This window comes from Lycorma delicatula, chromosome 1 (assembly GCF_047948215.1).
Source record: "Lycorma delicatula isolate Av1 chromosome 1, ASM4794821v1, whole genome shotgun sequence".
NCBI classification, from domain to species: domain Eukaryota; kingdom Metazoa; phylum Arthropoda; class Insecta; order Hemiptera; family Fulgoridae; genus Lycorma; species Lycorma delicatula.
The window spans coordinates 87,328,846-88,482,278 of NC_134455.1; the positions used below are offsets into that span (position 1 = coordinate 87,328,846).

Sequence of the window (1,153,433 nt, forward strand, 5' to 3'; positions counted from 1 at the left end):
GTAAAATCAAATACAACAGGAATTGACAGCCTGCTGGGCATTCCTATATTTTGAGATGCACAGCAGACCGGATTTAACCAGCTTATTCAAATGTAACAGAAATAGACACGCTTCTGGGTATTTCTATACGTAAATTGTGAGATGCGCCGGCGCCGCAGACAGGATTCAAGGAGCTTTTTCCACCCACATATAAAAAGAATCAGATTAAAACAATACTTTATTTATGCAACAACGTCTAATTGTGGTAGTGATAGAGTTAGTTACAAGTATAGTGGATGTGGAAAGTGAATTTTAGAGGTAAGTGGGTATTATTTGTTATACACTTAACATTCTAAATTCACTCTATGATTTTTTTCAACCGACTTCACTTTTACCTATTTATGTTTAATCGCGATTTTCTGGAACTGTTAAACCGATTTCAATAAAACCTTTTGCTATATACCCTCAACGAATTCTATCATGGGGGGAGATAAGGGATGGCAGGAGGTACTTAGATCTCGAAAACGTCTTGATAGATGGTGATTCCTCCGATCTTAACGCTTTAGAACTGGCTGACGAAATAGGCATTATTTCTTCTCTTTTAACAAAGAAAGAAGGTTCAGTTGACGTTCTTAAATTTATTACTTCCCTTAAAATTGGACCAAATTTGAGCATTGCTCTAAGAATTTTGCTAACGCTTCCCATAACTATTGCTACCGGAGAAAGAACTTTTTTAAATTAAAAATAATAAAAAATTATTTAAGAACCATGTCTACTCAAAATCGTCTTAATGGGTTAGCAGTGTTGGTTATTGAATATGAATTGAGTAATAAATTAGATCTTTTTTTTTTTTTTTTAAGAGGTGAAGGAACCCCATTTACGGGTGCCAAAGCAGTGACAGATTTGCTAAGGTTCCGCAAGTTAGTAAAAAAGGCATATGTATTCCTGCGCACTACCGACTAAACCTCCACCCCTGGCGATCCGCCTCTCCTGGGAATAGCTGGTAAGACATTGCTACAGAAAGGGGGGTAAGCGCCCACACACACATTCAGACAGCAAAGCAAATAGCAAGGCACATACACACATAACTAAAAAATCAGCACAAAACAACACCAAACACACTTAAACCAAACATTCCAACACGTATACACCACACCACCTGCGCACAGACACACGCACACCAACTCTCCCAACACTCATACTTACAATACGCATACTTACATCCCATCAGTTTTAGCTCGGGAGTGGGGAAAGCACCCGGGACCTCAGCCGGTGGAGTCACCGCGGCTTCATTGCATCCAGCCGACCCTCACAAGATCAGGAGGCCCTCTAGACACTCGCCCCCGGCTCTGCCCCCCCGCACCAGGACTCCAGGGCCTCTATTTAACCAGCGGCTTTCTTCGGCAGAAAGTAATTTTGGCAGAACGTAATTTTAGCATATCGAGCAACAGCCGCCCAGTGATTCCCACTGGTTAACATAATTTCCTGGACGTCCCCAGGTTCAAAATTTCCTCTCTGCCAATACCATCCACGTTCTCCTCACGCTCTATCACAAATCTAGAACAGCGAAAAAATACATGTCGTGGGGTCTTCAACCCCAAAAGCAGGGCAGCTATCTGAGTGGTCCAACCCAAACCTATTGAGTTACGCCCTAGATCCACCATGACTCGCCCTCAGCTGAGTAAGATTAAAATCCAGCGAGCAATGGGTTCTCTCAGACCATCTCCCAACATCGCGTATCAACCTGTAGGTCCATCGGCCCTTCGTACAGCAGTCCCATCTCTCCTGCCAGTTCCTTAACATTTCCTCAGTAATTGCTGCTCTCACTTCTCTCTTTTCAACTGAGGTCATAGCCCGGCATTCGTGCATCCTCTTCCTATGCATAATCACGAAGTCAATAGGAAGTAATCCGGAAATGACCTCCACGCCCTCCAATGAGATAGTCCTAGGAGATGAGATAGGAAGTGGTACGCTAAGCACTCTGTCTGGGGTACTCCTCTGTTTATAACACGTTCGAGGACGCCATCATCAATATCACATATGATACATCTGCTTGTAAGACACGAGCAGATGATCCGAACTAAGTATAGTGGAACTCGAAACCTTTCTAGCGCGCGACTGATCGCGACGTGAGAAACTCTGTTAAACGCATTCCTCACACTCAATGCGACCAGAACGCACATCCTCCTTTGCATGTCCGGCAGCCAGCAATGATTAGCTCCGCCAAACCCCGCACATCTGCAACAACATCCAATGTAGATCGGCCTTTAGATCGCCACTGATTTCGGTGGCGTCCACCCGCCCCCACCACCGCACAGGTTAACCGTTGCAGTATCATTCTTTTATTGGCCAATGCATCTATCATAGATAAAGGCCGATAGGAGGACGGCCACGTCAAGTCCCTAGCCGGTTTCGGAATCAAGATCAGGCGCTGCCGCCTCCACCTCAAAGGGGATACTCCCTTCTTCAAACAGGTGTTGTATACACTTAAAATCACCTCTGAGTCAGCTCCAACTGCAGCCTTAACAACCATATTTGGCAGGCGATCTGGGTCCAGTGCCTTCTCCGAGGGCACTCGCAACATCGCTGAATTGAGTTCTTCAAACAACGGCAGTGCCTCTACATCAGGCTGCACATCAGCCAGTTCCCCACCTACGTAGGGAAATAGGTCCTCAATTATGCGCGCAACCTCGGTCGCATCTCGGATAACTGGTTCTGGGTTTCAAGACACTCCTCACTAACAATCTGTAGGGCTTTCCCCAAGGACACGCCTATTTCTTCAACTAAGCGTCTCCAACATTGCCTCTTCGTATCCTTTATCAACCGTGCCAACTCTCTCTTCTTCTCCTTATATAAGGCCAAATATACAGACTTACCCGAATAGAGATAGACCTCGTTGCCGCACGCCTGGCCAGTAAGCATTCCCTTCGCTTATTCGCTATCTCAGCCGTATACCGGAGTATCAACTAGGCTATCAACCTTTATACCGTATTATACATTATACAATATTAACTGGCTATCAACCAGTATACCGGAGGACGACCTCTCCTACTGCATTTTCTAGGGAGCTGTAGATCACACGAACGCACCAAAAAATCGACCAAGCGAGTGGCTTTTGCTTCTGCATTGTGGGCTTCATTCACCATTCGCAAACTCAGATTCACTGCAAAGGCAATCGGGTCCATACCACTGGCGCTCCAGCCCTGTTGAACAATCCTTCCATCTCCACCAGTACCAGGGTCAGTTAAAGCCATGGTCACAACCTGATGGTCACTGACGGTGAACCCTTCGTAGACCCACCAGTCCCGAATTCTCGGAGCCAGAGTTGAGGCGGCAAACGTGACATCAACAATATAACCAGTCTTCCCGCTTCTGAATGTGAAGACTCGCCCTACATTCATATACAACATATCCAGTTCTGCAATGACATCATTAAGCAGCCTGCCCCGTGGATCTGTCCTGACGGATCCCCAGGATGTAGACCAAGCATGGCAGTCACCCCCTAATAACACCGGCCGATGAGCAGAAATATCCCTAACAAGAACGGCCAGGATCTCTCTATAAGCTTCAAAGGGTATTAGGTTTAAGGGTATTAGCTTCGAAAGGTAGTAGGAGTAATAATACACCCTGCCAACCCTCGCCCTCATAATAAATTATATCTGAAAGAAGTTATTCTTGATTTTTTAGAAAAGAAACTTAGAAAGATTTAGACTTTGCATATTATTTTACTAGTTTTGTTTATTGTTTTAAAAGTATACTTAAATTATTTGAAAATAGTAGGTACTAGTTTTAGTTGTCGTTAGCTCGTTAAAAATGTAAATTTTGTTTTTCAATAAAACAATTTTCCGTAAATCTGTATTACGAGTAGTATTATTGCCTTAATTCAATTATATGTGATTTTTCTGGTTAACATGGTTCGTTTCTAATTCTGTTAATTTTTTGACAAATTTTAAAGTTTTTTAGAAATTTGGGGGGTGGCATTTTTTGGGTTGCCTACGGCGGCAAAAACGCTAGGGCCCCAACCACAACCCAGTGAAACCTAATTAAAATTATTTAGCTGCGTTGACAGCGACGAATATGAACATGCACATATGAAGTGTAGAAACCTGAGCAATTTACAGATTCCAATTTGATGTGTACGAGCTCCTTGTAATTTCATCTGCATGCATGACATTCGTTTGAGAGCGTCATGTTCGAACATGCATATGATACGTTTAAACACCTCGTGCTCTCAGCAGTATAAAAGAGGCGTAAGGGATTGCAGAACATCAGTTTAGTTTCGAATGCAAAGTAAACGTCTGGTACCTTTATTTAAGTTTTTAAAAGCGTAGTTTCTTTGAAAATAGTAATAATTGAAGTTTCGGTTTTTTGTGTGTGCGGTCAAACGGTGTAATTGGTTTTTTTTAACTAGATTCTTATGCAAAGTGGATAAATTTGTGAAAAAACGAAGTGAGATATCTACATCTAGTGAATCGATTGGTAAAAAGATAAGATTGTACAATGACAATTATTTAAATTGTGGTTTTACCTCACTGGATGGAAAGCCACAGTACGTTGTTTATTTTCAAGTCCTCTCCGATGAAAGCCTGAAGCCATCAAAATTAATTCGACACTTGGAACTAAACATCCGGATCATAAAAGCAAACTCTTGGAATTTTTCGAAAGAAAATTACATACTTAGAGAAATCAACAAGCTTGTATTTGTAAATCTAACCATACTGATAAAAGTGGACTTGAAGCTTCTTATCTCGTAGCATTAAGAGTAGCTAAGATGTCCAAACCCCATACATTCGCAGAAAGCCTCACATTGCCAGCAGACAAATATATTGATATGGTTTTAACAGGCGTGAAAGAAACAAAAAATTGAAAAACTTTCCGCTTTCCAACGATACAGTATCAAGGCTAATTGATGAAATGGTTGCCTATGTCCGCGATCAGATAATTCAGCAAGTAAGTTCAAGTGAACTTTTCAGTATTCAATTCGATGAATCAACAGATGTGGCAAACATTTCTCAGTTCTTAAATTATGTGAGGTATAAATGCGATAGGAACAGATGAAATAAAGAAAATTTGTTGTTTTGCATATCAATAACTGGCCACGCAACAGCAAAATGTCTTTTTTAATTTTTTAACTTTGTTATACTAAAAAGAATAACATAGATTGGAGAAATGTTTTGCAGTATGTACTGCAGATTGAGCATATATTGCAGTATCTAGTAATAGTGCAAAAGCGGCAACAGGAAATAACAGTGGATTTCTAAAAAAAATTAAAGATCCTTTATACCAAGGGCGGAATGGACATGCTTTTGACACAGACATATTTCTCTTCACAGACATGCTTTTGCCACAAAAAATATACCGGAAAATCTCAAAAAAATTCATTGTAAAGCTGGAAAAATGGTTAATTTTATTAAAAGTGGACTATTACAGAATAAGCTGTTGGCTAAACTATTCGATGAAATGGGCGAAAAGAAAAACTTCTTTTCCATACAGAAATCAGTTGGTTATCGTGGGGGAAAGTTTTAACCCGGTTACTGGAATTGCGAGAGGAATTAATAATATTTTTCCAGAATAAACAAACGCCATTCTCAATTAAAAAAAAAAAAATGAGTATATGTTTCTGTTGGCTTACTTAGCTGATGTATTTTCGCATTTAAATGATTTGAATGTGAATTTATAAGGACGTGATAAAAACATTTTATTAATGACAGATAAAGTTCATGCTTTCATTAAGAAACTTGATATTTGGATTATTCACTTAAAGCCAAAATTTTGATGTGTTTCCACTCACTTCCGATTATATTGAAAAACCTTTGGTTGAAGAAGAGACTATTATTCACCACAATTTGGATAGCATGAAGATGCATTTGCGTGAGCTAAAAATTCACTTGGTGGAGTATATCCCGGAAGATAAAAATGATTTCTTGAAGAAATGGGTTCTGGATTTGTTTAGAGAAAACGTTGTTGCAGCAGCTAAGTTACCAGTTGAGATTCACGATTAACTTATCGAAATGTCTGCCGATAAAACGGTACAACTACAATTCACATCTGAAAATTTAGATACATTTTGGCTTGCTCGTCGAAGTGAATATGGAAATTTAGTCACAGAAGCACTGAAAATATTGTAACAAGACCGGCAAAACAGACTTGAGTAACGGATTCCTACCAATTAAGAAAAATTAGTAGAAAAAATAATAGGGAGAATCCAGAAAGGAGCTAAAAGAAACTTTTTTCGTAAAGCTAAGAGGTCCGTTTAACAATCGTTCTTTGTGGCACTGCCCGGTGACACACCTAAACAGATGTTGTTCCGTGAGAAGAGTTACCGGACCCAGGTTAGGAATGCATGGGAAACTGAAAGGACTCGGTCGATCGTTCTCACGCTCAACTGGGGTCTAGTCCTGCAAGTCAAGAAGATAGGAGTATAAATACTCCAGGGAAGACGAGTTGAAATCAGTTTGCGTGGAGAATGTGTGAGAGAGTGCTACGGTAGAATTCTGCGAGAAAATTCTACGCGAGGAGTTATTGTGTGATTTTGAAGCAAGAGTATCCTGCGAGGATGTCGGTGAATCAGAGAAGGCGTGAATTTCTAGTGCGTACAAGTTCGACGCGATTAAGGTGACCTCACACGTAATTTAGGTAATCTTGGTCGTTGAGGGGGTACCAGATCACTGTATTCCATTAGAGCTCTTTGTAATTCTTCTCTTACTTCTTCCACTGAGTCATTTTGATTTATATTTCTAATTATATTTTGTGGAGACTCCTGACTTGCGTTTGTGGCGCGATCACTTATTGCATTCTCATTATCGCTGGTGTTGTCATCGACAATATGTGGTGTTAGTCTTTTTGGTTCCTGTGCTATTGCTTGATCTTGCTCACTTCTTTGGTCCAATGTTTCTCTGACTTCATTCTTTATTCTCTCTAGAGTATGTGTTCGGATGCGGTTGTTTTACTCAATGACCCGATTTGGTCTGCAATTCGTCGTTCTCTCAGGTTTGAGTATTGCGGGAATTTATCTACGAACTGCCGATATAATGGCATCCTGAACCCGGTCAAGTTGTTTTCCAATCTAGTTACTGTGTAGTAACAGCGCATGATGTGCTCGTTCATTTCGTCTGTCTATTTTAAGCCCTGTTTCGGTTTTCCCGCAGTAGTGGTCACAGACATTGCCTGAGAAGCACTAACAGTGGGCTCAGCATGACGATGTTCGGAGCCGTTTACTTCAAGTGGTGCAGTAGTAGTCTCTCTACGTGACTCGTTACGTGGCTGTCGCGCGGGGGGCTGTCGCGTATAGGATTAACAGGGACCAGCCCGTTAAAATCCTTGTTCATCCATATTATCCGAGGCTTTATTATTGTTCTCCATTTACACGGGCTTACTGTGCATTTTATACCTACTGCCGGGTAGAATGATACCAGCCGATCCTGACATGGATTGCAGACGCTGACCAGACACCGGCTCACTCTGAGACAGATGCTGCCTGGATTTTGTTTCTGTTTTGGTCCACGGGAGATATTTTATTTCCCCCCTACCCGGCATATCTGATGAGCGTTCCCCTATCTGCCAACTGGGGACACGCCCGATGATGAACAGGAGACTCCTCACGGGTTATTATTATTGTTTTGATTGTGATTACTATTGTTATTATTTGTTTATTATTGTCGTTTGTTATTAATATTATTGATTTTTCTTCCTTTATATATGTTCCTAAACTAATAAATTGAAATTGTATAAGCATTTTCAACTGTCAATCTCTCAATATCCTGTCGAGCCGCAAACACGCTACAATATTAATCCCTTAATCCTTATTAATATTAATATTAGTCTCACCTCTGTAAAAAGGGGTTTTCGCCTGTGGTTGCGCTAAAAATTAAATATGGGAATCTTCTTTTATCACTAGAAAACAATTTGCTTTTGAGTGTGTTTATAATATAGATCCACGTATGAAGAAACTTTTAAATCAAAAACAAAAGCAATCATTTCATTAATTTATTTTCTTTACAGGTATACTTATAAATGTAAGTAAAATGTTTGAAATAAATAATTTTTTTCTCATAAAATGATTTCATTATTGTTTACGTGTAAAGCTGTAGGCTAATTTCGCAATTTGCTGTGATCCCACAGCAAAATGAACTCCGGTACATTAAATTCCTTTTCCTTAACTACAGAAGGATCTTCAACAGACCAATAAACACAATTAGATATTTAATTTGAAGCTGCTTTACTAGACTGTATCACTCGGCTGAAGATCTGGTTCACAACGAATAATAGATTGCTTATATAAAATTCCAAAATTTTTATAAAACCTACCAAAATCATCTTTAAAAACTGAAGTTGGTCAAACTAATTCCTTTAGAACCTTCCAAAGAATTGTTCTGTGTATTTCACCTAACGGAAGACTTTCTGGTTAACTATTGGGGCTCATTATTAATGTTTCAGTTATTTATTTTCTATAGCGCTATTAGTTCTAGGCCTACCTCATTGTAAAGCATCTCCAATATCTCTCCACTACTTTCAAATTTTATGTTCGGCTTAAGCACATGGTGACAGGTAGGTGTGAAGGATTAGGAAATCTCGCATGGAGTTCTTCATGGACGGAAGCAGTATCCTTAATATTTTCCACCGATACTGACGCATAGTAAATATTGTTTTGTTTTCTTTACTTAAATGACGTACCCAATACAAGTAAACAATTTAACTGAATAGCAATTATATCAGCTGTTTGCTTCCAATTACAAAACTTTTCTTTTCCTTTTTTCTGTTTAGCTTCCGGAACCACCATAAGGTATTAATTCAGAGGAAGAATGAGGATGAGGATGTATGAATGTAAATGAAGTGTAGTAGTCTTGAACAGTCTCAGGTCGACCATTCCTGAAATATGTGTGATAATTGAAACCTAACCGCCAAAGAACACCGGTATCCACGATCTAGAATTCAAAAACTAATATCTAGTATCCAATTACAAAACTAGAATTTCCTGTCTGTAAAATAATATTCAATAAGAAAAATCTGTAAGCAGAAGAAATTGATTTTTATTTCACGTGTTTTTGAATACTGCATATTAAACACAAACCATAATAAAAAATAAAGATTAATATACGACTGTAAAATAAATTAAATCACAAAACCTTTTCTAGAATATAACATAAAACCAGCTACTAAAGTAAATAATAATTTATTATTTTTAAATCAACTGGAAATAAACGATGCGTGAGAAATTGGTGCAATACGGAATCTCAGTCAAACAAAAATCCTATTAACATTACAGATAAAGAACATCAATAAAAACTAAATTCCTAGCTCCAATATAAATACATACATATTTAATAACCAACTCTGGAAATTACCACAGTTGAAAATATTAACATGTTAAAGACAACTTTACAATAACAGATAACTGATAAAGTGATTATATAATAAAAAAATAACAATAATTACCTAATTTAAGAACAAAAACAAATTTACTAGTACATTAACGAAATTTTAAATAACACACACCCAGAAAATACAACAGTTTTATTCAGTACATTCATACACCCACATATAATCCAGGCTACACCCGTAGTCAGCCAAAGTAATAATATAAACAACCGAATGACTCATCACTTATATTATAAACAATAAAAGCATGTTAGTAAACCAAAGACAATGGAAACAAGCAGGCCAACAGAAGATATTCTTTGAGAAATACAAACGAACTGATCTTAACAGTAAATATAATAATCCGCGTGTAAATTAATTATTTAGAATAATGACACGCGTTAAAGAGTCAATAATCTTGGCTATGTTCTTTTCACCGCACTGATCGTAAATATATTAAAAAATATCACTTTTTAATAATTTTTGATTTATATATATTTTAAAATGAAAAACCAAAAAATGGCATATTCCCGTACTGGTGAGAGTAATGTTTTGAATTTGCATCAGTATTCTCTTGTGTTTACATTTTAAATCGGTCAGTTTAATATTTAACGATGTTAAATTAGACCTCAGAGACGAGGTTAGCAAGCGAAGCGAACGTTATGTAATCGTACGAAGTTTAGTGCACAGAATCGGTAGTTATCTATCTTAACTTACGAATATTTTGATTTACAATTTCCTTGAAATTTGCGACGATTTCAGTTGTTGATAAATCGTAATGAAACGTTAACGTGATTAAATTACAAAAAAGAAGAAATTAAACGAAACTTCGTTCATTTAATTTCTGAACTTAGAGTTTCTGAACTTTGTACGATTTCAGCGAACATAACCTAACGCTCACTAATTTTATCTAATTTAAAAATTACGATATACAGCGACACTTATATTTACAATCAGCGCAGTGAAAACCACAATCAGGCCCCGATCCAGCTTTTTCGCCGCACTTTACATATTATTATTTTGAAACATAATCTTTGACAGCGACTTTTTGTAGGTATTTTTAAAAAGTAAAAACATTATTTATTTAAAAAATAATATCAAAAAATACAATACATATTTAAAATTTCCATTTCAAAAAAGTACAATAGACAATATACAAAATTAAATATATATAATTACATATGAAAGAAAATAAATTGGTTTTAAAAATGTACAATTAATAATAATAAATTTTAATTGAATTGAATATTAAAAATGTTTATCCTCACTTTTTTCTTCAAAATCTGTTATAAGTTCTTTGAAACATAACTCATGTTCGATAGCTGTCATTGCAAATTCACTTAACCTATCTTGAGTCATTGTCGATCTCAAATAATTTTTAATTATTTTTAATTTAGAAAAACGTCTTTCATCACTTGCTACAGATAGTGGCAAAGTTATTAAAATTCTAATATCAATATTTGACCCGAAATTTAATGATGCAATGAATCATTTTTAACATTTCCCCTAGGGACTTTTTTTCTGTTAATGTGCACAGAACTGACAAATATCTAGTAGTGTAGTCTGCTACATTTACATCAGATCCTTTTTCCTTCGGTAAAAATATTTTCCAAGTTCTTGCAATGATTTAAAAGCTCAGTCTCAGACTTCTCTCTTAAATTATATATTATAAAGAAATTCAAAATATTTATTACGGTGATTGATTTTGGAAAATCTTGAGATTTCAACAAGCTTATTGCTATATCGATTACGTACAAAAAAAAAAAAAAAAAATGTTGAATATAATTGAACTGCCTAATTTTTTGTCAAGCGATGTTTATTTGAAGTGTGGAAACTGATTTCGCCATCAATTTCAGACACCAATTTTTTTGCTTCAAACATTATTTGTTCAAAAAAAAATCATCTGAACGTGATTTTTTAAAATGCTCTATAGTATTCTTCAATAACTGAATTTAACTGTCTATACTTTACGTTTTTCTGGCAATAATTATTCGATTCAACCTTTTAAACCAAACTACAACGAACATGAAAATGTAAACTGTTTAATGTGATTCGATAGCCGGAAGCTTCATCTTGTAAAGATGTGTCAATATTTGAATTTTTGTGTATACTTAACAATGTATCGTATATTTCGCCTATATGATTCCTTAACGATTTTATCGCGTCTATTCGACTTTCCAATCTTGTATCGCTAAGAAATTTAAATTTTAAGTCTTTTAAATGTTTCAAGAGGATCGACCAACTTAAAGTTGAAGATGGGAAGCGGACGTATATCTTTTGCACCATTGAAGCTCTCATAATGCGTGCCGCCTCGACGTGCTTCTATTTAACACATTGAAGGGTCGTCTAACTTCTTAAGTACCTGCAGCGTGTTGGAAATGTACGATACGTTCATGTTTTATATATTTTTTTTTTATAAAGGTTATTCTTTCTTTACAACTATTTTTGTCCCCTTCCCAAATCTATTGCTCGGGCAAATGCCCGGTTAGTAATTATTTATTTTAATCAAATAAAAAATTACAAAATTGTAAATAAAATTTGAATTAGGTCATTAAGCGTAAAATAGTACTGTGTAGTAGTTCTGTATTTTGTTAATCAGTATTTTTTCTATTTTGTTTTAAATAAAATTTTTTTTTTCTTTCAAAAACTAGGAATTATTGACGATAGATTTCTAATTTTCAGAATTATTAATATAAAACCACTCACGTTTATCAAAACTGCGTTTCAAGAATAAAGCAATATAACAATATTGCTTTATTCTTGAAATAAAGCAATATTAAAAACTTTTAATATTAGCAATATTAAAAACTTTTATCCTAACTTCATCACCTTTGGAGATGAAATTAGGATAAAAGTTTTTTCTAACGCCTCTAACTCAAAAAATTAAACTGTTCTGGGGGGACAATTTTTTTATGAACTTTCTTCTTTATTTTGACTTGTAGAATGAATTCCAAACGCTTGTTTGTTTTACTTTGGAGCAACCTTGTATATATTGTATAATAACACTGAAAAACACAATTTTTATTTCTTAACATACATATGGAACCAATCTGTGTTTTAATGTTGAAAACAAATCTGAAGTCAGAATTTTTCCATCATCCTACATTTCTGAAAAGTTCCAAAATATGAATTTTGATAATTGTTGATATTATATAATGCGTGATTATACACATACGTTTTTTTATTTTATATGATAACTTTGTATTTATGTTCTCAGTATAGATTTTTAACTCTATTAATCAGTTGTTATCCGTAAAACAATAACTTAAGTTATAACAAACATCACATATCATAATATCATACCTCTCTATTGAAGTGTACAGGAACAAGGTTCAAGTCTGTGCAATTCAAAACAACACAAAATTTGTTGGCTTTGTTAGCCGATTACTTTAAATAGTTTAATCTCTTCGGTCAGTATGACTATTAAGTAATGAATATTGAACTCTCATAATGCATCGTAAATGTCTGGTCGTAAAATCTCTGGTCTCTTTTTACGAGCAGAGATTGCGTTGTATAAAGCCTTTTCAGTACTATTTTTGAGTTGGTGGTCGAATGTGTACCTTCCCCAGTTTCACAATCTTGCTGTCTGAGAACTGTTACAACGGTTTTGCGCCCTTATTGTTAGACGATACATAATCCACGGGGATTCAGAGATTTTGGCGCAGGATTTGTTCGAGCACCCGCCTCATCGCGGCGAAAAGAGTGGCAACGACTCCTGGTTGCAAGTCCCTGTTACGAGCAAAAGAGCCTTTACCCTTAGTCCTGCTCTCGCTCTTTTAGAGCGGGGACCGTAATCTGTGACTGTTTTACAGATGATGATCTTTGATTTCACACATTTGATCCAGTAGCGGCGAAGAGGTGCAAAGAGTTACAGGAGAATACAGAAGGTCTGTCCGTGGCTCGCTGCGTTTAGTCATCACGCTTGTGGGATTGTGCCCAATATCTGTAATAGAAGGAATACAGCGAGAACTTTGTTGGTATACTGTTAGGTCAGGTCATCTCCGACCGTGACAGATGTTAGTGAGGTAGGTAAGAAGCCTATCCGGAGGAGGGGGCCTTATCCTTCAAGGAGCCTTATCCTTCGACCTCCTCGAACACTGGTTCTGACAACGATAGTTTAGAGGTAGGTATAGGTGTGATCACCCGGGAGGGTATGAAACCACTTATCGAAGTGTTTCTGCAAGCCGGGGTCAGGCCTGGCAGCTCTGGTCCTTTGGCCCGTGATGTTTTGGCAGAATTGAATGGCTTGTCTTCCTATTTAGCGAACCCCAAGTGTACTAGCGCTGCTACCAAGAGGAGATTATTGCCCCGACTCGAATTCTTCCGAGCGGCTTTCACAGCACTCGTCGAGGGGTTCGAAAGTCTTGCCTCACGGCCTGTAATTGTAGCTGAGAAACCGGCCCCGCCCCCGATGCAACCACGTAGGTATGCTGAGGTGGTCAGAGGCAGACATCGAACCAGCCAGTCCTCTAAGAGAGAGGTTGCGTTTGTTAATAGGGCGGAGGGCTCGACTGTGTCCAGCAGTCAGCTGAAGAAAGACCTCCAGGTTGCCATTCGGGATGAGCGGAAAGGTAGCGGATGATACGAAGACCAATCAGGCAATTAGAGATTCCACGGCGGTTAAACGATTGAATGTGAAAATAGATCCGAAAAGAACGCGTAAGCCCCGTATTATAGTCTATGATATTGATCGTAATCTGACCAATGAAGATGTCTTGTCCCTCATTAGGGAGCAGAACACTGATTTGGATGAAGCCGCCTTCCGGCGGGACTGCAGATTGGTCTTTAAAACGGGTAGGCGTGATACCCAGAAATATCACGGAGTCTTCGAGGTAAGATCTGGTCTCTTTCAAAAATTTACGTCTGCGGGCAGACTATTTATCGATTTAGGGTCCTGCCGATTAAAAGAGTATGTGAACGTCCAAAGATGTTTCAAGTGCTGCAGATATGGTCACAGGGCTAAATTTTGTAAGTTTTCTTTGGTGTGTGCCCATTGTGGCGAGGAGGGCCACAAGCGTGACGATTGTTCGCATAGGTCCGAGGCTCCGGCCTGTGCTAACTGTAAGAGGTTGCACAAAAATCATGAGCAACCAGTTGTTAGTAAGGAGTGTGGCTATTACGTAAAGGCCGTTACGATGTACTTTAATTCCTTAGGTAGTTAAGTTCGGTCAACTAAATGCCCAGGGTGCTTATGTAGTCCAGGTTGAGTTAGATGAGATTGTAGAAAGACGGAGCCTCGATGTTGTACTTCTGCAGCACCCATGTAATTAGGGGTGATCTGCCAGGCTTTCACAGCTGGAAAATTTTTGTGTAGGGCATTCCTGTATGTCTGCTATTCTTTGCAGGAAGTCGCTTGATAGTATCTTATACGGCAGGGGTCTGAGGTGCTTCATGTTGTGGTCAGACTTACCATTCGCGGACAGAACCTTACAGTTGTTAGTTCATATTTCCAATACCGGGATCCCACTGAGGAACACCTAGCGAGATGGGTTAGGATCTTCGTATTTTGGGCAATGGTCCAATCCTTATTGGTGCCGATGTTAATGCGAAGTCGCGATTTTCGAGACCGACATACAATCTTCTGAGATCACTGAGGCGAAAGTGCGCCAGGTGATCTGTAGCATGGCACTGCACAAGGCCCCTGGATTTGATTGTATCACAGTGGAGCTCCTCGTCCGAGTGCTTCCAGTGGTCCTTAGTCCTCTAACTTGAATATATAATAGGTTCCTCTTCGCCGGCTACTTTCCAGCGTGAAATGAACTGAAAGTGCTCTCTAGTTATTTCAGCCATCGGTCCGTTTCTCTGCGTGATGGCGGCTCGGAGGTTCTTAAGACCTTAACTAAAGGATGACCTTAACTAAAGGATGCCCTCAGGGCAGTGTTCTGAGTCCCCTTCTTTGGATCATAGAATTCGATTCTATGTTGCGTTTAAGGTTGCCATGTGGTTGTCGTGTCATCGCTTATGCTGATAACGTGCTGCTACTGATTGAAGGGGATTTGCGTAACGAGGTAGAAATTCCGAGCTGCTCGTGCTTGTGAGACACTTCGACTGTGGAGTCTCCGACATAAGATGATTTTCAGTCCAGAGAAAACCACAATAATGTTGCTTAAGAGCCGATTGGCTGCTTCCCGACGAATCCGGGTTCGGATGCCTGGTCTCCCCATTCGGTACGTTACGACTCAAAAATACCTGAGTGTTATCCTTGATGGGAATTTTCGGTTCAAGGAACATCCACAGTATGTAGCAAAAAAGGCCACTGATGCTTTTTATGGAATTCGTCGAGTCATTCATCCCGATTGGGGGTTGAATTACCGTACCATGCGTATCCTTTACAAAGGTGTCAGCGAAACTGTTATGCTGTATGCTGCGTCTGTCTGGGCTCACCATATGGCTTTTAGGTATTGCGTGGACATTTTGCTGTGAGCCCAGCGACTCCTCTTGCTGGCTGTTATAGACGGTTACATAACAGTCTCGCGGGAGGAAGTCTGTGCTATAGCCGGAATCAAACCAATAGATATCTTGGCTAATACGTAAGGAACGCTACATTTCCAAGGTAAATAAACTATTGACGTTAGAATGAAAGTAGAAGATTGAAGACCGGGGCCTTGTGTCTTGGCAGGTCAGGTGGGACGAATCCCCCACAGGTCGCTACACGCATGGCATATTTCCTATAGGTTCTAATTTAGGTGTGATTAGATGGGTTTCCCACAATCAGTATATCACACAGTTTCTCTCCGAGAATGGTGCCTTTCGGGCGAGTTTCGCTAGGTTTCGTTTGGTGGACTCGAGTCAATGCCCGGATTGCGGAACTGATGATACAGTAGACCACGTCCTCTACGTCTGTCCCCGATACGAGGTCGAACGTTCACGATCTGTTAGGGAACTTGACAGAATACATTCCTTTCTGGATCTCGGTATCAACTGATGATCCGCGAGGAATGGTCTATAGTGGCTGGTTTTCTTCGCGCCCTTGCGATGTGTAGGTCTGCAGAGGGAGTTTGATCGAGGTACTCGATCATCGTAGGATCCCGGGTGGCTAGGGTTCCGGCTTAGGCATAGGATTGGTTGGAGGTAGGCGCATTGGCATCGTGCCACGGTTATATTGGTATTGCTTGTGATTTGATTTAAGGCTCACGCTGGGGGGAGGGGCTGCGCTGCAGGGGTATGGTAACCCGTGCGACCGGGGACATGGCTTCCCTCCGCCCGTGACGGTCGTGATCGTGACTTGGTAATGCCACGCGAGACACCATGATGGGACCGGGAAGGGAGTGCGGGGTTTGTCCCCGGCTCCTGCGTGGACCGTAATGAGGTTGCGTTACTCTTGTTAGGTGTCCTAAACTGGTCGACTTATTTGGGTGTAGGTCTGAATTTCTATGTTGCGTACAACACAATTTTGATTGGTATGAGTGTAGCACTGATTTAACTTTAAACTCGTTCGTTTTCTGAGGCTTTCACAGTCACGAACGGTGTTTTCAAATAAGTACTAGGCGTGGGGTCCGCGCTTCCGCGATTTCGGTTAGTTAGTTTGAGGGAATCATGTTAAGTTGGATGTAAAGATGTCCGTTTGAGACCTACGTGAAGGCGAAATTTGATATGTTTTTACTGTTGCAAATGTCTGCTGAGGCATTTACATCGGTGGCATCCCGACCGAGGCCTGGCTAATGATTGTGAGATGTAATCAGTTAGAGGGTCTAAAGACGACCTCCGGTAAAGCCCCTCAGGGCTTGGAACGGAAGGGGTGGTTTGGCGACCGGTAACGTCACAAGGTGGGTGTCTTCCCCCTACGGGGTTGGGATGCCTCGTAAATGTGTAAATGATTCAGACAATTTTTGTTACGTATGTGGTGAGTTCACTATAGAATCACTCTAGAAAAACATTACACCTTTAAGTAAATAAGCTATTAAATTGTACTTTGACTGTATAATTGGTGATCAGGATAAGACACGAGCTCTACATCTAATATGAACTTAGTAACTGTACAGTCAACTTAAGAGGATGGCTAAAAGCCACACAAGAGGCCTTGCCATTTGGTGTTCCTATGAACTGAAGTGAACCAAAAGGCCATTTAACCAGTTACTATTTCTATGTATTTAACTAATGTGTCTGGAATTTCTAAGTAGTCTAAACCCGCTGTACATTATCCTTCATTCCCATCCTCTATCTCAACCTGAGCTGTATCTCAAAGTGAATCCATTCCAATTTCCAAGGTTCTTGAAAACATGTTTCGTGAAAACAGTGATGAAGATGCGGTCATTATGGAAGAAGATTACCGTGACTCAGACTTTGAATTACAATCTATTGAGTCAAATCTTATATAATAAGTTGATTTAAATGACGTGGGAAGAGATTAAACTTATCAAAAGATCAGGTTGAACTTTTAGGCTTAAGATTGTAAGATTGGAATTTACCTTAAAAAAATATAAAAGTCTCGAACTATCAAAGCCGACAAAAAGAGTTTTCTCAATACTTTGCTGAAGAAAATTACGTAGTTTACTGTACAAATATTGATGAACTTATGTTACAATTATGGCAAGTTTATTAACCTGAGGAGTGAACTCTTTTCATTGATTCCTTCAAGTAAAGTTTAAAAGCAGTTCCGTTTCACAATAACAATAAATATCCTTCTGTACCGATCTGTTACGGAATTAATATGAAATAAACTTATGATGTTATGAAAATTTTTATCAAAAAAGTAAATTATAAAAAGCATAGCTGGAACTTGTTTTGAGATTTAAAAGTAATAGCTATTTTGTTAGGCATTCTGGTATACAAAATTTAGGGTATACAAAATACCATTGTTTCATTTGTGAATGGTACAGCCGAGCTAGGGATGAGCATTACGTAGTAAAATAATGGGAGAAACGCGAAAATTTCAACTTCTGGTAAACAAATAAAACATTATTTATTAGCCTCTAGTTAAACCAGAAAATTTTTTTTTCCCTTTCATATCAAACTGGGATTAATAAAATATTTTGTAAAAGCTATGAAGAAGGACAGTTAAGAATTCTTGTACATAATGCAGAAATTCCCAGATGTAAGTGAAGCAAAGATTAAACAAGGGACTGCTGTTGGCCCACAGATGCGGAATCGGTCAGAGATAAAATGTTTGTGTGTTGACCGATGTAGAACTCATTGCTTGGACAGCTTTAAAAGACACTTGCAAAAATTTTCTGGATGTCCATAAATCACAAAATTACCAGGATGTTGTAGATAAACTGATAAATTCATACTGAGATGTCAGGAAAAGTTCATTTCCTGCATCAACAGTTGATGTAGAAAATTAAAAAATCCATAACGATATTTCAGTGAGTTAGAAAGGCAAATGAAGTGTTAATATGCGAGCCGATTACTATTAAACTTTAGTTTGAGATATACCTGAGGCTATCTATGAGACTATTCACATACAAAAGGAGAACATCTGCTAAGAAGTTTTAATTTATATATATGGCATTCCGTAACATTAGTTGCATAAACTTTTGTAGACCTTTTAATTGGTAATTTCTATTAAACTGAGGATATAAACTGATATAACACGAACTGATATAACTGAGGATAGAAAGATTTTATTTACAAATTTGTAATCTACGCAAAGCAAATGCAAAGAAAGGTATCGCACTTTGAAACATTGAAAAAGCTATATTTTTTTATATCAGTGTAATTATACACAGAATTCGATGAGCCAATATTCGGTTGTAATTTTGAAGTTAACGAGCCTGGAAAATTCTAAAAGCAGAAATTCTTGAGTTTAATTTTTTAAATATTTTAATCATTTACTGAATTGCGATTAGAATCACACATCGCGCATGTCAACTTAACATCTCTGAGAAAGCTTTTTCATGAATTTAATTAACCTTACCTAGCAAAATGATTTTAATAAGACTATCATTCAGTTTAACGATAAATTTAATTTATTGCATAAATAATTAAAAATTTATTGGAATATTTTGTTTTTTACTCGGTAATTAACTGAACAAAGTAATCAATATCAACTCATATAGAAAATAAAACTATTATTTTATTAATTAATTTAGGCAGGAAGTATAAATTTAATTAAGTTTAAAGTTTTAAAACAAGGAAATACAGAAATAGTTGTTCTGACAATTTTGTAGGGAAAAAACGATTAATTAGGTTAAACTTAAGATTTTTTCGCTATTCTAATAGAAAAGAATATCGACTATTACAACACGCAACAGGACTACAGCTGTATCTCTCCTACTGCATTTGTATATATTTTTTAAGCTTTATTCCTATCTACAATAATAAACTTTTAGAAATTAATTTATTTCAATAACTTTTTTAAAAAATCTAAATTTAATGGAAAATAATTTTTTCGAGTAATCGTTATTTTACAACAAAAAAAATACGTACTGTTTTTAACAAGGTAAGCTAGTGTCTGTAAATGATAATGGTGCCGGAGGATGTCTATTATTTGAATTGTGTACAGTATTTACGATTCGGATTTTTCAAATGAGCGAAGTATTTTCGAAGGTGTTTAAATGAAATTTCAAAATTTAAAGCATAATGTTCCATTACTTGCTTAGAAAATCATGAATATCTTTATTAATTTACTTTATTTGAGAACAGTTATTAAACAGTTAATTTTCTGTCATGTTCAATTTTCTCGAGGGTTGAGCTTTTTTATGCGATCAGAAGTCAACAAGATTGGAAGGGGTATTCAAAATTCAAAACCACCTTAAATTATTATTATTGTTGTTGTTGTTGTTATACTAATATTAAAGTTTGGTTCTGGCCTTTGAAGTATTGCTCTCTCGCTCTCTCTCTATCTCTCTTAATGAAATGTTGGAAGGGTATTGGCTCCGGTCATAGCAGCACATACATACGTCATTCTGTTGTTGGCAGATAGAACTACCACACTCTCGGCGACCGTAGTCGATGACTAGCTATTGTGTGGAAAGCGTCTGTGATGTACTTAACCCTTCCTGCATTTTTACAGTATTTTTCATCAATAATATAAAGCAGTCCTTTATAAAACAGAAATTACACTGTATACATACAACTGTACGTTTTCTACATAGTATTTTTATATACTGTAGAACGTATATAATATTTTTCAGGGATCATTATCCTTCAACTCCTTTTTCAAAAAGTTAGAGAACGTACTATGCTACTCTTAAAATTAATAAGAATACAGTTTCCAATATTACTAAAGAGAAGTCTTTGACTTACAGAAAGGTTTAACCAAATTGTCAACACCGGCAAACAACGACTAAGAGATTCTCCGGTAACTGATTTAGGTACGTTTGCAGCTGATGCCATTCGCCAACATATTTACAACTACTACTAATAGAAAGAATATCCAACAACTAAGAAATTATTAGTTCCTCTTCGGGAGGTTGAGTTATTTTAAGGAAAATACTCGTTTTAACTAAAAGTAATGCATAATATCGCTTTCGAGTACCAAAAAGTTAATAGCCGTCAAATTTTACTTGAAAGAGGAGTAGTTGTCGCTCATCGTGTACTTTTCTGAAGCAAATGAATGCTGTTAATTTTAATGAAATCGTTTGGTTAGACGAAAGTTGGGTTAATGCTAACCACTCAAACCCAAAAGCACGGACTGATGGAACTCTTGACGGTAATATGCCAGTGCCTATTGGTCGAGGTGATTATAAAGATTGATCGAGGGAGGAGAGAGGTTGTGTAGATCTACATGACTGAGGGGTACAAATCCCTGCTGTAATAGTATTTATAGCCTTTTAAAGCTAAATGTACCTGCTGGGATGAATTTAAAAAAAAGTTGTAATACAATATAGACTAAATCATTATATGGACAAACTTATTATCAGTGACAAATTTGTCATTGCAGCCAGAAGGATTTGCTTCCAAAATCCAATATTTTGTCATAATTAAGATGACAAAATATAAGCCCTTCAAATTGAATACTAATTGTATGTGTAAACAAACAATAGATTGCCGCACGTAATGCGGATTTAATTCAATAAATTCTACTTTCTCATTTAGTTGGTCTAATTTCTTTTGAATTAATTTTTTAATATAACTATACCCGATGACATCTAACAGTTGGTTAAAGATATCTAAGTTTTAAATCTCATGGGATAAAAAGCAGATCTGTTCAAAACGAACTGAGTTAGTTGATGTGCAAATAAAATACCTTATAATGAAGTGATTCAGGGAAACGGAAATTTTTTAATTTATGTTGTTAACACTGAGCAAATGTAAACATTGAATAACTTTTACAGAGTTCGGTAGTGAATCGGGCAATTTTAAAAAATAAGAGTAAATTATTAATTTGATTTGGTTTTAACAAGAAAGAACACAACATGAAAGCGTTTACTATTTTTGATTTCAGTTACCGAAAAAAGAAATTTATCGTCCAAAAATGACATCTTGCAGTGACCGCCACACATTACTCTTGCAGAACCTTTAGCGAAATTCTAGGGTTTTTGGAAGTCTAGTGTCGTTAATTTTGCTTGCTAACAAATCCTGACAAATGAAAATTAATCGCTCATCAGTAAATTGTTAACAAGGTCTTGCTTGCCTTTTATTAATTTACTGCAGTAAAGTTTGACAAGAATTTATCCTGTTTCCATAGTTTCGTTCATGTATTACATGAGTTAATTGAATTTAACTCATACGGATTAAATTTGAGATCGTTGTGTAAAATTCGCCATATAATACGATCAGAGAGTCCGAGTAACACATAATGGCAACGTGCTGACCGCCGTGGACTTCGCTCAAATGTTTCTCTCACAGTCGCGATGTTCTCAGGTGTACGTACTGTTTCTACACTACCACCTTTCTTCTTTAGCGTAGAACCAGTGATTTCAAAGTTTCGAACCAAGTCTTGTTGGCAAGAGCTAATGGAACAGCACGATTGCGATCATTTACATAATTTTTTCGACGTTCACGCTGAGAGATTACATAACTGTCAACGTGTTTGTAAAACACTTTCACAATAAAGACACGTGAACTCCACTCCACTCACTACTTCTTTCTTTTTCCTGTTTAGCCTCCGGTAATTATCTTTCAGATAATACTTCAGAGGATGAATGAGGATAATATGTATGAGTGCAAATGAAGTGTAGTTTTGTAGTCTCAGTTCGACCGTTCCTGAGATGTACGGTTAATTGAAATCAAACCACCAAAGAATTCACGATCTAGAACTCAAATCCGTGTAAAAATAGCTGACTTTACTAGGACTTGAACGCTGGAACTCTCGACTTCCAAATCAGCTCGTTTGGGAAGTCGCGTTCACCATTAGACCAACCAGGTGAGTTCCATTCCACTCACTGCTCCATTGTAACTAAACGCTTTTCAATAAGCTACAAAGTGGCTGTAACAGTTTCATCTCTACTCAACTCTATCTTTGAAAAACACTGTTGTTCCCCCGATTCATTACCGCATTCTGTAGAAGCCAGATCACACCATCTTATCATTTAGTTATCATGGATACTTGGAGTGATGCGCGATGTTCTTTTGCCATCAAACCTTTTTTATAAAAAAAATGGCAGTGTGGAGACTGTGCGTAGAGAATTGGGCCGCCAGTTTAATTTAGGAAATCACGATCGTGTACCGTGGTTCATGCAAATAACACATGAATATTTAATTTTTTAAGAAATAGGTTCATCGATGAAAAAGAAATCTTCAGGCGGTGTGCATAGTTCAAGTGCTCGAAGAATACACTGCAATATTCATAATGCGTCATCATTCTACGAACGAACGGTTATAAAGATAAACGAGAAAAATGAACTTGTTAACAAACTTCGGATATCAGACGAAGCCTACTTCTACTTTATTGGATTTGTCAATAAACAAAATTTTCGTTTTTGGACACAAGAGAATTCTGCACAGCTACACCAGCGCCCATTACACAACGACAAGGTTACCGTATGGTGTGCTGCGTCATCGTACAGCATATTAGGCCCTTATTTTTTTGAAACGTTATTCTGTGCTCATTTCAGTCATATCAAATCGATACGATGCCGTGCTGAAAACTTTGTTGCGCAAAACCTTCAGATATTTCCACAAATTATTGACAACGCTTGGTTTCAACAAGATGGATCAACATCACATACAGCACGAATATAGATGGGTGCTGTACGCCAGTTTTTTGGCACCGAGTAATTTTGAGAAATGGTGCCAAAATTCCATGGCCTACCAGATCTCCTGATTTGTCAGTATGCAGTCATCCTAAAAGAAAAGTGTATAGTGGTCGATCCGAACAACAATTGCTGAAATCCTGTTGAAATATTGCATAGAACCAAGCAGAGTTTCACTACGAGACTGCAGGAATGTCTACACAGAGATGGAATTCAGCTGCAAGATGTAATCTTAGAAACATAAATTTTGTATTTGTATTCAAAAATGGTATACCTTTTTCTATTTAATGTTATAAATAAACTTATCTAATATAATTTTTTCATAAGAATATTTAATTTTTAAACTTTCTCGTTTCTCTGAATCACTCTGTATTAAATCTATCATAATGTACACTTTCCTAGAGCACCAACTCCTAGTTTTTACAGTTGTAATATTAAATTAATTCTTTACTCCACCCATCCGTTTGCTTCAGTATTATTGGTTGTAGAAGGCTTGCCGCAACCTTTTAAGATATCAGGAAAGACTTAACTAGTTAAGACAAAAAGTTACATGTTCTGAGTAAAGAAGAGAACAGGTTTTCTTCCTAGTGCCGTAACTACACCTATTTATCAGATTTTTTTAAAAGTATGTATTAAAAGTAAGTTGGTTTCGCTAAGTCATGGGTTTTCAATCCGCAATTCGTCTCGAAGGATTTTTTGGCCTGGGATTAAAAAAAAATTAGTTATAAAAATTTATCTTATTTTATTAAATACTTGTGTATTTGTAAAATAAATGTGAAAAAATAAAAATATTAAACACCGATATCAATTTTTCGCTTCATTCAATTTTAATCATTATTTGCGGAGTTTGTAATAAATAAATTGTAGTAATGAAGGCCACATAACAGAATAATATGTGACAAGAGAACAATAGTAATGTTTTGTATGTAAAAGGACTCTTACTATAAATATAACAATCTAAATTATCGTTACTTAGACTGTTATTCCATCATAATTTAAGAATTTCCAAAGCCAAATGGGAGTATCTCGGTTCTTCTCAAGTAAAGTTTTTTAACAACTTAATTTTAGGTAACTGTTAATTAGTTATTAAATTATTACACAAGAAAGGACTTAAATAAGATCACATAAAAAATTCAGTAACAAGATTTATAAAATCTAGCATATTTTAAAAATAGCGTATATTGAGATACTTCCTTTTGGCTTAGGATGGCAGTATAGGCCTATAGAAAAAAATAAAATAAATTAATTGGTGTATATTCGATAAAAATATGTTTTGTACTGGATTGCGGCTCTCGAGCCAGTAAAGGTTAGAATTGTTGGCCTCAGGGCGAAAAAAGTTCCTACTCTAAGTGATGTAAACTAATAATTTAAATTTTGATATCAAAGACGAATACCAAAATTTCAAATGTGGTTGTTTAACATCGAATAAATCTATTTGTCTTTTACTTGCATCTCAGATGCTAAAATAAATTTGTGCTAAAACAATTTTTTTGAGTTGGTAAAAATACAATTACTGTTTTTTTTATCTGTTTAAAACCTGTCACCTGTACCAGCTAGAAAACATGTTAGATGGTATGTTCATCTGTCTCACTGTAATTAAAAAAATTGTCACTTTATTTAATTATGTAGTACAGGTGTTCAGGAAGTCGCTCTGCAGTATACTTTAAAATTATGGCTGCATTCTCTTCTTTCTGTTTTTAAGTTGATTGCCCTGTGGGTTCGTTGGGTGTTGCTCAGTGATGAACCAAGATGTAAGTTTTTGAGTTGTGATTGAACGTGCTTCGTTTCGTTTCTTTTTTTTTCGTTTATCGTAATCAATAGTTGCGAGAAACGTAACGGTTCTTTCGGTAGAAGTGAAGCACAAATTTTAAGAAAAGTATTCAAGTACTCCTGTTCCTCACTGCAATGCAGTTCGAAGTCTTATCGAAAAATTTTGGGAAAAAGGCTCTGTTGAAGACGCTGATCGAAGTGGAAATCCGCCTAAACTAAACGAATAGAAGCTGTTGGATATTCGGATGCTATGACCGAAAGTTCATCAAAGTCAACGTGTAAGTTAGCACAGCAGCAAGACATCAGACTTGAATATAAATCTATAAGAAAAGAACTAAAATTTTTCCCCTACAAAGTAAACCTACAGATTACGCCAAAAATCTAGATTATTGTCAATGGTTTAAACGTTTTATTGACCATAATTATTTGATATTACGTTTTTTACAGATTAAGAGTGGTTTCATCTGGAACGGAATATTAATTCACAAAATACTCAACTGTGGTCGACAACTGCCCCCATAAATTTCATGAACAATTTTTACACGAAGGGAAATTGGAGTTTGGATCACTGTGAATCTAACGCGCATTGTGGGTCCAATCTTTTTTGAAAATACAGTTAACAGTGATCCTTCTGCTGTTTAACAAACTTCATAAGTCAGTTAAGAAGTAGAAATCAATCACGATTGGTTCAATAAGAAGGCGCCACAGCGCACACAGCTAACAGGTCAATGACTTTTCTACGAAATGTGTTTGGTGAGTGAATCATTTCAAGGGGTTTGTGGCCTGCACGGTCGCCCGATATGAATCCCCCAGATCACTTTCAATGGAGGGCAGAGAAATAAGCAGTGTACTACAACAGATCACTAGAACTAAAATCCGCAATAACGGCATTCGTACGAAATATTCCAGTACATGAGGTAGTTGAAGTATTTGAAAACAAACTGAAACGTGTGCAATGTTGTATTGATGTTAGAGGAGGTCATTTTCATCACCTTTTCGAAAGTATTCCAGTTATTGAAATAACAATTTCTATAAAATAATGAAACAAAAATACAAAGTAATAATTAAGAAAGTTTCGTCATTGCATATCCATAGTACACAGCAACTTTCTGATCGCTCTGTGTAATTAGCTACACATACTTCTGAGCAGTTTCTACAGTAACTAAAAGTAATTCACACGAGGAGATCATGTAACATGAACAAACAAATGCGTTTGGGTTTCAGTAGAAAATATTTTGGCGTTGTAGTATTTGTAAGAATTGTAAAATTTGAAGGATAAGGGTGAGCAGTCGGTTTTAATCGTTTGTCATTTTTTACCAATCTTAAGAAAAAAATATTTAAAAAAATAATCTCAGTTCAAGCAAACGTATTTGAAACTTATAGTGTATTCATAAAATAAATGTGAAAAAATTAAAGTGTATAACACTGGATATCAATTTTTCGCTTTATTTAATTTTATTTATTATTTATTAAATAAACTGCAGTAAAGAACGGGCACATAATTTAATTTAATAAATACTAAATACATTTAATAAAAATGTGTCGTGTAATATATGTACCATATCTGTTATGTGGGTCAACAGAACAGTATATACTATACTGTGTAAATTACGTTAACAAAAATCTAAATTAATTACCTAAACTAAAATTAAACTCTTTAAACATCATGACGAAAAATAACAACAATAAACAATTTGTCCTCAAAATAATATAATTCTTTCTTTCTTCCGAAACATTTCGGAGTTAATTATCGGCTGTTTCTTGTTCTAAATGCTTCACTGAAAGATTTAGTGAAATTTTAGACAGCAAAGATTAGAATTTAAAAGTAACAGAGATGCGTCACTTTATCGTATAACAGTGAATCACAAGTATAATTTTGTCGATTCACCCAAGTGACCCTTCTTAAATTCTAAATTTACCGTATTTATAAAATACGTTCGGTAGACTATTATATTTTGTTAATAAAGGGATGTAAAAGAATAAGACGCCTAATAAAATTACACTCTTTATCATAAATTATCATGAAAAATATTAACAAAATTATTATTTATTTTAATTCAAAAACTATTAAATAAATTAATATGAAAGTAATTAAAACCACTAGATTCTTTAAATCAATTTAAATTAAATTATTAATTCTTTAAAAAAAGCTCGAAATTGGTAAAAAAAATTTCTATTAAAAAACCCAGATATTACACATTAAGTAAATAAATATTGTTTGAATATGAATTTGACATGAAAACAGAAAGAATAATATTTATTCATACTGTCTTTTTTTTTAATTAAAGAAAAAATAAATCTTTATTCTGTTCAGTACCTAATAATACATTACATAAATTACGTCATTATAAGATAAATTATAAATATAAAAACAAATTATGAGATAAAATAGATATTAAAGCCCATAATTAATTGTTTAAATACAAATACATAAAGGTAAATATATTAAATATAAAAAGTTTCTAAAAAATAACACAATTCAGAAGCCGCTATGGAAAATTATTTTGAGCCGATATTTATGTACCCATTGAACAATACGCAGATAATTTTTTTTTTCCAATTAGTATTTAAAAATTCAACTATAAAGTAATATTGCTTCCATAATAGACACTTTTTAATTGTATTTTAAATAAATTGATTCGCCTAGAATGCGGAAATTCACGACTATCTTGGATTGCCTTATGTACGTGAGGAGATCATGCAATTCGGTTTAAGTTACAGACAGCGATTAGTCATGAGAACTTCCTAGCAGTTAATCTCCTAGACAACAGTGAGGATATCCGGCGACTGAAACGCCAACACGTATTGGAATTGGGATCGCTGAGTGATGCTTGAACTAGTTCGATATCAGACACATATGGTAAACATCTTTACCACATATTTTGTTTATCTGATCTATTGTTTAATAATGTTGTGGATTATTTTTTGGTTTGTTCTTTACTAGACTATTGTGATCTCTTGAATCTTTGTGATGCAATTTACTTGTGGTTTCTTTATTGGAATCGATTGTAAATACACGATTTGTGAGACAAAAAATAAATAAATAAATTGGTGGGAAAAATCTTTAAACGCTTTGACAATTTTCTAAAAATGATAACGGTATCATTATAAGGATCTTTCTCGAAATTATTGTTTTAAGTAATAACTAATCAGTTACGTTCTGTTTAGTAAAGGCTGATATTGCCACTTTTTAAGAATACGTTAATATTCCTTTTACAAAGATTACAAAAATTGTTTTATTTACTTTTTGAAGTCAATGAATATATATATACTTTCAGTGAAAGGGTATACAATAAAACAACATAAATAATAAATAATATAATAAATAGCACTCCCGGGTGAAAAGTACTGGAAACAACGGAAATAATGTAAAAAAAAAGAAAGGATATGAAACGAGATCTAAAAAGAATTCGAAAGAAGAAAAAGAATAAAAGTTACACAAATGTCTTCATGTATATTGTATGAATGATTATGAATACACGGAGATTTAAAAAAATAATAATCTTCTAAATATTAACTTATTTAATATTTGTAAAGCTCCCATAAAATTTCAGATTTGAGAATTTCTACATAAGAAAAAATTAAATTTCGTCTTTTCACTTTCCTTCTTAGTAAAACAATAGATGAATCTAGTATATTGTTGATAGATTTCTGTTTATAATTTAGTAAAGGTCTCAATCACATGTTTTTTACTTCCTTGTACGAAGTAAAGAAAGTATGTGATTGCGAAAAATTTCGATTTTTAGATTTCAAAGGAAATATCCATTTGACCATCCCTGAATCCATTTTGACCAGTTTCGCCGTGACGTCTGTATGTATTGTACGTATGTATCTCACGTAACTCAAAAACGGTTAGCCGTAGAAGGTTGAAATTTTGGATTTAGGACTGTTGTAACATCTAGTTGCGCAACTCTCCTTCTGATGGCAATCGACTGAACCAAAAGTGTCCAAAAAAGCCCAAAATCCAAAAACATTTGGATTTTGGACTTTTTCTTAACTGCAGTAATAAACCCTCATTGAGAGCTTTTCAACGATATACCATAAGTAGTACTTATTTTCATTGATTCGAGAGTTATAGCCAAATGAGATTTTAATTAATGAAATATTTTCCGTCTTACAAGGGGAAAGCACATCGGTTCGAATCCGACTTCATATACATAAATTTTTTTTTATCTATTTTTTTTAATTTAAATATATTGATTTATTAATAATTATTAACCTCTGATTGTAAAAAAGGTTTTACAATAAATAATTCAGTAATAACAATAAAATAAAATATATGAAAAAAAATCAGATGTTATTAGCGAACAAATTTTTATACTTTTCATTTTAATTCAAAAATATTTACAGATTAATAAATATTAATAAATCAATATATTTAAATTAAAAAAAAAGTTTAAAAAAAAAAATGTATGAAGTCGGATTTGAACAGAAGTGCGCGTGGTTATACCAGATAACACATACACCAGATAACTACTTGAATGGGAAACAAAATTAATATATAAACTAATATAAAATGCTAATATGACACTACAAAAAAATGTGATGCATGTGGTGTCCACCACAATGCAATTGTGTAACAGTCCACTTTATTAAAGAATTGGAGGACCGTATCTCACTTTCAAATGAAATAAGTTTAAATGAAGTGCAGCAAAAATATGTATATATAATTTAATAAGCGTACAAGGAAGTCATGTGGTATCCACATCAGATTTTTTTTGTTTGCTTATTTATCCATTGTCTAGAAACAATCTGATAATAGTTTTTATTTGATATAACTTTTATTTTAATAACTTTTTTATTTTTATAACGTTTTTATTTTAGTTTTTTTTTTGTCTTCAGTCATTTGACTGGTTTGATGCAGCTCTCCAAGATTCCCTATCTAGTGCTAGTCGTTTCAATTCAGTATACCATCTACATCCTACATCCCTAACAATTTGTTTTACATATTCCAAACTTGGCCTGCCTACACAATATTTTCCTTCTACCTGTCCTTCCAATATTAAAGCGACTATTCCAGGATGCCTTAGTATGTGGCCTATAAGTCTATCTTCTTTTAACTATATTTTTCCAAATGCTTCTTTCTTCATCTATTTGCCGCAATACCTCTTCATTTGTCACTTTATCCACCCATCTGATTTTTAACATTCTCCTGTAGCACCAAATTTCAAAAGGTTCTAATCTTTTCTTCTCAGATACTCCGATTGTCCAAGTTTCACTTCCATATAAAGCGACACTCCAAACATATACTTTCAAAAATCTTTTCCTAACATTTAAATTAATTTTTGACGTAAACAAATTATATTTCTTACTGAAGGCTCGTTTCGCTTGTGCTATTCGGCATTTTATATCGCTCCTGCTTCGTCCATCTTTAGTAATTCTACTTCCTAAATAACAAAATTCTTCTACCTCCATAATCTTTTCTCCTCCCATTTTCACATTCAGTGGTCCATCTTTGTTATTTCTACTACATTTCATTACTTTTGTTTTGTTCTTGTTTATTTTCATGCGATAGTTCTTGCGTAGGACTTCATCTATGCCGTTCATTGTTTCTTCTAAATCCTTTTTACTCTCGGCTAGAATTACTATATCATCAGCAAATCGTAGCATCTTTATCTTTTCACCTTGTACTGTTGCTCCGAATCTAAATTGTTCTTTAACATCATTAACTGCTAGTTCCATGTAAAGATTAAAAAGTAACGGAGATAGGGAACATCCTTGTCGGACTCCCTTTCTTATTACGGCTTCTTTCTTATGTTCTTCAATTGTTACTGTTGCTGTTTGGTTCCTGTACATGTTAGCAATTGTTCTTCTATCTCTGTATTTGAACCCTAATTTTTTTTAAAATGCTGAACATTTTATTCCAGTCTAAGTTATCGAATGCCTTTTCTAGGTCTATAAACGCCAAGTATGTTGGTTTGTTTTTCTTTAATCTTCCTTCTACTATTAATCTGAGGCCTAAAATTGCTTCCCTTGTCCGTATACTTTTCCTGAAACCAAATTGGTCTTCGCCTAACACTTCCTCCACTCTCCTCTCAATTCTTCTGTATAGAATTCTAGTTAAGATTTTTGATGCATGACTAGTTAAACTAATTGTTCTGTATTCTTCACATTTATCTGCCCCTGCTTTCTTTGGTATCATTACTATAACACTTTTTTTGAAGTCTGACGGAAATTCCCCTTTTTCATAAATATTACACACCAGTTTGTATAATCTATCAATCGCTTCCTCACCTGCACTGCGCAGTAATTCTACAGGTATTCCGTCTATTCCAGGAGCCTTTCTGCCATTTAAATCTTTTAATGCTCTCTTAAATTCAGATCTCAGTATTGTTTCTCCCATTTCATCCTCCTCAACTTCCTCTTCTTCCTCTATAACACCATTTTCTAATTCATTTCCTCCGTATAACTCTTCAATATATTCCACCCATCTATCGACTTTACCTTTCGTATTATATATTGGTGTACCATCTTTGTTTAACACATTATTAGATTTTAATTTATGTACCCCATAATTTTCCTTAACTTTCCTGTATGCTCCGTCTATTTTACCAATGTTCATTTCTCTTTCCACTTCTGAACACTTTTCTTTAATCCACTCTTCTTTCGCCAGTTTGCACTTCCTATTTATAGCATTTCTTAATTGCCGATAGTTCCTTTTACTTTCTTCATCATTAGCATTCTTATATTTTCTACGTTCATCCATCAGCTGCAATATATCGTCTGAAACCCAAGGTTTTCTACCAGTTCTCTTTATTCCGCCTAAGTTTGCTTCTGCTGATTTAAGAATTTCCTTTTTAACATTCTCCCATTCTTCTTCCACATTTTCTACCTTATATTTTTTACTCAGACCTCTTGCGATGTCCTCCTCAAAAATCTTCTTTACCTCCTCTTCCTCAAGCTTCTCTAAATTCCACCGATTCATCTGACAACTTTTCTTCAGGTTTTTAAACCCCAATCTACATTTCATTATCACCAAATTATGGTCGCTATCAATGTCTGCTCCAGGGTAAGTTTTGCAGTCAACGAGTTGATTTCTAAATCTTTGCTTAACCATGATATAATCTATCTGATACCTTGCAGTATCGCCTGGCTTTTTCCAAGTGTATATTCTTCTATTATGATTTTTAAATTGGGTGTTGGCAATTACTAAATTATACTTCGTGCAAAACTCTATAAGTCGGTCCCCTCTTTCATTCCTTTTGCCCAGCCCGTATTCACCCACTATATTTCCTTCCTTGCCTTTTCCAATGCTTGCATTCCAATCTCCAACTATTATTAAATTTTCATCTCCTTTTACGTGTTTAATTGCTTCATCAATCTCTTCGTATACACATTCTACCTCATCATCATCATGGGCGCTTGTAGGCATATAGACGTTAACAATCGTTGTCGGTTTAGGTTTTGATTTTATCCTTATTACAATGATTCTATCGCTATGCATTTTGAGCATATATTTTGAGCATTTATTTTAGTAACAATAAATAAAAAACTATTAAAAAAACCTTTTCTTTAAAATGTAGCAAAATTAGAAATTAATTTAGAATTAGGTACTAAATTAAAAACATTTACCAAAAACTATACTGTATTATATCTTAATTCTATTTTTTTATAGTAGTTTTAATGCATATATATGTATGTATGCATATTAAGGTAATGTTATTTTAGATTTATGTTTACTTAAAAAAAATAATAAATAAATAAAATAAAATAAAAATGCTGCCAGCAAGAATAAAAGCAATTCATTGCATCAGGGAAAAACAAGAAGTTTTCATATTGATGAAAATAAAAAAAAGGTTGCAGAAAAAAAGGATTGCATGTTTCTCAGGTACTTTAGTGATTGTAACAGACTACTAATTATACGAACTAAGGTAAATGTAATATATGTGTGGAATGTAAGAAGATTTATTATTATTTTGCATTAACCTTTTTCAATGAATTTTTGCATAAATACGTATAATATCATAATTACATCAGACTACATGTCATTCTATTGTAATACCCGTACTGATTACTAATTAAATAAATATTTGTAATACCAAGAAATTGAAAGACAATTTTAGCAATTGAAAGAATGCACCTGAACTTCAATAATAACAGTCAAGGCTGCAATAATTTCTCAACAAATCAACTTAAAAAACATGCAATATATATAGTAGGCGCCACGTAACGGCGAGCTTGGATGATCAGATATCATAGTTGAAAAACATGATACTAGGCAGAAAAGGATTTCATATATGCAGGCAATTAGGACTTCATTTACCAATAAAGAACGGTGAACGCTTAATTATAATTCATGCCGGAAGTAAAATGGGCTTTATTCCAAACGCAATGTTAACTTGGACAGCCAAATCAGAAAGTGGTGATTATCGTGACAAGAATACTAAAAATTATTTGAAATGGGCTGAAGAAAAATTAGTTCCTAATCTTCCTGTCATCAAGTAGAAACAAGACGTGACTGTTTAGCTACAAAAAACATCATATTCCATTTTCATCTCAAATGCTTAAACTACAGTTGTTTGAACTAATTAAGTTGAACAAAAATAAGAAAAAACGATACCAATTTGACGAATTGTTGGAAAGAAATAGGCTCAATAGGAAAGACTCAAAAGGTAATACTATTATACCCTTCGTAATACTATTCGAAAGAAAATCTACAAATCATTTTCTTACCTTTCTTTAAGAATTGGCCTCATTCTCTAGGCAAAAATCAGACTTATTTGACTTCTTTATTACGAAATCTTACCACTTTTATTTTGCTATAGAATCAGTTAAAAAAAAAAGAGATCTTTTGCATTAAATCGGTTTTTTTGACAACTTATTAAATATATCCATCGAATAGAAATGTAAATTGATAGTGTTTTTTTAATCGACTGGTTTTTATAAGGGCCTTTGGCCCTTAGTAATAAACAAATTAAAATTTTTTAAATAATATAGAAAAAATTATAAAAATAATAATTTATTAAAGATAAATTCTGACGTTCTCCGTGGCGAGTGGTAACGTCTTGGGCCTTTCATCCGGAGGTCCCATATTCGAATCGCGGTCAGGCATGGGATTTTTCAAACGCTACAAAATTCCATTCCCATTGACAAGCTTCAAGCTTATGTATGGAATTAATTCATCAGGCAAAAAGAAATAGGTTGATAAAGTTGTTTAAAAACCTTTCTTACTATTAATTAACCAAATTAATGAAAATTTAATATAATATTTAAATATAATATTTAATTTAATATTCACAGCAAAATAAAAATCCATGCAAAATCCTTATTGAAATAAAGTGGAAAACAAGATTACTCTGAAAACACTAACAGATATTAACAATTAATGAATAATAATTGAGAGAACAGTAATAATAATACTCTGATGTGGACATCAGATGACTTCCTTGTACGCTTATTTAATTACATGTACACTTTTTAAAAAAATGAAAAGTACATAAAATTTTATTTAATTAATAAATTTTGATTTATTTTGTTATTATTGAATTATTGTTTATTGAAAAAATGTTTTTACAATTACAGGTTAGTAATTATTAATAAATCAATATATTTTAATAAAAAAAAAGTTAAAAAAGGAGATGAAGTCGGACTCGAACCGATGTGTCTTCCCCTTGTAAGATCCAAATATTTCATTAATTAAAAGTTTATTTGGCTATAACTCTAGACCCAATGAAAATAAGTACTGCTTATGATAAATCGTTGAAAATCTCTCAATGAGGGCTTATTACTGCAGTTAAGAAAATGTCCAAAATCCTATGTTTTTTTTTGATTTTGGGTTTTTTGGACACTTTTGGTTCAGTCGATTGCAATAAAAAGGAGAGGTGCACAACTAGATGTTATAAAAATCCTAAATCCAAAATTTCAACATCTTACGGCTAATCGTTTTTAGCTATGCGAGATACATACGTACATTCATTCTGTCGCGTGTTCGCGGTTCGATCAGGATATTGAGAGATTGACAATTTACAATGTTTATATAATTGCAGTTTATTGGTTTAAAATGTTCATAATTACAACAAGATAAATCAATATTAATGACAATGGTGATAATAATTATAAGTGACAATAATAAAAAAATTAATATAAATTAGTGCAGACTGATGTCGTAACGTCCGCTGGACTATTTCCCAGAACTCCGCTGAACTCACACAACTCATATCTCGCAGCCTCTCCTCGCAAAACAGCGAGACGTTACGTCTCGCTGGACTTCGAACAACCCCTTCTTAGCTGGTCTTCCCAGGAGTATTTATACTTCTATCTTTTTACCTGCCGAACCGGACCCAACTCGAAGCGTGAGAACGATCGACCTAGGCTTTCGTTCCCGTGAATTCTATGATCAGGTCCGGTAGCTTTTCTCACGGTGCAAACATCTGTTCATTGTGTGTCAGAAGGCAGTGTTACGAAAGACGATTGTTAAGCGGACCTGTTACCTTTACTAAAAAGGGTTTCTTTAGTCCCTTTCTGGAACCGAAATTTTTCGCGATCGCAATACTTCCTTTACTTCGTACAAGGAATTAATAATAATTAGAAAGTTCATTCGGGAAAGTCTTACTAGACTTTTCATTGATAACTGGTTAATAATTTTGTTGTTATTGACGATTAATTCATCACAAAAGTTTGAAGCTTGAGCATGTAAATCAGGAATTAAAATCTTTTAGCGTAAGAAAAATACCATTTCTGTCTGAGGTTGTACCTGAAGCTTCCGAATGATAGGCTGTGAGACTACACTCCTCCACTACAAGATTGGCGGAGTGGCGATAATGTTTAGAAATACCGTTAAAAGTATTCGTTTTTTTAATGTTCGTAAATATTATTTATTTTTCAATTAATACGTTATATTTTAAGTAAAACGTTTGTAAACAGTTTTAGAGCGTATTTTTTCACTTTAAAATGTTTCTAAACCTTAAGGATTTATTCATACGTACTGCATACTACCTATCGTAGATAAGAATGGCTTCCATCACGCACAGCTAGAATTTTAAATCTTAGTATGAATTGCATTGTATTTTTCCCCGGTAGTTATTAAACAGAAAAAGGTACTTTCATCGGTCAGAAAAGCCCTCTTTCAGGTTTTTATTTTTCTTGGAGTTTTAAAATACTCTGATTGTAAGAATACTGAAATCAGGATTACACAATTCTGAATTTACGCATATATTTACTGTCCTCCATTTGGTTTTATATATCAGGAATAGCTGCAGGTATAATCATGGAATTTTATGAATTACAGTTTTTTTTACAGTAAATTATAAGGTATCAATCATTCAAAACTAAAATTACCTAGTATCAATTACAAAAACATTCAATAATACACAAGGATCAGGTAAGCACTGGTCTTTGAAAATCTGTGCTGGCCTTTTTGTAGCTACCAACTTACATGAATATTTTGGTTGCATTAAATTGTTTTCAGTGTAGCAGAACCTATTTATTTATTGTTTTTACCGTCTTTTCGAAAAAAAAGTATGGTATTACTTTCGGTTGCATGATGGGATTGGGAGTGAAAATAAATTTTGTTTATGTTTTGAGGTATGAAGAAAACGAAAATAACATTCATTTAAATTGAAGTTTCCTTATGTATAGTTAAGCCTATGTATAAAATTTTGTGGCTCGAAAATCTCCAAACTACTACATTAATTTCATTGAAGTTCATTAATGTCATTGAAGCTCTAGTGGTATATTTTAAGTTGTCCATGTGAAGATTTGATGAAGATTGGTTGAGTAGTTCTGAATTAACGCTCAATTGAAGATCAAAAAAACTTGATCGGGGAAAATTAGAAGCGTAGTTAGTTATAATGTTGCAAGTTAGAACTTTAACGTTTCTTTATCTGCGGTATCTATTGTTAGCAATCAATATTAAACCAAATTAAAAATAAATATTAAAATCTAATTAAATTAACGAAAAGTCTGTCTTCTTACGCAGAACTGCGCAAGAATATTTAACATTATTTTGCAAATCTATGTAGAAATAAAATTTCATCTGTTTCCTATAATTTTACAATTATATAAAATTCAAAATTTAGAAAATTATGAAATGAGGGTAAAACTATTTTGCCCGTTAAAAAAAATCGACATAAAAGAATTGCTTCACGAGCGGATTGATATGTACATCCACATATACAGACACCTCCTACTTATATCACTCTCGGTGGATCACCCAAGGCAAACTGTAAATCATCTGAAAACCCAAGGCTACTTTTAATACATTTTTTTTTTTTAAAGTTGATCATTTTCAAGAAAACTCTTTTTTAGCAATTTCAAGATTATAAGTTACTTCTTTTATCTACAAATAGCCCTCCAGAAATGTTTTAGGAGAACGGTTTACAATTCAGCCGGTTGGATACTTTCAAATGCCATCTTGGAAGCCTTAAAAGGAAGCTTGAGCTTATCATAAGAGGCATTTTAGTATATGTGAGGGAAGTAATTTTTTTCAGAAAGTATTTGAGTCAAGTGAATTCAGAAATCTTATGATTTCTCAAGAGGAACTTGGAGTACAACTTCGGGTGGATTGTTTTTCTTGTTTCGATCGACTTTTTAACTGTTCACCTTTGTTTTTTAACCCTTCTTCCCCGATAGTTTTATATAACTATTAGCTAAGCCCACAGAGGATCCATGCTACAAAAGATATAGGGACTTTTGTAGATAATGTGAAAGTAGTATCTTTCAGATCCCTTACATCTTTCTGAAGTAATAATTATGGAGCCGGATAGAAGTCTAAGAGCGCGCCTGAATTTTATTAAAAGACTTTAACCAATTCCTTTCTTACTGATCTCTTCAGAAGACATCACATCGCAGCGAAGAGGCTCTTTGACAGAGTTACGAAAGTATAGAAACCGTCTTATCTAAATATCCTTCGCTGATTGGTTGGATATGTCATTTAAAATATTATTTTTTTTTAATAATAATAATGAATAGAAGTAATAATATACAATTTATAATAATTCAAACTTAAGTTAGAATAAAATGATTCAAAAAATGAGAAAAATGAGTTATTAGAAAATTTATGTTGTTAAAAAAATTGAGATAAGTATGCGGATCAACAGTTCTTAGTAGTTATTTCTTAAATATATGGCTAACCAATAACTCAATTGAATACACCTATTTTATAAAAAAACGTCATATGAAATCGTGTTTTGTAGGGATTTATTCTCTTCTTTTTTTTTAATAACATTAAATTTATTTATAACATTTTTAATTGAAAATATAATTATAGTGTTCATACAGGAATATGTAGGAAAAGTACTTTGTTTAATAAAAGTGTCTTATTTGACACGAAACCACTTATAAAAGACATCAATGTGAGGACTATTATATGATTCAATATTTTAAATTGCTTTTTAATATTTAAAAAACTAAACGTGTAGCTGTTTACTATAACAATCTTTGTCCTATAAAAAAAATTATTAGGCCTAAAGAAAAACATTTACACTGTAAATCTAAACGTACAATAAACTATGATCGATTTGTTATATTACCAGTACTTAAGAATTAATTAAAAAACGAAAGGCCTTTGTACTTTCACATTACTGTTGTTTATAAACCCCCTTTTGGCTGTAAGTTACGATGACGTCACAAGGGGTTGGACGGAAGGCTTTCCAACAAACAACACCTGTCGGTCTAACCCTGACGCTCATAACCCCTCGACTACGTCACAAATGAAGGGTCGAATGAAGGCTTCTGTACTTTCACAATATTATCTGTAATACTCCCTACTATGTGACGTCAGAATAATATAGGGTTTCGGATGAATGGCAAACCAGTAATGTGTTTTTCGTACCATTTCTCTAATAAAAAAAAAAAACAAAACAAAAAAAAACAAAGGCATTACAAGTAAAATACTAGAAATAATATCGTATCTCTTTTTTCTAGTAAAATTTTAATATCAAATATAGCCTTTAAAAAATTATTTTAGAATTTATAGAAAAACGTTTTTTGTTTAAAAAAAAAACTGATGCTTTCTTTTAACCCATTTTACTATTGACCAGTAAAGAAAGAAGTGAAATTTCCTCTATAATAGCTCTTGGCATCGAACGAATGTTAATAGAATTAAAATAGACATGACTTTTCATTTATATATTTAAAAAACAGAGCTACTTTTAATATTCTAAATAATGTTCGGGTTGATATCAAAAAATTGTTAAGAAAGTTTTTTGGCTATAATTAATTTCTATATTCAATCTTGGCTAAAATATAATAAAAAACGATTGAAATTATTTTCATTGAAACAACGGTTACAATTTACCGATCCGGACAAAGTTTTAGATACTTTCGACATTGAAAGATACTTGAGTGGCTCAACAAATCGAGAACTTGTGTTCTCTCCCCTAATATTGAATTTTCCAACGGCTGGTGTATTACAAAACTTTATTTTATAGTTATGAAATTTCTCAGTTTCGTTGTACACGTTATATTGTTTTAGGGTCATACTGGATTGCATTAGGAGCTTTATTAATATATATGTATGTAATATATATATATACATTAGAGTAAACTTAGTTTTGAATTTATTTTAATTTGCGAATTTCTAAAAAAAATTGGAAATCCAAATCTATTGCGCCCTATCATGTCTATATACACACACACACACACATATATATGTATAAAATCTTTTGTCCTCTGTACTGGACCCAAATCTTAACTGATTTTAACGAAACTTGGTGTGATGATATAAACCTATTGGGAATAGAGCCCTATTGATTTTCAAGAGAATCGATTTACTGGAAACGGAGTTAGAGTAAAAAACTAGACTGGGTACGTTTTCAAGGCTAACTAAAACCGGAATCCGCCGTTCTGACGCAATTACTGCGACAGAGTTTTTTCCTTTTACTTTTACTTTCCTCGCATCATAGCTCTAGAGGTATGCTGCAAAAAGAAAAGTATAGTAATAAGTCAAAAAAAGGGGTATGGGAATTTTTTCTCGACATTTCATGACTCAGGGACCCCAAAAAAAGAAAAAAAAAAGTGGGACGTAATGTTCATACGTACGTACGTGCATGTGCACGTGTGTTGAATCTTAATAACCTTTGACTGGGTAAACCGATTTTGTTGAAATTTGGCACAGTGACAAGCGTATATAGAACAATCTGCTGATAAACGATTGCGGTCAATATCTTCAAGGGGTGGGGTATGTACTTTCTTTGGGATCAGTTTTCTCAAAATTTTGGGAGCATAATACCACTTTATATTAAGTTTAGTATAAGCATGCATGATTGTCTTACCTTTTAAAAAAAATGTTCCCCAAATTCTCCCGTTCCCCCAAAATTGAAAAAGCTCTTGTTTATTTCTTGTTTTTTAACCGATTTTTTTTCTTCCTAGGCATAGTAGTAGTGTAAGCAAAAGAAAAAAAAACAAATACTTTGGGGGCAATATTGGGGGTGAGGGAGCCGATATAAATTTAAAAATATCGATTTTATGAATCGTTCAAAATATTTTTTAGTTTATTTAAACGTTTAATATTATTTAAAATTTAAATAATAAACTTTTAGTAATATAATATTGTAATACAATTACATCATAGTTCACCCCCACCCCCAAAAAAGAAATCTTACTTAACTTTTTCATGTAATTAATATTTTTCCACTATATAAGAATAAATAATCAATGTAAGGAAAGTATTACAACTTTGTTGTAGCTTTTTTTAATTTGTTGTCAATAGGTATGTATTTTAATTATGTAACTGAAAATTTACTGGTAAATTGTAAATGTTTTTTTTATTACTCTTTCTAAAAAATAGTGCAGAAAAAAGATATATATATATATTTGTAACAAAACACACACACACTCACTCAGTGAGCGTTAAAGTATGACAAACATTAATTAACTTAACAATTAACATAGAAAAATACAATCTAGCAAAAACCGATCTATTTTTCGATATGAAACTAACAAAAACAAAGCATCGAGGTGGAACGATAGCTCAAAACGTTTAAATGAAAAAATGGAAGGGTTATGACACATCATTTTAAAAGGAATTGAAAAAAGTATGATGTAAAATATTTGGAGCTACGACAATCCTTACCAAAATAAGGATTCATTTAATTTTTTTCAGCTAGTTTCAAAAATGGCTTGAATATACCCCAAGTAGTGGTTTCAAAAGGAAAAATAAATTATTTTAAATAATACAATTTTTAAAAACTTTTTAAATTTGTTTAAAATAATCTGTTTTCTGTTTTTTTTTTTTGTGTTTCATTGTTGATCAGTTATTTAAGAAACCAGATAATTTTTAATTTTTTCACAAAGGCCTAAAATTGCTTAATCAAAAACTGATATTTAACCACGTTAATTTTTCTTTAGTTGCTTTGAATAAAATTTTAATAAAGAAATAAAATTGCCTGTTAATATAAAATTTAGTATAAAATAAGACAACCTTTGATCTGTTTATTATTATTTCTATTATTAAGAAGCGAATTATTAAGCTTCAAATTTATTTGAAAAAATATAACAGGTTTAATAAATACATTATTCAACGTAATACATAATTTGTTATTGGTACTGAAATCCACAAAAAAAAAATACTAATAATAATACAAGGTTATAAAATAAAGACAAACAATTTTAGTCGAAAATTTGGCAAAAGTTAGTTTTTAATTATTAAAGATTCAAAAGATGATCGGTTGAATTATTATTTCCAGTAAATAATTAATTTTAAAAGAGATAAAAAAGTTATGATTATTGAAACGTTTTGTAAGCAGGCAAATACGAGTATAATTGAAATTAATAAGTTAATTCCTATATAATTTTTTACAATTATTTCTTTGTGTACGTAGTTATAATCATTTTATATAATTAAAATTTCAATTATATCACTTAGAATAATTGTAATTTCATGATTAAACATTAATTATAATTTTAAATAAACTGTAAATAATTTTATGATCAGCCTTTTTTATATTTACGCGTGCTTCGTTAAACTTAAATTGACACTAGGGGAAAAAATATAAAATAATTGGATATTTTATTTAAGACAGCAGCAGCTAGTCACAGCATGTTTTTTTTTGTTACTAAACAACCTCTAATAAGAGAAAGATGCAGACGGTGTTGAATAAATTATAAGTGAAAGCAGACAGACTAAATTAGGTAGTGAAGCAATATAATTTTAGATAATAAATTGAAATTTTACAATTAAACCATTATTAATAAATAAAATAATTATAACTCTTTACTTAAAAATAATCTTTTATCTACATTAATGATAATTTAACGAATTACCATACGCTAGTAGCTAATTCAAAATCTGGCAACAGTGTTCCTGAACTTTCCCGTAATTTGCATAGAGCATACAATCTTTCTCAGCTGCAAAGTTAAACGATAATATAACACAGTAACAATTTTTAAACATTTTATTTTATTATAACTAAAAGAAAATTAATAAACTAATGGTTAAACCAATATAAGAGGAATTTATTGCAGTTAGAATAAACCAAGTCCTACCATCTTTTATACATTTACATAAAAAGTTAACTAGTTTTTTATCCTATATGAAAAAAAAATTATTGTTTACTTATGTAATAAAAGTTGAAACTATTTTCATTATGGTGACATCTCATTTAGATCCATATTATTATTAAAAAAAAAAATCAAATTGCACGTTGAAGCAACAGAAAATCTATTTAACTGTTACTTTTGTTGTATATAGTTTATTTTGGCTTATATTGTTTACCATGAGGAGTAAACTCCCTTAAATCCCTTAACATTGATATTAAAACATTTAAAATCATTATTAAACGTATATCCTGATTACAGATTATTTTTATAGCTTAATTTTGATTACGGCATAATTTGTCATAGATAAAAAACTGACAACAAAGTCGTTTTTTTCCTGGGAATGGTTATTTATTTTTATGCAAAGTACAGTGGAAAAATAATAGTGTATATGAAAAAAACTTTAAAACATTCAAAAAATCGATATTTTTACTTGTTCCTGCACTCCTTCCCAAAATCATCTCCCAAGAAAATTTTTTTGATTTATCTACGTTTATTATGTTAAATGAAGAAACTAAAAAAAAAACAAAAACAAAAAAATCCAGCGAATAATCTACAACCAATAAAAAGTTACCTGATTTATTTTTTTTGTGGTTGGAGGGAATTATAATGAAATATTGTAATATTGTTTTAAATTTTAATATTGTAAAAGTGTTCAAAAATCCCCAAAATCGATATTGTTAAACTTTGATCGCCTACTCCTACGTATCTCTTCTGGTGTCGTTTGCGATACTACTTTGTCTAGGAAGACATCAAAAAAGATTCAGTTAAAAGATAGGCAATAAATAAAAATATAGCTTTTATCGATTTTATTGGAAAGGGAAATATTTTGGGGCAAACCTTTTTAAAAATGGTAAGATAAGCATGTACGCATGTACATGCTTATCATAAAGCGCTTAACATAAAGTGGAGCTATGTTTGTAAAATTTTGAGAAAATTGAACCCAAAGAAACTATTTACTCCACCCCTTCCAGATATTAATTCCAAACGTTTATTCCAATAAATTGTCTCATATACACGAGTCTCTGTGCCAAATTTAATCAAAATCGGTTTATCCAGTCAAACGTTATTAAGCTTCAAACACGCCAACACACTTATTCGTACATGCGTTCGTAAGAACATTACCTCCCCCTTCTTTTCTCCAGTCCCTCAGTCATGCAACGTCAAGAAAAGAGAAAATTCATACCCCATTTTTTGACAGATTACCATATTTTCCTTCTAACTCTAGTACTTAACCCGTACTTTTCTTTATAGTTCTAGAGCTAAGATGCCAAGAAAGAAAAAATAATGATAAATTATTTCTAGACGATAAAATAAAAATGTAAAAATGACACAACTGTAATGGTTGTAGGCAACCCATTACGTAATGGATGACTAGTCACTCCTAAAAAATATTATACAGCCAATAACTCCCTTGCTAAGCTCGCTGAGAATGAGGTGTAAAGTAGTTTCCTGTGGCCTTCTTTACTGACAAGGGCCGGGGCAGTCAACTTACTACGAATTTATTGATGTCCTTTTGCAAGGTAGTAAGAGTCCTTCCTTTAAATCCAGAATGGCAGCTTCCAGTTTGGCCCCATTTCCGAGTAAGTTACATTTAAAGATATTCAAACGGCTCAAGGAGCTTATTTGTAATACCTACAGTCGCAGCAGGTAAATTCCCAGAGTTTCAGTTTCATAATCGAGATATCTCTCTCGCGTTTCAGCCTTTGTGCCGATTTTTATTTTTATTCATTTTTTTTACATAATCACTAACGCAGATGATTTTTTTATAATACAGTATTTATAATAATAATATCTGTAAGAGTCTAGAAAAAAAAACACGAATTTCATGTTTGATAATTTTAATTTTATTTGAATATAACAATTATTAATCTAAACATCTTTATAAATATGTGATTAGGAGTCACATAGGATAAATTAACAATTAGACAACAAACAAATTTTGTTTTATGAAACTCGCAAAAATTTTAATAAATAAATTTATTACCACTGCGATTCCAAGTATGAACACTTGAACCGTTCGAAAATCTTCAAATGCAGTTTACTTGGAAATGAGGCCAAGTTGGAAGCTACCATTCAGAATTTAAAGGTGGGACACCTCCTCCTACCACGCTGCAAAAGGTCATCAATAAACACTGTTGTAAGTTGACCGCCTGCCCTTGTGAGCCAAATATATTGATACATATCAGCATACGAAGCCCATTGAAAGGCGGTTGGTATACAGTGCTGTAAATGACACTCGATACACCATAAGGACTGGCTGTTTAGTTAACATAATTACTCTTTAGAGGAAAATAATCTGACCAGTGACGCTTGTATTTTAGGAACTTTATACGCGTTACAGTCATAAGTAAAACTACTATAGATAATTTAAAGTAGAAAATCAATTTACGTCTTTCCTTTGTGAAACAATGCGTTGTAAAAACTCAAAAAGGGAAATTACAAAGGTTAACTAGTATATAGGTAATGAGGTTGAGAGGTAAACAGGTGTAGAAGTAAAAAGGCATATTAGAGCGATATATAAGGTATAAGGTATTAAATGGATGTATTACTCCACCTAATCCTCCGATAACAATGAAGATTATTCCGGAAGAGTCGGTCTTAGCTAGAAAAAAAAACTGTGTAAAAAACTGGAAATTATCTACTTAAGTATAGTTAACACATAGCTCCTTGTTACCATGCGTTTCAATATAAAAGGCAGTGCTAAAGTGATATGGAAGTTCCATTCTATAGGGCAGAGAAGATTAATCAATTCAGTTGTAATTTTAAACTGCTATTTATAAGGTTATTTTAATGTCTCCATCAATGAAGAAAAATATTTATAAAAATAATGTTTTATAAATTGTTATTTTTTATTGCACGACTGCCCAAAAAGGAGTGTAATATATTCAAAGTGTATGTATGTATGCTTTTCCATCGTACCAGCTCAACGGCTGAACCGATTTAGAATATTTACGTTACCGGGAGTGTCATAGGCTACATAAATATGGATATATATATATATATATATATATATATATATATAGTAGTGGAGATTTGCCGGTTGAACACAAACTATAATGAATGGAATTAATGAACTGTGTGAACCACTATCACTACGTGAGCTGGGTTTGAACTGAATGATTCGAATCAATCGAATTAATAATAATACAAAAATAACAGAACTTACGTTAAATAAAATAAAGTTTTGTTTAATAATAAAGGGCTTCCCGTGGAGACTGTGTGTGAAGCTTGAGTGGTTAGGTGATGCGAGCACCTAGGTGAGCACCTGGTGAGGCTAGACCAATCATCACCATCAACTGGTAAAAAACGGAGATGCCCCTGGGGCGCTGTTTTTGGAGATGCAATGAGGTGCTCTTATAATATCTCTACAAACATCCGGCTGATTTTCAAAATTCAAACGGAGTATTTGTTAGTAGGTTGAAGGCTAACTTTTGCATGCATCAGGTACACTCTCGATCTAACAGATTACGGTTATTCGAAAATGTTGTTATACCTCCGCAACCAATCTTCCGATTTTCAAAATTCAAATGGGGTATTTGCTAGTACAGTACAAAATCACGATGGAACCAAACCGGAGCAATAATTAACTGATATGAAATAGGACCTTACTGAATAATTCGCATTTCAACGCTTCATTCTGGACGATTAGGAAACCTCGTATCTCATACGTGTGAAGTCGTTGTCTGACATTACATTAAGTAAAATGTATTTCTATTGTTACTGCTGCTTAATTTGATGATAAATCAAACATTACGTCGCTGTAAAAAGGCGTAAATATTTATTTACTCATTTTTACCCATCGATTATTGCTAATTCTTGGTGCAGATAATTCCTACTACCTGATGGCGTTTGTTAGTGGTTAACGGCTATATCAGTTAATATCATTTACAATTATGAAAAATCAAAACTTAAAAAGTTAAATAGATACTTTTTTGCATAGACTAGAAAATAAGCATCAACATACTTGTGTACTTCTAAAGTAGGAAAAACAATTAACAAATTTAACAACTATTGATTGATCTCTATCCCTTGAAAAATACAAAATAGTGTTAAAATTTTAAAAACGTTTGTTTACCATTAGCGTAAAATAAGTGTCAATCTAATAAGTGCCTCACTAATAATTGAATCCAAGGTCCAATTGTATGAAAAGTGATCATGTTGTCTACCACAGGCAACAGCTAGATAATAAATATATATATTAAATTCTGTTACTACATATTTTATGTTTTTTTTTACATTTTAAATTATCGACTTAAACAAATATTTAAAGATCAGATTTGAAAAATAAAATTTTAAGGGAGAATTTAATCTGTCAGCGTTATTATTTCCAGTTAATATAATCTGTTACTATGAACTAGAAATTAAAAACGGACGAATTTATTCGTGTAACACACCCAGAACTGAATACTGTCCAATTTAAACTGGTAATATACAAAGTACCAGTTTTAGTCTTTTAATTCAGTAATGGTTTTGGTTGAACCATTCTTGAGATGCATTAACATCTATGTATGTTATGTGTATATGTTTTTTATAGGTATATATATATATATATACCTCTCTCTCTCTCTCTCTCTCTATATATATATATATATATATATAGAGAGAGAGAGAGAGAGAGAGAGAAATTGTAGCAAACATATTAATTTGTTGCTTTTGCATTCAAGCACCTGAAAAAATCGAAAAATTAATAAATCTGAAGCGTAATTCTTTTTACAACTTCAGTATTTTCTTTAATGTACAATAACGGACGGGAAAATAAAAACATTGCAAGAGTCCTTAATGTCGCAGTAACTTAAATTTATCGTTTATATGAATTAATTGGCCAGTGAATTGGTAGGTTACTGCAAGGTCAAGACCTTAGTTATTTAATTTTAACAACTAATAAAACCGACTGACTTATTTGGCGTTTTTTAGATTATAAATAACCACTAGGAACCTACAGCCAAAATTTGAAATATCTTTCAACAGGTTACATCTCTGTTTATGGGAGAAGAAACCTTCATTAGAATTTTCAAATATTATTAATTACTAATTTAGCAATCTTATAAACATTAATTTTATTCCAGTTTTACAGAGTGTTATAATGTATACTAGAGTTATTATGCACTGAAGTACTGGTATCAGTCAAAATATTATCTATCCTGTATTTTATATTTATTAATAGAGATCTATTTATTTATGTTACTTAGATTAATGTTTTAATGGCCATGGATTTTCTTTTTAGGTTCCACAATCGCATGCGAATACCGTACTTTTCTCGAAAAGTTGATAAAAAGAGATCAGATGGAAAACTTCGGGTAAAGAAGTAATACGTATTTCCCCATACTAGCCTTAGAGCACATCTAGGTAGCTGTTAATTCATGTTGTTTCTCTGAATTTCTTTTCTGATTTTTCCTCTTTAATCCTTTTTGAAAACAGCTTTTTTCCATGTAAGTAGGTTTTTTCTGCAGCCCTACGATATTAAAAAAAAAGTCGACGAAACCGGGAAAGTTATGCAATCTGACCATCTAAGACATTCATTCTCAAAGTGGGCGATAAATCTCCCTTGTGGGGGCTGGAGGCTTTCAGGGAGCAGTAGAATGCCCACAGAAAATTGGGGGCGTTCAGGTGGTCTAGGAAGGCGATGGCTGATTAAAAAAAAAGTCAAAAATTATGTTTCCCTGATATTTTAAACTAAAATTAAATACCTACTACACTAGTACAAAAGATTAAAGGGACACCTATATTTTATGATAAAAAATGATTGTACTTTAACTTTGCAACCAAGAGGTTTAGAGGAACAAATAAAAAAAAAAAAAATTAAAGCTTCAATACTCTATTTTATGACAGTAACAGCACTTTTTAACAATTCTATATACCAATTGAATATGCTGTCACTATTATTGTTATATAAATAAATTTATAATTAATACAATTCACCTTACTAGCACGTTGATATGTTCTCTTGATCTTTCGGCTTACTTGGAAGCCATCAGGAGGTAAAATTAATACATTTAAAGTCAAAAGTTTAAAAACCATAGTTAAAATTTAAAAACAGTCATGATTATCCCGGTCCTATTAGTATACTCAAATATATTGTTATATAACTATATAGACATAACTGTAATTTTTTTGAAAGCAGTTTTAATAAAAATACTTCAAGTTCGATTAAACATGCATTTTAATTGCTCGCATTAAAATGTAAATTTAAACTCAGAAATAGGATATGCCACGTTTAAAAACAATAGTTGCAATTGTTGTTTTTAAGAGCGCATCTTAAAAACAGCAACTGCAATTAGTATTTTTAAAAGGTGGTAATTTAAAAATTTTAGGGGCGCTAGAAAATCTTTGATGCTTAATGTGGGCGATGGGAGAAAAAGATTGAGAAACAATGATCTAAGACTTCGACTTCGGAAAAATATTATTTAGTAGGAAATATTTAATAAGTTTTGATTATTTCGTGGTTTCGCTTCGGCATAATTCCGACTAATTTTATTACGTATTTTTGCTTGTGGAAATCATTACTCGCTGATTTTCTGAGCAAAATTATTCCTTTGTATTAAGTACCCTATCCCTTTTGTTGTTTGCCTCAAAACTTTTACGAAAGTTACAATTTACATATCTCCATTTTAATTAAAGTTTAAATTACTGTACCCTCGTTTTTGTTTGACTTAAAACATTTACAACGGTTATACATTTTACAGACCGTTATTGAGATGTTTTATTAGACTATCCCTCAACTGATTGACTTTAAAACAGAATCGCTCAGATTTGTTAAATATTTGACCTATCTTAGCCATTAAATAAGGAATTTTTTAAGATATATGAAAAACTTTTTTACCTTCAACCTTTTGGTTTGCAGTCTGATGGGAAACAACACAAACGAAAAATATATAAATGTAAGCCTCGTAAGAGATAATGAATTATGTAAAAAAAAGTGTTTTCCTCAAATTAAGATTTGGAGGTACGGGACTCATCGTGACCGTATAAACTGATGACCCGTATTCAGAAGTTATGGTACAAAATTCAATAAAAAACTGTTAATCCAGACTGAAGATATTAAGCAGAACGATAGTTGACGAAAAATAAGCAAAAAAATTTGACATATTATCCCCTACCTCTGAATGAAATCTCTCAAATATGTAACAAAATTTACATACAAACGAATTCATTTATTTAGTACAAGATTGTAACTTTGAGTTCAGAAACTATAAAAACGAGAAAAATGTTATTTTGCCTAATGGGGGTTTGAATAACACCGAACACCATCAGAAAAAATCTGACAACAAAATTGTAATACTTTCCTGGCATTAGTTGTTTATTATTATAGAACGGAAAAAATAATGATAAATGAAAAAAATTACCTAAGATTACTTTTTTGGGGTGAGATTAATTTATGATAAATTTTTATAGCAAAATTATCATTATTTTTTAAATAAACCAAAAAAAGTTTAAAAATTCAAAAATCGGTATTTTTTTCTGCTTCCCCACCTCTAAAATCACCTTCACAAAAAGAAAATGTTTTCGAGTTTTCTATATTTATTACGTTAAATGGAGGTAACTAAAAAAAGAAAAAATCCGCCGAAAAATGTACAACCAAAAGAAAGTTACATAAGATCTCTTTTTTGGTGGTGGGGGTGAATTATGATGAAATTTTATCGTAATATTAATACTGAAAATTTAAATAAACCAAAAAACTTTTTAAAAATTCAAAAAATAATCGATATTTTAAAAATTTGATCTGCTCTTCCACTCCATTATTGCCCCAAAGTATTTATTTATTATTTTTTTGGGGTAATTTGCACAGCTACTATGCCTAGGAAAACAAAAATATTCGGTTAAAAAATATGCAATAAATAAAAAGATAGCTTTTTCGATTTTTTTAGGAATAAGGAGAATTTGGGGAAAAATATTTTTTTTTTAAATCGTAAGGTACGCATGTACTGAGCTTAATATAAAGTTATGGGGTTATGTTAGCAAAGTTTTGAGAAAATTGACCCCAAACAACAATCTATCCCCCTGGAGATATTAACCCTAAACGTTTACCGACAAATTGTCCCATATATACGAATCTCTGTGCCAAATTTCACTAAAATTGGTTATGGTATGAAAAAACCACACCTAATTTCTTTACTGATTACAATACTTACCTTCTTGCAGTAAAGCTATACTGCCAGGATAGTAAAAGATATCTTAAGAGCAATACAGTCAGCTCTTGATAATTCAACATTCCTTAGTCCGACACCTTCAGTAATTCGACAATTTTCGTCTAATTGCTGCGGCAATTCGTGTAATCCCACCTTTTTTTTTACTTCCGACTTTTATACACGCCGTCACAACACAAAACAGAGATACACACCACGGGCGAGTGGTGAATGTGATGTTGTAAGTGAATAGGGCATAGGTTCGTAGAATACTCTAATAAATTACAGTACAGTACTTCTGATAGTCGCCAATAACGTCATTAGCTGCGTCTGCAGTTGAGCGCGTGGCACCGCCGATTAGCAACTTGTTCAGTACCGAGGTCTACAGATGGCATTAAACTTCTTACAGTGTCTTACTACACGTCTCAGTACCACATGATTGTGTGTAGTGTTTAATTGACACATTCGTTTTAACAGTTCTTGTTTTCTTTACCTTAAAGTATCTGAACTTCGTTGTTTTTAGTTTTGAAACCAAAACCATAGTCGAAACCATAAAAACGTAAGCACATCACGCTAAGTTTATTTCAAAAAGCAGAAATTCTTAAAAGAATTGACATAGGCGAAAAAGTTTGTCACGTAGCTTCACTGTACGGAACTGGACGTGCAACGAATTATGACTTGCAAAAAAATCGGGTAAAAATAGAAAGTTTGTAAAAAATAATATCAATGGTAAAATTGGTCGGAAAACATTAAAATCTGGCACGTTCCCGTTAATTGAAGATGCACTTTATGCTTGGTTTATCCAAGAACGTTCCAAACGTACTCCTGTTTCTGGCGAAATTATCAAATAAAAAGGTAAGCTTCTCTATAGAGAAATGATTAAGAAAGAAGATTTCCGCGCAAGTGATGGGTGCTACGTCAGATTCAAGAGCGCTATGGAATCCGTTTACTAATCACCACGGGTGAGAAACTTTTTTGTGATTTTACTGCTATTGAGCCATATAAAAAAAATTATAGATACAGTCCAAGAGTTGGGTATTAGTCCTGACCAAGTTTATAATACCGATGAGAGTCAGTTATTTTGGAGGCTGCTACCAAAACACATTCGTCCATTGTGCTGAAAAGAGCCCTCCAGGTCGCAAAATATCGAAAAAAAGAAATTACTTTAAGCCTTGTTCAAACGCGAGTGGTGCCCGTAAACGTGAAATGTTTGTTATAGGTAAGCCCAAACATCTTAGAACTTTTAAAAACGTAAGACCTCCTTAAAATGCAAAAATCAAAGTTGAGACTGGATGATAAGCCGGCAGGGGAGCGCGCGAACTTATATATGAATCCCTCGTATGCCCTTTCGAATGTCTAGGCTACATCTAGAAAGTCATCACAGTAACCCTCCTCTGGTTGAAGCCAGTGGCCAAACTGATAGTGCCTGATTCCGGCCCGATATCGCGTCAGATGTTTCAAGAAAATACTCTCGAATATCTTCAACAAAACTGAAAGCAGGGAGATCGGCCTGTAGTTTTAAGGGAAAGTGAGTTTTTCCTGGCAGGAAAGCACAAAATTCTTGCAGTCTTCCAACTGTATGGGAAATGGCCCACCCAAATATTAAAAGTAAAGATTACCACTAGTCCTGTAATCACACACTGCAGGACTTTCATAGGGTTCTGTTCTTAATGCCATCCAGCTCAGCAGCTTTGTCCAGAAGTGTGGCCTTAATGTCCGGAAGTGTGGCTGGAAGAGTTCCAGGTAAACTGGTCTTTCAGAGTGTCCACAAAAGCTTCAGCCTTGTCATAGTTCAAGCAGACTAACCCTCTCTGCCTCTTGCTGAGGCGGTAGATTGGCCCCATGGTCATTGAGGCTGACTAGGAGAAATCCTGCCATGAATAGCTCCTTGATAAGGTGTCAGGCAATCCAGATGAACGAACTATGGTCTTTTTCATTCTTGGATTGCGCTGAACTCTGTAGACTATACCACTGATTCTATTCAATACAGTGAAAGATCCTTCCCAATTGGTCTGAAGTTTCAGAAATTTTTTGACTGTCTTTCTTGTGCAATAAAGCCACACTCAATCTCTTTCTTGAAATTCAACTGAATTTGCCTATAGGTGGTAACTTGCATTCATACAGTCACTGGCCAACTTCACATGTTGACAACATGTTCACATGTAATGTTCACAAATTGAAGAATTGCAACATACACATTAGGAATAAAGAAAAAAAATCTGTGCTCATGTCCAAAAAGAGAAATTAGATGTATTTATTATATGTGGCTGAGTTAGATCCATTTGGTCGTATTTTTCACTTAATAGATTATGAAATTAATTCAACATAATCATGATGTTATATAAAAGCAGTTCATTATGGAAATTTCTTAACAAACTTAAACTGCTATTACTGCACTAATATTAAATTATTCTGTATTATGCAATACCATTCTATAGCACAATATACAATACTAAATTATAGCTGATGATATGAAAGTTCACAGTAAATTATGCATATATTTCTACTCTATACTGATATTAATATGAAATTGAAATTAATGAACCAACCAAGTCATGATAATAAAAAAAGTAAATATTTAGTAGCTCATTAATCAGTTTTACTGCACATACATAATTTATGTTGATATATATATATATACATATACATAAAGCACTAGTCAGTTTCCGCAGAACACAGATTTAAATTCTGTACAATTCTGCAAATGGAAGATAATTTTGTTTTGCATTTGACAATAATCAGCTGAAATAATTACTATTCAACAGTAATGCATTTTATTTCTGTGTGTGTATTGAGAATACTATCTATCATTTAAGTATCCAAAACAAGAATGAGTTTTTATAATTCAATATTGGTGGAGAGATTGATATTATTGCCATCCAATAAATAATTCCTCAATGCAAGATTTCCTAACTTTCTACTAGTAACCTGTGAATTTTTTTATCCGCTGAATTAAAATTTGAAAATATTGGAGGTGTGGGAGATGCTCCATGAACAGGTAAGCCTGGGACGAGTTGTTGTGTAGACATTGGTAAAGAGCTCGTAAATGTTAACCACAAAAGTTTCTATTAGAGTGAAAATAATATCCAGAACAGGTTTATGAAATATTTTAAAAGAATTGAAATTTAAGTGTTCTTGCCCAAGATCTTTTTGTATAAAGATATTTTTGAGAGAAAGGTAAAATTTTTTTTAAGGAATCTATGATTTATTGTGAAGCAAACCCTCATTTCTCTAGTATGGCATAATCTGATAAAGCATGAATCAAAATGATGACCTTGTAAACCATCATAATTGTGCTTATTTTTCAAATGAAAATCCTTGTATGGTTTTGAAGATGAACTTAATGTTACATGTTTATGTTCACATCTGTTATAGGATCACAAAAAAAGGAGTATTAAGACTTTATTTATTTCTTTAGTGGAATTGTAACAGCTGATTCACGTCTTGAGATATTATCCTCAGTTATTAAACAACCTTGTGTTTGGCATAGGTTATCACTATGATTGGTAGAAAGAGAAAGGAATCTCCTCACTGTGCTGTGCTATGTTAGAGAATACCCCAATCAAACCTTTTCTGAATGGAAACAATGCAAAAGAAAAATTGAATGGTCTGCACAATGTGATTTGATACCTAACAATTTTTTTGAAATCCAGATGACCTGAACTATCTCAAGCTCTCAAGTTAATTTTGTAAATCATGACATAAATATTGGAAAGTATTATAAGTCAATCATTAAATGCTGTTCTAAATGCACAAACTCTACAAATATTTTTGCTGAAATAAACTGGGAAACAAGAAAGAATTCAAAAACCATTTACAGATAAAATTACTTAAATTTCAATTTTTAAACAATCAGTAGCAGTAGATGCTGAGGAATTAGTATAAAAAATAAATGAAAAAACATAACAAAGAAATAATAATAAATTAATAATACATACAAAATAAATTTTCTACCGTGTATAAAAATGAAACCTAAAAAATATATTGAACGAAAAGGAAGAGATATAATTTTAAACAATTCCAATAAAAAGCATAATGTTAGTTAAAAATAATCTGAACTATTGAAACTTCCATACAGATTGTCCATTATGACCTAATGCACATTCTATATTCAGAGATGGTTAAGGTAAAATTTATCTTAACAAAGAGATAGAGGTAGCAATAATCATAAACCAATCAAAAATAGATTCCAATCATGACAAGAAATTAAGGGAAAGGATAATCATTTAATGTTCTTATGATCAAGAATTTTCAAAAAAAAATGTTTAATGAATTTAAATTTTAAAAGATATTGGTCACCTTTTATTATTTAACAATGAAGTTTTGGCATTATAAAGTAATTTTTTGTATAATTTAATTCTTGCTTATTATAAACATTCTTTAAAACTGTTGTTCTTAATTATATGTACACTTTCCTGGTTATGTTGAGCTATGGCTAACTTTTCTGATTTTTTGGTTTTTTTTTTTAATGGTTTGTTAATATTGTTTATTTAATAATTATTATCATTATTTCTTTATTAGTTCTCCATTTATTTATTTACACGCTAATTTCTCAGTAACTAATGATTTAAGTATTTTTATTCATAAACTGTTTTTAGCCTCTTTCTTCTTTTCCAAGTTATATTACAACTGAATTAGGGAAAAAGAGAGATTTATTAATTTTTACAACTAAGGAAAGATTTGTTGTACTTTAATAACTGGATACCATCAGAAGTAAAATTTTGTTATGAGTAAGAGATAGGAGAAAGATGTTGAATATCAGGAGCAATAAATAATATAGAAGAAAAATCAAACTTTATTTTCACCTTCAATTCATAAGAATTTATCTTTTTTTCTCTATGTATGGGAATACTTTATTTTGAATTTGTTATAAAAATCAGAATGTTTTCAATAATTCAGTTCTACTGTGCTTGATAGAAAAAAATATTGAATAACTGACAAGAGGATGAAGCACAACAGGTTATACATCTTAACAATTTTTTTTAGATTAAAAGTTTATGATGAGTTTACAGTATCTTACATATTTACAACTTCTTTTTAAAATGCATAAAAATGTTTTTATTTTATATGAGGTATTAAGATGTCCCAAAAATGAGCAATAGTCTCTTCATGAATTGAACCATTATATATAATGCACTAATTCACAATAGAAAACAGTACGTTAATGTTTTGGATTATACTATTTGTCCATGTCTTTTCTTGAGGTTATTGTGCATATATATATAGAGCACTTGAGGTTCCACTCAGAGTTGCTTTTACTAAGCATAATGATGTTCACTAGATCACTATAAGTCAATCCCTGAATGAGTCGAGTGAAAGTGTCACATGTAAGGCTGAATAGTAACTGCATTTCAGCCAGCTTGGCATGCTAATAAACAAAATATATTTGGTTTGTTGAAGAAGATATTCTTAGCACAGTGAAAATGGATATGACCTTCTTTTAAAAGAATGGCATGGTAATTCATATTAGATTACCAATAATCTTTATGATTATGGAATTTAACACACACGTGCGCGCGCACAGACCCTTTTTCTCATCATTAATTCTACCAATAAAAATATGGCATTATTAAGGCTCTTTAAGTAAAGTAAGCTAAATTAAAAATTTTAGGGAAATCAAAAATGACTTTCCTATGAGTAGCAAAAGTTGCAACTTGTAAATTAGCACTACTGTTCTTAATGTAATAAGTTATCATTAAAATTTCTTCAATACTTATCTCCAATAGGGTGAAAAAGGATGAAAATTGATTTTTTTAAAAATGTTAACACAACTTGCTTCATTTTTAATACAACAATGAAATTTTTCGGAATATTTATTCCAACAATACCCAAAGTAATATTTCCTCTAAGTTTAGGAATTTCCTTTAAAATCATTTTAAAAGGTGGTTAGAAATAGGATTTGCTAATCTTAGTTTATCTTCTGAACTTGATGCGATAGAATCCTGAAACAGCACAGATGGAAACTTCAACAGACTATGAAATGAGATCTAGGTTTTCCTTTAACAAATCTTAAATACGACATAAAACTCAAAGATGAAACTGGAAGTAGTAGCTTTCATAATTCTCAGATATATTTCACTATCACAAAAGCAAAAATAGAAGCTGGAATCCAGCTTAGGAATTAATTCTTACTATAAACAGGGACTATTTATTTGAAAAGGAGTGATTAAAACCATTCCTTAGATGATAAAAGCCATGCGTTTTTCAAACACGTTGAAATACAAAATTAATCAAAATAGAATCAAACTAATAAATTCTATGAAAACATATTAAAAAAATTTCCTTAAACCATTTTTAAGAGGGTAACAGTGAATAAAGGGTTCCCTTATTTCATACTTACATTCAAAAAAATGATTAAACATTTAACAAAATCATTATGTGAAGGATGAAACTAAAAACAGACACCTTGACTATTCATATACTTTTCATTAAAAGAAAAATTTCAAATCAATTAAATAAACATATTACTTTCAGATTTTTAGGTGTAATTTTTTGGGGTTCAAAAGAGCTAAGACATACAAAAGGGAGAGCTTAAAAATTTAGTATTTCTCCATGCGCAGAATGGTTATCACAGGTAGTATGTATATACATGAATAATACTGGTTTTTTTCTCAACTGTGAATTATTATATTGTTAATACTTCCCTAAGAAGTATTCGTAAGTCACCCCTCTATTATTCGTTATAGTTAGTTCATGGAATAGCACGCATACCATAATTGCACACATGAGTGTGCAACCCTTATACATGAAACTATATATATATGTATATAATCCATATAATTTAATCATCGTGTGTCTTGCTATTAAAATAGATCTATTAGTTTTATTTTAACCAGCTTTTTTTTATTTATGGGTAACAATCTTTAGAAATTCATTCATTAAACTCTCAAATTTTCTTAAAATAATTCACTTTTACTGTAGGAAAAATAGATTACCCCAAAAATTAAATTATGGGTCTGAGGGCAATTTGCTGCTCATAATGAAAGAAAATGTACAAGAAATTTTTAATTCTATTTTGTTCTATAGAGTAAAAGGGAGGTAAAAGGTGTTTATAAATTTATCTTTAGAAAATATAAACTATACTTTCTTAACATTTATAAAATGTTATGATATTATTATATTTTATGATATTATTTTATTTTTGTACAACAAAAACTTATTATCATGCAAAATTTTGATAAAGTTATCTTCTTTTTTTACTTTCATCAAAATATTCACCTCTTCTTTGATTTTATGTAAATATAATTTTACTTATATTGAAGGTTGTAAAATCCTTTTAAATTTTTTTGTTTATACTTTATTCTATGCTGAAATTAACAATCTATTTTAAAAGCATCAAGGTAGTTCAAATTTATTAAACAAAATTACAAAATAATGTGTTTTGACAGTGTGCATTTATAAAATATATTATTAAACCTTTAAGCAACTATATATATAATAAGTAATACTTATATAATATATAATTAATACATATATATGTATTTAATATTATATGAAATAAAAACTACTAAAACACAGTATGGTAAGTTAAACTTACCGTATTAATTTCCAACAATTGATTTTCGCAGTATCCCGCTTCATCAGTTGGTATAGAATTCTATAACTACATTAAAATATATCCTTTTAATAATTTGTCAATTTATTCTAAATTGTTTTCGGTTTTGAAAATTTAAATTGTATTATGAATGTATATGTAAATTTTTCTGTCTTACCAGTACTAGTGTATATATATATATATATTAGTATCAATTATATGCTTCATCAGTTATCAGATATACTCATAAAGTATCTTAAAGATCATACAATATATCTAAAATTATATAAGAAAAATAAATTTCTGATTATCTGGATATATCTATACGTGATTTGTGCAAATAATAAAAATCCAGGTAATTAAATAATCTTAAAATTTTATTTTTTATGTATTAGATAAGGATGAGCATGATTTGAATTATACGGTTTGGAAACTTCAAGAAATGTATGAAGGAGCAGGTATAAATAAAGATTTTAGCAAGTGGCTGGAGAGGATATTGATCTGAAGATGTGAATCTGGGATAAGAATTTAGATCAGGTGTGAATACAGCTAAGTATTTAGAGGTGTTTTTTATTAAACAAAGGAATACAATGATGAAGTTACAAACTGCATAACTAAACAATGGATGATTGTTAGAGCCTTAAATTTTATTTGATGAGATAACAGGATCACTAAAGATAAGAAGAAAGAAATTTATCACACTATGGTTCAGAGTGTGATGTTCAGAGCGAAGAAGAAACATGGGACGTAACAAAGTGATCAAATCAAAATTGTTGTCGATGGAGAAGTATAAGAAGAAATAGAATGGACTTTTGCTGTGGAGGATGTAGAAAAACTTTAGAAGAAGAAACTGAATGTAGAGAAATGGCATCAGGTGTATAAATCCATAAAAGTGAAAATAAGTGTAGTAGAAGGTATTCTTTTTCAATTTTATTCAGTACCGTTCAGTATCTAAAAACAAATCAATTTTTTTGTATTAGTTTGTAAACTATAAGCTATGAAAATTGAATTTCTTAGATGTAATTCATGCAAAATAAATAGAAATATCGTGAGAAATATAATAAGTGCTCTTAAAAATACAGAGACTGTATTCCTATTCTGTGCTAGACAGAAAGGAAGATCAAGACTAGATGATTTAGGCATTTTAGCTAATAACTGGAAGAAGAAAGAATAATATCAAAAAATATTTAATTGGGAGGCAAATGGGAACTATCTGAGAGAAAAATAAAGGAAAATGTGGTTAGATAAAATTAAGAAAAATATAAGTAGGGTTTGTAGTGGTAAAAAAGATTATTGAGGGCTAATAGATAAGTACAATGAGATGACGGCCTGTGATCTACTTCCCGACCCAGGATAACGGATAAGACAAAAATATTTAAAAAAAAGTTCAGTAAAAGAAAGAAAATATGTACTTTAATTACAAAATGATAAAAAATACTTTAATTTTTTAATGCTGAAATTGTTTTTTTTTTTTTTTTGTTAGAGGCATGTGAAACGTCAACATATGCAAAAAACCGACACACACAATTTGACCTGACAACCAATTTTTCCCTTATGTATTATATTGTACAGTTATAATCGAAAATAAAAATTCTCAGAAGAAATTATAAATAGTTTATTTTAATAAAACTTTAAAAAATGGCCATTGAAATTTAATACGAAAAGTACTACTTTTAAAACTTCTATTCGGTAACGACCACTTGATTTAAAGGTGACGTTTATGTGCTGTAAGATCACGAAATATTTTTAAAGATAAAATTTAGGTAAAATAATTCTTACTGCAGTTTAAAACTTGTTAATTAACCCCCGACCGTAGCGAAGCGAAAAAAGTGAAGTTATGTGTTTCACCTTTACGGTGTATGTTCATGATTTTCTCTATTGCAGCAACCGATTTGGTTATTACACAATATTTTTCGTCTTCTTCTCCGAAGATTTTGAGCTAAAAATGTAGTAAACTTTAAAAACGTTTAATTTTATAATTCTTTTTAATTTTTTTCTTCATTTTTTAATATGGGGCTTTTTTTAAATTTTTAATTTTATACTTTTATTAACATAAAAGAAACAAGTGTTCTAAGTAGTCAGAATGGTGGCTTCCAGATCAACTGGTCTCGTGGTCGATTTCCGAGGAACGAATCTGTAATTTTTAAACTATCCTTTATTCATCTCATTTCTATCATTAAAATAAAGTTTAAATTACGTCGTAATAATAAATAAAAATTATTATTTTTTTTTAATTTCGTCATAATTGCTGTATATTTCCCTACTGAGTTGAAGAAGTGAAAACAAGTCATCGTTTCGCAACATAAAGGGATATATTAATTGGTTGATTTATACTAACCGGTGAAAAGTTTGCTGGTTTACGTATCAGTCTTTCTTAAGGTCTTGATACAACTAATTCACCTGAGATAAAAGAGGCTCCAGTTAAAGTGGCTTTGTTTGAGAGTAATGATGTTCACCTTACAGCCAGTTGCTATGGTGAACAGGTATCACTTGTAGAGATAAATCACCTGCATTTTGTTATCTAGCGCATGCAAATTATGTACTAGAAACTTATGTACTATTTATATAAGCAACTTTATTTGTTTCAGTGAAGAAGGCATCTGAAAATCACTATACTCCTTACTTTTCTTAATGATCAGGCATGGGATGATTTTTATTTTTAAATTGGCTATGTCATTTTCAGGGATGATTTATAACTCGTAGAAATCATTTATTTCGTTTTAACTATTTTTTTATATAAATGATAACTTTCTTTATAAATGGCCTCTGTGTTCTCAACCAATATGAGTTTCAAAACAAAAAGTTCTAAAAACGTTATTTCATAACGAATCAAGGATCTTTAATACTTTATAAAAATGAATAAATAAGGTTCAAGTTGGGGATGTTTTATTCATATGTTACAATTGCAGTCACAAAAATACCTAGAAAGCAATCTAATTTTAATAACTATAAATGGAAAAATAACAAATCCACAATGAAAAAATAAATATATATAAAAGTTTTTTTATTAATTATTGTCGAAAATTGATCTGGAATACGTTAAAATCTAATACAACTACAAATAGAGTATAAGTTACATGAAATCTCACAACGATGTGGTTGTTTACAAAAATTATATTTTTCTACCGAGTTGGCAGTATGATTGACAGCTGTCAACTGTCAAATTCTAAAACTAACACTTCGATTGTCATTACAGATAAAAAAAACCAATATAAATCTTCACTAAAACTCATCGTAGGGATAAAAATGTCTATGTAACGTAATATATTTTTTATAAAATTATATATACTAGCGTGTTTTTAAAGTAAGATCAATTCTGAAATAAAAACAAAACTGAAAAATATGAACAAACTTTATTACTGCATAAAAACTAATTTATTTATTACTTATTTACATAGCTGCGTTTAAACTCATACCATTTTTCATAGCGTTTCACTAGCTTCTTTATTCATTATTCAAGGAATTCCGTCACCAGTCACTTAAACCACGCAGTAATGCTATTTTTAAATTCGTCGTTATCGTCAAACCTTTGTGACGCAAGCTGCTGTTTAAGGTGAAGAAAAGTAAAATAATCGAACTATGTTATGGCTATAGAATTGATGATTGAAGATTTTCCAACGAAATTTCTCCAATCAAACTGATTTACCGTGTGTGGCCGGGCATTTTCATGCAAAGCAAAATCCCACGGAATACATCCCATGTCATTTATTTTTAATAGATATTCAAAAAGCTCCCTTTTAACGTTTTGCAATACGTATCGACGATATTCGCAGTAAATTCGATATCAATAAACACTAAATTCAACAAATCAGTTTCCATAAGTTTCTTTACTGAACGTTCTTGTTATTCTTCGATGTAGTAAATGATGGATGCCATCATCGCATTGACTGCTGCTTTGTCTCGACGTTCGAATAAGAAATCCAGGTCTCATACGCGACCTACCGGGTTGGTCTAAAGGTGAACGCGTCTTCGTAAATCAGATGATTTGGAAGTCAAGAGTTCTAGCGTTCAAGTCCTAGTAACGGCAGTTACTTTTATACGGATTTGAATATTAGATCGTGGATAACGATTTCTTCGGTGGTTGGGTTTCAATTAACCACACATCTCAGAAATGGTTGACCTGAGACTGTACAAGACTACACTTCACTTACACTCATACATATCATCCTCATTCATCGTCTGAAGTAATACCTGACGGTAATTCCCGGAGGCTAAACAGGAAAAAGGAAGGAAGGTCTCAAACACGGTAACTATGTGATCAAACAATTCATTATCATATTCTTCGTCGTAACGAACATAAACTTCATAAATCAGGAATCGTGAAACATCAAAGACAACGGTAAAACACCGATTTTCTGGAATATTTTCATTCAAATCATCCGTTATCACCGACAGCTGGCCGTTACATTTTACTTAATGAGCATTCGTTCGCTTTTCTTGAAAATAACGGCACTGCTGTCTTACTTTCCTGTCACACAGAATATCGGCCTGTAAAAGTCACAAATATGCATGTGAATTTCAGCCGCAGAATTGTTTTTTACCATCAGAAATCGACCTATTCCTAGTTTCGTATTTCACACTAGCAGGATCAAGATTGATCAACGATTGCAAATTTTCCCCATTACCAACTATACTAAACGATATATTCACTAGATTTGGGCTTGCATATACTCTTCAGATAAATTACTAAAAAAACCATTTTCGGGTTTTTTAAATTTCGATTTTTTAAGGGGTGTGACAGTGTATGGCGCGGCGGCTCAACCAACACAGCCATTGCCACTGTTACTGTATGTGCGTAGCGACTGGCTGCACCTGCCTCCTGTTACTTGACTAAAAACATAAAATAAAAGTACTTAAGAAATTTAAAATAATAGCGAGAAACGAAATACGGCCATCTCCTAGTGGTGTTAATCGGGTAACGCTAAGAACCGAGAAAAATACATTTTTACTCGTACGAAGGACGGGTAACCAACTGTAACTAATATTTTTAAGATGGAAGTCGACTACTTTGAAATCAACATTCTTCAGATCACTCAAAGTTTCGGGTCCTGTACTACACAGACTGTTGCTCTGAAGAAATTACAATACACTGATAGTTTTTATAAAATTGAACAGGCTTTAATTTTTATTTATCATTATTATTTTCACAAGCATGAGTTTGATGAACACGGGTGTCTAGGGAGCAGAACACCCTGGCTAGACAGGAAGAACGAACGAAGCGAGCCCTGACCTGCTAAATATCCCAGCGATGGGAAGCATAAGCAACCTTAAGCGTGGCCGAAGCCGCTACGAGTATGCTAATATATCCAGAATGTATCAAGAAGTTCTCCCGGAACTTTCATCCTATTTTACTCGTGAAAATAATGGAAAAAGTTCATATAAACATATGTCCTAAAATGCTTTGTTTGCGAGTTACAGCTGCAGAAAGAGTTTGCTCGGATTTCAGCTATCCCGGTGAAATGAGGTCCTACTGAAATTTTTAGGACGTTAATTAAGAACAGAATAAGTGATTTCTTATGCTTCTGACCTGAAAAAGCGAATAAAATAGGTTCCAGAACCGTATTTGGAACAGTTTTAAGAAATCTGGGGTTAAAACCAATAAGCTGGGGTAAAAACCCCAGATTTAAAAGTTTAATTTTAATATTACATCAATTTTCTCAAAATTAAGTTTTCTACATTCAACTAGAAATATTTATTAGTTTATTGGTAAATTAACAAAATTATTTTATTTCAAACGTAAAAAAATGTATTTTCCGACAAACGTTTTCGTGTTTTACCGCGTTTTTCTTAAAACCTAAGTGAAGTAGAGGTATGGACCACTTTTACTCAATTTCTTAGATCAAAAACCATAAGGAAGGATCAAATTTACCCCTTGTATCCTAACAATTTTAGTACAGTTTAATTTCAAAGAGGGAGCAGAAACCAAAGCTAAATGTTTCGCAAGCCAAAATTCGCTAACGCACCGTTTTCCCCTATGTTTATATGAACATAGTTTCTCATTTTTAGCTATAGAATCATCTTGCAAAAGATTGCCGCACAATTTTGAAAATTTAATAATAAGTTTATTACACCAAAAGTATGATATCATAGGATCATGGATCCTATTACAACATATGATAATTAAAAAAAGGTAACGGTCAACAGTTCACTCATTAGTAAAATTATTTAATTTCTTATGTACGAATATATTGGTGTTCTTGCCTGAAATAAGAAATATTCATTGATTACGATGAAAATAAGTCTATTTGGCTCAATAAAGTTAAATAAGGAAACAAATCCTTTAATAACGATTCCTAAGAAAAAAAGCCAAAAAAAAGGATAGGTTATCAGCCAGTATAATAAGACTCTTTTAGGAACATAAATATTCGCTTTTAATTAAAATCAATTAAAAAGTAAAAAAAATTTCAGACATTGCAATAATGTTGGTCGAATACAATTAAAAGGAAAAATATACTTGTGAAAAACTTTAATGGTTAAGAAGCATCGTTAAAAAAAATTTAATTGACGTAGAATTTGAGAAAAAGAATATCAAAGCTCTTCTAGCTAATTGCAAAAATGGGCACTTCAGTTTTATTTTAAATTACACAGTTTTATTTTAAATTACATAGAACAGAATTATTCTGATGGATAAAATTTTTTGAAAATTATTATTTTTACTTTTTGGAATTTAAAAAAAAATATTAATACATATACGTGATATAATTACACATAGGTAATAATAAAATATGGGGACCCTTAAATAGCTTCCAACAGTTAACCATACTTATAAAAATGAAATTTAGCAAATATCACAACACACAGAATCTCCGTTGAGCAGCAACTTGAAAATGTTAAATGGGTAGACACATCATTTTAAAAGTCATTAAAAAAGATTTGACATAAATTTTATACCTTAGGCTTTGACAACTCTAACTAAAATGACTACCATTTAATATTTTGCAGCTAGTTTCAAAAGCAAAACCTAAGTAATAGTTTCATTTCGAAAAATAGAACGGTTAGAGGTAGGACCATTTGTAAAATCTTATTTTTTTTAGTTGCGCAGTTATTTAAGAGGCAGTTTATATTTACTTTAGAGAGTAGCTATGAAAAATATTAAATAGTCGCCATTTTGGTTAGGATTTCCGTATTCCGGAGTGTTTTACGTCAAAAAAACTTTTAACGACTTTTAAATTAATAATTTTTTTCATTTGGTGTCTTGTTAAATAGAAAATCGATAATGAGACGATAATTTTTATTGGAGTAAAGTGGTGGAGTTGTATAAAATGCTGCAATTTTTACAATTAAAATTGTAAAAAAATTTGATAACTTTAAAAAAAAAGTAAAAAAAAAAGCTTAATAAGGAAGCTATCTCAAAAATGTATACTTTTCGAAAAAATCTGGCGAAAAACACTTTGGGTCCTTTTCCCTCCGAAAGGCAATGAAAAAAAACATGATTTATAAGATTTTGTTTTGTCGCTAAAAAGATTTATGTCTTAAACCATGTAAATGATAGTCAGCACTAAGTAAATAAGGGTACTACCGTCATTTTCCCCTTTCCTCATGGCCGTCATATTGGAATTTCTTTTTTTTCCTAGCTAAGTGCATATCAATATTTTAAATGATCTTTATTATAACTTTTCTAAAAGGCTGTAACTTAAGTCTCTTTTTAAAAATTCTACTTGCCTAAAAAGGTTACGAGAGCAGACTTTTTTTGTTGTTACTGTTGTAAATAATTACAACCATCAAACATCTAAGTCAGGTTGAAAAAAGAAAGACGAATCGAAGAAATAAGTAATTATCAATCTATATATATATATATATATATATATATATATATAGAAATAAACTATGATAGCAGAGAAAATTACAAAAATATGACCCTGAAGAAGAAGAAAATCCTCCAAAACCCAGGTTCTTCCTTTCACTTAGTACTAACTGAGAAGCTGTAACCGGAACCGACCACCTATACAACTCTCTTCGCGAAGGGAGTGCATTTCACTCACCAGAAAACTAGGAAGGCGCATTTCTGCTAGCTTGAAAGGCCTTCAGAGGGCTGACTGAGTATTAATCACGCATATATTGCAAACTAAGAAGGTCACGTTTATTGCAACTCTCCCGAAGAATAACAGCAATTTTAACAATCACGACCTAGAACAGAATCAGAAAACAATTTCAAATTCTGTACAAATAAAAATAACCTATCAAAACCAAAACTATACGTTATTAAAATAAAATACCCGCCGTTAAATTATTAAAACCCAGTAGCAAGGAACAAATGTCCAGGCTGCGATGCGTAGGAGATTAAACAACTTCCGACACACTTGGGACTTGTTCTATTCCTTCATGGTTGTAGATTATAAATACTTCCGGGTTAAATTTTTCCTGAGGTATAATCTTATTAATGGCGAACACACACGTTCATACAGAATTTATTAATCGTCTATTTTCATGTTTTTAGTGAACGATAACTCAAAACGTTGAAAAATTAAAAAAAAAAACTAGTAAGAGTATAAAAAAAGGAATGTTTTTTTTAAAACGGTTTTTCATGAATATTTCACTGTAATGCTAATGCGTAATTTATTCTATTTCATTATTAAAACAAACAGTTATTTTCTAATAAAAATTACGCTGTTATAAGTTAATAATTTTATAAACAACGGCCAATTTTGCAGTATAAAATTAATTTCTAAGATTGATTTTTAAAATAAATAAAATAATATCTTAATTATTTGATTTGAACCAAGCCAAAAAATTCTTGCTCCAGAATTCATATATTCTATAATATTTCTATTTATTCTTCTGAAGAGGAAAAAAGTTAAAATTTTAGAAACAATGTGTGCTGATAAAATAAATAAGTACTAACAGTAAAAGTATAAGTTAATTATTAATTTAAACGAAGATCTTATCTGTTCAACGGAATGAACAGAAAACTAGAAGCTGAAACGAAAATGAACGGAAAACTTATTCTCTTAGGCAAATAATGAACAACAAACAAAATAGTATGCTTCCATACAAATTCTACTTAAAATTCTGCTTCTATTTAATGCTTAATTAAACACCAGAAAGTTAAAAACTGTGACATATACTGTTCTATTAAACATTCTTTTTTTTTGTTGTAACAATTACATAAAGGAATCTGAAACAATCAGCAGTTGTTAAATCGGAAAGTATACGGATAATTTTATATACTAATGTTTAAAAAAACGTTATATCGCTCCTTTAAACAATTTATTTTAAATAACCTCACAGAAAGAATTCTGGACAGTCAGATCAGGGAATCCTTTAGAATCGATTCTTCCATCGAAAAAATCCAGTACCATCTCCATAGCAGAACGAGCTGTACGGCAAGTGGCGCTGTTCTGTTCCAACCACCAGTCACGCTCATACACTTGCAGTAAGGCTAAGAACTGTTGGATAATTTCTCGGTAGATGGTAGCATACACAGTTTTTAAAAAAAAAAAAAAGAGTCCTATTATTCGTCGTAAATAGCACACCTTAGTCTATTTTTTTGTGGGTGTAGGGGAGATTAAAAAAAATGTGTGGGTTTTTAGTACCCCAGATCCGATAGTTCTGACTATTAACATACCCACGAAGGTGAAACAACGCTTCATGTATGAAAAACACTTGATCTAATATTTTTCATGTATGAAAAACACTTGATCTAATATGCCAAAGTTGCCTCTAATGAAGTTCTTGAATCACTGGCAATAGTGAACCCTTTTAGCGTAATCAGCATTAATTACCTCATGGAAAACCTGCATTCGATACGGATAACTTTCAGCATCTTCCTCTCTGCATTATGGGCAGAACCTAGTGAAATGTTTTTTCCCGGCTAAGTCTCCGGATAGATTTACGACATCTTGTAACTGCCACTGTACAACCTGCGCCGTTAAAACTGACCCGTTTCGAACACTTTCTGGTCCTGTTTCACGAAATTTTTTTAACTAAGTACTTTTCACTAATGGTTTCTTTTCAAATTTCCCCCTGAACTTTCGTCGACACACAACGTGAGATTTCGTCTCTAAATAAGTTTTCATCGCGAATATACACTTCTTCAACAGTTAACCGCATTTTAAAAAACAATAATGCACGATTACACAACCTTGTTCAAAAGCCAATGCTCGAAGCAGACTGGCAATACTGAAATGTGCAGGCAATAAATAGTCCTCCCTATTCCAACTCCAGTCGTACCACATCTCCCACCACATCTTCCACATTATTTCACCCATCTCACTCCAATATATGCGTTTAAACAAAAATTTACATTTGGTATAAAGTACTTAGTGATGGGGCCTCTTTCAAGTTTAACACTCTGTACTTTGGTTTACTTGCTAACTGAAAAATGTTGTACTCGTATTTGTAATTCTTATTCTTTGTACAACTTTATGACTTAGTCCACGTTTATTTGTTTTTGAAACAGTTTTGGAGTACAAAGATATTGTATAATTTGATGTAATATACCTTTATATACAGTACTTTTCAGCTTCCCCAGACAAACATTTGTTTGTTTGACAAACATTATCATTTAGGTATTTGACTACCTGAATTCTTTAAATATTACTTTTGTATTACTTTATTATTATATATTATTATTATATACTTTATTATTCAATAAAGGATTTTTTTTCTCTTTCACTTTTTTTTAACCAAATTTAACTAAATACAGCAACATTAAATAACATAATAATTATTTACAAAATTTCTATAATAATATCTTGGGTACAATGGTGAACAGCCAAGATATTGATTCTTACTCTGGAAACAACTTGGAAGGAGGCGCTGCCAAACACATCTGCAAAGATGCAAGGCAATTATTAAAAACATGTCACCGTTACAGGCAGACAAAAAAACGTGTCCATGGAGATAAAGAACGGGCTCGCTGAGGTTTCTGCTTTAATAGAAGACTTCGAGGCGGAAAGCAGGATCAAACGTACGGAAGTTATGGTGGATGCTGGCACGAACACTGCAGAGTCGAAGGAAAGTGCAATATCGACCAGCCAGGAACAGTCCAAGACAGTGAAGAAAAAGAAGAAGAAAAGAGACTCTGGTGCAAACAAGGCACCCCTACCATCCACGAGCGTGATTCAACCGAGTCCCCTTGCATCCGTGGACACTAGTAAAATTCATCCGTGGACACTAGTATAAAATAAGAAGGGGAAAAAGAAGGGCCAGAGCTCTGAAGATAAAGAGGTTGCAAAGGAGCATCAAAAATCTTCCAGAGGCAGCAGAAAAAAGAAAAATTTGAAAAAGAAGAAGAATCTTAGAGAAGCAGTCCTCATTAAAAAGACCGAGGGGAAATCGTATGCCGAAACTCTCAGTAAAATTCGGAAGGGGGTGAAACTGCAGGAGACTGAGGCGGAAGTAGCGGAAATAAGAAAAACCAGGGCGGGAGATGTTCTGATTGAACTCGGCAGCGCTACCAGAGACAAAAAGACCTTCAGCGTTGTCCTGAAGGCTGTACTCGGAGAAGAAGCCGCCGTAGTCCCCAATCTGGAACCGAGGGAGACACTGGAGATCTGAGATCTAGACTGCATCACAGGGGAGGAGGATGTGGAAGCAGGACTGAGAAGAGGTGTCGGAGATATAGGAGACTGCCGAGTTAGCGTTACCGGTGCTAATGCCAGGGGGCTTAGCAGTAATAATAGAGATTGGAGAGAAGACTGCTTCCAGACTATCCAAGATAGTCAATCCAAGAAAAGGATTGGCTGGTTGTACTGCCAAATCAGACCCAGGGCACAGGTCCCACGGTGTTTCAGGTGCCATGGGTATGGGCATCTGGCTCGTGGATGTAAGGGGCCTGACAGAAGCCGGCTCTGCCATAAGTGCGGGATAAGGGAGCACAAAGCTAAGGAGTGTTCCTCGGTGCATGCTCTGCCAAGAAAAAAGGGTGATCGCTTCGCAGCTGGCTCACGCACCTGGAACAAGGGAGTGTCAGGTCTTCCGGGCAGCCCTAGAGCAGGCGAAGAGAAGGCTCCGTTAAAATATTGAACATAATACAGGCCAACCTTAATAGGTGTCGGCTAGCTGATGACTGCTGCAGCTAGCCAGAGACAGGGAGGCCGATTTGGTGCTGATCAGCGAGCAGTACCGGGACTGTGACGACTACCAATGGTTCCGACACTCGCTCGGCACTGCCGCGATATGGATTCCGTATCGCAGCAGAGCCCAATTTCGGAGGCAGGACGCAGACGAGGGGTTCGTTTGGATCTGCTGCGGTGAAATGACGATTTTTAGCGGTTACCTCACCCCAAATGATTCGATAGCGGACTTTCGCCGGAAAGTTGACGCGCTGGAGGATGGATGTTATCCTCGCTGCGGCTGGTGAGTTGGTGGTAGCTGGGGACTTCAACTCCAGGGCAGTAGACTGGGGTATGGCACATACCAACTCCAGAGGGAAATACATCCTGGACATGGCGGTCTCCGAGCCTGCAGTACTTGTGGTCGCCGGCGTCATACCCATTGCTACTTTAGCAAGGGAGCGCCAGGTGATCTACAGGAGGCGACGGGCAGGCGAAGACTGGGTGACCTTTGCCAACGAGGAACGCACTCGCACGTTCCTCGCATAGCAAGAGACCTGGGTCCATGAGACCAGAGGACGATGGACCGCAAGGCTTATCCCTCTGGTCAGACAGTGGACGGAGCGACGGCATGGAGAGGTGGAGTACTCCATGACCCAATTTTTAACGTGTCACGGGTACTTCCTCGCTTACTTCCATGTCATGGGGAAAGCGCCGTCCCCCGACTGCCTGTATTGCCCCGGTGTACGGGACGACGCTGAGCACACCTTTTTCAAATGTGCTCGATGGGCGGCTAATCGAGGGACACTAGAGGCGGATCTCGGAGCACTGAGTCCCCACAACGTGGTTGCGATGATGCTCCGTGACCTGAGCAGCTGGGAAAGCGTAGCCCGATTCGTCGGCAACATTCTCAGGGCCAAAAAGGTTGACCTGGATAGTCCTGAAAATTAGGTAGCACCTAATCAGGCTAGTATAGGAGGACCCGACCGGAATTAATGTGTTAAACGGTTCCGGGTCGAGTCCTGGTAGAAAGGGTTTTAGTCGGTAGTCTGCTGATAGTGATTGGATAATACCATCAGCGGGAGCCCGACACTCCGTGCGTAAATGCATTTCCACCTCCCGCCGCAAAAAAAAATATTATTATTATTATGAATGCTATTTCTGTCAGTCATGGATCCGTTGGTGCAAACGTCTTTAAAAAGAATAATGATAATAAATAAGAAAATTGTTAAAAATAAATAAATATTCAGAATTTTAATATTTTAGAAATTTTAAAGAAGAAATACATCTAAAGATTAAGTAGAAGATGGAGACGCACTGTCTTCCTTTATGATCTGGGTGTGGGAGGAAGAAATAAAAAATGTTTATAATTATTTACTTATTTTAAATTAGTTTCAAAATTTTTGAAAAAAATATTTTTCATCGGTTAAGAAAACAAATAAACAAAATACTTAACTTTAATAATAAATTTGATAATTTGTCACTAGGAGAAACAATTAAATATAACCTTTACGCGAATGCCGGGTAGAGGTTTAGTCGGTAGTCCGCAGGAATACATACGAAATTAACATCTTGCGGAACCTATTAACGAGCCCGACACTGCTTCGGCGCCCGTAAATGGGGTTACTCCACCTCTTCAAAAAAAAAAAAATCCTGAGAACATAGTTAGATTTCCTTAAGAAAAATCCTAACTCGTTCTCATAATTTCGTGATGTTTGGACGTATCCATATAAAGTATAAATCTTTCAAGTCCTACTAAAAGATTTCAATATCCTTTTATTCATTTTAATAAAAATAGATTATGGAATTGGCGAAAACATATTTATTTCTATTTACTGAAGTGTAAGTTATCATCATTTTAGCTCAATCAACAGGAATGAACTGTTAATCTAAAGGTCTAAAGTTGGATTCCTGAAGTATTTAAAGTCAATAATTTATTAAATTTTTTTTATAATTTCAATTTTTCAACTTTTTTCTAGGGACTGTTATTATAAACCATCAATCAGATTATTTTTCTGGTTTATCTCGTCTACTTAATTAGACCATCGTTATAAACTACCGTAGTTTTAAATAAAAGTATTGGGCACTTTTTTAAAATAAATAATACTCAAAATCACACTGATAAATATTGGTAATATACATTTTTATACCGATTAACATAGAGACAAATAACAAAGTGAAAGTTTTGAAATACACAGAAAAAAACAACCGGCCAAAAGATATAATAATAGAAAAACATTATACAATGTCGGATATAATAATATGCAAACTCGTATGTTAGTGTAAGTTGTGTGTGTGCTTTGTGAAAATTTTAATTAAAAAGTAAATTACTTTATCGGAAAGCGCAGTATTTGATATTTTCCTCATGAATAGTGTGTTCATTTCACTGTATCCGTTATATACCCTTTCCAGCAAGTATAAAATTGAGAATTTTAAAACCCCATCCCATTTTAAAGACTTTATAAGGAAGTTAACTAGAACACTACCTCTTTTTAACAATTTCAATATGATAGTTCCAATATAGCAGCAGCAACACTCTTCTAAAATTTAGTTTTTTTTTTTATTTAAGAACTTTCTTAGTAAAGTAAATATTTGTTTAAAACAAACTAAATGAAAATCGATCGATCTGTTGAAATATATATGATTACGTACGGTTTAATAATTCGGTATCTAAAATTTTTTATGGATTGTAACTTTTCGTGAAATCAGTAATCTGATTAAACGCGTAATTCTAACATTACTCTACAACGGCCAGTGACATTGTACAACAACATAAATTTATAGGTTAACGTAATTTTTTTATGCACTCATCTAAGAATCCACTCACGTTTATTTTTTTATTTTTATTATTCAGAATAAATATTTTCATGATGTCTTGGTATTTATGTAGGAATGAGACAAATTAAATCGTACTTTTGATTTCAGTCTAATTATGAACATTTCATATAAGTACTGGTGAATCACATTTATTAAAATATAGAAGTTGAACATATCTTAACCTTGACTGAAATCTAATCTTTGTCTTAAAAAAAAAATTTACAGGAGGTTTCCTTCTATATTGATGAAGAGTAACTATTCTTCATCAGTATACAAAAATATATGCCAAAAAGGTTTTGCATATATGCAAAAAATTTATAAGACAGATTGGAATTTTAAGCACGATTTGAAGATACATATTAAAATGTCAAACGAAGGTCCTTAAATAGGGAAGCTGTTTTGTTTTTTTTTTTTGTAAAATGGCAAAACTGACGTAATTGTGGTGAAGCGGCATACATGTGTACGTCTACTGATAATTTGTTAACTTTCGAAATCGTCAATTTGATGTGTTAGCGTTAGAGAATCATAACCAAAGGTTTTTAAAGTATAAAGTTCCTTAAATCCCACATCGCACTGCAGTCAGCTACTTATCAAGACATACGTCATCGGGTGACCAACGCCGATAGAGGAACGAATCTACAACAAAACTAGAGAAAATATCTAATCTCAGTCCACACCTAAAGAGAAATTGTGACCGGATGTCTTTTTCTTTAAAAGTTCTTAAACGAAAGATATTCAACATAGAAAGAAAAAGTAAAAATTATTGAAGCAGTAAAAATCACAACATATTAAGAATCTGAAAATATATAGGCTCCACAATTCAATGTAACTTGAAATAAAAAATAACATCCTGACCCGTGTAGAGGAAGAAATCCGCCTTGTGACGATCCCGGTCGCTACACCAGCCCCTCCATTCCTAGCCGTGATGGATTTTACCGAAGGTCGTCTTTCAGGCCCTCTAAACTTGATAACACAACACCGGTATCTGCGTTGTGTTATCAACGCAGATACCAGTGTACTTTAGTGATTAGGGTTCAACTCAGCTAACATCTCAGGAATGGTCGGCCTGCACAAGACTGCACTTCACTTACATATCATTCATATCTCAGTAGGGCCATGAAAGGGTTGCTTACTGTTCACTAGTTCAATAGATTGCAACGTACACATTAGGAATAATAAAATATGTTTTCTTTGTTTATCTATTTTTGTCCATTGTCGAAAGACGCGCGTAAAAATGAATTTTCTTTTTTATTGAATCGGAGTGTTTTCGGTTTTTTTTAATATTCTGGAATTATTTTTTTCATGGGTTCATCCTTTGTGGTCCTAAAATTTTCTTTAAATTCTTATTCTTTTTTCTAATTTTTCTATTTCTCCTTTACTGTTAGTTTTAAACATTACGAACAGGGTTTATTACTGTTTTATACTGCCTTATTTTTGCGTTTTTGGAAAGGCATTTTTTGTTTGTTAGATCCCTTTGGTTATTCCGTATTTTTTCCAATTTTCTCGATTCTTCCATGGATTGCCATTTTGTTGGTTTTCGTAAACACAGTGAGCTCCATCACAGAGTTCTCCAAACATCCATCTCATCCTAACAGCGAATATCTAATGTGACGATCCCGATCGATACACCAGCCCTTCGATTCCTACCCGTGATTGGCTTTACCGAAGGTCGTCTTTCAGATCCTCTAAACTTGATAACACAACACAGTCATCAGTTTGGCCTTTGTCAGGATGCCACCGATGCAAGTGCCTCAGTAGACATTTCCATCACTGGAAATTAGTTTCATGACTGTATTTACACAATCTGCTATCGCCTTCGTATGGCCTCCCCAACGACCTACAATAACTTACAACCCTCAACTACCAAATTAACCGACTGGCGGAAGTGCGATCCCCGTGCCTTCCTATAACACCGAAGGTTTCACATAAAAACTATAGTCTATATCTAACCTCAATTAGACTATGCACTCAGCATCAGACCCCATCAACCATCCTCCGCAGGGCCAAAAATCTAAGGAAGCCAGCAACTATGTTCCATTCCCTTTCGGTTTTCCGATTAACTTGCAGATCAAAACCACAATAGATCCTCGCAACTTCTCTGGCTACTTTGGTAAGTTCAGCTTCATACATGGAGCAGACAATATAAGATAAGGCGCACATCGTCAATAGCCCTACACTCCGGACACAAGTCTGAATTAATCAAACCGAAATATGACAATAAGAAAAAAACAGTGGAAAAGGAAAAAAAAGATAGTCAATAGTTCTTTTTACTCACAAGTTAGACCATCTTTCTAAAAAAAAAAGTGTGTTGATGAAGGGAAAATCGAAATGCATTTATTCAAGTAAAATTATTTACGTAATTCAATTATTTACAAATTTTACTTCGTCTCCATGACCAACACTTCAAAAGTCCATCATCCTTGTTCTGAGTATAATTTCCACTCTAATAGAAGCATTTCTGATGTTTAAAGAAATGATTCTACAATATGAAGTCTGTTTTCTAAAACGCAACTAATTCTAGTCTCATTTGATCATTAATATCTACTAATCATAGATTATTATGTCCAACTTCTCCAGTGCTTTCCCATTTTATGTTTATTTTATACAAATATTGACTGTTGGTAATAGATAATTAGGAAATTATGAGATCTTGTTATTTATTATTATTCTATAATAATCAGATTATGAGAAACGTTGACGACAATTACGAGTATTTAATACTCGTATAACTTCAAATCGCATGCATAGAAAAAATATAATTATAAGGTTCACATAAGTTATTTAGAAAAAACTATAATGAGATCATCAGAGAGAATAGAGATGACAATCATCGAAACTGATTCATTTTGTTGGAATATTATAAAAAAAATTTCGCATGTATCGAATTAAGAACCATTTTTTTAATCAAGTTGTTGACAAATTAGTTTGCTTATAGGCATGTTTATCTTATATAACACGTTTTAATATTTAAAAGTTTCTGTGTACTGTTTTGTATATATTAATGTAAATCTTTACTTAATTCTGCCCGTTAGTGATTATTTTATATGACAATTGAGGTAGAAATAATTGCTTATTGTCATAAATTACATATTTGTTGTAATTACAAAAGATTACTAACACAATAAGTATTATTATTCTAAAGACATTGAGCTAATTAGAATTGTTATTATTCTATACAAGGAATAAAGGCTTAAATAGATATAACTCCCGTATCTCTTAGAATTTATAAATACCCTAATCTATTCTAGTAAAACATACGTATTTTATTATGACGAAAATAATTTTATTGCGAAAAATGACAATATTTATGTAAAACAATACTTGTGTGTGTGTGTGTGTGTGTATATGTATATATATATATATATATATAGAATGTGTATGTGCGTGTGCGCACACACAAACACGAAGTTAAACAAATCTTCCATATCTATTCTACAGTTTTACATTTTACTCTAAGTTATATTGACTCAAAACTTTACTGATCTGAATACATATTCCACCACCTCTGCATGCTTACAGAACCCACTTCTAAGCTTACTTATACACAGATTTCAGAACGCCTCCTTTTCATTTGCTCAAAATCCGTAGCTCTCGTCTAACTCTTCTCATTATATACAGAAGAAGGATCAACTCCCTGATTGCAACTTCACGCAGATGTTGAAGTGAGATGATCAGCATTTTAATAAGACCCTAGAATATGTCAAAAACTCCCGCAATAGAATTTGTTCACTTTTAAAGAACTACACACGCTACTTTGATTTTACTTTTATTATAAACGATATAGTTTTATTTTTTAATACCTCTTTAAAAGAAAAAAAATTATAATTACTCGTACATATCCGGACTCTGTGACGAGGTGGTAGCATCTCTATATTCCACTAAATCATTATGTTTGGGTGTTAAACGCCCAAACGTTTAAAACTGAAAAACCGTCGGGTAGTTTTTTTAAATTTCTTTTAGTTTTATTTTTTATATAATAAATTTAGATGATAACTGTCGGAGTAAATTTGTCTGTAAAGATCTGTTACAGAACTGAGTGCATATCGAATTGTAGAGTCATTTTCGCTAAATAAATCACATTTTGTTTGAGATAGTTATATTATTTCTGCAAGTAATATTTATAAAAAAACTGGCAATATTTTCCTGACATTGGTTATTTATGCAGTAGAAAAATAATGATACAAGAAAATAAACCAAAACTTTTTTAATATTCAAAAAATCGATATTTTTAAACTTTAATTGGCTCGCCCACACACAATACTGCCACCAAAATATTTTTTTGACGCTATTACTGTGCCTAGGAAGACATAAAAAAATTCTGTTAAAAAATATGCAATGAGTAAAAAGATATCATTTTTGGGGAAGGTTGTTCCTACTAAAGTTCTGTTTTTCAATGTCTTTTAGAATTACAATATTACTTCAATTTAAAATTGAAAGGGAGTTGCAGGCGCCATGAATGTTTGGATGATGAGATGTTACACCGAAAAAAGCTGACAACAAAATTGTAATACTTTTCTAGCATTGGCTATTTATTCTTATTTACTGGAAAAATAATGATACATAAAAAAGTTTAAAAATTCAAAAAATCTATATTTTTTTACTTCCCCCTTCAAAAAACTACATCCAAAGAAAATCTTTTGTCTATGTTTACTATGTTAAATGGAAGAAACTAAAAAATTTCACTGAAAAATGTATTCGTAGAACAAATAAAAAGTTATCTAAGGCTTTTTTGGGGGTGAATGTGAATTATGATAAAATTTTAATGTAATGTTATTATTAAAATTTTAAATAAACAAAAAAGTTTTAAAATATTCCAAAAATGGATATTTTTAAACTTTGATCGGATCCCCCTCCCAACCAGTATTGCCCCCAAAGAATTTTTTTTTGTTCATTACTTGCGTTACTACCATGCTTAAGAAGACAAAAAAAAATCTGATTGAACACCACATGACTTCCTTGTACGCCTATTAAATTACATATACACATTTTTTTAAAATGAAAAGTACATAAAATTTTGTACTTCTGATATTTATAACTTCTGATATTTTTTCATTTTTTATTTTTTTATTATTAAATTATTATTTACCGTAAAATGTTTTTCGCAATCAGAGGTTAATTTTTTTTTTTTTTTTTTTTTTGTTATTTGTGGGCGATAAACGCTTGGGCGTTATCATCGCCTCGAACCTCTCACAAAAGTATCCCCTGAGTGCGATTGGGTCATGTCGCAGAAGATGAGTCTCCTGGAAACACATGACAATCGGATCATGCAGCTGCGCTAGTACTCCAATATCTGCAATGCGGGACCGTACACCTCGAACATTCCACTGAATAATGTTCATAAAATTAAAATAAAGTAAAATATATAAATATAATGACAATAAATAATAATAAACATAATAAATATACTCAGGAAACTATACAGAATTCAGTTGTACGTGATTCTATTTTTCTTTTTTGTGTTCTTTACCCTAGATAACTCTGACGCCTTTGGGTCGGGAGGTTCCTCGACCATATCCTCCAGTATATGAGGTGACGGCGGAGGAGATTTACAAGAACGGGATGTCGCTACTGACATCCCAGAGTGGGCGGCCATGCGGGTCACTTTCGTGGGGACCTTGTTAGTCAGCTTACTGTCGTCTGTGGTAGCCTCTTCCCGTACCGGCAGCACGTTGGGAGCAGGAACTTTTTTATGGACCACACTGTTGGATTCAGTTATTGCGACACAGGACTTTTCATTCACCCTTGTCAGCCCGGAAACAGTGGCTGTCGGCAGCACTTTGGGAGTAGGAACTTTTGTACGGACCACACTGCTGGGTTCAGTTGTTGCAACGCAGGACTTCTCACTCATCCTTGTCAGCCCGGAAATAGTGGCCGTAAGCGAAGCAACCTGATCAGAAAGCTTCTGAACGAGCTTCTTAAGTTCCGTACAGGATCCGCACTGTGGAGTATGAGCAGGTGAAGCAGTCTGTTTTGACGCAGCAGTGGCGAAGGACACATCAGGTTGAACGAGGCTCCGTGAGTTAACCACCTTCCTGTACTCCCTGCGTGCAGCCGGGAAGGATAGTTTCTGTTCAGTACAGATCCTGAGAATCGCCTTCTTTTCCTTAAAAGTTGGGCAATCTCGGGAGCGAGCCGTATGCGAACCATTGCAGTTCGCACATTTTCTCTTTCTTCGCAGGTAGCGTCATTGTGGCCTTCAGTAGCACATCGAGCACAGACCTCTGACCTCGAGCAAGATGTTGTAGTGTGACCGTACCTTTGGCATCTGAAACACCGCCGTGGGTTGGGAATGAACTGGCGTACCCGAACGGAGAGGTAACCCACTTTAATCCTCTCTGGAGGAACAGGAAGACCGAACGTCAGTATAAGGGACGGCGTCGGTTCTTCCGTCCCGTTCTGCCGTTTCATCATACGTCTCATCTCTACAACACCTTGAGTACTAAGTTCGTCAGTTATTTCCCTCAAATTCATTTCTAAAAGGTCACGACAAAAAATCACCCCTCGGCTGGTATTCAGGGTCTTGTGGCATGCCGTACTTACGATTATGCCGCCCATATTGGTCAGACGTAACAAAGATCGACTCTGCTCGTCGTTATACGTCTCTACCAGAATTGTCCCATCACGTAATTTTTTAATGTTCTTCGGAGAACCAATACACCCTGTGATGCATTTACTAATCAGGAAAGGTGAGACCTTTTGAAGGGAGCCACCCTCCTGATTATTCTTAACAACAACAAAGCGGACATTCTTGCACCTAACATTCTTCATTGGCTGTAGCAAAATTATCCTCGTCAGACGAAGCTGACCGAGGCCTTTTCACAAGACTTAAAGTGGTGGTTTTTCCAGATGGACCACCAACCATCATAGAATTGATTGTAGGAACTGAAATTTTGGTTCCACGAGAACCGGCGATTCAATAGACCACTCCAGCAGAGCGCACGCGTACTGGAGCTAGAGCTAAATACAACTGGGTTTGCTCTGGTGCCCAGAGGACATCGTTCGAGACTCACTACGTAGAGCCATTCACCCATCGGCACGATAGTTCCCACCTTGGGTTACGGTTGCAGTTCGTACGATGTCGCAACACCATCAAGTGTAAGTGAGAGAGAAAACTGTGTTGGATGTTGTTGTGTAGCCGATTAAATGTATATGTTGTAATTCATGCAGTGTACCTGGTGTAGCATACGTGTATAGTGAAAAGTATTCTGCAGCCAAGTGTGTAGTGGGAAGAAAAGCTGCAGAGGCTAGGCCCGTGAGGACGCCAACCCCCAAAGTCTTAAAGAATAAGACTCCCCTTCGGGGAGAGGTTAATAATTATCAATAAATCAATATATTTAAATTAAAAAAAAGGAGATAAGTCTGATTCAAACCGATGTGCCTTCCCCTTTTAAGAGCCAGTTATTTCCTTAACTAAAATTTCATTTGGCTATAATTCTGGAACCAATGAAAATAAGTACCACTTATCTATCATACATCGTTGAAAATTTCTCAATGAGGGCTTATTACTGCAGTAAATAAAAATTAAAAAATTCAAATATTTTTGGATTTTGGGCTTTTTTGGACACTTTTGCTTCATTCGATTGCAATCAAATGAGGAGGTGCATAACTAGATGTTACAACAGTCCTAAATCCAAAATTTCAAACATCTACGGCTAATCGTTTTTGAGTTACGCGAGATACGTACGTACTTACCTACAGACATCACGCCGAAACTAGTCAAAACGGATTCAGGGATGGTCAAAATGGATATTTCCGTTGAAATCTATAAACCGACATTTTTCGCGATCACAATACTTCCTTTACTTCGTACAAGGAAGTAAAAATGGTAAGACAAGCATTGTCTTACCATTTTTACTTGACAAGCTATTTATTAACATTACCATAGACAAGCAATTTATTTGTGTTTAAATCATTCTGTAAGGCACTTAAAGTACATCGGGTACTGTGAACTGCGTACTGTAACGACAATACGCAGTTTTTTTGTGAATTTTAGTTTTAATGTGATCGGTTTGCTAATGAATTAATATACCGTTGTTATTTACAATAGAAAAACACGCTGATATGTATTCACTTTGGGTGTGTGTAATGGTAATGCTATAGCTGCTGCAGTAGAATATTGAATTACGTCTTCCGTGTCGCAGGATTCCGGATCCTAAAACTATCAGTGCGACTTTTTGCAATCTTCGGGAAACAGGTTCACTATCTAGTATTTGTACCACGAATACACGTTCAATATCTAAAACAAGTTTTATCTCTATGAAAACAGCAGGTTCAACATCTACATCCAGGATACAGTCCGCTTCGCTTAGAGTTCTACAACTGATGGAAGACAAATCGACAGCTCTACAAGTATGTTTTGTTTATCGACGAGGCAAATTTCACTCGACATGGCGTTAACAACTTATTCAATGAGCATACATGGGCAAAAGTAAATCCTCATGAAACGCGGGGGGCGGCTTTCTTCACAATCAGCTGTTTGGATCGTTCATATTGCCTGGCCGCTTAAATGCTGAGGTCTACTTGCTTTCTTCAAGAATTGCCGCAGCTGCTTGAAGCTATTCCTCTAGCGCTGAGACGCAAAGTATACTTCCAGTTCTATAGCGCACCTCTCCACTTCTCTTGTACCGTTTTCACACAATCCCTGAGAGATGAATCTGTCGTGGAGGTCCAGATTCCTGGACACCAAGGCCGCCTCATAACACCTTAGATTTTTGCGCTGGGAATGATTGTAAAGTATTTTATACAAAACAAAAATACATTCTCGTGAGGAATTAATTGTTCGCATTATGAATTAGGCTGAGTAACTTAAGGACGACCCTGAAGAACTAAAAAGAGTAACAAAAACAGTATAGAAGCGTTCGCATAAATGTGTTGAAAATGGCGGGCTCATTTTTAAACATTTATTATAAACTGGTACGTATAATTCACTTTGGTCTACTGTACTATTTCTAAAAAAAAAATGCGAATTTTTCTAACTTTTTTTTATACCCTTTTGTTCAGAATTAAATTCTCTACAAGTTTTGTTTAAAAGTTTTACGTGTATATTACCCATTCAACAAAGCTATTGTACGTTAAACATAAAAAAACATGTTTATGTTTTTTATGTTAAACATAAAAAACATTCCCCCTATTTATTTCTCAAAAACTACTGCAGATACGATTTTGGGACCTATTTTATTCAATCTTTCAGGTCATAAAAACATAAAAAATTACTAATTCTTCTCCTTAATTAACATCCTAACAATTTCATTACGACCTCATTTCATCGGGCTAGCTGAAATCAGAGCGAAATATTTCACTAGCCGAACCTACATGAACCTTTTTTCATTATTTTTACGAGTAGAATAGGTTATGAAAGTCTCGGGTGAACTTCGTGATGCATACTGTATAATCAATCGAACAAGATGAGGACAATTCTGGTTTTTTTTTCAATTTTTAATTAGTACTAGTGGCCCCATGCTGCTCCGCAGCGTTATAACTACAAACTAATATAATACATTTAAAAAACTCGGCTAAAAACCGAGTTCTCTTTCCTATCCTACCACAGCTAAAATATTAGCTCAAAACCTATTTCCAGTCTGCCCAGACGTTCTACTGGACAGACTGATTCTTTTTTATTCTGTTCGGTATAGCACGAAATGTCATCAAGCATCGACGGAACTTAAAAGTGAATTTCCTGAGTAATAACCTCGAAAGTTCTTCATTTAAGTAATAAATGAGGATTTTTTTTTAAATTCTCAAAGGAGACTCAAGTTTCGGGTCCGATGACGCTTAATATATGAGTCACTCGAACAGAATAAAAAAAGTCAACCCGGCCCGCCCAGGCAGATTGGAAATAGGTTTAGAACCCGTGTTTTTTAATATATAAATTATTCACAGCTTCATCCGCAATAATATTTGTATATAATAAAATATTTTAATTTTATTTTAAATAAATTGATGAGAAGTTTTTTAAATGGTTCAATAGTATATTATAATTGGCAACAAAATCATATGGTCCTTTTTTGTAAGCCGAAGTATTATGGTTCAGTTACACGAAAACAATCCTTTTGTCTGGGTTAATAGAAGTAGATACTGTTATTTTTTTAAGAATTAATAACTATTCTTTTTAGCAAAAATTATATATTTATAAATATAAATATAAGTTAAAATATCAATTTTCTAAATATCAGTCTACATTTCATACTTATGAACACCAAAAAAGGATTTGATAGTAGATTTTTGTATCTTGAAAACTCGTTCTCACATTTTCGAGAAGTCCCAAGAGATGATAATATACTTCAAATGGGAATATACAAAAACATGTTGTATTTTACAAAGTAATTTGAGTCTTCTTCTTGTTAGAGATGAATTTACTTGAAATTGAATAATTTTTTTTTTAGGATTCTCATTTATCAAATCGTACGAATCTTTTTGTTAATGTGAAATATTTAAAAGGAAAGCTTAATTTAGGTGAGCGATATATTTTTTATTAGAGAACGCAAAGTATATATTGCATACGAATATCCAAACAAGGTTTCGTTGTAAATTAATACTAACAATGCTTATCAGTTCTTTCTGAAAAATAAAAACATGCTTTATTTTCATGTTATCTTTACTTTTCAAATAAAACTAAAGGAAATACTCATTTTTAATATTAACCGTGTCCATTATCTCCACTTCTGTCGAGATTTTTTTTTTTTGTAAATGATTATACTTGAACGATAAAACTTATTCAAAGAAATTTATAGAATGTAGTTATTTTAATCAGGCGTAGCAAATTTTTACACAACAGAAATCAATATCTGCTACAAGGGCATGAATTAACAAAGCGAGTTCTACTACAGAAATTAAAATAAAAATTCAAATAAAGAACGTAATGGAAATATCTGTAGTAATTGATTTTAGAACGTTTAACTATAACAAAAATGTGGAGGTACTTCCTTTTTACTATCGCATTTAGTTATATATATAATAAATATACAACGAATTTAATATTTAAAAATTAGTATGTACAAAGAACACCCGCCAGGCGACTGACTCGGAGAATGATGACTAAATCATTTCTTACTAAAAGTTGTACTGGCCATCCCACTTTGAAACGAAAATTCGTTCACACATCGTTTCGCTTAATAGTGTAGAATATTGCTTTAAATTTTAAATGAAAGTTGGAAAAAGGCATTTGGCTGTAACTGTGTTACAAAAAGATAAAATATCAAATGATTAAATTAAAACTAGACCTTGTTTTATTCGTATTTGCAAAAAACAAATTTTTGACAAATACTCTTTCAGGATGCATTTACTGCAAAACGAAAAAGAATAAATAATCAATTTCCGTCTCCTATTTTTTTAAAATGCTTTTCTTTAACTTACAATGGTGTCCTTAGATCTTGCAACCTTAATTAAACTCATTTCCCGTCGTCATAAAACGGTGAAATTTTACACGACGACGTAAGTCGGGTAGCAATACAATATTCGACTGTTAATATCATATATTTTATATATAGAACATTTATATATAAGTTGTAGGAGATAAAAGGGGAACATCTTGAGGAAGGGAGCTGAATCGAAAGATGTAGCTTTCGATTCGGTTGATTTTGACTGTCGATTCAGTATTAGTAGATCAGGTGACTGTTGAAGCGGATTTTAATATAACCAATCTAAATTCAGTTTCTAAAATTTATATACGCTAATCATCTTATTTACTTACAAATAACTGATATAATTTATAATAATGGTAACTAATTCTCCAGGTTATAATATAGAATAAAACTACAGTGGAAAAAAAACCAAAAAAAAGCTTTTTAATCCGAGTTCCTTTTCTTTCTTCAGGGAACATTATTTTATTTTTTACTAACTTACGGGTGATGCACTTTATTGTATTAAATTATTTAAATAGAACAAGAACTTAAGCAAATAAAAGTGAAATTCTGACAGACTAAAAGCAGACACGTTTTCAAAAAAAATTTATATCATCTTTATTAAATGTTTTGTCTGTTTCAATGTTAAATATTCACTGGAATTAATAAATTCATACTTATCCTGTCTCAACGGAGTAACCTTTTTAAGAGAAGCTTATTTTCAGAGTTATTGTCAGAACGAATTCAAGCTATTACGCAATAGATTCGCAAAATACATGTGAATTAACTAAATCACCTTTAATCTAGATCCATACTTTGAGAGATGATATAAAGGAAAAACCTAAATGTCTTTTCGTAGAACGTCAAGCATCACTAAAATCGTGTGGAATGGAATGGAATGCAAAGTTGGCAGGAGTCTATTACTCCCTACTTTATCGCAGAACCTGGACAGAGTCCCTTGCTGCTGGATCATTCTAATCGGGCTTGGTTTTTAAAAAGGTTATTTTTTAATCTCGGATCTAATTTTTCAAGTTTTGTCTATTATTATTTTAGTGAATTTAAGACGGATTTAATTGCATTCCAATCCGTTGTTAAACCAGCGTTATCGAACCCATTTCATGGGCCGACCGCGGAAGGCTAGGCTTATAAAGCCTGTCCTCCCGACGTAATTCCCCTTCAGACCGTCCACTGAAGTCCTTTCGGTGCTAACTCTTAATAGGCTAGCAGGAATACGCCACAACGGGGCACTAGCTATAAGGAGAGATCAATGCGTCCCCTTTTCCGGAGGAGTCGCAATTGCTGGGATATTTTGTCTTACTGTAAGTTTTTTTTTAAATTTAGACCGCGTTTTTGTTTTATGCGCGACTTACCGTGTTTGACGTCTTCAAACTATATAACTCGCGAAAACTTTTCACTCGCGACCCCGGAAACGCGTCTGACGCACTATTCCGTTTATGGCTCATGCGATATGGAGGCCCCTAAGCCTGGTTTGTCGATTTTCGGCTACCGCACCGCACCATCACGGTGGTTCGTCCAGTACGGCGTGAGGCCGCTTCCTTACAACTGTCGGAGTTGGGTCCTCTCGGCAGATGTCCCGAAGATGACTGTGTTCGGACACAGCCGCTCTCCCGAACAGTCTGCGCGCCTGCGCCACCCCCACCTCGGACACGGATTGAAATCTCGCATCAGATCGGAGAGTGGCGTTCCTGACGAACCACGGAGCTCCAAAGATCGTCCGCAACGCGATGTTTTGGACGGCCTCGATCTTCTTTTGAAGCGAGGAGCTCAACACTGCCCCCCATGCCGGGTAAGCATATGTTAGAATCGGCAGTACGTACAGCCGAAAAATGAGGAGCTTAGTTGCCAGTGGGTACGGGCTGGCACTGTTCAGCACTGGGTATAGCGAGGCTCTGGCGGCCTTAGCCCTCCGGGTCGCATAATTTACATGTTCGCCGAAGGTAAGCCGCCTGTCCAACACCACCCCCAGGTACTTAACTGTTTTCTCAAAAGGGATTTTCTCCCCTGAGATTTCCAGCTCTCTGGTCGGTTTACGTGTCTTGCATGTGAACATCACGGCCACCGATTTTTCACCGTTGACCCTGATTCTCCACATGTCGAGCCACGGTTCCACTAAGTCCAGCTGCCTTTGGAGCCTCCGGACCGCGTAATCCACATTTGCGGATTCGTAGAAATATGCCGTGTCGTCTGCGTAAAGGGCCGTTTTGACCCCTTCCGACAGCGGCATATCGTTCACGTACAAAGTGTACAAGAACGGGGAAAGTACTGCTCCTTGGGGAACCCCAGCGGCTATTTCTCTGGTAGAGGAAATCGTTTCCCCTACGCGCACGACAAAATGTCGGTCTAGCAGATATGACCGCATCAGTCTGACATAGCGGTACGGGATCGCCGATCGCGCTAGCTTATAAAGCAGCCCGCTATGCCAAACTTTGTCAAAGGCCTTGGCCACATCCAGAAAAACGGCTGCAGTCACCCGTTTCCTGTTCAGGCCTCCGACAAGGTCGTCTATTATTTTTACCAGTTGGAGGGTGGTTGAGTGACCCTCCCTGAACCCAAATTGCTCGGGCCGCACTTCTCCCTCCATGTATCGCCTCAGTTTTTCGAGAAAAATCCTCTCGAACAACTTAGACAATACCGGTAACAGGGAGATTGGCCTATAATTCCGTGGGAAAAGTAAACTTTTCCCCGGTTTGGGTAAACATACGACTTTGGCCGTTTTCCAACAATTCGGGAAATATCCAACGTACAAAATGGACGTGAATATCACCGAAATTGCTGTAATCACGGAGGCCGGTATGTTCCGGAATGCACGGGCGCTGATCCCGTCGACACCCGGGGCCTTGTCGGGGCTTGTGGCCTTAATGGCTGCGGAAACTTCCTCTTCAGTGACTTGGTCAATCTCTAGAGGGGCGTCCTCCACCTGTGAGAAATAATCTACAAGAAAGGATTCCATCTCGGTTGTGTGCTCGTCGTTCGGGGAGGGAGGGGGGTTTGGAGTGAACTGCTCCTCCAAGGTATCGGCGAATACCTCGGCCCTCTCCGCCTCCGAGTATGCAAGAAAACCTCGCTGCCCCACAACCGGATGGCGAGGCTTCTTCCCTTCTCGCAGTCTCCTGTTCAACCTGAACACCGAGGAGATGTCGTCAGAGACCGAGGCGAGGTATTCGTTCCACGAATCCTCTCAATGGCTTGTCAGCAGTTGTTTTACCCTGTCCATTTGATTATAAAAGGCCCGCTTATCAGCGGGGGACAGGGTGATTCGATATCTCCTCCTCAGTCGTCGTTTCTCCGTTATGGCTTCGGAGATATGAGGAGGGAGGTCGTTTCGAACAACTGCTCGAGTTTTGGCCGATGAGCTGCCTGCCAGGGCCTCGGTCATTGACGACGTGACGCGCCCGACAGTGTCGTCGATTTCCTCCGGGGTGTTCAGGAGCTCAGGATTTACCGGCCTGTACTCCCGCTGGAGGGTCTCGTAGAACCTTTTCCAGTTGACTGACCTTCGGGGTATAGGCGGGGGATCTCGGCCACCCCCTGCCTGACCTAGTTCCAACAGGACAGGGGAATGGTCCGAGCTGAGGTCTTCTATCGTTTCAATCATGAATGGGAGGGTACCCCCCTTCATGACTGCGATATCCAGCACGTCAGGCCTAGATCTGCCTGAGCGATGCACGAACGTGGGCACCTCAGGGCCTACGACGACCAAGCGGCGGGCTCTCGCCCTTTCGTACAGCAATCTGCCATTCGGATTTGTCAGAATGCTGTTCCATGACACGTGTTTGGCATTGAGGTCGCCCATGAGTATCACGGGCCCATCCCAATTTTCCAGCACGGCATCCAGATCTGCGCCGGTTACCGCGTCGTTCGGCTTGCTATAAGCCGAAACCAGCCGATACACCGTGCCCAGATGCTCCACATGCACACACGTTTGCTCCATCACGTTTGTATGAAGAACAACGCGCGTATGCATGTGGCGTCTGTGGACTAAAACCGCAGTTCCACCAGAGGTGCGAGATCCGGGTCGAACTGGCCTATCCGTCCTATATGTAAAATAGTTCCGAAGGGTCAGTTGCTTGTTTGGGTTCAAGCACGTCTCAGACAACAGTATCACGTCTATCAGTAGATCCTCGGCCAGACAGCATAGTTCCTCCGTCCGGCCTACTACTGAGTTGGCGTTCCACTGCAAGAGTCTGAGGGTGGGCCTAACCATACCTTGACAGTACAGCCATGAGGCACTCTATTAAGGACTGAATACAGTCCTTGAGAGATTTTGCCTGGAGCAGGCGTGGCAAAACCATCATGATATCTGGCAGGATATCCTTCACTGTCATCTGCGACAGGAAGTCCATGCCAGTGGTCTCCAACGGGGTAGCCGGTTTCGGATTGCCGCTGGGGGTGCCTTTTGGCGCGGCCGCCCTTTTGGTGGGGCGCGGAGCCACAGGGGCCGCGGTGTTTTTAACAGCCTGCTTGGCCTTCCCAGCCGGAGCAGGCTTTGCCTTTCCCGTCGAGGAAGGCTTGGCCTTCTTCGCCGGGGCCGGCTTTGCCTTTCCCGTCGAGGAAGGCTTGGCCTTCTTCGCCGGGGCCGGCTTTGTCGCCGCCTTTTGTTTTACCACCTTCTTGGTGGTTGCCGCCGGTTTTGGCTTGGCGGGTGTTGGGGAGGTTACCTCCCCTTTTTTCACGACCGCTTTGGCCACGGGTGCCGGCACCTCCGGTTTGGGGACTGTTTTTCCCCCACCGGCAACACGGGCCCAGCTGCGGCCGTCCAAAGTCGCGGGCTTTTTAAGTCCCTTGACTTTGTTTGTCTGCTCCTTATAATAGGGGCAGCCCCTGTAATTGGCCGGATGTGGCCCCTTACAGTTGACGCATGAGGCTGGTTCCTCACGCGGCTTGACGCAGGCAGAAGTGTCGTGGTTTCCACCACACTTTACGCATTGCTGGGCCCTCTGGCAGTAATTGGACGAGTGTCCAAATTTCTGGCATCTGTGGCACTGGGGTGGCCCCCCTCGTGACACAAATGCAGTCACTGCGACCTTGCAGTAAAAAATACTGTCAAGGTCATAAATGGCCCGGGCCAAAGGGGTCCTCTTAAGGGCCACTAGGCAGGTCGGGGTTTCCCGACCGTCCCTTGTGAGGAGCTTCTTAACCGAAACCACCTCATAGCCAAGGGAGGTCAGTTCCTCCCTTACTTCCTCCGGGGCAGCCCCATAGGGGATCCCCCGTATAACCACCTTCAGCTCCCTGTCCTTCGGGAGCTGAAAGGAGTGAAAGGCGATTCCCTTCGAGTGCAGAAAACTCTGCACCGCCCGGTAATCCGCCTCGCTGCCCAGCTGCAGCCTTATCGAGAGCCCGGTGCTTTTAGCCACCAGGCGCCCCCCAATCCTCGACTTTATGTCCCTCGCCAATGCTGGCCACTCTTTCGGGCAGTCCAGCATTATCGGCGGGATTTTCTCCCGCCTGACGGTAGCAGGCTGTGATGGGGCCCCATCATCAGCCTGCGAGTTGGCGGCTGCTGCAGCCTTGCTACAGCCCGCTACGGGCTCCGCCTCCATAGGAGGCGCGGAGTCCCGGCGTTTCTGGCGCTTCCTAGCGCCAGACCCGCTTTCCTCTCCACCGTCGGACAGTTCCGTGGTGGGAGAACGGGGTGGAGGAGGCCTTATTTTTCCTTCCATTGAGGAAAATAAGGAAGAAAAATTTAAAAATTAAACTTAATTTACACTTCTTAATCTACACTTGCTGTAAAATAAAATCACTGACAAGAAAATCAATTAAAAAATAAAATTATTTTAAAAGTAGCACAATAGTCCTATAATAATAGGCTATTTACTTAACGTATTCACAATGACTACAAGAGTTCACTTTACATTATTAGAAATATTGAATAGTATAAAAGTAAAATTAAGAAAAGGATTATCCTTTTCTTAATGTGACTGGCCTGTAGTCCAGGTAGCTGGCCGCCCGGCTGATGTCCTAGCAGACCCTTCTCACATTGTCTGGCGACGCAGGTAGAAGAACTGTTGAACACCTGGCTGGACTGGTTACAACTGACAATTCACAGAGCACAACAAAACACAACCTTTCACTACAAGAGCCAAGGATGGAATCTAAAATCGTGTGAAACCAACATTTATTTATATAAGAACACAAAGTACCAGAAAATTCAAGAAACTAACGGATGTTTCAAAAAGGACGGAATCCTAAGACTAAAAAGGTAGAAGTCACGCACAGGTAAATTTTATTTCTCCCTACATGTCAGTTGGCTCAAGGTTAGCAGCTTGTAACAGTTGAAATGCCCTTCTTATGCACTAGTGCTACACCAATATACATTCTTCTCTTTGTGTTAACTATATTGTTTTCCAAGGACGAACGTGTGTTTATTATTGAGAATTACTGCGCGTATAAATCTTAGGAATGAGTGAAAGACAAGTCGCGGATAAAATTTCCCAATTCTTCAGTTCCTAATAAGTCGACAACATCGCGTTTGATTGATAAATTTCGTGAGAACGTTAGTGTACAAGATTGGAAAAGCACAGATCGCCCATCACTATTAACAACAGAAGTTCTGGAGGATGTGTAAGAATGTTTAACTCGCTCACCCAGAAAATCGCTCAGAAAGTTATCTTCACAGGCTGGGCTTTCACTATCTACATCTTACAAGGCTACTAAAAAATTACAAACGCACGGGTGTCGTTCAAGAAATGAAAGAAGTAGACCAGGGAAAACGTATACATTACGTTTTCCCTGGTCCTTTCGTTTTCTTGTTGATGACAAGTTGGTTTCGTTCTCTTGTTGATGACAACGGTATTGAAATTTTGGAGCGTGTTTATTTCTGCGACAAGACATGGTTTCACTCGGATTTTAGATTTACACAATGTCGGTTCCAACGGGATAACGCAACGCGTCATACTGCTAATGAAACGCTGGATATGATACGGGATGTTTTGGCCATCGTTTGATATCAAAAGGGTTGTGGCTTCCAAGATCCCTAGATGTTATACCGGCAGGCTTTTTCCTTTGAGAGTATTTAAAAAGTTTAGTTTTTAAAAACAATCCTCAAACGCTTGACGAATTGAAGACTAACATTGAAAGTGAGATTTCAAACATTATTGAGCAAACAATACGAAAAGTGGCTACAAAAGTAATGAAACCTGTTCGAACCTACTTCGGGATTATAGGAAATCATTTTGAACACCTATCTACTGTAAAGTTATTAAACGTAATTTGAATATTGTTGTATAAGTATTTTATTAACATTAATATTTTTGTAATAAATTCACGTCGTCCTTTTTGAAATACCCGTTATTAAACAATCGAGAGACTGGTGTCGCGTCAACTAGTAACCATTACAGAGGCTTTCGCAAACAGTATCCAAGCGGGTTGTACCAACTTCGCTAGATATCACATCCTACGACGTTGAATTGAATTTTTTTATTTATTTTCCTAATGTGTACGTTACAATCTGTTCAACTAGTGAACAATCAGCTACTACCCCACGGCCCAATGAGATGAGAATGACATGTATGAAATGTAAATGAGGTATAGTCTTGCACAGACTCAGGCCGACCATTCCTGAAACCTGTGATTAATTGAATTCCAATAACCAAAGTACACCGGTATCCACTGTCTAGTATTCAAATCCGTATAAAAGCAACTAACCTTTACTAGAATTTGAACCTTTGAACCATCGACTTCAAAAATCATCTGTTAAACAACTTATTTTGTGATGAGTTTACCAATAGACCAGTCCGGTGGGTTGAATTGAAAATAGAAGTAAAATTACGAAACTTTTGTAATATTTCACGGCGTTCTTGTGAGGAAGTCACGGCTCCACGGTGCACCGTAGCGCACAGTTTCGCCCACTTATCTAACGACCACAAGACTGTGATTATGACTTCAGAAACGAGAAAAAAAAAATTTTTCCCACAATACCTACTTGGGCAACCACATAATTGGTTTGAATAAGACCAAACATATCGAAATTATCTTACCTACCTAAGATGCATTAAATTATGCGAAAAATTTACCTACCAATCGAGAGAAATTTTTAGTTACGGGATTCATGAGATCCATATCTTTCTGCCCCCTTGAATAATCGGACCGTTCTTTTAAATATTACCAATGTCCCATTTACAGAAATCATCGTGTTTAATTTCATCCAAATTGGTCCATTTACTCTGGAGATATTAAGAAAAAAACGCAAAGACAAAAACATACATAAAAACATTTATGTATGTTTGTGCGATTGTGTATGTTTGGTGTGCAAACACCAAACATACTCCCGGCGTCGAGTAATTAGCCTTTATTTTTGACAAATCTATACACGGTCAAACGTCGGTTTTGGTATCATATTTATTATTAGATACGTATGTCACATCCTTCCGAAATTGCTTAAAGTTAAAATTTTGTTTTTATTTGTTAGATGGGGCCGTAAAACGTCAATATCAGTAAAACTCCGATGTGTAAAATGTGACCTGATTAGCAATCTTTCCTTTACGTAATTTACTGTGTAGCCATATAGTATAACTAAGTAGCTGAAATGAAGTTGAAATAGATATTCTAGGAAGTTTTAAAACTATTTCATTTTCTAGTTGGGCTTAATAAACAATTCCGTTTGTAATGGTGATTAATTTAGACGTAATGAAAAATATACTCGTGTGCGTGTTTGTACGTACATTTTTTATATGTTTGCAGGGGATGTGAATCATCACATAATGAGTAATGCTACACTCTTTCCTGTCAAAAATTGTTAATGAAAGATTGTATAATATTTCATATACATTCTTTTTTTTTGAAAATGTATCAAAATTTAGAATTTATTAACAATTTAATACATCATTTAAGTGTGAATTTTTACTTTAAAAACATCAAGTTCTACAAAAAATTTAATAAACAATTTTCATAAATTATGAGAATCTTAAAAAACTTTTCATCTCTTAAACATAGAAAAATGAAATTTAGAAAATGCTTCTACCCTGGAACAATTAAACTTTGATGTGAGACCGCTAACCCCCAAGCCCCCAGAGCGGAATAACTAAACGTTTTTAAATGGACAGAATTATAAAAGTTTTGAGTTGTACCCCCTCGGGGCCTCTGGACGTTTGGAGTGCAATGGTCATATTTTATGAACACCCGGTATATATATATTTTTTTTAATCCATCCGCCTAGGGGTACGTTAGATCAATTTATTTCCGTGTGTTTTTTATCTTTTACGTTGGATGGTTTAGATTTTCCGGATAATTCAAATATAATATTTCACCATTTTAGTATCAATAAAGTTGAGAAGATATCTAATGTTGAAAAGAACGTCGGAGAGGGGTTTTCTTGAAAATTTTGCTCGTAAGAAATTTTTTTAGCTTATCAAAAAAAACAATGGAAAGAAAGTTGTAATACTTTCCTGGCATTGATTACTTATTCTTTTATAGTGGAAAAATAATGATATATGAATAAAGTTACCTAAAATTTCTTTTTTGTACTGGAGGTAATTTATGGTAAAGTTTTATTAAAAAACGTCATGTTATGTTATAAGTTTTAAAAATTCAAAAAATCCGTTTTTTTATTTTTTCTTCATCTCCGAAATTATCTTCCAAGAAAATTTTTAGATTTTTCTACGTTTACTACTTTAATGGAAGAAATTTAAAAAAAATCCACTGAAAACTGTACAACCAATAAAAAGTTACCAAAGATTTTTTTGCGCGTGGGGTGAATTATGATGAAATTTTATTGTAATATTATTTAAATTTATAAAATTTAAACTTTTAAATAACTTTGAATAATATTAACACCGTAAATAAACTGAATTTGTTTTTAAATCGATATTTTTAATCTTTGATCGGCTTCCCCACTTAGAATACTGCTCCTAAAGAATTTTTTTTGTCATTTGTACTACTACTATGCCTAGAAAGACAAAAAATCAGTTAAAAAATATGTAATAAAAAAGATAACTTTTTCGATTTTTGGAGAAGGGAGAATTTTGGGCAAACGTTTTTTAAAAATGGTAAGACAAACATGCATTCATATACTGAACTTAATATAAAGTGGGGTCTTGTTTGCAAAATTTTGAGAAAATTAACTCCAAAATTTTACCAACAAATTGCTCCATATACACGAGTCTCTATACAAAATTTCATCAAATGAAGAGGTATTGCGGAAAATAGATGAAGAAAGAAGCATTTGGAAAAATATAGTTAAAAGAAGAGACAGACTTATAGGCCACATACTAAGGCATCCTGGAATAGTCGCTTTAATATTGGAAGGACAGGTAGAAGGGAGGAATTGTGTAGGCAGGCCACGTTTGGGGTATGTAAAACAAATTGTTGGGGATGTAGGATGTAGAGGGTATACTGAAATGAAACGACTAGCACTAGATAGGGAATCTTGGAGAGCTGCATCAAACCAGTCAAATGACTGAAGACAAAAAAAAAAAATCAGATGTAAAACAGCAATTACTGAGCAGAATAATCCCATTTTTGAATATAATAAAAGTGTAAAATCAATTAAGCCAAAGTCGGTGTAAAAGTCAGCCAAAAGTCCACTTTCTGATAGTACTATTTATTGTATAAGAATCATGATAAAATTTACACTGACAATTCCAGATAGATACTGACAAAGTTAAACGTGCACTTAAATTCTTATTACAGCATAATGCCTTAAATAAAGATTTCAGATCAAATTATTACTATAATTATTGCCTTTTAAGAAAGATCATGAAAAAAATAACCCTCAAAATGAAGAAGCACAATCATTTAATACTTTAATCTGATCAAATTAAAGCAAAAAATTCTTAGAAATTAATCCAAACGTTTTTATACTGTGAAGTTCATTAATCAAGTCAGTAATAGATTCCTCGATGAGTCAGGCAATAAATTAAGTACTGCCATTGCGTCAGTTTGTTGTGCAGCTTTTTCAACAACTGAAAAAATCAGAATTTTTTTGCTGTCAGTGATTGATTATAGTCACGTTGGAGATCCTTTTTACAGAACACGTGTGTCAGAGAGTGCTGAACCCTAACTTAGAGAAGAAAATACTGTTTACTTAGCTATAACTGAACTTTCAACGATTGCAGTTCAATAATCATTGACTAGATTTAATTGCGATGCATGAAAAAAACAAACTATCGATGGTCACACTGACAAGGATCAACTCTCTGAAGGATTTCCAATCTAAAAACTGCTTAAATTAACTTCTTCAAAATTTACAACTATGGTATTCCAACTGCAAATTTTTTGTTTGCAGCTATTAGTTCAAAAATTGAATCAGACACAACTTATTACTTAAGTTACATTCTAGGGGAACAAAAGCTCATAAAACAAAGGGTAAAGCAATCTCATGTTGTATGTCTTTTAAAAACATCGATGAACTTCATAAAATATTACATTGTAATCTGAGAATAACACACATTTTATTTAAGTTTATTAAATGTATACTTTATAACGCCAATAACAATTCAAGTAGAAGAAAATCAACCCCCCCCCAAAAGAAATTATTTTCCTAATTTATTTATTTTTATTTTCCTTCCGATGTTCAATCTCAATTGAAAATACTGAATTCAACGCCTGCAGTGACTCAACAATTATCAACATTATATCATACTCAAAATGCAATCTCTGTAAATTCACTCCAATCAAATATTCCTTATTACAATAACAACGATGAACGAGCAGTTATTTTATCAACAAGTAATTTGCAATCGATAATTGAGAATATACCTAATATTGATGATTATATTGATACCAACAATCAAAACTAATTAGAATAGAACTGAACTGTTAAAATTTATGATGTTCAAAAGAAAAACTGCACCACCACTTAAGTTTGAACGTGAAAAAAGAATGGAAGAACTTTCATTCTATTTCCTGTATCTGATGAAAAGAATGTTTCAGCAAAGGAAGAGATACTACTCTTACTTTACTTGATTGTACCTACTACCTTAATTGATTATTTTCAGTTCGAACTATGAATAACAATTTCAAATAAATAATTTATCTATGTTTTGAATTATCAGTTGTTGAGCATTTTAGAGCATAAGGAACAGTCTTTGTTTCTTGTCGTATGAAATAAGATGACCACATGCCACAAGGTATGGTTGATAATATACATTTAACTACATAAAATATAAGAGGATCTGCTTCGTATTGAGATGATGCTGCGCAGAATTACATGATACAGTCTTTAGTATAAGTCTACCAAAATGGTCTATTACAATTTCTTGTCAGCCAGATACAATCAAATCCCTATTTATAAGGGATGATTGTCATCATCTTAGTCTTGAGAATGTATCGTTCAATGAACGATTGGAACTGGTACAGAAATATCCAATAGTAAAATCACAAGACATTTCATGCTTCGTGTTGATGCGGTAACAAAATTTTTAAAGAACAAAAATAAATGCTTAAGTGGTAAAATTGTAGACTTTTGGTATAGAACAGATTTTAAATATACAGGAAGTCCTCATTTACACATGATGATATGGTGTGAAAATATCCCAGATTTCCAATTCCTGAAGGACTGGAAATAATTGTTCGAGTAATCCCGTGTTCTATAAATGTTGAAAATGCTGAATTAGTTGAACGAGTACAGTCTCACAAATATTAAACCAATTGTTGCAATAAGAGTAATGAAGCTTGTTATCGTTTTGGCTTCCCGAGATCAACAACTGATGAAACTACTTGTTTAGATCCTGATCTAGCCATGACCAATAGTGGACGTTTTTTGTATATTAAAAAACGTTTTGGTGAAAAAATGATAATTATAATAATCACATTTTAAACGTTTGAATCACAAACATAAACATCCAATCTTACGATTCTGTAGAAGCAGTTAAGCTGTAAAATATGCTAATAAATGTGAACTGAAATATTTACTGTCATAATAACTGGTGAACAGTTCAAAGAGTTAAACCGTCAAAATAACAATGTTTGGAAACAATTATTCACTGTTACAATGACAATATTATCACAAGGTTTGGTCAGTATTCCAAAAGCTGCTTTCTGACTGCCTTTTACCCCTGAAATGTGTTCATGAAAAACACTTTTCGTTTATAGATGTCATCCTGAGCAAAGATTTAGATTGCTGAGATTCAGCGAAGGCAAAACATCAGTTTTAATAACATTTTTGATCGCTGTCAGATGAGAGCTAATGAATTGGAAAAAAATAAGTTTATCTGAATAACTGCCAATATGAAATTATTTCAAATGTATCTTGGCCCGAAGATGATGGTGATATTGAACTGAGAAATCAAAAAGAGTACCTAAATACAAAGATTACATGACAACACATGAATGTGTATAAGAAACAAGTTATTAAAATCTTATAGTTTGTCATGTTTCTTTTCATAACAAAAGCGAATTGTTGTTAGGAAAGAGACTGTGGAAGTCTGTTTTTCCATGGAAGTGCTGAATCAAGACCACGACAACAAAATGTATATATGGAATAATATGTTCACATTGAACAAGTTATTCAACAACCCGTAGGTCAAGTTGAAGCACTAACTAAATGCTGTAAGTGAAAGCGATGGAGATGCAAGACAACCTGTGAATTTACAAACTGAAGATCAAACATATCAGAATGATGATGAAGATTTTAATGATCCTATTGTATTGCCTGATGAAATCTTTCTTGCTGGCATACGTAGCCTAAATATTTAACAAAAAGAGCTTACAAAGGTTATATATTTAAGTGACTTGATAAAGATAAAAGAAAAGAAAATGATTTACCTTTCTTTCATTCATTTCAGATGTGCTGGTAAAGGTACATCATTTCAACGAACTCTTATTAGGAAATATCATGAAATTATCTCCAGTCAAAGGTCAGTGGTGTTTTTAAAAACCTTTTTAGTTAAATGCAGAAATAAATTTATGGGAACAATTTTCATTCAATGAACTTACAATTAATAAACATCAAAGAAATTATGATATCGACTTTGTCGAACCCCTGAACAATCTACATTTTGATGATGAACTAATAACGGCACAATTAGAAAATATGTATGAAAGATGGTGCATTAAAATTTAGTTGATGATTTCATAAATTATGAAGCTATATAAACTTTTTTTTTAACCTACGGGACCACTGTCAGGTATTTCTTCAGAGGATGAGATGAACGATTTGTAGCGTGTGTGAAAATGACATGCCTGACCAGGATTCAAACCCGGCACCTCCGGATGAAAGGCCGAGACGCTACCACTTGCGCCACGGAGGCCGGTGTAAATTATGAAGCCATGGAAATTATTTTGATTATTAAGTTGACGCTTATAATTCAATTCAAGAATAACTGAGTTGATTTCTCAGAAAAATCAAATTTATTCTATAAACGCTGTTATCAAATCATGTAAAGCTACAACAAATAGGAAACAACTATCAAGCAACATCATTCCAGCAGATGTAATTAATTATGGAGGATTCTTGCACTTCATGAAAATAGTGGTAAGATCTAGAGTAATATTAAAACGTAATCTGTTTCTGATGGCTTTTGAATGGCACAGGAGTATAATAAGATTTAAATGGCCTGCTCTTCATCGTGATCAATTAAAGATTGATAAATTACCTGATGCAGTATGTATTCAATTCGATGATAAAACAAGTGGACAAAGATTAAAAGACAATTATGATGATTTAATTTCAATACCACCAGTATGTTCAACATTTCAAGTTAAAAATGGCTTCGGTAATGTCAATGAAAAAAGTTAATTTTAAGCTGAGCTGTTACAATGCACAAACTTCAAAACACCATGATTTCTATAATGAGTACTGTTTATGTTTCTTAACTTCATTCTTTTATTATATGTTCATGTGTTTCAGAATAACTCCATTGTCAAATCTTATTGTATTGGTACTTTTAAATTTCTGTTAGTCTTTGTATAAAGTTTAGTCAACACCCCTCCCTTTATTTGACGTCATGCCCTATCTGACCCTCTCCTTGTTTATTATGTGCAAGGTGGGTACCGAAAGTGCTCATCGACCGACCAATACAAACAGCAAAGAATTTGCAGTGTACGAGCATTTTTGGACCGCTATCGACAAGATGGAGATGATTTGTTTTTTCACATTGTTACGGGCGACGAGATGTTGATAACCTACACCAACGATCTAAACAACAATCAGTGCTGTGACGCCATTCAAAAAAGTTTAAGCAATCTTCGTAATCAAGTCGAAAAATGTTGGCTACAGTTTTTTGGGACGAAAAGGCCGTCATTTTGGTTAATTTCATGGAACGTGGATCAGCAATTACAGCAGACATCTACTGCGAAACGCTCACCAAATTTAGACGTGCGATCCAAAATCGACGACGCGGGAAACTGTCGTCCGGCGTAATCCTTTTTCACGACAACGCGCGTCCTCACACCGCTGTCTTAACCAAGAAGAAAATTCAAGATTTTCCTTGGGAACTTTCTGACCACTCTCAATATAGTCCTGACCTTGCACCTAGCAGCTACTTCCTCTTCTTGCATTTGAAAAAGTAGCTTGGTGGACAACGGTTTGAAAACGACGAGAAACTCGACTGCTATTGTCAACTGGTTCAATTCCCAGGCGGCGAACTTCTATGCAGAGGGGTTAAAGAAACTGGTGCAGCGTTACGAAAAGTGCTTAGAACTGAATGGCGATTATGTGGAAAAGTGAAGTAGATATGTAGTAAGTAAACTAAAACTGTTAAGTAAAAACCTTTTTTCATGAGTTCATTTTTTTTAATGACCATTTTGGTCATTACTTTACTTTATGAACTTTACTTTACTTTACTTTACGGCCCTTACTTTATGAATATGCTTCGTATTATTTATTTGTAATATATAGCAACAAGAGGCTGATACCCAAAACACAGTTAATGTGCATAATAAATTTTGTGACGTGTGAAATATTCCATCGCTAATCGGGACTCGAATCCGGAACCTCCGCATGAAACCCCTACGCCACGAAAATCGGCAAAAAATAGCAGCGAAGATTTGATTTGGATGGTAAAAGAATATAAAATAAGCTCAAAAAATTAAGAAATAATCTCAAAAAAAATTTAGAGATAAATAAAACAATTTCAAAAAACCCTAACGGAAAAAAAAAGATTCTTAATCTTTCTTTTTATTTCAACGTTTTGAAATCAGCAGCAAATGAAAAACAAAAACATAATTAACTAAGTAACAGTTAATTTCACGCCAACATAAAAAATAGCATTTTTTAAATTTATTGAGAAAATAATGTTACTATTTACTAGGTTTTACTTTTAGTTACTAAAAACAAATGGTTTCTTCACTGCGGCCACGCGGTCCCCCCAACCCCTTCTCAGACACACGTGTGTCTGAAGGTTAATAATTACGTGGAGTGAATAATTTCTGTTTACTTCTTTAAGAAAATCGCCGCCCCAAAATCGCGATCGCGAATAGGTATCACCATTGTAAGTTCCCTATTACCTTCCTTTCCTTTCAAGAAAGAAGAAAGAGGGAACGAGCCCAGCAGTCACAAGCCCAGCAGCCACCTGCCCAGCAGTCACCTGCCCAGCAGCCACTGACAGCATAGAAGAACGAAGAAACCTGCACTTTCCCCCGTTCAGCCCTTCGGGGCTTCGGATATTCCAAGGTTAATGGTATGTAACTTCGGTTACTACCAATTCTTGGAAAGTGCAGGCCAAAGAAGAACGAAGAGGTCTTCGGAAGAAGAAGAGGGAGAAGATGAAGATGAAGGAAGACCAGCCACTCGTCTCAACATCACGGACTGGAGTCCGGAACAGAGCCCAGCAGAGATGCGTCCTGAAGGGCAGCCATACCAGAAGCGGATAAAGAGCTTCTACACAACCTCTCCTTTAAAAAAAAAAAAAAAACTTACAGTAAGACAAAATAACCCAGCAATCGCGACTCCTCCGGAAAAGGGGACGCATTGCTCCCTCCTTATAGCTAGTGCCCCGTTGTGGCGTATTCCTGCTAGCCTATTAAGAGTTAGCACCGAAAGGACTTCAGTGGACGGTCTGAAGGGGAATTACGTCGGGAGGACAGGCTTTATAAGCCTAGCCTTCCGCGGTCGGCCCATGAAATGGGTTCGATAACGCTGGTTTAACAACGGATTGGAATGCAATTAAATCCGTCTTAAATTCACTAAAATAATAATAGACAAAACTTGAAAAATTAGATCCGAGATTAAAAAATAACCTTTTTAAAAACCAAGCCCGATTAGAATGATCCAGCAGCAAGGGACTCTGTCCAGGTTCTGCGATAAAGTAGGGAGTAATAGACTCCTGCCAACTTTGCATTCCATTCCTTTCCATAAATGGTTTATTAAACGAAAAGCTATACTGTCTATAAAAACGATTTAAAACTATTTGTCATTATTTTTGCGTTAGCATTGTTTAATATTGAGTTTTTATAACGTATATATGCTTGATGTCATTTTGATACTCAATGTACATCAATGAGAAAATAACCTGGTAAATTTAGCGTAAAACATAATACACGTTTCCGCATTCCAGGAGTTCGGTATCAGTTCGGTTTCGTCATCTCACTACAATCTTTTCTCATCGTCATCAAAATACACGTTTCTCGTCACTGTGTTAGTTGCAAATGACTTTTTATTCATAGCGTTTTTTTTTTTTGTTAAGTCTAAATAGTGAAAAAGAAAGTTTATTTTTAATAAAATAAATATTTTATGAAAAAAATCCCTTTCGGCACGCCGGAAGGCGGAGGTAGATTTCACCGGTGCTAAGTAGGGGGAAAAAACCCATCGGGTTGATCTAGTGGTTAACGCGTCTTCTCAAATCAGCTGATTTGAAAAGTCGAGAGTTACAACGTTCAAGTCCTAGTAAAGCCAGATATTTTTACATGGATTTGAATACTAGATCGTGGATACCGGTGTTCTTTGGTGGTTGGGTTTCAATTAACCACACATCTCAGGAATGGTCGAACTGAGAATGTACAAGACTACACTTCATTTACACTCATACATATCATCCTCATTCATACTCTGAAGTATTATCTAAAACGGTAGTTACCGGAGGCTAAACAGGAAAAAAAAAAAGTAGGGGGAAAACAAAATCCAAACCGGCGGGTTGACCTGTCGTACCGGACGTACTGTCGGCGGACGGGAAGGCCCGTTTGAGTTAAAAGGACAACCTCTTGTGCTGTGCTAAGATTATCCAGCTCGGGAGGTAGGAGAAAAAAAAAATAGGGGATAAAAAAAATTTTCCACCTTAAAGTTAAGAAAAACTTAAAATTTACTCAATACCACAATGGTGCATGTGAAAAAAAGTTTCACATGTTTAGCATATGACAAGCCTCATCTTACAATTCCAGCAACATTTTGGTCATCCCTTGACGTAAGGATTGGTCATATAAAAAATTGTTTTAGACAAAAGTTTTAGGTAATATTTAGAGAACTAACGACCACTTTAAACCGATTTGAAACTGTGCCTGTTAAGGGAGGTATAATTTTTTTTGTTTTCGAAACCCCAGTTTTTCCACCCTCTGGGCCAATGGTTGGTGATATCAAAAAACTTTATTTAGATAGTTTAAGTCCCTTATCCAAAGAATAGTAGGAACTTAAACGAATTCGATATTTTACTTAATAAGAACGTTACAGCGATATTTTTTTCTCGAAAAAACCACCCTATTTCCACCCCCAAGGTCCGATTTTTGCCGTTAACGAACTCTACCGAGATTTTGGGACGAGTTATTTTTAAGGAACAATTTGAAAGCGATTGGCGCAAGATTACGTCAGTTATCGTATCCATAAGAAAGTGAAATATATGTGTGTGTATATTATATATAAACTTTTGAGCTGTCTGTGGCTTTGGGATCTGGGAAATGTGAAGGTATGTTGAAATTTTCTGGAAGTTGAATCATGGTACCCATTACAATAGGTAGCTTTCTTATGAAATCTACCTAACAGAACCAACTAAACAGTAACGCAATTTAACAAATAAATTAATTTTTCTTAAATTTAGTCCTTTTTGAAGCGAAAATTTAACGTTAAATTTAAGGTAATAGTAAGTAATCTTAATTTTGAGTTGAATTTTAAAACTCTCCGATTAAAGAATTTTTTGGTGCATCTTTTTTTTTTATTTTCGGATTATATAATTATACTGTATAACTACACAGTATATCATATAAGGGATATTATGCAAATTAAGTTAAATTTTCCTTGTCAGAGTTTGTAGATCTTGATCATTTCATAACCCCGTGTAATCAAAAAACAATTTTAGTATTAAAAAGTTCATGTACATAAGTATGTTTTTTGCTTACTATCTTCAGACTGGATGAACCGATTTGGATAAAACTGGGTACGATGATTTTAGTGCCACTTATGCTATTTAATTTTGGTGTAACGGGATGGGTGTCACCATGGATTCCGTAACTTTCTGATTCGGCCGAGTAAGTTTCACAACTCTACCGGGTTTTTTAAAGTTTATTTTTTTGACTTCACTTTATGTTTAAAATATATGTACATCTATAAAAACGGCCTTTAAAAATGTATGAGAAAAAGCATTCCAAAAAAACACAAAAAGCAAAAAATATGGGTCTTTATAAAAACATGAAAAGGAATTAAGAAAAACGACGTAGTCACTACTATTGAATGTGAGCAGAAGCTTCCTGTAATATGAGAATTTTTTATATTTACATTAAGCCTATATACCTTACATTTGTAAAAAATGAATTTTTTTTAACATGTTTTAATCTAATTTTTACATTTAGGGTATAAGAATTTAATTTTCCAAACAATTTTGAAGAAGTTTTGCAACAAAATACTTTGAATATTAAAATTATATAAAACTATAATAATTATACAGCCTTCAATTGATGAAGCTGATGCATTTGGTATAAAATAAAGCTAGAACATACATAAAAAGGGACAAAAATACATATGAGTCAAACAGAGAACCTTCTTTTGAAGTTTGTTAAAAACAGCTACCAACCATCTTGTGCTGCAGAAAAAAAAAATTTTAACATAAAAGATTTTTATTACACATTACATACACAAAAGTCATTATTCATCAAATTAGTTGAGTGGTTTAAGTATACAAGTACACTGACAATTAAAATGTTGTTAAAGAATAAGTTCTAAAAAGTATGTTTTTTCTAGTTTACATAAAAAGTCACAGCTGTATTGAGATAAACAGCACTAAAGTTAGTGCTTTCTTAACACAGAAAAAATGTAGGCTTGTCTTTCCTAAAGCCCATTACTGTGATGGATGTGTTACAGCCTAAGATTACTGGTTAATATGATTGATAGGCCTTTCATTAATGTGTTACAAATACTTCAAGTATTACTCTTTAACAGTTCATAGTTCAGTCGGATACTTCCTCTCATAACATAATTCTGAAGATGAGCAAGATTGTTCCTTTAGGGATACTGTACCTATTTTCAAGTAGCTCTTAAATATGTATCAGTAAATCTGTTTTGTTGCATCATATACATAAACTTGTCCATACAAAATCATTGATCAGTAATACATTGGTCATACCTGTATAAAAATACCAAAATCTTATGAAGGATTATTATGGTAGGCAAAATTTATGTCTGCTGCCTTGAGGTGCCCTTGAACTTTAGACTAACCATTGATCCTTTCTTTCCAATGTACAGTTAAATAGATGTAGATCTGACCCTACTCAAGTCCATGCTGATGATGTCAGAACCTGTAGAACCAGTAAATTCTTGATGAATCTGATGGAAAAGTAGATTATGGACCAAGGGATTCTGTTACCTATCTGGTGGCTACACAATAATCCTAATAACTGTAGTGCTTATTAGGAATAACCAGTTCTCTCAATCTCTCCTGAAATAAAATTAAAAAATAAAAACACAAAACAATTTAAGTTCTTTATGGTTTGTATACCAAAATGAAATACTAATTTACATTAATGCTTTCTTAATTTAATTTAAAAATAATGTAAAATAAATAGCGTTACAAAAAAATGATATACAAGCAAGAAATAGAAAATGAAAAGAAAACAGAGCGTGCAACAAAGTAAATAAACCTTAAAGATGAAACGAATTACTTGAATGTAATGAATAATTCATGAAGTTAAAAAAGACTGTTGGAATACATTTTGAGACGCTAAAAACAAAATGTTAACATTACAAAAACTTTATCTGCAAAATAAATAACAAACTCTTGATTAAATGAAATAATAATTTAAAAATTATAATAAAAAAAAATACAGTTTTATAAAGAACTTCTAACTTGTTTAGAACACTTAGGATGTATAGGTATATATATATATATATATATATATATATATATATATGTATATAAATGGCATGGTGAGAAATTCCATCTTTGTATAACAGATAAATATATTTTATTTTAAATAATTTAAAACAAAAAGGTGAGAGAAGATAAAAACAGATTTAATTGTCAAATTGTATAATTTTTTTTTTTTTTATTGATGATCAATTAATTTACATGCAAGCTTAGTTTATCATGGCAATCTGATATCAAATTTGAAGTGTATGAAAAATGCCAAGCCTAACAAGAATTTAAACCTTCTATACAAAAGATGAAGATGCTAACATTCTAAAATGGATTTTTTTTAATGTTAATCTTTTATTTCATTATTATTTTTGATAGAATAAATACATAAAGTTAAAACAGATAAACGTTTTAGTTTCTGATAGAAAAAGATATATAAACTTCTTTCTTTACACTGCTTAATACTTTCTATGGCTATGATGCATATTAGATACAGGCAATACTAGTTAGAATTGCTTAGTAAAGACATTTATTTAGTCCTTGCCCAATCCCTATTGTAAAATGGAGTACAGGTGTCATACAGCTGAATATGACCTGAAATTTGGTGGGTTTGGTAGGTTGATAAGCAGCTATATATTTGACTGCTTAATGAAGAAGTCAAGAAGGAAACCATTTCACTCATAACTTTTTTTAATAAGCCTAACATGATGTGATCATTATTTTTGTGAATTGTTATGCAATTTTCAGAGGTCACTCCTACAACCTATTTGATTATGTAAACATGAACTACCAATTTTGTGGACAGACTGCAAAGCTACAATATTGTTACAGAATGTTCTGGCCTGTTAAGACAACCCCACTATTTGAATTCTTTATCCAAAGCATTAGATATTTTCAATAGAGATATTTGGGTATAATGTGAGTGAAAAATGTCATGTAAAAACTTCATTCATATCCACAAGGGTGCTGAATTCATATCAAAAAGTTATGGTAATAAGTGGTCAAGTGATTGAATTTCTATAGCTGGCACTTATTACTTTCATGAACTTGCACTAATTTGTAGTGCATCCATTTAGGCATACAGACTAAATTTCACTAATTATAGAAGCATTTTATTTTGTGTACCTAGGTGAATTTCAACTTAATTTTACTAAGATTGCTAATTTTGATTATAGGTCCTATCAAATAGTGTCTGGCATATGCTTTGTAGGGATATGCCCAATCCTAAGACAATCATATAAACATTTTACAATGAAGAAGTAACAAATGTGATGTTGATATAGCTATAAAACAGAAAATGATGGAAGTATAGCAGGAAAGATGGAAAAGCAGAAAAAATAGCATTGCTCTTTTTTAAAGGTCTATACATTGCCCCATCCATCCATTTCTCAGAACTTATCAAAATGCTAGATCATTCTATCATGTGTATTAACAGGCCATAGAAATTTCAATCATTGATTAAGATAGATGATATTGCTGATGATACATGTTGGTTACATGGAGAATATTGCTTTTGATTGTGCTTGCAGAAGAAGTCATGCAACTATAAAGAATAACGTTACAGAGAAATATACAAAAATTTCAAATACCAAAAATTGAAGTGGTGGACATGTAGATAAAATAGATGTTTCTCATAGAATTCTTCAGTTTAGATAAAGGAAAATTGGACATAATTATAACTGCTAGAAAGTAATAGATTTATCTCCACATTGCAGCTACCAATTAGAAATAGTAGTGCCCTTTCTGGGTTCATCCTATATTAAACTGCATACATCGTTTTATTTAAATAATACAAGTTGATGTTTCCCTTTGATTATAGAGAATAATAAATTTTTGGCATTTGTTATTAATTACTAATAACATTAGTCAAAGCTGTTTAATACTAAAGCAAATATAGATACTAAAAATTAACCAAAAACTGGACTAAAGAAACTAGATTTTTTTTGATTTCAGTGAATTGCTAGCTTTGAGAAATTATTAAATTCAATACTTAACAATACAATAAATATAGAATACAGGATAATTTTTCTGTCAACACAAAATATAACTTCTTCACTTTTTTTATAGTACATTTACTGCTGATTTGTACTATTGCGATTTGCGAAAAATCTTGGTTTTCAGATTTCAATGGAAATATCCATTTGGTCTAGTTTCAGCATGACGTTTCAGTTTTGACTGAACTGAAAGTGTCCAAAAAAGCCCAAAATCCCACAAAAATTGGATTTTGAACTTTTTCTTAACTGCAGTAATAAGCCGTAATTGAGAGCTTTTCAAAAATATAAGTGGTACTTTTTTTTATTGATTCCACAGTTATAGCCAAATGAAAATTTGAATTAATGAAATATTTGGATATTATAAGGGGGGCATATCAGTTCAAATCAGACTTCATCTCCTTTTTTTTAATTTATATATATTGATTTATTAATAATTATTAACCTCTGATTGTAAACAAATTTTTATGATAAATTATAATTCAATAACAATTAAAAAAAAAAAAAGAAAAAATATCAGTAGTATTAATGAAATAAAATTTTATGTACCTTTCATTATAAAATAAATGTGTATATGTAATTAATAGGCGTGCATGGAAGTTATGTGGTGTCCAAATCAGATTTTTTTTTTTTTTTACATGAATTTGTCAAAATAAAATAATTTACAAATCTGAAGCAATACTTTTTTGTTTTTCTGCAATTTTTTTCATAAAAATTTACATTTCTTAAGTATTTCTAATGGGCTTTTCAGTAAGCAGAAATCACATATCATTATTGCTCCTGACACATAATATCAGGATCAATACTTTAAAACTATTAACATAAAATTACATCCACAATTATAGATTCAATTTTATAAATTGCATTTGCAAGTGTACAACTTAATATTTTACCTATGGAGTGAAAAGAAGAGGAACATTTTTGGACAGGTAGTAACTTGAACTATTTTGATACGCATGTTAATGTGAAGTATTTTCAGAATTTCAATGAGAAAAATGCAAAGGGCACTAGAAAAGATTTGCAATATGACAGAGCAGATTATAGCGACAGAGCAGACAAGCGATTATAAGTTAGTACATGTTTAGATTGGTCCCAACCTGCACTGTAGCCACTCTAGTCACTGTCTCAGTTCAAGTGATTAGTCAGTACAAGCTATGTTAGTGAAGTTGTGGTGGTCAAAAACTGAATACCAGGCAATTTTCTGCAAAACTTTTGCACATAGGTTAAGCATTGATTATATATTACAAGCAATGACTCCTACGCTTAGAGAGGATTGTCCTCATCATACAACAGCATTTAGATAGTACTGAGAGCTTAAAAGAGGAAATATTGGCCTTGAGGTCTCTCCAAGGTCAGGTTGACTGTCTTTGTCTGTGTGTGACTGAGGGAAACATTCCTGCAGTACAAAAAATGCTTGAGACCGAAAGGTGTATGACCTATCACCAAAGAGAAGTGTTCTTGCGAATTAATGCACCAATAGTTCATGTTATTCTGCGAGATCACCATCATTTAGAAAACTTTGTACTGTTTGGGTGCCACATAACTTGACTGACCATCTGATGGAAAGTCAGGTTTCATGGTGCATGAAATGCTGAAAAAGTTTGAAAATGTGAAATATCCCTATGTGAACTGTTAGTGACAGGTGACAAAACTTGGCTGTAATATTATGACATTTTGACCAAGGCTCAGAACAAAATGTGTGTTCAAAGATCAGGAGAGCCCCATGGCTTTTCAAAAATCCAAATCAGTGAAGAAGAGAATGGTGGCTGTATTTTTTAGTGTGAGGAATTTTAGTGATTTATGTTGGAAACTCAGAACACAGTTACAGGGAAGTAGTATACTGCAGAATAAATGTTAAAAATTAAAATCTAGTAATAAAAAAACACACCATACATGGAAAATGACTATGATGTATGCTAAAAGTGAAATAAAATCACAATGGAATATTACGTTGATTATCTAAATTAAAACAAAATTACAATCTGTCGTATGTGAAACTGCATAAATAGCTGAAACATACTACAGAAAACTCAAATATTTGAATATAAATGAATTGCCCTAAGAAATTGTATAACACTATCTCATTTCTTCCTAAGATATTTCGGAAGTTAGCCCCTAGTTTAAACTTTTGATGCAATACTGTATAACAGCTACAATTCACAAGGATGTGGTGTACAGTTAGTTGACAGTCGCAGCAAATACAAATAGGTGCAATGGTCTTTGTCATGAGATATCCATAAGTGAGCCTATAGAGTCCTGTATGTAAATGGTAAATAAGAAACTCTCAATGGTTATGCTTGCATGAGGAGCTCCTCGGTGATACAGTATTCTTAACAGGACAAAGTTTATTGTTGATGGTAGCATTCCACTCACTTTGCCTCTCATCACGGATCACCCTCTTCAGAAAACAGACAAGCTATCAGAAACAACATGATTAATGAAAGGAGGCTGTAAAAAAGGCTGTTTAGCTTCTCTATCAGCATGCCATTGCCTGAAATTCCAGTGGCTGGGATCCAGCAGAAGCTCACAGTTTTATTACGCTGAGTCATTTCAGAGATAACAGACTGTATGTCACAAATGACAGGATGTCTGGAGTACATGTCTCTAATCACCTGAAAGGCACTCATGGAGTCTTAACAGACAAGTACAAGTCAAAATGTTGGGCTAATTACATTTAAGGAATTTTTAACAGCATACCAGCTCTGCAACAAAAACACAGTGACAGTGCTAGGAAGGCCAAACATGTATGTTCTACTGCCAACCACAACCAACAGAATTAACATTTTTATAGCTGTTTGTGTAAATTGTAGCATCAGGATTCACACTATTTAAAACATTTTTCTTGTAATATAACTGGATTTGTGTTATGATATCGACAAAGACTAAAGCAGTAATTAATGAGAGAGAACCCACCGGTTGGTCTAGTGGTAAACGCGTCTTTGCAAATCAGCTGATTTCAAAGTCCAGAGTTCCAACATATTCAAATCCTAGTAAATGCAGTTACCTTTATATGGATTTGTATACTAGAGCGTGGATATCGGTGTTCTTCAGTGATTGGGTTTCAATTTACCACACATCTCAGAAATGGTCGACCTGAGACTTAACCAAGACTACACTTCACTTACACTCATACATATCATTCTCATTCTTCCTCTGAAGTAATACCTGATGATGATTCCCGGAGGCAAAACAGGGAAAAAAATTAATGAAAGAAGGCTGTCAAGGGAGGTAATAACATGGAACAATAGTAAGAACTGAAGGTAATTGTATATTCAGAACTAAGAAAAGGCGCTGAACTCTGATGCCTAGCAAAGCAGTAGATCTCAGCTGTTTCTGGTATTGATTAAGATGCGGGTTAGAGAACACAGCATCAAAGGTTGGATGATTTCATTGTGCTTTAATATGAGCTACATAAGAGCAGATCATTTGGCTTGTTTATTCCAAAGGGATGGCTCACCACTTTCCACCAGTAGATTTACTACAGGGCTTGAATGAAATGCACCTATAGCAAGACGGATGAATGAATGATGGACTTTATCAAGCATCTTAAGCGCGGCAGAGTGAGCAGACAAATAAGCCATGCAGTCATACTCTAATTGGGAACAGACCAGAACTCAATAGAAGCGCAAGATGCATACTTGATCAGCTCCCCAACGAGTATTAGATGTCTAGCATTTTTAAACATCTTACCCTCAGTTCCTTTAAATATGTTACCCACATCAGTAGTTGGTCAAACCACAATCCTAAAAATCTAACCAGTGTGGATGGTTCAACTGGTTAGATGAAAAGAAAATGTTGAAGGCTAACATGTTCCTTCAAATGTGAAAAGCAAATGCATTTGTTTTCTTTGGAGAAAACATGAATCCAGTCTTTTTCACCACAATTCTAAACGGGTTATTGTGTTTTGGAACAGCCTCTCACTATTAAATTATAATAAAAAAATTATAAAATTACATTGCAAAATTTTCCTACTGGCCTTGTACACCTGTAAAGTTTAGCGAGAACCTTCTGGAATAATTTGTACAAACAAAACTGAGAATAAAAAAATTTATTTAGTCTTTTAACATATTTTCCCTGTTTTCTGGGGTTAGGAACATGAGATTTGGAAAAAAATTTATGACTGGATGCCCATCCTAGTTCCAGTTAATAGTGGGAATGTGGTACAGAAATTTGAAGAATACAAAAAATGCTGAGCAGATTCAAAACCTGAATCTCTAGATGAAAGATGAATAATATTCTACCACTCCACCACAGGCAGATAATAAAAAAAAAACATAATAAATAAGCAACAAATGATTACAAAATACTACAGAAACGTATTGCGATCTATATTTATAAAAACAACTAAAAATTTTACTCAATATTATTTTAAACAGTCCAAGTAAAAAGAAGTTAGCTTTAAAAACATTATAAGCACTTTGTTCTGTTGGACTGCTCCCTTAACTAGGCTTAGTTTTGTTGATCAAGACTGTTTTTAAGGTAACTTTCTACTTTTAATTTGGACTGCATAAAATGAATGTGTATTATTTTAGTTTAATAAATACACGAAGAAACTCTCTTTGTGTAGAATTTCATAAACAATGGTTTTATAATTTTTTTTAATGTTACTATCCATTTTTAAATAGTTTCATTTGTTTGAATTTTGTTTTTTCTACTATATTTATATCTGCTTCTTGGTTTTTATTTGTTTATTTTTTGTAAAGAGTTATCCATACAGGTAAACAACTGGTAGCATAACTTTACAAATCACACACTTTTGAAAAATCTAATTTTTTTCCATATATTTAGCTCAAAATTATTAAATCAGAAATACAAATATTATACTCACCGTTAAGATTAAAATCTATCAACAGTGTTAAGACAAGCATGAAACTAACTGATCTAACACCAAGGTCACACTTCTTTTTTTTCTTTGTTCTTCCCCTTATATGCCTCATCATAGCATTAGGTTATTTGTCCATCATCTATACTATGCACTCTATCATGCCATCTTTTGTTACTTCCATCCTTTTTTCTCTACTTCTTTTGGATATTTCACCAATACTATTTCCACTCCATTTGCACTCATCCCAATTTTGTCCTACCTCTGTTCTCATAGGCAACCTACTCTCCTCTCATTTTCCTCATATATTGTAACAATTGCAACTGATTTATTTTTGAGCTAATTGTTTTAACTCCTTCCTAATTTTGACACATTTCTGATTTGGTCTTTTCTAGAATTCCCCATAATTCATCTTTAATTTTTAATTATCACGCATGCGATTCTATTTGTATGCATCTTATTTCGTTTCTAGCTCTCTGCCCCCACAGATGAATGTATGAATTACTATTGAATATGTATAATACCATTGAATGATACTAAGTAATTGTGTATGAGTATTAAATTTAAAAATTAGTATTTTTGTTTTTGTACCAACTTATATTTTGCTGAGTCTGTGCTGCTTAATAAATAATATATCAAGCATGTAGTCTTTATTCTATTATTAATTTTCTAATCAAGTTCTCCCATCCTTATAACTTCTATTTTTTCCATTCAGTTTTGATATCAAGATCATTGAATGTTATCTAAATTAAGAACAATACTATTGAATGATACTGGCAAAGAAGTGCGATGGTTCAAATCCTTCAACTTCATCTGCATCAAATCATGTATGATTTGCATCATCATCATGTAGATATTTCTAAAAAAGAAAAATATTTTCAACTTCATAAGTCAAATATGGCTCCATTATGCTTATTTATGTAACAATTTTTAAAAAGCATTTAATGATAGTAACTATTATACTTAAATTTTAGATAACAAAAGGTTATAGAAAGTTAACTGAATAGTGTTTATACAAGTTGTTAAATCGTTTATTCATTTATTTGAGCTTTTCATGTACAATTAATTACTCACTGATATGCCTGCTATTAAACAACTGTTAAAAAAGCTCGATCATTAAATTTTTATAAAGTTAAAAAAGTTTAAAAATAGTTTTACAGCGCAAAATATATAATTTAATTTCAAAAATATTTAATCTTTGAAAAAATTAAAATATTTGAAAGGAAGATGAACTGAATTTATTTTCTAGTTACAATCACCGATGTTGTTTGTGAAGTAGTTATTTTCTTAGTGGGATTTAGTGATGCGGCAATTTCATATATACTTATAAAGAGGATCAATTTTAAATCCAGACTCCAACCTTTTCAAAATATACATTTAAAAATAAAACTTCACAGTACAAAATTTTCATTACAGATAAAAAATTAATTCTTCCAGCTTTACAAACAATATTTTACAGTTATTATTATTAAATCAATTCAACTTACTGAATAGTAAGAAAATTCTTTACATGAATTTCAATTACAAAAAAAATAATAATGTTGGAATAACTTGTTTTTATGCAATACATTGCAGTAAGCTGTTCATACAAAATGTCTCAATTTTGAGACAGATTTTGGAATGGAATTACAATTGCGTTCAAACATATTGTTGATTTCTAGCATCTGGACTATTTATTATTAAAAGTTTTAATCTGTCATGTATGCTATGCTTTTATTTATCCTCATTTAACAAAACTCAATCTTATTTTGGGTCCTTCTTTGCAAACAAACCTTAAGAGAATTATTTAATTACAGAAACAAGTTCTAACAATCCAAAGAGAATTCAAATTATTCAGTAGTAAAATCTGGTTTGTGTCACAAAAGAATTTTGCTGTTTCTTGTATATTTATTGAAGAAGCTACAATAAAAATTTTGAAAATTAACTGTATGAAACAATTGTATAGTTAAAATACTAAAAATGTAATTTTTGCCTTGCGAAGTATAACTAAAATGTTTAAAAAACTTACTTGTGGGTAAAAAACTTTTTTCTACAGATTCTGCAGTATTAAAATTGGAGCTAATACTAGCTCAACCAAAATTTTATTCTTTGTTGAAATTTGAATACAATTCTAGGGTATTAGAAATTTTTATCACGGGATAAATTTGCTAATGCAGTGGCATATACACTAGGAAAAAGATTGAATTATTAAAATCCCAAAAACAAGTTTGTGTAGTATTTTTATGTAATGTATGGAATTGTTTTGTAGGGTGCATCATGTACTAATTTACAAAGAATTTTTAAAATTTAGAAAATGCTAATGTTAAATATAAAACAGAGTCTTGTAGACAAGTTTTCGTACAGTTAGATTAACTGAAAATTCCAAGTACAATCCATGGTCATATTACAAGATACAAGTATAAAACAACACTTGCACTGATTATTATTTAGAGCTATTTTAAAGACTCTTATAAATTGGACAAAATTAATATATAAACTTCCAAATAAGATAAAAGCTTATAGAGGGATTTAGATTTTTATTGCAAACTCAACTGAAGCAGAACAGTAAACTACAACCCTTACAACCTGATTGTACATCTGGAACATTTCGAGAGAGTAGCACCTGTAAACAGAAGGGTGTAACGTAAGGTAAATGCCTATGACCAAATCCACTTTCAATGACAGAATTTTTGAATGTCAGTTTAAGTTAAATAACAGCTGATGCAGTCTGACAGCATGGTGTTGGCAGAGTGGCTAATGATCACAGTAGTCAATGTTAATTAGTATTTAAATAAAATAGATTTCCAACCTATTTTTTTAATAAGTATATAAAAGATATAATATTCAATATTAAGAATACTTAAAGTATTTTTCAGTTAATGTCTTCAGAATTGTAGTATTTCTGTACCAATTTTATTTCTTTCTTCATTTAGCTGCAGCAATATTATTTTAAACAACTTTTTTTATACACTTATAAATTTTAGATTCTATGATTCTGCTCTGACTGAAATTTATCCATGATATTCTTCCAAACAAATGCCTGTGGGGCAATTTCTTTTATCAGTAGAATAGCTCTCTTGTCAAGTATTTATGCATTTGTTTATTAAAGAAGGTACATTTCATCATTCTAGTACATACAAAATATAATCTTTTTATTCCTCAGTAAATATCAATTATTAAATTTATAATATTTAAGAAACCATTTCATATCATTTTTTAAACTACCTAAAAATTCATTTTTTTGTTATTTCATAAATATATTTTAAACCACAATGAGGAACTTGGCATAAATTTTAAGTGGAAATAATGACAAAAAAATGTCACAACAAAATATCTGTAATGTTTCAGAAAATAGCATTCAAGAAATTTATATGAAAATAAGAATAAGGTGTAGCCAAAACAAGATTGATAGACTAGTTTCCAAAAGTTAAGCCATGTTGGGTACAGTTTCTAGCATGCTATTTTTATTAATTAGACACTAATGACCCAAGTAGTAAATGCCACATTTTAATTCATCTTCCTTCACAAAGAAAAGTAATTACATTACAGTATAACACACATGATTATTTTAATACTTCAGGCACAATTATAATAATAATATTTTAAGAAAAAATAAATCTTTATGTACATCCCTACATCTGTAAGAGCAATTAAATTATAAAAAAACATCTTAATTAAATAAATTGATAAAATATATATAAAACTTAAACTTCAAATGTAATCAATATAGAATTCAACAACAATTACTATAATCAGACCAGAACATTGTGGCTATGCCGAGATGATATTACTTTAAATTCATCATCACACAGGTGCTTTAGTACAGTAATTTTAGAAGTTGTTTACAACATACATTATGCATACAGCTGACAAAATACTAGAACTAACCTTTAACTACAGCTGGCTTGTTGAGAACATATTTCTGACTTACTGTATTCTACTCAAGCAGATGTGTTAAGCACTACCATAACATTCTGGTCTTATTCTAACAGACATTTTTAATGTAAATGTATTTTATTAGCTATTAATAAAAAAGTAAATTCTGCAACCTGAACAGACTTTCTGTTAATATTTTGACTGAAAAAGTAAGTAAGTTGAAAATGATCACACTATACTGAAAACAGTTAACTGTTAAAATATATACTAACTTTAAGGATCGATTAAGTACTGATTCACTCTGTTATTAATTACAGCCAGTAGAATAATAAAAAATTCCATATATTTTCCAGATGTTAAGTGAAAGTGCCAAGATACAACGTCCAACTGTTGCTGGTTGCCATAGTTGATCCAAACACCAAGAAAAAAACAAAGGATCATGATTGGCCTCTAAATTATCATGAAAAAGAAACGTTATTATCTTCATTTTAACAACGTAATCAAGTTATACAATGAGTTTAGGAATAGGAAGGACAAAATCAATTATCTCATTCAGATTCACAAATTACCAGTACTGCAACTACAGCTCATAACATGAGCTGTACGTAATAAGAGACCAATGTGGCCAAAAAGGTGCAACCTCCGACAGTAAGAAAGTTAAATTTCATTGTGGAGATGAGATAGAAGGAAAACCAATGAGCATCTTGGATAAGAAAGTACACTATCCCAATTTACTATGATAGTACACCACAGCCTTTTCTCATGACCCTTTTTCTTCATAATTGTTGGATCTGGAAATGTCAACATGATCCTAATATGTTCTCTAGACTGAGAATGTTGGGATGTAAAGAGCTAGCACATCCTCATTAACTGCTATGACTGCCTTTTGGACTGACTCAAGCAACACCTTTTCCTGACTAGTGGCTGCATAATAATCCTAATGGCTGAAGCTCCTATGAAGTAAAGGTGGCCCTGCTATTGCTCCAAAATAAACTGATGATATATTGCAGAGAAGATAGGGTGCTCTGTTTAAATTAAAATATGAAAACAAAAAAAAAAAATGATTTTAATAACTGATACAGCACAGTGCTCCATATTTATTGTCATGTATAAATTCAAACTCCAAATGAAGCATGGTAAGATTGGAAACAACAAGCTACCAATGAAAATTGCAAAAAATAATTCAGAATTACTATCCACAACTTCAAACACCTGTAATGAGGTTCACCATATAAGAAAGCGTATAATTCCCAAATGAAAGAAAAGTGTACCTGCTCATTCATTATGGTCACTAACAAGCTTGGTATTGCTGATTTTAGTCAGTTATAGTCAAGAAGTAAAGTTCAAAAATTCTCAAAAAAATGATGAGGTTCAACAGAAAGGAATTTCGCACACTTCTCAGAAATTAGAAATATTACAAATGCCTGAATAGGACAAAATGCAGCTACACTAAAAGGGTTTTATGAGGCCATGTCAATTTTGTAATGATTAAATGCAGAATTTTCACAGAACTTATCTGTTCTATGCTTTCCTTGTGCTCAGCTTCTTCATCAAACAGAAACAAAATGAACTGATGCTAAAAAATACAATAATACAATGAAAGGTACTAAAAAAGATCTGTTCATTTACTTTGAATTTAAAGCTTTATTCATTATAAAATTCAAGAAACAATAAGTTGGAATTTGCCAGACAGTAAAGTTAGCGTATTCTATTCACATGTATATTATGAAAGATTTGAACTTTCTCACCAGGTTGATTAAAAGTAAGATTTGGTAATGCTGAAAAATTTCATGGAAAAGTTTAGAAGTAGAAAGCTTGTGGTGATTTCTGTCTTTTCATAATTAATAAATACAGCAAACTCTGAAGCTCTATGTTCAGTAGATTCATGATTAACCAAAAGCAAATCCACATATTCTACACATCTCTGTAGTGGCTGCAAAGAATTAAACCTTTATATAGTGTTTTTAAATATCATAACAAATGCAAACTTAAAAATAAACACCTGAGAATTTTAATGATTCCCTCAATTGATAGAAATGATAAGAAATCACTTGTATATGCAATCTTTAAAGAATTAGAGAACTGGGTAAAACAATTCAAATATGAACAGTTGAAATGAATGAATAAGACAGAAATCTGGTAACACATCTGACATCGATACTCTTCAGATTCTTTCTATGCAACAAGTGAAAGACCTTTACTTGTGTTTTCCTGAGTTATAGACACACTGTATTTACATATAAAATTAAGTGTTTTCAATTAGAATATTTGTAAATCAGAATAGTTGTTTAAAAAAAAGAAAATTGCTAGGGTTGAAGAGTGACAGCTTGAAAAATGGAATAAAAATAAGCAATTTTTTTTCCACAATCATATAAACTCACTGAAAGAAAAATATATAAAAATAAAGACTGTAAAATTATGCATCAAAAGGATATAACATATATTTTAGATTTTTTTATTTAGTCTTTCAATTCTACAGTAAACTATACTTTTTCAAGTTTCATGCCCCTACTTAAAAAGTACATGTAACCAACATTAACATCCATTATACATATATAATTTTCCGCTACAAGATATAACCAGTTGCTTCAATCTTTTTAAAAAATTACACAAGTAATAGAGTATGACTTGCAAAATAATATTAAAAACAAGAATTTTGTATGTGCACATGCTATAATTAATACAAATATTTGCATGATCACAAATATTATGAGTTCATTACAATCTGATTGTTCAAGTACTAGCAACCTGAAATTTAATGGATGTGATGAGACTACTTTTCAATTATTCAATAGGCTTTCATGAAATTACCACATTTTTAACATGTAAAAACTATAATGGAATACTCTGTAAGCAATTTTAAATCATACATCACTTTGTTAAAAAAGTGATGTGCTCTGAAAGGGGCAGGTGGGTTCATTTTCGATAAGAAATTATTAAGAGAGTCTGAATAGCATACAATATTAGTGTCAGAAAATATATCTATTGTTTGAAGATATCCCTAGTTTAGAAGAGACCAAGAAAAACATTATATTATAGATCTTTTTATCAATAATTATCAAGATCTATAAAATAATCTTGATTATTATATATTATAATAATACTATATTATACTATACTATATATTATTATACTATATTATTATTATAGATCTTGTTGTTATGATTAACTTTGTTCTATATAACCTTTGTTATTGTGCTACATGCTACAAATAATTAAAAAAACCTGTTAAGTTATAACAATTCACAAATATCTGCTTCAGTCATATTACTTGAGTGATTAATAGAACCATATTTATTCTTTAATTGGTTCACTTATATTAAAGTGAACCAATTAAAGTAAACATATATTTATATTAAAGTAAACATAAACTAAAAATTTAAGAATAGATTTATTACATATATTCAACAAATTATTATAGAAAATAAATGATTTTAATTTAACCATTGCACGTCAAAACAAGTGAGTTTAATGAACTGCACATATGTATGAAAGTGGATTTACACATATATGACTAGTAATAAGAAAATATTTTTTTTGTTATACAGGTTTATTACAAATGATCTTTTTGACTACAAACTTGAATAACTCATATTTAATAACATTCAAACACATGGAAAGGAAAACTTTAAAATTCTCAATGGTTGGTACAGCTGTTGTATAGTTACTGATTTAATCGCAAGGGTGATAAGAAAGAAAATGGCTGCCAACAAAAACAGGAAGTTTTTTGGAAGGAAGCTTTGGATTTTCACATCTGCCAGCCTATCAGTGTACAACCTAATTCTAGAAGGAAGTTTGATGAAGCTGCATCCAATGGGTCCAGTACCCATAATTGGTATGTGATTTTAAAGCAAAGGGATACATCTGTAAGCAAAAGTCAGTCAGGCATCCACCAGTAAGCGAGTCAAACGTGGAATATGAATACTCCATATTCACTTAATTAAAAATATCAAAATAAAGACTTATTACATATATTCAATAAATTATTATAGAAAATAAATGATTTTATTTTAACAATTTGTAAAATTGCCATCTAATAATTTATTTTGAGAGAAATAACATAAGAAAGTAAAAGTTAAAGTGAATAATTAATTATTAATAATTAGTTTATTAATAAGTGAATATGAACAATTAAATTCATTCTTTTTAACATATCATTTTGACTTTTAATTAAAATTTTTATTATTTGAGATATAATTTTATATATGGAATTTTTAACTTTTTGATTTTAAGGTTTTAGTAAATTCTGTTTTATTGTATTTATCAAGAATTTATTTTGTTAATGGTGTGTATTTATAATATGTAATTTTATGTGAACAATAAAGACTTTCACTGATCACTGAAATTGTAAAATTGGGCAGTTAAATTAAATTAGTAGTTTTAACTAAGCAATTGTATTGACCTTGGACAAGACTGAAAATTATCCTGATCGAACAAGAGCTCCTTAAAGTATTAACCATTTCTCTTGTTAAGAGGGTCACCCTGTGGGTAACAAGGTTAGTTGTCTTTTGTTTGCTGTAGTCTACTAGTTGCCATAGTCATCCCATGTCATTTACTAGTATGTTTTAAAGTATTACAATGAATAAGACAATAATTTAGACACAGTGATCAGTGAACACAGTGATTTTATGTGAACAATAAAAACTGCATCAACTGAAGATGCGAGAAAATCGTGAAAGTGCCTCTTGTGTGTATATATATAATGATATAAGGTAAGTGTCATCCTACCTAATTTAATTTTATTCTGTACTTGGTGAATCAAGTTATATATATATATATATATACATATATATAACACCGAGTGCATATTTATTTAAGTTATTACGAAGGTTAACGAATTTAATATCTATAAAACATATACCTGAGCTAACTGTCTGTTTTATAGCTAATAGGCTGCTTTTTTACATTTCTGTTACTTTAGTTGCATTTTGTTCATTTACAAATTATATTAATTCTTGAAAATTTTATTTTTACCATCTGCATCCTATAATAAAATGTTTTTGCAAAAATACTAACAGGATTGCATCAAATGTAACCCTCAATGATATATTTACAACAAATTAACTCAACTTCACAGTTTTGTATTATAAAAATCTGGTAACAGTAAAAAGGTAATGCATTCATCATTAAATTAATTTTTCATTAGGCTTTCCTCAGTAACAACTTTCTGTATTACCCTTTTTCAGAACAAAAATTCCATGTAAGCAAGTTTTTGATATTAATATATTAATAAAAAGGCAGTTCCACATCCTGTCCTACTAACAGCCCCTAATAAATTTCTCTTTTAACCTCAACTGTAGAATTATCAGTGATTTTGTTCTGCTCAACATTTCAAAATAAATTTGTCACCACAATTCAAAACATACTATCTAGTAGAATCTCACTTTCAGGACACTTGATGACCATCATCATTATCTTTCTTAACCAAGAATGGAAGTGTTAAATCTTTGTAGTGCTTTTCAATTTTCCATCTGACTGAATCAACTGAATGATATTAAGAATTTGATTCCAAATTTATTAAGCTTTGTTTATCAATTATGGTAAATCATAAACACGATTACTTTGATGAAGTTGTTAGCACTGAGATTTTTTCTGGTTAGTAGAAAAAATTCAGTTGATAAATATGCTGGGGTCTTCAGATTATAAACTAATCAGTTTTTATAAAAATTAAGAAATTGTAAAATTGGGCAGTTAAATTAAATTAGTAGTTTTAACTAAGCAATTGTATTGACCCTGGACAAGACAAAAAATTATCCTGATCGAACAAGAGCTCCTTAAAGTATTAACCATTTAATCATTTCTCTTGTTGAGAGGGTCACCATGTGGGTAACAAGGTTAGTTAACTTTTGTTTGCTGTAGTCTACTACTTGCCATAGTCATCCCATGTCATTTACTAGTATGTTTTAAAATATTACAATGAATAAGACAATAATTTTGACATAGTGATCAGACAGTGACATTTTTGAACTTTTTAGAAGTTAATATCAAGTGAAATAAATATGCAATTGATGGCTGTGTAAAGTGTTAATGTGATAAACAAAAGAAATGAACAACAACTTGGACTACATTGATGATGAAAAGATCATCCAACTTATGGACTTAAAACTGTCCATAAGTTTTGGGATCTTAGGTGATTTGTTTGTGTCTGGGATCAATTTGTAAATAATTACCTCAACTTTGGCAGTGATTATGAAGAGAAGTAGGCAAAGATACATATATTAAGTAAAAAAAAAAAAAGAAGTTAAGTTGAACTATAATATTTTTTGTAACCAAAGCTTCACTTAAAAAATATTGAAATTATTTTTTTATATAATAACCTTGATAAATATATATCCCTCACCACATTCTTACATATTTCATCAGATTTATTAGTTCAAGGAAATATTTGAGTACAATAAAATCATCTAACATATTTTATTATTATTTGATTTAATCTTTCTAAATGCAACAATAATAATGTTGAAAATATCAAGTTTTTAAGTAATTATAAAGCTATGTTCATATCCGTGTGATTCCATCTACAATAGTGTGTGGAGTGAAGCAGAAGAGGGATCCAACATTGCACGCATTCTTGGTATTTTTAATGAAAGCTATTCTGATAGTAAATGCTCAGTGCAAGTGGCTCTATAATTAATGGGTGACCTTCAACTCTACATCTTGTCCATCAGTCAGACACTAGAAGTATTTACTTTCTCTACCTACATATTTATACTATTACTCTTCACATATTTTTAACTGTATATATATATTTTAGATGTAATTATTAAATGTTTTAAACAGAAAAAAGTTAACATTGAATATTAATCAATCATTACAAAAATTTCTCAATTTTACATAAAATAGTCGTCTGAAGAATTTACTTTGCAGTTTATTAACTTCTATTAGGTATGTGAACAGTTGTAAGACTTAAACCAGAAGTACTACACAAATAAAATCAACAGGAATGATGCCTTAATACACTTGACCAAGAAAATAAATATTTTAGTAATGCAGTAAAAAAATATAAAAAGCTTGCCTTCCTATGTTTCAAAGAAAAAGTGTTGAAAAAAAATGGTTCCGGTAGTAAAGATTTGTCAACGTAGTTTACATAAGTTAATGAAGTTTATTATTAACAAAGCCTAGTCACTCCAAAGGGGAACAAAGGACCATGAAATCATCCAGCTTCAGAAAATACAAGTGAAGGGAGTAGCCATCTCTCCTTAATAGTTTGTTTTGGACAACTGGGTGAAATTTATAGAAAGCAAATCTTAAGTTCAATTCTTCCAACACTGTAAAATTTATTTCCTTTATACAGAATATCATTTACATGGACTCCTCTTTTCATTTTCTTGTCCTTCTTTTTGCCTTTTTAATCATTAAATATATAGCGCACATATATCAACAACTAAGGTAACATCAGACACATTACACACTCTGAATTGAATCATAGTGCCTAAGTGTGGTTAGTTAAACGCATATTTTTTTACATGCATGAACTTTCTTCTCATCCATTCACAGATTATTGCATCTTTGTTTTGAGATATGTTGTATATTTCTATTTCAATCCTCAACTGCTGGCTTTTTACTGTTTAAGCTAGAGTTTTATTTATTTAACTATTTATTTAGAGTTTTAACTATTTCCTTGCAATTTACAAAAAATAAAAAACCAATATTATAAAAACTCAATAAACAAAATCTGCACAAAAATATTATTAAAAAAATGTAAAAACAGTTAAAACTTTCTTTCACGTTTGGTAAATCACTAAAAAATTAACTGACTGTGAACAATCAGGAAATATTTGAACAAGATAAAGCAGATGTAATTGTTATATTCAGAAAATATTCTAATTACATCAATAATTCCAAACAACAGAATTAGGTAGTATAAGATTACAGTACACTAAAAGTAAAACACAAAATTAACATTAAACTAGATGCAATGTAATTATTTTACCAAAAGTTTTGGTAAAACAAAAATTTAGTAAAAGTTTCATTTTTAAACCATTTCAAAAAAATTCCACATTAGTATTGTATTTGCAGTCCAGTATGATATTAAAGGTTGCAAATAAAACTGGAAATTTTATACAGAATTATAATTATTTTAGAAGTGTTACTAAAAAAAGGTGGGATACAATAATGTCAAACTATATCCTGAGAGACTAGAAATAATATTCTACCTTTGAGACAAAATATACTTTCTTCATTAGAACTATTTTACAGTAAAATATCTTCTTTAACTACACTTTAAAAAGAAAGAAAAAAAAAACACTCTTTGCTTCTATGTTAAAATTCTTCTACTTTATTGATGGTCTTAGTGATAACTTAGTTAGCTCTTCTGTACTCAGATGCAACTATAAAAATTTTACTGTATACATAAAAAGTTAGAGAAGAGAGGGAAATGAACAACATATGTTCTAAATTTTTGCTGAAAATCCTTCCAGTCAAATATTTAATAGTAGAAATCCTATTCTGCCTGCTATGGATGCTTGTTGACAGCCAAAAGCAGCAGCCTACCAACAATGTTGTTGAACCAATGCAAGAAACACAATTTATAAATTCCTTTAACAAAAACAGCAGTTCTAATTTTAATTATTTATAAATTGTCTTAGTTAGTGATGTAAAGTATACTGTAATTAGTTAAAGTTGTGGTAATTTCACATGTGCTTCTTTTGAATAACTAGTAAATTACTTCCACACTTATAATATAGTCTTAGAATTGCATCTCATTAAACAACGAAAAAATACAAATATATTATTATATTTCAAAATCTTCAATTATAAATATTTCTTCCTCAAAAAATGATATTATTAATGAATAAAAAAAGATTAAGTGAATCTTCACTTAAAAATTATTAAGTTCAAACTTCAAAAATATTTAACTACCACGTTTATCACAAGCATTTTACTTTAAATTTATGAATAATCATGTGCATTATACTTTGACAAATACTATTAACAATAACAAAAACAAAATCAAAATTATGTACACAATTTTTTCTCTAACAAACTGAAGATATTTTTTGATTAGTATCAAAGCTCATAGCTTTATAAAATACAGTATACTCTTATATAATTATTTTAATAATAATTTGTAACTATGGGTCTTTTTAAACTGTTAATTTACATTAGCAGTAATACATTATTATTGTTATTAATATTATTATTAAATACCTCAATGTATTTCATACATATTAACTATGTAACAACCATCAACAATTTTATAATAAACCAACTCATTTACAAACTGTATTTATACAAGATGGATATAATTAAAATATAATAACAAATTTAAATATTCAATCAAGAATTAAGAATACACTAAACCGATTTTTTTTAAAAATTAAATTTTGCTAAAGCAAGACAACAGGAGAATATTGAAATCTGGTTACAAAAGTCTATGTAATGTTTAACATACATTTTATAATGTTTATAATCCTAACAATGAAAAAGACAAATCCTTCCATGTATTGTTAACAATTGATATCAAAATAAAGCAAATTAATATGAATTATTTATAACTTATTGAGTAAAATAAAATCCAAAAAAATATTATGGCATATTTCAAATATGGGAAGTATAAACGAGCTAGGGGTAAAACATCTGAAGTTGTGCCACAATAATGCAAAATTTAAAAATTGAGCAGTGTCAATTTGAGATTTTTGTAAAATTGAATTAAACACTAATAGAATGTTTTAAAATACTAGAAGTTTATGGGGAAGGCTGTATCTCTCATTTATGTGTGTTAAGAGTGACAAAAAAGATTCAGTACAGGACATCATAACATAGAAGATGATGAATGTCCCAGTCGACAATCGACTTCAAGAACCAAAGAAAATGAAGAAAAAATTAGCCACATTGTTTGAGAATGCCATCAGCTCAGTGTCCAGATGATAACTGAAGCCACGATTACTGACAAAGACAGTACGTGGAAAATTTTATATGAGGATCTCAACTTGAAAAAAAAGTTTGTGAAGATGGTTCTCACAGTGGAGCAAAATGAACTCCGGAAAGTAATTTTTACTGACATGCTGCAGCAATATGTTACTAACCTCCAACTTTTTTGCAAAACTCATCTCTTGTGAAAAAGCCTGTCTTCCAGTACGATTCAGAAACGAAATGAGACTCAAAGCACTGGAAAAACACTGTATCACCAAAAATGAACAAAGGTTGTCAAGGCAAGTTCAAATTCAAAGTCATGCTCAATGTGTTTTTTGATGTCAAGGACATAATTTTAGAAGAATAGGTTCCAAATGGCACATTAGTGAACCAGCATTGCTATAAGGAAGTTTTGACAAAGCTGAGAGGAAAGTTGGAAAAAAAAAATACTAGAACTGTTAAAAATTGGTTTCTTTTTACAACAGGACAATGGGCCTGCTCACACAACAGTTTTTGACTAAAAAACACATTACTACATGTGAATAACCTCAATATTCACCAGATGTGGCATTATATGACTTTTCTTGAAGAGAAATTTTTGTTTAAAGGAGCATCTTTTGAGTCACTTGGTGAAGAAAAAAGAAAGTGGCAGATACACTAAAACAGTTGATAAAAACTGATCTGCTCCATGCTTTCAATCAGTGAAAAAACTGCATCAATATGTTAACTGTGAACAGATACTAGAGTGAAGGGAAAATCATTAGAATTATTATATATAAATAAAGGTAACTTTTTTACTAAGTCAATATTTGACAGACATACCATATATATACATATATATTACTTCTTATATATTCAAATTATTATTTATACTCATGAAAAAATGAAAAGATCAACATTAGAGGAAGAAAAATTAATCTTACAAGGTTCTTAGATATTATGGTATTTTTAGGAGGAAATAAAAAAGGATATTCAACATATGATTTCAAGTTTAAAAGCCATATCACCACATGATATGAAGATGAATGTGTTAAGAAAACGTAATAATGAAAGTAGAAGACAATAAACTAATCAATATATACCCAAAGAAAGAAAAACTGAATAAATAAAACAGTACAAATACTTGGAAACCAGGTTACAGAAAATAACAAAGTGAAAATTAGATCCACCAATTTCCATGGTGGAGTGGTAGAAAAACACTTTCTACCAGCCTTTTATTTAGAGGTCCCGGGTTCAAATCCCAATTAGGCATGGCATTTTTCATATGCTAAAAATTTCCATAGTTATATTCCTACATAAAATCTTCCTTGTAAGCTTCTGGGGAGAATTAATTCATCAGTCAAAAAGTAAAAATCACAATACCAGTGTAAAATGAAACAGGTTATTATGCAATAAGTAAGATGAAATTGAACTTGAAGAGGCATCTTGTGAAACACTGCGTTAGCAATGTACTTTTATATGGCTAAAAACATTAACAGAAAGAAAAAACACATGCCTCCATGCCCACATAAATGCGGAGGGTATTGGGAAAAAACTTAATTAAGAGTAAACAAGAACGTAATGAGAAAAATTTAAATAGGAAAGCTAAAAACAATACAGCCAGGAGATATCAAAGAAGGGTTGATTAAAACAGTCCTAGATCAAGTAGGTGAAAAGGGAGAAAAAAAATTATGCAGGATCTGAAAGGAAATGAGAACTCTCAGAAAATCACAAGATTGACTGGAATAGAGACAAATGCAGTTAAAGAGATCGTCCTTCAATTATAATGTCAAATTTATTCTTAAAATATGTTGCACTTAAAAAGTTTAGTTAAAATGCTAGTGTTGGTTGAATTTTACTCTTTCCACTCCTGAGAAATATATTTTTTTTCTTTGTTGACAGTAATTAGTATGGGAAATCAGCCAAGAGAGAAGTTAGAATGGATGTGGCTGAGAACCAAAAAATGGAAGAAAGGGATCTTCGGCAGCAATACCACATGATGGAAATAATACCAACAATGATCACAGTTACATACACACACTGTACTCAAAATTACTACCAAAATCTCTACTCAAAAAAGCTCAACCAAAATTTACTCAAAATCTCTACCATTTAATCCGAATAGATATTTTTACTTATTTATTTGAAATACAGGATTTCAAAAATCACTGTTCATAAGAAAAAATCTATTAAAATTTACTCCAATAATTTCATGAGATACCTCATCACTACACACCTTACAACTAACACTACTCTATAAACAGCTGCATACTTATCCATTTCTGTACATTTGCTTCCAATGTAAAAACATGATACAATTTTTAGATGTAATTCTAACTCATTTAATAACAATACTTCGTAATATATGTACAAACAAGTAAATAAATAAAAATTACTATTTAAAATTACATTTTAAGTAAATTTTAAAATCAGAACCACTTTTAAAAGCTCAGCTGATTGAATTATACTTGCATGATTTATTAAAATTTTTTTATTTTACAAACTAATAATTTTTATACAATAAAATACAAACGTAATGTGTAAAATTATAAAGATGATACTATTTAAAAGTTTGGATTTCATACTTAAAATATATCTGTGAATAAAAATCATAAATTAAAAATTTTTGTAACATTATAAGAGCAGCAATTAAATATGTAAACCATTTTTCCAAGAGATACATTTTTATTCTGTAAATATTGCTGACAAATCAATATTATTATCTACCAATCATGAGTAATATACTCATTAGTTATACCATTAAATACAGGCTGAATTCACCTTTATCACTGAGAATTACTTTAAATTATTATCTTATGAAAAATCTCCCCAAACTTATTAAAATAAATAAATAAATATACCATACTGCTTTGAATTTAAGATGAATCTCTTTTTAAAGATTAAAGGGCTAAAATGTCAGGTGTGTTTTAAATTTGAGGTAAGTCTTCAATTGGAGGTCTAATGCCATTTGACATATACGCATAGTCAATAGGTGGAAAGCTTTAGTTTTTGAATCTGTACACCTGTTTAACACTGAATGGAGACCAGACAAGAAATGTGAAAGGACATTTGTCATCATGTATAGAACATACACAAATTTTTAAAAAGATGACTCTTCTCATATAACTTTACATCTCAACCACTTTATCGCTGTTGACATCCTAATTTAGTGATAAGTCATCATACTGGAATTTGTGCATGTGCTCTATGCATGAAGATAAACACTCTTTCACATTTCCTGTCTAACCTCCATTCGATGTTGAACAGGCGCACAGTATAACTGTAGATGTAAAAATCGGTCTGTTTTATTCATAAATGTTCCATTCTACCTATTTGTTGTATTTTTCTAACCTTTTCCATCATGGAAAAGTATTTCACATACTAAGCAGGCTTTAAACACAAGGTTATTTTAAACGCTTAACTGATCAGAAATTGTGCCACCGGTGAACAGTTCTCGGTAAACGAAGCGAATGTGCATCAGTGGCGCAGTATAAAAAAGAAATTATTTGCGTGTAAACAAATGAAGAAATCGTTTTCAGGGCCAAAACATGAAAAGTATCTGGAAATTGATGCTGCTGTTTTGGCTTATTTCAAGGAATTTCACACAAAAGGACTGATGTTAAAGGCCAGGGAAATTGCCGGGAATAATGACCTTCAATTTAAAGCAAGCCGAGGGTGGTGTGAGAAATTCATGCAAAGGCAATGTCTATCATTGCCTCACACAAACTCCATTTGCCAGAAGTTACCATCAGATTATGAGCAAAAAAAATTAAATTGATAAAAAAAAATTAATTAAAAAATTTATTTATTATTTTTTATTTAATTTAAAACTTAAATTAAATTAGTCAACGTTATGTAATCAATCTACAATTAAAGAAACAATACTGTCTGTCAAACTGGTAATGATGATGAAGTTGCTGTGTTCTTTGATATGCCAGCAAATTATACCATACGTGAGAAAGGACAAAAACAAATAATGGTATAAACAACTGGATAGGAGAAAGTAAGAGTAATTGTTATGTTAAAAGCTACTGCTGAATGAAATAAATTATCATCATATGTAATTCTGAACATGATCCTGCATCCTGTGATTGCATAATCTGTGCAATAATGGAATTATTTCAATCATGACTGAGAATGCAGGATCTGTATCTGTATAAGTACTCTCATGAAAAATTAATGTAAGATCTCTTTATTTCAATATTCTGTACTAGATGGTTTTATAATAGAATTATATATATATATATTTTTGGGGTCCAAAAAAATGTACTCTCTGTTTGTAATTAAATAATATCTAAACAAAAAAACTTACACTCACTAATCTAATGTGTAGTGTAATGTAAGGTATTAAATTTGTCATAGTAGACAGAGCTGGCAATTTATGCCATGCATGCATGTGTGGTTGGAGGTGGTACGAGCCAGTCATATTAGCCAGTGCAATAGAAGACAGTTGAGTAGGAACAATGGCTGACGTTCACTTATCATTTGTTGAACACAAGGCTGTACTGAAGTGGTACTGGAAGTATGAACATTCACAAGGTACAATGGCAGTGGCAGAGAGGGTTTGGAACACCAACACCAACATGTAGAACAATTGCTTGCATTCACGATAGATTCGAAGCCAATGGAACTGTTAAAGATGTGCACAAGGAAAGATCTGGCCGACCACAAACCGCTACAAGCGTGCAAAAGTGGGACGAGTCGGTCAAGTGTAAGATACAATCTGAAGAGTGGAAAGTGTACATTGCAAGATTGCTATATATGATAATGAGGACAACCCCGATTGAAGGATGGAGTACTGTGAATGGTTTCAGCACATGATTGGTGAGGATGAGGAATGTGCAGGGAAGTTTGTGTGGACTGATGAGGCGCAATTCAAACTTAACTATACTGTGAACTGCCACAATTGTGTCTACTGGGCTCCTGTGGGCAGGGCAATGAATCTACTGGGGGTTGCTGTGTGATGTGGTTTATCAGCGTGTAGTTTGATTGGTCCCTTCTTCTTTGAGAGTACCATAACTGGTTAGGTGTATCTTGATATAATTCAGACAAGGATTTTGCCTGCCATCCAAAATATGCAACAAAATGCAGCCCTGCCTCACTACCATAGAGAGGTCAGATTGTACCTCAATAAAATTCTACCTGGATGATGGGTGGGTCGAAGAAGTGCTGTTGAGTACCCACATTGGTCTCCTGATTTTACAACTCTGGACTTCTACTTCTGGGGCACCATCAAAAATGATGTATGTCAACAACAACCTGCAGCAATTAATGAGCTATGTGAAAAAAATCGTAGTCATGTGCTGCCATTATGTCAGATACACTAATAGCCATAGTTCAGTGCCATGGGTGTTGTATAAGCTAATGGTGGTCATTTTGAACACATACCATAACCCTCTCTCAGTGCCTAAAATTGTCAAATTTGTCACAAGATATGGATTAGCAAACAGTGCGTACATTTTTTGGACCCCTCTGTATATACAGAGAAATAATATACTCTGTATATTAAAATTAAAATATAAATATTATAATTAAAATTATATATATATATATATAAATACATATATATAATATGAAATATAAATCACCAAAACACAGTAATTACATAAGTTAAACTTATCATATTAATTTTCCAACAATCAATTATATACTTACTGGACAGCAAAATTTGTATATACATTAATAATGTTGTTCAAATTTTTTTAAAACACAAGACAATCTAAAATAATAATTTCTAAGAATTATATAATGTAATTATAAAATTCAATACAAACTGAAGATGTGGGATGCTGCGAAAATCGAATCTTGGAAAATGTAAGTTTAATTTATCTAATTACTGTGTTTTGGTCTCCCTCGAATGTTAAATTTCATTAACACAGTGGTCAATGAATTAATTGATTTTCAAAAAAATTATTATATATAGATAATTTATGTACCAATCTGTTAATTATCTATTGTATTACATCATCAATTATACAGTATGCAGTAATAAAGAATTGCTGTACTTCATTGTAGTTATTTAACTTTAACTACAATTATTATCTACATACTCATATACCATTTAAGAAAAATGCTGAAACAAAATGTTGAAAGCTTTTTCTAGGTTTTTTTTTATATCACAGATTTTTCAACACTTTTTAATTTATTAATTTCAAGTAAACAAATAAATAAAAAATTTATACTCAAAAGCTGACTATTTCTTGCAAGAGAGATTTCATAATGTACTTCTTTAAAAGCATAATTTTTTTTTTAACAATAAAAAAATATTAAAAGTTATCAATTTTTCAGCCACAAATGCAATTATTTATTTAATCTATAATTTATTATTAATAGTTTAAATCTTAGTAAAAATTGAATTAAAACCAAATTTTACTAAGATTGAATGAAGATAATAATAATAATAATTATTATTTACTGATAAACAAATGATTACAGTAGTAACTGACTAACCTCATTACTAGACACCAGTTTTAAAGTATGTTTAATTGAAAGAGCAATGCTGGTTTTCCAATCTTTTAAATATATCTTTTAACAAGTGCGTCGGTGTGTGGACACACAACAGCAGCAGCTTCTTATGCATAGTGTGGGAATCAGCTGGCACATAACGCTTTTTCATGATGCTCGTTTTTTCTTTGTTGATTTCCCCAAGTCAAAGCCTATGTTATGAAGCTTCGCTTCAAAAATAAATAAATAAATCATGTAGTTGATGAATTAATATTCATTACTATGAAAGCATTACAACAATAAATATAGCATTTAAAGGGAAAAATCTAAAGTTAATCATTATCTTATTTTACTTCTGAAACGTATTTCACTTAAGTTTGACACTAGTAAGCTTATGTTTATATATAACTTTACTAAGTGTACTATATTTAACAAAAAGGCTACATTCATTCCTAAAGATCAACCGTAAATTAAGATGTTTGAATTATAAGATTGGCTTAACTTACAAATTGTTATAAGCTTACTGTTCCCAAACAGAACAGAACATTTTAACTATAACTTCTGAATAGTAACTCTTAGGATGACGCAGGTAATGCGAAAACCATTACCCAGTTCTTTACAATATCAAATTAATCAGTATTTTTAACAATGCTGTTCCTACCAATTCTGTACAATCATCAGTCATCAAAATATTACTATATACAATTTTTCAGTCTACTATGTTTCTTAAAATATAAGGTGCTAAAAATTGTTTTTTGGCTGCAATGTTATAATTTTATACTATGCTATTATATGTTATTAATTTTATACTATGTATAATATATTGTGCAGTAATAGTTTATATCACTAATTTTTATATAATTTTAAATACAAGATTTTTATGTTGAAACGTTTTTGGTAATTTTAATTGTTTCTTTGTAATAGTTTTTATAATGAAACAAAATTTGATGAAAAATTCAACATTTTTTGCCTTTTTTGAGAGCCAAATATATATATATGACTGCAAATCAGCTAGCTAACCCAAAAAATTCAGATTCAGCCTAAAGATGATATCTTCTCTCTGTTAATTATAAGAACTGGATGAAAAATGACAATCATTACAAAAATAAACTTTTAAGAAAGAATGGGGAAGATGACAACTAAATAAAATAACAGATTAATATGCTCGTTTCTGTAAAGAAACAAGGAATTATATACACAGTGTCTCCATTTGTAGTGAAAACTATATAAATACATGTTTCCATTTTTTGAAGAAAAAATAAACCTTATATGAAAAAAAGTTCAATGTAATGGAATATCATAGCTTCAATTTATTTATTAAGTAGAATGAAATGAATCACACACTAAGAGATCACTCCATCTCAGAAAAATATGGAACTTAAAAATAAGTTTGGGGTTGAGTATATGAAATAAGACCAGAGTAGTGAATAGTGCAGGTGATTTTTTAGAAGGTTGGACGAGAATTGAAAACAAACCAATCGTTCATAATAACTTTTTTTGAGAAAGTGGCGAATTACTATTAGAGAAATATGTGGAAAATTTGAAATAGATGTTAGGAGTATAGAAACAATAACAAGAGATCATATCAAATTTGGCAAAGTGAGTGATACACAGGTCACTCACTGTCTTTTGGAACCTTTTTGGAACCTCTCTTTCGGAACACAAACGTGATGTTACAAATCTTATGAAATGGAATGAAACAAGTTTTATACTCTACAATAACCAATGATAAAATTCAGATGCACTCTTCATTCCAGATTCAAAATGAATGAGTATGTTTTGGTAACACTCAAGCTCAGCTCAGCTCACCTCACCACAGAAAGCATAAACTACATTTTCAATGGACAAAATAAATAACACTCCACTCCTCAATTTTCTCATAGAGTACACCATTCCTCAATTCTATGCTATGATTTTAAGTTATACAGTAAACCCTGCAATTTGTAAGGGGATAGTTGCCTAATCTTTTGTTTATTTCCTCCAGAACAATGTTTATCTTCATTCTGCTACTTTGACTATGGAAACACTATGAGACTTCTAGTAGAATGTACTACTCTATCATCCATTTAGCCCATATATAATACCTTTGGTCTATCATGACCTACATAAATAATTTTTAGAAAAAAAGAAATTTACCTTGAATAAACATGTAGAAACTGTTAAGGCAAAAAACATGCAACTAAAGGTCTTGATTTACATAGAGATGTAAATCAAGATATTCTTCCTAAGCAATACAACAAATGTATTACAGTGAAAGGCGATTATATTGATAATAATTATCAAAAATTAATAATAATTTGCTAGACAATATTAATTTTTAACTCCTGTTTAAATATGTTAATGATAACTGGCACAGCAGGGAAAGAATAGCGTCATTCAAATATGCAAGTCTGTGTCATGTCTAAAAGAGTAGCGCAAGCAAACACTCTGCTAAAATTTTAACTATAATGAAATACCATTATGATTAAAAAATAAATATTTCAAATTTTCAAAATAAATAATTTTCAAATTTTTTATATTAAATTTTAATAAGAGTTTCTCCTCAAATTTATCTTACAGTATTATCAAGAAATATATTTTCTTAATTAAAAAAAAAAAATATATATATATATATATATATATATATATAATATGTTTTTTTAATCAATATTTATAAATTGATTTAAATCAACATATAATTTAAATAGACATATAATGAAATGTAGTAGAAATAACAAAGATGGACCACTGAATGTGAAAATAGGAGGAGAAAAGATTATGGAGGTAGAAGAATTTTGTTATTTGGGAAGTAGAATTACTAAAGATGGACGAAACAGGAGCGATATAAAATGCCGAATAGCACAAGCGAAACGAGCCTTCAGTAAGAAATATAATTTGTTTACATCAAAAATTAATTTAAAGGTCAGGAAAAGATTTTTGAAAGTATATGTTTGGAGTGTCGCTTTATATGGAAGTGAAACTTGGACAATCGGAGTATATGAGACGAAAAGATTAGAAGCTTTTGAAATGTGGTGCTATAGGAGAATGTTAAAAATCAGATGGGTGGATAAAGTGACAAATGAAGATGTATTGCGACAAATAGATGAAGAAAGAAGCATTTGGAAAAATATAGTTAAAAGAAGAGACAGACTTATAGGCCACATTCTAAGGCATCCTGGAATATTTGCTTTAATATTGGAAGGACAGGTAGAAGGAAAAAATTGTGTAGGCAGGCCACGTTTGGAATATGTAAAACAAATTGTTAGGGATGTAGGATGTAGAGGGTATACTGAAATGAAACGACTAGCACTAGATAGGGAATCTTGGAGAGCTGCATCAAACCAGTCAAATGACTGAAGACAAAAAAAAATAAATAAATAAATTTAAAATTAATTTTTTTAAATTATATATGTTATTTATATATCTTGGTTTATTTTTTCATAGTAATCAGATATTTTAATAAATAATTTCTCATACAAACACAACTAAAATGAATTCCTTTAATTTGGAGTTTCATTAATTTACATAGGAATAATTTAAATTCATTAAGTTTACTATAATTTCTAATGCGATTCAAATGTTGCATAAGTTGTAAGATTTTATATATCTTTATTTAATCTGAGACACAGAAGTAAATGCATCTCTTCATGTTGTACAACAAATGATTTCATGTAGCTATGAAATGTTTACCAAGACATCTTATTAGTGTAAATTAATAACAAATTGCAGCAGAGAAACAGAAATAAATAATAAACAAATATAAAAATATTCTGCTACCTTTACACACATAATAGTGGGTAATACTTCCAGCTAAAATATTTTTTATCAATTTTAACAGCCACTAAAAAAAAATAAAATCTGAGTTACATAACTTTTGATTACCATTTAAAGGTAAAATTAATAACATTATACCCACCTTGTAATGTAAATTTAATTTTCATAATTCTCATCATCATGCATACAGACAATATTAATTTTAATTTTAGATTCAAAAACAAATTTATTCTTAATATATAATTACATTCAACAATTAGTATTAATAATATAATTATTTCATAATTTTTATACTTACATCATATATATATATATTTTATATATTATATAATATTTGGCAGTGAGAAATAAATTAATTTTGGCACACGGCCATTAATCTTCAAAAAATGGGTCAAACATGTATGTTTATAACATTAGTAAACATACCCTCCTAATCTACAACTAAATTTACACTGTAAAGATTTAATAGTCATTATGAACACTAGACCTACAATAATTTTTCACTATAATATATAATCTACTAATTGAATAATTTTCAAATTAAAACAATATTCAGGATAATAAACAGCGAAATATCTGGACAAGAAAACTGGAGAACAGTCCATTATTTATTTAAATAATAATAATATTATTATTATTATTTTCATTTATTATTCACTATAAATTCTATAAAATTTTAAAGCATAGGAAATATTAAACAACAATGAAATTTTAACATCCTTTTTATTTTTTTTAAACTACTATTGAGTGACTTTAAAAATATTATTATTAAAGCCACATTCAATGATAAATAAAATATATTTATTTATTCATTCAAAGCATTAATAAATTATTACCATTTGGTGTTTCAAGACAAAAGCCACTAATTGCAAAGAATTTAAAAAAAAAAAAAACAAAATTGTAAATTATTTTTTTATATTTTGTTTTTGAAGAACAGTAAAATTTCTGTACTAATCATATATGTATAATCTGTACATTAATTATATTATCATTTATATAAAATATCTAATTATTCACAAAAATATTAAATATTGTATACATATATTGTATACACACTTGGGAAAAAAACACTTAAAAGTGTAAGTGAAAAACTGTAAAAAGTAAACATTGTATTTTTTTATCTTGCAATTTTTACATCTAAATAATGCTGAAAAGAAAATAAACTTGTGGTTTTAAATGTATAAAGATTTTTCTTCAAATTATTAATACATTAGTATAATATTTTTTCTGGATATTTACATCTTTTTAACATTACTGTACTTTTTTAATGCTAACAAGACATATTTTCATTTTCTAAAGAAAAGCTTGCTTTAGAATAGCAAATGCATTATGCAATGCATCAGCCATTATGGGATGTTTGGTTGAAATACCGATTGCCATTGTTTATTAGCAAAACAAATATAAACATTCAATTCCAGAAGAGCATTATGAAATCCAGTAACACTTTTAAAATAATTAAAAATTGTATATGGCTTGCTTTCAAAACAATAGAATCTGTTATTCCTAAGACTTTTCAAAGCTAATTATCAACATCTTTTTCAGTAAAGTTTCCAATAGCACTGCTACTAATGATGCCCATCTTAAAATGCTTAGGAAACACTTTACGTAATCAAATAATTTAACAGATATATGTTTTGTTAGTTCATTAAAAATGGCATTATTATAAAATTTAATGTATTGCATAATTTATATTGTTCGACTGTATTTAAAATTTTGGTTTTATATACAATATGTGTAAGATTTAGATTTTTTTAATAAAAATATTATCCACATACAATCTTACGAGAAACATTAAAAATATTTCATAAAAATAAAACATCTATAAAAATGAAATGAGATGAAGAAAATAAAATAAACTTCAAAAAAATGCACTAAAAATTAAAAAGTAATACTTTTTCAATTCCTGTTCAGAATTTGAATTTTTGAAGTTAGTGCTAAATTAAAAACAAATAACTACCTACAATTTGTTAATCTTTCATTTTTGGCTAACTTCCAAAACCAAAACTTAATAATAACTTTTTTTTAGTGGAGTTTTTAAGTTTATTTAATTTTACATACTTTTTTTTAGATTTATTATATTAAACTTAAATATGCCAACAAAGAAATTCCTCTTTTATTCTTTTTTTTAAAGACACTTGTATGAAACACAAAGTTGTATGTATAGTTGTATTTGAGTTGTATGTATAGTTCGTTCAATTAATTTCCTTGAATTCTTTAATTTGAAAATAATTTGGATATTAAATGACATTGTGCTACATTCATTATACTGCCATAATTCAATAGTAAACAATTGTTTATAAAGATATTCTTTATTTTTTTTGTTTAAAAAATTTATGTAGGTAAAATTTAGAGCCTTCTTCTTTTATTGAAACTTGTTTAATAAAATGAACAATTTAAACTGCTCTTACTAAACCACTTCCTACTTCCAAATTTATCAGTAACTCATTTTACTTTATACTGAGTCTGTATGGAAATACTGACACCATTTAGTGGCTACTGACCATATTAATTTTTCTTTTCAGTTTAAATAAACATACATATAACTTTACGTAAGTTAAAAACAAAATAAAAAAAAGTACAGTAGATTCAATTTTATAATTGTACAGTTGAACTGGTCAATACAACCAGTAGAGTGCTGCATGTTACAGATATTTTTAATTGATATAAAAATGAAATTAAAAATAAACAAAATTAGCACCATAGACTATAGATTGTCAGGTTAATACAAAATATTACATTTTTTAAGATTAATTTTTCAAGTAAAATATACTGATTAAAGTGCATATAACTCAATGCACTGCAATCCAAATTATCCGTAATTATTTTTTTAAAAATAGGTAATTGAATATGTAAAATTTCTTTAACAATTGGTAAACTAATGCATGATTAAACATATAAACATGTTTAAACCATTAAACATATAAAGTAGAACTGTTCAGATGCTTATTAGAAAGAATTCTACAACTTCCTTTGAATCTATATCATAAATTTTTTTTCGGAATTGTAGTTTTTTTTGAATTAAATTAAGTTATTTAGAACCAATGAACTTCTCAAAAAAATGTTTTCTTATAGGAATAATACAAAATTTCAATAGATAATGTCCTACCGCTAATACAAATAAAAAGAGGTAGATGAACAAATTTATAGACAACAATAGCAGTAAAGCATATGTTTTACTTTTACAAGAAAGCAATAACAATAACATTATGAGGTGGCATACTGGTTTTTTGGTTATAGCTCTATAACTTGAACAACAGAAACTATTTTAATCTGTATCATATATGAAAACCAATAATAATGAAAGATCATGATCTCATACAGATATAAACTTCAATGATAAAAAAAATATGTATAGTAAATACTCATCTTTTCAATATAAGAGTATACAATTTGAACAATTTATTAGGACAAGGCAAGATTTTGGACAAGTCAATTCCAGCAAATAGTAGAGATATTTGTATAAAAGTGAACATTAACAGCTTGCGTTCATAGGACATATTTTACATGTCCTATAAAAGCAGTTTTTATGACAACAGAATTTTGTGTTAAACAAAGAAGTTAGGAGAAGAGATAACACAAAATGGAATAAAGTGGGAAATATGTGCAACAAAGTATTAAAGTATTAACAGCACTCGATATTAAAATTACACAATAAAGAATACGTACTTGGTACAAATCTGAATTATAAAGTTATCCTACATGTTCAATTTTGGTGGTTTTTGGTAAATTTATAAAAAAAAGAAAAGATTATTATTAACATGTTAAACATTTCTTTTTCAAAGTAAGCAGCTACCTAATTAAGCAATGGTATCAAAAAAGGAAACAGAATGCATGAATTTTAACAGAGTTTACTTTCAGTATAATCTCTAATCACAGTTAGTTAACTTTCCACAATGCCACCATTTGTTAAAATCAAAACTGTAATTACATTCTTGTTGACAGTAATGTTTTAATTCTAAGAAGTTAAAAAAATTTTAATATAATTGACACATATGAAACATTTACGAAAGTGAAGACTCAACCTCACTTTTTCAGGTTATTTAATCTATAAACTGAAAGAGAATCAGGAATGAGTGAAACAATTTTGAACTTTAATAGTGATAAGGATCAACTCTACTTGTAATAAGTTTAAGCGTATAGAACATCAAATTTGTTTTATTTTTCTGCTCAAACTGGCCAACTTGCATTTCATAAATAAATGATTATTTTTAAATTAGGCTTTGAATTCAGGAATGAATAATTCAAACTTAGAGCAATGAGGGAAAAGCAATGAACTTTACAAAAAATTAACAGATTCTCAAGATCTGAAAGAAGTATGGATGTTTTCAGAAAATTAATAAACAGAAAACCAGTAACTAGAGCCTACGAGTAAAACTGGAAAAGTAATGTTAAACACTGACACAAACAAAATTATCTGTTTCAAACTGTTATAAATATATTATTCATTTAAAATAAAGTGGTTAATTTTCTTTTCTATATTTTTAGGTATCTTTTCACAGTAATCATAGTCAAATCATAACAGGGATAATTTAGAGAACAGCGCATTAGTAATACTTAAATATGACATCTTTTCACAGGTAAGTTTACTGGAAAATTTTTTAAAATAAAAACTAATTAGTAGCTGGTATAAAAACATTTTAGAAAAAAGATATAGATTGATTTGAGCCATAATAATTATATGTATATACAAATTTATTTATAATAAATCAATGAATAAATGCAGAAGTAGATTATGATTTTATTATTATTCTTGAAAAATCCTACAAATTTGATTAGTTTTAATCAACATTGTTGAATTAATTAATGATGATGTATATAAAGACTGAATAAGACAGTATTTTTTTACTAGCTATAAAAAATTAGAAAAAAATATTTACTGATAGATACATTTTTGTAAATGTTAAAAATTACAAATATTACATGGATTCAAGTAAAATTATTATTGTTATCAGTAAGATTCTGTTTCATTGTATACTGTTTCAAAGTGGAGCATAATCAGTCTTCTTATTTACAAAATATTACTTACTAATAGTAAGCAGATGCAGTTAATTTATGATACAAATTTTGTATTTTTTTTTTGTATTTTTTATATGTGTTAGGCCTTTTCTCTACATACATACCAATTTATAATGAATAATTATATTATTATTATTCATTTAACACAAAGGACTGTAAAATGTTTTAAATATATATGTATTTTAACATACACTTTAAAAAATGTACATTTTCATAGATTGTTACAATTAAAAATCATCAGTGACCAATTACTAATCAGCTGGTGTACGACCTGATGTTGGTGTAGATGGAGCAGGAGATTTAGGCTTTCTTAGTGTTCTAGTTTCCTGAACAGCTGCTACCAATGTTCGAACAGCTTCTTCATGACCTTCAAAACTATCAGCCTTTTTTAATCCTGCCAAATCAAAAGCACCTCTGAATGACTCAGGGTCTCTACAAAATTTTGAACTGCTTTCCTGTCTTTTCTTTGGTGGAAATGTTTCCCATGAACGTTGTTTTTGCATCAGTCGTGACTTACTTTTACCAGAATTTATAAGTACAACAAGAGTCTTTCGTCTATCCATTAAATCCACAGATGACCGCCTTCTTCTGAAACAAAACACTATTAATATAGCATATACTGTTACATATGATAAATACTGAAATACGTCAAATCAAGTATACTTACTTAAAAAAATAAATAATCTGTTACTATTAAATGGTAAATGGATCAAGATGACTGATAAATTCAGCACAGGAAAAAGAAAACTTTTAATTTTCTGCAGTTTTTTCTAAGTTTACATGGAGTCACTGTTCATTATCCCTTGTCTTAAATCATGCTATTTGTGGGTCACTTCATTTATACAATCCCTCTAACCATCTCCTTTTTGGCTTATAGCTAACTCATCTTATCATCTACTTTTCAGTATAACTTGCATCACAAGTTCATTCAACTGTAGTCTATTTTCAACACATTCACTTTACATCTGCAAGGGCTGTTTGGAAAAGTTCTCGGCCTGACAAAGAGAGCAAGATTTTTAAGAAATTTATTTTTTATTTTTCAACCTTGTAATTCGATACATTTAGACCGACTTAACAACTTTTGATTATTCTCAGTATAAAGCAATTGGTCCAACTAGGCAAAATAAGTGGTTGTCTCAAAGCTGAGATCAAGATTCAAAGCGAATCTTTGTCCAGTGAGCCATTTTCTCAGGTTTAGGAAGAGAAAGTAATCACTGGGAGCCAAATCCAGCAAATATGGCACAAGTGGAAGCATTTTGAAGCATACATAATGAAGTTTTGCAGAAACCCAAGAAATGTGTATAAGTGCATTATTGTGGTGAAAGAGCACTTACTTTTTGGCCAGATGTAGGCATTTATCCTGAATAGGAGCCTTCAATTGGTCCAGTATTGAAATGTAATATTCCCTGGTGCTGGTCCTGCCTTTTTCCAGGTAGTCTATGAGCACTATCACAAGAATCCCAAAAATTGTAGTCATGATTTTTACTACAGATGTAATTGTTTCTGCTTTCTTTGGGCCATTTCATCTGTTCTCACCCACTGTTTGGTCTCTAGCGTTTAATAGTGATTCCATGTTATATCTGCTGTTATAAAATACTGAAGAAACTCAGTGGAAATGCATTTAATTTAGTCTAAACATCTGAAGTGTTCAGTTGAAGTTGTTGAGAAGTGGGTTCAATCTAATTTGGTTTTGACAGCCTATTAACAAACATGGCAACCAGTGAGCATAGTTCTTTAATATATAAATCATCATATAAAATGAATTGGACAAGGTCTATCAATTTGTTTACAATGTTAGCAAACTCGCATATCTTAAGTTGATGATCATTAATTACTGCATTGTGGATTTTAATGATGATTTTGTTGATAACAATTTTTGAAAATTCAAGTGTTCATCAACTTGAGTGGATATATGACCAAATTTAAATTCAGCAGTCTACTTTTTAACTACTAAAATGAAGGGGAACTACTCTTTAAAGTGGGATCTAATGCTTTTTGTAAGTCCAGGGTTAAACAAAGTACTTTATAACAGTTCAAACTTCAATTTTATTATTTTTTTGGAAAATATTAAAATTTGTTTGCTTTACTTGATTGCCATAAACAAGTAAATAAGCACACGCATCAGAAATTTTGCAGCATATCAGCTAATAAACAATCAAATTTGACACATCACATTCAGTCATACTTGTGACATCTTTGTATTAGGCCAAGAAATAGTGCAGAACATTATATTTTTTATAAGCATAACATTCTTTATAAATTTTTTTCTTCAATCTGACAACATATTCGTTTATCAATCAGGACATGAGAAACTGATCTACCTAATAGAATTAAGTTAGGATAGTTTTTGGTAGGAACAAATTTAATTTTCATTGTGGTGCTCCAATTCAACTGGACATAAATCTGGGTTAAAGCGTAAAAAAAAACCTTGTAAAGAAAATAAAAAGTCAATGTAAATTTTTGTGATCTTTGTTTTGTGCTTGTACTACCAATGTGTAAATTTGGATTTTGTTGACTGTAACAATACACTACATTATTTTTATATTAATATGCATTTACCACTAATATGTGTGTAGATCTATGAAACATGCATCAAGAAACATATTAATACATATGCTGTAGCTTATGTGGCAGCAGTTCAGTCTCAAAATGATTCTTGTTATGTTTGATTTTTAGAAAATTTTACAGTACAATTTTTAGAAAATAGTAATCTACTTTAATTGTAATAATCAAATTTGTCTAATGTTTACAGCTATTTTCAAGCTGCAGATCAAAATTAATCAAGAGCTGAAAATGAAACAAAAAAACACACAGTCTAAGAAAATCAATTTGTATAATATATTTTTATTTAGCTAATACACCAATTATTAGTTGGTAATGTGTAATTCTGATGGGAAAAGAAAAAGCTGCCCAACAATTCTTCACTAAGCATACATTCCTCCTCCTCTATGAATCATGAGACCTTGCCGTTGGTGAGGGGGCTTGAGTGCTCAGGGATACAGAGTAGCTGGACCGAAGGTGCAACCATATCGAAGAGGTATCTGTTGAGAGCCAGACTAAGGAATGATTCCTGAAAGAGGGCAGCAGCTCTTTCAGTAGTTGTTAGGGGCGTGAGTCACAATGACTTAAACGGCCGTATCAACATCACTCAGTCCTCTGAGTACTAGGCAGCTGAAAGCAATGGAAAACTACAGCTGCTTTTTTTCCAAGAAAATGTGGCTCTCTGCATTTTCACATAGCAATAATGGAGGCGCCTTCCTTGGTAAAATATTCCGGAGGTAAAATAGTCCCCCGTTCGGATCTCCGGGTGGGGACTACTAAGGAAGGGGTCACCAGAAAATTAAAAAATAACATTCTACGAGTCGGAGCGTGGAATGTTAGAAGCTTAAAAAAGGTTGGTAGGCTAGAAAATTTAAAAAGGGAAATGGATACGGTGAATGTGGATATAGTAGGAATTAGTGAGGTTCGGTGGGAAGAGGAAGGCGACTTTTGGTCAGGTGATTTTAGAGTAATTAATTCAGCGTCAAATAATGGGCAGGCAGGAGTAGGTTTCGTGATGAACAAGAAGATAGGGAGGAGAGTGGAGTATTTCAAAACGCATAGCGATAGAATCATTGTAATAAGGATAAAATCAAAACCTAAACCGACAACGATTGTTAACGTTTATATGCCTACAAGCGCCCATGATGATGATGAGGTAGAGTGTGTATACGAAGAGATTGATGAAGCAATTAAACACGTAAAAGGAGATGAAAATTTAATAATAGTTGGAGATTGGAATGCAAGCATTGGAAAAGGCAAGGAAGGAAATATAGTGGGTGAATACGGGCTGGGCAAAAGGAATGAAAGAGGGGACCGACTTATAGAGTTTTGCACGAAGTATAATTTAGTAATTGCCAACACCCAATTTAAAAATCATAATAGAAGAATATACACTTGGAAAAAGCCAGGCGATACTGCAAGGTATCAGATAGATTATATCATGGTTAAGCAAAGATTTAGAAATCAACTCGTTGACTGCAAAACTTACCCTGGAGCAGACATTGATAGCGACCATAATTTGGTGATAATGAAATGTAGATTGGGGTTTAAAAACCTGAAGAAAAGTTGTCAGATGAATCGGTGGAATTTAGAGAAGCTTGAGGAAGAGGGGGTAAAGAAGATTTTTGAGGAGGACATCGCAAGAGGTCTGAGTAAAAAAGATAAGGTAGAAAATGTAGAAGAAGAATGGGAGAATGTTAAAAAGGAAATTCTTAAATCAGCAGAAGACGGAATAAAGAGAACTGGTAGAAAACCTTGGGTTTCAGACGATATATTGCAGCTGATGGATGAACGTAGAAAATATAGGAATGCTAGTGATGAAGAAAGTAAAAGGAACTATCGGCAATTAAGAAATGCTATAAACAGGAAGTGCAAACTGGCGAAAGAAGAGTGGATTAAAGAAAAGTGTTCAGAAGTGGAAAGAGAAATGAACATTGGTAAAATAGACGGAGCATACAGGAAAGTTAAGGAAAATTTTGGGGTACATAAATTAAAATCTAATAATGTGTTAAACAAAGATGGTACACCAATATATAATACGAAAGGTAAAGTCGATAGATGGGTGGAATATATTGAAGAGTTATACGGAGGAAATGAATTAGAAAATGGTGTTATAGAGGAAGAAGAGGAAGTTGAGGAGGATGAAATGGGAGAAACAATACTGAGATCTGAATTTAAGAGAGCATTAAAAGATTTAAATGGCAGAAAGGCTCCTGGAATAGACGGAATACCTGTAGAATTACTGCGCAGTGCAGGTGAGGAAGCGATTGATAGATTATACAAACTGGTGTGTAATATTTATGAAAAAGGGGAATTTCCATCAGACTTCAAAAAAAGTGTTATAGTTATGATACCAAAGAAAGCAGGGGCAGATAAATGTGAAGAATATAGAACAATTAGTTTAACTAGTCATGCATCAAAAATCTTAACTAGAATTTTATACAGAAGAATTGAGAGGAGAGTGGAAGAAGTGTTAGGAGAAGACCAATTTGGTTTCAGAAAAGTATAGGGACAAGGGAAGCAATTTTAGGCCTCAGATTAATAGTAGAAGGAAGATTAAAGAAAAACAAACCAACATACTTGGCGTTTATAGACCTAGAAAAGGCTTTCGATAACGTAGATTGGAATATAATGTTCAGCGTTTTAAAAAAATTACGGTTCAAATACAGAGATAGAAGAACAATTGCTATCATGTACAGGAACCAAACAGCAACAATAACAATTGAAGAACATAAGAAAGAAGCCCTAATAAGAAAGGGAGTCCGACAAGGATGTTCTCTATCTCCGTTACTTTTTAATCTTTACATGGAACTAGCAGTTAATGATGGAAAAGAACAATTTAGATTCGGAGTAACAGTACAAGGTGAAAAGATAAAGATGCTATGATTTGCTGATGATATAGTAATTCTAGCCGAGAGTAAAAAGGATTTAGAAGAAACTATGAACGGCATAGATGAAGTCCTACGCAAGAACTACCGCATGAAAATAAACAAGAACAAAACAAAAGTAATGAAATGTAGTAGAAATAACAAAGATGGACCACTGAATGTGAAAATAGGAGGAGAAAAGATTATGGAGGTAGAAGAATTTTGTTATTTGGGAAGTAAAATTACTAAAGATGGACGAAGCAGGAGCGATATAAAATGCCGAATAGCACAAGCTAAACGAGCCTTCAGTAAGAAATATAATTTGTTTACATCAAAAATTAATTTAAATGTCAGGAAAAGATTTTTGAAAGTGTATGTTTGGAGTGTCGCTTTATATGGAAGTGAAACTTGGATAATCGGAGTATCTGAGAAGAAAAGATTAGAAGCTTTTGAAATGTGGTGCTATAGGAGAATGTTAAAAATCAGATGGGTGGATAAAGTGACAAATGAAGAGGTATTGCGGCAAATAGATGAAGAAAGAAGCATTTGGAAAAATATAGTTAAAAGAAGAGACAGACTTATAGGCCACATACTAAGGCATCCTGGAATAGTCGCTTTAATATTGGAAGGATAGGTAGAAGGGAAAAATTGTGTAGGCAGGCCACGTTTGGAGTATGTAGAACAAATTGTTGGGGATGTAGGATGTAGAGGGTATACTGAAATGAAACGACTAGCACTAGATAGGGAATCTTGGAGAGCTGCATCAAACCAGTCAAATGACAAGACAAAAAAAAAAACATACATTCCTATTATTATATAGGAGTTTAATAGCAGGTGACGGCATTACTGAGAAAAAATAAATAAATTTCAATCTGAAAATCAAATTTACATACAAGAATACACAATAAATAATTGTTACTAAAATATCTACTTATTACTCCTATCATGGATAATGTAGAAGGAACCTTGGTTCTGGTTCATCTTGATGAACTTGAAAATTCTGAAATTTATGTATCTTCAACAAACAGAAATTAAGAATTCCAAGTTTAATTCTCATTACTCCCTTAAGACTTTACACACCTGGTTACCACATGCAAAAACCTAGCTAGTTATTGGAAAGTTGTAAATAGAAAAAGAAAATAATGTTTTATATAAAATACAATAGGTTTCTACTAGTAATAAGCTCTTAAAATCAACATAACCTAGTTAGTAACTTTTAAATATTTACCAATCATTTATTTATTTGTTATGAAACAACAGGCTGACTTCTTTCATCTTCTTAATCCCATTGACTCCTCCTAGAGCACAGGTCCTCCCCACTGTTCTCCACCTGACCCTGTTGGTGTCTCCTACTTGATCTCCTTCCAGGTTCTTCCTCTCTCCCTCAACTTCTCCATGTTGGCCTACCAACCCTTCTTCTACAAGCAAGAGTCCATTCAAGGGCTTCCTTAGCCACCTCACCAGCCTCCTTCTGAAAAGGGTGACTGACCACTTCCTTCTTTTGATTTGTGTTTCTATGGTTCTTGGGTAAACCAGTGTCACAAATGTTCATTTGTTATGAAGTCAGGCCACCCCATTCCCAATACTCTCCTCAAGTACTTATTGACATATTCTTAAAGCTTTTTTGTTATTGTTATGCTCAGCTTCTAGGATTCACACCCATACAACACACTCTTGACAACTGAGTTGAAAATCCTTATTTTACTCCTGTCAGAAAAGCTCTTGATTGCCATATCTTACTCAACATACTGAATGCTCCAAAGACTCTACTTCTTCTCTTTACATCACCCTTGGTCCTCCACTCCTGTCCACAACAGTCCTTAAGTAAACAAACTCATCCACCTCTTATTGCTTAACTTCTATTGCAACTCTTCCCACATCATTCACTCCCACATACTTTGTCTTCCTCCCATTTATCCTCAATCCCATCTTCCTGGCCTCTTCATTAAGGTTTTCTGCTTTTTTTTATAACTTGTCTTGTTGCTGATATCAAGCACACATCATTTGCAAACTTAAGATCCTCAAGCTATTCAAAAACTCTTCAAATGGTTCCAGTCCAGTTCTTCCCCTTATACTCTCCTTCAGATGTGATCCATGGCAATCAGAAACAGTATGCCTGACAATGAGCATCCCTTCTTCACTCTACGACTGTATTCAAAACTCTCTGACAACCCTTCCCTCATGCAGCACTCTCGCTGCAAAATCCCTGTACAGTACCCTCACCTATCCCATATGTTCTCCGACTATGTCAAGTCATCATCTTTAAGCAATCTGATTAATAAACTTCTTCTCCAGTCATCAGGTATTTCCTCCTCATCCCATATTCTACAGAGCAACTTGTGCATCAACTCAACCGTGTTCAACAAGCTATTCTTGTATTCACAGCTGGTATTCCACCTATCCTTTCTGTATTGTTATTCTTTATTTCCTTTACAACCACTTTAATTTCCTGTATCATTACTTTCCCAATATCCTCTCCTAGCTCAGAATTCAACTACTTCAACTTCCCCTCCATCCCCCTACTGATACCTGCATCTGAACAGGTTGACTGACTCCCAATCAGAATTTCTTGATGTTAAATGTATTTTGTAGCATATGAAAAATTGCCATGCCCGACTAGGAATCAAATATAAAATGTTCTGGATGAAAGGCAGAAATGTTACGTAGGACTTCTTTAAATATTTATTAGATTTACTTTGTAACTATATTGTAGGTTAAAAAAATTAATAAATGCATTAAAAAAATTTGGCCTAAGGTACCATCTCAATTAATTAATAAATATTAGAAAATGATAATTAGAGATTAATTAATGATATTAGAGAAATGTAAAAAGTTAAGTACACAAGTCACAGTAATTACTACTTTAATATTTTTATTTTATTAATGGATCAAAAAAAGAAAAAAAATTCTAGGTCTTTTTTTATTAACTTCTTTTTAAAGAATTTTTTAAAGGAGAAAGTTAGTTTTGTAAAAAAAGTTTAAGGAAATTTTGCTAAAGTTAAGGATTATAGAAAGTTTTTGGTAAATAACTGAAAAACATTTGATGAAAAGAAAACAAATGAAATGGTACATTCAGACCCAGGATATCATGATTTATTTACAAATAAATTTAAGATGATAAAAAAATCAATCTGCATATTTTCACAAAACTAATACACTAAAAAAAAAAAAAGTAAGAGAAATATGTAAAGCTTACCCATTTGGTGTTTCAGAGTAAAAAACAGAATCCTCAGTATCAGAATGAGGATAAACTTGGTGTGAGCGTGTAGGTCTATGTGGTGGAGATGGTGGGGTCGGGTGAACTAATGCCCTGATCATCATGCTGCCACTGCCATCACGATCAACAGCCCCTCCGCTAACTCTAATTCCTTCACCTCCTCCACTTGTTCCACCAACACCACCACCGCCACCAGTACCTCCAGCCCCACTTTCACCACCAAGAGTGCTTGTTGCTTCTGAAATACGTTGATAATTGCATTCATCTTCATCACCACCTACCGTTGCAATGAAACAACATATCTCATACAGTACATTTGTCAGTATTACATAAATAATAAAATATGAGGTTTATGTCAAACATAATGGCGGGTTGGTAACAAAAAGTAATTGACAATAATTAATCGGATTCCATACATGCAGTAGTTTCAACTAAATAAACCTTCTCAGCAGTCTGCTGTTGTTTGCTTTTGTGTTGCATGGAGTAATGATGCTGCAAAAATATATAATATTCCATGTTGTGAGATCTGCAGTTTGATTTCTCAATGCAAAAGCTGGTAAAGTTATCAGAAAATTAGATGAACCAACAGTAATGAGTGAAGGATAGTAAGGTCATGAGTTTACCATAGGCTTTATAAATGTTCATTGTGTGAAAAAACTTATAATTAGATGGTAACCTTGTTGGGCAGGTAAATATAAAATTCCAGAAACCAATCCTTCATGATTAGTGTTCTTGTCAAGAATCTAAATTTCTCTGAATACAGTACAATAATTTTTCTGAAAAACTTTGCTATCATAAACAGTGAGCAAGATTAATCTTAAGAATGTTGACAAATGTATAAAAATTAAATAATGATGACATCTGTATATACAATTTTAGACCTTTATAAGAAAAAGGAGATAAAGTTTCTTTTTATATAATGACTGATGATGAAACCTTGATTTTTTAGATCAATATTTATTCAAACAACCCATGCAGTGGTGTCATTAAAGGCAAAAAAAATTCACCAACTCCAATAAGGAAGAAACATCATGATCCAGACAATATTTTCTGCATCCAAAAAGGCATCTTTCTGCTGGTTTTTACAGAGCTAGCAACAAAAATCGCAGCAGACTTCACTAGAAAACTTTTCTGAGAATGTTTAACACTTTCAAAATAAAGCAGGGTCATTCACAACAAGAAAAAAAATGGTGACACTAGACACTAGAAATTGTCTCATTCATGAAGTAGTTGCACATTGCATCCTCATATTACAGCCATTCATATAAGAGATTTTTTTATTAATAGCTCATATCTTCCATCTAATGAGTTTCATATCTTACATCACTTGATGAAGTGGCTTGATTCTCAATGGTTCAAAAAATGGCGAATTAAAAACAACGGTGCTGAATGACCAAAATACCATAGAACAAATTTTATTGCATGGACTGTAAAAAGGCATGTATCTCAACACAAAGATGCTTAGAAAACAATTCTAACTACATAGAAAAAACGAAGTAGGTAAGTAGATCCATATAAATATAGAATATTGGTACAGTGCTAGTTTCTTATTTTTAATGACCAACTCATTTAATTTTGACATAAGCCTCACATAAGTAAAAAAGATACTTGTAAAACAGTGATTTAAATTTAGTTAACAATGAAAACAAATAAAAGACCTATAAATCTAAATTTTATACATTACACAAGATGTTACTGAAAATTATCTCAAATTTAATGTGACAAATATCAAATTAAAAATTAAAAAAGTAATTTTGAATGTTTCAGTTACTTAAATGCTCAAAAGTCACACTTTCATGTTTTCTAAAGGTTATAGATGGCTTGAATCTAACCTTTCCCTTAGTTATGACAGCCATGCAGGATTAGAGAATATTCCCAACACATGGTCACAAAAATAATACAGGTTCATGTTTATACAACACATGATGTTACGGCAAAGAGACTTACGAGGTCTACTGGTAGTTAATTTTTGTAGCATGCTAATCTACCTCTCAAGGTAACAGAGTATTACGTACAGTTTGGGATCTTTTTGGTAGCTCTTTTAAAATTAAAATAATAACAATGAACAGTCATTTGTAAGTTCCAAGATAAATTTTCCATGTAAAAAAAAGATGATAATAAATTGTATATATAAGCATGCTAAAATATGTTTATTTTATCTTACTGTCTTGGACTATACTGTTATTACATTAACAAAAAGAAGCGTTTTACTTAGAAAACGTAATATTTCCATGGAAAAGGTCTTAGGCCAGAGGAGAAACTATCCTTATGAATAGATTGTCCTTTTTCACCACCCACTACTTTTCTTATTCTTGATCCCTTCTTTCCCAATATTAATTCTGTGGGTACAGGCCTGTCCCTACTAGGTTCTCTATGTGGAGGCTGCCAGGATCGAAAAATCCAGGTCATGGTATGAACTGAATCAGGGACTATTTCCTACCCAATGACTGTTTTAAGATTAACAGCAGAGCTGAAAAGCCAATCAGATAAAGCCTGGCCCCTCTTATCTCCTTCCCATTCGAGGTACACTGTACCTCTTATAGTTCAATAATTTTATTATGGCTATAAAATAGAAATTAAAATTTAAAAGTTGAAAATTAAAATGACTTAAAATATTTATAAGATGGAAACAATAATTAAAATTTATAAACATGAAAAGTAAAAAAAATATGGTATTTATGGTTATTAAAAAATACTGTAAAATACTTCTCGTATATATCAATGAGCATTGAACGATTTATCCTATCACTTTATCAATGCCCCAAATCCTGCATCAAAAAAATTTTCAGGCAGCAGTCACAACCACAATTGTATGCAATGTTCAGAATTGTAATCATCCATAAAATATTAGTTATTTGATTTTTTAGTGGATCTAACTGCGCAAGTTGAAGAGGATATTGAACTAATTCATCAATTCTTTCTGTGTTAATGACTAAGTTGGCTAACTCAGTTTGAGTTATCAGATCTAAATATTTTGATTTCCCAGCCAACCAAAATTACAAGGACTTATAAACAATATTTTTATAAATTTACTAATAAATAATTTTCATTACTCTTGTGTAGATTATGGCCTTTCATATTATAATACTGCAATAGCTTTGTTTATTACTGAAAACGTGCGACAAGAAAATTATTAATTTTGTTTGTTCAAAAGAGGGATCAATAAAGAAAGTTGAGAACTTTCTTTTTTGTAATCAGAAACAAATTGGAAAGTAATATTAAAATTAGCTTTGATGAAAACTTTTTTTAACAATTTTCTTGATGCATTTCTCTCTAGCTTGCCCTTCAGTAAGAAAAAAAGTTTAAATATAAAATTAAAAATGTGTGAATTAATAAAGGAATTGTGAAATCTAGCTATATGCTAAGAAATTTCTGTGAAATGTCTAAATATAATTTTTCTGATAACTTCCAAAATCACTTTAAAAATTACAAAAATGAATTTAAGCTAAATTTGTTTATACCGCTAAAATATTATTATGATAATTTAAATCTAATTCAAACATTCATTCTAAAACCATGTGGGCAATTGAAAGCCCACAAATGGTTTTGTGAATTGTTTCAAATGGTTTTGAAATGTGGGCCATGTGAAAGCGAATTTGAAAATAAAGGACAGACAACTTTGCCAAAAAATACAAAAGGACAACTTTCATTATCTCATCACCCATTTAGGTAGAAGAGGAATTTAATAATTTCTTTTCCACAATAATAATTTCTTTCGACAATAATATTGATCCATTTCAACAATGCTGTTCACCTTGAACAGTTTTGTTGATGAATCAATATTTTTATTTCCTGATACCCAGGAAGTTAACACTTCTATTTTAAATATAAATATAAGTAGTAAATATTCTGTGAATATTGATGAAATTTCTTCTAGTATTTTAAAAGAAGACATAGATGCTACTGTTATCCCTTTTACAAATTTAATTAATGAACGTTTCAGCAATGAAATGTTTCCTAACTGCCTTAAGATTTCTGTTGCTATTCCCCTCCTTAAAAAAAGTTTGGCACTTAATTACAAAATTATAGACCACTTTTGTTATCTGTATTTTCTAAAATATTTGAAAAATTATGAAAAATCAAGTTTAGAATTTCTTGAAAAGCATTCCATATTAACATAAATATCAGCATAGTTTTAATACAAAATTGTCTACTAATATCTATCTCCCAGTTTTTGGAAAATATTTTAAATTCTTTAAATCACAAAAAGATTCCATTTTTAATTTTTTATCAGTCTGAGAAACCAATTTAGTTTCACATTCTTTACTGATGAAAAAGTTTTAATAGCTATGGTATCAGAGAAGCTGCTTACTAATCATTAGTCATACCTCAAATCATAAAGTAGTTGAAATTTCATCTTTTGATAAGAACACACATGTAAAACTTATCACGTCAAGATTTTTGTATTGCTTTTATACTGTTTATCAATAACCTGCCTCAAAATCTTAACCATTCAGTACAATTCTTTTTGCATATGACACAACTGTATCTATACTTGAAGATAATTATTTAAAACAAATTGAAAATTTTATGATAGTTGCTCAAAAGATTATTCACTGGATGGATTGTAACCATCTAACTTTAAATATGCTTAAAACCATCACACTGTGTTTCTCAGGTAGATGTATGTAACAAACATTGTTGATTGCAGAGATAGAATTCCCATTAATAAAATTAGTATTTCTGTTGTCCACGAAGCAAAATTTCTGGGTGTTTTATTAGATGACAAGCTCTTGTGGTGAAAATGAAATTGATTTTATTTGAAAAAAAATCAAACCATATTGTTTTACTCTGAAGCATCTTAATAAAATGCTAAGCTTGTCATCATTAATAACTACTTGCCTACAAATATTTCTGTGTAAATACAATTTCATCTTTTGGAGCTCTCTTAAAAAGTTATAGCAAATTTTTATGACACAAAATCATAAAAGATAAATCAGATAATGATCTGAGCGTTCAGATCACTTATCTGGTGCCCATAAGCATGAATTATGTAGACCTAAATTTAGAATATTAAATATGTTAACTCATCATTGTTATGAATGTACTATCTTTGCTAAAACGCATGGTAACTTATTCTTAAAAAATTCATCTTTATTAAGAACTATTCATGTTTATTACAGAACTATTTTTTTTAACTAAACATAATGCTGCGGCTTTTTAGAAAGGGCCTTACTATGCTTTTGTTACCATATTTAATAAACTACCAAACCAGTGAAAAATCTTCCCACCAATTTATTTAAAATACAATTAAAGGATTTTCTTTTATGGAAACAATATTATTCCATAAAAGAAATGTGGAATAATGGTGATTATTTTTAAATAATACCATCTACAAAAAACACACCATGATTTATCTGCATCCTATTCAATGTGTGCATAAACATGTGCTAAAAATAATTTTCATTAACGCCACCTGAATCATAAATTATTCTTTAGTTTGTAATAATATTAATTGTATTTAGCAATTTTTTGTATTTACTGTAATTACCTTAACATTATTTCATGTGTTTGCAATTAAACAATTAATATGGATTTTAAACACATCCAATTTTTATCTTATAATTTGTTTTTGTATTTATAATTTATCTTATATTGATGTGATCTATATTAAGTACTTTTATGTACCGGTCAGAATAAAGATATATTTATTTACAAGTTTTATCAGGTCTGGCATTGTTGTAATAGAGAAATCAGCAGCATGAAAGCCAAAAGGTCTAAAAGTTTTAACTGCAGCCCGAAACACTGATAGAATTTCATAAAAAGAAGTATAGAAACCACACATTCAACCTCATTTTCTTTTTTGATAACTGAGTGTGTGGTCATGTTTCCGGTGATGAAGGTATGTTTCTACACACGAAAGAGTGGATTTATTGAAAAATGCATAGAGAAACACGGGTTTGAGGTACCTCCCAAAAACGCTACATTACTACATTAAATAACAAAGAAAATGGCAGTTGAATATAAGGCACTGTTTCCAGCCACTGAACTGCCAGAGTACTCATTGGGATTCCCCTCACTTTTACAATGGTCTGATTCTTAGAATTGACATCAGGGCATTCTCCAATCTTTTGTGTGTGTGTGTGTAGAGTGAATGTTAATAACAATACTGTATGATCATTACAACTGTTATATTAGGTGCATTTGTTTGTTAGTTCCTTACCCTGAGGTAGGTACACTGCGCCAAGTATGAAAAGAGTTCCAGCATCAAGAGACCGGAACAAAAATAATCCACACGCTTCATACATCGCTTTAGAGCGACATATGCAGCTATGCACCCATAGTACAGGCGGCACAAACGCAAAGTGACAGCATGTAGTTTTGAATATATTTATTTCTATATAAACGTAGATATATTTGTATATATAAATTGTTACCACATACATGCCTAATTTAATATTGGCAGACGACAATGGTAGCAGCTGAGATGTCAGCGGGAGCACAATATACGTATGCGCTGGTACAGCATCACTCCCGCCACTTCTTCTTCTTCTTCTTCTTTTTCCTGTTTAGCCTCTGGTAACTACCGTTTAGATAATTCTTCAGAGGATGAATGAGGATGATATGTATGAGTGTATGAGTGATGATATGAATGAAGTGTAGTCTTGTACATTCTCAGTTCGACCATTCCTGAGATGTGTGGTTAATTGAAACCCAACCACCAAAGAACACCGGTATCCACGATCTAGTATTCAAATCTATGTAAAAATAACTGGCTTTTTACTAGGACTTGAACGCTGTAACTCTCGACTTCCAAATCAGCTGATTTGGGAAGATGCGTTAACTACTAGACCAACCCGGTGGGTATATCACTCCCGCCACGCAGTTCTCCAACCATACCAACACTGCAGCTCCACTACTCTCAAGCTCCAATAAAACAGCGTTCATGAGAATGAATTTTTAATTTATCATTGACCACCATTTGGAGAAGACCAAGAGGAGAAGACAGAAGAAGTTTCCTTGCCACCTCAACGTGGAACCTCGCGACGAATGCCAACATTCCTGCCGGAGCAGCAGGCCTGGCCAGTAACCATATGTAACCACATGTAACCATACATGTTATTCATTTACAATTTAAATTTAAATTTTCATGTGCAGCTCCTATAAACTTACGACTAGTAAGAAAGTGATGTCTTACACGATTTTCGTTGTCAAACACCACATAAAACATATTTAGTATCTTTATGAAATTTTTCATCATCTTCTATGGTCATAGTTAAGGGTTTTTCAATTAATAATTCCCTTTTAAAAATAGTTTTTACATAAATCATTGAGAAATTTTTCAACCACTTATCATTACCTGTTTCAGCTATGTATAATTTTTTACTACAACATATCTGTTTTCATCTATTATAACATAACAATACCCAAATGGTTTACGAGTGTCTGTTTTTATCGTAAAACTAGTGGTGGGTTTAAGATTCACGAAGTGATTTGGAATGATAAATGATTTGAAATCTACATATATAACATACGTGTAATGTTGAAGAATAAAATATATACAATATATATTACATTGTTTATGTTTCTCTCCCTCACCAATTCATTCTTTCGACATTCTAATTCTCTGAACCTTTCCCTGCTTACAATCTTCAATATGTATTTCGAGTTTTTTTTCGCCACCATTTCACTATGCCAAGATTTAAAACATTACAAACAATAGGGACACTATTCAGATTTTCTACGATTTTTATTCATATCACCCAACAGTCTTGATAAGCCTTTATAACCATTTTTCATGTTTATTAGAGTATAATGAGATCGAATTAGTATAAGATTGGTTAATAATAACCACACCACTTCTTTTATACATATATATAGATTTTTAGACTTAAATGATTCATCATCATTTTCAATATCATAACACAACATATTTACACCAACATCTATATTTTGAGCTTCAAATTTATCAATATCTTTTACATAAACAGGATACTCTCTCTATTCCTTTCATGTTTAAACAATTTTCAAATTTTCTATAGAACGAAGCTCGATAATGATCTCCACTTTGGTTAAAACACACTGTAAGAAACATTTTTGATCGTCATTTTTTATATTTATTACAGCATGTTTCTTAATTAAAGCTTTCGGTAAATGGTAATTATGTACTGTTTCCACCAAAAAGTGGATCGAATTCTGATACAGAAAGATCTAATCTCAATATTTTACTCATAACCTAACCACTACCTATTTGAATAAACCTTTTGAAAGACTCGTTAATTCTATCATAAGCTTTTAAATACTGTTCATTTAATTCCGGTTGATTTTCAAAAACATTAAGGGTGTAGTGAGTGCTATTATGTAAATCGACTTCATAGAAATTACATTCATAATCTACACATTTCTTCATCAGAACAACAACACTATAATATTTAATATTGTTTTCTTCATATTTTTTCACTTGAAATTTTATAGCATTAAATACCTTGTATTTCATACCATTAAAAATTCATAAATATCTATAAAAGTTTTATCACTAACATTCCACGTTTGTTTTAATAAAGATCCATCTAATGTGTGTTTTTTATCTGCAACCACAATACACAACAAATCACATACAGAAATATCTCTTTTTAATTTGCGTTTCAGTTCAAAATACTGTTCAATTACTCTTTGAAAAGCGTCATCAATAGATGATTTATTTTGATCAAAAAGTTTTATTTTTTCCACAATAACGTTTTTAAAAAGTCTTTTACCGGTAAAACAAAAAAAAGATTTATCATATTCACAATTTAATTCAATAGTAAATTTTGTGAGTGTAGTTTTTAATATAAACTTTTAATATTATTTTGTATGTTGTCTAAGAATGTAATTAAATCCTATTTGTTAGATAAATTTTTATAACAGAATACTATATTATAGGGGTCAGATAGGTTAGAATTGTTTGATAATGTAACTCATTCAAATTTCATAGTTTTTTGCTTTCTGATAATATTCATTTTTTGATAAATAATCTTCTATTTATGTTATGTCTAACAAGGTCACTATTAGATAATGTAATTTTTATTTGTAATTTTCAATAATATATATAAAATAGAGAAGATATATACATACATTGTCGCCAAATGATTTCAACGGCACGTAGTGCTTTATCACCTTGCAGTGGCCCTGAGAAGTGCTGTTGTTGATTGACTTCGACGGCTTGTAATTTATAACCTTGTGGTAACCCTTAAAAGAGCCATTCTTGTCTTCGATTGGCTTCGACGGCTTCTTGTAATTTATAACCTTATGGTAGTCCTGAGAAGGGCTGTTGTCATCGAATAGCTTTGACGGCTCATAATTTATAGTCTTGTGGTAGCCCTGACAGAGGGACGAATCTTCTTGGATTTCGCATCCTGTCGCATTAAGGAAACACACCTGGATGCACAGAGGTGCTTAAAGTGTTGTAGGTTTGGCCACAGGGCCAAATTCTGTAAGTATGCTTCAGTCTGTGCACATTGTTGCGAGGAGGGTCACACGCATGAGGACTGTTTGCAGAACAAAGAGGATCCAACTTGCGTTAACTGTAAAAGGTTGCGCAAAAGTCATAGGCACTCAGTGAATAGCAAGGAGTGTGGTTGTTACTTGAGAGCAGTTGAGATGTATTTCAACTCTCGTGATGGTTAGATTTGTTCAACTTAATGCCCAAGGAGCATATGCAGTCAAGTAGAGTGAGTAGAGGTGAGGTTGTTGAGAAACAGAGCCTTATGTTCTCTTTCTACAGCACCTGTTATGTGGTTAAGGGTGAACTGCCAGGTTTTACAGGCTGGAGTAGTTTTATGTTGGTGATAGGAAATCCACCGTGCTGTGCAGGAAGTTCATAGATAGTGTCTTCATACGGCAGGCCTCTGACATGCATCACGTCGTTGTTAAGCTTGCCATGAATGGTTTGGACCTGGTCGTTGTTAGTTCGTACTTTCCCACTGTTCAGAGATCCCACTAAACAGCATTTGGAAAGATGGGATAGAATTGTTAGGCTGGTAGTGGGTCCTATTCTTATAGGAGTTGATGTGAACGCCAAATCGCTTCTTTGGCACAATGGGATCACAGACGATGGTGGTGAATTGATCAAAGGTTCCATTGCGCAGCATCAGTTTGATGTTTTCAATGTAGCCGGCGAGTTGACTACCTTCGCTGGTGCAGTTGGTTTGCAGAGGGCCTTCCATGGTACCAACATTGGTGTTACCATTGGTAAGGATATCCCTGGTAGGATTCTTAATTGGTCAGTAGTTGATGATTGCAAAAACGATCACCGACTAATAGTTTTTGATTGGGTAGGTGGGCTGAGTAATGTCTTTAGGATGGATATTCCTGTTCAGCAGGGGTGCTTCCTGCACAGGCGGATGGATTGACCCAAGTTTTCTAACATTCTTGTGGCCAGGCTGCGAGTTTTTACTCAAAGTCTGGACAAGGTCCCATTGAATGACCTGGTAGAGAATTTCTCTTCTGTGGTGGTAGAAGCTGCTAAACATTCTATCCCAAGAAGTACGGGTGGAGAGAGAGTTGCTGGATGGTGGACTCAGGAATTGACTGCAATGAAGCGGGCTGTGGGCCGACTCAGAAGGGGTGCACAGCATGCGGATGATCCTGATCAGCATGTAGCCTTGATAGCGGATTATCGTTGGAAGAGGCCTGAGTATTTTCACAAGATTAGGTCTTCTAAACGTGATTCTTGGTGCTCTTTTGTACAAGAGCAGGGGTATAAGAACCTGTAGGGTGTTGTCTATCGAGTTCTTCGTCACAAGTGGAAAAAATATATTCTTCTGTCGACACTCTCGACCCAGGATGGTGTTGTTATAGATACCAAGGTTGGTGAGACCTCATATCATCGGCGTGTTCGAAGGGAAGTTGCAGGTTTTCGCTTTGAGATTATGTCTTCAGAAATTACTGAGGTGGAAGTCCGTCAAGTAATTTGCAGCCTAGCTAGGAATAAAGCCCCAGGATATGGTGGTATCAAAGTGGAGCTCCTTGTTCGCATGTTGCCTATCAATGTTGGTCCATTGACTAGGATTTTCAATAGGATGCTTTTTTTTGGGCATTTCCCAGCATGCTGGAAACATGGTGTATTGAAACTGCTCTTCAAAGGTAGTGGAGGATCCCACTGTAAGTTATTCTTATTGTCCTCTGATGCTCTTGCTTGTAGTAGGTAAGGTTTTCGAGAAGGTCTTGTACCTCCGCATTAATAGTAGGTTAACTTCTAACCATATGTTGATGGATGACAAGTATGGTTTCTATCCTGGTAAGAGCACAGAGGACGCGCTTCTTAGGATTTGGCTTCAGCCAGCGAGTGCAAGTATGTACTCTGTGTCTTTTTGGACATATCCGGGGTGTTCAACAACTTGTGGTGGCCCTCAGCCCTGTTTCAACTGCAACAGCATGGTTGTATGCTAAATGAGATTAGAACTCTCTCGAGCTACTTCAGCGACAGAACTGTCGTACTTCATGATGGCAGTTCGGGAATAGAAAAGACCCTGTCTAAAGGTTGTCCACAGGACAGTGTTCTACGTCCACTCGTTTGGGTCGTTGAGTTCGACTCTCTCATGTGATTGCGAATGCTCAGTGGTTGTCACATCGTGGCTTATGCCGATGATGGGCTGCTGCTTGTCGAGGGCAATTCGCGTGCTGAGATAGAGCTCAGAGTGACACAAGCATGTAAGGTGCTAAGGTTGTGGAGTCTTCAGCATAAGATGGTTTTCAGTGCAGAGAAAACCACTATGATGTTTTTGAAGGGCTGCCTAGCCGCAACCCGCCACCCGTGTGTTGTGATGGGCAGCTTTCCAATTAGGTTTGTCACAGTTCAGAAGTATCTGGGTGTCATCCTTAATGAGAGGCTTCTCTTCAAGGAGCACCTCCAATTTGTAGTGAAGAAGGCCATTCTTCAGTGTCCGTAGAGTCATCCATCCCGATTAGGGGTTGAATTACCGTACAATGCGTATTCTTTACAAAGGTGTCTGTGAGGTCATAATGTTGTAATGCTGCGCCCGTCTGGGCTCATCGGTTTACAATTTCAATATTATAGGATCATTCTTTTGAGAGCCCAGTCTTCTATTTTAGCTGTTGTTGGTGGCTACACGGCTGTTTCGTGAGAGGCAGTCACTGTGATTGTCGGCATAAAACCCCTAGATATTTTTGCTACGGAGCATAGCCAGTGGTATATCTCAAAGAAGGGAGGCCTCCTAACATTAGGGCATATGCGGGAAATTGAAGAACAAGGTTTTGACTCTTGGCAAGCTAGGTGGTACGATTCTTCTACTGGTCGATATACGCATGGTATTTTTCCAAATGTTAGGGAGTTGCGTGCTATTAGCTAGGTTTCCCCCAATCGGCATATTACTCAATTTCTTTCGGAACATGGTGATTTTTAGGGATAGTTTGGCTAGGTTCAGGTTGGTTGACTCCAGCTTGTGTCCAGAATGTAGGGTTGATGACACAATGGACCATGTCCTATATGTCTATCCAAGGTACGAAGCTGAGCATACTAGAGTTATTAGGGAACTTGAGACAGTAAACTCCTTTGATCTGCGGATCAACTGGAGGACCTGCAGAGACTGGACAATTGTGGCTGGCTTCCTTAGATTCTTCACCCAACATAGAGCAGCCAAAGGGATTTAGTAGAGTAGGAACCAGGGTGGCTAGCGTCCGCTCGGACAGTTTGATTGACCAAAGGTAGTCGCTTCAGCAGCAAGCCATGGTTAGTTAGATAAGAGGTGTCAATGATTGTTAAAGCTGTCGGCAGAACGGCGACTGCACTGCCGATAGGCATGGGATGCCATGCAGCCGTGAGGAGTAGTGGCATCTCGATGATGGTTTATTGTGGTGAATGTCACACGGGACTCTGCAATGGAGCTGAGTGGGAGTAGGCGATCAATCCGCCTCTCCCTGGTAGACCAATCAGTAGTCCATAATTAACCTACGTCAGGGGTTTATTAAAGCATAAGCTGAGTTTCACTAAGGGAACTAGGACTAAATTTTGTTGTTGCGATCAACATGTTTGGTGTTATGTTGGGCTTATTTTGCCTCAAATTATGAGACATTCATGAAAGTGGCTCATAATAAGTAGAACTAGACATGGGGTTCTCGTTTCTGCGAGCTCGCTTAGCTAGTTCAGAGATTGACAATGTAGGACATTCAAGATGTCCGGACGAGGCCTACAGCAAAGGCAAAAGCTGAGTTATTAAATAACCGATGCAAATGTCTACCGAGGAAATTACATCGGTGGCACCCCACCGATAAGCCTGGCCCAGAGGCCAGGCTTATTGCTATGAGATGTAAAAAGTCAGAGGGCGATAGACGACTACCAAAACTCAACAGGGCAAGGAACGGGAAGGTGGTGTGGCAACTGGAACATCTCTAGGCAGGCGTCTTCCTCTACGGGGTTGGGATGGTAGCCCTGAAAAGGGTGTTTTTTGCGTTAGCTCTGAGAAGAGCTGTTGGGTTCAGAAGCTGGTCTCTGGCGAACAGCTGGTGGGCTGATAAGGCCTGCTGCTCTGGCGGGAATATTAGCATCTGTCACAAGGTCCCACGTTGAGGTGACAAGGGAACTTCTTCTGTCTTCTCCTCTTGGTCTTCTCCAAATGGTGGTCAATGATAAATTAAAAATTCACTATCATGAATGCTGTTTTATTGGAGCTTGAAAGTGGTGGAGCTGCAGTGTCGCTATGGTGGGAGAACTGCGTGGCGGGAGTGATGCTGTACCAGCGCGTACATATATTGTGCTCCCGCTGACATCTTAGCTGCTACCATTGTCGTCTGCCAATATTAAATTAGGCATGTATGTGGTAACAATTTATATATAAAAATATATCTAAATTTATATACATATAGATATATACACCAAACTACATGCTGTCACTTTGCATTTGTGCCGACCGTACTATGGGTGCATAGCTGCATGCATCGCTCTAAAGCGATGTACCGCTGTATTAAAAAACTTATATAAAATATAAACCACCAAAACACAGTAATTAGATAAGTTAAACTTACCATATTAATTTCCAATAAATGATTTTTATGGCATCCCACAACTTCAGTTGGTAATGAATGTTATAATTACATTATATAATTCTTTTAAAAATCCAGAACTGGAATAACTTACCATACTTAATACGGTAAGTTAAACTTATCTAATTACTGTATTATTTTGGTGGTTTATATTTCATATAATAAATATATATATTTATACAACCTTTTTTTGCAAATGAATGACTTTTTTTATAACAAAGAACACGATAAGGTTCCACCCCTTAACACTAAGATCATACCCTTACATGCAAAGTTACAACAATTAATTCTTAACTATTCTGATTCTTATTTCAAAATTCACCAAAATAAGATCGTTACATATAAGCACTTACATTAGGTTAAAGTAATAAAGGAACCAGAAGCAAAGCCTATAGAGAGTACTGAGTTAAACCAGAAATACTATTACACTGCAATAACTTATAATAAACATCATTAATAAATAACTCACTGAACTGTATTTGTATTAAAAAAAGTGAGGAAAAAATACACAATAAAATTTACAAACCTGGGTAATGTAATGAATCTTTACTGCGACTAGCGATTCTGTTTCTCAATTTGAGTTTTTGTTTTAAGTGATTCTCAAGATGTTCACGTATCTGTTTACTTATGGCAGCTGCAGATGCATCACATTGCTGTGCAGTCATCTACAAATAAAGAGCAAAAGTGTAATATTCATCAAAACATTAATAATACAAGAAGATACCTTTTTATTTACTGAAATAATCTATTTTTTAAATAATGAATGATTGTTTATAGAGCACTCATTTTTGGCCTCATCATTGCTTAAGTAAACCAATAAACTTGAGTGCAACATCAGCTGATTAATTTAAATAATTACATATAGTATAAAATTTACAGTACAAAATTATAATTTGTACAATAGAATTTATGTACAAAATAGAGATTTTTGTACATAACATTAAAAACAAATCTTCAACCCATTCAATACTGATAAATATCATAAAATATCCTGCTTTGAAATATACAGAGCACTGGAATGGTCCATACTGCAATTTGAGAAAAAAAGATTTTCATACCTTTTTCAACGGTTAAATCGAGAACATCTGTTCCAACTAAGAAAATATCTCATTAGCAGAAGAAAGTGACATACATTTCCCATGTAATAATTTTCCTACACAGTCTACCAATAGTCAGGAAATTCTTAAACTGTATATATGAAAAAAGGTTACGTGAAGTTTCAATCATATTTGATTCAATTATGGATGATACATCTTATGATGTTAAGACTGCTTTAAAACACAATCAATAATAAAATCTACAAAAAAAATCATGTTTCTTATTTAAAGAAAACAGGCTATGAAAATGTCTACTTACACTATACTAGTAACAAAATCTGAAAAATTCTTTTTCTTAAATATAGCACTTTTAAATGTTGTTTTGGTAAAAATAAAAAATGTATACACAATTTGTAAATGTATACAATGTTCCATTTTACTAGCTTTGATATAATATCATGTACAAATTGAGTATTGTTTCAATTAAAATAAAAGGATATGAATAAAGATATACTAAACACAGCTCTATAGGCTTCATAGATTTGGCTTCTGAAAACGTTAAGAAATTTAAAACTTCAGATATTGCATAATTAGAAGATATTTATAGATCTAGAAGATACTAATCTTATCCTTTAATTAATTTAGCACCAAATCCTTTGAAAGAAATTTAAAGGAATGTTTAATAAAGGCACTTCTATTACTACTACTAGCTTTTTATCTTATCACTGAACAATTGCATATTACAAAATACCTAAATGAGAATGAAACTTTAAAGAAGAAAAAAGGGAGGTATTGCTTTAAGATGCACGATGAACTTGACAAAGAAATAACTAAGAAAAATACGAAGAAGTAGAATGTGGAATTAATTTTAAAAAATCAGCTTGAAAATATTTTTTTTAAAAAAGCTTCTTTTATTTGTTACTGTATCCTACGGTAAATATCTAACTGTCAAATATAAATAAAAAATTTTAAACATGTTAAAAAGTGTTTACTCCCTCTATGAATCATGAGACCTTGCCAATGCTGAGGGGGCTTGAGTGCTCAGTGATACAGAGTAACTGAACCGAAGGTGCTACCATATCGTAGAGATACCAGTTGAGAGCGAGACTAAGGAATGATTCCTGAAAGAGGGCAGCAGCTCTTTCAATAGTTGTTAAGGGCATAGGTCAAGAGGACTTAAACAGGCATATCAGCATCAAACTTTGCACAGCTGAAAGCAACGGAAAACTACAGCTGTTTTTTTTCCCAAGAAAATGTAGCTCTCGGCATCTCTCAGATCTCTGGGTGGGGACTGCTAAGGAAAGGGTCACCAGAAAATTAAAAAATAACATTCTATGAGTCGGAGTGTGGAAAGTTAGAAGTCTAAAAAAAGTTGGTAGTAAAAAAAAAAATGTAGTAGGAATTAGCAGGGTTCGATGGGAAGAGGAAAACGACTTTTGGTCAGGTGATTTTAGAATAATTAACTCAGCTTCAAATAAAGGGCAGGCATGAGTAGGTTCCGTAATGAACAACAAGATAGGGAAGAGAGTAGAGTATTTCAAAATCCATAGTGATAATCAAAACCTAATCTGACAACGATTATTAACATCTATATACCTAAAAATGCCCATGATGATGATGAGGTAGAGTGTGTATACGAAGAAATTGACGTAGTAAACACATAAAAGGGGATGAAAATTTAATAATAGTTGGAGATTGGAACGCAAGCATTGGAAAAAGCAAGGAAGGAAATATTGTGGGTGAATACGGCCTGGACAAAAGGAATGAAAGAAGGGAGGACTTACAGAGTTATCATGAAGTACTATTTAGTTACTGCCAACACCCAGTTTAAAAATCATAATAGAAGAATATACACATGGAAAAAGCCAGGTGATACTGCAAGGTATCACATAGATAATATCATGGTTAAACAAATCTGAATGGCCTTTCTCCCATTCAAATCATTAAAAGATTTTATTGGGAGAAAGGCTCCTGGGATAGACGGATACCTGCAGAAATACTGTGCAGTGTAGGAGAGGAGGCGATAGAGTTTACAAACTAATGTGTAATATTTACAAAAAAGGGGAAGTTCCATCAGACTTCAAAAAGTGTTATTATCATGATACCAATGAAAGCAGGAGCAGATAAATGTGAAGAATACAGAATGGTTAGCTTAACTACTCATGCATCAAAAATCTTAACGAGAATTCTGTACAGAAGTATTGAGAGGAGAGTGGAAGAAGTATTAGAAGACCAATTTGGTTTCAGAAAAAGTATAGGGACAAGGGAAGCAATTCTAGCACTCAAGATTAATAGTAAAAGTAAGATTAAAGAAAAAACCAACATACTTGGTATTTATAGACTTAGAAAAGGCATTTGATAACGTAGAATGGAATAAAATGTTCAGCATTTTAAGAAATTTAGGATTAAAGTATAGAGAAAGAAGAACAATTGCTAACATTTACAGAACCAAACTGCAACAATAATAATTGAAGAACATAAGAAACAAGCCGTAATAAAAAATGGCGTCCGACAAGGATGTTTCCTATCGCTATTACTTTTTAATCTTTACATAGAACTAGCAGTTAATGATGTTAAAGAACAATTTAGATTCGAAGTAATGGTGCAAGATGAAAAGATAAAGATGCTATGATTTGCTGATGATATAGTAATTCTTGCCAAGAGTAAAAAAGATTTACAAGAAACAATGAATGGCATGGATGTAGTCATACGCAAAAACTACCGCATGAAAATAAACAATAACAAAACAAAACTAATGATGTGTAGTAGAAATAATGTAGATGGACTACTGAATATAAAAATAGGAAGGGAAAAGATTACGGAGGTAGAAGAATTTTGTTATTTTAGAAGTAGAATTACTAAAGCTGGACGAAGCAGCAGCAATACAAAATGCCGAATAGCACAGGCGAAACAAGCTTTCACTCAGAAATATAATTTACTTACATCAAAAATTAATTTAAACATAGGAAAAATATTTTTGAAAGTATATGTTTGGAGTGTAGCTTTATATGGAAGTGAAACTTGGACGATCAGAGTACCTGAGAAGAAAAGATTAAAAGCTTTTGAAATATGGTGCTATAGGAGAATGTTAAAAATCAGATGGGTGGATAAAGTGACAAATGAAGAGGTATTGTGTCAAATAGATGAAGAAAGAAGCATTTGGAAAAATATAGTTAAAAGAAGAGAAAGACTTATAGGCCACATACTAAGGCATCCTGGAATAGTCGCTTTAATATTGGAAGGACAGGTAGAAGGAAAAATTGTGCAGGCAGGCAACATTTGGAATATGCAAAACAGATTGTTAGGGATGTAGGATGTAGGGGGTATATTGAAATGAAACGAGTGGCACTAAATATGGTATCTTGGAGAGCTGCATCAAACCAGTCAAATGCCTGAAGACAAAAAAAAATCATTTGCACAGTAATGAGATTGTAACAGAACCTAACCTATCAAAATTGTTTTCAAATGAAGAAACCTAGTTCAATTAATGTTTCTATTTTCTGGAGTGTAGGTATGGTATTAAACAAGGTCTTCATGTATAATGATAAGTTTCATCTTCCCACTATTACCATTACCTGTTATTATAGCCTACCCAAAGAAATGGGTTCTACACCAAAAGTTGCTGATACTTAGATAATTGCTTTTATTACTTGTAAACACATATTAATGAGTAATGTGTTATTACTCAAAAAATTTATCCTATAAAAATAATTTAAAAATCTTTCATGCACATTTAATTACTTCAGCTCAATGATAAAGATAGGACACTTGTTAAGTTCTGTTGTAATGTATTACAGGATTTTATATTTTGAACAGAACCCAATAACACCATATAAGATTTTAAAGTCCTCTTTAATAAAAAAAAAATTATAAAATTTATAATAATAAATAATTCAAAAAAGTAAACAACATACAATGAGTCATTAATACTTGAAATTAGTAAAATACCTGCTGTTGCTGCTGCTGTTGACTGTCATCAGGTCTTCTAGCAGGGGGAGGAGGTGGTATATCAAGTGCCAGTGAAGCAACATCATTACAGACTGAATCACGAGCACCTAAAACTTTTCCACTAATAGTATGATACAGTGAAGGTCGTTTGCTACCAGGACCTCCAGCACTACTGCTTCCACTCATTACTCTATAACTATTACTACTATCAGGTTTCCCTATAAATGTTAAATGGTGCTTGTTAAAATATTAAATGTTTTCTAAATCATGCGCGTGCACACACACACATACACATACACACACACACACACACACACACACACACACACACACACACACACACACATATATATATATATCGTATATATATATATAAAAGTAATCTACAAATTCAGTTTGGGTGAATCCCGACTATTTGCCCTCCAAATTCTGAGACCTGATTCAGGTTCTCCATAAAAAATTACATGGGAAATCTTTTGAGAAATTTTGATTGAAACATCAGGGACCCCTCCAGAGGGGTTGAAGTTTAAAAATAGCATATTTAATGCTGGAAATAGGTATAAGAATAGTAGATGCCTATATATGTTTGAAAAGGTGCTCAAGTTCTATCGATTCATGCAACTTGAGAGCTGAGTGAGTGAGTGAGAGAGAGAGAGAGAAATATGTTCATCTGAATTGGTAGATCACTCTTGCCCCTTCACTTGATTTATAGATGATTTAAAATTGCAATAGCTGTACTTTAAGAAATAATCTGAGATATGAGCAAAAAATTCTGATGGAAATGTTTTTTTTTTTTTTGTATTAATTAGATAAAACAGGTCCCATAGCTAGTAGTTCTTGAGAAGATTGTTGGGCAAAACCAAAAAATTTAAGTTGGGAAAATGTATAAAGAATTTAATTCTGCGAAAATCAGAATAAATAAAGCCAATAAAAGACAAACATAAGTTTCAGAAATTCAACTTTAATTCAAAATAAAATGGACTGAAATATGGCAAAAAATATAAAAATTGTAAATAAACGAAAGTTGTTTTCATAACACTAAAAAATTGTGGATGCAAATTTAATCACTAGGCTCAGAATAAAAAAAAAAAATAAAGAATCTAAAAATATAAAAGATAAATTAAAAATTACATTAATAATGTTTAAACTCAAATTGATATACAACAAAAATACCTATTTATGATTAAAGGTACTAAACACACCCTTTAAAGTAGTTGTTTGATGTGGCAACAATTCTGTTGAATGCAGCATAATGAATTCATGCTTCTCTATCATATTTACAGCACCAGGACTATTCTTAATAGTTACTGCGGCTTCTACGATGCTATTCTTTGATTCTTCTTATTTAACAATACATGCAGAATACAATAACAACTTCATTCAACTTTATATGTGACTCAAGAAGCCCATACCCTCACACCAAATATTAAACAAAGAAGTCTGTTGAAAATGTATTGAAGCAATTTTATGTTTGTTTTACTTTACCCAAGAGTTGGTGTTTTGTATTGATAATTCCATTTCTCATCTAGCAAGAGTCATCAGTAATCAGAATTTGACTAAGGAAATTGGAAGGTTGTTTGCATTTTCTGATTCACCACTGACAGAATTTTGCCTGCTTTTTATGATCTGACAGTAATATGTCTTGTACATGCATTATGTAGACGGATACAATTGTTACTCATGTTTTGTTCACTATATGCTTTGTAAAAACAATTTTGACTATCTTCTTTGCTTGTAGTAGGCATTAAGTATTTCTATTTTGGTATTTGAACTTCTTATTACTTATTATTGACCAGCATCTGCTAGTTCTGGTTGTAGCACATCTGTTTCTCTAAGACATTTCTCCGCAGCTTCAAATGCTTTATAATCTGCTACTCTTTGATTTGGATATTTGGCTATTTGAACCACAACCATATATTATTATTGTTATAATATGTGATTATAATAATACCACATATATTATTCATTAACAAATGGAAGGGTTTGTTATTGGCTATAGTTCTGTAAGCAATACAAAATAAAAAACTTGCTACAGGGCATTTTACCTCGTTTTTCTCGTAAAATTTTACAATAAAATCACTTCACGTATCCACCTTGCTATTTAAAAAAAAATGATTCAATATAGCTTATCTAAGATGGTGGAAAAAAATTTCAAACCCACTGTAAAGTAGTAATTTTCTAACTATATAGATCTGCATTTCTACCTCCTACTATCCCTTAGTTTTAAAATGAAGCCATTTCCAAATTTTTATATCAACCAGTGTAATAGTAGATTAAACAACAAATGTTTAAACTAGAACAGCAACAATTATTCATACACAATATGCAAAACTTAATTGTTCATCAGTTATTACTGTCAAATCTTGAAATAGAAAACTTCTCAGCTAATCCAACTTTTCTTGTTTTATAAGTTGCTTTTTATTTTTATTTATTATTCTATTAAAATTACAATGGTTTTCTGCCTTTTGGTGTAAAACACCTTTTGATGCTGCTTTTTGTTTTGAATTAAAGTTTCATTCTCAACTTGATTTGCTTTTCTGTTGAGTTTCTTTAAATTAATTTTCTCAGAATAAAATTTCCTACAAATTTTCACAGAAATTTATATTTAGTTTTGAATCACTCTAAATTTAATGTTAAAGAACCACACTGTTAATCTTCAATTACACAAGCCTGCAATGAGTGTGTTTTTTATTTTTTGATAATTGATTCTTATGTATTTTTTAGTGCTGAATCTAAAAATAACCTTCATTTTTTCATCACATTAGGATTTTTCACAAATCGCAAATTTAAAAATTTGTAAAAAGTTGAAAAATTATGAAAATGCAAAAATATAAAATTTTTTTTATAATAAATTAATATAATATATTCACTTTTTTGATTTGCACAGAGTGAGCAACATAAAACCAAACACATAACATAACCACTGCAGAATTGGTAGGTTTTATTGAAATGAAATTTTATGAATGATACAGATAAATTAAATAAGAAAAATATAAAATATAATTTAAATGTTGCATTTATTTACCTTAGTGTTACAAAAGATGTTCAAAATGACCACCCTGGGCATCGATGCAATTTCGTGTTCATCTGATCATATTGAGAGTTGTCTGATGCAAAACATTGTTGTTAATTGTTGCATTGAATGTTCATTTTCAGTTCATCAATACTGTGGGGATTAGATGCATAATTGCTCCTTTAAGTAACCCAGATAGAAAAAATCACAAGCAGACAACAATGTTTTTGGTGGGTCTATCTGTCCACCAACAATGTTTACGAGAAGCTAGTTTGTATGTTCCCTTCAGTTGTTGCAGTTGTAACACAGTATGGTTTCAATTTTAATTCATGAAGAATTTTACAGATGTGTATTTAACACCAGGTTGTTGGAATAACTTGTGTAGTGATTTTTTTGGACTGACAGTAATTCTCCTTTCAATATTGGCAATGGTTTGTGTAGGTCTAATGGAAGGTTGCCTATTTTGTTTTGCATTTGAAACCAAACCTGTTGTACGCCACTTTTTATTCAAAGCTTGTATGCTACTCTTTGCTGAGATACAGGCATTCGGAATTTTTTCTGTAAATACTTGATGTGATTCTTCAAACAAACCAGAACAAATATAGCTAACCTCTCCTGGATTAAATAAGGCATTTTACATAAACACAACTGCACTCACAATACTGCACTGCAACAAAATGTATACAACACTGACACATATATTGCACTGACATGTAACCACCTGACAAACGGCAGCAACAATCAGTAGTAACATATACATCAATTAGTCGTGTTAGTTGTGTGATAGCGTTTCATAAATAATGTTAGGTGGTGGTTTCATTATTGGTTCAGTTTTATGTTGCTCACTCTATACTATGCATTCTTATAGCTAAACAGTTGAGTGATCTAAAGAGGGCAGGGGTATGTTCGCTATAGGGTTCATCTCAATGTAACATTCAGCAACAATCTGCCATCATCGAAGTAGTCCATTTTCCTTGATATGTCCTTTCCATTTCTTTCATGTCCTGATGAAATCTCTCACCCATCTTTTCGCTGACAGTACCCAGATTTTCAAGAAAATAGATCACACATGAATTTAGGAAGTGAACCTTCAAGCTCATGGAACAGCCTAAATTTTTGTACTTCTGCAGCATGTTTTCAACAATTGATTTGAAGTTTGGATCCTTCTTATTGCCCAGAAACTTGGTTACTACATCTTTAAAGACTCCCCAGGCTTCTTTTTCTGGAACTTCAATTTGTTTCTCAAAATTATCATCTTTGAGAAGTTTTCTAATGTCAGAATCAGTAAAGACATCCTCTTTTAGTTTGGCGGTTGATAAGACTGGAAATTTGTCACAGATATATTTAAAACATTTCCCTTCTTTTGGTAAGGCTTTGACAAATTGCTTCATCAAGCCTAACTTGATATGCAGAAGTGGAAGGAGAACTTTATTCGAATCTATGCAAGCTTTTCAGAGCACATTTTAGGTTCCAGGTTCTAATGAAGCTCCTTTTGGTCAATTTTTTCCTTATCCAATGATTTTCTCTGTCTCTGCTATCCCATTCACACAAAAAACAAGGAAACTTTGTGTATCCTCCTTGCTGTCCTAGGAGCATCGATATTATTTTGAGATCACCGCACGTAATCCACTTATGATTGTCGTATTTAATTTTATCAAGAATGAATTCCAAATTATGGTAACCCTCTTTTTAAATGGACAGAACATCCAACAGGCATTGATGGATACATATTCCCATTGTGAAGAAAACTTTGAGGCTTCTTTTGGATGAACCTACGAACAGTTTCCAATCGGTACTTTCATACAGAATGCTAAATCGAGTCAAAAGTCCACGTATATCAGTGCTGCTAATAGGTTCTTCTCTTTAAACCTTGAACCAAACAATTCTGAATTTTCTTTGGTTATATGTAAGTCTCAAATCAAATCAATTTTGTTCAGACTGTACAGACAGCTCTAGTGTACAGCTACCTCCAGGTTTGCATTCCTCAATGTTATAGTCATTTAAATCACTTGTGAAACCATCTATTTCTGGTGGAATTGGCACTGGTACATTTGGATCACAAGGAACCTGATGTAAAGTGGATGGCATATTGGATAGACGATTCTTTTTTTACTCTTCAAAATTAAAACTGTGAACACCAATTAAATAAAAGTAACAATCATTGGTATGATTTCATGGCTCTCGCCACACCATTGGAACTCCAAATCTTCTTGTTCACTCTTTGACTACTGTCTAAGTCCTTTAGCACATGTATAGCAAATGTAGTGAGGTGCTCAAGTTTTGTCTTGATCTTCTTCTATTTTAAATCTGAAACAAGTGAGGTACACTAGTCAAATGAAACTTTATATTTTTTTTTGTCTTTCCACCATTAACTCACCAAAAATGTACAAAAAGAATCTGCAGAATTTTTGCAGCCTCTTGAAGCCATTTTGAAAAATGGAAAGTTGTTTTATGGCCTGAAAATATATTTTCCACCGATAAAAACGTGTGTGATTACGGATGAGGGGAAAAATTCAATTTATGCATACTGATAGTAGTTGCACAGTGCATGAGCATTGCGGATAGCTCCCAATAAGCATGTTACACCTTGTTAAGTCTTGTCACAACCTGTTGGCCAAGCTGACGACTCCATGCATTAACTCAGCTATGGAGAGCCAACTTTCCCACTGTCTCGTCATCTTCAATGCAGATCCCCTCTTCAGACCACTCAACTGTTTAGCTGTAAGGATGCATGGTAAAGTTAAAAAAGTGAATTTATTATATCATTTATTGTAAAACAAACGTTTTATTTCTACCTTATATATCACATTTTCGCAATTTTCAACTTTTTACAAATTTTGAAATTTGCAGAAAATCCTGACCTGATGGAAGAAAATGAAGGTTATTTTTGGATTCGGTGGAAAAAAAAATAGGAATCAATTATCAAAAAAAGTAAAAAGAACATCCCACAGTCCAAAATTTTCAGGCTTGGATTATCTGTTGTACCAGACATTAGCCAGTCTTTAGGGGTGGATTTTACCATAATGGACCAGTACAATCATGATTGGCAAAAAAATAACAGGGTTTGTAATTCAAGAATGCAAAGATGAGGGCGATGGCAGTGACAAATATGAAGCTACTAATATTTCTTCAGTCTAAGATGGGCTAAGTGGAAGAAAAATACCAACCAAGTTGTACAAAGTTAACTACTACAGACAACCTCAAATAGCAAATTTTCCTCTAAAATTTTTTGCCAAATCTTAAATGTTTAAGTGTGTATTATTAGATTTATAAAATTAATTTTTATGAAACGTTGAATTTTTTAACATTTAAGTTACTAAGGTAGAATTATTTTGATTAATAAAATGTATATTATTAAAAAAGTACTGAAATGAAATGTATACCATTAAAAAGTATTGAATGCAGTAAATTTAATGAATGAATCCTAAATAAATAAAGTTATCTTAATTAAATCTAGTACCTAAATAAATTAATGCTATTTATTATTGAAATTGTGAAAAATTATCAATTTTTTAAAGAGGGAATCAGAGACCTCACAGTGTAAGATTAATGTAGTCCATTACTGTGCTCAATCATAATTTAATTTCAGGTAAAAAAAACATTTTCAGGCCACGTACAATATTTATCAGTACAACAACTTTGCCTTCATGGTGGTAGGTAAAGTTATATACAAGTATGTATCTGTTATGCTAGAAGAATTTCCATAATGTGGGCCTTGCCATCTTTCTCTCTTCAGATGTTATATTATCAGGAAGCTCAATATAGTTTTTCTATAAAATAATAGTGGAGAGTCTCAGTCATAGTTTTGGAACACAGCATGACAGGGACATGAAATGTTAAGTCAAAATGAAGAGAAACTGTCCAACTGTTGTTTTCAATAAGTAAACAAGTTTTAGTACTAGCACATACATGCTGTGTTACTAGGTCAATAACTAATGAACTCATTAGAAACCATGATTATGATGCAGAGAAAGATTCAATGTGTTTTGTGTCTTGCTAAATTTGACTCTGATACATTTGTAAGAGGTAAATGTCATCATGATGTGTTTCTGAAGAACTAATGTATGAAAATAACATTTGGTGATGAGCCAGAGAATTCACAGAAAATGGAAGTCTACTGAAACAGTTACATTCAAACTATCAGCATCTGATGAGACCACTGAAGCTATCGGAACAAGTTACTTGCATAGCCCGAAAAAAATCAGTGCAGAAGTATTCTGCTTAACTAGTCATAAATTCAGGTGTAGCAAAAACTTTATACAGGAAAAAATTAAAAATTAGAATTCACTACTGACATCCTGAATAGATTACATCATGAGAGGGAGTTTTACACAAGTTTATTTTTAGTGATAAAGCCACATTTCATGTTTCAGGACAAGTAAATTGCAAAATGTTTGAATATGGGATACTAAATTCCTTATGCCATTACGGAACATCAACATGACAGCCCAAAAGTTATTGTGTGGTGCACAATTGGACAAGACAGTTATTGATCCCTTCTTTATTACTCATAAATCTATAATGGGAAACAACTTCTTGAATATGTTAGAAGGGTATTGCTGTGCCCCAAATACAGAGAATACAGTTCTTCAATTAGATCGAGCTACTCCACACTTTGCCGGATCTCCTAAACCAAACATTTCCATAACAATGGATCAGACAAAAAGGGTGGATGATAGTGTGTCTTCTATGATCTCCAAACCTTAAAGATTTTTATTTGTAAGGTTATGCAGACACAAGTTTTCTCTGTTCAAATAAGAAATATGAATTATTTAAAGAATGGATCACTGAAACTGTTTCTCTATCACACTGGTTGTTCCTTGTCATGTATGGCAAGAAGAAGAATTGCAGGACAACTTAAGGAGCACATATAGGAATCCACTAAGTGATAATAAAATTCTTGGAGACTTGGTCTTCATTTTGACATGCTTCTTCTCTTCATGTCTCTGTCATACTTTATTCCAAAACTATACTGTCTGAAACCTTACATTAGTTACAGAAGCACTGTACAAATGAAAATGTATCTTTGAAGTAAAAATTGTGAACTACCATAAATACATCTAGATCACAGCAAGGAATTTAGCAAAGAACAAGGCTTTCAGAGTCACATTCTCTCATCATTATTATTTTAACCAAACTGTACAACTTTATGAAAACTCAATTAAAATTATAAGTACCAAGTCACATTATGATGAATGAAATGAATCATCTACAAATAAGATGTGATTAGCTGCACTAACATTATTTTTCTTGTTTAAGTTGTTACAAAGTTTATAGATACATATTTTTGAATGAGGTAGAATATAAAAGATTAACTGCGAATAGATATACATTATTCCAATCTCAACTGGTCCATTTTCTTCATGAATCCTATCCTTCAGTTCATTTATTAATGCACACTCAAGTTTTTTTAAAATCTCAAAAAGAAATCTTATACAAAAAAAATTTAGTCATTTCACAGGCAATATCTTATTGCCGGCCAGAAGATGATGAGGTTTCTAAAAGGATTTCATCATAAAGCAATAACTGATATTACTGCACTATGATCTGTAGTTCCATCCAGCTAAAAACACGTTACGTTCATCAAATATTATGTCCAGTTCATCCCTGAAAAATGTTAGAACTATATCTGCTATACCATTCTGAAGTCACAGAGACTGCAAGGCCATAGTCATTTTCAACAAAAAAAATGTAGCCTTGTAATTCATTTTGATGATTGAGAACCAGACTGTTATTTTTAACTATTCAACAGGTAATAGAGTTAAATAAGAGGATTTTCTACTCTGTCAAAAAAGTTTTACTTTTATCATTCATGAAACATTTAATGAATCATTACGTAAAACTGGATTTTATTAGCTAACCAAAGATCTTATACACAATTTTCATTTTCATAACATTATATCTTTAACTGGAGCCATGTGACATCTCAACTAAATTTAAAGATAGATTTAATAATCTTTCAATCATCAAATAATTTCAAATCATTTGATAGTCTACATTGTGTATATTCTGTACCATGTTTTCATTTGTTTATGTGAACAGATGGCTAAAGTGTGATCTGTATACAAAATAGTACAACTCTAAATCTAAATTAATCTTCTTTCAATTTACAGTATTAAAAAATGGAAACTAGGACATAAGACTTTACACTATAAGATACCTTATTGTCTTAACTTCATATTTATAGTACCTTTACAATACCAATATTTTTTATATCTACATACTGTTTTCTGTTACTTAAGTAAAAATAAAAAATAAATGTACAATAATCAGGAAGAAAAGTTGGTTTGTTTTTAGATATCATAATATTTGACTGTTAACTATTATTCTTCCTGCATTATGAAAACTTTTAACTAACACATCTCTAAAGGAGGCTAATGTTATATTAGTAGCTTTTTTCTTGATAGTAAAGTCACTCACCAAACAACAGATATTATTTCAATGATTTAAAAAAACGTTGATACTTAATTATAGTTTTAAAAAATAATAATAAAATACTGAATGCTGTGGGATATTAATTTCAAAATTTTAATCCTTATTATTCTTATAAAATAACTGTTCTATTTTACATTTTTTTATAAAATTAAGATTTTTGATGCCACTTACCAGCTGAAATAAATTTTGAACGTCCACTACCATCTGTCTGCAATGCTTCTTTACCACGTCCCTCTGATTTGCTCCTTTCCCTCATCAGAGGACCCCGCATTTCATCTCCAACTGGTGACTTCTTCCTTTCCTCCTTTGTTCGGACCTCACATTCCCAACACAATATTGCCAGAGTCAATTTTATATGCCATTTAATAAACCAACAGAAGCATTAATCATATATCGCTATTTAATACCGAACTAACAAATATGCGAGACATGATAAATACGTCTGTTTAGTTTTGTTAAAATTCATTATAAATTCCACTATGATATTTAATTTTAAGCAAAATAGCGAATTCACATGAAGCGGTAATTATAAGGAGAATATTCTAAAATTCTTTAATCCCAATCTTTATTTATTAAGAATGAATTTTTCAAGATGACATTAGTGTCAGTTACTATCTTAGATAATTTCAAAAAGAAACTGATTATTACAAATATCTCTAAAAACGTAATCTTCTTAAAAATAAAGAATGAATTAAAAATATAAAAATATATTCTGTATATTTGCTTCTTAAAATAAATTTATTCTATGCTTAAAATGCATAAATTTAAATTCAACATTCACAGCAGCACTTGCATACCTGTAGACAGGATGGGTACTGCTCTGTTACATAATTTGCAATTTTATATCTAGGATGTTTCTACTAAAATCTACACTGGTAGAGCCAAGAAGTTTTGCATGCTTTGTTATTACAACACAGTAAGTGTTCAGTAACATTTCTCCATACTACAGTGCAATTTGTTTCTGATTTTTCAATAAATTCTTAATACACTATTTATCTTTTATGAAATTCAGAACTCAACTTCATAATTTTGATCCATGTTTTTAATTTTTAAGACCGCACAGTAGAATGAATGTTTTTATTTTCCAAATTGGAAAATATAGTAATATTAAATTTAATATTAATGCAAACATTAAAAAAAAAATTTCACATTCATTTTTAAATTTTATACTTGGCATCTACTATCTCAGATAGCAGAAAGACATTTCCAGATTATCTGGACCATATACAGTCCAAAGGATTATATTGCATATATATTTGGTTTAATTAGTTCATGAGTTGCCTGTTTTTTTAGAACTAATAAAATGCTTTCCAATTTATTTTTGACATGATTTTACTTTGTTAAGGTTAGAGTGAAAATAATTTTGTAAGGCTGTCTTATACAATCTTAATTCTAAACAAAAATTTCAAAATTTTTCACTTTATAAAATTTATAAGCTCAAGTGTTTTTTATTACAGATTATCACCTGGAGTATAAGTGAGTAAAAATTAAAAAGGAAAAGAGAAAGTCTAGGATCAGAGAAAGTATTACTAAAAACTGAAAACTACAAACTTTGAATTACAAAGAATTACTAATTAATACTACAAACTACAAAGGTTTATTAAAACTGAAAACTACAAAAACTTTGTATTCCACATTTATTTAGTTTTAAGTAGAACATCCAAGTTATTTAACTTTGCTATAGAATACATATACTGTGTATGCTAGGAGCTTACTTGAATGCATGTAATTGCTCTGTTGCTTTATATTCATATTTTATTCCAAGATATGATATATGTTATATTTTAATGAATTTAATTTTTTTTCTTAACTATCTCTGACTAATCAAAACTACTAATACGATGAAGTAGTTGTTAACATTCTAGCTGTAGTCACCTGAGTTTATATACATGATTCCATGCAAAGATCTGGCATTTTTTTATCAATCTTATTTTAATATATGTTAAAAAAAATGGCAAGATTGTAAAATAAAAATAATATGCAGGAATAAACTGAATTTAAATATTAAACAACTGACATTTTATTGTAAATGGTTTTTCTACCATTTGAAGTAGTACTACTATTGGAATACGGGAATAATTAACTAAAATTATGTTAATCTTATAATGAATGTTTATTTTTATTTTTTTTTTTTACTAACAAAACAACTTCTTTCCATTATATAACAAATCTCGGACATCTAAAACAAAACTTAGGTTTCAGGATTTGAATGAGTAAAACAACCAAGTCTGAATTCGAAGGCTGGCCTCTATGGCCGGCGCGAGTGGTAACTTCTCGGTCTTTCATCCAGAGGTTCGAATCCTAGTCAGGCATGGCATTTTTACACACTTTACAAATCATTCATCTTCATCCTCTGAAGAATGCCTAACGGTGGATCCGATGGTTAAAAAAAAAAAGTCTGATTTCAAGGTATTGGATATTTGTAATAAGTTCAGTTATCAGTGGAATTTATAGCTACTGCTTTTACAGCTTCCTCAGCAGAGCAAGTAATATGGTAACAGACCCAAAACTCAGTTTACCTATCTAGGGAAGAAGAGATAAAGTGTAAGGAAACGTGACAGATGAAGGGAGATGAAGATCAAAAACCCACAGAATTGTGAGCATCCCAGAGAGTGAAGTACAAAATTAGATCATCTTCCTCAGCACCCATTCAAAAATGATTACTTAACCAAAAATTTCTTTAATCATTTTGTTTTACACAGATTCACTCTTTTAAAGAGGAATATTACTCACTGGAGATGAACAATAGGCAAGGCTGTTCGTTGGCAGAAAGTGGGAATGATGCCTTCATCACCACTATTAGAAAAACAGTCCCTAGGAAGCATTCATCATCACTGCTCAAGAAGCATTACTGCTTCATAATGGTGAAGATGAAGATAATGTTCTGAGTATGATTTTAAAATACTAAATATTCATTATTATTGTCAATTCTTCAGCCCAAGTCTATATTGGCAAATAACCACATCTACAGCCAGCAGACCTCTAGTGAGGACTTCTTGTTACTGATTCTACATATGTGCATAAAATTATCACATCTATTTTAATAACTACCTTATCGATAAGCTGACTAATAACTCCACGTGTCCTACTTTCACCTCCTGGTGTTGTACGACCTCCATACACACCCATTCCTGTATCACCAGTGCCAGTATATTGCTCTCTTGAGGTTCGAGTTCGTGTACCTTCTCTCACAGGCATTTCACTCTTACCAGCAAGATCTATGAAAAATAACATTTACAATAACTAACAGATGCATAATATAACTAAACATGTTTATATACAAACCCTTATATATATATATATATATATATATATATATATATATATATATATACACTTATTCATGTATCTATTTTGAGTGTAAGAGTGTGTGTTGTGTGTATATGCATGTGTGTTTAGACAATAAGATAAACAAATTTTAAATAAACTAATGAAGCATATACAAGCAGCCACAAAGAAATTGAACTTAAAGAAGCATTTGAAAATACTTACTTGGAGTTATCTTCTTGTTATGACTATAGAGTGGAATTCTTTAGTAACTATAACTCTACCCACATGATGGTATCATTCTTAGTTTTTGGTGGTTTGAATGAGGCTATGTTTGGATTTTATAAAAAATTTTCTTAACAGCAAAGATAAAAAATGTATTTTTTTTTTATTATAGCAGGAGTAGCTTCTGTTAAAATTTCTTTAATGTTACTGAAAGGCTGTGAGGAGAAATCAATCAATGGACCTTTTGGCTCGATCAAATAAAAGTGAAACTTTACAAAATGTAGCCACAGAATATACGAGGGCTATTCAGAAAGTAAGGAACGTTTTGGAATTTTAAAAAATCAAGTACAAGAAAAACTTTTTATTATATACATGTGCAAGAGGGACTAAAATACTTTTCAACATAATGACCATACAAATTCAGGCACTTATAATGGTGAACAAGCTTTGAAATTCCTGCGTCATAGAATTCTGCCGCCTGTGATCTCAACCACTCAGTGACGCACCCATCTTGCACAAAATTTGTGGTAGCCTAGCTTCTGTGAAACAATAAAGTCTGTGAAACTTGTGGGAAACATAGAGAAAGCTCAGTTATTGTGAAACGGCGGTTTTCACGAATCTTTTAGTCAACTTTGGAGACCAGATCGTCAGTCACAATGCTTGGACGTCCACTCTTCTCTTTATCGTGAACGTTTGTTCGGCCATTTTTAAAATGAATGCATCACTTCCTGACAGAACTTTCATTCATTACGTTGTTCCCGTACACTTCACATAGTTCCTGATGAATTTCTATTGGTTTTAAGTTTTTTGCCAACAAAAATCAAATCACAGACCGCACCTCACAACTGGCGGGATTTTCAATTGCAGCACACATTTCAAATTTGTATATAAAAAAACGGGCAGTGTGGAGATGTTCCCGTTGTCACGGCTGGACACTGACTGAGGTGCCGAGCATGAGCACACCAATATATACACGATTGGCGTGCGCCTGGCAGCGTCAGGTGGAAACTTTCCTTACTTTCTGAATAGCCCTCATATTTCCCTATTATCTTGTGATGACTGTCTGATTTCTTCTTCTGATACTTGTCACATTATTAAATCTACCACTTAGGGCATATTAGAATTAATGGATAAGTATGGAAAGAATTAAGAATTCTAAAGATGAGGAAGGCAGGAAACTGTGTAAGGTTTTTGATTAATTAATAGACGATGCTAAACAGCAAATAAAAACTGGTTGAGATTTAGTCAAGTAGATGAAAACATGATTACCAGAAAGGCAGATACAATAATTATGAAAATGAGAAAAGGATAACAGATCATTGTTAGTATGGATAGATAATTATTATTAGGGGGACAAAAAAAAAATTCCAATAAGAGGCAAAATATATATATAGAACGAGTACATAGAAAAGAAAAACTTTTAGATTAGACATTTTGGAGGAGGAATAGAAATTGATGATGACATTAAACGAGGTACTATTTTGAGATCCAAGTTTGACAAAGATCTGAACAGAAGGCAGTATATATCATAACAATCATTGTCTTGTTTAGGAGAAGCAGCACTGAATAGGTCCTAATGATCAGTACGCAGAGTTAATGAGACCAGAGAAATACCCAAAGATTTTTTTATAAAAATTACCATACCAAATAAATCAAAAGAATAAAGTTACCCACATAGAATCTGTAGATCTGCAAAGGCATTTGATTATGTACAGTAAAACAAAACTTTTCACATTTTAAGAAAAATTGGGCTTAAATATAAGAAAAGACTAATAAAATCTGTGTAAGAATCAGGCAGCAGTTTTCTTACACTGTACTCACCATTTCTGAGCCATTTTTCACAGCCCATCTGCCAAACTCTTCTTTTTATCACATTGTCTTCATGCAAACACCTTCTGCTCATAAAATTCTCAACTTCATTTCTCCACAGCAATTTAAGACATTCTCTTACTCTATGCCTGAAAGAAAACTAGTTCCACCCCCTTAATAGAAATCTACCCTATTCCAAAATTTTTGTATTACCATACCACTGAAATTGTCTCCTTTCTATTACATCAGTAACTTGTTCAGTGACATTCATCCTTCTTATTACCAACTCACTCCAAATCCTTTAGACTTAATATTTCATTATAACATAGTTTTTTTTTTTATAAAATAAAGAATAGAATAAATAAATATTTACAAACACATCAATCAACAACTATTAAAATTAGCAAGTTACCTTTAAGATAAGCAGTATTTTCAGCAGTAGGAGAAACCACCTGGCTTCTTATTTCTCCCCCTTGTTTTTGGCTACTCTGTTCCATCCTGTAACTAACAGAGTATAAATAAAAAGTTCAGTTAAGTGTTAAATAATCTAGTATTTTTATTAGTATAATTTATACTGTAAAATCACTAAATGTAAATCATTATTATAATCAGTAACTAATAATAACCAGATAATAACCACAAAAATAAACTGTTGTAAAATAATAGTTTTTTAATTTTTATTTAAATACTAACAATATATTCTGTTAAAAACATGAGACAAATTTTTAAAATAGTCTATTAATTAATATTAGCTAAATATGACTGTACCCTGCTGAAGAAAAATTACAGTATCATCTTTATGCTTTTTGTAAAATTTTCAAAAAACATTTCTTTAATAAAAAATGGTTATCTGAAAAAACTGTTCTATTTACCACAGTGAAACAAAATAAATTATGTTTGTTAATAATAATAATAATAAATTATGAATCATTAATTTTTATTTTAAACCTAAATAATAATTTAAATATTTGACCTTTCTAGCAAAACGTTAAAGGCTATCCATCTAAAAAGATCCATCAAAAGATGAAGGTGATCTATCTTGACCTCTTATGTAAAGGCAAACAAAAATTTACCTAAAGATAAAAGTTGGAACAATTTCAACACATAGTCGAAAATATTTTTTTTTTTTGAGCTAACAAAAACTAACTACAACTACATAGCAATAGTGCAGACAAAATTATGTAATTATAAAATATTATAAACGACAAGAGAAATATTTAAAAAAAAACATCATACAGTTTGAAATAAAATATACAGACATAATTATCAAATATAGTAGCAGAAATTAAAATTAAAGTTGTGTATTATTGTCAAATACAATAGCAGAGTTGTGAATAGAAACCAGAATCTAATTGTTGACAAAACATACAAATGTAACTAATTACACTTGAGTCATAGGCAATATAAATATAGTAAACTATACTGATCTACCATGATGAGTGGATTCCTTTCTCACATCTACCCCTTAATGCTTATACGCTTCTTCTTAAATGCTTATCTTTAATTACTTTTTCCTTATTAATTCTGTTGGTGCTCTAACTGTGCTGAGTACTCCATGCAGAAGATGTCAGAAGTCTGAAGAGCCAGTGCATCCTTGAGTTACTGGTAGGGGAGTTACTGCTTGTGAATTTAAAGATCTCTTTTCCTGTGAAGTGGCTGCATAATAAGCATAATAGCTGAATTGCTTATTAACTTATTGAGTAAAGCCAGATCTCTTAAAAAAAAATACTCCAAAAATGAATAAAAGGAAAACTGAGAAGAAAGGTTTAGTAGTAAAAGGTACAGGAGGACCTCCCTTTAAAGAACTATACAATTCCTTCTAAAATTGTGAATATAAATAAAATTCTGAATTTGTTTTAGTAAACTATAAAACAAACAAACAAATAAAATTCAAAGAAAAGAGGAAATAGACTGAAGGTTTTTGGTTAGAAAGCTCATTTAAAGATCAAGTCATTTCACTACATTTTTTTTTTTAACAAGGTTATTTTTGTAACTTTGCAACTTTGTTTTTGTAACAAAGTAAAAAGCAGTGACAAAGATTTAGTTGAAACAAAATCTGTCAAAATTCTACCCCTTTTTATCTATATACAGTAAAATAGGAATTTATTTTTTTGGCCACAAATTTCTGTTAAAATGAAAAATCAATTTTTGTATCAGGAAAGAAAAAATATATTAAGCATATAAAAAAGAAAATAGCAAACTTCTTTTATTGGGTGTTAGGAAAAGGATTGCAAATTAAATTCTTTAATAAATGGAGGAGAAATATTTATTTCATTTCAGGAAATTTTTCTCATTTAAATATTTTTCCTAAAACATCTGTTACATTAATCTAATGTCATGATTCCTACATGATAAATAAAAAGGATTTTCTTTACTTTTAAGAACTTTACTTACTGTTGTTCTTGTAATGCCGTTATCCGATCAATAAGAGATTGAAGGTTAGCCATGTCTTCTAAGTTATTCTGAGATGACAAGGACTTAACATATGGTTCCAATTGTTGAGCGGCAAGAGCCAATTGTTTTACTTCAGACCTTAAGCTTACAATATCATTAATCTGCAAATAAAAAGATATATGGTTATTTCATTACAACACTGAATATCAAAAGTAAAAATAACTCTTTAAATAAATATTTAATTAATGCATGCATTTTATTGATGAAGTCTACGCTTTATATATTAATTGTTTTTTACACTCATATATAGCAGCAAACGAAGCTGTTTTATTTTAAAATAAGAACAAATTTTTAATCATTTGTCTCTGTTCTCATTTTTTTTTGTCTTCAGTCATTTAACTGGTTTGATGCAGGTCTCCAAGATTCCCTATCTAGTACTAGTAGTTTCATTTCGGTATATCCCCTACATCCTACATCCCTAACAATTTGTTTTACATATTCCAAAAGGGGCCTACCTACACAATTTTTTCCTTCTATCTGTCTCTCCAATATTAAAGCGACTATGCCAGGATGCCTCAATATGTGGCCTATAAGACTGTCTCTTCTTTTAGCTATATTTTTCCAAATGCTTCTTTCTTCATCTATTTACCGCAACACCTCTTCATTTGTCACTTTATCCACCCATCTGATTTTTAACATTCTCCTATAGCAGCACATTTCAAAAGCTTCTAATGTTTTCTTCTCAGATACTCCGATCATCCACGTTTCACTTCCATAAAGCAACACTCCAAACATATACTTTCAAAAATCTTTTCCCGACGTTTAAATTAATTTTTGATGTAAACAAATTATTTTTCTGATTGAAGGCTCATTTCACCTGTGCTGTTCAGCATTTTATATCGTGCTTCGTCAATCTTTGGTAATTCTACTTCCCAAATAACAAAATTCTTCTACCTCCATAATCTTTTCTCCTCCCATTTTCACATTCAGTGGTCAATCTTTGTTATTTCTATTACATTTCATTACTTTAGTTTTGTTCTTGTTTATTTTCATGCGGTAGTTCTTGAGTAGGACTTCATCCATGGCAATCATTGTTTTTTATAAATCCTTTTTACTCTCAGTTAGAATTACTATATCATCAGCAAATCGTATCATCTTTATCTTTTCACCTTGTATTGTTACTCTGAATCTAAATTGTTCTTTATCATCATTAACTGCTAGTTCCATGTAAAGATTATAAAGTAACGGGGATAGGGAACATCCTTGTCAGACTCCCTTTCTTATTACAGCTTCTTTCTTATGTTCCTCAATTATTGCTGTTGCTGTTTGGTTCCTGTAAATGTTAGCATGTTCTTCTATCTCTGTATTTGAACTCTAATTTTTTTAAAATGCTGAAAATGTTATTCCAGTCTATGTTATCGGATGCCTTTTCTAGGTCTATAAATGCCAAGTATGTTGGTTTGTTTTTCTTTAATCTTCCTTCTACTATTAATCTGAGGCCTAAAATTGCTTCCCTTGTCTCTATACTTTTCCTAAAACCAAATTGGTCTTTTCCCAACACTTCTTCCACTCTCCTCTCAATTCTTCTGTATAGAATTCTAGTTAAGATTTTTGATGCATGACTAGTTAAACTAATTGTTCTGCATTCTTCACATTTATCTGCTCCTGCTTTCTTTGGTATCATGACTATAACACTTTTTTTGAAGTCGGGCGGAACTTCCCCTTTTTTGTAAGTATTACATATCAGTTTGTATAATCTATCAATCGCTTCCTCCCCTGCACTGCACAGTAATTCTATTCACAGGTATTCTGTCTATTCCAGGAGACTTTCTGCCATTCAAATCTTTTAAAGCTCTCTTAAATTCAGATCTCAAAATTGTTTCTCCCATTTTATCCTCTTCAACTTCCTCTTCTTCCTCTAAAACACCATTTTTTAATTCATTTCCTCCGTATAACTCTTCAATATATTCCACCCACCTATCGACTTTACCTTTCGTATTATAAATCGGTGTACCATCTTTCTTTAACACATTATTGGATTTTATGTACCCCAAAACTTTCCTATAGCTCCGTCTATTTTACCAATGTTCATTTCTCTTTCCACTTCTGAACACTTTTCTTTAATCCACTCTTCTTTCGCCAGTTTGCACTTCCTGTTTATAGCATTTCTTAATTGCCGATAGTTCCTTTTACTTTCTTCATCACTAGCATTCTTATATTTTCTACCTTATATTTTCTATCAGCAGCAATATATCGTCTGAAACCCAAGGTTTTCTACCAGTTCTCTTTATTCCGCCTAAGTTTGCTTCTGCTGATTTAAGAATTTCCTTTTTAACATTCTCCCATTCTTCTTCTACATTTTCTCTTTTTTACTTATCTTTTTTACTCAGACCTCTTGCAATGTCCTCCTCAAAAATCTTCTTTACCTCCTCTTCCTAGAGCTTCACTAAATTCCACAGATTCATCTGACACCTTTTCTTCAGGTTTTTAAACTCCAACCTACATTTCATTAACGCTAAATTATGGTCGCTATCAATGTCTGCTCCTGGGTAAGTTTTGCAGTCGATGAGTTGATTTCCCAATCTTTGCTTAACCATGATATAATAATCTATCTGATACCTTGCAGTATCGCCTTGCAGTATTGCAGTTTTTCCATGTGTATATTCTTCTATTATGATTTTTAAACTGGTTGTTGGCAATTACTAAATTATACTTCATACAAAACTCTATAAGTCGGTCCCTTCTTTCAACCCTTTTGCCCAGCCTGTATTCACCTACTATATTTCCTTCCTTCCCTTTTCCAATGCTTGCATTCCAGTCTCCAACTATTATTAAATTTTCATCTCCTTTTATGTGTTTAATTGCTTTGTCAATTTCTTCATATACACACTCTACATCATCATCATCATAGGCGATTGTAGGAATACAGACGTTAATAATTGTTGTCAGTTTAGATTTTGATTTTATCCTTATTACAATGATTCTACCACTATGCATTTTGCAATACCCTACTCTCTTCCCTATCTTCTTGTTCATTATGAAACCTACTCCTGCCTGCCCATTATTTGAAGCTGAGTTAATTATTCTAAAATCACCTGACCAAAAGTTATTTTCTTTTTCCCATATAGTGGGAATCATCTGTTCAAATATAGATAAATAAATATAATAAAGCAAAGAGAAATTAACCCACTGTAAAACAACCTCTTGAGTAAAATACTGATAATAATTAATATACAAAATTCTAGCACACATTTAACAAAATAAATATCACTGTAGTCCTATGAACCAAAGATAAGTGCAAAGAATTTACTCCAATACAAATCTAAAAGTAAGAAGAAAAAAATCAGAATTTACAAGATAATATTTAATGAGTGCAAATGTTTAACATAGTTCACACTGGGAGAAATTTATTTAAACATTTTGATAGAACATACAACATAGACCTTACTAAATTAAATAAGTAATATAAAATCAAATTATGCCTATTACCTAATTTTCAATATATATACTGAAATTAATCTTTTTAAGTTTCATATTATCCCTCTGTACTGTTAAATTATAATTAAATTCTATTAAATAAGCCACCGCCTAGTACAGAATACTGAGATAAGTCATTGATTTGCTTGGCATTTCTCCCACCACCATGCCATTCGGTCGCCCTAAAGCATAAGAACGAATGTCTATGCCAGAAACTGCTACAGAGCCTCGAAACAGTTTAGCGACCAGTGTCCTAACTAGCTCCTAGAGCAACCTAAAAGCGTGAGCACAATAAGCATGGTACCATACACCATTCGCTTGCAAGTCCCACCGCCCACTTGTCATATATCACTAAAATGGGTAGGTGCACCCCATCAACAACTAAAACATATGACAATCAATAATTAAATTTATCTCGTCAAAGACAGCAATTCACTGCCACACCTAAGCCGCCGAATGCCAGCAATGCGGTCCTCCATTAAAGTGCTTGGAGCCTTAATCTGGCTGGTAGCCAGCCATATCTCTCAGTTAGCTTCCTTCAGCAGCACAGTAGGAGTCTTTTGCTTTGCTCAGTAGGCAAACTACTGATGTCTGTTAAATAAAGCAACCACATCAAGGAACTCCCACACGGTCTGACAATGTAGCTCTTGTCATAATGAGTCACTGCTTGTCAGTGGTCAATTTTCCCCCTGACCTCTAAATTTTAGGGTGGGCTGAGTTCTGGATCTCCCCCAAGAGCTGGGGAGTCGAACATCATGTGTTCATTCAATTGGACCTTCCCGCAGACACACAGCCCATCAGCTGCCAGGCATAACCAAAACAAATACTGGTTTAAATTTACATGGTTGGAGAGTACTCAGGCTCCTGTTGCCCTTAAAAACCAAGGAGAGGCATACCATCCCCTCAAATCCTGTATAAACTTATACAAGGATCTTCCCTTATTCGTGGTGTGCAATTCTTGCTGCCATGCTTCTATTGAGAGGCTGAAAAGCCTCCTCCGCAGACGGGAGAGATGGGCAACTGCTCAAAATTTAGAACCGGTGCATTGGGATCATTGTTCTGCTCCAGTACAGGCTCGGCTCGAAACCATATCCCAAATACCTAAGCCTCCCTGCCTCTTTGCAATTTCCACATGGCCGCCTTAACTTTCACCACTAAATCAATTGGAAGAGCCTTTCCTAATACAGTAGCAGCCTTTTAAGAGGTTGTTGTAAAAACAACAACCTGCAATTAAGGCTCTGCACTGGGCACACCTTAAATTTTGAATACATGCTCAATTTCTTTCTAACCTATACGCCCAAACAGACACCACCTAAGACATACTTTCGAACACAACTCAGTACACCATGTACAAATGACAGCCTGACAGCCCATAATCCTTTCAAGCAATCCTACAAAGCTTGTACATCACAGAGATGGCGTCCACTGCTACTTGCCTAATGTGGTTGCTAAACAGCAACTTCTCATTAAACAAAACACCTAGGAACTTATGAACTCAAACTTGGCTGATTACACAGCCTTTATACTTAATACGGGGGTTACGACTGTATGATAATTTGTCTGCACCCTTGAGAAGCATAAACTTCATCTTGGACTCAGACATCTTTAAATTTTTGATTGTTCATGCAGCCCTCTACAGTTGACAAAGCGGCCTGCACTCGATCTTCTAGCTGCGGTCGTAAGTTACCATGAACTAACAGGATACAGTCATTGGCGAAAGCCTGGGCCATGACCCCCTTTTGGGAATGTCAATTCCAAAAATCCATCGAATACCAGGTTCCACAGCAAGAAACCAAGAACAGAGCCCTGCGGGCTTCCCCTGGTGACAGACTTTTTCACAACTAGGTGCACATCCTTAAACAGAGCCATGCAATCAGACAAGTAGTCACATACTACGGCCTGCAGGGCTACAGGAACATTGCGGCGTTCCAACTCATAGGGGATAGAACTCCAACACAAGGAAGGAAATGCTGCCTCTATGTCAATAAAAACTGCCAAAACATATTTACAGTCGGCACCTTCCACCTCGGCAAGAGCATTTAAGATGCAATCCTTGATGCCAACCCCTTTCATGAAGCCATACTGGCCTTGATTTAGAAGTGAGTTCATATCAATGTTTTCTCAGAGCCGTTCCAAAACCAGTCTTTCAAGCTACTTGCCGATTACCAGCAAGAAGCTGATGGGTCAATAACTGCTAACCTCACTCGGATCCTTTCCTGATTTTAAGAGCACCCTCACCAAAGCCACCTTCCAACAAGTTGGAAGGTGGCACCCTGGAACAGGAACAGCCTGCCAAGCAGCTCTCTTATAGGCAGCAGATGATAGAAAATATCTGGGTTAAGTTGGACAACCCCTGGTGCCTTTCTCAGTGCCATTCGAGAAACCATTTGGTCTATATCTACGGGTTCCACAGCTCGTACGCCAGGGAATGGTGTCTCACCCGCCCTAACGCCGACTTCTGCTTCACCCTCTGGAGCATCTGGAAACAGAGTATCCAGAAACGCCTGGATAAAATGTGATCAAACACTGGAAAGCACATGCAATGGCTTTGATCGGTAATATGACTTCGTGAGCTGCCAAGGGTTATGCTACAACTCGCACATGGAGTCTTGCCAAAACCTGAGTTTGGCTTCCTTGATGGCAAGAACATACTCATTATGTGCATGCTGGTAGTTCTGCAGACCCTCAGCATGCACGTCATCAACTATAATCCCCGTTAGGGGGTGATGCTGGTATCTTCTCCTAGCGGACCTAATTCTTGCACGCAGCATGCTAAGATCAGAGGACCACCACTTTTTCTTAGGTTTCTGCCTGTGTTTAACAGACAACTCCCCAGAAGCAGTGGTTATGATGGCTCCAGGCACTCCTCGTTCAGCGGACTGGCCACTACCTAAGGGTCCATCCATAAGCCGAGGCCGCCATAGGACCCTATTGCAGGCAGCCTTGATGGCCTGGCCAAATTGTTCAGCTATCAATTCCACCTCCTCCCTGTGCTCCATGCGCCATTACAACCCCTGTAAGGCAGCCGCAAACTCACGCCGCAGCCTGTGTTGATCCAGGCCCCTTAGATTCCTGAATCTGGAGCTCTTGGACTGCCACCGTAAACAATCTCATAGGTTATAAGTCTATGATTACTCACACTGGCCTTGGGCTACACAGTCCAACTATTTGTTGTCTATGTCCATGTGATGTCCCATCACCATGGTGACATCAATGTAACTTTCCCCCAGATCGGAAGAAAAAGTTGGCAGTTGTCCTGGCTTCAATGAACTGTGCGAGACCAGTGCCTCTGGGGCCAGTGAGTGGTGAACCCCAGGCGGAAGACTTGGCATTAGCGTCCAGAGCAACCAGCACTATGATGCCCGAGAGACCATCCAGAATCTACCCCAACTTCGCCATCCATACTCCATCACAAGCTGGAAGTATCCCAACACCAGTACAACATCAAGCGTACCCCTCGTGACTCACATGATGGTGAACTGCTTATCAGAAAACTGAGGCATCCAGAAGACACCCAATGAGATTGAGCCAACCACAATCACAGAGAGCGGCCGTTCCCCATGAGAATGAATAACATCAACCCCATGTAAACCGACCATCCTATCCCGGATTATGGCTATGGCTCCTGGACCAAGAGGACCTCAAGGTCATACTTCTCAAGGATCCTCATGGATTCATTGGTGGCCGCCCGTGAATGGTGCAGGTTTAATGGCCCCAGGTGCAAGCATTCACTAGTTGAGTAGTGACTCGGTCCGATAAGCAGCTAGATTCGGTGTATCCCGTACGGGTGATAATATCAGTGGTTTTTCATAGTTTTCGGTAGTTATTAGTGTTTAGTGATAAAATATAGGTTTAGACGAGTGGATTAAGGCATAAAACGTTCAAATAGGTTAGAAATTACAGTAGATATAAGGTTTTTTAGTTTAAATATGGACCGCATGGCGGTCGTATTAAGTGAACTATTAAACAGTGCCAATTAGTGTAGAATAGTTTGTAGTTGTTAGTGTTTGACAAGACGACCATTTTAAGACATCAACCGTGGAAATCGGTTCGTGGGAAGGCGTGATATTAACGTTTTTCCCTCACCAAGTGTCCACGTGGCGACACTTCGGCGCCAGCCCTTTAAGTTAATTTATACATTAGTAAAGACTCTTTTTTAAGTGATAGATTATCAACCTTGTTTGTTTTGTTGATGATAATAGTAGTTTAAGACAGTTAGATATAGTTTTAATTAAATAATAAGTGTTTTTAGATGGTAACCTAAACGGGATTCTAGCCACGTGCTTTGTGGAGGGAAAAATACTAGCATAGCAGGCGGGATACTGTATAGTGGTATCAGCCGCCATTATTAGGACAAGTTAAAGACAAAGAGGTTGCAGCAGTGTTGCCAACCTACTTAGTGAATCAGTTAAGACTCGTTTAAGTGAACTAGACTAATAATTAGTTTTAGGACCGTAATCTTATTTAATTAGTGTGTTATTTTTGAGTGGTACGAACTCTAGGGCGTAAGTCCTGCATCATTTAGGTTATTTTGTTAATTATTTTATTAACGGGCTACAGTAAGTGTAGTATAGGACTAGTAAGTGGAATCTGTGGGGTTTTCCCGTACTAACCGGTGCTGATGGAGCGAGCAGTCGATATGGAGCAAGAGCTGATGATTGCCGGCGATGCGGGGTGTAGTGCAGCAACGACAGAGGAAGAGAGGGCCTTCCGACGGTCAAGGAAGACGTTGCGCTCACCGCGCCCCCGCTGACTTCCTCCACCGACCAGTCAGAGGAGGAGGCAACGGACGAGACGGTTTTGGGCAAGCTCAGGGCGCGGAAGCGCAGGAAGGAGGTGAGTGAAGACGCGGAAGAGGCCCACCACCCGACCAAGAAGTCGCTTCTGGAAGAAATTCAGGTCCTGCTGCTTCTATGTGAGGCGAGCCCGGAAGTGAGCGACATTTTCAAGGAGACGGCCGGCAGAGTCATGGAAAAGGCGCAAAGGGTTGCGACGACGATGCAGGGAACTCAAGGAACTGCGAACCTGGACAATAAGCATACCCAGACGGCAGGGTCGGATCTCGCCGCGATCCAGGCAGCGCTGAAGAAGGGGGAGGTCCAAGACCTGAAGGAGCTTGCTGAAAAAAGGTGGCCCCAACAGGCCTTCGAGCTGGTCGAGGAGGTGCGGGGCTTACCCAAGGCGGATGACGAGCGTGCATGTGTCTATGTGCTGGACCTTGAGGGCGACAAGAAGTCAAAAATAGCTTGCCGGGTCTGCGACCTGGCACCCGGTATAAAGAGGAAGCTGAACAGTGGCGCTATGCTCCCAGGCACTGTGGTGCGACATGTCGCGGCCACAGACGTTATTGGGGAAAAAGAGGAGATCGACCCGTCGGGAAACCTGTACGTGATACCAGTTAAAGGGTAAGACATAACTGCTGTCGACTGGTTGCTATCTGGTCTGGAAACCGTTTCAACGTACGAGGTACACCCGGTGACTGTTGCGGCGCCAGGGGGTAAACTGGGTAGCATAGTTAAAAACACCCTAGAATTCTGGGCAAGAAAGCATAAAAGGAAGGTTACTATGTTTCACTCAGGGGACCCGACCGAGGAACGGCGTGAGGCAGACCGAGACCGTGGTCCTACGGAAGACGGGCAAGTCCTATGCAGAGCTACTACGCCAAGTGAAGGTAACAGTGGGAGAGGAACTGGCTCCTAACATACTCTCAGTTCGTAAAGGCAGGGGCGAGGATGTCGAGGTACGGGTGCGGGCGGGGACCAACTCTGCCCAATCCCTACGAGAGAAATTGGCACAGAAGGCGCCAGAGGTGAAGATTGGTGGGAAAGGGCAGTTGGACAGAAAAGAGGTTGTCCACATTAGAGACCTTGACGCTGAAGTGACTAAGGAGGAGGTGATGGCGGCGGTACAACGCGCGCTGGAGGGAAAGACGTCTGCTAGGATCACGTCGGTCCGCCAAGCATATGGACAAACGCAGAACGCTACTGTGGTGCTGCCGTTGGAAGAGGCGAAGAGGCTTACGTCCACCGGGAGGCTCCTTGTAGGGTGGCAATCGTGTCGAGCGGAGATACGAAGACCAGATGTTAACTGCTTTCGCTGTTGGGAGACGGGTCATGTTGCGGCACACTGCACGGGTCCCGATAGGAGAGCCTGTTGTTACAATTGCGGGGCGACGGGGCACAAGAGGGCAGAGTGCCGGGAACCCACCAAATGCGTGGGTTGTGGAGTGATTGGGCATAGACTGGGTAGCAGGGACTGTAAACACGTTCGGAAATGAAGTGTTTACAGCTCAACGTAAACAGAGCCGTGGCTGTCCATGACTTGGCATGGGCGGCAGCGCTGGTTGGAGGATACGACCTACTGCTGGTCGTGGAACCCAATCAGCGACTGGTTAACTCAGGCCACTGGTATGTTGACCAGGATGGCGATGCTGCTATACGGAATGTCACCGGCAGGTTTGCAGTCACGAAGGTAGTTAGAGGTAGAGGTTTCGTGGCTGTAGACATCCATCAATTCACGGTGATCAATGGGTACATCTCTCCCAACAGCGGAATGGATCGACATGAAGAATTCATCGGAAACCTGGAGGAATGCATACGAAGGGCTGGGTTCCCGGTACTTTTGACCGGGGACTTCAACTCCGAATGCACTGAACTCGGAGGGTGCCGGTCCACGCGGAGAGGCTACACCCTAGCTACAATGCTTGGGGCCGCGGGACTGGTGGTCATGAACACGCCTAGGGTGCCTACATACGACGCAAGGGGTGATGGATCGGTGTTGGATCTGACAGCGGCCTCAGATAGGGTGGCAAGGAGGATAGTGGGCTGGCAGGTAGTAGAAGATGATTTTGCCAGCGACCACAAGGCCATAATTTTTGAAATACAAGGAGGCGGAAGGGGTCTAGAGGAACAGGACCCTATCTGGAGGCCGTCGGAACAGCAGGCTGCGACGGTAGCGGATAGGACGGCGGCAGAGGTGGCCCGTAGGCGTGTTCACACCCCCGAGGAATTCATGGCCATCCTACAGGGGGAATGTGTGAAACAGCGGCCACAGCCTGAAAGACGCGTAAAGAATGTTTACTTGTGGAACAGGGACATTGCGAGACTGCGTGGTGAAACCAAAACAGCAAGGCGGAGGATGCAGCGCGCACGACGGAGGGACTCTGAGCGCCTACAGGAGGAAACGGAGGTGTTCCACGCGGCACGAAGAAGCCTTTGTAGAGCCATTAAGGCTGCCAAACAAGAGGCGTGGCAACACCTCGTGGAAGACCTGGAGCAAGATCCGTGGGGCAGGGCCTACCAGATCGTCACCAAGAAGTTTGGTAGGCGCCTGACCCCATTGACAAGGGAACAGTCTCTCACAGCGATAACGGAGCTCTTCCACGTCGAAGAGGAGGAATGGGAACCGATAGCTGGTGATCAACAAAGGCGCTTCACTGTAGAAGAACTACAGTGGGCGTCCAAGAAGATGAGCCTGCGGAAGAGCCCGGGCCCAGATAACATCCCTGGGTCCATCGTGAAGGTGTTGGTGGATAGGCACCCGTGGACGGTGTTAGACATGTTCAGTGGGGCATTGTCCACGGGGAGTTTTCCCGGCTGTTGGAAGGAGGCCAGGTTGGTCCTCCTCCCGAAACCGGGAGCCGAAGAAACCAGGAAATACCGGCCGATCTGCCTCATCAACACGATGGGAAAGCTGTATGAGAGACTGATCGCTGAAAGACTGCGGTCGGAGATTGAGGCGGGCGGAGGTCTTTCCCCAGACCAGTACGGCTTCGTTCGGGGAAGATCGACCGTCGATGCCGTCCGACGGGTGCTAGAGTGGGCCAGAGTTCAGTCGGCAGGCACGTGGCGACGAAGGAAAATCCCATTGATCATTCTCCTAGACATCAGGAATGCATTTAACAGCGTGCCATGGGGAGTGATCATGGGAATACTCCGGGAGATAGGGATCAGCGGCTACTTGCTCGCCGTAATAAATGACTATCTGCATGAGAGATCTCTGCGGGTACGCACAGAGGAAGGAGAAGATGACTTCAACATGTTTGGAGGCGTTCCGCAGGGGTCGGTGCTTGGGCCTCTTCTTTGGAACATCGCGTACGACGGCCTTCTGCGGGAAGAACTCCCGGAAGGATGCCAGTCGGTCGCGTACGCAGATGACCTCGCGCTGATGGTGTCGGGACGGACGGAGGAGGAGGTAGAAGATAATGCAAACTTGGCGGTGGCAGTCGTCAGCAGATGGCTGGGGGAGAGAGGACTACGACTGGCACCGCACAAGACGGCAGCTGTCCCGATCACCGGCAGAAGAAGACTGAGAGGAATGTCCTTCATGGTAGACGACGTACGGGTCCACACGTCCGGTTGCGCTAAGTACCTGGGCGTGTGGATTGACAAGAATGGGCTGTCTAACACCCACCTCAGAGAGGTCACTAAGAGGGCCGAGAAGATACAAGACGCTCTACAAAAACTAATGGGCAACAAGAACGGACCACGGGTGAGCAAGCGACGGCTGATCCTTTCAGTGGTTTCCTTCGTCTTGCTGTACGCGGTCCCGGCCTGGAAGGACGCACTTTCGAGAAAGAAGAACGTACGGATGCTAGCCTCCCTTACCAGAAGAGCGGCGATACGCATAACATCGGCGTACCGCACCGTATCTGGATGCGCAGTGGCAGTCATCGCAGGGGTGCCTCCCATCGAGCTGCGGGCCACGCAGCTGGTCTCCACATACGAAGGAACGCCGAAGGCGGAAGCCGGGAGGCAGCTGATGGTCAACTGGCAGGAGATGTGGAGAACGGCTACGGCTGGGGCATGGACCAGGAGACTGATCCCGGACTTGGGACCGTGGGTCAGGCGGAGGCATGGGGAGGTAGATTACTTCCTCACGCAGTTCCTGTCTGGACACGGGGAGTTCGGGGTCTACCTACATCGGTTCAAGAGAAGACGGACACCGAGGTGCTTCTACTGCGGTCAGGATGACACGCCGGAGCACACCTTTTACGAGTGCGAAAGGTGGGCTGTGGTTCATATGCAAGAATGAAGGTCAGTTGGGGTGCTCCGATGATGCATTTGGGACCCTCAGGTGTGAGAGGGGGACGCGGCGGTTTGCCGGCTTCGCGCAATGCGTAGCCGGCAACCTAGTGTAGGGACGGGAAGGGTAGCCTCTAAGTGGAGGGATGTAGTGGTCGTCCAGAAGGGAGGGATGCTGCATCTTGATGAAACTGAGGACCCCGATGGGACGCCAAAGAAAAGGCAAGACAGGGGGGCAGTCGACTGCCACGACACTCCGACATTCCTGCGCATAGCCTAACGGCGGAGGCCGGGGATGTTGGGGGTGTTTAAGAAAGAAAGAAAAAAAAAAAAAAAAGGTGCAAGCATTCAATATGATGATTACCATCCTCGAAAGCTTCTACCAATTCAGGCGTCGCCATACACCATATTATGCACAATCTTCATCAAGTCTATGTCGTGCAAATTGCATTGTTTGCCCCGACCCAGTGTCCAGCATCAAAGCCTTTCACCAAGGCAGAAGGAGCGCACTTTGGATGTATGGTCTTACTAGGACAATTAACTGCCCTGTAAGAGCGCAATAAACACACATCTCCGACTGTGCTCTACAGTGGAGAGAGGTGTGATAAAGTATTGACATTTGAAGCACCGGGGTAACATGTGTATGGTCAACAACCCTGCATGAGGTCCACCCAAGGAACAGCCGACCACCAAGACCTGCTGGATCTTAGGCAAGGTCTCAACCACCTAGTGGCTCTTTGAGGCCTCTTTCCGCCCCAACTGGTGGACCACCCTGGTTCCCTTGAGGAAATCCTCGGCAGCCATATCCAACGCTGAATTTTGGCTGTGTGAGATAAGACATATATTACTTTAATTTTTCATAAGAATACTTTTGTGGGATCTTGCATCATCAGATCCTCAGCCATAATTTAAATAATTCTGTTATTGCAAAATAAAAATACTAAAATAATGAAAATTACATATTAATTTAAATGAGTGCTGCTATCTGTTGCAGTTTTTATAAGACCGTCTCCTATCAAACACTGTCTGATGGTTTATCAAACAGGGTTCCAACAAAATTTTAAGATTTGTTTTTCCTAAATTTTACTAACATTTCCTCACCAATTTAATAAAAATTTCCTGACTCATAATGTTATGCTATCGCCGCTTAATCAGTAAAATATACACATATTTTATTTTTTTGCACCATCCCCATAGCTGCAAAACTCATGCCTTTTATTTATCATTACATTCATTTTTAAACTTTATTTTTCAATTATTTTTTTTACAACATACATTTAAAATTAGGCTATTTTTGTGATAAATTGTTTCAGTAAATTACATTGCAAAGTACAAAAAAAACCACAATAATTAAAAAAATTAACTAAATAAAAATTTACTAAAAATTAACTAAACATAAACTAAGGCAATTTTTTAAAATAATTGGCTTGCTTAAAAATTTTTCATAAAATTTAGCCTACATTAATTTTCAAAATAAACAAAAACCAATATTTAATAATTTGGTTTGCAAAAAAATGCCAAAAAATAAAGATTTCAATTTAATAAAGAATATTTGTATGATCACAACTTAAAGGAATACTAAAATCACTGTGGCTAAAAGTAATACAGATAAGAAAACTAGAACAGAACACCAGCTTATGTTGTACAGAAAACAAACATTAACATTTATTTGAAAAATATTTTGTCATTATTATTCTAATGTATACCAAAAAATGAATAAAGTAATAATAATATGAGAACACATTACATACATATTATTACGTATGTATAAAACACAGGGCAACTTTTCTTCAATATCACTAGGTTCCTAATGGTTTGCTTTTTTCTAAAAATTTAATTTTGGCGGCTATCTGTTCTTCTTCTACCAAGATTGTAGCTCTCAGTGTTTTTCTTTCTCCCTCCAGTTTTTTTTTTTAATTTCTGCTTGCATTTTCCTTTTTAGGGTTCCTTGAGAGAATTTTTTTCTTTTTTCTACAAGAGATTCTTCATATTGTCTTCTAGAGCTTCTAACTGCAGTGAGCATTTTCTTGGTAATGAAAACCTTCTCCTTGCAACCAGCATCTACAATTGCACAAAACCTTTTTGTTGATAAATTACTGTCTCTTCGTGTAAAATCTCCACACGAAGAGATTTGTTAATGAAAAAGCCACCTCTGAAAATGCAATTCTCTGAAATTTTTTGCCATTTTTCCTAAGATTATATTTTCAGACTTTTACTGAATTTTCCTGCCTGTGAGAACCACATCAAATTGAAATGTTTTTTTTTCTGTATTTATTATGTAATATTTTTCTAATATAACAGTTTATGTCATCTTTATTAATTTCTAATATTTCTAGAATTGTGTTAATATCAAAAATAGAATGCTTATTGTTTATTATTTATTGGTCTGTCATATCAATAAACCTGATTTATTATTTTTGTAATATCTATAATGTTCAAGACATCTATTGTTAAAGGATCTATTTGTTTTTCCTATATAAACACGATCACGATCATTCCATTTAATTTTATAAATTCCACACAAATTGTTTATTTTATTATTTTTATTTTTTTAATATTTTATTACGTGGTTATTAGGTCTGTAAGCTGGTTTAAATATTTCTTTACTGTAAGTTTTAGTAATATTTTCAATCATATTATTAGAGTACAAATTCTTGATATAAATTTTTTCACTCTTTTGTCTTATTATATTGGTGGTAAGATAGTTATTTTGTTTTGATAGTTGTTTCTTCAAAAAATATTAATACTACTTTAATATTAATACTTAATATTAATGTTACTTTAATTAATAATATTTATAAAAAGACAACTATCAAATAATATATATATATATATACTTTTTATATAGATGTCACATTGAGCACATGTATAAAAATTGTTAAATTTTAATTTTTAACTTAATTTTAATTAGTTATCTGTATAATTAATTTTTTTTTAATTTTATATCTTGTTTGATTCATAATCTAAATAAAAGTTTTTTTACATTTTGTATAAGCTTTTAAAGTATAATAAAGTAAATTTTAATTTAATTTAAAACATTTTAATAAAATGTAATTAGTTTCAAAAATTTTTAACATAAAAAATAAGTGAATAAATTATATATTACATATTGTGAGTTTATGATGTTTTTTTGAAATATATATATATATATATACACACACACACACACACACACACACACACACACACACACACACATAAATAAAAATAATGCAGCTGATGATGGAATTAAGTTTGCGAAAGCACTTCTGTTTATGTAATGAAATAAGGTAAGTTAGCCTACTTCAATTAACCTGTACTTGGATTGATCTAATAAATATAAATTTACTTTAATAATTAATTAATATAATAAGTAATAATATAAATATATTTAATTAAATGTTCTGCAAACCCTCCAAGTTTGTCTATTTTAGACATTATAAAAACAATAAGTTAGGATTTTTTAATGTTGCCAACCATTTAACAGCTAACATTCCATTACTGATTTAGAAACAAATTTTAAAATAATTGAAATTACAAACAAAAAGACAATAATGATAAAAGTTTTAGAAAAATATTATACAAATAAATATAGACAAAAATTAAGCTTGATTAATCTGCAGACAGAGTTTGATAATGATTTTCCTATTAAAGCTGCTAAAGACGGCAGGATCTTTGTAAATATTAAGTAAAATTATAAAATATTACTACAGTACTGTATGTAGTGGCTGGCCACAGGCATGTATAAGAAATTTAAAAAAAAATTGATGTTAGGAATGTTTAATATTTAATTTTTGATTGCATGTTTTACACTATATATGCAATAATTTTAATTTTTAATGCATAATTATTTTATTGTGTAATTTTAAAGTTTTTAATTTTTTATCAACTGATGATGAGGGAAAATCCTCGAAAGTGCTTTTGATATACAAATGAAGAAGTAATACGAGGGTCAGTTTTTTCAAGGTCTGATCGGTCACAAAATTAAAACCACAGTGAAAATAAAAATTTTTTTATTTGTAACAAGTACTTACATAGTTACGCCATTTCTCTACATAGTTGCCACTCCAATTTAGACATTTGTCGTAGCATGGTACCAACTTTCCAATATCCTCGTCATAGAATGGAACCACCTGTGTTTTCAGCCATGTTTCTACGCTGGTCTGCAGCTCGATGTCTGTGCCAAAATGATGTACTCCTAGCCAGCGTTTCATGTGAGCAAAGCGGTGAAAATCAGATTGAACCAAGTCCGGGCTGTATGGTGGCTGATCAGCACTTCCCAACAAAAACACTGCAGGAGCTTCTTTGTTACAGCTGCAGAATGCGGCCGAGCATTGTCATGGAGAAAGACAATGCCTGATGACAACATTCCTCTCCGCTTATTCTGAATTGCCCTTTGTAGATGTTGAACAGTCACGCAGTAGTATTAGGCTGCAGTGATGGTTGTGCCACGTTTCATAAATTCCACCAAGAGAACTCCATTCCGGTCCCAGAACACAGTAACCATACACTTTCTGTTGGAGGAGGTTTGCTTGAACTTCTTTGGTTTACTGGGAGAATGAGAATGCATCCACTGTTTGGATTGTTCTTTTGTTTCTTCAGTTTTGAAATGGACCCATGTCTCGTCCCCTGTGACAATTTTGTTCAAAAAATGTTCTCCTTCATTGTGGTAGTGCTGGAGAAACGTTAGGGAGGCGTCCATTCTCATTGTTTTGTGAAGGTCAGACAGCATCTTGGGAACCCATCTCGCACACAGTTTGTGGTACTGAAGTCTCTCACTCACAATGGTGTAGAGTTGACCTTGAAATTTCAGGAAACGAATCACTCAATACAGAAATTGTGAACCGACGATTTTCTCGAATTCCCTCATCCACTCGCTCAACGAGATCATCAGTTGACACTTGCTTCCTTCCCTGACTGCCTGCATCATGAACATCTGTACGTCTTGCTTTAAAGTTCCTGTACCATTGTCGCACTTTGCTGTCACTCATTGAAGTTTCACCGTACACATTACTTATTCATCGATGTATTTCAGCTGCATTACACCCCTCAGCCTGAAGAAATCGAATTACCGCACGCACTTCACACTTGGCAGGAGATGCTATTGTTGTAGACATGTTTACGTGCTAGCTGCCTGTTCAAAACTAAACGAAGTGACGCGGCGTATTGAAGGCCATACCAGAGACGCTGCGCAACACATATGCGCAAAGGTTCATCTGATTTTAGCGCGGGTTTTTATTTTGTGACCGATTGGACCTTGAAAAAAATAACCCTCATAATAAAGTAAGAAATATTATTAGATTCTGTACTCTAGTGGATTGCTGAGTTTTACTTTTATATATATATATATATATATTGGGAAATGAACATTATAAATATATATATATTTTGCTTATTTCCCAACTAATTTTAAACCTTTATATGTATGTAATAAAGCCTGTTATATAAATGCCATGTAAGAATTTTAATTTCACTGAGGTAGTGAGAATAAATAAAGATGTAAGAGTATTATTAAAGAAGCAATTAATCTGACAATGATATAGCCAAATCAGTATCTTTTCTACATTTCTAAGGTTTATCATACAATATCACCTACATACTTTATAATACTTACTGTGCAGTTAACATATGTTAATTTTTCATTTTAATATATTTCACTGTTTTAAAGTTAACAGGCAATTTAATATAAAGTTAACCTACAAGAGAAATAATTTTGATATACATATTATATTCCAAAGTATATCATTGCAATATACATTTTTCAGTCACTAGTGGATAAAAAATGTACATAAAAAAATTCTTAATTCCAAAACAGGACTTTCATTGTAGAAAGCTTTTATTTTAACATTTTTTATACATTAATCGAAGCATTAGAATTGTTTATTTTGAAATCCTTTATATGACTCATTATATGTTAAAGGATCTGAATAACACTAGCACTGGTTTATTCTCTGATTACTTGTTATCATCTAACTTTATAAAATCAACTTATTAATTATGTCTACATTTACTTATTTAAGATATTTTAGATTCAAAACTGTAAGACAATCTCTTGGGAGCTGATTCTATAGCTAAAAAATAGGAAAAAAGTTTATACAAACATAGGCCTGAAAACACTTCACTAGCAAGCTACAGCTATCAAAAGATTTTGCCTGGATTCTGGTTCATCCAGGGAAATGAAGACTTCCTGAAATTCTGGGAAGGTAAATTAAATGGCAAATTTAGTTGATTCTTATGGTTTTTTACCTGAAAATATTAAAAAATGGGTTCTAGAACTGTACCTCCACCAGTTTTAAAGATATCTGATGTAAAATACAAAAATTTTGGGTAAAAAATAACACATTTTTGGGTTTAATGTATGAAATCTTTGTTAAACGTAGTAATTAAGTTGTATTTTTTTAAAATCAGAAATATAGAAAATTTAATTCTGAAAAGATTCATGTAAATTACTTAAGAAAAAACTGAATACAGGATATTGAAATTTAACTTTATTAAAAAACAAAACAGACTGAATAGTAAAAACGTTTGAAGTAAAAACAACTAAAAACAGCATGAAGTAACTCATTTTGTAGGTTGGAAGTAACAGCTGATCATTTATTTACTACTTTTTATCAGAATGAATTAATTTGTTTTCATACATTGGCAAAATCAGCTGAAACAGTGTTTGAATAATTTTGACGGTAGTTTTTGTACTTATTAAGATATTTTCATTAACCACACATCTCAGGAATGGTCAAACTGAGACTGTACAAGACTACATTTCACTTACACTCATACATATCATCCTCATTCATCCTCTGAAGTAATACCTGAATGGTAATTCCTGGAGGCTAAACAGGAAAAAGAAAGAAGATATCTGTGAGAGTCTGTATAAAATTCAGAAAAGTTTTTACAAAATTTGGTGAAATTTCCTTTAATACATAATGGGAGACAGTGCAAATATGTATTCATTCGAAGAGTATAGAGACATGATAAAAGTAAACAAGAATGGTTTGGCTGCAGTTCAAGAATATCATGGTACTTATCAACATCGAAGAGCACCTGATCGTAAAACTTTTGAAGCTGTGGACAGATGACTCACAGAAATTGGCAGATTTAAACCAAAATGAGTAGATACTGGTCATCAACTAAGCACAAGAAATCTTTCACTAACTTGCTAACGAAGGGTTTTCAGGCATATGTTTATATGAACTATTTTTCCTATTTTTAGTTGTAGAATCAGCTCCTCAGTGATTACCATATAGTTTTGAATCAACTTGAATAACATTCTTCTTTTCCTACATAATAGGAAAAGAAAAATGTACTCTTCCAATATAGTGGTTTATGGAATATTTTGGTACATATTTACATATGCACAGCCACTTTGTCTATTATCTTAATATCCATTTGGAGCTATTTAAAAAATAGCAATCCAGTTAAATCTGGTGGCATAGTCTACATAAAGATAGTTTATAATTTGCCTTTGAAACTCCAGTGAGAGTAGACACAATATGTTAGCTTCTTAAAAAAAAAGAAAGGATTTTCCATAAACTTCCTTCTTTATGCCTGTTAAAACAACACAAAATTTTACATCAGAAAAGAAACTGGAATGGAGTTAACATTTGCTGTTAGAAAAAAGGATGCCAAAACACATAAGTAAGAGAAAAGTTTTTTTTTACTACACAGACTACAATAGATGATACAGCTCTGAATCATCTTTCTCAAAACCTGCAATTGGCATTCTACTAGTTTCATATAATCAACCAAGACAGTATGCATGTGTTGAAAGGAAGATGATTTCACACCACCTACGATTAGATAGACTTGTGCACATATGCTAGTTGGAATGTCTGACAAAACAACTAACCAAGATTTGCAGTGATGATACAGTAGTTTTAACATGCAAGCATGTTAAGGCAAGCATGCAAGCAAGTATGAAGGAAGAAGAAAATATTACTAAGGAAGATTATTGGCAGCTGACCATTGCACAGAAGATATTGATGATACAGAAAGAAACAACAGAGGTATTATAACAAATTCAAATTCATTTGATAAATGGAAGACCTGTAGATATTTGGTGTGTGTCAGAGGGAATCACATCAAATATTTTTGCTGTAAGAAAAAATGCATCTTTAACATAATGCATAGTATACTGAACAGTATTACTATAAGAAGACTTAATACTCTTCTGATATGAACAGTGCATTAATGTGGGATATGTCTGCATATTTCTGCAAAGTTTAAAGCAAGAGATTATATAATTTTTTTTAAACAGGCACAAAAAATCATTACCTGAGACTGGAAGATATCTTGTTCAACATGTATACGGTATAACTGCTCTTGCCATAGAGTATCAAAAACAGAACGTAAACGATCAAGCTCAACATGATATCGTTGTAATGTATCATCAAGTCTCTCACAATCCCGGGCGATTCCAAGATGTCGCTTGGCTAATGGTGGAGTAGCAGCACGCCTGAGAAGTGCAATATCTCGTTGAAGCTCGCAAAGGCGTTCACGAACATTTGTCAATTGAACACCTAATTCCTGTATAAAAAAAGAACAATTAATCCCATCCTAAATCTTTAATTATTTGTCATATGTACCTAACTTTAATTTCCACATAAAGATTTACCTTCCACACTTCTTCCCATTATTAAATTAACTAACCCTAGTTGCCTACTAAATGACCTATTAATTCTTCTAGTGAACATTTGCCACTGGCTCCTTTTTTCCAAATTGCTGTAAAAATCTCTTCATTTCACACTTTACTACACAATTTAATTATCAACACATTTAAAATTCATTACATTTCTGTCTTTCTTATCATTCAATGTTTTGTTACCAAACTCCATATTAGTTTTAAAAATTTCATTGCTCTGCCAACAAAAAAAATTTTTTATTCCAAGATGTCGCTTGGCTAATGGTGGAGTAGCAGCACGCCTGAGAAGTGCAATATCTCGTTGAAGCTCGCAAAGGCGTTCACGAACATTTGTCAATTGAACACCTAATTCCTGTATAAAAAAAGAACAATTAATCCCATCCTAAATCTTTAATTATTTGTCATATGTACCTAACTTTAATTTCCACATAAAGATTTACCTTCCACACTTCTTCCCATTATTAAATTAACTAACCCTAGTTGCCTACTAAATGACCTATTAATTCTTCTAGTGAACATTTGCCACTGGCTCCTTTTTTCCAAATTGTTGTAAAAATCTCTTCATTTCACACTTTACTACACAATTTAATTATCAACACATTTAAAATTCATTACATTTCTGTCTTTCTTATCATTCAATGTTTTGTTACCAAACTCCATATTAGTTTTAAAAATTTCATTGCTCTGCCAACAAAAAAAATTTTTTATTTCATATGCAGATTTTTTTTTGTAAATATTTACTGACTTGAACTCCAAGATGGCTGGCCATTTAAAAAAATATTAAACATTCAGCACAATGAAAAGTTATTATTTACAAAAATGTTATAATAAAAAAATATCAATTTAACAGACCTTTATCTGGGAATCAAAGCTTCTACAATGATTAGAAAAAGGCCCCTCTCCTTCAAGGGCCTTTGCTTTAAGTGCTGAATGTTGTTTTCGAGATGGAGGTGCAGGATGTAAAGTTGTCGTTGATGTAATAGTTTGACAAGTTTGAGCAGGTGGTTGACCTGTTGCAGGAGGGGGCATAACCTGACTGCTATCAAACATACCTAGAAAAGGAAGAAAAACACAGAATATTATGCATCACATTAAATATAAAAGCCAAATCTCTATAAAATTCTATTTTTTTAGAGAATTGGCCTATGCTGAAGTTTTCTCATTATTATCGGAAATAATAAACAAGGAATATATATACAAGGTATTTAATAATAAGAAAACTCTTTCAAGTATGCAGAAAACCAAATTTTATAATCATATTTTTGTACGGAACAAGGAAAGTACATTCCAAAAACAATAAAAAAAATCTGAACATTGATTATTTTGTTCAGCAGTTCTTTATTATTTTGCTGTTGAAATTTCAGGGATTACTGAAATTTGCAACACTACGCACAGATTAAAAGTGTGCTCATCTTATTCATGTTCTCCAAATTAACAAGTCTCATGCATTCATCATCAAGACTTATGAAGTCCCTGTCTTCTTAGTTCATCTTCATGTTCTCCAAAACTGAACATCCTAAAATGTCGGAACAAATCAACATTATCAGAAGTTACAAGTTAATGGTACAACTACTCACTGCACTATTTATCAATTTAATGTGGTAGAGATGATTACTGAAGTGATTATAAACAGTAATTAGCAACAAGTACTTAACTAAAGCTACATCAAACCTTATGTTGTGAATCACCTTTTAACATGCTCCAAGTTCAGTAAGAATGTGCTTCAAAGCACATAAAAAAAATGCTAAGTTTGTCATAGTTAGCTGATATTTATTTATGCTTACTTATACTCCTATCTTAAATGTAATATCTCTTGGGGCTCCCAAAAAGTCAGAATGAGTTTTAAAGATATAAAAATGGGCAGTCACATCATTCTTTGGTGCCCATAAGTATGAATCATGTATACAGATATTTGTAGAATTAAAAATGTTAATTTCATCTAGAGTTTATATTTATAGATATGAAATTTTTGCTAAAAAGAATAGTCACTTATTCTTAAAAAATAACAATAGCTACCTCTCTCAAACCAGACAACAGAACTGGTTTTGTATAACTCAACATAATTTTTTAGCTTATAATAAAGGGCTTTTATTATGCTTCCATTACCTTATTTAATAAGTTTGTAAACTATTTTTAAAATGTTTCCATCATTTATTTAAGAAACAAATAAGAGATTTCCTTCTACAAAAAAAATTCTTTATTGATGAAGTTTTTAATAACGTTAATTAAAACATTAAAAAAAAATCTTCTGTATCCTATTCAAACAAGTACATAAATATGTGCTCAAATAATCTTCATTAACACTAAAATTGTAAATTATTCTGTAGAATTTTCTATATTTAGTATCTTCATTTATTTGCTTTAACATTATCTCATATTATATTAATATTTTAAATAATTCAAATATGGATTTTAATCACATCTACTTATTACTTTATAATTAATTGTGTATTTTGTGATGTTGCTCTGATCAAGCTCTTCACAGCTTAGATAAGTGTATACCATTTTGCCACCACATCTTTTGTTATTCAGTTCATGCATTATCAGAAAACACAATATCTTATTTTATTGCGATAAGATACAGCACAATAAATTTCCTAATAATATAATAGCCATATGAGATCTGACACCTTTTATTATGAGGTTGGTCCTATAATGTGTGTCATCATGTGTTCTACAAAAACATTTTAACCAGGGTTTACTATATTTTTGTATAGATTAATATTTTTTATATTAGAACAGTAAGAACGTCAGACTAATCAATAAGTATTTTTAAACAATAATACAATCAGCAGTAGTAATATTTATTGCATAGATTTTTCTAATACATAAAAAAATTTAGGCATGTATTGTTTGCAAAAAAAAATAATGTTCTGGAAAAATTCATGAGCAAATGAATTTACACAGAAAACAGATTTTTTTGACAAACAAACTATTATTTATAATTTTGTTTACATTCATTTACTAATAATCAGGAACTCCATCAACTATTCTATTACAGTGTAATAACAATTATTATTTCATTATAAAAAAATTATACCGTCCTTTTTCAGAGGAAGATATGGTAAAGGAACAGCATGAAATTGCACAGCCAAAATCTAAAGAAGAAAAATTATCAACAATAATAATTACAAATAAAATAAAACATATAAATAAAACATTTTTATTTACCTGGTGGAATATTTGTTTCTGGGATTGAGGCACTGAGTTTTCCAATCCAAGGTTCAAGACTGTGAGCAAATTCTGATCTATAATTTGTGCGGATCTGGCTTGATGGTAAGGGCCTGAAACAGCATATTTTTAGTTTTTTATCTGATATTTTACACAGGTTTAAAAATATCTCTAGAATATTAAACATGAAGAAATCAAAAATTTTAAATGATAAAAATTAAGTAAAAGATTATATATCAATATTGTTTAATACATGAAGTTTTTCTGTAAATAAAAGAGTGTAAATGATAACTATTTTGAATAAGCTTACTGATAATTAAGCAAGTTTAAAGAAGTGGCTTAATCAAACCATTTACTGCCATGGACAATTCAATACACAACAAAGATTATTTTCCGTATGTCACAGATATATAGATGTGTTAAAAGTCATTCATACTCAATTTAACACACTACAAACAAAAACTGAACCACCATCAAATTATAACTCTAATATAACTCCAAATTATAACTCTTGTATAACATTTCAAACTGATCAGTATAAAACAGGAAATTTTACCACTGACTATAAACAGTCCTACTTTGATCTAACCTGGTCCACTGGCCCTACTTCTTTTATGTTTAAAACACTTTTAAGAGAGGAATAAATTCTTTATGTATTCAAGTCATAGTAACTGTTTCTCAGCTTCATTATGAAACACACAAAGAATAAAAACAACACTCATATAAAAAAAGTTATTTAATCTGAAAATAATTGTTTTCACTGACCATAATAACATTTTACAGATTTAATTTACTAAGCTTTTTTATCTATTAAAAATAGATAAAAATATAATTGATGAAATAACAAATCTATTAGAATTATGTATTAAATAAAACTATTTTAAATTTAATAATAAATATTATGAACAAGATAAGGGTCTAAGTATGGGATTTCCACTTTCAGCTATTTTAGAAGATATCTTTATGAATAAACTAGAAAACACTGTAATATCCAATACAATTAATAAACATCAAATTATTTTATATAAAAGGTATGTGGATGACATCTTAATATATAACCAACAATTTAACAACAAAGAAAATACAATAATTACAGAAATGAATTCTTTAAATAATAATATTAAATTCACTTTAAACAGAGAAAATAATAACAGTATTGATTACCTGGACATAAAATTTAACAAAAATTTTATCACTACTAAAATCAATAGATATTTATAGAAAGCCAACAAAACAGAATACTATAATACATTCTAAATCTTTTCATCCTTGGAGTCAAAAAAACATCCTTTATAAACAAATTATACAATAATTAATTATTAATAGGTTGGTAACATTTCATGTAATATTAAATATATTTCATAATAGTCGCAAACATCTTACAAAAAATAAATAGTTGATAAGTGAAAGTTTAATTTATACAACATTTTACAGTCTTTTCATAAGCTATTATATGTACGTAAAAATTTTTAATTCTTTTCTGACAAAATATCTATAAAAGAAATAGTCACAGAAACTAATAATTATTTTAGAAAAATTATTTTGAAGAATTAATATGTTAGGAATACTATTAAAAATGTTTAATACATTTAGTATATTTACATTAGTTTATAACTATATATTTCCAACTATATTTCTTCCACTTACTGGAAGACATAGGTTGGTGATGTCAGTCAAATTTTTCATTGTGTATGAATTCATGAACTAAAAAACAATTTCTGTCTTTAACTTAAAAAATTATTAGTGTCACTCGTAATGTTTTTGACCTGACACAGAGGTGGTGCAAGTATGACCAAATGACTATGATATTTGTTAAGAATGATTCCTCAGATTGTGTGTTGTTTTAGATGCATGCTATTAGATGCCTGTCTGCAGCAACCGAGTAAAGCAAAAAAATTTGGACATTCTCGAAAAATAAACCGTAGCTGTTATAAAGTACCTTGCTTTAAAATATTTAACCAGATGGACGTACGAGAGTTTTTTTTTTTCAAGGACAGATTGGTCACAAAATTAAAATCACAATGAAAATAAAAAGTTTTTTATTTGTAACAAGTCCTTACATAGTTACGCTATTTCTCTACATAGTCGCCACTCCGATTTAGACATCTGTCGTAGCGTGGTACCAACTTTCCAATACCCTCGTCATAGAACGGAGCCAGCCGCCAGTGTTTTCAGCCATGTTTCTACGCTGGTCTTCAGCTCGATTTCTGTGCCAAAATGTTGTCTCCTACCCAGCATTTCATGTGAGAAAGAGGTGAAAATTGGAAGGAGCCAAGTCCGGGCTGTATGATGGGTGATCAAACATTTCCCAACGAAAATGCTGCAGGAGCTTCTTTGTTACAGCTGCAGTGTGTGGTCGAGCATTGTCATGGAGAAAGACGATGCCTGATGACAACATTCCTCTCCGCTTATTCTGAATTGCCCTTCGTAGATGTTGAACAGTCACGCAGTATGAGGTTGCAGTGATGGTTGTGCCACGTTCAATGAATTCCACCAAGAGAACTCCATTTCGGTCCCAGAACACAGTAACCATACACTTTCTGTTGGAGAAGGTTCGCTTGAACTCCTTTGGTTTACTGGGAGAATGGGAATGCATCCACTGTTTGGATTGTTCTTTTGTTTCTTCAGTTTCAAAATAGACCCATGTCTTGTCCTGTGTGAAAATTTTGTTCAAAAAATCTTCCCCTTCATTGTGGTAGTGCTGGAGCAACGTTAGGGAGGCGTCCAATTCTCATTGTTTTGTGATGGTCGGACAGCATCTTGGGAACCCATCTTGCACACAGTTTGCGGTACTGAAGTCTCTCACTCACAATGGTGTAGAGAGCTGACCTTGAAATTTCAGGAAACGAATCACTCAATACAGAAATTGTGAACCGACGATTTTCTCGAATTGCCTCATCCACTCGCTCAACGAGATCATCAGTTGACACTTGCTTCCTTCCCTGACCGCCTGCATCATGAACATCTGTACGTCCTGCTTTAAAGTTCCTGCACCATTGTCGCACTTTGCTGTCACTCACTTAAATTTCACTGTACACATTACTTATTCGTCGACGAATTTCAGCCGCATTACACCCCTCAGCCTGAAGAAATCGAATTACTGCACGCACTTCACACTTGGCGGGAGATGCTATTGTTATAGACATGTTTACATGCTAGCTGTGTGTTCAAAACTAAACGAAGTGACGCGGCGTGATTGAAGGCCATACCAGAGACGCTGTGCAACACATATGCGCAAAGGTTCATCTGATTTTAGCGCGGGTTTTTATTTTGTGACCGATTGGACCTTGAAAAAAAATAACCCTCATAATAAAGTAAGAAATATTATTAGATTCTGTACTCTAGTGGATTGCTGAGTTTTACTTTTATACATATATATATATATATATATATATATATTGGGAAATGAACATTATAAATATATATATTTTGCTTATTTCCCAACTAATTTTAAACCTTTATATGTATGTAATAAAGCCTGTTATATAAATGCCATGTAAGAATTTTAATTTCACTGAGGTAGTGAGACGTGGCGTGACTGAAGGCCGTACTAGAGATGCTGCGCAATACATATGCGCAAAGGTTCATCCGATTTTTGCGCGGGTTTTTATTTCGCAACCGATCAGACCTTGAAAAAAAATAACCCTTTTTATTAAAAAAAGTTAAAAAAAGATGGGGATTCTTCATCTTTGTTTTCGAGGATAAAAAAGTGAGCTGCTGAATTTAAACGTAGTTGTACATCCATTCAAGATGATAAATGGTTGAATGTCCAAAAACAACAAAATCATCACAAAAATTTACAATTTCATTTTTTCAAAATTAAATGATCACCAACTGAAGGTACACGAGCTTGCTAACATCCCAAACATCTCAACAGATCTTGGTCACTACATTTCACATAATATTTTGGGTATGCAAAAGCTTTCAATTTTATAGCTGCCACATTTTTAAAAGTCTGGCCAAAAACACATTAAACTGAACACTTCTCAAGAATGTTTAGCCTTATTTAAACACAATTCTGCGCAGTTTCTTCAACATTTTATAACAGTACATAAAACATGGATTCACCATTGAATGCCAGAGACCAAACAGTGGGTAAGAGCAGAGGAAAGTATGCTAAATAAAACAAAAACAATTCCACCAGCAAGAAAAGTCATGACCACAATTTTTTTTTATTCTTAAGGTGTTCATGGACTATCTAGAAAGAGGCATGACCATCACTGAGGAGTATTACCACATCACTAATGGAGCGATTGAAGTGTTCTATTCAAGGTAAATGCCCACATCTGACAAAAAGTAAGTGCTCTTTCTCCAAAATGCACTTACATATATACCTTGAATTGTTTCTGCAAAACTCCATTACATATGCTTCAAAGTGTTTCCACTTGTGCCATATCTGCCGGATTTGGCTCCCAGTGATTACTTCCTCTTCCTAAACCTGAAGAAATGACTCAACTGGATGATGATTCACTTCAAATGGCGAACTTAAAGCTGAGACAACTTACTTTGCAGAGTTGGACAAATCACATTATACTGAAGGTATTAAAAAGTTGGAAAGTCATTGGTCTAAACATCGAATTATAAATATTTATATAAACTTATTATAATATTAAATTAATAACAATATATTACTATATTATACATTTATATATAGTGTTTCATTTTAATCCTCCTCGGCAATTTTCTCGTAAACTAGAAACAATAAAAAAAAAATTATACAAAAATAACTAGGACTAGAGGAGAGCACTTCCTGATGACCTTGGATTTAACCTTGATGTTATTTCAAGGTTAACACAATTTTTTAAATGGAGACATATTTTTGTAACCATCAATGAAAAGAGCAGGAAATTTTAGACTGGAATGGAATGGTTATACATATAACCTTGGAACATTTTTGAAGGACATATCATCAAAGATAGTGTTATATGAATGATAGAGTTATTTGGAGACAGTGTTACAAGGGTCACAAGGTTTTGAAGATAATATAATATTCATATTCCAGGCCATTTATCTCGCAAACTTTAGGAAAGATCATAAAAATGTCTTTGCAGAAGTTGTGTTGATAGGAGGGTGACATCCAATGATGACCTTGAGGTCCCCTTTGGACTTTCCCAAGGTCATCAAGGTTTTTCAAATGGAATTACCTTTTCCGATAGCACCAATGGAAAGAGCGACAAATGTCCAGTCAACATACTTGAATTTAGTCATGTCGTTTTATGAGTATATTATTTTTTTCAGCTTCTTAAATTTCATGGTTTAGAAGTTAATCACATACAGTATCTGATTAACACAATTTGCTGAATTTCAAAGACAGTAACAGGTAGCAATCCTCTAACAACTTAGAAACCAGGGACTGTAAATATCTGCGAAAAGAATCCAGCATCCTTATAACATTATCTCTTATGGTTAGTCATACGACCTTCAAAAAAGTTCCAAGGTCATATGTGTGACCACATACTTCAATGTAAAATTTTTCTCTCTTTTCATTGGTGGGATCAAAAATAGGTCATTCCATTTGAAAAAATTGTGTTAACCTTGAAATAACAGTCATGGTCAAATACAAGGTCACCATGAGGTGTCCTCCTCCAGTCCAAGTAACTTTTGTTAAGCTTTTTTTTTGTATTGTGCCTTATTTACAAGAAAATTGCCTGAGGGAATTAAAATGATACAACATATATAAGTTTATATCCCAAAACGGAATTTTTCAAAATCAGTATAGAATAGTGATGTGGGCTATTGTTTTCTATTGTATGGCACTTCTGAAAATAAAACAATACAGTTACTGTCATGGGAGATGATATCAAAGATATTTTTGTAAGCATAAGCTGATAAAGTATATCCTAACATGATTAGAGGAGAATCTTTTATTAATAACAAAATCAATGACATTATAGAATAGAAAATCAATAAAATATTACTCATACAATCACAAAAACAAATATAACATAAACTCAATAAATATAAATACGAGGACGGTCCAGAAAGTAACTTACATTTGTGCCTAGCATGGAGATGGGTGGGGATAGAGCCACTATCTTGGCGTCAAAACATTTCTACACTCAGTACACATCAAGCTGTCATAGTGTGTGGACTACTGTGATTTTTCTACTTTGTTCATGGTAAATTATTGAAATGTGCACTTCAAAAGAAAATCCCACAATGATGTGATCTATATTCATTGATTAGGGTGTTACTGGCAAAAAACCTCAAACCAACTGAAATTCATTGGCAACTTTGTGAGGTGTATGGAGATGGAATGAGTTAAGGTGGAGTGAGGCAGTAGTACATTCAGTTTAAAAATGGCTACACCAATCTTCATGATGACGACTGCAGTAGTCGGCCTAGCCTGCATGAAAATTGTATCATGGAAGCTTGGTTATCACAAGTTTTGTGCAACATGGGTGCCAAAAATCTAAGGCGACAGATTTCTACAAAAAAGGAATTGAAAAGCTTGAGCATCGTTATGATAAGTGCCTCAATTTAAATGGTGACTATGTAGAAAAATAGTTTAAGATTGTCCCTTTCAAATGTATATAATAAAATTTCTTTTTTTATTTGGTTGGTTTTTTATTTCAAAATGTAAGTTACTTTCTGGACAGCCCTTGCATAAACTCAAACATTCTACATACTTGTACGTACTCATATTGTCAAATTTTCTTTTAATATTTATCACACAAAATACAAATAATCTATACATCAACAATACATACCGCAGTACATAGTCAAGATTCTGCACTATAACTGCTACAAATGAGTCTGTGCAGGACATGATAAAAATATAAATAATAGATAACACATTGCAGAAACATAATTTTCAGGTTACCCATAAATTATTAAAATTAGTATTAAACCTGTGTCACAGATGATATAAAGGAAGAAATGTCCTTTACCATTATGAAAAAAATGCAAATCAAAAGCAATATTAATCCACAGTCAACCTCTGCAAATATAATAAAGGATGACAAAAAGAATTCTTTCCATCTGGCCAAAGAATAAACACAGAATCTATAGTAACAATCTCAAGCAACAGATATAATCAACAAGTAGTAGTCAAACAAAAATAACTACATCCTAAATACTACTAATACATGCACAATGTAAAACTTCAGCAGGCACTTAATAAAAAATAAATAACAAAAAAATTGGTTTACCACACCAGTTTCATTAATTGGATCATAAGCACCATCAAGACTTCAACAATTACAAAAGAAACTAAGTACTTATCATATAATATCTTCTTTTTTAAATTATTTAATTTTAATGTTTAATTGTAAAATAATTTTCATGATACACATAAATAACTGCACCAGTAGCCTTCGTGATTTTCATTCATTTTCTGAGGTAAAAACATAGGGTATGTCGAATTCCATTGGTGAATCAAATTTAGTGTTTATGGCAACACATTAATAACACACCTTTTTTGTGTAAAGAGAGGAGAATTTTGCTTTAAAAAAAGGATTTAATCTATGAATCTAAGAAAAGATAATCGGTACTGGATATGCTTAATCTTTACAATGATTGTATGAGTTTGTGATTACTTTTAACATTATAATTTAAGATTAGATTAGACTAAATGCATTAGTCTAAATGCAGTATATTTAGATAAAAATGTATATATGTATATGAGCGTTGAAGTTTATATCAAATGAAAAAACTTTCAGAGTTACATACTTTCAATGATAAACCACAACATGATTTAGGAAAGAAATTGAGTTCCGAAGTTTCATAAAAAAAAATAAATAAAAAAAAAAATTGTAATAAAAAGTCTGTTCAAAAAGTATCTGACCACAATTCTTTTCTAAAAAAGTATTTAAATGAGAGCAAAAAAATTTCATACAGCACACCATTAGTACCTAAGGCACAAACATGCCCTTTTTTTAACTTTGGAGAGCACAACAGTTGCTGTAGCACAACTATTGAGTGTGTAACAGTGCGCATTTTTATTTTCTTCATAATGATAGAACACACTGAACAATAGTGTGTGTGCCAGATCATTACTTGGTAGGACATCAACAGTCTGAAATCCAAATGTCATTAACAATAAGCAAAGTTAGTTAATGAAAAATCATACACTGACCATCCAATAAATTACAAATGACATTCAGATTAGTAATGTTCTTCACACATGATTTTAACAGATAATTTGGGCATTCATAGAGTGGCTGTGAAATTATGCCAAACTGCATTTGCTTGGAAAAAATAAATTTGTTCTGTTATTCTACAGGATATGGTGGAGTATCCCAACAGAAATTCCAACTTCCTTAAAATGTTAGTGTTATAACTTTTGATAAATTTTGAATATACGAGTAAGACCTAGAAACCAAATGAAGCTTAGTCATTACTGTCACTCCCAAGGACAAAGAAAGAAAGATGAGAAACAGAGTGAAAGTGATGCTGGCTATTTTTTTTTTATATTGGGGAGTTGTACAACAGGAATACAAAGAAAGCCAAACTGTCAGTGAATAGTTCAATCTGGAGGTTCAGTACATGAGATCCAGAGACTTGTGGGAATCATGCAAGCAGTATCCTTGTATCACAATAATTCATTCATTTATCATATCTAATCCATAATCTATTGGTTGAGAACAAAATTCCCTAGGTTTACAAAGTTCCTTATTCATCAAATATGGTTCCTTATAATTTCTGATAGTTGCCAAAGCCAAAGATGCTGCTGAAAGGGTTGTGATTTGGCATTTAGGACATAAATATGACAGCACAGGTGTTAGCAATTCTAAAAGAAGACTACGAAAAATGTTTTCAGCAATTATAGGACCAATGAGTAAAGTGTAGAGTCACAATGGAGTCTACTTTAAAAGAGTCTAGATTTGAAAGCTATTAGGTAAACTACTTTTCTTTCTTATAGATTATGTTTGAACAGTTTTTGTTCATACATTTAACTCATCATATGTTTTTGTTCATTTAATAACTCATTTAAGTATATAAGATATCCTGATGGTGAATCTGTCCTAATAATCTAGACATATGGACGAATAGGATACAGATAGATGAAGTCATATTTTAATAATATTAATATAGAGAAAAATAGTTCTTCATGGATTTGATAATGGATTATTTTTCTATTTTTGTAAGTTATTTTTTTAGAAAAAGTTGGTTATTTTCTTTTGAACTAAATAATTCTCCTGTTTCATGGTACCCTACCAAATATGTTGTGAAACTACTACCTTCAGCAAAAAGGAGACTCATTATTGTCTTTTGTACCACTTCAATACATTTGAAGAGAATTTTATATATGTTCCTATACATTACATCATTTTCCAGAAAAAAACTGACACACTTCCTCTAATTAATTCAATAAACAGAAGCTGAAGATTTCTTCTTGATTAAAAATCTTTCTTCTTCAATAAAAGATTGAGTTTTGACATCAACAATGTCTTCTCTTACTCAATTTAACTAATGCTGCACTGTTGTAAACTAACCTCAAAGATGTAAATAATATTTATAAAATAACTAATTTCATACAAAGCTAGCATTACTTCACTACACAAAAATTTGTTACAGTGAAAGAATGAAATAAATGAGTTGCAACTGATTGTATACAAAAAAAATTAAGTTGTATAAAACACCAAGCATAAACACACAAACATATCCAGATAAGAGGAAAATGATGAAAGAAGATAAATAAATTAAGAGTGGATGGACTACAATGGAATCAATGTATTAACTCATTAGATAACTGTTCAGGGAATAACAAAGTGATATTTAATTAAACCAAGGATTTCTCTAGTCAGTCTGAAAGTATTTCAGTTTCAAGCTATAACAAAAGCCAAAATTCATTAACGAAATATGACCTTATATTAAATATATATTTTAACTTGACATTCTTATAATAAACAATAGTGAGATAAATTAAACACTGGAAGAGATAACATTTCATGTGTGTAATTGTTTTGAAATAGAAAAATTCCAATCCATTAGAAGACTATAACTATTACATTATAAAAGTTTGGACATTAACATTCTTTAAAAAATCTTAATGATCCCTGAGATTATATGTTTGTAGCTAAACTTCTCCAAACTCTCCTTCAATCTAGAATCAAAAAAGAAACTTTATAAGACATTCTAACTTTTTTTTTTGTTTTTAATTGAATCCGATGGAGTGATTGTTAGGTATGACATGTGGTTATCTCCAAGTACCTGAAACAGCTTTCTTAAGTATCAGGACTTGAAGGCAGCTGCATATTCTGTAATGAGTGTACATTTTACATCTATGGACCGCTGTGTAAGGATGCATCATTATTTTTATTATTATTAAGGCTCCAACAACAGAATGTTGGTTAGGGCAGTATCAAGCAACTATTTTATAAAGAAGTAAGACTGACTCAACCATGGCTCAAACTATCAACCTCCTATACAAGAAGGTCAATTACTAATCACTCTGACACATATTTAAAAAATTATTATTACATTTTATCAATTTTGGAAGAAAAAACTAGGTTATTTGCAAACATAATCTTTTGTTCTAAAAAATGTAACAACAATCTATAAATAGATATGATAAATAAAAAATAAATCATGAAAAACAAAACAGAAAAAACGATCCAAATATGTGCTATGTTGACAACTGAATAAACTAAAAACTCATACAAAGTAAATTAGAAAAAAATTTAAATTATACTGTGAGTAGTAAGTCTTTTTTGTACTGAAATGTTCTAATACTCAACATATGATGTTGACCCTTGGTAAAGTATACAAAAAAAAAAATCTGAAGAGAGAAAATACTTGTTCAGAGATCTCAGAGATACTCTGTATATACTAAACTCAGGAAATATATTATTATATACACCATTAATTTCTCAAAGCCAAGACCTGAACACGTTAAAAATAAAAAAGGATAATCAATCTTTCTAGATGGTTAAACAAAGGTAGAAAATAATTTTTTATAATAAATTGATAAGAAAAACATTTATCACAACTGTTTTAGGTTGATCCCTTTTTAAATTTAATTAACTTTTACAGGTAAAACAAGAAATGACAAAAATTATTACATCAATAAACAGGAAAAGTTAACATAAAATAAAATAAAAGAATAAATATATCTTAATATTATTAATTACAAAGAGAATTATTTTTAATTAAAAATTGGGAAAATAAAATACCTCATAGGCTGTGACAGCTGGGACACTGATGACAATCTGTCCATCATAGGATAAGCAAGGTCTAGGAACTGGAACTTGTTAGCGGTGGAAGAGAAGCTCTGGCACAACATTAAGTGCATCTGAAGAATTGGTAGCACAGTACTCAAACTGGCGAGTTGATTACGGAAAAGCCTCTCCTTGCTTTCAAACTGCCTGCAAGTCCACCCATATATAAATATATATATTTACACATTAAAAAGTGAGTTGTTAGTATTAACTTTATGAAAAGTCAAAATCCAACAACATAAGATTTTATTTAATTTGATTTATTTAAATTAAACGAAGAAAATACATTAAGGTAGCAAAAAGTAAAAATATTTGTAACAGTAAAATAATACTAAAAAGTGTGATCAAAAATTACACATAAAAAATAGTAAAGCTAGTTTTTACATCAAAAACAATAATGCCAGTTTTCACACAAAAGAATAGTAATGAATGAATAAAATAGTTCAACTCAAGGAGTCATCACTACATTTGAAGACATGTAACAAATAAGCAAACACTGAATGTAGTAAAACATTTGGGGCAATAAAAACTTAATGACCAAAAGATTAAAATTTTTGGTTTTTAATGCAGCCAATAACATAAAAATATGTTACAAAATGCTTTTACAAAGAAAATCTAAAAACACATTAATTTTTTCACAATTTCTTAAAAAAAAAATGAATTTAAAATATTACACTGGCTTTAATGATTTTCATATACCTTGTTTACAAAGAAAAAGGTTGCTAGTAATAAAAAACATATATTACCTTCTGAGCTACCAAAAGTAAATCTTTCATATTAGCTCAAAAAATAGTTTAATGATTGGAAGGACATCACTGATTACATTTAAGAATAAAAATTAAAAACAAAAACAACTAAATTTATTTTATAAAAAAAAAGTAAAAATGTAATAATGCAAGTGAAACCAAAAACGTTTTAGACCAAAATAAAACATACCATATGAAATGATGAAATACATAAGGAAAAATAGAAAATAAGGTATGGATATTTTAAGACTCCCTGCACAGGTACATGAAAACCACTCAACAAAGCGACAACAAAAGTATAATACCCAAGAATACAATACCCAAAGAACTACACAAATAAATAAACAGAAAAACTATTTCCCATGAAATGTATTAGACATTTAACATTATTAATAGAATGAGAAAAAACCATTATAATACATTTATTAGAGAGTAAAAGATAAGATCAATAAAAATGTAATGTAAAAGTTTGTATAACAAATTTATATATTGTAATTTTAAAAATTAATTAAACCACTTCAAATTAGATAATTACTTAAATGGGGTTTCTTTTGAGTTATAGCATATATGTTGCAGTATTATGTTAAAAAAATGTTTTTTTAATATGTCACAAATGAAATATAAAAACTTACTAATAAATATTGAAGAGATTAATACAAGATTTAAAAACAAATGTTTTAAGACATTAAGAAAAAAGAGAATTTAAAGAGAACTATAATAATATTTCAGTGAAAAAAAACATGCAATATACACAAAACACAGTTAAAAATTTTCAACCTCAACTACGTGAAACTATTAATTTTTAAACTTCAGCTTCATTGCTTCATATCTACAATAGAAGATATTAAAAATAATTATTGTGTTTTGAGAGTTCAGTACTTATATTTAATTAAAAGCAAAATATACTTTTGATTACTTAGTCAATAAAACATTACTAAGGGAAGGTTTTTCTAATGCATAAGAAAAACTGATGAAATAAGTAAAATTAGGCTATCCAACTACACATGCGCACACACATACATGAAGAAAGAAGCCAGATGAGAAGACAATCAATTCTACAGCATTCTCTTATTTTCATATTTAAACTGAAATAGTGACATGAAAGGAACACCTTCAAGCATATAAACAGTTTTACACATCAGACACATCCTCAGAGCCATAAAAATTGTTTAACACAGAGTCTGGAGGTATTAGAGATAATTTATTTGCTCCAAGCAGAATGACAAAGCTTGCATCAGAGTTCTCTTCAAGGTTTCCCAATAGGAAGCAACTGTTATCACTGAACAAGTAGAATTCTTTGTCTTAACCTTTTCAAAAAAAACTGTTTTGGCAAAACTGTGTGCCTCTAATCCATGTACTGTTGTTTTGATTACAAAGCCTAATACACAACAAAACTGCTACAGTATCACATTAAAAAGCCTAATACATAACAAAAATGTTACAATATCACATCACTGTCAAAAGCACATTACTTCCCTACATTTCATCAGAACTTTAGTGCTCTTTAAAAACTGCCTTCAGCACCCAGCATCAGAAAAATTTCCAATAATTAAAAGAATTAAAGTAGAATTTAAAAAATAATTCCTTGAAATTTCAAAATAATATAAGGCCAGGTTCAAAATTATGAACCACTGCTTCTCACTAAGTTTTTAGATTGCTCACATCAAATCATCTGATCACAACAGTCCATTGTCCACTATGTGCAACATCATACACATTCTCATAACCTTTTTATGAATTGCCTGATCTACTTTCATAACATTCCATTACTCAAGGAATTTTTAATTCACAAATCTAGTAATAAATTTCAGTCACTTTCTTAAGTTTTGTATTTAAAAAAAAATTGATAAAAACCATTTCATGGCAGATGGGTTCCCTGATTGACTTCAAATCTAAACATTCAAATCACATCTAAACAAGTCAGTAATACAATCTGCTGTTTTATAATCGTGAAAGTTCGATCAAGCACAAGGGAATTTGCCACATATACATAAAACAATAAGTACAGAGAAATTTACAAATGTTATTTACTTTTCAAATACACTTTGTAATACCAATCGGATACAGTATTTTTAACTTAAGCAGGAAAGTTAAAGAAAATTAGTTTCTTCTCAGTTATCATCTGATATCTCATACTAACAGCATATGATCTCAAATCTTACTCTAGTCTTTTTTCACTCTGTAAATATCACATCCTAATTTCAATCTGCTCTATTCAACAAACAGAAATATTATAATATTTTTGCTTTATATTTATTTGTTCTTTTATCAGTTCTTTTTTAGTATTGTGATTTACTAATTGGTGATAATGCAATCAGACAATTATTCTAAAAAGAAATTTAGTGAAAAAAATATTTCAGAATATATTCATAAAAGTGGTCAGAATAAAAGTTTGAAATTTTTCAAGCTATGCTAAATTTTTCACATAAACAGAATGAAATAAACGGTGATTTTTCATAAATATTATCATAAATTTATTTTTTTTAAAGTTGTTTAATGGACTGCCTCAATTATACTGTAGAAATGTATACATAACTTTTATGTTTAAAACATAATAAACAAACAAACAAGCATATTGAGTTAACTGTATCTTAGCTTTATACTGCACACTGAATTACATCCAAGGAGAAACCATTCAAAAATATTACTGGGTGAATATAATGATTTGTGCATAAATTCTTGCTCTGAAAAAAATAACACTATATTGAAATGCTAACCATGAAAGTAAAAAAATTGTTGGCAATTTAATATGATTTCAGTTAAATGATACCCAAAACAAATAGATCTAAAGTAAAATTTTATATAAAAATTACTTGATGCTTTTTATTTACTAAGGACTCTTACTACACTCTACAGAAGAGTGTAGTATGTTACATTGTTTATATTTTATACCAAATAGTAGTCTACAAAAAAATATTTTTAAAAATATTAAGAAGTTTTCAGTCAAATTTTTTTGGTAGTTAAAAGAACTAAAAACTGGGAACATCTACATAATGGAGTAAATATAAATATATATACTAAAATATATAATATTATATATAGTATTTATATAATATTATATAAATATAATATATAAATACTAAATATAGCACTTGGAATGCAAGATAGTTAGCAAGAACTGAGTGAAAAGGATCAAGGAGTGTTGACACTAAGCAAAAGTGATCTCCTTAGCAGTGGTAGTAATTCAGCCTTTCATCTGGAGGTTCAAGGCATGGCATTTTTCATACACTACAAAAACTTCTTTTTCCATAATCACACATAAAAGTGCATTGGTCCTTTCGGGCCGGATCTTTTACATTGGTCGTCTGAACCGGATATTTTTTATTGTGTGCAGAACTTAGTTTGCGTTTAATATATCGTAATAATATAGTTTGTAATATATCGTATAATATAGTTATGTAATAATATCGATAAGAAGTGCGGTTAATATCCATGTGTAATACAGTAATTACATTTCGACTTGGAATGCAGACATCGACCTTGGTGCTAAGTAAACAGCCATTTCGTCGTGACCTTCAAGTCAGGCTACCTGCTGCCAGTCGCTTATCTTATTTGTTTCAGATAAGTAATAACAAATTGGGAATTATCAGTTCCTTATTTACGTTCCTATCTATGATATAGACTTACATTTATATTCCTTCATTTGATTCCTTTATCATTCACATTATTATTTCTTACTGATTAATTCCATCCATATCGTTTATATTTTTAATAACTATTAATTTCTTATTTTCCTATAAATATTTAATTTACGTTAATAGTTATATCTATAAGAATTATCATTATGTCTATTGAAGTAGAAATTACAACTTTGAAAAAACAACTAGGAGTATGTAAGGCTCAATTAACATGCATAAAAACATTTATCGATAAATGTAATAATGAGACACCAAAAAGTAATATTAAAGTTAGATATGATGCAATGCCATATATTTTAGATAATTTTAATAAAACACAGAGTTTGCTAGAAGTACAGGACAAGAAAAATTACGATACGCATTTAGGAGATAGGTTAGATTTTGAAGACAATTATTATGAAATTAGGGCGCAAATGGAAGAATATTTAAATGAGACATTAGTTTCAGAAACCCAGCACTTCAACTCACATCAATCTTGCATTATTAACGAAAGTAAACCTTCAGTAAAATTACCAACTATCAATTTACCTCGTTTTAACGGTACATACAGCCCGTTAACATTGGTTAACTTTCCAATTAACAGAAAGTTGTTAACAGCCCGTTAACAACTTTCTGTGGTGAATTAATTCATCAAGCAAAATAAAGGTATACAGAAGAGGAGAATTGTGATTATTTTGTAAAACCCAAAACCCTACATCACTGTAAAGAATGTGAATAAGTAAGTTATACAATATTTTTGAAAATTCACACAGATTCAAAAACAGCAAATAGATTTATCTAATAAACATGCTTACTCGTAAACAAAACACTCATTAACTTAAACATGCTCATTATGCTTGAACAAATTTTAATTTACACTGAAATAAAAATTTCACTAATATTAATTAGTAATTAATAACTTTACATTCTATTTTACCAAAAAACATTATTTTCACACTTGTTTCAGGATTGCAATGTATAAAAAGTCATTAAATTACAAGAAAACATAAGGGGAATTTCAAATGATGTTCATACTCCTAAACAGGTTAAATATAAATTTACTATAATCGAAATTTCACAACTGAACAAGAAAAAACATAATACTATATATACACAGTACAACTGCATACTATCAAAACTAATTCTATAGAATCTGAAAAACCACAAGATTTATTAAAGATTTTACCTCTGGTGGAATAAAATAAATGCAATATACCTAGGCATAGATGTAAGATTTTACTAACAGTAATAAATGTGAAAATGCTAACAATCTAACATAATAACAAAAGGCGAGCAACAGTTTGTTAAGAAAAAGAAAAACCCAGAAATACTAACAAGGGATCAATGCACGTTCACTGTTAATTATGAATACTGTCACACAAACGTTTTTGTTGGCATTATATTTAGCTCAATTAACATTCACTTAAAACAATAAGATAACTTTGAAGTAATGGATTTATTAACTTAATGGATTAACTTTGAGGTAATGAAAAGCAGCACTACAAAGCCATTTAAACAAAGATCAATATTTTACTGTCAACAACAAATTATTATTGATGATGTAAGGTTAAGTATTAATGAACTGAGAAAATAAAACCAAAATACTGTTACAAAATGATGGAGACAAAAATATGTGTTTGATATTTATTAAAAATGTACAGTTAAATATACCATCAAACCAGTAAAAAATTAATGGCCACTCAACAAGATAGTACTTTTAATGCTACGTCAGTCTAAACTTAAAAATACATATAAATTAATAATTGTTTTTTGGAAGAATTGCATAAAAAACTCCATCCAATCAAAACAATCAGAATAATTAAATAAATATTTTTTTCTAAAACTATACCTCCTAGTTTATGTGTTGTCTGATTAAAATTATGATGATATATAAGGTTAATTTTTGAAAATATTTAATTTTGAATACCAGTGCATTTTCTTAGTATTTAAATGAATAAATTCACCTAACCAGCAAAATAAAACTAATATCCCCTTGCCTTGTTATTCATTCTGTATTTTTTATTCATTAACACAATCTTGAAAATACCTCCATCAATAACAATTAATTTTAAAAATTATATGTGTTTTGTGAAATTGAAAATTAAAAAAAAAAAATCTAAACAGTCGTACTCTACCTTGTCAAATTCATCCACATAATTGCATAATTATATTTATCAGTGATTTTTTACTGATACCACTCATATATCTGTTTCCATGAATTCATTAACACATATTTACTTTATATACTTTATATATTATATTTGTAAATTACAGGTTGGAGAAAACGTTTCTTCATATTTTAATGCAAAAGTAAAATGAGATTTTTTTTATATTACAAATGAAGTTTATTAAACCATATGTACCATTATGATTGACCATCTTTACAAATTTCTGAAGAAAAATCATAATTCATAATCTTGTCATTGTATAACTTCTATGTTTTTTGGACAAAAAATAGTAATAAATGATTTTCACAGGCCTCTTTTGAAGCCAAATTATACCATTAAGAGTCCTGTAGAGGCTGAAACAAATGGTAGTCTGATGACAGAAGATCAGGACTGTATGGTAGATGCACCACTACTCTCTCAATTTTCAACAGGTCATCAAAGATGTATGGAGTTTGGCGTAGTCTTACTGGAAGACAATAACTTTCCTATTGATTAATTCTGGTTGCTTTATCTCGATTGCTGGGCGCAATCTTTTCAGTTACTGACAGTAGAAGTTAGAATCAATTGTTTGACCAGATATCATGCCATACAACATGGTAGTCCATGGTTATAATCAAACGTTTTTATGAAGACTCCATCATTACAAGGAACTTGTCACCAAGATATCTGATTTAATCTCTAAAATGGAGGAATACAGGAAATTTTTAGAATCTGAAGAGTATACATTACTCTTGGATATTAGATGAATTTAAACAGAACACTAAGCAAGAAATCAATGGTACTGACAAGACAATGCTCCATCAAACAGCCAAGAATATGGAACAACAGCTATATCTTGAGGGGTGAGGATATTTTTGGGACTTTATATAACTTTGTAAATAAAGGAAATCATGAATTTTATATCAATCACCCAGGAGAACAGTAAACTGAAAAAGACTGAATGAGATAGAACAAATAATTTAGTAACATATATTTATATATACATATTTTTTTTTTTTGCTTCATGAATTAATTCACCACAGAAACTTCTATGTGGGAATATGGAAATGGAATTTTGCAGTATATGAAAAATGCCATGCCTTACTGGGATTTGAAACCGGGACCCCAGGTGAAAGGCCGAAATTATTACTTACAGTAAAAAATAAGATTTGTTTATTTTTGTCTCTGTAGTACGTTTATCATATGATGATTACTTTTTGGTCATTTTCAGCCCATACAAAGACCACAATCTGTATAAATGATTTATTCACTTTGACTCTTGCAGAAAGTACATAGTTTTTGGAGTAACTAAAAGTAGCTGAACTACATATGTAAAATGCTAAGTTACCGATGTAATGTAAGATAAACAATAATCTAAAATAAAAAATAAAAATATTATAATAAGAATATGACAAAAAAGTTTTTAGAACAGAATTTGAATATAAGCATTAAAACATGAAATAACATATCACTACTAATACCTAGTGAGAAGGCATGCTCATATTGTAACTTTATAGAACATTTCAGTTACCTGAGTATGTTAGTGTAATAAGTACTAGTCGCATTTATTTTTGTTCCCTATATGTTTGATGGAATGCATAGAATAATGTTACTGCAACAAGTTTTGCAAAAAGCTTGGCGGAATCTAAAGTAAAACAATCTGTAAAATTAGCAAGGCTCAAAGTTAAGAGTGCTATAATCATTTTCAGAAAGGCCAAACTTCAATTGAGTGACTCATACCAGTAGGATGTCAAGAAGCAGAAATCCAAATGTCATTAACAGTTTGCACTGTTTAGTAATGGAAATTTGTGAACCATCTGAGAAATAGCAATACACTGGATTTACTGATGATTGGTTAGACATGACTGTAATGGACCATTTGGGCATAGAGTCCTGCGAAATCTCTGCCAAAGCTGCTTGCCTGAACTAAAAAGATAATTGTTCTGAACTTGCAGAAGACGCTGTCTGATCATAATTTCTTTATGAACATAATAGCTTGTGATGAATCTTGGTGTACAAATTCACCCAACCCAGAAACACACTCGGTTACTGCAGTGGAAGTCATTGTCATCCCCAAGGCTGAAGAAAAGTGAAGGTAATCCTGACTACTTCATGATGAGTTGGGCATCATGAATAAGCACCACAAAGACAAATTGTTGACAAACAGTAATATCTGGATGTTCTGCATTGTCTTCAAAATAAAGTTCAGCATGGAGACGAAGACCTGTGAAATCACACAAGTGGCAATTGCCTCATGATAACACATAATTGTGGCTGAGCTAGGATTTACTGATGAAGCATGAAAATTCTCAGTTTTGACAGGTTCTTTACTGGTTGTCTTTTAAGCTGAAGAAGATGCCACTGAAAGGGTCCCAATTTAATAGCCAGGAAGAGATAATGATGAACACAGCGACATAGCTGGGCCACTACAAAAGATTATGAAAAATGTTTCCAACAATGGAAAAATTACTAAGTTAAGTGTGTAAGTCATAATGGGACTACAAAGTACATTAGGATTGAAAGCTTAATTCCTATCATTGTCTGAGTTTAGATGCATTTTTAACAAACATCATAGCAAACTTGCACCAAGACTAATGAAATACTAAGAATGAAAAATCTTGATATAAGTAGCCGTTTAGTCAGTTTTTATGTATCCATTTTTTTATCTGGTCCTATAATTTGAATCAACATGCTCTGTGATGCACTATGCAGTCTTAGTTCAGTTATTAATATCAAACATCAGTTACTATGTTTGCACAGTACATTTTGATGCAATATGTAATTGCAATAGACATCCATTCAAGCAGTACAGAGGCATTTTTTAAACGTCTTCATTCTGTCAATCACAACAGGTCATAAACTTAACTCTCAGTTTAGAATTATTTATATTTTTATACCCACTCTGCTTGGCAAGCCAATTTTTACTTTCCTTTATAGAAATATGATCTGAAAGGGAAACAATACAAGAACACCAATGCAATGAAGTACCTAGGGATAATATCTAAAAATTAACTCCAGGAATGTTTCCAACAACTTTATAGATGTTAATAAAAGTGTGTAGCTGCAGAAGGAAACTACTTTAAAAGAAATGAACTAAAACTAAATGTACTAAATTCCAGGAATTCTTTGAATCTACCTACTAAAAACAACTGACAATCTACATGCAAGTGATTCATGTAGTATTACTGGTGCTTTCTGAGCTCATTCTAGTAGCAAAAATAATAAAAAAAGTTCATATAAACATGTTCCAGAAATGCTTCATTAGCGACATGCAGCTAGTGAAAAATTTTGTCCTGATTCCTGTGCAAAAAGTGAAATAAAACCATACTGAAATTCTGGGAACCCCAATTAAGAGGTAAACTTGATGGTTTTTTGTGGTTTCTGACCTGAAAAATTGAATAAAACATATTCCAGAACTATATCTCCAGTAGTTTTCGTAATGACTGATGTAGAAAAAAAAAATTTGTTGTCTAAAAAGTTTTTTTTATGTTTGTAGTATAACAATTTTTTTAAATGACTAATAAATGTGTAAAATTTATTATCAAAATTTGTAGAGAATTTAATTCTGAGAAAACTGATGCAAAATAGCCCAATAAAAAACAAAAACAAGTTCAAGTAATTTGATTTTATTACTAATACTGTATGAAAACTTTTAAATGTTAACTACAGAAATAGAAGTTAACATATAACTGATACAAAAAAAATAAAAATTGTAATTGATACATTTAATAAAGCTTATAGTGAACTTTCAAGGATCTGCCCTTCTACTTTAAAACATTTGGGTACAAACTTTCAGATTGCTAGTGTTGCTCTCTGCAATTCTGTAAAACTTTTCTTAATTTGTGCAGCTGCAACTGTAATACAAGCAACCAACTTTTCACGCACATGATTTTTTCCTTGTTAACAATATTTTTCATCCAACTCCACACACAAAAATCTAAAAATATTAGATCAGGTGATCTTAGTAGTCCAAAGTGCGACCAATCCATCCTATGGAAATTGCTCATCTAAGTATGTCGATACAGCATGTGAGAAGTGGGGAGGCGCAACATTGTGCTGAAAGTACATGCAGTATCTGGACGCTAATAGAACATCTTCTAATAGCAGTGGCATTTGTTACTTGAGGAATTCCAATGTTGGAATTTAGATGTCCAGGTAGAATGAATGGTCCAATTAGCTGATTGTAATCCACCACACAATGACGTTAAATCAGTATTGGAAATTACACTCTACCATGTGTGGATTGACTTCTGCCCAAACATGTTCATTGCAAAGTTATTACTGATGCCATCCCAGTACACTGAGCCTTATCAGTAAATAAAATGAACCTGTGCAACTGGTTGTTCATATTCAACCAGTTGCAATATTGCAGATGAAGACAAGGATACTTGGTTGAAGTTTTTGTATTTGTTGATTAGGTAAGGATACAGCTTATTGTTACAAGTTGTCCTCCACACTGTAGACTGGGAAACTCTGATCCACCGGGAAAGACATCATGTACTTAAACCAGACTGTTGTGTAGCCTTGATTCACAATATATATATATATATATATATATATATATATATATATATATACACACGAGGTGATGAAGTCCGGATCTGCATGAAGACGACCCTTCAACTCCGTGCAAATTGACACACGATTTTCCTTCTGTTCATCACTCAAAAGTCTGGGAACAAATTTTGCACTAACTCGTCTCATTTGCAATTCATTACTTAAAATGCTTTGAACGGATCCGTACGAGATGTTAAGGTCTTCCGATAGCTCTCGAATAGTCATTCGCCTGTTTGAACAAACCATTGTTTCCACTTTTTGCACATTTTCAACTGTTTTTGAGGTTACTGGACGTCCCGCACGCTGCTCGTCTTCAACAGACTCATTTCCGTTTTTAAATCGGTCATACCACTTGTACACAGTCTTCAAAGTTACCACATTATCGCCGTACACCGATTCTAACATTTTGTGAGCTTCTTTGGCACTCTTTTGCAACTTAAAACAAAACTTGATGTTAATGCGTTGTTCAAAATTCATGTTGCGCGACAGAAACGATAAACACAACCTCACTCTAGCGGCTCTGGCAGCTGACTGGCAAGCTCGAACATGTTACAACTTGTCTGTTATTGGACAAATTACAGCATATGGATGTAGCGTCGGCAGTTGCCGCTATAAAAATTCATTCACCGTATTTTTTGATCACACCTCGTATATAGATATTGATATATAATAATATAGATATTGATGGTTTCATCAATATCAGCATCATGGTGAGTAATAAAGCTGGGAAGCTACCCGTTTCCTGTAGCAAATGGAATATTCCGCTATTTCTTTTAGCATCTGAAACTCTGCAGTTAGAAAAATTTATTTGATATTCTGCAGCAGCAGCAGTTGCATTACCATCACACACATCTCAAGATAAATACTCTGCTGGCATATTACTCAGTCATAAATAACAAAGGCATTCCTGCAATATGATACCAATTAAAACAAACACACACATACTTAATTAAATTACAGTGTACTGTCAATTCACAGCAGTAATACATGACATGCAATACACTGATGACACAACATAAATTCATTGTTGAATTCTGTTTCTAACTTCATTCTGATTTCTGTTTCTAACTTAAAAATATCATAATTTTCAATTTGACAGTGAATTCGAGAAAGATATACAGACTTTACTGTCTGAATAAAATGGAGTTGTGCCCGGATTGTAGGGTTAAAGATACTGTGGACCATGTCTTTTATGTTTGTCCCTGGTATGACGCTAAATGTACCAGAGCTGTTAGGGAACTCGAGAGGGTGGATTCCTTCTTAGATCTGCGAGTCACCTGGAAGACTTGCAGAGAATGGACTATTGTAGCTGGCTTCCTAAATTTCCTCATCCTGAGTACAACTGAAGGAGTGTAAGTAGAGTAGCACCCCGGGTGGCTAGAGACCGCCTGGACAGTTGATTGGCCGAAGGTAGGCGTTTTGGCATGAGCCATAGTTAGTCAGTAAAGTAATGGTGATTACTGTTGAAATGTTAGCTGTTGGTGGAACGATAACTGCACTGCCCAAGGTATGGGAAACCATGCAGCCATGAGTTGTAGCGTTGTATTGACAAAAGCAGTTTTTGAATGAGCAAGCATCACTATCGGCAGGATGGCGACTACACTGCCGAAAGTAAGGATTCCCATGCAGCCGTGAGGTGTAGCAGCATTTCAACAATGGTAGTAAGTGAAAGCAAATGTCACGCGGGACTCTGCAATGGAGCTGTGTGGAAGTAGGGGGTCTCTCCGCCTCTCCCTTGTAGGCAAGACCAGAGTCCATAAATTAACCGAAGTCTGGGGAATGAACTGAATGTTTGAGTTCACTATGGGAATTGGACTAAATTTCATTGTTGCGGACAACATTTTTGGTGGTATGTTGTTTTTCAATTTGCCTTGAAATCTATGAGACATTTACAAGGAAGTGGCTCACTAAAAGTATAACTAGGCGCAGGGTTCGTGTTTCTGCAAACTCGGTTTGCAGAATGTAGGACATTCAAGATGTCTGGACAAGACCTTAAAGGAAGGCAAAAGCTGAGTTTAAGAATCACCGATGTAAGGTCTAACGAGACATTTACATCGGTGGCATCCCAATGAGGCCTGGCTTATTACTGTGAGATGTAAAAAGTTAGAGGGCAAAAGACAACTCCCATTAAAGCCCATCAGGACTAGGAATAGGGAGGGTGGTGTGGCGACCAGAAGTGTCACAAGGCAAGTGTCTTCCCCCTATGGGGTTGGGATGTCTGAATATCAGTACTGTTTTTTTTTAATTTTATTAGCTTTTTTAATTTTATTTTTATCTTTAATACAATACTACTTTTTGTATCATTCTGCTTTGTATGAAAGCAAATGCTTTGTACATACAATCCCTTATTTTTCATATGATAAGTGTAAGTAATAAAATCAAATTTCTTGAACTAGTATTTGTTTTTTATTGGGCTATTTTACATCCATTTTCTCAGTATTAAATTCTCCACAAATTTTTATTGATAAATGACTAATTAATTGTTTAATGACTAAGTTTTTATACTACAAAAAAAAAACTGTTTTTAAACATCAAATTTTTCTCTTCTACATCAGACAATATGAAAATTGCTTGAGATATGGTTCCCCAGAACTTGTTTTACTCAATCTGTCAAATCAAAAACAATAAGAAACCATCAAGTTTACTCCTAATTGGGATTCCTAGAATTTCAGTATGGTTTTACATTTTACTCTTTGCCCAGGAATCAGGGCGAAATCTTAGTGTTTCCAGACCCACATTTATATGAACAGTTTTCTTTATTTTCACTGGTAGAATGAGCTTAGAAAGTGTCAGTAACACTACATGAATCACCCTGAAGTATGTATGTATGTATATATATATATATATATATATCTGTGTGTATAATATATATAATATTTCACATATTAAAAGATTCTTTTCAAAAATAATAGTCATAGTCATAAAACTTTTAAGAAATTAAAACTAAGTGATGGTGCTGATAGTCTATAATTCCATTTGTCTCTGGTTTATTTGATAAATATTTTTATTAATATCTTTTAACTGTGATGAGAGTGCAACATAATATTGATCATTAGTATCCTTTAAAAGCTATACAACAAGTTTCTTGGTGGGTTATAAAGATACATTTTATAATAGTACAATAAATTAATGGCATTTAAACCACCTCAGTAGATGCTGTTGTATAATGTATAAAGAATCAAATCAAGTGAAATATTGAATAAAAATTCCCCCTCCAATTTTAAGGGTTCTGAGTAAGTACAGAATTACAATTATTCTGTTTAAATGTATCCCTGGTCTTGGGTAACGTAACTGTACCAACCTAATGGTTTCTTAATTTTGGAAATCTCTCATGGTGTAGCAACGTGCAATTTGAAAGGTGTGAAATAAGGTAAAAATGACAATGGTCAAAATCACATTAAATAAAACACTTCCTGTAGATCACCAAAGCTATTTGAGGGTTTGGTACAGTTTCACTGCATTCTGCTGACAGTTATCAGTGACTGATGACTTTAGGTAGAAGCTCAATGCCATTAAGAACTTACTAAATAAAAGATTAAAATCTCCTAAATTAAATCTCATGTTTGAAGTCAGTCATCAATATGTAAAACATTAAAAATTGATATATTTTATTAACTGTTATGGACTTGAAACTTGAAAGGTTTTTTAAGACAGTAAACTCCATCTTTTGTTTAATGAATCTTCCATCTTTAATTAGGCCAAGTAAGAAGGAGGAAAAAATAACTTTAATTTGTTTTATTCAAAAGATATGTTAAACAATGCCAGTTGTTCTGGCAAATTACCAGAACCCGGCTGTTTAACTACTATAAAAATAAATTAATGCTTTGAAGTATTATTTTATTACATATTTCATTTATAATATCAAATGCATAATTGCAAGTTCTGCTGATCATACTAAAATTAAATATTATTTTTATTTATTTATACAGCAACAATAGGTTGACCCACATAACAGCTAGTTGAAGGATAATGAGTTTTGTAAGAAATGAGAAAAATTTCAAGCCTGACCAAAACTGAATCTTATAAACTCTGGTTAAAAAGTAGAGATGCTACCACACTGAAACAGCCAATCACTTTGTGACTGACTGTTTATTGCTTTATAAACTGCTGAAATTTCTGAATTTTTACATTTTATTTTTTCTATATAATTCTATAATGAAAATGCTACCATAATTGAGTATTCATAATCTTCTATCTAGTAGGTTAACTGGTTAGTAACACTACAGAGTGATTTTTTAGTCCTGTTACCCAATTTTAAATATAATTTAAGAAAGGGAAATTTAGATGGAATAAAAAAATGTATTTGTTACTTACAAAAGAGATTTAATAAAAAGCTATTATGTATAAAAAGCTATTAAAGAATATGCTCAAAATGCCCACCCCTTGTGGGTTATACATGCACAGACTTTTCAGCATATTAGCAGAAACCTTTTTAAGAGTTGCATTGGAAATATTCGTGATTAAGTCTGTAATACTGACTTAAAGTTCATCAATAGTGTGAGGATTGTTTTTGAAGGTCTCAGACTTAATATAGCCCCACAAAAAGTAGTCAGGAGATGTGAGGTCTGGGGATTTTGGAGGTCATAAGCCCTTGCTTATTGTTCGATCATCAAAGAACTCTTGCAGAAAATCCATGGTTTCTCGAGACGTGTGGCATGTAGCGCCGTCTTGCTGAAACCAGCAATACCGTTCTTGAGGTTCCAGGAGGGACACAAATTGGCGCACAATATTCCTTTATACTTCACCATTTACTGTCTGTTCAAAGAATATGGGTCCGACTATACGATGACCAGATATCGCACACCACATACCAATTTTTTCAGGATGTAAAGATTTGTCTTGTAAAGCGTTAGGATTTTCAACCGCCCAAATTCGACAGTTTTGACTGTTCACATAACCATCGAGATGGATCCAAGCTTCACCACTAAAGAACACTGTGTTTAAAAATTTGATTCCGTTATCATTTATGAGAAACCTAAACCAACGGCACTATTACAATCGCTTGTTTAAATCTGGCAGCTGAAGCTCTTGGACTAATCGTATGCGATACGGATACAATTTCAATTTTTTAGCAGCTTTCTGAACACTCAAATATGACAAACCAACTTGCGTGGAAAGTTTTCATAAACTTTTCCATGGAGAATTGAGCAATCTTGTTTTCACAATCTCTAAAACGTCATCTGTCAAGCAAGTTGGTCGACCACTAAATTTTCTGTCGCAAACACTACCTGTCTCAAAATCGGTTTGCTAGCCTAGAAATTGAAATATTTTCTGGCGGACGAACACCAACAAATTTAATTTGAAATGATTCTTTTATACTCGCATACGATTTCGTAGAAAAATATTGTTCAAGAATGAAAACTCGTTGTTCTATGGTAAAAGACATTCTGTTCATAACACGACTGGAAACGGCACAAAAGTTTACACAGCTCCAGGAGAATCAACTCACACTGCCGTATCTATACCGGTTAAGTAGCGCTACCAACTTCTTGTCACAAAACAAAATTTCCCTTTCTTAGAAAAAAATTACGAGACATTAACAATTGGGTAACAGGACTAAAAACTCACCCTGTATTAAATTACATAAATTATATACCAGGTGGTCCATTTGGATTGAGCCACATCTACATCCCAAAAACTGCATAATTTAGGAAAAATGTTTCCTATTAAAGCTTTTCAATTTCAAGGGGTAAATATGTTTACAATCTCTATTATCCTTGATAAGGTCAAATTAAGTTTTTTAAATAGGACCTATATTTTTTTATTGCAGAATCGAATTCTTTGCAAAAAAATTAAAATCTCGTTTCACATTTTTTCAAAAATTTATAGTTTTTTAGTTATTCATCTCAAAAAATGCTGTAGGCCTATAAATTGGTGATTTTAGTTTCGTTAAGTCTGGCCCAGCTGGCGAGTTACATCCATCCACAAATTTTTAATTAAAAAAAAATAAATTTGAAATAAAAAACAATCAATGCTAACAATAATGAAGAAGAAGGAGAAAAAGAGATTAAGCATGTAAACACCAGGGAACTTTTTAAAATAGCCTAAAAGTGAAGTTCAAGTTGCAAATGACATTTGTCTAAGTGAAAATATTATCAGTGTCTTCAATTAACTTTTTTATTACTTTATTACTCACCAACTATTAATAAATATTAAATTATTTAGTTTTTATTTACTGGAAATTATAGAACGATTTACAATTACAGAAAAAACTGAGGTAATTTTGCTTCATGGGGGAACGTCACCAAAATTTTAATCAAAACAGTAGCTTTGTATGCTCTACGATTCTCTGGTAGAAATATACTCCAAGTCATTCTTCTGTGTACAGAATTGTAAAACAGTTTAGTGATTCTGGAAGTGCGAGGGGGGCCAAAATTAGGAACAATCAAAATACTGTGACAGCAGAAAACAATGAAACAGTGGTGCCTGCAGTGCTCATTATAGAACCTTATATTAGTTCAAGAAGAATTTCACGTGATTCTGCGATATCAAAAACCAGTGTTCTGAGAATATTAAAACACTGCAATTCCACCTGTACCATATTTCACTAAATTAAGAGTAGTATTTTGTCAATGGGTGCTGGAAAAAGTACAGGTACATCAACATCTTTTTCTATGTTCTATTTTCTGACGAATCAGGGTTTACTTATCATGGAGTAGTAAACAGACAATATTAACCCACCCAGGTTGGTCTAGTGGTGAACGTGTCTTCCCAAATCAACTGATTTGAAGTTGAAGAGTTCCAGCGTTCAAGTCTAGTAAAGTCAGTTACTTTTACACGGATTTGAATACTGGATCATGGATACCGGTGTTCTTTGGTGGTTGGGTTTCAATTAACCACACATCTCAGGAATGGTCGAACTGAGATTGTATAAGACTACTTCATTTACACTCATACATATCATCCTCATTCATCCTATGAAGTATCTGAATGGTTATTACCGGAGGCTAAACAGGAAAAAGAAAGTAAACAGACAATATGCATTATTGGGCAGTGGAAAATCCACAGTGGCTAAGGGAAGTAGAATATCAATGTCCATGGACCATCAATGTTTGGTGGAGAATCCACCGGCTGTACGTTAATCAGACTGCTGCATTTTTTCGATGGAAATTTGAATGTAGAGAATATGCAACTTTCTAGAAAATCAGTTGCCTTTACCACTTGATGAACTACCCTTGGAGAAGAGAAGAATGATGTGGTTTCACCATGATGACTATCCTGCACATTATTCAATTATCACCAGAGTAATTATGAACTGCAAATACAATGATTGTTGGATTGGCCAAGCTGATCCAGTTCACTGGCCTGGTCATTCCTCTTCAATCCCCCGACATTACTCCAGTAGACTTTTTTTATGGGGTTACCTTAAAGAAAGGGTTTACCTAGAAGTACCAACTACCCCGGAAAACATGAAAGAGCATATAACAAATGTCTGTAGAGATATCAGATAAAAAACTCTATTAAATGTTCATAGTTGTTTTTAAAACGTATCGAAAAATGCATAAAAGTAGAAGGGCAACACTTCAAACATTTGTTGCTGTAATTTATGTGGAGTAAGTTTTGGTAATTATTTTAAATAAAGAGCATTAAAAAGAAATGTTAGTATCAGCAATTCATTAAAACAAATATTTTCAGAGTCGACATAACCTAACTGACCAAAGCATGCATCACTTGTAGGCTGTGTACCATACCGGTACATACTACCTGATTAAAAAATACATTAAACTGTAAATGAATTTTATTTAGGTTAACCCTTTAACTGACTGTTTTTTATTTAAAATTTAACATCCGCTGGATGTAACTCAACAGGTGGGCCAGACCTAATGAAACAAAAAGCACCAGTTTATAGACCTACACCATTTTTGAAGATTAATAACTAAAAAACAATCAATTTTAGAAAAAAAATCTGAAATGAAATTTGTATCTTTTTTTGCAAAAAAATTGATTCTGTAATAAAAAATATAGTTCCCATTTAAAAAAATTAAGTTGACCTTGAAGTGACCTTTATTTAACCTTATCAAGGACAACATAGGTTGTGAACATATTTTCCCCTTGAAATAGAAAAGATTTAATAGGAAACATTCTTTCCTAGTTTTTGAAATATAGATGTGTCTCAATTTAAATGGACCACCCGGTATATCAATAAAAAAAAAAACAGGAAAAAAGGCTTCAGTAGCTGAATAAATTTTGATATTAAATATATATATATTTCTTATGTCAATAAATACTAGAATTTTCATGACTTTGCAACCAATACATTTTTAGTTCCAACCAGATTGAGTGCATTTTTAATATTATTGGTAAATTTTATAAAGTATACTTATGAGAAGAGAAACTGACCATATTATCTCCATAAATCTTGAACTAGTACATTTCCTAGTGCTTCCTATGGTTTCATAACAGCTGAAGAGGTTGAATCAATTTTTTTTTGTATATTACATATACATTGGTATATTAAATAAATACTTAATAAATTTTCTTAACCCAACATTACTTAAATTTTGGAAATTAGACACTCCACTCTGCTTAAAAAAAATTATAGGCCAATTTTATCCAGGCTTGAATGTATGCAAGTTACTAGTCCAATGATTCATTCAACCATAACCAACTCTACCATCTGCAGTAATACAAAACCTAGGTAGCAATGGCAAAATTTACCAATACCCTAAACACAGATTCATAGAGAAAAAATATCATATACCTGAAAATTTAATAAGCAAACAAAACATGTAATGAGAAGGTGTACTTCATAAGCATAACAAACTTCTTTTTTTAAAAATAATCATCCTACCTCTGCACTTCCAGGATCATAGAAGCCTGAGTCTTATTTATAGCCTCTTGCATACCCTGACAAAAAGAATGGATTGTCATCTTCTCAGAATCAGTGTTGCGTCTCAACTCATCTAAAAGGTTTCGATAAGATAAGACACCATCACGAACTGAGGTTTGTGCTTCTTGAACATTCTATTGAACAACATTAATATTATTTTTAAGTAAGTATAATTATTATATGTGTTTATAAAGAAGATTGCTGAAAATGAAAACAATAAATGCTTTAGAAATGCAAAAATGAAATAACTTTTTACTAGGAATTACAAAGAAATATACATAGTTCACTCCTTTTTTTAAATAACTGAAGGATAGACAAAAATTTAGCTTCAACTGATTTCATACTCGTGTTCCTTTGCCTTCCAGAATCCTGATACTTTTTAGTTTTATGAAGAATTACATATACATCAATTTTCTAAACTCAATTTTGAGTTTTCTCAACTTTAAAGGCCATATTTTTTACCTAGGACTCTACATCAATTATCCTGATCTGTGGGACTTCAGTCTTACCTTCTATAGATTGATAATCCATTCCCTCTCACAACCTCTCTATTATTCTTAATTACTGCCACTTTTGATAGGCATCATAGAAATCTGGGTCAGCCACCACAACAGCTCTGTCCAAAAAGGCTACAGTGGCTACAAAAATATTGCCTGCAGACAACACGAAGCAAGTTCATACTGTTGATTAACGAATTAAACTTAAATATTTTTATCCCATCATCATTTTTTTGTATCAGTGGATATAGTTATTATTTTTTTTAAGACACAATAGCTGTAAAGAATAGATTTCTCTGTCGGCCTTGATTATTTCTTTTTGTGTATAAAGTCAACACATCTTAAACATTATGGTAATGGCAGGAATACCACTATAAAATTGAGAAGGAGTTTAGGAATTAACTGTGTTTGTGAAGATTAGGAACCAATTTCATGAGGTATCATAGTTTACTTAATTATGTAAATCACTGTAAAGTAATGCCCACTTAAAAAGTCAGCAAACCACTGACAAAAATCTCACCTAATGCAAGAATAATCTTTTTTTTTTAAATCCCTCAGTATGATTTAATTATCATTAAATAATTAACGAGCCTTTTTAATTCTCAATTATGATAGATCATTTGAAATGATTACTTGTTTATTCCTTATTTCAACATTTTCGGTTATACAATTAACTACTTTTTTATTTGAACCCTAAAAATAAGGGCCTCAAACTAGTTACACCACCAGAATTAAATGAAATACTGATTAAATTAAGAGATCGACTCAACTGTCAAAACAGATTTTTATGGCCTGTAAGTGATCAAATATTGTTCCTATAATGGCATGTTTATCCAACTCATTTAAATTAAGTTATAATTTTGTTCAGCATTTCATTTAAATTTTTTAAAGTTTGAAAATAGTACACCAACATCAAGAATTTGTTTTTCTCTGCAAATACTTTATACAATCCTCAATAAATATCAGAAGTACCTAGCTGCTTTCTGTAAGAGAATCAATTCTAAATTTTTTTTTCACATGAACTCACTAACTCGCTATATTATTTTGCAGGCTGTGAAGTTTCTTAGCTTAACACAAGGATTTGAAATTATCACAATTAAAAAATTATGTATTTTTATTTTTAAAAGATAAGTAATTCTTGAAATGATAAGAGAATTAAAAATAAAATCTAACATAAAAATAATTATAAAATTAAAAGAACAGCTGAATTTTTAAATACTGCACAAGAAATTAAGATCAACTGTTTATATTTTTGACGTAATTAAGTTTTTCCCTCTGTTCTATATACATATATACGGGTGGTTGAAAAGTAACTTACATCCTTTAACATTTTTCTATAACTGAGGTAACTGGATGTAGTTTACAGCATTCTTCCTTGTACTGAGAGGCTACTTCAATGAACGTATTTTTCACTCTTTTTGATTTTTGGGTGGGGGGGACAGAAGACACAACTCAAATATTTCAAATCAGACTAATGGTTATTTGATATATATTTTTAAAATGTTTTATGAGATGAGAAAAATGATATAATTAAAACTAAATTCTGATTGCCCAATCCAAAATGGCAGCCACAAATGTGTTTCACATAGCTAGAAGTTTCACTAGGTTGTATGCTCCCCTTTAATTTTTGTTATTTGAGGAATCTCTTTTCGGAAATCTTCTCCAATGAAAGGGGCTACATCATTTTAAAAGTCTTTGCAAAACAAGCAAAACAGTATCAAAAAAATTAAATTCTGACTATTTAAACCAAAATGACAACTACAAATGTCATTTAAAAATGTCAATTAAAAATTGAAAATATTAATTATCAGACTTTTTCAAATACTTCTATAGTTACTTTCAGCCTTGAAGAATTTTATTTAATTTAAGTAAATAACAGTTTGCAATTTAATTACTTTTTTAAGTGTAATTAATTCTATCTTTTATTGTAAAAAAAAGTCTTATTACGCCAAATAAAATTATTTCAGTTAAAATGTTTTACTGCTTCTCACCTCATATTAAATATTCAAACTGCCCTCCCTGTACCACCATGCAGTAAAACAACCACTGCTCAAAAGCTTCTCTCATATTGTGAAGAGTTTCTGGTGAAATCTTCCTACATTCTATCTCCATACATTTCCTTAATTCTTCAAGAGAAGTTGACTGTGAGCTCTAAACGGTTGATTTTAAGTGCCCCCACAAAAAGAAATCAAGGAGATTCAGATCAGATGACCTGGCTGGGTATTTACCACTACTACTACTACTAAATCACCCTATTTTAATGATTTGGTAACCGTTAATTCATTCAATGCATTTTCCACATGCGAGTATAGTGCAAAGGAGCACCATCTAACTGAAAAAACACACCTTCCTCTCATGAATAAATGTTGTCCATTTGGTCCATGAGCTATCTCAGTCAAACTGTTGAGTTGGAAAAATCTGCTCATTCAGCAAAGCATAGTACATATCACCATCAAAGTTACCATTATTGAAAAATGGTGCAAAAAGTGTGTCACCTATTATTCCAGCCCATATATTTAATCACTCTGAGTATTGGTATAACTTTCACAATACCAGTGAGGGTTTTCTTGGGACGAGTATTTACTATTAGCTCCGTTAACAGCCACAGTACAAAAAGTAAATGAGGTTTCATCAGTAAACAATACGTTGAAACAAGAAATAGTTTTTGCTGTTAATCTCTATGTCAAAATTTTAGTGAATTCACCCCTCCAATCAAAATCATCTTCAATAAGCTCTTGTAGTAATTGAATCTTGTATTGACAGAACGTATCTTTTTTTAGTACTTATTGCACTGACCACCTAGATAAATTATTTTGTTCAATCTTTGCCAACTGGTGATTATTAACAGATATTTCCGCTAATTTTTAATTCTTCAATAACTTCATCTGTACAGGATCAGTTAGATAGCCTTTTTATCATCTAAAATGCTACCAGTGTGTTTTAAATTTTTCTATTAAATTTATGAGTGCCATCCTGAAAATTGTATGATTAGGATGCAGTGCATTAAATGCGTTAGCTGTTCCTTTATATGTTTTTATTTCTCCAAATAAAAGTACTATTTCTACTCTTTCTTGAATTTAAAAAAAAAACATTGTTTTACCTAAGTTTTTTTATAGATTATGGTTTTTTTAACTAAGATAAATAACAAAACCAGGTCATCTAAGTCAGTTTTTTTTTTTGTCTTCAGACATTTGACTGGTTTGATGCAGCTCTCCAAGATTTCCTATCTAGTGCTAGTCGTTTCATTTCAGTATACCCTCTACATCCTACATCCCTAACAATGTGTTTTACATATTCCAAACGTGGCCTGCCTACACAATTTTTTTCTTCTACCTGTCCTTCCAATATTAAAGCGACTATTCCAGGATGCCTTAGTATGTGGCCTATAAGTCTGTCTCTTCTTTTAACTATATTTTTCCAAATGCTTCTTTCTTCATCTATTTGCCGCAATACCTCTTCATTTGTCACTTTATCTGATTTTTAACATTCTCCTATAGCACCACATTTCAAAAGCTTCTAATCTTTTCTTCTCAGATATTCCGATTTCCAAGTTTCACTTACATATAAAGCGACACTCCAAACATATACTTTCAAAAATCTTTTCCTGACATTTAAATTAATTTTTGATGTAAACAAATTATATTTCTTACTGAAGACTCGTTTTGCTTGTGCTATTCGGCATTTTATATCGCTCCTGCTTCGTCCATCGTTAGTAATTCTACTTCCCAAATAAAAAAATTCTTCTACCTCCATAATCTTTTCTCCTCCTATTTTCACATTCAGTGGTCCATCTTTGTTATTTCTACAACATTTCATTACTTTTGTTTTGTTCTTGTTTATTTTCATGCGATAGTTCTTGCGTAGGATTTCATCTATGCCATTCATTGTTTCTTCTAAATCCTTTTTACTCTCGGCTAGAATTACTATTTTTTTTTTTTTTTTTGTCTTCAGTCATTTGACTGGTTTGATGCAGCTCTCCAAGATTCCCTATCTAGTGCTAGTCGTTTCATTTCAGTATACCCTCTACATCCTACATTCCCAACAATTTGTTTTACATACTCCAAACGTGGCCTGCCTACACAATTTTTCCCTTCTACCTGTCCTTCCAATATTAAAGCGACTATTCCAGGATGCCTTAGTATGTGGCCTATAAGTCTGCCTCTTCTTTTAACTATATTTTTCCAAATGCTTCTTTCTTCATCTATTTGCCGCAATACCTCTTCATTTGTCACTTTATCCACCCATCTGATTTTTAAAATTCTTCTATAGCACCACATTTTAAAAGCTTCTAATCTTTTCTTCTCATATACTCCGATCGTCCAAGTTTCACTTCCATATAAAGCGACACTCCAAACATACACTTTCAAAAATCTTTTCCTGACATTTAAATTAATTTTTGATGTAAACAAATTATATTTCTGACTGAAGGCTCGTTTCGCTTGTGCTATTCGGCATTTTATATCGCTCCTGCTTCGTCCATCTTTAGTAATTTTACTTCCCAAATAACAAAATTCTTCTACCTCCATAATCTTTTCTCCTCCTATTTTCACATTCAGCGGTCCATCTTTGTTATTTGCACTACATTTCATTACTTTTGTTTTGTTCTTGTTTATTTTCATGCGATAGTTCTTGCGTAGGACTTCATCTATGCCGTTCATTGTTTCTTCTAAATCCTTTTTACTTTCGGCTAGAATTACTATATCATCAGCAAATCGTAGCATCTTTATCTTTTCACCTTGTACTGTTACTCCGAATCTAAATTGTTCTTTAACATCATTAACTGCTAGTTCCATGTAAAGATTAAAAAGTAACGGAGATAGGGAACATCCTTGTCGGACTCCCTTTCTTATTAGGGCTTCTTTCTTATGTTCTTCAATTGTTATTGTTGCTGTTTGGTTCCTGTACATGTTAGCAATTGTTCTTCTATCTCTGTATTTGAACACTAATTTTTTTAAAATGCTGAACATTTTATTCCAGTCTACGTTATCGAAAACCTTTTCTAGGTCTATAAACGCCAAGTATGTTGGTTTGTTTTTCTTTAATCTTCCTTCTACTATTAATCTGAGGCCTAAAATTGCTTCCCTTGTCCCTATATTTTTCCTGAAACCAAATTGGTCTTCTCCTAACACTTCTTCCACTCTCCTCTCAATTCTTCTGTATAAAATTCTAGTTAAGATTTTTGATGCATGACTAGTTAAACTAATTGTTCTGTATTCTTCACATTTATCTGCCCCTGCTTTCTTTGGTATCATAACTATAACACTTTTTTTGAAGTCTGATGGAAATTCCCCATTTTCATAAATATTACACACCAGTTTGTATAATCTATCAATCGCTTCCTCACCTGCACTGCGCAGTAATTCTACAGGTATTCCGTCTATTCCAGGAGCCTTTCTGCCATTTAAATCTTTTAATGCTCTCTTAAATTCAGATCTCAGTATTGTTTCTCCCATTTCATCCTCCTCAACTTCCTCTTCTTCCTCTATAACACCATTTTCTAATTCATTTCCTCCGTATAACTCTTCAATATATTCCACCCATCTATCGACTTTACCTTTCGTATTATATATTGGTGTACAAAATTTTCCTTAACTTTCCTGTATGCTCCGTCTATTTTACCAATGTTCATTTCTCTTTCCACTTCTGAACACTTTTCTTTAATCCACTCTTCTTTCGCCAGTTTGCACTTCCTGTTTATGGCATTTCTTAATTTCCGATAGTTCCTTTTACTTTCTTCATCACTAGCATTCTTATATTTTCTACGTTCATCCATCAGCTGCAATATATCGTCTGAAACCCAAGGTTTTCTACCGGTTCTCTTTATTCCGCCTAAGTTTGCTTCTGCTGATTTAAGAATTTCCTTTTTAACATTCTCCCATTGTTCTTCTACATTTTCTACCTTATCTTTTTTACTCAGACCTCTTGCGATGTCCTCCTCAAAAATCGTCTTTACCTCCTCTTCCTCAAGCTTCTCTAAATTCCACAGATTCATCTGACACCTTTTCTTCACGTTTTTAAACCCCAATCTACATTTCATTATCACCAAATTATGGTCGCTATCAATGTCTGCTCCAGGGTAAGTTTTGCAGTCAACGAGTTGATTTCTAAATCTTTGCTTAACCATGATATAATCTATCTGATACCTTGCAGTATCGCCTGGCTTTTTCCAAGTGTATATTCTTCTATTATGATTTTTAAAATGGGTGTTGGCAATTACTAAATTATACTTCGTGCAAAATTCTATAAGTCGGTCCCCTCTTTCATTCCTTTTGCCCAGCCCGTATTCACCCACTATATTTCCTTCCTTGCCTTTTCCAATCTCCAACTATTATTAAATTTTCATCTCCTTTTACGTGTTTAATTGCTTCATCAATCTCTTCGTATACACACTCTACCTTGTCATCATCATGGGCGCTTGTAGGCATATAGACGTTAACAATCGTTGTCTGTTTAGGTTTTGATTTTAACCTTATTACAAAGTCAGTAAAACCATTTTAATCTAAATTAAGCTTTTTTTAAAATCTTGATTTCTGTATTTTTTTACCTTATTCTATTTTTTTACTTTTGTAGTTTAAACTTTTTAAGTAAGCTTAAAGACACAAGACATAAGAAGTAAGCTTTTAAGACACAACAAGGAAGTTTAGGTTAAGAGATTATAAGGTTTTTGATCATTTTAGAAGTTTTAAAAAAATAGTTATTTCAGCCCTTCCTGTACAAATAGCAAAATGTTTAAACATTGTTAATAAAGAAGGAATGAAAGGCTGGATAAAATCTTAATATACCTATTAGCAAAAATAATAATATTCATAAGGTATTTTTCTAGTTAATTTGTTATAATGTCAAACACCTGAGATGTTTTAGATACCAGTCTTCAGTACAAATTGTAGCGCTTGATGTAAAATAAAATGAAAATGTTTAGAAGCTAATAACCATAACAGTCAATCACACTTACAATTTATTTTATAAATAATAATAGGTTTGATAGTTCCTAACATCATACAAGAAAAAAGTTCTTGAGTTCTGAAATGCCTTTTTTTAAATTTGTCAGACTTTTTATGTTTTTATTTTTAAGAAATTTATATCTCCAGCACATAAGATCAATTTTAATAAAATTTTCCACATACAGAGTGTTAAATCTTACAACACCATCACTCAGTAGTTCATACTAAATGCATAAATTGGTATGAGATAGGTAAAATAATGTGGAAGGTGCTGATACGAGTAGAGCTGGAGTGGGGAGGCTGTTTATTGCCCGCAAATTTGAGGATTGCCAGTCAGTGCCGAGCACTGGCTTTTGAACAAGGTTGTATGTGATCGTGTGTTGTTTGTTAAAATGTGGTAAATTGCTGAGGAACTGGTATTCATGATGCCACTTATTTAGTAACAAACTCTCATGTTTTGTGTCACCGAAAGTTCAGGAAGAAATTTGAAAAGGAAGCATTAGTGAAAAAAGTTATTCAGAATTTAAAAAGGTTCTGTGAGACAGGTTCAATGTTAGACCACAAACATGTCAGACACAGGTCATTTTTAATGATGCAGGTCGTAACAGGGCATTAAAGCAGCAGTGACAAGATCTCCTCATAAATTTTTATGGAGAATAAAATGGGAAAAGAACATTTCACTAGGTTCAGCCCACACTGCAGTGAGGAGAGTGCTGAAATGTTATCCATATTGAATGCACGTTTTTCATGAGCTAACTATGCTGATTATGGTACAAGGGTTCACTACTGTCAATGGTTCAAGAACTTCATTAGAGACAACACTGACATTTTAAATCAAGTGTTTTTCACATATGAAGCATGGTTTCAGCTTGATTGGTATGATAATACTCAGAATTACCGGACCTGAAGTACTGAGAACCTGCAATTTCTTTAAATCCCCCCCCCCCTATATCCACAAAAAATTAGCATATGGTGTGTGGTTCCAAGGCAACAAATAATAGAACCCTTATTTTTTGAAAAAACTGTGGTGCTGCCATCTACCAAGAAATTATCAAACAGTTCATAGTTTTACTGCAAGAGGATGAGCATGAGTGCTGATTGTAACAGGACAGTGCCACTTGTCATTCAGCTCACTCTACTATGGAGACACTACAGGATTTTTTCAGTGGAAGAATCATTTCTAAAGGATTGTGGCCACCAAGATCCCCTGATCTGACAGGTCCAGACTTCTTTCAGTGGGGTTACTTAAAGAAATTGTTTATGGAGCAATCTACACACCCTGCAGGAATTGTAGATAAACATTACCAATGCCATCCAGGAAACAGACAAGGTACAGCTAGCAAGACTTTTAAACATGTTGAAAAGTGCACAGAAGAGGAAGGACATCATTTTTAACACCTTCTGTAAATTATTATGTAAGTGTTTGTAATTATATAAATATTTAAACAATACTCTTTCCAAAATAAATATATATTTTGAAATTTTATGTTCATAAATTTCTAAATGGTCACTTCACAATAGCTTGCAAATACTAGTGCTAAAAATGTTAATTGCTTATTAGATAAAAGTTTAAATATTTCATTTTGAACAAAGAGGTATCTTATTTTTATCAAACTGGACTTCAAGCAGCTAAGATATAATGGAAAATATCAGACTAAGTCTACAGTCAAATTACAAAATAATTTTAACCAGTTTTCATCTCCTCCCCTAAAGCACAATATTAATTAGTTGGATGAATATTTAAATACACCCTATAAAAATGTATTCACAGTAATAACATCTTAGCAATGAGATCAAACTATCCAGCCACTTATAATGTATTATGGGCCAAATACATAGGTTAACCAACATTTGATTACACAGCTCTTTTGAAATAAAGTAACTTAGTTGGAAAGGAAATTCGTTCACCTTTAAATAAAATACAGAACCACAAAAGCATATCAATCAGTCTACAATGCATGAATATAAAGGTAAACAAAACCTGACTTAAAGCAATGTATCTTATCAGGGAGTAGTAGCAAAAGAATTGTTGATTTGTTAATAATCCCATTAAAATTGAGCATCAGAAATTTTTTTTAACCCATTTAATAGACTGAAAGAACTCAGATCTTAAATTCACTTATCATTAACATTTTATGTAATATCTCTTAAAGTTATGGATCGTTGAAAATGCACTACACGACAAAAACCAGAGTAATTTGTATTGTAATTTACTGCAATTCCTATTTTTTTTCAAATAAACTAATTCATTAATATGTAGAAAATAACAAGATTTAATGTGATATAAAAATTCATTTTTTTCATCAAATGATTCATAAGATGTAGCTCTTCAGAGAAAAGCTTTTGCTTTCACAAGTAATAAGAAAGATGAAAATAAGTAGCAAAGTATGCCACTCATAAATATTATTAATAGTGGCATTATTTATTATAATTTATGAACTGGATTATTTCAGAATTGGACTATGTTTCCGTATGTCAGATGTACATCATCAGTTATTAAGATACAAAACATTTAGCCTATTTCTATAACGTTTTACAGTTTGTCTACTCTGGGAAGAAGTTAAAGATATTCTTGCTGGACATTTCCTTCCCTACGTCAACTCTTTTTCAAAACTCCACACTTTAATAACCTGTATCATCATATCCAGTATATAAATGTTTAAAATTATTTTTGTCACAACTAAATATTTAATAAACTTTGTACTAATATAACTACTTTTTTATACTGGTATTATTTATTAATTTTTTGTTTATATCAATTGATAGCTATTTAGGAATTCTTCTGGTTTCTTCATTCAGTTCTGTAACATCGTCTGACTGCCAACAAAAACATCACATGAATTCACATCACCAAATACTATGCATTTTTATTTATCAATAATCCCAGATTTTTAAGTAATAATAACACTTTAAAATTATAAATTAAAAATTTCCTATTAAGTACTTCCCACCATGACTAACACACTTCTTCCATCTTAGTCCTGATGACTTTAAGATTTGGTTAACACACTCAAAATTAAAGAAATTAATAAACACTAACCATGATGGCACGATCAAGTTTCTTGCAGCCCTGAGTGTAGGCAGTATCAATATCTACACAATGAAGTCTTGCTTCTGCTGGTGTGTCACGAAAACAATTAACACATAGCATATTGCGCTGTGAATTAGAAAACATGATATATTGCTCTCCGTGGACTGCACACTGAAACAAAATTAATAAAAAAAAAAAAATATTACAAAATTGTATAATGAAATCAGAGAACTACTTACATAAACTGAGACAGACTTTTCAAAGTCAAATTCCAAATTCTCTGTTAACTCACAACATTTTTCTGTATTAAAACAGTTGCTTAATAGTGCTGTATGCAAAAAAAAGATGTTTTGTAGTCTAATAGTGTAGTAGAATCAAATAAATACAATCATATTCATAAATAAATTAGAAAATTGCTTACTAACAGCAGAATGTAATTATTTTATTAAACTGGTTTTGATCACTTACTTTTGTTATCTTTGTTAAGTACTTTCATGGAAATTTCTGTTTCATCAGAATTTTTTTTATAAAAACCCAATTTAAAATATTTAAATAAATACGTTTTCAGTCATTGAATTATTGAAATGCATACCACTTTATTTGGTGCAATTATTATTCAGTTATAATTATATTCTGTCATAATAATCATTAAATACATAAAATTATTGAAGAAATTGTTTCAGTGACCGAGATAGTAAACATATATCAAGTTATGTTTTAATAAATAGTGTAACAAATTGCATCTTAACAGCAGAGAATAATAACTTTGTTAAAATTATTTACACAATTTTTCATTTATTGTTCATTCTTTTCTTATAATCTGCTTTTTCTTTTTGCACACAGATTTCTACTTCTTCAGAAAGGATTTGTTTTATGAAGAATTAATCAAAAACATATTAAAACTTTATAATTTTAATGGTAGATGCTTGCAATCACATTCATTGAAATAAAATAATTTAATCTGTTATTATAATTTGTTAATTTATAGTGAAACTATTGTTTTGCTAAACTTTTAAATGTATTTTTAAATGTAAACTTTTAATTTTTTAGTAATTTAAATCAATTTTATTTCCTTAAGTTACTTACTGTGTTCAATACTTAAATGTTCAGTAATTATATTTTCTTATTGTTTTTTATGTACATTTCTTCAAGTTTGAGGGATTTAATTTTACTACTAGTGATTTCTAAAATTGATAGCAGTTTACTTGATTTGAACATTTTTTTATTTTCCCTAATGTGATCAATGTAATTAAGATTTTTGTTTTTATTTACTTTTTCAAAACAGTGTTTTTTTTAAACATGTTGCCTATAATAGTTATCAATAAATAATATAAATACGTACAAATCACAGAATTTTGCATTGAATATATTAAAATAAAGTATAAAAATGATAATACTGTATTTAATGAAGAATTTCTTTCAATAAAATACATTTAAAAATTCTTTCAGTCACATTTATGTGCAAATAAATTCAAAAAACAAAAATCTAATTACACTGCTAACATTACAGAAAATAAACACATATTTTCAATGTCTGGAAAAATTAAAAGTTTTGTCATGCTTTTTATATGGCCCAAAACAAGAGTTTCTTCACCTACTAAGAGATTTTTAATAGCAACATCTCAAAAATGTTAGTTTTAATTAAACTATTAATTAACTTATAAAAAGTATAGTCTAAAAAAGCAGTTATGTGTGTAAATGTACTTACTGAAAAAAAGCAGCAAGTGAAAAAAATTGTAAATTAACTTTAACAAAAGTAATAATATTCTTCTTCTGTGCTATTTGTTACACTACTTAGTAAAATTATACAGATATATATTTATTAATTCAGTCATTGAAATAAAATTAATTTCTATAATTGAATGGCTGAAATAATAAACATGTGCGTTCCTACAGTTTAATGTTTTAAATTAGGTTTTCCTAATTTTTATAAAGATATTTAGCAAAGATAGTTTTATAGATTAATAGATTTCACAATTAATAAAAGCAGAAAGTGGTAAAGAAAATAAATTTTAATATTTTTAATTTATCATTTCAATACTGAATATTGATTGATTTACTGACATGTCTCCTATAACTGTTTCCCTCAGGGAAAGAGAGATACCAAGAGAATGATAACTCATGTATGAGTTACCATAATTTCCATATGAGACCTACAGCTGATCAACTGGTCAACTTATGGTTAACTGTCTGACCCTCCAATATCCATTCAATCATTACCACACCCCAGTGATATGAAAAACTGACTATCACTGACTTCAGTTTTGAATCAACAAATTTTTGGTCATAACTTGCAAATACGACATCACATTATCACCATACACTTCCGGCCACATAATAAAACATTTACATAGATGAAATTTAAGTATATGTAGGAGAAAGATATTTGAGAATACAAAAAATGTTTATTTCCCAAGACATTGTTTAACATGGGACCTATACTATTATTTTTAAATAAAGAACTTTTTTTAAATTAATACAAATGGAATTTATGTTCTTGTTTAAAACTTAGGACAAGTTCAACCACCAGTCAACATTATTAGTTGGGATAATAGAAAACACTTAAATTATATAGAAAACTAAAATGCTACATTATATACTAAGATACAGTACAAACCCGTCTATGGACTTCCTTTGAGCATTTTGACATGTGAACTACTTCATGGGTAGAGAACATCTTGGCACGATGGGTGTTCTCCCGGCAATGGGTGCATAATGCTTGACCTGAAATGAATATTTCAAATTACAACTAAGAAAAAAATCTGCAAACAAAAAACATTACACTTCTACAAAAATAAACACGTGTAAAAAAATATACACTTACCAACAGCAAACTTCATGCACTTTGAAATTACAGAAAAATTTATAAAATGAATGGAAGATAGAACAGCATTCTCACACTAACTTAAATTAATGTCATCTTAACTTGAAATTGACCTGTTTAAAGCAGAAACCAACAAGTCCAACAATAAATAATTAACTTTCATCATAAAAACATATTACAATATTCTGAGCATAAATATTAATATAATATTCTATAAATGTTCAGGATGATACATACAGCCTATTCCCAATTATCCGTGATAACAACCAGGAAGAAAGTCATGGATAATCAAAAATCAAAGCAAGATTGCAGTTGATCCAAAAATGATATTTAATAACGTAGTATGTGTTACAATGACCTAATACTGTGCTGTAGTACAGTATTTACATGCACTATTATATTAAGGTAAAAATAGAATAAAATAAAATACAGTACATTACACTACACTATTATGTATAATTTTACAAGTATAATACTTGTATATGTACAAACACCTACATATTACCTGGTATTTATTATGTATGGCAGTGTTTCTCAACCGGTGTGGCACGCCCCCCTGGGGGTCATGATAACACTAAATAGAGGGCGCAAGCATATCAAAAACAAAACATTACTAAAAAAATGTATTAATTTACTGAAAGGAAAGCAAAACAAAATACATTCTGACATAATAAAATACATATTTACACTAATATAACACACTTATAAATAGGATTATATCAGTACTGTACAATATATTTAATAATTAACTTATCAATACTAAATTAAAAACAAATTTAATAATTATTAGTGACTTCCTTGGGCCTGTCTTGCAGGGCAAAGTTTTTCGAAGTAAGGTTTAATATTAGAAATAGACACTCCAGGTTCTTTTTCTATATTTAGAAATATAGAATGAGAAATCTACCTATATAGAAATATATATCCATTTATATATATATATATATATATATATTCTACCTATTTATATAGAAATATATAATGAGATCTATATTTCTGAAAAGTTGTCGTACTAGCAATCTACGTTAGAATCCCGCGCAGTGTGGTCGCATTTTTCATTTCATCCAGATGGACAATCAGTGCTACTCATAGTTACTAGCATTCGGTGCTCAAATCTGATCTAAGGCGATTACATCATATTCTTAGTCCGGATAGACTCCACTCTTTGTTCGGATGAACGTTAGTTTTAATGTTTTATTTTATTTTACATTTTTTATTTTTATATGTAAAGTTATACATTATGTTACAATTCATTTCATTAACTGTCAAGACGACAATTCATTACATCATTATTCAACAAGCAACAAGGCGTTGTCTTCATTCATCACCTATGAATATACAGTCAATACTCTCTCTAAAATCTACCATACGTTTCATGGTCCTCCGGGCCGGATTGAGGGACAGCCACTGTCAAGTCACTGTATTAACGACACGGACTTAGCCGCTCTACTGCATTCATCCATGGGTTTCAAAAAGGTCAAAACAAGTCAACAACACAGTATTTATAATTTACTTATATAAAGCGTTTAAAAAATTAAGGGTGTATGTTAAAAGTGCAATTAAAAAATTAACATTAGTGAAACATTCATGTCTGTATATATTTCAATAGTTAAATATTTCATTGGTTTATAACACAGTTAAGTTTTTGACTATAAGCATAATCTTACATCCGCAGGTATAAAGATCAATCCTCAATTCCATTTTGGACAAGTTTTCCTTTATCAGGCTGTACAAAGCACATGCACGCACACATCTCAGGCAATCTTTCTATTGTTCGTTAACCTGCACACGCAGATGTTAGCAGATATCGTATCACATTTACAACCAATCCAGTTCATTCAACTTTATGCATAAGCTATACTTTAATAATATTATTGTATATGATATTTATCTTTAACCTTATTTTATAATAACTTTATTTCATTCTAATTTAAGATTATTTTGTGTATGATTCCAATAAAAATGGAATTCAAGGATTTAATTAAAAAACGAGGCATTATGAAGAATAGTATAGTCAATTTAAAAACATTCATTGAAAACTTTCATCTTAATTCAGGTGATTATGATCTATTTACCATTAAGTTTGATTAACTGTTAGAATATGAAAAACTATTTTTTGATCTTCACCATGATGCAACAGATAAAGACCTACAGAATAGCAAACATATGATAATATTTTCAACAAACTTAAATTAAAACATAAAAAATTAGAAAATAGTTTCAAAATTTCAGAGGTAACTGATGCAACTAAAGTGATTAACAAACCTAATCCAATTTCTTTAAAACCTACACAAATTGAGCCCTTTCACGATGATGTGAAGGCTTGACATAAATTCTTTGATCTTTTTAATAGTTTAGTTCAAAACTGAGAAGAATTTTCTAATGTCAAAAAATTTTATTACCTTACAAATTTCATAAGAGGCAATGTTCTTGACATAATAAAAAATTTATCAGTAACGTCTGAAAATTATATAACTGCAAACTACTTAAGCTCGTTATGATAACAAAAGGCTAATAGCAGCTAAACATGCTTTAGAAATTATTAATTTAAAACTATTAAAAAAAGAAGATTCTGAAAATTAATCTAAGTTCATTGACCAAGTTAATTCGAACATTAATGCACTGAAAGATCTAAATATAGACTATTTAGATTTTATTGTAATACAGTTAATTACACAAAACTTAAATTTAAATACTTTAAGAGACTGGGAAAAAACATTGGAAAATAATGAATTTCCAAAGTTAGAACAACTCATTTCTTTCTTAGAATGTAAGTGTAAACTACTTGAATCCACAAACATGATTCAAAGTAATCAAAAACCACAGCCGCCTAATGTAGGATTTAGCGGCAAAAAATATGATTATTCAAAACCTAGTTCTAGTAAAAATTTATTCATGTACATAATTCTAATAATTTTATGTGAACATTTAACTAGCAACCATCCATTGTATTGATGTGATAAGTTTTTAAGTTGTAATGTTAACGAAAGAAAAAACATTGTATTTCAAGAAAAATTATGTCTTAATTGTTAAAGTAAACAACATATTATCAAAGATTGCCCAAGCAATCATAAATGTAAAAAGTGCTCATGAAAGCATCATACACTAATTCATTTAGATAAAAAACGCTGCAAGAAGCAGCAAATAAATCTTCCAAGCCGAATCAAACTCCTTCAGCTAATGGTTCATATTGTACTTCAAAATCAGAACCTAACAAGTCTGTTTTACTTGCAACAGCTGTAGTTAATGTAAAAGAAGAAAAAGGTAATTTCACCCAAGCCAGGGTCTTACTTGATTCCGCTTAGATGATTTTATTTTGTATTGAAAGGTTTGCCACCAAACTTGGGCTTCAAACCAAACCTGTTCTCATGCCAATCGCAGGTATTAGTAATGCTGTTACTAAATCTAAGCTGTGTTGATTTAAATATTAATTCTAGGTACGAAAACTTTAATTTTAATTTGAAATGTCATGTACTGCCATCATACAGGTCTGTTAGCTAATGATTTTGTAAATGTAACTGACTGGGAAATTCCTTCTCAACTTTTCCTTGCCGATCCTAATTTTAATATTCCTGGGCAAATCAACATTCTCCTAGGAGCTCAATATTACCTTTCTCTACTTAAGCCTGTTCAATTAACTCATAATTCCAATCATACCATACTTCAAGAAAATCATCTTGGTTTAGAGATAGATCGTTTACCAACCAAGGAGGAATCTTTCTGCGAAAAACATTCAGTTGAAAATACCTTTCGTGATGACAAAGGCAGATTTGTTGTATCTTTTTCCTCGTAAGGAAAATGGTACTTTAGGAGATTCGTTTGCAAATGCCAAACATTGTTACAATTTATTACAGCGTAGATTTAAGAAAAATCCTAAACTCAAGGAAGACTACTTCCATTTCATGAAGGAAATCAAGAATTGGATCACATGCAACCTGTAGATTCATTTCAGTCCAAGGTTCCTTCTGAAACCTTTTATTTACCTCATCACACAGTATTTCGTGAATCTTCCACAACTACAAAAAAAGCAGTATTTGATGGTAGTGCGAAAACTTCAAATGAACAATCACTCAATTCAATTCTTGCTACAGGTCCAGTAGTACAATAAGATTTATTTTCAATTATAATTCGTCTCAGAACTCACAGCTACGTGCTATCAGGAGACATTCCTAAAATGTACAGACAAATTCACATTAATCCTCAAGATTTTTCATTATAAAAAATTCTCTGGTATGATGATATCAACTCATCAGTCATTCCATATAACTTACAAACAGTTACTTATGGTTTAGCACCTTCAAGTTTTTTAGCCACAAGATGTTTGACTGAAATTTCCAATGAAAATGAAGCCTCTTTTCCTCAAGCTTGCCAAGTAATTAAGCAAGATTTTTATGTCAATGATCTGCTCACTGGTTGTGACAACATCGATCAGTTGAAACAATTGTATAATGATATTTCATTATTGCTTAACAAATACGAACTTTCGCTGCATAAATGTCATTCAAATGTGCCTGGTATGTGTGATGATTCTGATTTCTTTATCAAATTGACAAAGAAAAAAATATTAAAACATTTGGATTGTCTTGGGATCCTCAAGGTGATGATTTCATTTATCAAATCAAACTAAAAGATAATAATACTTACACTATAGATAAATATAGATAAAGATAATAATACACTAAATGTTCTGTTTTATCAATTATTTCTTCATTGTTCAATCCTTTGGGTCTACTTGCTCCTGCAATCGTTCCATTTACAGTGTTCATACAAGAGTTATGGTGCGCAAACCTTCAATGGGATGAAGTTTTTCCCAATCCACTAGCTGAAAAATGGAATTCTCTGTATTCTCAGCTCAAATCGTCAAAAAATTTTAAGATTCCTAGATTAGTTAAAATTAGTTTAAGTAAGAGTTATCAATTGCACGAATTTTGTGATGCAAGTAGTAGCGCATATGGTGCTTGTCTTTTCATCACATCTGTTGATAGCAATGAATGCATTGAAACCCACTTATTGTGTTCTAAATCAAGAGTTGCTCCAGTCAAGCAAATTTCTATTCCTAGGTTACACAGCTGAATGCGGCTCTTCTATTATCTTCTTTATTCAATATGGTTAAGTGTATTTTAGGTATAAGATTTGATTCAATCCATTTTTGGTTAAGTAGTACTTTACTGGTTGTCATCGCTTCCTAATCAATGGAAGGTATTTGTTGCAAATAGAATTTGTGAAATTCAAGAGCTAACTAAGGAATGCTTATGGAAGCACATTCCTTCAAGGGATAACCCCACAGACATCCCGTCACGTAGTTGCATGCCAGATGCATTAACCTCGTCGCAACTCTGGTAGAATGGTCAGTTTTTTCTGAAGGAAGAGGATATATAACCATCATTTCTATGATTCTGCTAGATTTGATCAAGGAAGAGAAGTCTAGCAAAACTAATGTATTTTCAGCTGCTCTTCAAACAACAGAAACTTTAGAACTTTCAAAACCATTTTCTTCGTTTGTACGAACATTAAAGATATTTTCATGTTGTCGTCACTTCATTTACAATTTAAAAAATAAAAATAATCGCATATTGTCAGATCTGTCACCAGAAGAAATCTATTCCATGTTGGAAATACCTATCTTCTGTTGGAAATACTTACTCCTGGACATTTTTTAATTTTTGCTCCTTTAACTTCCTTACCTGACCCTGATTTCTCAGGCATTAACGTAAATAAGCTCACTAGGTAACAGCTTACACAAAAATTACTGAGAGATTTTTGGAAGCCAAGGTCTAACAACTACTTACATTCTCTACAACAGAGAAGTAAGTGCAAAATTTCAAATAATAACATTTGTGTTGGCAATGTAGTTATAATTAAAGGAAGTAATCTTCCTCCACTGATGTGGAAATCAGGAATAATTGTTGAAGTGTATCCAGGTAACGATGGACAAGTTAGATTAGTTGATGTGAAAACTAATAACACAATAGTAAAAAGAACTATTAATAAATTAATTGTTCTTCCAAATTTAAATGCTTGCAATAACATAAGTCATCCTGAATGTAATCAATGAGATTTATTTAACATCCTCCTAATGTATCTGTTTATTTCAATTTACTTTGGTTGTAAGCTTTGCCTGTATCAATAATAGATTTGTTGAGTTAACCTTAATTTTTGTACTTTCATAATTTACATAAATATTTTGTGTAATACTGTTTGTTTGCATCTTAAGTTTTATTTCATGTAATGCATCATAGAATTATAATTAAGGTAATTATAATTGGTGGATGGTGTGTTCCATTCCACATTGAGCCGTCCGGTGCTATGATCTAGTGAGTGCTAGCACTCACCGAAAAGTTAAGTCATACTAGCATTCTACGTTAGAATCCCGCGCAGTGTGGTTGCATTTTTCATTTCATCCAGATGGACAATTAGTGTTACTCATAGTTACTAGCATTCGGCACTCAAATCTGATCCAAGGTGGTCACATCATACTCTTAGTCCGGATGGACTCCACTCTTTGTTCAGATGAAAGTTAGCTTTAATGTTTTATTTCATTTTATATTTTTTATTTTTATATGCGAAGTTATATGTTATGTTACAATTCATTTCATTAACTGTCAAGAAGACAATTCATTAAACCGTTATTCAACAAGCAACAAGGCATTTTCTTCATCACCTATGAATATACAGTCAATACTCGGTCTAAACTCTATGTTTAAACATCGCTCAAACACGTTGCAAAAATTTCCCACATGATCACAATAAAATAATCTTGCCTCACAATAAAATAATAATGGTGAATGTATTGCACCCAATGTCTTTACAAAGTGCAAACAAGATTCTTGATTTTAGGGGGTCTCATTTTTATATAATTTAGTAAGGTTACAGTCATCATTAACACAATATTCAGACCAGGACTCATTTCTTTGGAAGCCAGAGCTTCTCTATGGATTATGCAATGTATCCAGACAACTGTGAAGACGTTTGTTAAACAAGTGCTTTAATTTTTGGAATCTTCTAGACATTGAACGAGCACTATCGGTAGATATTCTGATACAATTTTTCCAATCTATGTTTGCACCATTTATAAAATCATTTAAGACAGCAACTAATGCGACTGCTGTTGCTGTTGTGAGTTCTATTGGTTTGCAGAAAAGTAACTATATTTCTGCAAACTTTTCTTACTTTGTTTTTTAAAAAACTAGTTTTTGTCTTTTCTTACATTTCTGTATGTCAGCAGTTCTTCTACTGCTGACATACCATCACAAATCGAACATAGGCAATGGAATGAGCATCTTTATTGCTACCTGTTGCCTCATCAAACTGAATTGAAAACAATTTCACGCAATTTCAGAAAAGCTGATGCTGTACATCTTCAGTTATACCACCAATTCAATGAGCAATGGTATCATTTGATAAAGATATGCACTGCAATTCTTTGGCAACATTAACTCCAAACAGCTTCTGCAATCTCATTTGCAGCTGGCAAAATAAGCTCTTCACCAATGGTAAGAGGCATTTTACAGCTGGCTATTTTATAAGAAACTTTGTAAGAGGGAAGTAAAGCTTTTTCATTCACAAAGTTTTTTTTAAAAATTATGTTAACTTTTCATATGATTTTGAAGAATTCTTGGGGTTTGTTAACATACTCACTATGAAACGTTTCCAAATGTTGTTTAAGTTTATAGGTTTCATGCTGTCTGCTGCCAAAATTTTTGAGCAAATGACACACAGAGCCCTTGCTTCTTCATTTACTTCAGTACTGGTAGTCCCAAAATTTACATATTCCTGAGGATATTCTCTTGATTTTATATTCAGCACCACACTTGTCCGTGCACTTGATGCTACACTATCGTCTAATGCTCACTTATGCCCACTTAGAAATTTATCCATGATTCTGTATAAATCTACTGCCGTGAACATTTAAAACAGTGTGTTAAGACTCAGGTTTCATTTCCTCCTTTTTTATTTGTAAAAATAAAAATTTTCACTTTTTTGTAACTCTTATTAAATGAATTTGCCTAATGCTCTATTGATAGTCAGTCTTGTTCCATCTTTCAAAGACTCAACATGTGTTTATTACAAATGTATAATTAATTAATACAATAATGTTATATATATATGAATTACAAGTTCAAAGATTAAAATAAAAATAATTTATATTATGAATGAAATAAAGACTTTTATTTATTTGAATGAACAAGCGAATAATAAAATATTTAGAATAATTAAAGCTAACATTAAAGCAAGGCGGCATGTTATTAAACATTTTTGGTCCTCCGGGCCAGATGTAGTCTGTAACTTTGAAAAATCATCATTTTTAGTCTTCCAGAATCACAGATATCTGAAATTTTCAAGTAATTACTTAATGTTCAAGTAATTATTACATTATTAATATGGGTCACAACAATTTTATCTACGCCATCATTACTTACGTAATATCTTTTTTAATTTATCATAACATTTAATTCACACTGTCTCATAATTTATTTAATATCATTTGATTCATTTCATATTTAATTTACTTTGTTAATAATCCACATTGTTAAATTAAGTTATTACTAATATTATAGATATGGAACAATTAATTAGACAAAGAGGGTTAGTAAAGGCCGCTATAACTAAGATTGGCACACTTACTCATAATTATGATCCTTCGCAAGGTGATATTCCCACCTTACAAATTAAAATAAGGAATCTTCTTGAATTGCAACACAAATACGCCATTCAATCAGAAATTGAATTGAAATATTTTGATGAGGTTTTAACTTCAGATCGTATACAAGTCAAAGAAGACTTGTGTACCATAGAATCCAAATTGCAACATTTAATAAATAATAGTCAAAAATCATCTAATCAAGAATTTAGTTTAAATACAACATTTAAACAAACACAACTGCAAATCTTTATTTAGAGGTAATGTGTTAGAGTGGCAGCATTATTTTAATATATAATTGCATTTCAAAATTCTGAGCGCATTTTAAGGACAGATTCTATAAGAGAATCTGTAGATACTTTATCCAAATTTATTCATGAAATTAATTTCCTTAAATGTGAATTCGCTTTAAGCAATGCAACTTTCTGTAAACACATATGAATTTATTGTTGTCCAATTTCTAACATCAAAATTGGATAACAATACCTCAAGATTAAGGAAGGAAAAGTCAAATTAATGGTTTCCCACCATTAAAGACTTTATCAAATCTCTTAATGAAAACTTTCACATGACAACTTCTAGAAAATCTTGATGCATTCTCTTCAAACATGCAAGTGAAAACAGAAAACGAAACGAAAGGACTGTGTCATAACAATTCAACCAAAGCTTTTAACAAACGCTTTACCTTGAATCAAAACAGGCAATTTAAAGGAAATAATGCCAGTTTTTATTCAAAATTTAAGTCTAAGCAATGTTTATTTTGTAATTTAAAGTATCGTTTACAACAATGTAAAGAATTTTTAAATTTGGCCATCATCAAGGAACGCAGACTTTTTGAGGAATAATAATTGTTTTATTTGTTTAAATAAAGGCCATTCTAGTAATGGGTGTTAGTCAAAAATTGATTTATGATTTGTACTAAAAAACGTAATTTACTTGTTCACATGGATAAAATTAATCATTCTAATTTAGACATCAATAAACCTATTATACCTAGTTCATTTAATAATCAGTCAAACGAAAATATACTTTTATCAACAGCCACATGTAACACGAATGATATATATGGTAATTACCATTAATGTAGAATCTTCTTAGATTCTAGTAACCAGGCAAATTTTTGCAAATATAAATTTGCCTGAAAATTAGGACTTAATTTCTGGCATAAATAACTCATCACAATCCAAATACAGTGTTACACTTACACTCTCAATATAAGAACTTTTCATTCAAAGTGCAATGTGCTGTTTTATCTGATATATCAGATGGCTTTCCATCAACCACATTTGACATTTCTAATTTTAATCTTCCTCGTAATATATTTCTAGCTGATCCCAAGTCTAACATAAAATAACACTGACATACTGATTGGAGCTCAACTCTATTTAAGTCTTATTTTGCCTGGGAAATTCATTCAAAATTCCAGATATCCTATTAAACAGGAAACTAAATTAGGATATATACTTAGTGGTTACCTTCCTAATAATCTTAAGGGCAACAATCTTAACACATCTTTTCTTGCTCGTAACACTCATAAAAATCTCTCAACTATACTTGAAAATTTCTGGAAAATTGAAGGAATCAATACTGATGCTTCAATTAATGAAACTTCTACATGTAAAAAACATTTTCAATTCAACACTACTCGAAATAATCAAGGCAAATTTGTCGTGTTATTACCAAGGAAAGATAATAACATTCAACTAGGAGATTCTTTTCTTAATGCTAAAAATAGATTCTTATCTTTAGAAAGAAAACTAATCAACAATGCCAACCTTAAAAAGAACTACTCCTCTTTCATTCAGAAATATTTAGAATTAGGTCACATGTCATTACTCAAGTTCAATGATTTGTTAATTAAATTGAATGTGTGCTATTTACCCCACCATCTAGTATTCACGTCTTCCAGTCTAACTACTAAAATTTGAACTGTCTTTGACGGTTCAGCTAAAACCATTAATGGCCTATACCTTAACGATACTTTATTAGTCTGATCTGTAGTCCAACAAAACCTATTTTCTATATTACTTAAAAATGAGAATGATTTTCCACAAGCCTCTAAGACCATTCAAAATGATTTTTATGTTGATGATCTCACATCACGTTCAGATAACTTAAACAATATTATTCAATTCAAAATTGGTATTTCCAAATTATTACAATATGGTTTTCCAATAATAGTATCGTTTCTTCCTCAGAACACAATTCTTCTATTCAAGAATAGAATTTACATACTTTAGGCGTTCTTTGAAATAATTTTTCGGACACGCTACTTTTCCAAATTACACATTCTAATGATTCTAAAAAACACACTAAAAGAAATATTCTGTTCATTATAGGAAGTGTGTTTGATCCTTTTAGGACCCATTGGTCCTATTGTTTTCTCACAAACATATTATTCAATTGTTGTGACAAGTAAATATTAATTGGAACGAAATATTACCAAACACATTACTAACACAATGGCTAAATTTATACAACCAGTTGCATTTGATTGAATCAATTAAAATAAATCGTTCCATCAACCTAACATTGATAGTACAATTAATTCTATTCAAATACATGGCTTCTCTAATGACTTTACAAAAGGCTATGGCTGTTGCATTTACAAACAAATTGTATACACCAACCATACAACTTCTAATTTACTTTGTTCTAAATCAAAATTAGCACCCTCAAAACAAATTACACTACCAAGACTTTAACTTTGTGGTTGTTTACTACTTAGTCATTTGTTATTAAAGGTAGTTACTGCCTTAAACAAACATTTTGGTGAGATATACTTATACAGATTCTACAAAGCATTACATTGGATTCATGGACAACCATCTAATTGGAAATTATTTGCCAGCAATAGAATTTTTGAGATTCAGAGAAGTACTTCAAATGCTAACTGGCATTATGTCAAATCCTCTGATAATCCAGTAGACTTGTTGTCTAGAGGTTCTACACAAAGTAAATTACTTGAAATGTCACTTGTTCAATTAATACATCAATCTTTACGTCAGAAATATTGGATTACAAATGATAAGAGAATTATTTCTTCTATCATTCGTAAATGTATGATATGCTTTTGATATAATGCAAAAAGCCAGGTACAACAGCTTTGTCAGTTACCATCTTCCAGAGATATTCCTTCCTGACCATACTCTACATGCGCAGTAGACTACAGCGGTCCGATTGTGATTCAACATGAGGAGCAGAGGCCTAAGATCTTAAGTAAATCTTATACAACAGCACTTTCATATGTCTACTAAAGCTATTCATTAGAATTAGTTTCTGATCTGACTTCATAGTCGTTTATTGCAGTATTTAAAAGATTTATATCATGTAGGAGTATTTCCACTCAAGTCTTTTCTGATAACGGTTCCAATTTCCATTGCATCAAAAATATACTTCATAATTTGTATTAATTTTTAAATTCAGAAAACCTAAAAACAGGCATTCAAGCATTCACAACTACACAAGGTATAACCTAGTCATTTAATCCACCTTCTACACCCCATTTTGGTGGTTTATGGGAAAGTGCAATCAAAAGCGTTAAATTTCACATGTGACATGTAACTGGACAAAAAATCCTTAATTTTCAGTAATTATATTCAATTTTAACACAAATTGAAGTCTGTCTCAACTCCCGTCCTATCTTCGCTATTTTAACAGATCATAAAGATCCAGAACCTCTATCTCCAGGACACTTTCTCATAGGATGTTCATTCATTTCATTGGCTCAACCCAATTAAAAAAAAAATAAAATTAATCGCTTAGGCCGTTGGCAATTACTCCAAAAATGTATACAATCTATCTGGAGACAAAGGTCTAAGGACTATTTACATTTTTTACAGCAACACAATAAATGGTGTTTTCTACCCCATAATCTGTGTGCTGGAGATTTAGTATTAGTTACCAACAAAATGGTCTACTAGGAAGACCTGTGCCTAAATTATGCCTCTTACCAATCTCAAATGATTGATTTAAATAATATGTTTTATTGATCTAATTATTTTAATACTACTGTTCTTGGAATTTTATTTGATTTATATTCTTATAATATGACTGTTAAGATGCTCATAAATATTGTATTAATATTTGTAATCTAATTTACATATTTATATTAATTTAATTATGATTTCACATCTATATTATACACTATATGATTATGTATTGATTTATATATTAGGTGCAATAGGAAACCAGTAATAATTTATTGATCTTGAGGATTAGGGTTCCCTAAATTTATTTATTATTTAAGATTAATGCGAATGTAATTTCAAATTATTATAGATTAAAATATTCAATTTTATTTATGCAATATGCTGATTATTATTATTATTATTATTCAAAATACTATTAGAGCTTTTCAGTTAATTCATTATACATTTATATGAGTACTATTAATATTTTATACCACAAAAGAATGTAAATACCATTTCAACTAAACATAAATATTAACAATTTAATTATATTATTGTTCATTTATTCACAATTAAACTTGTTTGTTATTCTGTTGAAATGTAACATTACGGATTATATCATATATGTAACTTATTATAACTGCAAAAATCATTTGTTTCATGTTATTGTTTGTAATAATTTCATTTACTATGTTACACTAAAAAAAAACAAATCATGATTTTTGACGGGCAATAATGTTATTAAGACTCAGGTTTCATTTCCTCCTTTTTTATTTGTAAAAAAATTTCACTTTTTTCTTACTCTTATTAAGTGAACTTGTTTAATGCTCTATTGTTAGTCAGTCTTGTTCCATCATTCAGACTCAACGTGTGTTTATTATAAATGTTTAATTTGTAATAATTATATGTATATAAGTATAATTAATTAATATAATAATGTTATATATATATGAATTACAAGTTCAAAGATTATAATAAAAATAAATTATACTACAAACAAAATAAAGACTTTTATTTATTTGACTGAACCAGTGAATAATAAAATATTTAGAATAATTAAACCTACTTGAGGTATTGAATAAAGTAGGCATCATATTATTCGACACCATAAATTGCAATTACCATAAAAATGACAAAATACACATTCTCAATAGATTTGAGTGTTAGAAGGATCAACTTGACTGAGACTGGCTGGAATCAAATGAGGTGCAGCATTTATACATGTTTGCGCAGACATTCCAGAATGTTTGAGATAAATCAGAACTTTTTGAAAAGCCACAAGAATGTCCAATATGGTGGATGTAAGACAGAGACAGAGAGAAATAGAGAGGCATTGATTCTGGTTTTGTCAATACAGCAAATCGGTGCTGCCAAATATCAATAAATTCACTTATTCTCGGTAATTTGTAAGGTTTGTAATTAAGGTCATAGTGTAGCTTTAGCATCAAAATACTCAAAATACATTATTATTGTATACACTCTTTGTTGCATGAGAGGGGGGACATGAAAATTAAGATTGAAAATTGGGTTGCAGATACTGAAAGGTTGAGAAACACTGATGTACAGCATTAACAAACACTTATTAAAATTGCAGTCACCAGAAAGAAAAAATATAAAGGCATTAAAAAAAAATTAATAAATTGTGCATTTTAGTCTATCAGATTTAAAAAAAAAAATAATATGCAATTGATTGTTGTTTTAGTGATTGAAGACACTTTCTTTTAATTAAACTTCATAGTTTGCGTAGAAAAATAATATCACATAATGAACAATTGTCCTATCATATCCACACTGTACTATAGTATAGCATTATCATACTCAAAACAAGCACATATTAGAATAACAAATGAGTGAAGGAGTAAAACCTAATCACAGAATGAAATACTTTAAATGTTTAGCTTCTTTATAAGTTTCTATTTTTTTCACAGGTATCAGAGTTAAAATGTAACATGGTTAAACTGCTCATGGATAATTGGGAGTTGACTGTATGTATATGCAATAAGGTAATAATATAATATGGTTATAATATATTAATAATAATTTAATTATGCTCAAAATAATTCTAAGCATAAATATATACAAGTACTGATATCTGATACATTTTTATAAGACAGTCTTCCTCAAACATTTTCTCATGGTTTATCAAACTGAAATTTTCTTTACATTTATACAGAATTATTCCAAACTGCATGGCAATCTCTCAGGAGATGATGATTCTATAGCCAAAAAAAAAGAATAAAGTTCATGAGAACATAGGTCAGAAAAAACCAATTTTCTCAAAATTAAATTCTCTACAAAAGTTAACTAGAAATTTTTATTTGTTTATTGGTAATTTAACATTTATTTCAAACTTAAAATGTGTATTTTCCAACAAAAGGTTTTTTTGTTTTACCCTGTTTTTCTTAAAACCTAAATGAGATATAGGTCTGGGAGAACTATTATTCAATTTCTTAGATCAAAAATCATAAGGAAGCATCAAATTTACCCTTCTATTGTACCATAAGAATTCTAGTACAGTCTAATTTCACAAACAGAACAGAAAGCAAGGCTAAATGTTTCACAAGCCGAAACTTACTAACAAACTGTTTTCTGACCTATGGTTATATGAACTTTTCTTGTTATTTTTGGCTACAAATCAACTCCCAAGAGATTGCTGAGCAATCTGAAACCACCTTGTATATTTAATTTAAAGATGATATAAAATTAAATATATTACAAAAATATTACATATATAAATTAAATAAAATTTCAATTTGATAAACATCAGAGTGTTTGAGGGAGCAGTCTTATAAAAATTGAAATTTTAAGCAAGCAGCACTCGCTTAAACTAGTACACAATTTTATTATTTTAGTATTTTTATTTTAAAATTTGTTTGCGAGTCACAGTGAAAGGTTTTGCTTGGATTTCAGTTACCCTGATGAAATGAGGTTGTACTGAAATTTTTAGGATGTTAATTAAGGGGAAAAATTAGTAATTTTTTATAGTTTTTGACAAAACTAATTTGAAAAATAAAATAAAATAGGTCCCAGAATTGTATCTACAGTAGTTTTTAATAAATCTGGGGTGAAAACCAACATACTGGGGTAAAAAATCCTGTTTTTTGTTTGTCTTCCAAACCATCAAATGCGAAACTTCGATCCACTTGGAAACACATCCTGGACTGCGCTGAACTGCATTAATAATAATTTCATCAATAACAGGTGTCGTGTTGGACAGATAGTTCATAGCTGGTATGGATACTAGCTAGTGCACCTGTTACCTGAAGATTGTGAAAAGTCGTTCTAATTGTTTTGGGATCTGGAACCCTGCAATTCAGAAAATGTTTTTCATATTCTACTGCAGTAGCTGTAGCATTACCATTACACACACCCAAAATGAATATCATATCAGCATATTCTTCTGTTGTAAACAAGTAAGGCATTAAGGTCAAAAATCATAAGAAATCACCAATTCTGTTCCTTAATTAATGTCCTAAAAATTCCAGTATAACCTCATTTCAAAGAGTTAAATCATGATGCTAAAATCATGAGTGAAATCTTTCACTAGCCTTAATGCAAACAAAGAATTTCAGGACAGATATTTATATCAACTTTTTCCATTATTTTCATGAGTAGAGTAGGTTATGAAAGTCCTGGGAGAACTTTGTAATACACCTGTGTGTGCGCACGTTTACATATATATCATCAATGAATTGTTCAACATTAAACTAGTGGATTTGAATAATGAGATAGAAAGGATTACAGCAAAATAAAATAGGTCTGAAACTTAAATGTGAAGATATGGATAAAAATAATTTAGTTGTATCAAATATTCCTTTAATTAAAACTTAGTTTAAATTTGTCTACTAATATTCATTTATTTTCTAGAAAATCTTTGTAAATTGATTTTAATTATTCTTCCAATTTTAACCAATTATTATAATAGTTAATTGTTATTTTTTGGACTTATTTTGTTTGTACACAGATAAATCAATTTAAAAATGTAAACAAAAAACATTAAAATTTTACGGTTCTTTTTCTGCATAATTTTCAAATGTGTTTCATTTATGTTACATTTAAATAACATTTTTTTTTTTTAATATGAACACATTTTCAGATATTAAATATAGAATTGTACATTAAACAGATATGTAACTTTTTTCTCCTTCCCTTTTCTGGAATCGCTCTTGGAGCACACCTCTGATAGGAGAAATTATACAGCCATCAGATGCCAGTATGCAGAGTCCCTGCGAACTCAGGCACTTCCTTGTCTTCCTGCGTGAAGACAACCCCCACACGATCAGGAGGCCCTCTAAGCACTCAGCTACGAGCCTGTCCGGTCCGGCACCCTCTAGCATTGAATTCCCTGTCGAGCTTCTCCGAGACATGTAATCTGTCATTCACTTTCTTAACACAGTCCTCTACAGCCTTCCATTCAAGGGATCCTCTCATGATAATTTTCTGAGTGTCTTCCAGATTAAACATGACCTCTGTGTCCATAGCTTCCAGCACCTCTTAGTTTTCACTCTCAAATCGTGTTCAACTAAAATAAACATGTAGTGGGGTCTCTTCCTCAGCACACATGGGACAAAGGTCCGAGTGGTCCAAACAGAATCTGTACAAGTAAACTCTATAGCATCCATGGCCCGCCAGGAACTGCATTAAAGAGTAACCAAGTGAGCCATGAGTCCTTCGGTACCAGCTTCTAATATCTCTGACAATGTGGTGTGTCCACTGCCCTTTTGTCCCCCCATCCCACCTACCTGCTTTGCCAGATTCCTAACAACTCCTCTTCAATATCAGCAGAAATTCTCCTCTTATTGGCAGGAGATAGCGGTCCCAATGCCCGGAGTCTCTTCCTTTGCTCAATCAGCAGGTCTTTAGGTAAAAGGCCAGCCAAGACCATGGCCGCCTCCTTAGAAACTGTATGATAAGCACAGATTATCAATATACAACACAGATTATAGTACAATATCATGCTGCATGCAACTCCTGCTAGTGGTAGTTCTCCGCAACTGGATCAGGCCAACACAGTTGGGTAGGAAGCCAGCAACCAACCTCATCATTTTCTCTGCTTTGGCAGCCGTCTTCATCGCATGTGTTTCAAACTGGAACCTCATGTCAACCCAGACTAAGAAGAATGTAATTGCAGTTCTGACTTCGATCAATCTTCCCTCCAAGGTGAGTCTCAGCATTGGGGGTCTTTTGGCGAAAGAAATTGCCAACAACTCTGTTTTATCAGGGGCAAGTGTGAGGCCCACCCTCACCATCTACTCTTTGATGGCTTTTTAAGCATCATATATGTTAATGGTAGCCTTGCAAACTGTGTCAACCTCCACCGCCAAGTGAGGTCATCCGTGTAACCCACCAATGTCATCCCCAGCGGAAGGGGGACACAGAAGACCCCATTATAAGACAACACCCAGAGAGTCAGTCCGAGAACCAACCCCTGCAGTACTCCTTTGTGTAGATTTTGCTCAATTTTTGTTCAATCTTTCCAGGCAGCAAACTAGCCTATGCTCAGCTAGATATGACTTGATCATCTGTCGTAGGTACAGTGGAATTCCGCACTAACAACCTCATTATAATGATGTGCAAAATACAGTTGAATGCATTTCTCACGTCCAGGGTGACAAGCATGCACATCGCCCTTCAGCTCCTCCTTGCAGCTCTCTCTGCAACCTGGCACACAGCGCCCACCGCATTAATGGTAAACCTCGCCTTCCTGAAGCCGTATTGGCTGGCAAAGAGTCCGCTAACCCTCTCCACACCCTCACACATTCTGCAGCACATACTCCAACACTTTCGCTAGAACATCTATCATGGCCAGTAGCCAGTACTAGGAGGGTACCACTGAGTCCCTCCCCGGTTTGAGTACTAACACCAGCCACTGGCATCTCCACCTGTGGGGGAATACCCCCTCTGCAAGGCAAACATTATATACCTCAAGAAATACATCCGGAGCGGCCTAGACCGCCACCCTTATCACCAAATTCAGCAACCCGTTTGGGCTTGACACCTTCCTCAGGAGAATGCATAACATTGCATCCAATAACTCCTCTTGTGTAAAAGGGGATGGAATCTCTCTATCATCTCTGTCGTCAGTCATTACCTTTTATCCACCTGCAAAAAGGCCATTCATTATGCCCCGTACTTCTTGAGCGTCCTGGGATTGAGACCCTGGGATTCATCCTCCTTTTCACCAATCTAGTCTGTGATCTGCCCCAAGGATCTGCATCTACCTCCACAATTAGCTCATTCCATGTTTTCCATTTTGCCTCTTGAATGCATGATGCAAGGTCCTTCTTGTATTGGGCCATACATATATCCCTCAGGACAGAGAAACAAGCATATTCATTTTTTTTCTAGCTGCTAGACGCACCCATCTCTTGTTGGCAATCTCCGACAACCACCGACAGATGGGAAGTTGCTCCTTACTAATATGTCTCCTAGGGAGTCTGCCACAGGCCATCTCTAATGAGGCCACTAGTCTGGTAACCTTCTCTTCTGCTGAGCCAGGGGTGCAAACCACTTAAGTCAAGCTCCTCTACGAAGGCAGCTGGGTCTAGGTCCCTAGTACTCCACCCAAAATATGGGAAGGCCATCCCCACTGTTTCCCTCCTCTGAGATCACAGTGACAATAGACTGGTGGTCACTTCCAGACAGACCTTCCCACACCCTTTACTCACAGACATGCAGGGCCAATTCAGAACTTACAAACGTAAGTTCGACCACAGATCCAGTGTGCCTCTCCTGAAAGTATTGATACCAACCTTGTTCAGGCAAACCAAATGCAAAATAGCAGCTGTATCTGCAAGGATACTTCCCCTGTTGTCTGTTGTCTCTGACCAAAGCAGTCAGTGCCTCCTCAAATCTTTCAACTGTAATATTCGATGACATATAACACGAATATAAGATGCCGCCGACTCTCGCCCGAATGAAGAGATGCACATCACATATGGACACAATATCACTAAGCCACAAAGCCAATCCCCCGTCCCTGGATAGCAGCCATCCAGGTCAAGGGCAGGTGTCATACGGCTCAGAGATGAGCACAATATCCACGCCCATCTCCAATGAGTATCCGCTCAGCAGGTCATATTTACCAGTCTAACATGATTCAGATTAATCTGGATGACCTTCATTTTTGTGTGGCTGTGCAATCGGTCCTCCCATGACTTTCCTCAATTGTCTCTTTTCCAGGTCCTCTACAGCATGAAGAAGCGCCCGTTCCATGCCCCTCGGTTACACAGGTCAAGCACCTTGCTGCCACCTTATAATCTATAGCCTTATGACCCTCAGCTCTGCAACTGAAACAAGAGCCCGACCTGTTTTCCTCTCGGCATCTGGCTGTATCGCCCGCCTCGAAGCACTTGAAACACCACAAGGGCTGCTCCACAGTTTCAACCCTGCATAACACCATGCTGAACTTTATGCGACTTCTGTACTATGTGCCTAGCTAAGGAGGTCGGCAGTCTGCAATCTTCATCTCTCCATAACCAGGTCGCATCATAATTCGTAAATCATAAGGTAGCTCAAGGCCAGCCATCTCCCCAAGCCCCTTTACTACATCCACCGCCTGCATATCACCCTTTAGATCGTATATGCAGAGAGCAACAGTTCTGGTTATTGACTATACGGTGCCATCCTTGATGGCAGCCTGCTTAAACATCCCAGTGTTAACCCAACCTCCTCCTTAACTGTAACCTCCATATGTTGTCCACATTTACATGTGGATAGTATCTCTGTTGTGCCTGCAATGCCAACATCCGATCTCAAAGTTTTAAGTAAGTCCGCATATGACTTAGACTTTAGAATAAGTGTATCCATCCTTTGCATTTGTTCTGCCAGTGGTTCACCCCACCAGACAGGGGGAGTTCTACCACTCAAGACGATGACATAGTAATTACACCCCGCCCTCCTGGTTTCACACTACAGTATTTTTCTTATGTATACTGTAGTCTTCTTTCTGTAGATCAGCTTGAATGTCATCAAGGTTCCCTCCATTGTTCTTACTAACTTTCTGAAATGTGTCAACCAGCATCTGGGTAATCATTCTCACTACTGGAATCTACAAAGACCTTGTGAAAAACATTCCTAATCAGTACCTGTTCTCCCAACTCTTCAACAATAAGTGTTACCTCCATGGCTGCCGACAATACATACCCTACTACTAGTCTCGGAATGCTCATCATACATGCTGCCTGAGAATGCCTCATCACCAAGGTGTCCATCAGTCTTCCCTCAGTAATCTCTTTGAAGTCCATAACTGCTACTATGTTCTTTGGGGTGTCACTCTTACCTGGCATTTTTGTGCATATGTTATGGGTAGGCCTTCCTGGGCCAATTCCTTTTAATAAAGTCAGCCATATCCTCCACCCTGACACTATTGTCCAATCCATCTAGTATCGGACACCCGATATCAGTAGTTGCATCGACCATTTGCTTCTTCTTAGTAGCTCCGGCTGAACCAGTCTCCATAAGTCTTTCACAGTAGCAGTGTACTCCGTATTAATTTCCTTTAGACTTCTTTTAACATTTTTATCCATGTTTTTTCTGAGTTCTTTGGCTAGCTTTTCAAGCCACCAGACCAACATTTCCATGTCAAGAGGTATGTCCTCCTCCTTGGTGGAGGGTTGCCTTACCTTCAGCCATTTGACTCCCTTCCTGCCCTCCACAGTAGCTCTGGGGGGCAAGCCCTCCACCAACGGGTCAGATGTTACAGTGTCGGTGGCAACCGGGATGGGCAGATCCTCCATTGCCTCCTGTCTCAACGTCGTAGGCTCAGGGGCAAATTCCAGTTCTTCTGCCAGCTTCCCTTCCATTATTATGGAGGGGCTGGTGAGATAAACAAAAATAAAATAAATTAAATATCAATAATGTAGCTTGAGTAGTCAAGCTACTAATTAATCAAGCTATCGCTTAAACCGATAATGTCAGTAAATAATATAAAATTATAATTAATACTGAGAAATAATATTCTATTTAATAATATCTCACGAGATAATATAAGATAATATTATTAAGTATTGTCCAATAACTAATAAAAAAGACAATGTTATTGATAGATAACAAAACCTTCAGTCCTCGATGAAAATAGCAAAAATAGCCTCTACTGCCAGAAGCAATAAAGCCAATCTCATAAAAGACAGAATAAAAAGTTAAGTCCGTTAATCGATAATCAAAAAATTTACAAGACACTTCCGTTAAAATTCCACCAATCAATCCCAATCGTCTGTACCAAAAAATTCATCAAAAACAACCAAAAATGATAAAATCGCAGAGCAAACAAAATACAAATCCACACTGTGTGAGTTCATTCACTCAAATCAAACAGATATGTAACTAGGGGCTAGCCAAAACTAAAGGAATACTTCCAGATTTATAGGGCCATGAAGTAGGATTAAGAATTGCTTAACCGCTGATACTCCAATCATCAATATACATAGACATGTCAGCATTCAATATGATAAAAAAAATTGAACTAGAGCAAGAAAAAACAAGGTTCTTCAAACAGCACCCACACCTTCACCAACAACCAGAGACAGCAAAAAGACAGACGTAGTAAGACGACACAAAATATAAGGGCATATTTCACTTACAATATCCAATCCTGTAATCTCCTATCTGCAAGTAAGTGATAGGGGACATCACTCCCACCAAAAGCTCTACCTCAGTTGAAATGAGTACATTTTCATATCATTTTGCTACCGAAAAATAACAACCAATCGATGTTTGACATTCTTTCTTCTCAGTCCACAGATATCATAGCCACTAATGCAACTAAGTAGTAGCATGTTCTTTGAATATAGCTGCTGCATTGCTTGGTCTTTCTGGTGAGTCCCCCTCATAATACATAGACAGCGCTATAGTAGAATCAACAAAAATCAATTCATGAGTTGCAGAAATATAAAACATTTGATTTTTGTCAACCATATTAACAATAGTCAATAATGAGATGGTACAATAATATATGTTAGCTCCCAATAATAATAAGTAACTCAACAGACAATAAATATTTTTCACTTATTTAAGATTTGGACTAATATAGTAGTTAAATGCTTGCCTTAAAAGGTTATCAGATAAGAGGCTAGGATGTAACATTTAATTTTATCTAATGGTTCCTTCATTCGTTCAATTATGCTTCAATCACATTTGTTGTAAAATACTTTACTGCTATTCAACCAAATATCCCAGCCAAGTGAACCACCAATCCAAACACGGGAAGTACCTGCCTGTAGCTTTTTATTAAATAAAACAATGCTCTTTAGATAGATTAAGATATTTAATCCTGAAGACTTTGATAATCATACAATACAATCACTTACAAAAAGTTATGAATACACATATGACTATAACTATAACATTTGTGCATGATCTAACGTGAGACACTAGTCCTACCTGAAAATTAGTATAGCCATTCTCAATAACAAGCATTCCACGCCCATCTTCCTAAGGAAGTGAAGGGTCAAGTTGTTTCCCATTGCCTTGTTTTTACTGAGTTGAATAAACTGATGCGTATCAGCATTCCAAGCCCACTAAAATTTAGGTGTTCAGCCCTATATATGACAATTTCTCTCTTTTCACCAGAGACTGAATGAACATCATTAAAATCAAAAAAGTTTTTTTCTGAGTAGTGCTTCTTTAAAACTTATTAAAAAAATTAATGTTTAGCATCATTTGTTAATTTTATAAATATTTATTAACTCCAGATTTTATACGCTTTATCAATAATTTCGGCTATATTAACTGAATAAACCATATTTTGTGAAGTGAAATGAGAATACATGATATCAAATTTTATTTGATCTTAAAGTCACTTAATTCAAAAACCACATAAAATAAATACTATATCCTTGGATAATAAATAATATGTAAATATTATTGGTGGTGTTGTTAAAAGTCAGGAATTATGAATTAAGTGATGTTATAGACCTACATATATCAGGAAAGAAACAAATCGATTAATGAAACATTCATTCATTTTTATTTAACAACTTAATGGATTCGTTTATTTCATTAATGTTATAAATATATGACCCAAATAGAACTTTGAGTCATCCTTTTTACTAAATTAAGAAAGTAACCAAAGGAATACTCCAATAAATAACAAAAACACTAATAAATAAATCAGTATGAATGATTTCATAGTTTTCAACATTACTTCAGGTAATATTTGGCAATCATTAACTGAAATATATAAATTTTAATTAATCAATTAAATAAGTCTTATATGTTAATTAATAAAATTATAATAAATAAATAAAGGAAAATAAAACAAATAGATTATATTTTTAAAATGAATACAATGACGTATAACTTTACCAAAACGAAAAACACAGCAAAACATGCAAGAAAACCTTGACAAGAATATGCTTGACTCCAATCATTATCTATCTGACCAATCACGCTAAAACACAAAAAAAATAAAATAAATAATAATTAAAATAATATAAAAGTAGCAAAAAAATAAGCTAATAGAAAATAAATACAAATAATAAAGTTTAATAAAAAATAAAATTGGAACAAATTCCTGGTTTTCTTAAGAAATAAGGTATTAAAACACAACATAAACTTTATCTTTTACAAAAGAAATTTATACCATTTATACAAAAAACTTAAAAGATTTTAATGTAGTAGCAAATAATCATTATCACCCAGTTACTAAATAACACAACTACTTCAAAAGTAAATGAAAATAAGATTCAACATTTTCAGTTACAACTATACGTTTTCATCTGCCATTTTTATCATATCTTTATTCACAAAACCAATCAGCTTTAATTGGAATAAATATACCAACAATGATTTAAGTAAATTTGTTAGTTGTAAGAGATACTGGGTAGATATGGAGTTCCACATTAGAAATGGAAATGCATTTAAAAAAATGTAACTTTTTAAAACAGAACAAGAATTGTAACACAAAACTACATTACTTTAATAATCAGAATAAAGGTTAAAATTTTCATAATAAGGCTACTCAATTAATTTATTTGAAGAGCAGTCCATAAATTAATTATTTTTAATTGAACAGTTTTATTCACAAACAAATTGCTATGACAAAAATTTACTTTGTTTTCTTTGCAAAGTCTAGCTGAATACGATACTTACATGGAAAGGGTGCTATATATCATATTAACTGAAAAAAAAGAACTGCAATGAATTTTAAAAGAGAATATTGTGAAAAAATTTAAATAGCTGCCTCAAATGTTATTGTAAATGATTTTGATTTCAACTGTTATAGGTAAATAAAAACTATCTTATAATTATGTTGATATTAACTTACCAGTTAAAGGTAAGTTAAAATATCTAATTTACTAGATAACTTACCAGCTTTATTGCTCATGCAGCAGCATAGCTGTAAAGGGAAAGCATAGTGATCGGCTAAAATTTTGGTTATCAGGGTTTTTGCAAATGTCAATGTTTCAAGACCCATTTAGTCAAAAAAATACAAAACAGTTACGGAAATTTCATCCATGTATACATGTAAATCAATCTGTATTTTAATTAATATTTCAAAACTGGCCAAACATAAATTCTTAGAAAATAACAAAAATTTGTTATATGTGGAACAAGGATGTCATTAAATTTTGGACAAGATTAAAAACTAGGAGTAATTTTTATATTTTCAATTTATGACGTTTTGTATAGCAGTCATAAAAAATTGAGATTATTATAATGAAAGTACTTAGGAATAAGTTTTAATTCAATCAGGCTTAGGGAAGGGACGATATTCAATGTTACCTCTAAACAGTCTTTGTCCCATATTTTGAAAACTTGATCAAAATTTGGTATAACTGTTTAGCTACCTATATATATATATATAGGTATTATTATTATTATAGGTATATATTCAGAAAGTAAGGAACGTTTTGGAATTTTAAAAAACCAAGTACAAGAAAAACTTTTTATTATAGATATGTGAAAGAGGGACTAAAATACTACTTTTCAACATAATCACCATACAAATTCAGGCACTTATCATAGCGGTGGACAAGCTTTGAAATTCCTGTGTCATAGAATTCTGCCGCCTGTGATCTCAACCACTTAGTGACGCACCCATCTTGCACAAAATTTGTGGTAGCCTAGCTTCTGTGAAACAATAAAGTCCGTGAAACTTGTGGGAAACATAGAGAAAGCTCAGTTATTGTGAAACGGCGGTTTTCACGAATCTTTTCGTCAACTTTGGAGACCAGATCGTCAGTCACAATGCTCGGACGTCTACTCTTCTCTTTATCGTGAACGTTTGTTCGGCCATATTTAAACTGAATGCACCACTTCCTGACAGAACTTTCCCTCATTACGTTGTTCCCGTACACTTCACACAGTTCCCGATGAATTTCTATTGGTTTTAAGTTTTTTGCCAACAAAAAACGAATCACAGACCGCACCTCACAACTGGCGGGATTTTCGATTGCAGCACACATTTTAAATTCGTATATAAAAAAAACAGGCAGTGCGGAGATGATCCGGTTGTCACGGCTGGACGCTGACTGAGGTGCCGAGCACGAGCACACCAATATATACCCGATTGGCGTGCGCCTGGCGGCGTCAGGTGGAAACGTTCCTTACTTTCTGAATAGCTCTCGTATATATAAATTTATTTCCCACCTTTGGCCAGATTTCTGATTCTCAGACAAGGGAGCATCATGTATGATTAAGGGCAAAACTTATGTGTGAAAACAGTCATGAATTTGTCAGAGTAAACCATTTTTATTTCATTATTCATTAAGCCATTATTACATTTTTATAGGCCTACCTAAAAATTTAAATCACCCTAAAAAGTAAAAATAATGGCTTTTCAATTCTATAAATTTTTACTTCTTGAAGAGAATTGGATCATCCCTCTTCATGCAATATATTTAAAAAAAAATGGAAATAAGCTTCTGTTGTGTTTCTACATCTCAAGCAAATATTCGATCAGGAAAGACAATCTCTCTGTGTCAACACAGAGAGATTATATGCTAGAGCAGGGGTGGCCAACAAGTCGATCGCGAGGTCAATTGTGGTCGATCACAATGTCTGGGGTGGAATTCTGTGTACTATGGACTTTGAAACGATTGTAAAGGCCAAAATTTTCTAGCAATAGTTTAATGCATTCTGGGAATTTGCCAAGGTCATAAATTCCTAGAATTCTGACAGCCTGACACTATGATCTCGACTCACCCAGCACAATACATTTTAACTTACGTGTTACACTTGTCACCGGACACAACAGTTACGACTCGACTCATCGAAGAACACAGTCAGTTAGCTTGAATATTTGGTAGTGTCTTACGGTAGCTTCTTTACTTTTGTATTAACAGTATTATTATTAATCAATATTATTTATCCTCGGTGACCACATTCAGTTTCAATTTTTCTTCTGTTTAAAATCTAAGTACCTTTTCTTTGTTTTAAATTAAATTGCTTTTCTTACCTATCTATTTACTTGATAAGTGAACATTCTCAGCAACAGATCTCTAAACTGCGGTCATTACACTGAGAGAAAAATAAGGGACAGTATTACAAATATAATAACAATAATTCTATTTAAATTAAGTTATTATTTCTTTCAATGTAATGGAGATAATTGCAGCAGTTCATGAGTTTTTGAATCTTCTAGGAAAATATTTAATTCAATATTTATTCTTTAAATTGTCATATTTCTTTGCATTCTAGTATATCCATGGACATGAGTAGTAAACTGAAAAAAGCGAAAACTTATCACTTCAATGAAGAATGGGAATCGATTACTTTTTTACAATGGTGAATGATAAATGTTGTTTAATATGCCTTACCTCGGTAGCCATAGCTAAAAAGGGTACTCTGGAGAGATATTTTTTAGCTTTACATAACAAGTATCAAACAGATTATCCACCAAATTCTGAACTGAGAAAACAAAGTTAGGGATCTTAAAACTCAATTAACAAATCAACAAAGCGTTTTTTAAAAAGCCAAGGTTGAAGTCACAAGCAGTAACTACTGCATCATTCAAAGTAGCTATCTCTTAGAAAAAAAATTGTAAGCCATTTTCCGACTGAATTTGTAAAGGAAACTTTTTTGGAAATGTCAGATTCACTTTTTAATGATTTTAAGAACAAGAGTGAAATTGTTGCTGCAATTCAAGATCTACAATTGTCTTGAAACACAGAGATGCGACAAATTGAAAGGATGAGTGGGAATGTAAAACAGCAGTTATATAATGATATTAATAGATGTTCTTGTTTTTCCCTTCAGTGTGATGAATAGGCAGATATAAGTGATACAGCACAATTACTTGTTTTCGTTCGTATGGTTTTTAAGGACTTCAGATCTAAAGAAGAATTGTTGGGTATGATTTCTTTGAAGGAAAGGACTAGAGGTGTAGACATATTCAAAGGCTTTAAAAACTTGCTCAATGATTTGAAAGTACCACTTCTTAAATTAGTCTCAATAACAATGGATGGCACAGCTGCCATGATAGGTTGCAGAAATGGCATAATAGCCCTATGTCAAAATGAAGATGAATTCCCAGCCTTTTTGAGCTATCACTGCATAATTCACCAGCAAGTGTTAGCTAGCAAGAGACTAAACACAAAAGAGGTAATGGACATAGCATTTAAAATTGTTAATTCAATTCGAGGAAGTTCCCTCAAACGGCGTCTCTTCCAACTGCAGCTCAATGAAGGCCAACCTGAATTATTACTACATACCGATGTCAGATGGCTAAACAGAGGTAAATTTCTGCAGCGATTTCGTGATTTATTGTCTGAAATTATAGATTTTCTTCACGAACAAGATGGAAACTATGAAAATTTAAATGATGAAACTTGGCTTAGTGACTTAGCATTTCTTACCAATTTTACTTCAATATTAAGTCATTTAAATTTAGAATTACAAGGTAAAAATAAAATAGTAATTGATATGATCAGCTGCATAGATGCATATAAAACAAAATTTATTTTGCTAATAGAAGATCTGCAATAAAATAATCTGAATCATTTTCCAAATATGGCAAATAACCTACAAAAACATAAAAATATTAATTGTAAGATTGATAAATACGTCGCGGAAATCCAAAAAGTAATTGAAGATTTTGAGGTAAGATTCCAAGATTTGAAAAAATTAAAGAAATTGTGGAATTTATATCTTTTCCTTTTAAAAAAGATTTAAATGTCAAACGCATTAGCAAAAAAATTTCAGACATATTTCATATGGATCAAAGGACATTAGAAGATGAAATTATAATTTTACAAACTGACTTAATCTTACAAACCAAAAAATTTGAAGAAGATTTTTGGAAATATGTCAACCGAGAAAAATATCCCAGTATCACCAAATGTAGCGAATATATCTATTCTTGTTTCGGATCTACATACCTATGCGAATTGGCACCTTCATACTTAAAGCTAACAAAGACTAAAAAATGCTCTGTCCTGACCGATTCCCATACTGAAGACTCATTATCATTATTATTATCTTTGTCAGGATATACACCTAATTATGATTCCTTGGTTAGAGACATGCAAACTCAGTCTTCCCATTAATGTTAAGGCAACAAAGTAAATTCTAAATCTGTCTTTATCTGAAGCTACTTAGAATTAATAAATAATGTTAATAATCATTCATGTTCTTTTAATTCCCCTGGATGTGAGTTTTTTTGCCCTTTAAATAATTATTATTGTTGTTTTTTATGTAGATACATAAGCCATATATCTGTATTTTTCAGTACAAGGTGTACTCAGCGAGCTATTAATAGATTAGCAAAAAGTAAGTCATATTATTCTTTCATTATAAATTTTCCTGGCCCAAAAAAACGCAAAAGTGAAATATTGAAATCAAATTATCAGCCATACTGTGCATTTTTATAACAACTTTTTCATATTTACGAACAATTAGTACTACAACTTATACATTGCAGTTGATAAAAAAATTAAATTGCATTTCAAGTCAGTAAAAATCTATTTTGAAAAAGTGTCGGAAAATCAAATTTTTTAAGAATCGCAAGTAATGCTGCTATCAAAAGTTGGGTCTAGAAATTTATTTTCTTCATGAGCCTATATCTCGAAACCTTAATAAGTGATTTAAAAAATAATATATTTTACTTATCTACCCATACCTCGCTGGAATGCACCTTATACTGAAACAGTGTATAAACATAGTATGCATTTCACATCCCTTCTTCCCCCTTAGACTACGCCTATGACAACAAGTCGATCACGACACACTTTTAAGATAAAAAGTCAATTTTATATACAGAAACGTTGGCCACCCCTGTCCTAGAGAGAGACATAACCCACCTTTGCACTTCCACCCATAAGTTTGGATTTCTATTTTTTTTTCTTTGTCAATTGTGTTTAATTACGACTTATATTTAATACAATAAGATGCTTAGTTTGATTTAGATTGTTGTCTGACTTTAATTATTTTTCTTATATTTACCAAACTCCATTGTATAAGTTTTAAACTTGTTAACAGTCAGCAGCAAATTAAGATTTACTGGTTGTTCAGTTGTTTTTAATTTGAGACAGCGTTTAAAAATTGATATTTAAAGAAGGAAAACTGTATTAGTTTTTACTTTTAAGGTAATTTTATTTTTAACTTTATATTATATAAAAAAAAAAAAAAAAAAAAAAAAAAAAAAAAAAAATAGTAAAATAAGATAATAAGTATTTAATTTACAATATGTTGAACTAATAGCCTGGAATAGTATTTATAAACAATATAAATTTTTTATGAAAGTAATGATTTAATATGTTTAAACAAGAATTAAAAACACTTTGTATTAAAAATATATTGTTTTAATTAAAAATGTATCACGAGTTTATCAGGCTACAATTAAAAGTGTAGACAAGAGTACAACAGAAATTTCAGTAAAAGAAAACCTCTCTGAACAACAAAGTTACACACAAACTATGTTGAGTGGTTGAGAATTGTATCTACATATAAATGAACAACACTAATTAATCCATAAATAATATTACTATTGTTGATAAGTAAAATTAAAATAAGTATACACTATTTTAAAAACATACCACAGGTACTACAGAAGAACATAGAAGCTCGATCACGTTTATCACAGTTGGCACAAGGAGGATTCTCTGCATTAGCTATTTCTATCAGCTGTCGCATGAGAAGGTCAGAAGGAGGGACTGTGACTCCATCTTTCAGCAATGTTTGATGACTAAAACAAAAGTAAAATGGTAACAGCAAAATTTATCCCTTATTACTTTCACTCTTACAGCAAAAACAAACTTATTACAGTATGAAATAGAATTTCTATAATTGACAAGTAGTTTAAGACTGAGCCTGATCTAAGAATTTTAAGTGTGTTTATATGCACTGAGATAGATAAAGATGCTTTAGACTGAAACAGTTTTTGTTAACATTTATTAAAATGTTATTTATTAAGATGTTTCATAATTATTTGTGTAATGGTAGCGCTGAGTGAAATAATAATAAATTAAATATATGGCACCACCTCTGTAATGATTGAGAGTAATCTACGATGAGTTGTGTTTATCCTAATGGATAAGTTTTATTTATCTTTTCATTTAATTTTTATCAGATGTTACTTATAAGCCAACCACATTCAGCAGGGATCAAAAATTGAATGACTTTTATAAACTACACTATCTGAATACACAGTAGTGACTGGGCAAAACTATAATATCAATTAATGTGGTTTTGTTAATCAAACAGGTACAAACGTGACTTGATTTGTTAAAAGTTATTGACTTTTTTGTTATGTCATTGAAATAATAATTCTTCACTTTAAATTATTACTTTTTTGAGGATGCATTTTATAAACAAACTAAGGGTAGAGTTAATAAAACACATAACGACCAGTCTTCCTATGAGACTAATATTATCAATGAAAAGACTAACAACACTAACACTATAATACCGGTATAAAATAATACACTAATAAAAATTTCAACCCACACCTCATTGAAAAAAATAGAAATATTTTTTGCTGCTACTGAACATTTTAAACTGTAAAGTGTAAATTTTAACCTTACAATTTACAATATTGTCAAGAGATTAGTTATCTTCAGATAGCTAGATAAATATGTATTAAAAATTTTTTAAAAATATCTTTTTGACATGTTTAATACACACATTTTTGTTTGTTTGTTTAGGGAAAGATTAAAAAAATGGTAAACTATTAATAAATAAATTGATAATGGAATACAAATATATAACATAACATCATACATGATGATGTTGTGCTCACATAAAATCGTAGCATCACACATGCTGATATTGTGCTTTTACTTCCGTTATTTACATACTCTTACACTCAAGTAAAAATGATTTCATAACAAAATCAGTTGATAACAATATTAATTAAATCATCACCAATTAGGTACATAATTTTACCTATTGCCTCATCAGACTGATATTTCACTAGTTAATGGCAATATGAACAACAATTTAAAACTCATAACAGATAACTGTCAACACATATATAGTGTATAAAAATCACAAACAGTTCTATCATCTTCTAGTTTTTGTAATTCTAAAAATGTTTTATAATGTTGATAGATATAAGATATAAATTTTTAACACAAAGGAGTGCTAGCACCAAAGAAAATAATGGTTTTCTTGTTCACAATAATAAAATTCTCCAGTTAGATATCAGCTTTCCACAGGATCTTAAATCCCACACAGAATTTTTACACAAGGAACACTGGAGAGAAACACACACAGAAACTTTTCTGCAGACATAATTAGTAACTCTCACCTTTGGCTAGATTGGCTGTGACTCTCAAGGAGAGGCATAACAATTGAAGTGCCTCGCATATAATTGTAATTCTTTAGAACATAACTTGAAATTTTAATATATTGACTAAATTTCAAAAGTTCTTAATTAGAATGGGTTCTATCCCTACATAAATATTAAATCTATACTGGGTAGGAACTATGTGGTATATGGAACTTCCATACACCACATACCACACAACTTCCTGGAAAAAATCTTTATAAAATCAAAACTGATGCATTTCAAAATATTGCTTGAATAAACAGTACATAAAAAAATTATGTGCAGGTAAAATTGAGAATCTCTTCCTATTTTTGAAGTCTGTTAAAAAAAACAAAGATGTTAATTTATCAATCTTTACTGATCTTCACATTAATTTGGTGATGAAAATATCAAAATCTCAACTTAACAAAATCATTATTCTTGGGATTCTTGTTCAAACTGTCACAAAAAATATTAATTAATTGATCTTTAAAATCATACATTATTTTCAGTTTTATATAAGTTATCTCAACTAAATATTTTTTACATTAATTTTGTTTTTTTTCTGAAATATGCTTGAATAAATGAATCTTCTAAAAAACCAATGAATAAATACAGATAAATTAACTATAAGTATAATTCTTAATGGAAAAAGGGTTTCTAAAAGTGAAGGATAAGCAAACTAGGGATCTTATCTTATAATGAAAAGGAATGGAGACTTCACAGGGGAATTAAGTACCATGCAATGAGTTAATTGAAAATAAATAATTCACACAGTTAAATGAATTTAGTCAACAACCTTGGATCACAAAGAAATCAATTACAAACCAATAGTATATGACTACTTTCTTAATTTTAAAATACTTTCTTACTTAAAATTTGTTTGCATTCTGTACATTATTTATATGTTGTGACAATTATTTTATCAGTTACCACAATATTGTATGGTAATTATTATCTGTTGTATTATATTATGTATGTATTATATTGTGGATACTTCAAAAAGTTATAACAAGTTCTCGGGATGTACATATAGTCAAAAGCATGGAAACCCTTACAAACATTAAAACTGTTCCAAAACGAATAGTGAAAATTTCAGTATAAAATATCGGTCAACTACTTCATCTTTTGATGAGAAATAGAATTTTAATCCCTTCTTGGAAGGTGGTCCAGAGACTGTAACTCAAATATTTTAAATGGAAACACCCTTTGTGAGATAAATCATTTTAAAGGTCTCTTTAAGGAAAGAAAAATGGTATACATAAAACATTGGTGAGACACATACGTGATACCCAGTCAAAGTAAATGTATGGACAGATATTGCTGGTGGATGATTGATAGGGTTTATATTTATTGATAGAAATTTAGATGCAGTGAAACATGAGGCTTTAATTCTGACCATATCATTCCAAACATACAAAACATTGTTGGTCCCAACTTTCTAAACAGGTTTCAACAAAATGGTGCCCTGCCTCATTTTAGTCTTCAGGTACGTGAAATTTTAAATGCATTTAAAATTTAATGCATCCTGGAAAGATGGACTGCCCGAAGGGATCAAATAGAATGACCAGTGAGATGACCCAACTTGTCACTATCTGATTACTTTCTATGGGGCCACTTAAAAAGTATTATTTATCATCATAAGTCCCAAGATATAGATGATTTACAAAATAAAAATTGGGAATTAGCACAAAATATCACTAAGGAATCATTGAATAATGCAGTATCATCCTTTTACAACCAATTGACATACTGTCAAACAACAACAGGACATTTCAAACATTTATTAAAATGAATGTAAATAAATAAGCAAACATTATGCTTAATAAATAATCTTTTTTAAATAGATTTATTCAATAACATCCATTTAATCAAATTTTTTAATTTGTGATATCAAGTTCCTTAAATTATCAATGTTAATTTTTTCAAAATCTAAAATTTATTTTGCTGCCATTTTGGGTACACACATCGTACCAACTTTTAATTTATACCAATTTTCTTGTCTTAAAAAGATCTTTAAAATAATGTATCACCCAAATGGTGTTACCAATTAAAGGCCGCCCCCGCTCCCAAGAAGGGGATGACATTCTATTTCTTATCAAAAGGTAAATTAGCTGACTGATACCTTATCCTGAAAGTTATAGTATTCTATCTGGAATGGTTTTAAAGTTGTTGAGGGGTTTCCATACTTTTGACTTACTGTAACTGGGACTAAAGTTGCATTCATTATTATTATTATTATATCTTCTAAACCTTTGGTGACAGAAGCTTGAACTTCAAAACAAAAGATAATTATAACATTCTATGAAATCCCAATCTAGGTTTATAGTTCAAACTCTTATGCAGTGAAGATAGATAAAAGGGTGGATTTCATAATTCCTTTATATTTTACAATACAATTATGAGAGAAAACAGAGCTGACTCTGAAATTTTAACAACAGATAAAAAAAAATTTGGGCTTTCCATTTAACCAACCCAAAAAGTAACGCAAGATAAGCATGAATCCCTCATTCCCATGGGTATGTCTAAAACTTTGAACAAAAATTAAAAATATAGTAGACACAAGCAAAAAAATTCTACAAAAATCTATTTATTCTTTCAATAGTTCTTATGCTTCCCTTACTCTTCTTGAGCTTCAAATGACAAAGATGTTCAAAAGAGAAAGTTTAAAATGGATTATTTGCCCATGAAATGAATATACTTAACTACAACATACGTATACTTAATGTAATGTAATTCTTTGCAATTATAATGCTGTAACGTCAAAAAAGTTGATGAGAAACAACTAAATAAAATCATCGAATTCAGAATTACAGCAATAACAGTAGTCTGCAACTACAGTTATTATAAGACTGTACTTTTTTTTATCAATGCACATCCATAATTTTTTTTTTAATTATTTGGGCTCTGGTTGGAGAAATCATCTTCCTAACACCAGTTTGCCACAGTTTTGATTATTAAGAAAAACTTTCCACGGGAAAGGGATTTGGTAAACTTATGAATAAATTCAATTTTAATCAGAGGCGGTTCCTCTATTCCTTGAATAAATACTATATGAATCTTGTCAGCCAACACCATGCCTTCATCTGTGATTAAGGCATGAATGATACCCTTTAGTATCTTGTAGGGCAGCTGCATGTCCTTGTTTAGGTTCAGTGGGTGGTAACTCTGTGGGACCATCCAGACTTTGTTTTCTATCTAAGAGTTCCCAAACTAATGTCCAAGTCATTATCAGATACATCCAAGACTGTTATTCCTCCAAAAATCTAATATTAAATTTATTGTAATCTTAATAGTTATACTATAAAGCTTCAAATTCATTCTTTCCTCGACAATAACTTAAAATGAGAAAACTAAATTAAACTATTAAAATGAAAAGTCATTTCAGCATTAAAATTCCTGACAAAAGATTCAGTTCAAACATATGGTAATAAAATAGGGATGCTAGTTAATAACTAGACAAACTTCATAAAGCACTTCATTTATATTGTATAATATAAAATTATTTATGAATTTAAAAAAATTTAATACAAACACACAAAATGATGCAAAAAAAGTAAGTTTTTAAATTTACTGATCTTTTTCATACAAAATATATTAAAAAAATTGAAAAAACCTAAAAAACTTCCTAAGATATAGAAATTTCTTTGAAATATAGAAATTTTTTTTTTGAGCTATAATGTTCTGATAAGGCATAATTTTTTTTTTTAATGGTTCGTTAACTTCTTTGGTACATCATCATTGTATATTTGATTTATGTTGTGTTAGTTAATTTTAACAGATTATTTTTGTCAAATTCTTTTAGCATAAATTTCATACTGTTAAAGTCAAGGCTTATGCATATGGAGTATGGGTAAAATATACATAAGTATTTAATGTTTTTGCACATGTCTTGTTTCTAAACTTGTTTTCTTGTTCTCTAAACCAATTTACTGAAACTGATTCTATTATGTATACTGATTTGTATGTTTTCTTAATATTTGTGGTTGAATGTGGGTCATTCCATCAATTTTTTAATTAATAGGCAGCATTACCAGTTCAGATTGTTTTTCGCATTTTCGCCATAAAAATCTACATTCAGGAGAACATAAAATTCATATTTACAAAATTGCTATTTTTTCAAAATTCTCATCTATAGAGTGTACAAAATTTCAAAAACCTCATTTTGTATAAATTGGGTTTGTTTTGGAAATTTATTAATCTTCTTTTTTTTCTTTTATATAGATAATTGTTATATTTTATATATATTTAAAATTTTATATGTTTCTAAGGAGTTCCAATAAAAAATTTAAACATTCAGACTTATCCTTGTGAAATTATCACTGAGAATTATAGTATTTTCAACTATCTGGTCACCCTTTCAGATTTTGGGTTAAAGAAATGCAAATTCTAAAATAATACAAAATCTGAAATCAAATATCTGTGGAAGGGATGGAAAAGTAATATTTTTTCTGGTAATGCCTCAGGTATAGTTTAAGATACGCAGGTAGAATAAGTTTAGATAGTAAGTTTTAATAGATTTTAAAAATGAACATTTTTAAAACTGAATAATCTATAAATTGAAAATCTGAGAAAATAAAAATTTTGAAAATATTAATTTTATCTCCTTTTATATGTAGTTTACTTATATGTAGCAATATTTGATGCAGTCACACCAATATGATTTGAATATCTATGGGTTTATCAGTATGTGTTTTGTTATGTCAGATGCCCTGTGTTTTGATTGGTTTTAAAACAAACACCAACATCTTCTTTCATAAAAATGACAATAACTTTTTAATTTTGTTGATGTATATATATATATATATATATATAGTGGCAATATATATACACATATTGCCACTATATACTTTCGTCAGTAGATGCATTTTAAATTTCATTCGGTGTTTTTTATGATATATTTTTTAAAAATTAAATTTTCATACCAACACTCATTACTGGACAGAACAGAATGTAGATATAAAGAAATAAAATATAATTTACACATAGTACACAAAATTAACTAACTATAAACATTTTAGCAGTTTTACAAAAGCACTAAGCCTGACAAAAATGGCAAATGATAAAAATTGACAAACACAAAAACGATCAAATGTACCATTCAATCATATAACAAATGTTTTCTAACTACTTGCTCCATTAACAACCATGCCTCCTGTTACATCTTTGATGAATAAGTTCCAAATGAGCAAGATCTTTTAGAAACATATTTTGCGATTATTGATGGTTTTTCTTTTTTTATAAGTTTTAAGCATGTTAGTGAAACATATTCATTGATTTTTATCATGTAAGTGAAAATAACTTTACCTCAGATGGAATCTTTTAATAAATTACAACCTCATTTATCTGATAAGAAAGGATGGAGCTTTCACGACAAGAGATTTGACACCAAATGTGAATGAAAAATAAATCATTCAAAATCAAGTCTTTGCTTTACTGATTTGTTTGAAGAATTTAGTATATGTTCTGTAACATATTGTTAAGAATATGTGAATTCTTAACTAGAACAAACAGTGAACCAACATAAAAGATGAATGCAGTGCCTCAGAATTTTGCAATATTTGTAACTGTAACAATTTTTTTAATCTTCATTAAATGTTTAGGACAGAAAGAAGCACCAGATAAGGAAAAATTAACAGCAATTTTTGAACTCCTTGTTAAATTGCATACATAAGATCACACACAGGATTAAAATAAATTTGTTTTTACACTTAATAATACAAACTACTGTTTAACTTTTTCATTAATTACAAATTTAAAAATAAATACAAAAACGGTATAAAATATATAAAAATAATTTAACTTACCAACAAAGTGGGCAGCTAATCTTGTTGTCAACAGATTTCCCTCTTAGGCAGCGAGTACAGAAAGTGTGATAACATGAAAGAAGGCAAGGGTCAAAAAAATAATCCTTACAAAGAGAACAAATCAGGGGATTTGGTGGTTGGCCTGGCCCTTCTGAAGTGCCTTCAGAAGACAGACCATCACTACACTGAAAGACTCCTCCTTGCATCATTTTCTTACCTACAAAGATTACTCTATCCGGTTTAACTAATTTTTACATCAGCACAGCGTAAAATACAAAACTGCTGCTAAACCGTAGACAGTATCCAACATTCTATTAATTACTTTATAAACTGTGAAATATATGAAATGGGAACCTTCGTTTATTATGATAACTGATGCTGAAATCATCATAAGCTTTAATTGAATTGCCAATATCCAAATCGCGAAAATATACGTATACTAAGCGTACCGAAGATTTAAAATACAATTACCGTTACATCAGCATAACTACAAAATCAAAGTAATAAATTAAAAATAAAAAGTGAACCTCAGAGCGAACTCGTAAGTACTACTTAAAAAAATAAAACTGTTGACCTACATTCGGCCTTTTGATAAACATTAAACATTTATTGACTAGTATCAGCTGACAGTTAAACCTGGACAAAAACAATCCGCAGACAGATAGCACCCGCGTACTAACAGGGAAGCACCACACTGTTTATAAGTAATGTGTCCCATAAAATTATACAATACTAAATTTAGCAATTAAACAAATTACTAGTTTTATGTAATATAAAATATTCATACAATGTTAATTTTTTTTTTACCGAGGTTAAAGCATAAGAACAGCTAATAAAATGTACTTTCTTACATTTATACTATTTTTGTGAAATTCTCAGAAATGTTCAATGAAATTGTTAAAAAGTATTAGATCAGTCATAAAACTAGTATCAGTATAAAAATTGTATAACTGTGAATATTTTTATTTAGATACACATCCTCTTAACTTTAGATTCTTTATGTTTCAAAATGTGAAAATTGAACTGTCTGTTGTTTTATTCAACGTTGGTGATGGAGTTCGGCGATGAAATCAAGAACGTCAAAACTAATTTTTCGCAGTCAGTTGTTCCACTACCTATGGTTATGGTTGTTTGGTTGTTAAAATGATCGTGGTTATAAATTTTTCATAAGTGTTGTTTGGAACCTAGTGTGTAATTTTATAACCGCATTTTATGTTATACGCAGCGTTTCCAGTTTCAATTACATATTTTTATGGTATATCAAATTATACTAGATATGTTTAGTGTTAAATGAAATAATTGTTTGTCATGGTTTATTTTCATGGGTTAGAATATGGAAAGGTCATCAGATTGTTTAATTTTATGTTACAGATTTGAAATTTATGAATATCTGTTACAGTTTTCAGTAAAGTTTTGTGTGTATGTTTTTACACTTATTTTTGGGGTTATGCCATTAGTTCTCCAAGCAACCAATTAAAAAATATTTCTCTTCCTGCTATTGTTTTATAAACTTAGATGCATCGTATTACATATTTATTTTTCTATTTAGTAAATTGCCGTAATTAATCATGGCAATCTGTAATTCATATACTTTTATAATTATCAAACCTAGTGTTAATGATTTAAGTTAATTTTAATGATTTCATGAATGAAAGTAATAGTATATTCTTCATGTCTCTTTATTTTATTGAAAAAAAAATCACCAGTTTTGTTTCTAATGGTATATTTATTAAGAAAAAGTTATAAGGCAAACAATATATTTCATTTTTGTGAATTGGCACTCATACATTGTATGGTTCTTTCAAGCTCCAATTTTTATTTTGTGGAGTATAATATATATATTCCAGCAATAACTTAAATATTGTATTTTACTGTTTAAAATGGCATTTTCTGCTAGAGGTAGGCTGCAGTAAAATTATTTCACCTTATTAATATTTTGCCTTATATTGCCTTTTATTTTGTCTTATTCTTCCTTTCCAAGTAACCTAGAATCTAGATCCATGTTTTAAGAGACATCATTGTGTTGGTTTGTAAATCGTATGTTATTGTTGTTTACTAAATATATTTTGGATTGAACTTGTAGAAAAAGAAGATTTTGAATGATATTTACAAAGACCATTAAAACTCGGATTTTGATGTAAGACATGAAATAACAGCTACTAAATAACCAGTAAAGTGACAGTCCATAAGCCAAAGTGTTATCCTGTAGTTGGCTTTACCCATTATCATTGCAACACTGACACAATGCCATTTCTTTAGGATGTATTTTTAATAGTTAAATTGTACCATGAATTATGGTCAGAAGTACATTGATCTAGCATACAAATCATGTTATGTTTAAGTAATTAAAACTTAATACCATTCTAAATGTAGCAGTGATGTATAATTATGTAATAAAAAATAATACAGTCATTAAATAATTAAAACAGTTAAAAAGTAATAAGTCAATATAGTTGACTTATATGTATATGTATTTCATTAGATCAACCAAAGTACAGAATAAATAAAGTAGGATGACTTACCTTATTCCACTATAGTTGCAGGAGCACTTTTGTGATTTACTCGCATCATCAGCTGCATTACATATTTATATATTCATCTCAAATTACATTACAAACTTCGTAAAATATAATAACTTATCATGCATTTATTTATTTTATTTGGTTAAATTAAAAATTTAAACAAAGTTTTTAAAAATTAATTAATATCTTAAGTAAAGTAATTATGCTTGTTGTTCATTTAACTGAACTTACTGTACTACATATATATGTAGTGTACACACAACACACACACACACACACACACATATATATATATATATATATATATATATATATATATATATATATATATATATATATATATATAGAGATAGATAGATAGATAGATAGTAAAGTAAGTTGAGTTAAGTGGACAACATGCATAATTACTGTACTTAAGATTTTAATTTAATTTTATGCCTTGACAACATATTTTTACATAAATGAAAATTTTTACAATTTAATTTTTAATGTTAACTTTAATCAATTTTTTAATTTTGTTTTAATTTTTAATTTAACTGAATAAAAGTTATTTTATAAAATAAAATAAATAAATGCATGATAAGTTATATTTTATGAAGTTTTTAATTTAATTTGAGATGAATATGTAATGCAGGTGATGATACAAGTTAATTGTGAAAGCGCTCCTGCATGTACAGTGGAATAAGGTAAGTCAGACTACTTTATTTATTCTGTACTTTGGTTGATCTATTAAAATAAAAGAAATATATTTGTATATAGTGCAGAGGAGTATAATTCTTAAAAGAATTGATTTTAAAAAAATAATATATATATATATATATGTTATTTTTCTCTCTTACAAAAAGTTTTACTTTCATAAAATGTATGTTTTTAGTATTTTCTTTAATAAAGTCATGGAAGATTTGTCTTAAATACCGTTTGTCATCCTATAAGAAACTTAATAATACTTATTTATCGTAACAGTAGAATATTTTTTTGAACATTCTTTATTATGTTTTATTTTGAAAAAGCATGATATTAAATTCATTTCTTATTTTAAATTGCCTTTGAATATCATTACTATATTTTTGATGAGTTATTTTTTAATATTTATTGTAAAAAAAAATAGCATTATAAGTTGTTTTGCTGCAGACATTAGTTACAAGATTTCAAATATTTCTAATTCTTTTGCTTCTAGAGAAGTTTATTTAAATTTTTAATTTTAGCTTGTATAATTAAGATATGCAACTGAACACAGATATATTGCAACAAAGCATTTATTACATAAAGATAAAAAATTAACTTATTATAAGATAGTTGTGAGAATTTATATCCTCCAGATAATATCTTTCAATAACATTAAAACTTTTAGAAGTATTTAGGTTGTTAGATAATCTTGTAATTGTAAAAAAACCTAAAACTTGAAGTGTCATTTAGCATTGATTAAATGACCTGTTTAAATAAGTAAATTAATTGATTCTGAACAATTAAATTATACTGGTAAAATTAACTTTCAAAGGGATTTAAAAAAGTTCATTTTCAGAAGACAATAAACTATAATTAAAAGCTTGTAAAGATATTGGTAAAATTTAGTGTGGCATTTGTATACAACTTAAATTTTAAGTTTTATACCATTGATAAAATATGAAAATTATGAATAATGTAAGCTATAGCAGTGATATTTTAGATTTTTTTTATGTACTTTCTTATAAAAAGAAATATAAAACCTGTTTTATGATTTATTAAATCTTTGAAAAGTTATAAAATTAAGCAGAAAATCTGCTTAATTTCTTGAAAACTGAATCAACTTCAATTCTTGGTTTTACAGCAAAATTAAAGCATAGCCAAAAAAAAAAATACTTTTACACTATCAGATTTATTTTACAAAAACTTAACTTAAAAACAGATTTTTTTCAATTTTTCTGTTATTTTATGATAAAATTTCAAAACTATATCCAGTTGCCTCATTTTTTAATAACATTTAAAAATATTAGCATGTCAGTATATTTAAATAGTAAAAAAGTTTGAAAAATTTATGAATTATCAATTTTAGGTGGTGTGAGATTTTCAATTTTTTTTCTTAATTTTTCTTTAATATTATTAACAATTATTTTTAAATGTAATGTTTTATTACTTTTTATTTAGTAAAAATCATGCACAATAAAAATTATATTACTAAAAAATTCAACTATTATGGATGTTAGTAACAAAACAGAATTGTGTTGCCACGTAAGCATTTTCTGTTGTACATATTTTTAAGACTAACCATGTATCAATTTAATTTCTAAAAATAAATAATTATGATAATCTATTTATGTAGAACCAGTGTTTTATAGACATCTTCTAAACTCTATAGAAGGAAGGAGTTTCCGTACTACATGAACATTTAGATAAATGTTCTAAATATCTAAATCAAAGAATTTAAAGATTAAATTTAACAGCTTATTTGTTGATTACAAATTGCTGCCGTTTTATAAACAGTATGACTTATTATGATCTATATCCAAGATTAGGCAACAATACCAAAGTTAGTTGCTCATAAAGAAAGTATGGTAGATATTTTACTCTTTGTTAAATATTTTAGGTAACCATATTGGTGGGAGGGGAAATTTTTGTTACATCATGCTACCAGAAGATTTTCATCTCTGAATATTCCTGATCTGCATATTTATACCAGTAACAAAAAAAAAATTTATTTCCTGTCAACTTAATTACAATTGATCAACCAAGTGATCAAAAATTAACTGATCAACCAAACTTGTAGGTAGGAGTAGGACAGATTGGATTGATTGGTAGTTATTGTAAAACATATATAGCTGTGAGTTTGATTACAGTAATTTTAAACAGAAATCTGTTAAAAAATAGATCATGATAATGATTACAATTTAAACCTCATGCCCTACAAATAATTTTGTGATCTCTTAAAAATATTCATAAATCAGATATCTTATATTTTCACATATAGATTTTGGATAAATTATGGTATCTCTGAATGTTTTAATTTTTTTCTAGTGGTGCTGAAGTTATCCATTCAAGATGTCTTTGAAACCTAAAAGAGTTAATTTTAATGAAACATGGGATGTCCTTCAAGAAACTGTTAAAGGGGTTATTACTCTGGCAAATGTGCCTAGAACAACATGGAATGATCGGTTCAGGTATTATTTTTAACTTTAAAGGTACTTAATGTGACAAATCAAGTATGTTTTCATTAGAAATAGTAGATTATGATCCTTAAAAGTTTATGCTCATAGATTTCTATTTTTATATCTGTTTACTTTATAGTGTGTGAATACTGAAACATTTTTCAGTAGATTTCCTTTTTACATATATATATATTTTATTTAGTTCGTTTTGTGTAGTTTTCCTTTTTCTATTCTCTGCCAATATCTTAGCTTCAGCTTCCTGCTTTCTGAACAATCTGTTTTATATTTTTTCTAATATTTGTTTTCCTTAATTGAACACTTTCTTCTCAAATCAAATTCCTTTATCCCTTAATCCCACCAGTTTTGTCTTTTTTATAAGATTTTGCCAACACTTTTCTTCTCTAATTTATATCAAAACCTCTATCAACCCATCTAATCTCCAATATTCTCTTATAACATTACATCTTAAAAGCATTTCTTCTTTGTTTTTATGGCTTCTCTAACATTCACATTTTACTACCATAAACATATATTAACTATTTAAATCCTAATTATCTACCTTCTTGGTCCATTTCATTACTTTATTTTACTCTTGTTTACTTTCAAACTTAATTTCTCCTCAAGCAATCAAACTGTATCATTCATTACTTTTTATTATTCCTAATTTCATTCAAAATAACAGTGTTACCAGCCAATCTAAGTATTTTTATTTTTTTTTATCTTAGACAGTTAACAGTATTATCAAATGTTCTTGTTATTTCTTTCATCATTGCCTTTATTCCATATAGAAAAGTAAAAATAATAAAAAAATTAAACTGATGTTGACCATTTTTTTAATGCTTTTCTGAAACCAAGTTTGATCTGTTTTAGTAATTGACAAGTATTTATGGCATCATAATTGTAACAATGTGTGGTTAAAAAGAAGTATGTTGTAAATGTGGATTATAATTATTAATACTTAATAGAAAGCACTATTTCAAGTATTTACTTATAAAATCATTCAAGTACCTTTTCTAAGAGTACTCTATTTTAATCTTCGGTAATTTTCAGTAAGGTGTGTGTGTTAATTTTAATTATTAATTGTGGAAGAATTGGGAAAACTATAAAAATTTAGAATTTTGCATTATTAAATAATAATAATTATTTCATTCATAATAAATGAAATAATTATTATAGTATTGAAATAATTATTTATATTCGAATACTCATAACTTTTAAATCTGTTCCTTTTTATCATTTGAATATAGTGCTAATGGAGAGCAGATTAGCATACCTAAGTGGAATTTACTTTTTTAACCAATTTATATTTTTAGAATGTAAAATGTCACTAAATTTTAGTTCATGACATTGACACAATAATTCATGGTAAATAAGTTTTTTATTTATTAATTTTTCTTTTTATTGCTTGATAAGTTAGGTCAGAACCTTAATGAGAAATTAGTTTTTGTGTTTGGCTGACATAATTGTTTTTAAAATGAATAAATTAGAGTTATATACAACAAAAAATTGGCAAAATGCCAAGCCCTTCCAACACATGGCATAAAATTGATGATTATTTTTAAAATTAAAAATAATCTTTTAGAATATATGTAAATAATATTGACATTATTTTGTTCTAATGAATATTTTTAATGGTGTTACGCACATTAAAAATATTGGTGTAGTAAATTATTATATTTTTATAAAGAACAAAACTTGTTTTGTTCTCTTTTCTGATGCATCCAAAGTCAGACAATTACAGTTTCTTTATAAAATAATTTCTTTTATTAATTATAGCTTATTACAAATAAGTGTAGTGCTCAAATGGAGTTAAGGATATTAATTCCAGTAATGAAAATTATATAAGAGTTATATGTTCTGTACATTATATTATTTACAATGTTCCACATCTTGAACCATACTGTTAAAAGCACTATTTTCATGAAGTTTTTGCTGCTGATCAAAACATTTGAGTAGCCTTTATTCAAGTATTTTAATTTTCTATCATTTTTAGTTTAAGAAATCATTTTACTCTGTCTTTTTTTTGTATATGTGTGTGTCCTAATAATGCATGTGTCATGCTCAGTAACTAATTATAAGCAACCCATTTTTAGCATACTGTAAAGAGTTATGAATGAAGTGTGGACTGAAATTTTAGGTACAAGAACATGACTTGATATTTTTTCTTGTAGCATTTATTATTTTCAATTTTGAAGCTAGCATATAATGATGTACTAACTAATATTGTTCAATTTAAGTATTTTTCAAAGTTCTCTGTTGTTCTTATTTGTAACAAGATCAGATCATATTATTTCATTTTGAAATAGCTTTAATAAAATGCTGAGTTTGTCACCATTATGTGTTTGCTGATTTTGTGGTGGAATAGTAGCAACTCTGCCTTATGCTTTGAGATTCTGGTTTTGAGTCTGGTATGTTATGGCATTTTTCACATGCTGCAAAATTCATTATCATCTGCAGATGACATCAGATTTTTATTTAAATAAATGTGTTCATTATTCTTTTTGTATACCTGTTCAATGTGTATTTTAATATCTTTGAGCTTTTTAAATATTGGCTGTTGTGTTCACAATTTGTAAATTCACTTTTTTATCCTTTTTAGCATTTTTATAGTAGTTTTTGCTTTTTTCAGAGCAATTTATTTATATAAAATATTTATAAATACATATATACTTGTATAAATATTAAGGTAATTAATCATTGTTTTTTTTTACTGTACATGTTTATTATAGTTTATGGTCCGTAAATCTTTATTTAAGTTTCACAATTTTCTAGAGCCTTTGATAGTTAAACACTTGGCATTAACTGTCTTGTAAAGTAAAGGAGAGGGTTTCCAATCCAACCTTCATAAATATTTTTTTTATGCTTGTTCAAACTTTAATTATTGTTAATGCTCAGGTTCTTTTTATGTGTTTTTGTGGAGGAAGTACCTCTGTTGCCATACAATGTTTTTTTCTAGATAACTTAGGTGAAAGCTATAAAACATTTTTTTGAAGTAAAAATTTGCATGAAATAAAAAATATTTTTTCTTGGTTTGCACAATGAATGCAAGATATTTTTTGTTTGTCATTATTGCCAAATACTGAATTCTTGAAGCATAATGATTGAAACATTTCTGTAAAAAAATGACAGAACTGTATATAAAAAACATTATAACATAGATTCAGAAAAAGTATTTTGACATCATCTCATATGAATAAAATATTAATCAATATTATTTTGTGAGTGCATTTTATCAACTTGTTCAGATGAATAAAATATATATTTAATTTATTATTTTTATATATAGAAGAATTTTAATATTTTTCTAATCACAAATTTAAAGACTATCATTCTTCTTTATTTTAAAAATTGTTAATCAATTACGTATGTATTTTATTCATCTGATGAAGTAGTGTGCACTATGAAAGTGCTTCTGAAAAGGGAAAAAAATCTTAAAAAGCCAGGAAGTATAATTTTAAATAATTATCCATTTTCTGCTCCTATGACTTTTTGCACCTGACCTCACCTCATCCAAAAGGCTACTCACTACAAAAATACATTTAAAGACATTTTTCATAGCTAAGCGTGTTATGACAATTGACACGCTAGTCACAAATACATACACCTCATAACACATTGGATGTAACAGATATCCTTATATTATATATAGTATTACACGTAAATACATGGTGCACCCCATATAACACAACTATGAAGTTATTTTACAAGTATTACTTCATTTAAAGCACTTACCTTGTCATTTGACAAACTACACAAACATAAATTTATGGCCACCCACTCACGCTTATAGACAGCTTGCTACGTAAAATGCTAAACAGAAACACAACTAGTAACAGAAAATACATAACATTTACATGGATTGACCAGCAGTTATACACAATTACCAACGTATTCAGAAAGGAAGCCTCTGTTCCTCTTTAAAAACAATAAAGAAATTAATACTCGTGATAATGCAGAATATTAACAAAATTCGGCTTCCTAAGCGTAATAAATTAAATTGCAGTGATTACTCCTACATTAAATACTTCATTGGAAAAATTATGCACATTTGGGGTATTCCACTTTAATTGAACAAATGATCAGTGCATCACTGTTTTTGATTTTGATGATATTTGGTAAATCATTTTGATGATTTTAACTACCCAACTTGTAGTGCCCAAAAAATATTTTTTTTATATTTTTAAAAAATGTTTGTCTTGAATAATAGACTATTTTCTAACTTGCCAACAGGTAAAAACACCCATTTTCATCACTTTTTCCATGAGCTGTAGCATTCTATTTTACATTGTACAGAGGGTCAAAAAGGGCTTTTTGGAAAGAGTAAAGATGGATCTTATTGTACTCAAAATTCATTTTGTTACATGACCAAATTTTGGGCCCAAAATAAATAATGAAGGGCGTAGGGTAACAGGCCTGTTTTTACCTTTTAACTCTTAGGTATTAGTAGTATTGATAAAAAAATAATTGGACTGTTACCGAGTGTCCTTCATTAAAAAAATGGCCGCCAAATCATAAGACTTTGAAAATGTCTCATTTTTGGGACCTAAAAACCACAAGTGGCAAAAATCTGAAATTTTTACAGCAGTAAGTAGTATTTTTTATGTACTTTAAAACCATTAAAATTTATTTTGTTACTCAAAGGGGTTGACGAGTAATGAAGCTAAAACTAAAGTAATGAAACCGCTAAAAGCACCGTTCCTTCTAACCATAAACAACTTATCCAAAAATACTGATGTTATGTATTATTTTCAGCTTGTAAAAATTACGACTAAACTCATTAAAATAAATAAATTAATAATTAGTCAATTACAGAATGATAAATAATAATTACAAAATGATAAACAATTCAAATATATTAAGAAGTTGAATTTACTTTTACCTTATTTTACTCTTGCTAATGGAAGTTATGAATAAATCTTACACTTTTGATAACAAACTTAACTAATATAATGTAGTGCTCCTGTCATTCTTTTTATTGAGTAGAACTGATAATTCCTCATTCATCTTTGGTGTAATGTTGTGTCCTCTTCCAGTAGTTGATAGAAAAAACTCTGAAGGTGTGAGAATCTCTAAAATATTTTCCAGTGGAACCCATGTTTGATTATCCCTCAATGATTTCTTGAATGATTTACCAGGTCTCTGCAGATGGAAAAAGTGTATTTGATATTTCTCTTCATTTTCATGTATTTTGACTTCAATGACTTCCCATTGATATGGGATACAATGACCGCCATTGTATACGCAGCAGACATATTTTTTTTTAATTTTGGCTTTGGTAAACCTATAAAGCAATCAGAAACACTAATATCCTTGTTTACTGATACTAACATAAATGTTTCTGATTCAGAGGTCGCCTGGACTTTCAGAATTCATTTCTGACTTGTTGGAACATAACTGTGGAAGGTTTTTCTTCTTGGGACTGTGGTGATTGCCTGATAACGAGAACTGAGGTATTCTTCAGTCTCTTTAACATCTTTATTAGAACAGGAAATAAAAGTTATATTTTTAATATTGTCAGCAGTAGTTGTACATTTCAGAAGGTGTAACAATTTGATTACTAACTGTCCTTTGAAGACTTGCTTTAGTCACAGTCCTTTTTACAGTTCCACCAATACCATCACATGATCATTTTCCATTTTATGAGACAAAAAATTGTCATTCAGCTGTGATTTCAAAATCTTCTTGAAGGTAGCACAAATTTATGAATTTTTTTTTTCTTTTTATACTGGTCTGAGGAGCCATCAGAAAAATAACAAAATTGTTTAACTTGTGGTAACAGTGTTTTTTACTTTATAACTTGCTTTTGGAAGCAGAAGAATGATGTAACATTGTGCTTCAAGTACTCGCTAATCACACAGTAGCTTTGGCTTTGTAATTTTCCTTCTTTTTTTAAATATATGAGAAGTGGATGTACTGTGACAGTTTTTGACCAGTGATATGATTGGACTTCATCCTGTATCACAAAAGGAAAATTTTGACTGAAGTCTCCCATTACAATACATTCACCCTCCAACAAGTTTTACTTTTTAATGTTGAGGAAATTGGCTTGTTTCTTTGCAACAAAATGATGCCTTTTAGATTATTTCAATTTTCAATAAGTTTATCTAAGTGGAATTTGAAATTGAAGAATTTGAGTAGTTAGTTCACAACGGTCAACAGAAACCCACTGAAAATAATTTCAGAATCAAAAACATCCCAGCTCTCTTGATCTGAGCACTTCATTAATACTTGAACATTTATCACACTCTGACAGCATGCATGTTTCCCTTTTCTATACCACATACCATGGTTGAAAGGAGAATTTTATAATCAGATTTCATTTTTAGAGCAGACAACATGAGTTTTACATTTTGGTGGGCGACACACACATAAACAGAGTGAGTACCTGACCCACCAGCCAGAGTACAAAATTTAGCTCTTAAATCAGCAAATTTTGAAAAACCTATTTTTAAATTGTTTTTCTTTGAAGGCTATGTACAATTCTTTTAAGTTACATAAGATAAGCCTTTTTTGAATATTAATTTTCTTTCCATCAGCTTGTCTTATAGACACAATCCTTCTTTACTGGCATCATTCGGCTGTGCTCATCATTCTGGTAAAAATCTTAGTCACATTTAATAACATTTTCATCAGTTACGTGACTGGGTTTCTTTTTGCTGATTTGTTGCAAAATTCCATTTGTTTTTAACTAATTGTTTGGATTGACGGGCTAAATACTGACTAATAGTAAACTCATTTTGAATGCCCCAGCTGCATGGTAATAAACTTAAAATATTAATTTTTCCCTGGGGTCAATGTAACTGTTTTCATTTTATTTTAATGATAATTCTTCATATTCCCTACCTAAATCAGCATAATTTTGTGGTACTAAACTGGTTTCTTCTATAGAAATATTTAAATCAAAGGAATCGTTTAATTTACTAACTGACTCTGCTATTTTTATAACTTTATTTTTTTAAATTGGTTCCTTTGTGCTGCCCGATCATTTTTGAACCTTAATGTGGGAAATTCCAGGTGCTAAACAAGCTTTATTTACTGACTCAACTAAAATACATTGAGGCTCAAATATATCTTGACATTCGGGTTCATTTTCTGTATCATCTTGTGGTTTTTGTATTTTGTTTAAGCATTTTGTACACAGTGCTCTGCCTGGAATCAATTTTAAATTTGGATTGATTGTTGAAAGTGTCAATGATATTTCTCGAACAGATTTCTTAACCGGTTTAGTTTGACAGCTAAATGGGTCAGAGCAACTTTTCCCATTAATATGAAAATCTTTATAAAATATTCGGTATTATGAAAAGTGTAGATATTTTTTGTTTCAGTATATCCACTTCTTAAAGATATCAATGTTATTTGCTGTTCAGTAAACTCTAAAATATCGTACAATACTGAAGATCTGTTGTACATCAATTTGTGACATACTGTTTCAGTGTGAATCCCAACTGAACACTCCATAATCCGTTTTTATAAAATACAAGGGTTCTTACAATAACAATACAGTTAGTATAAATTATAAAACTACCAATTGCACCTCACTTTGTCTTATCCCAGTTTCCCTACAGCTAAAATAAAATTTCTCTAATTAATAAAATAAAAAATAAAAGATATTGCATAAAAGAGAAGTTCACTGCTAATAAAATTATTTTATAGACAATTGTACATTACCTAACCACAATATTATCACTAGCGGCAATATAACATATCGCATTGAAATCAAAATAGTAACTGAGACTTCTACGATGTTTACATTCAGGATTATGTAAACATTTATGTCCATGCATGTCTATTCACTTTCATGTTTAAGCATGAGTTTGTGTGTATGAGTCATACTTTAAGTAACAAACTGACTAGAATATAAGCTATATCATTATAGACATATGAAAATATTTTGTTTACTAGGCCGCCTACATTATTATCTACAAAATTACATGCTGTGAATTTTTTTGATGTATTGTTCATGGTTAGAAGGAACAGTGATTTTAGTGGTTTTGATGGCTTCATTACTCATCAACCCAGTAACAGAATAAATTTTATATGATTTTAAAGTACATAGAAATTAGTTACTGCTGATAGACATTTTCAAAATATTACGATTTGGCAGCCATTTTTTTTTTTTAATGGTGGACACACAGTTTTTTTAACAGTCCAATTTTTTTTTTATAAGTACTACTAGTACCTAAGAGTTAAAAGGTAAAAAAAAAGGCGTTACCCTAAGCCCTTCATTATTTATTTTGGACCTGAAATTTGAAAAAACAATATTTTGTAAACGTAACTTCAATAAACATTACAAGATTTGTTTATGTAACAAAATGAATTTTGAGTACACTAAGATGAAATGCCATCTTTACTCTTTCTAAAAAGTACATTTTGGCCCTCTGTACAATGTAAAGTAAGAATGCTACGGCTTATGGAAAAAGTGACGAAAATGGCTGTTTTTACCTGTTGGCAAGTTAGAAAATAGTCTATTACACAAGAAAAATTTTTTAAAAATATAAACCAAAATCTCAATTATTTTTTTTATGAAAAACCACTTTTAAAAACCTAAGTAAAGGCTCCAGATGCACACTTCATATTTGAAATTAAACTGACATTCTGCAATCCCCTACGCCTCTTTTATACTGCTGACAGTATGCCCTTTTTTAAACGTCACATGCATGTGTGAACATGATTTTCTAACAGCAAATATTATGCGCACAGATCAAATTACAAGGAGCATGTACAAAGCAAGTTGAACCTGAAAATTGCTCATGTTTGTACACTTCATGCATGTATGTTTAATCCCATCACTATCAACTCAATTAAATAGTTTTTACTATTAAAAACTACTATTATACAAAATATTCATTATATATATATTTTTTTACTTTTTGGGGGTCGTGAAGATATAAAGTTTGAGGGTCACTTATGTAAAGAATATTGTCATCAGAAATGATATTGGTAACATATAGCTTTTTAATAGCCCGATTTATTTTTTAGTTTTTACTGTACTACTTGTTTTGTTCTAGTGATGTGTACTCACTGTGTGTTGCTTATCCAGAACCTCTCGCTGATAGATTATATCAGGAAACAAAACAGTTTCTTGATAATCATGTCAGGTCACTCTTAAACTCGGTTCTTGCTACTGGAGATGGAGGTTTACTTAAAAGTTATTATGAAGCTTGGACTCAATACAGTCAGGGAATTAATTATCTTCATAGATTATACCTGTAAGTATTTGTCAATTATATTTCTATGTGTCTAACAATGTCTAACATTTTCACTGCTTTTAATATGACCAAATATGTCATCCTAACTATATATTTTTCTTTCAGTTTTAATATATTTTGTCATTATAAAAATTATGATAAAATTTCTTGATGAAATACAGTTAAATGAAAAGGAGCTGCATTGGAATGTGTTAGTTGCCTGCACAAGCATGATTTTCTTTTTAACCATTTGTACACCACTACATAGATAGTGTACAGGTGCATATTCACCACCTACATCTGTATGTGGTGAAAATTCATATCAATAAATTAGAGATATTTTGTTATAATGAGAGTCAACAATGGCTCAAAAGTTTTTGCTACAAGCTGCCAATTACAATATTTACGTATGCAACTCATCCAATGATATTATGTTGAGAACTGTTATTGCATATTTCCTGAACCTATGAACAGTACTAAGCCTAAGTATTAAAAAAACATGTAAATGTTGGTACATTTAAAAAATGACTGTATTTTGTATGGTTCCAGAAACATGAAAAACTTAGACTTAATTCTAACTTTAATAAGTGCAAAATATTCTAACTGTAACTCTTAATTATATCCTAAATATCTAAGAACAGGTGTAGAAATGATTGAGGTGGTGTCACATGAAATCAAATAATACAGATTTTATATAATTACATTTTTATTATATTTTTTATTTTTGAAACAAAAAATAAAATTACGCATTGTGATTCTAAAGAAAATTTTCTGTTATTTTTCATGTACCGTTGTAAACAAAAATTTTTATAATAAATATCAATCAATAATAAATAAAATATGGTCAACTTAGAAATTAACTGACTGTAAAAGATGGAATGAAAATTCAAATACGAGAGGTTGTTTCTAAAGTAAAGACTGTTTCATTGTAAAAAAATTTATTCAGAAAACTTTATAAATATTCTTTATTTCTCTTAAACTGCATACCTTGTACTTGTCTATATAATCACCATATGAATTAAGACATGTATCGTAGCAATACACCAGCTTTAATATACCCTTGTCATATTCTTCTGCCATCAGTCCATTTAGCCACTGATTAATACCATTTTTAAGTTCATCGTCACCCACGAATTGTTTACCACTCAAAAATTCTTTCAATTTCCCAAACGAATGGTAATCAAAAGGAGCTAAGTACAGACTATATGGCGGGTGATTGTAAATTTCCCATCCAAATGTTCTCAGTAAATCACTTGTCAGACCTGCAACATGTGGACATTGTTATCATGCAGCAGGATGACATCGTTGGTCAGCCACCCACATTGCCGATTTTGAACAGCATGCCGTAATTACATATAGTTCTTCAGTAGGCATCTGCATTTATAGTCATTGTACATGATGTGAAATTAATCAGCAGTTTGCCAAACTGATCCCAAAAGACTGTAGCCATCAGTTTGTGTCCAAATGGCTGGCTGTAGCTTGACCTTTGTTGGTCTGATTCACCTGACGCCATTCACCTGACTGCCATTTTCTCTCTGGCATGTAATAAGAAATCCATGTTTCATCACTGGTAACAATTGAATTAAGGAATTCATTAACTTTTTCTGTTTAGTGTATCAAAAATTACAAAGCAGATCCCATTCTGATTATTTTTTTGTGATGTTCTGTTAGGGCATGCGGCACCCAATGTGCACAGATCTTTTTGAAGCCTAAATGGTCATGAAAAATGCAACCAATACCAATACCAATACCAATACGTTGAAAAATCAACGCATTTCAACAAGTCCTTGATGATTATCAAGGCCCTTCCCAAACTTTCTTCATCATGCACATTAATTCTGTTATTTCTAACCCTTTCACACCATTTTTGGATGTTTCTTTCATTCATTACTTTATAACTGTACACAGCAACCAACTGCCTATGAATTTCAGCCGGCTTAACGTTTTGATGGTTTAAAAAACATATGACTATGTATTCACAGTCAGCAGAAACATCAACTTTCCTATCCATTTTATAATGTAATAACTCACACTTAATCAAAGCTACTACAAAGCGACAACTTACAGACAAAAATGCAGTGGGTACATTACTAGCATGGCCATGAACGACACAGGTTTGCCAACTTTACGGAGAGAAATTTCCCAGCAATCTTTACTTTAGAGATATCCCTTGTATATTATTTATCATGACATGGCCTGCTCTTGGAAGGTTTATAATATTCAAGTTAACAGTGCATAAAATGTCACAGTCAGTAGAAATAGACACAAGTAAGGAAATCAATATTTACACTAATTTCAGCCAAAGTTACAACAAAAAAAGTAGATTTATTTTCTAAATATTAGATAGAAAATAAATCTTACTTTTCCCCTTGATATATTTTCCTAAAATTCATCTATAATATGAAAATTAAAAAAAATTTGCCTCTACAAGACGATCAGAAGGAACCTCTGTTTAAAATTTCAAAAATATTTCTCTGAAAGTTGTGTATAACTATTTGCTGTAATTTGTACTGGTTTGATTTTTTTTTTGTTTTTTTTTAAATGGATATAAATTAAAAGGGATTTTGCCAAAAGGAGAGTGAGTTTATTTTTATTTTTTATTATTTTTTTTGTGAATTCTGAGCAAGTAAAGTATCAAGAGGATCTACTCCATAAATATTCTAAGTTAAGAAATTACAGATCCAAGATAGATTTTAGTCGTATATATTGTTATATCTGATTAAAATAAGTTCTTTCTTCTAATTCAGGAAGACAGGTTGTGTTTGTATTGATTTCCCATAAAAACAGTAAAATAGCCACAAATTGAGATAAATAAAGTCAGTGAAGCAAAACTCTGTGATAATTTTATATGAAAAGCAAATGTATTACAAAAATAAAAATGTATCTTAATAAAATTTTTTCATACCCGAAAACATTTATAAAAAATTATCACAAGGTATAAAGCTGCAAGATTTTGCATTCTTTAAATTTAAGACTATATCCTGTAACAACTACACAATAACTTAAGGAAGCAAACAAGCGTAAGCATTGTAATTACTATAACTGGCTTCTCAATAGAATTGCTAATGATGAGTTAGAACCAGTGCTGTATTTTATGACCAATGAACCTTGGTTTCCTCTTTCTGAGAAAGTTAATTTGCAAACATAACGCTCAGCCAATTGTTTGAAAAACAACTTCACAAAGACAAAATCAGCATTTGGTGCTGTATCTGATAATCATATCATGGGACCAAAATTCTATTATACAGCTGTCAGTATAGAAGTATACCTCACAATTTCAAAGAATTCTACACTCAGCTGACCAATGGTAACCTTGATTACTGCTTCTCTCAACAAGATGGAATACCATGTCACACATCTCATCCTTCATTTGACTGGGTTCACAAGGGTTTTAAAAAAGAATGAAAAGTAACCAAAGATCTGTGCTCTCTTTCACCCAAATTTGTGTACTTGTATGTTTATCTGCGGGGATACTTGAAGGATAACTCTTATGAAAAAAATTTCCACACTTTGGAAGAGACTGAAAGTTTAATACATGAAATATGATGCTGTAAAATTCTCGGTTGTTTATCTTTACTGCTCAGTCAGTGATGGAGTTAACTGGATAAATGAACACCTTTACTTATAATTAGTATTCAAAATTGTAATAAAAACATTGGTAAAAGAATAATTCAGATCGTTTTTTGAGTTTTAAGTGAACATCAGTATATACATATAAGTATCCACAAGAACAGACATATATATACATACATACATATATATATATATATATATATATATATAATGACTGATTTAAAATCATATCAACATTCAATACACAAGGAATTCTTTATATTATTAAACATACAAGGGGATGTAATGTTTAGGATTGGACTTTTAAAATTACAACTTTAACAAAAGTCAGATTGAGCCACCACATGGTGCGCCTGGATATATTTGGAACAAATAGGAAAAATCTGTCTGGTGAACTGAATCTAAACAAACTTCATCTATCAAGTCATACCCCACTATCACCTCACTAGATCGTATATAGAGTTGTAACTCGGGACCTAGTCCCACAACAGGTGACCCCTTGACAATCAACCATGAAAGGTTTTTTAAAAATACTCTACTGGCTGAAACAAGCAACTCTAGAGTTCAGAGAAGGCAGTAGTAGTTTTCTGATACGGAAGGTTACTTAGAGGATAATATGTGATAAGAAGCATTGGAATACTCTTAACATTGCACACATGAACAAAAGCAATACAAAATCCAAAATCAAACCAAAGCAAATCACCTACATTTCCACACACAATGTAAATTCATTCATACAGATGGGTAAACTAAAAATAATAACCAACCTAATGAACCAACACAAGATTCTCATTATGGGACTGCAGGAAATTAGAAACACCAATGCCATGGAATCTAAGGATATAGACTCTACAATGATATACCTAGGAAGAGATTGATGAGTGTCCCAAGTTTGGAACAGGCTTTAGGTCAGCCTCAAAATAATAAACTTCATACAAGAATTCAAGTCATAATCCCCAAGAATCTCAACACTCACCCTAAAAGCATCTAATAAAATCTACACCATAATAAACACCCATGCCCCTACTAATAATAAAAACAAATCTTCAAAAGACCATAAAGAAACAAAAAAGTTCTGGTTTTATGACCAGACCACAAGCCCAAATATCACATTAAGCAACTAATCAAAGACCTCAATGCTCAACTAGGCAGAGAAAAAATATTCCACAACAACATCAGAATATGGCCTGCCAAAAAGAGAACTGATAGAGACTCATCAACTTCTGCAGAAACCACAACCTAATCTCAAAATCCATATAATTCAAGAGGAAATCTCAAAAACTCAAAACCTGGGAACACCCCAACTACACTATAGGAGAATGGCAACTAGATCATACCTTCATGGACAAACATTACCACAAAGAGATCTTCAACATAAAAGTCCTCTGAGGAGTAGACACAGGTCCAGATCATTATATAATCCAAATTAATATTAAATTCATGAAAAAAAAATCATGGATAAACTCAAAGACCTAGTCAACAGCCTTAAACAAATCACAGAAGAATTGGCCCCCAATAAAACCCTCTAAAGAGCATCAGTGGTAGAACAGTGAATGCAACAAAACAGTGCAGGAGATGAGCCATCTAGCATGACTGTTGTATCAATCCCAAAAATCAGAAACACCCTTCCAAAATCTAGTAAAACCAAGAAAAGAAACAACCCGAATCCTAGGAAAATAAAAAGACAACACCATAAAGACACAGTGAATCAATAGAAGAAGAATTCAGCAAAATACAATTGAGAGATTACCACAAAACCTTCAAAAAGCAACTCCAAAAATACAAACCTCCCAATCCTACTAATGAAGGATGAAAGCGATAATCTGGCTCATAACAATAAAGACAACATGGAAATCCTAACTAAATATTTCAACTAACTCTTAAATTACAAAAAATCAACAGAACACCTAAACTTCAACACCAGCACCCCAATAACACCACCGCTGGAAAACAATAAGTCTACAAGCACCTTGTGAGATGAAAAATTTACAAAGCAGCGGGAGAAGGTCAGATCTTTGTAGAGATCTGGAAACATGCAAGAAGACCAACAAAAATCACCCTTCTTCGACAGCTTGTCAACATCTGAATCAAATAAGAACTACCAGAACACTGGATGACAGGCCTCATCCACCCGCTGCTATACAAAAAAAGTGGACAAAACAGATTTTAACAACTACAGGGGAATCTCATTCCTAGACAAAACAGACAAAATTCTTTCAAGAATCATTCTCAACAGGATCAGTTTACACTCAAGAAAGAACTAGGAGGTATATCACAGAGGTTTCAGTCCCTGGAAGTATTGTTCAGACCAGGTCATGAGCCTCAAGGTAATAATGGATTACAACAGAAAAAGAAGCAGATACGTAGCGATGACTTTTATAGACTTCAAGAAAGCATATGATTGCATCCACAGAGAACCCCTACTAAACATTTTCAGATACCACAGACTACATCCCAAATTAATAAACATAATAAGCTGACCCTTACAAACATAAGTTAAAAGTGAAATTCAGAGGCGAACTCTTGGAATCACTTGAGATCAAAACTGTACTGTGCCAGTGCGATGGACTCTCATTGCTACTATTTAACAGTGCTCTGGAAGTGATAATGGGAGAGTGGCCCAAAGAATGCCCCCAAAAAATCAAAGCAAACTGCCTTGGTTTCACCGATAACTTGGCACTGCTAGCAAACATCAACATAGATAAAACATATATATTAGAACTTCAAAACATTGCAAATAAAATTGGTCTCAAAATATAATTTGAAAAGACAGAAATTATGCCCCAAAAACCAACACGATTAAAAGAAGTAAAGAAATCATATAAATTACAAGTCAAAATAATAACCCAGTTTAAATACTAAAGAGAAATAATAACAAACAACCTAAATGAAAAAACCTCAATCCAAACAAGACGAAACGAACTAGCTAAAGCACAAAAATTAACCTGGTACACCTGCAGTAAAAGATGTCTATCCGTAAACGCAAAAAATAAGATAATACAACACAGTTATGAAACTGGTAGCCACATACGAGGTGTGTTCAAAAAGTAACAAGCATTTTGAAATTTCACAGATTGTATTAGTCCAATTCTCGAGGGTTTTACATTTAGATTAGTGCAATCGATTTTAGTTGAAGATTTTGGAACGCAAAACGTAACAAAAAAATTTGTCCTAACTCATTTTTTCTTACTCATGAACAAAAGGAAAACAGACTGCAAGTTGCACAAGACATACTGGAATGTGCTTATAATAATCCTGATAAAGTAGCAACCAGAGATGAAACAGAGGTCTATGGCTGGGGCCCTGAGTCAATGGCACAGTCATCCCATTGGAAAACTCCAAGTTTTTCATGACAAAAGAAAGCCAGGCAATCACAAAGCAATGTGAAATGCTAAAACTCTTTTGATTATCAAGACATTGTATATCATGAGTGTGCTCCTCAAGGACAAACTATTAATAAACAGTACTACATAACTGTTCGTCATTGGCTAAGAGATGTTGTTCGACACAAGAAACCACAGCTTTAGAAAAATAGCAGACAGTTGGGAAATTCGTCTCAGCAGTCCTCTACCTCTTTCATCACAACTTATCCAAAGATTCTTGGTAAAACATGAGATCGAACAACTTAAGCAGGCTCCTTACTCACCTGACATGGCTCCCTGCATTTCTGGCTCTTTCCTAAACTTAAAATTTTACTTAAAGTAAATGCTGCAAGAGGACTTAGAGTGCTCACTGAAAATTGCTTTCAGCATTGGAAATATCGCTGAGATAAGAGTGTTATGTAAGAAGGGAGCCTACTTGGAAGAGGACAAGTCTCTGAACTAGATAGGTTAAGTGTTTTTGTCTTTATAAGCCTAGATAGAATACATTTTCATCATACCTCATATTATGTTTCAATGAAATTAGTAAAAACCCAGAAAAATTATTTATTATAGTAGTGTCAAGTAGCTAGATGAAAGAAAATAAAAAAAATACCATTCGTAGTGAATCTTGTCCAAAACACAAACATTATTATATTAGACTTAGGAAGTATATAATAAACTAAATTTTATCCAATAGGCATTTTAGCTACTAGTGTGGCTTCTTTGCAACTCCTGGATTGCAAACAATTTTTAAGCAAGCGCATAGACAGATTTTTGATGAAGACACCTGTATCAGTTATTAGATGTTACCAATATTGTTTTGCAAATAAAGTTAATGTGACAACTGATGCTGTTTCCTCAGTTTGTATTAAGAGAAGAAGGGGTAAAAAATAATGAAAATTAGAGGGTTGTGGAAGAAGCGGGTTTTCATCCCTTTTCTGTTTTTACCAGGATATAGGGCTGGTCCTGCTAGGTCCATGTCATTCATAAAGTGTCTTCCAAGTTATGCATTATAATACATCATTAGGGGAGTTACATTAACATTGTATACTTAAAATATATAAATAAACTAAACTTATTAACTATTTTTGTAAACTGTAAAACAGTGCTCTTTAAAAACAATATAGAGGCTTTACTTTAGTTGAAACACTTTGAATCTTTATGCATACAGTACTAATGACTAATGAAAAATTTACAAAATAATAAGTATTGTAAATTTTTAACCATTATTCATATTGTGTTTTAAATAGATCTGTTAAATCGTAAATCTGTAAATTTTACCCATCTTACAAAGATTTTATAACTTTACAGATACAGCTCATAAAGATACAGAATATACATACTGTGTTGGCTTCTCTAATAATTAATAAACTGAATGTTATAAGCTGAAAATTTTTTGTAGTTGTTATGGGAAACTCCCAAAATGCTACCAGATTCTTTGTGGATAGCTAGTCAACTTCTCCCTTTGAGTAATCTGGAACTGTTAAGCTCCTTTCTCCAATATGTCTACTATGTAATAACGAGTTTTAAAAATTTTAATAAAAAATTTGTTCTTTCTAAGTATAATCTGCTATTTAATTTATAACTCTTGAGTTTGTAATGAAGTCTGTCTACAAGTTGTAGTTACAAAGCTGTAAAGTTCTTTTTAAAAAGCATAAAACTTATAAAATTTTGAGATTGGGTAAATCCATTTAAAACACTTAACTAATAATGATTATACCAAGCAATTTAGATATAAATTCAGATAGATAGTTATCAGCCAAAGTATGGCTTATAATTACCTTAGAAATCATAGATTTAAAAACTAATTCGTTATTCAAATTCAGCTAAAAAGACTTTTCAAAGAAAGAAAATGTCTGAAAAATTTTAAAGACGATCTACAAACAAAGTTTTTAGCAGGCTAATTTTTATTTTTATATTTCATTAAAATCTGACTGTATAACTTTACAAGTGCAGCTCATAAAGATACAGAATATACATACTGTGTTGGCTTCTCTAATAATTAATAAATTGAATGTTATAAGCTGAAAATTTTTTGTAGTTATTTTTTTAAAGATATATTCCACAAACTTGACTGTACATATAATTTGATAGCATAATATGTATCACAGAAGGAACTAATGTGTCATTTAAAAATACGCTGATTAAGTGCAAAATTATAACTAAATTGCTTGTTTACAAAATACAGTAGCTATTTTTGAACTGTCTAGTTCAGGAAAATTACTGTGCATCAGAGCTCAGGCTTGATTATGATTACTTTTACAAAGTACAAAGGTCAAGATCTCATGCTTGTGTTGACTGAGAACTTGAGCACATATAGCATGTTGGTGACAATTATTAAAAAGATTTTCTGCATATTCTCATTAATTTCAGTTTAAGGATAAATAGGAATTTCATTTTTTTTAGGTATTTAAATCAACAACATATTAGGAAACAAAAACTATCTGAAGCAGACATCATTTATGGAAATGTCGCACCTGATGCACAAGAACAAATGGAAATTGGTGAACTTGGTACGTAAATAAAGAAGTCAAATTAAAATCAGTTCAGTGAGTGTTTTAATTTTTTTGCAGTGTTTAACAAAGTTTTGTGATTTACTGTTTTTTCAGCTTTTTCTCATTTTTTCATATAAATTTTAAAATTATTGACTCTGAAATATTTTTTCTTTGTAGTTTTAGTATAGATTTTTTTTTAATGATAGCACTTTTTTTAATTCTGTTTAGTTTTTTTTAATTGATATTGAAAATACTTCCTGTTAAGTTATGAAAATAGTAGTAATTCTTATAAATTTTCTCTAAATTTATCCTGTATAATTGTTACTTTTATAATGCTAAATATGTTACTGGTTAAGTGAAAATCTATTTCTTTATCAAATATTGGAAAGTGTTCCAATTAAACAGTATAATTTAATTTCACTGTTTTAATTCCACCACAATTGATTAAAGATCATTTTAAGTGTTTTTTATCCAACTTCTAATTTTAATGAAATTGCTGAATATTTCACAGAGCGTAAGTTTTGTGCAGTGTTGCTCAATCTTAAAAAAAAAAACAACAATCATCTGGTATTAAATTTGAAAAATTTTGTAAACTAATGCAGCATTCCATAAAATTAGTAAACAAAAATTATATTAATCCATAAAATAATGTATATGTTCAATTGAAATAAGCATAAAAATCAAAACCAATTAAGTATATTAAGCTCAAACAGTGACTTAGATAAAAAATACAAAACTTGGTTGGACATGAATGCTTTCTTTTTAAATGTGTTTTCAGTATGAAGTATAGAATCTATTGATTTTGTAATCAAAACCCTAGGCATATTTTGGAGTAAAATTAATCCAAAACATTGTTTCTCAACCTTTTTTTTATGGCAGACCAGTAAAGTTATAGAAAAATATACACGGACCGGCAGACCCTCAGCTTAGATTTTTTGGCAAGCAAAAAAAAATAGTACTTATAATCATATTTTTATTTTATTAGTAATTAAATTAACATATACATAATATTAATTACCGTATTTATTCGAGTACCCCTGCACTTTTTTTCTTGGAATTGGAGAGAAAAAATAAGAGTGCGGGGCTTACTTGAAACATAGTCTTTAGCCAGGATAATTTATATAAACGTTTTCTTAGAAGTACCTAAATTCAATCACATAAATATAATTACATTAGGCTTTCTTTTATCAATACCGGATGCCGCTTATACAGAATACATCCTTAATTATTACCATCCTGTTCATATTATCGATAGGAACGAAGTTGCAATATTTTTATAAAACTGATTCATTCTGTATAGGCTGCATCCAGTTCTAATGACGCTACAGTTACAGTATCAGTTACCCATCGTTATCTATTCGCCATAGGCATTGTACTGTTTGTATATGTGGACGATTATGTGCATTTTATCTGTTTAGTTTATCTTGTAAAGTTTAATACGGTGATTTATTTTAATTACAGCATTAAAATGAGTACAAAAGTACAGCATCTACTATTTTTTACAGTAAATGAAAAACTGCATGTTATAGAAGAGGCTGAAAAAATTGGAAATCGGGCGGCAGGAAGAAAATTTGACGTAGATGAAAGCTGCATTTGAGACTTGCATAAGAAGAAACAACTTCTGGTGAAAGGCACTGGTAATAAAAGGGCTTTTCATGACTTAAAACCAAAATACACAGACATAGAAAAAAAATTGTATGACTTTGTTACGGAAAAAAGGAAATGCAGTTATGCTGTCACAACAGAAATGTCAATCATATGCTTGTGAAATCGCTAAATCATTGAATAAAGTTGATTTTAAAGCAAGCCGTGGATGGATAACATGATTTTTTGCACGAAATGATTTGTCAATAAGACGAAAGACAACCATTTCTCAACGACTTCCAAACGCTTATAAACAAAAATTATTACATTTTCACAAATACATAATAAATCTTAGAAAATAAGAGGCTATTTGCCTTCTCAAATAGGAAACGCTGATCAAACCTCCGTATATTTTGAAATGCCATTTGATAAACCGTAAACAAAAAAGGTGAAAAAAGTGTTACGATTTGCACTGGTGATAATGAAAAACAAAGGTGTAGTGTTATGCTTTGCATTACTTCTGATGGATCAAAATTACCTCCGTACATTGATTTTAAAAGAAAAACTCTTCCTACCGGACCGGTAAATGGAGTTATTATCAGAGCACAGGAATCAGGTTGGATGGACGAAACCTTAATTTTAGATTGGATCAGGTGTAAATGGCAAAAGCAATCAGGAGATTTACTTAATAAAAAAAATACCGGTATGCCAATAATGGATAGTTATCGGGGGCATATGACTGATAAAGTGAAAGACATTTTAAAAAAGGGTATGACAGACCAAGTAATAATTCCAGGTGGATTGACATCTCTATTGCAACCACTAGATGTCTCCATTAATAAACTGTTCAAATCTGCATTAAAACAACTGTACAGTAAATGGATGGCTGATGAAAATTTCTTTCTCACACCTACAGGAAGAATTAAACGCCCAGATTTTAACCAGATTTGTGTTTGGATAAAAGATGCTTGGGAAGGTATTTCCACGGAATTAGTAAGGAAAATTTTTAAAAAATGCGGAATATCTAATGAACTTGGTAGTGCAGATGATCACCTTTGGCAGAGTGACGTGGAGACTACCAGTAACTCTTCTACAGACATTGACAGTGACAGTGATTAATTAAAAATAAAATCCCATATTAAAAAGTGTATTGAAATGATCCTTTTCAACATGATACTTTCTTTTCGTTTTATTGGCCTACTGATTCTGAACTAAACTAGTACTTTACGGTAATTAATTATTAATGTAATATTAATATTGTAATTTAAATGAACGAATTAGATGCTTTACTTTCTGAATATTTTCATATTTACATATTTTTTTATCATATCTGTTGCACTTTAAAATACCGGTATATACTCGATTTTAGATTTTCGGTCCGGAAAATCGAGGTGCGGGGCTTATTCGAGGGCAGCGGGTACTCGAATAAGTACGGTAATACCATTTCTATATATAAACAACAAAACAATATATACATGAAAATTAGAAAATAAATAACAAAAAATAAATGTAGGTTGTTTTATTTAAAAGTAGGAACTGAACAACTCATATTCAATTCAAACTAATTGTAAATAATGAAAGTGAGAAATTTGTTGCTCATTTTGCACAATTGTTTCAATGTTGGGTTGTAAATTACTTAAAACTAATTGAAGAGATGAATTTATTGATAAATGATTTCTTGTTTTGGCTTTAATAAGTGTCATAGTTGAGATCCAGCTTCACACAAATTTGTGCTTGCAAAGGGAAGTAGCATTTTCATGGCTTTGTTATGTAAATTTGGATATTCATTTTTTATTGCAATCCAAAATTTAATTAAATTCATAGCTGAAAATTTTTTTTTTAATATTGTCTGAACTCAGTTCCAAGAGACATTCTTATTCTTTGTTATTTAAATCTGTATTATTGCAATTATTTTCAATAAAAGGATTAGTTGTCCATAAATTCATGTGCAATTTTATGTTTGTAAGGAAATATTTTTCAAATCCAACATATAATGACTGACACTAAATGTTGACTTATTAACTACATTCAGATTATCAATTATTAATTCCTTTTGTGTGTAGTAATAAAATTGTAATAAGAATTAATGACATCAGGATTATTTTCTTCAATTTTTTTTAAATGTATCAATTTTGTTAAATTAATTGTAATTGTCATACTTCCCTGCAAACTTAAATTTAAGTTGTTTATGTAAGAAAACATGTCACTTAAATATGCCAGTTTTGTAATCCAGTACATATTGGAAAATCATTTTGATAATGGAGACCGTTTTTCTACCAAAAATATCTTCATTTCCATCCTTATTCATAAAGTCTGGTAAGCACTTTTCCTCGCAAGAGCCATCTTACTTCTGCATGAAGTAAGAGATGTTGTTGTTCTGCTCCAACCTTTTAAACAAAGTATGACAAATCATCAACATTTAAGATCACTTTTCTTTACAAAATAACAATTTTTGTTGATTCCAGGAGAACATTGTTTAATTCAGGTTACATATTCCTGGCTGCTAAGTGCTGGCAATGTATTATGCTTTGTGTTAGTGATATGTCAAGGGAAGCAATTTTTTGAATTTTGTTTGTTACTCCGCCATATTTTCCAGTCATATTTGCTGCTCCTTCAGTACACAGTCCAGTATAATTTTTCCAGTTTAAGGAATGGTTATTAATATATGAATTCAATGGATCAAAAATTTCAGAACTTGTCGTATGAGAATCTAATAATCTTTGCAAAATAATAATTCTTCTTAATTTCTTCAGAAGAAGAGTCAATGTACTGTACTTAGCAGAGCAAAATGGCATTTTTTAGAAATATCACATGATTCATTATCTGGTTGGTAAACATTGGTGATTGTTTAATACTTTTTATTAACTGGTATTCAGTATTTTCAGATAGAGTTTCAATTTGACAACTAATCATATCATTTGAAAGAGGAATTGATCTGATCTGCAGCTGAGAGTCCAAACATTTCATTGCAAACATCAGTTAACACCAGTTTAATTAAATTTTTTCTGGTTGTGAATCGTATTTGTTTTGGCTATATGTCGTGTAACTAAATATAAACATTTTAATTGCAATTTATTTTGAATAAAATGTTCTTTAAATTGTTTCTTTTGAAGATTCTTAATTTTTAGGAATTCTTGTTTTTGTCATTCAAAATATTACAATGGTCTCTGTTCTAGTTCTGGATGTCTTAATTTTAAATGTTGAAATATTTTGGAAAGTTTCTTTGTATCATTATTCTTAACTTCCTTATATATATATATATTTTTTTTTTTTTTTCTTTTTTTTCTTTTTATGCACTTTGGACATACATCATCATCTTAGAATCTGGGCAAAGTATAAAACCATATTTCAAGTACTCATTATTGTAGCGTCTTGTGAAAGCAGATTTATTTTTCTAGTTTTGGTAGACATTCATTTTCTGTTTCACTTGATTTTTCTATATTTCCATTTTCTGAAGTTGAATTTTCAGTGCAGAAAAAATTATGTAAAGTTCCTTGTCTTTTTTTACTCCTGGAAAAAATGTGTTTTTGCAATAATTAAAAATCTGATTGGGACATCACATGACTTCCTTTTACATCTACTAAATTACATATGCACATTTTTTTAAAATGAAAAGTACATAAAATTTTATTTCACTAATAACTTCTGATTTTTTCCATATATTTTTTTTATTATTGAATATTATTTGTTAAATCAGAAGTTAATAATTATTAATAAATCAATTTAAATTTTTAAAAAAAGTTAAAAAACAAGAAAAGGAAATTAAGTCGGATTTGAGCCTTCCCCTTGTAAAACACAAATATTTCATTAAAATTTTATTTGGCTACAACTCTGAAACCAATGAAAATAAGCACCATTTATGATATATTGTTGAAAAGGTCTCAGTAAGGGCTTATTACTGCAGTTAAGAAAGAGTTGAAAATCCAAATGTTTTGGATTTTGGGCTTTTTTGGACACTTTTGGTCAACTCAATTGCAATCGAAAGGGGAGGTGCACAATTAGATGTTACAACAGTTCTAAATTCAAAATTACAACATTCTGTGACTAATCATTTTTGAGTTATGCTAGATACATACGTACAGACATCATGCTGAGACTATTCAAAATGCATTCAGGGATGGTAAAAAAGGATATTTCCGTTGAAATCTGAAAACTGAAATTTTTCGCAATTACAATGCTTCCTTTAGTTCAAACAAGGAAGTAAAAATAAACCACTTCACTATAACACTAGTAGTCAACTGCATGTTTTCAATAAATTGAACGTGCGCATAGCTAAGTCATAAAACAAAGGTACCGCCAAAGCTGCACTCTTTAGTGAGCGTTGTTTTGATTTGATATCTTCTGCTAATATACTTAATGCATTGCAGGATAGTTTATTGTTGCAGATTGTGCGAAGAATACAATGTATTCAAAAAATTAAACATGTATTTGTTAATGTATGTGTACAGCTCATTATTAAATAATTATATAAATTTTATACTAATGTTATATGAATTTTTTTTATTGGCCAATTTGTTCAGGGACTGGTAGCATTATCTCATGGACCACCACTGGTCCTATCTACCGGTGGTTGGAAACACTGATCAAAAATTTATTGTTTACGAATTATAAATCTCTGTTGTTTATGTTAAAATAAGCTACACTGATTAATTTGTTTTCAGATTTACATTACTAATAATTCCTTGTTTTTTTTTTTTCATATGGAGCGGTATAAAAAAGTTTATTGTGATTCTGAATTACTTGTTAAAAATTAATGTTTACAGTATAATAATCAGAAGGTACAAGAATATCATAACTGCTGCCTCACTTCATATTATTCTCTGTCACTCCTATAAGTACTGTTTCTATGACTGAATTAAATTTCTGACAATTATAATTTATTGTAAATTTTTGTAAAAATTACATTAATTGATTCACTATGTTCCTCTGTGATTTCTATAGTGTTTTCTGAAACTTCTGAATCGGTATAGCATCTGTAGTCCAATAAAAAAGGAATTAAATTACAACTGCTTGCTTACCAGTTTGTATTATTATGTCAGGGCTTATAGAGAGAATGCACATGTACTTTAGCAAAAGACTATATACATTTAAAATATTTAAATTAATTGCACTTTTCAGCATGTGTTCTTTGAAATCAACTTCTAAATGACTTTACCAATAACAATCACGTATGTTTATAAAAGCTCCTTTACAACCAGAACAAAAATTTATTGTTTACGAATTATAAATCTCTGTTGTTTATGTTAAAATAAGCTACACTGATTAATTTGTTTTCAGATTTACATTACTAATAATTCCTTGTTTTTTTTTTTTCATATGGAGCGGTATAAAAAAGTTTATTGTGATTCTGAATTACTTGTTAAAAATTAATGTTTACAGTATAATAATCAGAAGGTACAAGAATATCATAACTGCTGCCTCACTTCATATTATTCTCTGTCACTCCTATAAGTACTGTTTCTATGACTGAATTAAATTTCTGACAATTATAATTTATTGTAAATTTTTGTAAAAATTACATTAATTGATTCACTATGTTCCTCTGTGATTTCTATAGTGTTTTCTGAAACTTCTGAATCGGTATAGCATCTGTAGTCCAATAAAAAAGGAATTAAATTACAACTGCTTGCTTACCAGTTTGTATTATTATGTCAGGGCTTATAGAGAGAATGCACATGTACTTTAGCAAAAGACTATATACATTTAAAATATTTAAATTAATTGCACTTTTCAGCATGTGTTCTTTGAAATCAACTTCTAAATGACTTTACCAATAACAATCACGTATGTTTATAAAAGCTCCTTTACAACCAGAACATTCAATTAACATTAACTTTTCATTTAATATACAAGTATATTTTTACTTTATATGTAAATTAGGTGACATAACCATTAATAATTGTAGGCTTCCTGACATAAGTTGCAAGACTTCTGAAAACAACATTCTTCACTGAGCCAGATATAATGGGTGATTCAAAAAGGACTTCACAACTTTAAAATCATAAAAATTCATTAAGATAACTTACAGATTCAGTTGAGGTCTCATTTCATAGAAAAACACGTCAAGTTTGTCACCCAACATTCACTTTTGTTCAATATGGCTTCCATTTGTAATGCAACGTACATCTGCGCTTAAGTCGATTTCATTACCCGACTTGCTATAGCTAGCAAGTCGGGTATTACCTCTGCAACTGTGGCATTAATTTGAAATCTTAGCTCAAAAAGATCAGCAGACAAAGCTGGTGCATAAACCCAATCTTTAATGAAACCCTATAAAAAAAATCTGACAGGTTTAAATCTTGGGGGAGCAAGGTGATCATGTAATTAGAACTTCATGACCAATACACTAACCTGGGAATTGATAATCAAGAAAATCTCAGACTTCTAGACAGTAGTGAGGTGGTGCCCCATCTTGCTGATAGTAATGTCCATCTTGGTCATCATCGTCTAACTGAGGAATTAGACAATTTTCAAGCATGTCCAGATAAATGATACCATTTATGGTTACCTCCTGAAGAAGTAGGCACAAAAATCATTGACCTTAGAGCTATCACAAATGTGCTGTAAAATTTCATGATGGTTTTTTCTATCCCATATTTGGCAGTTATGGGTATTCACCTTGCCACTGATTTGAAATGTTGACTCATTTCTAAAAGTTATGTTGTCTAAAATTGTATCATTGTCTGCAATTCTATCCATCGTTTCCATGCAAAACAGCAGCTGAGCAATTTTTTGTTATCATTTGTAATGTATTGAACGCTGTTGATTTGTGTGGCTTCATGTGCAGTCATTTACATAATATGCGCCAAACAGTAGTTTGTGGAATGCCATTCTCATGTGGCGCATGTCGAGTTGATTTCTTCAGACTATGTACATGGGCATCCTGCTTATTTTGAATGTTTAACAGAATAACCTGTCTCAACAAAGGTTTGGAGCCAAGAGTAGATTATATGCCTATTAGGGTAGGGAGGGGAGGCCCCCTACCGAAGTCTACAAAAATTACGTTTAACTGCAGTTGCTGACTGTAAATCACAGAACGAAAACAAACAGCTAGCACATTCCGCACCAGTAATTGTATCCATTTTTAACATCACTGGTGGCCAAATTCAGTACTAATGAACTATGAGAGTCTGAACTTTATGTGTTTGACCTCAACCGAATCTGTAATTTAACTCAATAAATTTTTATATGATTTTAAAGTGTGAAGTTCTGTTTGGATCACTCAGTACTACATCCATTGAAATATATCATTAATTCAGTCATAAAGAGACACTTTAACTTTACACTATAGGAAATGGCTATAGTGAATATCATTACTTTCAGAGATCTTAACTGGTGTCTTTTGCACCATAGGTGCTTTACATGGATAAGCATCATAAGAAAGACTGGGAAAAATAATATGAGACAATAAATTGGTGTACCTCCTATTGTCACAAAACAGGCACTTGTATATGTTAAATTTAGGTTCACTAAAGGAAACTGCAAACAGTGTGAATAAAAATGAATTACTCTTGTGATAAATGGACTTAAATATTAAGCAATCTGCGAGCATGTATATCCATATAAATCAAATTCATGATTAACAGAACTTAATACAGAAGATAAGTGGGTGTTCAAAATAGGAGTTTCTTATACTATGTTTCTTATTCTTTATTCTATTTACTTTATTACACACATCATTTAGATATTTTTCCAAATGGAATTATTGTTGCTGACTAGCTCACCACTGATTACCAATAACCAGTTTTATTTGTTTGTTTATTATATGAAATACATTATCAGACAAGAATAAACAAGAATTTCATTTGTAATCAGTTTTTATTAACTGTTGATAGTATAGCTTATTTGACTATTCAATTAGGATTTATTCCCATTGAAGACAATTTTATATCTCTTTGTACTCCTTCACAAAAAAATTATGCATTTAGCTTCTTTTGAACATAATCAGTTCTTACATTTTAGTAACTTCATTCTGCTAGAGATGTTTCCTACTCTTTTATTTTTTAGTAGTAATTTATGAATAAACTAATTTTATTAGATGATTGAGCGTTATATGTGTTTAATAAATAAGTTTGTCTTCATAATTTTGTTTTAGCCTTAGTTAGTGTAGTTGGTCATCATCAGATTGAATTTCACAGTTACATTTATCTGTTATATTAGTGAAATCATTTGTATATTATTGTACATTAAAGTTCAGTTTGTAATATGTAAGTTTTTTTAGCTGAAGAAACTAATATTTATTTTGATTTGATGGTGGTATAATTTTAAAAAAATAATAATGTTTTGTTTGGAGATATTGAAAAGTAAAATTTTATCTTAAATAAATATGTAGTTACTTTTTTTGGACATATAATTAGAACCTTGGTCTGGATGACCAATGATGAAAATCCTGTCTGTCATCAACACTTACTTGGCAGACCTTGATTGAATCGTAACATCTACTTTTCATCTAGAATATGAAATTCAAATCCTGGCAGGCATGCTAATTTTATTCAGTCAGGGCTTTTAAACAGCTGAATCCCTTGTTAGTACAGTTACAGATAAGTAGCAGTATAGCATCTTAAAGTTGCAGGGCAAGAGGTGAATTTGGACTCAAGAACATTTGGTGTATGGTAGACAAAACAGAAGCACCAGTAGTAAAATTTAAATGGCAAACTAGGATTCAATTTTTTATGTAGAAACACGAGTGACTCACCTCTGCCCTTATAGTATTATATAAATATAAATTATGTATTTACAGAATAATAAATTAGATGAACTTTTTTATTATAATTGTTAATAGTACAATAGTAAAAGAACGTAGCAAAATTACAAACTAAGCTTCTTAAATCAATAAACTATTATATCAATCTTAGATATCTTTTTAGTTTTAACAATTGCCCATATTGTAATTTTATTAATTTTGGAAAATATATTTTTTTTTATTTATGTAATTTAATTATTTGGGTATTTTTGCCATTATTGACAAATAAATAATTTCTTTTGTATTTGCACATTTTCTTAAAAAAAAAAATTATTCTATTTTCAGGATTAGAAATATGGAAACGTAATATGATAGAACCTTTATGGGATAAACTGGTCAAGTTGTTACTTGATGGAATTCATCAAGATAGATTAGGAAATGCTCAAAACACTTCAAATGAAATCATTAGAGGAGTTATTCAATCACTTGTCAGTGTTCAGGAGTATAAGAAAAAAGGAAGTTTGGAGGTTAGTTGTATATAAAATAGAACAATTTTTTTACTAATTATTGTTTGTTGCTTGCATGAGGAGTATTCAAAGACTAATTAGATAAGACTGAAAAATATTATTTTATTTTAGTATTGCAGTACTACCAGTTTCATAAACTATGCAGTATGTTTTGAAATATCTATGACAATTCCAAGTCCATAAAGTTTAAGATTGATTTAGTTGTTTCCTCAGTGCAAAAGGAGTTATTGTTCTGATTTATCATGTACTCTGTAGCATTTATAGTGACAACATTATGAATGAACAAAACAGAAAGTGATGTCTTTCATTACTTTAAAGTATGAACAAATGTTCATAATCAGCCAGAAATAAAGTACAAACTGTCATCTGTATATTGCTAGTTTAAACAAATTCTGTATTAAATTCTTTTAATAAAGGACATTTTATGTCATTTATTAACTTTATATCTTGGAAGTTGTTTCACACATATATATAAACAAATTCTGTATTAAATTCTTTTAATAAAGGACATTTTATGTCATTTATTAACTTTATATCTTGGAAGTTGTTTCACACATATATATATATATATGTATATAATGAGATATATATATATATCTCATTATATTATACATCTACACATTACATTTTATATGTTTATTCAATACAAATATTTTGCACACATAAAGTTGGGTACACTGAAATAGAGCATAGAGGATATGCTCTACTTATGATTACCTTGATATTTCCTATAATGATATTACTTATTATACTACTTATTATTATTATAATAATACTACGTATTATTATTACCTTGATATTACTCTATATCTACTTATGATGATTACCTTGTTAAAGTAATTATGTTATCATTAAATGACAGTGATCTTATACATTATTAATTATATAAGGTCATTGATTGACCTTATACATATCATCGTCATTCATCCTCTGAAGTAATTAATACCTTACGGTGGTTCTGGAGGCTAAACAAAGAAAGAAAGATATTAAAATTAAAATAAATATAAACAATATAATATAAACATCAGTTTATGTAGAAAACCCATATAAATAATATTACAATACTTTGAAATTCTAATCACCCACGGTCACAAAAAAATTAATACATATATAAACATGATATTTAGAGGTATTCATTATACAAAAAACAAATCCAAAAAAAGAAATAGATGAAATAAAACAAATAGCAAAATTTAATGTTTTGATAAGATTATAGAAAAAAATGTATAAAAAACAAATCAAAAATACAATGATAATTATACAAAAATACAACAGCAGGAAAATAACACAAAGATTAGTAATAATTTTTACCTAAAGTACAATTAAATAAATAAAGTAATTGAAAAAATTACTTACATATTAGATAAAAATAAATATAAAAAAATTATATAAACTAAATAATCACATTATAAAATATTTTTAAAATAACTGAAAGGAATTAAGAGGAATATACAAAATTAAATACAACAAATGTGTAATAATATTTATATCTGTAAAAACAATAGATCATTTAAAAAGGATTTACAGAATATTACACAGCATACAAAAACAAAAAAGAAGTACATCTAATGTAGCTGACCATTTGTTAGAATACAAACATATTATTACTAATTGCAAAAATAATTTACAGATTTTAGAAATTTGTAGTAATGATAAAAAATGAATGTTCTAAAGAAATATTTTACATTTATAAATGTTAAAAATATAAAATGATGAGCAACAAGATTACAGTCAAAGATGATAATTTAATTTAAAACATAATAAAAATACCATCTAACAATTGGCAATAATGATAATAAAACAAAGGAAAATACTACATTTAAAAAATTAAATCATTCCAGTACTGGACAGCAAAATTTACATATACATTCCTAATACAATTCAAAATTTCAAAACAGAAAATTATTTTGAATAAAATTACAAATTATTAAAAGAATATGTTTTAATGTGGTTATAGAATTTAATACCAACTGGAGATGCAGGATACTGCGTAAATTTATTATTCAGAATTAATATTGTAAGTTGTTTAACTAACCGCCAGGTTAGTCTAATGGTTAAACTCATCATTGCAAAATCAGCTGATTTTCTAGGTCGAAAGTTCTAAGGTTTGAGTACTTGTAAAGGCAGTTGCTTTTATATAGATTTGAGTGCTAGACTATGGATACCGGTGTTCTGTAGGGGTTGGGTTTCAATTAACCACATGTCTCAGAAGTGATCGGCCTGAGTGTTCAAGACTACACATTTACATTTACATGCCAGACTGCACAGATGCCATAGCATCTCTGCAGAATACTGTTGGACATCATGTCGCTGTGCTGTTACTCTGTAACTTGGTATGCTAAATAAAGAAATAAATTATTGTGTTTTGGTGGTTTATATTTCATTTAATATTAAATACATAATTATATTATTGCAGCCAATAAAAATTATTGTAGAAATATTATTTATAGAAAAATTATTTTAGTAATAGCTATAGCTAATTATAGCTTTAGTAATAGTTGTAGCTAATTATAACTTTATTTGTTAACAGCTGTATGAAAAATTATTTGAAGAGCCATTCCTAGAAGCAAGTGGTGAACATTATAAACGAGAGGCTGCAAAGTTATTACAAGAATGTGATGTTTCACAGTATATGGAAAGAGTCATGCAGAGACTTGAAGATGAAACATTACGAAGCCATAGATTTCTTCATTGTAGGTAGGCATGAATTATTATATAATGTTTTCCTTATATAATTATTTATTTTCATCATTGAAAGGATGGTGTTAGTGGAAACACGTACAGTAATTAAACATTTTTTTTTCCAATTTAAAAGCATTTATTATCAGTTAATGATTAGTGCATTAACCTAATAAAAGTGTATAGCACCATTCTATATAATTATGAGTCATTTGATTTGATTCTATAAATCATTTTAATAATATTTAAACATACTTCATTTCTGATTGATTACTACCAACATCAACTGTCCATTGACCTAACCTCTCTTTCCTTTCTTTCCTTCTCTCTCTTCCTTCCCTCCTAGCCTTATATACTTTCTTATTCCTCTGCTATCACAGCCATTGTCATGTGTTATGAACCTAAGCCATAACCCAAAGTGGAAACTGTCCCCAAGGTATTGCAGAGGTGAAGTGAATAATGAAATGTCAGAGCAGATTGGAAGAACCTACACCTTTTTGTATATTAACGTCCAGCCTCCCTGTATCACCAGAGAAAATAAAAGTAGGTTACCTGTCAGTTCAAGTACGACCTTTCATCCCAGCCCACAACGATGTTTCCAATGTCAGTGGTATGGCCATACTACTTCCATCTTGCTTGAAAACTAAAATATGAGCTCAGTGTGCTAAAGGTCATTAAGACACTAACTGCCAAGATGATGAAAAATGTGCAAACTGCAGTGGATCACATTCATCTCGCTCCCAAAATTGCTCAACTTAAAGAAGAAAGGGCAATTCTAAAAATTTGTTCTGAGCAGAAGCTATCTTTTCCAACTGCACAAAGAGAATATAAAAAGACATTAACTCTCTTATGCCACCGCTACATTAAGACAAGCCCCTGCAAATACAGGTAATCAGCAATGTGGATCCTGCAACAAGTTAAAAAAGCTTGTTAAGATGTTATCTGATCAAGTTGATTCACTTAGAGCTACTATTTCAGAGCTAACTAAGATGACCAGAAGTTAGTAGTTGCAGCTAATGAGATCAATTAAAGTGGGATCTCTAAAAATTCTTGTCACCAAAGTTTTTGCCTTTCCGGGGGAGGCATAAATACAGTTAGTGGTAAACCACCTAATAACCTCCCTGTTAAGGGAGCCCAGACAATCACCCCCTCTGGGTTGTCATTTGAGGCTTCCTTTTTTCAAAATCTCCCCTCCATCACCTCTTATACTAGAGGATATGGTTTAGGAACTGCCCAACCCAGGGCATCAGAGTTTATTAAAGTTAAAAATTCTAAAAATAAAAACCAGACCACCTTCAATTAATTTTATATGTATTTTCTATATCTATGGTTACCTTTATGAACATTATTCAGTGGAATGTTTGAGCTATTTGGTCCTGCATTGCTCCCACTTTAATAATACAGTTCTAAGAAACGCACCTTCTATAACAAGATGTAGTAACACTCAGGGGCTATTTCTGTGAGATATACATAGACACTAGAAAGAATGATGGAGTTACTATGTTCATGTGGGACAAGGTGTTAGTTGCAAGGATACTATTAGCTACACTCATTCCTGCTGTCACTAAAACTATCTCTGTCCCCTTCTTACTTGTTTCCCAAATTACATATCTGTAATTTGCGTCTTTCACCAAATTCCAAGTTCAGTGCTCTACTTTATCAAATATGCTCATGTAAATTCCATTGCCATCGTTAATAGTAGGAGACTTTAATGCCCATCAGTCTGCTCCTGTTGAGGAAATATGATTAAACAGAGTGAGACAAGACTGTTTACTACCCAATCTTTTCCTTACACTGATTTCTCATTCCCTACTTGGGTTTTCTCTCTCTCTTTCTCTCTCTCCCCTCCCATTAGATTTATATTAAAGCAGCTGGGACTTGTAGTCAGTGCATCCCTTTTGTCATAACTACTGAGTCTAGGTTTCACCTTTGGCTGACAAAAAACATCTACATGAGGATATATCAATCAGATCTACAATTAGTATAGTAGCTGAAATTCCTGTCAGATAAAGCCTGAGATATAGTTATAGTAAGATATAAATTAAGACAGCAATTCTATTAAAATCATCAAGTGATGTTAAATCTACAGTAGCTTCCTTTAACATTTTTGCTGGTATAGTAAAAATTTAGAACAAAATCTTTTAATCAGTATTACTCTGGTTTATATTTTCAGTTACCCTTAATTACTATTTTCTATTAAAGAAAATATTAATATTAATATTTTTATATTAAAGAAAATCAAAATATTGTAATATTTTCTTTAATTCAGAATAATTAAGGTTTTTTTTAATATATTTGGTGTAATGACTAACATTTGATGAAGTCGTTTATGAATATAAAAATATTAATATATATGATTCTAATATATTATTGGTCCTATGTAAGACTATGGATCCCTGTATCCCTTGCACCATCTGACTGAAATACCTCAGAGATATTCCTCTAAATTTCCAAAGTTAAGAATGCCAGCTGCAGTTCACTGCTTGCTATTTGATATTTTTTAGTAGCTAATGCCATAGTAGTCAATGCATTTCTAATAAATAAATAAAAAAGTGTTATTGTATTCAGTAGTGAGTTCTCTAAAATTTTATTCCATCTCTTAATATATTATTGCAAGCAGTTTTACTTCTTAGCAATTGAAAAGCTTCACTGTTTTTTCTATGTTTTAGAACTGTACATTTATTATACTTCAGAACAAATCTAGCAGAATTATCTATGTATCAAAATTATGTGATACAAAACTATCTCCTTTCTTTAAGATATCACAAAATTTCCTCCAGTATACCAGTTATGAGTAATATTAATAACAATGAAGATGTTTCAGGATGTTACTTACAGTGACTCACAGCATCTTAGAGATTTATTAGGTTTAATGAATAACAAACAGATCATTTTTCTTGCTCTAGTGGTTAGTATTGAAAGCATATTACTAAAGTTACTATTCATAAAAGTATAATTATTTCAGTTTTTTTTTTGTTCTGTTTAAATGTTAGTTCTCTTTTAAAGTGAGATAAAATTATCCTTGTAGTTATTTTGTTTTGTGATTAAAATCATGAATTCTTTCCTTTTATTTTTACAGTTCATATAGTAAAGTACGTCAACGATGTGAACTGCATATGGTAGCTGACCACCTTAGTTTTTTACATGGTGAATGTAAAGCTATGGTGAGTCAGGAAAGACGTCGTGATTTGGCCAACATGTATCCTTTGTTACGTTCAATAACTGGTGGTGTTAGTGTACTCATTAATCATGTTATGGAACATGTTAAGCAACAAGGTCTTGAGGCAGTTACTGGACTTCGTGGAGATAATGTAAGGTTGAGCATAATTTTATGATTTATATAATTCTTTCTTATCATAATAATTACCAATAATTATAATTCTTATGAAATTAGTGTAAAACTATTTTAAATATCAAAATGACATCAGACTACATATCGTTATGTAAGAACACTGTAATAATAATAATAATAATAATAAGTAATGATGGCAAAAAATTGAAAAAGTCTTCATATTAACTATTCTGTAGAGATAAACAGTGTATTTTATTTAAAAAAACAAAATCTTCCACTTGAGTTTTCTGGAAAATCTTCCACCCAGAATAGCGTAAGAATATTCTCTAAAAAATAAATTAAAAAACTCTTAAAAATCAGTCAGTTTTGAAAAAAAAATAAGGTTGATAAAATAATACATACTGATTGAAGTCTGTTAAAAATTTTGTTCAGTATTTTACCTTTATTTTTAAAAAAATATCTAGTGACATCAAAAGAAGTGGCTTTGCCTCTTTTCTTACACTATTTAATTTTGATTGAAACGTATCCTTAGCAAATAAGTTACAAAAGATTAGGGATTTTTTTACTAAGATTTCAGAATCCTCCTGTTTAAAATTGTGATTAATTTTATTTATACGAGGTGCGACAATAAAGTAATGAGACTGATTTTTCTTTGCAAGATGTGGCAACCCTGCAGCTTGCGTAGGCACACCATCTTTGACCATGGTTTATAAGCTACTTCTAGTCCAAGGGGCACATTGATGCAACTGCTCAGTCATGAGTTGTGCTGTAATAAGTGAACACATGTTTGTGTCCCTCGTCACAGCTTTTTGGACATCTTGTGTTGTTTGAGAATGGTGTCCCTTGACCGCCATTTTGACTCTTGGAAATAGAAAAATGTTGCACGTAGCGATATCTGGTGAGTAAGGTGGCTGTGGTAGTACTGAAATTTGTTTTGAGGTTAAAAATTGCTGTACTGACAGAGCAGTATGGGATGGCGCATTATCGTGATGCAGAATCCAATTATCAGCAATGTTGGCACGGACACGAAGAACTCATTTACGAAGTCTTTCTAAAATTTATTTGTAGAAATATTGGTTAACTGTTTGCCCAGGAGGCACCCACTCTTTATGAACAATTCCCTTGGAATCGAAGAAGCACACAAGCATGCATTTCACTTTTGACTTTGACATGCGAGCTTTTTTTGGTCTGGATGATCCCATTGAGCACCATTGCGAACTTTGGCGTTTTGTCTCTGGATCGTATTGAAAAAACCAACCTTCATCACCTGTGATAACACGGCTCAACAAATATGGATTGATTTCCGTTTGCTCTAACAGATCAGCTGCCACATTTTTCTCGCTGCACAAATCTTTCTCATACTGATAATCTGATATCTTTCTCATATTGATAAATAATAATTAAAGCCTATTCAATTATAAAAACTATCAGTGTGCTGAAATTTCTTCAGAGCAATAGCTTGGTCAACACGGTAACAGTGACAGTGGCTGTGTTGGTTGAGCTGCCTTGCCATATAACGTCGCACTTATAAGTTACTTTTCTTGATAATCGAAAAATACAGAGACATTTTCTATAGAAAATTTAACTCCAGATACTGTAAGTCGTCTCCAAATTCAATTGAACTAACAGTTTGGGCATAGTAAAGATGAATACGAACAAGGAACTTAATATTATTATATTTACTGCAAGCCATTAAAATAGCTAAAACTGTGAAACATTTCATAACAGGAAGAGTCTATATTCTTTACAGGTATAAAAACTATGTACATGTTAAATTTCAGTTCAAGTTGGAGAATAGTTTTTGCATGAAGAGTAACAGAGTCACAGACATCACTAGATTTATATATATATAATTTTTTGAAATATTCAAATTCATCGTTAATATTTTGACCACTGCATTAATAAAATCTAATATTATATGAGATATGAGTATAAACCACCAAAACACAACTTGTCTGATTGATAAGTTAAACTTAATTAATTAATTTCCAATAACTGGTTTTCATGGTATCCCATATCTTCAGTTGGTTTTAAATACTATATTTATTATATTAAAACATATTCTTTAATGATTTGTCATTTTTTTCCCAAACTATGTTTTCTATTGTGAAATTTTGAATAAAATTTCATAATAGAAAATATTATAATTTGAGAAAAAAATGACAAATTGGAATATGTTTTACTGTAATAAATGTAGAATTTAATATCAACTTAAGATGCAGGATACTGGAAAAACCAGTTATTGGGAATTAATATGGTAAGTTTAACTTATTTAATTACTGTGTTTTGGTGGTTATATATCATATATGGGAATTTTTAGATAATGTGGAGATAGTTAATGCCAACAAAATTTTGTAATATTTTAAAGCAGCAACAATTTCAGTCAGGGTTAATCCTGTTAGTTTGAGGTTTTGTTTGTGTGGTAATTCTTAAACGGACTTATTGTGAGGAAATTTGTGAATTTATTTCAGTTCTATTAGAAACTAAGATATAAGACATATTTTGTAATTTACATTCTCTAATTTTATATTTATTTGTTATCTGAATATGAACATCCTTTTTTTTTCTTTTGTTGACAACATTTTTCATCATTTATGCCTGTGATCTTTTCGTAACATTTTCTTCAACATGAAGTTGAAGAAAATTTTTTTTGCTCTTTGAATTTTTGCTATATAATAAAAAGAGTGAATTGTTACTGAATTTCTATTAGCATTCATTTTTAAATGTTTTGAAGAAGCTTGTTTATAATTAGAGAAGCATAAAGGAAGTTTTCTACATCTGCATTCTAATGTATATGATGTTAAATGTATAGATATTATTTTCTTTTAGAATGAAACTAATTGTTATGATTCACCTGAGTGTGTTAGGCGGTTGGTTAATTCATTCATAATATCGATTTTATGTTTGTGACAATTGAAAATAAATGCTGTTGTAAATGTAAAATATTTATTTTGTTATTTAATACATGATAACTAAACTTTCTTATGACTATAATAATTATTTTTTTCTGAATGTATGTTCATGTACCAATTTGTTTAATCTCTGTTAACTCTAGCTTTGTTGTGTATTCTAGAAATCACTGTTTAGACTCTGGCTTCATTCATGTTATTTAAAATTCAGTATTAATAAGAAGCATTAATTTTCATTTAAAATAGGACTTTTAAAATTTAAAGATCTTCACCTTCAGTCGGATTCACACTTGGCTCCTGATGATTCAGCAGCCCTGTACAGTTCACACAGCTCTCTTCAGATGCACTTGGCTGCTGACAATTAACCGAATGTATTTGATTAATGAATCAAATCAGAAGCTCCGTACACAGTTTATAAGCAGGCTCCGTGCTACATTCAGGCTGTCCTCTTCCAGTCTTCTACCTGTCTACTACAAGTCTTGAAGGACTCAACAAGTCTTCTTCACTCATTACATGATATCACATATATTAATACAATAAATTTTCATAAAGATTCACAAATGAATAATGTTTTTATATATATATATGAATGATATTTACAATTCATAATAAAAATAATTATAATCGCCAGTACATTAAACCCTAATTTATTTAAAGAATCAACACCAATTTCGACATACATTTTTTATTGATCCTCCAACCACATTTAATCTACATTTTTGAAGAATTAATCATTTAATCTACCAGAACTGCATATAAATCTGCAATTTGAAGAAACATCATTCAACTATCTTCATATTCAATAATCTACTGCATAAAGGGGGGACTCACAGCATATAAATCTACACAACATTTACATAACATCTTTGTTAATTTAATTTACATTGTATCTTCATTATTGTAATGTCATTTAATTCATTTAACATTTGATTTACATTATTAATAATTCACATTGTTATTACCATTATCATTATGGATAGGGAACAATTAATTAGTCAAAGAGGAGTAATAAAGGCCACCATAACTAGGATTGCCACATTTACTCTCAATTATGAACCTTCACAAGGTGATACTCCCACCTTACAAATTAAAATAAGAAATCTTATTGAATTGAAGCAAATATGACACTATTCAATCAGAAATTGAATTTAAATTTGTTGATGAGATTTTAAATTCAGATCATATACCAGTGCAACATGTAATAAATAATACTAATCGAAAATAATCTAATCAAAAAGTTAGTACAAATATGTAATTTAACAAACTCAATTACAACCTATAAATATACCCATATTTAAAGATAATATATTAAATATAAATATATATATATATTTATATATATATATTTTAATATATTTATTGATTTAATACATAATAGAGATGATTTAGCTAACATTAAAAAATTACATTCTTTAAAGAATGTAATTAAAGAATGAAGCTCTAGCTATCATTAAAGATCTCCCAATAACTAATGAAAATTATCTTGTTAGTCTAGAATTATTAAAGGTACAGTTTGACAATAAATATATAATTACTTTTCACAATGCTGGATGCATTTTAAGTTCAGATTCTATAAAAAGAGAATCTCCAGATACTTTGTCCAAATTTATTAATGAAATTTCCTCAAATGTGTACTCACTGAAAGCAATGCAAATTCCTGTTAATACATATGAATTTATCCTAGTCCAATTTCTAACATCTACATTGGATTATAACACTTCAAGATTATGGAAGGAAAGGTTGTCAAATAAGAGTTTTCCCACCTTTACAGACTTCATTGATTTTCTTAATTCTAGACGACAACTTTCAGAAAATATCAATTCATCCACCTCAAACACGCAAGTGAATACAGAAACGAAACGAAGGAACAACATCATAAAAATACAACCAGATCTTTAACCAAATGTTATAATTTAAATCCTTAAACAATATAAGGACATGTTAGTTATGCAAAATCCAATTTGTATCAATGTTCATTTTGTAATTCAAATCATTACTTTTATCAATGTAAGGAATTTGTCCGTAGATAATCGTAAAAACCTTTTGGTAAATAATAGTTGTTGTTTTAATTGTTTATGTAAAGGCCATTCTATTAATCAATGTTATTCAAAGAGTATGTAAGATTTGTGGTAAGAAACACAATACACTCATTCATATGGACAAAATTAATCATTCTAAGGTAGATGGCAATAAGCTTGAAAGTATAACCTATTGTTTGTTTAAAAATCAGTCAAATGAAAATATAATTCTATCAACAACTGTATGTAATATTACATACATGGTAATATATGTTCATGTAATATTAGATTCTGATTCACAAGCAAATTTTTGTACATTTAGTTTTGCCTGCAAATTAGGTCTTAAACTTTATAAAAATAATCTACCCATTTCAGGTATAAATAATTTGTTATTTCAATCCAAATATAGTGTTACACTTACATTGCGTTCACGTTATAAAAACTTTTTGTACAAGGTAAAATGTGCTGTTTTACCTGTTATATCTGATTGCCTGCCATCAACCACATTTAACACTTCTAATCTTAATCTTCCTCATATTTTATTTTTTGCAGATCCCAAGTTCAATAAAGCAAATAATATTGACGTACTAATTGGAACTCGTTCTATTTATCTTACTTTTCCTGAAATTCATTCGTAATTTCAGATATTCTATTATATAGGAAACTAAATTAGGATCTATAATTAGTGGTCACCTACCTAATAATATTGAGGGCAACAATAATGTCACATCTTTTCTTATACGTAACACTCATAAAAATCGATGTACTATACTCAAGAATTTCCGAAAAATCAAAGAAGATAATACTGATGCTTCAGATAACGAAACGTCAACATGTGAAAAACATTTTCAAACCAACACTACTAAAACAATCAGGGAAAATTTGCCATGTCATTACTACACAAAGATAATAATATTCAATTTGGTGATCCTTTTGTTAATGCTAAAAGTAGTTTCTTATCTTTAGAAAGAAAACTAATTAACATTGCCAACCTTAACAAGGACTACTCCACTTTCATTCAAGAATATTTAGAATTAGGTCACATGTCGTTACTTAATTCCATTGACTTGTTGATTAACAAATGGAATGTGTGTTATTTACCTCACCATCTAGTATTTAAACCATCAAGTTTAACTACTAAAATCCAAGTTGTTTTTGAAGGTTCAGTGAAAACCTCTAACAGTTTATCCCTCAACAATACTCTTGTAGTTGGACCTGTAGTTCAACAAGATCTAATTTTCATGTTGTTTAGATTCAGAATCCATAAATTACATCATTACATCTGACATAGCTAAAATGTATCTTCAGGTATTAGTTAAACCTAGTGATTCCAGTTTACTACGTATGGTACTGCTTCTGCACCATATTTAGCCACATGGTGTGTAATTCAAATGAAAATGAATTTCCATTTGTATGTACGTCCATTCAAAATGATTTTTATGTTCGGACATACTGGGTTCGGACAACTTTGAAGAAGTTATTCAGTTAAAAATTGATATTTAAAAATTATTACTACAATATGGTTTTCCACTCCATAAATTTTTCCAATAATAGCATCATTTCCACTTCTGAACACAATAATTCCTTTCCTTTAAATCAAAAACAGAACTTACGTGCTTTAGGAGTTCTATGGAGTAATTCCTCAGCTAAGCTACTTTTCCAAACTACTCATGCTAATGATTCTAAAAATCACTAAAAGAAATATTCTGTCTACCATAGCAGGTGTATTTGATCCTTTAAAATAAAACTCATTGGTCCTACTGTTTTTTCTCATAAACATTTTATGCAATCATTGCGGAAACTTAAAATTAATTGGGATGAAACATTATCCAACATGTTACTAACACAATGGCTCAATTTATACAACCAGTTGCATTTGATTGAATCCATTAAAATAAATTGTTCCATCAAACCCAATACTGATAGTAAAATTAATTCTATTCAAATACATGGATTCTCTGATGCCTCCATAAAGGGATATGTTCTTGTTGCATTTACATAAGAACTGTATATACTAATCACATAATTTCTTCTAATTTACTTTGTTCTAAATCAAAATTAGCACCCTTAAAACAAATTACACTTCAAAGACTTGAACTTTGTGGTGGTTTACTACTTAATAATTTATTATTTAAGATAATTAATGCCTTAAACATATAATTAATGGTTCATTAAGAAGACCTATCATAAATTATACCTGTTGCCAATCTCAAATGATTAATTCAAATAATATATTTATTTATTTTTTTTGTAATATTTTTTATTAATTTAAATATTTCATACACTTGTTTTCTTTAACTTCATTTGATTTTATTTTTGTAAAATGTCCATGAACATTTATAAATATTGTTTTAATTACATATTTGTATTAGTTTAATTATGATTATGTAAAAAGCAAAATTACTCAATTGTATTACTTTTTTAACAATATGTTAAATCATGTTCACTTATACAACTAAACTTGTTATTCATTCAAATACTTCATTATAAATTGTACCTTTTATGTAACAACTGTATGATATTTTATGATTAATTATTTCAAATTGTGATGGTTTTTTTCTACAAATATCAAGAAATAACATATACATTTATCTATTTTACTTGTCAATATATGTGTAAATAAGCTGTGATCATATGTTGAATTTTTTCAAAATTTTTTGTTACTGAAGTTTAATCTGATGTAATTTAAACATTTTTTTTAAAGAATTTTCTTTGTTATGAGTTCTAATTATAACATTATAACGTTATTGTTTGTTATGATTATAACATTATGTATAAAATGTTTTTTTCTTAACCAGGATTGAGATGCAAAATGTATGCATATTTGATCTTAAAATTTCTCTGAGAGGATCTGTTTCTTTTCTTAATGAAAGATGATTTTTAGACAGTACTACAAGCATTTCCTATTTTAATTTTGAATCACAAAAAATTAATTTTTTTTTTTATAAATTATAAAGCGATTATGTCAAAAATAAAACTATATGATAGAAGATAACACTAGAAAGTATCAATAAGAAAAAACTAATAAATTATGGTTTGACCATTGCTTAAAATAGAATAAAAAAGAGAACAGAATACAATGTTTTAGAGTTAAAGGGGTAGACATTGGAGAAATGATTGTATATAGTGAAAGAAATTGTACAAAGTAGGCAATAAACATGAAGGGTTAGAATAATTGATGGAAAGGTAGAAAAACATAGAAATCAGCATTCCAGACCCTATTTCTTTTTTTTTCAACTAAATGAAGAAAAATTCCCTTATATGAAGTGTGTGAGAAAAGTAATGAGATTGGTAACACTGCGAGTGATGTGGCAATGCTCTGTCTACCAATCTGTGCTAGACCAGTTTCTTGATCCTTTCCACTTGCTCAGTACAAGTTTCAACTCCGTTCAGCCAACACATTATTTTTGACAGCGCCAGTAGTGAAGTTGTGTGTTATGAAAATGGAGCATCGGAATTTAGAGCAACGTTCTGCAATCAAGTTTTTTGTTAAACTTGGGGAATCCACGACTGTGACCTTTAAAAAGTTGAAACAGGCCTATGGAGAGCATTGTTTATCAAGAGCACAAGTTTTCCACTGGCACAAATCATTTTTGAAAGGCCAAGAACACATTGAAGATCAACCTTGCTGAGGGAGACCTTGAACTTCAAAATCTGACGAAAACGTTGAGCATGTGAGGGTTCTTGTCAGATCAGACCGTCATTTAACAATAAGGATGATGAGTGAACAGTTAAATTTAAACACTTTCACCGTACATCAAATTTTGACTGACAATTTGGACATGCAAAATTTTTGTTTGAAATTGGTGCTGAAAAACCTCACAACGGAACAGAAGGACAATCGAAGAAATGTGTGTTGATCTTTTTGAGAGGATTGACAATGACCAAGAATTCTTCAATCGTGTGATCACAGGTGATTAATCCTGGATATTTGAGTACGATCCTGAAACAAAGCGGCAAAGCGAAGAGTGGCACACTCTGTCATCTCTTTGACCGAAAAAATGTCAAATGAGCAAATCAAAGATCAAAACCATGCTGATTGTTTTTTTGACAGCGGGGTATCATGCATAAAGAATTTGTTCCTCCAGGACAAACTGTCAACCAAGTGTTTTACAAAGGTGTCCTTGAAAGGCTCAGGAAAAGAGTGATTCGCGTGAGACCAGACATTGTAGACAAGAGGAGCTTCATCATGACAATGCACCGTATCACACAGCCATTACCATCAGGGAATTTTTGACTTCAAAACACATTTCTACGGTTCCTCAACCCCCCTATTCACCTGATTTTAATCCTTGTGACTTTTTCCTTTTCCCAAAATTGAAACATATCTTAAAAAAGGACATAATTTTGGAACTCTGGAGAACATTCAAAAGACTGTGACCAACCAGTTAAAAGCCCTACCAGTTGAAGCCTTCCAGCTCTGCTACCAGGAGTGGGAACAATGACTCCGCCGATGTATAGCTGCCCAAGGGAACTACTTTGAAGGGGATAATATTGTTGTTCAAAAAAAATAAAAACTTTGGTAAGTAAAAAGTCAGTCGCATTACTTTTCTCACACATCTCTTATAGTGTTTTCTAATGCCATCCTTCCTGACAAAGTAGTTTACATTTAGGTTTTTCTTTTTGCATTTTTATCTGCATATTTATGACCATTTCTTTTTATATTTGGACGATTGTTTCAATATAATTTATCTACTTACTTTTATCATTATTTTGATGTAGATTAAAGTAGTACTCAATAATCTGACATCATTAATTTATATCATGTTAGCTTGACAGACTTCTAAGGTATGTTGAACTGGAGGTTGATGTGAATGTATGTAAAATTGACTATCCTGATATTTTATCCATATTAAACTTCTTAATTTCAAGTGTGAATTGCCAAAAGTATTTTGTTGACCCATGAAAAAATAAATCACATGGATATATCTGTGTAATGAAATTATTTTTTTAGAAATGAACACCTGAAACTTAGTTTTACAGTTCAGTTTAGTGCTTAGTTCAGCTCAGTCATCCTACACTCATTCTGCTGTAGATTTATCCTTTCTGCTTCTTATATTTCATATAATCAAGTAAAAATTGTTTTTGATAAATGGTAATTCACAAAAAATTGTTAAATATATATTTTTTAATTTGTATATGTTTATGTGTGTTATAGGTCCATACCCAGTTTGTAGAGAGTATGCTGGGAGTTCACAAGAAGTACAAAGAGTTGATCCATGAAGTATTTGCTAGTGACCAGAGTTTTATGGGGGCTCTTGATAAAGCATGTTCCTCAGTAATTAATCATCGGCCTAATCCAAAACAGCCGTGTCGATCTCCGGAACTGGTATGTTAAAATTAAGTTAATTGCTTCTTTTAAATAACATTAACTTATATAAGGGAATTAAAAAATCATCTGCAAATATTAATTCAGTTTATCTACACGAATATAGAAATAGAATTAACTTGTTTTTCCACATAGTCTCCTTCCTTTTCTATGCATTTGGTTCAGCAGTCCACAAGTTTGCATATTCCCTGAAAAAACAGTCTTTGATTGGTCTAGTATCCACCTCTGTATCCATTGCTTCACATACTCCTTTGTTTGTAGAAAATTGACAATTTTGTAAAGCATCTTTGTGCAGTCCAGAGAGATGTCAGAAGTATTGAGATCTAGACTATATGTAGACAGTGTATTCCAGCACCTCAGAATCCAAGTGGGTAATGGTTTCAGTGGTGTGATTGACTTTGTGTGGTAGTGCATTGTCTTTCAACAACAATTTTTTCAACAATATGCCAGCAAATCAATGTATCTTGCACTGTTGATTCGTACACTCCCTGACAGGGAGTCTTACTCTTTAAGAATTGGGCGTTGGTGTCTCCATGGCCCTAGCCTCTGCAGCTTTTTTCTCACTACACATCGAGTTGCTGAATGTTTTACACCATACTCATTCTCCACACCACAAACATTACACAAATAACAACACATTTTCCTACACAGCAACACAACAAAATCTTATACTGTCTCTTCTTACACTTACGATGGTGTTGCAACATCTTACAAAACGCAACTGTAATCCAAGGTGGAAACTATCATGCCAATGAGTGGATGGCTCTATGTAATGATTCTTGAGTGATGTCATCTGGGCATCAAGGTGAACCCAGTTGTAAGAAGCCCTGGTTAGTTCCAGTACGTGCATGCTCAGCTGGAGGGATCTGTTAAATTCCTGGTACTCATGGGAACCATATGGCATTCTCAAATAATAATCTTTTGCTGGTTATTGGTCCACTTGAAAAAACAACAAAAAAATTTCCAGTGATTTTTACTGGCCTTGTTAGCCAAAGATATATTCAGTGATACGGAAACAAGAAACATTACAGATTGTGTCAAACATTCAAGCATAAGGTTTTTTGTAGTTATGCACAACGAGGAAGGTAAAGCCTTGCAAGGTTTCTCCCTCCTTGTGGGTGTATGAAATGGATAAAGAAACTTAAAAGTGATGAATTGAAGTCTGTGTTGAAGAGCAGTGTCAGAAACTTCCAGCCCTAAAATATATTGGGACAGACAGAGTGATAGTGGGGCCCAATAACATCCTAAATTTTAGCAAAGGAGTGATTGTTTGCATCACTTGGCTGATGTTGAGTTACCAGTAATTACAGAATAGTTGTCATCACAGTCAGTCATGTCTGTGCAGAGGATTATGATAAGGGAGAATGTTGTTGATGTACCAACATCATCACTAGTTCTGAACTTTTCTAGTCCAACCATTCATGACCAGATAAAGGTTTGTTTCCTTTTTGTTAGTGTGCGACCATATATACCAAACCCTAGATGCTGCTTCAAATGTCAGGGTTTTGTTCAGACCAAGATCGGTTATAAAAAGGAACAGTTTTGTGTACATTGCAGCAATATGGGACATGATGATAGCAAATATACTGTCCTTTCCATTGGCATGTTGGGAATACAGAAAATCCCTCAGCATGAGAAATCCCATACAACCAAGTATTAGTTTTGTACAGCCTCTCTCAAACAACGTACAAAAAGAGAAGGAATATGCATCATGTAAAGAACTGAAAGATTGGTAGAAGCTTAGTTAGAACAAGTCCCTCACATCTGCTTTTGCTGCATTTAGTACTGGGAAGAAGGAAACTTCTGCAAGAAAGACCAATAGTGGTTTACCAAAAACCAATCCAGTTGGTGCACCACCACATAAAGTTCCTGCTGCTCCGATTACACAGAAAACTACTAAGATCTCCCTGTGAAGGGCTTTATAAAAAATCACCTGGCATGGCATTTCCATCCTCCCAGGTTTCCAAGTCTCCTCCACCATCTCAAGGTTTCTACAAGGATAAAGTGGCAGATTAAATGCCCAAAGAAGCAAAGCACTTAATAAAGATTTTAAAATAAAAATAAAAAAACAGATTGTATTTAACAAGTAATCTGCACATATAGTTTAGAACAAGTTTTTTTATGGTTACAAATATTATTCAATGGAATGTTTGCAGTCTACGTACTTGGCATGAGGATATCAAAATTCTTCTAAAGGAGGAAAATGCTTTAATGCAGTATCTGCAGGAAACTCATCTCTGTCCCCTGGATGAAGTGTCTTTTCATGGGTTTGTCTGACAAGAGATTCGAACATTCAGCTGAGGGTAGAGGAAGAAAAGGTGTGACTGTTTTCTTAAAGGAAGTAATATTGGCCATGCGAATTTTGCCGGATACAAACATCTCTGCAGTTTCAATAAAGATATGTCACGATTTAAAATAAATATCTGCAACTTGTACATTCCCCCAAATTCTGATGTCATTGAGGATGATCTGACTGATCTGTTTTCACAGATTTATTTGCCCTGTCTAATAATCAGTGATTTCAATGCCCATCACCATCTGTGAGGTTCATCATATGTTCTTAGGCACTATGGTTGATTGACTGAGGCAGAACTTAGATCTCTGCTTATTGAACAGTGGGTCGTACATGTTTGTCATCTTCAACAAGTGCATTTTCACGTATCGATCTCTTGTGTTCAGCATCCCTACTAAAATGTTTTTGGATGTGATCACAGACTGGTTGTTACTGGTGATTCAGTCAGTAATAGTGATTTACCTTGAGAGTCAACCCTGTAGATGGGGGGTTGGAAAAGCAGACTGGATTGGGTACAATGATTCTTTTAGTCAATACAAGAGTGGTAGTGTGATCCATCATCTTGACAGGTTTACTCGCCTGATATTCGATAGTCCAAGTGAATATATTCCTCTAATATCTGAGAAGCCAAGGCGGCCTGCTGTTCCACGGTGGGACAAAAACTGCAGAAGGGCACTAAGGGATCATCACAGGGCTTTACATAATTTCAATCTTAGACCTATGACAGAATTGCTTTATTTATGCCTTCTGGAATGCAAGAGCTGTATGCCGTCAAGTATTTCAATGTACTGAATGGAAATCATGGCTGAATTATATAGATGCAGTTACTCAGATAACACCATCATTGGCTGATAGAGAAATGTTTGGGCCAGATGTGATCACAACAATCACTACAGCTGATTGGACTGGAAAACCACGGAATTTTTGTAATGATGCCAATTGATGTTGTAAACACAATTGGCAATACATTTATTCAATACAGTATCACTTACATCATCATACTATCCAGAGTTTATCGGTTATAATTTGCAGGTAGAAAGTGTGCTTTTTGTTTTTAGAGATTCGCAAAATGAATTAAACATTCATTCCTTTTTCTTTTGATGAGTTAAGGTATGCCTTTAATAATTCCCATGACACTACCCCCGGAAATCATAATATCAGGTTCAGTATGTTATCTTACCTGTGGATACTAGATTATTACATCTTTTGTCTATTTACAATAAAATATTCTTTGATCAGGTGTTTCCAAATTCTTGGTCATAAGCATTGGTGATTCCCATACCGAAACCTGGTAAAGATAAGTCATGTCCCTCAAGTTATTGTCCTATATCCTTGTACAACAACGAATGATAAATTATCATCTAGTGTGATACCTTGAGAGAAACGCACTACTTGCCACTGAACAGTGCGGTTTCCACCAAGGTAGATCATCTATCGATCATATAGTTGCCCTGGAATCTGTTATTCAAAATACCTTCCTACTTCACCAAAGCCTGGCTGTTATATTTTTCAATATGCAATAGGCATACTATATGGCTTGGAGGAAAGGAATCCGAAATACACTGTATGATTGGGGTTTAAAAGGGAATTTTCTTGCATTTATCAGGGGTTCATCAATAGTCGGTCCTTTCATATTTGAGTTGGGACGACTTTATCCAAAAGTCATCCCCTATAGTATTCTGTAAACTACAGGGAAGTGTCCTAAGTGTTACCTTATTTGCCGTAACCATAAATAGTGTAACAAACTGCGTATGAAAATCCGCTACGTGTTCGTTATTTTAGATGATTTTACAATTTACGTTGCCTACGTGTTCGTTATTTTAGATGATTTTACAATTTACGTTGCTTATAGAACTTTAGCTACTGCCAAGAGCTTGCTTCAAATTACAATAACCCATTTGGAATCGTGGTGTAAAACAACTGGATTCACCTTTTCCCTGGAGAAAACGAAATGCATTTGCTTTTCCCAGTTGAGGGATACTGTTGATTCTCAACTGTTTTTATATGGTGAACTGGTTGAACCATACACAAAGATTAGATTCAAATCATCTGACTTGACGCAGTGTTCCCCAAACAAAATCTTAAGAGATATCAGGAACAGCCGTGATTTGTTGCCCTGCTAGGGCAGAAAATCATGCTGCTCATCGCCTTTTCTTATCTCTAAATCTACAATTACCTCCAGCTACTCAATATTGTTACCCCCCTTGGTAGCTTTGTTTTGTAAATTATTGTTTATACAGACGGCAAACACATTAACTCTGTTGGTTTTACTTTTGTGGTTGGCAATAGAACGTGCATGTTTGGCTTTCCCAGCATCTCCAGTGTTCTCTCATGGAGCTGTTTGCTGTTAATAAAACCTTAAATATACTTGCCCAACATTCCAACATATACTTGTCTGCTCGGGATTCATGAATGCCATTAGTGAAATGTACTCGAAACATTCTGTTGTTCGTGAGATACAGTCTGTTATTTTTTAAATAACTCAACATATAACTCACAAGTATGAGTTTCTGTTGAGTCCCCAGCCACAGTGGAATTCCAGGCAATGAGTGCACTGATCTTGGAGCAAAAGAGGGTTGTTTTCAGCCTCCTTTCATTGATCATATGATTTCTGAAGATCTTGTCTGTTTTCTGAAGAAGTTAGTTTTTTGATGAATGCATGCTAGTATCAGTAATAAACTTTGTCCAGTTTAGGTCAATGTATCACCGTGGGGCTCTTCAACCAGGAGTAATTGACAAGAAGAAGTTACTATTTGCCATTTGAGAATAGGACACACTAGACTCGCTCACGGACATCTCTTGACTCAGACCGATGCACCTGTTTGTGTTCACTGCGACTCCCAACTGATGGTAGTCCACGTACTTGTGGACTGTGTATGTTACGCGGAATTGCATCAGAAATTTAAATTTGGGGCTAACGTCAGAAATATTTTAGGAAATGATACAACTATGTTATCCAATGTCTTACTATTTCTTAAGGCCTTGCATCTGTTTTCAAATATTTAATTATTATAATGTGTTTTGTCAACTTTATCTGTCTGGCATATGAAAGATAGCCGTTATGCTGTTTAGATTTTTAATATTGTTTTTTATTGTAGTTTTGTTTTGCTTTTTGCATACGGAATAAGCATTTTAAATCAGATAAATTTTTAAGTTAATTTTTATTTGCTTACAGTAGTAGTATTGTGTCAAAGCAATGATAATGACACTTTGTTACACAACTTTTCTCACTGTAATTTGGGTACTGATTTCAAATTTGCTTTTGAAATTGTGTTACCATCTAAAGGTTGTGCGTAAATCATAAATTTGTAAAAAATGTTTATTATAAACTCATTTGATCAGCTTCTGGTTAAATTAAGAATAGTTTTTGTATTTTGACTTTTAAAGAATATGCATACATGCTTAACATAGAAAAAACAAATAAATATATAAACTTTATCATGAGGTGTAGACACATACAAACATGTTTGTATGATGACATCATACAGATATCTGTTGTTGCCAACTATAGAGCTTAAAAAATTATTCAGTCTAGCGTCACTTGTCTAGACGCTGTGTTATGTTTTACCGAGTTATTAGTGTTTTGCTATATTTTCATCAATTCTTTATAATACAAAAGTGATTTTTCTCATTTTTATTTGCTACAACATGGCTTCTGCAAAAGTTTGTGAATATTCAAATCATCCAGATAATTTTTGTTATGTCTGTGGTAAATTTATACCTGAATATCAAAGAAATACTATATCTGAATTGGTAAAAACAGCCAATAAATTTTATTTTGATTGTGCACTCAGGGATCAAGGTAAAACCTGGGTGCCTCATGTCATTTCCATATTATACTCAGTAACTCTTAACTGAATGGTTGAAGGGGAAATGACAAGTCATGCCATTTGTGGTACCGATGATATGGTGTGAACCTAAGGACCATTTCACCAACTGCTACTTTTGTATGACAAATATAATTGGATCTTCATTCAAAAATAGAAAGTTCATAAAATATACAAATGTATCTTCAGCTCTAAAGTCAGTTTTACACAGAGAGGAGTTCATGTACCTGTATCACTATCTAATCTGACATTGCTAGAAGAACAATCTGAGAATGAAGCAGATGATCTGGAGGATGTTGAAGAATTTCTTCCTGTATCTGATTAGAAATCTCATTTAATTCAATACCATGAACATAATGATTTAATTTTTGATTTAAAGTTATCAAAGCAGCAAGCTGAACTTGTGGAATCTAGACTGTAACAGTGAAATCTTTTAACCAAAAAAACAAAAGTTGCTACGTTTAAAATACAAAATAAAACTCTTTCAACTTATTTTACTATGAAAAACTCATTGCGTGTTTGTATTTATGTCAATGGCCTGATGTAAGAGCTTGGAATTCAGCATATTCCTGAAGAATGGCATCTTTTTATTGACTCTTATAAAGTTAGCATGAAAGCAGTTTTATTGCTTAATGGTAACAAACATTCATGTAATCCATTAACTTATGTAGTTGAAATCCTAGTAATGAAGAAAGCAATATAACCAAAGTGAACAAACAAATGCAAACTGTTGCAGTTTGCATGATTTTATTTTATATCACATTATGTATTAAAAATGTTAAATATTACAAATGACCATTTGAATTATATATATATAAATTGAGCAGTCAGTAGGTTAATTAAAGAATTTATTCAGATTATTAGTCTAGGTGGGTAATTCGTAATATGTTTTTAACATATTTGTTTGTGGCCAGTGTACTACTATTATGTTTTAAGTGCATTAAAAGCTTTTAGTAGCAATATGAGACTTAGATGATGGGTGAAATGGGTGTATTAATCAGAAGAATTAATAAGAGATTCAAAATATTTAAATAAAACAGTTTTTAAATTAGACTACAATTTATGTAATTTGTGACTTTTGAAATTATTCTGTTGTATGTAAGTAACCTTATTTCATAATTATAAAATTGTAATTGTTTTATATAAAAGAGGAGTTGTCTACTTTGTGTTCTGTTTTTTGTAGAGATTATTTATGCCACCTAAATACTGAAAATATATTATTATTGTTTTATTTGTTTAATTTTAATTGATTTAAACAAAAGAAAATCAATCCAAGTTGTTCTTGACATTTCTGAATTTTTTTTGGTATTTTAAGTTGAAAATACCAATATCCTCCTTAATTTAATTTTTAATTCAAAATAAACTGGCATTTTCACGATATCACAATTTCTATAACTATATCTAAAATAATGTTTTTTAATATTTATTTAAAAAGTTAGCCTACAATATTTGATAAATATTTTAATTATTCAAAAAGTCTCTATATAATTTTTAGATCAGTTTCTTCTCTGTAAATAAATAAATATTTATTTTAGAAAAATATGACTGATTTCTGTACATTTTGAACTACTCTACATTTTCCGACTAGAAACAATTGTATTTCCAATCAGTTTATTTTATAGTTTTACATTTATTCTTTATGAATTTATAATTTTGGTACGTCTTATGGCATGACAGCAAACTTGTGGAAATTCTGAATATAATTTTTTTTTTTATGGGCATCGACTGCTAAGGTCATTAGCCCTCGTCACATTCTTAAAAAGAGGTTAGTATCACCATCAGGGTCGTCATATGTAAGGGTGTAAAGGGCCCTTACATTTTTATTTAAAAGCACAAAATACACAAAACATTAATCTACAACAATAAACAAACAACACTTATGCGGAGTAAAGGGCCAAAATCTTAAAACTTTGAGCCAATATCACAAAGCACATAAATGGAAAATACAAGTCTCTGCAATACCATTATCTCCTTCTACGTGTCTCGTTTATTTATTTATTTAAACACCCTCAGGGCGACCAGAACCGCCGTTAAGCAGCATATCAGTCGCCTCAGGATGCCATGGCAGTTGACTCCCGCCCTATAAACAGTCCCGTAGGATGTAACCCATCAGGTCCTCCCAGCGTCATAAGAGCAATCTGACCACCTGTTCAGGATGGCCAAAAAGCCCCTCGGTGGGGAGGCTGCCCTTCCCGGTTGGCTTCCTGACCTACTTGGCTACAGGCATGCATTGCGCTTACCCATAGCCTCGCACCACAGTTCACCCTTGAGGTTCCCATGCCATCATTAGACACACCCCAACTTCCTGCTCTTGCATGCAAGCAAGCCAGGGCGGCCTAGGCAAGAGGGCTACCTCCTGTCACTATACGTGCCACACTTCGAGACTCCCTTATATATATAAAACTACCCTTTAGAGTTTGTTTAACACAGCTTTAAAGTTTTCACTTTTACAGACTTTTAATAAGTTCACTGGCGTATAAATAAGCAACTGTTACCTTCATTTCCATTATCCAAATCAGTAGCAATATCATTTCCTAGCTGGAACCCCTTTCTGAGGTCCTCATATATGGTGTACACTCTTCCATTAGATGCTTAATTGTAAGTGTTTTATTACAAACACCGCACTTTGGTCTCTCTTCGCCGGTTAACAAATATGAATTTGTTATTAGTGTGTGACCAATTCTAAGCCTGGTCACAGCCACTTGTTCTCGGTGAGTCAACTTCACGTCGCTTCTCCATTTATATGGAGAAGTTTTGACTGAGTTTAATTTTGTATTTAAACTCCTCCAATCAGTATTTCACTTGTTTCTTATTATGTTAGTTGACATTATGACAGTTTTAGTTTTAGTTGACTTATGACAGTTTTTGACATCTGCTACCCTTACAGGAATTGCATCCAAAACTTCGCAGACTGTTGCCTTTCTGGCAGCTTCGTCTGCGCTTTCATTATCTGCAATACCAGCATGCCCTGGAGTCCATACAAATACGCATTACTGTCCTCGTTGATTTAGAACGTACAAAATGGACAAGATGTTTGCAATTAAGTCATCCTTAATGTTCTTGTACCAAATTGCAACAAGTGCACTTAGAGAATCAGAACATATTAGCACTCTCTCTTCGCAATAGTGTTCTGTGTAACGAAGAGCTTCCTGTATGACAGTAAGTTCTGCCGTATAGTCACTGGCCATATCTGGCAGTTTCCAAAAGTGGGCTTTTCCATTTACATATATGGAGAGCATCCAACACCATGTTCGGTTTTAGAACCGTCAGTATAAATTCTAATATGTTCTTTGTAGCTACTGACGGTTGATAAAAATTCCTGTTGGATGATCACTGCTGGCTTCTTTTTTATTTCTTCCTGAGAGAGATCCAGCCTTGTATTTACTGCTTGAAGAGCCATGGCGGTATTTCTCTCATAGAAATTGCTAATGTCTCTGGAATAGAAATTTCATATTTTCTTGTTAATTCATGGTACCTAATTCCGGCTCTTCTAGAATAGGTAGCACAATGTTCATATAATGCAGCCAAAGGATGGTTGTTAAAAAGTTTGCTATTTGTATGAGCAGGAAAAGCCCATACGTTTGCTGCATATCTTAACAGAAGGATCTCTCTTCTATAATGTAGTGGCATTATTCCAGCTTCAGACATTAGACTAGTCGCCGGACTTGTCTTGACTTGCGGAAAGTGCCTGTTGCATATCTTATTCCGCTATTATGAATTGCGTCTAACTTTCTTAAATGTGACTTCCTAGCGGATGCATATACATACAATACATCCACAGTCTAGTTTTGATTGAACCAATGCCTTATACAGTCTCAATAATATTTCTTTATCGGAGCCCCAATTCATGTTCGATAAACATTTAATAATGTTTAGGGCTTTTTTGCATCTATCACTCAAGTCCTGTATATGTAATGCTCAAGTGAGGGATTTATCCAATACCAGTCCTAAAAATTTCACATTATCCTTATATTGTATTGGATTGTTGCCGATTGTCAAAATAGGACTTTGGTGAGGAATTCTCTTCCTTCAGAAGTGTACACGTTTTTGCTGGTGAAAATTGGAATCCATTATTCCTCGCAACTTCATTTAGGGCGTCAATCACTCGTAATTTGTATTTCACCATAGCTATCTTGTTGCTGGCATACACAATTGCCAAATCATCAACATAGACGCTTTTGCTGATTTCTACTGGAATGGCTAATATCAATTTATTAATGGCGATTGTAAACAAGGTGCCGCTCAACGGCGAACCTTGTGATATGCCATTTTCCAAGCTTCATTCAGATGAATATTCATTGTTGATGCGTACTTGGAAAGTACGGTCATTCATATAGTTGCTGAATAAAACTGGCAGATTGCCAGGAATGCCCCATTCATGAATCTGGAGCATTACTCCATGTCACCAGATCATATCGAAAGCCTTCTGAAGATCAAAGAAGACTCTGACACAATGTTCCCTTGTAATAAAGCTATTGTATATAATGTTCTCTAAGTTGATTATTTAATCAGTGGTAGAATGGTATTGTCGAAAACCTGCTTGATATGGTGATATCAGGTTTTCTTTTTCTAAAAGCCAAACGAGTCGATTATTAATAATTTTTTCAAGTATTTTTCCCATAGCACACGTCAAAGAAATAGGATGGTAGCTATTGGGATCTGTTAAATTTTTCTTTTTCTTTGATACTAGAACAACATGCGCTTTTTTCCACTGCTGTGGGTACAGTCCATCCTGCCATATTTGATTATTTAGTTTTAGTAATCTGCATTTTGCAATAAAATTCAGCTGCCTGATCATGTTATAATGGATTTCATCCAGACCACCTGCTGTATTGCCTGCTTTCTCCAACGCTTTCACAAATTCTTCCATTTTAAAGTGTACATTGTATGAGTAATTATACTCAGTTTTGAAATTTAGTAGACCTCCAAGTTCTGCTTTTTTCGTTCGAAAATCTTCATCGTAGTTAGCCGTTTTGCTGACCTTCTTGAAGTGATTGGATAATAACTCTGCAATTTCGTTCAGAGTTTCCTTAATTTCATCTTCATCTTGAAGGCTAGTTATGGGAGCAAAGTTTTTACACCCACAAATCGCCTTCACTTCCTCTATCTAATGCAGTAGTAGTTCTGTCAATGATCATCATCATTATTTATTTATTATTATTATTTTATTCTTATTATTATTATTTTTGTTAATTGTAGTCAGACCAAGTTCCTGTAGTTACTTAAAGAATAAATAATTGTGAACTAGTTTTTCAAACTAAAGTGTTGTCTCATTTGGTAGTTTTGTTTACACTCTTAATCTGGAAGAATTTATCACTTTCTGGTTATCTAATAAAACATGGAATAATCTATTTCTTATAGCAAATGGAATATGTAAATTAAAAATAGGTTAATGCAACATGTTGTAGTCATAAAAATGAGCAGTTAAGAAGTGTAAAAAGCTTTTGTGAAAGTCCGTGTTACTTAATATTAAAAGATAACCGGATGACTTAGAAAAAGATGATTAAACAGTTGAGAAAGTGCATGAATGAAAGAGTAAGTGAATGACAAAAAGAATGGAGGAACAGATAGAATTTAGAGCTGAGCTGTTTGTAAAAAATAGATCCATCAACTGGCACTGGTGATGACAATGGAAGAAGAAAATAAAGAAACAGTTTTTATTGATGTAATATTATGTTTTATGGATGTGTGTAATTTTTTTATCAGTAATTAAATTAATATGATTTTTCTCCTCATTCAGTTTTTAACTTAGATAACTAAAATCAAATATCTCATGTTTGTATTCATGTTTCCAGTTAGCAAAGTACTGTGACATGCTTTTAAAAAAATCATCCAAAGGGATGTCTGATCATGAGATAGAAGAAAGGTTAGCTGAATCTATTACAATATTCAAGTACATAGATGATAAGGATGTTTTCCAAAAGTTTTACTCAAGGATGTTGGCCAAACGACTAATTCATCAACAAAGTCAGTCAATGGATGCTGAGGAAGCAATGATCAATAGACTGAAGGTAAATAATTTTATATAAAATGATTTAACTGTTCAAATTAAAGTGTAGTGTTTCTTTTAATTTTGTAGTAGTAAAACTTAATTCTAAAAGCAATTTTTGTTTATTCAATTTTTGTTTTGGTGTTTTCTGTATAACATTATTCTATTGACCTCAAGTGTCTAGCAGGTCAAGTAAGAAACACCTCTCAGCAGAGAGCTAAAAAATTCATCAGTGTTTTTAACATGTCAACCTTCCAACTTGTTTATACTAAATCTCAGTATAAGAGTAGTACAGTTGTATTTTAGCCAGTACAAAGGAAATGTGTGTTAATTTTTTTTTTTTTAATTGAACTCTATGAGACTGTAAAACATTCTTTTACAGCTTGCTTACTGTTGGAGGAAAACTAAAAGTTGTTCTTAAAGTTGACGAGATGAGTAACTGTACTGTAGTTTGTAAATATACAAGGTTTGTAAATAAAGTAATGAGACTGGTTCAGAAAAACTTTTCATTTACAATCCAATTATACATGGATTCTAACTCAGAAACCAGAATATCCTTCAGATGGTCAGTTACACTATTTTTTAAGATTTCTACTGCTCCAAAATGGTGTCCTTTGAGATGTGTTTTTTTAAAACGGGAACAGGAAAATGTTGCAGGGACTCAATTCAGGTGAATAAGGTGTTGAGGAACTGCAGGAATGTTTTTCTTTGCCAAAAACTCATTAATTGAGAGTGCAGTGTGACAAGGTGCATTGTCATGATGCAGCATCCAGTTATCTTTGATGACTGGTTTCACACGGGCAACTCTTTTCTGCAGTCTTTCAGGAATTTCTCGGTAAACATGAAACAAATTAGCATAGTTTTGATTTTGAATTTGTTCATTTTTGCTTTTTTGGGACGTGATGAGTTAAGTGTGCCATCCTTGCTCTGGCGTTTTGTTTCTGTGTTGTACTCAAATAGCCAAAATTCATCACCATTAATAACATTTTTTAGAAAATCAGGATCAGTTTCAATTTGCCCTAGAAGATTCCAGCACACTTCCACCCTGTTGTTTTTCTTTTCAACAGTGAGGTTTTTTGGGACCAAATTTGCACAAACTTTTTTCTTGTCCAATTTGTTTGTCAAAATTTGATGGACTGTGGTATGGATCAAATTCAATTATTCTGCAATCATTCTGACAGTTAATCGCCAGACATACCGTATCAAGTCTCTGATTTGCTAAACATGAAATCGTCACTTATTGACGTTAACGGTCTTCCATAGCGTGGTTCGTCCACAACTGATTCCTGACATCTGAAAATCCTTTAAACCACCTAAAAACTTGAGCTCATGACAGAGCTTCATCTCCATACACCCTTTTCAATTTTGGAAACATTTCAGTACCATTCTCGCTGAGTTTAACGCAAAACTTGATTGGACAACATTGCTCATAATTAGTATCACTCATTTTTGTAATGCACACAAAAACTCATTTCGTGAAAAGTCTGTTTACCTCTCGCATGACAACAGTAGACTAAAAATATTAATACCTAATATAAATCAGTTATTTATATAACGATATGTTTACTACTAACTTTACAGTGTTACCACATTGGCTGTCAAAATAACTAGTCTCATTACGTTATTTGCAGACCTTGTATTCCAGACATCTTTATCAGAAACTGGAAAAATGGAAAAAAACAGTTAAAAAATAAAAGCATTTAATGAGCAATGAAGAAGAAGGTCCTTTATTCGCAAAACTAAACACGGAACTCTCCACAGATGAGCTATATCCTACATTCAAAATTGGTGGCAGGCAGGATTTGCCATCTCTATAAAGATGGCACAATTAATGACCGTAAGAATTGCAAAAAATCTGATAATACCAGACAAAAACTCTGAAGTCAAATATGGTTTTGTTACTGCTTGAATAAACATGAATTAGACATCTGTTAGAAAATGTACTTGTGAATGTTAGCAGCTTCTAGATGTTCATGAAGAGAAAATACATAGTATGTCTGAAAAGTTCCTGAACTAAATTAAATAAAAATACAGATTTAAAGATAAATGAATTTATTCAGATCAGCTATATATCACATTATCATATCACTATAGAACCCTTCTCTAGTTACAACGCCAGTAGAGCTTGTCAAACGCTCTGGTGAAATCATTTTGTGGGATTGCCTTTAACTACTTGCTGTGAGCACTTTGGGTGGCCAGAATGTCGTCAAAAAAGTGGCCTCTCATCTTCAACTTCAGTTTCAGGAACAGAAAATAGTCTGCTGGAGTTAAGTCGGAATCCTGCCCAGATCCTGGTACTTGGACCAGATTCGACGAATGCGACACAACATGCATATCATTACTTCCAAATAAAATTTAGATCTCACAGTCTGACCAGTTGCAGATGCACTTTCGCAACATTTTCATCGTGAACAGCTCCCGCTTTGTTCGTCATCATCCAACAACTGTCTGCTGTCTTTAAACCTTTTAAAGTCAAACACAAATTTTTATCGTGCTTCTCTGTTCCATGTTGCAAGCTCGCACAAGGTCACATGAACACAACGTTTGCGGCTGAATATAACTCGAGACTGGAGTAACAAAACATGATGAAATTTTGTACACACACTCGTCAGACATCATACTACATAGTTCCTTGGTTGTCCAGGAGATGGCGCTACTTTTATCGACTATAGAAATTTAGTTCAGAACTTTTCAGATATACTGTGTAGTCATATTTCAGAGACATATCATTAGCATTAGAAAATAAACAAGTATAGTTTAACAAGACAAATAGGAAGTGATGATCAGACACAATTATTTAAAAGCATTAACCAAGTCTAGCATGAATGATGTATTAATGTACACTAATATGGTTCAGAAAAACTGATGTAACCTCATGCTGATAATGCTTGTTAATTTTATAATCTTCATCTTATGATATAATTAAAGTAAAACCTCTTTGTTTGTAAGAGATTGTTGAACGATGCAATTAGTAGATGCTGTAAAAAAAAAGAATGGATGAATAAGCTTATATTAGATTGGACCAAATGTTTATGGGAACAGTACCATGGAGCTTTTTTAAAATTAAAAAGTATGCTGGTACTGACCAGTTCTCATGGACAGCATCAACCAAAATTATAAAGAAGAGTTCAGATAGTAAAACAAGGCAAGTTTGTATTCTAGTAACTGGTAGTGGATGAAAGAATCCAACAGGAAGACCCAAGAATGAAAAAGTTTAATTTTACTTTCCTGCATAAATTAATTCTGGTTATTTGAAACCTTATTCAATATGATTTAGTGTGAAACTACTGTAATTTCAATAATCTTACAAGAGAAAATGTTATACAGGATAGTGTACACCTTTCAGTGTCTGAAAATCATACATGTACTATTCATGTATGACGTGTATCAATTTTCAGTTATGTTTATTATTTCTATTACTCTTAACCTGTAGCAGTTTTCTTTTTCAGGCCTTACACAAGTAAACATTTTATGTGACTGCCCATCTACTTCATAATGTCTTTCTTTGTATAGTGTATTTGTGATACAACTTAAAAATGCAAAATTTTACCTAACTTCATTAAATCATAACAAAACAGGTTGTTTTGTATATTTATAATTGCCAAGCAGACTAAATAAGAAACAATTTTTTTAAAAAAGTATTTTAACTTTTCCCCCAAAATTTGACCCCTAATTGCAGGGTTCATTCTTATGTGGAGGTTTATTGTATGAAAGAAAGTATGTATTTTCCTTTTAAAGACATTCAACAAATGTTCACCACTCATAGATTAAAACTGAAATGATCAGTGTTCATTTATAATAAGTTTTGTTTTTGGCTTATTGCATGACTTTCAAAATGCTAAAAAAAGCCTAAAGGGCGTTTATTTGCTACTATAACGAATCATATTTTTCAACTGTTGTAGAATTTGTGCAATTAACAGAAGACTCCGTGTTTATAAATTCCTGTGCAACATCAAATTTTGCACTAAAATATTATGACCAGTGTTCCTTTTCTGCGATTCCAAGTTAGTCATTAGTCATATAACCTTATTTTATTACACATTCCATTATAGCCAGAAATAATTCTTGGAGAAATCATTCTTTTAATACATCCACATCATTACTGGCATATGCCAATAGTTGGGTTAATCAATTGCAAAAGTAATTTTATATGTTTACTAAAGAAGATTACAGTCCAATTGCTAACCTTTATTTACAACATTGCAGTCATCTGCCTGCTGTTGAGTGTAAGATCCCTAGAATATTACCAAACTAGCACCATCAACTATAATATCAGTAAGCTCATACAACTACCCACATCTCACTGTGGGTTGCCAAACAAGATTAAATGCCATTCACCTTCCAGCTCTTACGTTACAAATAAAAATATGGTGTACATTAGCATGCCTGCTTGAGGAATTTGTGAATCAGTGATCTCTAAATCTTGGCACCCAGTGCCATGCCAATGCAGGCAAACCTGATTCAGGTCATGCTCTTTGTTTCCAGTTACTGAATAATCCTGCCATAGTACCAATGCTTGGCTTTAGTCTACTCATTGTACAATGTATGTGTGTCCATTTTTCCAAGAGTAACCAACCATCAAGTACCTAACCCACCTAAAGACCATCTTCTCTCTTTGTCGTAGAAGTTCACTCTAGTTCAGTTGCAATAAGAGAGACATCATTAAACAGCACATACTAAAACACAGGACAATCCAGGCAGAGCAGAGCTCACCCCCAGTTTAAAACTAATAGTGTAGTTTTTTTTTTTAATACTAATAGTACTTAATATTAGATACAAAAAAAAAATTCTATCCTGAGATCATGTGATCCTTGGATTTAGGTCCTTACACACTAGTATTGTAGGTTGATCTGAATATACATGATAGTAGACATATTTTTATATCTAAAATATGTTATGAAATAATATAATAATATTAGATTTGGTGTATTTTTGTTGTAGCAAGCTTGTGGGTATGAATTTACAAATAAACTTCATAGAATGTTTACTGATATATCAGTATCCACGGATCTCAATAATAAATTTAGTGCTTTCTTGAAAAAAGACAACATAGATCTCGGAATAAATTTTTCAATATATGTGCTTCAGGTGAGTATTAAATCATTTATTTTTGTATTAAATTAATTTTAAGTTGTTTCTATTTTTACTCTTATCTGTTAAATAAATGTAGAAGTATGTTAAAACAAGGAAAATGTAATTATTTATGATAATTAGCTTGTTTAAATTCAGTTCTTTTTTTTTGTTTCCAGGCTGGTGCATGGCCTCTGGGTCAGACAGCATTAACTTCATTTGCTGTACCTCAGGAATTAGAAAAGTCTGTTCTGATGGTAAGTTAATAGATTTTACTGGTTTACACTGTAATATTTGTTTTATTTAACAAATAAAATGATTTCAATTTCATTCATCTGTTTAGATTAATGCTTATAAATTGCATCTTGCTAGAAAGGAAAATTTTATAAATTCAGTTAGTTGCGATAAATTCATTTACTTTGTGTCTTTTGTTCAATTTCCAAACAAAAAAATTAAATTAATGTGTTTGATAGTTACGTTGGCAAAAACCAAAATAATTTATCTGCTTTACCACCTCATAAAAAAATAAATGAATTAAATTTCTTTTTTTTAAGTTGCCAAGAAATTTTCTTTTTATAAAGTTTTTTTTCTGTAAAGTTGTCCTGCAAATTTCCTGTACCACTTTAAAGAAGACATTTCATTTCATAATTCAAATTCTTGTAATAAGTTTTGTATATATTTGTCAAACTAATCTATTATTGAAATTAATTTAATTAACAATAAAAAGTATGTAGAAGTTATAAACCAACAGAAATGATAATCTATTCAAAAATGAATGTTTTTTTAAAATTAAATTATTTAAAATAATAAATAAACAAAGTATTCAAGCTAAATATGTAGCTTACCTATTTTGTTGACATTTATGTTATTTTATTTTTGTTGACATTACTTGGGAATGATTTAATCGCAAATGTACATATCAAGTTAAATGGATGAGTTTTTTCAAGTGAAATGTTTTTTTAATCATCATGATAACATCAGCATAAACATAGGATTTTCAAATAAAAGGTGAAAGGCAGCACTTAAATATATTTACATGAGTTATTAAATAAAATTCTTAAATGTGGATAATATTTAAACTGATAAATTAATTTTCTTATGTTTTATAACATTTCTTGCTCCACTAACATATTGCTGCAAAAAACTTTATGTTAATCATCAAATTATACAAAATAATTATAAAAAAGTATACAGAATTGGTTTCCAAGAATTATATTATTGACTTGTTTGTAAACAATTTTTTTTATACAACTTGTGTCAAAACGTCTAAAAGAAAATATACTTTGTTGAACACATGAATGTCATTAACACTTTGCAGACGTGCTGCGAGCATAGCTTGCTGTGTAAGTTTCACTCATGTGGATGCATGACAAAAATAGCCTGCATTTCAATATCAACAGTATTTAGTTATGTTATAAAGGTTATATTTGCATCCTGGCTATTACATAGTTCTAATACACCATTTTACTAGTACACGTTCATAATAATAGGTGGCGTATGCCAAAAAATACTACTTTTGTTATAGTTGTACTGACTGACATCTTTTATACCTCGGTTACTTACATACTAATTTCGTTTTATGCTTTCTACCGGCACATTATCATTTGCCATGCTGCTTATGTTACTGAAAGCGTCTCACAGTCATCCTTCTGCTCATGAATTATATGAAATTTTACATAATGATTTTGACTCTGAATTCGAAATAAGTGATGATTTTGAACCCATAAGGAACTTGAAGAAGATGATGAAGGTGAGTTTTATATATTTTATTAGTTATATTTACTTGGTTTTACTTTACCGATTTTTTTACTGGTTTTATTTTAGGAGAATTAGCTGTTTCTTTCCAAGTAAAATGCGTAAATTTTTTTTATTCATTTTCTATTTATGGAAATAAAAATAAGGTTTTTCTAAACCTATTTCTTTTATCCTCTAAAAACCTTTTTACAATAAAATAAAATTTTTTAGTGGAAATGTTTATTTTACTACCAGTTATTGAAGCAGTTGGTGTCTTTTTTGTTCCAGAAGACCCTGCTGCTCCAGCACTTGTATCTCCAGAAATTCAGCCTCCACTGCATCCAGTAAATCAACCACAGTTTCAAATTCAGAATATCCAGTGGTCTTAACACCAGTTCAACATCCTCCCAATAGGCTAGTTTTTGAAGGAACTTCTCCTGTCGTGCTTCTCTTGATGAAAATTTAAAGCCAGTGGATTGCTTCTCTGTTTTTCTTTTTATGAGATATAGTAAAGTACATAAAGCATGAAACCAATAGGTATGCAAGCACATCATTGCTAAACTAAAACATACCAATCAACTGAAACCCTACAGCATGTGGTTGAAATGAAGTATTGTCACAGTCAAAGATTTGTACAAACTTTTTCTACCATATTTCATATGTGTGTACTATATAACAGTGACATAAAAAATACTGGATTCAGAAGACCTTCATTCATTCTAGCTTTCCATATAAAATAATGACCAGAGACAGATTCTGTTCAATCTTAGGGATGCTTCATTTGAACAATAATGATAATTATATTCCTAGTGGGGAATCAAATCATGGATCCACTCTTCAAAGTACAGCCTTATGTCAATTTTTTATTAGAATAGTTTAAAAATTCCCTTACACTTAAGGAAAATCTGACGGTTGATGAAGGGATCCTTCCTTTTAGAGGTAGTCTTAGGTTCAGGATACATACGAAAAATAAGCCAGAAAAATGTGGGATAAAATGTATATAGTATTAGTCACATGGCAGTTATGTTTTGGGCTTTCAAACCTATACTAGTTGTGAGGGAAACATAGATAATACTACTATTGACATATTTGACAGACTTCTGCATAATTATGGTGTAAAATTCCACACAGTTTTTATGTATGCATTTGTGGTCCAAAAGAATTCTTGCTGTTGGGATAGTACAGACTAACAGAAAACATATGCCTAAGAATTTGAAAGTAAACAAACTGGCTATAGGAGAAATGAGCTTTAGTCATGCTGATTACCTAGGTCTTCGTCATTGGAAGGACACCCAAACATGGGTGTTCCATGATATATATATATGATATTTTTATACTGTCCGCAAAACATGGCGCTATCTGATCTAAGGTTTTGGTTAGAGCAAGGATGGAAGGGAGTTAAAAGTAAAACCAGATTCAGTGTTGGATTACAACATAAATAAGACAGGTATTGACGGGAATGATCTGCTTGTAAGCTGCTTCCTTTCAAATACAAATCCCTGATATGGTGTAAAAAGCTATTTTACCATCTTTTCATACTGTCAGCTGTAAATGCCTGTTGTATTTATAGAAAACTAAATGAAAATAACATAATTATGCATTTAGAAGAGTTTCTTACACAAATTGGCAAGGGTTTAGTAAATAAAGCTAGGGAAGAGATTCCAATGCCATTAACATCTTCCATTGCAGATCGGCTGACAGGGCACCATTTTCTAAAGAAAATCTCTCTGACAGAAAAAAACAACATCCCTGCAGATCATGTAAAGTGACAACATCTTATTTTCCCAATTGTGACATTGCTTTGTGTGCGCCAGAATGCTTTGAATATTTCTACACAAAAGCAGATTGATTGTAAATGCGTTTTGTTTTTTTTTTCTGTGAACATAATATTTTTTTGTAGTAGAATTAGGTATGTACTTGTATTTCAGTTTTGTGTTGTAAAAATATTTTATAATCATTATGGAATAAAAATTATTTGTAAGTTTCTATTAAGTGCAAGTGTAAAAAAATTTTTTTGTGCCAGAAAGTGTATTTTTCAACTGAATACATATAAATAGCATATCATTTTAAAGATGAAAGTTCAAAAATATTTATATAGTTAGTTGCAATTCAGTCAGATAAATTCTTAAACTTATATGGTTCATAAAAAGAAAAAAAAAAACTAAAAATCACCAGTCTGTAGGCAAATCCCAGATTTTAAAAGATGAGTCGTCAATGTATCTTAGATATCAAGAAAAAATGTAAAATATAACATAATTATAAACTAGCATTATTGCATTATTGATACAATAATAAATAGCGGTTTTCAAATCATCAATACCCAAACAAAATATCTGTTTGTTTTCTCCAACTAGTTTTCCAGCTACTGCTGGGTCTGGATGTGTATGTATAGATCAGCAACTGCAGTCACTGCTACTGACTTACCAGGCCTGACATAGCTGAAGACATATTGTAATGTAAATGTACCAGTAAACACTTAACAAACTCAGGTCAACCATTCTTGAGATGTATGGTTAATTGAAACTCAATCACCAAAGAACACCAGTATCCACAGTCTAGCATTCAAATCCATGTGAAAGTGTACTGGCTTTGCTATCAGTGTAGTAAAGTCTTTTACAATAAAAATTGTCATTATTAATTAATAAATATTTGTAATTATATGTTTAAAAATACCAGGATTTTTAAATGTATCAGGTTTGATCAAAAACTAAGCAAAATTTTTAAATTTCCTGGCCTGTATCAGCCCAATTATCACAATTTTTTTGTTGTGTTAGTACACCTGTTTGTGACATAATATTTACATTGGTAGTCATATTGGATGCTTAGTTTATTGTTGGCTGTCATAAAGGTTACACATGTTTTGTTGTGGTTGGTGATTTTTAACTTGTTGAAAAAATGGAACAAAGAATCTGCTTTAAGTATGGAATAAAGTGCAGCACCACATTGGGAATGTTGAATTTTCTTTTTGTGATTCTTCTATTAATAAAACCAGCATTTACAAATGGTACAAATGTTTCCAAGAAGGTCATGAAGATGATGAACACCTGGAAATCCCAGCACATCAACAACCGAGACATCAAAAAAGTGAATTAAATGATTATGGGCAATTGCTGAATCACTATCAGAGAGGTTTTTGATGATGTTGACATATCACTTGGCTCATGCCAAGCAATTTTTTCAGATGTTTTAGGCATGAAACATGTGGCAGTAAAATTGTTGAATTTCAAATAAAAGCAGTGCCAAAGAACATTGCTCAGCAGTTGCTGAATGAAGTGAACAATGATCCAGAACTGCTCAAATGGCTCATAACTGGTAATGAAACGTGGGTGTATGGGTATTACATCAAAACTAAGGCCCAGTCATTCCAGTGGAAGCTTCCTGAAGAGTCAAGACCAAAAAAAGCCAAGACTAAATGTCATGGTTCTGATCACTGTGTTCTGTGATTTCAATGGCGTAGTATATAATGAGTTTTTGCTACCAGGTCATATGGTCAGTAAGGAGTATTAACTGGAGGTCGTATGTTGTTTGTGTGAAGCTATCCTTCTTTGGATTGCAATTGCATTGGTACTTGTTGATAATGCACTTGCTCACACTTCACAGCTTGTTCATGAATTTTTAGCCAAAAACAACATTGTTATGAAGACAGCCTCCATACTTGCCAGACATGGTCCTGTCCCAAGCTGAAAAGAACCATGAAAGGACAACATTTAAGAGATAGATACAGAAATGCCATTTCAAAAATTGCATTCCAGAGGTGCTTCGAAGCTTGGAAAAAATCACTAGCACAAATTTATTATATCTGAACAAAATCAATATTAATTGATTTAAAACATCTTGTATTCAATTTGTATGATTATACCAAATCTGTATATTTATATTGATGAACAAATTTTGAAGTTTATAAAAAAAAAAAAACTTTTTCCTACTTCAGTTCAAAAACGATTATCTTTAGATAAGACATAACTTATATTTTCTGTTTAGATATAGTGTTTAATTAAACAAATTTCTCAGACCTTAGATCATTTATGATGATATATTTTGAAAATGTTCTTAAAGGTTAAAGAATGCAAATCAAGAATAAGGCCTTTTGTTCCATTCATCTTTATATTTGTATAGAGAACAGTGGTGTCAAGTTTTTACGCTTCAGCATTATGGATAAATAAGGGTACTGCTAACATCCATGAAAAGTAATATACAAGATATCCTAATTCTCCATACTTGATCAGTCAACATATAAAATTTGAAAATACTGGAGGTTGACACTATCAGTTAGAGCCAGAACTAATTGCAATTTAGAAAACAAATTAATGGTGGTGCGTAAAGAACCCTCAAATGTTAACCAAAAAGGCTTCTGTTCGGCTGAAAATAACTAAAACAAATTAAAAATATTCTGAAGGAATTAAAGTTTTAAGTGATATTAAACAAGATCTTGCTTTTCATTAAATATTTTTATTAGCTGGTTTTATTAGTAATTGAGGAAACTTAACTTTTAGAGCACTCTATTTATGCACACACATTTAAGATATATTATTAACCATTACGCGGTTGCATGAGTACTAATCAGTTCCCTGCAGTTTTCTATTAATCTGTGCTATTTTAGTACATACATGTGTAATAAAGAAATATGTGATATGCAAATTATGACAATAATTTGGTGTAAAAGTCAATGGTGTTTTTTGTTTCAGTTTGAAAATTTTTATCATAATCATTTTAGTGGAAGAAAATTAACATGGTTACATCACCTTTGTCAAGGTCAGCATCTAAAAGAATCTTATTCTAAAGTTTTTTTTAATTATTTGGTTGTCTGTTTTTGTAACAAAGTAAATTTCCATAAATCTATATATCTACAGTGTGATATTTAGAATTTCATGAGAGTTAACTAAATATATTTGCCACTGAAAACAGAGATTTGTTCATTATATTTTGGTTCTCCTTGCTTATTTAATGTTGGTATTTTAAGTCTTTCTTACCTAAGGTTTAGTCCATTCTGTAACATATGCCTTATAGTCACTATATAAATGACATTCCTTCGTCACAATTTGTAGTAAATACTGTAAGCATACATTAACTACAAATGAAGTACAGATATATTTATTTTTGGTTCGTCTTAGTATAGAGTGTCCATAAAAGATCTTTACAATTTGAAATATTGCAGTTTACAATAAATATAAATTACAGATGTTACAGGCAGATTTTATTTAAGAGTAATACTCAGAAAGTTTATGGATTACATTTTTTATAATGTGAAAGAGATAAGCTGCTGTGCTTTCCCATAGCCAAAATATAAATCTTGCTTATTTCAGTCAGTAGAATCCATAATGCCCAAGAGAAGACACAGTAAGTTAAATGGTTTATAGAGACAAAAATAAATTCAGTGATATAGCATAAGTTTAAAACAAGTATAACTGATCATTACAGTTTCAGCCTACTGTTTGCTTGTTATGAAAGGTATTAAGGCTTAAGGCTATGAAGTATTGAACAAGTGGCAATTGGTGTGATTTTCTTTCATGAACAAATTGTAACAAGAAACATTTACTTTGATATGTTGGAAAAGTTTGCCTATCCTGAGCTACACATTTACAACTTAACATTATCTTCCAGCAAGAGGAGTGGTTGGTGTCCAGAAAGTTGGTGCTAAGTTCTACAGCCATATCAGGCTGTATGCTGAGTAGTACTTGGCAAGAGTTGGAGTATAGCTAAGATGTAGTCCATGCTATCAGTAAAGTATATCTTACATGCTTGTGAATTTAATACCAAGGAAAAACTTTAAGTTTAATTTATCTTCACTGGAAGAATCATAATTGTAGGTAGTATAATAAATTTTTTATTAAGTCAAAGTTATAAAGATCTTTTCTGGACATCCTGTATTTTTTTATGCAAATTAATGTGTTTAGTATTATTATTTAGTGTAAGTAGTAAAATATTTTAGTTTTAGTATGCTGGTTAGTTCCTTCATTAAAATTAATTCTTCCTTTTACATTTAAAATGAAGAACTATATTACATTTTAATTGCATCTTAAAGCTCATGTTTAGCACATAATAAAAAGCTTGATATAGAAGGAATTCTATGGTAGGGTTATTTCTCATGTTTTATTTTCATAATCCAGATGTCGAAAATCATATGGTTAGACAGATTCAAAATATGTAAGGATGTACCTTTATAAATTATGTAATGTCACATTCAAAATTAATTTAGATAAAAGATAAATTTAGTTATCAGTAGACCATGACATAGTTTTTTTTTAGAAAGGATCTATTATATTTCATATAATTAGATGAAAAATTAAAGGAATAGTACAAATCAGTAATGCCAGGACTACTTGATTTTACCACTGGAGTCATTAATTGATCATCCTTGTTAACTTTCCAAGGAACTTCAAACTTTGAAACAAGAAGATAGTTGAAAAATTTAGAAACTTATAAAAATAAAGTATTATATGAAATATTATTCTGATAAATGGCAGAACAGAAAACATTTCGGTTTATTTCTAAAAAGCATTTTGTGAAAGACAATTGCTACTTGCCAACTAATTCTTTTAGCCCACACTCAAAATGTAATTTTTATAAATGCTCCAAAGAGTGTAACTAAAGTGATACAATAGAATTGGTTTTAAATTACAAAGCTATGGAAATAAGCAACCATGAAAGTTTACCCTCACAGAGTACTGGAGCTCCCAACTTGTCATGTGTGGTAACTGTGATGTTAACTTTTATAAAAATTGTGATGTTTTCCCAAAATCTATCTCACTGAGCTGTTTCATCAATGGAAAACTTAATTTCATGGTTTGAAAATCAGTCGTACAATCATTATAAAACATATCAAATGGAACTTGTATTGTTAACGACATAAATATCTAGACACAATGAAAATATATTAAAGAATAAATAACAAAATATTAATGTTTTCATTGTGGTTAAGTAAAAATTATGTATGTAAATAAAAATAATGTGATACAGTTTATACCACAATAAAACTTGCACTTTGAAACAATTGCAATGGATTTGTTTTAATAAATTTTTATATTTTTTCTTTAATTTGATAATTAGCTACAATGTACTATACATTGGGAAAGTAACTTTAATGAAAAGAATTTAAAAAATTCTTTTCTACTTTATTTACAGCATATCAGTGTATCTTTCCTTACCAAGTTGAAGCATTCACAGTAGGTTTGAAAAGTTCCCAAACTAAATTTCTGTATTCGATGCAAGTAGCGCCATCTCTTAAACAACCAAGGAACTATATATTACGATGTACTATGTATGATGATCTGACAAGTATGTGTACAAAATTTTATCATGTTTCATCACTCCAGTCTCAAGTTATATTCAGCTACATATGTTGTGTTCATATGATCTTGTGTTCATGCAAGCTCGCAATATGAAACGGAGAGGCCCGATAAAATTTTGTGTTTGACTTCAAAAATCTTTCATTGAAACTTATTCTATGATACAGTAAGCATTCGGTGATGAAGCCACATCTTGTACTAGAACATGCACATGGTGGAAGCGGTTTAAAGGCAGTAGAGAGCTGTTGGATGACGATGAACGAAGCAGGAGGCCGCCAGTAGCTGTTCACGAAAAAACGTTGTGAAAGTGCACACACTCCTGCTCGAACAACCTCATCTTACCCTTTGGGCCATAGCAGAAGAGCTAAACATTGGTAAAGACATGGTATGTATAATTCTAACAGAAAAAATAACTGCCAAAAGGTGTGCTCTCATTTCGTTCCACATTTCTTGACTGTAGAACAAAAACAGGTGCGTATTTCTTACGCTCAAAACTTCATTAAAACAGCTGATAGCGACCCAAATTTTTTACCAACAGTTGTAACTGGTGAAAAAAGCTAATGCTTAATGTATGATAGCTGGTGCTTCATGTATGATCCACAAAGTTTCAATCCAATGCTTGGTTGAGTCCTGGAACACAAAGACCAGTGAAAGTAAGGCAGCAAAAATCAAAAGTGAAAACAATGTTGATTGCATTCTTTGACTCAAAGGGGTTGATTCATCGTGAATTTGTCCCAACTGGTCAAACCATGAACTCTAAATTCTATTTGGAAGTAATGAAATGCCTGATGCACTGCATTCATCAAATCTGGCCTGAGTACTGGGATCTGGGCAATTAAACTCTCCTGCATAACAATGCCCCCGCACACATGGCAACAGTTTTCACACGTTATTATGCCCCAAATCAAATCACCATCTTATCCCACCTGCCCTTCTTGGCTTCAACAGACTTATTTTATGTTCCCGAAACTCAAGTTGAAGATGAAAGGCCGTTTTTTCAAGACATTCTGACCATCCAAAGGGCTTGCACCAAGCAGTTGAAGGCAATCCCACAAAGTGATTTCTCCAGAGAATTTGACGGGTTCTACCGGGGTTGCAACGAGTGTATAACTAGAAAAGGGTTCTATGTAGAGGGCTGATGTGAGTAAATTCGTTTATCTTTAAATCTTTATTTTAATTTTATTTAGTTTGGGATCTTTTCAAACATACTGTGTACTATAACACATTGTTTTATAATTGGCTAGAGTGATTAATTCCTCACATTACAATGTCTGTCCTTTATTATAGCTATGATATATATAAACCCTGTTAGTTACCAGAGCATCAATTAGTATTGCTGTCTCTGATTGAAATGGTATTTGCTTTAAAATCAATTCATATGGTGGACAGAGTGAATGTCTCTTACATTCAGTAGGTATTGCAGCATACTATTATGCAATAATATACTCAGCTTGATGTAGAAGTCACTGGAAATCACTTTACTCACCAAGTAAGTTTGGTACGGGATGTTTGTTATTCTTGAGAAATGTAGCGTTATGTTCAGGAGTTCTGGATAGACATAATCTTTTTATAAAATGCACCATATTGTTCTTAGAGTTTCTCCAATTCACTGATGTGAATCCCCACAAAAATTATGTAGGTTTAATTCAAGTGTTATTTACCAAAATGAACACAACATTCAAGCTGGAAAAGGCAATGAGAATGGCTGGTAAGAAGATAAAATGTTATAAAAAGTAGATTTGAAAAAATGTGTAAACGTAGATAATTTTTATTTACATAAAAAATTATGATGTTATTTTAGCTGATCACCACAATACAACCATGTGCAGTCCTTATGAAAATGGAAAATGTGGATATGGAAGTAAATCAATATAATGAAAATTACAATAAATACAACTGATTTATGTTCTGATAAGTTCTTTATTTCCCTAACAGAAAGTATATTTAAAAATACCTTTTTTTATTTATAAAAATTAAATTAAATTGCCTAATCAAACTATTTTATTTTAATTATTTTTGTTAATATTACTTCTAATATTTTATCCAAGTATTAGTATAATGTGGTTTAAATAAATCTCTGTGAAAAATAAAATTATATAATTTGTGAATAGTATTTATAAGATCGAAGATAAAATTAAGTATGTTTAAATCATGCTTAATGTAGTATCGCACTCACTGTGTTACCATTTAAGTGTCTCCCTGCTGAAATAGTTTTTCTTTTCTAGTTTTGATAACTATATAATTTTTGTATTTATATACTATGATATTACTTTTAATATATTACTACCAACAAAATGCATCCCTATATCTGGCATGGTTGATACACTTAGCAAAAAATTTGTTGTTCATGTGTATTATACACTTACCATTCTTGCTTGTCATGTATGTGATCTGTTTCCCCAAAGTTCCTTTTTTTTTTAGAAATATAAACTGTTACATGTGATATAATCATACATAGGCCTGTAATGTTTTTCTCTCCAAGCATGAATTGTGCACAACTCATAAGTTTCCTAATCTTTGGTTTGCATTTTTCTGAATGTTATATTGCAACAACTAAACCATTCAAAAAGCTCGATAGTTAAAGGAATAAATAATAATGACAATTATAGATTTATAGGCATGGAAAGTAGGAATGAACCATATTTCCCACAGAACTACAGGCTTTTCAACAAACTTGTTAACTTTGTATTCTATAGCCATGTGATGTATTCTGTACCAGAATAATTTAAATTTATAATTTAATTTCAGAGTAGATTACTTTACTCATGAGATGACAAATCTGAACAAATATTTATATCGCAAGGTTTTTTTTTTACAAATTACTATTGTGGTAAGAAAGGTTTTTAAAAAGCCAAAAAACAGGGTGGCTGAAATATAATGCATAGTCATACATAACTCCCAGGTGAAATAATTACAGCATAAAATTACATTTTAATTGCTACAAAAATTTAAATCTACTTTTTTACAGTCATCATTTACAACTACATATTTCTCCCATCAGTGAACCAGATTCCTCATTCTGTCAGTGAAAAATGCTGGTGATCTCCTTGTCCTTGTGACCTTACTGCATCCTTTAATTCATCATCTGTGGTGAAATGAATACCTTTAATATCCCTTTACTGCATCCTTAGTTCATCATCCGTGGTGAAATGAATACCCGTAATATCCCTTTTTAATTGCAGAAAGAAGTGAAAATTGCAAGATGCCAAATCTGGTTAATATAGAAGATGTGAAATAAGTTCAGCTTACAACTTTACAAGATCTTGGTGGTTTAATGCAGTGTTTGGTCAAGCATTATCTTGATGCAGAATTATCAGTTCCATTATTATCGAACACCAAACATATCTCCTAATGTGTTTTAACGTCTCTATAAATCACACAAAATTTAGTCAACTTCCCATGTGTCTATTTTATACAAATGTTTGGAATCCTTGAACTCTGTAAAGAGAATTCCTTTTGCAGAATTGTGTTTTGAATTTTTTGATTGTAGCTAACCATAGTGCAAGATTCCATACTCTGTTATTTTTTCTTCTGGATCCTAATGATGTACCCAATTTTCACCTTCTGCCACAATTTTGGAAAGGAAGTCTTGCAGTATTTGTTCTTTTCTGTGAGTTTGTGTGGTACCTACCATGAATAGATTTTACAATAGCCCAGTTGTGAAATAATGTGTTTTCACTTGTTCTTCTGATCAGGATGGTGTTGCGACCTACATTTTGAATCAATTCAGCCACTTCATCTGTTACAGAAACTGGTTGACCACTACGAGGTTCATCCCAGTATTTGCTTTACCAGCTCTTGATGCACAAAGTTTTATGATCCACCTACTCACAGTACTTCGATCAGCACCATAAATAACTTTTAGATGATAATGCATGTCTCCAGTCTACATTTTCCATTGTTAAAAGTTTTTTTTTGGAATGTTAATAGGAGAATAAAACTCAACATGGCAGCTCCTGTTAATTTATACAACATTTTGTTCCCCCATTACATTTTATTGTATAGATTTCAGCCATCCTTCGTAACTAATATTGAATGTTTGAAAATTTTCTATTCTGTTAATAATGATCATGAAACTCTATTTTGATTATGAAGCTTAATTGTAATTTGAAACTAATAGCATATTCAGTTTGGTTTATACTATTCATGTGTGCATTAATTGTTTTATTTATATATATATATATATATATATTTATATATATATATTTATATATATATATATATATATATATATATTTTTATATATATTTTTATTTAAATTTTTTTTTCATTGTCATCAATGTGGGAATCATTTTGTGAAACTTTTCAGGTGAACTGAAATTAGGCTATTTGAAGAAACCTTATATTGTTACAATGCAGACTTTCCAAATGGCTGTGTTGTTGTTATTTGAAAATGCTGATTCATTAACCTGTGCTGAAGTTCAAGAGACATTACAGCTTAATGCCGACCAGTTTAGTAAACATATTTCTAGTCTTGTTGATTGCAAATTGCTCCTTGCTAATTCAGAGGTTTGTATTTAATTTAAGATATTTCTATAGCAATTACAAAAATCCAATTACAAAATGTTATTTTGTCAAATCTCCATTGAAAGATCATTTATCTTTTGTTAGTTGAATCATTGCTTTCATATCAGAAGTTTCCCTTCAGAGGTACTGGATTCAAATCTCAGTCAAGCTTGGTGCTTTCTCACACATTATAAAATATTTCATATTCAGAGGACCAGCTTTAACACTTTGATGTTGTACAGTTTTTCTTATATGTGTTCACTATACCAAAATGTTTGGTTATCCAGTTCAGATAATCTTAACAGTTCATAATTTTTATGAAAAAAAATATATTACAGCAAATAAAATAAATATCCCCACCTGCACAGTTTATGAGAATTGTATTTTGGTATACTGTATTTGCCATGTATACGATTATAATGAGAACATTTTAGATTTGCAGTATACATGTATTATAGTGATACTTTTATATCCATCTCAAATGTACAATGCATGCAATTCATAATTTTCCAAAGAATATATGTACTTTGTAACAGAACTGGAAATATTTAGAAATGATAGTAGTGTTGTAGTGATACTTTTATATCATCTTCAAATGTGCAATGCATATAATTTGTAAGTTTCCAAAGAATACATATACTTTGGAACAAAACTGGTAATATTGGTAACACTTTTATTTTTAAATATATACATTTTATGTTTAAAAAATTTATTTGCCCATCTAAGATTCTTGTATTGTGATTTAATTATAAAACTGAGCCTGTTGCAAAAAGAAAGTGAATATTTTTTAAGTCTAATGGTTTAGAAATTGTTATGTATAAAAAAAATACTTGACTTATTACAAATATTATGGATTAAGATTGATCCAACTAGAATCGGTACACAAAAAATACTGGGGAAATTATTTTGGAATCTTTTACATGCAAACATTTTAATAAAGAATTAGATTTAACTTTTAAACAATTATAAAATCAAGAAAACAATTCATCTGATAGATAAATATAAGCAAAAGGCGTTTTTACAAACTTGTGAAAAATATGTACAAAAAATTAAGAATTAAGTCTCCCATATTATAAGTAATAATTATATAGTGATAACTACATTGCATACTTATTACCTTCTACCATGATTGATGGATTAAGATAGTGGTCCTTTTTTGCAAGGGTTTGTAAGAATAAATAAAACACATTTAAAATCACACAAAAAATGTAATTGAACAAATTCATATAATGTGGAAGCCTGTTCATTACCAGATATTCTCTCAAATCATAGATTTAAATTGAACACAACCGTCCTCATTTCCTACTCTTCATTGATTTTTACACGATATTTAGATTTTATCACAGCAACTGCTAATCAAGTGATCATTAATTATTATTATTTACAGCCTCATCCAGCTGCAATCCAAATTCCTTCCCGTTTAATTTTTCAGTTAATTGATGATTGAGATCCTCTGCTAGAAGCTGTATTCAGCAACCAGTAGGCTGCTGTATAACACAAAACTCATTCTACTGAATAATTCTATATACTACCTTGTAAGATCCTAGCAAACATTGCTTGGCAGTAATGCATCCTTATAAAAACTACCCTTTTGTTGATTAACTTTTTTAGCATTCCTGGAAAAGTAGTGAGAGATTTACCAACTACACTGAGATAATAGTTTCTATTATCTCAGTGTAGTTGGTAAATCTATGATAACAGCATTTCAACTTACTTGGTAGCATGCACTCTAGTACCAAAACTCTTACACACAACATGTTCTGGTCTCTCTCAGCTCAACTTCTGCTGACGTAAATCCAAAGTCCAATTAGCTAATTGTGAAAGTGAAGAAGTCACATAGCAACAAATGGCAAGAGTGTGAAGAAGCTTACAAGTATTCTTCATACCCTTAAACACTTTTTCATAATCGCCTGATTTATTTTATTTGGTGGAAGCATTCATGCACTAAATTATTATTTTTTTTTTTTTTGAGATTGAATCATATAAAAATGTTTATGTAAATAATTTCCTCTTTTTTAGACTTTAATTGGAGATACAGTCCTTTCACTTAATATGGAATATAGTAACAAGCGTACTAGGTTAAGAATATCGACTGCCCTTCAGAAAGAATCACCACAGGAATTAGAACAAACAGTAACTGCTGTTGATGAAGATAGAAAACTTTACCTACAAGCAGCTATAGTTCGTATAATGAAATCTCGTAAAGTGCTGCGGCACAACACTCTTATACAGGAGGTTGGTCAATTTTTTTTTCAAATTTTTGTTAAATCGTACGAAAATTTAAACGTAGTTAGAATTAAACCTCATTGTATTTGAATAGTAGTTTAATGACAACAATTGTTGAAAGTTTGTTTGTTGACTTTGAACTCTCACACAGTACTGCATCACGTGTTACACAGAACCTTTTATAAGTCACTCAGGAACAACAGATATTGATAGTAATTGCCAATCAAATATTGGCAGTTGTTTATGAGAGAGAGTGGAAACAATGGAAACAATTCCCTCAAATATTGGGGAAAAGAACCAGTTAGTATTCATGCACATATGAAAGTGTCATTAACTGTTGAGATTGTGCTCACAACATTTAGTAAAGCTAAATGTAATTATTTTAAATTAATTCAGTTTTTAAAGAGAAAAGCATCATTAATAATGCTTTGAATAACGCCTTCAGCATCATCAAGTCATCCTGTCAGCTGTAACTTAATTTTAAAAAACAAAATAATCTCAGTGAGATTAATCTGGAGAATAGGGTGGATGATTGAGTATATACTCATTATTTTTCACGACAAATGTTCCTGATCTATCTTTCATTTAGTTTTAAAATCATGTCACAGATAAAAAACCAAACTTCCACCACAATCAACTTCAGGAATTTGTTATTATTTATTCAGAAAATTGCACATTAAAGAATTTTTCCTGCTTACTGCACAATACATGAGTAATATTCTTCTTTCCCAGATTATCTGCATTATTGTGGTGAATTGTTAACACCAAAATCACCTGTAGTCACTCCTACAGTAGTCCAACAATCTTCTCTTATTCATTCTCATGCTTTGGCAGTTATTTCCTAGTTGTAAAGTGGTTTGGATATCCAGGCCTAATTCTACTTACAAGAGTTTCCTTATCACTTTTGAACTGTGAATAAATAAACTTGCATCCCAATATATATATTGGGATACACTTATCTCATTAACTGCCCCGTCTCAGATGCATTTTTGATGAGTTTTAAACTGGGTTTATATTCAATGTCTGCTTCATAGCATTAATGTGGCAGCAGAATCTTTTTACCAACTGAATTTGGCAACATCTTGTTAGACATGCTCAGTGTGGGGCATGTAGTGTTTGCCAGATTTCAGATAGAAATAACCCATAAATTGAACATAATTAGTGCGTAAATCTACTACGCCATTCATTCTGTTTACGTACTTTGTTTTTGACATGTTGTTGAGGTTATGATTAGTTAGTTTTATTTGGTTTTGTAACTGTGACTTTGTTCTAAAAAATTGATGAAATATGCATTGTTTTAGAATATGGATCACGATCATTTAACCCTAAGTGAAATTGACAAGTAATTATTTAGTGATTTATTTGTTAGCAATATTTATAATCATTCTCACATTTTGGTGTCCAATTTATTTGATAATGACTCATGAAAACCCTCTGTACATACCAGAAGGGAAAACACAAAGTAGGTCTTTGTTAATTGTAATCATTGTGTAGACCTATATGATGATGATGATGACGACATTTTAGGTCAACCTGGCCTGTCAGCTAGACCTATGCTAGTAAGGCCTAATCCTACAAGGCATATAGATAGGCAAGTATTGAGTGACAGTTCTTCTCAATCAGATGATGATGATGATGATGATGCCAATGAAATCTGAGATTCATTAACGAGGGAGAAACCAATTTTATCCATAGCTTTTTGTACATTGAGATCTAGTCCCAAACATAGTTCTTTTGTAAGTGCATCTGCTATTGATGACTTTAATTTGTTTTTTATGCAAATTCTGTTGAACATGTCTGTCATTAAAACAAATATATATGCCAGTCAAACAATTGCTGACAGAAAAAATATTTCTCCTCATAATCACTTTAATGGCTGGTTTTCTGTCACCTACTCTGAAAATAAGTGCAATAACATTTTTCAGACCAATAAACATTGACCCACCGGGTTGGTCTAGTGGTTAACGCGTCTTCCCAAATCAGCTGATTTGGAAGTCGAGAGTTACAGTGTTCAAGTCCTAGTAAAGCCAGTTATTTTTACACGGATTTGAATACTAGATCGTGGATACCGGTGTTCTTTGGTGGTTGGGTTTCAATTAACCACACATCTCAGGAATGGTCGAACTGAGAATGTACAAGACTACACTTCATTTACACTCATACATATCATCCTCATTCGTCCTCTGAAGAATTATCTAAACGGTAGTTACTGGAGGCTAAACAGGAAAAAGAAAGAAAGACCAATAAACATTGATCTGAAAAAATTTACAATAACATTTTATTGGATAGTGAATAAATTCCAGTCCATGTCATGATTTTGAAAAATGTTTACACACAATAGGTTTCAGGCTACATTAAATTTTTTCGCATGCCGACAATAGCAAGCTTGCAAAACATAATGAAATCGACTGTGATCCTTCACAAAAATGTCAACCCAGTACAGACCACTGAAATGAAATGTTTCAGCATTACTATGTAGGCCACCAACACAACTTTCTGTTGATGAATTATTAATTGGAACCAAGGGCCAAACACAACTAATATAATATCTTCCCAACAAACACCACCACAATTGGGGATTAAAATTCTGGGTTCTGTATGACTCCATTTCCAATTATTGTTTGAGCATGCTGTGTTGAAAGGGGAAAAATTCTCAGGAAATGGATAAAATAAAACAATTTGGGCTTTGCTACTACATTGTAAAGAAACTTCTTTCAGTATGTAACTACCTGAAAAAGGGATATCACATTTTTACCATCAACTTTTTTTACCAGTTTTCCTTTAAGTAAATTGCTGTATCAGAATGAAACATTCCATACTGGCACAATTCATAAAAATAAAAAAGGGTTCCTGATAATGTATAATAGCGCTGTCCAACCTTTTTACAACTAGGGGCGTATCTGATTGATTACAAAGGTTGCGCAGGTGCCAAGATTGATTTCAACTATCCCCACATTACTGCTGCTACTAACAAAATCAATAATTGTAAATTATAATAATGACAGAAACATTTGAAACAAAAATCAGTTATAAAAATCAATTATCAATTACTCACCACATAGTTAATATGAAATTTGACACTGCATGCTCGCTGCAAGTTGAGGAAAATCTGGTGTGTAGCTGGAACAAGCTGCTCTTAACTTGTCATCAAGGTGGAAGTCTGTCAGGTAGGTTTGGTACTTGTTTTTTATTGTGTTTATTGATGGAAATGCAACTTCACAAAGCTACATTGAACCAAAGCATGAATAAATTTTCAGTGCAACACTAAGGAAAATGGGGTATATTTCTCTGTCCACCAGAGTACATTAAACAAGTTATTCTACAAGTTGAATATGAGAATTTTAAAGAAAGGTCTTCTTGAAAATTTAAAATTTCCATTTCTAATTCTTCAGTTTTATACTTTCCAAATATTTCACACACCCTATTTCCAAGTTCGCTAACATCAATGGAAGTGAATGGATTATTGACAAACAATATCACTGATTCAAGTACTGAAAACTGGCTAAATCTATTGTCAAATTCAAACACAAGAGTTTCAAGATGGAGTTTCAAGAGGAAAGATCAGACTCCCATCATTTACTGTTTCTAGAATTGATTTGTGATTTGGAAAGCATGAAAGGGATTTCTGTTTAAATGTGTAATCCATAACTTCACTTCTTTATAAATACATTTATAACACATCATATGTAAAATATTACGATATTTCCCTTGCAGTTCAAGATTTAACTTGTTTAATTTTGAGGTGATATCTGCCAGAAAATGTAAATCTAGTAGCCATGATATATCATCAAGTTCATGATAATATGGTCCAGGAGGTAATTTCAAAAAGTCTCTTATTTCCTGTAGCAGACAGCAGAATCATTCCAGTGTTTTACCCCTACTAAGCCACCTTATATCTATGTGAAGAATTATTTCGCCATACTTAGTATCTGATATATTCAAAATATTTTGAAAAAATTGATGACATGTAGAAGATGATCTCTGATATAGTTCACCACATGAGTTACAACTTTCATGACGTGATCAGACTTAAAACCTTTGCGCATAAAGCTTCCTGGTGAATAATGCAATGATAAGAAATAAATTTTGGAAATGATTCATCCTTAGCACAGAGAGATAGAAAGAAGTCTATTATTCGTACCTGTTATAGCAGCAAGCTTTGAAAGTAGAAAGTTATTATCTTTGACAAGTTTAAGGAATGTATTAAATATGTCTACTCCCCTAGTTTGTCCTTAAAGTGGCAACAGTTCAACAAACTCTTCCATTACTGTGAAATCAAGAAAATTCTAATAAATACACACAACTAGGCAATATCAGAAATGTCAGTACTTTCATGAAACTGGAGTGAAAAATATTCACATAATTGCAAATCCTGATGTGTAATTGAGATTCAAAATTATTAGAAATATGTTCAACTCGCCTAACAACAGTTTGATGAGACAACTGCAGACCTTTAAAGGAAGACATAAGTGCACGTTTATCTTTGTGACCTTTGAGCAGAGATTCAGAGGCCACTGATCATTGTTTCTTTCACTATTTCCCCATCACTAAACAGTTTCTTCCTTTCAGCTAGTAACAGATTTTGTAAGAAGCTTCTGTGAAGTTACTGGTATTCTGAACAGGTTTCGTAAACACGGATTGTTGCAATTGCAATTTAGATTTAAGGTCTTTCACTTTATGTTTTCTAAGTTTAGAATTCACAAGAAATTCGTTATTTAACTGTTTGTGATTAGTCAGAAAATGTCGCTCTACATTACTTCTTTCAGAAACAGACACGCTAGCATTACACAATAAACACACAGATTTTCCCCTACATTCAATAAAATAATATTGGTTTTTCCATTCACTGTTAAAGCTGTAAATCTTTGCCACTTAGCCATGTTAAGACTGCACTACATATTATGTTAAAATAACATCTAATAATTGAAAGAATGTGACTTTAAAAACACTGATAACATGTGGAATGTAAAACATATCACAACACAAGACAACGTAATAAATTCTACCAGCAGAATGTAGGTCTACTTCGCTTCACATCTACAAAGTTATACTGAAGTTAAAATACAAGAATTGGATGGCACTCATAGACTCAGAATTGTTAGAATGTGTCAATTTCATCTCGTTATTGTCTGAAGACTTAATTATGTTAAAAGATAGAAGTTCATTGGTTTTTATAAATAATAGATAATTCACTGGGCACACACACATGTAGGTTGGACAGTGCTGATGTTAAAGGTCAATTAAATGTTGGGCAAAAGGTTTATTGCAAACAAAATAAAATTATAACATAATTATAACAGCCTATAGAGAAAAGTTACAAAAAAGCAAGTCATTCCTGTTTCTACAAATTCTGAAGTAAAAGATAAGGAAAATACAAAAAAGAGACGTGGTCGGGTTATCACAGACGAATAATCAGCTATGGTTTTAGATTACAACAAACAAATATGTAGAATTGACATCTTTAATATGATGTTATCTGCGTATCTGGATGAGCGAAGAACAATTAAATATTGAGAAAAGATGATATTTAATGTATTTTCTAGAATGGTATTAAACTCATGTAATTTATAAAGTGAACAAGATGCTTCATAACCAAAAATTACTGTCCCATTGTAAATTTGTTGTCAGTAATCATTACTTCAATAATATATGAGTGGCTAGACATTGGAGCGGAGTAGGTCGTAGAGCCTGATGGAGCCGAGGACACAGACTACAAAAAAGTGAGAGGAAAAGAGCCAGAACAGTGTGTACAAAATGTAGGAAGGTTGTCATGGCATCTGTTTTCCTATACATAAATGTCGGTAGATAGTAGGTCCAGTGTACAGTGGCTCAGTGCCTTTATAGTGTATAGTACTTGTTTGGTAACTGTAAACAAGTGTTTAAACTACAGGTTATTACTGGAAAGGAGACATGTAACTTATTTTTCTTTTTTTACTGACTTTAAGTTTCAGTTACATGTACTGCAAGATGTTCTGTATTTCGGTTACCATATGAAACTAAAAAAAACGTTATGTAGGTTATGTATTTCTTCACATATTGGTATTAAAATTTTCTTTTCTTGTAGAAACATTACAAAAAATTAAAAAAAATTACATTTGTTTTTTAAAAAGAATTTAAGTTTTTCAGTAGGTTAACTACATATAAATTTGTTATCAGTAATTTAAATGATTTCCTTGTTTATGTTGTGAACATTTTTATACCTTTTTCATAAAAATACCATCAAAAATAAAAAAGTTGTGAATGTTTTTCCACTCCCTTGTGCATATATTTTATGCCTGGCATTTTTGAGCATGTGTTTGAAAGTTGGGTGACATGACATATGTTTTATCACCCCTTGGTACACAAAGGGTTAAAGTAAAAAATGAAAAATAATTATTAGTTATTGTTATTTAAATTAAGTATTTTAATTCTTGTTATATACATAAAATGAAAAATATTTACTTTTTTTACAGGTTTTAAGTCAATCAAAAGCATTTGCACCTGCTATTAGTATGATCAAGAAATGCATAGAATCATTAATAGATAAACAATACATTGAACGAACACCGAACTCCTCAGATGAATATAGTTATGTCGCTTAAAAAATATTTGTTTTTTTAATAATTTTCATTTTAGTTTTATGAGTTCAAACGTGTGTTCATGTTTAAATAATGTTTTATTATTATGTAAACTAAAATAACAGTCGTTATTTATCGGATAGATTTTAAGCTGGTTCTTGTCTTTTCTTTTTTACTAACCAGATGAAAATTGTATAAGTACATTATTAATATTACTATGTTCAAAACTTATTTTAATTAAATGTAAAATAATATATAAAACAATATTATTATTACTAATTTTTATTGCTCATAGTATAAATATAATTATACAAAAATAATATTCATAAACAATAAATAAATTGTAAATTAAATTACACTGATTAAATTAATTTACAATGTCAATTTATAGATTCAACACTTATTTATTATACTTTTTCCATGATTTGTTATACTTTTTACAATTTCTCTAAAACTGGAATGTCATATGCTATTACATCCTTAAAATAGTAAAGCTGGTTGATTCAATTAGCTAAATTAATTTGTTTTATGACTGTAAGTGTATATGTGTGCTTATGCATGCATGAGTGTTTGTGGAAGCTTTTAAAATTATTAAAACTAATATTATTAAAATAGTGCTTTTTAAGTTGTGATGAATTGAATTTTTAGGAAGGAATTATTATTATTATTATAAGTTATATTTTAAATTATTTATTTTGTAAGTATGAATTTATAAATATTTATTAATATTTTCTTTATATGAAGAATATATTTTTTATTTTTATTATGTATTTATTTTTATTAATTCATCATTTAAATTAATGTATTTTAATTAGTTAATTCATGCAATGAAAAATGCTAAAGAAATTTAAAAGTGGTTTTTCACTTTGAATATTAGCAAAGATTTTATTTATATACAAGTTCTATCAAATTTAGAATTAGTCTAACATTTTTTTTAAATATAAATAATATATATATATATATATATTTTTTTTCATTTCAAGTTCTTGAGTTTGTTCATTTTCATGTTTATGTTTGTTTAATAATATTTATTCTGGTTTCTTTAACTCATTGGACCTGACATACATATTAAATTTAGATAGGGCTGGGATTGTGAGATATACTGGCACAATCTTCTGCCTTGTTCTCTCAATACAAGTGTAAAATATCCAGACTCTACCTTATGCAACAAGTCTTATAATTTTAAAAAAGTTTACTGAGTTGGGTATCAAGCAGTTATTTATTTATTTTTTTAATTTTAAAGGTTTTTAATTTGCTATGCTATTTGTTGAATTTATGTCTATGTGATGTACAACTAAATGTTTCTTCATACGTTTTCCAAGGGATGTCCATGATCGATGATTAGTTTTATATATGTCAGTATATCAGTGCCTCCCCAAATTTCATTATATGAAAGGTTATCCAGAAAGTAAGTTTTGATGGGCTATTAAAAAAGAACAAGAACCTCCTCATGTAAAATTCTTTCAGTAAAAAATTGTTTTTTGAAGTACAAACCACTATTTTTCTACGCATTTACCATCATTGTGAGGCCCTTATAATAGTGGGGCAATAGGAACTGTGGATTGAACTTCATAAAATGATTGCCACCTACGATGCAGGTCATGGGTTTATAACTTATTTGACCTCATTTTTGTGGAATTGTTGGCCAAAAAGGAAGGTTTTAAGACATTAGAATAAATGATAATTACTTGGTGAAAGACGTGGGCTGTACAGAGAATGATCAAACTGTTAACTTGCTGAAGGTTGTAAAGAGACATTGTGTTGTGATGACAGCATCTGGGCAAGTGTTGTGAAGGCACCGTTGATTGGGCAGCCTCATGGCAAGACATCAAAAAGCAAAACTCCTTTTTTTTGTCTCAAAACACTTTACAAATAGTCTTATGAGAGGAAAATATCAGCTTGCATTTTTCTTTCTGGGTAATAAAGTGAGTCTCCATTCCATGGATTGATGTTTTCTTTCAGCCTTTACGTGGTGTCCAACATCATGTCTTGTCCCCAATATTCAGCTTGAGAAGTTGTCAACTTGTTCTCCTGAACTAAGTCAAAAATTTCAATGTGCTGGCCAACCTTTCATTTTATGATTTTTGCATATGCTTCTTAAGCACCTAGCATGCACACAATTTCCACTAATCCAATTTCTCAAGCACAATTTCATGTAAAAGTGAACATAACATTTTTGGAAAATAGGCAGGCAGAAATGTGATAAATTGTCTTTTCTCTTTAATCTTGTAATTAACTTTACACTAAATCATCAGTAATCATAGATGGTCACCTACTCTGTTCATCTTTGTACATGTTATTATCTTCCATTATTCAGTCGCACCCATGTCCACATCGTGTAACCCCTAATTGCATCTACTCCATAAACCTCACAAATCTGACTGTGAATTTCAATCACTTTTATGTTTGTTGAATTCAAGAAACAGAAGACAGAAAATTTCACATATGATGGGTGTATTGATTTTATTAAACAATACAAATACACACTAAGAAGCATACATACTAGATAACTGAATAAGAATGGTAACAATCCCTGTTCTTATCATATAAGGCAACTCAGAATGCATAAGTAGAATAGAAATCACTTCAATATCAGTATCTAGAACAAAGCTTATTTTCTGGATAAACCTCATAATAGCCTTCCAATTCTGTTCATATCAGTAAGTAAGCAGAGCAGGCAGAGTATTCCTATAAACAAACAGCAGATTGCCTTAAGCATTGCTATCAGTATGGAGAAATTAAAAAGAAGCATTCGTATAAAATTAAGTTGTCATATGACAAATACGTAATAATAGTACTAATTACTGCAGCAATAGTTATTAATAAAATTTACTTAGAATTAACAAATTTGGGAAATTAAAAATAATTAGCTTAACATTGTAAAATCCAAGTTGTTTTCTTGATATAACATTAATGTTATAGATTTTAATATTTACTGTTTTTTTAATAATTATTAACCAATAATATTTCTCTTTGGACACAATGTCAAAAAAAATAGTAATTTTTTTTTTGTTTTATAGGAAAATTTTCTTTACATCAAATACAATTTTATATCATTGTCTCACATTCTGGTATTCCCTCTTAACAGGAGGTTATATAATTAGACCATATTTTATTGTAATTATATATATCTCTTTAGATTATAGTGAACTGTGAACATAATAATAAAGCAGATAGACGGTACTTAGCCTTTTGTATAAAATGTCAAACTGCATGCATTTTATTGGTTTATAGATTTTAAACTGCAACTACAGATTATGATGCGCTCTTTAGCTAGCTGATTAATCTACCTATATCATCAGTTATAAAAGATATTTCTTATTATAATGTTTATATTCAGATATTTAAAACAGATATTTACTCATATTTGCTTGATTTTGAAGTTTGTCAAATTGGCGATGTGGCTGCCTTTTGTGTTCTATTGATATTCTAATTAATATAGTTCTCAGAAAATAATTCCATTTGACTCTTTAACACTGCTAATCCTGATATTTTTCCAATTGTTATTCTTTTTATATTTTGTGAGAATGTTGTGTGAGAGATGATATTAGCACCTATAAATTACTAGTTCATAGGTATATACTGTACTGGAATTGTAAGTGTCCTCTGTAAGGAATGTGTTGTGCGAGAGAGAGAGAGAGAGAGAGAGAGCGATAGATAGCGGTACTAAAACGTTGAGTAAGTTTTTTCCCAAACTTTTTTTTTTTTTCCCCCTACATCCCTGGGCCGGACATCCAGTTAAGTATACTCGGCCCAGGGACGTGTCTTTGACTCTAAGGCGGTCTTCCCACCCGCCGGTTTTACACCCGGTACGGCAGGTCAACCGCCCCGGTACAGATCTTTTGTTTGCCTGCCTCTAATTCCCACCAAGGGGGGCCAAGCCCGGCTATGCCATTTCCAATCCCCCCCGACAGGAACCGGATCTCAGTCTTTATGCCTTTTCGCCTCTAACCGGCGTGACCAGCACAGGGGGCGCACGCACCCCCAGAACCAGCCCCGCCGGCCAGGTCTAGGTCTTTTCTTTCCCCGCGATTTCTCCCCTGGAGTCCCCGTCCCCTCATTGAAACCCACACACCAAGGCATGCAGGTTCTCAGAGACGGGGCTGTCCACTCTTCCCTATCACCGAATACGCCCACGGTTCCCCCGTCTTGACTCTCCTCTTCTTTGGTTCGAAGAACTGTGCTAGCAAAGTTTTTGAAAACATTCCAATTTTGCTCGTTGACTAGCGCCCACTCAATTATATTGTCAGCATCCAAATTGTTGTCTACAATAAATTGTCTATTTTGTCCCCACCTCCAGCAGTCAAACACCGTCTGATTCACATCGTCCACCTCCTGGCAGTAGTCGCAATAAGGCGTATCTCTTCTGCCAAATCTTTTAAGGTAGTGTCCAAAACACCCATGACCGGACATAAGTTGTATAATATAAAAATTTACTTCACCATGTTGGCGGTCCAACCAAGCATCCAGATTGTGTATGAGCCTTCTGGTCCAGGCCGCCACATTGGCCCCATCACATGCGCCCTTACACTCTTAGTTTCCTACTTCTGACCTGCAGGTCTATCGGCGGAACCGACGCCAAAACACACGATGCCTCATATGACAATGTTCTATAGCCAGCCACCACTCCTAGTAATGCCGTTCGATGCATACTTCTTAGCTTCTCTTTGTTCCTTTGCACTCTAATTGCCTCTGCCCAGACAGGCGCCGCGTACAGCGCTGCAGACACCACTGCAGATGTTATCAGCCTCCTTTTAGATGCCCCCGGTACTGTATGCTCTGTAAATAACCTTCTTATAGCTTTGATATTAGGTACACCTCTTGCACACCTTATCGATGTGCCCACCAAACTTGAGGCTCTTATCTATGGTTACTCCAAGGTATTTAGTGCTGCTGACCTCTGTTATTTCCTCTCCACGGATCGCAACTCGAACGCTATGAAGTCTTCTTCTGCCCGTGAAGAGGATACACCTGCTTTTGGGCGGGGACACCTCCATGTTGTTGCTAGTAAGCCACGCATCTATAAGCTGTAGAGAGCGGTTTGCCTTGTTCTCCACATCATCTAACTCTTTGTATTTCACAAGTATTGCAATATCATCGGCGTAGGTAACCACGTCGACTCCTCCCGGATACGGTAACCGTAGCACTTGATCATAGAAAATGTTCCACAACAGAGGCCCTAAAACAGACCCCTGCAGGACACCTCCAAAGACTTAAAATTTGTCCACTCCCTCCACTGTACGGACCTCCGTCCATCTCTGTGCCAGATAGTTGTCTACCTGATTCAATAAGTAGTCGCTTATGTTCATTTGTCCAAGCGCTGTTATGATGGCCTCCAACAGCACCGACCCGAACGCATTTTTTATGTCCAGTTGGATCATCAGCGGGATCTTTCTGGTCCTCCAGGTTCAACCTTCATGCCTCAGCAGCCCACTTAACCACCTTGTTAATAGCGTCCATGGTCGAACAGCCCTTATGAAACCCGTATTGCCCAGGATGCAGACTTCCGCTTTGATCCAGTTCAGCTTGAATCCGAACCGCAACAAGTCTTTCAGCAGCCTTGCCCATGTTATTTAGAAGACTAATAGGGCGGTACTCGCAGGTACCAGGGTTTGTGCCAGGTTTTGGCAGGAATACTGTTCTAGCCTCTTAACAACATTGGGGAATGTGCGGTGCTGTATTCCGTGACTCAGAACGTCCGTAATCTCCCATGGGACCCTTCTTGCGAGGCCTTTGATGACCGCAGCCGGGATCCCATCTGGGCCCACCAAAACGCAAACTGCCCGCTACTATCTTAACTTCAAAATTAGTTCTTCTAACAAAATTAATTATTTATATTTTATTGAACTACTTACTGAGTGTAACAATAATAATAAGTTTCTCCTTTTTATTACTTTTTGAACAATTAAAGAGGTTTTTATTTTTCTTATTTAAATTAGCATACTTTGCATTTACTAAAAAGAGTATAAATATTTTTACTAATTAAATTTTTGTACTTATGCTTATAAAAGTTCTGTGGCCAGTTCTTCACCACTGTATATATTTTTGCTGTCAGATTCAAAATCTGTTGAAGAATCATTTGCCACACTGATATATGTAATAAAATTATTAATGACATCTGAAACAGGTCCATCTTTAGTTCAGTATTCTTCCTCCAGTTTTGTTACTTTTGAACAGTAACTTTCCCAGTCACTCAAAGTTACTGTTTTGATGTCAATGTTGATTAGTTTCTTTAATTATTTAGATTTAAGTCACTACGATTACTTTCTCTCAGAAAGTGTTTTACTTAGCGCCAAGCCAGTTCAATTGGATTAAGTTAGCATAAATATGGAGGTAGTCTTAACGACTTCATAACCCAAACCAGACATATATGCATTAATTTTGTAAACTTTTTCCTTTGGTTTGTGTAACTTTAACGACTGAATGAGCTGTTTTTTTCTCATTGATAAATCACACTGTACTCCTTTTCCCAGCAACCAGTTTACTATTCCTAATTTAACTTAGTTTTTTGTTGGTAACAGACTGAATGGTACAGGGTGTTATCCATTGCAATGATCAATTGATCAGGAATATTTGATAACAATTTTTTCCCTCAACCTTTTTTCAAAGTTATTATTTGTCCATGATAGTCTTCACTAATTGTTCCAGATTTATATACTAATTTGGCACCAGCAATAAATCCTTCCTCACTTCCTGTATGTAATATTAAAGGATTAGCTGCATTCCAGTAGTCTGCAATTCAAAATACATCATTTTTGAAGTGTGAAATTATCAGTCCACATCCAAGTAAAATATTGTTTCCTGGCTTTTCTCAAGGCTTTCATCTTCACTAAATATATGTAATGGAGGAAAACATTATTTGGTCTTTCCATTAATATTGTTCTTTTACTCTGGCATTTTCTTAATTTAAAATCCCATTCCTTTTATCAGTCTCAATGGTGATTTTTGGCTCCAAGGAAAGCGTATATTTTGTTTCACTACTGGCAGTAACTTTGGATTAATTAGAACAATTTATTTATCTGCATAAAATTCTTGGATTATGTGCAATATTACATTTTTGTCAAAATCATCAATCCTAACTATATTTTTATCCCTACTTTTTTCTGTACCTTTTTTCCCCAGTGTAGATATTTATTTTTGTGAAGTCCCAGATTTTCTTCTTGCTCCTTTTCTTATTTACCACTTATTGTTGAATTTTCACAATAAACCTGTCTGATTTTCAAGTAGTAAGCGACTATTTAGTGGCTTGCAAGGTTAGGCATAAGCGTTTGATTTTATCTCAAAATTGCACTTTTCCATAACATGTTTAATTAATTCCCATCCTTCACTGTGAATTACTTTGTTTGTTTTAGACTTATTTCCCTCTGTTTCAGCCATCTAACAGAACTGTTTGAGCTGATTTGATCTAACAGTAAACTGTTTTTATCATATTTAACAAAATGTAATTTACCCAGCACAAATAACACATTTATTACTTCACGATTAATTCACCGACATGAACAAAAAGAAAGAAATTAAAACCAAAAACAGTAGGAACATTAATAATTTGGGACAAAGGAATAAAAACAGTTTTGCTGACTGAAAAAAAAACTTGAAGAATCCGGTTTATGAACAAACACTGCACTTACTACATTATACAAATAATATTAGTGCTGAATTTTTTCAACTATAGTAGTACTAGTAAGTCTTGCTATTTCAACAAGGTAAGCACTAACTACCTACTGGCATGACAACCATAGTGTTCCATCTCTCACACCACCCCCTGCCAAGGTACACTTACCTTGCCCTCATCAGTAAATCACTAATCTCATTAAACTACAGATGTTACGAAAAAAAAAAAAAGAAAAAAGGTGAGGTTTGCCTCAAACAGTATCTAATTATTACCTACACATTTCATTAAAAGTTTAATTTTACTATCTTCCTTGAGATGTGCCAAGATAATAAAGTAAAATCATTCAGAGTGGCAAATCCATACCAATTCTTCAATTTCTAGTGATTTTTTCGTTTGAAAAAAATTGATTTTAAAAAAGTAATAAAATATACTGTCTCCAAAAAATAAAAACATTCAATGAAACTAAAATTCAAGATATGTAATTTGTATTTATGCATTATGAAATATATATTTTATATATTTTTTAAAGTTAAAGAACAATTTAGATCCAAAGTAACAGTACAAGGTGAAAAGATAAAGATGCTATGATTTACTGATGATATAGTAATTCTAGCTGAAAGTAAAAAGGATTTAGAAGAAACAATGAACAGCATGGATGAAGTCCTACACAAGAACTACTGCATGAAAATAAACAAGAACAAAACGAAAATAATGAAGTGTAGTAGAAATAACGAAGATTAACCACTGAATGTAAAAATAGGAAGAGAAAAGATTATGGAGGTAGAAGAATTTTATTATTTGGGAAGTAGAATTATTAAAGATGGATGAAGCAGGAGCAATATAAAATGCCGATTACCACAGGCGAAACAAGCCTTCAGTCAGAAATATAATGTTTACATCAATTTAAACGTCAGGAAAAGATTTTTGAAAGTATATCTTTGGAGCGTAGCTTTATATGGAAGTGAAACTTTGACGATCAGAGTACCTGAGAAGAAAAGGTTAGAAGCTTTTGAAATGTGGTGCTGTAGAAGAATGTTAAAAATCAGATGGATGGATAAAGTGACAATTGAGGTGTTGCAGCTAGAAGATGAAGAAAGAAGCGTTTGGAAAAATGTAGTTAAAAGAAGAGACAGACTTATAGACCACATATTAAGGCATCCTGGAATAGCCGGTTTAATATTGGAGGAACAGGTAGAAGGAAAAAATTGTGCAGGCAGGAAGCATTTGGAGTATGTAAAAAAATTGTTAGGGATGTAGGATGTAGGGGGTATACCGAAATGAAACAACTAGCACTAGATAGGGAATCTTGGAGAGCTGCATCAAACCAGTCAAATGACTGAAGACAAAAAAAAAATTATTTAGTTTTGAAATATATTTAGAATGATCTTGTGATCATTAATAACATTTTATTTTCTAGAAGCCAGTATGTTTCATACATTTCTGAACATGTACTAAATGAATTACACATGCATATTTAATTCTAGATATATATTATTAGTGCTTTTTAATACAGATACTTTTTAATATTTTTAAATTTACTAATGCTTGATTTCACTCTTTGTATTATATAAAAAAAAGAATTATGCATGTTAAAATGCATTACAAAACTTCAAGTTACATTATTTTGCTCATTGATGGCCTTGAACTGTGGTATCAGATTGCCCATTTATTTATTACAAATGTATGATTTATTTTATATATATATATATATATATACACACACACTATATTTACTTGAATATACTATACTGTTAATTATACTATTTTATAATATACATATACATACTTGCTTAAATTTTATATCTGAATAGCATCATAAAAAAGATGAAAAATTGTATAAAAAATTTTTAGTAAGAAATATTTTAAAAAAAGAATAATGATTGCAATTTTTTAATTTTTGTTTAAGTTGTTTTTCTATATGTTCATTAAAAAAAAAAATTTAATTAAAAAATTCACTGCTTTACAAAAATTCACTCATAACACATTAACATTTGAATTGACGATATCATCATCACTACTGCCATCTGAAAATAAAATGTTTTCATTATTTTATTCTTACTCCCACAGAATCTCCAGTTTCATCTTGCAACATTTTTTAATCCTTGTCTAATGCTATGTGGTATTATCGAGTTCCATGGCTTAATAATCCACATAATAAGCTCACAGAAGGTTTTTTTTTTTTATTCTTTCAGCAGAAGTTAGCTGATGACTGCTGCTTTGCATCCAACAAAAATTATAATTTTTTTATGATAATTTTTAAAAGACTTCTGTTTATGACTAGATCCAAAACCTGTAACTCTGAAGTCATACCACCAGTTATTATAACTAAATCCAAGTTTAATTTTTTTCTTCTGTTTTTACATTTTCTATCAAATGACTCTTGTATGTATCTAATGTTAACATGGATCGCTGTTTTTTAAGACCTAAATTTCTGGTCAAGACTAGAATAAGCCAATTTATGACCAAAGACTCATCCATCCAACCTTTTTCATTTTATTAGGTAGTTTTATTAATAAGTCCCCTGTAACGAACATAGAAATAAACTACAAAATTACTTAAAAGCCTTGTCAAATCCAAATGTAAGTTGGCCCCAGTCAACTCCCCCTCCCACACGAATTTATGGGAGAAAACCTCGACCTCTAATTGGGTAAATATGGTGTGTATATATATTTTTTAATTTATTCAACTAAAGTATATTGGTTCTGATACCTAATGATTTGATTAGCAAGTTATCAAAATATATTTAATATTTCAACAAAAACAAGGTATAAATAATATGATTTTATGTTAGAAAGTTAAAATTTTATAAGGACTTGGTAAATTGTAATGGTACACCTTAAGTTATATGATCTATTAATGTCATACATTCAAAGAATGATTACAGATATTTTATAGGCCTGCAGTATGAAGGAATAAAAAAATTAAATCATAAAGCTGAGAGCTGACTCAAGAATAATACAGTATAATATAACCAAATCAGCCTCCTGAAGGTCAAGACCTTATCAAAACTTTTTTGAGCTTTTAATTAAAGATCAATGCATTACACTTTGACTAATGTTATAGGTATAATGTTATAACTCATTACCTGAGAAAAAAAAAAGGTTAGCTTTAGAAATTGTGCAATATCACTGATTATACTGAAACAGACGTAAAAAAAAAAATTGTTACAAAGCACAACTTTTATACAGATATACTCTACTTCATTGTGAAGGATATTTTTTTCTTAGCAATAAACTCGTGACTTGCTGTAAATGCTTCCCCTTTGGTAGAAGTTGTGAGATGGCTGTAAGAGATTAATTTATTTCAAGAATTTCCTTATTACTCCTGATTATATCAACATTCGTAAATATCACTTGTCCTCATTGTCATTATCATCTGATTTCATTTTCTAAATTTTCCTCATATTCTATTGATCCCCTTTTCTCCTCTCAGCTGTCATTGTCATCTCATTTTTGACAATTCATCAATGAAATGACAAATCATTGTCATTTCATTTTTAATTTTCTTAACTTGGTCATTAAATTCAGACTCATTCTATACATTGGTTACCTACATCCTTTAATTAAAGAATTTTGTATAAGTATTTCTTCTATTTATAGCTGTCAACCACCACCTTGTTAAACCTCCCTGTTCCTTTCGGCAGAATACACATTCCCAGTTATTTTTTCATGTATTCTTTATATTTTCTCTAAAATACTCCAAATTTCTACTTGTCCCTTTTACTTGCAATCTTTCTTTCCTTCTTATGATCCATGTGTAGGTTATAATTAGAAAATATTTATTATACATTATTTTCTTTCACTGCTGTGATGTGTATTTTTCTCATATAAAGTTTCTGACTCTTGATAAAACCATTATCTTTCGGCATTTTCATAATTCCTTTTAATTTTCTTAACCTCTGAAAATATATTATTATTGTAAGCAGGAGATCATGAAAAAGAACTGTTACTGTTCATTTTAAGAAAAGATGGAAAATTTACAAATTACACTTGCAAAAAAGAAAGAAAAATTAAAGATGAAGTGGAGAGTATATTTTAGTATGCTTAATTAAAGAGAAGATGAGAAGGATTACAACCTCTCAAAAGAATACAACTTAATTTTGGAACTTTCTTTGTGAATAGTTGATTTGAGTATAGGGATTTTAAAAGCTAACATTAAAACGGGAAAACTTCACTGCTTTCCCACAAATATTTTGATGACCTTATGTATGTGATATTGTTTGCAGTGAAAAAAAAGAAGATATACAAAGGAAGTTCGAGTTTATAAATATACAAAAAGGAAAGGTAGGTTTGGATAGAACAGAAGAATATCTTGAAACAGGGATGTATACACTTCACCATTGCTCTTCATTATGGTGATGAGCAATATGTGTTGATGGTAGTAGAAATTAGAGGTCTATGCAAATCCAAGCAATTTTTTAAAAGTACGGGAAGTTTGATCTGAAAGCAATGATGTACTGTAGAAAAGGAAAATATCAGACTTACAATAATCCCCCCACTCTTGAGTTTACATTAGAAAAATGGATGAGTTATAAACAGAATGCAGGCCCATAATGTAAAATTTTTAGTTGTGGAAATTTTGTTAAGTCTCTAGATATCCTTTGCTGCTTCCTTGATTTGAGGTTTATAGACAGTTGTTACCATTATTCAGAGCTTAGTATATCTATTAATTATCAGGCCAGGATATGTTGTTAATTAGAATCTAATAACAGAATGTTGATGGGGGGGGGTTTGCTGAAACCGTTATTGTCTTTATTAAAATATATCTAGTTTGATTAGGACTCAACTACCAACACCTGAACAGGAAGACTTAACGTTTAACCACAATCTGCACCATTCTGATGTACTTTACGAAAGTTGTAAGGATGGATGAAATCAGAAATAAAAGGCTTGAATTTTAAGGAGGAATTATTTATTGCATGATTAAATGGAGTATTAGTTATTAAATAATGATAGGGGCAACAGAAAAAGAAAAGAATGTTTGGAGATGGCAGAGACAAGATAGGAAAAGATTTATGTTTCTTGTGGCCCTATTAAAGAGGCTAGAAATGTGTTGGACAATAATGATGTAAGTACTCGTGTCTGTTACTTTGATGACCAATAGATTTTACCTTCTTATTTCAAAGTAATAATACTTTTATTTTACTTTATTTTTTATTCAGTTTTAAGTGTTTCTGTTTTTATATGGAAAATTTTGACTATAGAATATAATGAATGGATAAAAAAGTGACATATTCATATTTTTTTATATAAAAATAAATATTATGCTGAATATATGAACTACTTATTATTCCATTATACATAATATTGTTAATTGCAAAATCAGTTATTTTGGTTAATATTAAGACAAATGTCAGGTTTTCATTGGGAAAAAGTAAAAAATTTATTTCATTTAAAAAAGTTTCATCTTTTATCAGATGTATTTATTTATAGGTAGCTTTTGTTTATAGAATTGTTATTTTGTTTTATTTTTACTGTATTTGTTCGTAATCATCATAATTGTTAGAACAGAAAACAAATCAAGAATAATAGTTAACGCTGCATATTTTTTATTTTACATTAACTGAAAGCACAATTTTATAAATATTGTATATAATTTTACTGTATTAATTTATTTATTAAATAGCAATGTACTGGTTACAACAGTTTTAATGTTTGCTACACCCTTACAGTTTATAAACTTTTAATTTTTATATTATGCAATTCTCTTAAACCTTAAATGATATTGACCAAAGTGGTACTTAAATAAAGATGCTTTAAGGTAAAATGTTGAATTTTGTTTTGGTTAATAACTAAAATGGATCAAAGTAGCATTTGTTTATCTCAATAGTGTTAAATATTCTTTGAAACTTTATTCCTAGATTATGTTTTTATCAGTTACTGCACATTTTACCTAATGTAAAGCATTTAATAATAATTAAATGATCTATCCAAAGAACTGAATAAGTTAAGTATTCAGTACTTTCCTAATTAATGATCACATCAATGAACTTATTTTTCAGTATAATAAGTTTCATTGATCTTACAACAAAAAAAATTATGATATATTATTACCAGAATATTATTGTTAAGTTGGTGTTACAATATTGCCAAATCACTTAAAAAGGTTTCTTCACTTTTAAACTTTCTTACTCATTCAATTTTGCTTATTCTGACAATTTCAGTTGTCTTGATAATTCAAGCAAAAAATGTGAAGATAGAGATGCAGCTGTCTTCATTTAAAAATATCACTGTTCTTAATGTTAAATGTTGTATTGAGAAATAAAACACATTATTTTTCTCCTCTGGTAATATAAATACAACAGTGTAATTGCTTTATTTTCTTGACACTATTTTTTTTTTTTTTTTTTTTTTTTTATGCAGCAATGCACAATGATTTATAAAGTGTGGATTTAGGATTTTGTTGATAGTTATAACTAATTTTTTTTAAATTTAATTTTAGTTCTGTAAATAGATTAATAACTTGTTTATCTTAAGAATTTAAAAATACAATTTTGAATTAGATTACTCAAACAATCATCATAATCTGTTGAAAAAAAAATTATTTTGAAGTAAAAAAAACAATCTAGATTAGTAAGTTTAGTACATGGGATTTTTTTTAATTCTAAAAACATGCTCCTCTTCAGAAAAAAATAAATAATAAAAACAATTTGTACTAAAAAGTAAAAAATAATTTTGTTTTCAAGATAATTACTTTTAAACAATTTTTCTATTTATGCATGACTAAAAAGAAAATATATGAGCACGCTCTCATATACTACAACTTTACCATTAACTTTTCATTAAAGTGTGCCCCACGCTTTTCTTTTTAGTCACGCGTAAATAGAACTTTTTTAAAACTAATTTTCTTGAAAACAAAATTATTTTTTACTTTTTAATAACAAATTGTTTTGGTTTTTTTTAAAGAAAAGCATGTTTTAAAAATTGTTTTAATTCCTTTTTTTTTTGATTGCATAAGTATTTAAACTGACTTGTAAGTTTTTACTTTTTGTTTTAATTCATTAGCCAACAAAAAACATTTATGTACAGTTTTATTCTATATTATAACCTTGATAATTAGTTTCCATTATTAGAAATGATATCAGTTATTTATCAGATGATTAGCATATATCAATTTTAGAAGGTAAATTTACACTAGTTATATTAAAATCTGCTTCAACAGCCACCTGATCTTCTCATACTGAATCGACAGTCAAAATCAGTCAGATCAATAGTCCGGCTGAATCGGACAGTTGGCTGAATCTTATTGATTCAGCTCCAATCCTCAAAATAATCCCTTCTGCTTTCAATAACCTATAAATAAATCTTCTGTATATAAAATATATGAAATTAACAATGGAATATTTTATTTTCACCTGACTTACATTGCTGTGTAAAATTTCACCATTGTATGATGTCGGGAATTGAGTTTAATTAAGGTTGCAAGATTTGAGGATACAGTTGAACCATTGTAAGTTAAAGAAAAGCATTTAAAAAAAGAGATGGGAATTAATTATTCATTCTATTAATCTAATAGAAAATTATAAAAGGTTAACTAATATCAGAAAAAGCATCTGAACAAATGAATTAATATTTGAAAATAGTAAACAACCAAAATTGATCTGATTAGTCATGTATGTTGTCGATGCACTTAAACTTAATCTCTCGAAATATATGCCAGTCTTATATGCATGTACATTGTCCTGAAAGAAAATACTTTTTTAGATCTCTCCTCTTTTTCTTTCAGTGCCTCTTTTTATGAACACAGCAAGTTGAGTTAACTTTTTTCAGGTAAAAATATTATTCAAAAATCTCTGAGTAATTTCTACTAACTAGGGTACTGAATTTCTTCACCCATAAAGAACTTCAGCTCTATCATTACAAGAACTATTGTTTAGTCTCACATTAATTGTGTACCACATTTCTTCAACAGACTTCTCAATTACTAAAACCAAAATATGAAAAATTGACATGCTGATCCTCATTTGTTTCTGCATTCAAACATCAGTCACTTGACTGACAACATTTTCTACAGTACAGTAAGGGAAGAAAATACTAGTAAAAGTTAATAAGTCTGTAAAATAAATGTAATTGTAAAATACAGTGATGTTGGATTGTTAGTAACCATTATAATTCATAAATGAAGTACAAAAAAACTGGTTAGAGAAATTAGAATACTGGTAAAGTTTGAATTTCTCAGTTTTAAATCTGTGACATAACTATTATTTTAATGTATTGGGTGTTTCAATTGCTATGATAAATCAAATCAGTGTTTCCCATAGCCCATTATATAGTACAGTTTGTCAATTTTTTTTTTTTTAGATTATTCAATTTTAATTTTTTAAACCATCATAACTTCATTTCATATTAGCTTAACTTGAATTTCATTTAACACTGAATATCATTTCAACATTTGTTTTTTATATTTCATATTTTAAAACCTCATCGAGCTGTTATAGTGGTTATAACTTGTCATCACAAATCAGTTGTTTATAACAGCTGATTTCAAAGTCAAAGGTTGTGAGGTTTGAATTCTAATAAAAGTTAGTTGCTTTTATATGGATTTGAATACTAGACAACGGATACCAATGTACTTTGGTAGCTGGGGTTTAATTAACCACAAGTCCTAGGAATGGTGATCCTGCATCTGTACCTTATATTTTTTCCTTGTTTTATATGTAAATATATCATCCTCATCTCATTGGGCCATGGTGGGGGGGGGGGAAGCTTATTATTTACTACCTGAATAGGTGGCAACATACACATGAGGAAAATGATATTTTAAAAGAACACTTAGATAGTAGGAAAAAGTGTTATTAGTAATTTTTAAACAAAAAATAAAGCCAGTTTAACTCGCCACACTACCAACTTTCAGAAAGGTAACGTCTCAGTCTTATATCCAGAAGATCGTGAGTTCAAATTGCAATTCTATATGGCATTTTTCATACACTAAAAAATCTCCATTCCATTTTCACATGGATAAGTTTCAAATTTATGTGCTGACTTTATCAACCTAAAAAAGAGAACATCATCACCTGACTTTTTTCTGAATACATCTAACAGATTTGTTAATTTTTACATATGAAAAGTAGTATTGGTACAAAACAATAGACACAACCTTCTGATGCATAATCAAGTAAGTATGTAGTACAAACCTAAAAAAGTGAAGTTTCAAACAGTCTAAAACCACAGATTGTTTGAACTTGTCTTCAAAGGATTAAATTAGGATGGAGCTTGAACATGCATTTATTTCATTTTTATTTAAAGAGGAATAAAAAAAGAATTCTCTAATTCAGTCGACAGATAGCCTCCTGCCAAGTAACACTAAGAATACACTTAGAATATACTACAAATCTTACATGGACCACAACAGAATTGAAAAAGGATCAAGATATTGAAAAAAGGGTGGTTTTGAAAGCATAATTATTTTATTCTCATAATTCTTCTACCTTTGAAGAAACCAAATTACTCCACATAGAGGTAAATTCAGGGTCCATCTATTTTTGCCATAATCCCTAGGAACAAAATGGGAATTTTTTTCTAGCTGGAACAGCATAATTCTGATCAGTGTTTTTGTATTGAGCAATTAATTTAAACTGACAAAAATTTCTTTTCTTCCAAGAAGAGGCAAAAGCTGAACTTTTTTTTTCAAAAATATTCAGATATACTTTTTAAGGATTCACTAACCATTTAATATGTAATGAAAATTTGGAATAGTAAATTATTTATTTTGAAAGAGTATATATATTATCTGTTCTGACTATAGAAGCTATCAGATTTATTAATGAATAAGTATTTGTTTAATTTCATAATACAATGATTTATAGTGTAAGTTTTGTCGGCAAATCGATACAGCTTCAATGTCCCTTATTACTATCCCAACTGCCAAACTCTCTTATTCATGAAATCCTCCTTATTTACAAACTTTCTATTCAAAAAATGCCCAACTTCATTTCTCCACATTATTTATTATGTCCTGTTGCACTCCAGGCTTCGAAGGGACCCAGTTTTACACCACAATGGAAACCTCTTCTTGCCCAAACATCTCATGTGCCCATCCGTCCCTCTCATTAGACATTTGTATCAGTAAAATACAAATCAAATTTTGCCTTCACATAGGCCTCAAATGAACATCTTCACATCCAACCTAACATGATTCCCTCAAACTAATTGACCGAAACTGCAGAAGCACGATTTAACAGCTGATTTCAAAGTCAAAGGTTGTGAGGTTTGAATTCTAATAAAAGTTAGTTGCTTTTATATGGATTTGAATACTAGACAACGGATACCAATGTACTTTGGTAGCTGGGGTTTAATTAACCACAAGTCCTAGGAATGGTGATCCTGCATCTGTACCTTATATTTTTTCCTTGTTTTATATGTAAATATATCATCCTCATCTCATTGGGCCATGGTGGGGGGGGGGGAAGCTTATTATTTACTACCTGAATAGGTGGCAACATACACATGAGGAAAATGATATTTTAAAAGAACACTTAGATAGTAGGAAAAAGTGTTATTAGTAATTTTTAAACAAAAAATAAAGCCAGTTTAACTCGCCACACTACCAACTTTCAGAAAGGTAACGTCTCAGTCTTATATCCAGAAGATCGTGAGTTCAAATTGCAATTCTATATGGCATTTTTCATACACTAAAAAATCTCCATTCCATTTTCACATGGATAAGTTTCAAATTTATGTGCTGACTTTATCAACCTAAAAAAGAGAACATCATCACCTGACTTTTTTCTGAATACATCTAACAGATTTGTTAATTTTTACATATGAAAAGTAGTATTGGTACAAAACAATAGACACAACCTTCTGATGCATAATCAAGTAAGTATGTAGTACAAACCTAAAAAAGTGAAGTTTCAAACAGTCTAAAACCACAGATTGTTTGAACTTGTCTTCAAAGGATTAAATTAGGATGGAGCTTGAACATGCATTTATTTCATTTTTATTTAAAGAGGAATAAAAAAAGAATTCTCTAATTCAGTCGACAGATAGCCTCCTGCCAAGTAACACTAAGAATACACTTAGAATATACTACAAATCTTACATGGACCACAACAGAATTGAAAAAGGATCAAGATATTGAAAAAAGGGTGGTTTTGAAAGCATAATTATTTTATTCTCATAATTCTTCTACCTTTGAAGAAACCAAATTACTCCACATAGAGGTAAATTCAGGGTCCATCTATTTTTGCCATAATCCCTAGGAACAAAATGGGAATTTTTTTCTAGCTGGAACAGCATAATTCTGATCAGTGTTTTTGTATTGAGCAATTAATTTAAACTGACAAAAATTTCTTTTCTTCCAAGAAGAGGCAAAAGCTGAACTTTTTTTTTCAAAAATATTCAGATATACTTTTTAAGGATTCACTAACCATTTAATATGTAATGAAAATTTGGAATAGTAAATTATTTATTTTGAAAGAGTATATATATTATCTGTTCTGACTATAGAAGCTATCAGATTTATTAATGAATAAGTATTTGTTTAATTTCATAATACAATGATTTATAGTGTAAGTTTTGTCGGCAAATCGATACAGCTTCAATGTCCCTTATTACTATCCCAACTGCCAAACTCTCTTATTCATGAAATCCTCCTTATTTACAAACTTTCTATTCAAAAAATGCCCAACTTCATTTCTCCACATTATTTATTATGTCCTGTTGCACTCCAGGCTTCGAAGGGACCCAGTTTTACACCACAATGGAAACCTCTTCTTGCCCAAACATCTCATGTGCCCATCCGTCCCTCTCATTAGACATTTGTATCAGTAAAATACAAATCAAATTTTGCCTTCACATAGGCCTCAAATGAACATCTTCACATCCAACCTAACATGATTCCCTCAAACTAATTGACCGAAACTGCAGAAGCACGAACCCCACGCCTAGTAAAAAAATTTGACAACACCGTTCGTGACTGTGAATGCCTCAGAAAACGAACGAGTTGATGCTACACTCATACCAATCAAAATTATGTCTTACGCAACATAGAAATTCAGACCTACACCCAAATAAGTCAACCAATTTAGGTCACCTAACAAGGGGAACGTAACATCATTCCGGTCTGCGCAGGAACCGGAGACAAACCCCGCACCCCCACCCAGTCCCATCATGGAGTCTCACGTGGCATTACCAAGTCATGATCAGGACTGCCACTGGCGGAACAAAGCCATGCCCCTGGTCGCATAGGCCAAGTGGGAGCCCCAAATCGAATCACAAATATAACCATGGTACGATGCCAATGCGCCTACCTCCAACCAATCCAATGCCTATGCCATAAACCTAGCCACCCAGGATCTTACTACAATCGATTATCTCGATTAAACTGCCTCTGCACACCTACACATTGCAAGAGTGCGAAGAAAACCAGCCACTATAGACCCCTCCTCATGGATCATCAGTTAATGCGGAGATCCAGAAAGAAATGTATTCTCTTAAGTTCCCTAACAGCTCGTGAACGTTCGACCTCATATCGAGAACAGACGTAGAGGACATGGTCTACTGTATCATCAGTCCCACAATCCGGACATTGACTCGAATCTACCAAACGAAACCTAGCCAAACTCGCCTGAAAGGCACCATGCCCAGAGAGAAACTGTGTGATATACCGATTGGAGGAGACCCATCCAATCATACTTAAATCAGATGATATAAGAAGTATACCATGCATGTAGCGACCTGTGTGGGATTCGTCTCACCTGGTCTGACTTTGGCTGTAACACAGTCTGCCTCCTGGCTATAACAGCCAGCCAGAAGAGTCACAACAAAATGTTCGTGCAAAACCTAAAAGCCATGCGGTGAGCCCAGACAGGCGCAACATACAGCATAATAGCTTCACTGACACCTTTGTAAAGGATAAGCATGTTATAGTAATTCAACCCCCAGTCGGGATGAATGACTACAGATTCCATAAAAAGCATCTACGGCCTTTTTGCCACATACTGTAGATGTTCCTTGAACAGAAAATTTTCATCAAAGATAACAACCAGGTATTTTTGAGCCGTAACGTACCAAATGGGGAGACCAGTCATCTGAAATCGGATTCATCAGGAAGCAGCCAATTGACCCTTCTCTGGGCTGAAAATCATCTTATGTTGGAGACTCCAAAGTCGGAGTGTCTCACAAGCATGAGCAGCTCGGAATTCTACCTTGTTATGGGAATCCCCTTCAATCAGTAGCAGCACATCATCAGCATAAACGACAACCACATGACAGCCTTAAACGCAACATGAAATCAAATTCTATGACCCAAAGAAGGGTACTCAGAACACTGCCCTGAGAGCATCCTTTAGTTAAGGTCTTACAAACCTCCACAAGTCTCCAGTCACCACTCCTTACGAGTCTCTGGGGACCACCTATAGGTATTGCTTTTGAGTTTTGTACAAAGTGAAAATGCCAAACCAGACCAGGACTTGATCCCAGAACCTCCTGATGAAAAGCTGAGAAGCTACCACTCATGCTACTGCGGATATTTGAGTATACATAAATGTGTTAAGAGAAGACATTACAATCATGCCTGAAGTTAAAATATATTTGTCCTTATTCCATTCATATTATGAACCAGTGCTAAGTAATACATTGCTTGTGACCAGACGGTAATGAAACTTGCCAATGGAGTATACACTACACCAATCTTAGGTACTAGTTCTGTATGCTCTCATTAAGAATGTTAATATTTCAAATCACACCTTTCTTCAAAATATTTATTCTGTTTTTAATCTATGATATAAATAAATAAATGAAAATCCTGATAGTCAAGCAACTCAGTCGATTGGCTTGAATCTTTTATCTCGCATCACTGTTACAAGTTTTCAGATATTTTTAAAACGTACATGACAGAATAAATTTATAAAAATAAATTCAATTACTTTATTATTGCATTCAAGAAGTTATAAATCCTGTAAATAAAAAGACTGATAAATTGCATTAAGTAAAATTAGATATAATGTTACAATAAATTTATGGAGGTTCATTTTTTTATTATACATTTAATAAATAATTATATAAAAATAAAAGGTTTGGTGATATCAATATAGCAAAAATTTTAATATCCATGCTGTATCATATTTTAAAAATTAAAAATGCAAATAATCAATGGCATACTCACAACAAACTAATCTGTTGGTAGAATTACATAGGTAATATAATCCTTCTATATAATGAAAAAATGACTCCAGTCAACAAGAAAATTCGTAAAAATATAACCTTTACTGCTGAATATGAAAAAAGGTAAAACCATAAACTTCTTCAGCCTTACAATCAAAATCTACAGAAAACGTACCATAATAACATGCACACACACACCTCCTGTTATCAACTCATACAACATAAACTTTCTAAACCATGGCTCACAGACTTCAAAATGACTGCCAGGATGAACTGTAAAATAATGCTGAAGCAAATGTATACAACAAAATATTAGTGATTTAACTACTACATAAATTACAGGGAAACAACAAATTCATTACATTAGCAATCACACTAAAAAGTTTGCCCATTAATTAAAAAGACAAGACTACAATCTTGCATATAGATCCAGAAATAAAATAAAATTCACTCTATCTATAAAAAAACTATTAAATTCTATGTAGCACAAACAATTTGAAATTTACTTCAGTACAAAAAAACATTTCAATCTACTACTGAAAATGCTTTCACAGACCACCATATTTAAACAGTACACCCATCCACAAACATGAAAAATCTTGCACATAAACAACAAAGGATCAAAAGTAGACACACTTGTCCAATTCAATATATCTTAAATCTGTAGTAAAAGCAATTTTCAAAATGCATGAACATGATTTAAATCATACCTCATGAGCAGATGGAAGATCTGTCAAAACTTAATTCAAACAACAATCAGCACTTTTAACAGCAGTTTCTGAAGGTTAACATAGGTAAAATTATAATTAATCTTAAAGAAGTAAAAGCTAGCTAATAAACAAAGTTTTTATAACTCAATATTTTTTTCTTTTGGCTTTAGCTAAAGTGTAATGTATTATTTTTCAATAAAAATGTTTTGTTTCATTTTTTAATGAATTTTAAGAAGCAATAAATAAAACTATAGATTAAGAAGAGAAACTTCTCTCATGTAGAAACTGTAGATTTCTCATGATTTATGATAAAAAGAATTGGAAAGGTAAGTTTTACGTAATACAAATATTAGTATTAGGATTGTTAATGTTATTGTAAATTTAAATAAATTAATTCAATAAATGAATTTAATTTACTTAAATTATTACTGACTGTAGTAATCACTTATGGTGTTTTTGTAGAAATTTCACCAATATAATATTAACAATTAAAGTGAGGAGTTTAAGGAAAGTTCAATGGTTACAATAAATGATCTCAAATAGATTAGATTACCTATAGCTTCTTAACACTAATTACAATTACTGTTGCTACTGGATAGAATAGAGCCTTCTAATCTATAAAGTTAAGTCATATCAAATAGCAGATAATATTTTCAAGCATCATCTAACACTGGACAAGACAAGTACTCAAATAGCAGGATCTGATAAAGAGATGTAAATTAAATTGTGCTAATCCTATCAACAGATAGTCTTACAGGTGAGTGGTTGCAACAGAGATAACAGTTCTGAAAATTCATAAGTAAAAATATTGTTACTTTGGAAGACAAATAGATACATATAATTTTTAACAAATAATGAAATTGAAATATTTACCAAAGGAACAAATATTTACCTAAGCAAAAACAAATTATGTTAATTATTTGAACTAGCTTCTAGGTGGTTTGAAGGTTTGTCTTTGCCAGTAGCCAACTCTTAGATATGGAAAATAGTTCCTGCGCATTAATATGAAAATATTTATTGAAATCCACAGTTTAACTGGCAGGCATGCCAGTCAAAATAAAAATATATCTTTTAACTGAAAATAGAAATGAATTTTTTCAAACATTATAAAACTTTTATAATAACCACCCACACAGGTGGTTACAGTTAGTGTATATTTAGACAGATCCCAAGATGCATTACAACTGCTCTAGTTTTGCTGACTAGATATTTGGATGGATCAGGGAAAATCATGGTTATATCTTGATCAGAATAGTATATCACAGAATACACAATTGATTATGATAAAAATAGATGCGATTCAAATCCATATTAATTATTTAAAATTTATATACATAATTGATGCTAAATATAAACATTAACTACAAAATAATTCACAAGACATTAATGGAAGTTATTTGAGTACATGTTTATATAATTGTACAAGATGCAGAAAACCAGAGGTCTTTTAAAATTTTTTAATTAGTATTTTTTTTTTAAATTTATCAGAGAAATATTGTTTCTGTAAAAGAGAGTGTATTTCTATTGTATTTTAAATGGTTTGGTTTCTCTTGAGCAATATTGTGTTGAGTAATTTGTAAATATTATCCCTGTGTCAATTTGTAATGTGATCAGGTTGTTGATTATTTATTACACTGATAGATAAAAAAAATTTTTTAATGTTTCTCTAAGTGTGATACCATTTCTTGAAATTTTTTTGCGTACATTACAGATCTGTAAATACAATTTTTCTATCATCCTTAGTTTTAAATAAATTATGCTTAAAAAAAAATTAAGGGAAAATATAGCAAAAATCTCTAAAATTTATAATTTTACATGCCATACCAGTGTTAGAATGATTTCACTGATGATTTTCTTTTATAAATATCCTCAGACACATCCCGAATTAATGTCCAACAGTAATCAGCTACTATGTTAGTATTCCATTTCCCTTTGTAGCGGCTTTCTATCACCAAAATGTCTTGGTGGAACATTCACTGTGTTCATCACTTTAAGTCTCCAAGGTTGTCCAGAAAAAAAATCCAGATGAGTGGAGAAAATGTATTTTCAAAGACATATTACATCCCATAGTTCTGTATGAAATAAGAAGTTGATTAACAATATTGTGGTAATTGTCGGATTTTTGTTTGCCGAGAAAAGTTTTCCAAACATCTAAGTGAAGCCCAAGTTGCACTTTCTACATTATTTAACATGAGTTAAATACATCATCTTTGATCAACTAACTCTCTTATTTGAGGACCAACAAATATTTCTTCTTTAATTCTTTCTTCACTTACATTTGGAATGTACAGAAATCCAGAACTATTCTTCTTCATTGCTTTTACAAAATTCTTCATTAGTCCTAGCTTGATATGGAGAAGGGGTAAAAATATTTTTTTGGGTTCAACTAAGGGCTCATGAATAATATTTTTCCCATTTTGAGTTAAGTTGTCTCATTTCTTCCACTCTTTGGTACATAATGTTTATCCCTAGCTGGGCTGTCCCATTCGCATGTACTTAGTATAATCTAACTGCATGCCTAACAAAGTAGTATAACTTTCTCAGGCTTTCCTGATATTTTTGTCTACTGTCTGGAGAAGGCCAGTAAGGTTTCCTTTGGTCAGGATTGTTTGTCTATATCAGAGGTTGGCAGCCTTTTTATCAGTAAGGCCGCGAAATAAACTCAAAAGTTACTGGGACACCACACTTTTATTACACATCAAGTCAATAAAACAAAATTGTTCTTCCCAGTCAACATTAAAATAATAAATTCTTTTTCTTTTACAATTATTCATGATGGGTTATTTATAAAATCCGTTTAACCAGTACGATACGTATTTGATAGTGAAAAGCGTGACTATCTTGCGTGATATGGTTACTAATAATACATATTAATAAAATATATTCAATAATTGTAACACTCAAAATACAGTAACATGCTTCCAAATTTATCAGAAGCATGAATATTCCTACGTGCCAGTAACAAGTGTGTCTGTGTATGACCTTGACTGTTATTTGCTGACACTGAGCTTGCGCAATTGTATTGTCTTATATACAAACACAATGCCAATACGGTTATTGGGCTTAGTAGAAGTGTAATATAGTGAGGGTGTACAAAAATCTCATTGAGAGCACCATGGCACCCACAAGCACTTATTGCTGACTCCTGGTCTATATCATTTATCCTTGACCTCTTCTTTTCCAGTGTTTTAGAATCTTTAGTAAATTCCCATTGCTAGGTAGATCTGCGTTAAGGATACGGGGACCTTTTTAAATTATAGCATGTTTGGTAGTTATATGTTTTAATATGGAGCTCTGCCTATACAGCTGTCCAGGAACTCTCCTACAGATATACAAAAACCCAATCTTTGATTGAGGTTATTTTACTGAAATTCCTAATCCTTCCTTATACATCACAATACAACAACAAAATCAGTAACACTAAGTACATACATACCAGTTCTGCTCCAGATCACTGGGTAGATGTTAATCAAGTCTTGCCTTCACCCATTCCAGCACCAGTCCCCACCTCTGATGTCTTCCGTGAAACACCTCTCCATATTGTCCTTAACAGAATTTCTCTCATTTCACATGTGGTCTGTTTCTTCCATTCTATTTCATCTTTCCTGCTTTAACCTCACTCTACTCTCCCTCGAACATTATTCATATTTATGCAACATAGATATGTCTCATAGACAAATAAATGGTGAACATTAGCATTTTTGGCTTCTGTGAGACTGATCTCTATTCCAGAACAAATGCTTTCGAAAAGTATGCTTCCTTTCCTACCCTACTCATTACTCATTTTTTCATCTCTTCCAGTGTCTACACCAAGGTAAATAATTTTTTCCACCTTCAATGGTTCAGCCTCCTGAAATACTATTTAATAAATTCTTTCCAACCTGATCGACTGTCATTACTTTACTTTTCTGCTTACTTTCAAACAGTTCAATTTAATTTGCTCATCATTCCTGGAATCCTATTGATCTTTATTTTCACTATTCCCTTGAGATCTTAAATTATAAAAAAATCATTGAATTGACCTCCCATGAACATCTGCATTAACATTCCTGGTAAAATTTCCATTATTGAATTAAATAAGATAAAAGACAATATACATTCCCTTGCTCCAATCCCTCTCAGTATCAAACCATTTTATCACACCTAAATTTCTTCCAACCCAATATGTATTAATCCTGTAGTTCTCCAAAATCAAGGCAAAAAACTGATGACTGTCAAGGTTCCTCTACCCACACAGATCCATTTTTTAACTAAATCATATGCTTTCTCAAAGTCAATGAATAATATGATCAATATCCTCCTTACCATATTTTCAGTTGTTTTCAATCAACTGACAAAATAATAATAATAATATTCGAATATATTATTTTAACTGATATTATTACAGTTATGTTTAAGTTCTTTCTACATGCAATGTTATAGTGATGTGATATTTGTTATATTTATGGTGGACCGATATGAAGCCTGAAAAAATTAATTTATTGTCATATATTTAAAAATTTTAATTAATCTAGACAGCTTATAAGTAAAAATCAAACAATAAATGAACAGTATACCACACTATCTATTTGTTGTTTGAAATACGTTGAACTTACCACTTAACCCTTTCAAACTGACAACAGCACTCAACTGTTAGCTTCTTATCGTACTCATACAAGGGTTATTCAATAATTAAGAGACAAATAGCGGTAAAAGTATCTAGTAGAACAAACTGAAGTTATCTGACATTCCAGTTGGCACCCCTGACAGAAAATATCAGCAGTTTAAAAAAGCATTTCTATTATTATAACTTCTTTTATTTACTTCAAAATTAGCTTTGAATGAAATGTGTACTGTGAAAGAAGTAAATAATTAATGTGCTATAAGATTTTTATTTTCTGAAGGTGTAAAAAACTGAAATTCACTCATCAATTTTAAAACAGTATTAACCATTACTAACAGTTAAAAGTGAATTAACTGAGCAAATTTTTGTAAGTGGATTGAACAGTTCATCATGGTAGAAGCCAAGTGGAAGTTTCAAATTATGTTTTTTTTTAATTTCATTATCTTATTTGCAAAGACAGATGCAAAAAAATTTGGGAAATTGCTTAAATTTGTAGTGCAAATACTGTCTATTCCATTATCATAATGGAGATAAGACTGAAATTTGTACAGAAATAAAGATTTTTGACTGTAATATCAATGAATTTTTAAACACAATCTACATATTATCAAATGTTAAACCAACATCCTATACAGAATTGAATTTCAATGTATTATTGTATCTTGTTAATTCTCTTCTTTTTTTGTTATCTACTTTTAATTTTTATCTTGTAATATTATTTTAAAAACAAACCTCTGTTCACTCATTTATATAAGACAGTAAGTAATTCTAGTTAGTTTGTTATAAATTAGTTGTAAGACTATATTATCATGATTGTATATGTTTATGTAGGTGTAAGTGGATTGTTCTCTAGTGTACCAATGAATAAATAAATAAATAAGCTCAATTACCGTAAAATATGCTCAAGGTATGTTCCAAAAAGCTATTTAAAAGTAAGGTCACGAGGTGTTTGCACATCCACCTTACAGTCCCAATGTTGCACCATAATTTTTATTTTAGTTCCCTCAAAGAGTTTTAACATAGCACCAATAAGCAGGTCAAGAATGACCCCGTACCAAGGTGTACAATTCTTTATTATTAGAATAAGGAAGGTTACAGAAGGATGGACTAAGTGCCTAGATGTAGCCAGGGATTATATTGAAGAGTAGTGTGTTTCATTGCCATGAATAATAGTTTTTCTAGTCATTGTCTCCTTAGTTACTGAACAACCCTCATAAGTAATAAGTCTTACAACAAATTTTTAAACATGCTTTAAAACTGCATTAGCGGAATGTTTTTAACAAAATTCATTAAAGAACTTCTAGTAAAGTTTCACATACAAAGTGGCACTTTTTGTAATACAAGCTGGTTAAAAATAATATGACTAATTATTTTACTAAGTCAGATATGGTACTTAAAATGTTAACTCCATCAATCTCGAGGTTTCCAGGTTCAAATTAGAGTCTGGCATTGTATTTTTGCACACAATATAAAAATTTAGGAAATAAATAAAATTATAACAAAATATACATAGATAATCATATATATATTTATTTATATAGCATTAACTAAATTTAATAAAACACTACATAATACAACTTTGGTTATAAGCATTTTTATTATTTTTTTTCCTTTTAAATACATATATCAAAACTGAATTAATAAAAAAATGAATGAAATATCTCTACTCATAATTCAAGGAAAAATTTATGTAAAATGAAAACAAAAAACTTTCAGAAGATGTACCAAAAATTAAATTTTACTGTTACATTTACAATTTTAAATAAAAATTCATTAAAAGCAAACTAAACAATATTATTAAACTTTTTTTTTTTTTTTAATATAAGGAAAGAACGAATTATTTAATTTATACTTTTACATATTAAATAGCTATAATATCAAATATACAAATATATTTCTTCTTTAATAATAACATATTTATAATTAATAATTATAACATTATAACTTATGTTCTAACAGTAATTTTAATAACTAACTTAAAATAAATCAAACATTACAATTTCAATAATAGTTTTGTATTAATGGTTATTAAAATACAATATAATCAATACAAAATATGCACAGTAGCTATACAATAATAATGGTATTGCTGAAGCTGTGCTAAAAAATGATTAAGCAAATGTGTGTATTTGTGTGTAGAATATTAATTGCTATTGTTATTATAGCATTTTAATAATATAAATAAAACAGCTGCAAAGTTTATATATAAATTTTTAAAAAAAGAAAAAAAGCCGAATTTATATAATTATTGTATGTAATAAATTCCATATTAATAGAAAGGGATCGCGAAATGACAAATCAATCGAGATGACATTTGATCAGATTTGTTTTTTTTTATTTCAGAAAAATTTGCAATCTTAGAATATTGGGATTATAAATTACAACCAATGAAATAAACTGTTACAACAAAGTACAAATGACAAAGTTCCATATATCTTATAAAACTGTGTGGTTTTTCTTTTTTTTACTACTTACAAAAATCAATGAAAAAAAATCATAAAAAAATATTAAAGAACTTAAAATAGATGAAAAAGAATAAATAAAATATTAATTGAATTTTTTATAAACAATTGAAGCAATCATGTCAATTTTTGGGTTTTAGTACAGTAAAAAAAATCATTAAAATTAGCATTATCAGTGTTAAATAAATTAGTATTTTAAATATTTTAGACTGAAGGTTATTCATCCAATTTACTTCTGTAAAATTAAACCAAACAGTTCATTTATAGACAACACATAATTTCCCTTTTTTTAACAAAACTCTAAACTAAGTATGTTGTACAATAATGGCATTTATAATGTGGTGGAGAAAATAAAATATGTAATAACCCAAACCAAAAATTAAAAATATTTTTATAAAAATAAATAAATAAAAATGTATGAATTCAAAACTGTTTAAAAAAAAAATAATACTAATTTACACATTAACTTACACAAATGTACATAACTAATCAATCTGTAAACAAATACCTTATCCAAACTATATTTAATTTCTACAACAAGGAATTTAACTGATAATAGTTAAATTTGTTTGATTTTCCAGGAAATATGAATGCTACTGAATACAGATATATGAAAGGAATAATGGAAGTGAAAACGATTAAAAACTACAGTACCTCAGACCTAATAATTAATACAGCATTACGTTTGGACCAAATATCATATATAAAACCAACCAAATGTCATAATGATTAATTAGCACTCATACTATGTTTATATTTAATAAAAAATAAAAAACAAATTCTTAACAATCAGTTTGAAAACAAATTAAAATTACCAGTCTTATAAAATAAATTGATTGTAATTAGGCTTATTTAAAACTGCAGATTCTTTTATGCTTGTATAAATATGACAATAAATAATATACATTTTATAATACAAACAAAAATATAAAGAAAACAAAACTATTTATTAAATATTAATTTAAAGTGTAAAGATACTATTAAAAAAAATTAATTCCAATACTAGCTGCTAAAGATGACAAAAATTACGGTAGCAGCTATAATCATGTTTGTATAATTATAATTACAATAGTATGACGTACACATTTTTTTTTTTAATCTAATCTAAAAAAAAAGAAAATATCCCCAGTCAGTATTATTATATTGTTGTAACTGTAGCACCATCTAAAATTATATAACAAAAATAATCATCAGAAATGCTTGTCTAAAAAATAAACAAAAATGATAATAATAATATGAAAGTGTCAGGCAACCTCCCTTTTAATGATTACACTACTTTACAGAATGATCATTTCATAAGTAGTTAACTAAATGCACTTATACCGAATCTATAAACTAACCACCTCCACTACTAATAAAATATAAGTATTTAAAAATGATAAAATACATTTTTTTAAAGATGTTATTGTAATAGTCAGGTGTTACAATCAGAAAAAAAACTTTGTCAATGAATTATTTAAGGGGAGAAATATTCAAAACTATTTACTTAAGGCACGTAATTCTAAAATACCATTTATTTAGTATATTTTTATACATAAAAAGTTATTTTATTTCTTTAATACATCATTTTTTAAATATTCTAATAATATTAATAGATAAATTAAGTTTGAGCTCTTTAAATTTTTAAAAGGTTAATTCTAAAATGAACAATAAAACATAAAGGTTAATATTATGTATATGAATATGTGTAATACAAGCGGAGTCAGATAATATGATAAAGTTACACTGCATTTTTTTCTATTAAAAAATAGGATGGTCTAAACAAAAATTTTAAAATGAAACAACATATTAAAATTAAGGAATTATTGAATAAGCAATAAATTTTTAAAATCACATTTGTAGACAAAATTATACAATTTAATATTTTTTGAATGTGCATGTGATCAAAATAAATTAAGAGCAAATAAAATTTTATCCAAGGCCAGATAGCTAGTAGAAAATTGTTATGTTATAGTTAAATTATTACAGGTTTAAGAACAAAAGTTCAAAATAGTTTTTTCCTGAAGAATAAAGAAAACATCTTCTCTACGTAAAAACCTCAAGATGTAAGGTGATAACTAGTGGATTAGATATTAAAAATCCTCTCAAATACTCTTGTGAAATTAGATGCTGATATTTGATATATTTGTGATTTGTAATACATGTATATATAAATTATAAAAAAAATTGCATGTCAAACTGTTAATAATTACAAATGGTTATAAACAAACAAAAAGAAAACACAAAAACAATATTACAGCTGTACATAACACTAAATTTGTTTTGTAATTTATTTCCAAACTACTATCATCAATCTTTAACTTCTTAAATGTTGTAAATGGATTGAACCTTTTATCATTAGGCATCAGTAGCTGCTACTAATGTGCATGGCTTCTTTTAATGTTTCCTTGCTTATTGATAAAATGAAGTCAAGTCATTAAAATTATTAAACTTTTGGCAAACTGTACATTATAATTTGAACTTGTTCAGCAGAGTAATACATTTCTAAGTTTACAATAATATAATTGGTTTTCGTTAGCATTTTTTATCAGTAACTAATTCATAAAAACTGTTATCACAAAGATGTTACCAATCTACAAAGTGACAATTCATTGTTTGTAGATAAAAGATTTTGGTGATATATCTACTGAAAATTAAGATAAATATATGTGAGTGTTCATTCCACCTGAAAATGAAGTTAGTTGTAAACTGATATCATCTACATTGATTATTTTTAATCAACATACATACAGCAAAAAAAGAAAGAAACATTACAAATCTGACTCCACAAAAATGTGTAACTTGTGTCTGGGAATAAGGTAAACTTCATTTAATTTTACTTAGAAAGTAAATTTAATTGCCATAAATAATATATATATATATATATATATATATATATATATATTATTATTATATATTGGTAATATTTTAGTGATGGATTGCTGTTAGAATATATATGAACTAGAAAGAGAGATGTAAATTAAACATCATGCAAAGTTAATAAAAACATGACTTCCTAACCAATAAAAAAATTAAAAACTTGATAATTGATACAGCATGTTTTTATCTGCAGTATTATATGAGTGGTGTAACAGAGATACATGTATTCCAAAAGCAACCAACCAATATAAATATATTTCTTAAATATTGTCTCAAATCATTTGCAACCAACATTTAGAATATATGCATTTTAATTGACCTGAAGAAAACTATTTTAGTCAACAAATTTCATAATTGGATCCAAGAAGATGGTCTGAGCCAAGATGAAACAAGTATGATATACCAAAAAAAGAGAATGAAATAATGTTTAATAAATTAAAAAGTACAATTTATTATTATAATTACATCAAAAAAGTTCATTAAACTTTTAAGTAATAACCGTAAATAAAAAAAAAAAATTATTTTTTTAACAATCATGATCCTTAACTAAATTAAATTTTACAACATATTTCTACTGGAGAGCTTTTAATTTCTAATAACAAAATTTAATTTGAAAAAAGAGGATATAATAAAAATAAACAATTTTTAAAAGTTGGTCAAACTAAAAATTATGTTATTGTACTTACATTAAACGTAGGATGGATGATATTTTAATTAATTTTCTGAAATTAAAATTCCTTAAATAAACACACATGCAATGGCATTTAATATCAAAGTAAAATGGAAAAACAATAACTAAGGCAACTAAAAGAAATTATAAGGTTAGTATTTAAAAAATAAAAAAAAAATTATTTATTAATAAATAAGAGAAACTAGAGAAAAAATACTTTTATTTCTAAATCTTTGTTCTGGTTCAAAAACTACCCTGATTCTATTCAACACAGGGTTGGGAATAACAGTTAGGATAACTGGCAGTATTCTTCAGTTGCCAGTATACTAACTGGCAGTTAAAGATAGGGTTTCTTGTTCATACATCAATATGAATGAATCAACTGTACTGAATGACAAATGAAATACTTAAATTGGAATTCAGCAGAACTGCTTGACTGAAAACAGAAGGAGACTTTTAATTTTGATCATTGCTGATGAAACAACTGTACAGAAATTTTTCTGGTAAAAAAAGTAAACACATAATTGAAGGTTAAGCCTTTTAATAAGTCTTTAATAGAAAAAACTGTTTTAATACTAGTTAAATATGCATGTACTATGTAAAATTGTAATTTTTTCTGAAAGTACTCTCCTTAAATATCTTTTTTGTGGATTACTAAAATGTTTGTTCATTGAAAGTTTTCTCCTTTCTGTTTCTTTCTAATATTTTAGGTATACAGTCTAAGAATTGCAAATTATTAACAAGATCTGCACATAAATTTCTGTGCATATTATAGTTCAGAGATTTACAGCTAAACTGTCTGGATTTGGTGGATCTGTATAAATGGATTCAATGTAGTTTAGTCAACTTGGTTGATCAACTAAACAAAATCTTTTAAACCCACTTTAAAAATATAAAATATTCAGCAATAAATCTAGCAGAAGGCAGAAAACTAGAATAATATAACAATACCTCTGTTAATAATGTATATAAAATAATAATATAAACATGTGTAAGGGATGAGTAATGAACACTCTGCACAGATATTCCAACATAAAACTGGTTTATTATTATTAATATTTTAAAAACAAAATATACACAATACATTTTATATTAATAATAATTATACATAGTTTGTGCAAAAATTCAATGAGTCACTGAATTTTGGTAAAGAAGGCATAGATGATAATAAGTAATATACATAATCAGAATATTAACTGCAATATGATACTGTACTAAAAATATTAATAATGATAAAAAATTGACTAACTCAAAAAAAAAACTTAATGTCTTAATAATAAAAAAAATGTTTAATAATAAATTTAATACTATCAAAATAGTAAGAATATCATATAAATTATTACATAACCTCTAATTGTGAAATTATGAACAATGAGCCATTTATTAAAAAATAAAATTAACACACTGAAAAAATTCATTATTTTAATAATTACTATTATTAGATACTCAAAACTATCTACATGAAAGATGTATATTTCATTTTAATATGAACCTATTACAAAATAATGCTGTAAAATTATGTCATATATATTAGAAATAAAATTTAATAATATAAAAGATAAGAATTAGGCTACATGTTTTATGAACATTTTATTAAATTATTGTAAATTAATTTAAACAAGTTAATACCTCTCTAATTTAATCTTTCAATACTTTTAACAAATTTTAAATATTAATTTCATTTTTTTTCATATGAATCAGGCTGAGTAAATTTCATTAAAAAATAATACAATTTCAATATATTTTTTATTTATTTAGATCAATATACATTTACATATATTTTATTACTGGCATGAATAAAGTTAAAGAATCGATTAAGTAATACGATATTTACTGCACCAAATAGGGTGATACAATTAATTCTAAATAAATATGACCTCATTACCTTCTCATTAATAGGTAATTGAGTAATCATTCTAGCAGACGTGTTAAAGTAATGACTAGCTATATCCAAGGGATAACTGGGTTCTATCGATAAACAATAAGGCAGAGACCATGAAAAGCAAGCTGAGGTAACACAATAGTTTGAAATAGTCAAATAACACAATCTTTTGAAATATAATTATACATGACGATATTTAACATTATCTACGACTTTACAAAATGATTAAGTTTATAGAAAAATTTGAGATGAGAGAATTCTGTAATGAGACTTCGTAAAATGAAGAACAAGAATGGTTGCTCATAGATTAAATATACTAAACAGTTATCTAGGATAAGTTAATTTAAGTATATATGACAAAACTGGGAAAAAACAATTTTTTTCCAGAAAAAGACAATGTATTTTATCCTGATTCTGCACATCAATAAAAGAAAGTCTAGTACCTGGTCCGACCAGAACTTGGATAATAAATTAAACAAAACCCCCTAATGAGGAGTTTCTAATTTAACCTGGAACAAAGTATATCATAAAAAAAAAGAAGATAAACCAGATTAGTCAGTAATGTTTGGACATAATATGATGCCTCTATGTATTGGAAAATCACTATACTGCTTTATACTAACCACAAAAAAAAAAAAAATAAATAAATAAATAAAAAAGTTTAAATTAAATTGCCATTCTGGCAGAAATTAAGTACTAATAAAAAAAAAATGCAAGTCCAAAAATTAAATTAGAGAAGTCCTACCTGTAATAATTAAAAATATTTTTATTAATAATAATAATGTGGAGGCAGTTTGTTCTCGAATGAATAATATAGCTTGATACTGATTTGAAGAAATGAGTATTAGTGACTTATTTTTTCTGATGTACTTTATCTTTAAAATAATCTAGCTCGTCTCTTCAATTCATTTCTTCGCCATTGTGGTAAACGATAGAAATCTACTCTAGTACACTGGAATAGTGTTTCAAATTCTGCTTCAGAAAGATGTCTCTGCGAAAAAAAGAAGAAAATTACTAAAATATAAATACATAAACAACTGGTTTAAAATTTATTAAAGAAAACTTTTTTTATTTAACTGTAAAAATATGTAGAATATTATATCCTCTACCGACAAGGCAATCGGATTGATATTTTTAATTTAATGTTTTTTAACATAAAATGAGAATATATTTTGGAAGTGCTATTTTATACATTAAGCATTCTTATTTTGTATACTCTATCTGGTGATTTAATATTTGTCTAAATATACAAACTATGTATGTATGTTTCATTTTAAGAGGCTAATTTCATTATTATTATTATTATTATTAAAATTATAATAAAAAAGTAAATTAACCAAATATCTGATAGTCAACAAAACATAAACGCTTTAAATCCTCATTTTATTTGATATGAGCACTATAAGAATCAGAATAAAAAAGCAGCACTACATCTAATTCCACTTATTTATTTTATCTTGATGACATGTTTGCATTAATTTCTCCAACAAATAAAACAATATCAATTTTGATAACTAATTGATACTCACCAGCATTCCAGTTATATAATTACAATGAAAGTATGGTACAACTAATGTTAATAGGATATATTTAAAAATAGATAAGTAAAGTTCAAATAATTAAAAACTACAAACCTCTAAATTACACCTGTCAACATCAGCAGGTAACCTGTAATTGGTAATTTGCAGAAGATGGTAAGGATAAATTTTAGGAGGTTCATTTGAATGCGGTGCCATCATGTTTGGTAAAGAACGACGAATATGAAGATTAGCAGATGGGGGATATCCTAAGCATCCTGTGTATGTTGAGGAACTGACCAGTTCAGCAGCCTGTAAGAGTAATCATTATTCAAAAATAATCTTAGCATTATAGATATTTCTTGTTATTATATACTGGTTTTTATCTTACATATGTATGGTTTAAAGCTGATTTTGAGATTAAAAAATCATTTAATACATAATTTAAAAACCTACCATTCATTCACAAGTAATGATATTAAAAATCTCCTTAACCTTTGTCAGTTTTTTATTCAATTTTTTATAATTACAAGATTTTCTTTAGCTATTTTTTTGTAATAGAAGTATACTACTCAATAATGTATTAAATGGTTTTACAATAACATTCTCATGGACAAAAACAAAGAATTTACAAACTACAATCAAGTGCAATTACTTGAGGTATGAAAAAAATAAAAATAAAAACATCACCCACTATTTTCTACTGTGTGCTAAATATTGTTTAAAGTTAATCTTTAATTACAGTAAAGGTGCATTAACAAAAAACTACACATTACATAACAGAAAAAAATATCTATCATAATATACAAATAAGATAATTAAAATGTTACTTTAAGATGATATTCTAAAAAAAAGCAAAAAATGAAAGATAAAAACCTAAGAGAGCTTAAAATTTTAACAAAGTTCAATTAAAAAACCATAATTCTATTAAGCTACCTTACACATAAATACCGTAAACCCCAGTAATAATGAAGTGGAACAGACAATGACCCACATTATAAAAGCAATCACTTTATTAAAGATGATTAGATGGCCTTACAGTATTAGGAAATTTATTGCAGTATTAGCAGATTTGTTACAATAATAAACAGTAAATTTAAAAAATAAAATATAAAAAATAATAAATATAAAAAGATAATTCATATTCTTAAATGGCAGACAAGGATTTTAACATTTTGATATCTTGCAAACCATGTTGTTTCAAGTAGCACAATAGTACAACAGGCTACTTGTTTGTTATTCATGATTTTATCTTTAAAAAATTAAAAAAACACTTTTTAGGTTATGAAACAAGAACTTTATTTTAAATGTTTACATGTAAATGAGAAGAATTATAAATTAAATAGAAAACTAAGTATACATTGAATCAGAGCTCTTCAAAATGGGGGTCCTGACCCCAGGGGTGTTGAAAGATGTTTTGAGCATATTCTTAGTTGTAAAGTAATATACATATAGAAAATTTCAAACAATTAAAAAAAATATTGAAATATATAACTAGAGTAAGTATAAGAAACATTTGATAACGGTGTGAAAGCAAACATTTTGCAGCTTCATGCACAGTAATGTTGTATAGCGATACAACCGGTACTATTGAATAGTGATAACCACTACTCTCAGCAGTTCTTGGGCAGCTGTTGTACAGCTCTGCTGTGTTTCATGATTTTTTTCAATATAATTTTCATAAATGCACTTTGAAAAACTTAGTGAATATTTTAAAAGTGATTTTATGATTTGGTATTATTTTTTTGAATTATAATAAACCACTGTAAGTACTAATATAAAAACAAAGGAGTCCAAAACATATTTTTAACATGTTGGGCGTCAATATATGTACACATAATTGTGTATGCACAATTAAATCCTGAAGTGATTCAGAGGTTATGAATTCAACAGTAGCTGGACAACCAAGTGGTAACATGGAAAACATAGATACTAAACATCCTCACATAAAAAAGAGAAAATTCAATGAAACTTATTTACAATATGGATTTACATTTACCTGCACACATACGACCAGATAGATTTATAATGAGTATGCGCCAAGTGAAAGTATGAAACTTACAAAACTAAAAAGACATATTGATACAAAAGATGGTTTCTATGCTAATAGGTCTGTGGAAAAGTTGTTGCAGTCCTCAAAAAAGCAAAAGTTGTCCATGGAAACTCATGTACTTACTAAGCTGAAACAATTACAAGCAACCATCTTATGAAGCTTCTTATCTAACTTAAAAGACCAAAAATTCATTTATAATCAGTGAAGAACTTGCTCCACCAACAGCAATCAGAATGACTGAAATTATTTATTGGCAGAAATATGCAGACAACTTAAGAAAAATTTCCTGTTAGACACTACGATGACTAGAGAAATTTTGGAAATTTGCAGAGACCCACTTGGACAACTAATTGAAAGAATTAATGGAAATTCAAAATTTGCAATCCATTTGGATAAATCAACAAATACTGCAAAATTGGCACAATCACTGGTATATATCAGGTATTACTACAACAACAATGTTCATGAAGATTTATTTGTAGGTTGTTAGATGGGCATATATCAATCAGGTGATGCAATTTTTCAAAGAGTAGATGATTATTTTCAAGAAGCAGGATTAAAATGAGAAGACTGTGTATGAGTTTGTACTGATGATGCAACAATGACAGAAATAAATGCTGGCTTTCATGCTAAAATCAAGACTCGTTAAGACTTATTTTGTTTAAGCAATGGACCTATTACTTTCACATATTGCACGATTCACTGAGAGTTACTTGCATCAAAGGAAATTCAGCAGAATTAAATGCAAAGACAAAATGATGTACAAGATCCAGTGAACAAATGGGCTCAAAGTTCAACCGTCTTTTACTCCACACAGCAGTGCAATGGCACTTAAGTAATACAATATTTATTGTACCAAATAGTGTGATACAATTAATTATAAATATGACAGAACACACCCTTGTGATTAATAGGTAATTGAGTAATCATTCTAGCAGATGTGACTTGCTATCACCAAAATAGAGCAAAGATTCAATTTTTTGTGTCATAGAATGCAAGCAGATCAGTCAGTCCCATTAAAGGCTAATCTTATATTTTAGTTTAAAATTTTTCAGTATTATTTGTTTTTACTTTTATTCTTATGGTAATTTGGTTAAGGGGGTGCAAAAAATTTGAGTGTTAAAAAATGTTTGAAGAGCCCTGTACTAAATAAAAAAGATTATACAATATGTAAAAAAAATTCCCACTTAAGAATATATCTTTTACTTTTTGAAATAATGTGTGTATATATATTTTTTACTTAATACTTTAGTTTTTTTCTAAAATGATATGTTAAATGGAAGCTAATTTCAGGAGTTTTACATACTGTTCATTGTTTTGAACTTCCAATCAGGAAAATTCTAAACTTTTGAATGCTTTCTCAGCTGCCAGAGTTCCTTTATTTTTTTCCATTACTGACGAAAAGAGCAATCAAATGGTCAGTTTCATGGTGTAAATAATTTACAACCACAACTGAACAGTGCACTTATCAAATCAATTTTTAACATAACTTTTTATTATATTGCATAATTTATACAATATATTAACTGTATTATATATTAATAATAGTTATACATTATATGTTTTATAATATAAAAATCATTTGTAAAATATTATATATATAATTTCAAGTGTTTTCCTATCTAATTACAACTCACCATCATTGACTGCTTGTATTTAAGAATCAACGATGCCTAAAAGGTAAGATATACTCTGATAGATGACTTTATTGTAGTAATATAAATCTGAATGTTTCATATATCTTCTTTTTTTTATTGAGGGTATATACCTCTCACCTGCTTTATATCTGAATCTTCTATGTTAGAACACAGATTCAGATATAATAGCACAACATTGGTTTACTGTAAACTATTTCTTGAAAATAAAAAATGTTAACTATTCTAAAACACTTAACTTCATCAACAAAAGCTAATAAATTGAAAAAAATATTACTACAATATTTTGCTTAGAAGAAATCATACACAATAAATATGCAAATATTCCCAAATATGCAAACATAAAAAATAGTAATACTATTCTACAAATAATAATTTAACAAACAATATAAGAACAATTAAGTAAAAAAAAGTACTTTATACTCATATAAAAGAAACATTTATACTTAAATTACGACCTGTTGATGTACAAAACATTAGGGAGTAAACCAAGTTCAAAATAATTAACACTAACATTAAAGCATAATAATTTCACCTATTATAATAACAAAATTAGTCAACAAATCAATAACTCAAGTGGTATCTGTCAACATATAACAAAAACTAAGATTTTATATAAAATGTAAAAAAAATGGTATTAAAATATGATTTATAGTTAAATTAAATATTACTTATTTTTTACATAAATATTTTTATGCAAAATAAAAGATTGGAACAAATGCATTGGCTTAATTAAATATAATACTCATGATTAGGTATATGTTTCAAGTGACAAAATTTGGCTTTAAAAGTTAATTTCATGATAGGTCATAACATTTTTTAAGAACTTAAAATTACAAAGTAATTTTATGAACATCTCGAGAATTTATTTTATTTTTATAGTAATTTATATCTTGAAGGAATTAAATTAGTGGAGGGGGAACTTGTTTAGTTAAGTGTTAAATATTCGTCAACTACAAATAGTGAATATTTACAAATTACTAAGTATGATCTAAATCTTAACCATCTCAGATTCATTAGAACTTTATCACATAAAAATCAATTCATAAGATTATGAAAATAATTCCTATAAATAATTTTTTCCTGCTTGTACGGCTTCATTGGGTTACTTTAGTCAATTTATGTCTGGTCATTTTTTTGAAGAGCAAACTGTTTTGTTCTTTCAAATTTCCCAGTACTTTTTCATCTGTTATGAACTTTCTTTTCTTTCCACATCCATAAATCCCCTTTTCATTCTGTGTTATTTGTCTGTTTTTGGTGTAAATCTTTTTTTCTTGTTCTTTAGTTTCTTGTTGTTTTCCGTTTTATAAATCTCCCAGAGTTATTCCCAGTTCCTCCATATCCTCTCTTATTTCTTTAATTCATCCCATCCTTTTCTTCTGATTCCAAAGTTTCTTTATAATTTTTCTTGTTAATCTGGTTTCCAATGTTCTCATTAGTTTCTCAAATAAAGAGAACCTCTTCTTATGTATAGTTACTGTGATGGGGGTTCTACCTCCCTGTAATCTACTTCATTTGATACTATCTACCATTGTCCTTCTTTTTGATATTTCTTGTTTATACACATTCTTGCTATTCTTCTCTCTGCTTTTAGGATCTTTCAATTCTGTTCTGTAAATAATTTATTTATAATGCAGATTTAAAAACGTAATTTTTATAGTTTTCAAAGAATGTTATCATAGACCATTTTTATTTGGGCTTGAATATACTTTAATATTTCCGAAAACTATATTTCAGTCATTATCAACTTACTTGGAGTTATACCCAACAGACTTGCTGAGTTCTTTCACATCATGACTATTTATAAAAAATATGGCAAGGAATAAATCCACACAAAAATTTCAAGTGTCTTGAAAATAGTGTTTAATGTTTTTTTAAAAGGCTAATAACAGAAATTAATTAACGCATAAGATAGAAACTGGCAAAAACTGTAAAATTATATTTAGAACTTAAGTCTTCGACGACATTAATCTTGAAACTAATCATCGGAATAAAACTTCTAAAGAAAAAATGTCTAATATTTTCTGCAAATTATTCATTGAATCTAATAAAGTTGATGAAAACTTTACATGAACATTTTTTACAGACGGAGTATTATTTGAGGCACATTTTTAAAGAATAGTTCATTTTAAAATAAAAACAAAACTGAAAAATATGGATAAACTTTATTACTTACTACATTTATTACTACTACATACAAACTACATTTATTTACTACTTTTCTACATAACTTCCTTAAACTTCAATACATTTTTCATAGTTTTTCACTAGCTTCTTTATTCATTCTTCGAAACTCCATCATCAGTGACTTAAACCACAGTAACACCATTTTTCAATTTGTTGTCATTATCAAACCTTTAAAATGAAAGCTACTGTTTTAAAGTGAAGTAAAAGAAAGTTATCACTGGGAACTAAGTAAGGGCTATAAGGTGGATGATTAAACATTTTCCAACCATTCAGCCCATGTCACAAATTTACCTGTGAATTTCAGCCACAGAATTGTTTTTGGCTATAAAAAATCAGATTACTCCTTGAATTTCACAAACTGCAGGATCACAAATTTAGCTGACTATTGACTGAAATAACCGAGCTACTAAAGAGCTATTTGTTTACATCATATTTGGAGGTGGCAAATTAAAAATATGCATCATAAATCAAAAAATAAAATCATAAATAAATAATTAAAAATCTTTACAGTGAAAGATCCTAAACTATGATTTAGCAACTTAATACTCTAATCGATGAGAATTTCTAAAAGTGCTTCCTATCAAGTCAAGATTGCAGTAATAAAGAGCTAAATGTCAGAAGGAGACTAATCAATGATCTAAGATGCTAATCCCTAAAAACGGAAAAGTTATTTTTTTCTCTCAGTACTTTTTTATCGCTTAATATTTCTTCTATAAATAAATATATCATTTATAAGGAAAGATAAAAACTGTAGTAGATGGTACTTTACAAAATACACTCTCAGAGAAATGATGTAATAATAACTTCCAAATTTATTTTATTCAAGATAGTAAATGACTACAAAAAATATTAACTGAATATAAAAACAGTAGAGAAGACATATAATTTGGGAAAAGGATTACATGTAAACTTTACTTCAAAAGGAACTTTGACTTAAGCATACAAACCATACAAAGTGACAAAAATGCGTATAGTATTAAAGCTAGAATAACAAAGAGAAAACTTTAAACAAAAAATACAAGGGAAAACTAATCATTTATAACATTTATATCAAATTAAATAATCCACCATGGAAAAAAATGAAAATATTATGCCAGATAACATAAAAAGTACATGAATGTCATAACTAATTAAAATCAGAAATCTAATGAAGATACAAAACATATAGCAAACATGTTATAAAGCTACAAATATTAATTAATATTTTTAATATAATAAATAAATTCATATGTACAGTTAAAATTTTAAGATAAAATTAATTAATAATATACCTATAAGCTTTAGCATCAAATGTAAAAGATCATGCGACACAATAATAATAATTTTTTATACTATTTTTATACATAAACATGCAATTAATTATAATATTATTTAAATAAAATTAATATTTATATTTTTAATTAATAAGAAACATGTTAGGTATTTATACATACCAATGCACGTCGATCAACGTCTGAAATCGAGCCCCCAGAAACTGTGAGGAAAGAGAGACAGAAAGAGGTAAGTCGCAAGCTAAAAGCCATTTTATAGTTTACAGGCAAAGAAGAGCAGATGCAAGGAATTTATTTATAAATAACTTATAATATATAATTAACTGCATACATAATACATATTTTTCTTTTACTTGGCATCTGACTGGAGAAATTATTTGGAATGAGAATTAGTAAATATGAAACATTAATTTTGTATTATCAATAATAAATAAAATAAAAATATCACTTACTGCTTATTCTTTTCAAACATTCATATTAGCACCTTCACGGTGGGTGCCGCTTCATCAGATGAATTAAAAATTCAAATAAAGACGGATGTTTCCCCTTCTTAGCCAAATTGTTTAATCATTCATAACATTAATTTTGCTTATATTATAATATTATACATAAATAATAAGTTTATATTTTCTAAATGTTTCTTATACCACTTTTTTCTATTATACATAACACAACAACCTGTTTAGACTTTACATCTGTAATCATTCTAATAAGCAGTCAATATAATTAGTTACAGTAATTTAATTTAACCCTTTATAAATACTCTTTCCTTTCCTTTTTTGTTTAGCCTCTGGAACCACCGTAAGGTATTAACTTCCGAGGATGAATGAGAATGATATGTATAAAAGTAAATGAAATGTAGTCTTGTGCAGGCTCAGGTTGATCAACCTTCCTGAGATGTGTGGTTAATTAAAATCCAACCACCAAAGAACACTGGTATTCATGATCTAGGATTTTAATCTGTATAAAAGTAAGCTTTTGCTAGGATTTGAACCTTAGAACTGTCAACTTTGAAATCAGCTGATCTGGAATGACGAGTTCACCTCTAGACCAAACTGGTGGGTATGACTACTAGTTTATATTGGTTTTAAATAGCTTGTTCACTATCTGTTGACATTGATCATTTTCCCTACTGTAAAACTAACTGATATTGACTTTTTTTATACGTTTCAAATCCTCAATATCATTCAAAATGTATTTTTTCAAAAATAGATTAAAAGCTCAAATTAAAACAGCTTAGAAAATAGCATCCTACCAGCAAAACAAAATTATTTAGTTAAAAATTAATTTAATGTAATTCTTTTTTTTTTAAATAGCACTTAAGTTATCTCAGCTTTTTGTGAATTAATTTTATAATAAATCATTTAAAACTGCAGCAGTATACACTGAATATCATACTTGTCATTTGAAATAAAATGAATAATATTCTACTCCTATACAATCTGTTGATAGATAATGAAACTAATACTTTAGTACCGTGCTTGAATGTATTTTTATACAACTGAATTAGTTCAAAAGAATTATAGACAGAGTAATACTTCAAAATTAGAAGGAAATTGTTTAACGTTTAATAATCCTAAAATAAATTAAAATTTTTTTAAATTAATTAAAAATTATTATTTTTTTAATTCAATAATAAATTCGAATTTCACCGGTTCATTAATTATATTATCAATACTGGTTTTATTATACATATTTTGCAGGTGTAAAGGGTTTGAATTTATTACTATTAATTTTTAATTATGGCATTATTTTCTAAATTTGAAAATAAGTTTACACATAATTTCCTAATTCATCAGCATATATTTTTGTTTACTGTAGTTGTATACTCTGAAAGTATTTTTCAAAGTTTTATTTATCATTGCTATTCAGTATTTTATTCTTCACTTATTGTTTTACAGATATCTTATAAAGGTATTAGTTTGCTTTTAGCTAATACATTTTATATCTTGTTATAATAAGATCTGTTTTGTAAAATGCTTTTAGTTAATACATTTTATATCTTGTTATAATAAGATCTGTTTTGTAAAAGTAGATATCTGCAAAAATGCTAAACAGAAAAAGAGTATATTGAGATGACTAACTGATTTTTTTTATATCAAAACTGAAATCAGAAAAGAGTAAAATTTTTTGGGGTACTTCCCATATATACATATATATATATATATATTAATGATATGATTTTTCTAGTAAATACTTAAAATATTAATACATTTTCAAAAATGGAAATTTTATTAAATAATCTGGCTAATTTTGAATGCCTTTTTTGCTGCAAGAAAGCATCTAATAGTATTTGAACTTCTTTTTATCAAGACAAATAAGTAGATAAAACTAGGTACACTTTTTTTTGATAATTGGTTTTGATAATTTGTGTGTAAATATATATAAAATTACCATGATAGGTTTATCTAATTTACTAATTCTTCTGAGGATTTGTATGAATACAAATTTATACAAGCAATGATGCACAGCCAACACATAGTTCAATAACAATGAGTAGAGGAAAAACTCAAATATCCTTAATACCCTACAGTATACTTTTGACTGGATACACTTAAGGATATTTGGCAAATTTTGTAATAAAAATCTCATTGGGGAGGAAAAAAATAATAGTTTTGTAGGAGATTATAAATTTTTAGAAGCATTAATATTCGTAATTGAAAAAAATTATTTACAAACAAAAACTTATTATCGTGTAAACAATGTAGAGATGTTTTCCCACACTTAGCACAGGGTAAAATGTAGAAATATGCAATTGCAGTAAGAAATGCAAGGGCAGTTTGATAAGTCAGTGACTTCTCAGAAGGAGACATTTCAATCGCTACTTTCTCTCCATTATTTGTAAGTCTTATCTTAGCTTGCATATAAAGTTTTGAGTCATTGATAATTAGTAGATAATTGACAGCTCTTGAAAGTTGATGTGTCAAGAAAACATGGAAAAACACAAATGCCACATTCTCATAAAATACTACTATTTACAAGGAGAAGCAATAAAGGAAACGGTTTCAAAAGTATTATGGAGAGTCTGCTCCTTTGCATGGAATAGTTCAAAAGTGGCTTACTGAATGTTGCTGTGATCATCCAAGTTATGGCGTTTGGGACATCTAAAAAGGGTGACTATTGAAGAAATGATTAATAAAATCCATGTCGTACAGGAATATTGCTGAACACAGGTATGTGACTATAAACAAACTGAACAAAGGTACAAGATTATAAACATTAAAAATGAACATTTATGGTGAATTTTACGCAAGTGATTGGGTATGTGGAAGCTATTGGCAAGATGGATGCCACGACTGCCGACAACTGATCAAAAGTGGAACCATGTGACAACTTCAAAGCAATGTTTGACCATTTACCAGCACAATCCAAATGAGTTTTGTAACATTATGTTACCGTCGATAAAATGTGGATTCATTACTGGATGCCAGAAACAAAACAGCAGTCAAAAATGTGGACTGGATGAAATGAACCCACTCTGTAAAAGACAAGCTGGTAAGGTCATGGCCAGTTTTTTAGGACTCATGAGGTATAACATTATACGACGTAGGTATGACTGATTATCTACAGAAGGGAAACTAATCATGGGAATATATTATGTCTCATTATTACAGAGATTTGATATGGTACTAAAGAAAAAGCAGCCTCATTTAGCAAGAGAAAAATACTCTTTCACCATGAAAATATGCCAGTTCACTCATATGCGACTTCATTCCCTAATTAGCTAAACTGCGTTACAAATTACTTCCTCCTCTACTTCATTCTCCAACTTTAGCCCCTTCTGACTTTTTTCCAAACCTAAAGAAGTGGCTTGAAGGAAAGAAATCTTCAACAAATGAGCAAGTTATCGCAGAAACGAGTATTTACAGAGTTTGACAAATCATACTTTTGGAAGGCATAAAAAGTAGAAACTCACTGCAATCAATGTATTGAAATAAAAGGGGATTATGTTGAAAAGTAAATTGAATTTTTGTAAAAAGAAAAAATGTTTAAAGTCACTGACTTATCTAACCAACCTCATAGCTTGCCTAAATAAATTTTAGTTCCCAGAAGTATGTGTGGCCCAAAAACCAGTGCACGTTTACCCAAGACAATTACTGATGTTCAATGTAAGTTTTGCTACATGTTTCATATTGGCCCTTTTGGTAAGATTCCAGTTTGTATTCTAATTCTGCAACGAATTCAAAAATTTTACATAACAGGTAATGTGCATAATGCATACATTATTTCAAGGAAAACTGCTCACATGCTTGAGAATTTTGAATGATCATAGGCAATCAGTGGTTTAAAGGCCATATTGTTCAGCAAGATGTCATGCAACATCTTTTTAACCGTATCAGACTGTAGACTGCATCAAATCTTGCATAAATATATAGGGATTCATCTCTATAAGATACAGACATAAAGTCTTTTCTAATGATTTATCTTCTTCAGGTTATCAAGATCATTTTATCATCGATTTATATTCAAGATTTTAAGGGGGATACTGAACAATGATGTGGATACCATCACTGGAATAATGACTTGGATATTATGGTGTGATGTTTCATCATAGGAATCTTAGGGACCTATTTTTTAAAAAAAACTGTAATGCTTCAGTGCTATACTCAAATTCACACAATTTAGCCCCTGTGAGACTGGAACAGAAGGTACAGATACGATTTTATAGTTTCAGCAGGATGGTGCTACATGTTGTACTGCATGGAATTCAATGAAAGTGTTAAGAAACAAATAATATTTGTTCAGAAATAGATAACCAATATATACTGACTTTCTTTTGACAACTTATAAAGAAGAAAAATTATGAAATTTAAATCACAGTATGCTATTAAAAAGGAAAACAGTAGTTTTAAGGAAAACACTTTGTAAATTCTTATATATTTAGTAAATTCTTAGTATATTTAGCAGATGGCATGAAGCTCAGTATTGATGTTGAAAGGGATAGCAGGGTAAAGTGGATAGTTAGATAGTGGGCTTCAGTGTTTGTGCCTTTGTTAGTGATGTAGAGAATGTAAAATAAAACGTGCTAGAGAATGTTTTTTTCATGAACAGTATGGAGTGCAACACAAGTGTCAAGTTTCCCAATGGCTATAATATTTTCTCTAATTTGAATTTTGTAGGTTTAGGATTTCTTCAACATCATGGAAATGCACATTATGTTGGATTCTTAATATGTTTAAAAGAATGTAAGTTTTTGAAGGAACTTAGAAATTAGCTATTATATGAGGCTAATGAAAATGGTACTCTACTTTACTTTACATCAAAACAAATTCTAAAAAAAAAAAATAAATATTTACAGCTGTTATTATAAGTCCGTATGTACAAAAAAAAATTATAACGGATAATTACCATGAGATCATGCAATATTTTGGTATATAAGTGAAAACAGATAACTTCTTCTAGTGAATAAAAAATAAGGTGCATTTTTGGAAAATAATAAATATAACCAAATAAGGTGAATAGAAGAAAAAGTAACATTTTTTACACATGAAATTTATACTCCTTGTGTATAAATAATATATGTTTAGAAACACATTGAACTCTAATAACTTTTTTATAGAAAATTCCAATGAACCTCATATTCCTGTATTTAAATTAAATCATATATTTTCCTAAAACAATTAATTAGAAATTAATTTTAAAGAATATAGAACTAATGTAAATGATTATAAAAATACTAAAAATAATTGCTAACTCTTGATACTTTATAGATGGTACAGCAAAACAATTCAACAAATAAAACAAAACTAAAGATCCTTAATCTGATCTTTATTTAAAAAAAAGGTTTTTTTATTTTTGGAATTTTGCCTTTAAAAAATGATTAAATTATAAAAATCTATTTAAAACTTAAATATATGCACATATAAAATACCAACCTTTCTCCAGTCAGAATCAAGATATAGTAATCAGATAAAAACAAAATAATTTAGTTAATAACAGGAATAATTATACAATTATTTAATATAAAAGCAGTACAGCAATTAAATAAGGAGATGGCTTTTAATATGTAAAAGTCTACTTAAACTAACGACCTGCTTGAATTTAATATTACAAACAAGAGATAAAATAGGAGAAAATATAGTTTGGTTTTTAACTCTGTTTACATGAAAGTATAAGAAATTAGTAGACTTAAACTAAATAAGTTTATGAAAAATGAGTTTTTAATCAGTTAGAAAAATCTGTATATGGATTTAAAAACTGTTTTTCTCTTAAAAGAATCTGAAAGAAAAAAATATTTAAGAAAATAAAATTACAACTGATCAATGTAAAATATTAAAGAATTATTCCACATGTATTTTATAACAAGAAATTATGCAAGAGATGCAAATGAACATTTATTCTTAACATTTAAAAAAATATTTAGAACTATATAAAAAAAAAAAAATACTATGAAGACAAAACTGATATATGATGAACAATTCAGATTATACAATTTATAACAACAAATCCCAATAATACTTTCAAGTCTCTAGGACTTGTTTTAAAAAATAAAATTTACAAAAGTAAAAGGAAGTTATTAAAAGAAAAAAAACTTGGAATAATTTTGATTATGTTTAATGTAATAGTGTAAATAAGTTGAATCTGTTATATCAGTAACATTATTGATAGTAGTATTTACAAGCTACACAAGTTTTCCAGGAAACAATACATAAAAAACCTAATACTAAGATTCTAATGCCACTTTAACACATGTTTTTAACAGTGTTCAAGAAAGGTAAAGGTTCTCACTCAATTCAACCTAAATATTTTATTTATATACATTCATCAAGTCCTGATGTTTTCTACCACACACCAATTTTGGTGATTCTTACTTTACTTTGTAGAGAAAGTTTTCTGACGATTCTATTGGAAGTTTCTTTCAGATAACTTAAATGGAAGAAACAAAAAATTATATTTAAAAAAAATAATTTTAACAAATTTTTTTAATTTATTATCATAATTTATTAGTACTGAACTATTGTAGCATAATGACATATTATCAATGATATCATTATTATAATCAAGGAATTTTCATGTGCAAGTGCAAGTAAAGTGGTATAGTGCCCAAAATGTAAGAAATAGATTTACAAACTATTTGAAAGAGCTCTTTTTATATTTTACATAAATGTAGATTTATAAATTTAGATAAAAAATGATAAATTTTAATAACCTCTCCATTGTAGAGAGCCTTAGTTCACTTATTAATATTTAAATTGTCTTTCTGCATTCCTTTTTATATTTTTTATTGAAATACAGGGTTTTTTTTATTTCTAGAAAAGTTTCTTTTTCATAGCAAAATTTTCCAGCTTACCCAAACTTTAAGTAAAAAATTAAAATCAATCAATTATGCTTTAGCAATTCTGGTATTCATAATAAAATTATATTGCAATTGATTTACTTTCATTTTATACAAATTCACATATTTTTGAACTGCAAGGTAGTTAACAAAGATTTCAACCCATAAACTTCATAATGAATAATAATAAAAATCTGACTGATATTTAAATAGTTTTTCATCACACACAATTTTTCCTTATAATCTTTTAATTGCTGTACTGAGTAGACTTAAAAATTTTTCATATTTATTAATAATCTTACATTAAATTGTGAAACAGGAAACATATAGTAAAATAAAGAAAGTATGGAAAAACTGAATAAGTAAAAAAGAATTATTAAAATATTTTTTATTGATAAATTTAACAAACAACATAATATACAACAATGAGAGAATAATAGATCTATCACATCGTTTTATTTACAACTACGTCCAACTCTTAATATCTGACATAATGGTCTAGAGAAAATCATGAATAAACCAAAAAATATGACATAAAATCAATCTTTAATAACGAGCAGTAACTCGCAGTATATAATTTAGAAAAAGTTTAAAAATGATTCTATTTCAATAAAATAAACAAATTTCTCTACTATTTAATACAGATAACCTGGAGAAATATGTGTTTGTCAAATAAAAATTGTGAAACCTTACAATTATAACATGCCCATGTTATCTCCAAATTAATATTAACATTAAAATGAAAATTTATTAACTGATAACCACATTTTCTAAAACCAATCTTCACTTTCTTTTGTAAAGTATATTCACTACAACCATTTATATTCACCACTGCCACAGAAATTTTTTCTAATAAAAGAATAAACTCAGCCTTTGAAAAGGACATATTTATGTTATAGTCAATTATTAATGCAGAAAATAGTTCAGTAATCTAATACAAAATAAAATGAAATACATCCAAATGAGTAAAACAATGAAAAATTAGATCAGTAAACCACTCTTGATGACAAATGAACTGATCAAATAGTTTGTTTTAATGTAACAATCAACAATATTACTATACAATTTTATTTTGAAATGCATCATCTTAAATTTATATATTGTAACCTAATACAGATAATATACTGTATTATTCTGTAACTATTTTCAAAATTTTTATTTTATCTATTAATGTTTTGAGAGGTATTATCACTATTAATCCAGAATGGGTAATGCACCAATACAGATAATCAAGAGTTGGTTGTAATTAGTATAAATATAATAAAATAGGATGATTACAACAATTTATGATTTTCTGACAAGATTATTACATACACTTGAGTAATTATTATTTCAAACTCCTTCAGAAACAATTAATAAAGAATTATATGTAAAAATAAAATAAAATATGGCAGGAAAAACGCAAGTATAAATTAAAATTAAATATGGGGGCTTAAAATAACAAAAAAATAAAAATAAACAATGCATTAAAATTTATGAAATTAGTTGGTAATGCACTTAATTCAATGATGAATTCATAGTCATAGAATAAATTATATTTAGGTAATTAGTTGAAATAATCAGCTCTTCCTATGATTCTTCATAGACGAAAAATTTCTACTGTTCTTACATTAAAATAAGAATCCAATGTAATTTGAATTACTAAACATTCCCATATTGTTATAATCACAATGTTCCTTAGAAAAATAATGGTATAAACAGATATAAAAAAACAATAAGTTAATTTTAAAAGAATTTGCCATATTTATTCTTTTTGTATTTTGCATCTATTTTTTCTAGTTCTGCAAAAAATTTTGTTTTTATTTAGAGTTAAGTTCAAGATAAAATCATTTCCCAATGATTTTATCTACTTTTTGAACCACTTTGAAAATTTATAAATTAGTTGTTAGTAAGCTAGCCATGAAATTAAAAAAAAAAAAAATACTACAGTTAAAATTTATCAATAAATTAAGAATTCAATTACTCAAAACAATTCAAGTTTGATAAAGTTAATGAAATTTCACTTATATGAGAAACAGATGATGGTTTTTAGCAATAAGTAAATTATACAAATTAAGGAACTGCTAAATAATATCAAGGTAGCAGCACTGCTCAGAATAACTCTATTTCTAATGCATGTATCAAGTTAAACTCTACAAAATATAAGCTACCTCTTATCCATTACCAATCATATGATATTCTTAGTTGCATTTTATTTTTTAAATGATAACACGTTTTAGTAATTCTTGATTCGTTTAAAAAATAGAGTTACAACAAAAAAATTACCATGGTATAGGTAAGGAGCTAATTCCTATAAGTAGATCTCTATAAGTGCATTTAAACTTATGTTATTCAAAGAAGTCTCAATAATCTGGCTACCATGTTAGAAAACTCTTTAATTGTATGCTTCACATAGATAAAATGGCTATTTCACAGATAAGTTATTTTAAGTCGGATTTACTAACTTGATATCAACCTAGCATATCCTTTTTTTATTAAAAATTCAACTTTGACCTACGACAGATTTTTATTTTGTATTTAATATATGGTTAATTCTCTAATAGTTTAATTTAAAAATGTTCAACTTTCTTAACTAGTTACATGTAATTTTTAAAAACATGTAATTTTAATTACATTTAACTAGTTAAATGTAATTTTTTGTTTTTATTAAATCACTTGCATTTCTAAAACCAAGTTCACATAAAATCAATTAAATTTATGTAACGTCTTCCACAAGAATTTTCTTAAAAGTAAAATTTCAAACATTTTAAAATTAGAAGGAAATTAAACTTTATTTGCTCTGCCAATAGGTCTGTGTACGAGGTAAAAAAAAAAAAAATATATATATATATATATGCAAGTTGCTGCAATTTAAAAGGCAAGAAAAGCAAAATCTTAGCACAAGTTTAATAACTTTTACACAGACAAGTATCTATTATTATTTTTTTTTTTGTAATTTAATGCTTAATAATTCAGGCAAGGAATACTTTTTGTTTGTAGAAAAGTAAACCTCTCATAAAATATTTCCCAAGAAAACAACAAAATCATAATTCAAATATTTATAACTGTTCTTTTATTTTTTTTTTTTCATAAGAATTAAAATATGACAAAAACAGCCTTAACCGTTAAATATATGAGTAAAATGTTGATAAAAATTGGCTATCAAAATATAACTTAAATAAAATATGAAAAATATAATATACTATATTTCATTATTGAATATAGTACCATACTACATTTATACATTACAAATAGGTTATTATGCATTAAAAACAATTTACTTACTATCTGATTTTCCACTACTGAAATCTGTGCTATGTGTTTTTTCACCCATTCCACTAAATGAGAAATCTCCCTAAAGAAGAAAAAATATTCAAATTAAAAAAAAAAACAAAACAATTAAATTAAGTTAGATAATGATATATGCTTGAAGATAATGTTTTTTTTTTTTAATTCTGTGTTATTACAAATAACTGTTCTTCGACAATGTTCTATAATATTTATACATAATTCACACTACCATAAATATGGATAATTTAATAAAATCCAGAATTTAATTAAAATGTACTATTCAATCAAGTTTTTAAGACTATTTAATAAACTATAAAATCTATTAATGTTTTGAGAGGCATCATCACCATAAATCCACAAAGGATAATGCTCCAATACTAATAATCAAGAGTAGGTTGTAATTAGTGCAATAAAATAGGATGACTACAATAATTTATGGTTTCAATTTTTTTACTAATAAAATTCTAACTTATAGATATTTCCAATACTAAACAAAGTTTAATTCATTAATTTTTATGGAAAGATACTTGCCAAAAGGCGAAAACACTAATTCTTACATACAGTCAATTACTTTGAACTGTTGTCTTCCAACAATTCAAAAATTTCTACATAAAAATATAGCAAATATTACAGTCCATGAATAAGAAAACACAATGTAAAAAAATGGTTATGTGTAAAAACCATTCATTTCTGATATTTACAAAATTTCTTACAGATAGCAAACACTTAAGAATATTTTTTATTCTTATCTATTCATGATACATGTGAAATAAAAGTCCACTTGCACTTTCTGATGATTTACTTTTTCACTTCTCTATTTTGCATCATGAATTTTAATTTTTCAGTTTAGGGTAAAATCTTGGCTAAGTAGAGGTAGAATATAGGACAAAATACTGAAAATAGTATTTATTTTGTTCTAGAATAACACCTCTGATTCTGAACAAGTACATTGATGGGTCCTGGACAGTAAATCATCCAGAATATTTCCTCTATTTATCCTTTAATTCTTCTTCCTTGAACAAGTGCCATGGGAACTGGCTCAACTGTCACCTGGTTAAAAGCTCTGGTGGCTTTGAACCAGGCATAAGGCAGCTGGCTTCTTTACTGAACCGTTGCAAGGAACCTATGTACCTGTGGAATAGTCAAGGACTATTTTTAGTCTGAGGATCGTACAAATATCCAAGCTAGCAGGTCTACTGACTTCTTTCACTGGATAAAGCCAGGTGCCTTATTCCTCATAATGTAGAATTAAAATAATTTGACTAAAGCACTGTATAAACAGATCAGAGAAATTGCTAACAATTACAATAAATGTTTTGGTTTTCATGAAACAGCTCATTTTCTGCTCTCAGCTTATACAAGTGAAGAAGTAGTCATTTAATAACTAAATTTACTCATATTTAATGGAGAAAAACGATTATATAAAATTCATAAACTCAACACTAAATAATTTTAGGGATAATAAACTTAAGCAAATCAAAACACATATAAAAGTTGATCTAACACTTCAGAGGAAGTAATGAACATGCTAACAATATATAAGCAGGTCGTGCTCATCATGTTTTGAAAATATAACCTGGGATTCATAATGGAGTAGGAGGATGTTGACGATCCTATCACAAACTATTCTACCTTCAACAGTAGCAAAATGCCAAGGTAAAAACAAGACATGAAAGTATAAATTTATGTACAAAATCTGCCATGTAAATAAAGTAAATACTGGACATTGCCCAGCAATTGAAAAAATTCTTTTATTAATACTTCTACAAATGGTTTTTGTAGACATGTGAAAGGTTTCATGAATAGTTGAATAAAGTTTTAAAATGGGCAGCATCAGTCATTCAAACATTACAAAGATATTTTTTACTTATAACCAAATCAATTTCTTATTATGCATTCTGTTACCCTTACTGGACAGCAATGATTTCCCTAGTCCCAGATACTTCACACACTTGCATTTGCAGAATAAAACTGCAAAAAAAAAAATTGTTTACAGCATTATTTTCCCTAAATAAGACACCTTACTTTCTGCCTGCAGTTCATTTCTGTTAAAACTTACTAAATTCAAGGCTGGGGAGCAATATTCATTCTTAAATTCTCAAATCTAACAAAATTTTGCCAATAAAAATGTTAAATTTTTATTTCTTCTGAAAACTTGGGAGCTATCTATCTATTAACAAGGTTAATAATCATAATCTCATTATCAAAAATTACTTAATGAAATCCCTTTATTATAGATTATGTTTACATACGAAGAAAATTAAACATAAATAAAATCATTGCTTAAATCTTGGGAAAATAAATACTAACAAGATAGTGAATATAAGCACAAATCTGTTCTTACTTAGTGAGTACATTTCTTTGAAAAGATATCAACAGAGTAATGAAATATGATTTTTGTAAAGGGTAACTGATGTTAATTACTAATATATTGTAACATTTGTCTCCATTTAAGTAATACTAATTTTTTAATAAGACTGTATGGGTGTAACTCAGCCAATCTGTTCGCCCAACTTTATCTTAGTTTTCTGAAACATTTCAAAAAACCTCATGTACCAGAGACCTTCCATACAAAACATAAAGCTAAAAATTTTTTTAATATAAAAAATGTTAAATCATAAATAAATTAAATAAAACAATATTTTTCAAATTTATCCATAAAGTTATATCAATAAAAGAATTTTATGCAAAATTGTTAAACAGCTTAAAGTACAGTTGCCACCATGTAACGGTGAGCTTGGGTGATCAGCCCGCACATCACTGCTACACTACTGTTCTCTGAATCATTATCTACTGTTCTCTGAAACAGTCATCTACTCATGGGGATTAGTCATCAAATTACTACATGGGGTAGTAAACGTCACCAATCCAAGCTCGCCGTTACTTGGCGGCGACTGTAGACAGTAATGTAGTAGTATATATAAAGTAATACACTGTATAAATATTTTTTAATGTAAATTCATGATACATACAACTGGGTTAAAAAGAAACTAATGGTAATGGTTAGATAAGTAATATTAAATAATTATGTGCTCAGTTGTTAAGCCTATGGACCACATATTACAATATGACAAGCTCAGTAGCATGTCTTTCAAGCCCTATGGCTTGAAAGACATCCTTGTATACAAAAATTATTATTGAAGTTTTTCAACTATTGAATTACAGACCTTAATGAACTGGCCAACAACAATAGAGTTCATACGAAAAGAACTCTACAATACTTAGCTTTAAATGAGTAAAATCATTCTCAAATGAGTCTATCAACTGGATTGATTCTTTTCAATGGCAGAACAAAAAGTTAAGACAAATGTACGAGGCTGTAAAATACTGTTAGCAGGAGGTAGAGTTGGCAAATCATATAGATTTGGAATTTTAAGCTATTTTTAACAAAGGATTCTATATTTTGGAGAAGCAAATTTGGTGCCTAAACTTTAACACAGCTTGACTTAAGGCTATATAGATGGTTTCAGTAGAAGCCTATATTTAAGCAAGTGAGATCAAACATAAGGGAATTCCACAAATGACATTTATTTTGTTTTAAAGTTGTGAAAAAATGAGTAGTTTCAGTAGTTTTAAAATTAATAACAAAATAGTTATCAGTTTAAAGGAAAAAACCAATCAGAAAGTATATTTTAATAAATAATAATTTCAGTTAAAATAAAATAAAACAAAAATGATTCTTAAGGTCATATGAAATATACTGTAAGAAGTCCAACTGTATGAGAAATAGAATGCACTGGAACTGGATACATTTTAGAAAAATGACTCGTTTTTATACTCTCTTTCAAAAAATAACAATAATTTTACAGTTTTATTAAAGGGTTTTTTTCTAGTAAGCAGCACTAATTTAACTTCATTAATGAAGTAGAAGTGAAATTTTATTGATAAATAACTAGTAATAACAAAAAAGCTTGTACAATAAAATCCATTACATATACCTATATAATTCATCAATATTTAAAATAAATATTATCCATATTAAATACTACTGAAATGATAAAATAATTATAGTGTAAATTTTGTTGTTTCTTACCGGTGTGGTAGTACCTGCAGTCGAACTGAATGTATGAGAACGAGGAGCCAGGCCATAGCCAGGCTTGGGAACATGCCTTAAGGCACTCACCACTGTAACCGTAATCACATAAGCACTGTAATCGCAATCAGATTCTACTGAATATTACTGGATATATAAAAATATCACACACGACATGTAACATACTGTTTATAGAACAACATAACTATAAAAAAACATCATAGCCATCCACTGACATCATTACTAACATAATTTTGCTTTACAATTTATATTTTTTGTAATTAATAATTCATCATTTTGCTTTAACATTTTTAAAATCAGAATAAATGTTATAGTTTGTAATTACAAAACTATATATTAACTGAAAGCAAATTTTGTTTTTTTATAAATGATTGCTTAATTCACCATACAAGTTTATAGTTTGTGGATGGTAATACAGAACTGTTTTTTTCTAACGAATGAAAAATGCCATGATGATTGGGATTCAAACCAGGGACTTTCCAGATAAAAAAGGCTGAATCAAACAATTTACTGTGTAAAGCAGAATTAATGTTAAAATAAAGAATTTATGAATTTCCAAAAAAAAAATACAAATCAATATATTAATACAAAGATAACTGAAACAAATAAATATTAAATATATGTTAATGGAAAATTTAAACAAGAAGAGTAATACAGAATATATATTTTCCTTGGCTCCTTAAATTTTACCAGTTTTGTAATTACAAACTATAACATTTATTCTGATTTTAAAAATGTTAAAGCAAAATGATGAATTATTAATTACAAAAAATATAAATTGTAAAGCAAAATTAATAAGGAAAAAAGAATTGGATAAGCTATAACATTTTTATATAACTTGCTGTTCACAATAAAAACTTACTTACCAACAAATATGAAGATATTTAACGTTAGGTGGAGTTAAGAAGTCATAAAATGTACGAAAATATTTTATACATACTCACAAATTCTAGTTGTACAAGCCAGATGATGTGATGAAATATGATTAGTTATAAGCATAGCTCAAAAAAAAAAACAAAAACAAACAACTGCTTTACTCACCGAATCGTAACGTGCTGATGCAGGTAACGTGGAAGACTTCAATCCATAACCAGGACGAGGTGCGTTGTGGTGAGAAGATACCACTGTTAACCCATACAACACACATGCTCATAATAATAACAACTACATAAACACTACAGTTATAATACATCAAATAATGATTATAAAAAAAATTAATTTAAAAAAAAATAGTAATAAAGAATAGACAAAGCTTCACACATTAAACTGCATATTACTAAATTATTATCAATTAATAGTACAGAAAAATTGTTTCAATTGAGGGAAAATTATAACCGAGTTGAAAACTGCAGGAATTAACAAGAATATGTACATATCTGAGTCACACAACTTTATATATTTGATAAATCAGTAAATTTATCCACTAATTAAAAATATTTTACACGTTTTCAAGGTTTTTTTGGTATTTCTACTTCTTATGACTTAGAAAAGCTGAGTAAAGAGAGAAGAGCAAGAGATGACAAGAAACATAGAGGACTGAATAGGGGAAAATTATTCCACATTATTTAATATATTTAATTTATTATTTATTATATTATTAAGTGCTATAGAAGGAAAAGAAATTGATGATCTTACACAAGAGTCTAAACTACTTTCTGAATTTGACACAGAAAAATTTAAGCAAGAATAAAGCAGAAGTAACTGATAACATATCTGAATTATTATGCCATTTGGGCAAATTATGACAAATAAGTTTTAAAAATTGATATAAAGAATTTGAGACTAGGAAAATACTTTCAGATTTCAATAAACATTTCAAGATTTCGATAATACATTAGCAGGAGAAGATAAATAAAGTTACCATGATATAATTTTAACTCTAATAATTCATAAAATAATAGAGAAAAAGGTAGTGTACTAAGTGAAGACCAGTTTTATTTCAAAGGTCGAAGAAAGGTTATACACCAACATGCCATCTGTACACTCTCAAAAAAAGTTTAACAATAAAAAAAATGAAATAAATTGTTTAAAGTTTTAAGAAAGATTGGACTAGAGTAAAAAAAAAAACTTATTTATACTTTCTTCAGGAACTGGGTTGTCATAATATGAAGAAAACAAAAACTGAACTAAGATCTAGCCTTTCCACATTGTTTGAATGATGTGTAAATGGAAGAAACAATAAAGGGCAGAAAAAAATTAAAGAGTGAATTATTAGTCCAGAGGCAAAAATAGAAATAAAAATGTTTATTTAATGAATGGTAGGGTTTTTTAATTGGAAGAGAATTCCAAACAAACAAAAACGTAAACAAGGGTATACTAAGCATGACAGAAAGATTGGACATAGTAAATAAATAATATATCATGAAAAGCAAATTGAAAAAGATCAGGCTTGCTTTAGTGCAAATATAATGGCACTTCCTGTAAATTTAGGAATTGAAAAGAAATTTTACGCAAAGAAAACTTAATGGAAAAAATTAATTATAGGAATTTCTTTACTAAAACATAATCCCCAGATGGTTCTCAGTAAAATCTTTAATTTAATCTACTGAAAAAAAATTTGAATTATCAGTAATCTTTTACACTTCATTATTAAAAACATCAAGGAATAGAGGGGAGACTTCAAATGGAAGGAAAATTCTAATTTTGAATTAAATACTGTATACACAGAAGAAAAGGTTTTATGTAAGAACTTAACATTAATCTGTAAACATTTATAAATATTTCTTTTCCTTTTTTTTTTAAATCCAAACAGACCCCCTAGTCATTTCTATTAACGTTTTTGGAAAACTTCATCGAACATCTTTAATTTTAGTTTCCAGTATTTTCATGGAAAATGATAAAATATGGAATATGTATTTTTTTCTTATTGTAGTTACTTTAAACACAATTTTTCTGTACTATAATGAATTAATGATTAATAATTACACGTAATAACATAAATCTACAACTGTCTGTACTAGTTATTAATGTGAAAACGTTACAAGTATTCATTTTAATTAAATGATAATCACACTAAATATTAATTTTTATAACAAAATGGCAGTTAATAATAATATTATTATGAGGATGATCATAAGAGAATAAAGTGAAAATTTATGGCCTAATCAATATATTCTATCAAAAACAAAGAACATAACGTGCAAACATATAATTCACTGTTCATTAATTTACTTAAATTGGATTACAATACCTCAATAATTAATAATTTGTTCGTAAACTTAAACAGCAAGACAAAAGTTATGGCATTTTCAAATAATTAAAAATGTAAATGACTTGCTTGCACTTCTGAAAACATTTCTTTTGTATTCAACAATCAATAAAATGTAACAAAAAACAATGTTTATCATTTAAATGATATTAAAGAAATGGATATACTAAATCAAATGACATTATTAACCTTAGAAACAAGGACTAAAATATTTCTAGTATTAACAAATCAAAAACTTTAGTTACAAATTATAACAGGATGCAGTACAGGATAGCAAGATGCTTGAGTACAGCCCTCAAACATTTAAAAAAATAATAGAATGTTACTTCCATATTATTACTGTGCTGTCATTAAATCTGAATTATAGTTACTTAAAATAGGGTAAGTAAAATTCATTAAAGCATGTCTAATTTTTTTGAGTTTTTTTGGAACATCCTATCTAAAAATGCATCAGAAGTAAATGTATAATTGCAAATTTTAAAATTCTAATAGCAACAATTAATACTTTCTCTAAAGTTGTATTAAACAACAAAGTAATACAATACAAAAATGCAATGGAGAAATTTTATAAGCGTATAAAAAAGAGAATAATGTAATTAATGCAGAAAATATAAACATTTTATTTAACAAAATACAACAACATTTTTATACTTTCACTGTCAAGATATTAACTTTAAACAATATACCATCAAACCTAAATAACAATAACATCATCAATGAAATATCTTAGTTCAAAAGTGATCTTAGTGGCTCAGATGATAAGCAACCGACTGATAAAACTAAATGGTGTGGTTCAATTTCTGCTATGACTTATCTCATTTCTAATACTTAGGATTTACTTTATTACATACACTGATACAAAATTTTTACATAGGAAACATCATTATAAATGTGCTGCTGATAAGAAAAAATTAAATTTAAATGATTCAATAAAAATATATGGTTACTTCCAGTATGAAAATCAGAAATGAAAAAATATATGTAAAAAAATATAATATATTACAAGATAATAATTAGTCAACAAAATCCAGCTTAGAAACTATGGCAAAACCTGAGTTAATGGAACCTGGATTTAACAGAATCCTCTACAATGGAAAATTTCCCCCTGTGAATTTTCCCAAACATATGATGTTAATTTTCCCTGAAATAATGGAAACCTGGCTGACGCAGAAATGGAAAAAATCTCATGAGTTAACGAAAACGTTTTTTAAGAATCATGTAGAGTACTGTAATTTATGCAAAAAAAATATATACGCCCATTTTTAATGCTATACATAAAGTATACTAAATTTTCCTATGATATAAAATAGAATTCGTATACATACTATATACAATATACTGTACTACACTGTTACAAATTACCCTGCATAAACAAAAATAAAAATCTGTCATGTCAGAGGTGTAACTGATAAATTCGCATTTAACACTACATAAATGTTTACATTTTCAGTAACTCGTTACCAATCATAATAGGTGATGACAGACAGATAGTGTTAAAACCTTGTACAGGCAACGGCATAGTCATCGTTGTTTTGACTACTTACAGTAAACTAGCCTTTATGTCTACTGCCCTGTGAATCATAACTTAACATACTCTCATCATTCCTTATCTCGAGTCAATTTTTATTTAAATTATGTAATGCCACTATACCTAACTTATCCATGTGACGTGTTTGTTTATTATAACAAAGCCTTCTTTATTTGCGCGTGCGCGCGCGTGTGTGTGTGTGTGTGTATGTGTGTCTGTCTGTATGCATTTTTGTTTTCTGTTCATATGCTGAATTTGTCACTTTAATTTTAATTTTTTTTATTTTTATGGATCCATATTATAGTTCAGTATCTAAAATACTGAACTGTACAGTGCAATTGTTAGTTTAGAGTTCTTTCAGATATTGTGTAAAAAGTATGGCATCGAAAAAAAGAGTTGTGTTGGACTTAAATACAAAAAACAAAGTAATCGAAACCAGCGAAAAAGACAAAGTGTTGATTAAATACTTAGTCAAAAAATTTGGCTTAGTTAAGACTCAAATCTATGAAATTTAAAAAAATAAAAACGAGTTAAAAATTGAATGGTTAAAAGGGAGCAATTAAATTAAAAGGCATATGCGAAAAACTGGCAATGAAGAAATTAATAAAATTGTTTGTGATTTGGTAACGTGTGGGCAAAAAATTAGCAATTTCATTGGTAACTGTACAGCATCAAGCAAAGGAAATTGGTAGCACCAATTTCAGCATTTCAAATGGTTGGCTGGAAAGTTTTAAAAAGCGGCATCAAATTGTGTTTAAAGAAGTATGTAATGAGGCTGGAAATGTGTGTGATGAGACAGTAACTGACTGGAAAACAAAACTCACTACTCTGACTGAAAATTACGAACCTAGAAATATTGCAAATGGGGATGAAACCGGATCTTTTTATCATGCACTACCAAGTAAGACTCTTTGTTTGAAAGAAGAACATTGTACAGAAGGGAAGCATTCCAAGAAAAAGTTGATAGTTTTTGTTTGTGGTTTTATAACATGAGAATTGGGAAAACCACTCGTTATTGGAAAGGCTGATAAGCCTTTCTTAAGCCTATTTTAAGTATTTTTAAATACTTAAAATGGTTTTAAGTATTTTAAAACCATTAATAAAGACAATCTTCCTGTAATATGAAGATCCAACAAAAAATCATGGATGACATTGCATACTATGGAGGAGTGGTTGCAAGGGTTTAACACAAGAATGAAGCAGCAAAATAGACATGTTCTTCTCTTTCTAGATAATACCACATGTCAGCCAGATATTGCATTAAGCCGTGTTAAATTAGCTTGGTTCCCACCAAATATAAGAAGCGTTACCCAGCTTATGGACCAGGGTGTAATTAAATGTCTCAAATTACACTACTGTAGATTTTTAATGAAATCTCCCTTAGCAACTACTTAAATGTCATGGTCAACTACTCAACTGACTAAATCTATATCAGTGCTCAACGCTATATAATTTGGCTGTCGGAAGCATTTAAATGTGTATCAGCAGATATGGTTCAACACTGGTTTCAATTGCATACAGCTACAGAAACGTAACTTATGACATTTGATGACTTGCAGGAAGAACTTATGAAAATATAATTGCTGAAGATTTTGTTAACATGGACAACTTATTAAGAGACCAAAGCTAACTTAGAAAATATAGATGAATTTATTGATCACCATTGAGAGAAAACTGACGAAGACAAAAGCAATTCCGATGACAAGGACTGTAACAGTAATGCTACAACAGGAATGAATGATACAAAAACTAGATCATACAGTGCAGCATTATCCAACCTATTAGACCTTCAGCAATTTTCAATTATAGTAAATGATTCGGAGTTGTTTAACATAATTTGTAAAGCCAGAATGTTGACAGAAAACAGAGTAGCTGAAAGTAAAAGTTCAGCATAAAAAAAATATCCAATATCTTTTCTTATAATAAAGAGTAAATTACATAATGAACAGTAATAAAGTACATTTAGGTTAATTTAAATTATGTTTACTTATCAATGTATTAGTTTAAGGTACTGAAATTTGTTATTCCTCAAAATTATCAGTTCCAAAATTTACGATTTTTTAAATTAGTATACAAAATTGTTCAACAATCCAGTACACTGTTCTGTACATGCTAACTAACATAAGATAGAAATTTTGTGCTTACAAATTCACTAAAAAACTACTGTACAATCAATTGCTGAAAATGAAATGGAATTCTGGTAAGTACACTACCATATTTTTTCTTTTTAATTGAATAATCCACTAGTATATTCTGTATTCACTGGAATCCATTAACTACGGAAAATATTTTCGGTCCCATGAAATTCCGTTTACTCAGGTTTTACTGTACTATAATAAATTTTGAGAGATGCTGTACTTAAAGTTATCTGAAAAGAATAATACTACATAATGGAAATTAAAGATCACACACAGTGAATAAATTTTTTTAAGCGTATATTATAATGTTTTTAAACATAAATTCGTATCATCAATGAAAAAAAATAAATTTGAAATAGTGTATGAGCCAACACATCAAAAAATTATAACCTACTTTCATTTTATACTCAACTTAAGATAATCACTGCAAACAGAATTAATTATTACTATTAAATAACTATTAATTACTACTGATGAAAGCCATTTACGAATGCAAAAGATAAAAATTAATTAAAATAACATTATATTTTAAAATAAAAATATAAATAAATAAAAAGAACATATTTATAATGAAGGATAGGTATTTATTACTCAGAACACACTTTGAAGGCAGGCTGATGAAAACAAATGATTATCCATATGGCTTCTTCAGATCTTGAGAAGGAATTTAATAAAGTAACCAAAATTAAATATTAAACCAATTTAAGGAAAACTGAAATGCACAGGAATTTATCTATTTTTTATTTTATAAGGATTACCCAATAACCAATTCAGACTTATTAAACAGCCACTTGACAGGAATAGTAGTATCTTTTGATAAGTTCACAGACTGGCCAAATTGCTAGATTACATCATGAATGTGATGGTTCTACAGGATCCAGAATTCCACACACGGTCTAGATAGGACCTGACTTACACACACAGAACCAAAAAAGAGAAGGAAAAAGAACAGTTGTCAGAAAGGGACAATCTACCATAGCGTAAATAAATGAATCCCCTCATCCACAGCATAGATTAAAGCTCCTCTGGGAAACACAACCTGTCCCTCCCATAATTCTTTGAAAGGTACAAAATTTTTACCAGAATAGCAGCAGCAAATTACTAATCAAGGATTTAACATAGACCAGTTACAATATGTGCTTCAAAGAGACTGTTTTTTCTCAAGAAGTTAAGGAGCAATCTACGAATAGGTATGTGGTTCCCAAAGGAACAAAATTTGCTCATCCTTAGAATGGTGTGAACAGAAGAATCCAACTAAATTATAAAATTTCAGCCTGTATCCTAAGGAGATTTATAGAAAGACTGATAATTTGATGGATCAGAAATGGGTTGCCCTGATTACACAAGAAGATTAATGAAGGCAAGTTGGAGCAGGGATAGAAGAATCTACCATTTTACTTTTTAGCTTTCATGCTATAAAACAATACAAATTAGGATTAAATTATAATTGGATGGTTAAATAGTTAAAGATCTGAAGTGGACACTACATGACCTCCCTTGTACGCCTATTAAATTACATAAACACATTTTGTTCTGCACTTCATTTAAACTTATTTCATTTGGAAATGAGATAAGATCCTCCAATTATTTGATAAAATGGACAGTAACACAATTGCTGAAATATTAGTTTTTATTAACATAGAGTATTTATAGAATTATTAATTCAACAATCTGACATGAAATATTAGGATAGAATAAAAGTCCCTTTATTATTTGTACTATTAGATCAGTATTATTCGAATCTTCATGAGTTGCAGATTAAAAAAAGTTTTAGATTTCTGGTGTGCATATAAATAAAAGTTAATAATAATTAAACTATTCCATTTAGTGAACTCCTGTATATTGGTTACGAATGTTAATTTCGACCTTACGGTGTAAAATATTCTGTTTCTATTACTGGATTATTTGGTGAATAATCAAAAATGATAAAGAAACAAAAATACAGGAAAAAAGATAACATATCTCAAAAAAAAAGAAAATAAATATGAAAGGGAAGAAAAAAATTTAAGAGATGATAATTATGAAGAGGAAGAAAATGTTAAAACCAAAGGCAGAATAAAAAGATTAAAAGAGGATGATGAATATAGAGAGAAAATTTGAAAACTAGAGAACATGTACACTTATTTAAGATCAGAAGAATTATATCAAACCAAAGAGTGAATAAATGATTGACAACAAAAAACAAATAAACGAAAAGATGATCAACTCCAACTTAGGGAGAATATTGTCTGACAATATTAGAGGAGTAAAGAACTAAAAGATAAGAATTTTTTTCAATTTATTAAAGATCGGGCATGTATGCCTCAGTGAATATGTTGTTCTTGTGAGGATCTATTTTTCAGTCACTCTGCAGTTAACTTTAATGTAGATAAAATTAAACACTAATTCCAGAATAATTAAATAAAATGAAACTATAAAATCGAAAAATAATATGATTCTAAATTGCAATTTTCAATTAATATTAACTAATAGATGTTTCACCAAATCTATTACATATACACATATGTAATAATGCCTCTTACATTACATATACACATTTTCAAAAGTACATAAAATTATCATTTTTTTATATTTTTTTATTTTTATTATTATTAAATTATTTATTGTAAAAATGTTTTTACAATCATGGTTTAATAATTAAGTCAACATCAACATATTTAAATTTAAAAAAAAAATTAAATAAAATAAATTTAAAAAAAGTAAAAAAAAAAAGAAGTCTGATTTGAATCGATGTGCCTTCCCTTGTAAGATCCAAATATTTCATTAATTAAAATTTTTTTTTTTTTTTTTTTTTGTCTTCAGTCATTTGACTGGTTTGATGCAGCTCTCCAAGATTCCCTATCTAGTGCTAGTCGTTTCATTTCAGTATACCCTCTACATCCTACATCCCTAACAATTTGTTTTACATATTCCAAACGTGGCCTGCCTACACAATTTTTCCCTTCTACCTGTCCTTCCAAAATTAAAGCGACTATTCCAGGATGCCTTAGTATGTGGCCTATAAGTCTGTCTCTTCTTTTAACTATATTTTTCCAAATGCTTCTTTCTTCATCTATTTGCCGCAATACCTCCTCATTTGTCACTTTAATAAAATTAAAATTTTATTTGGATGTAATTCTGGAAAACCAATGAAAATAAATACCACTTGTGATAAATCGTTGAAAAGCTCTCAATGAGAGCTTATTACTGCAGTTAAGAAAAAGTCCAAAATCCAAATGTTTTGGATTTTGGGTTTTTTGGACACTTTTGTTTCAGTCGATTGCAATCAAAAGGAGAGGTGCACAACTAGATGTTACAACAGTTCTAAATCCAAAATTTCAACATACAACTAATCATTTTTGAGTTATGCAAGGTACATACGCACATACGTACAGATGTCATGCTGAAACTAGTTGAAATGGATTCAGGGATGGTCAAAATGGATATTTCCATTGAAATCTGAAAACCGAAATTTTTCACGATCTCAATACTTCCTTTACTTTGTACAAGGAAGTAAAAATAGGTGAAAGTAATAAAAATGAGACACTGTAAGAGCAATAAAATGTGGGAGTGGAGTAAAAACCCAAGGAAAAAGAATAAGTATATTAAGAATTGCTGAATATCTACTACTCTACAAATGAATCATAACAAACACTGGCTGATATACTAGAAAGGTTTCAGTTAGGAAAATAAACAAGAGGAAATCAAAGATAATGAAATGTTAACAGAAAATGTGTAAACAGATAAGTAAACATAATGACAAAGACTTATTTTATTTAGGTAAAAGAATTACACACGATCCATGATGCATCAAGACATCAACAAACATAAACAAAATACAAGGGACAGAGGAATTTTATACAGAAATCAGACCATATGATTTTACACCAAACATTATTTTTTTACATAAAATATAGAAGTAGAAATTAGAAAGTTTTCTTTTAAATACTTACACAGAATAAGAACAAATTAAAACATTAATCAAGAATACTGATAATATTCATATAATTGGAAAAAACACAAACAGATTTTTAAGATGAACTGAAGAAAAAATTCTTAGAAGAATTAGAATTACAGGCCGTATATATTAAGACATGTAGGATGAGTTAGTTTAGTAACGGTAGGAAATATTGAATGTAAAAGATTATGTAAATGTTCAATGTAAGGGATAAGGTTTAGAATACATAAAGATATAGTTGCCCAGTGAATCTACGAGCTTGTGACATCACATTATATTATTGTTTTCCAAAACATTATTTTTACGCATAATTATTATTTTTATTTCATTTTCTACTAACAAACAATACACTTATGTTTTCATGTGTTCAATTCTTTCCACTTGAACTGATTACGTGTATAAAATGCTTAATCACTTAATCTTGTAAACAATAACAATTCCTTAACCAATGACTAATGCTCAGATTAATATTATGTACAGGCCTACAAAAATTTATACATGCAGTTAGAAATGATGTCTTTCATCATGATTATATTTTGATCTGTCATCTATAGTCCACAATGTATGTATAAAGAAATAAACTTCAGTCCAGTGTGTTCAGTGAAGTTATTCGGAAAGCATTTTTGTGTGGTTATATTATTTTATAATTACTCACTGTTTTTCGCAAATTTTTTGTAATATATTTGTTCGTGTGTTATTAGTGCGGTTTATTATGGCAGAATTTAAATCCATAGTTAATGCAAGAAAGAACTGTTGCTGCTTGTGGGATATCAAGAACACAGGTTCAAAAACTCAGAAAAGAAATAAAGACATGATTCTTCAATCAACATCCCAATCGTGTTCTTTCAGCATGATGAAAAAGTATAAATGACATTCAAAACGATCAAAATCAGTGGACTGAACAGTTTTGATTTAGGTGTACTTAAAAGAACAGTTAATGAATTTCATTTAAAGAATGAATTACCTACTTTAAAAAATAAAGCAAGAAGAACTTCGCCATCTATTGATTTTAAAGGCAGTGAATCAACTTTAGATGTTATTTTGATAGTTAGGTTTCAAATGGTGTAAAACTGAAAATAACAGAAAACTTTTAATTGAGAAACCCGATATCATGTGGAAGAGAACTGAATATTTGCAGGCAATGGTTAAGTACAGACAAAGCAATGCTACAATTGTTTATTTGGATGAAACATACATCATCTTAAGTTTGTATTGTTCGACAAAGTCGTAGTCTGATTGCACTGTTGAGGAACTTCATGTGCCGATTAATAAAGTTGACCGTATAATAGTAATTCATGCTGGAGAAGAAATCGGTTTTATTCCCAATGCACTATTAACTTGGAAAGCCAGTTCAAAAAGTGGTAACTACCATGACAACATGAATACAGACAATTTCATGAAATGGGTGCATGAAAAATTGATTCCAAATCTTCTACCAATGTCAGCAATAGTTGTTGATAAAGCCCCTTATCACAATATAGGTATTGATAAAGTGCCAAATTCTAACTCCAGAAGAAAAGATATGACCGATCGGCTGGAGTAAAAACATCTTCCTTATAGTTAAAAAATACTGAAACCACAGTTATATGAATTAGTAAAGTTACATAAAACTAAAGTACAAATATTTCACTTAGATGAACTTTTGAAATATTTTGAAACTTTTGAAATGGACATCGTGTTCTTAGACTTCCACCGTACCGGCCCGTATTCAATCCGATTGAGATGGTACAGTCAGCCATAAAAAGACATGTGGCGAGTCATAATACAACATTTTCTTTCACAAATGTTGAAAAATTAACTATGGAGAAAATTAATTCCATGTATGAAGATGAATGGAAACCCTATTGTGAAAAAGTAAAAAATATTGAAAAAGAGTATGGAAAGCTGGAAAGTGAAAATGAAAGTTCCAGTGACAATAATTTGTATAGCAACGATGATGAACTTGCTACAAGTCTGAATTAGATGAATGAAAAAAATTCAAGTAAGCTTTTGTTTTTTATTAAAAATGAATAATTTAGTACAAATAAAGGTTATAAAAGAACTAATTACGTATTGTTTATAATTAGTAAATGTAAATATGATAGTTATCACGTACAATATGATAGTAAGTAATACTTCGATTTGATACACAGAGTAGATATTTTCAGGTCAAGTAGTAATACGCAGTTTGCTCATGATGTCACAAGCTCGTACACTTGCTGGGCCTACTATAATAAGATCTAATATGTAATAAATCTAGAGATTAAAGATCAGTGTTTAACAGAAAGAAATAGAGAAATGTATCAAACCGATCAAGTGATAATAATGAAAAATAACAAATGATAACAATGAAAATAAAGTTATTAAAATAAGTTTCTTAAAATAATGTTAATTATGTCAAATAATACAGAAATAACTTCAGATACACAGAAAAGAAGCACGAATAAAAACATAAGGCTGCAAACAATATTATCAGTTATTTAAATCTCAGAAACAAATTACTAATTTTTAATTGCGTAACAATTAAGAATGTTGAAAGATACTCACAACTGATAAACATTCCATACATTTATAAAAAAAAAAAAAAAACAAAAAAACAAACCATGTACTAGACAAATCTGATAACATAAAAATTTAAACATAAGTAAATTTATTAATGTGAAAGCTTTTTATGCAAAAAGTAAAATGATAATTTAAGTGTAAAAAATATTACAATAATGGTTTAGTGTGGAATGCTGTCAAAAATGATGAACAACTATATCACATTTATGTAAGTAAATATAATTTACTAATTAAGTTTAAATGTATAGAGTATAGACGCTACAAAACAATTAGAGGAAACTTCCAAGTAACTATTTCAATATGTTTTATATAATAAATAAACAAATTTGACAAGTAAAAAGACTAAACCAAAATCAATAATTACAAGATCAACCATATTATCAAGAAAGTAATGAATGAATAATTGCTGATAAAACATCATATTTCTTTCTTTAAGATTATTATTTATTAAAACAAATGGGATATATCCCATGATACAAAATAAATGGTCAACATTACACTGTCACATACAATTATTTCATTCATATTTTAATAAACACCTAGATTTAAATTTAATTTGATATAAATTAAAATTATACAAATCAAACCAGTTAATGTTATTATTACAATTTAATGGCAATCGATGAACACTGATAAAAATTCTTTATGAATTATGAATTTTCATGTACGTTTTAATGCTAAAAATGAATCTGAAGTAAGATTGTTTATATTTAACCTTCATTTTTTTTAAATTCCAAAATTTTTAATCAATATTAAGCATTACAAATGAGTAACTAATGTTTTAAGTTTATTACTTGTGACAACAAATATCACAACCTACAGCATCATACCCTTTTGGAAAGCATCCATAAATATGAACATGTGATAAAAATATACAAGTTTGTTTGTTTACATACTTTCCATAGTATTTATTTCTTTTTAGTTTAAAGTGCTAAGAAATGAAGTAAAATTCAATCAGTAATTGTGGGTGTAAGGTAAAATCTTATAATACCTCAGAAGTGTGTATTATTTTACTTTGATATTTTTTTATTTGTCTGATGTTTACATTAAAAAATTACATCTTTAAGTAAAATAGTTTATCGATTATATTTTAGCTGTAGGAAAGATAAGATAACCAAGGTACGACTCACCATATAATATTAACTAACTGAATGGTCTATTTAACACTTTAGCAAAAGGTACATGAAGGGCCTTACACCAATGTGGTGTTAATACAGTTCAGTGTAACCAAAATAATCACACTACAAACTGCTATTTTTGCCTAATCAATTTATTTGATTTTTTTTAAATCTAAGCATACAGCATTTTATCCCTTATTGTCACATGTAATCAGATCTAAACCTCATTTCAAGATCCCGTCAGTAGGAATAATGGAAAAAGACGACAATATTGCAGGCTTTTAGATACAATCTGATGAGCAGTAACAGGTGAACTACATGATTTGATTAGTAATTTAAACTTAATAAGAATTAAGCTATGTGTTAATAAACAAGACAAAAAGTTGAAATTAATATCAAAATTAAAAAAAAACCTAAATTATTTTTTAACTGTCAGAAAAATATTTCTCAGTATTCTGTTCATATAAAATAATTTTGTTTTAAGTAATATTAACAATTAATAAAATCCACCTTACCAGCACATTGAGATAAACTCTAGATTTTTCAGCTTACGTGAAAGCCATCATCAGGAGTTAAAAATATTACATTAAGTCAAAAATTAATAAATTATAGGTTAAAATGTATAAATATTTAGTTTTTGACTTTAATGTAATAATTTTTAACTCCTGATGATGGCTTTCAAGTAAGCCATACGTTCTAGAGCTTATCTCAATGTGCTGATAAAGTGGATTTTATTAATTGTTAATATTATTTAAATTAATTAACATATCAGCAGTGCCATATTTGAACGATAAATTAATTTGGTTTTTATTTGTATGCATACTGATAAACTTACATTACAGTAAGGGCAAGTTCATAAATCTGAAAAGTAGTATTTTTTCACAGATTTGTCAAAATATAGTTTTAATTAAAAGTAGTTCTGCTTCATAATAGTAAAATGTCCCTCTACATAGGTCAGTTGTGATGTTAATAAGAAAGAGACATATGATGTTATGAAAACAGCTACTGAAAAAATAAATTATAAAAAATACAACTGGAATGTCCAAGGTAATCTAAAAGTAATAAATATCATGTCTGTTAGGGATGGAATGTCTGTTAGAATATGTTAAGTAATGTTATTTCATTGTGTGGGACAATCTAGCTCAGGATCAACATTGCACTGAGAAATGATGGAAAATCAAGAAAACTTATTTTTCACAAAAAAAAAACCCACTGCTTATCAGTTCCTAGTTAAACGCAAAAAGGTTTTCTGTCACTTCATATAAAATTGAAAATCATATAAAACCAATTATGAAGGACCATTTGTATACATGGTCATACATAATGCAGAAATTTCTTTCTCTTCTCAATGGTGTCAGTGAAGTTTTACAGAACTCTAATTTATGAAATACGCAAATCTAAATCTCTCTATTTCCAGAAATTACAAAAGAACGGTACAGAAGATTACATACATAATATTCCTATTACAAAGAAAATTGAATAAACAAAAACAGAAATTTTGAAAAAAATAAAATCATAAAAAGATTTCTCAATTATAAAATATGTTAGATCTTGAATACAAAATGCCGTTCATTAACAATGTTAAGTACTAATTTCATCTACAATATTAGAACAATTACAGATAAAACAATATTCAAATTGACAGGATTAGTTAACCTTAAAATTTCTAAGTTTTATTAAGATGATAAACTGAAAATTGGAAATAAAAATTAAGCCCAACAGAAAATTCTGTGAACAATATTACTAAATTATGACAAAACAAATTATAGTTCTCTACAAAATAAATAAGTCAGTTATGTTAAAAAAAAATTCCATAATTACAAACAAAATCCAACTTAAAAAAATACCTAATGAAATTTAAAAATATAAGAAATCCTATTATGTTTGCAGTTTAATTAACTCTGTACACTGATCTGGTTTAATATTTTAGTTGATAAATACAATAGGTCCTAAGTTTAACTCCCAATACAATTATTATTAGTTTGTTTTTTTACCTAATTTTTTTATTTTATTCTATTAAAGTACATATATTATGTGCATCTAGGTTCTTAGAAAATAAATAGAAAGCCTAATTTAAAAATAAATTATAACAAAACATTCATAATAAACTTCCTCTGAAATATATATTTAATTTCTTACTTTTGTAAGTTATTTATGAGAACAGAGACAAAACCTCATAAGATGTAAACAGTCACTCATTTGAAAACAAATTATGAATGAGCCACAAAAGAAAATCTGTGTTTACACTTTACTATTTAAATCTACATTTATTAAATGAAATCAAATTAAATCCATTTCATTTTAAATACTACCAATTAATATTTCTATTTAAATCCCTGCTCCTAAAAACAAAATCACATATCAATTAATAAATTTCTAAAACAAAAACCTACCTTTTACCACAAGGTATTAATCCAATTTTAATAACAACACATTCCATTAAAAAGACTTCATAAATTTTTAAATGTAAAAAAGTTAGATGAATTAATTGCACATGCCCCTAACAAGTAAAGCAATTTTATTCAAATCAAATATATTAAATTATCCACCATGATTAAAAAAAGCAATCGATGACATTCCTCTGAGCTTAACAACTAAGTTCGATAAAAAGTAAGAAATATTAAAATGCACAATATATATATATATATAGTTAAGTATTGTAGCAAATGAATGAAGAATGTTATTAAATAGCAAAATATACCTAACAGGTTCTACCACATTATTTTTGTTTAGTAAATAAATAAAAAAAACCCATGTAAAATTATTATAAAATAATATTCTCTCAATGCCATACTTTAAAAACGCCTACATATTAAAATCCCTCCTTCATTCTTAATTTTTACTGCTTGAGTAGTTATATATTTTCTTGTAAAAAAAATATTAGTAAGAAGACCAACAGTAACATCAAAGATTGAACTTCCACTCAATACCCAAAAGTGATCATAATCACCCAAAGGGGTATTTTAAATGCCCCAGTGTTATTAAAAGTTACTAAACAAAGTGTAAACACCATCAATGAAATTTATTATAATGGAAGATATTGAATAGTAATTCCTTTCTCTTTCAGAATTATATTTATTTTACAGAATAAATTAATCTATCAGCTAGATAAATACATATATTGCAGAACAATTTCATCTCTGATCACGTCGGACTAACTACTAATTATTAATCGTTCAAGCCCATGGTTGGAAAGATTGAACAATTAAAAAAAGAAGTAAAGTTGTAGATGATTCACCATATTCTAGAAAAAATAAAATTACAAAAACAAATTTTTTTTGTAATTTTAATTTTACAGTATTAAACAAGACATTGAAAAGATAAATGAAAAAAAAAAAAACAGTAATAAAAAATTATTAAAATAAAAGAGCTATTATCAATAATGAAGACTGCCTTAAATGATTCTTTTTACATTACTTTTTGAAATTTCAATCCATGTGTTTGCTACATATAATACCTCACATGTTTGCCTAATCACCTTCATCTTCATAGAGTTACCCTGTAGTCTTATTTTGGTGTAATGTAGACAGTATTTATCTAAACCACCAAAAACTTAATAATTTATTATACAATTGAGTTTAAAATATTCTTTCTCATTTACTCTAATATATTCTTACTTTACTTTACCATCATTACTTCAATATATTTTAATAAAAATTTCTAATTGTAAACTCTCTCATCAATAAAAAAAAAAAAAGTTATTCAGTTAAATATTTTGTAATCCACACTTAACTCCTGCACAACACTATTCTCTAAAATGCAAATTACTTTTTTTTAACTTAAAAAATAAACAAGCCTATAACATCAATCGGACAGATCAAACTCAGGTGGAAATATTTACATCCATAACAAGAGCAGTGCTCTGTTTTTCAACAGCAGAGTACGCCTCCCCTGCTTGGACCTGTTCATCCATGTAGCGTCAATATGGTACTAAAGAGTACTCCACAATTTTCAGTGGCTAGCTGACATCGATGATGACACATTACAAGTATTTACCAATAGCTCTCTCTAATCTCCAAGGAAGCAGTTAGAAGAATTATGTGAAACAACTAAATAAACCATAAACTACAGCAATCATGTTTTACTATCAAGTGGCAGCAACCCATCGTCTAAGTCATGCCTCATTTTTCTAGCCAAAAAGCAATAGTTCTTATTAATTCTACAAGTGAATCTACTAGTAAATATGAGGAGTGACTGATATTCCTAACAAATTTATAACACTGAAAGGGGTACCACATGGAAAATGGAAAACTCAGAATCATCTCAAGACAGGATTCATTTGCATCAAAGCCAATCACACTGAATAAAAGAAGATTGAAGAGTTATCATGCATATAAAAAGAAAGAAATAAGTAAGAATTTTTCAGATATCACTTTATTGCAACGCATGCAAAAAGTAACTTATTAATTTTCAACAACTAAGCTGAAAAAATGAAACAAAACAGAAAATCATTATGATCTTTAGGGTAATGATGATACATCATTAGAATCTACAATGCACTTTAAAATAAATCCTGCAACAATCATTTGCTATAATTAAACAATTTAACTACACATATAACATAACCTTAAAATTTCCTCTCCCAACATCTCTATTATCAACATACAACTGAAAGGAAATAAATTCTCTACAGTCAATGTTAACCTGTACAGATTTACATCCATAATTTTAAGTTGTGTCACCTTATCAGTTATCTTAAATTTTTTGCATAATAATAGACTTATCCAAATATATTACCTAAACAAACAATTATGTAAACAACTAACACGTAATTTTTGTTATTCTTTCAATTTTATATTAAAAACACAATTTCCATTTTGACAATGAAAATATAAATTTGTTTCAGACAAAATATATACTGGATAATGTTATATTCAATTTTTTTATGGAAGTTCATTTTAGATTCTAATGGCATACTATTTACTTCTTATAAAACTAAAGCAAGTGACTGCATCATCTCTTTTGATCAATAATTAAAAATTTTGAAAATTTACGGATAAAAAAACAAGTTCATGTTTCTCGCCACTAAATAACAATATCACTTTTCTCTTTTAAACAATCAAAATTATACAACAACTTAACAAATATTACAAACGCTAACAACAAATCAGAAATCATGAGAAAAAACTGATTTAATAATATATATTATATGAAAAAACATGCAAATATCAAATACAACCACATATTTTACAGTGATTGTATAATACCACTAACATTCTAAACATCATTAAACATAATATACAAATCATTGTTCTTCTGTTCATTAAGTATATATGACATTATTATATAAAAAAATTAACTCAAAAACCATCAAATCATTTACATTAATATACACCACATATAACTGAATGTTTTTTTTTACATGCAATACGCCCCCCCCCCCCACACCTGTATAAACAGATTAAAAATTTATGATGCAAATAAATATGGCTGATAAGTAATACACAAGTATGAAGCAAAGTTTTCTTGTTGAAGCAATAGTAATATGCACACAATGAGATAATGTAATCTCTCATTTCAGATGTAATTCCATTCCTGACTCCAGTTATAAAATACAGTAGGTTAAATTGGTATACAGTTAAGATAATACACAAAATTAGATGTAATTAGATATTAACTTTTTATCAGAAATTTTTTGTTTTATTGTATGGTGTAATATATATATATATATATATATATATATATATATATTTTACTATGTTTTAAGTCAAAAACTAGCTGGGTCCGCTAGGCCCTCCAGGTGGGTTGCCCTGATGTATGGCATCTCAGAATGGGATTATTAGGTATCTAAAATTGATTACCTCTTGTGTAAAATTTTTTTTTTTTAATGATGAAAATTGATATAAAGAAATTTAAATTAGAAATTTAACTCTACAAATTAATACTAATGAATTGGGATTTTCCACTAGTGATTAGTACATTCCAGTGCCTACTTTTTGGTTATAGTTCATTATTTTATGAAGAAAAACAATCACATAAATAAAAAAAATATATTAATATATATATTTTGCATATATATTGATATATATATGCAATATATCGATATATAATATAATTAGTATACACCTGACCGTGAGACATGTACTAACGAATCGGGATTTTCCACTAGTGATTGGTACATTCCAGTGCTAAGTTACAGGGAACAGACATACATACAAATGCCCTTTAGTAGGGTAGGATTAATAAAGTAATTGGATTAATTACCTTAAAATAATGAACAGTGATAACATTTTCAAAACTTAGAAATGCAATATCAAATGAAATACATCACTATTTAAAAACTTAGTATAATGAAAAATATCTACAGCAGTGGAAAACCAACAACAAAATAAATAAAAATTAAAGTTATTCGATTATGAAACAGTGAAATAGAATAAATCCATGAATAGGAGAAAAAAGAATAATTATCAGTATAGATAGCTAAATAGATGTCCCCCATGATGAACATAACACAAATGCTAACACCAAAAAACAAACATAAATATTTCTACTGAAAACTTTTAAATTGTTATCATAATAATAAATATAAAATTTCTGTGGGAGAAACTTTGTTAGAAGGAATCATGGACATATAACTTTAACCTAGAAAAACTAGCTTTCTTTCTTCATAAAAAAAAGTATCAAGGAATTACACCAAAAAGGAAGAGAAAATTTATTGAAGTTGAAAATAATGTTTATCCTTTATAGTATCTGTAAACATTAACGAACCAACACATCTCATACAAAGATGTCAATTTCAATAACTCTGTTGGTGTATGACCAAAAATAAGACCCTTACCTCTCATGCAACACACGAGAATAATGTTGAGGTCAAAATTTGGTGTTTTTTGGCTATCATCCCCATATCACAGCCTCAATCAAATTCCCAACAATTTCTAATTTTTCCATCTCTTAATCAGATTTTAACTTTTATATACAAATGATATAAAACATGCTGCCACAAAATACGAGGGTTATTTTTTTTCAAGGTCCGATCGGTCACGAAATTAAAACCATAGTGAAAATAAAAAATTTTTTATTTGTAACAAGTACTTACAGAGTTATGCTATTTCTCTATATAGTCGCCACTCTGATTTAGAGATTTGTCGTAGCATGGTACCAACTTTCTAATTTCCTTATCACAGAACGAAGCCGCCTGTGTTTTCAGCCATGTTTCTACGCTGGTCTGCAGCTCGATGTCTGTGCCAAAATGTTGTCCTCCTAGCCAGCGTTTTATGTGAGCAAAGAGGTGAAAATCAGATGGAGCCAAGTCCGGGCTGTATGGTGGGTGATCAAACACTTCCCAACGAAAACGCTGCAGGAGCTTCTTTGTTACAGCTGCAGTGTGCGACCTTGTGATGGAGAAAGACAATGCCTGATGACAACATTCCTCTCCGCTTATTCTGAATTGCCCTTCGTAGATGTTGTAGTCACATAGTATGAGGCTGCAGTGATGGTCGTGCCACGTTCCATGAATTCCACCAAGAGAACTCCATTCCGGTCCCAGTAGACAGTAGCCATACACTTTCTGTTGGAGAAGGTTCGCTTGAACTTCTTTGGTTTACTGGGAGAATGAGAATGCATCCACTGTTTGGATTGTTCTTTTGTTTCTTCAGTTTCATAATGGACCCATGTCTTGTCCCCTGTGACAATTTTGTTCAAAAAATCTTCTCCTTCATTGTGGTACCGCTGGAGGTAACATTAGGGAGGTGTCCATTCTCATTGTCTTGTGATGGTCGGGCAGCCTCTTGGGAACCCATCTTGCACACAGTTTGCGGTAATTAAGTATCTCACTCACAATGGTGTAGAGAGCTGATCTTGAAATTTCAGGAAACTAATCACTCAATACAGAAATTGTAAACCGATGATTTTCTCGAATTACCTCATCCACTCGCTCAACGAGATCATCGGTTGACACTCGCTTCCTTCCCTGACCGCCTGCATCATGAACATCTGCACGTCCTGCACCATTGTCACACTTTGCTGTCACTCACTGAAATTTCACCGTACACATTACTTATTCGTCTATGAATTTCAGCTGCATTACACCCCTCAGCCTGAAGAAATCGAATTACCGCACGCACTTCACACTTGACGGGAGTTGCTATCGTTGCAGACATGTTTACGTGCTAGCTGCGTGTTCGGAACTAAACGAAGTGACGCGGCGTGATTGAAGGCCATACTAGAGACACTGCGCAACACATATGCACAAAGGTTCATCCGATTTTTGTGCGGGTTTTTATTTCGCGACCGATCGGATCTTGAAAAAAATAACCCTCATAGATCAGAAAAGTAATATAATAACTGGCTGGTCAATAAAAGTTAACCTGTCTTACATCAATAAACATTATATTGAATGATAAACCAAGCATCTATCTGGAAAAACATACAAACAATGCCAATTTCCACTCACTTTATGTACAACTGATTCACTTTTTTTCTATCATACCTTTTATAGATAATTAAACATGTGCATTACATATCAACCTTTACATAAAAAGTGCAAAAGCAAAAAATAAAATCATTATAACAAACATAAACATCTTGACACAAAAAATTCCAGCCAATTACAAGTTACATAATTTTTAATGTATAATACAGTATTAAAAAAAATAAGCAACATAAATAAAGACATTAAATGGCATATGCATAACATTGCACAGTCCTTACCGTGCCTTGAAGACAGATCACAAAGAGGCAACGTAAATCTAAAAGGCTTGCAATATACAGTTAAAATTTTACTTAATATATAAAAATATATATAAAGCACAAACTTTACAAAAATAAATAATATGTAAGTCCTCTTAATTAAAATAAAGATTAAATAAGAAATATGAGACAGTTTAAAAACAGATTTCAATACAACTTTAGTTTTATTACACAAAGTCATGAATTTAACATCTTAAAAAATATCACACAAATAATCCCTTTGCCAGAATAAATACATGCAGGGTAGAATTTTAACATTTAGTAAACTGCCATTTCAATTTATTTGAATACTGGACAAGGCAGTAAACAGTATCCTTTACGATCTGATGACTCAAAAATATTTGATGGAAACCACATCTAAGGATGTAGCACTGTGATGTAAGTAGGCACAATATACTAAAGTCAGAACCAGCCAGAATAGGCTGGTGGTTAAACTCTCATCACAAGATCAGCTGTTTTTGAAGTTGAGAGTTCTAAGATTCAAGTGCTTGTAAAGGCAGCTGCTTTTCATATGGGTTTGAATGCTGTGAGTACTGCAGATACCAGTGTTCTTTGGTAGTTGGATTTCAATTAATCACACATTTCAGGAGTGGTTGACCTAAGTCTGTTCCAGACTACATGTTTATCGGAACATTTACACTATACTGTACTACATTTACAGCTGTCAAGCCTGGTAAGCCAGTAGCAGTGATTCCATTTGCCTATAAACACACACCAGACCCGGCAGCACCAGGAAAACTGGTTGAGGAAAATAAAACAAATACTAAAGTCAAAACCAGTTTCATAGAATCACCAAATAGCACACCAGCTACATAGATCACCAAATTTATACAACACAGGGTTTAGTTAGTAGTATCCTTTTTTTTAATGATTAATCAAAACCTTATAAATATTTTACAACAATCAATGAAGAGGCCACCTTTTAAATTATTTAGATGTACAGGAATGCCTCACATTTTAAACATATTACATGGAAGTTAAGATTTCACAAAAATCTGATGAGATTTATTAAATAATATGGCAAAATAGCCGAATCTTAATCAGCATTATATCAAAGATTTACTAAACACTGGATGAAACCTCTAATAACCAAATTATAAAGACTGAAAAACATTTTAAATGTACTATAAAGACTAATTTTATTCAGAAAAGCCAAGTTTTATACTGTGAACATGCCATTTATCTCATTATCCAATATGTTCAAGATTTTTAAATAATTTTTTTTTAATAAATAATACCCTTTTAAAATTATTTCAATGAAAATTTTTAATCCTTAATTTTTGAAGGCAATATAAAAGTGAAAATATTTTCAATTTTAAAAATAAGCAGTTGAAGAAGAGTAAGTATTAGTTAACTAAAAAAGAAGACTGCAGCTAAAAAACTACAAATAGTTTTCAATAAACAGTTATTTGTTTAATAACAGTACTTTTCAGAACAATACATTCATTTAATTCTATTAATATATTACTGACATAATTATATCTAACAAACATATTTTTTACATACAATTTTTTTAAACTGTCTATTACATATTTCTAGTGAACTCTATACTTAATTATAAAATAGTGCAAGTTTTACAAATAAAGTCCTTATTTTTAATATTACAAGAGTTTTTACTTTATTAAAGGAACTAGACAAAACATTTAATTGAACTGACTAATTAAAAATGTGTGAATTATGAAAAAAACAAACAAATCCATCCCCTAGCAAAAAAAAAACTGACGACAACCCACAGAAGCATCTTATCCATTCAATCTCACAGTACTTTTTACAAGACGTTAACTACATTCAAAATATACCTTATGAATATTTGATACGCATAATTAGCAAATATTTACTTAAGCATAATTATAAACAAAATTAACTTAGACATCAATTATTCTATTTAATTAACATCAATTCCATACTTTATCATTTTTATTTTTATTTACACAGACTTCTAACCTGTTATCCAAAACATACATGTCAAACTACTGCTTATTTTTAATTACTTATTAAATTAACACATACATGTGTGCACACGCACGCATACACACACACACACACATAAATAAAGTAGATTCCATATTTTTCAGTCTTTAAATGCACTCTTGTAGATCAGATCAAAGAAAATGAATTATCAAAATTCCAAGAAATCAAATTTATTGTCAAGAAAAATTACTACTATTAGGAAAAGTGTCAACTAATTACAAAAATTTAAATCATCAAACAAGCTTTTAAAATTTATTAGTAAAATTTATTGAGTAAAATTTATTAGAGAGGTAAAAAGCCAATTACACATGAATAAAATGACATTAAACATTAAAGGAGTTAACCTATGGAAAAAGAGCCCACTTGTTAATATTTCAGCTAATTACTTTTTTTTTAAGTAGTGTAACATTCCTACAGAAGAGAGGGGTCTACTTACGTAGTTCATAGTTAAGTTTGATACTTCTACATTCTACCAATTCCGGGAATGAGCAAGGTATTAATTTAGTAACATTAATCTAAATTTATGATTTTTTATTTTTTGGGAGAAAATCAAAGGTTATAGTAACATACATTTATTAGTAAAAATAAAATGTATGATTAATAATGAGCTGCTTCTACTCAGTTTAAATTATCTGTATCTCTCAGAGATCGAATCTAAAGTAGACAACCATTTTCTACAAGGGTATTCAAAGCTCTGGATGGATTGTTTATTTCACGGTAAGGTCTCATCTTCTTTCTTACATGAAGTATATTCCTTCGTTCCAATTACCTATTTTCACTAATCTTCATCTCCAATTTTCTTTTAAATCTGAGAAGGTGGTGCTGCCTTGGTATGATCTAAAAGGCCATGCTCTTTCTGTGATTCTGTTTCCTGTTTTGTGACTATACAATAAGTTAATGGTAGTGGTGATTTTCAGTGAAACTAAGACCAATGATCATCCTTAATATAAAAATGCAGCATCTCCACTTTAAATCTACTGCAGGAACTTGAACAACAGAAATTTATCATGAAGTTATGTTTTTAAAACAATTAAGGGTAAATTTTAGCAACACAGCATCGTTGGTATTTTATATATAAAATATAAATAATGAAAATACAACTTACCGACAATCATAATGTGTTTAAATTTATTCAAGCGCTTTTGGACCTTCGTCCATCATCAGAAATATGCACTTGGTTAAGTTTAAAAATATTTTATATTTTATATCATAACTGATTGTCACTGTATAAAAACTTCAGTACTAAAATTATAGTAGACAGTTGCTTTAAATCTATGAACACTTTTTTTTAATTTTTAAAACTTAGAATAAAGGCGGGTATAATTTATATGTAACAATAAAATCTAATAGATGTAATACACACACAGGAAGAATTTAACATATAATTATCAATAAATTGCAGAATATATAAAAGTGGAACCAATTTTAAAATGTAGGTGAACATAAAAAAAAAAACACAAAATAACCAGTATGGAAAATAATTTGAAAAGAAAAACCAAAATAGAGAAATAGATTGTCTAGAAAAGTAATACATATAAAATATATATTTAGTTATAAATGTAAACCAATGAACTACCAAATATAATAAAATTATGATGACTTGTATAAACTAGCAAGGTTATAATACAGGTAGAATTTAATTAATAGTTCAGTCTGCCTCTGAACATGGACATCCAGTTTAACTTTTGACCAATTTTTTGTATAGACTTATAATATGAATAACAACAAAATAGGTGAAAGACACTATCTTTGTGGTTAAAAAAATTCATAACTAATACATTATACAGACAAAGGATCAAATAGGCATAATAAGTAATACATTTAATATATACAAAGTGTTCCAAGACATACTCCCTAAACTTCAGGTATTGATTCAGGACCCAAAATGAGCAAAAACATTCATATCTACCTAAGTCCTATTTTGCTTTGTTCTCCTTCTGGATGCCATTTTGTGATTTTCACCAAAAAATTATTTCTCAGGAACAGGTAAAATTACTTTAATTAAATTTGGCAAATCTGACTGGTTTCTTATTCTACAAAATAAAAACTTTTGACGTCACATTCAAAAATTTCAAAATGGTATCCATCTTAATTTTTTAATCTTTAATACCATTGTAATTATTTGTTTGATCAAATTTTTACTTAGTACAAAATTTATTAAGCATTTTATTTTAAACAAAATGACACCTCATTTGTAAAGTACAAAACAAACAATCGAGTTACTGCAGACAATTAATCCAGCATTATGGTTGCACACCATAATTAAGTTGAAAATTTTCTGCCCATTTTTATTTCCTCCACTAAATGTAATAAAAATTACTAAAAATTATCTGCTAAAAAAACAAGTTTTTATTTAGTTTTTGTTTGTTGTATTTACATTAATTTTCTCAGAATTAAATTTTCTACAAGTTTTGTCATCAATACATTAGTTTAGTCATTAGTCATTTAACAAAGCTATTGAACTACAAACCTAAAAACACTTGGTTTTTGACACCAAATTTTGTTTTACATCCGATATCTTAAAAACTACTGGGGTTACAGTTCTGGGACCTGTTTTATCCTATTTCCCAGCTCAAATTACATGAGAAACTACCAAATTTAGTCATTAATTTGGATCCCAAAAATTACAGTAAGGCTTCTTTTTATTAGAAGAGTTGAAATGCGAGCAAAATCATTCGCTAGCCATAACTTGAAAATAAAGCATTTCCAGACCTATGTTTATAGAACTTTTTTCATTATTTTCACCAGTATAATACGTCCTGAAAGTTTCTCTGATTCTTTGTGGGATACCTGTATATTGCTAGTATTTCTAGCAATCCTTATGGATGTAAGATATTTTACAATTGAAATTTTAAATTGTGAGCAACTCAGACAAAGAGAAGGCAATTTTCCTTTCATTCCCCTTCCAAAGTACACTGCCGTAAACACTATAAATGTGTAAACACTTGAAAAATCTGAAAGCACTAAGAGTAGAAATGTTTAATTTATTTTTTTAGAATTAAGATTTATGTAGGAGGCCTCTGCAGGTATTTCAGTAAGAAAGATAAATGATTAGTAAAAAACTTTCAGATCCTTGCCAGATTCAACTCCAAGCTTATTTTTAATCAGCGACACAAAAAGAAGGTGTAACTTTATACCAAAAGAAATGAAAAAAAAATTATAAAAGGAATGTTACACTTAAAGAAAAAAAAGTTTAACTATATTCATGTCAAACATGTTTTATCATTTGATTACATGGTCTCATTTGAGATATTTGGGCAGAATGTTTTAGCCATACCAAAATTTCCTGATTAACGATTTAATATTTATTTCAAAAGACTGGATAAGAAAGTCTACTATATATTTGATCCATTTCTTATTTTTATTGAAACTTAATAATAATTTAATTAACAAAAAAATAATTCAATAACATTATCATTAAAGCAAATCAGAAGTTAAAATTAGGCATAAGACTTGAGAATTTCATAAATATTAATTAACTTAATGCAGGTAGTTATCTTTTTAATAATTTATTTACATTAACAAATTATTGTAATATTACTGATAAGTTTTATTAACACTATCAGTAGTTAACACTATACATTAATTGAAATTAAAATTACAAAAGCAATTAGCTGTTTAGTGAGGAAAGAAATAAGAATGTATCAATAAAATACAATTGTTTCAACATGTAAATGTGAAGAAAATATTTTTTAATGAACTGTGCTGATCATCTGATATAACTTTGCCAAATACACACCAATACGGATACATAAAAACCATACACTAACACTTACACATAAATTATTAGAATTTAAACATTTCTGTGTTGTAAGAAAAAATCTTTTTGAATTAAACAAAACAAAATAAATAAAATAAAAAGGCAAAGAATAAACAGATAATGAAGGAAGAATGAAATAAAATTATAACATTAATGTGTATGGCCGATGAAAGGGATGCTTACCATTGTAGCTTGGAATGGCACCTACTGAACGACCCATAGATGAACGGTAACTGGAACTACGATCAAGTGTCTCATCTTCTTCCCACGGTCGTGGAGCATCCAGGTTCCGCGACGGGGCTAAACATAACCGATTAATGTTATGTTCTGTCACTGTCATGATAGAACACTTGATGCAATATTCATATAAGAATAAATACTCATGCCTGACAACTCATATGAGTAACAGATTGCAAATTAAGACATAATAAGGAACAGATTCTAGCAAGTAAACTGAAAACTACTGATCTGAATTCAGAGAAATAGCCACTACACAACTTCTGCATGCTGACTACCAAGATTTTATTGACTAACATAACTATAAATAATATAAGGCAGATAGTATATGCAACAAGAAGAAAATTACGAGGAACAAAACATTTTTTATGATAAAAAAAAATTAGCAAAACTTTTGTGTTTTTAATATTTCTACTATAATAATAGAACTGAATATACAATCAAAACAGGAAGGTGATGCACTAACTATTAGTTTTTATGATGATATAAATAAAATGTCAGACCCCTTGCTCATCACCAATTGAATGAAAAGCAAGCATGCTGAATCATGCTTGCTTTTTAAGTAACTTTTTAAGTAACACTTAAAAATATAGAAATTATTAAAGACATACTCATAAACAATGTATTATAAAACTGTTTACAATTTAAAAAGACCGTTTAACTGATTCTGAAAAGAAGATTAAAAAAATAAACCATTAAAAATTATTTAGAAATTCTGTTAAGAAAAATGTGATTTTACATTTTAACCATGAATAAATCATCAGGAAGGAATGAAAATGCCCAGTTAATTCCTGAAATGCCACATTTAATGATTACATATTTTAAGTAATGCAGCATTTTCATTTCTAATATACAGAGGTATTTAAATTACATAAAAAAAGATTTTTTTTCTAAGGAACAATGGTTCAAATCTAAAGATGTAAACAAAGCAACACGATTGTGAACATCAGCATTAAAATATTTCTACCGATCAAATTGTGCATTACTGAATAGCATCTACTATCTTAAAAATCAGATTTTCTTAGAGTTATACATACAATGTAAAAGTATTTTCCGTATAATGTACAATCAGAATAATGTTCTGAGGCCACCTAAGAGTGACAGGGTCTTTAACAAAAGAGAATTATGGATCTTTCTAGGCTCAAAAATTTATTTAAAAAAAAAATAAAATATTTAATTTTTAAAAAGGGATTTGATGAAGCTTTGCTGTACTTAAGTTCTTTTTTAGCGACAGGTGCACCACTGTAAAGTTCCTTCTCTCATTCAAAAAAATATTATTGTTTGTTTATATATTTAGTAATTGTACAGTTGCACTGAATAAGGTATTGAATTCAACTATCGATCTTTAAGTTACATCGAGTACATATGTTGGAAACCTGATGTTGAACCATATATAGTGCATTACATCCAATAAAAAAATCAATCTTTGCTGATGGAAATCTTTCAAGAATTCCATCAACAAAAATTGTACTAGTTGTTTAAAAATAAATATTTTACCTAACTTTATTAACTTTATTTGTATGATACTTTATTTTATTTACAGGCATGTCCAAATAATTTAGCAAATACAAATTACAGTATAGGGGTTTCCATCTTTGGAAATGGGAGAATGTTAAAAAGGAAATTCTTAAATCAGCAGAAGCAAACTTGGGCGGAATAAAGAGAACGGGTAGAAAACCTTGGGTTTCAGACGATATATTGCAGCTGATGGATGAACGTAGAAAATATAAGAATGCTAGAGATGAAGAAAGTAAAAGGAACTATCGGCAAATAAGAAATGCTATAAACAGGAAGTGCAAACTGGCGAAAGAAGAGTGGATTAAAGAAACGTGTTCAGAAGTTGAAAGAGAAATGAACATTGGTAAAATAGACTAAGCATACAGAAAAGTTAAGGAAAATTTTGGGGTACATAAATTAAAATCTAATAATGTGTTAAACAAAGATGGTACACCAATATATAATACGAAAGGTAAAGTCGATAGATGGGTGGAATATATTGAAGAGTTATATGGAGGAAATGAATTAGAAAATGGTGTTATACAGGAAGAAGAGGAAGTTGAGGAGGATGAAATGGGAGAAACAATACTGAGATCTGAATTTAAGAGAGCATTAAAAGATTTAAATGGCAGAAAGGCTCCTGGAATAGACGGAATACCTGTAGAATTACTGCGCAGTGCAGGTGAGGAAGCGATTGATAGATTATACAAACGGGTGTGTAATATTTATGAAAAAGGGGAATTTCCGTCAGACTTCAAAAAAGTGATATAGTCATGATGCCAAAGAAAGCAGGGGCAGATAAATGTGAAGAATACAGAACAATTAGTTTAACTAGTCGTGCATCAAAAATCTTAACTAGAATTCTATACAGAAGAATTGAGAGGAGAGTGGAAGAAGTGTTAGGAGAAGACCAATTTGGTTTCAGGAAAAGTATAGGGACAAGGGAAGCAATTTTAGGCCTCAGATTAATAGTAGAAGGAAGATTAAAGAAAAACAAACCAACATACTTGGCGTTTATAGACCTAGAAAAGGCATTCGATAATGTAGACTGGAATAAAATGTTGAGCATTTTAAAAAAATTAGGGTTCAAATACAGAGATAGAAGAACAATTGCTAACATGTACAGGAACCAAACAGCAACAGTAACAATTGAAGAACATAAGAAAGAAGCCGTAATAAGAAAGGGTGTCCGACAAGGATGTTCCCTATCTCCGTTACTTTTTAATCTTTACATGGAACTAGCAGTTAATGATGTTAAAGAACAATTTAGATTCGGAGTAACAGTACAAGGTGAAAAGATAAAGATGCTATGATTTGCTGATGATATAGTAATTCTAGCGAGAGTAAAAAGGATTTAGAAGAAACAATGAACGGCATAGATGAAGTCCTACGCAAGAACTATCGCATGAAAATAAACAAGAACAAAACAAAAGTAATGAAACATAGTAGAAATAACAAAGATGGACCACTGAATGTGAAAATAGGAGGAAAATAGATTATGGAGGTAGAAGAATTTTGTTATTTGGGAAGTAGAATTACTAAAGATGGACGAAGCAGGAGCGATATAAAATGCCGAATAGCATAAGCTAAATGAGCCTTCAGTAAGAAATATAATTTGTTTGCATCAAAAATTAATTTAAATGTCAGGAAAAGATTTTTGAAAGTGTATGTTTGGAGTGTCGCTTTATATGGAAGTGAAACTTGGACAATCGGAGTATCTGAGAAGAAAAGATTAGAAACTTTTGAAATGTGGTGCTACAGGAAAATGTTAAAAATCAGATGGGTGGATAAAGTGACAAATGAAGAGGTATTGCGGCAAATAGATGAAGAAAGAAGCATTTGGAAAAATATAGTTAAAAGAAGAGACAGACTTACAGGCCACATACTAAGGCATCCTGGAATAGTCGCTTTAATATTGGAAGGACAGGTAGAAGGAAAAAACTGTGTAGGCAGGCCACGTTTGGAATATGTAAAACAAATTGTTAGGGATGTAGGATGTAGAGGGTATACTGAAATGAAACGACTAGCACTAGATAGGGAATCTTGGAGAGCTGCATCAAACCAGTCAAATGACTGAAGACAAAAAAAACATCTTTTCTATATAAATAATATAAAAAAATATTTTTAATAATAAAAACTATTAACTAGTTAAATAGAAACATTAAACAAATTCTTCTTTAAGTAGTTTTTCAATTGGAGAAAAAATTACTGTTTAATTTAAAACTATAAAACTAAAGCACTTTTAAAAATATACCTTATTAATTATGATAAAGTAAACAGAAACATGTATCTTAACATAAAAACCAGAAAATATGAATTTTTTAGAATTCTTATTAATTAATACAGTGTTTATTAATTTTTCAACATTGAACCACTAGGTCTTATCCTCACTATGATGAAAACCCCAGAAAATAAAACCAGTAAACTTAATTCTGTCCTTAATTTATCCTGAGGCAGAGTAAAAAGAATTCTAAACAAGGATTTGAACTTTTATCTATATATAAAACTGTAATAGTGCAACAGCCAAGGATAAGAGACAAAACAAATCACATGGCTTTCTCTGAGAATTTTCTTAACTTGTTACGCGACAAATTTTTCTAATAATGAGTAACAAAGTGACTTTTTATTTACCCACTGCAATAAGAGAGTAGAATTGTCATTATTGATCTGATTAATATGCATCCTTCTTGCAGTTTGGTGCAACGTAGAAAATTCTGGGATGATAAGCTCTAACTTCTTTAAAGTGAACAAGCAAACTAACAAAATGACATCTATTTAAGAGATGGAGATATTGAAACTGCATCATCATGGAATAAATCTGAAAGAAATCTGATTCCTGCAAGACAGTGCAACACCACTGGCTTACTGCCATACCAATTCGTGAGGACTATTTTAAATATTGTCAAGCAATTTACATAGGAGATGTTCGATGGCTGGCACATTATTCAGAATGTAACTACTTGCTCTGGGTCTCAAGTGTACATTAAGAAACCAAGAAACAAACTCCAGATCTCAATATAACAGAACAGTTACAGCCATATCAAACAACATAATCCAAGCAGTAACATGAAATCTTCATAACAGATTGGAGCAGGATAGAAAAATGACGGGAGAACATTTGAAAGTGTATAGAGTAAAAAATTTTTGGATGAAGATTTATATTGTTAATACAATACATGAAACAACAAGATTTGTTTCATTTAACCTGACTAAATTATGATTTTGTGGTGCAAAAGTAATTTATTTCTGTTTCTTTTTTTAACTTTTCTTTTTTAACACTTTGTGCTCAACACATCTTTATTAGAATTTAAATAAATAAAATAATTAGAACTTTCAGTTATACTGAAAATGAATTAAACCCCAAAACCAATTTTTCAACTTCAAACAGTCCAACACTAAATAACATAACTTACATAATCTTCATTTACATATACATCTTAGAAACATAACTGTCTAGAAAAAGTTCTGTCATTTTGCCTCCATTCTTTACTTCAACAACAGATACCAGCAATACTAAATAATTATTAAAATACAAACCATTTTTATGTTGTTTATATTTTTACCTTACACCAAAAGTTAATCTACATTTTTAGATTTTCATCAACTGAATGTTAGATGTACAGTTTCAACAAAATTTAACTTACTACATCAATTAATCTAAAGTGGATTCCACTTCATGTTTTAAATTATTACAGTAAGTTTTATTTTATGCACAATGAATAAAATAGTAAATTATGCATAAAAATCATTCTGAATTAATTTCTGCCCTCTAAAAGCAGTCCTGAACTCTCAAATTAATTAACAACATGAAATATTATTAGAACATTATTTTATTGTTATTTTAATTTTTAACATTTTAGTAATACAGGGTGATTCAAAGAAACAGGAAATTTTGAAAGTTGTGTTGGTAGCCGTGGGCGATTGGTACCACTTGATAAGTGGAGCTAGCCTCTCTAACCTAACCTGCCATTTAGTTGTCATGGATCCTTGGAGTGGTGCACAACATGCATTTGCTATCAAAGCGTTTTACAAAAACAATGACAGTGTGGAGGGAGCGTGTAGAGAATTTCGCCGTCATTTTAATCTGGGGTGGCACGACCGTGTTCCATCAGCACATGCAATTAAAACATGGATATCTAATTTTGAGGAAACTGGTTCGGCAATGAAAAAGAAACCTCCAGGCCCCGTGAGAGAACCGTCTATACAGCACAGAATTTTCAAGCTTTACAAGATGCTGTCACACAAAGTCCACATCGGTCAATCCGTCGTCTCTCAGCATCTTTACAATTGAATAGTTCAAGTGTTCAAAGAATGTTAGTAAAGGACTTGCAATACTATCCATACAAGTTGCAGATCATCCAGGAACTGCAACCGAACGATGCAGTTGTGCGAGCACAATTCTGTAATGTAATGCTTCAGAAGATAAATGATAACAAAGAGTTTGTTCACGAACTGTGGATGTCAGACGAAGCGCATATCTACCTCAGTGGATTTGTTAACAAGCAAAATTTCAGATACTGGGCACAAGATATTCCTACGCAGCTACACCAGCGTCCGTTGCACAGCCAGAAAGTGACCGTGTGGTGTGCTATGTCATCTTACGGTGTTATAGGCCCTTATTTTTTTGAGGATGACAATGGTCTTGCGATTACAGTGACGTCGGCTCATTACATAGCCATGCTTGAAACCTTTGTTGTGGAACAACAAAAGAGATTTCCACCAATTCTTAACACAGCCTGGTTTCAACAAGACGGAGCAACGTCACATACTGCATGAATATCGATGGCAGCTGTACACCGATTGTTTGGACTTGTCATTTCACAAAATGGTGACATTAGATGGCCTCCCAGATCACCTGATCTCTCAGCTTGCAATTACTTTTTGTTGGGTCGCCTTAAAAACAAAGCGTTCCACAGTAGACCTGCTACAACAGAAGAACTGAAGGCAAAGATCCGAGAAGCAATTGCGGAAATTCCAGTTGAGATGTTATGTCAAACCATGAACAATTTAACGAAGAGTTAAACCATGAGTGTTTATGTAGAAGAGGTCACCTGCAAGATGTCATCGTTAAAAAATAAACTAAAATGTATGTATCCTAAAATGGCAACATTTGTACAATTACATGAAATAAAATTCATTTTCTATTTTTCATTAACGTTATTTAATTTTTTTTAAATTTCCAATTTCTTTGAATCACCCTGAATTTTAGTTACTATTATTACTAATTTTTTCTTTCATCATGAATTTTTTCATTTCATTTCATTTATAATCTTATTTATTATAGTTATTTTTATCTTATACATTTTTCCATAATTTAGTTTAAATTATTTAATCAATTTCTTTAAAACTACATTACGGGATCTATGTGCAATCCTGTTGGGTGTATTTATTAATGCTAATGAATTTCAAGTAATATATTTTTGTTTAAAAATGGATTAACTATGAAAAAAAAAGAAATCTGCATGTAGAACATAAAAAATGCCTTCCTTAGATAACAGCATAAAGAAAAACAAAAAATAAATGGTCAAAAGTACAAAAGATAAAAAAATGTATTTCTATGAAATACCTAATAATAAAAAATGTAAAGAATGAGATAAATTAGTACAATATATATAAATGAAAAATACAGCAAATTATACAAAATGATAATCTGTCATATATTTCTACAAACTTAATATAGTGCATTTATATACATTGTTTTTTTCTGACATGGAAAGAGGGGAATTATAAAAATATATTACCACAATCCCAAAGAACTTCCTGTGACACCACTGGGATAGATTGTTATGTTGGATATAAATACCAGATTGTCAAACATTTACTTGAATTATGATTTATGAATGTATCAATAGTGGAAATGTCAATAAGGTAAACCCGATTCTAACAGTTGATACACCATCAACAAATAAATATTTTGAGGAAGAAAAGGTTCAATAATCCAAAAAATAGGTTCAGTTATTTTATAATCAGATCTTGAATACGTTTTTTATATACTTTCCTCTACCCTGACACATATGATGATCACACGATAAAGAAACAAACTATTTAACAAAATTAATCCTGTTTTTGTAAGGCTTCCATTAATAAGTTTTCACTTTGATTGACAACAAATTTGTTAAAACATACATGACAGTTGAAAAAGGTCTTTTTTAAAATAGATATAAAAAAGACTCTACAACCAGAGCTAGTTGTTTTACAGACTGCCAAAATTTAATGAATATTTCTTCATGCAACACCAGCAATAGGGATTCTTTTTTAAATGAACAAACTAATTGAAACAAAAACAAACACACAACTTATCACACCATTTTTCTAAAGAAATGACTTTCAAAACAACATTTGACATACAAAGCAATTATTAAATAATAGTAATAAAGTATATTTTCTTAAATTACTAATAATATAAATAAAAAGACACTTCACTAGCCAAAAACACTCACAGTATAGAGAATAGTACAACTATTAAAAAATATCAATGCACAAAGCACAGTTAGGAACATCTGACCTTCCCATCTATTCTATTCAGTAAAAATAATACACAAGCAGTAAAGTTTGAGATATTACCTGATCTTTTATACAAACATAAACAAATCTATAACACAAAAATATATTTACTAGAAGGAGAAATCTTTAATAGAGCATGCAGTTTAAGCAAATGTTTAATTAATTATTTACAATGTATACATAATAAAATAATAAAGATATTCTTTAATTAGAATATCTAAACAACAAATTTTCACCAGAAAAATAAAGAAAATATTTTCATAATAAAAACTACACTTCTTTCACAGAATTTATCTGAAAAAATGTATATCCTAAGTAATTATTACACCATAAAATTTGGATGGTTAGCAAGTAGATAGTTTAAGAGTGGAAGAAGGTAATATCAGTAATAAACAAGTAAACAATGTAACATTTTTGGTACAGTTTATCAATCTACTTATTGACATGAAAAATAAGACTTATTTCACTTTATATCACAATTTTTTTTTTTCAGTGCTCCTAGAATATTATCACTAAAAAGTAATATAATATTTCAGTATCATTGAAAAATTAATTTTTAATAATAGGAGCAGTTAACCACCACACCCACTCTATGAATCATGAGACCTTGCCAATGGGGAGGGAGCTTGAGTGCTCAGCGATACAAAATAGCTGGATCGAAGATGCAACCATATCAGAGTGGTATCTGTTGAGAGACTAAGAATGATTCCTAAAAGAGGGCAGCAGCTCTTTCAGTAGCTATTAAGGGCGAAGGTCAAGATTAACTTAAACAGCCATATCAACATCATTCAAGATTCTGAGTACTGCACAGCTGAAAGTAATGGAAAACTACAGCTATTTTTTTTTCCAAGAAAATCTAGCCCACTGCATTTTCACATAACAAAGATGGAGGCAACTTTCTTGGTAAAATATTCTGAAGGTAAACTAGTCCCTCGTTCGGATCTCCAGGTGTGGACTGCTAAGGAAGGGGTCACCAGAAAATTAGAAAAATAACATTTTACAAGTCGGAGCATATAATGTTAGCCTAAAAAAGGTTGGTAGGTTAGAAGATTTAAAGAGAGAAATGGATAGGTTAAATGTAGACGAAGTAGGAGTTAGCGAGGTTCGGTGGGAAGAGGAAAACTTTTGTTCAGGTGATTTTAGAATAATTAACTCGGCATCAAATAAAGGGCAGGCAGGAGTAGGTTTTGTAATGAGCAAGAAGAGAGTAGAGTATTTCAAAAAGCATAGTAATAGAATTATTGTAATCAAGATAAAATCAAAACCTAAACCGACAATGATTGTTAATGTCTATATGCCAGTAAGTGCCTATGATGATGATGATGATGTAGAGGCTGTACACAATGAAATTGATGAAGCAGTTAAACACATAAAAGGTGACAAAAATTTAGTAATAGTTGTTAATTGGAATACAAAATCAGAAAAGGCAAGGAAGGAAATATTGTGGGTTAATATGGACTGAACAAAAGAAATGAAAGAGGAGATCGACTTATTGAGTTTTGCACAAAGTATAATTTAGTAACAGCCAACACCCAGTTTAAAAATCATAATAGAAGAATATGCACATGGATTTTTCCATGTGGGCGATTCTACAAGGTATCAAATGGATTATATCATGGTTGAGCAAATTTGTAAAAATCAACTCGTCAACTGCAAAGCATATCCAGGAGCAGACATTGATAGCAACCATAATTTAGTAATAATGAAATGTAGACTGGGGTTTAAAACTGGAGAGTGGAAGAAGTGTTAGGAGAAGACCAATTTGGTTTCAGGAAAAGTATAGAGACAAGGGAGTAATTTCAGCATTCACATTAATAGTAGAAGGAAGAATAAAGAAAAACCCAACATACATGGCATTTATAGGCTTAAGAAAGATCATTTGATAACATAGACTGAAATAAAATGCTCAGCATTTTCTAAAATTTAGGGTTCTAGTAAAGAGATAGAAGAACAATTGCTAACATTTAGAGGAACCAAACAGCAACAGTAATAATTGAAGAACATACGAAAGAAGCCGTGATAAAAAAGGGAGTCTGACAAGGATGGACCTATCCCTGTTACTTTTAATAATTTACAAAGAACTAGCAGTTTATGATGCTAAAGAACAATTTATACCCAGAATAACAGTACAAGGTGAAAAGATAAAGATGCTATGATTTGCTGATGATATACTAATTCTAGCTGAGAATAAAAAAGATTTAGAAGAAACAATGAACGGCATGAATGAAATCCTACACAAGAACTATCGCATGAAAATAAATAAAAACAAAACAAAAGTAATGAAACGTAGTAGAAATAATGCAGATGGACCACTAAATATAAAAATAGTACGAGTAAAGATTATAAAGGTAGAAGAATTTTGTTATTTGGGAAGCAGAATTACTAAAGATGTTCGAAGCAGGAGCGATATAAAATTCCAAATAGCACAGGTGAAACGAGCCTTCTGTCAGAAATATAATTTGTTAACATCAAAAATTAATTTAGATATCAGGAAAACATTCTGAAAATTTATGTTTGGAGTGTAGCTTTATATGGAAGTAAAACTTGGACGATTGGGAGAACCTGAGAAGAAAAGATTAGAAGCTTTGAAATGTGGTGCTATAGGAGAATGTTAAAAATCAGATGGATGAAGTGACAAATGAAGAGTTGCAGCAAACTGATAAAGAAAGAAGCACTTAAAAAAATATAGTTAAAAGAAGAAAAACTTATAAGCCACACATTAACGCATCCTGGAATAGTCGCTTTAATATTGGAGGGACAGGTAGAAGAAAAAATTGTGCAGGCAAGCAACATTTGGAATATGTAAAACAAATTGTTAAGAGATCTTAAGATGTAGTGGGTATACTGAAATGAAACAACTGACACTAGATAGGGAATCTCGGAGAGCTGCTTTAAACCAGTCAAACGACTGAAGACTTATTCTAAAATTTAATATTTTAAATTACAGAGTTTAATACACCCATTCATCACCAAGTATTGCACAGTGATGGAAGAGTGAAATACTTTTTCTGCATCTTGATGTTCATGATGCAATAAAAATATTTTTGTTGTCGCCGATTGATTTATGGAAATTATCGGTTTACACAAAAATATAATTTAATGTTAAACCATAACATGAGTATATTACACTTCTTTATCAGTTTTAATATCAAATGATATTAATTGTAAGCCAAAAATAAAATTCTTAGGTTAAGTTTAGACTGGTGGGAACCACTATACTAAATATGATTATGACCTTTGAATTTTATCTTATAGTTCATATCCAATTTTCCTGGGTATTATTTATGGGGCTTTTTCAGGTGCAGTGAAATCATTGTAGTATAAAAAATGACTACAGCACAACAATAAATGTTTATATTATTTACTGTTATATTTACAATGATAATAAATATATTAAATGTATCCATACTAGTATATATAATGTTATAAAATTATAGCAGATTCTTTTTAACATCTTTTAGTAACATTTGTCTGAAAATGATAGATTTCTTATAATACCATTATTTTTAGTAAAACCTTAAATAGTAATCAATTTAAAACATAAATCAGCAAATTATTTATCAAAAATTGATTCGCTTTCATTTGAATTGATTTTTAACAGCCTAGGTCAAATAAAAAAGCATTACTTTAGCATGATAGGTATTACCATTACTTTACAAAATTTCAAAACCGAATTTTATTTTATTTATGTAAAACAGTTAATACAATCTTTTAAATTTTAGTCTGTTTATTGTTATGTATAATATACTTTTCCATAACTTTTTATTGAGTCAATGTAATTTTCACAAAAACTTTGAAAATTGAAAAATAATCTTCCTTAAAAATTATAAATTTCAAAACTGTATTAAAACAATTTTTGCAATTTAAGAAAGAAAAATTTAATGTATCAGTTGTTCTATAAAATATTAAATTTACACATATTTAAAACTTCTCACAAAATTATTTTTAAAAAATATTTAAATTTTCATTTAATGAAAAGTGACATCACATATAAACAATGAACTGTCACTTTATGAGCAGTGGTTGGAGAGTGTCATACCAATCTAGTGCAAAGTCCTTTAAAATTCATTAAAAAAACTAAGTCAGATTGATCTAAAAATAATTATTATAAAAGTAAATATACATAATAAACTTAAAAAAACCCATTTTTAAATGTTATTGATCCCAAGTTTGCATTTCTTGTGATTACAAGATCACAAGAAGCTACTGAAACCAAATATTAAAAATTATTATCCTAGATTTTTTACTATATCAATAATATTAATTTTTTTTATTTTAAACAGTATCACCTACTACAGAGAATATTCACTAATAAATCCAAATAGCATCACTTTAGGTTATTTTAAGATATTTAACTCACCTAGATATACCTTAACTCGCACCCTTTCATTTATAAAATGATTCTGGTCCCTGATATGTACCAGATATAGTACCATCTTATTATTTGGATGTTTACTGTCTTATTTACTACCAATTTTTTTTTTTTAAGTAAGACTGACTGCTAAGGTTTTAATTAGCTAATAAAAAAATTTCAAAAGCATTCAGAGTAATCTATACCCAGCATTCTTAAATTTCAACTACCTACAGAAACCAGTTAATAAAAATTGGCTTTGACATTTTGTTTATTTTACACCCTCTAATTTCCAGGATGGTATTTCCTAAATGTTCTAGGTGTTGCATGACCAACAAATTGTTCAGCTGCAGGTTACTATCTTTCCCAGATCACTGCCATAATATATATATATATATATTTATATATATATATAAATTGTTTTGGGAAGGCTGCACGCAGAGGCAGAAGGATGTTTAAAATGCAAGGAAATTTATAGTAGTATTATAGAGAAATAAAACTTGTTAAAAAAAGAAACAAACTTTCCATTGAGAATGATAACTTACCTCACTCAATAAGAGTGGATTTTTGGATGGAGTACTTATAGTAACTCTTTTTAATTCAATTTAATTATATTTAACAAATTCAATTAATTAAACTGTTCTGCTAAGTCATTTCAAAGCCCCTTTAGCTAAATGCAACATACATAGCAATAGAACTAACAAATAAAAGATCTTTTAATAAAAAAAAGAGAAATATTTTTATTATTCCTAAAAAATTAAAGGCACAGCTAGAAAGAAAAAACATGCACTTCAAGAACAACATAAGAACAGATCGCATTTCTGCAATAAAATGAAAATCAATACAAGATCTAGTTAATGACAGCAAGTAAACACTCATATCATAGTGACTTTTCGGCCAAAATTAATCGAAAGCTATACAAACAAATCAAATGTATTATTTTTGGACAAGAGACAACATGGAAGTCATTTAAATCAAGTTTTTATATACATCATATATTTAAAACAATACAATTATATAAATTAATCTATTTAAATATGTCTCATCTCTAAAAATGTACAATCAAAACAAGATATCAAGTACTTAGGAGAGAGATACATTTAGTATTTCTCTGCTATCAGTGAGTTGAGCCTTGTTTTAGTAATTTCAATTAAAATATATCAAGCCTACCTTTTCTCAACTTTATAGAACTTATGTAAACTATAATTGTATAACGACAGATCAACCAAATTAAACTAATATGAACATTTACAAAACCTCATCACTATGATTATAAAAAAATAAAATAATAAAAAAAGAATAACTAAATACGTTAAAATCAAGTCAAATTAATTATCAACAAAAAGTAAAGCAAAGATATTCGCAAAATACACTATAACACTAAAATAATAGACATAAATCGACACTACCATACACTACTCAAATATAGAATTGTTTCTAAAACTACAGTAAGAAAATTTATTTACATGAAAATTATGAAATACACAATTCCTAAACAAAATTTTACACATAAATTTAAAAAAACAAGTAATTTATTAAATTACCAGTTTTACTGATTTTTGTCATACAAACAAAAATATCAATATACTTAAATCCTAGAACCAATAATTAATGGGGAGAAAAAAAATATATATATATATATTAATGTACCTTAAGCAGCAATATTAAAAATCATATTTTTCTTTAATCTTTGTTTTCCATTTTTAACATTAAAATATACTTTTTAATTTTGACAAAGAATGCATTATTTGAATTAGAAAATCATGCTTATTTTATATACAATTTCTATTGAGTTCTTTCTATTTTATTTTTTTGTAACAAATTATAAAATACAAAAATTATAAATACTAATTCTTTATAAATATTAGAAAACTTTTTCAATTTATTTGCAACTGCTGCCTCATAAAATGCTAAGTTATTTGTTTAATCTTATAACTTTCTTTCTTTATTTTGTTTAGTATAGCAGTCTAAAGGTAAAGTTTTTATAATTGCCTTACTTAATTTAATATTTTTTCTGTCAGTTTGATTTTAAGATATTGACTAAGCACATAAAAATTAAGTTTTTATAGTTGTAATCAGATTTAAAATTTATTATTAAGACTAAGTGAATTAATAATAAATATTTACAAAATAATGATCAATAAATACAGTATTATAATGAAATAAGCATTATTATACATATAATAGTATCATTTCTGAACAAAGTTTTTAACATAAAACGTAATTATTATTTTGGCAATAACTTTTAAAGTATTTAAGGAGCTTGAATAATAGTTTCAAAAGGCTTCATATAACAAATTAATATGATATATATTATATATATTTATGATTCATATTTATGCTATAAAACTATTAGGAATTTTATTTAAGTCCAGGAAAAGATGTTAGCAAGAACAAAATATTAAAAAGATTTGGTAATAAAATTTATTTTAAGTTTAAATTTAAATAGATAATTTTTTGAACTGTTTGATGTATAATTTATAAATATATATATATATATATATAGTTACCTGGAATGACATGTAATAATTTTTAAAAAGTAATAATTATTTCAATTTTACCTGCTACTTGAAAAAATCTAACAACGCCTGGTTCTACAGTTAAACATACTGATATTTCTTTAAAATTATTATTAAATATGACATATTCGTCATTAATCTGAATATTTTTACATAGTAATTTGAAATCATACAAGAATCAAATAACAATTTTTTTTTACTCTTTTAAACGATGTATGCTTTTATAAGAACACACAAATTAATTTTTACGTTTACGTATATAAGAATTCTTAATTTTTTTAAAAATCACAAAAATTTGGGTCTAATATATTTATACAATGACAAAGTACTTCACACATCACTAGAAAAACTCAAATATAAATTAAAATGCAGGTCAATGTAAATGTGATCAGTATGGAAAAAAAGGAATATAATTTTTTTTTAAATAACTTCTTCAATAACTTTATTTAAAAAAATTACAGAATAATTATTAGCTGACTAATACGTAAAGAATTAAATTTAGAAATATATTAAATAAATAATGCAGCTAATGGATTAATATTTTTTTACAATGTAAGATGAGTTTTCTATCATTTAATTCTTAACAAATAGTAAAAAATATTATTGTTTTTTATAAACATATGAATATTCTGCAATTATTTAACTAAAGTTACTCATAAAAGAAATAGCTGCATAAATTATTAACGCTTGAACTAAAATTTATTCAGTGAAGTAACTAAAACTTTGTAATATTTAAACATTGAAACCTGCTTTTTTTTAAAACAATTTTTACAAAAAAAGAACTATACATTTCAATGTATCAGTATTAAATAAAATAGAAAAGAGCTATTACCAATCACCATATCAACAAGCAATAATAACAGATCATCAAGTTTACTTACATGCATTGACAGGGGACTGATAGCGTAATCTATAAGCAGGCTCCTTAGCAGCTGAAGGAGTCCTAGAAGCATTTCTTGGATCTAAATGCTGTTGTTTCCAAGCTCGAATCTTTTCCCTCTCTCGAACATTTTGCAAAAATACCTTGCCTATACCAGAAGCTATTTTGCTAAGCTCTTGTTCCTCTTTCTGCCAAACAAAACATTAATTAATTTTTATATTAAAAAATAATAATACAGGACTATCAATCAGTCTATAAATGAGAAAGCTACTCAGCTTTTTCCACACATAACATCTACTACATGCTACAAAGAACAATTATTTCATCAAAAAGTTTTACATCACTTCTAAGAAGAATAGTTTTAAGAAACTACGACCAAATACTTAAGTTAAAATATTAGTGAAACAGTACCTGTTGGGTAAAGTTAACAAAAAACACACAGCTCGTATTTGCCAAAAGAAATCGGACTTTAATTATGTAGAACAACTGAACTTATGTTAAATCATAACCTTAAATTAAATGAAATTAGGAAATAAACATAACTTAATTTCACATAAGAAATATCAACTGAAATCAGCATATCAGTAATAATAATATTAAAATGAGATTTACAATTATATACTTGGAAAAACAAAACATCAATAAACATAGTATGACTGGAAAACTATTGCATTACTGACAAATGCTGTAATATTGAAAAATTAGCAATGAAAAAATGTCATTAACTTATAAAAATAAATTACAGTAAATCTTAATTATTGGCACTGGCCTTTCCTGATTTATGAACAACAAACTTGGCATTAAATAATTCAAACATGTAATTCTAGTTTAATGTAGAAAAAAGGCCACAATAATATTCTAGTACAAAAAAAGTTAATTACAATAATCAAATTGAAATAAATAAACATATAAATAGAGTTCACTTAGTAGTAAGCTTTCTTGAAAATATAAAATTACAAAGAAGTCCTAAAACATAACTGCACATCAGGAGTAACTTGCTTTAGGTTAATTTTAGAGCAGTATTATGAATACAGTTCATGAGTAGAAAAGGATTAATCTCGGCGATTAACAAGTTACAAGATTAAATTATAGAGTTAATTATCATGACAACAAATTGCAATAATAAAGCACGTAAAATAGGTTGCAGCTGAACAATGACACAACCTTATATAAGTCACCTGTTGTAACTGTACTTAAGTGAGTAAATGGTTTTTTAAACTAAACTTGAAAGGCATAAGGTATGATGAACTGAATGTTCCACAAATTTTAATGATAAAATAACTGTTTAACGTAATAAATAATGAAAATTGAACTTGCCTGTAGCACACAAATATTAGCAAGAGACGAACTCGTGAATGAAGGTAAATGAATACATACAGTATCCTGGGTGTAGCCTGCAGTGGTGTATCAGGAATGCAGGGGTGAGACGTGGTTTAGAGGTTGAGCAGGACGTGGCGTCTCAAATATGTAGCAACGAGTTTGGAGAAATTCTGCATCGATGAAATTGTAATCAGCAGCTCGAGAAGATTCGGCGTCTATAGAATTGGCAGTTTGTAGTGATTGAAACACTTTCCACAGAGATGTAATATAGAATTTGAAGAATAACTTAACGAAGAAACGAGGCAAAACAAAACATGGAGATCGGTGAAATTACGAAACACTGCCGAGTAGAGCTAGAGAATATTTTGACAGAGAAATACCGCAACGTTTATGTGGGTATGAATGCGATGAAAATATTATCACAAAGTTTGAGAGAGAATGGCCATAGGCGACTGTACAGGATGAATGTTGGATCTACTCTGCCGAAAAAATGGTGTGAGTGAAAGGAGGGGGAAACCACACCTAGGCAGACCTAAGAGAGTGTGTGTTGGCAACAAGAGTAGTGTCTTAGTGTTAGTATGAGAACGATTAGAGAAAACGTGTGGAATTCGAGAACGAAGACAACAAAAATAATTTACAAGCAAGCAGACCACTAAAGAATTACGTAAGGCTGATAAAATAAATTCTGAATATGTAAGTTGAAGAAATGACATCAGGGCAGACAAAGAGAAATAGACTTCTAGGAACTATGACAATATTGAAATTGGTTGAGAATAAAAAACACTTAAGATTAATATATACATTAAGACCAAACAGCAGTAAATAATGCGAGATATAAAATATGTTGACACCAATATGATGATGTAATCAGCAAGTCAAACTGGAGACTGAGAGAAATTGATATCGAAAACAAACCCAAACAACCTATTTTAAAATACACGTATGATAAGCCTTACAAAAAATGCGAAATAAATTACCAAGCCTGTAAACTACAAGAATCGACCATAACCTTGAATTCATTGGAATAAAATAACTTTACGCGTTGGCGTAAACAGTTCCCTTGACTGTCTGTGAAAACTTGAAATAAAATTAATTCAGCCTACCTTATCAATATTTTTTTCACATCAAAATACTTTGACCTTTACTATTCATTCAGTATACAAAAAAATTAATTTTGTACAATGACTAATAAAGAGCAGTAATTAAATCATGAATTGGTTATGCAAACGTATTAATAAAATTATTAGATACAAAAAATTCCCAACAATTTAGTTTAGTAGTTTTTCTGATAAAAATATTTTAATTTTCATTTCAATTGTAGATGTTTTATTTGGAACTCAACTATTAAGTGCAATATAAAGCAATTTTATTATTCTTTTACATGACTTTTATGACCTAAGTTACCTTGAATTTTTCTTCTGTTGATTCTTTTTTTTGTGTACCATCAACGGTATCCTCTTCATCTGAATCCGGTACACCTTTGTAAGTGTCAGACCACCTTCGGCGTCTTTCTGTTAAAAAAAAATTTACATTAAAAAATGGAAATGTAAAACGGAATAAGTAATAATGTAAAGCATTACAATCCTCAGTATTTCTCAAAATCAGAAAAATGTTTAACAGTTATGGTCTAATTTTAAAACTATACCTGAGACAGGTGAGATGTTATGTTTATAGCCTTACTTTATGATATGGAAACTCAGTTACCAATAAATATTATATGATAAATTATGATACAAATGCTACTGATAAATGACTTGACATATGGGTATTTTAGTAAATTTTGAATACAGATAAATAAAAAGTTTCTTTAAACAGTACAGCAAAGAACTGTTGAACTATAATGAGCAGTTCAAGTCACGCAATTGTGAATTTGAAACTATAACTCTCAGCACCAGCACAGATATAGAAAAATTATTTTATTATCATGTCATTGGAGTCAATGTCTCTTTTTTAAGTGGCTTGAGTTCCTTTAGTTAGACAGTTGACTGTACTTATTTTGTCTATTGTTTGTTATGTAGACATGTAAAATGACCCTCACATAACAAAAAAAAGTCTTTACTTTAGGACGTTACTTACAAACAAACTCTTACATACAGATGCAAAAAACTATTTCAGAATATCCTTTCCAAGACTTGTTATAAATAAATTAAGTATAAAACATTTCTTAGATAATTTTTGTAAAAATGATGGAACAGGAGAAAAACGTATGCTCTGGTCATCCTTCAGTACAAAGTTAAAAACAGTTAGTATTATTGATTCCATAAAAAAACAACTGCTTCGGAAGATCAACGCATAAACTACCTTCTCGGTGTCAGAATTTCTAACAGTTTAAAGAACATGACGTAACATTTAATCATGACCTTATAAAATCACAAAGTCAGTGTTGTTAAAGAACATTATCAAAATAAACAAAATTAATTGCTGCAAGAACACACAATATTCTTTAAAAGTATGCATACAATATTATATAATGTTTATTTCAGTAACCAAGCAAGGTTCCTCTAAGTGGCTAAATTTACTCAGAGAATAGCTGAATTTGAAACAATGTAAACCCATGCATCCATGTATGTTTCAAGATAAAATAAAAACCTGCAAATAGTAATTCTAATATAGATTTAAATTATCTATTGAAACCCAATGATTTTCTTGATTAAAGGTGATCCTTCATGTTATGAAAAAATTAATATTTGGTGAGCCACTTCACAGAATTGAGTTTTTTAAGCAATAAATAAGCATTTTAATTAAATTTATTGTCTTTTTTTTTTTTTTTTTTTTTTTTTTGCCCTACAGCTTGAAGTCAGGTACTTACAAGATGGTACTCACAGCAACCAGAACCATGATTTTTTTTCAAGAATTTTTTATGAGTTATTTCAAAAGGATACAGTCCCAACAACTCTTGATCACCTTTTTTTTTCTCTAGGAACTTTAATAAAATATGATAATAATAATCATGATCCTCATATCACTTAAGATAAATAAAAAATGATACTAAAAAAAAATTAAGGATATGCATTATTAAAAACGTGAGAGCTTACGCAAAAGGTAAAGGTAACAATTTTTAATATTTATTATAAAGACTCTGCTTTAAAATTAATCTGTTTTAAAATTTAAAAGCAAAATCTTTAAAATTAAATACAATATATAGTATTTAATTTTTCTTAACGATTTATATTTAATTGATCTATATAGGTTTTACATCCTTTGGACCATCTAGTACTTAAATTAAAAGTTTGTTTATCCAAGACATGTTACATCTACAATTGGTTTTACAGGGTAAAATAGAAGACAAAGTAGATGATCAGGTAGATGACATATATTTCAGATGAAAACGTTTAAATAAGCATACAGTAAAATGTTCACAAAACAGAATCTCTTAAAAATGAAACCTCCTCAAAACGAACAGTTTTCCTAAGTCCCAATTTATTTTAATAAAAATTAATTTCTTCAAGATAGAAAGCTCTGTAATATGGAAAAAAGAAACACAGATTTTACTTTAAATTTCAATGTTAAATTTATTTCATAAGACAGAAAGGAAATAAAAAACGGAATAGCCTATAATAAAAGAAAGTGATTAAAAAACAGATTGTACACAAACCAAGATTTGTAAAATAATAAATGACTAATTGTTGTTTAGAACAAGATATGCCATCACATTTATGGCTCCAACTTACAGTACATAAGCCTCTCTTTTTTTCGTCTTTAGCCTCCAGTAACTACCGTTTAGATAAGACTTCAGAGGATGAATGAGGATGATATGTATGAGTGTAAATGAAGTGTAGTCTTGTACATTCTCAGCTCGACCATGCCTGAGATGTGTGGTTAATTGAAACCCAACCACCAAAGAACACTGGTATCCACGATCTAGTATTCAAGTTCGTGTAAAAATAGGACTTGAAAGCTGGCACTCTCGACTTCCAAATCAGCTGATTTGGGAAGACGCGTTCACCACTAGACCAACCCAGTGGGTACAGTACATAAGCCTATGGTCAGCGATAAAGTACGGTAGCAGGCGACATCTTATGTAAATAATAAATGTGCTGTGTTTTGTCAAAAAATTTAATAGTTTCTTAGAATTTTTTTATACACATCAAATGAGAATAATGTTATAGTCAGTGCCGTGAACACCCTGATTGGAAGCAGTAATAGTTTTCATTTTGCTATGAGTGTTTATTGTTCTAGTTTCACATTTTGATTGTTCAATATCCATTTAGAGTTTAAATACAGTACTTGATTATTTTTTAAAATTACAGAAAATTATTTTATAATCAGTGAGTGTGTCAGTTCACGTATGTTTTAGGCTGTGTATTTCTTATTTTTTTAAGGGTAACTTATAAGTGAAATATAACTAACTTGAAAATAAAAATGCATACTTATAGTTATGAAATATCTGTAAATTAAAACAATTCTCACTATCACTCAGGTAAGTAAAAAATTATACAAACAGTATAATACATATTATCTAAAAATAACCTATTTCAGTTTTTAAATTTTCTGTTAATTCACTACCATTTTGAATATCACTATTTAATTCAATATCATTTTGTATTTAGTTTAAATATCACTTTTTTATTATTAAGTTGTATATAATTTTTATATTTAGTGTTAATTAGATGAGGTTAGTGAGCGAAGAAAGCGTTAGGTTACGTTGGTATCATACAAAGTTTAGTACATGGAATTATTAGTTACATTACCTAACCTAACTTTAACCTTGATCTAAACCTAAGTAACCTTTATGTATGAATACAATACATAACCTAGTTAGTTAATTTGATATATATGAATAAATATATACTGCACTAAATGTTTTAAGTGGAAGTGAATTAACGGAAAAGAACCACAATTTAAAAAAAAAACTAGCGAATAATGTAGTCTTTATATAGTAAATAAAGTTTCTGTAATATTCCAAATGTACATTGTTGTCTAACTTGATTTTATATTTGTGTAATTCATTCTGTAGGATCTCACTATAAATTAGCTTGATTTTTAATGAAACTCTGCAACACAGAAACCTCTTCAAAATGGATTTCTGAATCGGTCCCGTTAGATTCAGTTTTGGAGAGGTTTGGGTGATTTTGGTCTACAATTGTTTGACCTCGCAACTAAAATTAATCATAGCTAACATTTATTATATGTAGCACCCAGAAAAAATGTACTAAATGGCCTGATGTGTAAAAAAATCCTGAATAACAAAATTAATAAAATTTATCTTTCTCTTTTACCACATTCATGAGCAATTTTTCTAGGACATCAAATAGTTTATGACCCATACTGTTACATCACTAAAAGACACCTGTACTGCAGTCTGAATTAATGATAGGAAAATAAAAATTAAAAGAAAATCACTTTAGCACCATAATTTTTTGATATACCATGTTCACTATGTGTAACATTTAAAAAAAAAAAAATTATACATATATATTAATGGATTAGTTTAAAGAATAAAACTGGTCTTTTATTTTTATTTTATTACATAAATAAGTTAGAAACACCTAAAGTGACTACATTTACAAACACTAAAATGATTCATAATACATTACCACTTTTACCTGGGTCAGTATAAGGATAAGGTGGTGCCGGAAAATCATCACGTTCTATTTTGGGTTTCTCGCCTGGTTGAGGTGGATGTCCAGCTGGGAAATGTGCCAATTCAATAGGTTCTTCATTATTCATGTGAGGGGATCGTGGTCTAGGAGTTTCACTACGAATACTTTCAACCAGAACACACATTCCTGAACGACTATTACTTCGAAGAGTTGATGATTTACTGCTACCACGCATTGAATGAGCAGCTGTAATAAAATAAGGTAAAAAAGTAATAAAAAATGAATACATTAAAAACAGTATTGATAACAATATTTCTGACTGTAAATTTTATTCACATTATTATTATTATTACTAGATGCTCTTTGCCATAATTTTTATAGGACTAAAATAAATAATACCACAAACTAAAAAATTTGAGCCATTTTTATTTTTGATATGAAAGAAAATTCTGCAGAATTATTTATTATAAATATTGCTTAATAACTTTTTTCTGTATTTCATTAATGGCTCTTACTAGTTAGGTTTGAAAATGCTTCTTTAACCTATCTACCTGCTTTTGACTTAATTTTTTCACTACTGCCATCCTTTATCATGCTTCAAGTTCTTTTTTCTTTCACTAACTTTTCTAGTACTTCATTAATCATCATTATCTTTATCAGCAAGCTTACTTCACAAGATCCACAAGTCGAATGGTTTAAACTTCATTTTATTTTAATATGCAGGTACATTTACTCTTCAGAAATGCTGACATCTAGTAAGCCCAATGATTCAGGAATAGCAATTTGCAGCAACCTCATATAAATAAAAATAAATTGGAGAAATTATAAGAACATCTAGAATTTTAAACTATAGTCAGGTATTCTTTAATTTCGAACATTTTCTGTGTTAATTAACATAACTTTTAACTACTCTGCATAGATCTCATAAGTGGCCGGATACAAGATGTATTTTTAATATGCTTTTTTTTTTTACAGTCACACCTGCTATACAAAGCTCTTCTTTTCTTTTTATTCTTTTACTTTTTATCCAAATATCTCAATTCAAATTCAATAATAATAACAACTTTTTAAGCAAATGTCAATTCAAACAATGTCAGAGAAATATCTGATATTGTACCAACATATGTGAAGCATTAATTTACGCCTGTAACAAGTGCAATAAAAAGTTTAAAAATTTGGCTAAAGAAGAAAATCAAAAAATAATTTTAAAGCAACAATCAATACGACCACCATAATGATGAATAAAATAAATATTTAACTTACATGCTGGTCTATGGAAATGAGGTGATGTCGGTGGTTTGTCGTACGGGTCAATAGGTCGTTTAAGATATCCATGCGTTGGCTCTTCAGTCAAGTAGCTGTAGGTATAAATGCGGCTTATATCTTCTGGATACTGATTAGATTTATATTCACGCAAGATCAAACCTGGACTTCCAGCACGCTGATATGTAGTAAACTGCAACATCGGTAAAATATATATTTTATAAACAATAAGAAAAAGAAATATAAACTAAGTTATAATTAAAAAGCTACTCATAGATTAATCAAAGAGGGCATGTATTTTATATACGAAGCACATTCTGAGTTATTGCTTATATAAGTCACTCAATCATCAATGAAAGTAATGGTAATTTTATTTACTTGTAGTCAAAAAAATGTAAAATAATAATTACAATTATTTATTTATTTTCCTATTCATCTGATCATAGTATGTATAATATATATATATATATTTAATGAAAGAACAAAATGATATCGACAATATAACACATACGAGGTGTGATCAAAATGAATTTTTATAGCGGCAACTGCCGACGCTACATCCATATGCTGTAATTTGTCCAATAGCATGATCAACTGAGACAGGCAGGGACAAGTTGTAACACATTCAAGCTTGCCAGTCAGCTGCCAGAGCCGCTAGAGTGAGGTTGTGTTCATCATGTCTGTCACGCAACATCGATTTTGAACAATGCATTAACATTAAATTTTGTTTTAAGTTGCAAAAGAGTGCCAAAGAAGCTCACAAAATGTTAGAATCGGTGTATGGCAATAATGTGGTAACTTTGAAGACTGTGTACAAGTGGTATGACCGATTTAAAAGCGGAAATGAGTCTGTTGAAGACGAGCAGCGTGCGGGACATCCAGTAACCTCAAAAACAGTTGAAAATGTGCAAAAAGTGGAAACAATGGTTTGTTCAAACAGGCGAATGACTATTCGAGAGCTATCGGAAGACCTTAACATCTCGTACGGATCCGTTCAAAGCATTTTAACTGATGAATTGCAAATGAGACGAGTGAGTGCAAAATTTGTTCCAAGACTTTTGAGTGATGAACAGAAGGAAAATCGTGTGTCAATTTGCACGGAGTTGAAGGGTCGTCTTCATGCAGATCCGGACTTCATGGCCAAAATTGTAACTGGAGATGAAAGTTGGGTCTATGGCTATGACCCTGAGACCAAAATGCAGAGTTCCCAATGGAAAACCAGTTCTTCTCCTCTCCCTAAAAAGGCACGTCAGTCAAAATCCAACATCAAGGTCATGCTCGTTTTTTCGATAGTGAGGGCATAGTGCGATCAGAGTTCGTTCCAAGGGGAACAACTTTAAACTCTGAATTTTATAAGGGTGTACTGCAACGTTTGTGAAATGTCGTACGAAGAAAGCGACCAGAAAAATGGACCAATGGCTTCCTTCTTCACCACGACAACGCGCCGTGTCATACCTTGCTTCTTATTCGCGAGTTTTTGGCCGAAAAAAGTGTTCCTGTCTGTCCACATCCGCCATACTCACCGGATTTAGCACCATACAACTTTTGGCTCTTCCCAAAAATTAAAACTGTGCTTAAAGGAAAACGTTTTGACACCATTGCTGACACTGAGAGGGCCACGACCGAGCAGCTGAAAGCCCTTCTGAAAGACGCCTTCCAGAAATAGATAAGTGCATTACTAGCCAAGGACAATACTTTGAAGGAGATTAAATCAAATTCTATGTAACCTTATTACTTTTTTTAATAAAAAATTATTCACCATATTTTTTGATCATACCTCGTATATTATACATAACTAGAACATTAACATTAACGTAACTAGAAAATTAAAACAAACAAAAATTAAAATAAAAGAAATGATTGAACAGTAAAATGACAAAGAGCAAGGCAAGATTATTTCTTATACTAACTAAACTACGTACAGTATTATTATTATTTCTTACCTAACTAACGATTATTTCTTAACTAACTACGTACAGTTAATCTTGAGTAAAGTGTTGTTATCAAACAAATAGAATAATGCAAGATCTACTCATGTTTAAATATGTATTATGATTTCAAGTGTTGCATCCTTTTTGAAACACCCAACAGCAACAGTAAAATTATTAGACAATATAAACTGTGAACAGTTGACAAAATATGAGCTGGTTCAACCAACTTGTATTTTAGAATGATCTACTTGTTTTACAGGCAACAATAACAAGATAATGTCTGAAAGATACTTAACATAAATAATTTTATGTTGATGTAATCAATCATATTTTTTTTAATTAGTTGTATAAAAATACTAAAAGAAGCAGCACAAATTAGCAACATTCAATAATGTATATGTCGACTCAGCCAATTAGTAATATTATAATGCAAATAAATTTTGTTTCTGGAATCTCTGATGCTTTTATGAGTAATTAATCTACAAGAAAATATTAACTAGTTTATGGGTGTGTGTGTGTGTGTGTGTGTGTGTATGCGCGCGCATGCATACATATATATAATCAGAGAAAAACTTTAAAATAAAACAGTAAACTATGTTTTCACTATTTTAACAAATACTGAAATAATTTAATTTAAATATTATTATTCTTTTTCAATTTAATAAAAGTTATATTTCTGGATTAACTATCAACATACACATTACTTATCATGTAGAATTAGTTATAATTCAAATAAATGAAATTTAATTCTATAATTTCAGTTGAATTTATTTAAAAAGAAAACAAACTTGTTTAACTTACAAAATACCAACATTTGTTTCTGAAACTAATACAAAAATTGCAAAATATAAAACACCACAATCTCAATAAAAAAATATTACAGCAAATAAACAAAAAAATGTTTCCTTTCTTTCATATGGCAAATTTAACCTCAAAATATTCACTGCATTCCTTTAAGTAACTAATTACCTTTTAATTATAATGCATACATACACATACAAAACCAGTTGATTGTTTCTAGCAGATTAATTACTCATAGAAGCACCAGAGACTAGAAACAACATTTATTTGCAGTAGTATAATACTGCTAATTGGCTGAGTCAAAATATACATTACTGAATGTCACTAGTTTCTGCTGCTATCTTTTACTATTTTTGTACTAGTTAAAAAAATGATTGATTAAATCTATGTAAAAATATTATTTACGTTTAGTATCTTTCAGAAACATTATTTTAACCTGCCTGTAAAACTGGCAGGTCATTCTAAAATACAAGTTAGTTGAACCAGCTCACATTTTGTCGACTGTTAATAGTTTATATTGTATACTTATTATCTGTTTTCAATTACCATGTTTCATTTAACATTTATTATTGCTACTATTTTTTCATCCAATACTTTCTTATTATTGGGTGTTATTTTAATTTTCTTTTTTAATTGGAACTACATGTATTTGAACATATTTAATTTAGCTTTAGAGATTCCTTTATAGCACTTTACATACCAAAGATATCCAGTAAATATCCTGAAATAATATGAAATATCCCAAGAATATCTTGAGATATGCAGTATTCCTCATTGTTATCCTACATTCTTCCAGGATATCTGTATAAATCTTCAAATTCCAGAAAAATAGAAAGTCCCCATCAGATATTTTTATTCTCTTTTATACAAAATAGAATAACATGAATACCAAAAGATATACTACAAAGCCTGGGTAACTGTATACCACACTTTTAAAGGGTACTAGATAAACCACTTATTTTTAGGTTCCTACGATATTAAAAATATTAAGTTTTACTAAGTTGTTAAATAAATATATATATTATGATTTAATAAAACAAAATGTTTTTACAGGACACTCTAATCAGATACCAATGATGTCTTTAGGCTATCCAAAGAATTAAAAATGTATCCCAATAATGTTTCATGGGATGTCCTACTTATAAAGTGCAAATGCAACATAGAAATATCAACTAGAATATAAAAATCTACACTTTTATATCCAAGAAATTTTTCATGATGTAAAACCTGACCTGTCAAGAAACATCTCAGAATGTCTTGCTAGTACATCCACTGGCTCTCATGAGGATGTTCTTATGTTGTATAATTAACTCTGTATGTTAAACAATTATTACTATACATTTTTTACTAACAGTCACTTCATTTGAAACCTATAATAATAATACATCACCTATTAAAAAAAAGCCATTGTACACCAATGTAAATGCAATTTCGAATGTTTTACAACTATACAGCTACTTAATTTTACTTGAATAACAAATATATTTACTGTTGCATATTTCTCGTCACTTTTTTTTCTAGATTTGTTCAATTAGATCCTATAAACTGATACCATCAAACTTTGTATGATGTAGTCAAGACTATGAAAAAAATAATTTGTTCCATTTATTTTTAATGAAATGACTGAATTTGTATCAACAATGTAATTGTATAATTCAAAAGCTACCAAATATTAGATATTAATTTTATAACCACCCCACAAGGTTGGTCTAATAGTTAACTCGTCACAAATTAGTTGTTTTAACAGCTAATTTTTTAAATTGAATGTTCTGATGTTCAAATTCTAGTAAAAGTTAGTTACTTTTACACAGATCTGAATAGTAGATGGTGGGTGGTTGGGGTTTAATTAACCTAACACCTCAGGAATGGTTGGCCTAAGTCTGTACAAGATTACACCTCATTTACATGTCAAACATACCATCCTCATATCATTGGACGGAACGATGTCATTTGACACCCTCATATCATTGCTTTTATTGTTCACTTGTTGAACAGAGTGCCATGTACATATTACGAAAATAAAAAATAAATAAAACTGTATCAATTTTAAAAAAAAATAAATAAATTTCAGTTCTTTTGATAAAAAATACACTACAGGCTTAAATGATTTAATAAAAATAATAAGTTGACTATATGAAATAATAATTTACTAAACCACCATTTGTGAACTGAATTTGCTATAACTGGAATTTATTATTTATTATTGATAACAAATTTACTGTCTTGAGGAAAAAATAACTTCTTTATAAGAATAAAGATATAACAAAAAATTATATATATTATTTTCATTTATATAAAAATAATGAACGTAATACTCCAATAATGATAAAACACTTAGGATATTTCTTTTTACTAAAAGATACAAGTTATTTAATCATTAACTTGTTTTATAATATTCCTGATCTAAAATAATAATACTACAACCTGTTTCAAAAGAAGTACAAAAATACAGTTTGATAAGTGATTTCAGTAATAAGGATAAAAGCAATAGTAATTAATAGATGAGAAAGCAGAACAGTAATATAAATAAAATTAAACAAAAGAAAAAATTAAAAAAGCAGTTACATGCATGACAATAGCAAACATGAATAAACTAACCTTCCTGTTTAAGCTATTGTAAGGACTATAAAGTGATCCGTTGAGACTTGGTGTGCGAGAACGAAGTGAAAACTGTCATCACAACAAAACAACAAAATACACATCACATAACCAAAACCAAATTTAAAATCTCATGCCAAACTAAAACAAAAAGTGATGATTAACATCTACAAAAAAAAACAAACCAAAAATAGAATAAAAACAGCTTATTTCATAGATCGTAACATACTTAATATCGCAAATAAAGATAATTTATTCAAAAGTTCTAATGTAATTTTATAAGACTTAAACTAAAGAGGTCTAAATAACATACTGTGAAATCACAGTGAGATTTTTGTGAGATTATAAAAATGGAAAAAACTGCTGTCGCCTAAAATGTTTTGTAAAAAAAACTAACAAATATTTTCAGAATTTAGAAAAGAACATCCCCTATTAGTAAAACAGTTTATTAACACAGCAGTTAAAGCCGAGGAATTAAATTATAGTCAGCATCCTGAAAAAAAACCTTGTCTTTGATGATCAATAAAAAAAAACTGCAACTAAAGTAATGAACGTTATAGACTTAACTATTTTTAGTCTACTCTTAACTATAGATTTAGTCGCTCTTAACTAGTCTATTTGATCACAGAATTTTTCTTTTAATGTGATATTTTTTTTAACATAAATATTTCTTTTAATACAATCCTTGGTAGTTAAGTAGTGAATAATGGGTGAATCTGAAGTTAAATCTAAACCTAATTCTAAAAGTACAAAAATTTAAATTATTTATTACAATGGAGGGAAAGTTATTCTCCTTGAATGGATTTTTTTAAGTTAAAAAAGTTTCATAGATTTTATGTTATTATAGGTACTAATGTAATAAATTAGTTTCCCATGAACTTCAGCTCCATATAAAATGGCTTACACTCAAATAGAGCTTCTGTTTGAAACTTCATATACTTGATCAATTTCTTGTGTAATAATTGAGTTCAAGATTTATTTTTAAAATCTATTATTCTACTATTAATTACTGCTTCATAAATCAATAATAAAGGAACCATTATTAACCTATAAAACACGTAAGTTTCATATTTCCATACTCATACACATCTTATCGTTTCTTCAGCAATTTAAAACTCCAAGGATTATGTAATAAATCTGATAAAATCTCAAACAATTTTTACATTAAAAAAACATAAACATTTTCAGAATTTAAACAAGAACAATTCCCTGCTAGAATATCAGTTTATTAACAATTATTAACTCAGCAGTTAACAAAACAACTAATTTAATTAGCTTAATGAAAAATCCTTGCCTTGATAGCAATTTTTGATGATTTTATAAATAAAAAATTAATTATTTTTCCACTTATGGAAAAATGCAGTTTTAAACTATATTTAAGTGTTTTCCTACTTTTTTTTATGATTTGCAGTTTATTTGAAGAAAATCCATATAAATTATGAAAAGTGATGCATAAAAAATACTCTGTTTTTTCCCCTGAACAGTGATTTCAATATTCAACAACTTCAGAGATTTTACATATATTTAATATCAAATGAAATTTAAAACCCACCAAAACACAGTAAACAGATAAGTTAAACGAACCATATTAATTAATTTCAAGAATTAATTTTCACAGGATCCCACATCTTCAATTGGTATTTTAATTCTATAATTATTTTAAAATAAATTTTTATAATTTTTGAATTTGTTGAAATCATAAATATTTAATAAATTTTGAATTTTATTATGGATGAATACGCAAATTCTGCTGTCCATTACTGGAATGATGTAATACTTTCCTACATATATATATATATATATATATATATATATATATATATATAAATATATATTTCTTAACCATTTTTAAGAATGTAGTTTTCTGTTGTTTAAATATTAAAAAAGAATTTTCTGATTGTCATTTCCAATCTGAGGCATTTGTAATTGTTACTTCATCTCTTAATAATAATAGAATATTGTTTTTAGCAGCAATTAATCACCTTTACATTACTACATGGTAAATGTAGTTTTATAATTTCAATTAAAAAGAGGACAGAAAAAGAACTATGAAAGAAGAATTTCCATTAAAACTTATAGAAATTCTGGTCATCTGTACCATTTGAAGTGTAGAATACAGTATAAACTTCATATTTGTGAGAGAGCTGTTAAGTTGAATATAGTATAAAAACTACTTTTTTTTTAACCTAATGGCTTATAAAATATAACTTTTCAAAGACAAGTTTTTTCTTCTGTAATACATATTATAACAATGTATAAGAATAAACGTTCAACAAAAAGCTTTTTCATTGTTACTGATTTTAAAATTAATAATGATGTTTTTTAAATTAATAGCAAAAGAAATATGTATACAATAATGAAACAAGCTGTAGTGATAAGCAAATTAAAAGAATACAAAATAGCTAAATAAAATAAAACAGCATATTAATTAAAATAAAAAATAAACCACAATTAAACATCAAACACAAAAAACATCATACAATAAGACAAAGTACAACTGAGGAAAAAAGTAATGGATCAAAACACTTAAAATAATTTATTTATTGACATAAATAACTGTAATTTTAAACAAAGTTACTTATTTCAAAAACTATTGTATATTGAAAAAAATTAAATCAATTAAACTGCTTCATCACATTAAAATGAAAATAATTATATCATTGTAAAATAATCACTTAAAAAATTAATTATAAACAAAGAAAGAAAACAATCTTTAACATTAAATTAATGTAATAAAAATTTCTACCTAAGTATTTGAAACTCATCACTATCAACAATCATATTAACAAAATTAATTATCTATATGTAACTTCTGATTACAAACAATTTATATTTCACTTAAATTCATTTATACCTTTAATTTAATTGAATAAACCTATGAACCGTCAATGATGAGAAAGACAATGTATAATTTTTTTAAATACTAGCATAAATTATCAAAGGCTAGGATAAGATTAAAATGGTTTTCATTATTTAAAATAAAGAAGAAAAACCACCCTTTAAATGTGCATGCCTAATAACAACCATGAATAAAATTCATATTAATAAACTTTTCAATTCACAAAAAACGAAAAGTTAAAAGTGTTTACATTTTCTGTTTGAATCTCACTATATTGTCGTATACTTCAATTATATTGCATATATAGAATATTAGTATATACTGTGTTATCTATAGGCAATAATTTTTATCTATGGCAAGAATTTTTTTAAAAGCATTCTTTAATGAAGTAGGATTTCCTTTTTTTTAAAAATACACCTTACTACAAATTTAAAACACTGCAGATAATTCAAATACGAGTATATTGTATTAGAAACAACAATATTTAATCTCATTAAGCTAACAGTACTGGTTTTTACAAGTTCAAACTCCAGCTCTGAGATTAGTTACAAATCTTAATGCTTTTTTAACTGGTTTTAGTTAAGCAAGTACATGCTAGAAAAAGATGATTTAATATTAAATAAGGATTAGAAGAGAAAATTACTACATTTTCATTTTTTTCTTTTCTTTTAATTTTGATCAACTTATAGCTGATATATCAACATACTGGCATACATTTTACTCATCTACTACTCTGTTAGGATTTTTTATGGGCTAAAAACTTGAAAGTGCATATAGTATACGAGGTGCTACCCAAAAGTTCGGGGAATTTTACCATAAAAATAAAATAGCTTACCATAACTTATAATTTCCACTGTCTCCTTCAAAGTAATCCCCTTGGGCATTGATAGTGATCCCAGCGTTTTTCCCATGATTCCATGCATCTCTGGAAGTCTGCAGGTGTAAGTGTTCAAAGCACGTTCTGGGATTCTTCCTGAATCTCCTCAATTGTGTTAAAACGACGGCCTTTCAATTGAAATTTTATTTTCGGAAAGAGAAAAAAGTCGCACAGAGCAAGGTCAGGTGAATAGGGTGGGTGAAAAATCACTACCATCTTTTTGGAAGCCAAGAAATTCCGAACAGCAAGCGATGTGTGCGCAGGCGCATTGTCATGGTGCAGAACCCAACTGTTGTTACCTCACAGATCTGAACATTTGCGCCTAATGCTTTCACTAACTGCTTCAAAACTTAGAACATCCCATTGACAGTTTGACCAAGAGGAACAAATTCCTTATGGATAGTGCCTTTGATGTCTAAAAAACAATCATCATGGACTTCACGATGCTGCGAACTTGGCGTGCTTTTTTTGGCCGCGGTGAACTTGGCGACTTCCACTGCGACGACTGCTGCTTAGTTTCAGGGTCATACCCATACACCCATGTCTCATCACCGGTTATGATGCCAGATGAAGTTTGGGTCATCTCTTGCTGAATTTTTCAATTCACTACAGACAGCTACGCGATTTTGTTTCTGGTCGCTGTTCAACAGTCTCGATACGAATTTTGTAGCAATGCGTCTCATGTTCAAATTGTCCGACAAGATGCATTGCATGGACCCATATGACATTTGTACGATTGCACAAACATCATGGATTGTTTGTCTACGATCTGCAACAATAGCCTCTCGAACTTTTGCGATGTTTTCTGGTGTTGGGCTTGTTGATCATCTTCCTGAATGCTCATCGTCATCGACTGTTGTTCGTCCATCTTTGAATTGTTTGTACCACAAAAATGTTTTACTTTTACTCATAGCATTGTCACCAAATGCTTCCACAAGCATGCGATGGGTTTCTGCACCAGTTTTTTAAGCATGAAGCAAAATTTGATGTAGGTTCTTTGCTCTTTAAAATCTGCCATTTAGAACTTTGCCAAAGCAGTAAAACGCAACGTTACACAACCGCACGAAAGTCAACAATGCAGCCTCTCACCGTCACAGCTGTTGGAACACTGATTCACAAAGAGTACTGTTAGCCACATCAAGCGGCAGCAGGTTGTACCAGCAATGATTCGCGCGCGAAATTCAAATTCCCCAAACTTTTGGGTAGCACCTCGTATGTTTGGTTTACTAGATGACAGCTTTAATTAGATCATTCGAAGACTTAATACCATTTTACACTTTCTTAAAGTAGAAAATTTTTCTACTTTACAATTCTCATTGATGAACATTCACTACCTCTAAATTTTTTTAAGTTTTATAAGAGTAGTTCAGTAAAAGTAACAAAAAAATCTACATGCCATATGCCATACAGCACTTTAATCACATCACTTTCACAAAATGTAAAGTTTGGTAAGCCAGCAATAAACAGTTTTACAAGGGTAAAGCAAATATAAACAGGATTTTTGTTCCTCAGTGTCTACGGTTGGTAAGACTGGGGCCATGCTTGTAGTATGCTTGGGTGGGATCATTAGAAGTAGGTAGAGCTGGTCATTCAACCAATTTGTCAGTAATGCTCACAATGTCAGAGCAACAGATGCATCCCTCAACTGCGCAATGCGTAATTATAAGATTTCTTGCTCGTGAAGGAGTTCAAGCAACATAAATTTTCCAGAAATTGACTGCACAGTTCGGGGACCAAACATTGTCAAGGACTCGTGTGTTTGCCTGGCATAAAGAGTTCCAAGAAAGGACGAGAACAAGTGGAAAATTAGGAACACAATCGCCATCCTCGGACCAGTATTGCAGACAAAACACTTGCGTTGTTCAAGACATTCTTGAAGACAATCGACAGATGAAAGTATCTGAAACTGGAGGACAGGTCAGAATAAGTTACGAAAGCTGTCAAGTGATCATCACAAACGACCTACAATTCCATAAAGTGTGTGCCAGATGGGTTCCTCGGCTTTTGACCACAGATCAGAAATTGAGATGTTTGGAGGTCTGTCAGAGGCTTACAGCAAGGTTTGCAAAAGAAGGTGGATGCATTTTTGAGTTGGATCGTCACCTGCAATGAAACGTGGGTCCACCACTATACTCCCCAATCCAAACAACCCAGTATTGAGTGGCAGAGGAAAGGGGAAGGCAGCCCCAGTGAAACCCAAGACTCAACTATCCCATTTTTTCGACCGGCAAGGGATTTTGCTCATTGACTTTTTGCATGAGCGATGCACAATCAATGTTGCTTACTACTGGGAGCTGTTGAACAAGGTGAAGGCTGGATATCACAGCAAAAAATGAGACCAACCGATTTGAGAGGTCATCCTCCTCCAAGACAAAGCCAGGCCCCATACTGCAGCTCTAATAGTTCCAAAACTAGAAGAAATGCACTGACTAAACTTGATCATCCTCCCTACAACCCAGACTATCACCCTGCGATTTTCATTTGTTTAGGCCGCTTAAAGAAGCTCTTGGAAGGCAATGATTTGAAGATGATGAGAGCGTGGAATGATTCGTGCGCAATTTGCTCCTGAAGCAACCATCTTCATTCTATGATGCTGCAATAAAAAACCTTCCTTCTTACTGGAAAAAATGTATTTCTTATAAAAAATGTAATATATTTGCCATTTATTTTTCAATAAATAATTTTTTTTTAAATAAAATCCCGTTTATATTTGATTTACCCTCATAGTAATATGGCTAACAAAATTACAATAATTAAAACCATTAACTATAATTTTATAAAAAAAAACTATTACCATATAAACACCTTAACAAGTAGTTTTGTTTTTAGCTACAAGTAGATTGTTTGAAGTCCGTGGTTAACACAAAAAAACTAACCCAAAGAAAGCAATGTAATCTCAACTGTTCATATCCCATTCTGATATCACTTCAGCTTGATAAAACTGTTATTTTCAGTCCCATATGTACCATTTAGTTTGATAATCCCACATGATTCAAGGGATGGATGATGGTTTTCCTTAAAAAAGGATGACTCTGTTCTCAGGTGGATCTTTTCTTCAAGTTTTCTATTAATCAGCAGTTGGGCGATAGCTTTCCCTTTGAATTTTTGGCAACCCATTTTTTCTATTACTCTATTATTTTCAGATTACAATCACTAACTTCAATATAAGGTAACTGAAAGAGTGTTTTTGATTTTGTTATCCGAGTAGGGAACCTTTTATACTCCCTATTGGAATCTGTTAAATTTTATTTATTTATTTTTTTTTTAAGACTCCATCTGTGATATTAGTTGTAGGTCTTTCTTTAATGATATTAGTTTTAAGTTTTATTTAATTTTGTTTGTTTAGTTTTTTAACCTAGTTTTAAGTTTTTATGTTAGAGCTTTTATGTTTTTTTTAGTTTTCGTTAAGTCTTTTTGTTATCCAAGAATGGGCCCTTTACACCCACCTCGGACTTTGTTAAATTCTATTTACTTTTTGGTTTTATTTTAGATTTTATCTGTGTTATTAGTTGTAAATTTTATTCATGTTTTACATTAGCTTTAATTTCTTTTTTTTTTATAAAAAAAAAATCCGGCAATAGGCATTTTTTGCCCTCACCTTCAGCCTTTCACAAACAGAGAGATATTTATTAAATTGTGGTGGAAGTGCTGCAATGTATATGAATGACTTGGTACATACAACAATAAGGATTTACTATTTATATAAAAAAGGATAAATGAAACAAATATTATTTACAAAACTATTTGATGAGAAGTTATTACCACAAAGAGGAGTTAGGAATACTAGAGGGGGTTGATAAATGCCTGTAACAAATAGAACAGTACAGTATATACTAATATGAAAAATACTATAAAACTAACCAGTGAATGGTAGTTCCACTCAGCTAAAAATAAGTATATATAGCAATATATAATGTAAAAAAAAAAATAATAATAATAATCTAATGAAATTAGATGGTGACAAAAAAAAACTAGCAATGTCCATAAGTAGTGCATGAGAAAATAATAAGCAATTAAAAAGAAAGTTAAGAACAAACAAAATACATTTGATGGATAAGAAAATCTAACTCTGACAAACAATAATAACCAAAAAAAGAACAGAGCTTTATTATTTTTATCATTATGTTTTAAAGAATAAAAAAATTATTTATATTTATATATACAGAAAAATAAATTCATTATATAATAGAAAAATGTAATGATTATATTCAGTAGAAATTACGTGATAAAAAGGAAAATATTTAATCTTTCAATTGAGTATAAAAGCCTAGATTTACTGAAATCTATAAACAAAGTGAAATAAATGTTATGAAACAATAAATAAAATACACCATTACATATATGTTTCACAAATAAATTTGTTTTTTGTCCTCCATTTGTACAGTATGCGTAAATTAATACAAAGAAAATACTATAACTGGTAAATTAACAGGTTAAATTTTATATAAATATAATCGTATACATAATTTATCCTCAATGATCTACAGAGTAGTTTTTAAATATTTCAGCCATTGGAATTTATCTTTAATAGATCTTCTCACTTTTTAAAATTACCTGAGACTGATAAAAAGTGTGAAACTATCAGTAAATAAGAGCTTAAAATGAGCAAGAAATCTGAGACTACAGACAAAATTCATCTCAGATATGTATCTAATCACAAACAAGTAAATAACATTCTTTCTCGCCAATGTTACTTGATTTTTATATCGGTAGAGTAGCAATACATAAATTTCAGTTAACAATCTAATCTACAGGCTAAAGAAATAAATACAACTACTAATAACATACCAAAGCAAAATCTGCCAATATAAAGAATGCAGTTAAGTTTGGCAATATAAGAAGTGTATGTTAGGTGCATAACCTGATGCCTGAAGTGACCTGATATGATGCATTTAGGAACTGCTGAAAATCACACGCTCGTTTTTAAGAATAATAAGCATCTTATGTCAGGGTTTCTGAGTAATGTAAATAGTGAAGCAGTTTCCAGGCCGCCTTTTTCACAGTCAAATATGCTTAAGCACATCAGCACAGCACATCTAATGAGATGTTGAAATTACTCCAAACAGGGGAACTTTTATTCTGTTTATTAATGGAGTTGACTGTATAACAAATATCATCACTTTCAGAGAAAGAAGCTCCAACTAGAGCCTTTACAACTAGCTCAGCTAAGTTTCAGCTATTTGTTGTATGCCAATATCTACCACATGGCTGTGGTAGATTACCACAGTAGATTACTAAGGTAGCTTACCTCAGTTGCAAACTTGGTAGTTTTGTATACAGCTCCAGTTTGGAAAAGAGCTCTAGCATCAAACAGATGCCAGAAAACATCTGAAAGGCTACAATGTACCTTGCTATCAAGGTAGCATCATCATATAGAACTGTGTTTAGAGAGAGGGCATAATTCCACCATTAGACCTGACAGTATTAGAGAGGGCAAATAGACATGGTGGTATGAGCAAGGAAGGGGCCCCAGATGTAATGTTAGAAAGGTGCCAGGGTAGGTGGTGGAAAGGTGAGAAAAGAAATTGAACGAGGAGGTTGATCCCATGGATAAAGCCTTGGTTAAATAGGAAACGTCCCCAAGATTATCTGGTATCTGCTGTAAGATGACAATGCCTTCAGGATTCCAGTGGTCTTTAAAATATAAGTATAAAATATTATAAATATAAAATATAAATAATGGGGCATATATTTTATGTTGCACTGATACCGAAAGACAACCATGAAGGCTGTATAATACCCCTAAGGTGGGTCTGGTTCCCTTATGTTTTGAGAAGGGGGAGAGGTTTTACTTGGTGCAAAACTGACACTACCACTAATAGAGGTAGTGGTGTCTGTTAGAGATTTCCTCCTTCTCCAATGCAAAAAAAAAGATACAGATCAAACATTATGGAACAGATATCTTCTCCACGTGTACTGCAGGCAAATAAATGAAAACTTATTTCACCCCAGTAGTTGAACTCAGATTTTAATAAAATGGGTCACTTCCAACTACATATAATTGTTACAATTCTGAACTTCTTAACTGAATGAAATGAAATTTTCACAACATTATTTATTCTTACATAAAATTATTCAATGCCATCTCTACACTAACAGTGATAGTGGATATTGTTTTCATTTTTCTTTACAGACAAACTGAAAATAATATGCTAATAATGGAAGAATAATTAACATTTACTTAATTACTACTGTAACTGTTATAAATTACAATTTGTTTTTAATAAAATAATTTCAATTTTTTAATTTTGTTAACACAGGCCTGAAATAAGATAAATAAAATTTCAAACATCCAAAAAAAATATCTAACTAGCAAAAATCAAATAATACAAAATACATCAAAATTAAAAATTGTTCTATATATTTTACTTATTACAGTGGTTTATGAAACAAATCAAAATAAAACTTTAATCATTACACCTACGTGCAAATTAAAAATGACAGAACATTGACAGTGTAAGTATGTATCACTACTAAGTATGCAGTTTAAACTAATGGAGTTACCTGCATCTCACTGACTGCTGAACTACTCATACGGTCAAATTCTCTGCCTTCCTTACCACTCTCACCTTCAGTATCGGTGCAATGACCATTTACAGAACCATTCAGAACAGTACCATTCTCTGTTGGCCCAGGACCACACCGTGGATGCCAAATAGCACCACCTGGTAAAACAATGTAAATATAATAAGTAGTTAATTTTAACAAAATATTGAATATTAAAGTTAATATATACTGCACTCACAAAGCTTAGAAAAAATTAAAAATTATTAATAATATAGATCAACAAAAAAAAAAATAATAATTTGGAACTGAAATAAAAGTAGGTGAATTTGAATGTATTTTTTATGCTGAATCTTAAAACGAAATCAGTTTTTCTTCATCATCCTCAGATTTTTAGTTATGACCCCTTAAAATATTGCGAAACTTCTTAAATAATAAAATACAAAATTAATAACTAAAATTAAAATTCCTACCTTTATTTTGCAGACAATAATATTTATTCAATTCATTTTTTTCCTTGTGTTCGATGAAGCCTTCTCTTTTTATCATCCAGCAGTAGTCACTCATCATATGAGGTGTGTGAGAAAAGTAATGAGACTGACTTTTTACTTACCAAAGTTTTTATTTTTTTCAAACAACAATATTATCCCCTTCAAAGTAGTTCCCTTGGACAGCTATACACCAGCAAAGTTGTTGTTCCTACTCCTGGTAGCAGCACTGGAAGGCTTCAACTGGTAGGGCTTTTAACTGTTCGGTCACAGTCTTTTGAATGTTCTCCAGAGTTCCAAAATGACATCCTTTTAAGACACTTTGAATTTCGGTAGTAGGAAAAAGTCACAAGGAAAAAATCAGGTGAACAGGGAGGTTGAAGAACCTTAGGAATGCGTTTTGAGGTCAGAAATTTCATGTTGGAAATGGTCAAATGACACGAGGCATTGTCATGATGAAGCATCCACTTGTCTGCAATGTCTGGTCTCACGTGAATCACTCTTTTTCTGAGCCTTTCAAGGACACCTTTCTAAAACACTTGGTTGACAGTTTGTCCTGGAGGAACAAATTCTTTATGCATGATACCTCTACTGTCAAAAAAGCAAATCAACATGGTTTGATTTGCTAATTTGACATTTTTTCGGTCGAGATGACGGAGTGTGCCACTCTTAGCTTTGTTTCAGGATTGTACTCAAATATCCAGGCTTCATCACTTGTGATCACACGATTGAAGAATTCTTGGTCATTGTCAATCCTCTCAAGAAGATCAACACACACATTTCTTCGATTGTCCTTCTGTTCCATTGTGAGGTTTTTTGGCACCAATTTTGCACAAACCTTTCGCATGTCCAAATCACCTGTAAAAATTTGATGTACGGTAAAAGTGTTTAAATTTAACTGTTCACTCATCATCCTTATTGTTAAATGACAGTCTGATCTCACAAGAACCGTCACATGCTCAATGTTTTCATCAGATTTTGAAGTTGAAGGTCTCCCTGAGTGAGGTTGATCTTCAACGTGTGCTTGGCCTTCCAAAAATGATTTTTGCCAGCGGAAAACTTGTGCTCTTGATAAGCAATGTTCCCCATAGGCCTGTTTTAACTTTTCAAAGGTCACACTCGCGGATTTTCCCCAGGTTTAACACAAAACTTGATTTCACAACGTTGTCCGATGCTCCATTCCGACGCTCCATTTTCGTAACACAACTTCACTGATGGCGCTGTCAAAAATATTGTGTTGGCTGAACGGAGTTGAAACTCGTACTCAGCATGTGGAAGGAATGAACAAACCGGTCTAGCACATACTGGTAGACACAGCATTTACCAGATCGCTCGCAGTGTTACCAATCTCAGTAGTTTTCTCACACACCTTGTAGATTCAGCCCATCTGCCTTGATAACATTGTTCTATCTACAAGTACACCTTGGTGGAACCTTTTTTCTTGTTTGTCCCTGATGTTACCCAAGTTTAAAGGGAAAAAGTCCAAATGAGAATGTAAAAAATAAATTTTCAATGACATTCTGCAGTCTAAATTTGTACAGTTCACTAAGGGTTCATTTATAAGCTGATCATGATTTTCTGCTTTTTTGTTTCCAAGAAAACCAATTAAAACATCTCTGAATGACTTCCATGCTGCTAATTCTTTAGGATTCAGTTTGCTGTCAAATATATTTTCACAAATTAATTTTCTTATTTGTGGCCCAATGAATATTACATAGTTTAATTTGGCTTCGCTTAATTGTGAAAAAACCTCAGCTAAATATTTAAAGCCATCTCCATCTTTATCTAATGCTTTTACAAAATTCTTCATCAGGCCTAGATTTATGTTTATACAGGTGGTAAAATAATTGATCTGCTTTGACAAGGAAATACTAACACATTTTCCTTTTCTGGGATAAACTGATCTCTTTTTGGCCAGTCTTTAGCGGCGTAGTGTTTATCTATAGCCTGACTATCCCACAAACACAAGAAACTCACATATTTTGTAAAGCCACTCTGGAAACCGAGAAGAAGTGGTATCACTTGCAGGTCAGCAATGATTTGCCATGAGTGTTCATCATACTTAATAGCTTTTAAACATTTTGACGTACTATTATGTTTCTTTCCTTCCTACAGCATAGATTCCTACCGGTATAGAAGAAAACTTATTTGTTACGCAAAAACACTGCCTTTAAGCTTCTTTTTGATGAGTCTATAAATAAATGCCAATCACAAATAACATATTCAACGTCCAGTTCAGACATTAGCCCCCTAACATCATGCCAGGAACAAATTAAACAATCCCTTCTAAAGTATTTCAGTAAATTTTGGTTTCGATTTCTAAAAACTGAAATTTTATTATCCTTGTTTAATAAATTATATTCTTTAAGACAAGAACCTAGGAGTTTGCATGTTGTTTCGACAAATATAGGTCACAAATTAGGTCGCTCAGTTCTGCTTGTGTGATGAGGTGAAGTTCAGTATTTGATTCTTCTGGAACGTAATTAATATCTATTGAAGTTGAGGATTCATCGGTTGAGCCTTCTGGGGACCCACCGGGTTGGTCTAGTAGTGAACGCATCTTCCCAAATCAGCTGATTTGGAATTCGAGAGTTCCAAATTCAAGTCCTAGTAAAGCCAGTTATTTTTACACGGATTTCAATACTAGATCGTGGATACAGGTGTTCTTTGGTGGTTGGGTTTCAATTAACCACAAATCTCAGGAATGGTCGAACTGAGACTGTACAAAACTACACTTCATTTACACTCATACATATCATCCTCTGAAGTATTATCTGAACGGTAGTTACCGGAGACTAAACAGGAAAAAAAAAAGAAAAGAGTCTTCTGGGGAATTAAAAATTTCTTTCCAAGAAGCTGGAGCGATCTAAATCAGTAAATCTACACCATGAAGTACTTACTGGTCTCATAGCTGAACAAACATTTGGGTATGCAATACTGTTTTTATTGTTTGAATTGAAACCAGTAAAAGTTTATTAAGAATTTGTTGACTGTTGCCAAATCACAGGTAAACCAAAAGGTAAATGCTCTTTTTTTCCTTTTAACCACTGGGTAGTTTAATCTAGCATTTGCTGCATATTACATGTGGAACCCAGGATTTATCTTGGTCTCCCAAGGGACGATCAAAATAATGTTTGTAAGCAGTTTTCAGCAGATTCATTACTGGTTTTCATTGACTTTTCATAGTGAATTTTCTGCGAAATGTAACAAAAACATGTGTATGATAAAACCACTACCACAACTAAACAACACTGCAAGTTATACAGAGCTGAACTCGTACTGAAGAAAATTTCATCACGTTGAATTATTCATTACTTGACTCACAGAAATATCTACACATGTCTGGCTTGAGATGAAATTAAACCATTCGACTGTTATGTATTTAATGTAGGTCTACAGCATGCATCACAATATAAATCAGATAAGCAAACACACAGACGTACTAACTTATTTGTATGGTTTGTTCCACGAATGATGGAATATTTAAGGAGTTATAACTTAAGAACATTATGTGAAGGGTTGTTTTGGAATACATATTCAGAATCAGCATACTATATAGAACACGTACTCCTATTCAGTTCCAAATTTTATGTTGACCAGTGTAATCCATTCATTTAACTGACAACACAAGACCTAATTTTCAGATAATGTTTTACAACTAAAACAATTACTAAAGGCTAACATTCTGATACAGAACTTACCATTAATTTTATAACACAACTGTAATCTTTTAAAATCACATACTTCATTTCTGATCACTTTTAATTAAAAGGGATTTTTAGACAACAAATACAAACTGCAGCATTATGATTTACATCAGAACAAGGCATTAACATCTACCCTATGAAAATTAAGATAAATAACTATAATGTTTATGTGCAACCCATTAATGTCACTTTCAAAAATTGATATTCCGAAGAATAACAAACATTCTACACTAGGCTTACTAAGAACAAAGGAGGTGATTTCCTATTGTTTTCTTCACAGATCCAAATATGCTGCTGTACAACAGCAAGTCATTCTGTTGTTCATGTACTCCATTCAAATGATATTCTGGTCTATAAGTGAAACCGACCTCTGTGGCGCGAGTGGTAGCGTCTCGGCCTTTCACCTGGAGGTCCTGGGTTCGAATCCCGGTCAGGCACCGCATTTTTCACACACACTACAAACACTCATCTCATCCTCTGTGGAAAGAATTGCTTGACTATGGACCCGGAGATTAAAAAAAAAAAGTCTATAAGTGACACCTTCACTCTGTTCACTGCAGGGGTGACTGAATAATGAAGCACACAGATTAAGTCCACTGTTGTGAAGCAACAGATTAATGCATCCCTTTTTGTGAGAAAATAATATTATAAACTCTCTATCTCTCTCTCTAACCAGTAAGTAAACATTAATTCAAATGTGATTTAAGTTTATTTTTAAAAAAATCAGTTTCTAATAATAATATTTTCAAATATTAATGTAACATTAGCAAACGAGCTTATACTGTACAACCAACCTTTTTAGTCTAATATTAGCTGAAGATGAAATCAGCCTAAATATCAGAAATATAAAACCAGATGTGTTTTGATATATGAAATTTTAAAAGAAAAAGCAAAACACTTGAAAAATCATATACTAAGAACAAAATAACGGTTTTCTATTATTTAAACTAACTTGTGAATAAAAATTCAATTAATAACAATTTTGCAATAACTTCAAAAAATGTTAATTAAATAAGATTTGAAAACACTATTTTTTACTTATTGGTATTATTTTAACTCATTCTGAGTAGTGGTGATTCAACTTGAATTTCAAGATTTATTTAATGCTTATAACCTATATTTATTTTAGTAATTTTAATATTTTATTACTCTTTTACAGTGTTTTACTTCAATTTTTTTAGATTTACTTTTTTAGTTTTTAAAATAAAGATTACAAAACTGTTATCTATATGAAAAAACATTACCAAGAAACTTTCATGTTAATAAAAATATGAAAAGGGGTACAAAGAAAGTATACAAAATGAAGAAAAAACTATTCTTGAGTATGTGCACACACACACACACACACACACACACACACACACATATATATATATATATATATATATATATATATATAATATGTGCATACAATATTACTTTTTACCTATACTTATGCATGTATATTTGTATAAAAATAGTTAATATGTTTTTTGTTTCAATATTTTACTTCCTTTTTACATTAAATGAACATTAACACAAACTTTCTTAATTTTTCACATGAAAATACATTGAATATCGAAATTAGATTAGGCAGTACATCATATTTCACTATAATAATCCAATAATTAATAATGAAAAAAATATACATGCATCTTCAAAAAGTCAAAATACCTTTTTCTTTAATAATCTACTTTAAGAAGAAATTTACTATGGCACAATTTGAGGTTCCTCCAACAAAAAACAGAAATAATCTCTACAGTAGTGGTGCATTTATTGAAAAGTAAAGCTTAAATAACAAGATGTAGAGAGAAAAAATACAAGTCAAATTTAAAATCTTTTTTATGTAAAAAAAAAAAGAGTTATTACAAAACTCTTTGTTATGTAATGTAATTAAACATTTCTTTAAAGGTGACTGTTTTATGGACTGTGTATTTGCTACACTCACATAAGGTTGCCTCCTATTTTTATATATATATATACACAAAAAAAAAAAAAGTGTAGAAATAAAAATAAATAAAAAGTAAACCAAAATAAAATTAAACTAAAAAGAATTTTAATAATTCCACTCATATTAATAAAATAATAAAAACAATTATTATTTTAATATTTTAAATATCGTGATTTAGACAAACCCAGGTGGAAGTAAAATTGTCTAAAGTGAGTACTAAATTTTAATTAACAGAATTACTTTTATACTGAAGTAGAATTTTTTTAGTGTTTAGTAGTATTGAATTTTATTTATATTTTATTATCTTTACTATATAAATTTACTTAAAAAGGAAATTTTCCGGATGTTAATGTTTGTATGTGTGTGTTTGGTATTTGCCTCTAAATCACCTTATATATCCAGAACGACCAGACTGATTTTGACCAAACTTGATCAGATTACTTCTATATATGGGACATTGATGCCATTAAATTTTTAACTTAAAAAGTCAAGGGGAGTGAGGCTGTATAACAAGGACACCCTTAGTATCTCAAGATTTTGCCTAATTAAGGTCATATTTTTCTTAGGCACACTTATGAACAATTAAAAAACAACAATATCTGCAAAAAAAAGACATTTTTGCAAAATCGCACTCTTACCCCAAAAGATATTGTAAACTATTGACTAAGTGGACATACTGCGTCAATAATATCTCCTGTCACCACAAGCAGCGCTAATGTCACAGTCCTTCCTCTTTTTCCCTTTTCCCTTATCCTCTTGGACTGGGAAATTTGAAATTCCACTGGGTTGCCAAACAAGCCAAATTATTTTTTACACTTTAAATATTAATTATTTTATTTAATTTGGTTAATATTTCACTAGGTTGGTAGCACTGATGTACAGCTGTTGTAGTCGCATGCTATGTTGTGACAGCGCAGGTGAGCAGTAGAATTGAATAAATAAATAATATTTTAAGTGTAAAAAAGTAACTTGGTTTGCCTGGATCTTGAACTTGATCGCTCAGTTGACTTGGTACCTGGTACGTTTAAGCTTCATAGCTATACCAGTCTGCCGACTGTAGAAGCGAAATCTGTTCTATGTAAGTTGTGAAATTATATTAGTTTAGTTAGTGCCAATCATCGCCACTAGTACCGCACACCCATGTGAATTATATACAGTATGCACGCACACTTTAGTTAGAATCACTGAATTAAATAAATGAAAAAATATTATATTTAAATAAACTGATAAATATTTTAAATTAAGTTGTGTGTGTAAGCTGTACATCAGAAACAACCCACAGTTGTAGAACTTTCCCGGAATGTGGATTTTTTTTTTCAAAAAAGTTTTTGAAAAATTTAAAAAACATATTGCTTATATATTAAAATAGTTTATGGAATTGCAAGTTATATCTAACCTTGAAGATACATCTCCTCCCCATCTCCGAATGGATCACCACACTTTGTACAGCGGGCACAAGTAGGATGAAAATGATGGTTATCACCAGCCTAAAAAAAGAAAGAAAAGAACATTTTTAAGTAAACAAAAGAGTATGTAAAATAATCTATATGGTAATATAAGTACACTAGACCACCAATATTTACAATTTTCAAGCCACTTTCTATAAATAAAAAAAAACTTTAAAAAAATGACCCCCTCACAATGCTTAAAAAAAAAAAAATTATAATAATAAAAAAAGATCTATGGTTTGTACACAGAATAGCTTTTACTGTCTATTAATATCTCCTTAAAAACTTACTAAGTTTTTATTACCTCACCTGACATAAAAATTCAGCTTCATTATATGTTACATCCCAATAAAATACTTTTCTTTTAATTTTACAGTTTGGGATTTATGAATTTAAAAATATTTTTAATAATTAAAAAAATATGTTTCCTTATGTTGCCTGACATAAATAAACATTTTATATAACATTTATCCCAATAGTTTCATTAACGATTTTTTTTTTACATAGTTGTCAATAATTTAAAATTGAAACCGATAGCAAAATGAAACTGAAAAAGGATTTTTTATCACCACACAACAGCCTTATTGATTTAAAAAATGAATTGGGTCACAACATTAAAAATATGAATATGAAACTGCAACAGCAGATGTTTCAGTTACACTTACACTTAAGCTAAAGTAATAAATAGTTCAGCTATTTAATATTCCAATACACATCAATTTAAATAGGAATCTACCAGAGATATATGCCATCATTTACCCTAAAACAAAATAGGTACGCCTAGTTTCAATGCCGTAAAAGACTGTGCAACCATGTTTTATACAAAATAAAATCCAGTTACTTTAATTAGAACAATGTATTTAATTTCATATAAAAAAAATATTAACAGTCATGTTTCTGCAGTCAAGTTTCCAACATGGCTGTAAATACTTGATACAAAACCATTCCTCAGAAATCAATCAAATCATTGTAACAGGTGTATACTGTAATTACATTCAGATTATTAACAAATAAACATATAATTCTGTTAACAAAATATAACATTTTTAAACACTTAACACAATGCATGGGAATTAGATAAATATGTTTTAATTCTTTGTAAAATGTCTAATTACAATAGATAAATTAATTATAAACAGCTTCAACTACATATTATATTAATAAAACTTGCCTGTAAAACTTTGCCAGATATGTAGCGGCTGCAGTATGCACATTTTACTCCAAATTGTTTTTGGTAATCTTTTTCACAGTATGGAACTCCATCCCTGAAAAAGAAAAATGTTATAAAATAAAAATAACACATTATACGAGATTTATTTGTTTTTCAAGGTCCGATCGGTCATGAAATTAAAACCACAGTGAAAATAAAAAATTTTTTATTTGTATTTTTTATAGTTACGCTATTTCTCTACATAGTCGCCACTCTGCTTTAGGCATTTGTCATAGCGTGGTACCAACTTTCCAATACCCTCATCATAGAACGGAGCCACCTGTATTTTCAGCCATGTTTGTACACTGGTCTGCAGCTCGATGTCTGTGTCAAAATGTTGTCCTCCTAGCCAGCAATTCATGTGAGCAGAGGTGAAAATCGGATGGAGCCAAGTCTGGGCTGTATGGTGGGTGATCAAACACTTCTCAATGAAAACACTGCAGGAGCTTCTTTGTTACAGCTGCAGTGTGCGGCCGAGCATTGTCATGGAGAAAGACAATGCCTGATGACAACATTCCTCTCCGCTTATTCTGAATTGCCCTTCGTAGACGTTGAAGAGTCACGCAGTATGAGGCTGCAGTGATGGTCGTGCCACGTTCCATGAATTCCACCAAGAGAACTCCATTCCAGTCCCAGAACACAGTAGCAATATACTTTCTGTTGGAGAAGGTTTGCTTGAACTTCTTTGGATTACTGGGAGAATGAGAATGCATGCACTGTTTGGATTGTTCTTTTGTTTCTTCAGTTTCGTAATGGACCCATATCTCGTCCCCTGTGACAATTTTGTTCAAAAAATCTTCTCCTTCATTGTGGTAGCGCTGGAGAAACTTAGGGAGGCGTCCATTCCCATTGTTTTGTGATGGTCAGACAGCATCTTGGGAACCCACCTCGCACACAGTTTGCGGTACTGAAGTCTCTCACTCACAATGGTGTAGAGAGCTGACCTTGAAATTTCAGGAAACGAATCACTCTACAGAAATTGTGAACCGATGATTTTCTCAAATTGCCTCATCCACTCGCTCAACGAGATCATCGGTTGACACTCGCTTCCTTCCCTGACCACCTGCATCATGAACATCTGTACGTCCTGCTTTAAAGTTCCTGCACCATTGTCACACTTTGCTGTCACTCATTGAAGTTTCACTGTACACATTACTTATTCGATGAATTTCAGCTGCATTACGCCCCTCAGCCTGAAGAAACCAAATTATCGCATGCACTTCACACTTGGTGGGAGATGCTATTGTTGTAGACATGTTTACGTGTTAGCTACGTGTTCAGAAATAAACGAAGTGACGCGGCGTGATTGAAGGCCATCCTAGAGACGCTGCGCAACACATATGCGCAAAGGTTCATCCGATTTTTGCACAGGTTTTTATTTCTCGACCGATCGGACCTTGAAAAAAATAACCCTCGTATAAATTAAATTCCAACAGAAGGCAGTATCAGTATAAAAAAACCCTGCTAGATTCAATTCTACTGATGTAAGATGTTCACTCGAACCTGAAGAATTTTTTTTAAATTTAATTTAAATGAAATATAACAAACTTAATTCTACGTAAAATAGGCAGAGGAATCAGATTCATTTAGTCAAATCTACCTGACAGTAATCACCATAACCTAGTTTCCTACAAGTTAATGGTTGAAACTAAATTTTGATTACATAAAGCAAGGTTCTGTTTTAGCTTTACATTTTGGCTCTGTCCATTTATGATACAAGTATGACCATATTCAAATTTGTAATAATTTTGTATAAAAGTTTCTTGCTGTTAAATCACATGTGTATAATAATTTTTCATAGAATTTTCTGCTTCAAAATAGTGGCTGCTATCTTTCATATACAGGGAGCAATGGAGAGGTATACTGAAGGGGGAGTCCCTATTGCCAAGCTACAGCTGATATTATAAACTACACACATACTCGCCTCTCCATTCCTTATACCACACAATTTCAGACTGTCTCTGAGCAGCTAAATATTAGATAGATACCTCACTCTTTCATGTTTTATTCTATTATTATCTCAAGCATTTGGCTCCAACACTGCTCTACTAGTACTACACACTATGCCTTTCTCAGTACACTATTGGTACAGAATCATGTTAGAAAAAAATTACTAATTTATAATTCCCTTTAGCAAATTATTTTAAAAAAAATTAAAATATTTTATATGTGCCTCCTGAATAGGCAGCAGTAATGTTCAGTGTCTCTGAAATTAGTTTTATATTTTCAAAAAAATATATACAAAAATGTTAAAAAATAAGAATATTTTGTGTGCTTCCTCAACAGTCAGCAGCAATAATGCTCTGTGTCTCTGGAAGTAGTTTATGATATTGGTTACGTGTAAAATTATTTTTGACACTAGCCAAACCTTCCACATAGTTAATTACAATGCACAATTCCATATTGTATTTTATTTTAATTTTCATTTTGTTAATTCTTATTTGTTAGAAATCAATTTGATAATGAAAAGCAAGGGAAAAAATTAATGAAAAATGAGGAAGGCCTGACATTCAGAGAAATAGTTACTTAACCATATGTTTTGAATGCATGAATTAATTGATATTCAGTTAACAGATATTCATAAAATAACAAAAAGGTGTTAACTAATAAAAGTACAAATCATTTTGTTACACTTACTATATCAGCATAGTTATGTGGAGAATTATAGCCAGAACATACAAGCACTAAATGTTGATATTCCATATAAAAGTTGGTAAACCAATCTTGAATTAATTTTATAAGTAAATACTTACTTGCCCATGTATTCACCATGAAGCACGGTACTACATGCTTGACACTTAAAGCACCAAATATGCCACTGACGGTCAAGAGCAATTAATGCTTGGCCTTCTTTCAAATCCTGATGACATCCAGCGCATTCTGCAGAATGAATGAAAAAATATAATACACCGAAAATACCAGTTGCAAATTTTCAAATAAAGTCATAAACTGACACACAACAAAGAACTGTTTTAAAAAGCACAAAATTAATTCCATTGACTGACAGACTGTTTATAAAAAATATACTATATCTAAAATATATTCAATTTTATTTTATGCGATTAGTTCATGCAGGGATTTCACAATGCTGGCTTCCAAATCAGCTCATCAAATAAGAACCTGGGATGATTTATTTTAAACATGTTATTTAATGTTCTTTTTCATCTTTTTTCATATAAATATAACCAACTATAAATAGTGTTAAATAACAGATTCTAGACTGTTATCAAATGAATTTTTCCAATAACCTTGCTCTATATTTAATTATTACAACTTCATTAACAAAACTGATTGAATAAATTAAAATATTTTACACCATAAAATTAATTATAAAAACAAGCCCACACGCTTAAAAGTGCTTTTTTATGACATTCTTAATATATATTCAGTTAAAAAGTATTTATAAATTAATGCTGATCATAAATATAAAGTATAATTTCAACTGAAAGACTTTTTATTTATTTTTTAAATTATTCGTTGAGCAAAATGTACTACAAATAATAACATAGAAACTATGTAAAAATAACATCAAAACTTTCTAAAAAGAAACTTTTATTTTTAAACTGAAACAAAAATAACATTAATAAAATTAATGACTTCAGTAGATCATCAGTAATTCAAACTGTTGAAATCTAAAAGAAGAATTTGGCCTGTGGTCTAACATAGTTCTAGCAACATAACCACAATAGCTGTCTGGATCCTCATTAAATTAAGAAAAACATTTATTTTTACAAAAAAATTAAATTTTTTGTAATACATATTGAAGTTACAAACATTACACCCTCTTTCCTATTATCTATCAGTACAAATCTATCATTAAGATCATAATAATCCACAAATTCAGTTTAAAATCAACCACAATAAAATAAGTAATTGGTTCTGATGGCTAGACATTATACTATCTACTTACAACCATTATATATCATGCTCCAAAATCATGATATTACAAGGTAAAAAGAAGTAAATTTTATTAATCCAGTTACATTCAATGTAAAGGAAATTCAAAACTGAAGAAGTAGACTATTAAGAGATATGAGAAATTTCCCTACCCTCTGCATTTTACCTAAAAAAATAATATCAGACAAAACAAAATAGTAAAAATTATAATGTATTCATCAAGTGCTGGCAACAGATCGTGAAAATATGGATTTCAAACAGTCAGTAACTTTTTAAGTACAAAATATTTGAAATTTTTCATGTTTTATTTATATTGTCAATAGAGCGATTTTTCTTAAATCTTGTGATTCCCGGAATTGTATGTTTACAAACATTGTAAATCCCTTCCTTTTCTTCAGCTATTAGTCATTATTATCTGAATTCATAAAGATGTTATTAATACGATAGTTATTTTTTTTAATTACTCCAAGAAGCAAGTAATACTCAATAAAAATATGAGGCGCATTTTTGAAGTAAGATCTGTTTTGAATTTGCTGCCTATTTAACCATTGCAAACAAATGATTCCTGCATAGCTCAGTTAGTTCTATCAAAAGTCAGCTGCTAAAAATAGTTTACACTCTTTGATGTTTATATTCATCCATTTATAATGAGTACTACAATTCATGATCCTGTCAAGTGTGAAGTACAAAGAGTAGTATGATTTTTCATGGTAAAAAAATATTCAGCGGCTGAAATTCACAGTAAATTTATAATGTTTACAAGTCAAATATTATGAGTGATGCTAAAGTAAGACATTGGTGCTGTTCATTTTGAAAAGGGCAAACAAGCATTCATGATGAACATAGTGGCCAGCCATTAGCGATAAATGATTGACTGAAAAAGATGACTAAAAAATTTAAGAAAACCAGTGCTTTACCATGTCACAATTGTCTTTGATGTTTCATGATGTTCAATTTATGAAGTTTTTACTAAAAAATTGTGCTATAAAGTATTCCAGAAAGGAGCCGAAGATGTTAACTGACACACTGAAAATATTTTGTTGCGGTGCATGAATTTTTGCAGCTTTAGGAAAATGAAGTTGAAAAATTGTTTGCTCACATTGTTACTCCAGAGATAAAACTTGAATTTCCTTAATAATTTAAGCTGTCACAAAGCAATAGTCAATTCAATTGCGGCATTTATCATCTCCTAGACTGAAGAAATTCAAACAAGAATGTTCAATAAAGAAACTTATGGCTACTGTTTTTCAGGACAAAAAAAGTACCTTACTTGTTGAATTTAGTAATCATGGAACTACTGTGAATGCAGATGAGTACTGCAAAGCATTAAAAAATTTTTAGAGCTATAAAAAAAAACAAGCAAAGTGGAATGCTATCCTGCAGAATTTTGCTTTTGCATGGTAATGCTTGACCACACATGACAAATCACACAATGAGGCAACCAGAAAAATTTCTGTTGGAAAATCTTCAGTCATTCACCATACAGCCCTGATACAGCACCTAGCAATTATTTTATTTTTCTTCACCTTAACCAATGGCTTGGATCACAAAGATATGACAATAAATTAAAAAATGGCATTACTGTATGGTTTAAGTCATTGACAGCGGAATTTCATGAAAAAAGTGAAGAAACTAGTAAAATGCCATTCAAAAATTGTGTTAAAGTTAAAAGCAAATAAATGTAATATTTATGTGTTAAGTAATACATTTTTCTGAATTTCATAAAAAAACTCAATCAGTCTTTCAGTTATTCTTTTCCTTTAAGAAATATAAAAAAGAAGTGAAAGCTATTGATTTTTATGAGTAGAAACCTTAAATTCACAATTTGCATGAAGAAAAACTGTGACAGAACAAACAAAGAATCAACTGTCTTTGGAGAGTTTTCACTGCATTAGAGAAACTTCACTGACTTGTATGAGCATCAATCTGGAATATACCAGCAAACTGCTTATATGAGCATCAATCTGGAATATACCAGCAAACTATTCTTGGTAAAAAGAGATATTTTACCATTTAATCTAGTTAAAAAATTAATATTTATTATATATTATATTAAATAAATTTTCATTTGATAAAAAATAACTTTTCAGTAAACTATTTAAAAAAAACATTAGTCGTTTGAAACATTTCTTCATAAGGTGACCCAATAAAACCTTTCACACTTTTAAGGCTAATAACACAAAAAATGTTGCAGACAGAAAGTTGTTTACTCAAAAATATAAAACGGTATTAAAAACAGTTTTTAATTACTTTGTTCTCAAAATTACATCAGCTAAATGTTGTCCATTATTACAAATTTTAAAATAACCTCTATAGGCCATCGTCACCCATGTCATGTCTTTTGAAATAGCTGCTACCTTTGCTTGAACAGCTACCTTGAGGTTGTCAAGAGTGTGGGGTTGATGTGTGTAAACCTTAGATTTAAGGTAACCACAAAGAAAAAAATCAATTGGGGTGAGGTCTGGTGAATAGGGCGACCAAGAAACATCACCACGCAACAAGATAAGTTTTTCAGGAAACAGGTCTCTTAGCACTGCCATTGATATCCCGGTGGTGTGCACTGCAGGCCATCTTGTTGGAAAAACACATTCAAGGTTATCCAGTCCAAAGGTATGAAGTTGAATCCTTACGAAGTTCTTAAGCATGGCAATGCAATGGTGGGACGTTAGTGCAACGGTTAAACCCTCCTCTTCAATAAAATTAGGACCAAAAATACAATCTCTAAAAACTACACAAAAAACCAGTCACTATCAGACTACAATTGTCTTTCATCCAAAATTCATGGGTTATGATCAATAGCGGAAATTTTGTTTGTTTACACAACCACTTAAGTGGAAATGTGGTTCATCACTATACAAGTTCATCATCTGATACTTTGCAGGATGTTCTCACAGGACTGTTGACATCTTAAAATATCTTCTGGTTTAAGTTTTTGGACAATTATTAATTTTATAAGAGTGAAAGTGCATGTCTTCTTGTAAAATTCTTCTTCCTCTCCCTAGGAAGCACAGCAGTTGCAGCATGCTTCTTTGGAGAACGTTTTGAGGACTGCAAAACGGACTCACAATCTCAATATTCTCAAGCGTATGAGCACTTTAAGATCGGCCAGATTTTCTTTTTCCAAGACTGTTGAAAAAACATCACTTTGTTCAGAAATTCTCGAAGAATTCTGATCAACGAAAGTCTTCTGATCATCTCGGACTCCTTTAAAGTCGGTCTGACATGAAAGTCAACCCTAAAGGCAACAGGCGTCCTAAAGTGACTGTCTATGATATATCGATGGCTGTCTGGGAAAGAATTAATGGCTCTCATTAGGGAGCAAAATACTCAAATGGATACGGCAGCTACATTCAAATATGAGTGTCAATTATTATTTAAATCAGGTAGGCTGGAAGCGGAGCACTACCATGGGAATTTTGAGATTAGTCCTAAACTTTTCAACAGCTTCACAGTAGGGCAGGTTGTAGACTTCTCTTCGTGTAAGGTCAAGGAATATTTAGATGTCCAGCGCTGTTTTAAGTGCTGCAGGTTTGGTCACAGGGCTAAGTTCTGTGAACATATTGCAGTTTGTGCTGCTCATTGTGGTGATGAAGGACACATGCATGAGGAGTGTCCAAAGAAGACAGAGGGTCCGACTTGTGTTAATTGTAAACGTCTTCAGAAGGATCATAAGCACTCTTTGAATAGTAAAGAATGTGGGTGTTATCAGAGAGCTCTCGATATGTACTATAATTCTATTTTATTAAATGGTTAAATTTGGTCAGTTAAATGCATAGGATGCTTACATTACTAAGGTTGAGTTTAGAAAGATTACATTATGTAGAGGATTGGATGTTGGTTTTTTAGCAGCCTCCATATATTTTGTCCGACGATCTGCCATGTTTTTCTCATTGGAACAGGTTCTATTGTGGTTCTGGAAGCATGTCTACTGTTTTGTGCAGAAGGGAACTTGATTGTGTCTCATTATTCAACACTTCTCGAATAATCGTCATCCCATTGTCCATGTGGATGTTGACTTTCATCTGTATGTTGATAGTTCACATTTCCAGTATAAAGATCCTGCTGATCATCATCTTGAGGTCTGGGATAAAATCCTACGATTCTCTGGCACTGATCCAATCCTTATAGGTGAGAATGTTAAGTCAGTCTTGTGGCATAGCGGTTTCACCAATGTTGATAGTGAATTAATAAGAGGGCTTTTAAGCCCAGCATGATTTACAGGTATATAAGGTACCTGGTGAGTTGCCCACCTACATAGGTACGGTAGATGTGTGTGAACATCGATGTTACCATTGGTAGGTTTATCCCTGCCAATGTTTGTAATTGGAAGGAAGTTGACGATTGCTCGAGTGATCATCGATTGATTATCTATGAGATTGCTGGTGAGTGAGCACTACTGATGTAATGTTCCAGTTCAGCAGGGTTATTTCCTGCGTGCAGACTGGAAGAAATTTATCGATTTACTTTCAATCAGGCTCTGAGTTTTGGATCAAACTCTGGATGTCTTTGATTTGGAAGATCTGGGAGTTGGCTTGTTGGCAGATTTTCCTGATGCCGCCGAGTGTTCAATTCCCTGAAGTTCCAATCGAAAGAGGATTGCATCATGGTGGAATAGGGAGCCTGTTCAGAATGAAGAAGGTTGTTTGTCGTTTGCAAAGAGCTTCTCAATGTGAGGGTGATCCGGAATGATGGGCAGTCCTTGATGCTCCACAAAAGAGAATCTACTGTAAGTGAACTGCAAGTTACTCAAAGTTACTTCATTCATCAGGATGTGCTGCTCTGCGAGGGCAGCCATGAGGTTGGCAAAACACTGTCGAAGGGATGTTCCTAGGGCAGTATGTTGGGTCCTTTATTGTGGGTGATAGAGTTTGATTCTCTCCTACGGCTGAAATTTCCCAGCAGTTGTTGCATTGGTTTATGCTGAGAATGGGTTCCTGCTGGTTGAAAGAAGGTCACGGAGGGAGGTTGAACTCCAAGCCACTTGGGCTTGTAGGATGCTTGAGCTGCGGGTTCATCAACACAAGATGATGTTTAGCCCAGAAAGATCAAGATGATGTTCCTCAAAGGCCATTTGGCAGTGAGTCGGCTAGTCCATGTTTCGGTGGCAAGGCATCAAGTATGTTCAGGTTCAAAAGTTCCTAGGAGTGTTTCCTGATGAGAAACTGCAATTTAAGAAGCACCTTCAATACGTCACAAAGAGATGTAGAGACCTATAGCCTACAATACCTTCTTCAATATTCGATGTGTGGTGTTAACTTAACTTGGGGTCTTAGACCATGAGCATCCTGTATAAAGGCATGTGCGATGCTATTTTGCTATACATGGTGTCTGTTTCGGCAAATAGGCTAAAATATAAACGTTATCAGGACATAATATTGGCTCAATGCCTAATAATAATGTTAATGGTAATGGGTCATTACTGTACTACTTTACAGGAGGCAGTCTTGGTGACTGCTAGTGTGAAACCGATAGGCTTGATCACGTCTGAGAAGCAGCAGTGGTATGCTGCTAAAAAGTTCAGTGAGTTGACTTTGGATAAAATACAAGAAATTCAACATGACAATGCCTTGTGGCAGGCCAGATGGGATGGGTCAGAGACGTTGTATACTGATCTCTTTACAAATCTCTTGGGTGCACCCTAATAAATATGTGATGCAATTTCTTTCTGGCCACGATGCTTTTAGAAACAGACTGCAGAAATTCGACCTGGTATATTCTGGGATGTGTCCTCAGTGTGGACAATTGGATGACACCTACCATGTTCTTTACAAGTGCTCAAAATACAAGTTAATGTGCATGGAGACCATCTGTCAGCTTGATCTTATCGGGTCGGCATTGGAGCTTCGTGTAAGCTCGAGGAGTCAAGCTGAATGGGCAATAGTGGAGAGTTTTATTATGTACTAAGCAAAGAATTGCTGAAGGGATCTAGAGCTTTGCTTGGATTTTTATTATATTTTACTTTTATTGATATTTTGTTTTATTAATTATGTTTTTTTATTGTTTTTCTTCATTGTTTTGTTCCAATGTTATTTCAATGTGTGTATTGTTATTGTTCAATGTAATACTTTTATGTTTTGTGTTGCTTGTTGAACACACTTTTACCTTCTACAGGTATGTAGTTAAGTTCCTTTGTTTAGTTAGGTCCTTTCACACTTACTTATGACTCAGTAAGATGTGTTTTGTTTTGAGTTCATTAAATGGTAGTACACCAACAGGAATGTCACTCACATTCGCATCAGTAGCATCCTGGCTGAGACAGCCTGGAATATGTCAAAAGCTGAGGTTTTGAAGATGACCTCTGGTAAAGCCCGTAAGGGCAATGAATGGAGGGGAGGCAGAGTGTCTTCCCCTATGGGGGTCATGATGATCAGGAATATTTTCATTATTTTGAATAGCAAACCTTAAGCAAAAAGCTCTATGCACTATAATCATAGAACTGCTGGTTTTAAAAACCATTTCGACTACAAACACACAATGAGCTCCTGATCAAACCATGACGACTGAAAATGGCAGGAATGGTAAACAGAAGTGATAACCCCTACTCCTCTCACCCCTCCACTGAGGGAGCACTAAGCTGTTTTATTAGGTTACCTTTTAGTATTTCTAATTTTTTTCCAAATTATCAAGTTGGTGGTTAAATTGTAAGTTTTTTCAACCAAATAATAAAAGAGTATTAATTGCTTGACCAAAATTAAATCTGTATGTTCTGTTATTATGTTATTTTAATAATTTTTGTTAAAAAATTATAAGCATATGCTAATTATATGCTAATAATAATGCATCACCCCATCACTGCTTTTCCTTATCGCCCAGTATTCCTTGAATACTGCAGTTATCTTTGGCATTAAACATCCCTAACAATAGTGTGGTATCTGGGACAATGTACTTAATTTGTAGTACATTCCTTAATCCTCTCCCTGGGAGTGTCTTGTGGCACAGGACCACAATCACTGTTCTAATCATCTGCACAGCTGAAACCAAAAAGCTTCAAAATATGGCCTAAATTATTGGACAAACAAAACTTATAAAAGAAAATTAAAATCAAACTTTGAACAGAAATAAAACAGATAGAGGCACTGAACCTCACTGACCAGGCAGACAGAAAAAAGTTAAAAAAGAAATCAATAAATCCATTTAACATATTATTAAAAAATCAAAATCTTTAAATATAAACGAGCAACAAGGATTCTAATTATTTTGAACTACTGATATTTTACTGTATTTGTGAAATTATACCACTCAGATAAAATACTGTAAAGATAAAAAACAGTACATGGGATTTACTACAATATCACCTTAAGAAAATTTTTAAATTTAATAATAGAATGCTCATTTCACTGAAAAAATTACTTCATAAATATCAAACAAAAAAATATTTTATCAATATCCCATCCTGTGATCAAATAAAAATTGAACCAAGAAAATATTGTATATCCATTAAAAAAAGCTTATGAATACAAACCTGTTCCTATAGCACTGGTTGGGCTAGATTGAGATGATGGTGAATCACGTATTGGTATCTGAATACATTTACCACAAAGAACTTCTTTTCCAGTATACGTTACCCGTTCACCACTAGGAAATGCTTGACTGAAATAATACAGAAAAAAAAATATTACAAAACAGTTTAAAACTTTATAAACTTTTAAGTAAAATAATATTGAAATGAATTACCTCATAAAATAAATCATCTTTTACATTCACAAAATAGAGCTGAAGTGTTTGTATAAGTCAAAAATAGCTGATATATATCGCTACACAAATATATTAATACAACACAGAAGAAACACATAAATTATTGCTTTTGTTTATATAACTATACAATGCTGATTTGTTAAAACGTCTGCATCAATTAAAAAAAAAACTTGAAAAAGAAGATAATTCTGTAACACCTGTGTACAAGAGAACAAAACACTGAATGCATCTGACCACACCACATTTCACCAGACAAACTATGTTGCTCTTACTTTTTTCTTTTTGCATATGTTTTACTATTTAATCATTAATAAAGTATAATTAACAATTTAAACTTAAGAAAATATGCACATTCCATTAATCAGTTTATGTGATCAGAAAGCATGAAATTAAACAACATTATACATCTTAACAGTGCTTATATATATTTCATGCAACATAACACATTTTAATGAACAAAACAGTATACAAATAATCGTGTATTTATTCACCCATTTACCAAAGATTTATCCATATCATTTTTTTTTCTCCACAAAATTGAAAATAATATATGGAAATATTTAATACAAATTTTTAAATATATAAAACATGTCTAACATTCAAATGTTGAAATTCCTGAATAAAGGTGTAGTTGTACCTTGTTCTGTATTAAAGAAAGATCTGAAGCATACTAAAAATATGATCATAAATAACAAATATTAATTATTTCTTTTTTTATTAAGTTATGAATTTCAACTCAAACTGATAAAATAGAAATAAGACAAATTAAACTTATGGTATTTAGCCACATAATATATACTACAACAGTATTGCTAGTATTGCTACTAACACAAGTATGCTTTGAACAATTAAAAAACATTGCATCCATCATTAGGGCTGTAAGTCCAAGCTGTATTGTTTAATAACAAACTATTTAACAAAATCAAACAATTAAGAGGGCATTCTTTAATTACAGAACATTTAAAATTGATGCTAACAACATCTTTCATTTATAACATAAACTGAAGCTAAAATTCACAGTTCAGTACAAAAAACATTTTGAAAAGTTATTATCTTACATCAGTAGATTTCATATTGTAACAGTCTTGTTACAACATGAAACGGATTTCCTCCAATTAAGAAGAAAGAAGTAGAAAATACAATAATGGGAGGAATACAGAAAGGGGCTAAAAGGAACCCTTTTAGTAAAACTAACAGGTCCGTTTAACAATTGTTCTTTGTAAAACTGCCCGGAACAGAAGTTGTTCAATAAAGGACCAGGGTAGGAATCTCAAGGGAAAATGTGAGGGCAGACGATCATTCTCACCCTTCTAGTTGGGTCCGGTTCTGCAGGTAAAGAGGATAGGAGTATAAATACTCCAGGGAAGACCAGCTGACTGGTCAGTGTGCAAGAGTTCTGCGAGAGAATCTAAGCAATAAGTTATGATGGGAGTCTGTGAATGAGTCTAAGCATGATGTTATGATGTGAGTTCTGCAAGGAGAGTCTGAGAGAGAGTTCTAAACAAGGAATTATTATGAAAGTTTGCAGTGACAGTATTCAGTGAAAGGAACGAATTTCTAGTGCATACAAGTTTGACGCGATTAAGGTGACGTCACAAGTAATGTCAGTACATGAAAACATGAAGTGGTTCGCTGAGTTACTGTTAGACTATAACAGAAAGAGATAATGTACTAAATTCCATTCATAAATTGTTAGGGTAGTTTTATTTGTAAACAACAAAGGTATTTGCAGTAAAGAGCTTTATATTTGTCTTATCTATTGCACTATTGTTGTTAATACAAGGCTAGTTATTAAAAGTGTCAAGTTAGCAGGCACACTAATGTCTTTTGTCAACGGGAATAAATTCTGGTTTTCAATATTTAACTACCTGAAAATAAATCCTAACGACTACTTTTAATTCTGATTTATATGTAATTACTGTTTAGAATTATTATTATTGACATTTATTATTATTATTATTATTATGTTGTGATTAATAAAATTATTATTTATTTATTATTGTCGTTTATTATTATTATTATTATATTAATGATTTGTCTTGTTTTACTTATGTTTGTAAACTAATAAATTGTAATTATATAACCATTTTCAATTATCAATCTCTAAATATCCTGATCAATCCGCCAACACGCTACACTAGTGTCAGAAGTGGTATATTGAGAGTGTTATAAAGTTTTAACAGTTTTTGTTTGTTTATGATTTACGTTAGTTTAAGGTTTATTTACCTCCTCTATGAATCATGAGACCTTGCCGTTGGTGAGGGGGCTTGAGTGCTCAGGGATACAGAGTAGCTGGACCGAAGGTGCAACCATATCGGAGAGGTATCTGTTGAGAGCCAGACTAAGGAATGATTCCTGAAAGAGGGCAGCAGCTCTTTCAGTAGTTGTTAGGGGCGTGAGTCAGGACGACTTAAACGGCCGTATCAACATCACTCAGTCCTCTGAGTACTGCGCAGCTGAAAGCAATGGAAAACTACAGCTGCTTTTTTTCCAAGAAAATGTGGCTCTGCATTTTCACATAGCAATAATGGAGGCGCCTTCTTTGGTAAAATATTCCGGAGGTAAAATAGTCCCCCGTTCAGATCTCCAGGTGGGGACTACTAAGGAAGGGGTCACCAGAAAATTAAAAAATAACATTCTACGAGTCGGAGCGTGGAATGTTAGAAGCTTGAAAAAGGTTGGTAGGCTAGAAAATTTAAAAAGGGAAATGGGTAGGACAAATATGGATATAGTAGGAATTAGTGAGGTTCGGTGGGAAGAGGAAGGCGACTTTTGGTCAGGTGATTTTAGAGTAATTAACTCAGCGTCAAATAATGGGCAGGCAGGAGTAGGTTTCGTGATGAACAAGAAGATAGGGAGGAGAGTGGAGTATTTCAAAACGCATAGCGATAGAATCATTGTAATAAGGATAAAATTAAAACCTAAACCGACAACGATTGTTAACGTCTATATGCCTACAAGCGCCCATGATGATGATGAGGTAGAGTGTGTATACGAAGAGATTGATGAAGCAATTAAACACGTAAAAGGAGATGAAAATTTAATAATAGTTGGAGATTGGAATGCAAGCATTGGAAAAGGCAAGGAAGGATATAGTGGGTGAATACGGGCTGGGCAAAAGGAATGAAAGAGGGGACCGACTTATAGAATTTTGCACGAAGTATAATTTAGTAATTGCCAACACCCAATTTAAAAATCATAATAGAAGAATATACACTTGGAAAAAGCCAGGCGATACTGGAAGGTATCAGATAGATTATATCATGGTTAAGCAAAGATTTAGAAATCAACTCGTTGACTGCAAAACTTACCCTGGAGCAGACATTGATAGCGACCATAATTTGGTGATAATGAAATGTAGATTGGGGTTTAAAAACCTGAAGAAAAGGTGTCAGATGAATCGGTGGAATTTAGAGAAGCTTGAGGAAGAGGAGGTAAAGAAGATTTTTGAGGAGGACATCGCAAGAGGTCTGAGTAAAAAAGATAAGGTAGAAAATGTAGAAGAAGAATGGGAGAATGTTAAAAAGGAAATTCTTAAATCAGCAGAAGCAAACTTAGGCGGAATAAAGAGAACCGGTAGAAAACCTTGGGTTTCAGACGATATATTGCAGCTGATGGATGAACGTAGAAAATATAAGAATGCCAGTGATGAAGAAAGTAAAAGGAACTATCGGAAATTAAGAAATGCTATAAACAGGAAGTGCAAACTGGTGAAAGAAGAGTGGATTAAAGAAAAGTGTTCAGAAGTGGAAAGAGAAATGAACATTGGTAAAATAGACGGAGCATACAGTTAAGTTAAGGAAAATTTTGGGGTACATAAATTTAGAAGAAGAGGAAGTTGAGGAGGATGAAATGGGAGAAACAATACTGAGATCTTAATTTAAGAGAGCATTAAAAGATTTAAATGGCAGAAAGGCTCCTGGAATAGACGGAATACCTGTAGAATTACTGCGCAGTGCAGGTGAGGAAGCGATTGATAGATTATACAAACTGATGTGTAATATTTATGAAAATGGGGAATTCCCATCAGACTTCAAAAAAAGTGTTATAGTTATGATACCAAAGAAAGCAGGGGCAGATAAATGTGAAGAATACAGAACAATTAGTTTAACTAGTCATGCATCAAAAATCTTAACTAGAATTTTATACAGAAGAATTGAGAGGAGAGTGGAAGAAGTGTTAGGAGAAGACCAATTTGGTTTCAGGAAAAGTATAGGGACAAGGGAAGCAATTTTAGGCCTCAGATTAATAGTAGAAGGAAGATTAAAGAAAAACAAACCAACATACTTGGCGTTTATAGACCTAGAAAAGGCTTTCGATAACGTAGACTGGAATAAAATGTTCAGCATTTTAAAAAAATTAGGGTTCAAATACAGAGATAGAAGAACAATTGCTAACATGTACAGGAACCAAACAGCAACAATAACAATTGAAGAACATAAGAAAGAAGCCGTAATAAGAAAGGGAGTCCGACAAGGATGTTCCCTATCTCCGTTACTTTTTAATCTTTACATGGAACTAGCAGTTAATGATGTTAAAGAACAATTTAGATTCGGAGTAACAGTAAAAGGTGAAACGATAAAGATGCTACGATTTGCTGATGATATAGTAATTCTAGCCGAGAGTAAAAAGGATTTAGAAGAAACAATGAACGACATAGATGAAGTCCTACGCAAGAACTATCGCATGAAAATAAACAAGAACAAAACAAAAGTAATGAAATGTAGTAGAAATAACAAAGATGGACCGCTGAATGTGAAAATAGGAGGAGAAAAGATTATGGAGGTAGAATAATTTTGTTATTTGGGAAGTAAAATTACTAAAGATGGACGAAGCAGGAGCGATATAAAATGCCTAATAGCACAAGCTAAACGAGCCTTCAGTAAGAAATATAATTTGTTTACATCAAAAATTAATTTAAATGTCAGGAAAAGATTTTTGAAAGTGTATGTTTGGAGTGTCGCTTTATATGGAAGTGAAACTTGGACAATCGGAGTATCTGAGAAGAAAAGATTAGAAGCTTTTGAAATGTGGTGCTATAGGAGAATGTTAAAAATCAGATGGGTGGATAAAGTGACAAATGAAGAGGTATTGCGGCAAATAGATGAAGAAAGAAGCATTTGGAAAAATATAGTTAAAAGAAGAGACAGACTTATAGACCACATGTTAAGGCATCCTGGAATAGTCGCTTAATATTGGAAGGACAGGTAGAAGGGAAAAATTGTGTAGGCAGGCCACGTTTGGAGTATGTAAAACAAATTGTTGGGGATGTAGGATGTAGGGGGTATACCGAAATGAAACAACTAGCACTAGATAGGGAATCTTGGAGAGCTGCATCAAACCAGTCAAATGACTGAAGACAAAAAAAAAAATTATTTAGTTTTGAAATATATTTAGAATGATCTTGTGATCATTAATAACATTTTATTTTCTAGAAGCCAGTATGTTGATGAAGTGATGGGTGGATAAAGTGACAAATGAAGAGGTATTGCGGCAAATAGATGAAGAAAGAAGCATTTGGAAAAATATAGTTAAAAGAAGAGACAGACTTATAGGCCACATATTAAGGCATCCTGGAATAGTCGCTTTAATATTGGAAGGACAGGTAGAAGGGAAAAATTGTGTAGGCAGGACACGTTTGGAGTATGTAAAACAAATTGTTGGGGATGTAGGATGTAGGGGGTATACCGAAATGAAACAACTAGCACTAGATAGGGAATCTTGGAGAGCTGCATCAAACCAGTCAAATGACTGAAGACAAAAAAAAATTATTTAGTTTTGAAATATATTTAGAATGATCTTGTGATCATTAATAACATTTTATTTTCTAGAAGCCAGTATGTTTCATACATTTCTGAACATGTACTAAATGAATTACAAATACATATTTAATTCTAGATATATATTATTATGTAGAGGGTATACTGAAATGAAACGACTAGCACTAGATAGGGAATCTTGGAGAGCTGCATCAAACCAGTCAAATGACTGAAGACAAAAAAAAAAAAAGGTTTATTTATACTAGTCAAAGTTTATTTTTATTTCAACTAGTTGTTGGTGCTGATTGTTACTGTTTAATTTATTCTTGTGCTGTTTATTTTGAAATTTGTTATATTGTTAAATTGCCAAGGGCAGTGGTAGTTAGCACTATAAGTTATTGACAAAGTTTTTCTATTTATTTTTGTTTTGTGCTTGTAAGAGTAGTTTATTAGTGCTAAGATGGATGTTACTAAGGAGGATATTATGGCCTTCTTAACTCAGATGAACGAAAATATGAATAAACTAAAAGAGAAGTGTATATGTCTTGTATTGTGGATAAATTCAGTAATCGTAGTACTGAATTTAGAGATGTAGAAAGTGCTAAATCTGATTTACATGCTTCTAAAATAAACCCTAATAAGTAGGAGGATAGATTAGCTAAAATGAAACTAGTTAATAGTAACTTAGAGACTAATGTAAATAACACTGTAAATATTAGCCATAGAGATATTGCATGAACAATGGAAATAGCTTGTAGCACAGAGGGATCTTGTATTAAAATTCACACGACCAAGGACCAGGCAAAGTGTGTGATGGGACGTCTTACTACAGTGAAATCACCCAAGTTCAATGAGAGTACATCTTGGATTGCCTTCAAGCAGCAGTTTGAGGCGGCATCCACTCATAATGGTTGGACAACACTGATCACCGCACATTAGGGCCAGGATGTAGAAGTGCTTCTGTGCTGTGTCGAAGTCATCACAGTACTAGAGGGTCGCTTTGGACAGCAAGGCTTGGCGGTTAGCTACAGATGTGAACTATAGAGATGAGTCCAGAAAACTAACGAAGAATTCACCATTACCGAACAGCCAGCTCAACAGGATTAGTGAGGCTGCCACCTGGATACATCCAGGAGGCAGCACATAATTCCATCGATAGGCTACAGTACGTCGAGATCAAGAGGTACCTTCTTCTGCGGTGATGAAGTCAGTCAATGATGCCCTTACTCAGGCTCTGCGATTGGAGGCAGCCAAAGAGCTGTCTCGTCATACTGCTAGTCTTTGAAGAATGGGAGTAGGGTGCAACAAGGAGTTCGCAAACAACATCAAGACATTAAGGTGCCAGTTGCTGGAACGACTACAACAGAAGACCAAAGATTGCTTGCTGCAGCATTAAAACACAGGGGTCGACCAATCTGCTGGAACTGCAGCAAACCAGGCCCCTGAAAAGTAGACTGTAAGAAGAAGTCTACTGTTTCTGTTCAATCTTGGACCTACTAAGAATACTGCAGCGGGAGGAGCCGATCAAGAAGTGTAAGCCTGCAGTCTGGGCAGCTCCTAGAAGTCAGAAGAGAAGGTGCCGAAAAGGAGGAAACAAACAGCTCACTGTATAGAACACTGTCAAAAAGATGAAGTTGAAGCAGGTGCAAGGTAAGACCTCCAGGCAAATTCGTTCAGGTTTCAGGAAGTGGTCAGGATGACAAGGGGAACATCTCCAAAATGACAGAACATTTGGGGAGGGATCTTACACCTCATTGAACTCATTCAATGATGTGATCTACACGAATCAGCGCAGTTAAAGAAAGGAGACGATGGTTCATCTGGATCACTTGGCACCAGGTGCATAGAAGTTGGAATTCCTGTTTGCAAATTGTTTATTTTTTTGTACTTTTATAATTACAAAATAGATTTGTAGATTTTCTGTATGGCAGGGTAGGTTTCTTGTACAGAAAAGTCATTAGGCTTATTGTGCAATCATTGAACAAGAAAAAGGTCAATGGATCAATACAAAAGCAGCCCATAACTGTATATCATCAAGGATTCAACTTCCTAACTTTCTCAGTAGAACCTAGTAAGATACTTGCATCTATAACCCCTTTTCTTTCATTTTCTGTTTAGTCTCTGGAACTTCAGAGAATGAATGAGAATATGTATGAATGTAAATGAAGTGTAATCTTGTACAATCTCAGGTCAACCATTCTTAAGTCTGAAGTCAACCATTCCTGAGATGTGTGGTTAATTGAAACCCAACAACCACCAAAACACAGGTATCCACACTCTAGTTTTCAAATCCGTTTAAAATTAACTACCTTTAATAGGATCTGAAGCTTAGAACTCTCGACTAGAAATCAACTGATTTGTGATGACAAGTTCACCAATAGACCAACCCGGTGGGTTTCTATAACCCCAAATGGGGCAGAAATTAACAAATGAAAAAGATGATGGAAGAAAGTACTATTTATTGATGAAGGTACAGACCGCCAGAAGGATGGCTCAAGAGACCCACCACCGATCTATATCAGTCACAGTCCATTGGAAGATCAGGTCAATCTTATCCAGGATAGGTGTTGCACTTACTGATCAACAGATTTGTTTTGACCAGAGATTTAACATAAGCAACAAAAACTTTTTTTCAAAAGAAATTAAAAAGTTAATTCCCTCTTCTTCAATGCCTTATCCTTTATTCCTTCTTCCTTTCATAAGTCCTACAAAGGTGGGTCAGCTATCCTGATTCTATCGCACCATGTAACCAGCAGGACATCTACTTCTTCATTGGAGCTTATTTAGGTAGCAACTCTGTGTAACATGGAATACCTCCAAGGATTCCATTTCCTATCCTGGAGTTCCACAATATTCCAATCTAATGGCTGATGAGGAACCTACTGCATAAAGCCAGCAGCATCAGTGTGTGTTTTTGTGATCTAACACTAAGTACTGTATCTAAAAATAACTAGACTTTCATCTTCTACTCCTAATCTACAAAAAAAGTAACCCACAAACATTTCAAAAGAATTCCATTGCCTGAATTCTGTGATGTCTGGAAATGCCTAGCAGACTGTAAAACAATCAACCAGTCCCTTACTAAAATGAATGAATACACAATAGATTAAAACATTTGTACTTTAATAATTACAAGTAATAACAATTACTTTAATAATTATTGTACGATGGTTAAAATTTAAGGTGAGTTACATAAATTTACTTTATCCTAATTAATAAATATTATTTGATCATATTTTTACTTTCCCAGCTCTATACTCATATAAGGGAAATTATAGTGAAGAGTCAAAATAACCAGTAACTGGGATTTTAGAGTAATGTAAACTTATTACACACAAACAAATATTTGAAATATGACTCCTTAGTCACATTCACAGAAAACACAAACACATAGTCATGAAAAATCTGAAAATGTGTTTATGTTATATTATATATATATATATATATATATATATATATATATATATATATATATGTTACACTGCTTTTTCGCTAAATATCTACCAACTAGATGACCCAATTTTGTTCATACTCTTATTCAGAAGATGTCTATATATGGGACATATTTGTCATGTTAACATATTGTGTACATTTTCCAAAGGAGTGGAAGAAATTTGTGAATTTAAAATTTTTGAATTTTACTTACATGATTTAGAAAAACCTAACATTAAAGTAACACATAAATTTTCAGATAAAAAAGCATGTTTTTCTAAAAAAAAAAATGTAGTTTTTGGAGTCTGATTTTAGTTCTTTTAGAACATCTCAGCTGAAGTAGCAATACACTTAAAATAATCACATAAGAATACTCTTAGTACATGTTAGAGATCTCTTATCATACATGTTTGAACATTTTTTGGTTTCTGAGTACTTAGTTCATAATTTCTAAATATTCTGAGATGAATTTAAGCAAAGTTTTGAAATTGCTTAAATTAAGTTGTACTGGTAAAGTTATACAACTTGTACAACATACATGCATGCTTCAGAATCATTGTAAGGATGTACAACATACATGCATGCTTCAGAATCATTATAAGGATAAAGTCTGCAAAAAAAAATAATTCCGCCCTCCAAGAAATTTATCATAAAATAAGTTAAAATTTTTCATTTTAGTCAAAAACTTGATAAAACTAATAACAACTTTACATACGTAAATCGTACTTTTATTCATTTTTTATTTTGTAATGTATTTGATTTTTGTGTCATAAAAGGTATAGCAACACCACTGCCAACCTTTTTATCATCCAAATAATATTTGCGACTTAATAATGCTTATTTATTAATTGACAGGGCAAGGGACAAGTTAATATGTGTTAATAATGTGATACAGTCATGCAAAAGTATCAATTAAGTTTGTAAATTGGACTGTAATAGCAGGAAATTTCAAGTATATCAAATTACTTTTTGTGTAATTTTTTAAAATTTACATTTTATGTAGATGTTAGTCAAGGAACAATGCACAAGGGGAGATGAATAGAGAGTTTTTTTTTTCTTTGTTAATTAATTTTCTTTTTTGTTATCTTATCTGTGAGCTATTTTAATTACAATGATACCACTTCTATGTGATACTGTTTAATTTAGAAAATTTTTTTTATTAATAAAGAGAATCATAGTTATGCATTTATCTCCAGACTTCTGGTACTGCAGGTGTCACAGGAATCTTATATAAAAAAAAATCAGTAAATATAAGGAAATTAGTTACAAATAAATATTAACATTAAGAAAAATAAACAAATTAAAGAACATTATAATAAATTTCCATCTACATTTATGAAATAAAACCTAAAACCAAACAAACACACATGGTGTATGCATGTATATATATATATATATATATGTGTGTGTGTGTGTGTGTGTGTGTGTGTGTGTGTGTGTGTGTGTGTGTGTGTGTGTGTGTGTGTGGGCGCTCACGTGAAATTTTGTTTATACACATAATTTTATTTGTGTGTATGCAAACAACTTTGCTGGACTGTCATAATTCCAAGTTGAAAATGATTTGTTAATAATGTAGTCAGAGTTTGTATTTACTAACAATAACTGTTTAACAACCCAAATGTATGATGATATCTAGATTACACACAGTTTAATTTCTTTACTAAAAGTTCTTGAAATTTTCTTGTTGTATTTTATTCTATTAACCACCTAGAGTAGTTTTATTTGTACTTTAAAATAATGTTTTAAATAAATAATGTGAATTAAACATTTTACAGTATGATTTTAAAACTTGATGTTCATAAACACCATATCATCCCAGTAAGTAATATAAAAAGAATTCTAAATGAAAAATGTAAGTAAAAAATGCCAGTGGCTGGCATAAAGCTGGCAATAAACTGGTTGTCACTGATCAATGAAATTAAAAAATGTTGGATGTAGTTTTACAGTAAACTGTGGAATTCATTACTGAAAATGATGGTAGCAGTTGGTGCTAGTTAAAATTTGTATAAAAAATAAAAATATACATAAGCAATTACTGCTTTGTTGCTTTGAAAAAATTTAAATTAAAAATGATGTGTTAATGGTGGACACTTTTTCTATTGGATAGAACACAAACAAATACAGACATTTTTCTTCTCTATTATTAATATGTAGAAGACATGAACATATATCATTATAGGAATAGGATTAGTCAACAAATACATAGGTTGTCTATTTAATGGTCAGAACCACATAGATATAAACTATAAATTGAAACATCTGAATCGAACAATATCATACTATATTAAACTTTTGCTATGAAGTTTAACTTTTAATTTCATTTAATGTTTATTAATTTAACATAAAACATTATATATTTCGTTGGTAAATACAATGCTTGAAATTGAAACATTCTAAAAATCTCATCAACTTTCTAAAAATTGCTTAAATTTCCCTTAATTCTAAAAACAAAACCTTAAATTTCTTAAATTCCCACAAATTCTATTATTGGGAGTTTTTTAACATACTGCATATCATCATACCAATAAACTCAGCATAAGAACTTTCATATTTCAGGTTCAGGAAGTAAATATTAATTAAAACAAATTATTATTTCTTCTGTTAACTCACAGCATAAAAATAAATATAAATTATACACTGAAATATATCTAAAATTACTTCAAAAAATAAAACCTTCATCCTTAAATGTTGCGTTTGTAGACCTAGAAAAAGCTTTTGATAGAGTAATATGGGATACATTGATGATAATTTTGAAGAAAGGAATTGAAAAGATAGGAGACTTATGAAACAGTTGTACATGAGCCAGAAAATAAAAGTAAGAATAGGAAGTAAGATAATACAAAAGATAGAAACAGGAAGCGGAATTAGACAAGGATGCTGCATGTCACCTACACTATTTAATATTATCTAGAAGAAATCATCAACACTGGTTTGAGGGGAAAAAAGGGTGGCAATAGGTGTTAGAAAAATAGAATGTATACGATTTGCTGATGACATGGTGGTGCTGGTAGAAAGTGTAACAAAGTTAAATGAAATGCTTAGCGATCTAAATGAGGCTTGTGAAAATCTAGGGATGAAAATTAATAAAAAGAAAACAAAATGTAGTATTAGGTGGCGAGGATGAAAATATTAATGTACAAATTGGGACTGAGGTACTAGAGCAGGTGGTGAAATTTAAGTACTTGGGTAACCTCAAAACAAAAGATCTTAGCAGTACCATAGAAATCAAAAAGAGAATAGCAATGGGTAAAGAGGTATTTAGTAGGAAAAGGAGTTGCTATGTGGGTAAATGAACTTAGATTTTAGGAAGAGATTGACAAGATGTTTTATTTAGAGTATTATGCTTTATGGTGTAGAAACGTAGACTTTAAGAAAGCAACACAAACGAATTTCGGTATTTGAGATGTGGGTAAGGCATAAAAAGGTAAACATCTGACAGGGAAGAGTAATAAATGAGCAAGTGTTGAGAAGAGTAGAAGAGAAGAAAAATAATGTTTAATACCATTTTAGGCAGGAAAAGGAACTGTGTATGACAAATTGCTTACTAATAGATGCAGTCAAAGGATTGGTAAATGGAAAGAAGGAAAGAAGAAAATTTCATTTGATTGATGGGGTTGTGGGAAAATATTCAGAAACAAAAATACTCGCACAGGACAGGAACAAGTGAAGAGCAGCCAAGCCCCATTTGGAGAACACAATGAATGAATGAATGAAATTCATCCTTAAATGTCATTACAGTTACAAACAAGCATAATAAAATTCAACCAGTTAAAATCGGATAAGTACCACGCTTTACAACAGTTCATCATCAATTAAATCCTGCCTACTAATCAGTAGATACATTTTAGAATCCTGGCTACCTTAATGTGCTTATTCAAATAGTTCACCATTGAAATCCTCCTAAGGTCACCTATTTTAAGGCTTATTTTTCCATGTTTTGATTGCATGCTGACCCTCTAAGTAATGAACATGTATAAAACAAATATCTTCTTCTATGATTGATAACAACCCCACACATTATATATTATGTACATATAACTACATTGCACTTATTTAATGAATAAATTATAACTGCCTACATAAGAAAACCTGGACTTCCCAACCAAACACTTAATGACAACTCTTATTTGAAATATCACACTATAAAAATGGTAACCCTAAAAAAATTTGGCATACAGCCATAGTTTCCTCTAATCTTTGCAGGTGCACGGCCACACAATGATTTTAAAGTTATTGGAATAAATTGCACAGAGAAATTTATTGCATCTACAATCCTGTGCATCTACTATCAGCTATTGTAAATATGCAAGGTATACTCAATGACACATTTAGTTGAGACTATAGAGTAGCATACACTGTGACCTTCTTACAGGATTTTATAACTACTATTCACAATAAAAAAATTCTTTCCAGTTGTTAAGTATAAGTAAACATTTGAAGGTATGCTCTTGCTACAAAGCTCTTGCGTTGTACACAAATGATGTCATGACAAAGAATACACAGTTGACTCAAATTAGGTTAACTGAAAAATACTTTACTACACAAACAGATTATCAAAAACGACTACACACACCTTTGCTTGACAAATAACAGTGCTATGAACAACACAGTGCATGCTAAATAAGCAAATGACATTACAAAAAATATTCACAAATAGGTACACGAGAACCCATCTACTAATAAGTACGTGGTGAGCATATCTTGTAATGTATACTTGTCTTGGATATATGAATTGGTTACAAATTAATCATCAACGCATAAAAGTGTAGTGTGGTCGTTACACAAAATTTGTTTTTTTTTCCGTCTCACTGCAAAGGTTTGGTGGAAAACTATAGTACTTATTTTTATTATTCATTTTAAAATTATAACACATTAAATAATTTGGAATAATAATAATATTGATAATTGCTTTTGCTTAAATTTAATTTTGCTTAAACATTGAAAATGTTTAAGGTCAACAAAGAATCAAAAGTAAAAAAGCAAATACTTCCAGTAAAAAAGCTTGCATATCATTTAAAAAGGAATGGCTTTCAGTATTAGTAAAAACTGATGCACCATCTTCAAATAGAAAAGAAACCATAAAACTAAATGAAACTTTTCAATATGATGAAGAAACTGGAATTGTTTTCTATGTACTCTAGGTGTGGAAGCAAAATTTCTCGGAGAATTTAGTATGGGAAAAGGTGAAATTCATGGGAATTACGATTATTTAAAACAGCATGTAATTCAAAAATGACATACAGAATTAGTATATAAATTGAAACATTTGAAAAATGGTGGATTTTAAAAATTCTAATGGAAACTTCTGAAGAACGTCAATTTAAAAACAGAAAAACAAGAATGTAGAAAATCAGATTATCATTTAGTGAAGATTCTAATTGAAAATGTGATATTCACAATAAAAATCAATCTTTCAATTAATTCCGTTCTTGACATACATAAACACAAGGAAAAATTTATTTAACTACCTAAAAACTAGAGATGCAAAAATTACGCACTTAAATTTGTTGAATGCATAAGCTATACATATAATAAACGTATTCAATGATGTGAAAAAAAAATTAAATATTTAATAAAGCTAAAATTAAAATTAAAAATATTAAATATTTTGAACAAATTGTGATTAATTTACATCGGGTAAGCAATATTTGCTCTTAAAGTTGTATTTATTAGAAGAGCTTATTTCCTTGCACAAATATCAACAAAAAAATGATTCAACAACTCCGATGTTCATCGGTATGTAAAAAGTAACCAACTAAAAACTCAATATTTGGGACATGAAATCTTTTGGAGTGACATTGTAAGAAAAATATTATTGGAACATCAAAACTACATGGATACATCAGCTATAATTCGATTTATTAAACGTGTATGATTGTACTTAGACAGCAGATTTCTAAATAAAGAATTAAAAGATTGGCAAGCATTTGATAATGAAATCATTATAAATTCAGGAAATAATTTTGATTTTGAAAAGCAAAATGTAAACAGCTTTCTAAAAAATATTCAGAATTTATGGCAAATAAAAACATTGATGTACTAGAGCAGTCCAGAAAGTAACTGATGTTTGTGCCTAGTGTGGATATGGGCAAGGATAGAGCCGCCATATTGGCATCAAAATGTTTCTACACTCAGTATGCATCAAGGTACCATAGCGTGTGGACTGTGATTTTTCTACTTTGTTCATTGAGAATTATTGAGAGGTGTGCTTCAATAGAAAATCCCACAAGTTGTGAGGTGCGTACAGTGATTAGGTTTTTACTGGTAAAAAACCTCAAACCAATTGAAATTCATTGGCAATTTTGCAAGGTGTACAGAGATGGAATAATGAGTGATGGTAGAGTGAGGCAGTAGTGCATTCAGTTTAAAAATGGCTGCACCAATGTTCACAATGAAGACCACAGTGGTCAGCCTAGCCTTGTGACTGATGAACTGATGATGAAAATTAATAATCAACATTTAGTAATTAATCAATCAACAATAAAATTCATAAAAATTGCCACATTATGATTACAGAATTCTCGCTTCATTTCCCCCAAATTTCACAAAGTTTACTGCATGAAATTGTATCAGGAAAGCTTGGTTATCACAAATTTTGTGCAAGATGGGTGCAAAAATCTATGGCAGCAGATTTCTACAGAGAAGGAATTGAAAAGCTTGTGCATCGTTATGATAAGTGCCTCAATTTAAATGGCGACTATGTAGAAAAATAGTTTAAGATTGTCCCTTTCATATGTATATATTAAATTTTTATTTTATTTGGTTGGTTTTTTAATTCAAAATGTAAGTTACTTTTTCGACAGCCCTCGTAGATAAAATATGAAACGAATATTCAGATTACAATTCAAGAGAAAACTAAACTAGTATTGTTCAAGACTTTTAGCGATATATTAAGCTTAGTCAAAACCAAATATAAATTTTCGAACGTTTCCTTTCTATATAACATTACAAGTTCAATATCCAGCGCAGACTGCGAATGTGAATTTTTGTTATAAATTTCATAAAAACAAATTACCGAAACAGACTTGAAATTGAACACTTGTGTGACCTTATGTTAATTAAATTACATTTAGCCAATAGTCAAGAAGTAAATACAAATGAAGTTTATAAAGAATGAATTTCTTTGAAAGACAGATACAAAAAGTTTAAAAAGTTAAGAATAGTATTAATCTAAAATAGAACAAGCTCCCTAATTGTTTTTGTTTAAATATGTATACGTATCTGAATGTATTGTATAATTGATGTGCGTGCACCCGCCCGAACAAATTTATTTTTGCCACAATTAATTTTTATGCACACAGCTCTGAAAATAATTAAAGGGAATTTTGCATACAACTCTCTTAAAAGTGGATGCAGTACATCAATCAGTAATTGCATTACAGTATAAAAGTTGAAGTAAAAGTACAGTTAAATGTTTATGGATGTTATGGAATTTAAGTTTTTCCAATGGCACAGCATGCTACAGAATAGATTACTTGTTATCTCTCCCATAACAATTCTACAAATTCATACTACACACTAACATATAACGTTAGTGTGTCCTGTTACACATACTAACATATAACCAAAACAGAACAAAAATTATTATAACACCAAGCTCCTGTGCATCAAAAGGTGGATAAACCTATATACATTTTTTTTTAAATCACTGTTCCTATATGTAATGCATAATTATCCCAACTAATGAACAATCTGTAGCTACCAAAATTACACATGTTGATGATAATTTACAATTATAATAAGCTTTCTGATCTGTCAGATGACTAAGATCTGATAATATTTAGACAAATACAAAGCAACCATCAGATAAACTTCACTTAATATTCAAAATAATTGGGCGAGGAATGCAATGAAAAAATAATGTATCCAATATTTAAAATTTAAATAAATTTGAAACACATTTTGGACATGAAACCTTATTCAAAAATAGAACATAAAATTACTGAAACTCTTTCGAACATAAAATTTAAAATAAACCCCTATTTAGTCTAATTAAAAAATACAAATATAAATATTGCATGTTAATAAATACAATCGGTTAAACAAATTATAACAACCTTCATTCATATCAATAAAATGTGATTTTAATAAAAAAAAAGAAGAAAACAAAAGAATATTAGTATTCTTAAGATGAGTACCACATAGTGCAGCACACAACTGTTTACACCAGATACATACATGTAAGGATTTCTTTAAAATAAATTTTGCCATAAGACAGATTCATTTTTACTTCCTTGTACGACATAAAGGAAGTATTATAATTGAAAAAAAATCACAGTTCCTAAATTTCAACAGAAATATCCATTTCCACCATCCCTGAATCCATTTTGACTAGTTCTGGCATGATATATGTAAATATTTATGTATATTTCTCACATAATCCAAAAACGATTAGCCATAGGATGTTGAAATTTTGGATATAGAACTGTTGTAACATCTGGTTGTGCACCTCCCCTTTTGGTTGCAATCGACTGCATCAAAAGTGTCCAAAAAGCAAAATTTTTTGGATTTTTTAATTTTTCTTAACTGCAATAAGCCCTCATTGAGAGCTTTTCAATGATATCATAAGTGGTACTTGTTTTCATTGGCTCCAGAGTTATAGCCAAATGAACTTTTAATTAATGAAATATTTGGAGCTTACAAGGTAAAGGTTTGAATCCGACTTCATCTCCTTTTTTTTGTTTTAATATATTGGCTTATTAATAATTATTAACGTCTGATTGTAAACAAATTTTTACAATAAATAATAATTCAATAATAACAATAAAAAATAAAATGAAAAACTATCAAAAGTTATTAATAAAATACAATTTTATGTACTTTTCATTTAAAAAAAATGTATATATGTAATTTAATAGGCGTACAAGTAAGTCATGTGGTGTCCACATAATTTTTTTATATACAATAAGTTAAATAATAATCACTTTAATGAGTATCTAACAACTCTCAGTATAATATTAATTTTTCATGTGGCCTGTAAATTTAATAATTAATTCATCCAATATAAACTTGTAGAATATAACATGCAAAAAATAATCATCACCTCTCCATAACAAATTTTTAAACTATACTCAATTTCATAATAATGAGGTCAACGTTTTTTAAAATACATTATGGCAACTTAGACTGAATTTAGTTGTAGTGCTCATGTGATTACAATCAAATGGCTATTTAACATGTTAAAGAGAAAAGTATAATAATACTTCTAAACAACAAATAGTATTAATATTTTAATTTTAACAGAAAATTGTTTAAAATAAAATATTTTCATCAGTACAAAGTACAGTAAGAGAATAAAATGTAAGACATACCGACAACGAGCACATGTGAAACACTTTTGGTGATAGGTGTTGCCGAGTGCAGAAACGACTTCACCTTCAACATATTCTCCACAGATAGCACATTTGGTCCCATAACGTGTCTGATAGTCCTTAGTACAATAATAACCTCCATCCTTGCAGAAAAATCCACCCTGAGCGAGCGAATTCTTACACACTACAAAACAAAATAAACAAATTTTTTCTAGATCTAAAAATAAGCAGAATGAGATGAGGACGGTGAAATAAGAATAAAATGTGAACAGCTGAAACCATGTTTAATAGAAATGGTTCTAAGATCACTAAAATTAAACAATACTAACTAGTTTCAGTGTAAATGGCCAGAATTTTTAATGGGTAATAATAATAACAGCTTCTTCCAGTAAAATAAAAAGTTCTAGATTCTATTTTGGGTTTCCAGGGCACATATTTTTTTAACAATCTATTCCACATTTCTTTTCTTGACACAATATTAAAAAAAATTAATATTTATTTTTAGACGTTTTTACTTTTTGAAATTATAAAAGGGCTGGCAGAAAAATGAACAATTTTGGAGCAGACTACACATCTATCTTCCCTCTATTTGAATGAGATGCGCTAAAGCAATGATATTATAACTCAAATTTTTGCACTGAATCAGTGCAATAAATATCACTACGCATTGATGTTAGAGACATTTTTAAATACAGGAGATTCTGAAGTCTGAACCCAGCTTGTTAGTTACAAAATTCAAATGTCAGGAGACGCTAAACTTTACTTAGTTGCAATTTAATTATGTTTAAGGTTAAGAATTTTTGGCAAATAGTTAAATTTGAAAAAATAAATGAATTAAATCTACAGGCCCATGTTCTAGGAATATACTGTTCAAATTGCTGGAAAGTTTGAAGTGCTGCATCTGCCAGAACTCAGGCAAAGACATAGCCCTGCCAGCCAACACAGTACTGCTCAAAGTATTTTGCATGTGTACCTTCATTATCACCCATATAAAAATAATGATAATGCAAGAATTATGCAAATGTAATTCTGAATACTGAAAAGAATGTGCTGAATCAATTCTCAAAATTTTTAATGATAAAAATAATGATTGTCAGTTAAAGCTTTCTTTTATCTTTGTGAGTGTGTTGGTGAAGAGAATTTCTGTTACTGAGAGTACATAACATAGTTGGCTAATGTAACTTAATTTGTGAACATGAAGCAGTATGGTGAAGTATAAACATATATTTTCATGAGCAGAATAGTCAAACTCAAGTTCAATAAACAGAAATGAAGAAAAACTTCCTTGATGAGAGGTAGTTAGAATGCAAGTGAAATTCATTTTGCTAATGTTTACTATCAATAATATGGCCATACTACACAAGCAGCAAAAATGTCAATTAATGTAATGCAAAAACTGTTACTTCAAGAAATATTAACAAATTTTGGTTAACTTAATTACAGATCAGTCATGTTACTATTTTCTTTTGGTCGTCTGAGATAAAAGGTCTACATCAGCAGATCATAAAACTGTAGATCTGACGATGGCTGTTACTAATGAAATAGTGGAAATGCTAGATAACATGATAAGGAACGTAAAAGTAAACTTCAAAATGTTTACAGGAATATGTACAGAATGGTGGTTATCATTTATTAAAAGTAAAAAAAATAATAAAACCTTAGAAAATAAATGAAAATGGCAAATAATTTTCTCCAAATCTATTAATGAAGAGTTTGATTATTATATACGTTTGATTTGTCTTGTTCATTTTAAAGCCAGATGGCTTTACTACCAGTTCTTACCCTTTCATACTAGCAATAGGGTTACAAAACCACATCACATAGCAACTGATGATTTACCATTTATTAAGTAGGCACATATTATTCATGGCAAAAGGTAAAAAAAAATGTTTAATCATAATAATCCCTAACATGTAATTGCCATACTACGGGGAATACCTCAATAAACTTAATAAGGCCATAAATGTCAAATAAAAATATTCTACATGAATAGTATTTTTTTTTAAACCATAATAAAGTAAACATACCTTTACACTTAAAGCAGGCAATGTGAAAGTACTTGTCTTGTACTCTAAGAACTTCTCCTGAACATTTCTTTTTACAGCTCTGGCAATACGTTTTCCCTAAAAAAAGAATTTCATTAAAATTAATACAAATAAATATTTTTGGATTATGATACATAATCACTAAAACATATTTAAAAATACAGAAAAAACTACAAACAACAAATAAGAGAATAATCCAAGCAGTCATCGCCATGTCTTTAAACCAAATATTTGTTCTAATATTCAAATAGAAGGATGTCTAAATCAAAGAATACAGGTAAAAAACATTCATATGACAGGAAATGAATCTACTCATAAGAAAATAAAGACTCCAACAACAAACAACAATGGTTATTTTCAAAAACTTTCTGGTTAATAGCCACAGGATGTTGTAATTAACCAAAAAATAAAATAATAACTCTCATTTTAGAAATAATAATTAAAATTTAATGAATGTTAAGTGATGATGAACACAGACTTAATTTCCTTCAACTTCAAGGTTTTCTATCAAACAAAACATTACATAATAAAACAAGATGATAAAATTACATTAAAAAATTCACACTGAATATAAAATGAATAATATACATAATTAAATACATATATATTTTTTTATAAGTATATAATTACAACAAACCATTTAAATTAAACTTAATAAAATAATGACAGGTACTTAAAATACTGCAATTTCATATTCACAGAGTGGTTTTTTTTTATGCTAAGATAGCATTCCCTAAGGTGCAGAAGAATAAGAATATATGAAGTATACTTTTTTTTTGACAATACACAAGAAAGTATAAAACTAGTAACATATTTTAATATTAATTTAATAATGTAAAGAAGATACATAACTGATGAACAAATGTATGTAAAAAAAAATACTGACAGACCAAAAGTAAATTTAAAATCACATAATGATGGCCAGGAAACAGACTTTTATATGCTAAAAAAATGTAAAAGTTTATTTGTTATGTCTAACCAGGAAAATATTTATTTTTAAGTAACTGGCAATTACAACTGTAGTCTTGCTCTTCAGGCTAGTCTGAAAGGAAATGAATGTTGATAAGTGAATACTTATCACACATTCATTGAGAATTTTTTGGCTGTGCCTAACACTACTATTTTCTTGATTTTAGTAAACCAAGAAAATAGTCACTGTCAATTGTTCTGAAATAAGCTCAAAACTGAGAAAAGGAATGTTCTACATCACAAGTCAATTTAGAATACCATCGGAGTGTTGTATTATTATAATACAATATTAACTGTTATAATTAATTGTTATACAAACAAATAAAAATTTTTTTTAATTTCAGTATTTTCAAGGACGTATAACCAAAAACAATCAACAGATATAAAACACACATTAATTCACAATGCTAAAAGACAACTTCAAATTAAAGCCTAAAAACTCTGCAGAAAAAACGACATAAATGTCGACTGATTTTCTTTGTTAAAAAACATTAAATTGTATAAATGTTTACACATTATACACACAAAGATGTGATTAAAGCTAATAACATTAAGCTACTGCACCACAATAACAAACCTGGAAAGTATGGTTTCTCATGTTTTGATAAATCGCTGGATCTATCACATAATAACCAAGTTATACATAACTCATTACATACTTTCAATTAAAATTCTTTTTCTTCTATAACCAACAAATGGACACTAAAAAATGTAAAGTTTAACATTTTACATGAACAAGTTAAAAAAAACAGTATAATATTAACAAAAATGTTAGTCTATACTTCTGTTATAAAGATTTTGTGGTAACTATTCCTAACTCTATAAGACACAGTAGGAAAACAAAGTTGCTAATTGATAGTTTGATAAAAATGGGAAAAAATTACAAACATCTACTTTATTAGGGAAGTCTAATTTACAGTAATAAACAATGAAAACTATTTCTGACCTGCAATTAATTGTTTAGAGAAAAAATAAATTTTAAAACAAATTTAAGATGAGAGGTAGATTTTTATAAAATTTTGATCTGCATAGTTACACACCTAGAAGCTTTAAGAAAAATCGACTAGTACCAAATAAGGAATTCAAATAATAAAAATAAATTTATAAAAACAATATTCACTTTACAGAGTGAAAGTTTTAATAATACATTTCAGATGTTAAATTAAATAGCAAAATGAACAGATTGAAAACATAACAAAGGAAAATAAAAAGGCAATGGAAATTCTCACTAGGGTGTCAAATGATACTACATTATTCATGAAAGCAACCTACAGGAAAACTATAATCAGAATGCATTTTACACAAATAACTGAATATATCAAATATTTTGAGTTAAAAGATTTGCACAGAACATATTAAAGGGAAAAAACTAAAATTGAGAAATGGGATTCAGCATAAAAAACCAAAAAGTCATTTGGGTAAAGTCTAACAGTTACACACAAGTTAATACAAATACCATCATAAAAAAAAAATATATATATATATGTATGTGTGTATATACGATTTATAAGTCCAATCCTAGAAATTTGTTTAAAGTTTAAATTTAAAGTTACTAAAGTGTAAAATTACAATAAAAAATAAATTATATTAGATCATTAGAAAATAATTAAATTCCTTGATTTTAGTAAACCAAGACAATAGTCACTGTCAATTGTTCTGAAATAAGCTCAAAACTGAGAAAAGGAATGTTCAATATTAAACTTTAGTCTTGCACCTCATGAACAAAGATACGAATGCTATTCAACCAAGGTGCTGGATTTGATAGGAATGAAAGACATTTCCTTGCAGATGCTAAATTTTCAAAATTAAAACTGAACCCTCTTCTAATTACGATTATAATAAACATACATACAAAAAAAATTGTAAATACATTTAGACTAGTATGTATTAAAAAACAAACACATCTGTACACACAGTATATTCTAAAAAGTCTAATTAAAAACATTACTTATAGGTTTTTGATGTTATATTAGAATTATTAAATGACAACAGCAAAAAAAATCTATAAATATACATTTTTATCACCAAGGAAATTAACTCAATTAATAAACAGTCTGGAACACATTTGATAACATTATAATTAATTACAAATAAATTACCATAATCAGAAACAAAAATGTGGCGCCTGAAATTATCTGTCAAATTAATAACCTTGAAAAATAAAAGTTATTAAAATTAATGTCTCTACATTCAGATTCAAACATTCACGAATAGAAATTGGATTTAAATTATTTAATTTACATTCTTTAAAAATATTGATTTGATAATACTCAAACTTCTACGGAATATACATCAGCAATCTTTTTTTTGATAAGTTATAGTAAGTGTGAACAAAAACCCACACACAGTTAGAGGGAGAGAGACTGAGGGAACAAGAGGGAATCTTAAGATTGATTTTTCATTTACTGCAAGACTTTAAATAAACTCTTTTTTTATTATATGTTTAAAGACATGCTTTAGCGGTACTTTTCAACACGAAAAATGAGAAAGGAAGATAAGCTGAAAATCTCATTTCCATAACTAGTACAATTTGATTTCATCAAAATCTGTACATAGTAGCTGAGTTTGATGTTTGTAAAATGATAGTGAATAAATAACCGAGTTTCATCCTAGGTTTGGCACATATCCTGGAATGAATTATTAATTAGAATGGAAAATAATTATGACTGGGAAATAGTGTTATTACTTTTCTCTTTAAACAACATTGTCCCATGGAAGATAGGATAAGATGAATTATATGATAATGAAGAAATATCCAAGCCCTTCCCATACCAGGAAATGAACTGTAAACCAGCTGAAGTTAATCATGACACAAACTGTTTTTTATTTTTATTTTTTTTTTTAAGACAATCCATCATAATTTTATCACTGTTATATACAACAATGAACAAATTATGGTTCGTTATGATACAATTTTAACTGGCAAAACATAAATTTATTTAATGATTATTATTAATTTATCTTAATTAGAAAAGTTTATTTTCATTCACAGCAATAATAAAAGACATGATTTACATGTAAGAATTTTTTTTCACAAACATTATTCTTACTACTAATCAGAGCATAAAAATTTAATGATGATAAGAATAATTCTGCACGCGTCCATACATACACACACAGGACTTTATATAAATATAAAAAAATTTGTAAAGTATTAATTTTAGCAAGAGAAACCTACAATCTTGACATACAATTAACTACTCTTTTGATCTCCAATAGAGGTCTGGCTGAATGGTTTATACTTCAACTGGTAACATCTATATGCCACACAACTTGGGATGAGAGTTATTTTAAAAAACCTAATCCTGTTTTCAAATAGATCTTCAGTATCCGGAGGAAAACATTTGTTTACACTGCAGACCACAAACATGCTACTCCCATCTTAAGTAGATACCCAAATTTCCTGAGGAAAAGCAGATCCACACTAACAAAGTGTGGACATACTTGGACAACGTCTTGAAATTAAGTGGAATTGTTTAACTCATTTTGCAATCAATTTTATGGATAAATCATTCCTTTCCGATTAATTATTTTTCACTGTTTCTCTATGTACATTTTCCCTTGGGGTATTCTCTATTGAGCTAGACAACTATCAACCTAAGGATGTGGAAACCTGGAAAGTTAATGTGTCATTGGTGTTTTTGTGGTTTGACAGAGATGGCGGCTTTTCTACTGGGGAAAACTAACAAATAAACAAAACCATCTATTACAATAAATACAAAGAAACGTACATATCTGAAAAAGCTATCTATGCTGTAAAGATATTTTAATTATTTCTAAAGCTGTTAAATTAATAAATTATTTTTTTATAGAAACATAATGGCTTAATTATATATTACAAATACACACTTATGCAAAGGAAAAGTTAAAAAATTATGTCTGATATAAAAATAAAATCTCAAAAAACAATAACTAAAAAACACAATAACAGAACAATTTTTAAAAAAATCTAATACCAATAGTTGACTTTCACAAGCTCCCACATCACCATCAGTTGGTACATAATTCTACAACTATGTACCAACTGATGATACGGGATCCCACAAAAGTCGACTATTAGTATTGGTTTTTTTTAGGTTTTTCTGTTGTTCTGTTTGTATTTGGTGGTTAAGTTGTTGTTTTTTGAGATTAATTGGCACAGTGGTCAGTATGTTGATGAATTATTTGAATTTTCAGAGTTATTAAAAATAAAATATCTATTTTACCTAGCAAACTTTATTTCATGAACCAAACCTACTTACACAAATCATCTGCTACAGGAGGGTGTGGTTAAATGGTTATAGTTCAGTTACATATTGCCACTTTCTATATTATTCTGGGTATAGTGACTTTTAAGAGCACTCTTCTTAGGGAGTTTAATTTCTAGAGAAAAAGCAATTTTTTCTGCAGGATATATTTAAGTAGAAAACTTTAAAATAATTAATCAATAATGTGCTCCTTTTATCAGGTTAAATCTTCAATATTTTACGAGGAGAATGATCACTGCTACCTGAAAAGCCATGAGCTTTCCTGGGCTGGGATTTTCAGTCCTGTTCCGCAGCTCTTCTGTGGGTAGACCATATTTTCTTAAAACCCATCTCTCTTTCATATCCTCAATCCCTTCTTCACTATTATTATGGGTTCTATGGATAAAAATACTGAAATGATCTATGGCTATTTTTTTTAAAAATGTTTTCCAAGAGTTAATTACACAAACAGTGATTGAGTACTGGTTTAATCTTATCTTCTGTCAGTCTTTAAACCATTCCTCCTTAACAAATCCTTTAATCTTTGTTTCTTTTGTCTAGAATTCTTTCTTCTTTCAACTACTTTAAATAGATATTGCCATAAATTCATATTACCAATCTACTTTACAAAATATTTCACTCAAAAATATCTCTTAATATTCCATTACTTATTTTAACTTTTCTTATTCTTAAAAGCACCAATAAAAACTTATTACAATGATGATAAACTGATTAATATAGAATACATTTTTTTTAAATTTAAGTAAAAACAATCTCAACAGATGAAACTAGAACATAACACAGATGCTATATTCTTGTCCTTTAGGTATTTCCTTGCCCGAAGATATCCTGGATCAGACATTATTGCTGTTGGCCTGGACACTGACCATACTAATAAGCAATATATCAAAGTTACCTACTACAGATTAGTTGTTTTTAATTAACTTCATAAATAAATTTTTATAGTTAATTCATTACGTACCTATTAAGTAGGCATGTAATATACATACAAACCATTTTTTTTTTTTTTTTTTAAGTAACAACCAACTTTCATGAACTTTCCATAAAATGAAACATTTATACAATTAGCAGAAAATTACAGGGGTATCTATTTAAAAATTAAGCAAAAAGTAAACAAATGAAAAAATTTAATTAAAAATGTAAAGGCTTTGTTCACATAAAATTTGATTCTTTTATTGTTTCTTTTGTTCTTTTATTCTTTAAATTTGATTCTATCTAAATGATGTAAATTTTTTTTTTTTAATTGACAAAGATTAATTTAAATTAATTTCATTAATTTATAACTGAAGATTTAAAACCAGTTCTTCTCATAAAAATTTTTTTTAAAAATTACACAAGATGAAAGGTAAGAAAAGTAAAGATATTAAATAGTACGATGTGACCAAAAAGATATCTGTATGGTGCAATATGATTGTACCTTTACAGTTAAATTAATAGGAATGAAATGGGGATTTATGAAATGACTTGTATTCTAGCTATTTATATATCATGCAGTAAATAGATATAAAAGTGCAGCAACACCTTCAGGGTAAGCATGGTTCATAATATCCCTCAGTGTATGCTGTAAATCATTTTCTGAGAGATTTATTTGTCCTTCATACAAAACTGTAATCAAACTAAATCACTTTTCACCACACCACTGCCTAAGAATCTCAAACCAATTTTATCACAATTTTCTGTAATTATGCAATATTTTCTTTCATATAAATAGACACTGCAAAAATGTTAATTTGACATGTTCAAAGGGACAGATACATTTGTCTCTCAAGTGTTCAAACAGCAAATTTATACATAATGCTTACACAATGAACTCTTTGAGTGACAAATGTGCACCTCATAGACATTAAAAAAAAACACACAATAAACTTTTTTATTTCAGTTTTTAACATCTTTATTATATTATTTAACAAAAAAAATAAAATAAAATTTTGATTATTTTCATACAGATTTTAAAAGTTTACATAATTATAATTACACTTTAATGTTATCTGTTCAACTCTAGAGAATAGTAACAGAAAGTTGATACAATTACGATAGGAAAATTATTTAATGGTAAAAACTTAATACACACAAAAAATGTTTCTATCTAAAAGTTCTATCCTATATAGTGCAATAAAATCATTTAACAAAAAAAAAAAATCTCTTTCGACACACTGATGGTACTAAGTAGGGGATAAAAAAGATTTCCACCTTAAAGTTAAGAAAAACTTCAAATTTACTCAATATGACAATGGTTGCATGTGAAAAAAGTTTCACATGTTTAGCATATGACAAGCCCCATCTTCTTACAATTCCAACAATATTTTGGCCATTCCTTGCCATAAGGGTTGGTCATATCAAAAATTGTTTCAGACAATTTTAGGTATTGTTTAGAGGACTAACGACCACTTTAAACTGACTTGAACTGTGCCTATTAAGGGAGGTATAAGTTTTTTTATATTCGAAACCTCATTTTTTCCATTCCCTGGGGCCAATAGTTGGTGACATCAAAAAACTTTACTTAGATAAATTTTGGGCCCTTATCCAAAGAACAGTAGGAACTTAAACGAATTGGATATTTTACTTAGTAGGAAAGTTATAGCGATATTTTGGTTTTTCAAAAAATCCCACCCATTCACAACAAACAACCATGGTACGACTTGACCCATTAACAAATTCGACCAAGATTTTAGGTCGTTATATTTTATATATCAATTTGAAAGTGATTGGCGCAAAATTCAAATGATTGGCAGTTATTATGTCCACAAGAAAGTGAAATATATATATATATAAATGTATATATAAACTTTCAAACTGACGGTGGTTTTGGGGTCTGAGGAATGTGAAATGCTAAGATATGTCAACATTTTCCAGAGTCCAATCACAGTACCCTTTAACATAAGCAGCTTTTCTTATGAAATCTACCTAATACAAATATGCACAGCGCAGTTCATTACAGTAATCATCTAAAACAGTACAAAACAAAATCAAGTAATAAAATAAAATAAAAAATTATGAAGTTACAAGAATTACTTTCAATTATTAAAATAAAAATAAAAAACTCTAAAAATGTGAGAAAATAACAAATAAATACAAATAACTGGCCTACTTACTTTTTTAACAATTTTTCAATATGATTTTGAAAAAACATTCTAAAAGTAATAAAAATAATTGCTCTCTTTTGTATTTGGCTTTGGTCATTTATTCTGTTTCATTCTGTCAGGAACCTGTTTCAGGAACCTTTGTAGTACCTAGTACAACTTTCTGTTTTGAATTTAATTAAAAGTATGGTTTGGACTACTTTTCAGAACTAAAAAAAAAAGCGGATCATTGTATAAACTAACAACTAATGTACTATTTAGAAGCCCGGCTGTACATAAATATTCAATTAACTATGAGAGCACACAACTTATACTACTACAACAGCTTGACAACATTAGTGCATAAGATACAAAAGTATTTCAAAATTTTACTGCCATCATGAGGAATCGGTATAGCCCTTATAGGTCACATTCCGAAATAGACGTTAACGTTAGACAAAATAAATTTTTAAAAATCATGATTTCATGGGAGTCAACCTAATATAATATTTAATATCTTGTATGTTTTAATCATTAAAAATTACATGAAATAGTTATATTAAATGGTAACCAAAACAATAAGTAACAAAATTATATTAATTAAATACTTTACTACTGATGGTTATTTATTAATCTTACAGGATATTAATAAATCATTATTCTTATTTTGTATATATAACACATAAGGTCTATTACATGGTAGGTACATATGTATTGTACGGTTCATACATACAATTCATACATTTTATATATATATATATCTCCAGGTAAATGTCACAAAATCACAACAATCAACAAACTTTATAAAGCATAACTGTTAAAATTCATAACTGACACTAAAACTGCATTAGTATAAATGTCAAAATACTACTGTAATGTTTGACATTCAAAAATAATTTATACACAACAGTAGAAACATTTAACAATTTTATTCACTGAGAACTAAGCCACTGGTATAATAATATTAACTAAAACACAACTTCTAAGAAATATTTGTAATATGATAAAAAAAATCTTATGTGGACACCATATGACTTCCTTGGACACCTATTAAATTACATATACACATTTTTTTAAAATGAAAAATACATAAAATTTTATTTCACTAATAACTTCTGATATTTTTTCATATATATATATATATTTTTTTTTATTGTTATTGAATTATTATTTACTGTAAATTTTGTTTAAAATCAGAAGTTAATAATTATTAATAAATCAATATATTTAAATTAAAAAAAAAAGATAAAAGTCTGATTCGAACTGATGTGGCCTTTTCCTTATAGACCCACCCTAATATTTCATTAATTAAAACTCCATTTGGGTATAAATCTAAAACCAATGAAAATAAGTACTACTTATGATATACATTGAAAAGCTCTTAATGAGGGCTTATGACTGTAGTTAAGAAAAAGACCAAAATCATAAAAAATTTAGGCTTTTTTGGACACTTTTGGTGGTCAATTGAAATCAAAAGGGGAGATGCATAACTAGATGTTACAACAGTCCTAAATCCAAAATTTCAACATCCTATGGCTAATCGTTTTTGAATTATGTGAGATATATACATAAATATTTACAGAAACATGCCAGAACTAGTCAAAATGGATTCAGGGATGGTGGAAATGGATATTTCTGTTGAAATTTAGGAACTGTGATTTTTTTCAATTATAATACTTCCTTTAACGGTTAATCGTTTTTGAGATATGCGAGATACACACGTACATATGTATGTTCAGAAGTCACACCGAAACTAGTTAAAATCGATTCAAGGATGGTAAAAATGGTTATTTCCGTAAAATCTGAAAACACAAATTTTTTATGATCACAATACTTCCTTTACTTTGTACAAGGAAGTAAAAATCACTTGATAAATATTATTGAAAAAAAAATGCTCTACTTCAAGATGAAAAATAAATAATGATTCTTGATAATATTGTTGAATAATTACAAAACAGTGCATTCATAAAGATAACTTCCAAAAAATATTTCCAACAAAAAAAATACATTATCAAAATAAAACTCAAATAATTTTCTTACAACAAAAAATCATGTATTAATCACTTTACAGTTAGTTGTTAATGTATAATAATGAGTAAAATTAAAAATAATAATTATAAATAAAAAAGGAAAAAAATTAATTAATGAAATACTGTACATAACAAACAATTCACAAAAAGAATACAAATCTTAACAGCGCTAATTAAAACACAAAGGCAAGCCTCAGTTATCAGGTAGGATCCTGGAAGAAAAATAGATAGTGAATGGTCCTCAGAAATGGGGGTTAGCTGCAAGCAAGGCTCTCATTGAAAATACTGCTACAGACTGAGTAGCAGTAGAGTACCAAGATATATTTATGGGGTAATCACTCCATATCAAGGTTGTTGTGTTCAAATAGTACAAATAATTTCTTAATGTGTGATATAACAAGGAAATCATGAAAAAAGAACTGCTATATAAAAAAAAAAATTATTTCAAAAAAGTAAGAAATTCCTAAAGGCAGCAAGAGAAAGATTCCAGGCAAATAAAACCTAAGGAAAAACAGGCAAGACAGAGAGAGCCTCATAGAAGAAGTTCCTTTGACTGAATACCCAGATTTTAGGTCTAATAAATCAATATGGATGATTCTTATAAACTATCAATAATGAGAATAGCCAGACCAAGACTTAAATAGGAAATTATTTAAGTCATAATTGACACTATGGAATATTAACTTACTGTGGATGGAAGATAAGATATCGTTGGAGACATATGATAAAGAAAGTCAAAGATAGAATAGAAAGATTATGTTAGTAGGTATGGGGGAATACTGAGAAAAGCGATGATGGAAGTAGCTTCTGCTAACTCTTCATAGCCCATACAGATTACAGAGACCAAAAATTTTTCTCTCTTTTAATCATGGAGAATGGGTGGGTGTACAATATGTAACACTTCTCCTGAAGAAAATAATTCTTCCACTACTTATACTTCCAGCAGCTATAAATATGTCAAACATCAAAAAACTTGCGTTAAAAAAATTAAATAATTTAAAAAAGGAACAAAAACATTAAACAATTACAAGATGCTTCAATTCAGTGGGGGGAGGAGAAAGAGGAATGTTTTATAATTTACTTTATATACAGAAGCAGGTTTATTCAAAGCATAATTTTATTTTCCAATAAACTTTCAAAGAACTGAAATTGTACAAGACAATATACCCACTGATACAACTAAATATCACAGATCGGCCAGATATCACAGATCAGTTTGATAAAGAATTAAAATTGAGTGGAGAAAAACAACTCTTTTCATCACATGTTTACCCGCCGGAACAAAATCCAAAGCAATTTTAATGTTAGAATACAATATCTAAATTTTATTATATATTATTTCTATTTCAAAATGTTTTTGTAACAGAAAGTTTGAGTTTTTTTTTAAGTAATGAAACTTTTAAGATGAGATGATTACGGGATGTACATTTTGAAGAACAGATTATCAATAAAACAAATATATGTCCTGCAAGGAATGACTTTTTTTGTTTTTATTTAAAAGAACATCATTGTTAAGAGTATGTTAGACTACAAGTAGTACACTATACAACTAAAAAAGAGATACAGAACTAGAAAAAAAATTTATTGCACAATAAAAAATATGAAAGTTGTGGTTAACAATAAAATCAAACAATTACATCAATCAACAATGATAATGAGAGTTAACTGATTCTTATAGTATTTTTCATGCTGATTTCAAATACGAAATAAGAATTCTTCTATCAGCTTAGTATTTTTTGTGACTACCATTCTTATTTTCAGGTAGTATCATGCATGAACTCCATAAGCATAGCATTTTGTGAACATAGATACATTCACAAATATTCCCTTTGCCGTGCGGCTGCCAGCCACATAGCCAAGAGCTTCCAATTCCAGTAACACCAGATACATGGAACTTAGATGAAGATGAAAATGTTGAATCTTGCGCTGATATATCAGGTGATGCAGAAAGAGATCCAAATTTAAAAAAAAATAGATATACTGAACCCCATTTAATTAATCAGTCAGAATTAAATGAACTGGTTTGTGATCTAAACTTATTAAAGAATCAAACAGAAATACTAGCATCAAGACTGAAAGGGTGACATTTTTTTGCAACCAAACACTAAATTAAGTGCTTTCCGTGATAGTCAGAATTTGAACATTTCTTCTCTCAGTACGAAAATTAGTATACTGTAATGATGTAGACTCTTTACTGGAAGCTTTGGGGCAAATGCACCATCCTGACAAATGGAACTTTTTATTGACTCATGAAAGCTTAGTTTGAAAGTTGGTCTATTTTACATTGAAAATAAATATACCCATCAATACCATTAGCGTACGCCGTTCACATGAAGGAGATATGAAAATAGGAAACTTGAAATGAACAGGATTCCGTCAGTATGGGAAATATTTACAGCATATATGTGATCTGGAAGTAATAGCACTTATACTTGGACTGCAACTTGGATATATTAAGTTCTGTTGTTTCTTATACGAGTGGTATCTTCCACCAGTACAAATTAAACTAGCTAGGTTTATTCAAAAATTTTGTTAAAGCAATAGATTGTTATGGAACAGGGTATCAGTTTCTTAAAAAATTCCCTAATATAAGCAATGCTAAAATAAAGGAAGGTATCTCTGTTAGACAACAAATAAGAAAACTAACAAGTGACCTAGCATTTGAAGAATGTTTGAATGACTTGGAGGTTGCTGCATGGAAATCATTTCAAAATGTGGTAAACACATATTATTATTATGGTTCCTTGGAAACCATAAGGCCTTCAAAACTACAAATTCTATTCAAAACTTTACAATAGTTTTTAGTTTCAAATTCCTTCAAAACTACAAAGAACTTGGATGTAAACACGTCACTCAAAATCCATTTCTTAAATTCACATTTGAATTTTTTCCCTAACAATTTTGGTGTTATCAGTGATGAACATGGAAAATGCTTTCTCTAGGAGATATCTACAATGGAAACATGATACCAGGGAAAATGGAACCCAAAAATGTTAGCTGATTACTGTTGGAATCTACAGGAATCTATCTACAGCTAATTACAGCAGAAAATCCAAAAGAAATAGATTTTGGATGAGTACAAAATGCATGTAATGTATTGTCATATTATGTTCACCATAATTGTTCATTGTTTTAAAATAAATTTCTATTACAAAACAACTGAGTCCGATAGAAAATATCTAATAACATATATGATATCGGCATAAAAAATACTATAAGAATCAGCCATTCAATCTCATTTAACAAACAAAAAATAAAATTCTGTTGACCAGTGTTATGATTATATTCATTATGTTTGTCATAGTCAGGCCTTGGAAGCAAGTAGTAGCACAGCGGATGAATTTTATAAACCATTAAATAAATTGAAATGCAAATCACAAGCTGTACCATACAATATTTGATAAATGGATGTCAGAAGCAATGTATTTATTTGCATGGATACGACTTAATAAACAATCATCAGTCGGTGAAATATTTTTACTTTTAAATCTCACAATAAAACGAACATTTTATTCTTCTTACTTAATAATAAAATAAAGTAAATAATAATTATAGCAATTTAAAAACAACGCATTCTCCAACACGCACGCCAAATCCGAATAGCCTACGTGAAGTATAAATATAATTTACATAAAAAATTTTTATCAGAAATTTACGCAATAATATTTTTAATATTTTCTTTTCTTTAACACACGCACGGCCAAACGAAACACGGTAAGTTGCAAGCATCGGTGTATAATTCTGATAATCTTATGAAATACAACACATATAAAGGATAATTGAAACCAGATTATTATAAATAAAACCCAACTAGTTTTAACCATTTCAATATATAAAATAGAGGAAAACTATGTAATAAATAAAATTATCCAAATTAATAACAGAAACGACATAAAAAAAAAAACTAAATATATGATGATTTAGTTCTTTAAATTTCGATTTTTTTATCAATCACAGCCAAATTGCGGACCGTCAGGTTAATGATGAGAGTAGTGAGTTTTTTTTTGTTATTTTTGAAATTAAAATTTTACTTTTTTAAGATTTAATTTTAATTTTTTTTAAATTTAAAATATGATAGGCATACAAAAAATTCCAACCGTATGAAAAAAAAAACAGTTTGTGAAGAACATAAATGATAAAATAAAATACGAAAAAGATTATAGAGAAACTGAGTTAAGAAAATATTCGAGTTGTGGGCTAAGGCTGTCTGAAATCAAAATTAAACAGTATTTTTATCTTCAAGTTTTCAAACTAATTTTCATGAAATTTCGCGAAAAAATACTCTGAATACCAAACTGACTTTTATCTATGAAGATATACTTTTACGATACTCATAAACCAGTGGTAAGAATTTATTATGATAAAATATAACATATTTTCCAATTAACTACAATACACGTCACCATGTAACTTTCCTTAAAAATAATGTTCGCATTAAATCCATTTACACCAAAATCGGTGCGGTAGAAAAAAAAACAAGAAAATAAATTGCTAAAAAAAGGTACAGCAATTTAAACAAATAAAAACCCCAACAGTTAATGACATACCGCGTACAGTTACAGACACAAAATTCAAATCACAACCAAAACCGAAAACGGCGCAAAAGAGATATTATGAGGGTAAGTCAATTATCTCCGCCATTTATTTTGTTTATGTTGGTAGTACTGTAGTGTTGCGTAGATGACACATGCGTGGTTTAATTTTTGTTATGTCTGTGCAGGTTTGTTCCATTATCGCTGCCCAGCCATTAACTGTGGCCGCTCCGCTTTCTGTTTGCACCAAAGAAGAGCAACGTTCAGTGATCAGATTTTTGTGGTCGGAAAGTGTATCAGGGGCCGAAATCCATCAAGGACTTTCGGTACAGTACGGAAACAGTGTGTTGCCACAAAGGAGTGTCTACGAATGGACTGAAAAATTCAAAAATGGTCGCGCAAGTGTTACGCACGACGAAGGAGCCGGACGACCGTTTACCCCCACAAATGAGGAAAACATTGTGCGTCCACGTGACATGGTTTTCTTAAGACAGACGAGTAACTATTGAAGTGGCACATCGTCTGCAAATTAGTCACGGTTCTGCCAACGAAATCATCTACAACAGACTTGGGTTTCATAAAGTCTGTGCAAGATGGGTCCCAAAACAACTCACACAGTTGCATAAACAAACGCGCTTGGACATCTGCCAAAAACATTTGGATCGCTATGGTAACCAACGGGACATCTTCTTGGACAGAATCATCACTGGTGACGAAACATGGATCCATCATTACGAGCCGGAGATTAAAGGCAGAGTATGGGATGGAAACATCCAAATTCGCCCTGCAAAAAAAAAAATTCAACACCCAACCCTCCGCAGGAAAACTGATGCTTTCGATTTTTGGGACTCACAAGGCCCAGTACTGGAACATTATGAGGAAAGGGGCACGACAATAAACAGTGCGTGTTACAATGAGATGCTTACTACCAAGCTGAAGCCTGCAATTCGAAGCAAACGCCGAGGACTACTGTCGAAAGGTGTTGTGTTTTGCACAACAATGCCCGTTCACATACTGCTGCCCACACTGCTGAAACGGTCCAGAAACTCAACTTTGAAGTACTGGCTCATCCTCCGTATAGTCCTGATCTTGCCCCTTCTGACTACCACTTGTTTGGTCCACTCAAAGAGACATTAAGGGACCCCGTCGATTTAACACCCCTCGGACGAAACAGTGAAAGAAGCAGTGCATTCCTGGCTCGCAGCTCAACCGAAAACCTTCTTTTATGAGGGCATCAGGAAGCTTGTGCAACGCTGGACCAAGTGCGTTGAAATGCAAGGGGATTACGTTGAAAAATGATGTACATGCAAGTTTCCTATTTGTATTGCAATACAATTTATAACTACATTGCGGATAATAATTGACTTACCCTCATATAAAAAGAATAAGAATCCAATGATAAGCAAACTAAACACAAAACAAATGAAAACGATAACGAGTAAAATCCAATTTTTGTCGATACATTACTGCTCGCTACACATTTTCTTCAAAATATATTTGCGTTCCAGACAAATATATTAAAAAGCCCCCATTAATCTCGATTTGCCTGTCAAGCGATGAAGCCAAGCTAGTTGCCATCATGAAAAGACGACCGAAACAATTTTAATGTTTTCGGTTAAAGAGGTCATTTAAAGAATTGTATCTATTAATAATTAAATCCTTGGAGATGGTAGTAACAAACGGTACGATCTAAGGGTACTAAATTACAGATGAAGCAAAGAAGAATTATATATATATGTTTTCCATAAGCTAATTATTGTATGAATTGTAACTGCAAAAACCAGTGGTTCCCAAACTTTTCCGAATCGCAGCGCCCTTTTTCAATTAAAATTTTTCCAAGGCGCCCTACCCTAAGTAAAATTATGACTACTCGTAATTAAGAGATAAAAATAAATAAAACTCGTGTATCTTCATAATTTTTTTTTACTCTATTAACATTAAATTAATAATTATAAATGTCTTGGTACAATTCATTATGAAGCTTTTACAATATTTCGCGGCGCACCTGTGAAGAGGCTGCGGCGCTGTTTGGGAATCGCTGGTAAAAACCATAAAATCCAAAGAAGTAGACGACTTACTCAGACATTAGTTATATCATCAAGCTATGTTCAAGAATAACATACACGCCGCGTCAAGTATTTTAAGAAAATTGAGGAACGAAAAGTTTTTGTAGTTTTCTTTATCGAGCCAAATATATCGTAGCATACCGGCATGTCAGTCCACCGAAACCTAAGTGACAATCAGCGGGACACTTTTACAACTGAGATTGGATCGCCTGAATGATGAAGATTAATTCTTTAATAGAAAGCAACTTTTGTCATACACTATGACAAGTAATCTTTATTGGGCTGCTCGATGTAGAATGATGTTAAAATGAATGAATATAAAAGACGTGAAAAAAAAAATGTCCATACATGAATTAAATGTGTCCTAAACCGAGAGGAGATTGCATAAACGATTAATTTTACACAACACAAATAAATTAAATACATCAATAACAATTATTAGCAAACAAATGATTATTAATTAATTTCAACTGTTTCTGTTTCATTGCAACTGTTTCTGTTCTGTAGGGATTAGGATATGACTAAACAATTCGAAAATAAGAATAATTTAGTGGAAAAAAAATTAAAATTTTATTATAAATAAAAAAAATATTAACCAATACATCGATATTGCTTTTCAACTCGATAATTTGTATTATGTTGTTTCGGTTTTTAACCACGATTAAAATATTATCAGGGACGCCTGTTTCCTCACTTGACAAAAAGTTTCTTTTTCAATTCACTTTTTACAAAATTAAGTCTTGGAAGATTTCCTTTTGCGATTTTTTCACCTAAATGTTTTCAAACTAAAAAAAAGTGAGCAATGAAGTGATTGCCGCTGGCTTTTTAATCGATGAATTTACCTTACGAATAAGCATCCAAAAACCAACCAAACGCACGCATTCAATCCTTACAATGTATCCCTTAATCACGGATATCAGATATGTAGGGCCCATCATTACCTTTAAAGAAAACAATTCTATCGGACAGGATGTCTTGAAGTAAAAGATTACGTAAGCAAAATATTTAAAAAAAACTTAATCCCTTAACTTTTCTTTTAGGATAGTTTTCTCACTTGAAGAAAAAACATTTTTTTCTTTATAACCGAAAAAATTTCTTAATCAAATGAGACATTACATAATTTTTAAATCTCTTCAGGTGAAAAAGCTTTGTAATTTACTAACTGGAAATACATTTTAAAAATACAGGAGTATAACAAAACACAAATAAAAATTTAAACAATTATTGTAGGAATCTTTTTCGGATTTTAACGAAAAAAAATACCATTCCGGGAAATACACAATTAAAGCCGATACTCAAAAAAACTTCTAGGAGTTCGGCAATCATGAATACAAATTATAAACAATGATAAGCGAAAAAATACTACACTCTAAATAAACCAGTCAATTCAACAAGCAAGCAATAGCGACGTACAAACAAGACGAGGTAGAATTCACCTTGCCGTAAGTATAACTGCACGTGGCAATAACAGGGTAAACAGAATGATGCTAGACATCATAAAGGTTATGTACCAGATAATAAACAAATACTCGACGAAATATTTTTGATATCCCATCGCTATAAATTCTAAACTATTATTTACAAAATAAAAATGCCTTAAGATAAATAATACTATTTTAAATGCTGTAATTTAACTCTTCCTCCAGATTAAAGTTGAAAATTATAATTACCCCCTTACGATCTTATTGCTTTTCTTTCTTATCGACAGAAAAAAACAATTAAAAAAAATTCTATAACAATCTGTTTAACCGGTAGTAAAATTAGCACAAATTAAATTCTGCATTAATATACTGACCTAAAAGTATCATTAAATCTATTTCAAAAAGAAAAAAACTTTTAAAAATGCCCATAAAAAATTATAGCAAATATAGCAAGAAGACACACTTTTCATTTCCGATGCCCTCGATATTTCGCAGTCAAAAAAGCACTAAATTTCAGATTACAGCGCACTTGATACATTCGATTAACCAGAAGACCCCACACCACTGACTTCTGGATAGATACTAACTGGATAGATACCATGTATAGAAATTGGTAAAATTTGAAGCACAAACTAGCGCCACAAAATGAGTGCTAGAACCGGTAGAACTAAATAAAATGAAACGGCGTATGGGCAGCGGTAAGTGTAAGAGTAGGGATAAAACCACTTTTAAACCGTTGCAGTAGAAGTGTTCTGATTTTGTATTTTGAACACTGATCTCTATATAACTAAATTATCTGATGTCTATATAAATTTCTACTTGTGTTACGAAAATGACCGTTATTTTGGTTATCTTTTTTTCCTGTTCAGCCTCCGGGAATCACCGTCAGGTATTACTTTAGAGGATGAATCAGGATATGCATGAGTGTAAGTGAAGTGTAGTCTTGTACAGGCTCAGGTCGACCATTTCTGAGATGTGTGGTTGAATTTTGAAATTTTAGAAACAGGATTATAAATATACAAACACATAAGGAAATCCCATTTTAAGTGAATGGTATTTTCGTACTCCTCAAACCTCAAAACAAAAAAAAAATAATTTTCACCTCCTCCATACTATTATATCATACGACCGAAAATAATACCGTACTTATCTTCGAAAAGTCGGTAAAAAGGTGCAATTAGGATTACTATAATTTCCTTACTGTAAACCCGATGAATTATAAATTCCTTGCAATATACGTATATAATTTACATAACTTTACTTTTAATGAAGGGCAAAGATTTATTATTAAAACTAATAAATTTAAACTGTTTCAACCCTGAAATTTTTTTTTTTTAGATTAAGTGAATAGATTTTAAAACAGTAATCAGTTAACGTAACTTCTATTGGTAAATTGACGGGCTTGTATTACAAATTAAGCCTTTCGTAAAAAAAATTAAAAAATCTCACTAATTTACTTTTAATTCTACTCTAATAACAATTCTACAAAAAAATAATTTTAAGCAAAATCAAGTCCATAAGTTGAAACAATCAGAAAGCGTTTAACGATGATAAAACATTCATAGATTGAAGTTTTTGGGAAGATTGTAATTTAAACTTTCTTCCAAAAATTGTATTACTTTAACTAGTAACATTTCCGATGATAAACTGAAAAAATAACCGCAATTCTTGTGAATATGTTGCTTCAGGTGTCGGTAGATATAGCTCGACTTGAAAATGAGTGAACTGAAATGACGGAGCCTTCAGGATGTAGTGTTAAGAATTTTGAATATTTTAAAATACAGTTAAATATTGTTAAATAAATCCCGGTTTGTAGTGAAAGTTAGTTTTAAAATATATAAATAAATAAAAAGTATTTCATTTTTTAAATCGTTGTTTTACTGGTTCTTCTAAGGTGCCTCCACCGTGTAATATTTTTCGCCGTCCAAAATAAAACTACTACTTTTACTCTTTATCAATTTTCAAAAAACAATTTCCTAGTTATAACTAAGAAATTGTTTTTTGATATAATCCTAACATATTAGGATTATTTAGTTGAAAAATTATTCTATGTATAAGCATACGTACAAAAATAAAAAAAAATTAGAAATAGCACAAATACAAAAATAGATTACAAACGATAATTAAAATCATTACAGGAGTACATTAATCAATATTGTAATAATTATTCTAAATGTTTAATAAAACCGGAAAATTAAGAATGGGTTACAATTACACGTGACAAGTTTGATGTAATACATTATAAGTGGCCATTTACAGATAAGGAATATTTTATTTTAAAACCAATAAAAACAAAACACTTTTGTTATCTAAATTATAACACAATACATGGAAGTCGTAAACGGGAATAAATAGCGTATAATAACACGCAAAATGCATTGAAATATCATTTATATCGAGGCGGAAAAATTAGGTCAATTTCCATTTCAAAAAAATATGTGCAATGAAACAAAAATTTCAGAATTAGGAAATCCTCTCAAAATATTTTTAACAAGTATATTTTCATTTGTTTTCTTGCAGATCAATATTATTACATATTATAACAATATATATTTTACATTATTACATAACCCAGTGATTCCCAAACTGTGCACCGCGGCGTACGATATTTCATGGCGCCCTCTTCATCGGGGCGCCATGAAATATCGTAAAAGCTTCATAACTTATTGAACCAAGACATTTATAATTATTAATTTAATATTAATAAAATAAAAAAATAATGAAGATACAAGAGTTTTATTTATTTTTATCTCTTATTTACGAGTAGTCATACTTTTATTTAAAGTAGGGCGCCATGGAAAAATTTTATTGAAAAAGTGCGCCGCGACTCGGAAAAGTTCGGGAACCAATATTATTGCATAAAGAAAGTTAATTTTTAACAAATTATTCAAAGGCGTTATCCAATCCTCCCTACACACTGAACAGTTTAAATTAAACTACTGATAAGTCTTCCCTTATGCAATGGAGTACGGACATGAAATGTGAATACATTAAAAATGAAAAAATAAAGAAACAGACGAAGAGAAGAAGAGAGTTTTGAGAAAGGTTAAGTAAAATGAGAAACGTAGGGGAAAAATCACACATATGTTAAACAACATCCAACGTAACAATTGTTTACACGATATTGTAATGGTATAGCTTTTTATCGGTAAAGTACCAAATTCAAATCCTGGTCGGATTTCACTTTAGTATTAAATCACATTTATAATAGAAATTTAAGAAAAATTTCTCGGTAGCCGTAACGGAAAAAATCGTTTTCGAATTATGTTTTTATGTTATGTCGACCAGTAGAATGCAATTCTGAAGTGTATCCGTTTCCTAAAGGGACAATGCGCACACAAAAATGAATCTTTGTACATCAGTTCGAATGCGTTCTTACATGATAACTTTGAGTCTCGTACCAAACATTAACAATTACTGTTCCAATTCAACTGCAGAACCGACGTAATTACTGAACACGACTTAAGAACCGTGCAACAAGGTTTAAAGAAATTTGTAGAATACCCTGACTGAACAGAACTCTGTACAGTCTTCATTGAATATCCGTAACCCACTTATAAAAACAAAAATGACTTTTTGGAACTTTAAAAACCCTTCAGAATTCACTTCAGAACAAAAAGAGGGATGGAAAGGTTCATTAAAAATTGAAATTAAATTATTGAAAATTTAAACAAATTGTGACAACTGTTTTTTTTTTACCGACTTTTCTAAGAAAACTACTCTATTACATTAGGTCGCACAGTGGTGGTTAGTAAGGGGTAAACATGATTTTTCTTTAAGTTTTGATGTATGAGGAGAACGAAAATATCATTCACTCTTAAATCTGGTTTTCTTATATATATATATATATATATATATAAAGGAAACTATGTACAAAATTTTGTGGCTTGAAAATCTCCAAACTATCACGTAAATTTCGTTGAAATTAAAATATTCTGTAGTAGGGCATCTGAACTAGTGCATGTGAAAATTTGATAAAAATTGATCGAGTCGTTCTTGGGTTACGCTGAATTTAAGATCGAAAAAATTTGGCTTTCTGTTGACCGCGTAGCGGTGTATTTTTCATACGCGCTTTTGTAGTGTCACGGTAGTGAGCGGGTTGAAACTAAATTTTTTTAGCGCTTTTTTGAAAAATTTTAGTTTAGAATAAGTTGATACGTTTCAAAAGGAAACAAAATAAAATAAGGAAATAAAATAAGGTCTTCTTGCGACGAACTGCGCAAGAATTTTTTAAAATTATTTTTCTCTAATTTAATTGACTAACGGATGATACCCCTTTAAAAATGAAGGAAATAAAAAGAAATTCCACTAATAAAAATTGTACAAGTTCACAGAAAAAAACGTCGGTAATAAAATAAGACTGCTCTTGGTTTTTTATTACTATTATGAAATGAGTTATTAAGCTTCAAACTCAACGGCAGACACAATGCGACTATTTAGGTGTAGTCATAGCAAATAAGAATAATTATTCTTCAAAGCAATACCTGACTCCAAAGTACACTACGGCAATAAAATTTATAATCAGTTCTTAAACGCTGTAATAATCGTGCATCAATAAATGTTATATGTCTTCAAGAAATGTTACTCGTAATGTATACCACGGTAATTACGTTTGAATTATGAACTAAACCAGCTGAAACAGCGTATACAACGTACGAGTAACATCTTTTAACCCCGCCCAATATTATTATAAAAGACGTGCGGATTGCTCAAATCAATTACAAGGAAATAAAAAAATATTTATTCGGAAATAATATATTTGAAGTAAACTTAACTGCTTCATGCTATAATCTAGCATGAAAAAATAACAAATTCAATCCGAATTCAATAAATGCACACAAAAGCATTTTTTTTTTATCAGTGCACTATGCATTGTAATACAACATACGTTGACGTCAGCGATCATGTTACTATTTTTGTCCGTTTTTAACAGAAAGTCGCTTCAGGTATGTGTGACCAATGGTCGGAGACGGCCAGTCATTCTTGTGTCTGGTTAGCTGGCTACAGTCCAAAGCTTTGCATATTGTGCTGGTCTATATATAAAGTTCTGGAATTGTTGCGAAGCGTCAAAATGGAATAGATTAAAAAAAGAATAAAAGGAAATTTTATATATATATAATATAGATAGATAGATAGATTCAGTTATTTCAAAGCAGTGAAATTCAGAAAAATTGATTCATCAATCAACAGACAATTATAGTATGCATCAAGAAAGAAAAACGTTGCCTATCTACAGTTATATCGTGCGATTGACTTGAAACAGAATGAAATTTTAGATCGTATTTAAACTTGTTCCTTTCTTACTTAATTATTGCGAGTTGCAATATAATAGCAGGAAAACTATCGGAATGGAAAAAAAAATTAAGCATAAAAAATACCGCATTTTGTTTGTAACGAAATTTCGATGATCTTACACATCGTAATCAGATTATGCAGACGATTAATGTTTAAAAACATCGAATAACAGTCGCTTCAGAAAATTTTTAATCGGTTTAATAAAGTTTAATTTTTTTGACAATAAAATCAAAATACAATAAGTTTAAATATAAAATAAATCAAAGCCATCGTTGAATAACGAAATTCTGAATCTTTTATTTGCTAAAGTAGAGACGTACGGAAGGTCAGAAAAAATTATTATTTTTTATTGTTATAAGAGAAGCAAAAACTTATATAAACAAACTTTCACAAATACATAAAACCTTTCATTTCTTCCATAAAGTTGTAGACGATGTGACACGAGACAACTACAAAAACTGAATCACAGATAACCTCAATAACAATAACAATAACATCACACACCGGGTATATTAAGTGAGTAGGAGTGATATGATTTCCACTATTTTCTTTTTTTAATTTACAATTTCAAGACGTATTTTAACAATACATTTCCACAGAACGAAAAACACAAGTGACTACCATCGAAAAAAGATAAAGCATGTGGTACAAACATTTCGGTTCGCCGCAATCCAAGAAATACAGAATCAACTCTTTACAAGAAAAAAAAGCTCTCGACAATTTTTTAGGCTGCCGAACATGTGTACGCGACAGAAAGATAGAACAATATGAATTCTAGACGATAGTACACGTTAAAACACCTGAGAAGACCTGCATAGTGTTCTAAAATCCAGACCTGATAATTCTGCATCACAGCAATGCTCGTCCACAGATATCGCGCGTTCCATTGAGGCTCTTGCGAACCCGAATTTGAAAGCAACTGATGTCCGATATCAAATCGCTTGCAACAAGTTTTGTTATACTATCTTACACGACATGGGCTGAGCATTTATTTGGAAGATATTTTAATTCTACAATAAATAACGTGAAATCAATTATCAGCTAACCCCCGTTTAAGGTATTTTTTTACAATGATTTTGTGACTAAAAAAATTTGTTGGAAAAATCTATTTTTGGTTGAGGTATTCGCCAAGCCATACGACAAATATAAAGTTCAGTAGTGATAAGACATTAAAATTTTTACATCTGAGCTGTATTCAATAATTAGGAATCATATTTAATTCATCATTTCGAGTGGCACTTCACGTCCATTTGTCAAAATATGCAATGAAAATAAGTCTATAAATTAAAAATTAAGTCAAATTCACACAATTTTTGTTCTGGTTATTAGTACTAGTTCAAACTTTTAAATATTTCCTTGAAAATAGTTCTCAAATTTATTATTCCAACTTTGTGACCTCCTACACTGCACTTAACCATTTTTTTTCCATAATTCATAAAATAATGTTTCTTAATCGAGTTGTTTTAACAGCAGAGAAGTTTCATGGGAGTAGCAAATTTCTAAAAAGGAAATACATCCACAGAAAAACGTATCAAGGTACTGTTTTTATTAAGCTTTGATATTATTTTTCATAATAAACAAATAATTTTGTTGTTTGTATAATCTTGGCTGGAGAAACCGTTCCTTTCTCTATGCAACATTTCATTACAATTATATCAGCATTCATACAATTTGCACTTAAGAAACAAATAATTTAAAAAAAGGTCATTCTTACATCATAAAATAGACATTTTCGATTTATTCTAGTGTAATTATTTCTTCTAAAACCATATTTGTAAGTAATAATGTTTTTGAATATCGCAATCGATTTTACAGTCTCCTCGAGATAATAGCATTCTGTAATTAAAACTAATGCTTCATATCGCAAAATTAAGTTAAGATAAAATTCAAAGCGTACTTCAAATTTTTTAATGATGAATGTTGGATTAAACATTGTTGAGTAACGGATGTTTAAATCAACAAGTAATGAAATTTAAAAGCCAACTTATAATCAGAAAAAAACATTTTTTTTCATTTGATCGCATATTAAACCGGTTATTCTCTTCTATTACGTTAGACTTTGGGGAAGGGGAGGAATCTGGGTAGTACATGCTACCAGGTCTGACAAAATACCTAATTAATTAATGTAATGTTATGTCATTACTTACAATTTTTTCTTAAAAAAAAAAAAAACTGAAACTAATTTAGGCATTAGAAATAGGCATCCATCCGTAGATTTCTATTTTTGTTAAAACGGGTTCTTAACAATAACAATTTAGTGTAGTCCTTTTTTGTATACCGTTTTAAGAAAAAAGTTTCAATATTCAATGTCATATGCTGATAAATCTTATTTTGTAATAAGAACAGGCTTAACTTAAGCTTTACTTATATTACGGTAAGGTAAGTGAAAAATTAAAAACTTGAAGATCTTAAGGTAAATAAATAAATTCAATGACAAAAAATACATATATATAAAGAAATACGCAAATGTTTTGAGCCTATTTACGCCGCATTCTCTTGCTATATTTGTTTTTAAAAGTTTTTGAAAAAAAAAAAAAATTTTACGAACCTTTACATTTTAATTATTCATATTCAATACGAGTGGATATGTTAAAAAGGTTTCGTAGATATTGGCAAGGATCCAATAATTCGATTTATTATGCCTAAACATTTTAAAAATATTTTAACATTTAACCAAGCGGTTTCTTCTCTCCAATATAGAGAAGAAACGGCTTTCGTTTTATTATTCTACAATTAGTAAACTTTAATATTACATCATCAGCAAACCACAAATCTATGTCACCTTTAACTATTACTGTTCCGTTAAAACCGCATAAAAATTATACCTTTAAAAATATAAACCGATGATAAAAAACTGAACAGTACGTAGGCGTTAAAATAAATTTCAGGATAACACTTCAAAGATAATTATTATTAACATACATTTTAGTCTACAAATAAAATAAATAAATAAAATAGATAAATGAATTTAAAAAACTATCAATGATAATTTAACAGTGATCAAATATAATGAAACCACTGTTTGGTAGGCATTTCATGTACGGCTGAAATAATATAGAATAGTCTCTGTTGACCGGCGCCAGAACTCTGGTGCCGCATTTAGAAAAAAAACAAATATCCTAATGATAAGCGATATTATATCGTATATTACTTATTAGTAAAGTCGTCGTGTTTTAACTTTCCGTAAGCCGATGGAATTTACATTGCTGTGCGAAATAAGTTTACAAAAACTATAGAGTAGGAACGCCAACTATTATACGCGAAACGTTCTACTACTTAATTATTTAGATTTAATAGTTCAACAAATACATAGTAACCTTACAATTTCAGAAAAGAAATATATTCGTAAGTGGAGAACACACGTATATTGAGGTTAGATCTTGAGATTAACCTCTTAGAAGAGATGAAGTCTCGTTAACTTATAGTTCCGGTTAATGGCTTAACTTCATAAACATTTAACTGACGTAAAATTTAATAAATTTTTCTCATATACGGTATACTCATTTACCGGGGTTTTATTGGCATAGGTTCACCAACATTCATGATATCATATATTGTAGATCGATGTACACATATATCGATACTTATAAAATTGAAATTAAATTTAAATAACCTGACTGTTAGATGCCTTAACCAAACACGCTACTAAGACAACCTGATATAATCGAAACTCACACTTGAAAATGGTGTAGCGCACGTAGTAGAGGGAGATAGATTACAGAAATAAATTTTCAGTTTTTTTTTTCTAAACGCCCATCGGATTCGCAATAAGTTACCGAGAACTTGGCGTCGGTGTGATTTAATGGAAAGGTTTCTGCCTATAAATCTATCCGGGGAATCTCGTTTTTTATCTTTTGGAGCAAAAAACATGCTACCTGGAGCTGAAGAGCTATTCAGATAGGGTCACACCTCCTTATCCTTCCTAACAGAATAGAATACTATACGTAATCAGTAAATAAGACGCCGTCCTTCATCCTGCTCACAATGTGTAATTTTCATTATATACTTCTGCTTAAGTAAAGAAAATGCAAAATGATACTATTGACAAAACTGTGCGGGTTAATTTAATTCTTTAAAAAAGTCAAAATAATTCTATACAGTATATTGAAAAGATATAAAAATATACATATATATAAAGTCGAATATTTATTTAACGTACCTATAGATAAAATAGTTATTGAAAAACGAGAACCAGTTCTGTTCATATGTATGAATGAGCGATTATGTGTAATAAAAAAAGGCGCGTGCGCACACGCACCAACACACAGAGCATAAAAGAGCCAGAGTTAATCAATTAAATAAATAACCTTCAGAAATCTGTTCGTCATAAACTTCCTTATAAGGTTTCTAAAATTTACATACAAATAAAATAAATAAAAAATCGACACGATAACCCCGTGTCAGTAAAATCAATTAAAATTTAACTTCGATCGATAAAATTAATTGAAATAACTGAATTTTTTCAATTTAATCAATTGAACTAGTTAAATATAATTTAATATTAGTAATATCTTTTTAATCCATTAAATAATACTGACACTGTGCGTTTAATTCGGTAAAATGGTTTTAATAACATAGCCCTCCCTTAAAAAACCGAATGAATACAGTTATAATTAAACAAATAGCTAATAGCATTTTTTTTTTCTTTGGTAAATAACAATACTTTAATTTACAAATAATTATCAATTTGGAAAATCTACACTACAACAAAACAATAATACTAATAAAATATAAATAAAACCAATAATTCGATTTAATTATAATTTGAAATAAAGATTATATTAATCAGAAAAAACACAGACGAACAAAAATGTTGAACATAAAAGATAGGCATATTTAGTAAAAGGGGATTCTAGTGTAACAAGACCGACCGTGCTACATTCATAAACACACCGACAGACAGAGGTGGTACAGCACGTAAACATCATAAAAATTCCCACTCTTTTAAAACATTCCCCATCGATCTTCTAAACTATTTCTGAAAATAGCAAGCAATCTTCCACTTCCGTAACCTAAATATAAAGTACACAAAACAACGTGCTTCACAGGGGTGAAAAAACTCGATAAATTAACTTATCCATTGATTACTCATAAATTTCGACTATTTGGTACATATATAATTTTTTTTTTTTAAATGTCTGGATCAAATTTAAGAACCATAATTTTATCTTTTGAATACTGTTAGGGGTTTAAAGTATGCGTTGTAAATAGAGAAATAGAGAAATGGGTCTTGTGCATATCTGATTGCAGTATGCAATTGTATATACATTTGTAATATTATGTGTATCTAGTGAACGGCAATATAGAATAAAGATAAATCGATCGCAATCATGATAATGCGTATGGAGAGGCTGGTGCAGCATTCGCTAATAGAAAAAAAATTTCATCCAATTTAATGAGTGATAACGTGAAGACAAGTTACGAGAACATCTGCGCATACGTCCAAATAAAAAGAGAAGGCAAAGGAATGAAGCGATTCGAATTGGAACAATGTTAATTTTTAACTACTCGTTCAGTAATCTAGGAAAACATGCCTTTAGACGTCAACAAAAATTGACCGAGTTCGAACACTTTGAAACATCACACTTTTTTTGGAAAACCTAATAGTATCAACTAACTACAAGGAAATTTTATAAGCTTTAAAAAAGCTTTCTAGATTTTTTGCCGATAAAATCTTTTTTTCGATATTTAAAAAAAATTCCCTTTCTCCTTACCTAAAATTACCTAAAAAGCATCGATCGTGCGGTGAACCGATTAATTCATGAAAGAATAAATAAAATGAACATATATTCCAATTTTTGTCGTTCGACACCTACTTTCCTCAAAAAAGACTTACTTACATTTAAAAACTGTGATTTAAGGAACCAGAAGTTTGGGCAAGAACGGCAGGAAAACGTAGCTCGATAATAAACATAAAATACGAGGATTTCTTCACCGATATTGGAGAACAACATTCTAAGGAGCTTCGTTCGACATCGATGCTGCACAACACTTCCGGTCAGTTTCTCCGAGGATAGAAGGGCGCACTATTATTCACAATAAATGTTAACTTCATAATTGAAACTTGCGGAAGCAAAAACGAAATTCAATACAGTTCCTTCCGAGTCTATAACGGTGTTATAACAACAAGCAAATAGCGGTCGCACATTTTACCGATATTTATAACTATAGTTAAATCTTAGCCGATGACAAATTCATTGCTCTCTTCTACAGACCCGTGATAAATAATTGTATATCTAAATTGAGAACTATTTAATATATGGAAATTGAGAACTATCTAACCATGGAAAAACCGGAAAAGAAGACAAACTCGTTCAGAGGATAACTACAAGGGTCATCTTGACCCGGTATTTTTACTCGCCCCGTAAGCTTATGAGGTTTACCATTACCATAATTTCTTTAAATACCTTAAATATATGCCGGTAAAAAAACTCTTTCTTCTGTAAAAAAATAAAATGCCATTATGAACAAGTTCAAGCTTCCTAAAGGAACACCCAAACCCATTCTTGGAATCGTGTGGCGCGCAGATCCATCTCAAGAACAAACTATCAAGACTCTATTTAAATCTAAAAAGTACATCTAACAATTTAATTATTAAATAAAAAATTTTTTCTTTAAATTTAAAAAAATTTTAACCTTCAATAAGATTTTTCATAGTTATACTGTAAATCTATAATTTTCCAATTAAATCTGATCGATTCAACTGCAGATAAATCAGAAAACATCTATGAAAATAAAGAATACATCAGAGTGGTTTCTCCTAGGAAAGCAAACGGTACGTCCTACGGCATAGAAAATAGTTTTTGTTTACGGATAAAACAAGTCTCCGATCTTATTTAATACGTAAGCTGATTATATGATCAAAAATAACACCCTAGAAGAGGATCAAGAGATTAGTGTTGGATGAAGAAAAGTAGGTCTAAGATTCGTAGATAAGATGATGTTTTTACCGGTTAGAGGACAAAATACACAACAGATTTTAAAATTAAAATACATTACAATAGAATTTAACGTGAAATTGAGTGGTAAAAATCAAAATTAATGAAAGTAGGCGCTAGTAAGCCAGCAAATATCTACACAAAAGAAAGAAGACTGGAACAAACGATATTAAATGTATTTAGGAAGCATATTAAATGAATATTGGCGAAGTGAAAGGGAAATAAAAACCAGAATACCAAAAAAAAAATGAATCGTTAGATAAAAAAGATAGCCAGTTACGCGATGAGACAACCGTTTGACTAAAGAAGGGTCTGATGAAGACCCTTCTTTAAAAATAAAATTTTAAATACGGTACGATTAAGGAATATAGACACAAAATAAATGGTCAAACAAAGAAAGGCTGGAAGAATTTGAGACAAGAAAAAATTAAATGGACAAAGAGGGTGTAAAAAAGAGGTGAAGAGAAAAAGTAAATAAGAATATAAGCTTAAAAACAATGGGCAACAAGAAAGTCAAATAGCCGGTTAATGATATAACATTAGAGAAGAGCCTTTCTTTTCCGGTGGACGGATAATAACAAGTCATAATCGCTCTAAAGTAGAAAACGTCATAATAAAGTACTGAATTATTTAATTCGCCAGTAACATTAAATAGACGATAGCTATACAACCACACAAAACAATTTGCAAGTAAAAAAAGGAAAAGTTAACACAATTTGAAACTCTTACGTAAATATTACGTAGGGTACACATCAAGAGACGTGTTGCTTAAAACAGTACTAAAAGTATCAGCAGAAAGTTCAAAGAGAAGACGAAAATGGAAGAGATCAAGAGTTTAATAGTTTAAGTGGAAATAGAATGCAGTTTAAACTGGTATAAGAGACGTTCCTTACAGTATACGCAGATAACTATATTAATTTTATATAATTTTATTTTATCCGTAACCAGTATTAATTTACAATTCCATAAAAATGATATTATTTAACCGTAACTACAAAAAAATCAATATACAATGTTCATTAAAAATTTAACAAAACAAAATAACGTTTGTTAAAGAGTTAATTACTACAGCTGAATTGTTCATTCTGAGGTAGCTGGTAAGGCGATTTTCATACACACGGTGAAGTACAGGATTATTACAAATGATCTTACAGATTACAAACTTGATAATTCACGTTTAATAAGATACATCAAGGGGCGCATCAATTTAAAGGAAAACTGAAAACTTTTCAGTGGTTGCTACAGCTGTCGTGTAGTTATGTATTTCGTCGATAGGGCGATATGAGAGAAAATGACTGCCAGCGAAGACAGAAAGGCTATTTGTGTGCTGGATTTTCACGTCTGACAGTCTATCAGTGTGCAACGTAATTTTAGAAGGAAGTTTGGTGAAGATGAATCCAGTGGACCCAGTATCCGTAACTGGTATTCTGAATTTAAAGCAAGGGGATGCATATGTAAGAGAAAGTCAACCGGCCGTCCACCAGTAAGCGAGGCAACTGTGGAGCGTGCGAGAGAATTTCGTACAAAGTCCACAGAAATGCACCACCACAGCCAGCAGAAAATTAGACATTCCGCAACCGACTGTGTGGAACATTTTACGCGAACGTTTGCGATTCCATCCTTATGGTCTGCAATTTTTGTAGGCTCTGAAACCGGACAATTCAAAGCAATTGTCTTTCGGCGAGGTCGTATAAATCGAAATGGAAATGGTTTCACGTAATCATTGGTGTTCAGTGCTGAAGCTACCTTTCACCTGTTGGGCAAACTGCGCAAACGTAATGTAACGATCTGGGGTCTGGAAAAAATCCTAGAGGGTATGTGGAATGCAATGTTACAACGTGTACGGCAGGAATTGGAATACAGGCTCGATGTATGTCGCGTGACAGAGAAGTCAGACTGAGCACATGTGATGTGATGTGAATCAAACGTAACAAACTATTTGAGTTTTCCTTTCAGTGATGCTACTTTCATGTATCTGAGTGTTATTAAACGTGAGTTATTCAAATTTTTAATCGGAAAGACCATCTCTAATAAACCTGTATAAACAATAAGTACACCCACGGTGTAACACCGTCGGGAAGAGGGAAAAGCAGCCGGTTCCCCAGTAACACGACCTGAAGGTTAAGAAAGGGTCCTGGAAAATCTGAAAAATGTTGTTCTTTTTTACTTAAAAATTTATTCGTAGAAGGATAATTCAAATTAAACGAAACTGAGAGTAACTTCAGAGAAAGAGCTACTTGTATTCTTTATTTAATCGAATAATAAATCTAGGAAATAGAACGTATAACAGTAACCATAAGAGTATCCTATATGATACTTATAACTCATATATTAACTTAATCTTAGGAATGGTCGACCTGAGATTGTACAAGACTAAACTTCATTTACATTCATACATATCACCCTCATTCATCCTTGGAAGTAATACCTTGCGGTGGTTCCGGAGGCTAACAAAAAAAGAAAGATAACACTTATAAAATATACTGGAATGCATAATTTGGGAAGACATAATATAACACTACACTTGTCCTAATAGGACATAATTAACGCTACTATAGTTAATGAGACTCAAGCCTAATACCGTGCTTTTTAATAACGATAAAAATCGAGTACCGTCTGAAAGCTTAATCAATCAAATCTGAAAGCTCAATCTGAAAGCTTAATTGGAAAATGTCAATAGTAATTAAAAACAACATGTAGGTGAACTGATAGCTGTAAAGAAATAATATCGTAAATAAATGGAATTAAATATTTCGCTCCAAGACGGATGAAATACAATAAATCTCGCCAAAAAAATAAAAAGTGTTTAAGCTATGCTACTTATGAATAGCAATTCACAATTACAGTTATAAGAATTATGCAATAACGTTACTGCTACAATATGTTCTCTCTGCAACAAATATTTAAAAAAATTTTCTCAACAAAACACACACACACACACACACACATATATATATATATATATATTTCAGGGCCAAGAATGATGGATACGTGGGGAGCCTGTTTATTTATTACATATATATCCGCGCAGCGATAACCGCAACGGTGGTAAGCGACGTTATACGATAAGTAAATCACTCTCGAGAATCCCAGTCATTTTCAAACAACCATTCAAGGCACAATGTAAAGGAAAATTAAGTATTAAAAGAGATTTCTACTGTTTTTGACAAATGACGAATAAATTGTTGCAGGGACATTATATCCTAGTTTTACTTCCCAAAGTTCCCCGCAGGAACTGTGAAATAGTACTCTAAGAGAAAGCAATCTAATGATAGACGGAAACATTAGAAGAACAGTTTTACGTGTCCCGTTCTATTTAAAACCAATGCACAGCATACAATATAACTACTGAAATGGGTAAATGTACGAAAAAATACATAAATACGATTTTTTTTTTTCTTTTAACAAGACTGTATAATACTTTTTTAGTAAGTAAGGTCACAGACTTAAGACACTATAACTGTAAAAGGATGTCACGTTTTAAAATAAATTTTCTGAGTGTTAACGTTTAACAGATTCATAACAATGAAAAAATACCGGATAATAAGAGGTAGTTTTCATTTTGAGATAGGCCATCTACAACGTGAACAAGCTTTCAAACAACAATAGAATAAAAATATGAATGCGACTATCTAAACTACGCCTGAAATTCCTGACAAATATATATACTATACAGACCGGTAGGGCGTTGTACATAATAGAACGCAGTACAGAACCGTAGCTAATACAGACGGCTAACAAGGTTAAAATAAAATGCTTTTGGCTATATCGATGGAATCGTGGCTGTCCGTTCAGCTCCGTGAACATCCATCCATAATCTGAGAGTATTACAATATAATAAGTATTGTATAAACCGAATGATGACGGTATACGAATTGTAGCCGACGGCTGAATTTGTTTATTTGCCCTAGTAAAAATCAGACGACGAACCAAACACAACAGAAAAAAAAATTCGTACACGCCATATCGTTAAGTTTTTTTACAACTAAGTTTTATCCGATCAAATATGAGAATTACTACGTATACTTTTACATAATTTGTAATCCAGCATAAAATATTTTTAACTCTAAATAAACTCGAGTTAAAAAACATATAATGCAAGCGAATAAAATTATTACGGTATCAATTCACAAACAACATTTTAGTTTTGAACGTTTACTGTAATAGTCTTGACACATATATCATTTTTACAATTTTAGCCGGTCTGTCAGTAACTCCGTAAATTAACAGCCACCGAACTGATCGAGAGAAATATTCACTTTCTGAAAGCGTGAAACTATTGAAAGTAATTAATTACCATAAGGTTACCAACATTTCAAAATATAAATAAATGAGGCGTCCCATTCTTATTCAAACACAGTTTTCCGTAATTTTCTCGGTACATTGTATTTTAACTAAAAAATCTGTCTTGATTACTGTACAATACCTTAAAGCGTATATAATGTTTAGAAACGTTTGTTAAAAACGTCTCTAAAAAACCTCGGATAGGGGTCTGTTTAACTAACGGAGAAAAAAAAGAGTGTAAAATTTCCCATTGTGTTGTATAGTCAAAAACTTTACAGAGAATTAAGCCCAGGCGATTTAAAATAACACATCAAAAACAATTTCTTCCATGATTTTGGAATAAGGAACCGTTCCCTTTCGGATGAAAAAAATCAAACTCACACTTTAAAATATGGTGTGTGTGTGTGTGTATGTGTATATATATATATGTGTGTGTGTGTGTGTGTATATATATATATATATATATATGTGTGTGTGTGTGTGTGTGTATGTGTGTACATTGTGGCGTGTTCGCGGTTCCACAAGGATACTGAGACTAATAAACGTAAACATTTCTTATGAATACAGTTTATTACTTTAAAAATATATAAAATAAAATCAATAATATATATATATATATATATATAAGATACAAAATAGTAATTCAAATCAAAAACAAAATTGATTTAATGATTAAATTATAACAACAATTTACAATGGCTTTCAAAAGCTTGTGGGCTTTAAACCGTTACTAAAGTTATGCTTGCAATAACTTTAGTTATTGCCGAAATACATAAAATTTACTGAAACCTTATAATGATTAATAAAAACTAATATTGAATTCACAATAAGCTAACATTATAAAAGTCTAAAGTTCGTACAATTCAATAATCTGCAAGTATTATTATTTTTACAGCTTACGATGGAACACATGAATAAATAGAATACTTTCAACTTCCATCCTAGTTTACAAACAACTTCTTTTCAACCACTGTCAAACATGGAATAACCGTGACGCACTCTTCACTCGTTATGAAACAATTACCGTAGTTGCTTTTTTCGCAAGCTGCAGCAGACTCTGACTTGAAAAACTACTCGACTCCGCTGGTCCCCGGCAACATTTATTCCTCCTGGTCTGCAAAATCAGTACCCGACCCGTTCTTTTGATTGTTCAAACGTAATATTTTTTATTGTCCGCGCCTTAACGTTTTTCTGTAAGCTCTTTTTCATGTCCGGAAGTCCTTGGTCGAATAGGAGCTTTTGGAGGTGTCAGTATTACAAAGACAAATTGTTAAAACGGACCCTTTATTCTAAAGAAACAAATCCCTCTTGGTTCCTTCTAGATTTTTCTTTATTCTCTATTTCTTCTTTCTTGAAGAAACCCGTTACACTAATCCCGTTTCAATACATATATATTTTTTGAATTGCCAATCGGTTCCGCTTCTTTCAGTTTCATTAAAAAAAAACGTACTCGTAGTATTCTGAGTACGTTACTTAGTTTACAAAATTATTTTAAATACTCGTTAAAGAAGTTTAACTTACTACTGCTCATATATTTTGTTACGAATCAACAACATAAAAAGCAGCCGTAAGCTAATCCACCCCCTTATAAAATAATCAGTCAAATCTTCAAACCGATTCGACCAAAGAAACTCTAAATGTGTAAACAAAATTAAAAAAAATATATATATATATAAATACAAGAACTTTTAAAGGTCTACACTTGTATTTACATCAAACGTCTTATAAATTTCAAATATCGGCAAACATATTGCCTGCGATTACTTTGTTGGTCGCTTCTCTGGGTAGCTCTGTAAAATATTTAAAAATCCAAAGACTATTTCATCATCAGCGATTCCTCTACTCATGTCTGAGAGCCGGTGACCCGATTTACATCCCGCAGACAATTTCCCGCCATAGTTCACGGGTACTCTGCCGTTCAAATGAATGTTCACAACATTTCTCCAGTCGCTCTTCAATTCGGTTAGCCATCTTCGGCGTGACCTGGTGCCCTCAATTTTTCCCTGTAGCTTCTCAAGATTTTCGCCGATCCTACGAATCAAATGGCCGAAAAAGTGGAGGATGCTCTGGAAGCACATTGCGGACAACCTCTTCTATATACCCAGCTCATTTATAATCGAGTCGTTCGTCCTCTTTTCCGTCCATACGACGCGGAGCATTCTCTGTAGAACCACATTTAGAATGCATCACGTCTTTTCCCGTCTTCCAACTTGAGGCCAAGGTCTCGACACCGTACATAGCTTCTGGGAAGACTAGTACTTGAAGCAGTCTTAGCTTTGTATTCCTTGCGATTGCCCTATCCTTCCAAGTAGTAGTCGACTTCGTAAGCGCCTCTTTCGCCAAGGTAATTCTTAATATTTCGGCCGACGAGCTCCCCGTCTTTATCTACCGTAAATCCTAAATATACGAAACGGTCCGCCTTTTTGAAATCTCACAGCGCATCGCTGTTTGGAAGATCGTTGCAATCGTAACCTTTGTTTCTCCGATGTTTAATTCAGCCCTACTGTCTCGCTTTGTTGCTGAACACGGTCGAGCATCTTCTTCATTTCAACTTCAGAGCCTGCGAACAGGGTCGTATCGTCAGCAAACCTTAAGTCGGTGATACGCCAGCCTCCTATTCGCATACCGCCATGCCAGTTTTCCAGGCATTTACGGATAATATATTCACCGTAAATAATGAATTACGGAGAAACAATACATCGGTGTCGTATTCCTCTCGACGGGTAGAAGGGCTTTTCTGTGTCATTTTCCAGTCTAACCACCGTGCTGTTCCTTACTTATAGGTTCCGAATGAGGATAATAATATGATCTGGAACACCATCTCTCCTTCAATATTCGCCAAAGATCTTTCCACCTGATCGAGTAGAAAGCCTTGGCGTTATCTAGGAAACATATTACAAGATAAGTGTTGAACTCCCTGGCTTCCTCTACCGACTGTCTAATATTTAAAATTTGTTCACCCTTACACTTTTGTCTGATGAATCCATCTTTCTCTGCAGGAATCTCTCTGTTTAGATAGTATCGTAGACGTTCATGGTACATACAACAATATTTTAAACGTACGTGAAATCAGAAAAATAGTTCTGTAATTTTCGCAGCCCTGTGTGCGATCTTTTTTATGCAGGGGTATGAACCCGGTTAACGATGTGTTTACAGATCTGGTGCAGAGTCATAACACCCGATTCATCGGTTGCTTTGATCGTTTCCGCTGTGAGCTACCCGGGCCTGGTGACTTGCTATCTCTCAATTTCTTTATCGCTTTCCGCACTTTCTCCTTGAGAATTTCTGGTTCTTTCTCGGACACCAAATTTACCTCCGTGAGCTCAGCTTGATCGTCTCGAACGATGTAGGTTGCTGCAGTGCTCTTTCCAGCTTCCTCCAATCTCCCGATCATCGGTAAGAAGTTTACATCTGCATCTTCTGTAAACCGAAATTTTGGTTTATAGGTGATCGTAAGTTTCCGTAATTCTTTGAAAATGGGCCGCGTTTCATTATTCCTGTGCAACTCTTCAATTTTATCGCATGTTTCTTGGATGAATGAATTTTTATCACGGCACAATCTTTGGATTTCAGCTGACAGTCTCCGGTAATGTACTGAGGACTGTGCTGCCTTTCACTCTTCTTCGTTCCTTTACAAGTTGGACAGTTTCCTGGGACAATCAGTTTCGTTTGCTTCTAGACTGCTGTACTTCCACGGTTATTTAGCAAAACATTATTTTCTATAACAGACGCCTATTTTTCTCAAAACTTTCCCATTTACTACGGTCTGGAACATGTAAAATCTGCTTCTATTTTACATGATACTATCTTGAAAAAAGGGAAAATTATAAACAGCAAGATATAATATATGATACTCGAGTACGATTGCAGTTTTCAATATTTCAAGTATAAATTACAGAAAAGAAACACAACAGGCCTTCCGTACGGACAGTGAAAATTCATAACATGGCGAGCATAGATTTAATCGCACTCACCGATGCCGAACGAGAATAAAACAACCCCTATTTTCACAAAACAAATGTTTATAAATATTTGTATAAGATGTCTACCTTTGTTATACATAGTAATATGTAGCTGTAATCTTTGTATAAGATATAACAAAAGGTACCGTCCATTCCCGGAAAAATAAAATACAACTGTCAAGAACATCATGCATCCCTTGCCTGACTAACTACGGAAAGCGAGAAAGTTGAAAGTTGTTTCCCGTTGCCTTCTTCACTAATCCTAAAATGTTCCACATCAACACATCAATCACACTGAAATGCAAGTGATATTCAGCGCCACACTTAACACCTTCACTCTGTACAGCTGTATAAATTCGTTAAGAGCAAATTACCTAGACTTGTACCGTTGCACTGCAATAGCTTTACAAACTTCGTAACATATGAAAGACAATTTACTACCTCTTTCTCGAAAAACCAGTCTGGGAAAGACTCGGGACATATAGTGCAGAGATAAAATTGAATGAATGTACCTCTCCCTGTAATATATAATTCATTCGATAGTGTACGACCACTATACACCAATAAACAAATATTAATTTTAATGACTAATAATTTAAAGCAAATAACACTAAAGAGAATAAATATAACATATACCTCGTATTTAACAAGTAAAATAAATAAGCTTAAAAATAATCTGTTAAAGAAAATTAATCTAGAAGCGTAACTAATTAATCCGTAAGCAAGTCTTTTTTTAGTATCCTACATCTGCATAAGCGTTCGTATGATTAAACAAGTCTCTTTTTTTATTCAAGGACATATATCCGACACAAAGATCTTTAACAATAAGTGAAAATAAGCATGACCTGCTACGGTAATTTTGCATAGACAACAATAACAATCAACTATAGATAAAACTATTATAAAATATTATTATTATTATTAATAATAAAACAAAAGCGGACCTAAAAAAAAGTTGAAACATCAAACGTTACCGTGAAATCTGTTTTAGAATCATATCTCATTAAGGCAAATTCATAGATTTTAGATTAGCTATAAAAGAAGCTCATTTCAAAATTTATCTTTTTCTAGTGATTTTTCAAAGAAAAGAACGGCGTTACTTTCAGTCGCATGATTTTAATGGAGGGTGAAAATAATTTTTCTTTACATTTTGAGGTTTGAGAAGTACGAAATATCATTCACTTAAAATCAGGTTTCCGTATATATGTAAGCCTACGTGTAACATTTTGTGGCTCGAAAATCTCCAGAAATACTAAATTAATTTCACTGAAATTTATATATGCCAACTTTAAGAGTATGAAGAGCTCTACAACTTTTGAAACCTCAATTACTATTTTTCTGATGGGTAACAATTCTGTTTGTCTGTCTCTCTCTCTGCCTAAACGTAAAAAACTAAAAGGCGTAAAAGGTCAGTATTTAAAAATACCTCTAGACAATCCAGCTGTAAACTTTTATTAAAATAATTAGTGGAAAACTATTCTGGGCGATTACCAAATACTTAGAACAGTTTATTACAAAGATTACCTTTTTCTATTAAATATTTCGAATCACCTCAAAGTTTCGAGAGCTTCAAAATATAAATGTAGCATTTCAAGATCAACTCGCTTTCGATGAATTTTGAAGATTAGAGATTTTAAGAAATCCAAAGTAACTGATGTAATAAACGTAAAAAAAAATTATTTCGACTGCATCACTGACAAAGAGGTTAAAATTTAGCTCAATGCAAATGCCAAGGAAAGTACAGCAAAACTGTTAATATTTTTATCGGCTACAGTAAAACTTCATTATTCTGTCACCCGTTCAACCGACAGTCTCTCTTAAAACGTTAAAACCAAATAAGTAAATCTTCAGGATGCATACGCCTGCCCGTACTGCTATCTATCTCGCTTAATAATTATGGAAAAAATAGAAGGTTGGTATTTTGTTTAACTTCTGTAATTTAATTTTAATACTGAATTTTTCTTGATAAAGCTCCAGAAACACTAAATAACAATACCTTTTTTTTTACAACTTTTTAATTTAACTCGAGTATATACGTCTGCATGAAAAGCACAAAACAATTTACACATAAACCCTTAAATTAACTGCCAAAAGTTTAGGTAGTAAACTTCTCTCACCGTTTGAAAAAAAATTAAAAAGAAAATTAATTAGAAAAAAAAAGGTTGATATGTTATAAAATACAGAACTTATTTGCTTTTTATGTGTGTTTTCTAATTTCAAATATACTGCAAAACCAAAACTGTTTGTATTTTTTTTTTATTCAGTCTGTTTTTGTTTTACACCAAATTACTAAAGTATTACTACACTATTATGTATTATTTTGGTGCAGATTTATTTTATATATGAAGTAAAATTTTATTATCTACATGAATGAAATATTTTTAAAATAGTTATTCTGTTATCAGTATTTTTAACATCTTTAGCAACCTTGGGTCTGACTCCAGAGGGATAACAGAGATCTACTGTATATAAATTATAATTACAATAACTGTCTACGAGTAGTATAAAAATAATCTCTAATTAATATTTTATGATATTAAGAGTAATATTATAATTTTTAAATAAATACATTAAAATCAGTAAAATATTATACTGTAATACTACAGTAATATAACGAAATTTTAACAAAAAAATATGAAAAGAATAACATGCAATGACAAAACAATTTTTAATTAAAAACATGTGTTATTTACATATTTATAAATTATGTAATGGATAATAACATCAGGTAAAATACTATATACATTAATGGTTCTCAAACGGCATGAATGACTAGAAAACATCGATATCTCGATAAAAAAACTTGGAGAAGATCCATATGATAATACAAGTGATTCAGGAGGATAAGGAAATACTATGAACACTCATTCTAGAGGTTAAAAATAGGAAAAAATTTCATTAAACATAGGTCCGAAAACGCTTCGTTAGCGAGTTATACAGGTTGAAAGATTTCGCCCGAGTTTCAGTTCCACCGGGTAAATTAAGGCTTTCTGAAATTCTGGGAAGGTCAATTAAGGGGCAAATTCAATTGTTTCTCATGGTTTTTGAGCTGGGAAATCGAAAAAATAGTTCCCACAACTGTATCTCTCTTAGTTTCTAAGATATCCCATGTAAAACGCCAAAAATAAGGTCAAAAAACACATTTTTTACGTTTGACGTACAATAACGTTGTTAAATTGGCAATAAATCATAATTTTTTAAACATAAACTGTAGAGAATTTAATTATAAGAAGATTAATGACGACTCTATGACTGAAAAAATACCTAAGCCGAATGAGAAAACTTAATATAATAAAATATAGATTTCTGTAGAAAGAAAATCTGCTATTTTGATTAATTTCAATTTTGTGGTTTTCATAAAAAGTATTTTTTTAAATTTTAATTGCTTGACAGTTATATTGTAAGAAGACTTGATGGGAAAACCTGAATTTTACACCGTATAACATTAGTAAGAAGATCAAACAATTATCCCATGTGTAGTACAAAATCTATAACGGTTGAATAGTCAAAACTACAAATGGGGTACCTACAGTATTCAGATACAAAACAAATTGTCTTAAACGAGTTCTTATTGATTAGAACCGTCTGCTCTTTCCTTAGTAATTTTATACTATTATAAGGATGTTGTTGACAATTCAGAAATGTCGTCATCACTCGAGGAAGATGATCGGCTGTTTTCAACATTTTCAACGCATAACAATAAAGTTTATACTACCAGTTACTTTAAACATTTCGTCACGGTATTTCTATGGTTATTACGCACGTAAATCATTTACAATTGCTTTATCTGAAAGTAATAACTTCATCAAAATGTAACCAATATCTGTGATCAACAAAACGGTGTCTTTCATAGGGCTGTATAATACCCGAGATTCGGCGGGCTCGGCATATCTATATGTACAGTAAGTTGGGCTCGTTCAAGAAGGCGATGGGAAAACAATGCACATTTCACAATTCTCTAATACGTATGGCCCTAGGCGCTCTTATTCTTTGGAAAAGAAATGTGTAATATTAGAATTTCAAGAGCGACTTACTTCTAGTTACTTAAGGTTATGTCATACGTCACCCAACTTTCACACCAAAACATTAATCATAAATGTTTTTGTTTAAAAAAAACACTATGCAAATGTAAAATTAAAGAAATCTACTACTTTATTTGTTTACAAAAAGATATCATTCATTCCACGCTTAAAAATTGTATATTTTTAAACCCTTTTTCACTTTCTAAAATGTCAACTAAGTTTGCTTCGGAGGTGATTAAATAAAAAGAACCGAGTTTTCTAAGTTAACCCACGGTTTTTTTTATGTATATGTAAGTCTTACTTAAAATTTGCTGCTTTTTTGTCTTGTACAGGAAGAAGGCGTATCCAAAGCTTGAGTGAGGGATTCATTTAGAGCATCAAAATAAACAATAAGTTTTTACGCACAATTTCGCTTAAGTTTTCCGCCTATCTGCCATTTTGTTTATTTTTTTTTTTAAATAAATGTTTAATTCTTAGAAACGGAATGAGATATTTTATTTATAATCGGTATACACTTTTCCCCACATCAAAATAAATAATAGATTTGAAAATTATATCTTCGAAAATTTCAAAAAGGCGACCATTAAATTTGTTTAATCACATATAACTCCATGAAGATTAGTTTCATCGAATTATTCTTTATAAAGTTGTATTTTATAACTACAATACCACTTGAAACCAAAAAAATTAAGGAACTGAAACCAGGCACAAAATTTACTAAGAGCATTTTTTTCGCAAGTGTTCTGTGAACCGTTTTAACAATTTTGGCAATCTCGGCCGTATGTTTTTTTTTTTGGTCAAGCGATTTAAAAAAATAATTTGTCATTTTGTTAACAATACAACGTTTAAATTTTTCTAACTTATTTTGCAGCTGTTATATAAAACCTAATCAAAATATCTCAATACATTAATAAGACGTATTTGTTTATTGAGAAAAAATAACAGAAATTGACGAACAGACGAAAAATGACCCGAAATAGTGAATTTGTCCAAAATAATTTTTTTGTTATTTTGATGCTCTGAATCAGTCTCTTAGTTTTGCGAACAACTCCCGGAACACTTGCGTATATCCTATGGATATATTGATACCAAAAATATTTTCACATGAAATTCAAAATAAAGCGTATTCTCACGTTCCAGTGCCTTAACTCATCACACTATGTAGTAGTTTCTTGTTTCTCGGTACTCCTTCCCTTTCTTTTTTTTAAGAACAGGTTTCTTGCTTTTTGTTTTTCGGCGAATTTTTTTTTAAACACGCTCAGCAGATTTGTTTTTGCCAATCCACATTTTAAGCAAAATAAAATAAAATTTGCTTAAAAAATCACTCGTAAAAGTCAAAAAATAAATAAAAAATAAGGTATCTTTTCAATTGGTTTTTAAAAATTCGACGCATTATGGGTAAATATGTTTGTACAAATAGTTTGATTGCTTGTTATTAATTTAGTATCAACTTCGAAAAGTCGAAATTTACGGTACTGAAAAACTATTTACTTAATTTGAATGCGCTTATTAATTAATGTATATTATATGTATTTTATTGCACGTGATAAAGTCTTAATATGTAAATAGCCAGTATGAAATTTCATACTGGTAACCAAAACAGCAAATTCTAAATACAAAAATAACGTACTGCATTTTGAAAAATAAAATTCTTGCATTTCAACTGTTATATTTCATTTATTTATTTATTTTTAATTCGTTAATGAATATCATTATATAGAAAAAATATACATTTTTTGGGCAAATGCCGTTTTTTTATGTCGTGACATCAAAAATGTGATCGATACACGTTTGAGAACCAGTGATAAATAAATATATATAACATAATAATGTATATGTTACATGACCAAATGAATGAAAATGGGAACATAATTAAGCAGTATGTATTTCTATAACAATAATGTATTTATTACCGTATTCATCTGGACCATCCGCTTAACAATATCAATTAACGTATGCATGTACAAACAAAATAAAAATTAAGAGTTAGTAAGTACAGTTGAATATTTAACATATTTAGTATCATAACGACAATATGTAAAGCGCAAAGAGGAGAAAAAAATACAGAAGCGTATAAGCATAATGCCATGCCAAGCTAAAGCCGACGATTTTCAATCTCAATGTCAATGTCAATGTCAAGAACAGCAAATCAGTTACACAATAGAAAATTGAATAATAAAATAACAATAAAATCAATTATTATATCGCTACATTCATTGCACATTCGATATTAAAAAACTTAAAAATACGATATGCAATGTACTTTCAATAACATAGGTGATAAGTAACTACAAAAAGATCTAATACCATTATCACATTCAAAATTGTGAATTTCACTATACGTACGTAGTAAATAACAAATCTTTCAATAATTCATGCACTGAAAATAAAAATAAATTTAAATCAACTAGGTAAAAACAGTGGTTATCTACTTTTTAGGCAAGCACAGGTAATAATTTTATTCGATATTTAGTTTTTAGGCGTGCCGACAAATCAAACCAATATGGTATTTAAACAACTACTCCGTAGTACTTTCCTCCTTTTTTCATCAAGCATTTTAAGATTAAAGTACTCTGAAATAGAATGATTTTTCTGAAGTAATTTAATGATCTTCAGTTTTTTTAAATATGATTTTTTTTCTATTATTCTAAGTGGATATTTAATGTTATAAATGAAGTTTAGGGATGGCAAAAAAAGTTTCAAACCAATAAAAAGAAAAACATAAAAAATAAAAGGGCCGTTAACCACTATCATGAATGAATATATATAAATATTACATAAATAAATATATATATAAATATTACATATATATATATATATATATATATATATATATATTTATATATTTATAGTAAAAAAATCAAGATGCATTCGACGGAGTACCCAAAAATAACGTTATTATTTCTTTTAATCGTGTGTTTATTCTTATATTTTTAAAATTCATTCCCCTTCCTTAGTACTCTCCATTACACCCAATACAATTGTATAAGCATTTCGATTCCTCAAACAATTTTTAAACTATTCACTTGTAATGCCTTTCAAAGTATCGTCCAATTTTTTTCCACCTCTTCTACCGTTCCAAATCACATTCCCTTGAGGCCCTTGAAAATAAAAAAAAAGCAACGAGGTACGAGATGGGGTGAATACGGACGATGGGGCAAGATCATTCCGTTTCTTGTACAAAATCTTTCCGTAAAACTGTTGATTCGTCGATGACCTTCACCGATGAAAAAAAAAATTTTCGACATTTTTGTCAATTTGAACGCTGCAAGACGCCCAGATCGCTGATGAACTTCAATTTTCATTTCTCCTTGTTTGAAGCGTGAAAACCATTCGTAACACGTATTTTGTTCATCGCATTCTTTGTAGACTTTTCTCAAGTGTTTCCGCCGCATTTTTTCCTAAAAGAAAACAAAACTTGAAAGCTTCGTGTTGCTCATGATTCGCGTTTTTGCTGAATTCTAAAGATAATTCTGCGTTAAAAATTTACTGCGCTTCCGAACTTCATCACGGGATGGCGACGACTCGCGTACTGACTTCGAAGTGTTCCGCTTACTCTTCCAGCGGTAAAAGCGCGAACTATGATCTTACCCCTACCATAACACAATTCCCGTTATTTTTGAGTCCCCCCTCTTATATTAATTTGATTGCGATTGCCACACATAAATATATAAACGGTGGTAATAACAATTACATGAAGAATATATACTGTATACATAAAAACCGGTAATACGAAACATTTGGGACTACGGTGATTAATGAGAAATTATCCTACAGAAATAATATAGATATCTAAAGTATAAAATATTATTAAACAGAAAAGGCAATTCAATAAACATTTTGTATTCACAGTATTATAACAAGATAAAATTAATCATTTTTAAAAACCCACGAAGCCGTTTTGAACATATCTACTCCAGCGCCCCCTACCGGCTTATAACTGTAAAACTAATCTCAAAACTTGCTCTGAAGTGATACCTATGTAATGCAAAAAACCGCATTGAAATCGGCCCAGTAGTTCTTTAGGAAAATGGTTACAGATATGCACACAAACACACACAACGCATATACAGTCTCCGTTCCGTCGTGGGTAAAGATCTTCCGATTCCATTAATACGATTTTATTATAAGGAATCAATTTATGAAAAACCGCATTAAAAAATTGATCATGTTTTTTTTTTAAATAAACGGATATTCTTTTTCACTAACTTTTTCAGCTTTCGTAATAGCTGAATTATACACACATCTAGTAACAATTCATTTAGAGATCGGTTTCATAACATTCATAAACATACATTTTCCGAATCTTTCTACAATTTTTTTTTATCGATAAAAATCATTATCGATGTCTTCAAGATCATTACACCCGTCAATTTCAAATCGGAAAGTAAGATTATCACCGTGATCTTAACTGCCCATTTTCAGAAAGATATCGAAATTTGAATCCACGAAATATTTCGATCATTTCGTTCAAAAGTTTTTTCACTGTCGATACTTTCAACTTAGCGACCAAAGAAGTTCACTCTTAATTAAGGAACATTGTTTTTTAGACATTCACCATACTTAAAAATAGCAGTAATTGACAAAAGGACTTTAAAATGAACAGAAATAACACCTAATTGGCAATAATGCCATACAACTGACTCAACAAACTCACCGACGTTGTTATTATTACATACTGCTCAATTTCAATAAATTTTAAACATATTTCTTAAAATGTCGACCGACAGAACACAATGAAGATTTATCTAATTTCCGCTGAATATATAATTAACTAATCTAATTTTTCACGTAAGAAGTATCACGATCAATAGCGAGGTAAAAACACCTCGCACTTTATATGTAGGAACTACTTCATTTAAGTAGAAGAAACTTGCATTTATTTTAATGAAAAGAAAAAAAATCACTAATACTGTAATTGTAAAGATTCCCAGATACCAGCAACTTGTTTAAAGATAACGAGGGGGAAGAAAATAAAAAAATCAAATGTGTAAAAATAATTTTACCAGTTTCATAAAATGAAAAGCTAGTTGATAATATAACGATCGCACAAGAATCTGCATAGATGATGAGGAAATTGTTTTCCTCAAACTTAAGGGGATGTACTAATATAACATCACACGTTTACACAGACTCGATGACATATCCATTTAATTATGACCCGTTCTACCGAGGGTTAAATTATGACATTAAAATTATTTAATTGGCGAAATGAGCTGTGAGCTTTTCAAGTCATGGCATCAACATTTGAACTAGCAGGTAATATAATATAAATAAAACAACAGCTCCCAAGAAGTATGAGTTTCGTAAATTACAAGAAGTAATTTTACAGTTCCTAGTAACTCAAGTAAGCGAGTTCTGTTCTTAAATGAGGATGTAATTAGATATAGTGTTCATTCGAACAGGAAAATGTATCCTTTAATATTAATCACTACAGAAATTCGGTCGATTAGGGTCGTCTTGTTCTCAACTCTGACCTCTCACTATGAAATTAAGTTAATAATGTTAACTAACTTCAGCTTGAAATAACAATAGCCGTATCAAAGTTAACAACAGCCAGTCAATTACTGGAAACTGAACCCAGAACAAACTGGTTTAGTCACTGACAATAAAACCACTACTTAATCGCCTACACAAAATCGGTTGTTAATGCGTTTGAATAGTATTAGTCACGCTGTATCTATTCTTATGAGTAGCAAGATTTTATAACTTGCTTCGTAATCGACGGAAATTTCAATTAATTTCCCATCAATTTTCTCTTAATATAAATTTGAAATATCTATTCAAAAAACTGAAGGAGAATTAAAGAAAAGTGCCGACAATATTTCGAATACTTTTTATTTAACTCTAACCTATGCCTGCTTTAAACATACGCGCGCGCCTAAAAAATATGCTTATTAATCGATTAATATTGTTATAGTCCAGTTTGGGTGTGTATTGACCGATGAATGATTTTCCAGTTATCGAGCATTCTTCAACTACCAGCTACTTCTGTCGAGATAATTTAAAAAATCACCGACATAACCGTTATTTTCGTTTTGAAAAACTGAATATGAAATGTCTAACAACAGCTGTAACACTTTCCTGGCATTAGTTATTTATTCTTACAAAGCGGAAAAATAATATGTGAAAAAAGTTACTTAACACTTTTTTTGGGGTAGATAATTTCGGATGAAGTTTTATTGTAAAATTATCATTGCAGTTTTAAGCAGACCAAAAAAGGTTTAAAAGGCTTAAAAAACCGATATTTTTTATACTCCCCCTCCAAGAAATTTTTCACTTTTCTACGTTTAGTATGTTAAACGGGAGATAAAAAAATTCCATTGAAAAATGTACAACCAATAAAAAACTATTTACGATTTATTTTTTGGTGGTTAGGGTGAATTAAGATGAAATTTTATTGTAATATTATTAAAAGTTTAAATAAACCAAAACAGTTTTCAAAAATTCAAAAATCGATATTCTTAAAATTTATCGGCTCTCTCATTGTCCAACATTGTCGGCTCAAACATTGTCTCTAACGAATTTTTTTGGGTCACTTGTACTATTATTATTCCTAGGAAAACAGAAAAATCCGTTAAAATATATGCAAAAATAGAATACCTTTATCCGATTTTTGGGGAAAAGGGAATTTTGGAATTTTTTTTTAAATGGTAAGATAAGCATGCACGAATGTATTGAGCGTAGTATAATGTCGGGTTATGTTTGCAAAATTTTACAACAAATTGGTCCATGTATAAATCTGTACAAAATTTCTTCAAAATCGGTTTATCCAGTCAAAAGTTATTAAACTTCAAACACATCAACATACGTACATTACCGTGCTTTTTTCTGGTTTTTTTTTTTGGGTGGGGGTGTATCTGGGTCATGAAACGTAGAGATATGCAATAAAAAATCCAAACCCCAATTTTGACCGATTACCATATTTTCCTTCTTGCAGCAGAGTTCTATGCCAGGAAAGTAAAACGTTTAAATAATTATTGAAAGTAATCATATAATACGACTGGACCAGTATTTAAAAATAAAAATCTTTCTAGTACTTCATTAACTGACGGGGAGGGAAAAAATAACTGTGACGTTGTAATATAACAAATAAACAGCGCCGGTGCTTTGTTCAATCGTAAGATAAAGCACCGGCTACTCAGTTTCTTGACAGAGTTAAGGTACATCGCGCAAGCTCGAAATATTTAAACACATTTTTATCAACAAATGTCACTTTATATGCAATGAAATAACGGTCGGTTTCATAATTAATTATAAAAGTTATTTATTTAACTCAGCTTATCAAAACGAATACAGTTTTTTTTTAATATAAAAAATAATCATTCCTAACTGAAAACGGTCAATAAATCAACACTAGCCAAAAAATGATCAAATTCGGCGAGGACAATAGATAAAAGTGTTGTTAAAAGAAATGTTTTATTGTACTACATACGAAAAGAGTAAGATTAAAAAATAGTAGAAAAAACGGTTTCAAGTTTTCCTTAACTTATGAAATTAAATCCCTTAGGTTAACAAAAACAGATCGGGGAAAACTAAACCTAACCGATGTTTTACCGTTATTATGAAACAAGCTATTAAAAGTTTCAATGTCATTAGCAAATATTTCATTCTACTACTACAGTTAATCTCAATTACAACGCAATGAAATTTTTTCTAAATTAAATCCTACAAATTACCTATATACAATCGGTTCTTAAACGTAATGAGTAAGACCAATCGGTTAGTATATTTATACAATTAATATAGTATAGACTTCGATCTCTACAATACGAATAATAAAAGCAAAAACAAATGATTGTTAATAATAAAGAAACAAAAAAAAAGAAATAAATAAAAATACTAATAATAAAGAACAATATATTTCTAAGTGAATAAGTCAAACATAAAACACGTCTAGGTGAAAATTATTACGGCTGAACGAAAGAAAAAAGAAAAATTACAAAACACAATCATCTTATACTCGATAACATAACTCCATAAACAATACTACTGATAATAAAGTAGCATAGATGAAGAGATATCCGTTACTTGTATACAAAGAAAAATACAATCAGGAAAAAACATTTATAAAACCTTAAAAAAGCCTGATGTAATAAATTTTATTTTGTGACATGACTTGTTCCAAAACTTTTTATCTATATTTATTCATAAACAATACATATTTTAAACGTAATTTTACAACTAATAATAAATACTAAAGAAGTCATTTTTCACGGAGCAAGGTTCTTTAAGACCATTTACGAGTGCAGTTTTCAACATAAGCAAGCCGTCTGGAGAAAACATCATAATATATGTTTTTAAACAATCGTACAGGGAGCGACTGATAATTTTCCAGAATAGCAATAATTTTTTTAGAATTTATTTTCGACGAAATGTCTTTTTAGCTCGTTAAACTATTCCAGCAAAACTCAAAGTTACACTCATAAAAATAGGACGCGTCGAAACTTCCAAAATATGCGTATTTTTTATAGATTACTTCACTTTTTGATACTAATCTATTTCCAATAAACAACTTTCTTGTTCTTTGAAAATAGAAAAGAATATGGTGAAAATGAAAGATACTGGTTGCGTAATTCATGCAATTTTGTTTGTGCGATTGCTACATTGTCATGATGATGATGAAAAAGCGCTTTTCCTTTGAGGCAAATATTATCATTTTTGCTTGACTTCAGCGTTCGAGCGATCAATTAACGTAATAATTTTCCTACGTTGGGTTTCCCTTGTTCGATATAATCGATTAACATTATGTGTTGTGCACCTAAAAATAACCTTCTACAGCCGATGAAACGATTTGTTTCTTCTTTGGAGCAGTTTCACAAATACCTACTCATCGTTTCGATAGTTCTTTCATTAATGGCGTTTAGTATATAAATCCGTGTAATAAATCCATGCTCATTGATGGCTATGAATCGACGCAGAAATTCATTCGGATTACTTTTAAACAGCTTCAAACAAACTCTAGATGCGGCCACACCGATTCGTTTCGAATACTATTCAAACGTAGAAAATATTTTACCGGTAGCTTTATTATACACTAAAGGTTTATGCAAGATGTATTAGACGTTCAACTTTGGATGTTCACGACATAAGCAATCTCAAGCACTTTAATTCAACGATCTTTATAACGAGTTAATGGAAATTTTCAATAACTTTTGCTGTTGTTACCTTATTTCGACAGCTATTGTCTGATTCGTCTCTAACTTGTACGAGTAAAGTCACTTTTGAATTTGCCGACCTAAAATAACCGGTTGATTTCGATGGTGGAGAATCGCCTGAAATATATTAACCTCTGTGATATATTGAACCGTTTAACTTTAGAAAAAAGGAAATGTTATCACTGCATTAGTGTTTTTGGTTTTTTCATTAAAAAATAGTTGTTTACTTCTAATGACTGTAATAATAAACAAACTAATCGATGAAATATCATAAAATTTTGACAGGAATCATATAATCATATCGGTACTTGTTTATTATCATATCAATCACTAGTTGATCACGATAATAAATAATCACAGCTGACATCTGTTGCAATTACGGATGATTACTAAATCCCCCTAACTAATGCTAATTGGCCCCTAACTGGCTTATGATTAGCCTTCTAATGCTCAAGGTTCAGAGTTTCAGCGGTTTTTTTTTACAAAACAAAAAAGACAATATTTGCAGTCTGGTGATAACATACAGTAAACGGTTAAACAAATATTGTCATTATTACACTAATGAAAAAGAAAAAAAAATAGTAGAATTTTCTATAATTTGCGATGAGCCCATACAAAACTTTTGCACGTAATTTCAAAGCTAAGCTTCACAAGTCATTGTACAAAGTATAGTGGTTGAATTAGAATCGATTACGCATTAAAAAAATAATACGAATATGTTTAAGATTAACAAGTTAAGTTGACTGAATAATTAATTAAATACAATCAGTAGCAACCAAGCACTGTTCATTACATTTCAACATGTGGAAGCATAAATTTTCATTTAATTCAAAACCAAATTATCAATGAAAAAACCACAAGGTGCGATTAAAATGCGAATCCGTACTTGCTATCCAATTCACACATCCATATTATCTTCCTCTTGAAAATTCCAATACATATTGATGATAATACATCCCTTCACGTTGCTGTTAAGTATGTAGGACTTACGTCAATAATTAATTATAACCCTGTTATACATCATAACTTGCAACGGAAAGAAGATAAATATACTAGTAAGGTTGGACTTTCAACAAACAAGTTGTATATACCTTAACATAATTTTGACAGGAAACAGTAAAGCAAGACAAGGTAATTCGCTATTCCAGATTTAGGGACACAATGATTTTATTAATATTAAGAAACATCCTTACTGATTCAGAACCATACCGTTCGTGTTTAAAGTTTTCTTAATTTTCATCGCGAACTTCATCTGTTAGTTACTTGCAATAAATGAGGAATAACTCAAAATATCCTTTCATATATTTACTAAAAGAAAGTCTAATTCATGTAGAAGTTATAAAAAATTATATCAAGGGGAAAGCTGCCGCAGAGTTATGAGAAATCTTAAAACGCCAACCAAAAGCTAATGTTGAAAAAACACGAAGGATTGCAAAAAGCTCAGAACAAAACCACTACTATAATTACTTACTATAATTATATTTCTAGGAACAAACACGAACAACCGTTATTAAAAATTCACATAGAAGACTGCGTAAGTCAGATTTCTGAATATATTAAAATTAAAAAAGTATAAACTACAAGGTATTTGAAAACATATACTGATCAAAACCTTAAGCGGAGTAGCACATTAATCACATTGTGAAGCGTACTAAGCAGTCGATTTACTTACCTTGCTACATTAAGAGAATGTTTCTACCTCACATAATCACACATAATACATTCGGCAACGTTTCAGTCAATAATTCAGTGTAGTCTTTATTACAAGGTAAGGGGAACTTATTCTTTGGCATGAGTTTCCTTCAGGGGATAAAGGCCGTACTTTTGTACAAAAAGGTCTTAAGAATAAATTATTAAACTCTTGCACTGTTCAAAGCCTTATTTTCACTGCGATTTGCTGTTTTTGATATAAACAACTGCTCTTCTCCGTACTTTCAAATATAATAAAACTTTTCATCTAAGTCACGATTACGGTAAAGGAAAGTGGAACCGGAGTTAATAAAAACAATCTACTTCAACTCTGAAAACATATATAATTTTTAATAAATCTTTTATTTTGACAACACGTAAATCGCATAGTTCGCCTAAGGAATAGATGGATATGCTACTTTACGGATAAAAAAAGGAACTGCACTAGTACTTTCTTGAATAGGTCGACGGAAACCGTGATAAACCTATTTGACAAAATGTTAAATATTAAGCATCCATATCTACACTTATTAAAGAAATTTTGCAAATAATCATAAATATTTTGATATTACGACATAATATATTTGTTTGTTTTCCGATAAGAACGCTTAACAAAATAATGTAGTATTATAATAATGATAAACCTCAAAACAGGATTCTCTTCAAGGTACCTTTCTTTCTTTTTCCTGTTTAGCCTCCGGTAATTACCTTTCAGATAATACTTCAGAGGATGAATGAGGATATGTATGAGTGTAAGTGAAGTGTAGTCTTGTACAGTATCGGTTCGACTCTTCAAGGTAATATGATTTTAATTTACGATTTAATTTTTTATGAAAATAATAAAAATTTGCAGTCAAATTTTTTTTTGAGAAAAAATAAAAAATCGATTTACAGAAACTATTTAAATAAAATATTTCCACTATATTAAATATTACTCGTATATTAATTTTAAATATAAGAAACAAAGAACTTTATGGAATATCTTTCGAATATATGTCATAACAGTATTGTGCTTTGTATTTCATTCAATTATATCGTAACGGTAGTTAAGTTACAACGTAATGTAATTTTAATTATAATGTATTTGCAATGATTTTACTCAGTGATGTAACAAAAATAAATAATTTAAAAGGAATATCCCACTGGCAAAGAGAAATTCTGAATAATTAAGGCCTAATTTTTTAATACATTAACATTGGATACTCATGATTTATTTTGCAGAATTTATATCAGGCATTTAAAATTAAGCATCCATATCTACATTTATTAAAGAAATTTTGCAAATAATCATAGATATTTTGATATTAAAACATAATACGTACTTTTTGTTTCCGATAAGAACGCTTAAGGAAATTATATTGTTATAATAATAATAATAATAATAATAATAATAATAATAATAACCCTTCAAGGAACTCTGATTCTTTAATTTACTCATTCACGTTACTGTAATCTATTGTATTAGCGTGTTAAATTTCATATAATACAAAAAATTTACAATTCACTACGAATAATTGGAATTTTAATTTTCATTAATAAAGAAAAATATTTAGTTATCTCTAGTAAATGCAAAATTAAGGTATTTGAATACGGTGAAAATTGTCCAGAAGCACTGTACATTGGATAATCTTCGACAATGACCCTTTTAAAAGAAATCAAAACGAAAGAGAGAGATTTTTAAACAAAATATTTGGTTTTATAAAAGGGAAAACAGACTTAAACTCTACCCCCATAAAATGTTAACCGGGAATTTTAAGAAATAATACACGAGAGGTGGTGTTTCATAGGCCACATTTTAAGGATAGTTGATAAAATCCTGAAGAAAATCCTACTCTGTTATATAGAAAATAAAACTGAAAGCTTTTTACCGTGATAAAATTAAGAAATATTAAATAAAGCAGGAATACAAATTCCGAAGTTACAAAATCAAGAATTAATCGAGAAAAAAATTTCGAAAACGAGGGTCTTTTGAAATAAAAATCAGATACCACAGAAGAATTCACGGAAAATGGCAATAGAGATAAGAACTGGCAGAAAAGGACCATAAAAAAAAGTGTAAAACGTGGTCCATAGTTTACCACGATCAGGGTAAAAATATAAAATGTTACATTAATTGCTAATTTTAATTTCATTTATTTTTTCTTATTTAGAAAATTTAAATATATTATTTTCACCATTATCCTTCCCGAACAAAGACTTTGCCTTATTACCGGATATTTTTCTATTATATGTAAACAACATAATTTTATTTTGTTATAAGATTATAAATCGCATTATACCTTTATATAACATTGATATGAATGAAATAAGAAACAAAACCATCATTTGGTAAAATTCAAAAGAAACTGAACAATAGATTAAGATAAAGATAAACATAAAGATGGACAGTAAATAAAAATAATATTATTGAATAAGAGTTTATAATGAATAAAAACAAAGATCTCGGGTCATTTATGTGCAAGAATGTATTAACTGTATTATGCTTGACTAGGAGATTGTTAATTATATACAATAAGAAGTAACCGCTGAATTACCCTAACATCTCTTCCTGACCCAACTCTAATCTAAAATTGTAATTTAAAAATGAAACTAATTCTTTTACAATAAAAAAACATCATATTCTCATATGAGCTAAAAAAAATCCATCATTTAAAAGAGCCTAAACTTTCACTCAGCCTAACGACGGTTATTTTATTTAAACTCTAATTAAGTATAAATATCAAAAAGTGAATGGAGACTAAGTGAATGTAAATTCTGAATCCGATTCCGTCAAAATTTATAGGGGAAAAAAATTACATTATAACAGATCACTAACTACATTACTGTTAATTAGTATCGTTAAGTATAACAAAAACCTGTAAATACAATTTGATACGAACGTTAGCAACAAAAAAGGTCGCTGTACAACGGTTAATTTTTTTAAAAACAATATTTATTACGATAACTATTACATCTACTGAGTGAATGTTAATAGGACGGAAGTGAGCGGCTAAGCTCGTGAGTCGAGGGCTGGCAAACCAGGCAGGAAGTAGCGTAATGTGGGCCACAGTGGAGAACCGCCTCCCTGTTCTCTGGCATCGGCTTAATTGCCATTCTGTCATTCAGCATATATTTATTTTAAACTATTTTTATTCATTTCTTTATGCAGGTCACATTCGTTGATAAAGACATAACGGCGTCGCTATTACCGATTTTATTAAACGCTATCTTTATTACATCACCGATAAAAAAAACGATCGGTAATTTAAGTTATGTTTACTCCAATCAGATAATACCGGTATTTTATAAACGACTGAATGAAACCGGGATGAATGATTTAATTGCACGGTAAAATAATTCTAAGAATTTGTGAATGCGAATAAGAAACAAAACAATTGTTCTGGAAAAAATTTAACAGCATCTAGGCACATACTGCAAGGGGATCCATTCTCTAAGCCACCGATTCCCACCCAAACTGTGCACCGCGGCCTCTTACAGGGGTGCCGTGAAATATTGTAAAAGCTTCATAATTAATTGAATACGTTTATAATTATTAATTTAATGATAATACAGTAAAAAAATAATTAAGATTCACGAGTTTTATTTATTTCTATCTCTTACGAATAGTCATACTTTTACTTATTAAGTAGAGCGCCATAGAAAACTTTTAGTTGAAAAAGGGCGCCGCCACTCGGAAAAGTTTGGGAACCACTGCTCTAACAAACTACTCAAAATGACAAACAAAATCTCACAACTAGATTGCGAGACTGATAGTATATATTAACTATTCTTTGTCATAATAAAACGAAAAATTATCCAGTTCTGATCAAAAACAAAACTACATTTTAATAGAAATAACGACTAAATAACTTTTAAACAGAGGAGATTTAGATTAAAAATTTATTGAGCGAAAAATAGGCTCAGCGATTTTTTTCCGGCAAGATTTGGATATTACAACCCGTCTAATCTAATCGATTTTTTTGTTAACGCTAAATAATTAAAACAATGAAGTACGTTGTTTGCAAGGTAAATAAGCCAATATAATTTTTCTCCAGTCTGTAAAATTCCTTCTCTCTTTATACACGTAGTAACAGACACGACCCTCAGTTATACAATTTGGTTAACCCGTGAAAATTAATTCAATTTCTACAACTGATATAAAGGCACTAAGAAAAATATGGAGCTAAACTTAGGTTTAAAGGATCTTAATGTTACCAGAATTTTTACCTCCAAGAAGTACAGTTGAAAAAAGTAAGTTTAATCCGATTTTCTTTTCCGACGGACACAAACAAAAAACTATACTCATGACGATGAGAATCATCATCATCATTCTATCGCCAAAAATGTCCTTTCACTCTAAGACGCCAATGAGCAGGGTATTATTGACTAAAATTTTAATAGTAAGGGAAACTTCCGTATATATTCAAATATTTAATTTTTTCTTTACAAATTCAAATACACAAGTTTTATGGGATATTGTAATTCCAGCCATGCTCCGATTATATTACATAATTTACGTAATGAAGAAATTGCATAATTTCGTAGAAAATAGCTACGTCAATATTTTTAAGTATTTAAACAGCACAAATAGCAGCTAACACCAAAGTAAAATATTACTTCAATTTATACATATATTTTTTGTTAAACTAACATAATACTGGATATAATAGTAGTAATAATAATATAGCAACAAAACGCAAAAGAAAAATAATAACGAACTACGTAAAATACGTAATACTTATTTATAGTTTTACTGTCATAAAAAGAATTATGACAAACATTTAATACTCGAAACCCGTTAAATTGAAAACAGGAAAAAGATACGATAAAAATTAATGAAGAAATGCACGTTAACACTTATAGAACACGTAGCTTATAAAACAAAAATATAAATAAAAAAAATAAGATAAATTTAAATTGCATGCATCTTGCGAAACGTATTGAATATTAGGAATTCATAGTAGGAGAAGAAATAGTAAATAAATTAAGTTCTTCACTGAAAAAAAAAATACAAATAAGTAAATACTATATTTTACTGTTAACAATGATAAAAACAGAAATATCTCGAGCGCTTTCACCTGTAACACCATAAAAAGAAGCAAATTTATAAAATTAAAGCCTAATTTCTAATGTAATGTCATTATTGTAGAACGCATTAATCCATTTTCAACAAAATATTCAACGTATCAAATTCTATTTAATAATATTTATTTCCTGATGATCGTGTGAAATCGAAAACGCTAACACAGATTTTTAAAATTTCTTTTTGGTAAGAGGTTGACTTTTTATTATTAATTTTTATGTTACAATATCTTTATGTTAATTTTACCAAATTATTATCGCTACGTTTGATATCATTGAAGAGTAGACATTCAGGTGTAATGAACAGAAACTACCCTTGCAGTTTGGACAACTACACGCCTCATACTCAACAAAATGATGCAAGTAATTCATTGAATAATAAAATCCAAAGTGCACAAAGATTGACGAAGATAAAATACGTTGGCTCTTCACATCTATCCATTGACACCCAATAAAATGAGATACGAACAGCGATGATAGAAACGTTGCCGGTCGCTTCCCACATTTAGCTCATTTGATTACAATAGTGATGAAACTGGAAAAGTCACCTGCATTTTGGTGGGCTTTGCTTGCTTAAGTGAACAGATATTAAATTAAATTGGTCTCGAAGAAAAAAAAAAGGAAATACTTCCCTTGGATTTTCACAGGATATAATTGGCATTTTTATTATTGAACCAATCTTACAACCATTTACAAAAAATAAAAACCTACTAGACCCAAATCAAATTGTCATACATGTATATAATATAATATACACACTCAAACTTTCCATTTAGACTGCCCAATACGCCCTACTTACTTTTTTCTGTTTAGCCCCCGGGAATCACCGTCAGGTAATTCTTTAAAGGATGAATGAGGATGATATGCATGAGCAATAAATTGTAGTCTTGTACAGTCTCAGGTCGACCGTTCCTGAGATGTGTGGTTAATAAAATCCCAACCACCAAGAACACCGGTATCCACAATCTAGTATTCAAATCTGTATAAAAGTAACTGCCTTTACTAGGACTCGAACGCTGGAACTCTCGACTTCCAAATCAGCTGATTTGCGAAGACGCGTTCACCTCTAGACCAACCCGGTGGATACACCCTACTTACTCACTTAGCAATACCGCACCGATGTCATAAAAATACATATTAAAAAAATATTCTTACAACGAAAAAGCTTTCGCAAAAAAAAATCAAATTAAAATTCCTTCAAGGTTATTATTACTTATAATTTAGCAACGAATTTTTCTCTACTATTTTTATTAATAAAGTAGTTTTCCTAACATAATTTTGTGCAATGAGAATATTTTTTAAAGCATTAGTTTCTAATAAATCCGTTTCATGATCAAGCATCATTCTATCTGTATCGATATCCCGGGTCTTTTAATTACAATACGCCAAATGTTCTTATATGTTCAAGCTTTAATTTTTGTTTTTGGTTTAGTCTACATATTTACCAATGATAAAAATTATACAGATATACAGAGAGAATGTAATATAATGCAATTTTATAGCCAAGCCATAATATGTCAAGTGAGTTTTAATAAAACAAAAAAAACTAATTTCTGAAAAAACATACTGGTATATGTTTGTACCAAAACGCAAACTTATATAAATGATCATATTAGCTAAAATCGGAAACGCACTTAAAAACGCTAAGAGCATTAAAAATAGCTAGAGGATGTCGTCTAGACAGATTACGGTACACGTACAGGCAACAGAAGTACAATTACAGTTAGTTATACCAATTTTGCAACCGTTTATTAACTGTTTATATCATTTACATTGCGTGATTTTAAATTTGTATGCATTAAACGAACACAAACAAAACGAAAAACGGACTTAAAATTTTCTGCATAAAGTAAAATACTTCTTTGTAAACAGTTATTTACTATATACTTACTACTCGTGTGTTCCCTGTAAATAAAAAATCAACAAATGTAAATTTGATATTTTTAAAAAATTTTTAATTTTCAATTAAATTTGATATTTTTATATTTTTAAAATAAAAAAAATTTATTTTTAAAATATTTAAAAACATTTTAATACTTTTTAATATTAATTTTATATTAAAATTTGATATTTTAAATATCAAAATTTGATATTTTATTAACTAATAAATATTTACCAGTTTCAATAAATTCTAAAGTTTTCCCATATTACAGTCAAGGAAAAATAAAAACATGGAAAATAAAAAGTAATGGGAACGGTGAAAATTGACATAGATATTAATTTTTACTAAATTCTTAATTCGGTGAAACTGTTTTTTTTTTTTTTCATGTATATTGATCCTAACCACTTTGCTCGACCTTATGACCGATTGCGACGATCCGTTGTAAGTCTGTCCGCAATGTGATAGATGATATTTAAAAGAAAAATTAGATTGTTTCATAGACTGACGACATTTTTCATTTTATACCGACGTTGTTACTTTTTGGTTAATTTTTACTTTATTAGTTGATTTCTTAAAGGTAATGATATAATAAATGTTAATGTTCTTCAGGTATTCTAGATGCTTTTGAGCAAAAATTCATGAAAATTAGGTGAACGGTTTAAAATTTAGGTAAACCTTATAAATATACCAGCATTCCAGAAAGTCGTAAGTCGTGCTCCGTAACAGTCTCTTTTTATAATTTCTCTGAACTTCTTTTCTTACTTTTATCAAAATGCAAGTTCCTTCATACGTTTCTTGCAAACAGAAATGTATTACGGATAGCATTTTTTGTAAACCTATCCACACTAACAATGAAAAAAAGTACTGTTAAGATTAACCTAAAACGAACTAGAATTAAAAAAAAAATCGTTTTCAGTTCTTTAAATGTCGATTCTTTGATGTGAATGCCAACTGAAGGGTTGGTTGGTAAGTTGAAGTTGGTTTTAATTTGGCGCTGACTTCAAATTCGAAATTTAAACAAGAATTGACTTTTTTTTCTGTAAGTCAATCTCCAACTGAAGTTCCATCTATTCTACTCAAGGATTTATTGTATTATTTTCACTTTTTGTAATCAAATAAGATGAGATAAGATCAAGGAAGAGAATTTTTGGCGATGAGAAGGGGAGGTAAAGGTTTGATCTAAAAAAAAATATACGGGAATTTTTCTACAGCGTATTAATACGGGAGCTGTCTAATAAAAACTGATTAAGATGATACCCATTTTATACTAAGATAAAAAAACCGAAGTTTTATTTATGCAATCCACTGGGAAAAAAATATTCAAATGACAACAAAAATGATTAGTTTTGAAGTTGTAATTATACACCCAACACACACACACACACACACACACACACACACACACACACACACACACACACACACACACACACACTCTCTCTCCTTTTCATTAATTTTTTTTCAACCACCTTTTCAAAACAATAAATGGCGACTTTGTTTTAATAAAACTAAATTAGCTAAGATATAATTTTTTTGTAATTCCCACTATCGCTGTAAAAATCATCGAAACGATCTGAAATTCCATGCTGTCAAGATAAAACCTACACTTTACCGACATCATCTTAACAGGCTTATTTTGTAAAATAGCTTGGAAACTGCAAAGAAGTACGTGTACAAATAAGAAATAAAAACCTGGATTTTAAGGCAATTTTTTTGCAGTGGACGAATTCTTACTATTTAAATAAGTGAATACACACACACACACGCGCGCGCGCGCGAGTATATTTATATATTACCTACTGATTACAGATTAGCACAAATTCTGGAATGTAAATATATTTAATTACAGCATTCCAAGGAACACGTTGCTGTATAAGAACGCCAAACAGATTTGAAGATAGGCCCATTCTTTGGGCCTCTATCTGTCATTCTCCAATACGAAAAATCAAGCGCAAAGTTTCAGAATATATTCTGAAACGCTTAGAAGTAATATCTGAAGGGGTGATTAACATATGCATTCAAGATTGGACAAGAATATCTCTGTCAAATAGAAGATTTAATTCGTTTTGCAGTACAATGCAGTTTCAAATTAAATTAAAAAAAAGCATGGGTTTTCTTTAAAGAAGCCTTAGCCTACTTATAGGCTTTCTGAATAAATACCTATGAAAAATTGCACTAGCGTCATCCGTAAGTGGCAGAAACAGAGACCTACTTTAAACATTATATTAAAGGATGACCCGACATCCTTCTTTAGACCAAGTAACAGCAGCCGAAATGAAGTTTCTAAGAGCAATCAAGGGATGCATATTGAATGAAAGAATAAATAGTTAAGATATAAGAAACGAGCTTTGTATGTTTAGTCTGGAAAATGAAGGCATACAACAGCAACTGGTGCAGTCATCTAGAACGGATGGAATATGAACGTTTGCTCCGCTTAGCCCGTTAAACCCTGAGGCCGCAGGTGTGTAGGTTGCCCGAGGAGAAGATGGTTTTCGAAACAGCCAGATCTACCTAACCCGTGAAATGAAGAAGAAGATATTAAAGGATGACGAATTCGAACCACATATTTTTAGTGTACACTGTTTGAAGGAACACATAACATTCCTTAACATTCATAATACATTCATAAGAATCCTTACACTCGTCCTATTTGTAAATTATATCCTTCAGATGACCACCATCGGTATTGAGCACGATCACACACACACTCGCCATAACTTTACGCAGAGTGTCTATTGTGGCCTTAATTTCTTGTTTATGCCTGTTAGCATGCACTTTGGATTTCAGGAATTCCCAGAGAAAAAATCACATATCGATAAACTGCGCGACTAGGTGGCCAGTAGACATGACCAAACCGAGAAACAAGGCGGTCAGGAAACATCTTCGTAAGATTGACACGGACATTCTTGTTGAGTGTGCGGTTGCATTTTCCTGTTGGAACCATAACCACTGCAAACTGATTCTTACGGCCCATTTGCAGTATTAAGAAAAAATTGCAACGTAGCATCATAAAGATGTAATTGGGGGTGAATGTGACAATGTCGCTTTCGTCAGTCTCAAAAAATAGGGACCAATAATACCCTGAGAAGACATTCCACAACACACAGTTACTTTTAAACTATGAAATAGTCGTTCGTGAAACCGATAAGGACTGCGAGGAACCAAATACCAAAGGTTTGTTTGTTTACATGACCAGATAAATGAAAATAGGCCTCGTCAGACATCAAATAATTGAGAAAATCAAGTTGAGTGTTTATCACCTCTGGAAGTTGCGTACAGAAATTTCTACCTCTACATCTCTGAGCAATAATTCTTGCAACACTTGCATCTTGTATGGAGAGAACTTAATAATCAGATGTAACATTCATCGCACACTTCTGTCCGACATGTAAAGGACTTGCGAATGCCGACGAACTGATCGCAGCGTGCAAACTATATGTGGCCTACCAGCTGGCTTCCTGTTTGAAGCAAATGCTGTTCCTCTAAACTCCCTGACTCACTTCGTAATCGTCTTCCGCGACTTTGATTTGCCTATTCCAGCCGATTTTGAAATGTTCCCGAAACAAAAGTTGCGTTCTTACGACACTAACGGCACACTTGAAAAACGTTTCAATTTCAAACGCGCGACGTTCATTTGACCAGCACTCCATACCGACTGATAAGGTCATGTAATGTGGCGCACAGAAAATGCTTTGAACTGAACAACATAACAGCATACATATCAGCTCTCTGCGAACCCGAGACCAATAGCGCACGGTTTAAAATGAGCCCATGTTTCACCTTGAACTAAAGTATCTAGAATCTAGAGTAAACTTAATTTTTCAAACTGTAAAAGCAATTTGTTATATTCCATATTTCAACCGCTCAATGCAAACTCGTAGATGATTGATCGGGTTGCTCTCCCTTATTCTGGGTAATAAATAGCTTGATCTTAAGAAATTATTGTGAGCACGATGGATGATGGAAGCTTTAATTACAACCAGTTGGTTTATCTACTTCTGAGATTCTCTAACACCTCGTAATATATAAATACGTTCATATGTTTTCGATTATATCACAAAGCCAACGAACTATGAAATATGGAGTCAGGGGCTGAGTTACCTCGTTACTTTATTAGCAACTATCCGTCTAAAGTAGCTGTAAATTCGTGATAATAATTATCCTAATTATTGTAAATAGCAAATAAATTTTCTAAAAAAAAAAATAATAATCCACTAAGATTTTTCTAGGGTTTACCAACAGTTTGATAAAAAAAAAAATACTGAAAAAATAAACATTACGTAAAAGTTTTATATGGAGAAAGTCATGGTGCTTACCACATCATATTATTCAACTGGTTTTATTATTATTACTACTACTACTACTACTTCTCTAAAAAAAATTAAGTTATTACTTTCACATTTGCATTCATTTAAGTTATCATTATAATAATAAATAAAAAATGTATATTTTGCTTTATTTTAATGAAATCTTTCGTTTCGTAATATAAAATCGCATTTTGTGTTTTCTCATAACAAAAAAAATACCTAACAAGTTTGTAGCTTTATAAAAATAATTACTTATATCATTTATTATTATTAAAATGATTAAAACATAGAATACACAGTAGATCATATTTTGTAATCAATTATTGCAGTCTGTTAAGATTTTTTTTTAATTCCACGGCTAACTCTTAAAATATGTGAGAAATCTACAAACGACTTCTAATTAAAACAATCGTTACACTACAACAGAAACAACTAAAGAGTATAGCACAATGTTATTTACCTCCTCACCCCAACGTATTCATAATACTACCTTTATGCAACAGTATAGTATTATTCGTCAAAGTTTAGAAAGCTGTTTACGCGCACAGTTGAGATGGATTGCAGGACCGACGACTAGCATCTTGCTGGCTACGAAATCCTGTCGTGGTACACCCTATCCTCCCACAATTATTTATTAGCAGTGCCAACACTACTTCAGACATTCCGGCTAAAACTACAGCGCATCTATGCATTTACTATTCCTAACCGTTGTCAGATACATTACCCATATAGTAATCAGAAGAAAAGCAGACCAGAGATAACATGCTACGTAACACATACCGATGTTCTACACGTACAATTTTCATCCGTTATTAAAATAACGGTTATTAATTTAAGCAGATAGTAAAAGCAATGTAAGTCAAATAATAACTAATAAATAACTATTTTAAAAATAAAGTGTAAAAATAATGAAAATTTTATAAGAAAAATATATGTATACTAAAATTTACAACTACTTTTCATTAAATTATTTTCTATAACACACCATACATTACTAATAAGTATACACGAAAAGAATTACAAGCAACGAGTAAATAGGAAATTAACCAACAATAAAACATAAAACTAAGGTTTTTCTTTTTAAATGCAAACGTAAGTACAAAAACAATACATTTTTGTGTTTTCGCTTAAAACAACTGAAGCACGCGCACGCACGCATGCATAATTTAAACAATACAAACAATTAACAACATTCAAATTTACATATCCATTAATTATAAATCTGTTTACTTAAATTATATCAATAATGGACGTATTTATGCAATACTTTACTGAAAAAGCAATTCGAGTACGTTCAAAATCAGATGAGACAACTTCTATCGACTTCGGATAACTCACCTGAAAAAGAAATATATAACTATGTTAATATAATGCAGTAATATTATAAAACAACAAAATAATTTAACATTTTAACTAATATTTCTGGCAACGAGTAAATTAAAAATTCAACCCGTAAAAAAAGTACATCGATTTGTATTTGTTTTCAATACATCTGCCATCTTTTCTAAAGGCTGTGACACGAATTAAATACCAGAAGTATACAAGTCACGTATTAGAACAGATTTTTATAAAAATAATAATGTTCAATGAACAATTAATCTCTTTGGTGAACAGAATGAATGTATTACTAATAAGACTAAATATCACTTGAAGGTATTACTTGTAGAAAAATAAAGAATGGGTTTAATTTTTTGAGTCTATTACATCTTAGGTTCAAATCACCTGCAACTGTTAGTTTATGTAATCCCAATATGATATAACTGGCAATAGATAAACCGAAAAACGCTAACTTTAAATACTATTTTGAAAATTATATTAAAATGCATATACGAGGGGAGTTCAAATTTAATTAAAATTTGAATTCTGCGCCAAATAAAAGAAAAAAAAATCGTGATTGGTAAAACACTGTCTGATGGGAGGAAACAAGCAATAACCTGTTCCAATCAATCACCACCCAGCTGTATATACTATTTTTTTACAAGTATGAGTGAAAAAGAAATGCATCGGAACTCGGAACAGCGAATAAAATGTCTTACAAAAGAACTGAAACCATCAGAAAGCTGTGACAGACTCTAAGAGTTTGGTGAGGAAACGTTGGCAAATATGCTCGACTATCAATGGAGTAAATCTTTTGAAGACTGTCGAGAAGAGTAGATAATAAACAGCATTCTCACCTCCGAAAACATCGAACACAGAAGAAACGCCTGACAGGATTAACACACACTTTTTTTAAAATGATCGTAGAATCATAGAACAGTGCGGAATATTGTTTCTACAGTCAATATCAGTGTCGGTAGCACGGATAGCTGTTGTATTAGAATTACTACTTGTAGTAAGACTGGCGTACGGTTGTGTGTGGGCGAGCTCCCCTCCCTGATGAAATGCCTCGCTGGCTATTCCAGAGAGGGTGGCTTGCCAGGGGTGGTGGTTTAGTCGGTAGTGCGCAGGAATACATACCCATTTAACTCCATCTTGCGGATCCTGTTAGCGATTTCGACACTGCTTAGGCGTCCGTAAATGATAAATTTTAACTGTTACTGGTTATACGCCGAACGATAACGGTTACGGAAAATGACTCTGGGTGTACATGCTACATAGAAGTTCCCCAATATTACACTTCTGATGACCCGTAGAAAAACCAATTAATATTATTTGATGCTGTTATTAACAAAACTTTGAAGTACATAAAAATACTTATTTTATTATCAACATAATCAAAATATGTTATAATTTAATAAAGATTGATTATTCTATTTGAATATTCAACTTTTGACTCATTAAAAAAGAATAGATTTCTTGTTATCACTTGAAATACTAACAAATTTACGCACAACGTTTAAAAAATGCGTTAAATTTATCTTTCGGTTGTTTATTTGTTTTAACTACAAACAACCTTACGTAAAGGATGAATAATATATTTCATTCTTACAAGATAAAAGCTTCAGGAAGTCAAAACATCTTAAAAATTATTATCAAAAAAAGACAAAATCCATTACGGCAAAATATTAACGGCTGTAATTCTGGTGTAAGTGTCTGGCTGAACAGTTTATTGTTCAGTGAAATCTTTAAATACACGAGAATTTTCCTTTAAGCCTGAACCTGTTCTCTCCAGTTTCTCACGGTAGAATAAGAGGTTAAAGAACAATTTTTGTAACGGAAAAGATTTTAATCACTAACGTGGTGTGGTGTTTTTATCCACGGTAAACATATATCCGAATGATCTTAAGGCACTTCTTCGGCTTGTTCGTCTTATTTTACGGTCCTCATTGGGTAGATCACACCTTACTGCCTAAATATTTCCCCATCTTTTTTTCACTTGTGTTTGAAGGTTTTGGCTAGACGATTAATGGATTTTTGCTATGTACTTTAGAATCTTTCAATGTACTGCGTCTTTGGTATGCGTATTATTTGGTGTGGCAGCTCAGCATTTGGACCCGTCTGGAATTTTTAAAGAGGTCATACTGAGTTTGAGGTATTTGTAGAATAAGTAATCATATTTTCACAAAAAATTTTGTTCCCCTGAATAAATCGCCTTCATTTTGAAACCAATTCAAAATAGTTTTAAAAAATATTTAAATTTTAAAAGTTCTTTAGTATATGCTTAAACACTTAATTTAAAAAAATGTAAATTATTAATGAAATTATATAACGTTGTAACTGAACTATTGCAAAAAAACCTACGTTAAGCGAAATTTTTATAAACCTTACTTTAAGTAAATTACGAAATAAAAACACTCAAGAAATAAAAGACTTAATACTGCAATTAATCTCTTTTCATTAAACAGTTTGCAAGATGACACTTCAGACAAGCTTTTTTATTTTTTGATGAAAATAGTAGTAACTAGTCCAGAAGGGCTCGCTTCGCTCGCTCTTCCTGTCTGGCGAGGGGACAGAGCCACCTGGAACCCCGCTGTGTTCATTATCCTCAAGGTTGTGAGAATAATAATATAACAAATAAAGCCTGAAAAGCTCTCTTTTCTCCTACGTTTCCCCACATTCTTGACATAGAAGCTGTGATATACCCCTCCTACCACTCCAAAGGGGGCTAAGGCCTCGCTCTACGGCTTAAAACCTTCCCTGGAAAACACGAATGTATCCTGAAAATTTGAAAGCAATCGGTCGGTTGGTTCTAGCGTGACGCTATGACACCCCTTCGTTTATTTCGAAAACTATCAAGTTTGGTGGTAAATGCCAATCGAGTCTTCTAGTCATTTTAGATAGATTTCATAAGAAAGCTACCTATTGTAATGGGTACTATGATTCGACTTCCGGAAAATTTCGACATCGCTAATCCGTTTCGGTCAAATCGGACCGTGGAGGTGAAAATGGGGGCTCTTTCGAAAAAATAAAATATCGCTATAACTTTCCTAGGTAAAATATCGAATTCGTATAAGTGTTTACTATTCTTTGGATAAGGGCCTAAAACTTATCTACGTAAATTTTTTGATATCGACAACCACTGGCCTAGGGGGAGGAAATAATGGGGTTTCGAAGAAAAAATCATACCTCCCTTAATAGGCACTAAATATTTTGTCTGAAACAATTTTTGATATGACCAACACTTACGCAAAGGGATGATCAAAATGTTGCTGGAATTGTAAGAAGATGGGGCTTGCCGTATGCTAAACATGTGTAACTTTTTCACATGCAACCATTGTCGTATTGAGTAAATTTGAAGTTTTTCTTAACTTTAAGGTGGAAATCTATTTTATCCCCTACGTAGCATCGCTGAATACTACCTCCGCCTTCCGGCGTGCCGAAAGGGATTTTTGGTTTTCTATTAGAACATAACATTAGTTTTTCTCGATTTCGTATTAGCTTAGGCACAAACAATGAATTTTTAATATTATCGATTATAATACAGGGTTATCATAAAAGAATGGTGCGGTTTCAGTAATTCATAGCAAGATTGTAGGTAAATTTCTAAAAGTTATATTGGTATCCCTGAAAGCCTCCAACCCAAAAGTTTGTTTATGAGTAGTTGAAACCACAACGTCAGTTCTTGTATTGTTGTTGCGGTGAGTTTAGTGAGTTACTATGTTCTCGGATAAAGACAAAGCAAAGTGTGTTTTATTGATGGCTGAATTAAAATCCGTAATTTTAGTTCAACGTGCGTTTCGACGTGAATTCGGAAGAGATCCAACACAAAAATAACATAACACGTTGGTTCAAACAATTCGAAAAAACCTGATCGGTTAAGAAACAGAAATCAACCGGCAGACCAAGTGTACCGGACGAAACGGTTGAATTAATTAGACAATCGGCAATTAGAAGTCCTGGGAAGTCCATCCCCCATCGAAGCGTCGAATTAGGTATTCTAAAATCATCAGTTCACAAAGTTTTACATAAAAAAACTGAAATTACACGCTTATAAAATCCAGATACTGCAGGAATTGAACCCCGATGATGGTGTAAAACGTTACAATTTCGCTGTTGAATTGTCGGACAGAATAAGTGAAAACGAATCATTTTTAGATGATATAATTTTTACAGACGAAGCTACATTCCATGTGAATGGATGTATTAACAGACACAATTCACGAACATGGGGCTCTGAAAATCCACACGCAATTATTGAGAAACAACGCGATTCGCCTAAAGTTAATGCTCGGTGTGGTGTGATGAAAAATCGTGTAATAGGGCCTTTCTTCTTTACTGAAAAAGCAATTAATGGAGTCGCGTATCTTGACATGTTAACCGATTATTGCTTTCCTCAACTGGATGAACTCGAAAACATTCATTAACTTCATTTCCAACAAGATGGTCCCCCCCGCACTTCAATGCAATAGTCACGGACGCTTTGAACGAAAAATTTGGAGATCGATGGATAGGTCGGCAAGGACCCGTACTTTGGCCTCCAAAGAGTCCAGACCTGACACCTTGCGATTTTTTCTTGTGGGGGTACATCAAAAGCGTTGTTTATTCACAAAAAATTCGCACTTAAACCGCCTAAAAAACAGGATTATGAAGCAATGACAACCATTAACGAAGAAATGTTAACTAATGTTTGGAGAGAAGTTGAGTATCGTTTGGACGTTTGTCGAGCGATAAAGGGCGCACATATTGACATTTTTTAATTATGTAAAAAAATGTTTGAGACGACAAATTTGAAAAATAAAAAACATAAACTGTAAGTAATTCTGTTTTAATTTAAACCGTGTTTAAAACCGCACCATTCTTTTATGATAACTCTGTATTTCAGCATCATTTAAACAATATTATTGAATAGGATATACGAGTATTATGTATTTAAAACATTAATGAAAACAACTGATATTTATATAAATGTATGAATTATAAAGCCATTTTTTTCCGACAAATGTCAGAAAAAATTAGCACACTGGAATTTAATTTGTTGCGTTGTTATATACAGTATATAATATGTTGGCGGTCAACAATATTCCAAGTTGCTCGCAATTTATTTATTTTTTTGTTTACAATTGATTCGAATAACTGCAGCTGTGAATTACAGCACTAGGTTATTAAACTACTAACACAAAATCCTACATCAAACAAGTAATTTGGTATCGTTCCGTAATAAATTAAAATATTTTACAGTAAATATCAACACACACTATAGGAATCAACTTTATCATACAAACCGTCATTAGTATGTGCTAGTAAAAGATATAACACGCCTTTAATATTGTTATCATAATTATAAATTATAATAAAGTAATCGATAAACGAGTTATAACAATGAAGCTACTTATCACAACAATAGATAAAAATTCTTAGTTATCGATTTAATAAAATCTTAGGAACCGACACAGGTTTTTAGTATAAATAAAACAGGATTTTTACCAATACCCCATTTGATAAAGCAAACCAAACATATTTTTTTGCGAACTGATAGAAAAAAAATTAACTTATCCACGTTGTAATGTTTATGAATGTGTGATCTTTGCTATGAAAATAATTATCAATTATTCTTAACAAATTAGCAATTAACATACACCTCAACCAGACAGACAACAAACCGTTTTCGTATAACTAAATACAACACATCGTTTTACAAAAAAGACTCTGTTATAATGCTTGAGTTAACATTTTTAATATTATCAATCTATCTAAAAGATATTCACATTAATTTATTTTATATAAAGATTGAAGGCTTTTCTTTCATAGAAACAATATTACCCTGTCGTTTTAAATACTGTTTTAAATAATACTAATTAAGAAATATTAAATATTCAGCATGTCCATTTATTTAACATGTACGTAAACAACATCATAAGCTCAAATAATTTTCATTAACGCCTTCAGAAAGGTTATTTATTTTGTTTTTTTTATTTATTTAGTATCTAACACATTAAATTTACATACATGAAACATATCATGTGAACTAAATCATTTTTTCTCTTTTATTACTTTATAATTAATTGTGTATTTTGTGACACTGATCGATGATGTTATTTCCACGATTTTTCTTTATCCCTAAATGCTTGAACACTTCCTTTTATTGAACCGTGAAACGCATGTCTATATCTGACGTGATTATAAACGGTGTTGTAATGTACCGAACAAAAAAAAAAATGTTTATTTTCAATCTACTTTTATGCAATATCAACTATAAAGCCATTGAAATCGAAGTCCATAAAAAGGTTTTTAATTTTTAAAGAAAAATTCCAGTAATGAAGTAAAACTATCTTGCTTTAGATAAGTAGCTAACGCTACCAATTATATATTCACACACACATTCAACCTGAACAATCCAAGTGTTCATCCGGGTGCAAAATTCAATTTTTTCTAGGAAAAGAACCGATTAAAAACCTATTTTTTTAAATATTTCGCATGAAAATGGTTTTAAATTTTACCTTTCTTTAATGCTCATTCCCTGTAAAATCTTACATTAAAATTTACCTACAACTTGTAAATAAAAAACAAATAATTTTCCTCGCAAAGATAAAAGGGGCTAAGAACGCTCTCGTTTGAAATATTTTTAAAAAATTCTCCTTCTCCCTGTAAAAATTTTTTTCTTGATTTAATCAAAGAATAGTTATTTTCCGACTCCTGGTTCCCAGCTTTACCCTAAGTAATCCAGGCTTTAATGATGAAACGATAGGATAAGGTATTCCATCTACTGAAGTACTTCAAAGATCTTAAAAAAAAAAAAGGAGCGCACAAAGAACATTATAATTTGGAAGGGATTCTCCTACTTCCCTTTCAATTAAAATCAAGAATATTTTACTTTTTAATTATTTAAATCCGGAAATCACATTATCACAGAACAGCCGACTGGCAATAACGTAACGACAAATGATTTTATCGATGGGCTAAATTTTTTAAATGTTTGATTTCACAAACACAATATTTTTTTCATAAATTTAATAAACCTCGTCAACATTAAATTTTAAATAGTATTTAAAAATAAATATTACAATATAGTTATCTTCTTAAAAAACAAAATACAGCTTTTACAAAGTGTGTATTAAGTATCATTACAGATTTACAGCCATGTAAGGTAGTAAAATAAAACTTGAAAACAATAAATTAAACTATGTATATGTTTTCTATTTTTTCCGACACATATTTTCAAGAAATTTTAAAAATAAAAACTGTTTAGAATAATTAACAACAATAAAAGCTAAAGGGAAATATGTAAATAAAAAAAAACCGTAACTAATTTATAATAGAATACAAAATTAAATGGGAAACTAGTTCGGATTAAATTTAACTGGTGAATAATTAATATATTCAAACAGATTACTCAATTCACTTTCAACTAGTTTTCAGAGTTTAACAAAAAGCTATACCATAATTAAAACAAAAAGTACTATATATTTACAAAATACAATTTTAAGTAGATTTAATGAGATAGCTACCTACTGTAACGGGTACTTCCTAAAAATTTCGACATATCTTCGCGTTTCACATCCGCCAGACCCGTAAACCATCGTCAGTTCAAAAGTTTATATATATAGATTTTTTTATTTTCTTGTGGACACGATAACTCCCGTAATTTTGCGCCAATCACTTTCAAATTGATACATAAAATATAACGACCCAAAATCTCGGTCGAGTTCGTTAATGGAAAAAATCAGACTGTGGGGGTTGGAGGGCTTTATCGAAAAAACAAAATATCACTGTAACTTTCCTAAGTAAAATATCGAACCCGTTTAAAGTTTCTACTATTCTTTGGATAAGAGCCTAAAACTTATCTAAGTAAATTTTTTTTATATCGCCAACCATTGGCCCAAAGGGTAGATAAAATGGGGTTTCGAAGACAAAAAAAAATCATAACTCCCATAATAGACACAGTATCGAATCGGATTAAAATGTTTGTTAGTCCTCTAACATTACCTAAAACTTTTGTCTGAATTAATTTTTGATATGACCAACCCTTACGGCAAGGGATGACCAAGGTTTTGCTGGAATTGTAAGAAGATGGGACTTGTCGTGTGCTAAATATATGGAACTTTTTTCACATGCAACCATTGTCGTATTGAGTAAATTTGAAGTCTTTCTCAACTTTAACGTGGAAATCTTTTATATCCCCTGCTCAGCATCGGTGAACTCTACCTCCGCCTGCCGGCGTGCCGAAAGGGATTTTTTTTAATTTATATTAATTATACATACAAATATATATAGATATGTGTGACATTCATAATAAACACAGAGCAAAAACTACTTACGATAAACTGATGAAAATCTGTATACACGTTCTTCTTAGGATGCAAGTGCACACTAAGAAAGATTTTGTTTGAAATTCGTAAAGTGAAAATGGAGTAACAGAGAAATTTATTTTTCTTTTCTAATTTCTCGATACAAAAACAGACATCAACTGATTATTTTTAGATTGTTGAGATTCCGCGTTTTTCGGTTAAAATAGATTTTAGAATATTTTTCTGAAACCCGATTATTTTTTTAATTTCTCGGTATCAAATGAAATCAACTTGATTATTCGTATCTGTAATCTTCGTGTGAGTATTTAAAAATAAATTTTTGGATTTTTTGAAATTCGATATTGTTGGCTGAAGAAAGGTAAAACAAATTTTGAACAATGATAGCAAATTTTTTCCCGTTTCTCGTTATACTACAAGAGATATTCACCAGATTTTGAGCTTGCAAATACTCTTGATAAATATCTAAAAACAATTTTCTAGTTTTTTTGAAATTAGATTTTTTAAGGGATGCGGCGGTGTAAACGCGGCGGCTCAATCAACACAGCCACTGTTACTGTCTGTGCGACGCTGCTGGCTGCACCTGCCTCCGGTTACTTGACCAAACAAAACATCAAATGAAAAAAAAATTGATCGCGATGGGAAACGCAAGTAACCATATAGAGCGGGGGAAGCCGTGACGTGGTTACTAGTTTTATTTAAATAAATTTGCCTACATAACGTAAGGTAAAAAATAATAAAATCAAAATATACGTTAATATCTGACATGATATAACTGAACTCCGATGGAATTAGTAAAACCATCCGTCTAAACAAAATTTTTGGTTTCTATTAAAAGAACCATGTCATCAGTGAATCTTAATACCTTTTATTTATTTCTCCCTGGATTGTTACAATACTCTCAAAATTTTGCTTCAATTCGATACTTCTTTTCCTATATACGAGGGCTATTCAGAAAGTAAGGAACGTTTGGAATTTTAAAAAAACCAAGTACAAGAAAAAACTTTTTATTATGTACATGTGAAAGAGGGACTAAAACACTACTTTTCAACATAATCACCATACAAATTCAGGCACTTATCATAGCGGTGGACAAGCTTTGAAATTCCTGTGTTATAGAATTCTGCAGCCTGTGATCTCAACCACTCAGTGACGCACCCATCTTGCACAAAATTTGTGGTAGCCTAGCTTCTGTGAAACAATTTCAAACAATAAAGTCCGTGAAACTTATTATTTCACAATAACAAGCTGTTATTGTGAAACGGCGGTTTTCACGAATCTTTTCGTCAACTTTGGAGACCAGATCGTCAGTCACAATGCTCGGATGTCCACTCATCTCTTTATCGTGGACGTTTGTTCGGCCATTTTTAAACTGGATGCACCACTTCCTGACAGAACTTTCACTCATTACGTTGTTCCCGTACACTTCACACAGTTCTCGATGAATTTATATTGGTTTTAAGTTTTTTGCCCACAAAAAACGAATCACAGACCGCACCTAACAACTGGCGGGATTTTCGATTGCAGCACACATTTCAAATTTGTATATTAAAAAAACGGGCAGTGCGGAGATGGTCCCGTTGTCACGGCTGGACGCTGACTGAGGTGCCGAGCACGAGCATACCAATATATACGCGATTGGCGTGCGCCTGGCGGCGTCAGGTGGAAACGTTCCTTACTTTCTGAATAGGTCTCGTACGTTGAAAAAGAAAGAACAGAATAAAAATAACTCTTCTTTCTTTACATTTCAGCTTCAATATCTTAAAAAATTTTATTTTACTGATTTGTATATTACATATTTTATTATCAAATGCTTTCTCAAAAACTACAAACATAACCAGATGCAATTTATTTCATATAAAATAAGAACAAGTATATCTTGTTCTTATATATATCTTATATATTTATATATCATCATTATATTATTAACAAAATTAATATTTAAAAAATGAAGAAAAAATCCATCTGTGATATTAAAAAAAAATTAATATATTTTGTTTGACATAACATTTTTTATAAAAGAACAGCTGTTATATACTCGACTCGGGGCAAAAATGGTTTAAACGTCTTGGTTAACTGCTACGGTCAAAACATATGTGAAGCAAATGTAACAAGACACAAAAACCCCATATAATCACTTGAATTCAATTATTTAAGATAAATATTCGTATAATAATCCTTTATTAGTCTTGGGCTGAAATATAGTTAAAAAACATTGAAATATTGTACGATTTCAGCACCCATCTATGAAAGATTAACAATGTCTGCTAATTATAATTTTGTTAGTATTTATTGGCACTTTTTATAAAAGCTATTTTTTTTCCATATGAATCTCTAATCACAAACACATTATACAGGCAACATTATTGAAAAAAAGGAGCGAGCATTTTTTATATTCTTTAGGCTAAGTATTCTTTTAAAAGCTTAAAATGAAGTTTCACCTGAAATATTTCTTGTAAATTTATATTTTATTTAAAATTAAAAATACTAATAGACAGATAATAACAGAGTAGTCGAATAACATATACTACTACATGTTTAAGTAATATGATCGAATAAAAATATATCAAATAAACATATTACCATTTTTTAAATTTAATTAAAATACGGAAAATTTTCAAGCGTAAGATCGAAGTTAAAAAAACACAGGTTAAATAAGAACAAAACAAAAAACATTAAAGAGAGAAAAACCCAGAACTACAAATCAATAAGCTTCTCCACTTTTCGCTTATAATCATGTTATATTATAAGATTCATCTGCAACGAATATATCTCCTTAAAAGACCTTTCATATCAAGTAATTTCTGTATTGTTTGTTGAAGAGGCTATCCAACATTCGAATTACTATTTAGTCAGCATATCCCATTTAAAAATTTCAAATTAAGTGACCTATCAAACATCATATCCATTTTAATGATAAACTTAATTCTTTAAGGCCGGTGGAAAACCTGGCAACGAGTATGTTGGATCACCTATGTTTGTGAAACTCCCCTTCCATTTCCAGAGTCAAAAGGTACTGATGCTGGTCATCGTTCCAAAACGGTAACAGGAAATCTTTCCTTAAGTTCGTCTGTATTAATTTACGGCACATCCCCTTGAACTGTCAGGTTCGCTAAATTTGAGGTCTTTCAATATAAATTTACGATAGTATATTCTTTTCATCTCTGGAGGTGATACGATGCACGTGACCATATGGGGGATAAGACGTTGACCTCAATTCGTCATAATTCTCATATTTGTGTGGAGCCGACTGCCAAAAAGCTTCTTACGAATGTTGTTTTTAACACGGGTACACAGTACTCAACGGATAAATAAACCAAACCCAAATCACAACACAATCACCACGATTAGCCGGTCAGATTTTTAATAAGGTTTTTCCTGGTTCTGATATTTGTGAGAGAATATCCTATAAGAATAACTCCAAGATTATTTATTTTTTGGCAGGGATCACGTTTTAACTCGGTCTTACTGAATAAAATTGGAACGTTCTAATAAACTCATTTATTATTAAAACGGATATATAATTTCCATTTTTCGTCTAAGGTTTAGACATAGTCTCCAAACTATAAAATATTTATCCAGGATTACAACATCGTTCAAAACCTTTCCAGTAATTTAAAATCTGTGCGTTCTGTAGTTGTTGCTAAATCATCAAAAAAGCAAACATCCTGATAATCGACTGGGGTTAATCGCTAATATTGATAGATGATCCATGATGCTCTCAAGAGAAGGCAAACTGCGTGTAATAGTTCGCAGAAAGTAAACCATTGACTGCCGTAAAAAGAAATTATACATCGGTCCATCGTAAAAATTCTCCGAGTGACAAAAGCATAAGAAAATGGTGCGAACAGTTTTTGGAAACCGAATGCGTTCTGAAAGGACAGTCACGAAGTAGTCCTAAAACAAAAACGTTCGGTTCGCAGTATTAGTCGTCGCCTTATCCTTATACTACGTGAAATTAAACTATTTACAAGCCACAGAGAGTTCATTTTGTATCGACTACGTAAACTTCATTTCTACTGATGAAAACAACCTAAAGCGCAGTTTATGTTCATCGAGTCGTGAATCGCTATAATTGTCGTTTATGGGGCTGAGGAAATCCACACGAATTGGTGGAATTCGCCCGCAAGAGTGCGAAAGACAAGAACGTTGTCCTGATGAATTTTCGCGACAGCCCGTCATAATTTTTTGTTTATCAGCGAACGGTTTATCACGAGTACGCTCGTCAAAGATAAATTACCAATAGAGTATACGAAATAGTTGTTCTTTAACGACTAAGAATGCTATTCGACACAAGAGACCAAAGCTTTGAGAAAATGGCGACTGGATAATTCATCACGACGTTCCAGCCCTTGCATCACAATTTATCCAAGATTCTTGGCAAACCACGGGGTCGAACGACTTCAGCAGGCTCCTTAATCACCAGACATGAGTTACTAAGATTTTTGGCTCTATCTAAAGCTTAAAATCCCGCTTAAAGGGAAGATATTTGAAGAAAGAAATGCGACAAGAGGATTTATGGTACTCACTAAAAATGACTTCGAAAAAATTCTTCCAACTAAGGAAACATCGCTGGGGTCAGCGTTACATCAAAAGGGCCTACTTTGAAAGGGACAAGTCCCTTTATATTGCACTAACTAGTTCAGTATTTTTGTTTTTATGAGCCATGAATACTTGTTCATTGCACCTGGTGTGTACGGATGTATGCATAAACAAATAACAGTTATTACTTACTTTAATTTTATTTATTATAAAGTTCATAATAAAATATATTTTTTTAAATAATTAATCTTTATTAATTAATTGAGTTTCTACTGTAATTATCATTAAAATGTAATTTTTAAAAATTTATTACATTTTTTCTTACTTTGTAATGCACATACACTCGCAATTTAACTCTTAATTACAACAAGGAAAATTTATAAGAGTTTGTAATAAAATATATATTTTAAGATATAAAAACAAGAGGTGCAATATTCTCAACCGTTGTGTGTTTGTGTGTGTGTGCGCGCACACACAAAAATAAGAGGCAATAAAAATATTGGTTGATGTTATCGTTTCTGTAATAAACATGTGAGCATGAAGCACTTTCTAGACTATCGTATAAAGCACACTATTTCCACTTCATATGATTGAATAAACTCGGTTCATCTGTTTCTCCTAACATAAAAGAAGTCCAATGAGAAATTATATGCAATATTTCATTTCATTTAAATTTAGAATAATTTAATTTGTGCATTATTACTAAATAAGAATAAAAAATAATAAATAGTCTAAATAATAAACACCTATAAAATATTTATGTATACAAACTAAACAAATACCAACTCATAAGGGAACTGGCAGCACAATAAAATCCACACAGTTAAACTTCTGTATAATAAAAAGGTAAAGGAACAAAATTATTTAAAATCTTATTAAATTAAATATTATGAACTCTTGATTGAAACTATTTACAAATAAATACTGGTAAATAAAAATAATTCTGCCGAGCAGTATTAATCTGAAGTAATAAATTACGAATTAATTCTTTTATAATTATACGTATGAAGAGCAATTTTACTAACTGAACATAAGCTAAAGGTACATAGCAAGTAAAAAAACTCATCGCAACAGAAATATAGATTTAAACGCGTTTAATTTTAGGTTTTACTACGTACTCCTACTTGTCAACATTAATATTGAGCGTACGGTAATAAAACCAGAGATTCATAAAACAAATTTAAAAAATGATATACTGAATTTAAAGCGCTCAATGAACTCTGTTAAGATGGAAAAAAAATGAAATCTGTTACAGCTAATCAAGAAGTGCATCTAAAGAATAAAACATATTTCAAAACGTTTTTAACCATCTACTACAAACATTTTAAGAGAAGTCTACTTATTTAAATTTAAGCTTAAATATTATAAATTATTCACAAAACAATAATTTAAGTATTACAAATTCGTTTTATTCCGCTTCATCAATACGGTTTAATTTATCTGAAAATCTTAGGTCATGGAAAACTGAAACCATACATTCAGCTTAACGTATACTCTCTCTCTCTCTCTCTCTGTGTGCGCGCGCGCGTGTGTGTATAATATATAAAGATAAAGAGAGAGAGAGCTGTTATAAAAAAAATAACAGCCAAAGTATTATTATTACAAAAAAAAAACCGTATAATTTTGCCCAAGAGAAAGGATTTTTTTAAATGAAAACCTGAGCTAATTTTAAAAACTAAAGGAAAATCTATTTTTTTTATAGCGTATACACTAAACTAGTTACCAAAATTGAATTATTGTTCAATATTATGTAGTTATCATCCTCGTTAAAATATATATCTTCCAAGCGACTAAAATTGCTTTTATCAATAAAAGCTATTAGTTCAAAAAGAAAAAAGGCAGTTGGGAAGAACTAAGCTTACACGGAATTAAGTTCAGAAACATTCGGAATATATGAAAATATTGCGAAGACAGACAGGAATGGAGGAGGCTGAAATGAAATAATAGCAACCAGAATAAATAAGTAAGGGAAGAAATAAGTTTTAACCTTTAAATTGAATAAATTAACTGGAGAAGGTTGATAATATAAATGCCGATAATTTTTGTAACTTAATTGCCACATTCTTTGCATATATTTGTTTATACAAAGGTACGTTCATGACAGACACGGGCTTGAGTAGCAGTCTCATCTGCTTACAGCGTACGTACTTAACCGACCTTATTTATTTGATTTTTTCCACTTTCTAAATTTGTTGGTGTCGTTTGAAAAATGCAAAATAAAAATTTAACGTTTTTCGACTTAAGATTTTCTATTTTATCTTGTACGATCAATATTCAAGAAATAATTTTTCAGTCAGTTCTTGTGAAAGTATCAACTGTCTTCTTCTAACCATCCATTACAGCTTCACGGACGACTTCCTTCGGTACTCGTGATTCGGATAATCTTAAATCTAAATGAGATATCCTTGGCACAATAATCACGTAAAAAAAATGAAATAAACTTAACATATGGTAAATGGAAAAATATTTATCGTAGATTTCGTTACGTATCTGCTCAGGTAGAAAAGAATAACATGTTTAATTCCCGTGCGTTTACTATCGGAATTAAAATTTCTAAATCCTTTATAAAAATGCATCTGCTCTCTTCTATGTTACATAAAATCATACACAATTTCTATAGTTATGCCTGTTATATGAAGTTAAACAGAATGTTGAAACAAGTTGACAATTCTTTCGATCGATCGGTAATAATTATTAATGTGTTCTTAGAGCTCAGTACGACGTATTATCACATAAGTTACGTCACCCTTAAACTCGATAAAACAGAATGTTTAAAATACAATAACGGGAAAAATATTAAAAAAGACGATGGTTTTTTATGTACTTAAGTTGTTAAAATTACGTTTTTTGCCTAACGTGTTAAAAGAATGTTGCTCATGCTAAGAAAAGAGGAACATTATGAAATCATAAAAAAAAAGGGAAATTTCACAATAAAGATGAATTGTAAGCAGCCCTATAACAGTTATTTGGAATGAGATAAAAATATGCTAGTGCAGAGGAAATTTATGCTGAGAGTTGTTAACTGCACGTTCTTATTTTTTTAATAATATATTAAAAAAAACTTAGCTTATTATATGAAATCAGGATTATAATATCTATAAGATTATATACATGTTTTAAATGTACATTATATATATATATATATATATATATATATGTACTGCATGTAAAATATTTTTTTTAATAAAAAAATTTGATCCAGAAATTAAACAGCCAAAAATCTACATGATCTAAAAAAGAATACATTACTAGAATAAACGCCTGTGTCACATATGTTTCATTGAGTTTCATTTATAATAACAGCTGAATCATTGATGAACTCATAGTTACTACGAACAAGCACGGGGAGGTACACTACTTTACGACCTCTGCATCAATCGGCCAACCAATTAGAATTAATTTAATTCAAACCCGAGTACTCCCAACGACCTCATTACAACCATTATAATAAATAAATAAATAAATGTTAATTTAATGTTTTAAAATGCATCGCTTGGGCATAGAACATCGACAATGACAAGAAAAAAAATGAGTTGATTTAATTCAATGTTCCAGCAAAGAGATGCACTGAAAAAAATCACTGGCTATTTAAAAACAAAATATATCACAGTAAAACAAAAATACTTTAAACTATATATAAAAGATTGAAAATTATATATCAGGTTTAATAAAAACATTTACTCCCCATTTTATTAGGCTATACCCACGAAGCCCACCGTGTTGGTTTAGTGGTTAACTCGTCATCGCAAATCAGCTGATTTTTAAGTCGAGAGTTTTAAGGTTCAAATCCTAGTGAAGGAAATTATTTTTATACGGATTTGAATACTACATCGTGGATACCGCTGTTTTTTGTTGGTTGGGTTTAAATTAACCACACTACTCAGCAATGGTCGACCTGAGATTGTACAAGACCACACCTCATTTATATTCATACATATCATCCTTTGAAGTAATATTTTGCGGTAGTTCCGGAGGCTAAACAGAAAAAAGAAAGAAAGAAAGAGGCTTTACCCGCGAAGTACACCCTACAACCACAATCGAAAAAAACTTTTTAGGCAACCACATCGGAAAAACTTTTATTTTACTATATTAAAAGCATTTAATTTTTTTTTTTAATTTCAAGTAAAGTTGATAATAAGAAGGGTATATATTAAAAAAGGGGGGAAATGATAAATAATTGTTAATCATTGTTTTTTTTCCTTTTTCATATTTTACGCTTAACGATTTGTATTAATTAATAATAAAGTTGACAATACAAAAGATAACTAAAGATGTTAAACTAGGAACATAATCAAATATAAAATAGGAAAATGAACCAAAATGAGGAAAGAAGAGACGATTGCATGACTAGAAACTAAAATCTGGGCGTTTTTAAAAGGACTCCTTAATTTACTGGTAAACAAGAAAGACGGAAAGTCCAACAAAGCGTAAGTAAGAAGCCCGAAACAGTTCTACGAAATAGTCGTGAATTCTGGAATAACTATAGTAATACAGGCTTATATATGGGCTCGAATCCAGATCAAGCTTGGAATTTTTTTTTCATATTTTCAAAAATTCATCTATTATAAAGTGACTGTTATTTGTAACTCTGTTGTTGCTGCTTTGAGTATAAATAAATGCGAAAGTAGGAAAGCTGTATCATTAATACTATTTTAACTTCACGATCTCGAAAATGTGAAAGGAAGTATAATTTATAGTACAACTTTTCATTAACAATGTCTTTTTTTTACACGATCGAGATACCAGAACTTTGCTGGAAAGCAAAGATCAATGACACCTTGTCTATAATAGCATTTACCACCACCAATAACACTATACTATCACCTGCTATCATTTAAACAAAATAACATTGTATTAAGATATTATACAATCTTTTTTAAGCATCATTTCCCGGATTCTTTTTATATTAACTATAGATACAAAGTATATGATTGAAAATGTTTCGAATGCAACCTCTAACAATGCCAATTTATTAATAAAAATCAAAACGATTGTAATCTGTTTTAGTCTTTTATTTATTTATTATGTGGTGAATCTAAATAAATTACACGCATATTTCAAGGTAATTATTGTGATACTACCTTCATGGGATTTTTCCCCACCACCAATAGACTTACGAATGAGGTCACTGAGCATGCATATCATTACTTCACATCTTGGATATCATTGACATTTAATTATTTTCAACGAAAGAAAATTTTATAATTTATTATGTACATTATTTAATTTACATGACTTCACAGTTATACACTGGTACTTAACTAAAAAAAAAGAACAAACAGCAATAAATTCGTTAAGAACCGTATATATTTTTGTTAAGAAAAATATATGTAAGAATGCTGAAGTTTTCTTCACTTACAAAGAGCTTCAAAATCTGGCCTTAAAATGACCTTAAATTACATACAGTGTATAGTACACACAACTATTCTTTAAAATGTCTTAATTTTATAACAATGAACTACCTACCAGTAGATAATTTAAAAAAGAAACGTCACTCGAAAGACAACAGAAATACGGTTTGTCTTCCACGTAAAATTCAACATACAACGATTTTAGATGTAAATTGAACTTCGGCATTTCCCAATCGTGATTTCTAAATTCCGCAATTTCATCTTATCAAAACATGAACGATAATAAACTGTTTACCATGAAATCTAGGCCAAATATACGTATAAATATTTATAATGGCAATATAAATATACAAACATATATACATATTTATAAGCACATTTTGATTCATTAGAATAATAACTCTAGCTTGAATGACAGTTTTACATAAAAGTAACAGGCCTATACAATAAATCTGCATAACAACAGCACCAATCTGAAACATTTATAGTAAAATAAATCATTTAACTTACTTCACCGCTACAAATTACCGATGATAATTCAAAGAAAACTATCATCGTACTCAACACGTACTCTACTAACGATTAGAGAAACATACAATGTAAAAAAAACACTAATTTAAAAGTAACTGAACTTCCTCCGAATAAAGAGTCAAAGTATCATTTCATAGAAAACTAACCGACCGGCTTAAGATATATTTCAACACCTTTTCAATAACATACAGTCCCTTAAACTTTTTAAACTCGTAGCGTTAACATATGTTCTGTAACATTAAGAGAGACTATAAGGTTGATTTCACATGTATAACAACGGTAAAACATACTCTTTTTTACGTTTAACCTTCGGAACCACCGTAAGGTATTACTTCAGAGGATGAATGAGGATGGTGTGAATGAAAATGAAGTGTGCTCTTGTACACAGGTCTCAGGTGGTCGACCTTTCCCGAAAAGTGTGGTTAATTGAAACCCAACCACCAAAGGCACGGGTAAATCCCTATAAAACTGGCCTTTACTAGGATTTGAACCTTAGAACTCTCGACTTCGAAATCAGCTGGTTTGTGATGACGCGTTAAGCACTAGACTAGCCCCGTCAGCTACTGTAATACATCGGACGGTCCATCAGTGTAACTACAATCGAAACGCCTTTAAAGAATCGGCCGCTTGGAAGTAATCGCTATTAATCGGTGCAGTAGTGAAATAGTGTAGTATCTTGATTTTTGGAATTCGTTACTTTCGAGATAATCATGTCGTACCGCTTCGAAAATTAAAACACCATAATGTGGAAACACCTTTCCACTATAAAACTAACAATTCATATTGATCCATACATATAAAATCCTCTTATCACACCTAATCTTTATGTAAAAATCGAATAAAGAGAAAATGTAACAAAAAGTAATAATGACCATAACTTATGGATCGGATCAATCCCTTTAGATGTATATTCGAACGCATTAAAAAGCCCGATTTTATCTGATTAATTCCTAAGTTCTACGGATGGAATTTTTTTTCAGCAAAAGAATAGTAAACAGAACCAAAGGTAGGTCCAAAAGCAAAACCCACCGGGTTGGTCTAGTGATTAACGCGTCTTCCGAAATCAGCTGATTTGGAAGTCGAGAGTTACAGCGTTCAAGTCCTAGTAAAGCCAGTTATTTTTACACGGATTTGAATACTAGATCGTGGATACCGGTGTTCTTTGGTGGTTGGGTTTCAATTAACCACACATCTCAGGAATGGTCGAACTGAGAATGTACAAGACTACACTTCATTTACACTCATACATATCATCCTCATTCATCCTCTGAAGAATTATCTAAACGGTAGTTACCGGAGGCTAAACAGGAAAAAGGAAAAAGAAAGAAAGAAAGAAAGGTCCAAAAGCAAACCCGCCCACATAAAATATCACGGAAGCTCTAAGTTTTATAACCGATTCAATGAGCATCTAGCCGAAATAAAGAAAAAAAATGATGTCGATAAACAGACATCGACGAAGGTTTACGGAACAACATAATTTCTTATAAAGAAATGTTACAAGGTTCTCTTCTGGGCCAGCTCTCATCTATCCCACCTAAATCCTTCAGAAGATCAAGGTAATTAATATCGAAGCTGCACATAAATAAACAACTTTGCTGCTGTAAAAAATTATTTTTAACTCCAAATAATTAACAGCTACTTAAAAACAGACAAAACTTTCTTATGGAAAATCGTTACCCCATCCTAATGATTGTGTTGCACGTGGAAATAAACAACCAGAAGTCGAAGAAGAAATAAAAAATAAAACAATCCATATTAGATAAGATAATAAAAGAAATCCCTTATGTAAGGAAATAAATATAAGACGTAATAAAATGCTTCTAAAGATTACGATTATGTAACTTCATTTTAATATGATATACATTAGTATACATAGTAAAAAAAACTACGGAAAAATACTACCCCAAACTGAAACAAGCTGAATAAAAAATCCTACGCTAGGCACAAAAAATGCCATCATACAGATGGTGGAGAGAAGGAAAAGTAATATTTTCTCCTTCTTTATTCCATTAATTTATTTTTTCGTAAAAATCGTTTAATATGTATAAACAAGTCCTTTCAAAATACCGCCTCCTTTGTGTATACTGCATAAACGCTAATTCTAAGAATAACATCAATTAATTATTTATGAATTCGGTTTTCCCAGAGAATAGTGAAATCTTACAGCAGGAAAATCCATGTATAGACAAGTTAATTAAATAAATATTATTATTATAATAAAAAATTACAAATAATAATTCTGATTTGACTTCTGATTGTACGTACTTTTAAACTCTAAAAATGGATTAAAAAGGTAAATAATAAAATAGTAATTAATAAAACGCTGCATTTAGTTTTATAATATTTCAGTGTTAAACATATAGTGTATCTAAATTTCATATTGAAATAGAAAGTAACATAACTTCGGCGAACCAGCTGTATTTATATAACAGAATGTATTACATTTATTTTGATAATAAAACATCAAATAACTAAAAAAAGAACTTAGTAAAGAAATATATATAATATATTTATATGATCGTAACATAAATGCGAACTGTTTCGATATAAAAGCAGCAAACTGTATCCAAATGATCCGATCAAATTTTCTAGATTAAAATCAACCGGAAAAAAGCTTTTTTTTTAATTTAACTTATTAAATTTGTTAACTCTGTTAACAAAATAACGAAAGTAAAAATATTTTAAACACGAAACATCTAAATTCATACAGATACAACACGAATACAAACCAAATGTGAAATAATGATAATATTTCGATAATATTCTATAATTAATACAATCAATAAGAAGAAAAAATGTAACAAACACTACCGAATTATCTCACACTAAAATTTAATTTACCGTTGAGGAGATTTTATGGTTTTAATTAATAAGAAATTACATTGAAATATAACTTCGTTTGTCCGTTGTTTAATTTAAGATTTCTATTTATAAAAAAAACCTACGAAAATAAAAATATTACAAACGTTTAAGACGAAAAACCAATGAAATGCCGATTCGGTAATTCAATCCTAAAAACAAACAATTAAATGAACCCCAATAATAAAAAAACACAAACAAACTTTTAATATCACTAAAAAATTTAAGATAAAAAAAATTTATTTGCACTAACATATTACTATAAAATTAAAAAACATATTATTATAAAGCCCATCATTAGTCAAAATACAACATTCGACCAAAAATTAAAAAATTAAAAATTATTTTCTATCAGTAGGATGCAACAATGGCCGGCCACCGTGGCGCGAGTGGTAGCGTCTCGGCCTTTCATCCGGAAGTCCCGGGTCCGAATCCCGGTCAGACATAGCAACTTACGCACACTACAAATCATTCATCTCATCCTCTGAAGCGATACCTAACGATGGTCCCGTTATAAAATACTATATACCTAACAATTTATAACTATTATACTTAACGGTTATAAAATACTATTAGGGGTAATTATTATAATTATTTAAGAGAACACGGATTAGTGATCTCGAGATCAGAATCGGTGGAAGCATTTTTCTTTTTATACACAGCATGCACCATCATACACCCACCCTTCTTTTTTTCATGTTTAGCCTCCGGGAATCACCGTCAGGTATTACTTCAGAGGATGAATCAGGATATGTATGAGTGTAAGTGAAGTGTAGTCTGGTACAGTCACAGGTCGACCGTTCTTGAGATGTGTGGTTAATTGAAACCCAACCGCCAAAGAACACCGATATCCACGATCTAGTACTCAAATCCGTATACAAGTAACAAACAGCCTTTACTAGGAGTTGAACGTTTGAACTCTCGACTTCGAAATAAGCTTTTTTGCGAAGACGCGTTCACCGCTAGACCAACCCGGTGGGTTAAACAACCCTAAATTACATTTAAACCGTCACACAATTTTTAACACGGGCTAAATACAACTAAAACTCGCCTAACATTGACAAACACAAACTAAATTTAACTTTTTTCTCGCTCTCTTAAAGCGGTAGAAATCGCCAAGAGAACCTAGTATTCCAATATTTTCCCTTCTTATGTTTAGCCCCCGGAACAACCGAAAGGTATTACTTCAGACGAAGAATGAAGATGATATGTATGAATATAAATTAAGTGTAGTCTAGTACAGTCTCAGGTCGACCGTTTCTGAGATGTGTGGTTAATTGAAACCCAACCACCCAAGAACACCAGTATCCACGATCTAGTATTCAAATCCGTATAAATATTAACCGTCTACTAGGATTTCAACCTTGGTACTCACGTCTTCAAAATCGGCTGTTTTGCCATCCAATAGTCTAGTACCTCCTATTTTCACGCAATACTTCTTAGAAAAATTGATTCATTCATAGTGTTCTATTAGGCAAGCCCTGTCACGGCTGCTGCTCTCCCCCCTTGTTCTATGCTTTGCTAATCTCTTTGTTTCCGCATATTTTTCCTTTTCCCTAATCCCATCCGTCATTTCAAATCTCTCCATTTCCTTCTATTCACCAAGCCTTCTATCGCATCCACTAATAAAATAAACACCTCATACAATCTCCTAGCCAAGTCTTTTTCCTATATTCAATCACATTTAGCATTTTCCTGTTCTCTCCGATGCTTCTCAATATTTCTTCATTTGTTACATGGTCTCGCTTTTTGAAATTTATCATTCTGCGCCACACCCGCATCCCAAAAGCATCAAATCATTTTGCGTGTCCTTTTCTCATTGTCCACACGTTTCAGCTTCATAGAACATCAAACTCCAAATAAAACATTTCATTAATCTCTTCCTTAAAAATAACACGGGTGCTCTTGTGTTTCCCTAAGTAAATAATCTCTCAAAATTTAGAAATGCTAGCAAGAAACTTGTGTCGTAAAACGGATTCGCGAAAAAATGTGACTATCTCCTTGATACTTCTAACGCGTTTCAAATTTCTGGAATAACGTTTAAGTCGTTAACGATAAGATTAAGCTTGTGAAAAGAGCAACTTTTCACAAGTTGACTTTTGAGTCTTTGTCAAAAGAGTAGAAGACTTTTATGTACTTTCAAGATCGCCTGTACCCTCCTTCGTTACCACATATCGTCGAACATCCGTCGAACCCTAACCCTACAACTTTTTCAGGGTCTAAGTTTAAGTTTGTCACCAAATCTTCAATGTGTTTAACAATACTCACGGAATTAAGTTCTTCAAACTCTACAAAGCCTAAAAATTCTTCGACCTCATTGGTCTTTTCATTGAAGAAACGTAATTTAATAGGTAGCTGTTCTTTGCCAGAAATATCCACAATTTGTCCCGCAAAATGGTGTAAAAGTAAGCTTTTTTAATCCTTGTGACGATTGGTTCCCTGACTGTATTACCACACAGTTCAATTATTTCTTTTTGGATGATAGGTGATCGATATTATGGGTTTTTCAGTCCATGCCCAAAATGCTCTATCTTAATTGTGAATCGCCAGCTACGGTGCGTAAATGCACAAAACGATAAATACGCCTTGATCCAGATTTTTACCTCTAAGAGGTAAATCTTGAGTGCCGGAAAAAATGACGCAGAAAACAATTAAAGACAGCATTTTTTTTCAATTAATTTTCGTGAAGACTGGTGAAATTGGATGTCTACTGGAATGCCCTCCATGCACGATTTTGCAAATTCCATTGCAGTCTGAAGTCCCTGGGATTGTATATGTGCTTTGCAATAATCGTGCACGTCCTTGTACTAGTGAAAGGTCTGACGGAAAAGAACCCCAACCCCTCTCTTCGTTCTAATTAATGACGGAAACAAGACAAAATATTAACAAAAAGCACCTTTGAGTCGGACTGAGTAAGCTAGCCACGGTGAATATGCGTCCAGCCACTGGTGATTGAATTTCCTCTTGAGGAGCTTAAATTGAAGGTGTTTCTCTATGTTTAACTTTTCAAACAGCAGTCTTCCCTTCTTATTAAGTGCCTGCTTACTTTTTCATATTCTTGTTTTAATTTCTACCGTGCACTGATATTCTACCTCACATGTTCAGATTAAATGATTCAGAAACGATACATTTAAATAAATAATGCATTATTTCCTAAAGGTCTTGTAATCTTATTTTATAATATCCATGTACTGTAGTATACCAACGTGCACCTTACGAGCACTGAAAACGCTTACGGTTAACAAAAATATGATGCACAGAAAAAAGAAAGAAAAATTATAGAAGTATGAATTAATAAGTTACGTTACACGTAACTTAATAATGAAATTACACAGAATATAAACGACTGTAAAAAAAGGTGAATAAATTAAACGTATTTAGATAATAGAACAGGTAAAAAAAAAAAAAACACGTTCGTAAAAAATTCATTAATACGAAAAGTGAAAGCTACTTTTAATGTTGTTGTAAGGTAGGTTTTTATAAGGAAAGACGCTACGGGCATAAAATAAATTATAGGTAGGCTTATAAAAATTTAATTTTAGAATTTAATAAGTAAATTTCATATGTTATATGACTCTACATAATTTATGTTCACAAAACATTTTCAGTCATAAAATAATCTATTAACAGAAATTTAAACAGCATAACTACTAATCCTTGTAAAATACAATACATCTTTAACTAATCGTCTAAAACTTATAGCAATGGATTTAATGACCCAACAAATCAACTATAAATAGCGAGTGTAAAATTTAAAGTTTTGAAATTTCCAAACAGAAAATGTTGTAATTTTACTTTTAAATAATTTCAAGAAAATTTATGACATTAAGATTATTTTTTAAGAACTTTTTATAATAAATCCAGATTTCAATTTTTCCTATTACCATTACCCGTATCAAATATTAAAACAGAGATAATTTAAATGATTTAAAAGAAAATAAGCATTTTTAAAGAAGCAAAGTAGTGATGGATAACGTTTTTGAAACAGAGCACCATTTTTACTTCCTTGTACTAAGTAAAGGAAATATTGTAAACGCGAAAAATTTCGGTTTTCAGATCTCAACGGAAATATCAATTTTGACTACTTTCGGCGTGACGTCTGTACGTACAGATGTATCTCGCATAACTAAAAACGATTAGCTGTAGAATATTGAAATTTTGTATTTAAAACTGTTTTAACATCTAGCTGTGCACCTTCCCTTTTGATTGCAATCGACTGGGGCAAAAATGTGTATATAGAGTCTAAATAAAGCGAGGTTTCAATTTTCAAACATTTGGATTTTGGACAATCTTAGCTGCAGTAATAAGCCCTGGTTGAGAGATTTTCAACGATAAATCATAAGTGGTACTTATTTTCATTGGTTCCGGAGCTACAGCCAAATAAAATTTTATTTAATGAAATATCTGGATCTTATAAGGGGAAGGGGCACATCGGTTCGGATGAAACCATTTCCTTTTTTTACCTTTTTTTTAGTTATTTGAATATATTAATTTGTTAATAATTATTAACCTCCGATTGTAAAAAATGTTAACAATGAATAATAATACGATAACAAAAAAAATATATATATATGAAAAAATATCAGAAGTTATTAGTGAAATTGTATGTGCTTTTCATTTTAATTCAAAAATTTTTACAATCGGAGATGTTGATAATTATTAACAAATCAATATACTTAAATTTAAAAAAGTTTTTTTTAAGTATTTATAAATGAAGTCTGAATCGATGTGTACATGGTTACGGATCTGACACGTTCTCACATAACATATCTACTTGAGCGACGTGAAACAAAATTAATGTATAAATTAATATGAATAGCTAAGAAAATTTTTAGGGCCATTTTTCTCAAGTATAATTGAATATTATGCGTTAGTATTTTGTAATGAACTTAATTTAAATGAAATAAGTTAAAATTAACTACAGTAAAAAATGTGTATTTGTAATTTAACAGACGTACATGGAATCATGAGGTGTCCACATCAGATTTCTTAATTACTAGTAGTAATTCACAAAAAATATAAAAAACGCAATTTCTTTAACATCAATAATCGCGTGACAATCCTGAACGCACGTTCGTACACGAGATAAAAACTGTAAGTAAAAATAAGTATACGTGTATTTGTTCAGATTTGATATGATAAGAAGGTACAGAATTATCGAGAAATAATGTTAATTTTTCAATTTAATATAAATATATTAATCATATTTTTTTTATGTATTAAAAAAGAAGTAAATGTATTGTTAAGTAGTTAACTATACTGCGTCTTTAAGTACATTTAAAATTCGGCTACTACATTAAATGTCTGACATTTCCTTTTATATCTTAATATAAAAAGAACTTTTTATATTCTTTATATTAGTGGATCATCTCGTAGAAAAAAGTAAACTGCGATACCTTTCAGGAATGTTGTTAACACTTAAATTGTAGATTTACTATTTTATGCTTTTCTACATTAATAACAAAGTTATTAAACTATTAACTTAAGTTATTAAGTTGTTAGTATGCAAAATATAATTAACGAAAAAACAAAAGTTTTTCCATCAGGGATGAATCCAAACGGTCCTTTTTAGGGGGGGGGGGGGGTCAACTTCTTCTAAAGGAAAAATAGTTTAATGGCATTTAATCACTGAGGATTCATTGTATTAAGCAAAAAGAATGAAAAAAATTATAAACGCACAATTTTAAACAGTTTAACAAGGTTTAAACAACTTTTGAAGGAAACACTGAGAAATCTTGGTACTGGACTGCGATACCCTCATTTGAAACAATGTTTTGTGATCTACTAGCACCCAAAATATTTTAGGTGATTTTGATTTATATGTACTTTCCCCAACACTTGGTGGAAACGTAGGTTTAAGATGTACTTTATTCGCTAAAGATAGAGAGGGAGGTTGCATGGGAAATTTGGAGGTTAAGATATGAGAGATTTAGCATTCAAAATAGGTTCAAAATTGTAGTATATATAAAATTTCAGATATAGTACAATCAGAAAGGCAACAACAAACATACTACAACGTAAGGAATCCTGTATATAATATACGGAGAAGTTACAACACGCGACAGCTGGTTACCTCAAGAAGCTAACCTAGTGTAAGAGAACGACAAAGGTCGCGTTTCCCGGATGTATGATAAACCCGCTTTCGGAGCTATTGCATCGCAAATTACCAGATGGTTTCGCATTTTCAGCCGGAACCTAACGACGACAAGTGTGTCAAGATTTAAATTACGCGATTCCGGCAGATTTTCAACACCGTACAGAACCACAAGACAGTTTGTAGAAATTAAAATTAGGCAGAATCAAATAACGGCAGTTCCTAAATCGACGGATCGATTGAAATCTAGAATTTGAAGCGATTAGAAGATTACGTCTACTTAAATAAAAATTTTCAAAGGTGTTAATCGCAGTACAGACTAGACCCCCCAACAGAAATGAGGATATGAAAAAAACGGTTAAATCTCGTACCTGCACGTTTCAAAATTTTAGATTATAAGGGAAAAGGAAAGATCGTACTTTTGAGTAGAATGGCTAACGACCGACTAAACGGCAAGACAAAAAACCAAAAAGTAAAAGAGATTCAGGCAAACTACGTCAGAAGTTTGTAAAGCGGATCCAGCCGAATGACTTATTTTCCATTAAAACGACATCGACCGCCCTCCTGGAAGACTATTTGATCTTAATTCGTGAATTACGGTATTATAAAAACCAATAAGTTTCAACAAAATCACGGAATTCTAAAATAAATTCAACACAAAAAAGAGGTTTGATTTCTAGTTCATGCCGGGTAAAGTAAAATATATGATGGATTTTGAAACGAATACGGTCCATGTTGTAACAAAAATAATTTAAAGCCAAACTTAATTTAAGCTTCTCTCGGAAATTAAGTTTTAAAAAACTATAATATAATCGGTCGAGTTGTGATAACAATCTACTAACAGTAAAAAAAAGATTATTCACATTAAATAACTTAAATCCTACAAACGTATTTTTTTTTTTATTGTAATTTTCGTTGAAAATTTATTATTGAATTGTTATTATTAATAATGTAGCATTTAACGCCAAATAATAATTTACGTCAATATTGTCTGCAAGTTACATTTATCTCCAATATTGTTAAAATAGCAATAGAGATTGGCTCTCGTGGAGAAAATTTGAAATTATGAAGAACCAGACCGGTTTTACGCTATCTGCTCCGCGATAATATCTTTTTGCCCGACAATGTTATTGGATTCACAACATATTCTGGCCAGGCGGTGCCGTAAAAAGCTACAAGCACATACAAGGTCTATATGAACAAGTGAATATTACTTAGCTCCCCACACACCGCGTTTCAACAGTATAGTTGTACCAAATATTCAAACTATTACTTCCAGAATAAATGAATCTATTAAATGTCTGAAACTAAAAAATAAAACTAATATATATATATTTTTTGTTTTTCTTTTTTGTACAATCAATACAATTAATGATCATTGATGGGGTAGACTAATGAATATGGCAATATTTGTTTTAAAACTTTCTGTAAACAAAAATAAAAGGATTATCGGCAAAGACAAACAAAAATGAAGAATAATCTCTTTTTATCAATATTTTTCTAAATAATATTTTTAGAAAGCGAGCAACACTAAACACGTTAAGTCAATAAGTCCGTATACTTCCCGTTTTGTTCCGGTTAGATAAGTTCAACTTTACTCGAAAGCAAGGAATCTAATGTTCTTTATAATGTTATATTCTTTATTTGTTATTTGTTCTTTCTTTATTATTCTTTACTTCTTTTATTATCTTTATATTCTTTATAATGTTAATTATAATCTATGCTCTAATAAAGAACATAGATTATATATTATGATAATAAGGAAGATCAAAGTCAATTATTTTATCAAACCCGGTCCGAGAAATCCAAAGAATATGTTAAAGAATATGGGCGACTAAGCACATTAAGCCAGAGAAATAAGATCCATTTTTAAGGACTTCCAACATCACAAGATTCTGTATCAACATCTAAAATCCCATTACGAAATTAGTAAAATTTTAAGCAAGAGAATACATTCGTCTTATGAGAAAATTACATTATATACTATTACGGTTTTCTATTAACAAGGCTATCATCAGCCATCAGTGAACAATTTTAATCGTAGTTTACGGGATTCCTTCACAATCAACGCGTGGATATAACCTACCAAAAGGTATTCTGATCTTAAGAAAAAAGAATCCCTTTCCAAGCTCGTCAAAAAGAGTAATCACACAAATTTCAACTTAGCAAAACTAAATCACCTGCGAAATGATATAGTACAGATACAGATCTACATAAAAACAATCTCTATATTTAAAAGAAAATTTTTCGAAAGCTGATACTGGCCTGCACTTAAGTCGTACATGGAGAAATATTCTTACAAATATAATATTGAAGAAATACTCTTAGGAATTATTCCTGGTATAAACATACAGTCCTACCAATTTTATTCCACTAGTGGTGCATCAATGCAATATTCAAGAAGATAATCAATCTTAAATTACACGTAAAATTATTAATTGAATCATGATACTGGCTCGTTAGAAAGTAATAAGTAAATAAGTGTTAGATATTTACAAATTTATTGCAAACAACTTAGTTATGCTAAAAGATCACAATTTATTATTCGTTTATGTATCGTTCAAAAATTGTGGCAAACGAAACTAGCTGCTAACAACAATAACAGTTTGATTTAGAACAATTTATCAATGCAGTCTAAGCTTTAGCAATGATCAAATCACAATTTGGTTTTTAACTTCTACAGATATTTAAATACGATATGAAAAACGTACTGATACCAAGTAGATGCCAAAATTTAAGAATAAAATGAATTTTTTTTTAAATTCAAAATTAATAATAATAATATCTCTTTATTATCGTTATTCGTCAATTCAAAAGAGTCCACACGGTTGTAAGAGATGGTACATTCTTTAATTCATAACATACCAAGGTTAAAATCAATGAAAATTATAGCCGCGTTGACCTCGTCTCAAATGGAAAGATTTCTTTCGGTCAGGTACGCGAAGGCAATAACAATAATTTGTAATAGGCGCTACAATAAAACAAATCACAAACGTCGCCGACCGATTCTTGACGAATGGAGCTAACGCAGAAATAGCACTGCACGTATCTAACCTACTTATGACTCACAAATGTACACGTACTTCCCCACACATAAAAAAGTTATTTATTTTTAACGTAACCGAATTAATTTCTCTTCTAGTAAAATTAGGTAATGAAATGTTAAAAATGATTTTTAACATTTCATTACCTAATTTTACTGTATTACTTCAGTTATTAAAACAAAGGATAATGAAACTCTATCTGAAATCAATAATTCGTTTTATTCACTCTTTGTAATCAAGTCACGTTAAGCATTACTTGAAAAACATACGTTCTGTTGTCATTAAAAGAGTACAGTTTTGAATACATAAATAGAGAATAAAAATAAACATTACTGAAATAAACACCTAAAATTTCATATATATATATATATATAAAACAAAAAAGTAAAATAAATAATTTTACAGAAAAAAATAAACATATAATTTAAATGAATGAAAAGTTATTTAAATAGCTCTAGAAAACAGATTACTTAAAATGGAAAAAGCATACACTATCACGAAGAATACCTACAACAAGAAAACCCTTTCCTGGAACACCAAACTAAGACACTACCAAACGGTAGTTAAACCAGAAATACTATATGCGGCAGAAACGCTGAAACTACATAAAGTACAGGACGTAGAGACAATAGAGAGAAGAATCTTACGGGAAATATTAGGCCCAAAAAACAACACAGGACTAGATTATAAACCAAGAGCTATATTCCAAAATATAAAAAATAACAGATGTAATCAGGAAAAGAAGACTGCAATTCTATGGACACATATACAGAATGGAGAACACCAGACTAACAAAACAGATCTTCACCCTACTAAACACTCACAAGAACAAGATAACCTGGCTTAAAGAAATAGACAATGACCTAGTAAACGATTCAATAGACTCAGACATTTTAAAAGACAGAGCAACAATCAGAAAAACAATACAGGAATTAGAGTTTCAGGAGAGGAAAAAACTCACTTGTAGAAGAGGGAGAAAATGGACTCAAGAAGACAAAGAACACCACTCTAGAAAAATGAAAGAAGCACGGGCTAAAAAGTTGATTAAGCGTGCCCTCTAAATGGGCTATTCGAAAAGAAAACAAGAATGAATGAAAATTTTATTTTTCTGACTGATGAATAAAAAAGTAGTAAATAAACAGAAACAAAAAAAAAAAGTTTAACAATCTAGACACTAAATTAAGGCTGTCTTCAGAAAAAAAAAATTTGTCAACGAGTAAAGGCGATTCAATCCGATCTAGCGCTCAGTGAGGGCAAAAAGTCATTTATATTAAATTAACGAGGTAACGAGGCAGTTTTTACTACAAAATTTGTCAACGTATGAATAATTCTTTTTGTGTAATTATATTTTTACGCTTACTCCCGTAAATATTGTACGTAAAAAATTATCCAAATCCTTTTTACTGCATACTTTTATAAAAAGAAATCGTCCACAAATTTAAAATTTTCAAAGCAACACTAAAAAGGATCCAAACAAAAGAGTATTACGTAAATTATTATTTGGAATAATACGTAGGACACAACGAAAATTATAATAAACAAGTGATGAAAAGATTCCAGTTAAACTTGTGTTTTTGTACTTCCAGAACCAAAATCATTAATTTAAATAAATGTATATCGTAAAATAACTTTAAATTTCAATTTTTCTTAATTACTTTCTCATTTTATTATAAACTTCTGTACAAAACTCTACAAAAAATGAATAGCTATTGAAATTTTGTTATCAATAAGTTCAGTCGCTTCCATCAAGCAGCTGTTTACACATGGAACTGGTTAGCGCGCAGGCTTTTATATAAGCTGGACTCTGTTTGGAGTCCCGGAAAGGAGCCGACACTTAACTAGCACCTACTGTAGCACTTCATCTATCCTATTCGTTACAATGTACATGTAGCAACAATGCGACGTTGTAACTCTAAAATAAAAATTAACTAATTTTAAGACGAACAACGTAAACACAATTAGAAACCAAGAAAGAAGAAGCAGCAAGTAATTTGTCAATAAGAAACTGTTGATATTTTAATTTAATTTTTTTTTACTAGTTTAATAATACGGTTTAACTTTCAGGAGGTTGAATCCACGGGAAGATCTTCCAGTTTACTCCGGTTAACGTCGAAAATAAACTTATAGTGATAGTATCCAACTAAAATATTTTAAATTTAGTTGAATATTACCGTACATCAATAATTCTTCAGATAGAAGAGAATTTTTTAGGCAATCTTGATCCTGTTCTCAGATGGCTTTTTAGCAATATATTACAACAGCATATATTTGAGCTGGTCAATGTAAATTATCAAACAATGTACGATGCTTTCATTCTGGATAAAACTACTCCAATCTACCGATACATTTTGGTAAGGTGTTCCCAAAACATCTATTTTATTATCTGTTACTTGTAATTACGAACACAGCTCCAAGGGAAAATCAGGACGTATTAATCTCTCCACTTCTTCCGCCATCTTTGTATAGATATTTGACACGAATGTCCACGATACCTCTTGGTACGTCCGTTTGTTCTGTACTTACAGGTTGAAGCTGCGTGTCTAATTCCATTTCTCATACCGTTATCTGTTCCATCCCGATAGAGCATCGAATTCTGGTTTCAAGCGGTACGAATTTTAACTAATATTCGGGAACCTAATTGAGTTATTACGTTACTGATATTTGTTTGGACTGATGGCCAATGGATCTATCCAGTGGAAGATTCAAGTGATCAAGGAGAAGAGTAAGGACTCTTTATCTTGATGCGGTAGCCGTACAAACGCCCAACCTTGTCCTGATGACATCAGATAAACCTGAATCTCCCAACGCGCGCATAAGCAAATACATACACATTCTAAATAAAAAATTCAAATTTAGCCACCAAAATATGACTCACATTTAAGAAAACAAATATAAAAGTAATACACATAACTTCAAATCAATACAAACTAATTTTTATTTTAATCTATCAATGACAAAAAACGATGTAAAACTCAGTTTAATCGAAAAACAATTACCAACAATCAGGATCACCTTCGTTCAAAATGTAGATATATATATAATTTTAACATCAGAAAATAAAAACTCAAAGCGTTATGTAAAATCATAATAAAAAATGCACTTAAAACCGCTACCTCCACAAACTGAGTTCAAAACATATCGATAACGTAACATAATAGCACGCCCTAGAACGAAATTAACTACACTCATCCTCCGGCGAAACCAGTTTTTATCAACTGACCGTAATAGGTTGTAAATAAAAAGAACAATGCGCATAGTTAATAACACTGAAATAGTATCGCTGAAATGAAATCAAAATAAGATGCTTCTTCAAATTTATAAATATAAGTTTCACTCTATGAACATTCACGTTAATCTACTAATTACTTGAACGGACACATTACTTTTACGGTATGTAAAAGTAACAGTATGTATGTTTTTTCAACATTACTTTTACTTATCATTATGTTTGCAGAGTATCGTATGTGTTTTAATATTTATACGTATCCAGCTAACTGTTAATCCGTACGATGAAGCAATTATCATGATTATGACTTCTAGATACTTTGTACTTCTCAAATAGTACCGGTAGAAATTCAGATAGTTTTTTTTAAAACATCCAGTACACGTACGATTTTCATGCGGTTAAAAAAATAATGACAGTAATATAATTGACGGTAAAATGGCTTGTAAAAAATTCTGAAACCACATCCATCTACTAATTTTAATCATTTAAACGACCAGTATTTTCAAAAGTAGATTTTTTCGCCAGTAACAGTTTTTTATTTATTGAACATGGTTTTGTGATAATTAACATACCAGTTGCGCCAAGTCACTACACCTTCCTTCGACAACAAACGTAGAATTAAACAGAGATAGTAAACATAAGAAATTTATTTATCTTGACGCTATAACATGCATTTTAATGTATACTGTACTTATAGTCAATGAAAAAAGGACAATAGGAAACGCACAGTGGTTTATAATTAAAAATACATAATTATTTTATTTAAATCAGAACGGTTTTCAGGTTACTTACGTCCAATAACCTGGCTATTAAGTGCAGTCCCTAGGGTCAAATTTAATGAAGGATGTTCAGTTATTTATAATCCCGATTAGATTAGAAAGTTCCAAGTTATCGTTGTTCTACGACGGTCGGAATTCAAATGATGCCCCTAACTGAAGGTAGCTTTAATCTTAGACGTGACTTCAGACTAGTCTAACGGGATTGGGAACATAGGATTTAAGCGAAAATCTAAATAAACGTTTATGTAGAATTCAAAATAAACAAACGGGATTCCATTATCCAGTAGAATAGGTCCAACTTTACTTAATTAAAAAATAATAATAAATCTACCAAAGGTTTCCCGACTCAAAAATAGAATGATAAAAGTAACCTGCAGTGGGTTAACGGACTTTTTTATTAATGAACCGAAAATAATCTTATTAAAATAAACGTAAAAGAAAGATTAACCAAATAAAATACCACAATATGTGATGTAATTCAGCAACACGCAAAATTATTTTCAGAGGTATAAGGCATAAGGCATAAAAAATTCAACAAAATTATTTTTTGTAAATGCGTGTGTATAAGTGAACATTTTCATGAATACAAACGTATTACGAAATAATTAGAAAGTGCAATAAAATATTTTTTACAGAAAACCCCAGAGATAAAAAAAAATATAAGGACCAAAAACTACAGTTTTACTATCCTTAAATTCAGAAGACGGTTCCAAACAATACAAAAAACAACTTAGAACCTTGTAAATAATAGAAACAGGTAATTAATTAGTAATTCTTTAACATACACGTTCAGAAAAGAATTATAATCATACGACAATTTTTCCAAGGATACATACAATACAAAAAAAAAAAACGCTTAATAAATAAATTTATTTATTTAATTAATTTAAATAAAATTAATTAATTTATTTAATTAATAAATAAATTATCGTATCGTTATGGTACAAAAAAAAACCAAGCAAAACAAGCAGTAAAGTACAACAGTACTCGACTATTAATAAATTCTTTAGTTAATTACAAAATTTTGGATTACGTCATTTCTATTTTTAAAAAGAGCTTTAGATCAATTAACAGAATTAATAATAAAAATTATTATACTAGCAATAATAAAAAGGTTTGTAACTGCTATTCCTCTTCATTAAATTCCTTATCGCAAACAAACAACACATTACTGATTCGTTACTAGTAGTTTTTTTTTCTATTTAAAAAAATATACACATAAGTACTTTACCTTCCCAATCTATGATAATTGACGGATGATATACAGGATAATATACTTGAAATCTAATCATACCAATATTGCACAACGATATTAAAATAAAAAAGATATATATATATACACAATAAAAAATTTAAAAACACAAAGAGGTATTTAAAAGCACGTCAAATAACAACTGAACATCCAGCAACGATATGCGGCAACATGTACGTTCATAGAAGCTTCCTCCCCACTACCAATTTATGGCACATTATATTAACAGATTGTCATTACAGCAATAAACCAACCAAGGTCGAGGTAAGAACACATCGGTTGTTACATATTTTGTCGTAAATTATTTTACGAAGCAAACGTTAATAGGAACATCGGTTTCGCTAAGTAATATTCTACAAAAGAAAGAAAATTGTAATACCTGTCATCATTAGTTTTAAGTGAGCTGGTGCAAATCGACCTTCTCTATATGTGAAACAATTTCTTAAATCCCAAAATTGTTATCTATTTTTTTTTTAAGCAGTTATCTTTACCTTGGCATAAAAAACACCTGGTAACATAATACTTCTATCCAGTGCAATAATTTCAGGTCTAATGTATAAATTACCATCGTTATTGTCAATAATGAATCACCTGTTTACTTTATATACCATAATATAAATCTACAAGTTAATTTATACATTAAACATAATGATGGAAACGACGTTTCAGTACTATTAGGCATTTGAATAAATAAGTCAAACTTATTCTCAACTAATACTGCGGATATTTTAACCACAGTAAACAATAATAAACTTATAATGCATTTACATTTAATTATAATTACAGTAATTTTTTTTATGACTTGATGTTTGGAGCAAGAGATAAATGCTAAGATTTACCGAGATCGAACCCAAAAACCTACGGATGAAAAGACAAAGATCCTACTAATTCTCCCATCACAGATCCCCAATATTTTTAACTCTTAAACTAGATGTTGTTTTGAATATTCCTAAGGTATCCTAAAATATACTCACAAACACCAAAATTGATATTTTGTGGTATTTGAAAGAAATATATAGTTCCTTTTAAATTTATTTCATACCTCATTGATAGAATTAAAGTAATATCCCACTAATAACGTCTAAATTAATAAAAAAAAAGTAATACACGCCGTTAGATAGGTAAGCTGAGTAATCAAAAGTAAGAAAAAAGCAATGTGCTCTTATTTCAAGAAATTAAAAATTCCGTCCTGATTACTTATTAGATAAATTGGGAAAAAAAGAAAGCACCAAAAAAATGTTTATAAATAAAATTAAGTTAAATTTTAACTACAAGACCACTTTGACTGTTAAATCAATCCTCAACAACACCTGAGGAATTATTATACAGGGCGATCAAAAAGAACATCACAACTTTAAAAACATATAAAGGTTTATTGAGATAACTTACAGATTCGTTTGAGGTCTCATTATTATACAGGGCGATCAAAAAGAACATCACAACTTTAAAAACATATAAAGGTTTATTGAGATAACTTACAGATTCGTTTGAGGTCTCATTTCATAGAAAAACAAATAAAGCTTGTCACCCAACATTCACTTGTGTTTGATAAGGTTTCCATTTTGGTAATGCGACATATATACCACCAGACGTCGATTACATTTCAGTCTGTCGCCAGCAAGTCGGGCGTTACCTCTACAGCTGCGGCGCTAATTCGAAGACTTAGCTCAACAAGATCAGCAGGAAAATGCGGTACATAAACCCTACCTTTAATGAAACCTCACAGAAAAAGAATCTAGCAGCAGTCAAATCTGGGGAGCGAGGTGTCCATACAATTAATTGAATCTTCACGACCGATCCACCGACCTGGGAATAAAGTATCAAGAAAATCTCGGATTTCTAGGCGGTAATGAGGCGGTGCCCCGCCTTGCTGATAGTAATGTCGTGCCATCATGGTCTTACTAAAGAATCAGAAAATTTTGAAGCATGTTTAGATAAACGATGCCATATACGATTACCTCCTGGAAGAAGAACGGATTAATCTTTGTTTGCTTAGAGAACAAAAAAACATTGATCGTAGGACTATCACGAATGTGCTGCAGTTTCATGAGCGTTTTCGCTAGCCCATATTCGGCGTTACGGGAGTTCACCTTAAAAATTTATGGTCTTTTGCAATTCTACTCAATATTTCTGAACAAAACTGCAGCCCAGCAACTCTGTCATCTGTAATGTGTTGAACCGTGGTTAGTTTGTAAGGCTTCAACTGCAATCGTTAACGTTATACGCACCAAAAGGACGTTTGTGGAATGCCTGTCTCACGTGAGGCACGTCGAGTTAATTTCTTCCGACTACGTGCAAGGCTTTCTCAGAATTGTTTCACAGAAGCTTCAACGACGCGTGGGCGTCCTGGTGATTTTTGTGTCAATCTGTCTCAACGAAGATTTAGTGCAGAGTAAATTGTATGCCTATTAGGAGGCTCTCTACCAACCCACCGGGTTGGTCTAGTGGTGAACGCATCATCCCAAATAAGCTGATTTGGAAGTCGAGAATTCCAGCGTTCAAGTCCTAGTAAAGCCAGTTATTTTTACACGGACTTGAATACTAGATCGTGGATACCGGTGTTCTTTGGTGGTTGGGTATCAATTAACCACACATTTCAGGAATGGTCGAACTGAGAATGTACAAGACTACACTTAATTTACACTCATATATATACTCATTCATCCTCTGAAGAATTAACGAAACGGTAGTTACCGGAGGCTAAACAGGAAAAAGAAATGAGGCTCTCTACCGTACTCTACAAAAATTACGTTGAACTGCAGTTGCTGACTGCAAATCGTGAAACCAAAACACACAGCAAGCACGTTCCACACCAATAAATGTAACCATTTTTAACAAAGCTGGTGACAGCGCTGACGGACGAATTTGGTACTAAGGAACTGCGTGACCTAACTTGATGTGTTTTGCTGTGAAATGAGACTTCAGCTAAATTTTTTTAGTTATCAAAATAAATTTATATATGTTTTTGAAGTTGTGAAGTCCTTTCTGAATCACCCGGTATATAAAATAATAAATTTCTGTATTTGTTATCGGTTGATTTTTTAGCGTTTTTTTGTTTAAAACATTACTAGTCATTAATAAAGGCCTTTCTTTTAAATTTAAACCAAAAAAAATTAAATATATTTCAAGTCAGCAAGTTGAAGATGTTAAAAAGTTTAAGTTTAATAATTTTCTCTTCAATATGTTTTTAAATAACCATCGAAACTCCATTGAAAGCCATGCTTATCCTGTTTAGGCTCAGTTTAATGAGAAAACTACTTTTGGAGGATTTAGATTTTTGGAGGTTCAGAGCTGAATCCTTACTTGTATCAACTGTAATCTAAAATACATGAGAACTCCACTCACAATCTACATTTGTTTAGGGGTGGTTTAAGAGGAAAAGAAAAGTAACATTTTCAATGAATCTTGGGCGTTACCATCAAAAACTGATTACCGAGCTTTTAATTATACCGGATTCAGAAAATACCAGAATAGATAGTGCAATTTCAGTCGCTTTAAACTATGCATGAAGTATGTACAATATCTTAAGAATCCTTGGAATGGTATATTTCTGTCAAATTTTAATGTTACATCCGAGCTAGAATAAAATACACAATTCTGATGATAAATCAGTTGACAATATCGTTCGCCAACCTCCTTAAGAGTGAATGAAAAAATAGATTCGTTTTTAATGGTATCTTATTACCCAAAGGGAACATCCCTATCATCCCGTCTTAGCTGTCTCATTTTAACAGTTTACGTATTTCCAATCAATGCAATTTTTGTTTACATTTATATATAGAAATACAAACCTCCAATATAAATCCATAAAAAATGGCTTCGTTCTTTCTATTCGGAAATGGAAGAATTATTAATAATTGTAATCAGTAAAACTGTTAACAATTTATTTTCATAATCAGAGTAAAAATGAAGTCACAAACTTAAATAATGATGGCTTTGAACTGTAAAGTTATCGAACAATATTGAAAAGTTATGCGAGTGGGTGAAAACATTTTAAGAACAGCAAAGAAAGATTACGTAAAATAGATATATTAAACCAAACAAACGTATAAAAATATATTGAAACGCGTAGCAAATTCCTTAAAAGATTCAATGGAAAGCAACAATAAAAAAAAATGAATGAAATAATTTTAGATATCTAAGAAAATGTATTAATTTTTACTACTACACTCATCAAAATTGATTAATCATAAATAAAACTGAGAAATCATAAAACAAGATTTCCTCTAAACAGTTCTACAAATATTATTTTTGTACACAGTATTACAAAAGCCTAAGTCATAAAATCAGATTAAATCCCAAAATTGTAATCACGAATATTAATTTTCAGTACTACTCATTAAACTGGCGAAATCTCAATCAACCATGATTAATGGTAAACGTCACGTAAATTACACGACCAAGCAAATCGATTAATTACAGTAAATAGGTTAAGCATTAAAAATAGGAGTTAAAGCATTAAAAACAGTTGAATACTCAATTAATTCAGTAAACATGACGTCAAAGAACAGTAAATAATTTTTTAATTTTTTTTTACCACATCGTCGAAACAGTACCATAAATGAAAAAAAATCGATGAAATAATTTCGTGATTTTTATAATCTTTACAATGCAAAATACAGGAAAACCCCAAATAAAATATTGGTGGAAATTACCACCAAATAATAAAAAAAAAAAAGAAACGCGTTAAAAGAACACCAAATAATAATGATTTTATTTGGTGGGATGTTTTTTTATTAGAAACTTTTTTATACAATCTAAAAAAAAGAAAAACTAGACCGAAAAACAATTAAAATTTCGTACGCGTTATACTAAGGCTAACTTCATAATCATATCGGTTCTGTTCGCATTCATATTATCGCTTATGGAAATCTTATGTCTTCGGTAGCCCGCAGCTGTTAACCGGTACACCAAACCCGAATCCTTGTCTATTCAAACCGGACAACAGAAGGCGGGGGAAAGCTGTCAAATAAGCAAGACGTAGTTTCATAATCCTATTTTATGAAACTGCTCTCGGTTAACAGCTGTCATGTCTTAATATAGATATTTTAATTAGATAAAAACACGATTAATTTCTTCAACATAGCTGTCCAAATTAATCTACAAATGAGAAAAAGGAACTATGCACGCAAAGAATATCCCAGAAAATGATTTATTTCTGTGATATGATATTCAAAAAAGGTTTTTACACCATTATCTGTAGGTTTTATATAACAATTAAGCTAATTAACTAATTATCTCATTATTGTTCGTAAAGTTTAGAATTACGTAATCAATGACGCAATTTATTTTAATGAAATCTGCAGAATGGATACCCTAATTACGCCAAAATTGAAATATAACCGATCCTTTTATTTTAAATAGTAATAAAAAAATATTTAAAAAAGGTACAATTTTGAGATTTACTAGGCGAACATAAAAAAGTAATACTTTGACAAAATTAATAAATTAGCTGTAACCAATCTATAAAAACAATTTTTTTTTATAACGAACAGAAGAGCCCAGAGGCGTTTTTCGTCGATTTTTTTTTCTGATGATGCATTTTAATAAAGCATTATAACCGGGGTAAAGGAATTATATAATAATATTTCAGTAATCAACTTTTTTCACACGAGACTTCCGTCCCATACATGCATTTTTAGGCAAAATACTTCCAACGGAAAAAAGAAACAAGAGTTGAACAATTTTGAGAATGCATTTAAGGGAAAGATTCAAGAATAAAAATAAAAAATCCATTGCATTAATTAGAGAATTATTTTATTTATGCAGTCTAACAAGAAACAATATCGCGGGGGGGGGGGTTTAAAGCTATTTAAACCCAACATTATTGACTCGGTAATAAATCACAAATAAAATGAACAGCAACTCTTCCAGTTTTCCCTAAAAGTGTTAATGTTTAGCATCGTTTATGCGGCACACATCCAACCGATGGAGAGTTCGTCGCGTACTTTAACCAGCATTTCTGAATAATAGGTGCGACAGCTGCTATCAGTAAGTAGCGGAGACACATCACAAGATCCTTTATGAATTCCTAAAGGAAAAAGTTACACTAATAGATCAGGTGATGACCCTCGAAGGCAACCACAAACAAGCTGTCATCGGGTCCGTGCCTACAGATCCAGCAGTCGGTGAAAATGTCATTCAACCGATCCCGTATACTTAAAACAGTTAGGGGACTCACTACCTTTTCAACGAATTCAGATCCATCTTGCCGTTGAAAAAAAAAGCCATATACACAGCATAACCTAATAAGTAACTTCTGTTATGCTTCAGTGAACAAGAAACTTGCGTTCGTCGGGATATCGCATGAAAACATTTAACTTTGGAGAAACTCTTTCGCTTTATAACAGTACGAGGGGATTTTTTCATCCCCAGATGTTGAGATCATGTATATTAACTTTTCGACTAAGATGAAATGTCGACTCGTCACTAAATACTATACATTATTTAACGAATAATTTAATCGATTAATCAAAGTCGTTATCTTCATGCTGCAACACTTCGATTGCGAAGGCGGGAACGCACAGCGTAGAACGCACTAGCTCGGACGATCACGATTAAACTTTCTAAGGTATGCACGTTGAACTATAACTTCAAACATTCACATTTAGCAAACTGCAAAACCACGCCCAAGGCTTTCTGTTCAGAAGTTGCCATCTTCGCTAGAGGCGTTCTGAAGCTGGAAGATAAGGTATCAATCAAGGGGCATGTACGCAACTAAGACTGTCCTTTTTGTTCTTTGATTGTAACCTTAAATCAACATGTACACCTCATTCAAAAGATATTATAAGAAATTAAAACCCCGACATTCTTTTTTGTACACGCGGTGTATATTTCGGAAAAAAATACGAGTAAAAATTTATTATGTAAAGCAAACTTTTTTTTTTTAATAAAAACATTCTTATTTCTAGAATTTTACGGGGCCAATTTAACTAATTTTATGCTGTTCGAAGTACGTTTTTAGTACATATTATAATGGCCGACGAATTGTTTCGTACATATAAAAATAAATATCCGATGTAAATTCAATGCATCTACTTCTTCCCACGTCAATAATATCAGAAGAGGCTCATCCTCCACCCAAGTCGATGCTAACTCGCATTTCAACCATTTCAGTCGTTTTTTTTCATTTGCTTCCGCGACAGAAAAATTATTTTTTTACAGTGATATTAAGAAAGAAACATTTTATTTCAAAACTATCCCGCTGAAAATACTTTAATATTTGTACGTAAAGAAATCTTTCTACGTATATGACTGTTTTACGAACGACTACTAAATAGTAGTGAATGAAATAACACTTTTTAAATTCATTTAAAAAAACCTGAAAATGAAAGAATAAAAGCAAATTAGAAACACACGAAAGCGGATTCACACCGGTTTCCCTGAGACGATCATCATTTTGCAAACGCTTCCGAATTTTCCACTGTAATGAAAGAAATTGCCAATTTACCGTTTGCTGCAGACTGTTATATTATTTTTTTGAAACGGGTTTTATTCCTAATTTCTAATAAATTTGATAATCTCTTTAAAGAAAAAAAATAAAAATAAATAAAATAGTGAAGAGTTCCTCAGAGTCAGTTTTCTAGGACCACTCACTGTTGAATTTGCAAATACAAAATTTATTTTTTTAGAGTGCCATAGCTATTAATTATAGGCGAATTGATCGTGAGACACAAATCACTTCTAAATAATGGTGTAACTAGTCTCAAAAATAATACACCACATGTCAGTTTTACTAAATAAATAGAGATGAAATGGCTAGAATGAAAATGAAAAGAGAAAGAAAGGGAACGGAAAAAATATATTTTCATCGATTTATTTTAATTACAAGTAACTAACCGCGGTTATTAAAAAGTATGGTAAATAAGTGATCTAAAACTTTAAAATGAAACAATAAAATTTGTAAGTTATCTAAAGACTAACATAAAAATACATATTTCTACAACACCGATAGAACAACTCTCAACACGTCTACAACAGTATTTGGCGACTATACCGATATTACAATTAAAAAAAAAAAAACTAATTTTTCACACGTAACATTATAAGAGTTCAAACACTAATATCGATGTATTAATAAATGTAAAATTAATATGCGTAGATTTCTAAATACAAACGACAGTTGAATAACAGAATTAGATATACAATCATGTATCAATGTGAAAGGCACAAACAATTGCAACGATTTCCGTTAAAAAAATTTAAAACCGTGTGAAGGCTAAATTCCATTACTATTGTCCAAATACATCTAAATGAATACAAATCAACCAATATTTAGTTCTCATACTATATCAGTAAACAATGTAACATTAGTTCACATATGAAAATTAGAATGACAAAAAACTTAACAACTTATCCCCCTCATCCAAAGGTTCAATCCCGTAAAAGTATAACGATGAAGTAGGTGGAGGCCACAACACAGAATAATGTACAACTGGGAGTGATTAATTGGTTAGCATCACGCCGGATCACTTTAACAGCAAATAATACTGGTTGAATCAAATCCAACATTAATTTCGCAAAAATGGTTCTTACAATTTTTTTTTAAACCTTATTTGTTGTGAGGTAGGACAAAATGTTTTCAGTAAGTCTTTTTAAGTTCTTAAAAGCGATTTAGAAAAATTATAATAAATTAGCATACATATATTTTATATTAATAAACCTCAATTACAATTCGATACAAGTTAAATTTCAAATAGAGCAATTTTAGTAATATTACTAACCAAAGTACAAGAGCGCCGAAATCAAATCCATTGATTTCAGCAATTACTATTCTCAGTATATTACTATTATCAGTGATTACTATTTTCAGTATACTGAAAACAGTAATCAGATAGTCTCGGATCAAAAAATTTTAATTCTTAACAGTATCCTCCAACACAATCTAACAGAACAATTCGGTCACGTGCCACAGAATTCTGGGAACGGGCGAATTTTTTTTTTAGGAATCCTGAGCGTACTTTGGGGATGGCTTTTTGGTGTTTGGAAGAACAACAGTAAATATTTTGGTCGAGGTCAAATTTTTATCAATATTTGCTGCTTCCAGCCTCGATACAGGTAAAAAATACACCTTCGGGTAGATGGTAGATGAAATGGGTGTTTACTGCTTTAAAGTAACGCGTTTGATTGGATTTTTTGTCATGTTTTCTGGTTCTTCCCGATTCTTCCCTTATGTTTTGCAAGTTGTTTTTATTTAGCTGCGGCTTTACCTGTCAGTGGACATTTTTTCCAAATTAGTGGACTTTTAAAAAAAGGCAAACTTGAATTTAAAGTGCTTAACGATTAAAGCCGAGCTTTTTATATTCCATATATACACATGCTTAAACCTTATATAATAAAATATATACCCGAAAAATATCAATTTTATGAATTCTAGTTACGGATGTACGGCGAGTATGAAATTACGAGGATTTTTTTTCAAGGTCCGATCGGTCGCGAAATAAAAGGTCGGATGAACCTTTGCGCATATGTGCTGCGCAGCGTGTCTAATATGGCCTTCAATCACGCCGCGTCACTTTGTTTAGTTCTGAACACGCAGCTAGCATGTAAACATGTCTACAACAATAGCATATCCCGCCAAGTGTGAAGTGCGTGCGGCAATTCGATTTCTTCCGGCTGAAGGGTGTAATGCAGCTGAAATTCATCGACGAATAAGTAATGTGTACGGTGAAACTTCAATGATGATCTCGTTGCGCGAGTGGATGAGGCAATTCGAGAAAATTGTCGGTTCAAAATTTCTGTATTGAGTCATTCATTTGCTGAAATTTCAAGGTCAGCTCTCTACACCATTGTGAGTGAGAGACTTCACTACCGAAAACTGGGTGCGAGATGGGATCCCAAGAAGATACTGTCCGACCATCACAAAACAATGAGAATGGACGCCTGCCTAACGTTTCTCCGGCGCAACCACAATGAAAGAGAAGATTTTTTGAATAAAATTGTCACAGGGGGCGAGACGTGGGTCCATTTCGAAACTGAAGAAACAAAAGAACAATCCAAACAGTGCATGCATTCTCATTCTCCCAGTAAACCAAAGACGTTCAAGCGAACCTTCTCCAACAGAAAGTGTATGGCTACTGTGTTCTGGGACCGGAATGGAGCTCTCTTGGTGGAATTCATAGAACGTGGCACGACCATCACTGCTTGCTCATAGAACGGCCTCATACTGCTTGACTCTTCAACGTCTACGAAGTACAATTCAGAATAAGCGGAGAGAAATCTTGTCATCAGGCATTGTCTTTCTCCATGACAATGCTCGGCCGCACACTGCAGCTGTAACAAAGAAGCTTTTGCAGCGTTTTCTTTGGGAAGTGTTTGATCACCCATCATACAGCCCGGACTTGGCTCTATCCGATTTTCACCTCTTTGCTCACATGAAACGCTGGCTAGGAGGACAACATTTTGGCACAGACATCGAGCTGGAGACCAGCGTAGAAACATGGCTGAAAACACAGGCGGCTCCGTTCTATGACGAGGGTATTGGAAAGTTGGTACCACGCTACGACAAATGTCTAAATCGGAGTGGCGAGTATGTAGAGAAATAGCATAACTATCTAAGTACTTGTTACAAATAAAAAACTTTTTATTTTCACTGTGGTTTTAATTTCGTGACCAATCGGACCTTGAAAAAATTACCCTCGTACTTGGAAGTTTACAAATGTAAGTAGCGTTAACTTATATTCAGGCAACAAGTATGTAAAGGAGGATAACAAATTAGAAATAGCTCCTAATAAATCATGTTGCCTGGTCCTCTCGGGTAGAAGACCATTAAGAAGTGTGAATCTAAATATCAGAGGACAGAGAATTGATGAAGTAAAAGAAACAAAATACTTGGGGGGTACTTCTGGACAAAAGTTTAAGGTTCAGGAAGCATATCGATATGATTTGTGGGAGAGTTACTCCTGCTGTAAAGGGATTAAGAGGATTATTTCAAAACCACGGCACACCTAAAATGGTTATTCGAAGATTGATAACCGCGGCTATCACTTCGGCGGTACTGTATGCGGCTCCCATATGGGGGGCGGCAACATACAGCGAAATAAAAAGAAGTTGAGAAGTGTCCATAGACTGGCATTGCTGCGTGTAGCTGCTAGTTACTGTACGGTATCGTATTACGCGCTGTGCGTACTGACCGGGGTCCTACCCATAGACCTTCAGATAAAAGCCAGAACCCTCAGACACAGCGGTATGTCGAAAGAAGAGATGGAAGGGATTATAGAACAAGAATGGCAAGAAGAGTGGGCAGGGTCCAGAGTGGGAGAATAGACCAGACTCCTAATCCCTAATATTAAAACCTGGAACAATAGACTCGGAGATGTCAATTTTTACATGACACAATTACTGTCGGGGCACGGCTCTTTCGGTCAGTATCTGTATAGGATCGGGAAGAGAGCCACCCCGCAGTGCATCTATTGTCCAGAGAACGACGATGCCGAACATACGTTGTTCATATGTCCAAGATGGGCCGTTAACAGAGGTCAAATAGTAATTAATGATCTTACACCAGAAAATCTCATAAACTGGTTGGGGTACAACAATGAGAACTGGGAATGGTTCCGCAGGTTCGCCGGGGAGGTCCTGCGGGCCAAAGAGGATGAAGACAGAAGAATGGGAGTATAAACAGTAGGGTAGGGCGGACAGTCACTCCATGGAGGGCCTGTACGCCTTGGTGTGCGGGTACCTGAGAAGGGGGTGAACTCCAGGGGAGTTTGAGTTTGGGTTAAAATAAAAGACCAAGTCCCGGTCGGCGGGGTCGTCCCTGCGGGAGCCTAGGCTCTTTGTGGGGTCGGCGCTGTCGATTAGAGGCCAAAGGCGTAAAGACCGAGTCCCGGTTCCCTGCTGAGGCGCTGGGGGACGGCATAGCCGGACCTTGGCTCTAAAGCGGGGGATTACAGGCAGGCAATGTAAAACAAAAGATCCGAGACCGGGGAGGCCAACCTGCCGTGCCGGACGTATAGCCGGCGGGTGGGGGACGCCTCCTTTGAGAGTAAAAGGACACTCTCCCCGACTGAGTATACTTAATTGGATATCCGGTCGGGGAGAGTAGAAAAGAAAAGAAAAAAAAATCATAAGTTAGCTAGTCAAATATATTAAAATGAAGATGAAATTTAATTAGCTCGAATGCATTTGGTCATAATGAGGATTACGAGGGACGTTCGGAAAGTTTCGGTCTGATAAAAATACAAAATTTTTTAGACTGAAAAAAATTTTCAACATAGTCGAGTTGCAATTCTACACTTTTAACTTTTTAATACCCTCGGTATATGCGATTTTCTAATTCTTTAAAATATTCGATTGTCTCACCTTTCACCACATAATTTGAAATGAATCTTCGTCCAACGAGACATTTCTTCCAAGTTAGGAGTAGGAAGTATTCCGGTACTTGTGGAAAATTTCGAAGCGGACTTTGGCAGCAACAAGCAGACACGTGTGTACAGAAATAGGACCCTTTAATCGGTTCAGTAGTAAAACTTAATATTCCCCGGTATTGGTCGTGCGGTAGCCAAGACTTTTCCTGCAGATCGAACTGTATTCGCTTTTTTTGGCGCAATTTCACCGCTGTTCAGTCTCTGGTATATAATGGAGAGTCTACTACAAGGTGTCCCAAAAGTCCCGCACCACAGGGATATATACAATATATTAAAAACATCTGTTAAATATGGTTTCCGTATAAATCGAAACGTAATTGAAAACCTCTCCCGTGTTCCGCAGAATGTTGATCATCAACTCAGGCGTTACAGATTGGTACACAGTTGTGATGCGCTCTAGAAGATAGTTTTTGTCCCTGATCTTGACTATGTAAACTTGGGATTTTACTTAACCCCACACAACACTATCCATTGGGTTTAAACCTGGAGATCGTGGAGCCCATTCCACTCATCCACTACGACCGAACCACTGGGGGAAGTGTTCATCAAGCCAGTCACAAATTTGTGTATCACAGCTCGCGGGTGCACCGTCCTGCATGACCCATTCTGGTTTTCCACAATCCAGCAAATCCAAATCGGGCAGTCATTAATTTCCTAATACTGCCAAGTAAGTTTTGCTGTTAACTGTTCCGTCTAAAAGTAGGGGCCAGTGATCCGGTCTTTTCACAAACCACACCAAACCGTGACGCGATTAGAGCTCCTTGCTCCTTACTATCGATAAAGATAAACCAGTGAGGGTTACTGTCGACCAATACCGTAATTTATGTCGGTTCACCTAACCATTTACATAAAAGTTGACTTCGTCAGAGAACATAACTTTAGACTTTAGAAAAAAACTCTGGGTCCTCCTCCAACTGGGTCAAAAACAAATTGCACATTTCCATATGGCGATCAGGATCGTCTTCTGACACCTGGTGTAACACTTGTACGGATGATACTAGTTTTTTTGCAAGATCGTCTATGGTCGAGAAACGCCCACTTCCAAGCTTGTTCGGTAAATTGATTTTTTCTGACTTGCAGATACCTTCGCCAAAACCCCTTCCACTACCTCTTCAGAAGTGCTCGGATGTCCAGAGCTTTTAGCATCGGCAAAACTAACTGTAGCCTTGAACGTTTCTAGTAGTTCTGCCAACCGGTGTGTGCGATACTGGCTCTAATTGAGGATGCCTCACATTAAATTCATCTGTAACATGTAAATGAAAGAATCCTTCTCTTCCACAATAATAAGCTTCATTTGTTTCATTCTCTACCCGTCTTCGGTGGTCAACATCTTTCAATCCTGTAACTAGAAAACAGATCAAAATTAATGAAATCTCTACGGTGCGGGATTTTTGGGGCACTTGTATTACAAAACGTCCAAGAAACTCAGCGGAATCGGGTTTAAATTTGTCTTAACACTTTCGAGAAGAGTTAAAGAGTCAAGCGGAGAGTTTTTTCATATCCAAAATATCATGTAACAATATGATGGACACAGTCTATCAGATGTTTGTGATGTCAGCGACCTTCAGTCAGCTATAATTTAATACGGCACTGTGAAGTTTTGCTACGTTTTAGCGATTTTTGAGCGTCACAGACAAACAACTTCATCTTGCGTCTGAAACTTCGCAGCACGCCATCTAAAGAATCATACTTGACAAATATCATAGTCATTTGAACATACTTGCGCCATCTCTGTAAAAACTGTACAAGTAATATTCAGATAAAAAGATAGCAACCTCTCACTTTTCAGATTGACTTCAGTTGGAGTAAAAAAAAATAACTCTTAAAATTAAATTTTTACTCGATACTGACAGTTTAATGAAGTAAGTAACAACGGGTGGGGTGGCCAAATATTATCACGTTATTTAAAATAAAAAAAAATACATCTCACCAAACTTTAAAGAACGGCATCGAATAATATTAGATAAGCTTCCCACATAACAAAATAATAAATATATTGTAAAATACATTCTAATATCAGTCTCTTCCAACTAAGAATCAAAATTTTTGTCTAAAAACCTTTTTATTTTCTAGTTTTAAAATTTCATGATCACTATTATGAACTCTATATTTTCAAACTAAAACTAAAATTTCATATAAAAGGTAACTCTTATACCTCCATGAAAGTAAAATAAAAACCAACAAGTTGGACAAGTTTCTTCTCAAATAACCATATAGGAAGAAAATGTACAATGAATAGTACTTCTATTAAAAATACAATACGTCTGCAACTTCCACTTCAGTTGTAAATATTTTACAAGCATCAAACAAAAGTATAAATAGATAATTAAAAATGTTCATTTACAAATATCATTAAATTTAATATTGAATGTTTACGGAATTGTATTATTAAACTCAAACTTAATATTACATATACTTTTAAAATTTACTGAACTCAGGCATTTATTTACTAATAATATACATTTATTACCAGTTTTAAAGAAAGTTAAAACTGAACACAATAAATTATTTTCAATAAAAGTTTTATTCAAATATAAAAAAAAAATTACATATATAAGGTAAAGAAATTAGAACTCTTCATCTCAATTACTTAGGCACAAAATGTATTCTTTCAATCAATTTCAGTAAAAAATCACGAACTGAATGGGCAAAAAAAGATATCAATAGAATTTATTTGTTTTAATGTATACAATAGCTTGGGCAAAGCACTAAACTGAAGAATAAAGGACACTAATACAAGGTGACTATTTCGCTCAATGCTTGACCGTTATGGAAAAAAGAAAGACCAACTCTCATGTCATAACCACTGAAAACAACACTTGATTCACTCATTACTGAGCGGCAGGATAGACATTCATTCGATAATAACCAAATATGTTCGAAGGATAATGAAAAACAGAAGAAGATTGTGCCTCAGCAACTCTTATTAGGTTAACAATGCCGCAAATATCTAATACATCTCCCAATGCGTAGGACAGAAAAATAAGTGGAATCCCGTACGACTCCATGTAAGCTTCCCAAGCGGCAAAATTATTTTTCAACAGTCGTCATTCATGATCTTCCACTGCGTATACTAATTTAATTTACAACATGACGACGACGTGCAGTACACATCATATTACTTAACGTAATAGAAAATTCCAAGTAAAGAACATCAATACACCATATAATTTAAAATATGTAATTATTACTATATAAACTACATTAAATCTCTCTATTTTATCATTACTCATTAGCATTTACGACACAAAACTGTCAAAAAAAGGAAAAGAATTAGAAAAATAAGAATTAATAGGGTTTTGTGGAAGAGCATTACAAAACGAAAACATAACTGATATTCATCATGAAATAGTTATATACAGAATATTTTTAATTAGTTATACAAAATAACCTTATATAATGAAAAAAGTTGATTACTTACAAATAGTTTGACACATCACTGAATACAATATTATCATGTTTCATTCCCGCCTAACACCATTACCTCCCGGCGTTCTCACTAGGTGGCACGCGTGAATAAGTAATTCCATCAGTAATCGTGGAGTCGTATACCGGTGAAAAGTGTGCTCAGTGTTGTTTATAGTTTCAAGAATCCAAATCGGCTACTGCCATTCGGAGACAATTCATAACTAAATATCGCAAACCACCACCTCAAAGAGGTCTGTTATTGTACGGAACAATCGTTTCATTGAAACAGTTTGTGCATCACGTAGGACGCCAGGTCAGAGTGGGCTTCAGTTTCTGAAGCGGCAATCGAACAAACGCGGTAGACATTCATTCGTGGTCCAGATAAATCAACGGGACGCGCCAGCTTAGAATCGAATACTCCTAGGGTTAGGGTATGGAGGGTAGTGCGCAATCGACTTCATTTAATCCTACAAATAACAACTAATACGAGCTTTGAATGAAGGTGATAAAGAAAAACTAACTAAGTTTTGGGTGAAAATGTTAAACAAAATTGGGACTGAAGATAAATTACCGTATTAAAATTGTGTTCAGTGGCCAAGCAACCTTTCATACCAGCGGTAAAGTGAACCGACATAATGCTCGGATGAGGGGTGAGCGGAGTCCACGTAACACAATCGAACACGTAAGGTACTCGCCTAAGGCAAATGCTTCTTGTGCTGTAAGCTGTCACAAAATTTACGGTCCTTTCTTTTTAACTTAGTCAACTGTAACTGGCATCTAGCACATGATCATGCTTGAACACTGTCTAACGCTACAATCACAACAGAATATGGGCACAGAATTAATTCAAGATAGCAAGATAGCGCGCACCACATTATCATCGTGCAGTTGTCGCGTATCTCAATAGCAAATTGCCGGTCGACTTGGATTGGATGGACGTATTGGGTCAATTTCCTGGCAACCACGATCGCCTAATTTAACCAATGGACTTCTATGCACGGGGTTCCGTTAAAGACAGAGTGTTTGTTCCTCTGCTCCAGGGAATGTTAAGAGCTGCGCCACCGGATAACACACAACAGTTACCACCATAGATCAACACATGCTTCATACGATTTGGCAGGAAATTGATTACAGATGGGAGAACAGCTGCCGTGTTACAAAAGGTGCATATTGAACATTTGTAAATGAAACTTTAAGATAAACTGTATTCAGAGTTCTAACAAACATTTCTGCAAGTTATTTACATTTTGTCATTATTAAAGGTTACTTTTGTATAATTAATTTAGAAATATACAGTATTATAATACAAATTAATTTAATCGTTTAATACATCGCATTCCTTGATTTTACTGAGATATTTAAACAACGATCGCTTAAGTTCGGGAACCATCGATTAGTAACGTCAATAAATATGCACTTCGGCTCTACCACCTCAAACGGTATATCTCTTATTACTATGAACTACATACAGATTTTCACAGTTCTAAAAGACTTTATATTCATTCATCAAGCAATTGATCAGAGATCACACCAAACCGTTATAATTACAGTCTTATAATAATATTCCGGATAATAATAATAAAAAATGTTAAAGATAAATACACGAAATAACAGACAAGGATATGTCCTTAATCTACACAAGAATAAATCCTTGTAATATTATATCGTGCAATTTTTATTATACTTTTGTTCTATTGACGTTCTATAAGTCCTCAACGTATGTAATATAATATTTTACTTTTATAGTTAATAAAAATTAACTATTCATAAATTAACTACTCAATAGAAGAGAATCGGGCAGCTATTTGCATAAAAGCATCGCAGTATAGAAAATATAAAGTACATAAAAGATCACAAATTACATCATCACTTCTAAATAAAGCAGACTTTCGAACAACTCTAAATAAATAGATAAATAAAAAGACAAAAACCTATTTTTTATTTATAAATAAAATTCTAGGAACAATAACTAACACAAATCATTTATTTCCTTTTAATTCAATATTTAATGATATTAAAAAAAAAATCTTCACAAAGAAATAATTATTGATACATTTCTGAATATTAAAGCGTTTATATCATTAAAGTACAAGGTAATGCCTTCTAAACAATATTATTTAATACAGTTTTTTGTGTTGTCTGATTTATGAAGGTACATTGTTACGAATTTTTAGCAAACCAAAAACAGCTTTTTATAATTATAATTAAATTTACTACTGTACTTTATCACTAATTTAATGATTTTTAATTTTTTAAGGGCACTAACTAAATTCTTATAATTATTTTTAAAAAGAAAGGATAGATTAGTTAATTAAAATCGAATGATAAAATTAATTTTCAATTATTATTTTTTTAATTTTCATTCTGTAAAACAAAAACATGTGATCGAATTAAAGAGGACAATAAATTTCAAATAGTAATTACTATTACTAGAGCTATCTCATTTTTCTTTTTTTTTTTAACTGAATGATTAAAAGGTTTACATTAATTTTAATGGAAGTTTTAAATGATGATAGTAATAAGGTGCTCCTGGAGAGATTGGTGAAACTTACGGGGTCGATTCAGGGCATCAAAATAAAAAAAATACTTGTTAAGAAATGCTCTATTTCTTCTCCATGTCATTTTGTGCTTTTTCAACAAGAATGTGTATTTACAGAACGCAAAGAAGAATTTTAATGAAATTTTGCGTACAAAAACCCAACAAATTTTCTAAAAAATAATATCAGGAAATGTTATCTTTAAAAATTCCAAAATAGCGGCTATTTAGATTTTTTAAACATTAATACCTCCACAAATATTACTTTATCGAATTATGCTACATTAGATAAAATATTGAGCCTTAAATTCTGAACATAGTAACAACTCATTTGTTCAAATCGGTCGATAAACCGATGAGGTAATGTTGAAATTATTATGTGACTATGTGACCCAAAAAATTCCCTCGGATCCGTGGAATTCATCCGTAACTGTCATGGTATCACGCAAATTGAATTGTTTGGGTAGTTTTTTCCATGAGCAAACTATTACGGGCGTACTGTACTCGAACATGTTAGAGAATTTTGCATTTCTGCAGATTGAAAATACGGAAGGCCTAATTTTCCAATAGGATGGAGTCCCACCACATCATGCAGAAGTTGTGCGGACTGCATTCAACTACAGGTTCCCAGTAGGCCGGATAGGCAGAGAAACTCCTATCGCTTGGCCACAGCGAAATCCCTAGTTGACGCCGATGAATTTTTTCTTTTGGAGCTATGTAAAAGGAATCTTGTGAATAAGATAAAAATCCTGTCATTTGATTATCTGCGCCAAGAAATAGTAAAATCATTTAAGCCATTCCTAATGACATGCACGCCAGAGCGTCCAATGAGATGGAATATCGGTATGACGTCTGCAAGGTTGTAAACGGTGCTCATACCGAGTTAAATTAAAGGTAAAAAAAAACTTTAGACCTTGAACTTTAATGTAACACATAAATTTGTAATTTTAAATGTAATCGATTAAATTTAATTTAAAACCGCGAAGTTCTTTTTCGGAAACCCGGTATAATTTATACAGCAGTTTAAGGTCGAAATACGTATTATATTTGATAGTAAAGATCAGCATCTACAAACAGTTTCTGAAATCGAGATTCCCTAACAATAGACGATTTACGGTGTGTATTTGGTAACAATCTGTGTGGCATATGATAAAACACAAGATTTAAGTAAGGCTGAGATTATTGTGATGAGCCGATTAAAAATATTGACTCGCATACATAACCTGTATTAACTGCATTAACCTTAAGAAAATATCAATTTTTCAGTTTCATCACTATTACGTACCTTAAGTACGAAAAAATCTTGTACATCGTGCTCAAATTATATCTTTGCCGGTGATTTTAAACCTCTATAAATCCCAACAACAGTAAAAACAAAAATGCATTATTTCATCCCACAATCGCTTTTCCGTTTCCTATATTATTCCACTTCCAATACAGAAATCCGTTTTTTAAAAAAAACTTTCGGGGAACTACATAAAATAACGTTTTTATCAACTGGATGCCACGTAAAACTCGCATAAAAATTTTCTAATGTCTTACAATTAATAATTCTTTTTTTTCAGTATTACTGCCAAATTTTAACGCTGTAAGAAAAATGGTTTATTGATTAATAAGTTCATTAAAGCAACAGCTATTTCTATATCAGGAACGATTGTAAAAATGAAAACATTATTGAATATTTCCCAAATCGATACAAGTCACGTACAATAATAATCGCTTTAAAAAGATTAATCGGGGCCTTGTCTTTTAAACAAGTATTTTAAAAGTTTTTTTTTAAATTCAAGTTCACTCCCGTTTTAATAATAATGCTCTTCATTAACTAGAAAACATAAATTTTTATTAAAATAAAAAAAAGGGGGAATATACCTGTACTTCGATTTAAAAAAAAAACCATTCGTAAATGAAATGAGTTAACTCTTTCTTGAAGAAAGAAGTACTAACAACTGTTGATCCAAAAATACCTAAGGCGAAAGCAATGATAAAATATTATTAGTTATGCGGCATTTAACGTTAAACTGTTTTTAAGCTAGTTTTTACAAGATTTAGAAGTTTTGTTGGGTAAAAAGTAGTCAAAAAAGATTTTTTTTAATTTAAATTTATTTTCTTATTTTTTAATACAAATAATAGTAATTAAAAAGTAAAATAACATAGATTGAAATCACTGGGAAATAAAATAAACCCAACTTCAGCCTTCATCATTAAAAGTGAATTACTGAAGTTAAATTTTCAAGCACAATAAAATCAGAGTAGGATTACTTTTTCAAGCGAGAATGCAAACGAAATGTTTCGACTTTTACTATCTAAAATGTATTTACGTTAAACGTTAAAATTACATTATTTTAAAAAGTTAAGTTAAACGATGATTTTAGAGGACTAGTAGTATGTTTTTTAAACTTATTTTCATTAAATAATTTGTTACATTTTTGGGCGTAAACCAAATCTGAATCGACTTCTGAATTCATAAAAAAGACTGTATATGTTGCTTTTTTACTGCATGTATTTAATACATCAATAGAAGAAGCTATAAAAGAAAAAAATATGGGGACTGTACTAATCCTCATCATACATTACTCAGTTACCAACGGCAATGAAATGAACCAGTTCTCAACTATTTAACCGTTATCATTCCCAATTAAAACATCGATAAAAAAATAAGGGGATAATAATTTTTTAACTTGAAAATGAATTTTCTTTTTTCTATTGAAATATATATTAGAATATGATAAACTATACTATTTTTTTTTAAAACAACGCGTAGCCAGTGGTACAATGTTAAATAAATTTACTCGATAAGCGAAAAAAAATTACTACGTCATTAACCGGAAATGTAAATTATTCCTTACTTTCAAACCGATGAAGCTGATTACTAAGTAAATAGTTTCCTTCAAATTTGTGCCTACGTATTTAAGTATATGCATTACGTAACTGCTAACATCAAACTTCAATTAAACACGAATATTAAACGTGAAAATAAATTACGTAATATATCTTCTAGGAATTTTATTTATTAAACGTATTCGAGCAAAAATTTAATTCATTATTTTAAACATAAATAATGTATAATAAGTTTCATAAAATAACTCCGGAAGTAATTCATAGAAAATTAAAAAAACAAACGGAAGGTCATAACGAACGTATATCAAAACGAAACATCATACATAATATGGCATATTATTTTTTGTGTTTAAATAATCTTCCAAGTTACTTTGAAACTGAGCGATTGCTACGAAAAAGATACAAACCACAAGTAACTTAATTTCGTCTATAACAAATGACTGAGACATATAACTGTCTTATGGAAAAAAATAGTTCAACGACTGATCGACATATTACATTACAGAAACAGCTCAACCGAAGAAACATATAAGGGATAACTGTGACTCCAATTAATTCCTATCAAACAAAATCAGTCCTACCGGATATAGGGGAGAATCACCAGAATATGTGCCTCCCCCCCCCCTCGCACCAAAAGAACGACCAGGACATACGTCGTAAAGCAATAATTTAATGTAACTCTTTCTGATGTGAAACAACCCATAATAAGCACACAGCTCTAACTGAACGAGGAGATATGTCATAAAAAATATGGATTCTGGCAATGTATAAATCGACCCTGCTTAGTTGTTTTCAAAATATATAAAAAAATTTTGCATCGCCTTTGACTTCTCTGAACCAAAAATAGAATAAATTGAAAAATAATTTTTAAAAAACTTTCTAAATCCGAATTCCAGCAATCGTTAGTCGTAATTAAAGAAAAAAATATTACCGACTGGACACAAAAGCAAAAAAAAAACACATATTCATCATAGAAATAATTTGGACTAAGAAAGTGTTTAATAAAAAACAATGAAAAAATGGAAAAACAAGATAAAAAATTATTATGAAAGTATAGTAGAGCTCTCTAAACAATATCTGGCCTCACGTTTTATCGGCTTAAGGAACGGGTGGAACTTGAGATCAACGGAAGTTCTGTATTATATAAAATTTAAGTATTCTCAAGTGAAACTGAAGTCATTTGATAAAAAAAAAAAGAAGCTTAATAAACGGTGGCCAGAATATGAAGTAGGACATAGAAAATGACTTACGCTTAAGAAAATGTTAATACGGTATCAATCTATAATATTGCTTCCGATGTGTTTGAAGCGTAATGCAGCGCGGTCTTATGGTCTTAATTCCCTAACCAGTTTTCGATTAATATATCTAGACGATTTCATTTCACTGCTGAAATGTATAAAAAAAAATAAAATAAAATAAAAAAATGAATTAACAGCTCTGATCTACGAGTTATACAACCAACAGCTGATGATATATTTTATAATTGAAATGTATCTACTTGCAATCTAAGGTATTTACTTTAATACACATTAAAAAGTAAATCGGGTCAAAATAACATTAAATAAAAAATAATAATGTGATATTCGGTAAAACCATTTAAAAAAAGAACTATTTTTAAAATAATCGTTTAAAATTTTAAAAGAATCTGGTTATGGATTTCTCTAATTATAATCAGTTATAAAAATAAGGCTATTGCAATCAGAGCTCTTAAAACAGAAACACTACTTTCAATTTACCTTTATAAAATCCCCTCTCAAATAAAATCCCCTCTTGTATAAAAATTTTTATACAACAAACAACCGCAAAATTCAACAGGCTAAATTTTTATTAATAAAAATTAATTTTTCCAGTAGCTATTTTATTTTTTCCTCTACGTTTAGAACTTCCGCAGAATACAGACCATTATAAACCCGAGTTTATACCCGATTGGTAAACATACTTTTCTAAAATTTTAATTGTATTTTATAGAATATATATATTTCAGACTAAAAATAGATTTTGAGCATGCATTTCACCTGTGGTAGGAAAGGAAAGGGAAAAATAAGGGGATTTAGGGATGAGGCGTATTGTAAATGGAATAGGTTTTTAGCCCGATTTTTTAAATATATAACATTCCTTTGTAATAATAACGCTGCGGAGTAGCAAGGGGCTACTAGTTTAATACGATAATTTTCAGAATAACATATCAAAATCAAGCAGGTAAAATCAAAACTAAAATAATCTTATTTTTAAATTTCAAACGCGGCTTCGCCCTTCTAGCGGAATTTTTTTACGTACTGTAGTTTTCGGCGAGAATGGATTATAGCAAATGAATTATCGAACGACTCATTTTTAAGGAGGAATTACGACCGACTTTTCTTCCGGATGATACACGAAAAATTATGCTCAGTGCTTAAATGATCTGAACAATTGGTGATTATAAATGGTAGAACATTTATTCAATAATTATCATCATTACTACATACATTTACGTTCTGAAGAACGATTACAATGATATAAAATACACTCTTTAAACTACATGAAATTCACATACTATACTTACTATTACAGCTATTTACTACTACTTTGTATACGGTAATTTCAGTCGGTTACATTAAAAAAAAAAAAAACACTACAAATATAATCGTAAAACTGTCTTATCTTTTATTTACTTCTCACAAAGTAGCCTACGTAAAATAAACCGAATTGTAAGAAATAATCTAGTTCCAGCATAGTACAGAAAGCATTCCTTCTCGACGGAAGATAGTTTCTCTTAATATAACAGAGAATGCCGCACATGCATTAAGACAAAGCGGTTCTAGCGGTAACTATCTAAGGAGATAAATATTCAACGACTCAATTACTTATATAGAAAGTACTTCTAAGCTGGACTAAATGACTAAATTTCAGATGACATTTAACATAAATAGTAAACTAAGGTTAACTAGACCAAACAATTTTGTTTAATTTTTGGTATGCTTAAAAAGAAAAAAAATATGTAGAACACATTACATAAAATTCATAAGTATACTGAATTTAAAGTAGAAAAAAGCACAACAATGCTACTAGCTCAGTTAAGCAATAGGCCTACATTTTATGCTGCCTACTGACCTATAAACAAATTTCTGTATAGATTTTAATTACTTCATTTTTTATAAAAGATTTCTCTACAAGTAAAGACAATGTTTCACAATAAGCCTCTTTATTAATCCAGTAAATTTCGTATTATTTGGTTGAATTTAAACTGCAAAAGAATACTGAACTAACGAAAACAACTACTGTTAAATATACGTTTTATTCTTTTTACACGACGACTGCCCAAAAAGGAGAGTAATGTATTTAACATAAGACTACACTCTGGCCCGTTTTTCATAAAGACCAGCCATCATTTTCTTGTGACTAATTCTGAATTTAAGAAAAATAATCTTAAAACGATTTATTTTTTTGCGAATACTTAAATCGTACTTTTTATTTACAAATTCATATTACCCCCGTTTTCTTACTCAGTTTATCGAAACGAAAACATCAAACTTTTATTTTATTTTTTAAAACTATTCCTGGCTAAAACAACTTTCTTACAAAAGAGTTACTGTAACTAAAATCACTCAAATTTGGCGAGAATAACGAAAAGATTACTTAAGTCAAAGGTATAAAAATAGTCATTTTTTTGGTTTTCATATGACGTAAAGACAACTAAAATTATAAAATATTAAAAAAGGGTACTTTTGTTTCGTTTTTTAAAGTTACTTTACAACAAAAAAAGTTTCATAATAAAATTGTTAACTTTCAAAACTCATTGGAAAAATCATAACGCGACTATAATGAGAACGATGTACAAAGTAGAATCACGTAGGCCTACGTGCCCTCGTGAAAATATAGTGGTTAGACTGCTCTCACTCGGACTTTCTCAACGCTTCGTAGAAAACTGCTTTATCTCTTTTTTAAACGTAAGCAATCAAAAGGTATAAATCTAACGACGCAGTAAACTACGGTAAACATAAAAACACAATAAAATAACATAAAAATTAAAAAAGAAAAGGAATTAACGTGCGACTTAGTAATACGAACCAATGTTACTAGACGGGAACAATTTATTCAATAATACAGTATACTATTTATAACTACTGTATGTCATAATTAACTAATTATTAGCTGTCACCTCGGCATACATAATAACGGAAATAACAATTTTTTTTCTTTTTTTTTCACTGACAATTAACATTTTTTTAAAAATCAACTTGTTTCGCTAGATAATTTGCGAACTACAAAAATAGATTTTCTTAATTAATGCGCAATAACTTTTAACAACCTTCAATTCACGAACAAACAATAAAAACGTATAATTAAAACAATTTTCATTAAAAAAATAACTGGTAAAAATATTAAAAAAAGTTAATTTTATATTTAATATAAAATAAAACTTAATTTTATATTTTTACTTTAATAAGTAGGTGGGTAATAAAAAAACACTACCGCCTATTATTTTTACCCTTAAGAAAACAATTATTTAAATTCAAACTCATCCACAAAATATATTAATGACACGACTAAATAGCTGGATTTTGCATTTGTAAATACTTGTTTGGTACGGCAAATGTTTCGTTAAAAGATGAATCATACACCACACCTTAAACTTAATCAAAAAGTAAAATACAGAGCTTAAATGAATTCGATCTAATTGGTCCGAATGATATTTCAAAAGACTGTCTCAAAAACAGTATTATTACAAATTTGAAAACTTACAATAAAAAAGTAAGGTCGTACTAACTCATGGAAAAGGGATTGAAGAAAATAATGGTAAAATACTGGCATGCAATATCGCACTGTACGAAAAAGAACTTAGGCGCTAAACAATTTTATGTGATGAAAAAAGATTGTAAAGGATTGAGATGTGGTCACGAAACAGACTGGAAGAGATTAATTGAACAGAAAGAGTGTGAGGAATAAGTAGGTTTTAAACGAGTAGTTGAAAAAAGAAAAAAAAGATCATAAAAAACAAGAAGACAGGACAACTATAATGTTTGTTACGAAAAGTAAATCTTATCGAATAGTTTTATTTTACCAACTCTATAAAAGAAAATTGAGTCATATTAATCCTTGTTCCTTTTTACGTTATTCTAGACATTTTCAATTTAACTGAAGAAAACCCGGCAGAAATACGAAAAGTAATGTACAAAAATATTTCTCCCTACTCTCACGATAGTGCAATTTTGACGTTCCAAAATATAAAAAAATATGATCGATTAAGTAGATTAGAAAACAGGTTCTATCTGTGTTAATTTTTTTTTAATTTTTCAATTGTCGGTTTCAATATAGAGGCCTTTAAAAATAAATCAATTTGGGTTCTCGGTGAACGTAAGACTTTATCTGAATGAAGTTTTATAGGGTCATAATTTCAATTAACAGTTTTAAAAGATAGAATTTTTGACAAAAACTTCGAGGGCTTTCGGGACGAGAAAAACTTTCTTCAACCGGGGTATTAAATGAAATTAAGTACGTATTATAATAAACATAAACAGTTAAACTTCATGATTAAGCATGCAAAAAGGCAGAAGTGGAGGGAGCTATGCAGTGAACTAGATGCTGACCCCTGGGGACGGGCGTACCAGGTAGTCATGAAGAGACTGGGAAGACGGTTGCCCGTTCTTAATAAGATAGAAGCTACACGACACACGGAAGCGCTTTTCCCGCGGGTTGATACGGGGGTCACGGAGCTAATACCTGGTGAACGCGGCAGGTTCACCCAGGATGAAGTGGCGACTGCGTTTAAAAGACAAAAAAATAAGAAGAGTCCAGGACCCGATGGTGTGCCAGCTGCAGTCATAAAGGGTCTGATGTCCGTCATCCCGTGGGAGATGACAGATATTGCGAGTTATGGGGTCCAGCATTGCTTTTTCCCTGCTTGCTGGAAAGCGTCAAGAACGGTTTTCTTGCCCAAACAACAGTCAGTTCCAGGGGCTCTCGAATATCGCTCTATAGTCTCATTAATAATATGGGAAAAGTCGTGGAGAGGCTCATCGCTAATAGACTAATTGAGGAGCTGGAAAACAACAACCTCCTCCATGAGAATCAGTTTGGCTTTAGGCGGGGGCGGTCAACTATTAACGCCATCAACAAAGTAGTTTCATGGGCTGCTGCGGTGAGGGCTGGGACTTGGAGAACCAGGCGAATCCCGCTAATGATACTCTTGGATATAAGGAACGCTTTCGGTTCGGTACCTTAGCCAGCTATATTGAGGGCACTTCAAAGAAAAAATATAAGCGAGTACATAGTGACGCAAGTAGCCAGCTATCTATCCGAGAGACGAACTGAAATCAATACGGTGGATGGTGTGGTAAGTCATCAGATCTTCGGTGGAGTCCCGCAGGGGTCTGTACTCGGACCCCTACTTTGGAACATCTTCTATGATGAAATTTTCCGACTTCAATTCCCGCCGGGGGTGAATGTCGTAGGATACACGGACGACATCTCGCTACTAGTGGAGCCCGGTACCTTAGATGAAGTGGATGACAAGGGGAATATTACCTTAGAAATAGTGAATGAATGGCTCGTCAACAACAGTTTGGAAGTCTCTCCTTCCAAATGCTATCCTCTTCACTGGTAGGAGGATACTCAGAAGATTAAATCTGCGCCTGAGAGGAGAGGCAATTGTCGAGCTGGAAAGGGCTAAATATCTAGGGGTGTTACTGGATAAACACCTCAAATACTCCAGCCATGTGGCCATCATGATCTGCGACAGAGTGGAAACAACAATCCGTGCCATGCGAGGTCTCTTTGCGGGACAAGGAATTCCACGTGCGTCGAAGAGGCGACTTATCACCTCGGTGATAACGTCGTCTCTGTTGTACGCCGCCCCGGTATGGGCTGATGCGGTTAATATCCAGCGCAACAGAAGAAAACTAACTAGCAGTCATAGGAAGTCGCTTCTGGGGGTGGTTTCGGGGTACCGAACGTTATCGTATGATGCACTGTGCGTGCTTTCTTCGGTGCCTCCGATAGAATTGCAGATTAAAGGACGAAAACTAAGGGCGTCCGGTGTAGCCAAAGGCCAGTTCTATTATACGAGAACAGTGGAAGGTGGCATAGGCGGGTTCAGCAGTGGCCGCATGGACAAGAAGAATTATCCCGGACCTGGATGCTTGGCTAGATCGCTCTCATGGTGAATTAGATTACCACACAACGCAACTCATGTCGGGACGTGGTGCGTTTGAAGAATACCTGCATAGGTTTGTTAGGAGAGAGTCACCAATCTGTTGTTACTGCGATGCGGTTGACGATGCCGAACACACTATTTTTGAGTGCAGACGATGGGAGGAACAACGTATAAATGCAGGACTTATGCATACCCGACCGGAGCAGCTCTCGGAGTGGCTCTTGGCTATGTCCGGGAATAAAACTTGAATAATAATTTTGCAATATTTGCAAGAACAGTTATCAGAATAAAAGAAGATGGGGCAAGACGACTGGGATACTGAGGGGTGTAGTTTATAGTAGGGCTGGGCGGACAGCCCCGTTCCTGAGGGCTCACATGCCCTGGTGTGTGGGTTCCCGTGATGGAGCGGGGACTCCTGGGGTCCGTTAGGTGGGAATGAATGAAAAGACCGAGACCCGGCCGGCGGTGTGGGTTCCCGGATACGCTTTGGCGGCTTCGGCTCCTGCGCCGTCGGTTTGAGGCTGGCAAAAGGAAAGACCGAGACCCGGTCTCCGGCGGAGGGGCTGGGAACGGCATAGCCGGGCCTGGTTCTTACGTTGGAGATTAGAGGCAGGCAATTAAAAGATCCGGAAAGGACACGTCCCTGAGTCGAGTATACTTAATTGGATGTCCGGCTCGGGGATGTAGGGCAAAAAAAAAAAAGGTACGTATTATAATACCTTTACGAAAAACTCAAAGTTTAGTATGAAAAAAGTTCATAACTTGACAGACAGCCTAAACGCAATTTCGTTTTATTTATAAATATAAATATATTTAATAAATCAACCCTAAGTACAGAATAATTGAAATAGGATGGATGACTTACCTCATTTCATTACACGAACAGAAGCGCTTTCGCGAATTTTATTCGCATCATCAGCTGCATACATCCATATATATATCACAAACTTGTAATCCATGATAACATACCACTTATAATTTTATGTTAAAAATGTTTTTAAACCAATTAAATTTTATTAAATATCTATATATTAAATTTAACTTATCACACTTTAAAATCTTATACAAAAATTTTTTAAACTTTTATTTAAATTAAACATTTTTTTTAAAAATTATAATCAAAACGAGATAAAAAACATAAAATATAAAAAATTGTTTAAAATAATAAAGATTAATCAATCAATCAAGTTAAAATTAAAATGTAAAAATATAATTAAAATAAGATAAAAATAAACACTTTTAAAGTAAAACAAGAACAATTCAGAAACAATTCTGTGAATATGAAAATAAACAATACAATTTCATATATACGAAAATTGGCCTTTATACCGGTAAATTCAATAATGGAATCTATTTTGAACCTTTAGTGATGCTACAAGTTGCATGAGAGCAGAACACTAGAATATAAATAGATTAATATACTACCCTAATATAATCATGGTACATAGAGAACACTGTTCAGTAAAAGCTTATTAACCACCAATCCGTAGACTAATAAAATAAGAGAGTATATCTTGTTTAAACATTAAAGGAATGCGGTATATAAATTAAGAAAACCATTAATAATAAAGGCTCATACGGCAAAATAATGATGATATAATAATAATACAATTATTATTAAATCACAGTAAATAGATTAATTAATTATGCATTAAAAACTCTGAAAAAAGGAGGTATATGCTACGTACATAAATAAAATCTATATCTGAAATAAATGATAAAAATCTGACAAAAATAAACAACCGAACAAAAACCGCAGTTATTAGTTTATTATCTATAAAAACTTTATGCAACAATTAAAAAAGAAATGATTAACAAACAATAAACTACAAGTATTTACACTGAGCTTTTTTTTAATAAAGTACTATTACTTTGGAAATACAGAATTAAAATGAAATAAAATAAATTATTAAAAACTTTAACATATTCAGCGTCATCTGTTGCTTTATAGTATTTTTAAACAAAATAAACGACATAAATGAATTTTAATATTTATTAATAAAGTTGTAATTATTTTATTCTATAAATCAAAATAATTACGTCGTAAAAGCTCCTAACGATAGAAAACACTAAATGAAAATGTTTTGGAAATACCTGCATAAAAACTTAGATAATTTTTAAATGCATATATAATGTATAAGCAGATTATCACGAAATTTTCCCGGGGCTTTCATAACCTATTCTACTAGTGAAAATAATGATAAAGTTCATAAAGATATTCCCTAAAATGTTTTGTTTGCGAGTTACGGCTTGTGAAAGATTTCACTAGCATTTCAGCTACTAGGTGAAATAAAGTCGTACTGACATTTTTAGGACTTTAAGGAGGCAGACTTAGAGAGTTCAAAAATCGAATAAAATAGATCCCAGAACCGTATTTGCAGTAGTTTCTGAGAAATCTGGGGGTAAACCAATAAAGTGGAGTAAAACAAAATCCTCGTTTCTTACGTTTGACGTACAATAACATTGATAAATGGGTAATAACCACATAAAACTTTTAAACAAAACGTGTACAGAATTTAATTGTGAACAAAATAGAGATTTTTTTTAATTTCATCTATTTGATAAAGAACAATGTTTATATAACATTTCATACATAATGAGCATCGAAAGATGCACATTTTTAATGCTGACTGAGGGCAGAGAAACTGGCAACATATAAAAGTAAACATTATGAACTCCTCTACGTAACAAACACACCGAAAATAACCTGTAGAATTTGTATATAGGTAACGGTGTAAACATTCCACGTGAAACATAAGAAATCGGGCTTATAAAGCTACGTACAATACCTGAACGGGTCGTTTTTCAAACTGAATAATTGTTATTAATTTACCTGCTCAAGATATGAGCCATATCACTAATCTACATCTTCGCTTGAAAGTTCGGACATTTCTGTAACGTTTTATTCTGAATAAAAATAAAATTCTACTGAGATATTAAATAGGATATAACTTCGATCAAACAGCAACTTTCAATTTAAAAAATTAAGTTCCATTTACAATGTATACGATCAATACTACGTAATGAATAATTGGCGCACGTAGAAATTATAATTTAAGATAAAATTAAAATTAACTGTTCTACGTTTGCCAACTTGAATTTTCATTAAAGATGTCCAACCGTTCTATTAAAATTAACTTTTATTTTCTACATCTAACTCAATTTTTAACATCTAAGTAGTTGACTTATTTCTTAATGGCGTATGATAATCCTGTACAACTGGGATCGGCTAAACTGCGAAGAATTTAGCTACGTCTTTCCACAACCAATAAAATTCCTACGTTATGTGCAATTCTTGCAGGAAGCAAATAATTTTCAAGGAAGGTTTCTCACTATATAAAGAAAAGCATAATTTACGTCCCAGGATATATTTTATCAAGTCAACGGATTTATAAAGTCGTGAATAACGTGCTACAATTAATTATAAATAAAAATGTCCCGATTATCCGAGAGATTGTAAACGAGATGAACGCCTTCCCTGTCCAGAGGATCCTCTAATATTGTTTATCTGCGCCCCCGATTCGTTATTTTATTCACGCTTAAACCCTCTTCCCCATTTTAGTATCTCCCGGTAGAAATCGAACTTTCAGTCCCACATTATGGATCCTGGTGTATCTATCGAGCCACTGAATCCTTGGTGTGATCCGAGGGTTAATGTTGCCTGGGAACTGGTCCGAGATTTCTATTCGGAGACTGTACAGAAAGCCTTACGGCTGAAGTGTCTCAGGTAGTTAAAGAACAGTTTCCCCCAAAACAGTGTTATCTTTCAAGTAAAATATGACATCGTTCGGATTACAAGTTCCAGTAAATAGAACAAGAATTCCCCGCCTGTTATTCTACTACAAGCTGTCAGCAACCTGGATGTTCTTTCGTTTGACATTAAGCGTAAAGTTCTTTTATCTTTATTTGTAGGTAGACCTACAAGAAAATCGGGCAATGTCTTACGCAAAACGGTTAAAGCATATTCTATATCAATATTAAATGTACTTCCATCCGGGGTTAGAATCCAAAATTTATCACTACTAATTATCAATCGTTAACAAAAATTTTCGGGATCCAAATAAAACGCTGACGAAAGTTTGAACAAATACAGATACAGTCCCGGTAGGGTTTAGGAATAAGAGTTAATGCTACGGTTAGATGCAAGGTACGGTAAAAACTAAGTAATCCATTTATACTTACAAATTTTAAATGAAAGAAAACTGTATTATTAGATGTTAATAAAGAGCTTAGCATTATATAATATCAATTGGAGTCAAACAGTTATTTTCAACATATCTCTTCGACGATTTTTCAATTTTACCTCTTACGTACTATATAATTCACGATAAATAAACCAAATGCAAGATATAATTTTAAACAGAGGGACAATTTTTTGCACCAAAGGGCTTCAGTGTGGTGAATCCATTTCAGCCAGTACGGTAAACTTTCCTCAACTGATTCCAGACAGGAGTCGGTGTTGTCAAATGCATATTAATCAGTTTCTTAAAACTAGCTTTCCCAGTTATTCTTTTAACAATTATCTAAAGTACAAGAGACACCGATTAACTTTCCCTAAGAGTAATGATGTTCATTATACAGTCAATAGGATGAATGTAATAACGATATCACTTCGTAGGGTTGAATATCCTCCCATTTCAATAAGCTCGGCAAGATTAATTTAGTTCAGTGAAAAAGGCATCGGGAAACTCTTCACTTCTCATATTCTAATGCAAACCTGGAATTAGTAGTAGTTATTCTTCGAAATAGCTGAGCTGTAATCGAAAGTGAATCGGAGGGGGGGATATCAAGCGCAATCGCCTACAACAAATACACAGTTATAACGCATATAAACCACCGAACTCGGCAGTTGTAATAAAGAATTTTACTACAACTGAAAAAAATATATACTAATTTTACTTTGTAATTTCTTATCGTATATTGTATGGCGATACGTTAAGCATTTTTTAAAGTTATGTCGCCCGTACGCGTATTTACGAAGAAATAGTAACTGCTAAATACAAAAATAATAGTTGCTAGGAAAAGGAAATGTTAAAATCACGGCAGTAAAGGAGGTTTAGGAAAACTGACCTCGTTCTCACTATTTAACAAACAGTAATTAGTCACTCAACATTCAATGACATTCAGACGTTAACGACGATTGAAAAGTTCAATCGTTGACTACTGACTAAGAATACTGATGATATCATATTGCTCACGTAAAAATCGAGAAGATGAAGCCTACCAGATTATTTTTGTTTGTTGACAGATTAAGGATTTGGGGAGAAAACCGCATTTTAATACGATCACGGATGAAGATGATTATTAATCAACAGACATTGAAAATTTGGGATGATTTTATGAATCAAACCTCTGATTGATGAAAGAATTTTGGAAAGACAGAAATTAGAAATGCAGAATCACAAGTCCAACAATAGATGCTTTATAACTGTTAAGACGTCTGGATTAGTTGTAATCCTATTGTTGTCAGTATACCAAATAGAAATCCCTTTGGATTAACGGTTAAAATGTGACTTATTGTTACAACATTATTTAATATTTAAATAAAGAATTTTATACAAAGTATTTATATAATCACATAAATATAAGTGATGTTTGAATGGTATAAACAGTCTATATGAATAAAATGGCATTTAACTAGCGTTGATGGCTGAAAAGAAGGGTAAATACCCTTTCTATAAAATAAAAATCAGATTTTATTTTTACACTAAATTCAACAAATTTCTTTTGATATCGGTCATGTTTAATATTATTACGTTCAGTTCAACGAGTTCAAAATGAAAACAAGTTCGGAAACAATCGATTACACAAAAGCTTTGAAATGAACGGACCTAATAACTAATAACGCGACCAATTAACAACAAAGTAAGATCATTTTCCCCTCTAAAATAAAGAAAGTATAAAGGTTAAACTTTGAAAATGTTTTTAATACTGATTTTTAAATCGTTGCCTGTAACCAAGTAATTCAATCTTAATTACCGATAACAAGATGCGTTATACACAAACTTACGAATCTTCGCTACAAAAAAAAAAGAAAAAAAGAAAGAAGAATGACTGTCCTGACAATTAAGAGTCGCTGAAAAGAAGATAATTTTAAATAATAACCATGTAAATTCCAGCAAAAAAATCACTAAATGTTGAAAATGTTACAGACAGTTTCATTATTTTTTTATCACAAAAACTCTTGAAAAAATATTTTATTTAAGAAACAATATGACTGTGGTAGGTATGAAAGTTAAATAATAATAAATTAAACAAGATTGAATAACACACATATATATATATATATATATATATATATATAAAACTCGATCGTTAAAATCAGATAAATGTCACAGACATCAGACATATCACAGACAGTAGTGATAAAGGTTAACTGCTGAAAAGACGTTAACGTCAGTCTGTCTGACGTCCCTTTGACCTTTAATTTCAAAATAAGATGCACCAAGCAACAAGTCATTCATAGTTTTATTCATTAAACTGCTGTATTACAATCGCCTATTACATTTAATCATGAAATCAAACCTTAAAGAATATGATGTACATTTTTATTCATTACAACTATTAATATTAACATAATTAAAATACTATTAAACAAACAATAATAATTATAAAAATACATTTTTAAAACCTTGCGCCAATACGAATGTTAAGAAGATATATTATAAACATAACCTTAAACACTACAATCGTAATTAAGGGCTGTTTATATGAGAGTAATATCAGTCACATCATAAAAACATTCCCATTAAACAACAAGCTTAACTATTTTTTAGATAAAAAAAAATTAAAGGACATTTAATGTCAGCGCCCTTGGTTACAGCCAGAAAAAAATACATCGGTTAATATCCGACTCGCCGAGTTAAACCGTAAGGTGATATTTAAAACCAACCACACAAATCAGTTACTATAAATCCGGATTAAAGGGCAAGGTTTATTAAATCTTTCAACTTTCAATCTCTTCAATAAAAATATAGCTAATGTTAGAGAAAAATCTATAAAATTTTCAGACTCTGGAATAAAACAATAATAGCCTAATTAAATTTATTTTGTGTTAAAGAACAAACATAAGGCACTCATACAACAGCAAGACGTTCTACTACATTTTTCACAGAGCGATCGCACCCGACTCTATAGTCTACCAGTAATCAAAACAATTAAGTTTCAAATAGATCAAATACAAATAGACACGAGTATATTTCATCAATTAAGTTTATAATGCTTGTAAACTAACTTGTTTGGGATTACGCGATGTTCGTTATAATTACGCGATCGATCCTGTCATACCAACTTGACAATGTTGAGAATTTAAAAATCGGCACCGATTATTTTAAATCATCCAAAATAATGCGTGCAAAAAATTATAAAGTGGAAAGTCAATTCACACACCGGGTGTTAGGTGGACTTGTTTATATGAATTTGACAGGTACCAGCTCATAACCTTACTATGTTTTTTAAACCACCATTTTAATTTTTACTGTTAAGGAATGTTTCTCAATATTATTCAATAATTTCTAATTTAATTATTTATTACCCAATATTTACTGTTAATTTCATAAATAACAACAATTAATACACAATTTTATTTATTCTAATTTCTGAATGTTTACTCTTTATTTATTGTAATAAAATCTTTTTTATTATATACATTAAAAAATAATAATATTTAACAATACAATATGAAAGTTTCAATAATTTTAACTGAATAAAACATAACAAAAAAGGCCAATACAGCGAATGAATTGATTTTGCATACGTAAAGATTTCATTTACTGTAGTAATTTCTGAACTTGTGTATAAATGATTAGCCTATAATGTATGCAACATCTATATTTTTCTGTTTAGCCTCCGGGAATCACCGTCAGGTATTACTTCAGAGGATGATATGTATGAGTGTAAGTGAATTGTAGTCTTGTACAGTCTCAAGTCGACAATTTCTGAGATGTGTGGTTAATTGAAACCAACCACCAAAGAACACCGGTATCCGTGATCTAGTATTCAAGTCCATATACAAGTAACTGTCTTTACAAGGATTTGAACGTTGGAACTCTCAACTTCGAATACCTGATTTGCAAAGACGCGTTCATCAGTAGATCAACCCGGTGGGTTCGTATGCAATATCTGATCGCGGGTCAGTAGTACGGTATGGCATCCCCTCTACTGCTATTAACATCACTCGGCGACTTCTCACACCAGCAGTCAAAGTAGTGTATTCCAAAAGTTACATCAATTAATTTGTAATGACTTACACAGTATCTAATTATATGAAATCACTATTATAGAAAAGAAATATGTTCTGCTAATTTGTTATTACAAATAAAATTATTTTGTTACAGATTTATATGAAGTAATTTATTTCTTGAAAGTATATGTTTTTTTTCAATTATGTTAACTAAGGTTTTTCTATAAATAAACAGTAACACTGATGTAATACAGAAGTATATGAAATGAGTTCTTTATTTACGATAGACTACAATGTAATACCCACCGGGTAGTCGATCTAAGACTGTACAAGACTACATTTCACTTACACTTATACTTATCATCCTCATTCAACTTCTGAAGAAAACTAACGGTGATTCCCGGAGGCTAAACAGAAAAGAAATAGCTATAATGTAATGATTTTCTTTGACGTGGAGTAGTTATTTACGAAATTTTTTTTAAATAGAACGTACGCACCAATAAATATTCTTTTGATCTTTGTAAGCCTACAAAACAAAAAAATAAAAATATTAAATTGGACAAAATAATAATACATTGTGTTAAAGATGCGTGAGTAAAAGTAATATAATAATAATCATTATTAAATTTATTAAAAAAAAAAAAATATGAATACTACAGAGGTATTAAGTTCGAATTATAATAAACATAAAATGAGTTTAATTAATTAAAACGTTAATTCGTACTAAGTTTTACAAAGGTAAAAAATAAAATGATTTCATACAAAATAATTTATATAGTAGCTCAAATAAATAAATAGCAGATGAAATAAATAATGATTAAACGACCAATTTAAATAAATAACAGCAAAAATAAATGAATATGCTAAAATAAACAATAACAAAATAATAATAATAATAATAAATACAAGAAAATATCATTTGGAGGTCTTTGTGCCAGTAGCACAAGTTCCGCATGCCGGGTTACAGAAGTGGTGTTAAGAAGCAAGTAGAGGCAGCTGCTTGTAGGAGGACCCGTCTTTAGATTTTACATAAACTATAATCATGTACATGGAGTAAAAACGACAGTATAACTCTATGGGGTTGTCTTACCGTTAACATTACTATAACGTTACAATATTAATTGCACTATTAGCAAGAGGCTACATAAATACAGCAAATGTTAACAGCCTAAGTACAAATAAAATCATTAATCAAACATCAATTAAAACATCAATTAAGTATAAGGAAGATTAAAGAAAAGCAAACCAACATACTTAGCATTTATAGACTTAGAAAATGCATTTGATACGTAAACTGGAATAAAATGTTCAACATTTTAACAAATTTAGGGTTCAATTATAAAGATAGAAGAACAATTGCTAACTGCAACAGTAATTATCGAAGCGCATAAGAAAGAAGCAGAAATAAAAAAGGGAAGTCCGACATGGATGTTCCCTATCCCTGTTACTTTTTAATCTTTACATAGAATGATGTAAAGAACAATTTAGATCCGGATTAACAGCGCAAGGTGAAAAGATAGAAACTAAGATTTGCTGATGATATAGTAATTCTAGCCAAGAGTAAAAAAGATTTATAAAACCAATGAATGGCATGGACGAAGTCCTACGCAAGAACTACCGCATGAAAATAAACAAAAATAAAACAAAAGTAATGGAATGTAATAGAAATAATACAGAAGGACCACTGAAGATAAAAACAGCAAGAGAAAAGATTACGAAGGTAGAAGAATTTTGTTATTTGGGAAGTAGAATTACTAAAGACGGAACAAGCAGGAGCGGTATAAAATGCCGAATAGCACAAACGAAACGAGCTTTCAGTCAAAAATATAATTTGCTTACATCAAAAATTAATTTAAACGTCAGGAAAACAATTTCGAAACTATATGTCTGGAGCGGAGGTTTACCGGAAGTGAAACTTGGACGATCGGAGTACCTCAAAAGAAAAGATGGGTGGATAAAGTAACCAATTAAGAGGAGTTGCAGAAAATCGATGAAAAAAGAAGCATTTGGAAAAATATAGTTAAAAGATGAGACAGTCTTATAGGCCACATATTAAGGAATCCTGGAATAGTCGCTTTGATATTAGAGTGACAGGTAGATGAGAAAAATTGTGCAGGCAGGCAACGTTTGGAATATGTTAGCGATGCAGGATGTAAGGGATATACCAAATGAAACGACTGGCACTAGGTAGGGAATCTTGGAGAGCTGCATCAAACCAGTAAAATGACTGAAGACAAAAAAAAATTCTAAATAAGTCAAGTGTTTTCGCTAATAAGAAGCAAGCGTCGTTTTTTAACGTGCTGGTACTGCTCTGGATATAGCACAGTATTTTTACCTCGTCTGGGAAAAGTTGTACACTTTATTACATCAGCATACGAACGCTTACTTAATCTGACCTGTCTCAAGAGATCTTGCAATCAATGTTGAGAAATTTGGAAGGTAAAAACAATTTACACACGTACAATTCGTAGATAAGCGTATAATTAATTATTTTTCATTAAAAATCATAGATATGTTAAGTAAATGTTTATCAATTTTGACTAAGATAAGAATTTGGTAAGTAAAATTTTAGATTAAATCTATTACAGCCCTAATGGGCAAACATATTGATTGGGTGTAGAACGATTGAATACAATAATATAAAAATATCTTCAATGGACATAACGGCATCACTACAACTTGCGATAGCCTATGCATGCAAAAAATCCCTTACATATGCGTGCAATGTGTTCGTCAATTATTATCATTTTAACTGAGATAGACATAGGTATGAACGAGTTATCATTACTTTGCACTGATTAATTTACAACTGGCCAGAGTTTTACTATAGAATCCATCTCATAACAAAATAACACGCTAACTAAAACAATCTTACACGTCTTAGCCCGATCCATCGTAGTAATCTTTTTACATAGCTGTGATATTATATGTGTCAACTTACGGAGTAGCGAGACTTCGTTAGAATAGCATTTTATATTAAAAAAGCGTTTTTTTCTTTAAAAAAAATAATGGGGTTAAGTAATTACAAATGACAGTATTATTAATGCTTTAAACATTAAAATATATCAAAAATCACAGCCTTAATAACTAGATATTTCAATGCTCGTTATAACTCTTATATTGGCATTGTACGTATAATAGCAATCTGTTACAAACTAGATATCACAATTAAGAATTAATTTATTTGTACTATGAAGTAGTGATAAACGCTTCCATTTAAACTTTTTGATTCGGTACAGTAATAAGCGAGAGGCAATGTTTTTAGTACAGTCATTACATAATTGTAAATAAGTTCGCACAATTTTACTGGAGACAAACTAATCCATCGTAGGTTGAATAACAGTCTCATTTTTATATAGTGTAATAATGTAGTCCACATTTAAATAATACTGGCCTGTGCCAAGGCATAAAACAGAATATATGATTTTAAAACAAGCATAAATATCCTCAAGGATACTTAAAATAAACTTTAATTTTATATAAATACACCGACATATTATTATTCTGCTCTTCATTCCTCAACAAGATTTCTTGCTTCGTACATACATTAATATTTTAATCTAAAATCACAGCACTTGACAAAATTTCAGCAATCCAAATAATACAAAAATTCACAATCAACAGTATCTGGAAAAAAAATACTGGTGATAAATACATTTTCAACCCACTATATTTTATTACTGTATTACTACGTATAAATATCGTTGATTCAGTGTTATATTTTCAATATTACGGTCTCAGGCATGTTAAACATATAAAGAAATAAGAAAAACGATATGCATAGACTAATAAGCCAAAAAAAAATCACATTACTAACAACAGAATAACAAGAGACCAATTAATCTAGAAATCTGAATGTTTATTAAGACATCCTCTTTTACAAAGAAACAGGTATTCTCTTTCACCGATACAGGTATTCTCAAACGTTACAAGTAAAAAAGAGAAAAAAAATCTGATGTGTCCACCACATGACTCCTTGTACGCATATTAAACTTCTCTTATTTTTAAATGAAAAGTACATAAAATTTTATTTTATTAATAACTTCGAAATTTTTTTCATATATATATATATATATATTTATGAGTATTATTCAATTATTATTCATCGTAAAAATTTTTTGTAATCAGAGGTTAATAATTATTAATAAATTAACATATTTAAATTAAAAAAAAAGGTAAAAAAAGGATATGAAATCTGATTCGAACCGATGTATTTTCCCCTTGATCCAAATATTTCATTAATTAAAAATTTATTTGGTTGTAACTCTGGAACCAATGAAAATAGGTACTATTAATGATATATCATTGAAAAAGTCTCAATGAGGGTTTATCACTGCAGTTAAGAAAAAGTCTAAAATCCAGATTATTTTTGGACTTTAGGCTTTTTTAGACGCTTTTGGTTCAGTCGATTGCAATCAAAAAGGAAGGTGCACAACTAGAAGTTACAACAGTCCTAAATCATCCTAAAATTTCAGAAGTGCATACAGACGTCACGCCGAAACTAGTCAAAATGGATTTTTCCGTTGAAATCTGAAAACCCAAATTTTTCGCGACACCATAGAAAATTATAAAAAATAAAGTATAGTAATTCGATCATTGACTTAAGTATCCAGATTTTGTACTTACCAGCAATTTCCGGTAAACTTAACCTCTAAAATGAAAAAAGATGAGGATATTTGTACATATGTTGGAATCTATTTTGCTTAGTATTTTGAAAGAAGTAAACGAGTAATAGATCACTAAACTTAGCATAGTGGCTAATGTAAACGGGGCATTGATACTATCAAATTTTTATGAAAATTTGAATAAAGGGACAGAGGATAGGATAGTTTCATTACCGTAGGGAAAGATTGTGCAATCACGCTGCTACCTTTTATTACACTATACCTTAAGAAAAGCTGATCCAATTTAATAAAATCGTTACCACTAGAAAGTTTAATTTACCATAAAAAAAAGATAAAATAAGCTGTAGAGCGTTTCAGAAGTATCTAATATTAACAACAACTTAAACAGTTTAAAACTTTTATTTAAAAAAAGAAATTGAAGTCCTAGTTTGAGGTCTTGGCGTAATTTTTTGGAAGAAATAATTTTCCCCTCTTATTTTCATTCTACTAAAATTCTATAGGAACAAAAATTACAACTTGTTGAATTTGCTAAAGCATTTCTCGAAAATGCTTTTATATTAATCTTGGGCTAAGCTCTTTTCTAGAAGAAAAAAGTAGTTTTTCTGCCATTTCCTTGCGAATAGGCATTGTATCAAAAACCTTTCACATAAAAAGATTAAGCAAAATTTGTACATAGATATCAAACACGTCCTTTATGTTTTTAAGTGTACAGTGTACAGAAGTGTGTGTACGCCCGCGCGCACAGAAATTATTTCTATTAATACGGACAATTTAATGGATAAAAGAAGTATTACACATTCATCTAATAAAGTAATAATTAACATCAAGTATGATGAGCTTGTTAAAAAACTTAGAAAAATATCAAAAAATAATTATTTTCAACACAATATTGTTTACTTTTTTATTAAAAAAAATATATAAGAAATATATTTCTAATTAACGGAAAAAAACTCCAATAATAAACCAAGCAAAATATTAAAACAATTTTTTTTAATGTCTAATCAAGAACAGGAAAAAGCTGACCGCAAAAAGGGAACACGTGGTCATTATAAAATCAGATTGAATTCCCACATCCTTAACGAAAAGGAAATAATTATGTTACAAAAAAAAATTCTCTTCAAGACTTCTAGCCCATCAGCTAGAAGTCCTAGCTGATGTTTCCTTCAAAGACCAGTATCTGTCTAGGCACATGGCTTGCGACTTGTATCCTTAATATCCAATCGAAGACTCTCTTCAACAATCTGCAATCATCCATCTCTCCAGAAAAATAAAATACATAAAATTCTCATATAATTACGATTTTATCACTGAATCATCGTGAAAAATTCGTTTCATTTTTTGTATGTTCTTCAGAATTTAGAATATTAAAGAAGCACACCAATCGTTCCATGTAAATATTTTGTTAATTTCCAAGCTTATAATTCATAATTGACAACGATTTACAATAGCGAACAGTTCAATTCGTGGTTTGAATATAAACTTCCCGTTAATGTAATAGCTTGAAATATTCTACACTATTAGAAAGCAATACCCGAGAAAAAAACAAGTAAACAAATTAAAAACTGCGTTTCTACCAGACGCATCGATGATTTTGCTACTTAAAAACAGTGAGTGAGTGGTCTTGAACATTACTTAATTACTTTTATATTAACCTATGTAATTTCTTTCAAACTCAAAGTTTTCTTTAAAAAAACTGAAGTTAAGTACCTCTTTTCGATTCCTACTGAACATTAAGCTCTTATGAAAAAAATTTAATTTGCTTAGAAACTACATTTTCTTAGATTCGTTAAATTAGGGCGTTTTTCAACCACAGTGGGGTTTTACAGGTACAGACCTTTTCTTTTTTCAAGTAACAAGGTATTCCAGACAGAAATGTTTATTAAAGAGAGAAAAAAGTAATTAAAAACAATCCTTCTTGAGACTTAGATAACGACTGGTAATTAAAAGTGGGATTAAATATTTCAATCCAGGATAGGCGATTTACTGAAACTCTCACAAGAAAAAAAAAGTTTAAGTCGGCGTATGGTGTTATGAACAGCGGCCTATTATACAGTCCCCAGTCCAGTCCATACAATCTATGCTATTTTATGAGAATTACAATTTATGATTAATTTAGTTTTTTTTTTTAAACTAAACCTTCTTTATTGAAATAACTATTACGCAGAGAACGCTTGATAACTTGAAAACCACACGCAAAAAATGCCCAAATGGGACGAAGATAAGACAAAAGATTATTTACCCATAATTAGATTAGTAGGGCGTAAATTATATTACATTTATAAGTCAACAGGATAAGATAAATAGATAATTATAAACAGTGGCACTTATAATTTATAATATTTATTATTATAGCATATAAATTGCCATGTTAAGACAAATATGCGTCAAGCAAGGAAAAGTATTATTGACCTTTGTCAGTGAGATCATCGCTAATCTTGAATGAGATGGCAGTCTCGAATGAATACCTAACAATTAAACCTACTTTTCGTCGGTGCGAGACAAAAAAAAATAATTCTGTGACGATGCTGGCGTATCATACTAATAATATAATACTCAAAAATAAAAATGACTTAACTAAAACTTCTTTCCAAACAAGCAAACATTTACGTCAAAACTTTTACAATGTTTTGTATAAACAGAGATCTTGCAGACTAAAACGCTTTATCTAATACCTTTAAATCTTACGTAAGATGAATAAATAAATAAAACGAAATATAATGTTGAATGTATAAAGCAAACTGTTATAACAATCCATAGGAACAATCTATTTAATTTTCTCATAAACTTCATTTGCGATACAACTGACGTCACGTTTATTTCTCTTACACATTTCTTCGATATTTTTAATATAATATATCAATATAAAGTTGCACTCTGGCTCTTCATTTAGAAAAAATAACAACAACCTTACTAGCCGAATCACAACCGCAGATTCGTCTTGCCCAGACACAAATTTGGAAATTCAAAGAAAGTAGTGCAAATTAAATCCTAAAAATAAAACTGAAACTTTAAAAATATCACTACCCGAAGAGGATTTTACCTATATTTGGAACAGAAGCCAGCAAACGCTCTAATCAGACACTGTTGGTGGACTGTAATCTTGAGTCGACTAAAATGATTAGTACAATAAAATAATATACATATATAATGTATTGTGACCACCGGTAAACGGGACTGAGTACCGGATTTCTGCAAATTTAGAAGTTTTTAGAAATTTAGAATTTAGAATCCAGAAAGGGACTAAAAGAAACCCTTTCAGTAAAGGTAACAGGTCCATTTAACAATGGTCATTTGTAATACTGCCTACTGACACACACTGAACACATGTCGTTCCGTAAGATTAGTTACCGGATCAAGGTTTGGAATTTCATAGGAAAATGTGAGGGCGGTCGATCATTTCACGCTTCGAGTTGGGTTCGGTGCGGCAGGTAAATAGGATGGGAGTATAAATACTTCGGGGAAGACTAGTTAAAAATGAATTCCGCGAAATGTCTAAGCGAGTCGTTATGACGTCAGCAAGCGAGAGAATTCTGCAAGGTCAGTGAAGAAGCTAATTTCTAGTGAACTAAGTTCGACGCCATTACGATGACGTAATAAAAGAGGTTACATACAAATTACTTTAAATTCTGTTTTATCATTATCATCAATATCATTATTATTATTATTATTATTATTGTGGTTGGGATTACTATGATTAATATGTGTTTATTAGAATATACAGCTGAGATCCTGTAGCGTACGGTTGTGTCTCCTTTCTCTCCGAGTTACACTGCCGTGTTTGTTGCTTTCCTTTACTTGTTTTGTTTCGTTAGTGTATGTTATTCTAGTTGTGATTCGTTTCTTTTATTTAGTTTAGTTTGCGTTCATATTACGTTCGGGTTAGTTAGCGTTTTTACCTACGGTTACCTCGGGGTGTTTGCCAGTTGCTAAGAGCTGGTTTACATTTATTCAGTTTGTTTACATTCATTTGCTAGGTTTGTTTAATTCCAAATTACTTTTCTTTATTTTTTTGTTGTAGTTGAACTATGACAGAGCCAGATCGGTCCGGGGGCGCGTCCCAACCTGTTGGGAGGGGATTTTGGTGCTTCTTGGGTTATGGTGAGCGAGGTCCCCTCAGAAAGCAACGGGACCGATAGTGCGGCGGAAATGAATATTGCGGAATTTCGGCGTGAGGAGCGACTGATGGAAAGACACAGAAAAACCGAGAAGAAAGACACGTCGGCTCGGCGGCGGGAAAAGGCTGTCGCTTCGCCGGTTTTAGTCGCTGCGGGTTTCGCAGGTGTAGCGGCCTTGAGGAGGACTTCCCGCCTCTTCCAGTACGGTCTGACTATGATATGGAAGTGGGGCAGGGGAATTCCAGACATCTGGAAAACGGAGATTGCGCCTTTCTCCACCCGTTGCAGAGGAAACAAAGAAGTGCAAGGCTAGTGGTAGGGATTCCTTGTACTTCTCAGGAGAGGCCTCTGGGTTGGAGAAATGGGAGTCAGTCCAGGACATCTCCAGTATGGTGGAGGGGGGACGAGGGGGAAGAAAGTACAGGTGGTACAAAGAGTCTTACATTCCGGAAAAGATGTTTTATTAAAAACATTACTTTACACTTTATGGAGTTAAGCTCGCTTGTGCGGCAACCTATGAACACAAAAGTATAAATCAAGATGTGTTCCGAACGTATGGATGCCTCTGTTCGTATGATGAAGATGTTTCAAAATGTTCTTGATGATATAGTCGTAGAGCCTCAGGAGGGACAGTCAACCCAGCCGGATACGGTGGTAGAGGCCACCCAGACATATTTCATAGTCACGGACATGGCTTTGCAGACTCTAGCGCGGGTCTTGACCGGACTGCGACCTGGTCAGGTGCGGAGCTCCTCGAATTATTGATTTGTTGACAAAGACTTTGAGAGACTAGTCCTTCGGGGCTGGCCTGAGGATGTTTACCAATCTTTAGTCCTGGTAGAGGACACCGCTGGGCTAGAAGGTACTGGATTTACATGGATAAACTGGCGGATGGGGTCGACAACCACCAAAATCACACTCCGGTATTTCGTAAAGCACCATGAACTGGGGACTTGAGTCGTTCAGGTAAATTGACGGCGGGCCAAGTCCTTTTTGTACAGTCATCTGCTCGAGACCTGTCCGGGGACGGCGGTGGTTCCAAAATTGACCTTGGTCGTACTGATTACACCCTAATAATTAACTCGGCGGCTGGGGGCTGTGAGGCGGCCTCCGTCGTCTGCCGGTCGGTTCCTCAGGTAATGAAGGATGGGCACAGTCAGTGGTGTGTTTTTCAAGACCATCGGGGGGAGTTGGACAACTTTTGCGCTGCAGAGTTGAATATTTCAGTCGATGAGTCGAGAAAAAACACTTTGTCCACCTTTTAGTGTTGATGCAGAAGGATATCGGCAGGAAACGGCCGGTAGGCCCGACGACAAAGGTAGTCAAAACGGAGGGGAAAATTTAAGCAGACCTCCTCCGCTCAGTGAAAGGAGCTTTGTCGCCTGGTTAGGTCGGGGTCCTCTCCGCACGTAAGGAACTGGGTGAAAACCTCCTCATCCGGGTGCAGGCCGATAGTGATGCTGCTGAACGGATAATCAAGGATATTTCTGCGAAAATCGAAGGCACCACGACGGCTCTGACAGAGAGAGGTAGTAGGACGGTCCACGACCTTATTAAGGATGTGGATGTACTCACAACTCAAGATGAGTTCATTACGGAGTTTCGGAAAATCACGGGTGAGACAGTTTCGATCGAAGTTATGTCTATGCGACCGGCCTACCGTGCGACGCAGGCGGTCACTGTAGCTGTGCCGCCATCCTTGCGGATACATTAATGGCTGATGGACGTATCCGTATTGGCTTGTAGGATTATGAGACGTTCATTTGATGACCTTTGATTTCACTGCTGGACGCCAGGCCACAGGGACAATTCGTGTAACGGGCCAGAACGTAGAGGTCACTGTTTCACCTGTGGTGAGGCCGGTCATCTACGGAAGGGCTGCCAGCGAGAGGCTAGGTGTCCTTCCTGCGGTTGCATGGAAAACCATCCGGGGTAGGGAATGCAAGGCTTCACCTGCGACATGAAGATGCAGCGCCTGCTCAGTGCTGATGGGTGTCTGTGTAGTTCAGCCCCGTCCAGGAAGGGTGGGAGACTCCGGCATCCCACCATCAATGATTGGACGGGGACTCCTTTGCAGCGCCTATGGGGGAAGGAATGTAAGACCGTAGTCCCGGTAGGGAATCCCCTTGAGGGTTCCCCATTAGAGGCAGAGCTTTAAGACCAGAGTCCCGGAGAGGGGCGGGCCCCTTTGGGGTCCTCTCATTAGGGGCGTGGCATGTACTGCAACACCGAGTCCCGGCTACCTGGGCGGGACCTTGTGTTCTGACGAGATAGTCTGTGGCGAAGCACCCCAAGGAGCTGAGTTATACTTAGATCTTGTTCCGGCTACGCGGGGCGGAGTAAATTAAGGTGAACAAAAAAAAATATTTTATTATAGACATTTATTATTATTACTATTATTGTTTTCTGTTGTCATCATTATTATTCTGATTATTATTGTGGTTGCGATTACTATGATCATTATTTGTTTATTATTGCCATTCTAATCATTATTGTGAGTTGTTTATTATTGTCGCTTATTATTGTATTACTGATTTGTCTTGTTTTACTTATGTTTTTAAACCCGTAAATTGTAATTATGTAAACATTTTCAATTATCAATCTCTCAATATCTTGATCGAGCCGTGAACACGCAACCGTATGTTCTGTTATTAAAATTATTTTTTAACTGACGTAAACAGTCTACTCGTAATTTGCAGGTAGTGTTCTTCAGCTCTTTATTTCAAATCTGCTATAACTTTTTTCTAGTTTTTTCCTTTAAAAATATGATATTCTAATTTTAATTAATCGATACACATCTTAAGGTACTATGATTATTTTTTGTCTTAATTTCCCCCTCTTAATTCCTACTTCTATTCTGGACTAAACAGAAGGAAAGTCTGAAAGAAAATTCAGTGGGGAGCTCCATATGGGCGCTGCAATAAAGCTGACAATCATGACTTTGTTCTTCAGTTATTAGTAGATTTAAAATCCATTAGTTAGGAACAATTCAGAAACAGCGGTAGTGGTATCATCTCTCTCGTGATGTGTTTTACCAAAAAGGAAATCGACGAGCTATGGCCAAAATCCGAAAAGCATGCATTTTGACTATTGATACGTGTACTAAATTTAACTGAGAGAACGCCTGGTTATGTAAACACCGTATCCACTCAGCAGAGGAAACAATAAAAGCATAAACATGAAAAAGAATTTTACATTTTATCTTATTTAAAAAGAGGCACGATAAAGAATAGCACCACATGCTTAATTTTTTATTTAAATAGACAAAGATGCTGCCACAAAAGAATTCTGAATTCTTTCTACCTCAATAGCGAATGTTTTTTATCGCCCATAGTTCTTTGTCAACTGTCTGGGTAAATCTACTTTTACTGTAATAAAATAAACAAGGTTCCAATATGATTTATTCAACACCCACGATCCTTATCATTATATTCTTTAACCCATTACATTTCTATCCTTACTTTATTTTCATTTATTATTTTACATACATTTTTAGCCCTATTAAAAAATACTTTATGATAATCTAATAAATTTGGATCTCGCGAAAGTACGGAACACCGAAGAAAAAACAAAAGCAGTAAATTTACAAAATTAATTCTATAAATAGTTGTGATGAGTAAAATCCTTGTTTTGATGGTGAGCGTGATATTTTTTACACATCATTGCAACACTACAAAAAAAATTTTTTTAAATACGAAATTTAAAAACATTTCTAGGGCCGTGAAACTGATCATTTTACGCGTAAAACAGAAGTCTACGCATCCAACCAAATAGCAAGTATCGGAATGCAATCGTGAAATGTACTAAAAGTTATAATGAAAGAAAAAAGTTGAAATGAATTAAGTGGGGAAAAAAAGCAGAGAGAGAAAATGTAGGTGCAAGGTTAGAAATGTTTACACTGACAGGAATACTTGATTAGAGTTAAAGATGAAAATCGTACAAATAAATCTGAGTTGCGAACATACAACGGATATAATAAACTGTTATAAATTTGTATTAGTTCTAAGAAATTTCAATTTGTTAAGGTGTACAAGATTTAACAATAAAAGCTGAAAATACATGAACATCAAAGGTAGACGAGATAGCAGCATATTTCAATATCTGTTATTATGTCGCGAGAACATAATAAATCTTAAACATGTTTAAATTAATGCAGTTTTCAGTAAAACGATGTCAAATTAATAACGACTAATTTAACCCTTAATTTGGCGCCGACTTAAAAAAAAGCACCATTTTTCTTCTATTTTTAGAACGGTTTATTTTGAAGTCGGTTTTATTAATTTTAAGTTGTTTTGTTATAAAAAGTTTTATTTTTATTTAAAATATGGATTAGCTTCCAAAAAATACTGTTCGCAAAAAATTTGCTAGCAAATGTTTCGCAAGAGATGTTTCTTGCAAAGTCAGAAACGAACCGGCTTCTTGACAAAAATATAAAAAACGACTTAAAGGTAATAAAGTATTATCTACAGTTCTTTAGAATTATGGAATGTATAAATTTTTCCTGAAGTTTACAAACTAATTTTCCTTTTTTCTCGAATTTCCACGTTAAAATACACTAAATATTACAACCAAATCCATTTATGAATCGTTGCGTAATAAAAATGAAAAACTATACAATGAACAGAAAATTTTAAATACTCATAAATTAAATCATCTTCGGAAGTAACTTAAATTTTCTGTTTAAAAATCTAGTGAAAAACATTACGCTCTGACTAGGGCTTCGCCCTGACATAGAAAAGAAAATTAAGTGAATCAATAAAGTATGCAAGTAAAGGATTATTTTTTAACGATTATTCAACTTTTTGAAAAAATGTTGAAATACGGATCCGTGGTAAATACACCTCCTCCTAGCCCTTTCTTTACCAACTGTAACCAAAATTAAATGACATCGACGCCCCATATTCAGAAGTCGGCGTATTCATAAAAATCGGTTAATCCAGTATAAGTATTAAGCAAAACAATGGTTGAAAAAAATTAGGTTTATCATCATCCCCCATTCATGAATGAAACTGCTCGAATACAAAACCTAAGTTCCATACTAATGTAATGAAATCATCTAATTAGTATAAGAATGTTACTTGCTACTCCAAAAATGAAAAAAGAACTTTTTTCCCTATCCTTTATTGCATTTTAAATAAGACCGAATATCATAAGAAAGTATCTTAGCCGCCTAACGGGCATTAAATTTTATAAAAATTACCTAGTCTATAAGTAAAATTTTGACATTCGAGATCCATAAATCAAAATCAATCTGCAAAAACAGGAAATGAGTATTCCGAAACGCAATACCTTGCACAATCCTGTACGAAGGTTAAGAGTTACAGTTTCTTTTTAAGCGTTAATATTTTAAGTAATAATATTGTCATTTTTAAATGTAAAAAAAAGCACATTACAGATTGTGAATTTACAATACCATAAAACCTAGTACCTGATTAATAATCCTCCGCGACAACTTCAGTAAATCCTTGACCGATGACAAAAGTTATTTAATCATTTTACATCGTCTGTATTGCTAATGACGGAATCAATATTACTTTAGTATAAACAGCACAAGTAAATAAAATAGAAATTTAACTACAAGCTGAAATAAAAGAATCTAATGGTAAGCCCCAAAAAATAAAAGATTGATTACTTATACATAAAAAAAATTGACGAATAATTTTAACAATAACGCTGAAAAAATTACATGGCATTAATACAAGCGAAATTAAAAAAAATAATATACACTGCCGTGTTTAAGCTTATTACATTGCATTCAAATAATCTGTAAACACTTTTATTTTTGTTAATGTTCCATTATCAAGTTATAATAAACATTTTTTAACTGCAAATTGTAGTTCGTAATTCAATTCAATACGATGTTTATTAATACAATGGGATACATACAATACGATGTAATATTGTGAAAAAAAACTACACGCCATGTTTTTTATGATAATCAAACAATATTGTGGCTCAAGGGCGAATGTAGAATATTATAGTTACGATGTTAATATTATATTATGGTTTACCGTATATTGTAAATTACACGAGCAGACCGAACTGCACTGTGTACTGTGGAAAGTTGTCGAAAGATGGGAGTGGTATATAATACATAACAGCTGCTATTTACTAATACTGACATCACCTACTCGACTCTCCCCCGCCGTCCCATCCTAAATATCCACAACCGGCTGAACCCCGCTCACGTGATGCTAGAATTACGTAATCACAAAACTGATGGTAGGAGGAAAAGACGGATGACTCATACTAACATACCGACAAGTTGCTTTCTTTTTCACAAGTTATACGTGTACAAGACTACGCGGTATAGATATAAAGCAATAACCCGCATTCATACCATCAAATATTGATTCAGATCACCCGTTATTGTAAATCACAATACAGTACTATACATTTTGGTTACAGCACACCTTAATCACAAAAAAAAATTGTTCACCTGTCCGCTATGAAGCCTAATTAACAAAAATGTAAGTAAAAGAATCTCAAAAGTTAGTTTTCATTCAATGAGATTTATGAGTCTCCGTCTAAACAAATACAAATCTTTATTTTTTTTATTTGAAAATCGCTATAATTGGCCGTTTTTCTTTCCCGCAAAAAAGAAAGGAGACAATTCCTCTCCATATCTTCCACACTAATAATTTTCAGGGTCAATTCTGTCCTACAAATTCTTTCTGGCAGCTGAAATCCGTCACGATCCTTCTTTTTTTTAGCTGATATTATTTAGTATTTTCTGGCAACTATGAACCATGTTTAAAATTTTCTTACACGTCCCTTTCCTGTCAGCACTTAAGTCTCGTAGTGGTATTTTCCCTGAATTCTTCTATTTCTGCTCGTTTTTTGTTTTACAGCTTCTTCTTCTTCTAAGTAAATCCTCATTTCCGAGATTATTTTTTATTACTTTCTGATTTCGTAAGTTCTGATTTATGTATTATTTTATGTACATTTATATTTTTAATTATTTATAAAAAATTCGTAGTACAGACTTACATTAAAAAATGTATATTACTACATTTATTTTAAATAAGTCATCAATATTTACTCTAAGAACACAAAAATTATACTGCAGGTAAAACCACAAAAGGAAACGTCTTCAAACATGTAAACCTTTTGTTTTCCAAATATTTGAAGCTTCAAAAATTTAAACCTTACAACACCATCAGGCTAATCACGCCATCAGGTAATCCAGCATTTTCAGCACCAAAAAATGTTTTTGTTTCTATTTTGTTCGTCCTCGAAACCACATAATTCATTGTATTCGAGATGGATAAATATATATAATACAGTATAATTATTATTATTATTTGCAATTGGGCCCTGTTAGATCACTCAAAGTTATTACGATTCAATTTTCTGCATTTCCTTAAGCCTGTCATTTTTTCTCCATGGGTTCTCTTTATTTTTCTGTCCACTTGGTACCTGGTCTCTTCGAGCTTCATTCTCTTACTTTACTTCCCATTTCTCAATTTTCTGTCTTAAATTTCCGACGAATTTCCCTGAGCTTTTTCTTTGAGTGTGCGTTTGTTTGCTAGAATATTTTTTATACAAAGTGGTTTGAATTTTCTACATAAACAAGTCTTTAAATTTTGAGTGATGGTGGTTTGCGTTCCAAAAGCGTTGTAGGCCAACCGTTTTGCCACGGGAAAACATGAGGAGAGAAATAGAATACGGTGCAATGTTTAATTTTCTAAGGCCTAATTTATAAATAAACCTTGAAAATGTTTCCCTTGAGGGTATTCTGCCTTGAAAATCGAATGACATTTTCGGTAAAACAATAACTGTTCAGGGTTTAGAAACGGCAAATCATTTAAATTTCACATAAAAATAATCGTTTTGTAAGGGTTATTTGTTAATCTATGTAACACTCACGTCTTGCGTACATCACTTGGTTTACGTAATTTTCAGGATTCCATTTCAGGAAAATCTGGGATTTTTATATACATTACACTCGTTAAATATTTGCGTATCGCATCTAAGATCGTAATAAATAAAATTAAAAAAATTGACTTCGTGATGACCCAAGACGCTGACAATATGCAACGAGCTCCACACCCGAATTACCAGCATTGCTAAGGAAAAACTCGGCGTATCTGAAGGCAAACTGAATACCAGAAAAGATGCCAGCTGATTTGATGATGTCAAACAAAAGCTCAGAGAGAAGAAATACAGCTTCAAGGAATAGCAAGAAACAAAGCGGATACAGATAAAGAAACTTATAACGTTCCAAAAAAGCGGCTAAACAAGCCGTTGCCATCGCTAAAGACTCGACCAGCACTCTGATCACTCGATAGGAAATGCAGAAACGAATAAGGAAATGTTCAAAATAGCCAAACAAACGCAGGATTTCAATCAAAATAACTATATCAATGATGCTTCAGGAAACTAACATCGGAAGATAAAATTAACAAATGGCAAGAGTATTTCCAACATCTTCTGAATGAGGAGTGGCCGGTACCACTCCCTTACGTACTTGGCCCTTTTGAGGTTATCGTACAATCTGAAGTGAGAATGGCTATCTCTGGTAAGAAAAAGCTACCGGTCCAGATGAAATTCCAGCAGAACTCTGGAAGAAAACGGGAACAGCTGAAGTTATGTGGCGACAAAACTTTTTAATTTCATCCTTACGTCTGGGAAGATGCCAGATATGTGGAGACTCATTAACATGATTCCATTTTATAAGAACAAGAGGAATGAATATTGCTGAATGTGAGAACTATAGAGCCATTAAATTAACCTTACATACCCTGAAGATATGGGAAAGGGTCATTATCAGTAGGCTAAATACTCTCCACTATAACCACAAACCAGTCCGGTTTTACTATCGGGGTGGACACTACGGACGCCACACACTGCGTAAGAATACTGATGGATAAATATAAAATCCTGAAAAAAGGTCTCCACCTTATCTTCACTGACTTGGAAAAGGCTTTCGACCGAATACCACGCAAGTTCATATGGCAAGCACTAAGAACCCAACTGACACCAGAGCAATAAATCAGTATCATACGTAGCATATACAATAACGTAACAACACTATTGGTGACACCAGCGGGTACAAGCGATAGTTTTGAAATCAAGATGGGGGGTCCACCAAGGTTCCGCTCTGAGCCTCTTGCTTTTCAACAATGTCATGAACTACATCATAAAAGATCTTCAAATCCCAGCACCATAGACACTTTTATATGCAAACGATGTGGTTTTAATAGAAAGTCGTTGTCGGAAATCCAAAACAACCTCGACAGATGGCGTAAGGCTATGGAAAACAGTGGCCTACAAGTAAGTCGCAAAGAGACTGGATACATGTACTGCAGTTTCTCTGGTGACAACAGCAACACTCGGGCAGTACCTATTATCGAAGGAACTCCCTTAAAAAGAGGAATTCAAGTACCTTGGATAAGTAGTTAACGTCAGGGCAAACACGGAAGAGATTTAGAAAATAGAATCAAGGCAGCCTGGCTCAAATGAAGGTCGCTCTGTGGGATCCTCTGTGACGCAAAAATACCTATTAGAACTAAAGTCATCATGTATAACCGAACCTTAGACCGGCAATGCTATATGGATCCGAGTGCTGGGGGATAAGGAAATTCGAAGAGGAAAAAATGCTGCGACGGACAGGTTGTGTTACAAGACTACAAAATCCAAAACAAGTACATCTGAGAGACCTTAAAAGTAGCTGAAATAATGGAAAAAATGCGAGAAAGCCGTTTACGCTGGTTTGGACACGTAATGCGTAGAAGTGAATCTCATATGACCCGACAGGTTTTAGCCATAAAGGCAAGAGGGGCAGAGGCCGCCCACCGACTACCTGGACACGAACCATCCATAATGATATGCCGACGATGGGCTTATGCCAGAAATGATACAAAATCGCCAAGAGTGGCGTAAAGGTATCAGGGGGCCTGATCCTAAACAGGCAACTACCACGGGATTGATGAAAAACAACTGATGATTCATCCAGTGTCCTCACTGGAAAAGTTTTTCATTCCAAAAGTAAAAAATCTTCAAAAATTTCGATTTTTTAAGTTTTTATGCACGGTTGTTAGTAATTTTACTTAAAAGTAATTAACAGTATCGTACGGTATTATTATTATTATCGTTATAAAAACCACTACTTATTTGCATTAGTGTATCACGTTGTGTACATGATAAGAACAAACAGTTGGAGTTACTACATTGAATCAAGTACTTTTCAACTGAATTATTTATCGTTAAATTAATGTTTTTCATTTAATTATCGATTATGCTTTTATTTGAATTACTGATTTTGTTTTATCTTCAATAATTGGATAAAAAATGCATATTGTAAAGCGTTATTAAGGTTAAGAGTAAAATAAATAGAAACTGTTTACATTCGTCGATTTTGAAATAAAATAAAAAATAACTAACTTGCTAGGTCTTAGTAGACATGTTCAAATACCAATTTACCGTATACACTCACACTACGCGCTCCATTTTGTCCGGAATGACGGTTGCAAAAATAGCCTGCGCGTCGTACAGAGATTTTAAGTTTCACACTGATGATGTAATCATTAAATTTTCGTGTGTGTATATAAATAATAATAAATACAAAATTGAAATAACTAGTTTGCACTGACTACGAACCTTCGTTCAATGGAATAAAATGATTCAGATGTAACAAAAAAACTTGGTTATGAGGAATTAACCTGTATAACAAAATTAAACTCTACGACGTGACGCCAGAATTATCGGATGCTGACTTTTGCATTTATCTCACACAGGCTATTTTTATTTCATACGAAAGCACTTTTATCAGTCATTTTGTAGTCATTATATGTATGGAGAACTCTGTGAAAGAGCTGTGGTACGGGAGGATGTAGGCACTGCCTCGTTCCCGAAAACGGACCAGAACAGTGAGAGGGAGGGAAGTGGTTGTGAGGAGAAGGGAGGGGGGTATGTTTTCATTAGAGGCTTATTAAATCTGTAAAGCTGTTTCTTGATTTTTTAGTAAATCAAGCGGACTTTGACTAAATTGAATTGTAAGACAAAATTGTCTTTCTTGCGATCAATACTTGTTTTTTTGGTATGAGGAGTATTTTTGGTGTTTATAGACTAAAGTAATGATCAGAAAGCATAGTCTAAGTTTGATATGGGAAACCCTGCCACATCAAACCTTCGGTTTTAGAGGAAGGCGCGAGATCGCGCTTCCGCGAACGGTTAATTTGGTAGTTGAGGGTTGTAAGTTATGTAGTTGGTGGTCGTAGTTGGAAGGCGATAGTTGGTTGTATTAAAATACTGATGGAAATGTCTGCCGACTGCATCTGCATCGGTGGCATCCTGATAGAGGCCAAACTGATGACTGTGATGTATTATCAGATTTAGAGGATGTAAAAGACGATCTCCGGTAAAGCTCATCAGGGGTACGGATGAGGTGGTGTAACAAATCGTCACAAGGCGGATGTCTTCCCCTGCGAGGGACAGGTTGTTCAGAATAGTTCACTGTTGCAGAAAAGTTATGTGTTATTGATTGCTTACGCGAAGGAGGACGGAAGTCGCGTTGCAGGCAAAAAATCTTATATAGCTAGCAGAGTCTGCATTCGTGAGTGCAGTAAGAAAAAAACGAATTTCTAGTAGCCAAAAATAAGAACAAGCGAGCATTTCACCAGAAAAAAAGCAAAATAAGAAGAAAGCTTCGGAAGTCGCCAATGAATTAAATATCGGTAGGGATGAATTTAAAGCTAGTCTTGAGTGGGTACGCAGATTTCTTTGCAGACATTATTTTATATTCGATAAAGGACCAAAATTTGCTTCTGGTACCCGCTAATGGGTACCAGAAGCAAATGGAGGGACAGAGTTTCAATAATATATCATAAATTTACACAAAAGGAACAATTCCCTAGATCAAATGGGGAATGTAGACCGGAAACTGGTGACTTTTGATATGCGATCGAAACCAACAAGTGAAAATAAAGGTGCAAAGAGTGTACATATACGAACTTACCGGTTACGAAAAATAACATTGCTCGATGTTGACAATATTTTCGGGCGGGAAAAAGTAACCCCATGTTAAAAAAATTACCGAAAGACGAAAAGGTTTCCCCCAATATTGACGTACAAGCATCGAAAAGAGATGGATGAATAAATTAGTTCTGGACCGGATTAAGTGCTCTGGGAACGTTGGCCTGGCGCTTCATTACGAAAACCTTACATTCTTGTAACGATCAGTTTTAGAGGGCATACAACCGATGATGTAAAGCGAAGACTGATTGCTGTTAAGTATGATCAAACTATTATTCCTGATAGAATGACATCTATTCTTCAACCTCTAGATCTGCGTAAACCGACCATTAAAAAACAAACTTTGTAAACACTACACAAACTGAATGGCCAACACCACATACGAGATTATATCATCTGGTAATATTAAAGAAACAGTCTTTGATACAAATTTGTGAGTGGAAAAACGGGACGATTTGATTAAAAAATCGTTCAAAAAATATTGTACTTCGAAAGTTGATGGAAGTATTTACGGTTCAATGATTACGAAGATAATTAAATTCTACGGATGACGAAACTCTGACAAGCACTGATGACAGTAATTAAAGTAAATACCTACAATAATTTCTTTTAATTAAATAAAATAAGATATTTAATTAAATATTTACAGTTCTGACTGATTTACTAAGATTATGCAAATAACAAACACTGTTATACCTTCCATCTTCTATGGTAATTTTGCAAATAAATTGTAAAAATTAACAATCTTTTTTTTTCAATTTTCTAAACCTGGGTGCTCATGGTACATGGATGTATGCGGTACTTACTAAACTAATATGAATTCAAAAGACTAAGCTATCGCAAAATTTCCGTGTTCCGACATGAACGACGAAAATGTCATAATAGGACGAAATAAATTTCTTGCGATTGATAAACATAGCTGATTTTATGGGCGACCTGGTTGCCGTGTTACAAGTAGAATAGGGTTAAGCATTGGTAACAGGCTGTAAAAAATAACAGCTGAGAAGCTTTAACTAAGTTCGTGTAAAAAAATTTGGCACGCTGAATTTTGGATTTCTAATAATAATATTATTTATACGCGCCTCCATGGCGCGAGTGGTAGCGATTCGGCCTTTCATCCGGAGGTCCTGGGTTCAAATCACGGTCAGGCATAACATTTTTCGTACGCTACAAATTTCCAATGTCGTAGGGCAAAATGACGAAAGCAGTGGATGCCTATCTCAAAAAAAATCTTATCCTGAAAATCGAAAAATTATATACCATGTTAATTTTAATTAATTTCATGTATATTGGTGAGAGATGCTTTAATAAGTTTTCCCACAAACGATTCGACAGAATTATTTTCAATACTGTATGGGTGTTTTGAGGTTATGTTGTAATAATATACATAAAGCCAACACACGCACACGCACACAGAGCTAGTGAGGGGAAATTTTCATAAATGCATGTTTAATTAAGGAAAACTTCCAAAACACAAACTGAGATCGTTTTTGCTTCCTTGTACGAAGTAAAGGAAGTATTGTAATCGCGAAAAATTTCGGTTTCCAGATTTCAAGAGAAATATCCATTTTGAAAAGTTTTGACGTGACGTTTGTTACGTCACATACATACGTTACGTACATACTTAAGTATATTTACGTATCTCGCATAACTTAAAAACTATTAGCCGTAGGTTGTTGAAATTTTGGATTTAGGACTGTTGTAACATCTAGTTGTGCACCTCCCCTTTTGATTGCAATCGACTGAACCAAAAGTGTTCAAAAAAGCCCAAAATCCAAACAAATTTGGATTTTGGATTTCTTAGGAATAATAAGCCCTCATTGAGAGCTTTTCAACGATATATTAAAAGTGGTACTTATTTTCATTGGTTCCAGTTACAGCCAAATAAAATTTTAATTAACGAAATATTAGGATCTTATAAAAGGCACATCAGTTCGAATCGGAATTCATCTCCTTTTTTTTAACTTTTTTTATAATTTAAATACATATTGATTTATTAATAAATTAACCTCTGACTGTACAAAAATGTTTATGATAAATAATAATAAAATAAAAAAATCAAACGTTATTAATGAAATAAAATTTTAAAAACTTATTTTTAAAAAAATGTGTATATGTAATTTAATAGGCGTACAAGTAATGTGGTGTCCAAATCAGATTCTTTTGTTCCCTTTTTTAAGGCAGCTATACCTTATTTTTTCACAATACATATTTTATATTTCCGCTAGGATTATCATAATTGATTCTGTGTTATTTTCTGCCCTTCCTATTATATCAATCTAACATTAGCAGATGACGCGTTTCGGCGTACCTCCATTCCCAAAAGAGCAGAAAATAACGCTCAAATCAAGCAATACGTTACCCCTTAATCTACCGGATACAAGTGATCTTCACACATAAGAACTAAAAATGAAAAACAAAAAAATTAAATAATCATTAATGTAACAAGTAAGGCTACTAATAAAAAGGTTTCATCAGTTTCTTGACCGAATTGAATTTGCTGTTGCACATCACCACGCAAGCCTATATAATATGCAACTGTCTCTTCAAGACACTTTACCTCTATTCAAGGACTTGCTATAAAACGAACATAATTAGTTTATTACTCTCCGACAAAATAAACTCTGATTAACGTCTCGTGCACTTCAGATGCTTTATATGCATTACAGTCATACGAATGGTAACAGAGAAAAACTAACAATTCGGCCTAGTTTTGAATAAAAAAAATGAACGTACTACTTTTAATTTCCTTTTTAATCCTTTTATCCACGATTTCTTTTTTAGCGATCTAATTAGTTTAGCCAAGGTCGCTTCTGAATTTTACCCGACGGTTTTTCTATATATTCTTTTTTCATAATAAAACTTTCGAGTCAGAACAAGAATAAATGAAATAGTTAACAAAATTAAGATGACAAGGCTGACGCGTCAACTAAAGAAAATTACATCACGTTGAGGAGAGTCGGGGGACTGTCTACTTTACAACCGGCGTAAAAATGAATTGCTACATAAAAAAATATTCACACCCTAGTTTATAATTATCTAATCCTATCCATCACCCTTCGAGGTATCTTTATTTCTCTCTCCTTTTGTTCGAGAAGTGCAAAACTACTCCTCGTCACACTATGCAAAATACTTCTTGAACGAGAAATAATCAAAAAAATTTGAAAAACGGCGTTTTTAGATTTATTTCTTTTATGCATATTATTTATGGTTCTTGTATAACTTTTACTCGGGAATATACAATAAGCTGAACAAATCGGTAATAAAATCTTAGGTAATTGAAGAAGTGCCGTTTAGTTTTAATAACGGCGTTACTTGCGATTCTCGGAAATTATTTTTAAGCAAATAATGCTTAAAAATACAGAAAACCAAGCTAATTATAGAGAGGAACTCATTTTTGTAATCAAATATAAACCGATATATATACTCGTACATCCAGACAACAGCTCAGTGATATCATGAAGAGATACACAGTAGATCAAACGCTTTGAAAATATGAGTCCAGTGATATTGGGTAATTCACTTTAATGCGTACCATGAATGAGACGGCAAAAAAAAAGAAGTGAAATGACATGATTCAATTTAATTACACAAATGGATCGACCCACCATACGTGTCCAAAACTGAATCAGAATCGCGTATTTCGTATCACTTTATTGTAAATGCTGATACGAGTGGAAAGTACGGCGCGAACATTGTAAACTCAATCATTTCAAATAATGATACGAGAAGCGGACGGTAACATCGTTCACAACAATAAGATTATATAAATATAGAAACACTTTTTAAAATAAGGCACGTTACAAACACTCAATACCGGTTTAAAATACTCCACTTATACGAGAACGTTCATTTAAGAAAACATAATTTTATAATTAATACTAATTTATTGTATCTACTTTGTAAAAATATTATTCTATACAGTATAAACCACTACACAACATTAATAATCCACAGAAAGTGGCCAAACTACTCTACATTTGGAAAAGAAACCGTAAATTAACAACGATTAATGCAACAGTTGTTAATGCCAGATAGTATCTTTCGCTAATGATTAACACCGCACGTAGAACAGGTTACATTACAGATATAGTACTTAAGAGATTCCGGAAGATATCTCAAAATGAAGCAATTTTATGGTAATTTATTCATACAACAAAAATGAGCTGAGTATTATTTATCTGATACAAAAAAAAAATTTTTTTTTACCGACATAACTGCGCGATAGTGTGGTAGCACGACGTGATCTTAGTAACATAAATTAATTCAAAATCTTCACAAACAAAACATTTATTTTAAAAAAGGTGTTTAAAACAGTTAAATCAACGAATCTAATTATCGTACATTTTTTTTAAACAGAGCTCTTTTCCAAAGTCATATCAGCTTGCAATCAGAACCGCCTTCATCATCACGTTTCCACCTCTTCGGTGATAATTCATCTTCTAGTCACGACCGGTTCGGGATGTTCGTGAAGCTAATTTTTTTTTTTTATTTCATTTCTACGGCTGAATAATACTGTACACAGCATCGAGTCTAAAGATATCTGGCTTCATAGATGACAACGGTGGGATAGGTTAATGAACCTGTAACATCATACAGCTTAAACACGTAACGGAAGTACTGTGTGTGTGTGTGTGTGTGTATGTGTATATATATATATATATATATATATATATATATATATATATATATACATATATATACATTCTTACGTTGGTAGATTGCAAGTAACAACATACAGCTTGTCATCCACTTGCCATAATATCTTTTATTACACTTAATACAAGATGGAGGAAATAGTTAAAGAATTAGTTAAGGTTCTTAGTTGAATTCCGCTGGTAAACAGTACAACAAACGGTACTTAAAAACTATCATGTTTCTTTACCGAAATTGCTTTGTTAATATCTACTTTTAAAAAAAAAGTTTAAGAGGAAATCCTGTGAAATGCTAATTCCATTCAGCTGAAAACCGAAGTTGGATGAACATTTTTTTTTTCAAATTGCTTCTCTGTTAAGAAACAGGAACACGGTTCGACTTGCAAAGTTACATTTAACGTTGAACGACAGCGTTTTAACAGATATTCGATTAACGGCAATATTACACATTCACAACTACAAGCGCTAGAGGAGGGGTTATAACACACATTTTACAGCTGAAAAATCAAATGAAGAAATGAATACTTATTCCCGCTTGGTCCCAATAGCTATCTATCACTTCTTTATTATTTTATAGAATGACTAAGTATACAAGAAACAAAAGTATAGGAAAAGCTACGTATTAGCCAGGAGTTTCTTATTTGACTTATCAAAACAAGCATACCTCGTTTTATTTTTAAAGACATGCGTTCATAACAGAAATGTTTTTATTAGGAAAACAGTCAACAATTGGAAAACCGTAACTTCAAAACCTCTTAAATTTGGCAAAGACAATGACAAAAAATTATGAATTACATAATTAACAAATGCATATTTTTAGAATGTTTTGCGTATTAAAACCGGATCTAAATTCGAAAAAAAGAAAAGATAACTGTATTTAGTTAACTTTTTTTGAAGACAAATTTCAGTAATGAAATGAAATTGCATCGTAAACAAAAAATATGATTAGGATTTGTTATCAAGAGAATAATTTTTTTTTTTTTATCGACGAGACAAAGCGATTATCATAACACGAGCAATGTTAACCGTGTTATTTTATTATTAAAATACATAATATGACCGCGATATTTTGTAACGCACTAGCGTTAGACCCTGAGAAGTAATATAATTTATATTTAAAATTTTCAGATAATTACGAAATACATAAAAATTTATCTAATGAATAAGCATAAAAGAATAATTTTTACGGAAGTAAATGTTTTAGAGAAGGTGCATATGACTTCTACGCATTATAAAAAAAAAAGAAACGAACAGCTACATTAAAAATTTATAATTTATTTGTTAAGGAATTAAAATAAAATATTTTTCTATTTTTTTTAAACTAAGAACTTGTAGAAAAGAATTCATTGTATTATGATGTTTAGAAATAAATAAAACTATAACGATTTTAAAGGGCTGAAATAACTGCAGAATAAATGTATTAAACCATATTCTTGTACGTACTGCAAGTAGAAAAAAACAAACGTTGACTAACATTACCATAGAGATGTGTCCTAACTAAATTAATAATTTTATCAACGGATTAAGTTATCAAAAAATGACGTACCGTTATTAGACTGTGAATTTCATGCGATGAATAATTTAAATAATTTTAACAAGCATATCACTGAACACAAATATGGATGGAATTAATCAATGAATTCAAGCCGACTGGTAAAAAAAAAAACCCGGAGATCGGGGGATTATGTTCAGGTGAAATTACGACAGTTTAATATATAAATACAGGTAGGTACACGACTGCGAGGGCCGGCATACCTTGGTATGCCGGTAAGGGGGGGGGGAGACTCCAAGTAGAAAGCTCGAATAACATCAGGACCCGACATCTTCAGGGGGGGAAGTTAAGACCATAATCCCGGTAGGAAGTACTCTTCATTTGAGGCGAAGGCGTTTCAAGACCATGGTCCCGGCGGGGAACTTTCTTCTGGGGGTTCCACACTTGAGGCAAGAGGCAAGGCGGAATTAAGACCGAGACTCGGCTTCTGGAATAGGGACTAGGCTTAGTACAGCTAGACCTGATACTCTCATCAGAGGCTTGGGGCATACATAAATAGAAGATCTGACCGGCGGATACCTGTTATGCCGGCTGTAAAGCCGGTAGGGGGAGACCCGCTAGAGTATTGGACACTCCCGTGGGCTGAGTTATACTTAATTGTGGGTTCAGGAGGGAAGAATGAAAAAAAAGGGTATTAAACGTCTGGATCAACCTATTCATCAGTATTTATCAAATATCTGAATCTTACCTTCATGCAGGACTATCGCTATGAGAACTTCTTCAAGTAAAGATTATCGCCGTATGAATTTACACGTGTACGGAATTGTCGAAATTTGAGTACGCAGAGTTGTACCGAGACGCGGTAAGTTTCCATATCGAGAACGAAAGTTATATCGCACTTCAATACCTGATTTCGATTAAATAAACTGACCAACGAATTAAAAGCTTTCTCCTGTGGATTCATGGGAGCCGATGGAAAACTAGAAAATCCGTCATATGGCAACACACAAAAGTGCTACACCCGATCTACTGATATCAAATAAAACTGTTGATCTACTTCTCGATCAAAAAACTTTTTCTGTAATTTATCTGTAACGAAATTTTTTCACATTCAATTAAAACTGTAGATGATTTCCAGACACCAGCACAATGTTTTACCGTAAAAAAGAGAACATAAATTGTGATTAGTTAATGTTATTCTTCCCAACCTTTCTCGTAGCTATGATATAGAAAAAGCAACCGAGTTTTAATAAGTACAAACCAGAATATCTTTCACTGAAAATAGTGATATTCACTAGACAATATTCTCAAAGTGTACAAGACAGACCTGACTGAACAGCTCACTTTTTCTGTTTAGCCTCCGCAATCACCTCAAGGTATTACTTCAAAGGATGAATGAGGATTAAATGTATGAATGTAAATGAAGTGTAGTTTTGTACAGTCTCAGATAGACCATTCCTGAGATGTGTGGTTAATTGAAACCCAACCACAAAAGAATACAGGTATCCACGACCTAGTATTCAAATCCGGATAAAAGTAACTGCCTTTACTAGGATTTGAATCTTAGAATTCTCGACTTCAAAATCAGCTAGCCAATTTTTGATGAGTTCACCACTAGACCAACCCGGTGGGACAAACGTGACTGAATAATCATTTTCATTTAGGCGGACTTTTGTGTAATCATACAGCTCAGTAAGGAAAAGGAGCAGCAAAGCGTTCATTTCATTAAGTAAACCAGGCATTGAATGCTATTTATTTTTGAAAATAAATATATATAATTTTCAGTTTGAAAATATCTCATTTCAGGTCATTTACCAGTTTGATTATAATACGTAACATAGAGATAAACAGAATTTTATGACTTCATGTTAACATTAAAAAAAAAATTGTTAACTTTTAAAAAACATAAGTAAATAAAAAAAAGAAAATATTTTTTTTTTTTTTTTTAAACCATAAGAACGAACCTTAGAGTTTCGATCGTTAAAGTGATAAAAACACAAAAAAAAAACGATTTAAAACGGGATTATGTTTCAAACGTAATATACCGTAGTTGCAACTAATACGGGTTCAACAACCCGACTGGACTGTGCAACTATTGCAGGTTCTTAGAGAAGCAACGAAGACTAGTCGAACTACAGCGTTAGAAGCATTTACGACGTTTGTAACAATATTATTATTATGTAGGCTGAATTTGCATTCTACGTAATTAAAGTTATATTGACCTGACCCGCATTTATAAAAACCTTGTTCCACACCGATCTGATGCACCTTTAAAACTAAAATCAGCTAATAAATTTTAGTACTGAACAATAATCCCACTTCGTTCTGCTCCCGTTCCACATCAGCGAATCAAGGTCTGTTACAACTAAATGTATTTATAACTTTTTATACCGACAAAAAGGATATAAAAAACATGAAAAACCTAAAATTTTCCCGATAGACAGCTAAGTGTATGTTTTTAAATAAACAATGCAATCATTTCTGAAAAACTCAAAGAACTACGCACAAATTGACTGACTGAATAAATAAATCAGTTAAAAGTCATCCGTGTTCCACTACCATTTAAACTAACTGTATTTAGTTTCAACGAAAATCGACAAAAGAAATGCGATATGCCTCAACCAAAATATGACAAATCTCTCTAGCTTTTTTTTTCCTTAAGTTAGTGAATCTCTTCAGTACACTACACTAAGAGAATATCATTTCCAAATTAAATTTTAATTTTCTTGATACGAAAGCTGATAGACCAACTGAACACGTAATTAAATCCAACACGATTTTTATGTAAAATTATATTATAGGTGTACGGGCATTTTACCAAATATTTAAGTTTTATCTAATATCAAAAGAAGCTTCCTCCCCACACCGCATAAATGTTTAATATAATATTGTTTGCATACATTATTTTCTCTTATTCAAATCTTTTAAAAAATTATATTACATAAAAAAAAAATCAGCAAATCTAACCCCTTCATAAATTTAAATTAAAATATTACAGAATATTTCCTATAAAAACTGTACTGTATTTTGTATTTTATGACTTTTACATCGCTTCTAATTTTTTAATACTGTCGTAAAATGTAATCGTAATAGCAAAATGCGAAAAGAATTTTTATGAACTGACGGGTTCCTACGTAAATATTTTACACGAGTAATACAGTGAATTCTTATTAGGCGTAATTCTATCAGCGAGATTTAATTAAAATCGGTTCAATCGTTCTTAAACTATGAACATAAATCTGGTTTAATTAGCTCTACTTTTATAAGAAAAGCCAACAAGATATTATAAAAAAGACGTTCATGAATGTACAAATAAAAAATCATTTCATGAAGATAAACATATTCATTTCAAAATGAATATCGAGGTTTTAAAGCTGTGTAATATTTCTTAAGTTTCACGTACATTGATTAATTATACATGAAATAAGAGACAGCAACTCAGTTTTAGCTGTGCGTTACAGTGTCCATATCGTTTACAGCTAGGATTTACACAAAACAGACTTTTGAAAAAAACCGGTTTTCGAATTTTAACTTTTCCATGAAACCGGTTTCGAACTTTTACAAATAAGAAACAAGACATATTTAGAACTTAAAATAAAAGTTTTTAATTTTTTTTATTTATAATAATTCAAAAACACAAAAAAGGAAAACATAAGGTACATACATATACGAACACAAATAAAATTAAAATAAAAAATTAACAAAACAATAATACCCTTAAAAAATCACAGAAATGTTTTATATTTAGGCAAATTATTATTTTACTTCTTTCTTCGTTTAATAAAATACGACTTCAAAAAGCAAAGAACGTCAATGGGGTTTATTGCTTAGTCGTGTCCTTATTTTGGACACAAAAAATTACCAGAAACAGAAAAACTCGTTCACTTGCTACTGAACTGGGCTTTATTCTCTTTAAACAATTAAATAACAAATCTTAATTTTTTGTTCTTCTATTTGTAGCCTCTAAGACCAAAAACTTCTTTAATCTTTGAGAACTAGAGTACGTCACTTCTTCAGATCCTTGCAGATAGTTATTTATTCCTACTTTCATAGCATTTTTCATCATAGATATATCTTGATTTTCTTCTTCGTCACTTTTTTTAGCATCGCAGTCATGTTCTACAGAATAATCTTTATAATATCTGTCCGGATAACTTAATAATGTCAGTTTCTGTACCTAATGGAAGAAATTTACTAGACGACTTTGTCCAAATGGTCTGTGAATTTTGAAAATAGAAAAAACTACACTAACCCCGTGTCTGTTCTTTCTTTAATTCGCGTCTTTATGGCGGGTAATAAGTTGCAACTAAAATCAGTTTTCAATTTTTTTTAATTCACCAAACAATAATTCAAATATGCCTTCACTTGTTAATAAATTTGCGTTTCTCTGCCTTAGGCTTCGGCTGCTAATCTTATTGGTCCCAAAACTATAAGAAGCTCTACAATTTTGCAATATTCTTCTTCATCTTCATTCCACATGTGAGAAGCGTTAAGGTCATTCAGAGTTAAAACAACACGTTCTTTTAATTGTACAAATCTTTCTAACATGTCCTCTAAACTATTCCATCTCGTTTGACAGTTAAGAATCAGAATTTTAATCCTTTTCGGTATTTCTGTTTCAAATAATTCTGAAGAATACTATTTCTGACGGGATTTTCTAAAATAGTTGCAATTTTTCTTATTTCAGAAATAACTTTTTGGTAAGTATGTAATAATACAGGAATAGGTAATCTCGTATAACCATCCACGTCAACACGAGCTAACTCCTCATAATCATCCTCAGACTCGTTATTTTCATTAGTCCTCACTTATGTAGTATTTACATCTGTTTCAACAGGATTTTTATTTTTATATATGTCAGTAATTGCTAAATGTACGACATGTAAATACGCTGTGTCAATTAGCACAGTTGACTAATTATTGATGATATTTGCTCAAACCATTTCATAACAGCAGCACCATCATTTGTTGATGCAACTACATCAGTTCTTGGATCCAAATGAAAACTTTTTAGTTTCTCGGAAACCAGTTTTAACGTTGACTTAGCATCACAAGAACTTTCTATCGAAGCTAATCCTAAATTAAAATCTTTTTCCAGATGGTGTACGTTAATATTCAAATATCTGCGATTTCTCTTACTAATCCATTCAACTAGAGTTATAGTAAGTTTTTTCCATCATTCTTCATACAATCTAATTCATTTATAGTTTTATTTTTGATAGGCTCGGCTGATAAATTTTGCACATATTTCCCTAGCATGGGAATGAACACATATTGGAATGAAATAAAAAATTATTAAAAGTATAATACCTCAGCAACAAACGCAGTATTTATTTTTCAATTAATCCCTGTTTACATTGATACACTTTTTCCAACGTGTTACAAGTTTTTGCATTCCGTCACTGAAACATTCTTGCGGCTTCTCGGATCCAAATGTCCACAGCTTCCTTCATCTCATCGTCGGTAGTGTAATGATTAACTTTGAGATCTCTATTGAGATGAGGAAAGAACTGGAAGTCGCACGGAACCAAATCCGGCGACTATGACGGATGCGGAATAGGCGCAAACTTCAGCTTGCGGAGAGCCTCTTTAGTGGCGTGCGATGTATGAGGCCGCGCACCGTCATGTTGCAAAATTATGGGCATGGTGGTCTTTCTAACGCGACATACTCGTCGTCTGAGGTGTCTTAACATATCGATGTACCGTTCGGAGTTCACAGTAGTCCATGTTCCAGATACTCATTCACATAAACGTGTTTGACGTCCCAAAACAGTTTCTTCAACGAGGCTTGAGTTTTGAATTTTTGGGGTTTTGGCTGTCTGTATTCTGTCTGTATTCCATGCTTTGCCTTTTTTCTTCCGGGTCATAATGATGTACCCAACTCTCATGTTAGGCCACAATATTGAATAGGAAGTCGTTTCCTTCAGCACGATAGCGCTGTAAATGTTCTTCGCAACATTCGACACGACACTGCTTGTGTTCGTCTGTGAGTTTGCGCGGTACCCATCCTGCACAGATTTTACAGTAACCCAATCGCTCTATCATATAGCCTACTCGTTCTCGTTCTTTAGATATGCTTAACTGAATAGCGATGTGTTGCTGGGTGATTCGCCGGTCAGTTTGAAGCAAATCGTTCCCACCTCCTTTCGATGTTTCTTGTCAGTCACAGAAACTGGTCGTCCGATGCGAAATTCGTCCTCAATTGTCGCTTTATCAGCTTCACATTCGCGAAATTTCAACGCCCACCTATTCACAGTACTTCTGTCAACTGTAAACTATGAAAAATATTCATAGAATCCACATTTTCTGCTGTTAAAAATTCGATCACTGCGCGCTGTTTTAACCGTGTTGACATATTGACCGTACTCGACTCCATTTTAACTGCTACTGAAAACAAATCGGTAAACGGATTTCAACGCATTTTTGCAGGTTTGTAGAGGGAATTTTAGCTATTATGTGCTGCCACGCCTAACTTGATGCTACCTTTTGTATCCGTGTGTCACCCTAGTGTGCAAAATTTATCAGCCGAGCCTCGCAGTTTTATAAAATGAATATATGAGATTCATTTCTCGAGAGTTGTTTTGTGGTAAGGAATAGCTTCGTTCTTGTAATGCTAATAATGGATAATCCATCAAAGGCAGCAAGTCTTGATACAGTTTCTTCTAAATTACTCCTTTTTAAAAAGTTAAAGATGCTGGGTTGTTTTTGTGAACTCGTACCGGCATCATATTTTTTCGAGGACTGTTTTTAAATGATTGTGGGGGCTGCTCGTACATGATCATTTGCAAGTTACATTTTATTACAGTAATTACAAAGCGCTATCTTTTTCAATCTTTTTGAAATAATTCCAAACATCTGAGATTGTGGACTAAAAAAAAAAATATATAAATAAAAGAAGATACTTACAAATCGGTATTTTTAACAGTATAAAAATTACAATATCAGATGAATAAACACTGTAGTCTGTGGCACGAAATAATAAACACGGAAATTGGTTCTGAATTTCATCTAAATAATCTTAACCCACATTTGTTTACGTAGACACCGAAAAAACAGATCATTATATACTCCTGCCGTCAGTTAAAGACTGGGCCCACCGCACGCACCGATCGGACAGTGCACAATGCACATAAATGCCTAGGCAGCATATCACATGTTCTCGTGCAGTCGCACTCCACTCAGGCAACAGTGTTATCAGACCTTTCTGCCGTATATACAACTTGCTGTGTTATTTTTGCTTACATTAAATTCATTATAGCAGATTTATATATAAGTGTTATGTATAAATTTAAAACCGGTTTTCGAATTGCATAATTTTCTTTTAAAGACCGACAAACCCTATTCACAGCTATTACAAGCTCTAAAGCCTACAGATTACGGTTTGTGTTCTAGCTTCGCAAATGAAAAATTATATGCACTGTGACGATGAATACTTTCTTTATAGCGTCGCAATCGGTGACGAATCAACATTTTTCATGTTAATGGAAAAGTAAACATTCATAATCTGCGTATCTAGGGATCAGAAAATCCTCATGAAATATTACAGAGTGAACGAGACTCCCCAGAACTGAATGTCTTTTGTACCGTATCCTGACGCCAAGTTTACGCCGTTATTTTTCGCAGAAGCAAGTGTGTCTGGAATGAACTATCTTGGTATGCTACAGCTATGGCTCATTCATTAACTGCATTACGAAAAGCAAAACTTTATTTGGCGACAAGATGCGTTATGCCTTCTCGCTGGCATAACGCTGTACGTGATCGGTTGAATGATATTCTCCCCGACCACGGCTTGGTTGCCGGGGGATCAGATGACAGGGCTTGTTTGCCGTAGACTCCACTTCGCCCGATCTGACCCCATACGATTTTTTTCTTTGGGAGTGTATAAAGGATCAGGTGTATGTACCACTGTTAACAGCGCTGACCTACCTACTTGAGACACAGGATTGAAGCAGCTGTAGCATCATTTACTCCAGACTTGCTGATTAAAGTATGGGATGAACTCTATTGGCTGGATGTGTGCCGTGTAACGAATGGTGCTCTCATCGAATACTTACAGGAAAAACTGTTTGAGTTGCTCTTTCAAGTATAATTTATCAAATAAGTAAAACTTAATAAAAATATTACGTAACTTTAAAACCCCAATAATCATTTTGAAACACACGGTATTTTGCACCAGTGTGGGCGATGTATTGAAACAAAAAAATGATCAGCCGACACTTTTTTTACAAGCAAAATATCAGTAATAACTGCTATGTAATGTGTTTTTACATTTTATAGTACTTCTTTCTTTCCAGATGAACTGAATCAGTAATTTTAAAAGACTTTCTTTCATATACTAAGGCTATTTCATCCTAGGTGTAACAATGCTGACTTATCGTCCGAATTAAATGTTTCTTATGAACCGGATATCATTAAGCTTCAAACCGATCAGTAAGGTATAGTTAAAAAGTGTAGGCTAATCCTATTTGATATTACAAATCGTTTATTTACGGAATGTTATATTTAATCGGTTTTATAAAAATACTGATTCTTTCACTTAAATATTTATACTTAAAGTGTTTTATTAATAATATATTAAGGAAACGAAATTGTACATCTCTTACGGAATAAGCAGACGGTTGTCAGTTGAAATACACGTCGTTCCTTGACTTTGATGTATAATTTACAATCAAATTAATTGTTTATATTTACATAATAACCAAAACAGAATTAGGCAAAATATTGAACGTGATCCAATATTAGTGAAATTAAAATTTACACGACTACCAAAATATTTTTTTTCTATAATATCTTCTTTTACTTTCCTAGCATCATAGCCCTAGAGTTACGCGTATGCTAGAAGAAGGAAAGTATGGTAATAAGAAAAAATGGGGTGTTGGTTTGTTTTGAATTTCTCGAGTTTCATGACAAAGACACCGCAAAAAAAGAAAAAAAGTCTGGGGTAACTTTAGTACGTACGTATGTTCGTGTGGTGGCGTATTTAGCTTAGTAACTTTTGACTGGATAAACCGATTTTGATGAAATTTGGCACAGATTCGTGTATACGGGACATCTGTTGGAAAATGTTTGGGGGTCAATATCTCAAGGGGGAGGAATAGGTAGTAAAATTGGGTTAATTTTCTAAAATTTTGCAAATATATCACCACTTTATATTAAGCTCAGACAGAACATGCGTACATGCTTATCTTCCATTAAAAAAAAAATTGCCTCAAAATTCCCGCTTTCCCCCAAAAAAAAATCAAAAAGCTATCTTTTTATTTATTTCGTATTTTTAACCACTTTTTGTGTGTCTTCCTAGGCATAGCAGTAGTACAACTGACCCCAAACAAATACTTTGGGGGTAATATTGATTGTGTGAGAGCTAATCAGTTTAAAAATATCGATTTTTTTCAATTTTTGGCTCATTTTCCTACATTTTTTCACTATATTAGAATAAATAAACAATTGTAGGAAAATGTTACAACTTGGTTTTCAGCTTTTTTTAATAAAAAAAAAATTATTTATTATTCATAAGTTCATTGTACGCCTTTAACCATAATTACTATTCTTGTTTAGCGGTTTTTTTTTTCAAGATTAGTAGGTTTATTATTAATCTCCTTTATTTGTATGATTAATATGATTTTCCTAAAATAAGTACGTGCCTCTAGCCGTTTGTGTTTGTTCATCATTAATCGCAAACAATCAAGAACATCATGACACTAAGTAAATGTTTATTTATAAATGATAATCTGATTGACTTAATTATACGATTTGTTTACTAATTTAATTTTTTAATTTAACAAAGATAAAAATTTAAAAAAAATTCATTCACTTATTCCAAAAAAAATTATGAAAATCCACAGGAATTTAAGCCATTTTTGCCAAAACTGACAGTTTATTTTAGTTCAATTTTATGCTAAATTCGAATCCAAATTGTAATAAAAAAAATTTTCAGAATTCTGCGCAAGAAGACCGATTTTTCCTTTCCGACGCCCTAGCGAATTTGCAGACAGAAATAATTGATTTTCAGAGTACAACGCACTAAATACAGTCGATTAACGAGTAGACCCTACACACAAGCAGCAAGATCACAAATTACTAAAAACGTTTATTAGGTATTTACCCCGCTCTCAAAAAATGACTTCAGAAAAGGTGTTAACCGGTATAAAAAAATTATATCACCCCAGTATACAATAATCAGCGGTAATAAATTCTTTTTTAATTTTCAAAATCTTCGTCGAAACGATATTTTTCGAAATAATGGTGATAATATATTAAAAATTTTGGTTATCACTTTATTTTGTTGAGCATCTTAGCTTCAAAAATTAATATTAAAAGATTTAAATTTATAATCAGCTGGTCTGTGGTTAAATGGAATGGCCTAGTGGTTAACTCGTCGTCGGAAATCAGTTGAACAGCTGATTTTCGTAGTCGAGGTTTTGAGGTTCAAATCATAGTAAAAAACAGTAGTTTTTATACGAATTTGAATACTAGACTTTGGATACCGAAATACATTGGTGGTTGAGGTTCAATTCACAACAAGTCTCAGGAATGGTTACCCTGAGTATGTAAAAGATTATACTTCATTTGAATGTTATACTTTCGTTCTCATATCATCGAGCCGTGGGGGTGGGGTTGTGAACAGATTATTACATGGTACACCTTAGGACGAAAAAAATATATAGGCCTATAATCAAACACGTAACTTAGAATTTTATATTTAATAAAACATTTTTTTTTTAAACTAATAACATTAAAATCAATTATGATACATGTTTTTTTGTTTATGTCGATGAAAAAACAGCTGGAGCTGACTGAATATTTTTGGTTAATATACTGTTACACATTCGTACGGCGCATTTATTCTTTCTTCCGGCCATTGAGGTTTACATTTTTTAACTCTCTGAATATTCGTAACCATCTTTTCGTAAAAAAAAAGAGAATTTTTTTCAATAATGAATTGCATAACCCGACCGGCATACTCGGGGAAGTTACATGCAGTCCAATGCCGGATTTTTTTAATAAAATTTTATCGCAATTTGTCTGAAATTAGGGTGAATTTAAAAACAGTGGGACTCAGCAATAGAATTATGCGTAAAGAAAATTACACTGTTATAAAGCGGCAACAATAAGTAATTAGTGTAAATGTAATCCTACATTGATTCAAATAGGGTTTTTAGACAAGTTTATTCAAATTTTAATTCATTTCATTATTACCGCTTAAATTATTTTTACAAAAATTAATATATAATATAAAAAGTAATAGCAAAGAACAAGCTGAAACGAAAAAATTAATTGCAAACGTAGTTTCCAATATTATCAATTTGTATTCTTTTACAAATGCATCTTATACGGCAACAAAATTAAAGAAAATTTTCAAAAGGAGGCGGGATACCAGTAGATATTTTAAGTTACAAGATAAACGTAAGCTTCAATTGAGCAAAGGTAAAGCTCGTTCTGCAGGTTTCATTAAAATCGATTCAGCTGTTCTTGGGTGATGCCCGCAGTAACAAGTACAAATCGACAAAATGAGCTGAAGTTATTTTCAGTTTTATAAGAAACTGTAAGCTATATATAAAAACAATTTCTTAATAATATTTACAAATATAATTTCAACATATAAAAGATCGCTTAAATTTATGATGATATTACATTCTTACAATATATTGAAAATAGGATCCACGACGATTGCAAAATATAGCCCACACGACATTCTTTACTCACCTGAAACAAAAAAAATAAAGATTTACTATTAATGAAAATACAAAACCTAATCGAAAAACCATTTTAAAAAATTACTACGGTTAAAAATTAGTAACCATATCAAATTCTTTAAAATCGCTAATATATCAGTGAAATACAATTATTGAATAAAATTACTTCTTATAATCTACAAAAAATAAAAAATAAATAAAAAAATAACTGGCCTTTCATTTATACAATACCATTAAACAATTTATTGCTATTAACATTTGTAAAATTATTTATAATTTAACTTTTTACAGCTACACAACAGACTTATGACTTTTATAACAGAGAAAGTTTTACAAGCGAAATGATTTACTACGTTATTCTATAATTTCAATCCGATTGTCACTTCAAAAAAAAAGATCCCCCACAAATATTTAAATAAAACCATCAGCGTTGGAAAATTTGATAAGAAGAAAAGAAAGGATAATATATTTTGAAAAATATATCATCGAGCAGCACCCCATTTTTTGGGGTGCTGCAGCCACCGCTGCAAGGAAGTCCCATCACATTCAAAACGGTTTTCTCGTACTTTCCAGCTTATTTTTAATATTTATTTAGATTTTAATAAAACGCAAGTTTTGACATTTAATGATAAATGGATAAATTGAACTTCCAGTTCTTATTAAATAATTTGTTTTTAATCGCTACAAACATGTAGAAAGTTAGATTCCACTTCAAAGGATTCTTCCGCTTCCTTTAAGTTTACCGTTTCTACGGTAAAAAAGTGGCTGCTGAATTTAAACGTGATCGTACATCTCCATTCGAATATGAACGCTTCGGACGCGCAAAACCCGCTACGACACAAAAACTTCAATTCCGTATTGAACGATCGCCGACTAAACGCGAGCTTGCAGACTAAAAATACCTCGATAGACCGTGTCCACTATTATTTTATATGATGTTTTGGATTCGAAAAGGTACTCCGCTCGATGGGTGCCATGTTTGTTAATAATAGACCAAAATCGCATTCGACGGAACACTTCCAAAGTGTTATGACTAATTTAAACGCGATTCCGCTGAGTTTGTTAGATGTCTTATAACATTAGCTAAAACATGGATTCTCCATTCAACGCGAAAGAACAGCAGGTGAAAGTGCGCCAAAAAAGCGAAAACTGTTCTATCTGCAGGAATAATCATGAATACGGTTTTGGGATTCTCATTGTGCAGTGCTCAGACTATCTGAAAAATGGAGGACCATCACCGGGGAGTAATATGCTTTACCACTGGACCGATTGATACGTGCATATCTGGAAAAAAGAAAGTGCTCTTCACCACGATAATACTCTTCCATATACGTATCGGGTTGTTGCTGTAAAACTCCAAGAACTACGCTTCGAAGTGCTTCCACATCCACCATATACGCCGGATTTGGCTTCGAGCGATTTCTTCCTCTTCCCAAACCTAAAGAAATGCTTGCTGGGCAAACATTCATTTTAAATGGTGAGGTCAAATATGAGACAACTGTTTATTTTGCAGAGTTGACAAAACGCATTATACTGAGGGTATGAAAAAGTTGGTATGGTTAATCTAAATGTATCGAAATGCAAGGCGACTATGTTGAAAAATAAAAACATTTCTGAAAAATCTTGCGTTTTTATTAGCAGAACGAGGGCTTTCCGAACGACCCACACATACAATCTTATCAGTCATTTTGAAAACGTTTTTCAAAGTTTTCACTTCACGAATTATTAAATTAGTATTTATTAAATTTATTACAACTTAATATCTACATTAAACTTATTTCTATTTAAAATACTGAAATAAAAAGGTTCATGCACGGAATTTCGATAGTCTCTCTCTCTCTCTCTCTCTCTCTCTATATATATATATATATATATATATATATATATATATATATATATATATATATAAAGTATAATTTTCTCTCTAAAAAAAGCATTTTTACGATAATTACGTAGTATAAGATAGAATAGTAATTGTCTATCACTTAATAGTCCGTAACAAAAAGATTTGAACAAAGAAACAACGGTAAGAGTCATTTAAATAGTCCTGAATACAAAATGCATTAGCTTAATCAATCTGCAATTAGTGAATAATTAAACCCATGCGAGTTAAGTCACAGAAACCAGATGGCATCATCACGAAAAATAAAACAATCGATGACGACACATTCTGCGTGACAATGCATCGCAATGGAATGTATACCACACTACACTTAATGTCAAATATGCTGAAAATAAATTCATATTCTACAAACAGAATTAAAGATATTAATAAAACTTTCTAGTAATTTACATAAGGCTTAAACTTTAACTTTTATCAACCGAGAAATCAACTTTTAAATAAATTCTTTTAAGTTAAACAAGTCGCACTCTGTGCTAAAGTAATATATATTTCAAAGTATTAGTAATTTACGAAAAATATTAATTAAAAAAATAAACAAATAAAAATTTATTCTCTACTTCGTAATAAAGTTACCGGCCTTCGTGGTGCGAGTGGTTGAGTCTCGGCCTTTCATCCGGAGGTCCCGGGTTCGAATCCCGTTCAAGCACGGCATTTTTTCACACGCTGAAAATTGACATTTCATCTCATTCTCTGAAGCAGTACCCTAACGGTGATCCCGGTGGCCTCCGGAAAGAAAATTAACATTTTAAAAATTCAACAGATTGAAACTGTATAAAAAAAAATATATATATTATTATTTTTGGAGGGGCTAAGAATTTATACACTCCTAACCTCTCTGATAAGTTAAGTTTAAAAACTGTCCTCACCCTCATACTAAGCCATTTAAAAAAAAAAGTTTTTCACGGAAAAATTTTATTTTATATGAATTCTAATTTTTAACTTTATTTTTCTTGGCGGATATAATGACACTATAAGGCAGAACCATAATTTAAAAAAACACAATTTCAGATTTTAAAAGCCTGGTTAAAAAAAAGTTTTAATTCCCGTTTTTATTTTACGTTTATTTGTACAGTCATTTCGAGCATATAATATGAATAAATTAGCGAAAATCTAACAATGTAGGTGCGATATATCTGAAACTGTAAAAGTAAGATATATGTTTAAAATCCGCTAATAGGTTAAGAGAGTGTTATAGAATGGTTTTTTACTGCAGAAAACATGTGACGCACGTAAACCATCTCGCGTACAAGAAACAATATTTAATTACCTTCCCCATAAATTTAATTTATTATAGACCTAACTCTATATAATGAAAGTGTGATTTGTATCACTGAATCAGAATTGCACTTTCGTGGACAACAGTACACCGATGTCTAGGCTCACTAAAGAAAACATCGAGAACCCACTTCTCATTCCTTCGTTTTCGCCATTAAACCAGACAAGAAAGCTAAAAAAAATTGTTTAAAATTAGTATTAAAAACCAACAACCAAAATCAATTCTTCAGGTAGAAGTAATTAACCTAAATTGAAGAATTTTTAAACCTTAACTCCCGTTATAGATGAACTAAAGGGAAGAAACTTGAATTCATAAAGTCAATGGCGTACAGGCGAGCCAATTATATTATTACAGCACTGAAAAATAGTTCAGTAAAAGAGTTAGTAAACTAATATATAGAAAACACTGAAATACTTAAATCCTTAGATAAATCTTTTTTTTCTTTTTAGATAAACTATAAATGAATTATAAATATAAATATTTCTACATAAACACGATTACGTACTACTAATGTACATAATAGTAAAAAGTTAGGTTTGAATTAAGTTGGGTAACGAAACGCAAATAAAATAAAATAAATTTCCCACATAACCATTCCCAAGAACAAGTATTATGCCAGGCTTACCACAAATAGTAAATAATGGAAGTTATTTAAAGAATAAGTTATCGTTGCCTTCTTCGGTGAACCGTATGTACTTTTGCTAACCACTTACGAAACCCACAGAAATGAATTAAAAAACAATCATTAAGGAATTGAAGTTATAAGGAATAGCTTAAAATCAAAAAAAGCAACACCGATTAGTGACAGTTGTACCTAATGCGTACATACAACCTAAGGATGACCAGGAAATAGTGTAAATTAAAATCTGATATAGAACTTTTCGTAGAAAAGAAAGGGTTATATAAATTGTCACCTCTCCGAAAAGAAAAAGTATAAATAATATAATAAATAAATAAGTTAAATATAAAAAAAAAACTCTGTCGCAGTAAGTCAAGTAGATGGACGAAATTCCGCTTTACTTATCCTTCAAAACGTACCCAAAAATCAATTTTTTGGCTCTAACTCCGGTTCCTGTAAACCGATTCGCTTGAAAATCAATAGGTCTCTATTCTCAATAGGTTTACATCACCACACAAACATTCGTCAAATTCGGTTAAGATTTGCGCCCGGTAGAACGAACGAAAAAGTCTTATACATATTTATATAGCACTGCAAAATCGTGTTCAGGAGACTCCAAAACGTAAAGAAAAGTTAGTCCCCCGTCCCATGACACCTTATAAAATCTGACCGCAGGGCGCAGAAGAAATTTCGACAAATCCTTCGGAAATCCGCTGAAAAAAAATAATAAGGTTCACCAGTGTTACCGATGTAGCAGTGGTTGAAAAGCACTAAAATCAGTCTTATTTCTTAAAATAGTTTATTATTCTTATATCTTATAGTTTAAAAGGAAATGTAAAAAAAAAAATCGTTTCGCAGTAAGTGTGTAAGAAGGGCGGATTTTCGGTATTAGTTAAGAAAGAAAGGATGTTGCATTGTTGTAATGATTTTTCGGTGTTATCTGTAATTCATGTACGTTAGTATCATAATTTCGAAACGATTAAAGCTTCAAAACTGATTTTTTGTACACCAAACCCTTTCCTTCATACCAGATAAAATTTTTGGATTACTGTTTCTGTCCGTTTAAAACAGCGTCACTCGAGAAGTGATCGACCAATTGCATTCAAATTTTCAGGATAATTCATGTTATCCCCAAGGAAGGTTTTAAATCATAGATCGAGGTCTTAGCTTTCTTAGGGAGATGAGAAAATATCACAGCATCACAATAAAACCAAAAGACCAATTTCTTTCAAATTTTCAGGATACATTGATGTTTTAAGCCATAAATTGAGGCATTACTCCTTGGAGGGTAGTGCGAGGGTGTCAGAGTTCTATGTCAAGAACGAGGGAAGCGTTGGAGAAAAGAGAGCTTTTCGGGCTTTGTTATTTATCAGTATTTTCTCTCAACCAGCAAGGGACAGTGCATGATTTAATGGTGCATAATAGTAGAACGAAAAAAAAACTGAAAATGTACCCAAAAACCTCGTTTTTGCCTTTAAACGTTTTCGCTTGAAAATCAATAGGGCTCAATTCCCAACAAGTTTACATGATCCACCTATTTTGGTCAAATTCGTTTAAGATTGTATCTGGTAGAACGGATTGTATTACCGAGCGAAATAGCGATTTCCAATTTGGAAAATCCGTTAAAAATAACAAATCTGAACGTCAAACTAAAGTCTATTTTTTCTTTAAATAATCCTACACTTGTGCCATGATTATTTCCGAACCGAATTTTATTATCGGCTCATTCCTACATAAAGCACAGACTTGAGAAGACGTTCAACGAATTCGAATAAATTTTAAGCGATAAACTCTAACTAGTAACATAAACCGAAAAGAATGTTTTTTGTACAATTTATATGCGTCAACGGATATATAAACAAGAAATCATCAATATGAGTCAAGTAATAGTATTATTAATAAATACTACGTAAATCAATTAAAACAATAAGAAAAAATTAACGAATTGCAACGGACGTCAGCTACGATTAATTAACGATCAATAACAGATTACTCAATGAGTAAGCAAAATGAAAAAGTAGATTATTTACAATCGACTATAATTAATTAAAAAATAAATATATGGCGAATGACCCTTTTATAACGGTGACCTTAATAAATTTTTGAATTACAATCAATAAAAGAAATAATATAAAGAAAATTTTCCAGCACTAATTCTTAATATTTTCTAAAAGTGTAAATTTACGAATTTTATTAACAAAAAACCGATCCGACAATAACAGGTAACAAATCAAATTATTCATACCTAGCAATAATACTCCAACTACGCCCGTATCAATGCTCCAACAGAATTTTCTAGTACATTATACATTACCTTCAAGTTTTAATGGACTTTCAAGTATATTATTTTCACAAAAATATTCTACACGATCAGTTCTCCATTAAAAATGAAATTAAATTGTTATTGACATCTAACGGAGGATATGCTAAACATTTTATAACAAATGGATACTTCTTTATGACTATCGGTTCTAAAAGTGTCACGTTTTACATCAGAAAGTCTGAGACTATTCTCAAAAGTAGTTTTTATTATCGTAAAAGAAACAATTCGCTGCACCATATAATTCAATGATCAAAGAAAAATAGTTGCGTACTGCTTGCTCCTAACGTGGGTAAAGATATCGCTATTATCCAAGTAAATACTAATGGAAAATCCACTACAGGTAAAAGCCTTGAACCAACGCTTCGGTATCTTTTTTAATGGTCTCCTATAAAGAAACTGAAATGTTTCAAACAATATTTTTTTTACGCACGTATCAAATTTGAAGAATCACAGTAGATTACGTAACCTGTGAAATTTTTGAAGGAAAGGCCGTGAACTAAACCATCGGAAAACTAATTAACTGATGACCTCCAATTTTTATCAGCAGCATAAAAATTAGAGCAAATTATTAAAAAAATAAATGGTTGTTAGATCAATTAAACTATGTAATTTAAAATCCCCATTGTTTTCACTTATTTTATCTACCATAAGCTGCTTATAAGCAGACTAGGCTTTATCAAATAGGTACTTCGGCTCTACTAGGTTTAGCTTTTTATTTAGGAAAAGCCCGGAGAAGTCCATAGGCAGAGCCGGCCCTAACAAACTTCACAATTACAAAGGTAACAGTATACAAGACAAATCCAAACAACCTTACCACGAATCTAAATGGACATCTAGTTAAAACCAAAGAAAAGTACTCGTGAGGAAGAAATATAATGGAAACAATGGAAAATGGGAAATACGGTATAGTAAGCTTTCATCCTGTCCACAAATTCTAAGATCCAAATTAAACCATCACCGTTGTCGATCGGTTTACAAATAAGCTGTAATGAATTACATTTCCTTCATATTCCAAACAACCATCAAATAATAAAGGTTCGGATTTGCAAACGAAAAGCCTAGCCGTCCATTACCATAACTGCATATGTACACTCGGATCTTCAGATCTTCACTCGGGGATTTTATACTAATTGGGACGACTGTTAGTGGGAGAAATAAGGATTTATTTTTTTAAGAGAAAAAAAGAAACTTAAAAGTATAGTTATGAAAAATTATTCAAACAATTCTACCATAAAGAATATTCCAGGTAGAGGACATCTATTCCGTTCAAAATTCCTCACGAAATCGGAGTAATCCCTTATCATTACCCACGATAAAGATAGAAAGTTGGTTAGCTGGTTTAAATATATGGTGCATTTTTTCTATACATATTAATAAGAAAACTCTTACACGGCGAATAAAAAAATAATCTGAACGTGCATTATTAGATTGACACATAATGTATTACACGATTAAGTTAATAAAAAAATAAAATAAAAACTTCAATGAACCTTGCACATCACTCCAGCTCTCCGCAATCAAAAATATGGCCTATACTAAGTTTTTCAATCGACCTTATGAACGAATTCTATTTACGTAATAGATTGACTTAACAAATCAAAATATTTATCGAGGTACAGTAAACTACGACTTAAACCAGATCATCGATTCCTACAATACATTAAGTATGTTTCTTTTACTAAAAATTCTCAAGTTTGCAATGTAAATCTTTCAGCAACTGACATCAAACAAGGTCGGAATTAACTCAGTTTATTTTTAGCTAAAGTTGGCGACGGCCCATGAGGTGGTGGGTTTTTTATCTTTCTCTGTTTCTAAGCTTTTCTGTTTTCATAATAGAATAAATGTAAAATTCACAATCAGGCTGAACAGAAATAAAAACAATTGTAACAGACTTGTGTGGGAAGTATTAAAAAACAAAACAAAAAAGAATGTTCACCTTGACGTATTTGATTACAGATCTGCGTAAATTGTATAACTGAGATGGCAAATGTTTTTAATCGTCATCATATTAAATATACACTACTTACATATTAATTATTTTTATTTATTCTTATTTACAATTTTCCCTCGTGAAAAAAAAAATAAATTTCTTCATCAAAAGTAGCTTAATAAATATGCTCATTATTATTGTATTTATTTACATTTATTTAATATTTTGTCACCTAACCTATTAATTTGAAATTTCCTCTACACTACTTCCGACTGATACTGCGACTTTATATTCAACTTAAATTGTTTATTATTAAAATGATCAAAAATTAAAACACTGCATTAAGTGTATGTGTGTGTGCGCGCGCTGGAATCTGATGATCATTGAAGAGGTTGATATGAACTCTTAACGTCAAACTACTATTATACATAACCTAACCGAAACAATGCTAAAAGCGACTAATTTAAACACTGCTGGTAGAGCCCATTCCTTTTCCTCAAAGCCAACTACATCACCTTTGCGTAGCAATACCGCTAAGAGTTTAGCAATATTCAAGTAAAAATGTATTTTATGAATCAACATATCACAGCGGAGGAACTGGATGGGCCTCGGTTCTTAGTTCAGTTGAATCTTCCACATGACGCCGCAATCTAAGAGATAGACGAAGATTGAAAGGTTTATCCCGGGAAGCTACCTAGGCATGGCATGGACTTCATCCATGCCATTCATTGTTTCTTCTCTTTTTACTCTCAGCTAGAATTACTATAGCATCAGCAAATCGTAGCATCTTTGTCTTTTTACTTTACTGTTACTCTGGATCTAAATTGTTCTTTAACATCATTAACTGCTAGTTCTATGTAAAGATTAAAAAGTAACGGTGATAGGGAACATCCTTGTCGGACTCCCTTTTTTATTACGGCTTCTTCTTATGTTCTACAATTATTACTGTTGCTGTCTGATTCCTGTAAATTTTAGCAATTTTTCTGTTATTTCTGTACTTAAACCCTAATCTTTTTTTAAAATGCTGAACATTTTAAACCAGTGTACGTTACTGAATGCCTTTTCTAGGTCTATAAATGCCAAGTATGTTGGTTTGTTTTTCTTTAATCTTCCTTCTACAATTAATCTGAGCACTAAAATTGCTTCCCTTGCCCCTATACCTTTCCTGAAACCAAATTGTTGTTCTTCTAAAACTTCTTCCACTCTCCACTCAATTCTTCTGTACAGAATTCTAGTTAAGATTTTTGATGCACGACAAGTTCAGCTAATTGTTCTGTATTCTTCACGTTTATCTGCTCCTGCTTTCTCTGGTATCATGAATATAACACTCTTTTTTGAAGTCAGACGGAACTACCCCTCAGTAAATATTACACATCAGTTTGTATAATCTATCTATCGCTTCCTCATTGCACAGTAATGCTGCAGGTATTCGGTCTATTTCATGAATCTTTCTGCCATTCAAATCTTTTAATACTCTCTTAAATTCAGATCTCAGTATTGTTATTCCCCTTTTATCCTCTTCGACTTTCTCTATAACACCATTTTGTAATTCCTTTCCTCCGTATAATTCTTCAATATATTCCATCCACCTATCAACCTTTTCTTTATAAATCCGTGTACGATCTTTGTTTAACACATTATTATGTACCACAAAATTTTCATTAACTTTCCTGTATGCTCCGTCTATTATCAATGATCATTTATCTTTCCACTTCTGAACACTTTTCTTTAAACCACTCTACTTTGGCTAGTTTGTCACTTCCTGTTAATAGTATTTCTTAATTATCGATAGTTCCGTTTACTTTCGTCATAACTAGCATTCTTATATTTTTACGTTCATCCATCAGCTGCAATATATCCTCTGATATCCAAAGATTTTCTACCACTTCTCTTCGTTCCGCTAAGTTCACTTCTGCTGATTTAAGAATTTGTTTGCTTTTTAACATTCTCCCATTCTTCTTCTACATTTTCTACCTTATCATTTTTACTCAGACCTCTTGTGATCTCCTCCTAAAAAATCTTCTTTACCTCCTCATCAAGCTTCGTTAAATTCCACCGATTCATCTGACTCCTTCCTTCTGATTTTTAAACCCCAATCTACATTTCATTATCACTAAATTATGATCGTAATCAATATCTGCTCCAGGGTAAGCAGAACTCGTAATTTTGCAATCGACGAGTTGATTTCTAAATCTTAGCTTAACTATGATATAATTTATTTGATACCTTGCAGTATCACCTGGCTTTTTCCATGCGTATATTCTTCTACTATGATTTTTAAACTGGGTGTTGGCAATTACTAAATTATACTTCGTGCAAAACTTTATAAGTCGGTCCCCTCTTTCATTCCTTTTGCCCAGCCTGTATTCACCCACAATATTTTTTCCTTCCTTGCCTTTTCCGACGCTTGCATTCCATTCTCCAACTACTATTAAATTTTCATCCCATTTTATGTTTAATTGCTTCGTCAATTTCTTCGTATACACACTCTACCTCATCATCATCATGGGCGCTTGTAGACATATAGACGTTAACAATCGTTATCGGCTTAGGTTTTGATTTTATCCTCATTACAATGATTCTATCGCTATGCATTTTTACTCCCTTCCCTATCTTCTTGTTCATTATGAAACCTACTTCTGCCTGCCCTTTAATTGAAGCTGAGTGATTATTCTAAAATCACCAGACCCAAAGTCGTTTTCCTCTTCTCACCGAACCTCGCTAATTTCTACTATATCTACATTTAATCTATCCATTTCCCTCTTTATATTTTCTATCCTATCAATCTTTTTTAGACTTCTAACATTCCACGCTCCAACTAGTAGAATGTTATTTTTTAATTTTCTGGTGACCCCTTCCTTAGTAGTCCTCACCCGGAGATCCGAACCTAGGACTAATTTACCTCCGAAATATATTACCAAGGAAGGTGCCTCCATTTTTGTTACATGAAAATGCAGAATTAAATTTTCTTGGAAAAAAGCAGCTGTAATTTTCCATTGCTTTCAGCTGTGTAGTACTCAGAAGATTGAGTGATGATGATATGACCGTTTAAGTTCTCCTAACCTACGCCATTAACTACTGAAACAGCTGCTGCCCTTTTTCAGAAATCATTCCTTAATCTGGTTCTCAACAGATACCTCTCCGATACGGTTGCACCTTCGGTCCAGCTACTATGTATCACTGAGCACTCAAGTCCCCTCACCATCACCAAGGTCTCATGATTCATAGAGGGAGAGACTACCTACATCATGAGATAAATTTCAGGAAATCATCCCCTCACCACAAAAAACAGATTTTTAGATAGTAATCATAAAAGTGGCGACTAACAACCAATCAAAACATTTCAGGAATTTGTTTAAATTTGTGGTTATCGCAAAATTATTAAAATCGATCTCAGGTGCGAGATTTCAAAAACAATGGAATCTTGAAAAATGATTTTACACAATGATTTTTGTGCAACTGACATTTCTATGAAACTGGTTAATTTTTATTTATTATTTATTGTAAAGTATTTTTTATAGTGATACTTTATATATTTTTGTATGTTCTCCAAGAAAAAAATTCCGACAAAAAATATTTATGTACCTAAATTTACATAAAATAAATGATAAAATAATGAAACTAAAAGTTCACAGAGTGCAGTGTAAACACCTTTGACGTATACTATTATAGTGTAATATTAACGAACGTGAGTATAAAACCAATAAGATCTGATGCTAGTTGGCTTTTTAATATTTGGCAAAAAGCAATTTTTGTATCCGTTCGAAATATGTAAACGAAAAAAAAGTCGATCAGTAAAGCTCTCAATCGGGATAAAATGTAATCTGATCTCTTGAAAGATTGTGAAAATGTTAAAACTACAAAATGGAATTGCCGATCGTAATTGATTGGACGATATAGCTAGTACCAAAAATAATCTTACTACATTCGAAATTCTATAAATACTCATTTTTAGGGGGCAATAGCAAACAAGGCCGATTGTGTTTGTTGAAAAGATACGTCCACTGTAATTTGTTCTCTAAAATAGAAAAACAACATAAAATTAAAAATTTTTAGCGCACAAAATCGGATACAAATGGTGTACAGTCTTACGAGAACGACGTAACAACAACGAGAACTCTAAAACAAACATAAAGTTTTAAAGATGAAGCAAAACTTAAAGAATGAAATACCTAACGCGTAATCAACGAGACACGACTTAATGGAAGTATTGATGAAATCACCACCAAATGTTTTTCGAATAAAACTTTATGTGGCATTCTTGTAGTCCCCAGATACCTGTTTTCTTTTTTTTAACCTCCGGGACCACCGTTAGGTATTACTTCAGAGGATGAGATGAATGACAATTTTTTTAGCGTGTGAAAATGCCGTGCCTGACCCGGACTCGAACCCGGGAAGTCCCCCAAATACGCAGTGCAAATTGTTTTTACTTAGGGTGAATATATCTATCTATTCAGGCAGTTACGTTTCTTCTTTGCGTAGAATGTTTACCCGGTAGATGTTACGTCCAAGGATCGCCAGATCAAAAGGTGATTTAACTAGAAACGTAACAGTATGGTAACCGGAGATAATATCGGGCAACCGTAGCTGAACCGACATATATTTCTTTTATCGAGCCATCTTCAAAATACGCGTAGAATACCGGTAGAAAGATTATGAAAATAACTAACACTATCAGGAAATTATTATAAAATTCTATCAATGAAACTTGCATATTGAAAAAATTTCTCAGAATAAAATAAAAAACAGATATTCAGTCAGAAAAAAAGCATAAACATTTGAAGAAAATTTGATTGAGATCTAAATAAATGAAAAACATAAATAAAGAATAAAGCATAATAAAGTAAATACTGAAATGCAGTCAAATATTAGAAAAAAGTTAAAACAAAACATAGATACGTCAACGTTACTATTTTTATTTTCATAAAATAGGTCAGAGACATTTTTTTCACACAAAAATCTAGTTTTATTTTTCACATACGTATTTCAACACTTATCCTTGCTTGTGCGCGTGTGTATATATATACATTCGTCTCCAGTTTATAAAAATACAAATAAAATTATATTCACATGCTTATAATTCAAAAAAGTATTGAATACCGTTAAAAATGCAACCACAATTTCAGTACCGTTAAACTGCTAAAAATTTATTCGTAAAGAAAGTAAAAAAAAACTTGTCCAAGTTATACCTTAGAAATTACTTTATGGGGAAAAACAATTTTACATCTAATTACACTTTGATCTTTTCTACGTTATTTTTTAATAATTAATATTAAATAGATAATTAAGGATTACAATGTAGAAATTACATGGAGACTGAAAAATTATCAAAGAATAGTAAGTAATAGAAAACCGCATCCAACAAAAGATCTATTTTAAATAAATTAATTGATATATTTCTCATTTATCCTTACTCTTCCTAGATACCTCTTGTGAATATCAATTCTAAATTTCAGCTTTTTGCAGCTAAGGTAATTCGGGAAGTGAAAGTCACTAAATGAACAAAAGCCAAAAACTGCAACGCTACATTAAACCTCATAAATTGTCATTAAAGCTAGATCAAAACCCTTTAATTTCCATATTTATTTGCATCAATACGTTGCTTAGATCGGGAGATATGCAGCATTAAAGCAGAAGTGCCTTTTCTCTTTAAAATGGTATTTCGGGTCAGAAAAATTGAACATACAAAAAAAAGAAATAATAACTAGTATTACGCTTTTAAACGATTTTAACGCAGTTTATGAAAAAATTTAGTTTCCCCCAGCGCTCGGTCAAACACGAAGATAAACTTTCAAATTTTTAAAACTTTTCTTCTCACCGATTTTTTTTTTAATTTAATGATTTTTTAAATCTGAAGTGAATAATGGGCAGGCAGGAGTAGGTTTCATAATGAACAAGAAGATAGGAAAGAGAGTAGAATATTTCAAAACGCATAGCGATAGAATCATTGTAATAAGGATAAAATCAAAACCTAAACCAACAACGATTGTTAACGTCTATATGCCTACAAGCGCCCATGATGATGATGAGGTAGAGTGTGTATACGACGAGATTGATGAAGCAATTAAACACGTAAAAGAAGATGAAAATTTAATAATAGTTGGAGATTGGGATGCAAGCATTGGAAAAGGCAAGGAAGGAAATATAGTGGGTGAATACGGGCGGGGCAAAAGGAATGAAAGAGGGGACCGACTTATAGAGTTTTGCACGAAGTATAATTTAGTAATTTCCAACACCCAATTTAAAAATCATAATAGAAGAATATACACTTGGAAAAAGCCAGGCGATATTGCAAGGTATCAGATAGATTATATCATGATTAAGCAAAGATTTAGAAATCAACTCGTTGACTGCAAAACTGGAGCAGACATTGATAGCGACCATAATCAGATGGGTGGATAAAGTGACAAATGAAGAGGTATTGCGGCAAATAGATGAAGAAAGAAGCATTTGGAAAAATATAGTTAAAATAAGAGACAGACTTATAGGCCACATACTAAGGCATCCTGGAATAGTCGCTTTAATATTGGAAGGACAGGTAGAAGGAAAAAATTGTGTAGGCAAGCCACGTTTGGAATATGTAAAACAAATTGTTAGGGATGTAGGATGTAGAGGGTATACTGAAATGAAACGACTAGCACTAGATAGGGAATCTTGGAGAGCTGCATCAAACCAGTCAAATGACTGAAGACAAAAAAAAAATCTGAAGTATACTGTCAAAAAGTAGAGTATTCAAGCTTTAATTTTTTTTTATTCGTCTCTCTATGCCTCTGAATTGCAAAGTTAAAGTAGTTTGAATACAAATCATTTTTTGTTATACAATATAGGTGTCCCTTTAATTTTTTGTACTAGTGTAGTAGGTATTTAATTTTAGTTTGAGATATCACGAAAACATAATTTTTTCCTTTTTTATGATCAGCCGTCGCCTTCCTTGACCGCCTGAACGCCCCCAATTTTCTGTGGGCCTTCTACCGCCCTCCTGAAGGCCTCCAGCGCCCACAAGGGGACCTTATCGCCCACTTTGAGAACGAATGATCTACATTAACATTAAGCTGGAGAGGACGGTCATAAGGGATACGATTACTGCTAAGAACAGATCCTGTTCCCGTAATATACGAAATGCCACACTAATAGATCTTGGATTTGGATAACATTGTCGAAATTCTTCAACGGCGGCCGTAGCACTGCCTTCACACACATCATACATAAACACCATATCGGCATATTCTTCATTCAAAAATAAGTATGGTATTATTACTTCTATAACCAACCAGATTCCAAAATGGTTATGCAGTACAGCTGTCTACTTGCACTAACATCCCGACCCGTAGGGGAAGACACCCGCCTTGTGACGCTTCCGGTCGCCACCCCTCGCCGTTCTAGACCTGATGGGCTTTAACGGAACTACTTGTTGTACTAACAAGAAAATTGCACTAATGAACTGAAACTCGACTGTAGCAAGCCTACAAAACAATACAATTATAATTCAAAAACACTTAACTGTTGGACGCTGTTATTGTATTGCTAACACATACGAAATAAAAATTTCTTCAAAAAAATTGTTTGTTTTAATTTGATTTAACAGAACTTGAAAACATCGCTACAATCGTTGATATAGTACCATCTGCATGAAATAATGTATTTTGAAACTTCTTTTATTAATAAAAATAAATTATCTTACATATTTCCGTCCCAAGAATTTCAGTGCGACTTCATTTCACTGGATAAGATAAAAATCTGGGAAAAATCTTTTGCCAGCCGCAACTCGTTAACGAAGCGTTTCCGGACCTATGTTTATGTGTACTTTTTTCTTTATTTTTACATGTAGAATGAGCTACCAAATTATCTGCATATCCTGGTAAATCACTCTAACTGTTCTACCTATGGAGTAAAACTGCAAAGGATAGAGGTCAAAAACAGACTTGCACTAGGAGCAATGAGAGCTTTCACGCGAACGACAAGCCTAATAGTATGAAATATACATAGAAGAATTACAATCACACTTAAAAATGTGTACGAGTAAAAAGTAGACACGGAAAACTGAAAGAAACAAATAAAAAGACCTTTGTTATAAGATGTTACAGAAGGATGTATAAAATTAAGTGAATGAGTAAAACAAAAAACGAAAAGTTTCTACGATGAGTAAAAGACTGTGGTTATCTTGTAAGGAAACGAGCTAAGTTGGTGAAATACGAAAGACATCCAGATTTAGTAAATTTGGAGACAGAGGAACTTGAAGATAACAACAATAAGAAAGACAAAAATTACAACACATAATCGTACATAAAATACAAGTAACTAAGGTAAAGGACTAGAAACTAGGATGAGAAAGTTTGTGGAGACGGAAAGATTATTACAGAAAAGTAGGAAATACACAAATGCATCAAAGCACGATCAATCGACCGACGACAAAAAAAACTTTTATTTTATTTACGTACAATCAATACTGAAGAAGTATATGGTAGTATCGGTATAGCCTTTTATTTTTTTAATGACTTTAGCCATATATAATTGATTAGTGTGTAAGGACATTTTTTTTTATTCGATGTCAACTACTCAGAAGGTCTGGGAACCATGATTACATCCGGAATTAAAATTTAACAATTGTTGAATAAATAAGGCTATTATCATTACTACAGTGGAATTTCGGGATTAACCTTTGCAAGGCCAAATCCGGACAATTAGAAAATTAAAAAAAGTTTACAATTCGTACTGGACTATCATTTTAATGTTTACTGGTTGTCACACTTAATAAAAAGATAAAAATATTTTTAAAAAATTACATATATATATATATAAATATATTTAAGAAAAATTAAAAAGATATTCAGAACGTGCATACAACCTAAAAAAAAAAATTGCTACAAAATATCCAATGAGTAAAAATATGCTAAAAATGAATCAGAATTTAAAAAAATCATATGAAAGAAATTAAAATTTATTATCCTACTGTTTCACAAGTCATTTAAAAAATGTATAAAAAAATGACAGCAAAACATATTGAAGAAAGTTAAATTACTGCGTTATAAAAAATAGTAATTCTTAAAAATTACTATACGTTTAACAGAATAAATCTTATCGAGTCAACAATCAAAACATACCTTTATAAACACGATTTATTTTTTTTTAAATTTGTTATCTGTATTCGCTTTAATTGTAATCTTCGTTTACGAGCTGCAAGATCACGTAATCATTTTAAAAACAGAAACTGTGCAGAATCGCATTCTTTTTGTCGCTCCAACCAGTCTATAGACAAACATTCATGAGTTTTTTTCGTGTGACAGCCCTGCATGCAAGTCATTGTTACACTGTAGTTCACGCTTGACCGATTAATGTGTTTGCATAAACTTTTTCAGAGTTAATTAATTTAACACAGCCCTATATTTATGTATGCTTTATGTTATAAATATTCGATTTTTCAATTCAAACAACTTAAGAAACCATCAGTTTTAGCCCTAACATAACGTTTTAAAACTTTCACCGGGAGAATTGAAATCCGGGCGAAATTTTTCGCTAGTCGTAACTCGACAACAAAGCGTTTTCAGATTATGTTTGTATGAACGGTTTTTTCTTATTTCAAGCTCTAGAATGAGTTGCGAAATTACTTCCCGTATTTAAAAAAACTAATAAAGGTTCAAAAAATTATGAAATTGTTTCAAGGATAAAATAAAATCAATTATAACGTCATATTTTCAGGAAGAAAGTAAGATAAATTCCTGTATTTTAATTGTATTAAAAAATGATAATGACATTTAACATTGAAACTAGGTATTATTTATATTTAATATATATATTTTAAAGCGATTTTTTTATTCTAATTTGTTAAAAATTTGCTCTTCGATTGAAGACGTCAAAAAGAAACATAACATTAATACTTATATTTAAAAATACATTCGCTGATATTCATACTTTTAATAATAATTATTTTTAACAGCTTAAAAAAAATATATATATATATACATATATATATTTATATATATATACATGCTTTTCTTTCGAAAAGTAATGCGTTAGTATATATATATATATTTGCCTTGCAACTAAATAGTATTCCAATTTATACAATTATATATATATATATATATATATATATATATATATATATATATAAAAAATATATATATATATATATATGTATATCATTCCTTAATACAATATTACAACTAAAATAGTTACTAGAGTTTATGAGACGGCATAAAGAGGCGAGACAAACCATGTCTAGGATATATCGATTGACAATATGGGCGGCTGCTGTAACTACGAAGAAATAAAAAAAAGAGGAATGCAGACTACAGAAAGTTATTGCAGATCTTTCAGCGATCAGTAATTATAAATGGCAAAAAAAACAAAATTCATAATTTATAAAATATAATACATAGTTAAAAAAAAATTAATGAAGGTTCAAAGAATTACGAAAATTCCGGATAAAATGAAACCGATAATATTATAACTTAAATTTTATTCTAATAAAAATAGTATATAAAACAATACATGGCGTAATATTAAAATAATAAAACAAAAAATTAAGCTCTTAATGTCAGTCGGCAACCCAGCGGGGTACATACTAAATACTCGGGGGGTATTATATAATACGAAGTCTAGTTTGTCTTGCAGAGATCTACTTTAAAATACATAGAATATCTAACTCTGTACGCTGCCAGACCTCTATACACAAACATAAATGTGTAATGAACAAATCTGTACAAGAACTTCAGTACAACGAGGTACAATTAATTATTAGCATTTTCAAAAAATAAAAATATTCGTATACTTGGGGCATACACAAATTACCTTATACGAGAATATTAACATTTACCCGACCTTGAACAAGTTTATCTTGTTGTTCCTTGTGGGAAAAGATCTTACGTAAAGAATCCAAAACAGAGTAAAATTAAAACCCTTTTCCCAATCTTTGACATCCCGTCCTCTACGGTGATGATTATGTAAGGTTTTTTTGAAATCTCACTGAATCCTTGCTATGAGTAAGGATATCTTAAGAGGAACTACGTCTTTGGGGGAACTAGTTATTTGTGTGGCTTGATGGAAGTGTCCGTACAAAAAGCCAGATCTAGTTTAGATATTTATCTGGTAAAACCAGGCTCTAATATTTATATTACAACGTTATTTGGTTTTAATTAAACGAATTCATAGACCAGGGCAAAAACCGTACTGTATTTGCTTGGGAGCCTACAACTATGCAGTCACATGTAAATAAAAACAAGAAACACGTAAAAATAACAAGTGTTTTCAAGAATAAAAACCATCCAATGTCTGAGGCTTACTAAGGAAATTGAAGCGTGAAGTGTATTCCAGTTTCACTGAGAGAATATATTGTTGCATATCAACATGCCAGCTCACAGAAATTCAGGTAGTAATAAACACCATTAAAGATAGTTTTCATTCTGTTTCCAAGAACTGTGTAAATTAACATCATTATTCTCAAAGGAAGTAACCTGAGTTTTTTTGTTTGTTTTTTTTTTTTAGAAGACGGCAATCGACTGTTTTGGTTATTTTGCCCCATGAAAATGGAACTTTCTAGCGCATGAAAAATGCCAGCCAGACGAGGATTCGAACCCAGGACCTCAGGATGAAAGGCTGAGACGCTACCACTCCGCCAAGAAGATCGGAATACGCCTTTCTTTCGAAAAGTAATGCCTTAGTATATATACTTGCCTTGCAACTAAATAGTATTCCAATTTATACAATTAATTCAAGATATGTTAAGAAATTAATAAAATATTCTTACTTCCTTGTACGAAGTAAAGGAAGTACTGTAATCGCGAAAAATTTCTGTTTGCAGATTTCGGAAATATCAATTTTGACTAGTTTCGGCGTGACGTCTGTACGTACGTATATACGTATTTCGCATAACATAAAAATGATTAGCCGTAGGATGTCGAAATTTTGCATTTAGCACTGTTGTAACATCTGGTTACAAGTTATAACGTCTGGTTACAAGTCCTCCCCTTTTGATTGCAGTCAACTGAACCAAAAGTGCCCAAAATCCCCCAAAAATTTGGATTTTGGACTTTTTCTTAATTGCAGTAATAAACCCTCATTGAGAACTTTTCAACGATATATCATAAATGGACTTATTTTCATTAGTTCTAGAGTTATAGATAATAAAAGTTTAATTAATGAAATATCTGAATCTTACAGGGGAAGGCACATCGGTTCGTATCAGACTTCATCTCATTTTTTTTTAACTTTTTTTTTAAACTTATATATATTGATTTATTAATTATTAACCCGAGACTGTAAAAAACATTTTACAAAATCTAATAATTCAATAATAGCAATAAAAAATTTTAAAAATATGAAAAAAATTCAGACGTTATTAAAAATTTTATGTACTTTTAAAAATGTGTATATGTAATGGAATTGGTGAAACAACTGATTATTTAAGATTAACTAAAAATTATAATTTAGAATCGTACTATTTTTGTTTTTTCTGGTTTAATTTTATTTAATTATATTGGAATTTCAGTTTAATTCTATCTTCATTTAAGTTAATTACAGAGTGACTGAAAAATAGATCCTCACAAGAACAATATATACACTGAGGCATACATTACTGAGGTTCATTACTCCTCTGATATTGTCGGACAATATTCTCCTTAAGTCGGAACTGACCATCATTTCGTTTATTTGTTTTTTGTTGTCAATCATTTAATCGCTCTTTGGTTTGATATAATTCTTCTGAACTTAATTTGCGTACACGTTCTTTAGTTACAGCGGTTGTATAACTGTCCACTTTATTAAAGAATTGGAGGATCGTATCTCACTTTCAAATGAAATAAGTTTAAATGAAGAGCCACAAAAAATGTGTATATGTAATTAATAGGTGAACAAAGAAGTCATGTGGAGTCAACATCAGATTTTTTAATTAATAACAAAGCCGTGTGTGTGTGTACAGATATATGTATATATTTGACATATATAATGATTTTTTTTTCTTTAATTCAAAATTAACCAATTTTGAGGAAGAAATTATTTTTAGACAGAAAAGTCAAATAGAGTCCACAGTATTGTAAACAGTAATAACGGGTTACAGGGGGGGGCAGCCAGCTGTCGAGACGGATGGTAGATAACAAGCAAGACAAGAAAATACAATCAGTATTTTATTTTAGTTTAGATAAATATTTTAATTGTATGCTTATATTATTAAAATTATTTATCATTTTCCAGATATAAAATAAAAGAATAGAGGCAACTAGACAAAAAATCTTAGCAGAACAAATATTATGACTAAGAGAAGAGTGAGAAAAAAATACTTTCTAATAAACTCTCCTTCTTCCTCTTCATGGCCATATTAAAAGTCAAACGGCTATAATATCGCAGTCTATACCAGTTTAAAACACACGTTGTTTAGACATTATTAATATTTTATGAATAGAATATAGGTAAACGCGCACTATAAATAAAATCACTATCAGCCATGACACGATTTTAATAAAACCGGTTTTTTGTGCTCTCACATAAAAAATGAACAGCACATTTGCTGGAAATAATATTTTAATTATAATTATTTAAACTAGCACGTAAAAAATTCAGTTTACAATAACAAATTTAAACTCATTTAGTTTTTCAAACGAAGAACGTCCTTTCACATACTTAAAAAAGGAAGAAAAAAATCTTGACAGAAATAAGATAACTTAGAAATGGCTAACAACTGGAAAACTGCTGGTAAAAAAAATTTGAGAACAATGTTACATATTAGTAGCGTAATTCACTTTTCCGTCTGATAAAACTTCTAATCTGTAAAATAAACAACGTTGTGATTTTTTCTTTCGTACATAGATGTGAAGAGTTAAAAATGTTAAAAAGTAGATAAAGATATTTTTTTTCAAATTATTCAGTTTTTATTAAGAAATATTTCAGTTCAAAGAATGATACTGCGTTCGTGAGCTTAAACGTAATTTAAGTAAAAAATAAAGACTATCTTCGATTTGTTTTTTCTTTTATTATGTTGCGAGACTTATCACACCGGCAATATGTATCGAGTGTAATATATAGCACACATTCACACCCATGTCGATTAACAACTACAATCAACAACTTAAAGCAATAAAATATCTAGCACATGTTAAAAGAATACAACCACACTTGTTATTTTACATGTTGCGTAAGAAAGAAAATAAAAAACTAATTTTACGATTAGAAGATATATAGAGAATTTATTCAGATCGACCCTAACACGTGTCCAAAATTATCAGGAAAGAAAATTTACCATGCTGCTGTCAAAACCATTATCAAACCCTATAAAAATTGTCAAAACCATTATTAAAACATTAAACCCAAACCTTAAAATCGCTACAATATTAAAAAACAACCACGAGGAAAATTCGTATAAATGTAACAACCTATTTATTAAATACACCGTCCCCTTAATATCTATTTTTTTATTACTATTATTTTGTATACTTACGTATTAACGCCACCGCAGCTACAGCTTTATTTAGAAACAAAGTAGTCAATCGGATTTCGGTGGAAAATGAACAGTCTCTTTATTAATTTTAATAAATGGTTATTTATATTTTATAAATATAATTTAACCAAACTTAACCTACGATCGCTAACCTTCACTAATTAACACCGTAATTTTTTGAGTATTTATATAATAAATTCAGTAATTCATAAATTCGTCTCACAGCCTTTCATTCGGAAGATCATGGGTTCGAATATCTCGGGCAGGGATCTTTTTATATTGTCTCTTAAAGCTTATATAATGAATAACAAAAATAAGTCCTGGCTCCATTTTAAATTCTTCATTCCACAAGATATTTTCTAAATATATCTGACAAAGGTGATACCACAAAAAAAATCAGTATATTTTGACAAAGGTAATAGAAGTTCATGTCTGAAATAACATAAACCACAAGATTTTAGAATAATACGGTTGGCGCCGTACTAATACTTGTCGAGGAGGGAATTCTTCATGGAATAATAACCCTTGACTTATAGAGTAGTAGCAATATGAATAATATAAAAAAACAATACAACAACATGACTGTCGATGTATCTAATATGTTTTTGGGAGGGGGAAAACTTTTTGATTAACAGGATTCTGTTTAACTTTTTTCCATTTGAATTGTAATATTTTGAAATATTCAAATTGTCTATTTTTGTGACCACGTAATATTTCGTTAGCAATAACCAGACTGAAATCTCAGTCTGCAACTTTTAACTACCTTCTTGACGAATAATTAGATTCTCTCCTCTTTTTTTGAAACTTTTTTATAAACTTACACCCTCAAAATGCATTTAGCAATAAGTTCACTCGACAATAATTTAAAAAAAAGAAAAAAGTCTATATATATATATATATAGAATCGAATCTTTCTCCACCTTTCGGGGACAGTTTTTTGTAATCTACACAGATATTTATATATTGAGTTTTAATAATTTACATCCTGAAGATGAGTTTTAGTAAATGGTTTCAGGAAGACAAAATTCAAGCAAATAACATTTTAAACGATTTTCACACGAAACAGACAGGGAATTCGTCATATAACGGGCGATTAAAAAGAACTTCACAACTTTTAAAGCATATACAAATTTATTGATAACTTATAGATTCAGCTGAGGTACTTTTCATAGAAAAACAAATCAAGTTTGTCACCTAACATTCACTTTGGTTCGATATGAATTCCATTTGTAATGCGACATAGATTTCACTTGGAAGTCGATCTCATTCCAGACTGCGGCCAGCAAGTCGGGCGTTACCGCTGCAGACACGTCTTACTTCAACAAGATCAGCGGGCAAAGGTGGTACATAAACCCGATCTTAAACGAAACTCCACAACCGAACCACGACTGACCGATTCACGACCAATCCACCGATTTGGGAATAGAGTATCAATGAAATCTCGGACTTCTAGGCGGCAGTGAGTTGGTGCCAAGTATTGCTGATAGTAATGACGTCCAACTTGATCATCGTCATCTGACTGAGGAATCAGAAAATTTTGAAGCACGTCCAGATAAACGATACTATTCACGGTTGCCTACTGGAAGAACAAACCGTAAAGTCTTTGTTTGCTTAGGGCACAAAAAACATTGACCTTTCGGCTACGACAAATCTGCTACAAAATATTCTGCTACAAAGTATCTGTTATAAACCGATTCCAAATGAAAAGTCTAGTAAGATTTTCCCGAACGAAGATTCTTATTATACTATTATTACTGTTATCTCAATTATTAATTCACTTCTAACAAAGTTATAAACTCTTAACTTTTACTTAACTCAGATTATTACACATTAAATTTTTTGTTTAATATATTTGAATATTATTGTTAGATTTAATGAAATTGCTATTAATGGATTTTGTATGTATTTATAGTATATCTGAGTATATATAATATTTAATTATGTCATAATATAAATAGTTGAATCATTTCAATAACGATTAAGTTTACACAAGTCTTTAATGAATTCTTTTTGTTTTAAAGTTAGGTAATCTGACCATTATTTGGTGGCCTAACAAATTAATCAGTAGCGACATATTTCGTTAATCACGTTAATATTACGTTAATCATAATTATATTCTTTTATGACGTTGGTTCCTTACAATTAAAAAGTTACGCCTTTTTTTAATTTTAAATTCAAAATTTTTTTAATAATGTGCAGGTGGCGCAAATGAGATTGTTATGGTTTAAAAACTCTCTATTGGGGCCTTATACACGCTATAATTTATTTTTCTCTTGTTTTGGCGGTATTACGGTTTTTTTTTCTTTCAATTATTAAAAAGTTTTTCCGACATTTTTTGGGACGGGGTCTTACACCTGATTTACAAGAATTGATATTTATATATTTTATACATTTTAGTAAACTGTAAATTAGTTCGACTGAACAAACTCGATAGCTTACATAGTTATTGTGTAATGATCATTAACAAAATGTTAAAATTTTGGCGGCCATTTTTAGTTAAACTCTACGGGACCTATCATGGCCAATCGAGTATTTTTGTAATCCTCTAACGATGCTTAATCCAAAATCAAAATCAGAGACAAAGAGTGTTCACACGCATACATATTGAATTCAATAACGAACCGTTAGTTCGTTAGTTGAAAATTCGACATTAATTGAAATCTGAAAATTCGAAAAATCTGTAGGCTAACGCTAATTCAATTAAAAAACGTATGAAATTAAACAGTTAGCAGCATTATGCTAATCTGCAAGGTAATAACAATTATTTCATATGTTGTAAAATTATCTGATAGGCTACATCCTTTCTCGTTTCCTCGAAAACAGTGTCCGAGATTATACATATTTGAATTTTTTATTCAAAGTTTTCCGAAGTACACTAACACACAGCCCTATCGAATGCCTTGATCTACTGAAAGGTAAATCTAGTTAACTATTCGTAACGAGTTGATAAATATATAAAATTACGCGCGGTAGCAAGAATACTTAATAACAATTTTCAGTCCGGTTGCCTAACAGCTTTCCCGTCACATAACAAGCATTTATTTAAATTTCCTAAAGCATGATAAAATTCAATTGTGTAAATATAAAATATATAATTCATTGCGTAACAAGAATAAATTTATATAAAAATAAAATTTAGAAAATAAATAAAATTAAACCATCTCGACAATAAAATTTAACGATTACAAATAATATTGCCTTAGCACAAATTCAGACAAACTCGTTGATTTTCATATATTTAAAACGGATTGTGTTTTATGCTTCCGTAAAGTTTTAACATATAATTTCCGTAGCTTGCCGTCGAAAATTCCATAATTTAATTATTTACTTCTACACCTTTCATTTTTAGAAAAAAAATATTTTTCCATTTTTTAATTAATTAGTGCTCAAGATAATAAGAAACAATTACTGTATTGAAGTAAACTATCATAAAAAAAAAGTTACGGGCAATCAGAATCGTCAATCATCAATTAATTAACCTATATTATTTTTTCAAATCAAATATTTTGTAAGTTTTGAAAGTATCCTTTGTTAAAATAAGAAAAACTTTTGGAAGACGGCAGAAAAATTAAAGTCTCTATCAAAGATCTCTCACGATTAATTCACTTAATTATTAATCTATTCTTATTATTTTATAGTTGACCTTCATGTGTGCTCGCTTTACGTGGATGTGCTCTTCGCACGTACACAGAAATTTCAACGAAACCTACTTTTTTATCTTTATAAAGATAGAATGATGGATTTTATCTTATAACTTCCGGTGAAAGATTTAACTCTTTCTTTTCACTGTAAAAAAAAAATTACGATATGAAAAATATTCAAAAAATCATTTCGTACTTGATTGGTTAATTCTACTATATATATATATATATATATATATATATATATATATATATATATGTGTGTGTGTGTGTGTGTAAAATACCATACAATTTTCTTAATAGAGTTTTATGATCTACCAAAACGCTTTGTAAAAAAAAAATAAATAAATAAAACTACGATCAGGCGATTTGAGTAAAATAATGTCACTAACAAGACTACATACAAATGCTGATTACAAATTTATTTAATATCTACTAACTTTTCCAGTGATAAATTTTCTACGCATGTCAACGTCGTAAAATATAACAATAATATTGAACAAATTTTAGTTTTCGTAATTTAGCGAGGGCCTTACGTATAAAACGAATTTCAGAAAATTCGGAATGTTTTAATAAAACACAGTCGTTAAAACCCGAACAACGTTTTTGAATCTTTCAGAAAAATTTTTAACGTTAATCATATATATAGCCCAAACGTAAACGTACCATTGTAGCTTAATTGTGTCTAATAATAAGTATTCGAAAATCCGGTTTTACCTAATAATTAATTACGATGCAATTCTTCTTGTGCTACTTGTACAACTAAGGAATAGGAAACAAGAACCCGGGTTAGATCTGGAGACACAACCGACCTCACCAAACCGTAAAAAAAACAAGGTTACAACACCTAAAAGTCTCTAAAACCTAGCACGTATCGGGTGAATGATCCTGTAAATTAGACATTACCTAAAGAAGGAAGAGATGCAAGGTATAAGGGACGGAGGGCTAATACGAAAAGAATGATCTAACCGTAGAGGAACTCCGGAACTAGATAAAAACAATCCCACCCGCAGGCGTAACATCATGACTCTTTAAGGCAGCGAACATCCATCGATAAAATATTTTTACGTAATGCGGGAAAAATGCAAAACTAATCATCGATTTAGCCATGAACAGCTGAAAGGTGATACTTTCATCTAATAAACAAAACAAGTAATATTATTTATTATTCACGGAGAAATACCTAAATTATTTGAACCAAAAATAAAAACCAAATAAGTAAATTAAGTGAATTTAATGAACTTTAAATAAAATTACTACTGCTGTAACTGCTAAAGATGATTTAATCGACAATAACCTAAAATATTAATATTATTTTTATAATGAAACAATAAGTCAAACAAATGATAGTATATTTAACTGAGTATACCCGAGTTCTTATCGGTTAGATGAACCGGAGGTAGATTGAAAAACACGATATTAAGAGAATCTGCTAAGTTTTCCTAAAGAATGAAATATACTTACAAAGGAACGTAACTAAATGAGATAAATAAACATTTCAATACCTTTACAAACGTAATAAAACTTTATTAACATCTTTTATTGAAAACTACTATGTAAATTAAAACTTCCCAATAAAAAATGGATATTGAACCCCTTTAACAATTCTTTCACTTTCTTTACGATAGTTGTTTTAAAAAAAAGTGAGAGTACAGCACCACTTTAAATTTTCATGAAGTTTTACTAATGCATATATATTGTAATGATATATCAATGACAGTCGGCGATGACAATTTGAAATTTAAACAGTGAATCAAATTGTATAATAGAGCGTTTTTAAAATTTACTTGAAAATCATCGTTTTGCATGCACTATCCTCGGTGCCACGTTTCACACTGACATTGGCTGATGTTATTGCTGGCATTTTTTTTTTTTTTTTATTTGGCAAATGCGTGTATTAAGAATGTGGTCGAAATGTATATGTGATTTTAATTGAGTCTATTCATTTAGATTGCAGTTATATGTATATATTTACAAACGTAGAATTTACAGTTTTCATAATGTTTAAGTGTTTTAAGGTGCGATTCTTTTTCTGAAAGTATAGAATATAAAGAATTTTTGTTGTAAATATTGGTGAATTTAGTGTCAATGAAGTTATTAGTCAGTGTTAACTATATTGCTGCGAAGAGAATTTAATTAGCTACATTTAGTACAAGAACAACAGGTACTTTCTTTAATTCCCCTCACCCCTAGATGAATAAATGACATGATAGTGCAGAGTCGATGAATGTAATTAAAAAATTGAAAAAAATGTTACATACAGAGAAATAAGTGCTTATTAAATTAAGACTTAATACATTTTACGTCTTTGGCTAGGTTCGGAACTTTGCATGCACCACCATTCATCGGCTGATGGATCGTTCACCCGGTATCAATTTCAAAATAAAGTACATTATTCTTTGATTACGAACGCAGAGCTATGGGAAGCTACGGATTTTAATACTTGTACTATGATACCTGAGGAAATTCCTTAATTTCGTAATGATAAATGTGCACACTAACAAAACTCCACAGATTTTATTAATATGTAAATTAAGTTTTTAAGGGTACCTGACAATTGCCAGAGATTTTCTCTAGTGTATGTACGTTCAAAATCTGATGTAATAGTCATCGGTATCGCTATGTGCGAGAATGTCGCAAAATCATCTAAATTAGCTTTATTATCCGGCGTGAAGTATGACCGAAGGACAATTTCGATACACGAAACTTAAAACGTGAATGGAAATAAACGTAGTTAATTCGATGCGTTTTCTACTTCTTAGATTTATACACTTCTATCAAAAAAAAGGTTATCTACTCGTTTTACGAGCATAATGAAAAACTTCCGCGCAGACAGCGAAATCAAAATACCATCGGGAATAAAGTTCTGCAGTCAACAATTCCGATCTCGCTCATTACTTCCCACCCCGATCAAAATTAGAGTAGATTAAATCGGCTTAACCAATAATAATCACAAAATAATATTTTCAAAGATTTAGGGATTAACAAAATCCCTCAATCATGCACGAGTCACCTGTCATGCCTATAAATAAGGACGCAGATCGACTGTGTAGTGATGTAAGAAGTGCGAACGTAGACAAGATAGATATAACCATAACCCGCTTACAGAAGTAACCGGCTGCCTCAGGGCAAAGGAAAATACGTACAAGTTAAGAACACAGAAAACATATTCATTTCATAAGTCATGTGATTTAGGCCACTGGATTGCATAACTAGGCGTAGTACAAGATAAGTGGATAACTCAACATAGCAGAGCGAGTGTGGGTGGATCTGTACCAAGTATTATAACTACTACGAGTTTTTTTTATTAAGAAAGGTTTCTGTGAAAGAATAGTAATAGTATTTAAATTAAATATTTTTGGGAAAAAAGTGTAGATACCGTGTAAACCTGTTTATCATCTGATCTAATGTGTTTTACATATTATACTATCAAGTACATTAAAATTGTATGACGTCAAAAAACAATTCAGAACGTTAACGACACAAAAAAAAAGTATTTTGTAATATAAAAACCTACTTGATTTTTACAAAGAAAAAAAAAATTATAATAATCTGGCTTCAACAGTGGAAAATAAAGACATCACAATCATAATTTACCTTTGTTGATAACCTTGGTTCCTGCAGCGGCATTGTTTTTATTTTTCCCCACACCATTCGCCTTCTGTTGCTGTTCTTGTACTTCCTTTTTATCTTTTTTCTTATCCTTACTCTTTTCTTTTTTCTTTTTTCCTTGCTGTTGTAGTTGTTCGGCTTCGATAAATTTATTTTCGACTTCAGTCGGTTTCAACGAAGCACTTGTAGCAGTAGTAGTAGTAGTGGTAGTAGTAATAGTAGTACCGTTAACGGTATTATCGACTCCATTTCCGTTTTCAACACCGACAATATCCGTTTTTCCGGAACCGTTTTGTTTTTGTTTCTGATCAGAACCTATCTGTTGCTGTTCGACTAAAATAAATTTAGCAGTAGCCCTACTAGTAGGGCTGATTGATGGAGACGTTTTCATGATGTACACGAACCTGACACTCTACTTATTTCGCACGTATCGATCGAATACCGGTCAATGAATGATCACTTCGACAGTCACTTGAATTCCTGCTAATTAACAATACAATCGGTTAAGTTGGTAACGACTGAACGATACTCTCCCTTCCCATTAAATATTAATTAGTTAACTAACTGTCGGATCGCAATAACTCATATGTACTTAACGCCTTAAACAAGATGGCTCGTCTTAGCCAATACTGTAATTTTTTTTTTTGAGGTAATTTAACCGGGAGTGGGCGATCTTAAAACGTTTTTTGGTCTTTAGCAGTTCTAATTTTTAAATTTATATTTACACGTTTCAGAAATATACAAAATACAATGAAACTATTTCTTCAACTGGAAAGAAAAATTGGACAGATTTCAAGTATGTATAGAAGAAAATAACAATTAGATATATAATTGAAACACATAACGATAACACAATATTATCTATTCCAGATTCAGATCGGACCCTCCCATACAATACAATTAAATTTAATTTTAATTTAAATTATGGTCGAAAATAATATAATAACAAAAGAAAATATCAGCGTTTTCTAATAACATTTACAATGCTAACGTATTTTATTTCTTTAATTGAAAAATGTTTCAAGAGAATATATTCAATACACTTCTAAAAGTTTTAAAGTAACAAATTAATATATCTAGAAATAATATATAATTCCGTAATAGAATTACTAAATTCACAAAAAAATAAATCGCATAAATTATAAACATCCAATATCAAATTTTAATAAAAACAAATTTTTAATAACGAAAACTCATCAAGGATACGTGTTTTCAAAATTTTACACATCTTCGGACAAGTGAACATGACCCAAAAAAAACTGGTAAGATTAATACAACCGCTGAGGTATTATACCAATTTCATCGGTTAATAAACTAGCAGAAAATAATTTTAAAATTTCACAAAACCTAATTCACTCGAGTAACAAATGTTACATAAGAATAAAATCGAGTAAACTGTCCCCACACCGTAAATTATTCCGAAACAACAGCAAGAATTTCAACACATAATAATTATTCTGACAATATACTAAGAAAGTACCGTACTATATATTCGACTTGTACTAGCAGCGAGATGAATTAAGTGCAACGAACTCCGACAGAAAGTACTGTATGGGAAAGGAGAGCACAACACACTAATAGAGAAACAACAAATCGAGTACGAAAATCACCGGTTCGTTCACTAGTCGCAACTAAGAACTGAGCCACACTTCACAGACTTGACCGATTCGTTGCCGATTTCCACCACTACCGCTTTGTTCTACACTCAACGTTTCCCCTTCCGCTGTGACGTAATATACAAGTCAGGTTTATACGTGAAGTGAGCTCTTATAGACAGACTTGCTCGGTCTTAAATTCTTCGCGATTCTTCATTGTACGTTACTCCAGACGCGGGACAAAGAATCTTCAATGCAACGATATCACAGATTTATTTGTAGACATACAATGGACACAAAACGCTATGTTAAAATCAACAATCACGCTTTAATTCACACGGTTTCTGACTCAGCATTATTAGTAAATAGTTGAACACTTTTAAATCGTTACAAGTGCTACCACTGGTGGTTCACTCAAAACGAACGTTTAATTTATTCAATTAATGTGTGTGTTTGAAAAGTAAGTGAATTTTGCTACATTTTCACCCTTGCATAAATTACACTCGCTTGAACAGCACGTTATTTTTTCAGATTATTTCCTAAGGTAGGATTAATAAAAATTGACCCTATTAAATATATTTATAATCAAAATTTAGTTCACAGTTAGTTAATTTTACCCTGGTGTATTCCTACCACTTGCATATTTACTTCTTTGGGTGCTATAGAGCCCTTTACACCATTCACACACAAGTGAACGGTTCAGATTTAGCTACAAGATATTCAGCCAAGAAAAAAATTTGAAGGAATGTATGAAACGGGAAGAAACCGATCCTAAAATCAAATTTTATTTAATTTTTTAAAAACTAAAATTTTTACTAGTGTTTTGCATATATTAAAAAGGGGTTTAATGTACTAATTAATAATCTGATCTCATAGACAACGTAACTGGACAAAACGTTTACCACTCTTTACGCTTGGAATAATTGCTTCACGGAAAATAAATAAATAAAACATTCCTTGCTATGCGTTTAGGCCTTCTTTGTTATAACGTTCATATCAGTATATATTTTTTGTATTGTGATACTCTTCCAGTAAAAGGAATCGGGAGGGGAAATAAAATTTTATTAATAAAAATTACCTTTATTAGGTCGGATTACAGCATTAATTAACTGAAATCATCTACAGAATTCAGCTTTATTTATTCGAAACAAAGTGGACACGTAAAATAAGTACGAAAAGGTAGACGACGATAAGTAACTAACTTGACTATCGTCTGAAAATACACATAAAATACAGGGAATGCAAGACCTTAACTTAAAATATTCATACTGAAATATATCATCCCCGCTGACTTACCAAAGATCCAAGGGCAAGTAAATAGCAGAAGAGTGTAACGTGCATTGGCATTAAATTTTAAAAGGCGCAAAGAAGCTTAAGCTGCAACTTGATACTTAAATGAACAGATATTTCCTGAAACCAAAGTTTCCCGTACGTCAACCCGTCTCGGGATTAATATTATACAAGAAACTAAACTACGGTTAAACACAACAAATTATACAGAAAATAAATGAAAGCCTACAAACCTATAATGGTAAAAATTAACCTCTAAATCACTTTAATATCAGAATGAAATTTATTTCAAATTTCAATTTTAACATTTCATTTATCGCTAATAATCTAATGGCATTTACATAATAGTACATGTCTAAATGAATAAATATCAAGATACGGAAATTAAATACTAATGAAAGCCAACCGGATTGATTTGTGGTTGACTTAAGTCGCCGATGAAAACCACTAGATTAAAAATGATCACACATACTTAAGTTACATTTTTACTATTTACTTCTTATTACGTCTAATGAAACGGTTTCTGAGAAATTGAATAGTAAAAATACGTATACCATTAGAATCGTTGAAAGTTCAAATTACAGATGAATACTTAATTACATTTCAATCACTTTTTAAATAAAGTAATGCGTATTTAATACCGTCAGGTTGGTCTAAATAAAATAAAAATACAAAAAAGTAATAACAGTGATAAGATTCAACTGGAGAAGTTTTAATATTAAACCCGTAAAAACTTTGTGAACGAAAACATCAACGAATTTTATTATAGAAAAAAATAACAACTGTTACTAAGTAAACCGGTCGATGCATTCTCCAGAAAGAGTAATTCAAACGGAAAAATACACAATATTTCAAAAACCCCTATTGCCTACACCAGCTTTTTTGGGATACAGATTTGCAGAAACATAAAAAGCTTTTCCTGTTCACCTTGTTTTGACTGAATTTTCAAATCACCAAGGGAAATCCACAAGAAGGGATATTAAATCAAATCGTTAATAATTATGAACATTTCAACAACTGCTAATTAAATCATTAAATATTTAGTAATTACATAATTTAATAAGCTTTACACCCTGTTCTTCAAGAAAAATGAAGCGAAGTGCACTAACATACCTTCAAATTATCTACTGCAATTTCAAATAAGACCTAACCAGTCACAGATTATAACCTCAAATTCAAATTATTAACGGAAAAACTTCAGTGTGTATGGAATTCATGGAACTGACAACGAATCACAACTCTTAAAGAGTATTGTTTTGCGGTTCCCAATTACTAACAAATTAATCAAATATTGGACTATCTTTATTAAATTACACGCTAATAAATTGAATAAATAATTAAAAGATATATGAAATAATTTATTTTTTTTTTAACGTAATAAAAATGTTAAATCGATTATTACCACAACTCCAATTATTACCTTTTTTAATATTAACAGAACATTGATAAAATAAAAATTAAAAATTTACATAATTTTTTACCAGTAACATTAAACGGGAAAAGTTAGAACAGATTTTCATCTCAACTCAATCAAATTATAACTAATAATATTAATGAAACAAATATTTAGTCACCACATTATGACCGGTTTGAAAGGGAACAGCTCCGGTAACTGAATGGGTAGATCAATTATTTATAAAACTTATTTTTATAAATAAACATTTTTATAAACCTCAGCTCAAGTTCGTGAATTCAATAAAATCCGAACTAATAACGTGTGCAAAAATCTCGTGTGCAAAAAACAAATATTACCATATACTGGTAAAATACTTACCGAAGAAACACTTAGGTGGGAAGCTTTCGTTGAAAATTAAAATTATCCGTTCAAATTTTAAATCCGGACGAAGGCCACCGTTCATTTTACTATACTAATGATTATTTGTAGAAAATTTAATCAATAAAAATAACTACGATATTTTCACGGATCGAAAGATCATTCGGTAGATCTAAATGTGCGATCTAAAAATACTTACGTGTTTATATTTCTGTCTACAGGTGAGGGTACTGATTAACGAATTTTCAAAAACATTCAAGCAGTACTTAAACGCCGAAGGACGAAAAGTACTAAGGTAAGTTCGTAGACGACGTTCTAATTTCCCCTCTCGATTCGAGTTTTATGACAGATAAAACTTGTGGACTTGAAAAACTTCAAAATCACTTTTATTCTTTTCAAATTGCATACGGGAGAGTTAATACCACCGGGAACCGCTGATAATTGCGACGTTTTAGACGCGAGGAGTGTTTTAAATAGCTTTTTACCTTCGACTTTGAGAGCTACATTGTCACTGCCAGCATATGCGACTTCCTTCGGTGAAGTTAGTGTACTGCATCTTCCAACAGCTAGGGCTTCCAAGAGGCGTATTCCTGCCGGGCTGGAGGTTAGCACCGAAAGGGGATGGACTGAAGGGGAATCTCGACGGGAGAACGAAGCACACACGCGGCTTGTCTCCTAAGGTCAGACTGGTTAATACTCAACCGGTCTAAAGGATCGGAATGCAATAATTAATTCCGTCCATAAATAAAAGAAAATAGGTATAACCGCCATTAAATAATTATCTGCCCGATAAAAGAAAGACACAGCAGCAAGGGATTATTGTCCAGGTTCTGTGATTAGCAATCTCCCGCTCTCCTTGCGTTTAAAACTTTAATCTTCACCGGTTTGGAAATACCATAAAAGAACGTTAAAAAAAGCAGAAATCAGATGGGTGCGTGGACACTCGGGTTGAGGGTAATTAAAAAGTATACTATTTTCCTATCAAAAGACATTTTTGGACTGGATTCAACATGCGGCATCACGCTAATTGTAAATGGAATCAAACAAGTTTCCAAGGAAGTTATTATATTATGGAAACCCAGCCCTCGGATAAATTTTTAAAAATTAGTATTTTTCAAATACTGGATTCAATAAAGATCAACCCTTTTTTAACATTAAAAAGACTAAATATTAAGAAGGTAAGAGTCAAACCTACCGGACTAACCGGACAGATTCAAAACTATCTATAAGGTTAACCTTATTCAAAAAGGTCGATTAGCTGATTACGACAAATGACAAAAATTTCAATAAGAAATAGCCAAAATCTTTTGGCTATCCTCTTTTCCGGTTACAGATTCTGATCCGACAGTTCAGGTTCCGAGTCAAAAAACCTGTAGAACTGGGGAAACAAAATCATAAAATCAGAACAATCACATCATCATCAGGCTTGACACGTAAATACGTAAGGATAGGACTGCTATTTTCCAAACAGGCATCTGAAAATCAATTTAAAGCTTTATTTTAATTAAATCCAACTTAGGATTATATTCACTAGATAATCTGGCAAGCGTTAATGAATATACTAGCGTAAAAAAAAAAATCATTTCTTTTTATACTTCTGTCCGATTCTTTCTTGCAACTATGACACATGTAAAGCACTTTCCTTTCCTAACAAACGTAGGGTATAGTCACAGTTGCTTTATTTCAGAATATTGTTTATGTTGAAATGAATAGAGGGTAAGTACTTGCAGTCTAATAACAATTATACTTCAGTAGATGTAGATGTGCAAAAATACATTAATGCAGTGAAGGTGACAAAAAACTTTTCTATTACTTATTAAAAGTGTGTTTAAAAAAATAATTACTACAAAAAGTCGTAGATTCATTTTATAGAACTCGCACAGAAAATCGATGTCGGACCTGGTGGCAAGACAATGGAATGGTTCAAAATAAAATTATTGTAAGTAATTTAATTTATTAAAATCTTGGGTCCGATTCCTTGGAAATTCGATTCTAGCATATTTTATCACATTCACCTGAAATGAAAACGAATAAATTCACAGACATATATGTGAAAGGATAAATAAATGAATAATTCACACATCACCTTTTTTATATCTCTCTCCCTATACTTCTCATAATTTCGCTGAGTTATTAGTCTCACTGAATTATTAAGAACACTGCAAGAGGGATTTAGGCAAAAGACAAAGATAAGTAAACGGGTACTCTGACTCTTTTATGAATTCTAACTACCTTGATATTGGAAGAAAAAAAGGCTACAAAACCCACGCCTCGGGTCACTTAGTCCTTCCTATAACGGTAACGTCAACAATATAAAACAGTGTAGCGCATTCGTTACAATAATGTGTTACATCGACTTGTACTTAACAATAGATAATTTCGATTTATTTAAAACTTTTTTCTTTTCTATTTATATCATAAAATAAATTTATATAAAGTAGATAACTTAACGCGCACAATTCTACACGTTTTACCCGATAGGATTTATAGTATTATTATTACTGTTGTAGTAGGACTATTATTAAAAGAACATATCATCAGCGTTTCAATTACATTAGGCCAAGGTAACGGTGCAACAACTCATTACTAGTGCCACTGCAACTATTTGCGAGGAGGAAAAAAACGAGTAAAAAACATTACAGGTTCATTCAACACGAACCACTGGAGCAGAAAAAAGAGGAGGACTTGATAAAACTAAATGGATCGCTGATCAGTTAAATCTGGCAACAATGTTACCGAACATAAATTGAAAGAACTTAATTAAAATTAACATTTTCTCTAAAAAATTTTCAATTGCATAACGAAAATTATTTCTGAAAATGTTTTACAACAGTAACATTTAAAAATAATTAGTATAAACTTAACTTTGCTACGATATTCTGTCTTTAGATATCAAAACGTAATCTAAAAAAAAAAACGCAAAGATTTTGGACTAATGAACAAAAAAAATTCGTAAATCGATTCAAAAATTATTACATAAAATGATATTTTCAATGATGATATATGAAAAACGTTTGTTAGATCTAACCCGGTCTGATGAATTATTTTTTTTTGGTTTTCTTAATTTATAAAAATTCCTTAAACACGAATTGCAACACCAAAAATTTTACTACTACACCGTTCCTAAAAGCCTGCACAAATATGGAATTATTTTAATCATGATTTTACTACTTCTTGGACTTGGGGAACCCAAAACTGTGAGAAATACAAGAAATTATATTTGTTATAGTTACTAATAATTTCCCTATTATATGGTTGACGAGAACCCTGTAACAAATCTGCCCGAATAAATCATTTAAATATTGCTAATCACAAAACAAGGGAGAATGAGCGAGTTTCCGCAAAAAAAAAAAAACAACATAATTTGCGTTTGTCTTTGTGGCTCTTTAGCAATATGTCTCCCAATTCTTGTTAATATACACGTTGAATTTCCCCTACTTATTAAGCTGGTTTTACAAAGCGCAATGGGTTTCATTACTTAAAGGGATACATACATAAATCTATTGCTTTACGCTATCTCTCCCAATTTTTCTTATGGCTGTGACGTACAAAAATCACGCCACCAGAGTTGATTTCTCTGAAATTCATGTTAACTGTACAATCAGTTCCTGAGAGTTCTAAGGTTCAAATCCTAGTAGAAAAAGTTAATTTTATACGGATTTGAATACTACATCGTGGATACCGGTGTTCTTTGGTGATTGGGTTTCAATTAACCACACATCTCAGGAACGGTCGACCTGAGACTGTAAAAGATTACACTTTATTTACATTCATAATATCATCCTCATTCATCTTCTGAAATAATACCTTACGGTGGTTCCGGAGGCTAGACAGAAAAAGGGAAAAACTAAATCACGCTCTTTGTAGAAAATCTATTTGTGGTTAATAGAATGACGGTAGCAGCTGGAAGAATGGATATCACCTACATTTCGGTACGTTTCGGCATGATGATGTGCAATCGGAATTTTCAAAATAAGCCTGGCACGGGATTTTTATTATTCTTAACGATAGCTATGTCTTTTTTGGAAGTCATCTAAATCTCCTATAAAAGTTAGGTTTGTGGAATTAACACAACATACCAGTAATTTGGAATGTGCTAGGCCAGACACAGAACAGGGCAAGTATGACCAAATGATTGTGATTGTTAAAAATCTTTTTGGGGGGGGGGGGGAGATGGCGGCGAAAAACGCTTTCGCGTTATCATCGCGTTTGTCTTTGAGAGAAATTGGTAAAACATTTGTTGAAAGAATAAAGTGTTGTTGAATTTTTATTGTATACGGTAAGGTCAAAATTCAAATTTATGGGGTTGATTCTCCACGGAGGGACATGGACAGGGATAAGTTGTAAGATTAGACGGTGTGTCAAAATTTAAAAGATGCACCGTCATACATGCATCTTTTAAATTGTAACTTTGTAAACGAATATTCGTAAGGACTGCGTTAAAAACCAGGTTGTCCTTTAAGACGAGCAGAGTAAGATGTTAGAAGCTGGTCTCGTCTCCAGATTTTTAACATCCCCCTCCCATAGATTTTGAATACAGACCAAAAACAATTTTTTCCGGTGAAAAAACCGAATAAACACGTTTTTTAAAACTTCAGCCCCACTTAGTATTTCAATTTAAAATTATACGGCATAACTTCAAAGACATTAATTGTAGAGGAGAATATCCTCTACATTTTTTGTTTGAAAAACTTTTCTCTAAAATGCATAGATTCAGAGAAAAACGCATTTCAAAAACTTTTTGAGTTTTTCAAAAATCTATGGGAGGGAGATGTTAAAAATCTGGAGTTAAGCTTCCCTCATCACCCCTTTTTCTTTCTTTTTCCTGTTTAGCCTCCGGTAACTACCGTTTAGATAATACTTCAGAGGATGAATGAGGATGATATGTATGAGTGTAACTGAAGTGTAGTCTTGTACATTCTCAGTTCGACCATACCTGAGATGTGTGGTTAATTAAAACCCAACCACCAAAGAGCACCGGTATCCACGATCTAGTATTCAAATCCGTGTAAAAATAGCTGACTTTACTAGGACTTGAACGCTGGAACTCTCAACTTCCAAATCAGCTGATTTGGGAAGACACGTTCACCACTAGACCAACCCGGTGGGTTAACCTCATCACCCCTAACATATGGAAAAAACATCAATCGGTAGGTAAGGATTTTCAAATAAAAATACAAATTGACTGTACTATGCGATAAATGTGGGAAATGATGACAAGTTTCAACAGAGAGCAAGTTATCGGGTACTGATAAAATACATTGAGGTAACAAATATTTTTTTTCTGTTTTACTTGATGAAATTTTAATAAAGCGGTATACTTTCTTAAAATTTTTATTTGTAAGGTACATATATCATTTTATTAAAATTTTATAATTTTTGTACTGAAAGTTAATTTTACTTAATTTTTATGTTTTAATAAGTGTTTTTCTCGGGTGAATTGTGATTAATTAAATTAAATTAGAACCATCCTACTGTAATGTTCTGTTTGCTGAACGGTTTCATTTGAAACAGGGGTTTATTCTTAAAAAAAAAAAAAATCGACTGCCAATTGGTGAAAACTAATTTATCAATTTACTTTCTGGTTAAGTATTATATAACAAAAATAGAACTTGTGCTATTTTTCCCATCTCAGTCATAATCAAAAATCATTAACATCCTTTTTTATGACCAGTATTTTATCGCTAGTTATTTACACACAATTTCATTAAACAATTGCTCGTTATTATTATTATATCATTATTTATTAAATTACAATCATTAATTTTATTAAATCGCTAGCGTATTATGACAATTCGGATAATAGACCAAGATAAACGAAAGAATAACAACTTTGATAAGTCATTTAAATTGAATAATAAATAAAGGGATATCAGCAGATTAACAATTAATTATTATGTTAATAATCAGTAAACAGTGATTCTTTCAGTACACACTGTAACGTAATTTGCATATATACACTCTTAATATAAAAAATGCGTTATAAATAAAACGAATTATAAAGATAAAATTATTATTAACTTTTATATGTATGAAGCATATTTTAAGCAGAATATATAATATTTTGGTTTATTGTAGCTTAGCGTAACATTAATAAAAATAAAAGTTCCTATTAACATATTACTTTAAAATGATATGCCAAATTTCATTAAAATAGATCAATGTGTTCTGGATATATAAATTTATACTGAAAAAAAAAACCATTAAATGACAGAAAGACGGATAAAACGGAGTTTCCGGACTTATGTTTATATGAAAATCTTTCTTTTGCTGATGTTAGGGATATACAACCGAAATATTACATGATCTTTAATAAATCCTGTACACACCTATCATTAAGTGCTTATTGGTACTTAAGTATTAACGCCACCGCAGCTACAGCTTTATTTAAAAACAAAGTAGTCAATCGGATTTCGGTGGAAAATGGGCCGATATAGAGTTTAACATAGATTAAAAACAGTCTCTTTATTAATTTTTACAAATGGTTATTTATTTATTTTATAAATATAATTTAACCAAACTTAACCTACGCTCGCTAACCTTGACTAATTAACAGGAGTGTTTTGATTATTTAAATAATAAATATTTGCAATAATTACTGAATTTATTAAATAAATACTCAAAAAATTACGGTGTTAATTAGTGAAGGTTAGCGAGCGAAGCGAGCGTAGGTTTGGTTAAATTATATTTATAAAATATAAATAACCATTTATTAAAATTAATAAAGAGACTGTTCATTTTCCACCGAAATCCGATTAACTACTTTGTTTTTAAATAAAGCTGTAGCTGCGGTGGCGATAATACGTAAGTACCGTGTTATTAATAAAATAGTATATAACATAAAATTACTATTACTGGGAAATAAGGATTAAAACAAGAGTACTGATGATTTTAATGTTTTTTTACTTGGGGAAAGTTTTTCTGAGGAAACAAAGATAACAACAAAATAACCCGAAAAAAATGAATCGTCAAGGTTGTCGCCCTAAACCAGGTCTTTGCATCATGTCCGTCTTCACTCCCCTCTATTTCCGGCTAAACTTTTAATTTCCTGATGGCTCCCATATCCTTTTAGACCGTCTATAATTCTTACTCTATCCGACCTCAATTTTATGCCTTCTCCTGATCCTTCTAACGTTATTTTAATCAATCGTTCTCTTCTAATAAAATTTCCCGGGCAGTTAACTTTTCCTATTTTGAATTGTTCTGATTAAGCTTTTATTCCCATTCAATCCCCTGTTACCTCTTCATTATTCATTCCCTCTAACCATTTAATCTTCTTCACTCCTTCACGCCTATATTTCAAATTAAGCTAGTAGCTTTTCTTTTTCTTATTGCCGTGTTTTACATTCATATTAAAGTACATTTCAAATACAACATTTCCGCAAGAAGCGTTTTAATCTTCTAAAAATTAAACCAGTTTTTTTTTTACACGCTTCCTTAATTAACAAAATTCTGTTCACATGGTACTTAAGTATTTATAATGTTTCATTTATTCAACTTTTCTTCCTTTTAAACAGGGTTCATCGGCTTAAATTCTCATTACTTTAGTTTTACCAACACACATTTTAATGCGTTATTCTGTCATATCGTCTTCTAATTTTGAAATCATCTGTTAAATATCCTGCGCGTCATTTCCTTGAAATATCATGCCATATGTGAACTTTATATAATTTATCTATCTTATACGCTGATCCGCTATTTCTGAAGCATTTCAAATCATACATCCAACATATACATTAAAAAATTTGACGAGGACACCAAATTACTTTCTTGTACGACTATTAAATTACGTATACACATTTTTTTTTTTTTAAATGAAAAGTACATAAAATTTTAATTTAATGATTAGGGATTATTTTATGTATAGCATCTAATATTTCTTTCTTTTTTTATTGTTATCATTGAATTATTATTTATCGTAATATTTTTTTTACAATCAGAGGTTACTAATTATTAATAAATCAATATTTTAAATTTAAAAAAAACTATGAAGTCTGATTTGAACCGATGTGTCTTCCCCCTTCTTGTAAGATCCAGATATTTCATTAATTAAAATTTCATTGGCTACAACTCTGGAACCAATGAAAACAAGTACCACTTATGATATATCGTTGAAAAGCTCTCAATCAAGGCTTATTACTACAGTTAAAAAAAGTCCAAAATCCAAATGCTTTTGGATTTTGGACTTTTTTTGGGACTTTTGGTTCAGTCGATTGCAATCAAAAGGAGAACTGCACAACTACATGTTAAAACAGTCCTAAATCCAAAATTTCAACATGTTACGGCTAGTCGTTTTTGAGTTATGCGAGATACATACGTATACGTACAGACGTCGCGCCGCAATTAGTCAAAATTAATTCAGAGATGGTCAGTCAAAATGGATATTTCTATTGAAATCCGAAAAAAGAAATTTTTCGCGATCATAATACTTCCTTTACTTCGTACAAGGAAAAAAAAGGTCAAAAACCTTTCCCTTATACCTGCATCAAATCAATCAGTTTTAGCGTCCTCTAGTTTCACACCGGTTTTCTGATTCCGGTGCCATTTTTTATCTTTTCAATCTATTTTCTGGCTTCTCAATATTTCCGTTAATTTATTCCGCTTGACATGATAAATGCTTTTTCAATATCTGTAGAAGAAACTAACAGGACTGAAATCGGGATCATAAAATTGGCAAGTTTAGTAAAAATGTATATTTACGTTGTTTTTTTTTTTAACTGGGGATGTTCGATGAAAATTCTAATACATCGTTTTTTTCGATACTCCAAAATTAAGATTAAGATTATATAAGATTCTTTAAATACATTTTCTGGAATATTAACGGGGGTACTTCTCTGGGTAACCGATTTGACGTTAAGTATTAAGCTAGTAATAAAAACTACGATAAATAAAACGGTTTTATATATTTAATTTTTTTTTTCATAAGACATGACAATGTTTTTAATAATTTGCAAATCAATAAAATCAGTCCACAACACCATAACTACGCTACTGTAAAAGGCAGAGATTAAGTTTTTATTAAACGGATTATTTGTAGTTTCATGCACTACAGACAGGAAATTTAATCGACCGTACTAACATAATACCCTACCTGCCCCAGATGAAATACTCTATGTACACACACAGTATCAATAAACGTACTCTTGATAAAAAAAAACCTGTACATATCAACGTTTTAGCAAAACGAACTCATACAAATAGATATAATCTGGTTGAAAAACTCTATACTGTATTAATAAACGAAGAAAAACAATTTTTTCTTCGTTTATTAATACATTAAATTCGTTTATAGATTGATGGTTTATCATTATAAACCATCAAACTGCAACAAAAAACAATACGTATAAATTATTTTTACACCACCGATAACTATAAATACGAATACTAAGAAAATTCAACTTTCTGAAAAAAACTTGAAAGTAAAGTAAAACCCTACAACATTTTGTTTTTAAGAAATAGAAATACATTAATGATCGGAAAATTATGAAAATCTCCTTACCAATACGAAAAAGATGATAGATATATCCTACATGGAATGTATATTTATTTAATGGATTTTTCAATAAATCTTACCTGTAACAAAAAAAAATTAAATTAAAAATCGAAAAAGTAAACGCTCATAAAACAGTTTGCAAAAAAAAAATAAAATAAAACTTGCTGTGCATTTCTACAATTAAAAAACAGAACAAAATAAATAATTAATATTTTCACACATTTCAGAACCTGTATTTCTAAGAGTCTATAAAATATTAAGTTAGAAGTAAAATATACGTTATAAACAATGGGTTTGTACACATACAGATGTTTTTTTTTATTAGACGTGACAATTATGAAAATCGATATAAAAAAAAGGTTAATTGCAAAACAATACCGCTTTGCAAAGTAAAAGTCTAAAACGAAGAATTAGTTTAAATATGGTATAAACTGATTGAATTTTCTACTCAGACTAACTACCACGTATTATTCTACAATTTTATATGAAGTATGATAAGATAAAACGATTCATTTCAAAAAATGTAGCGTGAATATTCAAACAGGAGCGTATCCAGCTCAAAACGGAAGGAGAAGCATAATTCTGAATTTAAAGGGTAATCCATGAGGGAGGGTGGGTTTTATGCAATAATAAACAACAACAAAAAGAAAAAGAAAATATTTATTTTAAAAAATACTACTTTTGTAACAACAGATTAGATGTAAATCGTCTAACTACGGCTTTAACTAATTGCTCCTTGTTAGCGAAAATCCATTGTCTGTGAACGCTAAATAAATATCTACACGCCGCTGCATGCATTTAATAAGCATTTTTTCTTTTTGCTGCATTTTCCTCTTCAGCTAAGGTCTCTAAAGTATTAACAATATCAACGAAGTGATCCTTAAAAACATGATGCTCTTGTATTTCTCTGACCATCTAGACTAACACAATTTAGCAATGCTAGCAATAAACTTGCATCCTAAAACGGAAAAAATGTGATTATCTCCTTGATAGTTCTAACGCAGTTTCGAATTCCTGAGGTAACATTAAATTGTTCACAACAGGGTTCAACTTGTGAGAAGAGCAATGGAAGGAGAAGGCTTTTTTGTACTTTTGTCTCGCCTGCCACCTCCTTTTTTTCTCAGACAAGGTGGAACATCCGTCGAAACCTAACCTTGCGTTTACAGCCTAAATGCTGCAAACGCAAGCTTTCTTAACCCTTGTAACGATGTGTTTCTTGTTTTTAGCGCCACATAGATAAATTATTTCATTTTGGATGATAGGTGATGGTATGACGCGTTTTTCGGTCCAGTTCAAAATGGTATTTTAGTTGCGAACTACCTGCTTTGATGCGTAAACTGCATCCAGATTTTGCCTCTGAAACGTAAATCATGTATGCCCGAAAAATGAGCAGGAAATAATTCAGAACGGTACTTGTTTTTTTATTTTATTATTTTCGTGACTTGTAAAGTTGGATGTCCACTGGAACGCCCTCCATGAATGATACTGCAGATTTCGTTGCAGTCTGTTACCCCCGGGACTGCACATGTGCTTTGTAATAATCGTGCTCATCCTTGTACTTAGTGAAAGGTCTGAAGGAAAAAGAAACCCAAACATCTCTTAGCGTTCTACCTGAAACAACACACAATTCTTACAAAAAGCACCTTAAATCGCCTTGACCAAGTGAGCCAAGGTAAATATGCGTCCAGCCACTGGTATCTAAATTTCCTCTTGAGGTGTTTGGCATCTGCCACAAAATCGTAGTTCTTCGAAGGTACCCGGACATTCCCGAGACATTTTTCTTATCAACTGGCACAGTGCTCGCCAGACCGACGAATTTTCCAATATCATCTTCATGACAACCATCGACTTCAATTTCACTTTGTTGCACATTGATTTGAACCGCAGAAGAAGGCCCCGAAGTCGCAGTGTTTGAACCAGAGAGTGGTTGTACTTCCATGAACTCAACCTCATCGTTGCTGCTGGTATTTTTTTCGTTTTAAATCGCTGCAAAAAAAATAAATTTAATTTCGCCAAACATTTTTGTGGACGCAGACGTGGCATCTCGCTGCATTGGTTTTGATAATGAAGGTTCTAACTGACATTTTTGTCAAAATTGAGTTTTATACGATATGTGACTGTAATAGTTGAGCTTCATTCAATAATATAACTATTATCATTATAACATTAAAAGCTTATGGAAGAATCATTAACAGAAAGTTTATCAGACTTTTTAAAAAACCCTTTTTTGGACGCAGGGACCCCAAAACGGATATTTCCATATCATAATCATAAACTTTTCACATGATAGTTAAATGTTTTCCTTTCTTTACTGATGAATTCAAGATTAACTAGAAACGAACCGAATTTGCCAAAAGCAATATTAGTAATTAGGCTACTTTTTGAATTATTTTTAATTGTTCATCAGAAGTCTTGATTATTTAGAAGAACTTAACAAAAGTTATAAACTTAAATACGAAACTCTATTTTATGTTGAAACATCCAAAAGAGTCCCTCTCTCTTTTTCTGTTTAGGCTCCGGAACCATCATAAGATATTACTTCAGAGGATGATATATATGAATGTAAATGAAGTGTAGTCCTGTACAGTCTCAGGTCGACCATTCCTGAGATATGTGGTTAATTGAAAAACCTAGCCACCAAAGAACACCGGTATCCATGAAAAGGAATTCCTAGTGGCTTAACACTAGCATGCGTAGAAAGAGACAAAAAAATGAAGAATGAAGAATAAAGAATTCATACATACATGCATGCTTTAAAAGCAACAGCCGCGCTTATGTTACGGTACATAGATTGCAAGTTAAATAAAAGCATTTAGGTTACTTACCATGTAGGCATAAAGCTACTTACCAAAAATGCATTCATTATAATAAACTGGATGGCAGATGGCCGGCACGATAAAACAAACTTTACAGTCGTAAAAAATTGCAAACACTACTTACACACTTATGTGAAAGTAAGAACTACACTGACTCTAACCAAAAATTTCGCTCTTATGTACTTCGTAAATAACATCTGGAATATTCCCGTGAAATGAGACGAGACCATTCTAGAGAATTCTTGTTGTTCCAAGTAAGATGGCGTCGGCGTGTAACAGTAGTTCTTAAATCTTCTTACAGATGGTGTCTCTATTTTGTAATTAGTCTCTTTCAAAATGCTGTATAATTTGAGATTTTTCAAAGATTTGTTATTTATGTATTTTTTTTTCAATCTTAGAAGGGGGCAGTTCCTTCCTCTTTGCTCCCCTCTGGATACGCCCATATATTCAATCAACGTAGAAATACTTTACGGAAAATTCGGTTATATAAAGAATTACTTAACCTTTTTACTTAAATACCTTAAAGTTTCCAGTTTTAAATAAATCCAAAGCAACAAAAACAAATAAATTAAAAATAATTGGGTTATACTGGAATTCAAATATTTAAATAGCGTTGCTACTCTAACTGCTAGTAAGAAAGGTAATAAACATGCTAAGGAATTAGCACGGTATAAAAAAACCTCTAACACACAAGCTGTGTTCACGGTACTTGTTTTCTGCTTAGGAAAGTGCAACAAAACACAAGTTTTTCAATTATGACTTGAAAATATTGAAAAATTCCAAACAATATGAAAGTTATGAATTGTTAATAATTAATATCTAAATGTTAATGGATAATTAAAATATTTTTATATTTCCATGAAATAATAAAATATAATTATAAATATTTTACGTATGTAAATTTATTTTTATTCCAAAAAAAATGAACCGGTTGTGATGCTGTCACAGTAAAATTATGTACTATATTTGACAGCCTTTTTTTTTATTGAAATTTAGAGTGTGAAAGAAAAATATTCTTAAACATTTACTAATGTTGAATGTTTACAATATTTTTAATTTAAAAAATATACACACATATATATATATATATACATATATATATATATATATAAAACACATGTTGAAACAACAAAAGCTATAGAAAATAAACAACAGAAAAGAAGAGTAAAGAGAATTGGAAGAAAGTTTAATTAAAGACCTTCACTTGAACGACAAAATAAAACATAATAAATATCTTTAAATTCAACTGTTTTAAATAATTCAAACAAAGGAAAAGATTATCAATGCTCATTAGAACAGAACAGTCAAAGCCAATGTCATATTAAAATCCAAATCAAAGAGTGGAATACCGTAAGCGAATACAATGAACGCGATCCTAAACAAATAATGAAAACTAGCCAAGAATCCATATGTGAACCGTCATCATACATTCGTACGGTTATATCTCAACTTAAATCGCATTCATTTCAATAGCCATCAACCCAAATTTAAACAATGCCAGGAATTTTCAAGAGGTTTCCCCTTTGTTTTAAAACAATATAAGTCGTAAATCTATGGAAACTGATTATAATAGACTGTCAGTATTACTTTCATTATATAATAAGCAGCATTTTTGTAAACCATACTTAGCGAAAACAGATACGTAATGGCGTAACTTTGTATCTATCACAAAATATAACAATAATTTAAAAAAATAAAAAACAAGTTTTACATTAGACAGGGGAGGATTAATGTCCACATAATAAAAAAATATTTTATAACTTGAAAAAGTCAGGTAATTATTATCTTCAAACTACAAATTTTTAATTTGCAGCGGAAGCTATAATCCTTCCTTTCTTAACAAAAGCAATAGGTAAATTTTATTTTATAGTTAAGATACATTTAAGTTTTACTAGAATTAACTTAAATCTCATAGCTTATCATGAACTAATTATAAAGTTGTTTATTATTTATTTACTATTATTTTACCCGTGCTTCTCTACGGATGATGAAGACAAGTAACTATATATAATATTTATTGGAAATTCTACAATAATCGATATGCTTAATCATCCCTTGATACTAGATCCGATTACACATAAAATGTTTTTTTGTTTTTTTGGCTTCATCCATTAAAATGATCGATCGTATGATATTGCAAAAGTCGTAGAATAATTAAGTGGAGGTTTCTTGCATCGGGATCGTTGATCTGTCCCTTGTATTTGACGTGGATATGTTTAGCTAGTTGGAACCCTTCTTTCTTTTCTGTTTAGCCTCCGGTAACTACCGTTTAGATAATACTTCAGAGGATGAATGAGGATGATATGCATGAATGTAAATGAAGTGTAGTCTTGTACATTCTCAGTTCGACCATACCTGAGATGTGTGGTTAATTGAAACCCAACCACCAAAGAACACCGGTATCCACGATCTAGTATTCAAGTCCGTGTAAAAATAGCTGGCTTTACTAGGACTTGAACGCTGGAACTCTCGACTTCCAAATCAGCTGATTTGGGAAGACGCGTTCACCACTAGACCAACCCGGTGGGTCAGCTAGTTGGAACCCTGGATCGCCATATCAGTATAAACATCTCAATAGGATGATGAACGTAAACAGTTCACGCTCAATATTGGAATTAACGGAGTGGTAGACTTCACGCCTTCAGTCTAGTACGCTAATTTAAAATATTTTACTGTTTTTTAAGAAATGGTTCTAGCGACAATATTATCGCTACGAAACCAATCCTGCAAGGGCAGAAATATGTGAAGTTTATCCGAGAACTTCCTTGGGGTCAAATCTCGTTACGTCGTTAAAAAATTGCCAGGCCGCCATCTTATGATGCGATAAACGATATAGCGGGCAGGCTGATAGAGACGAACGAGTCTATAGACGTAGGTGGTTTTAAGCATTTAGTTTATGTAGATTCAACTCCAAGCCGCTAAAGATGAACTCAAAATAATAGAAGGCGTAAAAGAGTTTATGTACTCGCAAAAAAAGAGCGTATTTTCCTTATTTAATCCAATAACCTATTTATGTCATTACACAAACTGCGGCCAGAACTGCGGTTTTTAAGTGTAATCTGTAATAGCATATCTGATATAAATCCACTCGACAAAATCGAAAGTCTAAAGAAAAAGCTAATTATCGATTTCAGTAGGCCTCTTTTATCCAAAGGATGGTTGAGGAACGTCCATTTCTTTTATTTGGACATTGATCGTTCTGAATGTACCTTAGTACAACATAGTGGAACGTGAGATCCTAGAGTGGAAGCCGTTTCTACATTTTTATATCCTGTCTTTCTGGGGATGGTAACATTCCTGTCCTGGCTGGAGTTTTCGGCATTCAGAAACGAAAAAATGGAAAGCTAGTTTGTTCATTCCTAATATCACACATATTAGTCTGTTCTGGAACATCGCATTTCCGCAGCAGAGAAAAGTAACCATATAAATGCTTAATCTAAAAAAAATTATATAAATCTGTCCTCAGGTCCAATCTACCCTCTTAAAAGTACGCCCACACTTCCAATTGTATCGTATCCGAATCACGCATTACTTAATATAACTGTTAAAAGCAACGACACAAGTTGCTTTATTAATCCCTGTAATTCCTACGCATTAGGTCGTAAATGATCGTATCATAGCTTTGTAATAGACGATGATAAAGATATGAATACGATAGGCCTGGCCTACAGATACGATTAAAGTATGAACTCATTTTAATTGAATAACTAACTCTCTACGCCATAAGAAACAATGTAAAATCAACAAAATAGAAGACGTGAATTTCTCATATGGAAAGTTTCGTAAAACTTTACATGCATTATTAAGCTTTAGCAAAAGGATAATTAAATACAAGAGGAAAAATATTATCTTTATTTCCTGTTGGAGCAACAGAAGCACCTGCTTTTTTAAATAACAAATATTTTTTTCAAAGAATAATTATTATAAAGAAAAAACACACAGACAAGAACTGGTCATACAAAAGGCTTAAACGGCGAGCAGTGTCGAGTGAAGCCTACAACCGGAAAGAAAGACAACATAATGTACAGTTAGATCAGTTAAAAAACATGCGTAACTGAAGATAATCAAATGTAACAATAATTCCTTGTGTTTGCTTTATTACTTATACGTATACGAAATATTCAACATTCAAGTTGAAAAATAATAAATCAAGGAACAATACATCAGTAATCGATTTATAATGTACAATGTTCTACATAAATTATGTAGCCTTATTAAAAAAAAATCGTATGTTACATGAGACTAATACGTAAGTAAATTTAACAAGCAACATAAGCAATATTACGTATTACTAACACGTTAACCTTGAGACTGAATCAGCCATAAAAATAACATCTCATCTGACAATAGCGATGATGCAATAACAGGGAAATCAAATAACAATAATAATAAATAAGAGTAATAATTATTACAATAATGACCATATATCAAAACGTGTTTATTAATTTTTGAGTATAAATAAGTAATTCAATACAATATTCCAGAAACTAAATTAATATTATTTTCTTTACCGACCTTGCAATATGCGGTCTCATTTAAAATAACTCGTTAAGGTATTTTGGGGGGAAAAAAACGCAGAAGAAAACTGTTATTCGTTATAAAAATTGAATTTAAAATTCAAATTTCACTTCGACATAAAACAATACAACGGAAGAGAAAAAATCAGCAAGTAATAATTAAGCATAAGCACATTTCGCTTAAAAGTAAACTTCAATACAGTACTTTGTAAGATATTACAAATTACTTAATGAAAAAAATTTGTTATTTTTTCGTATAAAAACCGAAAACAAAAAACCCTACAAAAAATTTCATCTTTATTACGATAAAGTTTTACCTTGTCCAATCTATATATGTAGGCGTTTTACGTCGAGCATTCCACCAACAAAAGTTGCGTTCCGTTTTGTAGATTGCTTTTACGCACAGCGTTATCTGTCTCCCGTTTTCCTACAGAATAATATCAGTACTTTAGTAAATAGCACATCCAGTGCTACCATTGACTTATTTCAAACATTTTTAGCGGGAACAATATTTGTTACAAGATAGCTTCTTGCACTATATTTTATCGATGGCCAGTAAAAAGTCGTAAAAGAAGATGAAGAAGAAGAAGTAATTGTGGTAAATTTTCAGACAGGCCATTTCATATCTTTATGAAACTTTACGAATGAAAAGGGCAAATTTGTAGATAATTTTAGAATGTCAATGTTATCATTTACTGGTGATTAAAATGATGAACTGCTCCGCCTTAAAATTATCCATTTTGTAGAAGATAACTATTTGCAACATACGGACTATAATTAACAAAACAAAGAACTGAACCGAAAAATGAAGAGCAGTTAACTGCGCTGGGTAGTTGGAACTGCCTGCGGCAGACAAGCGGCGCGTCAGTGGAAATGGACTATAATGATTCCATGAAGTTGTTATGTCCTTGCAGCTATGCGTCTTCTACGACAATGGTCTCCAAAGTGGGGTAACACGTACCCCAGGGTATACCCCACACACACACACACACACACACACACACACACACACACACACACACACACACACACTTATATATCATATGGGGTGCAACTTATAAGTATTTTCGTCTTAGGGGTACGCGAACAAAAAAGGTTGGAGACCGCTGTTCTAGAACACGAAGACATGTTTTTTAGAACACGACCGCAACTCTGTGGTCTGTAAAACACTCGACATGCGTAAATAAACTTATTTTTTCCCAGTAATAAACCGAACGGTATGCAATTGCGATCTGAAATTTGAGAGGTAAAACGACTCCATAAAGTTGGTCTAAGAGGCATCAGTAGATCGTTTTAAGGTAAAATTTACGCCTTCGATTTTTATCGGCTAAAACGAGAACAGTTATTTGTACTTTTTTAATCTTATACTAAAAAATATGTTAGAAACACTTGTGTTTCGTAAATACTGTTAACTAGTTGATTAATATATTATTTCTTTTTTTTTTTCATTTATTTAAATAACTTTTATATAAACATACTTTATCCTTAGTTCTACTAATGGTGATTTAACGATTTAACAATCGAAATGACCTCCTAGCTTTGGATTTTACTACACTTTTTTGTTAACTGTTACTAAATATATGTATTTTTGTTTCTCAGTCTTTTCCAATATCAATTTGGGACGGCTCTTTTATAAATTAACATTTGTCCTTCCTTTCATTACTATAATGCCTTGCAATTTTTTGAAAATAACATACAGAGATTAGGGAAAATTACGCATAAAAAGTATCCCATTTTTTAACTCTTCTTCCGGTAGTAGAATTTTAATGATCTTTCATAAGTATATTTTATAAAAAAGAATCCAAGTATTTTGAAAATTTTTATTATAGACGGTTTTTTTTTAATATGGCGACTATTATAATAAAAAAAAACTATTTTATAAAAGGGCTCTCATTAAAAATGGAAAATTTTTCTGCAGAAATTAAGTGTTAACAATATCATTATTGTATGTCAACAGATTTCGACGAAAATGGAATGAGAAAAAAGTTAGTTATGAAGGAAAGAAGAATTTCAATAAGAACTGTTACGAATATCAGCCTATAGAAAAACAGGACTGTAGTTAGTACTTCACGTGACCACTCACAGTGTACCGTAAAAATGATGATTTCTAGGTATACCTGTTTCGCTTTATAGCACCGATCTTACAGTTTATCTGTGTGATTACCCAGAAGGGAGTCTCCATAAAAAAATTACAAAATGAGAGAGGACAACGGTCCCCTCCTTCTAAAAAATGTCTATGAGCGTTTTTAAATCTTTCTGTTTTTATATAGCTTTAAAATTTTTTCATAAAACAATATTACTGAAGAGAAAAGGACAGCAAGTAATAATTAGAAACAAGTGCCATTTCGTTACAGTAAACTTCAGTGCAGTACTTAGCAGCGTTTCAGTAGTACTTTGTATGATACTACAAATTACCTGATGAAAAAATATAGTTTCTATCATATAAAAACTGAAGTGGAATAGCATATTTGACAAGTAAACATAAACACAAATAAATCTAAATTAGAGACAACGGAATCCTGTATTAAAATGTAAAAAAACTTTCCCAGGAAATTTGTTTCAAATTATGTTTTAATGTTTGGCATTAAATTCATTAAATTTTGAAAAAATTATGGGAAAAATTCTATAAAAACGTCAATAAAATTATATGAGCTTTAATCACACACACACACACACACACACACACACACACACACACACACACACACACACACACACACACACACATATATATATATATATATATATATATATATATATATATATATATATATATATATATATATATATACTGAGGAACAAAAAAAAATATGTGATTCTAATAGTATTTTTTCTTCTCAATTCAAATATGATATCAGTTTTTCCCATCACGCAAGGTTTCCGAGACACAGGCATTTATAATTTGAAACATTTTAATATTTTCTGCAATCTTAACTACACAATATTCAAACATTTGACTCACCTAGAAAGTAAGAAATGACGATTTTCTGCTATAGTTCGCCTATAGAGCATCCCTCTTGATGGTCCAACAATAATCGACCAGCATATTAGGAGTCCGTTTGACATGATACTTCTTTTCCATAGCCGAAATCTTCTGATGAAAGTGTTCCCCGAGCTCATTGCTCACTGCGCCAAGATTTTCTGGGAAAAAATTTAGATGCCAGTGGAGGAAGTGTACTTTTAATGATATATTACAACCCAAACTTTTATAAGATCGTTGACAATATCACGGTAATTTTCCACTTTTCGATTTCTCAAAAAACTCTAGTGTAACATTTTTGAGTGCTTGCCAAGCTGCTTTCTCCAGTGGATTCAATAGTTCCTCAAACTTTTCATCATGTATTAGTGATCGTATTTATGGATCCACAAATACTCCTTCTTTAATTTTTGCATCACTAATTTTAGGAAACCACTAATTTTAAGTGCATGAAACCAGGAGTATTGTCCATGACCTTGACGAAAATCTTCATTAATCCTCCATATGTAATGGAGGTAGATACTCATTTTTAGAATGAAGATTTTTCAGGATGACGATAACGATAAGTATATAACTTTGTATTCTTTTGAAGAAGATTCCATTTTTTAGCCGGAAAGCAAGCATTTCAGACTGTGTTTTTTTTTAGTTGATAACTTTAAATCTCGCATAAGATCGTTAAGATTTTCTTGAGTCAGTAAATGAGGCTCAGATTTGCAAAAATGGGGAAGAATCTGTTTCTTAACTTCCATCAGGGTCTGAGCTCTCTTCATATGTCACATGTTCTGGAGACTTTGGTATGGGCAATTCTTCGCAATGTGAAACTGGTCTCGTTGCAGATTGCAAGTTAGGATACACCACTGTATGTTTTCATTTTGATGTAATCCCTTTAATATTTGTTAACAGAAATGACAGTCAGAAGAGTGATCTTTGCGTTCTCTCCAAATCATAAGGATAGTAAATGCCATGTGGCGTATGCCATTTTTCCATGCAGTGAGAAGCCTAGAACAGGATTAACAACAGATATGTGAGGCCCAGGCCCTTGTTTGGTCCCCGACTTTACACCCAATATAAAGTACGTAAGACTTTTTTACTTATGGAGTAAGGTTTCGTCTTTGGGATTTGAGCGTCACTTCACCACATACAAAAAAAAATTGTTAGGATGATTTAAACAAATTCTAAGCATTTTGTAACTAACAACTAATTAAAAGAAATAAAGTTGTAAATATGTAATACACAATAATTCAGACACACAAAGCACTCACAATGACGTGTTTACTGGTTCACTACTACCTCCGAACTGGCATCGTTCTGATGAATGTGTGGTACACTAAATCACGTTTGTTCATGTATATACACGTCTGAACCTGCACAACAGTAGCAACGCTACCATTTGAGTTACCTCATTTGGTTCCATCATATTTACAGTGCTCTAGCAGCTTTACTTTGACAATGGATAAATGGACGAAAAAAAGTTTTAAAATATAAAACAAAAATTAAAATTACAAAAAACCTGTGGGTGATGGAGAAATTCCGAATACATATTTGAAAACATGATATAAAACTGCATTAAGTACACCTATTGGTACTTAAGACACAAATCATGTTGACCAGTGTAATCATATAAAATAAAAGCGATCAAGGAAAACCAGCAGTGGTTGAAACAGAACGATAACTCACGGAGGACCGTACTATGAGATCGTATTAACTAATCAGAGGTGACCTCATGGTCCTGTTCGGAGACATCGGGCATTCATCCTGCTCAAAAACCCTCGGGAACTCGGGAAAGTTTTACCCAAGTGAAACAGTGACCGAGCAGTTTAAATATATGCTGAAACAAGAACTAATTTTGTTTTAAACAGCTATATAGCACCTTTTTCCATACTTAAGTTGGTCTGAAACCTCCACCTGAAATCTGCAAGAGCAGAAAAAAACTGCCGAACAGATAACTACATTGATCTCGATGTGAATAATATTTTACACGTATGTTATAATAATAACTAAATCAGAAGACTAAATTCTAGGTAAAATTAGGTTAGTCTTTGAACTTAGCCCGTGAACGGATGAGATTATATTCTTTTTTACATATAACGAATTATCGGCCTGACTGAGACAATCTAGATGTATAATGTTTCACGATGTCGAATAACTTTAAAAAATAAACAGTGAATCGAATATAAGGACAGTTATATGTACTGTTTCTACAACATACTTTCATTTTGAGCACGCAAAACAGAACATTATACATAGCGTACATATAATGTTTAGTTTAAACGTATAAATTTGTATAAAATCTGTTGACAAACCTAAGTGTTTTTGAGCTTTTTCTATTTACAATTTTTTGTTCAGTAATTGTATCACAGTTTAATACAACGCAAATTGCTGATGACGCAGATATTTAACGCGTTTTTCATAATATCTTTGCGTTCAAGCAAAACTGAAATAAGTAAGAAATCTCGATTTGTATCAGTTTATCCTTGCATCACGCAACAACGACCGTACCAACTGTAACGAAACATGCAAAAATAAACGTATCATAAATTTGATTAAAATCTTTGCTGTCTTTAAATAATAAATGGCTGTTACACTGGTCTCTCTTAGATGCAAATGTATATCTTCAGGAATCAGAAATATTCATAAATTATTTTATTTTGAAAAATGAGGTTTAGTTTATCAACAAATCATATTTGTACACTTGGTTTTTTTTTTGGAAAACTATTCCACTAATTTTCATGAAATGAACCAAACGGGTACAATATTCGCTTCTATTAATGACTATATTTTCTCTAATTTGATCACTTTTACTTTCCATCCTTATGTCAGTAAATATTTCATATGTAAATTTTACAAATTTATTCTTTTTTAAATGTTTAAATGAAAATTCCAAAACGATTCATCGAAGACAGCTTTGGTTAATGGAGATCCGTAGCCAGCTGCGTCCCTATTTTCATTTACCTGTAGCTTGTTACATCTCTCAATTACCAGGCCAAAAACAGGATTGGTTGTCAATTGAACCCGCAGAATAATGTTGACTAGAATCAACAGAGAACATACTTTATAGTCTATTTTAAGTTAAATCAATAAAAAGATAACTTAATGTAAATTTTTATTGTCTGAACATGTTTTAATTTAATGAATATTATAGAACACCGGTAACCATCAATGATTCTTAACCGTGTATATTCAAACACATTTAAATTTAAATCATTTTTATACAAAGCAGTTAGATTTTAACTGCTTTGTAAACTAAGGGAATTTGTCTTCTTTATTATTACTTCGACTCAAAGAATGCAAAGTTTATGTAAAATAAATCTTATATGGTCCAGCGAAAACCGCATTAATTAGGTCGGGACAAGATAAAATTCAGTTTTTATATATATATATATATATATATATATATATATATATATATATATATATGTAATATATTTCATCTTTCAAGTATGAATGGCAGGTTTCAATGTATTAAATTGATTCGGTCAATTTGAAGAAAACTCGGGCTAAATGGTTGTTAATTTTTTTACAATTATGCACGCTAAAACTTGCAGTAATCTTCAAAGCTCGTAAAACTTGCAGTAATCTTCAAAGCTCGTAAGAGTTGTAAATTAAAAAAAAAGGTGATATAAACTGAGCATGCAACTAAACAATATCAGACTTTAAATTAATGAACTGCATTAGAGTTAATGGAAGTACTTTCCTCTTGGGTAGTAAACATTAAAAACAATATTGGGTGTAAGTAATGATTTCACTTACGGGGTATCAGATGATGAAATTTTTGTTTATTCACGTAACTACGAGATAATGTGATTCATTAGAAAGGGCGTGGTTGAAAAATCACATTTAGACAAATTAACCACTGCACGTGCGTGGAGGGCGGATGCTACAAGGAAGAAGGGGCAGTGATAAGCATACCAACAAATTAGAGATACGACCTTGACCGCCTCTGCTATCCCTATCAACTAAGAAAGATATAACATTTAGTTCTTCCTGCAAGACAATAAATTGAATTCCCGGCCTCCTCCACAATTCCTAGCATAAACTATACAACTAAACTTCTGATACAACTATAAGCTATGATTTATTAAAATATTACGACCGTCACTTGAATTCAAAAACATACAGGAAACGTAAAATTTAAACGTAAGGTGACAATAAAGACAAATCAATACAACAAAGCAAAGTGAATTAAAAATTTACAGCAAGACATTTCTTTAATAGTCAGATGAATTTAATTATAAAATAAATGAATTTGCTCAATTAAATTAAACTGAACGAATTGTTAACGCAACAACAAACAAAAACTTTTTAAGAGTAGTTCAAAATCGGCAAATGAAGTAGATGAGGAAAATGTTTTCTCACAAGCAAGAAATGTGGAGGAGAAATAAGTTTTGGTTGGGGCTTACTGTCACAGAAATTGTTTTCTATGAAAAATCACAGAATACAAAGTAGGCAGAAGAAGGAAAAAGGAAAATGATGGACTGGAATCCTTTATACATTGAGGAAAAAAGCTATATAGAAACGAAACGAGGATGTTTCGCCAAAGAAAGATGGAGAACATTCTGTTAAGACAGATTCACCAAAGACTTGACTTTTTCTCATTTCGGTTAAAGGTACTTTTATCTCTCAAGGAAGGAAATGTGTTCGAATGGATGGCAACTACGAGAAGGCGTCATACAGCACTCGATGAAAAAATAACAACAGCATGCTAAGTAACCCCGTTTAAAGTAATAGCTCTCCACGTCTTTTCTCCCTTGAAAAGGAACGTTTACCTCATATTCCAGATCCCTTTTATTTGCGTTTCTACAGGTTTTGGATGAATACCCGCGTGCTAAGGATTTTAAAATTATTATTGTATCGTTAGTATTGCGGAGGAGGTGATGGCTATACAGAAAGTACCGACCCAAGGATGAAATAGTTATCAAGCAACGCCGGACCCTAGTGCAAATAGTTCAAATGCAATAAATGCAGCATTTAAAATATTTTAATTCTTCAACCGTCCAATCCAATGTTTACTACCGGTAGAGAATATCTGAATTTTTCTTAATTTATAATTTTTCTTTATCTTAATTTTATAATTCTTCGTCCGGAATTCCTTTATCGTACTTAATAGAACTTAGTATGGAAGGATTAGGAAAGGTTTTAGAAAAGCACCTCAAAATTTAGCCGTTTGGACTGTTTTAGAAAGTTCTAAGACAAATCCTTACGTAAAGCCACTTCCATCAAACCATCCAAATATTTTTGATATTTTACTCTACGCAGCAACTCAATATCTGTAGCATATTTTTCTCTACATATACCAAAGAGCCACCTCAGATGTGGCTCACGCATCTTTAACGAAAACGTTCACCTAACTCAGAATCCTACAGCATCAGAATAACTAATCTGAGTATCTAATAGTTTTTTATTGTTATTGGGAAGTAACGGTGAGGGGAGGGGGTGTGGCAACCTGAACGTCACTAGGCGGGTGTCTTTGCCTACGGGGTTGGGATGTCATGGAGAAGTGGTGATGTTCAGTCGCACCCAACTCCCGATTCCATAAACGTTTTTGTTCATTACAACAGATTCTTCCTTACTGTGCGTGTGTGTGTATGCGTTTTTGATTTCCGTTCATTCGCTGAATTTGTCATTTAAATTTCTTATGTTTACGGATAAATATTATAGTTCAGTACTTAAAGTACAGAATTGTACAGTACAGTTTTCTTCCGGGTTCTGTCTACTAGTGTAACAAGTGTGGCATCGAAAAAAACAGTTGTGTTGGACGTAAATATAAAAATCAAAGCAATCGAAGCAGCAAAAAAGACAAACTGTCCGTTAAAAATTTAGTCGAACAATTTGCGTAGCTAAGACTCAAGTCTATGACGTTTAAAAAAGTAAAAACGGTTAAAAGGGAGCGGTTCAAATAAAAGGCATATGCGAAAAACCGCCAACGAAGAAATTAACAAAATTGTTTGGGAGTGGTTTGTGAATGCGAGGAGAAGAAAATTACCGATTTCAGTTGAAACTGTACAGCACCAAGCAAAGGAAATTGCAGAAATTTGGTAGCACCAATTTCAGTGCTTCAAATGGTCGGCTGGAAGGTTTTAAAAAGCGGCATCAAATTGTGTTTAAAAAGGTATGTGGCGAGGCTGGAGATGTCTGTGACGAGACAGTAACCGACTGGAAAAGAAAACTTGCTACTTTGACTAAAAGTTACCTACCTAGAAATATTGCAAACGGGGACAAGACCGGACTTTTTTATCGTGCACTACCGAGTAAAACTCTTTGCTTGAAAGGAGAACGTTATACAGGAGGGAAGCATTCCAAAGAATGATTGACAGATTTTGTTTGCGGTTTCACGACAGAACTGGAAAAACCGCTCGTTATTGGAAAGGCTGATAAGCCGAGGTGTTTTAAAAACATTAATAAAGACAATCTTCCTGCAGTATGGAGATCTAACAAAAAATGCTGGATGACGTCGCGTATTATAGAGGAATGGTTGCAAGGGTTTAACACAAGAATGAAGCAGGAAAATAGACACGTTCTTTTCTTTTTAGATAACACCACACGTCATCCGGATATTGCATTAAGCCATGTTAAATTAGCTTGGTTTTCGCCGAATACAACCGTTACCTAGCCTATGGACCAGGGTATAATTAAATGTCTCAAATTACACTACCGTAGATTTTTAATGAAAACTCTGCCAGCAAGTACTGAAACGGCACGGTCAACTACGCAACTGACTAAATCTATATCAGTGTTCGACGCTATAATTTGGCTGTCGGAAGCATTTAATTGCGTATCGGCAGAGACGGTTCAATACTACTTCCAAAAATCAATTGCACACGGCTACAAAAACGGAACTTACGATATTCGATGACTTGCAGGAAGAACTGAACAGGCGGTCTTATGAAAATATAATTGCTGAATCTTTTGTTAACATGAACAAGTTACTAGACACCGAGGCTAACATAGAGAATATAGGTGAATTTACTGACCACCATCGAGAGAAAACTCACCAAGAAAAAGGCGACTCCGATGAGGAGGACCGTAACAGTAACGAACGACATAAAAATTAAATCATACAGTGCAGCGTTATCCAACCTATTAGACCTTCGGGAATTTTCACTAACAGCAAATGATTCAGTTGTTTAACATAATTTGTAAGGGTAGTATGTTCACAGAAAACAGAGTAGCTGAAAGTAGTTCGTACAAAAAAAAAAAAAAAAAAAATTTCTTATAATAGACTAAATAACATAATGAACAGTAATAAAGTACATTTAGGTTAATTTAAATTACGTTTACTTATTAAAGTGCATTAGTTTAACGTACAGAAATTCACTATTCTTCAAAACTATCAGTTCCGAAATTAATAATTTTTTAAATTAAAATACGAAATTGTTCTACAATATGCTGTAGTGTACGTGCTAACATAAGATAGAGATTTTGTGCTTACGAATTCTCTAACAAACTCCTGCAGAATCCACTGCTGAAAATCAAATGGGGTTCTGGTAAGTACACTAGCATATTTTTCGTTCTTAATTGTACAGTCCGGTAGTTCATCCCTGTATTCACCGGAATTCTGTTCACAACGGAAAATATTTTCGGTCCCGCGAAATTCCGTTAATTCAGGTTTTACTTTAATAAATAGTACGTGTATCGTCACGAGAACAGTAACTTGAATACCGCTGTTTTATTGAATAATGAAACAATGTATTTTACTTCGTAAATAACTTCATTGCGTATTCTGTCGGCAGTCTCACTTTCAGTCTTGATGACAACGCAGCAGAAAGTTCAGTGCGTAATTTGGTTTATCGAAACAAGATCGGTTACCACAGTTCAACGTAATTATCGACGTGAATATGGCGGTGCCGCGTGAACAAATAAAACAATACTCCAGCGGTTTAATCAGTATAAAGAAACAGGCAGTGTCTTAAAGGTGAAGCCACCAGGCAGGCAGTCCATATCTAAACAGAATGTGGAACAGATCCGAGCATCTTGTAGGCGTATCGTAGTTTAGAGTAAAAAATACCTAAATCTTCACTGTGAAAAGTGGTGCGTAAGAGATACAGACTACGTGCGTATAAGACACGACTTTTACATGAAATCAAACCCGATGACAAAATGAAAATATTGGAGTTTGCAGCTTTAATGCTTAACAACATTGTACAAAATGAGGACTAACCTGAAAAATGTCATGTTTTCAGATTAGGCGACATTCCACATTAGCGGGTCAGTAAATCAACACAATTGCAGGTTTCGGGGATCAGAGCCACCGCATGAAATTATCGAACTTCAACGTGACTCTCCTAAATTCAATATTTGGTGCGGACTGATGAATGAGCGTGTTGCGGGCCCGTTCATTTTTGTCGAAAGTACAATTAACGGGGATATTTTCTGTGATACGCTCGAAATATACTTCTTTCCACAGATTGACGATATTGAAGATGAAAAAGGATTAATTTTCTATCAGCTAGACAGCGCTCTGCCACATTACAGCAACCGTTCTGCATGAAGCATTCTGTTTCAATAGAGGAGGATTGGAAGAGGAGGCCCGATCACGTAGCCACCAAGGAGCCCAGACATGACCTCACTAGATTTCTTTTTGTGGGAGAAGTGAAAAATACTGTTTATTCGGAGAAACTCCGTGACATCAACCACCTATAAGAGAGGATTGTTGCGGCAGTAGCATTCACTACACCCGACATGCTGGAGAGTACGTGGGAAGAGCTGGATTACAATATGGAGTGTGCAGGGCAACGAATGGTGCACATAATGAAGTGTATTACACACCAAAAAATAAAACTTCATAATGTACCCTTTCAGAATATACAGTCATAGAAGTAATACTTTAAATATAAAGTTGTTTAAATAATACTTGAAACCGAGGAGTTATTTTATAACACCTATATGTTCTATATTGATTACAGACAGTCAATAAAACAAAAGTGCATAAAAAAAAAGGTTCGTAGAAATACATCATAAATTAATTACAATCATCCCGTGAAACTGAAATCAAAGTACACGAAATACCGAATGAATTGTTCAGAAAAAATAAATTAAGATTAATTACTATTAAATATTTGTCAAACATCTTGGCTTAAAAGATAAATAAAATTAAACAAGATTATAATATCACCTGTCATAAATGAATACAAATGCTCAACGTAATATTTTAATAACTTAACACGTAACAAATAATAAATACGAGTAATATGTGTATCGTCACGGGAGCAGTAATTTGAATACCGCTGTTTTATTGAATAATGAAATGCATGTGTTTTACTTCGTAAATAATAATCTGACTACACAATATTATGAACGCATTGAAATCAATACGAGTATACAACGCTCAGCAAATTTCACAAACGGAAGCAGATAGTAATAATTAAAACCCGTTAACTTATCGAATACACCACGTACATAACATAAACAATACAAACTGCGATTAGATCCTAATTTACAACAATCTTAGAAAAAAATATAATATCTAACATTCCAAAAAGTACGATATATTCATTCAATACGTTCAGAACAAAATAGACGTATTACTAATAGAACTACTAACCTCATAATAATTAATTGACCCGTGAAATTCAGCACAATTAAAAATACATTATTATATGAAAGACGCGTCGGAAAAAAAGCTTCTGACCTAGGTTGAATCACCCTCTATTAAAATGTAAAACTATTCAGGTTTACAGAAGAGCAAAGTATCTAAACGTATCTATACAACAGTAATGTTAAAAACTGATAACGGCCAATTTTCTTATATTCCTCCAGTAATTCCGCTTAAAAAACTACTATTAACAAGTTAATAAATTTCGTATTAATTTTGTTTCTAATAGAAATAAAAAATAGAAACAAATTCTTAGAACACTTACTTACGTTCTTAAAAGATACTGTTTTACATTATTTAATAAACAATTTATAAAATCGGTTAAATTATACCTTACCTATTTGATAAAGAATGGAAATGTTTTCACTCTTTAAACCCTCCATCTGGGTATGTAATTAATCGGTCATTCAAACCACAGTATGTTGTTTTAAGGCTGTGATACCCTCGTACAAGTGCAAAAGAAACCAAGGTCGCTTTCTCTTGGGAATTCTTACGGTGTTTTTGCCAACGCCTTGTGATTTACAACTCCTCCTTGATGGATATTAGCGCCATAATTACAAATAACTGAAAGGCTGAACAAAAGCCTTCAACAAACCTACTTCAATCCAACATAATGCTATACTGTCAACGGTGTTTTATATATAAAGCTTTATAAGGATTAATTTTTACGTCTAATGAAAGAGCTCTTAAGTGATGGAATATTATGCTGGAAAATGCGATCGGTCGACTTTTACCACATGATAGCTCGTCTTACTTTTTTTTCCCGCAGGTTGTTAATATAAAGGAAAAACCCAAAAGAAAAATTGGAATTTTATCTAAATAGCACATGTAGAATCTTTGGGTTGTTTTTAGTATTAGAAATTTCACTAACAGTTCTTAATATAATCTGAACGGGGGTTGACAAGTTTAGCAGCATTTAATTATGGATATGTTTACGAAAAAAAATCGAAAAATGATCTTGTCTTTACTTTCAATCCTCTATATTTTCCTTTAAGAAGTAGACCTATATATTTTTGATTAAAAATAAACTAAACAAATGCTGCTGTTTTTAATATATATAAATATATTAATACGCTGTCTATTTAGAATACACTTTATACACCAAAAATAATACAGTGAAACGATCTCACTCAATGTCAGTATAAGTACATCTGAATGAGTCACAGTGAAAGAATGTTACCAGCCTGTAGCGACTATATGAAGGTAACGTGAGAGGTAATGTGGGGGGGGGGGTGTTAAGGGTGAGGTAATACACGATTTGATCCACTTTCTACTGGAGTCCACTGCTGCCTATATTATGGGCGGACGTTAACCTCAACGACCGCCGCACTATAATCGGTGTATATTTATACACATTACGTATACAGTACAATATAATGCACTTAATTATTTAAATGTATGAAAATAAAACCATCTCCCTATTTAAAACATAATGCCATGCAAGAAAACATTACCTCAATGTACGGCATGTATTATATGTATATTTGCCGTATAATTATATATTATATAATATTAATTATATTATTGTATTAAATAGCAAGTATAACATAGTATTTGTTTTCAAAAAATTGTATTAATAGAAAAATGAATTAATATTTCCTGATTGCATTTTTGCATTTTATATAAATTTAACGCAAATGAAAAAATTATATCCCACTTATTGAGAATTAACATCGACAAGCAGAATTATTTCACTGACGTTAGATTTTAAAAAAAGATGACTTCTAAAAATTTTAACCGATCAGACTGGAGCTTGAATACGACATAAAACTAGACAAAACATTTTTTCCGAAAAAAAACTTTGTCTGTCACGGTGAAGGAGTGGTAGCTTCTCGGCCTTGAATCCCGGTCAGGCACGGCATTTTTCATACGCTACAAAAATCAATTTCGCACATTCAAAATCGCACGAAATTCCAAATTCGCAATATTATTGCGAATAAATAAATATTCCATATTCACACATACAAGCTTCAAAGTTTCTACGGTAAATTAATTCATGAAAAAAAAAGAGAGACCAATAAAAAGAAACCAACTTAATTTTTTTCCATGAAAAACAATGAAGGCTATTATTTTTTTGAGTAGTACAAATTGTTTAGAAATACACTGCTTTTAAATGTACTTGCTAGCATATAAACAAAATGGCATTACCTGAAGTCTTGTAAACCAATTTTTCACCTTACAACAATGGTAACGCGGAATAATAAGCACGTTTTGTATTTTATGCCGATTACTGATTAATGTTAAACAGTCGGAAAATAAGAAGTTCGTACAAAATGCCGAAGTTTTAAAAATCCATAATTAACTCATTAAGTAAAAAACAATATATATTATTAATAAGTTTTTTCTATTACATGAAATAGAAATTCATGCATCAACAGTCAGCATAGTAGCTGTGGCTGCGCTTAATCTTGTAGTTTAGTTTATTGACCCACTTAAATCGATTACGACTGTTGAACAAAACATTCGCCGTAAATATCATGGCAATGGGTTTTTAATCGAGATTAAATATCTGCGGTTTAACTGAATTAGAACCAATAATTAAAACTTATGATTTCAAGAGCCGGACAATACCCAAGCAGAAACTAGTCTAATTATTTACAAAACGGTATCCCACCCCTTTACAATATCGGTGACCTTGCTGCATTATAAGTTCTATTAAAAAAAAAAAAAAACAGGTGAAATGAAAGAAGGGACGGATCGCGTGATCTCCGCGAAGGCCAGATATTACATCCCTTGCGTATTTAATACGCGAGAAGATTCGTGACCTTGACCTAATGCGGTAATCGCATTATTTGATTTAAAGCGACCACAACACAGGTATGTAGAGCCGAACATGGGCATAAATCGAATATATATATATGGTTAAGATAAGATCTACTATGACCACAAACCTTTTTAACATATTAGGTTATTTCAGTGAAATTTTCAAACAAAATCTGAATAGCTCCTCGACTGGATATACTGTATTTTTTATCTATAGACTATATTTTATGATAAAATGAAATAAAATAATGATATATTTTCAACTAAGTTTAAATAATCGAGTGAAGTTGCCTATAATCAATCTGTTACTTCAAACGGAAATACCCAATAAGGATAATTTATGGCACGAAACCAGAAAACGCATTTCGTCACGAAGCCAAGTTATTATTATTATTATTATTATTTCTACACATCCTTTCTGAAAGCTGAAATTTAAGCGGTCAAACACAGTGACCCGATCAAAATATATAGCTACTGATTCATGAATTTAAATTTTAGTAATTTAGAATTTTATGTTTAGTATTATTTTTTAAATACTTAAAAATATGGTAATATTTTCTATATTATTACAATATCTTATTTCAGTTCTGAGATAAACCGAACGATCAAACATCGCAAATATCTGTAAATGAACGGATACTTTACTAATTAGCGGCGACATTGCGTACAACATACTGGCTATACATACAGAATGTTCCGGGACGTAGTTCCCGAACTTCAGGTACTGATTCAGGACACCAAAATGAGCAAAAACGTGACATAAGTCCTACTTTGCTTCGTTTTCCTTCTGGACCCATTTTGTGATTTTCAACAAAAGATTATTTTTCATAAACGGGTAAACCTACTTTAATTAAATTTGGCAAATCTAAGACTAGTGTCTTATTCTAATAGTGTTTTGCCTGTTTTTATTTCCTCCACTAAATGTAATAAAAATTAATAATAAATAATGATATTAATAAAAATTATCAGCTAGCATTACGGTGCGCAAGCGTACTGCCGGGTTAATTATCTGCAATAACTCGATTGTTTGTCAACCGATTTTTACAAATGAGGTGTCATTTTGTTCAAAATAAAATGCTTAATAAATTTTGTAAACATTTAATCAAACAAATAATTACAAAAATAATAAAGATTAAAAAATTAAGGTGGCCGCCATTTTGAAATTTTTTAAGGTGACGTTTTCAAAATTTGTTATTTTGTAGAATAACGTAAGAATAATGTAAGTAGTCTTAGATCTACCAAATTTGTATGAAGTAGGTTTACCCGTTACTGAGAAATAATTTTTTTTGTTGAAAATTACAAAATGGCGTCCAGAAGGAAAACAAAGCAAAACAGGACTTATGTTGATAAGAACGTTTTACTCATATTGGTGTCCTGAATCGATACTTGAAGCTTGGGGAATACGCCCCGGAACATTCCGTATAGCAATCGATTCTCACCGTTACATCTTCGCCTAAACTTATGTATTCTATTTTTCCACCGATTTGACTTAAATTTCGCACGAAAATCAAAATAATTATAAAAATATCAGTCTAAAACTTCTTTATACAAACAAAATGGCGACCTTACAAAATAAAATTGGACAGTTAAGGCCATCCAGCGTACTGTTCAACATAAATAAATTAAAAAAATTAAATTTATAGTTTTATTCTATTAAGAATAGAATTTTATCCCTGGACATTTGTAAATCGTAGAATCAATAAGAATTTTTTTTGCAAATCCAGGTATCGCGATCACATCTGTAAAACATCATTTGCAGTTCTAAAAGATTTTGCTTTTAGAAACGAATCGTACAAAAAAAAAATCTATTGGACACCACATGACTTCCTAGTACGACTATTAAACTATATACACACATTTTTTGCTGCACTTCATTTAAACTTACTTCATTTGAAAGTGAGATACGATCCTCCAATTCTTTAATAAAGCGGACAGTTACACAATTGCTGAAATATTATTTTTTATTAACATCAAATATGCATATTATTAATTCAACAATATTACATGAAATATTAGGATACAGTAAAAGTTCCTTTATTACTCGTATTACTAGATCAGCATTATTCGTATCTTCGTGATTTGCTGATTAACAAAAGTTTCAGATTTCTGGTGTGTCATATAAATAAAAGTTAATAATAATTAAACTATTCCGTTTAGTGAACTCCTGTATACTGGTTACAAATGTTAATCTCGACCTAACGGTGTAAAATATTCAGTTTTTATCATTGGATTATTTGTTGAATAATCAAAAATTGAAAAAGAAACAATCATACAGGAAAAAGAAAGATAACATGAAGAAATATATCTCAAAAAACGACAAGAAGGTGAATATGAAGGGAAAGAAAATGTTAAGAACAGGGGAAGAATAAAAAAATTAAGAGATGATGATAAATATAAAGGGGAAGAAAATGTTAAAACCAAAGAAATAATAAAAAGATTAAGAGAAGATGATAAATATAAAGAAGAAAACGTTAAGATCAAGAAAAGAAAAAAAGATTAAAAGATTAAGAGAGGATGATGATGAATATAGAGAGAAAATTTGAAAACTAGAGAACGTGTGCAACACAAAGAAGAATTATATCAAATCAAATATTTGATTATATAATCAAAGAGCGACTGGCAAGAAAACACAAATAAATGAAATGATGAACTCCAACTTAGGGAGAATATTTTCCGACAACATCAGAGGAGTAATGACCTAAAAGATAAGAATTTTTGCAATTTATTAAAGATCGGACATGTATGGCTCAGTATATATGTTGTTCTTGTGAGGGTCTATTTTTCAGTCACTGTAGTTAACTTTAATGCAGATAAAATTAAACAGACATTTCAGAATAATTAAACAGAAATTAAACTACAAAATCCAAAATAATACGAGTCTAAATTATAATTTTCAATTAATATTAAATAATCAGATGTTTCACCAAATCTACTGCATATACACATATGTAATGCCTATTACATTACATTTACACATTTTTAAAAGTATATAAAATTTTATTTCATTAATCATTTTTTTTTAAATTTTTTATAATCATTGAATTATTATTTATTGCAAAAATGTTTTACAATCAGGGGGTTAATAAATTATTAAATCAATATATTTAAATAAAAAAACGTTAAAAAAACAAAAGGAAATAAAGAATGATTCGAACCGATGTGTGCCTTTCCTTTAAGATCCAAATATTTCATTAATTAAAATTCTAATTCTAATTTCCATTGCAATCAAAACGAGCGGTGTACAACTAGATGTTACAACAGTGCTAAGTCCAAAATTTCAACTTCCTACGGCTAATCGTTACCTTTGAGTTATGCGAGATACATACGCACATACATATATGCATAAGTACGTACAGATGCCACGCCGAAACTAGTCAAAATGGATTTAGGGATGGTAAAAATGGATATTTCCGATGAAATCTAAAAACCGAAATGTTTCGCGATCACAATCCTTCCTTTACTTCGTACAAAAAAAAATACAGCTGGTCTTCCTTCATACACGAAAAAGTAGAATCTGTATGCGAATCTTTATTATTATCTCCGGATATATTAAATTCGTTAACGGAAATGTCCTTTCAAATGGTTTATAAAAACCACTTACTGGTTATTAACCAGAACCGCTGAACTTGCGTTAATAACCAGCGGTTAACGCTGCAATGGAACGATAAATAACATTTCAAAAAGATGGCTGTGACCGTAAAAACTGGACTTCTGTTATTTTCTTACTTATTTTCAATTTCATCAAAAAATTTGTAGGAGCAAAAATAGAAACATTTAATAAAATTTATACAACTTTCGTGCGAGAAGAATTTTCTTTAATTCTTCTGCTTTATTTGCCAAACGAATCGCTATTATAAAGACTTCATTAAACTATACGCTGCTGACATAGTATTGTTATCTTTAACTGAGTTTGAAATGCAGCACACTTAAAACTTATTACAGTATCGTTATTTCAATTCTCTAACAATTTTCTTGTTAAGAAAATTTCGTAATTTTCTTGTTAGTAACAAGAAAATATACGTTATGGCATTTCGTAAGTCATTTGACTAAATTCAATAATTAACAAATATTGAGCGTACTATCGATTTGACAAAGGATATAACAGAGATAGAGATTACACACGTTACAATTCTTACAAATGCAATTTATTCACTCTTTAGTATCTCACTAGCTTTACAGAATAAGTTAATAATATGCTACAAGCAATAATTCTGATTCCACTATGAAATTTTCAAAAACTAATAAAAATTAAAAGGTGATTATAAATTGGAGTGAGATTGTAAATATGAAATCGATAATAAATTTTATACAAGGATTCTTTACGTCACTATTAAAAAAGAAACTATTATACTTTTACAGATGAATAATGACACCAATCAATGAATAATGAATTCGGTGAGCATCTTCTCGTATTTAACCACAGAAGGGCACACTATCACAAATCGGGAAATGCTCTTGACGGATTTGAATACTAGGTCGTGGATACTACCGGTGTTCTTTGGTGGCTGGGTTTCAATTAACCACACACCTCAAGAATGGTCCAACTGAGACTGTACAAGACTACACTTCATTTACACTCATACATATCATCCTCATTCATCCTCTGAAGTATTATCTAAAAGGTAATTACCGGAGGCTAAACAGGAAAAGAAAAGGGATATGCTCTTGAAGTTCTCTTCATTGGTACCTACAGTTGTTATCATACTTCGAATATTATCGCTGTCTCACTCGTTGGACCTTGGCAGTATTTAAACCTCCGGGTAGTATTTATAGCCCCGGGCTTATAGCTTATTCTGACGTTTCGGCAGCCGATCTCTTTCCTTATTCAAATTAATGATTTCAACCATCTATTGTCCTAACTTTCTACACTATTATACGAGTAGTTCTTCGGTTTTATTTCTGGATTTTTTTTAAACTTATTCCTACATTTGCATTCTTAATTTTATTTCGCACTTTTCATTAATACAGGCTTCTCTACGCGTCACAGTAACAATAGTAAATAACTAGCTGCATGGCGGGTTACCCTGGTGGGCAGCGTCTCAAAAAGGGTATATTAGGTGTCCAAAATTGAATAACTCTTCTGTAAAAATTTTTTTTTTGAATGATTAAAACTGATATAACGAAAGTTAAATTAGAAATTTAACTCTAGAAATTGATACTAAAGAATCGGGATTTTCCGCTAGCGATCGGTACATTACGGTGGCCACGTTTTGGTAAGAGTTCATTATTTTATGAAAAAACAATCAAATAAATAAATAAAAAATTTTTTAAAACATCACACTTAAATTAAACGCACTAAAAAGTAAAAAATAATTTTAGGACGGTATCTCAGAATGGATTTGACAATAAGTTTTGATGGTGATGTATAAGATTATGTGCATTTGCAACCCACTCTTTAAACAATTCATCACGCATAAGAAAAAACTGGCAAAAACACCAAAGCTTTAATTTCAAGCTATGACTTTCACATAATCTTACATATCACCATCAAGGCGTATTGTTAAATCTATTCTGAGATACCGTTCTAAAATTATTTTGTACATTTTAGCGGGTTTAATTTAAGAGTTGTAAGTAACATTTTTTTTTACATATTTTCAATTTTCTACTTTTTAGTCTTCATAAGTTTATACTTTACAGCTGCGCTATCGCACAGGTTTGAGCGTATTTAGCGAAAGATCGGATCGGTACGTTTTATGGTGGGCGATTGCAATCAAAACATAAGGCTGAACAATTTAATTTCCGGATAACCAAGATCCGGTCAATCAAGACTGCACCCGAGGCGTTAAACAGTTAGCGCTCGACCTGCTGATACATACAGCGTTTGAATCATGAAAATCGGACGAGCGGTTTCCGAGAAATTACGGTGGCACTCCATCGCAACTCCTCCCCAATTTCCGAACGGCGCCCCGGAGGTACCTGAAAATACTATCATCCGATGGGTACCAGTGGTAGCGGATGGTATATCATGGAGAAGTCAAAAAAAATTTTTAGAGCGCTAGGACCGGCCGTTTTCAAAATTTGCGATTTTCGTCCGAAAATTCGGATCCAATTAAAAAGTACTAAATTTTCCCAAAACTTCGGTCGCTACTGTACAGAATTTCTAGTAAAAACTGTATACCCTAATATATATCTCACTTGTTTATAAAACTAATAGCGTGTTATCATTTAGCTCCAGTCGGTTGTTATAGTAGGTAGAGCCCTACGTTATGGTAAAATTATGTATTTCAAACGTGTGCGAATTTTAGATCCAAACTTACCGAAACAGGCTACGTTAGCTTTCAATAAGAACATTTTTTTCACTCAGAAAATGTTACTGTAAACGAGGTTGCATAAGTTCAAGGGGTATTTTTTTCACTTAGCAACCATCTGACATACATATTCCAAGAGCGAGTTAATATAGGAGTGGTAGAAACTATAATATTTCGCATATATATATATATATATCGATATATATGCGGAACATCGATAGATATATAACAAGTATATTACACCTGACCACCACGGGACATGTAATAACGAATCGGGATTTTCCGCTAGTGCTTTCTTCGGGATCGCTTAGTTCAGCTTCAAAATAGCTTCTCTAAAATTTGATGATAAATATTCCTCTGTTCTCAGTTTACTGCGGATCCGACAGTCGAGAGGCCAAGTATATATTACTCGGGTCCGTGATCGAATTCGGAATTCTCGTGACGTCAATGTTCAGAGGAGTATCGAACGCGCTCATTCGGCTTTCTTTAAGACTTTTTTGATGCTTTCCCATTGGGCTTTCGACATTTAGACCGGGATGAAAGTAGAAGTAAATGACCGGGTCATCTGAGGTTGAAGGTATTTAAAATGACGATAGGTCGACAGAAGTCGGAGGATGCCAGATAATAAGACGGAGGGAATCACAGAATCTACTGGAAGGGTAGACGCGTTTCAGGCAGCCAGGAGGCGCCTGTGCAAAGCCATTAAGCAGGCAAAACAAGAAGCATGGCGATGATTGAGCTGGATCCGTGGGGGAGGGCCTACCATATTATAACCAACAAATCTGGCAACCCACTGTCTAGGTCAGGTCAGTCTCTCAGGGCAGCACTGGTACGTTTCTGTGTCCGGAAAGAAGAATGGGAGGAAATGGATGGCGGACAGCAAAGGGCCTTCACAATTGACGAATTGAAAAAGGCCGCAGGAAGAATGAGTGCCAAAAAATGTCCAGGACCCGACAAATTCCACGGGTCCCTGGTGAAGATACTGGTCGAACGGCGCCCGTGGATACTGCTGGGTGTGGTCAGTGGAGCAATAGCCACATGCAGCTTCCCCTTAAAGTTTGAGAGGGCCGCGGGGAGAGCGAAGGATGTGCGAAACGCACATCTGACGCTGGATAGTGTAGGGACGGGAAGGGTAGCTCACGGCAGAGGGGTCCGCCGGCTGTCCAGAAGGGAGGTCAGCGTTCCTCAGTGAAGCTGGAGAAACCCCGACGAGAGGCCCACAGGACCGGGCAAGACAGGGGGCAGTCAACTGCCACACGATCCTCTAAGGTATAAAAAAAAGGTCGACAGAGGTAACCTTAGGGTATCAAATAATAAAACTCCTACAATGTATTTCGGTAGACATATCGTACTCTCTCTTTTCTTTTTAGCCTCCGGAACCATCGTAAGGTATTACTTCAGAGGATGATATGTATGAATGTAAATGAGGTGTAGTGTAGTCTACACTCAGGTCGACCATTCCTGAGATGTGTGGTTAATTGAAACCCAACCACCGATATCTACGATCTAGTATTCAAATCCGTATTAAAGTAATTTCCTTTACTACAATTTGAACCTTAGAACTCTCGACTCCGAAATCTACTGATTTTCGAACGAGTTCACCACTAGACCAAACCGGTAGGTTAAATTAACTTAATCTGTATATTTTACATTGTGGCCCATTCTGCCACGAACTTCTCTCTTCTGCTATTCGTATAAGATTTATTAAGACGAATATGTATCGTCTTAACCTTTTGAAGTTATGCCTATTCATATTATTTTCAATTTCTAACAATACATTTTAAAGCCTTCAATTCTTCTTTTTGTTTTTTCTTACTCTCCACTACCATAAAGAGTTAAAATCCACACAATTTCAAATAAACTCTTTTTATAATTCTTAATCCGTAATTGATAACATACTTTTTTGTCATAAAAGCTACTATGTACTAGTTCGCGTTTTATCACAAAATTACGACGTTTATATATATGTTTGTAATTTTATTCACTAAATTCTAAACAGGAGAAATTCAATAACGTCAGGCATATAATGTTTCCCGTATCTGAATATTCAATATTCCTTATAATCCTGAAAAATTAAATTTAATTCCTTTTAAGTTCTCAGTATTGCTAACAATAATATTAATAATAAACCTTTTTTTTGTACGAATTTAACTTTTGTAGGAAATCATGTTTCAACATAGATATCTTAAACATTAATGGGAATTTTGAAGATAAATAAATGCATAAATAATAAAAGTCATAATAAAAACAAGGAAATATGGAAAAAGTAATAATTATAGAAAATAACCATAATGTTCACCAGTGGTAGTCAACCTTTTTATACCTACCGCCCACTTTTGTGTCTGTCAGAAATAAAATTTTCTAACCGCGAATCGGTTCCACGGTAATGGTGATTTATAAAGTAGGGAAGTAACTTTACTTTAAAAAATTAAAAGCAGTTACAGCAAATTAAAGCATACAATAATAATTACTTACCAAATATACTTGTCGGGCTTTCGCTAAGTTTGGCAGAATAAATCTTTATAAAACAACTTATTGTAGTTAAATCTATCTTTTTATTTATACTTTGCATACATAGAATCATGAAGTCTGATGAAATTACATTTAATTAATTAAATTATTAATAAGATCCCTGAGGCTGATGCTGCGAAACTAAATACTGGATATCTGGCTCAATTCTTGTAATTAAAAACGGTCTCCCCTTTCGGAAATATTCAGGCGGTTTCTTTGTTTGGTCATAATATGATTAACAGCACTAAAGCGTGATTCTACATAAGAGGTGAGAAAGGTATCAATAAACTGATATAATTATCCACATATTTGGATATAAGACAGGCATTTTTTTATTTTTCCATAGGTTTTCATATCCACCATTATCGAATTTATGTTTACTTTCTTCATCATATCTAATTTCTAACAGTTCTTCTTGGCAAGTTGTATAGACTCTTCAATATTTGCGGTAAAAGGATTTTTCATCCAGTCATTCACCTTCAATTTCAAATATCTTCAAATCGTTTTTCCACGTCCAATTTTAAGTTCGTCAATTTTGGCTACTGAATCTGTCAATATCCTCTGGAATTACATCATCTTTTATAAGTAATTTAGGAAACTGATGAAATTCTCTCTTCAACAGATTACAACGAAGTAGTTCAAATTTGTAAATAATTAATGATACAATACTTTAGCAACCTGTAAGAGTTTTATTAGCTCCTCGAAGCTGCAAATTGATATAATCAAATCTTTTGAAAATATCTGCCAAATAAAAGACATCATTCTTTACTGTTTTTAACTGTTGACACGGATTGGTCTCGTTATTACTTTCAAAAAATTGCACAACTATCATATAATGCTACAAAACCAGCCAAAGATGTGCCCTTTGACAGCCACCGGATTTCTGTGTGTAAAAGTAATCTAATAAAATCTTCATTGTTGTCCTGGCAAAGCTGTCGAAAAACATTCTATCATTTTTTGCATTGGATTTGATCTTGTTTACGGCTCGAATTATTATAGTTAATGATGAATAAAGACTTGTACTTAGATGTTTTCCTACAAGATGTTGTCTGTGCACCGCACAATGAATACATAAAACATTTGGCACTTCTTTCAAATAAGCAACAAATCCACGACAGCGACCTTGATTGTGCTCCATCAGCAGCGCAGTAACAATATTATTCAAATGAATATAATTTTTATAAAGTACGATTTTACAGTATTAAATATAGATAATCCTCCGGTATCGGTAATGAGATTTATTGCGAATAGCATTTCTTCTCATAATGTATTTTCATCAAAATAACGTACATATGCCATCAATACAGCAATTATCTGTAATGGTAGACTCGTCCAATTCATGAAAAATGAAGAGTTTTGCAGAATGCTTATATTTCTTTTTTCAACATTAACTGCCATTTCTTCAATTCGTCGCTTTATTGTGCTATCGCTTAGGGGCAACGTTTTGAAAATTTCAGGTATATCCTGATACATTACTGTTGAGATAAATTCTTTTATTGAGGGTATTATTACAGTTTCCCCAACATTATAGCTTTTACCACTTTTTAGAATTAATTTTGAAATGCGATAAGCGGTAATTAATCCATCTTCGTTCGCTGCATGTTGTTTCTTAAATGATGAAGCGATTGTTGAATGATATTGAAATTTTGTATTTATTTCCTGAAAATATTCAATGGGCTTGTCCTTATTATCTGGATGCTTTGTAGAAAGATGTTTTCGCAATAGACTCGGGTTCATTGCCTCACTGGATAATGTTTTATGACACAATAAGCACATTGGATGTTGCTTACTTACAACAGAATCTATGAAACCCATCTTCAGATACTCTGGCAAATAGCCACGAACGTATTTCTTTTTTTTTTTTTGAGACACGGACTCGCAATATTTTGTTTGAAGCTGTGTAGGCACGTGCTCACTCTCACAAATCTGCGTACTGACCAGATGTGCGAGCTATTCGGGGACGAGGCTCTTTTGTTTGCGGTTGCACTATATCACCATTTAGTTTCGCTAACGTAACGTGAACTAAACTTATGCGCGGGCGATACAAATAGTATATTTTCCGAAATTTTAAATGTCATCACGGGAAATTAAACGAAAACCTAATGAAAATATTTTTAAATAACGCCATGAAAATTTTTTTTAAAGTAAATTAAAAAAAAGGAAAGCGCTACAATATCGGACAAAACCTCTGCCGCCCACTATGAAAGCTGGAACGCCCACTAGTGGGCGGTAGGGACCAGATTGACTACCACTGATGTACACTAACAAAAAGTTCTAAGCTGATTTAACTAAAAACAAGAATAAATATCGACTACTACAAACTAACAACCGCCGTATTATGCTAACAAGATTAACACTCTATTAATGCAAACATTTTTTTTTAACCATTAATTAGTGACCTACTTTCCAGTAAGTTGAACAAAACCCCTTATGTTATTACCTATATAAATGCCAAAGAAAATAAAGAAGCTTTTATCTCGACGTTAACGAACAGCAAATCGTCTTAATTCAAAGATAAAAATAAAATAAATCATAAATAAATAGAAATTACCTTAACAACACATAAGTATTGAGAAAATCAAAGGAAATCCTGCGGGAATAATTAAGAACACATAAAACAGCATACTTAACGTACCTATATAATTATTTTAACACACTATCTGGAACGGAAACAAATAAAGCAAGAACACTATCGAGTGACATTGCATCGCACTACACTAAAACATGCATTCAAATAAACATGCATCTCGTAAAAGTGCGCTTGTACATTTTTCTTATATAAATTTAAACATAAAATATTATGTATTAGTACGCAAAATGTACAAGTCAGGCGATAAATCGGATTACAGGAGCACACTACCTAACGTTTTTTCATCTGTAATACCTTCGAGTGCAATCCGACTTCACCATTTAAAACGAATAATTGATCACGCGAATGAAGGCGATCTTTACAAAGGACGTTACATCGTAGACAATAAACATTTTCAGATTCTGAATACGCTAAAATTAAACAGGATTTTTTGCGTTGATCCAAAATTAAAAAGCTTCTCCAGCTGTTTACAATTACTTTCAATGTGGCCCAAATTATACTTTTAGATATATGATTAAATAAAAAAGAAGTTTTTATTGCTTAATTTATTGCTTTGCACTATCTAAACCTGTGTCTCATGTAAAGCACCCGCGGCACAAGAAATACTACTCAAGATATACTTATTTCATAATATTTACTATACATCCAGTCCCTGTGGGAAACAAATTGAAAGTTTCACTTGTAGCAATGAATATTTATAATTTGGTAGGCTTGTTATGTCTTTGTATAGAAAAATGTTTGGCTCAGAAGAAAATCGCTTCACCTCTCATTCTACTAAGTAAGCTTGTCACGGGATGTTTAAGTTCAAACTGCTATTGCCGGTTTCGGGAGCGACTTGTATCTACGGTCAATCCTTAATCTAACCCTTAAACATCACTAAAACGTTATTTGCCTATTAAAATATATATTAACTATCCGATTAAGCCGAAAGTCTATTTGACAAAAGTGATTAATACTTATGACAAATATAAAATAGTAACGGCTAAAGAAATACAACTCTACGCAAAAGCACAGTAACCTTTGACGAAACAGTAGGCCGGGTCTAGAAATACAAAAAAAAAATTTTATAAATCTTAAATCTCCCGGAATGCAAGAGATTTGGTAGCAGAAAGGGAGAAGTCTTGAGTCGAGGAAGGTAATAAAAACAACATAATAACATTTTGGAAAATACTCTTTCTCTTTTTACGCCCAATTAATTATTTATTTTTTACAAAGCGTGATGTTTTAGTCTTTAACTCAAAATATCATTAGAAAAATTACGGTAGAAATAAGTTAGCTCTCGGTTTAAGCCGCTCTGCTCATTCAATTGTGAAACAATCAAGATAAGATTACGCGTAATAATTCCATAAAAGTCAATAAATACAGTGGTAAAATTAGCGATCAAAGAATTCCAACGGTTCCTAAATTTTAAGCGAATATCAGTAGAATCATGCAAATCGGAAGTTCTGATTTATTATTTAAAAATAGATAAAATCTTAAAACTAAAAGTAAATGACTTAGAATAGTGAAATTTCTCTAGTCGAACATGTTAAACGACTACAAGAAAACAAAAGTACTATATAAGAAACTATCTGGTCAATAATTCAGATGAAGCAGGAAGCGGTTAACCGGATATTTAATGAAGCATTCGCTAACCTAACTTAACATTACCGTAAAAGGAAATAAAAGTGAAAACATATCCGTAAAACACCGTAAAATGATACTAAATTTGTAAAGTTGAGCCTATAAAGCAGAAAATACATAACCGTATTTAATTTAAGTGAACATATGCTGTAAACATTAATATAACAAACAACACCCTGTCAAAAAGACCAGTGGACTGTAAACATCAGCGAAATGTTTAGTTGTATTCCAATGTTTTCATTTTAATAAGTCAGCTTCGTTCTAAATAATACGTTACACATCAGTGATCATTTTACAATTTGAAATAGATCAAAACAATATAAATCAAAATAATAAATTTTACCGGAGGTAAAGTAACCGTACACACAATTTCGATATCCTCCTATAAAGCGCAGGCCAGCATTTACCTGCAAAGATGCAGGTAAAACGTTTCTTGCTACGATGTAGCAACTTGTTCACGTCGCTATTGATCAGTAACTTTAATCTTTCCCCTCAGTAATAGTATTAAAATCGATTTTAATATTTCGGTTTTATTTACCGTCTGATCTAAACAAAAAATTCATTCGCAAATTTTAAGTTTCCTGATCTAACTTAACATACAGAAAAGTACCTGAAATGGAAATATATTTTGAGCTATTCAAACAAAAATGTTTCATAAAAATTACAGATTATCCTCAAAACTATAAAACAAAATAACTAAAAAAAAATTGTAAAATGTTTGAAATTTTTATAAAAATATAATAGATCAATCTTCATAATAAAAATCATATTTTAATGACGCAAGTTAAATAGTTTTTACGGCTTGTAAAACGCAAATTGTACGCCAATACATATGTAATGCATAATATAACTCGTATATAAACACACAATTTTGAATAAAGATTTCAACCGAACGAAGAAGAAACGTCCAGTTTTTTAAGTCGATCTTTTAGTACTTTATTTATTTATCGGTTACGCAGATACGGATAAATCTGTTTTCCGATTTTTATGAAATTTTGCATTAAGTGTCCTTAATATTAGGCAGAACGATGTTCTTTCAGAAACTTTCGCTGATATTTTTCTAAGATCGTGGTGATGAGAGATGCTCATGAAGGGAAATTTCCATCACCGAACCACTACACACGGTGATTACACTATTTTCAGTTTGCGTTTCAAAGGCTACGCGTTAAATACTTTAGTACAGCTTCGTACTTTAATCAAGATATACGTATTAATCAAGATACGTATACAGAGGTAAACTTTTTTTTATCGTTTTAAATCGTGTTTCGTAAGTGCTATTTTTAGTACGATAAAAAAAATTCTTGGTACCGGATAATCCTTCTACAAACAACTGCGATCGCTATTTTCGTTTTACTTAAAACGAAAATGTAATTTACTATTAAACTTCACCGTACAACGCAATTTGTAAAATGCAGGAGGAAATGAGGGAGGTCTAGCGTTCACGAAACTGCTAACATTTTTGGGCTCAGTAGAATCTCAAATCGTAGAGAAGTACAACATTCTGAGGGATTTATTGTTTTTTAACCGATAACAATAATTTCACTGTTATTTAATATTACAGGAGGAGAAAAATTCTGCAGAAACGAAACTTAATTTTTATACATCGCTGTTATTATTTCCTACCTTTTTGAAACTGAAATATTTTTGGCGAAACTATAATATAAAACTATATATAACATAATTTGTAACAATGCGTCCAAAGCTCGAGTAATTATGTATTTATTTTTAACATTTGTTATCAGCCTAAAAGTATATTATACTAATATATTTTTTGTTTCAAATAGTCGAAGTATTTTCGGACAAAAAATAGGAATAAACTTACAGTAGAAAAACCCAATACATATACACCTTTACTACGAATAACGTTACTCACACTTTTTATTTCTCTGTATTTTTTAGCTTGCATGTTTTAACACGTTTCTCTGTATTTCTATTCTTATACCGCTCAAATCGCATAATTCTTGCTTTTACTTTTTTCGAACGGTTTTTTTCATCATAATAAAACAGGTTTTTAAAAAACGCTGCTTAAAAAATATATAAAAACAGACACTTTTCAAGTAATCTTTATGGTTTGGTTTTTTTTGAATCGGCGGTAAAATACACAGGGTTGGGCACGAAATGATCCAACATTTGGTTTTGTTAAAAAATATTTATTAGAATCACAATACAGAAAAGTAAAATACAACGCGTTTACTATATACCTGGAGATTATGTTCTGCTTAACACATGTTCAATATGATCATCATCACGTCTACCAACTTCTTCAATACGAACTCTTACGTTGTTAATAACTCAAAGAAAAATATATCCTCGGTTATCTCGTTGCACGCCTCGATGATCAGCACTCGCAGTTCCATCATTGAACGAGGATATTTAGGGAAAATCTTTTCCTTTAGAAATCTCCAAAGAAAATAATCACACGGATTCAAATCGGGACTGTTCGGTGGTCAGTTCTGTCCACACGCAAAACGATTAAGAAATCGGTTTGAAATGACATTTGCGTTAAAAGTTTCACGCAGAAAAACTGAAACATTAACTGTGTGCAGTCTGGCTCCATCCCGTATGAACCGATCGTTTTCTAACTGAAACCCTTTTGCAAGAAGTTTGAGAAACAAAATTACGCAGTATGTTTAAATAACGTTCACTGTTCACTGTCTGTTCAAAAAAGAACGGTCCTATTACTACATGAGGCTTGAGACACAGGCCCATACCGTAATTCTTGGAGCGCGTGCACCTTTTCATGAAGCACGTGTGGATTTTCGGAAGCCCAAAAACGTACACTTTATTTAACAACTACGTCTAAGTGAAAATGTGCCTCATCTGAAAACCAAACATTGTTCAACAATACATCTATCTCGGTTAACAGCCCGTTCAGCGAATGCCATCTTTGATGTCTGTCAACCGTTAATTTAGGCAACAGTGTTATTTTGTACGGACGGAAATGCAAATTAGTTTTTAAAATTCGCTGCACAGATCGCCTAGAAATCCCAAGTTGTGCTGCTGCTTTTCTTGTTGATTTTCCCGGGCTCCTCAGCAACGCTGCAACGACAGCTTCGACATTCTGTGAACTAACATCGACAGGCCGTTCGCGCTTACTCTCAAATACTGAACACCATCGCTATTAATTTTTTCGTAAAGTCTGCGTATTGTTTTAAATAAGGGGGACCACCTAATTTGAAAATGTGCACGAAACCGTCTTTATGTAAGCGCTACACTTTTCGTTTCATTAAAAAACAATACAGTCTTTACATCAACAATCAGTCTTACTTTGTCAGACATCTTGGAACGATAACACAAACAGCGTACTCGAAAGAGAAGAAACTAACATTCATGAACTGCCGCCACTTCTGCCAACATAAAACACATTAATAATTATTTATCTATACAATTATTGCCGAAACAAATGTTGGATCATTTCGTGTACCACTTGTATATTAGTAGCTGGTTGTCAGCGATTTAATTTGACACAAATTTCAAAAAGTAAATATTTAAAGAAAAATTGAAAAAAATTATTTTTATTGTTTTTTTTTCATTTCTTTAAATAGCGTGTTTAATAAAAAGTATAAGGGAATACCATTCTGTTTACGTTACTTTGACTAGGTTATTATTTCGTTTAAGAAAGCACGTTATTATATAGTGTACATCAAGCGCAATTGCGGATTTTCAGTTTCACACTAAAATTTCGTATGCGTGATAGGTTACACTATTAGATTAATATGCTATCACGGTTTTTTTAAATTAGTAGTGTTAAGTTTATCTAAAATTTTGACTAAATATAACCCGTTTCTCTTCACGAAAAATACTTTTAATTTCGCCTCATAAATTAATTTATATAATAAACAGAAGTCTGTAAAATATAAGAACATTTATCTACGTTGCTAAATAAAACATTGGTCTTCGTCCATCAACTACTGAGAAGTTCATTTTAAAAAAAATAATAAATTTGACTTTAAAAAAATTTAATCTTAAGAAAAAAGACGAAAACGAAAACTGAAACCCGAACTAAGCCGATTTATTAAAAAGACAGGCTTATTTTTTAGGTATTATTTATTTTTTAAGGTAACTTTTCAATTTTAGTTAAAGTTATAAATTTTATATTTAAATAAATTAAAAAGATGAAGTCAGATGGAGGTCACGGTGTCTAATATAATTTCATTTTTCAGTGACATCTCTAAGCCGCACGATAGCCTAAAGCCTATATAAAATTTATTAGGTAAAACGCTCGAGGTCATAGCAGTCGTTAAAAGCGACGCGGCACAGCTAAGATAGTACCAGTCCTTAAAAATTTATTAGCCGACTATATCTAGCGTCATTCAACAGGGGGAAATCACAATGAAAACGAACGGATATAAATGAAAAAGAAAAAAACGATGAAGTTAGAGAGGGATACAGTGAAATGAAGGAAGAAAAAGAAGGGCGGTGTAGAAGAATGACAACAGCAATAAAAACTCCATTCAAAAATGTACAGTACTAACGTGCAACCCTCATGGCATTAAAAATAGAAAAAAGTCGATGCCCGTCAAGTAAAAACTAGGACAGAACAAAATGAACTAAACAAGCTCTTATTTTTCTAACTTCAAATCAACCGTAGATCTCTACATTGTTACCTCTACCATTACTTCTAAGCGTATTCTTTTCTACAAAATAAGCATGATACAAAAAAAAAACTTTAATCTGATAAAGATCAAATAAAACAATAAAATATAAAAATAATCCTAAGATTTCAACGACACTTCAATTACAAAATAGTGAAAGTATTCACGTTTGACGCTAATATAACTAAATGTAAACAAGAAATCCATAACAAACCATTTTTATAAACTGCAATTTTTTAATTAGAAAATTCAATACAGTATGATAAAAAACAAAAGTATCATTAAATTGCAACAAAAACAACATGATAAAATGCTAAAGATCGAAGTCAAGCCGATTTTACACAAAAGCTGGATTCCACAGGTTACATGTTCGTCCGTTTATCCCGACTCCTATGCGCTGTTTTGGATGTCAGCGATTCGGACACACAGCGGCACGTTGTACGAGGAGGCAAATCTGTTTATGCGGTGACCCATTAAACCCTGGTGAACCGTGTACAGATCCACCTGTATGTGTCAATTGTCATGGGAACCACTCTGCAAGATCTAAGAACTGTCCGATCTACAAACAAGAAGTAGCTGTACAAGAGATTAAGACTATACAGAAAGTCAGCTACTTTGAAAACAGGAAAATTTGGCGTGGCAGAACGCCAACGACTGCGTCATATGTACAGGTTGCTGCAGCTCCGGAAGCCTCCATTAAACCAGAGAATGTAGTTTCTGAACCGGCACCAGTTTTAGCATACATAGTCGAACTTATCATCAATGAAAAATTGAAGAGTCGACATAAAGTGAAAGCAGCTTCAAATCGTCACAGAAAAAAACAGATGCTTCCAAAACTTAGGTTTGTGTACAACTCAGGAATGAGCCAACAACTAGTCATAAGAATATTGAAAATGAGGTTCAAACAGAAAAGCCTGAGGCTAGTCACTATAGATAAAATGTCCATTACAAGCAGGAAATTAAAATATTAGAAAAAGGAGACTTTGAACGTCCAAAGATGGAGCTTCCAAAGGCCTTTAAATGAGAAGGAAGATGGTTCAGCTGCCCCACAAACTTTAGCGGGGAGTGTATCAAGTCTTGACTCTGATAGTCTGCTGACCGTACAATCGGAGCTGGCATCATCTGATACCGGCGGCAGGAGATCCTTCGTGATTTGCTGCGGAGGATCAGAAGAATCCATTTCAGAGATCTAAGACAACCTGGAGTTCGTCATTGAAGCCTTCAGGAAAGTGGTGAAAAGAAAAAAAAAGGATGGTCTAAGGGAAAACTTAGGCGATAGAAATTAAGAAATTAGTTCTTATTTGATTTCATTTCGTTTTTTGATTTATTTTCATATTTTATTTTAACATTTCATTAAAAGTTTGACTATTTTAAGTTTTATTATTGTGTTAGTGTCTTTTAAGTGCCATATTTATTTCTTTTGGGGTTTTAATACCTCATGACAAATCTATTTATTACATGATCTTAACTGACAAGACTAGGGAAGACTAAGGGAAGGAAATACTTCTTTTTTTGACGTGAAAAGGGGCTAATGATCCCAGCAGTCGATCCCCGTAAAACTTAAAAAAAAAAATAATTTGTTCCGTTTTATCCATCATGACAACTCGAAATAAGTGATTTCATGTTATTGCAATAAACGTTTTGAAATACTTTCTAAATACTTATTCTGCTATTCTTTTTACTCTATACTCCTTTGTTATTTTTACTTTATGAGTTATATAATACATACTATAACAAGAGAAAAAAATTAGTAATCTTGCCAAAAATCACCTTTCCATTTTTAATGAAATTAAAAGAAAATGCAAAAAGGGATAAATAAATTTTGTTCGTTCGTAACTATGTATTTGTATGTGTATTACCGTCTACCTGGACTAATAACTAGGGATTGGCTTGATAAAAAATCTTCAAACCATCCTGGTATGGTGACTTCTATATGTTCATATATAGATGAATTAGAAATTTTGATTCAGGTTCTCAAAGGAGTGAGGATTTTAAGGAAGGTCAGGAGTTATATCTCATCTGGAACTGGACTTCAAAGAAAATTTGACTCGTTCAAGGTTTGAACACTTTTTTTTTAAGAGATGAGAGTCATATCCCACCCAAAACAAAAAATGCATCTCAGATGCCAGTACCTAAGTTATCTGAGCACACATTGTCCACAACTTTTAAAATCATTCAGCACAACCCTCTACGAAAATAGTTACTTAACTACAATTAATACATCTAAATATTAAATTATATTGGACGCCTTAATAAATGATCATGCAACAATTTGTTTAGTTACAACATTCTACCACGTTTTCTCGGTTCTCTTAACGGCTATTTACTTTATTTTACTTCTTTTACGTTCATCATCCTTTATATTAACTCATATTTTCAATATTTACCTTCAATGTTTCATTTCAAAACCGTCTTTGTTATTTTGACTATATAAAAGAGACGACTACCTAATACTAACAATAACGAAAAAAGTGAAATATTCTTCTGCATCTTATCTAGCTGCATTATGTTTATACATGATACCCATTAGGCCGATACAAATTAAATGGAAATCAAAAAATAATACTAAACATTTTAATGAAAAGGGAAGTTGATAAAATAAGATACTTTGATAACAAAGACATACAACACTGAACATCAGTAAAGTATAAAATGTTGCCTCGGCTATTAAAGAAAGTATGGGTTATTGAAAAAAAATTTCATGTGGATACCACATGACTTCCTTATATGCCTATTAAATTACATTCACAAATTTTTTTTTTTAAATGAAAAGTAAAAAAAAAATTTATTCCATTAATAACGTCTGATTTTTTTATTGTTATTGTTATTATTTATCGTAATTTTTTATCATAATTGTGTTCCGAGCGGTCAGTGTTTCTTTCAACTTTTATTTAAATTATGGATAAATTTGTAACGCCGCAGTCTCAAATAGGAAAACGGGATCGTCCATTTACTTCGCCTGACGAGAAGTACCAAGCGGCAAAACGAATCTCTGAATTTGAAAATGTTGATCTGGAAGCAATGATGAAGAAATTCTTCATCATTGCTTGGCAGCTTGGCCAAGTTTTCGATGAAATTTGGCCAAGCTGGCAACAAAAGAAGATATTTTGGGTATATCGGTTGCGATTCGAGATCGCGCGGAGGAAAAGTTGAAAGAAGCGTGGATTTTGGAAGAAGAAAACGTCAAAGTTTTGAGCCGGCTTGATAATTATGAAGACCGGGCACGCCGTAATAATTTAATATTCAGAGGGCTGAAATTTAATTCCTATGCCGACTGCCGTGGAATTGGTAAAACAAATCACTCGGTAAAAAGAGGATAATGCTCCCATTATTGCGCATTTGCCATTTGATAGCGATATTGAGTGTATATTAAAAAACTCACAGAGGTTAAAAGGAACTAGCATTAGTCCACAAGGACTTTTGTTGGGAGACTAGGAAAAAAAGGGGAAAGCTTGTGGCGATTCGAAGAGAAGTTATTAAAGCGGTGGGCAATAAGAACATGACTATTAATGACGACTAGCTGATTGTGGAGGGTCAAAAATTTACTTGGACGGCGACAAGACGATTGATGTGCGGATTGCAAGACGGCGTGGCAAAATTGAAGATGTTCAATTATGACTTTGGGGAAATTGTTAAAAAGTCAATTAACGCAAGCCGAGAAGGTTCGATAGTGTGAAGTTGTCTGACAGGAAGGGGAGAGAGATAGAATACTTAAGATTCTAGGATATAATGTAGCGGGACTAAGCGGTAAGTTACTGTTACATGTAAACATTGTTTGTTTAAGTGAGAGTTGGATGGATGATGAGAAAGCTGAACGATTTGAAAATTTGTTTCAGGAGTATAAAGTTGTATGGGTTCCAGCAGTTAGAAGTTCGGGTTATGGAAGGTTTAAACATGGAATTATTCTAGCCTATAAATATAATTTGTGGGATTTAAATTGCAGTTTTTTCAAGCTGTAGAGGGGGCAGCTATCACAGTAAAATGGAATGATTGTTGTGTGTACGTAATTTACTTAAACAGTAGTGGGAAGTGGAAGGATGATTTTAGAAGAATATGAAGCTTTATGGAAAACATTAGCGAAAATTGTTACTTTGTACTGCTAGGGGATTTTAATAGCAGAATAGGAGATCGACAGGTACTACCAAGTGAAATAACGGAGATTAAATGGAATGCAAATGCAATTAGATAATCTACGGATGAGGTGGTTAATGCTCGGAAGCGGAAAGTGATTGAATTGTATGAGAAGTTAATAAATGTTCAGGAATTAAAAAATTTTTTCTCGTTTAGCAAAATACAAAACTGAGACATTACAAGACAGTACAACTTGCAGAAGCTCCAAGAAAGTTTACGTAAGTTATCACAAAAAGAAATCAGTAAAATAGAAAAAAGAATTTTAAGAAGAAAAAAACCGTCCAAAATATAAAAAGCAATATTCATAAATAAATAAAAAAACAGAACATACAATGAGAAAAAAAACATTAAAATTTTTCAGAAAAATGTACAAAATCAATGACAGTACATTAACAAAACCGAAATATTTTCATTTTCTTGAAAAAATAAAAATAAAAAGAAGCTGATTTAGAGAATCATATAAGGATTTGAAAATACTTAATACATCAAGAAGCAAAATTCTGAATAGACAAACGTACAGAAATAGGACGATTACACACACCAAAACTTTTGGTGTGTGTAATCATCATGTGAATATCTAAAAACAAATTTCTAGATTTTTTTTAATTTTATCTTAAAGTGGTGAAGAAAGATTAAAAAAATGTTGAACAGTGATTACAAATTTTTCCCATTTCCGACTATATTAAACGAGATATTCACTCGATTTCGGCTTCCAAATACTCTTCAGATAAATATCTAAAACAATTTTCGAATTTTTTATTTCGATTTTTTTAAGGGGTACGACGGTGCAGGCGCGGCTCAACCAACATAGCCACTGCCGCTGTCACTTATGTGCGGCGCGACTGGATGGACCTGCCTCCAGTTAGTACACTAAAAAACAAAAAAAATAAAAACAAGAATGAGAAACATAGTACGGTCACCTCCTAGTAGTTTTTGTCGGGTAACGCTAAAGACCGTGCCAAAAATACATTTTTACCCGTACGAAGGACGAGAAAAAATTTAGCAGCTATAACTATTATTTTTAAGAGATGGAGGCCGACTACTTTGAAACCCTAATTCTTCAGATCACTCAAGTTTCGAGTCCTATACTAACCAAACTATTCTGAAGAAACTACAATACACTGATAGTTTTTATAAATTAAACAGGTTTTCATTTTTACTTATCATTATTCTCACAAGTAAGAGTTTAATGAACATAAGGGGTCCAGGGGCAGAGCCCCTGGCTAGACGAGGTAACACAAGTAACCGTATAGCACGGGCGAAGCAGCGAAAGGAGTGCTATATTTATACGGATCTTGGAGAAAATCTCATTTCTGACAGAGTTTACACCGGTTAGAGATGTGCTCCGAATTTTTCTACTTTTGTGGAATAATTTAAGGTTACAATATACAAACGGAAAGGAATCTTAAAGATATAAAGATCTCCGGTAAGAGTTAATGTAATTCCTATACAATTTTTCTTTTCAAAAAATATAGATATTCACCTACAAAAGTATGCATTATTTTTTGTAGTATAAAAAGTAGCGTCTCTTGTTCAACTCTTAGCTGTAATTTTGTCAACACATTCATTTCTCTTAAGAGTAAATTAAGATGTGTAATTCTACATAAAAATTACTTTTTTGTACTTTTACAGGTGTTACTTATATTTGTGACCTATTCCAAAAATAAAACCTTAATTTAGTAAAATGTCCAACCACGACCTCAAAATCGAATAATTTTACTGGACTAGCTAAGTACTCAGGAACATTACTGATGCAGCACATCTTCAGGCCAACTTTACTACGTTTTTCAGGATAAATTCTTGCAAAAGTAATATACAGAATAATTACACACACACACACGCGCACGCACGCAATACAAATACATTTATTGTATATACATAAAATCGTTGTAAAAAAATTCCAGCATTCTACAACACCTCCCAAATCTGAATGATTGTTTTATGAACGTCTTTAGTATCTAGAAGAAGAGCAATCAATAGATTAAAGCAAAATTGCGACATATATTTATAGTGGTCAATGTAAAATCATTTTTTAACAATTTGTAGCTTCTATTCCCCTAAAATTGTGAGTAGAATGGATACCCACTGCCTAAAAGCGCTCTTTTTATTTCTATTCGGTTACTGTAAATAAAAGCCCAACCTGAAACTGAGGTGTAAACAGACTACTTTTTATACGTAATTTTCCAAAATTTCTACAGGTTTCTTTGAAATAATTTGGGAAAATAATGTACAAAAGAACCGCTTTTATAAGCAGTAAAACCCAACTTTTTACACATTACATAGATTTTTTTCCAGATTGTAATTTTCACAACATTTTTCTTCTTAACAAACAGCAGTTTTTTCCACAACGTACAAGAAATACTAAGATATGATAAATTGACAAACAACGTAGCGTTATATTTATTGAGCAACACATTTGAAGTAAATAAAATTTTTAACAGCAATAAAACCGTGAGAGATAATTGTAACAAATTCTAAGAACGGCACGAAGTGTATTGAATACAGTTATAGAAAGATCACGAAAAACGATAAGCTCGTTTAGTTTCATACACTATCACAACTTTTTTTTGCACCTGCATGACATTTATATTAATTATATATTTTTAACGGATTTAACCTTTAAAAAAAACAATAATTTAAAAAAATTTCTAAATACTTTAGTACAACTGATAAAACAAAAAAAAACTAAAAGATTATTCGTGAAATATCTTATCTAATTAAGTACTTCCAAGTAGTAACAATAAATAAACTGTGTAATTCTATCATACTATAATGTTTAGCATCCACTTCAATATTAACAAACGTTAACATGACAGAAACAGCATCCGACATTATTTAAATTTCGGTTATCGACGTGAATCTATTTTATAACATCACGACTTACCCGTTACCATTTACTCTTACACCATACACAGTGTAACCACAGCGACCTGGAAACAAAATTCGATAACAAACTTAAGTTTCCAGTAACTACATTCTAAAACATTTCAGGAGTTGCAAAATATCCCTTTCAACTAGATTGTTTCGAAAATACCTAAAACGTGCTTGGTAGCACCATTCCGACAATTACAGTGTTCAAAAGAAGGATAAAAAGTTCAGCGGTTAAAATAACGTTTAATACATCAGTTCCTGAGATTGAGTCAAACTACGCTGTCAAACTAGCGTAGTTGTATTATAACCATAACGACGTACGGTCGTACCAGAAAAGCCCAAGGCTTGTGTTTTGTTCAGCCACCGGATCGGAAATTGGAGAGCCACCACCACTACACACAAACATCAAAGAAAGCAATTCTCCAAATTCCTGCATCCTTTACAATCGGCGACCGGCCGAAAACCTTAGAATATCACCGGTAGAAGTAGGTTCAAGCAGAAAGGAAGGAAGGATTGAACTTGATAAAGAGACCGCGAAACAAGAGACAAACAACTTGATTCGAAGAAGTGCTTAGGGCCTCCAAGAATTGGTCATTCATTCTGTCCATAATCCTTCCGGAGACAGAGTATCTTTACCCAGGATGAGAACAGTGCATTACGTGATCGATGATTTTGTACAAACCAGCTTAAATAATACACGCTGCAACAAATTTACTTATCCTCCACGCCCAAAAGTCATCAGAATCGACGTTCAGGCATCCTTAAGCCTCGCCCATATCCTGAATTTTTTGGCGTTTAGAAATATCAGACTACTATACAAATCGTTCATCAGGTCCACTGGAGAAATGTTTAATTACATTAAATGTTTTTGTTATTTATAAAACGTTAAATATGCGTTTGTATCCTAATAAATTTATACTAAATATCTAAAAACCGAGTGAGTGTACTCCTCTCTTTTTTTTCTGTTTAGGCTCTGGAACCACCGTCAGGTTTTACTTCAGAGTAGTGGCGGTTCGTGGCTAAAATTAGTTGGGGTGCTGCTACAGAAATTTTTTCTGGCTTTTTTCTGTAAAATAAAAGTACCGAAAAAAAAGAATGAAATAGAATAGCTGGAAGCAAGATAGATAATAATCTATTTTACACTTTATCACATTAAAGAATATGGTACACGGTTTTACCGAATAAATAATAAAATGTCAATACAAAGAATATTTTTTAGTATTATTAGATAACTTAATAAAATGTCCGCTTAAAAACACTATAATTCAATGGTGCTTAATTTAAATTTCTCTGTACATAGAAACAAATACATAATTAGTTTTTACTAATTACTTTCTCTTTTGCCCTTCCACTGTGTTTTTGGACAATTTGGCAATCAAAAAGCCCTTGTTTTACGCCATCTTCCGATCACTACTGAAAAAACACCTAACCATTTTCATATTCCTTCCACCGACTAAACTAGAAAAGGGAACGTTCCATACACACGCAGAGTAAAAAAACTAATTCCTTCCACCAGCACGCCAGGATCGGCACTGCGGGAGCTGCAGTGCTCTCTCTCCCTCGCAGTTTAGCGTGCAGCTTCCTATGTGCGCATGCGTACAACAACCAAACACCACGCCGGTGTTTGGTTGCCAAAGACTTTTGTATCTTTTTCATAAACCGGGGGATGGCTACTGACATTAAGCTTAAGCATTATTGTACAAGAATAAAAAAAGAATTAAAGAAAAACGGATTCATAATATTAAATGTTATCGATAATATCAAGTGGAAATAGGGGGTGCTGCAGTTCCACAGTGCTTATACGCGCGCCGCCACTGCTTCAGAGGATGAATCAGAATGAAATGTGTATAAATGTAAATAAAGTGTGTTTTGAGACTTGTACAGTCTCAGATCGACCATTCCTGAGATGTGTGGTGAATTGAAACCCAATCATCAAAGAACACCGATAATCACGATCTAGTATTCAAATCCGTATAAAAATAACTGTCTTTACTAGGGTTTGAACCCTAGAACTCTCGACTTCGAAATCAGCTGATTTCTGATGAGTTCACCACTAGACCAACCCGATGGATTAAATGGATTAAGGGAATGTTCTCCTGGCTCGATTCATTCAAACTGTTTTTATCTCACTATCTCCAACTGCTCTTTTATGATATAAAATAACGTTTTGATCGTAGTGAAAAAATTAAAAATTTACAATGAATACTTTACAATGCGTCAAAGTTTATAGAGATATCAGCAATAACATTAATTTCATACCTTTTAAACCAACAAGTATGATTATCAACCGACTACATATTGATATGATTGCGCTGTGAAATATGCAAATTGTGTGGTACAACTCAACGGTGTACTAATAAATATAACTAGTTTCAACTTAAGAAATATTTGAACTCTCATCACCAGTAGACGAACATTCGGTACGATGCGTGAAAATCTGAGCCTGGTATAGTTCCAAATGGAAGGTTTTATAATCTAAAAAAAATCGTTGTTAAGAAAATAATATTCCCCAATCTCTACTTGTTCTCCATAACTTTGAAGGCGGTAATTTTTGTCAACTATCACATCTTACATTGATACAAATTCTTGATATGATTTGACGATACGATCCGGGAACTGGAATTCAGTCAATAGCACTAGCTTGGTTATCAGTCAAGACCGAAACAGAAACTACGAACTGTACTAACTATACCTACAGCTCTATTTTATTTAAAATTGAATAAATTTAGATTTAATTTTAGATAAAAATTTGAAAATTTTAAAAAGATTTGCACTTCAGGAAGGATTGGGAGATTCGCCTTTACCCAGAAGGAAAATCACCCATTATGATTATTGTGCGACCATCAAATAGGAAATAGTGTATCCGGAGGATCGGTCAGTTGGAAGCCCCGCTACTAAGAACACAAAGTTGGACTAGTTGATTATTCAGGTCCCGCGAGTGCGCAGCTGCCTCGCAGGGGTTGGAATGGCGCATGGAGCACAGAAAGGGAATGGAAATGATGGTTGAACAATTCGGCCGGGCCATCAAGACTGACTGCGATAGGGTCCTATGGCGGCCTCGGCCAATGGACGGGCGCCATTTTTTGTTTGTTTGTGGGCGAAAAACGGCTGGAATTTTATTAATAAAAGGGTAAAATAACTCCAAAATAATAAAGTTCATTAGGTGTAAATGTAATATTAATCATATTATTAAAACAAGCCAAGAAGGCAAAATAAAACTCAAAACTAGTACCTCAGACGAAGTCGTTAAAATATAAAAGTTAAAATAATCGAATAAAAACTATATAAAACTTACCTAATTCCGATGGGTTGTGCAAAAGGTCTCCTCCCCGGATAGTAAAATTAAATACATAGAACCAAAATTGAAAGTAAAGGTTAAAAATTATTAAAAAAACTCTTCTAGCATAAAAATATAATGATAATATTGAATTTTTTGGGAAAAAAATTTTTTTTTGAAAAAGTGGTCATCCTCTGACCTTAGCGTGCTGCGCGCAAGATTTAGGTCCGCTAGGAGAAGATACCAGCGTCGCGCTCTAACGGGGATTATCGTTGATGACGTGCGCGCTGAGCGTCTGCGGATCTACCGGCGCGCCCGTAATGAGTATGTTCATGCCATCAAGGAAGCCAGACTCAAGTTATGGCAAGACTCCATGCGCGAGTTGCAGCGTAGCCTCTGGCAGCTCGCAAAATCATGTTACCGGCCAAAGCCATTGCACATGCTGTCCAGTAAAGTGTCGTGACCACACTTTAACATCTGTAGCGACTTACCAGGCGTTCCTGGATACTGTGTTTCCAGATGCTCTGGAGGATGAAGCAGAAGTCAGCGTTAGGGCGGGGCTACGTACTTCCCTGGCATACGGGCAGTGGATCCCGTAGATATAGACCAAGTGGTTTCTCAAATGGCACTGAAAAATGCACCGTGGATTGACTTAACCCGGACATATTCTACCATCTGCTTCTATCATAAGAGAGCTGTTTGGCAGGCTGTTCACGGGGTGCCTTAGCTGTGGCTGCTTCCCGAGTTGTTGGAAAGTGGCTTTGGTGAGGGTGCTCTTAAAAACGGTAAAGGATCCTAGTGAGATCGGCAGTTATCGACCCATCAAGCTGCTCGAAAGGCTGGTTGTGGAACGGCTCTGGGAAAGCTTTGAGGTGAACTGTTTTCTAAATCGAGGCTAGTATAGCTTTACGAAAGGGGTTGGCACCGAGGACTGCATCTTAAATGTTGCCGAGGTGGAAATCGCCGACTGTAAATATGTTTTGGCAATTTTTATAGACATAGAGGCAGCATTTCCTTCCTTTTTTTGGAGTTCTGTCCTCTAAGAATTGGAACGCCGCAATGTTCCCGTAGCCCTGCAGGTCGTAGTACGTGACTATTTGTCTAATCGTACGGCTCTGTTTAAAGATGTGCACCTGCTGTGGAACTTCAGTGGAAAGATTTACTTGTACAACAGCCAACTTCCCATTATGAATAATATCGAAAATCTAAACCCAGTGTAAAAAGGCCAAGAAACACATGTAGTTTCCCCCACTTTTAATATTTACGTAGAACAATATACACGTCAAGACAGAAAATAAATGCTACAATTCATTAAAGATATAAAGTGTTAAAATAAATACTGTATTACATGAACCCAATTTCATGAGAACATAACATAAAAATAAATCTTAATAAAGTAAAAAACAATCTTAATAATGCAACTTACTCTTTTTCTGTTTAGCCTCCGGAACCACCGTAAGTTATTACTTAAGAGAATGAATGAGGGTAATATATATGAATGTAAATGAGGTGTAGTCTTGTACAGTCTCAGGTCAACCATTCTTGAGATGTGTGGTTAATTGAAAACCAACCAGCATCCAGGATCTAGTATTCAAATCCCGTATAAAGATAAATTGCCTTTACTAGGATTTGAATCTTAGAATTCTCGACTTCGAAATCAGCTGATTTGTTGTTAAATCAACTGTTAAATAATAATGCAACCTGACTAACGCAGCTGTGGTGCAGTAATAACGATTCTGCCTTTTGGTGTGGAATTATTATACTTATCGCGTTATTTCTTAAACGATAAGTTTGAAGTTTAATAAGTTGCTATATAATAACGATAAAACATCAACTGTAGTCTTATTTCATTCCTCAATCATTTTTCTGTTAAAATGTCCAATTTCTTTTTATTATTTGAAATTATCTCAAAAAATATCAAACAATACCCTTTTTGAGAATTTAAAAAAAGTGTAACAGGAATTTACACTCATAAAAACTTAAACGTTCTATTAACTCCCTAACTAGTCTTTTCTCGTTGTCCTCGTCCAAGTTGGGTGGACGGTTTTTCGGTTATCGGCGAATTTTCAAGCAAGATATATTTCAGTCATGAATAATTGTTTTTAAAAATTAAAAAGAAAGACATTTAAAAGTAATCATTATTACGACAAGGACGAAGTGATAATTGAAAATAATTGCTATATTAATTATTGTATCAGAGGCAAGTAACTGTAACGATCAGATAATGTTCTTTATTAATATATAGTTGATTCTGGACCGTATAAGACAAGGTACCGCAATCATTTTCATGCAAAATGTTAGGTAATAATCATCCATTAATCATCCAATAATCATCCGTTAGGTAATAATTTTGTTATTTTGTTTTATACTCATCGAATGTTAACGTTACAGTTTTTTTTTCGTGACCATCATTTGTAATCTTTTAATTAACAAAAAATTCTAGCCAGCGAACTTAATAAATAATAAATTAATAAATAACTAAATACATTTTACAAACAAATAGCAGCTGCTTACGTATTCCGAGTAATTAGAAAATATCCGATCATCCCTTTTTTTTTTCAACTAATTGTTTGGATAAATGTAACTCATCACTCAAGCTGAAAGTATGGATACGAATATTATGTAGAAATTTTGTAGTTTATGTAAAACTCCAACCCAAAAAACGGGGCCTTTTAAATAAAAGGTTGAATTTCAACACTCCTTCACAGAGATCGGCCACTTCGGTCATCGAGTTTCAATTAACAGCCATGACACAAGAATTTAAATCACTGAGATCAGGAAACACAAACTGTATTTGCGCATATAGCCTGCTTGGAAGCACACACGAGTATTAATAACGGAAAAAAATGAATTTTCAAAGTAAAAGTACTTTTACTAAAATTAAACTTGATTTATCTCTCTCTCTCTTTTTCTTACAGTAGAAAATGTTGACTAGGGGCATATTTTGACATCTTATACAGGAAGCACACCAAAAATAATCGAATTTACCAAAATAGAAGATGGTTAAAATAAATTTGATATTAACTCCCTTTTTTAATCAAGAATAAATGACAGTTAGTATCTAAATTGGAATCCTGTGTTATATTAGATTCTATATGCAGCGTGCAGTATATTTAAACTACATATCAGTATCAAGCTGATTTCTCTGCCCCTTCTTCAATTAACTTTCATTGTCACTTAGAATCAGGCCAGGCCCCCTTCCCCACTAGAATAGTCGCATACCCCAATCGACCGACCAAACGATTATAATTGTCATCAACATTTTCCCTTCCCTTAACAAAGAACAGCAAATGTTCCATTCGAACATCCCATCCCGTTCTAAAATGTTCTTCATCATCCGATCAGCTGACGTCATTATAAGCACCATAACATTCCCTGTTGCTGTACAACTGTTTCCCCACCCTACTTGTTCAATAGTATATGAAATCAACATCTGGACATAAGCACACACGAATGTTAGCACGACAGCATATACTAACCTTAAATTTGTATAATATTTTCATCTCAAAACAACACAGCCGAAACCAAGAGAAAAGTAGGAACAAGTAATTTATAAATTAGACATTTTTAAAATCGTTGAACGGTAAATAAAGAAGAAATGTTTGAATACATATTTTTATTACATGTACATATTAATTACACATTTTAATACACATATTTAATACATATTTCTATTATGACTGAACTTTTTGCATCAAATAAAAAAATATAGAGTAGTATACACGCATTTGTTTTAAGCTAACCATAAAAAAAATGTAAAATCTTTTTAACGGTATTATTTTTTAAATAATCAGGCCGAATGAAAATGGAAGAAACAAACTCTGACATAGATTCAATATAGTTTTATTATGGTAAAACATGAACTGTCAAGTATATCTATCATACAATTGCAATAAATAAACACGTTTTTTTGCATATCTTCTTTTGAACTAGTAGGAACACGTGTTATAATTCTTAATTTTTGTTATCACCAATAAATAAATATCGGAAAACTAATTTTTTCTCAAGAGGAAATCTGGGGTTCCATGAATATTCGAAGACACAATTTTAAAATAAATTGTCACCAAATAATAATTTAAAGCTCGAATGATGGTGCTGTAATCCCAAACACTATGATAATATTTTACCCAATTTTCAAAAGATTAAAAATATCTACCAAATTTTCTTTGTTAGATAGTGAATACTCTGGTCTCCTTTAGTGCGTCCAGAGTACTGTTGTTTTGTCTGCTTTTGGTGTTTTGACTGCTGGTCGAGTGTGTACCTTCCAGTGGTATCAAGTCAACCGACTGAGGATTGCTATCACAACTAGCACAAGGTATAATTCAGACTCATCTTTTCGCTTTTTTGCGGGAGTGAAGGGAGAAAGTTTTCTGCGACGCGTGTCCGCCTCAACGGGGCTGAAAGGTCAAGAGGCACAAAGAGTGACAGGAGAACGTAAGGGTCTCCAACTGCCCGTACTCGCTGCGGGCAGTCGTCACACAGTGGGCTTGCCCAAACCAGTTGATAGTAGACAGCGAGAATTTCGTCAGTTTTCAAGTACGTTAAGGAATCTTCGGCCATGTCGGAGTTCGAAGTAGTAAAGAAGTCCAGGCGGAAGAGGAAACCAGCGCCGGTGCCGTCGACTAACTCCTCAGAGGACGAGGTAAGCGACCCGATGGACACAGGGGCACCCACCCAGGTGCGGTCCTCCCCTGTAGTAGAGGCTTTCAAGAATTCAAAGGGCAGACCTGGTAGTTCTGCCCTGCTGTTGAAGGTAGTCCAGGAGGACCTGGACTACTTGGTAGACTTTCTTTCTCTTTCCGGCGGAGTCAGCTCGGGTGCGAGGAAGACAATTCTCCCCCGGCTAGGTAAGCTTTTGTGGCGGTAAGCGAGGGTTTCGAGGCCTTGGCCTCCAAGCCCCAAGAGGTCAAGGCTCCCAAGGTGGTTGTTCAGGCCCCAGCGCAGCCCAGGCGCTACGCTGAGGTCCTGAAGACCAAACGAGAGGCCAGCAAAGCGGTAAAGAAGCCGGAGGTAGTTTTTGTTAACAAGGCGAAGGGCTCCAAGACCACGAGTCAGGAATTGAAGCGCGATTTCCGGGAGGCCCTTCGTGGCGACCGGAATCGGCTTAGGATTCGAGATATAAGGGGGACCAGCAAGGGTTTAGTCGTCGTTGCGGATAACAAGGAGACGGTCCAAGTCATCAAGGACTCTCCAGCGGTGCAGAAGCTTGAGGTCAAGGTGGACCCCAAGCGATTGAGAAAGCCCCGAGTCATTATATATGACATCGAGCGGGGTCTCTCTGATGAGGAAGTTCTGTCTTTCATTCGAGAGCAGAATACTGATTTGGATGCGGCCATGTTCAAAGAGCAGTGTAGGTTAGTCTTTAAGACTGGAAAGCGTGATGCCCCTCGGTATCACGGAGTTTTCGAATTAGGTGCTGGTCTCCACCAGAAGTTTTTGTCCGATGGTAGGGTCTTCGTCGATTTTGCCTCTTGCCTCGTCAAGGAAAACCTTGATATGCAGAGGTGCTTTAAATGTTGTAGGTTCGGCCATAGGGCCAAATTCTGTAAATATGCGTCGGTCTGCGCGCATTGTGGTGAGGAGGGCCACAAGCGTGACGATTGTCCGCAAAAGAAGGAGGCTCCGGTTTGCGTTAACTGCAAGCGGTTACGCAGAAACCATAGGCACTCCATCAACAGTAGGGAGTGTGGTAGCTATTTAAGAGCGGTTGAGGTCTACTTCAACTAGCTCGATGGTTAGGTTCGGTCAACTCAATGCCCAGGGTGCCTATGCGGTCCAAGTCGAGTTAGGTAACGTCGTTGAAAAGCGGAGCCTCGATGTTTTACTTCTTCAACACCCGTATGTGGTCAAGGGTGACCTGCCAGGTTTTTCAGGCTGGAATAAGTTCCATGTAGGTGATAGTAAATCCGCCGTTCTGTGCAGGAAGTCTATTGATAGTATCTTTGTACGGCAGGCCTCTGACACGCATCATGTCGTTGTTAAGCTTGCTGTGGATGGTTTCGACCTAGTTGTGGTTAGTTCGTACTTTCAGTACAGAGATCCCACTGAATTACATTTGGAAAGATGGGATAGAATTATCAGGCTGGTAGCGGGTCGTCCTATTCTTATAGGAGTTGATGCGAATGCCAAATCGCTTCTTTGGCACAGTGGGATCACAGACGACGGCGGAGAATTGCTAGAAGGCTTCATCGCGCAGCATCGTTTTGAGGTGTTCAATGTCGCCGGCGAGTCGGCAACCTTCGCCGGCGCGGTGGGATTGCGGAGGACCTTCCTTGGTACCAACATTGATGTTACCATAGGCAAGAATATCCCTGGTAGGATTCAGAACTGGTCTGTAGTCGATGATTGCGAAAGCGACCATCGGCTCATAGTTTTTGATTGGATAGGTGGGCTGCGCGATGTCTTTAGGGCGGACGCCCCTGTTCAGCAAGGGCGCTTCTTGCATAGGCGGGCGGATTGGCCCAAGTTTTCAAACATTCTTGCGGCCAGGGTACGAGGTGTTCACTCGTACCCTGGATGAGGTCCCTCTAGATAACCTGGCAAAGAATTTCTCCTCTGCGGTGGTTGAAGCCGCAGAACTTTCAATCCCTCGTAGTACGGGTCGAGAGAAAGTAGCTGGTTAGTGGTCTCGGGACTTGACTGCGATAAAGCAGGCCGTGGGCCGACTCAGTTGAGCCGCACAGCGTGCGCGTGATCCTGACCGGCGCGAGGCCTTGTTTGAGGAGTATCCTCAGAAAAGGAACGAGTATTTTCATAGAATTAGGACTTCTAAACGAGATTCGTGGCGCTCTTTTGTCCAAGAGCAAGGGAATAAAGACCCTTGGGGTGTTGTTTATCGTGTACTTGGTCACAAACGTAAAAAGGACAGTCTTCTGTCGGCTCTCTCGACCCAGGACGGCGTTGTTGTTGAGAAAGATCGTGTTCTATCTCTTCTGATGGACGATCTGCTCCCCGATGATACCGAGGTTGGTGAGACCTGGTATCACCGGAGAGTTCGAGCGGCGGTTGCAAACTTCAATACGGACTCTGTGTCTTTGGAGATTACTGAGGCGGAAGTCCTCCAAGTAATCTGTAGCCTTGCTAGAAACAAAGCCCCCGGGTATGATGGTATCACGGTGGAGCTCCTTGTTCGCACCCTGCCTGTAATTCTTGGCCCGTTTAGGGTGTTCAATAGGTGTTTGTTTGCCGGGTATTTCCCGGCTTGCTGGAGGCGTGGAATCTTGAAGCTGTTGTTCAAGGGTGGCGACAAGGACCCCACCGTTAGTTCTTCTTACCGTCCTCTGACGCTCTTACCAGTTGTTGGAAAACTTTTCGAGAAGGTACTTTACCTCCGCATTAATAGTAGGCTTACTTTGAATCACATGCTGATGGACGACCAGTATGGCTTTAGACCCGGTAAGAGTACAGAGGATGCGATTATTAGGATCCTGGATCTGGCTTCAGGCAGTGAGTGCAAGTATGTACTCGGTGTCTTCTTGGACATATCCGGGGCATTTAATAACTTGTGGTGGCCCTCTGCCTTGTTTCAACTGCAGAAGCGTGGTTGCACGCAGGAAGAAATTAGGACTCTCTCGAGTTATTTCAGCGAAAGAACTGTTGTCCTTCGTGACTGCAGTTCGCAAGTAGGAAAGACCCTGTCAAAAGGATGTCCACAGGGCCGTGTATTAGGTCCACTCGTCTGGACCATCGAGTTTGACTCTCTCATGCGGCTGCGCTTGCCCAGTGGCTGTCGCGTCGTGGCTTATGCCGACGATGGGCTGCTGCTGGTTAAGGGTAGTTCGCGTGCTGAGATCGAGCTCAGAGCGGCACCGGCATGTAGGGTTTTGCGGTTGTGGAGTCTTCAGCATAAGATGGTTTTCAGTGCGGAGAAAACCACTATGATGTTTTTGAAGGGCCGTTTAGCTGCAACTCACCATCCGCGGGTTGTGATGGACGGTCGTTCAATTAGGTATGTCACCCTTCAGAAATATCTGGGTGTTATCCTTGATGAGAGGCTTCTCTTCAAGGAGCACCTTCAGTATGTGGCGAAGAAGGCAATTGATGCTTTCTTCGGCGTCCGTAGAGTGGTCTATCCCGATTGGGGGTTGAATTTCCATACCATGCGGATTCTTTATAAAGGCGTTTGTGAGGCCATTATGTTGTACGCTGCGCCCGTCTGGGCTCATCGTTTGCGGTACCAATGTTATAGGGAGATTCTATTACGAGCCCAGCGTCTTCTTTTGTTAGCGGTTGTCGGTGGTTACAGGACTGTCTCACGAGAGGCAGTAACTGTGATCGCGGGCATCAAACCTGTGGATATTTCGGCTACGGAACGTAGCCAGCGTATGTTGCAAAGAAGTAAGTAGCCAGCGTATGTTGCCTTCTTACTGCTGGGCGTATGCGTGAGATCGAAGACCAAGGTTTCGACTCTTGGCAAGATAGGTGGAATACTTCTTTGACAGGTCGTTATACGCATGGTATATTTCCCAATGTTAGAGAGTTGCGAGCGATTAGCTGGGTATCCCCCAATCGGCATACCACTCAGTTCCTCTCAGGACGTGGTGCCTTTAGGGATAAATTGGCAAAGTTTAGATTGGTTGATTCCGGCTTCTGTCCGGACTGTAGGGTCGATGACACCGTGGACCATGTCCTTCACATATTTCCCCGGTACGAAGCTGAACGTACCAGAGTTGCTAGGGAACTCGAGAGAGTAAACTCTATTTTGGATCTACGAGTCAACTGGAGGACTCGTAGAGAGTGGACAATAGTTGCTGGCTTCCTTCGCTTCCTCGCCCTGAGCAGGGCTGCCGAAGGGATTTAGTAGGTGATAGGAACCTGGGTGGCTAGGGACCACCTGGGCAGTTGACTGGCCGAAGGTAGTCGCTTAAGGCAGCGTGCCTCAGTTAGATGTATTGGTGGTATGTATTTAATCACGCTGTCGGCGGAGTTGCGGCCGTTGTCGGCGGGCGGGATTATTCTTGCCCGGTGGGTGCGGTCGCGCTCCGACGGGGGCACTAATGAGCTAATGACACTGTCGGCGGGGCTTCTCTGGGTACTGCTTTGGTGGTATGCAGGGAAGTCTTGGCGGCGGTCTGCGAAAGATGGTGAATGTCACGCGGGACTCCGTGATGGCGCTGTGCGGGAGTAGGCGTTAATTCTCCTCTCCCGGGCAGACCGAAACGGAGTCAGATAGAAACTCATTTTGAGTATTAAGCGGGGTTCTTAAGGGAACTAGGTCTAAATTTCGATGTATAAAATTGTTGTTGAGGTTATTAGTACGGATCTGAGACATTCAGAAAGTGGCTCTTTAATAGTTAGATCTAGGCGCGGGGTCTTCGTTCCGCGGTTAGGCTTCTAGCTTAGTTCCTGAGGGCGACGTGGTAGCTGCAGGTGTCCTTTGTCTTCATTCTGAAGGCATAAACACGTAAAACTATCTCGGGGTGAATTTTACCGATACAGATGTCCCTCGGGGCATCTGCATCGGTGCCATCTCTGCGGGGCCTGGACTGAAAGCTGTGGTGCGCAATCAGTTTGAGGGCGAGAAGATGTCCTCCGTTAAAGCCACTAGTGGCTAGGAACGGAGGGGGTGGTGTAGCGACCGGACACGCTACGAGGTGGGATCTTCTCCCCTCGGGGGGGGAATCGAGATGTTGGATAGTGAATACGTATTTTAAAACCGCCAAATAAAAAATAAGAATACAATTTTTAACAAGAAAAAAGATATTTACACATTTAAAAAACACAAAATTTTCAAAAATTGCACATATATTTTCAAAAATATAATTTGTTTTTGACTCTTTAAAAAATTTCAACTTTTGAAAACGGCGCCAAATTAAACTCAAATAATTACGAACAGATTAAACTTTAAAAGTCACAAACTTTGAAGAACATTGAAAAATTATTTTTTACCGCATTTTTTACGTAGATATGATGTAAGTTATTTATTTTTTAAATATTAATTTTGATTTATATACTTTCTTTTCATTTAAAAACTGTGAGCCTCAAGAAAAAAAATGTCCTTATGAAAACAAGCCATACGCAACAAAAGCAATTATAAGAAATCTGTGTTTTGATACAAGTTAGAAAAGGAATGAGAAGAAACGTTGTCAGTAACTATTAAGTTGCTGGAGCTAACGGTCTCTGGAAAAACAGGAATATGTATTATTTTTTACCCCAAGTTTTACATCTAATTTTCTTGAATTTTCGTGCGAAAATACTTTGGGTATTAAAACTACATCACGCGATACATCATTATGCTATAATAATCTAATACAAATCAATAACGATAATTTAAAAAAATTTTTTTTTTTAAATCGTCTTACACAAGATGAAATTTTATGTTTCGAAAATACTTCCAGTTATCCGGAATTAAATTAAAACATGACCACCAAAGGAATCTCTATAAAATAATAAAAAATCGTCAAAATCGGTCCATCTTATGAAGAGTAAGAACATGCAAAAACTGAATCAAACGTAAAAAAAAAACCAAAACACTTTTCTTAACATGAAATAGAAAAAAACTGAAAAAATGACGCATGACTGCTCCCAAAAATAACAAAATATTGAAAAAAATTACCTTTCGGCACGCCGGAAAGCGGAGGTTGATTTCACCGGTGCTAGGCAGGGGGTAAAAAGTTTCCACCTTAAAGTTAAGAAATACTTCAAATTTATCCGATACGACAACAGCTGCATGTGAAAAAAGTTTCACGTTTAGCCCCATCTTCTTACAATTCCAGCAACATTTTGGTCATCCCTTACCGCAAGGTTGGTCATATCAAAAATTATTTTAGAGAAAAGTTTTAGGTAACGTTCAGAGGACTAACTACCACTTAAACCGATTCTATACCTGCCTATTAAGGGAGGTATGATTTTGTTTTGTCTTCGAAACCTAATTTTTTCTATCTCGTTGGCCAATGGTTGGCGATATCAAAAAACTTTACTTAGATAAGTTTTAGGCCCTTATCCAAAGAATAGTAGGAACTTTAAAACGAATTCGATATTTTACTTAACAAGAAAGTTACAGCTTTTTTCGAAAAAGCCCCCCCCCCCCCATGGTCCGATTTTGAACGAACTCGAAAGAGATTCTGGTCGTTATATTTTATGTACCAATTTGAAAGTGATTGGCGCAAAATTACGGCAGATATGCCGAAATTTTGCGGAAGTCGAATAATGTTACCCATTACAATAGGTAGCTTTCTATTATCTACCTAATAAAATAATCCATCAATTTACTTTGGTGGGTTTTAAAGTCGACGAAAAAACTTAGTGAAATATGACAAATCTCAAAGCTGTTATATACCAATTAGGGCTTTACTTTTTTTCTTGTTTTTAGATATAATGTAACTAGTGTCCATGTACAATGCATAAACACAATTACATAATTTTCAACAAACATTTTAATATTTCTGGCCTAAATGGAAACTAAAAGATCAATACACGGAAAAATTAGAGGCGTGGTTACTATTTTAGCACCAGCATTTTTTCTGTCGTATACAATTTACATAATAAATACTTATAATTTTTATTTAATAGCATATACCTTAAATAGCATATAATATCTTAATATAACATTTAAATTAAAATAATGTATTAACAATATTAAACTGTCAAAATATGAGCGATTCACCATTATACTATTCAACAGATGTATTACAAATAATACTAACATAATTTGATTCAAATTTTCCTTTGAAAACCAATACATCCCTGATTGCGGCTTAACGATTCAGAGATAAGTTTATCTGATTATATGCTCCAATTGATTCAAATATAATTTCAAACTACATTCCCTGGATAGATAAAAAATGAATCTTCTACAAATTCAAATTCCAATTCCCAACCGGTTCAATGCACAAAACTTTCCACTTCGTATCAAATAATTCATACTTATTTCAGCTGAGAAAAGTGTATACTTGGGGGATTATGAAAAATGTATGAGAAATAAATATATTACAAAATAAAAGAGAAAATAGCATACTATTCATATAATATTTTAACATAAATAAAATTAAAAAAAAATCATCAATAAATTCCATAAAAGAGATAAATATAAACAGAGAAAAAACATATCATACCTAGATATTAATAATTTTTTACAATAAATGAACTAAAAAGAACTTAAAATATTTTATAAAGAATCTTTTTTTAAGTGATACTAATTTAATTATATATAAAGGAACATGAACTTTGATACAGCTTTTTTAACAATAATTAAATCACCAAGATAAATCTTGAAAAAATAAATAAATAAAAAATGTAAGAAATTTAAAAAAATGTTTAAAGTTCATAATTTCACAAATAACATAACATGAAAAAAAGAATAATGAGCAAACTACAAATATCAGATTAAGGCAGCTTGTGCTAATATTATATAAGCAGTATCCTCCATAGATACAAATATATTATTAAACCTTAAAGAAAAGTTATTTCAACAATATAAAACACAAAGTACACATTTTTATGGTGAGAAGCTTTTTGCATACTGAGGTCTATTAATTCTCTCAAACGCTTTTGTTGTAGACCAACCTTTCACCTCGTTTAGATTCCAACAGAACCATTAGCACCAGGGAGAAGAGATGATTAGAGCCAAAAAGTTGGTAATGACAGATGACACATAGCAAACTTTAACAAAACGTTCTTGAAATTTAGCCAACAGCATGATCATTCAAATTTCCAAAAAGTGAGTCTTTGTGGGTTCCCAGGCAACTGGTTGAGGATCACAAAATGAATGAAATGAGTCAATATCTCTAGATACACTGATGATAGAGAATATGTGCCGAACTAGTTGAGATGACAATCGAAAGTAAGATAACGTCAATGCTGCATCATACTGAAGTTCTGCTGATGTTTCAAGTTGCAATTTGAATAAAATATTATAAAAAATTTACTAGAAGGGGCCTCATATAACTTAATTAACCTATGAGAGAAGTTGTGACTTAGTGTGGCAATTTAAATGTTGACTTTACAGCCTGACTTAGCTGGAAGTGATTTTCACCTATTTGGTTCTCTAAAAACTCACTTAGGCAGTCAAAATTTCATGAATGATGAAGTCAAATCTAAGGTGTAAATGAGAAGAAACTGACTAAAAGATCTATATGGAACAGGTACTATTGAAAAAGAAATAGTGTAAGTGCACCAATGTTTTAGACTGCATTGAAAAATAAAAATCTTTTTCAAGATAGCATCTTACAGAGAATATTTTTAATATTTTTTAGCTAGAGGTCTTGGAGTGAAGATATGAAATGGTGAGGCAAGTTTATTTCTGTCCTGACACTTGAACAATTAAACATTTATATTACATTGCAAATATGCAAACGGCAACCTAATAAATGATAGCAAAGAGATATTACAAGTAAAGACTCTCTGTTAAGGAAACTCTGACACAGTTAGTTATGATGATTAAAGAAAACAGGGAATGGAGATGATTCCCTGTGTTCTTCCTTTTAAAGAAAAGGGTAAGTCAATTGTGTTCAAAGTTATTACAACAACTTTCTGTTCATATTATATTCAACAACACATCTGATCTTGAAGAAGTGTTCTTTGTTTTGTGATATAACAGCTGTCATAAAATAGTGAAATTGTGTTTAGAAATAATACATATATCTAGAGCTAATCCTAGCTTAAATTAAACTAAAATTTTATGGTTAATTCTTGAAGATACAGTTAAGTTTCTAACAAATAAGAAAGATCTGGAATTCAATGTCATTTTGTGGCAGTACACCAAATAAGTTGTGGTCGCACATGTTTTGATATATAAATATGTACAATTTTTGTTTTGTATAAACTTTAGCTGCCGACAAATTAATTGGTTATTCTGCTGACTTCTCACAAATGGTATACATGTAGGACTTAACAAGGATATAGTAGAAAATTACAAAGAATATCGCTATAGAGTTGTAAATGAATACCAGCTAAAGAACAGATATCTGAAATACCTGTTACAATTTACAGTAGCTTGTTGATGAAATTATAGAACAGAATATGTAATACCTAATGAAAAGAACAACGAAATGATTCTCCTGAAATTAATGGTTCAGAGCTTATTTTATAAATTTTTAAATTATTATAAAAACATGAGCTAGGTAAGTGATAACAATGATGATATCGCATCACAAATATATATATATATATATATATATATATAAATAAATTCATTTCTACAATCTATTCAATTTTTTCTTAAACTTCCTCCTATTGTCTAAATTAATTTTTTTTTATACACGCCCAACTGGCAATCTCTGTTAAGTGGCCAAACCATCTAAGTCTGCGCTGTTCAACCCTTTTATGTAATACTCCACATGCTAAATATTATCTTATGAAGTAATTTTTACTCGATTCTGTAGCACACATCTGATGCTAACCCCATTCAGCCCACTTTTAGATCCCAATGAAAACACAATATTTTATGGGATACACATGCTTAATTACTAAAAAAAATCCTAATACACATTTGCAATTAAAATGCTTTCTATTGCCCAAAGTTTTTAGTAACCAATAAGTTTCTCTAAATTTTTCAGATCTGAACAAATACTCTTATAGCATATCAATTTGTCTATCCACTTTAACTAAAATTCTAAATGATTTATAAGAATAAATTATCTACAATTATTCATCTTTCTGTCAACTTGTGAAAACTTCATTCATCAAGTTTTCACAAACATTGACATCAAACTTGTTTGTCACAAACTTCAGTCGTCAAGTTGTTCATTCAACTTGTTGTTAAGATCCAAGATTGTTGAGTTCTTTCAATGGATTAACTTATATTTTAATCTTTAAGAGCTGTAATAATACATTTTTTATAATTAAAATATATTTTAAATACAGTAAAACTGATTAAAAAAAAAAGAAGTTAATTATGATTATCCAACAACTTAGAGGGAGTGATGTAACAAGAATTCTGTAGGGTAAAAAACTTCATACAATTGTAATAATATTAATTCACATGCAGTATGTATGCTACAAAACTGAACTTCATCATACAATTTCTTCTTCTATTTAATAATTTAAAATACATTGCCGTTTTCAAACAAAATATTTAATTCAACCGTTCAAATGGTAATTTCACTATTCAACAGATAACTTTTGATTTTACAAATGTACTTCCTGTAGTATATAAAACAAGCATTACAAATGGAGCAATGCAGAACACCTACCCCCACTGTTGATAAAATTACCTCCTAAATACAGCAGTACTTTAACCAAACAAAATACGCAGCAAGCATAACTTAAACACCAAATATAACAAAATAACTGTTATAGACTTAAGATATGTGATACCAATAACTGACAGCATTATTTAATATAAAAGCACTACGTAAATAGTTATAAAAAAAACTGCTACTTGAAAAATTAAACAAAAATTTTTTTCTGATCAAAAAATTCTTAATTGATGAACATTAAATGACTGATATTCAATCAAATCCAATGCATATTGTAATATGTCCACAATAACACTAAGCTTATAACAAACAAGCCTATTATTAAAACAGTCCATACAAATAGATGAGAATTTTATTGAAACATGTTTTTGTTATAGAGAAAACAACATTTTAAATACATGCAAACAATTATCACAAAACTATAGATTAAAAAAATTATTTCTTTAAATTCATAAAAATGCTAAATTTAAAACTGAAAATCATTAAAAAAAAGCTCATATACTGAACAATTAAAAATATTTGTTACTACGTGAAATACTAATTTTTTCCCTTAAATTTAAAGACAAGTACATAATCAAACAATTACTCAAATCAACTTTTACAAAAAAAATATTTCACTATCAATATCCATTTAGAAATATTTACCAGAGAGTTTATATTAATGCAATATTCAGTAAAAATTGCTTCAATAATTCAAACAAATAAAGTAAAAGGAAAAATAAATTTATTTATTTTTTTTAACTCGCTTATGAAATTCATATTGTATAAATCTCTACAAGAAAATAAAAAACAAAAACAATAATTTTAGATTTTTGTTTGTAAATCAGTATCTACAAATTCTGAGGGGAGAGGAAAGAAAGAAAACTCAAATCACTGAAAAACAATTTCTCTAAAACCTTTCTTACATATGTTTTTTTTTAGATACTTAGTAAAGTTCATTGTGAAAGACTGGAATTCTACAGGAGTCTGTAGCAGTCCGTTTTTAATGAAGTTAACTACTTCAGCTATTAGCACAGAAGGATGACCAGAGTGCAAATTACCTCCTACCCCCACAATTTTAATAAAACGTGATTGTGCAAACATTTTTATGATTTATTTTGTAAATGAGTGTCAGGAAACATATTTTAAAAGAATGCTGTTAGAATAAGAACACACTGCACTAGTGAATAACTCATTTTACATCAACACAACAAACACTTTACAAAATAAAAAACAAGTATGGCTCGCTGAATGTTTAACTAAATACATGAAACCAAGAGATAAGAAACTAATTCAGCATTACCTACAGCTTAGCAATATTTTTGCTAAATATTCCTGCTGTTAAGAATTACATTTTCAAATTTTGGATCTCACAAATTGAAAAATTTTTAAAAACTAAAAGTAATGTAAAATACAAGCTGAATATACAAAATAAATAAGGTCAGAGTTAAAATTCCAAGGTCATCTATAAATAAAAAAATTAACTTCATTATGTTGCTATGAATATTTTTATTTTATCTTTGCACTTCATAGAGAATTAAAGCAGATTATTCCATTACGTAGATATTTTTATATCTGGTGGTAACCAATATTATTAATATAAAAGTATGGTGATTTTTTTTATAAACTGAATTTAAGTTGCATCTTATAAAATATTGGTACTTATGTATTAACACCACTGCAGCTACAGCTTTATTTAAAAACAAAGTAGTCAATTGGATTTTGGTGGAAAATGGGCCGATATAGAGTTTAACATAAATAAATAAATATTTATTTTATAAATATAATTTAATAAAACTTAACCTAAGCTCGCTAACCTTGACTAATTAACACCGTAATTTTTTGAGTATTTATTTAATAAATTCAGTAATTATTGCAATTATTTATTATTTAAATAATCAAATTATAAATATAATATAGTATTAATATTTTAATATTAATACTATATATTTTATATAATACTAATATATTTTAATATTTTATAATATAAAATAATATATATAATAATATATATAATTTTATATTCTGTTTTGAATCTGTTTCGGCCCATTTTCCACCAAAATCTGATTGATTACTTTGTTTTTAAATAAAGCTGTAGCTGCGGTGGCGTTAATACGTACGTACCAAAATATTTTATATTACAATATATTAATTTATTTTCTCTCTCATCTCAGTGAAAATGATCTTTTTTGTATTTATTTACTCAGGATCCTTTTAAAATATTAACTGGAATTAAATTCTTCAAAAAAAAATTAAAGAGAATAAAAACTGAAACAACCTAACTAAAAGAAATGTATTTTTTATTTTTTTTTTTGTTTCAAACAGTGGATTAGTTACTGTTTGAAAGATTGAATAATTAGTTGAGATTTAACTGTTAACGATGTATTTCAACAGAATAATTCACAGGATCACAATTACTGTAAATAAAAATTGAAACAAAACAAGTTTCTTAGGAAATACATTTTTACAGTTTTAGCCAGTTTCTTTTCTGCTTCAGCAATAAAATAGTAGCCGAATAGTACATATTAATTGAACTAAGTTATTTATAGGCAGGTACGATTATTTATTGCACCTGAAGGCAAAAATTTACCAAAAACTGAGGAAAAAGATCACAGTATACCTCTACTAATAAAAAAATAAAAGTCGAATGAACATACTGTGTGTTCAGTTTAGGAAAATAAAAATTAATTACACAATTTAAAACAATAATAATACATAAATATGTATGTAGAAATTACAATATTACATACTTAAGTAGAAATAATCTTCTGCATGATAATGTTTAGAACTTTCCTATTAGAATGCTGCCTTAGTAATTAGTACTTAACAACATCGGCTTAGTAATTTAATAAAAATATTATCTATGAATTACAAATAAAAATTTGTAATTAATTCTTTACTAAAAAGAAGGATTATTCAGAGATTAAATTATTAGCAGCACATATACTGTATTTAGAATTGTGTGTGTGTGTATAAGTTATATAGCTACCATAACTGTAAGTAACAGTTGTTGGCAACATAACACAACAGAACGCTTTTCCCATTAATGACACAGGCATTAATAAGATCTCATGCCAGGCTTATACAGAAAAAGAAAGAGGGAAATTAGCATTTTCCTGTTTCCTTATAAACAAAGTTAAATATGTAGTTGCATATCAGCATGCAGGTGATATTTAGGCCAATAGTAACACCTTCAATCTGTTTATCACAGAGTAGTTACATAATGAACATAATACTCTCAAGAGATCAAAACTCTGGCTATACCTCAAATATGTTGCACTGTCCCAGCTATTAAAGCTAATGCAGACAGTGTAATTAACACTAACAGATCCATTTCTGTAAGAAGCAATGCAGAACCCGAGATTTTTCCCCTGCTGAGTCTTCACTCAGCAGGGGATAAAATAAGTGGTACAAATTATAACTATTTTATAAATTTAATAATTTTACAAATAATATAATCAGTTCCAGATCTTAAAATTTTGTTGAAGTTGTTCTAAATACCAAATCATTACTTGAGTGGTTGTTCAGGCTCAGATTCCATTATTTTACATTTTGGAGAATACTACCCTCATTCTTTCAATAATATTAACTACTTCTTTCTAACCTCCTCTAAAGTACTAAAACAAATTTCTTAATTCTCAACAAATATGCTGACATTAGCAGTCAATTGTCTGTCACTACTTCTGTCACTAAGGAGAACAACACAAAAAATGTAAACTTAAGCTTTGGTTTCATCTGACAGCCCCTCAGTTCTAGATTGGCTTTTGAGACACCTTGAGACACCTCAGTCAAACCACTCAAGTACAAAGAATACAGTAGTTCAGATTCCTTTAATGTGGACCCAGCATGTATCACACAAAAACTACCTAGGATGAATAAGGAATACCATTTAACCTATGTTAAGATTATGATCTTTACAGCACTTTCTACTTGGCGTTTGTGTGTGGTTTGATGGGGTTATCTCAGCTTACAGATCTATCCAAAGACTCTCGGTTACTAATCAAGTCTAAAAAACTGGGATCTGAGATGCTAATCAGATAATACTAGTTCTTCTAATACCTTCCAGTAGTAGAGGAAGATCAGACACTACATCTATACCCAGACTTTCTTTTTCCTTTTTTCTTAGAACCAGTGAATAAAATGAAGTACCCTAAAATATGTTAATATGGATATAATATATAATTAAATCAATTAGACTAATAAGTTATCTTAATTTTTATTTTTTATAAAACTGGGTAAACTCTATCCCTTACAACTACAACTTAACTTGATTAATTTGTTATAATTTGAATTTTCTAGTAATTCAATGTTTACTCATTGGTCCATTATTCCTAATTATGTATATAGTAAAGCATTCAAATTTTTTCTACTAAATTCAAAATGAAATTTTGGTCAAGTGTAATAAAGTCTGCACAATATATTAAAATGAAGGATTTCTCCAAGGTCATATCTAACTCCTATACTTCACACCAAAATTAAATAATGCTAAGTGACCACAGAATTAACAGCAAAAATAATATAAGAAAATACATCAGCTGATTTAATAAATATAATACAACTTAACAACAATCTATGCAAATTAGAATTCATATGTTTTAAACACCACGATCCCAATGAAACTGACTGTTTTAGTGATGCAAAAAAAATTATTTACTAATAAACTCTAGTATAATGTAAACTTCTGTAGCATTATCTATATTATATGAAATAATAATTAAATACTAAGTACTGCTAATAAATACTAATTGAAGCCTTCAACTGCCTAATATTCATGATATTTATGTACATAAAGTTTAAGAAATTTTAAAAACTCCTTACACCTTTTACTGTGTATGAGAAAAAAGCAAATTTATAAAAAATGTTAAAATGGTTTCTAAGAACAATTACAATATTTTATAAACATGATTTCATAGCAGACCAACTAAATATTAATTTCAGTGTTTTATTTTAATAATAAAATAAAATATAATCAAAAAGATTGAACAAGATTATTAAAATAAATAACATTTGGTTAGAGATTTTATAAAGAAGGTTTTATCAAAAATGCAAAACAATAAGTGGATTATAATAACTACAACAGATTGATGTAAACATCAATATCTATTTGGAAACCTTTAATGAATAAAACTAATATTAAAGAATATATATTGAATAAAAGGAAAATGTTAATGAATGAGGTCGACTCTTAAGACATTTTTTGTCAGACCTGAAAAAATATCGATACTTAAAAAAACCCAATGTTTTTATAGAAAAAACAGAACAGTAATAATTGACCAGATCTTTTTGACATACTGCTTAACGACATATTTTTGATGTGAAGCACCTGAAAAAGAAACTTTTATTTAAATTCACACAATAATAAAGAAAGCTGACCAATACTAACAGTTTCTCAGAAACTGAAGCTTAATAGTATGTCAATTTTTTATTATTTTTACAGGAAAACTAATGAAAAACTAATAATTTTTTTAGATGAATGGAATGTTAAAAAAATATGTCAATGTATTTACAGGAGTGAATAGTACTAATGACAAGCTGTTTGAATTTTTAATTATTAAAATTAAGTTGGCTAAATAAACTGCTAAATATGTTAATTGACTTTTAATCCTATTTTGTTTTTTTATATGTAAACAAACCAAACTAAAACAGTGATAAAATATTTCATCTTGCAGCTTTTGTACCCAAAGAAATTTCTTCAAGTGAACAAATGTAAAGTAAACTAAAACAAACAATAAATAGAAATTGAGAAACCAACCTGGAAACAGGAAACAAGTTAGTTACTTCAACCAATTGTGTACTGGAGATGTATCAAACAATAGCCTAAATAGTAGTTAGTTCTCTAAACATTTGTTAACTTAAGTATTGTTTAATCTTTATAAGAAAATTTACACTAAGTTCAGAATAAATTCAACAACATTATGAAATAAAAATCTGTATAGTTAATTAATTTAATCAAAGAAAATTACATCTAATTAAGAACAAATTAATAAAATGTAGTAAATAAATGAAAAATGTAGTAACTAATCAAAAATACACAAACTTATTACAAAAAAAGAAAAAAAAAGGATAAAAATGTTTTGTAAATTATTTTTTATTAAGATTGTACAGTATTTATGTATTGCAAATTATGCAGGAAATATAATCTGAATACTTGAAGATAAATTTAAACACCAGAGATAACATTTTACAAACTTTTGAGGATGGAAGGGCAGCTATTATGCTAGATACCTGATCAATTGTTGTAATCTTGTTAAAACATAAAATGTTTATGATTTGTTGTGATCTAGAAATCAATTTGCAGTAATGTTATTATATTAATTTCCTACAGAATGATAGATCAACTAGGAAAGAATTATGGTTTTCTATTATAATTTTAATAAAACATAAATCGTAAATGGTTATTGAAAAAATGTGTTAAGTACTACAACAGATTTATATCCACAAGCACACACGCTGATGTCTTTCATTCAGATTTCTATGCAATAAAATAAAAACACATTAGAGTAAAGAAAATGGAATTACACTATATATTCATTTAATGCAGACAAATTCATTTATGAACATAAAATAAAAAGTAACGTATTTAAACGCCAAAAACTATCATATTACTAACTTTTCACACTGTATTTATTTTTATGTTAACATAGTTCACCCAAGTAAATAGCTGAATTCACAGCTTCTACAAAAATCTTTGTACTGTATCCAAATATTAATTCAATTTATCTTATAAATGATACACATCTTTATATCATTTTAGATATATAATTAACGAAAATGACAAGAAGAAAGAGGATATTCTATAATTAAACTGGCAATAATATTATTTTTAGTAGGCTATCGAACTACTGAACTTAAAATAGGTACAACATTCCTTCCACACTCTACATCCAAAAAGTACAGCAGAATTTACTGTTGCCTATTTATTCACAACGCCCTGCAGAACAAATAAATAAAAGAAAAAAAAAATTAAGTCACAATTAGTTTCTTAATACAATTATGGAATCACTAGCGAACATAAAAATATATTGATTAATAATACAATTTTAGTGATCGCAAAACGAAATATTGTAATTTTATGGCTTTATTCAAAATAAAATTAATTATATCAAAGGTCAAAGACAGTAGGTTATTTGAAGTTTAACCGTTGTAATAAGCGATTGCTGATTAGTTACACAAACAAACCCTTTAGCGATAAGGACTGCCTCAGAAAGATGTTAAGGTTTGTGAATATAAAAAGTAACCTAACAGAAAATGTTGAAAAACCTTATAACCAACGTCTAGAGTTAATATTAACAATATGAGAAATAAAGAAAAAACAGTCCCATTAGTTCATAAATAATCTTAAATTTTATACTGAAAAAAATCTTTATGCAACTAAAAGCTCTTAGATGCAAGACTGCCGGTGTATAGTAAACACTTACCCATTATGAGAAATGAAGATCGTTACAAAAACCCTGAAAGTATATACCGATAACCAGCGTAATTTTAAGTCTAACCCAACACACACTTCATTAAAAATATTCCAAAAATTATACAAACAAAAATAAAAATCGGAGGCGACAGTCACAGTACTGAAATAACGGGGGAGGGGCAACCGCGGCTACTGAAATTGTAACATAAGGTCAAATTGAGTCTAGGATAGTGTAAGAATCTTACAAAAAAATTCTGATAAAAACAATAAAACGAGTAATTTAAAAAAGCGACAGATAGTTATATAAAAACATTAATAAAATTATAATTTAATGCATCATTTTTCGGTCTTAAATAAAAATTAATCAATTTAGTCAAATTAATGATAGAAGCTCATAAGATAGACAGTGAAACCTATGTTTCATATGCATAAGTAACGTTAACAAACATTACCCGCCTTTTTTAAAATTGATTCTAGAACCGTGCAGCGACTACTAATTTATTTTCGTTTAAAATCATACTTGACTTTTTAAACTATCGATTTCTTTTTCTCTTAATGAATTTCACTGTTAAGCAATTTTTTAATAAAAATATATTCTATTTACTTAAAACCTTATGACCTAACATTAACAAATGGGGAGTGGATGCTAGCAAAAATTTTGTTCAAATCATTTTGTTTACATCAGAATGAAATTTTATGGTTAATATAACTATGTAATAATAGTACATAAAAAGTCTATAAATAATAGCATCTAAAAGTCTGTTGTATGACTACCATAGGTTATCTTAACTTCCTCTGAAAGTCTGTTGTAAGACTACCATAGGTCATCTTAATTTCCTATCCTGAAACACTGACTTAGTGTCTAGAAAATATATCCACTATTTTTATGAAAATGGAGACACATAACTGTCTTGATTAATATGTGGAAAATTCTAATTTAAAATTTCAACAATTCTTTTTCAAAAAAAAAAATTCTAATTTTTGGGAAGGGGAGGCAGTAAAAATTTAAAGTTGAAGTTCCATAGACAAGATACCTTGTCTAGCTCCCTTTCAATTAAAAGTAATTAGAATATACTCAGAAATTTACTTTTAAAAAAGTATTCATTTTCCAGTAAACAAACTCAGTAGTATCACAGATTCAGGCCAACTCACCACTATATATATGTAGATGAATATATATATATATATCATCATTTCAGCCGTTATCTATCCACTGTAGGATGAAGGCTAGTCAACACATTTCCAAGTAATACCATCTTGTGATCTGCCAATTTGGTCCAATGTACTAGATATCATCAATTCAACTCCAACAAGCCTTTAATCTTTTTCATGGGAGTTTAACATCTAGTGGTACCCATTCAAGTAATAATTTAGTCCATCTGCCATTAGTTCTTGCTACATGGCTTGCCCAGTACCACTTTAATCCTTTAACTTTCAAGACAATATTGTGTACATTCATCAGTTCTCTGATTCATTTACAGATCTTCTTATCCTGTCTGGTAACTCCAAGCATACATTGTTCTATTTTCTTTGTGCTACCCACAGCTTCTGTAATGATTGAATGGTTTATGTCCAAATTTTGTCTCCATAGGTAAGGACTGGAGGGATACAATGATCAAAAAACTTTCTTTTTAAAGCATAAGAGAGTTTTTGAAAATGAAGTTAAATCTCCAGAATGTCTGCCACCCAAGCTTAACTTTTTGTTCAACTTCTTCGATTGTATTGTCCTCAGTTGATACCCGTTGACCAAGATATGAGAAAAAATCAAATATAAACAGAATTTTTGTTCCTGAGCATCTACGGTTGATAGGACTGGGCCTGTGCTTATATTATGCTTGAGTGAAGTCATTAGGAGTGGGGAGAACTGGCCATTCCACACTCCCAACCAATTTGTCAGTAACACTCACGATTTTGGAGCAGTAGGTGCACCCCTTCACTGCACAAAGCATAATTATAAAATTTCTTGCTCGTGAAGGAGTTCAAGCGACGGAGATTTTCTGGAGATTAACTGCACAGTTTGGGAACCAAACATTGTCAAGGACTCATGTTTGCCTGGCATAAAGGGTTCAAGGAAGTACGAGAATGAGTGGAAAATCAGGAACACGATCGCTGTCCTCAGACGAGCATTACAGACGAAAACATTTGCGCGGTTGGAGACACTTTTGAAGATGATCGATGGGTGATAGTATCCGAGTATCCGAGAGTGGGCCACTTAAAGAAGCTCTAGGAGGGCAACGATTTGAAGATGACGAGGGTGTGTTGGGATTTGTGTACAATTGGCTCCTGACGCAACCAGCTTCATTCTACAATGCTGCAATAAAAACACCTTCCTTCTCTCTGGGAAAAAATGTACTTTTAAAGTAGGAAACTATGTAGAAAATAAATTGTATTTGCCTTTTATTTTTCAGTATATAAATCTTTTTTAAAAATAAAATCCCATTTATATTTGATTTACTCTCATATATGTAATGATCTACCTGTTTGAGTCCTTCTCCAGAAACAAAAATCTTTCTTTTTTCAGCAAAGTTGTTGAACATGACCTGGAATTTTTTTTAAGGTTAATCCTTAGACCATAGAGTTCACCAGCCACCTGCATTTCCTCTGGATCTTGCAGGAAGAGAACTATATCATCTGCAAATCTCAGGTAGTTCAGAAATGCACCATTTATTTGTATGCCCTCTTCTTCCTGTTTCAGCTTTCTAAATACCTCCTCGAGACAGGCTTAGAACAGCATGGTGATACAATGTCACCTTGTCATACACCTTTTTGTATTTTTATCTCTACTTTATGTTTGTAGAGATGCATCTGAAGTTTTCAGGACTTTCATAACCTATTCTATTCGTGAATATAATTGTTGGATATTTTTCTGTATGTGCACGCGAGTGGTATGTGTTTGTACAGTGTGGTGAGTTCTCCCACTCCCTTGTTCATGTGTACTGCACGCTCAGTTGGGTTTGTGAAGTGGACATGGTGTGTCAAGCTAATACAATAAAAATGTCATAATTTTTAGTTACAATCAAACTGTGTCATTTTATTATAGAGTCCACTTACTTATTCATTTTATTACCAGCATCCAATAATGGAAAGAATTTATGTAAACATATGTTCTAAAATGCTTCGTTTGTAAATTAGGGCTACTGAAAGATTACATTTGGATTTCAGCTACCCCAGTGGAATGAGGTTATACTGAAATTTTTAGAACCTTAATTAAAGAGCAGAATTAATGATAGTGAACAAGATAGCAAACAAGATAGTGATGAGCCACTGGCGTAGTAGGAAAGCATGTTGAATAGTCATTTCCAATGACACTAAATGGTTAGTAGAGGATCGTCCTTATCAGAAACCACACTGTTCTGGAGATAAAAGGTCATGTCTCTCCAAATACCATGCAAATCTGTGTTCACATTCTCCCCATTATTTTGCATAAGACGCTTGTCAAGGAGATAGGGTAATAACTTGAGGGGCTTGCTTTGTCCTTACCAGTTTTAAGTACTGGTATGACAATGGCTTCAGACCAGATGGGTGGGAAGACTTGTGCAGAGAACAAACCATTATAAATGTTCAGTAGGCATTGGTTGCAACGCCGAATGAGGAAGGTGTGACAGCATACAGAGATGAATGTTGTCAAGTTCAGGGGAGGTGTCACGTGAGTTTTTAAGTGCATGTGACACTTCATTCATTTGACACAAGTGAATGAGAATGAGCATTTAATTCAACAACTGAAACACCAATGTTCAATGATAACCTTTTCATCTGTATCTTCTACCTCTGAAATTCGTTACTATATGATGAAGTGAAAGACACTGAGTGGAAAGAATTTGCTAAGGTATTTGCCACTGCAGAAAATGATGAGAAAAGTTCCCCTTCATGAAGAAGCCTAAGAATAGATTGTGATGGTGATCCGCAAATTGCACGTATCTTTTTCCACACAGTAGATATAGGAGTAGTGCATGAGATGGTGTCCATGTATTTCCTCCATGACTTCCTCCTAGTGTCGAAGAATACCAAACAACATACCACTCTAGCCTTATAGTACAAATCTAGATTTTCATTTGTGGGCCTGCGGTTAAATTTACACAGTGCCTGCCGTCATCTGATAATAGTGTTTTGGCAATCATATGTCCACCAAGGAATGGAAGGACGTCTAGGATTTCCTGATGTTCTAAGGTTCAAATCCTAGTAAAGGCCTAGGTAAAAGGCCTAGGATTTACTAGTAAATCTTAGTAATTTTATATGGATTTGAGAACTAGATCATGAATACTGGTGTTCTTTGGTGGTTGGGTTTCAATTAACCACACATCTCAGAAATGGTTGACCTGAGACTGTAAGAGACTACCCTCACATTTACACATACTACCCTTTACATTTACACATATTATCCTCTGAAGTAATATCTTAGAGTGGTTCTGGAGGCTAAACAGAACAAAGAAAGAAATATAAACCACCTAGTACAGAATATTGAGATAAGATGTATCTTACCTAATTTTACAATGAAAAGACTTTCACAGGATCTCACATCTAATTGTAATGATCTAATGATTGTAATTAAAATCATTATCATAACTCACTTGTATCAAGTTCTGACCAAACAAATATAATGTTATTTTGTTCACAACAAAATACTTATTTTTATTTTATTAAGAACTCACCTAAACAGAGGAAACAGGTCATTTACATTTAAAAAAAGTGGGAAAACACATATTTGCTCCCTTTTTGTATATTCAATTCTTTGAACAGAAAATCAAACATAAAATAAGCATGGATATCTATCATTAACGTATTGTTAATGAGACCTGTGTGAGGAGAAAACAGAGTGGAAATTGAAGAAGTGGAACTGAAAAATTGAAGAAATGCAGTCAACTCTGAATGTCGCTAGTTTTGTGCTAAATAACATGGACATTTTTGGAGACAAAAAAAGAAAGTTCCTTTTCTTTTTATTTTTTAAGTCAATGATATTGGGTTCTTGATAACTTTTATCCAGCCATTGTTGTATTCCATTTGATATCCCCAACCATCACTTTTCTTTTACCAAATTCCTCAGTATAGTCCAACCAATTACTGTTAAATCGATAAAATATCACAATATCATATCATTTAAAATTGTAATAAGCATCCAATATGAATTAAATTTCTACGAGAGCTCAAAATTTGTTGTTAAAACAAATTTTAACAACAAAATAGATATCTCACTACCGTTTAGTAACAGTTGTTGAAATGCAGGTAGAACACTCATCCTTAAATTTTTTTAGAACCTTCATAAGATCTTAAATTATGGTTCAATGGTTTAATTCACTATTATTTATCAAATTATTAAATGATTCACTTTCAAAATAATGGAACTTTTTCTTGCAAAGGATCTTTTGAAGCACATTAGTAACACTTCTCTGGAATTATCCATAATGAAGTTGTTAATGGCATCTGTCTTTAAAATGTTAAGAAACTCTCTTAAGTATGTAAGTGAGTATATATTCTATCTATATTATACATTTTTTTTCATTTAACATGTTTTGTCAAATTTTCTGCATTTGCAAATTTCTTATTCAAGTGTGCTAGAAATCTTGGTTTTGATGTTCTATGTGTAAAATTTGCAAAGTTTGATTTTGTCATGTAATATGCTTGTATGTGTTTCTTGTATCTGTGAATGGATGTGCATCTATTCTATCCAATGTAGTAGGTCACTGCTAGAGTCACAGCTGTTTTAATTGTTTAATTTGTGTAGTTCTAGATTACTGTTTTGATCAGTGTGTGTTTTAAAGGTATTCTGAATAATATTTTGTTATTTTGAAAGGAAAATAATACCCTTCTTTTGAAGATGTTGACAACTTTGTTTAAGTGTCGGTTGTTGTATATTGTAACTATTATGTATATATTTGTATCATTAAGTGTGTTTTTGATTTTGTTCTGTATTTTATGTAGCTGACAAACATGCATGTATCAGACATTGTAATGTGTAAGAAAGCTACATGTTTGTGCTATATGGTGTGGTTAGATGTGTTGCAGATAAGTATGTCATTTGTTAATAGTTTTCTATAAATTTTGAAGATAAGTATATTTCTTATCTGTTTTGGATACGGTGAAGTGAAAAAGTTGACTGATTTTTTTTTTATGGTTTTATTCTACAGTGAAATATAATTAGGATGTAATCTGTTGATGGATGTAAGGATTGTGTGACATCATCTTATGTTTCGTTAGTATGCAGATATGTTAACAGTGATGCCACTTATATGCAGTCAGTGCCAGTACTAATTTATTTCAACATAGCAAATTTTATTATTTGTCTAAAACAAAAAATGTCAAACCTTTTTATCTCTGTTTTTCTTACTAACTATGTTTTACAATAACATAGTATGATATTAATATTTTAAAGCTGAATACTGTATACTCAACTTCAAATCTACTGACTGTAAACAAAAATATCTTCTATTTCTCATGTGTTTAGATAAAATAAAACAGATCTAGTTTTGTGTTAAACCATTACGGTAGCTACCGTAACAGGGTTACCAAAGCAATCTTATGAGTAACATACTTACTTAACTTTGCTGGTTACATTATATAAAATTTTACATTTAAATCACTACATGTCAAACTGTTGGAATTTATATAATTAGAAGTACTACAGAAATTTTTACAAGGGAAAAGAAATATTTTTATTAAGTGAATTTGGTCATTAGCAGTTAATAATAAATTTCGTTTTATACTATGTTGCAATATGATATAGTAAGCAAAAAAATGTTAAAACGATTTGTTACAGAGAATTATTTTAAAAATATTGTATAATGAATAACTTAATTACAACTTAATAAAAATGCATATAACAAATGGTAAAAAAAAAATACAAAAAACATTGAATAATTACATTTTAACAAATTGATTCGTAATTTTATATAATAAACGGGGTGCAATATTCATTGCCATCAGTTCTTGTAACAATAACTTAGCAGCATATGGCAATCTTACTTGAGATATCTGAAACAAGAATTATTATATTATAAAAACATTTCAAATGAAGCTACTTTGACAACTTATCTATATTATTATTATAGTAGAAGATGAAGGGATCCATGGAGTTGGTTTGATAAGGTTCCAACTAAAATTTTAATTTTTTTCAAATTTTGAGTTTTAAGTTTCATTTAAATGTAATAAAAACAAATAATGAACCAATTAGTATGAATCCTGTTTTATAATTTTGTATGCTTATATTATATCCACCATTTCAGATTGTCATAACTTGCCTAATTTTTATGACATTGGGTTTTTGCAGTTGGAAACTTGTGACTTTCCCAAAACAGTTTTAGGTGAGTTACAAGGTTGTAATAGCAGTTGTAACTATATCAAAGTTTAGAATCTATTTTTCTGTTGTAGGTTTTGTAAGACTCATATCTTGAGTGCAAGTACAAGTGTTTATCAATGTATTAACACATTCCAGAAAATTAATGAAATTCTTCTTATAAGATAAAATAAAATTCACAGTGTCGCAAAAACAAAATTAATATTTTTTAATATCAGTGAAAAAATTTTTTTATAATATAATTATAAGTCAACATTGAACCCAAATTAGTTATGACAAAAGAAAAATTAATCTTATACAACAAATAAAAAAATTCTTTAAACAAGTGGTTATTAAATTATAGTACTTATAATAAAAGCAAGACTTATATTTTTTACACAAAAATTATAAAATTCTTTTACAACATTTATTACTCATTATCGAGTAGCGTTGCTAGCGCCCCCTCTGCAAGTATGACAACTTGACTGAGAGGCAGCAACGCTACCTCTATAATCTTTAAAATAGGGTTTTTGACACCTTCTGTACCTTCAAATTCATTTTATTAAGTAAATAAGAATGATTTTGGATATATGAATTGTGTTTAAGAATCCTGAATAAAACCTTAATCTTATGCACAAAACAGTTTTTCAATTAGCATTCTTTTTTTTTTTGGAGCACATAAAAGTCCCACAGTAACTACTCTAAAAATATTCACACTTCAGAAATGGTCCAAACAAGATCAGCTGCTCCTGATTGGTCAAGAACAACTCAGAAACAAGATTTTTTAATGAATTACTAATTTTCATTATGAAATTATTGTGTATTATTATTATTATGTATTTAAGCTTGACACATTCAGCCAAGCTTAAACTTTCTTTCGATCATTTTCCTTAGATGCTTCAATCTCTTTTGACAGATGGGTCAAGTATGACCAAAGTCCTGTGTATTTATGATTGTAAATAAGTTGAGTAACACTGTGGGTTACTTGGTCGATTCCAAATTTTCCATAGGGATCCCATTTTAACACAAGATATAATATTGGTTTTATTCTACAATCAATTCTATAGGATGAATTCAGTAAGATACAAAACACTATTTAGAATATGACTTAAAAATCAGTGGATATACATTTTGTTCATCACATCTCTTTTGTTGAGATCTAATATATAAATGGTTTGCAAAAAAACATTAGCTCACCATAAATATATGTAGGCATAGAGTTGTATGTAAAAAAAATGCCTTATATTGAAGTATAAAAGAAACTTCATATAGTAGGAAAATGGTCGAATGAAATTTTAAGCTTGACAGAGTGTGTTTTGATTTCATTTTCTGCAAAGAGCTGAAGCTGGAATTATCCATAGAGTTTCATGTACATAAAGTTATTCCTAAATAATCTTTTTTGTAAAAAAAAGAATGATCACTAATTTTGAAAATAAATTGGGAGACAAATTTCTGTTTTGAAAAAGCGTGGTTGTATGCGTAAACAGTGTTCACTATAAATATTAAATAAATCATGAAAAATACTTGACGGGATATGTTTTGATTTCCATTTTTGCATAGAGTTGGAGATGGAATTTTCCCTAGAGTTTCATGTAGAATTAATAGAAATGGCTTATACTGAAATGAAAAAGAAACTTTATATAGAAGGCAACTTATTGAATGAAAGTTTAATCCCTAAAGTAGTTTAAATTTACATCACCTATGACAAAAACAAAATTAATCTTACATAATGACCAAAAAATTATTTTAACATACCGAAGTCATTAAATATGTAGTACATATAACATAAATGAAAATATCTAATCAAATTTACATTAAAAATATTTTATATATATTGAATAGTCACGGATTCAATAGATTTGTTATTTTTAGAAAAAGAATCAAAACAGCACTTGAAATTCTATTTTGTGGAACACAAGATTTGGCCTGCGTCGTTAAATGTTTTATATCATTCTCTTCTTCTACTACATCTAACATTTTTCTAAACCAACTTGCTATGTGTTTTCCACTTCATCCTGATATTTCCTCTGACTAGATTGCACAATATACAGTTTTAGTAACACTATAATAAACTATTAAATTGTTCAGAATAAGTTTTTGAGTATAAAAAAATTAACTTATATTTGCTTGAGGGCAACTAATTTTGTTTTGTAAATCAAAAAGTAAGAAAGGTTCATCAATCTCTTATCTTTTTGACAGTCCTGTCTCATTTCTTGTTTTTCATTCAAGTCAATTTGGTATTTCTTTTCAAACTCAGATGATACTGATTTGATTTGTTAGCTATTTTTATCATTTGCAAATATCATATCTTTCAGACTTTGGACATGAAAATCAGACTGAATTCGATAATGAAAATTTTGTATTATATGGACTTCTTTACTGTAGCAAATTTTTCAGTGAGCATTTCTCAGAAGAGAGATTGTATAGTTTTACAATATTCAAATAATAACTGAGATACGTTCTAGAAGTAGAAGATCTGCAGAAATATGATTCAACTACCAGAAATCTTTAAATGTAGTCACAAACAAAATCAGGATCTCCTGAAAGTTTTTGTACACTATTATCTCTTTTATCTCAATAAGGTGTGCTAGTTATAACATCTTTTTGTGAATGAGTTGTATAAAATGGTTTCTGGGGAATAGATAAAGTTCCAAGATAGCACTTCCACATACTTAACATCAGTATCATCAGCAAAAGTATTTTTATTGTATGAGTTTAAACTGCTTTCTGAGTTGTGATTCAAAGACAAGTAAATTATTATCAAATTATATAATTAATATAACCATAAAACTGCACATATCTACACATAATGCTTTACAATAACAAAACGTCTAGTAAACAATAAAAAAATTTACTTGTAATGGCAGGATGTAACAACCTGATTCGACAAGATTGTAACTGCAATTGAAACTCTGTTGTAAGTAATTAAATATTTTAACTGCAGTTGGAAGTATGTAATTTCCATAATAACTCTTTTATTACTTACCAGAATGCAGTACAAATTAGCTGAGTGATAAAACAGACTATTTTAAATTCATAAAAAGTGTAACTCATTTTTTAAAATGAGTTACACTTGTTATCTTGTCAAACCAAGCCCATGAATTGTTTAAAAGCAAAGAGAATTATAACATTATTAAATTATATTATTTGTTGTAACACACTGATATGTTATGTTATGTTATATTGTATTATTCTTACATAATATAAACAATAAAAATCAAAAAATTAGATGGGACAAAAACTACAAGAAGACAGATGCAAGACTTATTGAAAAAAAAATCATCTGGCACAAAGGCAATTTGATTAGATAGCTTAATTAGTGCAATTATTTTAAATACCTAGCTTATAAGTAATTCTTTTATATTCTGAACTGTTCTTTTTCCGTTCACATATTCACAATTCATTTCAACTCTTTAACATTAGTCGTTCAGCATTTTCTTGTGTTAATTTAAATTAAGAATCAGTTATAGTTTTCTAAATTAATGAGAGTAATTAATGGTTAAATTTACTCTTTACTTCTGACTTGATTACTGCAATCAGCACTTGAAATTTGTCCACTATCTTTCTTCAATATGGGTTTGTCATTAAGAATGTAGAGGGAAGAATGTCATTTAATGCAGTGGGTTTAAATTAATGTAGAGGGTTATTCTTGGTTTATTTAAGTATTTTTATCTACAGAAATGTGTAAAACAGCTTTTATTATTAATTGAGGATAGTATTACGACAAATTATCAAAATAAAAATCTGGAGGTCCACAGGTTTAAATCCCGATCAGGCATGGCATTTTTCATATGCTACAAAATTCTATTTCCATATCCCATGCATAAGCTTTTGTGGCGATATCATCAATGCAAAAAAAATTATAAAATGTGTACTACTTATATATTTTTATTGTAATTTCAAAAATTTGTAAATCACTAATTCATGATTTATTTGTATCACTTTAGACGAATAATTTTCTTTTACATAATAAAAAGTAACCATAATAAATACCTGTGTTTTATTTTTACATCCTTTGCATTCAAATGTATTATTTTGTAAATTAGCATTAGCTATCAGTCCACAAAAGTTGCATACATGTATTCTATATGGGTCAGAAACTTCAAATAAACGTTCCCGAAGAAACTGAGCGGCTCCATGTGCGATCTGACAATCACGTTCCATTTCACCAAACAATTGACCACCATCTCTGTACAATATAATTCCATAACATATTTTAAGAATGATAAATCTTTTAGTATATCAACATAAAAATGTGGTTACAAATAAAGTTTTGCTAAAATATAATTGAAATGAATTGGAGAAGAAAATTATGCTCAAAAACCATTAAGAGAATTTTTACTTACTATCAAAAGCCTCATAGCCATTTTGATTGGTAACTAACCATCACTAGTAGCCACTTCAGAAAAAGAATAAATAAATAAAATCACTCTCCATAAAAAACGATGGTGCATGGGTTTATTTGTTTGTTGTACGTGATCACATTTTTATTTTAGCTGCTATTGGTGCAGAGTGGACCAATGGTGGTGTACTGAGCGAATGTGCACAGCAACTCCTTCCTGCTAGAAGCACTCCATTGTCAACTAATTTACAGATTATTTAATTTAATTTCTAAGGAAGATTATTTTTATTTATATTTTATACATGTTTTTTCATTTATTTATTATTATCTATTAATAAAATAAAGGGATTATTTAGCAGTAAAAAAATGAATTCTTTATTTAACGGAAGAGAGTTATTGATGTGCATCCAGCTAGCGCATCACATAGACCACTCTGTGCCAATAGCAGCAGCTGGACTGGCTACTAACACAACCACACATGAACACACACAAGACTAAATGAAGAAGACAAAGAACTTGATAACAGGGAACAGGGAGTTCCCTGTTATCAATATGGCTAGCGTTAAACAGTATATTTTAAATAAAAACTATTAAATTCTATATTTACTCACTCCTTAAGCCTATTTTAAATATAAAAAACCAAAATGTTCAGAAAAATATTCTTTACACAGTAATATTTGTTTTCTTAAGATATTTATGTAAAATAATTAATATTTTCACGAACATGAGGATATGAAAGTATCGAGGGTCTAGGGGGCAGAGGCCCCTAGCTAGACGGTCAGGAGAGTGAAGTGAGCCTTGACTGGCTGCAAATAAATGGGAAAAGGTTAGCAGTACTGTCTTTCTAAGTTTAGTAAAGTTTAGATTTTGGTAATTGAGCTCTATTCAATTTCTAAATTTTGTAAGGAAATTAAAGTGTGTTAAAATTGAATTTTATAAGAGGTGAATCTGTTTTTCAAAATTTATACAGGCTAGGAATACATTAACTGAATTTGATAATATCTTTTAAGTAAACTTACTTACTTACTTTGTGATAGAAAAGATATACATAATTTAATTTTATTAGTTATATTTGAAACTAATAAAAATGTAGTACTACTAATCTGTAGTACAATCTAATCTATAAACTAGTAATAAATCTTTTGGAGAAAGTTGGTGTAGAAATGTTAGTGTATTAATTGTTTATAATTATGTCAGGAAATTTCAGTTATCAGCAGTGGTAGCGGTGGTGGCGGCGACGACGACAACAATAATGCCCTGAGGTAGATAATCCCCATGTTCGGAACACAACACCCACATTCCACGTCCAGAGCAGCAACAGCTGTACTTGTGTACAATACATGTAGCTGGCTAACGGAGCTCCGAGTGTTCTTCTCAAAGATGCAATTTTTCGGCCGAATTACATCTATAGGCCGATTATTAAGGAATGGATTTTGCGGCCACCTGCAGATACAAAAATTTTAATGATTAAGGAAATGGATTGATACCACCTTTAGAATGGTCACGGTTGAAGTGATTGCAGGTGTAATGGAGGCCTTTCACTGTCCACATGTCCCCCACGATGACAAGCATGTAGTTAACGTACCCATGTATTTCGGTGCATGGGAGCCCTGAAAACCTCGGTGTGTAAGGGGCCTGGAATCAGTGCAAAGACTGTGCATCTGCTCTCTGCCAAGACATATGCCAGTTCCACCGGAGTACCAGAACAGACTTCCAGAGTTGGTAGCCCTGGAGTGGGGGTATACCCCGGCAGCTAGCCTAACTACAGAAGGGATTAAATGACATGCAACTTGAACAAACAACAAACGTGGCAGAGGGTTCACGTAAACACCCTCGTTTAGAACATGCCGTTTTGCCTGAGGTGAAATGGAGAAGGAGTGTGGAATCTTGTTGAATAAAAGTTGAGGCTAGAAAGAGCTTGCAAAGAGCTTTTTTCAAGAGCAACGTGCCGAAACTAAAGTATTTGGTTATTACAAGGGAATATGGTAATTTCTCAAGAGTGAGTCTCTTTCTCATTGCTCGAGAAATCTGCTGGAGGCCTTGTTAAGGAAATAAGGAAAACCTTTAATGGACTTTATGTGGAGACTGTAAATGATGCTCAGTCCCAGAAGATCCTAGGGCTCAAGAATATTGGAGATTTTGTTGTACGCGTCGATCCCCACGGTATGCTCAACACCTCAAGGGGTGTTGTGGTCTGTTGGGATCTCCTAAATTGTACGGAGCAAGCAGTTGTTGAAGAATTAGTACCTCAGGGAGTAATAGAGTGTTTCAGATTGAACATGAGAAGGAACGGCAAGGTCCTACCTTCAGCCTCTTATGTCTCACTTTTAACCGGCCAACTTTGCCGGAGAAGGTAAGAGCAGGAATTCATCGATTGGATGTGTGGGCATTTGTCAAATATGCGTGTGTGGTGATGAGGTGCATGAAGGAGAGCCATGTAAGGAGCCTCCTACATGTGTAAATTGCAAAGGACAGCAGGCATGTAGATCCAGAAACTGTCCTGTCTACAAAGACGAAGTAGCTGTGCAGGAAGTAAAAACCCTGCAGAAAATCAGCTACCTTGAAGCTAAAAAGATAGTAAACACCCGCAAACCTAGAGCAACAACAACTTATGCTAAGGCTGCAGCTGCTGTTCCTGCTCCTGATCCAGTTGCTGTCGATGAAAGTCAGCTTATCAACAAACTTGCGCCCACTTTGGCTAGCATGATTGAAAGGATTATCGAAAACAAAATGAAGCCTTTCAGTAGTAAAAAACCTGTCAACTACATTATAGAAGAGAGATCCTACTCGTAAGATGTGCAGCCAACATATGGGCTTTACCTGCCCATATAAATAAATAACAAACTTTTTAACAACCATCCTTTGGTTGCATTATATGAACATTGTGCTACCTATTCCAGACCAGCCAGAATTAGGTACCACGAATAAACAAGAAAATATGAAAATGTTATTCCAGAGACATTAGCAATTTCTACGAGAGAAATACCGCCATGGCTTTTGCCAGTGGTAAATACAAGGTTGGATCTCCCTCAGGAAGAAATAAAAAAGAAGCCAGCAGTGATCATCCAACAGGAATTTTGACCCTGATGGTGATACTTATCTCTTCTTGAAGAATGTGACAAGGGCTAATAACCTTAGCAGTCAATGCCCGTAAAAATTGATATAAAAAAAATAATAATAATATTGGTGTTGGAATTACACAACACTAAGATGTAGACAGTTTGTTCTTTACATTAACAGAAGATATTCAGAAACTTTACTTATTGGGGAGAAATGCAGCATGAAAAAAATGGTCATGAAGAAAAGAGATCAAGGAGTAGTGGTGAGACTGAAAATTAATATGAGGCCATCTGTCAAAAGTTGGAGTTAGGTGGGAATCATGTAATTAATGTTTAGATTATAACATAGAGGGAAAAATGGTAAAAGATTTTTTTTTAGTTTTGTTACAGGATCAATGTTCTCTCTGAAACACATGTGGAGATGGATGACATATCCAGGTGAGGCAGATTTTTCCTTGATTTTTACTGGCCTGACTATCGGAGTCTCTAGTCAGGGTAGGCCAAGGAAGATGAACTTTTGGTTTTCATATATAATTTAGGAAATTTTGTAAAATTTATTAATGTTGGAGGGCTGTTTTATTAAGATGGACATTAAGAGACGGGTGATATGTACATAATTAACAACTAAATTCAAAAAATGAATTATAAAAATTAATATTAAATCCAGATTCAAATAATAATCAAAACAAAAAGAGTAGGCATTACATTTTATTGCCCATTTACCCATGGGAAGAAGATGAATCCGAATAGGAAATAGATTTTTAATTATGTGGATTTGAATTGAGGACTAATGTTAATTGGTGATCTCACTTGCTCTAAAATACATATCCGCTGTATTTATTTTAGCAATTTACAGAATTTATTCTTTTACATCTAACAGGATAAATATTTACCCCCAAAAAAAAAACAAAAAAAAACAAAAAATAGAAAAATTGACTTTGCGTTGTATAATTTATATATATATACTATTTTAATATAAAAATATATTTACATAGCTTTTCCTTCCACAGGCTGTCGAACAAGGATTTGAACAGGACCACGTGCTCTCGAGTGAATTTTGTCATCCACCATGTGTTTAAGACGCTGATAATATATAGGCCCAATAAATACTTGGGTATTAATTTTACGCCCTGTGTGTCCATTATACATGACTTCATTACCTTTCAGTTGGTATCCATACTCTTGCAGTAAAGCTGAGATCTTCTGTATATTTACAGCATCATTGAATGGTGTTGCATCACCTATCTCACCTCTATTGGCAGAAACCTAAAACACCCATATACATCAACAAAAAAGCCAGAAATCTACCTAAAACTACAATCTGCTTCAAATTAAAATGAATTATAAAAGATATACCACATAAGGCATATGATTATAATGCACTGTAATCAGTAAAAAGAATTATGGTGCATTATTTTATCAATAAAAATAAAAATAGCAATATCTCTTTTACAAGCAAGTTCCATCAACCTCTTATTTTTAATAAATTATTGAAATTATTATTTATAAAAATTGTAAATTGGGTTTCTGATATATTAATGAATAATAAATAAAATTATATTTTTAAAACATAATTTATTTAATAAGTTCCTTTTAGCAGGAAACATGAGCCATCCAGTACTTTGGTGACTCATGAATGTGAATTCAATATCACATTAATATACTCTAGAGTATTTTTCACTCTGCAAGACAGAATATCTCTGAAAAAGTTATAGCATATGTGTTTTCAATATCATTCATACATGATTAATTGAAAACAACTTTCATTATAATCTGACATGATAACTACATTAAATTAGAGCATATATAAAAATACATATCTGTTCTCAGGTTAAAAAAAAAATTTTTAATTAAATTATGCTTTACGTAAAAAAGGAAAATTACATAATTAATTTGTATTTGTTAGATATATGCAAACATGTAAAAAGCAACCAAGGAGTGATAATAGCAAGCTGCAGAAGAATGATATTTTCTGAACTAAAATGTTTGATTTTTAAAGTTTCAACATTGCAAACAACTGAAAAATCAGTTTCTACCATTTAAAAGAGTTATATTGAAGATGTGTTCAGTAATCTGCTTCCTTCAGTGGTAGTTGGGTCCCCACTACAGCGTGGCCTCCAGAGCCCTGCAGTGTCGAGTCGGCATTGGTCATCCTTTGCCGGCGTGGCTGAGGTGGTTCTTCCCGAGTGATCCCATGCTAGGCTGGCTACTGCTGCTGAGTCCGCCAGCCAGGATGATTGAAGCCTGGTGAGCTGGAGTGGGAAGATAGCGTCCGCATCCAGTGGCTCCCTTGGTGGGCCGCCCAGGCCTGCTGCTCTGGCAGGGATGTTGGCATCTGCCAGGAGGTCCCACATTGAGGTGGCCAGGGAACTTCTTCTATCTTCTTCCAACTTCTTTTTCTTGGTGTTCTCCAGGTGGTGTTCGATGATGAATGAAAATTAATTTTCGCACACGCTCTTTTATTGGATCCTGGGAGTAGTGGGGCCACAGTGCCGCTATGGTGGGAGAACTGCATGATGGTAGTGACACTTGTATTAGCGCGTACGTTTACTGTGCGCCAGCTCACATCTGAGTTGCTACTGTATTCGTTCGCTAATATTAAATTAGGTATATATGTGGTAATAGTTTTTAATTTAATTTATTTATTTTATAAATAACATTTTGATGAAGAGATTGAAAAAAGTACTGATTTAGATAAAAAACAAAACTGAAAAAATTAATTTTAATAAATGATCAGTAACAATTATTTAATAAATAAACATTTGAGGAGAGTTCATAATAAATCTTCTCATTTAGAAAGAAATTCTTTCAACCATGCATTTTCTGAATTCTTAATTTTATTTAAAAAAAAAAAATGTTCTCTCTGTTAGTATAAATTTATTTGAAAATGGATCTGCTTAAATGTGTTTAAATATTCTAAACAAAAAAAAGAAATAATACATAAATCTGCTCTCTAAGTTCAGATAGGTAAACATAAATGTTAAACAAGAAAATTACTAGTTCATATATATTTCATTTATTCACTTACATTTTTTTTAATGGCCAACATAACATTTCTGTATCTTTAACGGAAGTGAATCAGTCAGTTACCCCTACCAGACATGGATTTTGCACTAAGCTTCACACCTCATGGCCTGACTATAAGTGCTCTTAGGCCAATTCCCATCTTCTTCTCAACATGACCAATAATGTTTCTTTGAAAACATTTAAACCAAAAAAGGAGGACAACTATACAAATTTAAATTGAAAGTCAACATTTCAACTACAAAAATTTAATATAATGATAAATTCACTTTGATTTTTCATAAAAAATCCCTTCTTGTTAATGTATAACAATATACATTGTTATATATATTAAATAAAAAAGAATACAATGAAGATCATGAATAATAAAAACAAAAAATTAAAACTTTTTATTATACAATGAAAATCACAGATAAAAACAAAAAATTGAAACTTTTCATTATCATTGCATACATCTTTAACTTGAAGAAATCTAACATTAGGACTGCAGAAATTTTTTGTATCATTAGCAGAAGATGGTTTAGTATGTTGAATACTCATTGGAATGATACGGACTCAAGTGTGCTATTATTTTACTGCTTTGTGATGCAAAATAACAGGATAGTAGATATTGATGAAAAACATTATTAACCATTCCTTTTACTTTTACTTCAGCGCTCAAAATTTAAACTGTAGGGTATAGGTATATCTGTTATTGGCAGAATTACACATGGCAAGGCGCTGAACCAAGAAATTTTCTGAAATAAGATTTAGTTTATTTTTCTACAAAATAACTGCTGTAAATGTGAATTTTAAAATATTTAAAAGATTCTAAGTCTGATAAATACACTATATTAGACTGAACTAATCAAATAAGTTAAAATTGAACTTAAATTACTGTGTCAGTATTTGTGTAAACATTCTAACATTGTTTACATCAATGCGTAAAGTAGGTTTTAATCCAATAATGTTTTTGTTATTATTTTTGTCTGCTGCGGTTGCAAAGTTTCATAAAAGCAATTTCTATTTAACCCAACCTAGTCTTAACTGTTTTTGTTTTAATGTTGTCAAAGTTCCTAGAAGTCTAATTTTCTTTGTCTGCGATCACGTCATTTCCTCAACTTGTTCGTATTCAGCAATTATTTTATCAGACTTACGTAACTCTTTTAATGGTCTGCTTGCTTATAAAAATAATCTTTGTTATGTTCTTTCGTACCCAAACTTCCCGTTTATGCTAATCGTTCTCACACTAATACTAGCACACTACCTCTTGTTTTTTACACACACACTCTTCTGTCCATTGCCTAGTTTGTTTCTCCCTCTTCTCATCACGCCACTTTTTTAGTTAGAGTGGACCTAACTTTCACGATGTGTGGTTGCCTGCGATTCGCTTTCACGTTTCTCTCTCTCGTATAGTTTGGCTATTCTCATCGCCTTTGTGCACTCATAACTTGTTCGTACTAGAAGCGTTGTTTTTATGTGTTACACTATCAATATTGGACTTATACTTATTTCGATCTTACAGAAGTAAGTTACTGAAAATAAGTCACGTTTTCTTCCTCGTTTTAGTGTGGTAATACTTGGTCGCCATATTGTCTTGTTGTACTCTGTTGAAAGTGGTTCAGTTACTACAAACCAGCCAAATTTATCGAAGCATGATCTTCCAAACTGGTTATTACAAATTTGTGATGCTCCGTATTATTCAATTTCTAGTAACAAAGTGTTATCTCTGTATTTTCTGATACACCACTGTATATCACGGCAGGATAAACTGTATGTATACATGTGTACTTCAATTCACAAGTTCATTTTTTACAAAAAATAATGTTTGATTAAGGCAAATTAACAGTTATGTTATTAGTAAAATTAGTGAAATACTCAATTAATTGTACATTATGAATTTGAAATTCAAGATTGGCTTAAAAACCATTTCTTCATTCAAGTGTAGTCATGAAAGGTGACTTAGATAAAGGTTGTGTTATTATTTTTCATGTGTGTCATCTTTTATATGTTATTAATGATAACTATTATTAATAATATTCTGGTTGTTCATTAAAAGTTATTTGTTTAAAAGTCAGTTGCTGAGGGTAAATTACGTTTTTACTCGAAATGTTTTTAAATACTGACTCTATCATTTAATTTAACTGGTTAAGTGCAGAGATTAATTCTTATTTATTCATGAACTGAATTCATATTACTTTTCTTAAATTAATCTAAAGAAAATAACCCCTGAAGTGAAGTTATGATTTTGAACTTCTTTGTAATTAATATTGTGATTTGATCTAGTAATATTTATTGTTTTTGTATTCCATCTCGTAGTTTGAATAATAATGTATTTAGTTATTTAAACTGTTTTTAGACTCGTATTTAATACAAAAGATTTTCAAAATGATTATTTGAAAAATGTATATTTATGTATTTGTCATTTAATATTATAATTGATATGTTGATTCAGCTGATATTCCTTGTATAAATACGGTATAGGATTAAGTTAAGTTTATTTCGTAATTTCATTTAATTTTTTAAGTATATGATTGTAAAATAGGAGTTTTAAGTTCTTTTGTTTTCAGGCTTTGTTAAATTGCAGATTTTCATATTATTAGCCTATTTGCAGTTTTTGTGTGATAAATTAAAGTCCAATTTCTTTTGGCAAAAGCGAGCTATGTGTCATTTTATTTTTTAATTTTACCCAACAAACATGTCTACATAAATGAAGGAATGAGGTATTATTAGGTTTGACAGATCACATTTAATCACTTACAGAACTACGTTAAACCCTAACAAGTCATTTTTAATAATTTACAGAACAATGATGGTTACTCAGTCTGTTTTAAGTGATAATTCAACTGCAATACATTTGAAAAATTGAGATACATTACAGAATAATTTTAAAATAATGTTTCATATAATTTTAATTAACAATTATAATTTACAACCAAGAATTATACATACTTTACCATGAAGGGATTCAATTAAATGCCCAATTGTCATACAAGATGGAATGGTGTGAGGATTAATGATAATATCAGGTGTGATTCCTTCACAAGTGAAAGGCATATCCTGAAAATTAAAAAAAAATTATTTTTAAACGTTCTTTTTAATAAAATAAACTCATAAAATCAACAACCTATAAATAATGGAGAGTTATTAGTTTAACAGTTTGCACCCAATTAAATTAAAATTAATGAAGTTATCTTAAAACAATTTTTTGGATAATTAAGCAACAAATATAAAAAATCGAATACATTAAATGGCCAATTAATTTATTTGATATTTTGGAAATCTCCATATATCTTATACAACTATGTTGAATTGAAACCAGATTGTGTAAATCTGTGCTTGGGTCCATCTTGACTGTTAACCTTTCAAGTAGGAATGCAAAGAAAGCAACCCTCTGCACTTCCTTGATGGATACATAAAAATAAACTTTATGATTTTATTATCTCCTTTCTGTCTAATGTATACAATACATTCCATAACCTAACTAATAAAAAAAAAAAAAACAACTTATTTTACACATCAATGTATAAGATTTGGTTAATATTAATACGACTTCAACAATTGGTACAATATTCCTGTTTTAAAAAACTTTTAATTTCAAGATGCTTATCTCAAAATTATATGTAGTAAACAGGAATATAAATTAAACATGATTTACATAAAAGATGTATAGTTTATATATGAATTTAAATTATGAATTAAATCAGACTTATAAGAAATAACCTTTTCTAGAAAGAAAGGGGTGAATGAGCACAGTAAATTTATTTATATATAGTAAAGGGCAAAATTTATTCTGATTGCTGTTTAATCAAAAGATCAATTTAGTTATTTTCAAGAATTTTAATTAGAATATTTTACTATAGTCAGGATTGAAAATTTTAGATTAGAATAGCAAAATCTATGCAATTGGAGTAGCCTAACTCATCACAATTATAAAGTATGATTTAATCTAATAGTTTAATCTACACAAATGTTCAAATCCTACAGACAAAAAGACATGTACAAACTGAAAATATTTTTAAGGAGATTTTGATTTAACCAGGAATCTAAAAAATGCATAAATAAAAGAAATATGGGAAATGAACACTTTTTAACTTAATAAAAATTACAAAGAATAAGCAAACGTAAATATACAAGCAAGTAATAGTAAAAATAGTACACAGCAAACTATATTACACCCACACACCCACACACCTACATACATACAATATCTTATTTTATTGGAATAAATTTTTATGATCTGATGAAATACATCTTCTCGCTTTTGTAAGTACAGTAAATTTTACCAAATACATTCAACTAATATCGCACATTTTCCAGACACTTTGCTATCTGTTAAAAATCATTAACCATTCAAAATGATTTATAAACTTATACACCAGTATAAAGTTTTGCAAATACTGAAATAAAAATATCATACTTACCTCCTGCCTATACTGGATTCCACAGGTACCTTTCTGACCATGTCTCGACGCAAACTTATCTCCAATTTGTGGTATTCGAACAGAACGTACACGAATCTTACAAAATTTATATCCTTCAGAATTTAATGTCAAGATTACTTGATCTACAATACCAGTTTCATTGTTACGCAAAAATGTACTAGCATCTCTTTTTGTCATCCCTTCAAGCTGTAATTATAAATTAATTTACTTATCTTTAATGTCATATTATATTATATTATCTTTAATGTCATATTATATAGAATACTGTGTATATACTAGCTGATTTGCAAACTTTTAGTTTTACTAAGCTGTATTACATAAAGCATCAACCCGATCCTGACAATATGGCATAGAATATAGATTATATTTCCACCATTGTTTTAAGTATTCTGTCGATGTCTTTATTAAGTGTATAAATGATAGTTTCAGTCACACTGATTTGAAGTTATTTGAAAAAGATTTGAGAATTATAAAATAATGAAGCATAGACAATGAAAATGAAAGTATCAGATTAAAATATGCAAATACATACTTAAGTATCAATTAATAGCCTCAATATAAGTAAATTTAGAATGTAAATTGTCTGAGTAGAAGTGTAATGTGTGCTATGCAAATGAAATCATATGAGATGTGATAAAAATTAAAATGAGAATTTTAATTTCTATCAAAAAGAATTTACTTTCCTCAAAACCTTTGTGGAAAATTTTTTTTCATATAGTCTAAAGTTCATTTACAATTTTTTTATTTATTCCATCTATTGTTGCAAACTGTTGTTCTTTTAATGTTTTCTTATTCAGTAGGAACAAGAAAAAGCTGCAGGGTGCCATGTCTGAAGAACATGGAGGCTAAGGCATCAGTATGGTGTTATTTTTGGATAAATAATCATGAATTAATAATTAAGTGTGAGCTGCAACATTATCCTAGTGCAAAATTCAAGTATTGTTTGCCTACATTTGTTTTTATTTTTTTCGACTGCTTCAAGTAAGATGGCATAAAACTGTTTAAGTATTACTGTTTATTGACTGTATAACCCTGTGTTAAGGATTCATGATAATAGACAATGCCATTATAATAATAATAATAAAAGAAAACTGTAGGCAGTTGACTGTACAAACCTGCTATAAGAATTCATAACAATGGGCAATTGCATTATAATAAAAAAAAAAAACTGCAAGCAGAACCTTAAAATTCTATCAACTTAGAACGCTTTTTTTCAGTCTTGGTTATTTCAGCTTTCATCATTTCAATATCATAGATGTACACCCACGATTCGTCATCTCTAACAAAATGTTTGAGTAATTCTGTCATTAGGAATATTAGCTAACAATTGTTCTGTGATGTTACTTTTGTTGAAAATTCAACTATTTTGGAACAAATGTTGCAGCTACTCGTTTCATACATAAAGCATCAAAATTGTTTCATACAAATCATAACAGATACTACTTCCTTACTATTATAACAGATTTACCTTTTAGCAACTTCTCCAGTGTGATTCCATGATTATTGATAACAATGTCTCTTGTTCTGTTGATATTTTTATTGGTTACTGATAAGTTAGAATGTCCAACTCTTTTGTCCTCTTCATTGTCTTCATGGCCTTCTTGAGACTGTTTGTACCAATCATAAAGCCTTGATGTCAACATAACATCCTCACCAAAAGCTTTCTCTAACATCTTCACCTCTTCACAGCACTTCATTCCATTTCAATACAAAATTTAATGTAAATTAAATAAATAAATTTAATTAATATAGATTTGTTCCACTGTTTTTAAACAAAATACATTCCCACTCTTAATAAAATATGCCCTAATTACTCGGCTGGAAAATTTGAAATATACATCTAACACGGCTGAGAATATTGATATACAGCATAGATAGTGCTGTCATTAGATGGCAAAAAAATTAACTCAGTTGAAAAGACATAATATGAAGAATTAAAAAATTCTTGTTATTTTTTGATCATGAGTCACATATAAGAAAGAATTACAAAAAATTAAAGCGTGAGTTGGACTGAATGAATTAAAATTATTCTGCTTCTATGATTTATAATAAAATAATTTTAATAAAATTAAAGTATACTATATTGAATGCAACACAGACATTTCATAAAATCACATTATGTCTCAAAGCAGTAATTTTGGGAAATCTTTATAGGTACTAGTAATATACTTGTAAACAAAAAGAATTTTCTGGCTTATGATGTAATATAGATAAAACAGTCATGAACTTTTAAACAAACTGAGATAATTAACATTTTTATTTAAATATGAAATTTTCATTATGTAACATGTAACATTTTTCTTCGTTTTCTAACACATTACAATATTACTGCTATCAACTTTCAGGGTGGATGCAGCGAGTTATATAAGAGCACTGGTTATTTGGTGACTGTAAAAGTAAAGAGAATATTATAGTATCTGTAAATCAACAAAAACAAGATTGTTACAGCAAATTATTAAAAACAAGCTTTATTTATAGAGCAGACATCAATGAAAATTATAGAGCTTGAAGGATTTTTGATTCTATACAAGAAAATAAAATAGATCACAATTTTTATTAATAATCAATATTGGTTTTTCTAACACTGACTTTTCAAAATAAACCAAATGATGAAAATACATAAACTCTAGTTTTTATTAAATGCAAAAATCATTGCATTATACATTTTTTAATTTAAAGATTCTGAATCGAATCTGAGAATTCCAGTCTTTTTGTTTTGATAATCTTCTGTAGGTGTGATTGTTAGTACAATTATAAAAGTTCATCAAATTCAAAACCTGAACACTGAAAAACTTGAAAGAAGATTATTCTTGAACAGAATAGTGCTAAAATCAAATCCATAATGAATAAATATGTTTGGAATTGGGGATAATCTAAACATTCTTTACTTACATAAGCATCTAGAGCTCTAAAATACATTGAAATTCTGTTTATCAGGAGCCACTTTGAGATGATGATAATAATAATAATAATTACAACAACAAAGAAAAATTTATACATTTTTAAACACATAATCAACAAAACATTTTCATTAATATATGAATTATTCATATCAGCCTTGTAATAAACAAATGTCTTAAAAAAACTTAGTTTTTAAATTACAGAGATTATTCACTTCACATAAATGTAAGTTTTCTTACCTCCTCATCATCATTATCTGAGAATGTTATTGTTTTTCCAATTATAGCATCATTACCTGAGACCCTATGACCTGGAGCAATAATACCATCATCATCTAACTTATCATAAACAGCATTCCTCATGCCCTGGAAACAATATAATTGTTACATGTATTATTAAAGTTTTCAGCAAACTTTCAAAACAGAAGTTTAGAAATGAAAACGTTTTTGCTATTGCAACAGCAGAATTTACAGAATTTCACATTTGGCTCATATCTTCATATTAATATTTACATGACTTCAACACTCTAATAAGTCTCAACATTCAGTCTGGATTGATTGATTGGTTAACCCAGAGGTTGGAAACCTTTTTGTCAGTAAGGGTGCAAAATAAATTCAAAAGTTATTGGGGGCGCCATACTATTATTACACAATAAGCAGATACATTTGCCTTTAAAGTTAATAAAAAAAAATGTTCTTCCCAGTCAACATTAAAACAATAAATTCTTTTTCTTTTATAATTACTCATGATGGGTTATTTATGAAATTTGTTTTTGGTGAAAAGGCATGATGGTGAAAAGTGCGTCTATCTTGTGTAATATGGTTAATAATAATATGTAGATATAATATAGTCCATAATAATAACACTCAAAATATATAGCACTCATAATATGGTAACATACTACCAAATTTATCAGAAGTGAGAATATTCCTATGTGCTAAGTAGCAAGTGTGTTAGTGTATGACCTTGATTGCTATTTGCTGATACTGAGCTCATGCAATTATATTGTCTTATATACATGCGATGTCGATACAGTTATTATTGGGCTTAGTAGGTGTGTAATGTAGTGACAGCATATAAAAATCTCATTGAGGACACCATGGCACCTGGAGGACCGCATTGCTGATCCCTTGGTTAACCCATTTGTTTATTTTAATGAGCTGAGCTTGTGCCATTGATTTTGTAGGCCTAAAGTTACTTTGACGAGCTCACCTTGCACAACATGACTTTGATGTATCCTCGCTGTTCTTATGGTCTAATATTGGTTTATAGTAGTTTATTTTGATCCTGTAAGATTGCAGCACATGTCAAAGCAGTTTACAAGGATACATATGGTAATAATATTGACCGAAAATTCTCAATAGTTCTGAGTTTTTGGAATATTTATTTTCTGTTATATTTTAAGTTTTTCTCGCATATATTTATTTATTATTTTTAACTTTATTATTTAGCTTTTTGTCTTTTTATGCTGATTATTTTTTATATATTATCAAAAATAAGAGTGTGCATATTATGTTTGTTTTTTTCATTTCGTTATTGCTATAACCAAGCACGGCATTGTTTAATTTTACTGAAAAATTGGATAAAAAGAGTAGGTTTAGTAACAGTGTGTGTAAAGTAGCTTAAAATAGTTTTAAGTAATAGGTACAGTAATATGTAGAATATAAAATAATTTAAGAAGAAATATTTTTGTTATTTTTCCCTACTTTATAAAGCACCAAAAAATTATTTTCTAAAATAAAAAAACAATAAACATTCCAGGATAATTTCATTTCAATTATATAGGTAACTGAATGGGTTAATAGGAAGGGCTAGTTTTAACCACCAGGCACCTTCAATCTCTAGTTTGATTTTTAGTAGAACCTCTGGGGAAAAGAGTACTTGGGTAGTTCTAGCATTAGCCAAAGATTGCTAACTGATTAAGATTCAACAAAGAAATGACTGACCTGCCATCTTATAGAAGGTGCTAGGACAGAATCACAAATGGAATCAGGGTGGCTGAACCAATTCCTATGGTGCTCACCATAGGAAGGTGATAAGGAAAAAGGTGGAAAAAGAGGTGAATAATCAACTCATGAAGGGCTACCTATGACTGGAAGACTTAATGTTTGTCCAGGACTAAATATAGATCTTACTTAAAGATACATACCACTGAATCCCAAACATTTTTTTGATTAATGCCACCTTTCAGAACAAATATTTTAACAGTCTCCCTTAATAAATAATGCATTAAGAAATAAAATAATCATTTATTAAGAGGTATTTACTTTCAAACAAAGATGTAACTGCATAAATATATTAAAATATACACTAACACTAATTAATCTTATGCTTAGAGTAGATATTTTTATAAAATGGAATGCATATATACAGGCCATTTACATTATGTAAATGGATATTTTTCTATCTTGGAAAAAATTGGTTAAATTTGCAATCAAATATCTTTTTCTGAAGTCTGCTTTAGGATTGGAAATCCATGTATAACTTCTGCTTTGGAATGCTAAAAAACTAGTTTTTTATGATTTCTGATTTTCTTTTCTTTACCTCAGTACTTCTGTCCTAGTCATTATCCTTTTTGATGAACTATCATAATAATCATCACTTATTTATTTATTTATTATCCATTTCAGTTTTAATAAAATTTAATTTAAACTATTTATATACACAACTTATAAAAGTAAAAATGGAGTCGCTAATGTAAGCCTACTGTTTATTTATGTACAATATGTTCAATATACAGTATTTAATGAGTTAACAGCACCCAGAATCATATTGTCTGATATGATTTCCATCATTATTAGTATTAATATTTAACATATTGATAGTAGAAATAGTCCATCCAAAACTGACAGAGTATGTCTCTTGACAGCAAAAAATTTATATTGCAAATGATTGCGTTCCACTGGCAAAGCCACTGGAAAATGGATGCATTACAGCAGGCCTTAAAGGTAGATTTTTAAGTCATTGTTAGGAATTTTCTTTTTAAAATTCCTAACTTTCTCCTAAATTCCTAAATTTTCTCTTTTATTAAAAAGAAAGTTTTTAAAACTTTTTGAATTAAAAAAAAAAGAAGTATCCCATTGCATTTTGACCATTTTTAAGTCTTCAAGGTATGTGTAACATCTGAAATGAAATGAAATTGTTGGAATGGTGGTGACAAGTCATTCAGGCAACAAAAATCAAACTGATCTTTTCCATTCAGAAGATCATGGGCACAATGTTAGGGGCAAAAGGAACACTTTTGATTATTGACATATTGCCTTGAGGCTGCACAATCAATAGTGATGTTACTGTGAAATGCTGAAAGAACTGAGTTGTATGATCATAAAAAGCGTCGTGACTGGCTTACCCAGAGCAATGTATTGTTTCACGACAATGCTCGCTACACACTTCTGATACAATGCAATGTCTTCTCATGGCTTTTGTCTAGGAACAGTTTGATCATTTTCTGTACATCCTGAATTTTGCACAAAGCAACCTACTCACTTATATTCACTAAATTACCTATTCCTGTCGTAAAACATTCTTTGCTGGCTGACAGTTCCAAAATGATGAGAAGGTCAAACAAGCTGTTTATATGAGGTTCATATCATAGGCAGCATCATTCTGTGGTGAAGTAATATTAGTTTTGGTGTCTTTCTATGATAAGTAAGTACCTTAACAATGGTGGGAAGTATGTAGAAAAAATTGAGTAAGATTTGTACTTCAGAGAGAAATAGAAATTTTATGTGAGTATGTACCTATGTACCTGACCTTTTTTTAATTGGTCCTTCGCAACTTACTTTCTGGATAACCTGTTGCATAAATATTCAATCCAGGCTCTGAAATAACTTTTTTTAATCCTTTTAACTTGGGTAGTTACTATGGGAATTGTATTGCCTAAGATAATAGCAAAAGTAGAGCAGCCACTTCCTTTGTGGAATGGAAATTCTACCCACTAGGGACTCATCAAGTTTTCTACATTGGGAGTAGTTTGCCCAAAAACTCAAACTAGTAGCTGAGGTCCCTAATGAGTAAAGCTGAGCTCCTTTCTATTCCTCTTATTTAAATATAAAATAAATATCTCATGGATATGAAGGTTGTATTGGAAATGTATGATATATTATCATAAATTATTATCAACTAAATCGATAATAAGTGTATGATTACAACTGACTCACAATTATACAACTGAAGTGCTTGCATTGTCCAGTAGGAGCTATTAGGACAGCTGTTTTTTTAGCAAGAAGCTAATTACGCTTGTTGTAGGAACTCTTTTTCTGTACCAAGGTAGAAGGTTTAATAATTGATCCATGGAACTAAATATTGATATTAAATTAATTACAAATATTCTTGTTACTTTTGTATTAGTTACAACTGAACAATTATTTATCCAATGTCATTAAAGTATTTTTTTTAATTATGTAAAATTTTACAAGTGAGAGAAAATATATACCTGACAAGTCTGCCTAGTTGGTTTCTCAAATTGCTCTTCCTGTTCACCGATACGTTTTGATTCTGTATCCTTATAAGGATTAAAGACCACAGATCTAAAACAATAAAAAATATGCTAAACTAAATTTATAGTAGATTAACATACACATACGTTCTCTATACTAATATTTGTCAGTGCATTTAAAGTGAAATAAAATATTACAGAAAAATCATTGTTTCTATCAATTAAATTATTTGTTTCTTTTCATGACACCCTAGGTCTGACAGTTTCAGTAAATCTGAGAGAAATATTCAATATTTCATTAAAAAACAATAATTATGCAGCAGTACATGCAGATAAACAAGAAAGTGTTTCAATATTTTTCTCTACTTAAACAGATATACCTGAAAACAGTTTAGCAACAACTAATTAAGATGAATTTATTGTAAAATTCACATCATAACCATATCAAATTTGAAAGTCTGTAACTTCTTCTAATCTGCATGTTCAGAATCAATCAGAAAGAAATGACACAATTCTTTCTGGTGTAATTTTAGTAATGTTGGTCAGACTGATTTATTAAGTAGTGGGGATGAAAGCACAGGTGTGGGAGTTATTTACAGCCACATGAAGTGGCTCTGTGGAAAAAGAATAATACTGTATTTCTTGAGTCAAGGTTTTCATAAAAAGTAAATCAGTTACAAAAGAACATTACAATTTGGAACATGTTTTAATAGCTGTAGCGCACCAAGCCTTAATTTAATTCTTTTATGGGTAAAAAATCTTTTGTTCTGGCTCAGTTGTGGATGGCAACTCCCAGAAGACCACAAAATGTGAAAACTCCTCAAAACCATTTGCTTGCAGGAATCAGTCTGTCAGAGCCAGGTCCTGATTTAAAAAAAAATTAAATCAGCTTTTAACTAAAATTAAAATGGTTTAAAATGAGATTGGCGCCTAGTTTTGATTATGATACACAATTTGAAACTACATATGTAAGATAGCAACAAAGCAAGAGTTGAGTGATTATGATAAGAATAATTAACTAGATTTTTACAAAACATTTTTTGTTGAAAGATGGGATTTGGATGTTTCTAAAAAAAAAAATGTAGTGAGTGATGAAGCTCATTCTATATCAACAGGAATATGAATAAACAAAACTATTGATATTGGGCTTCAAACAACTTACAGCAAATCCATAAATAATTTCTCCATGCTACCAAGGTCACAGTATGGTCCACAATCTAAAATAGTAGGTCCGTATTTCTTTTAAGATGATGATGGACAAGTAATAGCTGTTACAACTGATTTTTGCTGTGAGTTGGGAATTTGCAATATGAATTTGAAGAAATGGAGAACTACCATCAGCTATGATTCCAACAAGATGGCGCTATGGGCCACATTGGTCATCATAGCTTGTTTATTTTATGTAATCCTATTTCCAGATCTTCTTATCTCCTGTTTCAAAAATATTTTGTAGCCAACAAACTTTCATGAATTCTCAGCCAATGATTTTTTTTCTATGGGAATATCTCAAAAGTCAAGGATTTTTTCATCAGAGTTCATGTGATAAATGAAGTGAAAGAGAAAACCCGCTACAAAATTAACAGTAAAATACCTGCCTGACATTCTTCAGTGTATTCTGGAAAATGTTGCACATTGTCTGGAATAATGTGTTAACATCAAAAAAGGACATTGTAGCATATAATTTTTTAATCATAAGTTCAAAATTTCTCAAATTTGCTCTTTCAAATTATGTGTCATATAAATATAATTATAAAATAAAAACCTATTGCATTTTGAAATATGCAGTTATTTTTTACTAATGTATAAGCAATTTAATTTTACTTTCCTACCACAACACTTTAAGTTGCTTTTAAAATTAAGCAGTGATTGTTTTTCTTTTAGAATTCAATCTTTCTCACTGCTGTTGTGGCCCCAGTAAAGGTATCTGGTTATGTTAAAATTGATGTAGCATCTGCCCAGTGTTCACATATAGTAACATCACAGTTTAAGGGTAAAATAGCTTTAGTTATCAGTTAGGGTAAGGTAGCTGATGACTATATACACTATTGCAATTCTGTTAAAAAGCCTTTCAATTAAAATATATATTATTTATTATATTCTAAATATATGTTTTAAAAGTATTGGTACTTTGTTTAAACTTGATAAAATTGTTGATGCTTTGTTTTATTTAATTAAATAGTTTTTCAGTTTATTTTTCTAAAATCATTATTAACTAGTAAATTATTTGAATTTCACCTTAATACTTATTTACAACTTCTATTTTAATCAAATATTTTTATTTATTATATTTTTAGTTCCTTGTGTGAAGTATTGTAATCATGAAAAATTTCGGTTTATCAGTTACAGAAATATCAATTTTGACCATCCTTGAATCCATTTTGACTACTTTCAGTGTGATGTCTGTACGCATGTATCTCTGTATGTAAGTAACTCAAAAATGGCTAGCTGTAGAATGTTTAAATTTTGTATTCAGGACTGTTGTAATATCTAGTTGTGCATCTCCCTTTTTGATTGTAATCGACTGGGCCAAAAATGTGTATGCAGTCAGAACTCTAAATAAATTTGGATTTTGGACTTTTTCTTAACTGCAGTAATAAGCACTAGTTGAGAGCTTTTCAACGATATATCATAAGTAGTACTTATTTTCATTGGTTCCAGAGTTAGTCAAATAAAACCTTAATTAATCAAATATTTGGATCTTATCAGGGGAAGGCACATCGATTTGAATCTGACTTCAAATACATATATTTTTTCTTAATTTTTTTCTTTTTTAATTTAAATACATTAATTTGTTAATAATTATTAACCTCTGATTGTAAAAACATTTTTAACAATAAATGATAATTCAATAATAACAATACAAAAAAAAAAATTAAAATAAAAATACTAGTGAAATACAATTTTGTGTACTTTTCATTTTAATTCAAAAATTTTTACAATCAGAGATTAATAATTATTAATAAATCAATATATTAAATAACAAAAATAAAAAAAAAATAAGTTAAAAATATATATATATATGAAGTTTGATTTGAACCAATGTATGCATGTTTACGGATCTAACACATTCTCACTTACACCACATATCTGCTTGAGCGACATGAAACAAAATTAATATATAAACTAATATAAAATGCTGATACAATCACTATAAAAAAATATGATGCAATGTGGTATCACTACAATAAATTGTATAACTGTCTAATTTATTAAATGATTGGAGGACCATATCTCATTTTCAAATGAAATAAGTTTAAATGAAGTACAGCAAAAAATGTGTATATGTAATTTAATAGGCGTGCAAGTGGTGTCCACATCAGATTTTTAAATACCATTTTCTGAACTGTAGATGTGTTATGCATCACATTTTTTTAGAATCTAAAAGACTCTAAAGTATTTTTGGTATTAGAATAATTCAGTATTATTTTATTTTAGAATAATTCAGTATTTTAGGTATTATGTAAAGAGATTATTATTTTTGTATTTTTGTATTTTTTTTTTTTTACTTTTAATACCATAATGGATCACTTTAGTTCATTTTTTTTTTTGGCAAGCTTTTCTTTTTTGCCAGTAATTTCTAAGGGTTTCAGATCTTCTTGTCCTTTCTTGTTCAGAGTACACCCAGCTTATTGTTTTCTTGAGTTTTGATAGGAATCTTGTTTCTTTATTTTTTAATTTCTCATAGTTTCTGGTTTTCGTTTTTAGGTTTTCATGGGTTATGTCTAATTCCTCCATGTCTTTCTGTACTTCGTATAACCAGTTCGGTCTGCTTTTCTTGTTCCAGAAAAGTATTTTTGTATTTATTTAATTGAATTTTTTACTAATTTAGTTTGTATCTTATATTTCTGTAAAGATTTTACATTTATGTAAGTTTGTGATTTATTTACGTGTAGTTTTATTTAGGCGGATTATACTAATTTTTTTTTATTGATAGGATAATTAATTATTAATTTGAATTTGTTTTTTGGTAACATTTACATTTTTGATGTTGTGTATGAAATTCAGAAAAAAAATGATTATCATCTGTAGTTCAATATTTTGAACACTATATATTATTAATTTCATATTAAAATGATTGTATTATTTTATCTAGATTATATCTTATATTTTTGTAATGATTTTATATTCATGTAATTTTTGTAGTTAATGTAATTTTTTTGTATTTCTTGTGAAGTTTATTGTAGTTATTTTTTATTAATTCTATTTACAGAGTGAGTAACATAAAATCAAACCCATAATGTAACCGCTGCAGAATCGGTAGATTATGTTGGAATGAAACTTTATGAATGATATGGATAAATTAAATAACAAAAATATAAAACGCAATTTAAATGTTGTATTTATTTACCTCACTGTTACAAAAGATGTTCAAAATGACCACCCTGGGCATTGATGCACTTTTGTGCTTAACTGATCATATTGAGAGTTTGATGCAAAACGTTGTAGTCATTTGCATTGATTTCTTGTTGAATGTTCACCTTTGGTTCATCAATATTATGGGGATAAGATGCATAAATTCCCTCCTTTAAGTAGCCCCAAAGGAATCAATCACAAGTAGACAACTCTATCTGTCCACCAACAATGTTTTCAAGATACCAACTGCAATAATCAAGTCATTTTGGTTTGTCTGTCTCCTTCAGTTGTTGCACAGTTGTAACGCGGAATGGTTTCAATTTTAATTCATGAAGAATTTTACGACAAGATGTGTATTTAACACCAGATTTTTGGTATAACTTGCAAAGTGATTTTTTTTGACTGGCAGTAATTTTTTTTCAATATCGGCAATGGTCTGTGGAATCCTAATGGATGATTGCCTATTTAAATTGCATTTGAAACCAAACCTATTGTATGCCATTTTTTAACTAAATCGTGTATGCTACTCTTCGCTGGGATATAGACATTTGGAAATTTTTCTACGAATATTTCATGTGATTCTTCTGGGATACAGGCATTCAGAAATTTTTTTATGAATACTTCACTTGATTCTTCAATTGATCCAGAACGAATATAGGCCTCAATTACATCTATCCTCTCCTGGATTAAATAAGGCATTTTACACAAACACAACTTTCTTTCTTTTTACTGTTTAGCCTTTGGTAATTACCTTTCAGATAATACTTCAGAGGATGATATGTATGAGTGTAAATGAAGTGTAGTCTTTACAGTCTCAAGTTCGACCATTCTTCAGATGTGTGGTTAATTGATGAAACCCAACCACCAAAGAACACTGGTGTCCACGATCCAGTATTTCAAATCCATGTAAAAGTAACTGACTTTACTAGGACTTGAATGCTGGAACTCTTGATTCCAAATCAGCTGATTTGGGAAGACGTGTTCACCACTAGACCAACCCGGTGGGTCGTCACACAAACTCAACTGCACTCATAATACTCACAATACTGCACTGCAACAAAATGTATACTGCATTGACACAAAACCACCAGACAAATGGCAGCAACAATCAATAGTAACATATACATCCATTAGTCACACTAGTTGTGTGAGATTCTTTCATAAATAGTGTTGAGTAGCGGTTTCATTATGGGTTCGGTTTCACATTGCTCACTCTGTATATGTAAATGAAGTGACTTAAAGGTAATTATTTATAAATGTTTTTAAATATTAATGGTAATGGGCCTAGTTATGTAAAAAGTAAGAATACTTATCATAAAAAAATTTAGTAATAAAAAAAAGAAAAGATATAAATAAACTTTTCCAGCAAAACAATTTAAAAAGTCCCATATTTTGAAAATAAATACTCAGATAATCTTATTTTGTCTAATCTACAAAACTCTGCTCAAAGGAAACTCTAAAGAGCACTAACTCACTTGGGTTAAAAAATTAAATTAAATATTAAAAAAGAGAAACAATATATAATAATTCCACTGGGCTGGTTAATTGTTAACTCGTCGCAAATCAGTCATCCAACAGTTGATTTTCAAAATAAAAAATTCTGAGGTTCAAATCCTAGTTAAAGTTACTTGTTTTTATACAGATTTGAATACTAGACAGTGGATACTAGTGTACTTTGATGGCTGGTATTCAATTAACCACATGTCTCTGAAATGATCTGAGTCTGTACAAGACTACACCTCATTTACATGTCATACATATCATCCCCATCTCATTGGGTTGTGGAGGGGATTGCTTATTGTTCACTAGTTGAACAGATTGCAACATATACATTAGGAAAATAAATATATATTTAATTTAAAAAAATTATATTAATCTAATACAAAAAAATGTATATAAGATTTTTCAACACATGATATTCCTAGAATAAACAAAGTTCATCTCATTTGTCTTATAAATGTATCCTAGAATATGCAGAGAAGCCAGGAAACATCTTGAAATATCACAGGATATTTTAATATCCTGAGTTAAGCCATTGTTCTCATGATGGGTAAATTCTAGGTTAAATGGAATATTCACATGACATTCTAGAAATCTAAGGAAAAATAGAAATTCTGTAGCCGATTGCTTATATTTTAATTTTTTTAATAAAAAACACCAAAAATAAGATGCATATTAAATAATATTTTAGTTAAAATTACTTACTATAAAACTAGTTAATATACTTTGTTAAAAATTGATATCATTCAGCTACACCTATTTGCAGAAAAAGAAAGAAAGTAATACAAAAATAATGTAGTATGGAGAAAGGAAGAAAATGACGAACTAATCTTAAAATGGATGATAATAATAAACTATGTTAAAAACTGGTGATTTTATTTCAATATTTATGTTTAATTTACATGGTATTTACAAGCATTACCGGGACCAATATTAAGAAACCTTTGTTGCAAATTTTAATTCACATACATAACAACATTTATACTTCATAATGTGTCTTTTTTTTATTCCTTGTCTTTCTGTGGAGTGCAAACAGGGGATGTAGTAAGGATATCCTAACTAGATTTCTGTGGTCTCCTAAGGACATCATAAATATCCTAAGGACCATATCAGATCCCAAAAATAGTCCCGATATTACCAGAAGTGGACATTTTTGTACCCTAGGGATAACCTAATATCATGGAGCGCTCCAAGATATTCTGGTAGGGTATGTATTCTGAGGGTGTTCTTAGGCTGTGTGGGAATGAAAATACATACATAAAATTGTTTATATCCAAACTGTAAAATTATTTTACACACTGGTGACAGTTGAATGCATGCATAATCTTAAAATTAAAAGATATTAAATATATTAAAAATGTAACTGTCAATAACACCTTTAAGTATACCTGAAAAAGCCTCTTTCAACAGCAGATGTGTTTAAGATGATACTATGTCCTTGGTTATATCCAGTATAACATGCAATAGCAACGACTGAATTAATACCAGCTGGTAGATCTCTGAACCTAAGATATTCCATTGATCGTGTTGTAACAAGAGGTTTGTGTGGATAATAGAGAACATGAGCCAAACTGTCCATCCTAACATGGTAGTTTGTAATATAAACTCCTAAAGCTTGTTTACTGATAGCACTCTGTAAATACATACAACATATATTTAACAAGCAAGACCATAATTCAAACATTTATAAAATTAAAATCTTATTAACAAATTAATACTAGCTTGGTTCATTCAACTAATAGTGAATACCATATAGTTTACATAAAAAATACAATCATATAATACATTTATTTTAAAATTTTCTTAAATTTCAGGTGAAAAAGATACTATTGTATCAATTTCTAAAAAGATTTACATACAAAGTATCTTTATATATTTTATTTGCATCATAAACACATTTATACATTTTGAAAATACCATCAGGAATAATAGATGAGCTATACCATGGAAACAAAAAGGAAATGCTCCAGTGTTTTCCTGGAGGTATCAAGGGTAACTGTAGAAAGTTCTTGATCAGAACAGTATTAAAAAGTATATAATTAATGAATAAAGTAGAAAAGTAATAGCAGATCATATTAATAAATAAAAAACTGTATGAAATAATGGTGACGCAACCATGCAAAGAAAGTAAATGAAACTGATACAGGATAGAAAGACTATCCTGTATCTATTTATTTATATTAATTGAAAGTATTAATACTTTCAATTAATACTTATTGAAAGTATTAATTGCTAATCATTTGAGTACTTGTTCTAGAACATGTTAAAAGGGATTGTATAAAATTCAGATTTGTCTAGGATAATATCTTAATATTATTTCAACACTCATCAACAGAGCAATATTAATTCTGTTAAGAAAATCTTTAATTTGAGATAATTTGTTCAGAAGATCTTTCAGATCATTTGGTAATTTAGTATAAATAAAACCTGAAGCATTATATGGGCCTTTTTGTTGGCCAAAATAAATAATTTATTCACATCATAACATGATGTAAATTATAACAGTATAATACATAAATATATACATTAAACAATTAGATTTGTATTATTATATGTTTATATTATTTTATACACATTTAAAAAATAATAACCATGCAATATATTCCTTTTGGTTTGAAGGTCAGAGTTTAAATAAAAATAGTCTTTACAAGGCGCATCTTTAAAGCTCTATGTAGAGATACATATACACACACTATTGTACATTGCCTTTGGTACGTTATAGACCAATTATTTTTTACTATTTAATACAATCATTACAACATAAAATTCAATAATTATAAATTTTCCTTATAAAAGTAACTGGACAAAACTTTTTGAGTGGTATACTAAAATTACATAGCGGCATATTATTTGAGAATTATTAGTGGTATACTAGAGTAACTTTTAAGTGTGTCTTATTTAACTTAACACTCCTTTGGGCAAACAACTAATACATTGTAACAGATTAGTGTATTTAATCTTTTATGACAATAAAATTTTTATGTGGCTTTTAATTTTAATACACATAAATAAAATACTGCAAAATACACTACATAAGAATATTAGATTTATTTTAAATGCATGTTTATTATTATTTTCTTTTTGTTTTTGTACAATAAATGTGGCATAAAAAGAAATAAAATTCTAATTGTTGTTATCATAAAATTCTTCTTTATTAGGAGTTTTACAATTCATAAATGAAATTCTAGGAAAACTACACATCTGAGACACTGTTAAAAAGCCACTGACATAGTAGTAATAGCAGTAAAATGATTTTTAAATAATGTTAATTTATTTGCTTGTTGATCCTGAGTAAATATAACTGTTTGAGGAATTTTTTTCTTAATCTTGACAAAACAAGCTTTGTTTCATTTTCTATTAAGCTAAATAGATTACCCATTTCACTTAATACTACTGTAAAGAAAAATTTCATTTATATTGGTAATAATAAATTCAAGTAGCAAGAAAGCAAGTTTTATAGGTTTGAAATATTTGTATGGCCTTCAATTTCAACAAATATTTTAGAATAAATTTTTAAAAGTTACATTAAAATCATATTTTAAATTTAGTCTGGTTTAATATCCATCCAATTTAGTCCAGTTTCACTGCATGCCACCTAAAGATCGATCATACTTGATAAATACCATAGTCATTTGCTTATAATATACTCTGTTTCACCTCTGTTTCAGGCTAAGAAATTTCCCAACAACCCTGGTAATTATAATATTTTGCAAATATTTTTGAAATTTTTTTATGATTAAAAACCAAATAAGTTAAGATGAATTTAAAGAATTAAGTGGACATTCAGATTTTAAAAATTGGAGGGAAAAAATTTGTATTATTCTTTCTGGACTGGTAAGTCAATTTATATTTTAACATATTTAATAATTTTAACCTTTTCGATACCAAATAAGTATTATAGTAAGTGATCACCATGAATGGGCTATTTGTGGTGGTAGTACATTATGCAAATCTCTTGTTTCATTAATATCTCGTAGATGAATGAGAGATTCATCTATGAATAAAATTAAGCTTATTGTTGTATGGAACAGTTTCATAGGTATATGTTAATTTAACAGCAATGGAGGCTTATTTGATTTAAAGGTCACTACAATTTCATTTTTGAATATATAGTATTTGTTTGTAACACAAATTTATCCTGTGTTAAGATAAATATATATTCAAAAACAAAATTCTATACTTTTCTTCTGATAACAAACCATTATAAAGCCCATAATAGTTAAAAATTCTGTGCAGTTCTGCACAAGATGACTGACTTTCATTTCTGATGACCTAACTATTGTGCAGTAAGAAATGCACTGATATTCAGAGTGCATTACATGCACTGGATATTTTCAATTAACAAATAGACCCTACACACAAGCATCAAATTTCAACTCACTCACCACTGACTCACTGCATAAATACTTATGAAAAATATACCACTACACAGTCAACCTTAAAATTGAGCATAGCTGAAAAACAACGAAACCAATCTTCATAAAATTTTCACATGCACAATTTCAGATAAACTATTACAACATATATAAATCTCAGTGAAACTGATCTAGTATTTTTGGAGATTTTCTAGCCACAAACTTTATACATTTATACATAGATATATTTATATATGTGTATATACTGCCTATGTATATATATAAAAGGAAATTACATTTTAAGTGAATGGTATCTCCGTACTCCTCATACCTCAAAATATAAAGAAAATTCAATTTCACTCTCCAATCCCACCATGCTATCAAAAGTAATACTGTACTTTTCTTAGAAAAGTTGGTAATAAGCAGTTTTTAAGAATTGTTTGGTTCAATTGGCATTCTATTATCACCAGATATTTACTGCAGATTTCCTTGATTCAGGATGTCCTACAGACAGCAGCAACCCTTCTTCGCATGATGAATGTACCACCTACCTGTATTTATTAGATTCATAGACTACCAGTATAGGATGTTTTAATTAGAACCCAATAACAAGATAGTGGCTAGGGTCAGTACGAAGGAGCTGTTATTGTTAAAATATAACTGATTCATTCAGGTTGAAATGAATTACTGCAGAATAAAGAAAGAAATACAAAGAAAGACTATTAGTTCAACAGACTACCCGAAGAATAACACTGCAACAAAAGAACAGGGATACTTTATCTTTTGATGTAAAAATTTATTTGGGACAACAAACCTATTTGTATTTCAGCATAATCATATAGAGTTATGATAAAAAAAACTGTATGATTTATGAGATTCATTATAAGTGAAAGGATGAGTGATGAAGGGTGAACCTAACATTTCTGAAAAGCATGAATACCTTATGAATACATAAGGTATTCATTGAAAAGATCTTTCACTCCTTGTGAATGAGTTTTATTTCTCAAGAATTTATTAGCAGCCAAGAAAACATAGTTAAATATTTTTGAAAAGAAATAACTTTAAAAATTATTCAATATGTATAAAAATAAAATGGAAAAACTCTTCTCAGTATGTAGAAAAACAAAAAAAAACCTTCAAACTGAAATAATATGAAACTTACCTGGTAAGTATTGAATAAGCTTTGATTATGATCTGGAAATGGTATAATGGAAGCACAAACACCTAATATCATAGCAGGATGGATTTCGCAATGTGTATATGTTGTACAATAAGCATACTCTTTGTTCTGTTGTATGTCATCCAATGACATAGCTATCATAGTTGTCTCTTCTTCTAGAACATCAATGTATTCTACCAAACCATTAGAGAGAAGGTTTTGCCATCTAAAACATAATTAAATGATGATTAGTATAAATTATTAGGTCATGTTTCAGAAATATACATTATTTAGACATTATGACATATTTATTTGTTTGAAAATCTAAAAGAAAAAACCAAAATTGATATATTGTATTTTAGTGTAATTATAACTTATAAAAAAATAAATTACTTCATTAGTAATCATGAATAATTTTCTGGTTTATTCTAATAAAAAAATGGTCTCACAATACTCTTTAAATAAATTACACACCATTTTTAGTGTATATAGATATAGCATATCAGTGTCAAGAATGCATAACTGCAAATAAAATTTTACACTGTAAATGATTATTTTGAGTAGTTAAATTCATGACCCTCAAGTTGCACAATGCTGCAGTAATGGGGAAACATTAATATGTTTATTCTATTTTGAACATTATACTACTGAAAATGGTATATTTTTTTTAGCATAAAGAATTTAAAACTGTTATAACCACATAAGAAGTTGAATGTATGTAGATAGAAACGAATAAGTAGCATGTTAAATTAATTTCATATAATTAATTTTATATGCTTTGGTTGAAGTTAATATCTATTTTCTAAATAAATGATCCAAAAATTCAGAGGCAGCTGTGACCTCTAAAAATGTGACTTCCATGTTTATATTTTACCTCAGAAAGAATAAAGTTCATAAATAATCAGTTGGATTATTTAGTTATATGAATTAATGAGATTTAAATTAATTTAATTAATTTAGATTAATTTTGCTGTGATCAAACACTGTATAGTGACATCAAAATATTCACAGTAATAAGAGATGGAATTATGGTCTCTACCTATAGTGTATTTATACATTTTTATACAAATGTTTGATTCAGTGAATTCAGAATTAATTTTTCTAATGCTAATACAGATGGATTTGAGATAAAAATGATCATCTTTATTAAAAGATTATAAACAATAACAACATCTGTACACAGAGAGAGCATTTTGACAGAAATCTTTAAGCGTGACACACTTCAGAAACTCACTGAAGCATTTGAAAACTATGAAGGTAATGTTTAAATAAGAGAAAAACTTATAATTTATACAGAGTATGATAATGTGGTATTGTTAGCCACTCTAAAGAAGAAATACAGGAAATGTTGGGCAGGATTTTGTAATCTACAAAAAAAGCACAGAATGAGAACTAATTCTAATAAGATATAAGTAACGTGAATTGGTAGAAGAATGCAATATATATGAACCTGTAGATAGTGGTAGAAGTAGTTTAGCAGAGCATGAATTTAAATGTTTGTGTGTGTGTATTTTACTAAAGAAATTATTGTCACAGTACTTTGCAGGAATATATTAGATTTGGATGAACAATCATGAATATGTTGAAACAGAGATGAGGGATATTAATAGTAGAGGATTAATGACTGTTTGAAGTGGTGATGGCTACTTTTTTATGAAGAGCAGAGCTGGGTGATGAGAAACAGAAACTATAACAGAATGATGCATTGCAGAGATCATGATGTAAGACCTAGAGGACATGCAAGAACAACCTGGCAATAATAGTGATTTTCCCTATCAATAAATGTATATACATACTAAAGACTACAATCTCTTGAAAAAGAATAGAGGTCACGTGATGGGCCCAATTAAGTTATGATTACCAGAACAGAAAACAGGAAATGAGAGATACAGGGCTGCTTGCTTTCATTACACTTATTCAATTTATTTTGTAAAAGGCTACTGAATGAAGGATTTGCAGATTATGAAGCATTAAAACCAAAATCCTAAATCCTAAATCCTTAACACTACAGTGAGAAAGTGAACAAGCTGTGTGTGTGTGTTTGTGTGGTGTCAAATAAGTCAAGTTAATTTTACTGTAAATTAATTTTTTTAAGAAACTACACTAAATTTGTGGTTCATGCAATCTTAAATAATCACAGCTATTCATAACCATGAGAAATTGAGGTTAGAACTTATACCTCTATTTTTCTGTTTAGCTTCTGGAACCACCGTAAGGTATTACTTCAGAGGATAAATGAGGAGGATATGTATGAATGTAAATGAAGTGCAGTCTTGTACAGTCTCAGGTCAACCATTCCTGAGATGTGTGGTTAATTGAAACCCAGCCACCAAAGATCACCAGTATCCACGATCTAGTATTCAAATCTGTATAAAAGTAACTGCCTTTACTAGCACTTAAACTAAGTGCCAGCCAGTAGAAATACAAAGGTATCAGATGGAATGTGTAATAATTAAGTAGACATTTTTAAAACAAATTATGAGATTTAAAATATTAGAAGAAAGGAATTGATTTTGACCAAAATGGTTTTAATTGAATGTTATAAAAATATAACATTTGAGAAAATAAATAAGAAAAAAGAGGTGAAGTTAGAATACTTGTAATATGGAAGGTACATAATAACTAGCAGATGAATGCATAAGTAAAAAAATTGCAAAATATTAAAACCATATAGTTTTCCTGAAAACTCTTTCAAAATAAAATCTATAAAAAATGCAATACAGGAAAGGGAATCAAGATAAAGGGAATGTGATAACTAGAATTTTATGTCGTAAAATTACTGAAGATAAAATGAAGGAATTCAAACCAACAGAGCAATTAAAAAGTCATGGTGAGCATTTTATAACAACAGAAAGGCTTCTTATTTACTGATTTCATGTAACTGAAAGAAAGAAAGTTTTGTACCCAGCCATTGTACAGCACAAGATTATACATTCTTGAGTTACAGTTGAAGGTTATTCAAGTCTAAAATGTGTTGTTACACCTTGAGGGTTACTGAAAAATCAAGAATAAATTTTGAGGTAATAAAAAAGGCTCTCAAATTTTTGTTATACTAATAAATAAGAATCGTGCATAAAGATATTTATTTAATAAATTAAACATTCTAACTTATCCTTCCATATATTTCTAAATGCACTTCCTTTGCTAAGAAAAAAATTCTCATTTACTCCAAATAAATAACAACTTTCACTTCCATAAAAACAGACACCAAAACCTTTTTATATTAAAGCTATACTTAATTTTTGGCCTATGAGAAAAAACTCTGTTATTACATTTCTATTGCAAATTCATTTACAAAAATTTTCTTTTACTATTAAAAATTTACTTTTACAAAATTAATGTTACTTTACTGATGAGTTGTAAAATCATACTAATTTGATAAAACTGAATTCTTTTCGATAATCAAATATGTAGTTATTTAAATATTTTACAATTAATACCTTCAATCATGTTAGTTCATTCTGTACAGGATTTCTTACTTGCTGTTGTGAAGTAATTACGTCAATATTATTTTATATAATTATTTTTACTGCACTAATTTGAATTACAACTTCTGTAATTTTTGTTCTCTAATTTTTTGTTGTTATGCTGCTCTGATCAATGTTTTCTCACAGTTACATTGATCCTTCTAGGTAATTGCTGGAGCAATTCCTTTTTGTTAAGGAGTAAATATCTATAATTAGATGATAAAGCTAAAATATGAAGTTCAATCAAATTAAACTGGACTTTTGTCTTCACAGCTCATGTACAAACATGCGTAGGCTGGCAGGAGATATTAATCAATTAATGGAGATGTTGGGGTGCAGATTGATGCTTCTGCCGCCTTGGCACTCACATCTCTCTAGTCAGCAGTGTCATGTCAGAGCAAAATATTCCAATATCAGTTAGGGAACACATTTCCATGAAGTTTATCATGAATGAGGGCATCAAACCCTCCAAAATTTTGACTAATCTGTTTGCATAGTTTAGGATATAACACTGTCATATACTCAAGTTTAAGACTGGGCTAGGAAATTTTAAGGAGGGCTTGAAGCTGTAAAAATGAGTCACAATAAATATTCAAGGACATGTGACTGATATCAACATTTGATTGATCTGTGACTTTATTGAAGATGGCATTGGTAATTTACAATTGATGAAACTACTTTGGAAGTTGGTATAAGTCATGAAGGGCCCCTTTCCATTATGATAAAAAACCTTGGGTTATGGAAAGTCTGTGGAGATGTGTTCCAAAAATTTTGATCCAAATCAGAAACAAACCTCACAGGAAATTTTTCTGAATTTGATCTTATCAAATTTTTTTGATAAGAGAAAATAGAAAATAATATTTTGCATAGTGTTGTCATATGTGATGAGACATGGATCCATCACTACACTTCAAGCTGAAATTGGTGATAATGAAGTGGAATAGGAGTGAAGAGCCTTTTCCTGAAAATGCAAAAACATGTTTTGGGTATTTTTCTTTTGAGACTGGAAAGGTGTATTACTCATTGATTTTCTCTAAGAACGTTGCACTGTGAATACTGCATACTAAAGTCAGCTCTTGGACAAAGTGAAAGCTGCTTACAGAATCAAAAGGCATTGTCAGCCAATACAGTATGTGGTTCACTTTCATGACTACACTAGGCTTCACACAGCCGTTAGCTCTTAAATAAACTGGATAAAATTTACTGGGAAAACTTACAACTCATCCTGTACAGTCTAGATTTATCCCATGTGATTTATTTCTGTTTGGACCAATGAAAGAGGCACTGGGAGGAGATTGATTCCAAAGCGTTGTCGCTTTGGAATCAACTTCTCTACTTCATTGTTGAAGTAGAGAAGTTTGTACACAACTGGATCATGACACATCCTCAAACATTTTATAAAAAAGGGATTCACAAGCTCCCCACCCTGAAAATATATGTAGAACTTTAGGAAGACTACAAAGAAAAGCAATAAATATGTACTGTATTTTTATTCTGTATTAAAATGTTTAAAACAAAAATTTGGTGTATATTTGAGCAAGGTGGTCAAATACATATATATAATGTTCGGTAGTAAGATTGTGTCTTTGATCACTCAAAATATTTTTATAAGTGGAAAAGGATCGTTCCACATCCACTGAGGTAACTGCACAGTATTTGAATTTGGGTGCTATGTTAGCACTTATTGCTTGTGGCAAAAGTTCATCCGTCCCATTAATGAAACTATCGATTTGACACAAAGGTTCAAAGCCTGGATTATCATTAAAAATGTTTTCAAATCTTTCTTAAAGTTTACACAGGAATATCTCTGGCAATGCAGAGTTCATTTGGCGGATTTTATTCATTAACTGAATGGATTCAATCAACACCAAACCTTAAGTTTCAAGCTTTTTAATACTCGCAGGTATGTGGGAAAAATAGGTGCTAATCACAGCTATGTTTTATTTTATACTAGAGTCGTTAAATGCTTCCTTGCGCTGATAAACTGCCATAGCCTCTGCACTAGTCATTTACTACACTTTGATGGCCTCGAAATGTTCATTGTAAAAACAGAACAGCTTCAGTCCATGTTCCCCATTGAGTTACCACCGGTTCGGGAGGTAAAGGCACAATTGGCAGTTTTTCTTTATAGGCCTTATTGCAAGCAGGTGCCTTAAGAAACACTTTATTTGTTGATGAAATCAGTTTATTTACATTCCCAAATGTGGATCGTATTTCTTCAGCGAGTTAATGTACTTCGTGAGCAAAGCACGTCACATGAATCAAATTGGGATACAATACTTGGAGGGCTTTGGCTGCCTTGATCATATAGGGAGCAGCATCTGAGAGAAATATAAACACTCTTTCATCTGCAGAAGGTTTAGGAAATATTTTTTTAATACCCTCATTCACAAATCTAGCGATCGTAGAATGATTTGTCTTTTCAAGTTCTTTGCAGGCTACCAAGTAGGAAGAAGAAGGCTTTAGTTTTAATGCACCGACAATTGAATTCACAATGTAACGGCCACAACTATCGGTAGTTTCGTCAGCTGAAATCCAACTAATGCTATCCTCGAGTTCATTGCGTATTTCTTCCAGAACATGTAGGTAAATTGTCAGTATGTAATTTTTATGCAATGTTGATTCATCTGGTATATTTTGATTCAAGCAATGTTTTTGCAGAAAATTTTTGAAGGTAGGATTTGTAAATTTATGAAGAAGTATATTACTTGTAAGCAATGCTTCACATAATTCCACGCTCAAGTGGTTTTTTTTGTTTACCTTTAGAAGTGAAATCACTGCTACTTGCCACTGTTATAAGTTGTTGTCGTGAACCTTTCTTTTGCAATCTTGCGATTTGAAGACTTGTCTTGACATGCTGGTCTATTTGAAACATTTTTGTGCACAAAATATTTTTCTCGCAAACTAGACAAAATAAAACATTTCCATCGTATATTAAATGTTTCAGATAGTTAGCTATCCATAAAGACACTTTCTTTTCGGGAGGCATGGATCACGTTAAACTTTGCACAAATAAATGAAAAACTAAACTGATGCAAATTTTAATTTTTACTCTACCTAACTTTTAATATGTGAATATTTATAAAATATACATGAATATATAAACTTGATCATCATATGTTCCTGAAGATGGAAAATAATATTTCTGAAAGTGCTTCAACATACCTAATTACTCACAATTGTTGGTAAATGGAACTTATAGTTATATTTCTATATATTATATACGTCAATAGGCCATGCTAAGTAAAATTAGCATATATATTTATTTATATTTGACCATGGTATCTATTTATTTTACTAACTTATTTGCTGATGGTTCAGTTTTAACAGATTTTATAATAACTGTAACAACAAGAAACCAAAATTCATTTAAACATTTTTTAAATAATGATAAACAAAAGTAAATGTTTACCCATTCCTAAAAAGATATTCCTTATTGTTTAAAATTTTTTGTTTCTTTTTTAGTGACAGCTGACTCACTATTCTCAATGTCATTCAGTTTCTTTAAATAAGTTCTGAGTTTTGTTACTATTTTGAAAAAAGCATTTTTTGGAAACTAACAACAGTATCCACAATGTTGATTCATGTGATAAAGTATTATTATCTCAATAATTTATCCAGAATGATTTGGGTTTGAATCTGATCAAACTTGACATTTTTCATATCTGTAAATTCATTTTCCATTTCATCATAAGGAAAAGTAATTGTAATTATGTCAATTATTGATTATTTTGTGAATAGATAGATAAGCCTATATCATTATTATTTAACAACTAAACTTTTGTTTTTAAATCAACCTCTGAACTTTGATTTGAATAATTTCACTATAAACAAACAATACTGTAATAATCTGTTACTATTGAAGTACATAATACCAAGCAGTTACAATGTTTTACAGGTGGACTGTTTTCAACATCTATATTAACTGTTTAACAATCAAATATATTTGCATTATTATAAAACAATTATATATCTTATAACTGTGTTTTTTAACTGTATAAATACTGATCTGACTGTAGTTATATTTAAAAATAAATAAGTAAAAGTATAACTTTACCCATAACTAGGACTGTATTCTTTTTCTTTTAGATTTTCAATGTGTTTCTTCTTTAGTAACAGCTGCCCATTTTCAACAATTAGAAGTGGTCTACAAACTCGCCCAGGATCTGTGCAAATTCTAATTTCTCTGTTACAAATATCTCGTGTAATTGATACTTCACTCACAATAATGTCCATCTGACGTCTTGATTTTCTTAACGCACCCATTAACTGGTCTGGACCTCTATGAATTCCAACCTAGATAAGAAAAGATAAAACATAATTAAAATCTGGAACTAATATCATGTAAAATACCACAGACATTGTATTATTAATTATTAACATATTATTAATAAACAAATTGGTTTGTTAATGTCAAACTAGAGGGACACAAAATCAACCCTTCTAGTTAGAAAGCAAATCTTAAATTTCTGAGGGCTGCAAGCCCTCCCTTAGATGGTTCCATATTCAAATACCTACTAAAGTCAATTTCAAAAATAAATTACGGATTTTTTCTTAAGCACTAAATTTAGATTAAAGCTAAAATTTTAATTTAATATTGACGTTAGAATTTGACCTAGTTTTGAATATAGTTTTCCAAGCATTTTTCTCAGGAATTAAGAAAACCTACGAATTTACTTTTTATAAATAAAGATGTATAACATTTAAAAAAAATATTAATTCATTACATAAGGATGTAATTAAGGATTGAGATTGTGGATGAGCATGTGATACAGAAATTTCCTAGCATGTGAAAAATAACAAGGCTGGCCAGGATTCAAACCCAGAACATTCTAGATGAAGAACAAAGAAGCTGCCACTACCATGGAGGGCATCTAGAGTTTGCTTTTTTATCACAGGAATTACATAGTAATAAATATATAAAATACTTCATTATGTATTAAGTAGTTAAGAGCTGTTCTTGAACTGGCTATTATCAAGCTGAACCCTAATCTAATACTTAATTGATATTTTCTTAAAACTGAACAAATTACACTTAGCTGGATTCTAGAACTATTTTATAAATGACTTTAGTGTTACTTCAGAAACTATGGGAATTTATGGAGTTTGTGCAACATATCACTGGTTTACTGTATACAAGGAATGTGGTGAACACTACATTAATATCTATATTATTTCTTGAGCTTATTATAAGCAAATGTAAGAAATTAAATTTATTAAAAATTTTTTATGACTGCATGTTGACAAAGAATCAAGATAATAGATTCAAAGCAGGTATGCAAATGAATAGATAGATATAAGTCCGTCAAGAATGACAAGTAGAATTCATCTCATGTGACTCAGAAATCTTAAAAATACAAATTAATTTTGACAAATACGTGTATGAGTATTTGAAAGGAAATGCAAAGTTAATGTTTAGGATGTTTACGATTCTGAGAAATTCTATTAGAGCAATAAACTATGATAAGATAAACTACCTCAGCTATTCAAATTGTATATATACTTATCTACTGTATGTAACTGATTATTCAAGATAGAACAAGTCCTTAAAATCCAGTAATGCTGACTAAAAAACTCATTTGAAATGGCTAAAAATATAAAGGTAAATATGATGGCAACAGTATGCTTATGTACAAACACTCTATCCTGGATACTACAGTGATTAGTAATCACATTATTGGTCTTCTTCATTAAAGATTATTGAATTACTTTATATATCTATATTTTTCCTCCTTCATATCCGAAGCCAACATTTTTACTAGAAGAGTGTCGGCTATAGAAATAAACATCTCTTCAATGATGTCAGTTTATAACCAAACTAGAGGCTAAAATTATTTGATGCTATTAGACCTTACCATGAGTCAAGGTCACTACATCAAATCCAAGATTGTGGCAATAGGTTAAAGGATGCAAGATAACGTGATGTAGAACCTCTACACCAGCATTTCTCAATCTGGGGGTCGCAGTGATATGGAAGGGGAGTCGCGAAATTAGTCTACAGCTTTACACATAAACAATAATGAAGTCATTTTATGAGAAAAAAAAATTATTTATTATAAACATCTTATATTTATGATTTTTTCACAAATCCACTGTTTTTTCCTGTTATCGCGTTTTCACCATCATTACATACTGCAGTACATTTTGTCCAGTCTATGTTATAAGTTTTAGTAACTTCATAAAAATCATCAAGATATTGTCGTGTTACATGACCAGCTATTGATTTGTAAAACAACATTTTTTTTTTATTGATCTATCCCTATTGTATTTATATCTCACAAGAACTGAAAAATGTTTGTCACATCTGTTGATTCAGCAAATTGAATACTAAAAAATTCACTTGAACTCACTTGCTGAATCATCTGATCATGAACACTGGCAGCCGTGTTATTGATTCGCCTTGATACTGTGTCATTAGAAAGTGCAATTTTTTTCAAATTTTTTGCTTCTTCCACGCCTATTAATACATTGACCATATCAACTGCAGCATACAATATGAGGTTTGTTGCAATTGTATGGAGTTTGGACATCTGAACTACTCTTAATCCTAAGAGTTAAGATGCTTCAAGTGTACTTTTATCAGTATGGCTTGATTTACAAATAGAAGCTTGTTATTGATTTCTCAAAGTATATAATTTTCTTTCAAAAAATTCCAAGAGGTTACTTTTATGATCTGCATGCTTAGTTTAAAAGAGATGAATTAATTTTGATGACTTCATGCATTTATCAGAGAGGACTTGAAAGCAAACAACGCACTGAAGCTTTCCATCAAATGGGGTAAAACCACAATTTAAAAAACTGTTATTGTACAATCTTACTTTTTTACTAACTGATTCACTGGATGTAGATGGCTCACTTTGTTTTTTCACAAATTTATGAATTTGCATAAGAATCTAACTGAAAAAAACACAGTAACACTGTTTGACTGCACACTACACAATTGAAACCTTAAAATTATTATTTTCAATAAAATTACATTTGTAAAAGTTGAATAAAGGTACCAGATGCACGTTTCATATTCAAAACTAAACTAACATTCTGCAATCCCTTATGCCTCTTTTATACTGCAGAGAGCATGAAGTGTTCAAACTAACAGTGAATATTATGCAAACAGACTAAATTACAAGGAGCATGTACCATCAAGTTGGAACCTGTAAGTTGCTCATGTTTGTACACTTCATAAGTGCATGTTTATAACTGTTACTATCAACACAGCTAAATAGTTTAAACTAGGTTTCATTTAGTTGGGGTTGAGGTTGCAAAATATTCATTATATATTTTTTTACTTTTTGGAGGTCATGGAGCTAAAAAGGTTGAGAATTACTGCTCTATACTAGTATACTCAATTTAATGAATTTAATTAATGTTAGATAAAAAAAAATCATATTATAATCACCTCCCTTGTATGGTGATAACAACACGGAGAAGGTGACTAAATTCATAATGTCTCAAGATATCCATGTGAAGGCAATTATAATGATTCAGACTATTGCCAAACTAAGTTGGATTGGCAGTAGGTGAAGGTTTGAAGGCACTAATATTGATGGCACAACTACATGTTTTGTCATAGTTTGGAGAATGACTGATGTCATTGATTACAGGTTCATTATATTTAATATGGATTTGGCAAAAGCTGACTGTTATCTTTTACATTACAAGAACAGGGGACGCTTGCTAGTACAGAATATTAACTAACACCAGAGGATTTAGAGTTATTTAGGTTGCCGGCCTGTGTGGTGCAAGTGGTAGCGCCTTGGCCTTTCATCTGGAGGTCCCACGTTTGAATCCCGCTTAGGTATAGAGTTATATTTTTCATTATCTTTTTGACAGTAAAATTTTGAGCTGCAGATTAATGAAATTTAGAAAATAAATGAATTTTATTTTGGTAATTCAACTATCAAAATGAGGTTAACTGTTTTCAAGACACCAGAGATTCAATAGCAAATTTCACTGTTGCACAATTATTATAGGTAAGTAATAACATAATCTTTCACAACAAATACAACATAACATTAAAATCAGAATAATAAGATATAATAAGAATCAAATTGTTTATACCTTAAAAGAATATGTACTTTGTAACAAGGAAACTCTGGAAGTATTAATTTTAATAAAAATCTTTTTCTTTGATTATTTGTGAAAGATTTATGTGTCCACTTTAAGAAAACTTCATGACAGTCTAAAAAGACTAAGCTCAACAAAAGAAAAAAATCTGGTGAAGACACCACATGCAATGTGGTGCAGATGTGCAATGTGGTGGTGGGCATCACATTTTTTGCTGCACTTCATTTAAACTTATTTCATTTGAAAGTGAGATATGTTACTCCAATTCTTTAATAAAGTGGACAGTTGCACAATTACTGAAATATTCGTTTTTATTAACATCAGATATTTATACAATTATTAATTCAAAAATCTTACATGAAATATTAGGATAGAGTAAAAGTCCCTTTAAATAAATGTATGTCTTATATCTATCTAATACTATATTTTTTAAATTATTATGATGTAACAAACAACAAAATGAAAAGAAAAATGAAACAGGAGAAGGTTACTACATTTTATATTTATTATCAAATAGACTGAAAAAAAATGCATAAATAAAAATAATACAATTCTAAATTATAATTTTCAATTAATATTAAATAATCCGATGTTTCACCAAATCTGATGTGGACAGCACATGATTTCCTTATACACCTATTAAAAATCATACACATTTTTTTAATATAAGTATATACAATTTTATTTCACTAGTAACTTCTGATTTTTTTCATATTTTTTTATATTGCTATTATTGAATTATTATTTATTGTAAAAATACTTTTACAAAAGTAAAAGTCCCTTTATTACTCGTTTTTCTAGATCAGAAAATGTTAAAACCAAAGACAGAATTAAAAGGAAAAATGTTGCAAACCAAAAAAAACTAAACAGGAAGAAAATGTTGTAAACAAAGAAAGAATAAAAATATTAAGAGAAGATGATAAATATAAAGAGAAAGAAGATGTTAAAACCAAAGAAAGAATAAAAAGATTAAGAGAAGATGATAAATATAAAGAGGAAGAAAACGTTAAGCCCAAGGAAAGAATAAAAAGATTAAGAGAGGATGATGAATACAAAGAGAGAAAATTTGAAAACTGGAGAACGTGTACACAAATTAAGATCATAACAATTATATCAAACCAAAGAGCAATTAAATGATTGGCAACAAAAAAAATAAAATAAACGAAATGATGATCAACTCTGATTTAGGGATAATATTGTCGGGCAATATCAGAGTAATGAACTAAAAGATAAGAATTTTTTGCAATTTATTAAAGATTGGGCATGTATGTCTCAGTGTATATATTGTTCTTGTGAGGACTCTCTGCAGTTAACTTTAATGCAGATAAAATTAAACAGAAATTCCAGAATAATTAAATAAAATTAAAGAGAAATTAAACTATGAAATACAAAAATAATCGTTTTCTTCTTCTTTCATCATGGAATAGGGGATTCACCTGTTCTGATTTCAAAGGGTTATCACTGCTTTCTTGGCCGTCCCACACTTCTTTTGCCTTTTGGTCGATAGTGTATTATTTCCTTGGGGAGCCTTCCATTTACCATCCTATTAACATGGTCCTTCCACCTCTCCCTGTTCTCTACTATTGTGTTGCACAAGGGTAGAAAATTTAACTCTCTTCTGATATCCTCGTTTCCAAAAATAATATGATTCTAAATTATAAAATCGATTAGTATTACAAAATCAGATATTTCACCAAATTTATTACATATAAACATATATGTAATAATGCCTATTAAGTTACATATACACATTTTCAAAAGTATATAAAATTTTATTTCACTAATAACTTCCCATTTTTTATCATATTTTTTTTAATATTATTAAATTATTTATTGTAAAAATGTTTTTACGATCACGGGTTTATAATTATTAAATCAATATATTTAAATTAAAAAAAAGTTAAAAAAAAAAGGATATGAAGTCTGATTTGAACCAATGTGCCTTCCCTTGTAAGATATAAATATTTCATTAATTAAAATTTTATTTGGCTATAACTCTGGAACCAGTAAAAATAAGTACCACTTATGATATATCGTTGAAAAGCTCTCAATGAGGATTTACTACTGTAGAAGAAAAAATTCCAAAATCCAAATTTTTGGGATTTTGGGCTTTTTTGTACACTTTTGGTTCAGTCGATTGCAATGAAAAGGGGAGGTGCAAAACTAGATTTTACAACAGTCCTAAATCCAAAATTTCAACATCCTAGTGTTAATTGCTTTTGAGTTATGGGAGATACGTAGATATGTATGTACAGACATCACACTCAAACTAGTCAAAATGTATTCAAGGATGATCAAAATGGATATTTCCGTTGAAATCTGAAAACCAAAATTTTTTTGCAATCACAATACTTTCTTGTATGAAGTAAAGGAAAAAATCTATAATAATTTGTATTTTATATCATTTTTTGTCATGATAATTTGGATCACTCTCATTTTCTACAACAAATTAATTAGATGGCTCGGTTACGTGAAATTTGAAAGATAAAGTGACTTTTCTTTTGGTTTTTCAATAATCAAAATTGACCTATTTTGTAGATGTCAGAGATATAATAGAAAATTTTATTATATCACAATTTTAATAGTTAGGCGAGTGATTTTTGACATTATTTACTAAGGTTGTAGTTTATCAGAAAAAAGTAGTAGGATAAAAAGTTAAAACTGCTTACCTTTTTTTGGAAACGTTTATTATTTTAAATCTTGGAACAAATAGTTGTAAAAAAAAAATTCAGTGAAGACAAAAACAATTAAACAACTTTCCTTGGAAATTTTTGAAGGAACAGGAAATTTTCCAAGGAGGACAAGTGGTGTTGGTTTCACCTTCCTTTAGACAAAACTGTCTTTTAATACATTTTAGCAGATAAGATTTCTAAAATTTTCATAGAGGTTTTTGAAATTTCAAAAAAGAGTCTACTTTTCCCAATTTTGTGGAACAGTTTTTTGTAATTTACTCACTTGGGATGAAATTTAGTAAAAGATTTCCAGGGATTTGAATTATAACAAATATTGTTTGAAATTTTATTCTGAATTTTGACTAAGAGTTTTTTCAGATAATATATATGAACTGGAACCTGGAGGAAGTAATTCACCTTGTCATAAAGTAAATTATTATTATAATGTAAATTATACCCAACATCCATTGAGAAATATCTTTGTGGCTTGAGCTATTGCCGATGGAAGGATTTCTTCCAAGTTCTCCATACTCCATTCTTCCAAGAATTCCATTACATGAGAAGACTGTGAACCAACTGAAATATATGCCATCAAAGCAAGATTTTTGACAAGACCAACAGCCATACCTTCAGGTGTTTCAGCTGGACAAATCATTCCTGAAATCAAACATTTCAATTTAGTACAGCTTAATACTACAAAATCATCTAAAATGCTCCCTCCATCTCAATTTTTTCTGGTATCATGGAGTTCCTCACTCTATCCATTCTTGCTCTTTACAAGATTTTATGAGGCATAGAAAATTCCTGCCTCATAAAATCCATTTCAGTTGATAACACTTGATCACTATCTCTTTTCCACATCCCATTCATTAGAACCATACAATATGATACTGCACCAATGATCTATATAACTTTATCTTCGCCTGTAATCTCATTTGACCATTCCGTAGACTGAATATAGTACTTTAATCATGTTCCTACCCTTGTTAACTCTTTCCTGAACTTCATCCCTACTGTTTATTAAAATTAAAAACAAGCTTATTAAAATTACAAATACATTGCTTTTACCACACAAGAAACTCTCTCTATATCGACAAACAAATCATGCCTCTCTCTTCCAACAGCCAAATATTCACACTTCCACATATTCATCTTTAGACCAGCAGCCACATACTCATCTTTAACCTTATGAGTCATACACGGCAAATCGTCCTCATCTTCTGTTATTACAGTTTCGTCATCTGTGAAATACAATATGAATATTTTCTCTTCATTCAAAGGGATTCCCACACTTCTACACTTTTTATGCCAATTATGCCATAATTGAACAAAAGTACAGTTTAAACAATGTCGGAGGCAGTCCTTCAACATTTTACTAAATATTTACAGAAGTTACTTGGTTTGGTTTGAGAACATCAATAGAATGGAGGAGGAGCATCTCCCTAAGAAAGTTTTGGATTGGATACTATCTGGCAGAAGAAAAGGGGGACAATCAAAATGTATGTGAATGGATGACATAACTGAAGTGATGGTGGCAGGAGATTTGAACATGGATTGCTACGACATATTTGAATGGAAGCTGGAAGCAAAGAGATGGTGGCTGCCTTAGAAATTTGCATAAATAAACAACAATACTAAAAAAATAAATAATACTGAAATTTTAACAATAAATTTGATTTATTAATAAATTAATTTAGTTAGTTTTGAATTTAATAATTACTTTTTAATCAGTTAAATTTGTTCTGTTTTGATAGAAAGTGAATAATTCCCTTTTCCTATAAACTAGTTTGCCCTTTCAAGCTTTGTCTTGCTTAATGTTCCTGGAGCTGACACCATGTCTTCTTCATTCTAATTTTTTCCCCACTTTAGAAGTATGTAAAAATTTTTATTAGTGAATCTTTGAATACAGAACATTTTTTAATTTTTAAAAATTCTGATATTCAAAATGGTGGTCTCTGCATATTAAAATGCATACGAAATTGTTCACTAAGTAAAGTTTTCTCAATGTTACTTTCATTTGGTTTTTTTTTATATTAACATTCATATTTTTTTTAAGGCAATTTACCATACTTTTCATTATCTGCCAAAAAACAATGTAAAATGTTACAAATTTCTAAAACCAACCATGTGTCTTCTTTTACTTCAGTCATCATGGTGACTGACATACTTGGTCACTGAAGCTGATTTATAGGATGCACAATTGTTTTATAGGATGCACAATTTACTTTAATAAATAAATTAGATAAAAAGGTGAGTACAAGAATAACATATTTTAATTTAATGAAATTAAACAAATACAACTGTCTACTGTTTAAAAAGACTCACAAAATGGTCTCTTTTTGATTGCCTTCTACAGCTTTTAAATTTAATTAAAAGAAATTTTTTTTATATAAATTATGGTACCCAAACAAGGTAATGAATGAAAATGTTAGTGTAACTTTCTCTAATATAATGCAAAAGCCAAATTGTTACTTTCTTAAATTGTTCTATTTTTTAAAAAAATTACAGGTTTATTTATATTATAACTTTCAGCATTGTCTCAATCTTTTTTCAACATTTTTATAGTAGTTTTTGTATTTAGGAAGTAGTCATTATTTATAATGTGCTCAATTAATTTCAACATAAAATAAAAATTATTATTATTTCAGTTACAGATATATAGTAATTTGCAAAGAGGCAGCCTTTTGATATATCAGTCTATTCTTGATTGTTCCTAGCTAAACTGTTGAGTTTCTGATAGTTTCCATTTCCTTTTAGATGATGTATAATTGTTAATATTTTTCAGCTTCTCTTTTTTGAAACTTCTACTAATCCTTCTACCACTGTTTTAATCAATTCCTTTTCTTTCAAAATACATATCCCAACCAACTATCTTCTTCCCTATCCTGAATTGTTCTGATAAGGCTTATAATCTCATTAACTCTTCTCATTATTTCTTTATTTTTTAATCTTCTCCAATTTCTTTCTTACCAATTTTTAAATGACTCCTAACATATCATTTTTCCCTTTTCTTACTGTCAATGTTTTATATCCAAACAGAAATATACTTCTAATATAACACATTACAAGAAATGTGATTTTAAGTCCTCAAGAGCATTGAATGGAGATGATGCTGTAAGCTACATGCAGCTAAAGTGTGATGTCAAAATATGTACAGTCAAATGTAAAATATGCTCTGAACATAAAGTTCAAGCAAAATTGTGTACAGTTTGTTAAATAAATAGTTTTTGAAGTTTTAACGGTAGTACATTCACACTGAAGCACTACGTAGTACTTGTAAAACTTGGAATTCATTTTAGACTAATTTTCAAAACACCTGAAACACTCCACTAAACATCTGATTGTTTTGTAAGGCGTGATGTCATACGAGAGGCCATGAAAGTTTGGAGTGTTTTAGCAGGAAAATTTTAATTGATTTATAAAAATGCAAAATACATTGTGTAAATGATCGTTTATGTGTTATAATGTTTATATTTTAATAAAATAGACCATGAGGCATAATATAAATCGATTTCTCAAAAACAGTCAACTAGCCTATTATAAGGAGACTACTAATAAGATTAGGACTGGAAGCCACTAGGTAAGATAATTGTTTTTCATGGTCTATGGTTGGATACTCTTTGAACAGATCTGATAAATGTTTTAACAATTATAAATCATCCAATTATAAATCAATTTAACTTCCACAAATAACGAAAATTACTTAACTGACTTTTACATGCATATAGTGAACATTACATACTACACATGCAATATGTACGACTGTATTAATTTTCTTCTTATAATGTAATACAATTACAATAAAATAACATTTATAATAAAATTTTATTACAACACAACAGAAATTTTATTTACTAAAATTTTATTTCAATAAAAAGCAAGATGAGATTGAGATTTTTATAGTTCATCATGGCAAAGGCCTTAGTTTTCTAAGAAAATTGTCTAAGAATATGCTTATAAATAATGAACTTTAAATGTTTTACTTTTTATGTAAATTTTTTTTATAGATTTATTACAAAAAAAATATTTACCCCATGATGTATTATGGAGCTGACGAGGCTTGATCACTGTAGTATATCTTCCAATAGGTGAATTGATACGTCTAAGATGAGAGAGTGTGGCAACATAATTTAATCTATCCAGTATCTGAAAAATAATGTTTTCAGAAATTTAAAAGGCAATGTATTTCAAAACTAGTCCAAGGAATTCCTACATAATGTTCGTGTTTTATATTTTCTTTATAAGTAGAAATAAAAGTCTGTAAACTAAGACAGTTTTAAAAACTATATATACAAATAGTTAAACAAATAAAATAAAAACACTTTTTTGAGGTATCTTTTAACTACATTGTTTATCAACTATGTTAAAGACAATGGTGTATAAAAAAAGTGTGATAATAGTCTATACACAGATTATTTTTACTGCAGAAATATTTTTAACCATAATGAGCCACTTAAAGAATATTAAAGTCAGTAGGAAAGACAATTAATTAAGAGGGATATTCTCATTTTTGCTTTGAAGCGCCTTAATAAAACTGTAGCTTGTAATCATTATTAACTATTTTTTATGTATACTCCTATCTAAAGTGTAATGCTGTCTTTAGGAACAACCATAAAAAGTGACAATGTGTTTTTAAGGTACAAAAATGGATTGTCAGATCATCATTATCTGGTACCTGTAAGTATGAATTATGTAGATAGATATTTAGAAAATTAAAAACATTAACTTACTCTTAAGTTTATATTTATGAATGTATAATCTTTGCTAACTAGACTAGTCACTTATTCTTAAAGAATAATAGCATTCACCACTAAAGAAATCATACAATGTAAATCTTTCTGTATAATAAAAACACATTAATTTTTATTTACTTTTACAAGAAAGAGCCTTATTAAGATTCTGTTGCCATTTTTAATAAATTAATGGACCATTTGAAAAATCAGTACAAATTTATATTAAACATAATTCTTTTGGCATGAATTGTTAAATATTATCAAAAAGCTATCAATTTTTTTTATAATTTATGCATTTCACCTTCTCTCTCCAGGTAAATTACTGGGATAATGAATGAAGATATCAAGTTTTAAATGAAATACTGTCGTTAATGGGTTAAGTTTTGATTTGTCATGGTTATGAATATTTTTTATGAAATAAAGTTGTTAATGAAGAAATAATGCAACAATATAACCAGAATATTTATGAGAAATAAAAAATAAAATCAATTAGGGCCAAACTGTGCAGAACCAAAAATAAGTATTAATTTTTTTTACGTATGGCAAAAGCAAAGAAATTACTAAAACTTTTCTTATCAAAGGCTGTAAGAAATATGCAATATATTGTCATTTGTTCCTGGTTTGATCAGGATATTAAGAGATTGATAACTGAAAATGTTTATATAATTATAATTTATTAATTTAATAACATAAGTAAAATAAGACAATTCAGCAGCAGCGGCGGCGGCAGCAACAGCAACAACGCCTTGAGGTAGATAATCCCCACGTCTGGAACACAACATCTACGTTCCACGTCCAGGGCGGCAATAGCTGTACTTACATACAATACATGCAGCTGACTAATGGGGTTCTGAGTGTTTTTCTCGGACATGCTATTTTTGGGCCGAATTACATCTATAGGCCGCATTTAAGAACTGGATTTTGCGGCCACCTGCAGGTACTAAATTTTTAACAATTAAGGACATGAATTGATACCACCTTTAGAGCTGGCGATGTGATGGCCATGGTCAATGTTATTTACAGGTGTAATGGAGACCTTTCGCTGTCCACATGCCTCCCGCGATGGCAAGCATGTAGTTAAGGTGCCCATGTTTTTCGCCGCATGGGAGTCCTGAAAACCTCGGTGTGTAGGGGGCCTGGAGTCAGTGCAGGGACTGCGCATCTGCTCTCTGCCAAGACATCCACCGGAGTACCGAAACGAATCTCCAGGGTTGGTAGCCCTGGAGTGGGGGTGTACCCCGGCGGCTAGCCTTGCTACAAAAGAGATTAAAGGTCATGCTAACTGAACAACAAACAAACGTGGCAGAGGGTTCACGAAAACACCCTTGGCTTTAGAATCGCCCGTTTCGCATGAGGCAAAACGGAGAAAGAGCGCAGAATTGAGAAGAATAGAAGTTGAGGCTAGAAAAAACTTGCAAAAAGCTTTTTTCAAGAGCAACGTTCCAAAGCCAAAATATTTAGTCATTATGAAAGAAGATGGTAATTTCTCAAGGGTGAGTCTCTTTCTCATTGCTCAAGAGATAACAAAATGCACTGGAGGCACTGTTAAGGAAATAACAAAACCTTCACTGGACTTCATGTGGAGACTGTAAATGATGCTCAGTCTCAGAAGATCCTAGGGCTCAAAAAGATTGGAGAATTGGTTGTATGCGTCGATCCCCACGGCACGCTCAACACCTCAAGGGGTGTTGTGGTCTGTTGGGATCTTCTAACAGTTCGGAGTAAGAAATTGTTGAAGAATTAGCATCACAAGGAGTAATAGAATGTTGCTGATTGAACATGAGAAGGAACTGAGAGGTCCTACCCTCAGATTCTCATGTCCTCACTTTCAACCGGCCTACTTTGCCGAACAAGGTAAGAGCAGAGATTCATTGATTGGATGTGTGGGCATTTGTCCCACAGCCAATGAGATGCTTCAAGTGCCAGCGCTTTGGACACACTGATCTTAGATGTGAAAGACCGCAAATATGCATGTGCGGTGATGAGGTGAATGAAGGAGAGCCGTGTAAAGAGCCTCCTACATGTATAAATTGCAAGAGACAGCATTCATGTAGATCCAAGAACTGTCCTGTGTACAAAGACGAAGTAGCTGTGCAGGAAGTAAAAACCCTGCACGAAGTCAGCTACTTTGAAGCTAAAAAGATAGTAAGCGCCTGCAAACCTAGAGCAACAACAACCTATGCTCAGGCTGCGGCTACTGTTCCTGCTCCTACTCCAGTAGTGTTGACGAAGGTCAGATTATCGACAAACTTGCGCCCACTCTGGCTGGCTTGATTGAAAGGATTATCGAAAACAAAATGAAGCCTTTCAGTAGCAAAGAACAGATCCAGCCAAAGATATTAGTACAGCCTCCTGAAGATACACCTTCGAAACCGAAACTTGCTCTTGTAGAGAAGAAAACGGATGTCAAGCCAGAAGGCCATGTCTGTCTTAGGGAGATATTAGATGATGGACAGAAGAAAGTGACTGCTTTGCAGTCTGCTATAGAGGCTCCCAAGCCTCCTGCAACTGAGGTGGCCTCTAAACCAGAGAGGCCACAATAAACCACACAGGGGGGCAAGTGTACCCCCTTCCAGGGGCGGTGACTGGTGCGATTCCCGTGTCGGGGGTCGGCCAGGTTTCCGCCGACCCCCTCAATCGGCTTCAATCAAGGCCGATCCATGTCTGTCTTCGTCTGCGGCTTCGGTGGTCTCCGATTCAGAGGCCAGAAGCTATACGGGCGACGACGTTCTCCACAAACACAAATTTGTTCGCAATATGGAGAAAAAAAGGCTGGTTGAAAGGTAAACCAAGGCCATAATTTAATTTAAAATCAGCGAGTCGATTGTACAATGGAACATTAATGGATGTTTTTCAAACACCCATGACCTCCAATGCTTGGTACATGATGTAGACCCGATTTGTATATGGCTGCAAGAAACACATTTCAGCCGAAATGAAAATTTTAAATTAAGAGGTTATGATATATTTCAGCGAGATCAACCGCCAAATGTAAGAGTTAGAGGTGGAGTAGCCATATTAACATCGACTAGAGCTACTGCCGAAGCTGTTGATCTAAATACGAAACCTACAAGCAGTCGCCATTAGAATGAAGCGTCTGCTCTTCAGGTCATTGTCTGTAGCATATACTTGCCGATTTTTGATTGGAAGGAGGATGACATAGCACGATTAATTTCTGAGCTTCCCCCACCTGTTTTACTGGTGGGTGATTTTAATGCTCATAATTCTCTTTGGGGATCAAATTGAGTAAATCCCAGCGGAAGAGAATGGAAACGTCCCTGACGAATTCTGATATTATAATTTTAAATGATGGGTCAGGAACTTTTTCAATGCCAGAGGTGGTTCGACGTCCTGTATAGATCTTGCGCTCATAAGTGGATCGATAGCACCGAGGTACACCTTTCATGTTTTAGACGACTTGCATGGAAGCGATCATTTCCTGGTGCAAATTGTAACTGATGTTGCAAGAAAAACATACCCCATCTCTAAAAGATGGTTGTTTGATAAGGCAGATTGGACAAGCTTCACATCGACGCTATAAAAATTGCGATACTTGAGTCGGCATCGAGATATATTCCCAGAACATCTGGGAAACTTACGAAGCGACCCGTTCCATTGTTCAACGATTAAATAAGTGAAGTTATAAAAAGAAAGTAAAGAGCGTATAACGTCTTTAAGAAACGTCCTACTATGGATAATCTTATTGCCTTTAAAAAATACAGGGCGTATACAAAACGACTCATGATAGATTCAAAGAAAAGATCCTGGCAGAATTACGTGTCAGCCATTGACAGAACTACTACTGCATCAGACGTTTGGAGGAAAGTGAAAGCGATTTGTGGACGTAAAAACTTTGCTCCCATAGCCAGCCTTCAAGATGAAGTTGAAATTAAATACACTCCAAACAAAATCGCAGAGTTATTAACCAATCACTTCGAGAAAGCCAGTAAAACAGCTAACAACGATAAAGATTTTCGGACGAAAAAAGCAGAACTTGAAGGTTTACTAAATTCCAGAACTGAATATAATTACTCATACAATGTACCCTTTAAAATGGAAGAATTCATGAAAGCGTTGGAGAAAGCAGGCAACACAGCTGCTGGTCCGGATGAAATCCATTATAACATGATCAGGTAGCTGAATACCACTGCAAAACGCATATTACTAGAACTATATAATCGGGATAGATAGACGGGATGGATAGTACCCGTAGCAATGGAAAAAAGCACATGTTGTTCCAGTAATAAAATAAAAATAAAAATTTAACAGATCCCAATAGCTACCGTCCTATTTCTTTGACGTGCACTATGGGAAAAATACTTGAAAAAAATGATAAATAATTGAGTCATTTGGCTTTTAGAAAACGAAAACCTGATGTCACCATATCAAGCAGGTTTTTGACAATACCATTCTACCACTGATCAAATGATCAACTAAGAGAACATTATATAAAACTGTTTTATTTGAAGGAAACATTGTGTCGGAGTTTTCTTTTATCTTCAGAAGGCTTTACATATGACCTGGCGACATGGAAATGCTCCAGATACATGAATGGGGCATTCGTGGCAATTTGCCAGTTTTACTCAGCAACTATATGAATGACCGTCCTTTCAAAGTACGTGTCAACAATGAATATTTATCTGAAAGAAGCTTGGATAATGGCATACCACAAGTGAGCAGTACCTTGTTTACGATCGCCATTAATAAATTGATATTAGCCATTCCAGTAGAAATCAGCAAAAGCGTCTATATTGATGATTTGGCAATTGTGTGTGCCAGTAACAAGACTGCTATGGTGAAATACAAATTACAACGAGCGATTGACGCTCTAAACGAAGTTGCGAGGAATAATGGATTCCAATTTTCACCAGAAAAAATGTGCTGTGTACACTTCTGTAAGAAGAGAATTCCTCACCAAAGTCCAATTTTGACAATCGGCAACAATCCAATACAATATAAAGATAAAGTGAAATTTTTAGGACTGGTATCGGATAAATCCCTTACGTGGGGATTACATATACAGGACTTGAGTGATAGATGCAAAAAAGCCCTAAACATTATAAAACGTTTATCAAACATCAATTGGGGCTCAGATAAAGAAATATTATTGAGACTGCACAAGGCATTGGTTCAATCAAAACTAGACTACGGATGTATTGTATATTCATCCACTAGGAAGTCGCATTTAAGAAAGTTAGACGTAATTCATAATAGCGGAATAAGATATGCGACAGGCGCTTTCCGCACAAGTCCGGCGACTAATCTAATGTCCGAAGCCAGAATAATGCTACTACATTATAGAAAAGAGATCCTTTTGCTAAGATATGCAGCAAACATATGGGCTTTTCCTGCTCATATAAATAATAGTTTTTAACAACCATCCTTTGGCTGAATTATATGAACATCGTCCTACCTAATCCAGACCAGCCGAATTAGGTACCATGAATTAACAAGAAAACACGAAATTGCTATTCCAGAGACATTAGCAATTTCTAGGACAGAAATACCGGCATGGTCTTGCCAGCAGTAAATACAAGGTTGGATCTCTCTCAGAAAGAAATATAAAAGAAGCCAGCAGTGATCATCCAACAGGAATTTTTATCAACCGCCAGTAGCTACGAAGAATATATTAGAATTTATACTGACGGTTCTAAAACCAAACATGGTGTTAGATGCTCCATATATGTAAATGGAGAAGCCCACTTTTGGAAACTTCCAGATATGGTCAGTATCTATATGGCAGAACTTACTGCCATACAGCAAGCTCTTTGGTACACAGAACAATATTGTGAAGAGAGAGTGTTAATATGTTCTGATTCTCTAATTGCACTTGTTGCAATTCGGAACAAGAAGTTTAACGATTTCCTAATTGCAAACATCCTGTCCATTTTGTATGTTCTAAATCAACGAGGACAGCGATGCGTATTTGTATGGACTCCAGGGCATGCTGGTATTGCAGGTAATGAAAGCACAGATGAAGCTGCCAGAAAGGCAACAGTCTGCAATGTTTTTGATGCAATTCCTGTAAGGGTGACAGATGTTAAAAATTGTCTAACTAACATAATAAGAAACAAGTGGAATACTGATTGTAGAAGTTTAAATACAAAATTAAATTCAATCAAAACTTTTCCGTATAAATGGAAAAGCGACGTGAAGTTGACTTGCTGAGAACAAGTGGCTGTGACCAGACTTAGAATCGGTCACATGCGAATAACAAATTTGTATTTGTTAACCGGCAAAGAGAGACCAATGTGCGGTGTTTGTATTAAAACACCACAATTAAGCACCTAATGGAAGAGTGTACCTTATATGAGGAACTCAGAGGGAGGTTCCTGCTAAGAAATGATATTGCTGCTGATTTGGATAATGGAAATGAAGGAAAAATAGTTGCTTGTTTACACGCCAGTGGACTTCTTAAAAGTCTGTAAAAGTGAAAAATTTAAAGCTGTGTTAAACAAACTCTGAGGGATATTTTTTTATATATATAAGGGAGTCTCAAAGCGTGGCACGTATTTGTGACACTTGGCTACATGCCTATAGCCAAGTAGGTCAGGACCGGGAAAGGCAGCCTCCCCACCGAGGGGCGTTTTGGTCGTCCTGAACAGGTGGTCAGATGGCTCTTATGACGCTGGGAGGAGCTTGATGGGTTACGTCCTACGGGACTGTTTATAGGAGGGAGTCAACTGCCACGGCATCCTGGGGCGATTGATATACTGCTTAATGGCAGTTCTGGCCCTTGAGGGTGCTAAAATTAATAAATAAACGAGACAGGTAGAAGGAGATAATGGTATTGTATAAAGTTGTATTTTCCTTTCATGTTCTTTGAGATATTATCTCAAATTTTAAGATTGGGGCCCTTTACACTCCATAAGTGTTGTTTGTTTGTTGTTGTGTCTTAATGTTTTTGTGTTGTTTGTGCTTTTAAATAAAAATGTAAGGGCCCTTTACACCCTTACACATGACGACCCTGATAGTGATACTAACTTCTTTTTAGGAATGTGACGAGGGCTAATGACCTTACCAGTTGATGCCCGTAAAATACAAAAAAAAAATACAAAAATAATGATAATAGTACTAATAAACAACAATAATAAACAACTCACAATAATAGTCAGAGTAACAACAATATTGGCAACAGTAAACAATAATAATAATAAATGTCAATAATAAACAAATAATAATTATAGTAATCACAACCACAACAACAACAATAATAATACACAGTGATTAAATACACAACACAATTTAAAGTAATAGTCAGGATTTATTTATAGGTAGTTAAATATTGAAAACCAGAATTCAGCCCCATTGACAAGACATTAGCATGAGCACTAATCTTAACACTTTAACCACAAGTCTTGAATTAAAAACAACAGTACAACAGATAAGACAAAGTTCTCTTACTGCAAACACCTTTGCTATTCACAAATAAAATTACTGTAACAATCTATGAATGAAATTCAGTATATTAGTTCTTTCACTTATAGTCTCAGTAGCTCACTGAACTATTTCTTGTTTTCATGTATTGTCCACACTGGAATTACTTGTGATGTCATCTTAATCATGTCGAATGTGTACACACTAGAAATTTGCTCTTTCACTGGCCTCCTTGCAGAATACTGTTGCTTCAAATTCACATAATAACATTCTAACTTTGTAGAACTTTCTTGCAGAACTTATCGTAGCACTCTCTCGTAGACTGACTGTCAACTGGTCTTCCCCAGAGTATTTATACTCCTAACCTCTTTACCTGCAGGACTGGACTGAGCTCAAAGTGTGAGACTGGTCATCCACTCTCACATTTTCCCATGAGATACCTACCCTGGTCTAGTAACCCCTTTTCATTGAACAAAATCTGTTTAGGTGTGTCAGCTGTTTAGGTGTGTATTACAAAGGACGATTGTTAAATGGACCTGTTAGCTTTACTAAAAGAAACCCTTTCATGTTTAAAGAAGAAGGTTAAAAAGAAGAAGAAGAAAAAGAAGAAAAGAAGAAGGTTAAAAAGAAGAAGAAGGTTAAAAGAAACCCTTTTGGGTTTCTTTTAACCTTCTTCTTCTAAAAGAAACCCTTTTGGGTTTCTTTTAACCCCTTTCTTGATTCCTCCCGTTATTTTCTACTACTTTCTTCTTAATTGGCAGAAATCCTTTACTCAGGTCCATTATATCGATCTTGTTACAATATGATATGTCAAATTAAATCGCTTGATTATTATTCACAATTTATCTATTTGATTGGAATAAAAGTATTCAAATCTCACATTTTGATTGAAAACATAATATTTTAAGTATTTCTCAGTACAAAGATACTCAACTGAAGCTTCTGGTCCCAGAAACTTAAGTGAATATGAATGAGCCTGAAAATAAACAATGACATACAGTAGTTAGGAAAGTAAAAAGTGAATTTTCTACATTGAACTGAATATATTATAGCATACTAGCACATCAAGCCATAAAATGCACATAAAATTCAGCAACTAGTGTTTTACTAGAGTAACTGACTATAATAATCATTACTCAGGAAATCAAGTCTGATTTCCTACCTCAAGATGTAGAAGTGATTATTACTTGTTTCTTAAGTGCTTTTCATATTTCAAATCCATGAGAATAAATGGCACAGATAATGTTAAATAAAAAATTTCTTTTTTCTGTCGTAAAACAATGCATACTGTAAATTTTCTCTACTTCAAAACTATCTCTTAAGAAAACAATTTATTATGGTGTGTATAACTTGATGAATTTTTGTTGAGTTGTTTCAACTTGTATCTTAATTATCACTAGAAGGAAAATAATCTCTACAAATCCTAATTAAATTTATCACTTGCCTGTGACACACCAGCATGAGAATGGTGAGTTTTCTTTTGATCAGCCCAGTTACCAGTGGCAAGTGAATATCGTAATCCGTCAGTAATAATTTTAGTTTTAATAGCAAGTTCAAGTTTAAAATCTTCACCTCTTTCAGTAAATTTCTGGGCATACATCTGCACCTGTTTCATCAGATTTTTAAACAGCCTAAAAATTAAGCAATGCAGTCATAATTTGAAACTAAAGAAAAATAATAAAAACATATTCAGATCAAAAGAAGTCAACAACAGAGCTAAAAACAGGGAACACAAATAAAAAAATTTTCAAAGTTCTTGGTACAGGTCACTTACTAACGATGATAATTTTTTTTTTAAATTACAAATGTATGAGTATAAACAATGTTGGTCACTAACAAATCACTTGCATTATGGTTTTAATAACTCATTTATCTAAATAGCTACAATGATTTTGTATGGAAAAACATTACAAAAAATCTGATGTGGACACACATGACTTCTTTGTATGGCTATTAAATTACATATACACATTTTTTACTGCACTTCATTTAAACTTATTTCATTTGAAAATGAGATACGATCCTCCAATTCTTTAACAAAGTGGACAGTTACATGATTACTAAAATATTAGTTTTTATTAACTTTAAATATTTGTACAGCTATTTATTCAACAATCGTACCTAAAATATTAGGGTAGAGTAAAAGCCCCTTAATAGTCTTTAAATAAATGTAAGTCTTATATCTATCTAATACTAAATTATGATGAATATTTAAATTATGACATAATATCTATCTAATACTAAATTATGATGAATATTTAAATTATGACATAACAAACAGCAAAATGAAAAGAAAAATGAATAATCAGATGTTTCACCAAATCTGATGTTTTCACCATGATGAAAGTAACAAGGTGTAGCATTGCGCACAGAATTCGGCGCGCATGCGTATACGCTCGTCCCAAAATCTCATTTTCTACCGGGTTATTTAAACATATAAGTAAGGAACTTTGGGACAAAAGTTTTTAGTTGTACAAAAATTTTATAAAATTTTAAATACATGATAATGATTAAACGAGCTAACAATCAAATATTTATGAATGATTATTCACTTTCAATATGAATTAGTATTACTGATAAAGTTGTAATATTTATTAAAAATAATAAAAAAATTTTTTTAATAATCCTTAATAAAAATAAATATTTTATACAAGTCTATTGATTCTTAAGAGTATTGAAATTGATTGTTAATTAAGATAAAATTAACATTCTACAATGCACAGTCCTACAGGGCTTCAGCCTCTCTTATTCAGTTATTGTTGTGACAGAGTAAAGCTTCTGTTTCAGTCACCTCCTACGACAGGCATGGGAGAAACCGTAGCCTTATTCAAACATACAAGAAACTGCAGGATGTATATGTCCTTTAAGTTGCCTTTAACAACAGGCACAGCGTACAAACAAACAGGGGACACATCTTATGAAGTGCAACTGACACAAAGTCTTCGTGTAGCGTGTGTGGCTCTATGGTAATGACTCCTTTTGCTCTTCGTGGGGTTCGGTATCGAATCACCGATAATTTTTTTTTTTTATGCTCATAAAATATTTTTTTTTACTAATATTATTTTCCATTTATTATGTGAAACTATTTAATGCTGTTAAAATGGAAAATCAACTAAATGGGAGATAACTTATTTCAAAATTTTATAACTAAAGATCTGATATTATTTATTTTGGTCAATATTCGGAATTGATGATTTTTTAGTTTAATTAAAAATATTATCACAAAACAATTTTTGAAAGAAATTGCTTTTAATAATCTAATTTACACGGGAAAATGAGATATTACTTATTTTTTTACGGATACCAAAATGAATATTACTCTATAATACTGAAATAAAAATAAAATAAAAAGTTGTTTCGTGAAAAATAATTTTATATTCAATAAACATATTTTTCTAATGAGTCAAATGAAATGCAAGGGATTTTCTAGGTAAACCATTTTAAACCGTGTGCAATAAAGAGAACAATTGTTCTGCATTCAGGTTTGATATCTTAATCGGTTTTGTTTTACAACTCTGACTCATTTTTTTACCTGGACAAAGCAGAAAAGAATTTTCTCTCTGAAGACACAATTCTGTTTTAGCTTTTACACAGATAGTTTGTCTCTGAATTTTCTCGATATAACTACTCGCTTTTAAACAGTGTTTTTTTTTAATACAAATTTTTTCTGATACAAATGTAAATATGCCGTCGTGTTATTTCCCCAATTGTTTGAGTTTATTTTTGATAATTCTGCCTTTAATCACATTGATGTCTTGCTTCTGTTTGTGTGCCAACCGCATAAACGAATTTAAACATCATGGCGGGAAAAGGATTTTGGGATGAGCCACTGCGCAACGCTGGGTGTGCGACACCTTGTTACTTTCATCATGGTTTTCACCACATGACTTACTTGTATGCCTATTAAATTATATAAACATTTTTTTGAAATGAAAAGCACATACAATTCTATTTCATTAATAACTTCTGATATTTTTTTTTTATTGTTATTGTAAAGATTTTTTTACAATCAGAGATTAATAAATCAATATATTTAAAAAAAAAAAGTTAAAAAAAGGGAGATGAAGTCTGATTCAAATTGATGTGCCTTTCCCTTAAGATCAAAATATTTCATTAATTAAAATTTAATTTTTCTGTAATTCTGGAACCAATGTATTTAAGTACAACTTATGATATATTGTTGAAAAGTTACACATGAGTGCTTATTACTGTAGTTAAAGAAAAAGACACTTTTAGTTCAGTCAATTGCAATGAAAAGGGGAGGTGCACAACTAGATGTTACAACTGTCCTAAATCTAAAATTTCGACAACTACAACCAATTATTTTTGAGTACATATGTATGTATGTATCTCGCATAACATACATACATACATACATACAGACATCATGCTGAAACTAGTTAAAATGAATTCAGGTATGGTCCAAATGGATATTTCTGTTGAAATCTGAAAACTATATTTTTCACAATCAATACTTCCTTTGGTTTATACAAGCATGTAATATATATGAAGTATGTTCAAAAAGTAATTAGAATTTTGAAATTTCACAGTTTGTATTAGTCTGATTTTTGGGATTTTTTCGTTATTGTATGGGTAAACATGTCTGAAAAGTATCTGTACGTTTTTAGCCATATTGGATGTTTAGTCTGTCGTCAGCTATCAAAATGATAACACATGTTTTGGTACGATCAGCGATTTTTTATTTGTAACAATGATGGATCAGAGAATTTGTATTAAATTTTGCTATAAGAATGGAATAAAGTGTAGAAATGTTTTAAAAATGTTAAATATTGCTTTAGGCGAGTCTGCTATGAGTAAAGCAGGGGTTTACGAGTGGTATAAGTGTTTCCAAGAAGGTCGTGAAGATGACGATTGCAATGGAGGGCCCAGCACATCAACAACCAATGAAAACATGGAAAAAGTGAAAGAAATGATTATGAATGATCGCCGAATCACAATCAGAGAAGTCACTGATGATGTTGGGATATCAACTGGCTCATGCCATGAAATATTTTTGGATGTTTTGGGTATGAAATGTGTGACAGCAAAATTTATTCCAAAATTGTTGAATTTTGAACAAAAACAGCGGCAAATGGAAATTCTTAGGGGGTTGCTAAATGAAGTTAACAACAATGCAGAATTACTCAAACATAACAGGTGAAAGATGGGTTTATGGATATGATGTTGAAACTAAGGCTCAATCGTCCCAGTGGAGGTATTCTGCATCACCAAGACTGAAAAAAGTTGAGCAACTACGGTTGAATGTGAAGTTTATGCTCACCGAGTACTTCGATTTAAATGGCATAGGGCCTCATGAATTCTTGCCACACTGTCAAATGATCAATAAGGACTATTACCTACAAGTTCAATGCTGTTTGCATGAAGCAATCCGAAAAAAAAATGCTCTGATTTGTGGTGAACCAATTCATGGTTTCTGTACCACAAAAATACGCCTACTCACACTTCAATGCTTGTTCGTCAATTTTTAGCCAAAAACAATACTATAATGATCCCCAGCCGCCATATTCGCCAGACATGGCCCTGTATGAATTGTTTCTATTCTCAAAAATAAAGAGAACCTTAAAGAACCATCGTTTTACAATCAGAATTGAGATTAAAAGCGAATCGCTGAAAAAGCTAAACACTTTTCCAAAAATTGAGTTTCAGAAGTGTTTCGGGGATTGGAAAAAGCACTGGCATAAGTGTATAATATCTAATGGGGACTATTTTTAAGGGGATAACATTAATGTAGACGAATAAATAAAATTCTTTCCAAAAAACAAAAATCTCATTACATTTTGAACATATCTCGTATAATTATTAAAAGCCACATTGATGTCTGCAATATTATAAAAAAAATTTGAAATAATATGTGCACCATATCTTAACCACTTAACAAAATAAAATCTTAAATATAAAAATATCACATCTTAACATACTCAAACATTATAATATACAAACATAGAAAAATAAATGAATACAAAAATCAAATCCAACATATTTATGACAATTTTATACACGTGTGACTTCTTAAAAAAAGAAAAAATGCCAGCAATAACATAAAAAAAGAAAGATCAGCAGCTGTCATTGATGATGACCAGAAAAGTGAAAGTGTTGTGAGTGGTTTTTAAACCACTTTAATGTACAAAAATGTCATACTTCACTTTTCATAAACTTACATCTCGTATACTAAAAACTTATAGATAATTAACTTAATACTGTGAATTTCAATTTTTTTATTATTAGAAATTAATTCAATCTATATGTTCTGAAGTGTGATAATGTTTATTTTAAATACTGTGGTCATCAAAAGTGACCTGTTTTTTAATATAAACTTTTATTATCAAATTTTAAAACATAAGCAGAACTTTTTAATAACTAAGTATATATACAAGTTAAGTTAAATAAATTTACATACCCCCTAAACAGAAATGCAAGTAAGGATCCAGCCAAATCCAAACGTTTATTTCCATAGTGATTTTCATCATCCAATTCTCGACGACCAAGTGCAGTAAATACCAAACGATGAACCATATATCTAACAATTGAAAAGATTTTTTTTATTAATTGTACTATTTCTTTTAACCGTATCATCCTTTGTGTAAATAATAATTAATTATAAGGAAATATAATAAAGGAAATTTTATAGTAATATAAAAAGTTTCTTCAGATTCACATGTATTCAGTGATAAATTCTTAATTCATTTATGGGGTATGCGTTAGTGTTTTTTTAGAAGTCAGTTATCATAAATTCCATATCTGAGTATATGTGCAATTAGCGATAAAATCTGTTTTGTCAGTTAAATCAGCTTAAATAAATGAGTTAGCTCACATTCTCCTATGTGTTTTATTAATTTAAATTTCTGTTAAAATAATTTATTATAAATTTACAATTTTTTGTAATTATTTCAACTAACTGTAATAATTATCTATTTTTAATTTTCTGCAGCATATTCAACACTTTTTTATTGGACCTACAAAATTAATTTTAAAGTGGTATCTGCAAATAATTGTAAAAACCTTTTTTATATATTGATTTTATTATACTTCATTCTGAGGTAGTGGTAATTCAATAACATTTTCTCATATAGTAATATGATACCATTCTTCAAGCCTATTTACTTGTTATATTATCAATCTAAAGAGTATAATTTGTTAAAAAAGTAAATATTAGTTCTAGATAAAAACTGAGTTTGATGATTTCAACGGTTTTTATTGTTTAGCCTATCATACAAGGTTTATTCAAAAAGTAATCAAACTTTAGAAATAGCATTTCAACATTATGCATGCTACTGTCTATCCTGCTAGGGATGCTGCAAACTATGATTCTTTAGAAATAAATACTTTATTTATTTGTTGTTTCACTTCAAAAAGTGTGTAGTTGAGCTTGTTTTGTGCTCCATGGTGATTTTACATTAAAGAAAATGAAAATTCTTTAAGAGATTTTTCGTTCTTTAATTCTGACAAGCATTTTTTTTTAAACTGAGAAACTCATATACAGAAACTCTAAAATTCTTGGAAGAGACTTATAGGGAAGAATGTATGGAGTTGTTCATTTTCATTTTCTGAAGCAAAATGTAGCAAAAAAAAAAATAAAAAATATGTAGTCATTTTTTAGGAAGGGGGAGAATATTAAATGAAAATTTTTGATAATTCATCATGATGAAAAAGAACTTCAGCTTTTGTAAGAAAAAAATTTAAGTGCACTCCGTAAAGATTTAAAATTTTATTTTGGCCAAAACATCCACACTCCTTTATCCAATTGCTGTATGTTGTAATTTACTTGTTGGCACAGGTTAACCCAAATTTGTCAACATTAAAAAAAAATTTCTGTCATCATTCTTTATGCAAGATGACACTTTCTGTTACAGAAGGATGAAGAATTAATTTATCATGTAACAGAAGATCAAACGCTTTGAATTCATTTAATACTAAACAAAAAGTAAAAGTAAAAGTATGATTCTCTTCATACAGTGTAATTAAGATATCACTGAAGATTTATATCTAAATCCTAGTAGAACTGCATATGTGGGCATATGTGTCCAACACTTGTGGATAATTTTTACTAGTTTCACTGCACACTTAACTTCTGTAATTCACTAATACACTAAGAATATTATAAAATGTTTAGGTCAAAATTTGGACAAGATCTGATACACTTATTCAACTTATAGCCACCAAACTAACCCTCCACTCACACATCCACATACACAGTAGGTCTGAAAAGTTCCTGAAATAAATTTCTGTAGTTGATACAAGCATCTCTTGGACAATCAAGGAACTACATATTACGATGTCTGAAAAATGTGTGTACAAAATTTCATCATGTTTCATCACTCCAGTCTTGAGTTATATTCAGCCATATATGTTGTGTTCATGTGATCTTGTGTGAGCTTGCAAATGGAATAGAGAAGCATGCTAAAATTTTGTGTTTGACTTCAAAAATCTTTTGCTGAAACTTATTCTATGATACAGCAAGCATTTGGTGATGAGCACCTTGTACTACAACATGCACATGGTGGAATCGGTTTAAAGACGGTAAAGACTGGATGATGACGAACAAAGCGGGAGGCTGTCAACAGCTGTTCACAATGAAAATGTTGTGAAAGTGCACGCACTCCTGCTCGAACAACCTCATCTAACCCTTTGGGGCATAGCAGAAGAGCTAAACATTGGTAAAGATGCGGTACGCAAAATTCTAACAGAAGAAATGAACCGCCGAAAGGTACTCCCTTTTGTTCTACACTTCTTGACCAAAGAACAAAAACAGGTGTGTCTTTCTTACACTCAAGACTTCATTGAAACTGCTGATAGCGACCCGAAGTTTTTGCAAACAACTGTAACTGGGGATGTAAGTTGATGCTTCATGTGTGATCTACAAATGAAGTGTCAATACGCTGCTTGGTTGAGTCCTAGATCAGAAAGACTAGCAAAAGTCAGGCAGCAAGAGTAAAAATGATGTTGATTGCATTCTTCAACTAAAAGGGCCTGTTCATTATGAATTTGGAATCAAGGATGAAGGCTCCCTGAAGATTGTGGTTACTGCAATCGGGCAATCCCTAGGAAACGGTCTAGTACCGGCTGATTCTTCCACGAAGGTGCTGCTACACAGCAACAAGTATGCAGGAAAATTATCTATGAATAGTTCTTTTCAGGACCAACCAAGCATGGAGCACTCCCCATTATTGTTACCAATCCCCATTGGTAACAACTTACAGATTTGTCACTTGAACATTGAATTGATTTCATCTCCTAAGAGTCAATATTTCTCATGCCTGATGCTGCAGAATGCTATGGATGTTGTTGCAATACAGGAAACTCACACCAAGGATGTCCCAAATCTTTTCACAAGGGGAAGATTATATCGAAATCTTTCGGTTGGGGCCATAAATGTTGAACAATATGGCACTGTGACATATATCAGGTCCCACCTCATCGATTATAAAGTAACTTATCGAGTCAGACAGAAGATGTCTTTGTTTTGGCTGCGGAGATTGCCAGCACTGCTGTTGTAAATATTTACAAACCTCCACAAGTCGCTCAAATCCACCTGTAAGATCCTTCAGTCACCTGGTTGTGTTTGTTGGTGATTTCAACAGCCATAGCCGAGCCTAGGGATTTCAGGAAAACGACAGAAATTGAGCTATTCTAAATGAATGGATGGATATGTACAATCTCCAGTTTGTGTACAATGCTAAAGATTCAGGAACATTCCGATCTGGTAGATGGCTGAAGATTATTCTCCTGATTTGTGCATCATATCAAAATTTCGACATAACGACATGACACAATGAAAGGTCAATGGGTTTTTCCCACACAGCCAGCATAGGCCAGTCATAATTCATTATGGTACTGAAATTCCATTAGTCATCTCCAGCCCTCAACCTCGATGTTATTTTCAGCTTGTGAATTGGGAACTGTTTCGGAAGGGTCTTGATAATACCATTCAGTGGATTACTTCAATTCCATCCAATTATGAGTGGTTTGTGGGTGTGATTAAAATTAATGCCAGGAGATGTATTCCATGTGGTTTTTGGAAGGAGTACATCCCTGGTGGTCTCAAGGGCATGATGATTATATGCTGAGTATCAGAAATATTACAATGACACAACAATGATGACCTCTTGAGAGCTCTCAATAAGAACAGGAGAGAAAAATGACATAAAACAACAGCAGGACTCAACTTTATGCATTCTAGTCAGAAGGCCTGGGACCTTAAAAGGAAGCTTGGTACAGATCCAAGGTTGTCAAGTACAGTCAGACATGTGAATGCTGATGTAGCATTCAGACTAATGAAGATTTCAAAAACTAGAATAGACAAGGTGCACACACGACCATAAAAAATGAATTGTACATAAAGAGGTCCCATCTGAAACTGCTTCCAGACTACTCATGTGACTTTTGCATTGAGGAGCTTGATGTAGCCTTGAATATGCTGAAGGTAAATAAACCTGTTGGCTTTGATGGCATACATCTGGAGTTTCTTAAGGTCATCAGACCTAAAACTAGATTGTGGCTCATTGAATTTTTCAATGAAATTCTGAGCTGGAAAATTGCCGAAGCTTTTCAAACAGGCTAAGGTAATTGCCATCCTGAAACCAGGCAAAGACAGAACTGAAGCTTCTCATTACCAACCAGTATTGCTACTCAGCATAACCTATAAGCTACTAGAAAAGCTTATTCTAAATCGCATTCAAGAGCCCATTGATCAAATCATTGCCGTGAGCAGGGTGGCTTTAGGAAGCATTGGAACTAATGCGACCAGGTCTTAACATTGACAACTGTAGTGGAGGCTGGATTTCAGCAAGGTCTCAAATCAGCTGTGAATTTTGCGGCTCTTATGGCAGCTTGTGTGAAGGGAGGATTGATGTCAAAGTTTATTAGGTCATTCAATATCAAATGCTGGCGTTTCTAGTGAGCAACATGCTCTCTGACAGGAGCTTTAAGATGTTCCTGAATGGACGAGCTAGCAGATGGAGGACTCTGAATAATGACCTACCTCAGGGATCAGTTCTGGCTCTCGTTCTGTTTAACCTGTATATCCATGACATGCCAGACACGGACTCCATGAAAATCCAGTTTGCAGAAGATCTGGCATTGGCCTTCCAGAGTAAGGATCTTATGCACTGTGGAAGTGTGCGGAACGGTGATCTAACGAAATAGAGTGATTAGTTCCATAAATGGAGACTTCAAAGAATCATTTCTGTTGTAATAATGTTGGAATGAACGTCCACCCAACAATGCTCACCTGCTTCAAGATTCAACAAAAAAAGGTTGAGGGATTCCAACTACTGCACCAAATCTGATCAAGACTGAACCTCATTTTTACAGGTCAAGGGAGATGTGGTTACACCTTGAAGCAGTGGGGTTTCCGCCCATCTGCTGCCTGCGACTGCAGAGTGAAGGAGCAGACAATAAAACATACTGTTACAGAGTGCCCACTTTGAGCGTCTGATAATGATCTAGGGACTGTACATCAAGTGACTCTAAGTTCTCTGGACTGATTGTCAAATTTGGACATTTCCATCTGATTGTGGATACTTTCATGTTCTTGTAAAACCATACGATATATATATATATATATATCATGAATTTGTCCCATATGGTCAAACTGTGAATTCTAAATTCTATTTAGAAGTAATGAACACCTGATGCATTGCATTTGTCAAATCTCAATGTCTTGTTTTTCACACAATGCTTGATTCAAATCAATCATTTATTGTCGGTAGTGATCAGTATTAACGGTTTCTTTAAAATATCTAGTTTTTGATACCTATTTCTGTTCCTAAAACTCAAGTTGAAGATGCTGCTTTTTTGATGACATTCTGGGCCATCCAAAGGGCTTGCACTGAGCAGCTGAAGGTGATCCGAGAAAGTGATTTCTTCAGAACGTTTGACGGGGTCTACTGGTGCTGCAACGAGTGTATAACTAGAGAAGGGTTCTACGTAAAGGGCTGGTGTGAGTAAATTCTTTTATCTTTAAATCTGTATTTTTATTAGTTCGGGAACTTTTCAGACATACTGTGTATGCATGTATGCATAACATAGAGTAGAAGAATCAATCAGCAGATGATTGAAAGAAGTAAAATAGACTTAAACAAGCACGTCTGATGAACAAATAAATAAGATTAAATCATATCAAAGGAAAAATGCAGTTAAAATTTCAAAATTAATGACGATAAAATAGAAATTAAAAGATAAAACTGATAGCTATAAAGAAAAGAATATACATTAATGAGGTGTGATTAAAAATTTAGGAGAATTCTAATTTTTAACAAAAAGAATTTACTTATTCTTCTTCCATATTGATAATATTCCCTTCAATATTTTAATGTCATTTATCTTAATAAGTAGTCCCCCAGAGATGAGACACACTTATGCCAATGTTTACCAGGTGTGTAAATATGAAACCTGAATTTTTATATACAAAAAACACGTTTATTGTATGAAAACAATAAAAAATATTTTATTCAAAATGTTGTCCATCGCTAGCTATACATTTTTCCCATCTCTGACAATTTATGAATGCCATGCCAAAAAACTGTTGCTCTTTTGAGGCTAACCAGTCATCGAGTCATTTTCATAAATTTTCATAAGAAGTGAAGCGCTGCTCAGCAAGTGTATGTCCCATCGATGCAAATAAATAGTAGTCAGACAGAGCAAAGTCCAGTGAGTAAGCTGCATGCAAAAGTATTTCCCAACTGAATGCCTCAATCGTTTCCTTGACCAGTTTTGCCTCGTGTGATGGTGAATTATCATGAAGCAATATCACTTTGTGTTGTCTTTTTTGATATTCTGGTCGTTTTTCATGCAGTGCTTGATTCAAATCAATCATTTGTTGTTGGTAGCATTCAGTATTAATGGTTTCACCAGGTTTTAACAGCTCATAATATATCACACCCTTCTGGTCCCACCAAACACAGGGCATTGTCTTCTTTCCATAGCAATCTGGCCTTGATATCGATGTCGACGGTTCACCTGGAGTTACCCATGATCTTTTACTCTTAGGATTCTCAAAATATATCCATTTTTCATTACCTGTCACAATTCGATGGAGAAATGACTTTCTTTTGTACCTGGCGAGCAGCATTTTGTAAGTGGTTTTTCAGTTTTCTTGCTGTCCTTCATTCAGTTCATGTGGAACCTATTTTCCCATCTTCTAGATCTTTCCCATGGCTTTCAAACGTACGGGGACAGCTTCTCATGTTACATTTAATTGATCTGTGAGTTGTTGTTGGGTTTGAGCATCATCCTAATCCAACAATGCTTGCAATTTGCTGTCTTCAAATGTTTTCTGTGGTCTTCCATGTTCTTTGTTTCTCACGTCAAAATCGCAACTTTTGAATTTTTTATTTTTTAAACCACTCAAAGCACTGTGATTTACCAAGAGCATGCTCATCATAAGCTTCAACAAGCATTCGATGCAATTTTGCATGGTTTTCTTTAAACAGTAACAGAAAATCAATGCTGTCTGTAAATCGTAGTTTGTAGGTACAAAACTCTACATGTTCAACGCTAATTAAAACTATGCTGTTGTATGAAAATTGTATTGTTGTGAGTTGAAAATCTTTGTCAGCTGTCAAAGAAAGAAAATGGTGCCAATGATGCGGTTTGACGGAAAGTACAGTGACAGCTAGGGTCATCTATGGGCAAATTCCGGTTTCATATCTACACAACTGGTATTCCAATCCACAGAACATTTGTGGAAAGCATTTGTTTGTTGTAGTCTTTAGTTCATGTAGCGATTGCTTTTTTAATCTCATCTATTGTCATAAATTCTCTTTTTAATGTTCTCTTAATCAGTGGGAACAAGGAAAATCACAGGGTGCCATGTCTGGAGAATATGAAGGCTTCGGCATCATTATAATGTTATTTTTGGCTAAATAATCACAATTTAATAGAGAAACATAAGTTGGAGTGTTATTGTGGTGGAAAACCCAAGAATTGTTTGTCAAATTTATGATAATTTTCTTTGGACTGCCAAATGTAAATGGTGTAAAACTCCTAAGCAATACTGTTTGTTGATTGTACAATCTTGTGGTAAAAATTCATAATGGATGATGCCATTGTAATTGGAAAAAACAATAAGGAGAACTTCAACACACAATCGAACTTGAAGTGCTATTTTTTGTTTCGGTTCTTCAAGAAGCTTCCATTGGGATGACTGTGCCTTTGTTACAATATCATAATTATTTACATATCTTTTGTTACCTGCTGCGACACATTAGAATAATTCTGAGTCATAAGAGATGTCAGTTAACAATTTTTCTGCAAAGTTTTTGCAATGTTGCTTTTGTTGAAAATTCAACAGTCTTGAAACAAATTTCACTGCCACTTGTTTCATACCAAAATGCCAGTCAAAAGTGTTTCACGTGAGGCTTAAGAGATTCCCACCTCTTCTGCAATTTATCTAATAAGGATTTAATAATTATTGATCGTAACGCCCTTTAATCTTTCAATATTTTCATTGGTCAATGATTTGTTAGGATGTCCAACACTTTTGTCATTTTTTAACACCTTCAGGGCTGTCTTGAAAGTGTCTGTACCATTTAAACTCTTGGTATCCACATAATATCCTTGTCTAAACAAAAGATTATTGCAAATCTTTTGTCAAACAAAGTAATTCATAACAAAAAAAGTTTTAATTATTTAGCTGTAATATTTGAACTACATGTCTAATATGGCTGAAAATGTTATACATTATAAGCAGTGTTGCCACTGCATGAGAAAAAAATGATTCACTCAAAAAGACATAGAGCAGAATTAAACAATTTTCATTATTTTTTAATCACACCTATTATTAATACTAATAAATTGTTATATACAATGAAATAAAAACAAACCCCAAAAAGTAAACCTTCTTTGTTTCACATAAATCAGATACACCAATATGCGGCAACATGTTTTTTTGCAGAATTTCCTTGGCATATTTTATTTTTTCCGGTTTTTGAACACCAGATCTACTAGCTACTTCACCAATGAAATTTAATGCACCAGTTCTATTTTTTATGATGACTGCTTCATCTAAAGATGGCTTTAACTAGAAAAAAAAAAACTATTTACTTTTCAAAATTGGTTCTTTATAATCAAACTTTCATGGCTAAAATGTTTAAACCGACTACAAAACTCAATACTAAGACCATCCCAAGTGATCATTACAGCTCATGCACAAATTTTTATTTTATGAGAGATAGGTTGTAGTTAATACAATTTATCTCAAAAAAATTTCTTACTGTTTATTATTAATAATTATAATAAATAAACCTTTTTTAACTAATTACTCAAGTAGTTTTAAAGATGTAAAGTTGACTGGACCGATGTTGATCTGTAGAACCCCCTTTCATTTTTTCTGTTAATTATGATATACTCTTCAATAAGTGAATTTTCCACTTCTTGAATTATTCAATTTCTTTTATTCCAAAATAAACTTTCAATTTTCAAGAAACTACTTAATTCTCTTAAAAATGTTATTGCTTCAAAGCAGTATTAACAATATGGGGAAAAAATTGTGATTTGACATATTTATTTTTTGCACTTACTAATTTTTTAAATATAAATAGGAGTAAACAAAAAAAAGGCCTAATTTTTATGTGTTGAAATAATTAATTATCATTTAGAATTTTATTGAGTATATTTGGGAATACAAAAATTTTGATTAATAAACCTTCCTTCATGTACTTTACATGCCACTTTTGCCGTCAGGTGCTGCTACCTAGCGAGGGCTAGAGCTCCCCAGCAAGCTATGGTCATACGATGACCTATGTCATAATACCGCAAGGAGTGGTTATTATGATGTAGCGACTTCTATTCATTCGGCACCAGAACCTGACCCAGAGTGGTCTTGTTGTATATTCAGTCTGGATGGACACGCATATTAATGTTCAGATGAACGCTTATTTTATTTGTATACTTATATCTTATTAAGTTCAATTATATGTGTTACATTACATGTTAGATGTTCAATTATATGTTATCAAAACATCAAGACGACAAGAAATTAAATAACAATTCAATAGCAACAAGACGTTTCAATTCATTACTTATGCATCTACAATTCATCCTCGCTCTAAAACCTACCACAAATGTTTTATGGTCCTCCACATAGCGAAGGATATAACATCTTTTTATGGATATTTTTTATAAGGTCGTCAGATTCTACCAACGTATTTTTAACATCTTTGATAATCTTTTTATGATCATAATTTGGTAAGTTAACTTACAATTTTTCTTAAATTTTATCAATCCTGCTTGCATTTCAGCCTTTCATAACTTTGCCTGTAAATTCTGGGAGCTTCCTAAGCAATAACATTTTATTACAGATGTTTTACATTCAAGTTTATCTCTAATTTATAAATGAAAGCAGCTGATTTTTTTTTTTTTTTTGTTACATTATTGTGGATTAAGCATTACACCATCAGGTATATTACCTGATGGTGCTTTACTGTTTCATTGGGAACAGACAGGTGTAGACTTTCTGCATATTGAAAGATATTTGTAACATGTAACAGTTCTGAAAGAAGCTATTTAATGATTCTATTAATATTATGTAATTCATTTAATACCTTATGTTTACTTGTTGAACAAGTAAAGAAACCTTATTTTATTAACAAGAAGATAATAATGATTGGTATAGTATTTTAAAATTGATATTACAGTAAATTCAGATTAATTAAAATATGTCTAGTTATTACATATTTATTATCAATAAACCAATTCATCTTACCATTTTCATCATTTCAGGATCATCAAAGTCATACATAATGTGTTCTAGAATGCTTCTATCATCCACCAACCCAAGTGCTCTAAAAACAATCATAATTGGTAACTCTTGCTTTATATATGGTAAAGCAGCAATAATTCTCTGGCCAGTTAATGGTTTTTTTTTACTCTATTAACAGAAATATATTAAACATTAAAAAAAAATTTACAAAATTGGTTCCATTTTTTATAAAACTATATTCCTTATTGATAGTTTCATAACAATTGGAACACCACAGAGAGAAGAATCCTGAAAATTAATGGATGAAAAGTACAGATAAAAGGATAATTTCCAAAGGTGTATTTTAATAAACTGATTACTATAGATCATCAAAGTCAGACACAGTCTGATGTAATTTCCTTGTTGTATTTGGTTGCTGTTATTTAATTGATGCTGCTGAATTTGGTAATGAAATTATTAATGATTAAAACAATATTAGTTAGTTTAATGAAAAAAAATGCTAAAATAAATATTGAAGTTAATATACTGTATGCTGTTTTCAGAAATTTTATCAATTTATAATAACTATGCAATCATGTTTACTTTACATGGCTAGGATCTAAACAGTTTTCATGAAAATTTTATAAGTAACAAAATTACTAATGTAAAAATGATGTTCTAGAAACAGTGTTGGAAAATTAATAAAAGTAATCAATTTACCTACAGATTAATTTCAAATAAATTGTTAGAAAGACTATTAAGTTAATAAACCAAATTTATCAAATGTTCAGCTCGCTCATTCAAAATATTTAATTAAAGGTAGTAACAATACCCTTAACCAAATTTCTTGCAATATTTTATAAATACGTTAATAGATTTAAATGTATTTTTTAACGATACTGTCCTAGATATGGTAGGTAACTAATGTAGACCTAATAGCATGAATTAAGTTCAGATGAAATTAGTTTTTTTTATATTAATTTATAAAAGTTAGTAAAGGAAGTGTTTCTTTGTATATAGTGTTCCACAAAGAAACGAAGACTCTTTCAGGACATGTTCTACTGATAAAAATAATTAAAAAAGTTCATATAAACATAAAATCTGGAATGGCTTTGTTTTTGAGTTACGGCTACCAAAACGTTTCACCCAGACTTCAGCTCTTCTAATAAAAAGAAGCTATACTGTAATTTTTAGACTTAAATTAAGTAGTAAAGTTGATGATTTTTTTATGTAATTTGATTTGGGAAATGGATAAAACCCGTCCCAGAATTGTAACTTCAGTAGTTTTTAAGATATCTAACATAAAACACAAAATTTGATGTTGAAAAACAAGTTTTTTGGGTTTATAGTACAACAGCTTTGTTAAATTACTTATAAATGTGGAATATTTAGTAACAAAACTTGTACAGAATTTAATTTTAAGAAAATTAATGTAAATACAGCCAATAAAAAAGTAAATAAACTTTTTTTAATTAAGCAAAACAGCTGAAAAATAAGACAGAAAATCGTTCTTTCTGTACCTATAAACATTCTTTTTAAATACTCTTTGGTGTATCAGTATTTACAAACGAAAAGGTCATTACCGAGTTTGTTTTCTGTTGAAGAGCAAGTAAATCATCATATTAATGATGATCGTCATGTGATTCAGTATATTCAGCACAGCTCAGGCACTAGTATAAGGGAAATTTCATATCGTCCTTGTTTGTCAAAAAAACAGTGTGGCGCATCCTACGGAAAGAAAATCTTTATCCTTTCCCAGAAGGTTCAAAATTTGAGACCAACAGATTACTCCCAGCAGTTAATCTTGTGTCACTGACTTCTAAACAGTGCTGATAAGATAAATTCAATTACATTTACTGATGAAACCACTTTTATGATACGGAGTCTTCAGTTCTAAAAATAGCCACTTATGAAGCGAAGACAATCCACATGGTATTGTGGAAATTAGTTTCTAACATAGATTTCACATTGATGTTTGGTGTGGCATTATTTATAACAAAATTCTGGGACTATTTGTTTTCAATGAAAACCTTATGGGAGATGTATATGTTCATTTTTTAAAAATAATTTGTTGGCTTTTTTGGAGAATGTACATTTACAAACTAGATTGCAAATAATTTTCCAGCAAGATGGTGCAATGCCACATTTTTCTTTAGCAGTTAGAAATAACTTGAGTGCTAATTTCTTAAACTGGATTGGATGTGGGGGATTAATCCAGTTGACAAGTGACAATTGTCCAAACTTAACACCACTAGATTACTTCATTTGGGGCCATATTAAAATGATAGTAAACCAACAAAGACTTTAATGAAGAGCTACTCATTAAAATATGAAATGCTATTAAATTTATAGGAAACAATTCTGAGATGATACAGAAAGCCACCAAAAATATTTTATGTCGGCAGAGTGCTGTGTACATTGTGAAGAAGGGTATTTCGAACAGTTACTGTTACTGAGGTTTGTTATTCTGTTATCATTTAATACATTCTATTTTTTTGTTTTGCTATATTAAGAACAATTTTTATTAGGTACAGAAAGAATAATACAATTTTCTATCTATTTTTTGTATGTTTTGTTTCATTCAAAAACCGATTTTTAAAAGTTTTTATTTACTTTTTATTGGCTGTATTAACATTAATTTTCTCAGAATTAATTTATCTATGAGTTTTGTTACTTCTGCATTTATTAGTCACTTAACAAAGATATTGTATTACAAACCTAAAAAAAAATTTGTTTTTCAACACCAAATTTTATTTTACACATTGGATATCTTACAAACTATTGGAATTATAGTTCAGGGACATGTTTTAACTATCCAGATGTTTTATTCGGCCCAAATTACATAAGAAAACTAACTTTACTCCTTAATTTAGGTCTGAAAAATTACAGTAGGACTTATTTTTATTAGAAGAGCTGAAATCTGGGCAAAATCTTTCGCTGGCTGTCACTCGAAAATAAAGCATTTTCAGACCTATGTTTATATAAATTTTTTTCATTATTTTCACCAGTTGAACATTTCCTGCAAGTTTCTCCATTTCATCGTGGGATATTTTGTATATTAATCTACCACCTGTATATTAATCTAAAAATCATTGGGCTGGATTTATAAGTATTCATTAGAAATGGATATTGAAATGTGTATAATAATGTATGTACATTATCAACTGTTAAATTACTGATACTGATATTTATAGATTTTCACCTGTTGCTGGTCTTATCAAAATTCAGGACAGTTTCATGAGTAGATTAAATCAATCTTATTTCAAAGTGTGTGTGTGTGTGTGTGTGTGTGTGTGTGTATGGGTGACTTAAATACAATTTTGAACATAATAAAATTAAGTTCTTATATGTTAAAAATTTGATGAAAATTGTATAATTTCACTGACTTAATAAACAAATCAATATGGGTTATATCTTCTTTTCTTTTTTTTTTTGTTGAGAGGTGGAGGAATCCCATTTATAGATGCCTATTTTTAGGCAGTGTTGAACTCGCTAACAGGTTCCACAAGATGGTATTAAGTGTGTATGTGTGCCTAGTACTACTGACTAAACCTCCACTCTTCCTGGAAACCGCTGATGTGGCATTACTTCACGAGGGAGGTATAACGCCCACATACAACACATACACACAGACACAATCGGATACCACTAACATAGTGAAAAACCATACAATCAATAAAACTGTAAGAAACAACCAGCCTGTAAGAAACAAGCAACAACCAGAAAACATCACACAGACACACCTCTATCAGAAAACATTGAACAAAAGCAAAGGAAACTCCCACAGCAATCACAAACAAAAATCAAACCCACACTCCTTATACAAACTCACACACACCCAGCAATGTACACAAAACAACACTTATCATTTACAGCCACTATAGTTGCTCCAAAGACACAGCAAGCCACCATTGGGGTTTGGAGATAGTGCCCACAGCCTCATCGCACCAAGGCGACTTCCAGATGCTTAGGAGACCCCGTAGAAGTTCAGCCGCGAGCCTGTCCTGCTCGGCACCTCGTTCCCCATCGGGACTTCTCCCATATGTGTAACTTCTCATTTACTTTTTTTACATACAACTCCACTGTCTTCCACTCATTGGGTCCTCTCATCAATACACTCTGTGCTTCTTCTGGCCAAAAAATGACCTTGACACCTCGACACCAAGGGTGGCCAGCATTTCTTCATGTTCTCTCCCAAAGTGTGGGTAGCAAAAGTACACATGGGAGGGGGTTTCATCCATTCCACATTCAGGACATAGATCTGAAAAATCTTGACAAAATCTGAACAAATATGATCTGTAGCCTCCATATGCCCGTCAGGAACTGTGCTAAACTGTATCCCAACGAGTCATGGGTTCTCCTACACCAGCTCCTGATGTCTCTGATTAAGCGGTACGTCCATCGTCCCTTCGTTCCTCTATCCCAACGCTCTTGCCAGATTTCCACCAACTCCTCTGTGATCTCAACCATTAATTGCCTTTTATCCACAGAGAGCAAAGGTTCCTGTTCTCATAGTCCTTTCTTTTGCATGATCATCAAATCTATAGGTGTAAGTCCTGCCAGAGCTTCAGCCGCTTCCTTGGAGACTGTGCGGTATGTGGATATTATCCTTAAACAGCTGCTTCTATACAGTGCCTTTCATCTGCCTAACTGTTTGGTATATCTTATCAGACTGGCCCATATCTTGGCTCCATATAGCATGATAGAGTATGCCGTGCTGGCCATCAACCTCCTTCGCAATTATCAGGGCCCTCTGCAATTAGGAAGGAGACCAGATATCAGCCTCATAGTTATCTCTGCTTTACTTGCAGCCTCTATGGCCTGTGCTCCAAACCTCAACCTTGCATCCACCCAAAGACCAAGGTATTTTATTGCCAGTCTTGAGATGTCCTTCTGTTTTCAAGTGTGAACTTCAATACTGGTTTCTTTTTCACAAAGGATATCACCATTGCCTCTGTCTTCTCTGGGACCAGCATAAGCCCAGCCCCAGCCATCCAATCTTTAATTACTTGATAGGGGTCTTGTATCTTGTCAATGACTTCCCATCTAGTGACCGCCTCTGGCTAAACCTTGTCCGCAAGGAAAGAGTTCGTCTATTACACCCTGGACTTCCCGAGCATCCTGTGTAACGGGGGACTCTGGGTCTCAGTATTCTTCTTAACAGGACACTATATGGCCTCCCCCATAGGTCTTATTCAACATCTGTAATTAGCTTCTTCCAAGCAGTTCTCTTTGCCTCCCGAATGCATTTGATTAAGTCCTTCTTGACTTCCTTATATCAAGCCACACATGTCTCTCAGGGGAGGGAGGTAAGCCCTAGACATCTACCTTCTGGCCTTATGACACTCTCTTCTGTTTTGTGCCACCTCACTTGTCCACCAATATGTGGGAGGTTGCCCCTTTCTAGTATATCTCCAAGGGAGACTTCCACATGCCACCATAAGAGAGCTCACCAGGCCATGCAGCTTATCCTTTGCAGCAATAGCTTCGCAGACTCCACTTAAATCCAGTGCCGCTGCAAGAGGTGCTCCAACCCATAAATGTGAATGGTTCTTCATTGCTATATCCTTTCTCTATTAACATAGTGATAACTGGCTGATGGTCACTCCCCCAGAGACACTCCCACACCCACCAGTTGCTAATGCATGAGGCCAGTTCCGAACTGACAAATGTTATGTCTACTGTAGACCCGGTTGCACCCCTCCTGAATGTAAAGGTACCACCCTCATTCAAACAAACAAGATCCAGTGCTGCTGCTGCGGCCATAAGTAGCCCCTCCCACGTATGTCCGTCCTAACGAATTCCCAATCCATGGACCACAAATTAAAATTGCCCATTTACCAGAAATGCAGGGCGATGCATCGGTAAATTATCTGCAGTAGAATCCAATATTTTCCCAAATAGTGATGATCTCCATCACTAGTGATGATCACAGCGATCTCCATCGCTATGTTGGGTGATATATAACACGAGGCTCCAACCCAAATGTATATCTCAGGCACGTGTATGCTTACATAGCCAGATAGCAGAGCCTCCATCTCCCAACAGTAGCCATCCTGGTTGGGAGCGGGTAATGTATGGCTCAGAGACAAGCACAGCCCCTGCACCCATCTTCGAGGAGTTCTCAGTCAGCAAATTGTGGGCTGGCGCATCATGATTCATATTTATCTTTATTATTTTCATTTCTGAGTCATGGTTTGACCAGTCCTCCCCCAGCTTTCTCTATTTTTCTCCTTTCTGTTCTTCTAGGACATGTATTCAAACCCATTCGGTATCTTTCCATACCAGGGGTCAAGCACCTAGGCGCCTCTCTACAATCAATAATTCCTGGTAAAATTTCAATCTGTTTTGATACATCACATGACCCCCCCTTCCCATTTAAATAAACGAACGGCGATTCAAAATGGCAGCCATTGTTGTGTTATGCCCCAAAGGTGGGACCTCATACTTAATTTATGTTGGTGTATTCAAATTTTTCATTTTCTTTACAACTTCTGAAATAATAGGCTGTACTGAGACTTTTGGACCACCTGTATATTATAATAAAGTATATAAGCATATGAATAAGAAATAAGTATATAAGAAATAAATATATAAGTATAAGTATATAAGAAATAAGTATGCTTACTTATAAGCATAACAGGAATAAGTATACGAAGATATTAAATGTAAAAATAAGTAAAACAATCATTCTCAATTTAGAAGGTGTTAATAAAATTACTTGAGTACCTGTTTAGGTAAGTGCTGGAATGGAGATGCAGAAAATACAATTAAAAAAAAAAAAATTAGTATTATCTAAAGATTCATTAACAAAGTAATATTATTTTTTTCAAAGAGAATCTTTTAATCTGATTTTAAATAAATTAGTAGCAAGTCCTATTAAATTGTTTGGTAATTTATTAAAAATGACAATGGAAGGATAATAAGGCATCTTTCTCATAAGCGAAAGTATTATATTGACTTATTCTCTATTGTTATTATTACTGTCTTATTACTCTATTGTATTAAGAAAACAGTTCTGTTGTCTGGTTAAAGGTGGCTATTATTAATTTTTAAGAATAAGTGACTATTCGTTTTTAGCTAAGATTGCATTTTTATAAACATAAACTCATGGATAAATCAACATTTTTAAGTTACTAAATATTGGTCTACATGATTCATATTATGGACACCAAACAATAACTGACAGCTCATTTCTATATCTTGAATGCTCATTCTGACTTGTTCAGGGAGCCTGAGAGATTTTGTTATACTCCAGATGAAAATTAACAAAATAAATATTGTCATAATAATATTGACAATAAGTATTTATTAATAATGAAAAGCTTAGTGCTTTATTAAAATACTTCACAGCAAATCAGTGTGGTGTAATTTTGTAACAAACAAAATCAATTTGATCATTTCAAGAGAATTTGTCATCTAAAAAACAATCAGAAATTTTATAATATGACATCTGAAATACTATTATTATTATCATTAACGGGAATTCTATTCATGTGATTAGCCATTTACCTAAGAAGCACAATGGAATGGTTTTATCTATATTTAAAGTTAAATAGTTACAATCCACCTGGTAAATAATAATTTATATAAAAAATCGTGGGCTGAGATAAATGCTGTGAATATTATATAATTACTATCTTTAAAAAATCATATCTATCCTTCATGTTACATCTCAACCTAAGTGTATTTAAACAAATTTTTTTTTTGGCCATTAATTCTACATGTAAGCTTGAAGTTTGTTCATGGGAATGTGGAATACTCTTCAAAACGTAATTTTGTAAAGTATGAAAATCGTTGCCTGACTGGGATTCGAACCTGGGACTTCCAGATGAAAGGCCAAGACACAACCAATCCAAAGAATAGAAATAAAGCAAAGAAATTATCTCTAAGATGTTTTTAATAAAAATTCAATGAATGTAAACAATTAATACAAAAAGCTAGTAAAAATACTGTATTTACTTGAAAATAAGACTACCCCTTTTTTTAACGCAATTATACCCCAAAATCTGGGGGCTTTTAAATGTGAGGCGGGTCTTACAAACAGGTATTTTGGAACATGGAAATAAAAATAACTGTATTACTGAACTATGAATTTAGTATGTTTTATTAAACATAAACTATTGTAAGTTATATAGATAAAAAAGTCTTGTTATTTGAGGAAGCGTGTTATTTGACATCAGGGGTGTGGCTTTGTTCAGATTTACAGGTACCAGTATGTCAGAAAACAGAAATGAATGACTTACAAATGATTAGTTCAAACCAACTGCCGTTATTTTAATAATGCAGAAAGTGCAGTATTGTGTTTTAATTACCTGGAACAGAGATTACTCGGAGACACTGCTGCTTTCATCATTATCCTCGTCTCCACAATCATTGATGTCCCACTGAGTATCTGTCATCCATTTAGTGTAAAATTTCTTAATGTGGTCCTTGAATCGCTTACTGATGCTTACAACCAAGAGTTACAGCTCAGAAGTGAGGCCTCCTGAAATAACTGCAGCATCTGTGTGCATTTCATTGATTTGATTCTTTACAGAATCTTCAAGATGGCCATGGAAGCTATATAAAATGAGAATTCCTTGTTTCTTTAACATTGCTCCAGGGTAGCGAATCCAAACAACCTCTAGCCAATCACATATTAGTTTTGCGTCTATCCATCCCTTTTTTTGTACATGAACATGTAAACCTTTTGGTAGTTTTCCCTTCAGCAGTTTTAAAAATTACATAAGGAGACAATTTTTTTCCATCTGCACAAATGGCTAACATAACTATGCATCTCATTTTTTCTGTTCCAGCTATTTTCACTGGGTTCACTCACTTTTCTGCAGTTGTGTTTCGCAGCATTTAAAAAAAAGACAGGTGTTTCATCGGTGTTTCCAATCTGAGATATGAGGTACTGATTTTTTCCTCTTCCAGGAAGTAGGTATTTTTGAAACTCCAAATCTTTGTCAGTATATTCTTCTGGTAGTTGTTGACACAAAGAAGTTGTCCGCCTCAAAGTGAATCCCTTTCTTCTCATTAATCGCAACACTTACCCATGACTAGCTTTAAAGTCACTCACATTTACATCGTTTTTTGCTACTTCACATTTTTTATCATTTCACTTCTCTTCTCTTCCACCTGCTCATTGTCTGTATCATCCACTGTGGGATGGCAGCCTTTTATTAGGGCCATAAAAAGATGGAGTTCCTTTTTTTGCGGTTTTAATTTATCTCACTGATTTCTCCAGTAACGAATCCTGTTTGGTTGTACTGAATACTCTCGACCCGCTGCTCATACACCATTTTTTTCAGCGAATTCCAAAACATCTAACTTAAACCCTACAGCAAAACTTTTCCATGAATTCATTTTACCGGTAACACTGACAAAATACAGGGTGAGAAATAAAACTGAATAACGTAACCGCTGCAGAATCGGTAGGTTATATTGGAATTCAAATGAAATTTTAACAATAATGTTACAAAAACTGTTCAAAATGACCACCCTGGACATCAATGCAATTTTGTGTTTGACTGATCATATTAAGAGTTGTCTGATGTAAAACATTGTTGTCAATTTCATTGACTTCTCGTTGAATGTTCACCTTCAGTTCATGTTCTGCGAATTAACATGGCTTTCTTTTTCCTTAGCCTCTGGTAATTACCGTTCAGATAATACTTCAGAGGATGAATGATGTATGAAAGTAAATGAAGTGTAGTCTTGTACTGTCTCAGTTTAACCATTCCTGAGATGTATGGTTAATTGAAACCCAACCACCAAAGAAAACCGATAACCACGATCTAGTATTCATAGTATTCAAATCTGTGTAAAAGTAACTGACTTTACTAGGACTTGAATGCTGGAACTCTCGACTTCCAAATCAGCTGATTTGGGAAGATGTGTTCACCACTAGACCAACCTGGTGGGTTGAATTAACATGGCTGGATATAAAAGAAACCATGCCTCGTCTGACATGAAATCTATCTGTCCACCAACAATTTTTCTAAAATTCACAAATTTTTTTTTAAATTTGGAAGGTCTTACAATCGAGGGGGTTTTATTTTCGAATAAATAAGGTATTAAGAAAAAGATTGCATTAGATAAAATATGCCAATCTCCACCGTCTTGGCCTTTCATTTTTTCCACACATCTCAGGAATGGTCAACCTGAAACTGTGCAAAACTGCACTTCATTTACATTCATACATATCATACTCACTCATCTTCTGAAGTAATACCTTACAGTGATTACAGAGGGTAAACAAAAAAGAAAAAGAGAGAGACAAGCTTCAAGCTTGTGTGGAATTAATGGCCAAAAAAAATATAAAAAATACAGTTGGGTTGAGAAGAAACTGAAGGCTATACAGGTGACACAAAAAAATGGAAACTTTTGAAATACCTTTGTGCACCTTCCAAACTATCATTGGTTTTGTATAACAATTTTATGGTGAAGTATGCTGTTGACCATTCTACTGCTCCATGATGACTGAGTGGCAAGGTTGCCTTTGCATAAAGCAGTGCTACTAACTGTACATAGCAGCTGCCACTATGCATTTCAAAAGGTCCTGTTTTTTGTGTCACTCGTATACGATTTAAAAAAAAAAATAATTATACAGAGTGATTCAAAACTATATGGCAATCTCTCGGGAGCTATTCTACAGCTAAAATTGGTTAAAAAGTTCATATAAATATAGGTTTGAAACAATTTGTTAGCAAGTTACGACCAGTGAAAGATTTGGCAAGGATTTTGGTTCCCCTGGGGAAATGAAAACTTCCAGAAATTTTGGAAAGGTAAATTAAGGGGCAAATTTAGTTGTTTCTTATGATTTTTGACTCAAAAATATTAAAAAAATGGGTTCCAAAACTGTACCTCAATTAATTTTAAAACACAAAAGGGTAAAAACTAATAAATTTTTGTGGATAATATAAGAAAACTTTGTTAAATGATTAATTAAGTTGTATTTTTTTTTTTCAATTACAAATGTAGAAAGTTTAATTCTGAAAAGATTCATGTAAATTACTTAAGAAAAAATTGAATACAGGATATTGAAATTTAACTTTATTAAAAAACAAAACAGACTGAATTATGAAAAAAAAATTAACAGCATGAAATAACTAATTTTGTTCATAGGTTGCAAACAGTTTTTAACATAAAATGTAATTCAACTTTGAAAATAATGGAAAAATGACATTAAAAATTAGTGAGAACAATATTAATTACCTTCAAAGTTGCTTGAAGTGGCCCCTGTTATGTTCAGTACATAATTTCGCTTGATGAATCCAATCTTTTCTAATGCGTCTCATAATGTTAGGAGTATTCTTAATAGTTTCTGCAGCTTCTATTATGTGATTCCTTAGTTCCTCTTGTGTGTTAATCCATTTTGAATAAACAACTGACTTCATCCAACCCCACAGAAAAAAGTCTGTTGGTGTGAGGTCAGGTGATCGTGGTGGCCATTTCATTGGTCCGTCTCAACCAATCCATTGTCTATCGTAGTATAAATTTATTTAAATTTAAAATATAATAGCATGTGGTTACTGAATATTAATGTCATGTAGTTTCTTTTATATGCATCAGAATTTACAGGAGATGCTTGTGAATCAGCTGCCTGAACACTCATACACGCAGGTTGTTTATTTGAACTCTAAAAGTTAACTGAATAAAATGTAATATATAGTATTATACTTGCACTTGCAATTATTATTTCTACTTGCAATGGCTCCTGCATAACTGGAGCAAAGAAACTCCACACTTCATCACTCACATCAGTCAGTTTACTTTGATAACAGTACACTATCCAGATGAGTATTAAACATTTATTTATACCATCCAATTATGAAACGTTTTATTTCTATGCTGCAGAATATTATTCTACATTATTTATTAATATCAGTCACAGAAAAACAGAGTTTACAATCAATAATTTTAAAGATATAAATGAATAAAAAAATGAGAAGTTATTGAAAAATAAAATTTTTATCTAATTTACAGAGTCTATGAATCACAGGAAGTCATTTATGAATTTGTCAAAATTGGTATTTGCACACAAATTCAATCATAGAATATGTAAAAAAATTATTAAGGCTTACACATCAAGCAATATAAATTATTAGACACATTGATTACATTGCAAATAATAAATCTCTTGTTTTCATTTTTAGAATGAAAACATGCTTGTTACTTGTTTGAGAACATTGTTGAATGGGAAGTATTTCTTATAAAATTTATAATTTTTTTTTTTGGTTTCTCGAATGCTTCTGAATTTTTGTTTGTTTTAAATTTAGAAAAGATTTCATGTCATATGTTAAATTTAACATTTTGGTTTATTTCAAGGGAATAAATACATGCAAGTTAAGTGCATTAAGTCATTTTTAAAAAGTTTTAATAGCATTACCGATTCCCTTTTAAATTAGATAAAATAATTAAAAACTAACATTATAACACCAAGTGTAAACCAAGTAAAAGTATACTACTTACTCAGTTCACAAAGTATAGAAATTAAAAAAAAAGTTCATTACATGACTGCAGAGTCACGTAATGATGGGACATTCTTAATTGAACATCAAAAAAATCCTTGAATGTCTATTCAATACAAGTAAGATAACCACACGAATATTAGAAAAAGTTAAATCCAAAGGGAATGCATCTTCTGCTTCATCAAATAATAAGTTAAAAGTGCTAGGAAAGATTTCTAGCCTAGATACTTTTGTTAAAAGGTGCTATTCTTATAACTCATCTATGCATAACAGAATGTTTTCCAACTCTGCAAAAAACTTTTACAAATTTTTAACAGAGTTAAAAAAGGAGGGATTTTTTTATGGAAGCAAGGGCAGTTTACAAAAACTGTTACTATAAATTGGTTTTAAGTAGCATAAAATGAAATCTAACTCTTTGGATCCGGTGGAAAAACATGATATTCAACACAAAAGGTTTAGTTTTAGCGTGATAAGAAATTTACAAAAGAGGACCCCATTATTATACATAGACAAAATTTACATTCATTCAAGTCATATACAGCAAAGGCTGAAGTCAAACAAAAGAAAATGGTCTAGATATGAAATTTCCCTTTTCAAAAGATATCAGGGTAATGGTGCATAGCAATGGTAAAGTGATGTATATTCATAGCTGCTTAGCAATATTCCGTATAGAGGTAATATTCTCAAAATTAAATTGGTCAGTATTATTTGCTGAAACAAAGAACGCTATATTTGCTACACAGTTCCACATTCATGCTGAAAAGGAACACACCACTCTCTGTATCTCACCTTAACATCCGGAATTAAATTTGATAGAGTTGGTTTGGGCAAGTTAAAAAATTGGGTAGCATCACACAATACTACAATTAAACTATGTAGATTTGGTTTAGAATATGTAAAAGAACTGTGTCAAAATTTTCTGAATATGGACTGTCAGAATTGCAAAGAATATCTTCAAATACAAACAAACTGGTTGAAATGGTTAAAAATGATTGAATTATTTCTAATAAGTTTGAATAATGGGAGCAATAATTCATCCAGTTTAACAAAAACAATGAAGAAGAGGAAGATGACTATGACTTAACTGGATTTGAATCCATGTACAAAGAACTAAAGGGAAAAAATTGCTATGGTAGACTGACTTATTTTATTAAATGAATAATTTAATGCAAACTTAAAAACCAAAATGATATTTTAAATGATACCACTTCTAATTTGAATGAGGACATTCACATAAAATAAAAAATTAGTAAATCTTTCAATAATTTAAAATTGTGTATTACCATTGGTGTAGTAGGTTAAGTAAAATATTTATGAAAAAAAAACAAGTAATGTAAATCAATAATTCCATAATTACTTCATAAACAATTTTAATTAAATTATGAGCATCATAAATGTGTTTCATTAGTTTATACCGATTGTGATAAATAACATTAATAAAACAATTTTAATATTATTTTACTACATAAAAGCAGGGTTTTCAAAGTTTAGCAGTTTTAGAAAATACAATACTAAAAGTCGAGTTTGTAGCTGAACAGATTGTCCTTCCGTGTAAAGGATTCACCAGCAAGTAGCCAAATTGTCATTATATTAGTCTAACAATACATCTAACGATGAACATCAAGAATCCTAATTTGTTATAAATCAGTCACAAGAGACCTAAAAGTAAAGGGAAGTGAACTAGGATTAATTTTTATTAACCTATAACTTAACAACAATTTCCTCAAAGATCTTTGAAAAATCTATCTTTCTGAATAGTACAAATTTATCATTAATCTTTATGAATAAGCACGATTTGATTAACAAAATGAATGCAATTTCTCGCAAGGATTTTTCACAATATCATCAGTAAGTGAATCTCCACATTATTAGTATCTTTTAGTTAATTTGGATAAGGTTGTTTAATGTGTTGCAGCTTGCAAATTCTTCCACGCTCCCTGTAAAAGTAGTTTAAACTATAAGTTTTAAAATTGTCATCTAATTTATTTTAACAAACATTTCTAAACTGTTCAAACTGATTATCCAAGAAACTATTATTCGTTAATTGAAATTTTTATCATTTAACTTTGTTCATGTGAGTGTGTATGTGTGTGTGTGTGTGTGGGGGGGGGGGCACATGCCTGAGTATTAAATGTGTGATAAAGAATCTTTTTCAATTTATTAGGCAATAAAAGTGTTACATTTTCACAAAATTTTAATGCTCAGATTGGGATCTAATTAGGACTCCCTGGTGCAGAAGTGATTATGAAAAATTTATATATAAGCTGATAAATATTTTAAAACGCTATCATTCTTATTTTTAAAAATGTCTTACTCTTCTTTCTAATAAACACTGTATAACACGAGGGTTATTCAATAAGTAATAGATGAACACACATGGAGGGAGAGCATATTTCTACTTGAATGTGTGGAGGGCAAATAGTGAAATGTGCTATGCAATGAATAACTGATTGCATTCCAGAACATAGTATTTATTTCCCCTCAATCCATATGTAAACATAGATGTACAATTATTAGTTGTTTGTTATCTGAAGCTCCAAAAACAATTTATATTTTTTTTGCTGAATGAATGCTCAATTTACTGTGAATTGCATGAACAAATCAAGATATTCATGCATGGGTAAGCAGTAAAAAAAAAAGTTGTTAATGAAGCACATCTTTTGACACACAATAGTGATGACAACAGAAACTTTTAAAAATAATGTTTGAAAAATAATTTAAAAAATCATCACTTTATTGTGAACGAAATAACACAGAAATACTGTGTTTCTGTACAACAGATTTTACACATTATTGTACCTGTGTACTGTAGTTTGTTCTGAAAGCTTGGTTTTAATATACTGATATACATCTAGTTCTGATGCACTGAAAGTTTGATATGAAGGTTTTGATATGAAGGTTTTTACTTGAATAAAAAACGCTTGAATCTTTTTCTTGATTATGTTATTATTATTCTATTTAACGTCATGAGACATGGATAAACCAATAAGCACTAGAATTGAGAAAACAGAGTAAAGAGTGGAAACATACTTGATTTTCAGCATAAAAACAGATATGAAAAATGTAGCCTTCTGCAAAGTGATGCTTATTGTCTTTTGGGAAATGTTAGATCCAATCCTATTCTTTGCCATTATTTGGAAGGTGCATATAAAAAAAAGAAGTTATTTATTCATTGCTAAGAAATTATCAGAAACTAGTTATTGATTAGTAAACAAAGTCCTCTGATTAGGTAGGAAACAAATCTCATTAGGTGAAAGATGATTTGAAGATAACTAGGTGAAAACATTTGTGCAAACATGCAAATATGATTTCAAGCTCAAACTAAATAAATTGTTGCAGATAAAATACAAAAGCTTGCAGACAGATGGGACAAATGTGTTTCAAAAGAGGAAGATTATATATATAACAAAAAAAAAAAACAGTGTAATGTGTCCTAAACATCATCCTGAATTTATAATTAACAACAAAACTACTGAGGTTGTATATTTTAATGAATGAAGTAAGGTAATGTCAATTTTTCTTATAAGAAAAAAATTAATGCATATATTTTGAGTACAATGTATAAGTCGCTAAAAAAGAGTTGTTGCTAATCTAATGAGTTACAAATAATTTAATTTTTTTTTTTAAATTAAGTTGTGTGACTCAATTTCATACCTGATTACATCTAGCCATCAAGTTAATCCATAGTGTTGATGCAGGTTGAGACGAATGTTCTAAACAAGATCTTATTCCAGCCTTATATGCAAATTTACCATCTTTCATACTATAAACATTCACTGTATTAGGAGTCATCCTCTCTTGGATTATTAACACCTAAAATAGATCAAATTAATTAATGCTGTGTTTTTTATTTATGGTAGATAGTGATGAAAACCTCCTCTATGAATCATGAGATCTTGCCGCTGGTGAGGGGGCTTGAGTGCTCAGGGATACAGAGTAGCTGGACCGAAGGTGCAACCATATCGGAGAGGTATCTGTTGAGAGCCAGACTAAGGAATGATTCCTGAAAGAGGGCAGCAGCTCTTTCAGTAGTTGTTAGGGGCGTGAGTCAGGACGACTTAAACGGCCGTATCAACATCACTCAGTCCTCTGAGTACTGCGCAGCTGAAAGCAATGGAAAACTACAGCTGTTTTTTTTTTTCCAAGAAAATGTGGCTCTGCATTTTCAAAAGCAATAATGGAGGCGCCTTCCTTGGTAAAATATTCCGGAGGTAAAATAGTCCCCCGTTCGGATCTCCGGGTGGGGACTACTAAGGAAGGGGTCACCAGAAAAGTAAAAAATAACATTGTACGAGTCGGAGCGTGGAATGTTAGAAGCTTAAAAAAGGTTGGTAGGCTAGAGAATTTAAAAAGGGAAATGGATAGGGTAAACGTGGATATAGTAGGAATTAGTGAGGTTCGGTGGGAAGAGGAAGGCGACTTTTGGTCGGGTGACTTTAGAGTAATTAACTCAGCGTCAAATAATGGGCAGGCAGGAGTAGGTTTCGTGATGAACAAGAAAATAGGGAGGAGAGTGGAGTATTTCAAGACGCATAGCGATAGAGTCATTGTAATAAGGATAAATTCAAAACCTAAACCGACAACGATTGTTAACGTCTATATGCCTACAAGCGCCCATGATGATGATGAGGTAGAATGTGTATACGAAGAGCTTGATGAAGCAATTAAACACGTAAAAGGAGATGAAAATTTAATAATAGTTGGAGATTGGAATGCAAGCATTGGAAAAGGCAAGGAAGGAAATATAGTGGGTGAATACGGGCTGGGCAAAAGGAATGAAAGAGGGGACCGACTTATAGAGTTTTGCACGAAGTATAATTTAGTAATTGCCAACACCCAATTTAAAAATCATAATTGAAGAATATACACTTGGAAAAAGCCAGGCGATACTGCAAGGTATCAGATAGATTATATCATGGTTAAGCAAAGATTTAGAAATCAACTTGTTGACTGCAAAACTTACCCTGGAGCAGACATTGATAGCGACCATAATTTGGTGATAATGAAATGTAGATTGGGGTTTAAAAACCTGAAGAAAAGGTGTCAGATGAATCGGTGGAATTTAGAGAAGCTTGAGGAAGAGGAGGTAAAGAAGATTTTTGAGGAGGACATCGCTAGAGGTCTGAGTAAAAAAGATAAGATAGAAAATGTAGAAGAAGAATGGGAGAATGTTAAAAAGGAAATTCTTAAATCAGCAGAAGCGAACTTAGGCGGAATAAAGAGAACTGGTAGAAAACCTTGGGTTTCAGACGATATATTGCAGCTGATGGATGAACGTAGAAAATATAAGAATGCTAGTGATGAAGAAAGTAAAAGGAACTATCGGCAATTAAGAAATGCTATAAACAGGAAGTGCAAACTGGCGAAAGAAGAGTGGATTAAAGAAAAGTATTCAGAAGTGGAAAGAGAAATGAACATTGGTAAAATAGACGGAGCATACAGGAAAGTTAAGGAAAATTTTGGGGTACATAAATTAAAATCTAATAATGTGTTAAACAAAGATGGTACACCTATATATAATACGAAAGGTAAAGTCGATAGATGGGTGGAATATATTGAAGAGTTATACGGAGGAAATGAATTAGAAAATGGTTTTATAGAGGAAGAAGAGGAAGTTGAGGAGGATGAAATGGGAGAAACAATACTGAGATCTGAATTTAAGAGAGCATTAAAAGATTTAAATGGCAGAAAGGCTCCTGGAATAGACGGAATACCTGTAGAATTACTGCGCAGTGCAGGGGAGGAGGCGATTGATAGATTATACAAACTTGTGTGTAATATTTATGAAAAAGGGGAATTTCCGTCAGACTTCAAAAAAAGTGTTATAGTAATGATACCAAAGAAATCAGGGGCAGATAAATGTGAAGAATACAGAACAATTAGTTTAACTAGTCATGCATCAAAAATCTTAACTAGAATTCTATACAGAAGAATTGAGAGGAGAGTGGAGGAAGTGTTAGGAGAAGACCAATTTGGTTTCAGGAAAAGTATAGGGACAAGGGAAGCAATTTTAGGCCTCAGATTAATAGTAGAAGGAAGATTAAAGAAAAACAAACCAACATACTTGGCGTTTATAGACCTAGAAAAGGCATTCGATAACGTAGACTGGAATAAAATGTTCAGCATTTTAAAAAAATTAGGGTTCAAATACAGAGATAGAAGAACAATTGCTAACATGTACAGGAACCAAACAGCAACAGTAGCAATTGAAGAACATAAGAAAGAAGCCATAATAAGAAAGGGAGTCCGACAAGGATGTTCTCTATCTCCGTTACTTTTTAATCTTTACATGGAACTAGCAGTTAATGATGTTAAAGAACAATTTAGATTCGGAGTAACAGTACAAGGTGAAAAGATAAAGATGCTACGATTTGCTGATGATATAGTAATTCTAGCCGAGAATAAAAAGGATTTAGAAGAAACAATGAACGGCATAGATGAAGTCCTACGCAAGAACTATCGCATGAAAATAAACAAGAACAAAACAAAAGTAATGAAATGTAGTAGAAATAACAAAGATGGACCACTGAATGTGAAAATAGGAGGAGAAAAGATTATGGAGGTAGAAGAATTTTGTTATTTGGGAAGTAGAATTACTAAAGATGGACGAAGCAGGAGCGATATAAAATGCCGAATAGCACAAGCTAAACGAGCCTTCAGTAAGAAATATAAGTTGTTTACATCAAAAATTAATTTAAATGTCAGGAAAAGATTTTTGAAAGTGTATGTTTGGAGTGTCGCTTTATATGGAAGTGAAACTTGGACAATCGGAGTATCTGAGAAGAAAAGGTTAGAAGCTTTTGAAATGTGGTGCTATAGGAGAATGTTAAAAATCAGATGGGTGGATAAAGTGACAAATGAGGAGGTATTGCGGCAAATGGATGAAGAAAGAAGCATTTGGAAAAATATAGTTAAAAGAAGAGACAGACTTATAGGCCACATACTAAGGCATCCTGGAATAGTCGCTTTAATTTTGGAAGGACAGGTAGAAGGGAAAAATTGTGTAGGCAGGCCACGTTTGGAATATGTAAAACAAATTGTTAGGGATGTAGGATGTAGAGGGTATACTGAAATGAAACGACTAGCACTAGATAGGGAATCTTGGAGAGCTGCATCAAACCAGTCAAATGACTGAAGACAAAAAAAAAAAAAAAGTGATGAAAATTATTTAAAACAATCAAATCATTTGATTTTTTAATTCTGTAATGTTATGTCAGATGAAACAGTGGAATTTAGTGAAGCTTGAGGAAGAGGAGGTAAAGAAGATTTTTGAGGAGGACATCGCAAGAGGTCTGAGTAAAAAAGATAAGGTAGAAAGTGTAGAAGAAGAATGAAGGAAATCTTAAATCAGCAGAGGCAAACTTAGGCGGAATAAAGAGAACTGGTAGAAAACCTTGGGTTTCAGACGATATATTGCAGCTGATGGATGAACGTAGAAAATATAAGAATGCTAGTGATGAAGAAAGTAAAAGGAACTATCGGCAATTAAGAAATGCTATAAACAGGAAGTGCAAACTGGCGAAAGAAGAGTGGATGAAAGAAAAGTGTTCAGAAGTGGAAAGAGAAATGAACATTGGTAAAATAGACGGAGCATACAGGTAAGTTAAGGAAGTTGGGGTACATAAATTAAAATCTAATAATGTGTTAAACAAATATGGTACACCAATATATAATATGAAAGGTAAAGTCGATAGATGGGTGGAATATATTGAAGAGTTATACGGAAGAAATGAATTAGAAAATGGTGTTATAGAGGAAGAAGAGGAAGTTGAGGAGGATGAAATGGGAGAAACAATACTGAGATCTGAATTCAAGAGAGCATTAAAAGATTTAAATGGCAGAAAGGCTCCTGGAATAGACGGAATACCTGTAGAATTACTGTGCAGGGCAGGTGAGGAAGCGATTGATAGATTATACAAACTGGTGTGTAATATTTATGAAAAAGGGGAATTTCCGTCAGACTTCAAAAAAAGTGTTATAGTCATGATACCAAAGAAAGCAGGGGCAGATAAATGTGAAGAATACAGAACAATTAGTTTAACTAGTCATGCATCAAAAATCTTAACTAGAATTCTATACAGAAGAATTAAGAGGAGAGTGGAGGAAGTGTTAGGAGAAGACCAATTTGGTTTCAGGAAAAGTATAGGGACAAGGGAAGCAATTTTAGGCCTCAGATTAATAGTAGAAGGAAGATTAAAGAAAAACAAACCAAAATACTTGACGTTTATAGACCTGGAAAAGGCATCGATAACGTAGACTGGAATAAAATGTTCAGCATTTAAAAAAAATTAGGGTTCAAATACAGAGATAGAAGAACAATTGCTAACATGTACAGGAACCAAACAGCAACAGTAACAATTGAAGAACATAAGAAAGAATCCGTAATAAGAAAGGGAGTCCGACAAGGATGTTCCCTATCTCCGTTACTTTTTAATCTTTACATGGAACTAGCAGTTAATGATGTTAAAGAACAATTTAGATTCGGAGTAACAGTACAAGGTGAAAAATAAAGATGCTATGATTTGCTGATGATATAGTAATTCTAGTCGAAAGTAAAAAGGGTTTAGAAGAAACAATGAACAGCATAGATGAAGTCCTACGCAAGACCTATCGCATGAAAATAAACAAGAACAAAACAAAAGTAATGAAATTTAGTAGAAATAACAAAGATGGACCACTGAATGTGAAAATAGGGAGAGAAAAGATTATGGAGGTAGAAGAATTTTGTTATTTGGGAAGTAGAATTACTAATGATGGATGAAGCAAGAGCGATATAAAATGCCGAATAGCACAAGTGAAATGAGCCTTCAGTCAGAAATATAATTTGTTTACATCAATTTAAATGTCAGGAAAAGATTTTTGAAAGTGTATGTTTGGAGTGTGGCTTTATATGGAAGTGAAACTTGGACAATCGGAGTATCTGAGAAGAAAAGATTAGAAGCTTTTGAAATGTGGTGCTATAGGAGAATGTTAAAAATCAGATGGGTGGATAAAGTGACAAATGAAGAGGTATTGCGGCAAATAGATGAAGAAAGAAGCATTTGGAAAAATATAGTTAAAAGAAGAGACAGACTTATAGGCCACATACTAAGGCATCCTGGAATAGTCGCTTTAACATTGGAAGGACAGGTAGAAGGGAAAAATTGTGTAGGCAGGCCACGTTTGGAATATGTAAAACTAATTGTTAGGGATGTAGGATGTAGAGGGTATACTGAAATGAAACGACTAGCACTAGATAGGGAATCTTGGAGAGCTGCATCAAACCAGTCAAATGACTGAGGACAAAAAAAATGTTATAAGTTTTAAAAACTGAAAATTACAGTATACTTTTAAACAGGGAACATAGAAAAAACATTTTATCTGTGAGCTACATTTTGCTTTATGTTAAGAATGAATCTCTAAAGAAGCTTAACACAGAACAAAATCTAGCTCAGATAAAGATAAAGTTTATCAAACATTTTCTGTTTAAAAAGTAGACAGTAGTTGTTTTTTTAAATGTTTTCAATTTTTAAACAACAAACTGAACCAGATATATTAAATTCTGAGTATTTAAGACCTGTTGTCATTCTATCCCCAGCTTGTTGATCTGCTTCTGTTCACTTAATGTACTTTATTGTGTGTTTGTAAAATTCATAATGTTCATAATTAATATTTATGTTCATCATTTTATTTACGTATAGAATAAAACAAAACATAAGTTAAAATTTACAACTGAAAAAATAAACTATAAAACTTTCTTGTCTTACCATCACAAATGATGAAAAATCAGCAAATTCAGGCACTCTCATTCACAACCAATTAAATCATCAAACCCTTAATTATCTGCTTTTTAGACTTTGTACAGATTTAATATAAAATAAATTCAACAAATTTTTTAGTTTAATACAGTATGAAAATAGAATATATTAAGTGTTAAGCTAGTAATGATCTAATACTGAAAATAAAATAAAAAAGAGAATATAAAAAAAATACTTTTCAAGTCAAATGCTTTTGGTTTTAAAGGGTAAAATTATTAATAAACTCACCTTCTCTGAACCATTTATAATGAAGTAACCTCCTGGATCAAGAGGACACTCATTCAATTCACAAAGATCACGATCAAGAAGACCATTCAACAAACAATATGTTGATCTCACCATAATAGGAATATTACCTTAAATAAAAACAGATCATATACTAACTATGTAATTCTTATTTTTGTCCTTAACTAACATAAAACATAAACTTTCTAAAAATTTTACCTTAATGTAAAATCTATGTTATCTTAATTACAAATGTACAGAATACATTTTACTTATAGATTTTTCAGTGTTTCATACATTATGTAAATTAAATTCGAATATTAAAAAACAGAATTATAGAACTTGGTGTATGTATTATTTTATTGTTTTAAATTTTGCTTTCAGTTGTTTTAGAAGGAACCAGCAAATTGGTGAAATATTTTTCATTGATCAGTTGACTATTGACATGTACTTTTCCACATCTTTCAACTTTCACTAATCTTTTAATTTTTATTGTCTCAATAATTAATTACATACTGAATCTATTAGCCATTTGCTTTATATTTTCTATCCATTGTTTCACAAGCAGAAATCAGCTAAGAAATTTAGTTCTTTTCACTCCTCTTGTCCAAGACTTTCAACAGAGTTACCCTTTTTTGCTTTGGTGTGAGGCCCTTTATTATTTGTTTCATGAGGATGATTCACACTGCCACCCACTTTAATTTTCTTATAGCAGGAAAAACAGAAATGGAGGCAAAGTCTTCTATGCCTGAGCGGATACAGATGCTATAAAAGACAGGGTCTCCTTTAACATGTTTCAAACTAAACTTCACATCATCCAGTGACTTGTCTATAACCCCTAACTGCAGCTGTTGGAGACTACACACAATAACAGCTGCACTCATGGATAGCTCAAACTATAAGGACATAGGAACCTATCTGGTTCAGAAAACCAATTTGTAAATTAAATCTTTACTGGATAAGACAGAGACTAAAAGCAGTATACTGTGATACTGATATTACATTCAGTAATAACAAATATTTTGAAAAAAATTAAATTCATCAAAACCTTAATGTAATGCTTATTTTGAAAATTTATTAAGTCATCAGATATGTACATCATATATGATGTACATATCGTACAAAACCATATATATATATATATGGTTTTAGTATATCACTAGAGTTAAAACACATTAGTTACAGTTTCAATGAATGTAGTTTGCTAATAAAGAAATCAATGGCACTAAAAATTAAATAATAAGGAATAAAGCAAAGAGTAAATTGCTATGCTAATGAAGGATTAATAATTAATTACCTATTAATAATTTCTCATGCTGTGTCACAATTGGATCTTTTCCATCTTTTATTACTGTTTTTCTAATATCCACATACAATGGTGCACTATATGTTAAGTTACATAAGCGGGCCTCATTTGGCATCATAGGAGAAGGTGGTTCATCTTTTTTCCAATGGGTTGGTTTAGAAAGATAAATTTGTCCAAATTTCAACAAGTATTCAAACTAAAAAAAAAGTAGAAACATTAAAAAGTTTAATTGTACTTATAACAATTTATTTACTTCCAAAGAGTAAAATATTCCACAAAAAATTGAATTGTTATTCAAAAATATTTTTCATAATTTCCAGAACTAATTTTAATAAAAAATTAAGTTATAATTAAACATAATTTGCAACAGCAGAATCAATTACTTGGGATTCATAATCTTTTTGTAATATTGATTTCACTGGTTTTCATTGTAAAAATATTAAGTTACATATTGGCATTACAGGAAGATTACAGGCAAAGGATTGTCTATGAATAAAGTAATATAAAAGGCAAAATGAGGTGGGACTTGCTATCACTTTTATGTTATTTATCATATAATCCATGTGATTTAAATAAGTTTTTTTTAGTAAACTGCTGTGAAACTTCTACTCATCAAGCTTCGGACTTAAATCTCAATTGAAAAATTCTATCAACTTACTTTTCTTAAGTAGAAACCAAGTTACAACTCAAACAAAAGCAGACCCTTTCACAGATCAGTTCTTTAAATAAATAAATTTTTTCTACTTATACTTAAAATTTTAAAAATCAAACTAAAGATACTTTTTTCATTTTTAAACATTTTTTTGTATACTTTGACAATGGAATATGCTGCCACGTAGAAAACCATAATTACAATGTCCAATGTTTAAAAAAACAATTTTTCTGGAAGAGCAATCTGCACTACAATAGTTACGGTTTTCCAAAAACATTTATAATTGCTAATCCAAGAGTATATATTGTGTTATTATTAAGGGTAAGGAAGTCTATATAGTCACATACATTCTGTAGATTCAGTTTTGTTATTTTTACTGGTATGTTACTTAAATTATGTTTATTGTATTAAATTATCATCTCAGATGATTAATTATTTTTGGCAACGTGTTCCAATTTATTACTTCCTTTACAATTAATGTAGTATTTATTGGTTACTTGTATTTTACATTATAATTATTTATTAAGATTATTTTCCAAACTAAGATTTGTTCACTTTATTTCATTTTACTTTATTTCACTTTATTTCCATTTCATTCCATATATGGTGTGATAGGTGTTACTTTTATGCAGTGCTTGAGTTTGTATATTTTTTAGTGATTTCATTTAATTTCTTACACGAAATTGTTGTTTACTAGTGATGATACTGTGATTAATCACAGTATCATCGCTAGTAAACAACACTGTGTTAATGATTAACACTGTGTTAAAATCATTAATTGTGTTAATGATTTTAATCAATTAAGGCACACCTAAATAATAAAATAATAATTTATAACAATTAAGTAACAAGGATTTAACATTTTCTCAACGTAGTTGGGTTCCTTAAGATTAGGTCCTAGTGGCAAAGTTGTAAACTGATAGACCTTGACAGCCATCTCACAGATGCAAATCACAAGTCCAAAAATGAACAGAAAAAATTAAAAAATTCTAACTACATATCTACCTAACTGAAAAAAAAAAAAAAAATCACTAATAACATCAACTGATGCTGCCAATGTGAAAACAGCAGCAAATTGATTAAAATCATTTGAATGTGGTTGCAAGAGAGATAGAAAATATATTTAATTGTTATGAAAAGCTTATTTACTGAACTTATTGAGTCTTTTTCAAAACTTTATAGTTTAAAATAAAACCAAGTCTAAATAATCATTTTCATTATAGAACAACATGAAGAAAAAAATTGTTCAGAATTAAATGATTCTTACTAAGTTCATACTATGATAATTTAAATATTTTATACAAAAGAAACATATTTTCTGATGATAAGATTCTACAACCTTTAAAATGAAAAAATTGGTTTCAATATAGTGAGAAAATATACCGTACTAAAATACAATAAACTGAAATAAAAGAATGAGGAAAACAACTATAGGGTGATAGTGAATTTATATATGAGAGCAGTGGCAGAACATCTGTGAATTATACAATGTTCAGAAATTAAGGTACAGTTCTTTATATTATATATAAAAAAATATATGATTTATTATTACATATATCAGGTAGGGTGTGGTCAAAAAACAATGTTATTATTTTTATTTAAAATTGAAAAGGGAGGAAGATTTTGTGTAAATGGAAGTTGTATTGATTTTTTAGAAAGTGAGTGGACCATAATAAAAAATGACCAGACAAACATTAACAGTTTATGAAGATGAATTAGATTAGATAGCTTTAAAAAAAATTGATACTAAATTTCATACCTCAATTTGTTTTGTAATTAATATGTTGTAGCACAATATGCAATAAATTTTATGCCATAATAGAAAAGAACTTATGCAAAAAAATGTGATTTAAGAGATGTTTATTTTTTTTTAGTCAAACTATGTTATCCAGCTGCAGAGCAAATAATACCTAAACTAATACAAGTTATAAAACCTAATCTAAAAATTATATGGTTAATAAATTATTTTAGAATATTTACTAGCTTTTCTCTGCATGCCTATGACATGCCCTCCACAGCTAGGCCCTCTGGGTGGGCAGTGTCTCAGAATGGGATTATTAGGTGTCCAAAATTGATTACCTCTTCATCTCAAGAACTAAAATACACTTTACTGGTTCTTATTGCCCAGTGAGGACAATTTGTATCATCGATTTTTGGTTATTGGTCATTTTTCAAGCTACTGCTTCTTCTGGTTAATTTCAGAGATAATAATTAGTATTTCTGATTTCATACACTTAGTAAAAAAAAGTTTTGTAACAAAAAAAAGCATTATTACTTTTTAAAGAAAAGATGATATTTAATGAGATTAAAATAAGAATTCCCTTAAAAGAAAAACTACACATAATTCAGTCACAGAACTCTGTAATGGGCTCTAAAAAAAATTATAAAAATATAATTAAAATTAATAAAAATTCAATATTGAATAATAATAGAAAACATGAATTTATAAGGTGAATTAAAATATCAGTATTAATAATTAAAAAAGTGTTACCAGTTTGTTTTTTAAAATGAATATTTGATGAATAATGAATATGAAAATTAAATGAAATCAGAAAAGGATGATGAAGGATACTCAGAAGAAACAGTTTTCCAGTTGTATCATGGTTAATTTGAGTAATTACTTCTTGGTTATAATTCATTACTTTATGAAGAAAAACAATCACATAAATAAAAATATATATGATTAATATATATTTTGCATATATATTGATTAAATAAATAAATATATATATTATAAGAATTAATAATAACAAATACAAGTAATAAATACATAATAATGTAACAAGTATACACCTGACCACCACGCGACATGTAATAACAAATCACAATTTTCTGCTAGTGATCAGAACATTCCGGTGCCTGTTATCTGAGCACATTATTACTTATTATTGTATGGATGATATCACTTGGACTATTGGTGTTTTATGTGCTACGCTAAGGGACACACACACACACACACAGAGAGAGAGAGAGAGAGAGAGAGAGAGAGAGAGATGTCCTTTAGTAGGGGAGTTTTTCAAATTTTACTTGAATATTTATTTGAAAATTTTACTTGAATATTTATTTGTTGCTGTATCACCCACTGATTAGTATCAGAATTGATTTTAATGCAACTGAATCAATTTGAGCTGAGGAAAAGAATTTTGTGGTTACAAGTAATTTTTTTAATCAATACAATGACATTATGAAAAGAAAAAATTTCTCAAGCGAGACTGGAGCCATGGATTCCAGTCAAAAAGATATTCTTCAAAAAAACTGAAGAAAAATATCTGGAGCAAGAACTATCTCATTATAATTTAGTGGCATCACTTATAATCCTTGATACAATGCATAAAACTGAGAGTAAAGGGTATTTTACAAAGTGATAATTATAAATAGGAGAATTTTTGTTAAAAAATTATAGTAAAGTAATATATGTGAACAATTTAACTGTGTAAATAATATAATTAACATAAAATAGAGTATCCCTAAAAAAATTCAGAAAAAATTGGGGCTAAATTCTAAACATCAAAGTAAAAGACGGTTCTACAACCAAATGGAATCATATAAGAATTTCAGTTTTATTACTAGAAATATCCTTATTTCTAGTTCTAAACAATTTTACAAACTTACAAACAATAATTTACTATGTAAAATTCAAATTAATGACAACAATAATAATAAATAATTCTCATTAGGTGAAATGAAAACGACATAACTTAATTTATTTCTCAGTGTAGATATTCACAAATATTAAAAAAACAAGAAATCATTGTTCATGTGACAGTATCAGCTATATAGAACTACCCAATTTGCAAGTAAGCAGACATGATTTTTATATATGGCATAGATAATGATTTTAATTAAAAATAAGAATCATTCAAGACAATATAATTTAGACACTTTTTTACTTTGAATCAGTATGTTTTACCGGAAAAAATGCTCAAATGAGGAATGCTTTCCTAGTTCTGTGGATTATACCAGTTCGGTAACTGAGTCTATTTCTGTAATCCACATTTTAACGAAAAAAAGTGATCAAGAATAGAAAAAGGACATGAATGGAGGAAACTCTGTAAGGGACTGTAAGCCACCCAGAAAACTGTATTAATTCATCTTGAAATAGTATTAATAGCCATCAAACATAACACAAATACATATTAATGTTCAGACATAGAAATTAAATGCAATAAACTATGTATGTTTTTGTATTAGTCAAACTAATGGACATTTCACAGAATACAAGAATAAATAGATTTAATATAACACAAAATCAAATTTTGCTGATCACTTAGAGCAGTGGTCTCCAAAGTGGGGTACGTGTACCCCAGGGGGTAAAGCAAAACCCACCAGGTTGGTCTAATGGTTAACGCGTCTTCTCAAATCAGCTGATTTGGAAGTCCGAGAGTTACAGCGTTCAAGTCCTAGTAAAGCCAGTTATTTTTACATGGATTTGAATACTAGATCGTGGATACCGGTGTTCTTTGGTGGAATCAAATAAATAATTTGATTCTAATACACATACATATATATATTATATTATTTGGGGTCCAATTATAATTATTTTCGTCTACGGGTATGTGATCAAAAAGGTTTGGAGATCACTGACTTAAAGGAAGCATGGAAACACTATGTCTAATGTTATTTGGCATAGAGAACTCTGGTACAGATTTTTTTACATAAGTTTACAGGTTGCAATGGTTGTTTTTTTTACCATCTGAGGCATGGGGAATTTAACAAGGAAAAATGTAAAAATGAGGCACTAGTATACAGTTTCATCATCTTTACTGTATGAATTTTAATTTGTAATATCTCTACAACTATTTGTTGCAGTGAGCTCCAGTACTAATATGTTTCATTTTTTTTGCAAAGAGCTGTACAAACAATTAATGAATAACTTTGTGATTTTTTTTAGTTCTGAATGCAATGAAAACATAAAATCTTCAGTAATTATTACTGTTACTACATCTGTATATGCCTATATGAATATTTTAACAAATAAAACCATAAAAAAATTTAATTACTGACCGGTGATTCAACTTTTTTTTGTATGTGGGCAGCAGAAGATTTGTCAGGAGCAGTTTTCAAACTAATATGAGAAGAATCTTCAACAATTTGTTGTATAGATGTAGTAATGAATTCATCAAATGAGTCCAACTGTTGCTGTACCAGACCTTTTTCATTAAAATATGAGTTAACAACAATCCAGCAAGCTTCTTGCCAGAGTTCATTTGATATTTCTTCAACTTCATCTTTGTCATACTGATCTGGAATGAAATGATACAAAACATAATTTTAATAAAACTAATTGTCTCTGACATGTTATTCATTATTTATTAATTTATAATATGTGTGAGAAAGGTTTGTCACTACTTTTAATCGTAAAAAAATAATTCTATACAGATACACAAATTAAGCAAATTCTAATTTTCTACCTCATGTATTTGATACACATTTCTTCTTATAGAGGCATTTCTTAATTTTCCAAAAAAAATGTAATGGTAATTTTAATTTATCATTACATTTTTTTTTTAAATTTAATTGAATGAAACAAGATTTTCTTAAAAAGTAATGCAGGAATCAAAATCAGAACCAGCTGCATTAGTTAAACAATATTCTACTCACTGTCTTTGTGGCAGTGAAGTCATCTAATGAACAGTCAATATCGAATTACTGCTTGTAAACAAGTCAGGTTCTACCAAAAAAATATGAAAATAAACTGGCCAATTATAACAAACAAAATAAATTTATGATTTATGTTACTTAACATGTATCTGCTAGACTATGAGTAAAAACAATACATATCTTCAGACTTAAGGATAAATAAATTAAGGAGGATAACAGAACAATAACTGCACATTTGTAATAAGGTACAAGATATTTCACAGAAACAAAACGTTTTGGTAGTGTTTTTTAATATCACAGAATATTGCATATGATGCATTAGGAACCATTAATTCAATTATTGTTACAGAAAGAAAAGTAATATTTTCTTATATTGGGCAATCTTACATTTTTAGAAATAGGTGTCAGTATTGCAAGTTTTAGAATGTGTTAAAATCTAAAAAAGCTCATTTCATTCAATCGATGAAATGGAAATCACACATTGTAGAGGGCCATAAATCGTCATTGATCGTACAGGACCACAGCTTTGTAACATAATAAATCCTATTAAATCTGAAACCATACAGAAATCACACCTTCATTGTTATATCTTAAGAATAAATTAATTTTGGGTACTATGAGAAAGCAGAAAGTTTTCCCTGTTACTATAAATTGTCGACATTAAAGTATTCGTATATTTCAAACTTCTCAAGCCAAACTTTACTGGTTATGCAAGTCTTAGATCCTTTCTTTTTCCTGTTTAGCCTCCGGTAACTACCGTTTTAGATAATACTTCAGAGGATGATATGTATGAGTGTGAATGAAGTGTAGTCTTGTACATTCTCAGTTCGACCATACCTGAGATGTGTGGTTAATTGAAACCCAACCACCAAATCACACCGGTATCCACGATCTAGTATTCAAGTCCGTGTAAAAATAGCTGGCTTTACTAGGACTTGAACGCTGGAACTCTCGACTTCCAAATCAGCTGATTTGGGAAGACGCGTTCACCACTACACCAACCCGTTGGGTTAAGTCTTAGATCCATTCAACTTTTTCATTAAAACGTGTAGTTTTGCCTTTTTTATAGTACTGGTGCTGAAATCGGTACACCTTACACTAATGAACCCAAAAATACCGCTCAATCAAATGCATCATCTTAAAATTTAATAGCAGAATACACTATTGCAAGGACTGTATTGAAACCCTTCTATTCTTCTGTTACATTCCCAATCTCGACTTTATTTTCACATGTTCCTAAATCTCGTGAAATCTCTGCAGCAGTTTTGCAATTATTTTAACTTAATTTATAAAGTAATACAAATTACGGTACAACTGACAAAGATTTTCAACCGATCTATTTTTTCAAAATGATATAAATTAAAAAAAAGGATTTAATATACGAATTTAAAAGATTTTCATCGAACGACAGAAAAAGATTTTCAAGCGATCTAAGATTAGAAAATGATGTACATTAAAACAAGAATTTATATACAAATTTAAAAGATTCGTATCGAACGACAAAATAATGTGAGAATGTTAAAAATTATAACGCAATCGCACGATAACAATTCGGAAGTGCGGTATAACGTGAAGTATTTTTATCTGGGACTGTACAATAGATACACATAAAAAATTTTATATGACAGTTTTGACTAGCATACGCCTAAAGACGCTGACAAACAGCCGGTCTTCGAAATCAACAAGCGCACCGTGCACAACTCATTACATATTTATTTCTTCAAGGTTTAACGTCGTACTGTTATGCTATAGTAGTGCTCGGTTAATAGGAGTTTGTTTAAGCGAGTCCTGTGCTGATAAATTCGTAAATCCTTAACGCTAAATACAACCCGGTAAAATACATAAGTGCAATTTTTGTTTATAAAACAAAATTTAAAAGTGTAAGTTAATAAATCTTGTTTATAAAAATCAATAAAACTGGCGTGATATATTAACTTAACACTTTTGAATAAGGAAAAGGCGAAAATAAGGAAGAATAAGTTCTATTACTATTAAATTGACTTATGTGGATAAAATCATATATACCTTCATCTACCTCGTACATAATCACAAAAGTTGAACAATACCTATATAATAGAAAAATCCCGATGTTATTTTTTTATCTAAATTCACTGAAATTTCATAATATTCATACTACTTTACTACAGACATTACGATATTACTACATACATTACAGATATTACGAACAGCTTTCCCTTCCACTCCGCAACAGATTGACTCGGCTTATAAGAAATTTTCGTAGTATCAAACCAGTAACTGCTAGTCGCTGTGTATTACTGAAGCTCCAGTTAATTTGCCAACTTCTGTATTGTACGCATTAATTTTTTGCACGCAAGACTAATTTTTTGTAGCCGCTCCCCACTATGTTCATCTTCCATTCTGTTCTTGTCACATATTACTTTGTCGTTGGCTTTCTTCCTCATCTAGCCTAGTTCACGATTCAACAACAGTGATTACATATAATTTCTGTCCTTGAAAAATATAATAAATTTAAAAAACTGAAAGTTAGCATATCTTTTAACAATTTAAGTGTGCAACTAACAATAGAAAAATTATGTAACTTTCAATAATCTTGCAGCCGATGAAATGAAGTCACCTATTTATTCGATTCGTTTGACAAAAACTAATCACTCACAGTGAATCCAGAAGCTTCTTCTGAAAGGGTAGATTTATTGAGTGCTGTCAGGAAGATGGTAGGAGCTCATTTTGGAGGGGATTCCGCCACCCTTTATGGCAAATTTTTTCGTTATTTACTCACAATTAACAAGATATTAAGTGCAAGAAGTTACAAACTACTATTACACAAAGATATGAAGTTAGTCATTAACTTTTATTTATGTAAGTATATTTTTACTTCTTGCACTTTACTTCCTTGAACGAAGTAAAGGAAGCACTGCTATCGCGAAAAATGTCTGTTTTTAGATTTCAATGGAAATATCCATTTTGACTAGTTTCGGCATGACGTCTGTACGTATCTCGCACAACTCATAAACTATTAGCCGTAGGATGTTGAAATTTTGGATTTAGGTCTATTGTAACATCTAATTGTGCACCTCCCCTTTTGATATACATTTCATTAATTAAAATTTCTTTTGGCTCTAACGCCGAAACTAGTCAAATGGATTCAGGGATGGTCAAAATGGATATTTCGGTTGAAATCTGAAACCGAAAATTTTCCCGATTACAATACTTCCTTGTACTCGTACAAGGAATTAAAGACATAAAAAAAATATCATAAGTTATTAATGAAATAAAATGTTATGTACTTTTCATTTTAAAAATAAATGTTTATATGTAATTTAATATGCGTACAAGGAAGTCATGTGGTGTCCATATCAGATTTTTAAATCTAATTTAGCGCTTTCAGTTACTAACAACCAATATCATAGCATTTTCTTCTAAAAATGTTAAAGCTAAAGGAAAGAAAATTAAATTACAAAAAACGAGGCTATAAAGTATACGTTGTTAATTGAAAAATAATTAAAGATGAATAACATAAAAAAATAAAGATAGAGTAATAGATTAAAATGAAATTTTAATTATTAATGAAAATTGCAATAGTGTAAAAATTACAAATAAATAAATAAATACCTAAACTTGGAAAATAAATTTAAAGGGGAACAAAAATATAAAAAAGCTTCAATCATTAGAACTGACAAAAGTAATAATAAATTATTATATACCAAAATTACTTAATTTATAAAAAAAATTAATTAGACCATTGTTTATTAAAGCACTAGCCCCATAAAAAGTTTCCTCTCAAAACACTAATATTCTCTTTTCTTTTTTTTTGTCTTCAGTCATTTGACTGGTTTGATGCAGCTCCAAGATTTTCTATTTAGTGCTAGTCATTTCATTTCGGTATACCCTCTACATCCTACATCCCTAACAATTTGTTTTACATATTCCAAACGTCTTCACAATTTTTTCCTTCTACCTGTCCTTCCAATATTAAAGCGACTATTCCAGGATGCCTTAGTATGTGGCCTATAAGTCTGTCTCTTCTTTTAACTATATTTTTCCAAATGCTTCTTTCTTCATCTATTTGCCGGAATACCTCTTCATTTGTCACTTTATCCACCTATCTGATTTTTAACATTCTCCTATAGCACCACATTTCAAAAGCTTCTAATTTTTTCTTCTCAGATACTCCGATTGTCCAAGTTTCACTTCCATATAAAACGACACTACAAACATATACTTTCAAAAATCTTTTCCTGACATTTAAATTAATTTTTGATGTAAACAAATTATATTTCTGACTGAAGGCTCGTTTCGCTTGTGCTATTCGGCATTTCATATCGCTCCTGCTTCGTCCATCATTAGTAATTCTACTTCCCAAATAACAAAATTCTTCTACCTCCATAATCTTTTCTCCTCCTATTTTCACATTCAGTGGTCCATCTTTGTTATTTCTACTACATTTCATTACTTTTGTTTTGTTCTTGTTTATTTTCATGCGATAGTTCTTACGTAGGACTTCATCTATGCCGTTCATTGTTTCTTCTAAACCCTTTTTACTCTCAGCTAGAATTACTATATCATCAGCAAATCGTAGCATCATTATCTTTTCACCTTGTACTGTTACTCCGAATCAAAATTGTTATTTAACATCATTAACTGCTATTCTCTAAAATAATAAAAATAGAAATAAACATTAATAACGAAAATAATGAAATTATATTCACTAAACTATATTAGTTTAAATATTTAAAAACATAAATTAAAAAAAAGAAATTGAGGTAGGCTGTATCAGGAGGCATAATGACAAGTATATACAAGAAATACATTTTACATGATGTAATAAAGTAAATAACATGCTGCTGTTGACAAAATATTTTAACCATGTCTTTACAACAGATTTTACAACAAAACCATGCAGGTAAACCGACCTGAGAATCCTCTCGGCAGTTGATTTATCATAACCCACCAGGTTGGTCTAGTGCTACCGAGAAGAAGGACGTACCTCTTGACATGGAGGTGATGGTCCGACGGTATGAAAACCTAGCCAAAGAACTCAGGAAAAACATGGGTAAAAATGTTAAAAGAAGTACAAAGGAAATTTATACGGAGTTCACAGCTGCTGTGAATGACATACGGAGACTGTTTCGTACTTCAGCCGGAGATAATAGGAAGAACCAAATGGTCGAGGTGACTTCCCGGACATTGGCTGATGGGACCCGGACACTGGGGGCCCTATAATTGATGGGCTTGATAATGGGGTGCCCTCGCACCAACTTGCAGATTTTATAAGAAAGGTTTGGCCGAAAAAGGCCTTTCGCAAAACTTGGTTGGCATTCTGGACAGAAGAGATGGTGCATTAGATATAATGGCCATTGTGGATCTCCATGAAGCGACTGAAGAATGGCTGTTTGATAGCTTGTAATTGAAGCACTCCCAGGTGTCCTGGCTCTTAAACGGACCTGGGCTTAGGGCTGGTAATGTCCTGACTGCCACTTTGGAGGCCTCCAAGGAGGACTTATTGGTGGGTCTCCTGATGACGCGATGTCGGTGAAGAACATCGTTTTACATAGTTTTTGTAAACTCTGGTAGTGGTGGCGACCTGCCGCAGGAAATTGGACGCAGGATTGACGTTATCAATAAAGTAAGAACAAATAATGGTGGTTACCTCGATACAGGCCGAGGTATATGGGCAGAACACTGCAGTATACGAGAGGAAAATGTTGGAGTGGGAGGGGAGGAAATCTGGGCAGCAGACATATCATCTGCTCGTGGCTGCTGGCAGACTCCCACGGACCTGGAAAATTGATGACCCTGCCGACCAACTGCACAAGATAGAGACGCTTGTCATTAAGGCGGCTCTGACTACAACATATGCGGACTTGCTGAGATTCATTAAAACAGAACTGGCAGTACCAGCTACGTCTGAGATATTATCAATACGTAAAGCTGGTAGCAGTATGGAGATTAGAGTTAAGGAAAACAGAACTGCGGCGGGTGAGTTTAAGAGGTGGTCTCCACGGCTCTCAAATTGTAATCGTCTCAACTAAAATTAGGATGACTTCACTGTGGATACGTGATTTGGACAAGACGCCACCTCTGAAGATGACAGACCTCTTCGGAGGTGACCTCCAAAGATGACCTCTGGAAACTGGGGCAGGTTGTTGAGCAAGTCTATTTAGATGGAATACGACTGTCCTTCAGAGATGGATTTGGGCAGACTCAGATTGCCACATGCCAACTCCCTGCGATTGTGGCTGCGGATATCACCCGGAAAGGAAGAGTGAAGATTGGTCTGGTGTCCTGTTGGGCTGACGTTGTTGAGGTGCCTTTGAAGTGTTATCGTTGTTTTGAACTCGAGCATATGGAACTGCCACGGAGAAAGCAGGGAAAAAACCTGCTTTAATTGTGGAGAATAGGGGCCCATGCTGTTCAGTGTGTAAAGAAACCAAGGTGTTTAACATGCTAAAAGGAAGAACATCATGCTGGAGCTACTTTATGCCCACAGGGAGTTGCAATGCAAAAGAAAACTGCAACCCAAAGGAGGACTGGGGATCGACAACACTTCAATGAAATTGATTCAATTGATCTGAACCATGCGGCTTTGGCACAGGACATTTTGATGCGTAGTGTTTCAGAGATGGGTGGTGGTATAACACTCGTCTCCGAGCCTTATCGACCCCACTCTCGAACAGACTGGATAGTATCGTTGGATAGAACTTCTGTTGTTTGAGTATATACACCTTTATTGACAAGGGACTCTCTGTGTGAATGTATGTTTACAAGAACGAAGATCGGCGACACCTATTTCTACAGCATATATATATATATGTCACCGAACATAAGCATGGACTGATATAAGGAGGCTCCGGCAATCCTTACTGAGGATGTAGCGGTGCATCGTTCGGCATTAGCTGTGGGTGATTTTAATGCATGGTCTGCATTACACTGATCTGCCTACACTGATGCACAGGGTAGACTGCTTCTTGAGGTGGCAGCAATTTTTGACCTGGCATGTCATAATGTTGGGAATGAATTTACTTACCGGAGACGCATATATGGGTCTATAGTGGATGTCACCTTTGCCACCCCCGCCCTTGCGGCTAAAGTTCAAGACTGGCGAATGTGGGAAGGTTATACAGGGAGTGACCACCAGGCTGTCATTATGACGATTGATGATATTAGACATCGTGTGATATGGCGACCCCTGACTCAAGGATGGAGTGTGAAGGGAATGGATCCCCAGTTATTTGTGGAAGCCCTTGATTTGAGGAAGGTTACTGAGATTAAAGTGGCAGATTCAATTATTAGTGGATGAATTGATGAGGGCTTGTGATGGTCTCCTTCCCCGAAGTTGTTACAGGGCTGGTCGTCCACCTGTTTATTGGTAGAATGAGGAGATCTCATGGAAACGCAGCGAATGCCTAAGGGACAGAAGGGAAATTCAACGGACGTATTTCCATTCAGCTAGGGAACATTGTAAGGTACTTTACAAACAGAGAAGGAGGGAGCTACAGAAGCTCATAAGGGAATCCAAGAAGGCTTGCTGGCGCAAACTTATTGAAGAGATTGAAAAGGATCCATGGGAGAGGCCATACAAGATTAGTAGTATTATGTGAAAGATTATTATGTTAAGATTATTAGTATGCTGTGAGACCTAGAGTACCCACTGCTATGCATGTGGAGACATCCCAACACATTGATGGATTATTTCCACATGGAGATGGGGTTCCGGCGACTACCTCATGTGAGATAGTGGATCTACCAATGTTCACGAAGGAAGAATTGATTACCGCGATGGAGCGCGTCCCTCCTGACAAGGCCCTTGGTCCTGATGCGTTACCGAACCTTGTGATTAAATTGGCAGTCCGAGCTAATATATATGTATTTCTCGATGTTTATAATACCTTTATGAGAGAGGGGTATTCCCCGAAACGTGGAAGGCACAGCGTCTTGTAATTGGTGCTGAAACCTGGACGTGATCTGGCGCTTCCATCGTCTTATCGTCCACTGGCGATGATTAATATCTACCAATGTTCACGAAGGAAGAATTGATTACAGCGATGGAGCGCGTCCCTCCTGACAAGGCCCTTGGTCCTGATGCGTTACCGAACCTTGTGATTAAATTGGCAGTCCGAGCTAATATATATGTATTTCTCGATGTTTATAATACCTTTATGAGAGAGGGGTATTCCCCGAAACGTGGAAGGCACAGCATCTTGTAATTGGTGCTGAAACCTGGACGTGATCTGGCGCTTCCATCGTCTTATCGTCCACTGGCGATGATTAATATATTTGGGAAAATCATGGGGCGCATACTCCAACAAAGGCCGGTTCGTGCACAGTGGAGGATGCAGGCGGAGGAAATATGCTTTCAAGCTGGTAGGTCTGCACTTGATGTGGTGGAGGAGGTGATAGGCACGGCTCGGATGTATCTTGCAGAGCGTAAAGTGTGTGCGTTGGTGGAGTTGGACATGAGAAACGCATTCAATTGCATTTCTCACGTCGCCATTGCAAATGCTCTCCGGAATCTGCAGGTTCCTGCATATCTGTTAAAATTATTATTATCTCACTTAAGAGACAGGCAATTGACTTATGGTGAAAAATGGCACGATTTTAAGGACCATTGATCAGGGTGTGTTGCAGGGTCGGTCCTTGGACTGACCTTATGGAATACGGTATTCACTTCTGGAGGACGTTGCTGAGGTCGGCTATGCGGATGACATAGTACTCACAGTCGGGGCTACTACAAAGAGAGAGATTGTGGATAAAATTCAGGCTTTGTATATTAGGATCAGCACTTGGATGGCTGGGGTTGGCCTTGAGATGGCCCTGAAAAGACGGAGATTATACTTATCACCTCTAAGAAAAGACATCAAACACTGTCGTTGGAATTGGTGGGAAGAAGAGTTGATACCAGAATGACCATTACATACCTTGGCATCTGGATTGATGCCCAATTAAGGTACGGAGTCCATGTTATGGAAAGTTGTGAAAGAGCGGAGAGGACAATGTGTGCGGTTGCCATCTTACTTTCAAACATCATGGGGCCTGGAGAACTCAGGAGGAGGTTATTAACAAGTGTGGTGTATTCTTCCCTCTTATATGGGGCAGAGATCTGGGCAGTTGTTCTGAGGAATTAAAGGTATATGGGAATACTTGCTGCGCTGCATAGGAGATGCTGCCTCTGGATTTCAGCAGCTTATCGTACTATCTCAAGAGAGGTTGCAGAGGTGCTGGATGGTGTTATGCCAATTGACTGACTAATTGCTCACAGAAGGAAGCATAGAGAATTAAGAATGCTTCCTTCTTCGGAGAAGAAGAGATTGATTGTAGCCAATTTACAAGAGTTGATGAATACTTGGCAAGAACAGTGGGATGCGGGAAAGGTCGGTGGACTTACTGTCTGATTGGGAATGTAAGGAGTTGGTGCAGTAGGACTCACAGATCAATTGATTATAGTCTTACGCAATTCTTGGCTGGGCATGGTGGTAACAGATCGTATTTGTTTAGGTTCGCTCTTGACAATTCAGGTTGCTGTCCAGCCTGCGATGTGGAGGAATAATAATAGATCATGGATACAGATGTTCTTTGGTGGTTGGGTATTAACCATATGTTTCAGGAATGGTCGACCTGAGACTGTACAAGACTACATTCATTCACATCCACTTCATTTACATTCACACATATAATCCTCAAACATCCTCTGAAGCAATACCTTGTGGTGGTTCAGGAGGCTAAATAGAAAAAAGAATTGATTTATCATACTATTCACATCAACCAGCACATTTATAACTTTACTGACTATACCAAAGCAGCTGACATGGCATAGTAGTCTTATTTACAAGAATAACAATCTTGGTGAAATCAATCTTTCTAGAACTGATCTAGCAATGGCAATGATGGAAATTGAGACCCATTTGGTTTTGAGAGTATTATTACACTACTCCCATCTGTAAGTTGAGCATATTTTAAAGTTGGTTTCATCTTGATTTTGAAACACTTTTGTTAGTACCAACGCAGATGAATTTGTTACTACTGGTTGTACATCTGAGAAACCATAGAAGAAAAAAAACATTGCATGCCAAATTAATTTTTGAAATGTCTATTAATGTGAGATCATTTAATGTTAAATTCATATTCTAAATCAATTATTGTCTAACCAGTTTTTGTAAACAAATTTTACATTTCTAAATAGTTTCTCTGTTATTACTATTAACTGACAATGGTGCTAGACATACTTGGTCCAGCCCTCAAACTCAGCTGCGCACAGTTTATTTCCCTGTCTAAATGCTCTTGCTCATTTAGTCTTTGTAAATGGTATTTTTTTTCAATTCTTCTTCTTGTGGTCTATTCTCCTCAACTCATTCTTATCTGCGATTGTATTTATTGCGCATATATCATGACATTCTAAAAATAAAAAAAATAGTGTTTTTTACAAAACGTTACGCAAAGTTTTTTTTATTGTCACTATTTTTTGATTTTAGTAGAATTTCAGAGATATCTTATCATTTGGCGCTAAATTTATAGCAATCAGACAATGCATTTGCTCACAACATGTTTATTAAGCTAGTTTATGTTTAGCTTCCAGAACCACCGTAAGGTATTACTTCAGAGCATGAATGAGAATGATATGAATGAATGTAAAGGGGGTGTAGTCTTGTGCAGTCTCAGGTCGACCATTCCTGAGATGTGTGGTTAATTGAAACCCATTAAGGAATTACATTTGACCAAAGAACACCAGTATCCACAATCTAGTATTCAAATCCGAATAAAAATAACTGCCTTTACTAGGATTTGAACCTTAGAACACTCAACTTTGAAATCAGCTGATTTGCTGTGGTGAGTTCACTACTAGACCAATCTGCTGGGTTGGTTGGAGGAAGTGGGAGTTATGAAACTGGTTTCACATTGATCTTTGATCTTTAAAATAATCTACAATTTATTTTGTTAAAGATTAATTTTCATGTTTAGATTTACGACTCGTTTGTATCATGACTTCGTTTCATCAAAATTATGTGCAAACATCCTTAAACAACAAACAAACATCCTTATGCAATTCATTCCATGTCGAAATTACATTTTTTTTCATTGATGATTTAAAGGTATTTCTCAGTTTTTTAATCTTTACTTACCATTGTATTCTTACAGCATAATGGTACGTGCCCTTATGTATTTGTATCTTTTTGCATGAAAAAAAATTGACAAATTGCGTAAAAAAATTCTTATACTTACATTAGGGGAGCCTTAAGTTATTTCTTGCCTAATAGTGATCATTTCACGTCGTTTATTTGTATTCCTCTATTTTTAATCGATATCCACATTTCTTGTGTTTGTTTTTGTGCGAAAGGCTTTATTTTGTTTGGGAACCTTTCTTTGTAAAGATCTATCCATATTTTACTTAAAAATAAACTGTAAAAAAATATATTAAAAGAAAATCTGATGTGGATACCACATAACTTCCTTGTAAGTCTATTAAATGACATATACACATTTTTTGCTACACTTCATTTAAACTTATTTCATTTGAAAATGAGATACGATCCTCCAATTCTTTAATAAAGTGGACAGTTACACAATTGCTGAAATATTAGTTTTTATTAACATCAAATATTTATACTATTAATTCAACAATCTTAATGAAATATTAGGATAGAGTAAAAGTCCCTTTATTACTCGATCAGTATTTTTTGTATCTTCGTGAGTTGTAAATTAACAAAAGTTTCAGATTTCTGGTGTGTTGTATAAATAAAAGTTAATAATAATTATACTATTCTGTTTAATGAACTCTTGTATACTGGTTGCACATGTTAATTTCAACCTTACAGTGTACAATATTCAGTTTTTATTATTGGATTATTTAGTGAATAATAAAAATGAAAAAGAAGTAATCACACAGAAAAAAGAAAGATAATATGAAGAAATATATCTCAAAAAATGACAAGAAGATGAATATGAAGAGGAAGAAAATGTTAAGAACAAGGGAAGATTAAAAAAATTAAGAAAAAATGATAAATATAAAGAGGAAGAAAACTTTAAGACCAAGAAAAGAATAAAAAGATTAAGAGAGGATGATGAATATAGAGAGAGAAAATTTGAAAACTAGAGAACATGTACCCAAATTAAGATCAGAAGAATTATATAAAACCAAAGAGCGATTAAATGATTGGCAACAAAAAACAAATAAACGAAATGATGATCAACTCCGATTTAGGAAGAATATTGTCCAACAATATCAGAGGAGTAATGAACTAAAAGATAAGAATTTTTTTTTCAATTTATTAAAGATCGAACATGTATGCCTCAGTGTATATATTGTTCTTGTGAGGATCTATTTTTCAGTCACTCTGTAGTTAACTTAAATGAAGATAGAATTAAACTGAAATTCCAATATAATTAAATAAAATTAAACCAGAAAAACCAAAAATAGTACGATTCTAAATTATAATTTTTAGTTAATCTTAAATAATCAGTTGTTTCACCAATTCCATTACATATACACATTTAACTAAAAGATAAGAATTTTTTGCAATTTATTAAAGATCGGGCAGGTGTGCCTCAGTGTATATGTTGTTCTTGTGAGGGTCTATTTTTCAGTCACTCTGTAGTTAACTTTAATGTAGATAAAATTAGACAGAAATTGCAGAATAATTAAATAAAATTAAAGAGAAATTAAACTATAAAATCCAAAAATAATACGATTCTAAATTATAATTTTCAATTACTATTAAGTAATCAGATGTTTCACCAATCTATTACATATACACATGTATAATAATGTCTATTAAATTACATATACACATTTTTAAAATTACATAAAATTTTATTTCACCAATAAGTTGTGATTTTTTTCATATTTTTTTTATTATTGAATAATTATTTAGCATAAAATTTTTTTTACAATCATGGGTTACTTAATTATAATAATAATTTAATAGATCAATATATTTAAAAAAAAAAATTAAGAAATAAATTTAAAAAAAGGAGATGAAGTCTGACTGAACCGATGTGCTTTCCCTTGTAAGATCCAAATATTTCATTAATTAAAATTTTATTTGCCTATAACTCTGGAACTAATGAAAATAAGTACCACTTATGATATATCGTTGAAAAGTTCTCAATGAGTGCTTATTACTGCAGTTAAGAAAAAGTCCAACATCAAAATTTTTTGGTATTTTGGGCTTTTTTGGTTCAGTTGATTGCAATAATCAACTTGCAAGGGGAGGTGCACAACTAGATGTTACAACAGTCTTAAATCCAAAATTTCAACATCCTATGGCTAATTGTTTTTGAGTTATGCGAGATATGTACATACAGATGTTACACCAAAACTAGTCAAAATGGATTCAGGAATAGTCCAAATTGATATTTCTATTGAAATCTGAAAACCAAAATTTTTCATGATCACTATACTTTTTACAAGGAAGTAAAAAAAAAAATCTTTTTTCAACTATTCTTTAAATCTAATTATTTTTTGGTAGTGCCAAATGATGGGTTAGTAGGTTATTATAAAATGTTTTACTTTTAATGTGTTTTTGTAAAATCATTTTTTTTTTGTTTTATTCGGTTTCAAAGCAGTGATTACGATTTTGGCTGCCATGTAGCTTATCAATACACAAAACTAAAGAAAGAAAATGCTCGAGTTTTTTTGTTTTGTAACTGTTGTAAAAAATAAAAATTATGTTAAATATCACATTAAATTTATTCTGAACTGATTTATGAAACAAGTAACAGTTATTTATGTCTAGGGGAAAATATATTTTTAAATGCTATTTTCAAATTCCAAAACATATGTTAAAATATGAGCTTTTTCTTTACTGTCATCAGAGTTCAAGGTGATGATAGAATTTATTGTCAAATTCATGGCAAACAGTAAATAGTGTTTTTTTCTAAAGGCTAAAAATCAGAGATGTTTAACACTTATGTAAGTATTTAATTAAAGTGTTTGAAATGATTTTATTATTCGAAACCAAGCCATCGCTGACTGCTGAATGATAAAGGATCCAGGTACAATTTCTGGCAGGAGTTTGGATTTTATAGCTAGAGTATAATCTTTTGAAATTTCCCAATTAGTAAGATTTTTATATAAGTAACATTACTACTAGCAACTAGATGCTTGTGTAATTGTTAAAAATATCTTCTTTTGCTACAGAGTTATATTTTTACTTCTTATATAAAGTACTGTTATGTTTTGGTCATGTCATTTGACGCACTTTTTATCCTCACTAATCTCTTAATTAATCATGTTTTTCATATATATTGCAATTTATTTTCCTTTACTGTTTTTACAAATATACTTCCTACTACAACAATTTTTTTTTTAATTTTTGCTTTTTTCCTCACTAAACTTGAAACTTGTCCGTGGGATATGTTATCTTATAACATACAAAAAATGCCATGCCTGACCAGGATTCTTACCCAGGACTCCAGATGAAAGGCTGAGATGCTACCACTCCACCATGGAGGTCAGCAGAACGATGAATATATATGGTTCACCAATCTTATTTTTTTTATAAGATTTTGTATTTTCTAATTTGTCTTAAAATTCCTGCATTTCATATTCTATCAATCCTCCTAATTTTCTTAATCTTCTATAACACTTCAATAAAAAAAGCTCTCTTTTTTGTTTTCCCTGTGGTTCACATGTTCTATAAAAGCATGCATCTATAAAAGTGATATGTTCCATAGAAGTTTTTTTGAAATTTCTAGATTTATGCTTAATACTAGCAAATTTTTTCTGGCTTGGGCTAGTCTGCTTTTAATGTCTTATTCACATCATCCATTCTTTGTAACTTTACTCATTAAATAACAAAATTCTATAATTTTTGGTATACTTTGTTCTGTATTTATGATCCTTTCTCTTTTGAATTTGATCATTTTTGTTTTACTCTTGATTACTTTCAAATAAATTTCTTTTTCAGCAATAAATAATTGCTACTACTACTATTACTACTTCTCATTCCTAATTTCAAACAAAATAAATCAGTGAATTTTAACATTTTGATTTTTTATCCTTGAACTATTACTATGCACTAAAATTATTGTTTTACTTTCTTTATTGTTTCTTACATATTCAAATTAACAAAAGAAAAGGGTAACTAAGGGAATAAGCTCCTTTTTATATTATAGTTTGTCTTTTCTCATTTTCTATTATTTGTTATCTACTTGATGTTGTAGAAATGATTAATTTTTCTATTTCAATAGTTAAAATTTAAATCATTCTTTTCCATTACCTTATTAAATTATTTTTCAAGAACTATAAAAACCTTGTAAGTTCTACATGAAACTAAACAATAAATTCTTTTTAACAATTCTAATACAGTCATTGTTGTAGAATGTACTGACTTTAATGCTAACTTTATAAATAATTCCAGTCTCAAGACAAATGAATACTCAGCTTCAGTTAGCAAGACTAAATATTTCTTTTGCCCAGCTAACTACAAAATTAAAAGTGCTAATGGCATTTGTACTGAACATATTTTTATAAATTTACCTAAATATAATTTCTGAATTTTTTTTGTGTAAATTACAGCGTCTTAAATAACAACAGTCAAATTGTAGTAGCATTATTCATTAATAGAAACATGTGATGAAATAATTACTAACTACATTATTTTAAAAGAAAAGTCAATAAATATTAAATTAGACATTTCAGACCCTTATTGTCAGAGATAAACTGGCAAAATAATAAAACTAGGTTTGACGAAAATTTAACAATTTTTTTAATGTTTTTCAAAAGATGTTCTTTTAGTTTGTCCTATCTGCATTATTCTAAGAAAATTCTATGCTTAAAAATCTAATTCTAGCTAAGAAATCTACTTGAAATTTCATTTTCTATTAATGTTATGTTCACAGTGTTTTGTGAATCTTCCACAACTACCAAAACCAGAGCAGTATTTGAAGGTAGTGCAAGACCACCAAACGGCCGATCACGCAATTCAATTCTTGCTACAGGTCTAGTAGTGCAACAAGGTTTATTTACAATTATAATTCGTTTTAGAACTCATACCTACGTGCTATCAGGAGATATTCCAAAAATGCATCGACAAATTCGCATTAATCCTCAAGATTTCCCATTGCAAAGAATCATCTGGTATGATAATAATAACTCATCAATTATTCCATACAATTTACAAACAGTTACTTACGGTTTAGCACCTTCAAGTTTTCTAGCTACAAGATGTTTGATCGAAATTTCTAATGAAAATGAAGCCTCCTTTCCTGAAGCTTGCCAATCAATCAAGCAAGATTTTTATGTCGATAATTTGCTCACTGGTTGTGACAGCATTGATCAGTTGAAAGAATTATACAATGTTTTGTTATTGCTTAACAAATACGGACTTTCGCTGCATAAATGTAATTCAAATGTGCCTGGTATGTTTGATGATTCTGATTCCTTTATCAAATTAGACAAGGACGAAAATATCAAAACACTTGGATTATCTTGGGATCCTCAAGGTGATGATTTCATTTATCAAATCAAACCAACGGATAATAACACTTCTTACACTAAACGTTCTGTTTTATCAACTATTTCTTCGTTGTTCGATCCTTTGGTTCTAGTTGCTCCTTCAAATGTTTCATTAAAGTAACATCCAAGAGTTATGATGCACTAACTTTCAATGGAATGAAGTTCTTCCTGCTCTACTAGCTGAAAAATGAATTATCTGTATTCTCAGCTCAAATTGTCAAGTAATTTTAGGATTCCTCGATTAGTTTGAAATCAGTAGTTTCAGTAACAGTTATCAATTGCATGGATCTTGTGATGCAAGTAGCAGTGCATATGATGAAAAGACAAGCATATATATGGTGCTTGTCTTTTCATCAGATCTGTTGATAGTAATGAACACGTTGAAATCCACCTAGTGTGTTCAAAATCTAGAGTTGTGCCTGCCAAACAAATCTCTATTCCAAGGCTTGAGTTGAATGCTGCTCTTCTGTTATCACATTTATTTAATAAGGTTAAGTGTATTTTAGGTATAACATTTGATTCAATCCATTTTTGGTCAGATTCTAAGGTAGTATTTTACTGGTTGTCTTCGCTTTCTAATAGATGGAAGATATTTGTCGCAATAGAGTCTGCGAAATATGAGAGCTAACTACGGAATGCATATGTATAGAACCACACTCCTTCGAAAGATAACCCTGCAGACGTCTTGTCACGTGGTTGTGTACCAGATGTATTAACCTCGTTACCACTTTCGTGGAATGATGGATCATTTCTGAAACAAGATGAGGATGCCTGGCCTTCCAGTCAGCCTATTGTTTCTATGATTCCACCAGATTCGCTCAAGGAAGAGAAGTAGCCTAGCAAAACTAATGTGTTTTCAACTGCTCTTTAAACAGCAGAAACTTTAGAATTTTCAAAATCATTTTCTTCGTTTATACGAACATTAAACATATTTTCATATTGTCGTTTCATTTACAATTTAAAAAATAAAAATAATCGTATATTGTCAGATCTTTCACCGGAAGAAATCAAACTCAAGAATTGTATTTTGCTAAGGATTTAAGGAAAAGTACAGCTGTATCGAAGAGAAGCAAATTAGTTCCTCTTAACCCATTTTTAGATCAAAATGGTATTCGTGTCAGGGGTCGGTTAAATTTTTCAAATTTGTTGTTAAAGACTAAACATTCTAAGTCCTCATAGTCATTTTACTCGATTGATTATTTTCCATGAACATTTAAGATTATCGCATGGAGGATTGAAATTAATTCATTCATCACTTAGACAGAAATATTAGATTGTCAATTCCAAAATCATAGTTCGTTCGGTCATTAATAAGTGTCTGACATGTTTTCGTTTTAGAGCTCAGCCTCAGAGTCAGTTACTTGGACAACTGCCAAAATATCACAATTTCCAGACCATTCTAGTCAACTGGTGTTGACTATGCGGGTCCAGTACTTATCCGTCATGGTGGGCGGCATACTCGATCTACTAATCCTGCGATGTATTAAAGCTTACATTGCATTGTTTGTATGTCTCAGCACGAAAGCAGTACACCTTGAACTTGTAACTGATTTATCTACAGAAAGTTTTATAGCTACCCGATTTGTAGGATTTGTAAGATTTGTAAGATTTGTAGGATGCCGAGGATTGCCTTCTTGTATTTTATTGGATAATGGAAAAAACTTCTGCAGTGCAAATCATTATCTTCAAGAAATATATGACTTTCTTAAAACCGATAATGCTAATTCCAAAATTAAATCATTCTGTACCTCAAACAGCATAAAGTGGTCTTTCATTCCTCTGTACTCTCCTAATTGGGGTGGTGTGGGAAGCTGCTGTGAAGAGCATGAAATTTCGCCTACGAAGTCATGGTAAATTCTGTTTTAAATTACGAAGTTATCCACTTTATTAATTCAGATAGAAGCATGCTTAAACTCCAGACCATTATACTTACCATCATCTGATCTTCACTTACTCCTGGACAGTTTTTAACCTTTGCTCCATTAACTTCTTTACCTGTTCCTGATTTCTCAGGCATTATTATAAATAGACTTACTAGGTGACAACTTATACAAAAAAATATTGAAAGACTTTTGGAAAACATGATCAAATGACTACATTCCTTGCAGCAGAGGAATAATTGTAAGATCTCCAATAATAACATGTGTTGGCAATGTAGTTATAGTGAAAAAAGGTAATCTCCCTCCATTAATGTGGAAACTGGGAATAATTGTTAAGGTATAGCCAAGTGATGATGGACTAGTTAAGAGTCACTGAAGTAAAAACTAACAATACAATTGTAAAAAGAACTGTTAATAGATTAATTGTTCTTCCAAATTCAGATGTTTGTATAACCTGAGTGATACTGAATGTAATGAATGAAATTTCTTTAACTTCTATTTTCATGCATTTGTTTATTTTTAATTTTATTTGTTTTTGAAGTTTTTTGCCGTTGGCAATATTGGAATTAGTACTTAAAGCAGCTTCAAATTCTTGTGTACTTTCAAAGTTTTTTATGTAATTACTTTTTTCATTTTGCATATTACTTTTTGTATTTGTGATAATGTATGTTAGAATTATAATTGGTGGGCAATGTGTTCTGTTCCTAGTTTGAGCCAGCTAGTGCTGCGCTCTAGTTTCTATTAGCGCTGGCCTGCAAGTCAGTTTTATACATTTATTCGAGTGTAGAATCCTGTCTGGCGCGGCCATATATTTCTTGGTCTTATGTGACTAGTGTTATTTAGTACTGTACAAAATAAATTCAACTGTCCTAGAAGAATATGGTTTCATTTCATTTCAATCAATGATCAATACAGTCCATTCTAGTTCTAAAGACTTAAAAATTAACTTACAAAATTATTTGAGAATTTGTAAATGAATTTACACAAAACTTGTTTGTAATGCTAAGATTATATAGTAATAATAACTAATTTAAAACAAAAGTGAAAATGTGTGGGGAGTAATTAAAAATGTCAAAGATTTGGAAAAAAGACAGTTCAGATTACCTCAATAAAAATTCAAAAGGAATTAAATTCTTTTCTCATATCTTGTTCTTGTAACAGTGGAATTTAATATATTCTTTTCCAGTATTTCAAATACTAATATTGGTTCACTTCAATCCAAGTAATTTGCTTTGAGTAGTTCTGTTGATTAATATTATTATTTCTTAATGATATCCACGAAGTTAAAACTTATATTTTAATATAATGCTAACCAAGTCTCTTGACTATTGTCAAATTAAAGGTCTTTACAGGGTTTAGTATACTTTGTCATCTTGACTAATTTGTCTTGATGACAAAAGTCATTGCTGTCGAGTGTTTTCTCTTCCAATTGGCAAACTAAATCAATGAAAGATGTAGTCACAGCCAAATAGATGAACTTGGATCAGAGAATCCTTGCAATTTGGCTGACATTCTCAAATGAGTTGTGCAGATTTCTATCATCCAGTGACATTTCCATAACTCCCTTAAGAGAATTGATTTCCTCCCTTTATTTCACCTCATGAAGGTCATTAGTGGCATATAGATCAAAGCTTCTTTTTCTGCAATGTCAGGAGACTTAAATCACAGCATCTATCTATTCCTCAGTGTAAAACAATCATTTTTAAGTACTTCATTTTAATATACTCAAAAATGATATTAAAAACTTTAATTACTTTTAACAGAATAAAAAGCACACCAAAAACAAAACACTAATTGAAAAGTGTGAAAATCTAAATATGAAAAATAATAGAAAAAATTAAATGAAGGGTTTTAATTAATATTATTATAAACACTTTTAGTTTGCAGATTCAATCAATTTTAATCAAAACAAGAAAAATAGAGGAGAGTTCAATGAAAACTGATTCTCAGGTATATGTGTGCATCAGATGGAATCCAGACCTCAACTGTTGAATATAAATTTTATACTGAACGATTCACATACTGAAGTACAGAATTTGTCCTAGATGCCATCCCCATCCCACACAAGTCATCTGCCAATCAACTAAGATTATTACTTATTTATAAAAAGCATGTTTACTTTTCTATTTTTAAGTTAAAAATAAAACAACCAGAAAAATATACAATTGCCCACTAAAGATAAGGAGAAAACTTATCTTGCAGGCTGTCATCTCCATTTGCTACTGGTTATTCATGATTAGTGTCTCAAGGTTTGGAATATTATAATGCCTTACAGCAGAGGTCCATACTGACTAAAAAATCTACTGGGAAATTGGATGAACTTTTTGTCCTAATCTCTTTTACATTTAATTTGTATTAGTTTCTTTTGTATATTTTCCTGTGGTTAATTTCTTTTCTATTTATAAATAGAAAAGTAATCATGTTATAAGGAATAAGCAATCTGGTTAAATTGACAGAAGACTTGCTGGGGGGTTCCCCAACACTGCCTGGGACAAAGAGATTCTGTAGGCCTGGATATCAACTCAAAGCTGACATTCTGGGGATTTCCACTTACACACTAAAACAGATTAGTCTAGAACAGTTTCTAAAATTCAGGAAGTATTACTGTCAATCAATAGGTCAACAATCAACTTTTTCTTTTCTGTGTGATCACAGGTTTACAATTTATCGAATTGTACATTTGCCACTGGATTCTCTGGGCAGTTTGGATTTCTCCTGTAAGGGAATGTGATGTCTGAAGCTGTCATGAACATTTAGGCCCAATCTTCAAAAGCAATTATGACGGAAGCAGAGAATCATTTGATAGTACTCAGATCTTGGCGTGCTGTTATTGTGATACCAGGATAGAACATATTGTGAATTATTGATGCATAAAATGAATCTTTAAGACTACCATAAAGGAAGCTAAATGGAAAGGCTGGGAAATCTTCATGCACTGGTATAAATCATTGTCTACTGCACAGATGACTGACCATGAATCATATTTTTTCCAGTATTGGATGGGGAGTGCTACAACAAATAAGAATGTTTTTTAGATACATATCAACTTTTCCTGGATATGTATAAAGTCCCAGTGGGTGAGACAATGCAGATTGGTCATAAGACTTTATCTTCTCAGTAGAAATCCCAGTGAGCTGGACAGAATGTTTTCCAAGATAGCATCAAGGAGGGAGCAGGGAATTGACCAATTAATATATATATAAGGGAATATACCTTATGCTGTGATGAATTATTCAGGTGTCATTTGGCATTCTGTTTCAGATCTGCCTTTATTTTAGGTAAAACTTTCAGACGGCTGGAAGTTTTCTTTAGTCAAAATAATTTCAAAAGATTCTTATTACAATGATGTGGCCATGAAAGATATGGAAATTATTTAAAACTAAGGCTAGTACAGGTACATTTAATGGGTTGGCAAAGAGGAATTTTCATTATAGGGTTTCTAAAGGCTTTCAAGCAATAGTCTAATCTGACAAATCACAGACAAAATAATGCAGAATTGATTCAATTTTTAATAAATCTCCCATGACATACAATAATTTTTATTAGTTTTTCCTCCAGTTTTGAGAATAATGTAGAAAACAGATATTAAAAATCTATATTTTAAGAACCTGTAAGTCTCTTCTCTGAACAGAGATTGTCATTCAATTTGTGATTAAGGTGGGGGAACTGATTATATGTCATGATCTTAATATATAACACTTTTAGAAAAAAAAAATGAAGATATCTTCTAAAAATCACCTTTTACTGTTATCAAAATTTACAGTTACAAAATACAATGGTTTCAGAAAATTGTTCATTCCTCTCTTACCATAAAAAAATCAATATTACCAATCTTTATGCCAGAGTGTAGCAACTCGGCCTTTCATCCAGAGGTTCTGGGTTTGATCCCAGTCAGGTATGGCGTTTTTCTTACAAACATTCATACAAAATTCCATTTAGGGCTAATGACCATAGCAGTTTATCCTTGCAAAAAAATCAATTTACTGCTTATTAATTTCAGTTCAATACTCAATATTCAGTTCGGCTCAATGAAACTCTCCCTCCTTTCACAATTTCTTTTTCCTGAACAGGTCATGTGGAATAGAATGCGACCAAAATTTTTTCTATCGTTTTTACATTCAACTCTTACTTCTACAAATTAACTAACCTTAATATCTTTATTAAGGTTAGTAACTTGGATGACGTAAAAACCTTGTACCTTGTATAAGATTCTGACAAAAACAACTTTGTTGTTTAATTCATCTTAAGCTTCCTTATTTCAATTTATCAACCCACTTAAATCTTCATTCCTTTAAAACAACATATTTCAAGAGTCTTTACATGTTATCTTCTTTATAATCAATGTTACATCAAGAAAATAGTATCTTGTACAGTTTTAAAATTATTAAAATAATAAAAATACTATTAATACAAAGTAAGCACAAATTCAATTCTAATGACTATACTGCCTGGGGAAAACCCCATTATAGTGTTGAAGAGGAAACAGCATAGGTAATCTTAGAATTTGCAGACTTAGAAATATAAACATCCAATTATTAAATGAAAATAAAATTTGCATATATATTTAAGAATTTTTAAAAGAAAAGTGATTTTTTTTTAAATGAAACTCAGCACTTACTAATAGTAATAATAAATCTTCTTTCACATCAGAAAATATGGACACGCATGGAATAAAAAGAAAAACAACTGGTTACAAAGAAAAAAAATTTAATATTACATTACAAATAATTTAATTACAACTAATAGAGTAATACTCAACCGATAATAAAATATATTGAACTGATTACATCTTAATAAAACCTAATAAAAATATAATGAACTGCCAAAGAATTAATTAACAGTCATCATTCGAGGAGCAATATTCATTGCCATCAGTTCTTGGAATAGTAACTTAGCAGCATATGGCAATTTTACTTGTGATATCTGAAACAATTAGTGACACAAATTATTAATAAATGATTTGTCAAATGAATAACAAAGCAACAACTTTATATTCTTAATAAATATATCTTGTGAATAGTAATATTTTATATTTTACTGGAAAATAAATATATAAATGATGAAAATAGTAATATTAAGATTCCAGAGGCTGTGAAGTTGCATTTTCCTGTTTCCTCTTTTTAATTCTGTTAAGTGTTCTACATTGGTTGTTTGGTGTGAACATTTTCTAAGTGAAAAGACTCTTTTGATATTAAATAGTTCTTTTATTTATTATAAATTATTTTGTTTTTTGTATAAAGTGGCCTTAGAATTGGGAAAATATTTTTGTGGCATTTATGACAAAGTTTGGCATCTTTTAAGTGAATCTAGTAGAAGTAGTTAATCCAACCTGGCTATGAAGTGATAACCAGTCTAGCATCTATGTTTAAGGGTTAACACTTACCTAGGGGTTTTCCAAGAGAGGTTTGATTAATAAAGAAAATTATTTATGCAATGTTTCTATCATCATTCACTCTGTTCTGGTAGATTTGATATCTTTTCCCAAAAAATCTGAAAACTTTTCCCAAACTTTCTTAAAAACAAACTCTCATAATCTACAAGCAAATCTTTAAATTATAATATCAAATTCAATACAGGAATTAAATTTTTTTGCGTAACTTAAGGAATGTATAGAAAAAAGTTAAGTGATAGATGAATAAATGTGCTAATAATTGAAAGATCGAAGGCAAGACACTTATTAAACTGATAATTTTGAAGTATCCATAGAAGTAATAGAAATAAGAAAGCCAGATTGAATACAAACAATAATTTTTATGGGAAATTTGAGAGATTAGTGTGTTAAAAATGGGTCTGTTCATTCTTAAACACAAGTAAAGAAAGAGATTCTAGCTCCAGGTTTGTATTCATCTATTTCAAAATTATTCAGATATTACAAGGGATTAAATAATTGCAAAACATCAACTACAACATCTATTATGAGATGTTTGGTCTGTATCGCTCTACCCATTTAATAAATGATGTAAATGAACATAATCAATCATTTTATTGGAGCATTTTTTGTTTAATCTCATATGACAAAATAAGATGTTATTTGTATTTTATAACACAGTTTGATCGTATAACATACACGATCATACTTGTAAGCTGAGCTGGTATTGAAAACCTACAAATCAAGGCAATCATCCTGTCCTGAATCTACTGAACATAATTTATAAGTTACATATCTCGATTTCTTTAGAGAGTGAGCTTTAAAGATTGTTTATGCTATGTACAGGCAGCATCTATTATAATCTGCATTGAAACAAGAACTTTTTTTATAATTATTATTAATATATATTGATATAAAGCTTCCGAAAATACAAAGGAAGAATGCAAAATGAAATTCCAAAAGTTATTCATACAAATAAATTTAATATGAAGTTATGAACATATAAATTTAATAACAATGAGATGTACTTTAAGGATATTTTTTGAACCATCAACTCATAATAATCAACTTTCACTAATTCTAAGAGTAATAATAATGTTAGTCAATTGATTATAACAGTAAAAAATCAGATGGTGCAAACGAATCAACTTCATAACAAAAACTAAGTAATGATAACAGAATGCAACTACAGTAAACACCCTGCTTATCCAGATAAAGTAGGATTAAAATAAAATACTACTTATACATTAAGAGTAATATAATTAATGTATTAGGCATACAGATATTTGATGCTTTAAAATGAATTCACATGTATTTCATAATAAAATTTTTCTTTATAATCTAACGACAAAATTAATTTGAATCAATATAAAAGTTTAAAAATACTATAAATGATTATAATTCAATTATTAGCTAAAAATTAACAGTTCGTTAACTGTAGTTTAAATGAATTTAATTTGGAAATTAAACTATTGTTAATTTTTAAAAAAATTATTAAACTTGTAAATGCTAGTCACATAACTGCATAAATGGCCATTAAATCCAATGGTTCTTGGTTAGTATTCTTATTAAGTTAACATTTTACCCATCATCCCAGCTGCTTCCTACAACTGATTTTTTCCCTCACTTGCATTCAGTATTCATTATCAATAAAAATTCTATTTTCAACATAATTTTTAATTAAACAAACTGCAGTTTGTTTAATTTAGTTTACTATTTTTATCTGAATAATTTTCTTTTACATAAAAAAATTAAGAAAAAGGAACCATAATAAATACCTGTGTTTTATTTTTACATCCTTTGCATTCAAATGTATTATTTCTTAAATTAGCAATAGCTATCAGTCCGCAAAAGTTGCATACATGTATTCTATACGGGTCGGAAACTTCAAACAAGCGTTCCCGAAGAAACTGAGCAGCTCCATGTGCAATCTGACAATCACGTTCCATTTCACCAAACCGTAGACCACCATCCCTGTACAACACAATTTCATAGTATATTTTAATGAAAAATAAATCTTTTAGTATATCAAAATAAAAGCAGAGTTACAAAGAACTATGTAACTCTGCTAAAAGATTACTGAAATATGAATTGGAGGACAAAATTATGCTCAAAAACCATTAACAAAACATTTTTACTTATTATCTAAAGCCAGAGTGTCATTCTGATTGGTAAGTAGCCATCATCAGTAGACACTTCAATTCTAATAAAGTTGAATCTTATAAGAGGTGAATCTGTTTTTCAAAATTCATACAGGCTAAGGGTACATTAAGTTTATTAGATAATATCTGCAAGTAAACTTTTACTTTGTGGTAGACAAGATATACATAATTTTAATTTTATTAGTTTTATTTGAGTAAATGATTTGCTTACATCAGTTAGATAAGAATTAGTGTGCTACTGTATTGATTCTTTTTAATAGCAGAAAATAAAACAACAATGATATCTTTGGAACACTTTTCTTTACAGCCGGAATAAACTATATAATTCATGAATGTTTTAACTGAATGGTAATTAAACTTTTTATGAAGACAAATATCTGTGTGAAATATAAATCAAACAAGTAATTATAAAATAAATTACCTAGAGGTAATTTCCTTTAAAATTGTAATTGAAATGAATAATAATGTTATTTCAATTTAATAATTGATAATAATTAAAATATTAATAACATACTCTTAATATACTCAAATATAAGTGTAATGAAAATCTAAAAACAAGATACATAAAAAATTGTTATTAAATCAATAACACACTTATTGGAAATTAAAATATTCTCTAGTAAATATTTTTCTAAGGGTATTCAGTACTATTTTACCCCAGGTAAACTGAATAAAAAACGGGAGAGAATTAAGAGTTTACCAAGATCTTTGCAGCTTCTTTAAAAAGGATCAAGTTGAAAATAAGTTACACATTTGGCAAAGATAATGAGTTTGGTACTTGAAGTGGTCTTTTAGTTGTTGGATTACAAACTGGTGAATATAGCAATAAAAGATGATTTATGACATCTGGATAATTTGGTTAAGTATATTACAAAGAAAATAAAATATGCGGGAGGAAGTGAACAGATTAAAGATCAATTAATTTAGAAAACTGATCCTGGTAATAAACCTTATCTTCAAGAGATTGACATTAAAGGGTGTAGTTGATGTTAAATTAAAAGTTAAAGACTTTTGTGTTGACCTTTAAAAAATTAGTGATAAGATAGTTATTAATAGAACACTTACATTAGGTTCTACAGGTGGTAACAAAAATATGATCACGCACATCCTGAGTGATGAAGACAAAATATCTTATCTATTTATTTATCTTTAGAAATAAGTTTAAGTGTCAAAGTAAGTTGCACAGACTTCTCAATAAAAACAAGATAGAAAAGAGTGCAATTATTGGAATTTGGAAGGAATTACATCCTAGTAAAGGCAGTTACTTTTATACAGATTTAAATATTGGATCGTGGATACTGGAGTTCTTTGGTGGTTGAGTTTCAATTAACCACACATCTCAGGAATGGTCGAACTGAGACTGTGTAAGACTACACTTCATTTATATATCATCCCCCCTCATTCATCTTCTACTTGAATGATAATTCTTGGAGGCTAAACAAAAAAAAGGAAAGAAAGAAGGAAGGAATTACACAAGACCAAATGTAGACAGCCTTTCTTTACATAAACGGAAAATATGGGATTGAAGCTTAATGATAAGAAAGATATGCAGAAACTGTTGTGCTTATTGGGGACAATAAGTGCAACACAGCTTCTTCACTAAATAATGTTCCAGCTTATAAACTAAATAACTGAAAGATAACAAATAAAATTAATAAACAACTACATAATAACACAGGAAAAATAAAAAAAAGGTAAAGAACTATACAAAATACTAAGGAAACATACAGTAAGTATTAAATAATATAATATAGATGTCCAGCTTTAAGAAATAACAAGATAATCGATAATATACTCAGACTGTTTCCTAGAATGTCTCAGATGTTAGCTTCTAATTTATATTTCTGACGCAATGCCGCATAATACAAGCAGTCCACAGGATGAGGTGTATTGTAAGTTGGCAGTCACAGTGATCACAAACAGGTGCAGCGGTGTGATTCATTAGGTATATCCATGTGTAAGATGTGTGTGCCCTATTCACAAACTGCAAATAATAACCTCCTCTCAATGGTTTGAAGAGTTCCAAGGCAGCACAGTATCCTTGATGTATTATCTACTGTAGCAGTCAAGTTACCTTACAATCTTCTTCGAACAGTATGTTTAACAGAATTAAAAAAATTGGTAGTAGTAACATGAGTGGTGAAAGACAGACATGAGAGGACAAAATGTTATTTTAATCAGTGATATTGCTTGCTCTAAAATAAATACCCGCTGTATATATCCTAGCAATTTACAGAATTTATTCTATACAGGGTAAATATTTATCCCTAAAAAAACAGAAAATACTAGAAAAATTAGCTTTGGGTTATATAATTTATATATAGCCTTACTACCTTAATAAAAAACAATATTTACCTAGCTCTTCCTTCCATAGGCTGTCGAACAAGGATTTGAACAGGACCACGTGCTCTTGAGTGGATTTTATCATCCACCATGTGTTTAAGACGCTGATAATATGTAGGCCCGATAAATATCTGGGCATTAATTTTACGCCCTGTATGTCCATTATACATGACTTCATTACCTCTCAATTGGTATCCATACTCTTGAAGTAAAGTTGAAATTTTTTGTACATTTACAGCATCATTGAATGGTGTTGCATCACCTATCTCACCTTTATTGGCAGAAACCTAAAACAAGCATTTACATCAACAAAAATACAAGTAATTACCTAAAACTGCAGCCTGGTTCAAAGTAAAATGAATTAGAACAATATAGTACAATATAATGCATATGATTATAATGTATTGTATTCATAAAAAAAAGAATTATGTTGTATTATTTGATCAATTTTGTCAAACACAGAAAACACATGAAAGCACAATATCTCTTTCATTGGAGATCCATCCCCACCTCATATTTTTAATAAATTATTAAACTCATTATATAGAACAGTCATAAATTGGGATTCAGCTCTATTGATGAATAAATAAAATAAACCTTTTAAAACATAATATATTTTATTAAATAAGTTGATTTCAGGTAGAAATATTAAAAAACAAGAATCATCCAGTACTTAGATTGATCATGAATGTGTATTTAAAACCACAATACCCTAGAGCAGTGCTGGCCAACCTTTTTACAACTAGGGGTGCATGTGAATGATTACAAAGGTTGCGTGGCGGCCAGGATTCATTTCAACTATCTCCACCACTACTGCTGCTACTAACAAAATCAATAATTATAAATTATAATGATCAAAACATTTCAAACAAAAATCAATTATATTTTCTTACCACATAATTAATGTGAAATTTGACACTACATGCTCGCTCAAGTTGAGGAAAATCTGGTGTGTAGCTGGAACAAGCTACTTTGTTAGGCAGGTTTGTTTTTGATGATGTTTATTGATGAAAATGCAACTTCACATTAAACCGAAGCATGAATACATTTTCAGTGCAACACTAAGGAGAATAGGGTATTTTTCTCTGTCCACCAGAGTCCATATATTGCAACATGTTGCATATGAGGATTTTAAAGAAAGGTCTTCTTGAAAATTTAAAATTTCCATTTCTAATTCTTCAATTTTATACTTCTTGAATATTTCACTCACCCTATTTCCAAGTTCACTAACATCAATGGAAGTGAATGGATTGACAAACAATATCACTGGTTTAAGTACTGAGAACTGGCTAAATCTAATGCCAAATTCATATACACGAGTTTTAAGATGCTAGGCATAAGAAGCGAGAGTTCAGACTTGCCATCATTTACTGTTTTTAGAATTGATTTGAAATTTGGAAAGTGTGAAAGGGAATTTCTGTTTAAATGTGTAATCCATAACTTCACCTTTACAAATGCATTTATAGCAATTATCAGATGTAAAATATTACGATATTTCCCTTGCAACTCGAGATTTAACTCGTTTAATTTTGAGGTGATATCTGTCAGAAAATGTAAATTTAGTAGCAATGATATATCATCAAGTTTGTGATAATATGGTCTGGGAGATGTTTTCAAAAAGTCTCTTATTTCATCTAGCAGACAACAGAATTGTTCCAGTGTTTTACCCCTACTAAGCCACCTTATATCTGCATGAAGAATTACATCGCCATACTAGTATCTAATATATTCAAAATATTTTGAAACAATCGATGACATGTAGAAGACCATCTGTTATAGTTCACCACATGAGTTTACAACTTTCTTGACGTGATCAAACTTTAAAACCTTTGTGCATAAAACTTCCTGGTGGATAATGCAATAAGAAATAAATTTTGGAAATGATTCATTCTTAGCACAAAGAGATAGAAATCCATTATTCCTACCAGTCACAGAAGCCGCCCACTCTGTTGTTACAACAAGCTTTGAAATTAGAAAGTTACTATCTTTGACAAGTTTAAGGTACGCACTACATACGTCTACTCCCCTAGTTGTCCAAGAAGTGGCAACAGTTTGACAAACTCTTCCTTTACTGTGAAATCATACAAAATCATTCTAATAAATACACACAACTCAGTAATAACAGACATGTCAGTAGTTTCATCAACTGGAGTGAAAAATATTGCTAATCCTAATGTAATTGAGATTACAAATTATTAGAAATATGCTCAACCCGCCTAGCAACAGTTTGGTGAGACATGTAGATCTTTAAAGGAAGATGTAAGGACAGATTTATCTTTGTGACCTTCAAACAGAGTTTCAGTGGCACTGATCATTGCTACTTTTACTACTTCCCTATCACTAAACAGCTTTTCCTTTTAGCTAGTATGTAACAAATTTTGTAAGAAGCTTCTGTTATGTTACTGGTATCCTGAACAGGTTTTGTAAACATAGATGTTGCAACTGTAATTCCAATTTAAGGTCTTTCACTTTGTGTTTTCTCAATTCAGAATTCATAGGAAATTCATTATTAAAATCTTCGTGATAAGTCAAAAAATGTCACTTTACATTTACTTCTTTCAGAAACAGACATGCTAGCATTCACAATAAACCCACAGATTTTTCCCTATATTCAATAAAACAATATTAGTTCTCCCATTCACTGTTAAAGCTGTAAGTTCTTTGCCTTTTAGCCATGTTAAGACAATATTAGGATAAAATAATATCTAATAATTTAAAGAACTTCACTTTAAAAACAATGATAACAAGTGGAATGTATAATAAACATATCACAACACGAGACAACGCAATAAATTGTACCAGCAGAATGTAGGCCTACTTCACTTCCCAACTACAAAGTTACAATGAAGTAAAGTACAAGAATTGGATAGCACTGAGAGTCAGAATTGTTAAATGTGTCAAATTCATCTTCTTATTGGCTGAAGACTTAATTATGTTGAAAGATAGAAGCTCACTGGTTTATGAAAATAACAGAAAATTCACTGGCCACGACCACATGCAAATTAATTCAAAAACTTTCTCTCACGAGAAACATCTGTTTCTATTTTAGGAAGGTCAGGTTAAAATTTATTAAAATCAATGTTAGTAAATACAAATAACAAAAGGGACTCAGTTGTACAAAAAAAAGAAAAGACTGTCAGTTTGAAATTTATTACAAAGAATGCTTAAATGGAGAGGAGACCACCAAATGAGTGACAATTAAGTAATTTGTTCTGTCGAGCTAGACCCCCTGTTACGAGGGTCATATACCTACTTATGCCATTACAAAGGAAATAAATTTGTCAACAACAATGATAAAGAAATGAACACATGATACAAAGGCTGGCAGAATTACTTCTGTTGAACTACTGGAAAATATAACGGCTAGAATGCATTTTTTATATCTTACTAACATATAAAATGTTATTTGAAATGTGAATTAGTATTAAAAATTGGCAAATTGATGCGGGTGCCATGGCACCTGCAGGCCCCAGGTTGGACAGAGCTGCCATAGAGTATTTTTCACTCTGCAAAACAAAATATTTCAGAAAATGTTGTAGCATATGTGTTTTCTATATCATTCGTACATACTTAATTATAAACAGCTTTCATTTTAATGATTAAATTAAATCTATAAAAGCATATATATAAAAATATATAACTTATTTTCAGGTAATATATTTTAAATAAAAGAAAGTGCTAAATTTAATTATGCTTTCCATTAAACTAAAATAACATAATTCACTTGTTATTTGTTAGATAGATGTAAACATGGAATTTTTTTCTAATAAAGGAATGATAACAGCAAGCTACAAAAGAATAATTTCTCCTGAACTAAAATGTGATTTTAAAGTTTCTGCAATACAAACAATAGGAAAAAAATCAGTACACACCATTTAAAAATTGTACTGAAGATGTATATAGTAATCTGCAATTTTTAAATAACTACAAATTTAACTCAATTTAAAAATAAATCACAAGTAAGCATAATAAAAAAAATTGCTAAATTAAGAACTGGCAAAGTAGGTGTTCATAAATAGAACACAGAGTGAAACTGTTTGAGGTAGGAATGTATTACAAAGAAAAATTAAAAAAAATTCTTTCTGGGACATTTGCAAGCATTTACAATAAACAAAACAAAAATACAATTATACTCATCCTAATAGAGAAAATAAACACAAATTTTCAAATACAGAAAATAAATAAAAATATTTTTATTGACAAAATCAGAAATCAATAAAAACAGACCTATATCCCTTACTATTGAAAAAATATACACAATAATTACAATTGATGAACAAGGAAAATTTGGACATGATTGAAGAGTTCATTTTAACACGAGAGTGAGAAAGTAAACATACATCACTACAATTTTAATATTTTAAATTTTGTAAATAAAATTTTGGATTACTTTATGAAAATACTAATGTAGATAAAAAACAAAAGTGGAAAAATTAATTTTAGTAAATGATCTGTAGGTATAAATAAACATGTGAGGAGAGTTCATAATAAACCTTCTCATTTAGAAAAAAATTCTTTCAGACCATACAGTTTCTGAATTCATTTTAGTTAAAAAAATGTTTTCTCTATTAGTACCAAATTTATTTGAAAATGGCCCTGTTCAAAGGTGTAAGTATTCTAAACAAAAAAATCAGCTTTGTAGTTCGGGTAGATAAACAACATAAATGATGAAAAACCAAATTCACAGAAAGCACAAATTTAATAAATATACTAAAGTTTGGGTAATCGGATCAACAGAAAATTACTAGTTCACACACATTTCATACTGTATATTCAGTTTAGTTTTTTTTAATGGCTAACATAACATTTCTGTACCTATAATGCAACTGAATCAGTCAGTTATCCCCTAACATGTATGAATTTTTCGCTAAGCTTATAGCCTGACTTTAGGTGCTCTTAGACTAGTTCCCATCCTCTTAACATGGCCAGCAGTGTTTCTTTGAAATCATTTAAACCAATAAAAGGAGGACAACTGTACAAATTAAATGGAGTCAACATTTTCAACCACAAAAATTTAATATAATGATAAATTCACTTTTTGATTATTCATTCATGTTTATACAATCATTTTTCATAAAAAAATTCCTTCTCCTTAGAATAAAATATTCACTGTTATACGAGGGCAGTCTACAAAGTAACTGATGTTTGTGCCTAGTGTGGAAATGGGTGGGGAGAGAGCCGCCATCTTGGTGTCAAAACGTTTCTGTACTAAGTACGCATCAAGCTGTCGTAGCTTATAGACTGTGATTTTCTACTTTGTTCGTTGTGAATTATTGAAATATGTGCTTCAATAGAAAATCCTGCAAGTTATGAGGTACGTTCAGTGATTAGGTTTTTACTAGAAAAAAACCTGAAACCAATTGAAATTCATCAACAACTTTATGAGGTGTATGCAGATGGAATAATGAGTGAAGGTGGAGTGAGGCAGTGGTGCATTCAGTTTTAAAATGGACACACCAATGTTCATGATGAGGACTGTAGTGGTCGGCCTAGCCTTGTGACTGATGGAACTGATGATGAAAATCAACGATAAAATTCGTGAAAAATCGCCACATTATGATTACAGAACTCTCGCTTCATTTCCCCCAAATTTCATGAAGTTTACTGCATGAAATTGTATTGGGGAAGCTTGGTTATCACCAGTTTTGTGCAAGATGGATACCAAAAATCTAAGGTGGCGAATTTCTACAGAGAAGGAATTGAAAAGCTTGTGCGTGGATATAAATGTCTCAATTTAAATGGCAATTATGTAGAAAAATAGTTTAAGATTGTCCCTTTCAAATATATATAATAAATTTTTTTTTTTATTTGGTTGATTTTTTATTTCAAAATGTAAGTTACTTGCTGGACAGCTCTTGTATAGTAAATTAAAAAGAATGTAATAAAGATCACGGATAAATAAAAGCAAAAGAAATTGTAACTTTTCATTATCATTGTTTAAACCTTTAACTTAAAGAAATATGACATTAAGACCGGTGAAATTTTCCCTATCACTAGCAGGAGATGGTTTTATATGTTGAATTAAATGCCCATTGGAATGATACAGTAGCAGACATTATTATGAGAATAGTGTGCTATTATTTTACTGCTTTGTGATGCAAAATAATAGGATATAGTAGATATTGATGAAAAACATTATTTACCATTCCCATGACTGTAAAATTTTCAGAGCGGTATGACAGAATTACTTTTTCTTCAGTGCTCAAAATTTACTGTAAGGTATAGGTATAACTGTTATTGGCAAAATTACATATTGAATGGTGCTGAACCAAAAAATTTTCGATAATAAAATTGCTATAAATGTTAAATTTTAAAGTATTTTTAATTTATCTAAATCTGATAAAAAGAATCTGATGAATTAAAAAGAATCTGATGTATTAGACTGAACTAATCAAATAAGTTAAAATTGAATTCGAATTAGCAGTATCAGTATTCGTGCAAACATTCTTACATGCTTAGATAATTGAAGGAAAGTAGTATTACAGGGTTTGACAGATCACATTTAAACAGAACTAAGTTAAACACTAACTAGTTATTTTTAAACATTTACAGAACAATGATGGTTGCTCATTCTGTTTTAATTCAACTATATTACAATTATTATTGAGATAAATCATAGAATAATTTTAATTAATAATTATAATTTATAGCAAAAAATATACTTACTTTACCCTGAAGGCATTCAATTAAATGCCCAATTGTCATACGAGATGGAATGGCATGTGGATTAATGATAATATCAGGTGTGATTCCTTCACATGTGAAAGGCATATCCTGAAAATTAATACACAGTTATCTTTAAAAGTTTTTTTAATAACATGAGGTCATAAAACCATCAAGCACCAAATAAAGGAGAATTATTGGTATAAGAGTATGTACCCAATTAGATTAAAATTAATGAAGATATCTTAAAACAATTTTTTGGTTAGTTAAGCAAAAGATATCACTACCTTTTAAATATTTCAAAATATAAACTATTTACTAAATTAAATGGCCAATTGATTTATTTGATATTATGGAAATATCTATATTTCTTTTACACTTAAGTTGAATTGGAATGTGCAGTAATCCACATTGCTTGTTTTACAGTGTAACTGTAACTTTTATATGTTTCATGAGGGCTCATTTGCTCACAGTATGTGTTGATAATAATCAAATCCCAATAATATAATAGTGACTGGAGGAGACACTGTCAAGCAACTGATGGCATCAAATCTGTAATGTGCTTGGGTCTGTCTGGAACTATTAACCTTTCAAGTAAGATGGTAAGGAAAGCAACCCTCTGAATCACCTTTATGTATAAATAAAAAAAAATTTTCTGATTTTATTATCCTGTTTCTATCTAATGTATATAAAAGAATCTATAATCCAAGTGATGAACAAATTCTTTTTATATATCCGGCATTATTTAACATCAATGATATACAAGATTTGATTAATATTAATTAACACAACTTCAAAAATTGGCATATTGTTTTTGTTTTATAACCACTTTATCTGAAGATGATAATCTCAAAATTATATGCAGTAAACCGAAATATAAGTTAAACATCATCTTAAACAAAAGATGTATGGTTTATGAAAATAATTAATTTACATTATAAATTAAATCAGCTTTATAAGAAATAACTTTTCCCAGAAAGAGAGGGGTGGATGAGCTCAGTAAATCTACAGTATTAATATATAATAAAGGGTAAAATTTATTTTGATAACTGTCTAATAAAAAAAATCTATAAAAGTTACTTTCTAGAATTTTAATTAGAATATTTTACTCGTCACAACTGAAAAGTTCAGATTAGGATAGTAAAATCAATCCAATGCAATGGGGTAGTAGCCTCACTCATCACAATTAGAAAGTATGACTTAACTGAATTAGTTTAACTTTCACAAATGTTCAAAATCTATAGCAAAAGACATGCACAACACAAACTGAAATATTTTTAAGATTTTGATTTAACCAGGAATCTAAAAAAATGTGTAAATTAAAGAAATATGGGAAATGAATAACAGCTGCAAAGAGTAGGCAAACATAAATATACAAGCAAGTAATGGTAAAAACAAAACAAACACACACACACACACACACACACACACACAGAGAATCTTTTTTTATTTGCGATAAATTTGATAAAATACATTCTTCTTGCTTTCCTAAGTACAGTACATTTTACAAAATGCATCCAACTAATATAACTTATTCTCTAGACACTCTAATATCTGTTAAAAATGACCAACCATTCAAAATGATTTGTAAATTTATACACCAGTACAAACTTTTGCAAACATTGAAATAAAAATACTATACTTACTTCTTGCCTATACTGGATTCCACAGGTACCTTTTTGACCGTGTCTTGAAGCAAACTTGTCTCCAATTTGTGGTATTCGAACAGAACGTACACGTATCTTACAAAATTTATATCCTTCCGAATTCAAAGTTAACATTACTTGATCCACAATACCAGTTTCACTGTTACGCAAAAATGTGCTAGCATCTCTTTTTGTAAATCTTTTTGTCGTTCCTTCAAGCTGCAAATATTATAATTATTTTAATTTAACTTTAACATCACATTGAACTTCTACTATTTCTTCTAAATTACTATCACTTCTTCTATTATTAATCTAAATTACATTAAGCATCAGTACATTTCTGATAATGTTGCATAGTTATCAATCTCCCTCTATGAATCATGAGACCTTGCCGATGGTGAGGAGACTTCAGTGCTTAGTGATACAGAGTAGCTGGACTGAAGGTGCAACCATATGGGAGAGGTATCTGTTGAGAGCCAGACTAAGGAGTGATTCCTGAAAGAGGGCAACAGCTCTTTCAGTAGTTGTAAAGGGTGCAGATCAGGAGGACTTAAACAGCCAAATCAACATCACTCATCCAAGGAAATTTAACTCTCTGTAGTAACAAAGATGGAGGCACTTTCCTTGGTAAAATATTCCAGTGGTAAACTAGTTCCCCATTTGGATCTCCGGGTAGGGACTACTAAGGAAGGGGTCACCAGAAAATTAAAAAAAAAACCATTCTAAGAGTCAGAGCGTGGAATGTTAGAAGTCTAAAAAAACATTGGTAGGTAAGAAAATTTAAAGAGGGAAATGGATAGATTAGGTGTAGTAGGAATTAGCAAGGTTCAATGAGAAGAGGAAGATGAATTTTGGTCACATGATTTTAGAATAATTAACACAGCTTCAAATAAAGGGCAGGCACGAGTAGATTTTGTAATGAACAAGAAAAAAGGGAAGAGAGCAGAGTATTTCAAAATGCATAGCAACAGAATCATTGTAATAAGGATTAAGTCAAAACCTAAGCCAACAATGACAAGTGCCCATGATGATGATTAGTGTGTAGTATATGAAGAAATTGACGAAGCAATTAAACTCATAAAAAGGGATGAAAATTTAATAATAGTTGGAGATTGGAATGTAAGCATTGGAAAAGGCAAGGAAGGAAATATTATGGGTGAATATGAGCTGGGCAAAAGGAATGAAAGAGGCAATCGACTTAATAGAGTTTTGCACGATGTATGATCTAGTAATTGCCAACACCCAGTTTAAAAATAAAAATAGAAGAATATACACATGGAAAAAGCCAGGTGATACTGCAAGGTATCAGATAGATTATATCATGGTTAAGCAAAGATTTAGAAATATACTTGTGGACTGCAAAGCTTACCCTGGAGCAGACATTGATAGCGATAATAATTTAGTGATAATAAAATGTAGATGGAGTTTAAAAACTGAAGAAAAGGTGTCACATGAATCAGTGGAATTTAGAGAAGCACGAGGAAGAGGAGGTAAAGAAGATTTTTGAGGAGGACATCGTAAGAGGTCTGAGTAAAAAAGGATAAGGTAAAAATGTAGAAAAAGAATGGGAGAATGTTAAAAAGGAAATTCTTAAATCAGCAGAAGTGAACTTAGGCGGAACAAAGACAACTGGTAGAAAACCTTGGATGTCAGAGGTTATATTGTAGCTGATGGATGACTGCAGAAAATATAAGAATGCTAGTGATGAAGAAAGTAAAATGAACTATCGACAATTAAGAAATACTATAAACAGGAAGTGCAAACTAGCGAAGGAAGAGTGGATTAAAGAAAAGTGTTCAGAAGTGGAGAGAGAAATGAAAATTGATAAAATAGACGAAGCATATAGCAAAGTTAAGGAGAATTTTGTGGTACATAAATTAAAATATAATAATATGTTACAAAAAGATGGTACACTGATTTATAATATGAAAGAAAAGGTCGACAAGTGGGTGGAATATATTGAAGAGTTATACGGAAGAAATGAATTGGAAAATGGTGATATAGAGGAAGTTGAAGAGGATGAAAGGGGAGAAAAAATACTGAAATTTGAATTTAAGAGAGCATTAAAAGATATGAATGGCAGAAAGGCTCCTGGAATAGATGGAATACCTGCAGAATTACTGCGCAGTGCAGGTGAGGAAGCGATAAATAGATTATACAAACTGGTGTGAAATATTTACAAAAAAAGGGGAAGTTCAGTCAAACTTAAAAAACAGTGTTACAGTCATGATACCAAAGAAAGTAGGAGCAGATAAATGTAAACAGAACAATTAGCTTAACTAGTCATGCATCAAAAATCTTAAATAGAATTCTGTACAGAAGAATTGAGAGGAGAGTAGAAGAAGACCAATTTGGTTTCAGAAAAAGTATAGGGACAAGGGAAACAATTTTAGGCCTCAAATTAATATTAGAAGGAAGATTAAAGAAAAACAGACCAACATAATTCGTATTTATAGACCTAGAAAAGGCATTAGATATTGTAGACTGGAATAAAATGTTCAGCATTTAAAAAAATTAGGCTTCAAGTATAGATATAGAAGAACAATTACTAACATGTATTCCAGGAACCAAACAACAACAACAATAATTGAAGAACATAAGAAAGAAGCTGTAATAAAAAAGGGAGTCTGACAAGGATGTTTTCCCTATCCCCGTTACTTTTTAATTTTTAGATAGATCTAGCAATTAATTATGTTAAAGAGCAATTTAGATCCAGAGTAATAATACAAGGTGAAGAGACAAAGATGCTATGATTTGCTGATGATAAAGTAATTCTAGCTGAGAGTAAAAAAGATTTAGAAGAAACAATGAACAGCATGGATGAAGTTCTATGCAAGAACTACCACATGAAAATAAACAAGAACAAAACGAAAGTAATCAAATGTAGTAGAAATAATGAAGACCATTGAATAATGAGACTACTGAATGAAAAAATAGGAAGAGAAAAAATTGTGAGGGTAGAAGAATTTTGTTATTTGGGAAGTAGAATTACTGAAGATGGAAGAAGCAAGAGCGATAAAAAAAGCCGAATAGCACAGGCAAAACGAGCCTTCAGTCAGAAATATCATTTATTTACATCAAAAATTAATTTAGACATCAGGAAACCATTTTTGAAAGTATATGTTTGGAGTGTAGCTTTATATAGATGTGAAACTTGGATGATCGGAGTACCTGAGAAGAAAAGATTAGAAGCTTTTGAAATGTGGTGCTATAGGAGACTGTTAAAAATCAGATGGGTGGATAAAGTGACAAATGAAGAGGTGTTGCAGCAAATTGATGAAGAAAGAAGCATTTGGAAAAATATAGTTAAAGGAAGAGACAGACTTAGAGGCCACATATTAAGGCATCCTGGAATAGACGCTTTGTTATCGGAGGGACAGGTTGAACAAAAACATCGTGCAAGCAGGCAACATTTGGAATATGTAAAACAAATTGTTAGAGATATAGGATGTAGGGGGTATACCGAAATGAAACAACTAGCACTAGATAGGGAATCTTGGACAGCTGCAGCAAACCAGTCAAATGACTGAAGACAAAAAAAAAAGATTATCAATTACATTTTCAGCATTTCTGTTAGTATTCTGCCTTTGTCTTTAAAGCATATAAGTGATTACTTTGTTACAATGATCTGAAGTTACCTGAAAATAATTTGATAAATTACTAACTGTTGAAGCATCAGACATTGAAAATGAAAGTAACAGATTAAAATATGCAAACACATATTTAAGTATCAATACATTCAATCTAAGTAAATTTAAAGTGTAAATTGTCTGAGCAGAATGTAAAGCATGTTATCCAAATGAGATCATATGAGAGGTGTGATCAAAAAATAATGAGAATTTTAATTTTTATCAAAAATGATTTATTTATTTCTTTCAATCCTCTAAACCTTTGTGGAATGAATTTTTTGACATAGCCTTAAGTTCACTTAATTAAAAGAACAACGATTTGCGACAATAGATGTAATAAAAAAAAATCATAAGTGAACTGCTAATTTTTTTGTTCCTGCTAATTAAGAAAACAATTAAAAGAACAAAGATTTGCGACAATAGATGTAATAAAAAAAAATCATGTTTTCTTAAATAGCAGGAACAAAAAAAAAATCATAGGGTCCCATGACTAAAGAATATTGAGGCTAAGGGATCAGTATGGTGTTATTTTTGGCTAACTAATCCCAGATTTTACTGAAATATAGCTGGAGCATTATTGTGGTTCAAAATCCAAGTTTTTTTTGCCCACATTTATTTCGGTTTTTTTTTTTTTTGGACAGCCTAATGCAAAATGACATACAACTGCTACATATTCCATTACAATACAAAAAAAAACCCAGTAAATAGTACCTTAACATTCAACTGAACTTTTCTTCAATCTTGCTTATTCAGGAAGCTTTCATCCATTGTGATGACTAGACCTTCATTTCAATATTGCAACCACACACCGATGTTTTGTCACCTCTAATGACATATTTGAGCAATTCTGTGTTATCAGTGTTTGATTAAATATGAATGCTTCACAATTTGAATAGCGTGAAATAAACAAAGAAACAATGCTCATAATTCAGTCAAGAATGATATTTAATAAAACAATGAATGGACTGTAAATAGATTAGAATACGAATTTATACATGTCATAAAATGACTTGAATGAAATGAGAATAAGTTACATAAAATAAAACAAATGAGATATAAAATTGTTAATAATGCCGCTAGACAGGCGAGTTGCGTACACGGCTGAAATTGCGCGACAACAGAACTGTCCAGCTAGTCTGCGTGTATACCCCCACTACTTGAGTGACGTATATGCGCAAACAATCAGCACATCAACAATGTCAGCTAATAATTGTTCTGTGATGATACCTTTGTTAAAAATTCAATAGTTTACAACAAATTTTGCAGCTACTGGTTAAAACATCAAAATTATTTCACACAGGCTGTAACAGATTCTCACCTCTTCAGCAACTTCTATACAAGTAATTCCGTAATTATTGATTACAACATCCTTTTTTTGTTGATAATTTTATTGGTTGCAGATGCCTTAGGATGTGCAACTCTTTTGTCATCTTCAATGACTTCATGGCCTTTTTTAAACCGTTTGTACTACCCATAAACCCTTAATGTCAACATAACGTCCTCATAAAAGTCTTTTCTAACATCTTCACCACTTCATTAGATTTTAATACAAAATTTGATGCAAACCTTTACTCCATCATTTTTAAACAATATAAATCACCACTTGTAATGAAATATGTCTTAATTAATCTTCTGCCAAATTTGAATTGCATGTTTAACTTTGCTAAAAATATTGATATACATTATAGATAAGTGCTGCCATTGCTTGGAAAAAAAATGAACTCAGTTGAAATGACAGTGTGGAGAATTAAAAAATTCTCATTACTTTTTGATCATATGTCATATATCAGAAATAATAAAATAAAAAAAATAAAGGGAGAATTAGACTGAATTCATTATAATTATTATGCTTCTATGATAAACTAATAAAATTACAGTATACTGTGTTGTATATAACAAAATATTTCACAAAGTAACAGTATGTCTCAAAGCAGTAATTTTAGAAAAAAATTCTAGGATAATAGCAATATAGTTGTAGACCAATACAGTTCTCTGGCTGATAATGTAATATGGTTACAATATTCAATCACTTTTAAAGATAGTCAAAATTTGAAGAAGATAATTGATGAATATTTGTATACATGTTCTTCTTATGGTCTAAGTGCACACTAAGAAAGGATTCTTTTGAAATTCTGAGTTTTAAAGGGTTAAAATGGAGCAACAATGAAATTTATTATTTTTCAAATTTCTCTATAACAAACTAAAGATATCAACTTGATTTTTGGTGTTTAATTTTCATGTTAATATCTAAATACTATTTCTAGATTTTTTAAAATTCCTAGTTTAATAGATTAAAATGGATTTTCAATTTACTTTGAAATCTGACTATTCTTTTTTTTTAATTTGTTGGTAACAAATGAAGATATTAACTTGATTCTTAGTGTGTGTAATCTTCATGTGAATATCTAAAAACTAATTTCTTTATTTTTTAAAAGGAGTGAAGAAAGGTAAAAAAATTTGAACAATGATTTCAAGTTTTCCCCATTTCAAAGTATACTAAACAAAATATTCACTAGATTGGGACTTGCAAATACTCTTAAGATAAATATATCTAAAAACAATTTTTGGGTTTTTTGAATTTCAATTTTTTTAAGGGGTGCAACAGGGAATGGCGCAGTGGCTAAACCAATACAGCCACTGTTACTGTATATATGATGAGACTGGCTGCACCTGCTTCCACTTATGTGATTAAAAACCTTAAAGTATTTAAAAATAAAAGTGAGAAACGAAAAGTATCTCCTAGTGGTGTTTGTCAGGTAACACTAAGAACTGGGAAAAAAAAAAAATTTTATCTGTATGAAGGATGGATGGGTAACCAATTGTAACTAATATTTTTAAGATGGAGGTCAACTGTTTTGAAACTCATATTCTTAGATCACTCAAAGTTTCAAGTCCTGTACTGACCAAACTGATGCTATGAAGAAATTACAACACACTGATATTTTTTATAAATTGAACAGGCTTTAATTTTTAATTACCATTATTATTCTTATAAGCTTGACTTTAATGAACACAGAAGGTTCCAAGTGGAAGAGCTCTCTAGCTAGACAGCAAAGGCAAGTGAAGCAAATTAAGACCAGTTAAATATCCCCCTGACCACGACAGGAAACACAAGTAACCATATAGCATGAGCAAAGCCGTGACAGGATTCTAAAAATGATGATTAATAAGTCTTAAGGACAATAGTTGAAGTGAGTAGAAAATAACAACTGTTTATGTCATGGGAAATTTTATGTGGCTTACTCTGGAGTGAGTTCATGCAGCAGCTTATTCATTCTAGCACCACAAAAAAGCCAAAATTTTCATTAAATGAAGTGACAGGGATTTAATAAAAATCGAAAAACAATATTCTTGATTAAATAATTTTTATTTATAAATAAATAAGTTTGCTATTACAAATATATTGCGGGTGAAGCCGTTATGGGTGAATGCTAGTATTACTATAAATCAACAAAAACAAAATTGTATAGGAGATTACTAAAAGTTTTATTTTATAGAGCAAACTTTAATGAAAATTGCATATCTGTAAAGTCATTCAAACTACACATAAAAATAGAGTAGATCAAAATTTTTATTAACAATCAAAACTAGTTTCTCCAACAGTTCGATTTTCTAAAATAATCCAAACTATGATAATATATGAATATATAGCTTTTATTAAATTCAAAATCACTGCAATGTAATTTTTTTTAATTAAAAGTTTCTGAATGGAATCTGAGGGTTCCAATCTTAATGTTACCATAAGCTTCTACAGGTGACTGTACAAATTAAGTAAAAGTTCATCAACATTCAAAACCTGAATTTGAAAGATTATTCTTGACCAGAATAATACTAAAATCAAATACATAATAAATAAATATGAGTGGAATTGGGAATAACGTAAATACTGCTTACTTACATAAGTATCTAGAGCTCTAAAATACAGTGAAATTCTGTTTCTAAGGAGCCACTTCAAGATAAAAATAAAATTAATAACTAAGAAAAATTTAATATTAATTTAAATACAAAATCAACAAAACATTTTTAATAACACATGAATTATACAAATCGAATGTAATAAACAAATATCTTAAAAAACTTAGTTTTTTAATTATATAAATTATTTGCATCACGCAAGTATAATGGTTTTCTTACCTCATCATCATTATCTGGGAGTGTTATTGTTTTTCCAATTACCACATCATCACCTGAGACCCTAAGACCTGGAGCAATAATACCATCATCATCTAGTTTATCATAAATAGCATTCCTCATGCCCTGGAACAATATAAATGTTGCATGTATTAGTAAAATTTACAGAAAATTCACATTTGGCTCATACCTTCATGTTTATATTTTCATGACTTCAATCTTATAAGTCTCAACATTAAATGTGGATTGACTGATTGTTAAGAATGAAGGACTAGTTTTAACCAGCAGGCACTTTCAGTTTCTAGTTTAGTTTTTACCTCTAAGGAAAACAGTGCTTGGGAAATTCTAGCATTACAAAAAACTGCTATCCCATTAAGTTTCAACAAAAAAAATTACTGTCCTGCCAGCTTCTAGAAGGTGCTACTACTGCAAATGTAAACAGGATGGCTGAACCAATTTTAGGGTGCTCATAATAGGAAGATGGCAAGGAAAGAGACAGAAAAAGAAGGGGATAATCAACTCACGAAGGGCTGCCTCTAATCAGGTTTATTGTTTATTTAGGAGTACAAATAAATCTTACTTCAAGATACATACCACTGAATCCTAAACCTCTTTTTAACAAGTGCCATCTTTCAGAGCACATATTTATTTCATAAATGCATTAAGAAATAAAACAATCATTTATTAAGCAGCATTTCCTTTCAAACAAATATATAATTGCATAATGTATTAAATTAAATATACACTAAGAGTAACTAATCTACGGCTTAGAATAAATATTTCAATAAAATGGAATGCATATATACAGGTAATTTAGGTGAGTAAATGGACTATGTTTATAATCTTGAAAAAATTGGTTAAATTTTTGCTCCAATATTTTTTTAAGCAGCCTGAATTAAAATTGAAAATCCATACATATAACTTCTGCTTTGGGTTACAAAAAACTAGTTTTTTTAATTTCTTTAGGTCACCACTTCTGTGTGGTCATCATCCTTTTCTGACAAACTGTCACAATAATTACTATTTATTTCTTTTAATAGAATTTAATTTAAATCAATTAAACACACAATGTATAAAAGTTAAAATGGAACATGATTACAAGAAGCCCCTAATGTACCGTTTACCTACAATATGTATAGATGATAGTTAACAGCAATATTCTGATATGATTTTCACCATTATTGTTAATATGTAATATATTGACAGTGGAAATAGTCCACCTAAAGTTAACAGAGTATGTTACTTGACAGTATAAAAATTATTTGGTTGCTTACTGCAAATGATTGTGTTCCACTGTTAAAGTCTGAAAGTGGGTACATCATAGCAGGCCTTAAAAGTAAATTTTAAAGAAATTTTTGGGAATTTTCTTTTTGGAACTAAAGAGAAAATTTTAAGGTTATTTTTTTGTTTAAAAAAATAATGTTTGACCACTAAGCAAAATACATTTTGTTAAAATTAAGACTTTTTGAACATTAACAAAAAGAAAAATCCATTGCACTTTGACCATCTTTGTGTTTTCAAGTTGTGGTTTACCTGAATGTTGTATGTAACATCTTAAATGAGATATTTTTGATTGAATGGTGACACATTCAGGAAACAAAAGAAAATGATGTTCCACTCAGAAGATCATGGTCACAATGTAGGGGACAAAACAGTTTTGCTTGTTGACTTCTTGCCTTAAGGCTGCACAATCAACAGCAGCTTATTGTGAAATGCTAAAAAAACTGTGTTGTTGGATCCAGAAAAAGCATTGTGATTTACTTACCTAGGGCATGTGTTGATTCACTACAACGCTTGCTCACCTTTCTTCTAGAACACATATCACACCTTCAGCTGGGAACAGTTCAATCATTTCCTGTACATTCCGGTCTTTGCACCAAATGACATATTCATCTATATTCACTAAATCATCTATTCCTGTTTTAAAATTTTCCTTGCTGGCTGAGAGTTCCAAGATCAAGTTGAGGTAAAACAAGCTATTAATATGTAGCTTGTGTCATAGACAGCATCATTCTATGGTGAAGGGATACAAGTTCTGGTGCCTCATTATGATAAGTGCCTTAACCATGGTAGGAATAAGTAGAAAAATGGAGTAAGATTTATACTTTAAAGGGAAATAAAAATTTTACATGAGTATGCTCTTAACCTTTTTTTAATATACCTTCACAACTAACTTTCAGGATAACTTATCTTCTAGGCTGTGAGGAATAATAGTTTTCATCTTTTTATCATAGGGAGATATTATGGGAATTGTATTGCTCAATATGCTGGCAAAGGTACAGCAGCCACTTCCTGAGTGGGATGAAAATTCTACCCACTTTTAAGGTCAAATTTTCTGTATTGGGGCGTAGTTTACACAAACATTCAAACTAGTAGCTGAGGTCCTTAATGAGTAAAGCTGAGCTCCTACCTATGATTTAAAAGTAGGATAAATATCTCGTAGATATGAAAGTTGTAATGGAAATGTGAGCAGGTAATAAGCATATGATTACAACTGACTTGCAGAACCAGATTTTGATGACTGGTATTTATAATTAAAAATTATCATGCCATCTTTGTATTAATTATAATCTGATGATAAAAACATTTTACCTGATGAAAAATATTTAAAATAATTGTGAAAAGTTTATATGTGCAACATATTCACCTGACAAGTTTGCCTAGTTGGTTTTTCAAATTGTTCCTCTTGATCCCCAATACGTTTAGATTCTGCATCCTTATAAGAACGGAAGAACACAGATCTGTAAAAGTAAAGAAGGTGACACAAAAAAAAAAAACAGGAACTTTTGAGAAATGAAGTCAAAAACATTTATTGTCAGAAACCTAATCATTACAGTTAAAAATTATAATATATATAAAAACATAAAATATCAAATTATCAAAATACCGAATATCAGTTTTTGAAACTTACATCATCCTCCTCAATATATGCACTCTGCCTATCTGCCTGAGGTTCACCATTGCTTGCTGCAACATCACAGGTAGGATGGCATGAATTTTGTCTTGAATTGCTTGCTTCAACTCTCCGTCTTGGCTGACTCTAGTAGATTACACTCTTGAGGTATCCCCACAAGAAAAAATCACAAACTGACAAATCCGGTGATCTTGGGGCCCAGGGAATAGCACCAAATCTTGAAATGACATGGTTACCAAATAATTCTCGCACAGTCGTCATTGATTGCCTTGCACTATGTGATGTTGCACCATACTGTTGAAACCAGGCTTCATGCTGGTACGGGAAATAGTTCAATGAAGGTGTACCAAAAAATTGCAACATGTGAACATACCAATCCAAGTGACAGTTGTGATCCACTCATTTTAAAAAAAATGTATGGTCTGATGTCCCCAAACTGTATACCATAACTTTCTGCTGTGTAGAGGGCGTTCATAAATTTCATTGGAGTTGCTGTCTGCCCAGTCTGTGAGATTGAAATTTGCCTCATCTGTCACCCACAGCTCATCCAGAATTTACTGTCCTCGTTAATGTTTGCCACAATTCTTTGACAGAAATCAGAATGAAACTGGTGTTCATTCACCTTCAGTTCTTGCATGACCTATTTACTTGTAAGGATTAAATTTTAAGTCAAAATGAAAAAATCGGTGTGAAGAAGAAAAGAAATAAATGCTGTGGGCTCCGTATGACTGAAACATTTACAGCCTCAATATTGTGTGGAGTACAAGCACTTCTTATTTGTCCTGTTGGTTTCTTTTTCAGAGCTGATCCAGTCTCTTCAAAGTTTTTAATCCACGCTTTTATCACGTGTTTTGATGGAACACACCCTAGATTGTAATGTTGTCTCAAAAGTCCCTCTTGCACCTTCCAAACTAACCTCGGTTTTGTAAAACATTTTTAAGATGAAAGCAAATTGTTTCTAATTAAATCTGAACTTCTCAAATTTGAGTTTAATTTTAGTATTATTTAAATCAATTTTCCCAGAATTAAATTTTCTATAGTTAACTAGAAATTTTTATTTGTTTATTGCTAAATTAACAAAGTTATTTTATTCCAAACCTAAAAAAGTGTATTTTCTGACAAAACCTTTTTGAGATAAACCTAAGTGAGATAAAGGTCTGGAACCACTTCTATTTAATTTCTTAGATCAAAAACCATAAGGAAGCATTAAATTTATCCCTTGATCTGTACCCCAAGAATTTTAATATGGTTTAATTTCACAGAGGGAGCAAAAAGCAGGGCTAAATGTTTCACAAGCCGAAACTTGCTAACAAACCGTTATCTGACCTGTGTTTATATGAACTTTTTTTCTTATTTTTGGCTATAAAATCATCTCCTAAGAGATTGCCGTGCAATTTGGAATCATCCTATATGTATATATATATATATATATATATATATATATATATATTGCATTATACTGTTTATATATTGTAATATATAATGCATATATGTATTAGAAATGTAATAATACCCCTTTGCATACCTGAAAAAGCCTCTTTCAACAGCAGATGCATTTAAGATGACACTATCTTCCTGGTTATATCCAGTATAACACGCAATAGCAACGACAGAGTTAATGCCAGCAGGAAGATCTCTGAACCTAAGGTATTCCATAGATCGTGTCGTAACGAGCGGTTTATGTGGATAATACAGTACGTGAGCCAAAGTGTCCATCCTGACATGGTAGTTTGTAATATAAACACCCATAGCTTGTTTACCCATAGCACTCTGAAATTTACAAATTATACAAAAATCAGCAATTTCATTTACAAATAATAACTATGCTTAAAACATTGTACATCATAGAAAGGTATGCTTTGGATAGAATTAAACACAATATCAATTTTTTATTCGTGAAGAAAGTTGATTCATTCCATATTAAAAATTATCAAGAAAAAAGCTCTTTAAAAGTTCATATCAACAAAACGTTTTTATGAATATTTAAAACGTTTTGTGTATGTAAGATATTCTTCTTAAATGAGATGTACATAAATTTAAGCACCAGTTGCTATTAAAATATGATTGGTAATACTGAATTATGCTGTTGGAATGTACAAACATCAATTGGTTCATTAAGAAGCAATTAGTTATTTATCAGCAGCTTTTTGTGGTTTGATTCTCTGTGAGAGTAAATAATCAACTGCAATAAGCAATTATGCCAGATACGGTCTGATTTCTCAATAAGATTGTAATATGCCATTGAAATTACCATGATTTCTGTGAAATATGCCACCAGTAACAAGGGAAAGAAAGTTTTAAAAGTAGAATTTAATAGGTGTACATATGTTCAGTGACATATTGAGATTAAAAAGAGAGGAAAGGGAGTCCTAGTTCAGGGATTCAGGGGGATGACTTTGTTGAACAAGTAAACGTGAAGGTTTGAGAAAACAGAAATTTCATGAGTGTTCTCATCTTGTGATGGAATTTTCAGAGATTTTACACAGAGTATACTCTTTGAAAATCTAGGTTATCATAACATATTTATACAGCGAGTTTTGAAAATGTTACGGCTGTACACCCACGTAATGCGGTTCTATTCAGTTTTAGCAATTCTGATGGGAAATTTCATTACTTTTCTGAAAGCAAAGATATGAGAGGTGGACTTTCATATTTTCCTGTACTTGAAAACATAGCTTTGTTCTCAAAAGTTCAATAGAAAAGAGGCATGTGCAAAAAGACACTGCTAAGCTGGCTGAAATCCCAGACATCAGATTTTTATCATATAAGATAAAAAAAAAGATAAATAAGAAATCTTGTTACCTAAACAATTATAAAAATTTGTTGTTGAAAATAATAAGTATAGAAAATTTGTTGCATATTTTTTTTTAATCTATTTTTAGGGCACTTTAGATGAAATGTAATCACCAAAAGATAAATCCACAGTTGTCACGAAAAAAGTTTTATAAAAATATTTTTACTTTCATACAAGACTTTGAAATTAAAAATCAATAAACTCTACACAAAAATGTTTATTTAAAAATGCCATGTGAAAATACAAAATATATTATTTTGTTTAGTGCAGAAGCTGTTTAATCACCTAAAGAACAGAATGGTAAAAAATATTATGAAGAACTAAACCTCTACTGCATTAAAGTAAAATCACAGTTAAAAACCTGATAAAATTTATATATTTATTATTGAATGTGGATGGACTTAAGATCTTACCATTTTTGAAACATAATTACATAAAGTATAAAACAATTCTACTGTTTGTGAACATATAAAAATTAACCTTTTATTTATTTTTATTTCAACATGACTCATCAGACATAAAAAATATAAAGTATTATACAAAAAAATTATTTTTAATAGCAAACACTGTAAAAAATGATATAAAGCACTAAAATATACCTGATAAGTGTTCCTGGGGCTCTGGTTATGATCTGGAAATGGTATAATGGATGCACAGACACCTAATATCATAGCAGGATGGATTTCACAGTGTGTATATGTTGTACAATAAGCATACTCTTTATCCTGTCGTAAGTCATCTGGTGACATGGCTATCATAGTTGTCTCTTCTTCTAGAGTATCAATATATTCTACCACACCGTTAGAGACAAGTACTTGCCATCTGAATCATAATCAAATGATGAACTGTATAAATAATTATGTCATGCTTCATTATATATGTAACTGTAGTAAACTAGTACCAGATTTAATATATATATATAAATTATAATATGAAATTACTTATAAAATTTTTAATATAATTATTACTAATAATTAATATTATATTAATTTAATTATTATATTATAACTTTATAAAATAATAAAAAGGTACACTATTAGGTATTAATATAAATTTCTTTTTGTTGTAGTGACACATCTTACATTGTATGAAAAAAGAACAAAACAATTTTATCAAACTGTTCTAACAAAACAAACAATAAAGCTTTTTATATTTAAGTTTTTTAAAATACTTTTCAAACACAAAAAATACTAGAGATGTATTTTTTACGAAAATAAACTAATTTAGTATAAACACTTTACAAACATTTTAAATAAATTGTTTAAAAAAAATCCAAGTTAAATGTAAATGTTTGAAGTTTAATGTTGATGTTTATTTTCCTGGCATCCTATTTGATGAATTCCAAGGTTAGCCACTGATTTAATGTGGCAATACTTTAACTACAATGAATATCTTTTTTCTCAAATTAAGAACAATTCATCTACTCAAAACCAACAGTGTTCATTAAGCCTAATAAGATCTGGATATTGAGCCTAGAAGGAGAAATAGTACAGTTCTGTACTGACAAATCACTTCATTGAATTTTGGAGCACAGTTTGGTTATTTTTTTTCAAAAACTAGTAATATTATATACCATTTTAAGGTGCTGATTAAACAAGGGTAAAAGATAAAAATATGTGGAAATAAAAATTAGTTTTTTAAAAATAAACTGAGAGAACAAAAAAGGTAAGAAAATCATCTCATCATAAGGAAAAACCTAGAGTTTTGGTAGTCAATAACAGATTACTTTGTCAATGAATAGGCAGGTCTGTATCATTATTATTTATGAACTAAACTACTGTTTTTAAATTGGCATCTGAATTATGTTTTGAATAATTTCACCATTAACAAACAATGCTGGAATAATCTACTTCCACTAAAGTAGTTACAATGGTTCTACTGAATAGTTACAATGCTTTACAGATGATCAGTCAGTTTTCTACATCTATATTAAGTGTTTATTATATTAAATATTATTCCATTTTCTTAAACAATTTATGTATCTTATAAGTGCATTTTTTTAATGAATAATGCTGATCAGAGTGTAGTTATAATTTAAAATAATATATTTGTTTTAATAGATCAACCAAAGTATAGCAAAAATAAAGTAGGATGACTAACCTTATTCCACTATATATACAGGAGCGCTTTATGATTTACTTGCATCATCAGCTGCATTATATATTCATCTCAAATTACATTACAAAGTTTGTAAATATAATAAATATAATAAAATATCATGTATTTATTTATTTTATTTAAAAACTTTAATTTTTTTTACCTTTATTCAGTTAAATTAAAAATTAAAACAAATTTAAAAATTAATTAAAATTGTAAAAATGTTTACTATGTAAACATTTTACATAGAGCAGTAAATCACATTAGTTTTGCTAGGCTTCTTCTCTTCATTGAGCGAATCTGGCAGGATCATAGAAACAATAGACTGATTGAATGGCCACACGTTCTCATACGAATCTCCTAAAGTACAGTTTTCCTTACACAGAAGAGATATAACAAATCTGCCTTGGTCATTACAAAAGGTATTTTCAAGGAAATGTTTTTCGCAGAAAGATTCCTCCTAGTCGATAAACAATCTTCCATCTCTTCAGATCTCCAGAATGATTATTTGAGAGGAAAGCTGTTCATTACTAACAAAAAGTGCTATTGAATCTTAATTATTTGTCCGTTTAATAGGTTTAGATTTGACTAGAGACTATGAAACCAAGACGAGTTTCTTCAAGTATGTATGATTATAATTATTAGTTAACTGGACAGGCTTAAGCAAAGAAAGATAATATTGAGCTCCTAGAAGAACATCCACTTGCTCAGGGACATTAAAATTAGGATCGGCAAGAAAAAGGTGACAAGGAATTTCCTAGTTGGTTACGTCTATAAAATCATTTGGTAACAAACCTGTGATCAATGGCAGTATATGACACTTCAAGTTAAAATTAAACTTTTCATACCTAGAATTAATATTTAAATTAACACTTAACTTAGATTGAGTAACAACATTACTAATACCTAATATCGGTACTAAGACAGGTCCGGTTTGAAGCCCAAGTTTAGAAGCATACCCTTCAGTACAAAATGAAATCATCGAAGCAGAATCAAGTAAAACCCTGGCTTGAATGAAATTACCTTGTTTATCCTTGACATTAACTACAGCTATTGCAAGTAAAACAAATTTGTTAGGTTCTGATTTTAAGGTACAATATGAACTATTAGTCGGGGGAGCTTGATTTGGCTTGGAAGATTTATTTGCTGCCTCTTGCAGTGTCTTATCTAAATGAATCAGTGTATGATGCTTTCATGAGCATTTTTTACATTTACAATTGCTTGAGCAATCTTTTACAATATGCTGTTTACTTAAACAATTAAGACATAATTTTTCCTGAAATACAAATTTTTTCCTTTCATTAATATCATATTTTAAAAATTTATCACACTGATAAAATTTATGGTTGCTAGTTTTACATAATGCACACATACAATTACATAAATTGCAGTTTTATTAGAACTAGGTTTGGAAGAATATTATCTTTTCTCGCTAAAGCATACATTAGACGGCTCTGATGTTTCATTACTTTGTATTGTGTCGGTGAATTCAAATAACTTATGCTTAGATTCCCAGAAAGAAATAAGTTGTTCTAACTTCAGGAATTCATTATCTTCTAATGTTTCTTCCCAGTTCTTTAAAGTATTTAAATTTAAATTTTGAGTAATTAATTGCATTATAATAAATTCTAAATGATTAATATTTAGATTCTTCAATGCACTAATATTTTAATTAATTTGATCAAAGAATTTGCATAAATTTTCAGAATTTTCCTTTTTTAATGGTTTTAGATTAATAATTTCTAAAGCATGTTTAGCTACAATTAGCCGTTTATAGTCATAACGAGCTTTAAGTAATTTTAATGCAATTTCATAATTTTCAATGTCACTGATAAATTTTTTATTACATCTAGTGCATAATTCCTTAAGAAATTTGTAAGGAAGTAAAATCTTTCAACATCAGATAATTCCTTGTGGTTATGGAATAAATTATTAAAAAGATCAAAAAACTTATGCCAAGCTCTCAACATCACCATGAAAGGGCTCAATTTGTATAGGTTTTAATTTAATTTGATTGGGTTTGCTAATTATTTTATTTGAATCAACTACATCTGACTTTTTGAAATAATTTCTAGTTATTTATGTTTTAATTTAAGTTTATCAAAAATATTATCGTATATGTCCTTATTCTGTAAGTCTTTATCTGTTGCATCTTTGGCCAATTCTATTTCAGACTGAATTTCAAAAAAAGGTTTTTCGTATTCTAACAGCTTATAAAATCTGATAGCGAACACAGACCATCAGTGTCTGATTCGGAATTAAAATTATCAATGAAGGTTCTTAATTATACTATACAGTTTTTCATAATACCTCGTTTCTTAATAAGATCTTTGAATTCCATTTTGACTTAAACTACAGTATTGATAGAGATAATTTTAAATAAATTGAAAAGAAATTAAATAAAATAAACTGAGAATTATTAAATTATTATAAATAATATTATTAAATTGTTTGCGATGATCAGAATTTAAGTTGATAAGAATGCGTGCTGATTATGTTCCGAGTAGGCTTGTTGATAAAAGTTGTTGTTCTAATGTATACTCGATACGATGTCATCTGCTGATATTGACCTTGCTTGTGACTGTGAGTGCGCATATGTAACCCAGTGTAGTTCTAACACGTCGAAGTTCACAAAAAATTATTATTATTATTGAAGACTGAACTATTATAATTTATTATTATTGAAGATTCACTGTTCGGTAATTTGTGAATAACAACTATTGTTATAATCTGCATGTCCTGAATGTTACAAGTTATTCAAAACGTATTGAATTTTATGCATTTTATACTAATGCCCCTCGTACACTTGAATGTACACTGTCCGATAAAGATTTACATTCACAGTTCCTATGAAAGATTAAGTAATGCTATTTAACACTGTTCATAAATACTTCAAATTCCTGGCCAGTGGATGAACAAATAAAACAATATTCTTCTATGACAGATGAATTTAATTTGTAAAAGATACTAAATAACATACTAGATAACTAAACCATATAAGTCACATTAGAAGAAATACATGACCTTGCAAGATGGGATTCTTAACTCGAATGAACATATAAACTGGCTCGCAGGCCAGCGATAATTGAAACTAGAGAGCAGCACTAGCTGGCTCAAACTAGGAATGGAACAGCAGTCCTGCATATATAGTGAAATAAGGTAAGTCATCCTAGTTTATTTATTCTGTACTTTGGTTGATCTAATAAAATAAATATATTTGTATTAGTACAGATGAGTATGATTCTTAAAAGAATTGATATTAAAAAAATAATTAAACAAAAATAAAATTTTTACCCGTAACTAGGACTGTATTCTTTTTCTTTTAGGTTCTCAATATGTTTCTTTTTCAGTAACAACTGCCCATTTTCAACAATCAGAAGTGGTCTACAAATTCGCCCAGCATCAGTATAAATTCTAATTTCTCTGTCACGAATATCTCGTATGATTGATACTTCACTCACAATAATGTCCATCTGACGTCTTAATTTTCTTAATGTACCCATTAATTGTTCTGGATCTCTATGTATTCCAACCTAAATACAATAGCATAGTCAGAATATTAATGAATATATACAAAGAAAAGGTTTTTCTAATCCTTAATAAAATATTCCCCTACACTACTTAACTATCAATCCTTCTTACCAGTTAGGAAGACAAACCTACCAATGAATAAAAAAGTAAACCTTTCGAGTATAATTTTGAACTGTTCAGCAATTCACTTGCACAGGATGAAAATGATTTAACATAATAAAAAATATGACTGTTTAATTTTTTGAAAAATATAAGATTTAGGAAGGGAAAGATGATTCCTTTATCTTCTTTCCTTTTAAATCCATTAATAATTATACTAGCTAGTACTTTTTTAACATCTAATACCAAGTATATTTGTTGTTTTTTTGCCCCAGCGATTACCTAGTTATAGATGTAAACCTTTGTAAATGTTATCCATACATATCTTTTTAATGAACCTCAATTATTGTTTATAATTTTTCAATTGGTAGTTCTCTGAAGCTGAAATTCTATAAAAGTTTTACTGACTGTTATCAATAAATTTACAAAAAGAACACCTGATCATAGTTAACAATTATTCAAAGTGTAGATTATTTGGGAATTTACAGTTTTTTCAGTACGTTCGAGTTTATTCTGGTGTTCATTAAATTTCAAAAAACAACTTCAGATACAGTTCACAGTTATTCAGAGTACTTCTAACTTACATCCAGAAGATTTAGCAGGATAAAATGGCTCTACCTAAAAAATGACAAAGCTATTAAATTCATTTTCTGTGAAATACCTAGAAAGGAACTGATTGTATGTCAGATACCTTGAGAGGAGTCCCAGCATGCTGATGGATTTAGGACCAGAACTGATGTAATTCTAATGGTACCAACCCCAGAATTAGGACAAGGCAGAAATGAAAAGGGGGCTGTGAAATAAGAGATCAATCAGAAAAGGAATTACATGATCTGGGCAGTTTACTGTCTAACTCATTACCAGGCATTTAACCTTATTTCACGTCCTATTAAGATTCTCACATATTCTGGAACCATAATGTAGTCAGGGATACAGATTAAAATTTTACTGGTAATACTAAGATTTAAAAAAAAATAATATGCAAGGAGATGAAAATAGAATTAACTCAATACTACACAGTTTCAGTACAGCGCTGAGTATTCTGATGTTCAGTTATGACTTACTGTAGACATCTATCTATGGATTTATAAAAAACCACATGCTTGGAAGAATAAATTTCTTCCAAAAAAGAATGGATGGAATAGCTAAATTCTAGTCACTTGAAAGGAAGGGGTAATAGGCACAACTGCCTCACAAAATTAAATAAAGATTGCACCCAATCTGATCTTTGCATTTATTTAAAAAAATCATGAATTGACTTATCAAAGACTAAAATCTGAGGTTTGCTTAAAAAAAAGAATTCTACCAGAGCAACCATCAACATCAAACATTTGAATACTAACATATAATTAAAAATCACCAGCAATAAAGTTAACAAAAAAAAGAAGTATAATTTATAAAAAAAAACATGCTTTTTGTGCCAGCGGCATAACAATTAATTCTAGAGAGGAAACAAGAAAAAACTCAACACATCACTAACAATGCAGTACACTAAAAACAAAAGAAATAATACTACATCTTGTATTTAAAGAACACTGAACAGTGGCTGGAAAATACATATGGCAAAAGCAGTCATAATTTTTTTAAATATATAATTTGAAATCTTTCAACTCCTATTCCTAATATTAAACTACAGAATTAAATTAATGCAATTAATGAACATGAATTTAATGGTAATATAAATCAAAATTTACCCAGCAGCCATTAACAAATATCTTTGTAGCATCAGCTATTGCAGATGGAGCAATTTCTTCCAAGTTTTCCATACTCCACTCTTCCAAGAACTCTAATATAGGAGAAGGCTGGGAACCGACTGAAATGTATGCCATCAAAGCAAGATTTTTGACCAGACCAACAGCAGCACCTTCAGGTGTTTCAGCTGGACAAATCATTCCTGAAATCACAATTTCATTTTTAAATTAAAAAAAATGTTATCCTATGATTAATTCACAACATTTTTCACTGATAACTATTACAGTATAATAAAGAAATCTTGTTTATTTATTAAATATTATCTGAATAAAAAAATTACACCACTAAGGTTAGTTTGAACCAAGAGAACATGTAGTAATAAAATGACAATATAAACCCATTGACATGAATATGATAAACAACTAATTGCATGTCAGAATTAAAGAAACATCAAAATATACCTATAACAGAAAACATCAGAAGAAGAATTAACAGACTGGACAAAAGATGTAACTGAAACTAGACATAAAATTTTGAGTGAAAAAAAATCATTGCTACATTCATAGAGAAGTCAGATTTAATGAAGTTAGTTCTGAAAAGAGAGTGAGTTTTAATTTGGAAATGATACACAGGGAAGTTGATGGATGAAATGCTCATAAATATAATAGATGGTGTTTTTTTTTTAAAGTCTATCATTTGACTAGTTTGTTCATATACTCCATTACATTTTTTTTGTGTTAATTTTTTAACTGTACACAATACACTCTTTGTAACTTAACAATTATGCCCTCAGATGCATGTTTTATGTACTACAATCTTTACTGTCTTCTACTTACATACTTTACATGTCCATCTCATTAACAAATTAACTAAATCCTGATGTTTTAATAAGTGGTAACCAATCTACTTAGTAGTAAACAAGATTCTGCCACAAGTTTTCTTCTTCTCTACTTTATTTGTACTAAGATCAGTTCATCTCATACCATATAAATTCACCTAATACTTATCATCATTGTGTAATACCATATTTTTAAAGGACTTAGGACTATCTAAGGACTTAGCTTATCTTTTTTTGCTTTTCCTTTTCATGTTTTACTATCAAGTGTCTTCTCTCCATGTTCATATATTAAGAAAGATGCCTATCTAAATATTAGTTTAGAGAAGACAGTCTCCCAACTTCTTTTCTGTTCACATTGTCTGACAGGTTGGTTCTGGTCTCTTACTTATTTTGTTCATTCTTTTTAATTCTATATCTAAATAAAAATTCTATTTCAGGTTCCAAGAGACAAACTCAAAATAGAATTTAAGAAGTTAAATTACAAAAACATATTGGCCAACATGTCACAGAATTCTCTTTTACCAAAAAAAGAAAATACTTGCTTCAGAAAAGAAAAATTAAATTGATAAACAAGTTGTTTTCCTCTTTGTTACTATTTAACTTGTAATTCTTTGAGTTATACTACGAATAATTTAATTTGCTTACTGAGAAGCAATTATAAAGTATATCCACTGTTTAAATTTCTTATAATAATACACTTTTGTGTTTCTCAGTTAAAAAAAAAAGTGAGTGGAAGTCATTTCTGTAATATTAAGCCCACCATGTTGGTGTAATGATAAAATCATTGTTGCAAATCAGCTGTTGTGTAACAGCTGATCTTTGAAGTCAAAGGTTTGAGGTTCAAATTCTAGTAAAGGTTTTTATATTTGATTTGAAATGTTAGAGACAGTGGATACCAGTATACATTGGTGGTTATAGGGCTTAATTAACCCCACATCTCTCAGAAATGGCTGGCCTGAATCTGTACAAGACTACACCTTCTTTACACATCATCCTTATAACACATTGGACTACGAAGTTGCTTGTTGTTCCCAAGTTGAACAGACTGCAATGAAAACATTTAAAAATAGAAAATAAAAATTTAACATAGCTTTTGTTCACATTTTAGTGTTTCAACAGTTTTCAACTTTTGACCAATTTGTTTTATGTAGATAATAATACACTATAATTGTAATATTTATGGTATTGTTTTAAGCAAAATATCTACAGTATTACTTTATTTGTAGCCAATAATTCACAATTTTAGGAATGATAAAAAAGATAAAATGTTAATTATGGTGTTATTATTAAGGCATTTTAAGGTTCTTATATAAAAGGTCTGTAAATAAAATAATGAGACTAGTTTTTTTTTTGGCAGCCAAAAAACAACACTATAAAGTTACTAGTAAACATATGGTTATATGAACAGCTGATCTATATTAGGTATTAATATTTTTAGTCTACTGTTGCCACATGAGACATAAACAAACTTTTCGTGAAACGAGTTATTCTTGTGCGTTACAAAAATGAGTGATACTAATTATGAGCAATGTTGTGCAATCATGCTTTGTGTTAAACTCGGTGAGAATACAACTGAAACTTTTTCAAAATTGAATAGAGCATATGGAGATGATACTCTGTTGTGAGCCCAAGTTTCTAGGAGGTTTAAAGCATTTTCAGATAGCCGGGAATCAGTTACAAACTATCCACGCTCTGGAAAACTGTTAACGTCAAAAAGTGACGACAATGTAGAGTGAATCAGAGACTTGACATGATATGATCGGCGATTAACTGTCACAATGATTGCAGAACAATTGAACTGAACCATACCACAGTTCATCAAATTTTTACAAACAAATTGGACATAAAAAAAATTTGTGCGAAATTGGTCCCAAAAAATCTCACTGTTGAACAGAAAAGCAACAGGGTGGAAGTGTGCCGTGATCTTCTAGGGTGAATTGAAACTGATCCTGAGTTTCTAAAAAATGCTATTACTGGTGATGAATCTTGGATATTTGAGTACAGCCCAGAAACAAAACACCAGAGCAAGGAGTGGCATACTTCAAACTCAACATGTCCCAAAAAAGCAAAAATGAACAAATCAAAACCATGCTAATTAATTTCTTCGATAGTAATGGCATTATCCATAAGGAGTTTTTGCCTACAGGACAAATCAATATGTTTACAAAGAAATTTTTGAAAGACTGTGGAATAGAGTTGCTGGCATGAGACCAGCCATCAAAGACAACTGGATACTGCATCATGACAATGCACCTTGCCACAGTGCACTCTCAATTAATAAGTTTTTGGCAAAGAAAAACATTCCTGTAGTTCCTCAACTACCTTCACCTAACTTGAGTCCCTGCGACTTTTTCCTGTTCCCGACTTAAAAAAAACACCTCAAAGGACACCATTTTGAAACAGTAGAAAACATTTAAAAAAATCTAACCAAACATTTGAAGGCTATTCCAATTTCTGAATTCCAACACTGCTATGAAGAAAGGGAAAACTGTTTGAAGTGTTACATGGCTTCCCAAGGAAACTATTTCGAAGGTGATAAGAGTCCATGTATAATTGGATTGTAAATAAAAAGTTTTTTGAACCAGTCTCATTACTTTATTTTCAGACCTCGTATAAATTAATAAAATATATAAGTTATATACAAATAAAAGTTAATATATTTGATACAAAAATAGTTACCCCACAATGTATTATGAAGCTGACGAGGCTTAGCCAGTTTACCATCTCTTCCAATTGGTGAATTGACACGTCTAAGATGGGATAAAGTGGAAGCATACGTTAATCTATTCAACACCTGTAAAAAAGAAATAATCAGAAAATTAAAAAAAATAACAACAGACTGATAATTACTGCTATAAGGAAGAGTATAATCATCACTGATAATTGAAATTGCTGAAAATTCATAAATACAAAGAAAAGGATACTAAATATAAAGTTACTTTCAATAATCTTAGTAAATAAATAAGAGTTAATTTGAATATGTAACTTTCACCGGAATAAAATCTTTTCAATTAAAAAAAACTCCTTTCTTTCCAAACGGAAGAAAAAATACAATAAAAATGTTATTTCTTGTGACTATAATTTCACTTTCATAATGAAAGTGAAGCTTTTTGTCATGAAAGTGAAAAACTTTCTTAAATTAATACAGTAAGTTGTTTAGATTTGTGAATGAGATTTATGTAAAATTACCTGAATGACAGGAATGTATTCCTGTAACAGTCTAAGTAGTAAAGCAACCCATCATCATAAATGTTTGAAAATGTGTCATCAGCTGAAAAGTACCCTTCTCTTCATTACAACTTCAGTGCCTTTCATCCCATCCATAATTTCTTCAAGAATTCATAACTCTGCTTTTTTTCTATTTCATTCCACTCATTAATTTCTTGTCAATCTATGATTTCAACTCCAAAAACTGACTTTAGTGACTTAAGATACTTAAGGTATTCTAGATACTCAAGATTATTTCTTTTCTATAAAACCTAAATTCTCATTGTCTTCAGTGACACCAGGGAAAATGTTTTTCCAAACCTTAGCAATGTGACTGAATTGAATTTTTCCCAAGCCTTGTTAAAGTTGCTTTCTCACAGATTCCAGAACTGAAATCTTAACTGAATATTTTCAAATGGCATTATCTTCTACACTTTTTATAACATCTGTGATTGGTAATGATTTTTTGATAAAGGTGATTTTTTCCCATTTTTGTTGTTAGTAGGAGAGATTGTAAATGCTTTATAGAAATTTCTCTGCCATAAATTTACCAGAATCTCACTGGTCTGTTGAGTTATCTACAACACAACTATGTGCTTAGCCAAACCTCTAGGTAAGGTAACTGCTAACGTGAGGCACAAAATGACTTTCAACCAGTTTCAAAATTGTGCAACTCAGCCAGGCATCTTTTTGTCAGTAATCTGGTGGTAAATTTATTACCTTATAACCATTAAATGAACTTTGTTTTTTCACTGCTCCAATTGTAATTAGTTTTAATTTATGGTTACTAGCAGCATTTTTGCAACACACAGCAATCAGCCTCTACTATTTATTCACTTCCGATTCAACCTGCAAGTTTCTTAGGAGACAAAGTTATTGCTGGTGAACAATTACTGATACAGGGCGATTCAGAAGGAAAGAGAAATAATTTGGGAACTGATTATAGAGCTTGAAATAAGGTAAAAAAGTACATATAAACATATGTTAAAATAATTGTTATCATACAAACACTTAGCAAGTTATGGCTACCAAAAAATTTCTTTCTGATTTCAGTTAACCCAATGAAATGAGATCATACTGAAATTTTTAGTGCACCACATAAGGAGTAAACACGATATTTTCTTATGTTTTTAACCTAAAAAAGTGAATAAAACAGGTCACAGAACTGCATCTGCAGTAGCTTTCATATCTGAAATAAAACAGAAAAATTTGTTGTCTAAAAACATGATTTTATACAATTGTAATACAAAACCTTTGTTAAATGATTAATAAAGGTGTAAATTTTATAATCAAAACTTACAGAGAATCTATTATGAGAAAATTGACGTAATTAAGAGTATGAAAAAAAAAATCACTTTTATTATTAAAAATACAACAGAACAAAAACTAAACAGAAAAATGTTGTGAAGAATTAAAAAATTAAAAACAGCTGTTTCTAATATAAAAATTTAGGCCTTTGAAAAAGTATGTTAGCAACACTAACTGTAAGTTTTTCTATTACAAACATAAAATTTGTTGTTTTTAGACAACAAAGTTTTTTGTTTTACGTCGGATATTATGAAAATTAATGGATATGTTCTGGAATATGTTTTATTCAATTTGTCAGGTTAAAAACCATAAGAAACCATCAAGTTTACCCCCTTACTTTGGGTTCCTATAATTTTTCATTATGGTTTATTTCATTCTTTGCCCAGGAATCAGGGGGAAATCTTTTGCTAGCCTAACTCCTAACAGAACAGTCTTGGACCCATGTTTATATGAACTTTTTCATTATTTTCGCTAGTCAAATGAGCTCAGAAGGTGCTGGTAACACTACGTGTATTGTTACACATTAACACACAAGTCCATCAAAGTACAAATGAAATTCAGCCCTATAAAGTAGCTGTATAATAAACATACATTCCTAGTATGGGACGCTGAATCGTACCTCTTCTACTCCAGATGCTCTCCTATATGAAGCAATAAGAAAGAATATAATAACATACAATTTAATATACCCCTGTCATAATGTAATGTATTATATGTATGACCTGTACCTCAAAACTTTCTTAGGAAACATTTTTGTATGAAAGAGAAAATTTAGTTGGATTTTTAAAATTCTTCCAGTTGGTATTTCAAACTATTATTAGAAAAATGTTTTCTAAAAATCTAAATTAAAATACATCACTTGCCTGCGATACACCAGCACGGGCTTGATGAGCTTTCTTTTGATCTCCCCAATTACCAGTGGCAAGTGAATATCGTAATCCATCAGTGATGATTTTAGTTTTAATAGCAAGTTCAAGGTTAAAGTCTTTACCTCTATCAATAAATTTCTGAGCATACATCCTCACCTCTTTCATCAGATTCTTAAACAATCTGAAAATTAAGTAATATACTATTATTTAAAAATAAATAAAAACAATAAAGATATCTCTCTATCAATAGAAATCAACAACAGAGCTTAAAACAGGAAACACAAGAAAAACAATACCAAAGTTCTTGGTACAAATCCCTCTTGTTAGCTCTGATAAATATTTCTTTATAAACTACAAATGTGTAAGTGTAATCAATGTTGGTCACTAACAGATAATTTGTAAAGTAATTTTACCAACTCATTTATCTTAAATAGAAGGCTACATTAGTTTAAACTGAAAAGTATTTCAAAATATAAAAATATATTTAAACTTGGAATGGATAACTATATTTTCTAAACCTGAAAATAATCTTCAGCAACTTCATCATTTAACAGAAAAAGAATTCATACATTTTTTTTTATGTTTATCATATGATAAATCAAAATAATCATGATACTGTAATAATAATATTTTATGAAATTAATGTTTTTAAAATTCATATTATTTTTCTGCACTGTTAAATTATATTTAAATTCTATTACATAAACCATCTAATACAGAATATTAAGATAAGATCTTACCTTAATTTTTCATGAAAGTACTTTTGTGGGATCCTGAATCTTCAGTCATGATTGAAATAATTCTGTTATTGCATAATAAAAATGTAAAAATAAAAATACTAAATTAATGAAAATTGCATATTAATTTTTTGCAGTTTTTATAAAACCGTCTCCCTTAAACACTGTTCGACAGATTATCAAATTTGGAAATATTAGAAATTAATTAAGATGACATAAAATTAAATATATTAGAAAAATATTACATATATAAATACAAAAAAATTTCAATCTGGAACCAATGCCATCACAGAAAAGGGTTGAGTTCATAACATGGAATCTCCTCATACACAAATTGACAACACCAATGACAATATTCTAGCCATTTTTCTTTGTCAGGATCAACAAGTTGTTGAACTGTTTGAATTCAATATGATCATAGGTTTAACTAATTTGTCAGGATCCCAATTTTTTCAGGACCTGATTTAAGTGGATGATCAAGTTAAAATAAAAGAATCGAATCTAAAATATCATATAAGCACTGATATTTGTATTTGTAATCTATCAAAACTGTAAAAACTCCAAAAATGCAAATTTTCATCCTGCCATAATCTTTAGAATCAATTAATATCTATGGATTAAACATTTGGCTTCCCCCCAGCATAGGTAATTTTATTAAAAGGATTAGCAAGGATACATTTATTCAAATCCAGAACCTTAGGGTGAAAGATAAGACCACTACACCACTCTGCCACTGATGTTGGGATTTATTCAATTTTAATAAATCATAGTTCCAATCTGAAATTTTAACTTCATAACTTTTTATTTGTTGTGGATACTACAAAACTAGTAAAGAAAATGGTAGTAAATAATTTAAAAACTTCTTCTGTTACATATGTTCTGAGAGGTGGTTTTGCTCCAGGTTCAAATATAGTTATTTTTAAATGAATCTTAACTTTCAGGAATAACATGGCCGAGACTAGACAAGAATACATTGAAACTTTAAGTGGCTAGATCTAATCATGATGTAGTATGTTTTGAAAAAAAAACAATCCAACCTAAGAATCAAAGAAAGTAATTAAAACCTTTTCAAGGGTTTAAACTTTCAAAAAATTATTGTTTTACAACTAAATATTTAAATTAAATTCAGAATTTAAATATTTAAAAGTAAAACAATAATCATTTTTAAATCTATATTATCAAAAGATAATATAAAACCTACTTCATAAAAAGATATTTTTCAAAACCTGTAACAAATTCTTTGGAAAAAAATTAGAAGTCTTGGTATGGACATAATGTATAAAAGTTAACATTAGTACCCCATACCCTCTAAAAAGAAATGCAAGTAACGGTCCAGCCAAATCCAGTCGCTTATTTCCGTAGTGATCTCTGTCATCCAATTCTCGACGACCAAGTGCAGCAAGCAGCAAACGATGAACCATGTATCTAAAAATTTGAAGAAAAATTTAATTAATCCTACAATCACTTTAAATAAACTGTCATTTGTATTAATAATAATTTTAATAATTAATAAAAATTTAACCATCACATACATCACATACACTTAGCAACATATACGACAAGTATGTTACCAATAATAATAATAATAAGTCTATTTTGGATTCAAACATTCTTTAATGATAAACACTTAATTTTATTGCACAAGACTACTTTATAAATTAATTCTCATGTATGTAATGAATAAGTCAATGTAATTTTTTTTTCTTTTTTTAAATAATAATATTTGTTTTATAAATAAATGTCAATGTAATATGAGATAGAATATATTAACAGTTACAATGACTTAAAAAAGGAATTGCTCAAAATTTACTTAATTACTTTTCAATTAAAAATCTGTTTAATGGGTGCATATATATATATAACATTTTTCTAAAGTTCCAACCTACTGTAATCTCTTTAATTTTTTAAATATTTTTATATGCTATTCAATTGTGAATATATATTATCTGTAAAGTATCTACAAATAATTGAAAAATGTTTATTTTCTTGAAAGTTAATTTTATAAACTATAATATTACATTCTAAAAATTCTATTAAGTAATTCATTATTCTTTTTACGATATTAAGATTTTTTCTAACAAACATACCTCATAAGAAATCTTTCTTATGAATAAATCTGCAAGGATCAGGAGTTCAAATTTTGTTTACATTCTACAAACTACATTAGATTAATATTTTTTCTAACAAAAAGATTTTTTTCTAAGAAATATTTATGAATAAATCTCTGTAAGGGTCGAAGTTCAAATTCTGACCAGAATCAGAATTTTTCACATGCTACCAAAATTCTTTATCAAATTTCTACACACAAAATAAGTTTATGCTATGAATTAATCAAGCAAAAATTAGAACACGATATTCTATCTCTGAAGCAAATTTTAAACTGGGTGCAATTTTATAGTTGATTTTTAAAAAGCAATATGTAAAGTTAACTTATTATTGTATTTAATTATTTAATACAATGTAAAATAAATTAAATTTTAGAATTATATTCTGCTATATAGCCAATTATATATGCTATAAATTATATTGCTTTACACAGGCCATAGAACAGATATTGTAATAATTCCTACCCATGAGATATTACGTACTGTAATTAAATGCAACTCTCTTAAGAGATTGTTGGAATTTTGAACTTGTCTATCAACTTTATACGTAGCCTATAAATAAAATTAATACCAATGAATTTATTTTTCATTATAGTCTTACACAAAGAATATCATACCTATGCTATTCAGTAATGGGTAATGCAAGAGTGCAAACTGATTCTCATATAGTATAACATTATAGTGCAGTACGTTTGGTATTTAAATACAACTGTTACATTGAATTGGGTTAAATTTTTGTTAAGATTATGGCAAGTTAATGTAAAATCCTTTCTACTGAAAAAAAAATTATTAAGGCATTAGAAGAGAGAAATAAAATCACTGATGTTTACTATAGTTTTAATCTGACTGTACATAAGGAACAATCTGAAGCAGCAGAGAAAAATTACTAAGGTGGTCACCACAAGATACATTTCCTCCTGTCCTAGATCATCCTTTCTTAAGTAGAAAGAAACTGTTTCAACTTTCATATTGGCTCATCTTCAGGGCAAAAAACTGTGTCTCAAGAGGAAGATAAGTCAGAAGGTTGGCTACTCTCTCACAGTGGGCTTGTCTATCTACTCCAATAAACTGATTTTTTTTTGTCTTTTAATAATCAAATTTTGGAATGTGAAGGATACTGATATTTTTAGAAAGTTCTTTATGTTAGATGGTGGTTGTGAAAAAATCCCATCCTGTGGCTTAGAACCTTATTGGTTAAACTGAAATAAACAAATCTCCAAGTTTAATATAAATGTGATACTTTTTTTTCTTGTCTTCAGTCATTTGACTGGTTTGATGCAGCTCTCCAAGATCCCCTATCTAGTGCTAGTAGTGTCATTTCAGTACACCCCCTACATCCTACAACCCTAACAATTTGTTTTACATATTCCAAACGTTGCCTGCCTACAATTTTTCCTTCTACCTGTCCCTCCAATATTAAAGCAACTATTCCAGGATGCCTTAATATGTAGCCTATAAGTCTGTCGCTTCTTTTAACTATGTTTTTCCAAATGCTTCTTTCTTTATCGATTTGCCACAACACTTCTTCATTTATCACTTTATCCACCCATCTGATTTTTAACATTCTCCTATAGCAACACATTTCAAAAGCTTCTAATCTTTTCTTCTCAGGTACTCCAATCATCCAAGTTTCACTTCCATATAAAGTGAAGCTCCAAACATATACTTTCAAAAATCTTTTCCTGACATTTAAATTAATTTTTGATGTAAACAAATTATATTTCTGACTGAAGGCTTGTTTTGTCTGTGCTATTTGACATTTCATATTGCTCCTGCTGCGTCCATCTTTAGTAATTCTACTTCCCAAATAACAAAATTCTTCTATCTCCATAATTTTTTCTCTTCCTATTTTTACATTCAGTAGTCCATCTTTATTATTTCTACTACATTTCATTACTTTTGTTTTGTTCTTGTTTATTTTCATGCAGTAGTTCTTGCATAAGGCATCATTCATGCCATTCATTGTTCCTTCTAAATCCTTTTTACTCTCAGATAGAATTACTATATCATCAGCAAATCATAGCATCTTTATCTTTTTACCTTGTACTGTTACTCCAGATCTAAATAGTTCTTTAACATCATTAAAGATTAAAAAGTAACAGGGATAGGGAACATCCCTGTCAGACTCCTTTTTTATTACGGCTTATTCTTATGTTCTTCAATCATTACTGTTACTGTTTGGTTCCTGTAAATGTTAGCAATTATTCTTCTATCTCTGCATTTGAACCCTAATTTTTTTAAAATGCTGAACATTCTATTCTAGTCTACATTATTAAATGCCTTTTCTAGGTCTATAAATGCCAAGTGTGTTGGCTTGTTATATGATGGTTTAATGTGTTGGTTTGTTAATGTGTTACTAATTAAAAATTATTCAGTTGATTTTCATGAACAAAATAATTATTACATTACTATCAATGGAATTCTTATAGTTTCTTTATTTTGCTTGCATTATCCCAGATATATATATAAATATTGTTAACATAATTTTACAGATGATTAATATCTTTTTAACTACTAACTGGATATCAATGGATTGTGAATCATTTAAAAGTAAATATCAGAAAATACTCTTTGTGATAAGTTTTCTTGGAAGCTGAAATAATTACAATATCTTGGAAAACTTTTACAAAATTCTAGTGAAACTTGGGATTATATCATTACTATACAGAAATTTTCACAGCAAATATCCTACTAGTTATAATAAATACTAATCTCTAGAATAATTAATATAAGATTATAAACTGAGAATGAAAATTCAACATCTGGTGTCTATTATACAGCGAACAATTTTCCCTCCACCCATATAAAAGAAATATATAGCTTAATTCTAAAAATGAATGGTGATGAAATGGGAAAATCCAGATTCACGAAGAAAAATTTACATATGCACTATTCAATCACTTAACAGTTTGTACAATTTTTTAAACAATGATTGAATACAATTAAATTAAAACAAACCCTAAAAAATAGGCCTTCTTTGTTTCACAGAAGTCAGATACACCAACATGTGGCAACATTTCTTTCTGCAGAATTTCCCGTGCATATTTTACTCTCTTTTCCTTAGTGACACCAGGTTTAGCTCCTCTTGTACCAATGAAATTTAATGCAACATTTTGCTCCTGAACGACGAATGCTTCATCTAAAGATGGTTTTACCTATAAAAATATACAAACAAAATAAAACAAAAATAATTAACTTCTGAGAAATAAATTTTTCAGAAAAATGATTTAACAGATTTTATTACACAAATTATTAGCCATAATATTTTTCCCAAATTGTAAATTAAAAAATATGGAAAACAAAATTTCACATTATTTTTAATGTCTTACAATGACTTCAGAAAACAATATCAGAGTACTGCAATCATTCCTATCAGTAAACTCACAAAAAAATCTAAATAAGCTGTTTTGTAAAAAAAAAGTTTTTTTTTATTGAAACAAACAATTTTTCTATAACATTTTCTAACAAAAAGATTATAGATTTTGATAACTTTTCTAAAGTTCAAAAGTGAATCTAAAATTTATACACTTCTGAATTGCATAGATTATAAAAATACTACTGTAGTAAAAATTTGATAAATAAATCTTAATGTTGCAAATTGAAGTCAAATCATGCCAGTTTACACCACCATATTAGTTTAATAAAATATTTTTTATGCAGCAGTAATACAAGATTTTAAACTCTAAATTAAATAACAATAAAACATCTGGTTAAACCAAACTCAAACAAAGGGCAGAAATATGTTCACAGAAGTATAGAAGAAATGCTTTTCTCCAGTTGAATGTGGAATAATAAATGAGAATATTCTTGAATGACAGTGTATATATGAAAAATTTAATCTATAGACTTTAAAATATCTTATAATTTTTGTAAAATATTTTTCAGGTTTTCTTTTATGTATAAAAAAATAAATTTTAATGACATAAAATGATAATTTATTTAAGACAAATCATACAAAATTTTATTAATAAAGTTAACTAATTCTTTATTCCTTTAAAAATCAGCAAATCAGCCTGAAATAATGAAGACACAGCTGAATATATTTAAACAAGTAAAATCATCCATTGCATCTACCAGGTGTAAATAAATATGAAACCGGAATTTTTGTATAGAAAATATACGTTTATTGTATGAAAATGATAAAAAATATTTTATTCCAAATATTGTTCATCGCTAGCTACACATTTATCTCATCACTCAGACAATTTAATGCCACGCCAAAAAAACTCTTTTGAGGCAAACCAGTCATTGAGCCATTTTTGTACATTTCCATAAGAAGTGAAACGCTGCTCAACAAGTGTGTCCCATTGATGCAAATAAATAGTAGTCCAATGGAGCAAAGTCTGGTGAGTAAGTGCTGCATGCAAAAGCATTTCCCAACTGAACGCCTCAATCGTTTCCTTGACTGGTTTTCTTGTGTGTGATGGTGCATTATCATGCAGCAAAATCACTTTGTTGTCTTTTTTGATATTCTGGTAATTTTTCATGCAATGTTTGATTCAAATCGATCATTTGTTGTCGGTAGCGTTCAGTAATTAACGGTTTCACCAGCTTTTTGCAATTTATAATAGATCACACCCTTCTGGTCCCACCAAAAACAGAGCATTGTCTTCTTTCCATAGCGATTTGACCTTGAAATCGATGTCGATGGTTTTCTGGGAGTTACCCATGATGTTTTATCCTTAAGATTATCAAAATATATCCACTTTTCACCACCTGTCTCAATTTGATGGAGAAATGACTTTCTTTTGTACCTGGCGAGTAGCAATTCGCAAGTGGTTTATCAGCTGTCTTTCATTCAGTTCATGTGGAATCCATTTTCCCATCTTCTGGATCTTTCCCATGGCTTTCAAATGTATGGAGACAGCTTCTCGTGTTACATTTACTTGATCTGCGAGTTGTTGTTGCGTTTGAGCATCATCCTCATCCAACAATACTTGCAATTCGCTGTCTTCAAACCTTTTCAGTGGTCTTCCACGTTTGTTTCTCATGCCGAAATCGCCATTTTCGAATTTTTTAAACCACTCAAAGCACTGTTATTTACCAATAGCATGCTCACCATAAGCTTGCTTTGACAAGCAATGTAATTCTACAGCAGTTTTTTTTTAAATGGTAACAGAAAATCAATGCTGTTCGCAAATTGTTTGTAGGCATATTCCGGTTTCATATTTACACACCTGGTAAAATCTAGTTTAATATTATATAAAACATTTTTTAAGATTTTCAATTAAATATTTTAATTTTTTTATCAAAGTATTTTCATTACCTTAAATTTAATGTATGAAATATAAGAAAAAAAATTGTGAATGGTAGAGCATTTTAAATCCATTATTATTACACTTAAATTTCAAATTAATTAAAAACTATTTGTTTACTACACAATTATTTTAAGCCATCTCATCTTACCATTTCCATCATTTCAGGATCATCAAAGTCATAAATAATATGTTCTAAAATATCTCTATCAGCCACGAACCCAAGTGCTCTAAAAACTATCATTATTGGTATCTCCTGCTTAATATAAGGTAAAATAGCAATAATTCTCTGACCAATTGCTGACTTTTTAATGCTCTATTAACAGAAATACATAAAAAAAACAAATTATAATGTACAAAACCAATAAAAAATTTAACAATAAAGTATCTTTTTGTCCATGAATGTTTAATTATAAATTGCATAACTATGTCTGTTAAATTGTTTCTTAACACCTGAAACGTTTCGGGGAAAAGCATTTTGAGAAATAGATGGGCGAGAAGTAAAAATGAAATAACTTGAGCTTGTTACTTGACAAAACTCATTGGGTCCCATAGGCGAACCAAATTAATCAGTACTATGGAGGGAGGGTTCAGTTTCCCTGCAACCTAATAATATTTTTTAGTGGCTTATGACTAGAGCTTTAAACAAAAAAAAAATATATATATATTTTCAAAACTACACAATCTATTAAATGTAAAATAAGATGAAAAATTATGTTCTAAATGAATAATTAAATGTACTACTTAATAAAAGTTCAGGGTGATTAAAAAAAAAGGGAAATTTTGAAAGTTGTGTTGGTAGCCGTGGGCGATTGGTACCACTTGATAAGTGGCGCTAGCCTCTCTAACCTAACCTGCCATTTAGTTGTCATGTATCCTTGGAGTGGTGCACAATGTGCATTTGCTATCAAAACGTTTTACAAAAACAATGACAGTTTGGAGGGAGCGCGTAGAGAATTTTGCCGTCATTTTAATCTGGGACGGCACGACCGTGTTCCATCAGCACTTGCAATTAAAACATGGATATCTAATTTTGAGGAAACCGGTTTGGCAATGAAAAAGAAACCTCCAGGCCCCGTGAGCGAACCGTTCGTACACCACAGAATGTTCAAGCTTTACAAGATGCTGTCACACGAAGTCATCATCGGTCAATCCGTCATCTCTCAGAATCTTTACAATTGCATAGTTCAAGTGTTCGAAGAATGTTAGTGAAGGACTTGCAATACCATCCGTACAAGTTGCAGATCGTCCAGGAACTGAAACTGAACGATGCAGTTGTGCGAGCACAATTCTGTAATGTAATGCTTCAGAAGATAAATGATAACGAAGAGTTTGTTCACGAACTGTGGATGTCAGACGAAGCGCATTTCCACGTCAGTGGATTTGTTAACAAGCACAATTTCATTTACTGGGCACAAGAAAATCCTACGCAGCTACACCAGCGTCTGTTGCAAAGCCAGAAAGTGACTGTGTGGTGTGCTATGTCATCTTACAGTGTTATAGGTCCTTATCTTTTTGAGGATGACAACGGTCTTGCGATTACAGTGATGTCGGCTCGTTACGTAGCCGTGCTTGAAACCTTTGTTGCGGAACAACAAAAGAGATTTCCACCGATTCTTAACACACCCTGGTTTCAACAAGACTGAGCAATGTCACATACTGCACGAATATCGATGGCAGCTGTACGCCGATTGTTTGGACAACGTGTCACTTCACGAAACGGTGACATTAGATGGCCTCCCAGATCGCCTGATCTCTCAGCTTGCGATTACTTTTTGTGGGGTCACCTTAAAAGCAAAGTGTTCCACAGTAGACCTGCTACAACGGAAGAACTGAAGACAAAGATCTGAGAAGCGATTGTGGAAATTCCAGTTGAGATGTTACGTCAAACCACGAACAATTTAACGAAGAGACGTCGTGAGTGTTTATGTAGAAGAGGAGATCACCTGCAAGATGTCATCTTTAAAAAATAAACTAAAATGTATGTATCCTAAAATGGCAACATTTGTACAATTACATGAAATAAAATTCATTTTCTAAAAAAAAAATTTTCATTAACGTTATTTAATTTTTAAAATTTTCCGTTTCTTTGAATCAACCTGTATATAAAATATTGGACAATTCAAAACTGACTTCACAACTTTAAAAGCATGTAAAAATTTATTTAGATAACTTACAGATTCGATTGAGATCTCATTTCATGGCAAAACACATCAAGCTTTGAACTCACATAGTTCATTAGTAGCAAATTTGGCCACCAGAACTGTTACAGTATTGTTAAAAATGTACATTTACTGGTGCAGAATGTGCTCACTGTGTGTTTTGGTTTCACCATTTGCAGTCAGCAACTGCAGTTGCTGATAATCTTGTTGTTGGTAATTTTTGTAGAGTGTGGTAGAGCCTCCCACTTGGTGTACAATTTACTCTTGGCACCAAACTTTCGTTGAGAAAGATTGTTCTGTTAAACATACAAAATCACCAGAACGCTCACAATTCCCTGAAACTGCTGTGGAACAACTCAGAGAAAGCTTTGCATATAGTCCAAGAAATTAACTTGACTTGTGTCACATGAGGCTGGCTTTTACAAATGACTGTTAGTGTTTTTTTTTTTTTTTTTTTGTCTTCAGTCACTTGACTGGTTTGATGCAGCTCTCCAAGATTCCCTATCTAGTGCTAGTCGTTTCATTTCAGTATACCCTCTACATCCTACATCCCTAACAATTTGACAATTTGTTTTACATATTCCAAACGTGGCCTGCCTACACAATTTTTCCCTTCTACCTGTCCTTCCAAAATTAAAGCGACTATTCCAGGATGCCTTAGTATGTGGCCTATAAGTCTGTCTCTTCTTTTAACTATATTTTTCCAAATGCTTCTTTCTTCATCTATTTGCCGCAATACCTCCTCATTTGTCACTTTATCCACCCATCTGATTTTTAACATTCTCCTATAGCACCACATTTCAAAAGCTTCTAACCTTTTCTTCTCAGATACTCCGATTGTCCAAGTTTCACTTCCATATAAAGCGACACTCCAAACATACACTTTCAAAAATCTTTTCCTGACATTTAAATTAATTTTTGATGTAAACAAATTATATTTCTTACTGAAGGCTCGTTTAGCTTGTGCTATTCGGCATTTTATATCGCTCCTGCTTCGTCCATCTTTAGTAATTCTACTTCCCAAATAACAAAATTCTTCTACCTCCATAATCTTTTCTCCTCCTATTTTCACATTCAGTGGTCCATCTTTGTTATTTCTACTACATTTCATTACTTTTGTTTTGTTCTTGTTTATTTTCATGCGATAGTTCTTGCGTAGGACTTCATCTATGCCGTTCATTGTTTCTTCTAAATCCTTTTTATTCTCGGCTAGAATTACTATATCATCAGCAAATCGTAGCATCTTTATCTTTTCACCTTGTACTGTTACTCCGAATCTAAATTGTTCTTTAACATCATTAACTGCTAGTTCCATGTAAAGATTAAAAAGTAACGGAGATAGAGAACATCCTTGTCGGACTCCCTTTCTTATTATGGCTTCTTTCTTATGTTCTTCAATTGCTACTGTTGCTGTTTGGTTCCTGTACATGTTAGCAATTGTTCTTCTATCTCTGTATTTGAACCCTAATTTTTTTAAAATGCTGAACATTTTATTCCAGTCTACGTTATCGAATGCCTTTTCTAGGTCTATAAACGCCAAGTATGTTGGTTTGTTTTTCTTTAATCTTCCTTCTACTATTAATCTGAGGCCTAAAATTGCTTCCCTTGTCCCTATACTTTTCCTGAAACCAAATTGGTTTTCTCCTAACACTTCTTTCACTCTCCTCTCAATTCTTCTGTATAGAATTCTAGTTAAGATTTTTGATGCATGACTAGTTAAACTAATTGTTCTGTATTCTTCACATTTATCTGCCCCTGCTTTCTTTGGTATCATGACTATAACACTTTTTTTGAAGTCTGATGGAAATTCCCCTTTTTCATAAATATTACACACCAGTTTGTATAATCTATCAATCGCTTCCTCACCTGCACTGCACAGTAATTCTACAGGTATTCCATCTATTCCAGGAGCCTTTCTGCCATTTAAATCTTTTAATGCTCTCTTAAATTCAGATCTCAGTATTGTTTCTCCCATTTCATCCTCCTCAACTTCCTCTTCTTCCTCTATAAAACCATTTTCTAATTCATTTCCTCCGTATAACTCTTCAATATATTCCACCCATCTATCGACTTTACCTTTCGTATTATATATAGGTGTACCATCTTTCTTTAACACATTATTAGATTTTAATTTATGTACCCCAAAATTTTCCTTAACTTTCCTGTATGCTCCGTCTATTTTACCAATGTTCATTTCTCTTTCCACTTCTGAACACTTTTCTTTAATCCACTCTTCTTTCGCCAGTTTGCACTTCCTGTTTATAGCATTTCTTAATTGCCGATAGTTCCTTTTACTTTCTTCATCACTAGCATTCTTATATTTTCTACGTTCATCCATCAGCTGCAATATATCGTCTGAAACCCAAGGTTTTCTACCAGTTCTCTTTATTCCGCCTAAGTTCGCTTCTGCTGATTTAAGAATTTCCTTTTTAACATTCTCCCATTCTTCTTCTACATTTTCTATCTTATCTTTTTTACTCAGACCTCTAGCGATGTCCTCCTCAAAAATCTTCTTTACCTCCTCTTCCTCAAGCTTCTCTAAATTCCACCGATTCATCTGACACCTTTTCTTCAGGTTTTTAAACCCCAATCTACATTTCATTATCACCAAATTATGGTCGCTATCAATGTCTGCTCCAGGGTAAGTTTTGCAGTCCACGAGTTGATTTCTAAATCTTTGCTTAACCATGATATAATCTATCTGATACCTTGCAGTATCGCCTGGCTTTTTCCAAGTGTATATTCTTCTATTATGATTTTTAAATTGGGTGTTGGCAATTACTAAATTATACTTCGTGCAAAACTCTATAAGTCGGTCCCCCACACTGTTAGTGTGTATTACATAAATGATTACACTTGAAGACATACAGATTAACCATGGTTCAACACATTACACATGACAACAAAGTTGCTCGGCTGCAGTTATGTGTGGAAATAATGGATCAGACGATATATTTTTTAGTGATGAGTCAATGATTCACATCAGTGGCATGGTGAACATCCATAACTGCCAAATGAGGGGGTAGAGGAAACCTCATGCAACTTTGTAATACATTTGTGATTCTTACTGTTCTTCTTCCAGGAAGCAAGTGTGAATGGTATCCGTTTATCTGGACAAGCTTCAAAATTTTCTAATTCCTCAGTTAGATAATAGTGACCAAGATGGACGCCATTACTATCAGCAAGACTGGGCACCAACTCACTACCACCTAGAAATCTGAGATTTTCTTGATACTCGATTCCCAGGTTGGTGGATTAGTCATGAAGATCTAACTACAAGGCTACCTTGCTCCACAGATTTGACCCCGCTAATTTTTTTGGGAGAATTTCATTAGACCGGGTTTATGTTCCATCTTTGCCTACTGATATTGTTAAGCTAAGACTTTGCATTAACGCCGCAGTTACAGAGGTAACAAGAAACTTGCTGGCTACAGTCTGGAATGAAATCGACTTCAGGTGGGATGTATATACAATTACAAATGGAAGCCATATCGAACTAAAATGAATGTTGGGTGACAAACTTGATGTGTTTCTCTATGAAATGAAACCTCAACTGAATCTGCAAGTTATCTCAATAAATTTTTATATTCTTTGTGAAGTCTTTTTTGAAACACAAAGTATATAAAAACTTAAAATTAATTTTCTAAGATTAACTTTTTAATGTCTAAATAGACCTAATTTAATATAATTGAGTAATTATTATTTCAAATAATTCAAATTATAAATGTATGTTATATATTTATATGTAAAACAAGAGCTGAAAGCAAGATGGGAACAACATTCTATATTAGGTGTTAAAGACAATTGAAGTTTCCTCCTACCATGCCCCTACTGTCCACAGAGATTTAATATAAGAAGTAAAGTACATCTTTAGAAGACAATTATAAATCCTTTTATGGACAAGATATTTAACTGAAATTTTAGTAATATTTTAACCTTAACTTAAAAAATTGAACAATTAAATTCATAAAATAATAAATTTTATAGTAAAAACTAAAAACAGATCCATAAAAGTATATTAATGAAAACAATGAAATAGTTACTGGGAGTTTTTAGAAAATAAACACATAATATTTCCATCCAATACAATCACCTGCAAAAAAAACAAAACAAATCACTCTTGGTCATACAAAATTAATTTATATTAATATGCTTCAAAAAGTATATATGCAAAACACTGAAACAGAATTATGTGATAAATTACAATTAAAAAAAAGAACCAAGCATAAACCTACCAGATATTGATTAATAAAAACTGAATTAATAAAAATACAAATAAAATAACTGTTCACAATAATGAAAATAACATTACACCCTTTAAGTCAATAAATAATCTTAATAATAAACATCATAAGATAAATTTAATAAGTGTTTGGCATTAACTGTAAACAAATACATATATATATATATATATATATATATATATATATATACATTAGTTTTACCAAACTAATATATAGTCTGGTATATACTATACCAAACCATATACTAAAAATTGACAAACATCAATTCCTCACATATAGCAAGCCTTAATTTTTAAGTTTAAAAAAGAATACAACCAAAAAAAAAATGAAAAGAAATATATTTTATATTTTAGGGTAAGGTTGGGATTTATGGTTCAAATGTTGTATACAAAACTAAAACTTGAAAGGTAAGATGAAAGTTCATGACTAAAACCTTAGCAGTTACCCATACATAATAAAAAATGATATGTTGGAAAAAATGAACAAAAAAATTAATGAAAACAGATTACTTACAGTTTTACAATTATGAACTGAATTTCCAAATGTTTTGTGTAAAGTGATTTACAAAATTTTAATAGAAAGCTGGGTTGTAGTAAGCTGTGCACCAGTTGGATGCTACAAATTCTGTTAAAACAGAACACAACACAACATGAACATGAACACAAAGAAAAAATGTCTTGCTACAACTTTAAACATTTTTGCAGAGCTAACAAAATGAAAGAGATGAACTACTTAACCACATTTTGACTAGAGATGAGACTAGGATATCATACACTAATGTTGAAACAAAACGAATACTGGTGCAGCTTTCATTATCTTTGAAGTCAAGAAGTACAAGTGAGAACATTAATACAGGAAGCTTATAGCCAATGTTTTTGGAAGAAGAAAAGGTTTGTTTACAGAGGAAGAAAAGGTTCCACTGAAAGTAGAGGAGTGGGTCAGGAGGTTTGAGTGGCTGGCCAAAGAGCTTAGGAGAAATATGGATAAGAAAGTCAAGAGGACAATAAGAGATGTTGTGGCAGATCTTAGCACTGTGTGAAAGAGTTGAGGAATTTGGCTAAGAGTGCTGCTCTCTGTGCTTGTAAGAGGCAGATGTCTGAGGCCACCATCCAGATGGTGGTTGTTACTGGTTGCCCGATTGTGAACGCCTTGAACAATGAAGTGCCACTTCTCAGGTAGTGGAACTGATAAAAAAGAACTGGCTGAAGAAGGTATTCTGTAATACACAAGTTGGAATACCAGACAGAAGTATGAGAGGGTCACTAATACGATGGCAGTCGTTGATATGCATGCCATGAAGGAGGGTAAGGTGCTGCACACACTAGCTGCCAGGTACCCATGGCTGGCCTGGCTCTTGAATAGGCCCAGCATAAAGGCCAGGACTGTTACATCAGCCACAGTTGAGGCTTGGCTGATTGGTGATGGTGGAAGTGATGACCTACTGATCACCAACAGATTCCACGTGGTATACGTGGACTCTGATGATGGTGCTGACTTGGCCCAGGTGTTAGTTCACACATTTGAGAGAGTACGAGTTAACAGTGGTGGTAACATAGGACCACTGCAGACGAACTGTATGGTCAAGACACAGCCATTTATATGCGCAAAATAATGGAATGCGAGAGGAGGAGGACTGGATGCAGATAACAACTCACTGCACCGAAGGGTAGGCTCCTTTCTGCATGGAGTGGTGATGATCTGGCACCGCAGACACATAAGACGGCGACTATCACGATTAAAACAGGCTCAAAATATGCGGACCTGCTCAATACAGTCAGGTCGGAGGTGGTGGTTCCTGCAGCTACAGAAATCTTATCCATTAGGAAGGCTGGAGATAAAATGGAGATCAGAATGAAGGTGGAAAAAGATACCTCTGGAGCTTTCAGACATGTTATTTCCACGGCAATTAAGGAAGGCAGTGTTCTCATAATAACTAGGACCATTGCTCTCTGTATAAGAGACCTGGAGCAGAATATACTCCCTGAAGAGATTATATGGGGACGATCTGCGTCCTCTGGGCAGGAGTTGTTGGGCAACCTAAGGATCATGATTAGACCAGGCTATAGAGCCAGGGATGGCAATATGTCACCTTCTGACGCCATGTGCTGCTTCCATAATACAGAAGGGCAGGATACGGTTTGGTATGGTATTCTGCAGGGTGGATCTTGTTGATCCCTTGCAACAATGCTTCCGTTTTCTGGAGATGGGGCACCTTGCCAGAAATTGCAGAGGTGAGAATTGAGTGGGCACCTGCTTCAGCTGTGGTGGGGAAGGACATCATGCAGTTGATTGTAGGCTAATCCCTAAGTGTTTAGCATGAGGTGTAGAAGGGCACAGAACTGGTGGAGCTACATGCCATAAAGTGATGAAACAAGATAACAGCACTGCACACGTTAAGGAGAATGATAAGATGAGTCAGGAGAGGGCTGGGCAGTCCCTGACCCAATACTGGAAGTTATACAACTTAACATGAATCAATCTGGATTGGCATGGGACTTACTGATCGTTCACGTCTCAGGAGTGGGTGTGGACATAGCAATGGTCTCTGAAGCATACAACTCTTGCCTTGGAGCGGATTGGATTGTGTCTGAAGATGGTGGGGTGGCACTATGGTTGGGCACATCCTTTCCTATGCAAGATGTTCATAGGGGCACTGGTTATGTGAGGGCAAGAGTGGGCAGAGTTACTTCTTTTCGTGCTATTTCTCACACAACATGAATATTGAGATCTACAAGAAAATACTGTTTAATATTTCCAGGATACATGTTCATCGGCCAACACTTTTTTCTGGTGATTATAATGTGTGGTCGATGGCCTGGAGGTCATCAAGGACAGACATGGAACAGCCTATACCTTCAGGAGGGAAAATACTAGCTCCAAAGTGGATCTCACTTTTGCTATGCCAGGGTTGGCTGCGCAGATTTTCGACTAGAGGGTTTCTGAAGAATTCATGGGTAGTGATCACCAGCCTGTATTTATGACAATATCTTGCAATGGCCATCATGGGCTTTGCAAGAAAAGGCAGGAATGTCAGAGGGTGAGGAGGTGGATTACCAGGGAGTACCTGCACTCCCTTCGAGCCATATATGCAACGCAATACAGGGAGTGTAGGAAAGAGCTCACAGGACTTATTTATAAATCAAAAGCTAAGGCATAGAAACAGTTGATATCAGAGGTAGACTCAGATCCATGGAGGAGACTGAACAAGGTGCTTGTAAGGAGAACAATGAGACCCAAAGTGCCTGTAACGAGAGATGTACAAGTACGGTGTATAATAAATGGGCTTTTCCGTCATGGAGAAGAATTAGCAGCTGAAGTTATGGAACCTTTGCCTCCCTTCATTGCTGATGAGGTTACTGCGGCGATTACCAGAATTCCGGCAGGCAAGGCGCCAGGCCTGAACTGGCTGCCAAATTTAGTAGTTAACGTGGGTTGGGTAGACCATGATATATTTTTGGAAGTTTTTAATTCGTGCCTTTCTGAAGGAATTTCTCTAACAGGATGGAGGAAACAGCGGCTGGTACTGGTACTCAACTCAGAGGTACCTGGCATTTCCCTCCTCATACCAGCTGCTTGCCATGGTCAGTTCATTAGCCAAGGTTTTGGAGCAAATGAACTGGCAGTGGATTTTGGGGTTGGTGGAAGAGGTGGGTGGGCTGTCTGCAGGCCAATTTGGCTTTCGCACAGGAAGGTCTGCCGCAGACGCCATGGCTGGAGTGTGCAAGTCGGCGGAGAGGATTATTGAAATAAGTGGTGGCAGATGTGTGTTCTGGTGACGCTAGATGTGAGGAATGCATTTAATGGCATTCCTCACATTATCATTACACGTTCTTTGGAGACTCATGGTGTCCCAGAGTATCTGTGTAGGATAGTCTGGTCGTACCTTACAGAATGTAAGATGGTATGCCAGATCCCGAACGGACTCATTGAACGTGGACCAACCCTCTGGAACCTGGCATATGACAGCGTGTTCTGGGTTGCCCTTCCCCCAGGAGTTATGCCTTATGGATATGCTCATGACCTGGTGATGGTGATTGCTGCCCTCACACGGAGGGAGGCTGTCACTAAGATATAAGACTTGGTATTGCTGCAACAGAAGAGAATAAGCGAGTTTGGGGATTTGCAGCCTGTAGACAGGAAATTAACAAGTAGGACAACAGCGAGTAAGCTCATGGAATTGTGGCAAGAGAGATGCGACCAATGTGTGAGGGGTAGGTGGACAAACCCCTCATTGGTGATTTGAAAGGGTGGTGTGAGAGTGTATGGCTCGCTAGGATATAATCTTACGCAGTTCCTGGCGACTGTAGAACATATCTCTATAGGTTTAACTTGGACCACTTAGACATTTGCCTAGAGTGCGAGGAAGAAGAGACCCCAGAGCATGTATATTTCTGGTGCCCGCTTTTCATGCAAGATTGCTTGGAAATTTAGACATACTGGGTTGTGACTGTATGTTTACGCTGAATGAAATGCAAGGGAGCCTGTTGTTGGAAGGTGAGGAGAGCTGGAGAGCTGTAGAAGATTTCACTAGGAAGGTGATGGTGAAAATATATGCTGCAGAGTCTCATAAGGAAGGAGACGTTGGAGGTTGCTGGGTCAGAAAGGCTTGCGGGTAAGTGCCTTGGGGTGGGAGGTCTCCTGATCAACTGGAGCTCACCTTGGTTCAATGAAGTCGTGAGCACTTTGTTTGTGGTGCCCAATGGCATCTCTTGCTGTTACATTGAAGAAAGATAGTCTCCGTTTGGTAACTACTGTGTTTGTGTTTTAACAGTATTGTTGGGTGTTTCTTGTTTTCTTGTAGGTTTATTTTATTGTTGTGTGTGTTTTGGTTGTTCCTTGATCTGTTGGCGTGTTTGGTGTTTTTGTGCATGGTTGTTGATCTTTTTGGCTTAATTTGTTGTCTGTGTGTGACTTTTGAGTTTTGTTTTGTGGTAAGTGCATGTTTGTTTGGGTGTTGCCTGTGTTGCTTGCAGTGACAGATTGTGTGTGTGTGTGTTTTCCCCTTCCGGAAGTAGTGCCACATAAGCGGTTTCCAGGCGGGGTGGTGGTTTAGTTGGTAGTGCGTAGGTACACATATGCAATTAATAAAATCTTGCGGAACCTGTTAGTGAGCCTTGGCGCCTGTAAATGGGGTTCCTCCACCTCTTAGAAAAATAAAAAGGTGAGAACTGAGGTGAAGGAGACAGATTGATATGCTGTAAAAACAAGACTGAGATAAGGGCGTGTACTCTTTTCTCTATTATTCACAATAGTGATGGATGAAATATAGAAGTGAAGGCAACGTTTCGAGAAGGGGGCAGTAAAGCATGGGAATTTCCAAATATGAGGTAATTTAATGTGATATTGAAGGAGAGGTGCAGAAACAGCTGGAATATGTGGAATGGTAAAATAGAGAAGTGGGAAATGAAGATCAATGTGGAAAAAATAAAGAAATAGTGTTAACTAGAGGATTGAAAGAAGGCAGAGATAAGGTAAAAATAAATGATGAGGTAATGAAAGTAGTTGAAAGATTTGACTATCTAGCAAGTGTAGTAGAAGCTCAAGATGGGAAATTGGACAAAGAAATAAAGAGGGGAACTCATAAACCTGAAAGATTTTTCAGAATGAGATTGGTTTGGGAAAGGTAGTGCAAGAAAGAGTAAGGAAGTTCTTCATAAAATATATTTCTCCCCAATTTTAACATACAGATTGGAAACATGGACAACCACGGGCTGCGAAGAGAGTAGAATACATGCAGTGGAAATGAAGCTTTTGAGAAGTATAATGGAAAAAATTAGAAGGGACAGAATTAGGAATGAGGATATTTGAAATAGTTTGAGGATGGAGAGAATAATGGAAAAAGGTATGAGGAACAGAATGAGATGATTTGGGGCTGTGAGGAGAATATCTGAGGAAAGGGTTCTAAGAAAAATGCTGGAATGGTGGGTAGGGGAAAAGAGACCGTGAGGCAGACCTAGAAGGTGTTGAATAGAGAAGGTGAAGGAGGAGGATATTGGCAAAAAGTTTGAAGAGGCAGAAAGGGAATCTCTCTTACCTCCTCTATGAGGAGGAATGGTGGAGGGAAAGAAGTAAATGTTGATTACTGATACACTGTCCGACCTACAATAATTGATAAAGTGTTAAGAAGAAGAAAATAATAAATAAATGAAAAAATCATAATGAACAAATAATAAAATATGACAATAAATCATTTAGGCCTTACTTAGGTTTACCATACGTCCGGGATTAGCCCGGACAATCCTGGATTTTTGGTGCTGTCTGGGGTTAATGTTCAAGGTTGTAAAAATGTTCGAGATTTGAGAATTTTATGACTGGTGAGGATTTTCTTAATTTTAGATCTATATGTTCAACATTGTGTTTTTAAACATTTTCTTCTGGCCGTACATCTCTCACCCGACCTTGGAGCAAGCACTGATGTTGATTTTGACGAAGGCATGGCTACCAAGTCTCACCACAGCGTTTTACTTAGTCATTTGGCAACACAACAGGGGCAATGTGTTTATGTTGTTTTTGTGTGTGAAGTAACTTGTCTACACGGTTTTCATTATTTTATCTCTTAACATTTTTTGTTGCATCGTTTGGCAATGGGCAAAAGAAAATGTGTGTTTAATGTTAACCTGCAACAGGAAAATAAATTTAAAAAAATTGTGTAATGACAGTAACAATGAACGTGTTTACTGCATATTATGTACTGGAGAATTTTCTGTTGCGCATAAAGGAAAGGGTGATATTGAAGACTTCATGAAAACAGCTAAACATAGGAGTTCTATTAATGCTACTGCTTCAGCAAACATAAGAGATTTTTTTAAAGGTAAAGATGAAAATAACAATAACAGTGATCTGGAGTGTGCTGCTAAAGAAGCTACATTTTCATACCACACTGCTAGACATGAACTCAGTTTCAAAACATAAAACTGCACATCTAAACTGGTTAAAAAGTTATACGACCCAAAATTTTCATCTGCTAGAACCAAAACCGAAGCAATTATTGTTAACATTATTTCATCATTTATATTTGGTAATGTGTTGTGTTCTTTTGAAAATATTAATTATGTAACTGTAATGAAGGATAGCTCAAACAGAAGTGAAGTAAAACTTGTTCAGGTTATTGTAAGATGAGGCATGGCATTTTTCACACATGTTACAAATCATTCATCTCATGCTCTGTACAGTAATGCTTAACTGCGGCCCCGGAGGTTAAACAAAAAAAAAAAAAAAAGAAGAAAAAAAAAGGTTATTGTAAGATATTTCTGTCTGGAGGAGGGAATTCAAGATAAACTTTTAAATTTTGATGAAGTGTCAAGTGAAACTGCTCAAATTTTGACTAAATATATTTTGTAGTATATGAAAAAATACAAACTTGAAGAAAAGTTGCATTGTTATACTGCTAATAACAATAATTTTGGTGGGGTGAAGGGAAAGGGAATGAAAATGTCTTCAGAAAAGTTCAAAGTGATTTAGATAGACCTATTTTAGGAATTGGTTGTTCAGCCTACATTGTACACAATTCAGTACAAACAGCATGTGATTCTCTAACCCTGGACATAGAAGTTACTGTTATAAAAATTTATTAATATTTTCATATATATGACGTCTGTAAATAAAGTAATGAGAATGGTTTGGAAAAACTTTTTATTTACAATCCAATTATGCATGGACAGTTTTCTCATCATAGCAGTGTTGGACTCAGAAACCGGAATATCCATTAGATGTTCAGTTACATTTTTTAAAATGTTTTCTACTGTTCTAAAATGGTGTCCTTTGAGGTATTTTTTTGATGTCGAGAACAGGAAAAAGTTGCAGGGACTCAAAAAGTCAGGTGAATAAGGTGGTTGAGGAACTACAGGAATGTTTTTCTTATCCAAAAACTCATTAACTGAGAGTGCAATGTGACAAGGTGCATTGTCATGATGCAGCATCCAGTTGTCTTTGATGGCTGGTCTCATGTGGGCAACTCTTTTCCGCAATCTTTCAAGAATTTCTAGGTAAACATATTGATTTACAGTCTATCCTGTAAGGAAAATCTCCTTATGGACAATGCCATTACTGTTGAAGAAACAAATTAGCATGGTTCTGATTTGCTCATTTTTGCTTTTTTGGGATGTGGTTTGCTTTTTTGTGAGTTTGAAGTGTGCCACTCCTTGCTCTGGTGTTTTGTTTTTGGGTCGTACTCAAATAATCAAGATTCATCACCTGTAATAACATTTTTTAGAAAATCAGGATCAATTTTGGAAAAACTTTTTTCATGTCCAATTCATTTGTCAAAATTTGATGGACTGTGGTATGGTTCAAATTCAATTGTTCTGCAATCATTCTGACAGTTAATTGCTGGTCATACTGTATCTCTCTGATTCGTTCAACAATGTCGTCACTTTTTGACATTAACGGTCTTCCAGACTGTTGATCATCCACAACTGATTCCTGGCCATCTGAAAATGCTCTAAACCACCTAAAAACTTAGGTTCATGACAGAGTGTCATCACCATAAGTGCTTTTAAATTTTGAAAAAGTTTCAGTAGCATTCTCACAGAGTTTAACACAAAACTTGCTCGTACACTTTGCTCATGATTAGTATTACTCATTTTTGTAACCCACAACAAAATCTTGTTTCATGAAAAGTTTGTTTATGTCTCACATGGCAACAATAGACTAAAAGTATTAATACCTAATATAAATCAACTGTTGATATAACCATATGTTTACTAGTAACTTTACAATGTTGCCAAAAAAAAAAACTAGTCACTTTATTTACAGACCTCGTACAGTAACGAAACTTAAATTTCTGTGAATTTGTGGAAACAGGTTAAAAAAAGTATTATCTCATAGCAGCACAATGTTTCTTAGTTTGTTACCAGCAATAGAAAGAATTCTTTCCATTTTTAATGGCCTAAAATCATACTTCTTATCTTGTGACAAAGGCTCAAAATTATTTGGTTTTTTTTTAAATCTAGAAAAGGAACTATTTTTGAAATTTTTATAAGGTACTCTAGTTATTTAATAATGCAGTTCTGAAATTGGAAGCTAATTCTATCACAGCAACAGAAGCATTTCAGACATATTCTGAATTAATTTGTCAACTTCAGAAAGAAAAACCCACAAATTTATACCATCTTCTGCTAAAGAATTGCTATGCACTCTAAAAGAAAATAATGAAGTTCAGGAACAAAAATTCTTCTCAAGCATAGACAATTTTTATAATTCTAGTATCTAATACTTAGAGTAATGGAAAACCAGTTTTAATAATGTTAGTAAGTTTCAGTGGATAAATTCACGAACTGAAATTGCTTGGTCTGATTTAGAAGAGAGTGCACAAGTTGTTAATGAAATTATAAAAAATTCTGTAAATATTGATGACGTATTTGATAAATGTACATTGTTGAATCAGATAATTCAAAACCAAAGGGTAGGTTGTGGTTCAAGTTCTGAAAAAGTATCGATACTATTGAAGAGAAGTAGAAAGCAATTTTTAAGATGTTTCAAAAGACTGATATTTCATGATGCAATATTTCTAAAATGGCTGAATTTGCAATGTCTTTGCCTGGGACATCTGTTTCAGTTGAGAGTTTTTTTCAATTATGGGGAAGATTTTGTCTAAAGAAAGGGGTAGACTTTCAGTATCTATTGTTATACATCTGCTAAATGTTAAAATTAATTCAGAAACTTCTTGTTGTGAATTTTATGATGTAATTAAAACAAACCATTTCTGAAAAAAGTCATGTTTAGTGAAAAATACAAGTGAATAAATAAAGTTTAATGTTTCAGTAAACTGTTGAGACTTTTAAGTAATTTCAAAAATATGTCCTGGCTTGGACCCAAAAACATGTGGTAAGCTTAGCCTTACTAATCAGAGAGAGTATGTGGCCAATATATCATCTAACATAAATGAATTAAAAAAAAATTAAATAAGTATATTTCAACTTCTTACTAAAATAAACCTTTCTTATTAACCTGTATTTTTTGGACATACAGTAAAAGTCTTGGATAGTGAAAGACATACAGTCCAACATGGCTTTATTTAAACATGTTAGGTTGACCTGATTACATACCTGACCTCCTCTAGCCAACATATTAAGCCATAATGTTGATGTAGGTCGAGACGAATGCTCTAAACAAGATCTTATTTCAGCCTTGTATGCAAATTTACCATCTTTCATACTGAATACATATACTGTATTTGTGGCCATCTTCTCTTGTGCTATTAAAACCTATATGTAAAACAAATTGGATAATATGAATAAGTATATGACAGCAGAAATACTATACATTTCAATACCATAATAATTATATTTCGAAAAAGCAGCACTCATGCTTTGTATTAAATACATGCTTTGTATTTTTCTGAGAATAGTCCATCAAAAAGAACTCATTAAAAAAAAAAATAGCAAAGTAATGAAAATTTGGATTAATTTTTTCATTTTTACCTATATTTTAGTAATCAATAAGTCCATGTTGTGATGTAAGGCACTAATAGTTCAAGGAGTGGGGAAGGAAGATCCCAAAATTAAAGAACCCTTTTAATTTTGTTTTATCCAAATACCTTCAAGAACAGGTTTTTTCCTAATACAAAATAAAAATAAAATAACTTTTTAAAGTGTTGTTTCTTTAATCTGGGTGCTGTGCAACAAAAGTGACTAAGATACTATATTTTGAAATCCTGCCCTTTTTGATCCTTTGAAGAAAAACCTAACTTGACATTCTATTAACATGATTCATTTGAAAATAAAATCTTTACTTAAAAATTGGTTAAAACAAAGTTCATAGCGTTAAAAGTTAACTTTAATTTGGTTCCAAGTTAATTATTATACAATAAAAATTGTTAACAAATAGCCAGTAGTTATAAAAATACATATTAATGAAAATACTAAATTGTGTAATAAATTAGTCTTATATGACAATCAAAGGATATAACATTTATTTAATAATAAATTTAGTTTTAAAAGAAAAAACAACATTTAATGACAATTCACATTTTTTATTGTAACTGGATAATAATAATAATAGTTATGCTATGATTTACATATAAAAATTACTTCAATATTTTGACAATAATTTTCTTTAAAATCAGTCCATGCTTTGTTAAAAAAAATAGTTTGAAATAATCAGTTGAACGTATTGCAATGTACCATAAACAACCAATATTTTATAATCACTTATTTTATTTTAAGCTTTAAATAGGTACTTTGACTGTTAAAAAGAAGAAATTCTTGATGATATTTGGTTAAAAGAAATCTCTACTTTTCATTTCCCAAAAAATCTTTGTAACTTTCATTATGCTGAATATCCATTGATTCCTGAAATAGTACGTAAAAATGATCATCTATGCTAATTTTCATTGCTCCACTATATTTTTTTTTAATTTCCTATTTTTGCTGGACTAGAATGTCTACACCACTTGAGTAACTGATTAATGTTATGTTACTTATAGCTATTTGATTGCCACCTAAAAAAAAGGCACAAAAAATAATAAAACATTCTATTGCATGCTTCTATGGAGTTATTTAATATTTAAAAAAATGATATGATAATGAAAATTATTACTCTTTATTCTAACCACAACAGATTCTGATTGGATGATCTGAATATCTTCAGTAAACCAAGTCTTAAACTCAGAGTATAGAGATTTTTAACCCATACCAAGTTTATCCCTATATACTGAGTATTTTTTTTTTTTTGTCTTCAGTCATTTGACTGGTTTGATGCAGCTCTCCAAGATTCCATGATAATGAAAATTATTACTCTTTATTCTAACCACAACAGATTCTGATTGGATGATCTGAATATCTTCAGTAAACCAAGTCTTAAACTCAGAGTATAGAGTTTTTTTAACCCATACCAAGTTTATCCCTATATACTGAGTATTTTTTTTTTTTGTCTTCAGTCATTTGACTGGTTTGATGCAGCTCTCCAAGATTCCCTATCTAGTGCTAGTCGTTTCATTTCAGTATACCCTCTACATCCTACATCCCCAACAATTTGTTTTACATACTCCAAATGTGGCCTGCCTACACAATTGTTCCCTTCTACCTGTCCTTCCAATATTAAAGCAACTATTCCTGGATGCCTTAATATGTAGCCTATAAGTCTGTCTCTTCTTTTAACTATGCTTTTACAAAAGCTTCTTTCTTCATGAATTTGTCGCAACTCTTCATTTGTCACTTTATCCACCCATCTGATTTTTAACATGCTGCTATAGCACCACATTTCAAAAGCTTCTAATCTCTTCTTCTCAGGTACTCCGATCCTCCAAGTTTCACTTTCATATAAAGCTACACTCAAAACATAAACTTTCAAAAATGTTTTCCTGACGTTTAAATTAATTTTTGATGTAAGCAAATCATATTTCTAACAGAAAGTTCATTTTGCCTGTGCTGTTTGGCATTTTATATCACTCCTCTTCGTCCATGTTTAGTAATTCTACTTCCCAAATAATAAAATTCTTCTACCTCCATAATCTTTTCTCTTCCTATTTTTATATTCAGTGGTCCCTCTACATTATTTCTACATTTCATTACTTCCGTTTTGTTCTTGTTTAGTTTCATGCAGTAGTTCTTGCATAGGACTTCAATCATGCAATTCATTGATTCTTCAAAGTCTTTTTTACTCTCAGCTAGAATTACTGTATCATCAGCAAATCGTAGCATCTTTATCTTTTCACCTCACTGTTACTACGAATCTAAATTGTTCTTTAACATCATTAACTGCTAGTTCTATGTAAAGATTAAAAAGTAACAGGGATAGAAAACATCCTTGTCGGACTCCCTTTTTTATTACGGCTTCTTTCTTATGTTCTTCAATTGTTATTGTTGCTGTTTGGTTCCTGTACATGTTAGCAATTGTTCTTCTATCTCTGTATTTGAACCCTAATTTTTTTTAAATGCTGAACATTTTATTCCAATCTATGTTATCGAATGCCTTTTCTAGGTCTATAAACGCCAAGTATGTTGGTTTGTTTTTCTTTAATCTTCCTTCTACTATTAATCTGAGGCCTAAAATTGCTTCCCTTGTCCCTATACTTTTCCTGAAACCAAATTGGTCTTCTCCTAACACTTCTTCCACTCTCCTCTCAATTCTTCTGTATAAAATTCTAGTTAAGATTTTTGATGCATGACTAGTTAAACTAATTGTTCTATATTCTTCACATTTATCTGCCCCTGCTTTCTTTGGTATCATAACTATAACACTTTTTTTGAAGTCTGACGGAAATTCCCCTTTTTCATAAATATTACACACCAGTTTGTATAATCTATCAATCGCTTCCTCACCTGCACTGCGCAGTAATTCTACAGGTATTCCGTCTATTCCAGGAGCCTTTCTGCCATTTAAATCTTTTAATGCTCTCTTAAATTCAGATCTCAGTATTGTTTCTCCCATTTCATCCTCCTCAACTTCTTCTTCTTCCTCTATAACACCATTTTCTAATTCATTTCCTCCGTATAACTCTTCAATATATTCCACCCATCTATCGACTTTACCTTTCGTATTATATATTAGTGTACAATCTTTGTTTAACACATTATTACATTTTAATTTATGTACCCCAAAATTTTCCTTAACTTTCCTGTATGCTCCGTCTATTTTACCAATGTTCATTTCTCTTTCCACTTCTGAACACTTTTCTTTAATCTACTCTTCTTTCACCAGTTTGCACTTCCTTTTTATAGCATTTCTTAATTGCCGATAGTTCCTTTTACTTTCTTCATCACTAGCATTCTTATATTTTCTACGTTCATCCATCAGCTGCAATATATCGTCTGAAACCCAAGGTTTTCTACCAGTTCTCTTTATTCCGCCTAAGTTTGCTTCTGCTGATTTAAGAATTTCCTTTTTAACATTCTCCCATTCTTCTTCTACATTTTTTACCTTATCTTTTTTACTCAGACCTCTTGCGATGTTCTCCTCAAAAATCTTCTTTACCTCCTCTTCCAAGCTTCTCTAAATTCCACCGATTCACCTGACACCTTTTCTTCAGGTTTTTAAACCCCAATCTACATTTCATTATCACCAAATTATGGTCGCTATCAATGTCTGCTCCAGGGTAAGTTTTGCAGTCAACGAGTTGATTTCTAAATCTTTGCTTAACCATGATATAATCTATCTGATACCTTGCAGTATCGCCTGGCTTTTTCCAAGTGTATATTCTTCTATTATGATTTTTAAATTGGGTGTTGGCAATTACTAAATTATACTTTGTGCAAAACTCAAAACAGGCAGTAACTCAAAACCACATAACTACCACATTAGGCTGTCTGGGCAACGTAATATAGTTGTATGGGTATGGTGGATGTGAGGCCAACAGGTTAATGATTACAGAAAATGAGACAAAAAGAACAAATACGGATTTCACAAAATACATAATTAATTATTAGGACATAAAAAAACAATATATTTTACAAAGATATTATCACCCATGAAAAAATGTTAATACTACTCAATGGCAAAGATTAGCGGCAATTATGACAATAGATTTTAGATTTAATGACACAAAAAAAAAAATTATTTGTATAGGAACTGGCTGATGCCTGACAACAATCATTGATGAAAATGAATTTTGTAGCTTGTGAAAAATGCCATGCTTGACCAGGATTCGTAGCCAGAACCAACAGATGAAAGGCAGAAACACTATCAATGGATAGCAACACCATGGAGAATATGGAGATATATTATTTATGCATGTGTTACCTTCTTTACACTAACTAGGGAAAAAAGTTCTAGGTACATTTTTTAAAGGCAATTATAATCTATGACTGAAGACAAAGTAAACAAAAAAAAATATAAAAAGTTACTTATTACATCATATGCTTTTGGTTTTAAAACTTATAATTGTTTACTAAGACTCACTTTCTCTGAACCGTTAATAATGAAGTAACCACCTGGATCAAGAGGGCACTCATTCAATTCAGAAAGATCACGATCAACAAGACCATTCAATAAACAATATGTTGATCTCAACATAATAGGAATTTTACCTTGAAACAAAAAAAAAGAAAAACATATTATTCCGATATTTAGCTTATAAAACATACTCTCTAAAGATTCTAGTGTTTTATTATAATTTTAAGGGATAATATTTATCAAGGACTTTTTCACTGTCCCTTATAATAATAAAGCAGTTATAATAATAGAACTGTCCCTTATAATAATAAATTAAAGCACGAGTCATTAAACTTGTACAATTTAGGTAAGTATATTCTATTTTAAACTTCACACTGCTCATTTTGTAAGGAATCTGATAACAGTTGGTTTATTTATTTTTCATATCACTTTATGCAACTTGACCGATTTGACATACTTTCTTTAAGTTTATGCTTATCGTCAACATAATTTCTACATCATCACCTTTAATTTTGTACTTAACATATTCCAACATTTGTTTCCTCTACATAAATTATTACTTTCCAAACAAACGTTCAATTAGTATTTACTTTTTCTCAAGTTATTAAATTAACAAAACTTGTTTATCTTAATACAACATCCATCAAATAATTATTCAAGTAAACCCTTTTCTCAGGTTTCTTTATTCTCTAATTTATCTAAAAATATTTCTTTCGCAAACATTTTTTAACAAAACTTAATTTCAAAATTCTTTTATTATTTCATTTCAAAGGTTTGTTTCTACTTTTAGCCTCTCTTATTGTCCACATATTATTGCTATAAAAGATCTAAGCTCTAGGTAAAATTTCTTTTTATAAATTTCTATGTAAAAATTAACAACTCATTTTCAAAATTTGAAAATAATACTTCCAGATCTTTTTGGAGCTCATTACTTAGCATTAAAAATGATGAAGATACTACTATCTCCCGTGAAGAGCTATTGAATAATAAGCTTTGAAAAAATCTCCTACTTTCAACATAGAATGTATGTGCACTACAGTTTGAGACTATAGAAATAAAACTAGTCATGAGATTTCAAAATAAATTGCTTCGCCTATTAAATTATTTTATGCTACATTTGGTGATATTAAACTTTTATTTTTCACTAATCATTTTTAAAATGTTCTTTGAGCTTTTTGTTACGTATTTTGATTGCTTGTTACTAAAAATCCACTGGACTTTCTCCCTACATCCTCTAAATAATGATACAGTTATGCGACAATGATGCTTGCTCAGCAACAATTAATGTTAACATGAAATTTATCATATAAATATAGGATTCTAAAGTTCAAAAATAGTTATATTAAATTATTTATCAGAAAATTATTTCGGCTTCAGCAGAAAATAATGTTAACTTAAAAGAAATTATTACATTTAAAACATTATTTTTTAAGTTAATTAACAAAAAATAATATAAAATATATGTTTAAGACAGTGAAACTATCTGAAACATTTTATAACTGATGAAAGAATTTAAAAAAGTTACTTTAATTGGCCAATAATCAATTTGGTCTTGGATAATCTTTTAAAAAAAAAATTGACAAAATTTCTATCATTACAACGAATAGAAACTTAAAAATAAACTGTTATGCAAATGGAAGATTTATAACACTGATTGACATGACTTTTGGAACATTAATGAAAACACACTTCTTATGTTTCATTTTACTAGCTATTAAAATATCTATTGATACAAATGTCCTACTTCGTCCCGTTTCTGAGTATCTATTTTGAATTACCTGGAATCGTTTACAGCTGGATTTACTGGGTATTTCCACTGCATTCTGCTTATCTTTAAAGACTCCGTTATATTTCTTAAAATTTAGTTTGTTTCTGTCTTGCGTACAGTAAACTTCTTTAAGTGATTTTGTGTATTTTATATAAAATGTCAAGTTCCAGTTGTCAATGTTACAAAAATCCAGAGAATAAGTTTTATTATATATATATGGAATATTTACTTTAAAGTCACAGGCTAGATCTATATTTCAGGAAGTTAAAAAACCTATGTTTTATATTTTAAGTGTCAAATTGGAGATCAAGATAAACATTGGGCTTCTCATTACTGTGTGAGTTGTGATGTAAATCTAGTGCAGTGGAAAATGGCAAGAAAAATTCTATGCTGTTTGCTGATCCTATGACATGAAGAGAACCTTATGACCATGCAAGTGATTGATACTTCTACATTATTAAAACAAAGGGGTATTCATAAAACAAAAGGGAAAAATTGATATCCAAATTGCCTTCAGCACTGAGGCCCATTCCTTACAGCCAGGAATTACTGGTGCCAATCAAGCCTTTAAATTTGGACTATGTTATGCTTCCTGATGATTCTTATTCTCTACCAGCGTCTGATTTACAACTTCCTGAGACCACCAGTAGTGGTGATCCTACGTTTATATCATTATACCAACCACTAGCGAGCCTCATTTAATTACTCAAAATAAATTAAATGATTTGGTATGTGACCTGGGTTTGTCAAAACAAAAAGCTGAACTTCTTGGTTCACTTCAATAGTGGAACTTGTTAGATAAAAACACATGTGTTTCACTTAACTCAAAAAAGTTATGATATTGATGGTTTAATGAATCAACTTAATATAGAACATATACCTTTATTTGGGGTATTTTTATAGATTCATCTAAATATAGCCTAAAAGCAGTCTTGCTTCATAATGGAAATGAAAAATCATATATTCCTTTAATAGCTTACTCAGTGACAATGAAAGAAAACTATACCTTGACTACTATACTAAATGAACTTAAATATGAATGGTATCAGTGGTATATTTGTAGAGATTTAAAAGTAATATAGGGCTTCAAGGGGATTTTACAAACTGTGGTTGTTTTTTTATGCCTCAGGGACAGTCAGATAACACAAGAACATTTCATTAAGAAAGACTGGGCTCATAAAACTTCTTTTGAACCAGGTACTTCAAATATAAAATATGCTCTCTTCATTGATCCAAAAGCTTGAACTAATGAAAAACTTTGTGCTATGGACAAAGAGGATAATAGTTTCAAGTACTCAAAAGAAATATTTTCCCAGTTAAGCGGTGCAAAACTAAGGGAACACATCTTTACTGGACCTTAAATAAGAAAAATTTTAAGTAATTCCTTTTAAAAAAAAAAAAATTAAATTACAAAGAATTAGTAGCTTGGAACTGTTTTCTAAGTGTAGAGAAGGGATTTCTCGGTAATAACATAGATGAGACCTATAAAAAACCCTCATAGATGAACTCTTAAAAGCCTATGAATTACTAGGATGTCACATGTATTTAAAAATGCACTCATGTCATTTTTTACATTCTCATTTTGATTTTTTCTGGAAAATTTGGGTGCAGTAAGTGATGAACAAGGAGAGAGATTTTATGAAGACAATGGAAACATGATACCAGGGATGTTGGATCCTATTTATGATAGGCGGCTGCTGCTGGCTTTTAAAAAGATAAGATTTTACTGAACACAAGAGATAAAATTGTAATATTTTGTCACTGTATGGTGCCTTTAGGATAACATTTTACATTTTTTATTGCACATAGCTCTAAATAAAAAAAATCTTTAATAGATTCAACATATTTTAGGTGTAAATATATTTTTTATTCAATATTACAAAAAGTCTTCTTCTGTTTTTAGTCAAACCCACAACCCTGTAACAAAAAAAAAAAATGTTACCTGTTACAATATTCATTTTTGAATTTATGGCCACAAAATACTTTAAACGGCTATTTTCATCAATGTTATCCAAAAAAAGTTTGAATTTGGTGACTAGTGTAATTACCTATAAATGATTTCTGATGCTGTGTCTCAATTGGATCTTCCCCTTCTTTTATTAATGTTTTCGTAATATCCACATACAATGGTGCACTGTATGTCAAGTTACGTAAACGGGCTTCATTTGGCATCATAGGAGAAGGTGACCCATCTTTTTCCCAATGGGTCGGTTTAGAAAGATAAATTTGTTCAAATTTCAACAAGTACCTAGGCTAAAAAAATAATAAACATCAGAAACACTATCTATAATAAGTATTCATTTTTTCTAAAGCATTCAAAATACACAATTTTTAATAGGTATTTTTTCAATGTTGAATCATTTCTAATAATTATCAGATTAAAATTAAATGAATGTACACTTTACAGTTTGGGACTATAGAAATAAAACACAAATTAGTACTAAGTAGTACTTTGTATCTTTGCTTTTGTATCAAGTACAAAGTGTAAAATACTGCTTTTAAAAGATTAATTCATTTAAGTTTACTTGTATTTTGTTCAGCTAGTCTGAAACAAATTTTTTTGATAAATAAAAATTTGATCTTTGCTTTTAAATTTAGCTGTAACTTTATAATACAAGTAAATTTGGTTAGGTTTTTTATTCTTAATAATTTTTTAACAAATTTTCAGTGCTTCATTTTTTAAATTATTTGTATAAATAATACTATATTTTTTTTAACTAAAAAATGTCATGCCAGCATTTTTGACATGACATCCAGTTCAAGTTATTATTATTTTTTTTTTTTTAGTATTTTATAATTCTTAGTTCTGCTGAAGGCAGAACTAATTATTATAGATCCATGATAATCAAATAACTTCATAGGTATCTTAATAAATATTATGTTGTAAATTACACAGTGAGTTCTGAGAATACTAACAACTAAGAATAGAGATAATACTTAAGGTATGGGACATCTTAATTGCTAATATTGAAGATATGTATTACTCACCTACTAAAGTAGCAACAAAGCTAGAATTGTAACAAATTAGTGGACTCACAAGAAACACTTAAAATGGTTTATTTTACCAATTTTAGGTAGCTGTTTAGATATAATGTTTTGTGGAAACTTTAATGCAGTGGAATACAATTTTACAGTGCACAAACAAAATTAAAAATAATTTATTGCCAATCACTTATTCTTGCCATAAATTGTTACTTTTTAATTGGATAGTATGAGTTTATCATTGCTTTATAATTTAATCTTCTTATGTGTTTTAATAATCATATTTTTGACAATGAAATGGGTAAATCAGACCATACTTATAATACAAGACTAAAGGTAACTGAACAGCATATCAGACAGACGAATATATATTTAATAACATGTATGTATGTATATTTACACATCAATGAGTTGAAGGTCATTTTCCCAACTGCTAATAAAAAAAGGAAAAGTTTTTATTATTACATGTTTAATACAGAACATATGAGAGGAAGTATTCTATGTTTTATACTCTTGTCCTTATAAATTTGTAGGTGTGTTTTAACTACTGAATTACACTTTTTGAATAAAGTTTTATATCAATATGTAAAATCAACTGATTTTTCAATAATCAACCTAAGGTGATTCAGGTCATTTGTATTTGAAGAAAATATCATGTTTTTGCAAATTCCCAGAACCAAATATCATACATCAAATCACATGAATGGGCTGAGTCATTCAATTGTTCCTCAGCATCCTATTCAATTCATAAAAGTCTAATAGAGATAGTCTCTAATACGAAGAGCATAATAAGAATGAGCCCCATCTTGCTGCCAAGCATGATATTTGTCATTGCATATGCAATGACAACATCTCAAGATATGAATCATCTGTCATAATTCTGTCAAGAAATAATGTCCTTACACTCCTTATTTTGCGATTCCACACCAAAAAAAAAAAAAATGCAGATACTTTAAGTTCCTTCTTATGAAGAAGAAATAGATTATGCAAGGATTTTTATCAATATATAAATATTATTCATTCTCAACCTTTCTTGAACACAATTATTAGTATTTACTAAGACTCTCTATTTGAAGCATACTTGATCGGAGTAGCTTACTGAGCTATATAAATGATGAATTAATGACAAATAATTAATTCCTCACAAAATTTCAACATTCTGTCAAAATCATTTTTATAAAGTATATGAAGTAATCTTGACTGATAATACTTAAAACGTTTGTAGAATCTTTTGTAAACTTGTTCTGTGTATTTCCAGCCTAATGGAAGCCTGTATGGTAACATTTGAGAGCTCTTTAATTTTAAAACATCCCATACTTTCATGTTCGGTCATAGAAATTTTGAAGGTCTGAGTAGAAAATTTGGAAATCTGGCATGGAATTCTTCATGAATGACAGCAATATCCATATTACTTCTCTTCCAACACTGAAATATAAGTTTGCTTGTTTTGTGTATTTCAATACTATTATTTTCAATACAGATAAAAGATAAGATAAGATAAGATATAACATAGCATAGCTTGCCAAAAAAGAGAGTAGAACAAATTCATTTTCTCTTTCTGGATTGTATACTTATCGGGCCAAGTGCACATAGCTCAATGTGGATTACTTTGAAAAAAGCATCAAGTTGGACTTTACCTAATGTGGTTAGCGTGTTATAAATCTATTCTCCTTCTCTTTAGTCCAACCCTCATATTTTATCACTTTTTTATTGTTTTATAATTTTTGATTGAATTTCAATTAAAAAATTTCTTTAAATTTACTATAGTATAAATTAATGTGATTTGATGCGTTCTTATCCATAAAAAGAACCCAAAAACAAGTAGGAACTTCTAAAAATATGTACTACATATATGAAAAGACAATTAAAATTTTCATTGTTCAATTTACAACTTCAAAATTCCCCACTTAAAAAAAAATTGTTTGAATATCTTGACAATGGAGTACAGAAAAACTGTACAAATAAAACTCCTTTTTTTCTGAATTACCAGAAGGTATCAGTGATTTTTTCTTGAAAGAAAAAGTGAGAATGTGGTCCCTTCATAAACACATATACAATGGCCTTCTTAAAAACACAAAATTTTGTCATTAAGAGAGACGAACAAGTTTCTTCAATAACCTGCCATCTTATAAATTTAAGTGCTGTTATTTTAATTAGTATCTTATATATTTGTCTACTGTTGTAATTTATTTGCCATCTAATAATTAAATATGCTATTGGAGAGGAATATTTGATACAAAATGCATTAGTGTGGAAAGCTAACAGATATAATAAAACAGATGGTAATTACCAAAATAAAAATTATATTAAATAATCTAATACTAAGTCTGAGATGTTTTTTTTTTTTTTTTTTTTTAATCTCCAGTTCCGCAGTAAAGCAATTCATTCCACAGAGGATGAAATGAGTGTTTTGTAGCATGTGTGAAAAATGCCACGCCTGACCGGGAATCGAACTCAGGACCTCTGGGTGAAAGGCCGAGATGCTAGCACTCGTGCCACAGAGGCCAGCATCATTTAATGTTAATCCTTTCTAATCCTCATTATATAACACCAATAACTTACCTTTTTAAATTTCAGGGAACTGGCCTGTACGGAGAATTTTAATAAACAAAACAATCAATTTAAATTACTAACCGGTACTTCAATTTCTCCATGAGCATGCTGCGCTTCTGCTTGTAAATCGATCTGAGGAGAATCTTCAACAATTCGTTGAACGGACATCTGAATGAATTCATCAAATGAATCCAACTGTTGCCGTACGAGACCTTTTTCATCAAAATATGAGTTAATAACAACCCAGCAGGCTTCTTGCCACAGTTCACTTGATATTTCTTCAACTTCATCTTCTTCATACTGATCTAAAAATGCACAAAAGATCATTAATACTGATAGAAAGAATTGCTCTTGGTGTAATAATATTAAATCATTTACATTACAGGTAAGATAGTTGTAAATATTTTCATTTCTCAAAAATAACTAGTAGATATTAAAAAATTGAAGTTCAATTTTTTACAAAATATATTTACTAGCATCCCATCGCAGCTTCGCCTGTGCTATATGATTACTTGCCTTTCCTGTAGTGGTCAATTCTTTTATTTTATATTCTTAAGTCAAGTAACTGAAGGCAGGTGCAGCCAGTCACACAGTCACAGTGGCTGTATTGGTTGAGGACAGCACTGTATAACTTTGCACCCCTTAAAAAACAGGAATTTAAAAAAAACTGGAAAATGGTTTTTAAATATTTATCTGAGGAGTACTTGCAAGCCCAAATCTACTAAATATATCATTTACTATAGTTGGAACTGGGAAAATTTACAATCATTATTCAAAATCTTTTTACTTTTTTCATCCCCTTTCAAGGTCAAATTTCAAAAATCTAGAATTGGTTTATTGACATGAAGATTACACTCACCAAAAATCAGATTGATTTCTTCATTTGTTACCAAGAAATAAAAAAATAACAGGATTTAAAAAAAATAAAAAATCCATTATAAAATTTTATCTCTGAATTTCAAAAAATGAAGAAATCAATTTTTAGATATTCATATTAAGATTACACACACCAAAGAGTAAGTTGACATCTACATCTGTTACAGAGAAATAAAAAAAATGAAAATAATTTCACTGTTACTCTATTTTAACCTATTAAACTTGGAATTTCAAAATGAATTTTCTTAGTATGCACTTACCATAAGGACAAAATCTTCATCAAAAAAATTTGTATTGAAAATTTTCATCAGTAATTTTTGCTGGGCATTGATCACTCAACATTATTTTATATATGTAGCATCCCTTGTGTTGCCTAAGATTATAATCTTGACACCCAATATTAAAAATGGGTTGGTGTCGCCCAACCCATTTTCTAACAGTATTAAATTGATAGCACTTCTGGGTGTATTTTTTTGTGGCATTTTGATTTTTTGGTAGTACTGACTTTCTGAATTACCAGTTCTGGGAAGTCCAACATATAACTGTCCATGAGAAAAACAGTCTGATCGTAAATCAATACTAATGTGCTTGAATGTCTGGCAGCCTTGTGGTTTATCAATTGTTATAGCAAATGAAAATTTTATAGAGAATTGCAGCTCTCTTGAAGTGAAATGGTAAGTCTGTTGGAATCATTGGGATGTGAGGAATAAGAGCAAGCTCCCCATGCAGCTGGACCTGTAAAAACAGTAACCTCAATGATGTGATTTTGCACAATTTTGATTTGCAACCTCTTGCTGTTACATAACCTTGGAGGATTAAGGTTTTATAGTAAAGTATTCAGAACTCCCATTTTAAGATGGAGACTATGAGCTGGAAAACCTGCAGGATTAAGAAAATTCAAAAATTCTGGAGGATAATGGACTGCATCTTCAGTAATGGTTACAGAATCTACAGACTGATATATTCCTTACTTTGACATTCAACTATTTCTAAAATCCTATTATCAATTTCAAAAGAAGAAATATTTTGAGGAGTTATTATAGATCTTTCACAAAGCCACTCGAATGTTACAAAAAATTTGTAAAAGCTTACTAATTTTTGGATAAATATTGGAAATGAGATCATCCATTGTATGCACACTGACACCAATGTTTTCATAAACAGATGTAACCATCATTGTGAGGAAGAGTCCCATTTCCAATGTTTAGTAGTTGTAAGGGAAAGTTAGGATCGCCACCCCAAAGATGAACTCTCCTATTGGTTCTTAAGTTAATAGTGTGGACAAATTTCCATAAGGGTGATGATTTAAGCATGCCTGAACATCAACCCTAGATATTTTCGTGGTGACAGGTAATGTTGCCAAAGTTATACCACCCAGTAATTTACTGCATGATCTAATATCTTGAAGGGTTTTATCAATGTCTTCAATATGAGCTCAATGACTCATTGTGAATTCATCCTACACTATAAGTTTAGCATCTTGCAAAATTTGTCCAAGTGGATCATTTTTACAAATAGAACAACAGATTCTTGCCCACATGCAACATTTAATGGCAACTTAGAAGTGGGATGTGCAGTTCTCTCACCATTTATAAATGTAGCAACTATTCCTGATCATACTAAAGTGATTGCAACGTTTTTAGTTGACTGAACTTGAGCAAGAAGCAGATTGATTAAGATAGTTTTCCCAGTGCCTCCAGAAACATCTAAAAAATTCTTGGGGTTGTTGCTAGTAACACTATCATTTATATCATCAAATTCCTGATGTTGATCAGGTGCTAATTTAGGAAGATTAATACTTCCAAGTTCTTTCAAATCAAAGATAACTGGATGCTGCATTATGACAATGTACTTTGTCACACTGCACTCTCAATTAATGAGCTTTTGGCAAAGAAAAACATTCCTGTAGTTCCTCAACCACCATATTCACCTGACTTGAATTTTGTTATTTGGTTAGTAGAATTACTAGATGGATGAAGCAGGATTGATATAAAATGCCAAACAGTACAGGCGAAATGAGTTTTCGGTCAGTAATATAATGAGTTTTCGGTCACATCAGAAATTAATTTAAATGTCAGGAAAATATTTTTTAAAGTATATGTTTGGAGCGTAGCTTTATATGGAAGTGAAACTTGGATGATTGGAGTACCTGAGAAGAAAGATTAGAAGCTTTTGAAATGTGGTGCTATAAAAGAATGTTAAAACTCAGTCGGGTGGATAAAGAGACAAATGAAGAGGTGTTGCAGCAAACTGATGAAGAAAGAATTTGGAAAAATATAGTTAAAAAAAGAGACAGACTTATAGGCCACATCTTAAGGCACCCTTTTTTTTTCTTTGACTAAACCTCCACCCTGGCTGCCCTCTCCTTCCTGTACCGCTCTTATAGGATTTCGTCAGTAAGCAGGGTAATGTGCTTTCATGTGCAGGGAACGGAGTGCGCCCTCTGGCCTCATTGCTCTTTCGTGACCCCCACATGCTTGTGGGACACCTTAGTTTCTCAATCGCAAGCCTGTTCGTCCCCACACCCTCCTACGCCTTGTGAAAATACATGATTCCTCCCTCAATTTGAGGTCAATCATGACTGTCTTCGTGTAGGCTGCAATTGCCTTCCAGTGTTCTTGATTTCCTAACATTATGATCGGCAGATCTTTAGGCAGGAACATATCTCTGTCAAGTGTATGTAGTAGCTCTTCTTTCACAGTTTCATATCTCCTGCAGAGGAAAAATATGTGATAAGGAGTCTCCTCCTCATCACAGACTGGACAGTTATCTGCGCTGTCAAGAGGTAGGCACTACCTCTTCAGGGGTTCAGGGGGCACTACCTCTATGCTGATTAACAGGTACACGAACAGCATTAATTATTAATTTAAAATCTTTCACGTTATCCAATGTTGCACTTTAACTACAGTAAAACTTGCTGGAGTGCTGTTATTTCCTTCTTTAAGTTTGGAACAATATTAGGACAAAGAGAAGTTTGATTGGCATCAGAAAGGAAGTAAATTTGTAAAAACTGGGATCGACACCAGGTGCTGGCAATAAACTCCCTATGCGATGGTAAACTTGACCTTGAATTTCAAATGTGGGTATAAAATGCATTCTACAATTTGTTTAGGACCAAAAGAAGTCATTTGAAATAAAGTGTTGTATTTTCTAACATTACTGATAAAATGTTTTGACAAAGAATGAGATCCTAAAACTAAACTCTTGATTGGTTCTGGCAGCTCATTAAGTGTAGGAAGTAAAACTTATAAGACCTATAAGACCAACACATGCCAGATGCTTCATCTTTCCATTTTTTTTATAAAACAATGATTGCATATTTTAATAATTGCATCAATTTGTAAATCTTTACTATTAATATAATCCAAATGAGGATCATATACAAAAGCAGATCTGAACTTTAAAGTGGCTTTCCTATATTGTATAACATCGTAAAATAGAGCCTCATGCTCTTCTAGTCTCATGTTAATGCTATACAACCTTGCACCTTGCATCTGTAGATTTTCTATCAATATTATGTCTCTTTTGTTTCAGCATGATTTTAGAAACAAATACCGCCAAAATAGATAGATAAATCAATCTCTGTAAAAGAGGATGTTGCATGAGTTTGTAGGTCGTACATGCTCACACTTTTATTTTAGCTGCTATTGGTGCAGCAGGTCATTAAGTTGGGCAGCTGCATATGGCTACCTCCACAACTCTCTCTCGTTAGAAGCAGTCTGTTGTCAATTAATTTACAGATTATTTTATTTAATTTCTAAGTGTATATTATTTTAATTTACATTTTATATTTGTATTTTTATTTACATATTTTATAAATATTAAAATTTTATAAATTAGAATAATCAAATATTTATAACCTATCACAGAACCAATATATCATACTACCTGAGAAATCAAATACAACTGCATTACCTAACTATATGTATGTACCTATATATGTATATCAAAGAAATGAATTAAAATTGTGTGATATTCAATAATTAAAGATTACTGGCAGCATATGCTCGTGATTAAGTAGACCAAACTTTGTTGTTACATGAAGCGCAACATGTCTGCCACATAGTGAAGAAACAATATACTATGTAAAAAGTTGTGTGAAGCACAACACATTTGCCGCCTAGTGGAGTGCTCCATACTATGTATGGATGCAGTGAAGCATTATCTTTTTTAACGTTGTTGCTTTTAATATTTTCCTGAATTTTTTTGAGATGAAATATATCTATAAAATGTCTGCTATGCTAAGAAACATGGGTAAAAATTTGGTTGCAATCGATTGGGCAGTTTTTTCGATTATTCTGAACAAAGAAAAACCCCTTCAACTTTATATAATAGTATAGATAATGATACTTTTCCTAAAGATACTGTATCTATGTACTATATGCAATAAGTATAATGCTCTAAAACATTAAGGAATAAATTTTTATTAAAGATATAGTGTTATTACTCATATACACAATTACAGGCTTATCTCGGACTTTGACAAAATAGGTACTTGGTTGTTATAACACTGCCACTTTTCTGATGCAACTTCTTTGTCAAAAAACAGTATTATTACAATATATTAAACAAAAAAATATGTCTGTTAGCGAGCATAGGATGTTTATTTAGATTATGTTGACTCCATTTACTGATGAATCATATGTATGTCAACATAATCTACACTTTCTAACCTTTAGTTAGTGAAGCATGGTTAGCAAGTGACAGTATTCAAATTTGTATAAAAGTAACTGCTATTGCTTGGATTTGAACACTGGAACTCTCAACTTCCAAATCAGCTGATTTGGGAAGACGTATTCACCACTAGACCAACCCGGTGGGTTAACCAACATAATCTAATCTAACCTTATCTTTGCTTGACCTAAACTCAATTGGATTTTACTTTTACAGTTATTTACTCCGTAAATATCTTTAATAATAAATTTCACTAACAAAATATAGGGAAAGGAACTCAAAAATTCTGTAAAAATGAACTGAACAATAGTCCATCAGTGTACAAACAATAACACAAATTTACCTATTATATATTAAGAAATTGTAAATTATTGAAGGTTATAGAAAATAATTTGCTTATAATTGTCAAGGACATTTTTAACAGCAGGGTTAATTTGTAAGAATTTGGTATCTACTACAGTATAAAATCTGGTTTCAACTAACACGTAACGTTGAAAAGTAAAATAAACCATATTATGTAATTTTTAAAACAAAATTACAAGTGCAACGTAATCAGCATTACAAAAGTCTGTTTAAAAAACACTGTAAAATTATCTAGATTAATTAACGTTATAATCCTACTCAATAAATAAAAATGCAACAATAGTTCGATAACCCGATTTAATTAAAACACTTACCTTCATCTAATTCGTACATAGTCACTATGTAAATTACACGGATATAATAGAAAAATCCTTTGGTAATTTGCTTCTAATTCAGTAAAATTATTCAAAGTTCATCATATTCACTTGCTTAAAAACAAAAACCATAGAAATGACTTAGTCTATACTAACAACATAGTTGAAAACATTCACAGTTCAGCAGAAAACTGGCCCTAGATGTCAACCGCTGCTTATTACTAACCCACTAACAACAGCTACAAGATGTAGATTACTAAAGCTCCAGTTTTATTTGGTTGACACGGCTTCTTTGAACTGTACATTTCTTACATATACATTTCACGGTTTGAAATTATTACTGCTACTGTTATCATAAACCGTGTTTTTTTTTTCACTTTTATTGCTATTTTTGCTTGTCCATTTGCTTTATAATTTTCACTGTTACTTGTATTACAGTAAATCAACTTTTCTTCTGAGCCGGTGACAAAATAGTTTACATTTCTCTTTTTGTATTTAACATTTTATTTTTTACATGCTGTTAACTGTTTACCTCATTGAATCATTTAGCACTCTAGAATGTTCCGGTGGGCTCTGGTAAAAACACCTTCGAATTTCTTCAGAGGAACTATCCCAGGGATGTGTGTACTAACAGATGAAAATCAAGAGTCGGCTACTGCAGAAAAGCCTCAAATGGAGCATCGGAGTTTTTTTTTTACGTGGTCGAAGAACCGCATTTACGGGCGCCTAAGCAGTGTCGGGCTCGCTAACAGGTTCCGCAAGATGTTAATAAATGTGTCCTGCGAACTACCGACGAATAAACCTCCACCTCTGGCACAGCTTAAAGAAGCAATACTTCAGGAAGGGGGAGATCGTCCACACACAGTCATACTCCACAATTGCTATGATACAATAAAATACAATACATCATAATATATACCAAAGTTCATACAACTAGATACATTCTTACAACAAGAAGCAGCGAAGACCTGCAGCATCAATACACACAATCATACAGTCATGATTAGGCACCCTCATGCACAATCTATATCTAACAAGTAACATAATGATACGATCAGTTGCAGTAGCAAAACCTAATACAATACTACAAGTACAGTGAAAAAACAGTAATAACATAATACACATGAATCATAAAGCAGGCAGAAAATCAATGATCCAGTATATCCACAATACATGATACAATGCATCATACTTACTGGGAGGCAATCATGAGACAAGGCAGAGTGTCCACGGTTTTATCATGTCTGGGTGACCCCCTCATGCACAGAGGACTCCCTAATCATTCAGTCGTGAACCTATTTGTCCTTGTGCCCTATGACGCCTCATCCTAGCATGTGGAGCATCGGAGTTTAGCTTGTTTCAAACATTTTTGTATGAGTATAAAAGATATAACGAAATTTAACAAACTTAAATCTAGGCGAGCAGATTCATTGTTCTATCTCTAATAGCTTTTCAAAGCTACTGATTTTTGGTTATATCCTACATACATCAGTTATTTGGATGAGTTTTATTCTAAAACCTGGCAAGGATAATCATAGAAATCTTAAGGTTTCAACTAATTTCTCCAGTCAAAATCCGTAATATGCCCACAACGCTTAAGCATTTTTCTATAGACTAGATACTTTGTTAAAGTGTTTGTTTTAGTTACTGTTTTAATAATTAACTTTAGAGTAAACATTTCAAGTTATTTCGGTTGGGATTGTTAATTTAACCTACACTCGCTAACCTCGACTATCTAATAATGATGTTTTGATTATTTAAATGAATAAAGAATTACTGAATTTATTATTTAAATACTCAAAACGTTATTGTGTTAATTAGTCAAGGTTAGCGAGCGTAGGTGGTTTGGTTAAATTATATTTATAAAATAAATAAATAAAAATGGGATCAAAATCCGTTTAACAAAGTACCTAGTCTATAGAAAAATGTTTAAGCGTTGTGGGCATATAACGGATTTTGACCATTTCTCCATCATAGTTCTTCTAACAGACACAATAGTTTATAGGAATCGTATAGTTATGGGATTTTACAATTCCTACTCATGACAGTGCTAATCAATTTTTAAAATCCTACGATGTAATGTTACTTCAGTTTATGTGCAGGATTTAAGAGTTTATTTCTTTCATGTACGCAGTTATGGGAGCTCTTCTTGATATATACAATCTGATGGCATTTAATAACCTCAATGAATCTACCTTCTAAGCAACTGAAGTTCATCGACTAGATACTACTACTTTTATGCATGGGCTTCTTAGTAGAATTGTTCAGGACTATTAAAGTTAAGGTAGAAATTTCAATACTCAAAAGAATATCAGGGTAGTATATCATCACCACTTTTTTGAAACCTTATAATATTGATATTTGGGAGACAGTTAAAGCATTGCCTTCACAAACAGACCACTTGGGTCTATTAAACATGCATAGAGATATTTTATAAATAAAAACAACTTAGATAATCATTTTTTTATTAATGACAGAAATAAAATAAATTATTTGAAAAATTATTATTTCAAAATGCCAATAAATCAACAGTTGATAAACAATGTGCAGTAGTGTATAAATCATTCTGTAAGAACGTTAATATAGTGAAGGTTTTCTGTGAATTTTAGTTTGAACGTGGTCGGTTTGCAACTGACATAATGCTGCACATATTTACAACAGAGGAATCCGCTGAAATGGTATTTATTTTGGGTGTGTAGTAGTAATGCTAAAGCTGCTACAGTAGAATATGAAATTCGTTTTTTGAATCACAGGATTCCAGATCCCAAGACAATAAGGGGATTTTCATAATCTTCAGGAAACAGGTTCACTACCTACTAATCATAGTACCAGCTACAAACAATCTGTCCAACATGACGCTTTATTGATGAAATTATTATCGATACAATCCAGGTGTCCGTACATGATGTCTTTCTAAGCGGATCGTAGTTTTGCATACGATGGTTTGGAGGACACTTAAACAAAACAAATTTTACCCTTATCATAAACAGCCAGTTCAACATGTACACGCAGGATATGGTCCACTTCGTTTGGTGTTCTGCAACTGGTGAAATACAAATCGACAACTCTACAACAATGTTCTGTTTTTTCTGATGAGAGAAATTTCACTCAAGATGGCGTCAACAACTTATCCAGTGAGCATACATGAGCAGAAGTAAATTCTCGTGAAATGGAGGAAGGCAATTTTCAACACCAATTTAGTGTTGGTGTGTGGTGCGGCCTTTTTTTCAATCAGCTGTTTGGACCGTTTATATTATCTGGGCACTTAAATACCGAGGTCTACTCACAATTTTTTCAAGAAGAATTACTGCAGTTGCTTGAAGATGTTCCTCTAGCGCAAAGCATAATTCCAGCACGATGGTACGCCTACACTTCTCTTGTGCCGTTTCCACTCACTTAAATCATCATTTCCCTGAGAAATGGATTGGTCATGGAGGTTCAAATTCCTGGCCATTAAGATCGCCAGATCTAACATCTTTAGAGTTTTGCATCTGGGGATGGATGAAAAACATTGTATACAAAACAAAAATACATTCTCGTGAGAAATTAATTGTTATCATTATGGATGTAGCTGAGCAACTTAAGAACAGCCCTGAAGAACTAAAAAGAGCAATAAAAGCAGTACAAAAGTATGCTAAGAAATCTATTGAAAATGTTGGGCTATTTATTATTTTTGAACATTTATTTATAACTGATACATATAATGCACTTTGGTCTAGTGCACTGTCTCCAAATAAAATTGGAATTTTTCTAAATTTTCTTTTACACCACTTTATTTTGAATTAAATTCTCTACAAGTTTTGTTTAAAAGTTTTATGTGTTTATTACCCATTTAACAAAGATATTGTACGGCAAACAAAAAAAGGGGATTTTATAATAAAGTAGGGTAAACTTTATTCGTTTTCACCCCAGATTTCTCTAAATCTACTACAGATATGGTTCTGGGACCTATAATGTTTGATATTTCAGGTCATACACCATAAGTAATCACTAATTCTGTCCCTTAATTAACGTCCTAAATATTTCAGTGCAATCTCATTTCACTGGGGTAGCTGAAATCCAAGCAAAATTTTTCACTAGCCGAGGCGAAATCTTTCACTTGCAAAAGAAGAATTTTAGGATATATGTTCAAATGAACTTTTTCCATTATTTTCAGGAGTAAATAGTTTATGAAAATCCCGGGAGAACTTTGTGATACAATCTGAATATGTTTTAATTTTTTGTTTAATGTCTTTTGTTAGTTTATGATATCATATCCTATGGTATATATCATTTAAATTAATCTTGTGTTGGCTGTTGACCTAGTGGTTGAAAATTACAACAATAATTAAAAATCTAATGTTTATATAAATATATATTATGTGAACTACATATTCCAAATATTAGTTGTACATTAACGATTAACATGGAGGTGTTATTAATGGTACTGACACAGCTATAAGTTATAGGGCAAATGATAGAAGTGAACTTTGTAAATTGATCCATGATGATCTCTGAAAGCTTAGCATGTGGTTTGAGTACAACCCTTTGCGACTGAATACAGAAAAGACAAAGTTAATCAGTTTTAAATTGAGGTCAAATTTAGACCATGTAGGAACCATTGGCCCTACAAATGCATAGAGATAGTTGTAAAGCTTGTGGTTACAATTGTAACTGGATCATTGCAACTGACTGTGTGAAATATTTGGGAATGACCATGGATCTTGGACTTACATGGGCAGCTCATATACAAAAATTAAACAAAGAACTAGTATTTTTTTTTTGTCTTCAGTCATTTGACTGGTTTGATTCAGCTCTCCAAGATTCCCTAACTAGTGTTAGTCGTTTCATTTCGGTATACCCCCAACATCCTGCATCCCTAACAATTTGTATTACATATTTTAAATGTTGCCTGCCCGTAGAATTTTTTCCTTCTACCTGATCCTCTAATATTAAAGCGACTATTCCAGGATGCCTTAATATGTGGCCTATAAGTCTGTCTCTTCTTTTAACTATAGTTTTCCAAATGCTTCTTTCTTTATAGATTTGCCACAACACTTCTTCATTTATCACTTTATCCACCCATCTGATTTTTAACATTCTTCTATAGCAACACATTTCAAAAGCTTCTAATCTTTTCTTCTCAGGTACTCCGATCATCCAAGTTTCACTTCCATATAAAGTGAAGCTTCAAACATATACTTTCAAAAATCTTTTCCTGACATTTAAATTAATTTTTGATGTAAACAAATTATATTTCTGACTGAAAGCTCGTTTCGCCTGTGCTATTCGACATTCTATATCGCTCCTGCTTCATCCATCTTTAGTAATTCTACTTCCCAAATAACAAAATTCTTCTACCTCCATAATCTTTTCTCTTCCTATTTTCACATTCAGTGGTCCATCTTCATTATTTCTACTATGTTTCATTACTTTTGTTTTGTTCTTGTTTATTTTCATGCGATAGTTCTTGCGTAGGACTTCATCTATGCCATTCATTGTTTCTTCTAAATCCTTTTTATTCTCGGCTAGAATTACTATATCATCAGCAAATTGTAGCATCTTTATCTTTTCACCTTGTACTGTTACTCCGAATCTAAATTGTTCTTTAACATCATTAACTGCTAGTTCCATGTAAAGATTAAAAAGTAACGGAGATAGGGAACATCCTTGTCGGACTCCCTTTCTTATATTCTTCAATTATTACTGTTGCTGTTTGGTTCCTGTACATGTTAGCAATTGTTCTTCTATCTCTGTATTTGAACCCTAATTTTTTTTAAATGCTGAACATTTTATTCCAATCTACGTTATCGAATGCCTTTTCTAGGTCTATAAACGCCAAGTATGTTGGTTTGTTTTTCTTTAATCTTCCTTCTACTATTAATCTGAGGCCTAAAATTGCTTTCCTTGTCCCTATACTTTTCCTGAAACCAAATTGGTTTTCTCCTAACACTTCTTTCACTCTCCTCTCAATTCTTCTGTATAGAATTCTAGTTAAGATTTTTGATGCATGACTAGTTAAACTAATTGTTCTGTATTCTTCACATTTATCTGCCCCTGCTTTCTTTGGTATCATGACTATAACACTTTTTTTGAAGTCTGATGGAAATTCCCCTTTTTCATAAATATTACACACCAGTTTGTATAATCTATCAATCGCTTCCTCACCTGCACTGCGCAGTAATTCTACAGGTATTCCATCTATTCCAGGAGCCTTTCTGCCATTTAAATCTTTTAATGCTCTCTTAAATTCAGATCTCAGTATTGTTTCTCCCATTTCATCCTCCTCAACTTCCTCTTCTTCCTCTATAACACCATTTTCTAATTCATTTCCTCCGTATAACTCTTCAATATATTCCACCCATCTATCACCTTTACCTTTCGTATTATATATTGGTGTACCATCTTTGTTTAACACATTATTAGATTTTAATTTATGTACCCCCAAAATTTTCCTTAACTTTCCTGTATGCTCCGTCTATTTTACCAATGTTCATTTCTCTTTCCACTTCTGAACACTTTTCTTTAATCCACTTCTCTTTCGCTAGTTTGCACTTCCTGTTTATAGCATTTCTTAATTGCCGATAGTTCCTTTTACTTTCTTCATCACTAGCATTCTTATATTTTCTACGTTCATCCATCAGCTGCAATATATCGTCTGAAACCCAAGGTTTTCTACCAGTTCTCTTTACTCCGCCTAAGTTCGCTTCTGCTGATTTAAGAATTTCCTTTTTAACATTCTCCCATTCTACTTCTACATTTTCTACCTTATCTTTTTTACTCAGACCTCTTGCGATGTCCTCCTCAAAAATCTTCTTTACCTCCTCTTCCTCAAGCTTCTCTAAATTCCACCGATTCATCTGACACCTTTTCTTCAGGTTTTTAAACCCCAATCTACATTTCATTATCACCAAATTATGGTCACCATCAATGTCTGCTCCAGGGTAAGTTTTGCAGTCAACGAGTTGATTTCTAAATCTTTGCTTAACCATGATATAATCTATCTGATACCTTGCAGTATCGCCTGGCTTTTCCCAAGTGTATATTCTTCTATTATGATTTTTAAATTGGGTGTTGGCAATTACTAAATTATACTTCGTGCCAAACTCTATAAGTCGGTCCCCTCTTTCATTCCTTTTGCCCAACCCGTATTCACCCACTATATTTCCTTCCATGCCTTTTCCAATGCTTGCATTCCAATCTCCAACTATTATTAAATTTTCATCTCCTTTTACGTGTTTAATTGCTTCATCAATCTCTTTGTATACACACTCTACCTCATCGTCATCATGGGCGCTTGTAGGCATATAGACGTTAACAATCGTTGTCGGTTTAGGTTTTGATTTTATCCTTATTACAATGATTCTATCGCTATGCGTTTTGAAATACTCTACTCTCTTCCCTATCGTCTTGTTCATTATGAAACCTACCCCTGCCTGCCCATTATTATTATTACAATTATTAGATTTAATCTAATAATCTAATCCATTACAATTATTAGATTTAATCTAATGATTTAATAATAGTCTATTATTATTATTATTACTTAAATATTTTAAAATGTAGTTATTAGGTTTGTATGTTTTCTTATATTTATCTTTATTGTAAACATCAATAATTTTTTTCTGTGATCTTATTTGTATATGTGAGTTGTTCAAAATAGTTATTAGTAATTTCTTTATTATTATTCTTCTAAAAAGTTATAAAACTCTTTTGATGTTTGGTTATTTGTTTTTTATAAATTTTTTCAACAATTTGATTATCAAAGCCATTAGAAACTGCCATTTGTTTTTTCTTATTTTGTTTTTGAGTTTATCTGGGTTATTTTTTGTATATTGCAATGGTCTAAAAATTAAATTTTAATATGTGCCAATTTTGTGTGACCATAGATGATTTAGATTCTTTGTGTATAATGGTGCATTATGTGGTTGGTTTCCTATAACAGCTGTTTCTATAATGTATCTCTGTTTATTTCAATTTTAGTGTCCAAAAAGTGTATTCCTGTTAATTTCCATTTCAAACGTGAACTTTAAGTATTTATTATTGTTATTAATTATATTTAAAGCTGTCATATGTAGCTGGATTGTGTATGACCAATTTATCATCCACATATCTTATGCACAACAATATTTGATGCTTGTTCAAAATGTCATTAATTATGATGTTTTCAAAATGTAAGAAAATTTTCAGAAAATTGCTACAAGAAAATTTTGTCTGGTATTTTGGTGTTAAAATATTTGAAACTTCTATTGTTATGGAATTATGATGGCATGAAGGTTTGTTGGCATAGGCTGGATGTTAATTCTTATTGTAAGTAATAAGTATGAGTATTATATTTACTTTTGTCATAGGCAGCACCCTAGCATCCTTTTACAGCATTCTCATTGCATTTACAGCATTTTCTTTTTACTAGCATTCCCATTGCAGCATCTTAATAATTATTTATTATTAAACAAATTAAATTAACTATTTATTAAAATCACGTTTTAATAAATAATCTTTCATCTTAATGTAACCTATGATTAACTCTCCAGATTACATAATGAATCTATAATTAAATAACTGTGATCTGTTAGGTTGAGAATGTACCTGATGCATGGAAAAGTTAGCCTTCAACCTAATAACAAATACCTCATTTGAATTTTGAAAATCAGACAATTATTGTTTGCAGAGATATTATAAGAGCACCCCATTGTATCTCCCAAAACAGTGCCTCAGGGCCACCCTATTTGTTACCAGTTGATGATGATGGTTGGTCCAGCCTCCCATGAGGTGCTCGCATACCTCACCATTTAGCCTCACATGCAATCCCCATGGGAAGTCAATTATTGTAAAACAGAATTTAAAAAAAAAATTATTTAATATTATTTTATTTAACGAAAATTTAATTCTATTTTCATTTTTGTAATAAGAGGTATATTCATAAAGTAAGGATCGTCGGCTTATATTTAAATATTAGCGAGTCTGAACACAGTTTAACCCACACACAGGGCCATCTATTAGCTGTTATGAAATTACGAAGCCACTGCAGTTGTTTTGATTCAATTGCAATTTGCCTGCCACTGAATGCGAGTCGCAATGACCACGACTATCGTTTTTCCCGCCGGTTGTAACGTGCGCGCTGTGATTCATTTTTGTGTGTACAAAAGGATTTTATCTGCTGAAATTCATCGGGAGTTGTGCCTAGTGAATGGACTTACAGTAATGAGTGAAGGAGAGGTTAGACATTGGAGTCGAGACTTTAAAAATCGCCGCACAAATGTGTATGACAAAGAGCAAAGTGGCATGCCTAGTATTCAGACCGACGAAATCGAAACAAGTGAACCAAAAACTGCGATGTGATCGGCGATTGACGATTAGTGCTCTGGCTGATGAATTTCCTACTGTTGGACGCACCTCTATCTACACGATTGTCACAGAAAAGCTCGGATATCACAAATTCTTTGCAAGATGGGTACCGAAATGCTCACCGATCAACACCAAGAGCAAAGAATGTGGAGTGGACGAGCGTTTATGGAACACTATCGACAAGATAGTGATTTGTTTTCTCCCATTGTTACAGGCGACGAAACGTGGATATCCTACACCAACAAAATTGAAACAATAGTCAATGTAGTGGCGCCATTCAAGTTCCCCAAAACCGAAAAAGTTTAAGTAATCTCCGTACTCGAGTTGAAAAATGTTCGCTACCGTTTTTCGGGACGAAAAGGGCGTCATTTTGGTTGATTTCATGGAACGTGGATCAATGATTACAGCGATGTGTGTTGCGAAACGCTCACCAAACTGAGACGTGCGATCAAAAATCAACGACGCAGGAAACTGTTGCCCGGCATAATCCTCCTTCAAGACAAAGCGCGTTCTCACACCGCTGTCTTAACCAAGAAGAAGATTCAAGACTTTCGTTGGGAACTTTTTGACCACTCTCCAAACAGTCCCGACCTTGCACCTAGCGACTACTTCCTCTTCTTGCATTTGAAAAAGTGGCTTGGTGGACAAGGATTTGAAAACAAGGAACTCAAGACTGCCGTTGTCAACTGGTTCAATTCCCAGGCGGCGAACTTCTATGTAGGGGTTAAAGAAAATTTTTTTTTTTTTTTTTTTTTTTATTTAACCTTCCGGTCCACCGATAGGTATTGCTTCAGAGGATGAGATGAATGATTTGTAGCGTGTGTGAAAATGCCATGCCTGACCGGGATTCGAACCCGAGACCTCCGGATAAAAGGCCGAGACGCTACCACTCGCGCCACGGTGGCCGGCAGGTTAAATAAACTGGTGCAGCGTTACAAAAAGAGCTTAGAACTGAATTTATGTGGAAAAGTGAAGTAGTTATGTAGTAAACTAAAACTGTAAGTATAAACCTTTTCTCACGAGTTTAAGATTAAAATCTTTTTTAATGACCAAATGGCCCCTACTTTATGAATATGCATCGTATTATTTATTCCATTGATTCAAATCATTCAGTTCAAACCCAGCTCACACAGTGATAGAAACTCACAGTTCATTAATTCACTTCATTAAAGTTTGTGCTTCAACCGGCAAATCCCCATTACTAAATTTTTTTTGATATGAAATATATCCTCCTCTATGAATCATGAGACCTTGCCGTTGGTGAGGGGGCTTGAGTGCTCAGGGATACAGAGTAGCTGGACCGAAGGTGCAACCATATCGTAGAGGTATCTGTTGAGAGCCAGACTAAGGAATGATTCCTGAAAGAGGGCAGCAGCTCTTTCAGTAGTTGTTAGGGGCGTGAGTCAGGACGACTTAAACGGCCGTATCAACATCACTCAGTCCTCTGAGTACTGCGCAGCTGAAAGCAATGGAAAACTACAGCTGCTTTTTTTCCAAGAAAATGTGGCTCTCTGCATTTTCACATAGCAATAACGGAGGCGCCTTCCTTGGTAAAATATTCCGGAGGTAAAATAGTCCCCAGTTTGGATCTCCGGGTGGGGACTACTAAGGAAGGGGTCACCAGAAAATTAAAAAATAACATTCTACGAGTCGGAGCGTGGAATGTTAGAAGCTTAAAAAAGGTTGGTAGGCTAGAAAATTTAAAAAGGGAAATGGGTAGGACAAACGTGGATATAGTAGGAATTAGTGAGGTTCGGTGGGAAGAGGAAGGCGACTTTTGGTCAGGTGATTTTAGAGTAATTAACTCAGCGTCAAATAATGGGCAGGCAGGAGTAGGTTTCGTGATGAACAAGAAGATAGGGAGGAGAGTGGAGTATTTCAAAACGCATAGCAATAGAATCATTGTAATAAGGATAAAATCAAAACCTAAACCGACAACGATTGTTAATGTTTATATACCTACAAGCGCCCACGATGATGATGAGGTAGAGTGTGTATACGAAGAGATTGATGAAGCAATTAAACACGTAAAAGGAGATGAAAATTTAATAATAGTTGGAGATTGGAATGCAAGCATTGGAAAAGGCAAGGAAGGAAATATAGTGGGTGAATACAGGCTGGGCAAAAGGAATGAAACAGGGGACCGACTTATAGAGTTTTGCACGAAGTATAATTTAGTAATTGCCAACACCCAATTTAAAAATCATAATAGAAGAATATACACTTGGAAAAAGCCAGGCGATACTGCAAGGTATCAGATAGATTATATCATGGTTAAGCAAAGATTTAGAAATCAACTCGTTGACTGCAAAACTTACCCTGGAGCAGACATTGATAGCGACCATAATTTGGTGATAATGAAATGTAGATTGGGGTTTAAAAACCTGAAGAAAAGTTGTCAGATGAATCGGTGGAATTTAGAGAAGCTTGAGGAAGAGGAGGTAAAGAAGATTTTTGAGGAGGACATCGCAAGAGGTCTGAGTAAAAAAGATAAGGTAAAAAATGTAGAAGAAGAATGGGAGAATGTTAAAAAGGAAATTCTTAAATCAGCAGAAGCAAACTTAGGCGGAATAAAGAGAACTGGTAGAAAACCTTGGGTTTCAGACGATATATTGCAGCTGATGGATGAACGTAGAAAATATAAGAATGCTAATGATGAAGAAAGTAAAAGGAACTATCGGCAATTAAGAAATGCTATAAATAGGAAGTGCAAACTGGCGAAAGAAGAGTGGATTAAAGAAAAGTGTTCAGAAGTGGAAAGAGAAATGAACATTGGTAAAATAGACGGAGCATACAGGAAAGTTAAGGAAAATTTTGGGGGTACATAAATTAAAATCTAATAATGTGTTAAACAAAGGTACACCAATATATAATACGAAAGGTAAAGTCGATAGATGGGTGGAATATATTGAAGAGTTATACGGAGGAAATGAATTAGAAAATGGTGTTATAGAGGAAGAAGAGGAAGTTGAGGAGGATGAAATGGGAGAAACAATACTGAGATCTGAATTTAAGAGAGCATTAAAAGATTTAAATGGCAGAAAGGCTCCTGGAATAGACGGAATACCTGTAGAATTACTGCGCAGTGCAGGTGAGGAAGCGATTGCTAGATTATACAAACTGGTGTGTAATATTTATGAAAAAGGGGAATTTCCGTCAGACTTCAAAAAAAGTGTTATAGTTATGATACCAAAGAAAGCAGGGGCAGATAAATGTGAAGAATATAGAACAATTAGTTTAACTAGTCATGCATCAAAAATCTTAACTAGAATTTTATACAGAAGAATTGAGAGGAGAGTGGAAGAAGTGTTAGGAGAAGACCAATTTGGTTTCAGGAAAAGTATAGGGACAAGGGAAGCAATTTTAGGCCTCATATTAATAGTAGAAGGAAGATTAAAGAAAAACAAACCAACATACTTGGCGTTTATAGACCTAGAAAAGGCATTCGATAACGTAGATTGGAATAAAATGTTCAGCATTTAAAAAAAATTAGGGTTCAAATACAGAGATAGAAGAACAATTGCTAACATGTACAGGAACCAAACAGCAACAATAACAATTGAAGAACATAAGAAAGAAGCCCTAATAAGAAAGGGAGTCCGACAAGGATGTTCCCTATCTCCGTTAATTTTTAATCTTTACATGGAACTAGCAGTTAATGATGTTAAAGAACAATTCAGATTCGGAGTAACAGTACAAGGTGAAAAGATAAAGATGCTACGATTTGCTGATGATAGTAATTCTAGCCGAGAGTAAAAAGGATTTAGAAGAAACAATGAACGGCATAGATGAAGTCCTACGCAAGAACTATCGCATGAAAATAAACAAGAACAAAACAAAAGTAATGAAATGTAGTAGAAATAACAAAGATGGACCACTGAATGTGAAAATAGGACGAGAAAAGATTATGGAGGTAGAAGAATTTTGTTATTTGGGAAGTAAAATTACTAAAGATGGACGAAGCAGGAGTGATATAAAATGCCGAATAGCACAAGCTAAACGAGCCTTCAGTAAGAAATATAATTTGTTTACATCAAAAATTAATTTAAATCTCAGGAAAAGTTTTTTGAAAGTGTATGTTTGGAGTGTCGCTTTATATGGAAGTGAAACTTGGACAATCGGAGTATCTGAGAAGAAAAGATTAGAAGCTTTTGGAATGTGGTGCTATAGGAGAATGTTAAAAATCAGATGGGTGGATAAAGTGACAAATGAAGAGGTATTGCGGCAAATAGATGAAGAAAGAAGCATTTGGAAAAATATAGTTAAAAGAATAGACAGACTTATAGGCCACATACTAAAGCATCCTGGAATAATCGCTTTAATATTGGAAGGACAGGTAGAAGGGAACAATTGTGTAGGCAGGCCACATTTGGAGTATGTAAAACAAATTGTTGGGGATGTAGGATGTAGAGGGTATACTGAAATGAAACGACTAGCACTAGATAGGGAATCTTGGAGAGCTGCATCAAACCAGTCAAATGACTGAAGACAAAAAAAAAAATTTAATATATCTAATCGAGCTGTTTTTTTTTTTTATCCCACACAAACAAAAATTCTCTTCTTCCTCCTTATATAATAATATAGATATAAATTTTGATTGTTTCTTTATAGTGATATGGGCTGTGCCCATATAATAAAATGCCATTATAAGGTTAGAAAATCTTTCTTATATTTTTTGATAAAAAGATTATTAATAAAACAACAGTTTTTACAATAGATTTGTTTATAAAAATCATAATTATGCAGAGTGATTAGAAAATGCATGGCAATAATTCAGGAGCTAACCTGGGACATTAATATAAAGAAAGGGTCCCTAAATATGTATGTCAGGAAAAGCTTTGTTTTCAAGTTACAGCTAGCAAACTGCTTTACCCTGATTTCTGGTTCATGGGTAAACTAAACACATATTGAGTGGCTTTGCATCCAAATTAAACCAAAGTTTGGTGGTTTTATCTGTTTTTGAGTAACAGTTTGAATAAAATAATTTTCAGAAATGTATCAATAATAATTTTCCAGAAAACTGTGCAAATCACAAATAGTTGAACTGAAAAAAATCCTGATGTGATTTATGGAATGTATTGATCAGTGTAAAAGTTAAATCTGGGTTTTTGGATAATGTACTTCAGGGTTCTGTCCCTCTTTTGATAAAATAACATTATAAATACTATGTGATACATACAGTTTCTTTAATTGACACTTTACTGCCTCTGTGAATAATTAATTACGAATTGGCAACTAAAGAAAGGCATTAATTTAAGAATATCCGCCAAAAACCATATACAAAAAAATAAAACTGGAGCTTCAGTTATATGCAAGGGTGAGACAAGGTTTGCCAACACCATTTAGAGTTATTTTACAACAAATCTGTTAACGTCTTAAAAATTACAATAAAGAAAATATTTTTTTATAACCTAACGTAATAAAAAATTTTGTGTTATGAATAATATAAAATGATTTTGATTGTTTTTTTTCAATAAAACTGTACTGTAGACCAGTTAATTTGTTTTAATTAAATTTATTAAATTGAAATTATGCATTATGATAAATAAATTGAAATTAGATGGTTAAATACGATTTAAGCTTCTAATAAATTAATGTAAAATTAAGGAGAGATGACAGCACTAATAAAATAGCATATAAGTAATATGAGTGAACGCTAGACTTAAGTTATAAATTCCTATTAAAAAAAAAAAAAAAATAATAATAATATTACCAATTATCTCAAAATTAAAATTTGTGTAGAAATCATTTCTTAATTAGAAATAAAGAAATTCCTTTTCTCAACATCGGCATTGCAGCGCATCTTTGAACTACCGGTTCGGTCGGTATACAGATGGCGTGTGATCATCTGTTTCGATGGATGTTTTCGTACGTTAATGGTTGTTGTCAGAAATTTTTAGTGTTTTAATTGATTTTTAGCAAAATTTACGGTAAATTTTCATATTTATCTGATGATATTTTAAATCAAGTGTTATTATTTAGTGCATATTATCTATTCTAACTCAATAAATTTTGGCTTACTGCTTTTGCGGGTAGGCTTAAAACTAAATCGTTAATCCAGCCATGGACCAAGTTGGATTTGTAAATACTACTCGATTTAGAATGGGAGAAGGAGACTGGTATTGTCCTGATCCCATGTGTAAAAATATAAACTTTGCTAGACGGGATAAGTGTAATCGTTGTGGTAAAGAGAAAAGTGAGAGTAGTCAAAAAAAGAAACTGGGACAAGAAATTGGAAAAGCAGCTGCGGAAAAAAGCCGTGGTCTTTTTAGTGCTGATGATTGGCAATGTAACAAGTGTGGAAATGTAAACTGGGCACGCAGACAGCAGTGCAATATGTGTAATGCACCAAAGTTTGGGGAAGTAGAAGAAAGAACTGGGTATGGTGGAGGTTATAATGAAAGAGGCGTTGTAGAGTACATTAAAAGAGATGAATCTGATGATGAATATGATGAGTTTGGACGCAGAAAGAAGAAGAAAGGTGATTCTAACCTGAAGAATGAGGATGATGATGAGGAAGAAGAAGATGATGATGACGATGATGATGATGGAGATCTTTCAAAGTATGATCTCAGTGATTGGGGTGATGATAACTCTGGTGGAAGTAAACAAAAGGAGAAAGATAGAAATGAGAGAACGAACAGGAGTATTGATGGAGAAAAGAGAAATCGTTCCCGTTCCAGATCTCCTCATTGAAATTAGATGATGTTAATTTGCTAAGTACATGTTTACAGTAATGCATTATTCTGTATGATTATTTAATGCAGTGTGGTTGTTTGGATTGTAATAATCACTGTAACTATAGGCTGCCAAAAATAATTTTTACCGATACAGTTTGGTTTGAAGACTTGGAACCATGTAACTTGATTGCTTTTAATCAGTTCATTTATCAATTTTATGTTTTTAAAACTTGTATATAAAATATGTATATGGAGCAATTTATTTCAATGAAATTGGTGATTTTATGGACAATTATTGAGTATAATATTATATTGATGAGATTTTTATTTTATTTAGCAGTTTGATTGAGTTTATTTTAGCTTATTTATCATACAATATATACTTAGAAATTTTACCGATTAAATTTTATCGTATTTGAATGTAGGTATTTTTTTTTGTAGAATTAGAAGTATTAGGGAGTATCACTTGATTTACATTAAGTTGAGAGTTTTTTTAGGCAGGTTGAAGAAAACCTTCAATTATTATTTCGCACTTTTACATTTTATTATAACCCATACATCATATGTTTAATCTAAAAAAGTTTTTTTTTAAAATTTTATTAGCTCTAAACAAAATGCAGTTTAATCCATTTATTTTATTGGCTCTTTTGGCATTTATTTAAAGTAATTGTTGAAATGTTAATTTTATGTACTAGAACCTAGTGTAGTATATAAATATTATTCTTTTGTCTTATGGCTTTATAAATAATATTTTTTACTTTGAATTTCTTATATGTGCTCTTGTTTTATTACTTATCCAATATCTAATAAAAACGCTAAAATATTGATCTTAGATATAGAGTAAGTCTTTCAAATTATGTAATCGTACAGCTGTTGGAAATTTTTTAAATATTACGTAGATGTTATTTTAATTAGTAGGTTACCATACCATTTATATAAAACATTTTCATTTAATGGGTTTAACCAGTTTTCCTTAATGACAATCTTACTTGTGTTTTTAATAGTCTTTAGAAATTTTATTTTTTTTAATCAGATAATGTTTTTTTTTTGTTATCTATTCAATGTTTTTATTTATTATATGAAATGGAATCACTAGTCTTGTATTTTCCAGGATACTGTGATGTTATTACTTAATAAATCTTATAAAAGGTTTATTCTAAAAAATTATATAGTGGAACTATTATCTGTTATATAATGAATTTAGTAGTTTCTTATTAAATATATGTAAATGGTTTAAGAAGTTTTGTAAAAAAAAGCAGAGTTGTTAATTTTAACGGTATCTTATGATATCTTTGAAGTAAAAGTACAGCTATTTAAATTATTTATTTGACTTTAGTTGACATTATTTTTCATTTATTATATCACTTGTCCTTTATTGTTATTTTTATTTCACTGGTTGTTTATCACCTGTTATTGTAAAATACAATGAATAAATGACATTTTTTATTCTGTATCATTTTTAAATGTGTTTATATAAATGAGAAATTTTAAGTATTTTTTTTATTATTTTATTTTATTTTTAATAATATTACAAAACTTTTATGTATTTTGAATAAATCTTAATATATTATGAGTTATTTTATTTTAATACATTAATGTGCATTCCTTATTCAGAAGGAATTCCCATCAGCCGTAATGCTTATTTAAATTCTACATAATAAATCTGTAGACAATACAATTTTTTTTTTTTGGAAAAAAGTAACTTTAATGAAAATTCACATTTTGAAATATATTATTAAGCTATATTGTTTGTAACATATTTATTTGTACATTATTATGTTACTGTAATTGTAACTATTCAAATAGCAAGACATGATTTTAACTTACTGTAAGTTAGGATTTGATGTTCATTTGTTTGCTAAGATACTTCAGCCCTTTTAGTTATTATTTATGTACATGTCTGCTTTAGTTCTTGTGTTTGTAAGAGTAATAATTTACATAATTTGATAATAAATTATGTGTATTGATTTTGGCTATTTTTATTATCTTTAATTGTAAAGAATAATAATTATTTTCTAAATAGATATAGGAATAAGAATTATCAATAAAAAGAGAAATGTAATGAAACAATTTTTAATTTAGAAAAACGTACAAAGTTGGTTGATTAAACTAAATATCTCTATAATTATTTTAACAAGATAACTTAATTTATTGCTAATCTTGTGATTTAATTTTATTTTATGTAGGTAATAGACTTTAATAAATTCAGATGATCAATAATGCTTGCAAACATTAACTATTTAATTTCAACATTATATCCTAATTTTTTTATTACAGAATTTTTTGCCGAATACATACTGACTGATGAGAAGTTGTTGCAGCTATTTTCAAATAATATGCTACAGCATTTAATCAGCAGTACTTAAAATGTTTTTGGGCCATTAAAAAAAAAATTTTTCTTGACTTTTTTTACCTAAACTTATATTAAAAAAAATTGTAATAATTTATCATTACAGTTGTGTAAATGTAATTATAAATCTGTAACATTTGATATATAAAGAAATTATGAGTTTGATATTTACATTTTGTAAATGTAAATTTTTTCACATGTCATCTACTGTCAGTTAGTCATGAATGGCTAACAGTTACTGTGTAAGGCCAGGCCTTACACAAGTTCATCTCAATACCTAATTGTTTATTCTCCTACCTCTACCAGGTTGCAGTACTTTGAGAGCTTGTTAATTTTTTCCACTGTTGCCCAAAAGAAAAAGAGTAAACTAGAATCTTTTTAAAAAATTAATTTGTAATGTTTATTTAATAACACAATTAAGCTGGAAAACTATATTTTCCTTTGTTTATAATAGAATTTGTTATGCTGTAAATGTTTTTTTTTGTGAGTCTTTACAGCCCCCATAGTCTTTTTATTTTTTGTATATGTAATGCAATATCTTTTCTTTCTTATTTTTGTTTTAACCAGTTGGCACATTGTGAAAAGATAGGTTCTTAACAGAAAGAAGTATGTTAATTTTGATTATTCTGTCTTGTTTTTCTCATGGTTGTGATAAAAGTAAAGCACCTGTATTGTAAGAGGTACCAGTCAGAATTTTTATTTTTTCTAAGTGTAAATAACATTCATGATTTATTACATAGTCTGTTCCTGAGATGAATAGAATCAAGTTATAACTTATATGTCTGAATATCATGATTTTAGTGAATGTGGCATGTTGATAAGCAACAGTGTGTTGTTTCAAAGTGAATATCAGGGTTTTAAAGTTGTGTAATATTTGTTAGGTTTCACGTTCATTGATTAATTATACATGAAATGAAAGTGAAACTCAAATACTTTTAGCTGTGCACAAGCTCTAGAGCCTACAGATTATGATGTGCATGCTAGCATCGCAATTGAAAAGATGCACTGTCACAATGAAGACTTTATCATGTTGTATTCTGTTACCAAACAACATTTAATGTTAATGGAAAAGTAAATACTCATAATTTGTGTATCTGGGGATCAGAAAATGCTCACGAAATATTGCAGTGTGAACAAGACTCCCCAAAACTGAATGTTTTTTGTGCTGTATCCCTACAGCAAGTTTGCAGGCTATTCTTTTTTATGGAAGCAAATGTGTCTGGAATGAACTGTCTTGATATGCTTCAACTGTGGCTCTTCCCTCAACTGGAATACAAACCATAGAACTTTATTTGGCAACAGGATGGTGCACCACACTGTCATAAAACTGTACTTGATTGGTTGAATGAAATCCTCCATGACTGCTGGATTGGTTGCCAGGGACTAGATGACAGGGCTTGTTTGCCATGGCCTCCAAATTTGACTGATCTGATCCCATGCAATTTTTTCTTTGAGGGTTTACAAGGGATCTAGTATATGTGTCACTGTTACCAATTGACCTATTTGAATTGAAAGACAGGATTGAAGCATCAATTCAGACTTGCTGATTGAAGTATGGGATGAAGTTTTCTATCGGCTGGTTGTGTAGTGTGTGATGAATGTTGTTCAGATTGAACACTTATTGGCAAAACTGTTGAGTTGATCTTTCATTTTTGTATAATTTATCAATGCAGGTAAAACTTAATAAATAAATATTACATAATTTTAAAACTTCGATATTATGTAAAACCACTCAGTTTTGCTGGTCAGCTTAGGATGAGTTCTTGTTATTGAGATTGTATTGTTTTTGGGAGTGACTTTTGCTAATGTAAGTTCACCATTATAAATTGGTTATGGTAGCTGCTAATAGAAAGACAATCTGGAATTTATATCTTTTACTAAACCTGCAACATATTTTTTGTGTTTGAGCAATGATAACCTTTTTTTTGTGGCTGTATAAAAAAAACTGAGCGTGTTATGCAAGTTTTATAGTAATGCACCCAATTTTTTTTGTTAACTATATGTTAATAAACCATAACATGTTAATTATATTAATCGTAATAAACCATTTTTTAACTGATCATAAATAAAAACAAGCAAGTGAATTTATGATTTCATTTATCACATTTAACTAGATAGAATTAAACAGTTCTTCCAAAATTTCTTTAAAATAGTTTCAGTTTTGAACTTACACCACTTATGCCAAATTATGAATTTATGCCAAATAAAAATTATGAGTGTTGATAATAATGGTCAACTTCCAAGTGGTTTGCGTAGGGTATTTCTCTTCACTGTAAACACTTAACACTTTCAAACTTGTTTACATGCCTATTGGTTGGTAAACTAGTGATTTATTTAAAAAGTATAAAATTACTCAGTATTTAATTTGGGATAATATGAATTGATATTTATTTTATTTTTTAACGTTATGGAGATTTTTACTTTTTATTAACTAGATTGGTTATTACTCGATAAATAAGAATAGAACACTCGCTAAAAAAATATTCATGTAAACAAAATAAACTACACCAAAAACAGAAATGAAATTTTCTTGAGCACTGCACTTTCATTTTGTAATTACAAGTAGAATAATACTTAACATAATTTTTACAAATTTAACCAGAGTATAGGAAACAATTAAAGCTAATTCAGTTTTCACAGACCCTGCTTAAATTTAGCTCAGTAGTTATTTAAAATGTCTAAATATTTCAAGTCCTAGTAAAGCCAGTTATTTTTACACGGACTTGAATACTAGATCGTGGATACCGGTGTTCTTTGGTGGTTGGGTTTCAATTAACCACACATCTCAGGAATGGTCGAACTGAGAATGTACAAGACTACACTTCATTTACACTCATACATATCATCCTCTGAAGAATTATCTAAACGGTAGTTACTGGAGGCTAAACAGGAAAAAGAAAGGAAAATGTCTAAATATGAATACCTAGACTAACTACAAGTATGATAAACTGTACAATTTCTGTATGCTTAAATAAATACTGCTTTGTACTTTGTTGAATGTACCCTGGCATAGAACTGAAAGTGTTACAAAACTATTGCCTTCTGTACAATTTGAAAATGTATTCTCTTGTATGTCTATTATTATTCCTTTTATGTTACATTTTCAAATTTAATTTAATACAGACTGTAAGATCCTATTTCTTCTGTTTTGCTAAGCTGGGTAGGCAAGCAGTAGGTTAGTAAAACAAAAATTATGCAACTTTTTTTTTTCAGTATCAATATTCATTTTTATCTGTTTTGTTTTGTAAAAAGAATTTCAAATGTTGATCTCTTAATGTACAAGTACCATCAAAAAGCAGTTGTTCAACTGATTTGTAAAACACTACTATTTATTATTTGTTATAAGTAGTATGTGAAATGTAGTTGAAGTATTGAAGATATAGAGAAAAAGTCAGTATATTGTAGAGAGGAGAACTGAAATGGCTTTCTTAAAAATATTTATCAAAGATGAGCTGTGACACAATAATTCTTATCAAGGTGTGTAAAATTTATAAAAACAAAAAATAGTTGATAACTACAGAAATTGTAGCTCAGAATGGGTGCTGTGATGTTCTACCCAAGTAAAACGATGCATGAGGCAATATCATTCATGACATTGTCAACAAAAAAAAAAATTAACCTAAATTTTAATTACTTTTTTCCTTTATGTCCGATAAATAAGAATTATAAAAAAAAAAATAAAATTAACCCATTGAGGTAATATAGCCACATGGAAAAATTTAAAATAAATGAAAATATGTTTTAATAAAATTTCAATTTATTATTTGTTATGTCTAAAGAGAGACATGTTGTGAAACTGCTTTACAGGCATATCTGTGGTGTAATGGAATTTATTGACTACCTTATGAATGATACTTTTTCCATTTTGTAATGAATGTAGGCTATTTTTTATACTCACAAATTGTATACAATATGTGAAATATATATATATATATATATATATATATATATATATATATATATATAAAAAGCCTCAACTTTATGATAACAATAATGGACTACAAATTGATCTTAAATTTAATATGCACTATACTTAATATGTTAAAGTATGCAGTAGGAATATAGTACTGAAATAAAGTGGATTAATTAGGTAGTACATTGTAATAATAGTAAGCATCAATGAATAATAAAAGTTTCAATAATATAAATTAAGGTATTTTTAATTACTTAATTACAGACCTAAAGTTGATATAATGTATATAATATATTAGTTTAATTTTCAAAACTTTATAAACAATATATATATATATATATATATATATATTTTAAATAGGTTATTTAATCTGCTATTTTATAGTTTACTTACTAAAATATGATTTGATTCAGTTACGTTTTAACATCTTTAATATGTTTAACATGCTTTGAATCATTTTAGTGCTGTATTATTTCTGTCAACCTCTACTTGAACTAAAGAACATTACGAGCTTAATATTTTGGTCTTCATCTTTGCCATTGCTGTTGTCTTTATTATTTTCTTGAATTACATTTGCTATTCTTGGTTAAGCATTATTTGAAATATTAATTTATTATTGTTGATATACACTGCTCTGTTAGAATTTGTATTAAATCTGATTCTCAAGTATGTATTTAGCATAGATAAGCTATCTATGCTAATAAGATTAGAAGTTAATTCTTTATTTTCTGTGTCCATATTTCCCTCTGACAGAAAAAAAATTATATTTTTTCTTGCGGTTTCTAATGTAAATTAAAAAATTTTCTCTTGCAGTTCTGTAATCCAATGTTTTAATGAGAAAAACATTATCTTGTAAAAGAAATAAATTTTTATGAAAAAAGATGGGGAGACAAAATTTATCTGTGGTATTCTCAAATTCGTAGTAAAACTGGGTAGTACTTTACTTATCTTTATGCAGTCATTAGATTATTATGAAATATCCATTGAAATAATATAAGGATAGACTAATTTGTTGTTTTACTCTATCTTCCCAATCTTGTGGTTGTAAAATGTAGCATCTAAATTAATATACAAGTAATATCAGTCAAATGTGGCTCTTTCTCAAACAATAGAAATGTTTATTATGGACCCAGTAATTGTGAATGGAATTGTGGAACTTGTAGGATAGAATATAAATTTCATTTTAGAGAACTTGGTGTGCCGACAGTATTCAGTTGGATGACAGCAGATCACAACTTGATTTTCTCTTATATGCCTTATATAGGATACTTCTTCATATGTGTTGTAGTATTCTAGGCTGTAACTGGTGTCTCATATTAGGTTATTTATAAGATAATACAGTGTTAACAGTTATAAAATATTAAAATGTATGCCTTAAAAGCTTGAAACATTTACTAAGGTGTCTAAGGGCATTTAAGAAAATTTATAAACTGTTGATAGAATTATTTGCTAAGGAGTTACCATAAAGTTGTATACTGATCTGTAGTATGGATTTTTATTTTATTTTATTTTTTGTTTTTTTATGCCCATGCCCATTATTTCCAGTTAAATCTGGGATTTTAAGGTTGGATAAACACTCCCTTTATGCCCAGATAATCCTTATTTTCAATTAACCGCACATTTAAGGAATGGTTGAACTGAGACTGTATAAGAGTACACTTCATTTACACTCATACATATCATCCTCTGAAGTAATACCTGAACGGTAATTTACAGAGGCTAAACAGAAAAAAGAAGATAATTGATGCCAATCTATGAAAGGGAATCTATGGTGTTGAAATTTTGTAGTCCATGAAAAATGTTAGACCATTTCAGAATGCGAGAGATGCCGTGTCTGTATTTTTTTGATGAAAGATAGAGTGCTACTATTCCATTAAGATTTTGGAGTCAGATTTTTTTTATTAATATTTACTTTGTTCCTTTTTTTTGTTACTGTACATTTAAAACCATTATTTTTTCATGGTTTGTAATAATTTTAATATTATAATAATAATTGTTCAATAATTATCCTGTATAATTACTTTTTGAAGAGTTATTGATAAGAGATTGAATAAACCTAATTGCCATGCTGTAATTTGATCAACTGCCTATCATAAGGCAGAAAGCAAATATTTCTTTTATTGAAAGCAGCAATGTGTTCTCAAATTATAAAACTTACTATTTTGTATTAGGGTTTAAATCAGTCTTATTTTTATTTTTTGTTCTGTTATTTATAAACAAATTTTTTGAAAAAGTCATTTTTTGAAAATTAGCTATCTGTTGTATGATGGCATTAGCTATCATATACTCCTTATCTCTTATAAACTGTAATAGTAAAAGAACATGTAGAAAATGTATCTACAAAAAAAAAATTTTTTCTAGGTTTTAAGTACTAAATGTACATCAATCATGTATGTACAAGTCTGATTAAAATTTATTGATTTTTTAAACTTTTGAATTTTTTGTTGATTCGTGTGTAATTACAAAATTATACTCATTGTTTAAAATTGATGTTATTATTATTGACTTATTTGAATGTTATTACACTCAAAATGTTTTGTTACATTATTTTGCTACTGATCATTAATTTTGTTAAAATTCTTTTAAATTTAAAAAAATATATTTATAAAAATGTATTTTTAGATCTGTAAATAAATAGTATATTTCTTTTATATTGAGTGGATTATTGTGGCTGTTAAAGTGAATATTATCAGATGTGCAGTAAACATAATGTAGAAAATAATAGATAGAGAGAGCGAGAGAGAGATATTATTAACACCATTTTTCGTGCTTAGTTTTATTTCAGCTTAGAAATAATAATTAATCTGTGATATTGGTCTACTGTGTGTTAATTAAAATCATAAAATGTATTCAAAAAAATGATAAAAAGATAGTGTCTTTTTTAATTTTTAAAGTAATTTTTAAGATCGAGGAAATGCATTTTTCTAATTTTTGTAAATTGGTTAAACCTACTCATAATGGAATCTTAAACAGCTTTAAAAAAAAAAAAATGTTTCACAATTTGTCAAAAGTAACTGATATATATAACTTATTTACATACAAATTTTTTTATGCGATCTACAAGGAAGGATCTGGATTATTTGAACCTACTCCTTCCTTTATCTAAACAGTATTCAATAAATGTATTTCTTGATTGTATTCATACTACCATAGACACAGATTTTCAGTTGTGCCTACAAATTACAAGTCTGTTTTAATTTTCATCAAATTATTAACTTAATATATAATTTATTCTTTATAATTACACAGAAAATAAATTATTTTATATTCAATTTTTCATAAAAAGGCGATTTTGTACTGATTGTTGGCTATACATTAGCCAAAAATTGTGTACATTTATCATTAAAATTATTTACATTTATGCTGAAATAAAAGAAATGTTGGGTTTATTATTCTTTCATGCTTTAATATTAAGTTTAATAAGCTGGGGGTGTTTACTGGTTATGTGGGATTGGTGATCAGCTCTTTTATGATGCTCTAGGGTCTGGACTCAATTGGTTAAAGGTATACAATAATATTTATTGATTTTTTTTTCATGATTAGGATTTAGTTAACAGCTTTGATATAGGATAAAATTTAAGTGCTGAACAGTTAAAAGTCTTACAGTCTATTTTAGACTACTTGCTGATCTGTGTGGTAAAATCATAGTGAATTTCGACTTTCAGATTCTGGTAAAAATACACAGATGTTACTGTTGTTTATTGGAAGAGAAACTTGTTAGTTGATACTAATTAATTAAAATAATTTTTTCAGGCGAGGTAATAGAATTTAAGTCACATTTTGGAAATAGTAACTGTTGTGTGGTTTTCATTGCAAAGCTACTGAACTTTTATTTTTTAATTTTCCTTTTCAACTTCTGAATGAGCAAGATTTAGTATTACTTAGTACATCCACTGTTAAGTGGATAATGCAGTATTATTTTTAAGACTGTATTTTAGGAACTGGGGAAAATTCCATTGTATATGTTTCCCACCTTAATAAGAATTCCATTATTAGCGGGTTTTGCTGTAGTTTGCTTGCACTGCTTTGAGTATAAATATTTTATTCTTAAGAATTAAAAAAAAATTGATTTTTCAACTGCTTTTATATTAACTGTTTACTGTGCTACTGTGTTTAGTAGGTAATATCACGTACTGCCACTATTGAAGTCACCTTCTTCCTGCATGTAGTTAATCAGAGTCATCAAATAGAAATTGTTCACATGTAAAATTTATTTTTTGTATTTTTAAAGTACGATTAGTAAATATAGTGTCATTTCATTTTCGGTTTATGGCATCTAGATTTTTGGGAGATTAAGATAAAATGCCTGTTCATTTGTATGTTTACATCAGTTAAAAATATCATTTAATCAAAATTTGTATGATGTGCTGAAATAAATTGTTGAGTAATTACTATACTTTTTTTTGTGAATTAATATTTGTTTCCTGTATTTACTTGTTATTTTTTGTAAAGAAATTGCTCTTTTCTGTTTTTATAGAACTCTGATGTTATTACAGTAGATCCATCTTAACCAGACATGTGTCCTTGTATTTTTCTAAATGAGAATATTTTAACTATTATAATGGATTAACATTTAAAAATTTACTTATCTACTAAAATACTGGAAACCTAAAAATTTGTATCTTTAAAATTTAAGTTGGCCACACACTTACACAGTTTTATAAATAATTGACGTTGTAACAGTAGTAATAAAATATAAAATAATCTTAATAAAATATTTAAAATAGATTTTAACAATTCTCTTTGTGGAAATGTGCCTCCAAAAGATCTTTTTTGAAGTAATTATGTGGCTAATTCATTGGTGTTATTGTAGGTGACATTATTTTTGTTCATGGTGTTCATTTAAAAGAGATTAGGAAACTAAAGTAACAATTAATTAAATAATATGTTTAATCGATGGTTGCATTTGTTCATTCAGTATTACATGGAATATTTTTTTGTCAAGTGTTGTATGTTAACTTCACATTGGTTCTATGTTCTACTTGTAAAATTCATATTTTGTTTGAGATAATTTGTAAAGGTTGACTATACTGTGTAGTCCTTGTATATATTTCTTTGTATGTGGGTATACATACATTCATTCTGGTCAGTATTATACTTGGTGGAGTCACTAGTTGAATTTATATACTGTTGATAAGTTGGTCTTATTTTGCATTAGTTGCATGGTCATGTGTATCTTGTCTGTGGTATTGAAAACTATTTTGTAACTTTTTCTGCAAAAGAAAGGTGTAAATATGTACAGTTACCGACTCAAATGTGATTAATTAGATTTGTAATATATCTTATTTATGACCTAATTTACTTGTTGTGATTGAAATTATTCATCGGAAATGCCTTTCTCCAGAGTTAGGTCCCTCATAAGATACACAGTACTAGCAAACCAACTGTTATTTTGCACATTACATGTGTAATATATGTTATTTATTGATTAAATAATTTGGTTTTATTTAAATTTAAGTAAGAATAAGGTTAGATTTGCTTTAGGTTAAATCGAGCAGAAGTCTTGGATTGTGACTCTTGATCAGATAAATGACGATAAGTTTCTGTCAAATTACCTAACTTAATCTTAAGTTAAATCCAACTGAACTCGACTAAATTTTGCTTGTACAGTTGCTTATTTTTTTAAATATTTTACATTTACTAAAACCCATAACACCCCTTAAGCTTAACATAACTTAATTTAACCATTCATAATCTAATCTCATTTTTAACATAATTTCACCTAAACCAAATTATTTAGTCAGAAAATTATGTATATAACATTTGTACAGTGCTGAATTGTGAAATTTTTGACTGAGGGTCGTAACTCGGGTGAAAGTTGTTTCTGCCAAATGATTTTAATTAAAATGAATAACTTAGTTCTAAATAAGATATAAGGGTGTCTGGGCAAAAGGTATCCTAAAGTAATGGCAATGGTCGTAATCTATTAAACGTTGGTTCAATCTACAGAAAATATTTCCAACATTTGTTCTGTATATTCTTTAAGGTCAGCAGAATACGTATGCGCCGGCAAGCTGACTCACAATGCACTTGTAGTCAGTCATAGCCAGTCGGAATATGGACCCCACAACATAAGGTTCAGTGCGTGCTTTGGTTTTTGAGTTACAATCAGTTACGCGTGTTCAACGGTATGTACGAACTGAATGGAATATCGATCCTCTTACATCCAAGTCTATTCGTCAGTGGAATACGACTTTTGGAAGTCTTCCAAAAGTTTCAGCTAGTGACGAGACTTTGGAGCGTATTCGCGATGCATTCACTGCCATTCCTGGAAAGTCTATTAGTCTATTATACGAACTGTAAATAACTCGTTCGACCGTACATTGATCTAAATGGCATTGCGAGCATACAAGTTACAACTCCTTCATCGCAATAAACCAAATGATCGCCACCTATGATATCAGTTTGTTGCAGAGGCACTGTGTCGAAAACAACCCTAATTATATTTATAAGTTGTTATTTAGTGATTAGGGAACCTTTCATAAGTGCGGAAAGGTTAACAAACTCATTTGTCAAATTTGGCCTTCTAATAACCCCCATACAATAATCGAAAATGAAAGGGACATACTAAACATCAATATTTGTTTTAAGGCCGCACAAAAATGACACCATCGTCACGTTCATGATGAAGCCCACTGTGACACAACACATGTACCTCGATATGCTTGAGAACTTTGCTGTTCCTCAGATTCCAACAAGGTGGTGTTCGACCACAGTTTCATCAAGATGTTACCATGTTCTTGAGCAGCACTTTCCCCCGATGTTGGATCGGATGAGAAAGAGAAACTGCATTGCCACTTACATTTCCAGTTATCACTCTTTTTGTTGGGAATTTATTAAAAGTTATATGTACCAAAGAAAAGTTCGAGATTTGGACAATTTAAAACAGAGAATTGTTGAAGCTGTTAATCTAGTAACGTCACAGGTGCTCCTAAACATCTGGCAAGAGTTAGATTATCGTCTAGACGTCTGCCGAGCTACAAAAGGTGTACACATTGTACTGAACTAACTTACATTAAAACTTGGTGAATTGCTGTGTTTATTAATAAAGAGATTATTATATTTTATTAACTGTTTCAATTAATATAAGCTGTTAGATATCTTTGGCCAAACATTTGTATTCCAAAGAGGTCAGTCAGTATATAATTACCGTTAGAAATAATGTATGAATGTTGGTTTATGTGTATCTTGGTTTTTTCTAACCACTTGATAGTGGGTATACTTGCAACAGTGCTGTGGTAACTCTGCTCCTGTAGGAATATCATAGTTAGATCCAAAAAGATTTGGTTGCATAATTTTCATGTATTTTAAGCATCATTAAAGTTTTTTGAAGAATTATTATTACACTTTTGTTAATTACAGTGATCAGTGGATCAATATTTCATGCCTTCTTTTGTCGATGAATGAAAAAGCTAACTTATGTTGTAAACTTAAAAAAAAAATCTGATGTGGACATCACATGACTTCCTTGTAGGCCTATTAAATTATATATAAACATTTTTAAAAAATGAAAAGTACATAAAATTTTATTTCATTAATAACTTTTGATATTTTTTCATACTTTTTTAATTGTTATTACTGAATTATAATTTATAGTAAAACATTTTTTACAATCAGAGGTTAATAATTATGAGTATTAATAAATCAATACACGAGGCTCGGCTGATAAATTTTGCAGATATATGCGTAGCGTGGGAATGAAAAGAGATATTGGAATGAAATAAAAAATGAATAAAAGTACAATACCTTAGCTACAAAATGCAGTATTCATTTTTCAATATAATTCCCTTTTACACTGACACACTTTTTCCAAGTGTGACAAGTTTTTGAATTCCCTCACTGAAACATTCTGGTGGTCTTTCTCGGATCCAAGTGGTGGCCACTTGGATCCGAGTTGGATCCGAGGTGAAGGCAGCTGTGGCAGCTGCCTTCACCTCATCGTTCGTGGTGTAATGATAACACTTTTGAGATCCCGCTTGAGATGAGGAAAGAATGGAAGTCGCATGGAGCCAAATCCGGCGAGTATGACGGATGCGGAGTAGGCTTTGACCATCATGCGGATTTGACCATCAATTTTAATGTTATACTTATATTACTTGTTAATGTAAGTTCACTTTTACTTCAGTAGAAATTAGGCCAACCTAGATTGCCGTTCTCTTCAAATTCACTATCAGTAATAGGTCCATTTTCTTGTTTCTTTGCAGAATGCCTTCTTATAGGATCTTGCTTTTTAATAAACCCTTGTTAAAATATATCCTGTGCATCTTTATTGTTGAATGAGTAAAAATTATTCCATAAATCAAATTTGGTTTCCTCTGTGAATCTAGAATAACATTGAACTTTGCTCTTGCAGTTAAATGTTTCCTGTACTTAAGCAAGAACAGTATTACCTGAATAAAATGTATACTGTTTACCTTTAAGCCTTGCATTTTTAACAGTGTACCTTTTGTATTTTCTTGATTCTTACTCCTTTTCTTAATTGCTGGTTCATCACAATCACTACTATTATCTGTGGACATCATGAACACAGTTACATCTTAAATGTAATAAAACAAATCGGTTAGGATGAGAAAAATGAATCAAAACAAATAGGTTAGGATAAAAACAATGACCAGCAATAACAATAGCTAACATAGTATATTAAAAATCTTTTAGCATACTATGCTATAAAACATACTAATAAATTAACTTTTTATTAATATGTTAAATATTAATGATATTAAATAATTCATATTATATAATAACTGATATTTGTTATTTATTTTTATATTTTAAATATTTATTTAAAAATATATAATTTAATATTAAATTAAATTATTATTATGTTTTTTCTTTAATATTATGTTTTTGTATTATAAGAACAGAACAGACTTATCAACCTAAACTTGTACCAACTAAAAACCTTAAGTGTAGAAATGGCATATGTAACAGCATGATGTTGTTTATGTCGATAATTATCGACAAGTGCAGAATTATCACATTTGTTATGCAGAATTAATAATTTTATTGGCCCATTTGACAGTGAAAGAAGCATTGCACATGTGCTTTTCCTGCACAAAAACATGTGTTTTAGACAGATCACAGTTCTGTAAAAAAGTGAAAATGACAAAAATGCCACATGTGCCCTTTCTACAATTAGTCAACAAATACAGTTGATAACTACCTCAAAAAAAATTACCATTGTCTTTGTTATATAAAAAAAATATATACCTGTTCATGATCAAAATGCAATATACTTGTGGTTTTTAATTTCTACAGGTGAACAATTTTTTTTAATAAATTTTTTTGTTTTAGATCTTGTAATGTTTTTAATTGTAACTTATGGATTTCACGATTTATGAAAATTTTAGTTTGTGAATAAATCAGTTCAGTGAAGAGTTAGCCAAACATAAAATTACAGAATGTTAAATGTTCTTTAGTAAAAATTGGTTAAAATACAAAGTTGTTTTTGATTTAAGCATTGAAAACTTCTGATTTTGGTTTTGATATTATAGGCCCAAAATCCATTTTTTTTTTTGAGTTGCTCAGTTTTCCTTCATTTTACAGTACTGGTAAAAATGACTAATAAAAGTTTTTCAGAGCATAGTATTTATTAAAAACAATCCTTTGTTTTATTGTATGATTAAGAAATTTTAAAAAATTTATTAACCACTGGATAAACAGTGGTGTCAATTTATACACCACTATAATATAAATGGTAATTAAACAGTGACAACCAGTAACTTGGTAAATGAAAAATACTTTGTTAATAAATGTGTTAATTGCATGTTACATAAGAGTCTTTCAGTTATTTATTTATGTTGTCTCAATGATGCACAATATAACAGCCTATTTAAAATGCTTTAGAAAAATGGTAAGATATTTTTTTTGTTTGGTATTTTTTATTTCCCTGGGGAAATAAATCAGGTTTGTGGTTCTTCTATAATTGTGGAACAATTTTTTCAAATCTGTTCTCATTTATGAATTTATAGTTGTTTATTTCACACTCTTACTTACTGTTTAGTTAGAGTTTAGAAAAAAATACAAATTAATAATAGAAATAATCAAAATTAATTTGCTATAACTCAAAAACTACAAAGTCCATGTATACAGTAAAATTTTTTCAAAATACCCAAACATAAAACTTGGTCTCTTTCCTCTGGACTCAGCTACTGTCACCCGCTTCCCCTAAATCTCATCCTTCCACCTGAAATTTGGTCATCATCTTTTTCTCTGCTTGACCCTGGAAATCCATTTGGTACATATTTTTTGCCCATCAGTTTTCTTCCATTCTATTCTTCGATTCGTATCCTGGCCTGCTTTTATTTTATAATGTGTGTTTCTCTTTCCCGCTCTTCTGCCTCATGTTCCTCAATAGCTCCTCATTGCTCAATCTTTTCATTTGCTTCATGCTAAGCACAATTCTTGTCATCCTATATTGTGTTACTTTTATATTTTTTCTAGTGTATTTGAAAGTTTCCAAGTTTGACCTCCATACAGGATAGTTGGGTATACACAGCTCGGTAACCTTCACATTCAGTTCTTTTGAAAAATTGCCGTACATAATTCTACCAGGAGACCAATGTTTTCTCTGAGCAGAGTTAATTCTGCTCTTCACTTCTTTACTTCCTCTTTGCTGGAAAGAAAATATTTATTCCAAATATTTATAATCCTCTCCATACTTAATGTTAAACCTTGTTTACATGTACAGGACCTTTTTACAGCATTGGTGATAATATCTTTGTTTTGTCAGAATTTAACAATAGCCTTTTATTTCTGTTCATTCTTACAATACTCTTTACAGTTCTTCATTCATGCCCATTATGTCAAAGAGAATCTCAAATTTGATAAACAGTACCCAATCTTTTTTCTAAAAAAATACAGGCTATGTAGGATGTTAAAGTTGTCAAAACATTATACTAAATAAAGATGCTAAATAGCAGTTTATATTTTTTAATTTTGTGAATAAATCTATCAACGCTAAATGAAATAATTATTACGGAAAAAGGAGTAGCAAATTGTATACATTTTAACATTTTTAAAGTATTTTATATTTTTGAATATGCATTGTCACTAAGATAATTGACAAAGAATTTGAAGCCTTATGTAATTATTTAAAATTCAAAATTGTTTAATTTTATAAAATTAGTGATTGATTTGTAATATGAATTTCTTAATGTGCATTGATTTTGACTGACTTCTATAAAAGAAGGAGGTTTTCAATTCTACTGGTTTACTTTGTAGTCTTCACAGATGTCATAAGTCCATGACTTCCATTGTCAGTCTCTTCCACTCATATCTTTAACATGCCTCCACCAACCAGTCACCATTATGAGCTGCCTCTGATGATTTCTCTCATCCCCACATCCTATCTTTTCCTTAGTCAGCTTGGTCTTCTGACTCCATTATACTTTAGGCTCAGAGTGCTTTTTATAGTAGTATTAATGATCTGTTCTTGCTGTATGTCCTGCCCACAGTATTTTTTTTTAGATTTGTATTATTGGCTTGTTGTACAGCTCATGTAGTTCTTTGTTTTCCCTCCTATGCCATTCCTGTCTCTTCATCCAGCATTGTCCATATATCTGCCTCAAATCTTTGTTCTCAAAGGACATTAGTTCTTTAATCCAACTTTCTTTTACAGGCTCAAGTTTCACACCCATAGGTTAATATCAGCTGTTTAATTGTACAGCACATCTTCTCTTTCACATTTTTTGAGACTGATTTGGACTTAAGAATGCTGTTAACTGACCAGATGCTCTTATTTGCATTTGAGATGGGATGGGTCTCTTCTTTGATTTCATTTTTACAATTTATTTTTATTCCTAGGTATGTGAAATCCAACTACTTTTTTGAATGACTCGCCATTAATTTTAAGTATTTGTCTTAACTTACTTTTCATTTTTTATTCACCACCATATATTTAGTTTTATCTACATTGATTTGTAGACCATTTTCTCTGTACTTTCTTTAAGTTCCTTTACATGTTTCTCAATTTCCTCTACTATAGTTCCCACTGTTACTATGTCATCAGCAAATGTGAGGATTCTTAACCAAGCTAACTTCACTTCGCCACTATCACTGATGACCTGTGCTATCCTTTCTAATGCTATGTTGAATATAAGGGGAGATAGGCCATCTCCCAGTTTGATTCCACTCTCTATAGTGAATGGTTCAGAGTCTTCACCCAGTAATTTTACTCAGTTCTTTGAGCGATTGATACAGATTTTTGTCATTTTTATTAATTTCTTCAGGATTCTGAGGTTACTCATAGCAATTCAAACCCTTTTTTTTGTGTATAAAAATAAATGACATGCCTGACTGGGATCTGAAGCTGGGACCTCCAAATGAAAGACTGAGATGCTACCACCCATATCACGGAGGCCGGCAATCCAAACCCTTGACCTTATTGAGCTGTCATATGCTTTCTGAAAGTTTACAAACAGGAGATGTGTTACTTTATTGTATTCCAACCTTTCGTTGAGTAACTTTCTCAGTGCAAAGATTTGGTGAATTTTTGAGTGATTGGTACTCTCCTATCACTCCTTTAGTTGTTTCTTCTAACCTAATTAGTTTTTTCCTGAATTTTTACGGGCATCGACTACTAAGGTCATTAACCCTCGTCACGTTCTTAGAAAGAAGTTAGTATCACCATCAGGATCGTCATATGTAAGTGTGTAAAGGGCCCTTACATTTTATTTAAAAGCACAAACTACACAAAAACATTAAGACACAAGATAAAACAACACTTACGGGATGTAAAGGGCCCCGATATTAAAATTTGAGATAAGGTTCTCAAAAGACCATGAAATTAAAAATACAACTTATCAATACCTTCTACAATACTTATCTTATTCCTTCTACCTGTCTCGTTTATAGTTTAAGTACCCTCGGGGCGACCAGAACCGCCGTTGAGCAGTATATCAGTCGCGCCAGGGCACCGTGGCAGTTGACTCCTCCTTATATACCGTGGCAGTATGGACTCCTCCATAGCTACTTATAAATAGGCTATAGGCATGCATCACGCCCACCCATAGCCTCGCGCCCTCAGTTTACCCTTGAGGGTCCCCCATGCTATCATTGGACACACCCCGACTCACTGCTCTTGAATGCAGACGAGCCAGGATGGCCTAGGCAAGAGGGCTACCTCCCGTCACTACACGTGCCACGCTTCGAGACTCCCATATACATAATGAATTTCACTTAGAGATTCTTTAACACAGCTTTAAAAATTTTTCAACTTTTACAACTTGTAAGAAGTCACTTGAAGAAGATAGTTGCATTTCCATTATCCAGATCAGCAGTAATGTCACTTCTTAGACGGAACCTCTTTCTGAGGCCCACTCAGGTCCACTCATATATTGTACACTCTTCTATTAGATGCTTAATTGTAAGTGTTTTATTACAAACATCGCACATTGGTCTCTCTTCGCCGGTTAACAAATATGAATTTGTCAATCGCGTGTGACCGATTCTAAGTCTGGTCATAGCTACTTGTTCACGGCGAGTCTTAAAGTCGCTTTTCCATTTATATGGAGAAGTTTTCACTGAGTTTAATTTTGTATTTAAACTCTTCAAATCAGTATTCCATTTGTTTCTTACTATGTTCGTTAGACAGTTTTTAACATCTGCCACTCTTACAGGAAATGCATCCAAATCATAGCAGACTGTTGCCTTTCTGGCAGCTTCGTCTGCGCTTTCATTACCTGTAATACCAGCATGCCCTGGAGTCCATACAAATACGCATCGCTATCCTCGTTGGTTTAGAACATACAAAATGGACAGGATGTTTGCAATTAGGACATCCTTAATGATCTTGTTCCGAATTGCAACAAGTGCACTTAGAGAATCGGAACATATTAGTACTCTCTCTTCGCAATAATGTTCTATGTAGAGAAGAGCTTGCTGAATGGCAGTAAGTTCTGCCGTGTAGACACTGGCCATATCTGGCAGTTTCCAACAATGGGCTTCTCCATTTCGATGTTAGTATGGCTACTCCACCTCTAACTCTAACATTTGGCGGTTGATCTCGCCGAAATATATCATATCCTTTTAATTTAAAATTTTCATTTCGCCTGAAATGTGTTTCTTGCAGACATATACAAATCGGGTCTACATCATGTACCAAGCGTTGGAGCTCATGGATGTTTGAAAAACATCCATTGATGTTCCATTGTACTATCCACTCGCTGATTTTAAATTATATTATTGCCTGGGTTTTCCCTTCAGTCATTCTTTTTTTCTTTTCTTCTCCATGCTGCGAACAGCCTCGTGTTCGCGGAGAATGTCGTCGCCGAATCGTAGCTTCCGGTCTCCGAATCGGAGACCAACGAAGCCGCCGACGACGACGGACATTGGTCGACGCCGGTTTCAGGCGCCGATTGAGAAGCAGCAACCTGGCCGACCCCCGACACGAGAGTAGCACCGGTCACCGCCTGTGGAAGGGGGGAAATTCGCCCCCCTTGTGTGGATATTTGTGGCCTCTGTGGTTTAGAGGCCACCTCAGTTGCAGGAGGCTTGGCAGCCTCCATAACACACTCTTTCTTCTTATCCTGAAGGATCTCGCTGAGACGGACTTGACATTCTGGTTTGGCGTCCGTTTTCTTCTCTACAGGAGCAACTTTCATTTTTATAGATTTATCTTCAGCAGGCTGAACCACTCTCTTTGGCTTAACAAATTCTTTGCTGCTGAAAGGCTTCATATTGTTTTCAATGATCCTATCAATCATGATAGCCAAAGTAGGCGCAAGTTTGTTTATAATTTGTGTCTCATCTACAGCAATTGGAGCAGGAGCAGGAACAGCAGCCGCAGCCTGAGCATAGGTTGTTGTTGCTCTAGGTCTGCGGGCATTTACAATCTTCTTTGCTTCGAAGTAGCTGACCTTTTGCAGGGTTTTTACTTCCTGCTCAGCTACCTCGTCTTTGTAGACAGGACAGTTCCTGGATCTACAAGAATGTGTTCCTTTACAATTGATGCATGTGGGAGGCTCTTTACATGGCTCTCCCTCATGCAACTCATCGCCGCACACGCATATTTGCGGTCTCTCACATCTTACAGCAGTATGGCCAAAACGTTGGCACTTGTAGGATCTCATTGGCTGCGGTACAAATGTCCTCACATCCAATGGATGTATTCCCGCGCTTACTTTCTCTGGCAAAGTAGGCCGGTTAAATGTGAGAACATAAGATGCTGAAGGAAATACTTCGCCATTCCTTCTCATGTTCAATCGGCGACACTCTATTACTCCTTGTGCTGCTAGTTCTTCAACAATTTCTTGCTCTGAACAGTTTAATAGATCCCGACAGACCACAACAACCCTTGAGGTGTTGAATGTGCCATGGGGATCAACACGTACAGCTAATTCTCCTATTTTTTCAACCCTAGGAGCTTTTGCGATTGAATATCATTTACAGTTTCCACATGAAGTCCTGTGAAGGTTTTTCTAATTTCTTTAACAGGGCCTCCAGCACATTTATTTATTTCTCGAGCAATGAGGAAGGGACTCCCCTTCGAGAAATTACCATCTTCCTTTGTAATTATCAAATATTTCGGCTTCGGAATGTTGCTCTTGAAAAAAGCTTATTGCAAGCTTTTTCTGGCCTCATCTTCTATTCTTCGAGATTCCGCACTCTTACGACGTTTCGCCTCGGGCGAAACAGCCGGTTCTAAACGAGGGTGTTTTCGTGAACCCTCTGACACATTTGATTGTTGTTCAAGATTACTCATGTTGTTTATCCCTTCTGTAGCAAGGCTAGCCGCCGGGGTACACCCCCACTCCAGGGCTACCAACCTTGGAGGTCCAATCCGGTACTCCGGTGGAACCGGCATATGTCCTGGCAGAGAGCGGATGCGCAGTCTCTGCACTGACTCCAGGCTCCTACTCACCGAAGCTTTCAGAGCTCCCATGGACCGACATACATGGGCACCATTGCTACATGCTTGCCATCGCAGGGGGCATGTGGACAACGGAAGGGTCTCTGTTATACCTGCAATAACATTGACCCCGACCGCCACATCGCCAGCTCTAAATATGGTGTGAGTCCATTTCCAAATCATTAGTAGTACATATCCTGCAGGTGGCCGTAAATTCCAATCCATATGGTGACCTGAAGGTGGAAACAGGTCAAAAGAAAAGCATATCCAGGAAATTACTCGGAGCCCCGTTAGCCAGCTATATGTATTGTACATATGTACAGCTGTTGCCGCCACTGAACAATTAGTTTGTGTATCTCCTTCAGAAGTTCATCTCCTTCTTCTTTTAGTAACTTCCTGGATATGTAGTTTTGTTGCATTAATTGCTGTCCTCTCCTCTTCTAACTGTGGTACCTTAGTGACTTCTTCAGTTACATCTACATCGTGGGTTTCCTCTTAGGTGGCCACATTGGGATTAACATTCAGAGGCTCCTTGAAGTAATTCCTCCACCTTTTTATTTCCCCCGTGTTTGTTAGAGTACCTCCATTTTTGTCTTTGATCATGACCACTCCTGGCTGGAAGCCCTTCCTGACTTCTTTATTGAGGTTATAGAATCCACATACATTTTTCAATATATTTTCTCGTTCCATCTCCTCTAGCAACCTGTTATGTACAATCTCTTCTTCTTTCACAACACCCTTTTGGTCTTTTGTCTCTGGCTTTTGTGTTCTTCTTTATCTTCCACTCCACTCTGCATTGCCAATTCCTGTTTTTATCTTCTGTTCTCTAACGAGTGTTTGCATACATTGTCAAACCACTTATTTCTTTCCTGTACCCTTTTTGTAGTTACAGTATTTTTTGCTACCATCTCAATAGTTTCCTTGATGTAGGTCCAACATGTGTTAACATCCATGACATCTTTGAGTTCTGGCTGTTTTTCTTTCAGCCTTTTGTTGATATTGGATTTATACTTCATCTTATTCTCTGCCATCTTCAGTTCTTCTACAGCCAGTTTCTCCCTTGGATTTGCCATTTTCCTTTTTGAAGAGTTAATATTCTCTTTTAGTTTTGAAATTACTAAAATATGGTCAGAGTTGATATCTGCTTCTCTATAAGTTTTCACATCAATTATATTACTGTGCTCCTTTGTACTCACCAATATGTGGTCAATCTGGTTGATTGTTTTCCCATCTGGTGAGATTCCATTACATATGTCTTTGCAACGGAAGGATGTACTTTTGATACAAATGTCTTTGGACTGGGCAAAGTTTATCAGCTGTATACCATTATCATTGGAAGTTGCATATAGGCTGTCTGTTAAATACCACAGACAGACAGTATGTAATAAAATACTGTCTGTCTGTGGTAGCTTTCTTTACCCACTTTGGTGTTAAAGTCGCCTATTACAATCTTAATTCTATTTCAGCCAGACCTCTCATATGTATTCTCTAAAGACTTATAGAATTCATCTTTTAGTACATCATCCTTGTTTTTTGTTGGAGCATAGGCATTTATTATACAGATACTCTTGAATTTACTTTTCAGAATAGGTATGATATTCTAGCATTGACAAATTTTATGTCTGATGCATTCCATGCATTTATTCCTTATGAGGAAACCTGTACCTAGAAAATTTTTATTTTATATAACATGTGTTAACATCCATGACATCTTTGAGTTCTGGCTGTTTTTCTTTCAGCCTTTTGTTGATATTGGATTTATACTTCATCTTATTCTCTGCCATCTTCAGTTCTTCTACAGCCAGTTTCTCCCTTGGATTTGCCATTTTCCTTTTTGAAGAGTTAATATTCTCTTTTAGTTTTGAAATTACTAAAATATGGTCAGAGTTGATATCTGCTTCTCTATAAGTTTTCACATCAATTATATTACTGTGCTCCTTTGTACTCACCAATATGTGGTCAATCTGGTTGATTGTTTTCCCATCTGGTGAGATTCCATTACATATGTCTTTGCAACGGAAGGATGTACTTTTGATACAAATGTCTTTGGACTGAGCAAAGTTTATCAGCTGTATACCATTATCATTGGAAGTTGCATATAGGCTGTCTGTTAAATACCACAGACAGTCAGTATGTAATAAAATACTGTCTGTCTGTGGTAGCTTTCTTTACCCACTTTGGTGTTAAAGTCGCCTATTACAATCTTAATTCTATTTCAGCCAGACCTCTCATATGTATTCTCTAAAGACTTATAGAATTCATCTTTTAGTACATCATCCTTGTTTTTTGTTGGAGCATAGGCATTTATTATACAGATACTCTTGAATTTACTTTTCAGAATAGGTATGATATTCTAGCATTGACAAATTTTATGTCTGATGCATTTCATGCATTTATTCCTTATGAGGAAACCTGTACCTAGAAAATTTTTATTGGGCCCACCAATATAAATGTGAAGTCGTTCTTCATGTTGTTGTCTTTCTCTTCCCATTGAGTTTATTGAATTGTGAGAATGTCTATTTTATACCTTTCTACTTCAACTTATAGATTATCAAATTACAAAGAATTTATATATTCCATGCATCTAATCTTAGTTCACATTTCTTGTCCAGTTTCTAACTATATTTATCCTGTCAATTCCAAGGCTGATGTAATGGTTTCATAACAGCTGGTTTTTTTTAATAGAGAGGGGTCATTGGCTCATCTGCCTACTCCCACATTCTGGAGGGCTGTTTTGAGTCTCTGGCTTGACACAGCTCTGGCTCACGGTTCTGGAGCCTACTTCATCAGTGCCATACACACCAAAGAAGTATTTCCCACCCTACAGTATGGGGAATTATCAGCATGACCCTTGTTAGCACATTTATTTCCACAGCACTGAGATAAGCAGTATAGTTCTTCCATTACATGGTAGAGAAAATGGCTCTAACTGGTGTAATCACTGCCAGGATATTTTACTGAAATGCTTTTTTATTTTATTTTGAAGTTTACTCCCTACCAAATGGACCAATTTCAATAATTTATTTTTGTTTCTTAGGAAGTTACTTTGGCAGGTCTTGTAAACGTTTTTTTGTACATCTTAAATAAAAGATTTTTTAAAATTAAAAATTATAAGTATGTTGTTTTACTTACATAATTTGAAGATATTTTAACGTTTTTGTACTAATCATTAATTATTAGTAGTGGATTATTGCAGCATAAATATTTAAAGTTTATTGTCAATTGAAAAACAGAATACAAACATATAGTACATTCATATCCCAGAGAACTCATGTGGTAGCAGTATCTCTACCTTTCTTTTCCTATTTAAAAAAAGATGACGGTTTTTTGCATTTGTTTTGCGAGTGGTGTCTTTTATATAGTCAATTTATTTTTTCATATGGTCAGTGGTACAGAAAGCGATGACCATATCCAAAATTAATATTTTAACTAGCCCAATTAGTATTTTTCACAGAGTCAACATTATCCAAAATTTGAATGCACAACTAAAAGATAAACACTAAAAATAAAACCAACTAAATAAATTCTTTTAGAAATACAACAAATAAATAAAAAAATAAATACCTTCTCATTCTTTAAATTTTTACTTACTGAAGTTCACACTAAATTATAGGTGTAGTAAGTGGAAGCAGTTGTTTGTTTTTAATTTTGCACTGGCTTCTAAAATTCAAAATAAAAAAAATTATATAAGTATTTTTCTTTAATTTTGTTGAAGTTAATTCATTATTTAAGTCTTTACTCAATATAATTTTTAGACTATTCTTCTACAGAATTTCCAGTGATTTAATCTTATTTTAAACCACCTGTTTATATTTTTTCTTGATGATGTCACCACATAATGGTCCTTTGAAGCTTGTGCATGGGAAATGAATTTTGTAGCGTATGAAAAATGCCATGCCTGACCAGGATTTTTTTAAACATCATACTGTTGTTATGTTGATTAGCCATTGACCCGCTTTTATATTTATTTAAAGATTAAAAAAATTTTTTTACATCTTTAGCATTCACTCAATTTTGTTTTTATGTATTACAATTGTTTGAAATTAAATTATGAATTAGTCATTTTTTCTTGTTTTTAAAGTATGTATAGCACTTATACTAAAGGACGTCACAGTAGATACTACATATGAGTACAACTGATAAAGATTATACTAATATTTTATCATAAAACATTGTCTTATTTCTACCTTGTATGTGATGGTTTCTTCTGTGGCCTAAAAATTCTCATATTTTGTTTAAATGATCCCAGAACAATGTTGAGTGTTTTACATGGTATATATATTGTTATAGATTTATCATCATTAAACAGTTAGATATTCATTTTACAAATAAAAAGATTATTATTTGAATTGATTTAAAAAATAAATCTGTGTATATAATGCACTTTTTCCAGAGAAAGAAGTACATTAATTTGCTGCTTAAAACTGCCCTAATCTTATGAATGTAACACAAATAAAATATCTGGGGTATAGGTGATACTAGTTAGAATTGCTTTATTCGACAGTATAGCCAGTCTTCCTGGGGAAATAGGTCATTTTTCTTGTAGAACCAAATATCACTTATGTTTTAGTGCATATGATGTGCTCATCGGCAACAGTGTATTCAGTTCAGTGAAGAAGGCAACAGGAAATTACTTCATTTCTTACTTACTCTTCCTGTAAGCATGAGATACTTGTTTATTTGTAATAATTATGTTATTTTTGGGAGTGATTAGTTTCTCATGTGTGATCACATATAACCCTTACATTTGTGGCAAATTACATACAATTTACAGTCACTTCACTATCTATAATTATGATGTAGTATTATTACTGATCATTTCATTAATATTTTTTGGTTTGCTATATTTATCTCCTACTTATTTGATGTATTACATGTTACCAATTAGGATTACTTTCTCTGAAAATAATGATGTTTTCTATGCAGCCAGTCTATGGGGTGAGCAGAGTGAAAATGCTATTTGTAGAGTTGTTACAATCAGTGCTGTGCATTCAGATGATTTGACCTTTTCATATGCAGCAGTTTATTTGGCTGTGTAAAGAAGACATAGGAATCATTTCCTTAGTAAACCTGGTACGAGATCTTATTTTTCTCGAGGAGAGCAATGTAATTTTTTTATGCTATAGCATATTGCAGTACTGTTTCTTTGAATATGGCTTATTTATAATTAACCATTTGATAATGGCACTTAAAATATGTCCAGTATTTAAGTTAATAATATTATATCTATTTATTTATGTTGAAAAACTGCATAAAAGAACATTGGTCCTTCTTCTAATGCATCTTCAAACTTGTTGCTGTACATGAGTCTGCTTGGTGTTTATTTAAACCAGTGGTCAGGCGTATCTTCTGTCAGTGATGAATTCTTTACTGACTAAGACTTTAACAGCAACTGTATCAGAAGTGTACAGTATTCAATATTTGTCCGTTTTCACCAAGATCCTTCTTAGCATCTGGTGTTTGATTTAGATTTGCATCCGCCTCCTAGAGGGCCTTTTAAAGCGATTGAGTTTCTGTTCTACAAGGCACATGGGGACCAAGTGACAATGACTGCTGGTGTAAGAGGGCTTGCCCTAGTCCTGCTTGTACTTCTTTCTGAGTGGAGACTGTAATCAGTGTTTTTGTAATTGCTTGAACTTGCGCAAACAGTCCAGCAGCGGCTAAGAGGTGCGAAGAGTAACAGAAGGACAATCAGGCCTTCTGCTGCCCATATCTTGTTGAGGGCAGTTGTCATATTTGTGGGCTTTGCCTGACAAAGTCGTCGGTATCAGCGAGTAAGTAGATACATTAGCTTATCTTATTTTATATACTTAGGGAAGCATTGGTGAAGATGTCGATTGTAGAGTTTAAGTGAAAACCCAGGCAGGTTAGAAATGAAGAGATTATTGAAAATGAGTGGAGGGGAGGATGTTTCTGCCTTTTCCTTTAATGAAACCCAAGCTAGTCAGGCAGGTACGTCTACCCAGGTACCAAACAGTAGTCCGATTAGTGATTTCATTAAGGCTGGGGACAGGACTGATAGTTCTGTTCCTCTAATATCATAGTTTGAGGAACAATGAGTGTGAGCAGTTATTGGGGTTTCTTGAAGGTCCTAGAAGCGCTTCGGCAGTGGTTCACAGATGAGTGATCCCAAGGCTTAACAAGATTAAGGCAATATTCTTTGCTTTGGTGAATGAATTTGAGGGGCTTCCTTCTAAGCCAACTAAAGTCAAGGAGGTTAAAGAGGCAGTTTCTGTCTCAGTAGTAGCACCTGTGCCTATTAGGGCAGAGAAGAAATGCTATGCTGAGGTGCTTAAAAGGCAAGTGGGAGGTCACCTTAGTCTGCAAATTGCCAGAAGTCATCTTTCTAAATAGGAAGGAAGACTCCACAAAACACTTAAATTGAGAGGAATTTCAGACTGCTTTTCAGGGTAAGAAGTCAAATTTGAAAATTAGGTACATAAAGGATACTAGGAAAGGTATTGTTGTCATAGTGGATGACAAAGAGACAGTTAGTCATATCAGAATTTGTTGTTAGTAAAAAGTTGGAGAAAAAGGTAGATCAGAAATATAAAAGGAAACTTTGAATCATTGTCTATGATATAGATCATTGCCTGTTCGAGGAGGAAGTTGTGTCTCTCATAAGGAGCAAAAAACCAACTTGGGTGAGGTGACATTCAAGTCTGAGTGCAGGTTTTTTCAAAACTGGTAAACATGATGCCCAAAGATATCACAGTATATTTGAAACTTCCCACTCTGTTTAACAAGCTGTTGCTGAGGGTAGGTTGTTCATGGATTTCTTTTCTTATAGAGGTAAGGAGTATATGTTCAGAGATGGTTTAAGTGTTGCAGATTTGATCATAGAGCTAATTTCTGTCAATTTACCCACTCTGTGCGCATTATGGTGATGAGGGTCACAGGCATGAAGAGTGTAAAATGTCTGATGCTCCTCCTATTTGTATAAATTGCAGAAGGTTGCACAAGGATTGCAAGCGCTCAGTTGATATTAAGGATTGTGGTTGTTATTTGAGATCTGTTGAGATGTATTTTAATTCATTGCATGGTCATTGCATGACAGATAAAGCTCTCAATCTGAGCTTACATTGCTCAGATTGAATTAGGTGAAATTGCCAAAAGGAGGTCTCTCAATATAATTCCTCTGAAACATTCATAAATGGTACAGGGCAATCTGTCAGGTTTTAATAGTTGATAAAAATTTTATACTAAATGTAACAATATGTGCACAGTTCTGTGTAGGACAACATTGGATTGTTTCTTTTTAGGCAGGTTTCTGTTACTCATAATGTTACTGTTAAACTTGTTATTGATGGTCTTTCTGAGTTGTTAGCTCTTATTTTCATTATAGAGATCCCACTGAGGAACATTTAGAAAAGTGGGGTGGAATTCTTGGTCTTATTGGTTACTGTCCTGTAGTGCTAGGTGCTGATATAAATGAAGTTGTTTCTTTGGTATAGTGGAGTCACAAATGATATTGGTGAATTAGTTGAAGGCTTGTTGTGCAGTATGGATTAGAGGTCTGTAAAGTTTTCGGTGAATTACCAACATATGCTGGAGTGGTAGATGGAATGGAAGGAGATTGTTTGTTGGAACGAATATTGATATTACTGTTGGTAAGAATATTCCTGGTATCATTGATGTTTGGTCTGTTGTTGATGATAGTTCCAGTGATCATCGATTAAAACTATCTTTGAGTTGGTTAGGTTGTTGCGAGATACTTGTAGATGCAATGTCCCTGTTCATTTGGGGACCTTGCTGTACAGGAAGGCGGACGATCTAAATTTGTTAATATTCTCTCTCTTGACTCCGTGTCTTAGATCAAATTCTGGATAATATTCAATTAGAAGACTTGGCAGAAAGATTTTCTCTGACGTAGCTGAGAATTCAATTCCCATAATTTGGGTGGAGAGAGCATTGCCACTTAGTGGACTAGATAGTTGTCTTTGTTGAAACAGTCCTCAAACCGTCTCAAGAAAGCTGCTACTGTTTGCTCTGTTTTATCTATGGAAATTACAGAGGCAGAGATACATCAGGTAATTTTCAGTTTTGGTAGGAATAAAGCCTGGGTTTTGATGGAATCATGGTGGAGCTTCTTGTCCATTCTGTTGGAATTAGTATTGGTACTTGGACAAGACTTTTTGATAGGGTATTCTGTACTGGCTATTTCTCTGTTTGCTGGAAAAACAGTGTTCTAAAATTGTTATTTAAGGTGGTGACAAGGACCCACTGTGAAGCTCCTCTTACAAGCTTATAAACGCTTCTGCTTGTTACTGGAAAAGTTTTGAGAAGGTATTATATTACTGATAGATTGTTTTTGATACATGATCAGTATGGTTTTTGCCCAGATAGGGGGATGGAAGATGCTATTCTTAAGGTTATGAACATTGTTTCTTCTGGTGAGTCTGAGTATGTCTTAGGTATCTTTTTGAACATATCACGGGCTTTTAATAATTTCTGGTTGCCCTCTGACCTACTTCAGCTGTAGAAGTGTGATTGTACGGAGAATGAGCTAAATGTGTTATGAGTATATAGTTTATTTTAGCAATTGAGACATTCTTTGAGATGGTGACTCAGAAGAAGGAAAAACGCCTAAAAAATGCCTAAAGGTTGTCCACTGGTTAATGTTTTAGGACCCCTGCTCCGGGTGGTTGAACTGGATTCTTTGATGCAGTTGAGGTTTCCCAGTGGATGTCATGTCATCGTGTATGCAGCAGATGATGGGCTTTTGCTGGTTAAAGGAGATTTGAGGAATGAGATCGAATTCAGGGCAGCCCAGGCTAGCAAGATAATGTAATCGTGTAGTTCACAGCAAGATGGTGTTTAGCCCAGAGAAAACAACAATGATGTTGCTCAAGAGCAGACTAGCTATTAAACAACAACCTCATGTATCAATGGCAGGTCATCAAATTAGTTATGTCACTCTCGCTGCAGAAGTTTCTAGGTGTTATCCTTGATGAGAATTTTCAATCCAAAGAGCACTTTCAATATGCTGCCAAAAGGCTTGTTCTGTTTTCTTTGATGTTCGAGAGCAGTTCATCCCGATTGGGGGCTTAATTTCAGAATCATGTATGTTTTATAGAAGGGTGTATCTGAGGCTACAATGCTATATGCTGCACCTGTCTGGGCTTATTGAATGAGGTACAACAAATGTTATAGGAATATTTTGTTGAGAGCCCACTGTTTCCTATTGTTATCTGTGATTGGTGTCTGTAGGACTGTCTCTCAATAGACGGTCCTTGTTATTTCTGGCATTAACTGCATTGATATCCTTGCAACTGAGCGCCAATTACATTATGGTGCTAAGAAGGTAGGCCACCTTACCTCTGGTTGTGTAAAAGAAATAGACAATCAAGGTTTCCATTTATGAAAGGTCAGGTGGACTGAATTGTTTGACGACCATTACATGGATGATATTTTTCCTGATGTGAGAAGTGTGCAGGTAGTTAGGTGGATTTCTGCAAATCGGCATACTACACAATTTCTTTCTGGACATGGTACTTTTTGAGATAGATTGGCCAGATTTGGTTTGATTAATTCAGGCATGTGTCTGGAGTATAAGGCCATTGATGGTGTATGCCATTTCTTATATGTCTGCTCCAGGTACAAAGCTGAATGTACCAAAGTAGCTAGAGAGCTTGCGAGGATCAATTCGGATTATAATCTGCAAGTTAATTGGAAAACTGAAAGAGAATGGAATAAAGTTGCTGGCTTCCTTAGATTCTTAGTCCTGCAGAGGATGCTAAGGGGGTCTGATGCTGTTATACATAATATATATAGAATAGCGACCCGGTTGGCCTGCCTGGGTGCTTATTTTGCTAAGATAGTTGTTTTGGCATTGAGCCTTAGTTAGCTGAGATGTTCGCTGTTAGGTGAGATTGGATGTGTTGAGAATTTTGTAGTGGAGCTATGATGGGGGAGGGTGTAGGCATTGACCTTGCTCTCAAAAGCAAACCAAAGCAGAGATAGGGTATGTTTTCATTAGACACTTATTAAATTTGTGAATCTATTTCTTGATTTTTAAGTAAATCAAGAGGACTTTGAGTAAATCGAAATGTGGACAAATTTGTTACAATCAACACTTATTTTTGTGGTATGAGGATATTATTTTTGTTGTTTAAAGATTCAGTCAAGTAATGATCATTCCAGATTGTTGTTTTTCTCAATGTTTTTAGGTTAACTGAATTTAAAAACATAAAATTCTGAAGATTGGATGTGTGTGTGGGTGGCTCTACTTAGCTTAAAATGGACTTCATGGAAACTCTTAATTGAATATTTTCCAGCTTATCAAAGTATAGTATAACATTCTACACCGCTAGAAGTAAACAAAGATCTTTTGAAAATAAAATGAAAAAGGCATTCCTCCCCTAATTCTTAAAAAATTTCCACCTTTTTATTGTTTCAGCCTATTAATCTAAAACTTTTTTAATTTATTTTTGTCTGAGGCAAAAATAAAAATAATTCTTTATTAGGAAGAGGAGAATTTTAAAATTTATTAAAGAGATATTTTGTTTAAATTATCCAAAATATAATCATTTAAGAAGAAACTTATAATATTTTACTGGTTTATAATTGGTCTAGAATTTTTTTTATCAAAATTGTAAAGAGAAAAATTATTTTTATTTTTTCAATGGTGAGGAGGAACAGTTGTATAGAAATGCTGAAAAACTGCACCATTACTGATATCATTTTTGACTGATGGACACTCATTTTAAAACCAGTTATTTTTTTAAATATTTATTTTTTCTAAAAAATATTAAATTTTCATTTTTCATGAGTTTAAATATTAGGCAATAAAACCAATTTAAAATAAATAAAAATTTGTTTTGCATGATAGAAACAAATTTTGTCAGAATGTCATTTATATATAACTTTTTTAGATTTATTTCCATTAAATCTATTATTATGTAATATATATATTTGATATTACTAATGATATGAACACTTTACCAAATTGTATACAGTTGCATGAGACTTAATCATAAATAATAAAAATAGTAGAGACTTTTATTACTGTAGTTACATGGTTACTTGACATTCAGTGCACACATTTTTACAGTGGAGAACATACATGGCTAATGAATGTGTATGACAAGGATTTTTAATAAAAAAGTTTTTCAATTTTTCATTTAATTTAAAAAAAAATTCAAATAGGGTTTATGGGTATGGGTAAGGTAGGCTCATCTGTCATTTGAGAAGTCTAATAAAGTTAGTTCTTTTTTTTAATCTTCATCTAGTCTTATTCCATCTAGACTAACTCTAAAATGTGCAGAAATTAGGTAGTTATGTAGCAGAACAATTTGAGATCAACATGAAGTCAAAAAATGGTGAACAAAGGCAAAAAAATTAACTTTTGGTAATTAGATTAAGATTTTGCTATGTTTTTCCATGATGGTGATGAAAATAATTTAAAGTTATAAAATTTGATGTGAGAAATTGAAGCAATTTTTTAAATAAAACTTTTTTAGAGTTTTATTTCAAAACATGTCAGTTGTTTTTGTGTACACCTTCTGTCAATACTCTGTGCATGTGATGTGGATGTAGATCTAATCAATGGATTTTATGATTGTTGTCAGTCATTGAACTTTTCACAGGAATAATAAAAATCAATTTTATAAATACTAAAAATTTTGAATTTATAAAATTGTTTCAAGTTGACATTTCAAATGGCATTTATAATTTTAATTCAAGAAAGATAAAAGAAGTAACTTTCAGGTCAGTTCAGTCAAGTAGAATACCAGTTTTGGGTAGAAAATGGTCAAAATCTGTTTTCACAGAAAAATAATTTATTTCAACAATTTTGGGGTCAGAAACCAAAGAAAAAGCTTTTGAAGTGAAAAATGAAAAAGTCTCCAAATAAAATAGTTCATAGTGGAAACACCACCATAATATAATTCTTTGATTATTACTTGTTAAGAAGTAATACACAGTTTTTAATATTGTTTTTCCTTTTCATACAGTCTGTAACAGTTTTTTAAACATAACTTGGTCCTAATTAAATTTTCTTTTTTAACTAACAAAAACTCTATCAGAATAAATGATTCAATTAGGACTATGACTGACTGATTACTTACATATTGAAACAGACTATAAAAAATAAAAGTAACATGATAAGTTTTCAAACCTCAAATTTTCATCAAGTATTTTTTTCTAGTTACATTGTAATGGGAAAATCATAAAGAGAATATAATTTTACTATTTCTGATAATAAGTGCTATAGTAGTAATAATAAAAAAAAATAATAATAATAATCCTCATTAGATGTATGATATTGATTTTTTCCTGATTATTATGTTAATTTGTATGATATGTTTGATTGACAGGTGTTGGGCAATTTGTTTGCTATTACAAATATGGTGCTCTGCGTTTAGTTTGTTAACTCTTTCTTTTCCTCATTACAGAAATAAGAGTTTAATAATGAGAAATAATAATTTGAAATTTGAAAACATGATTTGGATGTAGTTTTTGAAAAAGTTAAATAATAATGAAATACATCATTTGATATGGATTGTTTATGGATAAGTAATAGTGATATAAAATTTGGCTCTTATTGAAATTACACATTGTAATTGATATTAAAAAAGAATCTCATTTTTTTTTTAGAAAACGTATGGAAATGAGTAGCTATGATGAAATTTTTAAATCTATATATCCAGTTATAATTTTATCTAAAACATTTGGTATAATGCCTTTAATTAACAATGAAATGAAATTGTCCATTTCTAAATTGGGATATTTATATTCTAGCATCCTTGGTTTTATTTTTTTGATTCATGCAATTTTAATGCCGTTATTTGTAATTCATATAAATACTCCTGGACACGATGCAGAAATCTTTTTAAAAGATACATTGCATCATGTAAGAAATCTTTTTAATGGTGATATTAGAGAAATTTCTAACAAATCAGTTACAGTACAAGCTCTAACTATGAAAGTTATCAATCCAATTTTATTATGTATAATTTGCTTAATTGCTCACTGGATAACTTTAATAAAAACTCCTAAAGAATTTCCCAAAATTATTGGTGCTGTGCATGAAGCGGATTCATTTCTTAAAAGTAAATTTTCTGTTGAATATTTTCTGGTTAATAAACGCCAACAGAAGTATTCTTTAAAAGTTGTTTTATTCTATTTCTTAATGGGTCTCGGTATTAATTCTTATTATATATTTTGTGTTTGGCAAGATTGGGGAAATCCATTTATTGTAATCTGGTGTTTTCTCTTAGCATTTGCTAACTTGACTGGTTTAGTGATGGAACTTCAATTTGTGAATTGTGTTAATTTATTGACAGTTAGATTTGAAGCACTAAACAAGCAAATGAACATCCATATTGATGATGATTATGCAGATCTTCTTAGCAGGTAATTTATTAATTTATTTTGTGTGAAAACATGTAATTGTATATTAAACTATATTTATCTGAATCAGCCTTTCTAGATATGATGACAGTTTTTCTAGTAAGAAAGCGGTAAGTAAAATTTACAGAAAATCATAACCTGTATCAAATTTAATCTTTGTTGGAAGTTCTTTCTTGCAATTTACTTTACTTTTGACAAATTCCCAAATCATAATGTAAGTTTTGAAATTTCATCATTCAAATTATAATTCTGCTGTTAAAAATAAAAATCTTTCCTATTTTTTTTCTGGGGTTAGGTGGATGTGATTTTTTCAGGATTGTAATGACTGACATCCCCTTCTTCGCACCAAAACGCTAAAAAATAAGTAGTACAGAAATTTATAACATGCAATCATGCAATCATATCATGTAATCTTTTTATCATATATGAGAGTCACTAATTTTTGTTCCATTGGATGATTTAAATTGTAAGCTATGATGTTATCTGTACAAGTTTCTTTTCTCTATACTTAGAAATCTAAACTACTGCTACTGCTTTTTATTGTTAAAACAAGAAAGTTAATAATCTTTTCTCCTTATTTTATCATAGTATATTTGATATTATGATGTAACTGTTCATTTCTTCAAAAATCCTTTCTTCAGTATTATTTACTTCTTTTCTAATTATTAATAATTTGTCATCCACATACATAACATATTCCAAACAATTATAATATGTGTGAATAATTATATTTTAACAGTAATAATAATATATGGAATTAGTGGCTTTCAGATTTGCCATTTTCAATTTGTGCAAGTAATTTTGTGCCAATTACATGATTTGCCATTAAAGAAACTAGCATATAAAAAAGAATTGAACACTATTTTTCATATAGCAGAAAATGACAACTATAAAAAAGTAATGATTAGAAGAATGATAAAAAAAAGAAAAGAAACAGAAAGGAAACTATAAATGGGCTAAATTAACATTTACAGGTGGTAAATGGTTTACCTGATCAAACAATTTTTCAATAAGTATAATAATATATAAAAACCTTATATACTACTATATCCTACTTTAAATAGGAAAGTTTTGCTATCTTTAAACAGGATGGGGGCAATGCATTGGATATAGAATTACCAACAACTTACATTGACTACTTCAAATATAAGATGGCAAATATTACTTTTACTTTAGAAATGACTATTTGATAACCACCTGAGAAAAGACTTAGGCTTTCTTAAGGAATGCCCCTTTCCTTAAAGCTTTCCTAGCTTTTAGAAAGCCATAAAGCTTTTTAAAAAGGTTTTCTTAGAAAACATTGATAGAATTTTGTAGTGTTGTGGAAATATCTAGCTGATATATAAACAGCCAGATCCCATTGGAAGGTATTGAAGGTGGAGATCCTAACCTATAAAAAATAAAATAAAAGAGTGATAAAAATTTTAATATTACAGTAAGAATCTACCATACTATAGCTGCTTAGAACAAAGAAATAAAAGTGAAAAAGAAACAGAATTGAATTAAATTTGTAAAGAGAATAAATTACACTTATTTTGCCAAATAAGATAAAAAAGGTAATGGTAATAGGTTAAATAAGAATATAATTTTTTAATTAATGACAAAGAATTGTTTACTTTTTTAAAAATATTCTAAAAATGTTCTAAGTATCACTTCAACACTGTTTTAACAACATAATACTACACAGTTCTTTGTCATTATTTAATGATTCATATTCTACTTAAATGACTATTGTTAATGATTCAAATTTCTAGTACTTTATGAAGAAAAAATATTTTTCACAAACCGCTCAATGAATCATGTGGTCATCTCACATGGTTTTAGAAATTCAGTCTGTGATACCTTCCTTCTAACTCATTCTTCAGCTTGCTGGTTGAGGATTTCCTGTACAATTAAAACAAAATACAGAAGAGCTTGATCTTGATATCAAAATACAGTGTTTTCAAACAATGAGCTGTATTTATAACAGATAAATTCTTGTAATATTTTGAAATATGATTCTTCCATTAAAGAACTTTGAAAAAATAGGAATTTTAAATACTATTTAAAATCTATTCCAAATAATTGGCTGTTTAAGTAAAGAAGGAAATTTAATTCCTGTTGTTTTATTTTGTGAGGATTTGAATCACTTCAGTTAATTATGAAAAATAATATTACAATTCAGTTGAAACTAGCTTCTACTGTAAAAGTAACATATTTTGGAAAATGTGCATCCTCCACATGATGGATTATAATTATTTAAATTCAAACACATGGAATAATGTTAAGGTAAATACACTGAATATCAAAAATTATTATAAAAAATTTACGATTCCAGGTGTCATTATTAAAAATTATTTTGAGTACATATTGAATGGAATGCAGATAACATTTTTTTTAAATTAATATCTTTTAAAATTCATCGAATGGGTAATATTGCTTCTGTAAAAGAAAATCTTTTAATTATTTTTTTTAATAAATTAGTGGGAGGATTTTCAAATGGTTCAGCAAACTAAAAATGGCAACATAACAAAATAAGGCCCTTTCTTGTAAGCCGAACAATTCAGTTATTCGGGAGCATTTCCATTATCTGGTTTGGTAACGATGAATGTTGTAATTTTTTTAAGAATAAGTGATCATTTTTTTTTTAAATGGCACATTCATAAATATAAACACAAGGATAAATTAACATTTAATTTTCTGTAGGTCTATACGATCTTTTTCTGTAGGTCTTTATAAGTCTACACGATTCATATTTATGGATGCCAAATAATAAACTGATACCCCATTTTTGTATTAAAAACTCGTTCTGACTTTTTGAGGGATCCCCAAAAGTGAGATTATACACGGCAATTCTAAATGATGAACTCAATTTAATAGGTCCATATTTCCTGAACTATGCATTGTATATGACTGATTAGCGTAAAAGTTAAAAGAATAGGTCCAAAAGTTTCGAATAACATTGTTACTTTATACGATAATATATGTCGACATAATAAATATTTTAATAATGAAGACAAGCCTTTTATTAAGATGCTTCAGAGCAAAACCGTAGTTTGATTTTGTTACTAACGAAATCAGTTTTATAAAACACCCAGAAATTTTGCTGTGTGAGCTGCACAAGTTATCATTAATGATAACTTGTGATAATTCTATCCATGTGATCAGCTATATTATATACCTGGAAGCACAATGCAACAGTTTTATCCATATTTAAAATCAAATGATTATAATCCATCCAGTGAATAACTTTGTTTCCGCTGCTATCATTCTTGCTACCATTATTTTTAAATAATTATCTTCAGATATATATTACAGCAGAAAATTAAAAAATAACATTCTACGAGTCGGAGCGTGGAATGTTAGAAGCTTAAAAAAGGTTGGTAGGCTAGAAAATTTAAAAAGGGAAATGGATAGGGTGAATGTGGATATAGTAGGAATTAGTGAGGTTCGGTGGGAAGAGGAAGGCGACTTTTGGTCAGGTGATTTTAGAGTAATTAACTCAGCGTCAAATAATGGGCAGGCAGGAGTAGGTTTCGTGATGAACAAGAAGATAGGGAGGAGAGTGGAGTATTTCAAAACGCATAGCGATAGAATCATTGTAATAAGGATAAAATCAAAACCTAAACCGACAACGATTGTTAACGTTTATATGCCTACAAGCGCCCATGATGATGATGAGGTAGAGTGTGTATACGAAGAGATTGATGAAGCAATTAAACACGTAAAAGGAGATGCAAATTTAATAATAGTTGGAGATTGGAATGCAAGCATTGGAAAAGGCAAGGAAGGAAATATAGTGGGTGAATACGGGCTGGGAAAAAGGAATGAAAGAGGGGACCGACTTATAGAATTTTGCACGAAGTATAATTTAGTAATTGCCAACACCCGATTTAAAAATCATAATAGAAGAATATACACTTGGAAAAAGCCAGGCGATACTGGAAGGTATCAGATAGATTATATCATGGTTAAGCAAAGATTTAGAAATCAACTCGTTGACTGCAAAACTTACCCTGGAGCAGACATTGATAGCGACCATAATTTGGTGATAATGAAATGTAGATTGGGGTTTAAAAACCTGAAGAAAAGGTGTCAGATGAATCGGTGGAATTTAGAGAAGCTTGAGGAAGAGGAGGTAAAGAAGATTTTTGAGGAGGACATCGCAAGAGGTCTGAGTAAAAAAGATAAGGTAGAAAATGTAGAAGAAGAATGGGAGAATGTTAAAAAGGAAATTCTTAAATCAGCAGAAGCAAACTTAGGCGGAATAAAGAGAACCGGTAGAAAACCTTGGGTTTCAGACGATATATTGCAGCTGATGGATGAACGTAGAAAATATAAGAATGCTAGTGATGAAGAAAGTAAAAGGAACTATCGGCAATTAAGAAATGCTATAAACAGGAAGTGCAAACTGGTGAAAGAAGAGTGGATTAAAGAAAAGTGTTCAGAAGTGGAAAGAGAAATGAACATTGGTAAAATAGACGGAGCATACAGGAAAGTTAAGGAAAATTTTGGGGTACATAAATTAAAATCTAATAATGTGTTAAACAAAGATGGTACACCAATATATAATACAAAAGGTAAAGTCGATAGATGGGTGGAATATATTGAAGAGTTATACGGAGGAAATGAATTAGAAAATGGTGTTATAGAGGAAGAAGAGGAAGTTGAGGAGGATGAAATGGGAGAAACAATACTGAGATCTGAATTTAAGAGAGCATTAAAAGATTTAAATGGCAGAAAGGCTCCTGGAATAGACGGAATACCTGTAGAATTACTGCGCAGTGCAGGTGAGGAAGCGATTGATAGATTATACAAACTGGTGTGTAATATTTATGAAAATGGGGAATTTCCATCAGACTTCAAAAAAAGTGTTATAGTTATGATACCAAAGAAAGCAGGGGCAGATAAATGTGAAGAATACAGAACAATTAGTTTAACTAGTCATGCATCAAAAATCTTAACTAGAATTTTATACAGAAGAATTGAGAGGAGAGTGGAAGAAGTGTTAGGAGAAGACCAATTTGGTTTCAGGAAAAGTATAGGGACAAGGGAAGCAATTTTAGGCCTCAGATTAATAGTAGAAGGAAGATTAAAGAAAAACAAACCAACATACTTGGCGTTTATAGACCTAGAAAAGGCTTTCGATAACGTAGACTGGAATAAAATGTTCAGCATTTTAAAAAAATTAGGGTTCAAATACAGAGATAGAAGAACAATTGCTAACATGTACAGGAACCAAACAGCAACAATAACAATTGAAGAACATAAGAAAGAAGCCCTAATAAGAAAGGGAGTCCGACAAGGATGTTCCCTATCTCCGTTACTTTTTAATCTTTACATGGAACTAGCAGTTAATGATGTTAAAGAACAATTTAGATTCGGAGTAACAGTACAAGGTGAAAAGATAAAGATGCTACGATTTGCTGATGATATAGTAATTCTAGCCGAGAGTAAAAAGGATTTAGAAGAAACAATGAACGGCATAGATGAAGTCCTACGCAAAAACTATCGCATGAAAATAAATAAGAACAAAACAAAAGTAATGAAATGTAGTAGAAATAACAAAGATGGACCACTGAATGTGAAAATAGGAGGAGAAAAGATTATGGAGGTAGAAGAATTTTGTTATTTGGGAAGTAAAATTACTAAAGATGGACGAAGCAGGAGCGATATAAAATGCCGAATAGCACAAGCTAAACGAGCCTTCAGTAAGAAATATAATTTGTTTACATCAAAAATGAATTTAAATGTCAGGAAAAGATTTTTGAAAGTGTATGTTTGGAGTGTCGCTTTATATGGAAGTGAAACTTGGACGATCGGAGTATCTGAGAAGAAAAGATTAGAAGCTTTTGAAATGTGGTGCTATAGGAGAATGTTAAAAATCAGATGGGTGGATAAAGTGACAAATGAAGAGGTATTGCGGCAAATAGATGAAGAAAGTAGCATTTGGAAAAATATAGTTAAAAGAAGAAACAGACTTATAGGCCACATACTAAGGCATCCTGGAATAGTCTCTTTAATATTGGAAGGACAGGTAGAAGGGAAAAATTGTGTAGGCAGGCCACGTTTGGAGTATGTAAAACAAATTGTTGGGGATGTAGGATGTAGAGGGTATACTGAAATGAAACGACTAGCACTAGATAGGGAATCTTGGAGAGCTGCATCAAACCAGTCAAATGACTGAAGACAAAAAAAAAAAATATATTACAGTTAATAATTTTAAAATTAACTGTTTGTCGACTAAAGTGATGTTTACAATTAATGTCTCGAGATTTTAAGGCAGGTCTTAATAAATAATACAAAAGCAAGGATCGAGAACACTTATGTAGGCACTCCGCGTTCTTCATCTGAAGACATGATCTAAATTTTACATGAATATTCTTATCAAAAGATAAAATATCAACTGCTTATAAACGATTGGAAAGGTATGACTTTAACCAATTGTAAGCAGACCATCTGATATCATAGCTACTGAGTTTTTCATAAAAAAAAAAAAAAAATGTAACTAGATCAATTACTTTACTGAGATCGCAAAAAGTTGAATCTTTTTGTTATTTACGGATTTTAAATTATCTTCTAAAAACTGAGAAATGACCGTTTCAGTAGGAAATTTTTTCCTAAAACCAGGCTGAATGTTTTTTAATACATTATCTTTTCACGAAAAGTTAAAAAATTGATTTTCATAATTTTTTCAAATGCTTTAGAAAATACGGATAATGAAAAGAGTAACCTAAAATTTTGTAAATTAAGCGCCGAACTCTTCTTAAGGAAGGGGATAAAAACAGAAATCTTAAGGCATCTAGGGAATACTCTGTTGCTGAAAGATTCATTAATTAAACTTCTAAACGGGATAATAAAAGTATCCACTACTTATTTTAAAATACTAGTTGGAATATCATCAAATACACTCGGAGTATTTAATCTTCATACTTGTATTTAAAATTCAAGTTTTAACTTCCTGGGTATCAACAGGAAATAAAAATACTGATTCGTCAACAAACAATTCAAGGTTTATAGCGTTGTTTCAAATGGGTAAATATTATTGTCGTTTGGAATACTTGAAAAGTAATTAACAAACTTCTGCTGCCTATTTAGGGATGACATATCGGTTAAGTCCTTTTGTATTTTTGGTTTAATTATTTAAGTTGTTTTATTTTCAAATTAGCTTTCACTTTTGATAACTAACTTCGTAGTCTTATCGTTTGAATTAGTTATTAAATTATCATCATGTAATCTTTTGGTAGTACGAATAACTTTGACGTAAATTAGTTTGTAATTTTTCAAATAATTATGGAAGTTATCAGACAAATTATATTTAGGCAAACTGATTTTTTTAAATCTTCTAAATTTGGGAACTTGATTTGGTTTCTTACAATTCCTTAGTGATCCATGTATATTCTTATGTTTCTTTTTTACTTAAGGGCAAGCTAGAAAGAAAGCCTTTTGAAACTCATTAAGAAAATTATTATATTTTTCATCAAAGCTAATTTTCTTATTACATCCCCAATTTATTTCTGACAGCAAGGTTCTCAAATTTAATCTTAATTGTAATCGAATCTTTTTCGATCAAACTTTTGAAAAAATAAAAGTAATCTCGTTTTCTCTTTGCACGTTTTCATTAATAATGATGACGCTGTTATAGTTTGTTAATTATGAACTGAGGGATAACAATAAGAAAGGGAAAAGTCTGAGAATTTAGTAAGAAATTTTTAGACTTAAAGTTACACTTGAGGCCCATAGACATATGAAAGGAATTGTTTTGCACTGAACATTATAATTTTAATTTTCATAAATAATCTCTCAAAGGAGCACAACATATGATGATGTTTATAAATATAAATGTTTATTTATTACATCCTCCGACATGGATTGTAAGAAGTTTTTTAAAACAAATAAATTTGTATAGTATATTTACATAATTATATTGTAATATTACAAACTGTCGCGCGTTCTCGGTTCGAGCAGGATATTGAGAGACTAGCAAACCAAAAATTTCTTATAAATACTCGTACAATTTATTACTCTAAAAACATAGAAGAAAATAATATATATATATATATATATATATATATATATAAATGAGTAAATGACTTTCAAAATAGTAATAAATAAGGACAAGGTTTTTTTACTGGTAGTAAATTATAAAAACTGGAATATAGTCTAATTTACTAAGAAAGTTATAATGACCGCTAATATTAATACCCAATATTGCATTAACAAGATAAGATTAGAAAGTCTAAAGTTCATACAATTCAATCTCAGCAAATATTATTATTTTTACTGTTTACAGTGAAACTACCCTACACTTTATGAATGAATATAATACTGTCACTTTCACTACTGTTTACCAATAACCCACCGAACAGCTTCCTGCATTCAATCATTGTCCACATTGGAATGCTTGTGACATAATCTTCACTCGTTACTACACCCTTAATGATATCCCTGTCATCGCAACCGCGACGACCACGGTACGATCAGAATTACTCGCGCAACTAGTAACCGTTCCCGTTGGTCCTGGCAGTATTTATATCTCTGGCCTGCAGAATCAGTACCTGCCTCATTCCTTAACTGTTGAAGTGTAATAACTTTCATCGTCTGTATTACAAAAAACAAATTGTTAAACGGACTTGTTAGCTTGAGAAAAGGGTCCCTCTTAGTTCCGTCTGGATTCCTTTCATTATCATTTTCTCATACTTTCTTCTTAATTGGAAGGAATCAGTTACCCTGGTTCGTTATACTGATCCTGTTACAATACTACATACTGGATATATTGTGGTTACTCATTTATATACACATATTTATATTATATTATTTCAGTGTTCCACTGTTATATACTACTTACAAAAGTAATTGTACATTGAATTGATTGCAACTGATAACTATTGAACATCGGCCTATGATCTATAAATCAAAAAAAGTTACATTAGATGTCTCTGTAGACTTCTAGAATCTGAATGAATGAACGAAGTAAAATAATTACATTATGTAAGGAATAAAACTATTTTTTCTGGATATTGAAAAAAATATTGTAAACAAATTAATTTGCATATATATTTTTACCTAGAATAACAACATTTATTATCTTAAATACAATACTCTAACAAATCAAAACAAAATCACTTAAGATTATTTCCACATAATGTAAAATGTATTAAAAATTATTATCAGTTTAAAAGATTTTTTCCAGAAGTTTGTACATGGTAACAAATTCTATCAGATTAATGAAATTCTTTCTTCAGAAAATTTACATTATAATTTATGAAATAAATGTAACATAAGTTAGATGTAAGGTAAGTTAAGGTATAAGCAGCAATGTTTGGATGATTCATGTTGTAATTGGTTTAAGGTTCTTTTGAATCTTTATTTCATGGTAAGAAAACAAGAATGAATAAATTTCAACGCATTATAATTCTATTTTTTGAATGATAAAATTGTACAATTATTACAAACAGTTTTAAAGCTAATTTATTTTAGTTGTCTAGTTTAATCTGTTTTCCATGTATTTATCTAATGATGTGGATTCTAATTTGTTCAGAATGTGTATTGTTTATTAACATTTGTTTCGCTTAGTACAACTTAGTATGTGTATATATTTTTACAAAAATTATATTTCTTATTTTATTATTGTATTTTAGGTGTGAAGTGAAAGTGAATTTAGGAAAAAATAAAAATACGGTAACAATACCATCATCTGTAACAAATAGTTTTTTACTCACAGATTTGGGAATCTGGCGTCAAAGCACATCATTAGCAAATATGATAGAATCATCGAGACGATTTCATCGTAAGCTTTGTAGCCTTGTCAAATCCATTAATAACTTGTATCAGTTACAGCTATTAGGCTCTATAATTGCATGTTTTGTAAGAGCAGTTCTGAATTTTTATTTTGGAATATTTGGACAAGCTTCAACTACAGGAAGTAGAAGAAGCACAAATGAATTTTCAGGATTTATAACAATTATCGGTTGGAGTACATACTACATGTTACGTTTTCTTAACATTATATTTTCTGCAAATAATATGACAAATGAGGTACTATCATCTATATACTTAACACTTTATATAATTGCCTATATTTATTTGTAAATCTTCTATTTGTTTAGGATATTTGATGGTTGCCTAGTGTACCAAAGTATACCAAAAGTTGAGTGCATGTTTTTCTAGGTGTTGTGCGTATGTGTGCATGGTAAGTACATGTGTGGTCAATGGGCGCCTCTTTTGGTAGTGCTTTTTGTGCTTAGTGTTTCTCTTCACTTGAGTTCTTGCCACTGTGTCTGTGCGTTGGTGTGGTCTTACCTGTGTGTGTGGACATGTGGTATATGTTCATGCTTGGTTGGAAATGTGTTTGATAACACAGCATATCACAAAAGGATAATTTTGTGATATGCTGTGTTTTATGATGCATGTGATGGTATGGCTTTGATGTTTCCTTGTGATGACCAATTTTGTGTGTGTGGTGGCATTAACTACCCCTGAAGTAATGCTCTACTAGCTGTTCCAGGGGTAGGGTAGTCAGGAGTGGAGGTTTAATCGGTAGTGTGCAGGTATACATATGCACTTAATAACATCCTGTGCAACGTGTTAGTGAATCCGACACTGCTTAGGCGCCTGTAATCGGGTTCCTCCAACTCTAAGTGTACCAAAATATGGTGCAGAGATCTAAATAAAGTATACAACAAACAGTAGCTGAAATGAAAATAAAGTATGGTTGATGTACAACACTGACTATAATTCTTTTAATTAAAACTGAGAAGTAAATATTAAATATATATACATTAAATGAGAACCAAACAAAGTTTATTTGAGAATATAATTGTCCCAGATATTGATTAAGAAATTTAATGACTAATTTTATGATGGAATTTTTAAAAAAGATTTTGGTTTGAATTATTAAATTTTTTAAATTTATATATTGTCGAAAATCGTAAGAAAAATAATTTTTAATTTTTATAATCGTTATTTAACATTCCACACATTAGAATGTAGAATCAATTTTAATTATATTAAAACTATTTAGCTGACTACCTTATTTTTTACTTCCTTGTACGAAGTAAAGGAAGTATTGCGATCGAGAAAAATTTCGGTTTTCAGATTTCAACGGAAATATCCATTTTGACCATCCCTGAATCCATTTTGACTAGTTTCGGCGCGGTCTGTACATACGTATGTATCTTGCATAACTCAAAAACGACTAGTTGTAGGTTGTTGACATTTTGGATTTAGGACTGTTTTAACATGTAGTTGTGCACCTCCCCTTTTGATTGCAATAGACTGAACCAAAAGTCTCCAAAAAGTCCAAAATTCAAAAGCATTTGGATTTTGGACTTTCTAAACTGCAGTAATAATACCTCATGAGAGCTTTTCAACGATATATCCTAAATGGTACTTATTTTCATTGGTTCCGGAGTTATAGCCAAATAAAACTTTAATTAATCATATATTTGGATCTTACAAGGGGAGGCACATCGGTTCGAATCCGACTTTATATACATATATTTTTTAACTTTTTGAAGTTATACTTCTTTTGGCGCGTTAGGAGAAACTGATCAGAGTGTATTTTCACCAAGTTACGGAAGTTGCGCGCGCCGATGTAACACACCATGAAGATTTGTGCAGGTCCAAGTCGATCAGTTTGCACGCACATTCGTGTAGTGTCTAATTCAGTCAGTCGTTCAATGCAATTAAGTGATTAGCACGTGTTCTAAACGTAACAGATATTAAATCGTAATAAATATATATTTATGTACATGAATTTCTGAAGACGGATATTTTAAACTGTGAATATTGTTCATATTCATAAAATTATTTATATTGCAGCATATATTTATTATTTATTTTTTTGCGAAAATTGTGTATCAATATTTGAGGTTGTATTTATGTAAGTATTATTTCTTATGAGTAAAATTTTATTTTTTAATGACAGAAAATAGCACACATCGGATAAATTCTTGATTTTGTATAAATAATTTTAAATTTACAAAAAACAAAATTTTTGATAAAATACTCTATTAAAATAAAACTATTTATATCATACTTTTCATATCGTAAGCCGCTTATAACCCTCGAGCCTATTCAATCGTCATCCAAAGAATTAATGGAACTAAATTAATCGAAATATATTCGATGAACTTTGTTTTATATGACAACGAATACTTTAATACTTTTTAAACTGTATAAAATAAATATTATTTAATTTAATTTAAGTGTTACCTATTCAAACTTTTATTAATGGTATTTAATTTCGTCTATCGATCGTTTCAATCAGTTCAAATTTATTTGAATGCGTAAAAAAATTATTATTGTTTTAACTTCTTACGTGCGTACATAAGTACACACGAGCTGTTTTTTTAGTAATTTGCGGAATAAATTACCTTAAAAGTTCACAGTACTGTAAACTCGTAGTTGTACGGTAAGCAAATGCTCGGTAATTCAGTTGTTTACATTATTATTACCATTAAAAAAAAAGAGTAATAATACATTTAAAGATTGTAAAACTATGTAATAAATATAAAGAAGTTCACGGACCACTAACATTTTCCTGAGGCCACCACCAATGAATGGTCCTCGGATCACCAGTTGAGAAACAGTGATCTAGACGTAGTACAATGCCTGCCGGGCATATAACGAAGGCTAAACAGAAAAAGAAAATGCATATAACGGAGTTTAACCACTATAAATATTAGTGAACAAACATTATTGTGGTTTGATTTACAATTGTGAGAAATAATTTATTTAAAATATTTTAATTAATAATTTTAAAATAACTAAATCACATATTGTTTTACATTATTATAATAACATTAAGAAAGTTGCCAATATTGATGAATGAATTTGTGCCTAAGAGATGGTCCACAATTTTTAATTTTTTTTTATTATTTAATTATATTGATTTATTAATTATTATTAATAATTATTATTAATTTATTAGCCTCGGTAAAAAAATTATAATACATAATAATCCAATATTATTATTATTATTATGCTTTTACGGCCAACATGGGACCACTTAAGTCAATTTTAGTTGGATCTTTTCTGAGAAAAGCGTGTTATTTTACTCTTCCGAGCTGCCCAGTATTTCTTCATCCGTTCAGATCTTGATTTTTTTTCTTCATCCGTAAACACCCTCTTCGTTGTATTTTGTCGTGTGTCTGTCTTTTGTTTAAATCTAATGCTTTTGTCTTTTAGCTTTGTAATTTTTCCAGTTTTATTCTGTAGGTCAGTCAGGGAAATTCCCAATTCTTTCATATCTTCTCTAATTTCTTTGATCCATCCTACTTCTAGCTTTTGGAACCAGAGCTTTTCGATGATATTTCTTGACATTCTTGTTTCCGGTGTTCTTATGAGATGACCAAAGAAAGAGATTCTTTTTTTCCGCATAGTATCAGTAACAGGCTCTATTTCTCGATACACCACCTCATTTGGCACAATCCACCATTGGCCTTCTTTTTGGTGTTTTTTATTGATACACGTTCTGACAATTCTCCTCTCTATTTTCAGAATTTTTTCAATTCGGTTTTTCTGAGTGATTTTGAAAAGGGTCTCGCTTCCGTAGGTGACTTCTGGCTGTACTACAGTTTTATAATGTTTAAGTTTTGTTTTAGCAGAAAGGCATTTTTTGTTATATGTTGACCAAGTTAATTTTTGGGATTTAATCATTTTATTTGTCCTGTTTTACCATGTCACGTTTTCATTTAAATTAGAAGTTATTATTTCCCCTAGATATTTAAATTGTTTTACTATTTTTTATATAATAATCCAATTTTTTTTTTGTCTTCAGTCATTTGACTGGTTTGATGCAGCTCTCCAAGATTCCCTATCTAGTGCTAGTCGTTTCATTTCAGTATACCCTCTACATCCTACATCCCCAACAATTTGTTTTACATACTCCAAACGTGGCCTGCCTACACAATTATTCCCTTCTACCTGTCCTTCCAATATTAAAGCGACTATTCCAGGATGCCTTAGTATGTGGCCTATAAGTCTGTTTCTTCTTTTAACTATATTTTTCCAAATGCTTCTTTCTTCATCTATTTGCCGCAATACCTCTTCATTTGTCACTTTATCCACCCATCTGATTTTTAACATTCTCCTATAGCACCACATTTCAAAAGCTTCTAATCTTTTCTTCTCAGATACTCCGATTGTCCAAGTTTCACTTCCATATAAAGCGATACTCCAAACATACACTTTCAAAAATCTTTTCCTGACATTTAAATTAATTTTTGATGTAAACAAATTATATTTCTTACTGAAGGCTCGTTTAGCTTGTGCTATTCGGCATTTTATATCGCTCCTGCTTCGTCCATCTTTATTAATTTTACTTCCCAAATAATAAAATTCTTCTACCTCCATAATCTTTTCTCCTCCTATTTTCACATTCAGCGGTCCATCTTTGTTATTTCTACTACATTTCATTACTTTTGTTTTGTTCAATAATAATCCAATAATCCAATAATTCAATAATCCAATAGTAACAATAAAAAAAAATATGAAAAAAAATTAGAAGTTTTTAGTGAAATAAAATTTTATGTACTTATTTTAATTCAAAAATTTTTACAATCAGAGGTTAATAATTATTAATAAATCAAAATATTTAAATAAAAATAAAAAAGTTAAAAAAAAATAAGTATATGAAGTCAGATTCAAACCGATGTGTGCATGGTTGCAGATCCGATACGTTCTCACTTACACCATAATTACTTGAGCAATGTGAAACAAAATTAATATATAAATTAATACAAAATGCTGATATGGGCACCACAAAAAAATGTAATGCAATGTGTGTCCACCACAATGCAATATTGTGTAACTACCCACTTTGTTAAAGAATTGGAGGATTGTGTCTCACTTTCAAGTGACATAAGTTTAAATGAAGTGCAGCAAAAAATGTGTATAGGTATTTTAATTGGTGTACAAGGAAGTCATGTGATGTACACATCAGATGTTTTTAATATTCTATCACATAAAGGAGGCAATCTTGGATCCTTCTTTTTTGAATGATATTTGGTTGTTTGAGATAGAACAAATGAACAACGCCTGCTGTTCTTTGTTTACTATGCATCTATTGAGTGATTATTTTTATTGATCAGATTCTTATTAACTGGCTCAGTGACAGTGTACAGTCATTGCCCCACTGTAAGTTAGACTGATACTACTGTCAGCCAAGGTCTTTCAGTTCTTAAGTTATATCTTAATTAAAGATTTTAATTTCAATGATATATCCATAATTTTAGTATCATTGAACTCATTGCATTATTTGAATACATTGTTCCAGTGACAGTCTAAACAAACAACAAAACTTTTATGATTATAAGATACAAAAAAATATTTTAAATAGTTGATGAATTCATGAACATATGCATATGTTTGTGTACATATATATATATTTAATTTGAGAGTAGCTATATATTTAATTTTTATATAATGCTAGCCTTTTAGCTAACATTATACAAAAGAATTCTGTTTTATAATTTTTGTGTGGAGAACAAACAATCTTTTACATTTTTTTAGATCTGTTTAGTAAAATAATAAAATTTCTTATTATATAAGTCATTTTGAAATAAATTAAAAATTAATAAAAGTTTTCAGCTATATAACTAAGCTTTATGTGTCAGTTGTTAAAATGAATTTGAATGTTTATCTTATTAAAATATTTTATTTCTAGACATTATGTTCATTTTATATTATCTATTAAACTTTATCTTTCATTACTTTTAAATATGGTTAAACAGTCTATCACATTCAAAATGTATTATTTCATTTGTCAAATTAAAAAAAATTGTTTTAATTTTTTTATACTATTTTTAACATCAAAAACTGTAATAAGCAGATTTTTATTAATTAGATAGATGTTTAGGAATGTGTTAAAACGTTAATGTGTTTTATTATTATTCACATGTAGTGATGTTGATATTACATTTTCTAAAAATCGACAGATTTAATAACCATTTTGTATAATAGATTATTTTTTATATATAAAAATTACGTAATGCATAGCATAAAACATCTACTTGTGATTATATAAATTTATTTAAGTGGAAAAATAGTGGAAAAGTTGACACATAACAACCGTATAGGAGGGAAGGGTCAGAAAATTCCCATGAACTCTTAGAATGCAAAAGGGACTCACCAAAATTAAATTTTTTTCTGTGGAATATCTCAACGGCAAGTTCACCTGTCGTTCTTTTTTGCTGAAAAGTCCATAACAGGAATTGCTAATTTGGTTATGCTACATACATTACTCTTTCCTCAAATGCAAGATAGACCAGATAATTTTATGCTGCTGAGGAGCACCTCCTCACCGGCATAACCCTGTATGGGATCAGTTGAATGATATTTTCTGCAACTGTTGGATCGATCGGCATGGACCTCATAACAGAGGTTGTTGGGAGTGGCCTCTTCGGTCACCCAATCTGACCCATATGATTTTTTCCTTTGAGATTTTATAAAGGAGCTTATTATGTGCCTCCAATATCTTCTGACTACCCGATTTGAGGGATGGAATTGAAGTAGCTACAGCTTCCATTACTATATGCTGGTTAAAGTATGAGACAAATCTCCTATTGGTTAGATGTGTGCCAGTTGAGGAAAGGTGCTGACATTGAATACTTGTAGGAAAAACTGTAAGAGTTACTTTTGTATTTTATTTGTGATTCATTACAGTAAGTTAAAGCTAAGCAATACTAAGTAGCTTTAAAACTTGATATTCTTTGTGTATTATTCATAGGATATACATGTGGTTACAGAAAAATTAAATCTACTGGAGGCAAAATCAGGCTTTGTGGTTAACTCATTCAAGAAGAATGCATTGTTAACAAACAGTACGTATACAGTATGTTGCCATTGAAACCATAGAATTTAAAAAAAAAATTTTAACTGGTTTGAAATTCACCCCTTACTCTCAAGATTACCATTTGATATGTGTGTGTGTGTGTGTATATATATATAAAGAAAATCAACCAATATTTGGTTTAATTTGTTGACTGGATTTAAGAAATTATAGAATGATTTGAATTTCTTGTCATAGAATAATATTAAGTCTGATTAAAAACTTTGTGAACATATTGTAGAATTTATATCACTAAAATTAGATTTTTTGGGTAGTCATTCAGCCATTATTTCATGTGAATTCTATCAATCTTATTTTAAGAATTCAGGTAATTAATTTAAGACTAAGTTGCTTCAATTAATGAAATCTGGCCAAGTGTAATGAAATCTAAAATTAGTAATTACAGTTATCCAATAAGATCAGATTCATTTAATTAGCATTAAAAAATATTAACCAATAAACCATAACCAATAAACTCAATGTTCTTATTTTGAATGTTTCTATTAATTAAGTTTGTTACTGTGTGCAATTTTTTATTTTTTATTATTGTATTAATGATTATTATCATTATTTTAAATGATAAATTATAGTTAAACATTTATTAAGACATTTTAAATATATTTTAGGTTCATGAAAAGGTGCTCTATTACAGCATTTATTGTGATCTAAATGACTGCAAAGAATCAAAACTCAGTTTATTAGATTGAGTATTTAATTTAAGACCTACATTAATATTTTCTCTACCTCATAATTTAGTAGTACACAGTTTTTACATTTTCGTTAAAAAAGAGTTTAAAAACTTAAGTTGTTCTTATTGTGAATGTATAACCTTAGGTTAACATTTTAGGTTCTATTTGCTAAAGTAATTTGTATTTAACAAACTTATTCAGCTGCCAGAGAAAATTTCAAAGAATATGAAAATGGAATAAAGTAATAGATCGATGGCCGGAAGGTAGCTCTTTCCTGTTAAGACAAACCTTTGAAAATTTAGTTTGATTTGATTTCATGTAGAAATGTAACATCTTAATTTTTTATACTTATGATTCTTATTTTCTGATTTTGAAATCTTTAGTGGCTTTTAACAAATTTAAATAAATATGATTTACCTATGTTAGAACTTATTGATTATTATTCATTTTTATAGATGTCTAGTTCATGTTACTATCATAAAATTAGGAATACAGTAACAATCACCTGGATATATAGATAAAAAAAGATTTTCATAGGCTAAATATGTAGCATATTTTGTAAACTCTTTTGTTACACATGTGTGTTGACACAATATAGCATATAAGCTTTTTTCTAACAGCCCAGCATATATATACTTTCTATTAAAAAAACTCACACAAACAAGTATGTAAACAAAATAATATATATAAAATTATAGTAGATTAAACATTTTTATTGTCATCAGTCACATAATTGGTTTGATGTAATGCTAATTCAGATCCTTAATTGATATTTTGTAGTCATACATCCTCAAATTATCTGTGTTGTATATTTTAGATTATTTTTATCTGTTTCTATATTTCCTTCAGTTAACTAACTTACTCTGGATGCCATTGTATATATATATATATAAACTTAACTTTTTCAGGCAAATAAGCAACATACCATTTTTATTCACTTTTCATTGTCTTACTAATTTCCATAAGCTCCCTACTTTTCATATTTTAAAGCTCTACTCCACAAATCTTTTAGAAGTTTCTTTCCTACTAGTAAATTTGTCTTAGTTAATGCAAATATTTTTCTGGGATAAAAAATATTCCTTGAGCTGATCATGTTGTTTTTCTTTTTATGGGTTGTTTTATAATCATTTTAGAGATATGGGGTTTTGAGATAAGTATAAAACATTTATAAACATCAACTGCAGAAAAACAATTTTTTGTTTCAATTGGTATTTATATCATTATGTATGAGTAAACTTGAGCAACTCCAAGTATTACTGAGTTAGTCAGCTTTTGTGGTGCAAGTGGTAGCATCTTGGCCTTTCATCTGGAGGTCCCGGGTTTGAATCCTGGTCAGGCATGGCATTTTCACACACGCTACAAATCATTCATCTCATCCTCTGAAGGAATACCTAATGGTGGACCTGGAGGTTAAACAAAAAAAAGAAAAAAAGTATTACTGTGTAAATCTTGCAAATGTTACACTTCTGTTTATAAAATGTGCTAACTGCAATAATGCAGATAACTCACATTCTCTTGAAAGTAATGGTAATCTGGTAACTCTCCTGGAATTTTTTAATGGCTTTAAATTAATAATTTGAGAAATGACTTGATTGTTTGGGAAGGGATCTGACATTAAGCTTTAAGTGTTGTACACACATTTAGAAATAACAAAATTCAGGAATTGTAATGATGTTCATAAAATGTGTGGTTGCTTATTTCTTCTCCAGGGTTGTAGAAATTGACATTATATGTTTCAGCATATATTAATCTAGACAGTAATTGTTTGGGAAGGGATCTGACATTAAGCTTAATAAGAACTCAAGAGTATAAGATTGTTAGTGTTCTTATGAAGCAGCAATGGATTATACCCTCTAAAGAGATTAGAGCAGGATAGTGATTCTGTGAAGACTGAACTGTTTAAGGCATTAACTGGTAGTAATGGCTGCAACTGAGGAATGGAGTAGTACTCCCACAGAATTCATTTGAGATATAATACATACATCTTGAAAACCATAGTAGTTTCCAAGATGTTACAAACATAGCTAGTGTTGTACACACATTTAGAATTAACAAAATTCAGGAATTTTAATGATGTTTATAAAATGTATGGTTGCTTATTTCTTCTCCAGGGTTGTAGAAATTGGCATTATATGTTTCAGCATATATTAATCTAGACAGTAATCAAAAAATCTATATCAACATATAGCAATGGCATACTGCAAGACTACTGTTATAAAAAATTATAAAATTTGAGCTGTGCAGTGAGGGTGATAGAGTTAAGGATAAAAAAGGTGGATGGTAGTGAAGTAACAGTGCTGTGAGTGAGTGAGTGTGTTTATAATGTTTACTATTTTTTTTTTTTGCTGAAAATGGAGTAATATATCCCATCGTAAACAGATATACTTCAGTTTTGTTAATTTTGAAAAATTTATTCTTAGGTTTGTCTTTCAATATAAATTTGTTTTTACTTCTGTTGTAATATCTTTCTCATCTGTATAATATGCTAATTATTTGTTACAGCAAAACTGGTTTACTTCATATTAATGCTTTGTAAATTTTTTATTGATTTACATAAATTCAGAAATCAGTTGGTGAAAACATTTTTTTCTCATTCTATTTTATTTAAGTATTTATTAATTGTTGCTTTCTTATGATTTTTTTTGATGGCTTTTGATTGAAATATTCCTTCTCATTTGTTGGCTAACTTAATTATTACAACTAATTGACCTATTGACCTATACCTGTATCCTATTTTAGATGATTTAGCAAAAGTTCAGTTATAGATTTCTGTAATTTTCAAATTATATTAAATTAGATGTACATCTGATGCTTATCTACATTTTTAATTAACTTAATTTATTTTGTTCTTTTCAGGGGTTAATTTAAGATATTTCTTAGTTTTTTAATGAATTTTAAAGTAATATTGTTTTTAACTAACTATATTTAGAGTGCTGTTCCTTGTATTAAATGTATAAAATTAATCACTTCTAACCCACCACTAAACTCTGCTATTTTTTTGTTTTTATATTTATTCTATAATTTTCTGAATTGGTTCCCTTTTCAGTGCCTTTTACATTTCAAACTATGCTATTTTATTTTGTATAGGTTTGAAGCCACTTGTTTATTTTTTGAAGAATTAGCATTTAATTTTTGTCTTCTCAATTTCTTCAAACTCCTTATCTCAAAATTTTGTCTTTAAGGTTGTAACTATATATTGTAAAAATTTATTACTTATTTAATTTTCCTTTCTGTATGCTATTATATTTTTCTTTCAATTTATATTTTGTTCTGGTAACTGCTGCTGTCAGTCTAGTTTCCTTTGTCACTAATTGTATGACATTCCTTTGTTTTACTTTACATTTACTCTTAATTTTTTTAATCTTGTTTATATTTTTATATTTTCCAACAGTTAGGTGGTATGCATTTAATCCATTTAACCTCAATTATTTACTTTATTATTTTATTTGAAATGTGGGATTAGGCTGTTTGATCATGTTTAAAAATGATTTATGCTATGATTCTTACAGAGTAAGAATCAAACTAAGTAATAAACTAATTCTTTTTGTTAAGGAGCCAATTTATATTGCACTAAAAATTCCTCTTTGCATTTTATTATGGTAGTCATTGTTTGTCATGTTATTTAGAGTATTATTGATTTTTGTTCTTGAAGTTGGGTTAATTCTTTTGAACTCATTTACGCAATTTTTTTGTGGTTCATTTGTTAATATTATAATCAATAAAATAAACATTTGAATTATAAAAAAGGCTGTTATAATATGATTGTTAAAAATATTTATACTGCACCTTCATTCTCTTCATCAATTGTAAAGTAAACTTATTATGTTTGAAGAATAATGTCCAATGATTACCATAGTATTATTTTCATGTTTATTAATGAATTAAATTTTGTAATAATAGGTAAGAATATTTTTTTACACATGTTTTATTCAGTTACGATAAGAAACGGACATAATATTCTCTTCTGATTGCTATGATTTGAAGTACATTATACTTATGAAAATAAATAACTATACATAGCATTATTTTCAAACTTTACACCAAATATTTAAAATTAAAATTTAAGTTAATTATTATTATACGTTAATAATTATATTAAATCATACTTTGAATAGTATTAGTTTTGGATGACAATGAACATTTTGTAATTTAACATTGTACTGTATATTTAAAATGGAAAGTTACATTTTCTCAAAACCAATAATTTATTTTTCACATTTTTGTGGAATAATGCCGATCAAAAAAAACCCACTAAGCATTATATTCACAATTACATTAACTGCATTATCTCTAAGTCAGTTACTCATAACACCTTTTCTGACAGTTAAAGTTTATAATAGTTTCTTCAAAAATGAAAGTTACGTAAATGAGAATAAATTTTTACATTATTTTAATTATAAAATAATTATCAGAATGTCATTTCCATTATCAATAATAATGACCAATATTTGTTCAAAATTAACCAGTTTAATATTACTTAATAAATATTTACCTCTTATTTATAAAAATATAAAATTTGTTGATACGTTAATTAAACTCAGAAAAGTTACAATGGGATTTTATATGTTTGCATTTGTGCTTATTTTCATAATTTTTATGTCAAATATTTTTATTATAGCTAAAAGTGTTATAAATTATCATGGGAATTATATGTTATTAATGTGGTCTTTCACGCTTTATTTTGGAAATCTTTCATGTTGCTGTTCAGAAATACAATTTGTTGCGCTTTGTTATTGTTTAAAGTTACGTTTCTCACAAATAATAACAGAGCTGGAGTTATTAGTTAATACTACTGATTCATTTATATTTGAACAAATGAGCAAATTTTCACTGACACATCAAACTTTTAGAAGATTTAATAAAATTGTACCTTATTTTGGTGTAAATGATATTTCTGTAGAAAATAATATTTTAAATTATGATAATTTAAAAGATATGCTGGACAAGAATGATGGTATAATGTGTAGTAAAGATTTCTACACTGCTCATCCTAATTTCTTCAATAAGTTAAAATCTTTGCAGTCAGCATATCGTAAATTATGTAGTACTTCACTCCATTTGCAATCATTGTATCAAATGCAGTTATTTGTTTCTATAACAGCTACATTTTTTATAATATTACTTGTATTTTACTTAACTGTATTTAACAATTCAGTTAAAAATTATTATGAAGGATTCATAAACTTGTTCTGGTTTGTACATTGTCTGGTTCGTTTTTTACTTTTGGTACATGCTGCTTTTTCTACTTCATCTGAGGTATGATGTTATTGTGATTATTGCTTATATAACTTAATTAACATCATTGAACGATATTAAGTAGTTTAAGAAAACTATAGAAAAAATGTGTTTCATACTTTTATAGTCTAGATGATAAATTTACACTTGAATTATGACTATCATTGCTATAAAATGTTGTGTTAAAGAAAATTTTTTTACATCTTTCAATTTATTATTTTAATTGATTAAGCCATTAGTTATAATTGATAATGCAAATCTGTTTTATGAATGCATGCAATATATATTAACTGAAAATTTCTTGATTAACTAAATAATCAAGAAATTATTAATCTGATAATATTAATCACTAAAACAGAATAATAAAGTAAGTTATATTAAAGCTATCTTAAATAATTCATAAGTGCATTTATTATCAGCTATAAATAAATTTTAAAAATATAAAAAAAATTCATAAAACATTCTATATTATTATAATACATTTTACTATCACAATGTTAAGTTCTGTTCTATTCATATAAATATTCACATACTTTTGTTACTCATATCTTCAAATGACACTAGATATTCAAATACTGTCTGCTGATTCATTCATTCATTATTATTATTAAATGAATATACGTGTAAAATTTTTGTAAACATGACAGTTTTTTTTCAAATTTTCATTTATCTATATTTTTCATAACTTGTGATGTTGAATTTATTTTTTAATAAATGTTCTGCACACTGGAAGTTTGAATATTACTTTTTATGTTCTTTGTATCTGGCATTAAAAATCTAACTATTTTACTGATGCTTGAGTATGTATACAATAGTACCAATAAATTACAAAATAATTCAAATGAATATTTATTGAGGTTTACTTTTCAATTTATCTATTTACTATCTTTATCTTTTATCTGCCAAAATGCGCATGTTTTTATAAAAAACTTTTAATGTGTTTTCTGAAATTTTATCAGTATATTAAATTGAAGATCTTTATTTTCCTTAACTTTATTTACTGATAGTAACACTGTTTCATTAGGAATTTTTTTAATAATTAAAATTGTTTGTTTATTTATAGTTCTTAGAGCCACATTCTTTTGAAATTTATTTCATATATTGTGTTTAAAAAAAATCCTTTTACCACGCTTTAAACTTTTTAATTATTGAAGATGAAATATTAACATTTTCTTACCATTTCTAGGTCATAACTATCTTTTTAAGCAACATTCAACTGTGTTTTTGTGGAGGGATTTGGCTGTAGCAGAAGGGGGTTCAAAAAATTAAAATATAAAGATAAAAATATGTGCAACATCTTTTAAAAGCTAATGTACATTAAAAAAAAAAAAATATTTTGAACCGACATAATTTAAATTTTACAGTTATTGGCAAACGAAGTAAAATTTTCAGTATTGTTTGAGACATTTTGAAAATCATATAATATTAAAACTAATAAAGAATTAAGTGAATCAGCCTTTATTTAATGCAAAGCAGGTCAAAATATAGCAAAAATATTATAATGATTAAACCAAACTAAATATATTTTGATATTGCAAAAAAGAAAAATTATAAAAACAAAATTAAGATCTCAAATTTAATAAAAAAAGAATGAAACGTTTAGCAATCTTAAAGTTAAAATTAATTTAAGTAAAAAAAATTGATTTAAAATTGAATCTAGAAAATAAATTAATTAAAGACATTTTTTAATTTCATAATTTGGCAGTATTAACAACTGATCAACAATTAAATTATGTATATTATACAAAATAATTTGTTTAGTTACAAAATAAATATTATACTGTGCATTCATATCAGAATCTGAAAGTGTTTTTCCAGTTTTCTAATGAATATGTGGACTAATTTTTCATGGATATGGACTAAATGCAAACGATGTATATAGAGAAAGATTTCTTAAGAAGAGAATTCCAAATCCCAAAACCTTTGCTGTTGGTACTTATGTGTTCACATATGACTGAATCATATCTATGATTTTCCTATTCTAATGGAACGCCTAGAAAAATGTAATTTGTGTTAGAGAACAGTAAAGAATGTGTGATTTAACACGTTCAAAGCATGGATTTAGTATAAGATGAATTTTCAATTTTATCAATTTGTCAAACAGTAAAATAAGAGAAATATTTCATAAAAATTTTTACCATTTCCAGTTGCAGAAATATGTATGTAAATCTCTTTCAAATTAATTTACCATCATTTTTATAAGGTGTTTCACTACCGAGATACATTTTTCCAATGTAATGATGCATCTTCACATTTCTGTGAAAAAGCTAGGAATGATTTAATTATAACTTATTTAAATATTTACTATATTTTTGTGAGTTATAGTTGGTGAAAAAATTTATTAATTTAAATAACGACTAAGCAAACCAAATTTTAAAATGATTGTTCTCAGTCTTCTGGTGTTATGTTGTGATGTGAATGCTTAACTGATGTTAATATTAATGATCTTAATTGTGTTTTCATGTAGTATGTTGTTGTGTGATTATGTGTTTCATAACATTCAGTTTATTAAGGTGTCTTATTCAAATGTTTCTTTTTATCCATTTTTAACAGTTGATTTCGTTTTTAGATATTTTCTAATATTGAAATGACTCTTGTTTCAATTTAAAATTATAATAGATATTTTTTGTTTTTAATAAAATACAAATTTCTTAAACTCTTCTTAATGTTAAGCTGATGTTAATTTCACAAATTATCTCAAAATTAAATTTTCTATAAATTTTATTTGTTTACTGGAACTTTAATGTCAAACCTAAAATTGCACTTTGCAACACCAATCAATTTTTTGTGTTTTATAATAATTTTCTAAAAAATTAGTGAATACAATTGTGAGACCTGTTGTTATTAATTTTTCAAGCCAAAAACCATATGAACTATCAAATTCATTAATTTAAGTTCCAAAAATTTCAGAATTGCTTCATTTTACCATGGAAAAAAGTTTTCTCAAGCTGTAATTTGAAAATGAAGCATTTCCTGACCAATAATTATGTGAACTTTTTTCTTTATTTTCTCTCTTAGAACATGTCCTGAAATCCCTTCAGTATTTTCATGAGACATATGTTAAGTATAGTATACTCTAAACTTATATTTATAATTAATTAACTGTAGATCCTAAACTAAAGAAACTAAAACAAAATTATCTTTGTTTCATGATAAAAAGCACAGTTGCATAAATGTATAGGCTGAACCTGATTATCTTAATCAATCAAATGGTTAATTAAAATAGGTAGAAATTAAAAATGTACACTATTTTGTGTTTGTATATTACAGGAGTAAAAAAGTAATTTAATATTGGGTAAAATATATTACAATAAATGATACTTTATATTTAATATTATATCATGTTGTGTAAAGATGTAATAAAACTATATTTTTCAGGCATTAAAAGCAAAACCACTTGTAGCAGCAATAAACAACAGATTTTTAGATAATGAATGCAAAGAAGAGGTAAGAAATTTTACAATTATACTTTCTGATAAATCTATAAGTTTAAAATTATTAATTTCCCTTGACTAATTATTTTAAGTAGTATGTAAATCGTAAGTAGTATGTTAATCATAACATAAATACACACTATAAAGTTAAATTTATTCAAATAAATATTTTAGCTAATATTTATTCTCTCAAGTCATATTTCCTTATTTCAATAGTTAAATGAGATCGAAAAAACAATTTTAGAAAAATTTATAATTATTAACAAAAATCATCTATGTACCAAAAGAGTAAGGTGTTTTACTTACCAGTATATACAGTGGGTGTCAATAAAAGAACTTTTAAATTTAAAATGTAAATTGCAGATATTATTGGTGGGTTTTTAACTAAGAGTAGTAATATTCATAAAAGTTTCACAAATGATATTCTTGCTCACGTAAATGCAGATGTTCTTTTAAATAATTATTTTCAGATATAGATACTTCTGTATCATCTGCAAAGGGGTTAATCGGTTAATCAGGAATGGTTCATGAGATTGTGGCATATCATTAATAAACAGTAAGAAAAGAAAGTGATCAAGAATCCTTATTTGACACTTTTGTTTCACATCTTGAAATGAGGACCTATGTTTTAAATGAGTAATATACAAAAAAATAAAATTTCAGTTGCCTATTTATATTGGCAAGATAGGCTTTAACAAATTGTAACCACCTTCTCTGACACTGTAGCTCAGCTACTAAGTTTTTCATCAATAAGAAGTGTGAAACAAATCAAATTATTTACTTAGTTCTCAAAAAATTGAAAATGGAATCTTTTTATTCTCTGCCATGGTTGAAATATTTTTAAAAACACTAGAGAACTATACTGAAAGTTTGTCAATACTTTATGATATTCAATAATATTAAAGGTTCAGTTTTTTATATTTCTTTCAAATACTTTAGAATGTGCAGATAACAAAATTGCATATAATTCTGTACATGAGTGCCGAACCTTTCTTAAGGAGGTGAATAAAGTGGAAATCTTACGGTAGCAGGAAAGTACTCTGTTGTTAAAAAATTTGTTAATTTTATTTGTAAAGAAGATAATAGTATCTTTGATTTATTTTAAAGTTTTGACATGAATTTAATCAATACCCACTGAATTTTAACTTATTATGTATATATTTTGTACTGTTGATACCCTGGAATTCTGTGATTTACTGGGTATTAACGGGAAGTAAAAATACTGATTCATCAACAAAACCATTCAAGGTAAACAGATCAATATTATTGTTTTTAAAAAATCTGGAATAGGATTTAATAAATTCTTCTGCTACAAAAACGGAGGATGAAGCAATGAAAGCAGAGTCATTTGTATGTTTAATGAAGTTATCTGATCTATTTTACGAGTATTTACAAATTATATTGTTAAATTTCTCATTTTCCAAATCACCATTCAATTTTTCATCAAAAATAATTTTGTTATTATTCGCTCAATTTATTTCTGACAATAAGGTTCTGAACTTTCTAACTGAGTCTTCTTCATTGATTGGCCTTTTAAAAAAAATAAAATTAATAAAATTATCTTGTCTCATGTTTTTAAAAGCTTTTATTTAACGCGCTTTAGGAATAATCAAATCTTGCAACTGCTATATCTTTTGATCTATTGTATGAAAATCAATGAAATTTGGTACACGTATGTAACTTTGATCACAATACAACACTACGGTGTCAGAATTTGATATGACCCACCCCCACACCCCCATGTGCTACTCCTACGCTAAATTCATGCATTTAGTTGAAACTTTTCATTTCTCATAAACTATTGTATGAAAATGATTGAAATTTGGTACACATACGTAACTTCGATGTGTAAAAATAAATATTTTTACTTTTTTTTTAGTCTTAAAAAAAATACAAAAAAAAATTTACAAAAATATATTTGATTACATATAAAAAATTATTTTTTAAGAAAGCTTTTATTTAACTAATATTAATATTAACATTAATAAAAAAGGAAACAAATTAGAAAAACTCTCTAAAATGTAAAAAATGAGAATTAAATCAAATTGAGAATTTTAAACAAAAAAAATAATATATTAACAAATATGAAAATGCACTGAAAAGTAAAAAATAAATTATATAAATATCTAATAAATAACCAATAAATAAAAAGTAAATGTAATAATTATTAAATTTTAAAATTAAAAGTAATGAAAATATTTAGTTAAATAAAAGCGTGGCGCAGTTTTTATAATATATTTAAAACAACACAACGTTTATTTTTACAACAATAATATTTATTTGAAAACATTGTTATAAAACTGTGCCACGCTTTTATTTAACTAAATATTTCATTACTTTTAATTTTAAAATTTAATAATTATTACATTTATTTATTTTTATTTATAGAGGAAGAGGATATAGGATATTTATTTGTATGGGATAAACAAAAAAACTACTCTATCAATTGCAACAAAATTTTTACCCGTTTTTTTTGGCATAACTGAAAAGGTTTTTAAATATATTTTATCTCGTGGAGGGGGGGATATATATATGATTTTAAAATGGTGGGAGCTGACTACTTTTTTGGATTCTACTTGTAAAACTAAACAAAAAATATTCTTAGGAAAAATGGTAATTTCTCTTTCGTTCTCCCCCTGTACGCTATTTTGTTATTTTTTGTATAAAAATGTATATCTCAAGTTCGGATAAAGGAATCAGATTAATATTTGGTAAGTATCTTTGTAATAAAGTATTAAAATTAACAAAAAATCGGGACTTGCATACCTTGGAAATTACAAAATGGCGGCCAAGTTCATTTTTCAATCTGTTATATCTCCATAAATATTCGTTTTATCAAAATGTATGTTATTGCTAAAATATTAAGCCTTTTATTTTGAAAAAAATTAAATTTTATTTTTTAAAATCTGTTAAAAATTAGCCGAATTACGACAGAAAATTGATGTAATTTTGTTTCTGTTTTCATGTTCTCCACTTTACGTTCAGTTCGATTAAATATTATTTTTTTTATTGTTAATTCTAGTATTGTAAATTAGTATCTGATTAAGTAATAATTTTCTCACAATAATAGACCTAATAATTAAAAAAACAACTACCTGTGATAATCTTACGTTAATTTTTGTTGTAAAACGTTAGGTGTTAACAATTGTTAAAAGTTACAAGAGATGTTCAAAGTGTCCATCATTAGAAATTACAAAAGTTTCCAGTCTTTTTCGGAGAGATTGTCTTAACCGTTCAAAAATTCCGGGAGTATTCCTAATTTCTTGAAATCCATTTTTGATCCTTTATTGAAAATCCTCAATGTTGAGTATTGGAGCTGAATTAACTGTTTCAAATGGTCTCACAGGTGTAAGTCAAGAGGGTTAAGTCAGGTGATCGGGCAGGCCAGGGCACTGGCCCTATACGGCCTATCCATTTTTCATGGAAAGTTTCGTGTAATTAAGAGGAAATATGTCGTTTCACCACGATGAAGTTCCAGCACATTTCAGAGATAGATCACAAATATGAAGATTTTCAGTCGGATGTGCAAGAGAAATTTCTCCATTTAAACTATTTGGTAGAATGACAGAACCCAAAAGATAGTCATTAAAAATACCTGCCCATATGTTCAGGAAAGATCTTTGTTGACGGCCGCTTTGGAATGTGCCGTGCGGATTCTCGTAGCTCCAGATACGCTGGTTGTGATAGTTTTGAATACCATTCCTGTTGAAAGAAACTTCCTTCATCTGTGAATAGAATCCTTGTCGAAAATAAAGGGTCTTCAATTAATTTTCTTCGAGACCAGTTACAGAAAGCCAATCTACGTGGAATATAATCGGCAGTCAGCTCCTGTACGCGCTGCAAGTGATAAGGGTAAAGACAATTACAATTTAAATTCGTATCCAGTCATGTAGCCCACATCTTTTTGTATTGCCAGAGAACGTGTACTTTTATCAGGGGAATCTTTCACACTTTCTTCTAATTCAATAGTCCTAGACTCCTTGGTCTACCACAGTCATGATTTCCAGGTGTAAATGAACCTGTTTCCCTAAGCCGTTTGTGAAGTCTTTCAAATGTTTTTTTATTTGCCACACGTCTGTTAGGAAACCTGTTTTCATACATCTTTTTGCTTCTGCCCAGTTGCAGTTTGTTAAACCATACATTAAATGCACGTCACACATTTTCGTAAAATAATGTTAAAACCTCCATGATGATAAAACAGCAAAACTTAAGAACTAAACGAATGGCATTGAATGTTAAACAAACACTCACAAGTAAACAATGAGTTTAAATTACTTTAAAATCATATGGTTTTATTTTTAAATAATGTACACTGCATTTTTACAATGTTAAAATGATCAGCAGTAATATATATATATATATATATACAGAGTGTTCCATATAAAACGCAACCCATCAATCACTCAACCATGAAATTTCAAAAGTCAAGATTACTCCCCTACTCGTTACTGAAATGGACTCGTCCAACATCTGAACATCGCGGTAACGCAGTAGAACACTACCGATAGTAACAACAATGCAATCATAACGTCTAGTGTATTGCTAGAGACAAGATGGTGTTTTCATTGTTGAGTCGTACTTCAGTACGAAATCAGTGGTTGCAGTGCAAGATTTGTTTCGCCATAAGTACCCAGATAAACCAGCTCCTAACAAAACATCAGCATTAAGGTTAGTTGCAAAATTTAGAGAGTCTGGTTCTGTTAATAACAAGGAACAAAAAAGATCTGCGTCAGTGTTGAATACAGATACAGTCACTGAAATCAAAGACCGATTACTTGCCTCTCCAAATAAATCGATCAGACGTTTGTCTGCTGAAATTAATTTGTCTAAATCAACTGTTCATCGGGCGACCAAACAATTACAATCTTATCGCATTCAAACAGTTCATCAACTTCTCGAACCCGACAAAGAAAAACGGCTACAATATTGTCAATGGTTCCGTCGATTTCTGCGTGAGGGAATTAATGTTATGGATTCGTTATTTTTCACAGATGAAGCACGGATTCATTTGGATGGCTACGTAAACAGCCAAAACAGTAGAATTTGGAGTGCTGAAAATCCCCACGTTTATCACGAAAAACAACTACACCCGCAGAAGTTGGGCGTGTGGTGCGCGATATCGCGGAAGAAAATAATCGGTTCTATTTTTTTCGAGTACACCATTAATGCAGAACGATATCAGGATATTTTATTTCAGTTCATTACACTCTTGGAAGAGGAAGACAGACACTACTGGCTACAACATAACGGTGCGACATCGCACTACGCAGGTTCAACTTCTGATTTCGTTGAGGAATTCTTTTGTAATCGTGTTATCGGTCGAGGCTTGTGACCACCAAGATCTCCAGATTTGACTACGGCGGATTTTTTTCTATGGGGTTACCTCAAAGAAAAAGCCTACAGCAACAAACCACGAACACTTGAACAATTGAAAGTCGATATTGAACAAGCTGTATTAAATATCCAGCCACAAACTTTGAAAAAAGTTGCAAGAAACGCTGTAAAAAGAATTGAAGCTTGTATTCAAGAAGATGACAGCTACTTCCAACATTTACTCTAAATGTAAGGTAGTGGATGGTAATAATAAAAATTACATTTACACATGCCTTTTTATTATTTCAATACCTACCGATATAAGGTTGGGATGCGTTTTATATGGGACACTCTGTATATATATATATATATATATATATATATTAATATATATTGTTAATAGCTGTATATATAATAATAACTGTGTAGAATTATTCAAAGTGAAAAATTAATATAAATTGTTTTGTTATTTTTTAATATTAAATTTTATTGTGAGAAAATTATTACTTAATTTGATAGTAATTTACAATACTAGAATTAAAAATAAAAAAAGTATTAATATTTAATCGAACTGAACGTAAAGCAGTGGACACGAAAACACACAAAATTACATCAATTTTCTGCCATAACTCGGCTATTTGTTAACTGATTTAAAAAAATAAATGTCATTTTGTTCAAAATAAAAGGCTTAATATTTTAGCAATACATAAACTCTAAAAAACTAATATTTATGTAGATATAACAGATTGAAAAATAAACATGGCCGCCATTTTGTAATTTCCGAAGGTATTTAAGTCCTGATTTTTTGCTAATTTTCAAACGTTATTATAAAGAAGCTTACCAAATATTAATCTGATTCCTTTATCCGAACTTGAGATATAAATTTTTATATAAAAAATAACAAAATAGCGGACAGGGGGAGAACAAAGGAGAAATTACCATTTTTCCTAAGGATATTTTTTGTTTAGTTTTACAAGTAGAATCCGAAAGAGAATAGTCAGCCCACCACTTTAGAAGCACTCCGTATATGTATGTATGTAGTAGTGGATGTATGTAGTAGTGGTATGTATTCTCTATCACTGTGTGAGCTGGGTCCAAATTGAATGATTCTAATCAGTCGAATGAATAATATTACAAAAATAATAAAATTAAATTTGTTACATAAAATAATATTAAATAGATTAAAAAAAAATGTTTTGGGTGGTGGAATAGGGTGATCTTATAATATCTCTGCAAACAATCGTCCGATTTTCAAAATTTAAACGGGATATTTGTTAGTAGGTTGAAGGCTAACTTTGCATGCATCAGGTACACTCTCGATCTAACAGATCACGGTTACTCGGAAATGTATATAAATTCTCTGTTTGTTATCGCATAAAGCGGGTACCAACCTACCGATTACTTTCAAATTTTCAGGATACATTCGTGTTATCCAAGGGAAGGTCTTAAGCCATTGACCGAAGCCCTAGCTTCCTTGAAAAAGATATTAAAAATATTCATTATTTCATCATTCCAAGGAGGGTGAAGTTGTGAATTAAAGATATTCATTAAGGAAAAAATAGATTAGTCCCTTTATTTCGTTATTATATTTTTGCCACCATAGCAAAGAAATACGTTATGAATGTTTTTCCATCAAAGGTGCGTGTACTTTAGTTATCATTGTTACTATTATACTATCTTTTGTAATTTATTTTCTTTTTCAAGTTTCTATAAAGCCTGAATACTGTAATTATTATTTATCAGTATTGTTCTCACAACTATGAAGATAACGTACAGTGCAGTGGTCCAGGGGGTGGAGCCCTCTGGGTAGATGGGAATGGCAACCGAAGCAATTGTGGGTGTCCAGGGGTGCTCGCCCTATAAATTGTGTTTATTTTTTTTACATTTATTGATCCCCTTGACAAATTGGGAATGGCAGGTGAAGTGAGCTCTGCGGCCATGGGGTAGGCCCCTTGGCTCCGAGGAGCCCCTGAGTGGACTCTGGGATTTGTCTGGGCTGATCTGAACCCCAATCTAAATATTGCATTATGATCTAATACAATACATAGATCGGTTAAGATAAATATAAGATTAATTGTAAATATAAAATCAAGTTATAAGAGGTGTTGTTTAAAGTCCATATTAGTTATTTAAATACAAACACATGAAATAATGTTACGGTAAATATATTATGTATAAAAAAATTACTATAAAATAATTCACAATTCAGAAGCAGCTATTGAAAATTATTTTGAGCACATATTTATGTACTCTGACCGGGATGCAGATAATCTCTTTTTAATTTTTATTATTATTATTATTATTATTTAAGAATTCATCAACAGAGTAGTACTGTTTCTGTAAAAGAACATATTTTAATATATTTTAAATAATTTTGTGGGAAGATTTTTCCTAAAGTTTGGCAATTTGTTAAAAATGGCAACGGAAGCATAATAAAGCTGTTTCTTGTAAGCAGTAGTATTGTCTAGAGTTATACGAAAAAAATTACATTGTCTGGACTCACGGGCTGGTCTAGTGGTGAACTCATCATCTCGAAACGGCTGATTTCAAAGGTTCAAATCCTAGTAAAGGCAGTTACTTTTATATGGATTTGAGTACTAGATCGTGGATACCGTTTCTTTGATGGTTGGGTTTCAATTAATCACACGTCTCAGGAACGATTGACCGGAGACTATAGAAGACTACACTTGATTTACATTCATACATATCATCCTCTGAAGTAATACCTTAAAGTGGTTCCGGAGGCTAAACATAAAAGAAAGATGTTACATTGTCTGATTTGGTAAAGGTGGCTATTGTTATTTTTAACAATTAAATGACTAATTCTTTTTAGCAAAAATTTGCTAACATAAACAAAAGGAAAATTTAATATATTTTATTTTCTAAATAAAGGTATTCACGATTCATACTTTTGGGCGTCAGATAATGTTCTGACGGCCCATTTTTGTATCTTAAAAACTCGTTCTTTCTTTTTGAGGGAATCCCAAGAAATGTCATTATGCTTTCTTTATATGAAAATATAAAATGTCCATGTAAAGATAATCTAATGTCAAACTTAGCTTTATTAAGGTACTTCAAATCAGAACAGTACTGTTGATTTTTTTACGGATGAAACCAATTTGATCGTCTCATGAGAGCTTGTCATTTTTAAAAAACCCAGGAATTGCACTTTGTGAGGTACAGAAATACAGTTGTTGTCATTAATGGAAATTCTGTCTACATGATCGGCAGTGTTATATCTATCTAAGAAGAACAATACTACGATTCTATGCATAGTTTGCTACAGTCCATCCAGTGAATAACTGTTTCAGCTGTTATTGTACAGTTTTCAATTTATTTTACTTAAGTATATTCAGATATACAAATTTAATTTGTATACGTTTAAACAGATGGGACAATATAAATATGAAATTGTTTTTCAATAATTGACAAAAAAGAAGATATTTACCTCTCTTTCTTATTTAATGAGAATTATCCATAAAAACGTTTTCACAAATCTTGTTCTTCCTAGAATGGGAACCAAACATTTATTTTATTATATCAAATAGGAAAAACAAGATTTTTGAAAATATCCTGATAGATAATTTTCGGGGTTTGTCCTCGGCACCTGCGCGGACCGGAATGAGGTTGGGTTCCCCTTGTTAGGTGACAAAATGGTCGACGTACTTGGGTGTAGGTTTGAATCTCTATGTTGCGTAAAACACAATTTTTATTGGTATGAGTGTAGCACTGATTTAACTTCAAACTTCGTTCGTCTTCTGAACTCACGAACGGTGTTGACAAATATGTACTAGGCGCGGGGTTCGCGCTTCCGCGGTTCGGTTAGTTAGTTTGAGTTGAGGTAATCATGTTAGGTTGGATATGAAGATGTGCGTTTGAGGCCTACGTGAAAGCGAAATTTGATATATATTTACTGATGCAAATGTCTTCTTTTTTTTCCTGTTTAGCCTCCGGTAATTACCTTTCAGATAATACTTCAGAGGATGAATGAGGATGATATATATGAGTGTAAATGAAGTGTTGTAGTCTTGTACAGTCTCAGTTCAAATACTGATGCAAATTCTGCCGAGGCATTTATATCGGTGGCATCCCGATCGAGGCCTGGCTGATGACTGTAAGCTGTAATCAGTTAGAGGGTCCAAAGACGACCTCTGATAGAGCCCCTCAGGGCTTGGAATGGAGGGGGTGGTGTGGTGACCGGTTAACATCACAAGGTGGGTGTCTTCCCCATACGGGGTTGTGATGAACCAAGTAGTGGAAAAAATCAATTTGCATATTTGCTGCAACAATGAAGTCAGTATTCACTTTATGTCTACAATTACATATTTTTGTATTCCTGCTGATTTTAGGTTTTACATTTTTTATTTGTTATACAAATATTCTATGTTTATTGTCTATAGTGAGTTCTATAAAACAACATTCAACCTCACATATGCATGTTAGTATTAGTTAATAACAAATAGAGATGGTGAAAATAAAAATTAAACACTCTGTAATTGCGACAAATTTATTTTTATTAAGTTTAACTTTTTAATTTCATCAATAAATGAGATTATACAATTGACTACTCTAATTGTCTGTTCAACTACTGGTCAATTATTTAATTTCAAACATATCTACTTTAGTTAGTGCCACAGTAGGGGAATATTTCTGAAAAAACCAAATACTGTATTTAAACATAGTACTCCGTACAATGAAGTCAGTATTCACTTTATGTCTACAATTACATATTTTTGTATTCCTGTTGATTTTAGGTTTTAAATTTT

The 1,153,433-nt window shown here is 31.6% G+C and overlaps 6 protein-coding genes across 21 annotated transcripts; 2 read left to right on the forward strand and 4 right to left on the reverse strand.

Moving 5' to 3' along the window:
* Positions 1-141,338: 141,338 nt before the first annotated feature.
* Positions 141,339-293,428, reverse strand: LOC142318139 (RING finger protein 207-like). Its single transcript, XM_075354679.1, has 17 exons — positions 292,776-293,428; positions 285,257-285,405; positions 254,526-254,632; positions 251,918-252,079; positions 241,401-241,573; positions 221,498-221,689; positions 210,381-210,493; positions 208,062-208,261; positions 206,843-207,094; positions 186,093-186,253; positions 184,111-184,202; positions 181,449-181,615; positions 178,569-178,713; positions 168,950-169,167; positions 164,491-164,629; positions 149,964-150,261; positions 141,339-141,947 (listed from the first exon to the last, which is right to left on the reverse strand). Exons 1-17 carry the CDS (start codon positions 292,982-292,984, stop codon positions 141,611-141,613), a joined length of 3,114 nt encoding a protein of 1,037 aa, XP_075210794.1. The 5' UTR covers positions 292,985-293,428; the 3' UTR covers positions 141,339-141,610.
* A 429-nt stretch (positions 293,429-293,857) lies between these two features.
* Positions 293,858-384,299, forward strand: Cul2 (cullin 2). Its single transcript, XM_075357578.1, has 15 exons — positions 293,858-294,030; positions 298,289-298,431; positions 307,428-307,628; positions 316,949-317,055; positions 327,650-327,831; positions 330,362-330,528; positions 333,590-333,821; positions 343,888-344,058; positions 355,974-356,189; positions 361,109-361,255; positions 361,417-361,494; positions 367,657-367,723; positions 374,567-374,766; positions 376,783-376,998; positions 383,442-384,299. Exons 2-15 carry the CDS (start codon positions 298,313-298,315, stop codon positions 383,568-383,570), a joined length of 2,232 nt encoding a protein of 743 aa, XP_075213693.1. The 5' UTR covers positions 293,858-294,030; positions 298,289-298,312; the 3' UTR covers positions 383,571-384,299.
* A 31,170-nt stretch (positions 384,300-415,469) lies between these two features.
* Positions 415,470-845,532, reverse strand: Unc-115a (actin binding LIM protein Uncoordinated 115a). Of its 15 annotated transcripts, none has more exons than XM_075357594.1 (20): positions 759,668-759,825; positions 758,168-758,662; positions 551,190-551,285; positions 549,163-549,346; positions 530,428-530,555; positions 521,822-521,948; positions 519,030-519,123; positions 517,807-517,897; positions 510,286-510,446; positions 500,066-500,137; positions 494,736-494,928; positions 493,476-493,718; positions 489,334-489,440; positions 486,611-486,797; positions 470,805-470,921; positions 441,712-441,803; positions 437,673-437,742; positions 427,295-427,335; positions 420,084-420,278; positions 415,470-419,440 (listed from the first exon to the last, which is right to left on the reverse strand). In XM_075357594.1, the coding sequence occupies exons 2-20, from the start codon at positions 758,571-758,573 to the stop codon at positions 419,327-419,329; spliced, it is 2,718 nt and encodes a 905-aa protein (XP_075213709.1). In that variant the 5' UTR covers positions 758,574-758,662; positions 759,668-759,825; the 3' UTR covers positions 415,470-419,326. The 15 variants fall into 15 exon arrangements, 13 of the variants coding, with proteins under 13 accessions (XP_075213709.1, XP_075213702.1, XP_075213727.1 ...); XM_075357587.1 differs by having other exon boundaries at positions 758,168-758,665; XM_075357612.1 differs by lacking the exon at positions 441,712-441,803 and adding an exon at positions 442,774-442,856 and having other exon boundaries at positions 758,168-758,665.
* Positions 845,533-851,587: 6,055 nt separating this feature from the next.
* On the reverse strand, positions 851,588-961,475 carry LOC142319995 (DNA-directed RNA polymerase II subunit RPB2-like). Of its 2 annotated transcripts, XM_075357678.1 has the most exons (21): positions 961,268-961,474; positions 958,646-958,884; positions 952,981-953,185; positions 951,687-951,814; positions 945,316-945,474; positions 929,228-929,392; positions 927,348-927,544; positions 918,923-919,042; positions 913,949-914,135; positions 904,426-904,540; positions 900,852-901,051; positions 893,716-893,954; positions 886,195-886,417; positions 882,066-882,310; positions 874,822-874,915; positions 870,626-870,751; positions 867,465-867,671; positions 865,993-866,100; positions 861,029-861,303; positions 856,630-856,825; positions 851,588-852,335 (listed from the first exon to the last, which is right to left on the reverse strand). In XM_075357678.1, the coding sequence occupies exons 1-21, from the start codon at positions 961,284-961,286 to the stop codon at positions 852,222-852,224; spliced, it is 3,561 nt and encodes a 1,186-aa protein (XP_075213793.1). In that variant the 5' UTR covers positions 961,287-961,474; the 3' UTR covers positions 851,588-852,221. The 2 variants fall into 2 exon arrangements, with proteins under 2 accessions (XP_075213793.1, XP_075213798.1); XM_075357683.1 differs by lacking the exons at positions 851,588-852,335; positions 856,630-856,825; positions 861,029-861,303; positions 865,993-866,100 and adding an exon at positions 868,954-869,176 and having other exon boundaries at positions 867,533-867,671; positions 961,268-961,475.
* Positions 961,476-982,244: 20,769 nt separating this feature from the next.
* Polr2B (RNA polymerase II subunit RpII140) lies at positions 982,245-1,065,930 on the reverse strand. Its single transcript, XM_075357694.1, has 21 exons — positions 1,065,711-1,065,930; positions 1,059,565-1,059,788; positions 1,055,997-1,056,201; positions 1,052,187-1,052,314; positions 1,047,395-1,047,553; positions 1,031,094-1,031,258; positions 1,028,646-1,028,842; positions 1,024,888-1,025,007; positions 1,022,840-1,023,026; positions 1,020,141-1,020,255; positions 1,016,626-1,016,825; positions 1,014,596-1,014,834; positions 1,009,804-1,010,026; positions 1,007,936-1,008,180; positions 1,006,144-1,006,237; positions 1,003,500-1,003,622; positions 995,737-995,955; positions 994,094-994,201; positions 987,440-987,714; positions 984,701-984,896; positions 982,245-982,477 (listed from the first exon to the last, which is right to left on the reverse strand). The coding sequence occupies exons 1-21, from the start codon at positions 1,065,727-1,065,729 to the stop codon at positions 982,385-982,387; spliced, it is 3,534 nt and encodes a 1,177-aa protein (XP_075213809.1). The 5' UTR covers positions 1,065,730-1,065,930; the 3' UTR covers positions 982,245-982,384.
* A 14,935-nt stretch (positions 1,065,931-1,080,865) lies between these two features.
* On the forward strand, positions 1,080,866-1,082,488 carry LOC142320020 (zinc finger Ran-binding domain-containing protein 2). The gene has a single exon (XM_075357703.1). The coding sequence runs from the start codon at positions 1,081,101-1,081,103 to the stop codon at positions 1,081,731-1,081,733; it is 633 nt and encodes a 210-aa protein (XP_075213818.1). The 5' UTR covers positions 1,080,866-1,081,100; the 3' UTR covers positions 1,081,734-1,082,488.
* Positions 1,082,489-1,153,433: the final 70,945 nt, after the last annotated feature.

Excerpts from the sequence above, each read along its gene's own strand:
- Cul2 (XM_075357578.1), top strand. The coding sequence starts at position 298,313 with ATGTCTTTGAAACCTAAAAGAGTTAATTTTAATGAAACATGGGATGTC. Across the intron at positions 333,822-343,887 it reads CTGGACTTCGTGGAGATAAT|GTCCATACCCAGTTTGTAGA; the intron begins GTAAGGTTGAGC and ends TGTGTGTTATAG. Across the intron at positions 367,724-374,566 it reads GTTACATCACCTTTGTCAAG|GTGAACTGAAATTAGGCTAT; the intron begins GTCAGCATCTAA and ends GAAACTTTTCAG.
- LOC142318139 (XM_075354679.1), bottom strand. The coding sequence starts at position 292,984 with ATGATGCAAGGAGGAGTCTTTCAGTGTAGTGATGGTCTGTCTTCTGAA. Across the intron at positions 208,262-210,380 it reads AGAAACAAATATTCCACCAG|GTATGTTTGATAGCAGTCAG; the intron begins GTAAATAAAAAT and ends TTCCTTTTCTAG. Across the intron at positions 184,203-186,092 it reads ACGGCATTACAAGAACAACA|TTACAGGATGGAACAGAGTA; the intron begins GTAAGTAAAGTT and ends ATACTCTGTTAG.
- LOC142320020 (XM_075357703.1), top strand. The coding sequence starts at position 1,081,101 with ATGGACCAAGTTGGATTTGTAAATACTACTCGATTTAGAATGGGAGAA.
- Unc-115a (XM_075357594.1), bottom strand. The coding sequence starts at position 758,573 with ATGAAAACGTCTCCATCAATCAGCCCTACTAGTAGGGCTACTGCTAAA. Across the intron at positions 494,929-500,065 it reads ACAATAGCTTAAACAGGAAG|TTTACTACATATCAGCGTGC; the intron begins GTTAGTTTATTC and ends CCGATGTTGCAG. Across the intron at positions 419,441-420,083 it reads TTGACAGGTGTAATTTAGAG|AGACATCTTTCTGAAGCAGA; the intron begins GTTTGTAGTTTT and ends TTTTTTTCGCAG.
- LOC142319995 (XM_075357678.1), bottom strand. Across the intron at positions 882,311-886,194 it reads GCTTATTCAATACTTACCAG|AGTGCTATCAGTAAACAAGC; the intron begins GTAAGTTTCATA and ends ATGTATTTACAG. Across the intron at positions 870,752-874,821 it reads CAACTAGGCAGACTTGTCAG|GGCATGAGGAATGCTGTTTA; the intron begins GTATATATTTTC and ends TATTGTTTCCAG.
- Polr2B (XM_075357694.1), bottom strand. Across the intron at positions 1,014,835-1,016,625 it reads TATTTGTTAATGGCTGCTGG|GTTGGAATACATAGAGATCC; the intron begins GTAAATTTTGAT and ends TATTGTATTTAG. Across the intron at positions 1,010,027-1,014,595 it reads GAATACAGTCCTAGTTACGG|ATGGCAAGTACTTGTCTCTA; the intron begins GTAAAAATTTTA and ends ATTATGATTCAG.